Source organism: Phocoena sinus, chromosome 11 (assembly GCF_008692025.1).
Source record: "Phocoena sinus isolate mPhoSin1 chromosome 11, mPhoSin1.pri, whole genome shotgun sequence".
Lineage (NCBI taxonomy): Eukaryota > Metazoa > Chordata > Mammalia > Artiodactyla > Phocoenidae > Phocoena > Phocoena sinus.
In genome coordinates, this window is record NC_045773.1 from 34,100,889 (window position 1) to 35,129,991 (window position 1,029,103).

At 42.2% G+C, this 1,029,103-nt stretch overlaps 2 protein-coding genes across 2 annotated transcripts; one reads left to right on the forward strand and one right to left on the reverse strand.

Annotated features, from left to right (window-relative positions):
* Positions 1-62,219: 62,219 nt before the first annotated feature.
* Positions 62,220-858,071, reverse strand: CACNA2D3 (calcium voltage-gated channel auxiliary subunit alpha2delta 3). The gene is made up of 38 exons (XM_032649095.1): positions 857,802-858,071; positions 857,048-857,129; positions 700,039-700,155; positions 630,312-630,371; positions 547,204-547,366; positions 498,298-498,429; positions 492,587-492,647; positions 492,342-492,492; positions 480,864-480,938; positions 454,517-454,606; positions 446,138-446,251; positions 350,091-350,169; positions 338,590-338,723; positions 289,673-289,690; positions 268,321-268,392; positions 266,778-266,858; positions 257,710-257,784; positions 232,647-232,730; positions 228,128-228,199; positions 227,810-227,871; positions 226,380-226,447; positions 222,350-222,395; positions 222,093-222,190; positions 220,547-220,640; positions 217,502-217,597; positions 213,829-213,950; positions 211,034-211,114; positions 146,380-146,441; positions 145,031-145,075; positions 138,636-138,698; positions 135,152-135,222; positions 122,779-122,854; positions 120,108-120,160; positions 118,353-118,408; positions 110,991-111,102; positions 67,474-67,586; positions 67,171-67,253; positions 62,220-62,632 (listed from the first exon to the last, which is right to left on the reverse strand). Exons 1-38 carry the CDS (start codon positions 857,921-857,923, stop codon positions 62,540-62,542), a joined length of 3,276 nt encoding a protein of 1,091 aa, XP_032504986.1. The 5' UTR covers positions 857,924-858,071; the 3' UTR covers positions 62,220-62,539.
* LRTM1 (leucine rich repeats and transmembrane domains 1) lies at positions 178,663-196,570 on the forward strand. The gene is made up of 3 exons (XM_032647857.1): positions 178,663-178,829; positions 189,945-190,561; positions 196,137-196,570. The coding sequence occupies exons 1-3, from the start codon at positions 178,663-178,665 to the stop codon at positions 196,568-196,570; spliced, it is 1,218 nt and encodes a 405-aa protein (XP_032503748.1).
* Positions 858,072-1,029,103: the final 171,032 nt, after the last annotated feature.

Here is a 1,029,103-nt window from a genome sequence, read left to right on the forward strand (position 1 = left end):
CACACACATTCATGACTCCAGGCCATTCATGCTATTCCTTCTGCTTGCAATATCTTTCCCCCTTTTCTACCTGGCAAATCTCTACTCATTACTCAAGGTCAAGGCCAATGTTAACTCTCCAGTAAGGTTTTCTCAGACATTATCTCTAATTCTAATGACAGAAAAGTTGAGTACCTACTAAGTGCTGAGAACTGTGCTCAATGCTTTGCGTGATGATCTCATTTCATTCAGAAATCCTCACTACAATTCCATGAAGTAGATACTATCCCCATTTTAAGACTAGGAAAGCAAGTCTTACTAGAGTTAAATAACCTGCCCAAGGACACAGAGCTAGTTAGTGGTAGGGCTAACTTCAAGTCCAGGTCCGTCTGACTCTATAAGCAAGCTCTTCCCCATCTGTCGGTACAACTCTTCCAATGAACTCATGCTTTGTTTACATCATTTTCCCAGTTTAACTTTACATCTTTTTCGTCCCTACTAGATTAAAACTCAGGTTGTGTGTTATTCTGTTTTAAATCTCTAATACTTAGCTCACTGCCTGGCTCACATAAATGTGAGCCAAGATGCTTAACATAAGTGTGTACACGTGTTGAATGGAGAAATGGATAGATGGATGGATGGAAGGAGGGAGGGAGGGAAGGAATCAAGGAAGAAATATTCAGCTTCCTTAAAGGTGCATATTCTAAACAAGCTAACCTTTTCCAAGTACACCAAACATTGTGTTTCATAAAGAATAATGTTAGTGCTTTCTGAAAAATGTACCTAGATAGTCAATGCATATTTTATATTGACCCTGAGCCTTATTAATGGTAGGAAATTCAAAGGAAAGTCAAATCTATACTCTGTACACCTATGGCCACAGAAAAGAAGCCTGAAAATGTTGGACAAAGTAGAAAACATCTGGACCAGGTCAGAACCTTGAAGAATGAAGATATATGCTGAGTTCAGTCTTTCCACTTAAAAAAGAAAAAAACCTTCGGTACTTCTCACGACTTCAGTGCCTTGCTTTTTGATATGTCCTCCAAGGACCAAGTCTCACCCACAGACTTCAAATAGGTAAGCTTGCAGCTGCTACAAATTCAAGTGTTTAGACTACATCAACTTGCAGTTATTAGGGATGCATAATAAGATCTAGAGAAAATGAGAACAGACCTTAGCCTTGGGCAAAAATATACAAGGTGCCAAACAGACACATTAGGGGAGGTTCAGAAATCAGTACTGTGGCTCTGCGTTCAAACTGGCCTGGCCAGAGTGCAAGCCTTTCCTCAGAGCATATGAGCCAGGGTAGCTATCATTCAGTATTTTCAAAGTCTGTAGGATGCAACCTGAGAGGAAAAAGTGAGCTTCCAGGTAGGGACAGAAGTAGAATCAGAATTCTGGGTGACATGTTAAAATACAATCTCATGTGGTATTTGTTTTTCTTTTTCTGACTTACTTCACGCTGTATGACAGACTCTAGGTCCATCCACCTCACTACAAATAACTCAATTTCATTTCTTTTTATGGCTGAGTAATATTCCATTGTATATATATGCCACATCTTCTTTATCCGTTCATCTGTCAATGGACACTTAGGTTGCTTCCATGTCCTGGCTATCGTAAACAGAGCTGCGAGATGTAAGAGGGAGGGGATACGGGGATATATGTGTATGTATAGCTGATTCACTTTGTTATAAAGCAGAAATTAACACATCATTGTAAAGCAATTACAACTCCAATAAAGATGTTAAAAAAAAAATACAATCTCATGGTCTACAAAGCCTAAATGCTCTGAAGCTGCATTCATGGTTGGAACCTCTTTGGGGTAGCCATGTCCAACTATGAAGTAATTGCAGGTCAGGCTGTGATGGGAGAGCATCCCAGGGCCCTCTCTTGGGGTGTTCTCAATGTGGGGAGGCTGACTGGTTCCATGATTGGCAGCAGAAGGAAGGTTTGGAAGCTGGATTAAGTGGAAACTTTCTGCCATCTGTCTTTGATCCCAAAGGGATAAGTTCAGATGAGCTTCTACAAAGAACTCGATGATTTAAGTTCTGTATAGCTATCTCAGCAAAAACTGCTTTAGTTTTCTTGCTTTGGGTGGACCCCCGAAGCTGTTTTCTACCTTGATTTTGTCCAGTTTCATTTTGGAAGAAGAGGCTTTTATAAATTAGGGTAATGCCCTGTGCACGTTTCCACATCCTAAATGTGAGAAACAAAAACTGCTTCCAGTTACGGGGTGTTAATTAAGCGTAAGAGACTCTGCTACTGCTTGATATGACACTGTCTCATTTAATCCTCGCAAGCAGCCCTGAGAGAGACGTGCGTGTTCAACTGCTCTATGGTTGAGGATAACGAAGCTTGTCTGGTCATTTCACCATAGAGACGAGACTTACTCGCGGGCTTCCTTTCACACCCAACTCCACTCTTGCTCTGATCATAGTGCAACACTACCCAACTTTTCATAGTTATTCGAGTCTCCCCTAGGTTCTTGATGACTAGAACTGGGTTTCACCCTCTTGTGGGCATCACAAAGTACAGTGTACATACGAACAGCTAAATAAGTTGAGGAAACTTCTTTTAGTGAAACAGACAGATACAGAATTTGTCAGATACTGAATTTTTCATGCACTGAGTCCATCAGGAAGGAATTAAGAGATGAGGTATGTCAGCAGGAGACTGGAAGACTCCTGGGTGGCGCTGAGGTTGGAGGCACCACCTCATATCAAGATAGGGTGAACCTCGGGGCCAAACAAAGGGCATTTGTTGCTGGAGGATAAATGTTCTGTTCACTCAGGAAAGAAGACCACTTCAAAGACCATTTGTTGGCTTGGTGAGAAACTGTTGCCGAGGTGAAGAGTCCCTAGGTCCCAACTGCCCATAAACATGTCTCCCAACAGCAGGAAGGAGCTGGACAAGATGGCTGTGGCCACCAGAGCAGGGAGCAGAGCCTCAGGGAGCGGACGCATCTCCCTCAGTAGCACCGACGCGGCCAGGAAGGGTTCTATGCGCCAGCAGGCCAAGATAAACACGGCCCGGCGCTGCCGGGGGTCGGGGGCGGCCATCGGGTAGCAGCTGAACCACCACAGTCATGCAGCCTCTCGAAAGACTACGGCCACAAGCGCGCAACCAGGGCCTGTGGTTTCCTGCCGTCCTCCCTGGTACACAGCTTGGGCTCCCAGTGACTCATGGCCAATGATGTGCCAAGACTTCACGTCCCATCTCCGAGGGAGCCCAACCTGCACAGAGCCACGGCCGTTCCCACTGTTTCCTCCTCCCGAGGAGCTTAATGAGGGGATTAACAATGACCAGGATGTGAGTGGGCGACTTCACACGAGCAGCCGGCTGTAAAAGCGCCCTGCCCAGGCACGTGAGGACAAGCAGAGGGCCAGGAACCATCAGCTGTGCCGAGCTAAGTCTGCTGTTTCTCAACTCTACTGGTTGAGTGTGTGTGGGGGGCGGGGGGGTGAGGGGGAGGAAGAGAAGCTAACATTTATTAACATCAGGCCTCTAGAGATGATGGTGCGGTTGGGTGGTTAAGAGTGTGGGCGGGCGTCAGATTGCATCTGGCTTCACCGCATACTAGCTGAGTGATCCTGGGAAGTGGCTCAGTCCTCTGAACCTCAATATTCCCATCCAGAAAAAGAGGGAAAATAGTAGTACCCACCTCATCCAATGGTTCTGAAGATCAAATGGAAATTATAAATGCAAAATTTGGTAGATGTTAGCTTTTATCGTTGTTATTATTCCTGCCACTATTGCTGGTGGAGCTTAAGAACAGAAAGAATTGTTTCAGAGGGAATTAATGCCCCTTATTGAGTAGAAAGCTTTATGGAAGTTGAACATTGGGCTCCAGTTATAAGTTGGCGGTACAAGGTGCATTGTGTAGACGATGAAGCCTACAGACCCTTTGGGACCCTCAGAAGCAGTAGACTGACCACAGTTACCATCTCACTCCCCACCTGGCACCACCATTAGTCATCCAAACCCCAAGCACACACGCCAGCTATTCAGTTCTGCCAAAACCTATTGAAGACTTGTCACGTGCCAGACACTGCACTAGGCACTGAGGCAGGGGGTGGGAAGAGTTAAACAACGGATCCTGTTTTTTAGACACGAGTGAGAGACACAGACATGTGTGCACACAACTAGGGCAGGCAAATCATTGCTCTGGTGCTGAGACAAACTACACGTAGAGCACACGGGGGAGAGATTGATGCCAAGTGGGGATACCTGTGGCGTCTTCTTGGGAAGGTGTATGTTTTTAGATAAGTCTCAAAGGTTGATGTGATGGGAAGGAAGGCAGTATAGAGAAAGGGACCATCTTTTGCAAAAGCAGTAGCCTAGAGTGGAAGGAATGGATAAACTGGAAACTGGGAAGTTGGAAAATTGGGAAAAGACCACCTTTTGTAGAGTTTTGACTATCAGGCTGAAATTTATGTTGGGAAGCAATATGCACTGGGAATATAAGCTCAGGCATTGACACTCAAATGAATTTGAGTCATGGCTCTTCCTCATGTACATGATGTGACCTTGGAAAAGCACTTTGCCTCTGAACTGCTGGCCCCCCACTGTAAAGTGGGGATCACGGCAGTGCCTGATTCACAGTGTTGTGGATACTCACAGGCGGCTCAGCACAGGGACTCAGCACAGTAGGCTCTCATAAAAAATTAGCTATTTTTATCACTGTCAGCAATCAGGAAGCTGTGACAATAGCTTAGCGAGAAATGATGAGCATCTGAACTAGCTCAGTGGAAAACAAAAGGAAGGGATGCGCGTACATTTAAGAGGCAGAATAGGGAAATTAAGAGGCTACTGGCTATAAGGAGCAAGAGAGGAGGAGTCAGCGATGCCTCAAGGATTCAAGCCCAGGAGAGGAGTTTGGGATGGTGTTACCAAGGTGGGGTCATGGAAAATGATCTTGGTTGGGGTGTAGTGAATTAAAAGTGGCTGGTAAATTCTTTAGGTTGTTCTTTTTCATAGGAATTTCATATGCAAAGATCTAAATTTCAGTAGAATTTTTAAGATAAAAGACTCAGATTAGGGGATTATGTATATAGAAGTAAAAGTCAAGCCTTTGGAGTGACAGGATGGTCTTCTAAGGGTATTTATAAGCAATAAAGTTGCTGGGAAATAGACACTTTGAAATGTGTATTTACAAAAGAGGATAGAAAAAGGGAAACAGAAGAAGAACTAAAGAGTTACTGTGTTCCAGAAACATCATTTGATGGGGGTTTCAAAAAGGCTGTGGTGATCAGCTCTTCAGACAGAAATGGGGTCACTAGTTTAATGATGCCTTCCACAAGCATCTCAAAAGAGGATAGGGAAGAAGCTAGCCTGTAAGGCATTAAGGAGAAAACAAAGGGAGGAACATGGTGTATGTTTCATTTATAAAGAAGTTCAGAAGTTAAAGGAATGTGAGAGGGAGTGGGAAGGAGGTTAAAACCAATCTAGCACAAGGCAGGAGTGAGTCTGGGATGGAAACTATTTGAACAGGTTTGTAGAGTAGAGAAATACCCACTGGAGAAAAACTGAAGATGCACAAGAGGAAAGAGGTTATTGATGATCTAAGGAGAGGCAGAAAAGTGTGTCAATCCCCAACTCAGGAGGGACGTTTTTTGGAGCAAACCAGGACCACATCTTACGTAAATGCCAGAGCATGGGAGAAAGGCCATGTTTTAAGGCAAAGGGAAATTTTATTTGGGTAACTGGTTTGGAGTACTTTTATCTTCTAGTAAACTGTACGTTTTCCTTCAATATAATGAATTTTAATAAGTTAAACACACACACACCACAACAACGTGGGGTGGGATTTGTCCCCTGAATTCTCTCGAGAGGCAGAGAAGGGGAGCAGGCTAATCATAACCTCATTAAATTTCAATAATCTAACCTACAAAAAGAGAACGCCCACCCAGGGGACAGACTGGGGTTCCAATGAGATAATCTATGGACCTGATTGGTAATTAACTAGAGTTTGCTATTTTTATCATATTTGCCCCTGAAGCTGTTTTTGGAACTTTGACCTGAAGAGATAATGATGACTAGGACATGAGAAAATGGAAAGTTTGTGCTGAGCTTTATTTGTGCTGTAAGTAGATAGTGTGTGATGCAGAAGAAAACAGCACGTATCTGGAAGTGTCTCCGTGAAGTGCTCTTAGAAATGTGCCACTATAACATTGAGGGGGGGACATCATGGACTTTCCACTAAGAAAGGCCCCTTCTCCCCCAACTTTTTTCCAGTGATGTCTCCAACACGGTTTTGAATGACTCAAGCTTTGAGACTCCTACCACTTCCCTTGCTATGCATGTTTACCATTTCCCAGATTTCATCATTAGGGCATTTCCTGAAATTCAGCCCAATGTGCTCCTTTTTTCTGATTTCAAAAAGGATTCTGTTTCAAGCCTCAGCTGTCAAATGGGGAACCCAACTGTGAACGGTAGCGAATTTGACTGTGACATCAGAGTTTCCAACGGGAACCCGACTTTCCACCCTGAGATCCAATTCCCCCCTTGATTCAGGATTTAAGAATAATGCACAGTCTTCTCCAGACCTCACCAAGGAGCCACTGCTGGAGCCAACAGTAGCAGGACCCCAAACTGCCTTGGAGGTTGGCAGCCTGCAAGGACTGTCTGCCAAGAACCCGCTTGGAGCCTCATCACCTTTCCAAGACCCTGTTTTTAAGCAGATCAAAGTACTTTCCTCAGACTGGTGAAAGTCAGAGGCCCAGGTCAAGGTGAATGAGTGTGGGATTCTGAAGGAAGCTGGCAGAACATCAAAGAAGGTTGGGCAGGACCTGAATCCTTTCTTTGAAAACTCTTTTCCATTGTTTCCCAGATTTTTCAGTTTGACACATTGTTGAACTTGCCTCTCTGCTCCCACGCCTAGTCTCTACAACTGCCCATTAGTTCAATCATCTGATGCTTACGCTTCTTAGGTGTTTGCGTGTTCCAAAAGCCAATGAACATACATATGTACTGATCTATATGTGTGCATACATGTCCATGTTCACCCATACTTACTAACCATCTTACCTTAAACCCTGAACTCGTGATTAAACTTCCTTTCTTTTTATTCTGTACTTAGTTGTAGCCCCGTAACACTTAATGCATAGTTCCGTGGCTCCCACCAGACTGCACACACCCTAAGGAGAGCAGTTGTGTCCTCCTAGTCATCTCTGTGCTCTTCCTCAGGCCTAATGCGAGGCCTGCTGCACTTTAAATATTTGAAAATAGTCAGTGATCGCTACGGGTAGTCTCAGACTTCCTCCTAATTTTAACAAGTATCTATTTATGCCACAGCAATGACTTTTGGGGAACTGAATTGGCACTCTTGAAGGGCCAGAAAAAAAAAATATTCAAGGACATCACTTCTTAGATTGATACAAAAAGCAAGCAGGCGCTATGCATACAATAAATAAAATCATAAATATAGCCATCACAGGTAACATTCGTTGAACATCTACTATGTGTCACACACGTGCAATGTGTGTTCTGCCACATGTTATCTCATTTGGCTCTTCATGTTGGACCGTGCTGGGCTCAATCTTCACCTCTTCTCCATCTGCACTCTCCTTGGTGATCCCACGTGACAACTATATGCCACTAACTCCCAACTTCTCCAGACCAGATTTCTCTTCCAAACCCCAAACTCATCCATCTGCTGCCTTCACTCGGATGTCACAAATTCAGCACATCCAAGACTCACTCCTGACCCCCTTGCAAAAGCTGCTCTACCTTCTGCCTTCCGCAGCTCAGCCTTCTAGTTGCTCAGGCCAAAATCCTTAGAGTCATGTAAATACTACTCCTTCTCTTGTTTCTCACATCCAATGCACGGGAAAGTAAATTCTGCTGACTCTCTCTTCAAGATAGATCCAGAATTCTGACATTTCTAACACTTCCCCTCTGTTCTAGTCCAAGCCATGACCACCTCTTTCTTAGGCTGGAGCTCTAGCTTCCAAACATGGCTCCCTTCTTCTACCCTTGTGCCCTAAGACATGGTCCCAGCAAAGCAACCAAAGCAGTACACATTTTGTCAGGTTTCAATGACTCTCCCTTTCACTGAGGAAAGGCCAGCGTCTTCCCAACGTCTGGCACGATCTAGGGTCCATCTGTCCTCTGACCCCATGTCCGGACACTCCCCCATTGCTCTCCTGACTCGTGCCACATTGTGTTCCTTGTTCTTTCATGAATGTGCCAGCAGCTCCCGCCTCCGGGTGTTGCTTCAGCAATTCCCTCTGCCTCCAGTGTGCTTCCTGCAGCTACTCTTGGCTGACCCCTCGCCCCTCTCAAGTCTCACTTAGGTTTGCCCAAACCACCTTCTTAACGCCACCACTTGCTCACCCCCAACAATCCCAATTCCCCTCATTCTGCTCTACCTTTATTTTGTCCACAGTGCTTCTCACCTTCTAACATACTACATAAAGTTGCTTACATATGACTTGGTTACCTTTCTTTCTTTCCCTTGTATAATGCAAGCTACGTGAGGGTACAATTTTTGCCTCTCTAGTTTGGAAACGTCTGGTTCACGAGCGGGCACTCAGTGTTGAGTAAGTGGGTGAGAAAAAACAGATGCTCTTGGAATCAAGATACTCAGGCTCCCAGCCTCACAGCTCCAAAGGGCTTTAACAGCCCGAGTGGAGCACATCCTTACACCCATCATGCTCCATCTCAGACTCGAAGCCCTACACCCTCTGGTTCTCTAAATTCCCTTTCTATAGCTCGAATCTCTGCCTTGAGAAACCACTCTGTCTGCCAGAGAGTGGCAAGGCACCATTTCATTTGCTTGAAACCAAATCCAATTAAGGATGGGGAGACTTTTTTGGTCGCAAATAGCTGCTTGGTGAGTGGAAGCTAATAAAATATGACCAGCACGGGCAGCTCTCCTGGCAAGCAGTTCCTTGAAGAGAGAATTACAGCCTGGCACAGCTCCCGGCAAGTGGTTATCCTCTCTTGCTCCTGATGCTCGATGAAGAGCATGCTGGGAGCTGGGATGGGCTTCCAAATCTCCAAGGGTCATGACGGTAACAGGATGCTTACTTTGGGGGGCACAAAGGAGTGTTTTCCATTTTTGAAAAGAGGGACCATCTACTTTAGTACCTACAGTTCCATTAATTGGCTATAGTCTTGTATAGGGATCTTGACTAAGTAATACCGACTGAACTCAAAGAACCCTAAGTGCATTCAGGATGAGCATCTTCTCATAAGCTTCCCATTAGCATCAGAGACACTCAGCGGCCAAATTTCAAGATGACGAATAGCCAAACCTCAGGTGGAAAACTTCCACGGTGCCTGCTGCTGCTTCTTTCGTTTTTTTTCTCCACCTCCTCCTCCTCTTCCTCTTCTCCTTCCTCTCCCTCCTCTCCTCCCTCTTCCTCTTCTTCCTCTTAATATACCTGAGCATCGGGTGTTATCATCCCAGCATCTTTCCTGAACAACCTGGATGGATTGCAAGGGAATTTTGCCGAGTGAAAAAAAAAAGCCAACCTTAAGAGGTTACACATTTGGTTGCACAGCACTGTGAATATAATTAATGCCACTGAATTGTACACTTACCACAATAAGTGTACAATGGTTAAGGTGGCACGTTTTATGTTTTCTATACTTTACCACAATAAAAGTAAAGGTTACATATTGTATGATCCCATTTACATATTCTTAAGACGGCAAATTTGTAGGTATGGAGAAAAGATTAGTGGTTGCCAGGAGTTAGGGAAAAGGAAGAAAGGAGGGAGGTGGCTGTGGCTATGAAAGGGTAGCACTAGGGATGCTTGTGATGGAACTGTTCTGTATCTCGACTCTGGTGTGGTGGCCATACAAGTCTCACAAGTGATAAAATTTCATAGAACTAAGTAACACATGCACAAGCACGCACAAATGAGTGCACGTAAAACTGGTGAAATCTGAATCAAATCAGTGGATTGTATCAACGTCTGTTTCCTGGTTGTGGTATTGGTCTGTAGTTATGTAAAACGTTACCACTGGGGGAAACTGGATGGGAGGTATGTGGGATCTCTGAACTATTTCTTACAACTGCATGTGAATATACAATTATCTCATAATAAAAACTTACACAACAACAACAAAGGATTATTTCTCACTTGTGCCACATGTCCTACTTGGTACGGCTGGGGATTTTAGTCCACGTGGGTGGCACAGGCTGTTAGAGCCTCCACCATCTGGAACATCAGTAGTCACCTCATCAAGGGAAGGGAACATAGCAAGTTACTCCCTGGCTCGTAAAGGTTTCCACCTGGAAGCGACACATCATTTCCACTCATGTTTCACTGGCCAAACAAGTCCTTTGGCTCTCCTAGCTTCCTGGAAGTAGGGAAATTCAGTTTTGCCGTATGTGTGGAAAAAGGAGAGTCAAAATATTGGTGACAGCACTAATGATCACAGCTTAAGATTATCTAAATGGTTAAAATATTCACAAAGCATTTTACATTTACCTCATCGTCATGTGACCAAGGAAACAAGGGTCTCCCACTTCATGATCAATCTAATAGAGGAAATGCAAATAGGAATATTATACTGTTCATTGTGGATAAAATTTTGTATTGGGCCTGAGTTTCACTGATTAGAAAAAGTGAGAGCTTTCTGAAAAGGATAATTAAAATGCTAAAATATAATTTTAAATGCACCCATGTAACAAAAACTATTTCTCTTTGGCTTTTGTTTTTACTTCCAAGTGTATGTGGAAAATAACTGCCTGTTAAATTTTGATGGAAGCAGTGCTTGCAAACGACCTTTAATTTCTCAATCTGAAGGTACAAATGGCCAATTTAAAATGCAGCTCAGGTGTGAGTAAAAATTTCTGCATGTTAAGGGAGGCCATTGGGAGGCCTCCCAATGGAGGGCATTGGGAAGGGTGGGCTCAGGTGGATCAGACTGATAGATTTCAAAGGACATAAGTGTGGGAAAAACACCAGAGAGGCCAGGAACTTGCTAAGAAAAGAAATAGGACACCATCAATCAATAAGTAACCAGATTACTCCAGGAATGACCAACCAAACGTTGTGGTTCTTAAAAATTAAATCAGATATTTTGCTATTTGAAAATATATCTAAGATATAGTCTTTAACTTGTACTTTGTCAGAAGACAATTATATTGATCAGAGTTGCTTAGAAATGGGGACACGGGGTAACCTACCCTTATTGAGCATCTATTATACGCCAATCCCTGTCTATGCCAGCCACCTTTAACCTGCACGATGCTCTTGCACTCTTGTACCACTATTAGCACTCTATTTTACAAATGCATAGTTAGAAATGTGAAATCATGTGCCCAGGACTGCCTGACTGCAGAGTGGGGTTCTCTCTGGTTAACTGTGCTGTATCCTTCATTCATCATTAGTTTCCTTGGGGCAGGACAGTGAACAACAGTCCCCTGACTGGACTCCAGCTCCTTTTCCAGACTCTGTTCAACTGCTTCCTTCTGTGACCCCTAAGCTCCAGCCAGAGGACACTTCTCACACACCCCCAAGCCAAACCTTCAACATCCAACCTCTGTGCCTTTGCAAAAGCTATTCCTCCTGCCTTTTCTTCCTGACCTCTGTACCCCAAATTTACCTACTCTGCAGGTCCTAGCTCATATGCTGGAGCCTTCAAGTCTTCCTATGTCATTGCCTTAAAATCTTTCAGATATGAGGCAAGAAAGGAATGAATGAATGAACACGTGCATGCATGAATAAATGAACAAATGATACCTTCCCCTAAAAGTAATGCTCCATTCCTTCTTTCCTTCCATTGCATTTATTGTGGTTGTTATATTCTGCTAGAGGTTGGTAGCTATTTCATTTCCATTCAGAAAACACTGAGTTCTTCCTATCACAAAGCTCAGTGCCAAGTAGGGTGGGGAATACAACAATGGGTAAAACCCAGCCCAGCCCCGGCCCCTAGTTGTTCACAATCACACAAATAACAGAAACTGTTTGTGAAATGAACTCAGATACACATGAGTTCCCCTGCCAGGCTCTCAGCTCTGTGAAGGAGGAAGTACATTTTCAGAGGGGGGGGTACATGACTTCATGCCTTTTCTAAGAGAAGTCTGACTCACAGCAACATACTTGATCAAGAGCAAAGCCCAGTGCAGAATGACCCCATTCCTGGCCAAGTCAAGACCCACCAGGCTACGTGATGGATGGCCTCAATGCCCGGGACTGCAAATAGCGTGTTGCAGCTTTGGCTGGCCTGAAATGATAAGGTTAGAAAACCAAACAATATTGTCCTGAGTGTTCATAAAAATAAGCAGAAATTAGAGAAGCCTTAGCATTCTTAAGAATTATCATTTATTATTATAACCTTGCTCATTTCAAGAGTGATCCCAGAACATAAAAAAATTATGATAAAATAAGATGGCAACATAATACTACTATTTAAAATAAAATCATAGATTAATACCAGAAAACTTCAGACTATTCCATTTAACTTCATGTAGGGGAGTCTTTGAAATTAGGTTAAGTGACTCCAGGCTTTTTATTTATAGAAACAACTTGGATGTTGGTCTGAGAAGTGAGATACCCAAGTTTTCAAATAAACTCAAGTGACAGAGAATTGTAAATAATGAAGAACCATGTGGATGAAAAATAAATCTTTCAAATGCCCTGTCTAATTGATAGGAAAAGCATTTCATATTAGATAAAACCCAATAAAAAGATTCAAAGACAGGATGTAAAAATCACACACACACACACATACACAAAACCTGCACCACCATTCTGTATCCTGAGAGAAAAAAGGACGAAAAACGCACATGGGAAAGACAGTTGCATTGCTACAATAAAAAGAAGTAACATCCCCTCCTCCCCCGGCCACCACAGCAAAGAGGAACTATAGAAATGGAGCTACAGCCTGGCTGAGTGCCAAGCTAGCCAGTAGTGTTCCTTTGTTTGAATAAGCAAAAGGTGCCCCCTCTGGGCGTATACAGCATTTTGAACACATGACCTGGCATGTGAAGAGCCCTTGTGCTAGAAAAGGTGCCTGGCCTCCAAAGAATGCAATCTCACCCAGGGACTGAATTTCAGCCCCCAGCTCCCTCGTAGCAGTGCATACGTTGACAGCTGACCCTACCTGCCCAGCAGCATTCTGTGTAAAATGCCTGGGGAAAAGACACTGGGTCGTAGTCTGTTTTAGTTTCTGGGCTAAATTTTACCTCTCTGAGCTCAGTTTCCTCTGCAAAGTGAGAAGGTAGTGACCACTCAGACCTACCATACAGAGATCAAATGAGCTTACTTGTGGGGAAAGGCTGGCTTAGCTGTCAGTCATCACGCAGAAATAAAACTCTCCTTATTAAATAAGCCGTGTCCCATTTACATTTCAGGGAATAAAACGTTTTCCCTTTTTACCTGCTAATGTATTCTTATTTGACATTTAAAAGTATATTCATTTTCGTTTTTGTCTTCATTTATGTTTGTTTCTTCAAGTAAAAATGATAATAATTATTATTAGAATAGCAATAAACCAAAACATAATGATTACCATTGACTGACCACTTTCCTGTGTGCCAGGCATTGTGCCAAGCACTTCCTATATCTTTGTGGTCTCATATAATCCTCACAAGTGGGAGTGTCATTTCCTCCATTATATAGATGCAAAAACTGAGAACCAAAGGTTAAGAAAAAAACCCCAGCACAACTAGCGTTTAAATCCACATCTTTGTGATTCAGAGCTTCTGGTCCAAACAAAAAAGCTCTCGATGAGTTCACTGCACACAATTTGAAAAGAGATACAGAAGAAAATGGCAATCACCCTTACTCTGTCACCTCTCCGTTAACGTAATGCTGCTCATTCTCGAGATACTGCTCTGACATTGTAAGATGACCCCTTTTACAGAGGCAGTAGAAGAAAGAGGGAATTTTCTAAACAGTCAAGGATATAGCTGTTAAGAGCTAGATGCCACTACCAGTTTTAGGAAGAAGGGAAAAAGCCTAATATTGGCTGCATTGTAACTGTTTTCTCTTAGCCACTCCAAGTGCCATTATAATTCCTAATATCATCCCTAGAATCATTTATTCATGTTAATAATTGCAGCTATAACCATTCAGAACCTCTGCAGCTTTGGCAAAGACAGTCAAGGAAATAAACACTGAATTTAATTAACTCTCTACTGAGAGTAAGTGGAAGGTACTTAATCATGTTCATGAGCCTGTAACTACTCTCTCTTATCAGAGACTCCACTCGGGAGGCCCTGTAGCTTCTTACAACTGACAGGCAAATGGTGCCCTGAACAGCACTGCTGCTGCCTTTGAGAATTATCACCGGCTACTCGTACACACCATGCCTCCAAATGTTGGGCTGTAATTGTGGAACCCATCATGTACAGTTTGTCCTGATTTCTGAAAATCTTCCCAGTATCAGAACATGGACATCCCTCCTGTGTTTAAAATATCTGATTCCCACAGGTGGGAGCAATGCAAAGAGTTACTCATCCAAAAGCCCAAAGTTTCCTCCAGTGTTCTGGATAAGTGGTGACCAAGATAATTTTTGTGTGTGTGTGTGTGCCGTACGCAGGCCTCTCACTGCTGTGGCCTCTCCCGTTGCGGAGCACAGGCTCCGGACGCGCAGGCTCAGCGGCCATGGCTCACAAGCCCAGCCACTCCGCGCCATGTGGGATCCTCCGGACAGGGGCACAGACCCATGTCCCCTGCATCGGCAGGCGGACTCTCAACCACTGTGCCACCAGGGAAGCCCTGACCAAGAGAATTTTTGAGAGATTATGGTGTGCCAGGTAGTGAATTAGGCATTTCAGTTATCTCTTTTAATGCTCAGACCAATCCTACAAGGTAGTTAGTACCCTCATTTTGTAAATCGGAAAACAATCAGAGTGATTAAGTATTTTGTCCAGGGTTCCATTTCTCCTAAGCACACAATAATCCTAGTTGGCTTGACTCTAGCACATTTTTAACTACTAAATACTACTTCCTCTCAGGTTAGGCATCAGCCCCAAAGAGAAATGAATGGCAGAGCCCCTCCTCTATCATGCCCCACTCTCAAGCGAGCCCTCTGACTCCAGTGAGTCAAAAAAGAGCACTTTTCCAATAGCATTTTTCACAGAAATAGAATAAGCAATCCTAAATTTGTATGGAACTACAAAAGAACCTGAATAGTCAAAGCAATCTTGAGAACAAAGAGCAAAGTTGAAGGCATCTCACGTCCTGATTTAAAACTATATTACAAAGCTATAATAATCGAAACAACATGGCATTGGCATAAAAACAGACACAGATCAAAGGAACAGAATAGAAAGCCCAAATATAAACCCACACATATGGTCAATTAATTTACAACAAAGGAGACAAGAATATACAATGGGTAAAGGATAGTCTCTTCAATAAATGGTGTTAGGAAAACTGGACAGCAACATGCAAAAGAATGACATTGGATCCCTATCTTAAACCCATAAACAAAAGTCAACTCAAAATGGATTAAAGACTTGAATGTAAGGCCTAAAACCATAAGACTCCCAGAAGAAAACATAAGGGGTAAGCTCCTTGACATTGGTGTTGGCAATGATTTTTCAGATTTGACACCAAAAGCAAAAGCAACAAAAGTAAAAATAAACAACTGGGACTACATCAAACTGAAAAGCTTCTGTACACCTAAGGAAACCATCAACAAAATGAAAAGGCAACCTACTTAATGGGAGAAAATATTTGCAAATCATGTATCTGATAATGTTATGGTCAAAATACTTAGAGAACTTATAAAACTCAGTAGAAAAAAAATCTGATTAAAAAGTGGGCAGAGAACCTGAATAGACATTTCTCCAAAGACGACATAAAAATGGCCAACAGACACATGAAATGGTGCACAACATCACAATCATTAGGGAAATGCAAATCAAAACCACTGAGATATTACTTCAGACATGTTAGAATGACTATTAGCAAAAAGACAAGAAATAACAAGTGTTGGCAAGGATGTGGAGAAAAGGGAACACTTGTGCGCTGTTGGTGGAAATGCAAATTGGTGCAGCCACTAAGGATAACAGTATGAAGTTTCATCAAAAAATTAAAAATAGAACTACCATATAATCCGGCAACTCCACTTCTGGGTATTTATACAAAGGAAAAGAAATTACTAACTCAAAAATATATCTGCACCCCCATGGTCACTGCAGCATTATTTACAACAGTCAAGACAACTCAGGAAACAACCTGAGTGTCCACTAATGGATGGATGGATAAAGAAAACATTACATATATACACATACATACATATACACAATGGCATATTATTCAGCCACAAGAAAAGAAGGAAATCTTGTCATTTGTAACAACGTGGATGGAACTTGAAGGCATTATGCTCAGTGAAATAAGCCAGAGAAGGACAAATACTGTATGATATCACTTATATGTGGAATCTAAAAAAAACCCAAAAAACCCAAAAAACTAAAAATCATAGATACAGAGAACAGATTGGTGGTTCCCAGAGGCAGGAGTTGGAGGGCGGGGGAAAACGTGCGAAAGTGGTCAAAAGGTACAAACTTCCACTTATAAGATAAATAAATCTTGGGGAAACAATGTGTACAGCAAGGTATAACAATACTGCACTGTATATTTAATAAAGTTGCTAAGATAGTAGATCTTCAAAGTTCTCATCACAAGAAAAAAAGTGTAACTATGTGTGGTGATGGATGTTAACTAAATTTATTTTGGTAATAATTTTGCAATGTATACATATATCAAATCATTATGTTGCACACCTAAAACTAATACAATGTTATATGTCAATATCTCAACTTAAATAAAAAAGTCACTCTCTCCAATAGAACTGGTATTAATCTATTGGTTGAGTCCATTATCTTGATATATTACCATTCCAGATCTGAGCCATAATCCACTCCTCTGTGCCATGCTCTGAAGGCATTTCAGGAAGTAAGAGAGGAGTCACGGAGCAACTGCAATCAACCCAGCATGGTTTATTGAACAACTAAAGGACTTGGAAATTCGTGTATTTGCCTCCCCTCTTCTACAGTGATGTGTTACTTAGGAACAAGACCAGAGAGCAGGTACAACTCTATTAGGGAAAAGTGGCCCCTGGCACCATTTTTCACCCAAATTAAAGTAAGCTTCTATCGCATCCTCACTTGAGCTATTCCCAAAGGGGACAACAGTGGGTGGGGGGTTGCTCATGATTGCCTGGTCCTCCTAGAGGCAGGCAACGCTTGGCTCCTGTGGGAAATTCAAGCGTTTGTAATTCCAGCTGTGCAACGGATGTCATTCTCACTTTGTCTTCCACTGGTGCGGGATAGCTGAGGAAATGCTACACTCGTCATCCTTACTTTCAAGAGAAAAAAATGTCTCCATTACAAGGCTATCTACAGTTTCCCAATGTTTTCTCAAAGAATGCAAAAGGGGATGTGTTGAAAGACATGGCTGCCTGTGGACACTGCTGAGTAAATTTTGGCCAGTTTAGCATAGTCACGAAGCTCCAAAAATATTCTTTCTCTGGTTCAAGGGAGAAGGAGATAGTTCTACCACTCTGCTAAAGATGTGCTGGACTTGACAAAGGAGAAACCTATTCTTGTGCTTTGCTCTAAAGTATTTCCATAAGCCCAAATTTCTGGGTAGTTACAAGTAATTTGCTTCAACTTAATTTCTTTCATTCAAATTTATGGAAAAAAATGTCTCGTATAGGCAATGGAAAATAATCAAGACATCAGTTCACTGTTGAATGTTCGACAGCAAAGATCCATTAGCTTACATGTCAATGTTGAATTACAGTATTGTTGACCTTAAAGGAGTGAACGAAATTCTAGGAATGGGATGGCCAAATAAGCCCCTGTCATATTTCACTCTTTAAGTTCCTTGCTTTTATATTCTGGCCTTCATCTTCTCCAGTACTCTGCCGCTATCTCTTGAATGAATTGATTTTGCCAACTTCGAGGATCCTCGTTAGTAATCTACTCAACATGTGCATTCCCTTTGGAAGAAATACAGTAGTCTGCTGTGCATTTCCTATCTGCTCCTAATTTCCTATACTGTGAATTATGTCATTTAGTTTTTGTGTTGTTGCCAGTGGGAAAAGGCTGTCTAGATCAATTTGGTCAGACTGCCTCATACCCCTAGAAACACCAATTAGATCACCACAAAGTTGACTCATGCCCAAGACCAACCCCAATTTCCTCTACTGTTCCTCATTGTTTAAACATTTAGCCTTCAGAAGGCTCTTGGATGAGTCATTTGACCCACAATGCTTCATCCAAGATCTAATACCACGGTGGGTCGGATTTATACACATCTTGCCAAAGCAATGGAAATTGAGGAGACATTAAATCTAGGAGGAAATCTATTCTGGTTATGGAGAGTGGATCTTGACCCAGGTGGTATTTTGATTCTCACCCTCCTGAATTTCCTCAGAGCACCTTCAGATGAAGTGGGAAACCTGTGATTTACAGGCTGAAGACATTAGGTTACAGGGTAAGAGGTAATGTAATACCCACATCTACACAGCAGGGAAGAGTAAAAATACTTTCACATCAAATTACCTGGATAATTGTTTCCATTATTTAGTTTGATGTCCATGGGCAAAGCACATAATTTGAAGATTTTGAGAAGTATTTTAATGCAATCTTAGCCTTTTGGCAGAATCTAGCTGAGGGGACAAAAGATTGATCTCTAAAGCTCCCTCTGAATCTAATTTCCTAAGAAGGCACACCCATAATCAGTCACGCCATCCAGGAGAGAAACCCTGACTGCATGGGTATGTAAGATGGAATGTTCAGACACACTATGTAGATGAAAGGTATTTCCTTTTCTATGTCTCCCCTATTCTGTGTTAATCATTTGATTATGGATAAAGGTCCAGTAAAAATTGGACTTGTATTTAGAAGTTTTGGAAGGGGAAAAGGGAGAAATGTGTTTTGCTGTCCAGCAGGACTGGTGGAAGCTGGTACCTGCCACTCCAGTCTGGGAGAGCAGGCACGAATATGTTTGTGTAGAACATGAACAGCCAGCATCCCTTATACCTCTGGCTCCCAGAGATCCAGGGGTGAGAACCCTGCAATTTCTGTGCCTGGACAATCATTACAGAAGCTCCTATCACTTATTCTGGCCTCAGAAACCAAATCTAATGCAATGAACAACTATGGTTCCATTAATTCAAGGCTAAAATCTGCTTTCATCTGGACCTATTGGACAGACTTTAGCTGCACCTGCAAGAAGAAAGGAATTTGTTCCTGGACTGTTACCGGGCTGTGATAAATGAGACCAAAGGGTTGGGTTATTTCACTTAATTATCCCGAACACTTAACTCTATACACCCCCTGCTCTAGCTTTCAGAGTCTCTTGGCTACCATCAAGAATAAAGATACTCAGTGGTTAACACAGAGTTAATTCCAGAACCATCACAGATAACTATCTGCATACACCAGATGCCCCAGTGCCCATAGGATGGGATGTGTCCCCATTCAGAACCATCATTGTCATGGTTTTGCTTGTCCAGTTTACATAAGTGAGCAGCTGATTTGCAATTTGCTGGATCATAATAAGAGTAATGTAGAATAATAATGATATCAAAACCATTTAAAATCAGGAACAAGAAAATCTTGGTCACTGCCTGTGGCAGGCAGAATAATGCTCCCCCAAAGATGTCCACATCCTAATCCCCAGAACCTGTGAATATACTACTTTACATGGCAAAAAGGACTTTGGGGGTGTGATTAAGGTTTTGGACCTTGAGACAGGGAAATTATCCTGGATTCTCCAGGTAGGCGCAGTCTAATCATGAGTCTGTAAGAGTGGAGAGTCTTTTCCAGCTTCAGACAGAGAGATGAGACATGAGAAGGACTGGCATTGAGATGGAGTAAGGAGACCACTAGCCAATGAATTCAGAAGTCTCTAGAAGCTGAGAAGGCCATCAGTCTAGAGATAACCTCTAGCTGTAGGACCTCAAGAAACTGAATTCTGCCAGCAAGCCAAACAAGCAAGGAGCAGGTTCTTCCCTGGAGTCTCCAGAGTAAGGCAGACCTGCATAAACTTGACGTTAGCCCAGTGAGACCCATACTGGACTTCTGACCCACAGACCCGCAAGAGAATAAGATTTGTGTTGTTTTAAGCCACTAAGTTTGTGGTAATTTGTTACAACAGCAGTAGAAAACTAATGCACTGCCCTCATGTAGCTTGCGGTCTAAAGCGGGAAGAAGAATGTAAATTGGCAGTGACAATACAGCAAGGTATAGCTTATGGGGTGCAAATGTTTTGGCCCTGGCCCCACACTCAAATCTAAATTTGGCTTTGTTGCCCAAATGATGATACAGATACATATGGCCATTGTCTTATCAGTATATTTGTGTGTATTAAATAAACCAATTTGTTAAATTTAAACAACTTAAATGATTGTGTTACCCTTTTGAAGCAATTCTTTTTTTTTTGATATATTGCAGATGTCAGAGAGCACGGTCTGAGCCTCTCTTCATCTCTTGGCACCCACTGGGGAGGTGTGGTTCCTCCTGACACTGAAGTGAATGAGACTGAGGCATGGGAAAGGATGCAGGGTTGAACAGAGTTGCATGGAGGCGCGTTGATGGTATGTTCCACGAGAAAGTAACGACACATGCCAAGGTCAGTGGTAAAGACAGAAGTCATGGGCACAGAGGGTCTGAGTGGAGACCATAGTGTCTGGGGCAGTGATGGGGCAAAGGGGGCACAAGGCACCTGGGGAAGCAGGCAGGGCTTGTTGGTGTAGCCCTTGGGGGCTGTGCTGGGAGTTTGGACTTCACCCTACAGGTAGTGGGAAGTCGTGCCAGGTTCAAGCAGTGAGGGGAGGGGAGGAGAGGGGAGGCTTATGTAATGGGAGCTGCACACTTAACTGTGTTCCCTCCGGCATTACTTCCCAGTTGTAACATGGATGTTCCCATTAGCTGCCCCTTTCCCCTCTGTGTCTTGACCCTCTTCTAGCAAATGCACTTAAATTTTTCCCCACTTTTTGGACTTTTTATTTTAAGACTTTTCAGACAAACAGAAAAGTAGAGAATGACATAATGAACATCCACAAACCCATTTTCTATAGTTAGTAATGTTAACATTTTGCCATTTTGAGTCATCTTTTTTTTTCTGATGTTAAATTACAGACATCAAGATGTTTTATCCTAAAATAGTTCAGTATGAATCCCTGAAGAAGGCCATTATTCTACACAACCACAAGTCATCATCACTCCTAACAAGGTTAATAATTGCCTGATACCATCTAAGCCTATGTTCCCATTTCCCTCACTGTCCCCAAATATCTTTTAAAACTTTTTTGTTCAGTCTAAGATGAAAAGTCATACATTTTCTTAGATTATTATTTCTACTGAGTCTCTTCATTAGAACAGGCCCTCACCACAATCCTTACTTTATTTTCCTAAGACATTTAAACTAGTTAAAGAAATCAGGCCAACTTGTCCTGTAGAATGCCCCACTTCTAGATTTGTTTAATTGGTTCCTCATGGTGTTGATAAACTTGTTCCTCTATCCCCTCTCCCCCGTCTCCTGTAAGCTGGTTTTAGAATCCCGTTAGTGTTTTTGGCATGAATACTTGGTAAGCAATGCTAGGTACTTCCCACTGCCTTCCATTCGGGGCACATCATGCCTGGTGCCTCCACCACCACATATCAATCTCTACTTAAGGTCATGACAGTGATAGGTTTTCCTCTTATGAGATACAAGTACCTGTAGGATCATACATTACCGTCACGTGTATATCTAGTTCTCCGTCAGTGGTTTGCCTAAAGATTTTTGTATCCTTAATTTTTACTTAAACAGGGTTATTTCATAGGCATTGCAAAATGGTCATTTGCTTTTTGATACAGAGGTGGGCTAAACCACGAGGGCGATCAAATTCTTTCGCTTGGCTCAATGAATGTGGAAAACTTCTAGCGTCCCCCATTTTCCTTTCTTACAGTCCTGCGTCTCTGAGTGTCATCTGGCAGGGGCATGTTCAAGGTTGTCAGGCCTCATGTCCCTCCCTGCAGCCCATGCATACACACACACACACTCACCTAGCCGACAAGTGAGCTTGTCTTTCAACTATTGACAGAATTGCCGCCAGACAGCCAACTTCCAAGAGCAGAAGGTGTCCGAGGCGGCAGGAAGCATGGGGCCCCCACAGGGCCTCCTCCTGCATGCATGGCTCTGTCACGAGGGCAGTCAATTGCCCATCTCTTGTTTGTTTTATGGGGATCACCCAGACGAGGAGAAATGGTGGTAGGAGATTCATTCAGCCCCAAGGTTATAGCAAGGAAGGACGTCCTAATTTGGGACTCCAGAGATTTCTCATGACAACTAGGAATATTTCCATTGAAAGGCAAAGAAAATAGAACTGATAGATGGTCACTCCTCTTAATGGACTCCTCACCTAGTCAATGTCCCTGCCTTCCCCTCCATCACACAGGCTCTTGGCAGAGCTGCCCGGCACTTTTCTTGTGAATGGAGACTCTGTTAATTAAATACCACTGTGCTTCTGGGGGACATTTTCTAGGCAATTAGTGATCCCCATTCAACCCAGTGGAAATGTCCCCATATTCCTGGGAGATCTCTCTGAGATTCCAGCCTTTCCCCCCAGTCTTTTTTTGTTTTGACTTTTTTAACCTTCCTTATACATTCGGATATTATACAGTCCTCTGATAAAACTGTAATGAAAATAATTGGGTTCCTCAGTGGATTCAAGTATTTGCTCATTTCCAAAAGTGGAGACATTTTATAGTTTTGGCTGCTTTTATCCTCTCTGTGAATTTAGATGTTATACCTATTGGCTGTTATTTTCTCTAGTCCCCCAACCACTAAACAGTTACAAATACACGGATGCAGCTCAGGGGGCTTTCATGTGGCTCTTTTCTCTGGAAAACCACTGGCTTGGCATCCATTGGCTCAGCATGTTGGTCTAATATTCTGTCTGCTAAGGTAACATTGTGGTTTAGCAAAGGGAAGGAAAAAAAAAATACGGGGTAAGTGGAATGCCACACTATGGTGTAAAAGACTTGTTTTGAAACTCAGATTGGGATTGACATATATACACTTATATGTATAAAATAGATAACTAATAAGAACCTGCTGTATAAATAAAAAACTAAATTAAAAAAAGAAACAACAAAATCTACCCGCAAGTCTCATAACTACTGTAAATCTAAAGGAGCGAGAGAGTAAATGATATTTGGAGATATCTACAACTACTGTAGTATGAAATGAAAATATCTGTGATTTCCATACTCAATATTATGCAATAACCTGTAAGGGAAAAGAATCTGAAAAATAATATATATATGTATAACTGAATCGCTGTGCTGTACACCTGAAACCTACATGATATTGTAAATCAACTATACTTCAATAAAAAAATTTTTATAAAAGAAAAAAAAAGACACATCAAGGTTCAGGAGGTCTTTGATTTCAGACCCATGAACAGGGGTCAGGTGACTTACAAATCCCTAGACCTCATAAGCACAGTTTTGTGGGTCTTTGCACTTGTGCATTTTCCCGAGAAGAACGGTCACGACTTTCACCAGATCCTTGGAGGGGTTCAAGATTCAACAAACTAATGTGATTTTCAGTGCTCAAAAAGACACAGGAAATGGGAAGGAACTAAAGAAAAAAGTAAGCCCTACCACGTGACCTCCTCAGACACAGCCCAGGTTTAGCCAGCTGCCCCGGCATCACGAGTAACCCCTCCTCTCACTTTCCAAAGAGTCCTCCTTGGGATGGTCTCCCTATCGAGAACCCTGGTCCCCTCTAGGTTGGGCTAAGGTTCCCACCCCTCTGCAAATTGCTGACACCATCCTTTTCCCAGTACATCTGCTTAATGGGACTTTCAACTAAACCCAGATCATGTCTTTTTGGCTAAAATTGTCCTCAAAATAGTAATAATGTTCCAGATTATCAGATCATAAAATTCTGCAGGGTGAGTTGGGCTCAGGACCTGGGGCACAGACGGGGCTACAGGAAGGCTGTTGTATAATGTTGTCCTGCCCAGAAACCCTCTTGCGTGGGTGCAGGTCAGGCCTGTCATGGGGCAGGTGAGGGGCAGGGAGAGGACAGAGGAGAATGAGGACCTTGAACAGGTCTTCTCTTCACAAAACGTGGTACATTTAGACCATAGAAACAACCCTAGGGGCCAGAAGGGAAATGCAAGAGACTCTACAATTTCCTTTGCTGTGTAAAAGCTTTTAAGTTTAATTAGGTCCCATTCGTTTATTTTTGTTTTTATTTTCATTACTCTAGGAGGTGGATCAAAAAAGATCTTGCTGGGAATACCCTGGCAGTCCAGTGGTTAGGACTCCATGCTCTCAATACTGAGAGGGCCCAGGCTTGATCCCTGGTCAGGGAGAACTAAAATTCCACAAGCTGTGGGGTGAGGCCAAAAAAAAAAAAAAAAAAAAAGATCTTGTTGTGATTTATGTCAAAGAGTGTTCTGCCTATGTTTTCCTCTGAGAGTTTTATAGTATCCAGTCTTACATTTAGTTCTTTAATGCATTTTGAGTTTATTTTTGTGTATGGTGTTAGAGAATGTTCTAATTTCATTCTTTAAACAAAAAGACAGCCCAAAGAATGGGAGAAAATATTTGCAAATGAAGCAACCGACAAGCGATTAATCTCCAAAATATACAAACAGCTCAATATCAAAAAAAAACAACCCAATCCAAATATGGGCGGAATGGGCTTCCCTGGTGGCGCAGTGGTTGAGAGTCCGCCTGCCGATGCAGGGGACACGGGTTCGTGCCCTGGTCCAGGAGGATCCCACATGCCATGGAGTGGCTGCACCCGTGAGCCATGGCCACTGAGCCTGCGCATCCGGAGCCTGTACTCCACAACAGGAGAGGCCACAGCGGTGAGAGGCCCCGCGTACCACAAAAAAAAAAAAAAAACGGAAAAAAAAAAAAATGGGTGGAAGATCTAAATACACATTTCTCCAAAGAAGACAAACAGATGGCCAAAAAGCACATGAAAAGATGCTCAACATCACTAATTATTAGAGAAACGCAAATCAAAACTACAATGAGGGGGCTTCCCTGGTGGCGCACTGGTTGAGAGTCCGCCTGCCGATGCAGGGGACACGGGTTCATGCCCCGGTCCGGGAAGATCCCACATGCCGCGGAGCGGCTGGGCCCGTGAGCCATGGCCGCTGAGCCTGCGCGTCTGGAGCCTGTGCTCTGCAACGGGAGAGGCCACAACAGTGAGAGGCCCGCATACCGCAAAAACAAGCAAACAAACAAAAAACTACAATGAGGTATCACCTCACACTGGTCAGAAAGCCATCAACAAAAAATCTACAAACAATAAATGCTGAAGAGGGTGTGGAGAAAAGGGAACGTTCCCATACTGTTGGTGGGGGTGTAAACTGGTACAACCACTACGGAGAACAGTATGGAGGTTTCTTTAAAAACTAAAAATAGAGCTGCCATATGATCCAGCAATCCCACTCCTGGGCATATATCTGCAGAAAACCATAATTCGAAAAGATACATGCATCCCAATGTTCACTGTAGCACTATTTACAATAGCCAGGACATGGAAGCAACTGAAATGTCCATCAACAGAGGAATGAATAAAGAAGATGTGGTACACATATACAATGGAATATTACTCAGCCATAAAAAGAATGAAATAATGCCATTTGCAGTGACATGGATGGACCTAGAGTCATACTGAGTGAAGTAAAAGAGAAAGTAAAAGAGAAAGACAAATATCATATGATATTGCTTATATGTGGAATCTAAAAAAATGGTACAAATGAACTTATTTACAAAACAGAAATAGACTCACAGATATAGAAAACAAACTTATGGTTACCAAGGGGGAGGGGGGGAGGGATAAATTGGGAGATTGGGATTGACATGTACACACTGCCAAATATAAAATAGATAATCACCAAGGACCTACTGTATAGCACAAGGAACTCTACTCAGTACTCTATAATGACCTATATGGAAAAAGAATCTAAAAGAGAATGGATATGTGTATAACTGATTCACTTTGCTGTACAGCAGAAACACAACATTATAAATCAACTATACTTCAATAAAAATTAATTAAAAAAAAAGAGACTATGAAAATTTCTCAGGTACCATGACACCTTTTTACAACATTTTCTTTTCTTTTTCTTAAGATTTTTTGATGTGGACCATTTTTAAAGTCTTTATTGAATTTGTTACAATATTGCTCCTGTTTTATGTTTTGGTTTTTTGGCCCAGAGGCATGTGGGATCTTAGCTCCCTGACCAGAGATTGAACCCACACCCCCTGCATTGGAAGGCGAAGTCTTAACCACCAGACCACCAGGGAAGTCCCCAACATTTTCAATATAAAAGGAATCTGAAAAAAATGAAAACATCCCAGGTCACGCTCAACCTCTGGAAAGCCCGAGACCCGAGATATTTCACTTAGTCATTCAACAAATATTATTAAGGACTTATGATGTACCAGACACTGGGACTACATTGTGAGCAAAACAGATATGAGTCCCCCCACCCTCCCAGAACTCAGGGCTTGTATTTGTGAAGGGTATAAAGAGGTGTCACCTGATGCCAAGTTCCCAGCATACTGTAGGCACTCAATAAATGGTCATTATTATTAGTATGTGGTCCTGAAGTTAGCAGACTGGCTCTTTGCTGTGAATAAACAGGGTAATATTGTTTCTTTTATTTTTATGACCAATAAATAACTGATATTTAATTGCTGATGTTCTACCTTTTAAACGAGAATCATCACAGAATTATAAAGAATTGTTTTTGCTATTGCTACAATAATGCATTTAACAGGCTAATTTCCATCCTGTGAATATTTAGACACATAAATTAGGCATTAAGGAATTTCCTTGAATTTATATAAAAAATCAACTACAAACACACACACACGCAAAACAGCAGAAAAGGAGACAGACACCCACACAACATTTTTGTAAGGAGTATTAACAACAGAAGCTTGTTTCTCTTAAAGAATATTAGTTACTTAAAGAACTTCACAATCACTATCATCGAATAAAATAATTCAAGGATTTTCATCTGTTTTTGTTGGTAGTATCTGAAGCTGCTTAATTTACCCTTACCTTTTAAAACCAGAAGTGTCATTTTGAAAAATGGATGGACAAGGTTTTTGAGAGCATTATTCTCTGCAATTTATCTTTCTCTTTGGAAGGAGTCACTTCAATAATAAACCCGATCTGAAATGCGTTGTCTGCACTTGGTGAAAGCACTTTGGGGGGCCACAGATTTCACAACTCTCTAATCTACTGGAACTGCAAGATCTTTCCCAGGCCAGTGTGATAAATCAAATTAATGTCTCCAATTACAGCCCAGGAAAACAAGAGACAATTGCTTCGGAATGAGCTGGCCCCTTTGCAAATCACGACCTTTTTATTTATTGTGTGTATCATGCTTGCCTTTCAGGCGTTTTTATTTGAGGTGACTGTAATTAATGATATGGTTCATTAGTTGGAGAACGACTCAGGCAGCTTCACAGCACAGTAGTTCACAGCATTGTGGGACTTAACTGATTCCACATGGCCCCAAATAGTTCCCTAATAGGGCCTTAGCGGGAATAGTTTGATGTGTGCATGGCAAATGATGTATTTTGAAGCAGGAGTACACAGCGGAGGCATGGTATGCTGAATGGTGTTGTTTCTGGCTGATACATAATTAATATCACAGGCTCCTTCTATTCCTTAGGCTTTTTCCGGCCTTTGACGTCTATCAAACTTAGGTGATACCGCATTTTAGGCTGTTGACTAGAATGCCTTTGTGCTTGAGTTTCTGAGAGTAAACCTAACACCTGCACTGGTGTGAGAGGTTTCAGTTAATTGTTTTCCTTTGTATTAAATGTCCCCCAACCAGCAAGGAAAAAAAGCCTACCCAGGCCCCATGCTGTGAGAGGTCCATTTTTCTCAATGGATCCCAGCTCTGGCTACACATGAGAATCACCTGCAGAGTGCCCCCCAAACACTCACCCCGTCACAGAGATCCTACTTTAATTGGTCTAGGGTAGGGCCCAGGCATCGGTATTTTTAAAAATCTCTCCAGGGTTAAGAGCCTCTTATGTGTCTTGACCCCTGAGCCATCTTTTTAAAACATAAGTTGGATTAAGTCTTGACGGCTTCTCATGTGCCCTTGAGACCCTGAATGACCTAGTCCCTGACCCGTCTTCTACTACACCCCCATGACCCTGGCTGTGCCATTCCTGTTGTTACTTCAACTCACAGCATTCTCGTCTATATACAAACATTTGTAGTATAGCAATGAAAAAGCAAAGAAAATAAAAGTACCTAATTTTGTCAATAGTAACTTGAAATATTTTTGCATACACAGAGGATATTCAGAAACTTTTTCTGAAGGATAAAAACAAAACATTTCTATAAGGGAATCATATTCCTGCAATTTCTTTCCTTATCTTTCCAAGAAAATGTCTTGGAAATTAATAAAGAAAATGTCAGGAATACTCACCAGACAACTCTAATGGACACTAGCTGAGAAAGGAGTTGGCTGGTATTGATGTGGATGAGGCTGTGGAAGAAGCTTCCATTCCTGTCCCATTAGCCAACCAACCACCCCGCCAGGGAAGCCGCCCCAGACATTTGGACTCTTGAGTTCTTCATCTTCAGCCCATATTATATATATTAAATGTAATGCAGCCAAGTTTAATGAACAAAACTCTTCATTGACTTGATGTTTGTTCTTTACAATTCATTTTAGATACAGCAACAATATGAATTTGTGAGGAAATACTGGGTATAATTTTAAGTACCCAGATTTTCAAATGAAATTGTAAACATAAAGATTGGTGCACTTTGCCCATATCCTCATGTCCAATTTGGCAATAGATGCTGTTTCCAAGATCTTCAACATGAGTGGCAAATTTTTCGAGTCCCAAAGCCAAATTAAAAATCAGGGACCAAGAGGGGAAAGTGGCGGGGGTGGTGGTGGTGGTGGGATGAATCGGGAGATTGGGATTGACATGTATACACTAATATGCATAAAATGGATAACTAATAAGAACCTGCTGCATAAAAAATAAATAAAATTCAAAAAAAAATCAGGGAGAGGGGATGTATAAAAATATATAAATGCAGATTTTTTTGGCTTAAGTTATTGCTTATTAAAGAGGATCTAACTTGCCTATATCTTCCATGAAAGAAAACACTTAATTTATAACCATACAGCTTTGAAGAAATTTTTGCCCCCATCCCCAGGTAACTGTGTAGTCCTGAGTCTACCTGAATATTCCAGTAAGAACTCTTTTTCCTAAGAATCCATGGCTCGATTACAAAGGTAATCCATACACTTGTCGAGGATTTCAGATGTGTTCGCTGACTTGTACTGCCCTTCCTCAGAGCTGGTACCTAGACCCCAGTACAACACTGACCTTACACTAGATGTTCACTGTTTCATAGTCACACGTCTTAACAAGAAGCGAATAGTCTTTGGTCTTCTCCAGCTGGGAAGAAGTGAGCATCCCTAAATCTGGTCTTGTCTCCTAGCCAGCTGGCTCAACCATTAGCTCTCATGTAGTATTTATTTTCCAGATTTGAAATATAGACTGCCTCTGACTCTCGCCCTTAGCACAGTAAAGAAGGTTATTTTATCACATCCCCCGAGTTTTTTGTGATGTCCCCATGCCTGGACCTGAATAGTGCTATTTCAGGTTTCCTCTTGGTTTGTATCTTGATAATTCCAGGGCTGCTTCCTCAGGCATTGTTAATGGCGATTAACTGCCATGGTCCCCGGTGTCATTTTTGACCCAATGGCCCTCACTGAGTCTCATTAATTCTGGGGCCTCTCTTTTCAGTGAACAGTGTTGCCTCCATTGTCCGTTTAGGCATGGCTTTATACACTTGTGAGAAAGCTAGTTTTCTCTTTACCTTTATTTTGGAGTCTTTCTCTTTTGGTGACGGTAATCCTATGATGAATATCTTCCTTTTGCGGAAGGAAACTAGCTTCTGGGCATGTAGCATTTGTCTCTGTTTCAAGGTTTCACACCCCTTTGCAGTAATCTTTTCCAACTGAATTGGCAATGTTCTTATCGTCAATGAAAACAATAAAGATTAATCATTGGTCCCTTCATGGTTTTTGGTAGATCATTAATCAACTGAGCTTCTGCATTGTGTAGCGTCATTGGACCCAACCTACCTATTTCCATGGGACAGATCAATCACTACTGCTTAGTGAGAGCACACTCGCTCTTCCCCAATGACGTGACTTGCATGTAGCCATCTGCTCCGGGCCTGACTCTAATCTGAACAATCTCTTTCGTATGAACTTTTACTTGCTACCTGATATAGAAAGAGCATGCTTTAGGAATGAGTGAATGAGACACCTTCAGTAGTGTCTGGTACATGCTGATCTAATTTGGATCTGAATCGGGTACGTGTCATCTATGCTTAAGCTTTAAGTCTTCTTAACTTTTAGACCAATTCTATTATTTTCAATAATAAGAATAAAAGGAGCTCCTGTTAAGGGAGAGCTTGTGACCTGCCCTTCCTATACATATACCTGTTACATTCATGTTTCTGTTTTTCATAGCAGTCCAATGAAGTATGTGTACCACAACTGCGTCGCGTTTGCCTAAGGGGGAGCGAAAGTAACGAAGAGGTGAAGTGATTTTCTCAAGATCACAGAGTTACTGTTGTATTTAGCTGTTATTGAAACAACAGCAATTCACAAGGCATTACAACTGAATCTGGACCTTCCATGGATTAACCTGTATGATTAAGGCCGTCATATTGTTCTCATATATTCCTGACTTCCCCGCCCTCCTTCCCTCCTGAACCTCACAGAAATGGCTCTTAACCTTCTCCTTAATCTTGATGGCTATCACCCTTCTCAGCTAAAGATACTAAACTAGCTGACTCTGAACCATATGCTCATGAAATTTCGTCTACTGCATTGGGTAGAGAACTTATGCACAACTATTTCTCAGGGCTTTAAATTTCATAGAATGCAATGAACTTCAAGGCTCATTTAGAGCAACTTTGATCCAACTGTTCATATATAATACAGGTTTGAAATGGGCACCGGTCCCTGAGTACCGAAAAGTTGAGAAGATGCTTATGTGGCTTTCTTTAACCCTTTTCCGCTAATAAAAGTTTTCATCTGTGATCAGTTTAATACTGCAATTTTTTCTTCCTTTTTTCAAAGTAAAACTGGTAATAAAAAGCTGAAATGTCATCCGGACAACAAACTCTTTGACCAGTCTTCAAAATCACCCAATAAGTTAAGGAAACAGTTAATGTATTAAACAGAGTGTCGGAAGTGGACATAAATTAACTAAGCTTCTGTATTTTGTTTTAACTTTAAGCGATATTACGAAGGTTGAGAGCACCCAGGAAAGAAAACAGCCAGGTGAGGTCCCTTCCCCTTCATCAGCTCTCAGAGACCCTGTGTCCTGGGAGAACTTAATTAAACCCTTTTGTGTTATTCTCACAGTTGCTGCCTCCACCCTGACTCTGTTGAAAGAAGTTCTGCCCCAGTGATGGGTCAAGGCATGAGTAGGCATAAATTAAATTGTAAGTCAGCACTGAGCCTGCGTTCTTATCTCCTACTCTGAGATCTCTACTGCCTCCCATGAAAGCCCATGGCATTCCGGGTAGAGGGAAGCTATAGAGATGGGGGATACAAAGTATGTTTGGAAAACAGACCTGTAAATCTAGAAAAGGATGGCAAACAAATGGCATTGGGCTGCCACAGCCCCCTCCAGGGCACTTGGTGCTCTTCCTCCTGGAAATGCATCAGCCCTAGACCCCCTCTCAAAACTTGCCTCCAGACTGTCAGTGCCAATCAGAAGTTATGTTATCCTAGGACCGACAGAAGTTCTTCACCTGAGGTCCAAGGATTTCCTGGGTTCATGTTTAGAGAACACGATAAGAATATGCACTTGTACAAATGTGTTTTTTCTCTGGGGAGACAGTACATGGCTTTCATCAGACTCTCAGTAAGATCCCTCGTCTAAGAAAGATCAAAACCACTAGTTAGAAATGCTGGAGAGGGTATGGAGAAAAGGGAGCTCTCCTATACTGTTGGTGGAAATGTAAGTCGGTACAGCCACTATGGAAAACAGTGTGGAGGTTCCTCAGAAAACTAAAAACAGAACTACCATGTAATCTAGCAATCCCACTCCTGGGCATATACCCGGACAAAACTATAATTCAAAAAGATACATGTGTATAAAATAAATAAATAATAAAATAAAATTTTAAAAAGATACATGCACCCCTATGTTCACAGCAGCACTATTCACAATAGCCAAAACATGGAAACAACCTAAATGTCCAGTGACAGATGAATAGATAAAGAAGATGTGGTATATATATACAATGGAATACTACTCAGCCACAAAAAAAGAACAAAATAATGCCATTTTCAGCAACATGGATGTAACTAGAGATTATCATACTAAGTGAAGTAAGTCAGAAAGAGAAAGACAAATACCATATGATATCACTTATATGTGGAATCTAAAATAGGGCACAAATGAACCTATCTACAAAACAGAAGCAGACTCACAGATATAGAGAACAGACTTGTGGTTGCCATGGGGGAGGGGGAGGGGGAGGGGGCGGGGAGGGGGAGGGGAGGGGGAGGGGAGGGGAGGGGGAGGGGGAGGGGGAGAGGGAGGGGGAGAGGGAGAGGGAGAGGGAGAGGGAGAGGGAGAGGGAAAGGAGAGGGAGAGGGAGAGGGAGAGGGATGGATTGGGAGTTTGGGGTTAGTAGATGCAAACTATTACATTTAGAATGGATAAACAACAAGGTCCTACTGTATAACACAGAGAACTATATCCAGTCTCCTGGGATAAACCATACTGGAAAAGAATATAAAAAAAGAATGTATATATGTGTATAACTGAGTCACTTTGCTGTACACCAGAAATTAGCACAACATTGTAAATCAACTATACTTCAATTAAAAAAAAAAGAAAGAGGAGAGGAACCAAGATGGCACAGTAGAAGGATGTGCTCTCACTCCCTCTTGCGAGAACACCAGAATCACAACTAGCTGCTGGACAATCATTGACAGGAAGACACTGGAACTCTCCAAAAAAGATACCCCACATCCAAAGACAAAGGAGAAGACACAGTGAGATGGTAGGAGGGGTGCAATCACAGTAAAATCAAATCCCTTAATTTGATTTGATTAAGGTGGGTGACTCACAGACTGAGTGGGTGACTCACAGACTGGAGAACACTTATACCGCAGAAGTCCACCCACTGGAGTGAAGGTTCTGAGTCCCACATCAGGCTTCCCAACCTGGGGGTCCGGCAACAGGAGGAGGAATTCCTAGAGAATTGGACTTTGAAGCATAGTGGGAATTGATTGCAGGACTTCGACAGGATTGGGGTAAACAGAGACACCACTCTTGGAGGGCACACAAAAAGTAGAGTGCACATCGGGACCCAGGGGAAGGAGCAGTGACCCCAGGGGAGACTGAACCAGACCTACCTGCTAGTGTTGGACGGTCTCCTGCAGAGGCAGGGGGAAGATGTGGCTCACCGTGGGGACAAGGACACTAGCAGCAGAAGTTCTGGGAAGTAATCCTTGGCATGAGCCCTCCCAGAGTCTGTCATTAGCCCCACCAAACAGACCAGGTAGGCTCCAATGTTGGGTCACCTCAGGCCAAACAACCAAGAGGGAGGGAACCCAGCCCACCCATCAACAGTCAAGCGGATTAAAGTTTTACTGAGATCTGCCCACCAGAGCAACAGTCAGCTCTACCCACCACCAGTCCCTCCCATCAGGAAACTTACACAAGCCTCTTAGATAGCCTCATCCACCAGAGGGCAGACAGCAGAAGCAAGAAGAACTACAGTCCTGCAGCCTGTGGAACAAAAATCACATTCACAGAAAGACAGACAAGATGAAAAGGCAGACGGCCAGATGTATCAGATGAAGTAACAAGATAAAACCCCAGAAAAACAACTAAATGCAGTGGAGATAGGCAACCTTCCAGAAAAAGAATTCAGAATAATGATAGTGAAGATGATCCAAGGCCTCAGAAAAAGAATGGAGGCAAAGATTGAGAAGATGCAAGAAATGTTTAACAAAGACCCAGAAGAATTAAAGAACAAACAAACAGAGATGAACAATACAATAAGTGAAATAAAAACTACACTAGAAGGAATCAATAGCAGAATAACTGAGACAGAAGAACGGATAAGTGACCTGGAAGACAGAATGGTGGAATTCACTGCTGTGGAACAGAATAAAGAAAAAAGAATGAAAAGAAATGAAGATGGCCTAAGAGACCTCTGGGACAACATTAAATGCAACAACATTCACATTATAGGGGTCCCAGAAGGAGAAGAGAGAGAGAAAGGACCAGAGAAAATATTTGAAGAGATTATAGTCGAAAACTTCCCTAACATGGGAAAGGAAATAGCCACCCAAGTCCAGGAGGCGCAGAGAGTCCCATACAGGATAAACCCAAGGAGAAACACGCCGAGACACATAGTAATCAAATTGGCAAAAATTAAAGACAAAGAAAAATTATTGAAAGCAGCAAGGGAAAGACAACAAATAACACACAAGGAAACTCGCATAAGGTTAACAGCTGATTTCTCAGCAGAAACTCTACAAGCCAGAAGGGAGTGGCATGATAGATATACTTAAAGTGATGAAAGGGAAGAACCTACAACCAAGATTACTCTACCTGGCAAGGATTTCATTCAGATTTGATGGAGAAATCAAAAGCTTTACAGACAAGGAAAAGCTAAGAGAATTCAGCACCACCGAACCAGCTGTACAACAAATGCTAAAGGAACTCTCTAAGTGGGAAACACAAGAGGAGAAAAGGACCTACAAAAGCAAACTCAAAACAATTAAGAAAATGGTCATAGGAACATACATATCGATAATTACCTTAAACATGAATAGATTAAATGCTCCAGCCAAAAGACACAGGCTTGCTGAATGGATACAAAAACAAGACCCATATATATGCTGTCTACAAGAGACCCACTTCAGACCTAGGGACACATACAGACTGAAAGTGAGGTGATGGAAAAAGACATTCCATGCAAATGGAAATCAAAAGAAAGCTGGTGCTGGGCTTCCCTGGTGGCGCAGTGGTTGAGAGTCCACCTGCCGAGGCAGGGGACACGGGTTCGTGCCCCAATCTGGGAAGATCCCACATGCCGCGGAACGGCTGGGCCCGTGAGCCATGGCCGCTGAGCCTGCACGTCTGGAGCCTGTGCTCCACAACGGGAGAGGCCACAACAGTGAGAGGCCCGTGTACAAAAAAAAAAAAAAAAAAAAAAAAAGACAGCTGGTGTAGCTATACTCATATCAGATAAAATAGACTTTAAAATAAACAATGTTACAGGAGACAAGGAAGGACACTACATAATGATCAAGGGATCAATCCAAGAAGAAGATATAACAATTATAAATATATATGCTTCCCTGGTGGCGCAGTGGTTGAGAGTCTGCCTGCCAATGCAGGGGACACGGATTCGAGCCCTGGTCTGGGGGGATCCCACATGCCGTGGAGCGACTAGGCCCGTGAGCCACAACTGCTGAGCCTGCGCGTCTGGAGCTTGTGCTCTGCAACAAGAGAGGCTGCGACAGTGAGAGGCCCGTGCACCGCGATGAAGGGTGGCCCCCGCTCACCGCAACTAGAGAGAGCCCTCACCCAGAAACGCAAACCCAACACAGCCAAAAATAAATAAATAAATTAAAAAAATATATATATATATACATGCACCCAACATAGGAGCACCTCAATACATAAGGCAACTGCTAACAGCTATAAAAGAGGAAATCGACAGTAACACAATAATAGTGGGAGACTTTAACACCTCACTTACACCAATGGACAGATCATCCAAAATGAAAATAAATAAGAAACAGAAGCTTTAAATGACACAATAGACCAGATAGATTTAATTGATATTTATAGGACATTCCATCCAAAACCAGCAGATTACACTTTCTTCTCAAGTGCGCACAGAACATTCTCCAGGATAGATCACATCTTGGATCACAAATCAAGCCTCAATAAATTTAAGAAAATTGAAATCATATCAAGCATCTTTTCTGACCACAACCCTATGAGATTAGAAATGAATTACAGGGAAAAAAACATAAAAAACACAAACACATGGAGGCTAAACAATACGTTACTAAATAACCAAGACATCACTGAAGAAATCAAAGAGGAAATCAAAAAATACCTAGAGACAAATGACAATGAAAACACCACGATCCAAAACCTACGGGATGCAGCAAAAGCAGTTCTAAGAGGGAATTTTATAGCTATACAAGCCTACCTCAAAAAACAAGAAATATCTAAAATAAAAAATCTAACGTTACACCTAAAGGAGCTAGAGAAAGACGAACAAACAAAACCGAAAGTTAGCAGAAGGAAAGAAATCATAAAGATCAGAGCAGAAATAAATGAAATAGAAACAAAGAAAACAATAGCAAAGATTAATAAAACTAAAAGCTGCTTCTTTAAGAAGATAAACAAAATTGATAAACCATTAGCCAGACTCATCAAGATAAAGAGAGGACTCAAATCAATAAAATTAGAAATGAAAAAGGAGTAGTTACAACGGACACCACAAAAATACAAAGCATACTAAGAGACTACTACAAGCAACTCTATGCCAATAAAATGGACAACCTGGAAGAAATGGACAATTTCTTAGAAAGGTATAAGCTTCCAAGACTGAACCAGGAAGAAATAGAAAATATGAACAGACCAATTACAAGTAATGAAATTGAAACTGTGATTCAAAATCTTCCACCAAAGACCGCGCATAGCAATGAAGACCCAGCGCAGCCAAATAATAATAATAATAATAAAATTAAATTAATTAAAAAAAAAATCTTCCACCAAACAGAAGTCCAGGACCAGAAGGCTTCACAGGTGAATTCTATCAAACATTTAGAGAAGAGCTAACACCCGTCCTTCTCAAACTCTTCCAAAAAATTGCAGAGGAATGAACTCCCAAACTCATTCTATTAGGCCACCATCACCCTGACACCAAAACCAGACAAAGATACTACAAAAAAAGAAAATTACAGATTAATATCACTGATGAATACAGATGCAAAAATCCTCAACAAAATACTAGCAAACAGAATCCAACAGCACATTAAAAGGATCATACACCATAATCAAGTGGGATTTATCCCAGGGATGCAAGGATTCTTCAATATACGCAAATCTATCAATGTGATACACCACATTAACAAACTGAAGAATAAAAACCATATGATCATCTCAATCGATGCAGAAAAAGCTTTTGACAAAATTCAACACCCATTTATTATAAAAACTCTCCAGAAAGTGGGCATAGAGGGAACCTACCTCAACATAATAAAGGACATACATGACAAACCCACAGCAAACATCATTCTCAATGGTGAAAAACTGAAAGCATTTCCTCTAAGATCAGGAACAAGACAAGGATGTCCACTCTCACCACTATTATTCAACATAGTCTGCAAGTCCTAGTCATGGCAATCAGAGAAGAAAAAGAAATACAAATTGGAAAAGAAGAAGTAAAACAGTCACTGTTTGCAGATGACGTGATACTATACATAGAGAATCCTAAAAATGCCACCAGAAAACTGCTAGAGCTAATCAATGAACTAGGGAAAGTTGCAGGGTACAAAATTAATGCACAGAAATCTCTTGCATTCCTATACACTAATGATGAAAAATCTGAAAGAGAAGTTAAGGAAACACTCCCATTTACCATTGCAACAAAAAGAATAAAATACCTAGGAATAAACTTACCTAGGGAGACAAAAGACGTGTATGCAGAAAACTGTAAGACACTGATGAAAGAAATTAAAGATACCAACAGATGGAGAGATATACCATGTTCTTGGATTGGAAGAATCAACATTGTGACAATGACTATACTACCCAAAGCAATCTACAGATTCAATGCAATCCCTATCAAATTACCAATGGCATTTTTTTTATGGAACTGAACAAATAATCTTAAAATTTGTATGGAGACACAAAAGACCCTGAATAGCCAAAGCAGTCTTGAGGGAAAAAAACGGAGCTGGAGGAATCAGACTCCCTGACTTCAGACTATACTACAAAGCTACAGTAATCAAGACAATATGGTACTGGCACAAAAACAGAAACACAGATCAATGGAACAAGAAAGCCCAGAGATAAACCCAAACACCTGTGGTCAACTAATCTAGGACAAAGGAGGGAAAGATATACAATGGAGAAAAGACAGTCTCTTCAATAAGTGGTGCTGGGAAAACTGGACAGCTACATGTAAAAGAATGAAATTAGAACACTCCCTAGCACCATACACAAAAATAAACTCAAAATGGATTCGAAACCAAAATGTAAGACCGGACACTATAAAACTCTCAGAGGAAAACACAGGAAGAACAGTCTTTGACATAAATCACAGAAAGATCTTTTTTGATCCACCTCCTAGAGTACTGGAAATAAAAACAAAAATAAACAAATGGGACCTAATGAAACTTAAAAGCTTTTGCACAGCAAAGGAAACCATAAACAAGACGAAAAGACAACCCTCAGAATATGAGAAAATATTTGAAAACGAATCAACGGACAAAGGATTAATCTCCAAAATATATAAACAGCTCATGCAGCTCAATATTAAAAAAACAAACAACCCAATCCAAAAATGGGCAGAAGACCTAAACAGACATTTCTCCTTCTTTCTCCAAAGAAGGCATACAGATGGCCAAGAAGCACTTGAAAAGCTGCTCAACATCACTAATAATTAGAGAAATGCAAATCAAAACTACAATGAGGTATCACCTCACACCAGTTAGAATGGGCATCATCAGAAAATCTACAAACAACAAATGCTGGAGAGGGTGTGCAGAAACGGGAACCCTCTTGCACTGTTGGTGGGAATGTAAATTGCTACAGCCACTATGGAGAACAGTATGGAGGTTCTTTGAAAAACTAAAAATAGAATTACCATATGATCCAGCAATCCCACTACTGGGCATATACCCAGAGAAAACCATAATTCAAAAAGACACATGCACCCCAATGTTCATTGCAGCACTATTTACAATAGCCTGGTCATGGAAGCAACCTAAATGCCCATCGACAGATGAGTGGATAAAGAAGTTGTTGTACATATATACAATGGAATATCACTCAGCTATAAAAAGGAACAAAATTGAGTCATTTGTTGAGACATGGATGGATCTAGAGACTGTCATACAGAGTGAAGTAAGTCAGAAAGAGAAAAACAAATATCGTATATTAACGCATGTATGTGGAACCTAGAAAAATGGTACAGATGAACCGGTTTGCAGGGCAGAAGTTGAGACACAGATGTAGAGAACAAACGTATGGACACCAAGGGGGGAAAACCCCGGGAGGACGGGGATGGTGGTGTGCTGAATTGGACGATTGGGATTGACAAAAACTGATGACTAATAAGAACCTGCTGTATATATATAAAAATAATAATAATAATAATAATAAAGAAAGACAAAGTAAAAAAAACCCCACTATTTAGAATTGAAGAAAATTCTGGGGTGTATCAAGAGACAGCTGCAATCAAAACTGGGGAAAAACTCCAGGGGTCTTTAATTCAACAAATATTTATCAAGCATATACCATGTGACAATCTTTATGCGGGGGCTGGGGGTACAAAGACTTAGAAGCCACTTCAGTAAACATCTAGGGTGGGCTAATTTGGAGCTCTATTCATAAGCAGACAAAAAGAATGGTTTTGTTGTATGGTGATGCTATGTTGTATGTTGTTATGTTATGCTGTATGGTCTGTATCTGTTTCTGTCCCATGGAGTTAGCAATTGCCCATTCCCAGAAAGACATCACTCAAAAGTTCAAGGTGTATGTTTTGATTTATACCTGGGACATGGCAATGGTTTCTTCAAACAGAATGGTGGTACCATCCTGTTGGTGGGATAAAGAACCATCCCATGCTGAACCAAAGTCACGGTTACGGAGGCGGAAAACTCTGTACCTTCTGAACCAGTATGATCTCTCATACCTATCTGCACTGAAGCATTTGAACATGTGTTCATTCAGGCTTATGAAAGAAAATGGAGGCAAAGATATCTGAAAATAATCCAACTGTCTAAGCCACTAAGATGGATAAATAGATGGTGGTATATTTATAAAACAGAATACTTGGCTTAGAACACCGGCAATGAATTTTGATCAGGGCTGCACTGACTATATAGATCATTAATATTAACCTCTGTAAATATTCTATATTGAGCCTTCTGATCTATAAAACATGTAAGCCTCAAGTTATTTAGATCTCCTTTAACTTCGATAATATTTTACGATTTTCCATGTGGATGTCTTGCCCATTGTTTATTTCCCCTGGCTATCGGACGTTACTTAATGCCACTACAAATATAAAGTGTTAAAATTTTAAATTCTTTTTTGTAATTTTTAATATTACTTTTTAAAAGTTTTACTTTATGTTTTCAGTATTTCAATAATTTTAGATAGAAAAACAATGTTTCTCTTTCATATTATCCTTGTATCTAGTAATCTTGATAAATTCATTCTAATGGTTTGTAGGTTCTATTGGATTCTATACATGTATACATATTTTATCTGGAAATAGTAATAGCTTTTTTTTTCATTCATTACATATTTTAGTTATTTATCTTGCACCTTTACACTGACCAGGACACTGCAAAGGACAAGGACACAGGAAAGGTACAATCCATTTACATTTTGACAGATTAATTCCCAATTCCTAAAATGAATGGGAATTAATCTTGTCTGGCTAATTCCCACTCACATCAGGACTGGGTCAGATTTCTCTATTGTCCACTCTCATATCACCACTTATCCGTCCTTTGTAGCACTTAATCACTATTATAAATTTTAGATTTATATGGAGGTTTTATTGATTAATATACATTTTCAGCACCACCTTTATGCATCAATAGCATTTTTAATAAGCCACAAGGATTAAGAAGGCAGCAGCTGGACTGTGTAGCCCACACTGTATCCCCTTCTAAATCAGCGCATGACATGCTAAATGTATAATAAATATCAATGGAGTGAAAAATAAAAATGGATGTACGGCCAACCATGTGAGGAAGGTACCATTATGTATTCCCATTTTTCAGAGGACAAAACTGAGGCCCAGGGAGATTACAGAGCTGGTCAGTCACAGCTCTGCAATCTGCTGGATTGTAAAATCGGTGCTCTTGGCCACTGCCCCCTGCTGCCATGACAGCACTTCAAAGGTTATGTATTTGGTAAGAAGGCCCGCTGTTCAGGGCGGGCATTTTCATATTAGGCTCATTTGTGAGTTAGAATTGGATCTTTATGAGAGATAAGACATTTGAACTGCTGCTGGCCTAACAACCATTACACAAGCCCTTTAAACGCTTCATTTTGTTTTTAGTAGGCAATACCAGCTAGGAGATAAACCAGATTTACTACCTTTGTGTCACAGGGGGCAGGAAATGGCCAATTTGTCATCTCTTTCTTCTTTTTGACTCACGAATGATTGCATGTGGCAGGGGCAGTTTACATTCAGAAATTTCCCTTTCACACCTGTCAGGTCAGTTTTTCAGGGTCATTAATCCCTACCAACCCATGGCAGGCACAGAGCTGACTGCTCATTCAGCCTGTTCACAGGATGAAGTCAGTGGGGGACAAGGCGAGGATGGCCACAGTGTGGCCCGGTTGGCCAGTCAGAAGTTGACAGAGCAGCTGCTTGGCCAGGCTTGATCGTAAAGCTGCCTTGACTGAAATATTCTTTCACTGAGGTTTGGCTTTGGAGTCAAAAGACCAAGTGTGAGCTGTGGCCATACCTTTTACCAGCTGGGAGACCTTGGGGAAAGTTACTTAATCTCTCTGAGCCTCCATGTTGTCAACTGTAACATGGGGATGGCTGATGCCTAATCCATCAACTTCCGAGGGTTAATTTACAGAATCATAAAACATTAAAGTTCTCGGTCTAAAGGATTGTTGTTTTAGCCTGACCAGCATCAACTCCCTCTTCTCCAGGGAACAGTGCCCCATGTTTCCTTGGGAGAAACACTATTCCCTGACACTCAGGCTATGGGTTTCAGGTTGGCCTCCATCCATGGCTCCAGGAATAGAACATATGGTTCAGGCCTGGCCAATCAGAAAATCCCATCAGCCTGACCACACTCTTAAGTGATTTCTTCATAGACAGGCTTGTGACCAAGTATAATCAGAGTGAATCCTGGACTTGGACTCAAAAGGATGTAGGTGGGGAGCTGCTGTCTGCCATCTTGTGATCATATGGACCCTGTCATTGTGGCGATGACAGAGAACTTGAAAACGGATGGCACCAGGTCCCACTGACATTATTTAAATTCCTGTATTAAGCAACACCTGAAGGCTGTATGTGGACTTTTCCATTAGTTAAGCCAATAAATGCACTTTTTCAACTAAGTAGTGCTAGTTGAAAATTTTAAAGGAAACGTAGTATTGTTTGGATGGATGTAAAACATCCATTTTAGAGATGATGAAATGAGGTTCAGAGATGAGAAGCAGTGACATGTATCTAAGCACTTGGTGATGTAAAGTGTCTGCAAAATAATAGACTGTAAAATAAAAACTGCCTGTATGGCCAGGGCCCCTTTTCTTCCCTGCACCTCTGCTCACTCTGGCCCCCTCATCTTGCTTTCCTTCTCCCTTTGTTCCACCTAATTAAATCCACCCAATTGTCTAAGTTCACCTCGAATCCCATTCTCTCAGGATGTCCTCACTGACTTTGCCTCGCGATGTGTCTCATGTAGATCTGCCTTTTCCACAAATGCACAGCTTTCTCCTTGACCTGTTTTGAACTCTTGGTGTCTCAAGGAGATGGCCTGAGCTGCTCGGAGGTATGAAGGGAATTCGAGCACTATAATTCTTGGTTCCTCATGTTCACACTGGGCACCATTTCTTGCTGATGGATCTAAATGAGTCAGTCACCAATGTTACAGTGATTCTTGGCATGAAGAATTGATTGAAATTTTATTCATGAAGAGCACAAAACCTTAGTACAGTAGGAGAGGCATAGTCAGCCTGACCTCTTTCCCATTGTGGGTCATGCTATTTTCCCTTTCTGCCACCAGAGAAAGAAATGACTGGACTCTGTCTTGCCTTTTGGACCTTGAAATTCTATGGAAATTCAAAGTATCTTGCCATATTTGCACTTTAAAAAGTATTAATGGCAAAAAAAGACCCAAGTGAAGTATAAAAATAAACTATTTTCAAAGATGGAAGAGATAATGATGACCCTCTAACCTCAGAACTAAGGAGGCTTTCCTCAGCATAGAGACAAATATAGAAACCACAGAGAAATGTTGAGTTATAAAAATATATGTATATGAACTTAGTAAAAACAAAATAGAACAAAACAAAAAAAACCACAACACTATAAGCAGAAGTAAATGACAATGACAAACATATGTGAAAGGTGAAGATTATAACTTTACAAGCAGTAAGTTCTTTAACCAAAATAAGAAGTAAAGAAAAAACTTGAAAACAAAATTTACAATAAGGGGGGGCTATTGATGGCCAGCACACGTAGTCAAAACACGTTCATCTCCACATGGACACCAGTGAGCCAATCAGAAAGACAATGTGTAGTCATTTTTTTTTTTGCCTCTGAAATTTAGAAAAATATACTAAAATGATATCTTGTATGAATACAAAGGAATGAACCCACAAATATGTTCCTGGTACAAACTGTGAAGGGTGATTTAACAGTAAATGTCAAGATAAAAAATGTGTATTCCCTTTGAGCCTATAATCCTGCAGGAATTTATCCTGAGAAAATAATCAGAAAAGATTCCTGCAGGGGGAACTTTCCTTTCCTTATCTCAGCCCTTCATAATACGGAAAAATTGAAATAACTTAAAAGTCTACCAATTGCACATTGGTTACTTAAGTCATGATAAATGGTGCATCCACATGATATATACAATTATCAAGGTGATGAAAGAGATCTATTATTCATGATTTAGAAAATGTTCACAATATATTGATGAGTGAAAAAAAGAAGCCCCCAAATCTGCAGGATCTCAAGAAAAAACTTTGTATGAAGTATTTGAGAATAATGGCAACATAGGTAACAAGATGATAATAGTGTTGATATCTGGATTGCAAGATCATGGGGGTGATTTTTTTTTCTCTTCTATATTTTCCAAATTTCTGTAACAGATATGTCACTTTTAAAAATTAGAAATATTTTTTAAATTGTAAGCAGCATGCCTTTACACTTATCTTCACCAAGGCATCTGATGCCGGTATCTGACAGATAGCATCCCCAAAGGATCTACATGCCATTGGGTTTGCATCATGTGCCAGCACATGGACCACTTGGGCCTCCTCTTTTTTACCAGCACTGGTATTTTTCGGCACAAAGAGAGATTTGTTTACTATCTACACCGTCCATTCACCAACTGGGCACAGGCACCATAAACACTGTCATTTCCCAAATGGAAGAAGGTATGGCTTTGAAGAGCGGAGCCTTTAATCAGACAAAACATCTCACTTTGCCCTAGCCATTAAACTGACTTCAGAGACAAAGGCCCAAGGCCTTCCATCTGTTTAGTTTGTATAAAGACAGTCAAGTGATGCTGAGCACTGGGGATACCATGTGTTTATATTAGGAGTAACGAACTGAAAGCCGGGCATCTAATCCTTTCCCTAGCCAGGAGGTACTTCCAACATTTTAAAAGTCTTTTATAAAGAGTAATAGAACTTTATAAGCATATTGGTCCTTTCATCTCCCAGAAAGTATATGCAAGGCATAATTCAGACCTTTACATTAAATCATATTAAGCCTAATTTGGTTCTTCAGTTCAACAAAGAGCCTGGGGGGTCTTTAGGAAGTTGTAAGAGTCATAGAAGTTAAAGAACCTGCCGGTTTAAACAAACATGCATCTTTCCCATATGATAATTAATGCGTTGAATGTACTGCCTGGGGGGTCCTGCTGACATACTGAAGGGTGGGTAGTTCCAGCAACAAAGGGGTGTAAGGGGAAGAGCACACCTAGCTGATTGTCTCCCACTGGATTTCCATATTTCTAGAAGAGCTCATCTTCCTCCTTTTAAATTTCTAGGCAGTGGTCATGCTGAGGCTGCTTTTGGTGAGCCAAGGGTATAGGACAACTGATGGCCCTCAAGTTGTTAACTGGCTTGCTCCAGGGAACTGACATTTGATTCTTAAACCAGGATGCTTGCTTTCATAATTTTCAAATCTGGGATCTCAGATGATAGTGAGGATTCAATTCTTTAAAATAATTTCATGGCATAAACCTCGCCAACAGATATATCACATGTGGTTCAGTAGGCATGGGCTCTGGTCATAGCTCTGCCTGTAAATCCCAGCACTCCCATTACCTAGTCTGGGACAAGTAGCTTAGCCTCTCCAAGCCTCAATTTCCTAATCTCTGAGGGGAGGGAGATGGGAATACTCACCCAGCCTACCTCACAGAGTGGAGACAAATGAGATCATGAATGTGGAAATACTTTGTGAACTGTAAAAAGCTATGTACCACGACAATAGTGCCCAGTTCTGTTGTTTTGCCAGCTTCTTATGCAGTCAGGTAGCTTCAAGTCTCAGAGACTAGAGCGTGAGTAGCCATGAATGCATCACATGGATGCTCAGAGCTAAGGCTGGGAGCCCTCAAGAAATGTCTCTGAGTATATTGTAAACCTAAGTCCCACCCGTTGTTCGAAGTCATCATTCGCTTTCCAAAGCAGCAAACTCCTAGGACAATGTGCCTTGTTGGATGACCTAGCGTTTTGTTGCAGTAACTATTGGTCAGGTCCACAAAATCTGGCTGCTCCTCTGGGACAGGGAAATCTTTACAGAGAGATTTTGTTGGCTAATGGGATCTTCAGAAGGGGTCTTGGACAGCAGCCACCCTCCTCTGCCTCCCTTTCCCAGGCTGACTCTGCCTCTATCAGCATGAAGAGTGGAGAATTAATTGGGCTTATATCATCCACAAGTTAGCTTAGCTGTTGGAATCCTCTCTCTAGTGCACATATTCCTGAACACAAGTGAGGGCTGCCATTTGCTTTTCCAGTAAGGTCATCTTCCCTGTCTACAGCTTTGATTTGTAGCTAACCAGGACTCTCACCACAGGCTGCATGGTAGCAGAGAAAATAGCCTTTATCCAGGAGTGACAGGCCAACTTTAGGCCTTCCTTCTCCTTTCTCCATTCTGTTCTCTTGGGCTATGATCTCTACTTGGGCTGGACCCTTAAGCCTCAAACGTAGGCACCTCTCGGCCCTGAAATGTTCTTCCCCGTGCTGGCCAGGGAATGCATTTTCCTTTACGGCTTATTGTGAAGCTTTGTTTTACATGTGATGTGGCTCACAGAAAGCTTTTCTTTCATTGACAGGGCTGCCTGTGACTCTCAAATAAAAACATAGGATTTGAACAAAAGGGATGGTCAGCCATGGAACCTCTGGTGGCACCATATTCAGAAACCCAAGTGTGCCCGAAGAAGGACCGTAAAGCTCATGACATCAGGAACCTGAAAAGCTCCATGCTGACCTTGCAATTCCAGGTCCCATGTAGGAGGGGAGATTTATGACCTTCCTCCTAAGTGCCAAGTTATGCTAATTCATGCTTATCAGCTTCACCATTACCCTGCCCAGTGGGCACTCTCCATCCCACTTCTGAGGTGGGGAGGTTAAAGCCCAGAGAAGTAAAGCAATTCACCTAAGAACACACAGCCAAGAAATCAAAAACAGATGGGCAGTGGCTCACAACCTCTACCCTATACAGCTCACAGATATTGCTGGGCTGTTCACTTACTCAGTCAGTTCACAGCCACTGAGCACGCTATGCTGGTGCACTTCCACCTCCTGGGGTATGTACAGTGCTGAACAAGAGACCAGGTTCCTGCAGAGATGAACAAACAACGACACATGCAGACAAGTCCAGGTGCTGGCTGGGACTTCAAGGCCTCCACAGTGAGGTGATTTGATAGGAAAGAATGGCAGTGTGGAGCAACCCCTCCAGCCAAGGTGGTCAAAGGTGCCCCTGAGAGGGAACAGAGATCCGAGCCCAAGGGTGAGAAGTCAGCCATGCCACCGTCTGCAGAAAAAGCCCAGCAAGTGCAGAGGTTCTGAGGATGGACAGGAGCAGAAAGAAGGTATGTGGGCCAGCCATGGTAAGCAGGGCCCCAGTGGGAAGCTATATTTGGAAATGTGAGCAGGGGCCCCACCATGCTCTTGCAGTCTACAATAAGGTGCTTCCATCCTCTTCTGAGTGGGATAGGACACCATCTCAGGGTTTGGGGTGGAAGACTTATCTCTTGTTCTAAAGAGATCATGCTAATCTCGGTAGGCATTATGGCTCTAGGCAGGCAAGAGGGGAATAGGAAGACCAGTAAGAGATTTGGCAAACACCATGACCAAAGATCTTATATCTTATTTATACCTAATTTAATTAGTTTCATATTGTGAAACGCTTTTCCTTTTTCCATGGCTATGTGAGTAGGAGAGATTGATAGTTTAAACCAATCAAGGCTTGCTCCTGGAGTTTAGAGTTGCGTCAATTCCCCATGAGCTACTTGGCTGACAATGGGAAAGAAGTGGTTTCCCAAGGAGAAAATAGGATATTGTTTTAATAGAAAAAGGTGAATGAATATTGAACAAAAAGATAAACTAGGGGTATGTTACATTAGGATAGATAGAGATACTACTCTCACGGAGCTTACAGTATTAAAAAAAAGCTTTAATGCCAAAGAGCATGGACTAGCTTATTAAGCGTGTCTAGCTTGTTAATGGCTGTAGCTCCAGCACCTAGAAGGTCTTCAATAAAAATGATGGAAGGATTAGAAGACTAGGAAATTACAAAAAATATATATATATGAAAAAAGTATTCATAATTCCACAGTCCAAAGATAATCTTACTCTTAAAATGTTGGGATCATACCTTCTTTTTTTTTCTTCCTATGTAAAGATGCTTATAGTTATTTATACTTGGCAATATAATGTTTACTCATACTTTTTACCTTGCTTTTATTTTTCCACTTAGTATTATACCATATACATATCTCAAGTGATGAAAATCATTTGAAAACACAATATTTAACAACTGTGTAACATTCAATCGTAAGGATTTTGTGCAATTTATTTAAACAATATTTGACTAAGAGGTATTTAGTTTGTTTCTAAAGTTTCACTATGATAAATAATGCTGCAAAGAACACATACCTACTAAATCTGTGTGCATGTGTGTTTAATAAATGATGAGTAATAGGTATACATTTTTGTGAGCATTCACAGCCTTGCCTTCACCGTGAATTCTAAGGTTTTCGCTGTTTGATTTACTTTGCTTGTGAGGATAATGGATGGAGAAAAGAATTGGAAGAAGAGAAAAGAGCTAAATTAATTTTTTTTAAATCTAACTTCTGTAAAAATTAACCTAAAAAAAAGACAAGTGGCTACTCAAGAGGGAAGGTTGGGAGGAGCTGGCTGAAGAATGGAGACGCTGGTTTTTAGAGAAGATTTGGGTGTGAGCAGCTAAGGTGATGCATAAGACTTTAGAAGATGGATGGCCAAAGAGGATTCATAGTTTTGTTGTGTATTGCATAGTACTATTTCCCCTTTGCCATCTCTCCAAAAGGCTTCAAAAAAGCAACACACTACAACTCAGAGTTTCTGGAGTTGAGCTTATTTTTCTTTCGGAAGCCTGAATTTGACTGGGGATGAGTAAAAGATGAGAAGTCACCCTCTCTGGACCCACCTTTTTAAGTCTGATTTCAGTTTGATATTGCAAGAAGGGTGAAGAAGGGTCTCCCGCTAGCAGAAAATTAAAGTGTGTTGTGTGCCCTTTTGATAAAGACTCTTAACATTTTGGGAAAGCAAACGTCCATGTGAATTTCTTCCCAGGCATTCTGGTGTGGAGGATGGATTTTATTGACGGGTGGCAAACTCTAAACTAGGGCATCGTTTGTTTCTTGTAGGTCTCGCTCATCCTGGTTTGGGCCAATATCAAGAAGGAATGTCGAGAACATTATGGCTTCCATAGTTGATCTGAACCTGGACTGCACTGCCTTACATACTTAGGTTCAACTATTTTTACTTCCTGGGGACAGTCTGGATGGTTTTGGTAAGAAGAACCACATCAAGGCAGCTTTGCAGAGACTTTTCCAAGAATACAATATGGATATAGTTTACCTACTGTTCCCACAGTAAGGATGGAGGAGGAGGGCTATGGGGAAAGTCTCTACCTGCTCTTCCAAGAGCTCAGGAACATCTTATCCTGAGCGTGCTGGTGATGAGGAATACAGCACATGCTCTGAAACAAAGGGAGCCACAGAGGTATCTTGAAAGAGTTTGCCTTGATTTGTTTTTCTATCATTTCCATCACCTGCTCTCTGGGAAACCCCAACACACCCCAAAAGCCCAATGACACCCACATATCCCCCTGTTTTGGGAAAAGGCCAAGCAAGACAATACGCTCCATTTTGCCGCCTACGATGTCTGAGTCATTAGACCTTTTTCTAAAGTAAAACCCAATTAGCAATGTATGCCCCCTTCTAATCTGAAACAGCTTCATCTCAAGGTTTCCACTTGAGACAAAATGCTTTGGTGCTCCTGGAGCTCTTAGCCAGGACTGTTCTTCCTGAGACTGCTTCTGAGCCTTGCTTGCCACTAAGTGCTTCTTGTAAAATATGGTAAACGTAGGGCCTCAGAAATGCTTTCCTTGGGGGAGGGAAGAAAAAAGTGTTGTGCAAGATAGACAGCTGAGCACACATAATGACTGCCATATGTCAAAGGATTTCAAGCCTTTTAAAATGGACTTGGGCAGTAGTTTGCTAAGTGTTCCCATAAAACAATGGCTTTTATAGGTTTCTGGGGTCTTAGCAATGGAAAACGGATTCCTGATCTTTCTGTATCTTGTTCAGTTTTACCATTCCTTTGTTTCAAGGACTTGGGGACTATCTCCCTTTGGCACCAAGCAGAATCTGATCTGGATCATCCAGTAATGGTCCGTGAGTTACAAGGAAGCATTTTTCTCATGATATTCCCAATTTTAGTTAGCCTTTAAAATGTAGAGAAAATTGCCCTTTTAAGTAAACCTTAGAGCCCTGGGAGAAAGACTGATGAAAATTCATGAGCAAATGAACCGTTTATCTGGCTTCCCGTGTCTCTTTTCTCCTTCAGTGGGAAAATAAAGTGATTAATTTGACAATAAGGCAAAAATCCTTAGGTAGGGGGAATGTACATAAATTAATAACTTCCTTTGTATCTAATTCTTAATCCTGGAAAATTCCTCATGAAGGCTTCCCCACAATCTAAAATGTCTCAGTTGGCTTCTGTATCTTAGAAAGAAGCAAAGGTTCCTTCACTGGCCCCAAGGAAGAGGTTTAAGTTCTTCAGATCGGGGAAACCGGGCACACGGAGTGCCTCCAAGCTCTCTACACATACCTCTTTGCACATTGTAAAGTGCTGTTTTCCACCTAACAAAGACTAAGACAGTCTTTGTGTGTGTAAAGGAGAATCGACAAAGTCCTTGTTCTCCTGAAACTTATGTCCTGGACTCAGAGACAGAAATCAGAAAGTAGACAAGTCAGATCTCTATCTCCTTTATTAAGTGCTATTAAGGAGATAAACAGAAGGTCGTGTAAAAGGGTGACTCAAGGGTGAAGTGGAGTGGTCAGTGGAGGTCCCTTCCAGAAGCTCATATTGAACTGACACCTGAAAAGTGAGTTAGCCATGGGAGCAAACTCTAGATAATATTAAAGGATTCAAGGTACCTGAGCCCAGAATGGATCTTTGTGTCTGAGATTTGGAAAATCAGATGGCAATAATGGAAATTTGCATCATGAGAGGTGTCAAAATTATGAGTTTGCATATGGAAGCAAAGGCATAGCACAAAAATACCATTTAAAATTGCCCCCTCTTATAGAGCTCTCTCTGTTTAACATCAGCTCCTGTCCCAACCCAATGGGTCAACATCATTGTTGGTCTGTCTCATGTTGATTGTGTAATGTAAACACTGGACAACATAAAGCAAATACAAGGCAAACTGACTGTAAAATGAAATTTGAAACTTTGCAAAGGATGCGAAATTTCTTGGAGTCCTGGGAAGTTGAAGAGTCAAGTTAGCTATACCCAAAGCCGTGGACCAAGGAGGACTGGGCAGAGTTAAACCAAAAGAGAAAATCAACCACATTGAGGATGTAATTGGAGCATTAAATGAGAATGATTTGAATATCAAACAGTAAGAGAAATCAGAAAATTTGTAAAACCCTTGAATAATTTTGAAAGAGAGAGATAGACACTTTACGACAGTGTTACACAAGTTCAAGAAAAGTTGAATTTCTCTATTATACAATTCCGTCAGAACAACTGAAAAGAAATATTCAATTCATATTATATATTTTCTAAGAGGGTAGAGTTTTAATCTTACCCTCTATTTTGATCTATTTTGTTAAAAATGATACAAAATAAGCTTCTTTTCATGACTGCTATCTTTGTTTCAAAGCCTCAAGTAACTTTTTCTACAGTTTATTTTCAAAATTTAGTCCCTATTTTTGATGGATTTATGTTAAGTAGTATTTTTCCAGCACCAATTATCTTCAGATAATGAAGACCTCCTGTGCACACAGTTAGGAATGTGGTGTCTCTGCATATTAAGATGACAGCTCTGAGTCACTCACCAATGCCCGAGTACCTTGAGTTACTTCTTGAAGAAGGAGATGACTTCCTTAAATATTCATATTCTCCTCTGATCCTTCACCCTGTGTGAGGAGCTGTCTGGGAAAGGAAGAAAGCTGGGTCTAAGATCCACTGGCTTCAGCGAAGTGAGTTAGTCCGCCATAGTCCAACCAGAAAAGGAAAGCACTTACCCCCAAGGGAGGGATATTTCTGCTTAGCAAGAGCTTTCAGAAACTACATTTAAAATGTCCTTGTCCTAGGAATTTTCAGATGTCTGGATAATATTGTAAAGACTTCCCAGATAGAAGATATACCCCATTCAGGAATGACAAGTATGATACAAGTACTTGAAATTCCTTCCCACACTGCCTTTGAGAATGTCTGTGGACACCTCTTCAGAAACTTCCACAGGCAGAGCCAAGAGCTTAGAACGTGATGTCCAAGAGACCTGAGACCATATACAAGTTTCTCTCCTTCCTACTTGTGTGATCTTGGATGAACAGACTTACCGTCTCATTCATCTCAGCTATGAAGTTGGGCATAGCAACGCTAACCCCCTTATGAGGCACAGACGTAAGAATAAAGGTGGGCAGTGCCTGGAGTGCTTAGCATTCTGCCTGGTCGGGGCAAGTGCACAATACATGTTCTCTAGTGGTAGTAAAGCAACAATACCTGGAAAGAAGTTACACCTGATAATTCTAAACTCAGTATCACATTTTGAAAAGTGAAGGCATAAAACCCCTGTAAGGATTCTGTGCTCACAGTAGCTTCTTCTCAGCTTATACTGCAGATCATGGAGCACGTTATGTACCAAAGCAATGCATTTCAACTTTATCCCATAGGTTAGAAAAACCTTGGAAAAGTTTTAATTAATGGTAAAAAAAAAAGAACTAATTATAATAATAAGATTAGCTAACATTTACTGAATGCTTATCATATCCCAGCCACTGTTTATAGCATTTCACAGATAATAATTCATTTAATTCTCACACAACCCTATGAAGCAGGGACTATTATCATTCCCTATTTTACATATGAGAAATTGAGAAACAGAGGTTAAATGGAAGAGCCAGGATTTGAACTAAGAAAGTATGATTTCAGAGACAGTGATTGTAACCATTAGTATCCCACGGGAGTGTCATCATTTTTTTGCATTTAGAAGGGCCAAACTGGAAGGCAAGGACATAGATTTGGCTGTTGAAAGAGTCCAGAAGAGACATGATGAAAACATGATGCAGACTTTGATAGTAGATGATCAGGATTTCAAACACCTGGCTGCAAGCAGAAATGAAACATTACTTGGTGCATGAGAGGACCTGAGATGGGTGATAAGAAAGAAGATTTAAGAAGTTACTTTCTGCCTTGGTTGACCAGTTGGCTGAATAGAAAAGACTTACAAAGAAGTAGATTTGGGATAAGAGACAAGAGGATACAAAGTTCAGTTATGGACAGCACACAAGAGGTCTGAAATTCTTGGAAACATCCACAGAGAAACATGGAAGCATTCTGTAAGCCAGACAGATGCCAGAAATTTAAGAGAAAGCAACATAGTTTACCATTAAAAAAAAAATCAAGACAACCCAGAGATTGTGAGAAAATATTTGCAAATTATGTATCTGAGAAGGGATTTGTATCCAGGATATATAAAGTACTGCTACAATTCAACAACGAAAAGAAAAATACTACAATTTAAAAAATGAGCAAAGGATCTGAATACACATTTCTCCAAAGAAAATATACAAATGGCCAATAAACACATGAAAAGATGCTCAACATCATTAGCCATCAGGGAATAGCAAATCAAAGCCATCATGAGATACTATTTCACATCTACTAGAACGGCTACAATAATAATAAAAACAGATAATAATAAGTATTGGCAAGGATATGGAGAAATTGGATTACTCATACAATGCTGGTGGGAATGTAAAATAGTGCAGCCACTTTGAAAAACATTTTGGCAGTCCCTCAAAATATTAAATGTGGTATTACTATGTGATCTAGCAATTCCACTCCTAAGTATCTACCCAAGGAAAATGAAAATATATGCCCACACAAAAGTTAAATACAAATGTGCATAGCAGCACTGTTCATAATAGTCAAAATGCAGAAAAGACCCAAATGTCCATGAACAGATGAATAAATAAATGTGGCCAAAAATAAATAAACAAATAAATAAATAAATGTGGCCAAGTCACATTTGGAATATTATTCACCAATAAAATGGAAAGAAGTACTGACACAGGCTATGACATTAGTGAACCTCAGGAACTTTATGCTAAGTGAAAGAAGCCAGACACAAAAGATCACATATGATTCCATTTATATGAGATGATCAGAATAGACAAATCTATAGAGACAAAAAGTAGACTAGGGCTTCCCTGGTGGCGTAGTGGTTGAGAGTCCGCCTGCTGATGCAGGGGACACAGGTTCGTGCCGCGGTCCAGGAAGATCCCACATGCCGCGGAGCGGCTAGGCCCGTGAGCCGTGGCCGCTGAGCCTGCACGTCCGGAGCCTGTGCTCCGTGACGGAAGAGGCCACAACAGTGAGAGGCCCACATACCGGAAAAAAAAAAAAAAAAAAAAGTAGACTAGTGGGTGCCTAGGGATGGGGTCAGAAAGAGGAGAAAATGGAAGTGACTGCTAATGAGTCTGGGATTTCCTTTGGGGTGATTTGATTGTAGTGATGATTGCACAACACTGTGAATATACAAAAAAACTATTGAATTGTACACTTTAAATGGGTGAATTGTATAGTATGTGAATTATATTTCAATGAAGTAATTTACAAAAATTAATTGGGTCCAACAATAGAACTAAATACAGCATCTACATCTCTAACTGAATTATGGTGTTTAGACTTAGAAGTTTAATTGACACATCAAGGGCAAATTTTATTTCATCTTTTTTTCCCCCTTTCTCTATTATCACCTACCACCAATGTTTCATTCTCAGCAATGGGCATGCTGAGTTCCACCCTATAGTTTTTCCAAATAAATTCTTTAAAAGATTCATGAATGATATGTAGGATTACAGAAAAAGCTCCAACTTTCGTAAGTTGCTGGCAACCAGAAAGCAAATAAGTCAAATTAATTTTAAACTGGCAACTTCAAATATTTACAAAGTCCGTCTAATTCCCATCGTGTCTGAAAGTGGTGTTCTGCAGGATTTACTGAGTCATGATTGCATAATAGATCCAAGCGTTAGGTTACTGGTAACTGGAAAGGACTCAACTCGAATTAATTCTAAACCCATAATCTTATGAGTTTACAAACAAAGGTTGCACTTTAATTCTGGCGTGTTTAGACATTTTCTTCCAAAGCCCTTGTCCTTTCAAGAATAGCAGCACCTTTCACCTTTCCCACACCAGCTGATTTTCTATCATCAGATCTTAGAATAATTTCATTCTTTCTAAAACCAAAAGCAGTTCTAGTTCCAAACTGCAATTCATTAGGGGAGGTTCCATGGTGTTTGTCAGGCTTTGTGCCACTTGCTTTCACCCAAATGGGTTTCATATGCTTCCATGGAGCAATGGTCTGCATTCACTTAAGATGTCTACCACATGGTTGGGAATTTTTATTTGAGATTTGAAAAGGGAGCAATGAGAGGTTCAGACAAGGCCCTCTCTGCTTGTACTTGTGTCTGTGGGTAGCCTGGATGGGAAGCACAAGAGCTGGTTCTGGTTGTTAGTAAAATTCATTTTGATTGTATAAGATCTATACCATGACTTTGAATAATGAATGATATTAGTGTGTGCTTCCTCTGTGCCAGGAACCATCTTTACACTTGACCTACATGAAAACATTTATTCCCAATAATTATCTTGTAAGGAGGCCTTTTATTTCCCTGTGTACAGGTGAGAAGATTACATTTCAGACAGGTTAAGAAACTGACTCAAAGCTACCCAGTTTACTATCTTTCTATTCACCCATCAAGCCATCTTATATTTTTATGCACTTTGAAGTAAGTTGGTGATATCAATGCACCTCCAATGAAAAAAATAAGCAAAGTGACACAACTTGACCTGTCTTCTCTGAGGAAAATGGATCCAGGGGTAGGAGGTGGGCAGTGAAGAACGGCACAGAGACCTCTGAGTAGGCTACTTCATTTGTTCTATGAAGAGAGTCTCATGGCTTGTACTAAGGTTAGTGGTAAAGATAAAATCTTGTTGAAAGGTTTTGAGTATGTTTTGAAGGGATAGTCAGCAGGACTTCCTGAGGGATTGGAAGAGAGGAGTCAAAGGTGGTTCATAAGCATTTGGATTATGCCACTGGGCCATGGTGGTGGGGACAGTGAGGCTGTTTACGAAGATGAGAAAAGAGGGGGGATAAAAAGAGGCAGGACTGGAGGATAAAATACAGAGATCTATCTGGGGCATATCAAGATTGAGATGCCTCTAATACATCCAAGTGGGATGTAAAATTAAAATAGAACAGTCTGTAGGTTAAGCTATACAATTACCTTTCTTTGTCAAGTTTACAGCCAGTACAAAATGACTCAATCACAGAGAGCCTATCGTAAGTAGTAATGCCTGAAAACTACCAACATTAGAGATAAGGTATAATTTAGGATAGAATGGTATAAAGTTGTGGACAAAAGAAAAGAGTTAAAATTACCATTAATAGTATTAAAACAGAAGAAAGTAGCGGAGATCAATGCAGCATAAGATGGTAGCTTTGCTGTTACAAAATTGGTTCAAATAGTTGATAGCTTATTATATAGTAATATTATTTCTAAGTAGCTTAGTAGTAGTATTATTACCAGAATGAGTATGCAGTATTAACATAATAGTAAAAATAATTAAAATAGTAGTAACTAATAATTATTGAAATCACCACATCTTGTGCAATTAGAAGTATTTCTCATTTAGATACGTCTCATTTAAACCTCAGGACAATACTGTGAGTTGGGTTCTGTGATTAGCTCCATCATGTAGCTGAGAAACTTGAGACTTACAACTACCAGGAACTTAGAGCAAAATTACATAAGGATTAAGTTGTGAAGCTGTGACTCAAACTTATGTTTGACGCTGTCTGACTTCAAAGATCGCGCCTTATGTAATAGTCATGTATTCCTCTTGGTAGCGTCAGAGTAGTATGTTAAAGGCGACATACTGTAGTTACAGCAACACTAAAACTAAAAATAATACTAATGAAACCTAAAATGATATACGATACTCATATAAAACTACAAATTACAAATATTAGGACTCTCATGATACGTGTGGTCTTTTCAGAATTCTGTTTTACTACTGCACTAAACCAAAATGCATTATGGTATATCAATTCTGTGAATACTTAAAATTTAAGTGTCAGACTGGTTGTGTACTTCTGCTAAAATTACAGATATCACACACTAGTTATTGTAGTGGCAGAACTGCTTCCAAGTTGGAAGCCAGTGTGACATGGCTTAGCAATAATATCATAACAATGCTAAAATTATAGGACTATGATGTGGAGTAGTGCAGCAAAGGGATTACTTTCAATATCAGAGCTGGCATAGGACCCAAGTGATTCCTAAGTGTGTTGGGCAAATTGCAAGCTTTTAGTGATGTGAAATGAGGAAGTCACAGACCATAGTCCTGCCTTTGAGGAGCAGTGATGCTTCTTTAACTATTTTACTGAAAACTTGCAGTCGCAATGGTGGTTTTCTAGGCATAGGATATAGTACTGTATAGACCACTGGGCTCCCTATTAGCACTTTGACTGTTTCGACTAAAACTGCAGGCTGCACTAGCACGGTAGCTGTATTGTTCTCATAACTAGAAGCAAGGTGGGATTACAGACAAGGGAGGGCAGCGTTATTGTTAGAAAAAGTACAATATGTAGAGCGTAACTGTGTTACTGCGACTGAAATCATAGTAGAGTGGTCATTGGTGCACCATACTCTGGAATAATAACATTGCCAAATTTTCTGTTAAGACAGTACATGGGATAATACAGTAGCAATGCTGGTGCCAGCATTACTGACAGTGTAATTGACAAGTAACGTTGACAAGGTGGCAAAGTAAATAGGGCTTTGTCCATCACTGCCTGTGCGACTTGGTCAAGTCCTGTAATCTCTGAACCTCACACCTGTCGTCTCCAACATGCCCCTTCTCACGGCTTGTGCGCACTCTTACTGTGAGGATTATGTGACATAATTATTGTGAAGTGCTTTTCACAGTCAGCACTCAATAAATGCTCCCCTCTCTACCCCAAGTTTATTGCTATAGCTTGGAGAGTATGTAGTAGCATAATGCAATAGCACATTCAAGGACAATACAGAGTTATTGATAAATATAAGAAGAGTATGACTATAATTTAGGACTCTTCTTGATGCTGCAGTTAGTAGTGCATAACATGTCGCTGTGACAATATCTTACTGAAAAGGTGCCACTCAAATATTTCTCTCTAATCACTGGTTTACTGTTAGCCATTAAGAGCCAGGGTAATTACAATATGGTGTCATTTGGTATAAGATTTTTGTTAACAAGATTCTTGGTAGCCTAACATCATGGGATATGGCAGTATGACACACAATATTATAGTTTAGGGCCGCACAGTACAGCATAGGCTGAGGGAAGTAACTGCTTTAAGACAGCCAATGCTGGCAGCAGCAATGTGATTTTATGTTTCACTTTATTACATATAATTGTGGGAACAGAAATGATAATATACTGTGCTGAACTACATTATGTCAGCCTACACCCTCACCTTACAATTCGAGTAGCAGTAATGCTAGCACTCTATAGTGAGTTATGCTTTTCATTTATATTTGTAGTTACATACATATAAAGGCGTTAGATTATACTAGGGTACTTACAGTGTCTCAAACAGTACTAGTTTGTGTGATGTTAAAGTAAAAATCGTGTGGTCATATTTGTACTGTAGAAGCTCCCATACTGATAGTGCTGACACAATTCTAGCATGCGTGCCTGTAAGTTGCAAGGATATTCCTAATTTATCACGTAATGAGAGCCTTAAAAATTGTCAGCTGTAATCTTCTAAATCAAGGGGTTGACCAATATGGCCCACGTGTCAAATCTGGCCCACTGCCTACAGTTTTCAGGCTAAGAGTGGTGTTTACATTTTTAAATACCATTCAAATAAATTGAATAAACCTTTAAATAATATTTTGCAACATGTGAAAATATATGAAATTCAAATTTCAGTGCGCTTAAAGAAAGTTTTAATGGAACACAGGGGCTCTTGTGCTACGGTGGCAGAGTTCAATAGTTGCAACAGAGGTAGACGACACGGCCCACAATGCCTAAAATATTCACTCTGGCCCTTTATAGAAAAAGCTTGCTAACTCCTGGTTTAAACCATCCTGCATTTCCTATAATGTGCATGTGAGTATGAAGGACTGTATTTTGAATATACTACAGATATAGCCACAGTGTCATATTATTCTGCTGTTTATAACCATATTTTACAAAAATATCACTATAATCTACTATTGTATATTGCCTTCAGTGTGTCCAAATGCTGCTGAATTAGAGTACCCTAAACTAGAAAGTATTGCCATCCGGACTTCTTACCTATCCAAGGGGACTGGGGTCTGCTGCCATGTGGGACTATAGTACATTGTACTGATACATATGCATATGGTATATAGTATTGTAATGGTTAAGGGGGAAAGGTGTGGCATAAGGCCCTGCCTCTTACTGGCTCTAGCAATTTGGGTAACTTGCTTATTGAGCCTCAGTTTCCTCATCAGTGAAATGGGAATAACAGCAGGTGTAGGAAATGATGACGGAAAGTTCTCTGCGTAGTAACTTGTAAATAGAAGGTTTTGATAAATGGTATTGTGGGGGTGGTCTATTTATTCCTTCAGCAAACACTTCTTGGGTGTCACTGAAGTTGAGAAGCAATTCTCAGCATCGGGAATCCAGAAGTGAACAAGACAGTTGAGCTCCCTCCTACAGGTGTGGGGAGGGGAGACTGAGAGTGAACGGGAAAATGCCAGCGCCCCATGAGTACCTTGCTCTGAAGCAAACAGCAGGCAGTGACCGAGGATTCCCAGGTGTTCAGTGGAACACTGCTGAGGCCTGGAGGACAAGAAGGACCCCATAATCTGAGTATATGATATACCTGGATTGCTACTGAATTGAATCTGTATTTTAGTATCTTACATTATGTAAAGAATTCCTAGCATTGGTGGAGCAAACGTGCACAATTTAGATGCCACGTGGCGATCCAGGTCTGTGGCATCTATTTGTAAAGACAAAAGCTTATTGATTGCTAAAGGATTAGAGCAGGGTTTCTCAACTTTAGCTCTATTGAAATGCTTGGCTAAATAATTCTTTGTTGTGTGGTCTGTCCCAGGATTTGGAGGATGTTTAACAGCATCCCTGGCCTCTACCCACTAGATGCCAGTAGCACCTCCTCTTGTCTCAAATTGTGACAACCAAAAAATGTTTCCAGATATTGCTGAATGTTCCCGAGTGGGCAAAGTTGCCCAGGATTTGTAATCACTGGATTAGGGGAAATGATGCCTGCAAAGTCCCCAGCAGGAATTACAGCTGCTACAAGCTGGATATATAAGACAAAGTCACATGAGTAGAAATACCCCCGACAGGCTCCCCAGCATATATGTGCCAATTAGCTCCCAAATTGCAGACACTGTAAATGGCCCTCAAGGGTCTGCTAAATTATTACGACCTCTAATACTGATAGTAATAAAACTGTGCTCTTCTGCCTATGATTTTAATATTTTACTAAACTATACAGTCTCTTATAACAAGAGAAGTATTATCCCCTGTAGTGCTGCACTGCTCATAATTTGAATAATAATGCTAATTTCCTTATTTTAAAACCACTTCAGACATTAAATAGTAGTTTTTACCACTGCCATTACTATCTTATTTTAGTGTCCTATGTCATCTTAATCTAATGAATGTATAGCATATGGAGTTGCCCTGTTGTTAATTTTAGGACAGATAAAGGTATCACACCATTATTCTTGTCTATGTTGTGTTTTATTAATCTACCTTCAATAAATATTGCAATTGTTCTATATTTTTATGAATTTTCACATATATGAAAGCTTTCTACATTTTAGGAAGAATATTGCTAGATTGTTACACTATGATTAGCTCTAGGTGCCTTCTGAATCTGTTACCAATTATATTAAATGTCAAAGCTTATAATTTTAATAACTAATTGTGCCATACAACGAACGCTATGTTAAACTGTATCACTTTAGAGTTTATCTTAATTATAAGCAGCAAACCAAACATTTTAATACAATGTTCTGTGATAGGATACCTTTGGATAGGATTGGCATCAATCATTAATACTGCAAATAGAAGTCTTCAAAAATTAGCATGGCAGGATAATAGAGAATATGGTATTACTCCTTGCTCTCTGCAGTAACGCAGATACCCCCACATGGCACTATACCACAGGGGTATGTATACACAGTCACCCCCTACGTTGGTAGCACAGCTCTTACTACTACTATCTCTTGCTTACTTGCTTAAATGTTTATTGAGGGTCTGCTCTGAGCTGGACACTCTACTCTTCTCTCCTTGGAGATGAGAATATAGCAGTGAGAAAATTAAAAAGCAGCAAACAAAATCCTTGCCTTCTTGGTGTTTATATTCACCTGGGGAGAGACAAACAATAAACAAATCCAATGGTGATAACTGCTATGGTGGAATATCAAGCAGAGAAGAGAGAAGGGTGGAGGGGTGTGGAAGTTACAACTGTAAACAAGGAGGTCAGTGTGGACTGTCAAAGAAGGAAGGACTTGAAGCAGGTAAGGGAGGAAGGCATGCAGATATCTGGGGGAAAGAGTATCTCACAAAGAAGGAATAGCAAGTGAAAAGGCCCTGATGCAGGTGCTCACTTAGCATGCTTGAGGGGCAGGAAGACCTTGTGGGTTGGAGGAATAGTAATTTAAAGAAGTATAACAATGTAGTATTGTTTATTCCTATAAATGCTGGAATCATTTTAGGATAAAGTAGTATTACATCAGTTTTTCTAAAATATCAACAGGATAATGTGGCTTTTTTAAAAAGAGTTTAAGTTGATTTTTCCACATGACTTTTAGATGTTTGTCCTCTAAAGAAAGGCATTCTCGTTTCTACCTAGGCATAGAAATTATTCCACTTGGAATGGTTATTTGGTCATCATGATCCAATGGACACTGTTTTCTTTGGTTCAGAAATTTAGAAATGCTTACAGGTCTGGGTAGTTTCATATTCTGTTATATATAAGACCAAATTTCATCTCTTGTTTATGGGGAAAGCCAGAAGCCATATTCTCAAGCAATAAGGTTGAGAGTCATTTGTAGTCATTGTTCTTTTCCTCCTTCAAGTCTTCTCAGAACGAATTCCTAGGATTTATGACTATTTCTGTTCCCAAATAGTTCAACACTTTAATATTATGGAAGCTTGTGTTCTCGTCCAAATTATGATTTCTACTGAAGTTTTGTTCAACAAAAGTCAGAGCTCTGTGTAATAAATTCTTCTGATGTAGATGATATTTTGATTTACTTCTGTAAATATTTTTATAACTGAGAGTGGAGCATCTAAACAGTTGTTAAATACTTGTCTAGAATCTGCTGTAGGGTAAAGTCTCTGCCAACAACCATCCTTTCTTGCTGTCTGGAATGGGTGACTTTTTCATGTACTTTCCATTCTGTATCCTCAGCAGTAAAATGATAATAAAACCCAAACCAGGAGATTATGATTTTAATATACTTTATTTAAAAAGTACACAGTTTTAAATTGGTTTCAACGGGTTTCAAGCAGAAGGGACGCTGCCCACTTGCAGTCCCGTTTCTGATGAAGGATAATAATTATGTAGCAAACTCACATTTGCATGACTGGCAAAGTAAAAAGATAACTTTTTTGTCAACATATCTCTAAGAGTTTATATCACGCACAGCTTAATATCATGAGATGCTGATGGTTGGACTACATTTCATGTCTCCTATGTCGCACCATATTTTGGCTCACAGTTTATCCATACTTTAGCATGCCAAGAGAACATCTCCATCAGTGTCACCTTGAGAAGAGCATCAAAAGCAGAGGGAGCAGGATAAGGACCATCTTGGCCTGGAGATTCGGCGCACCCCCACACTCCCTCGCATTCTCCTACAGGGAAAGGCAGGGTTGGTTAGAGCCGAGGTGGATCCCAAGATGCCTTAAACTTCCCAAGGTATGTGGAGTCCCCATATCCCTCCCTGCTCTCCAGTGTATGAACAAAATCATTTGGAACATAGAGAATGGCAGGAAATGGACTTGTCTACATTTCATCACGTTAGTAATGAGAATCTCTGATTTCACTTGTCAATGCATAAAGTATTCAAAATGACTCTTTGTATACTATTATGCAGAACATTCAAGAGGCAAAGGGCTGTTGGTAGAGAAGTCTCTTGTGATTATTTTATAAAAGCAAAATACTGACCTTCTTAGTAAAAGATCACATCTCAGGGGGCTGATCATTTCAGGTACTTGGCTATGGAAGGTTTTGTGTGTGCCTTCCTTTTAATTTGGGGGAAGGGAGGCTCTGTCTTACAAAACTCAAATAATATTATTTATTCCTTTCTGCACCGTGATTTTCATCCACTAATTGATGGAAATTTCTCTATCTCCATTATTCTAGGTCTATTTTATTCAGTTCTTTTTTTTTCTTATTGATGGTCATTCATCTTCTCATCTGTTCTCTACTGCTACAAAGAGTGCTGAATATAGGTCCTTACCAAACAATGATACTTGCTCCTGCCCTGGCCTCAGGTAAAGATGCCCAGGAGTGACAGTGCAGAGCTAAAGGGTATTTTTGCTTTTGATGGCTATTGCTAGATATTTCATTGGTACCTGTATTTTCTGATCACCCAGTAAATTGTATCTTTCATGTCCTCGGTTTATTTTTATATGCAGTTGTTTGACTTATCAATTTAAAGAGCTCTTTATGCTTTGATTTATAAATATTTTTTCAAGTTCTATAAATTGGATACTGACTTAGTTATGCTTCTCCATCAAAAAGTTATAATTTTTATATAGTTAAATAAATCTGTTTTTCTTCTATAAGAAGAAAAACAGATTTGGTCTTGGATAAGAAGGTCTTGGTCTTGGATAAGAAGGTCTCTCCAATCCCTAGAATTTCTTTTTTATTTATTTATTTTAAAAATTTTATTGAAGTATAATTGATTTACAATGTTGTGTAAATTTCCGTTGTACAGCAAAATGATTCAGATACATATATATTATATATAATATATAGTATATATAATATATATATTATATATGTAATATAATATATATTTTCCATTTTCTTTTCCTTTATGGTTCATCTCAGGATATTGAATATAGCTCCCTGTGCTATACAGTAGGACCTTGTTATTTATCCATTCTAGACGTAATAGTTTGCATCTGTTAATCCGAAACTCCCAATCCTTCCCCCACACCCTTAGCAACCACAAGTCTGTTCTCTATATCTGTGAGTCTGTTTCCGTTTCATAGATGTGTTCATTTGTGTCATATTTTAGATTCCACTTATACTTGATAGATTCCACATATAAATGATATCATATGGTATTTGTCTTTCCGATTTACTTTGCTTAGTATGATAATCTCTGGGTTCATCCATGTTGCTGCAAATGGCATTATTTCATTCTTTTTTATGGCTGAGTAATATTCCATTATATATATACACCACATCGTCTTTATCCATTCATCTGCTGATGGACATTTAGGTTATTTCTATGTCTTGGCTATTGTAAATAGCGCTGCTATGAACATAGGGTTGCACGTATCTTTCTGAATTATAGTTTTACCTGGATATATGCCCAGGAGTGAGATTGCTGGATTATATGGCAACTCTATTTTTACTTTTATCAGGAACCTCCATACTGTTTCCCATAGTGGCTGCACCAATTTACATTCCCACCAACAGTGTAGGAGGGTTCCCTTTTCTCCACACCCCCTCCAGCATTTGTTATTCGTAGACTTTTTGATGGTGGCCATTCTGACTGGTGTGAGGTGGTACCTCATTGTAGTTTTGATTTGCATTCCTCTAATAATTAGTGATGATGAGCATCTTTTCACGTGCCTATTGGCCCATCTGTATTTCTTCTTTGGAGAAATGTCTATTTAGGTTTTCTGCCCATTTTTCAATTGGGCTGTTTGATTTTTGTTATTGAGTTGTACGAGCTGTTTGTATATTTTGAAAATTAAGCCCTTTCAGTTGCATCATTTGCAAATATCTTCTCCCAACCTGTAGGATGCCCTTTTGTTTTGTTTATGGTTTCCTTTGCTGTATAAAAGCTTATAAGTTTGATTAGGTCCCATTTTTTTTCCAAACATCTTTATTGGCGTATAATTGCTTTACCATCGTGTATTAGTTTCTGCTGTATAACAAAGTGAATCAGCTCTATGTATACATGTATCCCCATATCCCCTCCCTCTTGTGTTCCCCTCCCACCCTCCTTATCCCACCCCTCTTGGTGGTCACAAAGCACCGAGCTTATCTCCTTGTGATATGTGGCTGCTTTCCACTAGTTATTTATTTTACATTTGGTAGTGTATATATGTCCATGCCACTCTCTCACTTCTTCCCAGCTTACCCTTCCCCCTCCCCGTGTCCTCAAGTCCATTCTCTATGTCTGAGTCTTTATTCCTGTCCTGCCCCTAGGTTCTTCAGAACCTTTTTTCTTTTTTTTTAGATTCCATATATATGTGTTAGCATACAGTATTTGTTCATCTTGCTTTATTTCTATTGCCTTGGGAGACTGACCTAAGAAAACACTGGTACAATTTATGTCAGAGAATGTCTTGCCTATATTCTCTTCTAGGAGTTTTATGGCGTCATATCGTGTATTTAAGTCTTTAAGGTATTCTGAATTTATTTTTGTGTATGGTGTGAGGGTGTGTTCTAACTTCATTGATTTGCATGTGACTGTCCAGCTTTCCCAACACCATTTGCTGAAGAGACTGTCTTTTCCCCATTGTATATTCTTGCCTCCTTTCTTGAAGATTAATTGACCATAGGTGTGTGGGTTTATTTCTCGGCTCTCTATTCTGTTCCACTGATCCATATGTCTTTTTCTGTGCCAGTACCATGCTGTTTTGATTACTGTAGCTTTGTAGTATTGTCTGAAGCCTGAGAGGGTTATGCCTCCTGCTTTGTTCTTTTTTCTCAGAATGGCTTTGGTGATTCTGGGTCTTTTATGTTTCCATATAAGTTTTAGGATTATTTGTTCTAGTTCTGTGAAAAATGTCATGGGTAATTTGATAGGAATCACATGAAATCTGTAGATTGCTTTGGGTAGTACGGCCATTTTAACAACTTTAATTCTTCCAATCCAAGAGCATGAATCCAATCCCTAGAATTTCTTATGAGACCATCATTTACCATGCAAGTCCATTCTATACTCTCCCCTTTGAATTGAACCTTTGTCATACATAAGAATTACTATTCTGTTCCACTGACCTCATCTCAGTGGGTCTAGAAACTTAAAGAAATAAAATACTGATTTTTTTTTTTTTTTAGTGTTTATCATGTATCTACTTACTAAAGCAAATTATCTTATTAACTTGAGAAGATTTTTACTCTAGTGACTTTAGTGCTATGTATGCAGTTCTGGTTTTAATTGAAGTGGTATTATTGCTTTTGGACTATTGTTCATATTTCTATTTTACATAGAGCTTTTATTAGAGGTGATCACTCAATTTTATCAAAGGCCTTTTCAACTTATGTTGTTATTGAACTCTCCCTCGAATATAGAAGGAAACACTCTCAATAAATTCCAAATTCTTTTTAGTACTATACTGACTTTAAAGTATTTTCTAGGACTTGGATAGTTTAAATAACATTAAAATTATTTGCTATTTACAGGTGAGATTAACACTCAGCTGGCTCTGGTGGCATTTTATAAAATGAATATCTTCCCAGTCTCCCTAGAGTAATTGGTCTAGGCAAGTTTTCTATTTTTCAAGGTGGGGGATGGACTTAATTTTTAAATTGTAGCTTTTCTTGCCATATTTAATTTTTTTTGCCTACAACATTGAAGGACATAATTCACCTACACCGGTGATAAGTTTACCTTTCTTAGTACTAGGTTTAATATTTCTCTGATCATCGCTTTTGGTGTAAATGTAGTGCCTTTAGAGTTGTGACTTCGTGTGGTTAGGGGAGTTTAAAGGCTTATCATTCCACATTTATATATTGTGACTCTTGATCTGACATTAGTATTGCCACTTTTGCTTTACATGAATTTCTTATAAGTAAAAGGCTGTCTAAAAGTAAGCAGGAAAATATATTTTTTTTTTTTTTAGTAAGCAGGAAAATAATTTTAACTACAATTTGAAAGAAGTAAAACAAGATGGTAAGAGCCACTTTATGTGTAATAGTGGAGTGGTAAAATTATAGCACATTTGTAATAGGGAAGATAGTAAAGAGGCTTTTAAAAAATATACATGGATATAATAAGATAAGACTATTAAGCACAGACTAAATAAGAAGGCATTGAGAGGCTGAAAGTAGAGTACCATTAGCCTTCCTGCATATTCTTTGGTTTGCCTGAAAGGGACTGCTTTCTCAAGAGTAAACTTTTGAGCTATAGTTCTTTGACTACTGTGAGATTCTCATGGCGAATCTGATGGGAAAAGAGTAGGAAGGGTTCTCAGATTACCTCAGGATGGAAGCCATGACAAGATTCCGGACGCCTTCTGATCTTCTGAGCCTTTAAACGTTCACACTTAAGGGATTCGTTATGTTGACTGTTGTTAAGGCATATTTCCAAGATGCTCCTTTTCCTCACTCTGAATTTCAGAGCTCAAAACTTGGCACTAAACTCCCTTAACAACTTCTCTCTCTCTAATAGTGGAACGGATATCATCTCCTCCTCTCTAAGATTTCTCCCCTAGGTTTCCTTACTGTTGATCCCCCTTACCCGCTTCATCAGTAGTGGCTGGACCTATACACAAAAGGATATACCTGATTTCAATGGGTGCCATGGTGATGGGGGCCACAGACTCACAGAGGCAGCTACTGTCCACCACCACCATGAACAGATTGCTGCTTGGGATCTGCTGGATGACAAAGGACCTGTTGGAACAAGAGGCAGAGAGACAATGAGTGGTCACTTACCATCCCTCAACTTAATAGCCATGACCTGGGGTGGGGGAACTACTGCAATATTCTGGAAAACAAGTTTCAGAGACTGCTTTACTAGTCAGGTTGCCTCCTTCCCCAAGGCTCTTCACTTTCAAATACGAAGTTTCACTAAGAAGACAGTACATCTATGTCCATATATAGCTCATAAAACTCACCTAGGAAAGACCGGACTTTTACGTGTATGAAACAGGAGAGTCAGAGTTGGCTAAATCACCTCAGTTTCCAAGGTCTAAGAGGTTAAGCTTTTCCAAGACTCATTTTCTTCTCCCAGGGCCTAAACATCACCCCAAGTTGCATCTGATGTTCTTTGAGGTATATTTTTCCTTCTCCCTCCAACAAGGATAGACTGAAGCCATGTCATATTAATGATAAAAGATGAAGTGAACTTCCTAGACCTTACCCTGAACCACTTTGCACAATGTCTGCCCATAATAGAGGTATTTTTTGGATGAAATTAATGCTAGTTGTTTAAGGAGATCCATCCTTTTCAGAGACCAAGTTAAGCTGGTACTAAGGCCATATGGCACTTCTGACATTCTGGGTTTATCTGTACAGCTAGTCCAACATAAGTAAGCCTAATGACACCTCTTTCTCACCTTACCCAATACAATGAAATGACAAAGTAATATCACCATAAAAATACTCCTTGAACCAGAAATACCGGTGACTCTTTGGAGGAACAAACTAGAGAACAAATCCCGTATTCTTCTAGAGCTGACAGATTAGCTTAATATTTAGCCCCAGGCCCAGAATCCCTGTCACATAAATTTTTCGTGATATTTTACCAAATTCAGTTTAGTCAGATGAACTAGACTATAACATTAAAAAACGGTCAATTTCTCTGTAAGTTATCTTCATCTTTCTCTCAAAAAATTTGTTCTGTTCTCTAGAGTGTATCTAGTATAACAAGATATGACATGAATTTTTATGATCTTAGTATACAAACTGATAGAAATACCAAAATGGTGTGATGAATGCATGACTAGCTTAAAATATAGAGCAAAAACTCTTCAGATCTAAGCAATAACAGAATATAAGTTACTTTCAAACGCAGGGAAATGCAACACATTCCAAAGAGCAGAAAGCATCAATTACATGTTCTTCTTTTACATTCGGGTAAAATTAGAAATTAATAGCAAAAATATATAAGCAGTGGAAATTAAAGGTTAAAAACACATCCAATTAATCCTTGAGAATTTGAGAGCGGCCCAGGCTCAAATCTGTGCAGATTTGAGTCTGGGCTGCTTAAATATTTTTACTGGGAAAAAATTTTGCAAATAAATGAACTGTGTTTTTGAATCAAGAAACTGGAAAAATAAGAACATAAACCTGCACCTGTGCCCTATACTCATTCTCCCCTGTGGTACACTGTGCTGAGAATTGATGCCCCTCTCCGAAGCCCAGCCCTCAGGCTTCTGCAAGGATGTGACTGATGGAAGAGGAGAGAGGTGATCATTGTACAATTAGTTTCTCTTGTCTACTAGCCATTTTCTTCAGCTTACACAAAACTCTCCCTTAATTTTACCTTCACCTACCACTGTCCTCATTTATAGTACAACTTCCCCATCCTCATTTATAGTACAACTCCTAAAAAGAATTATACACAATCCCTCTCTCTCTCCTCTCTCTCTTTCTCTCACTCTACTTCCTCACTTCTCTCCTTTCACAAATCTACTCCAATACGGCTGTAGTCCTTACCACACCCTTGGATCGGTTCTTGTCAAGGACACCAATGACCTCACTGCCTTTCTTCTCAATCTCCTTTGCCTCCACTTCCTCCTTCCCTGTTCACTGTCTGTCCCTCACAACAAACTGTGGTTTCCATGGGAGGAAGGCCACATGCGTCTGCCCCTGGTTATCTTTTATCCCCAGCAGCCAGAGTTATGCCTGGGACAGAGCAGATGCTCAGTAAACATTCACTGAATCAATGACAGAATGAACTTATAAAGATAAAAGCAGAAGAATAAGATGCAGATGAAAACGTGAAGATAACTAAAAGAATCAAACTCTGGCTTAAAAGAACAAGGACATAAGTCCACTTATGGCACTCCTGATCAAGAAAAAGAAGTCACAAAGTTACATTAAAACCCAAAATATACAGAGGCATTTTAAACATTTTAAATGAGTATTATGTATATCATTACAAACAATTTGAAAACTTAGATCAAACACACTTTGGGGGATAAAGTATAAATTATCAACATTTGGCCAAGCTATAAAAAACACCAGCAAACCAACTGCATGAAAAAAACCTGAAATGCACATTGAGAATCTAACCCCGAGTGAATACTACCAAGTCACCCAAAGAACAGATATCACTGTGTTCATAGAAACTCCGTGTGAACCCACTGACCAACTGTTAGAACCAAGAAACGAACTAAGCAAGCTGCCCAGTTACATAATCAGCATGTAAAACCACAGCCTTCCCTGACACTGGCAATAACCAATGAAAAAATATTTATGAAATAAAGAACCATTGATATTGTCAATAATTACTATGAAATGCCCAAGGATAAACCTAGTAAAAGATGTTTCTTTATGAAGAAAATAATCAAAATTTACTGAACATAAAAGAAAAAAAAAACCCTAAGAAATCCACAGTGGTTGTGGAAGGAAACAGTTATATATTAAAGGTGTCATTTCTCCTTCAATTAACCTTTTAATTCAAAGTAATCTCAATAAAAATCCCAACAGGAATTTTGATGGAATTTGAGGTGATGATCCTAAGATTCATTCATAAGATTAAATATAAAGAACAGTCTGGACAATTGTATAAAATGGAATTTTATAAAAAAAAAAAAAGAGAGAGAGAGAGAGAGAGAGAAGGGAAGATGCTTGCCCCTAATCAGTATCAAAACCCATGAGATAATTTACAGAAAAGGAAACACAGATAGACAACTGATATGTAAAAGGGGTTCAATCTCACTACAAATCAGGTAAATATAAATTAAAATGAAATTAAAATAATGAAATGCATTTTTCACCAGCAGAATGGCAAAATTTTGTCTATGGTAGTATCAAATGATGGAGAGTCTGAAGAAGTGAATATTATTCTACACTGCTGGTAGGACAGTGAATTTTACAGCCCCTATGAGAAAAATTCGTTATTGTTACAGTGAAAAATCATTTAGATCCTATTTTTCCAGTTGTTTTACTTCTCAGTAAGAGGAACTATTGTTCAAGAACCCAAGAAGACATACATAAAGATGTTCTTGGTAACATTGTTCATTGAGAGGAGGAAAAAACAAAACCCACCTGAAAGTTCATCAACAGAGGAATGATTAAATAAGCAACAGTGTGTCTGTTCTGTGGTCTACTTGGCACCAGATGAAAGGGTAAAAGGTGTCAATTTACCATCATGAAAGATTACCCAAAACATAATAAGTGGGAAAATAACGTTGCAAAACTATACATAAAGTATAAATGTTTAAGGATATTTAGAAATACTCATCTAAGAGTATTTGATTCTGCTACAGAGAATAAGAAAAATAAATGGGATGGATAAGACTTATCAGATATGTTAGGAGTAGATAGTATCAGTAAGTGATCCATGACTCATGCTAACATAGAAGGAATAAATGAACAAGTGGAGCACATGTGGGTAGAACACAAAAAAGGACAAAACACATGAAGTGTCTTCCTAGTGATAAAAAGGAATGAAAGGACCAAGTGAAATTAACTATTTATAAGGCACAGATCATGTCATCTCCAGATTGACAGCTGTCACCTATATCCTCCTTAAGTCAACCCACTGGCAACTCCCATGCTCTGCCTGAGACATGCAGATAAAAGTCATGGCTGTTCAACAGATTAGAGGCAATTTGCAAACTTGACCTTCCATCTCTCCAACAAAGGGAGCACGTATTGGCTCCAGGCACCTTCTGTCTACTGAGCCCCCACCCCTACCCTCAAGTCTGGTCCTCCTACCACATCATCAGTGAGAGAGAGAGCAAGGGAGGAGGGGATGGAGGGGAGGGAACAGGATGGCAGTGGTGGACAAGAGGAGAAGACTGGGAATAATTGTCTGGGGAGACTTAAACTTAATCTGTAACATTGGAGTTCTTTACAAGGCGAATGTGTACGTGTATTCTTAAAACATTTATAAAATGGAATGTTATGCTAGGGGCAAAGAGTATTGATTTTCTCATTTCACAAAAGAGAAAACTGGGACTCAGAGAACATACAGACAATAAGACATAATTGTGCCCATATTAGAGATTGTGAAACAAGAGATTAACTGATCTCCTAGAGTAACAGGGGCAGAGCTGCAAGCCTCTGGAGCCCAGGCCTGTTACGGGGCTGCTACCATAGGCAGCCGACTTTCTGTCTTGTACTGGAGTTATTAGTGCTCAAGCTCCTCGAGGGCAGACCCAGTGATCACTTGATATGAATGGTTAATGACAACCAGTGCAAGATATTATTCGTTTTAACACATTTACCCTCCAAGGTGAAGGCTCCCCAAGTGTTCTCATGAAGTCCCACAGCAAACTCCCCCCCTTTTACCCCCAGTCCTAGGAGATGGAAATCTCTGCAGGCAGCTATTACGACAGTGGAGGAAAACACCCCCTACCAAGGATTTGCCAGCGGAAAGATTAACTGCTTTTCCATATTTTAAAGACTTACTGTCTGTTTATTAACATGTTTTTTTGGAGGGGTCTGGCCAATGTTAGCTGTACATTTATGTGCACAATGTGTATTTATGGCCCAGGGTGTAGGGTTGAACTTCATAAAACACACCTCCATCCAGCTGGGCCCAGCAGCCAGACTGACATCGCTGTGTAGAGGGACCGTGGCCTGTGGGGTTGGCCTGGGGGCCAAACAAGGTGGAAGGGAAATGCCTCAACAGAGAATCACAGCAGCCATTTCTAAGCAGGGATAGGTCAAAATGTATGAAATAAATTAGGTCCTCAAGGGAAACAGAATAGGGAAGAGGGAAGCAATTTTGATCTGTCCATTGCTGGAACTGAAATAACCCAGTCCTCCCTTTTCCATCCACAACAGACTGAGAAAGAACTAGAGGAAAAAAGATGATGCAATTTCAAGACAGTCTCCCTTGACAAGAGGGACTATCTGCTGAGGGGGCTTTGCTACCCAGATGAGGAAGGCGGCCACACTGCTCCCCTAATGCTGCCTGGACAAGTGTGTGTGGTGGGGGGAACCCATGGCTAAGATTCCCAGAGGACCCCAGGGTGAACATTTGGAGAACTTGGTTGCTTGCTTTTCATTAATTGGGTACAAAACCATGGCTCAAAAAATAATCGGGCAGGACAGAATCTTAAAACATTTTAAAGTCTTTCACTTTTTATATATTTTCAACCTTTATATATTTTCAACCTTTACAAATTGTCCATATTTTTTCTAAAGATAAAATAAAAGACAATGAGTAAATCACAGGGAATCAATTTGAATCTGGCACTGACTGTGTTCTAGGTTGTACTACTCTCCAGGTGGACTGGGTACGTGGATCTCCAAAGACCCTATTCTCTTTGGAGGTGGGGAGACGCCTGTATTCCCCCAGTGTGCCCCCAAATGCCCTACAGTGACCCAGGCCCATAAGTTGTGGAAAGCAAGCATTTGGTGATGGACTGCTTAAATTTAAACTGGAAATTAAATATTGAGGCCATGTTCTAATCCATAGTTGTGGTAGTACCCTGTGGCATGGGGGAGGTAAAAGGGCAACAAACACTCACCGACTCATGGCTCAGTTCAAACAAGGTGAAAGAATGAACAGCAGGGCCTCCCCTGCTCACCCCCAAAAGTGTCAGGTCCAGGACATTTCACAGGTGAATCATGTTAGCATGTCAAGGCACATGTAGTTCTAAAACATTTAAGCTGCTTCAGAGCACAGGGAAAGAAGGAAATACTTCAGATTTCTTTTACCAAGGACCTTGATATAAAACCTGACCAAGATTATACAAAAAGAGAGAAAGACAGAAAGAGAGAAAGAGAGAGAGAGAGAAAAGACAGAAAGAGAGAAAGAGAGAGAGAGAGAGAGAGAGAGAGAGAGAGAGAGAGAGAGAGAGAGAGAGAGAGAGAGAGGGAGGGAGGGAGGGAGGAAGGGAAGGAGGGTGGAAAGAAGAGCTACGGAATAATCTCTTTTTGTGAATATTGATGCAAAGATCTTAAATGAAATGCAGCAAACAGACTTCAGTAGGACATTGAAATACAGCATGCAGCGGTGAGGATTAACCTAGGAATGCAAATGAACAAGCTTATTGAGTTGTCTCAGCTTAATAATAAAGATAGAAACATGAAACAATTTTTTTTTTTGGCCGTGTGGAGCAGCTTGTGGGATCCTAGTTCCCTGACCAGGGATGGAACCCGGGCCCTCGGCAGGGGAAGCACAGAGTCCTAACCACTGGACCACCAGGGAATTCCCGAAACAATTTTTTTTAAGTCTCTATTTTCAACCCTACTGTATTGAATTCCTGCTTTCTCATCTCTATATGATATCTTGTATAGATTCCCTAACTTTCTGAAAACTTGAGGTTAATAAAATTAGTCCAATCTAGTTTAATACTTTAATTTCATATCTAGTTTGAAGCTCTACACTATCATTCCTTCAAGCTTCTATTTTCTAGCTTCTTCAGTCATTTGGGGTGGGGAAAATGGAGCAGCAAAGAGGCAAGCATTTCCTACTCACCAGGCCATGGTGCAATCTCTCACCACAGCTTGTAACAGCTTGGCCTTTGGTGTCCTCTGTGTGGATCCAGCACCCAAATGTGGCTTTTTTGTGAGGTTACCGTGGATTCTCCTGAGAACCGAGAGCCCCTCAACGTGGCCCCAGCGTGACCACCTACACAGCTCTTGTCATCAGCATCATGCCCACAGCCTCTTGCCCTTAGTGTGGACCTCTCCTGGAGAGCAACGCTCTTGTTGAGTTTCAGCAAGATGACAGCAATCTTCCATATTGTCTATCTGGCCCCTGGGAAACAGGCATCTTTGCCGGCCCAGCCATAGGCCACCTCAGGGCTGCTCCTTCTCCAAGCCTAGCCCTCTCCCTCTAGATCTCTTTCCCCTGCTTGGATAGGACACGTCAGCACACCTGCCACCCAGCAGACATTTGGCCAGCGCTGGACCTCCCTTCTTTCAGATACCCCCAAAATATATTAGAGTCTTGGAGAATTCCCCACCACCCATCTGGATCTCAGCAGGAAAAAGTACCCCCTGGAGGAAAACGCCTCTTTCCATGAACCCTGATCTCTTCCTTGTTAGGCCCCTCATCAGTCTTCTTGTGGTAGATTAAAGGTGGACCAGTTGTCAACCCTCAAATAAACTTGAAGGTGGGGGTCGGGAGGAGAGTTTCCAATTCTAAATCAGTGCCAGCTAAATGGCTGTTCTCTTTAGAACCTGTGGTGCTCAGGTCCTCAGTCTGGGGCTACAAGGAAAGCCTCACTTGACAACCTGTTGGCATTCTTCCAGTAAATCTATCAGTGTAAGAGACCCTATCCAGAGTTGGAAAAGAGCCAGTGCTGTGGGATCTGTCCAATAGGTGCCTACAAGACATTTGACAAAAATCCCATCCCTGAAAACAAGTGATCAAATTACAATTGGAAAACTTAGGCATTAGGGAGTTGAGCCCTAGAAACCATCATCATGGCTCCCACCAGGTATTCCTCTGATAGCATGCCAGGAACCAGACTGGTACAGGCCTTTCCTGCTCCATTTCACTAGAGTAGGAAATGTGTTGTGTTTTCACAGTTAAGAGCTGAGATTAAATGAGATGAGCATATTGTCTTTGTTATACTTATTTATTCAAAAATGTATATACAATGGACACATTATGACATTCCACTTGTGACTTGCTGATGGAAAGTGCACACAAAGAGCCCAAGTGATGCTTTGTCTGCAGGGTGCAGTGTCCCACGGTGGTATTTATTATACTGCAGACAGAATGAGTCCAAAAGACCCATAATAATGACTTTCACTCATCCTCAGCCCCACCAAGGATTTGTTGAGATTTATGGTGCCAGCCCAGAGCTTAAAAACCACTTGGGCAGGAAGTTCTTTGGCATTATCAGCCCAAGGCAGGTGGCAAGGAAAGCTATTTTGTGTTTGAAATATGGGGGAAAGAGCCCCATAGAATGAAATGCAAAAAGGACCTAATTATCTTTTCTCATCTCAGAAGAAGAAAATCTCAAAAGAGCTGACAACAAAAGATATTTTTAAAACTTGGCTGTTACTTTAGCTTTTCAGTCTTTTATTTATTCATTTGTTTTTTGGTACTAGAGTCTTCAGTAAATCCTCTTAATTATGACATGAACCATTTTCTTCTAATCCCTTAAGAAGAGTAAGGAATTTGTTAAATATTTTCACTGGAACTATTAGTGTCTTTTCTTATAAATAATGAGAATAATAGCTAACATTTATGGAGTATTTACCTAGGGCCAAGCACTTTTCTAAGCACTTCCCCCTTTAATCTTCACACCAACTCAAAGAATTATCATCTTCATTTTAAGGATGAAAATATATATGCTTTGATAAGTTAAACAACTTTTCCAAATCCTAAAACCCACTGAATATCAAAGTAAAAAAACTCTATAAAACCAAACCTATTTGACTCTAAGTCTTTATTTTAATGATTACACTTTAATCACCATCATCACAGTCATCACCATCTACCACTTACTGAGCCCTTACCATAGCAGTCATTGTGTGAAGGTCTTTTATCTAAAACTGGTTTATTTCACAACAACTCTAGGAGGCAGGTCATATTATTCCCAAGTTATAGAAAAAGCACCTGAGATTTAGAGAATGTAAGTAATTTGGTCCCATCTTGGTTTAAGATAGCACAGGTAATAGGTATCAGAGCCAAGTTCTGGATTTAAGCTGTCAGACTTTACTCCTTCCATCTTACCCCATAAAAATCAAAATATCAGATGGAAAAGTGTTTGGGGCAAATTTCACTGATAAACTGACACCAGAGAACCTGTCTCTCGATTGGAGGGTTCAAATTGACATTACTTTGGATTCACAGTTATAATCTCCCACTTTCTAGCTTTACAATGTCTTCTACAATCTCCAAGTGAATTGTTGGCTTCATTTAGCAAAACAGAACAACATCATAATGAACCATCGGGAGGTCTAAACAGACTCAAAACTAAAAAGGATTCACTGGGGAGCTGAACATCTAATTTTAACTGGAAAAGTCACATTCTACTATCAATAATTTCTTTCTAAAAGGCTGGACATACTATGGAGAACAGTATGGAGGTTCCTTAAAAAACTACAAACAGAATTACCACATGACCCAGCAATCCCACTACTGGGCATATAGCCTGAGAAAACCAAAATTCAAAAAGAGTCATGTACCAAAATGTTCATTGCAGCTCTATTTACAATAGCCCGGAGATGGAAAGAACCTAAGCGCCCATCATCGGATGAATGGATAAAGAAGATGTGGCACATATACACAATGGAATATTACTCAGCCTTAAAAAGAAATGAAATTGAGTTATTTGTAATGAGATGGATAGACCTAGAGTCTGTCATACAGAGTGAAGTAAGTCAGAAAGACAAAGACAAATACCGTATGCTAACACATATATATGGAATTTAAGGGGAAAAAATGTCATGAAGAACCTAGGGATAAGACAGGAATAGAGGCGCAGACCTACTGGAGAACGGACTTGAGGATATGGGGAGGGGGAAGGGTGAGTTTTGACAGGGCGAGAGAGAGTCATGGACATATACACACTAACAAACGTAGTAAGGTAGATAGCTAGGGGGAAGCAGCCGCAAGGCACAGGGATATTAGCTCGGGGCTTTGGGACAGCCTGGAGGGGTGGGGGGGGGGGGGGAGAGTGGGAGGGAGGGAGATGCAAGAGGGAAGACACATGGGAGCACATGTATATGTATGGCTGATTCACTTTGTTATAAATCAGAAACTAACACACCATTGTAAAGCAATTATACCCCAATAAAGATGTTAAAAAAAATAATAAAATAAAAAAATAAAAGGCTGGACATCTTGCATTATATGAAAAAGGCATTTTGTCTACCACACTTTGTTAAGAGCAAAAAACCAATTAGACTAAGTATAAGTTTTGCATAGAAAAAAAAGCCTAGAAGGAAATATAGCACCATTTAAATACTTTTAGTTATCCACAGTTTATAGATGAAGAAACTAGGTAACTTGCCTGAAGTTACTGAGCTAATAAGACATGGAGCTGGGATTTAGATCCAGACTACTTGGCTTTAGAGTGTAAGCATGTAATTTCTCTGCCTCAGTTCTGAGTGGTGAGATGGCATGTGATTTTTACTTTATTCTTATATATTTCTCTACTGTTCAGTCTTCTACAATGAGTAGAAATTACATTTAATAGGAACCAGAACCATGGAAAAATAGCTTTCTATTTTTTAGACTATAGACATACATATGTAGAAAACTAAATCTCAGTGATCGGCACTTGCTTTACAATCTCAGTTGCTTAAAACTAAAATCACGTGAAATTCCTCCAAGATCATTAATTGAAAGAAAAAGGAAGTACCTCCTTAGTGGTTTTGCTGCCCTCTTCCGTGTGACTAATTTGACTATATATCCTTGGGGTTAAGTCCCCATCAGGAGCCCTCTCTGAGTTCCTCTATAATATCATCTTTAACTCTGCCTGATCTACAGTTGAAACTCAATATATTTTCACCAAATGAAATAAAGGCTGAACCCATGCTTTGTTACTTTGATGCTTTCTGAATAATATATCTTGTAGCTTTGAATCAATCTCCTAGGGAGAGAGTCAGACAAATCATGTAGTTTGGTATATTTTGAGATCTGACTTCTTAAACCAATGTTGCTAATAATTCCCACCACTATTAAATAGTTTCTTATCACAAAACAGCATAGTTACTTGTTTTGAAGGCTGTTAAGTACTGAGGTAAAGACCCAGAGCCATAGGGAAATTTCAAGAGAGACAGATGCATTCCAGAAACATTATATCTAAGGCAATGTTGTAGGTTTGAGAGATGAGTGTTCACACAGATTTTTGTGACTATTGGTGATATACTCCAACACAGAATAAAAAAAGTGTCCCAGAAAAATGAAAACTATTCTCCCATATCCACATAGACAATATCAATGTGGAGTAGATATGAGGAATAAAATGAAGGAGGTGGAATAGCAGGGGATACTGGAAAGTTGACTGGTTCAAAAGTCAGTGGAGTTGAATCAAGCTCCCAGTGTGAAATTAATAGGCAAACCACCTTGGGAATTATCCCATTCCCTCTCTCAGCCTTAGTTTTCCTACCTCAAAAGTGATTTCTAAGATACCTCCCCAATCTAACATCATAAAGTACTTGGCTTTCACATCATCGTTTCCTCCTGGCACAAAACTCTAGGTTGATATAACAGACTTTGATTAGTTGTCACAATCATCTTCTCTTTTGTTTAGCTCCCTCCACTGTCAACCCTAAAGAGAATCATATTTTTCTTTTTTTAAAAAAATATTTTTTTATTTATTTGGTTGCACTGGGTCTTAGTTGCAGCAGGCGGGCTCCTTAATTGTGGCATGCAAACTCTTAGTTGTGGCATGCATGTGGGATCTAGTTCCCTGACCAGGGATCGAACTCAGGCCCCCTGCATTGGTAGCACAAAGTCTTAACCACTGCACCACCAGGGAAGTCCCAAAAATCATATTTTTCTTATTAAAAAAACAAAAAGAGAGGTGTTTTGTTAAAAACCAAAAATTCTGAATGTTAAATTAACCTAGGGTGACACCTATAATTCTAACTGATGCAGATAAATGCTATACATGATAAAGGGAAAAAGTTTTAATGAATAAATACTACATTCCAGGGCTAGGAGCAAAGATGAAACAGACTAACCAATGAAAACCTAAAACCAAGCCACCCAAAGAGCATGGTGATCCACTGGTAATTTAAATGCAATGTACAATCAAGTTTATTCTCCAAAGGAAGATTACAAAATCCAGGGCATCTACAAGGTACCATCCAAAATATTCAGTGTGCAAAAACTAGTATACATGTGAAGAAATAATAAAATGTGACAAAACATTCAGGAGAAAAATCAGTCACTAAAAAGAGAACAACATATGACTCAGAAGTTAGAATTAGTAAATATGTAGATGAGAAGATATAGTTATATGTTAATGAACCTAAAACCATGGATATATTGGTCAAAGGGATGAAGGAATTTCAGCAGAAATATGAAAACTGTATAAAATAACCAAATTCAAATCCTAAAACAGAAAGAACAAAGTACCTGAAATCTAAAATACAATGAATTTTAGTTGATAAAGAAGATGTGGTTCATATATTTTATATATATACATATACACCTATATAACCGAATATTAATCAGCCATAAAAAAGAATGAAATATTGCCATTTGCAACAACATGGATGGATGATGGACCTGGAGGGTATTATGCTAGTCAAATAAGTCAGACAAAGGCAAATACCCTATGTCATCACTTACATGTGGAATCTAAAAAATAAAACAAATGAATTGAATTAATTTAACAAAACAAAACCAGACTCACAGATAGAAAGAACAAACTAGTGGTTACTGTGGGGAGAGAAAGGGGGAGGGGCAACATAGGGGTAGGGGGACTAAGAAGTACAAACTACTATATATAAAATACATAAGCAACAAGGATATATTGTGCAGCACAGAGAACATAGCCAATATTTTATAACAACTTTAAATGAAGGATAATCTATAAAAATACTGAATCACTATGTTGTACACCTGAAACTAATATAATATTTTAAATTAATTATACTTGAATAAAAAATAATAAAATAAAATAAAATTCATTAAATAGACATTGAAAGCTGATTGGGCTTTTAATGGAAGAAAAGATCAGTAAACTTGAAGCCAAGTTAATAGCAACCACCAAATAAGAGAACAGAAAGAGAGAAAAAAAGATTGAAACAAAAATGAACAGAACTTCAATAAGCAATGACACAGTATCAAGCAGTCTAACAAACAAGAATTTTGAATCTCAGAGTTGAGTAAAGAGAGACTGGGCCAAAAAAATACAGAAAAAACTATCAGGTGGCTTAAAATGAGAGAGAAGAATTGGGAGTATATTATCATAAGGTATGTACACTACACATGAAACATAGTATTATTTGAAGATAAACCATGAGAAATTAAAGCTGTATGTTGTAAACCTTACTACAGTCATTAAAAAATAATCTACCTGAAAACATATAAATTATAAACCAGTAGCAGGAAAAAAATGGAATCATAAAACACTCAATAAAAAACAAGGTAGGAGAAAAAGAGGAGAAAAGAAACAAGAACAACAAACAGAACACAACCAAAAGGATGGTAGCTTTTAAGCCAAACATATCAAGAGCTAAATTAAAAGTTAATGGCCTAAACACACCAATTAAAAGATAAAGATTGACACACTGCATAAAAACGTGAGACCCAACTGTATCTCGTCAACAAGAAACCTTCTAATTATGAACACATAGATAAGCTCAAAGTAAAAATATTAAAAGATATACCATGAAAATACTTATTAAAAAAAAGCTGGAGTGACTATCTTAATATAAAGAAGGATATCGTAGAGTGATAAAGGAGTTAATTCAGCAAAATGCATAATAACATATATATCAAATGTTGTTAGGTATATACACATTTAGAATTATTATGCATGAAGCAAAAACTAATATACCCTGAAAGGAAAAATAGACAAATCCACAATTATAGTTGGAGACTGTAACAGTACTCTTTTGGTAATCAATAGAATTAGCAGAATAAGTGGACAGAAAATTGTTCAGGATATAGAAACAATTTTACCTAATTGACATGTATAGAACACTCCAATTAACAACAGCAAAATATATGTTTTTTAAAAAATGGAAACACTCACCAAATTAAATCATGTTATAAGTCATAAAGCAAATCTTTGCAAACTTAAAAGAATTGAAATTATACAAAGAATGTTCCCAAACCATAATGAAATTAAACCCAAAATAAATGACAGAAAGATTTCTGGAAGACCCCCAAATACTCTGAAACTGAGCAACACATTTCTACATAACCTAAGGTTAAAGAGGAAGCTTCATGGAAAATGAGAAAGTACTTTGAAATATTCCAAAAATGTTTAATGAAAAACAAAATACACAACACATATCAAAATTTGTGAGATGCAGTTAAAAAACTGCTTCAAGGAAAATTTCTAGTATTAAATGCTCATATTATAAAAGAAGAAAGGTCTCAAATCAATAATCTAAGTTTTAACCATAAGAAACTAGAAAAAGAAGAGAAAAATTCAAAGCAAGGAAGACAAGGGAGGTGATAAAGCTAAGAAAAGAACAGCAAACTTGAAAACAAACAAACAAAAATAATAGAGTAATTAATAAAACTAAAAACTGGTTCTTTAACATGATCAACAAAACTATTAAACCTCTATTCTGTTTTTTCTATTACCAAGTGAAAAAGAGAGAAGACACAAACTAAAAGTAAAACTACCAGTAATGAAAAAGGGAACATCACTAGAGACCCTACAGATATGAAAAGGATAATAAGGGAATACAAAAACATAACACTATGACTATAAATCTGACAATGCAGATGAACCAAATTCCTTGAAAGACACAAACTACCAAAGCTCATTCAACAAGAAACAGATTAACTTCAAAAGTCTTCTGTTGAATAAAGAAATTAAATTTGAAGTTAAAAATTTCCCACAAAGAGGGAATTCCCTGGCGTTCCAGTGGTTAGGACTCCACGGTCTCACTGCCGAGGGCCTGGATTCAATCCCCGGTCAGGGAATTAAGATCCCACAAGCCGTGCAGTGTGGCCAAAACAAAAACAAAACCAAAAAAATTCCCACAAGGAAATATCAAGGCCCAGAAGTGTTCAATCTGGGAGAGTTCTACTACATATTTAAATAAGAAATAATATAGGTTCTACATAAAATGTTCTAGAATGTAAAAGGGAGAAAACATTTCACAAATCTTTTTATAAGGCCACAATTATACTGATACCAAACCATACAACAACATTACAAGAAAAGGATATTACACATCAATAGACCATATAAAGCAAAAATTTCTCAGTATAATATTAGCAATTTGAATCCAGCAGTATATGGAAAGAATATTATATCTCGACCATGTATGATTTACTCCAGTAATGAAAGACTGGTTCAACATTCAAAAACCAATGCAACACAGTATATCAAAAGACTAAAGTAGGAACACTATATGATTATCTAAAAGGATGAAAAAAAAAAACTTTTAACAAACTTTTATAAGAATAAGAGGGAATTTTCTTCATCTAATAAAGGGCATTAAAAAAAAAAAAAGCTAACACTAGACCTAATAAAGAAGTTCTAAATCCTTTCCCTTTATGACCAGGAACATGACAAGATTGTCCACTCACACTCTCCTATTCAATATCACCCTGGAGGTCCTAGTCAGTACAATAGGCAAGAATAGAAAGATTGGAAAAGAAGAAATAAAACTGTCTCTGTGCCTATATGACATAATTTGTCTACACAGAAAGTCCTAAAGAAGCTACAGAAAAAAAAGTAAGTAGAATTAAGTCAGTTTAGTAAGGTGGGAGAATACAAGATCAATATGGAAAAATCTATATACTAGTAATAAACAGTCAGAAAGCAAAATGAAAAAGTATCATTTAAAGTAGTACCAAAGGAACAGGAAATACTTAGGTTTAACTCTAATAAAATATTTGAAAAATCTGTAAGCTGAAAACTATAAAACACTGATGAAAGAAATCAAAGACCTAAATAAATGGGGAGATATACCTTGGCTATAGACTGGAAGACTCAGTAGTGTTTTGATGTCAATTCTCCCCAAACTGATTATAGTCAACACAATTTCAAACAAAATCCCAGCAGGGTATTTTACAGAAATTGGCAAGCTTATTCCAAAATTTACTTGGAAAGGCAGATGTACTAGAATATACAAAGGCATTTTGAAAAAGTGGAAAAAAGGAAAGGTTATGGATTCTCATTACCTGGTTTCAAGACATAACAGAATGCTACAATAATCAACACAGCTTGTTACTGGAGAAAAGATAGACACATAGATCAACTGAATAGCATAGAGTGCAAACATAGACACACATACATAAGGTCATCTGATTTTCAACAAAGGCACACAGGTAATTCAGTGGAGAAAGGACAGTTTTTTCAACAAATGATAATGGAATAAGTAGATATCCATATGCAAAAAAATCCCAATATGTACCTCACACTATGTACGAAAATTAATTAAAAACGGATTACAAACCTAAATATAAAGTTGAAGAGTATAAAGTTTTTAGAAGAAAGTATAGGAGAAAATCTTTGTGATCTTGGGTTAGACAAAGATTTCTTAGACACAAAACAAAAGCACAATCCATCAAAGAAATCAGTTAATGAGATTTCAACAAAACTGATTTCTGTTCTGTCTGAAAGACACTGTTAAGAGAATGAAAAGACAAGTTACAAGCTAGAAAAAAATACTTTTAAATCATATATTTCTACAAAATACTTGTATCTAGAACATACAAAAAATTTTCAACACTCAAAACACTCAACAAAAAGAAAACAAATAACCCAATTTTAAAAAATGGACAAAACACAGCAAAAAAACCCCACAACTTGATTAAAAAATGGACAGAGAATCTGATAGACACCTTTTTAAAGAAGACATACGGATAGCCAACAGGTACACAAAAAGGGGGAAATGTAAACTGGTGCAGTCATTATAGCAAACAGTATGGAGGTTCCTCAAAAAAACTAAAAATAGAGCTACCATATGATCCAACAGTTCCAATTCTGGGTATTTATCCAAAAGAAATGGAAACACTAACTTGAAAATATATCTGTACCTCCATAATCACTGCAGCATTATTTACAATAGTCAAGGCATGGAAGCATACTAAATGCCCATTGATGAATGAATGGATAAGAAAATGTGGTATATATAAAATGGAATATTATTCAGCCATAAAAAGAAGGAAATCTTGCTATTTAAAACAACATGGATGAACCTTGAGGGCATTATGTTAAGGGAAATAAGTCAGATGGAAAAAGACAAATATTGTATGATTTCACTTATACATGGAATCTAAAACAAACAAGTAAAACTCAAACTCAGATACACAGAACAGATTGGTGGTTGCCAGAGGCAGGGGTTGGGGGTGGGTGAAATGGGTGAAGGTGGTCAGAAGTTACAAGCTCACAGTTATAAAACAAATAAGTCATAGGGATTAAATGCACGGTGACTGTGTGTGTGTGTGTGTGTGTGTGTGTGTGTGTATATATATATATATATATAGTGATAGTTAATGATACTGTATTGTATATTTGACACTATCTAAGGGCATAGATCTTAAACGTTTTCTCATCACAAGACTTACTGTAGTGATCATTTCACAATATATATAAATATCAAATCATTATGTTGTATACCTGCAACTTATATAATGTCATATGTCAATTATATCTCAATTTTTAAAAATTGGTAAAACATGTGAACAGACATTTCACTGAATAAAATACATGGAGGGCAAATAGACACAAGAAAAGAAGCCTAAAATCATTATTCAGTAGAGAAATGTTATACCACAATGACATGCCATTGTGCTGCTCTCAGAATGGCTAAAATGAAAATAAATCAATATAAATGACAATATCAAAAGCTGGCAAGGATGAGGGGCAATTGAAACTCTCATACACTGTTGGCAAAAAGACAAAATGGTACAGCCATTTAAAAATTTTAATTTGGCAATTTCTGACACAATTAAACATACGGTCCTGAAATTCAACTCCTAGGTATTCATTCAAGTGAAATGACAACTTATGTTCACATAAACAACTGTCTGTGAATGTTTACACTGGTTCTATTCACAATCATTAAAACTTCCAAACTGCCCAAACGTCCATCATCTGGAGAATGGATAAACCAACTGTGGTACATACACCAGAATACTATTCAATAATAAAAGGAATTAACTGCTGATAAGATATAACATGAATAGATCGCAACTGCATTACATTAAGTAAAAGAAGCCAGATTCAAAAGGCTACATTCTGTATGATTCCACTTATATGATATTCTGGAAATGGCCTAATTATAGGGACAGAAAACATCACTGTTTGCTAGAAGCTGTGCTTGGGGGATAGTGCTGACCACAATGGGACACCTCAGGAGAATTTTCTAGGGTGATGGAACTGTTATATCTTGATTGTGACGGCAGACATACAACTGTAAGTGTCAGTCAAAATTCATCTATGACAAAAAGAACAAATTTTATCATATGTAAATTTAAAATGTGAATAAAAATACAATAAAATATACCATAAACAACATCAAGAACGAAAGGGACTAAAGAGCAAGACCAAAAACGTATGCTGCGTCCAAGAGGTGCACTTAAAAATAAAGACACAGACAAGGTGAAAGTAAAAGAATGGTACAAGAGATAACATGCAAATAGTAACCAGAAGAAAGCTGGTTTGGTATATTAATATCAAAGACTGGGAATACCACCAGAGATTAATATGGCCATTTCTTAATATTGAAAATAAGATAATTAATCAAGAGGACATAAAAATCCTGTGTGCACCTAATAACAGAATCTCAAAATAATGAAACAAATATTTATAGAATAAAGGGAGAAATACATAAATCCACAATCAGAGGTGGAGATTTTAGCAACTCTTTCTCAGCGCTTGATAAAACAATTAGACCATAAATCGGGTAGGATATAGAAGATTTCAACAATGCTATCAACATCTTGACCTGATTGACATTTATGGAATGCTTCAAGCAACAACTGTCAAATACAAATTCTTTACAAATGCATGTGGAGTATTCACCAAGATGGCAATATACGGGGCCATAAAATAAGTCTCAGTAAATTTGAAAGAACTTAAATCATACAGAATATAATCTCAAACTGCAATAGAATTGAAGTAGGAATAAAATATATTAAGTAATCTAGAAACTTTCCAAATATTTGGAAAATTAAGCCACACACTTTAAATAACACAGAAATCAAAAAGGAAATCACAAAGCAGATTATAAAATATTTTTAAACTAGAGAACAATAAAAAGACAACATATCAAAGTCTGTTGTTATCATTGTTATCATTCATAGAGGGATTGTATATTGTTATCATTCGTAGAGGGAAATTTATAGATTTAAATATTTAGAGAAGAAAAATTACCTAAAAACAATGATCTAGGCTTTTACCTTAAGAAATTAGAAAAAAAATAGCAAAGAAAATAGAAGAATATATAAAGTTAAAACAATAATCAAAGATACAGAAAATGAACAATAAAGGAAATTTCTAAAAAATCAAAGAATAGTTCCTTGAAAAAGTTAAAAGCCAAACTTTGGAAAATTATTTGCAACGTTTTACTTAAAAAGACAATATTTCTAATATAAGTAAAAAATCTGCACTATCACTTCTAGTAAGAGATATTATAATTAAAACTACAATAAAAAGTATTTTTCAATTGGAAAAAAAAATCCCCAAAAACCTAAGAGTTTGACAATGCTCTAATTGGAAAGATTAAAGAGTAACAGGCACTCTCATAACTTTCTAGAAGAAATGCAAAATGGCACAACCTCCATGAAGGAGAAGCAACAATTAGGAAAATGATACATGTGTTTATCCTTTCATCTAGAAATCCTACTCCTATGAATACATCCCCAAATATCTTGCCAAATATGTTAAATTATGTATGTGTTAAGCTATTCATTGCAAGATCAGGTGTAATAAGAAAAGACTGGAAACAACCAAAATGTCTATCAATAGAAAGTCGTGTGGATAAACTCTCATACATCCATACAACAGTGCACTATGCAGCTGTGAAAAAGAATGAAGACAATCTCAATCCCCAATCCCTGGTACTTACAACAGTGTCTGCCACCACATGTGTGCACAGGGAACACATAATCTCATAAACAAATGCATTTAATAAATTATATTTACTTTCATCTAAAAACAGCAGGGTTGTACTTCATACTTTTTGCTTTAAAATATGTTTAATGCTAGAAGGAAAAAAAAAAAGACTGCTTCAGAGGGAAAAAGTCACATCACAGAAGAATTTATAAAAAGAAATAAAACATACACTAAAATGAGAGGAAAAATGTATGTCATGATACACTAAACAGTTAATTTGCCTCATCCTTTAAAAATCACTGTGGTAGTAATCTGGAGAACTTCATTCCTGTCTACTTTCTCCCCTTTCTAAATTGATGGTGATGACTTAACTTCATGCATCCTAGCTTTGGTTCATAGTTCAGCACACCTTCTTACAGGGAGGTAATACCGCTTTCTCCAAAATTCAATGACACAGTTCTGAAATCCCTCCTCCCAAAGTGCTAGTGATGCCTGGGTGGATTCTGTTCAGGTTTTCCTGAAGCCCTGATTCACAGCTCATTTATGATTACTCATCCCTTTTTAACTGTCACTCATTTTCCATAAACTCGACTTGAAATACTAGGTTAGCCATTTTCATCTGAGCCTGGTTGTTTTATAACCACACCTCCCAGTTACAGCCCTGAACACACAGTGGTGATACATCACCAACAACAACCTCTGAATCTTTGGGGAGGGGAGGTACACATGAAACTTTTGGCATTGCCTTGCCCTCAGTTTTCTTCTCCTTTTCTAAATTATTTATGATTTTTTCCCCCAGTTTATGCCAATAAGGAAAAAGGAGAAAGAATCAAACTTTTGGCAATGAAGTCCAGGAAAGTATCCCTCATCTGGAGAACCTAGCCAAAATATAGATTCCGAGACCCACCTCCTGTAGATTGCGAATCAGTAAGTACAGGGCGAAGTACAGGGCGAAGCACAGGAACATACATTTCCACAAGTACCACCAGATGATTCTGATGGGCCTCATCCTGTGCTTAAAAACAACTGCTAAATATTCTGACAGAGAAAACAAAGTAGAAAAATGTCATCATTTTAAAAAGTAAAAAATAAAATTCCTTTGCTCATGGTGACTTAAAAATAAATCACAAGGGATGTTCTAATAATGTAAGATGGGAGATAATTGCAATATGGCTAGCTGGATTATTTTATGGTTAATAGTCTAAGTCAAATGGTTTACTGAAGCTACCCACAAGCACAGGTGCCCCCAGAAGAACAGCCATCACCTTGAACCTGTCTAATTCACTTTTTAAATAACTTTAGACCACTGTTCAGGAAACACCTGAGACTGATGTTGTTTCTACACAGCAAGGTTAAGTGGAGAATTCAAGCTGATGTGTATTCAAGACCTTTCTCTTGAGTCAGCTTCATCACTGGAGCTAACATATTTTAACCTCTACCCTAGCCCATGCTTTAGTAGATGGTTATCTGAATTCACCATTTGACATAATATGGAGAGACTTAGATTGAAAGTATTGTTAGAATTATCCTAAGTACCCTAACTGTACAACTCTTTTCTAGCCTGCGCAGTTCCCAAACATAGAAAACAAAGTTGTATATTATTTGTTTTGCCTCCTTTCTTAAAAAACAATTCAATTTTCAGAGCTTGAGAAGCATGCATCTGAAGCCCAAGTCCTTTATAATGGAGACGTGACAAAAGAAGAGATAAATGGGGACCTTCAAGATGGCGGAGGAGAAAGATGGGGAGATCACCTTCCTCCTCACAAATACATCAAAAATACATCTAGGGCTTCCCTGGTGGCGCAGTGGTTGAGAGTCCGCCTGCCGATGCAGGGGACGCGGGTTCGTGCCCCGGTCCGCGAGGATCCCGCATGCCGCGGAGCGGCTGGACCCGTGAGCCATGGCCGCTGAGCCTGCGCATCCGGAGCCTGTGCTCCGCAACGGGAGAGGCCACAACAGTGAGAGGCCCGCGTATCGCAAAAAAAAAAAAAAAAAAAATACATCTACACGTGGAACAACTCCTACAGCACACCTACTGAATGCTGGCAGAAGACCTCAGACCTCCCAAAAGGCAAGAAACTCCGTACCTGGGTAGGGCAAAAGAAAAAAGGAAAAATAGAGACAAAAGAACAGGGATGGGACCTGCACCTCTGGGAGGGAGCTGTGAAGGAGGAAAAGTTTCCACACACTAGGAAGCCCCTTCACTGGCGGAGACAGGGGGTTGGCGGAGGGAAGCTTCGGAGCCACGAAGGACAGAAGAGAAACAGGGGTGCAGAGCAAAGCGGAGAGATTCCCGCACGGAGGATCGGTGACGACCAGCACTCACCAGCCCGAGAGGCTTGTCTGCTCACCCGCGAGGGTGGGTGGGGTCTGGGAGCTGAGGTTCTGGCTTTGGAGGTTGGATCCCAGGGAGAGGACTGGGGTTGGCGGCATGAACACAGCCTGAAGGGGACTAGTGCACCACAGTTAGCTGGGAGGGTGTCCGGGAAAAAGTCTAGAGCTGCCAAAGAGGCAAGAGACCATTGTTTCAGGGTGTGTGAGGAGAGGGGATTTAGAGCACTGCCTAAACAAGCTCCAGAGAAGGGCGCGAGCCGCGGCTATCAGCGCGGACACCAGAAACGGACACGAAACTCTAACGCTGCTTCTGCAGCCACCAAGAAGCCTGTGTGCAAGCACAGGTCACTATCCACACCTCCCTTCCCAGAGCCTGTGCAGCCCGCCAGTGTCAGGGTCCCGTGATCCAGGGACAACTTCTCAGGGAGAACACACTGTGCACCTCAGGCTGTTGCAACGTCATACTGGCTTCTGCTGCCACAGGCCTGCCCCGCACTCCATACCCCACCCTCCCCCCGGCAATAACAACTGACAGTAACAACTGACACTGCAGAAATACAAAGAATCATGAAAGATTACTACAAGCAACTATATGCCAATGAAATGGATAACCTGGAAGAAATGGACAAATTCATAGAAAAGCACTACCTTCCAAGACTGAACCAGGAAGAAACAGAAAATATAAACAGACCAATCACAAACACTGCAATTGAAACTGTGATTAAAAATCTTCCAACAGGGGCTTCCCTGGTGGTTCAGTGGTTGAGAGTCCGCCTGCCGATGCAGGGGACACGGGTTCTTGCCCCAGTCCAGGAAGATCCCGCATGCCGCAGAGCGGCTGGGCCCATGAGCCATGGCCGCTGAGCCTGCGCGTCTGGAGCCTGTGCTCCGCAAGGGGAGAGGCCACAACAGTGAGAGGCCTGCAAAAAAAAAAAAAAAAAAATCTTCCAACAAACAAACAAACAAAAGTCCAGGACCAGATGGCTTCACAGGCAAATTCTATCAAACATTTACAGAAGAATTAAAACCTATCCTTCTCAAACTCTTCCAAAATATAGCAGAGGGGGGAATACTCCCAAACTCATTCTACGAGGCCACCATCACCCTGATACCCAAACCAGACAAAGACACGACCAGAAAAATAAAATTACAGTCTAATATCACTGATGAACATAGATGCAAATATCCTCAACAAAATACTAGCAAACAGAATCCAGCAGCACATTAAAAGGATCCTACACCATGATCAAGTGGGATTTATCCCAGGAATGCAAGAATTCTTCAATATATGCAAATCAAACAATGTGATAAACCATATTAACAAATTGAAGGAGAAAAACCATATGATCATCTCAATTGATGCAGAAAAAGCTTTCGACAAAATTCAACACCCATTTATGATAAAAACCCTCCAGAAAGTAGGCATAGAGGGAACTTACCTCAACATAATGAAGGCCATATATGACAAACCCACAGCCAAGATCATTCTCAAAGGTGAAAAACTGAAACCATTTCCACTAAGATCAGGAACAAGACAAGGTTGCCCACTCTCACCACTATCATTCAACATAGTTTTGGAAGTTGTAGCCACAGCAATCAGAGAAGAAAAAGAAATAAAAGGAATCCAAAGTATAAAAGGAAAAGGAAAAGTGTTGCTGTTTGAAGATGACATGATATTATACATAGAGAATCCTAAAGATGCTACCAGAAAATGACTAGAGCTAATCAATGCATTTGGTAAAGTAGCAGGATACAAAATTAATGCACAGAAATCTCTTGCATTCCTATACAATAATGATGAAAAATCTGAAAGAGATATTAAGGAAACACTCCCATTTACCATTGCCACAAAAGAATAAAATATCTAGGAATAAACCTACCTAAGGAGACAAAAGACCTGTATGTAGAAAACTGTAAGACACTGATGAAAGAAATTAGAGATGATACAAAGAGATGGCGAGATATACCATGTTCTTGGATTTGAAGAATCAACATTGTGAAAATAACTATACTACTCAAAGCAATCTACAGATTCAATGCAGTCCCTATCAAACTACCAGTGGCATTTTTCACAAAACTAGAACAAAATCTTCCACAATTTGTATGGAAACACAAAAGACCCTGAATAGCCAAAGCAATATTGAGAAAGAAAAACAGAGGTGGGGGACTCAGGCTCCCTGACTTCAGACTATACTACAAAGCTACAGTAATCAAGACAGTATGGTATTGGCACAAAAACAGAAATACAGATCAATGGAACAAGATAGAAAGCCCAGAGATAAACCCACGCACATATGGTCACCTTATCTTTGATAAAGGAGGCAAGAATATACAATGGAGAAAAGACAGCCTCTTCAATAAGTGGTGCTGGGAAGACTAGACAGCTCCATGTAAAAGAATGAAATTAGAACACTCCCTAACACCATACGCAAAAATAAACTCGAAATGCATGAAAGACCTAAATGTAAGGTCAGACACTATAAAACTCTTAGAGGAAAACATAGGCAGAGCACTCTATGACATAAATCACAGAAAGATCCTTTTTGACCCACTTCCTAGAGAAATGGAAATAAAAACAAAAATAATCAAATGGGACCTAATGAAACTTAAAGGCTTTTGCACAGCAAAAGAAATCATAAACAAGACGAAAAGACAACCCTCAGAATGTGAGAAAGTATTTGCAAATGAAGCAACTGACAAAGGATTAATCTCCAAAATATACAAGCAGCTCATGCAGCTCAATATCAAAAAAACAAAAAACCCAATCCAAAAATGGGTGAAGACCTAAATAGACATTTTTCCAAAGAAGATATACAGATTGCCAACAAACACATGAAAGGATGCTCAACGTCACTAATCATTAGAGAAGTGCAAATCAAAACTACAATGAGTGCTGGTTTTGTACTGGGTACATTAGGCATTTTCACATTGCCCGGTGGAGGCTAGGAAGATTAAGAAAAGGACAAATTACTTAACATTGAAATCCAACTTCAACTTCTTTCAAAAAGTATAACACCAATGAAAACCAAAATGGCAAAAATCAAAAAGCAAACAAACAAAAAACTACAATGAGGTATCATCTCACACCGGTCAGAATGGCCACCATCCAAAAATCTACAAACAAGAAATGCTGGAGAGGGTGTGGAGAAAAGGGAACCCTCTTGCATTGTTGGTGAGAATGTAAATTGATACAGCCACTATGGAGAACAGTATGGAGGTTCCTTAAAAAACTAAAAATAGAACTACCATAAGACCCAGCAATCCCACTACTGGGCATCTACCCTGAAGAAACCATAATTCAGAAAGAGCCATGTACCACAATGTTCATTGCAGCTCTATTTACAATAGCCAGGACATGGAAGCAACCTAAGTGTCCATCGACAGATGAATGGATAAAGAAGATGTGGCAAGTATATACAATGGAATATTACTCAGCCATAAAAATGAAATGAAATTGAGTTATTTGTAGTGAGGTGGATGGACCTAGAGTCTGTCATACAGAGTGAAGTAAGTCAGAAGGAGAAAAACAAATACCATATGCTAAGACATATATATGGAATCTAAAAAAAAAGGTTCTGAAGAACCAGGAATAAAGACGCAGATGCAGAGAATGGACTTGAGGACATGGGGAGTGGGAAGGGTAAGCTGGGAAGAAGTGAGAGAGTAGCACGAACATATACACACTACCAAATGTAAAACAGATAGCTAGTGGGAAGCGGCTGCATAGCACAGGAAGATCAGCTTGGTGCTTTGTGACCACCTAGAGGGGTGGGATAGTGAGGGTGGGAGGGAGAAGCAAGAGGGAGGAGATATGGGGATATATGTATATGTATCACTGATTCACTTTGTTATACAGCAGAAAGTAACACAGCATTGTAAAGCAATTATACTCCAATAAAAATGTTTAAAAAAATAGATGAATAGACTTGTCAGGAAACGTTTGGAATCAATAGTGTTAGCATAATTCATCTGAGAGATTTACTATAGACTGACATAAGCATCCTGGAACAAACAGGCCTGCTCAGAGAACTGTGTGACTTTTTGCACCCTCAGCACTTTACCCTGTTTTAATTAGCGGTCAGCAATCTCAACAATTTTTCATGTTGTTTTAATTTTCCTGAATAATTATAGCCATGCTCACACATTCAAAAAGTGTTTCTGAAGCTCATTTTTCTCTGACCCCTCAACAAGCCCGTGTAATATCATTTCAGTGTTGCTTATTATTAAGTTGAAATAATTAACTGAACTTGGCATCCTGCTAGAAGTCAATACCTTTTGTTAAAACTGGACTTTTAAAAATAATGTAAGGACGTTTATAAATAACTACTAACAAAAGCACTAAATGTATAAACCTGTCTATCACTACTGTATTTTCTATTTTTCTTACATCTTAGGCTAAATTACAAACAGGCTTATCCTATCACCTGAATATGAGAAATAAAAACTTATACCACTTCGGTTTCTACTCTCAGTTGGTGTCATATCTTCATGAAGAAGGTTTTTTGGAAAACAACTTCTACCTATTATCTGTTCTTTATAAAAGGTATAGCTTACGTCCAAAAATAAGCAAGAGAAAAAGGAATCAAAAGAAAAATAAACATTTTTACCTATACTATGAAACTGATTCTTATCAAGATTTATCTTAACACGGAATGGCTCCCAACTATTTTACCTGTAGGAATAGATACTAGAATAAATCATTACATAGATACACAGAGTTTTAGGAGTAAAGATATTCATGTATGGTAGCATTGCTTATATAGCAAATATTACAAACAGCCTAAGTGGGGCTGGTTAAAAAAACTAGTAAAGTCTATATACTGTGTGGTGTATTTAAAAATTGTGTTGCAGAAATATTTAAGGGCAAGGAAATATGCTTATGACATTTCAAGTAAAAAAAAAAGCCATGTTATCAGTGTTTATAATATCATCCCATTTTTGGGGGAAAAAAAAAAAAAAAAACAACTACAGGGACTTCCCTGGCAGTCCACTTGTTAAGATGCTGTGCTTCCAGTGCAGCGGACATGGGTTGGATCCCTGGTTGGGGAATTAAGATCCCACATGCCGCACAGCATGGCCAAAAACAAACAAAAACCTACAGAAAACATGAATGGAAGTAAATATACCAAAATTTTACTTTTTTTTTTTAAATATATAAATTTATTTATTTATTTATTTTTGGCTGCATTGGGTCTTCCTTGTTGCCAGCAGGCTTTCTCTAGCTGCGGCGAGCAGGGGCTACTCTTCGTTGTCATGCATGGGCTTCTCATTGCGGTGGCTTCTCTTGTTGTGGAGCATGGGCTCTAGGCGCGCGGGCTTCAGTAGTTGTGGCTTGCGGGCTCTAGAGCTCAGGCTCAGTAGTTGTGGTGCACAGGCTTAGTTGCTCCACGGCATGTGGGATCTTCCCGGACCAGAGCTCAAACACGTGTCCCCTGCATTGGCAGGTGGATTTTTAACCACTGCACCACCAAAGAAGCCCAGTAGTTTTACTTTTCGATGATGAAACTGTAGATAATTTTCTACCATTTCCATAAAAATCACATATTACTTTTGTGATAAGAAAATTATTATGAGCTATGTTTTTAATGCAATACATAGGATAGTTAATTTTCTTACTATATAAGCTCAATCTAAAAGTCTAATATCTTAAAAGAAGAGACTAACAACATAGGACTAACAACTTAAGAGAAAGATAGAGGTAAAAATATATATATGTGTGTGTGTGTGTGTATATATATATATATATATATATATATATATATATAGCCACACCACATGGCTTGTGGGATCTTAGTTCCCCAACTAGGGATTGAACCTGGGCCCTTGGCAGTGAGAGCATGGAGTCCTAACCACTGGACTGCCAGGGAATTCCCAATAGAGGTAAGAATATAAGCAAAAGGAACTATAAATGGCCTTAAGACACATGAAATATATTCAACCTCCGTCATTAAAAGAAAAGCCACAATGATATTCCATCTTTCATGTATCAGATTGGCAAAGGGTGAAACATTCTGATAAGACACTGTGTTGGTAAGAGTCTAACTAACATATATTCTCCTAAATTGGTAGAAGTGCAAATTGGTTTAACATCTCCAGAGTGCATTTTTGCAGGATCTATCAAAATTACATACACTTTATCCCACTGATTCTTCTAGTAATTTATCATACATACAAATAAATTACATATTACCCAAGGATATTCCTTTCTACTTTGTTTCAAGTAGCCAACATTTTGGAACAACCCAAATGTCCTATTATAGTTAAATGAAAACATCCTCCAAAATGGAATCTCAGGTAACCATTAAAAAAAAAAAAAAAAAGACAAACCTATATAATGACATGAAGATAGTTTCAGATCTATCAAGTGAAAAATGGTGAAGTATCATATGTATAGTACACTGTCATTCCTGTAAGAAATGAGTGATGAAACATCTAATATACCTGTGTTTTTGTATTTGCATAAGACATCCCTGGAGGGATACATTAGTACCTGGAAACTACTGTCCCCTAGAAAGGTTGCAAGGGGTCACTGGTGGGGGAAGACTTAATTCTCACTGCACATCTGTATTTGGTATTTGAATTATTTACCAAGTATGATACTTTGTATTATTATTTATCTTATTTACATATGTATTTAGCTAGTTAATAGTTATTTTTAAATTATCAGATATGGAGAAGACGCACGGATGCAGAGAAAGATTCCTAAAAGGAGCGTGGGGCTTTGGGTCTGGCATCAGCTGCTCCTTCCCTGTGGGATGTTAGGAAAGCCCCCTCCTTACCCTGGACCACCTTCTCTTTCCCTAAGGAAAATAAAAAAGTTCTCTTTTCCCTCTTGGGAATCTGAGCTTCTAGCTGTTTTCAAAGCACACACTTGTTTTCAAATACCACACAAAATAACAGGTGTCTCAGCTACTAGAATTACACACATCCCCTCCCCTGTTGCTCACTCTTTACAAAGTTATTACCTTGGGAAACTTTGTCTCAAGCAACCATTTTCTGAGCACTATTTTACACACAAGGCCGTATGCTAAGTGCTAGGAATATAAGAGTATAAGACCTCCCAGCTATTGAGTGCCAACTAAATGTCAGGTGCTGGATGAAGTGTTTTTTATAATTGTACTTTGTGGTGTTCACATCCACTCCGTAGAGCCACCTGGTAGGCTCTATTAATACCTTCATTTTACAAATGAGCAGGTGGCAACTAAGAGGGGTAAGTTACTTGCTGGCAAAGGTCACCCAATTAGGAAGTGATGGCACTGAGAACTCGAACCCAGCTCTACACGACACCAAAGGCTGAACTACTTTTTACCATAATTCCAGCCCATGGTGCCTCATTTGGTGGGGGAGGAAGACAAACAGATGCTTGACCAGTAATGGGGTAAGTGCTCTGAGAGAACCTCCAAGTAGGTCCGATGGAGATTTGCAGGAAACTGGCATTCAGGAAGCATATGGCTCTTGTCCAAGTGGATGTTCGTAGACTTCTTCCCGTAGGTCAAGTGAATGGTGAAATTGTCAGTTTTCAAAGCAAACATTGACCATGAGATGAACTCAGTCTGACATGTGGCTACACAGGTGACTTGGTACCGTGACAGGGAGACATTCACCTGGATGCCACAGGAATTCTCTCTCAGGCTTCAGAGTCAGGCAGACCTTGACTCAATTCAGATCTGGCACTCAGTAGCTTTATAACACCAGTTAGGAGACTTAACTCCTCTGAGCCTCAGGTTCCTACTTGTTGAAATGCAGATGAAATGAAAAAATGGAATGAAAAAGGTGGAAATGAACATGAAGCTCTTGGTATAAAGTAGGCATTCAATAAACAGTAATCACATATGAATTCTCATATAGGCTCGGATCCACCAAAATAATCCAAGATTGCAGGGCAAGTACTTCAATAGAAATGGAATCATTTGCGAAATACATAATTTGTTTTCCAAAAGCCAGTATAGTAGTGTTTTGTTTGAGAAGAATCTGACATAAAGATTCTAGCCTAAGAATTTCTCCCACTTCCTTCTGACTTTGATCATCCACACCTCTAATTACTGTGGATCATGAGTGATTCCTAGTCTCATCTTGTACCTCTCTACCCATTTTTCTTCCAAATGCACAGAGGTACCAGGGGCTGCTGTGTTTGCTAAGGGTCTTGGGTGACATCTTCCTAGGCATGAAAACTGTATTGAGACGAGTGCCTTTCTCAACCTTATGTTGCCAAGGGGTCTTCTTATCAAAATCATGAGCAATCCTAAAAGGAGGGGAGTGAAGGTCACCTGAAGAAAAAGAGAAAATCCAAAGTCCCAAAGAAAAGCTGATGATTAAAAAATGAATTTCCTTCTTCAGTGTGCAAAATGTCTCTTGAAAAAGTGGTTTGTGTCTAGAAGTTTTACGTCTACATTCAACACGCTGCATTTCAAGAAGCATTTCTTCTTTGATCCCTTGAGCTCCTTTAATACATCAGATGGGTTTTTAATACCCACAGGAATATATAAACCCTTTCCAAGCTAAACAAATGGAGGGTAAGCTGGAGAATTAATAAACACACCTCTATAGTTTTGGCAACTTGCTAAGCCACTTCAGGTGCAGCACTGGGAAGCCCAAGGGAGGAACACAGACTGCTCTTTGAGGTAGGGGTGGTGGGCGTCACACAGCAAACAGCCATCAGGATGGAGACAATGCACTGCAGAAAGGCCGCCTGCAAACGTCAATAGTGTGGATACATCTCTGCACTCCTCCATTCCACACGCAAATAAACATTCTAAAAATATTCCTTGGCTCTGCTGGTCTCCTACCCTCTGGCATGGAAGAGGAAAGCCTCACCGCGTTGTGAGCCCAGCCAAAGTTACATGTGCTCCCACCCAGCTTTCCCACACATTAAGAAATGTACAAATGGGAAATTGCTGAGAGACTAATTCATGTCAGGTAGAGACCTGCCTAGTCATTACAGACATGTGCCCCTCTCATTTTGCATCATGGACTCTCAAGGAAAAACAATAATTTACAACATTTCCTGTACTAAAACCTCTCCAAATATGGCTTATCAAAGAGCAAGTAAAGATAGTAACATCTATACAACAATGGCTGTTCTATCTGGAGCCTCAAAGTTGTAATCATGGCTGCTTCTGAAAATAAGGCACTTTTTTCCTTTAAGCAACTGAGGAAGAGAATCAGTGAAATCCTGTCTCCAGTAAAGTGCTTCACTGAATTGCGACTCAGAAGAATTGGTACAAAAATCAATCAAAGGTTTTAATCCCAATTATTCTAATGTTTATGGGCCATATTTTCATCTTCTGGCGATGTTGCAACAATTCAAAATAAAGCTCCCAAGATAAGCATTTACTTCCCCGTCCTCCTTTTTAAAGTTTAAAGCCAAGATGTTTTTAGTAAACACAAACATACAGCACTGACTAGGTTGTTCATTGTAAGAGCTAATATTAAGTTATCCAGGCCTAGCTCCATACCATAATATAAAAAGAAGGTAGCTCTTTATTAAGGAATGAGTGGCAGGTCGTTAACATTATATGACACATTGTTGAAAAACTTTTATATTTGATACAATCATATTTTAAGTATTTTGTGATGGAAAGAAATTGCTTTTAGAATCCAAAATTTATTCCTATACCACCATCTGAGATGCATGGGCTTGACACTGTAAAATTCAAAGGGAGGACTTCCCTGGTGGTGCAGTGGTTAAGAATCCACCTGCCAATGCAGGGGACACGGGTTCGAGCCCTATTCCGGGAAGATCCCACATGCTATGAAGCAACTAAGCCCACGTGCCACAACTACCGAGCTTGCGCTCTAGAGCCCGCGAACCACAGCTACTGAGCTCGTGCTCCACAGCAAGAGAAGCCACCACGATGAGAAGCCCGTGCACTGCATCGAAGAGTAGACCCCACTTGCCACAACTAAAGAAAGCCCACGCGCAGCAGTGAAGACCCAGCGTAGCCATAAATAAATAAATAAATAAATAAATAAATAAACAGAAATTCAAAGGTATAGGAACTATTTTGATTTTGGTGATCTATATTCTGCTCATTACCAGCCAACATGGCTAGATCTAAGAAAGTAAACGACAGCAAGGGAAAACCTCGAGAAAAATAAGGTGCACAACCCTCAGTCTCCAAAGGGAAGAGCTTGACCCTTGGTGCTAATTTCACTGCAGAGTAGGAAGGTTGTCTTGTTTAGAACTAAACTAAGACCGTACAAAAGGGCCAATGATTATTTCATGGGAAACTGAATCACATTTATTTACACGTTTAAAACAAGATTGAGTACAGTAGTTTGGTAAGAATCTATAGAGCAGGAGATACAAAAGTATTTCAACAAATTAGTGTATGCTTGCAAATTAAGTGGTTAAAAACTGTTACATTTTAACACCTACAAATTATATTATTCATGACACTAATATATTCCCGCTGGCAAAGTCTGTATCTAATTTGTGCAATGAAGTATCTGATTGCTATTGAATATGTGTAGTCCCTAACTCAGAATTCCAAATTTTTCATGAACCAAGAGCTCAAGTAGATCCAGGAAGTGGCAAAACTCCAAGATCTATATTATCTAGGACAATCTCATTGGAGCAAAAACCTCACCAACTACTTTTTCTGATTGAAACTATTAGTTTTACCTTCCAGGCTAAGAAATCTGGAAGAGGGGACTGACTGGAGTTCTGTGGTTTTCCTACAACACTGTCAACACAGATGGGTTTGTGGACTGTGCTCTATAAAAATATCTCCAGTTTATAAAGCATTTACTCTGTGCTGGGCACTGTGATAACACGAGGGCTGGGCTTCCCTGGTGGCGCAGTGGTTGAGAGTCCGCCTGCCGATGCAGAGGACACAGGTTCGTGCCCCAGTCCGGGAAGATCCCACATGCCATGGAGTGGCTAGGCCTGTGAGCCATGGCCGCTGAGCCTGCGTGTCTGGAGCCTGTGCTCCGCAACGGGAGAGGCCACAGCACTGAGAGGCTCACATATCGCAAAAAAAAAAAAAAAAAATGAGGGCTGTAGTTTTTTTTAAATCCCACATACAGATCCTGTGAGACAGGTATTATACCCCTTTCAGAGATGAGCAGACTGAAACCTACAATATTTAAATAACTGGTTAAAATCTTTGCATGGTTAAGTGCTGTAGCCCAGACTGCAGCCGAATCCCAGAGCCCATCCTCTTAGTCTTTACTCCAGGAAGACACCATGTCCCCTTTATGCAGTGGGTCCACTGTACAGGTTGTACACTTGGTAAGATCCACTTGGTAAGAACACCTGCAGGGCATTCACTGAGAACAGTCTGAAGAATTTGCGGTAAATCACCCACCCAGCATAAGCCCTCAACAGGAAATTGGAGTCGTTTGTAGGAAAATGGAATCCCTGAACTATGGTTCTCTGAACTGTAGCCCACGAAACATGTCAACACAGCTTCGAGACCAATTACTTTCTTTCAGTTTAGTGGATAAATGAAAGGCGCGTGGGGAGAAGTGATGAGAGAAGAAAAGTGTAGCCACAGCTTTTGGGGCTTCCAGGAAGATGAGCAAAACTTGTGTGCAGATCCCAAAGTGAAACTGATGGCAACATAATTCTTATGAAAAGTGATGAGTAATACTACCAAAAAAAGAAAAGAAAAAAAAAGGACACACACATAGACACACAAAACAACAACAGAAAAATCTAATCTAATTTGACTTAGAAATTAATATCTTGCCAGCACTGACATGTCACAAGAATTTTAAAGCTCTGGCATTAAAAATGTGACACATGTTTAATTTCATTCTTGATTAATTATTTTTTAAATTGGTTATAAGTGTTTAACTCAGCAATTGATTCTCATTCCAAGGGAACCTTTGTGGATCCCTTTCTCAGCAAAGGGCAAGGCGGGCAGTAACAAGAAAAAAAGCAATGTACTGGAAAGTAGTTAAAACGTTGCATTCTTTTTAGATATCCAATTTTGTTAAGCTTGTTGACAGTCACAAATGCCCAGAAAATATGGGCTGAGTTGTTTTAGACTGCTGTTTGAATAACAGATTAATTTAATAATCAGTGGGATATTGAATGACGAAAAGTATTGGTTAACACAGCCAAACCACCAACCCTAATGACATTCTTATGTAAATTCTTATTTTCTTTTAGGCTCCTGCATTCTTAATAAACCCTGTATTTTTGAAAATCCTTTTTTAAACATTGCATACTGGCCCTCTGTTATAATATATCTGTCTATGATATAGACAGATAAATGTCCACTTTTGGAGTTGCCACTGTGAAGGTTTCTATTTAGAGCAACTGAGTCACCTCTTGATGTTTTTTCCGTATAAAGCCAACAAGGGATTCTGGAAACCGGACACAGAGATGGAGCTGGGAGCAGCCAGTCTTCAAAGATTGCTGGGGACCAAAAAGACTTTTACAATATGGCTAGAACCACCTGACATAGTTTCCTGAGTTCTAGCAAGATGTTTAGGCACCAAGGTCATCTGATGTCTTCTGAGAGATGGGAAGATTGTTAATGACAGTCCACAAGCAAACTGCCACATGAAGCACGTTCCCGTGGGAAGTGCACAATCCTTTGGGATTGTTGCTCTATGGTTTGTCGTTGCTTGTGGAGGAAAGTAATCGCTGCCTTGAAAATGGTTTGTAAAGGACACAGCTTTATATGTTCCATTGCGGGAGGCGAGATGTTTTTCTTTGAAAAAGATCTTAGTGCGTAATTTTTGAAATACTGTAATTTTCACCAAACTCAGTTTCCAACTCACTCATCGCCAAATACTGTAGAATTGTGTTATTTTTGAATGTCACTGCCCCTGACCTGAAGTTACCTACAAAGCTGGTCAAAAATTAGTAAATGCCTTAGAGAACTAGTCCTGCAAAATCTCATTCTTTCCAGGTAAAGGTTGACAAATTTCTACATGCATTGAATATAAAGCAGATAGGCAAATTTAGCTGCCTGGTTGCCAGCAAACCTGTTGGCCACTGTACTGAAAAATCTACCTGCCATCAAGAAGGGAAAGCTGACAAAAGTCAAATAACATTATTTTCCTCATTAACATATTGCATTCCAAGAATACAAAGCTCATACAAAATGTTATCTTCATTCTTTGATAAATACTCACATATATCTTCTAATAAATTTTATTTCATAAAATGGAGAAAGGAAAGCCAGAGAGAATGGGATATGCAAAAAACAAGAATAAAAGAGTTCAATCCTTCAAAAGCCTTCAATGAGACTATTCTTTATGAGTTTATTTAGATTGATATGAGCATCATATCATAATTTTATAACAAAGCCTCACAAAAATTTTTGGATTAGGAATAAAAAAAATAGTCATGAATCGACTTCTCATTTAACTACTCACCCCAGCCAACCTGTCAATTTCTAATCCCTAAAAAGAGAAGGAGGAGGAGGAAGAAGAAGAAACAGATGAGTCTGCTCTGTTAGGACCAGGGTATGCGTGCTGGGAGGGGTGCATTCAGAGGTGCAGCAAATGGCCTGTCTGAATCAGGAGTTTCTGCTTCAAAGGTCGGTCCCACGTCACCATTATTGCTGTCATTTCTCCCATCATCTGGAATCTGATCATTTTTTCTCCCTTCCTTAAAACTTCTCAGTTGTTCCATGCGGGTGTCAGGGTAGCGTGTGAAGTCCTTCAAAGCACTAGTACTCTGCAACAGGATCAAAGGGGCAATACGACTGGGGCCTTACTCATTCTTTGCCTCCTCTCTCATCTTGCCTCACCCCCATCTCTGTGTTCCAGCTTCCCTGAACTTCCAACCATTTGTGGAACAAACCACAACTTCTTTTGCCTCCACAAGGCTCTCCCCCGTGCCTGGATACTCCTACCTGCTAACTCCTCCATACTTGGTGGTCTTATATTGGATGCTACTTCTTCCAGGAAGACTCTCTTGATCACTCCAAGCCTCCCTTCTGTGCTCCTGTGTGACATTTACTCTCTAATCCTGGCATGAAGCAGGGAGTGTTGACATTGCCTAGTTACTTCCTTGTAAACTCCATGAGGAAGGAACCATGTGTGCCTCATTCATTGCTGTCTCCCCACAGTGTAGCCCAGTGTCTAGGATATAATTCACAATCAAGAAATGTTCACTGAAGTCCTAAGCTATCTTTAATTTTTTTTCCTAAAGACTTATTTTCCTTTCCAGGCAAATTCCTTAGAAACATCCTTCAAGGTAATTTATGTACCAGTCCTCATATCTTAAAAACTAAATTGTCATCTCACAAATTAGACCTTAGAAACGGGCGAAGCCAATCTGTGATGTTAGAAATCAAGAGAGTGGTTATCTTATGGTAAGTGGGGTTGCACCCAGAAGCGGGTAGGTGGGGGGCTTCTTGGAGGGCTGATGATGTTCTTTCACTTTTTAGCCTGTGTGCTGGTTACACAGAGGTGTCCTCTTTGTGAGAAAACGAATCAAGCGACAAACTTATGATTTGTACACTTTTCTATATACGTTATATGTCAATAAAAAATTTACTAAAAAAGAAAGGAAAAGCACAAGCCCCTGTTCCTCTCCTCACTCAGACCCCAGAGCCTTTACTGTTTGCCTCCATAGTTTATGATGGAGCTGCTGGGTGGCGGTCTTAAAATAAAGCTTTGAAAGCAAAATTTTCCCAAGGCTACAGTATCTTTTCACTGCTGCCTGCAAATTGTGTATGGCCTTACTCAGATTTCCAACCTCTTGTGGGTCTTCAACCCAGTGTGGAATTTCAACTCTGAAAAGACTAGTCATGGGGGGCACAAATGCCTTCGGCATCAACTTCATTATCTTATTCATCCTTGGCTTCCCCAAAGCACCTACACAGTTTCCGGGCTGTAGCAAGAACACATTAACCTCCCATTGAATGAAAGGTAGTCTTCTCTTTAGTTTGAAACCTTTAGGTCACTTATTTTCATCAAGCAGCATTCATATCTTTGGTTTCTAACTACAAGTCAACAAGGAAAAACACTGTTTGCCCTAGCAGTTGTCCATCTTGGTTCTATTTGTTTTCTCACTTAGAATGGAAATGAGAAACCTAATTTACTCTACTAAATATGATTGCCTATCATTTGCTAAGAGATATTGGCCACCTCATAGAGTTTGTAGTTATGATAATTGGGGAGATAATATCCCTCTGCTCAAAAAGGTTCATAATCAGGACTTCCCTGGTGGTCCAGTGGTTAAGACTCTGTGCTCCCAATGTAGGGGACGTGGGTTTGATCCCTGGTCAGGGAACTAGATCCTGCATGCCACAACTAAAGATCTCACACGCCGCAACTAAAGATCCCGCATACTGCAACTAAAAGATCCCACACGCTGCAACTAAGACCCAGTGCAGCTAAATAAATAAGCAAATAGTTAAGAAAAAAAGGTTCATGATCATTATAAAACCAGTAGCGTCCGCTTCACAGAGCCATGAATAGTCAACAATCCTTAAGTCATACATGAACTTGGTCATCTGAATTACCTCTTTCTCCAGGGAATTCTATAGTCGTGAAGTGATGTTAGACTTTGAAAAGGAACATTTACGTTTCAACAGAATGGCTTATGGATGTTAAAAACTTTTTATATTAAGTTGGTATGGTATTATGCTTGTGTTAAGTGTGGCCACTTATTGAGTACTTACTCTCTTCCAAGTATTATGCTAAATTCACAACATAAATTTTCCCACTTAATTCTTATAAAAAGTCTATGATAGGCTTACCATTATTATCCCCCAAATTACTCAGGAAGAAGTTGAGTTTCAGAGAACTTAGGTTTTTACTCACGGTTACACAATTAGCAATTAATGGAGTTAGGACTCACACTCTGAACCCTCTGATTCCATAGCCCCAGCACTAAACCACTACACTTCAGTGCTTTCCTCTGGTGGCTCTAAAGTCCTCAGCTGATGTAGTAAACTATGACATGGTGGACTGGGCAAATACAGAAGCTATTCTGCTCTAAACACTCAGACATGCTGGATGAAATAGTAAAACAAAACAAGTGTGTTTAAATACAAAGGAACTTACAAGGAAAGACACTAAAAGCCAACTTGTACATTTATAACTAAGTGTAAAAACCTGATAATCTGGTACTGTCTGGGGCTCTGAATGGGTAAAACAATGTTAGTGTGAGAAATCTAAATTTAAGCGTAAACTACATGCTGCTTAGGAAAAATATTTACTGTAATTATATGATAAAGGGACTCCTAATTACAAAAACATAACAATTACTTCTGTCAATAGCAATAGGATACATGATTAAAGCCCAAATGTAAATCTACTGTGAAGAGAAACTCGGTCTCTATTCTGTTCCCACAAAAATAATCAATAGCAAAGATCAGCTCACAGTAAAAAACGACAAAACACATGAGAAAATAATCAACCAGGAAAGAAAGTAGACACAAGAAACAACAGGATTGGTACCTTAAAAATTTAAACTATTAAAATAATCTTAAAAGGCCTTTATTATTGGTTATAGAAACTTAAGAATAAGACTTTATGTAAAAAATATACAGATTTTTTAAATAAGCAAATAAAACTTCTAGAAATAAAAAAGACAACCTTATTAAAATCTCAATGGATTCTTTGCACACGTGAAACTAATACAGTATTGAAAATCAACTATACTTCAATTTAAAAAGAGAATGCAGTATTTTTAAAAAATCTCAATGGACTCTTTAAGCAGCAGACTAGACATAATCAAAAGGAAATTAGTGAACTCTAATATGCTTAAGGAAATTATGTAGAATAAAGTACACAAACAGAAATACATTTAAATCTAAATACACTTCAGTGATACTTCAGAACATTAAAGAGACACACTTTAAAAGCCATCAGAGGGGAATGAAAAGCCAGACTACTTATAAAGGTACAAACCTAAAAGTCATAAGACAATGGAATAGGATCTTCAAAGTATCAATTTAGATAGTATGAAGTTAAATTATCACTGCAGAGTACATATTAAATAAGAAATTTCAAATAAAGAATGAGATAATTTATCACTCCCAGATCATTCCTGAAAATAACTTCTAATGTACTGTAGAACCAAAAACAATGGTTAAAAACAAAGGCAATGGTAAGTAAACAACTTGGTAAACATCTCATTTACTATAGGCAGCAATAACAGTAATAAAATATTTGGTAGGTTGAGAACACAGTAGAACTAAAATGTTAGAAAATACTACATGAAAGAGATGAGATGTAATCCAAGTTAGAGGTTCTAAGGTTTTGTTTGTTCTGGAGGAAGGAAGAGATCCTGACCAATTGAAATATGTTTAAAAGGTTAAGGGTAACTAGCAAAAGAGCAGAGTGTATACTTTTCTAGTATACACTAGTATACTGGTAAGGGAAAAAAGGGAATGGAGAAGACACAATGAATACAACAGAAGGCAAAAAAGAAAGAAAAGAAAAGAAAGGAAAGAGGGAGAAAGAAAGAAAGAAAAGAAAAGAAAAAGCATGGGGAAGAGAAAACACAAAATGACAATAGAAATAAATACAAACTTATTGGCAAGCAAAATACATTTTAAAAGATTAAATCTGCAATAATAGAGATAATAAAATTTCAAATCCAGCTATATTCTATTTACAACACAAAATCCTAATGCAAAATGACAAAAAAAAAAATACTTGAAAATAGAGGGAAAGGGGTAAATATGCCTAGAAAATATTACCTAAAGAAGAACTACTAATCCTATGCTATTATCAAACAAAATAGGCATTAAAGCATAAAGACTTTCATATAAAGAGTGTTATTACACAATGATAAAAGGAATGATTTATTAGGAAGCTACACCAGTCTTGAACAGAAATATCCATGGTAATATAGCTTCACAATATAGAAAGCAAAACAGAGTGAATGACATGAAGAAATGGAAAAATCCATAAGCCTGGTGAGAGCTTGACATCTAAAACAGACCAAGAAAAAAAAAGTTTGAAACACATAAACACACCTGATCCAATGGATACATATTAATCCCTGTACTCAGCTTTTAGAGAATAAAACTTGCTTTCAAAAACACGGGGACAAATACTAGAATACAAAGCAAGTCTCCACACATACTAAAACACATGTGTTATACAGATCACGATGTCATTTAATTAGATATCAGTAATTAAAAAAAGATAGCCTCAAAACCCATATATTAGGAAATCTTAAAACACTAGTTAAAAATTTACAGATCAAAAAAATGGTGAAAGTTAGAAAATTGTTACAGCTGAATAACAATGAAACTCTCTATATTAAATTTACAAAGATAAACTGGAACGTAGAGAGAAAGTTTATATATATATATATATATATAATATATATAAATGAAGCTGAAAAATGAAATTCAAAAAGTTAAGCATCAAACACAAAATCGTAGAAAATAAAAAACAGGGTAAATCCCAAAAACATAGAAGAAAGGTAATGATACAGATAAGAAGCAAAATAAATGAAACAGAAAGTCAAAGAAACAGAGAGAATGAAACAAACTAAATGATGGTTCTTTGGAAAGAAAAACAAAACAAACCTATCTGCGCCAGTATGGAGAGGGAGGGAAAGAGGAAAGGAGGAAACACAAGAGGGTGCGAAGGAGGGAGACAGGGGAAGAAGGAGAGAGTGACTTAAAAGGGGCAAAATCACAAATATGGTAACATTTTTAATGAAAAGAGAACACTATTTACAAATGTATGCAATAAACTTGAGGAGTGAGATGAAACAGGCAATTTTCTCAGAAATATAATCACCAAAATCATTTAAAAAAGAAATGGAAATTCCAAAGAGATATTATCTAACCACTAAGGACACTGAGTGACTGAAAATTTACTCACATACAAAAACAAACAAATAAGCAAAAACCCATCAGTCACTGACAGTTTTATGGGTAGTTTTACTAAATCTACAAGAAATATAATTTAATCTTACACAAAATGTTAAAGATATCAGAGAAAGAAAGAAGGCTCCTCAGGTAATTTTGTGACAATAAAATGACCTTAATAGCAAAGCCAAACAACAGGACAAGTAAGGGAAAGTATAGTCCACTCTCCTTTTTGAGCACAAATGCAAATATTCACAATATAATATGACCAAATGAATCTAGTAATATGGTTTTTGTTTTCCATTTTTTGTAATCATGACAATGAACGTCCATCCTGGGAAAGCAAGTATGTTTTCATATTAGATAACCCATCTACTATTAAAGATATTTATAATATATATGATATAGTTCATGATTTAAAATTTTTAAAATTACATGAATGTAACAACATATTTAAAAAGTATTTTAATAATGGATGTAGAAAAAATTTTCGATAAATTTTAACATCCATTCAAGTTTCAAACAGTAACAACCAGAGCAACAAGTACACTTGAAGAGGTTTTCTTTAACCTAATAAATGGTTACCAAGAACTCATAGCAATTTAGGAAATGGATAATAATTAAGGTTGCACAACACTGGAATGTGCTTGATGCCCTTGAATTGTACACTTAAAAATAGTTACAATGGTAAATTTTATATTATTTATATTTTCCTAGAATTTAAAAACCCTATATCAAACACCATACTTAACATGGAATTATTACAAGCAATTCCTTTAATTAGGAACAACACACAGTTGTCTACTCTCACAGCTTCTATTCAACAAATGTATCAGAAGTCCAGTTCAAAAAAACAATAATTAAGTGTAGAGATTAGAAAGGAAAACTTTACAAATGATATTACTCTGTACGAAAAAAAGTCCAAGAGAACCCATACACAAACTATTAGATCTAAAAGAGCAGTTAGCAGTTGGATGCAGGATATTTAACATACAGAAATCAGTGAGCTTCTCATATGTTAGCAATTACCAATCAGATAATGTAGTTTTAAACATATGCCATTTCTGATAGCAAAAACCAATAAGCTGCTTAGGTATAAATCTAACACAAAATTATAAAACTGTATTGATAGGTATGTAAATAAAGAGAGATATTCAGCTTATAAGAAGGTCCAGTATCATTAAAAATAGCACTTATCTTCAAATTAATCTATAACTTATAGCAACTTTAATCAAAACCCTAGCATAATTCATCAAAATTAATAAGCTGATTCTAAAATTAATACAAAAGAGTAAAAAGGCAATAATAGTCAAGTCGATTTAGAAGAAGAATAAGAAAAAGCGATTTGTTCTCCTGGCTATCAAGTCACATTACAAAGATATAATAATTAAAGAGATATTGTGTTGACACAGGTTTTGGCAAACCATAAAACCTGAAAACAGATCTGCAAATAGATGGGAATTCAGCCCATGACACAGGTATCATAATATATCTATTGGAAAATAAAAAGTACTCAATATAAAGTGCTGGTTAACAGGCCAACTATATGGAAAAGGACCAAATTAGACCCTACCTCATGACACTCACACAGGTAAATTCCAGAGGGATTACAGTTCTAATGTGAAAGGCAACCCTTTAAAGTGTTCAGAATAAAAATATATGAGAATATATTTATTACATTAGGGCAGGCACTATTTTCTGAAACAAGGCACAAAACGCACAAATTAAAGAAGAAAATAAGCATAAATTAGACTACATTAAAATAAAATCAAAAAAATTTTTATATGCATCTATAGACTTCTATAAAAAGTGAAGAGATAGACCAAGGAAGAAGACACATATACAGAGCAGAGAACTGCAAAGAAATCATACCTGAAACAAAAGAATGCCCAAATCAGTAAGAACAGATCCACCACCCAGTAGAGAACTGCCAACAGGAATGAAGAGGCCAGAGAACCCAAATGACCAATAAAACCAGTGAAAGAGGCCTGACCTCATTAGTAATCAGGGACTCTCATATTAAGCCTCCAAGAAATCATTTCCAATATGTCAGATTTGGGTGAATCCTGAAGGCTTGGTGCCTTCAATAAAAACACCTGAGAAATTTCCCCAAATAGCTGAAATTGCCAACTGTCAATTGGGAAAAAACACCAATCAGGACTTTTTCCACGCATCTACAAACTGAGCTAAAAATCTCTTATATTCTAGGATGTATTTTCACACATTTGAATGTTTCCCAAACTCTAAATGATCTCTCTAGCAAAGCCAAGTGATGTTTCTTCCAAGCTGATGGAAATACTTCCTCACACAAGAGGGCAGCCATGTTTCCAGCTCTCAACGTAATCCTACTCATGCCAGCCACACTGGCCTATCTGGAAAAGTTCTGTACTGAGCAGAAAGGGGCAGGGGGTGCTTACTTGGAGCAGTCTTCACAAGCAATGTTCCCTGAGGTTTCCTTGATGGTGCGCTCAGAGACGAACGCTGGATATTCAGTATCACAAGGCTCCAGGGTCTGTTTCAATTTCTGGGCTATAGGAATAAGAAAAAAAAAAAATGATAAAGCATACAAGGCACAGGCTCTGTTGTGACTGGCAGCCCACAGTAACTCAGAACGCAGTTCCGCTCCTGCTGCTCTGTGATTTTTCTAGGCACAGCATAATGCATTATTTTCTAATTAGTCAAGTGATTTCATCTGCCAAGCAACTCTATAAGCTATAATTCCTCAAGCAGTTCTGCTGGCGTGATCAACTATCATTTATGCATCACAAGAATTCTACTTTCTGGGACAACATCAGCCACTCAGTCTCTGACCTCATACTTACTTGAACTTAGCAGTGACAACAACACACACACACACACACACACGTATATACATCTGAATAAATGTATGAAATACAAGTTACACCATATTATTTAGGGTCATGATACAATTGCATGATTTTATTACAGAAACAAAATTAAAATATGGAATAGTAAAATACATAATGTCTTTGAAACACAGCCATGAACCTAATCCTACTATTATGAAGTTCCTTGTCCAGTAAGATAGTACTAAATAACCCTGGCACGTGGATGAGTACACAGTAGGTACTTGGTAAGGGCTTGGTGGTGGATTAATTAAACAAGTTATGTCCAGTGGGCAAATTCCAAAACCTAAGTCTCAATTTTTTAAAATTTGTAAATTGGGATAATATAGTTCTTTTAATAGAGGCTGATGTGAGATTTCAATGAAATAATATATGTTGAGTACTTAGTGCAGTACTTGGAACATAGTGAGTGCTAATGTCAATTAATAATAATAATAATAGCAACAACTACAACAAAAATAAAGCTAGCATTCTAATGAAGCCATTAGGGATGATGATAATGATGACAGATACTGTAGCATAGTGGTTAAGTCAGAGCAGTCTGGAGTACAAATTCCTGCTTCACTGCTTTTAGCTAATCCTCAGTATTCTCATCTGTAAAATGGAGATGCTAGTAGTACAGGTACTCTTCACAGGAGATCTATTCATGAACATTTTCCCGGTAGAACGCTTGCTTATAGGTTTCCAATACCTAAACTTTGTGTTAAGTTTTTGGCTGATGTTTATACAGAAATATAAATACATATTTGTAACAAAGTCTCCAGTTACATTCCAAATGCAACTGGTTTGGATGTCAGAACTACCAGTAGATGTTTTGTAGAATGACCATCTGGGAGGCTGCCGGCACTAAGTGAGCCATCAGAGGGTTACTGAATGCAGAACAACTGTTTGGTAACAACCAGATAATTGTTGGGTGATCAGGAAGCCATGTTTTAAGCATTTGCATCCTAACGTGATTCTTTAATATACAAGCCTTTTTACTGAGCTTTAATTATTTTGAGGAAATTGGTTGGGGGTTGAAGAACAACACCTGTAATTTTTCTTATTTAAAACGAATGGAAGTAGACTAGTCAGCATTTTATGCATAATGTGATTTTCAGGAACTGGTCACTGACATTAAGGGGAGATTCCCATGCTAACTCATAGGGTTGTTCTGAGGAATAAATAGACTAATGCATGTACAACTCTTAACAGAGTGACACACACGCATATTTTCACACACATGTGTGCCCCGTCTCCCCAGCAGCCTTCATGTTACCATCTACATGCCAGGAGTTGGGCTAATTGTGTAGTATTGACAGCTAAGAGCACAAATTCTGGGTGTTGTGAATTCTGCCACTGTTGTATGACATCAGGTGGGTTTTTAATTTCGCCACACTGTTGTGTTCCCTTCTGCAAAATGGGAACCAATTCCACATGGTCGTTTGAAGATCAAATGAATTCATCCACTAAAAGTGGCTGGTACCTTGCTAGGGCTACTTAAGTGTTTGTGCCTACTGCCAGGACCACTTCTACTGTGAAGGTTACTTCATTGAATCCTCAGACTGTCAGCCTTTTTGAGCCACTGCTGTTTGGTTAGAATGGCAAGCAGATGGCTGCCTCCCTGATCCTGACTCCACCGAGGGTACCACGCGGGTAGTCGTCATGCCCGCAAAGGGCCAGGTCCCGAACACTGTCTACCCCCTGAGCCTTCGGTGCTAACTCCTAGGAAGTGTCATTACGTGCTTGCTGAGTAAATGAATAATTCTCTTGAATGGTGTTTTTCAGGCAAATAACACAGACAAAGGAAATGGGAGACTCTCGGTCCCTAATGGCAAATTGCCTGCCTTGGGTGGAAGGCAAGGCGATTTCGGGAGAATGAGGTCCAACAGTCACAACACAGAGGTGCTGGATGGGAACATCATTCTCTTCCCATTTCTTTGTCAGTGTCCTCGATTTTTGTCAGGAAGATGTCTTTGTTTGAGGCTAGGGAGTTTCTTCCATCTTTCTTTCATTTGCTTTTTTCTCCTTTACCCTAGGGAGGCCAAACATGAAGCTCAGAGGACCTGACTACAATATGATAACATGGTTTATTTTCAGGGTTCTTATTCTTACAATTGATTTCTCTATATGGCAAACAATACTGACTTTTAATTTGGGAAGCTTCCCTTTAATATTTAAGTTATCTAACTTTCAAAAAGTCAGTCAGTTGAAATGAAATAAAGATTAAGTAAACAAAAGCACAGACTATAAGTGGATATGGCACAGCATGCAGATGGCATATAGTAACCCAGTGATGGTAATGGATAAGTTTATTAAGAAATTTATATGCCAGATGTTGTTCTGCTTTACACGTATTTATTTATTTAAGAGTACAACATGATAAAATTTAAAAAAATTCAAACTGTGAGGTAAGAACAATTGTTATCTCTGTTTTGGAGATTAGTGAATGGAGGAGAGGATGAAGTGAATTGTCCAAATTCATCCAGTGAGTATGCGGCAGAGCCAAAATTTGAACTTGAGCCGTCTGGCTCCAGCACATGTATATATATTTAACTGCTTTATGAAGTTTGGCCAATGAGAGAAAGGAAGAAAGGTCTTTGGGGCAGGCTGAGATAGGCAGCACACGTGATTTAAATAACCCTGATAATTGCACCATCTCTAATTCTAATTGTCTGGGCCCAGTTACAATGGAATGAGTCCAGCGCTCTCAATGGAGAGACTCATTTGGCTCTGATCTTTTCTAGAGATGAAATTCTTATTCCTCTGACAACTGTAGGGCACCCGTACTAATGCGGTGATGAGCCATTGAGTCTATTTGCAGTATGACTATAGATTGGCTGGAAGTTGCTTGGTACTTTTGGGAAACACACAAATTATCATATAAAACCATGGCCACATTTAATCTAAATAACATGGTTTATTATGAAGACCTTTCTTTGTCTGGAGTGCTATGGAAAACACCACATATATTTGCTAGTCATTACTGTTTATCTATGGAATTTCAAACCAATAACTAAGGCTGCCAGTCATCTGATGGGTACTGTTTTAACTCTCAGGCATTTAAAACTCATTATCTTACAAAGGTGTAGGTACACAAGCATCATGGAGCTCAGATAGACTGATTCCTTATTTTCTCAGAAGGGAAAACTGAAATTCAGAAAGCAGACAAAGCCTGCCTTGAGTCCTAAAGGAAGTGACTCATCACGATCATTACCTAAATAGCAAAACAACCACCACCACCTTTGCAGCCAATACTCACTAAGCGCTTACTACATGCCAAACACCGTGCTAGACCCTTTGATGGATGGAATCTTCACCATCACACAGTGAGCAAGGCCCTGCTGCTATCCTGTTTTACTGACGAAGAGACTAAAACTCAGAGAAATGAAGTTAACTGCTTGCCCACAGTCACACCACTATGTTATGGAGCCCAAATGCACATCCACATGGTCACGTCCCGGAGCCTGGGCTCTTGGCCATCACCCTGTCTGCCTCCCACCCCAGTTATACTGGACGTCTCAGGATGAAGCCGCCAGAACCTATCACTCACTCACAATGAAGCACCCAACGGAGCATCCACACAATTGGATTTCTTTAATTTTCCCTTAGCAACAAATGTCCCTGATGAGAATAACTGACTTGGGTTCACAGTAATTATGTGCAGACAATCAGGAATGAATAGGGTTGCCATTTGAAAAGCTTTCCTCTTCTTTTGTCTCTGTGAATGCACCCCCATTCATAACCGGGTGCCAGCAAGCTCCATTCTCTTTGTGCAGCTTCGCCAAAATGATACCTTTGTGATAATCAAGCAGAAATGGCCTTCCACAGTCCCCTTCATTAAGGAAATGAAGCCGATAAACAGTGTAATTATGGATTCCATTTTTAGTTAAACAAAGATGTATGTCTCAGCTCAGGGTCTTTATCCAGGGAGGGAAGGGTAAATTTAGAATGAAGAGACCTCTCAACGCAATATTGTTATGGCGCTTGGAATTTTCCCTGCTTACACTGGGTCTGAGATTCACATTTACCTCCAACAAAGATCCAGATGATTGCAGCTCTGTGGGCGAGTGCATTCACCATCTGAACCAGTTTCTTCATCTATAAAATAGAAAAAGTCATAGCCATGCCCAGCAGAGGGCTGCAGGTCTGAATGAGACAATCCACGTGCGGCAGCTTGCTCAACTTGGGACTCACAGAAAGCCAGGTGCGTCTCTCGCCGTCCTCCAGCGGAGGTGGCTGGCCTTGGTTTGGGGTTGAGTCCATTTCCTATTAGCTGTCTGAGAGAGGCTTAGTGACACATTCTAGCAGTCCCCACCTCTCAGGTATGTTGAAGGGATCTGAAGAGCACCTAGTTCCAGCTCTCTGGGAAGGAAAAAGCACTATATATTGGCACACAACTTGCAGATGATGTAACTATCTGACAAGGTCTTTGTGCAGTCTGTCGATGGAGTGAGAGGATTTGGAATTACCTACTAAGGGTTGTTTAAAAAGCTTCCTAAGACAGAAAACAGAGACCTGAAGCATCACATCATTCCTCTTAGCTAAGGTGGAGGGGGAAGAAGGGAGAAGGGATGTGAAATTTCAGAATGGGAACTTTCACAAGTTTCTGTAACTGTCGTGAGTGCCAAGACCGTATCCCCCTTCCTAATTCATCTCTCCTGCCCTACACCAGGGTTTCTCAAGAGTGGCACTATTGACACTTTGAGTCAGATAATTCTTTGTTGTGAGGGGCTGTCCTGTGTGTTGTAAGATGTTTAGCAGCATCTCTGACCTCTAACCACTGGATGCCAATAGCTCTCTCCCATCCCCAGTTGTGACAACCAAAAATGTCTCCAGACACTGCAGTGACCCCTGGGAGGCAAAATCACCCCCAGGTTGAAAACCACTGGTCTAAGTGGAAATCACAGGGAGGGGCACTTAAAAGAAACTCTACAACTAATTGTCCATGTCAAGGACCAGAGCAAGAGTGAGGGCAGATGCCTGTGGCAGCAGTGAAGGGAAGCAGGCCAAGGTGAGAATGGGGGAAGCAGCAATGGAGGTTGGCGCGAAGAGGGCGCACTCTCATGATCACCACCAAAGCCCCTCAGCCAGGGTGTGCAGGCATGCGGATATGAAGAGAAATGAGGGGAATGCCAGAAAGTGGACCACTGAAGACCACCAGCCTGCTGCCCCAGCACTGAGCACACTCCTCAGAGAGAGCCAGACGTCCTAGCCAAAAGAGACACCACCACCCAAAACTGGAGGCCCGCCCACCACGCTGGAGACTCCCTCTGTGCCCCATCTTGCACGTGGGCTTTGCATGCACAGTTTAATCCACTGCTCACAACCACATCACGACTATTGTTATCTCTGTTGACAAGCAAGGAAACCAAAGCCCAGAGAGACCAAGCAACTTGTCCAACCGCACAGCTAGCAAGTGGCAGAGGAAGGCTGCCTGACTCCAAGGTCACGGCACTTCATCTCTAGGTGAAACAGAGCTCAAAGCCTGACTGGCAAGGAGTGGTGATTTGTCCCCAGGCACTGGTGCTGCAGAGAGCAGCCATCTAACCAACTTGCCATCCCTTCTCTTGGCCTCTATTGATCACCTTTCTTCCTTTTCTCTCACTTAATCTCATGTACCTTGTTTTCACCCCTAATAGTAAAATTGTGGACATGCTAGCCAAAGAAAAATGACTAGAAAAGGCTAACAAGCACCCATTATGTAAGTTCCTTCTCGTCTTTCTTTTTCAAATCATGTACAATTTTAAACAAAAGCAGGTTCATGTTACAGGTAAAATTTTCTTTGGGGTGCATGAAAGTTTCCCTATTTCCTATTTTGGTTCCTGCCTAGTGACTTCCCATTGGCCTGACTGCTGATCTGAGTTAACTCTACATCCTCCTTCTCCCCAACCACCGGGGGGTTTTGGGGGGTGTATACAACTTTGCATATTGTTTTTCTTGCTATATTACTGAATTTCATAGGTATTTCCTATGCCTTTCTGTGAAGGGGCTGTCATTTTTTTGTGGTAACCGTTAAGTTTGTTTCCTATGTCTGTGAGTCTTTTTCTGTTTTGTATATAGATTCATTTGTATTATTTTTAGACTCCACATATAAGTGATATCGTATAGTATTTGTCTTTCTCTGTCTGACTTACTTTACTAAGTATAATGTTATCTAGGTCCACCCATACTTCTGCAAATGGCAATATTTCATTTTTTTACAGTCAACATCATCATCACCATTATCATGAATTAATTACAGCTACCATTTTTGAGGGCTTACTATATTCCAGTCCTATGCTCAGCATATATCATGATTTATCTTACCATTAAATGTACACATACACACAAATGATAAGAGATAAATATTTTTTATTATTTTCTCTACTTTGCCTACTGTGGGGAAACTGAGGCTTGAGGAGATCAGCTAACTTGACAAAGGCCAACCTCAGAGCCAGAATTCAAATCCATACTAATCTAACTCCACAACTCAGGCCTCTAATATTTTCTACTAATTACTGCTCAAATCATTGATAGTTTTGAGCAGGGAAAGTAATATGATCAGATTTATATTTTATGAAGGTAATGGTAAAAAGGTAATGGTTATCCATTCATTCAGCCTGAGAAAGGCAATGTGTCTATGAGCCTTAGATTTCAGCACTGCCCACTAGCTTTTGAAGAATTCTCCTGTGCAGTGTATGACCTCAAAGCCTTAGTTAAGGAAACAGGTCAAAGTGTACATTCAACATGGGCTGAATGAAGCCTGTGGAATTTTTGTTAGACTGAACAGCGCTGCCCTTAGCACAAAGGATGCCTTTTGCTGACAGAGAGGAGAAATCATCACTTCTTTGTCCTGGGTAGTCTTCCATGAGCACATCCCTGGTGAAAAGTAGTCAGTGAACCCCGGGTTCATCACTCTGAGCAAGGAAAGAGAAGCCAGTTGCTGCATACCTTTAGCTGTCATATCTGAGTGCCACCAACTGCAGAGGTTAAATTCCACCAGGAACCTAAACAGGAAATGGAAAAGTCCAGTGTTACTTGGTCACCCACACCCTGAAATGAAGTGACATTCTGCGTTATTCAGCATCACTCACCTCATTTGAAAGAATAACATCATCATCTGGAGATATCAAGGTGCTTGGTTCAGGTACCACTGAATTTTCACTAGGTTTTGTCTTACTTGTGAAAGACTATTTTATCACCAATGCCAGCCAAACCCTGAAATCAGGTTCACCTAGACTCAGGGACTCTTTTGAGAAATATCTTCTTTATAGGCAGAAATTGTTTTCTTGTTATAGTCTGAGGCCATAGTAAAAAGTCAACATTCACAGGGCTTCTCCCTGGGCTTCCCTGGTGGCGCAGTGGTTGAGAGTCCGCCTGCCGATGCAGGGGACACGGGTTCGTGCCCTGGTCTGGGAAGATCCCACATGCCGTGGAGTGGCTGGGCCACTGGGCCTGCGCGTCTGGAGCCTGTGCTCCGCAACGGGAGAGGCCACAACAGTGAGAGGCCCGCGTATCGCAAAAACAAACAAACAAAAAACCAAAGGGCTTCCCCTGCCTTGGTTCAGAAATACAAATGGAATATTCTCTACTTAGACTATGATCTACACTACAGAGGATGTTTTCAAAATTTACACTGTAACACAAATGTATTCAGTTGTGTGTGTGTGTGTAGGGCAGGGTGGTGGGGACAGAGAGAACAAGCTCCATTTTATGAAATTATATCACAGTGCAACTCCACAAAAATCGTAATTTCTCAACTGTTAGTAAAGAATGCAAAAGTAATATAAATCATCCTCTAAATAAATGGAAATAGATCAAAATTCAGTCATTTCCTTCTCAGGCTCATGGCTGCTATCCTCTAGCAGCTCACAATCAAAATCTCACTATTACCTGTATTTTCTGATTCTTATGTACATTTAGAACTTACTCCCCACTTGAAGTTGTAACTTTGTTAACATAGGTTACATTGAAGCAATAAGGAAGACAATGTCTGTTCATCAGATAGCAAGAAATCTGCCTTAAACTCATAGAACTGGAACATTAATGGGGAAAATAAGAATAAGAGAGTTTGGTGCAGCTTGAATGATCTGGTTTCCATGCTGGTCCATGGAATTCCTCCTTTCTGTGTGACACAGTGTTTCTGTAATGTGTCCAATATCTCATCTGGAAGTCAAGCCTTTCATCTTTGTGCCATTTCAAGTCTGACCTAAGTCACAGATGCATCCAGCAGGACTGTAATTTGACAGGGTAAACAATTAAATCACACCTGAGAAAGCCCCTGACCCATGAGTGCACAGGCCCCCACGCCTGCACATGCCAAGACGTCCAAAGGAGCACAGTGGACAGCCTGGCAATTTGCTCTTCTGACCACAGCCCACCCAGGCTGCGTTAAGAACAGCCAGACATCTATGTTACATTTAACAGTAACCACAATAAATAAATGTGGTTTGTGTATTGCAAGCTGTTAGTTGGCTAAATGGTGATATAAGGGCATGAGCAGTGACCATGAACAGCTTAATAAAAGATAATTTTTGGGACTCAACATTCAATATTTCGAGATGTTCAATCAGGTTATCGCAGAGTATTATGAATGTAATGGTTATTGGAAGCAGAGTCTCCCAATTCACTTTTTAACACAGAAAAGCAGTAATACTTTTTTATAAGCAATAATACTTTTTTAAACATGCAGCAAATTGTACTTACAAGACAAGTTCTGTCATTATCCATTTTATTGCAGCAAGGAAGGCATTATAAGGCTGAAGAGAAGAATTCAGTTCATTAAAAACAATGTATCACACACAAAATTTGTAGTTTAACCTAAGGCTTTACAAAAAGACAATGTTATTTTTCTAGAGAGATTGGTATCATGTCAGAAAACAGTGAAGCTCTAGCTGAAAGAAGAAAATGGTTGGATACTGTATCCCAAAACTAACATTTTAAAACTTTGAACTCCCCTGTAGTGAGATGTGATTTACAAGTAAAATAAACATGATCTAATACAGGGGTTATCTCTGGGAGGAAAAAGGAAGTTCACCAAATGATGCTTAAACCTTTACTCTCTGGGGGCTAATATTTCGCAGCCTAATGCTGAGCAGTTGGAATCATATAACTAATTTCAAATGGTAATTCACAGGGCTGCCTCTTGGAAAGGTGATTCCCTGTTCTCCATCACTGTATGTCATTCATTGAAATAAGCAAAAATTGCACATGCTTGATTTTAATGCTGCCCATGAATTATGTAGGATTTAAGCTGCGTTTTCTCACACTTACATATTCAGACTTGAAAAAAATGATAACCATATAAATATGTGATTTTATCCTTGCAGAAAATCCCCTTCACTCTATAAAAGAAGGCATTGACGGGCTAATCTTTATTTCAGAATATTTTAATTAAAAAAAGCAGTGGGATTGTTTACTCTGTGATATTTCCTATGTGGATAATTCAATTTCCTGAATTCTGGAAAATACCAAGTCTCCCCCTCAGTCGGTTCTTTGTACCTAGGTATGCTAGATATGTGAGCGGTGGGTGGATCTGAGAGACAGGTAATGACGTTGGCAAAGCCCGAGCCCCAAATTGCAGGTCCAGACAAATCTCAGAACCTTCTGTGGTTGCCTTTAGGTAGCAGGGAATTGAAATGCCCAATCCTGGTTTCTGACGTGACAGCTGCTTAATCCTACCTCCTAAGCATTTTGATGATAAGGACTAGAGCTAGGAATGGGAGGATTATCCAGTTTCAAATAAAACAAGGACAAATTTATTTACCCCTGACCATTCTTAAAACTTGCCTATTCAAGCCAGTAAGCAAATGTACAGAACACAACAATCCACTGGGGTTACTCCCAGCCCACCCAGATTTCAGACTAAATCTCTTGCTCTGATTGAGTGTGTCCTCATCATTCCCTGAATCACAGGGCTTTCAGGGTCAGATAAGGATGTGAACTTTTAACTATTTCCTAAAACCAAATGCAGCCATGCAATCCTGTGGTTCTGCCATTATACTCCTTATGGTTTGAAAAATAACCATCTTTCTTTCAAAAGGACCAAGGGAGGTCAGACCATAGGACAGTTTTGTGTCTTTGTACCTGCCAGGATGGGTAGTGACATTTCAGTGGTCCTCCATAGTGTGGGAGGAGAGAATGAATAAAGGGATTAAAGAAGGAAGAGGGGGAGGCACAGGGGCGGGGCCGGGGTGGGGGGTGGGGGGGGTGGAGGGGGGCTTGGCTGCATCAGTGGGAGGAGGATACTCAAGCATTCCCTGCCAGATGCCGGCTCAATGCAGGGTATACAAAGGGATTATGTAAATACAGGATTAAAAAATTTTAACGCACCTTAGCATTCAGAAGGGTAAAGCCATTGAGCTCTTAAGCCTAATGATAAAAACATATCTTGGGAACATTTTAAGTCTGGAAATACTCATGCTAAGGCTAGGGAAGCTGGGTTTGGAAATATGTATTGATTCTCACTAAAAAGTGGTATTTTTCAAATCATCCCATTTTTAGTTCCTAGTTGCCTCTCAGAAATGTTCCAGCTCAGAATCATTCCTTGCTCTCTTAGTGTAGGAGAACCGTGTTAAATATTTGGTTTTTAAATAATCCCCTCGCAAGATCTGACATCTGTAAATGAGAAGGTGTATATTTATATTTTAAAACCAAAACGGCTCTTAAATTTTGTGCTTCAAATCAAATTTTAGGTTGATTTTTTGGAATTTACAAAATGATAACATGTAAGGGTTATATTTATACCCATATGTCAGACTATGTTGAAGTATCTGTAACTGTTTTTTCTGTGTTTTCAAGTTATTGGTGACCAAATTTATATTGCTTGCACATTGTAAATTATATTTTTAAACTGGGGGTAAATTGTCACAGTTAATTTCTGGTGATCTGAAAGCCAGTTTCTAATGATACAAAGCTATGTTGATTGATCCTCAACTGTGACATCATGGATGGAATCAGCTCCAGGGAAAATGATGTTAAAAGCAGCAGCATGATTAGAGCAGAGAATCTCTGATCAAAATGTGAATTTGGGCATAGGCTAACAGCTCTGTTACAAACTAAGAGGAAGGTTTCTGTTGAATCAAACCAAATTCTCTTTTATTTGAGAATGAGGGAATTGACAAAACTTCTCCCCTTTTCTATCCATCAAAAGGATGGGGGGTTGCTGCATTAATCCATCAAATACTTTAGACCTGTTTATCATACACACAATCACTGGATTTGGGTTTAAACATAAGTGATCTTCTTGACTTGACACATTTAAATATTCATGGTTTTGAAACAGATAAACTTGATGACTCCAAAGAAAAAGATATGCTCACATGCAGGGACAGACAAAAACATGCAGTTGTTTTCTGAGTGACTGCACTGTACTTACATCCAGTAGACCATGGGCACCATCGCTGCTCTCCTTGTTGGCCCTGCACATGGCTTGATAGTCATAAAGGGTAATTCTGTAGAAGAGAATGGAAAGGAGCTTCACTAAATGGGAAAACACGAGAACCAAATGGTGCTGTGGACCAACCAGCAAGGTGAACAGTCACTAACACCACCAGCCAGTGCAGCAGTGACAAACACAAGTCAAGGCAGGCCTAACAAGGGTGACAAGCAAGGGACACAGCAAAGTCCAGGACTGCAGACACAGTCATGTCACACTTGGAACTTAAAGAATAAAGGGAATAAAGGTACCGTTGGGATGGAGGGCTGGGAGAAGAAACCCCCCAACTTGACCAAATAGTCATTTTGGTTTGAACAACGATGACTTGCATGGACCAGGATACTCCAAAGAAAGATGCTCTTTTAAACTGAATTCTGGGCCCCTGATGAAATCCACATGGACCATGTCTGCAAGGTCAAGGAGAGCTGGGAAGGGCCACTTTGAGTTAAGAAATGGCAGGATCCTCTGTCTCTTTTAAGCACTAGGAAATAGGCTTGGACCAAGATAAAGCCAGCACTTTGACAATTTGTTGGAAACCAGCTGGCTCATTGGTTGTTAACCCCCCTTCCATTACCACCACCATGGTAGTGAATATATGTATACTCACTACTAAGTATGCTTTCGAAAACAGTGCAGTTTATGAAACAGGAAAATGGACGTCTTTTTCTCCCTTGGTGATAAAAATACAGCTCTCCTCCCAGTTATGATCTTTACTCACTTGCAAAGATGTTTTACTTTATAATTTTTACAGATATTTTAGTTTCCTATTAACACCTTTACAGAGTAAAAAAGAATGGCAATTTCCAGCAGCAACTTAAGAGCTTTTAGATGGAGCGAACAATTTATCCCAAAGGAGACGGGCATTTCGTCCCTCCCCCAAGCTCCTCTTCCTACTATTCCTGGCCCCCCAAAGGAGAGAGACTTAAAAGTCCAGCCTGAGCTATGTTAACAGCTGCCAGATGACATGTTAATACTGTAATACATGAACTTCTCAATGACTGGAAGGAATTCTCCCTACAGGAATATCTTTCTGAAATAATACAGTGTGTAATATGAAGCATACTTAACACTGTGCTGGAAACGTACACTAGAATAGAAGTTCCATGCTGCAGGACTGGGGTTGGATCTGTTTCACACCTAGCACAGCACCCAGTATGGAGAAGGTGTTCCAATTTAAAAGGTTGAATGCATGAATGATTGCCTGATTGCATGAATCTTGAATAGTCGATGACACAGCTGAGACTGAAGAGGTCAACTGCAAAATGTGATGTGAAGGCTTTCCCCTCTAGACAATAAATTAGAGATATCACACACACGGATTAAACCAAAGAGCATCTATGGGCACCAAGTAGAAAACTGGCCACTTGACCAAACTGAGATGGAAACCAGCTCCTGACCAGCACCACACAGGCATTATAGGCAGCAAAGCCCTAGAGGGTACCAGTGTCACACAATCTCCTGGCAAGTCCCCCAAAGCCCCTTCCTCTTCAGGACATTTCTAGTCTTGCTGACTGTCCTCTGGCTTTTTTCCTCCCAGCAGATGCAGGCAGAACCAGTGTATACTGAGACAGAAATGAAGCCTATGAACCAGCCAAGTGTCTGGCTCAGGGAACTCCCTGAACAAATTTCTCACAGAAACGCTCATCATTGACACAGCCCTGACACGAATTCAGCCACAAAATCAACAGCAGGCTAGGATGGACAAGTCTAATTGGCCCCTGACTGGCCTACCACGTCACAGTCTGCATCCTCAACAGCGGATTTCGGCAGGTGCCCCGGAAGGGCTTTCTAGGATTTGGCAAGAATTATCATTAGCTTTATCCTTTTCCTACTGCCCAACTCTATCTCTGCAGCTGGAATTTGGGTCAGAGCTGGTGAGAGGCAGCATGGGTTGAGTGGAACTTGAGTGTGTTTGGGGTCTTGTAGACATGGATGCAGTGTGGCCTTGGCTTAAAAGGTCGGTTCTGCCATTTATAATAGCAGGTTGCTTCTGAGGCTTTATTTTTTCATTTATAACGTGACTTCCAGAGATGTTCTCAGATTTAACTAATCAGTCATGTGAAAGTATACTGAAATATACTATGCAATGTGCTAGCCTTGTTATGACAGAAGGCCTAATTTTGTTCTTTGCTAGATTTTTGACTCTTAAAGCTACACTATTCCCAAAGGCCCAAGTGACTGGTAGTGTGACTTAATGATTAGCAAGCTAGCTTTGAAGTCAGTGACCTGAGCTCAAATCCTAACTCACCCACTTATTACAATTCTTTTTAAGCCTCTTTGTGCCTCAGTTTCCTCATCTGTAAAACAGTGAGAATAATGGCTGCCTTATAGGGTGGTCGTGAGGATTAAATGAGATTATACACATGTACTGCCTTTAGCACAGTGCCTAGTACAGAGGAAGCATTCAGCAGAAGGCAGGGCTGCAGCTGCTGTTATAACTTACTAGTCTGGTTTTCACTGCCATTATTAATTAATGCGGGTGGTGTTAAATGCATTGGGAATTGACTCAGGCTTCACCCAGCTGGCTGGAGGATGGGTAGGCCTCCTGGTTTTCTTAGCTCGTTGGCATATATGATGCAATGTAAAATTCACACTTCTTGCTGAAGTAACAGACACCTTCAGAAGTCATGCTGGGGTTATCAGCAGGTGATGTGGCAACTTCTGTCCATGAGCTTCACAGCTGAGGACAGGGTAACAACAGCTAATGTCTACTGAAGTCTATTTAGCAACTGTGAGTAAGGTACTCTTCTAAGCATGCTCCTACAGGAGAGATTCTAATCATCCCCATTTCACACAGGGGCAAACCAAGTCTCGGCTAGCCTAAAGATGTGCCCAAGTTCACACACCTAACAAGTGGCCGAGCCAGAATTAGATGGGGGTCATGCTGAATCCACCTCACTCTGCCTTCTGCTCAGTAGCAGGTTCTAGGAAATGCTTAGAATTCAGCCCTGTGCCCCATCCCAGAGTCTTATTGGAATGTCACAGGGAATGCTACCCAAGATAGGGTCTTATAATCAATATCCAGAATCAACTTCCAACCCAAGCTGAGGTGCTGTGATGGGGTCACCAGATGAGGCTGGACTAGCTGGCCAGGCTAGTGAGAGCCCCTTGCCATGGTAACCACCATGACAAACAGATGGCTGGAAGCTCAGGATTCTCCTGGGATCATTTTTAAAGGCTCCAGTTTACTTGTTGGGTCCAAACTCAATTGCTCTAGGGCAGCTTCCAGGCCAGGGTTCCTGCCTTTCATTTCACAAATAAGCTTTCCTGATCTGATTGCCACTGAGGAGGTTACAAAACAAACCTTCTCTCTCTTCTCCATGCTTAGGCAGCTTTAACTAGATGTTGCAGAAAGAGAGACTTCCAGATTGTCGCCCTTTTTGAAGTGATTTTGTTACTGTTTTAAATAACTCCGTTTTGTGGCTACCTGTATCCTGTTCGGCTGATTATAGTTAAAGAACATGATAATTGCCTGCTTTCTTTCGGGTCTAAAATAAGCCCCGAGCGTCTCGTGCCCAGCCCAAGATTGCTGCTGCCCTGCTGCACTCAGCAGCAGGAGTTTATTCTTATTACAGATAACGTGCCTTAATCCCCATGACATCACCACCAGGCCACGGCAACCGCGGGCTGCTGGGGAGACCTTATCATTAACATCTCTGTGCTCCCCAGATGGGTCTCTTTGAAACTTTGACAGAAGGCAGATACAGTCTCTGAAGAAGAAACCCAAAGCAATGCAAACCAAGCATGGGCAACCCTATGTATCCTGTACTAGGTAGAGCCTTGGGTGTCAGGCTCGTGACATTAGGAATTGCTTAAATCCATTTTGCTGATTCTTCTCTTTTCCAACTAGACAAAAATCACGACCAAGAAAAAGATTTCTTCTAAAAATTAGAAGGTTGAATTTCAAAGGCATGAGTTCAGCTAATTTAAGCTCATTAGTAACAGTGGGGACCAGCATTTATTAAACACCTACTTTGTGCCCATGAGGCCAGGTACATTACCTGCAACGACTCTAACTCACTTTGGCTAAAAATCTGCCTCAAAACCAGTCTTGAAACAGCTTAATGTTTGCAAATATGGCCCTAAAACAGGACAGGGAGGCATCTGACATAGAGACCCGCCGAGGGACATATTTAAGCAATTTTGAATCAAAAAGTATGAGAAGCAAAAGTGACCCACTAGGGTAGCATGTAAAAATATGTATCCTTTGTTGAGCTATAAAATGTGTTCTCTGGGGCAGTTTTCAACTTGCAAGTGTCAGGGCATGGAGCAAGAACACAGGAAATTCTAAACAAAGGGATTGTCACCCATGGGAAGTTTACTCATTCATACATCTTAGACAGCCAGGAGAATGGAAAGCTCAGTCTGTTCCATCTGAACACTAATAGTAGATCCAGAAGGAGCTCTCCCGTCTCTCCTTTTTGCCTTGGTGGTCAATCTCTTCTTACAGAGATTGTACTGTTCTTTATGATCAACACAGCACATCTAACACAGCAGAGGTGGTGAGTTGAAGCTGCCTTTGAACGCTCTGATGGAAAATCGCTAAAATAAATCTAGTTAATGAGCACCCATCATTAGAAGAGAATAAGTGCCATAAGGCTGCACCAGCTGGAAGCCCAGCACCTAGGGTATTGGGGCCACTCAGGGTCCAGTGCAGAACCCTGAGAGGGGAGCCTCACTCATTCTATAGATTAAGGCAGAGAGTCTATCAGCCCCAAATGCTTTTCATCAACAGGTGCTGAGACTATAAAAAGAAACAAAGTCGCAGATACTGGCCACATCAACATCTCACCCAGGTAATAAAAGCAGTAACAATAAGAAATAATCGATTACTTTCTGCCAGTCAAGTATTATCTCTGATGTCAAGGGCATGGAGAGGAAACTAAGGCTCAGGAGGCGAAGTCACTGTGGCTCTCCCAGCCAAATTTGCTTCAATCCTGGGGCACAGGATAACATGCACAGGTGCCTAGTAGGTGCACCTAGCCAGTGGCTTGTCTGCCCATTCAACTACGCCTTCCATGAATATTAGCTTTCCGTGTTAAACTGAAGGGGAAAATGCAATTAATGATTAATCCCACGTAGAAAAGGCTAAATTTCTTTTGCTTCTTTGTTTGAGTAAGATATAGAAGGAAACAGCTAAATTCTGCTTGGGGAATGAGTGAATGCAAAACCCACTTGAGGCAGGAAACTTGGATGCTAGAGGAGCATCCTTGGGCTCTGCCAAATGCCTGGCGCCATGTGTACATTTCACAACAACTGCAGCATGGTAATGCCTGAGTTGCGCTTAGCACAGTGTGGGGCACACAACTGAGGCTCAGGATGTTAGAACCTAGGGATGTTGGTGTTGCCAGTGTCATTACTATTAGTCAAACCCAACAGGTGTTATCGAGTGCTCCTGCTGTCATTGCCTGGGGTCAGACATCATTGACAGATGCATTAGATGGTGGCTATGACCATTTGTGTTCAGGACTGCACGGGCATGTGGGGTGTGGAGAAAACTAGGAGTTAGGAATATAGCCTCATCTCTGAAAGGGTTTCAAAGTGGATGTCACAGGAAGCAGGATTCAATAGTTAGAGGACTTGGGTGGTCTGAAGCAAACTGGGGCACGATGGATGTGGCAGAGGCTATCATAGTCTCCCGACAGTCATTCTCCTCTCGCAATGAGCAGAACACCGACTTTTTGATATGCACATTTCCCAGGTTCTTTTGTAGGTAGGTGAGGCCATGTGATTAAGCAGCAGTATTATATGGAAGCAAAAGTATTGTATGGGAGTAAGTACTTAAATAAAGAAAGAAATTTTAAAAAGGAATTTTACTTGGCCTCTTGGACCTCCTAGAATCCTCCTTCCAGCCTAGTTTGCAGAACTAATGGCTGCAGCTCAGCAGCTATCTTGGATCATGAGGTAATCTTGACTTTAAAAGCCAACTTAGAAGGAGGTAAAGAATGAAAAAGATGTGGTCATGTGTCCATGATGACAACGTGAGGCCCCCAAACTAGTATTTTCAGACTTCCTTCTCATAAAAGAGAAAAAGACTCCTATGTTCTTTCACACTTTGTTATTTTGGAATTTCCCATTATTTCTAGTAGAACCAACTACTAACCAATACATTGGACTTCAAGTTTGAAAGACTTTTACTTTCTCTCAAAGCAAAACAAGCATGAATATGAACAAATATCCCTGCAGAGAATACTTTAGTCTTCTCCAGCTATGGGAAAAGATGAGTGGTGACCAGGAAAACATGGTCTAGAATCTAGAATCCAAGAGACACGAGTTCAAATTCCATCTCCCCACACACTACTGTGGGTGAATTTGAACAAGTTACTAAAACACTTGAAGCCTCCACTTCCAGTTCCTCTTTTGTCAAATGGCAATAATGATAGTAGGTATTGCATGGATTTGCCATGAGGATAGGTAATGCATGCAAACTGCTTGGAATAATGCCTTGCCTGTACAGTTGACCCTTGAACAGTGTAGGGGTTAGGGAGCTGACCCTCGTGCAGTCGAAAATCCGAGTACAATGTGCCCTCTGTAAACACAGTTTCTTCATACCCACGGTTCCATATCCACAGATTCAACCAACCACAGACCGTGTAGCACTTCAGTATTTACGATTTAAAAAATCCGTGTATAAGTGGACCCCCACAGTTCAAACCCGTGTTGTTCAAGGGTCAACTGCAATTATTCAATAATGAGACTGCAATAATTCAATAAATGAGACCTGCTGCTATTATGATGTAGATGATGGTGGCTATTGTTATTGTTGTAATTGGGGATCCTCAAGCAGCAGCTTTAGGGTTTTAAAAAGCAGTCCATTGGAATCCCCATGTTTCTGCATTCCAGAAAGTTTGGCCCAGAAACACACTTGTCCAAGCCAATCCGTCTTCTTGTTCCCTTCAATGCCACCTCTGACAAAGCATACTTCAGTGGACACAGTCAGGTCAACAGGAAGCCAAGAAGCCATTACATTCCTTACATGAGTTGTTGAGTATTAGACATCGGTGGAACAGTCGGTATTAGAGCAGCCATCCAAACATAACAGACTTCTCCTCTGACACTCTCTGGATTCCAAGGCCAGGGCATTCGCTGAAATGTAACGCAATCACCAAAGACAGGGAAAGCTCCAGTCACCCGCCATGGAGCCAGTGCAGTTCCATCATATAGAGACAGGGGTAGAAATGGTCCAAGTCTTGAATCCTACCTGACGAGACACCTTTTTAGAAAGGCAATTTAGAAGGAGCCGCCACAGGGAATTCTACACAAGTTGACTATGTTAATGAATGTGTAGGGGGTGAGGTGAGGAGGACGTTCACCAGGCCCCGCAGGGAAAATACGAATGGCCTTGGAGGGGTGGAAGCTCAGGCATGCTGCGCCACGCACATAAAACAAACAAAACAGAACAAAACGGAAGAGACACAACCAAGAGGGATAGGAATTCTCAGTAGTTCCCAAAGCAAAAACAAATTATTAGCAGGCAGTTCATTTCTCTGCAAGTCAAGGGCCAGGTGTGCCCCATGGGTCATTCCTTCCTCGAGCTTACTTAAATACACAAAGAACAAGGGAAGACCCTTTGGCAGAAACCACAAGGATATTTGGTAAAAGCATGCATTATTCCACTTAACCCTCACTGCAGGTACGAAAATCACTCTTTCAATTTCATTTTGCTACAGAGAAAACTGAAATTATGGAGTTAAAGTTGTCAAAAGTCAGGCAAGTTCGAAGTTGGGCAGCACCGAGACTGGCACCTGGTGCGTTTAACTTAGTATTTCTTGACCCTGACTGCACGTGAGAATCACATGGATGCTTTTAAAAAGCATAAAAAAAAAAAAAAAAAAAAAAAAAAAAGAAGCATAAATGCCTGGGCTCCGTCCCCAGACAAATCTAATATGAATCTCTTGGGGAACAGCTGGAGCATGGGTGTGTTTTAAGAGCTCTCCAGGGGTGCTAGCTGAGTCCAAGCCCACAGGCCCACGCCCAACACTATGACTGCTGTGCAGTAACTACCTTTTGGGGATCATTAGTGATTTAAAAAAGAAGAGAAGAAAATTAAAAAAAAAAAGATTTCAGACATTTGGAGCTCTTATCCAACAGCTAATCTTACCTCCTATTTGTAGTAGCTTTGCAATTTGCAAAGCATTTTCACTTCTCTTATTTCAGGTGATTCTCACAAAATCCCATCTCACCAAAATTCCTATTTTGGTGGCAAAGAAACTGAGGCCCAGAGAAACTGAGGAATCTGTCCACGGCCACACAGTGGCCATTCTGAGGCTCAACCTGAAGTCTTCATATTTCAAGTCCAGTATATCAAAGAGGCCCTATCAGGAATCTTGGACTCTGCTATGACCAGCTATATATATTTTTTCTCACTTTTCCCTGGATATTTGACATTGAGTTCCATCACTGGGGGCAAGAAGGGGTGGTGAAATAAATGAATTACTGTATAATAAAAAATATTTTGAAACTAGATTTTCTCTTAGTATTGTGAGAAGGGCAAAGTCACTGCCAAGGCCAGCAAGGAGAGCCATGGACTGTGGCTTTTGAGAAATATGAATACAAGGCTTTTACTGGACACGAACTTGAGTTAAAAGAGAAAAGCAGCTAAAATGAAAAGCCCTAAATGAGTCAGGGCCACTTAGGGAGTCCATTTACTTTCCATGGTAAGAATAAAAAAGCATCTCAAGTCCTCTGTTTGAAACACAAAAAGCTGACCTGGAATATGGTATCTTATGAGAAAATATCTTATGGTATCTTATGAGAAAATATGTGAAGCCTGGGGACATGGCTTTGGTTTAAGAATTTATCAACTTCAGTTAAAAGAAATCTGGGTGATCTTATCACTCGGCTGACCTCCATCCTGAAAGTTCTGTTTGCCCACATAAGTCACTGCTGGGCCAACATCCTCCTTGGCTATCCTTCACTTTGTCTCAAACAAAACTGAAGGAAATTCCATGCACTACACAATGTTACTGTACATAGAACCAGGTAAAGGGGAGAGGCTAGAAAATTCTCCCTGTGCTTAGACTGCAGGATGTTTGAATCCAGCTCCGTTACACAGAGACAAGTTCTTAACCTTTCCAAGCCCCATTATTTCCATCTATCAAATAGGTATATATATACCCAGATCCAGCTTCATGGGCACGTGGCCTGTGTAACTGGACAGAACCCTGCACTTAGAAGGGCTGCGTGCTTTGTTTAATGCTCTGCTGTTGCCATCTTGAAACTCTCAATAATTTTTGAGCAAGGGGCACCACATTTTCATTTTGCACTGGTCCTGTTTATACCTGTCTCACAAGTTGTTGCAAAGGACTGCAAGAAGTAAGATCTGCAGTTGCAACCTAGGTCTGGTATGTGGTAGGTGCCCTGGGAAGGTAGCCACTGCTACCTTCATTATTTTCACATTGCTGAGGCTATTGGTATGTTATTTGGCCCTGGGCACTATGTCATCTGTAAGTTGGATGGACAGAGTCAAGTCAGAGACTCAGCCTAAGTGACCAAGAGTGACCACTTCACCTCTTAGATGGTTTGCACATGCTGCTGAAGAACTTTCTCAAAGCTCCCTCAAGTTGGTAATTTGTTCACACAAGTCAGTTCACACAAATTCCCTTCGTCCCACATGGCACTGTAGATGCACAAGTGGATGTTCTTTCCCTCTGACGGCACCTAAGTAGAATGGCCATCGGGTCACCAGGTAAGTGGCCAAAACAATCAAGGAAAGAGTCCATGCCAAGTAGGCAAGCATCGCCTTGCTTTAGAGAGAGAGGCAGTGACTATGGTCCACTGGAGAGAGAGAGATAAAAGGGAGGTGATAAAGGGAGATGGTGTTCTTTACTTTGAGCTCTGTCTTTCTGAAGAAGATGGTTTGTAGGGCTCTTGTGTATGAAAGGCGTTTCTTTAGAAATGGGTGTAAGCAGACCAAATTAAGAAACTTTGTGCCAGGATGCACTGTCCAATATGCTGAGATGAGATGTCTGCTACATGAATGGATCCTGAGCTTTACCAGGGCTCAGCCATGTCACCAAAGCAACTTAACCTCTATGTATCCTGTGTTTGGGGGTGGGGTACAGTTTAACATGGTGCCTGACATCTGTCCCAGGGCACTGTTACTTTTGGCTGCATCCTTTCAGTGCTTCTGAAATACAGATCTGCTCTGAATAAAAGGACTGTCAACCATATTTTCTGAGTAAACATGCTGGAAAGGGCAAGGGCTTGAACGTCTGAGTTCCAGGAGGACCTCAGTACCCCAACACTGGATGGAGACCCCATCACCAGGTGTCATGGGAAGCCCATTGCGAAATGTGTGAATGTAAAATTTAAAAAAAAAGCATCACCTGGTGCCAAGTAAAAAGCTAAGTCAAAGATCCACAACAACAAAAATCATAGCAGCAGCTAGCAATTACTGAGCCCTTAATATATGCCAGGCACCGTGTCAGAACTTTATGCTTATTATTATCTCATTAACTCTGACAGCAACCTTTGCAAGTAATTATTATCATCATCTTCATTTTCCACGTAAGGAAACCAAAGCTTGGGGAGGTAACATGACTTATTCTAAGTCATGCAGCTAGTAAATGTCAGAGCCTGGATTTGAACCCAATCCATCTGACTCCCAAACCCAAACTCTCATTGCTGTCCTGGCCTCATGAGGGGGCCTTTCAAAGAAGCCTAGGAGGTTTGTCAAGTAATTCCCAAATGACAACAGTTGCTGTTAAAATTTAGTAGAGAGTCCCAGCACTCCTCTTTTCTCAAATATGCTAGCTACTCTTGTGAAAGTTCTACATTCATGTCCACTATATTTCACCCACATTAAGGAGAAGTCTAGGAATTTAAAATTCTGCTACAACCTTTTTCTTTCTCCCACCAAACTGTTTGAAAGGAATATCTAAGAGGGAAGAGGAAAAAAAAAAGTCATTTTGTTAAAAAAGTTGAAAAATATGCTTTCAAATGAGAAACATGTGTGTGCTCATTCGTCCTCTTTTGTCTCTCCCTACCCCCACCAAGTTGAAAACAAGCTAACACAATACAAATGTACATATCCACATAAAGATACAAGAAACCAGTGGTGCCCTGGATGGCAGACAGTCCAGCAGAGCAACCCGAGCCCAGCTCCAAGCCCAGTTTTCAAGCTTATGTACAATGACTCCTGGCAAAAGAAGGGAAAAAACGTACTTGAATTTTAAAGAGGGAATCGAGCAGGGGTGAACACTCAGGCAGGCTGGAGAGCAAGTGTGTCAGAGATTGCAGAAGTGCTGGAGTCATGCCATTTAAAAATATCATTTCTTGTTTCCTTGTTTCTGGCACAAACAAGCTACGGAATCTCAAAAATTGGGTCATCATTTTTGAATTCCCTGCTTTCAGCACAGCACTCAGTTGGTCTTATTGACTAGCTTAAAAGTCTGATTTCCTGAGCTAACACTTCCTGGCCATTCAGCTGCGGGGGGTGGGGGGGGTAATAAATTCGGGGGACTGTCTTTCCCACTGGCAAGCAATGTGCAATAGTTCTCACAGGTGAGCCTAGGTCCATCCTTGCATTTCCTGATATCATATATTTAACAGCATCATATATGTCCAGGAAAGCACCACTAATAGACCACCATTCTCCCTGGGAGGCCAAGGGAAGGGAGACAGGTTGACTCCTGGGGGGACAAAACTGGCCTCCTGATCTCGCAGGGTGATGATCTTTCTCATTGGCTTTGATGTTCCCAAAAGCGTGGCTGGCTTGCCCACGGGGGACACGGGGCTGTGAGGAAATCATCCTATACGAGCTTCACTTAGGGTCAACAAGAGCCCTCACAACTCAATGGAGTGGTCCCTACCACCAATTTTAGCAATTCTAGCAACAGATTTAAACTTACCTCCATCTGGGAGCAGGTTTTGTGAACTTTTACATGATTTTCTAAAATTATATCGAGCCTCTAAACATCACTTCCCATCCCTGAGTTCCAGATTTCTAGCAAGCTGCCCCAGTTTGTCGGTGTGAGACAAGACACCCTCCTCCTCCTTTTGACCAGGTGAAAATGCTTCCTACTTCTCTGCAATCACTTGTTTCAGACCAACATAATCACCTCCCAGTGCAGGCTCTGACTTCAGGACCAGACTCTAATAAATGCTACGCTAAGGGAACAGGGAATGCATTGTGAGCTGAGTTTCTGAGACTCTTAACACTCATGCAAAAGGCATCGAATTTCAGAAGATCTTCTGGAGCATGAACACAGTCATGGGGTCAAGTCTGGGCTTGCTTTATTTGACCTTGGTTTGTTTTATTTTATTTAGGCAAACTTTCTCGGGGGACGCAAGGAACCATAAAATCCCTTACCTTTTAAAGGAGCCCATTGTTAACAATTTGTTCATCACAGCTCCCTCCACCTCACCAAAAAAGTCTCCAGTCTGCAGGGAAGAAAAGAAGACCCATGAGGAAGTGTAGATAAATAATGTGCCCAAACACCAGAGAAGAAATAAAAACGGACACACTCTGTGTCCTGGAGCTGACAGGGGCAAAGAGCAGGTTTTCAGGACTACTGTTACATAACAGCGGAAAAGGTCTTAATAGTCATGAGAAGTTATGGGATTACAGAGCAAACTAATAAGCAGATGTGAATATTCCAAATACATGGCAGGGGCGAGGGGGCGGGGTAAGGGTGACACTGCATAACACGTGCTGAGTGTTGTAATTAAAACACACATGCACACGTGTGCACACACATGCACACACGCATGCACCGTTACTCTTGGATGGAGGGAGTAGGCATTAATCTGCTCTCAATCCCTTGTGATTAAAACACTACTTCATACAGACAGAAACAGGCTGTGAAAGGGCTTCCTAAGCAGTAATAAAAAGAATTGTTTATAATTCCTAAATGACCTGTTTAGGGATATATAGCAGTCTTCTTCATCGGCTCTATAAATTTCCTACAGCAGAGAATATGTCCTTTCTCTAAATTACTTTCTGAGGAACATCCTCATTTTGTCCATAGGCAGTTAATATGTTGACCAAGAATGAAGCTGTCCAGCCCTGCGAAAAGAAGGCTTGGCCAATCAGACTTCCAATGGCCAACCCCAGCTCTGGGGCTGTCTTCAGGGCACTGGAGGCCTACCAGTCCTTCCCCAGCGCCAGGCTGATGCTCCTGCAAGTCCAGTTCTTGGTGCTGGCCGAGATTTGCCAACTCTGAATGGTGGAAGGAAGGATTAACATCCTCGGGCATCCCTCCAGATTCCTGGAGCCACTATCATCAGCGTCCCAAGGGGGAGGGTGTATCCAATACAGCAGAACAGAGCTTGGAGCAACAGCCTTCCTCTGCCAACACCCTGGAAGGGGCCAGTGTAGATCAGTAGAGAACCCCCATCTGTACTGTGGGTGCTCTGAGGATTTATAGCTTATGTGGAGGTGGGTGGACGGCATTACACTCAGAGCCCAAATTATATAAATTCCATAGGCTTTGTATGATATTAACTAAATCCTGATTCCATTACAATGCAGTGACCTCAACAAGGCTCCTAGGAGTTTTCAGGCAGAAAGGCACATACAGACTTCGCCAAAAAGTCAGAAAAGAGAGGAGGAAAGAAGGAAATGACATTTTCACTGACTGAAGGTCAAGCATTGCCTTTTTCACTCCAGGGACACTTGAACATTTGGCAAACTCTGTGGGTATGTGCTGCCGCTGGGAGCAAGAAGGACATTTGCATTTCTTGTGTGTAAATATGCCAGTATCAATGGAACTGGTTGTAAGCTGAAGAAGAATTAGCCTAATTGGAGTACAGGAAACCAGACATCAAACAAGCTGAGGCAGGGCAGGCCCACAGGCTCCCTGGGCTATTCTATCCAGAAATGAAGCATGGATCAGGACCCACATGTAGTGGCCATGGCTTGGGAAAGGGTCACTATTTCAGTGGTTTACTTTGTTGGTTGGTCCAAGAATCACCACTGGAAGACATCATCATGTCCTTCCTCCCCCAGGATCAGGTTCCCACCCTCAGCCCTCCATGATTACGGCAGGATGACAGAGCTTCTCCTCACAGGGGACTGATTTGGTTTCTCACTCCTCCCAGACACATGGGTATATTACTATAGGCCTATGGCCGGTCCTGCTCCCAAGAGACTGGCCTTGTTTCATGGGATCACCTTTCCTATCCAATGTCCACCAACTGTCCAACATCCAGTGATGTCCAGCATCTGAGGAGACCGTGTATGCACAGCTTGAGTCTCAACTGTGTAACTGTCACCCACCAAAGGTGCATTTAAAATCTCACAACATGGGCTTCCCTGGTGGTGCAGTGGTTGAGAATCCGCCTGCCAGTGCAGGGGACATGGGTTCGATCCCTGGTCTGGGAAGATCCTGTATGTCGCGGAGCAGCTAAGCCCGTGTGCCACAACTACTGAGCCTGTGCTCTAGAGCCCACGAACCACAACTACTGAGCCCACGTGCCACAACTACTGAAGCCCGCGCCCCTAGAGCCCACGCTCTGCAACAAGAGAAGCCACCACAATGAGAAGCCCGCGCACCGCCACGAAGAGTAGCCCCCGCTCGCCACAACCGGAGAAAGCCCGCACGCAGCAACGAAGACCCAACGCAGCCAGAAACAATAAATAAATTAAATAAAATAATAAAATAAATACATTGATAAAAAGAAAATCCCACAGTGTTCTCATAGATAAGAGGGGAAACTGAAGCACAGTTCCACATGTTACCTGGAGCCCGTGTTCACAAATTAACAAGCCATTGAGCTTAGATACTAAGGAGTCATGCTTAAAGGCAATTAATTTATTAGGCATTAATGGGTCTTTGGCACCGTTGACTATTAAAATATTTTAAAAGATTTAAATGAGACTTCATTATAAAATGCTAGTATTCTCAAATATTAGAGTTAGAAGAAGCCTCTTTTAGTCAACCATCCTCCTTTTATAGAGTCCGCCAGGAGTCCCTGGCGGGTTAAGTGATGCACCCAAGATCCCAAAACTAGTTGAGGAAGAGAGCTTGCATCAGAAACCATCCGCCTCCACCTCTGGTGTTACTTTACTACACCTCAGTGCTAAACTTGTCTGGATTTGACTTTCTTTTAACATGCTAATTTCATTTCTAATTGCAGAAAAAGTTGTCAGCCACCAAGTTTTAAAGGAGAAACCCGTGTTTCTCTATTACAATGTTATTGATTTTAACTCTTATTTTGATTTCCAAATATCAGCGGAGCTTTCTTTGCTGAGCGCCCTAGCTTGGTTTCTTTCCATCTCTCCCTCCTGCCCCTGTACTGCACACAGCTCAATCAAATGAAAAACATTCTTCCTCTATATGTGGATTCCTGTCCCCCTGTGTTGAGAACCCAAGTTAATCCTTGAGCTCAGATAACTAATTTTTAAAAAGTAAGAACCAGAAAGAAAGCCATAAAGAATAATTATGTTGGCATACATAAATACATACATATCTTTGTATGTATATATAAATTACATAAAGATAAAATATCAAAATATTAAAAGGAGGAAACCTCCTTAAAATTGCCCAAACTCTTTCAGGCACCTCCATGTCAAGGCAAAGAGTTCCATAAATTGAACATTTTATGAGTGAGGGAGCAGACCCTGGGCTCTGCACCCCTCCCCACCTCTCCTCTCCGGAGGTAAAATCTCTTTGGGGCCTGCTGAGAAGTAGGCTGTGACATTCTTAAAGGGATGGAAATAAGGTTTTATAATCTCCTGCTATTACCTCTTAAATACAGATCATGTCTCAAAGTTTCAACACCATAATTTGTTCCCCCAGACCCAAGCACAGTCTGGGATCCTTACTTTGAGTAGGTAGAAATTTCTCACTCACTTGTGTGTAGTCTTCAGACACCAGAATAAATCCATTATTGTCTATGAGGTAACAGTTCACAGTCTAGAAAATAAAAACACCACAGTTTCAACTTTGGGTTCTCAGACTGCTTTTACACGAAATGACATACTTCCAACCTGAGAGACACCTATTTTAGGCTGTTTTGGGAGAACTGGAAATGCCTGCTGGCTCTAGGAGTTAAGGCTATGGTTAAGCTAACCCCAGCATTTACTCTTCAAAACTAATTAACAAAAATAAAACACGAAGCAAGCCTTGAACATCCCAGATTAGGATAAAAAGAATATACATTTTAAAGTTATGCATTACAGTTTATCTTCCTTTTTAAAAATTTTTATGACCTGAATAATATTTCCCAGGAACAAAGTGTCCAGAGGCCCCCGAGCCTGTATTCATGGTGGTTGAAGTACAGCCTGTTTTGAAAGCAAAACGCCAGCACAATGCCATTACTTTAATGATGTATTAATGAAAACACCGTGTCAGCTCAGAAGACCATCAGGGGACCAGGTAATATTTTTTAATTTGTTCATAGACTTAGGCAGGAGGGAAGGGGCAGAACTTCTGTTAAAGGGTCCCCTCAGGCCTCCTAAAGGTTTTCAAACTGTGTTTTTAATTGGGAGTTGGATTTGGGGGCAGGGCTGTTAGCTTTTGGTAGCTCAGATTTATAAATTGTAGCAAGGTAAGCCCAAACCTCTGCTTCCCCCATGCTACTTTAATCTCAAGTGAATGATTTGCTACAGGCTAAGTCTTAATTACAGTGCTGTGGAGTTTAAATTTAAGGTTTAATTCCGTCCTTGATGTAACTCAGTTTCTATTTATTGCAGCTTTACATACCGACTGCAACATTTAATTTGTAACATATCTTTACCCTGAGCTAAATTCCCCTAGCTCCAGACCACTGCCAGGGCTGGTGTTTTCTGGGACATTTACCTATCTGTGTAGTCGATTTTAGTGAGGCACAAAAGTATAGCAGTAAGTTAGTCAGAAAGATGCATCCTTTATTAGTAGGCAATGGTGGAGAATCGGCAGAAAACTAAAAGCCCTGCTAGCATCTTTCAGAAATGAGTCGGCTGCTTTGGTGAGCAAGCGTTTCTCTTGGTTATCCCAAGGGGCCAGATGAATGACTTGGTCACACTCTTGCTGTTCAAAGAAGCTCTTAGCTGCAAGGAGACTACTTTGTCCCTGGTGGTAGTCTTGACAAACGTTCTCCTTTTTTAGGACACAGCACTATGAAAGCACTCATAGAGTTCTGCTGTCCAATATGGCAGCCACGAGCTACATGCAGAGTTAAGCTTAATTTTAAGTTAATTGGGTCATATTAGACAAATCTATACCCTTGTTTATTTGAGGATCCTGATTGTCATTTTGCAGATATAGACCCTGATGCAAAGGGAGGTTAACCTCCTTTCAGTCATACATGTTGAGCATAGAAGTGGCCTCCATATTAAAATACTGACTCTCCAAAACCTTGCAATTGCATAGAGATCCAAAGTCATCATAACTCACCCTCTATCCCTAATTATAAAGTGAGTGCCTACTCAAACATCCCTAGCCAACTGGTATTGCTGCTATTAGACCTATATCTTTGGTCAATCTCTGTTCATCTAATGTTGTAAATATTAGACAGTATAAAGCAAATAGATTATAAAATCAACTGAAATCTTCGGAAAGAGGCAATATTTCATGAAGTCCATGAAAGTGATATTGGAGATCAGCTCCAATCACACAGGAAGCTGTTGGCACATTAGTATCTGTCAGAAGTAACACATGAAGAAAGAAAACATCACCACAGATAACATGAAAGATGCTTCCGAAGAGAATGATTTCAAAAGCAAGGGACTAAGAGAAGCTCCTGGGGAAACTGATCAAACTCCACTACATTTGACCTTCCTTGTGATCACTCTGAGAAAATCAAATATAAAGTGAAGGATTCTACATTGTGATTTTTATAATTTTATCAGAAATATTATACTCCCTACTCCCAAGCCAAATGTGTCCTTTGTTTATAGAATTAGAGTATGACTGCAATTATAATTTAAATTTGTTAAATAAAATAAATGTATTTTCACCATTTCCACTTTATTTAGAGACAAAGCTTCAACGAAATGTTTCATTATTTGCCATTAATGTTTGTTTCTTTCCCCACCCTCATTTCTTGGAAATGAGGACCTCTGTGCTCCTTATAATGGCCAGCACTGGGTGGAATTAAGGTTGGATTGGCCATTAGGAGACTCACTTCTCAGGTATCCACCTTTGCTCCTACTCTCTTCTGGTGTGGAAGGCACAGAGGGGAAAGTAAGAAACGGATATTGCCAACACCGTGATTGACAAATCACTGAGAAAATCACAGGATGCTGTGTCATTGATGTAGAACTGGGTCCCTTAATCTGAAAGGTGTCATTTAGTTTTCATTATAGACAATATTGCTATGTTAGGGATATTTAGTCTCTGTAAAGACTTCATAAACAGACCTTCCTTGATTAAATTATCGGGAAGTATGGTGGAATGGAGTAAGGCCACTGGAGTAAAGCGAGCAGGGTACTGGGTTATGAAACAGGACAGAATTAGCCAGATTCCAGTCTGATAAATTGTTTTCTCTGTCTCTTTACAATAAATAGCCAATCACCTTCTCCATACTCCCTCCTCCAGTAAAAGTAAATAGAAGAGATACTTTCTCAGCTTTCCCTCACTATGCTACTTCTGCCCCAAATTAGATACTATGCTACTTTGTATCTCTATGCTACTTTCTACTATGCTACTTTGTATCTCTCAGAAGGAGTCTGCCCAGAGCCCTGTCCCAAGGGTAGACTGACAGGCTGAAGGGCTTGGGGAAACCAGGAGCTCTAAGTTTTGACAGATATTGTAAGCAACCACTCCACAGCCACCTGTGACAAAACATGTAAAGATGAGGTTGTTTGAAAAATGCAGAGACAAAGACAGAGTGGGTGAGAGAAGTTGTCTTTTTTTAAAAAGGTATCTTTCTTCAACTACTTGATGACTCAATATTGCTCAGAGAAGTCCTATTCCAGGCCACAAGGGCAGGTCAGGTAGATATCTGAGGTTTAGAGCCCCAAACCAGATGATGGGAATTGGGCAGTCACAGATAGAAAGGAAAGCTGTGGAGAAAGTGTACTTGGGGGTGAGAAACACAGCACCATGCCTGTGTTACCTGGAAGGTTACCTGTGTTACCTGAGGCTAAGACACTAGCTTGAGAATCAGAGACTTTGACACTTGCTATCAGTGTGACCTTGAGCAAAGCCTTTTAATACTCCCAGTCTCAGTTTCCTTATCTGAATGATGGAGACAGCAACAACTATTTCAGAGGAGTGGTGAGAAGATTAAGTAGGCCAGTGAGTACAAACTGCTGAGCACAGAGCAAGGTGCATCGTGAGTACCTGAAGGACTTGTGCTTGTGTCTATTCAGCATATGATGTTTATTGGTTACCTACTGTGTGCCCTCTTTATAAGTACCCTACTGCTGCAAATTGAGTTTCTCAGAAAGGGAACTTGTTACATAGTTTATAGCAAGAGGCTGGGGAGGCAAGTCAGCTGATAAGCGTGTGCACTCATCTCCCCTACTAACCAGTTGGCTTCTGGAGGACAGGGGCTATTTCTGACTCTGCTTCCCATTGACTCCCCGGGTGTTGGAGGTACCAGGCACATAAGGAGCGCTCAGTAAACGTGTCTTGAAGGAATGAGTGAGTGTGTGAGAGGCTGCCTCTTAGGTTCTGAAGTTAACGTTCGCCTTGGGTGGAATGGAGCTCCTTAAAGTCGTCAGTCAGGCCCATGGCCAGGCCCTCCATGAAGATGTATCTACAAGCCAGGAAGACATCTGGCCATACCGACTCCACCCACTGGCCCAGGGCACTCTAGCCAAGGCCCAGGGAGGCCATTGTTGGGAGAGACAGAGGGGCTGGAGTGGATCCAAGGCAAAGCATGTCTGATAAGTCTGTGGGAGTTGGGCCAGGTCTTCAGTACAGAGGAGAAGCCAGAAGCATGTGAACTTAATGAGCCCCCACAGCTGTTTTTAATGGGGACCCGATCACTCGAGGGCAGTTCGGGGAGTGGAGGGACATGGCCTCAAAGACTTAATTAAAAGCTATGAAAGGGGAATGACACGTGGAAAGAGTCTGCTGAAAGGATGGAAAGGGGCCTGGCTTTTCCATTTAAAACGATGTCAACCGCTTGCCTGAAGCCAATATTTAGAGTCAAAATGGGAAATGGATGATAGTTTCAAAGTGCAAAATGAGCATCAGATCAAGTTTAGCAATCCAGCAAATTCCATGCTTAATTTTCAAAGTGTGTGAACTTTTAAAATGATATTTGAATGGGGGTCCATCCCAATGGCTGCTAAAGGAGATCATTAGTAGTGAGGAAGGCATGCCCAAGTGGAAACTGTCATTGCCCGAAGTGTATATGTGGTTGCCGTCTGAGGTTTTAGGTTCAGGTGAGCCACTACTCTAAGGGAAGAACACTTCTGCAGACGTTTTTGTTTGATAGCTAATGTTTACTGAGTGCTTACCATTCGCCAGGAGCTGTGCTATACAGTTTTCATATATTATCTCATTCATCTTCATCATTACTCTGTGAGGTAGGTGTTTCTACCCCCATTGTATAGTTGAGGAAACAAAGGCAAGGCTTATTACTGTCAGAGTCACAGTTTGAAGCTATTCTAACTCCACAGCCTATACCTTTAACCACTATGCTAGACCACCTGTGAAATCAGTTACTGAACAACTAATATATATTGTGTATTTTGAAGTCTAAGTGGGATCCATTTCCACTTATTTCTATATATGAGAATGCACAGAGGCGGTGTGGGTTGTAGGAACACTGCCTCTAACTTTATTCATCAAATTATTCAACCAAATATTCATCCATCCATCCAACCAATCAACTAGAAACCAATCAATCAACCAACCCAACTATCCAAAACACCATCAATCACACTAGCCAACCAACCATCCATCCAGTCACCCAACTAACCAACCGTCCTCAGTTCCTTTACCACAAATAGGGATTAGTAATTGTACAAGTAAAGGGCTTAACATAGGGCCTTGTGACACTGGTTAATCAATATTATTGTTGAGCTGAGTTGTCTTGAGCTGAACACTCCAGTAAGACAATTAATGCCTCAAAGACAGAGGAGAGGTCTGAAGCCACTTGACTATCCTATGAATGGCATCCCCAAACTTACTGAAAGGGTGTTGATCATAAAACATCATAGGGTACTCTTTCCTACAGGAAGATTATTTTCGATCTGATGTTCAGGAAAAATTGGGGTTTTGCTGAAAAGCTGATTGATTAGTTTTTACTCTTTGGATAGTAACTCATACAGCAATTATGTTTTTTTTTAAACTGGCAGCCAGATCTTCGGGGACTGAGCATTTTGTACTTTAGCTTCACCCTGGACTCCCTTTTATATTTCTCTACTTGTCTTTGCTTCACCTACTTTTTGGAAATATACTTCTAATCTATGTTCTCTGAGTTAGAATTACGTTTGGTTAGGATTTCTTTAATCCCTGTGGTAACCAGAAGGAATATGATTGTGTGATCATTTATAAGTTCCAGTTTATGTATTGACTAATGGTTTGGCTGACTCAGAGAGAGGAAGGCCGCCTAAGCCAAAGTGAAAGGCCACTTCACACCTGCTTGATCCAAAATGTGGGGCAGAAGATACATGGGATTGGATGCTGTAAAAACTTAAATCTGATGGACAGACTTAGGACAGTGGTAATCTTTTTTCTTCTATTGCTCATGTGTGGAATTCAAATTCCTCCTCCCAAGATTGAGGGAGAGGAAGAGAGATAAAGAGAAAGAAAGGAGGGAGGGAAAGGGAGTTGTAGGAGGGAAGCATTATGCTAGAATGCAACATTCTGAGTTTTCAACTCTTAGATTTTTGGCTTATAACATGAAATTAAGCAAGTCATTTTATTTCTCTGATCCTCAGTTTCTCCCTCTGCAAAATGGGTCATATATTCCTATCCATTTCATTGGGTAGTTAAGAAGATGAAAAGAGGTACCACATGGGGAGAAAACTTTTAGAGTTGTAATATGAGTTTCAAATGGCAGTAATTTGTATCATTTTTTATAAAATGCCAAAGTCCCAGTAGTGCTGTTCGTGGGACATTTATATCACATTTCTCCAGCTCTCATAAACTATCTGATTGGGAGAAGAAAGAAAAAGAAAGAAACAAAGCAAATGTCCTTGGGTTTTTGGAGATTGGTCCAGAGCAATCTGTTAGACCTGGCTCTGTGAGACATTGCCCCTGTGAGAAAACACCCTTAGTCATCCAGCCACTCCACCACCACCCGCCTCCGCCCCTGCCACCCCCAACTTGATTAGGGCAGACACAGGGCCAGGAGGCCATCATACCTCATCATCACAGCTGATAGAGCATTTGCCATCCAGAGAGGCGCACTGTGGGGTGAGGGGGAAACAAAAGGAAACGTGTCATTTGGACACACCAGCGTCTGCTATGACTGCCACTTAGTTACTCAAGGACAGCCTATCAAAGTCCTAGCCTGTTATGTAAATTTCATCCAAATTTCATCCAAAGGGAATGTACTCTCTAGGATGAGTACCAGCTCTAAACAGTAGTATAAAAGACAATTTGGGGACTTCCCGGTGGCACAGTGGTTAAGAATCTGCCTGCCAATACAGGGAACATGGGTTCAAGCCCTGGTCCAGGAAGATCCCACATGCCCCAGAGCAACTAAGCCCGTGCGCCACAACCACCAAGCCTGCATTCTAGAGCCCATGAGCCACAACTGCTGAGCCCACGTGCCACAACTACTGAAGTCCATGTGCCTAGAGCACGTGCTCCGCAACAAGAGAAGCCACTGCAATGAGAAGCCAGCCAGCTCACGGCAATTAGAGGAAGCTCGCGCAACAAAGACCCAATGCAGCCAAAAATAAATAAATTTATTTTTAAAAAAAGACAATACTGGGGTAACAGGGCCCTTTTTCATTTTAATTTATGTTGTCCATTTTAATTTATGCTTCATTCAATATTGATGTCTTTTTAAGACCTCAAATCTTTGAGTAACAAGAAATATAATTATGTATTCATTTAATTTTAAATTAACCCCCAGTGACTTTTTTTTAAAACTCCTGTCTGTGTTCTTGGTACATAGTTTCGTAAAGTATCTTCATTTAAGAAATGATATACCATTTCAACATTTAGAATTGGACAGATGGAGGCAAATTATGTGTTGCCATTTCTGCTGAATTACTGAACAAATACCACTGAGATTACTTAGTACAGAATGTATAGTGCAAGTAAAGAATGTTCCCAGATTATCCAAGGCAGAGAAGCCCTTGGCCAAAGAAGGCATGCTTAGTCTAACCTAGTTATGCAAAAGCCTTCAAAAGAGATTCACAAATAAGTAATTGGGCACCACAAGATTAAAAGAAGGTCACTATGAAAATCTGCAAAAGTCCCCAATACTTAGAAGAAATGCTTCTCTTTTAGAAGGTCACTAGTTTGATCTCACAATTACAACTGTTTTCAGGAGCAAATTCCCTGCTTTCCCAGCATGTGGTGTCTAACACGCTGTCAGCCCTTTACTTTGCAGTGAAATGAAAGGTAATCTGAGCAGCCCAGCAGTTCATCTTACAAATATTCATCGGAAATCTGGCACTTTTAGGCTCCGGGTACTCAAATGTGAACACCTGTATAATAACAGTGTCGCTAATGCTTCAACATGCTGATTATAACTTACCTGTCTGCTGGCAGTCCAGAACTTCCTTTGGAAAAATTCAAGTTTCATCTGAATGCCTACAGCTTGGACAAATTATAAATAAAACATGGCATTAGAGATCTCTTTACACAATTATTTAAGATTATCATTGAAAATTATCTGTCAAGGTAAGATGCTGATGTCAGCATATCAGATAAGAGCACTTAAAAACTAAATTTACAGGGAAGCATACAACTGAAACATTTTATCTTTCAGGTAAGGAATTTTCAAGGTTACCTGTACTCATAGAACTCTTGACAGAACAAACTGAGCACACTGCAGATGGCTCTTTGGAGAGATGTTACTTGAGTGTTTCTAAAATTCATATACTTGTGGTCACCACCCTCCCCAGCACAGCTGAAAACAGGAATGGAAATAAGAAGGATATTCAGAAGATCACGCTTTCTTCAGGGTTTCCATTTCTGTTATCATTGCATGAACTTGCATGCCTAAAATGTGTACTCTGCATATATTTTTGAGATATGAAACTTGAAAAGTACTTGTCCTGAGGCTGGTGTTTGGAAGCAAGTCACTCAGCCAAGATGTGACTTTGTTGAACTGTCCCCCAGCATCCACATCTCAGTGATCTTCTCTCCCCAGGAACTCTGGTGGAATTATATAGTTCTTTGCTTGTCTGTGGAAAGTTCCCTAAGGCAACAGTGAATGCTACTTCTAGTAAGAGAAATGTGCAGAAATGGAAGAGGTTAAGAAAGTGATTTGAAACTCTGGGAAGAAGAATTCGGTGGAACTAGGCAATGAACAAGCTCAGAATATTTCTCTCTATGAAGTCAAGACAAAGTAACTCTTGAAACCATTTTCGAAAGTACTCAAGTCAGGGAAAAAAGCTCGTCAGATGGTGAGAAAACTTTAGAGGAGATGGAAAGAAAGAATGAGACTCTGTGCTGGAAACACTGCACTCCCCAAGGGACACCATTTAGCCCTGGGCGGTTTTGCAAACTTCAGTCCATTGCACACAACTTCCCCAATTTTTGCCATATCCTTATACCACCAGTATTGTTGTTTATCTTTCCACATGTTTTTTCTTTTGCTGAAATACCTACAGTAACTTCAATCTACATAATAATACCTATCAAAAGAGATACACAATTACCAAAAAAAAAACAACAACAACAACAAAGAAAAACCAAGTTCACTCATATACTTTTATGTGGCCACCATGTTAGATGCCCCCCACCAACTCCCACCTTGGGTAAACATTCTTCTGCTGGCTTCTGGAACTTGAAGATTTATGAAGGTCTTGGGCTGTTACCCTTATAAGTTCCAAGTGCATTTCTACTTCCTAAACAAATTGTTGGAGCAAGACCTGAGAGTCAAAATTAACTGGGATATGTACACTTAGAGAGACTCATCCTCTATCTTTGCACTTAGAATGTCAGACTCTAGGGTAAGAGTAGAGCTAAGCATGGCTGTAACATGCAGAATGGAAGACTCTGAAATGCACCATTTCAGCACTCTGGGTTCATCCCGCTTTGCCCAAAGTGTCTTCCATCTTCCAGAGCACAAGCTCCCCAGGGACAGGGACATGTTGTTGCTCCCCACTGGATCCCTGCCTCCAGCAAGGTGCCAAGCACACAGATGACTCACTGGTAAATGATTGCTTTTTTAGAAAAACTGTTCAGGTGATAGTATAGTCAGTAGATGGACGGATGGATAGATAGATAGATAAACATCAGTGTGAATTATAATCATACCTGAATAAAGGTTTTTCAGTGGCAGTTCTCAACACATTAGAACCATCTGGGGGACTTCAAAAACACATTCTGATGCCTGGTACCTTCCCCCTCCACACTAAGACCATCTAAATCAGAATTTCTGGGAGTGGAGCCTAGGCATGGGTATGTTTAAAAAGCACCTCAGGTGATCTGAATGTGCAGCCGGGGCTGAGCTAGGCTACTCCACAGGCCTTACTGTAGACAGCAAGTTGGCTACGGAGGACCTACCACGATATGGGCCATTTGGTCAGACTATAGCATAAACTGCTCTTCCTAGCCCTGGAGAAAATTTCAGAGAGTACCTGAAGGAGGCTGATATTGAAGCCTGAAGGCTGTTCACTGCAGTTTCAAATGAATCTTGTCTTCCAAAATGCCTGACGATCCATATCCCTATTGGAGATGAACCAACTGAGGAAGCTGTAAACCAAAGTGCTGGCTGGGTTTTTAGTCAGATCCACCAGCAGGCAGAGGTAAGAGCCTGACCTGGACTTAAGAAGGGGCTTGAGGCAAGTATCTCTGGTTCTACCAAACACAGGGAGGGATGAGAGAAAGCTGACCTCAGAGCAGAAGGCCTTAAAACTGTTGTGACATTCAATCACTGGTATCTAAGGGGAGGAAGGAAAACGAGTTTTCTCTCTTCCTCCGTGTGTATCTCTGCAGGCCAAGGTCAACAGCCACGGCAGGCTTCGAGACACAACAGGATAAAAGCAGAGGGTTCCTTGAGAGAGTCACCCCACGGTGACCTTTCTATGGTGTTTCTATTCCCAGCAACCCAGAGCTGCCCCTGGCCCACCCATTGTCTACTGAGTTCCCCTGTCAGTCACCCATGCCCTTTCTGAGCACCCTTCCCATTCTCTGATGGAGGCCCTGTTTTCACCTCTCTAATGAAGCTAGCTGCTCCCTCCTGGGTGTTTATCCATCTCACATACTTGCAGCCTGCTATCATCTGCCCCTTTCGGTCTGTATCCCAGCTCCAGCTCCTCAGAGTGCTTTAATCTTGCTTCATGAGTCAGTCCCTCCATCCCATTAATCATGCAGGCTGCTTCTCTCTGATCTCCCTCCAGCAGGCTGCATCCTCTCCCTGGTCCTGATGCCCTAAACTAGACACTACTTCCCTCACTCCCTGTCTGGGCCATGAGGTCGATGCCAAAGGACTCCCAGACAGTCTTGATTATAATGGATCTGCTCCATTTTGCCCTGGCTGTGTTTTTTGTTGCCCACATCCCTTCCAGCAACTCTGGCCCATGGTTTCGCACTTCCGGGTTTGTAGTACGTTCACCTACAAGTTAATATACTTCTCTATGATTAAGAGATTCACAAGCCCATTGGTGGGTCAATGTCACGACCATTTGTTCAGTGGCGCTTTCTATGCCAAGCTCGAAGCTGGGTGCTAAGGGGAATGAGACCACATGCTCCCTCAGAATCTATGTGGGGAGTGGCCACGTGGTAAAAGCAACATCAGAGGCTTAAACAGAGAACTGTGGAGCACAGAGGATGGGGCAGACTTGGCCTGGGGGAATCGGTAAGAACTTTGTGTGAGATAAAGCATGGAGATCTAACTCATAGAAAAAGTAAGAACAGAGGAAAGATGAGAATCAAGTGCAGAAACAGCACAGGCAAAAGGATGGAGCCTTTCCAAAGACCATACTGTCTTCTGAGGCTTGAAAGAATGTGAGTGGGGGAGATGGTTGTGCAGGCTGAGGTCAAATGGAAAATGGTCTTGAATGTCAGGCCAACACACCTGAAGAGTATCCTGTAGGCCAAGAGTTGGCCCAAGGGCCAAATTTAGCCTCTTTTTATCAATAAAGTTTTACTGGCACACAGGCACCCTTATGTGTTTACGTACTGTCTGGTACAACAGCAGTGCTGAGTAGTTGCAACAGAGGCTGAATGGCCCACAGAGCCTAAAATACTTACTGCTTGGCCATTTACAGAAAAAGTTTGCTGACACCTGCTTTAGGGTCTGAGAAGCCATTTAAGATATTTAAGTAGAAAAGTCAAAGGACCTCAGATCTAAATTTCAGAAAGTCCACAATGAAAGCCCTGAACAGGAAGGACTAGGAAATGGCCCGGACAGTGGGAGATAGGAGAGTGAGGTGAGTCAGGCAGCCACAGCCACTGGGTGCATTTGGCTAATTATCTCTTAAGTACAAATTGATTTAAAGTAAAAAACAAACAAACAAGCAAACACCAAAAAACCAGAATAAAAAATCCCCTCCACAAACAAACAAAAACGCTTAAGGGCATTCCTATGGCTAATTCTATTCAGAAAAACAAATACAAGCTTCCACAAACAGAAATTTAGCTTCCTCTTGCTATTTTCCTTTGCTTTGTTCCAGTTTTATTTTTCCTGTTTTCAACTTTTATCAGAAAAAAGATCATCATTACTTCAACAAGTCCTCCTCTCTTCTCCCATCCCCCACACATCCCAAATGGAACCTGAGATATTTGTCATGCCCCTCTATTTTGTTCTTTCAACATTTCAAGCCATAACGGTATATTCTGATTCAAGTCAATCCCGCTAATTTAATAAGAAAAACAAGGACTGAAAATGCTTTAGCGAAACCCAAGTCCCAAAGAGAATGCAGAAAATTAAAACACCATTCCTGGGGTTTGAAATTTTTTAGACAGTCCAGAAAATCATCAACATATTTCTCCTGGAGTTCACGGTGCTCCTCACTTCCATTTGATTATAAAGGCTCCCCGGCTCCCTGCTAGGAACTTTCAACACAAGGATGGAGACAGAGCCCCTTTTCCATGACTGCATCTGGTGGTTCCTTACTCACCTCCCAGGAGCAGAACTGACCCAGAAAAAAGTATCCCTGGGGACCCTTCCCAGAACCGCAATATCGTGTGAGCCTCCTAGGACAATGACCTTAAGATACTAGGATGGTCTTTGGAAACCATCAAAAAAGCAAAATCATCGTTATGAGAATTGTCATCCCAAAGAGCCCCAGAGCCTTTCATATGAAATACTCATGCATCTGGAGCACTGACACCTCATAATTTGCTTTGAATTAGTCAGGTTACTGTTGCCGTAACATACCTCAATACTCTAAAGTATGCCTGAGTACAGGTTTTCAGCTCAGCAATACAGACCACAGAGCTTCCATGAAATATCTTCCTTCCAGTCTTCCTCTTTGCCCAACTCTCTAACTTCCTTCCTATCTACTTTTCTGCTCCCTCTCTTCGTCCCATGTTTATCAGAAACCAGATACGTGACAGGTGGTGAATGTATTGAAATGAAGACAGAAGGGATGCAACAGCCATGGATGGAGGCCTGGGGAGGGCACTCAAATCGCTGAAGAGAGGATCATACTTCAGGATATTCAGAGCTGACGGAGTCGAGCATGATCCAAGCACCAAAACACAATGGCACTTCATTTGCAGAATGTCAGTGATTAGCGCACTGGAATTGGGACCAACAGCTGACCTCACATGCTGCAGTCCTATGTTGTCCAAATTGGTGGCCAGTAGCTACATGTAGCTATTTAAATCAAAATTAAATAAAATTAATAGTTTAGTTCCTAAGTTGCACTAGCCACATATTAACTGCTCAATAGCCACATGAGGCTAGTGGCTACTATACTGGACCCAACAGATCCAGAACATTTTCATCATCACAGAGAATTTAATTGGACAGTCATCACTGATAACAGGAAGGAACACAGAGAGGAAGTGGACACTGGTGTCCCTTGAGGATGAAAGTTAACGTTTCCCACAGACCCGTCCATGCTACCCACTACCTGGAGGTGAAAGAAATGAGGATGATTTAGGTATGGAGAATCTAGAGCAGACACACTTGCCCGTGTGAGGAGACCTGGATTTGCAAGGGGAAGATGGTAATTAGTTTGAGAGAAACCCAAAGAAATCAATGCAATATGCTCAATGTGGCTACCACCCTCAAGATTTATTTATTTTGCTTTATAAAATTTGAAAATACAAATTACATTTCCAGTGCTATTATATTCAAATGCATTCAAGATGAAATCATGCATGCATCTCATATCAGGTTAATAGACATGCATTCAAGTGTAATCCGAGACTCACCAAAGAACAATGTTACATGTAAAATTAGAAATAAAATAACTTTTTCATATTGTATTCATTTAGAAATAATTTTCTGTGGGCTTGGCCTCAACTGGCAACTTACCCCTAGGAGCACAAATCCGGTTTGTAAAACAGTGCTCACCACGCCTGGCACGCAAGCTCACACAAAACACCCCTACCTCCGTTTGCCCAGTTCTCCAGCCATGCGATATATTCACACACACATAGAGAGCTCATCCAGGAGACAGAAAAACAATCCTGCCGCCATCAACAAATTATAACCAGGAAAGTGTTTATCAAGAGCTCTGGTTGTGAACACTGTTTCTAAGACAGCTGAGTGCCCATGGGTACATCATTTCACTTCTCTGTCTCTACAAAGAGAATCACACTGGCTCTAGCTTCTGAACAGGACTTTCGTGGGATGGGGATAAATGATACAAAATAAAAGGATGTGTATCAGAACACTCTAAAGGGTTGACAGTGTTGTCAACATTCATGTGATGATTTGTTTCTAGTTTTTAATCCTTTTTGCTTGTATTTCACCACCAAGTACACCTTTTGTGCCAATATATTGACACTGAACAGAAGGTTCATCCACGATAAATCCATATTGTCACTGCTACCAAGGTCCCTTAGGATGTAACGTTGGTGGGTAAACACTCTACAAAATTATAATACCTTAGAAGGGGGGAAAGGCCGTGTGAGCACTGGCAAAATGAAGCAGAAAACAGAAGGCAAAGATTCCTTTCCAGCTGAGCAAGATTGAAATGGGTTTTTTCCCCTTCAGGATTAATGAAAGGTGTGCTCCACTCCTCAAATCCCATCACTCACCCCTCTGGAATTGTGATTATCCATGCACACTCAGGACAAGGTTAGATAGGTCAGCGTATAGAATCCAAGAGGGTTTTGTCCCTGATACTGTCACCGTCAGCTCCATGTGCTCATCAGCCAGGCTACCTGGTCACAAAGCTTCTCAACTGACTGGCTACTGCTGGCAGCATGGGGACAATTATTTCATTCCAGTGCTCAGGCTCCCCTGGGCTGGCTTGGCCCACAAACAGGAGTGTTTTCTTCTAATAGATTCCAATTCCAATTCATGGGTAGGAATATGGTAGAAAACCTTCTCCTTATTAGAGAAAATAAAACTCTAATAAGTTAATAAATAAAATACATGCTAAGGATTTCCTTTGTATTTCATCACTTAGGAGTGGAACAAGTTTTCTTAAAATCCAAATTCTACAAGTACATGCTGGCCATACATTTTCTCTACTAGAAAATGAGCTCCTTTCTGGTCATATTTCTCAAGCAGGGTAGTGGCTCTTTTTACACAGCTGGGTTAATATCTCCCACCTTGTCCTCAGCCCCCCTCTGACAGAGTCCCTGAATTTTCATTCCTTTGTGCCCAACAGCAATGATGGCTTGCAGTGACAGTAACAAGGCACGGCACATTTGGATTACAACTTGCCTTAATTAACGGTCAACTGTAATAGCTGCTAGCCAAGCCACATTTGTTTAAATGTTTTCTTCTGTTTGTTTTCAAAATAGTTAATTGCAAGTAGAACTAACAATGAATCTGAATGTCACTTTTTTGGAATATTTCATGATTAACTGGGGGTTTGGGAAAAGGCCACTGTCCTGGAGCGCTGAGGAAAAGAACTCTAACCTTCCTTACATCAAATACAAGCCCATTCCAGGGGTCTGCTAATGTCCAGGATAAATGACTTACCACATGAATAACAGTTTAAAACTGTAATGTGAATTATGACATAACTCATCTGTTAAATATTTCATGTGAAGATTTTAATGATTTGCATGATGGAATGTTGGACAAAAAACACAACTGAAATCCTGGGACTAATTTGGGCGAAACTGAGAACAGAGTATCCTCATGGAGACGAGGGGGAAGAAAAGGCAGCTGCATTTATGCCCCCCTGGGTGTCAGACTGGCAAGTCCAAAGGCTTTCTTAAAAGATTATAGGGACGGGAGAATGATCAGCAACAACCTTTTGAAAAATATTTAGATCAAAGCCACTATTTGTTTATTATAATCTTGGTAAAGCCTGAACATTAATCTCCAAGGTATGGTATTATTTCAGAAATTAGGGGAAAAAAAACACATTCTCACAGGAGCAGGCACACCTCATATTTTAGCCTATGCCGAGTGAAGAAATACAATGATAAAAGGGGAGGAGGCATTTTAAATATAAACCCCTCACCGATTGCATATTTCACTTCTGAAGTATACCCTGTGGTATTGGGGTGGAGGGGGGGTAATCTTTCTTATACATGCTTTTAAGTAACAAAGAGCTACATGATATATGTCTGTGGTGAGAGAGAGGGAGGGAAACAGGACTCATTATCGCTTGATTGACAACGCGATAGCAGAAGATTTTCTTTGAAGACTCATAGCTGCAGAGGTCTGTTTTAATCTGGAACCATCCCCACTCACTGTCTGTGACTGGCTTCTGGGAATGTGTGTGTAGGAAGGCCTGATCCCTTCGCCTACACATTTCTTTTGTAGTCACTTTGTTTTTGTCCTGTCAGAGCTTCTTGGGAGCAGTCACCTTTGGTAAAGTATAATAAATGACAATTATGAATGTTTCCTCCATTTAGATTCTAATTTCTTGACAGAATCAATGTTGAAAAGAATTAGCAGGGCTGTGGAATGGAATAATAATTTTCTTTTCACCCCTGAGGTAATCTGGAAGCATTTTTCCAGACTTCATCTGAAGAAACCTATATTCCCTCAGCTTTCTGAAGCCACTGAAGCTGGCATCGAATAGTTTTTGTCAGATCATTTCATGCTCACAAAACTCTTCAAATAATATTATTTCAATAAGGTTTTCAAGCCAGTACATTTTTAGAGTCAATTCCCATCCTTTCAAACTTTCAGAATAAAACATTTAATAAGCCTCAGGCTTCATTGTATTTTAATCAGGGTTACGCAAATCAATGTCCATTAAGAAAATTATAAGTTTCCAAATTATAGCTCCCCAGTTAATAATTTCTTATTAGGTCACCACCTAATAACAGTTACCAAAGAGATTATAACAAAATCAGGGGTCACATTTCCAAACATTTCAAAACCCATAATAGAATGGTCACATATATTTGCCAAACACCTCTGAGCTGGATGTTGATGACTGTATTCAATGCAAAGCAGCACTAAAACATCCACACGAGAATGTAAACTGGTGCAACCACTACGGAGAACAGTATGGAGATTCTTTAAAAAACTAAAAATAGAGCTACCATATGATCCAGCAATTCCACTCCTGGGTATATACTTAGAAAAAAAGAAAACACTAATTCGAAAAGATACACACACCCCAATGTTCATAACTGCACTATTTAGAATAGTCAAGACATAGAAACAACCAAGTGTCCATCTACAGATGATTTGGTTTAAGAAGATGTGGCACACACACACACACACACACACACACACACACACACACACACACACACTGGACTATTACTCAGCCATAAAAAAGAATGAAATATTGCCATCTGCAGGAATAGAGATGGACCTAGAGAATATCAAACTAAGTGAAGTCAACCAGTGAAAGACAAATATTATATGATATCACTTATATGTGGAATCTAAAAAATAATACAAATGAATCTACATACAAAACAGAAACAGGGCTTCACTGGTGGCGCAGTGGTTGAGAGTCCGCCTGCCGATGCAGGGGACACGGGTTCGTGCCCCGGTCCAGGAAGATCTCACATGCCGCAGAGCGACTAGGCCCGTGAGCCATGGCCGCTGAGCCTGCGCGTCCGGATCCTGTGCTCCGCAATAGGAGAGGCCACAACAGTGAGAGGCCCGCGTACCGCAAAAAAAACAAAAAAAACAGGCTCACAGACCTAGGAAATAAACTTATGGTTACCAAAGGGGAAAGGGAGGAAGGGAAGGGATAAAATAGAAGTACGGGATTAACAGATACAAACAACTACTATACATAAAATAAATAAGCAACAAGGATTTACTGTTTAGCACAGGGAAGTATATTCAATATCTTGTAATAACCTACAATGGAAAATAATCTGAAAAAATATATATATAACTGAATCACTTTGCTATTCACCTGAAACTCACACAATATCGTAAATCAAATATACGTCAATTAAAAAAAAATTCACATGGACAGTTCACGGAGCTGGAGGAGGGTGTCCAGTTACTCTGATTCTCCAGCTTATGTTCCAGGGCACAGAGAAGGAAAGGGACTTGTCCAAGCACACCCAGCTCATCCTAGGGATTCTGAGTCCATTCAGACCCCCCAAAACTCAGATTCCTCCAGGACTGGGTGGGAACTGTGGTGAATGAGAGACCACCCTGTGCTGGTGTCAGGTGAGCATCTCAGCTCAGCTGATGCCTTGTGGGAATATCTTCTGGATCCTGCAAGTTATTCTGATGCTGCAGGAGAAGCTGAAAATCTAGAATTAATATACAGACAATTCATTGAAAAATTCACAGCACTCTGATAGGGTTGCCAGATTAAAATTTCTGATTTACTAAATCTGGCAATCCTACACTGAGAGTCACATGGCACATCCCAGGCAATAAGCTGGGGTGACCTCTGTTGCATGTTTAGCCCTGAGAGCACTGAGATAGCTTGTGTTCTGCAGTGAAATATCAGGACTGGAAACCAAGGTCGCCTCCATCAGTATGACATTCGTGATTTTACTGTTTACTACAGAAAATTCTTGCCCAGAAAGATAAGGCTATAAACCAGTAAAAATACTTTATGATTTACTTGAGAAACTTCCCTTAAATCAACTTATCTGAACAACAGACTGATCAAGAACAAGAGAGGGCTCAACTAGAGAAACTGCTCACTTATCAAACAACTCTGGATTTATCAAGACTCAAGAGGTACACCACTCTTAAAGGAACCCAATCCCGATCAGATCCCCACACTGAAGACCCACCCAGACCCCAGAACCCTATCAACGCCTGCCTGACTACCCTTTCTTGGACACTCATAAGACCCTGTCAGGGCGGTGTTCTCCCTCACTGAGATAGGGAATAAACCTGATTTTGCTTGGTCTACGGACTCTTCTGATGGTCTTTTTTGTCAATAGTCAAACCGGCTTTATTTTTATCAAAGCATTAATCTGTATTTGGCATTAAATTATATTATGTATTATTTACTGTGTTTTATTCCTACCTAGCTAGCGTTAAGCTCCTGGAGGGCAGAGGCTGTTTGTTTACACCTATATTCTCTGTACCTAGAGAAGTGCCCAGCCCAGGTAGGCACTTATGATACAGGTCAAAGGAATGACCAGGCGGTTTGATGCTGTGCTGATGGCGATGTCAACTATTCTCAGACTGTTTTCTCTCTCAGGAGACCTACCTTTGCCATCCAGGTATCTTGGGCTCTGTCCTGAGGGAAATGAAGAGCCATGAAAAGGTTCTCAGCAAGGGATGGATGTGAGATGTGAACAGACCCACGCTTTGGAAATATCTGCAGGTGGAGGTAGAGGGTTGTATAGTTTGTGTGAGGGGCTGGTTAGGATTTGGTAGCACTCATCGAATCAGGTGAGAGATGATGGACTCCCACCCAGCAGAGGGCACTTGGGATTGGATGGTGAGGTGCAATCTTGTTTCTAATCCCTCCTGGCTGAGTGAAGCCTGGAACCCTGAGTTTTTCCACTGGCACATCAATCTCATCTGTGTCTTGCCAGACACTGTCCATCTTTTCCACCTCAAGGGCCCATCATTTTAGCTTGGTAAATTTCAGCATGTTTTGATTTTGCTTGTAAATGAATTATTTCATGAAACATGTTTGTCTGCTCACCAGGCATGTCTTGGAATTACTGTTCTCTTAAGATAGTATTAGGGAAGTAGTCAATAAAGAGGGAGAACCAATAGGATGAGTAGGAATTCATGAGGACCTAGTGACCTGGTGAAGAGGGACGGTGGAGACAGCATTTTAGGCCACATGAAAACCCCAAGCTGGGAATAAGCTTGAAGTGTCTGAGAAAACTCCAAGACCATCTGCATGGCCAGTGCAAGTGAAGAAGGTACACTTCCCTAGTCTCTATCAGACAACAAGCAGGGCCTAACAGGGAGGTTCAAACAAAATCTGGTGAGCATTCTGGGGATAGCTCCTCAGAAGCAGAATTGCCCTTTTTTTTGCGGTACATGGGCCTCTCACCATTGTGGCCTCTCCCGTTGCGGAGCACAGGCTCCGGACGCGCAGGCCCAGCGGCCATGGCTCACGGGCCCAGCCACTCCGCGGCATGTGGTATCTTCCCAGACGGGGGCACGAACCCGTGTCCCCTGCATCGCAGGCGTACTCTCAACCACTGCGCCACTAGGGAAGCCCCAGAATTGCCCTCTTGATGGTGGGTCAACAAGGCCATTATCTCAGTCTCTATCCAGTGCCTCCATTTCATTTGACACGGAAAGGACGAGAACAACAGAAACAGCCCTGGGAAGACCATGTGCTTTTGAGTGTGCTCATGCGGGAAGGCAGCCTGCAAAGACAAGACCAGCACACCATTGGGCCTGGTTCCCTCTCACCACCTAGACCCCCATTCTGAAGCCAAATACCTGGGTGGTAACGTGTTCGGCTATGGCAAACCTGGACTAGGTCCTCCCACAATAGCTGCACACAATGTGTTTTTGAGCAGGGAGGCAGAAGGGAATGGGAAGTACAAGAGGGGTGAACAGCATTTTGGAGTAATCAAGCCTTTTTTTCCCCCTCCAACCTCTTGGAATCTCAAGAGCTTGGAATATTTGGGAATTAGCCATGGGGTGAAGGATGCCAGTTTTGTCCCATAATTTAACCAGGCAGATGTTGAGGATGGAAAAACCATTTTCTGTCATTAAACAATTGCTCCCAAACACATACTTGGCAATACTTGAGTCTCTCATTTGGGTTCCTGAACTGGCTTTCAGAACAGACTGCACTGGTCATGTTCCTGTGCGGGGCCAGGGTGGGCTGTGGAGACAGGGTGGGTGCTTCCTTCTCTGATTTCGCAGGAAGTCCAAATTCCTCTCAGCAGGGTAGAGACCACTGTAGACAGGCCTCAGTGGTAAGTAAGGCTGCCTGACCTCAATGCCCCTCAACTCAGGCAATTATTCTTTCTCCAAAGGTTCCTTGGCACCCAGTAGCCTTCAGTAAAGGTTGACTGACTGAACGAATGAATGAACAAGCAAACGCACTATATTCCAGGCACTAGGCACTTAATCAGTTGCCTCTTGTGCTTTCTTTGAGGGATAACACTTTGAAAGACAGTTGTTACCAACGTTCTTCCCAGAGTTTCCTGGCACACCCTGGCTCTTCTCCATTCCCTCATCTAAAGCATGCCATGCTTAGGGCCATGGCGAAGGGAGGCACAGAGGAACTCGAGTCTCCAAAGCTGAGGCCCAGAGGAATCTCAGGGCTGGAAGGACATTATGGCAACTGCCATAACGGAGGAACTGGGCCAGTTCCTCCCCTCTCCACCCTGCCTCCAGCCCCTAAACTGACTGCATGGGAAAGAAGATCTGACTGGAAAGGGAAGCCAGAGATGTGGTGGCCCGGAGGAAAGACCTGCACCAGGACGTCCTCGTAGGTGTCAGCCTTCCCTGCTCCTATCCTGGGACACTGGAACTTGGCTTCCGCTAGCCCTGCTACTGCTGCCAAAGGCTGCAGACAGATGGCGCAGCCCGAGGCTCCCTGCTGGCTTGTCAATAAGGCCCAGGGGGCTGCTGACTCACTCTAGGGCCACCTTGGGCTGGAATGAGGATGCCGTGCATGGCACTGACGTGTAGCTGAGTCTCCACATAGTTTTTCCAAGACTGATATACTGTGCATCACTCACCAATCTAAGGTGCTGCCAACCCTCTATCACAGGCCCCAGATTCATTTCATTTCCTGGCCTGGACTCCTTGTAGATTCCATGTCACCTGCAAGGACCTTGGGTTTCAAACCACTGTGGAACGTTTCCTCTTTTTTGCTAAGAGTTAAACAAGCTGGACCTGATGTAATCACAACTACCCAGAACATCTGCAGCTCTGCTGAGAGTTTGTAAAATCTGAAGATTCGATAAAATCCTCACAGCTAGATACTGTCACTGTCACCTCTGTTTTAATTCTGAGGATACGAAGGTTTCTGAGTGGTCAACCTAGAGGTCAACCACATGGTTTAGAAGCTGAGAGGGACTCTGGAGGAACTAGGATTTGAACCCAGATCTTCATGACTTCAGAGACGTTGAAAGACAAATACATAAATGAATGAGCTAAAGGGAGTCACCTAAAATTACTCAAAAAGAATATGTATTTAATGAGCCTATCCCTGTAGAAAAGACTAACACTTTGCTTACTATGAGACTGGTAAATCTACATATTTTCTCATACATTTTGCTTTATGTTTTAATTTTTCTTTCCAATTCCTGTGAACTGATCAGTTTCCTGCAGGCCAAAAAGAGTTCCTCAGAGGCTCCTGGCATCTTTCAATGCCTCCAGGCCTTCATGCTTGCTGCCCCTCTCTGAAGAAAGAAGACAGGAGAGAAGCCTCCTTGGAAACAAGGCAGTGGCCCAAAGGAAACCCGTACCCACCTCAGAGCAGAGACAACAGCCTTTGTCTCTAAGGAAGCAGAAAACAGGCAGAAGAAATGGCCCAGGACATGAAGGGCTGCAGGAGCTGGTCCCAATAATAGAGGACACACAGGGCACACACTGTGGGCCAGGCACCCAACTAACATTATCCCACTTAACTTTTCAGCAATCTCAGGGAGAAGATGTTTTTTCCATTTTAAAGATAAGCTGCAGGCGGTCAAGTGACTTAACTAGGGCCACACAACTGCTAGAACCGGATGGAATTGGGATTAGAGACCACAAGCCTGACTCAGGAGCCTGCTGCCCGGTTTCCTACATGCTTCTCCATGGGGCTGCATCACCCCCTAGGGGACTGTTTTGGAAGTTTGTAGTTTGATTGTTACAGTAACTGGAAGGCCTACAATTCACAAGACAGACCCCAACAAAGAATGGTTCCATGCCCCTCAGGGCTTCAAGTGCTCTGCCTGGTATTCATGTGCTTGGAAAGCATGATCCATAGCTGGGCCTTGAACTGAATTCTGTTCTACATCTAAATACAAAGTATGTCTTGCACATGAAAATTTCTAAAAATGTAACCTCAGTCCTGTGAAAGAGAGAGACAAATACACTCTGTTTTGCCTGAAACTTGACTATTTCAGAGAATCTCATCACCAAGGAGGCATGGTTTGTGGTTGAGAGGCCCATACAGCAGCTATTGCATTTACAGAGATTCTGTGCAAGCTTCTGGCCTCTTCGTTCTGTCTCTTCTTATAGTTCTGCCCAAACATTTACACACTAAAATATATATTATCCTCCTATAAACTACTCTCCTTTTATTTCTTGATATTATAGTGGGAGCATTCTATAGATTTTTTTTTGGCGGGGGGCAGCATGTAGGGAAACCGGTTATATTTTCTATGCATCTCATTTTGGGATAGTAAAGGGAATATTCCAAATTATTATGAAGAGGGATCCTTGGGTAAGATAGGACTGAAAACTGTCCTGGCTTCAGTTTCTCATTTGCCAGTGAGTCTGGTGAGCAGCCTCCAACCACATACGCCCCCCACCCCCACCCCCTCAAACTCCTTGCTTTTGTCTGTAGCTCCCCTCTCTCGTCTTGCCTTGAAAGCATAGATTTGGCTGGGCCAAACCTCACATGTCCCCATGGCTTCCTCTGTGCTTCCCTTCCTGTTTGTTTTGGCCTCCACCAAGGTGAAAGATATTGGTACCTGAGGCTCAGCTCAGTGGATGGATTTCCCATCTTGGAGGTGAGCAGTAAAGGAACAGCTCCTTCTGTGCTTCCTTTCTATCTAGGAAACATTTCCTAAATAAAGAAATGCTTCTCTTGGGGCTGCTCTGCTTGAGTGTGGAGCTGGGCAAGTGGGCTGTGTTGCTGGTACGTTTTCTTTTATCAAGCAGTGTTGTCTCTGAATTCCAGGCAGGCTGTGCAAGGGAATGAAGCCCTGCAAATTGCTTTTTCTTTCACAAAGCGTTTTAATTTTAATTATTGTCAGCACTTATGTCACTGCCTTGGGGGATGAAGAGGGAAGGAGGGAATACTCTGCAATTTCACAGCATATACCAGTTTTCCCTAGAATGGGGAGGAGGGTTGCACAGAGTAAAAGAGCAAGGAACAGAGCTCCCAGTAGATTAAAAGGGGCCTTTGTAGTGGCTGCATCTGTACATTAAAATAAATCTCTCCTAGCACTAAAATAACATCTACATTCATTTGGGACAGTGCCACATTCAGCATTTAAGAAATTTGACAAAACACTGCTTGAGCATGTTGAAGTTTGCCAGCTCACAACAAAACAAGAAAGCTACCTCAGCCGCATGGAAATACTTCTCCTGGTTCCCTACTTTCACTTATGACTCCCATTTTCCGGCTGCGCTTGAAAGAAAAAGACTGCCCTTTTTTCAGGTGCCAACCACTTAACATGGCCCTGAAATGGGCAGCAAATTGCCGCTGGAGGTGGTAAACTTCAAGAGGAATCTTTTTCTTTTCCCCTAAAGAAAAATACTAGAGAGGCTTCATGCGTGATAAAGCCTTTAATAGCTAGAGAAACATTATTTGAGGTGGCCCTCAGGTAGACTAGACATGAATAATGCCCCATAAAAGCAATTACTTCTACCCAGAGCACAGCCCCCAGATGAGTTTGGCGGGGGCCCTTTTTCCAAGAGAATTGCAGGCAAAAGAAATCTTCTATCTAGGATCCAGTAGGATGGATGTGTCTGTGGCAGAGACCATGGTTGCTTCTGTGGAGTGTGTCCCTTCAAAACCCACTCTGAACTTTTCTCAGACCCCGACCAAAAACATTGGGAGATTTTTCAGGCTGCTGTTTGCTGCTTTACAGCACAAGGAGGCCTGAAATAAGTAACCCATCCACTTGCTGAGAATGTTGCTAATGGACCCTGATCCCAGTGCAGTCCATTTGGTTGTAGCATAGATGGACAGATTAGCACAAGTATAGAGTTGGAATGGTGGAGTGGACCATTGAACCCAACCTACTTATTACACAAATGAGTAACTAGAAGTCCAAAGAAGCTAGCAACTTGACTGAGATGATTCAGAGATGGCCCAGACTGATTCTAACTCCAGCTGGGCTGGAATAACATACAGCTGTTGCTTCTGCCAGCTGGGCATGCATGTCCCTTTTTTGGGGGAGGGGTTGAAGAGCCCCACTCCCCTTACCCACACCCACACTATTTCCTTTAGGGACATGTCCTGCCTCCAATTTCAGTCCATATGGTTTGCATAGGGTTTGCCCCCCACTCCACAGGCACAGGAATGCACCCTCCCCTCCTCCGTCATAGTGATGGCCATCTACCCACGCTTTGCCAGTGAGAGCCAGCCCCAGAACTTTGAACTGAAACTTTCAGGAAAGAGGAGGCTTTTCTCCACCGAGTCTGCCAAGCTGATCAGATGAGTGCTGGAGGCACAGCATGAAGAGGGTCTGCTTGAGAACTGGGCTGACACAAAGACAAGTGAAACAAGAAACTAAGAACACTGGTGACTTCAGCTGAGCCCTGGATCCAACTGTATCTGAAGCCAGATATAGCTTTGGACTTTTTAGTTAAGGAACAATGACCTTCCACCCACCCCAACCAATCAAATAATTAGCTTCCTTTAATTTACTGATTTTGCTTAAAGCGACGTCGAGTTTGATTTTTGTGGCTTGCAATGGACGGCAGCCTGACAAATACAGCTGTAGTCTAGGTTGGTGTTTCCTTCTGATGGGAGATGGGCAACTTATCTTTACGTACAGAGATCCATCACATAAGCACCCCCTTGCAGGCAAATCCAATCACTGACATGGAAGGCAAATCTGTGGCATGCATGCTGCCCTTCCTGACTTCATGTCAAGAATAACTAATGAATCCTGGTACTCCTTCCTAGGGAGCCTCACCATCTACCCAATGCAGCTCCCCACGCAACCATGACCATCGTTGAGTGGTGCCAGGTCAGCATGACCATGCTGGGGCTCATAGCAGAACCTTTACAGGAAACATGGTACCTTTTCCTAGACTAGCTGAACACTCAAAGCCCTTTAACTGCTCTCAGCAACCACACTGGATAATGAAGAAGGCAAACACGTGCATCTGCATGAAGGACCTGGTTGCTACCTTTCAGGAGTATTCTCATTTCTTGTCATGGGCAATTATCAAGAACCTTACAGTTTTTACTGAGCCAGGGTATGAGCTGATACAGTGAGAGAACCACTTAGCTTGTTGGGATCTCAGGAGGTCACCTGGAATGGACCCTAGGCTCACACATACCTAAACTTTCCCAGGTTAAAAGTTTCTTATCTTACCCCAACATCAAGACAACCAAAAAACAGTGGGCTTGTTGGTGGCGGGGGGAGGGGGTGGTGGTGAATAGCGGTACAAATAGAATGCCATTGTAACTTGAGGTCATAGGAAATTCCAGGGTATTGGTGGGTGATATTCAAGTTGACATCACCACCTCCTCCTTAGGAGGCCTGTCCTGCACTGAAGAAGAAAAGCTAGGACTGCATTTCCCAGAATCTCCTCCATTTGTGGCTCTGGATTAGGGTTTGTCAACTAGAGAGTTGTCAACCAGTTTTAGAGGCAGCAAAGAGACAGACGCCATGTGGCTTTGGAGGCAGTTGCAGGCAGATGTGCTGGCAGATGTGAAGTTTGAGGCAGCTCCCATGTGAATTCTTAAGAGCCATCTGCATGGATGCTTCTTGACCCACATCTCTCCACCCTTCAGTGATCATAAAAGCTTCTTATTCCCTGTATTCAAGTCCTTTATACTTGGAATACTTAAGAGTAGCTTCTGTTCCTAGGACCAAGTCCTGGCTGATAGATTGAGGACCTCCTATTTTCATGGGGTACAGTCAGAGCGAGGACTGCCTTTACATACTGTCAGGTCTCTACCATCTCCACACTGTGAGTAGGGTCCTTCCCCAGGGCACCAGGCAATTTGGGGGGATATCTAGCAGTCAGGATGCTGTGGCTCCATGCTGCTGTACCACAGACACAATATTCTCCTGCAGGTTTTCGGGCAAAAATGCCCCAGTGACTCCTGCAAAGCCCTACCCTGCATGGGTAGCCCAGCCTGACTCTGCAACTCCTTTCCTTTCTCCCTGTCCAGCAAGCCCCAGCTACAGCATTTTGTGCTCCTTGTTTTGTGTCTTTTAGGTCTGCCTTAGTACTGCTTGAAAGATTACCCTTTTCCTGTTCCTTTAGTCTACTGCAAGAGTCAAGGGGCAGCACAGACTCAGGGTTAGAATCCAGCATTTAACCTCCCTCTGCTCGGTTGTAAAAGCTGGGATGATAAAGTCAGATAGAGCACAGCGTCTGGTGCATAGTGAGAATACAAGAATTGTTAGCTTCGGTCTGATAATAACCCCTAGAATGGAAGATCACTTTCCATATGGGGCTCCAGAAAGGATTAATGACGACCCTTCTGCCAGCAATTTACCGTCCCCTCCCCAGCAACAGGTTCTCAGATCCACAAAGTCCCCTTGGAACTCTCTCACTATCCCCCCTCCCCCTCTCACCAATTGATCCTATAACAAAACATTGAAACCCTCCTTGAATTGTCACTGCTTAGAGCAGGCAAGAGCAAAGAGCTGCCGATTCCCTGCCTAGGGCTCTCCAGATAACTCTAATCATCTTAAATGCACTGCTGTCACAGGCAGATTAATTTTTCACAATGCTTACCTATTTTTATCCACAGAGTATTACAATTACAGCTGAAGATCCCTCACCCTAGAGCTCTGTTCCTTCAGAGTAATCTCAGTTGGGGACTAAACAGTCCCAGGGATTCTTTTTAATAAACCGCATCTGCTTCCAAAGCCGCATTTCTTACCTTTTATCTGTTCCTTTGTTTCAACTGTTTTAGAAAGGATTGGATTCTTCGCATTCATTGGAGAAGAGAGCAAAGCAAGGTGTTTTTCCAATGTTGGGCAAAACCCCTGTTCCTCCTAGGTTTGGAGCCAGTTTCCCTGAAGTCACATAGCCGCTGTCATTATTTTTTGGTATTCTGGAGCAAGGCATTAGTGCATGTGAACCTGCTTTTCTTCTTTGTTAAATTACACTTTTAATTTTTCTTATCCACTGGAATGGTTATATTCATCTTCTTTCCTGCTGTTAATGGTTCCTCACATTGCTTCTATCCCTCACACTGCTTCTGTCCCTCACATTGCTTCCACTTCCTTCCCCTTCTGTACCTCTTTTCATTCAACAGTGAGTCTTAGAGTTGCTAGCATATTCCCATTCCCCAAATTGGCTGGGTTCCCATCGATTCACCCAAAAGTAAAGTCCATTGGTGGGGAAATTTTCAATCAGCATTTTGCTGCCTCACTGCTAAATAAGAACTTAGGCCACACATATTTGTGGGGAGCCTTTAACACGAAAAAGACAGACAGAAACTAGCAGGAAAAAAAATGAGTTCAAGTTAATAGCACAAACAGCAGGAAAACAACCCAACAACTTTAGACAATATATTCCGAGAGATCAAAGATGGCATTGTGTCCTTGGAACAACAAGAGGCTGCTGTAAAAAAGAACTCTTGGAAATTTAAAAGAAAAGTGTCAAAATAAACAGGTTTAAGAGCAAAAAAAAAAAGTTGGAAAACGAAAATCTCTCAGAAAAATACATAAAACAAACAGACTTGGAAAAATAACATAAGAAGACTTCCTAGAGCTGAAGAATATTCATTGCTAAATCATAAGAGCTTGCAAAATGCCCAACACCATGAGTGAGGGGGACCCACAGCATCACGGTATTTCAGGACACTAGAGACCCAGAGTACATTCTGAAAGCTTCTGGGATGGAGGTTGGGAAGCTTGTTAATATCAAAGGAATCAGAATAGCATCAGACTTCTTAACAATAACACTGGAAGTCAAAAGAAAATGGAGCAATGCCTTCACAATTCTGAGGGAAAATGATCTCCAGTGCAGAATCTTATACCCACATGATAATTATGTATAGGAGCAGGATTAGGGTGTTTTTAATGCTATAAGGGCTGAAAACATTTTCTCTTCCTTTCTAAGAAAACTACTGGAGAATGTGAGCAAAATGAGTAATTGAGTCAGAAAAAAAGGAAGACATGGCTCTAGGATAAAGAGGGTTACAGCAGAGGAAAATGGTGAAGGGAAAACTTAGGAACCCAGCTGCCCAGCAGGACTGGGGAGCAACTATCCAGACTGGAACAGAATGGCAGCAGGTGCAGGGAGCAAGGTCTCTCCAAAGAATGATGAAATAACAGAAAACTGAATATCTAGGAAATAGTCATAACAGGCATTTGAGATATCTGATGAAACACATGGGGGAAAAATAGGGATGGGTTGAAGGAAAACTAAGCAAGTAAAAAGGCACACAGATTTTTCAGTCCAGGGAAAAATATCATAAAAAAGAAAACACACAACAGCATACAATTTAACACAGTAGGGAATATACATACATGGGCCTAATAATATAATCACTATCTAATTAATCAGAAACTATGAGATAGGTATGCAGCTGTGCTGGTGGAATAGTGAGAAGGTAAGAAGAGCTGGTGTAAGGAATCCAAAGTACTGGGTATTAAAGGAAGTAAATGAGCAATCTCTGATATTAAATAAAACCCAGTAATTTCAATTTGCTAATGAGAAATAGAGCTGCTAAGAGAGGTGGAAGCTGTTGCCTCTGGGAAGTGGGACTAGGGGTTGGGAGTGGAGGGGGAGTGGTGGGTCAAGGGCCTGTTTTTTCTCTGTGTAAGCTTCTTTTTAGTACTATTTAATTTTTAAAAACTGTGTTCATACATTACTTTGCTATAAACCCAAGTTAATTAGAAATAAAAGTGAAACGTTAAGGGGAGTAAATAATCAGCAGATTCAAGCTCCTGGCACAATTCTCAGGCCTGACCTACTTTTCTCATTGTTTATTCCTCTCTGTGCCCAAATAAGAAGAGGTGTGCACACCTGGAAGGCAAAACCGCTCTGGGAGGTGGATGGGAGAACATAGGGAGAAGTCAGTCTCTGCTCCTTGGGTCAGGGTCTGAATCTCTGCGCTTTGTCTGACTCTGCTTGGCACATCTCTGTCCAAAAAGTACATCTCAGACATGCTGTGACCTTAGAACCCATGCCCCACACATCCAGGGACGACACTGGTGTGAGATGTACGGACACACCTGTTTGGGGATGCATTCGCATGTCACTGCCCTATCACAGAGCCTTTCTACAGATGCTCTAGGATGCGAAGCTAAGGTGCAAATGATTGCCAGGCTCTTGCTAATAATCACACGGTAAACCCCATTTGAAGTTCGTACATGACCAAGGACATAGTTTTTCCAGAAGGAAACTGGTGCCACCAATACCACCCGTGACTGTCTCTGAGTGGAACAACTGCCAAATAAATCAAGTAAGTTTGCTGAAATACAGCTGTCTTTGCTATGGTACCAGAATGAAGTTTATCCCATGGTGAGCAGTTTCCATTTTTACTACAGCCCAGACAGGTGGAAACGGAGCCGTGGAACAGTGTGGCGGGGAGGCCAGCGCACGTCCTTGAAGTCTCTGCCCAGAGTCCCAGGGACACTCACCCCAACCCTCGGCATGGGCCCTTGCCCCTAGAGGTCAAAGCCATTCATCTGAAGCTGAATCATTAAAATTCGGTTAGAATAGATCTTCCACCAAGATCCCATTAGTGGGAAGAAATTATTACCTTAATAAAACCTAATCTCGTAATGTCCCACAAGTGGTTAAATATTATGGGTTATCTTCTTTTGTCAAAAAAGACAATGAAAACAATATGGAGTGTTGTGTGGGGAGCAATGATACATATTAAAAAATCCAAATGTCATCAAGACTTTATTTACTGCTCCCCCGCATAATTCCAGCATTAAAAAAAGAGGAACAATGAATGAAGGGGGAGAAACGCGACAGACAAAACCAAAGTCTTAACGGTCCATCCCTGCGCCAATAAGTAGTTTGAAAATAACGTCCTTCAGGATCCATATGTTTTCTGCATGTGTAAGAACACTCTTGCACAAGGGGCTTACTTCATAACTGAGATTCTTTTTCATTTAATTCAGTCATATTAGATTATGGGGCTGATTATGATCATATCCACAAATCAGTATTTTAACAGAGTTTCCATGGAAACACTATATGCCCCTGTTTTTTAACTTTTTGGACAAGGCTTTGCCTGTTTAACAACTTGAACAAGTTTGACGAGGACAACATGTTTTGTTTAAGTTACATTAACTGAGGCCAATATTTCCTAATTGCATTACCAGGAGAAACATTCATGGCATTACTCTTACCATGAGAAAACCTCCCCTAGTCTCAGCGTTCGATTTGCTTTAATCACCGGAGAACAGGAAACATACCAGGATTGCCTTGTCTTATCAAGTTTTAAATGTGTTAACTGGTTTTAAATCTATGAAATAATCTCCCTTATTAAATGACAAAGTTAGTCTTGTTAAAAGAATCGGCATTTATGGCTATACCCGTCGATTTTTCAAAATGCAAACATACAGATACCTTTAGCTCCCTGCTAGAGAGCTGATCTCATTGTGCATAAATGCATACCCTTTTTTGCATATGGTTTCAAAAAAATTCCATCTCCCCCCAAAAATGGTGAAAAAATAATAATACCAAATACAGAATAAATGTAAAGGTGATGTCCAGGAAACAAGAACTTTTCATAAAACAACCTTTTTTTCCTTTTTAGGTATTCACACCTACACAACCAGAGGCGTTTACTTCCACCAGTCCACAATTTGGGTGTAGCCTGTAGCAAAGTGTTTGAAAATGCTGCACTATATAAAGATACAGGGGAAGAGGGCTTTAAGGACTAAAGTCAGAGTTCAGCCTGACAGCATATAAAACATATGGCCCGAAGCTCTGTGAGATGTCTGCGTGTGAAATGCTGGTGGAGCTTAATAAAGTACCAGCGAGGAATAGTTTAATTTTATAGCAGTAGGCACCGAAGCAGTAATTTGAGTGGGGCGAGCTGTATTTTAATACACCAAAGTATACTACACTACAGGGAAGTCGAATATATTTTTAAGACAAATGTTCCCTATTCAGAATTACTTGACTCGAAAACTTTCCTTTGTGAAGGAGGATAAGTAGAAAAGAGTCAAAGTCTCCCAAGAGCTACCTGACTTACTTTTTAAACTGTGGACGTATCTCAAAAGTTAGCTGATCTGTTTCCAGGCTGACACCTTTTATTCAGGGCGTGGAGTTGTACATCAAGGCTATAAACCAACGTGGCAGGTGTGTGGTTCTTTCTTGACCCTGGAAGGCCAGCTGTGCAGTGGGATGGCGGTCAGGTCACCTCCATCCTCTCCATCTTTTTCCTTTTTTAGAGCTGCTTATCTGCTCAGATCTGAGTCCCAGTATCCTCTCCTCTGCATTATGACCGAGAATCCCTCAGAGTGAAGGCAGTGGCCATGACACTTCTCCCTTCTCCCATGCCATGCTCCTCTGTCTTGAGTCTGGATGTTTAAAGCCAGCGTGACCAAGGGGCTCTGTTCATGTGGCCGTCCAAACAACCGCCTGGCAGAGGGGCAGGAGGAAGCCCACAAAATGTCAGCCTTTTCCTGCTACCAGTCTAGAGATCAAAGGGAGTTCTCCCCTAGCTGCTCAGAGATGAAGAGAGGGTGGGCCTGTGGGGGCAGCTTCTGAACAGGGGAGCAGCCATGACAAATACGGCCGAGATCTGACTGATAGTGCCGTTCTGGGGATGGACCAGATTAATGCTAGCTCCATGCACAAAGTGCCCTGCTTTCTTCACCTCTGGCCCCAGGATGCTTTCCCAGAACAGACAGGTGGCAAGCTGTCCTCTTCTCTTGGTGGCCCTTAGCCCCTAGAAGCAATGGGCAATGGAGACCTACAAAGGCAGAGGTCTTGCTGGGTAGGGGTGAGCGCATTATTCTACCAAGTCCGTTGTGTCTGAGCTAAGTCTCTTTTAGGGCCCGTCCTTTGCTGACGAAAAGAGTAAGATGCAATAAAAGAACACAGGAGTTAAAAGGCTTTGAAATCAGGCAATGCAGGCTCAAGTCCCCACTCTCCTACTGATAAACTGATCTCTGGCAAGTGACACCCTTGCTAAGATTCAGGTTTTCCTTCAGTAAGATGCAGAAAATAATAGTTCCACTCCTGGAATGGAGGAGGAACTCATGATGGTCTCCAGGTAAAGCACCACGTGCCAGAGACTTTCTGAGTCTTCTATGAGTTTTAGATGTTTCAATTCAGCCCTGAGAATTTAGGGACTTACTGTGTCAGTCAGAGCAATTGAACTTCAAGACAGAGGAGGAACTAAACAAAGAATAAGCTGCTAATGATAGCACTCTGCCACCTCTAATGTGATGGAAGAGCAGAGAAAAAACCGGGAAATTAGATTCAGTTTCCTCTTGGTCCCAGTGTGTGGTCCAACCTTTGTTACCCTTTCAGATGGACTTCTTCTGGACCAGGTACTTCATTTTCTTAAGCCAGTGGACCTGTTCTGCTGGGGAAGTTTCAGCAATGAGCTGAACTACATGAGCTCACTGCTGACCTGCCACTCCCAGCAGACACCTGGCAATCACGAGGAGCTCTACCTGGGGATCACCCACACGCCCAAACTGAGAAACACAAAATGCCTGTGCCATCCCCTGACTTAATCATATTTCTAGTGTATGCCAGGGGTTTCCTCTGCAAATGCACAGACCACAAACCTAACTTCTGTTTGAGTGTGTCCTAATAATCTGTCTGTCATTTTTGAAGTCCAGTTTAAAAAATAAAGAGCTTATTTTTATCACTGTAGAAAAATTACCATGTTCACAAGGACAAGGAGAAAATACCAAGTTTACATCAAGATGTAGAAGCTGGCGGGGTAGGTGGGCTCAGTCAGTAGCTTCCTAGGGCGTGATTCAAATTCTCCCCTCAGCAAATTGGCCCTTGGCTTTGTATTCCAGACTTATCCGTCACTTCTGAGAATGGCAAGGATCTGCTTCAGGAAGAGCAACTAGGATTATGTTAGCAGGATGCCACCAGTTGTCTGTCTCGACTACTGGGCTGGAAAGGATTCTAAGGCCATGCTGGGCTCCATGGGGTTGCTGGGTGGGACCACCTGGGCCCACAAATGTTACCTCAAGCACCTGTTTGCCACCGCTGGAATGCTAGGTATCACATCCACACTTACATGCACAGGATTACTCAGGAGGGAAAGTTCTGTTCCACCAAAGTAGCCTCAGTGCCCCAGCAGGGCCGACTCCTCCTTGACTCCCTGTGTGGGGAGGCTGACGGCTCCATTCTGCAGCCCCTCAGGCATGTGTGGAATGGATTTGCCCACAGCCACAATCTATAAGGAAAAGCTCAGGGTTTGACATATGTGTACTGAGATTTCATAATGCTTGCAGAGTTGCAATCCTCTCTACCTCTCCCAAGAAGCATATAAAGGACAGCAAGATGCATCTCTTTACTTACGGTGAGATGGTGGAGTTGACAAAGGACACTGCCTGTGAAGTGACAGCACCTCCCAACATAACGTACAGGGCTCAGTGCAGGACTCTAACCCCGACCCCCACACCACAAAGCAGCATTCTTGCAGAGGGTTGTGTGTGTGTGTGTGCCTGTGTGTGTGAGGGTGGTGGGGAGAGGGAGAGAGAGCTTTTCCAAATCAGTAACACAGTTATAGTGGAAGATGGGGGCATGGGGCTCCACAACCAGCTTCTTCACCTCTTCTCCAGGATCTGCCTGCCCGAGCTCTCCCCTCACCCTCTGTGCTGTAGTCATACTGGCCTCCCAGTAGCTCTAGGGCACTGTGCCATCTCTCTGGCCTGTCAGCCTTACACATGCCATGTCTTCACCTGGAATGACTTTACCTCATCATCACTTTTCTTTTCTGCATTGAAGTCTAGCCCATCCTTCAGATTTCAGCTGGTTAAAACATCCATAGGGATGGCTGCCCCAAGCTACCAAGTCAGATTCCCTGACTATATTCTCTTACAACATCATGTACCTCCCCTTCCTAGCACTTTTCATGGCTGTAGTTTTTCATATATTTGAAAATATGTATGTCTCCTTGTGAGACTGTAGGGGCCATTTGGACTGTGGGTCCATCTATTTTGCTGTCTTATTTTCATGCCCATAATATCCTCAAACACAGAGATTAACAGGTCAGGAACAGTCAATAGATGCCTCCTTAATAAAGAAATAATACACAATGAAATTTATAGCAGACTGTCAGAGAAGATGAGATGAGATAGGGGTCACAATGAGAGTGCCTTTAACATACCTATTTTTACATAAGGGTGTTTTCACTTTCAGGAACATTTAAAGTGTCAAAAAATAAAGAAACTCCAATCTCTACGAAGTAAACACCTACATGGCTCATTCTTAGTAATGTCCCAGTAGATTTACCCATCTTAGCTCTCCATCACACACGGCAGCAGCACGCAGCTGTATTTCCAAATGCCTTCATGGCAGGAGCAACTCAGGGCCATGGATAGAAACTTATAAACATCAGCTATAGCAGTGGAGAGCAGTACACTGAGTTTATTTTCTCCTCGGCCCTAATTAGAATCACAAATGAAATGTTGACAACACATGGAGGAGCCTGCTTGTTGAACACAAATGTTTCCACTCGTATCAACCTCGAAACTCTGATAGTCATGCTTCATCATGAAAGCTAAACAGCCCTGGGGAGATGACTACATGTTTTCTCTTAATTACACAAGGATGGGGAAAAGGGCCTCCTACCAAGGACGGACTAACTAGAGGAAAGATTGGTAGGTAAACCTCAAAAAAAATAACAGCATGTGCACATAGTAGGCGACCCAATATGGGCTTCCTGGATGAAATGAAAGGATGAGACCATTACTGTTGCACTGGAATGGGAAGCTGACTGTTATAAACCTGGATGAAAGCTGCATCAAAGTCAATGCAGGACCTTTATCTTGTTAACAGACGTCTCACATGAAGGCTGCAGTCACACAACACCAACAACCAACTTTCTTTTGCTTGTGGAACTATTTTGATGACAAGCAGAGATATGTAGAGCACAAATTCACTCAGACTGTGAATGATTCCAGGCAAACACACACACACACCTGCATGCTTTATAACCCTAAAAGATGGCGAACTCTGCCACACAGGCAAAATGCTCCTTTGCATTTAACTTCTTTGTTTTTGTTCCAAACAGATTGGTGCAAGTAGATACAGCCTAAGTGCCTAGTTGATACATGTCATACAGACACATTAATAGAGAATGTATTGTTAGGTGCAAAGGCATTTTTTGTTAAGATTTTTACATTAAAATATTATTTAATCCTCCTTGCAAATCTGCCAGTTGGGTTCCTTTGTACAGACGATGAATTTGAAGATCAGAGAAATTAAATAACTCATTCAAGGTCATGGAGCCAGTTAATGTTGGAGACAGCATTTGAATCTAGATGGTTTCACTCCAGATTCCATTCTTTTAATAGGGATAGTGTTCTAAAATGAAATAATGGGGCAGATGAAGCCTGGAATAATGAAAAGGATTCCTAAAGTTTGGAATCTATAATTGGTGAGTTACAATGTAAATCCTGCCTGAGACAACGGTGTTTTCCAGAACATTTTCAAGCTACATGTAGCAAAGAGCCAACATAGAGCAAACTTTAAAGAGAAAATGGCACAACACAGATTCATTATTTCATCACAATATACATACACTGCTATAACTTGAAAATATGAAAAACACATTGTCATCTATTTCAAAAACTGGACTTTTATCATGTTATAATAAAAGTACAAAAGCAAATAAAAAATTACCAAGAAGAGCTGCACAAAACACTCATTTTATGTGTAACATAAGTAAACAATCAAACATGAACATGAATTTGATTCCAATTTATATTCTTGGGGCAAGGACAAAAGTAGCCAATCAAAAGATCTAAGTAAAACAATGTGTCAGTGTGAGGCCTTGGCCAGGCTTCCTAAGCTGCCATATTTCTTGATCCTTTTGTTTCTTTCATTAGCTTTATATCAACCAGCATCTGCCTGTGTTTATTCCACCAGCTGTATGAGCTCACTAATTACCTTTAATCATACTTATCTGAAATGCATCTTTATCTTCACATACATCCAGTATGCAGGCAAACCAACTGCTGGGAGGCTGAGGCTGGGAAGACATTGGAATGGGCAGTCTACTTCCTCTAACCTTGACATAGTGGACGGACCAAAAAAGAAAAAGCATCTAGGTCTGCCTCTGCTACCAGCCAAAGGACTTCCGAGACTTGGTTCTCAGAGAGTTGGACAGTGTCGGTGTCCAAGCAAGTCATGTACAGTTTTCACATGGGTTAACAGGTGCAAGGTGATGAGAAGATCAGCATTGACTGACAAAATAAGTAAGAATTGCTAAACAGCACCCTCCAAACTGGTAAGTTCTTTGAAGGCCAAGAGCCAGCGTGCTATGTCTTTGCTAGTTCCCATGGCCCCTAGCTCAGACCTGGGCTCACCAGACAAGTGGATGCTAAGTAGTCTCATGCATTCTGGCCACTGTCTTCCTTAGCTTTAGGGAGCCTGGAGGCACACATTTCATATCCACTATTCCACTCATTTTATCAAACATCTCAAGGCCAGATACAAGGAATTTAAACTCTATGGATAGTCATATGAAGTAAACTGAATGACCCTAGGAAGTCCTTGAACCTGAATTTTTACCTTATCCAAAAGGCAAGAAAGAATGAGGAGGTACACATATCCTTCCTACCTTCTTACTAGAGAAACCATATGGCAGCCTTGATTTTCGGCCGAATGGCTCAAAAGGAACCGTGTTTTTATCTTAGTTAGTTAGAACTTCCAGATAATAAAATTTGTAGCTTACCATAAAAAAGAATGGATTGTATTTTTAAAAAAGATCTTAAGCTATAAAATACATAAAACTATAGGTTCCCTGAATATTTTACCTAATATGGATGCTCACAATCCATGTGTTTGCAATAAAGACACTGGAGACGTTGAGCAAGTTGCTTAACTTTTCTGCGCTTTAGTTTTGTCATTCATTCATTCAACATTAATTTAATGTGCATACTACATGGTATTGTAGAAACTATGGGAAGAAATCAAAGAAACCATCTTAAGCTTATAGACTAGTGAGTTATTGTCAACTTTAAGTGATATAATGCAAATAAAATGTGGAGGCAGAGACTGCTAATGCTCTCCAACACCTGTGACGACTCTTCTTCCAAAACACAGAGCTAGACTGCATTTCCCAGCCTCCCTTGCTGTTAAATATGATCATGTGATTTTTTTCTGGCCAGTGGAATGTAAGTGCACTGATAAGTACCATTTCCAGGCCTGGCCAATGCCGGGTCCTCATCTTCTTCCACCATCAGTCAGCTAATGGTGAGAACTCTGAGAAGAGGAAGGCACAGTGGCAAGATGGAAGGAGCCCGAGTCCCTGAATGACTGTACCGGAGCCTGGCCCCTGTCAACCTGAGCTAGACTGTGATAAGAATAATAAATAAGTTGTTGTGTGGAGCCACTGAGATCTGGAGGTTTATTTGTTACAGCAGTTACATTAAGGATTTATAATTTACCTAATATAAATCCCTAGCAATATCTGGCCCATCGTAAGCACTGAACGAATGATATGATAGCCATTTAAAATATATATTTCTAGTTCTCTTGCTATATGTTTCATAAGACCAAAAAGAAAAAGAAAAAAAGAAACAAGAAAGAAACAAGGAAGGAGGGAAGGAAGGAAGGAAGGAAGGAAGAAAGGAGAAAATAATACTGAGGTCTTTTAAAAAGCTCTGTATAAATTTTATACCTAGGTGCTGTTTGGTCATCCACAACCGCAGGGAAATATTTTTCCAAGTGCCAAATCTCTCTTCATAATTAAATGAAATTTCTGCATCGATCTGTGGTACCAAGGGCCTCTTCCAGGCTATCCTGGGCTGCAGGTGTCACTCGGCCTGGCTGCCTACCCCACATCAGATCACCACAGCACCTGCTTTGGATGGGGCCCACTGATGGGGATGGGGGGAGCACTTTGCCAAAATTTCACCAAAGCAGACATTAAAACTGGGAGAAGTGCTCCTATGAGTTATAAGGTCTGGTCACATGTGGAGATCATTTGGCAAAGAAAGACAGATGTCACTTTTGGGGCTAATCTTCCTAGAGTGAGGGGAGCTGAACTCTAAGGATGTTATTTACATATACAACACAGCTAGTAACTAGAGGATAAGCCATCTCAAATATTCCAGAAAACAAAATGAAGCTCTTCCTGCTATTTAACAAAAGTCAGCTCATTTCCTTTGTATTTTTAAAATTACAGATGTAATATGTGTTTGTTGTATGTAGCAAGTTGAATATGCAGAGGTATAAACAGAAAAAAGTTAATTTTCCTCTCTTTCTTCTTAAATTACTGCTGTCCTCTAGATAAGCACTATTATCAATTTAGTGTCTATCCTTCCCCACTTACTCCATCTTCAGACAAACCAATGCACATTTTTAGAGTTAATCCTTCCACCTTTGGGGTTTTTTTTTTTTTTTGGTTTGTTTCAACATAAATGGGACTATACAATGTGCATTCCTATTCAGGTTGATTTATTTAACCTAACAATTTATTATGAATATCCTCCCAGGTGGATATATTTAGCTCTAACTTATTCTTTTAAAATAGCTGTATAATATCACCTGGGAGAAAGAGCTATTACATATTTGCTGGATTTTAAGACATCATCCATTTTAAATGTTAATAATTGTTGATTTTTTTTTGGAGGGAGGTGAAATGTTAAATAGACCAATTTATGTGAGGAAATTTTCTGACTTAAAATGAGCAAAAGAATATAGGGAAACATTCTGACTTAAAATGGGCAAAAGCACATAGGAAATATATTTATATAAAAATATACAGAAACTAGGGAATTCTTGAAATTGCAGTGTAACGGTAGCCACCATATTCCTTTGAGGGTGTGTCTGAAGCAAGGTCTGTGTGGGGAACTGGGCTCTTGACTAGATCTTGGTACAGGAGCCCCTCACGGGAGTCGCTTGACCTCACCTGACGTGTGATGTCACTCCTGGGTGATTCTTTTGAATGCGGGGTTGTCTTGCCACTTCTCAGCTCTGGCTCACGGAGGGAGGGAGGGACAGAAGGCAGGCGCTGCAGGTATTAGCATGCAGATCACACAGCCTCCCTTTGTTCTCTGGGCTGAGGTCACATGGAATAAATCAATCAGCCCCTGCATCTAAAGTCTTTCTAGGTCCAGGAGCCTTCCACTCCAAGTCTGCACTGCCCATTTTGAATCACCATTAGAGCCAACTGAACCAAACAGCCCCTTTGGGCAGTAGGCCACTGCTCCCAGGAGCCCAGCAGTGGTGGGGGCTCTCTGCGTATTCCCAGGGTGCTCACAGATTAGCTGGGAGCCGTCAGTCAAGACTGTTTGAGGGCTGAGAAGACGTACTGCTTACAGGAGATGCCACTTCTGATTATCTGCTTTACCAGACCTGTACCATGCACTTAACATGTATCCCTTGATCATTCCTGCCTCCTGTGAGGTAGGCATTCCACAGATGAGGAAGCTGAAGCTCAGGGAAAGTGAACGGTTTGCCCAAGACCACACAACCTCAGAGTATAAGCACCACGGAAGTGCGCTTCCTCCTTCAGCCACACGGCCTGGCTTTAACTGCAGGTATCCTCGACTGCCTGCAGTTTTCCTTTAGGTGTCCTGGCCCCCTACGCCCAGCTATGCTGTCAACAGATACATCTTTTTCAGGCCTCTGAGTCCAGGACCCTAGCTGGGCCCTGCAGGACACGGCTAAATAGCTCTGCTGTAACCCAAAGAGACACTCAAATTTTTTGTCCAAGCTCCCCTAAAGTCTGTAAATACAAAGCCTTTCAAGCCCACTCAAGCATTCTGACCAGAATGACAAGGTTTTAGACATAAGAGGGGCCTAAAGATCATCCTCTCAAGCCCTCTCATTTTACAGATAAGAAGGAGACAGGGTGGTGGATATGTCCAGTGGGGCAGTGGCAGTTGGGGTGGGTGACAGCTGGCCGTGGTGGAGCAGTGACAGTAGTGGCTAGACAGCAGGATAGAGCAGGGTTTGCAAACTATGGCCTGTGGGCCGATCTAGTCGTCTACCTGTTTTGTCTGTGTAAATAAAGTTTTACTGGGGCTCAGGCACACAATTTGTTTACAGATTGTCTGTGGTTGGCCGCGTGCTATAACATCAGAGTTGAGTAGTTGCAACAGACACCGCATGGCCCTCAACATCTAAAATATTTACTACCTGGCTCTTTACAAAAAAAGCTTGCTGGCCCCTGGGAAACACAGAGGCATGCAGGTTGATATAAGTTACTGGAAGCTTTGCAGTTCTTAGAATGAGTGTTAGATTCACAGGTGTTTGTCATATTATGACCCATTGATGACTGAATGCTACATACAAGCCATTGATGGTCATGTATACACGAATAATTATTATTAAATTCTGTGCTCCTGAAAGTAGACAGATAGGGAAAAGGGAGGGAAGGAAGGGAGGAAGAAAGGAACCATTTAGCCCTTAGTAAGATTTAAATGGCTCTTTGTTGTCTACATCTGACTTTTCCCCACTGTATTATCGGACGCTCAAAGAATGTTGGAGAGAAGGACGAAGGATGACAGGCTGAGTGAAGCAGATTTTTCAGGAAGGAGGCAGGATGAGTGTCCTAGGTTCTGTGAGGCTGGACGGGGCTTGTCCAAAGGAGGAAAGGGATCCCAAAGAGCAGGCCATTAAGGATAGTCACAATCCAAATTTTCAACTTCATGCCCAAGGGTACCGCCAGAGTGGCACAAGGGGCCAGGCCTCCTGGTCTTTTGTCAGGACCCCCTCCTGCCTGTTGAGTCAAGGTGGAGTTGAATGCTAGCAGCACAGAAGCCTTGGAAAGCACTCTCCTGGGTAATTGTCACCATTTATTAAGGCACTCTGGGCCATGACATGTATTGCTTCATGTAATCCTGGGAACAATTTTATGAAGCAAAAACAACTGTTATCCCCATGTCAGAGATGAGGACAAGGGGTTTTCAGTAGGCAAGTTACTTGCCCAGAGACATGAAGCTGGTAAATGATGAAGCCGAATTCAAATCCAGACCCAGCTGATTCCAAACCCCAAACTCAACTGCTCTATTACACTGCCTGGGGCCAGGGATCCCACTTCACACTGCCTCAAGAAAAGCATGTTTTTTTCACCATAGGCATGTGGAACATTTTGGCATGTTGAAGGGCAGCTTTGACATTGAAATCCCACCTCAGCAAATGGAGGGGCATTTGCACATTCAAAGAAATGTTCCAGCCCCTGGTGGGAAAGTTTCCAATGGCTTCAATTAGAGAACAGTCACAGTTCATTGACGCCTGATGCTCATGGGGGCCGGCTTTATTGTTTTATATGTGAAAAATGAGGAAAGAGCCAGAACCTCAGCATCAGGGAAACGATGAAAGATTGAGAAGTATTTCCAAAGGCATGCAAACCGAAAGGTCAATTCAGTGAGGGGGTGAGGGCGGTGGGGAGGGGGGGAGCAAGCAAAGAAGCAGCTGAGAAGTATTTGTGGCCCCAGGGAGAAGAGGCAGTGATGCCCACGAAAGGAAACCATGGCTATGAATTTCAGGGCATCAAGACCCTGTCAACACAGCTAATCCCTGCGGATGTTGGCTGAATAAGCCTTCGGTGACCAAACAGTGCACTGTGGAAACCGTGTCAGCCTCCAGCAGGCCAATTTGTCCTCATATTACACACTCTGCTGGCTCTGTTGCTAGACCCCCAGATCGAGGATCCACAGCGAGTGTCCCCCAACTCAATGAGGGTTGACACAGTGTGGTTAGTAAGTCAACAGAATTCAGAAACCAGGACCGGATTAAGTAGATAGTTTTATTTTGGTGCCCTGGACTTCAAGCAGATTAAATAATCAAAAAGCCTGAGCCACTGGGGTCATGTTTGAATGCTACAGCTGTTCACCGAGGTTTGACAAACATTTTTTCTCTGGCTCGTCGGCTCAATGGGAAAGGCGGCGATGATCCTGGGGAGGGCGACGCTTTGAGAAAGAAGCGGGGGAACACAATCAAAAGATCCTCTTATGGAAAACAATCCCAGACAGATGGAGACAAGGAAAGGGCTGCTTAAATAAGTGTCTCCGGAAAGCGACAACTGTTCTCTACATTGAAGAAAAGCACTAGTAGGATTCAGAAAAAAAGTGAATGAAAAGCTGGACTTGGAGTTCGCCCTCGGTGTGTTGATCAGCAGATTAATAAAGGTGGGCTTCAGGTTCAACGGGTAAGCTGGTGGAGACTCAGTCATGGAAGGTGAGCCATGATTAATTCCCTCCCGCCTTAGAAAGTGGGACGCCCCTCAGGAAAGTATCTGTGGGAAGCTTATTTTCAAGTTGTCTTTCTCAAAAGACCAAACAGATGTTAAAAATTGTCTCTGATAGAAGGATTTATGTTTGTGCCATGCTGGGTCAGAGGAAGGGGGAGGGGACCAATGTACACAGTCATGAATGGGTATGCAGTTGGCCTGTCATGGGCCATTTCATAGAAAACACAGTCCTTCAGGTTGGAGTTCATTTATCATCCACTTGGAGGGGGTGGGTGGGAGTGGGAAGACTTTCTGAAACTAATTAATGCTTGAGACCCACAGCTAAATTGAGGGTGGCAACTCTCCTCTAACCGAAAGATGCTTTGGCACTGAGATTTACATTTATTTAAATTATAGAAAGGAAAGCAAGGGTTTTGCTCTTTTTTTTTTTTTTTTTTTTTTTTTTTTTTTGCGGTACACGGGCCTCTCCCATTGCGGAGCACAGGCTCCGGACGCACAGGCTCAGCGGCCATGGCTCATGGGCCCAGCCGCCCGGCGGCACGTGGGATCTTCCCGGACCGGGGCACGAACCCGCGTCCCCTGCATCGGCAGGCGGACTCCCAACCACTGCGCCACCAGGGAAGCCCGGTTTTGCTCTTTTATATGCTGGAAGAGGCAATGGGACTATGATGCTTTGCATACCTTGAGCTAGACTAAACTGAGCAAAATCTCCTTCGGAAGGCTCTCCAAACATCTTCCCTCTTGCCCTAAAGAACTGTTCGCAGCAGCAGAGAATTTAAAGGACAAAGGGGAGAAGCCTCCATGCATTTGACAGCCACATTGTACTTTTCCCCAGTTAAGGCCAAAAACAGACAAACACAAACCAAAAAACCTCTCTCAAGAGCTTTCTCTCTGAGTAGATAACCATCTTGAGTTTTAAATATTATTGCCTGGCCCTGTGAATTCCTCTACCAATTTAACAAAATGTCCTTGATGGATGTTTGCCATATTTTGAAATTCAAGTGTTAGGAAAAAAGAAGGGAGTGATAGAGCTACACTGGAGATTGACCGAGAAGCACCTAAGAAAATATCAACTCAGCATCCTCTCTGAACTTGACAAGGAGGTTCCTGTTGATTCTAGAGACCCCGTACACATTTCCACACGGCCAAAGAGCTCTGCATAAGGATGCCTTCTGCAGCATCATTTGTCATGAAAGAAACTGCAACAACTCAAATGCTCATCAGTATGGGAGTGGCTAAATATTAAATCTGGCATGGCCTCACCATGGAATACTCCACAGAAGTTAGAAGGAATTAAAGAGCTCTCTATATAACCATGTGGATGAATCAGTTTTGAGTGACTAGATTATACTGAAAATTAAACACGCCTATGATTATATTTATGTAGTTTTAAAAAAAACACTATGCAAAACATTATGTAGTATGTGTATGTATGTGTGTGTTATGTAAAAGTATTTACAGGAAGTTAAGGCACAGCAGGACCATGACAGACCCTGGAAGCAGACTGCTGGATTCAAATCATGATTCTACTACTTCTGTGTGACCTTGGGCAAGTGATTTAGCTTCTCTGTGCCTCAGTTTCATCACCCTTAATAGAGGCATAATAATAGACCCCAAATTACAAGGTTAGAAGGACTAAATTAATATATATAAAGCACATTCAACAGTGCCTGCATCAGAACATGAGCTATAAGGCTATTTCCAATTGTTGTTCTTATTATTTTTTTAACATCTTTATTGGAGTACAACTGCTTTATAATGGTGTGTTAGTTTCTGCTCTATAACAAAGTGAATCAGCTATACATATACATATATCCCCATACCTCCTCCCTCTTGTGTCTCCCTCCCACCCTCCCTATCCCACCCCTCTAGATGGTCACAAAGCACAGAGCTGATATCCCTGTGCTTTGCAGCTGCTTCCCACTAGCTATCTATTTTACATTTGGTAGTGTATATATGTCCATGCCACTCTCTCACTTCGTCCCAGCTTACCCTTCCCACTCCCCGTGTCCTCAAGTCCATTCTCTACGTCTGCATCTTTATTCCTGTACTGCCCCTAGGTTCATCAGAACCATTTTTTTAAATTCCATATATATGTGTTAGCATACGGTATTTGTTTTTCTTTTTCTGACTTACTTCACTCTGTCTGACAGTCTCTAGGTCCATCCACCTCACTACAAATAACTCAATTTCGTTTCTTTTTATGGTTCAGTAATATTCCACTGTATACATGTGCCACATCTTCTTTATCCATTCATCTGTCGATGGACACTTAGGTTGCTTCCATGACCTGGTTATCGTAAACAGAGCTGCAATGAACATTGTGGTACATGACTCTTTCTGAATGATGGTTTTCTCAGGGTATATGCCCAGCAGTGGGATTGCTGGGTCATATGGTAGTTCTATTTTTAGTTTTTTAAGGGACCTCCATACTGTTTTCCCTAGTGGCTGTATCAATTCACATTTCCACCAACAGTGCAAGAGGGTTCCCTTTTCTCCACACCCTCTCCAGCATTTATTGTTTGTAGATTTTTGGATGATGGCCATTCTGACCGGCGTGAGGTGATACCCCATTGTAGTTTTGATTTGCATTTCTCTAATGATTAGTGATGTTGAGCATCCTTTCATGTGTTTGTTGGCAATCTGTATATCTTCTTTGGAGAAACGTCTATTTAGGTCTTCTGCCCATTTTTGGATTGGGCTGTTTGTTTTTTTGATATTGAGCTGCATGAGCTGCTTGTAAATTTTGGAGATTAATCCTTTGTCAGTTGCTTCATTTGCAAAAATTTTCTCCCATTCTGAGGGTTGTCTTTTTGTCTTGTTTATAGTTTCCTTTGCTGTGCAAAAGTTTCATTAGGTCCCAGTTGTTAATTTTTGTTTTTATTTCCATTTCTCTAAAAGGTGGGTCAAAAAGGATCTTGCTGTGATTTATGTCATAGGGTGTTCTGCCTATGTTTTCCTCTAAGACTTTTATAGTGTCTGGCCTACATTTAGATCTTTCATCCATTTTGAGTTTATTCTTGTGTATGGTGTTAGGGAGTGTTCTAATTTCATTCTTTTACATGTAGCCATCCAGTTTTTCCAGCACCACTTATTTAAGAGGCTGTCTTTTTTCCATTGTATATTCTTGCCTCCTTTGTCACAGATTAAGTGACCATAGGTGCGTGGGTTTGTCTCTGGGCTTTCTGTCCTGTTCCATTTATCTATATTTCTGTTTTTGTGCCAGTACCATACTGTCTTGATTACTGTAGCTTTGTAATATAGTTTGAACTCCAGGAGCCTGATTCCTCCGTTTTTCTTTCTCAAGATTGCTTTGGCTATTCGGGGTCTTTTGTGTTTCCATACAAATAGTGAATTTTTTTGTTCTAGTTCTGTGAAAAATGCTATTGGTATGTTGATAGGGAGTGCACTGAATCTGCAGATTTCTTTGGGTAGTAGAGTCGTTTTCACAACGTTGATTCTTCCAATACCAAGAACATGGTATATCTCTCCATCTGTTTGTATCATCTTTAATTTCTTTCATCAGTGTCTTATAGTTTTCTGCATACAGGTCTTTTGTCTCCTTAGGTAGGTTTATTCCTAGGTATTTCATTCTTTTGTGGCAATGGTCAATGGGAGTGTTTCCTTAATTTCTCTGTCAGATTTTTCATCATTAGTGTATAGGAATGCAAGAGATTTCTGTGCATTAACTTTGTATCCTGCAAATTTACCAAATTCATTGATTAGCTCTAGTACTTTTCTGGTAGCATCTTTGGATTCTCTATGTAGAGTGTCATGTCATCTGCAAACACTGACAGTTTTACTTCTTCTTTTCCGATTTGTATTCATTTTATTTCTTTTTCTTCTCTGATTGCTGTGGCTAGAACTTCCAATACTATGTTGAATAATAGTGGTGAGAGTGGGCAACCTTGTCTTGTTTCTGATCTTAATGGAAATGGTTTCAGTTTTTCACCATTGAGAACGATGTTGGCTGTGGGTTTGTCATATATGGCATTTATTATGTTGAGGTAAGTTCCCTCTATGCCTACTTTCTGGACGGTTTTTTTTTTTTTAAATCATAAATGGTTGTTGAATTTCGTCGAAAGCTTTTTCTGCATCTATTGAGATGACCATACAGTTTTTATCCTTCAGTTTGTTAAGATGGTGTATCACATTGATTTGCATATACTGAAGAATCCTTACACTTCTGGGATAAACCCCACTTGATCACAGTGTATAATCCCTTTAATGTGCTGTTGGATTCTGTTTGCTAGTATTTTGTTGAGGATTTTTGCATCTATGTTCATCAGTGATATTGGCCTGTAGTTTTCTTTTTTTGTGAATCCTTGTCTGGTTTTGGTATCAGGGTGATGGTAGCCTCGTAGAATGAGTTTGGGAGTGTTCAGCCCTCTGCTATATTTTGGAAGAGTTTGAGAAGGATAGGTGTTAGCTCTTCTCTAAATGTTTGAAAGAATTCACCTGTGAAGCCATCTGGTCCTGGACGTTTGTTTGTTGGAAGATTTCTAATCACAGTTTCAATTTCAGTCCTTGTGATTGGTCTGATTTTATTTTCTACTTCTTCCTGGTTCAATCTTGGAAGGTTGTACTTTTCTAAGAATTTGTCCATTTTATTGGCATACAGTTGCTTGTAATAATCTCTCATGATCCTTTGTATTTCTGCAGTGTCAGCTGTCTCTTCTCCTTTTTCATTTCTAATTCTATTGATTTGAGTCTTCTCCCTTTTTTTCTTTATGAGCCTGGCTAATGGTTTATCAGTGTTGTTTATCTTCTCAAAGAACCAGCTTTTAGTTTTATTGATCTTTGCTATCGTTTCTTTCTTTTTCATTTATTTCTGATCCGATTTTTCTGATTTTTTTTCTTCTGCCAACTTTGGGGTTTTTTTGTTCTTCTAAGTGCTTTAGTGTAAGGTTAGGTTGTTTATTTGAGATGTTTCTTGTTTCTTGAGGTAGGTTTGTATTGCTATAAACTTCCCTCTTAGAACTGCTTTTGCTGCATCCCATAGGTTTTGGGTCACTGTGTTTTCATTGTTACTTGTTTCTAGGTATTTTCTGATTTCTTCTTTGATTTCTGCAGTGATCTCTTGGTTACTCAGTAGTGTATTGTTTAGCCTCCATGTGTTTGTATTTTTTACAGATTTTTTCCTGTAACTGACATCTAGCCTCATAGCGTTGTGGTCGGAAAAGATACTGATATGATTTCAATTTTCTTAAATTTACCAAGGCTTGATTTGTGACCCAAGATATGATGTGTCCTGGAGAATGTTCCACAAGCACTTGAGAAGAAGGTGTATTCTGTTGTTTTTGGATGGAATGTCCTATAAATATCAATTAAGTCCACCATGTTTAATGTGTCATTTAAAGCTTGTGTTTCCTTTTTATTTTCATTTTGTATCATCTGTCCAGTGGTGAAAATGGGGTGTTAAAGTCCCCTACTATTACTGTGTAACTGTCGATTTCCCATTTTATGGCTGTTAGCATTTGCCTTATGTATTGAGGTGCTCCTATGTTGGGAGCATAAATATTTACAATTGTTATATGTTCTTCTTGGATTGATCCCTTGATCATTATGTAGTGTCCTTCTTTGTCTCTTGTAATAGCCTTTATTTCAATGAAAATTGCTACACCAGCTTTCTTTTGATTTCCTTTCATGGAGTATCTTTTTCCATCCCCTCACTTTCAGTCTGTATGTGTCTCAAGGTCTGAAGTGGGTCTTTCATAGACAGCATATATATGGGTCGTGTTTTTGTATCCATTCAGCCAGTCTGTGTCTTTTGGTGGGAGCATTTAATGCATTTACATTTAAGGTAATTATCGATATGTATGTTCCTATTCCCATTTTCTTAATTGTTTTGGGTTTGTTATTGTAGGTCTTTTCCTTCTCTTGTGTTTCTTGCCTAGAGAAGATCCTTTAGCATTTTTTGTAAAGGTAGTTTGGTGGTGCTGAACTCTCTCAGCTTTTGCTTGTCTGTAAAGGTTTTAATTTCTCCGTCGAATCTGAATGAGATCCTTGCTGGGTAGAGTAATCTTGTTGTAGGTTTTTCCTTTTCATCACTTTAAATATGTCCTGCCACTCCCTTCTGGCTTGCAGAGTTTCTGCTGAAAGATCAGTTGTTAACCTTATGGAGATTTCCTTGTTTGTTATTTGTTGCTTTTCTCTTGCTGCTTTTAATATTTTTCCTTTGTATTTAATTATTGATAGTTTGATTAATATGTGCCTTAGCATGTTTCTCCTTGGATTTATCCTGTATGGGACTCTCTGTGCTTCCTGGAATCAATTGACTATTTCCTTTCCCATATTAGGGAAGTTTTCAAGTATAATCTTTTCAAATATTTTCTCAGTCCCTTTTTTTTCCCACTTCTTCTGGGACCCCTATAATTCAAATGTTGGTGTGTTTAATGTTGTCCCAAAGGTCTCTGAGACTGTCCTCAATTCTTTTCATTCTTTTTTCTTTATTCTGCTCTGCAGTAGTTATTTCCACTATTTTATCTTCCACATCACTTATCAATTCTTCAGCCTCAGTTATTCTGCTATTGACTCCTTCTAGAGAATTTTTCATTTCATTTATTGTGTTGTTCATCGTTTGTTTGCTCTTTAGTTCTTCTAGGTCCTTGTTAAATGTTTCTTGTATTTTCTCCATTCTACTTCCAAGATTTTGGATCATATTTACTATCATTACTCTGAATTCTTTTTCAGGTAGGCTGCCTATTTCCTCTTCATTTGTGTGGTCTGGTGGGTTTTTACCTTGCTCCTTCATCTGCTGTGTGTTTCTCTGTCTTCTCATTTTGCTTAACTTACTGTGTTTGGGGTCTCCTTTCCACAGGCTGCAGGTTCATAGTTCCTGTTGTTTTTGGTGTCTGCCCCCAGTGGGTAAGGTTGGTTCAGTGGGTTGTGTAGGCTTCCCGGTGGAGGGGACTGGTGCCTGTGTTCTGGTGGATGAGACTGGATCTTGTCTTTCTGGTGGGCAGCACTGCGTCTGGTGGTGTTTTTTGGGGTGTCTGTGACTTTATTACGATTTTAGGCAGCCTCTCTGCTAATGGGTGGGGTTGTGTTCCTGTCTTGCTAGTTGTTTGACATAGGGTGTACAGCACTGTAGCTTGCTGGTTGTTGAGTGGAGCTGGGTCTTAGCATTGAGATGGAAATCCCTGGGAGATTTTCACCGTTTGATATTATGTGGTGCCGGGAGGTCTCTGGTGGACCAGTGTCCTGAACTTGGCTCTCCCACCTCAGCGGCACAGGCCTGACACCTGTCTGGAGCACCAAGAGCCTGTCAGCCACTTGGCTGCCAGTGTTGGGGGTTCTCCTGCAAAGGTGGGGGTGGCTGTGGCTCACCACGGGGACAAGGACACTAGCAGCAGAAGTTCTGGGAACTACTCCTTGGCGTGAACCCTCTCAGAGTCTGCCATTAGCCCCACCCTACATGACTCTTTTGAATTATGGTTTTCTCAGGGTATATGCCCAGTAGTGGGACTGCATTGTTTTTAAAAGGCCTGGAGGGATACACTAGTAAATGGTAGGGAAGAGGGGGGTTCCTGTTGGAAAATATGATGTGGGTGCTCATCAAAGCGAGTTCAACAGTATCAGTAATGCACTGTTTCTTTGAGTTAAAGAAAAGAGAGATGAAAGAAATATGGCAACCTATGAATAACAGATAGAACTTTGTTATAGGAACATGGGTGTTTATTATATTATTTTTAATGCTTTTCTTTGTTTTTAAAATCTCTTGAATAAAAAAGGAGTAGAGCCGGTCATCATTCATGGAATTATTATACCTGCAAAGATGGACATCAATTTGTAAGAATGCTTCAGACCTGCCCTATCCAATATGGACCACTAGCACCGTATGGCTACTTAAATTTTAACTGATTAAAATGAAATGCAGGGCTTCCCTGGTGGCACAGTGGTTGAGAGTCTGCCTGCTGATGCAGGGGACATGGGTTCGTGCCCCAGTCTGGGAGGATCCCACGTGCCGCGGAGTGGCTAGGCCCGTGAGCCATGGCCGCTGAGCCTGTGCGTCCGGAGCCTGTGCTCCACAACAGAAGAGGCCACAACAGTGAGAGGCCTGCGTACCGCAAAAAAAAAAAAAAAAAAAAAAATTAAATGCAAATAAAAATTCAGTTCCTTGGTTGCAGTAGTCACATTTCAAGAGCTCAGCAGCCACATATAGATAATGGCTACCATATTAAACAGTAGATATAGATCATTGCAATCAGCATAGAAAGTGCTATTGGACAGCACTGACCTGTAGCATACATTTAAGAAATGTGAATATCTGAACTCTGTATCATTCTTCTAAACTTCTGGTCCCAGATAATCCTGCTGCATTGTACACAGGGCATGTGCCCCCCGAATTATTTTTTCACATTTCTATTTGATATCCTATTTCATCTACCTTCCAGTTACCTGTGAATTTAAAGGGAAACAAACGCTGACACCACTTACTAACTGGTTTCTACCACAGTTTCTTTCTGTTTGTTGTAGGCGAACTGCTCCTGCTCTCAAGTATGATTTTCCTGCTCCCGGTGGTGTGTGGCTGCCCAGGGAGGTGCCGCTGTCACTCACCTTCAAATTTTGTAGACTGCAGCCGGCAGGGTCTGGCTGAAGTCCCTTCCGATCTGCCTCCTCAGACTCTAACCCTGCACTTACAAGATAACCAGATACGTCAGCTTCCGGCTTCTGCATTTAAGTCAGTGTCACAGCTCACAACCTTGAACTTGTACAACAATTCTCTTTCAAATCTGACCTCCGGAGTTTTCCATGGACTTCAGCACTTGCGGGTCTTAAACCTAACCCAGAATTCCCTGCATTCCCTGGAAAGCAGACTTTTCCATTCCCTCCCACAGCTGAGGGAACTTGATTTATCATCAAACAACATAAGCCACCTTCCCACATCCCTGGGTGAGCCTTGGGAGAACCTAACTGTATTTGCGATCCAACAAAACCAGCTTCAGCAGCTCGATCGAGCCCTCCTAGAATCCATGCCCAGAGTGAGGCATTTATTTCTCAAGGACAACCTCTGGAAATGCAATTGCCACTTGCTCAGTCTTAAACTCTGGCTGGAGACGTTTATCTATAAAGGTCAGTAACGCCTAACTGTGTGTTACCAGCCTAGGATGAACCTCATCTCTTCTCTGCACTAGAAGGGATGTTGAGGAGTATTTGAGGGATCCATGTAAGCTTTTTCACACTAATGTCATTTCATGGTATGGCAAAAGAGGCAAGTGAGTCATTAGAGGGTGTTTAAATTCAGGTATTTAAAATCATCTACAGATACGATTCATGGAGATAACTTTCCACTTTTTTTTTCTCCCCATCCCAACTTTCCACTCTTTGATTAACAACACCATTAAGTTATTTTTCTGGGAAATGTAGGCCCTTAAGGAAGAGGGAATTTCAATCATCACCTAAATAACTACTCAGCTCTGAAATGACACCAAATTTTGATTTTCAAGTGTGATCCAACTGGGGGCATGTTATCTCTCCTTAGGACTTCCCCCTCTTCTTTGTCTGCTTCTGACCATTTGACAGCTGTGAATCTTCCCTGAGATTATCCATTCTGCTTTAGCAAACACCACTGTTACTGAAACTGGATACAGTAAGGTACCCTCTCCAAAGGGAACTACTATTTCTTTAACCAGATATCAAAAGCAAAGCAAGAGATCCCAGAATATAAAAGATGAGGGGATCTAGAAATCACTCAGGGGTCAGCAAACCATAGCCCAAGAGCCAAATTTGCCCCACCTCCTATTTATGTAAATAAAGTTTTGTTGGAACAAATCCACACCCATTTATTATTTACTGTCTGTGGGTGTTTTGCACTATAAGGGCAAAGTTGAATAGCTGGGACAGAGACTGTGGCAAGGCTTAAAATGTGAACTATTTCTGGCTCTTTATAGAAAAGTTTGCCAACCCCTTCTAACTCAATGCTAGCCTATTGTCAATGGGAAATGGAGGCCCAGAGATGTTCATGACTTGACCAAGGTCACAAAGTAGAAGCACAGACAAGAGTAGAATGAGTGGCTTTAGGTCTTGGCCCTGCATTCTTTCCTCTGCATCACAGTGTTTCTTTCCTCCTAACTTTTAAGTATCATTCATTCATTCATCCTATACTTGAGTGAATCTTATGTGCCAGGGACATTTCTAGGCACTGAGAAAAGGTCAGTGAACAAGAAAATCCCCACCATCATGGGCATTACATTCTGACAGTAGAAACATGTTAAAAAAGACAAATATATACCCATGTCCAGACAGCAGTTAGTGCTAGAGGTGGGGTAAGGGGAGAGAGTAATGGGATGGGGGTTCCACTTCAGATGGGAAGGACAGGGAAGGCCCCTCCAAGGAGGTGACATGGGGGAGCAGAACTGGAACAATGAGGGGAAATGAACCATGAGATAACTGGGGGAAAGGACAGCAGTGCGAAGGCCCTGACAGGAAAGTAAGCTTGGCTCCACTGAGGGACAGAAAGAGGGACAAATGAGTGGCTAGAACAGAGGAAGGGAGTGAGAGAGGATAAGGCAGCACAAGTACCCAGGACTTAGGTCATGTTGGAACGTGCAGAGTAGGCTGAGACATTTGGATTTTATTTTAGGCGAGATGGAAATCTCTTGAAGAATTTTAGTCAGGGGAACAATATGATCTGATTACATTTTAAAAGGTCACTCTGGTGACTCTAGGGAGAGTAGACCAAAAGCTACAGAAGAAGAAGCAGGGGGATGAGGGAGAAAGTGATTTCAGTCATGCAGGGAAAAGATGATGGCCCAAACCAGAATGATGAGAAATTATCAACTTTGGGAGATATTTAGAATATTAAACTGGTAGAAATTACTAATGGGTTGGCGTGGGAGATAAAGAAAAGAGAGTATATTATAGGAAATTCAATTTTGTTTTGTCCTTCAGGAGTAACCAGATAAATGGTGATGCCAGTAGCTGATAAGGGGCAGGCTGGGGAATAGGGGAAATGGGCAAGTATGTGTACGAGGTGGTAAATCAAGAACTCAATGTGGGGCGTGTCAAGTTTGAGATGCCCATTACACAGCCAAGGAGTGTTGTTGAGTTGGTGGCTATATATCTGAGCCTATAATTTGTGAAGATATCAGAGCTCCAGACATGAAGTAGGGAATCAACAGAGTCTACATGGTTGCAGCAGTTACACAGAAGGAAGTGGGAGAGAGCACATGAGTTCAAATAAATAATATTGAATTAAGAATCTCTCTCAACAATAGCCAATAGCTTATCACTAACCAGCTGATCTTCAAGTTGACCTACAACAGAGGCCATATAATGTGACAAAAATCTTTCTTATAGGAGGTTGCAAATAAAAGTGTTTACATCTAGAGGTGAAGTGGCTTCAGCTGTTGTGTTCTAGACTAAATGGTAAGCACAAGCCAAAGCATCAGAGAAAGATGGTTTTCATCAATTAGAAATATTTCTTGACAAAAAATATTTCTCAGGTCCAGGATATTAGAAGCAACATAAGGTATGATATAGCTCCCCCTACTCAGGCACAAACTCACTGGTGATCTTCAGGCAAATTGATGCCCCTCACTAGCCCTCAGTGTCACCAGGTGGAAATGGACAGTGTTAAGCCAGGGAGTTCCTAAGGCCCGTTCTGGTCCTCAGATTCCACAGTGCGGTTCAACGCTCCCTCATGGCGGAGCTGCCCCGTCTGGATGACAGTCTTTCTCTGGAGGAAGGCAAAATTTATTTGGGATAACAAGACCTGGGTGTCCCAGAATAACTAAATAAAATCCCCAAGTGAATGTAGGAGACAATCTGACTACTGATGCATTGAATAAAGGCAAAATAAGGGAATAGGTATTGGTCAAGACCTTAGTTCCCACCAAGGGGGAACAAAGTATATGGAGGATGAAGCAGGGGGGTTTGTGGCCTGGAAGTGTCACTCATTGGTTCTGTTGGCCAGAACTCAATCACGTGGCCCCAATCTGACCACAAAGGGTGGGGAAATTTCATCTTCCTGTGGACCCAACAGAGAAAAAACATGCTTTGATGAATACCTAATAATGTCTCCTCCACAAAAACATGCACATAGATTTTGTAATTAGCATTCCTCTCTCTCCATTCATAACTAAACAAATCATCTTTATGCTGACAGCTAACTGTATTAAACATTTATTCTGGGCTAGGAATTGTGCTAAATATTTGACATACTTTATCCAACTGAGTCCTCAAAGCAATCTTGTGAGGTAGATTTCATTATTACCCCAGTTTCCCACTTCTCAGGTGAGCAAGCAGAGGCACAGAATGGTCAAGTAACTTGCTTAGGGTTGCACAGCAAAGTAATGGTCAGACTCAAGATTTGAATCCCATTTCTTCCTAAGACAGGGGTTAAGAGCTGCTAGTGGACAGATGATGAATAATGTGAGTGCTTGGAAAGCTGGAGCTTCTTGCACTGTCAGCTGCTCTGAATCCAGAAGAGACTGAGACCCTCAAGCTATCATCTGCAGATTTGCTTCCTGGGGTCATGGCTGAGGAGATGGTGATGGAAGGCTGGGAAGTGAGTCCTGGCTAAGGACACAGGAGGCCACGGAGCTCTTGGTGGCCATAATCCCTGCCTTCCAGCAATATCCCAGGCTCTAGTCTGTGTATTCTCCTGGTTCTGTGTCCTGAGGCCATGCCTCCCACCCTAATGTTGAACAGCAGGAAGCCTGGAACTGGAGAAAGACAGAGCTTACCCCTGAAGTTACTGGGTGAACCGCCCCAGTCTAGGTCAGCTGGTCCCATGGCATGTGGCCTTTCTTCCCCTGATGAAAGTCTCAGTGCTCTTTGCCTGGGTTAAATATGGTTACTTCTCAAGCCCCCACACTTCTTTTCTGCTCTCTGGCCTTCTGCTTTACAACCAGCTTCCAGGCAGAGTATTGAAACTGTCTCTGAGACAGGGATCCTTAATCACGGTGCAGCCTGATGGCGCCTTGGGCTCATCCAGAACAGGCACCCCACACCTCTGGCCTCCTGCACCTCAGCTCAGGAAAGGAGAAAATTCCTGTTATCTTTTTGCTTTAGAGTTGAGGCTCTTGCCTCAGGGGATCACTGAAGAAGCCAGGACGGGCCCAAGAGACTCTGGCAATAGGTGACTCAGTTCAAGCAGTAAAAGCAAAAAAGGTATGAGTTGAATTTTGTCATGGCCGCTGACCCCAGTGTGACCTGGGCCACAATAACCCCTGAACTGCAAATTGGCCCCCTCTACTAATACGGCCATGGTAAGACTCAGCTTATAAGGCTCAGACAGAATGGATGTGAAGGCATTCCCAAAACTCTGAAGCGCTATACAAAGGAAGGTTCTAATAACATTGAAGTGACAAGCTCCCGCATGGCAACTTCTGGTACAGTTTCATAATTTACCTACGATGTGTACAAAGGATCTCCAGTCTGACTTGGCTAAGATTGGTGCCAGGCTTCATGGGGGTGAGATTCTACTGAGAGTCATGTGTTAACTCCACTGACCTCAGGATGTTTCAGAGAGGAGGAAGTAGAGAGAGGCGGTAGGTGTAACGGGGAAAACTGGGATCACAGGAGAGAGCTGGGTTTCGGTGTTGATCTATCCACTTATGACCTGAATGACCTTGGATAAGAGTTACCCATAAGAGCAGAGTTGTGAGGACTTATCTGACAGTGCTATATAAACTATCAAGTCAGATACAAATAGGATGTTTTCATGGCAAAAAATTTAGTCAGAGAACTTTATCTGCCTGAGGTCAAATAGTAAATTGGTGGTCAAATTTGGCCAGGATGGAATCTGTTAGCCCAGTGTTCTTTCTAGAAAAGATCTTCTAGGCACACAAATTCTTCCTGAACAATAGTAGTCCACACACATGAGGAAATTAATCCCCTTAGAGAGAATGGAAATTGAGTCCAATAACCCATTAGAAAGTGCAATACTTGGGACTTCTTTGGTGGTCCAGTGGTTGAGACACCACGTTCCCAATGCAGGGGGCTCAGGTTCGATCCCTGGTCAGGGACCTATGATCCCACATGCCGCACGGCAAGGCCAAAAAAAAAAAAAAAACATTGAGAAAGTTTGGTACTTTAACTACTAAGTGTTTCAAGGTCTGAGGAGACACGTTAATTGTATTTAATCCCATGAACGTAACTCATATTCCCGTCAAACCTTCAGATACACAAAGCACTCACTCACAGGGCCACTGACCTCCCGGTTTGGCATCACTGAAGAGTGTTGGTAGAGACAGAGGGTCTTTGTAATTAACACATAACATCACAACAAAAGACATTTGTTTTATTTATTTATTTTTTAGCTCTCCAGTGGGAATTTGGCACAATAGATTTCTTGTGTGGCAGGGCTCATTAGGGCATGCAGCAGTGCCCTCAGGCTGGCCTCCAGCGCCCCTTCCTGTCAGCTTTTGCATTGTTATTCCCTTGGCATTTATAAGGTAAAGGTGACTTAGCTTCTAATGAACTCTTAGTCACACATAATTGTCCATTTAGTGTGTGGCATTTTTAGCATTTAGCCAATTTAGAAACCCTAAAATCATAAAATACGATTGTTAAATTTTTTGACTCCAGGAAAAAAAAAAAAGGTGTTTTATAAATTCCATCTGCCTAAGTTTTTACAGGTTGAGGATTTGGGAGTTTGGTTGTATCAGGCTCTGTTATCATTCTTTGCTTTTGTTTCTCAAAGGGGGAATAACAGACAGCATCATCTGTGCCTCACCGGACACCTGGAAGGGAAAGGACCTCCTTAAAATCCCTCACGAGCTGTACCAGCCCTGCCCTTTTCCTTCTCCAGACCTGGAGTCCTCACAGGTGCAGCAGCTAGGTGCTGCCCACCGGGCTGTACCCAGGCCCCCTGAGAACCACAGCTCAGGGGAGCGAGACCACTGGGAGTGTGAGATCAAACCCAAGCCGAGGCCAGCCAATCTGCGCCACGCCGTGGCCACCATCATCATCACAGGGGTGGTGTGTGGGATCGTGTGTCTCATGATGTTGGCGGCTGCCATTTATGGCTGCACCTATGCAGCTATTACCGCCCAGTACCATGCGGGACGCTTGGCTCAGATCAATGAGCCTGCGAAGACAGAAGGAAAAGAGCTGTTTGACAGCTCAATGGCCTGAGAGCTTTCATCTCAAATAGGAATAATCATTATAGGCCAGAAGAAAATTTCTGAGTAGGGCTGATGGTTCACTGTTACTTCCTCATTTTCTTTTTCCAAAAGGAAAAAAAAAAAAAAAAAAGATGTGTCTGTAAAAAAAGACAGTATTCCTGGAAAGAAATTTATGTTGAGATTTTTAAAAAAATACCATAGTTGAAACAGAGATGATAACTTGTGCTCTGTGCCTGAGAAGTTATGACAATATTCTATGTGGGGAAGGCTGTCCACAGAGAAAGGGAAGATACATCTCTTTCAAGGTACTCTTCCCTGCATTAAGTTGCCTTTACAGGGCAGCAGAAATACAAACACGCATGCCAGCATTCCTGGCAGCTTTGTGGTCCACTGGAAAACTGCCCAATTTTGAGTGCCTGGGAAGAAGTTGGCAATCTTACCCAATGGGCACTGAGTGCTTCTATAGTCCAAGTTCATGATAGACCGGTGATACTTTTAGATGTTAGGTATGTTATATATTTAGCAAAAGCGTCTGTTGGTTGGGAATTTTGTAGCTTGCCACAAGAGTCAGATTATATTTAATTTTCTAAATCAGAAAACCATTTGGGGCTTTCTAGGCCACAGAAGAAGAGGGCTCCATGACTCGATAATGGGACTCAGGCCCAGGGTCTGGGGAAGTTTTCTGATGCAAGGGTAAATAACATATAAACAAACACAAAGAGGATGGGGTGGCGGAATTCGAGGCCCTATTACCCAAAGGCCATATCCACCAGGCGATTGGAACCTTCCATTTATAACTCTCACAGCAGGAATGAATTTAGGGTGGGCTGAGAGCGAGATAATGGCTTATGTGTATCTGTATCTACGTACATAGTGTGCAGAGTGCATAGGCTTGTTCAACCACACCCACACATAAACATACTCAGAGCAATCAGTTTACCCACTAATGAAATGCAGCCGCGGCAGGGTGGAAGCCAGCAGCTGTTGACCACCACCCAGATTGTCTACTCAACACTCTGGGATAGGAAGTCAGAGGAAGTCTGAAGAGAGTGGGAATTATCAAGAGGCTGGAGATACGTGGGAGCAGCCGTCCTGAACATTATTTAGGCTGGGGCTTAAAAAAAATCAGGTGTGGCTTGCTTGACTCCACAGACACGGTTCTGAAGAGCTGCATGCAAAGGAAATTTTTGTAAATTGAATCATCATTTTAATGCAGTAGGGGATCTCGCTATTTAAAGGAACCTTTCATGGAATCTTTCTGTAATGGCAATAATTGGCTCCAGATTTATGTATTTTGTAAATTTGCATTTTCTCATGCTAGGATTTCTTAAAGTAGAATCTACCTGCTCTCTCTCTCTCTCATGATGTCCCATCTCATACTTAGTCACCTGTTAGTATTAAAATCATTTTACACAGACGAGTTAAGGACTTGGCAAAAGCAAGGAATAGCAAATACAGGGCAAGCTGTCCCTCCAGAGGCCTTGACAGACATCATTAATCAATCCCAGCACTCCTCCCTGAGCCCTGATGCACCACAGATGCCTTCTTAAGACAGCACTGTAAGGCAACCAGAACTAATCAACTGGAATTGGTTCAAAGGATAAAACATATTTGTCATTCAGGGTACTGGCCCTATATTCACTCTTTCAGGCCATGTAAAAGTTGCTTGGATCCTAAATCAGCAGTCCATTCCATAAACTGGCATGTGAATGGGCGGTCCATTCAGCCTGGAATACTGTTTCCCTGTGTGATGTGGCCAAAGCCTTGCCCAACAGTATAAAGAGGCCAAGGGAAAGACGGATGAACCTACCCTAGCCTACCCTGCAGGACACAGAGGCCATCTATACCTGCTCACAGTGCTTCACAGCTAGTGTGGGCTGCCCACACCCACAAGTTAAAGATGGGCCATCTCTTTGGAGCAGCAATTTTGCTAAATGATTCTTCTGGGGGAAAAAGTATAAATTTGATGTTAATTTTTTCTGAGTATTAAAATAAACCTGGGTACATTAAAAGAGTAGTTTGAAAAATTAGCATATGGATTTTAAGATCAAAAAGAGATTCCAGAGAAAGTCAGCTGCTGCATCAGCTTCATCCCAAGCCTGGTGCTTCCTTTCTTCTCTGCTTCGTGCACCACTTCAGTGGGCGAAGCTGAGCATCCGGTCTAAGGTTGTAGAGATTATTTTCCAGGTGGAAAAAAAATCTTTCTTTCCCTTGCCCTGGACCATGAGCCCTTGGCCAAGAAAGCACTATGAGAAGGGAAATCGAGAAGATCTTTTTATACATCGTCCTCATTTCACCAAATGTTTCTGGAGTTCGTACTACGTACCAGGCATGGTGAGAGGTGTTCTCGTGAACATTCGCGTAATCTTGGCAACCATGCTGTGAGATACTTGAACAGATATTACATAAGCTGGGAACTACTGAGGCCAACCACAAATGCCTCTTCTCATTGCTGCGATTTAAGACATGCAGTGCACCGTGCTCTGCCGGAGGCCTGGTGACTGTACAGGTCAATCCCGTCCCCCTGGCCACAGTGATTACATGACAGAGCTTCCAGTGCACCGCTGAAAATCCTGAAAGTGGCTAGAATCCTCACTCCTCAACACCCACGTCCTATTAGACTTCTAAGCACAGATGATAACTCAGGCAAACGGATTCCTGCTTTATGAGAAGTCTTTAAGGAGAATGACTAAAATGATGCCTTCATGTATTCAGATTTCTATCTTTTGCCTATAGTCACCAAAAAGAGCAGTTAACGATGAAAATAATTACCCTAAAATGTCAACAATTCTCTCAGCACAGAAAAATATAAATCAAATTGTTTAGATTAACAATTCAGCGTTATCATTTGTTAATACGAGAAATGAAATGTTTTCTCTGTTAAAAACATCACAGATGAAAGACCCAATTTGCAGGGTATTCTGTGAGAACCACAAATTATCTTTCACAACCACTACAGCTCATGAGGGGTAATTTGCAAACGCCTCATAGATTATTTTCAGCTGTTTATTGCTGCTGTCATATTTATAAATTCCCCTATAAAAATGCCCTTCCTTCAAAGAGTCATAGAGCCTTACTGAAGGAATACTGTGAACAAATATCACGTTTAGTGTTGATTGTTTCTGAGAAAATCATGTAAAATATAGTTTCTTCATTATATTTAGTGGAACAGTATCACTATTTTTGCTCTGCCAGAGATCACAAATTCACAATAGCAGGACCCAACAGACATGAGGCATACAAAGACGGCGTAGGAGGAATTTCTTCCACAGAGATCGTGGAGAAAGAAGACCTAGTGTCAAATCTATACCTGGAAAGCTTTTAAAATTAAGGCAAAAATCCGTGACCCTGTGGGAACAATCTTGTGCTTCAGATGATAATATGCCCACAGACAACTGGGTATTTTATTTTTTTCTTACAAAAATGAAAGACTGAAAAGTGAACCATAGGATTGCCTCCCGAAGGTTCATGAAAATCAAATCTCATTACTCAAGTTTACCAAGTTACCCCAGAAATATCACACTCGTCTTAGATCCAAAATATCAAAGGAAGTGGCTCAATTTCTAAAATGATCTATCCATAGCACCCATTATCATAATTATACAACTGTTAGAAACCTATAACTTTCTATCACAGATCAGGAAATAACTGTTTTCACTTGGGTCAAACCCACCAGTGTATCCATTGCTAAATGCTATTAGACAGAAAACTACCAGCAAATGATATTCCAACCTCACATGGCATCACTGGGGTGTGGTTTACATGCACAACTTCAGGGAACTATCCTGCTTTCCCTTGTGATGAAAATGTTTTTTAAAATTTATTTTTTAATGCTCACAATGCAATAAAATCTCAAAGAAACCTCCCTCCGGTTGGGAGAAGCAGCTTTCTAACCCCTCACTTTCTTTTCAGATTCTTGACTGGAGTATCCACACCTACTTTTCACTCCAATGACACTGAGTATTCATGCGGATGGATAGGATGTGACCCAGTTTCAAAGACTCATCAAGAAGAGCCAGAAAAAGAAAAAGAGGATTGGGAGTTGGGAAAGTCCTTGGAGAGCATTTAGTCTAGGTCTGGCAAATTTCAGAATAGCTGTGACCAGCCTCCCTACCTGTTTCAGACATTGCTAATGTCTGGCCTCAGAATCTTTTTTAATCTGTTTTCTAGGTACCTACTCCTGATCAACTGGAGTTGACTTATGAGACTAAACCTATCTGCTACCCTCATATAGTTCCATATTCTTATTTTACAAAGAGCAATTGGAAGCATGGAAAAGGAAAGGAATTATCCCGAAGTCGCACAGATAATTAACTGCACACCTGATAAATGCAGCTTGCAGGAGCATGGAGTTAGAATGTATAATACAACCCAACCCCTGCCATTCTTCATTCATTCTGGTGAACCACAGTATGAAGACTATGGGATTATTATATTAATTATTTGGAAAAGAACAATTATAGTACCACCATCAACATTTATTGAACACCCAGTTTTGTGCCAGTTGTTTTCGGTGTAGTATTTTCATTTTCCTCTAAGTCTCAAATTAACCAAAAATGTGAGCATTTTACTGCCACATGACAGATGAAGATACATAATCATTGGGTTTGGGTCGCTTGTTCAAGGTCATATCATTAATTAGTGGAGTAGGAATTTGAATGAAGGATACATGGGTTTCTTCTTATGCGTCTATCTACTTTTTAGTATATTCAATATTATCCATAATAAATGTTTTTAAAAAAAGAATGACTCCAAAGTTTTTAGACTGAATAACCAGATAACTAGAATGACTTAAATGTGGAATCGATTGCATTTGATGGGCCTATTTGAGAGGCAGGGACACTGAGTAGTCAAGGGAGAGAGGTTGGGCTTGGGAATCACCAGCTCATGAAGAGTGTTTAAAGCTTGAGAGAGGACAGGAACCCTGAGGCCCTCCGACATGTACAATCAGGAGATGAACAAAGTCAGCAAAGGAGGCCTAGGAGGGTGGGCAGTGAGGTAGGCAAAGAATCAAGTAAAGAGGTTTGCAAGGAGAACGTGATCAGCTTGGCCAAGTGCTGCTCACAGACCAAGAAAAATGAACATCTGAAGTTCAATTTTGGATTTGGTAATGTAGGAGCTACAGGTAACCTTGATGAGAAATGATTCACTGTGGATGAAACCTGGTTGGAGTGGGTTCCAGAAAGCATGAAAGAGAGGAAGTGAGAAGAGCATAAAAAATGAGAAATAACACAAATAAAATAATTTGATAATAAAAATAATTTTGGCTTAAAAAAACTGACTATATCAGCAAAAATCTGGAAGTTGACAGATGAAGGCTAGTGAAGTAATAGCATATAAAATGCCCATGCACTATGTTTTCACTCTGAACTTCCTTTTTATGTTTTAAGACAAATGTACACTCCAGTCTGCCTGAGCCTGGTCATATATAATTTGGCCTTGAAGTAGGAATGACATTCAGACACTGATCTTGACCTCGTGCAGATCTTTTCACCCAGAATAGAATGTGGGAGCTCTTGGTGAGTGCAAACTGTGGGAGGCCATTGGAATAAAGAGTCTTTGATCAGCACTGTCCCTTTCCCACCACAGACTGGCAAAAGCATTTTCCATGAGCAAGAGTCCACTGACTGACTGTCAAAGCATTTATGCTGCAGCCTCTGGTCATGCCCCCTCTTCCCAGGGAGGGGAAATGTACGTCAGCTCATTTATCCTCTCTGGCCCTTCACTTAGCCTGAGTCATATATATTCTAATCTTCACTGAGATCAAAATCCCACTAAGGTCACTAGGAGATTTGCCTGGATAAGGGTGGCTAAATAAATCCTCAAATCTCTCATGAGCCATGTTGGGGAAAAAAGTATCCCAGAAACTGTTTTCCACCAAAGCACGTGAGGGCATTTCCAATGGTCTAACAAGCATTATGCTGATTACACTGTTCAGAGGTTTATAAACTAGAGCAAAGATTAAGTAAATCACTCTCTTGACTGACAGGGAGAGCATATATTTTAGAAAGCTCAGGATCTTTGACTGGAATTTCTCTGTAACCACATATATAAAAACATTAGGCACAATGATGGATACCTTCTGATACAGGAAGCTCTGTCTTTAATATCTACTTACACAGCCTCTGATTTAAATATTCCCTTCATTTTCATAAGATAAAAAGATGGTGAAATAAGTGAGTGAACAAATTAGCATTTTAGGTGTTTTTTTTAAAAAATGGACTGTGACATATTTTTATCTAAAGCAGGAGTTGGCAAACGTTTTCTGTAAAGAGTCAGGCAGTAAATATTTTTGGCTTTTTAGTCCATGTGCTCTCTATCCAACATTATTTACAAAAACAGCTGGTAGATATCTGACAAGGTACTTGTATCCAGCTTATAAAAAGAACTTATATCTCAACAATAAAAAGACAAATAACCTAATTATAGGCAAAAGATCTGAATAGACATTTCCCCAATGAAGATATGCAAGTAGCTGACAAGCACATGAGAAGATGCTCAGTGTAGTTAGTTATTAGGGAAATACAAATCACTTCACGCCTACTAGGAGGGCTAAAATAAAAAAGATAGACAATAGTAAGCATTGGTAAGGATGTGGAAAAATTGGAAGCCTCGTATGTTGCTGGTGAGATTGTAAAAAGGTGCTACCACTTTGGAAAACAGCTTGTCTGTTCTACAAAATATCAAACCTAGAGTTACCATATGACCCAACAATTCGATTCCAATTTCTACCCAGGTGAAATTAAGACATATCTGCACAAAAACTTGTACATGAATGTTCATATCAGCATTATTAATAATAGTTAAAAAGTGCAAACAACCCAAACGTCCATTTACTGATAAATGGATAAACAGGATGCTATACATACATACAATGGGATATCATTTGGCAGTTTAAAAAGCCAGAGTAGTGACTTCCCTCGTGGTCCACTGGTTAAGATCTCCCTTCCAATGCAGGGGGTGCGGGTTCGATCCCTGGTCAGAGATCCCACATGCTGCCCTCATGGCCAAATAAATAAATAAAATAGAAAAAAAAAAAAGCCAAAGGACTGATCCTTGCTACAACATGGATGAATCTCGAAAACATTAAGCTCGGTGAAAGAAGCGAATCACAAAAGGCCACATGTTGTATGATTCCATTTATCTGCAATGTCCAGAATAGGCAAATCCACAGAGGCAGAAAGTAGGTTAGTGGGTTTCCTGGGGCTGGAAAGGGGAGTGGGATATCAAGAATGAAGGGGTGTGCGTGCGTGTGTGTGTGTGTGTGTGTGTGTGTGTGTGTGTGTGTGTGTATAGGGGGTTTTTGGGGGGGATGTTAAATTGTTCTAAAATTACATTGTAGAGATTGTTGCACAACCTGCAAAACACTAAAACCCAACAAACTGTACACTTGAAATGGTGAATTTAATAGTGTATGAAATATATCTCAGTAAAACCCTAAAAGAAGGACACAGGTAGCATCCTAGATTTGCTCCTATGGGCTACAGCTTGTCAACCTCTGTTCTAAGGAATAAGTACATGAAAGTGTGAGCTTCAAAGTTTTACTATGAAACATTTCAAGATACTATAACGACATTGCCTAGGTAAGTTTTTCGCATAGGGGACGGGACGTGGCAAGAAGCATTGACTAATGAGAGGTGGTGGGTGTAACATACATCATTCTTACCAACGGTAACAGCAGCAGTAATAATTTAGCAGCTAACCATTACTGAGCACTCAACTATAAGCATTCACTAAGCACTTTATTTATATGAATTCATTTATTTCTCTCAAAAGGAACCAGAGGGGTCCCCCCAAAGCCAGACTGAATCTGGGTGCAAGACATACTCCATTACTGGTTAATTTTTCTCCTTTTCTGTGGTGATGAAACAAATCTCTGTCTTTAAAAACTAGGCTGTTAGAAATGCAACCAAAGCACCAATCAACCTTGTTTTACAAATATGAAAACTCAATCTCAGAGCAAGAGGGGAGAAATGGCCCTGTACTCACTCCTAAATCCTTGGCTTACATTAGGGTTAACGTCCAAATCCTACTATGACCTCAGAAAGAGGAGTCTTGCCGATACAGAACTCGAAAACCGGGTATAAGGACCTGTAACTCCAAAATTCTGTGGCTGATGGGGTGGAGAATGTGTTGGGGCTTTTGATAAGGTTTATAAAAGGACAGTGGTTCATGGGAGTGAGTGTCCTGGAGAGTTAGCACAGAGGATCCAGTTTCTCAAAACTCTGGGCTATTTTTATTTCTGGAGCAATGATCCTGCACTATGCAGAGCAGCTGTTCTACGTGGCCAACTCTAACTCAGATTCTGTTGCAGACTTGAAATACAGTATAATTGGTAGCTACATCACTAATCCATTTCTATGAAGTTTGCTGTTGTCATTCCTACCGGCCTTGACCTCCTTTTGTCCCTTCACAGCACCCACCAGTCAACTTAAAAAAGCAAATGTCAAATATATAAAAAGCCCCACCTCATAGCTGACATTTAGAGCAAAGACTTGCCTTGGGTTACTCACCTCCCCCTGGGGCATCTGCCCATCTGCCCATCAGCTGTGTGTTTAGATCCTAGTAAATACCACCCAAACCTGAGAAACTCATTTGTGTCTCACAGAACCCATCTAGACACAACATGTATGGGGGATCTCATCCAAGATTCCCGGAATCTTGTTCCCTCTGCTTGGAATGCTCTTCCCACAGATCTTTGTATAATGGCTGTATCTCATCATTCCGATCTCTACTCATGTCACCTTCTCGGGGAGGCCTTCTCTGAGCCCCCATCTTCCCCCAATCTGGAGAAGCATTGCCTCTGTCATACGCAAGTATGAACATGAGTGTTCTTCCCTGCCTTTGCTACTCCCAACCACACTTCATTTTCTACAGAGCATTAGCCACTACCAGAAATTCCCTCTCCCTCCCTCCCTCCCTCCTTCCCACCTTTCTTCCTCCCATTCGTGCCACACTTGTCTGTTGTCTGTACCTCCCACACAAGTGGAGGCTCCCCTCCACTGGCAGCAACTTAGTCGGAATGGGTCTTCACTGGGCAGCTGCCACCCCAGCCTCAGGGTGGGGATGCCAACAGTGCCCTCTCACTGTATGAATCATCATCCCCTGACTCGCTCCAAAATGCCCTTTGGGGTGCTTGTTCTCAGTTGTATCCTCAGCATTAGGTACATAGTCGATGCTATATATATATATCTATATCTATATCTATATATTGAATTATCTAATTAGAAAATGAAGAAATGAAACATCTCTTTGTAAATGAGCCTATAAGGGAAAACACTGAATTTGAAAGCGCCAAGAATTGAAGTTTGTCTGTCAGTTTAATCTAGCATTTCTCAATCTCACCTCTACTGACATTTTGGACTAGACAATCCTTTGTTGTTGGGGGGCTGTCCTGTGCCTTGTAGGATGTTTGGCAGCATCCCTGGCCTCTACCCACTGGATGCCAGTAGCTCCCCTCCTAACCAATCATGACAATCAAAAATGTTTCCAGATGTTGTCAAATGTCTCCTGGGGGTCAAAACTGCTCCTGGTTGAGAACAACTAATCTAATCAGTAAGTATTAATTTCTGCTATGATAAAACATTCCCTTTGCTCAGATCTACAAACTAGAAGTTTATCCACGTAGACTTGACACATAATTCCTAAATACTAGTTAACTCATATACACCAAATATATGAAATCCCACCAAAGGAAAGTTGATAAGCTGAATATTTGCCTATAACATTTTGGCAACATTATTTACCCAATCCTAAGGAAAGCTGTATATTAGATAGTACACTCAGTTTAAACAGCACGTACCTGACAAAAGCTAACGGTCATTGATGTTAAGCAATCTCTTTCTTAATCATCTAGTTAAAATGAGATCCTTTGTCCTAATATCAAGCATCCCCCTTCATTACACTGCCCAGAATTACGCAAATGAGACCATTTAACCCACATTTTCCAGTTTCCCCCAGTGAATGGATCTAATGTGGTGTATGTTCCCTGCAAAGGAATAGATCAGAGCCCCCCCAAATTTACTAGTAATCATTAAATTTTATACTTAAAACAGGTGAATTTTTGGTATGTAAATCATATCTCAATAAATCTGTTAAAAATATTAATTTCTATAACCAATGCCTCTAATGCCTATAATGTCTGTTGCTGATCAGATTAGCTATTCTAAGCATCAGGTTAGATGCTTGGACCTCAGAAAAGACATCTGCTGATGCAGGGACAACTACTGGGCTAACACAGTTGCCATTAGGAATGGACACTAAACAGTTTTTCTACTCCTTAAAATATCCATATTGGTCTGTATCATTTTACTATGGTGTGGATTGCAGTTTTAGCTGCTGAGTGACTCTCTTAGAGTTTGGTCAAGTACTGTGTTCCTATTGTTTGGTCAGTAAACTGTGCAAGTGTATGTACCTACAGAGAGCAAGTAAATATGAAACCCATCTTTCTCAAGTCACTTAGTCAGTATTTTGACATATTTACCACATCAGCCCTCACACTTGGCACTAGGAATAAAAAGGTAATTGGGATGGTCCTTGTCTCTGGAGAGTTTATAATTTATTCAAGAAATGAAACTAGAACATCTTAGAAGAGATTTTAGATTTTGGTATGCTAAAATTTACATTTTAAAGCAAATGCAAATAATTCAGAATTTATTACCTAGTGCTTAAAAAATTCAGAAATATGAACTTCTTACCAAAAATTGAGATTAAGTATTTTGTATTTGTCAGAGCGAGAGTCTAGAAGGAGAATACAGAAGGTCAGACAAACACCCCAAGGAGGGGAAGAAATTCCCTGCATGGTTATACCTTCCAACTTGGCTCAATTCCTCCCCTCAATGCATTTATTTTCTTCTCCAGGTCATTTCCACCCTAGCATGATGGGAACAGTGTTTATGACTCTTGTTCTATTGGGCCTGGTCTCTCCATTGAGAGTGGAGTGGAGAATTAACACCATGATCTAGGTAATTTATGGAACTCAAGTCAATAACAACTAAGTAAGGGCAAATAGGTTTCTACAAGTTCAATTCAATTTATAGAAGCCTCACTGAGGGTCCACTATGCTCCAGGGACTCCATCGGGTTATGCTGTGAAGGACAGAAGATGAAAAGTACGAAGTCTTTGACCTCTAGGAGCTTCTAGATGACTGCTCAGATTTTCAATTCACTTGTCCTGTGTAGACATAGCTTTAAAAATAGCTGCTCTTTTAAAGTTCTCTGGTGGGGAGGGACAGGGGGCTGTGGGAGGAACTGTCAATTACAGGGCCCGGTTATTATTCATTTGTATCTAGAGTGCTGGCAAAAGCACAAGGTCAGGAAATATTTATTGAATAAATGAGCAAATGAATGCATAGGTATACTGCCAACTTGAAGATAAAAATGGGCCACCTCAAATCCTAGCAATTTTATACTTCCGCATATCCAGATATTTTCTTGTTTGTTTTCTCTTTTTATCCCCAAATCAACCCAGAGTAAGGTGAGGGAGATAATAATCCCAACCCTATTTTAGATAGAACTTCAGGGACCCAAGACCACACATTTAGCAAGTTATAGAGTAAGTAACAAACCTACGTGGACCTTACAGTCCCAGGCTTGCATCTCCAATAACAACAGAAAAATGGATTAGGGTCCTGACACACACAGCAGGTTCCAGGGCTCTGGAGAGACTTGGTGGGCCAAAGAGAAAGTCATACCACTTCTTCCTTTGCAGTGGGAAAGCAATTAAGCAAATTTAGCATGCTAGTGGCAGCTGGAGAGTTGGCAAGTTCCTCAAGAGAAGGACTGTAAGCAATGTCATAGGCCAAGAAGATGTATGGGGCCCATTTATGCACAGAGGCTGACGTATAAATGGAATCCGGCCCAGTCTGACTGACTGCCCTTTCTTCAAAGATGTCATTGACAGATGACTATCTAAATGTTTTTGTTTGAAAAAAAAAAAAAACAAGAAAAAAAGAAAGAAGAGAATAACACATTCACACACACACACACACACACACACACACACACACACACACACACACACACACTCACACCTACACACACAAAACCAAAACAAGAAACTTTCTATCCCAAACAGACATATGTAGCCAATGAACATGAGAACACCAGATCAGATCTGGGAGCAGTGCAGGCTTTTCAAAGTAGTCCTTGATAATAAACTAAAATTGTACACCTTTCCTTTCAGAAAAATTTCAATTTAACACAAGGATTTCATTGAAGCCCCAAATTGCTGTCAGTTGGCTGTATCCCATCTGCTGTTGGAAATACACTGGTGGGGGAAAAGCCTGCTCACCTATTCATCTTCACCTGCCAAAACAAGGTTTCTTCCTCAATTAAAATGGGCTTTTAAATTTTAGAGTAGTAAACAATGTCTACTTAAATTTGCGGAGAATACACAGAAGAAAGTGACCAAACCTAATTACCCAGTGACATGACGGGTGAGTCAGAGTCAATGAAATTTGGGGGAAGTGCTGAAGAGGACTCTCTGCTTTTTGAGACATAAAGGTCCTTTTGAAGTCACTGCCTTCACGGTGCTGCATCCATGTCAGCCTTCAAGATCAAAACTGAGCAATTCTGTTTTATCTTATGTCTATAAGACCCGCTTTAAAAAAGAAGATTAATAATCATCAGATTTAGAAGGTAAGGACTAAATACAGTTCCTTGGATAACCTTGTTTCTTTGTCTTGCTCTGTAATTATCTTCTGAAAATGGGCACGAGTTGACACATAGTGAGTCGTAGTAAACAGGAATATGTCTCTTCCACCCACTCAGGGTGGGCCAACCATGTCTCATAACTTGCCTGTGGTCTCTGGCCAACTGTATAACTCAATAGTAGACAAGCATGCCATTTGGAAAAGTCATGGTCTTCTCCACAATGGATACACAGTGCCCAGGCTGAGTCCATGTTTTGCCCATACTCAGCCAAATAGACATTTATGAAATATAAGCCATTTGGAAACATTTGAGCACACAGTTTGTAAACTTGGACAGATGTGGCTGGGATGGGCACAGTGATCTTAGGGCCAAAACAGAGCATCCTTCATAATGACTTAATGAGAAATTCAAGGAAAAGGTTTTAGAAAGAAATTTCAAACACACAGACAGATAGTTTGGTTCAGACCATGTCGTTATCAGCTGTTGCATGTGGCCCCAACTCCAGGGAGATAACATGCCTCCAGAACTAGCTGGCTGGGTCAGCCTGGAGGCCAGTAAGGCTGACCTTTAAGCAAAAATAAATCTTGCTGAGTTAAATGATCCTGTCTCCTATTTTCCTCAAGGAACATGAGACAGTAAGAACAGCAGCCCTGAATTTTCACAGTCCTTATCTCCTGGCTGATTAGTTATAGGTCTGCATAGTTCAAGATGAGCTTACAGGTCAGATACATAAGACTGTCTTCCTTGCTATACCCAAAAACCCAGGAATGACCGGGGCACAACTGTCCCCAAATCTTTCAATCCCTGCTAATCTATGAGAATACAATTATGATGTATAGGCTATACCAGAAATAAAGTGGGGGAAAAAGGAATATTTCCCAGCCAAGGAACAACCACTTGAAACATGTCTGATCCATTTGAATTCCTTCCCACAAATATTCAGTGTGTGGAGCCACCACAGAAGCTGATGTTCAAAATCACCCTATAGTACAGCTTACTGAGAGAGGCTACTGAAAACAAAATGACTCCCTTCGGTAAATCTAGCCAATATCAGGATGATACTTGGAGTGTCTCACCCATCCGTCAACCAAAGGCTCCAACAATTATTTATCAGAAATAGACAATGTGCCAGACACGCTCTTAGGCTCCATTTTCTCAGCAGCTGTCCTCAAAAGAGGGCTTGTGGCAGTTTCTGGTCCTTTAGGCCAAATACCACCAATGAAAGCCGCCAGCCAGCCACAAAAATCTACTGACACTCTTGAGAGTGAGAGAGATGGGAAAAGCCAGAGACAGGGTTTCTTTGATAATTCAAGACTCAATCATAAAATGTTTTGGCTTTCTTCTGGTCCCAAACCCAGCACCTGTAGATACAACTAACTCTAATCACTCAGGGGGATTAGGGCGATGAAAATCTCATGCTCTCCAGAGAGGTGCACATTTCAGCTTGTATTTGCCTAAAACAAACCCACAATTTCCTTGTATGGCCCCTGTTATCCTAATGACATAGAAGTGGAAGATCTGGAGCTTACTTTAAGTGTTCACGGCACCTACTGTCAAGAAATGATCTTTTGCACGCACCAACAATTTCTTACTGGCTCAGAGTTTAAGAATAAAATCCTGGGAAATATTTCTGCTTTCACATCAAACTCCACCAGCTTTCAGAGCCCTGGATTGGAGAAGATGATGCTAAGATGAAGAGGAAGTAGTTTTTAATGTTTTTTACCTTTCAAAGCCAAGTTTCTGATACGTGGAAGTAGCTGACAAATGATGAATGGACACCATGCTTACTTTACATTCATTGATTGAAATCCATCATTTACCTGCCACCACGGGAGACTTCCGTTCATCCAGGAGTTGGATGGAGGTACTTGCTGTCACCACATTGCTTTTGTTAACTGTTCCTGTAAGAAGAAACAAAACAAAACACGATGACAAAAATGAAGACAGTCACAGAGCTTATGTTAAGAGAGTGATGGTATTGGTTTGCAGTCACCAGTTCTGTAGACTGTGCTGGGGCTTGCTTCCCAGAACTCGGAGCTGGTCAGCCCTGTTAGGCGATAGGTGCTGGGTGGGCGGTCCTCTCAGCTGAAGGAATCACTGCACCAAGTTATGACCACCCCTAATGGGGAATGTCCAGCCGCTTCACATCAAAATTATTAACTACCATGGAGGGACCACATTTTTAAAAATTTGTGGTTACTAATACCAGTGTTTACTCGTGTCAGTTTTCATATTTATATTGCCTTTCTAAATATAGACATGGAGAGCTGCTTGAGATAAAGTTTTGAAATTATTTTACAGTGAGTTGAGAACTCTAGCTCTGATCTGTTGGTTAAAACTTTACTGATCTATAAAATTCTCACTTCAAGCCAGGTTTTTCTGAACAAAACCATTCTAAACAGGGATAGAGCTGGAATGCAATCCTTACCCCAAACTCTTATTAATGTGATAACAATATGGTATTAGTATAAAGAGATTTTTAATCACCAACAATGTTTCTAATACTCATGAATTAAAAGACGCTGAGCACAAATTCCTAATGCCTGTAGTTAATAATTGTTAGTCCAGTGCCTGCCTTTTAAAAGGTTCAATGAATGTGAGCCGAGTGGAATCCAATTGAATTTAGAATCAGGGAGAAGGCAGATCTGAATGTGAATACACTTATGACCAAAGCAATTAAGAATTTTCTGGCCCGAGTCTAAGTTGTAATAAAAACCAGCTTCTTTTCCAGTGTGTACAGGTATTCAACACACAGGAGAAAAAAACGAGGGAGAGCTCCACCACAACACCTGCATGTGGTGATTTTTAACATTTTCTCCAAATCTAAAGGGGCCACGAAATCTCCTAAGATATTATGTCATCCATAACTTTACCATGAACAAGGTAAATTCCTTTTTTATTATGCAATTTCATTGAAAGTTCAGTGAAAACCCCACCTGCCAAAAACCAATTAGACAACAGCCAGCCTTAATTAATCAGAATTTTTTTCCAGACGTAATTCTTTGTAGGAAAAATGGTGAATAATAACAAAGCAAACTGACACGAGGAGCCATCACGCACGCACGCACGCACGCGCGCGCGCACACACACACACACACACACACACACACACACACACACACACACAGCACTTCTGGGAGATGCTCTCATTACCCATAGCTCCTCCTCTCTGTCCAGTATTGGGAAAAAGCCCTTCTGGATAACCTGATGGCTCCTGTCCAGATCTAGCAAGCTAAGTTCTATTTGTTTCTTTAGAAGACTACGAAAAAGAAAGTATCATGAGACTGCACGATAAAAGAAGATATTATTATTGATAGATTTGCAGCAGAATTAGAAAGTCCACTGTCTCTTAGTTGATATTTTCAGCAATGAAATGTGATACAGATAAACATATAAAGAAAGAGCCTTAGTACCTGGAAATTTATATTTGAGAACACATGTATGTGCATGGCCATGGGTAAACATAGGCCTGTCACCACAGGAGCACAGACTCCAAGAATCTTGGCCCTTAAAGGAACCTAACTGATAATCCCCTCTAAAACCCCACCTAGGGAGGGAATTTCTACAATAACACTTGGCCTTTCCTTGAATATCTTCATTAACGAGGGACCCTCTTCCTAATGAGTCCATTTAAATAATTATTAGACAACTCTTGTCAACATCTCTTCCACAAATTTTGAAAGCCTTATTTCTAAAGACGTCTTCATTCACGGAAATGAGCAAGTGCCAAAACTCCGGGAGGGGCTATGACACTAAGCGTTAGAGTCTCCATTAGGGTTGACTTGGGAATGCTTGCAAGAGATTAATACAAAAGGCCCTAATATAAAACATAAGTATATACTGAACTGTCCAGAGCAATCCAAGTTTATAGAACTATGTCTTATTCATCTCTGAAGTTCCTACAAGGCACGGTACAGAGCCTTATACAGAATGAGCACCAAAAATATCAGATGCACGAAACAAGAAAAAGCCGAGGACAACTGAAAAGATTTTCCAGTTTGTCTTGCTTCTAAAACTGGTTGAAATAAGGTAATGTTCAGTTCTTTTTTGGAGGGAGGTGATCTTTGTTTTTTTTACAATATCGTAAAACCTTAAGACTGGAAGAATCATTGGCTACGTGCCTCTCATTGGTCACCGCAGCTCCCTGTCAGGAGAGCACGAGGCCAATCAAAATCTTAGTCCTTACTCTTGCATGTTGATTTAAATCAGTTCTGATGGAGAACTGTGGGCCTCCAGAGTGATCTGACTTGTTGAAGGTTCTGGCAATGGATGTTATGGCTGTATGAATTTTCTCTAAGTAGGGCCATGATCACATTTTAGATAAAAAAAAAAATCTATTGAGAAGTCCGTATTCAAATTCCACATGGTACAAAATAACAGTCCTGCTTCCTGACATGCTTTTTACACAATCTGGTTAAGTTAAAGCTTCCTTTTATTTGGAGCAGCAACACTTATGGAACTGGTCACTGGTTCAGAGCTAGGCCAATATTCAACACTGGCTCTCAAGACTGAATTTGGCTCCCTTAGCATCCAGCCTGCTCCCTCATACTCTGCACGCAATGCCCAAGCCAGCGGGACCAAAGGGACAGAGCCAGCCTCCAACAAGGGCACCCACCTGTGCTGAATGGGATCGAATAGACAAAGCTCCCTGGAATCTGCTCAGCGGCTCTTCGGTACCAGAGAGGGAAATGGTCTGCATTAAAGATGTTCTCCTTGTCTCCAGCTTTCAGGAAGTCCCTTGAAATAGAAAAGAATAAGAAGAGCATGGCACCACTCAGCAAGGAAAAGCCAGACACGAGTGCATGCCAGCAGCTTTTGTTGGGTAAAAATAATGTTGGCTTTTAGAACCCCAACCTGCTTTTCTCAGTACAGAGAGGACCTGTGTAACATTGTGTACCCCAGATTACTCCGAAATATCTTGTAGAGTCCTGGCAGTCAGACTCCAGTGGGTGAAATGATTTTTCCTAGTAGGTCTAGTGAATTAATAGTCTTAGCATCTGAAGCAAGCCAACAAAGCCTCCAGAAATCACACCAGAAGACCAAAGGGAGTCAGAAAGCTTTGTCTTGCCTTAAAATCCAAACACACAGATACATATCCTTGAGAGGATCAACATCTTAGGTAGATCTCTCTCTTCTTATAAAAAGGGTAAAGGAGGTAAAAATGGGTCCACATGGGAATCTTTGCTTCTTTCCCCCCCTCCCTACCCTCCGGCCAAACAGGACTGTTCTTACTTCTGGATACTAGGGACTGTTGTGGTGAGACAGGTCTAGGTTTTAGGCAGAGCTGAATGATCTTGGGTGAGTTACTTGGGTTAGTTACTGAGTCTCCGAGCCCCATTTGTTCATCTACAAAGTGGGAATAATAATATTACACTTACCACGATACTATCACAATAACATAACACCATGTGTGAAGGGGCTAAGTAAACTGAAAGTGGCTCACACAAATATATGGGATTCTTAAAGCCCAAGAGTTTTTTTCATTCTCTATGCTTGAAATGGAAGCTGTGAAGTGATAATTTCTTAGACTTAGGACTGTCTTAGGACTGACTTAGGACTTAGGAGGAGAGCAGTAACCATACAGCGGAGGCTGACATCACAGGTTGCTATATGTGTGTTACTACACGTGCTCCAAAAGGCCACACTGAAATCACAGGATATATTAACATTGGGGATGGTGGCAGGTTACAGAAGCCATGAACTATAATGGATCTAATTCCAAAAGCATGTGGTGGGGACAGGAGATAGACCCTCAGTGTAGGAGCCTGATGATAGTATAGCTCTAGGATGGGAACTTTATATTACCCAGACCTATCACCAATACTTTGAACTCTTCCTTGTATGCTCTCTTTAAAAAAAAACATAGAAATTCTAAAACCTTTCTAGACCTGGCTAATAGAGTGCATCCAAATAGTTGGGTATCAACAAATATCATTTGATTGGAGTGGGTAGGCAGGTATAAAACGCTAAGACAATGGAAGTCAAGGTGCCTCTACATGAATCAATGATAGGATTTTCCTGAAGACAAGAATTGTTTCACCCAACCAGATAACCAATGAGTGTTCACTTTGAGTCACAATAATGTCACAAAGAATAGAATTCATAGTTGTAGATACTTTTAGCTTCCTAAAGCAGTTTCACATCCGAAGGTTTTCTGATCCTCACAGTAAACCAGGGAGATCATTAACCCATTTTTCAGATGTATCAAGTGAGGTGAACCAGGTACACATCCCAGCAGTCCTGAGTGTGGTCCTGCCACATTTCAAATCCATCACAATCACCTGTATATCAGACTAGCAAGGTGCTATGTTTTGTTGCTGTTAGCACTTTTCTTGTTTATTTGTCTTAATCTCAAAACATACAACAGTTTTTCACTCTGAGCATTAGAAAGTCTATTCCTGTGTCTCCCTTTGCCACTCTGGGTCCTAAAAGGAGAAGGCAATGTGTATCCCAACACTTCTAGTCCTTCCTAAGAACTTGCCTTCTGTTAAAGTAATTGTTTGGGGGTACAGGGGTAAAGAGGAGTTGAAAAGAATCAAGTCACAACTATAGTCAACTTCATAAATGACAAATTTGAGAAGTTGTGGAAGAAAGAGTCCTCCGATGGGCATTAAAAGCCAGTTCACAAAGCATCTAAAAATCTATGGATCTGCCACTTACCAGACCTGGTCTTAAAAGATCATATGGTGTGTGTCCGGACCTCATCTAAGAGACACAAGAGCACAGCTAAGCTGGGCTTAATGGGACAGGAGTGTTTCCTCATTGGGCTCCTGATGGGCCAACCCCTCTCAAATTGGTGGCCACCCTGTGCCTTGGTTATCCCCACCTCCCCCCTCTCAGAGACCCTTAAGGTCAGGATTTGTGAAGTTCCATGGTAACCTCTGGAATCACAAACACACACTCTGCAAACTCTCTAAATCTCAGGCTCCATTCATCCTTGGCCTAATAATGTCTCTTACTTCAGAGAAAAGCAATTGAGAAAACATATTAATGGGCTCAGGAAAGACTTCCCAGGCTCATACCAGCTCTGGTCAAACACCAATTTGAAGAATTAAGACCCTGTGGCTCTCTGAAGACAGACACAGGGGCCGAGCAGTGGTTTAAAAGGGCATCTGGGGCTTCCCTGGTGGCGCAGTGGTTGAGAGTCCGCCTGCCGATGCAGGGGACACGGGTTCGTGTCCCGGTCCGGGAAGATCCCACATGCCGCGGAGTGGCTGGGCCCGTGAGCCATGGTCGCTGAGCCTGCGCGTCCGGAGCCTGTGCTCCGCAACGGGAGAGGCCACAACAGTGAGGCCCGCGTACCACACACACAAAAAAGTAATAAATAAATAAAAGGGCATCTGAGGGCTTCCCTGGTGGCGCAGTGGTTAAGAGTCCACCTGCCAATGCAGGCGACATGGGCTCAAGCCCTGGTCCAGGAGGATCCCACGTGCCGTGGAGCAACTAAGCCCATGCGCCACAACTACTGAGCCTGTGCTCTAGAGCCCGCGAGCCACAGCTACTGAGCCCATGTGCCACAATTACTGAAGCCCGTGCACCTAGAGCCTGTGCTCCGCAACGAGAAGCCACTGCAATAAGCCCGCACACTGCAATGAAGAGTAGCCCCCGCTCGCCGCAACTAGAGAAAAGCCCGCATGCAGCAACAAAGACCCAATGCAGCCAAAAGTAAATAAAATAAAATTAATTAATTAATTATTTTAAAAGGCATCTGGGTACTGAACTTGGTGACACTCTGCCCACTGTCCATCTGAGTCTCTTCAGAAGAACAAGGAAACACTGTCAAACCCGAGAGGCACCAGAATGCCTGCTCCCAAGTGTGGGGCTCTACAGGCCCTCAGTCTCCGAGCTGAGGCACAGAGATTTACTAAAACATATACAAACAAATAAACACCAGACTTGAAACACTGTTTCTCGGGACAGGCAGGAACTCCTCAGCAGAGCTGCGGGACAGCTGAATGCCCTCCAGTCATTTGTCAGGAGGTGAGTGAGTCCTCCCACTGGCTGTTCCCCTACCAGCCACACCATCTCCAGAGTTGAGCGAAATGACTCACCAGGGCGGGAGAGGACTCCAGGACAGTGGACAGAAGCCAACAAACGTGAAAAACACAGAGTCGTGGAAGGGCCAACAATGGGCAGGTGAAGACATACACTGCGGCCCCCGAGGTAGAACAGAGAGGAAAAATGTCAACAGGCCTGGGGTGGCCTGAATTTTGTTTCTACTGCTGGTGGAATCAACAAATGGTATAAGCTACCCTTTCACTGTCCCACTTCAGGAGCTCCCTACTTACTGATTGGTGAGCTGCTCGGCCCCAACAAACAGGTTGATTCTTGAGAGGCCTGTGCGAGTGCCGAGGAAGGCCACCTCCACACCCTTGTCAGAATTCCTGAAACAGAGCAGAAGGAATCAGGGGGATTCTGCCAGACAGTAAGCAGATAATGGCTTCTGCATTTTAAGACTCATGGAATGTTTTATGAAATAACAGTCTTGAAGCCTGAAATTTTGGAAGAAATTATAGAAACATATGCACACATGCACACACAGGATGCAAACTCTTATTCCTTACAAAAGTTTTCGTGGTAATTCCTGCCAGAAAAAGTAAGAAGTCCATGACCCAAAAAGCAGCATGAGGAAATAAATGCATCCCGAATGCTAAATAAACACACCTTTATCTCAAGGTTCTGGGTGCAAGTTCAGAAAGAGCAGGCCAACGTTGAGGAGAGGAAGAAAAGCCTTAGAGCTAGTTCTTTCATCTGATGCTACCAAGCCTATTCTTGGTTCTGAGACCATTAGTGGGATCTGCCATTAGTGAAAAGAAGCAACTGAGTCACTGACTCAAGTCTGTAGTATCCCACAGCCTGGAAATGTTTAGGACTTGAATTCTACACCATTTTGGGGGTACCAACTGGTAACTTCTACTAAAGAATAGGCCTCATCCTCACCACCAACCCCAGAGGGATGAGTAAAGAAATGACTTCTGTAAATAGCCCTACAGGATGCCACACATAGGAACTCTAAGGACAGCCTTAGCAAAGAAGACTCATTTGAAAATTCAGCAAAGATTTTTTTTTCAACATTCAAGGCAAATTTTATATGTTTGAACATGTTCTTCAGGGTTTTCTCAGTGGATACTTCTTCAAAAATACAGCAAATGGTCTTTCTCCACAAATATATAGTTTTATTCTACAAAAAAATATGAAGAGAATACTGATTCCTGAGTTTGCTTCCTGCCCTAGATGCTAGTAGCAATTTGATTCTAAGCTTTATCCATGTCATCTTCAGTATAAGATAATTTAGTTACTTGATCTCTGATGGTTGTCAAAGTGGTCAATACTACCTTTAAGTATTTAAGGGATGAATAAAAACAAACATTATGCATTTGTTTCTGCTTGTAGCCTACACCAAATTGCAAAGTCGGGCTGCGCAATCAGTTACAGATGTGGACTACAATGCAAGCTACCATTTTGGAAATCTTTAGCATCTGTTAGGGGTGAATCAGCAATCTTTCCACAGGATTTTGAGTTTCATGAGAACCTAAAAGAAACATTTCCACTAGAGAATGCAATCACAGGAAAGGCTTTGACTCTTTCCAAACCTCCCAGGGAATAAAATCCATGCAGGTAAGCAGTCCAAGGATACCCCCAAATATAATGAGAGTGGTTATATCTTTGGAAGTCCAGACTCATGTATTAAACTACCTACCTTACATCTATGCTTAGGAGTCATTTTAACTACAAAATGTCTAGAAAAGAATTCTGGCCATGTCCAGTCCCAAACCTGCTCTTCCTTCATTGTCTCCTGTCCTAGGAAATGGCACCACTATGTACCCAGGTATTGATGTCATTAACCTGAGAATGATCCTTGACAGCGCAGCCTCCCTACCCTCACACCATGAACCCATCACCAAGTCCTGGGGGTCTTACTTCCAAAGCATACCACAAGTAAATCCCTTGTCTCTGTGCCCACTGCCACTGCCTTGGTCCAAGTGGCAAATCCCTTGAACTGCTGTAGGAGCCTTTACTATTTTTCTTACCCCCATGACATTCTATTATCCACATAGCAGTAGAAGGGTCTTTTTTAAAAATGCAAATCTGATCACCTCCTTCTTAAAATCTTAAAATGTCATTCTTAAAATTCTTCAATGATTTTCCAATATACTGAGTATAAAATCCAAAATCCTTAATCTGATTCCCAAGGTCCTGAACCACCAGGCCCTACTGTACCCTTGTCTCCTAACATCTTCCAGCCTATGCTCTACACATCAGTTCTGTTGGCCTTCTTTAAATTCCTCAACCATGTCAAATACTGTCTCACCTCAGGGCCTTTGCACATACTGTTCCAATTCCCTGGAATGCTCCCAGGGAACCCTTGAACTAGTTCCTGCTCAGAAAAGCCTTTCCCGTCTTCTATCTCCACTCTAGGTCTTGTTACTGTCTACATGTCTAATTTTCCTTCATAGTTATCACAATTCTTAATCATATAGCACATTATATATCACAGGTACCATGATGGTGAGGACTGTGTTTGATTGAGTTACCTCGATTTCACCAATACCTAGCCCAGTGCCTGGAACATAACAGACGTGCAGTCAATATTTGATGAATGAATGAATGAAAATGAGAACAGAATGAATAATAGACCTGATATAGGAAAATATACAAAACAGAAGATAAAAAAAGGAAAGGAGCTAATAAAGAATAAAAAAGGAGAGAGAACTGAATAATGTATGACATGAAGGTATAAGGAAAAAGGAATAATTGCTTCTCTTATTTTAAATTGTTAACAGCCTACTTAAAATAGTAAAATACTAGTATTAATATTAAAAATAAGCTGCTGAAGCAGTTCTCACCCTAGTCTTTGACAACAACTACCATTGCCTGCCCTCCTCCCCCTACATCCTCCACTTCAGAAATAAAACTGCGGGGTTATATCTGACACCCTAATGAAATAGAGCTCTCACTTCCCTGTCCTCCTCACAACCTAGCCTGGCCCAGATCCCAAGTTCCCTCTAGATGGTGAAGGTGAGGGAGCCAATGGCAGGGCAGGAAGCAAAATGCTCCTTCCGCCTCCCTCTCTCTCGGAAGTGTCACCCTACCTCAGCATACCAAATTTCATGTAATGTTAAAACTCAAACAAATTATATGTCAAACCCAGGAGCTTGCCATCCAAGCCAGAGCCGCTAATCTGCTCTAGCTCTTGTGGTTTGGAGCTTTGGGGAAAATTAAAGAACTTTAACACCAGCCTCCTAAAACAGTTTAGTTCTTTAAACCATAACCATATTTCGGACGGCTTGTAGGGAAATGGCCATGAAAGGGGGACACGTGCAACCACTTACTCAGATTTGTTGAGGGCAAGGCTGGTCCAATAGGCTTCAATGGGAGCACTCACCACAGCATCAAAAAGGACTTCTTGTATCAATTCTTTATCACCTATTGGGAGGGATAGACTTGAGAAGATGGCTTTGGCTAGACCCCAAATTGTAGCATGAGAAGTGCACACTGGGCTCATTTTACCGTATCTACAGGCTACTTTCTCCTATGGTGTGTTCCTGCGTTAACCTCCCACCAGCTGAAAATATGAAACAGTTGACACCTGATATGCCACAACACAAGGGCCCCCAAAGCATTTGGATGAGATGACAGTAAATTGAGAGTCTTGGGTGTCTCACGCTTCAGTTTTCTACTTTCCCTCCCCATCTATTAGTTCATGCCATAGACCAGCACGCCAGCTCTGGGATTCGGAGATCAGAAGTCAGCACTCCTCAGTTTGCTCTTTTCATCCCCATTTCTGTCCTCTATCAAAATTTGCAATTCTTCAGGACCCTGATCTTGGTTGTAAGGGAAAGGGGTGTGATAGCTTAAGAACTTCTGGGACTCTTATTTTGTCATTCCTTCCATCTAAGATGTTTTTTTTTTTCATTTTAAAGTAGGACATCTGTCCTTATCCAAACAAATTCTTGATAGAGCTCTGTGGAAGAGGCCAAGGAATCAGGAGGATATCACGAGTCTAGCAGAGGCGTCCTAGAGCCCTACAGCTTTATCACCTACAGCAGGCCAGTCATCACCTTAGCTGGTGGCCAAGAAGACAGTGCAGCTTTGTTATAAAAGCAAAAACTGGAAATAACTCACCATCAAAAAGACAATGAATAAATTGAGATAATATATAAATTTAAAATGAATAATATATAATTATATATATATATAAATCTTAATATACGAAGTAATGAAAATAATGGCACATACTATATATGGATATATATCCATATATCCAAATATTAGCTACTGGAACTAATTTATGCTTGTTCAGGGACTGTTCTTGCACTTGGTGAGCATCAGCCCTGCTGCTGCTCTCTCTCTGCCCCCCTTTCCCTGCCCCCATCACCAGCTACTGGCCATTTCTGACTCACTGAGCTCCCTCAGAGGGCACTCTGTAGGAGGAGGGGCAGCAGAATATACAGTGCAAAAAGCAACATGTCACAGTGGCACACCGGACAGAACCAGGAGGCCTAGATTATAGCCTTGGATGAGACAAATCCTATTTCCAGCCCTTGTTTCTCTTTGTAAAATAAAAAAGCAGATATTGACAGTCCCCTCCCAGTTGAAACATTTTCATGTTACTCAGGCGCTTGACTAAATGGTTTGGTAAGGGGAAAAATCCAGTGTGAAGGGTTAAACTGGGATTGGGGATTCTGCATGACTCTTGGTAACCCACATTCCTTTTCCAGATATTTGGCTGGATTTAATGTGACTGATCATCTCTGCCAAAGGAAAGCTTCCCATGAAAACTGAGGGGAAATATGGTCTTGAGTTCATGCACACACACCGCCCCCCCACCGTCCAACCACCATAGGCACACACACACGCATTTGGAAGCACACTCACATTGGAGCAGAGGTTCTTTGCCTTTGAGGTAGAGCTTAATGGCTTCTAATTGAGATAGATGACGGTGCTCTGGGTGTAGGTCAGTGTTGCAGTAGGACCTAGGAATGTGACATGGCCCAAAACAAGAACATGTACATATTTATGGCATCACTTTCCTTTGCTTTTGAACCAGGAGAACTGGGCAAGGGAATACAGACAACTTGAAATCAAAGAGGGTAATAAACACCAATGCCGAGGAAGAATCATTCCATTCTTACCATTCATCTGCCAAGGACACATCAGGGTGTTCTAAGTCATGCAGGCCTGGAGGTCAAGGAGAGGGCATCATGAGGAAGTACCATCTGTGTGGGGCACTGACCACCCCCCTCATGCTCTCCTATGCTACAAATGTTCTAGGGCAAGGCCATGGGGGGTGGGGGTTAAGGGTAGACATCAACCCCAAAGATATCTGCCTGAGAAAAGGGACTTCGCACATAGGACACAAGTTCTCTTCCCAGGCAGAACCTTCCCCCCACAACCACCTCACTCAGCCACCACTGCAACTTTCCCTGGCAGTCTCCCAGGAAAGCCTTAACTCCCTGAAGATAAACGATGCACCAGTGAGTCCGGGGAGAGAAGCTTAGCAAGATGGTAGAGACACCAACTTTGGAGGCCCATACAGTACAGCCTGAGTTGGGAAATCGGGTGGGCCACTAAACTGCTGTGTGATGTTAGCAGGTTGATTTACTCTTTCTTCATGTGCAAAACAGTAATAATAATAGTCCCTAAATGACAGGTGGTTGTGAGGGTGAAATTATAGGTTGAATGATATGAAACTGCCAATACTCAACTGTTTTTGACCAGCAAAAACTGCTAGTTGATACAGGATGCTAAGTTAAAATGAATCATCAGTCTGGAGAGGTAGCTAGGAGAACTGAGGCCTGCAGGGAATTGGGGAGTTTTTATATATAGAATACCCGAGACACCCTAACTCTGTTTTCCTTGTGTCTTTATGTGACTTCATTTTGATGGGTCATCAGCAGACAAACACTTCTGAGTGACAACCTCAGGAACTCCAATTTTTGAGAATGTCAGTTTCCCAAGTGACCAACAGTACCTTACTGCACTCAGGATTCCAGCTGACTCCTCAAATACAAATGTACAAAATAAATAGCAAAATACTAGAACTATCATCGCACACTCCTGTTTGATTTTACAGGAAGTAGGCAATGAATTATATAGAATATCATACTATATGACCCAAGTGGCCATATCCTGGCTCCAACACCTTCTGCTTGAATGATGTTGGGAAGGTCGCTTCAACTCTTTGACTTATACCAGTCAGAAGATGTGGGTAATAGTGCCTAACTCACAGACTGCATGAGAGGGTTGAATGGAATAGTGATTAGTCCCTAGGACAATCTATGCATCCATCCATCCTTTCTTCCCTTTCTTGCTCCCTCCACTCCTGCCTCCCTCCCTCCCGTTCTTCCTTCCATATATTTACTGAGCATCCACTATGTGCCAGGTACTATTCTAGGTCCTGAGAACATAGCAGTGACCAATATAAAAATCACTGCTGCTCTCATGGTATTTACTTTCTAGCGTCAGAAAAGAGATAAGTAAATAAAGTTAAAATACATAGCCTATCAGTAGTGAGGGCTATGAAGTTAAGAGAGAATGAAGCAAGGAGAGGGGGTACCAAGAGATGGGGAGGGATGAGGGTAAGAGTTTCATTGTTAACAGTGGGAGTCAGATGCTTCACTGAGACAGTGACTTTAAGCAAAGACCTGGAGGAGGTGAGGAGAGAACCACGTAGTAACTGAGGTGCTCGCAGCAGAAGAAACCACAGGTGCAGAGGCCCTGAGCTGGGATCTCACCTTCCTGGAATACTGAGTTAATGATATCAATTCTATATATATTTCTAGTTCCTGTTCTCATCAACCTTCATCTGAAAGCCCTCTCTGCCTATATTTCATAGGACCTATCAATGAGACCCTGAAGGGAAGATCTTTTTGATTGCTTCCTCTCTGAGTTCCTAGGCCACCAAGGAAATACGATTGTTCTCTAACCCTCTCACCTCTGATTTTGATCCTCCTGACAAAATCACACCTACTGTTTGATAATGCTGACAATAATGACATAAGCTCCAATTTATTGAACAAGTACTGTGTACTACATATATATAAAGTGTCAAGGAGATTCAGAAGAGAAACTATTTCAGCAGGTAGAACTACAGCCCATACCTTTAACCTCAGTAGCAACTCCTTACATTTTGAGCAAAATCAGCCTGTTCGCCACCTTTGTAATACCTGCCATTGTCAAGGTAGGTTGAAAATTCCTACATTCTATGGGAGAGCATTCTTTACGGGACAACCTTCAGAAGCGGTCACCATCCCCAAGAAACTCCTGCCTTCTTTAAGAACAGAGCAGAATGGTAATCAAGCCCTGGCCTTTATGGATGACAAGTCCCTCTACTAGTTAGCCCAGGGGAAGCAGTTTTCTCAGGCTCTGTCACTCAGCAAAGCTGGCAGGATTGGAAGCCCTCTTATTTACAGAGGACCAACAGAGAGGGGAAGATCTGAACTCATTTGTGTGGATAACCAGACACTCTTCCCCTTGCCTAGGATTCAAACTAATTTCTTGCAGGATGGTTGCAGTTGGCTCTGAAATTCTCTCTGTGTGAGCTCTTAGCCTAACAGAAGATGATAGTGACTAAAGAAATGAAGAAGTGATCCAAAAAACAATGCAAAACAACTGTGTGTGTGTGTGTGTGTGTGTGTGTGTGTGTGTGTGAGTGAGTGAGGGAGAGAGAGAAGATGGAGGGTCAGGTCCATTGACTAAGGGAATGAACACAAGAGAGGCAAATAATCCATTAACAATCTCTCTTTTTACTGTTCTGACCATGAGCTATTTCCTCATCTTGACCTCAGATGGCTTAGATGTGAATTTTCTGTCTTCACGAGCAGTGACATCCACAGAACCACACATGGCTCATGGAGCCAGAAAATTAAAGAAGTTAAAAAAAAAAAAATGATCCTTGAGAATACATCCTGTTGAGTATCTTGCCCAAGTCACAGAGTTGCCTGTTTTTTCTTGCCTGTCTCTAGGAAGAGGGAGCACATGATTGAATATCTCTGCAGTGGGCATACTCTGGGTTCTGCCCTGGTCAAGATGACCTCTTCACTCTCCTTCCTGCTTCTTAAGATCTCACAATCAGTTGGGAGACAAAACCCAAAACCCATGAAACAATGCAGGGACACTGAGGAGTAGACCAGAAGGCCATCTATGAAACCTGGCATCTCAGGGACTTCCAGTCTCCTTCTTCATTCTCCACGGCATCATCGGAGTGAGCCACAAGGTGGTCTAGCTTCTGGAAGTTCACCAAACTCATTTGTAACCAGCTCTAACCCATTAAAACCCAGCTTGTAACTGACCTTCCCACTCTTGACCACACTCCCTGAGGATACCCACAAAGAGCACTGGTCTGGTCCAACTCCTTCTCTGTCAAGATGCAAAACAGAACACCTAGGTTGGGCAAGTGACTTACTCAAGGCCACTCTGGGAGTGAAGCCTTTCAGAGGCCAGACCCACTCCTCCCTGTGAGCTGGTGATACTGGGAAAGATAACTCCTCTGAGCTACTAGGTTGTTGGGAGATGAAAAGGACAGTATGGGGGTGAGAGCAGTTTTAAAGTTTAAAGGGCTGTAACAACTGCTACCATTTACTGGGAGTCTCCAGTGCACTGGTGCTTTATGAAGACAAGAAGAGGGACGTCCCTGGCAGTCCAGTGGTTAAGACTCCACACTTCCACTGCAGGGGGTACGGGTTTCTGACTTACTAAATCATTTGAATGATCACATTTCCCTTGGACCCAGGCTGCCTTGAAACACAAGTGAAATTTGTGGCTCAACTATGTAGAAGACTTACGGCTCGCACACCTCTCTTTTCTTTTTCTTTTCCTGGGCTTGAGTTTTTACACTAATTCGTATTTTTCTTGGTACTAATTTTTATGTATGAGAAGAATACAGTTGGTGGATGGATGATTCTTACGAGTTGCCTCAACAACTTTGTGGATGAAAGCAGAACATAAATGAAATCATGGAAGGCCATCACTAGTTGGGAGTCCCACCATTCTGAATCAGTCTCGGAGAGCAAGGTAACAGCAGGTGGGTAAATGGTTGTGTCACATGTCCAGGGATTGGAATAAGGGTTGGATAGATGAGCAAATTCTTCAGCTAACCCAATAGCTGGCTTCAGGGCTTTCTTCCCACACAAAAGGATAAGATGGATGAAGGCAGCATCTTACCTTCCTCAATGGTTACATTCCCTCGGAAGAAATATTTCCCATGGCCTCTAGAGAGCGCCACACCTAAACTGTGCAGAGAAACAAAGCAGACCTTGAAATCCATGACACTGACTGGAACAGACTTGCAGGTGAACTTTATTTTCCGTTTTCACATTTCCAGTTCATGTTCTGTAAACAATGTTTTTCAAGTTTACTTTCAAAACCCCACTGATTATAGTTGGTGTTGGTGTTTCTTAGATTCAATCAGCCGCTTCAGTGTAATTTCTGATTGGAAGTGCAACAGCAATGGGTGGCTCCTGCGTGTGTTTAAAGAGGTGTGGCAACTCCTACAAGCCCTTCTAGCAAGCCCTTCTTTTGGATGCTCTTGCAAGTGCTACGTGTCCTGCTCTTCACTACCACCTTATGCACCCCTGCCCTACATTCAGCCACACACGGCTCTTTCCAGACTGTAGAGTTTGGGACGAGGGAAAATTAACCCCTTCTCAATGGCAAAAATGAACACTTCCACTGCCACTTGAACGTAGCCACATGACTGTATCGTGGGCTTCTCTGCCCAACCTTCTCCCTTGTCTGATAGATTTTTCACACTCTCACACTCTCAAAGTCTTGATTTAAGCTCCTTCCTTCACTGCCTAAAGTCAGAGAGTATGTTTTGATAACACAGTCTCTTCATTTGGTAAACCCACTTAGCAGTCATGTGTTCCATCAACTGCTCTGGCTCCAAATGGAATCCACCCATGATCCCTGGCCGTATACAACAACAACGCCACTTTTTTTTTTTTTTAAGATTACTCTAAGTTAGTAAATTCTTTCTCTCCTTAGCTCTGCATGGCACCAGTGCAGGAACACAAAGAAGCCCTACCAAAATAACTTTTTACAAAAAGTGTTATCACACTAAGTTAATAGCAGGAAACTTTAGAATGCCACATACACTTCTGAAAGCAGGCAAGGGGGCAAATGCATTTTTCAGGATTGTTACAAAGAGAAATAACAGGATTCAAAGGCAGACAAGCACAGAACAGTTCAGAGAAATTAAAACGGAAGCACAACATGTAGGGATGAATATGCTACCTCCAAGTGTGAAGGATCATGGAAATAAAAGGCAGCAAGTTAGATGGTTAAGGACCCTGGTAACCCTCTGAATTTATCTATCTACCCTTAGTTAGAACCCCAGAAGCTTATTTGCTTGATAATGAGATGCAAAGCCATGACAAATTGAATGAGTTCTCCTAGGTGAGCCTGAACCATCTTCCCCCTTCTGGAAAACAAAAGCAAAAGCAGCCTGGGAAAAGCCCCTTCCTCACTCTTTCCGGCCTTTCGGCAGGGTGTTTGGTTATCTTCAGATGATGAGCTCTGAAAGCGTCAGCAGGTTTTGTACAAACACAACTGATGGGTCTGATGGAATGTCCACGTATTATGGTCAGCTCTACCTGAAAGGAGTACCCTTGATGTCTGTATAATAGTAGTCATTTGTCATCACCAAAACCCGTTTCTAGATTGAAAACAAAAAGTCGTAGAGAAAAGAAAACATGGTTAGTCTGCTAGGTGAAGTTTTCAGAAATAAATAAAAATAAATGGACACACTATGATCAGGTTAACAGTACTACATGAATCTTGTTTGAGATAAGTAGAGACAAGAGAAAAATGATCTCAGCGAAAGATATTTACTCCAGATAGAACTTTCAAAGCTAATTTTTCACAGTGGTTTGTTTTAAATTAAGCGGCAAGAATGTTGGAGAAAAATGTACCCCTTTGTCCACTGTCTTCTTCACCTCCATGGAAAACTTCCCGGTCTTTCTATTCACCATGGCATTTCTTAACTAAAACGATAAAAGAAAATTGTAGTTAGTTCTTCCCAGGGTTACCATACTGTCTTGGACACCTTCTACCCTCCAGCTTGGGAGCACATTTGGTGGCTTGTGTATGATAGAGCTGGGCTGTTTCCCCATTGACTCTTGGGGTACTTTTGCAGTAAGTCTGCATACTACACTCAGACCTCTGAAATGGGGCTTCAGAAGAATAAACACCCAACTGCTCTTGTCCAGGGGGAGAGAGGTTGAGAACAATAAATAAATGACCATCAACTTCAATTTGGGGTGCTCGTGTAAACCTCTGGGCAACAACGACCAAAAAAGCCTCTGCAATGTTGACAAATCCTGAGAGTCAGAGAACGGACCCCCAGCAAATGCTAAAACACTCAAGAAGCAAGGGGGACGAGTTACTTTTTCAAAAAGGGTATTGGTCTGTCATGTAGAAATCATTTTTCAAAACATAATCAAGTTAAAGATATTTTCCTACACACTAGTTTTTTTGTTTTGTTTTTTTAAAAAAGCCAACCATTTGGAAGACAGGGATTAAGTTTTTCACAGCATGAATCATCTTCAAACACTCTGAGAAATCTGGGCCAATGAAAGGCCTGGCTGAGGCCGATGGGCAGTGAACAGGGCAACCCTGTATCTGATTTTTGGAGGTCCCATCTGGGAACGGTGAGCCTCCCTCCCTTCCCCCACCCCTGGCTGATCTCTGCTAATTACTTGTGGCCCTTCCGTGAGTTCAGAGAAGGACAGCAGACACAGTGATGAAAGATGTGCCGTCATGGGCACCAATAGGAGACGACGGGAAAGCCATTTAATGAAATAGGAGCAAATGCTGACATGCCACAGCCTGTCAGGAAAGGCTCTTTCCCAGCCCCACGGCTTGTTTTTATTTTCTTATTTTTATTTTTTAATTTTTTTCCCCTCTTTTTCTCCTTTGAGGAGCTTGAATAAGATCTGGCTGATAGAGAACTACAGTGCTTGCAAGCAACCTAAATTTGATGTGGGACTGTCTAGATTTGGGTTCATATTCTCATCTTCTGTGAGAGAGAGTAAAAGCATAATTTTTAGCTGGAGGCATGTATAAAATAAAACATATATTTTACTCTAGATATTTTTTAACAACACATAATGGGCATTTCTGGAAATATTTTCCCATTTTAACTTTTGTGGTTTTGGATGGGGAGAGCTGGTCCTAATTAAGTCTACTTTCTAACTCTTAAGAACGGCTCGATTTATCTTTGACATGGTTTTCATTTTTCCTCTTTCTGGTGCCTGCCTAAAGCCATTTGGGACCTTCCCCTCTCACATTCCCCAGGCAAGTCAGAGATTAGGTAAGCTTCTCCATGCCTCAGTGCCACCCCACCCCCAACTCCCAGTAGCACAGAACAATCAGCATCAGGACCTGGGAGGGTCCGAGGCCAGGGTCACTAATGCTTTCTGGAGGCAGATGCTTAGATGATTAGTCTAGTCTTTCCCTTTTCTTCAGTTATAATGGAAATAGATTACACTTATTGAACATTGAGGCAGGATAGCCCTGGAGTTCAGAAATGGACTCTGGGGCCAGAGGTTTATGATCTTGACCAAATCACTCACCCTCTCTGTGCCTCAGATTCTCTTCCTGCAAAATGGAACTGATGACAGCACAGACTGTCTCATAAAGTTGTAGTGGGAACTAAATGAGCTAACGTGCAGAAGAGTGCCTGGTATTCCCTGAGCATTAATAGATGTTACCTGTCCTGTATCATCCTCCTCCTCCTCCCTTTTCTTTAATGTCAGACCCCTTTCAATAGCTCAAAATATTAGGATTCACACTCCAGTTTGTTTGACACAGATATGACCTCATATCTTTTTTGGAAGTACACAGGGTCTGTGTTATAAATGTGGTCATTAAATTCAACAAGATCCTAGCTGCCAAGAGGCGTAGGGTGCTTCTTCCAAGAACTTCTCTGCAGCCGGGCAGACTCACGCTGCTTCTTCCTCAGTGGGCTCTGCTTGTCTGGTCTTTCGCAGATCTTGACCTAAAGTCTGCCCTCTGCTACTTACATGCAAACCTCACTGGTGGACACATGGGCATGTGGGATCTTGTGTAGCCTTCACAGAGATGCTTTGTATAGGTTCCAGAATTCTCTAATCAAGCAAGTGCAAATTCCTAGGAGAGAAATGGTGACTTGGGTTTTCCCAATCAAGCACGTTGGTAGTGAAGGAATTCATATCTCAAATGAACCTTATTTCCAAGGAGACAAGAGACCCAAACAAAAGAGACAACCAAAGGCCAACTGAAGAATAAGAGCAATGAACTTTCTGGAGGTGTGGGAACTCTGAAGGTAGACACTCAGAACTCAGTCCTGGGAATCAGATGAAGGTAAAGAACGTGGCACAGGCTGGGAATCCGATGACAAAGGAAGAAAAGAGCAAGGAAACAGAAAGCATTTGTCAAATTGTTGTTAGTAGAAGGAGATATCAGCTCATGGAAAATTAACTTGGGCACAGGTGATAATGACTAGACACCTGGGGTACAGAGGAGCCAAGTAATAAATCTCTTCAAGTAACCTGCAAAGGAGAAGTGCGAGTGTCAGCCTAGTGTTAACTAGCAGAGGGCCTGCTTCCTGGATGCAGGGACTCCCAAGTATGAATGAGCATCAGGCTTGCCTCCCATATCAATTAAAATGTAAAAGATGAAAGGATGGGGAAGCTTGTTGATGACAGGGTTCAAACCTTCTGGGAAAGAAAACAAAAGGATCCTGTGGAGTCAAAATAAAGCAGCTGATAAAGTGAAGAGGAAGGAGAAAGGAAAACAATGGAATGCACCCTTTAAAGTTTCATGATACAGTTAGCAACTGACATTCATTAATGAGAATGAGGGTTGGTGATGCTGAGAATAAGACTAATAACAGTTACCACTCAGAATGCTCACTGTGTCCACGCAACGATGTTGATGCTGACACTTCTCACTACAGTAACACACTTAGTATTCACAACAGCTCTGTGAGGTAGGTACTATTGCCATCATACTCATTTTACTGAGAAAAAAAAAAAGGACATAAACCAAAATTGAGATGTAGAGAAGATAATTGCTTGCCTGAGACCAACAGCCAGCAAATAGCAGAGGTGGGGTCTGAACCCAGGCAGGCTAATACCTGAACTGCGTTCCTCAGGACTGTGCTAGCTTGCTTCTTGGTAGAAGCAGGTTGAAAGGGTAGGACATGTACATTAGGTGCAGTACAATTAAAAGACCCAGACGTGAATCCTGATGACAATGTTTAAAGATCAAGAAGATATAAAACTCTACTAGGTCACTGAGCTGACGCAACGTCAGGTCAGCGGCACCTGGGAAAAGAGAATGGATGAGGAAGTAACTTTTTATCAAACAGCAAAGTTACTCTATCTGAATGGGGTTTAAAAAAGACTGAGTCCAGATGAAGAAGGAAATAGGTTAAATTTCTAAAACAGATATGACTCTTGCATTTTATAGGCAAGGAAAAAACTCAGAGATTTATGCTAGCTGAGACATCCAGGTTGCAGAGGATGTGAAGAGAGGAAAAGCAAGCAGCAAGAGGACTGTGATGCCAGACATATTTCTGAAAGCACAAGAACCCAGCCTGCAGGTTTCAAATGGTTCCCCTCAACATCCCTTTGGAAAGCAAGACAGAGGGAGGGATAGAAACACTGCTGACTCAATGAGGAAGCTCAAGAAAGGACTCCAGACAAATCAGGGAGATGCAGGCAGAGAAACATAGCCTGGGCACGAAGAATCCATAGAGAAAGGGAAGAGCAAGTGTCCAGATAGGAACACCTGGGAAGTTAGGATTTAATTGAGGACAGTCTGCCTGCATTCACAAAAGGTGGCATGTCTAACAAATCTGATTTTGAGGCAGGAACAAGAAGACTGATGGGGCCTAGTCGTGGGCATAAGGAAAGCCTTTGATACAGTCCCACAGGCTGAATCTGTGTGGGAAACAAGCATGTGTTACTGCAGTGTAGCCTGGAAAGGGGAAAGGCTGGGGCAGCCCTGGAAACAGGGTGGCCAACCAAGCAGGAGGAGAGCGGCTCTGCCAAGCCCTGGGCTGAAACCCTGACAGGTGAGTTTTGGCCCTGACTGTGCAGCTGCCCGGCGAGGCTCTGGCCAAGTTCCCCTGAGGGAGACAGATCCCATTAATGGCGCTGAGGAGGAGTCTGGATTAATCGGGTGCAGAAGAGACTAGAGCCTAGAAAGGGATGGTTTTAGCAGACTGCACAAAGAAGGCAGGGTGGCTGGCCCGTTTGCAAGTGGACCTACGGGTGGGAGCATTACAAAACTCCAAACGGGTACAAGGGCCCGTGGTCTCCGCGACCCTCTGGTGGCCAGGTGTCCCTCTGGTGGGACTCTCGGCTGGCTCCCAGGCAGCCTCCAGGTACAGAGGAGGGTACAATGGAGTTCCCTTCTCACCAGGCTTGAAAACAAATCACTTACCACATCATCGCGGTCCTCCCACTCCACCTCCGAAAGGTCAACACTACTGTAGTTAGGTTTCCTCCGCTTTTTCCCTTCTTCATACTGGCAGGAGGGGAAGAGAAAGAAAACAATGACAAACAAAGAAAACATTTCCGTGAGCTCACTGGCCAGGGCAACCTTCATCATCCGAAGTCCTGGTTCATGCCTGAGGACTGTGAGTGGAGGGTCCTAGTGAGAAGCCCAGCAGTGGGGGCGGTCCCGGGGTTTCTGTGGCAGGAAAACCAAGCCCAGTCACCTGTAAACATTTGCTCCCAGCTAGGAGGAGTATACAAGCCAATTCTTTTCTCCCTATGAACTTACCTAGCGGACTCCTCACCACTAAACATGCCAGATGCAGAGCCAAGCCTTTTCCCTCCTTGGACATCCTATGTGTGGAATGCAACCTTACTCCTCGACTCCAACACTTTTAAAGCCCACCCCTTCAAGACACAGGAAAGGGCATCTTACATAGTTTACAAAAAATCTAGTTATATCCCTCTGTGTTTTATACTTCTCCCATCCCTACCTCCTGCCTCATACCTACCTCATACTCCATGGAAACAAAAGTACTGATCTCCACATTTGGGCTCAACATCCTGGTAACATTTCGCAGACACACAGAATCTTCTACTTGCTATCACACTGGCCACAGCAGTGCTGAGCTAAGCACAGCTACTTTACCTGGAGTACATGTGGGTATTGGGAATCACTACCAGATTTAATGGCCATTAGGGCATTTCTCTGGAAAAGCTGATGAGTGCATTAATAACAGAGAAAGTGGTTTTAGTTTTTTTCCCCCTAAATCACTGGTGTTAGTCACCTGGCAAGCCTACATTTTATCAACTGGACAGTCCTGCGTCTGGATGTTCCTGTATCTAGGGCCTTTAATGCTGTGTTTATAATGTAGGAAAGTCTGCCCTCTGCTGCAGGCTCAGGATAAGCAACCCCTTTGCCAGTTCATAGGATACGGCTGACGGCATATTGGAAAAAATACATATGTATGTATAGGTTTTTTCTCTTTTCCTTTTATTTCTAAATTAGTCATCTTCTGACTTAATTCGTAGGATTCTAAGTGAGACGCAGCATCACTCTAGGTGTTTTAAGAACCCCAAACCACAGGTTACCATTTTGGACACTGCTCGGCTACCATAGAGACAGGTGCTGAAGGCACATGGTGTGGAAGAGAAAATCACTGCTGGTGTACTGAACCAAATAGGTCCAAACCGGCCCCCAGAGAGTGGCCAGACAGGGTAGATCTCCCATCACTGTGAGGCCAAACAGGGCCCAGTGGTTTTCCTGCCGCCTTGTCTTCCCTCAGGGCTGCATTTCAGGAACCCTGAGATGTCCTTGGAGAGCACCCACCCTCACCACCCAGGAAGGCTGCCTTGCCTCGAAGGGGCAGTGGGCTCTGACCACCTTGGTCCACTGCCCTTCCACTCCCTTCTCTCAGGTTTCCAATTAACAGACTGTCACGGTCAGTTTTATGACATCAGATCCACTCCAGATGAAGGGGAAGCGAAGTGGTTCCCTCAGAAGCCACTGTAAACGATAGCAGATTCACAGTTGGATCCTGTTATGGAAAGTTCACTGTGCATAGAAGCTGTGGTCCTCAAGAGAGTCAGGCTGGGGCTGAGCCTGTGTGACAGGAAAGAGGTCAGCAGGGTTGTCACCCTCTTCTCAAGGTGAGGAGGTGTGAGGGGGGAGGGGCACACGCTGCCGAGAAGCCCACTTGTCCCCCGAGGAGCTAGAGTTGGACATTCTTGGGCCTCTATTATCTGTGCTAATGGCCCCCAAGTCCTATATTGGTAAAAACCATTCCTGGGAGCCACTAGGCACCCCAGAAGTTCCTATGGCCCAGCTTCTGACCATTAAAGGCAGAACTTTCACAGTTTCTTGGGTAGCCTAGTGCTAGGTATATACTGTCTTTTGGAGGAAGTTCTTCCATTGGTCACTTCAAAATCCTCCTTTATTCACTTATTCAACATACATTTATTGGACACCTAGCAAGCACAAGGTCCTAAGGAGATAAGTAAAGTCAATTAAACGGTGCTTCATTCTTTCCCAAGGACTTCTTTGTGGTTTATCACTCTTAATTCTGCCTATCTACAGTCGATTTATTGCCCATGATGCCTATGGCAAGTTAAATATCAAACTAAATAGCAAGTTAAATAAGATCACAGAGCCAGTATGGAGGAGGACACCCCTACCTACCCACAGCCCCTGACCAAATTTTCATGGCTAAGCCTCAACTCATTTCAACTGCTGCTAAAGAAATTCAAAAAGACCCCCAAGGCCCTTCATCCTCAGAGAAGGTGTCCCCCTGTCTTTGTTAAAAGAGGAGAGCACAGTGGTTCTGCCACTTACTGGGCATGTGACACTGAGCAAGGCACCCAGCTGCTCCAAGCTTCCTTTTTCTCAACTGCAAAATTGAGAAATACCTCCATAGCCAAGGTAGGTTGAGACAATTAACTAGGTACTGTATGTAAAATGGCAAGCACATCCCCGGCTCAGCATGGAATAAACCCTTAATATGCATGTAGCTAATGTGAGTCCTGAAAAAGTCATAACCTTCTTGATGAAGACACAGGCTCATTGTATACAACTGGCTACTATGTCATTTCCTTGACATGAAGGAGACCATTTAATAATTCGTTGGGTCACTGTTGCGCAAGCCATAGGGAGGCAGAAGATGTTTGCTGAAGATGATGGTGCCAGACCGTCACGCTCATATGCCTCCTCTTGGTATGTAAGATACTTGTGTAGTAAACATCAGGTTGGGACTCAAGACTCTCCTGGAGAAAACGTCATGACCGTGCTAAAGAACCCAAGTCCTTTTAGATGACACGTAGCAAAAGTGGAATCCACAGACATAGATCCCTTGACTTTGGACCATTCCTAGGTATCTTCCTTCATTATTGGTAATAACCACTCAAGAAATTCAGTACACTGCACTATTGGTATTCAAGAAACTGGCAGAGATTAGAGAGTGAGGGGAAGGAAGATTTCCCAGCATACCGGTCTGTAAGTCACCATATTCCAGGTAAGTCTCTAATTTAACTACATTGAAAGAAACAGATGGGACTGGGGATACCGCCTCTGGAACTCTACTTTAGGAATGCCCCTCTACGATGTCTGCTTAACCAGTGAAATAGGTATGAAATACTTTCTATTTGGGTCTTTATTAATGAGTGAGCTCCTTTAAAATATAAACAGTAGTGTCCCAGAGTGACTACTCTGAGTAAGAAAAGAAAAACTCAGTAGGCTGTTGCATAGATAAAACAGGTCAAGGACAATGAGTAAACTCCAGCATGATGACCCTAAATCCACCTAATCTTTTCTCCCATTAAGAAAACTTACTAGATGGCTAGAGACTAGACCTCCACTCGGAAGACACCTGGGCTGTGGACCACCACCACCTAACCCCCACATTTCCCAGGGTAATCACCTTGGCTTTCCTACAGGGAATCCCCTTGGACCCCACACTCAGTAAATATAGTTCTAGCGAAGACAAGAGCATCCTGGTTCAGAAGGAAGCCAGTGACCTGAGTACGTGAGGGACACCCACAACTCTCCAGGACACAGTTATTGGTTCAGGATTGGGGATGTAACTCATACCAACCCAAATGAGACTCAGTCTGGTATGCTTTCCTGGATTTATCCAGAAAAACTAGCTCTCCATCTACTAGCATCACTAAGGCAGTAGGATGCGAACTTGAGCTCCTCGTGGCCATCTCTGCCACTACTTGGAGAGAGCCTTCCTGAGAATGAAACCAGTGCAGAGGAGGCAGAGAGAGCACATGAAGAGAGTCCTGAAAGCACGGTGTGTGTGCCTGGATCAAGCTGTGCCTGAAGTCTTTATACCTTTGGGTGTTTCACGTACCAACACATTCTCTCCACATTACCCACCTTCCCTTTTTAAAGATTTTTTTAAAGCTGGCTTGGGTTTCAAGTGTAAGTATTCATCAGAGTTCCAACTTGTATATATTTAGTATCTTTACTTTTCCTTTTTAAATGAACCATTTTTAAAGTACATTTTAAATGAAGTATTCACAAACTCTGGTACTTTAATGATTATTTAGAAACATGCGATTTGCAAAATACCTCACTGCTAATCAAGATAGTCCACTGTGTTTGAGCATGGCTTATCCTCTGTACCTGCTTTCCCCCTGGGATGACATAGGTGTGGCCACAGTGTCAGAGAGTGACAGAAAAAGACCTAAACCCTCGAATCGCTGACTCCCAGGCCAGATCGCCCCTCTCCCCTGGGATCTGGCCTGGGAAGAATCCCAGGTCCCCCAGCCCCACTCCCTCTTTCCCTTCGTGAGGATCTCGTTACTGGGGCTGAGGCATCGGATATGGCATTTGTTAGTGTATCTATAAACTGTAACTTCCTTTGAAAATATGATTAACGAATTGCAAACGGTTTCCAAAGGTTTATAAACAGATACTTTGAGAGCCACGGGTAGGTTTGTAGTTTTTGGTGCCTGTTTTATGAAAAAAATATGTGGGGGAGAATTTAATAAGGAAAGATATTCTGTGCTATGAAATACTTTGAGGTGGAGTTTCAAATAAAGGCCAGATGTGGTGAACACACAAACCAGCCTGTGGCCTAGGAGGATGGGGCAAGAAGGGCACCTATCTGAGGAGCCAGCGGAACCATCGGGGGTCTGCCGTAAGTGCCAAAACCTTTCTGGCAGTGTTTAATTGTCTGGATGTGAGTGCCCCTTTGTGTTACCTACAGACTGATTGTGGAAGCAGAATGGGATGGGCTAAGGTGATGGCCATGTTCATGTGAGTTTGAACAAAACAAAAATGCCTTTGCTTTCTCTGTGTTCCTTTGGGAAGGACTAAAGGAAGTCAGCTACACACATCCATGCAGCCTCTGTGAAACAAATATTATGTGTGCTAATAATTGATAAACAGTACGTGCTGTTCCATGCTGCCAACAGGAAGGAAGGAGTTGGGGGTGGGAGGCCCACAACTGGAGAGGAAGAGGCCTTGCCCAAAGCCAATGCCATCTGGAGAAGGGGTGTGGCCAGGGGCTGGGAGCCAGCCTTTGTCTGGGCAGATGTTTCTCTTGGGAGGCAGTCACGGTCCTCAGCTGGTGAATACCTTCACCACCTCCTCCGAGGCCCTGAGTCTCCTCGTCTCAGAGGCTGAAGTGGCCATTTCAGGAGAAGGAAGGGAGGCACATCTTCTTTCCTCCATGTACAAAAGAGGAGGACCTAATGGCCACTGGGCTCTTCATTCCTTCACTCTTTCATTCAATCACTTGTCCATACGCATATCCAAAAATACTGTTGGACACCGATTATTTATCAGGCCTTGAGCAAGGCCCAGGTGAGCCTTGGGAAAGCATGGAGAAGCTGTTTGAGAAGGATCATCTTCCGCCCTCCAACTGCAGATCACCGTTCACCAGGCCAGTAAGAAGAGCAGGGAAAAGCCAGGGCCCCAAAGGGAAACTCTGGTTCAAATCTGGTCTCTACACCTACAAGCTGTGTGCCCAGGGCTAACCTGTACTTCTCTGAGCCTGTCTTGCTCCCCTGTAGGATGGAGATAAGAGCACTCAGCTCACAGGGCTGCCACGAGGAGCAAATGGGCACAGAAACGGTTGAGTGCAGCAGACGTCCTGACAAACAGGGCTGGGGCAGCCTGCCACCCCGACAGCGCTAGTAAGTGCTGATGTTGCCCCGACGATGAAATAGGGCAATGCACGTCAGCATGCTCATCCCGAGAGACGCCGTTCATGGGGTGAAATGGTTCTTAACATTACAGCTGTTTATTAATACTCCTAGTCCTTTAAAGAGGCACTTCAGCTTGGCTCGGGGGCCCATTCTTCTCAAAGTCAAAGGGAAGGGTCTCAAACAAGGACGTGGTCCCAAGGCCAGGTAGCCAGATGGGCCTGTGACAGACTGATGGTCTCTTCCCCTAGAATTTGCAAATCAAGGTCTCTGACTGTCACAGCATGTCTTGCCCCAGAGGAGATGGCCGTAGGGAAAGGGAGTCTCAGTGGTATCAGCCTCTGCTCTACTGGCTATGGTCTAAACGGTTTAAGCGTTTACAGTTTTTTAAGATCCCCTCCCACCCCGGTTATACATGTAACAACTGCTCATTTTAGAAAATTTGAAAAATAATGAAAAGTGCAAGAAATGGAAAAAAGATTGCCCTCGCTACCACAACCCAGGGATCGCCACCCGACATTCTGCTATCTTTCCCAAAGGGCAAGTATTTTGAAGCGGTTACTGTTTTCAGTTTTCTAAGCTCGTTGTTTCTCCAGCAAGGAATTTATAAAATGTAGCAACCAATCTGTTCTGCTTTCCAAGTGACTGCTTTAAAAAAAAAGCAAATTTGTTTTTTTTCTGCTGGCTAGCTTCCCCCTCAACTCCCTATCATTCTTCTTGAAGAGGGCATTTCTTGTGCCAGGCACGGTGCTAAGTGCTGTGCGTGTATCTCCTGCAATTCTCACAACAGCAAGAGAGGAGTAATTCTTCACAGACAGGAAAGATGCAGAGCCCAGGGATGTCGGTCACACAGTGGCATGGCTAGCAGGCACTGGAGTCTGATTCCTTCCCAACTCTGCCTGCTTTCTGAGCCTCCAGTCTTCACCACCCTCTGTACTGCCTCCCTTAGCTGGTCCCTTCTCATAACTCACTAACTCAGGGCAATCGCTGATAGCACTTCAAGTAGCCAGCGTGTTAATGGTGGCAGAGCTGCCTTGGAAGCCAAATCCCACCAGCCATTCATGTCTCTGTTAACAGCCAACTCACTGGCGCTGCCTTGAAACTAACCTTGATGGCCAGGGGTGCAAGAATCAGCTTTAGGTTAAGAACAAGTACAGTATTGTGTGAGTACGGTAACCTAAGGATCATGCCACATGTCTAACATACAATATCATATTTACACGATGCCCAATAACCAATATTCAACTCAAGGTCTCAGAGAAGCCTGGTAGTACCTGATGGTATCACTGATAAAGGATTTCCAGCAAAAGTGTGACCCTCTGGTTGTGTGACCCCACCACAGCTCAGATAAGACACATGGTTGGATGTCATAGGCACTAAGGCAGGAGAGAAATTCTGATGAATCTGTATTCAGAGCTAAAATCCTTTGCGTTCATGGGAAGATGAGATGCCCAGATACACCAGAGGGAAACAGGGCCATGAGGGTGTGTATAAAGGCAGTCAGAAGGCGGGAGAGAGGCAACAAGGGCATGCCGAGACAACAAGCTTTTCCCTTTTTCTAAAAGGCACTGTGCTCTTATTAATGAATGTTTTTAAATGTCTCGAAGATGAAAAGTTCTACATGCTCTCCTAGTGTGATTACAAAATCCTTTTGATCGCTGTAAGACTATAACAGCTCTGGTGGGTTTTTTTAAAACAACAATTAACTGGCCACTTTGAAAATCCGAATGACCTTTATCTTTAACAGTGTCCTCTGAGTCACTGGAAATGAGTCACACACACTGTGAGTGGGGAGGAGGTGGCCAGCCCCACCACCATCATTTTTGCAGGTCAAATGTGGCTTACTACACAGAGGTTGGATTTAAATTCTCCTTCTCAAAAAGCCAGTCTGTCTTGTAATAGCAAGCTAGTCATAAACATGAACATCACGCTGAGTGGCTGAGGTGGGAAGAACTTACTGTGCTAGCAAAGGGACAGGGGACAGGGACTCTGATGGGACAGGAGAGAGGCACCTTCAGACCTGCTGACTCAGGTGCAAGAGTGATGCTAAGAGAAGACTGCCTCTCCACAGAGAAGAAAGAAGAGTGTACCTGAAGGCTACATACAAAATAAAAATGCATGTGGGTGCCTGGGAGACAGCTACTCTAATAGGTTAGAACACTTTTGAGACAGAATGCTCTTCAAAGCTTCCTGGGCAAGGGTTAGATGCAAGACAGCATTCAGAATGAATTTCAAAGTTTCAAAAAGTTGCATCAAATTCTTTAGCATGGAAATGTGCCATGTTCCAAAGCCAATTTGATAGAAAGATTTCAGAAACCACTTGAGTCATTAGGAGATAATATCTAGGGTAAAAAGAGGACCTTTATAATTTGAGAGTATGTCTGTGACTTTTGACAAGCCACTTTTTTTTTTTTTGCATTTACAGAACTTTATCTGGTATTATTCCTTTGAGAAGTTAATTATATATCAAAAGACTCTTGGGTATGTGGAACCTGTCAGACCATTTTGAACACGGGGTACAATTAGGCACCACAAATTGCTTCCAGTTTTGAAATGGCAAAGACAATGAATTTCCTTATTCACTCAAGTAAAATCACAAATTAGTATCAACCAGCACCGTAACGCAGTAGCGTGTCAGCCTTCAAATGATGCTGCAGCTAACTATTCACTGTAGGGTGAGTTCTCTGTGGTGCTGGCTTTTCTCCTGCCCTCAGTAACATTCCCAGTGCCTCTGCCCAGCTCAATCACTGGGAAAAGGACTCTAGTCTCATCCCTCGTTGGAGGGATGGCAGTCGGAACAGAGAGATCTCTCAACTTCAAGGTCCTTGTGCTTACTGACATCAAGGGCAGGAAGCTGGCAATGATTTTGCAAGTGAAGTAAATAGAGGGATGCAGAAAAGCAGGAAAGGAACCATTCCTTCCAAGCCAGCGGCCATAACCCTGGACTCAGGTGTATGCCTTATGCCAGTAATGGTATCATCCTGCAGCACACTGCTAAGCCTTCACCACCCATGCATGCATGAGTGTATGTGCACAATTTTGGGAGCTGCTTGGCAGGATAGCTTTATTTTGTTCTGCTTTTTTCCTGATAAAATTTTTAAAGATACTTGTGAAGGAGGAAAAGACATGTAGAGATCATCTTTGTGGCCACCTCTTCCATGAAAGTTTCTCTGATCCTCCCAGCTAGAGTCTCTTTCCCTTCTTACTCAAGGTAGCCCTTGTTCTCCACTTCCCTGAGGACACAGGGCTTTGTAGCATAAACATGCATGTGGCTATTTTTTCCACTGACCTGATCTCTGCTCTAGCCATGTCCTGACCACCAAACACAATGGTCTCATCAACCATTGGTCCCTCCAGCCCTCTGGATTGGTGACTGGGCAAAATGTTTAGTTTTGATTTTTTTTATATATGATTCTCAATTCTACTGATATACCTTCTAAAAAGTGTTTCTGAATGCATGCTGGTCTGAATAAGCCCAAGAGACTTCTGATATCATTCATAACTTATAGGAAAAACAAAGGTTCCCTGCAAGGCTGACTGAGTTCTCTTATATTTGCCTGTGACAATGGAGACATGGGCAAAGGCTGGAACACGTGAGTATAATAAAGAAAGAGGCCAGTGGGCCAGGCAAAGTAGCCAGGCTCATCAAACTACCACATTCATTGCTTCTACTAAGTGTCTCCTAGAACTGAACTGCATCTCTCCATCCCTCTTGCCATCAGCTTAGTGTTGGCCACCATGATACTGCTGTTGATGAGGGCACATGTCTTCTAAGCACCCGTGCCTGGACTCCAACCTCCAATCCATTTTCCCAAGTCCTGCCAGGGGGATTCTTCTGTAACCCTAATCGGATTACACATCACCACTCAGTCTGAAATCCCTGTTACTTCTCATAGGTTGATGTCCAATGTTCCCGAATGCCACAAATCCCCATCACCCTGCCTCTGCTTGCTGCTCTGGCCTCTCACCACTTCCTGCCTCTCACCCCATACTCCCCAGCTAGACTGTGCTGACTGCTAAAAGGGTCACTGTCATTCTTGCCATCAGGTCTCTGCACATGCCACTCCATCTGCTCCCAACACCCTTCAACCCAACTCAGAGTCAAGCGGCCACTCAGCACTCAGCCAAAACATCAGCTTCTCTGGGAAGTCTGCACTGGCCTGTCCCCAGTCAGTTCAGGTCCTTCCTGTATCCTCTTCAGCATCCCGTGGTAGCTCTATCTCCATGACTAACACACAGTACTGCAAAGTCATTGCTTCCTTGCCCATCTCCTCCACTATGTCCCAAGCATCTTTGGGAAAGAGGCTACTTCTTGTTCAGCATTGAACCTACATTGCCAGGAGAGTGCCTGGCAAAGAGTAGTTTCTTCATGAATATTTGATGAATGAGTAAACAGAGTGAATGAACAAATTAGGATGGGTCCTTACTTAATAAGTACACGTTATAACACCAATCACATGCCTGGCCTATTCTAGGCATTTCATGTACATGAACCCACTTAATCCTCATAACAATCCCAGCAGTAGGCACTATTTTTGTCCTCATTTTTCAGTGGAGGAAACTGACTAGAAGGAGGTTGAGCAACTTGTCCAAGGTCACACAGCTGATAGTAGCAGAGCTGAGGGTGACCCTAGACTTGTGGCCTCAAGAGACTGTTCTGCTCCATGGAGAAACATGTACTGGTGAACCTCCCATAGGTGGACCTGAGTTTGCTGCCCAGTGCCTGCCTAAGATGTGTCCTTCGAGGACACAGCAAGGGGATCATGGCAAAGTGACCTGTAGTCATCATCAACCAGCTGCCTGGAATTCCACCTTGAGCAGAGCTGAGTTTCAAATTATTAACTCTCAAAGGAATCTTTCCATGAAATATATGTGAATGTACTATTTATACTTATATTTGAATCTGGATGAAATAGGCATCAGTTAAGGGCATCCAACCCACAGAACTCTCAAACCTGCTGCAGTACTGGGAGTCAGACAAACGTCCTTACCTGTCCCAGTCACACCCAAACCCTCTTCCTGGAGTGTAGCTAGAAACTTAGAAACTCCAGAGGAGGCTTTTAGGGGGAGAGTGGGGGGAGAAGCAGGCATCTGGGAGAATTAGAACATTTTAACTGATTCTAATACCCAGGATACATTTCTGAAATCCTTAGTTTCTTCACTGGGGAGAGGTAACAGCACCCCGTGATGCCTGTCAGCTTCTGAATGTCCCAGACAAACCCTCCACAGGATTTTTTCTCCTCTTTCCTCTGTTTATCCTTCCCAATCCCAAGAAATTAAGCTTAGCTCACTGGGCACGTCTTTCTGCCTGGGCACATTTCTGCCAAGCAGGGTCCTTGTCTATTTAAATCTGTCTTGAGCATTCCTTAGCAGAAGGGTTCTTGGGCTTTTGATTTAACTTGGAGTCTGTATGTGTGTATGTGTGTTCCTTTCAGATGATGTTCTAGATTTGTTTCCTGCAGAGTCTGGCCACCACTCTGCATGGGGTGAATTGCGTGCATTTATCTGTGGGACTTTGGTTTTATAGTCATTGGGTCCAAAAAGAGGCCATCGTGACAATGATAAATGTCCCTTGATTTGCTCCTCCTCAGGTGGTCTCAGTCCTTCCAGGGAGAGACAGGCACACAAAGCATCGAATTTCAGACTTGAACCCAGAGATCCCTGGGGTGAGGCTGGCAGGCCAGCCTGTCATTTGGCATTTCTGGCCCTGGCCAGCTGGGGCACAAAAGCACTCCATCCTATGAAATCCCCAGCCACAAACCAAAGAAATGCCAGCTAGTGGTGGTGGTGGGGGATCACCCGGGTCCTGTCCCAAAGAGAAAGGGGCAAGTGAAGCTGAGAAAAGCTTTCAGCAAAAGCCCTGCCTGGCTTAGCCAAACTGCTTTCTGGCCTCAATATCCCAAATTCATTCCTGATTCCCTTTGCTATGAAAATATCCATGGAGAATGTGGAAATGGCACCTGGGAGGTGTTCAGAAATACATGTGGCCTGTCACCTGATTACAAAAGTTGACTGAAGAGCATAATGGTTTGGGCACCTCCTTAATGAAGGGCAACGGTCAGTTCAGGGGTGTGGTGGGGATTAAAAGATTGTGCCCCAAAGCCCATGTTCTCAACCTTTTTATTTGCATTCTTTGCGTATTATCATTTAGGATTATGTAAAAATGACAGCTGCTTATAATTATTTGGAGGTTTGAGTTGCAATAATTAAAAACATCTGCCTTTATCTTACCGCTACCAGACTTAACCCCTCGAGGTTGGGTCTATTGAACTTCAAAGAGGGAAGCAAAAAATAAAAGAAAACGCCACACATTACTAACAAATTTCTAGTGATTCATTTAAATGTATAACCAGTTATTCCAACAGCCTTCAAACCTTTAATTATCTCTTAAATATATATAATTTGGGACTGCTAATTAGATAGCAATTTAATGCTCTCATGGGGATTCAGATGCACTGTCTTTCTAAAATGTAAACTCACAGAGGAATCATCACTGGCATTCAAATGATTGAATTCTTCAGTTATTCAAATGAGGGTGGGCGTTTACACTGTTGAATCATATGAATATTCTGCTGTCAGCCCCAGCTGTAGGTTTTACAGGGTCCTCAATACACTGAGGGTAAGGCTAGATTTCTCCCAACTCTCTGGAGAGAAATAAGTCCAGCTCCTCCTCGAGGAAACCTAACCTCAGTCTCACAGCCCAGTCTGGCCTCTTCTTAGATGAAGATGGCTCTGTTTTCCTATTTTAAGGAGGAACAAACTTTCCTGGAATTCATAGTTATGAAAGCTTTAATGCTTGCTTCCCAGAACTCTTCATGCTGGTCTGCCGGCTATTGTCTGGGCAGTTAACATTTTAATTAATAACTCTCCCTACAACAGGCTGCTGCAGATGGAGGAGGTGAGGGTTTCACTTCGCCTTGAGCTCCCACTTCCTGTGTATTCCTACCCCCGTTGAGATGGTCCTTTAAATTATATAAAGATGTGCATCACATGGAGAAAAGCAATTGATCAATTAGATGACACTGGACAATGATGGAAGCCAGCTCTCGCATCTCAGTCTCACAATGTGGCTAGGCTTTGCATTCCTGAGCCCAGGCTAGTAGCTAGCAGCTGAGGCTCATTTCCCCCACAAGGGGAAGGAGGTGCAGACAAATCTATAGGAATTTTTAACAGATCATTATTCAACACATTGCCTGTAATTACATTTTGATGAGCCTTTTATTGCTAATTCATCATCCAAGATGGGGCACTCTAGATATGAAATTAATCTAGTAAAACAAAGGTCAGAGTGTGTCCAGTGAAAACAAAAGCTTTGTCCTCATCAAATCCTTTTGCCAAACAATAAAGCAGCAGAGAATCCTATCTCTAAACCATATTTCCTTAAAGTGCCTTCTCCATTATTAACAGCAATAAAACTAACACTCTCTGGTGCTTCTAAGTGCAAGCAGGCCAATGTGAGGTGAATACACATGCAGCGCCCTGAAACAGAGATGGGAAATGTGCCTGACACCATCACTTTAAAGCTAAGGTATGTACGCACACAGAACTGTATTTGAAGCTCTAGTCTAGAGCAATCAATTTTTGCAGAGACATATCAGTCCACTGGTGTCTTGGTTTGAGTCCCCTCTGAAGCAGACCCTAAGACCAGGATTCAAGGGCAAGGTTTTTCCTTGGGATGGGTTCCCAGGGAATGCCTGTAGGGACATAGCAAAGTGACTCAGAGACAGAGATGATGGGCAGGCAGCCAACACAAGTTGCATCATCGAGTATGTTAGCGCTGTGGGCACCCCAAGCTGAATCCGACTGCAGGGGTCTGGGAGCCAGTGTGGAGTAGGAGTGTGGTACAGGTGTGCAGCCCACCTGGGAGGTGGGAGTGCTCACCAATCTTTGGTGGAAGGATGCTAATTCCCTGGCACATCTCATCCGCTGCGTGCAGGAGAGGAGTGAATTCCAGAAGTCAGAGAAAGTCTTCACTAGGGTTTTGGCAGCCGCAAGTTAGGCTGGCCCCCACAGAGGTGAGGGCCGAGGGGACATGGGTAGGGCATTCACAGAACTACTCCACTAAGCGTGTTCTCCAATAGGAATTTATCAATAAAACCTCAAGGCACTTTCCCTTGTCCTTTGGAAGTCTGTCCTAAATCTACCCAGATTGCAGACACAACACCTTAAATCTCCCCGTGCCTCAGGGTCTTTGCATACTCGGTTTCCTCAGCCTGAATTAGTCTCCACTCTCTTGGCACAGCAATTTCTTCTCCCCCTCAGGGCTACAGGGCTCAGCTTAAAATGTCATCCCTAACACGGGTTCTCCTTGACCATCCAACTAAAGGTAAGGGCATGTCCCTACTTTTTTCTCTCAGGTCCTTGTTTCCTTTGGAGAGGTTATCCAAAATGTGTAATACTTTTTATTTGCTTACTTATGAGCTTAAAAAAGACATCTTCTCCATGACCAAATGAAGGAAGAATTATGTCTGTCTTATCACTTGATCCCCAGCATCTAAAAGAGTGCCTGGCACAGGAGAGGTGTTCGATAAATACATGCCAGATGAGGGAAGGAACGGTGGGAGGGAAGGTGGGCTACAGCAACACAAGTAGGAGCAAGTTACACATCTAGGTGTCTGAAGAGCCTTCTGTTGCTCCCTAATATGCTGGACTGGATCACCAATTGTGAACTGAAGCTTACAGGATGCAAACTAACTCCCGGCAGACTTCTCTAGCCACCCCTTCCACAGCTAGACACCAAGTCCTTTTATAAATTCTCCTTCTTGTCAGTATTCCCACCCTGGTACTTAATAATACACTGTGTCATTGTATAATCAATTTCCTATACATGGGTCTTCTCTCCCATTTATTTATTATTCCACTTCATCTGCTAGGTATCTCTCCAGGTCCTGGATATGCAAGGGTGAATAAAATGCTATTTGATTAGTGACTTCAGGTTGCTTGCAGTGCAGTGAGGGGACAGATGTGTCAAGGGACTTCTATAATGTAGTGTGGAGCGTAAACTCAAAGACCTGTGCAAGAAGCCTGGTGGGACGAAGGGATAGGGTGGTGTGGAGAGGAAAGTTTTGGAGGGTGGGAGTGGGAGAGAGGGAGGCAAGTAGAGAGGAGGGGTCAGAGCCACACCAGCAATGGTTCCCAGATTTGGGGATTTCACAACTGTATCAACCCGGCTGCTCTGGTTGTAAGCAACAGATAACAATTCTTTATCACTTGAGCAAAAGAGGAATTTACTAGAAGTGTATATGGAAGCTCTCTGTTCCTACCACAATGAGAGATTAATGAATTAACTAATATGAATGAATAAATAAATAAAGGACCTGATAGAGGGCCTTTTGCTCTTGTCTTTTCTTTTCCTTCCTTATTTCCTTCCTTCCTTCATTTCCTTCCTTCCTTCCTTCCTCTCTCTTTCCTTTTAATTCTTCCTCTTTCCTTTCTTCTTTTTCCTTTCTTTATTGGCATACTAAGGACTTGAGAAAAACAGACCTTCCATGTATTCTTACCTTTGTATCAGTCAGGGGCCCAGCAGGAATCACATGGCATAGTCAAGCTGGCTAATTAAGGAAGGTTTAATAAAGAGGCTATTGGAACAGTGGGGTAGGGTGTAGGAAACTATAAGAAATGGTGTGGTACCCTGAAGCCAGAAGCAGTGAGGACCTTCTCTTCCACTCTGTGTGAAGGGACAGAGGAAGGAGCAGTCACAGGAGCCCACAGAGAAAAGGAGGCTAACGTGGCTTTAGATTGGGTGCAGCCAGTCCCAGAGGACACAGGGTTGAATATACAATCCCACCCCACTCTCCTCTCTCCATTTCTTCTGAGTCTGTGTCCCCCACTAGCTAAACTCCATCCATAGCCGAGAGCAAAGGAGCCACCCTGAGTGCCATGCAGGTGGTGTGCGGGGGCAGAGAGCAGAGGCAAAAAGGAAAACTGTCCACAGAAGCCAAGGGAAGCCCTCTAGCCCAACGCTCATTTTATAAAAGAACCTTATAACACTGCTTCAAATTAAGGAAGTTTGTTCAATTGAATAGGTTTAACTTTATGAAAAATGACACTGTTCATAGTTGTCTTTTTTTTTTCTCTGAACATTGAGCCAAATTTGCTTTCTGACTGACAGTCCTTGGCCTAGGCATCAGTTAATCTCTCTGAAATAAGCACTAATGCACAGGATGCCGTGAGGACTTAAAAAAGGCAAAACACACAAAGGTGGTAGGCAAGGAGCCTGGTTCTTGACACGCTAAGTAACAACTGCATTGTCACTGTTAGTCCCCTCTCTGCTAAACCCCATCTATGTCCTACGTGTCCATGTACACACCCGGCCACAGAACTTGGGGACCAAGAGGCTGTTGAGTTCTTGAGGTTTGCAGAACAGAAAGCCAGGTACCCCTCTAATCTGCTTAATTCTGAAGCTCACGAGGTGTAAGCATTCCCTGCTCAGGGCTGCAATGCTTCCAATCAAGTGTCCAGACCCAGGCAGTTCCAACCGTTGCCCTCAACAATTTCATCAAGTGGAAAGCACGCAAGGCTCTGTTTTCTCCTTTGCCAAATGATGTATTTCAAAAAGAACAGGCTCGCTACGTGGGGGTCACGCAGTCTTGTTTATTTTTTCTCCGAGCACACACTCCTCTGAGCAGACACACTTACTAAGCATCTGTTCATTCTTTCTTTTAAACTAAATGGGATGGATTCAGACCTGGCATTAAGAGGACTCTCCTGGGCTGTGTTTTGAGAATGTGTTCAGGGACCAGGCACATTGCGGTGCCCGCGCGCCACCTACTGGCCAGTCTCGTTCAGTTCACAGCAGTCTGAACAGAGAGTGGGCTGAGATGGGATTCCAGCCTTTGGGAGCCATAGAAAGGACCATAAATGAGGCTAGGTCCCTACCCGCTACACCACGACAGGCTGGGGCCAGCATGATGCATGGTTCTGAGACCAGAGAGAAAAGTCGTGCCTGGTCCAGCCTGAGGACAGAGTTCCCGGGAAGCGTGTGGGAACCCCCACTGAGTAGGAAGAAATGTCCTCCAAAGTGGACTGTGGATGCAGTTGGTGTGCATACCACCTCCTCTGGGAAGCCCTCCAACATCTCAGGGCACCCTTTCTCAACAAAAAAAGATGCTTCCCCTGTGAGCACATAGCTCTTCTTGGCCTCTCTTGCTATCAAGAACTCTTGCTTTGCTCAATGAGTTCCTTGTGGGCAGAGACATTCTTCTACCTGCTTCTATGTCTCCATCAGCTAGCACAGTGCCTGACTTGAGGAACATCTGATGAATGTTTGCAGGCCAGCAGGAGGGCAGAGGCAGGGGCAGAAAGAAAGGAGGGCTTGACCAATCACATGAGCTTCAAGTTTTGTGTCCAACGTAGCAAGGACTCAGTAAATGTTTGATGAGTAAACATGTGACACCTGCACTTCTCATTTTTTGTAGGAAATTGGTACCCAGATATTTAGTCACCAGCACCCTTCAAACATCATCAAAATCACTCAATAAATATTTACCAACCACGCCCTCGATACAGCAGCAAAGTCACAGGAAATCACAAGGGATGGGGCAGGAGAGGCTGAACATAGAGACCTTTCCCAAGAGTGATAAGTGATCCTGAGGAAACTAAAATAGGGGATGTGATGGGGAGTGATGGAGGAGATGTGTGGCTCCTTTGGTCAGAGAGCAAGGATGCCTCTCTGTGGGGGTGACATGTGAGATGACACATGGAAGCTGAGAACAAGGCAGTCACAGATGTATCCGGGACAAGATTCCAGGTAAAGGGAAGAACAGGCACAAGGATTTGGAACAGAAAGGAGCTTGGTGTTTCTGAGGAATGGACAAAAGGGCCGGAGTATACCTGGAGCACGGTGGGTAGCCACGCAACTCTGGCAGGTCAGAGAGGTGAAGCCAGATCTGGCAGGGTGCTGGGATCATGGCCTGGAGTTTGGGTTTTACTGTAAATGCCAAGGGAAGCCAGACCATCTGAGTGATGCCTGTGAAAGCCCCTGCTGACTGCTGAGTGAATAATGCTGGGGTGGGGGTGGGGGATGGGGTGAGGGGGGTACAAAAATAGGTGTCCAGAGCAGAGCTCAAAGGGAACCGAAGTCATCCAGGAAAGACAGGACAGAGGCCCTGTCAAGAGTGACAGAGGGGAGTGGACTTGGGGTGCATTTTGGAACCAATAGGACATGAGGGTGGATGGCATGGGGAGGGATCCAGAAAAAGTCAGTGCTGGAGGCCACACCCACACCTGTTGAACTAAAAAGAACCCTTAGCATTTGCAATGAGTGGGTGTGGATGGGAAGAAGAAATGAAGGAAGATTAGTTGAGGCATTCCTGGTCCAAAACTTAAACAAAAAAGAAAACGATTAGATGTGTGGGATAGAAGCTAGTCCTTGCATGATTGAGGATCTGCATCATGATATAAAAATCACATTTAAACCTCACATTGAACTTTTTGGGAATGACACAGAATCTCCTCACAGGGCCCATTGCTTGAACTAAGTCAGTGGACTTCAACAAGGATTCTGATAGCGGTCCTTCCTTTCAAGTTCCCATTTAAACTGGTGTTTGATATGCGCTGTCTGCTTAGCATTTAACATATTTACATGTGTCCATAGGAATGTCCATTTCATTCCTTATGACAGGACTTTGGCATAAGAATATTTACATTTATTAGCATGTTCACGTGTCAATCTGTGTTATCTATGACCTTCTGCCAGGGTCCATCTATAACCCATGTGCAATAGCAAAAGGGCACAGAAAAATGAACTGCCTGGGCGTCCACGAGAACAAAGAAACAGAATCAACATTTGGAGTGGGGCGGGGACAGTCAAGGAGTAACACGGGGACTTGCTGGTGACATCAGGCAGAACTCAGGCTGTGGGTAAAGCAACAACATTAACTTCCAGAGGGAGTGGGGCAATTCAGTAATGGGAAGATGACACTGTTATCCGCAGAACTTGGGATCCTTAAAGAGTTAAGCTGAGTTTGACAGAACAACAGGAACGGTTTGGTGTCTGAGTATTCTGATGTAGATAACCTGACAGCTCAGTCTCCCCACCCCCTGGCCTGGGCAGCACAGTTTGGTTTAGGGCATCTACATGGGTTAGGTGGGAAACCATGGGGCTGAAACAGGCAGAGCCAATCTGTGCTGACCCGACAGCCTGGAAGGGAGGTGCCGAGGCCACAATGGAGGAGACTACGTAGCCCCCAACTGTTTGCACAGACTCCCAGGATGAAAGATTGGTGGTAGTGGTGGAGCTTGTTCTAATCCACTTTAAGGAAAGAGGAGGTGCTACCATCTGTTTACACTCTAGACTGAGTTTAAAACATCTGGTTCAAAACGTCTGGCTACACTCTAGACTTGTTTTGTTCCAGAGGGCAGCCTCAAGCCACATGTGGCTCTTGAGCTCCTCAAATGTCGGCATTGAGATGTGCTGTGGGTGTAAAATATACACCAGCTTTCAAAGATTAGTATGAAAAAAATGGCCAATATTTCATTAATAATTTTTATATTGATTGTATGTTGAAATAATGTGATTTGGGATATACTGGGTTAAATACAATATAGTCTTAAACTTAATTTCACCTATTTCCTTTTTAGATGTAGCTACTAGAAAATGTTAACTTACACAGGCAGCTCATGTTCGTGGCTTGCATTACATTCTTCCTGGACAGCACTAGTCTAGACAGATTCTCACTATAATCACCTGATGATGACCCTGTTATTCATCCATGTGGCTGCAAAGACCAGGCTTCTCGGTCACTCCCATCCTCCAGCCACTCTGCCTCCCATTTCCTGAAGAACCAACCAATGTAGCACAGTGAATTTAGCACATCCAAACTGATCTGGGGGCTCCTGGTTCCGGCTCTTTCTAGTCATTTTACCACCATATCGCTTGGTGTCTCACCTTCCTGTTTGTAACATGGGGATATGCACTGCCTCATGGAGAACCCCAGCTCCTCAGCCTGGCACCCCCAGTTGTCTACAGTCTAACTCCAGGCTGCCTTCTAGACCCACCTTCCACCCAGGCCTGCCATCACGCACACCCTTGCCTTGAGCCTCTGGGCCTATCTACTACTCCAGCATCCTAGGCTTGCTATTAAACTAGTTAATAATTAAAAGCCTTAACAACTTAAAACACTTTGAACAGTGTCTGCCACACAAAAAGGAATCAACGAATGTGAAAAAAATGACTACGACCAACAACAACAGTAACAAATACAAAATGCATCTTCCCTAGTTGTGTCTATGGTTACTTTTACACCCTACATATAAAATCGCATCCATTCTATTTGATTTTGAGTTCTCTGAGATGGGGAACTTCTCTGCAACCACTCTGAGCAGCTTGCTCAGCCCTAGAACATGGTGGCCATCTAACAAACATTGAGGGAAGGAATGAAGATTTCTCTCCATCGTACCCAACTTCCATCTCATCCACCACTACACGCAGTGGCCCATGTGACTGGCTAATTTTCATCCAGAATAGAAACCCTTCAGCATCCTTCCTCATCTTCTGAAGATGAGCTTGAAGATACAGTACAAATAGCTTTTGGCAAATGTCAACGTGGGTTTCGTGGAAGTGAGTCCTAGATTTTGCCTGCCCCAGGCTCCTCTGTGGAGGCTTGCCTGTGCTGTGGCTGCTGGAAGGGAGCCTTCTTTGTGTTCTCTTGGTGGTTTGACTAGGCCCACATTCCAGGCCTCCTTGGGAAAGGCAATCAACTCAGATGTCCCTTTCTTCTAAAACTGAGGGGCACATGGATTACCAAAATCTCAAAGAAAATAAGATCATGGCAAAGGTGGTCCCTTCCTAGTCTTATCGCCCTCAATGCTCTGTAGGGCAAAAGAAAAAGAGATATTAGGGGCTCCACATTTTAAGAAAAATTCATAAAGCTCTCAGAGACATGGGAAGAATAAAGTGCAAGAAGAATCAATTTAAACAGTAACTCTAAGCAACTGCTTTGAAATAGTTTTAACCTGAATGTTAAGGAGGGGCAGAGAACAAGAAAAAACTTCCAGATGTTTAATAACTACTCAAAAAGTGTTCCACAAGGTCTGACTTGAATCCTTCTTGCTGTGCTATTGTCCTATTTCCCACCCGTGATATGGCCCCCAGCCCATGGTAAGATAGCTCCATCAGTCCCCAGTCTAACACACGGGGCCCAGCACACCAGGAGCCGGATAAATGTTTGTTGAATCAACATCGGTTAGTCTACCAGAAGTCCCAAGCAGGTGGCAAGGACAGGGTGGCTGAGAAACAATTGGACAAAGACTACAGAGAGCCCACTTATCAACAGAAAAGTCTTACTTGAGCAGCTTTGCCAATTAAACCAAAGCCAGTCTGCTGAGTAAGCCTCCTACATCTGAGCTGTTTTTGGAGACACTTCATGATTCACACCCAAATCATACAAGATGAAAGAAAATACTGGATAAAATCAAACCAAATATTAAGTTTGGGGGGAAAATTTTATTAGACAAATAAGGAAAATATTGGTATTGTGCTTTAGGAAACCCACTTCTTTCCTCTGCCTGCAGGGGCAGAAACAATCTCAGTGGCAGATGGAGATGGAATAGGAGTTATTTTAAGTGAGTCTGCTCCATCCTCTGCACTGGCCACAACCTCCCACTTGCACCCACCATGCTAAGCTAGCAGCCTTGGCCAGAACCGAGGGGAACATCCATTTGTAACAAGGATTCGATTATATGGCTGGGCTTGGAGAAGGCCAATCAGGTTGGAGTGAGGATTCCCCGCCCGAGCTGGCCAAGGAAGCTGCTGGCGGCTGGCTCTCCCCAGCCGTGTGTGAGGGTCTGACCTGGTGCATTTACACCTGGTGCAGACACTGGTTTCTGGGGGAAGCACACCAATTACATTATCCTGAAGGACCCAAAGTAAGAGAAAACCGAACAGTGGCTTTGGAGGATCCCTTCATTCATTCCCCTCCTGAGTTCCTCCTCTGTGCTGAGAGGCTGGTGGTGAGGGAGAAGGAGGGATGAAGCTTTCTGCTTTTGTTGCTCACGTGAACAAGACAGAGAGAAACAAACCACTTGTATGTGCCAGAGCTGGGGTTATTCCCCCCATGTGGACTGATTCTTAACTGTCATTCTTCAGTTACTGCAGCTGCTAGTATATCCTTATTGCTACTCTGAAAACAAACAGACAACAATAGCAACAACAACAAAACCCTTCGGTTTCCTCACGTGGTAGGGCTCACACAGAACATCCCAGTGTAGCTACTGTCTGCTTGTCTTCTAGCTCAGAGTTGGCCCAGAAAATTGAGGGTGTGTGTGTGTGTGTGTGTGTGTGTGTGTGTGTGTATGAGAGAGAGAGAGAGAGAGACAGACAGACAGACAGACAGATACAGAGAGATAGAGGGAAGGGGAGAGACAGCAGGCATAAACAGGCTCAGCTGCGGTTGCACAGACTAAGTTGATACCAGGTTCAAAGTAGAACTGCATGGAGACTGCGTGATTCCAAGGACCCTGTATCTATTCACTTGTTTTTGTGTGTATACAATCCCTCACCAATGTTTATCACAATAATCGGAACCAACTGAATAATAAAAAGTGTTCTTTAAATCCAACCCCACTCCCAAGCATCCACCACCACCATGTCCTCCCAACCCTTATAGCAGCCAGGCATAGTTCAATAAAATCAATAAAACACAAACGGGGTGCCTGTATAACCGCCACTGTCCGCAAAATGTCCTGGGGCCTGCTTTGTCACACAAGGCTCTTTACTTGCATTATCCCATTTACACTGACAACCAGTAATATTACATACTTTGGTTATGGCAAGATTACAAGAGAAAATGATGCTCAGAGAGGCTGTGTGACTTGCCCAAAGTCACACAGCTGGGATATGGCAGGACCAGGAATCAAGGACAACTTGTGTACTGCTGAAGTGGAATTCCTTCCACTTCACCGCTGTCTTTTTCCCAGTAGGAAAATGCAAAACTCAAGGCAGGGTCAACACTCACTACTGATCACATTCATATGGGTTAGTTCACGTAATCCTCAATGGTGGGCATCACGCCAAACCTCTTCTAAATATGTCAGGGCCTCAGGGTCACAGACTGATAAATGGGATAGATGGCTCACTGACCTGGCCACTCCTTATGTTCTTATCATGGATCAATTGCAAAATGCTTCATCTGGTTTGGGCTTGGGTTCTCACAAGTGAGATGTGCAGCATTTGCTTGGGTCACCCCATTTATGGGAATTTGACCCTAGCTACCATTTCCAGTGAAATCATTCAGTGCAATGTGTCAACAGTGAGAAGAACAGAAATGACTTGTATTTGTGAGTATTTGCACTGTCAGGAGATGATCAGTCTTGACTGGTTGGCCTGTTTTTATAAGAGCCTTTTGGCTGCCCTCTCAGTGGCCACAGCTCTGGAAAGTACATGAGATGGATTATTTGCAAACAGACCATTTGCTGCATGACCAGGAGATATAAAAGACCAGAAAGACTTCGTGAGTTGACTGTGCAGATGGGAGCTGCTCATTTCCATTGCTATAGAGAAAGGAAAGGTACCTTGGTGACTTCTGACATCTGGTTCCATTTTGTTCCTTCTTTAAAAGCTGATACATAGAAAGTTACTCATTCACTAGTGGAAGATCCAGGTTTGATTGTTTCATTTACTCTGATCCACTCCAACTTGGAATAAATAAGCACTAGGAGCCCATACTCAGCCACACCAAATATATAACTCCTACCACCCACCAACAGGCAACCCCAACTGGAAGGCTTAGAAATGGGTAATGTGCTAAGCTTTTTAAACTTAAATATGTTTTTAGACTTAAATATCCTTAAAAAGTTAGTAGCTTTTTCAATCGGACTTTTCAATGATTCTGAGTTATGTTTGGAATTAGCTAACCAGTTAACTCAACGCTTTTTTGATAAAAAGATTGTTGAAGTCAAGTATTACCTTAACTCCCATCCTGAAGCATGCATATGGGATCCACATGATGTGGCCATGACTCCATTAATACCAGGGCAATTAGAGCAAAGTTGGATGATGATGGAGCTAAAACATGGACTTTTTCTAAACAATGATTCAAGTGAGAAGCAAACTGGTCCCCACGACGTTTCACCAATAAACATTTGCATAGCAGGCATTGCTATTTTCTAATTTTGATGAAAGGGAAAAAGACATGTGGGGTGGATGTGCGTGTGTGTGTGTGTGTGTGTGTGTGTGTGTGTGTGTGTGTGTGTAGCTATAGGAAATGAACTACACTTTCTTTGTTTTGTTTTGTTTTTTGTTTTTTTTGCAGTACGCGGGCCACTCACTGTTGTGGCCTCTCCCGTTGCACAGCACAGGCTCCGGACGCGCAGGCTCAGCGGCCATGGCTCACGGGCACAGCCGCTCCGCGGCACATGGGATCCTCCTGGACCAGGGCACGAACCCGTGTCCCCTGCATCGGCAGGCGGACTCCCAACCACTGCGTCACCAGGGAAGCCCTGAACTACACTTTCTTAACATTCAAAAGCAGAGTTTACTATATTACTCTTTATACTTTTATATCTTCCTTAAAATTAGCTAACCACAGAACGAAAAGGATGTCCTTTTTTCAACACATTACAACTAGTCCAGGGATGGCAAACATGGTGCACTCACTGCCTGTGCCCCTCCAGAGGGCACAGTGGACCAGGGCCTCCTATCTGACAAGCCTGGCTGCCCTTCAGAATGCTCCTCAACACAGTGCTCCAGGCAGCCTCTCCCCGGGGATCAGAATGGACCATGATATTCTGGCTGTCCTGGATTTGACCTAACCCCACTCACTTCAGAGAGAGTGAAAACGATGCTGAAAGAAAATGGTTTACATGTCAGCTCACCAAACAATGCTACTGGATACAGCTTAGGCAGGACAAGGAGAAAAATCTCAACTGTTTCAATTAAACACAAATACCTTCAAGGCAGCAGGCACTGTGCTTGGGTAATGTATTTTGGGGGCAAATCCCATCAGAATGAATTTCCAGGGATCTTGGATCTAATCTGTTGTATCAAATGTAACTTTCAATAAGTTGGTCTCAGACTGAAGTGTTAGAGACCATTTGTTATATAAAGGTATCTATTATGATGGGTTTCAAGCTGTCCAGAGTTTAAAATTTTTCCATATATTGGCAGATGTGAAATAAATATATAAGTACATATAGATATATATGGATTTATATATAAAACCATGATAGTAAATATATTTACCCTACATTATTTACATATTTTATGTCAAAATGCTAGTTATAAACTGTTAGAACAACCTTTTAGAGACGGTATTATGAATTGAGCGTTTCAAGTGAAAACTGCAAAGTGTAATTACTGTAGAACTGAAGAAAGCCTTTTAAAATCATAAAGGGAGAAACACAGAAATAAGTATGTTTCTTACCAGTGGTCTGAGTTCTGGATGCGTCAGGATATATCCATTATTTGTGATTGCAAAGGCATAGCCGTGAATCCCTAACTGTAAGAAGAAGCGAGAAAGAAGGCTTCATTAGCTTGCTCCCTGGTGAATTCACAAAGCAGAAAGCAGCCCGACATTTAGTAATGTGCAGCTTAAACCTGGCATTCATAGCCCTTATCAGCACAATATTTCATTAAAATGAATGCAAGGCACTGATCCTTGACATTTGGTGGAAATGAAGACCTGTCACAGGATAAGCTCAGCAAATAGCACAATTTAAAATGTCACAGACCCACGCTGGCATCCAAAGCCCTTACTTTGATTTATTTAAAACAAAAACAATTATATTTTCTAAAAGGCAAGTGGCTAATGTTTCTGGAGACCCTATGTCCAAGTGAACAGAGCTTTGTCAACCTGGGTGTCTTCTCTCTACCTGAGATAAGGCAAGAGGGGCCTCCCTCTGAGGCACACCTAGGCTCCCTACAATTCCACACCCCTACGGGCCATCGCAAGCATGCACTCTCCTAGGCAATCATTTTCCATAATTCTTCAAGGATAAAAGTGTCCCCACCAGCCTATATAGGAGCCTGCCAACCCTTTTTATATCCTTTCGTCTTTAAATTGTGAGGCTGCCAAGCTTTTCCATGCATGCTTCCATCGACACAAAGCCTGGGTAATTTTCTATGCAGAGCCTCACTTAATTTATGTTTTCTGACTAAATGGGACTATGGGAAATAGTTTGAGAGCAATGAAATGTTTTACTAGCTTTAAAAAGTATGTAATCAAATTTAACACTGCACTTATTTAAATAATAATCCCAGCTTTTTGACAATATTTCTATTACACAGTTGACTGCACCCATTGGCTACAATAAATTTACCTACAAATCATTCATGTATTAAAATGGCCTCTGGCACAGAACCCATACTGATCTCTCTCTCTCTGAAGAAAGAAAATGTAACCCACTTTTGCCAGAGCAGTGAAAGGGGAGAAGAAAAAGAAATCCTCTGTTTTTTTCCAACGAGTTATTTCATAGTTCTGAGCCCTCACTGTTACTTTTCTTGGAAATTCTCTGCTGCTCACATTCTTGAATATGATACTACTAAATGATCCAGACAACAGAGTTTACAAACCAAGAATGACCCTGTCTGCTTGTTAGCTTAACGTCAAGGTGATGTGAAATTAACTTCAGGGAATTTAACACCAGAAATTAAAAGTTTTCCTTGCATTACATAAAGTAAATATGCACATGGTAGTCAAGGGCAACAGGCATTTTCTTCTGGAATCTTAATAAGATTCTACTTGATTCTAATGATAAAAGTGTATTTCATTATGCTGTGAAAGATAAACCAGCTATCCTCTGAGATGTATCTTGTCTCTTTCATCTTGTCTCTTGGGAAAAATGTCAGACACAGTCAACACTGCGTTAATTACCTTTATTTATGTCCCACTTTAATATGGACTGCAGGGGTCAAAAAAGACTCAGAGAGTTTGACTCTTTCCATTAAAGGCAAAAGTGGTATTTGGTTGGAAATTCACAATGAGACCAAACAAATAATATTTTATAGTCAACTAATACATTCAGTGCCTTCTAATTTACATTCCTTCACTTCTTGGTTTGCTTGTAGGAAGTAATACTCAAAAGAAGGTAAAACTCCACGCATATGCCCCCCCAATGCCCTCTACTTTTCTTGTGTCAAAATGATAATAATCAATTATTTGTGAGGCTGACTATCAGTAATCAAGGCATCAGTCAAGGCCTTTAATTATTTAATGCCTATCTCCCTGCCAGAATATAAGTTCTGTGACAGCCAAGGTCATACCATGTGCTTATGGAGGGGTAGCTGGCATGGAGGGAAGAGGGGTAGAGAAAGGAGAAAGCAGAAAAGGAGGAAGGAGGGAAACAAAAGAAACTGAATTGAGTGCAGATACTACAAAGCTATCCTAAACTCTCTGCTTCCTCCCTGGGATGCAGAGACTGAGCTGACCTTCCCACACAATGTCCTCTACTCACTGTTCAACTGCCATCTCTACTTCCTTGTTGCTCACTCATGCCCGACCCTACTAGAGTCTGCCTCTGCTGTGACCCCTTGCCTACCAAGATGCCACCAGAACTCCTTTCTTTACAGTTGCCAGTGGCCTCCTAACTGCCAAACCCTATAGAAAGCTCTCTCTCTTCCTGGTTGTGTTAGCCGACTGCCCCCTCCTCCTTGACACTCTCTAGTCCCTCAGCTGCGAGGACCCACACTCCCGGGTTTCCTCCCTTTCACAGGACACTCATCCTGCACCCACCTGGAAGCACTAATTTTCCCTAAGTCTCTGTCCCCAGCGTCCCTTGTCTGCTTTAGCTCTCTCTCCCCCAACACGATTCATTAACCACCTGGATGCTGTTGATCTCCAGATCTGTGCTCCAGCCTTGGCCTGTCCCCTCAGTGGCAGATCCCAGTATCTACGTGCATGTCGGCCGTCTCTGCCTGGACATCCCACAGGCGCCCCAGGCTCACCAGTGCAGCAGGGTGGCTCTTTCCCTTAGCGCTGCTCTTCCTGCTGTTCTCTCTCAATCGGCGGCACCACCAACCACCCAGACTCCTCAGCTGCAAACGCCTTTTTCTCTTTCATCCCCAACTTCTTGACCTAAGTAATTACTAATTTTTCCTCCAGAAATCACTCAGATTCAACTCTGCTTCCCCACCCTACCATTCATGTAGATTTAATATAACAGACTGCCATAATGGTCCTACCTGCACTTCCTGCCTCAAAGCTTGGCCCCAACAAAGTCATCCTTCAGATTAATCAAAGTCAAAGGTAACTCTGACTCTGTTGCTCCCCTTTGTAAAACCCACTAAAGACCTCTTTCATGTATAAGATAAAATCCATGGGCCCAGCCATCAAGTCTCCCTGGGATCTGGCCCCTACCTCGTTACCCAGCACTGCCTTCTTTAACTCATGGCCTCTCCAGGGCACACGACAGGGACAACACCACCCCTGCAGCTGTTTTCTCCCACTTAGACTTTTACTCACACAGTGGGAGCTGCCCAGAGCACTGCTCCTTCCCATCTCCCCTGAGCTAATTCTCACCCATGCTATGAGCTCAGCCTCAGGATCTTCCCCTATAAAAGGTCTCTCCTGTTGCACCGTCCTTTCCATACCATGTCTCCATAAAACCCTGAAAATTTTTTCCATTATTACCTTAACCCTAATACATGAAAATGCTACACTTACTTTTCTGCCTGCTTCTCAACTCTAGCTGGTTGTCTTTCTTTCCTCTGCCTTGTTCTAGATAAGGCAGTGCCTCCCCCATAAGAATGGGCTCTTTGTGGGGAAGGAATCATCTCACTCATTTCTGACGTCTCCAGTCTCTAGCATAATGTCTAACACATGACAGGTGCTCCAGTTAAGGTTTGCATGTATTTAAGACATTCACTACTTTACCCAAATATTACCTAGTTCATCTTTAAAGTTTCAGCTAAAGTAAATATTGAACATGAGCTGAAAAGTAGAAGCTGATTTGCTATCGGAGGTACATAGTCAGTCCTCCTCAAGCCTGTACCTGAGAAAGTCTTCTGACATTCAAAAACTATCTAGTTAACATCCTTCCCAGGAGAACAGTCTGAGAAAATAACATCAGAATGTTTTGTTGGTTGGTTGATGGCATATGGATATAACCTAATGTAGATGTAAGAACAGAAACTGAGCAAATCTCAAAACACATTCTGTGGATGAGTCTCTCAGAAACCTTAAACTTGTGTATGGCAATGTCCAACATTTGTTTTGGGCCCCAAATCAATACACAGATGAAATCTCCAATTTTTGTTTCATCTGAAATAGAACAGTCTTCCTGTCCATTCTAATGTGCAGTCCCGTGGAGTAATAAAAGAACAGATGGGACACAAGGCCTTCCAGCACTTGGGGCTGCCAAAGGGGCCCTCATCCTGAATCATACTCTTCTGGAGGCCAGGAGCCTCAAGCTCCAACAGCCCGGGGAAGGAGGTGCTTCCCTTCCAAGTGCAGAGACTTTGGGCTAATGAAGTGAACCCAATTATAAAATGGCTCATTACATTAACAGAGGCTGTGGTGTCCGGAAATTATTGCTGGGGTGTTTGGAATTCTTAATAAAAAGTACAGGAAGTCTGATTGCTTGTGGGAAAATCTATGAAGCTAAGGGAAAAAAAAGAATTCTATCTTCTGGGAAAACCCCGAGAGCAGACTCATCTTTACAAGGTGTTAATCAAGAGAAAAAGGTATAATTTGCACTCTGCTCCCTGGAGCTCTCCTCTCCTAGATGAGAGAGCCATGTTCAACCATGGCTCACTTTGCCTGCCATGCACACCTTTTTCCCAAAGCTCTTGTGGGAACCAGAGGAAGGATAACTTAGATTAAGGTATGTCATACGTGGGTCTCTCGTTCCCAGACCTTAGGAAAAGCCTAAAACAGGAGTGCCTGTATTTCAGACACTGCTGGTTAATTTTCTGTAGCTGATCTTCCTCTATCCCCTTATTATACTTTGTTTCATTTATCTTTTATTAGCTGAGTTATACCGAGAAAGTTATTTCACGTATCCTCATCTAAAAACGGGGTCAAGTGGTACCCACTTCATGGGAGTGTAATAAGGATTCAGTGGAATAGTGGATATAAAGCACTTTTACCATACCAAACACACAGTAAAAAGTTCAATGAATGTTTTATTGTATTATTTTAGCCATTAATATTATTTTTAATATTTTAACTATTATTTAAACTATTACTATTATTGTCCTTTACTGTTCCTAATGGCTCTAGGGTAATAAAGGCTAAAAGTCTGGATTGCTAGTTGTGAGACTTGGTGAGATATTTAAACTTTCTGAGCCTCTGTTTCTTTAGCCAAGGGTAATGGCAGTGTCTACCTATTATTAAGTGAGATAATGCTATAAAGAGCTTAGTACATTGCCTAGTAGAGGAAGCTCTGAGAAACAGACTCACAGGGTAATTGTTATCAGTTGCTATATGTTCACACTTTCTTGATTTACTGGGCATATATTAAATAGTGGCCCTATATATGGGCTTCTACATCTTCTTATATGGTGCAAGAGGATTAAGAGTGTTAAGGAAGGTGGGATGCCCTTCCTTAAACAGTAAGCCAGCAATTCTGGGTACCTAAGTCTGGGGATTTCAATAAAAGTAAAGTCCACTATCTTTAGGGGCCTCAAATACCCTGAGTTTCCATCTCCAGGGAGCTGTACAGTTTCCAACATGTGCTTATGTGAGTTTAGATCAACCACATGTCCTATCATGCTCTGGAAACTTACTTTCAACTGTAAAAGCCTTGTTGTTGAATGAACCTGGTTGTCAGGGCTCCAGGGTGACAATAGGAAGAAAGACTTTTGTCATCTCAGTAAACCCAATCAGGAAAGTTCTTTTGTTAAGGAGGCCACCTTTTGTGAGCCTGGACACCTGGTTTTAGATTAGAGTTCATTTCCTCTTATCATGAAGGTGGCTTTCTAATTTGATCACCTAAGTGGAACTGGCATATGGGAAGATACATGCCTTGCTTGTTTAAAGAAGTTTCCTCTTCTAGGAGTGGAGCATGTGCTAAGGACCAGCTAGGAAGCGCTGGGAAGAACTTAACCTTTTGGGTTCTCTGAGAAGGTTGGGCCAACAGGTGAGGGTGCAGCATGGGCTTATGGAGGGTGGTGATGGCGCTGATGTCCAGGGCTAAGGGGAGCCCTAGGAGGCAGGGATACATACCCCAAGTCTGAACAATCCCCTATGGTCCTCACTCCTCAGTCCTCCATCATCTTCCCATGGCCTATTTTGCTTTCTTAGGAAAAACAGTGTAGAGCGAGATGATTTCAGGTGGCATATAGGGCCTGTGTTAAACTTTATAGCCAGAACCTCTAGTAAGAGGCAGCCCTTTTAAAAATTTCTTCCATCCTTCCAATTATATCAAACATAAACTTTCCATTAGTATATCTTTAACATTTGCCTTTAATACTAACTTAAAAGAAAAAAAGAGAACAGAATTCAAGTTCAGAACCTTGGAATCAATTATTTAATACTATTATTTTGTTTTTATAATTTTTTTTACAATTATCTTCTATAATGCAAACTGACACTGGCTTTTCTTTTTAGAAATGATGTGTTTCCTATCAAAATTTAGTTAAGTGAAGAAAGTTTCAGGCTGATTTACAAGTGAAGTATTAAGTAAATAATGGTACAGAGAGTATATGAAGTAGTATGTGAATGGCTTAGATCTGCTCTAAGAATGTGGGTCTAGGCTCAAATCACACTCACCACTTCCTACTTACGTAGCCTTGAGCTCTGTGAACATAAGCCCTGCAAACCTGGGATTCCTTATGAGTAGAATGGATACAACAGCACTGCACTTACCTGAGGAAGGTTTCACAACATGATGGGGGTAATGTTCGTTGCACAGCACAGAGTACTGGGCAAATGTTATCTGCTAATATTATACCTTGAGACATCCCATTTTGTACCACAAAATGGTGCTTTTTTAAATAGGTGTTTTCTGCACCTGTCACTTTGTGTCCAACCCTCTGAGGGGTGACCTGTTCATTTTGGCTGCAGTCATCCATTTAGCTGACTTGCTTGGATAAGGGTTTGCTGTGATGCCTGGTGATCTGTTCTCTTGCTCTTATCCTGGCCTTCTGTCAAAAAGGTGGACCTATCCTTGTCGTCAAACTTAAGAATATTGCCTAACACACATGACCTTGTATCGTAAGCCTTTCCCCGTGTCTTTCAAAATTCTTTGAAAACCCCATTTTCAAAGGTGGCTGAGAATCCCAGCATGTGGTTGCCTAGTCCATTGTTCAGTTAACCCATCGTTCTGTTGGGCATTCTGGGTTAGCATAGGATCAGTGGATGTGAAGCCACAGGTGTCAGAATCTGGGGTAGGAAAGGTGTCAATAGCTCTCTGCAAGCAGTGCCCCCTGTGGAAGAGGGCTGCAGGTACCAGGGGCTGGGGGTCAAACCTGTCCTCTTGACCAGTGTGTTACCATTGCTCCTGACTGATGACAGTGGTCAATTCTTCACACAAATCTACAAGCAGGTTCTATTGTTATCACCATTGGACAGAGAGGAACTAAGGATTTGAGAGAGTTGTCCATACCCAGCTCCTCAGTGATGGGGCTGAACTCCAAATGTATCTTCTTCCAGAGCACTAACCATTGCCTCTTCCTGCCAAGGCCCAGGAAGAAGGGCCTCTCACAACGGTGGTGAGGCAGGCTCAGCACATCAGGGAATGAGGTGGTAAGGGAGGGGGCCCTGCCAGTTAGCCAAGAATCTCAGATTCCCAGCCCAAAGGAGATTGCCTCCCTCCAGATGGGAACGGAAAGAACCCTTGTCAGTCTGTGAGTGGGCCAGAGATGGAGATGGGCGGGCTGGTCTGCTTCATGCTGGGGGAAGAGGGGACGGTATGGTCTCAACCCTTGTGCAGCCAGGGGAACCATGTCTGTCCATGAACTCCTCCTAGGACAAGGAGCAGGGGCTGCTTTCTGTCCCCCTGCACTCCCATGCATGCATACACAGAGACGGCTCTTGGGCAGTTCCATAGCACTGGGATAGGGCTTAAGGGGACCTTCCTCTTCTTACCCCTTGATTTGCTTTTCTGGGGAGCCCCCACTAGGGAACAGGTGAGAGTTTTCTGCATGGGGTTCAAGGACTCTCTGGGCCATCTCCTTAAAAGGAAAACCTGCATGTTACTCCCCTGGCTAACCTATGTATCAGAAAAATATAATGACCATATCTCAATTTACGACTTCACATGTGGCTGTTCAGGCTGAGGTTAGAAGAGATAATTAAGAAAAAGTGCCAGTCAAATGAAATTTAAAAAGATCTGTTCAGTAATTCTGCAGGTGGTACAAAGAAAAGACAATGTGTTACGATGGTGGGAAGCAAAAGGCTGAAGCTGGAACAACACTGCTCTAAAGGTGGTAGAGTGTGAACCTGACTTGGATGGAAACCAGGCTCCTGGCCTGTCCGTTGCTCTGATTTTGTTAAAGTGCTTATTTAACTACAGCAGCCAAAGAACATAAATACCAAGTAATATCATCCCTATGGGCCACAAAATGGTTACTGCCACCATGTCCCCTGCATAGCAACTTGCCACCTCCTGCACCCAGCCTAGGTGGCAGTGCAGTCTGTCACTGTGTGTGCCTGCCTGCCCCAGAGAGGGCAGATCCAGACTGTGGACCTCTGAGAAATCACATGGAGCTTGGGATGCTTGTTCTCATGGAAAGAGGTTGGGCTGCGGGTGGCACTGGGATGACCCATTAGAGTCCCTCTGTCCCCAAATGTGGAAGAACTAAATAAACCAAAGAGTAGTTCTGGGAACAGAGTGCTGGGAATATAGCCAGGTAAGGGGGAAAGCATGACCCTCTCTCTCGAGGTAGGGCTGGCCTCACACGCAGAGCTGGTTCTAGCATATCCACCCCCCGCCACAGCCTTTTCTGAGCCCTTTCCATCTAGTGTTTCTTTTCCATGTTGTTCTAAACTCCCAAGGCAGTGGCCTACCAAGGCCTGCCCTAATCTCTTTGTTCCAAAATTACCTATTCCACCCTCTCAACTATCCCCAGAATTTAAAACAAACTTACAATCCCCTTAGTGCCATAGGTTTAAGGCAGCTTTAGGAAAGGAATATTAATTTGTACCCCATCACCTTCCAGGATAAAGGGAATACGTAGTCGAGAGTCAGAGACCACTTTTCTTTGTGCCTCATTGGGTTCCTGTTAAGAAGTAACAGATTTTAGAGGGTCCTCAGATTGGGGTGAATCAAGATTGGCTTAGAAAACCATCAGAGGTGTAAGACCTGTGGAGAACTGCACAGACTTGTGTAGATTTCCACAGACTCACACAAACCTGGATAGGCACATGTAGACCTAATCAGACCTGCATGGACTATTATTATTCTAACAAAACAAAACAAAACAAAACAAAACAGAGCCCTCTAGAAAGAGAGTAGAAGGGCCTCTTTCCTTCGTGTTTTCCTTGTCACTATGGCAGGTTGTGAAATTATCTTGTGCATTTGGCCCTTGACTATTAATTATGTAATGCATTACCTTGTATTTGGGGATGGTCTTCAGAAGTTCTTTCACTGGGACATCTGTGCCGACCACACCCAGAAGAATGCCTTTCGATCTCTGTTGAAAAGAAACATTAAACAATATCAACAATAGTATGTTAATCTGGTAGAAGAAATAGAACCTCCTGATAAGCCACACACCACAGATCACTGTCTGGTGCCTCCTTTAAACTGAGAGAGATTGACGATTAACCTGGATCTCTATGAGGGAACCTCTTCTATTCCCCATCCGCTACCCAAAATATTCCTAGGCAAGAATGGTAGCTTCTCAGGCCAAACATTACCTATTATATATCCCTCAACACACGCCCATACCAAGACACCCTAAAAACCATTTTCTTCTCTCTCCTGAAAATCAAGAATCTGAAGAAGCTAAGGACTTATGATCATTAATCAGTTTCTCTTATGGAAACTTTTTATAGGAAACACTTTACATGTTAACTACTTTCTCAATTTACACTGCCATCTGGTGCCCACGAGAGAGAGAGAGACTAAATAGCCAGAGAAAGATGCAATAACCCTAACACATTTTTAGCAGCAAGCTGGAATCAAGGACTAAGGGGAAGGAATAGGCCTCCAGGGTCCCAGGTCCCAAGGTCAATGTGGTATACTAAACTTTCTAATGTCAGAAAGGGGCTTCTAGAAGAAAATACTCATCGCTGTTGTCTGTTGTTTCCCCCCAATTCAAGTGTCCCCAGAACCTCAGGCTGTGATCTTATTTGGAAATAGGGTCTTTGTAGATGTAATTAATTAAGGATCTCAAGGCAAAATCATCCTGGATGTAGGATGGGGCTTATATCCAATGATTTGTGTCGTCAGAGGAAGAAGAGAGGACAGAGAGATGAGGAGAGAAGAAGGCCATGTGAAGACAGAGGCGGAGATTGGAATTATGCTGCCACAAACCAAGGAATTCCTGGGGCCACTGGAAGAGGAAAGGAAGGAGTCTTCCCTAGAACTGACTCCTTGATTTTGGACTTTTAGCCTCTGGAATTGTGAGAATACATTTCTATTGTTGTAAGCCATCCCGTTTGGGGCACTTTGTTGCCACAGCCCTGGGAATCTAATTCAAGGCTGGTACCTGTAAATGAGAGAGAGGTTAACCCACTACGATCAAGGATTCTTTCTGGGGGTTTCCTTCCTCTGGTCATTTAAACACTTAAATTTTGGAAAAGTGCTACAAACTGTAAAATGATGCCTGCTTGAATTCCTCTCATCTATTCTTTTTTTGCTGTGCCGGCTCTTAGTTGTGGCATGCAGGATCTAGTTCCCTGATCAGGGATCAAACCTGGGGCCCCTGCATTGGGAGCACAGAGCCCTAACCACTGGACCACCAGGGAAGTCTCATCTCTCATCTATTCTTGATTTCATGATGCTACCAGCAGGATTAAAAGTGAGGAAAAATTATACACCCTCCATCCTTAAATTAAATGAGTAAAAAAGGGCACCAAAGCTTGAGTCAGAGGGGGTCTGAGATAACAACCGTCCTAGCAACAGGTAGGAAATCCAGTCACTGTACTCACAGTTTCGTTCTGCTTACTAAACACAGGCATGGCGACCGTGGTCATCAGGACGGGGCCCTGACCATTGGCAAGCTGGATGGAGACAGAAAAGCCAGTTACCTGAGAAAGATCTGGGATAAATAGTGCTGGAGGCCATACCCTTTGACTATCTCATCCTTTCCTGACCAGGGGCTGTTGGGAATGGACCAGGGTCCACTCGAGCCTTCATAGCATAGGTGGGAGTGCAACATTCCTCCACCCTGACGTGTAGGTGAAGATCCCAGCCCCTCCTCCCCAGCAGGGGAAACAACGTCAGTTACCATCAGTCACTCCAGCTGATCTGTTTACTGCATTCAGCGATTTGAGTTCAAATAAAGCCCTGTTTGGATCTCAGTGATTCATTTTATTTTATTACTACAGACTGATTTTACTGTTTTACTTTGCAGACTTTTATGTTCAATATGTGCAATATTAATGCTTCTCCTTAATCTGGAAATTGAGGATCAGAAAGCATGAGCACAAGGGGTTTTATGAGGTGCCCCTGCTGGAAACAATGGAATCTGGAAGCATTTATTCTCCCCAAGGTAGCTGAGTCATGGCCTTTTTGAACTTCTGCGTATCTCTGTATGTCAGTCCCAGATGGAAAACAAACAAAATAAAAACAAAATAAAAAAAATAATTTGATCAGCTCATCTTTAAATCACTGGTAAGAAGCTGAACATCCCTCCCGGAAGAAGAACTCTTGAAATTTGGCACATAATACACTTCTGTAACTCACTGAATTGCATACAAATGCACTGAGACCACCATCCCAACCGTCCTTCACAACAGTGTTAGGAGAAAGGCAGGAACCCCTACTCTGCCCCATTAACAAATGGGGAAACTGAGTCCTGGACCACAGTAGGCTTTGGTCCAAGATAAACCTCGTTCTAATTCTCAGCTTTGAATCTTTATTAACTGCATTATCTAAGCCTTCATGTCCTCGTATGAAATAATGCCAAGTATTCCCCAACAGTGTTGCCATGAAGATAAAATGTGAAACTGCCCAGCAAGGTACCTGGCATCTGCAGGTGCTCAAAAGATGCTAGTTTCCTTTCCCTGCCTTCAAGGTCACATGGCTAGCAAGTAGCAGAGTCTCCAGTAAGATCAAGGCATGTGGCACTGCGGACAGAGACCAAAATTGGCAAGTCTGGTGGGAGAGGTTTACTTCCTGGTTTCACAGCCCATTCAAGCTTCAAATGAAGCAATCTGTGAATAAGAATCCACTATCTTCAGTCTAGAGTGTTTTCTGATGTTTGGGCACTTCTCTGTCACTTTAATTCCATAGAAAACGGAGGTGTTGCTCCCTCGGTCTTCTTGGGAAAAGGCATTATAAAGAGAAGATCCCAAAATTTAGAGGTCCCCATGGACTGAGGTCCCCACAGACTGACTGGCCTCCTGAGAAAAGGTCATTAAACTCAGTCAATCTTCTCCCAGTCTTGTTCTTCCAATAGGTTATTTGAGCAATAGGACCTCATTACTTGTAATGTGGCACACAGAATGGCAGTACCTCTGGCACCTGAGTGCCCTAGAAATGCATAATCCCAAGTCCTCTCTAGATTCTCTGAATCTGAATCTTCATTTCAATAGTTAGTATGCATATTAAAATCCAAGAAGCACTGTTAAAAGGCAATGCTTTCCACCATCAATAACCATGATAGTTAAAGAGAAACTTATATGCTTTGGGAAAACTCCTAACAGGGATAGAGGAGGCCATGTTCTTATTAGTTTTACCTCTATATCAAGATAGACCTACATTCCTCCATGACAAGAGAAACAACGCAAGAATCTCAAGATCCCTCAAGGACTGGGAATTCATGATGTGATGGTTAATTTTATGTGGCAACTTGGTTAGGCAACGGTGCCAGTTGTTTGACCAAACACCAGTCTAGATGTTGTTGTGAATGTATTTTTTAGATGAGATTAACATTTAAATCAGTTGGTTTTAGAGATGGCCAAAATGGTGGAGTAGGAAGACCCAGAGCTCACCTCCTCCAAAGGACACACCAAAATTACAACTACTTACAGAGCAACTATCTATGAGAACAAACTGAAGATAGCAGAAAAGATTTTCCACAACGATAGACATAAAGAAGGAACCACAACAAGATGGATAGGAAGGGCGGAGACGTGGTAAAGTCAAGACCCATACCTCCAGGTCAGCAACCTACAAACAGGAGGAATATCACAATCGTAGAGGTCCTCCCCCAAGGAGCGAGTGGTCTGAGTTCCACATCAGGCTCCTCATCCCAGGGATCCTACACTGGGAAGACAAGACCCCAGAACGTCTGGTTTTGAAAACCAGCAGGGCTTATGTTTAGGGGAGCCATAGAGTGACAGGACATGGAGGCTCTGCTCCTAAAGAGTGCTTGCAAAATCTCACACTTTCCAAGTCCCAGCACAGAGGCAGTAGTTTAAAAGAAGCCTAGGTCAGACCCATTTGCTGACCTTGGAGAGCTTCCCGGAGAGGCAGGAGGCAATTGGGACTCCCCCTGCAGATAGAGATGCTGGCAGCAACCAGTTTCAGGAGCTTGTTCCACAATAACACTGGCACTGGCAAGCCCCATTTTGGAATCCTCCCTCTAGCCTAGAGCAACAGGGACCCAGCCCCACCCAACAGTGGGCTGGTACCACCCTGAGCACCTTGGGGCTGTGCAGAGAGCCACATGCAGGGATAGAGCTGGAGGGATCATGCTCCCTCATTTCAAACTATACTACAAAAGGTACAGTCATGAAAACATTACGGTACTGGCACACAAAAAAAGACACATAGATCAATGGAACAGAATAGAGAGCCCAGAAATGAACCCACACTTATATGGGTTCATTATATGAATAATTATATGGGCAATTAATCTATGACAAAGGAGGCAAGAATATACAATGGGGAAAAGACAGCCTTTTCAATAAATGGTATTAGGGAAACTGGACAGCTACATGCAAAAGAATCAAACTGGACAGTCTCACATCATATACAAAAGTAGACTAAAAATGAGTTAAAGACTTAAATGTAAGACCTGAAATCATAAAACTCCTAGAAAAAAAACAGGCAGTATGGTTTTTGACATTGGTCTTAGCAATTTTTTTGGATGTGTTTCCTCAGGCAAGAAAAACAAAAGCAAAAATAAACAAATGGGACTCATCAAACTAAAAAGCTTTTGCAGAGCAAAAAAAGCTATCAACAAAAAAGAAAAGGCAGCCTACTGAATGGGAGGAGATACTTGCAAATTATATATCCGATAAGGCGTTATTTTCCAAAATATACAAATAACACATACACTCAACATCAAATAAACAAACAACCAGACTGAAGAATGGGCACAGGACCTGAATAGACGTTTTCCCAAATTAGACAAGCAGATGGACAACAGGCACATGAAAAGATGCTCAGCATCGCTATTACAGAAATGTAAATCAAAACCACAATGATATATCACCTCATCCCTGTTAGTGAATGGTTATTATCAAAAAGATAACAAATAACAAGTGTTGGTGAGGATGTAAAGAAAAGGAAACCCTTGTGCACTGTTGGGATTGTAAGTTGGTGCAGCCATTGTGAAAAACAGTATGGAGGCTCATCAAAAAATTAAAAATAGAACTGCCAGGAATTCCCTAGCGGTCCAATGATTAGGACTCCATGCTTTCACTGCTGAGGGCTCAGGTACAGTCCCTGATCTGGGAACTAAGATCCCACAAGCCACGTAGCACAGCCAATAAATAAATAAATAAATAAAAATAGAACTGCCATATGATCCAGCAATTTCACTTCTGGGTAATTATCGGAAGAAAATAAAAATACTAATTCAAAAAGAGATATGCACACCAATGTTCACTGCAATGTTATTTACAATAGCCAAGATATGGAAGCAAACTAATTGTCCATTGAGAGATGAATGGATAAAGAAGATGTGATATATACACACAATGGAATATTAGTCAGCCATAAAAAAATCTTGCCATTTGTGACAACATGGATGGATCTAGAGAGTATTATATTAAGTGAAATAAGTCAGAGAAAGACAAATGATCTCACTTATAAGTATGATCTCACTTATATGTAGAATCTAAAAAAACAAAACAAACAAACAAAATAAAATAAAAACAGACTCACAGAAACAGAACAAACAGATGGTTGCCAGAGCGGGGGGCAGGTGGGAGCGAAACAGGTGAAGGGGCTGAAAAGATACAAACCTCCAGCTATAAAATAAATAAGCCACGGGGATATAATACACAACATAAGGAATATGGTCAGTAACATAATAATTTGTACACGGACAGATGGTTACTAGACATAGTGATGATCATTTCATAATGTTTGCAAATCACTATGTAGCACATCTGAAACTAAGATAATGTTACATGTCAACTATATTTCAATAAAAAATAAGTAGACTTTGATAAAGCAGATTATCCTACATAATCTGGGTGTGTTTTATCCAATCAGTTCAAGGCCTTAAGAGAAAACAAGGCTCCCCAAGGAAGAAGAAATTCTGCTTCCAGACTGCCTTCAGACCCAAGACTGTAAAATCCCATCCTGCTGGAACTTCCAGCCTACCAACCTGCCTTACAGTTTTTCAGATGCGTCAGCCCCCCACATTCATGTGAGGCAATTGCTTAAAATAAATCTCTCTCTCTCTCCCTCCCTCCCTCTCTCCCTCCCTCCTTCTGTGTGTGTGTATGTGTGTGGGTGTGTGTATACTTACCTTACACTTAAGAAAAAAAATACATATATATCTCATATGGTTCTCTTTCTCTGGAGAATCCTGAGTAATACACATTGTAATCATGTAATCTATTATTTGGGACAGCCTAATTTTGGTGTTAGTATAAATAAACAAACTTGATGTATCATATTAAGAACCAAATAATATTAACGATGAGATAATGCTAACAGTTATTGTTGCCAGGAACCAAACCAACTGGTATATAACAGTTTGTGAAACCATGGTTCCAACACCTTGCTAAAAATACTTAAAGTATACTATGGCCATCAATGGGGGCATGCAAGGCCATTTTCAAAGGCAGGACCAACCCACAATAAACATCTCCCTCAGAATCAGAAATCTTCCCATATTCTGACTCCTTGATTAATCCTTAATGCTACAAAGAAAACTGAGTTGAACTGATCCATAACCCTGCGCAACTTCCACTTTGCAACTCAAATCAAAATTTCAAGCAATGCCAACATGTATCATGGATAAAATCAAAACATACCATTGACAATAATGAGAAATGAAGCTTTTTTCCTGCAAACAGTAAAAATCAGTTATAAATCACTGGTACTTGTCCTGGCATAAATATAAGATCACGGGAAACTAACTTCCAAATATTAAGGCCAGAAAATAGTAACAACTTCACTCGGGGGCTAATTCCAAATATAATTACTGCGTTACTTAAAATTTTCAAAAAACCCATAATATTACATTTGTACAGAAACCACCCATTTTAAACCAGCCCCAGGTAAACAAGGGAAATGCAGTGATCTCAGTCTAGCCACTGTTATGAGCTCACATGTCCCTCTTTCAGGGACAATTCTGGCCCAGATTTGTACTGGCTTGGCCAGAACCCTAACCTGTAGCCTTTCTGATGTTATACCAGCTCATCAGTATGGCCATGAGGGCTGGCAGCACTCCGGAAATATCACTGTAATGCACAACATGAAGATGCTTTTCTGCACCCGCCAGCTCCATCTTTCCCACTTTCCACTGGGTCTGGGTCCTGTGAATCTTAAGCATTTTGTGGAGAGTGAACATCAAATTGAAAGTTAATTTGCACGGTAAGCACTTTATGATTGAAAGGCATTCTGTACTCCTGCCATAGGAAATAGCAGCTGGTGGCAAAAGGTTTTGGTTTTTTTTTTTAAGACCGTCAAGCAGGAGTTACGCAGCAAACCACAGCCAGACACCCTCTGTCCCCGCACTACACTAGGGGGTCCCTGCTTTCCTGTGGCTCCCTAACCTGTAGTAGCCACTGAGGCAAGAGCACTGCTTATGATTCATAGACATGGCTTCCAAGAAAAACGCAGACATAGAGTCAACATTCATTTTCCAAGGGTAGGAGTGGGAGAGTGGGGGTCACGATGGTCCATCTAGGCAAAATCCCATTAACTTAAGTCCAAGTGGGAATCCAAAAATGAACTGACATTCAATTATACTTGCCCAGGCTTTGAACAGGCCTCTGAAATGCTTGGTTGTGGTGTTCTGTTGTATAATAAGTGTATATTATTCCATATCCTTCATTTCCTATGCTACATAATGGAGACCATTCTGGTATCAAAGGAAATGATGAATAATAATACCAAACATCTGGTTTATAAAACACAAACTTGCTCAACAGATTGACTGCTTCCTGTCAGCTTCCCAAGTTAATCATGCATGTGGGCTCATATGAATATGCATTTGTGAGGTACATGCAGTGATGCCAGGCCTCTCCTCCTAATGCTTGATTAGTTTCCCACCAATGGCACTAGCTCGATGCAGGCGCCGCTCTAGGGTGTGGCCCCAGATAGGATAACAGAACCAGATTTGCGTTCTATCAATTTTGTTGCAGGTCTAGTCATTATTATTCATTGATTCCCTTGATAAACATTCCTTGAGCATCAGCTATGTGCCAAGTTCCATGCCATGTGCTGGGAAGATAACCAGGAATAAGACATAGGTCTTAGTGGGGACAGGAAAGCTAATGAGGCAAATGGGGAAGAGCTGGCTGGGGCGGGTACACTGTCTCTCTACACGTGAGCAGAAGGCTGTCTTCTTTATGACCAGCCTTAACTAAAATAAAAATGTCCAGCATTTACTGATATCTTTCAGGGTTTATAGGACAAATTCAGAAGCTTTCTGAAAACCAGTTTAACAACACTAGGAGCAAGTTCCCTGCCGCACAGCAATTTCATCACTTACTTTATACTTAAAAATATTTACAAATGGAACAATGCAGGGGAGACCTTTTAAAAAAATTGCCCGGCACTTTTCTTTTCCTTCTTTTACAAATATCAACCCCTTCCTTTAGGGAAATCTTCTTCACCCCTTCCATTCACAAGGTTTTCTTGACAGTTAACCTCTCCCACCCTGCACGTGTGGCTGGGTATCCAACCCAGGCTGTGCCAACCACAGCACTACACACACACACACACACACACACACACACACACTTATACATATATACATACACACAAAAATACACACAATCTCTGCCCAGGTCACAATGATTGGTTTATTAATTAGACACAGGATTCAAAATGGGCTATTTGGGGGTTTTTCCTTTTTTCCATCTGGAGCAAATAGGAAAAACTCTCTACACTCTTTTGTGTGTGGTTTTAGGAATGTAAGCCTGACAGCTATGTCCCCTCCTCACAGAGACAAAATTGAGAAAATAAAGTCAACCCAGAGAGATGAGGAGAGATGAGACAGTGTGAGTGTGTGTGTGTGTGTGTGTGTGTGTGTGTGTGTGTGTGTGTGTGTATGATGAGGGAAAAGCAGAAGGAGAAGGAGGGAGGAACGGGGAGAGGGAGGGAAGGTACCAGTCCTGAATGCCTTCATCCCTAAGATCAACCCCATCCATGCTTTCTTCTGTTGCGTTAGTTGAGGCAATAAGTTTTTTCTCTTTGCCCAAATGAACATGGATTGGATTTGTGACTTTTGGAGGACATCTACTATGTTGCCTTCTTTCACATCTCCAATCAGAGGAAGTTTGCCAGCGCCAGTGGCAGAATGCTCTGTTTATTCTACAGCTGGAGGCCCCTGGTGGTGAGTGCCAAGCCCCAGAGAAAGGAGGCAAGCAGGACTCCTGGTCCTGAGGAGGCATCTGAGCGAGTTAAGGGCAGCAGGCTTGGAAGCCCGTTTGAGGGCTGCCAGGTGGTTTTCAGCAGAGCCTCCTGCCAGATGTGCTCAGCCCTGGAGGCTGGGACTCAATGAGAAGGTTGTGCACAAATGGGGAACTCAGCATAGGAAGAGAATGGCTCTAAGCCAAGAACAAAGGCCAACTCACTAACTCTCTGCAAATATCATATTTCTTCTATACTTTGCTCCTCCTATGTTTGTATGTTTTTCTTTTCTTATTAAAGTTGATCAGCATATTGACTGCATTAATAGAGTATATCATATAAATATATTACATAATACATAAATATTTTATATATGTTTATGTAATTTGTGAGTACACAGCTGCATTTCTTCTGTCTTCCTTCCAACACCTGGTATGAACACTAAATTGCACTCCAGGAAAAGACACTACCACCATCTAGAGGCAAGCAGGGTGAATTGCAGACACAAGGTCCTGGGTGATAATCCATTTCCAGAGTATGGGCCTTACCAATAAAAATGTATTTAAACTGTAACCAATGTCACTAAGTTCCCCACTGAACTGAAACACAGATAGGCGATATCAACTATCCTTCTATCAATAACCTTTGGTGGAAAGATGCAGCTGTGTACATCTTTAAATATCAGATGAAACATTTTGAAAGGAGAACCACTGTTTCCTTAAAGCATTCAGGATCTGAGAATGTGATGAGGGCATGCGGGAAAAGGGGGGTTCCTTCACACCTACTTTCTCAAACACAGATTTAACAGAAGGGAAGCCAACACCTTGGCATTCTCTCCTTTCTACATGAGCTCAAGTTTACAAATGACCTCGGAATCCCCCAGGGGCCATTCTCTGGCCAACACATGATGAGGGGCAATGTGGGTGGGACAGATAACACCCATATTCTCCAGTTTTCACACTCCATGGTGAGGGGAGAGCTGGAGAGTAGAAAGTCATCAGAATAACACTCTGTACAAATTACTTGGTGAGACAGCACTAAGGAGAACAGTAGGGAAACACAGATCAAGAAAAGAGGGCATGCGCAGAGTATGTGGCTATGTACAGACCACCCCCACCCCCACCCCCACCCCCACCCCCTGGTCACACACACAGAAAAGACACAGAAAAGATCCCTGGAGCTTCCCACCTATTCCCAGATCAAAAACAGTGCTCTGTATCTACTCCTTTTCAATGCCTGCCTACTTCCCCTCCCCCAAATCTCCCTCTCCTTCTACCATTACAACATCCCTTATCCTCAATACTGAACAAAGTATCAGGGCAAGAATATAGTAAGAACCATACTCAGTGATCTGTTTTAACTTTTTGTACTGGGTATACGCAGAAGGACCTTTTCTCTGGAGACACATATAGACACACTTCAGAGGTAGAACACAGGTGAGACCCACTGAGACATGGAAACTAAATCCTATTGGTGCATTTTATGCCTGAAGAGGGAGCACAGTATCAACATTGTCTGCTTGGCTAATGTTAACATTATTTGACTCTAGCTGTGAATTTTACTCTCACATTACTTAGACTGCCACAGCCTTTAGTGATGATCATGAAATTTGCTGGCTGTTTCAATAGTGGCTAGTTGTAAATGAGAGGATTTACATACACAGGCACACTTAAAAATTCATTTCCTCAATAATCAAAGAAGTCATTTTGAAATGAGAAGGGAAAGCAAGAATAGCTTGCTTTGGTGATAAAACCAAAAGATTCCTAAATCACTATTGGCTCTGTGTGTGTGTGTGTGTGTGTGTGTGTGTGTGTGTATTTGATTAAGTGTTTTTTTAAAAATTTGTCTCTTTTCTGTATGATTGAAAATTTTAATAATAAGAGCATCCCATAAATTCTCACTTACAGAAAACATTTTATAAATAAAACCACCCAGGGGCTTCCCTGGTGGCGCAGTGGTTGAAAGTTTGCCTGCTACTGCAGAGGACAAGGGTTCGAGCCCTGGTCTGGGAGGATCCCACATGCCGCGGAGCAACTAGGGCCGTGAGCCACAACTACTGAGCCTGCGCGTCTGGAGCCTGTGCTCCGCAACAAGAGAGGCCGCGATAGTGAGAGGCCTGTGCACTGCAATGAAGAGTGGCCCCCGCTTGCCACAACTAGAGAAAGCCCTCGCACAGAAACGAAGACCCAACACAGCAAAAATAAATTAATTAATTAATAAATAAAACCACCCAGTAACATATGGTAGCAATGAATATTAATGCCTTAAAAATAAATATAAACAAACAAATATATAACAGTAATCCTATTTTAAAAACCCCTTTTTGCATGAAGATCAAAAAGTCCTTTAAACAAACCATGGTAACACTTTGACATGGAAATGCTATCAGAATAAAGTTTTTATATTCTGGGTTAAACATATTATATTTGATTATCAGTATTTTGGATATTCTTCATAACAAGATATTTAGAAAAAGCAGGTGCTATTATTTTTAATTGAGGAGTTGATTCTTTCAATGTAAGCAATATGAATTACCTGTCTTTTATGATACTACTCAGATGAACTGCTTTCCTTTTTAAAATCTAGACAAATTAAGAACACCAACCATTGTTTAGATTCCCATTTTGTACTGGCATTTTTCAATATTTTTGCAAGATGCCTGAACCTTGAATAATTTAAAGCATTAAGAAAGTAGCAGTGGAGGGACTTCCCTGGTGGCACAGTGGTTAAGAATCCACCTGCCAATGCAGGGGACATGGGTTCGAGCCCTGGCCCAGGAAGATCCCACATGCCATGGAGCAGCTAAGCCCGTGCGCCACAACTACTGAGCCTGCACTCTAGAGCCCGCGAGCCACAACTACTGAGCCTGAGTGCCACAACTACCGAAGCCTGCGCACCTAGAGCCCGTGCCCTGCAACAAGAGAAGCCACTGCAGTGAGAAGCCCGCGCACCTCAACGAAGAGTAGCCCTGGCTCGCCCCAACTAGAGAAAGCCTGCGTGCACCAACAAAGACCCAACACAGCCAAAAATAAATAAATAAAATAAATTTATAAAAAAAGAAAGTAGCAGTAGAGAATAAGAATAATAAAGAAGAAGTAAACCTTCCAAGTAACATTTCTCCCTTGCTTTGCATTTGACTGTCTTGGTAAAGTGTCATCACTCAGTCCTTGAGAATGCTACATAAATGACACTTTGCTTTTAGACAAAACTTTTCCTCTTTTTATTGAATCATTATTACTTGCATCTGAGATTTGGAAATCCTGAATTCTTATGAGATTCACTGTATTTTAGGTTGTCTAAATATAAAAGTAATCAGATTTCCCTCTTTGAACTTTAACTGCATCTTTTATGAACTAAATTGTTGTATTTGTTTGTTCTCTCTCTTTTTAACAACCTAAAGACAACTTTGTGAATGATAATGCTAGATAATGTTAGACCATCTGGATGAGAATCTCAAAATAACTTTCTTCTAATAAAGTTGTTATTATTGAGGAAAATTTTTATGTTGTTCCTTTTTCTCCCAGTGTTTCAAAGATCTAAGTCATTAAGCAGGGAATACATTTTATGGGTAAATATCTAGACAGAGGGAGGATGCTGTCTTTGACCAGGGACACATATATAAGCAAACCCATGGACGAGAGAATATTACAGATTAACATATCTGAAAGTTGTCTTAGGGAACTGCTTTATTAGCGTACAACATGCTTACTTCAGGAATGTCCCAAATTAAGGACAATAGGAATTATTATGGGGCACTGGATTTTGGCCAATATTCATGATCAGCTATGACACATAACTGACCCCCCATTGTGGCCAAAGATTTATATTTTCACAAACTATGGTTTAGACGCCTCCCAAATAGATGCCTGAAAACACTGCCAACAGTCAGGGCTTCGGGGCCCTGGGACAAAACCTTTCCCTTGTTTAAAGACCCCCTGAAATGCAGCTTCCTCCATAAAAACTTCCCTAACAAACTGGAAATGGGAACCAGATGTTCTCAAACTTCACTACAAAGATAATCATATTTACTCTACAACCTACGATACAATCTAGGACCAAATTTGCGCAAACTGTTAATACAGCTAAGTCACTGAACACCGTGGCTGGAAGAAAAGCTGGGGATTCTGTAGAGCCTGTGAACTCCAAGGGCAGAAGTGGGAATGGTTCCTCCTTTTATCCATAGCATTTAGCACAGAGCCTGGTACATAAGAAGCACTCAGCAAATGTTCCTTGAATGAATTTATTCTAATCCTGTCCTTTTATTTACTTTATAAATGAGGCTCAGAGAGGAAGAGGAGTCACAGAGAATTGGTACCAGAATCTGGACAAGACTCCAGGGCTACCACTGTCCATTTTATGTTGTGCATCCTCTACCTGCTCTTGGCTCCTTCTCTTAGTACCTTTCTTTGTGTATCTTGCCTGTGCCAGTGAGATCAAACTTAGACTGTAACGAGGGCCTGGGAGCCTGGTACCTATGTGCAGCTGCTGCTGATAGGGGCAAAGGGTTTATGATGTCAAAGAGGTAAAGGAAAAGGACTTAAAAAATAAACTGCTTAGTTGAACACTATGATTTCCTTGGAAAGCAGAACAGATAGGAGAAATGAGCTACAGAAGCAGAGACCTGAATTATTCCTGAACAGGTTACTCACACTACTTGAGTCATTTGTATTTATCCATCCTTCCATTCATTCATTCTTCCATCTATCCATCCACCCATCCACTCAGCCATATTCTATTTCCAAACATGTTTTGCTATTACCAAATATTGCTTTAAACATTTAACATCTATACAGCTTTAAATTTAACCCTGTAAAATGTCTATACCCATCTTACAGATGAATCAATTAAAGATAAAGGAGCAAAGTACCTTGCTCTAGGTCACAGAGGGTAGCAGGGTGTGGGTTTGAGCCTTGGCCAACCTGACACTAGAGCTCCTGTCCAAATCATTCTGCCCTCAGCCTCCTGTTTTAGGGGTACAAAGACAAATGTCATGTTTTGCCTTAAGGATCTTGGAATGAAGTAAAAGAGGCAACCAAGCAAAGCATCCCTAAAATAGGAATATCTCCAAGAGTTCTGGGGAGGATTAAATAGAATTGTAGATGCAAAGCACCTAATACAATGCCTGACACATCCAACAAGTGCAGCTGTTCTCATAAAGACCATTCTAGGCTAAGCTTCTCTGAAATCCATCCACTGCTCTATCAAATTTGAACTTCATCCATCTCTTCATTCAAATTACATACACAAAATAAAAAAATACTTCTCCTTTATGCCATGTATAGACAATATGCTTTAGAAAGCAGTTGGGGGTGGTGGTAATTGCAAATATTAAAGAAGGTTGGGAAGGATGCACATTGGGAAGGAAATTGTTGGAGAGGAAGGAGGTCAGGAAAGGAAGGACAGATGCTTCAGAAGCACCTGGCCAAATCATCTAATGTGTCCCAGGCCCGGGCAGACATGGATGGGTCCAATCCAAGGACACAGGGCTCATGATTCAGCAAGTGGTTCAATTCCATGAGTCATTTCTGGAAAAAGAAAGTCCATACCATGGCATTAGCCCATTGCCTGACATTTTTCTACCTCATGAAACTAGGCTAGGTTTTCCAAAACCCTTCCAGTTAATTTGAAGGGATAAACATCTAACTTTCTGCTTTTGGACTTCTCAGTATTATTGCTGTACACGATTGCACAACTGCTCCAGTTTGCCCCAGAGGGTCACTTCAGTTGAATCCTTTGGCATGTGATGCCTGGAAGCTTGCACAGAGACATCCCTCCAGTTCTCATGGAACTGGGCTACATCTGGGTTTGTAATCAATATATATCCATTAATTGGGGGTCTGACCTGGGAATAATGTGACTGGAAAAAAGATCAGGCAGCTGAGCTATGACCAGATCAACAAATACATGACTTTAGTACAAAAAAATGAAAAGGCAGACCAATTTTCCAATTTTAATGTGCAGAAACAATAAAAGTAGACAAATTCTGTTGATGAAAATTAGAATTGTTTGTATCAAAAAAATCATGCCAAAAAAAATGAAGAAAGGAAAGGCAATGCCTACGAGTATATAGTGCAAGTGTGTGTTTTCACTTGAGTAATTCATGAGAGTTACCCACTACATCTGCCACTCAGGAAATTCCCTCCTGTGAGGACCTATATAGTCATATTAAAATCACTGACAGTTGGGCTTCCCTGGTGGCGCAGTGGTTGAGAGTCCGCCTGCCGATGCAGGGGACACGGGTTCGTGCCCCAGTCCGGGAAGATCCCACATGCCGCGGAGCGGCTGGGCCCGTGAGCCATGGCCGCTGAGCCTGTGCGTCCAGAGCCTGTGCTCCTCAACAGGAGAGGCCACAACAGTGAGAGGCCCGTGTACCGCAAAAAAAAAAAAAAATCACTGACAGTTATTTGCCATTATTTGATATAGATTTGACTCATATTTTGACAGAGATTTAGTTTTCAAATTAGTTTGACAGATTTAGTTTTCAAATTAGTCACTGAATTATATTGATTTTGCTTAGTCCTGTGTTGAAATGTTGTTCATTGTGTATTCTCTCTCTCTCTCTCCTTTGAGCTAGTGGAAACATAATAACACAGTCAGAAAAAATTGTATTTCTGGCTCAAGTTCACACATTCTAGGTTGCTTAATTTTTTTTTTTTTTTTGCGGTACGCGGGCCTCTCCCTGTTGTGGCCTCTCCCGTTGCGGAGCACAGGCTCCGGATGCACAGGCTCAGCGGCCATGGTTCATGGGCCCAGCCGCTCCGTGGCATATGGGATCCTCACGGACCAGGGCACAAACCCGTGTCCCCTGTATCGGCTGGCAGACTCTCAACCACTGCGCCACCATGGAAGCCAGTCGCTTAATTCTTTACTTCATTAAGCTATTCCATGCAGCTATCCTTTAAACGGTACTCTTTTCCAGGGTCTTGACCAATAAACTGTAGATTCATATACTGCTTTTTCAGGAAACATATCTAGTATGTCAAGTGATGGATACAGGTGTTCTAAATCTATCAGTAAATACAGAGGGGACCTCAAAATAGCAATCCAGTTCTTTGAGTTCAATATTGCCTGAGGATCAGTAAGAATGACCTACAGAATTGCATCTAGAAGCAAGGAAATCAGAACATTGGGTGTCCTGTAATACCCTCTCCAAGACTGTCCCAGGCTTAATATGGGTTATGCTGACATTAATGCCACAATATCCCCATTCATTGGGCTTTTTGAAAGAACTCTTCTCAATCCTCCGCCTTCCCTTCTATACGGAAGGAAGAAGGGTATATAAATTTCTTTGGTGAGGGTGGGGGCTGGGGAGAGGTAAGAACAATTTAAGTTTTAAAATTCCACTGTTTTTATTTAGATTTTTTTTTGACTTTCAAAAGAAAAGGCAATTTCATTTTAGCAATGTTATGAGTAGAGTTTGTATTGTTTTAACACCTCAAGAGAGTCATATTTTATAGTTGTGCTTAATTTAAATAAATAGTAGAAGACATTCACATATCTTAACTAAATGAGAATTTTCTGAAAGAAGACTTTAAATTTCTAAGACACTAAAAAGTAAGTCTGGGACTAGAAAGCATTGATATATTAGGGATTTTTAAATCAATTCTTAGTTTTTGACTTTACAGTGTCTAGCCTTTTTTTTTAAAGAACACATTATACCAGTGTTTCAAAACCATTTCTGCTTTATTTGTATCAAATGTGTCTCTTTTAAGGTACAATGGACTAGCGTTATCAGTACTATTTTGCTGAGTTAAGCATTCATCGTGGGTGGGCCTTGGCAAGTGCTGCTCATGAACTTCTGAGTTGTCACCTTGCTCTTTTCCTTATTATAAAATAGTACGGGGGCTTCCCTTGTAGCGCAGTGGTTGAGAGTCCGCCTGCCGATGCAGGGGATGCGGGTTCGTGCCCCGGTCTGGGACGATCCCGCATGCCGCGGAGTGGCTGGACCCATGAGCCATGGCCGCTGAGCCTGCGCATCCGGAGCCTGTGCTCCGCAACAGGAGAGGCCACAACAGTGAGAGGCCCGCGTACCGCAAAAAAAAAAAAGAAAAAAAACCCAGTACATAACGCTACAAAAATTCAAATATATATTAAAATGGGTACAAACTGAACATTTTTTCCAGATACACAAGTAGACACACATTTTGAGGTTGATTAAAATTAACAAATTTTTTCTCTTAAATAAGAAATGCAAATAGCATCCTGCTTCCAAAATGGAGCTCCCTGGTCCCCCATCAGCCCATATGGGGCTTCAGCCAGAGCCCCTCTGCACTGTTCTGTCGGTCATCCCACCATCAGGAAGCCATACGCTTTGAATCTGAGGGTCTTGCATTCATTTATTTACGGTCTCAAACACACAGTTGAACAGGGCCAATGGGAAAGGGACTGGCTAAGATTCACATGGCTGTGAACCTTGCAAAGTTCACCTCCTTTCTCAGCAGCAGGGCAGCTTGTCTGGAATGCCACAGGTACACTCATATGGAACTACTGCAAAGAATAAAATGTTTGGTTCTGTGATCATCATTATGGTGGAACAATATGTTGTAACTCAGATTTCCACAGAATCCATCACACTGACCATGGGGGAAGCTAAAGTGCCTGGACTTGCTCCACTTTCTATTTCCCTTGCCTTATTCACAAAATAAATCTACTAATTTAAGATGTAGTTATCATCTTTCGGACTCTGAGGATAGTCAATCTTAACAGCCCCAGCTTGGGAATGCATATAAAAGATGTCTGTATGTGTTCCTATAAAACAGTAAATGAGGGCTTCCCTGGTGGCGCAGTGGTTGAGAGTCTGCCTGCTGATGCAGGGGACATGGGTTCGTGCCCCGGTCTGAGAGGATCCCACATGCCGCGGAGCGGCTGGGCCCGTGAGCCATGGCCGCTGAGCCTGCACGTCCAGAGCCTGTGCTCTGCAACGGGAGAGGCCGCAACAGTGAGAAGCCCGCGTACCGCAAAAAAAAAAAAAAAAAATTATATATATATATGAGAAAACCAAACAAACAGTAAATGATGAGGAAGAAAACCGAGTATCAAAACAAAATATAATAATTTAGACAGAAAGCCAGTCAAGGTAAAAGCAAATGAGTCATAAACCAGATCCAAACGTAAATAGTTATCACCTCTCCATTTTGCACTTCATTTGCATTGATTTAGCTGGTTATATAACTGTAATGAAACACTAAAATCACTAGACCTACAGTTCTCTGAAATCAGCAGCTTTGCAAACTTTCAAATTTCTGTTTTCAATGACAAGTCAACATTTCAAAGTGCAGAAGTTAAAAGAGACAAGGAATGATAAATGATGCCCCACAATTGCTGAAATCTGATTACAGTGAGATAAGAGCTGGCCAAATTCTGCTTGCATGAGTCTATACCTAAAGAAAAAGAAAAAGAAAAAGAAAAGAAAAGAAAAGTCTTTAGATAAATGACTGCTTCCATTTATTCCTTCTAAATATAATATAAACAAGGAAACAAAGAAAATGCAAATGGATTCAGGATCCCATTTACACTTAGGGGGAGAAATTAATAAAACAGTTCCATCCTGAAAGAAAACCCCCAAATCGACACTCTTTTAAGAAGCTAATTTATGCACTCCTGAGTCCTCATACAAGTTAAGCAGCACAGAATATCACAGCAGGCATAGAACAACAGATCTCAAGCCCTGCTGTGTTTGTTCAAGAAGGCAAGTTAAGCTATTCCTAACAGGAAACAAAACACACGGTCTGGCTATTAAACAGGGATCGTTTTGCCATACTGTGCAGCCCTGAATCCATCAATTGCTGTTCCAAACAGGATTAGAGATGTGGTTTTCTTTAACCATGGTTTTGAGAAAAATGCTTATGCCTGCTCAGAATTTTCATGCTGATATTAACTAATATAGTGCCAGGCAACACACGGAGTACCTTCAAAACTTTCAAGACACTGTCTTTGACAAATTCCAAAGCTGTTTGAAGACAGCACAAAATGAAGGGGAGGGGAAAACCTATGTGCGGAAAAGTTAACCATGTGAACAGCCAAATTTGGAATACCCCAAAGAGTATTTTTTCCTTTAAGTTTTCAAGGCTCCATGCTATAGTGATTAATCACACAGTGAACAACTGATGTTTAGTTCCTATAGACAGAACCTACATGGATGAATATGTAGTATGAAAACTGGACTATTTTTGAGACTACTGAACATACATTTGCAAAGGCTGTGGGTAATTCTGTTATTATTATAAAATGGAATCTCCCAGCCATTTTTGTAGAAGTCAGGTACCATGTAAGGGAAAAAAGGCAAACCTTTCTTACATATGGACCTCTCTTCATTGTTGAACTCAAGAACAATCAATTCAATGGAGAAAGTGGTTCAATTTTCACTAAAAAGAACAGTTTTGTGATGGCCTGAAGGCATCAGGTCTGTATTGCTACATGTTTTTTTTAACCAAGATTCAGGACACTGCCTATGTATTTGGTGAAAATATTTATTGGTCAAGTGTATAACCAGTTAGTACTACCCCTATTTTGTATTAAGGGTTGAAATTTATAGAATCTAGAAATTATCTCAGAGGTGCTTAAGAATCACAGGAAAAACAAAATTTTTTTTTTTTTTTTTTTTTTTGCAAACCATTTTTCTAGAAAGTAGCCAAAAGGGCTAGAAGAGAAGTTTTGGAAAACCCTCAAATTATTAGCATCACGAAAATGATAATTTATAGACAACAATCGTTAATGACTGCTACACATAAGTGGGATACCCAAATGGGACATTTTTAGTTGTAGATCAGCCAAGAGATTAAAATAAGCATGTTTACAGAGACATAACTATTTAAAATATTTATAGAGAAAACAGTTGCAGATGATACAAAGAGAGATTCCAACAAAAACATAGCACAAATGCAGACACCATATGGTGCAATGTATGCACTCATGACCTCATGTGAAAAGCTGGCCAAAGACAGAGCAGCTGGAGCTACCTCCCTTTTACCCCCAGAACAACAAACTCTTGGGTTTGGAAGGGACTCATTATAATCATGGCCATGGATGGGTGAAATCTATGGGTAATGTCAAAGGCTTTGGGAAGAAATCTCTCAAAACAATTGTTTCTGAAAGCCTTTGCTTTGTTGGGATTTCAAGTCCAGTCTCCATTTCTTTCTGACTCCATGTAGGAGGTACAGGCAGGTGATACACAGAGTTTTTAATGAACCAAGAGAAGCATCACATTCCTTCTAGGCTCTTTTGACATCTCCTGATTACTCATTAGGCTTGAGTCAGGACCACAAAACACTATGGAGGTCCCAGACCACCACATCATGTCTGACTGCACTCTTCATCTGCTCTAAAGCACTGGGGGCCAAGCTGAGCAAATGGTAATAGGAACTCTAAATTTTGTGAGTTTCAGCATATGTCAGGCTCTGTGGTAGGTGCAAGTAAGAGAAATAACTCTCATGACAAAACTACAAAGTCAGCCTCTCGTTCTTGTTGAATAACGAGAGGTTAAGTGACTTAGAGATGTTAAGTGACTTGCTCATGGTCACAAACAGATAATGGCTAGAATGGAACCCACCATCTTCTTTTGCTGGTAAAGCAGCAAGACAATACATTTGAGGGGAACTGATGATTGTAAGAACCTTAACCTTCTGTCAAAAGCCTTTGGTAACATTGGGGAGGGGAAGGGAAGGAACATGACGGGTAGGGATGCTCATACATCAACAATTGAGACTAGTGGTCCTGAGGGTGAATGCCTTCAATCAGCAACGTGTCTCTCCTCAACCCTCCTCATCTTCCAGCCCAGATACCCGAGGTTTATAGTCAAACTCCTTCTCCAAAGAGCTGAATTTCCCAGAAATTATCCAAAGAATTCTGAAATCATTTCACACACGGCTCTTAATTTTTTTGTTTAAGGTAAATACCTTTCTCTATTATAACAGAAGACCATTTGTAGCCATAGTGAGGAATGGGAGGCAGGGTTACTCTTTGTCATCTAGGGTTGCAGAACGAATCTGCTGGGCAGTCAAATATCTTTGGGACACAGGAAAAGCCCCTGGAGCATCTTCCTCACTACTGTACTTTCAATAATCATAATAATAGGCTCCACTTTTCAGGGCATGTGATGTGAGTCAAGATAAGATATGATGATAGAAGAAAAGAGTGTGATGAGCTAAGTGCTATTGAAGAATCATATGGCCCAGCAACATTTGTTCTTACCATATTCTGTGCTGGTTTGTTTTGAACTTTGTTTTAAACTCCATGGCTGATGGCACCTCAAATTCATGAGGAATCTTTTACAAGCAAACGCTTTTGTCTACGGATCAGTGGAAATTTGATGAATAAATACTAGTAAGTTGAGGCCAGTCCATTTTTAGGCACTGAGTTTAAGTCACTTTGCAAAGAAACTTCAAATGTGGGCAATTAAGCAAGCATGACCTATCAAGGATGCCGAGCCTTCCAGATAATGTGGAATTCTGAACATATATTTACCCTGGAAGCTGTTGCTCTACTCAAATACTTTAACTTTTAATGAAGTGTTCAGTCCTTTTGTGATGGCACTGAAGTGTAATCAAACATTAACACAAGCCAAGTCACACACTAGCATGTCTTGCCTTGTTTAAATATCTCAAATATATTTGAGTAATTGTGTAATGATTTCTGGGCCTCTGGTTGTCCATATGGTCTGAACAGACTGTCTTTTGTAGAACAGTTGTGATATCTCTCTTAGTGAGAAAAAACCAAATCATCTCTGATTTGGAGGGCTTAGGAGGTACTGCTTAAATTTCAGGGTGGTGCCCTACCTCAACTCTTGAAATGAAACCAACTCACATCTGGGCCCCAGAAATTACTCTATCTTCTGAAAATCTTGCTTTTGTTTGTGAAATACATAAGAACAATGCAGCAGGCATCACGTGACATGTTTTCTGCCATAACTGTCCTTAGGATGCAGTGACATGCCATGGGAATGATACAGCAAAGTCAGCACTGCAACCACATGTAATCTTTCTGGACAGAGAACATTCTAGATGGTGGCACCAGATCATCTCAGACAGATAATGAGGACCAGTGAAAGGGTCTGACCATTGGCAAGAACTCTGCTTTAATGTTCTCTGAGTGGTATGGGTGTTGAGACAAGCAAAGCAGCTGTTGAGTTTGCAATTAATGAAACCCAAGGTGAGTTTCAGGGATTTGGATTAAGAGCCCAGAATCTAAACATGGTTACTGGGCTTTAATTAATTATTCATATTACCTATCTCCCTAGGAAAGTATCCCAGGGAAGATCTGGAACGCTATGTTTGAAGGAATGTGCCAAACTTACACTTGACCTATTATTTGAGAATTCTTAGCAAAATGGTTGGGCATAGATTCATCCCCAAACCACTGGCCACCATACAGCTCTCTGGTGGGACTAAGTTGGCGAGGGGCTAGTGGACAGCTAAGTCTGTTGGCCTTTCTGTTCCTGCCCAACTTCAGGCTCCTGAAGTCCTAAGAGGAAAACCATTTCACTGGTCATGAACAGTGCCGAATGCACAAGACCATGGAGGCATGCACAATTCGTGAGTTCTGGGGATGACTGGAATGTGATGGAAAAGAGTTTACCTTTTGTGCCTGAGGGAGCTGAAAAATAAGGGGGAAAAAAGAAGAAAAAGCAATCATTATATAAGAAGTTAAGATTAACTGTAAAACTTCATTTGGCTGTCATTGGCAAATGGAAAGACCAAAACGGGGAGAAAAAGAGGAAAATAAAAACTAAAGCCAAGTCACTTCCCCATATAAAGCTATGGTGCTGGGACTTCCCTGGTGGTCCAGTGATAAAGAATCTGCCTTACAATGCAAGAGACTCGGGTTTGATCCCTGGTAAGGGAACTAAGATCCCACATGCTGAGGGGCAACTAAGCCCGCGCGCCGCAACTACTGAGCTTGCGCACCTCAACTAGAACCCGCGTGCTGCAAACTACAGAGCCCATGTGCTCTGAAATCTGTGTGCCACAATTACAGAGCCCACGTGCCCTGGAGTCTGCACACCACAACTAGAGAAGAGAAAACCCAAACACCACAACTAGAGAGAAGCCCGTGCACCACAACAAAGAGCCTGCACACAGCAACAAAAGATTCCACATGCCAAGAGAGGGGGAAGACGGCGGAAGAGTAAGACGCAGAGATCACCTTCCTCCCCACAGATACATCAGAAATACATCTATATGTGGAACAGCTCCTACAGAACACCTACTGAACAAAGGCAGAAGACCTCAGACCTCCCAAAAGGCAAGAAACTCCCCACGTACCTGGGTACGGCAAAAGAAAAAAGAATAAACAGAGACAAAAGAATAGGGACGGGACCTACACCAGTGGGAGGGAGCCGTGAAGGAGGAACGGTTTCCACACACTACAAGCCCCTTCGCGGGCGGAGACTGGGGGTGGCGGAGTGGGGGAACTTCGGTGCCGCGCAGGAGAGCACACCCACAGGGGTGCGGAGAGCAAAGCGGAGAGATCTCCGCTCAGAGGATCTGTGCCGACCAGCACTCACCAGCCCGAGAGGCTTGTCTGCTCACCCGTCGGGGCGGGCAGGGCTGGGAGCTGAGGCTCGGGCTTCGGTCGGAGCACAGGGAGAGGACTGGCGGTGTGAACACAGCCTGAAGGGGCTAGTGCATCACGGCTAGCCGGGAGGGAGTCCGGGAAAAAGTCTGCACCTGCCGAAGAGGCAAGAGACTTTTTCTTCCCTCTTTGTTTCCCGGTGCGCGAGGAGAGGGGATTAAGAGTGCTGCTTAAATGAGCTCCAGAGACGGGCGCGAGCCGCGGCTAATAGCGCGGACCCCAGAGACAGGCATGAGACGCTAAAGCTGCTGCTGCCGCCACCAAGAAGCCTGTGTGCGAGCACAGGTCACTATCCACACCCCCCTACCGGGGAGCCTGTGCAGCCCGCCACTGCCAGGGTCCCGGGATGCAGGGACAAATCCCCCGGGAGAACACACGGTGCGCCTCAGGCTGGTGCAACGTCACGCTGGCCTCTGACGCCGCAGGCTCGCCCCGCACTCCGTGCCCCACCTTCACCCCGGCCTGAGTGAGCCAGAACCCCCGAATCAGTGGCTCCTTTAACCCCGTCCTGTCCGAGTGAAGAACAGACGCCCTCCGGCGACCTACACGCAGAGGTGGGGCCAAATACAAAGCTGAGCCCCTGGGAGCTGTGAGAACAACAGAGAAGAGAAAAGGAAATCTCTTCCCAGCAGCCTCAGGAGAAGCGGATTAAATTTCCACAATCAACTTGATGTACCCTGTATCTGTGGAATACCTGAATGGACAACGAAATCATCCCAAATTGAGGAGGTGGACTTTGAGAGCAAGATTTATGATGTTTTCCCCTTTTCCTCTTTTTGTGAGTGTGTATGTGTATGCTTCTGTGTGAGATTTTGTCTGTATAACTCTGCTTTCAGGATTTGTCCTAGGAATCTATTTGTCCGTTTTTTTTTACACTTAAAAATTTTTTTTTCTTAATAATTATTTTTTTATTTTAATAACTTTCTTTTCTTTTCTTTTATTCTCTCTCTCTCTCACTCTCTCTCTTTCTCTCTTTCTTTCTACTTTTTCTCCCTTTTATTCTGAGCCGTGTGGATGAAAGGCTCTTGGTGCTGCAGCCAGGAGTCACTGCTGTGCCTCCAAGATGGGAGAGCCAACTTCAGGACACTGGTCCACAAGAGACCACCCAGCTCCACGTAATATCAAACGGCGAAAATCTCCCAGAGATCTCCATCTCAACACCAACACCCAGCTTCACTCAATGACCAGCAAACTACAGTGCTGGACACCCTATGCCAAACAACTAGCAAGACAGGAACACAACCCCACCCATTAGCAGAGAGGTTGCCTAAAATCATAGTAAGTCCACAGACATCCCAAAACACACCACCAGACGTGGATCTGCTCACCAGAAAGACAATATCCAGCTTCATTCACCAGAACACAGGCACTAGTCCCCTCCGCCAGGAAGCCTACACAACCCACTGAACCAACTTTAGCCACTGAGGACAGACACCAAAAACAATGGGAACTATGAACCTGCAGCCTGCAAAAAGGAGACCCCAAACACAGTAAGATAAGCAAAATGAGAAGACAGAAAAACACACAGCAGATGAAGGAGCAAGATAAAAACCCACCAGAACTAACAAATGAAGAGGAAATAGGCAGTCTACCTGAAAAATAATTCAGAATAATGAGAGTAAAGATGAACCAAAATCTTGGAAGTAGAATAGACAAAATGCAAGAAACATTTAACAAGGACCTAGAAGAACTAAAGATGAAACAAGCAATGATGAACAGCACAATAAATGAAATTCAAAATACTCTAGAAGGGATCAATAGCAGAATAACTGAGGCAGAAGAATGGATAAGTGACCTGGAAGATAAAATAGTGGAAATAACTACTGCAGAGCAGAATAAAGAAAAAAGAATGAAAAGAACTGACCACAGTCTCAGAGACCTCTGGGACAACATTAAACGCACCAACATTCGAATTATAGGGGTTCCAGAAGAAGAAGAGAAAAAGAAAGGTACTGAGAAAATATTTGAAGAGATTATAGTTGAAAACTTCCCTAATATGCAAAAGGAAAGAGTTAATCAAGTCCAGGAATCGCAGAGAGTCCCATACAGGATAAATCCAAGGAGAAACATGCCAAGACACATATTAATCAAGCTGTCAAAAATTAAATACAAAGAAAACATATTAAAAGCAGCAAGGGAAAAACAACAAATAACACACAAGGGAATCCCCATAAGGTTAACAGCTGATCTTTCAGCAGGAACTCTGCAAGCCAGAATGCACTGGCAGGACATATGTAAAGTGTTGAAGGAGAAAAACCTACAACCAAGATTACTCTACCCAGCAAGGATCTCATTCAGATTTGATGGAGAAATTAAAACCTTTACAGACAAGCAAAAGCTGAGAGAGTTCAGCACCACCAAACTACCTTTACAAAAAATGCTAAAGGATCTTCTCTAGGCAAGAAACACAAGAGAAGGAAAAGACCTACAATAACAAACCCAAAACAATTAAGAAAATGGGAATAGGAACATACATATCGATAATTACCTTAAATGTAAATGCATTAAATGCTCCCACCAAAAGACACAGACTGGCTGAATGGATACAAAAACACGACCCATATATATGCTGTCTATGAAAGACCCACTTCAGACCTTGAGACACATACAGACTGAAAGTGAGGGATGGAAAAAGATATTCCATACAAATGGAAACCAAAAGAAAGCTGGAGTAGCAATTCTCATATCAGACAAAACAGACTTTAAAATAAAGACTATTAGAAGAGACAAAGAAGGACACTACATAACGATCAAGGGATCGATCCAAGAAGAAGATATAACAATTGTAAATATTTATGCACCTAACATAGGAGCACCTCAGTACATAAGGCAAATACTAACAGCCATAAAAGGGGAAATCGACAGTTACACTTTCATAGTAAGGGACTTTAACACCCCACTTTCACCAATGGACAGATCATCCAAAATGAAAATAAATAAGGAAACACAAGCTTTAAATGATACATTAAACAAGGTGGACTCAATTTATATTCATAGGACATTCCATCCAAAAACAACAGAATACACATTTTTCTCAAGTGCTTCTGGAACATTCTCCAGGATAGATCATATCTTGGGTCACAAACAAAGCCTTGGTAAATTTAAGAAAATTGAAATTGTATCAAGTATCTTTTCCGACCACAACGCTATAGGACTAGATATCAATTACAAGAAAAGATCTGTAAAAAATACAAACACATGGAGGCTAAACAACAGACTACTTAATAACGAAGTGATCACTGAAGAAGTCAAAGAGGAAATCAAAAAATACCTAAAAACAAATGACAATGAACACACGATGACCCAAAACCTATGGAATGCAGCAAAAGCAGTTCTAAGAGGAAAGTTTATAGCAATACGATCCTATCTTAAGAAACAGGAAACATCTTGAATAAACAACCTAACCTTCCACGTAAAGCAATTAGAGAAAGAAGAACAAAAAAACCCCAAAGTTAGCAGAAGGAAAGAAATCATAAAGGTCAGATCAGAAATAAATGAAAAAGAAATGAAGGAGACGATAGCACAGATCAATAAAAATAAAAGCTGGTTCTTTGAGAAGATAAACAAAATTGATAAACCATTAGCCAGACTCATCAAGAAAAGAAGGGAGAAGACTCAAATCAACAGAATTAGTAATGAAAAAGGAGAAGTAACAACTGACACTGCAGAAATAAAAAAGGTCATGAGAGAATACTACAAGCAACTCTATGCCAATAAAATGGACAACCTGGAAGAAATGGACAAATTGTTAGAAACATACAACCTGCCAGGACTGAATCAGGAAGAAACAGAAAATATGAACAGACCAATCACAAGCACTGAAATTGAAACAGTGATTAAAAATCTTCCAACAAACAAAAGCCCAGGACCAGATGGCTTCACAGGCAAATTCTATCAAACATTTAGAGAAGAGCTAACACCTAACCTTCTTAAACTCTTCCAAAATATAGCAGAGGGAGGAACACTCCCAAACTCATTCTATGAGGCCACCATCACCCTGATACCAAAACCAGACAAGAACGTCACAAAGAAAGAAAACTACAGGCCAATATCACTGATGAACATAGATGCAAATATCCTCAACAAAATACCAGCAAACAGAATCCAACAGCACATTAAAAGGATGATACACCATGATCAAGTGGGGTTTATTCCAGGAAGGCAAGGATTCTTCAATATATGCAAATCAATCAATGTGATACACCATATTAACAAACTGAAGGAAAAACACCATATGGTCTTCTCAGTAGATGCAGAGAAAGCTTTCGACAAAATTCAACACCCATTTATGATAAAAACCCTCCAGAAAGTAGGCATAGAGGGAACTTTCCTCAACATAATAAAGGGCATATATGACAAACCCACAGCCAACATCGTCCTCAGTGGTGAAAAACTGAAAGCATTTCCACTAAAATCAGGAACAAGAAAAGGTTGCCCACTCTCACCACTCTTATTCAACATAGTTTTGGAAGTTTTAGTCACAGCAATCAGAGAAGAAAAGGAAATAAAAGGAATCCAAATCAGAAAAGAAGAAGTAAAGCTGTCACTGTTTGCAGATGACATGATACTATACATAGAGAATCCTAAAGATGCTACCAGAAAACTACTAGAGCTAATCAACGAATTTGGTAAAGTAGCAGAATACAAAATTAATGCACAGAAATCTCTGGCATTCCTACACACTAATGATGAAAAATCTGAAAGTGAAATCAAGAAAACACTCTTGTTTACCATTGCAACATAAAGAATAAAATATCTAGGAATAAACCTACCTAAGGAGACAAAAGACATGTATGCAGAAAATTATAAGACACTGATGAAAGAAATTAAAGATGATACAAACAAATGGAGAGATATACCATGTTCCTGGATAGGAAGAATCAACACTGTGAAAATGACTCTACTACCCAAAGCAATCTACAGATTCAATGCAATCCCTATCAAACTACCACTGGCATTTTTCACAGAACTAGAACAAAAAATTTCACAATTTGTATGGAAACACAAAAGACCCCGAATAGCCAAAGGAATCTTGAGAACGAAAAACGGAGCTGGAGGAATCAGGCTCCCTGACTTCAGACTATACTACAAAGCTACAGTAATCAAGACAGTATGGGGCTTCCCTGGTGGCGCAGTGGTTGAGAGTCCGCCTGCCGATGCAGGGGACACGGGTTCGTGCCCCGGTCCGGGAAGATCCCACATGCCGCGGAGTGGCTGGCCCGTGAGCCATGGCTGCTGAGCCTGCGCGTCCGGAGCCTGTGCTCCGCAAACAGTGAGAGGCCCGCATAGCGCAAAAAAAAAAAAAAAAAAAAAAAGACAGTATGGTACTGGCACAAAAACAGAAAGATAGATCAATGGAACAGGATAGAAAGCCCAGAGATAAACCCACGCACATATGGTCACCTTATCTTTGATAAAGGAGGCAGGAATGTACAGTGTAGAAAGGGCAGCCTCTTCAATAAGTGGTGCTGGGAAAACTGGACAGGTACATGTAAAAGTATGAGATTAGATCACTCCCTAACACCATACATAAAAATAAGCTCAAACTGGATTAAAGACCTAAATGTAAGGCCAGAAACTATCAAATTCTTAGAGGAAAACATAGAACACTCTATGACATAAATCACAGCAAGATCCTTTTTGACCCACCTCCTAGAGAAATGGAAATAAAAATAAACAAATGGGACCTAATGAAACTTCAAAGCTTTTTCACAGCAAAGGAAACCATAAACAAGACAAAAAGACAACCCTCAGAATGGGAGAAAATATTTGCAAATGAAGCAACTGACAAAGGATTAATCTCTAAAATTTACAAACAGCTCATGCAGTTCAATAACAAAAAAAAAAAAACTCAATCCAAAAATGGGCAGAAGACCTAAACAGACATTTCTCCAAAGAAGATATAGAGACTGCCAACAAACACATGAAAGAAGGCTTAACATCATTAATCATTAAGGAAATGAAAATCAAAACTACCATTAGATATCATCTCACACCAGTCAGAATGGCCATCATCAAAAAATCTAGAAACAATAAATGCTGGAGAGTGTGTGGAGAAAAGGGAACACTCTTGCACTGCTGGTGGAAATGTGAATTGGTACAGCCACTATGGAGAACAGTATAGAGGTTCCTTAAAAAACTACAAATAGAACTACCATATGACCCAGCAATCCCACTACTGGGCATATACACTGAGAAAACCATAATTCAAAAAGAGTCATGTACCAAAATGTTCATTGCAGCTCTATTTACAATAGCCAGGAGATGGAAGCAACCTAAGTGTCCATCATCGGATGAATGGATAAAGATGTGGCACATATATACAATGGAATATTACTCAGCCATAAAAAGAAACGAAATTGAGCTATTTGTAATGAGGTGGATGGACCCAGAGTCTGTCATACAGTTAAGTAAGTCACAAAGAGAAAGACAAATACCGTATGCTAACACATATATAGGGAATTTAAGAAAAAAAAAATGTCATGAAGAACCTAGGGGTAAGACAGGAATAAAGACACAGACCTACTAGAGAATGGACTTGAGGATACAGGGAGGGGGAAGGGTAAGCTGGGACAAAGTGAGAGAGTGGCATGGACATATATACAGTACCAAACCTAAAACAGATAGCTAGTGGGAAGCAGCCGCATAGCACAGGGAGATCAACTCGCTGCTTTGTGACCACCTAGAGGGGTGGGATAGGGAGGGTGGGAGTGAGGGAGATGCAAGAAGGAAGAGATATGGGAACATATGTGCATGTATAACTGATTCACTTTGTTATAAAGCAGAAACTAACACACCATTGTAAAGCAATTATACTCCAATAAAGATGTTAAAAAAAAAAAAGATCCCACATGCCACAACTAAGACACATGACAGCCAAAAATAAATAAATAAATAATAAATACATCTAAAAAAAAAAAGTTATGGTGCTGATTATTCCACCTGCTATCTGAATCTGCTGAATCTTAGAGTCAACAGATAATCTGTGAGTTTGACAGTGTGTGTTTTGGGTAGTTCTGGACCTGCAACGCTGGACTTGAGGTTCTTCTGTCCAGTGGCCCAAAGCTCACAATATGAAGGCCGAGTTCTTTCTTCCTGTATGCCAACAGTTCCCCACAGCGGAGGACTGTCTGGAGACATGTGGGGCTGCCAAAACTGGGGGCAGTGGAAGGAGCGAAAGCTATTGGCCTCTAGCAGGTGGAGGCCAGGGAAGCTGCTAAACATCTTACAATGCACAGGACAGCCCCCACTACCAAGAATTATCCTGCCCATTTGGCAGCTGTGCCGAAGGTGAGAAACTGTACTGTAGATAAAGGTAAGACCATTAGAAGAGTGTTGTTTTTAAAGTCAATTTTTCTTGCTTTGTAGCACAGTAACTGTTCCCTTTATTGGTGGTTAAGGAAGCATGAACAAGGATTTATGCATTTGAAGTAAGGCTGATAGTCTAAGAACAACAGAAAGGCAGTCAGTCAATCCATAAAATAAGATATAATAGCTTTCCCAATGGCTCAGGCAAGGAATTGAAATTATAGGTATGTGGAGAAAGACTGAATATTTATGAGATACATTTATCTATTTTTCTACATTGAGTCTATTAGGCTGTGGTTTAATGTCACGGTGTTTGTGACTGCCATTACAGCGTGCAGGGTTTCGAAAAGCATTTTCTAATCTGGAATGGAAATAACATTATCCATATATCAGATACCAAATCTAAGAATTACATCATTTTCAAGATTTACTTTTCATAGAGACTAACATTTATTGAGTGTGAACTTGTCACTAGGTACTTTGTTAAGCCCTTTATTTGCATCACCCCACTAAATCACAACAACCCAATACTGGGTACTCTTATTATCCCCATTTTACAGATGAGAAATAAAATGGCATTTAGAGGTTATGTAATTATACGATGTTCCATAGACAATAAATTAGAGAGTGGGGTTTCCTGACTTTAGAACGTGCAAATTCAATTCAACTCACACGTTAATAAAGGCCACAAACAGTTGGGAATTGTGATGACAAACTCTCTCTGTCTCTCTAGAGTTTATAACCCTGCAAGTGCCAGAAGATGCAAGATAACTAAACGAGATATCCTATGGTCTTCATTTGAATTTTCTGCCTTTTCCATTCTTTTGTCCCTGTGAACAATGCTCTCTCTTCACAGACACTAAGACTGGGGCTTTCTTGAACCCATCGTAAGGCCCTGCCCTGTGGATGGAGCCCAACAAAGGGTAGAAGGGATAAACGCAAACCAACGAAGTGTCTTGGATCTCAGAGACTTCTCCAGAATGGTACAGAGAATGTCCACAAAGGGCAGACCCCAACCTCCCAACAATACATTTCCAAGCTCTTTTATGCCGAAAGGTCTCCCAATTTAAGAAGACAGGAATGCAAGCATGTTTTTCTGATTCTTTGCTCCTACTTAAAGCTGCCACTATTAAAAAGGAAGCTCACATGTTTCTCTAGCACTTCTCAAGAGTGCAGAAATGTATCAAGAGGTGAGAAATTGAGCCTAAAATGAAGAATCACTTAAAGAAGGGTCTCTTACATATTAAACATCTTTTCACACAACGGAAAAGAAACCTTAGAGATGTGAACATTAATAGAATGATAAATACCTTAGGAAAGTATTTGTGTTGAATCACAGCTTATGTCACGTGAAATGCATTGGGGAGCCATGAGAATTACAATTGTTTGATGAATTAAAATAAATACCAAAGTTAAGTCCTGCACAAATTGTGGGACTTGACAGGCCTTTTAAAAGGAGAGCTGCTCTCTCTCCTCTCTCTCCTCTCCCTCTCTCTCTCTCTCTCTCTGTCTCTCAGTTTTAACTTGGTGGAGCAGGAAACACCTCTTTTTGACTCACCAGTTTAAGCACATGAGAAGAAATCTTGGGAAGGAAAATGAGAGACCAGGCCTTTGTGGTAATGTCTTCAGTTTAAGACTGCCCTCAAGTTCTCCACAAAACATATATTTTCCTCAAGAAATAACTCATGAGAACAAAGAGCAACTTTCCTACCAGAGCTTTGAAATAACATAAATTACAGCTTGCAATGCCCTATACAGGTTGCACCTCAGAATAAAACATAACAAATTAAGATGGGCTCACTGGCAGCCACAGACTCTACTGCTCGGGAGTAGGCTCTTCTGATGACACATGGTCACCGAATATTCACAGTGTGTAGAGTCCTGAACTGGGAGCTAGACCAGCTGGACATTAGATCCACCCTGGCCTCTGGCTAGAGTCTTGAGGCATGTGCCTTCCAGCCTTTAGCCAGAGTGCTTATCCTTAAAAAAAGATGAGGGAGGGAGGGCTGGGGAATGGGCCAGTCCTTATATGGCAAGAAAGGTTAGTCTCAAGAGCCAAGTCTAACTGATTGGTAATAGATTTCTATAGGGTGGTGTTGAGAAGGATTCTGAAGTTATATCTGAGTTTTGTTGTAAAGAATATTATAACCAATTAGCAATGTCTGCTGTGGGCTCAAAATAAGGAGTGGCAAAACATATTTCTGGACACGATGATCTCTAAAGGTCTCAGTGTACTTTTTCTTTGTAGTTCTGAGCACATCTATAATTTGTATGTAAGTTAGTTTAATGTCTCTCCCCTGCTAGGTCACAAGCTCCATGAGGGCATGAGGGTACCTGCTCTGTATGCAAGTCTCTATTAAGTTCTCTATTTGTGACTGTGATATGGTGCTCACCTGGTTAAAGAAGGTAACTTATTACTAGGGTACACCTAGGGTGGATGCCAGGGAAAGACAACTGGGGTAACTGACTGCAGTCTACACCCCCCCACCAAACACAAAGACCATGTTGATAAACCAAGATAATGGCTTTCAAGAGAAAAAGAAATATCTCTGCCAGAAGGATGGATATGAAACTCAGATTTCAATATGCTTGGTACAGACTTCTGCAGATGTGCAGATTGTCTCACTGACCCATGGATGTGCATAAAACCAGCCTGGGAACTTCCCATCATCACTCAGTCTGAGGCAAGACAACTTCTGTTCCTCAAAGACCTCTTCTTCTTCAAAGCCACCTTGTCAGGCATTGTCAACTGGGCTCCACCTCCCTGGGTCTGTTTCCTTACTTACTACATCAGGGTCTGCACAGGCAGCTTCAGATTCCTTCAGGCCAAATGCCCCCTGATTGTATGACTCTATATCCAACTATTCACATCCTCTAGTCACTTTTTAAAAGGAAGGATAAAGAAAGAAAGAAATTGTAGTACATGATGGGCTTGTACATTCCTAGGGAAAATTCCAATGGTGTAGAATACATTCATGGGACACTTCACATTCAAACCTAGAAAGACTGAGAATATGTCATCCAAGAGAGTGACAGAGATGAAGGGCACAGTAGTAACAGAAGCAGCCACTCTTGAGTGACTGCTCTCAATAGACCAGGAACTTGACTAAGTGCTTTACCACCCTGAGCAGTTTTGGTCCTCAGAGCAGACCTCTGGGTTATATATTAGTATCATCCTCAGTTTATGGATGAGGAAATAGAGACTATTTAAAAGGCCTTCATGAAGAACCTAGGGGTAAGACAGGAATAAAGACACAGACCTACTAGAGAATGGACTTGAGGATATGGGGAGGGGGAAGGGTAAGCTGTGACAAAGCGAGAGAGAGGCATGGACATATATACACTACCAAACGTAAGGTAGATAGCTAGTGGGAAGCAGCCGCATAGCACAGGGAGATCAGCTCGGTGCTTTGTGACTGCCTGGAGGGGTGGGATAGGGAGGGTGGGAGGGAGAGAGACGCAAGAGGGAAGAGATATGGGAACATATGTATAACTGATTCACTTTGTTATAAAGCAGAAACTAACACACCATTGTAAAGCAATTATACTCCAATAAAGATGTAAAATAAATAAACAAATAAATAAAAATAAATAAAATGGCTAAGAACCTCGCCAAGGTCACCCAGTCAGGAAATGCTGGAGCTGAAAGTCAAGTCAGAGTCACGTCTCTCTGCAGCCCTCACCTCTGCTTTAACTGTCAGGCTCAAGGTGCTGCTTCTCATGCAGACCAAGGGCGCTAGCACCAACCCAAGGTTTTGGGGCCTCTCAGGCTATTTCATCCACGAGTCCCCCGATGAGGAAGAGGGAATGAGAAATACTGGCACCACCCCTTACAGAAGAGTCTGGATGGAGAATCTAGCCTACCACGCTTCTCAGCATGTAGTGTATGATGTATGGTGTAGCACAAATAGTTACCATGTCTTCTCCTGTCACAGACAAACTTGTTCTTCCCTCATCTTGGAATGCTCCCTCCTACCCTCCCCCCTTGTCCAGCAAACACCTACTTCACTGGTCAGTTGTCACTGTCTTAACAAAGTCCTGTCTGACTTCTCATATCAAATGTCCTCATCACATGCCCTCATAATATCACCTATTGCCTATTCATAGCATAGTTACTGCTAGTAGCAGTAACTGCCATTCTGCCCTTTTTTGGTAACAGAAACCCACCTTTTAGCCAGGCTCAGCTAAACGACCCTATTAGAACTTGGTGTGGCTAAGTGATTCAGTTGTGGTCAATGAGATATCCATGGATGTGGTTTTTCCAGATAGCACCCTTGAAAGGACTCCTTCCATCCTGCTGGCCAGAAGGCAGATGTGATGGCTGGTGCTTTAGCAGTCATTCTGGACTATGAGGTTGTCTTGGATAGAAACCACATGCTGCGATGTTGCCGACAGCAGTAATGACAGGCAGTTTTAATAGCTATGACATACTATCCACCATTCTAAGTGCTTTACCTATATTAATTTATTGAAAACTCACAGAAACTTTATCAGGTAAGTTCTATTATTACCTCAATTTTCCATGAAACTACAAGGTCACATAGCCAGAGAGCAGCAAAGATAGTGTTTGAGAAGGGAGACCAGTAAGAAGACTACTGAATAATCTGAATGAGAGATGAAAGAGATAGTGCTGGTAGTGGAGGTGGCAGGCAGTGGTCTGACCCTAGATCTACTTGAGAGAAGAGATGATGGACTGGATGATAGATAATATGAGAGAAGGACACACATCAAGTCTGCGTCTAAGGCTTTTGGCCCAGGTAAATGCAAAAACGGAGCCTCTGTTTACTGAGAAGAAGACTATGGGAGAAGCATTTTTGAGAAAAAAAAAAAAAACAAAAAAACACAGAGTTCAGTTTTGTCTAAAATGGACAATTTGAGCATGTCCCCTAGACTTGCAGGCAGAGGTGTAGGGTAGGCAGCTTGGTCATCGTGAGCATACAGACAAGGTCACCCAGGGAGTGAGTACAGGGACTGAATCATGAGGTAATTGTGGGGCACCAGTTAGAGGCCTGTGTGCTAAGGTAGGCCAGGGAAAAGAGCTGTGAGGAGCCACAGGGGAGGCGGAAGAGATCCGAGTGTGCTTTGAGTCCCTCATGGTAAGTAAAGGTGTTTCGAAAAGCAAGGGCTTCCCTGGTGGCGCAGTGGTTGAGAGTCCGCCTGCCGATGCAGGGGACATGGGTTCATGCCCTGGTCCGGGAAGATCCCACATGCCGCGGAGCGGCTGGGCCCATGAGCCTTGGCCGCTGAGCTTGCGGTCTGGAGCCTGTGCTCCACAACGGGAGAGGTCACAACAGTGAGAGGCCCGTGTACTGCAAAAAAAAAAAAAAAGCAAGACATTTTCTGCACCGAAGGGAATGTTTTTGTTTTAACTTTCCTCGTTTGCTTCATTTCTATCTCAGAGTCCCATAGAGAGCCACAGGGGCAAGTGAGGGGACATCCATCACTCCAGCTCAACGAACTTCTGCAGTTGAGTGGACTCTTTCAAAAATAAAACTCAATTAAAGTTATATTGATCAAAACAACACATTCACTATGAAATATGTAAAGACCAAATGGGACATAAAGTATTCTCCTGCCAACTGTATAAAACAAAACAAAACAAAAAAAGCCGGGTCTACATATGTTTATTCCATTTGTAAAACTGGCCCTTTGCCTTGGGCCTTATGAATGAGTGATAAATCCCTGTTTGCTGCAAAGGTTCCCTGTGTTCGTTTTTTTTTTTTTCTTTTTTCCTATGCAAGTTTACATTTATAATCTTCCATTCTTCTTCATTAAGCAATGTGGATAAAGATTCCTACTCCTATATGTATCAGAGGACGTTCTGTTCATTGGTTCAAACTCCAAAACCTACACCAGGAGGAGAAGGCCTCTGATGAGCCAGGTAGTGGAAGTTCTGCCCACATCCATCCACTTCTGCCACCCCACACCAAGCCACCACTGCTGCTCGTCCATCTCCTCAGTTCCACTCCTCTCCCTGGTCCTTCCTCTATACTGCATCCAGAACAATCTAAAAGTATAAGCCTGGTGCTTTGCTGGCCCTGTTGTCCAAGCCTCGCCTGCCTCAAAGCCTTCATGTGGCTATTTCTTCTGACTGACTGATGCTCTCCCACCATGTCAATTCCCTGACACCCCCCACGACCCCTGCCTCACTGATTCCTACCCATCTGTCAGATGTCAGCTCTGAAGGAACCTCCTCTGACAGCAGTTCCTATCTCAACCCCAAGTATCTTTCTATGACATCATCTTGTTTATTCCTGTCTTAACATTTATTGCATTCTGTAATCTTCTTGTTTATTTTTTTTACTACTTCTCCACATAAGAACTCAAGATCCATCTAGGGGCCACATGAATGAACAATTTGTTCATTGCTGTATCACCAGGAACTAGACCTGTACTGTACCTGGCCCTTGGTAAGAATTCACGAAGGAGTATTTGTTGGAGGAAGCGAGGGAGGGAACAAGGAAAGAGAAAGGAAGGAAGGAAGGAAGGGGGGGGGGGGAGAAAGGGAGGGAGGAAGGAGGGCCTTGGAGTTTAGTAGACCAGGTTTCCAATCCCACCTCTATCTCTTATGAGCTGTAAGGACTTAGGCAACAATACATCATCTCTGAGCTCTGGACTTCTCATCTGTAATATTATAGTAATAATACCATTTCATGGAATTAATGTAAGGATTAAATGAGATAAATACATGTTAAGCCCCTGTGAAAGCCACTGGCCCATAATGACTGCTGTTTTCACCCCATGACCCTGTAACCTCTAGAGTTTTCAGGGGTGCCCCAACCTGGTGTTGTGTGAGAAGTATACTAATAAGCAAGGGCCTCATGGTCCACAGATAAACCCACAGACCTAAGATCACAAACATTCTCAATGGGCCATCACTTCTTCACAGTGGGTTATGTGGAGAAGTGATAAGGCCTGAATAACGTGCTTACTCTTTACAGTGGACATGTGTTTCTTTGCTCTCACCATCAACTCCCTTCTTTCCTAGTAGTGGCCCTAGTGGTAGGGCAGCGGTCCCCAACCTTTTTGGCACCAGGGACCGGTTATGTGGACGACAATTTTTCCATGGACGGGGGCGGTGGGGGGTATGGTTCAGGTGGTAATGTGAGCCATGGGGGGGCAGGGATGGCTCAGGTGGTAATGCGAGGGAGGGGGAGTGGCAGATGAAGCTTCACTTGCTCGCCCACCGCTCACCTCCTGCTACGCGGCCTGGTTCCTAACAGGCCGCAGACTGGTATCCGTCTGTGACACGGGGGTTGGGGACCCCTGTAGTAGGGAAAGGCTCTACTCCAAGCCCCACGATGTGGGCAGTGCCCAGACCTCAGCCAATCAATTCATCACCGGCCCCAACAACTGGCTCAGGGTGCACATGTGACCTCACCTAGTCTACTAAGGACTTTTACAGAAGTAACCAAATATCAATCCCCCATCCTCCTTTCTCTCCGCCTCCCTTTCCTCTCTCCACTAGAGTCTGAGAGGATGTGCTGCTGGGGACAGATCATCAAATGGGACCTTAGAGTGAAGCCAGCACCATGGAAAGCAGGGCAGTGAGACAGATAGAACTCAGCACCAGTGGTGTCACTGGAGCCCATGTCCATCCATGAGACTTAGCTTCTAGAGGCTTCCAGCTCGGTACGAGGCATGGGGACATCCTGAGTGAACTGAGTTTTTCTCATTATTTCCACAGATACTTGTAGCTGGCCATCTCTAGGTACAGACCATGGCTACTCAGAGCTAGATTTTACTCATATAGATCAAGAGACTTATCAAAATATTTCTGTACCATTTGCTCAGCTTCAAAAATACTCAGCAGTAACTTCCTCAAAGTATTTCCAAGGGTATGTGTGAAATTTCCTTACAAACACACAGGGCATCATATTTCTCCAAAAAACAGAAGCTATTTTGGCCTGAGAATATTAGGTAAGTCAGGAGATAAATCGGTTATCTCTCTGTGTCAATTTTCCTTCTTAGAATCTCCTCCTCCCTGGGCTTTATCATGAGTGTCAATTTACTCCCCACTTCCCCATATTCTTTCTCTAGCTCCTTAAATGTGGACGCCAGGCTGCTCCCTCTACAATCCCTAGTCCCGTGGCTTTATCCAGTCCCTTGTCATGGCGGTGGTGAAGAAGGATGAGGAGGAAAGAGTAGGAGTAGAGGTAGAGATAGATAACCCTGCAGAGTGGAAGACAAGAACAAAAACAGGTTCAATAAAAGAAGATAAATATAACTAACTTTTCTACTTTGAAGTAATTTAAGTACCCATTCCAATTTTCCCTTCATATCCTATACGTTTTTCAAACCTTGTTGGAAAGATCATGAAGAGAATGGTATGTATGTATTCCAAATTGTCTTACTTTTATTGGTTTGGGTATTATCTTGCCTAACCATATATAATTTAATAGTGATTTCTCAACATCTAGTTTGGGATACAGATGGAACTTTAACTTCTTTTTCCAACATCATATTTAAAGTCAAGAAAAATATAGACAGAAAGACCCATCTTTGTAATACACGTGTTGTTTAAAATGTTTCTTTAAAAAAAAAAAAAAAATCACACAAGCAATGCATGTTTCTTATAGAAAATTAGATCTCAAAGATAAGCAACAGAAGAAATTTAAAGCCACTGATGATGGTAACATCCATTGTTGATTTCAGTTAATGCCAATTATTCAATTATTTGAATATAAAAATATTACTTACTGAATTCCTTATTATTAGCTATCTAGGCTGTATTCACCCTGTCACTAAATGGATGACACTGTAATAAACATCTTTGTAGTGAAATTTTTACATACACTATCAACTTTTCAAGAAGTTGAATAACTGATCAAAGGGCATTGCCTATTTCAGTCCAAGTATTCTCAAGGAAAGTTGTCCTGATTTATACTCTGACCAGGATTCTCTCTTTCCAATGTCAGTTTCAACACTCCAAACCAACACTAAGTATTACCATCTTAAAAAATCTCCCAGGAATTTAAAAATACAGATTATATGGATGAGTCTTTTCCATGTTCCAAATGAGTTTAAAGCAGAGAAAATATTAAACTTCAAAATGCCTAAAGGGCAAGGGCTCGCTCTGTTTCAGGTCTCCAGAGAACACTGTCCAGGCCACTGCAGACTAGCATCCTTAGGTTATTTAGTAGAAAAGATGTAGACTGATAACTAAGGGTCAGGTTTTTCAAACTGAACTCTGAATGAAAAAATCCAGTGTCTTTTTTTGCAGCAGTAGAGCCCTGCCTAGATGAAAGGCAAGCCCGCATAAATTATTCACTTGATGGCAGACATTTTTGGGGACATGGAAAATGTGGATTATTAATGGGCAGACCAGAACAATTCTCACATTACATATAGCTGGGGGAAAGCCCCAGACATATTTGCTCGTTATAAAGTTCTGAAAATTCTCACAACAAGAAGTCATTTCTCATCAGGCATGAACTCTGCACTGTATCAGAAAAATGCATTTCCAATTAAAATTGTCATACTTCAGCCTTATTTTGGGTGGCCATATTGCTGAAAAATTATCTGGAGTTCTGGCAATGTGGGAGAGCCCAAGGTCCTGATGGTTCCCCGTGAGAACATGGAGTTGGTAGAATCAAAAAGAAATCTGGCAAAGTTCAGATAAAACCACCACCACGATGTGTATGTATTTCCGCTTGGAAACCGCATTGCTCCACATGGCAGGCCAGGGATCAGTGTGGATTAAGGAGGATCTGATAGGGAAGGAAGCTCTTTTCTGCAGGATTCATTTTGGAAATATCTGAACAGGATGCAAACCCACTCAGACCTTCTCCTGAACTCCCACCCTACCAGTGTCACTTTTCAACATTGTGACTGCTTCCAGTTGGATACTCTAAGCTGCTGGTTTTAATTAAAACTTAATTTGCAAAAATGTTTCATAATTTATGCATGTCATGTAATTCCTCTGAGATGAACTTGGAGCCAACTCAGGGCCATATAAGGAGACACTATACTGAGAAGGATGGGGGAGGAAAGGGATGTAGGAAGAGAAGTACCAACAGGCTCAACAGAGGAAGGTCCTGATACTTTGTTTCAGCCTCCCACCACTTGGATCTGCAGCCACCTGGGAGAGACATGGGCTGTGATATCTAAAAGCAGGGAGCCATTTGGCAGGTCACAGACTCAGAGAACCAGACGGGTCAGAAATGACCAGAATGGCCCTCCGAGAAAGGCCTTACCAGGGGAAATGGTGAGCCTAAGAACTTGAAACCCTCCAAAATAGATGAATGTGTTCCTACCCTCCCCACAGAAGGAGACAAGAAACGAAACAAAACAAAACAAAAAATCCTCAGAGGAAAATTAATGAAAACTCAAGAGTCTGCAATGAGACCGTTACTTCACTCAACAGATGTCTTCAAGAGAATTTGTAGGGATCTGCCAAACTGCTGAACCACAAAGGAATCTGTGTGGCAACTTAACTAGAAATATTGGGCCCCCAAGAAAGACAGCTTCCCCTCAACACACATCCTTTATTAATTGCAAAATGAATGATGTGCAGTCACCCTCCATGTCTGCAGTGGAAAGAGTACATAGACAGTGTTTGACATAAAAAAAGAAATCGATGGAGCCAGAAATAAAGGTAAATGAGAGGTCTGCATACTCACAAAGGATGGGAAATGTCAATACTATATTTTTAGTGGCCAACCTGGTAAGTTACACATTTCATTGATAGATTTATTTCCATCTTTATTTCTATCTCTATCTCAAAGGTTCATCGTGGTCTGTCCGTTTCCTGTCACCTATGAAAAGCTTAATAAGCTGTTAAGCAAAAGCAAGAGACTATACAGTTCTTTCATCCATCAAGCCTGTGTCTCACAGAAGTGGACACATTAAATAGACAGTCAAGGGTAAACGTATGAGCTGTGGGTGACAGATGATCTCTGATGACATTCTCAATTAGGGGATCCTTCAGGAAACCCCCAGCTCTGTGATTCTAGTCTATGAGAAGTTCATTTCTACGAAAAATCCATGAAAATTTCCTTCTCTTACATATTGTTTTCACCTTGGCCCATCAGTGCATATATTTTTCACCTGAACAGAGAAAGAATGGCCAAAGCCATGTGTTGAATGATACTGGTTCTCTTTTTGCATCTAAGCGCTTTTCAAGTCAAGATTGGATCCTATTTACTAATGATGAGAGCTTGCACATGCTGAGTGCTCATGCTAAACCAGGCCAGGAGCTAAGGGCTCTGAATGTGTCCTCATGAGTAATTCTCAGGACAACTGTAGGGGCCAAATACAACCATTTACATTCTAAAGACAGGAAAACTGAGTCTGACCCGAAACCCTGTTTTTTGACCCAATAGGATTAATAAGTCAAATAATCCAATTAGTCTTTCTCTAAAAACTTAGAATAACCTATTAGTGCATAATTAAGGGAATATGAAGTAAAAACAAAAACGAAACAGTCTGCTTGCCAATAGGGTAGAAGAGAGCTTTGTCCTCCCCTCAAGCCTGCTGACACACTGAGCACCATACTACTTCAGGCTTATTTTTCTCATATCTAGAAAGGAGATCTATTAATATGCTGGGACTGCTAATCTCTCAAAATACACTTGCTCCCCACCCCCCCAAATCTGGGATTTGGCTATCTTTTTTTGCCAAACCCCAGATTTTTTTTGCCAAACACGTTTGGGCTTTTTTTGCCAAACACATGTTTTTCCACATTTTGCCAAACACATGTTCCTATAATATTGAAGTTCATGTGTATTTCCTACGGTCTTTTTTGCTTGTCACCTTACAGAATGACAGTTTTACAGGTTTTTTTTTTGTCTTAGTTAAGAAAGTCAAGTGCTATCAGTGCCACTTCAGTTCAAATCTCAAAGAGGCCAATGTGCTTCTGAAGTTCACCTTTAAAAACCAGAGGGGGGACTTCCCTGGTGGCGCAGTGGTTAAGAATCTGCCTGCCAATGCAGGGGATACGGGTTCAAGCCCTGGTCCGGGAAGATCCCACATGCCGCGGAGCAACGAAGCCCGTGTGCCACAACTACTGAGCCTGTGCTCTAGAGCCCACGAGACACAACTACTGAGCCCATGTGCCACAACTACTGAAGCCCCTGTGCCTAGAGCCTGTGCCCTGCAACAAAGAGAAGCCACCGCAATGAGAAGCCTGCGCACCGCAACAAAGAGTAGCCCCTGCTCGCTGCAACTAGAGAAAGCCCGCATGCAGCAATGAAGACCCAACGTAGCCAAAATAAATAAACTAATTAATTAAATAAATTTATTTTTTTAAAAAACAAAACAACCCCTAGAGGAATCCAAATGCCAAAAGCTGAACTATAAAATTCTGCCATTCATACTGAATACATGAGTTAGGTAAGATGATCAAGAAATCAAAAGAGAAGCATAAAAAAGGGCTATCTCACAATTAAATTGACTTAGTATAGTATCATATTTAAATAAAAATTATCTCAATGTCATATCCAATAAATTGGCATTGTCTTTTAACATTTACAAGATACGTATTACCTTTTGGTAAAATTAATCTAAAGCTAACATGTTTTAAATCTTGAATATGAATAAACAAATAGAACAATTTAAGTAAATAATCTTGAAGATAAACAAACTAATATTCATGTCATCTTTTATTTCTATTTCTACTGTGGTCACAGTGGAATAACTAGTACTGTATTATTCCTCCTGACACAAACAACTAGATAACTGGATATAGTACAAAAAAGAAATAAATGTCCTTTGATATTGGTCAATAATCAGCACTGACTTTGCTTCCTGAAAGAAGGCAAAACAATAAAGTGAGACTCATGATCACTCTAATACTCTACCTGGAGGCATTTATGAGACCCCAGAGCAGGGAAGGTAATGCCAAGTAGAACCTGGAAGTTGCACTGAATTGCCAAGGAATGAATCAAAGTTTACAGATGCTGAGGTGGCTGGAATTTGCAAGGTAGAGCACTGGAGAGAGAAACCTATACAGAGAAAGAGCTCCAGAAATCTACAGAGAAGGCCTCTTAGGTCTTCGATTTAATACTAAAATGAGCTAGGGGAAGACTCCATGAGGCTGAGAAAAGCACAATTACAGGGGGTAGGAGAGGGGAACTACAATGAAGTTGTAAGCTAAAAGAATCTACTGGGCCTCAAACAAGGCTGGGTATTTACAAGTTCCAACCAGTCAGAATAGAACACCTTGTTAAACACGGGACATTCAGTAGGAATCCCAGAAAGACTGTGCCTAGCATTAGAACTAAACTAGACCTAGAGTGAAAGGTACCTCATACCTGCCAACCAAAGTTTAAGTGTTTAAAGGGCTAAGCTGATACATAAGTAAATTAACTGTCAGGACATAACTCAACACTCCTTAAAGGAAGACAAAAGAATCCAGACACTCGACAACATAATGCCCACTATCATGTGTCATTATGCTTAACGCCTAATAAAAATTTACTAATACAGAAACCAAAAAAAGAGTGACTTATAAGAGGAAAAACAATCAATCATACTCAGAAGAAGAAAATGATTTATAAAGAAAGAAAATATTCCCAGAAATCATATACTTGGAAAATATAAACTTTAAATTAGCTACTACAAATATAATCAAGAATTTAAAGGAAACTTAAACATTATGAAGGGAGAAATAAAACTAATAAAACAATGTTTGGCAATAAAACAATGCCAAAAATCATTAAAAATGGCTAAATATCTCAAATTTGATAAAATTTATAAACACACCAACACAAGAAAGCTCAATGAACCTGAAGCAAGATAAACACACACACATACACAGAAAATAACAGAGCACATTACAATAAAATTGCATTTATAACAACAAAATCATAAAAGCAACCAACAAAATAAAAGCACATAGGTAAACGGCATTAAAGATAAGATTTATCACTGACTTCTCATCAGAAACAATACAAGCCAGATGATAATGGAACAAGTGCCTCAAAGTACTGTAAGAAAAAAAGGTAAACTTAGAATTCTTTATCTAGTGAAAAATACCTCTCCAAAAGAGTGAAATAAAATGTTTTCAAGTAACAACAAAAAAATTTCAAGAGAATTCATTGCCAGCAGAGTTGCACTTTAGAAAAGATTAAAGGAAGTTCAGGTGAAGTAAAATGATTCTAGATGGAAGTTTGAATCTATACAAAAAGTAAGTAGCACCAGAAATGAAAAATATGTGGGTAAATATGAGATTTTTTTCCTCACTTTTTAATTTAAGCAAAATAAAAATAATGTATTGTGTGGGGTTTATAATATATGTGGGAGTAAACAGTATGCTAATAATAGCACATAGAATGGAAGGGGTGCATGGCAGTATACTGTTGTAAGTTGCTTCCATTATATAGGGAAGTTAGACTCTGAGAAGTTGAAGATGGAAATTGTTACACTAGAGCAACCACTCAAAAGATACAACTAAGAGGTATAGCTAATAGGCTAATAGTAGAGATAAAATGGCATTTGAAACACTAAATTCATTCAAAAGGAGACCAAAGAAAGAAAAATATAAGAATGTATATAGCATAGTATACATAAATATAGTATATTTGTTTATAACAATATGGTAGAGTTAAATAAAGAAGAAAAATAAAACAACGGAGTAGATAGATATTTACAACAATATGGTATATTTAAACCAAGAAATACAGATAATTACATTAAATGTAAATGATTAAATGCACCGATTAAAAAGTAGAGATGGTCAGGCTGGATAAAAAGGGAAAAAAATCCAACTATATTTTGTGTACAAAAAGTACACTTTCAATAAAAAGATATGAACGTTAAAGGTAAAAGAATAGAAAATACATACCACAAAACAATAATCATAAGAAAGTTGGGGTAGCTATCTTAATATCAAACAAAATAGACTTCAGAACAAGAAATATGGGAGATAAAAATATTTCACAATAACAAAAAGGTCAATTCATAGAGAAGACATTGTGTATATTCCTAACATTAAAACTTCAAAATATGTGACACAAAAATTAGCAGAGTCAAAAAATGAAACATAAATTTAGAATTTTCACTGGTGATTTCAATAATCCTTTCTCAGTAATTCATAAAGTAGTTGCTTTCTAGTTGTAAAGAAAATAAGTAAATATATAGAACACTTGACCAACACTATTTCAACCAATTTCATCCAACTGATCGTTCCTGAACAATATGCACAATAACGGCAGAATACACATTCTTTTCAAGTACATATCAAATATTCACCAAGAAAGTCCATGTGCTGGGCTATAAAACAAGTGTCAAGAAACAAAATTATTGAAATCATAGGATATATTCTCTGAACACAAGAGAATTCATAACAATAATTAAATTAGAATTAGAATTTATAACAATAATGTATCTAGTAATATCTGGAGTTATTTGAAAATAACACACTACTATAACCCAGAAGTCACTAGGAACTCTAAATCACAAGTGGCATTAGAAAATATTCTGAACTGAATTAAAATGAAAACACAACATATCAAAAGTTGTGACATGTGGCTAAAGTAGTCCTTAGAAAGAAACACACAACCTTAAAAGCTTATAGTAGAAAAGGAGAACAGTTGAATGGTCAAAGCTTAACCTAGAAAGGAGCTAGAAAAAAAGACCAAATTAAACACAATATAATGAGAGGGAAGTTTGAAAACTAAAACACAAGAGCAAAACGCAATGCAACCAAAAACAGACAGAAGAGTAAAATTGGTAAAAAGCAAAGGCTAGTTATTTGAATATATCAAAAAAATTGAAAAACATATAGCTAGATTGATAACAAATTGCCAATATCAGGAATGAAAGAGGAGCTATCATCAAGGATCCTAAATACATTAAAAGGATAAGAGAAAAAAAAAAAAGGATAAGAGAATATTATGAACATACTTATGCCAATAAATTCAACAACTTAGATTAAGTGGACAAATTCCTAAAAAGACAAATGAGCAAAATTCATATAGAAATATAAAAATCTTTAAAGCCCTACATCTATAAAGAAAATTAATTTGGAATTAAAAACTACCCCCCCACCACCAAAAAATCTCCAGGCTCAAATGATTTCATTAGTGAAGTCTAACAATATTCATAGAAAATACAGCAATCTTACACCAACTTTTTCAGAAGATAAAGAAGGAAATTCTTCTGAACTCATTATTTTAGATGGACATTATCATAACTTAACAAATTACAAGAAGAAAAACTACAGACTGATATCCCTGGTGAACATACAAACAAAGATCCTTAATAAAATGGTAGCAAGCTAAATCCAGCAATATATATAATAAATTATGACCAAAATGCGTTTATCACAACAATGCTAAGTTATTATGATATTCTTATAATTGATATCAGTCAGTAAAATTTGCCACAAGTGGAATATTTTCCAAAGTGGGCATAACAATATCTCCCATGCCATGCTCTATTTACGATGCAATGTCGACATTCTTCCTATGAAAAGTCGGAGTCTATGTCCCCTCACTTTGAAACTAGGAAAACCTTTGTGATTGCCTCAATCTAGAGAGTATGGAGGAAATGGCACCACGTGACTTCCAGGGACAGATTATAAACATGTCATGCAGTTCTGCCTTGCTCTGGAAACCCGGCCACCATGCTGTGAAGAAGCTCAAACTACCCTATGCATAGAGACCACGTGGAAAGATAATGTAGATGCTGCCAGTGTAGGTAACCTGCTGATAGCTCACCTGAGGTCCTAGTCAACAGCCAGTACTAAGAACCTGACAGGTGAATAAAGATGCCTCCAGGTGAGTCATACCCCAGCCATTGAGTCACTTGAATTTGACTCTTTACAGCTAGGACACTAGATGTCCTGGAGTAGAGGTAAACCAGCTTTGATATTTCCTTTCCAGATTCCTGCCACAGCATTTGTGAGCACATGAAAATTACTGTTTCACATCACTATGTTTGGGGGTGTTCAGTAAGCAACAATAGTAACAGATGGTAAATATCATGATCCTTGTCTTACAAAGGAGAAAACTACCTCATAAGAGTGACAAACAGATTAGGGTGGGTGGCAGTGGCAGAGCTGGGGTATCAACCCATCTTTCTCTGCAAAGTCACTGCACACACTGATCTAGACAGAAGAAGTCCCAGGTGTGATACTACCTCATTCACCAGGGTTCTAGGCTCAGGGCTGTAAGAGGCTTTGGCCCCTTCATCACCAAAATAATGATCTGGCCCCGGTAACTCTGCTTCTCTCAGGAAGACACTTGAGGTCAGGGTTTGGTATGCATGGGTTACACAGCCAAAACTACCTCACTATTAAACCTTTAGCAAAGATATATACCCAATGTCTACATTTACAAAGCTCAAGTAGCTCAATCAGCCATGAATTCTGGGCATTTATACAAGAGTTGCTTGAAACACGAGCTTAAAAACACTCTAGCCAAACAGCTGCAAAGAGCACAGGAAGTAAAGGACTAAAACCTATTAGAGTCTTGGCTCCCCCTTTCGTGCAGCACAGGAGATATCAGGGGTTGAACCAACAAGTATTTATGATAACAGGACAAAAATAATTGATTCATTTCCCTCCTAGAAAGGTGACTGAACTCAGGATGGTTGAGATGGGTTGGCATTTTCTATTTGCTGTCATCTTGTCCTCTGTTCCCCCCAGACTCTCACCAGTCCTTTTTCCCTTTATACAAAACCAGTTTAGTCTCTGTGGAGGTATACGTCCTATCACCAGACCTGAACACAATCTTCACAGATGCAGAAGAAAAGTAGTAGGATTTCCTTAGATTCATAGGTCATTAGATCTGGAAGGCAGATGAACAGAACAGCTTTTTGCCTGAACAGAATTTGTCCCTTCTTTTGGTAACAGCACTTTATTTGCCTGTGAGACAAATCCTATCCCCCATACTCAGGTCTTGTCGTAAGACTGGGGCTCACTCCACCCTCCTCCAAATCCAAGGGTAGACATGTGACTCATGCATGGTGAATCAGAACTCTCCATCCTATTGACCACTGAGACTGGTTCAGAAAGAGATCACACATGGCTGAATCCATGAGAGTCAGCACCAGGGTCTTAGCTAGAACCATAGGGAAAGTGATTTCTTTCTTCTGGGGGCAAGGGGCTCCACTAGTAGGGTATAAACCTAGAGCTGCTGATGGCAGTCATGACACCACAAGGGGAGGAGAGTCTCACCTGAGAATAAAGATATACAGAGGAAAGCAAAGCCAAGAGATGGCAAGAGGCAGATTCCTGACTGCATTTGGGCATGTAGATCCAGCCATGCCTGAAGAGATCTACACTTTGACATTTCAGTTTCTCCTTAATCACACAAGTCTGACTGAGCTGCATCTCTGTCATAGCCAAAGAAACGTGATTCACTAAGACAACATATTATCAACTATCTATACCAGTGATTCATGAACTCTGCTTTGTGGAACCCCCAAATTCTGTGAACCAGAGGCCCTGACCCCAATTTAATCAAGCTGCTCTTATTTTACATATGATTTTATTTGAATAAAATAGCTTTGCTAATTAGGAAGAAAAAAAAGATGGCTATTCAGTTCAACCACCTTATTTTAGAGGTCCAGAAAAGCAAGTTTGTGACAGGAATAGGCCTGGTCTGTACCAATCCACCCAGCACACAACCCATTATCCCCAAATGCTGCCAGTACTGCTCACATCAGTTTTGGGTCTTGCTTCTGGGATGGAAGCAGGTCTATGGCTCCCAGGAACTTCACCCCAACACATGGGAGGGTCCAACATGGACTTCAGCACTCGGTACCTGTACACCTTAAGAACAAAGCTGAACACCTGCCATGATCTGAACAAACAGTCCAGGTGTCACCCTTCCCAGAGTGTATAATGGGACCATAGACATTCAGGTTAACTAACCAGTGAGTAAAGGACAATAACATCCTGAAATCATGGTAGGCTTCATTGAAAGAGCCTCTTTAACTACAGTGAATGGTGTCTCCTAGAAAAGCACCAAACATGTACAATGTTTGGTATTTTTGTACAAACTGGTATTTTTAAAGATCACAGTATTGGAGAGCTTTGTTTAGAACCACCTTCTTTGACTTGTGGTGGGCTGGTGAGGAAGTCCCACATGTTTGCCAGGGAACAAATTTATTTCTGTACCCACTGCCTGTCAGAGTAAAGGGTAGAATTTCTTTTCAGTATTCTGAAATAGTGGTTTGGATTTTGAAAATGCTTTTGGAATCTATCTTCTTTAAAATTAAAAGCAAAATCTGGTCACTTTTGAGACAAGTCAATTAATTCTCATCTGTCTCAATGTGGCTGCCCTCTATTTTGAATTGGAAAAAAAAAGAGAGAGAGAGAGAGAGAGAGAGAGACTCCAAACAATAATGTCCTTTTAATTGAATAAACCAACAGTTTTTTCAGTCTAATGTGCATAAACTGTTTACAGAAAAGATTTTATTTAAATTACCCAGAGTGATTACTTTAAATGCACAGTTTGGTTAAAAGCTACAGTCATAATTAATTAATTTTTCTTTTTAAAAGAATTATGCAAATTTAACCCAAAAGGCTAAAAATCGAAAGTGTCTAATCACATGTGAACTGAGCTTGCATTTCTCTTCCTTGCTACCTCTCCTCCATGTTTCTGTCTTTGTACCTGCTCTGAACACAAACAATGCCTGCCCTCACGCTGCCCTGCCCATGGTCTAGGGTGGTTCTTATGCCCTCTGCTAATTCTTTATATTCCTATTGAACATTGAGTGAGACCAAGAAATGGGCGTGAACAGCTTTGGGTCATGCCGCAAATAATGCCATGTGCATGTGAACAGTAGCAAATTCTTGATAATGAAGGGAAGACAGAATCAATTGATCAGAACATGTTTCCTAAGCATCTATCCTGTGCAGACATTCTGCTGAGTGAGCAGAGCTCAGAGGAATTAACTTCATAGACTATCCATAAGAGCAAGTGAAATAAAAATACAAGGATAAAGACTAGACAGTAAAATCTTCAAGCGCCCAGAGGCAGTGGCTGGTTAACAGTGCACAGTGGAGACACCATAGAAGCCAGGATTCTGAGCACTGAGTTGGGGTTTTCAGGTCAGACAGTCTGAGATTCCACAGTCCCTTTCACCTTGTCTGCCACTGCCTAACAACAGAGACACCCCTGAGCAAGCCAAGTAAGAGAAGGTCCTTCTAGACAATAGGCTGCTGCCACAGGACCACCAGACACACAGAGCAGTGCCACCTCAACGTGGCAAAGGGAGCACAGTGGCAGACAAGAACAGGCACCAGAGGTGTGAGCACTGAGGGACATGAAAGGTGAGCTCCAAGTGCAAAGACTGAGCTGTGTTCTGCCACCATCCTCGCTGCCAGTGGTCTTGTGTACAGGAAGGGAGGTGCCTTCAATAATTATCTTCAATAATTTGCGGAAGAAAGAAGCAGATTCTGGAAGGCAGGAGGTGAAGGGGGGCAAAGAAAAAGTTGTGAATGACATAGGCATAAGGAATTTCCAGCTCCTAGCAGATTATGTCCGTAGAGCTTCATTTGACCATTGGCTGTTTTCAAAGTTTTGAAGTGAATACATTTAGGTGGTGCGTGCATGCTCTAGGTCACCACACTCCCCCCATCCCAACCACCATTTTCTTCTACCCAGAGTTCTCTACGCACTTAGTTCACCAGCCTGGCTCCTGAGAACATTTATGGTTGCGCCTCCTGGCGTGGATGATCAACAGCACATGGATGTTAAAAGTGTTGGCTTGCAGTAGCAGTGGACAACCCTGCCTCAGCTGCCACAAAACCACCCATGAGAGGGGAGTAGGCAGGCCCCTGGAGAGGACACTATATCAGTTATCCCTACAACATCGCAATGGGGTAGAGTCTATCATTATCCTTCTGTTATATATGATAAAACTGGAGGCACAAAAGGGTTAAGTAAGCAGTCCCAGATGACACATCTGCTAAGTGGCAGAGAGGATTTGAAGCAGCCCCTCACTCCACCACTGTGTCTTCAACCAGCATGGCACACCCCTGCCACCTCCACAAGTGATATATGCAGTTTATTAGGAAAGAAAAAGAAGACATTCCTCATTACAGTCATCCCTCAGTATCTGCGGGGAATTGGTTCCAACCCCTGGACCCCCAATAACAAACTCTGAGGATGCTCAAGTCCCTTATGTAAAATGGCATAGTATTTGTGTATAACCTACATACATCCTTCCCTACACTGTGAAACATCTTTAGATTGCTGATAATACTTCATACAAATGTAAATGCTATATAAAGAGGTGCTGGCACAGTAAATTCAAGTTTTGCTTTTTGAAACTTTCTGGAAAAAAATTTTTTCCAATATTTTCAATTCGAGGTTGGTTGAATCCATGGATGCAGAGTTCAAAGATGAGGGCCAAATGCATACAAAGTTTGATTCTTTCTCCAAAAACTCCATTTTGCAATTCTTTGGGAGAACAAAGCGGGGTGCATCTCAAAAAGCAGAGCAACAGGCCATGGTGCCTGACACAGTCTTTGTACCTTCACTTTCTCAGCCTAATGGAACCCTCAAGCCCCAGCTAGGGCTCACTTTAGTCCTGACTCAAACTGGCCTCACTGAAGGTGGCCATAACCCACTTTTGTTTTAGAGGAGCTTTAGAGAAAGCTCTAACAGCTCATGTAGCTAGAACTAAGTAGCAAGTTAATGAGCAATGAGTAAATGAATCAGAGGCACAGATTAAATTTTCATCCAAATAACCATAAGTTTTCTCAAGTAAGAGGGGAGAAAGCATGCTTGGCAAAACAGTTTGATTTTGGCCATAGCCACATGGATTTTCCCAGCCTATTTCCTGAATACGGCAGTGCACCCAGACCCAGGAGAACTCAGGCCTTAGGTATACTCACAAACTTTACTCAGAATCAAGCGTATGATGATAACTTTACAGTGTCAGAAATCTCCATTTGGTTACCATAAAGGAATTCCATCACACCACTCAATGCTTACGTAGAGAGCAACCCAAGGGGGTTCAGGCACAAGGCAAGTCTCTTACCCATCAAATAAGTCACTGGTTTTATTTTAAAATATTATATTCTACTGAAGAAAGGACAAATGTTGTTTTTTTTTAAAACAAGTATCTCACATGGTGCGATGGGGGTGGGGCAGCAGGATGCCCCTGACCCAGGCTGGTAACCTAGAGGCTTTCCAGTGAAGCAGATTCTGGTGTCTTCTCCCCAGACCTCGTGGAGGCTAGCTTCATTCTGGGAGTGATGCAGGAGGACTTTTACCCTCCAGTGCCTACTGTGTGCCTGGCCCATGCTGAGCACTCATGCTTCTTACCTCCAGGCCTCCCTGCACCCAGGCAAGGTCCTCACACTTTTCCCATTGAAAGACACTGGCCGGGAGTCACCAAGGCATGCCAGGCCGAAGGGCTAGAATCTCTGCAAAATGGACAGGGAAGGACCCAGGGTCTTCCTCTTCCTCGGTTTACGTCCTTGTTTGGATGAAGAACATCTTCCAGTAGCTTCCTGAGAAAGAATGCCTGATTCTGATTTTGGAGTTGAGAAGTCTCATGCTATTTTGATTCCCAACATTTTGAATTCACTTCCCACCACCCCTACTTTTAGGACTTCCTCTGTTATCCCTGGTATACTAAAACATCACAGTATATCAGCATGGGTCATTTTTCATGGCACTTCATAGGTCTTTTTAATCTAACAGTGGTTTTCAAAATGTGGTCCCCAGACCAGCACTACCAGCATCACCTGTGAGAAATATTAGATGTGCTAGAAATGTAAATTCTGAGCCCCACCTCACATCTACTGAATCAGAAATTCTGGTGATAGGTCCCAGCAATCTGTGCTTTGTTGTTGTTTTTATTGAGGAATAACTGACACATAACATTATATTAGTTCCAGGTGTACAATATAATGATTTGATATTTGTATACATTGTGAAATGATCACCACAATATAAATCTGGTTAGTATCAGTCACCATACATGGTTATAGGAAACTGAGGCTCAGAAAGGGGAAGTGATTTACATAAGGGCACGTGGCCAATGAAGAGCAGAGCAAAAACGTAACCCTCAGTCTTCAAACTCAAAATTCAGTGATTTTTTTCCCAATTTCCATTCAGTTGTCAAGAGCCTCAGAAATTCTTCGGAGTGGTTACTGACAGCACATTGTTGAGAAGGACAAAGGTCAGTTCCTCAGTAACCCCAGGTTTCCCATTCCTTCTCATTTGGGGAATTTCAAGTGCTTTTTTTTTGAGACACACCTGACTCCCCAATGGATACTAAGAGTAAGGCAGTCACTACAGAGACATCAGGAGTCTTGAGGGCAGTGACGTATCTGGGCCCCCCAGCAGATGTTCCCCCATACTTAGACACTGAGTACTTGAGTGGAGATGGGACCTTCCTGAATAAGCAGGCAAGGAATAAAACCCATAGAGTCCTTTCAAATAACAATGGCTTCTACAGCTCCATATTAGAAAATTTGAAAATCTATATCAGAAAAGCAAGTTTAAGTCATATATTTATGAACTCAATCACACAATGAACATTCATGAGTATCGGGTATGCAGGCCACATGCAAAGATAAAGAATATACAGGCTCATTGAGGTATCACCACATTGTCCCTAGTTTCAATATCCCATATGTAAAATCAATCAGTTGTGCTTTTTTTTAACCATGCATAGATCAGATGGATGTGAAATTGCAAACTGTTTATCCACTGGGTTATAATTAAGTGATAAAATCATTATAATTTTTTTACTTTTAAACCTATCAGAACAAATAATGTAGTTCTTTGCTTTTTATTTACCTACTAAATATCTATTAAGCATCAGCCCTTAGGCCAGGGAAGAGCGGTAGACATAAGAGATTTAATTATTACTCTGTGCTGGGATGCTACAAATTGGGGAGACATAGGAATAAACTAAAGATAACCATACAGTATAACTGGGCCATGAGCTCAGAGCAGGAATGAGTCCCCAGAGGAGGCAGTACTTAAAAAGAAACTAAGAATGAATAAGTGTTAGGCAAATAGATTCAACTACGACAAGAATCAAATCACGTTCCTCCAAGTGGAGACTCTTTTACCTATTTTATCAAGGGGATCAGAGTATACCACCCTGGAATACGACACTTTGGCATATGGATTATCTTGAGCTGAAGGCAATTAAGAAACAGCAGATGAGATGCAGGAAAAGCTCTGTACCCTCCCTCTTTCTGTCTAAAGGCAGGGTATAAATTTCCTTTTGTGAACGTGTCCCCCCATTCCCTCTCCCATACCAGGAATAGGAAAACAACTCTTAATCATGGTAAATGCTCTTATCACCTCAGAGACTTCATGAGATTGAGTCTGCAAAGTAAACCTTACTAAAGTAACCCTTCCATTCCATTAGTTTTCCCCTGTATATTTACCTTCCCATACTTTACCACCCCTAGAAGCCCAAACACATTTTCCTTTGTCTTGTCACTTCTCCACAAATTTATCTCTCTTTGTTAAAATGGTATATAGAAATCCCATCCCATTCTCCCATACCCAGATCTAACTGCCTCTTTGATTCTTTACTTCCTTTTCTATGAAGACCTCCATATGCACACATAATAAACATTTTTTCCTGTTAGTTCATTTTTTGTCAGTTTAATTTGCAGGGCCTATATCATTAAACTTAAGAGGGCAGAGGAATAAGTTTCCTTTCCTATATACCATTAATTTACCCATCCTACTATTTGTGTGGTACTGTGTTGGATATGGTGAATACAATGGCAAAAAAAAAAAAAAAAAAAAAGTCACGACCGTGTATAAGTTAGAGTAAGCCAGAGAGACATAATCTTAAAATTAGCCCAAGCAATATGCAACAATAAGCTGGCTAAGTGCTACCTAGCACAAGAACCGATTCTATGAGAGAGTAGTAGGTGGTCCCTTTCTATTTGGGAAGTCATGGAAGGGGTTTGTAATTTAAGACCCAAAGATTAAATAAGAGTCAGCCAGGAAACAAGTGATAGCCCCAATGGCAGATGTTGGCTGGGTGCTCACCTCCAAGGAACTGAAAGAAAGACAGGGAGAAACCCGGAGGTATAAGAGTGAAACCAGGAGACCAATTAGGAGTCCACAGGCATGGTCTAGTCAGGGTAGAGGGTGGATGGCACATTACAAATGGCGAGAAGGGAGAAGATTTGAGATATAATTTGGGAGTGGAATCAAAAGGAATTGTATCTCAAACCCAGTGACATAGGTGTTTGCCTCACTTGCCAAGAATAAGGAATCACAGGGTTCACTGGATATTCTGGGCCACTGTTCTTTGGTATCAACCAGGGCTGTCTTCAGTGGACCTATCTCCTGTCAATGACATCGCTGTATAATAAGACATGCAATGCAGGATCTGCATTTGGGCTTCCTGGCTTCTGCACATCCCTACAGCAAATGATTAATGTGTTTTACTTGCCATTTAAGTAGATAACGTGAAACAATTTACAACAAAACAAGACAAAAACAGGCCTATATAGCTAGACTAATAAGCCTTAGAGATCTAGTCCAGTGGTTCTTAACACTGTGGGGAAATGATGGAGGAATCATACATGTTTGTGGACAGGTTTTGGTAGGAGGGATCTCAGACTGCTTGAAATTCACACATGGCTGCATGTCAGATTTTGAGATGTCCTGATCTGGAACAATTTCCCCATTTCTCAGGTGGAGAAACTGAGGAGCAGACGTTATATAACATGGTACGAGATAGAAAACTGAAAGTAGTATCTCCTGACCCTTTCTCTACATTTTGTAACCTACTGAACTTCTGGTAGAAACATACATTTCAGTCAAGATACTCTAACAGTGGGACTTAGATACACCTGACCCAGACCCATCTCATATTGAGAGAAGCTGCTTGGTGCTGCTGGAGTCCTAGGGAAAGAGAGTGCTTCTGGATTCCAGCCACCCTTGTTCTGAGCTCCTGCTCCTGCTGGATTCGTTCTATTTGTGGACTACCTCACCATCCTATGTGTACAACCCCTCATTCCCTTCCCGGGAGTATACAGATGTAGAAAACTGAAAAATTCCCACAGTTTCCCTTCAGAATTTCTCTGAGGCCTGAGAAAATGTAATGGACTTTTGGTAAAACATGGGACGTTACACTGCAGCAGAGAAAATAACATAAAATTAAATAAGAGTTATCCCTACCCTTGAAAAGACCTTAAATTCCTTTGCGCTTCCGAGGTCAGGCCCCTACCCTCTTGCTAAGGCTGCTGTCCTCCCTCTTCTCTAAGGAAGCACGTCTGCTTTTTCGTTTGTCCCATTTTCTTATACAGAACAATTTTGTTCCGCACGCTTTCATCCCAGGCTCTGCCCTGGGGCCTCTCTTTCATTTCCTAATGGTCCCAGATCTTTCCTGAGGAGTTTTGCTTTGGAGGGGAACATTTGGCAGTGATTGGGCATGGAGGGAAGAGGTTAAATGTGGTCATCTTGCCTCAAAAAAGAAAAAGAACTTAAAGTTGATTTGAGAGGGTTAGAAAAAGCAGAGTTCAGAAAAGAAATGCCTGATGAGGTCACTGCTTTGCCTCCTGGCCCCATCCAAAGCAGTCTGTGAGTAAAGATTCAGACCAGAGGCAAGGTCTGAGAGAGACAAGCTCCTAGCCCCAAGGTTAATGAGACAGCCTCCTGGAAGGCCTCCAGCGTGAACCACAGATCCTGTTGCTCTGGGCAACGTAGGGTCTCCTAAATCCCGAGGTTCAAACACCCTGTTATGGCCTGCCTGCAGGACACCTTGTCTAGTTCAATTTTGTGTCTGAATTTTTGATCTACTTATTAACTCACTGCTTGGCTTGCCTGACTACCCATCAAGGTGGCCAGACTTTCCATTCAAAGTCATTAGTAATGCCTCTAAGGAGTCTGATTCAGGACCCTCAATTTCCTTCAGGAGAGAAGCTATATAGATCAGGAATAGCATATCATGATTTTTGACATAGTGACAGCAGTTGGCATTATATAAATTACAGGATGTGATTACAGCGTTTGCTGTGATAACACCATCAAAATCCTTTTGTGATGTATAACACATTCAAAATGCAAATTCCAGGATATTTAAAAGCCCATCAGATAGAATTGTTATGACTCCAGATTTAAACCCAGGAATGCTGCGGTTTCTTTTACAAGTGTGATGAGCTGAGTTTTCCTTCTGTCATTTAATACAGCACAGAGAACTCTCCATGCGAGAGATGCATGTTACGAAATTTAAAGTTTCCTATCTTGGGTTGTCAATGCTATGCGGAACCTAATTCAGGATAAGTCAGGCTCCCTGTCTTCATATCCCAAAGCAGTTCCGTGAGTTTTTCAAAATTCGGTAGAAGCAATGTAACTCAGGCTTGTGGGAATGGGAAGGACATTTCTAATCTCACATTAGGCATTTTAAAGACTTTGGCATCTGTAATGTAGCCAGTGGGGCTAGCTCCTCATGACAGCACATACATAAATGTAAGACACCCTCCCACGCCCCATGGGAGAGAACAGGCCTCACACCCAAGCAGGCAACCTAGGGTTGAATCGTATTTGTTCCACTAATTATCCCATCTCCTTGGGCACATTCCTCAATCTCCCTAAGCCTAGGCTTCCTCGTTTGGAGAATGGAGATAAGGCCCACCTGACAGGAATGCAAAAGCATTTAGTAAAGGGTCTGGGGTGCATTTTAACTGCCCTAAACCGATGGCTCTAGCATTCCGGTTATTCTTACTGTGCTGCTCAAATGAGACCTAGCTAACTGCACTGCTGGGAAGGAGGCTTCTGAAGATCACCATTAGTTTTCTCAGCTCAGCTTTTCCTCCTAAGCTTCTTGATTCATACCTGCCGGCCACAGCATGAGATTCTGGCACTGTAATTACTTCTTACTCTAGTTGTTTCTAAATGACACAGTCATAAAGACTTCTGAGACAATGAGGGGCAATGGCATGTAGACCACTTTTTTTTTCTCTCTCTCATTCCCAAGCATGGAATGGAGCTTCCAGGCAGGACAAGCTGGACACACCACTTAAGAGTGGGCATGTGGCTGCAAAGAGCAAAGGCAACTCGGGGACGCCCTTCTGCTGGGAAGGGCAATAAATGCACGACTAACTGTCTCCCCCTTTCTTTTGGAGAATGTCAGAATTTGGTAAGTCTAAAATAAAACTAAGGCAGAGTTCATTCCATAAGACTCTATGTATGCAACAATAAATAATGTTACTTGGAATTTCTAGATAATAATGATGAGCATTTATGGAATACTTGCTATGTGCCTGACATGGTACTAAGCAGTCTTATCATTTTTAATCTTCACTCTATGAGATCAGCACCGTTATTATTCCCATTTCACAAAGAAGAAACGCTGACTGTATATAATATACAATTGTTATGTGGTGTATAACTTACTGTGGAATACTTCAGCATAGATGGTGTGATATAAATGTGTATGCTCATTGCAATCTATATCTCAGAGGTACTCAATTGCCCAAATCAGGAATACATATTCCAGCTAGTATTTAAGCAAAAGGCAGCATATGCTACAGTTATTTATCTCTGACTAACACCAGAGGTTTTGTCAATTACCATAATGGGCATTAGAAATGATTTTCATTGGTAAATTGGAGGTATCCATTCTTTGTGGATTGGTTCCATAGACTGCAGAGGCCCCACCTTTCTCTTCATGAACCCACATAAAGGCTTTGTGAGCTCAGCGGCCTCTGTCTTTAGGAATAGTGCCCCAGGCCTGATTGTTAAACAGTCTTGCCTCCAATTGCTGACTCCTGCTTCTTGGTCACCTGACTCCAAATAGAATGTTAAACTGACTCCTGCAAATAATGCATTTGTTCTGATGCAAGATGCCATCAGACCACCTAAAAGGATAGAGAGCTGGGGCTTGAACTTTCAGAAGTTGGTTGGCTTTTGCGCATGCTTCCAATAAATGTTCCCATGGCTGGCAGAATTTGTCTGAGACTTGTTTTCACCATAGCCTGGTAGATTGCGAGTGAAAGGATGGATAGCCCTTGCCCCTAAATGTTGGAAGCTGCCAATCACTACCAAAAATAATCTAATAATTTTAAATTACTTAATTGGCTTGGATTGTTCGCTGAAGGGACTTAAACCGTATTTCCTAAAAATGAAAGCTGTGACACCCTAGTGCCCAGTACCGGGACCGACCCTCAGCTTAGTAGGTGTCTAGTCAGTGAACTAGGTAACCAAACATCTGGTTCCACAGGTATCCCTAGAACAAATATGGTCAGAGTAGATGATCCTATTTGCTAACAACTACAGAGAAGGAGCAATACAGCTGGATAAGAGGGTGTAGGGGAGCAAAACTTGCCATGCTAAAATGTCTCTTTGGCATGTGGATTATTTTGAGCTGAAAAACCTCAAGCCCCAAATGACTCAGAAAGAAACTCTGACTTTCGCCCTAACTGCCTAAAAGAATTTAGATAGAGGACCTGTTCCCAGAAGAAAGCTATCATTGGAGATGCTTGCAAAGATATGGACTAGGTGTGGTAAGGGAAACTCTTAAAAGATCAGTCTATTCTGTGTCCCATTGTCTCTGCATGGCCCAGCTAACATTTAACATTTGTTTGTTTTTCCATCTCCATGTCACTTGCTTTCCTCCCCTTTGAAATCCCAAACCACTACCCCCAACATCCTCTTTTGTCTTTAGCTGAAGATGATATTTAAGGTGAGGATTTCGGCCATTTTGGTAAGTTATTCAGCTTTCCTCTCCCATGTAGCCCTGTTATTAAACTTTTGTTTGATTTTCTCCTGTTAATCTGTCTCATGTCAATTTAATTCTTAGACCAGCCAGAAGAACCTAAAGAAGGAAAATGTATCCCTCCCCAACAAGGGCCAGAAAGTCCATACACTCTGAGTGCTCCTAATACAGCCCCTAGGTTGGCTTATCATGGCAAGAAAAATGGGGAACTGACAAACTTGGTCTAGATTCCATGAAGTCTGGGGAAATCAACAGACCTTCAAAAATGTATGGTTCTGCCAATATAGCAGAGGGCCGCTGTGAACCTATCTATTGTGGCCAAGATACAACCCTCAACACATTTCTGCATTCCCAGCCACCAATTTTCTTTTCCAAGTTTGTTCTTGTTTGCATTCAGTTATACTTGGTTGAAAAATCTGTTCTTAATAATATTAATAATTAAAATTAAGATTATTTTAACCTTTAAATAACTTATGTTTAACAAAGCAACATTATTTTCAAAGTAAAATGACCCACACATTTTAATAACAAAATAGTCAGTAATCTCACTTTAAAAGGAGAGCTTTTTCAACACAATACCATTTTTTACATACGTATTGTCATGCAGTGATCAATATTTCTTAACTTGAGAATTCCATGCTTTCACGTAACAGAAAACTAAATAAGAAGCAGATTGTCAAGTGCTATGATGGCGAACAGCTGCCAAAAATCTATGATTTTTTTTCCCCTCATTCCCTTAGTATTCTGTTGCAAAAGTTATATTGAAACACTAATTCATTAAGCATTTCTCAGCATCTTCAGAAAACACACTACCATTCTATCATATCAGACTTTCTGGGAATTTTCCTTTCCAGTCTGGGCCAGAGTAATTAACTTGGCCTGAATCAGGACAGTAATTTAAAGCAGACAGTATTTATATTTTGATGGAGAATTGAGTGCTAATGCTAAAGAATTTCCATGGACGTGAATATTTTTCCTGACCTCTCCCAATATCAAGTTTCCTTGGAATCCACCTAAATTATTATGATGCCCTACCAAAAAAATCACATTCCACTCTTCATCCATAAACCATATCTTTAGCAAGAAAACCACCGTTAGGAACTTTTCCATCAGACCTAAGTAATGTAGTATAAACAATATGCCTCAAGCAATCAGCCCTTTCCCCAACATATCGCTTTTAACAACATGCATAAAAAGGGAGCACTGCAGAAATCTGGTTCACTCCCTGAAGTTCCCTGTTCTTCCATCTGAAATCAGTGACTGCCACTGAGTAGTTGAAGTTGGCATTCAGAAAACCCAGTTGCTTCAGAGCTAAACTTGATCATTCAGCTAGGTATTCAAAAGGAAAGACAAATATGACAGTTGCATTTCGGGAACAATATTTTAAACTCTACCTTGGTCTACTTTGCAGTCAATCTACTTTGCAGTCAATATTCTTTATTATTTCTTCCCTAATTCTTGGCATCTCATTGTACTTTTTAAGGAGACATGTAGCGCAGGATGGGAGAAACAAACTCCAGTGAGTAGTAAAAAGAGATTGGTGATATGACTAAAAACAAACCACTTAGCTTCCCTGAGCTACTACTGAGTGTGTGGTACTGTGTGCCAGGCAGAGTGCTAGATTTTGGGGATACAAGACAGACTTTGCCCTGTTCCTTACGTTATCATTGAGACAAACCAAAAAAAAAAAACAAAAAAAGATTTTTAAAGAGGGAAAAAATATCTAAGTACTTAATTGAAATAATTATAAATGATCATACTTTCTATGAAGGAAATAAGCATCTGAAATAGAAAGTCAATAGGCATGTGAGGGGTGACATTTTAGCTGAGACAAAGCAAGTGGGAATAATTCTCCTCCCCGTAAAGGAGCAGAATGGGAGGGCAGTCTTTCCAGTTCAGAAGAAGATTGTTCAAAAGCCCAGAGGAGGGAGAAAGTTTGGGGGTGTTCAAGCAACAAAAAGGCTACGAGCATGGCTGATGTTTTGAGAGGGAGGGAGAGAGGTCGGCGATGGTGGGGCTCTGTTGATAAGACACTTGGAGGCAACAAACAGGAAAGTATATTGAAAGCCAGGAAATGCAAAACAAGTATAAGGGATTATTTTTAAGGACTCCCTGAATACTCATTATATACCCACAGCCAAATATAATTCTGACAGTGCCAAAACCTTTTTTAAAAGTCCCTTTGTATTTTAATAGTGGGTAAGGTGTGAGGACAGTCCTGCCCACTGATCTCTCCCATTGGAACACCACAAGAGGTCAACCGACGAACAAGCAAGGCATTTGAATCCTGTCCTTCTCAAAGGAAGGATCCTTCCCATGGCAACGTATGCTCCTTAACCGTGGGAGAGAAAGAGACTGTGGGATGAGTACTCAGCTTTGCTTCATCTCAGGTCACCTTTAATTTGATCACTTCAGAAGAGAAATCAATTATAAGGGTGCTTCACAGTTGTTTCCATCTACCAGCAAAGATGGTGATGTTCCAGATATTTTGATTAAATATAACAGAAATTGATTTGAAAACATGTTCCTTTTGCCTGAATAAACTATTGTCTTTGCTTTTCCTTTCTTTGTTCAGAACAAGAGAGAATTTCCCCTGAGGAGCTGGCACAGAGCCTCATGCTTGGTCTGGACATCTAATGGGAGTGCGTATCATCAGCAGAATAAGATTGAAGGAGCCCCCAGTTGCCATATCACTCACAAGCAGGTTTGAAAGGCCATGAAGGAATAATTTTTGATGGCAAGAGAAAGCAAAAGAGTGGTTGTCTGCCACTGTTCAATAGCAGCAGTTTAAGAGCCCAAGTCCGTTGAGATACCCTTATCTACAGTATCTTTGAGGCATGGCCTCATAGACAATACATTTATATTTGGCACAACAAACCTTAAGTTTTAAGAGTGAAAGAATTAAATCTTTTACAGGGGGAAAGTCCTGTGCACAGCAGGAGAAACTGGCAGCTGGTATCAAACCACAGGCTGATTCTCTGGGATTATTTTAATTGTTCTTCATGCTGGTAATAAGAGGAATGTGTTCATTTTAGTTTAAACCATGTCAGAGCATGAGAATCAGCTCTGAGAATCTAAGTTGCCTAAATATCTGGGCCATGAAGGGGGGAAAAAAGCAGTACGGATTTGGTTGTGGTGGCCAAAATACCTCCCTTAGCTCTCAGAAGGCACAAGGGAGAGGGCTTCCTACCACCCACATAGCAGGATGGTGGGTGGAGGAAGGGCAGCGTCAAAGATTTGGGAGGCAAGGAGAGGACTGGGGGACACTTGTTTGGGCAACTTGGGCTAAAAGGAAGCCATGAGCCTAGGAATAAAAGAGGAAAGAAGACATGCTCCCAAGAGTTAGTATTAGAGCCCAGCTGGGGATGCAACTTACAGAAGCCTTAGATGGAAAGACAGAAATCTAGAAATGCCAACTCCTTGAGACTCCAGTCATTTCCTCCTACCCACACCTCTTTCTTACAGAATCTGCTATTCACAGCCTTGGCTGACCTGTTTCTATCACATGCCCTTTCCCCAGCCCTGGCTGATTGGATAATGGGTAGACATCTGACCTCAGAGGAACCATGGACTAGAAAGTTATGTACTTTGCTCAGAAATGAACACAGATACACAAACACTGAGTTGTTCTCTGTTGGGTTTGAACTGGGACATATGTAAAGTAGGACTTGGAGGAGACCATGTTTCACCCACGAATGAGGATTGACAGGAGAACTGGTCTCCAGAAAATATGAAAAATACAGCAGGCATTTGAGGAAAAAAAGCACAGACAATTTGGTTTTCTAATACAACCACAGATACAACCTCCCAATCTTTCTTAACTGAACCCAACCCAGTATCTTGTTGTAAAGGCACATTACATAATCCACAGCAGAGAATCCCATTTTGCCATTCTCAGACATTGACTCAACAATTACTTGGTATACTACTTAGGCTCTGTAGGGTCAGGGAGGAGCAAAAAAGTGCTTCTGAGCTTCCCTAGGCATTCAGGAGGTGGCCAAGCAACCAGGGTTCCATGCCTCCATCCCCCAATGTCTACAAGAGTACTCTGCTTCTATATGTTTGTTTCAACAACAGTCCATGGAAACATTTGACTAGATAAAAGGCTCCAGCGTCTAAAAGCATGGTACCATAATGAATACCATACCGATGGGAAACACGATCTTGGGCATGGATTAGTTTTGGCTTCTACAAGCAAGTTGTATGCAGGACTCTGTTACTTCTCAGTCCTTCCAGTATCAGTTCCCTTTGGGACTGGTTTCTTCCCCACTCTGTGAGATTCAGACCATCTGTTAGCAGCTCCATGTCACCTCTCAGTATAGGGTTGTGACTCAAACAGCCTATCACAGACTTGACATAGATGCTGGAAGGGAAAGGGCTATAAAGATAATGAAAGTTAGTGGATGGTAGAGACCATCTTTGCCACTCAGTAGAGACAGTCTGCTGGGAATAAGCATATAAGAATCAAGGAACAAGTCAAAATAAATGGGATTGATCCCTAAATCTAGTCATGCCTCAAGAGAGAACTACACAGATATCTTGCTTGCAGGTCAACAAATTCCCTTTCTGACCTTTGCTATTTTGAGTTGGGTACTGTCACTTGTAAACAAAGACTGCTGAACAATCTATCATGCTAAATTATTATTCAGGCTTAGTGATTTTATTTTTTAAGGGCTTATCTATTTCTAGAAGCTGTCCTTCCATTATAGATAGTTGAAAATTACTATACCATAATAGCAGAAACAACAATAAATCTAAAAATCTAAAAAAAACCCCACCTGAAATCTAAAAAAGTTTTTTCATTTTCAGCCCTAAACTTTTCTACTAGTGACAGTCATCGATACAGGGTGTTAGAACATCTCAACTTTCCTAAAGAAAATAATTTTATACCTTTGATTCATAGTTTTGTAACACCAGCTCAAAGTAGAAAAAAAAATGGTTGAGCTAAAAAAAAAAAAAATCCTATTTAATACTGAAATCTAGAATCAAATGGAAGAGGAAAATATTTGGATGAATAGAAATAGCACCTGAAATCAAGAATGCACCAATTTTTAACATCACCATCTCCTGGCAAAAAAATAATTATAATAGTAATCTGTTTCAATGGAAATAAAGTACTGTAATATTTATGGTCTATGCCAGAGTTATAATGACTGCAGGGCCAGAAGTGAAGTGGCACAGCATGCTCCGCATGTTCTTAACACGGTTTCTAAAGGCTCTGGAGGCTATTAAATTTAATGAACCCATCTGCTATGAAATAGAGGTCCCAACATAATCAGTTTCCTCCATGCCATGTAATGCAGATGGCATTCTCTGTTCCACAACCCAGCAGGATGGTTTACGTTTCTCTTTAAGAGTGTCTTTTTGTTTTGACGATTTGAACTTCTTTGATATGCAGTGGTGTCTTGGGGAAAATACTGTAAATTCAGCTTCCAAGCCCCAACAACTTCCTTATGATGGCTTCAACCCCCTGAGTAATTGCTTCTAGGCAGTAAGATGTTGTAGCCCAAAGCAATCACCCAAACGACTCCTAAATGGCCTAGGTGCCATTCTGAGATGGGAAACCAAAACAAATATGCAATGTATCATATGCAAAGCATTTTCTCCGAGTTGGACTTAGTGGGGGGTGAGGAGGATGGATACGTGTCCAATTTGCAAATGCAACTAAATTGGTTTGAAAGTTCCTACAAATTTCGTACTGAATTGTATTACCAGCAGAGGGGAGGGGCAGGGGAGCTTGGTAATGAATTCTCATTATTTTAAATGGTCACAATCCCGCTGTTTCTAAAAGATTTCTTTGCTTCCCTTCTACGTGTCACTGTGGTCTGTGCAAACTCCCCTGGAGGGGTTGATCAGGGATGCTGATGCTTCCACAGTCTAATGCATGCTCTACTCTGCATACCAAGTTGGGTAGCATTTCCAAGATGATTAGGACCCAACTGGAAAACCTAAGTCATTTGCTTACAAAATAGAACAAATTCCATTGTTAATGATTTTTTGCTCTGCACCTAAGAGATAATGACTGTGCAGCACAACTTGTATTCAGATGAGAAGCCCATGAATTTCAGAATCCTGGTGTTTGCTGTTTTGTCAATTAATACATGAAATCTTATTAGATTAAACATAATTAATGCTGTTAACATTAATTCATTTATTTGGGATTCACCAGGAGAGCATATTGAATAGAACAGCCAGGCAGGAAACAGACTATTTAATCAGACTGGTAGTAATAGTCAGGGAGGATGGACCCTGAAAGGAAAATTCTGTCTGTCTTGATTCTAGATCAGGCTGGATTAAACACAACCCTGGACTCTCACGTGCAAAAATCCTAACTCAGCTTCTGTTCAAACTTTTATCTTGATCTTGTCCAGACCCAGAACTGTATGAATTAATGTATAATTAATAAAGAGAGAAAGTACTATACTCTTAGGTTATTACAAGCTATTCACTTAAGTATTAAATCAATTATATTATTATATTTGTTGCTGCTGGGTTTTCAACCACAGTAACTGATGAGTCAAGCAAATAGGATAACTAAGGAGAAAGAAGACTTTTAGGACCATATTAAGCAAACTTGTGGGATCGACTGTCCAAATTTACTAGATAATCAACTAGTACCTAATTCCATAGTATTTGGTAGAAATGCTGTAAATCAGTAGGGTCAAAAGTCCTAAAGGAATCAAAGGCACATCCAGACTACAATGTCACAAGGAGAACCAGGCTCCTGGAGAAATCACTGGTCAGCAGAAATGTTATGATGAACAGCAGCTGTAATTTTATCATAATGGTATAAATTAATTAAACATTATTTAAATCTGTAAATTATGAATATAAAAAGGAAGTTGTTACTTCTGCAACTATGTAAATAAATGCCTTGGAAAGACTCTAAAGAAGTTGCTAAGGTGGATTATAAATATGTTCAAATATCAAAAAAATTCCATAGCTGCCAACCCTACCAGGATATTATTAAAATGGGGTCACCATTCCCAGTGCCAAATGCTCCTGAGTTTGGTCTCTTTAATTATTGCAAGGTGGGACACATTAGGGCAATCCTGGGTTTGGACTGTCCTGGATGTGTCAGGATGGTCATGAACTTGCAACTGCTGATTCCCATACCTTCTTCATCTTCTGGGTGGTGCTAAAGTTGACAGCCTCATCTTAGAATTTAGACTCTGCAGAAGAGTTTAGCAAATGATTCCAATTTTGTTTCCATATAAATAACAGGGGGCTTTTGCCCTTGCCCTGGTAGATACAGGCCCAGATGACGAGTTTGAAGGGGTGCTGCTTCCTGGCCAGTGAGGCACCTGTTGGAGCAGTAGCTGCCTTCTCCTTACCTAACAGGCCTATGAAAGAGGAATATGGAATCCCCAATCCTTCCTAACCCAACAGGTTTCTCAGCACCACCAAGATGAGAAAGAACCCTCAGAACATTCTACTAGGGGATTCATTTATCAGGGCTATTTGCAAAGATACAACACAGAGGCAGTGCTGAGCTATTATTTCAGGGACAAACATTCTGGGGGTTTAGTTTTATGTGCATCAAAAGGTTCTTGAAGAGGTAGAATAAATGAGCTCTGTCATCTTGGTCTACCATTTTAATTAATAATGAGCCACTTAAAGCGTTATTTTATTTTAAAGTAAGTAAAGATGATTATGGCACAGAATGAAAATTTCATGTAAATGTTTAATATGAAGCATAAGACTTCAAAGACAATTCCTCTGCACCATTTGCCCAGAGCTGCTTTCAGACCATTTTCTTCACTATTGCTGTCAGTTCTTTAGTGGAAAAGCTGCAGTAGCAATGGGTTTTCCCTCTCTTGTAACTGCCACCCATATATAAATGTATATATGTGTATGTAAATATGTATGTATGTGGTTAGCAAATCTAGAACAATTTATTTAAATGATTAGCATTACCTAAAGCAAGATGTTACATTGATACAAAGCTTTATTCTCTTCCTCCCCATGATTTTCAGGTTATGTAACCCTAGCCAGGACACTCTAAACGTATGATGTGTCCTTCACCAAAGGCACACAAGGTCCATCTGCTTCTCATTAGTGACACTAATTTTGAAGACCCGCTCAAGATGTTTTTGGATTCTTCTACTGGATCGATACTTTTTTTTTTTTTTGCCTCCTAACTAGTCAAAAATCTCTAGGGAAGCACTTTGAGACCATGAAAGTATCCTGCTCATTATCAAAATTCCCCCCTAGATTTAGCATCCGTGGATGACCTTCACCCTAATCAATCTTTACTAAAATGGTTGCCCACTGGTGATTTTCCATCTCATGACTCCCTCCCTCCACACCCACCAGGCAGCATCCCATTGCCCACTACATATGCACTCCTTCCCATCCATTTCATCATCTATTTAGTCATCTGTTTGAGATTTGTTTACTTATTTAGAACACATTGATTTGTTTTATTCAAGTTATAGTCCATTACTCTTCTATTTAATTTTGAGGCTCAAATTGTCCCAGAGTTGACCAGTGAGAGCCCCTTCACATTGATTCTTGGGCCTTTTGATGTGACCTCATGGTTTTGAGTGCTTCGTTATTGTCTGGCACAAAATATTCCAGGCTTTTTGTTTGTTTGTTTTTAACATTAAGACTCCATTACATCCATGTACCACAGTTTATCCAATTGATCTCTTATGGTTGGGGATTTAGGTAACTTTCAATATTTTGAAATGACAAGCAATTCTACAGTGGACAAACTTGTGCGTATGTATTTTTGGATTTTTGGAGGTTTATCTTCAGGGTTAATTCCTAGAAGTAGAATTTCTGGGTCAAAGGGTAAATGTACATTTCCCCTTCCTATACCCCATTCTGTCTTTCCACAAGCATGTACAAGTGTCTCTTTCCCACAGCCTCACCCACAAAGTTAAGCTTTTCATTTCTGCCACTCTAATAGGTAAGAGAAATGGTATCTCAAGCCATACTTTAATTTGCATTTTTCTTACAATGTGTGAAGTTGTACATATTTCAAATGTTTAAAAGACATTTTAATTATTTTTGTGTGAACTGTCTGCTCATGTCTTTTGCTCATTTTTTTCTATAGGAATTTTGGAGTTTCCCCCTTAAGTTTTGAAAGTTCTTTATATATTAGGATTATTAGTTCTTTATGTGTGCTATATGTTGCATATTTTCTCCTATTTTACCATTTGCTTTTTGAGTTTGCTTCTTTTTGACTGTGCTTGATTCTTTTAGCTATAAAAGTTGGGTTTTGCTTTGTTTATATTTTAAGTAGTCAAACCTATTTTTATTTATATTGCATCTGGATTTTGGAGTCATTGTTAGAAAGTCATTCTCTGGACTCAGGTTATAGAGGAATTCACTAGATTTTGTTCTAGTGCTTATATGGTTTCATTGTTTACAGTTTAGGTCTCTGATCCCCTTGGATATTTTTCTCTGGTGTGATGTGAAGAAAATACTAATTTTATCTTTTTCTAAATAGCTATCTAGTTTTCCCAAAAGCATTTATTACAAAGCCCATCCTAGCACTACTGATTTGAGATGCCACCTTTATCACAAATTAAATTTCCATATGTAGGTGGGTCCTTTTTTTGGACCTTCTACTCTACTGATCTGTCTGTTTATCCAGGTGCTAGTCCCATAGAGACTCTGTTTTATATTTTTTACATTGATGAAACAAATAAGATGACAGACCCAGCTGGCTGTTCAGGGTTTGTACACAGAACCACTGGGTGCCTGGATCAGTCCGTCCCTCGCTGGCTGCCCTCCTCCTCTCCTCTTCCCCAGCCTTACTCAACCACACATATGAGGAAGAGATGAAACCATCACTGTCATTGCTCTGTTATTACTGTTAGTATGGTGCCGACACAAATGGGGTGGCTTAGTTATTTCACTTCCATGATTCTAAACCAAACTGGGTCAGACTCTGAACATGATAAAAGCCCAAGGTCTCCCTGGCAACCAGAGATGGCTCTTTAGCTTAACACCCATTTCCACTCAGGGTGATTTCTCCTGGGGACGGGCTACCCCTTCCTGACCAGTTTGTATTTCCATGGTCCCACTGTGTACTTTAAGGCTGTGTGTGGGGGGGTGCAGGCTGCTTTGCTGTCCCCCAAGATGGGTTCCCACATGCTGCTCCTGCCCTGTATCTGCCTGCAGCTGCCAGAAGAGCAGCAGGAATGAGCGAGCTCGTGGAGAGAAAAGCTGGCCCATGGCAGCCATTGAGATCACTCTGGAGGACGGCTGGTCTGGGTTACAGCGATTAATGTGATGTTAATCCCGACACAAATGATGGGAGGGGGCCCTCTGAGAACATTTACAATCAATAAACGAAAACTGCCACTCCCATCAGATTCATTATGACTATGAAAAATCACCCAGCAATTACACAAGAAACCTGGCCATTGAGCCATTATTTGACGATTGGCAACACTCCTCCTTTTAAGATAATTCGGCACCAGAATCTTTTTTCCTTGGAATTTGGCTTTAGAATGAGCCCATGGCCAGAGTTGCAACAACAATCAGTGCCTATATAACCACCACTGAAGCATTTTCTCACTTGTTCAAGGGAAGAAAAGGCAGCTGTGGCCTCTACGGTGGCTCCAATTCACTGTCAGAACTGAAGGTGGTCCCACCTTCCCAAGTTGAGACCCAAGATTCATCCCCAGGACTGGGCCTCTCTGATGATGGCAAGGACCGAATCTAACACACCTGTCATCATTGCCACACTGACAGAATTTGTACACTTGTGAGAAGGAGAAAAAGGTAGAGAAGACAGAAACCAAAAGTGAGTTTTCTGTGCTGACGAGACACCTTCCAGAAGAACCTGTTACATTCTCTGATATTAGGAGTTGTCACCAACCTTGCTTGCTAAGAGATCAACGCAAACCATACAAATATGGAAGACGTCAGTGAACCCCGTTACTGAGAAGGAATGCTACAACCACCATCTTCTGGAATAAACCCAGGGAAACTCTCCCATGGTAGGAGGAACCCTCAGGCTCTCCCCTGGGGCCCTGGGGACTCACAGTGCTGTCGATGTACGCTTCAGTCCACACCACGTCGTGCTCCTGGTCGATGACTTTGGGCCGGCTGAGTACATGGAGGTATTCCATGACGTTTTCCTGCACATCAGCCAAGGTGGAGATCTGGGTGAAAAATCCTGCCAAGGGAGAACAACGTTAAGTAAAGACAGGAACAACTACAACTGGGGAGCAGACCTACGCTATGCCTTCTTAGCCTCTAGCTAATTTCTTTCTTCCCTTTTCCTTTTTAAACATTATGTCTCCTCTCTACCATCACCCACTTAATGAGCAATGTGTTCATGTTAGAAAACAGAGTCAAGCAAAAAGAATAAAATGAAGATCAACCACAAACCCACCTCCCAGAAGAAGCCCCTGTTAATCCTTTGGAGAATCTCTCCCCAGATGTTTTCTATACATATATATATAGACCTTCTCTGGTAGATATGGGAGTCCTCTCTACATGCCATTTTGTAAACCCCCCCTTTTTTTTCATTTTAGTGTATTTATTTCCAATGGGAAAACTAAAAAGCACAAAATTTAAAGGCTGTCCTATTTTTATAACTACAATAGTTATAATTTTTTCTTTTTTAAAAAATTTTTATTGGTGTATAGTTGATTTACAATGTTGTGCTAGTTTCAGGTGTACAGCAAAGTCAATCAGTTATACATATACATATATCCACTCTTTTTTAGATTCTTTTCCCATATAGGTCATTACAGAGTATTGAGTAGAGTTCCCTGTGCTATTTTATATATAGTTGTGTGTATATGTCAATCCCAATCTCCCAATTTATCCCTCCCCCCTATAATTAATTTTTGAGTGCTTAATAAGGGGCACAAAATTTGCTAAACACCTGATAAGCTTTGCCTCATTTATTCCTGACAACATGATGAAGTGGGCATAACTTGACCACTTTACAGATAAGATGACTGAGGCAGACCGAGCATATGTGTTTTGGCCGTGTTCTCACCGGTAACAAGTGGCAAATACAGAAGGTGAAACCAGGCTTGAGTATCTTAATCCATGCCTTTTGCTTCTACAGAATTTTGCTCTTTGTGTGTTTAAGGCAGAAACTCCAGCTCAAACCCTCATGTAGTTACCAGACCTGCCATTTGAATATGCTGGGTAGACATGGTTTCTCAGTAACATAAAAAGTTCTAAACATGCTATCATCTTGTGGGTGGAGAGGCCATTTTGATCTCGAGTTCAGGTACTGCTATGCTCCTCTTCAGCTTGGCGTCCTGTTGGCTTTGCTGGGAGTCAGGAGATGTTAGAAGAGAAGGGCTGAACTGAGCACAGGTCTGGATCCCCAGGAGGGAGCCCTTCATTCAAACATTTATGGAAGGCTTTCTTGGTGCCTACCACTGGAGGAGCAGGAGTTAACTAGATGAGCATGACCCCTGCTTCCTGGGAGGTCTGAGTAAGCTGACAACTATAAAATAGCACAGTCAACATTATAGAGAAACACACAGCATGGACAGGCAATCACTTGGGTACCCCGAAGAAGGGTCAGTACAGCTGAACCCTGAAGGATGAGGACCAGTTAGCTAGAGGAAGGGGAGTTAAAGACTATGTCCGGCAAAGCAAGGAATGTAAGTAAAGGCCCAAGGTCAGAGTTAGACCCATTCTAGGAACTGAAAAAAACTCAGAATGGCTGGAGTAAAAAGCTCGGGGAGAGTGAGTAGAAGTAGGGTGCTATAAGATCAGAGGAATTAGCAGAGGGACTATCATATAAGACCTTGGGAAAGAGTTTAGACTTTATCCTACAGGCAACTAGTCATGGAAGCATTTTAAGCAGGGGGACACTGGATGGACACAGATTCTTGTTTCCTCCCCATGCCTCTAAATAAGGACCTTTATAACTAAGTTGATGCCACCTCCTACTTGCCAACAAATGAGAGAGGATATGTGTGCCTCTGAAACCAGATCCATCACAGCACTTGCTGTAGTGTTTATAGAACCTCTTAGTGTTTAATACAGGGCTCAGGGTAAAGAAACGCCAGCCCTTTTGTTGTCCAGAAAGGACCAGGACCCTCCCAGGGCATTTCCAAACAAAAGCCAGCTGGTTTTAATTTGTTGTACCAACCCCAAACCAGGTTGGCACCATGTGGCTTCTGGCTTCCTGGTGACAGCTCTGCACAGTGCTAATTAACACGCACTGTCACTCTTGTCCACTCCACCCTCCTGACCAGGGCCAGAGCCTCGCCCATCCCAGTAGAAACTGAGCCCAAAAGACCTGTGAGACCCTGCTCTAGCTCAGGGCTCTGGAGCAGGGCCCATGTGTACCTTGGCACTCCGTCAGAGGTCAGGCACTACAGTTAGGGATGCCCATCTGGGTCACTGCTCATGCAAGGCTTCCAGGTGGCCCCTCTTAGAGGCGTAGTGGGAAAAAGGAGTTTTAAAGAAGATTGCTGGATGACAGCAAGCATCATAGTTATAATCCCTCCACAAACCACGACTACAATCAGTGTTTGAATAAGAAAGAAGACATTTCAGCTCTTCTCTAGTAGGTAAACCTTTGGCTCTGCATGAAGGGTCTTAGAGAGACAAACATGACACAGAGGACAAACCAAGAGAGGTGTTGCCATGTTGATAAGAGGTGGAGAGGACTCCATGGTCCTGGACCGTGAGGATACCTGGGTGAGCAATTCACAGTATAGCACTATTCCTATTGTGGGTTCCTGTACCAAATGTGCAGTAAACACAGCCTCTCTTGGGAGGAGTTTTTCTTGGTTGTCTGTGTTTTCATTCTAATCCTCAAAGCCAACAGTAAAAATCCCTGATTTGGGTTTTCCAAAATAGGGCCAAGAGAAGGGAGGGAATAAATAGAAGGAGGGGGATGGGAGAGACAGATTCTCAGCATTGAGGGAGAGTGGGAAGGAAAAACAATCACACATTTGGAAGGGGATGGAGCTGAGGGATCATCCTCACTTGGCCTTGCTATCATAATCAAAGTTATGAAAAGTTATAAAAAGCTGGCTGCAGGCCCATAGCCAATAGTATACCTGACACCTCCATAAGGATGACTAACAGTGTTCTCAGACTGAACCCGTCCAAAGCCAACTCCTGATTTCCCTGGCCAGACCTATTCCTCCCGCATTGGGTCTTTCCCACCTCAGCAAATGACGCCACTGCCCAACTGGGCCAAACACTTAAGAATTATCCTTGATAGCCATCATTTCCTCACCCCACCCCATAGCTAATCCACCAGCATATTCTTCTGGCCCTATCTCTAAAATATGTCTCAAGTCCAATCCCACATTTCCACTGCTCCCACCCTACTCCAGACTCCACTGTCTCTCCCCCAGGGTATAGCAACAACCACCCCCCGCCCCACAAATCCCCCTCCTTGTTATCTAGACTCCTGACAGCAGTCAAAGGAAAGTATAAAGCAGACCATCTAAAGTATAAAGCAGACCATCATCTCCCTGCCTAAAATCCTAAAACAGCTTCTATTTAATTAGAATAAAATCCAAATTTCTTACCTGACCTCTAAGACTCTCCCTCACTAGGCCCCCGCCTACCTGGATGAACTCATCCCCTTCCATCTTCCCACCAAGTTCATCCACCTGACCCCCCCCAGGCACTTGCACCTACTGTACCCTCTGCCTGGCACACCATTTACCCAGTTTTCTACGGATGGCTCCTTTGGATCATTCAGGGGTTAGCTGTCTGAACTCATTTCCTCTTGCTTCACCTTGCTTTCACTTTCTTCTGAAGATTCATCAATGCTGAATTCTGATTTACTTGTTTACTTTGTTCTTGCCAATGGAATATTGGCTCCAGGAAATGTCACAAAAAGCTGGTGCCTGTCTTGTCCAGAGAGATATTCCCAGAACCAGCACGTGGCTCTGTGAGAGCCATTACTGAAGCAAGGACATTCACCGAAGTCTTACTGTGACTCACACTCTCGCTCTACACTTGGGTAACACAACAGCTCAACATGTGTGTGTGCTCGTTGTATAGGGAGGAAACAGAAACAACAGTGTTTAGTAATTTGTCCTGGGTCAATTTGAATACAGATTCATTTGATTCCAAAACCTTTGCTCTTAACCACTGAAGACACTGCCTCTTCCTGTAATGGGAAAGGACAGCATGGCAGCTGCTCAGAGCATGGACAGCATGGTCCTCCTCTGTAAGGACACCCCTAATGGGCTGCTTGAATCTCTGTGGCTGGGAGAGTTTGAGGCTGGGGTGGGGAAATATGTGGTTGCCCTATGAGGTTCCTGGCAAATGCACAGTAGTTAGCACCAAAGGTCTACTCAAAACCCATACCACAGTTCTAACTTATATTTCAATATATAGACCATAAATGCAGATGTATAAAAGGTAAGAAAAGCTAGAATTACAAAGATAATATTAATAATGTACACTGCAAAGCTTAATGCAAATCAGATCATCTAACCCCAACCCATTAAACTATAAAACTTATCTGAAAGAGCCTCTTTTTGTTTTTAAATGTTATTCATATAAGTTTTAGTTAACAAATGTACCTTTTGATGGATAACAGGAAGTCACTGAGGGCTGGACTCTTTGCCTGTAACCATAGATGCTTCCCTCCTTCTCCCTCTGCATCCTTTGAACTGGCCACTTTCCCCCCGGCCTTCCCTCACCTCTTTTTATTTATTTTAAATTCTAGTTCTTGAATGTTTATTCTCTTCTTTAATGTGCCTTTTTGGACTTCATATATCATGTTAGAAAATAGAATCAGCAATCTTTTGGTAATTATCAAGGAGTAATTAACGCTGAAATTAGCCACCTATTATAAATGATCTGCTCATTTTTCTCCATAACATCAATTTATTTACCTATTCCCTTACAAAGCCTCCTGTGAACTCTGAGTTACAACTACTCAGTGTGATAAACCACATGCAGCCTGGTGCTTTGTATTTCTGATATTTTCCTACCCTTACTTAGAGATTTCTTAAGAGTCCCTTGTCTAAGAGGTGCCTCTGCATGAGATGCTCCATCAGTACATCATTCAACACTCTACTTCGCAATGACACCAGACCTGAGGGACCCCGGAGTCTGCTCCTCAGTGGGAGACCATGGCTGTCTACCTCACCGGTAAGGTCTGGGTAAGGTCCTCGTTCTACTTTTGGTGTGATGGGCACTGCACCCTTGAGTCTTTTCAAAGACTCTTTTCCCTTCTGACATAAGGCAGGCTGAAAACAAGAAAGCCAGTGATCAGGTCCCAGTCTTCCCAAGGCAATAAGGTAGGCAGTGATGTTGCTGGTCAGGCACTGGGGCATAGTGGCCATACTGCCATTCTACAGTGGCAATAATTGTTTTAATGTATTTAAAATGGTTTGCTGCTTTGCCTCATTAGAGCTGGTTGCCTCAAGACCTGGTGTGCATCCCCTTACGGAACAACAGTGTTCTTGGAAGACCCTCACAATATTCTGTCCCATCTTCGTCCTCCCCATCAACATCACACACTACTGAAAATCACTTTTTTTCTATAGAAAAATGAACCATTGACAAACAACTTTCTACCTCCACATCTCTTTGGACCATTACAAAGAACGAGTAAGAGGTCTATTGGGCCCTTAGAGCTGAAGGGCACATGTCCGATGAGTTGGAAAGAGAAGACCAAAGAGAGAATGACCACTAGCACAGGGAGCCCAGGGGCCTCAGTGGGCATGTGCCACCTGGAGAAGGGGGCTTGCAAATGTGAAGCTATCAGAATCAGCCAGAACCTCTGACTTAGGAGCAAGTCTTTTTGTGTGTGAATAATATGACATTTTTCTTTCTTTTTTAACATCTTTATTAGAGTATAATTGCTTTACAATGGTGTGTTAGTCTCTGCTTCATAAAGTGAATCAGCCACACACATACATATATCCCCATATCTCCTCCCTCCCAACTCCTTCCCACCCTCCCTATCCCACCCCTCCAGGCGGTCACAAAGCACCAAGTTGATCTCCCTGCGCCACGTGGCTGCTTCCCACCAGCCATCTACCCTACACCCGGTAGTACATACAGGTCCATGTCACCCTCTCACTTTGTCCCAGCCCACCCTTCCCCCTCCCCGTGTCCTCAAGTCTATAATATTTTTAATTTCAAATTTCATGCTAGAAAAAATAATTTAAAGTGGGTGTCCCCAATCCCTGGGGACCGCGGCTACCGGTCCTTGGCCTCTTAGGAACCAGGCCAAACAGCAGGAGGTGAGCAGCGGGCAGGCTAGTGAAGCTCCATCTGCCACTCCTTATCGCTCCCCATTGCTCTCTTCACCGCCTGAACCATCCCCCCATTGCTCGTGTTACCGCCGGAACCATCCTCCCCCACCCAGTCCGTGGAAAAACTGTCTTCCATGAAACTGGTCCCTGGTGCCAAAAAGGCTGGGGACCTCTAGTTTAAAGGATCACACTGTGGAGCTAGGAATGCTGGCTTGCCGGCAGCTCTATCGCTGTGCCCCATTCCACCCTGCCTCGTCTCCTCGAAGAGCCTTAATATCTCCATTTGTAAAATGTCAGAAACTGGACCACATGCCTACACAAGCTGAAGCAGGACAATTTCTGGAACACACAGGGTGGTTATAAATCCCAGCTCCAGTCTTTATTAGCTATAGACCATTAAAGTCCTTTCTCAACATCTAGATTCCTTTTCCTAGATTCTCTCAAATAATGGGAAATAGTCCTCTATGAACCATGACTTTCTTCTCCCCAAAGAGAAGCAACCTCACATCCTGGTGAAGAGTTAGGCTCAGACTTTGGAACAACTGGGCCTGATTCCTGGCTCTGCCACCTGCTAGTTGGTAACCTGGGGCGAGCTGCTAGTCTCTTTGAGTCTCAGTTTCCTTCTCATGCACTTCATACAGTTTAATGAGGGTCAAAAGAGATAACACATAAAAGTACTTTGCACTTTACCTGGCACTTAGTAAGAAGTTTGTCATCCTTAGCTGCTATTAACAACAGTAGCACCATGTTCATCTTCACAACTATTACCCTTTCCACTCAAATTCTCAAGTTCTATGGAATCTACACAAAGAATGTATACAACTTAAGTCTCCATTAATGGATAAATGGATTAAAAAGTTACAGTGTATACACACACACGAACAAAGAAATATTATTCAGCATGAGAAACAAGGAAATCCTGCCATTTGCAAAAACATGTATGGACCTTGAGTACATCTTGCTAAATAAGATAAGCCAGACAGAGAAAGACAAATACTGTATGATATCACCGGTATGTGGAATCTAGAAAAGTGAAAATCATAGCAACAGAGTCTAAAGGGGCTTACCAGGGGCTGGGGGTTGGGGAATTGGAGAGTTATTGGTCGAAGAGTACAAAAAATGAATTATACAAAGGTATCTGAATAACTGTCATTTTTGCCTTCTTCCACCTTTTCTGAAACAGCAAAAAAATTTAATTGCCAGTTTTTCCCTACTCCAAACAACCATTCTGGCCTCATAAATTTGACATTTGGAAAGGTAGAGCGAGGTTAAGAGATTTCTAGTGGGAAAAGGCTATGGGTCTGAACTTCCAAGGAGGGCTCAGGCCGCCAGTTCTCTTTCAAACAAGGAGAGAATGACCATTAGCCTATCAACGAGGGACAGGCTGAGTAGATAAACAAGACAGACTCACGTGGCGTTTCCATTCGATCTAATGATGACAGATAAGTTGAGAACCAAACACAGAGACCCTTCTTCATTTGCACAGCTGGAAAATACTCCATTCACCATGATTTTTGAAGGAGAATCAGGCAGTGCTTATTTAAAAGCTTGGCACACTGAACATTACAGAAGGTCGTCAAGGCTTTATGGAGTATCTGGGCTAGTTGGCCCCTCTTTTCAGTTTTCCCAGTTCACTTGTTTAACCAATAGTGTGAACGCAGAATTTTAAGTTCCATAAGCCATTCTACAGTGGCAATAATTGTTTTAATGTATTTAAAATGGTTTGCTGCTTTGCCTCATTAGGGCTGGTTGCCTCAAGATAGGACCTAGTTATGCATAAAATGAGACAAACCAATGAGCTCCAGGCCTCTCTGGATTTTGCTAGTGGATTGGAGGAGGCAGAGAACTCCTGTGAGGGCATGAATATTCCCAGACATCCATTTACAGGAGGCAGTGCCAGAGGTCCACTGACTGAGAACTGTCTCCATGGCTACCATACTTCCAAACAAGAAGTTTCACACGGATAGCAGGTCCTTGACCACTGACCCAGGGACAATGAGCTGGTCCTGACAACTCCTGCTCCTCCCTAGGGTCACTCTGGTCAGTCAGCCAACAGGCTTCTCCCTGGGCTTCCCTGGGTCTGCTCTGGTCCCCGAATGCTAATGCTTCATTTCACTGAAGAACTTGGCTGAGTCAGGGCAAAAATATGTAAGGAGGGGGGCGGGCCCTCCCTGGACCTCATGTCACTTGAGATGAAAAATGTTATGCTGCCTCCATACTATAACAATCTGAGAGTATAAACAATGATTTAATTAATGACCATAGAAGAATACTTGCTCACCGACGTTACGCTGGTCTAAACCCCATAACTGACGCAACATGAAGCCGATGTTTATATGGGCACAGATGACTGGAACCTGACATTTTGATGGCAACTGCTACTTTGAAGAGTGGCAAACAATGACATTTTATTCCCAAGGCCCTTTAGAAGAGAAGCAGAGGAGGAAGGTGAAACTATTGTGAGGGACTGACTCTAGCAGGGAAGGAAACAACTGGATCTGGACAGGAAGAGAAGGAGAATCACTGAGGAATCCAGCGGCCAGGCCAGCTAAGCAGCTACTATTACCTCCTTGGATTTTCCAAGTTGCTGCACTCAGAACTTATAAATCTAAAGGGCTATATTCTATGGCCAGGCCCCAAAATACTCTGAGTTGACTAAATTGTCTTCAAAAGGATTCTTCAAAGATTCTTATAAACAATGACTAAAACTAAATTATGGTGTAATATTAGTTGATTAAGACAAGACTTCAATTTGAGTAATTTTCATCAGCTGGACACAGACAGTGGTTAAAAACAATAACCCATGACTAAATGCATACTCGCTGATGGGAAGAATTGCAGTCTGATGTGGCAGGAGTAACATGAAAACTTTTAAAAATTAAAAAATGGAAAGGAACTCTTTCTTTCAAGACCACAGAATCAAGGAAAAAATTGAGAAAGTGTAGCTCACTCAAATGTCAGTGAAGTTCCAAAAATTATCTCAATGGTCTGTTTTCTCAGAGGCAACCTAGGATCCATTCAGCCTCCATCTCCTCATGCCTACTTTCCTTCTATATTTCCTCTTCAAATGAAGCCAAATGCATTACTCTGAGACAATGAGAATTACTGATACCTTTGAGTGAGGTGAGCCAGCCAATAAACTAAAATAATTGCAGAACATGTTATTTTAGAGCTTCAAGGAAATGTTCAAACCTTTCATGCAGTTCTCCATTTTTAGATGAGGAAATTGAGACTTGCTTCAAAGATTTCTCCAAGTAGAAGCAGATAATAAAACACAATGCCAAGCATAGGGAAAGTGAGGCAGAGGTTTACTTGCTTGGCTAGGTACCTTTTCCCTGAGAACTTCCCGTGTCCATCCACCTGCAGAGCACATATATTTTTCTTTGTGGCCCTACCTCTGCCTACATGCAATTCGGCAGGGGAAGACCTGTCCCAAGCTGGGTGCCAGAATCATTTTCTGGATAAGATATAAACTCTCCTTTCTCCACAATAGGTGTTGTGTGGATAGATGGGTATGCACAGCGTGAGGTAGCCATTTTTGACATGCACATGCCCTAGCAGAGAAGGTCTATCTACAGAGAAGAAGAATGCCACGGAATGTAGAAAGAAACCAAGAAGGAAAAGAAAAACAAAAACACAGCCCCTGGTCCCTCATGAGACATAAGCTTCCCTTCCCACTCTGGGTTCTGACTCACTCTCCTCTCTCTCCAAAACACTCTTCTTTTTAATTTCAGGGAGCAACTTTGGTTGCTTGCAACTAAAATAACTTTGTCTTAAGTCACCAAAACTAAAGCTGAGACCTGCCAACCCTTCCCTGAGTCCTCTTTCCTCCACTAACATACATAATTGGAACTTTTATAAAGGACGGCATAACAGGCAATGTAGAAATAGACCACCTACATCCACCAATACCAATTTACTGTGCAACAGGACATATCTTCATGTATTAGTATTTATAGTCAATTTGCTCATTTTTCAAACCTTAAAGAAGCAGCCACTCTACACAGAGCAGGAGGTTTGGCTGAGTGCTCAAGAGGAAATCAGAGTGACAGGCTACTCTCAGGGACTGCATAGCCTCAGAGCAGAGATAAGACATAACCACAGATCAATATAACACTAGGAAATCATATGGGCCATTTCTGTGCCAGGCACTGAGCTGCCAGCTTTACCTGCACAGCCTCATTCATGCTCACAGCATCTGACTGGGGCAGGTATCATCACTATCTCTGTTCTGTAGGTGATATAACTCAGACCCAGGTAGGTATGGTAACATCCACCACTGTGATTGGTGTTTGGTAGAGGCTGGATTTGAACTCAAGGAGTTTGGGTTAAGACTCAAGGAATCTAGAATATACCACATATTTTCCTCCTTTGCTTTGCCTTCTTGGTTGTGTGTAGACTGAAAAGAAGCCCTTCATAAGACTGGAGGCCCTGTTCCTTCCCTCCCTGTGCCTTCCCTAAAGCATTGTTTCCAACACACATCAGGGCCTGTGAATGTAGAAAATTAACCTGTGAAAGTAGAAAAGCCAACAATTATTGAGCACTTATTAGGTCTCAGCACTGAACTAGGCACCTAATCTGTACCATTTCATTTTTTAACCCTATATTCAATAAAAATCAAAAAGAAAAGCTATTATCACCCTCTCCACTTTGAAGATTAGAACACTGAAGCAGGTTAAAGTTAACTAAGTTAATTAGTTATGTAGGTTAAGTTATGCTATGGGAACATATCAAACTGGAAATCTCACTGGCTTAACACAAAGGTTTATCACACAGACTATATATCCATCATGGGCTGGCAGATGGCAGAAGACAGGGTGAGCGGAAAGGCATCTGCTCCATGCGGCCGCTCAGGAACCCAGGCTATTTCATCTATTCCATCATGTAGCTTCAGAGTTCATAGGAGCAGAAAAGAATAGATACCACCAAACCAGCTCTTAAATGCTTTAACCCATAAATGACCCAGGTTGGTTTTGCTTAAAGCCTGTTTCCCAGAACCAGTGCAAGGGGGCTGGGAATGGTGAGTGAGCACATGGATATTTGGTGCATGGTAAATGGCTCTGCCATAGTAATTCTTCCAAGGTCACTCAGTTACTAAGCAACAGAGTGGAGAGGCTTAACCACTCCACTTGACTACGTCCTCAAAGTTTATAAACACATTTTGGGAGAAGTTGTTACAAGTCAGTCATAATCATTTAGAAACATCCAGACCTTATCTTAGAATTCATAGCCTTCTGATAGAACACTCCACTTTCTCGTGACTGTCTCTGTTTCTACACATCCACGGAGAAGTTATTCAGAACTGAACCCATCGGGAGACCTACCTTTATTGGCACAGGCCATCCACTTGAGATTGTCTGCAAAAGCAGCCTCTCTTCCAATGAGGTACGTGAAGATGCGAACCTGAGAGGAAGAGGAACACACGGATCAGTGGTTTTCACTTTTCACCCTCCTGCCCTGACCACAAGCATGGCTCACACACATGTGATTTACCTCCTTAATGCTCCATGCTTCCCATCTTCAGAAACATATTTAAGACATCTGAAGTAAAGTCAGCTAGAAATATACTCAAAACTGGGGCCTTTGATCTTTTAACCCATATGGCACTGGCGATGGTTGTTTTTCGGTGTGTAACTTGCGACAGAGGAGAATAACTTGAAACGGGAGACTGGCAGCATCGTGGGCCTGGGTTTGCTACAGTTTGCTACACATATATGGACAACGATCATCCAGGTCTGGACCAAATTGGCAACCATTTTCCTCATCCGCACAGAAGTACAGAGTGTGCTCTTCTTGGGAATCAAAACACCACTGAAAGAACTTCAGCATGCCCCCCACCCACCCAATGGCAAGAACAGGCTGCAGACACTCTCTTACTGTCTGTGGTGGTAATTAATTGGGATGAGAGGCACAGCCTATAGCCAGGAGACCAAAGGGAACCCTCTCTAGCCTTCCTAAACTTTGGCTCCTAAAGAGCAGAGAACACATATAAAACCTTGGATCTCTCACTTTCTATTGCCTTCTCAAATCTCTATTATAAGGCCAGAATTCTTTGAAATAAAGTACAACCCACCTCCCAGAGTTGTACTTGAGGGTTAGATGGAAGAAAAACAAGAAATTAAAAGGGTTAAAATCCTTTGGTTCACATTTTAAATGTCATGTGGGTCAATACCACACAGTCCAAACAAAATTCTTCTGGCAGGTGAAATCAGTCCTTCAGCCACCAATTTATGACTGAGTTAAATGCAGATGTGGTATTAGATGAATTACATTCAACATGTGGCCCCGAAGTCTCTCCAGCTGATGTCTCCTCCACTCAGCCAGACTGGGTCAAGCACCCCTACGGTTCCTTCAGAGTCATTATTGCAACTGTTGTTAACTAGTATCTTGTGTGGTTACACCTGTGAGGTTGATCTCCACTAGACCATCCACCTGACAAGGGAAAGGATGGCTGTGCTTTGATGGGGCACAGGGCTTGGAATATTACAACTCAGTAAACGAATGGATAAAAATGTAAATGACATAGCTGACTGAAAATTAAGATTTTGCTTTAGTTATGAGTAACCTCTTAACTGAGACGTATAACTGGAAGACTAGTTCTTAGTTGATGGTTTATTTCCAACTTAAAGAGATGTTTAAATATACATTATCATTGTATAGCCTTAGTCTGTCCTCATTTGTGTTGAGTAAGGCAGTTATTTCATCCATCAACAGCTCCTGCAAGGGGACTTCCAGGGCAGATGAGCAGACACAGAGGCCTTTGCTTTGCCTCTCTCTTTCCCCCAGCTCTTTTCCACACTATTCCCACCGGAATCACATTGGGAAGAGGGATTTTTTTTTTTTTTTTTTAAATTGGGAGATTCTGACTCTCTTGGGGAAAAAAAAAAATAGAAGATGCAACCTCATAGGCCCAAAGTGGTCACCACTGACCTTCCTACACAGAGCTGTCCCCTGTTCACTTTTCCTGCCTGGCCACTGTTAGCTTTTAGCTCAAAATGTCTGACTAATAAAAACCTGCACAAAGCAAGTTCTTAACGAAGCAGAAAGCATAAAAGATAGCTCTTAGGAAGTGAAGCTGTGAGTCTATCTTTGCAGGCAAAGAGGAAAAGACCTGACGCAAAGCAGCCTATCTGTTCTGAGCAAAGATACCTGCAGGTGCTAAACCTCCTCTGCCATCCAGGTGAAGAACCTGAGGACAAACAGTTCTCTCTTGGAGGCATAGTTAAAACCCCAGAACAGTGCTGTGAACCATTCATGAAAACTTAACACAGTTTCTGATTTTAAAAGATGGCAACCCATTTGGAAAACCAGTAGGATTGCACCAAACTTCAGACTAGACATGATTACACAGGAATAATGTGCTAACAATAACCACAATCATGAAAACCAGCACCACGACCCCCTCCACCAGCACCGCTGCCCCTACTGCCAACACTACTGTGGCTTCTCCAGTCAGCACCAACCCCTGGGTCAGGTATGTGCAAAGACATTTATAGCATTATACTCATTTTGTTGGTTTGTATTTTATTTTATTGCTTATGAAAGAAAATCAGAATCATGTTAAATATTTCCATTTATGTGCAGCCCTTGGCTCCCACTGAATTGGCCCCCTTATTTGAGTAGAAATGGTGTGGAAATGACTCGTTGCCTCTCTGCATATAAAATAAACATAATCAAACAATACTGGGTTCGTGCCCTGGATTTCTCACAATAATGCCTTTCAACTGGCAACAAAATGAAGGGACTTTACTCCAAAATAAATATTCTGGAGATCCATTTAACAACAGGATTTTATATCTGTAATTTTTTCAGACTCAGTAATTCTAGCTCTAGGCATTTATCTATAGCCAGGATAACAAATAAAATGTCTATGGGGGCCAAGCAGGTCTAACAGAGATGACACGAAGTCACAGATGTATGGAGAATTGTAGAGTGCATATATTCTTTTTTTTTTTTTTTGAGCGCATATATTCTTAAAGCCCTATAATTCGGTTTTAGACATTTTCACAAATACACAAATGTGTAAAAAACAAGGACCTTCACCTTTATTCTTTGTAATGGTTAAAACCTGTTAAATTCCAAGTTTCTCTTGATAGCTGATTGGCTAAAAAACTCATGGGACATTCATGTAGTGGAATACCATGCAGCTATGTACTCATGAGAAAGACATCCATTATAACTTGGCAAGGGGGAAAGCAAGTTGTGGGATATTGTGTATCTATATTGTGTATTCTATAAATAGAATTCTATTTTTTTCTAAAAGGGGACTTACACTTTTTACTCTGTAAACTTCTATATCCTTTGAATGTTTTTACAAATGAACAAATATTGCTTTAATAATTAAAGATCATTTTAAATGAAAAGAAAGTAATGACACTGCTACTTCCTGAACCATTCTCCATGGACATAGGAAAAGTAAATGTATCAGTGAAAATCAAATAGGAGAAGAGATGACCTGTGGAAATTAAGTTCTGGCCTTGCATCTTGTAGGGTGGACTGCCTTACTCCACTGCTCAATGAAATGAGTGCAAAACTTCTATGAGTAATAGAGTCAAACTGTTCCTCATTTCCATCTCTAACAGATTCTGTAACCTTTTGGATTTTATGTCCAATAATTGGAGATTTCTTCCCTAAGAAGCTCCATCAAACAAACTTTGACAAGTCTGTCTAGAGCCCAACTAATTTTACTATATGGCAAGCCTCCATAGCAGAGACAGATGGGGATGGTTCTGAAAGCCAGGTTCATAGCACAGATGACAGGGATGACAGGGAAGGGGCCATGGCACAGTTCAGACCAGGGCAGTCATCAGGACACACCAAAACTCCCCAGAAAGCCAGGCTTTTGTGCTCATCATCCACAGGTATGAATGCATCACTTTCATTACTGCAGCACAAAGGCAGGAGGCAGGGGGAAGTCTACATCAACCTATTAGTTCATTTTGATCTCCCATTTGAGTTTGGATGGCCTTTAAATATTCTACAAACCCAATTAAGCTTAATAAAACGTTAGGATGTGGACATTTCAAAGTTCAAAGTCACTTAATTTAACTTAGTATAAAACTTCCCAGATGACACAAAGAACTCATTCCAGTTTTTCCAAAACACAGATTATGCTTCTTACTCATTTAGATACAATTCCCTCCAGAAACTTAGAGGAGTACTATTCCTCTCAACCTTTAGTGCACATAGGGTAGTTTGAGTTTGCAAAAATAATCAATCAAATTCTCCCCTTTCTACAGCCATTAAACAGGGGAAGGAGAGTGGCTGCCAGCAGAACTATAATGGGGCAACTGTACAGCCAGGAAACAGGCTGCTGCTGCCTTCACAACTCCCTTCAGTGCTGAAGGAGAAATAACCAACGCCCATGCTTTTGAGACAGTCCAAGGGTAGAATTCATCATCTGTCACAAGTAACTTCTGAGCACCAAGTATGTGCCAGGGACCATTCTTGGTGTTGGGAATATGATGGGTAAAGAGAACAAACTCTCTGTCCTCAGGGAGCCTACGTTTTCATGAGAGTAAAACTGATGATAAATGGCAGATTCATAAAATGATTATGTATTTGTTGAATTGAAAACTTACAAAGAAAATAAAGCAGGGTTATGCAATGGAGACTGATGGGGGCTGCTATTTTAGAAAGGGAGGAAGAGAAGGCCTCCCCAATAAGGTGCTGCTTGAGCAAGGATCTGGACAAAACATGGGTGGAGCTGGGGAGCACGACATATGGCTACTGGGGAAGAATGTTCCAGGTGAAGGGAGCAGAAGGTACAAAGCCTTGAGATAGGGATACTCAAGGGATATTGACAAGACCAGTATGGATGATGTGGAGTCAGGTAGGAGAGATTGTACAGGATGAACCTGGACAGACAACAGGTGCCTAATCATGTGGGCCTTGCAGCCTCTGTTACAGCCTGGGCTTTTTGTGTAGCAAGAACAGAAGCCATAGGAGGAACTGAGTAGAAGCCTGATGTGGATTGACACATAATCCTGTGAAAGGATCATTCTGTCTGCAGCGTGGAGAACAGGCCTTAGAGAGTTGTGTTCATCCTGGCTGCCCATTCAGCTTTCCTGTGATGTTCTTACAGTTTTGAATGCCCGGGGCCCGACCAAGACAATCAAATCAAAACCTCTGATTTGGGCAGGGCCCAATTTTTATTCTCCCCATGGAGAGTCCAATTTGCATCCAAGTTTGAGGACCACAGCCATAGGGAGATAGGAATAGAAGCACAGACACTAAGTAGGAGGCCACTGAAACACTGCAGGTGAGAGATGACAGTGGCTCTGGCCAGGTGGGTGAGAGGTCTCAGACTTCACTGGGCATCGGAATAACCAGTCCCCAGCACCCATCCTCCAGAGATTCAGATTAAGTAGGCCCAGGGATCTACATTTTTTAGAAGCACCCATGGTTGGTCTGAAACAGGTGGTTGGAGTCCAACACTTTAAAAACATATCACCAAAAAGATAAGGCCTGAACAAAAAGAAGTGGCATTGGGAATTAAGAAATATTTGAAGCCATTTTCAATAAAGTGATTCTATAGATTGCAAAGGATTGAGGCTAAACTTGAAGTTTACAAATCCATTGGGTGGTTAAAAAAAGAAACAGAGGAGCTGGATCAAGAGGACATTTTTAAAGAAGCCTGTGTCAATCCAACAAGGCAGGAATATCAGACACCAGCTAGACTGGGCAAGCAGGATCAGCCAACTGCTCTTTCTTCTTTCTCCAAGAAAGCGCAGATCTGTACCCAGATGTCTGTAGCTGCTGAGCTGGGTGTTCACACCCAAAGCATTGCTTCTTGAAACTACAATAGCCCCACTATTGGGTCCCAATACAGAGGAAAGGGCTGGGGACAGGGCACTCAGGAGCCTCCAAATATACAGTCTTTACTTTTGTTTTTAAAAACAAAGGCAATCTTTTACTTTAAAATAACATTTAACTATAAATGCAGTATCTCTACCTTTAAAAACATGCAATTTATGGATTATAAGTATAAATAAAATTTGCTAAAAGAATCATCCAGTTACATATGGTTGCCCACACCCATGTGTTCCATATTTCAATTCAGCTAAGTAGCAGCCTATGCAAACAAGCATGTAGACTCACCTTCACATCTTCTCACCTACTTTTGTCCCTTTTGACTCACTGTCCAACTCAATTATTCCTTAAAATATACCCAGGATTTCTCAAAAATGGTACACAACTTCAGCTTTAGAAAGAAGTCTTCTGATGTCTTTGTGTTTTAAAGTCGATTGTTACTATGTTCTTAACCTGTATCTTCACAAAAAATATTCCTAACCAACTTCTATTGTTATTTGCTCATTTCTATGATTTCCGATGCAGGGAAGCATTTCTGAATAAAATCTTTAATCTCTAAGCAGAAAATGAGAGCTGGAACTTGATTAACCACAAAAATGCTTCATAAATCACTGCCAATATTTGTCTTCATGAAAATTCTGCAAGAGTAGAGGTGGGCTCAGAGAAGGTGGATGCCAGTGAAAACAGTTTTATTGAGCAGGCTGCTTTAATCTAGAAGCCATCACGCTCATAATAAAAGAAGAAACATCTTTATCCAGAAGGACAAAAGAGGCAAATACGGTAACAGTGTCCTGAGCAGCAATAAAATGGGATAAATTGAATTAAATTACAAAAGTAATAAAGTTTCAACAAATGAATATCATAGACCATTATGAAAAATGGACTGTCATTTTGGGGATCCTCTAAGAGTCTGTATAATCTCCTTCCTCGCAAGCACAGTGCCTGATATCTCATGTGTGGTACTGAAAATATCCTAATTCAGAAAAAATTGCCATTTGTAATCTTCTGGCCAGGGATGGAAGTCCAGTTTTATGGCCATGTATTTTTCCAAGTGAAGGAGATGGCTGTCTCTGGGTCACCCAGAGACTGTTAACTTAGGTTAGCACTGTGGAATAGAGATTACACACCACTTCAAGGAGCACTAAGAAGTCAAGCTGTAAGTATCCTCAAAGGTGGGTGATACAATTCATTAGACAATCCAGCTCCATTAACTTCATTCAGGGGGTATTTTTAATGCTCTGATATCTGGGGACTTACTGTCCTGGAGAAACTGCCCATCCCAATTGGTTAGCCAATTTTGGATACGGTAAACAATTTGCCTTCAAGTGCACCTTTGATATGTAAACCAACCAATTCAGACCCCATGCCCCCAACTATCTCCTTTTATCAGGTGTGCACACCCAGGGTCATTATCCACCTGCCCTAATCACTCCAGGGCCAGATAGGTACCAGACAGCTAGGGACAGTCCCTACATCCCTGAGCCCACTGAAATTATTCAATTCTAAGCCTGCTTATCCTGCTTTGCCTGCTTCTTCCCACAAAAACCACAATAAAGGCTTCAACCCATCAGTCCCCTCCCCACTGTCACTAATCTTGTATTGGTGTTTCCCCGTGTGGCCCTGCATAGTATGACATGCCTCTTGCTTCCAGGGGTCTGTGAGTATAATAAACTTCTTCCTTCATGACAGTCATTTCCATGTTTATGTGCCTTACTACATTTGATTAAAATGAATACTGAATACCCTTAAAACAGTTGGGAATCAGGAGACTTGGGTTCCAGGTGAGTCCAAACCATACTTACTGTCTTGGCAATCTTGACTAAGTTAGTGAAACCCTCTGAACTGTGCTTTTTCCACCTACACATGGATCATTCATTCATCCATTTACTGTGATCAACGGTAAATGAGATAATAAATGAAAAGACAGGTTGGAAGCAATGAGTTCCAGTCAGCTAGGGTTGCATTCCACTTGTGTTTCAGACAGTTTGTTGCAGTAAAACCAAACAAGGTGAGCCCAGGAAAGTCAAATATCCTATTCATGGATGCCTCCCTAACCGTACCCAGAGGTTTGACTGAAGAGGAAACTGACTTTTGTGAGTAAAGAAGAGGATTTTTCTAAGAGAAGGGTTTTGAGAAGCTAAGGATAATGAGATTGAGAGTTCCTAACGCAATCAGAATAACATCAGAGGTATAACATGAAACCTTCTATTAACCTTTGCAAAGTCATGAGATCCACCATGAATTTGACAAGGGCTATGGACTTTCTCCCCACAAAAAAGGCTGAAGGATGTACATTCACAATTTCAGATAAGATTCATGAGGTTTGAGGTATCTCCTCCACCAAAGTCCATACTGAGATTCTCTAAGAACCCTCTGGATTCTAGGTTAAAAACTGCTGTCTTATGTAATTCTTGTATTCTGCACTATAAATTTCTCAAAAACAGATTGTGTTCTTTGGACAAACAAGATGAGCACTTTCATCTTAAGTGCTTGCCAAATTGAGAGAGAAGTTCATTCACTCATTTGCGTGCTTATTCTTTGATGATTCAGTGAGTACTAGATATTGGATATCTATGGTCAGATCCAGAAAAGTCACATGGGGAATAAGTCCTCAACATGGAGGAATAAGATGTCAAGAGCCCTGAGACAGAATGGGCATCACTGTAAACCCTGGGTTTGTATGATGACATCAAGTCATGGAACCTCTGAAGGAGCACATTTAAAGGAGCAGGGATGGAATGGACAGACAAACTTGATTCTTGTCTCATTCATTTTTGAATCCATAGAATCCATCACAATGCCTGGCAAAGAGCCAGCACTCAAACACTTGTTGATTGGCAATGCCATAAAAGTCCCCTTCTACTGATAGGAAGACACTTGAAAAAAAACTCACCTCCCATGCGTGAGGTGAGGTCAGCTGGGAGGTCCCTCTCTGCCTCTCTTGCCCTCTTAGACCTGGAGAGATCAGTTATTTGTTAACAAGTATGCCCCATCTTCCAAGAAGGCTTACAGATTCAATACAATAAACAAAAAGAAACTCATGTATGTAAAGCTGTTAAATTAAGCAAGACAGATCAGAAAATCCACTTATGGAAAGAGAAAGCTAAATGTTCCACAAATTGGGATGGCAGTATTTTTGCTCATGAAACATCATGGGATCATGTGACTCACTGGGTTAGAGCCCTCTGATGTCTTCCCATTGTACTTAGGATATGCTGCAAACTCCTTATCACAGCTAGATGCCCTGGAGGATGTGGAAATATGACAAAACCGTTCTAGCTTTAGAGTCTTTGCCTCCACCTTTCCCACTTCCTGGAATACTCTTCTCCTCCCACTTTGCATGGCTAACTCCCTCTGACCCCAGTTCCCCTCCTTGGGATCACTCCATTTGTCTCCTCCATGGTGCTTGGTACATTTTGCAGTTACCTTTATGATTTGTTTGTTTATTTGATTTACATCTATTTCTCCCTCCAAACAGAAATATAGATGTTGTGAGGGCAGAATGAGGCAACTGTGCCCAACTGAGCATCCAGCATATGGTAGATTCTCAATCTATATTAGGCACCCACTTTCCCTTCATTTCTCTTCACAAATTTTAGAAGTCAAAAGAAGTCAGCATGGGATATACTAGAATTTATCAGAGTTAGAGCCCTTTTCTTCATTACTAACTCCATTTTAAATACTTTCCTATTTTTCCAGACTTGTCTGCTATCAATCAGCTGAAGTTTTTACTTTCCCTCTGCTCAGGTCCCTTGGTTTCTTTTTACACTGAAGCTCAGTGATAAAACAGGAAGAAATGTAGAAATGAAAAGGCTCTGGTTTTTGTTATTACAGTCTCAGCTTTAGGGGCCATAAAATGGTGTCTTATTTAAGGCCGTCCATGGGTGGATGACCAGGTTTATAATATGTTTCTTCCTAGGTTCTTCCCCTTGATTCTAGATGAAAACCATGCAAAGATTGAAGCCAACTGTATTTTAAATTACTGCCTGCTTCAGAGATTACCTAGCAGGGAAAAGACTACATCTTAAAATAGTGAGGTGACCCTTCCTATTCCAAGCAACTTTCAGTGGAATTCTCTCCTTTTCCCCCATAGTTTGTGACAGTTTGGACAGATGGCAACATTTCATGGGAAACAGAGATGACTGGGTGGGCAGGTTAGCAGAATACAGTGGATACAAGATAGGGTTAAGAATTAGGAATGGGGCACACCTAGTCTTAGCATCTGGGTCTTCTCTGAAGGAGCTGAAAACCGTCTAAGCCTCTTTTCCTTACTTGTAAGATACTATGGTTAACATAATAGGACCCACATGGCAGGATTGCTGTTAAATGAAACAAAGTAAAATGGTAGGGGATGGGGTGCAAAAGAGTGTGTGTGGTGGGGGATTCTTTCTAAGAGGAGACCTCCAATGCTCCTTCTTGCCTGGACCCTAAAGAGAATATCAACTGGGGAAAAGCCTAGGAGTGCAAAGACTGAAGACTTGACTTGGGCCTGCCTCTCTGGACCTTAGAGAAAAGCTCTTTTTTCCTTAATGTTCCTCCCCACAAGTTTGTCTCTCTTTGCCTTCCTCTACCTCTGGACTGGGGAGACTCCGAGGGCCCAGATCACGGTACAGGACCAAGGCCCACTTGGCTTGGGCCCAAGTGTGGTCCTTGTGTGTTCTCACTGGGATATGTAGCCAAAGCCCACAGAAGCAGCAGCATGATTTGGACAGAGTACCCCCTCCACGAACCCTCCTGGTGACTCAGAACAGCGGCAGGTTATAGGTCAAGGATGTAGGAGTTTGGAATTCTGCCCGAATCATTCTCAAACCCATTAAAATCAACAGCTGTTGTGAATTCTAAGCTAGCACTGTTGCTTTCTCCCAAGGTTCGTGTCACTTCTATTTCCCCAACCAATCCATCCTGTCACTAAAAATTAGTACAAAATAGCAGCTTCTGCTGTCATCTCACCTACTGCCTTCTGGGGCTTACTGTCAGTAAGGAAAGTCAAGGGCTTGTCAGAAAGCTGCAAGAATATTGTTGAGGACAGTGTTCATTCCATTTTACCTGTGATTCTCCAAGAGGTAGACAGGTAGGGACATGGCTTCTGGGGAGAGCTAGGGTGTGTGTGTGTGTGTGTGTGTGTGTGTGTGTGTGTGTGTGTGTGTGTGTGTATCAGAATCACCTCTGGGGTTTTGGCCATCTATACATGTTCATTATCTATACAACAACCTCTGCCCCCTCCAGGGATTCTGGTGCACCCCAAACCTAGAACTTCCATTGTGAGAGCAAGCCCCCAAGTTCTTTGAAGATCCTACTCTAGAGAGCCACTAAATTGACATAAATGAGTAGAGGTCTCAGGTGGACGGGACAGGAAAGTAAATGAAAGTTCCATAGGGACTGGGGAGCCATTGTCTTCTTTTTGAGAAACTTCAGGGGAAAATTTATTGTCTTCAATCAGTAAAAGTTGTATTTTATCCTAAGCAACTGTTATGTTTTATTCTTACAGACTGTGAGTCTTACAGCTGTCCTGGGTTCCTGCTCTGCATGGGCTGTCTCAAGCAGAGGGCTACAACCCCTCTGAGATAAGTTGTTTTTGGCTCTACTTTTATACCCCTGACTTTGGTGTCCCTTCTTCTTTCCTACTGACCTCTAATTTGTATTACCTTTTCTGTTTTCTGTTTCCTATCTACCCACCCTCCTATCTACTCTTCCATCCATCAGGTATTAATGGGGGTACCCATCATAGTACTAAACCCTCTGCTCAATGCTGGAGACACTGTGGGGAGGAAAAAACCATATGGTCTCCAGCCTCGCTGAAGTTGTAAGTTTTGAAAATACATATTATAGAAAGAGGAAGGCAAAGAGATATAAAGAAAAATAGAGAGAGAGGAGATGGGCCTGCTGTTCTGTTACTCACTACTGCCGACTTCTCAAAAATTGCTGGTTGAAGACCCTCCTCAATGTTTTACACTATCTCTAGCCTAACTTTGTGAGCAACACTGAGGACACAGGTTTGTTTTTCTCTCTGGTTAGGGGGACCATGGTAGAGCCCTAAAAAGCATCATCTTCTTTCAGAACTGCATCACTTCTGCACTTATCCCCATAAACAGCTTAGTTTCCTGAATAGGATACAGGCCACCTTGAGCCCTGTAGCCCAAATGCCAGTAGATAAGGAGGAACTTGTGGGGTTTCTTCAGTCTTTTACCTATAGTTTATTACTTTATGCATTGTACAAAGAAATGTACATTTATTATTTAAATTGATAAATGAAGCATTTTTAAAAATTTTAATTGTTTTTCCCCCTGCTTCATTGAGATATAAATGATGTATAACATTGTATAAGTTTAAGGTCTATAATATGATGATTTGATAAGTGGATATATTGCAAAATGATGGCCATAAGGTTAGTTAACACATTTATCACCTCACACAATTACTACCTTTTTTTTTCTAGTAAGAACATTTATGATTTACTCTCTGCAACTTTCAAGTATATGATACAGTATTGTTAACTATAGTCACCATGCTGTATATTAGATCCCCAGAACTTATTTATATTGTAACTGGAAGTTTGCAGCCTTTGACCAGCATCTTCCCCGTTCCCCTCACTCCTCTCTCCACAGCCCCTGGCAACACCATTCTACTCTCTGTTTATATCAGTTTTGTTATTTGTTATTGTTTTTTTAGATTCCACATATAAGTGAGATCATGTAGTACTGATATCTGCCTTTCTCTGTCCAACTTATTTCACTTATCATAATACCCTCAAGGTCCATCCATGTTGTCACAAATGGCAGGATTTCCTTTTTTTATGACCGTATTTTATACATATATCACATTTATCCATTCATCTATAGATGGACACTCATGTTGTTACTATGTCTTGGCTATTGCGAATGATGCTGCAATGAACATGGCGGTGCAGGTATCTCTACGAGATAGTGATTTCATTTCCTTCAGAAAAATTCCTTCCTACAGAAGTGGGTACATATTGCCATACTGCTGGATCACATGGTAGTGTACTTTTAATTTTTTGAGGAATCTCCATACTGTTTTCCATTGTGGCTGCGCTAATTTACATTCCTGCCAATAGTGCACAAGGGTTCCTCTTATCCACACCCTTGCCAACACTTGTTATCTCTTGCCTTTTTGATAATAACCATTCTAACAGCTGTCTTACCATAAAACTTTCTACCCCTGAAAGTCTCTCCCTCTTAATGTTATCTAAAATAAGTCCCCCTTTTATTCTGTCTCAGCTCCTATTGGTTTTCTGCATAGCACTCGGTACAATTACATTTATTTGTCTGTCACTTAGCTATGTTCTGTTCCCTGCACACACACCCACACCCACACACACACATACACGCAAAGAGAGAGAAGAGTATACGCTTCATGATGGAAATACAGTATGTTTTGTTCACCATTGTTGAACTCTTAATCCAGCACCTGACCCATAGCAGATACCCCCAAATATTTGTCAGATAAATGAAATAATGTGGTTACTGCAGGCAATTAAAAGGTATAAACACAGGGTAAATGGGTATAATCTATCATGACATATGGAGTAGGAATGTGCCAAGAGAAATAGAGGGATTAAATGAGTATTGACGCATGAAAACTGAGGATGCTGAGCACTGGCCCTTGGCCAGATACCATACATGGTAGGATTGCAATGGGAGGGCACTATCATTATTCTCATTTAGCAGATGAGCAAACTGAGACCTAGAAAGGGTAGGAAACTGTCCCAGGTCACAGAGCAGATAAGTGACAGCTACTGGACCCTTTTAAGGCATGTGGGACTCCAAAGCTCATTTTCTTAATTGCAACACTGTGATATGAGAACACAGTAATAGAGCAACGGACATGAACTGCCAGGTCACAGAAGAAGAAACACTCATGGCAACAAAACAAACAAAAAAACAAAGTGCTTAAACCCACTTTTAAGCATAAATACAAATATAAATAAAAATAAGAGTTTTGAGGTGTTATTCTGGTTTGTTTTTGCTATTAAATTGAAAATGATTTGTTAATGACAATAAAAATATTAGGAAATAGTCTTTCTACTGATGGGAATATAAATTGTAGCTTTCTGAAAATAACTTGGCCATATGTTTCAAAAATGTAAAATGCATATAACCTTTGACATGGCAATTCCATTTCTCAGAAATCACTTCTAGGAATTTCTTTTTTTACCACCAAGTTCAAATTTTTTATTTTGCTAAAATGTACAAAGAGAATTAATGTAACAGTCCACATTCTATGGCTTTTAAACACTTAGCCAATGATGATTTCCATAAGATGATGCTGGCCTGCCTATTTTAGAAAAAGTTCAGAGGCCTTATATTCTGTGAAAGCCTGATTTGCCTTCCTTTCTACCCACCAAATTAATATGTCTTTTCAGAAGTCTTGCTGGATATTTTCTTTCTTTGTCTCTCCATGTTGCCCAAGGACACCATCAGAGTGAAGCAAAGACTTAACATAAAGGATGTATGTTGCAGCACTGTTCATATTAGAGAAAAGCTACAATCTAAATGCGCCCACAGAAGGAGATTGTAATACATTTGTTCAATGGCCTTTAATGAAGCCATTACAAATAATGGTAAAGTTGATGGCTTAATGAGTTGGCAAGACATCACTAACCGAACAAAATAGGTTCCAAAATGCCATGGACAGTCTTATCCAATCTATAAACAATTAAAATTACACATATATAGAAAAAATAATGGAAAGTTATATATGAAAACTACCTAATACCATAATCTCTGGCAGTGCTTTTTTACAAATTTTCTACTGTGAACATGTTATACTTTCGTTATAAGGAAAATACTTTTCAGAAAAAGACAGTCAGAAATTTCCGTTCATTTCCATTCAGTGGATATTTACCGAGCATCTACTATGTGTCAGGCTTTGTGCAAGGCACTAGGGTTTCAATGTTGCCCCAAGACCTGACTCCATACAGATGACACTCAAGTAGGAAAATGCACAGCTTAGGGCTTATGTGTTAGAGATGATATGCTATTAAATAGGTCTCATAAGTATGTTCCACTGAAAACTGGAAGCAGCACCATTCCACAGGTCATCAGAAATGGTCCGGGCCAATAGCTACATGAAGGATCACCCAGAGCTGTTGAGAAAAGGCAAGCCCTGATTCATCTGTATATTTGCAGTCCAAAGCTTATTTCCATGGGTATTCAACCATCATTGCAAGTTATGTTTCTCCCTTTTGGAAACTGTAAGTGCTTGAAACACTACAGCAGAGCCTCCCAGAGATCATGCCCTCTGAAGGCACACCTTCTACATTTCTTGAATCTAAAAAGAAATGATACAAATGAACTTATTTACAAAATAGAAGCAGACTCACAGACTTAGAAAATGAACTTATTGTTACCAGGGGGGAAGGGTGGGGGGAAGGAATAGTTAGGGAGTTTGGGATTGACATGTACACACTGCTATATTTAAAATGGATAACCAACAAGGACCTACTGTACAGCACAGGGAACTCTGCTCAATATTGTGTAACAACCTAAATGGGAAAATGTATTGTATAACTGAATCACTTCACTGTACACCTGAAACTGTCACAACATTGTTAATCAACTCTACTCCAATACAAAATAAAAAGTTAAAAAAAAAAATCTAGTCTGCCAAGAGGTGCTGGGAAGGTCCACCGAATTCTACAACTATTGAACACTGCCCAAGAGGTAGGCCTGCCATTAAGAAACCAGACAAATGAATAAATAAGGCAATACAGCTTTGTAGCTGACCATAGGTTAATGCAGTATACTTCGATTTTCTTTAGAGGTGGAAAATAGAGGAGAAATGCTGGTAGGCTGCTTGTCCGTCTCCCTGCTAGAGCAGAGAAGGACTGGACGTAGTGGCTTAATAGTTACAACCCAAGCCTTGCATCCCCAGGCCTGAGGCCAGCCTCCTGCCTCAGCAGATAATGAGTTTGGCAATTTCTGATGGCCTTTTCTGGATGCTAATCCTCATCACAGAACTTCTATAATGCATAATATAATTTAATACACCTGGCAGACTCACCACCAGTTCATTCTTTTGTTATGTAATAGCCCAAAGTGAAGTCGAGGGTGGTTAATGCTCTGACAATCAGTTATTATCCCCAATAACAGGCGATTTTCAAAGGATTATTGCCGTCAGAAACCATTCTGTAATAACTGGCAACTGGAAGCCAGTGTAGCAAAGTAAGACAGTCTGAGAGTTGTACAGATCTGTAAAGACGTTTCAAGCATCCCCCAAATGAAATAACTGCAGTTGTGATGGGATTCACCAGCCACGATAAATCACCTCCTCAGAAATGTTAGAGAAATGTATGCCTGAGTTACTCTTTGGAATCTTTCTATTTTTCTGACTTTTCACCATTTCCCCTCATCTTTGCCCTTTTACAATATTCTGGCATCCTAACAGCCTGCTTCCGGGTAAGTTACAGGAGTCCTGGGAAGCTATCTTATGAACTGATTGCACTCTGAAGATACTTTGCACTTGTGTCAGGCCCTGGAGAAAAGATCAGTCATGGGACTGGATCTGAGGGATTTCTTCCTGATATGTACATCCTGACTTAATTGAATCTCACTTTAGGAAGATAATTTGGATTGGGTTATGACAAGAGAAGAATGACTTATTGTCCTCAGCATGCAGGAGTTTAAGTATCAGTTTATGGTAAAGTCAGACTTTATTCCGCACAAGGCTACCCCATTATCATAGGGGCCCTGCCTCATAGAAGAAGATTACCTTTCAGGGAGTGGTTTCATTAGATAGGAGTCCTTTCTTAAAAGAAATGCCTATGAATGATATATCTCCTTAGGATGGTTCCCAAAAACACACTCATGTTATCCAAACTTGAAATCCAAATTCTGAAACAGCCAAAAGGTGGTTTTGTTATGTCACTGCTATGATAAAAATCATTGAATTCTTTGTACTTTATGCAGATTGCATAAATCCCAGCTGTTTGAACTTGGGAAACGTATTCAGTGATGAAATTAAATCGACATCATCTTCCTTTATCTTGGAAGTTCAGATGGCTAGAGGCAATTGCCACTCTGGCTGTAGGGTTAGGATCGTCAGTGTTAAAATTATTATACTGCCTTTAAGTTTATCTTTGATTAAAAATTAAATTAAAGGTCCCTTTATCATTTTCCATACCCCAACAACATGCATGTGTTCTCCAAGTTAAATCAAGATGGACTAAATATTTAATACCCTGTTCTAATTAGCTACAACTGTTACCTGATTTCTCTCTGTAAATGAATGTGAAAGGGCCCGGGAGGCCTAATGTTAACCTTCATCCACTCTCGTTATAGGAGAGAAATTACAGGCTCTAATTAGATGTTTCAAATTACAAAGAAATAGAATTTTCATAACCGGCTTATTAAAATCCTAGGGCCCCTTTGGGATAGGGCAAATTGCTTCTACTATGATCTGCTTATCCTGGTACAACACCATACAGAAGACTCAAGTTGTCTGCCATACAAAGCTCATATTTCTCCCAAATTAATGAGTACTCAAATTATTCCAGCTGCCCTCTTGGCACAAGAAAAAGTTGAAAATCTATAGCTGCCAAGTGACGTGGATAACTCAGCTGCTAAATAAAATATGCTTAAGGGGACACAGCTGCTGGGGTGCCTATTTACATTAAAATTATTAAATTCATGAACAGAGGACAAATGTCCCAAGGCAGCTAAACTGCGTTCAGCACTTGGGTTAACTCTTTTATTGGTCCAGGACCCTCAAGGTGCAAGTGTGCCACCTAGTAGGGCAGAAATAGGAAGTTTTTACCAGATGACATTTTTCCCCCAGGACGGATCCCTAAGCATTACAGTGGGAGAACCAGTGAGTCCCTGCTTTTGGAAGTTCTAATCAGTTTTACTTCCTTTGATGTCTTCATACAAGCTAATCCAAACTTTTATTCTTACTAAAATTAAATAGATCATATATTTGTTAAATTTTGATGTTTCATAAATCCTCAATAAGATTCTCTCTTCTCTGCTTTGATCTCTTTATTGTTTAAAGGGTTCAATCAAGTTCAGATGACCAAGACATGTAGGTTTTAGGAAATGATGCCCCAACTACAGCAATGAACGGTATCTCAAATTCAAGTACTCAGCCATTCGGGGAAGTTCTTAAGGAGGCCCCTGAATAACAAATTTACACAGAATGTGACACCATGGGAAAACAATAAAAAACAAGAACAATGCATGAGGGGAAATGATCCAAGTAAATATTCATCACTTATTAATACGAAATTAATATGACCATCTATTACTGTCTCAAAATTCCAGTCACTAATTCCAGTCACTAATAAGGGATTTTATTCAAATGTCTCCAAAATCCCTGATCATTCATATTAGCAATGACCTAGTCCAGATCAAAATTGTTAACACAGAGTTCAAAGGCTGAACCCCTATGCAGACCCATGTCTCAACCATACACAGCATTCAAGCAACCAAACACTCCTCAAAAAATTTATCAGCTAGGACCATCTTCTCTGGTTGAATTTGTAAGTGGGTTACAAGTTATAGCCTGGGTTCTCTGGCTAATGACAAAAACATGTTCTGTTTATCGTCCTGAACATTCTGCCCTGTGCACTCTGCATTGTCCAAATCATGTAAAATTAAAGAATGATGTCATCAATTAGATCAGGCTTAGAGGAAACAGATGAAGATTCTATAAACACTTTTCACCCTTAAACACATAACCTAAACAGAATACTTCCTCTCTCTATAAGAGAAAAATGGCAACAAATGAGATTTAGAAAACAGAGTGGGGACATTTGAAAAACATTTGAAGATGATTAAGGAAACACAGACTTAAGTGAAGATAAGAAGGAAAATGTTGTTCTCAGAAAGAAAAAGAACGAGCCTTGACACTGAAAGAACCCAATATAAAGTCAGCTACAATTACACAGCAATGTTTTGATCCATGCCATTGCTATACATACTTTTACTTATACCAAAGTGTTTCCCTATAAGAAAAAAAAAAAGTGTTCCCCTATATACATGAGTGGCTCCACAGAAGACATTACCTGACTTCGAATGTTTCTGTCTCATCTAGAATCTGAGGACTCAGACATTTTTACACAGTCACAGAGTTCTGGATCCTGCTGAAAACCAAAAATTTTGGAGATGTGGGCTTTGCAGTTATTTCCCTAGGATGGCAATCACACTCCCCCTCAAAAGACAGAATTCTCTCAAATTCTTCACTGTCATTCTCACCATGACACTTCTGACTCTTCTAGGGCCACTGTGAGCTCTGGACAAGTTCTGGATGACATGAAAAATCAGCACACAAGGTGTGACCCTGAAGAAAGAGCAGAAGATGTAAATGACCGTGACTTGGAAAAGCATGTTTACATTTCATCTTGCCTTTGACACCTTACAGTGTAAACACAAAAGTGATCCTCAACAACTTTGGGTGTTACACAGAGTCTTAATAAATAGCTCTGATATACGGGGTCAGGCAAAACTGTTAAATTAGAAAGATGGAATAAAGTGTCAATTATCCACACTGATAACAGGAAGAGAGTCATGGATAGTATTAATTGTCAGATGTTCTAAGTGTCCGTTTCAAAAAGCAGTATGACTGCATAAAAGTATACCTTTCCTAATTATCTAACAGTCAGTCTAGGAATGTGGAAAAAAGTATGTATACACAGGTGTATGTATGTCTATATAGGTAGTCATTTATATGTATAACCACATAAAACCACAAGACAGATTTACATGCAATAACTAACTGACTCTTCAGATTCTTTTATTTTTTGCTGAGTGGACTCTTTTAGGATAATTGCCAACCTAGTTCTGTATGGTAGATCAAATGGGCTGATACTGTTTAAAACATAGTTCCCTATCTTTTGATGTAATGACACTGTTACTTGATCTCTTGACAGTTTCAATTTAGAAAATCAAACCAAAAGATGTGTTTAAAGAGAATTTAAATTAATTTTATTTCAGTAATGCAGCAATGCTTGTTGAAAAATGTGACAATGCACTGCTAAGAGTCAGACTCACTGTGGTAAGTTAAATATTCTGTTTCAATCTGATATATTCCCTAGAGGAAGCAAAACACTTCAAAATGACCATGTCCATTAGATACTCTTCCATATCTACATGCACTAGCTAGCGTTTGAAAATAGTCAGTAACCACTGGAAGCAGAAATAAGGCCCAATGGATGTCCATAGAGACTGGTCTAACACAGTGTTTCACAAACATGTGTTCCGTGATGGTGATGGTGCTCCTATTACGGATTCCACAGGAAATTTCAATCCCCTCAAAGGCTGTTCTCTGTCTTGTTCATTACTATATTCTCAACATCTAGAACAGAAAAGCTGAACACATAAGTGTGAAAGATGCTGGTCTATGCCTTTAATATGCTAATACTATGGAGTGTATTTTTTTCCAAGTCAAAACTGGGGCTTTTAAAGCTTTTCTAAAAAACAAAGCCTCTATGAACACTAATTTTGAAAACGTAGAGCACCTTTAAAATTAGCATTCATAGAGATTCACATTTTAGGAAGAAGTACTTCATGACTGTATTGACATAAAGGCAATACTCCTACCCAGAACGTATGAATAGAAGGAGCTGGCGTTTCTGTGCTAAGCATTTCATCAAGAAAGCTGCATCTGGATGCCCACCACTACCTGGTGACTCTGTACACAATCAAATAGCAACAGCAAATTGAGTCCAGCTTCCTGAATGAAAGAACTTTTACAACTAAATTAAAAAGAAAGTGTTAACTGGAGAAATTCTACTTCTAGCTATGATAAACTAGCTACTGTCAGATGAATCCTAACCCTGAAAACATCTATTAAGATTGGATAAATTACAAACAAACAGCTATTTGGAGGCATCAGAGAACAACTGTGGAAACCAGGACTTGAATGTACTAGATCCTAGAGTGAAGAGAATTGCATGGAAGAATGCTCTATATTCACCACCATTTGCCTCATCACGGCATTTGCCAATTCATGGAGCAGGGCATGTAAGTCAAACAGAAAACAGAAATGTAGAGTTAGGGGCAGCCTCACTAACATAAGGAGGCAAAATTGGGTTCAGGTCCACAGAGAAAGCCATAACACAAGGGAAACATATCCCAAAGAAAAGGGGACCCTAGAGAAGTAATTCCATATTCAGAAGGAAATTTCTCCTTAATTTAAGGCATTTGCTAATCTCTAAGTTGTGCACATGTTAGATAAGACTCCATGAAACTAAGCAAAGAGCAGCTGATAAGAGATTGAAACATTAAGTAGAGAATTTCACAGTTGCAAAATGCTACGAAAACAAAAATTGAAGTTAAGGGTTCACCAAGGAGGAAGGGGTACAGATAGAAAGCACAGGCTTTCAGTTGAAACCTCTGAAAGGGCTATGCCCCCAAAGTAAGGACAAATCATAAATAAGTTTTAATTGGTTCAAGATACTCTGCCTGCATTTTCTCTGCCTGCCAAAGAATTTATTCCTCTCAAGAGGAAGAGTCTCCAAAGCCCCAACAATTTTTCATATACACCATCAGGCAAGCAATCAAGAATTACTAAGCATGCCAAGAAACAGAGTCAAATAACTAAAAATGAAAAAAAATAGAATTACAGGTGATCCAGACATTATAGTTATCAGGCATGGACTCTAAAATAACAATGACTAAAATGTTAAAGAAAATAAATGAAAAGATGAATCATTAAAAAAAGAATCAAATGGAACTCCTAGAACTGAAAACAGTGACTAAAATTGAGAATTCAACATATGGTTTAATAGAAGATTAGACACTGTACAAGAGAATATTAATGAACTGGAAAATAAATCAGTAGAAAACAACCAAATTGAACTAGAGAAGAAGATCATGGAAAATTTTTTAAAAGATAAAGAATAAATACGCAATCTGGTCAAAAGGTCTGACATGCAATTGGAATGCCAAAGAAATTGAGAAGGAACGGGACAATGACAATATTTGAAAAGAAACTAAGACAAACATTTTACAAAACGGATGATACAAATCTACTCATAGATTCAAGAAGATAAATGCTTTCCAAGTGGAATGAATACAAAATAAAAATATATTTAGACATATCATAGTGAAAACTGTAAAAACTAAAGACAAATATCTTTAAGTCAGCTAAAGAAAAAGAAAAAGACACTACTCTCTAAGAATGATAATAAAACTTACAACTGCCTTTTCAATAGAAATAAAAGGCAGACACACACATCTTTAAAAGGCTGAAAGAACCTAAGTCTCAAACTGGAATTTTATGTTGAGAAAAAGTATCTTCTAAAATGACAACAAAATCAAAACACTTTCAGAAAATTTGTTATCAGCAGAATTCAAAGAAATACTCCAAGCAGAAGGAAAATTATCCCAATAAGAAGCATGAAAATGCAGGGAGGAATTATAACACAGAAAAAGAAAAACTATACGGGTAAATCTAAGTAAATATTATCTGTTTAACATTACAATAATCATGGTTTGAGGGTTAAAATAGCATGAAGGACACGAGAGGTTAAACAGAGCTAAACTGTTTCAAGGTATGTGCATTATCTAAGTGACAAGTAATAATTTAAGGTAGATTCTAATAAACTAAGGAAATATAATTTCTAGGGTAACAACTCCAATAAATAATACAATAATTTACTAATAGAAAGCTAACAGAGGAGAAAATTGGGTAATAAAACATTTTTGTCTTTTTTCAGATTAATCAACTAAAGAAAAAGAAAACAAAGAATAGATGGGGCAAATAGCAAGATGGTAGGTAAGCTCAAATATATTAATAATTACATTGAATATTGACTATTTTTAGTACATTTTGCCCTATCTTCTTACTTTCAAGCTTTGTAAGTGCACTGTAATTATAAATAACACTATTTGTCTTTAATAGATGTAATAATAAAAAGGCTGATTTAACAGGAAAAATGCCAACCTTAAATATGTATACTGATAATAACAAAGACAGAACAAAGACATAACAATATATAAAACAAAAACTGACTGAACTAAAAGGAGAAACAGAGGAATACAACATCACAGTGGGGTATTTTTAACACATCTCCCTGTAACTGACAGAATAAGCAAACAAAGCAAGAAGTAGAGACAAAGGACATCTGAATATTACGATTAGTCAGTTTGACCTAATTGACATATGTAGAACACTGTATCCATCAACTGCAGAATGCGTTTTGTTTACAAATGCTCAAGGATCATTAACAAAAATACATCATATACTTCTCTATAAAGTAAGTCTAAATGTATTTGAAAGAATGGAAATCGTACAGAAGCTATTCAATATCTCAGTGGAATGGGCCAAAAATAATAAAATATTAACTAGGAAATTTGGAATCCAAATTACTTCAAAATTAAATAGTATACTTTAAATATTCCATGGGACAAAGAAGAGTTACAATAAAAATTAGAAAATAGTTTTCATTCAATAATAATCAAAATATGATATTTAAAAGCATGCAGGATATCACTAAAGCAACTGAAGGGAAATTGATAACTCTAAATGAATATAATAAAAAAGAAGGATAGCTGAAAAATCAGTTATCTAAGGTTCCACTTTAATAAGCTATAAAAATGTCAAATATAAGCCAAAGAAAGTGGAAGGAAGGAACTATAAAATAAGAATAGAAATCAATGACACAGAAAACAGATATACCATGCCAAAAGTTGCTTCCTGAAGATCCAATAAAATTGATAAATCCTTAAAAAGATGGATTAAGGAAAAATGAGGGGAAATTACCAGTTTACCATATTAGGAATAGAAAATGCAAAGGCCTAAAGATTTATTATATATTTTTAAAATGAAGGGATTTTATAAACAACTTTAAGCCAATAAATATGAGAATTTGAGAGATATGGATACATTCCTTGAAAAGCACAACTTACCAAAGCTGATCTAAAAAGAAATTTTAAAATAGGAATAGCCTTACATATATTAAAGTCATTGAATCTATAATGAAAAATCTCCCCTCAAAGTAAACTATACTTCTTTGTGGCTTCAACATTGAATTCTTACATACAATTAAGGAAGAGATAGCAATCTTAGACAAATCCTTCCAGAGAACAGAAAAAGAAAAAATACTGCCCAACTCAATCTGAGGCCAGCTTACTGATCATGAAACTGAGAAAAGCATTACAAAAAAGGAAAAAGGCATTACAAAAAAAGAAGTATCTTTCTTGAACAAAGACTCAGAGATATTTAAATCACAACAAATCAAATTCAGTGAAACGTGAATGCTTAGCATATTATGACAAAGTTGTTTTTATGCCATGAATGTAAGGTTAGTTTAACATTTGAAAATTGCACAATGTAATTCACAGCATCAAAAAAAAAACTAAAGAAGAAAAAATATGATAATCTCAATAGATGCAAAATAAGCACTTGATAAAATTCAACACCCATTCAGCTAAATTCTTACCAAGCTACAAACAGAATAGCACTTCCTTAACCCTAAAGAGAATATGTATAAAAACCACCAGCAACATAATACTTAATGGTAAAAACACTAAAAGTGTTTATCCTGAGATCATAGATAAGCATATCTGCTAATCCTTATCCTTGCAATTGTACTGGTGGTCCTAGCCAGGCAATAAGATAAAAGAAGTAAAATGCATACAGATTAGAAAGAAGGAAATAAAACAAGTCATTATTCAAACAAAAAAAATGATTTTGCACACAGAAAATCAAAAAGGATATATAGATTATTAACAGTTAGAGTTAATAAGTGAACTTAAGTGAAGTCATTGGACACAAGGTCAATATAAAACAATTTTGCTTTCATATGTTAGCAAACAAAAATTAAAAGCTATATCATAAACTGTATCATTTATAATTGCAGCAAAGCCCTCAAATACCTGTTAATAATTCTAAAAAGATATGTGTAGGACTTCTGACACAAAAAACTGAAAACTATTAAGGAAAGAAAATAAGTGAAGGGAAGGACCCAGTTCATGGATTGGAAGACTCAATATTGTAAAGATGAGTCAATTCTCCTTTGGTTGATTTTTATACTCAACTCAAGCCCAATCAAAGTACCAGCAAGTTATTTTGTAGAAATCAACAGATTGATTCTAAAAGTTTTATGGAAATCTAAACAACCAACAAGAGAAAAGACAATTTTCAAGAACCAAAATAACACTAGCGGACTTACACTACCAAACATCAAGACTTATAAAGCTCAAGTAATTAAAATAGAGTGGAATTGGTACAAGCTTAAACAAACAGACCAAGAGCATAAAATCAGCGTATCTAGAAAAAAACCCTACTTTTAAAAAAGTGCTATTACAATACAATGAGGAAAGGCTTATTTCACAAATGTTGCTGGAACAACTTACTATCTATGTGGGGAAAAATAAACCTTAATTAAACTTCTAACAAAGTTTAATAATGAAGCTTAATAATAAAGCTTCTAGAAGATAACATGGAGAATATCATCCACCTTTGTCATAGGAAAATATGTCTTAAACTGTTCATTAAAAAGTACTATCCATAGAGGAAAAGATTGATACAGTAAACTTTATCAAAAGACAGCATCATAAGAGAGATAAAGAAGTCACACAGTGGGAGAAGATATTTGCAGTATATATATATATCCAATAAAAGACTAGCATCGAGAATGTATAAACAGCTGTTAAAAATCAATTAAAAATGACTAATTTTTAAATGGGCAAAAAATATTAGGCATTTCACAAAAGAGGATATCCAAATAGATAATAAACGTATGAAGAGCCAATCAATATTAGTCATCAGATAAATGCAAATTAAAATGACATACACACAAACACACACACACACACACACACACACACACACACCAGAATGGCTAAAATTAAAAACATTGAGAATGTCAAGTGTTGACACACAGGAAATACAACTCCCATTGAATCTCACAGACATAACCTCAAGCAAAAGAAGCCAAACATGAAAGAGTGTATACCAGATGGTTCCATTAATATAAAGTTCAATAATAGGTAAAACTAATCCATGGTGATAGAAATCAGAAAAGCAATTATGTTTGGGGGACACAGTGACTGGACAGAGGCATGACAAGGGAGGCTCTCAAGGTGCTGGTAGGTTCTACTTGATCTACGTGATCTCTCTCTCTTCCACTCAAATGGGAGTGGTCACTTGGCAAAAAAGTCACAGAACTGAACACAAATTTTCTGCACCTTATCACAAATATTTTGAAACCTTCAATAGATAAGGTCTTTAAAAAGTTAGCTGACTATGCCTATGTAAGATTGTATCACTATAGGAAGTTGGGAAAAGGTACATGGGGAACACTCAACACTATTTTTGCATTTTTGTGAATCCCAAATTATTTCAAAATAAAAGTTTTTTTGCTTTTTATTTTTAAAGTTAACAGTATTTGTGATAACACAGTGCTACCATAATGCTCATGACAGCAAGTATAAATGATCCACAGGTAAAAAGCTGGCCTAGTGAGGAAAGAAGCTATGGTTGCAATATTTTTGCTAAAAGTGTGAACATATCTGGGTACCTGGAAGAGTGGGACTGAATCACAGTAGCTCTAAGTGAAACCTACTAACCTGTCCAATTTCCACCTTCCAAGCATGGCCACTGCTCTCACCATTAGAAATCTAAAGAATCTTGGGGTGCACCAAGCCTATGAAGGAATCCTGAGTGTAGCTAAGAAGCAGAAAAAAGGTGGACTCTAAGGCGTATTCTCTAAGACATCCTGTTAAGACAGCTCACTCAGAGAGATGCCTTGTTCACAGAACATAGCACCATTCCACCTCCGTCCCATAGTCAGTACAACGTGCTCCATGAATGCAAGAGCTTCAGCTTTGAAGACTTTCCTTCTGAACTGTAATCTTGAATAAATTAATGCCACTGCTAATCTCACATGTATGAACAAAGGCTGTCTGCAAACAATAGCACTCCTGTATCTAAGCCCGGAGACATTAAAATATCACCTTGTCTTTCATCATCTTTGTCTTTATCTTCAGTTATTCCCACTGTGGGATGAAAACAGCCCAAGACAAGGGATTACTTTTGCTGCATCCATGTCCTGCAACATATCTCTTTCCAACCAAGAAATCATGGCTTTCTGCTGTCTGTCCCTTGGCCAAATTGTCATAATATACTTCAAGCAACAAATCCAGCCTCCACCCCACAAGGAAGATTCAAAAACCATCAACGCATGTGTAAAACTTGAGCAATGGCTATGTTCATTCTCCAGACAATGTTTTCATCTCCTAATTACATATCATGCAATCTGGGGAGGGACATTTAATGGAATAAATATTCACTCTAAGGTTTAACTACATGAGAATAGGATTTTTTTTTTTTTTTTGAGAATAGGATTTTTAAGATAACGCTCAGAATCCCTCTAGTTTGGCCCCAGATTAGCGAGAGAATGGCTGTCTCAACACTAATTATTTTCAATGAGGTCCTTAGTGCATATAAAACATCCCAGAGCTATTCACATCTAGCATTTACTGCCAGGCCTTCCCTGTGCCAAGCATTTCAGCTGTGTTAGTTCATCTCATATTAAGGTAGGCACTACTTTTCTCCACATCTGCCAAATGGGGAAACAAAGGCTTGAGATCTCCCAATGAGTGAGAACAGAAGAGAAAAAATTCCAACTCCAGTGTCCATTATCTTAACTACACCCTGGACTCCAGCTCCTTCACAGGCTCATAAAATGTGATTCCAGGCAGAGTAGCTCTTCCCCTTTCTATTGGCCACTTTGCTGTGAGAATAACACTATCTATTTGGATCTTGCCCAGTTTGTTTCATTCTTGTGACTCATAAAATTGGCTTTGTACAAACCACATGCTTTCTGTAGAGTCAAATAATCCCAAAGGGATTTCAGACCTTAGCTTTGGCTTTGGAAAGCAAAGTGCAGGACTCAAGGAGGAACTGGCTCTTATTCTTATCTACATCCTTTTATCATCCCTTCCAGCAGTGAACAAGGTAGCATCAGATTCTTCCTCAAGACAGTCTGCCCCTCTGCAAAACGAATTCATTAAATGGTCTGACACAATGGGGTCAGGTCTGACATTTACTGAGCATTTGCTTTTGTGACTGGCACTGTTCTAAGCCACTATAAGAGTCATCTCATTTAATTTAATCACCGCAACATTCCTATGGGATACTGTGGGAGGCAGAATAATGCTGCTGGCCCACCCCCACATCATGTCTACATTCTAATCCCTGGAATTTGTGATTATGTTGTTACAGGACACAGGGGACTTAAAGTTGCAGATAGAACTAAGATTGCTAGTCTGCTGATTTCAAAATAGAGAGACTATCCTGTATTATCCCCCGGGCCAATGTAATCACAAGGGTTCTTTAAAGCGGAAGAGGGTGTCAGAGTCACACTGCTGTGATCTGAAAAAGACTCATTTAGCTGTTGCAGGCTTTGCAGATGAAAAGGGGCCATGAGCCAAGAAATGGAGAAGTCTCTAGAAACTGGAAAAGGCAAGAAAACAAATTATCTCTTAGAGTCTCCAGAAAGGAATACAGCCCTGGTGACACTGAATTTAGCCCAGTGAGACCCATGTCAGATTTTTCACCTTGAACTGTAAATTAATAAATCTGAGATGTTTTAAGTCACTACATTTGCAGTAACGGTAATTTGTCACAACAGGAAAAAAAATAAAACACCTAATAAAGGTAGATTTTATTATGATGATGATTTCTATTTTACAGATGAAGAAACAGGCACTGAGAGTTTTAGAATCTTGCCTGTGGGCATCCAACTAGTAAGTAACAGAGTCAGGATCTGAGCCAAACTGTCAAGAGCCCTCACTCTTTTTATACTATGGCTTCCCTCCAAGGCAGCTCCTCTTACTATCAAAATTTTCCCTATTATTTCTTTCATTAAAACAGAGGTTCTATTTAACAAGTTTACAATTCCTTGTGTAGCATCTGAAAGGGAAAGGAGGAGAGAGAAATAATCTAAGTCTTTCGCCTCCTTAGTTAAATTTATTGCTAAGGATCGTTTTCCTAATTTCCTTTTCAGATTGTTAGCACATTGTTAGTGTACAGAAAAGCAACTGACTTTTGTGTATTGATTCTATATCCTGCAACTTTATTGAATTTGTTTGTTGCTTCTAAGAGTTTTCTTTTTTTTGAAGTCATTAGGGTTTTCTTCATATGAGATCATGTTATCTGCAAACAGAGATAATTATATTTCTTCCTTTTTGATTTCAGTGGCTTTTATTTATTTTCCTTGCCTAATTACTCTGGCTAGGACATCTACTGATAGAGCCATGTTGAACAGAATTGGTGACAATGTGCATCCTAACCTGTTTCCTGATCTTAGAAGAGAAGCGTTCATGTATTCACCATTGAGTATGATGTTAGCTTTGGGTTTGTCATATAAAGATGTCATTATGTTGACTTACGTTCTATACGCAATTTTTTATCATGACAGGGAGACAAATTTTGACAAATGCCTTTTCTATATTTATTGAGATGATCATGTGATTTTTATCCTTCATTCTGTAAATGTGGCATATCACATTAATTGATCTGCATGACTCATCCTTTCATTCCAGGGCTAAATTTTTACCTGATCATGGTATATAATTCTCTTACTGTGCTGTTGAATTTGGTTTGCTAGTATTTTGTTGAGGCTTTTTTTTTTTTTTTAAATTAAAGCTTCTTTATTTATTTATGTTTGGCTATGTTGGGTCTTCGTTGCTGTGCGGGGGCTTTCTCTAGTTGCGGTAAGCAGGGGCCACTCTTCATCGCGGTGCGCGGGCCTCTCACTGTCACGGCCTCTCTTGTTGCAGAGCACAAGCTCCAGACGCACAGGCTCAGTAGTTGTGGCTCACGGGCCTAGTTGCTCCACGCCATGTGGGATCTTCCCAGACCAGGGCTCGAACCCGTGTCGCCTGCATTGGCAGGCGGATTCTCAACCACTGTACCACCAGGGAAGCCCCTTGTTGAGGATTTTTTTTTTTTCTTGCGATACGCGGGTCTCTCACTGTTGTGGCCTCTCCCGTTGTGAAGCACAAGCTCTGGACGCGCAGGCTCAGCGGCCATGGCTCACGGGCCTAGCCGCTCTGTGGCATGTGGGACCTTCCTGGACCGGGGCACGAACCCGTGTCCCCTGCATCAGCAGGCGGACTCTCAACCACTGCGCTACCAGGGAAGCCCCTGTTGAAGATTTTTAATCAATGTTCATTAGGAATATTGGCCTGCTGTTTTCTTTCCTTGTGGAATCTTTGTTTGGTTTTGGAATCAGGGTAATGCTGGCCTCATAAAATTAGTTTGGAAGTGCACACTCCTCTTCATTTTTGGGGAGGAGTTTGAGAAGGACTGACATTAATTCTCCTTTTAATATTTGGTAGAATTCACTAGTGAACCTACCTGATCCTGGTCTTTCTTTGTTGGGAAGGTTTTGATTACTGATTCAATCTCGTTACTAGTTGTTGGTCTGTTTAGACTTTTTATTCATGATTCAGTCCCGAAAGTTGTATGTTTCCAGGGCTTTATTCATTTCTTCTACGTTATTCAGTTTGATGGCACGTTCATAGTAGTCTCTTATGATCCTTTTTATTTCTGAGACATCAGTTGTAAGGTTTCCTCTTTCATTTCTGCTTTTACTTAAGTCTTCTCTCTTCTTTTCCTAGTCTAGCTAAAAGTCAATTCTGTTTATCTTTTTGAAAAAACAGCTCTTAAAAACAGTTTCCAAAAAACAGCTTTATTGATTTTTTTCTCTATTCTATAGTTCTTTTATTTCTGCTCTTCTGCTAACGTTCAGCTTAGCTTCTTTACTTTTCTCTCTATTTCCTTGAGGTGTAAAGTTAAATTATTTATTTGACATCTTTCTTCTTTTTTAATATAGGCATTTAGCACTATCAACTTCCCTCTTAGTTCTGCTTTTGCTGCATCCCATAAGTTTTAGCATGTTGTATTTTCATTTTTGTTTGACTCTAGATATTTTTTTTCTAAAAATTTTATTTATTTATTTATGGCTGTGTTGGGGCTTCAGTAGTTGTGGTATGCAGGCTCAGTAGTCGTGGCTCGCAGGCCCTAGAGCGCAGGATCAGTAGTTGTGGCGCACGGGCTTAGTTGCTCTGCCGGATGTGGGATCTTCCCGGACCAGGGCTCGAACCTGTGTCCCCTGCATTGGCAGGCAGATTCTTAACCACTGAGCGACCAGGAAGCCCCTTACTCTAGTTTTTTTCTAATTTTCGTGTTGATTTTTTTATTTGAACCCACTGGTTTCTCAAAAGTGTGTTGTTTAGTGCTCACATATTTGTAAATTTTTCAGTTTTCCTTCTGCTATTTATTTCTAGTTCCATTGCAATCTGGTTGGAAAAGACACTTGGTATGATTTCAATCTTCTTAAATTTGTTAAGACTTGTCTTGAGACTTAGCATGTGGTCTCCTGGAGAATGTTCCACATGCATTTGAGAAGAATGTATGTTCTGCTAACATGGCTATACTGAATATTCTAATTACTAGTTTAAAATCACTCCTATAGAGAGATTTTCCTGGAACCTCTAGTCTAAATGATATATTCCACTTAAAGCCAGATGCTCACCAGTCCCATTTCCTTTCTCTGGGCACTGAGAAGGACTGTGTCGTCTAAGAGACCTCTGGGACAACATTAAACACACTAACACTCGCATTATAGGAATCCCAGAAGGAGAAGAGAAAGACAAAGGATCTGAGAAAATATTTCAAGAGATAATAGCTGAAAACTTCCCTAACATGGGAAAGGAAACAGTCACCCAAGTCCAGGACGCACAGAGTCCTAGGCAGGATAAACCCAAGGAGGAACATGCCAAGACACACAGTAATCAAACTGACAAAAATTGAAGACACAGAAAAAAAATTAAAAGCAACAAGGTAAAAATGACAACATACAAGGGAACTCCCATAAGGTTATCAGATAATTTCTGAGCAAAAACTCTGCAGGCCAGAAGGGAGTGGCATGACACATTTAAAGTGATGAAAGCGAAGAACCTAGGAAGAATATGCTACCCAGTAAGGTTCTCATTCAGATTTGATGGAGAAATCAAAAGCTAAGAGAATTCAGCACCACCAGACCAGCTTTCCAACAAATGCTAAGGAACTTCGCTAGGCGGGAAAGAGACCAACAACATAAAACAACCTTTCACATATATAGACTGCTATATCCAAACCTCATGGGAGGGCTTCCCCGGTGGTGCAGTGGTTGAGAGTCTGCCTGCCGATGCAGGGGACACGGGTTCGTGCCCCGGTTCGGAAAGATCCCACATGCCGCAGAGCGGCTGGGCCCGTGAGCCCAGCCCGTGGCTGCTGAGCCTGTGCGTCCGGAGCCTGTGCTCCACAACAGGAAAGGCCACAGCAGTGAGAGGTCCGTGTTCCGCCAAAAAAAAAAAAAAAAACTCATGGGAACAGCAAACCCCAAAACTACAATAGATATACACACACAAAAGAAACAGCAACCCAAACCAACACTAAACATGGTCATCAAACCACAAGAGGAGAAAACAAAAGAGAAAGAGAGGAAAAAAGACCTACAAAAACAATTAAGAAAATGGCAATAGGGACATACATATGGATAATTACCTTAAATATAAATGGATTAAATGCTCCAACCAAAAGACACAGACTGGCTGAATGGATACAAAAACAAGACCCATACATATGCTGTCTACCAGAGACCCACTTCAGACCTAGGGACACATACAGACTGAAAGTGAGGGGATGGAAGAAGGTATACATGAAAATGGAAATCAAAAGAAAGCTGCAGTAGCAGTACTCATTTCAGACAAATAGACTTTAAAATAAAGACTGTTATAAGAGACAAAGAAGGGCATACATAATGATCAAGCAATCAATCCAAGAAGATAAAACAATTATCAATACATATGCATGCAACATAGAAGCACCTCAATATATAAGGCAAATACTAACAGCCATAAAGGAAGAAATCGACACTAACACAATAATAGTGAGGGATTTTAACACTGCATTTTCATCAATGGACAGATCACCCAGACAGAAAATCAATAAGGAAATACAGGCCTTAAATGACATATTAGTCCAGATGGACTTAATTGATATTTACAAAGCATTCCATCCAAAAGCAGCAGAACACACATTCTTCTCATGTGCACATGAAACAATCTCCAGGACTGACCACATGCTGGGCCAAAAAGTGTGCCTCGATAAATTTAAGAAAATTGAAATCACATCAAGCATCTTTTCTGACCACAACTTTATGAGATTAGAAATATACTAAAAGAAAAAAAACCTATAAAAAACACAAACATATGGAGGCTAAACAATATGCTACTCAACAACCAATGGATCACTAAAGAAATCAAAGAGGAAATCAAAAACTACCTAGAGACAAATGAAAACAAAAGCACAATGATCCAAAACCTATGAGATGCAGCAAAAGTAGTTTCAAGAGGGAAGTTTATAGCAATATAATCTTACCTCAGGAAACAAGAAAAATATCAAATACATAACCTAACCTCACAGCTAAAGCAACTAGAGAAAGAAGAACAAACAAAACCTAATGATAGTAGAAGGAAAGAAATCATAAAGATCACAGCAGAAATAAATGCAATAGAGATGAAGAAAACAATAGCAAAGATCAATGAAATTAAAAACTGGTTCTTTGAAAATATAAACAAAATTGACAAACCTTTAGCCAGACTCATCAAGAAAAAAGGGAGAGGACTCAGATCAACAAAATCAGAAATGAAAAAGAAGTTACAATTGACACCACAGAGATACAAAGGATCATCAGAGATTACTACAAGCAACTGTATGCCAATAAAATGGACAACCTGGAAGAATTAGACAAGTTCTTAGAAAGGTACAATCTTCTGAGACTGAACTGGGAAGAAATAGAGAATATAAACAGACCAATCACAAGCACTGAAATTGAAACTGTGATTTGAAAACTCTCAACAGGGCTTCCCTGGTGGCACAGTGGTTGACAGTCTGCCTGCCGATGCAGGGGACATGGGTTCGCGCCCTGGTCTGGGAAGATCCCCCATGCTGCGGAGCAGATGGGCCCGTGAGCCATGGCTGCTGAGCCTGTGCTCCACAATGGGAGAGGCCACAACAGTGAGAGGCCTGCGTACCGCAAAAAAAAGAAAAAAAAAAAAAAAAAAACCTCAACAAAATAATAGCAATCCGAATCCAACAATACATTAAAAGTATCACACACCATGATCAAGTGGAATTTATCCCAAGGATGCAAGGAATTTTCAGTATTTGCAAATCAATCACTGTGATACCACATCAACAAACTGAAGAATAAAAACCAAATGATTATCTAAATAGATGCAGAAAAAGCTTCTGACAAAATTCAACACCCATTTATGATAAAAATTCTTGAGAAAGTGGGCATAGAGGGAACATACCTCAACACAATAAAGGCCATATATGACAAACCTACAGCTGACATCATACTCAATGGTGAAAATCTGAAAGCATTTCAAGACAACGATGTCCACTCTTGCGACTTTTATTCAACACAGTTTTGGATGTCCTAGCTAATTTAAATAGATGTAAACAATAGTTATTTAAAATTAGTCTCATCTTATTATAGCAGGATTAGTGGAAAACTAAAAGAAAACGTCTTTTTTTTTAAAGATATTTTATTCTTCACTTTTAAATCTTTGTGGCATTTTTAGAAAAAATTAATTTACAAGCATTTATTCTACTTTGTTTATTGTAGAAATGAACTCTTCTAAACCACATTTTCTTTGGGAATTTTAAATGTAACATCCATAAAATATAGAAATATACCTAAGTAAAGAGATACATTTGGTATTTCAAATAACAACATGTCTTTTTAACTGATGGAGTTACCAAAAAAAGAGGGAAACTTAAGACCCAAGATTTAAGTCAAAACCAAACTGGGCTGGTGGAAATTAAATGAGTAACTAAAAGCCTGTGTAAGCTTGTTAAGACCTTACTCCTCCTCCATGTGCTCAGGTGTTAGAGGAAATTCTAGGGTCTCCCGGGATGTGGGCATTTAAATTATGGCCTAACTTATAAATGTGCATTTGAAAGCATTTTTCTCTCTAAAAAAAAAAAAAAAAAGCTTTAGTTATCTGTCTTTTTAGCCCCAGCCCTCTACCTCTCACATACTTGGGACAAGGCTGGGGGTATTCAGCTTTCAAGTGTCTCTGCTCAATCAACACATACCTATTATAAACAGCCCAAAGTCCACTTTGGCAGTAATCCCAAGGTTTCCAATCAAAAGGATCCTATTCAATTCCATCCTTTCGAAGAAGGGTTTATTTGGGTTATTTTTCTGTCACTTTGTCTTTGGTAGCTCTATAGACTGTTACTAATCTAAACCTTAAAACTTATCTCACTGAATTGAAATTTCAATTTTTTACTAGAACACTAGTACGCATAGGCAAAACAGTGATGGCCTGCCATCAAATTAGATAGGATCTTTGCATATATAACATGATATCATATAATTATTTCTTACACTCAGAGATTACAGATCAGTGAATTGGAATGAATTATCCTGTTGCAAACCCAGAAAAGTTTCACTTGATTGTTTTATACGTTCTTCAATTGAATTGAGGCAAAGAAGATAAGGCTCCTGAGCTCCTTAAGTTATGTCTCCCACATCTCTGACTTTTGTCTTCAAATAAACAATTAGCTTTTCAGGCCATAACCCTTGTTCATTGTTCAACATGAACAGTACTTCAAAGCTTTAAATAATGTATATCTATAGCCTCTCTGTGGATACAGGTGGACTTGAAGTCACACACCAAAGCCTTGATTACTATAGCTGGCATCTGACTTCAACAGAAAAAAGGAAATGAAAACAGGATTTGGAAGAGCCTTTCCATCAGATGAATGGTTCCTCTGATAGACAAATACAACATGCTACTCACTGATTCTCACTTCCCTGCTAAAGTCAGAAAAGCATATTAAAATTCAGGTAGCGGTGTGCCCCTGAACTTCCCATTCACTCCAGCTACCCCACATGGTGAAATTCTGAGATGAGTGGACCATGGAAATTCAATACGTCTGCAAGAATTCTATGGAGAAATGCCTTTACTCAAAGGCTTTTTTATAATACAGCTTCCATGTAAGCGTTAGAAATATTAGCCACACCCTGATACTAGGACTGCAAAGAAAATTCTCCTATTGAAAGACTGAGTCAGGGTTCTTCTCTGGCCAAAAAACCAGTGCCAATCTTAACCAGGGTCTCCTTCCCATTCAAACCCTAGGCTGCTCTGTGAATCCTTTACATATATAGAGAGGAGGGTGTACACGTCTTTCGCACTGAGGCACTGGATTGATGGGATAATAAGCCTGAGTTAACCACTTTATCTGACCTTCGTCCAGAAATTTAAAAAGCAATGCGGGGACTTCCCTGGTGGTGCAGTGGTTAAGAATCCACCTGCCAAATCAAGGCTTGGTAAATTTAAGAAAATTGAAATTGTATCAAGTATCTTTTCCAACCACAATGCTATAAGACTAGATATCAATTACAGGAAAAAATCTGTAAGAAATACAAACACATGGAGGCTAAACAATACACTACTAAATAACCAAGAGATCACTGAAGAAATCAAAGAGGAAATCAAAAAATACCTAGAAACAAATGACAATGAAAACACAACGACCCAAAACCTATGGGATGCAGCAAAAGCAGTTCTAAGAGGGAAGTATATAGCAATACAATCCTACCTCAAGATACAAGAAACATCTCAAATAAACAACCTAACCTTACACCTAAAGCAATTAGAGAAAGAAGAACAAAAAAACCTCCAAAGTTGGCAGAAGGAAAGAAATCATAAACATCAGATCAGAAATAAATGAAAAAGAAATGAAGAAAACAATAGAAAAGATCAATAAAACTAAAAGCTGGTTCGTTGAGAAGATAAACAAAATTGATAAACCATTAGCCAGACTCATCAAGAAAAAAAGGGAGAAGACCCAAATTAATAGAATTAGAAATGAAAAAGGAGAAGTAACAACTGACAGTGCAGAAATGCAAAGGATCATGAGAGATTACTACAAGCAACTATATGCCAATAAAATGGACAACCTGGAAGAAATGTACAAATTCTTAGAAAAGCTCAACCTTCCGAGACTGAACCAGGAAGAAATAGAAAATATAAACACACCAATCACAAGCACTGAAACTGAAACTGTGATTAAAAATCTTCCAACAAACAAAAGCCCAGGAACAGATGGCTTCACAGGCAAATTCTATCAAATATTTACAAAAGAGATAAACCTATCCTTCTCAAACTCTTCCAAAATATAGCAGAGGGAGGAACACTCCCAAACCCATTCTACGAGGCCACCATCACCATGGTACCAAAACCAGACAAAAATGTCACGAAAACTACGGGCCAATATCACCAATGAATACATGCAAAAATCCTCAAAAAAACACTAGCACACAGAATCCAACAGCACATTAAAAGGATCATACACCATGATCAAGTGGGGCTTATCCCAGGAATACAAGGATTCTTCAATACATGTAAATCAATCAATGTGATACACCATATTAACAAATTGAAGGAGAAAAACCATATGATCATCTCAATAGATATAGAAAAGATTTTGACAAAATTCAATACCCATTTATGATAAAAACCCTCCAGAAAATAGGCACAGAAGGAACTTACCTCAACATAATAAAGGCCATATATGACAAACCCACAGCCAACATCGTTCTCAATGGTGAAAAACTGAAACCATTTCCACTAAGACCAGGAACAAGACAAGGTTGCCCACTCTCACCACTATTATTCAACATAGTTTTGGAAGTTGTAGCCACAGCAATCAGAGAAGAAAAAGAAATAAGAGGAATCCAAATCAAAAGAAGAAGTACTACTGTCACTGTTTGCAGATGACATGATACTATACATTGAGAATTCTAAAGATGCTACCAGGAAACTACTAGAGCTAATCAATGAATGTGGTAAAGTAGCAGGATACAAAACTAATGCACAGAAATCTCTTGCATTCCTATACACTAATGATAAAAAATCTGAAAGAGAAATGAAGGAAACACTCCCATTTACCATTGCAACAAAAAGAATAAAATACCTAGGAATAAACCTACCTAAGAAGACAAAAGACCTGTATGCAGAAAACTATAAGACACTGATGAAAGAAATTAAAGATGATACAAAGAGATGGACAGATATACCATGTTCTTAGACTGGAAGAATCAACATTGTGAAAATGACTATATTACCCAAAGCAATCTACAGATTCAATGCAACCCCTCTCAAACTACCAATGGCATTTTTCACAGAACTAGAACAAAAAATTTCACAATTTGCATGGAAACACAGAAGACCCCGAAGAGCCGAAGCAATCTTGAGAAAGAAAAATGGAGCTGGAGGAATCAGGCTCCCTGACTTCAGACTACATTACAAAGCTACAGTAATCAAGACAGTATGGTACTGGCACAAAAACAGAAATACAGATCAATGGAACAGGATAGAAAGCCCAGAGATAACCCATGCACATATAGTCACCTTATCCTTGATAAAGCAGGCAAGAATATACAATGGAGAAAATACAGCCTCTTCAATAAGTGGTGCTGGGAAAACTGGACAGCTACATGTAAAAGAATGAATTAAAACACTTCCTAACACCACACACAAAAATAAACTCAAAATGGATTAAGGACCTAACTGTAAGGCCAGACACTATAAAACTCTTAGAGGAAAACACAAGCAGAACACTATGACATAAATCACAGCAAGATCCTTTTTGACCCACCTCCTAGAGAAATGGAAATAAAAACAAAAATAAACAAATTGGACCCAATGAAACCTAAAAGCTTTTGCACACTAAAGGAAAACATAAACAAGATGAAAAGACAGCCCTCAGAATGGGAGAAAATATTTGCAAATGAAGCAACTGACAAAGGACTAATCTCCAAAACTTACAAGCAGCTCGTGCAGCTCAATATCAAAAACACAATCGACCCAATCCAAAAAAGGGCAGAAGACCAAAATAGATATTTCCCCAAAGAAGATATACTGACTGCCAACAAACACATGAAAGAATGCTCAACATCACTAATCATTAGAGAAATGCAAATCAAAACTACAATGAGGTATCACCTCACACCAGTCAGAATGGCCATCATCAAAAAATCTACAAACATAAATGCTGGAGAGGGTGTGGAGAAAAGGGAACACTCTTGCACTGTGGGTGGGAATGTAAATTGAAACAGCCACTATGGAGAACAGTATGGAGGTTCCTTAAAAAACTAAAAATAGAACTACCATATGACCCAGCTATCCCACTACTGGGCATATACCCTGAGAAAACCAAAATTCAAAAAGAGTCATGTACCAAAATGTTCATTGCAGCTCTATTTACAATAGCCCGGAGATGGAAACAACCTAAGCGCCCATCATCGGATGAATGGATAAAGAAAATGTGGCACATATACACAATGAAATATTACTCAGCCTTAAAAAGAAATGAAATTGAGCTATTTGTAATGAGATGGATAGACCTAGAGTCTGTCATACAGAGTGAAGTAAGTCAGAAAGAAAAAGACAAATACCGTATGCTAACACATATATATGGAATTTAAGGAAAAAAAATGTCATGAAGAACCTAGGGGTAAGACAGGAATAAAGACGCAGACCTACTGGAGAACGGACTTGAGGATATGGGGAGGGGGAAGGATGAGTTTTGACAGGGCGAGAGAGAGTCATGGACATATACACACTAACAAACGTAGTAAGGTAGATAGCTAGGGGGAAGCAGCCGCAAGGCACAGGGATATTAGCTCGGGGCTTTGTGACAGCCTGGAGGGGTGGGATGGGGAGAGTGGGAGGGAGGGAGACGCAAGAGGGAAGACATATGGGAACATATGTATATGTATAGCTGATTCACTTTGTTATAAAGCAGAAACTAACACACCATTGTAAAGCAATTATACCCCAATAAAGATGTTTAAAAAAAAAAAAAAGAGATGAATGGATAAAGAAGATGTGGCACATATATACAATGGAATATTACTCAGCCATAAAAAGAAATGAAAGTGAGTCATTTGTAGTGAGGTGGATGGACCTAGAGACTGTCATAGAGAGTGAAGTAAGTCAAAAAGAGAAAAACAAATACCGTGTGCTAACACACATATATATGGAATCTAAAAGAAAAAATGGTTCTGAAGGGGCAGGACAGGAATAAAGACGCAGACGTAGAGAATGGACTTGAGGACATGGGGAGGGGGAAGGGTAAGCTGGGACCAAGTGAAAGAGTGGCATGGACATATATACACTACCAAATTTAAAATAGATAGCTAGTGGGAAGCAGCCGCATAGCACAGGGAGATAAGCTCGGTGCTTTGTGTCTACCTAGAGGGGTGGGATAGGGAGGGTGAGAGGGAGACGCAAGAGGGAGGAGATAAGGGGATATATGTATATGTATAGCTGATTCACTTTGTTATAAAGCAGAAACTAAGACACTATTCTAAAACAATTATAATCCAATAAAGATGTTTAAAAAAAGTTACAAGCCAATAATAAAATAATACTGAATTTTATATGTACCTATTAAAAAAAAAAAGATTCCGCCTGCCAATGCAAGGGACATGGGTTCGAGCCCTGGTCTGGGAAGATCCCACACGCTGTGGAGCAACTAAGGCTGTGTGCCACAGCTACTGAGCCTGTGCTCTAGAGCCCGCGAACCACAACTACTGAATTCTGCGTGCCTAGAGCCCATGCTGCACAAGAGAGCCACCGCAATGAGAAGCCACACACTGTAACGAAGAGTAGTCCCCGCTCACCACAACTAGAGAAAGCCTGCGTGCAGCAACAAAGACCCAATGCAGCCAAAAATAAATAAATAAATAAATCTTTTTTTTTTTTTTTAAGTCAATGGGAATATCCAGTGAATGTAACAAACAAACTTAAATAGAACATGTGGGAAACACACATGACAAGCTTCAAATAAAATCTCTCCTATGACCTCCAAAATGCCAAGAATGTCCCCCTTAGAACTGGACTGGACCACGACCAATTAGGTCTGAATTCATTACACATGTTTTGGGAATGAGGCTTTTGCCTGGACTCACCCTAATGAATCACTGGGTCTTCATGGAAATGCTCTAATGACATCAATTTTCAGGAAGTTGCTGGCTTTTGCCTCCTTTCACTTGTTACCCCATAACATACCTTCTGTGTATTACTTAGATTAAGAACTTTGTAAGGGAGGCCTTTGTGAGAGAAATAACTCGTGCAATAGTGCAGCAGAGCATGAAATCCCTATCTGGATGGTTGGCTGCTTCATAAAATGTTACCAAGAATGGAGAAGCCAAAAACGGAGGTAGAGAACAGAGTGATGGAACTCACAGTAGCTGATGGAAAGCTTCCCAACCATATCATGACAGTTGGCCTGTGCAGGGCTGTGAATGAAATCCATTATGTTGCCCACAGAGCATGGGATTCTGGCATAGTCAGTGCAAAATGTTTCCCACTGTGAGCTTTAAAAGTTATCAAAGCCTCCTACTGCTCCTCACCCTGAGAGTAAGGGTCTAAAACTGGAGAGCGTCAGTTCCCACCGTGCCCCTGAAAATCAGTTACCAGAACACTTTCTAAGGGAACCAAACACACGGCACTTCAGGAAAATGGTCAGTCACGAGAGGTATTGTCACTCAAGGTAAGCTGGTCTCAATGGCAACCTGCCAAGGGTAATGGATGATTAGAAACTAACAAAAGTCTAAGCACCAAAGTTTGTGAATAGATAACATTTTAATAGACAGATAGATTTTAATCATACTACTAATACTGTCAGCCCACCCACTTGCATTCCAAAGGGTGTTCTGGAAGGAAAAGAGGTGACCGATATATAACTTTAGGCAAGCATTGGCACCTGTCAAATATGGCAACGTCATGCGTTACTTATTTCATGGTTGAAGATGTCAGGGGCGAAGCACCCTATGCAAACCTTCTGCTGAAATGTCAGTCCCAGAAACAGAGCAAGTGCACAGTTTTACTCAACCTCCATGTTAGCTGAAGAAAATGGGGGGAGTGATCTCTGCGTGTTAAAACACAGCTTAACTTGGATACAATGAAATAATGCAGTCCTGGGTCTTTTTTTGTTGTTTTGTTTTGTTTAAACATCATTATTGAATTTTTTTTAGTAGAAACTTAGGACATATACTTTGTTTACTTGAAAATCTTTTACAATAATTTTGTTTCTAAGTAATTCCTTAAATTAGAATTTATCAGTGAATTGAATAAAGCAATGTTATCATTACCAGCATTATTGAATACCGTCTTCTGCATACACCACTTCTAGAAATACAGAATAAGGACTGTGTCTTCTATAATCTTTGTATATGAAATAAAATAATGAAGGAAAATTAATCAATAGCATACATTTATCCTTTCCTTTGTGGCAACATTATATTTCCTGACAAACTATCTTTAATATGTATATAGCTAAAATGTGCCAAACTCCATAACAGGTACAAGAACTTTGAAATTTCAGAGAAGGGAGAGTTGATATACCATTCAGAGGACTACGGAACAAGCAGATGTGATAAGATCAGAGAATACTGGCTAGAAGAAAGTGATATTTGAGTTCAGCTTTGTAAAGTAAATGGGGGTTTCTAGAGACAAAAACTGTAGAAAGATAATACAGAGACTAATAATTGAATCCCGGCTCCCGACTCCCCTTCTTTCTTTTAGTAATAGAACCCGTTCTGCCATCACACGTGCCTGCAGGTTTTAACAGGGCACATGGCTCCCAGCCTAGAGGCTACATTTCCCAGCCTCCCTGGCAGTGAGTTATGGCCATGTGACACAGTCCTTGCCAATAGGATGGGAATTGGAATGATATGTACAATTTGGGGATCTTGCCTGTAAAATGATTCAACATACATTCTCAACAGCCCTGTCTCTTTCTCCCTTCTCAGCCCATCTTCTACCAGGCATTTAAGGAAAACATCCTAGGAGATGGTAAAGTAAAAAGAGAGGAAGAATCGTAGTCCCTGGACAATCTCATGGGGCAGGGCAGCATATCAACCATGGACTACCTACTACCTCTAGACTATTGTGTAAAAGAGATATAAATGTCTAGCTTGATTGAGCCATGGCGCTTTCGGGGTCTCTTTGTCACAGAAATGAAATATCTCCTGACTCAGAAGGGCCTTCCTGTGAGAGGAACAGAGTGTATAAGTAGATGTGTGGAGGAGGAGTCTGGAAGATAGGGGACCAGTGACCTTATCATAAGATGTAGAGAAATGTGAATAAAACGAGCAAGGTAGATGGAATTGGTACTTAAATGCTAAGCTGATTTATTTAGTCCTGGGTCTTGAAGGGAATGCTACTAGTGAAAGGAACACTGGATCCATGGAAGAACTGGACTTAAATGTGCAAATGAGGTTCTAGTTGATTTGGCTTTATAGTGTGTGAACAAGATGGTACTTAAAACGAATAAGCTAGCAATGCTGTCTTGAAAGAGGCATGAGAACTAGGTGATGAGAAAAGGGGCTGTGGTCATCATCTCATCATCACTTTATTAAGGGTGAGCTTTATTATCACTGAAGTGCTTGTTTAGGACAATGTCATTGTCAGGTTTGAGCAAGACCATAGTTGTTAGACACAAATCCTCATACCAAATAGCAAACTCATTAAGTTAGGATCAGCACATTACTTGAAGCAACTTATATACTTGTACCCAGGAAGATGTCCAATTATTTTATAATTATATTAGATAATCCAAACAGGGTTAATTTAAAGGTTTTAGTTTTAGAAACATTACTTGGGAGGCTAAGACTGTTGAATTAAATAAATCTATGATCCTGTGCTAAAACACTCATTAAAAGTATTGGCCATCAATGAGAAGAGAGACTGCATGCGTGTTCTCTGAAGCTCATAAGTTCACTGATTTTTAAACTATGGAGTCATTCACTCATTCAAAACAACAAACAAACAATAACAAAAAACTCACAATGACCAACTACAGTGCTAGTCATGTCGCCAGGGGGTGGGGAGACAATAAGCTGAAAAAGGTCAAATTTTTGTTCTCAAGGAGTGTGGAATCTGGAAAGGGCTATCTTATAACTCTATTTCAATAATATGATTCCTGAGACACTGATACAAACAATAAAATTTGGCAGCACTAAGAGCTAACTTTGCCTGGGAAAGGAAATAACATGACATCTGGAGAAGGACAAAGGAATTGAGGACTTAAAATAAGGCCAAAGAGTTGAAATAAATAAGGCAAAATGTAATTATTTTCTAATTCCAGGTAGTGGGTATTCAGTACCTTTGAAATATTTCACAATTTAAAAACAGTGACTCAGTCTTTTGTAGACTAATCCATATTTAGAAAGGAACGGGTAGGAAGACCTGTACACTGTACAGGTGACAGTGCAGGGGCTGTGCCAGGGTCCATGGTAGCCCTGTGCCTAGCAGAGCACGAAGAACACTGGAAGCTCATAGGAAATGCTTGTTGCCTTGACTTCAGTTCACTCTCCACTCTCTCAGGGATGTTTCCCTTGAAAAAGATCTTCCACTTGGCTCAAGAAAATAGAACTTTCCAGGGTGGGGTTTGGAGGGGACTGCCATTCACATCAGTAACAACCAGACTTGGGTCATTTCTTTCTCAAGATAATGTAATAAGAGATTTTAAACAATGGGAAGGGAGTCTCACAGTTGGGTCACTGCCCTACACTGGGTGAGGTTTTTTTGTGTCTTCTGGCCTAAACGCCTCTTGTTAAAGGGATTCCACCTCAGTACAGCTGTGTGATATTTCTGATTAACAACAAGTGGGTGATCAGAAGGCTGTCCTCTACCAAGTCAAAAAAAAAAAAAAAAAAACTCGCTTAAAAATTTTTTATCAAGACACATAGCCCATGGACATCACTGAGCTGGCAGCAAGCAACAGACAGAGGGGAAGGGCAAAAACCCATTTACCAGGTATCAAAAAGTAGGAAAAAATAAAGAAATGGAAACTACTTATGGACTGGGGATCCAGCATCCCCCCAATAGAAGATTTTAGCTGTCCTTTCAAGTCAGTTAAAAAGATTTAAGAAACATACTTGGACTGCAGCATTTCTAATGCAGCTGTCACACTACACTTAATGCAGAAAAGATGTATTTTTAAATGATCTGGTTACTTTGAGGGCTTTGGCTTATAAAAGCCCTTTTTATTGAGATTCTAAATTCCAGTCTGAATAACCTTTCAATTTGTTCCAGTAATTTTTTCTCCTCCTGCATTTGCATTGGCAATACAGCTGGAGTCATTTCAAAGCCCAGGCCCTGAGCACTGAGCCTTTTGTACCAAGTCTCCCCCTTCAGCAGAGACGGTGGGTGCCAGATTTGACATTGCTATGAAGCTGTTTGCACAAGAAAACCACTTGCTTTTCAAAGATCAAGATTAAAGTGAGCTTAGGAAAAGAAAGGGAGCATGTCGTATTTTTCATCACTTTTGTGATTACCTGGGGGTTGAGGCAGGGGTTTGAACCAGGAATTAAGTCGCTTCAAGATTCCTTGAGTAGTTAAAAGTGCTGCAAACAAATGTGACTTCTGATTAATATCTCTGTCTACATCCCAAAGCCTGTGTTTCCTTATCAAACCATCACTTTCCTTTGGGGTCCATCCTGAGCTCTCTGAATTGAACATTTTCCGACTTGGAGTGTGAGTGACACTCAGGACAAACCTTCAGAGATGTGAACAATGTGTAAGCTCTACTGCTTTTCATGTGGCACCTTCTTCCTAAATATTGACAGGAAAAAGAGACCCTTGCCGTGATGGGAAATTCATATAGGAGTGCTAGGTAATTCCAATCAAAACCTGGTCAGAGGATAACAAATGTTTATTAAATCCCTGCTATATGCCCAGCACTGAGCTGCACACTTTCAGGAATATTTTTGTCTAAAACAAAACACCTGAGTAACTGGTCACCATTTCAATTGTACGGACACTAGTTATTCTGAAGAAAATTTAACACCACCTAAGAATCTAGGAACTATTTTTATATTTATTTTGTTGGAGTAGGATTAAGCCTGTAAAATTCTTGAAGGTAACTTCTAGCCCCAAATGGCTGACATGAATCTTGTGTAGGTTAGTAAGAATAATGCAGACTTCATGACACCTTGTCCAATCTAAAACTTTTAAACGACTTTTACAGGGAATAAATGTTTACAACATATAATCCCATCCTTTAAGCCCATCCTTAAGCTAGGTATACTGGGGTATGGAGAGAATGGGGAGGGAAACCCAGCAAAATCCCTGCAATATTTTTGCAAACAGTTGTTAGGCTTCTTGTACAAAGTAGGGCTCATTTTATTTTCATTAAGATCAGTAGTTTTAAAAACCTTGATGATACAAGCAGTTTTTCCTATAATTTGTTTCTGATCTGCTTTTGAACATCAGATGATCTATTTTGGTCGGCTGTCCAGATTTTCATTGGTAGTGATAGGACCAGAGATGATTTTTAAAACCTAGAAGAAAATTTCAGCTGGTTTCTTTTAAGAACCAGAGGCACTTAGGCACTATGAAAAGAACCTGACTTCTTTCATCCACTATGGTTCAGTTCCATTTAAATTTAGAGCAGAGAATTCTGCAGGCTCTGCCTTCAGAATAATTACTGACAACTCATACTTTTTGAAAACTTGCCATGACTTTTGAGGGAGGCAGTGCAAAGGACTGGTGTTAGGTAGGTCCATGTTTCTCCACTGGACTAAGAGCAGGTGATGTTCCAACCCTATAAAAAGGGACAAGTGATAACTTCTATCTCAATGGGCTACTATGAGAATTATATGAGACAACTCCTAGAAAACACTTTTAATGCAGCCCAACACGTAGTATAAAGTCAATTAAATCAAACTTTAATCTTTTTATAGTGTAACTACCATTCTTTTACCAACTGCTTATCCAATGTCTCATAAATTATAAAAACTAAGGCTATAACCATGTATGTCAGAAAAAAAACCCAACAACTCAGCATCTTGACTGTTATTTATTGAAGGTAGACCACGGAGCACCATCGTCCGATAGAATTTTCTACCACGATGAAAATATTATATATCTGTGCCAGTATGGTTGCCAAGAGCTAAATGTAACTATTGAAACCTTGAAATGTGGCTAGTGTGATCCAGAAACTATATTTTGAATTTTATTTAATTTTAATTAACTTAAATGTGAATTTAATAGTCATGTGTGGCTTATGGCCACCATATTGGACAGCACACTCATCCCTGGAGTAAGAGAAAATAGGCTGAAGAACATAAATAGACAAAGAAATACCTATCAGTGGGAAAAGCCACATTTGGATGAGAATGATTACTTAGCATTTACCCAGCAAACATTTGAGGGATTGCATGGGTTTGGGCAGGTGAGGGTGAGCTGGGAGTTCAAATTCTGGTTCCACCACTTACAACTTGTATGAGCCTGGTCAGATCTGTCAGCTTCTCTGAGCCTTGGTCGCCCCGGGCTGCGATTAGGTGTTGGGGGTAGAAAGTAAAGGCTAGAAATGGGTTTTGCTACATTGGGAAACCAATCAGTGACAACCTGGTGTGTGCCTGGGTTATACACAGGTTACAAACACACACGCACCCATGCAAACACACAATGTAGGGCTTCCCTGGTGGCTCAGTGGCTGAGAGTCCGCCTGCCGATGCAGGGGACACGGGTTCGTGCCCCGGGCCGGGAAGATCCCACATGCCGCGGAGCAGCTGGGCCCGTGAGCCATGGCTGCTGAGCCTGCGAATCCGGAGCCTGTGCTCCGAAACGGGAGAGGCCACAACAGTGAGAGGCCCGCGTACCGCAAAAACAAACAAACAAACACACAATGTAACATCATGCTTAATAGAATGGTTTGCATATTTTGGGTCGTTCATTTACCAGGAGTCTAAACTGTCTAATAAGCACCCTTGCTGGGGGGTGGGACCTACAGGGATAGAGGGAAAGTTCAACAAACATTACTTAGCACATGCTAAGTACATACCCAGGATGAAGTCAATGTTGTAAACTTCACTTTACGTAGACAACAAACTGAGGTATGGAGTAGTTAAACAGCTTATCCAAAGGCACACAGCAGAGCAGGGACTCAAATCCAGTTTGATAAAGTTTCAGTTCAAAGGAACCACTGCTGAGAAGTACAACAATAAATGGAGTATGCCCATATAATAAAATGCTGCTACTCTGGTAAGGGTAATAAGACAAACACAAGACACAGGGGAGAGGAAAAGAGGACACAAGGAAATGCTGGCTTCTGGGCAATTTGGATATGGAACCAGTGGCCAAGTGAGCAAGCAGGTTGTTTTCCAAAGGAGGGAATGGCTATGGTTCATAACAAGAATGGGATACTCTCTAGCCTATTAAACCCATGTCAGGGGGCTTCCCTGGTGGCGCAGTGGTTGAGAATCTGCCTGCTAATGCAGGGGACACGGGTTCGAACCCTGGTCTGAGAGGATCCCACATGCCGTGGAGCAACTAGGCCCATGAGCCACAACTACTGAGCATGCATGTCTGGAGCCTGTGCTCCGCAACAAGAAAGGCCGCGATAGTGAGAGGCCCGCGCACCGCGATGAAGAGTGGCCCCCGCTTGCCGCACCTAGAGAAAGCCCCCGCACAGAAACGAAGACTCAACACAGCAAAAATAAATTAAAAAAACAACAAAAAAACCCCGTGTCAGCCCTATTCTCCCTCACTCCTCCAGCATTGTGCCCAGTCCTCCCTCTCCTTCTGGTCCTCTCCTGCCTGCTGCTTCTCCCAAGCATCCTATCGCTGTCTTGCTGCATCAGAGACTGGCCATCATGGGGTCAAAAGGAAAAAGTAAAACTGTAAAACTGGTAACTAGGAACCACCAGCTACCTATGACTTGAGCTACTTTTTTACACCCTTTGATTTTGTCATTTTCCAGATGCCTCTGTCTTATATTCATCTTAAGTCTTTTGGGCAAGTTCGGCATCTTTTGTTTCTAATGAAACACACTGTCCCATTCAGTAATTGTTAAATGATAACAGTAATTACACCCTAAATGCCTTCCTATGGTCTCAATAATCTTCCATTCCAGTCTTGCTGAACTGCCTGCATTTACGTGGTTTTTGGTGATTTGTATAAGTTTTCACTCTCTCTCTCCCACACATCCTCATACTTGTATAAATGGTTACATTTTGCGGAAAAAACACAGGGTGGGAGAAGAATATATAATGGCCACTGCCCATGTATCAATTTATAAAATGCATCATAAGAGATGGAAAGTGTTAGGCAAATGTTTTTATTATTTCTATGCTGTTAACATTTTTCCCAGTCACATCGCATCTCCTTCCCCAAATGTTCTAATCATGTTTTATTCTGACTATAAGAATTCTGCTTACTTGAAGATTTTCATCTCTTCAAAGACTATGGCAAGCAGGAGGCAGAGGTTCTGTTTTAATCTTTTGCTTGCCCTCCCGAATGTCAAGTATTTGTGTTCAGCATTTTAAAAATCAATAGGGACCGAAAACATATCAAAATGAATATCAGATAGTTCAGAGTAGAATATTAAACATGTCTTATGTTTTTCTAAGACAACTTTTAAAAACAGGGCTGGCAACAAAGCAAGTTGAAAGTTTATGGAAACGGACAACTCTCGCTGTATTCTATTTCCCTTTGTCTGGAAGCCAGCTCTTTTGAGAGTTCAAAGGAAAACAGAATTGTGGCTCATCTTCCAAACAAACAGCACCATCCCGGTATGTCAGTAAGTTAAACGTCCCCCCAGCTCCTGATGTCCAAACTTAGCCCCCAATTTGCTATTCACATTCCTGAGACTGCTCCTTGGTTACAAACCTCCTATTGTTGCTATTTAATTCTATATCCACAAGGCAGTTTCCTGGGAAGCACCGTGAGTAATCAATTGTCACTATGATCTGACAATAGCTTGAAAATATTATTTGGATTGTTTGCAGTTGATTGTTTTAAATGAAGGTAAGGAGAGAGCAGCAAACATGACAGTATAGAGTCAAAAAGGGCAAACATGATTTTCTGTTTGTGGAAAGTGTTGCTAAGATAACATACTGATTGTGCATAATTAAAAAAATAAGAATGAATGACAGGCCAACAATGCAGATCACCATGCCTACCAGCAAAATGAGCCTCTGGAAGAAAAAAAAAAATAAGTCTGGCTAAAGGAAAAAGGCTAAATGAATTAACTGCTCCAGCTTAAAGATATTTAGCAAATATCCTTCCTTCGTCCCTCACTCACTCCCTTCTCAGCAGTGGCTTTGGCATCCATTAAAATGGATGATTTGAATTCATGGAAGGTAGTTAGGAATGGCCTAGAAGTATCTTGCCTACAGCACTCTTGCTGCAACTCCCTCTCTCTGGAATGCATGAAAAATAAGTTAAGTGTGAGAACTGCTCCATTCCCTTCCAGGACATGGGAGAGTGGGGCACCTTGTAGCCAGGTAGAGGGAAGGAACAGGAAAGAGGAGAAGAGTCCAAGAAAGGAAAATGGACATGTATAACTGAGAGCAAGGTCTCCATACAAATGGTCGGAGGGGGATTTTTCCCCACAAACTCAGAATCTTTACTTGTCCCTTGAAACTGGTGGGATTAGGAAGAGCTGATGCTACTGCTACCACAAGTCCAGCTTGGAAGATATGGCTGTTTTTCCAAAACCTGCTTGGAGGAAATTCAACTAAGGTTATTAAGATCCTCCCTGAAGCACAAAGACTCTTTGAGTCTCATGGGGGGATTTCATAGAAGATGCCAGGGGTCAGGCTCCCCACAGGAGGTGTCTCCATCACTTGTTAAAACTGGAGCTTCTCTCTCCTGTGAGGCCCCAAGTCCAATGTGCTAAGTCCAGTCCAGGTGGAGTACATGAGAAAGGAACTGCACTGACCAATTAAGCTTATCCACTTAGGCACCATGCCCAAGAATTGGTCCCTTGACTTCTTTTATGGTTCTACATACCTGTAAATACTGAAAAGGAGGCATGAGAGAAGAGCCACATGACCTCAAAAGTGCCCCAAATCGTCATCACCCATACATCTTCCCCAGGAGAGCTTTGTTAAGGGAAAAGCAGTAGGGCCACACACCAGCTTCACAGTAGGATGGACCTGAGTCTGAAGGGGCTGGTGGGGTGACCCCAGAGCGGGGTGTGGTCCTGTTCTTACCCACATAATCCTCATGAGGAAATGACAGTGAGGAAAACCATCCCCTGGAGTCGGCACAGCTAACCCTGCAGTGGTAGGCTGGGGAGGGAGGGGCTGGCTGGCTCTGTATGCAAATGAAGGGGCTTCTCTGAAGCAGTGGGTCTCACCCTTTATTGTGGATAATTCTCACCTTGGGTGCCTGTTAAAATGCAGATACCTGGGACTGACCCCAGACACAGAGTTAGAAACTTTGAGGCTGGGGCTTGGAATCTGATTTATTTTTTTTAAACATCTTTATTGGAGCATAATTGCTTTACCATGTTGTGTTAGTTTCTGCTGTATAACAAAGTGAATCAGCTATACGTATACATATATCCCCATATTCCTTCCCTCTTGTGCCTCCCTCCCTCCCACCCTCCAGGTGGTCACAAAGCACTGAGCTGATCTCCCTGTGCTATGTGGCTGCTTCCCACTGGCTATCTTTTTTACATTTGGTAGTGCATATATGTCAATGTTACTCTCTCACTTGGTCCCAGCTTACCCTTCCCCCTCCCCGTGTCCTCAAGTCCATTCTCTATGTCTGCGTCTTTATTCCTGTCCTGCCCCTAGGTTCATCAGAACCTTTTTTTTTTTTTTAGATTCCATATGTATGTGTTAGCATATGGTACTTTTCTCTTTCTGACTTACTTCACTCTGTATGACAGACTCTAGGTCCATCCACCTCACTACAAATAACTCACTTTCATTTCTTTTTATGGCTGAGTAATATTTCATTGTATATATGTGCCACATCTTCTTTATCCATTCATCTCTTGATGGACACTTAGGTTGCTTCCATGTCCTGGCTACTGTAAATAGTGCTGCAATAAACATTGTGGTACATGACTTTTTGAATTATGGTTTTCTCTGGGAATATGCCCAGTAGTGGGATTGCTGGGTCATATGGTAGTTCTATTTTTAGTTTTTTAAGGAACCTCCATACTGCTCTCCATAGTGGCTGTATCAATTTACATTCCCATCAACAGTGCAAGAGGGTTCCCTTTTCTCCACACCCTCTCCAGCACTTACTGTTTGTAGATTTTTTGATGATGGCCATTCTGACCGTGTGAGGTGATACCTCATTGTGGTTTTGATTTGCATTTCTCAGCATCTGATTTTTTAAGAGAGCTCCAGGAGAATCCAAAGTCAGAAGGCTTCAAATCACAGGTTCAGAAACACTGCTTCTCACCAGTGCATTTCCCAAGCAGAAGAACTCTTTGGACATCTCTGAACTTGTGGGTAAGAGACAGTCCAAGAGATAATGGAAATTAAGAAAGGATGATTTTTTAACACAATCTTGTTAGCTAATTTAAGAAACCACACTCATTTTAACATCCTTTAAAACGTTGCCTGGAGAGTTTAGTCCTGGGGCAGAGAACCAGGGTCTTTCATGAAGTGGAACTACAGAGAGACTGGGTATACAAGTGATGTGGTGATGATAGGTACACTCTGGATAAATTCAACCAGAGAAACAAAACCATCTCTGAAGGAAACATCCTATGACAAGGAAAAGCAAGCAACGTGAATTATAAAATGAGCTGATGAAGGATGGCAAATGCATTTCTATGTTCTGCAGATAGCATCAAGCCTCACAGGCACTTGGAAATAGTTTCCGAATGTCAGCGCAGCAGGAAGTAGCCTCCTCCCCTGCCATGAAGAACGTCACTGCTCTCAGAATGGGGACCTTCTCACCAACCATCTCAAGATGAAACATGAAGGCTACAGGAGTCCCCAGAGTCTGCTGACTTGTGGAGGAACTGGCCCAAAGCACAGATAACACTAGTAATTATTTGTAAAGTTACAGCTGTCAACAGCTATCATTGAAGCTTCTAAGAAGATTTTTATCTGTTTATAATGATGGAGTCACTAGAAGCCAGAAGCACAGAGATTTGAAAAGGAGCAAATCTCAAAGCAGTGGAGGAGTCAAACCAGACAGAAAAATGACAAACAGGAAATGCACCTGCTCCTGGACTTGGCCACGCCTTCCTCTTCTCTCCCCAGAAGTGAGGAGAGAAAAGAGAACGAGAGGCAGAAAGAAGAGGAAGTAAGAAAGCAAAGTCCTTTTCAGGAACTTTAGCCAAAGCAGAAGCCATAAAGGAAATAATTATCTGACTCCACAAAATTTTTAAATTTTGACATGGCAAAAGCCACCATAAAAATCAGAAGGCAAACAAAAAAGCGAGAAAAATACTGTGGCTGATGACAAAGGTTAATATTGTTGTAAAAAAAGGTCTCTTACAAACTGATAAGGAGAAAGATGAATTTAATTCATCTTTGGTTTAATTCCTTGATTTAAAACAAAAGGAGGCAAAGGGCTTGATAAGTCATTCACAGAGAAGGGAACACATATGACTGTATGAAAACATATTAGTAATAAAAGAATTGCAAATTAAGAGGAGGTTCCACTTATTCTGCAATTGAATTGGCTAAGGGATTTTATTTAGTTTATTTTTAACAGCTTTATTGAGACTGATATACAAAGAACTGTATATATTTAATATGTAAAATTTGATGAGCCTGGACATATGCAAACAGCCATGATACTATCCCCATGATCAAGATAACAGACAAATCCAACAGTTAAGGTTTCTTCAAAGCTGAGGTTTCATCTCTAGGAACAGCTAGTGGGTAATAGGAAGATGTGCATAGAAAAAAGTCTGGGAAAACTACATCAGGATTTTGGCTAATTAATAAGGGAGCAAGCAGAGGAGAAGGTGGGCAGAATGGATCCTCTCAGAGGGAAGGTACCCATCCCAGCCAGCAGAACCTTGGATTCTTTCTTAAAGTAGCTCTTAGAGTCTGTGAGTTTTGGCACTTTGAGTGTAAAGCATCCCCCAGCAGCCTCATCATAGGATCTGAGCAGTAGGCCGACAGAATCCTCTCCTAACTGGTCCTGCAGTCACCAAAAGGCAACAGACAGGGCAGCCAGTCAACGAGAAGACATCTTCACCATTCCAAGGGAAGGGAGTAAAATAGCAAGAGTATACAGAGTTTTCCATAAGGTTGAATGTATTTCATTCAAAGAACTGTCTTTTATTCTGAGACAATTTCCTGTCCACATTTTAGTGCTAAAACGTCCATCCTTCTATGAGATGATAGATAATAGACAATGGTTGTTCTGTTTTGTCTTTCTTAACACTCTAACCAAGCAAAATAAAACACTGCCAATTTTTGTCTTGACATTTTACTGGTCTATGAAATCCAGATATCTAGTAGACAACGGTCCAACCTATAAGCCCTAATTTAAAAGAGTTGGCAATTTCATTTGTGGGAGCAAAACTTCAAAGGCTTTGTCCTTCAGGCCCTTGCTGGGTAAAGTCTCAGCAGAGGATGATAGATAACTGCCTTAGTGTTGAACAGGTTTGGCCAAGCAGAGACATCTGTGGAATCAGAGTAACTCTTTCCAAAAGGGCTGCTAGAGACACGCAAATCTGCCTGCAGAATGAAAGAACCTGGTAATTGGGCTGTAGTCCATCCTGTTTGTTGGTGATCTGGAACAGGTAACTGAGCTGAACTCCATCTTGCTTGTTGATGTGTTGTATTCAGAGAGCTGAGACCTGGGAGTTTCTAAGAAATTCTGGTAGTATGCACAGCTGAAATGCAAGCTCAGTTCTAACTACTATCTGGAGAGTCATCTGACCCTGACCAAGGTGGAAAGAAAGCAGGGAGCTTAGGAGCTTGCAGCGCCGCACCCGGGCCTGCCACTGGCACAGCTGTTCATGCCCCCTGCTCTGTCTGCAGGTGGTGCTGGCAGTGCAGGTGCAGCAGGACAGGAAGAGCAGACAAGTGAGGTGTCCTCTCCTGAAACACTCTCAGACGGACCTGGCTTAAAAGAAATTCTTAAAGGTGGAGAAGGAAACCAAATGTGACCACAGGATCGACAGAACTTAATGTTACTAATTTAACCAGTTATCAGCTGCTTGTGATGAACAGCACGGTGGCAGCTTGTGGGCTGGCTATATAGAGTCAAAACTAAAAGATACAGAAAGACTGATAGAGACCTCTACTGAAGTCTCACCCAAGAATCAGCTCTTGAGACTTAAAAGAAACTCCCACTCACATGACCATTTTACTAAGCACACAGTGAATAAATTTAAAACTGTCCTACACACAAAGGCAGCAACACCCCAGCCCCACTCCCACATACCCTAGAGCTGCCCCTTCTCCATGCCACAGGGGTCTGAAGGAATTCACCATTCGCTCACTCTCATGTTAATAAACTAAGGACTTTGAGCTAGAGATTAGTATAATTACTTTTCTTTCTAAGCTCTCTGCTGGGAATGTACTTTCAGCACCTTCCTTTGGTGTTCTGATAACCTCTTCCTGGCCAGGCAGGTGGAACACGGCCAGGCCTCCATCACACGCCCCTCTTTCTTCCCCTTCTCACTGAACTGAACAATCCTGCTGTGTGTGACTGGAAGCTAATTAGTGAACCCCCCAAATATGCTCTTTTGCTGATTATACCATTGCACTACTAGTGTGGCATCTGAGAGCCCTCAGGAAGTCACCCAGCAGCGCTGAAATCTGGACAGGATACCCCAGGGAGGAGGGCAGAAGAGTCAGCCCAAGGTGGGACCACACTTTTAGTTGAGAGGGAGGCCATATCTGTGGCCTGACGTTTATTCATGAGTATTTCAAAGCCTTGTAATGCTCCGTGATGTGGCTTCATTTCCTTTCCTTCAGCGGAAGCCATCACAGGGCTGCAGAGGGCTTTGCATGGTTAGAATCCAGTCTCTCTTCCTAAGAACTGGCAGAGCCCAACCCATTAGGGTAGAGGGTTACAGTACTTGTAAAGTCATCTTTAAACACATCACAAAAATAGGGAAAAGCTTAATTCACAAACTTTATACTTTCTTGTCATTTGTAGGCAACACAATACCATGAAATAGAATCAATCACAGGGAGAGAAAGAAGGACAGGTCCTCAAATGAGTTGGGCTTTGCTATATTACTCCTAAAAGGTAGCTTTCTCCAGAAGACTAGCCAAAATCCTTCCAGGGATTCTATTCTAGACACAGTGTAAATGAAAAAGCAAAACAGAAGAGTCAAATGACACAGAATTGTTCCATCATGCCCTGATAAATAATGCACCAGAAAAGGGGACTGAGAAGGAGAGGCTGAGAAGAGGAGGAAAACCACGAGACCTGAGTGTCCTGGTAGCCAAGTAAAGAAAATACCTCAAGGAGAGGGAGAGAGCAACCGTGTCAAATGCTGCTGCTAAGAGAAGCAAGAGAAAGACAGCAAATTGACTGCATGGTTTAGCAACTATCACTACAATTACTAGCATGAGTAAGAGCAGCTATAACTTCTGAGCGCCTTCTCTGTGTCAGGAGCCATGTCACGTGCTTTATGTCTATTACCTCATTCAGTCTTTACAACAATCCTTAGAGCCCATTCTACTGTCAATATAATGCAGGCTGAAAATTGAGGTCTAGAAAAGTACAGTGTATGCAGCCAAGTGGGAGAAAATAGATACAAATATAAACCTCACTGAATCCAACCTTGGTGCTCTTAACAGCTGTGCAAACTGCCTTCTTTCTTCCTCTTTCCTTCTCCCCATATCTCCTCCCTCTCTCCTTCCTGTCTTTCCTCCACATCCACAGGAAAGAAGCAAAAGGGAAGAAGGAGAAAGTGAAATAGGTAACAAATAAAAAATGAGTATGTAAAAGAGGGAGGAAAGAAGGAAATAAATTAAGGGCTCTTTACGGTTACAAATGGCTTCTATTTGGGCTTAACCTCAGCAGGCAATTTGGAAGATGTAGGATATTTATAACGAATATCTGACCAATTAATAGAAAGTAAGGAATAAGAACTCTGTGCTTGGGGACAAAGAGCCGTATCTGCCATTAATAAGGATTTATCTGCTAGCCCTTGTCTTCTGTTTTTAAAGGCCAGGGTGATTCTTATAAATAATAAGAAAATATGAAACAGCAGAATTTGCTTATACAACATGAAAGATAATAAAACTAGGAGGGAAATCCACGCATATCATTAAGTGAGAACATTTTAGTTAATGGCAATCCAAAGACAAAAAATTCACAGAGTTTTTCTCATGGGTTAAAAAAACAGCTGTTGGACAAGCTGTAGAGACAAAGGGTGCCTGTAGACAGAAGAATCGTTCTCAGTAATGAAGTTTTTCTAGTGATTGTGTGTATCTACACCAGTATGATTTCTACGGAGGAGCAGATTGCAAAGCACTGCTCCAAATACCTCCTTGAAAATTAAATTCAGCCAGGTATGGGGTATGGGAGAGACTTTAGGAAGCCAAGTTGCTTTGTGAAAATGATTCCTACAGTGACTCCTGCAAGCACACATCTTTCTGCTCAGTGTCATGTCTCCAACACATAGTAAGCATTAAATTATTATTTATTGAAGAAACTGAATCAAAGTGATTCCTTTTGGTTTAAATAATTCTTTCCAAAATTTTTGGATATAGTTACCAGCTAGTTTTAAGATGATCTCTTTCCTGTTTTCCCTTCTATCTACCAGAGTTTCCATTTCCTTAAAGGAAAAAACTTGGAAGTTGTTTTCCCAAGAAAAAGAAAAGTCCCACTTGAATATCAGAATATATTCAGTGTTTCTTCCTGGCATCTATAGAGACCATAGATCAGAGGTTCCAAAATGTTCTCAATTCACCATGAGCCTAGGCCAGAAAAAAATTCTAATATTTTCATTTATTAAGTAGTTATGTCCATAACAACTTAATAGACATTTGAAAAAATAATATTTTATATCATTCTTCAACAACTATATATTTACACCTGATGGACCAGGCACAAATTTGCAAGTCTTGAAATCAGACTGGGTATTAACACCCTCATTTCCTGTTCCACATTGATTTTCACGTGGTACTTGCTTTTTCAGCCACAGCAACTGCCAAAATCCCATCCTCACAAAGATGTCACATCACTGAAAGGAAAGTAGTGTGATCCACTGAAGCTAGTAATTCATGCAATGTCAGTGTTGAATGTTACTGTGCTTCCCTTGGAAATTTAAAATACCCTGTAGAGCTTCTGGGACTTTGCTGCCATGCCCGCGGGTGCCCTGGCATACAATTTGGGAACGGCAGCCAAATATTAAGCTTAAATTTTAGTGTGTCCAAAACCCAATACAATGTAAATTGGGAAGACATTTAAACCCAAACCCAGTAATTAAATCTTTCTTCTATCCCCTGTTGGTCTGTAGGTTCGGTCTATTACTTTAACACTTGACCATCAATCTTGAGATACTGGCAGACAACTTTACATCTCTGTGCACAGAGTCTGAAGTACTACGTCTGAACCACCTACAGTTTAATGGCAAGTGTTAGGGTACTAAGGAAGGGTTAGCCCGAAGTCAACAAACTTTCTCTGTAAATATTTTAGGCCTATTGGGCCATACAGTCTCTGTCCCAACTACTTAACTAAGCTGCTTTGTAAAAAAGCAACCATAGACAATGTGTAAATGAATGAGGATGGCTGTATTCTAATAAAATTTTTATTCACAAGAACAGGTGGCAGGCCAGATTTGGCCCATAGGTTGTATTCTGGCAAACCCTGTCTAGCTAGATAGGGAGATTGCTCTATTTCCTGATTTGAATTAATATAGCCCTGCTATGAGAAATAGAAACAATTCACAACATCTTAGTAAGAAGTGTTTCTGTAACAGACAGGTCATTCAGCAAGTACCTGCTGATCACTACTTGGGGCAGGTGCTGCACTGGGACACAGGGACACGAGGGCTCACGTTGCCCTCCAGCATCCCACAGACTACAAGCATGCCCAGGTAAGTTGATAATTATAGCATGAAAGCACAGAAGAGAGTGTGGTGATTTTCACCTGAGGGGCTGGAGGAAATAATCAGGTGACAGCAACTGAAACAACCCCACAAAACACAAAATAATCCAAAGGGGTGGCCTTGACAAACAAGAAGTCATTCTGCAATTGTTTGTATTCATAGCTAACTGCCAACAATTATTAGGTAGTTGTTACAAGTCAGCCACCATGCTAAGCATTTTATATGTATTATATTATTTTACCAGAGGAGAAAACAGAGCTTACAATTACTTTTCTAGTTAACAGCAACAGTGGGATTTGAACCCTGGTGTTCTTTCTCTAGAATTCAGCTCTTAATCACTGTATTATATAGCTTCTAGAGAAAGGAAGGAAATAAGTTGCTAGGCAACAGAAGAAAATACAGAAAATAGCTTCTAGAAATCAGAAGGAAAATAATCAAATTGACTGACTCATTCCAGGGGTTGGCAAACTATGGCCCTTAAGCCAAATCTGGCCCACTGCCTGTTTTTGCAAATAAAGTTTTCTTGGAACACTACCACACCCACACCCTTTTCTTTATATGTTATCTATGGCTGCTTTCATGCTATTGAATAAAACAGCAGAGCTCAGTAGCTGCAGCACAGACTGTAATGGGTGGAAAAGCATGAAACATTTACTATCTGGCATTTTGCAGAAAAACTTTGAGGACCTCCGATTCATTCACTCAATTCAAGGATTTTGTTTGTTTGCTTGCTTGCTTGTTTGTTCACTTTGGTTGTCTCAGTTCTTCTCATTTTTTGGAGCCAGTCCATGACCTCTCAGCCTCCCGGAGTCCATCCCTCTGCACTGCCAGCTGCTGAGCGGTCCACACGCCTTTGTGCTCCAGAACACCGTCATTTTCCACATTTGGCCCAGCTGCCCAGACTCACATGTAGGAGCTGATAAATCGTAAGGTGACATTTAATAAAAATCAGGGCTTTCCTGTCTTGCTGAATTTGAAGGTGAATATAGATATCGCTGCAGATTCCTGTGCTCCAAGCAGGTGGGGAGCATGCATCACAGCCAGCAAACAGAAGGGATTGAAGGATGAAGTGACTTTGCAGACCCTCCTCTTATCTGGCTGAGATTCACGCCATTCAGCTAATGCTAACCCTTATCAGACTGGGCTCACTGGACTGCTCTCACCATTTCTGTGATCAGCTGAGAGCTTCTGAACACAGAGGAAATTTTTTTGAACATGACCAACATTTAATAACAGTTTTTAATTTTCCATGATGTCTTCTGGGCCTCACAGGAAATGAGGAAGGTAACAGTATCTCCTGCTGTTTTATCAGATATCTACAGTATCTACTCAAACCACAAAATGCATCAAGGGAAAATAAGACGAACAAGTCTCATGAAGCAATTGCTAAGTAAATGTTAACACCGTCAGCAAGATCCACTCATGGGCAAAGAGAAGAAGGTACAACAGCTCGAAAAGCAGGTGACTTTTGAGGATGTGCCAGATCCAGGATGAAGCCTAAGATAAAGATGCTTTGCTGTATTTTGAATTATATATCCCAAAAAGGTATGTTAAAGTCCTAAACCCTGGTACCTGTAGTCCTGGCCTTTGCTGGAAACAGGGTCTATGCAGATGTAATCGAGTTAAGATGCATTCACACTGGAGTAAGGTGGCCCCTAGTCCAATGACAGGTGAATGAAAAGGGAAATTTGGGCACAGACGTACACAAGAAAGACAGCCGTGTAAAGACAGAGGTGTAGATTGGAGCTACGCTGTCACAAGCCCAAAAACACCAAGCATTGCTGGCAGTTTCCAGAAGCTAGGAGGGAGGTATGGAACAGAGTCTTCTCTAGACCATTTGGAGACAGCATGGTCTTGCTGATACCTTGATTTGGGACTTCCAGCCCCCAGAACTGAGAGAATAAATTCCTGTTGTCTAAGGCCACCTAGTTTGTGGTATTTTGTTACAGCAGCCTAGGAAACTAATAAATGTTGACGGTAGTGGTAGTCATAAAATTGGGAGAAGAGGAAGAATGTCAGCAATCACTGAGGGAGAGCTTTCCATGTCCCAAACACCATGCTAGGTGCACTGTGTGCATTATTTTAATCCTCACCACTTTTGAGATAAGTATTCGTTATTTCCACATTCCAGTTGAAGAAATTCCTCCTGGAGAGCTTGTCTACGGTCTCAGGGCTAGTGAATACCAAGGTCTGGGTTTGAATGCTGGTCACTGGACTCTGAATCCAAGCTCATAACCAGTACTTCATACTGCTGTCCACGTCCACCTGGAGGGTTCTGGTTTGTGTGTCTGTTTCTATGTTTTTTATTTTGGGACCTAGCAAGCTGGTCGACACAGAGAAGCTCTTTCCAAGAGCCCTTACCCAAGGGAACAGAGGGTTCAGAACTCCACCTTGTAGGGAGCCCCCCTCTCACACAAGTTATCGTCCAGCAACTTTAGGCAGGAGAAGATGGGTGGCATCTAGGAAACTCATGGAGAAGTCTGATGCTGAGTGTTCCATTTCAGAAATGAACTGCCAATTCTCTCTTTTTCCTTTTTATTCATGTCAGAGGGAAACTTTCCAGAAAGACTGCGAATGAAGAGGATACAATCTATATTGGTTTGTTTGTAAGAACCTTTATCTAGTTGCCTTTGCAAGGTAACCAGGATTCAGTGTTCACTTTTCATATTTTCACTGTGCCGTTTTGTCATAAATTTAATCAACTTGGAAGCTAAAATTAATAGCTCAGCTTTGAAGATATCACCAGGGTTGACCCCAAGCTGTGCAGGTCTTGGGGCAGTAAGTACACATTTAGTCTCAACTTGGTCTCCCCAAGCAGTGTACAACTCAGCTGGTCACCTTTGGCTCCTCCCTAATCCTGCTGCTTCGGAATTGCTACTGACAGCCTTGTGAGAAGAAGAAAAATCTACTTTTTCAGGTTTCCAGACATGTTTATGAAAAAGGGCATATTTAAAGGTCATTCTGAGTGTATTAACAACATTTGTTTTTTGAACTTAAAATTCTTTAATTTTATTCCTTATTGATTTCATTCTCAGAGTTCTAACAACATAAAACATAGAAGAACTCTTGGTCCACACATATAATTATGCTTCTTCATTGTCTTCTCATCTAATATTGAAATATGTTTCTTTGTCATTATTATATGATTAGGATTTTGGGATGGATGTGTGTGTGTGTGTGTGTGTGTGTGTGTGTGTGTGTGCTGTTTTGTTGTTGTTGCTGTTTTGTATAAACAAGACAAAAAGGAGTCAGCACAACACAGTAGAAACATAACACTTTGCAATCATGCCAACATGGATTCAATTCTGAGTCCCCATATATTAGTGCTGTAACCCTGGACAAGTCACTTAGTTTCTAGGACCCTATATTCTTATAAACTAGAACACAAATGGTAAATTTCACAAATAAGAACTTAATATAGCTATAAGGTTTGGCGGGGAGGGAAGCCATTAGATAATAATCAAACAAGCAAACAAAAAAGATATGTTCTCTCTCTTGACAGCAGAGCTCTCCCCCTTGGAGGCACCTATACCTGCCCTAGGCTGTTGCCCTATGCCCTCGTGGCCACCACAGCTTTTGGCACACAGGGAGGGGGTGCTCACTACACACTGAGTGAGTAATTGACCCAGAGGAAGGGCTCTCTCACCTCTTCCTCTTGTTGATTATAATTCCACTTTCAAGATTTAACAAAATGGCTATAACTCCCCGAAATGTCCAAAGCATTCAAAGGTCCTTACTGCAATTTTGAAGTAAATGTTCTTTTCTGTAGAAGATGGCATAATGAGATGCACATTGAGGACCACTCTGTTGGGTCAGTTTTTGCCAACCAAGAGGAAAACCATGAAGAGTGAATCCAGCATCTCGTGGTCCTGCCACTAAACTCACAAATGTCATTTTTCCCTTTTCAAATGTTTTAATTATAGTAGCATATAGAGGCACAGATCAGGGAAATGCTAAGGATACTAGGACAGTAGAATAAGTTTCCTCAGATAAGACCCAGATTGGGGGTAGGGGGCAAGTTGAAGAAGCCTAAGCACATTTTTAGTATCTGAAAGCTACATATAAATTCAATAAAAACTCCATTCATCAGCACAGCCTCAGAAACTTGCAAACATATAAACACACCTGAAAAATTAATAACATCTGTGTAGCCAACAGAACAAAACCTTAAGATGAAGAGAAACTTCGTTGAGCTGGGCAAGATTATCAGCTTCTCCTTTTCCACAATTGTGTGAAGGCATACCTTTGTGAAAGATATCTACACATTTGATCCAGGGATATAGCTGGTGATCTTTTTTTCCTGGTAAACAATTTTTTACCCTCTAAGTGAATTTGGAGGCTATATTACAATTCCAGCTTCCCCCAATCATGCACTACAACTCACCCTTACAAAAGTGATTTGCATGATAAAACTATCTTTTGTTCCTACATGAAAGATGAAGAACTAAAATATCTCTTCCTACCGTTATAAGCATTCATAATGTATAGGGAGAGGCCACAACAGTGAGAGGCCCGTGTACGGCAAAAAAAAAAAAAAAATTCACTCATATCTATCACACTGATTCAGGGTCAGATGGGCAATAAAAGATTTGATTCTGCATTTTTTTTTTCGGTTCGCGGGCCTCTCACTGTTGTGGCCTCTCCTGTTGCGGAGTACAGGCTCCGGACGCGCAGGCTCAGCGGCCATGGCTCACGGGCCCAGCCGCTCCGCGGCATGTGGGATCTTCCCGGACTGGGGCACGAACCCGTGTCCCCTGCATCGGCAGGGGACTCTCAACCATTGCGCCACCAGGGAAGCCCTGATTCTGCATTTTTAAGGTTTCAAAATTTAAATTAAGACTATCCCTATAAGGGGGCCAGAATTTAATTGGGTCAAACTAACAAGCAATTATTTCCCCAGGGCATTACAAAAACTATTAACTTGCAAATTTGGCAATTGCCAAAAAGGTCGTTTTATTCAATACAGGAAGCAGTTAGATTAGATTTGCCATTTTATTTAAAAATGAGAAATGGTTTCTCCTTTGAGTCCAACTTACCTTCTCAATGCTAAGCAGGTCTCCCATTTCGTTGACCTTGAACGCACCATGAAGCACACTTTCAAGGAATGGTTTACATGGACTCCTGAATCCATTTCTTAAGTCAGCAAACTGCCAGCAACAAGAGTTTTCTAAGTGCGGACTTGTAGGATGAGTAGGGGTTTGAGAGAGAGATTAGGGGTCATCCTAGGCAGAGGGTATGGCATTGAACACATATTTGGAGGTACACGTTTTGAGAAACCACAGGGGACTTGACCATGGCTTGCACTCTTTGCTGCTCCAACTCTCTTGGGATTGATGCATGAAAAGAGGCTACTCATTCCAGATTTGGAGTCCTCAGTCTCTGCCTCGACAGTCCCTGAACTTCCTATTCCCTCAGCCTCTCTCCCTGGCATCTAAGGCAGGATAAGAAGAGTGCACTTTAAGAAGATCTAGGCAGAGACAAGCCTCTCTGAATGTAACAATACCCAGGAATATGCTGCGAGCAGGCCAGTTCTGGCAGGCTTGCAGGTCTGATTATTTTGCAGTTTATATTTATATTTGAGGATTCAAAGGGCCTCAAAGCCCCTCCACTTCCATTGTGGAGTTTAAGGGAGCATTAAGGAGGCTAAGAAAAGGACCTACGGGGCTCAAGTGGAGGGGACCCCACAGACAAAGGGATTTCCCTACAGAGCTTGAGGAGGTTCTCTACAGAGAATGACTGGCAGGTAAGTCTTGAGCCTTTTTACCCATCTTCTCAACTCTTGGTGTTTTTGGCTGGCCAAATGTAAGCATCTTTCATCCTGACTTGTGCCACTCTCCACTAAGAAGAAACTTATACTTGAATTTTGAACACCTATGTTTAAGAACCAGTTTCCTCAGGATTCCAATCCAGCCCCTTACTTGAGCTGCCACTGTATGTTTTCCCCATCTGATCGTGATGTCAGTGTCTTTGCCTTCAATTCTCTGTAGACTGGGGGAAACATCATCATTTATAATTTTAAATGTGAAGAAAAAGCAAATTTTCCGAAATGCAGAAACGTCTATGCAGTTAATTAGCTTGTTCATCTACTTTTAAGTTTGTTCTTTTCCCTCCATTGGAGTTCTGGGATTTCCTCTATGTCGCTCCTCTCTTATTAAAATCTCTTTCTCTTGAATTCTTCAACTGGCAGTCTCCCTTCTTGCCTCCTTATTCTACACAAACAGCAAACTTGAAATCACACAGTCACTGAATCTTAGAGAAGGCACTTTTTAACTTCTGCCGTGGCCAGACCACTTCACTCTTAGAAACCTCTAGCCAAATTAGAAGGGCTGGTCTAAAATGGGAGAAAACCTACTGTCCTAGGCCCCTCCCTCCCCTCTGATCTAAGTCCCTATAGACCTTTTTTCAGATCCCTCAGATTCAGATTATCATATTCAGTAGAAGTCTTCAAAAATAAGGCCTATCTATAGCCACCTGCATCTACTCCTTTTTTTTAAATCATCATTTTTCTGAAAAATTCTGCGAAATTTTCACCTCTTGCTTCATTTCTTTCTCTCATCACAAATTTATCAGTGAAGATTCTAAAGGTAACTCAACTTTCACTTCTGAATACTGTGGCCCACTGCTCTTTCTCTGTCTCTGATGAACATGTATTTGTTTTGTTGTTATGACAAACTTTTCTTTATTTTTATTTTTTTGTGTATGTGAAAAAAGTGGCTGTTGCTCCCTTTCCTAGCTCTTATCTCTTTCTCACCACTCTTTAGTTGTAACTCCAAAGTTAACAGAGTCATTTTGATTAACCATGAAAATGTTGCTTTAAAAGACCCTTACTGTTAGTTGAAATAAAAATATCAAAGCATACAACTTTCCAGTCTAAGAACTGAGTTATAAAATCAAGTGATTTAAATTGATACAGATAAAACAAAACTTCCTAAGCTGCTAAAACTGTGGAGGAGTTGAACCTTGGCCTTCATTTTTTTTGAACATATATTTTTAAGACTAAAATTCCTCTCTTTTCTCCCCCCTCCTCCAAGGCTTAATCAATCAAGCTCTACCCCTATGGACACTACAACACAATTCCAATATTCTCTCTGGTTCGGAGATTTGACTTTTTTCCCACCCAAATAATGAATCAACCGGGATAAAAACTATAGTATTTCATAAAATAAAACATCATTTACAACATATTCCTGGGACAGAAGAGTATAAAAGAAAGTACTTTGGCTACAAAAGACAATTCTTTAAATACCATTACTATAATTGTTTCAACCATTAATTGAATTTTCATCTAGTCATACTACACAATCCATAATGAACACATCACTTTTGAAGTTAAGTTAAACCCTGATGCTTATTTGAAGAGAATTTATATTTGTCAATTTACATTTGTCTTGAAATGGAGGCCAATACTTTTTATTGAAGATAACCATTTGTAAGCTCAGGTGATGAGAGCTAATTTTTTTTCTTAGTTCAAATGTCAAATTAATCTTGCCATTTACAGCTCTTGGCCATGAAAAAGAGAAAACTTGGAAGATATCACATATGCTCAGGTCTGCCTTTCCTTTTTATTTTTCCCTCTTGTAGAACTACCAAACCTAGGCTTCCTTGTATAAAATAAGCCAGCTGAGTTTACCTTCTAGCAAATGGCCGTAAGGCTCATGATAACAAGTACTGTTACTATTTTCCATTCAAGAGCATCCAAAATTTCAACAGTTTTAAGTTTAGCATGTAAAGTTATACAATTTGGGGTACAAAAAAGAAAACACAAGCTTCTAAAGTAAATTGGGTAAGTTATGTTCTTGGGACCACATCTATTTATTTAACCAGGGGGCTGTGCTCAAGGTTTTATATATATATATATATATATATATATATATATATATATATATATATATATATATATATGTATGATATATGCATATATCATCTCCTTTCTGACTCTCAAATACCACACATCATTTGAGTTTAAAAAAGAAAAAAAAAAAATTCCATAAGTACCAGCTCCCTAAATGTGCTGAACCAGCACTAATGCAGTATGGACATCAGACTACCTACCTGATGCCAAAAACAATTCCTCAACCTCAGTCATTTTAGGGATCAAAGTTATATGCAACAGAGATGGCCTCAAAATTCTTAGCTCTGGCCAGTCTATCTTCCCTCCACCTACACGAGCAATTCCAGTCAAGGTTTATTTTTAGTTTCAGTTAGTCCACTCTGCCCTCTCTTTGGCAGGCAGCTGGCAGCGCTCCTCTGACCTTCTTTGGCTAACAGAATGTCAGGAGTTCTCCTTGGAGAAAGAAGGTTGGGTCTGTGCTCACTGGAATTCCCTCCAGCCCATGGGAAGGGCCATCCCAATGACCTAGATACCAAGATGATGCAGCAAGTCATTTTCCCAGATTCCATCCATCTGGCTCATTTATCTGAACTCCTCTGTTCTGCAAACAGTCCAGCATGTAGGGACCAGCACACACCCCTGTTCACCACCCTACAACATACACCCTGCTGTAGGAGGTACAGAGCAACCCAACAGTGCCTAGGTATAGAGTCAGTATCTATCAAGGTCCTGCCAAGACTCAGGCACAAGTTGGCAATGAAACCAATGCATCCATTCCAAACCCCCATTTACTTTTCCTTCAATCAGCTCTGTTATGTGTAAGGAACACAGTTCCTTTAAATAGGTTCTATGGAAGAAAGAAAAAGTGATTCTAAGTCTAGGATATAAACAAGGGAGTAGGTGTTTGAAGTGGGTAGAGGAGACTACCTTTGGGAGGGATGGTGTTAAGGAATTTAGAAGGCAGATGATCCACCTGTGTCAATGTTAATGTCAAAGAATGACAACAAGATGGTGGAGAGAGAGGCAGTGAGACCAATGCTAAAGTATTCATGAGTGATCAGGAGGTCAGGAGATGGCATCAACAGGAAGGCACATGAATGGTCTATCTAGTCTGATGAAAAATCACTGTCACTGTCCATACTTTATTATTGTCCATACCAAGTTACCTCCAAAATCTCAATTTTCTGTACTCAATTGTCAGACCACCAGCTCACCTCCCTCCACTGGGACCTCAAAATAGCTGATCCTCCATTGTCTAACACCTGCCTGTTACCCTCACTTCCTTCCTTACCCACCTGAGATTCCAAGGCTCATTCCCTTTGAATCCACTCTCAGTTCCATTAACCCTCCTTCCATCCAACTTGCACCCCGAGCCTGATTAAATCCAAATTTCTACCTCCTCTGTGTTGCTAAGCAAGCAGCTAAACACATCTGGAGAAAAACATAACTGTGTTGACCAGTTCCACTTTAAATTGATCATTAGAAATCTCAAGTGGGTCCTCCCCATTGATGGGTATCCTACTTTTCTCCTGGTCAGTTCTTTGCCCAACTTTCCAGAGACACAAGCTCCCCTATTTCTTTCATCAAAATTCCATCCCCCTAACTTTCTCACTCCTAACCGCCAACATTCCCTTCTCATCTTTTACTTACTCACTTGTGAACAAAGGAATGAATGAATGAAAGGGCCCTGTTCTCTGTGAGACCCCTTTGGGGAAATAATGCAGCAGAATAAAGGAACACTGGGGGCCATATCTATGTTCCAAGCATATTCTAAGCTTTTGCTTGCTAAAAGAGACCAATTACCCAAAGTCACCGCATGGCATTATTGCTACCAAAAAATTGTTTCAACAACCTTTGGTGATGACACAAAAGTGAAAGTTATTTATTAATGAGAAATCAACACGAACCTTTAGATTTCCAGTGTCATCCTGGCCACTTTTGGTTGCTATTCCTCACCTACCATGGAAGACACAGATGCTGGCCTGTCAAGTGTAAAGACAGACTGGGGCTTTCCTTTGCCTCTTAGGCAGGCTAGACAGGTTGAGGAGGCAAATGGAATATAAGGTGGAGAGGAGAGAGTGCAATGTCTCTCAGCGGACTGATCCTCAGAGCACACCAGTCCAAACAGGAAGGTTAAACATTGAGAAAGAAGTGTGTTAGCCAAAGAGTGAGCCAAATCCATCAGAATGATTTGCAACTGAAGCTGAGATTCCGAATGAAGAGTTTATAAACATTAAGGATTAATGTTTTACCAAACATTACCTTTGGTATTTTTCAAAGTTGTTCCAACCAATGTGTTCCATACATTTAAGTGATGTGTGAAGCCACATCATTTAAACGTGGCTCTTCAGAAAAAGTTGCATTTCGATGAGAGGTGAAAAGTTCATGGTGGGGAAAGGGAGTCATTAAATTATCTGAGCTTTTGAGACAGATTTTGAGACTTTGGAGAGAAAGAATGGACCTTGGGAATGATCTAATTTCTCAAAGTCCATTCTGTGCAACACTAGTCTCACAAGTTGCTGAGGCTATGAAAATAAATGTATTCATGATCAGCAAGTTTGGGAAGAACATCCCTTCTTGGAGTTTTCAAGCAGATTAAGGGTTCTGAGAAGTCCTGCAATAAAGAAACCTGCCTCAGTTTGTTAAATTATACACAGCATTTCCAAAACCTACCCTAAGAATATTTTCTACCTTTACCCCCAACATCTTCTAACATTCAGCTGAACACTTCCAAGAAAACTGACCTGGCCTAACCTTCCCATGTTATAGGTTAAAAAAATAGATTCAAAAGAGGTGAATTTATTCCCAAATTACACAGCTATTTAAGGCAGCAGTGAAACATCAGTGATAGCACCATCACCCTTGATTCTCTCTCTCATTAGGCAGATATCCCTAACTGATTTCAGTGTTCTCTCACTGAGCCCATAGGTAGTCTCGGAATCTTGCTCAACACCACTGAAGATGGCATCTGAAATTAAATCTATCTGTCACCTGTAAACTAGCATCCAGGTCTTTGGACTCTGGGTTTCCAAAGTAACAATGTTGTCACCATTTTCCTCATCATCACAGTTATCATCTATTGCGTAGTTACTTCATGCAGGCCACCATGCTATGGCTTTACATGCATCATCTGCTTTAACCCTCGTAATAACCCTGGGAGAGTTAACACAAACATCCTCATTCACACACAAGAGACCAAGGCGCCAATGCCTTACGCATTTGCACAAGGTCACCCAGTTTGAAAGTGGCTTAGCTGGCACCTTGGCTATGTCAAGCTGTCACCTCCAGGATACCTCCACAGTCCTGTCCGAGCCATAAATGTGATGCTGAGTTACAAAACCAACATGTTCAGGTCTGGGATACCACAGACTATTCCCAACAAACCCTTTTTATCTTTCATTTTTATTCTAAGATGAGGCCAGAGTCCACACCAGTGCACTTTAGACACTAGAAATGTGATCTATGATCAAGTTTTGGGATCTGCCCAAGATCTCAGGGGAAGAAAAAGCCCTTTGCAGGGTTAGAACTTGCATGGTAGAGTTAGAACATGGCAGTAAGGGTGGGGCACTGAACTGAGACCCTCAGGGTGTTTTCTCAGCTTGGCCTCATCCCCGGGGACACACAGCATCCCCTTTTCTCTCTGTCAACTTTCTTACCGAGAACTACCAACTGGTCAACCTGATTAAGAAACCAACCAATAAAAGTGCCACTTGTTCCAAGAGCAAAGGTGCTAATTACCTGCTATGGCTCAGCCGGTTTCAAATGGAAACCTTAAAAAAAAAAAGTTGTGTGTGTTCAACATCCTGTACCAAATGTGGTCTCCTGATACAGACTCAGCAGCCCCAGAGCCAAGTCAAAGACAGAGCAGGTGCCTCATTTGCTTCTGGGATCCTGATAAAGCAGGACGATGAGAGAACTTGCAGCTTACCTGGAGACTCCCTTTGAAGGGTAGACTCTTTTTGCTCTTGGCAGAGCCCAATCATCTCAGTCAATGCATTAATGTCCTTCTGTGACCCCATCAAGTCTCACTAACTTTCCCATTACAGCTGAGCAGATGGGCAGACCCACTCATGGTCAATTACTGACTCCTCGAGGGTTTGACTTCCTCCCCGAGTCTTGGGGTGCTGGGCCTTGGCAACCTCCCAATTTGCAAGCCACACTTGGCATTGAGTCTACATTTCCAGAACTTCTTTAGCTAGGGAGTGACCTTGCCTCCTTGCCTCCTTCTCCCTCCCTCCATGGACTGTTGCATAATTCTGCTGGGAGAGAGCCCAAAATATTCCCTGTGCCTGCCCCTTGCAGCTGTATTTCTGTGCAGAGTCTATGAACCTCACCTGGCCATCTGCTGGGGAAAACACTGGAAGGAAGGTGTTATGTAAATATGAGGAGAGCTGAGGCTGATGGAGGAGCTCTGTTCTCCTTGTCACTTTTGATAAATTGCGTGCTCCCTCACTTGCTTCTCCTCTGCCTTCCCAGTAGCAAAGTGGTTACTGAAGAGGCACCAGGCAAGTCTGTATGGAATAGAAGTAGCTGGATATACTCTCCCCTCCAAGGGCTCCCGGAAACCTCTCTGTAAACACAAATAAGCAGCCCAGGCACATCCAAAGTTTCTCCACAGCCCTGCAAAGGGCAGGAACTCAGACCAACTAGGGTGGGGAAAAAGCAAGGAAAAACAAGTTAAGTCTTTGACTTAGCTAGATGTAAATTTTCATCCAATGAAAACAGATTCCAGTTACTAGAAACAAAGGAAATGATCAATATTTGTTAACTTCCAAAATGGAGGATGGGTTCCCTTGTAAAAATGCACAAACATCAAAAACAAATTCATCACTTATTTCTAGGCACTGTTTTTAATGTGACTCATACACTTTTTTAAAAAAATACATCTGGTAAATCTCTACTAGAGACAAGTTGATTTCCTAGCCAGAATAATGCATTTCTGTCCATCACCACATAATTAATAATAATTTCCATATTTACTTGGCTTTCGTCACACATCTCTTTGCACTGGTGAAGGAAAGCAGAGAGAAGGTGATCTCCCCTTCCTCTACTTGGCAACAATTTCCAGTTAGCTGAAAGCATACCTTATTAAGATAATAGAATGTAAATCAAAGTGAATGGGCCCACACTCCATGCTGCAGGTGTGTGTCTACTTGTACTGCTTGCAAAACATCCAACAGGTCTGGAAATTAAATGTGAAAAATCAGTGAAGACCCAAAGCCCATCACAGGAAAGGAGAACAGGACCCTGGCAGTCCAGCTAATGCCTATAATCACAATGATAAAGGCTCATAAATGGCTTCATTCCACCTTGTCACTCACAGCCCTTGCTCTTGCTACGTTTGCAGTGACCTTTGCCATGCTTGAGCAAACAGCTCCTGCTGTGAGTTCTCTCTTAACAGAGTGGCCAGATGGGGCGGTTTTGCTCCATTATTTACTTCTGTAAAGGGAAAATGCCAACAGAAAGATTCATTACGGTCCAGCCCATCTCTGCAAAGCCTCTCTGATTTATTAGGGCATAAACTACTGTACGGGCTGTAATGAGACATAAATGTTCTGGAAGGCCTATGAACTCCAGGAGGAAACGCCTTGCCATCACACTTCTGTGCCCCTAATTTATTAACAGCTTGTGCCAGCACAGCCTGGAAAATCCTGCCAACTCTGCAATCTGCAGCCGTCACCTTTGGGGTGGGCAAGGGAGAATGGGGAAAACGTGTCCAACTCAGACAAGTGACAGAAAACTTATGGGCACACTGTACAAAACGGTGACACCTGCCATTTCTCCATGAACTCCTCAGCAGATATTTGGCCAAGCTTGCTGTATGAGAAAGCAAGGTTTCCCCAACTACATGATGCAAAGATCAAACTGGACATTTTGTTATTTCAGGATTTCCTTGGCCTTGCACAGGGGAAAGCGTTATATTTACTTCAGAGGAGCTCCAGTCACTGTTTCAACTTCCTCTACCATTTAAAAGATATTTTCTCCAATGCAGTGTTTGCCCCAGCTTATTACAGCACTCTTTGCAAGACAATTAGCATTTTGGCTCTCTAAACATTACCCTTTCAGTTCTAAATATCGAACAAAAAATTAACAGGCCAGCCCATTTTTACACTTCCTTTTATACAATCAATTATTTTTTTCTTAGAGCAAAATATGCATATCTTTTTAATTCAATTTTGGTTGCATTTGCCAAACTTATGAAAAGAATAAGATTAAGTAGTGAGCTGCCAAGGAAATATATAGCATCCTGACTTGATATGAGGTATTAAGCATTTTATACTGCAGGCACTAATGCGAGGAGACCATCTTTTGTCACTGAAACATTCCTTTACAAAATATGTCTTGAGCATATACCACACGCTGGAAACCTGGTAGAAACACATGGCTCCAACCCAGGACCTACCATATGATTTGCAAAATTAAATTGTGAGGGCCATTGTTCAAAAAAGTATAAAGGATTTCAAGATGGCAATAGCAGAGCATTAAAGCCAAGCACAGAACCCTTCTGAATGAGGAGCCCTGAGCAACTGCCAGTAGCAAGCCCATGAAGATGGTCCTGCTCTACTGTGTGGAGCATACGGTTTAATGAAGGAGTCAAACAGTAAGGCAATTCCACTGATGAGAATGTAAGAAATAGACAGCAATGCTCAGAAGGAAAGGAATACTGCCCCACGTGAAAGCAGGACAAAAGAATATGATCTAGGTGGGGGCACAGGGGGCAACAGTTAAAATCTGAAAAGTGTGTGTTTTTTTGAGTAATGAACAGGAGGATCTCCAGGCGTGGAGCAGCATCTGCAAATGCCCTCTGGGGGAGGGAGAGAGGCATCTTGGCACAGAGAAAGGCCAGGTTTGCAGTGAAGCCTGGGAGAGATTAAACGTCAGACCCCTGCAGGGCCTTGCTGGCCACGTGAGGATGGCAGTCTTGAAGGAACGCTAAGAGCAAGCACACAATTGAGTGGTTCCTTATCAATGGTATGGGTTTCCTTCCAGGGTCCTCATCACCTGTGTCAAGTGGCTTAAATGGCAAACTGATTTACCACCACAGCAATCTGTGAAGCTCTGGGGAAGATATTTACTTTTGTAACGTCAGAAGAAACAGAATGATTTTGTTTTTAATCTAAAAGACAAAGAATTCCCCTTGCTGCAAAGCAAATGCCAGAAGTGAGCTCAGAGTACGTTTCTACACCTGAGGAATAAGCCTGTGTAAACAGTGACTGAGATTTTGTCACTGTAATTAAACACAGCAAAAGGCCAAGGATGCCTCCTTGAACAGTGTCGGAGCCATATCCACAGTCTGACTTCATGGTTCTCCATCCCCAGTGTTGGACCAATCACCCGAGAAGCACTCCTGCTGGTAGATCCCAGCCTCCTGGACTTTGCAGGCTGTTCACACTTGATTAAATATTAATATTGTTCTGTGAAGGAAGAATAAAGACTAGGATCTTTTCCCTCTCAGTCACATGCTAATGACACAGCATGAAAAAAGCATAGGAATTCAAGGTACTCTATGTTTGATTGACCCACTTTATTTTTTAATTAGACCTAATTTATTATGAATAATAAATTCCCTCTTTTTCCTCATAATTTTCTCTAACAATCAAATCCACAATAATATATCCAAAGGTAGACTTTTCTGAGTTAGTTCTTTTCCATCTATATCCCTTTCTGATTAAAAATTCATGTATCTGTTCAAATACACATCTGCCCTCTCATCCAACCATCCACTCACCCACACACCCATCTATCCATCCATCTCTCCAACTCTTTTACCAAGCATTAATGTTACAGATAATGTAATTCACAGTCAGAGAACTTATTCCCTTTGGCCTTATCATTATTCTCTTCCTATCTCTGGCAGTTTTGTGAGATTATGAGCCTTAGTAAGGCATTGGGGTGGCGGGGAGAATCTTAATGTTCTGGGATTAATACAGCTACTTTACACACGGCTCTTTACGCAGTATATGAAGCTAAGGAAAACTGATTTTCTTAGAGGGAATAAAAAAGAAGTACATATAAAATAAGTTTGTATTTCACTTCCAAGTTCTGTGGCTGTAAATAAAGCTTCGTTGGTCAAGCTAGAAGGAGAACCCCAGAGGACTGACTCAGAGCTCAGTACTAAGAGATAGACAGCTTGCCAGAGAGGTGAATGCATTTCATTATCTTGAGCTTATTCCATGGGCATAATTAGAACTCCTTTGAGAAGTCAACTGATTATGTAACAGCCAACAAAATATATGAGGATTTCATTTTGGCATTAAGCAGAATCTATCAAACTCTGTTTTAATTTATGATTTCCTATTAGAAGAGGACCGAACAGGACAAGCTGCTTCCACAGCAATAGTTTCTGATTAGTACCACTGGATAACATAAAGGTAGAGTATATATCTCCCCCTTGGGGCATCGCTGGAGAAAAGGCAGCTTAGATTAGCCCGATATATTATTAGATATCCCCGTTGTCCTACAGAAACACAGCTGCAGGTATATTATTTCTGGCTGGGGCAATGTTAATGTGAGGTAGAAGCAGAGACATCAAATAAACAACCTGTACTAGCTGGCTCATTTTTTTCCCCTTTCTATACATAGCCTGTATGAAGCAGGGAGATCTGGTCCCAGCATCAGAGACTCCAGGTGAAGCCTCACAATTCCCAGCCCACAGCCAGCACCTCCATCTCCAACCATCTCTCCATGCTGAGCTTTCACTCCAACGAGGAACTTCAGCAACCCTGCTGGCCTCCGGGAGAAAGCGCCAGTCTCTGGACCCTCTTGCTCTGCTTTTTCCCATCTAAAGGGGATCTCATCTCCCAGTCTAGGCCCAGGAAATGGCTTTGGCACTTTTTTTCCAGAAAGCAAGGTAAGCAAAATAATGTTACATAACTCTTTAAATGGCAATCCTGAGTGTTTCTCAAGAAAGGCAAAAATGGAGTAACAAAGACATTTTCAACAAGAGGAAAATGAGAGACACAACCTCTCATTTCATTTGCACGTAACTTATAAAACGAATGTGACTTTCCCCCCCAAAGCCCAAGTTACTCCTGAATAAATTAGCTTCAGACGATGCTTTAAAAAAAAAAAAAAAAAAGGTGGGGAAGTAAGTCATCCAGCTGCTATGTGACTGCCAAGCAGCCTAAAATGATTCCATAGACTTAAAAATTTCTAATGACAGTCTATTTTGGAACATGTAGATATGGCTTTCCAAGTCCAGAAAGGCAAGGTGAGGCCTTTGGGATATGAAGAAACCACAGAGGAAAGGGATGGCGGACATGGTGCATGAGGGCCACCACTGGCCTTCTTGTGCACAGCAGACTGCCCACTGGTCATGGCCCTGCCCCTTTTCCAGCCAGATGGGCGCTTGCAACCCTTCCCAAGCTAGCACTCCAGAGAGCTGCCTACAAAGGCCTGGAACTGGCCCTCAACACAGAACCCCCTTGCCATTTGGGATTCAGTGCAGGCAGCTGGAGTTAGTGAAAGAGTTAATGTGATTTTCCACTCTCCCCACTCACTTTGAGGGACTCTAGTGAGAACTGGCCTGATCAAATCACCTTTAGGAAATGGAAAAATCTAACTCACCACAGAGAAAGGCCAGTACAGAAAGGAATGCTGGAGATGAACCAAGGACAGGCTGAACAGAGCTGTACCATTAGGGCCACAAGAAGGGGAAACACAGACCCGGGGAGAAAAAAAGGTGGCAGCGAAGCAGCACCTTCTTAACTGCGTATAGACGACCCCCCCTCACACGTCCACATCCCTATCCTTGGGGTACGGAGTTCGAGGCCTGGCGTGCACATGGGAAGGAGGGGGCTCAGCCACCATTACCTTATGCTTCTCACAGATGCATCAGCTGGTATGAGTTAGCCAGGCAGTGTTCACATTTTGGGGAGAAATCATCCATTGATTTATCACAGGGGGCATAAATCATAAGTGCATTTAGTTGTCTTCATCGCCTTTCTTGTCATCCTGCCCTTCTGAAGTGAAATTAAGAGGCAGATGTATTATCTGGGATCAATTCCAGATCCCATTTGTGTTTGTAAAAAATGGAAGCCAGGAAGGGTTTCACACAAACCTTCTGCCACAGGTTGATCAAAGTCCTGGCACCTCGAAGGTCAAGTCACCAAACAGAGAATGCAGAGAAGCTGGGTGATGGCAGGGGTAGACAATTCACCATCACCCCTTAGGCCCAGCTGGGCTGAGCACAACAGGAGGCCCTACATTGTCCCTAACACCCTCTTGGGCTCACGACCCTCAGGCCCGCAGAGCTCCCCACCATGAACTGGCAGGTTGCAAAGTCAATGAGAGAACAGAAGGTGGTTGGTTGCAGCTACAGTTTTAAAATTAAGTCAGTGAAGACAATGGCCACAGCAAGGACAGAGGGGGATTCTTCCAGAAAGGTCTGGAGGACTCCTCTCAAACACTTTTGCATTCTCACATCTCAGGTCCCATCTAGGTCTTTTCAGGGATCCTGACTCATTCACACTGTTGTCTTCCTGGAGAAGTTTGTCCCATTTCCCTCTGTTAACCACAAAGGTACCACCACATGACTTTTCTAATGGTTCTTGCAAGGAAACTGGGAAGGAGCTACAACAAGCTACAACAGCCACAAGGCTGTTTTATAAATTAGCTCAGAGAGCTCCACCTCTTTCTCCTGATGTCAGGGGGCCAATTGTCCATCCCTTAAGATTACTCTTGCTGGATTTTTTTTTTTTTTTTTTTTGGAAGGGTTAGTTCCCCTTTTTTAGTCCTTTTTTTTTTTTTTTTTTTTTAATGATAAAAGCACGTAACAGGCCATTTCCTAAGTCCAGAGGAAGAGAAAGGACCAGTATTTTTAGGAGGGTTGAGACAATTATTCTGTGGGGAAAAAAACCCACATTTCAGTTAAGTGTCTCTTTGGCTCACACAGACATCCTTCCGTTTGGAGTATAAACCGGAAAAGTCTTCTTCAAAATTCTAAAACCATCACTTCTTGTCTCTGTCCCATTGAGGCACAGAAACAAATCATGTGAAGGCAAATTAATATGATCCAAGTCTTAAAAGCCCTAACATTTCCATGAGTTCTGAGCATCATATTCATAGAACCAAGGGTGAGAGTGCCAAAAATTCAGGCTCCAACCCAAAAGGCTACAAATCCCTGCCCATAGCCAGGTTAACCCTCTCCAAAACAGAAGGCGCCTTGGAAATCTGTTCCAGGACCTAATGTAGCCCCAGGAGGCTGTGGGGCCATGCAGATAATCCTCCCTGTACGTCTCCAGTTCAGCTAGCATTCCAATGCGATTGGGCCTCCACTTGGGCCTCTTTGCTTTCTAATAAGGCACATCAGGCAGCAAGCTTCCTGCTGGACAGTTAACATGCAGTTCATACAAGTCTCCCCCATCAGTCACCACCACCAGCTGTTTTGTTTTGTAGATGGGAATCTCCAAGGAGTGAAGAGGATAGGACCAAATCTGTTATTACATATGGAACAGTGAACAACGAACCAAAGGCAGCTTTAATGTGAAGACCCTGGGAGGGACTGGAAAGGCTCCTATGGGAGGCTCTGAGCCGAGAGAAGTTTCTAAAGTGCAGGGCTGCAGTGACGGAACATATTCGCTAAGCCCTATAAATCTCCTCCTGTTGTACTTTTTATGGAAATCATTAAGGTAAGGGTAGTCGGATTGTTAACAGGTCGATGGCCAAACTTATTTGGCATTGGGAGCCTCAGGTTTTATCCCCAGATGTTTGAAGGGGTAATGTAAGGGTCAGCCTATGGAGAATACTGGATTTCCCGAAATCCACTGGAAGAAGGAGCTTCATTTATGAGGCATAAGGGTGATTTCTCTACCAATAAAGTTAGCTAAAAACGCAAAGGGCTCCTCTGGGATGAAGAACTATCAACATGAAACAAGCAAAACGTACCAGAAGGTGCAAAGCTCAGGGTCAGGTTTGGGACTGGGGATTCTTCCTGTTGGGCTTTTGGGATCAAGTTCTGCTTCTGATGGATGGGACAATGAACACAGTTACTTTCTTGTGATGTTTATCTAATACATTACAAGATGAAAAGGCTATCACCAAAAGGAAATCAGTAACTAAGATTGCTGGAGGTCAGGTCTGTCTGGGGGTAACTTTAAATCAAGTAGTCAGGGTAGATCTCATTGAAAAGGTTTGTCTGGGCAAGGACATGATGAAAGTGAGGACTGAGCCAATGTGGAAATCTGGGGGCACAGTGCCCCAGGTGGAGGGCACAGGAATTGCAGACGTCCAAAGGTCTGAGAGTAGTGGGCTGTGAGAGGAGAGTGGAGCAGAGGTCAGCATGAATGGGCACCCATCAAACCAGGCCTTGAGGTACTCTCTTGGGACTTTGGTTTAAACTTGGCACAGAGTGGGGAGCTAGTGGAGGTCTGGAGGCTCACTGGCACAATCTGCCTCCGGTTTCCAAAGTGTCTGGCTGCTGTGTGGATAACAGGCTCTGGAATGCCTACTTCCAATGAAACCAGTCTACCTGAGAATTAAGAAGAGATGTGGTTTGACTGCAATTTATGTGCATGTATGAGAGTGGCAGGGGTGGAGAAGCATGCTGGCTTCCATGCCTGGGTGCTCCTAACTCCCAGCATGCCAGGGCATCTTTCCCTCTTCTCAACCCTGCTAAGCCCCCTCCTTGGCCCATCCTACAAAGGAAATGCAGAAAACGGGGCAACAGCTCACTGGTGAGATGATGAACATGCAAGATGGGCTCAGCCTGAGCAAGGCTCCCCCAGGACGCCAGCTTCTGGCTACCTGAGGTGAGGAGCCTCTGTTGGAAGAGACTTCTGTTTACCTGGCCAACAAGTTCACAGTCCTCAGTGTCTCATGGACCAGTTGTCAGGGGTCTTCCCACCAAACCACCTAGAGGGGAGTTTTACGAAGGGGGCAAATGAGGACTTGATAGCCTCTGGCGCTACTCATCTGGTTCTCTGAGCAACCCTGTGAGGGCAGCATGGTGCTTGCCCCCTATTTCCTAGATGAGGAAACTAAGCACAAGGAGACTCAATCACTTGCCCAAAGTCACCCAGCTCAGAAACACTATATCCTGGACACCCGCCCAGGCTGTCTAGGCCTTGACTGCCACTCTAGAAAAGGGACAAATAACATAAAACAACACTACTTTTCAAATCTCCTTTTTACGTTTCACCAAGACAGCCTGCTCATCTGTACTGAAGATCATTAGCTATTGTGTATCATTAATTAATGATACTGAACAGTCAAATATATCTCAGTATATTTTCCTAAGTGCCAGAAGTTTAGGTAAAACAGATACTGCATATATATATTTATTCAGGAAACAGGTAAAACGAAAGGCCTGGAAATGTTCTTTTAAATGCAGCTGAATAGTTTAATCTTCTTATAAGTCAACCAAGACACCACATAGGAGTGATCCATATTCAAGGATAAAAGAATACTTTCTATTTTCCACATCTGAAAAATTATTGCTATACCATCTTGAATTCATCCAGTACAGCTACATTTTGGCTGTAACAGAGGGATTTTAACAATGTGAATGGTTGTCAATCATGGTGACAATGATGATATAGCATCATGCAGTCTTCCCGCTCTGTGCCCAGCACTGAGCTTAGTAGCACATCATCTTTAATTCTGAACAACACTACAAGGAATTGACACATGAAATTACCTCCATTTTACACGGATGGGGGGGAAACAGATTTGTCAGCATCCAGATACCTCCCTCTTTCCTTTAGGCAGCACTGCTTCCCTACCCCTGCCTACTCCCCAAGGGCCCTATTCAGTAGTCTAAGAGAAACAAAAATGCAGAAAATAAGAACCTGACATGTCAATAGCCTGCAAATGATGTTGAACTTATTCATCAAGCTTCCACTTATTGCTGGGTGTGCCAGTTAATAAGTTAATGTGTCTCACCACCAAATTCTCTGGGCTCTGGGAGACTGGGGCTGGAGCTCTGCAAACCACATTTCTGCTTTGGCAGCTGTTTCCAGTGAGGCTCTGCCAAAAGGGTCAGTGTTGGGGAGGCCGCAAGGATAAAGGAAGGAGAAGGGACTTGCTCCCTCCGAGTGCTCCCTCTTGGCTTCCTGGCCCCAGTACCATCACTCCAGTGAGACCTCTTCACCCCGGTAGGGGCAGTTCATTCCAACAGCAGTGAATGAATCCAGTTTGCAGTGTTCCCAACACTCACAGAATCCATTTCATTGCATCCCCCTCAGAGACCCCAGAACCCCCTCCTCAAGAGTCTGGATCCTGGCCGCACAGGACCCTCCTCTGGGTTCAGAGACCCTGGCACCTTCAAGCCGGTGTGTCCTCTTCAGAGGTCTGGGTCCTAGCCCTTTGAGTCCTCTCCTCCCAGCTTCTAAGTTTTAATAATGACCTTCTCTTCCCCTCTCCTCTTCTGCCCTCCCCCACCAGCCACAGGGGTGGCAGCTTTTTCCTGCAGTTGCTACTGCCATGATATCCTAGACTGTTTGCCCTTTCTGCTTAATGATTCTTAATATTAAATACTCTTTGCTAAAATAACTAGTGGATTTCTGTTCCCAATTGGACCCTGCCCGATCCACGGGGCACATAACCCAGGCGAATGGCATTTCTCAGTGGCCCCAGCTTCCCTGAGCAGAAGAGGGTCTATGAGCCACCTATCAAAATGCCAATTCTAGGGCTAGGTCTGCAGAGAATGGAACCTAGGAAACATTTTTAGCAAGTCCCCCCACCACGAACCCCTCAATTTTGGGGCACAGGTGTGAACAGTCTGATGTGGATGACGATCAAAGACCCCGCAGCTTCAGAGTGGTGGGCTCCTGGGCTAGTGGCTTAATCCCTCTGAGCCTGAGTTCCCTCAGCTATGACATGACAGTGGTAATAAAGAGTGTCTACCCATAGGGCAGAACTAAGAATGAAATGAGAAAAGCAAGTGAACTGTGTGACTCTGCACCCAGCACGGGGAGCAGGGAGGGACAGCCATTTCCAGGAGGATGGGGCTGTTACTTGGGAATGTGCACTGCCTTCAGAAGACAGCAGAGCCTGGGTGGAGGCCAAGGCCCCCACTCTGAGCCCACCAAGAGGAACAGCACCGGTGGCAGTGGGGCAGGTGCCCACGCGGTTGTTCTGAGACCCTGACAAGAAGTGCTTTTTCAATGGCTGGCAGCAGGCACGCATCACGAGGCTTCGTTCCTAACTTGTCTCGTCATGTTCTTCTTGTGGAGTCACAAGATGTCTAATAGCAGCAGAAGTAATTAAAACTAAACCGGGAGGCAGCGAACCATTTCGACTCTCCCTTCAGCGGTGAGGAGGGCCTGCATGAGCTCTTACCATGGTGACTGGAAATGTCTTTTCCTGTCATACCACTGACTGACCACGAGAAATGAATGTTCCTGCTATTTTTCTAAGACAGCTGTAGGATTGATCACCCTTGAGAAAATACAGCAACGACACAAACTCACCCAAAACTTTCAGACCAAAGGTGACTTCAGTTAAGGAGGCAGAGGGAGGGAGGGAGGGAGGGAGGAAGGGGACAGAGAAATGTAACCACCAGACTGAGCCCTGAAGTAAAACAGCAGTAAGAAATAGGAGCATCTGGGAACTTTCATAGGAAGTTTAAAAAGTCTACTACCTAGACCACCCTCTACTGAAATTATTTACAATGAGGAGAGCCAGTACCCAAACCACACGCCCAGCCCAGGGCCATGCCTCGTAGGTTGACTCCTGTACATCAGCCAGAGAAAGCTTCTGACGACAACCCGCTCGTGCCTCGCCTCTGCTCAAGAGCCTGCCATGGCTCCCCACTAGCCTTGTAGCACAACCCCAACTCCTTCTGTGCCCATCAAAGGCCAGAGGAGCTGGCTCTGCCTGTCCTACTAGTACCCCACCACCCATGTCACTGCCCCCGGCCCACCAGGCTCAGCCAGCGGCTCTTTACCCAGATCCTCACACACACCCAACTTCTGCTCCTCAGAGCCTTTGAAAATACTGTTCCCTTCACCATTCCACACTCAGCTCCTTTCCCCACATGCACTCTGCTTGAAGAGGGCTCCCCTGGCCACCCCATTACTCTGTCTCTGGCCGTTGCTTGTCTCCTTCAGAAGATTTATCATAGTTTCTAATTATTGGTCTTCTCACTTGTTATCTGTGATGTTATCTGCTCTGTGAGATTTCCTTGGAGCCTACACGTCAGCCCCATACGCCTTGGCTCTGGTACAGTGGCCTGGGACACAGAGGGCCTTCAATAAAAATCTGTTGAATGAATGAATTACTGCCCCCCCATTTGGCTACTCCCTGTTATATCCCCTTCCAACAGCTTCTGCCACCTTCAGCCCCCACCTTAATCTGGTTCTATGGGATGAAGAATGACAGAGCCAGAGTGCAGGTGGGTGGGGGGAGAATGTCGAGATCCCTCCTCTATGAGCAGTGGGACTTAACTCCTTTCCCAGTTGCCTGTGGTCTTGGGAAAAATCCCTCTCCTCTCAACTGGCTCAAAGGAAGTCTAAAAAAAAAGCTTTGTAAAATCATTTGAATGTCAAAGGGAATAATGTAGTTTAGAAAAAAAGAAAGAACAAAAACTTCCTTCCAAATCACTTAAGATTATTTAAAGGTTGCACTCTTAAAAAGATAAGCCCTCGGAGACGAGGGGAAGATGGCGGAAGAGTAAGACGCGGAGATCACCATCCTCCCCACAGATACACCAGAAATACATCTACACGTGGAAAAACTCCTACAGAACACCTACTGAACAAAGGCAAAAGACCTCAGACCTCCCAAAAGGCAAGAAACTCCCCCATGTACCTGGGTAGGGCAAAAGAAAGAAGAATAAACAGAGACAAAAGAATAGGTACGGGACCTGCATGAGTGGGAGGGAGCCGTGAAGGAGGAAAGGTTTCCACACGCTAGGAAGCCCCTTCGCGGGCGGAGACTGCGGGTGGCGGAGGGGGAAGCTTCGGAGCCGCAGAGGAGAGCACAGCAACAGGGGTGCGGAGGGCAAATCAAAGAGATTCCCGCACAGAGGATCGGTGCCCACCGGCACTCACCAGCCCGAGAAGCTTGTGTGCTCACCCGCTGGGGCAGGCGGGTCTGGGAGCTGGGGCTCCGGCTTCGGTCGGAGCGCAGGGAGAGGACTGGGGCTGGCAGCGAGAACACAGCCTGGAGGGGGTTAGTGCACCACTAACTGAGGGAGTCCGGGGAAAAGTCTGGACCGGCCAAAGAGGCAAGAGACTTTTTCTTCCCTCTTTGTTTCCTGGTGCGCGGGGATAGGGGATTAAGAGCGCTGCTTAAAGGAGTTCCAGAGACTGGAGTGAGCCGCAGCTAAAAGCGCGGACCCCAGAGACGGGCATGAGACACTAAGGCTGCTGCTGCCGCCACCAAGAAGCCTGTGTGCGAGCACAGGTCACTATCCACACCCCACTTCCGGGGAGACTGTGCAGCCCGCCACTGCCAGGGTCCCGGGATCCAAGGACAACTTCCCCGGGAGAACGCACGGCGCGCCTCAGGCTGGTGCAACGTCACGCTGGCCTCTGCCGCCGCAGGCTCGCCCCGCATTCCGTGCCACTCCCTCCCCGCGGCCTGAGTGAGCCAGAGTCCCCAGATCAGTGGCTCCTTTAACCCCGTCCTATCTGAGCGAAGAACAGAAGCCCTCCGGTGACCTACACGCAGAGGCGGGGCCAAATCCAAAGCTGAGCCCCTGGGAGCTGTGAGAACAAAGAAGAGAAAAGGATCTCTCTCCCAGCAGCCGCAGAAGCAGTGGAATAAAGCTCCACAATCAACTTGATGTACCCTGCACCTGTGGAATACATGAATAGAAAACGAGTCATCCCAAATTGAGGAGGTGGACTTTGAAAGCAAGATTTATGATTTTTTCCCCTTTTCCTCTTTTTGTGAGTGTGTATGTGTATGCTTCGGTGTGAGATTTTGTCTGTATAGCTTTGCTTCCACCATTTGCCCTAGCGTTCTATCCGTCCGTTTTTTTTCTTTTTTAAAAAAAATTCTGTTAATAATTATTTTTTATTTTAATAACTTTATTTTATTTTATCTTCTTTCTTTCTTTCTGTCCTTCCCTCCTCCCTCCCTCCCTCCCTCCTTTCTTCCTTCCTTCCTTCCTTCCTTTCTTTCTTCTTTCTACTAATTCTTTCTTTCTACTTTTTCTCCCTTTTATTCTGAGCCGTGTGGATGAAAGGCTCCTGGTGCTGCAGCCAGGAGTCACTGCTGTGCCCCTGAGGTGGGAGAGCCAACTTCAGGACACTGGTCCACAAAAGACCTCCCAGCTCCACATAATATCAAACGGCGAAAATCTCCCAGAGATCTCCATCTCAACACCAGCAACCAGCTTCACTCAACGACCAGCAAGCTACAGTGCTGGACATCCTATGCCAAACAACTAGGAAGACAGGAACACAACCCCACCCATTAGCAGAGAGGCTGCCTAAAATCATAATATGTCCACAGACACTCCAAAACACACCACCAGACGTGGACCTGCCCACCAGAAATACATGATCCAGCCTCATCCACCAGAACACAGGCACTACTCCCCTCCACCAGGAAGCCTACACAACCCACTGAACCAACTTTAGCCACTGGGGACAGACACCAAAAACAATGGGAACTACGAACCTGCAGCCTGAAAAAAGGAGACCCCAAACACAGTAAGATAAGCAAAATGAGAAAACAGAAAAACACACAGCAGATGAAGGAGCAAGATAAAAACCCACCAGAACTAAAAAATGAAGAGGTAATAGGCAGTCTACCTGAAAAATAATTCAGAATGATAGTAAAGATGATCCAAAATCTTGGAAATAGAATAGACAAAATGCAAGAAACATTTAACAAGGACCTAGAAGAACTAAAGATGAAACAAGCAATGATGAACAGCACAATAAATGAAATTCAAAATACTCTAGAAGGGATCAATAGCAGAATAACTGAGGCAGAAGAACGGATAAGTGACCTGGAAGACAAAATACTGGAAATAACTACTGCAGAGCAGAATAAAGAAAAAAGAAAGAAAAGAACTAAGGACAGGCTCAGAGACCTCTGGGACAACATTAAACGCACCAACATTCGAATTATAGGGGTTCAGAAGAAGAAGAGAAAAAGAAAGGGACTGAGAAAATATTTGAAGAGATTATAGTTGAAAACTTCCCTAATATGCAAAAGGAAATAGTTAATCAACTCCAGGAAGCGCAGAGAGTCTCATACAGGATAAATCCAAGGAGAAACACGCCAAGACACATATTAATCAAGCTGTCAAAAATTAAATACAAAGAAAACATATTAAAAGCAGCAAAGGAAAAACAACGAATAACACACAAGGGAATCCCCATAAGGTTAACAGCTGATCTTTCAGCAGAAACTCTGCAAGCCAACAGGGACTGGCAGGACATATTTAAAGTGATAAAGGAGAAAAACCTGCAACCAAGATTACTCTACCCAGCAAGGATCTCATTCAGATTTGATAGAGAAATTAAAACTTTACAGACAAGCAAAAGCTGAGAGAGTTCAGCACCACTAAAGCAGCTTTACAACAAATGCTAAAGGAACTTCTCTAGGCAACAAACACAAGAGAAAGAAAAGACCTACAATAACGAACCCAAAACAATTAAGAAAATGGGAATAGGAACATACATATCGATAATTACCTTAAATGTAAATGGACTAAATGCTCCCACCAAAAGAAACAAATTGGCTGAATGGATACAAAAGCAAGACCCATATATATGCTGTCTACAAGAGACCGACTTCAGACCTAGAGACACGTACAGACTGAAAGTGAGGGGATGGAAAAAGATATTCCATGCAAATGGAAACCAAAAGAATGCTGGAGTAGAAATTCTCATATCAGAAAAAATAGACTTTAAAATAAAGACTATTAGAAGAGACAAGGAAGGACGCTACATAATGATCAAGGGATCGATCCAAGAAGAAGATATAAAAATTGTAAATATTTATGCAGCCAACATAGGAGCACCTCAATACATTAGGCAAATACTAACAGCCATAAAAGGGGAAATCAACAGTAACACATTCATAGTAGGGGACTTTAACACCCCACTTTCACCAATGGACAGATCATCCAAAATGAAAATAAATAAGGAAACACAAGCTTTAAATGATACATTAAACGAAATGGACTTAATTGATATTTATAGGACATTCCATCCAAAAACAACAGAATACACATTTTCTCAAGTGCTCATGGAACATTCTCCAGGATAGATCATATCGTGGGTCACAAATCAAGCCTTGGTAAATTTAAGAAAACTGAAATTGTATCAAGTATCTTTCCCGACCACAAAGCTATGAGACTAGGTATCAATTTCAGGAAAAGATCTGTATAAAGTACAAACACGTGGAGGCTAAACAATAGAATACTTAATAACGAAGTGATCACTGAAGAAATCAAAGAAGAAATCAAAAAATACGTAGAAACAAATGACAATGGAGACACGACAACCCAAAACCTATGGGATGCAGCAAAAGCAGTTCTAAGAGGGAAGTTTATAGCAATACAATCCTAACAAGTTAACAGGAAACATCTCGAATAAACAACCTAAACTTGCATCTAAAGCAATTAGAGAAAGAAGAACAAAAAAAGCCCAAAGTTAGCAGAAGGAAAGAAATCATACAAATCAGATCAGAAATAAATGAAAAAGAAATGAAGGAAACGATAGCAAAGACCAATAAAACTAAAAGCTCGTTCTTGGAGAAGATAAACAAAATTGATAAACCATTAGCCAGACTCATCAAGAAAAGAAAGGAGAAGACTCAATAGAATTAGAAATGAAAAAGGAGAAGCAACAACTGACACTGCAGAAATACAAAAGATCAAGAGATTACTACAAGCAACTATATGCCAATAAAATGGACAACCTGGAAGAAATGTACAAATTCTTAGAAATGCACAACCTGCCAAAACTGAATCAGGAAGAAATAGAAAATATGAACAGACCAAACACAAGCACTGAAATTGAAACTGTGATTAAAAATCTTCCAACAAACAAAAGCCCAGAACCAGATGGCTTCACAGACGAATTCTATCAAACATTTAGAGAAGAGCTAACACCTATCCTTCTCAAACTCTTCCAAAATATAGCAGAGGGAGGAACACTCCCAAACTCATTCTACGAGGCCACCATCACCTTGATACCAAAACCAGACAAGGATGTCACAAAGAAAGAAAACTACAGGCCAATATCACTGTTGAACAGAGATGCAAAAGTCCTCAACAAAATACTAGCAAACAGAATCCAACAGCACATTAAAAGGATCACACACCATGATCAAGTGGGGTTTACTCCAGGAATGCAAGGATTCTTCAATATACACAAATCAATCAACGTGATACACCATATTAACAAATTGAAGTAGAAACACGATATAATCATCTCAACAGATGCAGAGAAATCTTTCGACAAAATTCAACACCCATTTATGATTAAAAACCCTGCAGAAAGTAGGCATAGAGGGAACTTTCCTCAACATAATAAAGGCCATATATGACAAACCCACAGCCAACATCATCCTCAATGGTGAAAAACTGAAAGCATTCCCACTAAGATCAGGAACAAGACAGGGTTGCTGACTCTCATGACTCTTATTCAACATAGTTTTAGCCACAGCAATCAGAGAAGAAAAGGAAATAAATAGAATCCAAATCGGAAAAGTAGAAGTAAAGCTGTCACTGTTTGTAGATGACATGATACTATACATAGAGAATCCTATGCTATCAGAAAACTACTAGAGGTAATCAATGAATTTGGGAAAGTTGCAGGATACAAAATTAATGCACAGATATCTCTGGCATTCCTATACACTAATGATAAAAAATGTGAAATCAAGAAAACACTCCCATTTACCACTGCAACAAAAAGAATAAAATATCGAGGAATAAACCTACCTAAGGAGACAAAAGACCTGTATGCAGAAAATTATAAGACACTGATGAAAGAAATTAAAGATAATACAAATAGATGGAGAGATGTACCATGTTCTTGGATTGGACGAATCAACATTGTGAAAATGACTCTACTACCCAAAGCAATCTACAGATTCAATGCAATCCCTATCAAACTACCACTGGCATTTTTCCCAGAACTAGAACAGAAAATTTCACAATTTGTATGGAAACACAAAAGACCCCGAATAGCCAAATCAACCTTGAGAACGAAAAACGGAGCTGGAAGAATCAGGCTCCCTGACTTCAGACTATACTACAAAGCCACAGTAATCAAGTCAGTATGGCACTGGCACAAAAACAGAAAGATAGATCAATGGAACAGGATAGAAAGCCCAGAGATAAACCCACGCACATATGGTCACCTTATACTTGATAAAGGAGGCAGGAATGCACAGTGGAAAAAGGACAGCCTCTTCAATAAGTGGTGCTGGGAAAACTGGACAGGTACATGTAAAAGTATGAGATTAGATCACTCCCTAACACCATACACAAAAATAAGCTCAAACTGGATTAAAGACCTAAATGTAAGGCCAGAAACTATCAAACTCTTAGAGGAAAACATAGGCAGAACACTCTATGACATAAGTCACAGCAAGATCCTTTTTGACCCACCTCCTAGAGAAATGGAAATAAAAACAAAAATAAACAAATGGGACCTAATGAAACTTCAAAGCTTTTGCACAGCAAAGGAAACCATAAACAAGACCAAAAGACAACCCTCAGAATGGGAGAAAATATTTGCAAATGAAGCATCTGACAAAGGATTAATCTCCAAAATTCATAAGCAGCTTGTGCAGCTCAATTAAAAAAAAAAAAGACCGAATCCAAAAATGGGCAAAAGACCTTAATCGACATTTCTCCAAAGAAGATATAGAGACTGCCAACAAACACATGAAAGAATGCTCAACATCATTAATCATTAGATAAATGCAAATGAAAACTACAATGAGATATCATGTCACACCAGTCAGTATGGCCATCATCAAAAAATCTAGAAATAATAAATGCTGGAGAGGGTGTGGAGAAAAGGGAACACTCTTGCACTGCTGGTGGGAATGTGAATTGGTACAGCCACTATGGAGAACAGTATGGAGGTTCCTTAAAAAACTACAAATAGAACTACCATATGACCCAGCAATCCCACTACTGGGCATATACCCTGAGAAAACCATAATTCAAAAAGAGTCATGTACCAAAATGTTCATTGCAGCTCTATTTACAATCGCCCGGAGATGGAAACAACATAAGTGTCTGTCAGCAGATGAATGGATAAAGAAGATGTGGCACATATATACAATGGAATATTACTCATCCATAAAAAGAAACGAAATTGAGCTATTTGTAATGAGGTGGATGTACCTAGAGTCTGTCATACAGAGTTAAGTAAGTCACAAAGAGAAAGACAAATACCGTATGCTAACACATATATATGGAACTTAAGAAAAAAAAAAAATGTCATGAAGAATCTAGGAGTAAAATGAGAATACAGACACAGACCTACTAGAGAATTAACTTGAGGATATCGGGAGGGGGAAGGGTAAGCTGTGACAAAGCGAGAGAGTGGCATGTACATATATACACTACCAAACGTAAAATAGATAGCTAGTGGGAAGCAGCCGCATAGCACAGGGAGATCAGCTCAGTGCTTTGTGACCACCTAGAGGGGTGGGATAGGGAGGGTGGGAGGGAGGGAGACGCAACAGGGACGAGATATGGGAACATACGTATATGTATAACTGATTCACTTTGTTATAAAGCAGAAACTAACACACCTTTGTAAAGCAATTATGCTCCAATAAAGATGTAAAAAAAAGATAAGCCCTCACTCCTCACTCAGCTCAGGAATTTTGCTCTCCAGAGTGGCATCTGTGCCCAGGAAGATGAGGAGAGAGGGATTCCTAGGCTTTCCAAAATCACCCCAGAGCTACCGAGGCAGAGCTAAGTCTTTCAGTACCTCTGAGGCCACTAGGATATGGTGGGATTGAGGCTTTAGCTTCCAAATTGTGCAAAGGGAGGAAGGCCTGGGGCAAAACTCCCAAGGGAGCCCCTTCTTAGAGATTGATGTGATACCAGTTTAAAGGACACAGATTTCCAACAGTTCCCAAAAGTGCTCCAAAGCCAGGTCCCCAAACCATTCTATGATCAAGGGCTTCCCTTTAACCCCACACTAAGAGCTGCTTGTGTCCACCCCTCCTTGTAGCCCCACCAGGCGTCTTCCAAGGCCCCTGAATCCTGGTTGTCTCTTGAGGGGCCTCACAGCTACCACCTCCACTTTTGTTTGGGAGGTAACAAAACAGACAACACTCAACTGAAATAGCATTCACCTTTGAGGTTACCCTGTGCTTTTAGAAGAGGAAAATCATTTAGGTGCACCCCGATAGCCTCATCCTAAAGCTGCACAACTGGCTTTTCTCTTACTCTCTGCGTGCAGCCCCAGTGGGTTTAGCAACTATTTATCAACAGATGATATATAATCAAATGGGTATAACTGTGTTACAATAATACTTTGTTTACAGACAGTAAAATTTTAATGTCATATAATTTTTACAAGTCATGAAATAATCTTTTCCTTTAGCTTTTTTTTTCCCCATTTAAAAATGTAAAAATTATTCCTAGCTCAAGGATTGCCCAAAGCAGGCAGTAGGCCATAGTTTGCCAACCTCTTTTTAAAATCTCTAACTTAGCATTTTCTTACCTATCCACTGTCTTACACATCAGGGGAGGTAATGATTAATAATTCTGTGACCTTTCTCTTTTTTTTTTTTTAAGTTCACTTGAAAGAGCAACTATATAAATGGCAGGTATAGCCATTTTTCTAATTTAAATGTAGAAATGTAGGCAGCTTTATTTCTTAAGCAGATCCTGGAATGAGTCCCTTTCATACTAAGGAGTTCATATTTTATTCCAAGTGTGTAAAGCTGCCATGAAGCCACTAACCAATGTATATTAGGCAAAAGTAAATGGCATCCAATAAACGAATAAAGAGCTCCTCATTTCTGTTCCCAGCAATAACATGCTGGCAAGGGACACACTGCATAGGCAATCATGTCACCTTCACAGACTCATAGTTAAATCACCAGTAACGGCTTCTTTCTTCAAACTCATTCTATGTTTTATTAAGCAGTTGCCTCGCACAAGGCCCTGATTAGGAAGCATTAAAACATGATACCCGGGGCTTCCCTGGTGGCGCAGTGGTTGGGAGTCTGCCTGCCGATGTGGGGGACATGGGTTCCTGCCCCGGTCTGGGAGGATCCCACATGCCGCGGAGCGGCTGGGCCTGTAAGCCATGGCCGCTGAGCCGGCGCGTCCAGAGCCCGTGCTCTGCGGCAGGAGAGGCCACAACAGTGAGAGGCCCATGTACCACAAAAAAACAAACAAAAAAAATCAACAGAAAAAACATGATACCCACAAGTGCTCCCCTGGCCTGCTCCCCATTCCCTTCTCCTTTCCTTTCTTGGAACCCAACTGCCAAACTGTAAGGAAGTCCAGGCTACTGTACTGAAGAGAGAGGACTCACAGGGTCACCTGGAGGATTAGACACCGCATGGAAAGAGAGCCCACAGGAAAGAGAACCAAGGCAGCTCTGCCAGGCTCACACATGAACACAGCTTCCTCAGTGACTTCACTGGACACCACAGGGAGCAGAACCAACCACCCAGTTAACCCACAGAATTGCAAGAAATAATAGATTGTTATTTTAAACCACTAAGTTTGGAGATGTTTCATAGCATTGCTACCATGAAATGATTCTCTTTCCTTTCTCCCTTCACCTTGTTTCTTCTAATAGTGATAGTTTTCTATTGCTGCATAAAAAGTGACCACAGTGCAGTGGCTTAAAATAGCACACGTTTGTTATCTTACAGTTTCTGTGGGTCATAAGTCTGGGCACAGCTTAGCTGAATCTTCTGTTCATTGTCTCACAAAACTGCAATCAAGGTGTTGACTGGGTTGTGTTTTCAACTGGAGGCTCAACGGGGAAAGAATCTGCCTCCAAGCTCATTCAGGCCGTTCACAGGATTCATTTCCTTGTGACTATAAGACGGAGGGTCCAGCTTTTTTCTGGCTGTTGGCTGGAGGCAGGCTGCCCCCAGTTCCTTGCCACATGGAATTCTCCAAACAGCTGCTAACTTCATCAAACCAGCAAGGAGAGTCTCCTGGCTTCAGGGAGTGTCCAATCCCTCTTTCAAGGGTTTTGAATTAAGTAAAGCCCACTCCTGATAATATCCTTTTAGTTAGCTGAAAATCAGCTGACTTGAGACCCTGATTACATCTGCAAGATTCTCTAACCTTTATCATATTCTATTGGTTAGAAACAAGTCACAGGTGCAAACTACACTCAAGGTGCGGAGCTTATACAGAGTGTAAACACCAGTGGACAGGAATCATGAGACTACGCTTAAGGACTCAATGCTATACTTCTCAGCAGGGACACAGTAGAGTGCATGGTGGTGGACTGATCAGAGATTCAGAATCTGTCCTCAAGAACTCACCAAACCAGTGAAGATGAAAAATAGGCCCAGAAGTGATTACAGTACTGGACATTAAGTTATACACTTCTCTTATACAGCCCTGAGGAAGTGTAAAGTGTAGGGCTCAGGTAAAGATAAGATGGCATCTGGCTGGAGAAGAAGAGGGAAAGCTTATGGCAGACCTAAGAGAAAGGAACAAATATCTAGAGGCTGGGTTAATCTAGAGCAGTGGTCCAGAACCCTACACCTATGGGTATGTAAAGAATTTAAGTGAAGTGGGCTGAGAGGAAATAATGGAGCATGATGGAGGCCATGGCCAAAAGGAGCAGGCATTTGCCATCTAAGGGAGCAGCCATTCCTCAGCTCCAGCCGTTTTTTGCCATATGAGAATGCTGGCTCCAAAGTGCCATGTGTACCCCTTTATGAAACTAAAACTTTAAAATTTTATATCCTATCTCCAGATTTTAAAATCATGATCAGTAATTGACAATTTTTTAAACAAAGTATGAGCCAAGAAACACATAACTGTGCACTGAATTTGACTGAGGGAACAGGCCCTCATAAAGGTAAACAGAGGGAAGCAGAAGTGGCAGAGCCCACCAAGTGACCAAATCCTATTCCTTGGGCTATTTCTGTGGCAGTAGTTCCCAAGTGCAGTTCGCCCACCAGTAGCATCCACATCACCTGGGAACTTGTTAGAAATGGAAGCTCAAGCTCCACGAGACCTACTGAATCAGAATCTCTGCAGGTGGAGTGAGCAATCTGTGCTGGAACAAGCCCTCCAGATGATTCTCATCCTCACTCAAGTTTGAGAATCACTGTTTTATAGGAATCAGGTTCCAGCCTTAAGATCATTTTACTCTCTCCATTTCCTGTTTCTATAATCTTGAAGATAGCCAACGACAGCATGACCCAACCCTCTACTAAGTAACATTCAAAACAATAGAGAAAAATGACAGCTTAGACATGACACAGCATCTCTTTAACACAGTGCTAAATCACATTGGGGTTTTATGTAAATTTATTACCTGCACCTTCACAGAGAAGTCATCAAGAAGAGAAGGTATATGCATAAGAATGTCATGGAACTCTCCAGAACGGCGTAGGAGGGGAGGGATCCTCCTATTAATTTCTAATCATAAAGGCCCTCTTGCTACAGAAAGTCTGCTTCTGCTTGATAATATTTTATAAGTAGATCAAACTGCTTCATGTAATGTTGAAATTTCCAGGACCCTGGTTCCAATTAATCCAAGAAAGCACCTGGCCTGAAGTCAATATTGTTCCTTTGGAAAGATATGTTGAAATTTGTGTTTTGTCTGAAGAGTCATGACTTTGCAGCCTTCATCCTATGCCTCTCCCAGCAAGTAAGGATAGGATGTTTAAATTCTAATATTCCTGGGCTACAGCTATCCATCAAGTATCACCAAGCAAGAGGGATTCATATGATTCAGCACGAGTCTCACAAGATAATACATTTGGAATTAATGTAGCTGCTTATTAAAAGCCCCTTTTACTTCCTTCTTTTATTTAAGATGGTCCTAAATAATGTGAAATATCCTTCAACATGCTGTGAGATGTCACAGCATCTGTGAACATCTTATTTGACCACAAAATGTCCATGGCCCTACCCATGTTTACTAGTGCTGTGGCCTCCCCCCCAGGCCCCTCAGTCACTCAGCCACACCTCAGGGTTGTGCATTAGGTAGTGGCCATGTGCCCAGCATTGTGCTGTGTGCTGCGGGGGTGCAAGCAGAGCCAGCATGCTCCTCACTCTGCATCACATACATTTATCAGGAATTAACTCTGGCCTCTACGTGTCCCTGGAAATCATCACCTGAAATATCGCATTTAAAATCACCTTGTCCAATAGTGAACTTCCATCTTATTCAACAGTTGGATTCTAAAGTCAGTGCTCATCGTGGGAGCTGCATTCAGCCAAACTTATTCCTGGATCTCCCTCAGGCAGGTGCCATGCCAGAGTCCCACCTACTCTCAGCAAGCCCAGCACAGCTAGTTTTCCCTGCAGCTTCAGAAATGGTGGTTTTCTCTAAGGTTGAGCAATAGGGGAGGCATCCATTTGGGGACCATGTTGTACGAAATATATATGTATCTTTAAGCACCAGAATCATGCTTGGTGAGGTGAGATGCCTGTGTTAACAGAGACACATGGGGACCAAGAATGACTGAAAGAATGTGCAATGACTGCTCACGCTGCCTCAAGGGTACATGCTTTCTGGATACAGCTGAGTGCACAGTTCTCATTTGTCTTCTGTTTCTTTTTGCCATGGGTGTGGTTAGTTCAATTCCCAGAAATTAAACATACAGAGTTGAAGAAGCAGAATGGACTTGGTCTAGATAGCCTCATGCCCCAACAGAAAGAGTCAGAGTAATGCCACTGGCACATAGGATAGGAAAGCGCCTTTGTGATACCCCCAGGATAACACCCTCTCTGACACACCTCTTTTTCTTGCTCATATTTCACCATTTAGTTGAGATAGTGATCACCAACTGCTAATCTGCCGATTGGTGTCCGCTTGAGGAACTTATTGAAAACACAGAACCCTGGGCCACACCCTCAGAGATTTTGATTCTGTTTAAGTGTACAATAGGATCCACAATTTAAAAGCTCTCTATAGGGAATTCAAACTGGCTAACAGCTTGAGGAACTCTGGGTTAAGGCACTCAAAAGACACCAAAAACCTTGATATCTGTCACTGATACCCTAACATATGTGTTTATCAGATAAATAAATGTTAGCTTGGAAACCAAAGAAAGAATTTGAATAGAGAACAAACAAGCTTTGACAAGAGCGAGGAACAGCACTGGGGGATGGAAAGGAGATTCTGGATGGTAATGAGGGCCCAAGGAAGGAACGATAGGAACATCGAAACATAAAGGAGATGGCTACAGGGCCACCATGGCTGCCTTCACCATTCTATAGATGCTGGGTCCAGCACGCAGCCCTGGCTCCATGGAAAACAAAGAGAAGCACTGTCCATTAAGGACAAAAGCATACTTCACAGCGAATCTTTTCACTGAACACACTGAACATGTCTTCATGGGTTTCTTCTCTCTGCCAAAGAAGTTTCACTTTTTTTTTTTTTTTTTTGCAGTACACGGGCCTCTCACTGTTGTGGCCTCTCCCGTTGTGGAGCACAGCCGCCAGATGCGCAGGCTCAGTGGCCGTGGCTGCTCACGGGCCCAGCCGCTCCGCGGCATATGGGATCCCCCCGGACCAGGGCACGAACCCGTGTCCCCTGCATCAGCAGGCAGACTCTCAACCACTGCGCCACCAGGGAAGCCCCAAGAAGTTTCACTTTGAAAACAAGAAAAGCCATAGTATTCAGTTTTGGTCAACCAGAAAACACAAGGCTGAGAAACCACAGGTCATCATAAGATTAAATCTACATGGGGTACTTGTCCATGGACAATCTGGAGGTTACAATGCAATACAGATTCTCCACACGTGGCACTGCATGGACGCCATCAACATCGGCTTACCTTTCGATCTGGCCAATTGTATTTTGCAAAGATAGTGTCATAGGTGTCCACTGCCCCATCAGTGATGAGCATAATGGCCTGGCTGCAGATGCTTCCTTGTCCAGTGTGGTTGAACTGTGGAAAGAAATAAGTTCAAACTGAAAAACTCATCAGAGGGCTCTGTATATCCATGAGACTTCAGAAGCATGAGATCTTGGGCTTAGGAAGCCTCTTAAAATGAGAGCTCATTCTGCATCACCAAAAAGAACCTACAGGATAAGCCTTTCCCCACTTACGGATTTCCGTATTTGCTCTGAAAAACTGGAACTAAATACGAACCACAGAAGAGAATTCCTAAAAACACACACAGGGCAGGAAGTGAGATTCTAGGACAGTTAACCTCTCTTATCTTCAAGCATGGATAACACTTCAGAATACAAGTCCAAAGGAGCTGGCACAACAACCTTTTAGAAACACATTTACTGGCAGCAGAATATGTGACAGGTAACATTTCTTTAAAAATCTAAATGAGTCTAGTTTGAATGAGTCTGATGGATGCAGACTGTGCTATGTAATAAAATCAAGGAGGTTTTGTACACATAGAGAATAAAGTCAGGAATGTGCCAATTCAGACTACACTGTAAGAACCCCATTTTAGGGTTTGTTTTAAACATATATTTGTTAACATGTAACATTATGTATTTGTTTATGTATGTTAGTATGTATAGCATGCTGAAATTCCAAGATTGTGCCCACTGGGGTACAAAACTCTAAATTTCAACTTTCAGTTTTACATAGCATTTCAAAAGTGCCCAGCCTTTGTGCGTGGTAGCTTGGGTGACCAGACTATGGTTGTCAGAGACTCCTGTCCTTCCCCTGAATCTGGTGAAGAATCCCCTTAATGAATGCTATTAATGCTACAATTCAAAGCAATGTCCTTTAAAAACCCTACAATTATATGACAATGGGGAACACACAAAACAACTTTAACCTTCAGTAGTGAAAACTCCCACCACTACAATCTGTGAAGTTTATTCATTTATTGTAAAATTATTTCCTAAGTGCCCACACAGCACTGAGGATGAAACACAAAAATCTCTTTGCTTGTGTAGTTTGTATTCTATTTGATGAGATACCAAAGTAAGTAAGTAAATTATGTTGTAAGTAAATTATGTTGTATGTTGGATAATGGTGATGTTAAGTCAAAAAAAAAAAAAAAAGCAAGAAAGGGGATAGAAAATGCAGAGGGCCAACTTTAGAAAAAATAGTCGGGGAAGACCTCAATGAGAAGGTGACATTTGAGTAATACCTGAAGGAGGTGAGCATCTGGGGTAAGGGCCTTTCAGAGAGAGCAAAGACCATGTACAAAGGCATGGAGTGACAACGTACAGGCACGTTCAATCTGTTGACCATGACACGAGGGAAGGATGGAGGCAGCCCTTGGATTTGCTGCTGGCTCCTGATGAACCAGAGCTAAAAAAGCACTCACACTGAAGAGTAATGCCCAGTCTCCATGAACTTAGAATACTAATGGAGAGTCTGAAGTTGCAGTAATTTGAAAGAAGATTGGATGAATGGATGGATGGATGGAATGAATTGCCTCATGGCTGTATTAGGACAAAGCAAAACCAACTCAAAACATGCATGGAATACCATACTACAGCAGAAAATACTCAAACACATCTCAGCACCACAAATTGGTGCCTAGGATAAGGTCTCTTTTCAGAATATCCTTTTCTCCATTTATAAGATGGCAACAACATGCTTATATGGTTGTAACAACACAGGTTATATGTTCATTATATGCTGGGCTACAAGTATTAACCTACTTAATCTTTACTACCCTCTGAGATAAGTACTATCATTATCCCCATTTGACAGGTGAGGAACAGAGACACAGAGAGATTAGCTAACTTGCCCAAGATCACACAGCTAATATCTGTCATAGCTGAGATCTGAACCCAGGCAGTCCAGCTCCAGAATTTACTCCCAGATTCGGTACATTCTACCTATGGCGTCCCAATGATGAGATGACATTCCTCAATCCAATGGCTCCACAAATGTTCATTTCCTTCTCCTGCTCTTCCTCCCTTTATCCTTTCCAGTGTTCCAGGGTGGCACGGCAGTCACCAAGGCCACTACCCTGAGAGTGAGTGAGTGCTCCTTAAATTCTGTGCCCTTGGAAAGTGCCTCACTTTAATCTTGGCCCTGACAGCCATTCCTGCAACTCAGACTGGACAGATGCCCTTAAATTAATGAGCAGACAGGGCCCATGATACAGTATCAGTAGGTAGAAATACCTGAGAACTAAGGCCATCGGACCACAAAGCTTTCCACGTAACTCCTATTCTACTGTCTTTATTGACATAACTTACTATTCTAGAAAACTCTTGCTCAGGAAGATGAAAACTGCAAATAACTTTATTGCTTATTCCAGGAACTTCCTGAAAGACCTGTCAACTCTTCAACAGAAAGCATCAAAGGACAATTTATACCCTAAAACTCTTTGAAACCCTGACCTCAAAATCTTCCCCTTGCTGCATCTACCAATCCTAAACTATAACTTAGGATTCGTACCCAGTTTCAACAAAGCCTCTTCCCTTTCCTCCACTTTGAAGACCCACCTCAACTAGACTTTCATAGTCTCAATAAATGACTTTGTCCTTTCCTCTCTGAGATGCTACTAAGATACTACCAACATAGTGCAATAAGAAAGAACAGCTTTGCAGCCTTGTCTTAACAACAGGTTGTTCTGGAGATGTTTTGGAGAGCCTGCAATACAACACAGCCTTCACGGCATTGGATAAACCCAGTGACGTGCCACTGATGTATGCATTTGGTCACAGAGGCTGCAGAAGGGAAAAAAAAATCAGGACACCCCGGGACTGTTGTTCATATAACTCATTTGAAAACATCCTGGAAAAATTCTCCCAAACAAAAGGCAAGAAAGAGAGGGAAATAAAGATATCTGAACACTGCAGACTGGAAGAAGGGGCTGCCCGGAGCTATTTACTCAAAACCATTACTTTCCTCTGTGGCTGAGTCCCTGGTTTTCTCTGCAGCAATCTGCAGTTGGAGAATTTTGAAGAATGCAATTAAATTCAAATGCTTTGATGAGTAATATCTCTTCTCTTCATATTTGTCTAGAACTTATTTTTATTGAATAGCGAGAGAGATGGAAGTGTTTTCCATAATAATAACAATGACAAGGGCCTGATGATGAACTACAATTAGCTCAGTGATTCATCAGTTAGCAGTGAAAATTTCAATGCATCCTGACATTTAGAGCATTTGGTTGTGATTAACAGCCTTTGAAATGTCACCAAATTTTATTTAATTGGCTAAGAAAAAGTTTTAAAAGGTAATCACTGCAAAGATTGTATTCATCGCCAAAAAATATAATTGCAGTTGTCACATGACAAGGTAGATGCTAACTACTGTAGCAAACCGGCTCTGTGTTCTTAGTGAATCTAATGAATGCAGCAGAGATCAATAGCTAGAAGGGTCTTAGAAGTTTATTTGAACGTGCCTTTCAAAGCCTTTAAGTCATCTGAGCAAATACTGAAACTGAAATGCAGGTAATTGCAAAACAGAACTAACTTCATTTAGTTATAGTAACCTCTGAACCATTCTAGGCTCTAACCATAATTGTCATTTCAAATTGTGTGTAAGAGAAAGAGAGAGAGAATGTGTATTTGTGTGTTCAAGAAATAGCTTTTTATTTCATACTGACTTGCAAAGGCAGGCATAATATACAGGAAGAGAATTATATCACTAAAGGTCATATTGATGAAGTGGAAAATAGCTAAAGCTTCATTTTCACGGGAGATTAACCATCTCTGTTTTTCAGAGTGTTCGGCTATTTAAAAGCCCAATGGCAAGGGATGGGATGGAAATGTTTCTCTCTCTGGGATAAATGTACACTCAAAAGAATATGGTGCCAACTGTCAACCAATCTCAAGCAGGGACATTTTGTAACATTTCTGTTCCTTCCATTTCTCGCTTTCTGGAATTTACACTCAATCCCTCAGACTTTCTGACTGGCCAGACCCCAGAGGAGTTTTACAGGTGAAGACAGAGCAAGCAGGTGTGTGGAAGGTTTCCCTGGTTCAAAAATACTTCTCTCACCAGGTTTCAAGGGAAAAAATTCACCATGTGTTGGAGATTTCTCTGGCTATTAGAGGTGTTGGGAGTACAATACACCCTCTTAAAGGATAAAAAGATATTATTATGCCTGAAGGTGTGCTTGGTAAGCTGTGACTTCTACAAGATTCTATCCTGAGGTTGTAATATGATGTAAAGAGTTCCTGGGTCAATAAGTTTGGGTGCTGGTATAGACACACTTTAAAAGGTCTGATCACTGTGGGACTTCTAAGGCCTCTAGTAGCACAAGTATATTGTGAGTCTCCAAAAGGAGGATGGCATCCTGCACCTTGACCACAACACCTACGTCGGAGCCTTGTGGCAGACCAGCATTCCACTGGGCATGCAGTGGGATCACTGACTTAGGAGTGTCTTTTTTTTTTTAATTTTATTTTGTTTATTTTTTTATACAGGTTCTTATTAGTTATCCATTTTATACATATTAGTGTATATATGTCAATCCCAATCTCCCAATTCATCACACCAACCCCTCCCTGCCGCTTTCCCCCCTTGGTGTCCATACATTTGTTTTCTACATCTCTACATCTGTGTCTCTATTTCTGCCCTGCAAACCGGTTCATCTGTACCATTTTTCGAGGTTCCACATATACGCGTTAATATACAATATTTGTTTTTGTCTTTCTGACTTACTTCACTCTGTTTGACAGTCTCTAGATCCATCCACATCTCTACAAATGACCCGATTTCATTCCTTTTTATGGCTGAGTAATATTCCATGTATATATGTACCACATCTTCTTTATTTAGGAGTGTCTTAAAACAAAATTGGTAAGTGAAATGGATGGGGAGAGAAAAGGTGCCAGGGCAAGGAAAAGAAGAAAGGGTCAGATGAAGAGAAGCAGATATTCCTGAGGATTTGGGCAGGGAGTAGTACCAAAGCATCAAGAGTGGGAGCTGCCTCTAGAAACCACAGGCAACCTGGCAAAAGTTGAGGTTGCCTAGTGTCTCTGTGGTCATGGAGATGGCACTTCCCACCCAACCCAGCACTGCTGAAAGGGAGCAGGGCACCACTTCCTCATGCTGAATCCTCAGCCCCCATCCAGTAGGGTCAGCTTCATGGCATGTGACGTGCATAGCTGTACAGGGCCCCACACTTAGTTGAACACTCTGCTGTCACTCTCCTAAAATTCTTTTTAACTTTTGAACAAGGGCCTGCATTTTCATTTTGCACTGGGCTTCACAAATTAAGTGGCCAGTGCTGGGTCTATTCCTATCCCCATTTTACAGATGAGGAAAATAAAGGTAAAACCGAGCAGAGTTTTTTTCAAGGTCACACAGCAAGTTCTGAGTCAGGCTTCTCAGCCCAGCCTGCCTGACTCTAGAAGCCACAAATTTAAATACAAGAAGCGTCTCCTAACTCTCCACTCCTTTACCACTTCTGCCAAAGAACAGGAAAAACAGAAATCTGCAGGGCGGCTCATTTCCAAGCAAGGGACTCTCCAGCTCAGAGTAGCCGCCCTCCTGCACTAGACACCAGGATTTAGAAATAAAGAGAACCAGTTTCCCAAATGTGGCAAGTCCTTTCAATATCACCCCCTAGCAAAAGCCTGCTGAGATGAAGGGCTCAGCATCTCCCAGTCCTGAGAAGGTGCCTACCCAAGGTTCAAAGTAGAATTTAAAGATGTAACTTGGTCCTTGACTCTGGTCAGTTATGTTTATTAATTATTAACACGCTGTTAATAGGCATGTGCTGTCCCAAACACCGAGTTGTACATAAATGCTAATTATCTGTAGCCAACAGCACTTTGGAGCGAGGTGAGAAGGAAGGGCCTCCAATTTGTATGAAGGAAGCTGAAATGACACCCTCCCTCCTTATTTTTCTCTCCTCTGCAGTTGTACATGATACTGGCTCAGGACTGAGACGTAAATGGCCTTCTATGTGTGAGTAGGTATCATTGGTAAAAGAGTCTAGAATTAGGGCCTACCCTTGGCTTGAGAGGCCATTGTAGCTGAGTGGGAAAAACTCAAGTTATGGAGTCAGGCATAACTGACCACCAAAACAAGTGCAGTGCTGGGTGAATGCCCACCTGGAAGCTGACAGCAGGCCGCCCACAGAGCTACCTGGAGGCAAGGCCTCTGAGCCTCCAGCTGGTCTCCCAGCTCCTGCGACAGCTCAACATAGCTGTCACTTGTTTGCTTTCAGCTCCACTCCATGTGTTTTTTTCCTGAAAACCACATTTCCCAGGCTCTCCAACAGTTTTGACAAGTTTCGTCTTAAGGAGAACAAACACTGAAGGCCACAATAGAGAAGCCAAGGTATTTCTAAGTCATTTCTCCCTTTCTCTCTGCTTTGGGGGCCTGGGCATTTTCCAGCAATAGCAGCATCTCCTCCAAGGCACTAGGACAGGCCCTTCTCCCCAGGATTCCAGCTTGTGCTGGGCAGCCCCCTCCATGGTTTTATTCCCATCTGGACAGCCACAATGAGGAGGCTCTGATGGCATCCCTCCATCCTGTTGTCCTTCCTGCCCTAGAGAGGAGCTACCTCCTGCTGGTGCTAATCCATGGATTGGTTCATTCTTCGTTTGATTTCTCAGCTTTTCCATCCCCTGTGCCACCAACTTTCTGAGTTCAACTTCTGCTGTTTGAAATACCCAGAGTGGTTTCTATTTTTCTGCTCCTTAACATTTTAACTGCTACCTCCCTCGTCCAAAGCCACCATTATATGTCACTTAGATAATGTCCTTCCGGCTACTGTCCTTGTTTATCAATACAGCAGCCAATGGATACTGTTAAAATCCAAGTTGGATTGTGTCATTCTCTGCTCAGACTCCAATGACTTTCCATCCTATGTAGAGCAAGAGCCAAAGTCCTCACTAGTGTCTATTAGGTCCACATGATCCTGCTACCTCCGTGATCTCATTTCTTAGTACACTCTTTCTTCCCCACTTTGCTCTTGTCACACTGGTCTCCTTGCTGTATTGTAAATATGTCAAATGTCCCTGCCTCAGGGCCTTTTCATTTGCTGTTCGTCTTGCTGGAAATTTCTTCCTCAAGATATCCATTATGGCGGCTCCTTCACTTCCTTCAGGTCTCTACTCCAACATCACATAATCAGAGAGCTCTTCCCTGACCTCACTGTGTAAAGAAGCAAGTCCTATCACACTGAAACAGTGGTGCTATTGTTCTCCTTAAGACTACTCACTTCATGTGTCTCTTCCCATTAGAACTGGGGTCAGAAAACCTCTGTAAAGGGCGACGTAGTAAATGTTTTAGGTTTTACAGGCCACATGGTATCTATTGAAACTAATCAACTCTGCCATTGTAGTGCAAGAACAGCCAGAGTCTATACATAATCAGGTGGGCATGGCTGTGCTCCAATAAGACATTACTTACAAAAACAAGATGCAGGCTGATTTGTCTCCTGGGCCATAGGTTGCTGACCTTTTCAGTAGGGTGTTAGGTCCATTAAAGCAAACCCTTTGTCTATTCTGTTCACTGGTATATTATTCCCAGTGTCTGACACTAAAGAGCATGCAATATATAGTAGTTAAATAAATGATACAGAACCTGCATTAATATAGTCATTTCTTTTCCTACTGCCCTCCCAGAGTAAAAAGATCACAAAGGTGCATGTTGTTCTAGGCTAACACAATTGCATTCAAGGGGAAGAACAACCAACCCAAGCTTCCCCAACCTATTTCACAGGATGTTAACAGGTGCTACTTGAAAAAAGGATTCTTTGTTCAAAGAAGTGGGAGAGACAGCAGGTGAAGCAGCATTCTTTTTTGCAGTACTTACTGAAGCCTTGAGTGTGCACTGCGTACTGTGAATCTCCAGGGGGCTGGAGGGAGGGATAGGTAGAGCTTGTAGTACTCCCTAAACACACCACACAGAGAAGCCCTTCTCCCTCTGAACAGGGCCACAGGCAGGGACTCAGTGTGACACAGTAAGAAGTGAGTCTACTCCATGAAGAAACTGAGAGTTTTTCAGGTGAAAAGAAATCTGCATTAGCTCTAGTGTTGAGACACTAACAGCCCCAGAGTCAATGAGTGTGTCAGGTGAGTCCCCTGACCAGACTGCACCAACAACTCTGCCCAGCAGGGGGCTGGTATGGCTTCACCAGGTGGGCCTGGTTCCCCAGATCATTCATATGGCCAGCCTTACCTTCCCCACATTCTATGCCTGTGAATACTGCTCAGTGACAGCCAGGGCTAACAATAATGCTGGTCCACAACTTTAAAAAAAATCCCATCTATTCTCCTGGAAAAGAGAAAGGCAAATTAAAGAGGAGCTTACATCACTGAGAATGTTGAAGGCCTCATTCAGAGCTATATCCAGCATTCCGATTCCTTTGGCAAAAAGTTTGTCTAGATGCTCCCTGAAGTGCTGAAACAGCAAAGCAAAAAAATCCATTAGCATCTGTCCTGTTATATGAAACACCAACCTTGAATGAACAAGCACATGCCAAGGCAAAATCAATGATTCTCAGACCCAAATGGTCATAATGTGGCTTCTGCCTTTCAAACTCAAAACATAAGCACTTATTCGATATAAAATTTACCTTCCACGTGTATTTTTTTAGCTTTGATTACATTTTAGGGGAAAAGAAGTTCAGATTTTGGTGAAAAGTATGCAACTTGTTGAAAATTCCTGCTTTCCTCTCCAGTTTCATCTCCCATGACTCTCCACTCTCCCACCCTCTATTTTCCCACTCTTGATGATTTTTTAAGACTCCATGCATGCCCTCCCTCCACTGGGAACACACTCTCCATCCATTTTCTGCCCTCCCCTCTCCATCGTGATGGTCTCTCTTACCTACTTTTGGGGTCTCAGTTTGAACATCACCCCCTCCTGCCCTGGGAACCTTCCCAGAACACCCACCTGAGAGCCTGGAATGCTTCCTTGCAAGCCCAGGCTGGCACACCAGGCTCAAATCCACCATGCACTTAGCACTGCAGGTACGTAATCGCCTGATTAGATTCCCTCCCCACTTAAGACTGTGATGTTCCTAAGACATGGCATGTCTGGTTGTCTATCGTCCCCTACATCTACCACGTTTCTGATACACAGAAGGTGCTCAATACCCCCTCCAAAGAGCCAAAGAGTGAGGCTAAAGACTGGATCACAGCATGAGAACTGTGACTATGGAAAGGAAATCCAGGCTACAAATAGAGAGGGCTTCGAGAAACAGGCAAATGGGAAGAACCCTCTTCAGGAGCAGCCCCAGGACCTCCTGCTATGTCCGTTCCACAGAAGCCCAGCATTAGCTGGAAAGTAAAGGGGACAAAGAAAGTGACTGTGAAACCCAAACATTTCTGCTTCCCAACAAAGAGGCAAGAGCGGGCCCAGGCGCGTGCCCAGGTACACAGGAATGTACATGATGGTCACTGGCCCAAAGCCTATGTCCACAGCAACACAGCACCTGGCATCACTTTCCAACTGACCCATTCCAAAACCGTATCTTTTCTATTGAAATGAATTATTCTCTTTCCAAAGGCATCTATACCCTTGTCTGCTGGGGAAATGGCTGGAAAAGTCACTAGGAGGGAGAGGGGCAAGAGGGCTGGGTTAGTGGTAAAGGTTTGCCAGTGACTTCCTGGCCTAGGAGTGGCTTCCTTTCTCCTACTGTGCCTGAGACCCAACAGTGCTCCAAGTGTGCCATCAGCATCCACGTGGTGACACCCACTCATAATGTGTCTGCCTGAGGACTCCGAAAGTGATCGAAGCATCATAGAGACTGATCCTAGGACATGACTCATGGTTCTAAGATGCTGCTCCGCCTGGGCTTTCTGGCCATCAGGATGGACTGCAGGTTTGCTGGCAAACTGGACTGGAAAGCTTGAGTGGGATCCTTATGGTGATCAGCTTTACTTATTTTTTTAAAAATAAATTTATTTATTTATTATTTTTGGCTGTGTTGGGTCTTCGTTGCTGCACACGGGCTTTCTCTAGTTGTGGTGAGTGGGGGCTACTCTTTGCTGCGGTGCACGGGCTTCTCATTGCAGTGGCTTCTCTTGTTGCAGAGCATGGGCTCTAGGAGCGCAGGCTTCAGTAGTTGTGGCTCGTGGGCTCTAGAGTGCAGGCTCGGTAGTTGTGGCGCACGGGCTTAGCTGCTCCGCGACATGAGGAGTCATCCCGGACCAGGACTCGAACCCGTGTCCCCTGCATTGGCAGGCGGATTCTTAACCACTGTGATCAGCTTTAATGACACCTAAGCCTAACATGAATCAAGGCTGGATGTGAAGTTGGCAAATCACCCTGGGGATTCTCATACCACCCACAAGACCTCTTCCCTGGTCCAACCCTTCCAGCAACCATGCTCTCATGCTTACCAGAGCAGCCGCAGTTCTGGAAGCCTGCTCTGTGTTAGGTCCTTAACAAACACCAGTCAACTGGGTCCTCACAACAGCCCTGTGAGTTCCATCAGCCCACTCTGCAGATGCTAAGACTGAGGTCCAGTACTGCGCCTAAATTCACATACCTCCAAGCTGCCTGGCACAGGTTCTACCCAGGTTGGCTTCAGCTGCTCTCATGCCTTCCTTCTTTCCACTACACACCTGCTGTTCTTTTTTTTTTTGGTGGGGGGTGGGAGGGATAGCTTGCATGCCAGGCACTGGCTATGAGCTTGACATACACCCGGCCAGTTTGTCTCCAGTATGGTTGCTCTTAATCCCTGCACCTGGGCTGCGGCTGAGTCTACAGGTGAGTATCAAGTGGCATGCTGAGGACCAGGGACCCAGGCAAACCACACATCCAGGAACCAAGTTTCCTGCTTCTCTGTTCTTCTTGCTCGATGCCTAAGGCCCAGCAGGATGCCGAGCTCATGGCATGTTCTCCATGAGCACTCGGTGGACAAACCTAGGAAGCTGACTGAATCTGCGGAAGCCCATGCATCCCATTGCAGGTGGGCAAGAGGGGATCAGAGCAAATCAGTCTGCCTTCTCCAAGAAACTCCACCCTTGGAAACCCGACTTGTGGGTGAGTGGTGACCACCAAGAGGACTTAGGCTTGGCGAGCACCACCTCAGGGTGGCCCCAACACACCCTACAGGACACAGAGCAGGATGACAGGCACATCAGAAAGTCTGGTCTTTAACTGGCCCCAGATTCACATCCCAGTGACTGGACGCTGCCTTGGTTCATTCTATTCATTTGATGTTATTTCTGTCAACTGCATTTAATTGTGCTCCATCACACAAGTTTACAGTTTTTTTTAATAACACACCAATTTTTCTTTTACTCCATATGTAGCTGCATGTCATGTGCAGAATGTTGCTTCAGGCAATGGTTGCTTTTATTGTTGGACATTTAGAGTAAAATGCAATAACATGTCATGGAATTCCCCTCAATTTGCTATTATAACAAGGTCAATTGTGATTTTGTTTCTTCCTGGTAGAAAGTGGGTTCATATATGAGACAGAAAAAATATTTCCTCAAGTTAGAGGTTTCCAAATGATGTCACAGATGAAAGTTTCTCTCTTTATTTCTTCCTCCCTGTCCTCTCCCTCACGACCAAACTCCCTTTCCTCCTACTCCACAACCTAAACCAACTCAACTTCATCATCCCGGTCTTCCACGCTCTGCATTTAACCCTCAGCCCGACTCTCCTCCAAAGTGGGGATAGGGGGTCTTGCCTTCCAGGGAACCATCTCCTGCAATATGACCTCCACTAAGAGCTGCTCTGTCCATCATGGTAGCCATGAGCTACGTGTAGCTATTTACATTAAATTTAATTAAAATTACCTAAAATTAAAAACTCAGTTCCTTGATCACACAAGGCACATTTCAAATGCTCAACAGCCCCATATGGTTGGTGGCCACTGCACTGGACTGTGAAGATTAAAGAATATCTCCATCATCGCATAAAGTTCTATTGGATAATACTGACCTGGAGACACAAGGGCTAGTCTGGTCCTTCCTCTTGACTAATGGTGAGTCAGAGGAAACTCTAAGGCCAGTGGCTATGTGTGATTTTGCCTGTCCAGCATCCTTTCCCCTTCTTCTGATTTTCCTTCTTCCCCGCCACCCCATAATTTATATAAATTGGATGAGGCTAACATCTCTCTCTCTCCTTCCCAGATCCAGGGGTGGGCCCTTTGATCAGCCCTGTCCAGTCTGTGAATTCCATCCCAGAGGCCACAGTTGGCTTCTACTGGAACGTGAGGAAGAAGACTCTCTCCACTGAGATTACTGAGAGGTCAGGGAGGCAGGCTGGTCCTGCCAGCAGCCACTGCACAGGAAGAGATCATCTGAATAAAGGTAACAGCCAAGGAGAACAGAGCCCACAATGGAAGGGGGTGAGATACAGTCAAGACAGCATGGCTTGAGCCCCTAGATCCAGTCATGCTTAGTTTTCTCAGGTAAGCGAGTCAATAAATTTGCCTCTTTGCCTGACCAGATTTAGCTGTATTCAGGCCACTCAATCCAAAGGACCTTGATGACCAAGCCCGTCACAATAACCCTGGCTGAGACAATACCTCCCCAAAGACCCCCCTGCATTACAATGATCCTTCTCATCTCATCTATGCCCCCCTCCTCCCTTTCTTAATCACTGTCATTGCATTACCTGGTTTGCACATTGTCTGAGTGCCCATGCCAGACAAAGACAGGCACTTCCTGCACAGCACACTCGTGGGGCACAAGGATGGAACAGCCATGGCTTTTGCTCCCCATGGCCTGGAGTGACTTGCTGAAGATGAACTCTAATTGTGTGCACTCCAAGGGTAGTGTCTGAAAGGGAATGAAGGGGCCTGGCTGACTGCCCTGCAGTCAGCCTTCTTATCAATACAGATTTCTTTTCCTATTCTCAGGTGTGGCTACTTACTGTAAGATCAAAACTGTTTATATTTAATGCAATCATATTATACTTGTATGTTAGCAACTGGTATAGAGACCCCATGGACTTCACAAGAATCAAACTGAACTGGGATTCAAGAGACTGAGTCCTAGTTCTGGCTAGTCCATTTACCGGGTATGACACCCCGAGGCAAGTAGCTTTGGCTCTCAGGCCTCAATTTTGCTCCCTATGAAATGGGGATGGGAAAGCTTCTGTGTATTGGGTAGAAAAGTGAGAGCAAGCAGTGCCTTAGAAGCAGCAAGAAAACTGAGAGCATCAGTGCCTTAGAAGCAGCAAGCAGCAAGCAAGCCAGATGTCTTGAATTCCAACTCCCACTCTGCCACTCACCCCCTCTATAAGCCTTAGTAAAGATACTGCCTTCATCTATGCCTTCTTTTCCCTCTTAATGCAAGAGCTATCAAGCTGACCTCTCACTATTATTACAGGAAAAATCATCTGAAAGAACTGCAATGACAGAAACATGTGAGACTACTTTAATTTCATATTTGTTAAAAGAAATATTTGAAAAAAAAATCCTGCAAAACTTTACACCTTAAACACCTATGTCAACTTCCTGGTTTACAACTTTACAGTCTAATCCACCTTGAAAAATGACTTATTTCACCCTTTAAGGGCCAGGTTTTATTAAATGGAGAGACACATGGTTGATTTTACTGACACCAAGGCCTCAGTGTCTTTCAGAGCAAGCTACCAAAGAACAGGAGGTTCAGAATTAGCCGAGCCAGGAAAAGAGTCCTCAACAACTGTGTGCCAGAAGGTGGCCAGTTTCCATTATTTTTCTAAATTAAAATAAACCATTTATTGGGAATGGTGACAGTTCCATTTTATTATTAAACTTCAATAAAGGAGGAGGCGGCTGGCTTTTTATCTTTGCTTTAGGCACTCATGCAGCATATGCTGCTGCTCAGGAGAAGGCCTCGCTTCCAAAGCAATTAGTGCAGCTTAAAGCCTGGGGAGATGAACCAGCACGAGCGCCACGGCTGCCTATGCCCGATGCCAGCAGGCACGGCGAGGCTGCTTATCTCTGTGAAACAGTCACAACATCCAGGCCAGTGGAGGGGTCCTGGAGAAACAACCCTCTCCCTCCACCAGCATTTGATTTAGTTGAATCAATACTGATAACTCTCTTTGTGATAATAGCAATCATGTTTTTCCCTATGTAATTATAATGGAATGTTTGAGCCCTCCCAATTAAAAGCAGGGGATTAATATATAAAGTGGCCATCGGGAGACAAAACAATTCCCCATCCACAGAGTCATTGAGAGCCAGTGGTCCTGGCTCGGGTTACTTGGGGGAAAGGCTAACAACCACCTATCAATGATGCCCATCCAGGTCACTTGAGTTCAGCAGACCCAAATTTTGTGCCCATTACATCTGGACAAGGGTTGCTGCAGCCATGGGAAAGCTTGCAGAAATTGCCTCACCCAATTCCTCCAATGGCAGCCAGCACTGGCCGGATGATAACTGTGTGCTGGGCACTGGGTATTTTTCATCCATAACCTCACTTGATCCTCCTAAACACCCCTAAAAGGTACTATTAGGTTCCTATTTTACACGTAGGCAAATGGAGGCTTAGAATGGTGAAATACTTGCCCAGGATGGCAGAGCAAGTAAGAGGAAGGTGGGTTTCAAAGTGCAGAGCCCCATATCTAAACCCATATGCAGTCGGCCCCTTCCAATACACAGGGTGCAGTTCTCGACATCCCTGACAAGATGCAGCATACAGAGCCCTAGGGATGTCATGCAGGGCTGGTTTCATGGGTACATGACATATGCAGCCACACAGCACCCCATGCTCAAAGGGCCCATGCTTGGTTTAATGCTACGCTGTCACTATCTTGAAATTCTTAATAATTTTACTGTTGAATCTATGTTTTTTGATGAGATCCAATGGAACAAGATTGTGCATGTGAGTGAAGGAGATATGGGAAGTGTGCAGGTCCCTGTTTCTTGCTGCCTGGGTCACACCTAGCATCTGTCAGTGCCCAGGGAGTGCAGAATTCTGATAGATAGCCAGAGAGCAGGTGTTCATCAAACATGCTTGGCTTTGTTAGGTTACTTTGTATTGTGGCCACCAGGTGACAAACTAAAATTAAGGAGCTAGAGGTATGAGTGCTCTGTGGAAGCTCTCCAACCTTCAGCTCTATGAGTAACAGACACGGTGCCACTCGCCTTCTCTTAAAATAGGGATACTGCTCATGTCAATATAAAATCAGACCGAACAGAGGAGCAGTGTCCCAGTGATCATGTCTGTCTCATTCTGACACCAAACTCCTCATGGAAATTTCCAAAGAAGTCTTCACACGTTGCAATGGTCCCATCACCAACAAGCTCCAAACCCAAACTGCAGCAGGTTGTTTGTCAGAGGCCCAGAGGATCTCCATTCCTGCCTTCCGACCTGACTGATACTAGGCCACGAGATGATTTCACATAAATATGGACCCTTCATCATGATGTAATTCCTCCTGACAACAAACCCTCCTTCACCCCCAACCCTGGGATAATTCTCCCATGCTCCAGTGGGTTTGAGAAATCCCCTGGCTTAATTTTACACCATCTTCTGGGCACATATGTCACGGACCTAGGGCATGAGTACTTAAGCTGAGGCTGATGTATATAAAGCACCCAATAAATACTGTGGTCATCAGTATTACCTTCTCTTCTGTCTTGGGTACACTCTTTCTTTTCTGCTAGGTCTCAAACCACCCCCTGGACCACCTATTTTCCAGAAACCCTTTTCTCTAACTCTTTAGGGACATATTGTGATCTTTCTTGCCTGGGGAAAGCTACCCTTTGTTTCTTATCTTCTCACTACGTGTGCTCCCCCTCTACATGCTGCAGAGAGAAGCACTTGCACACATCTTGTGACACCACTACCACAAAGTGAATTAGACTGTCATTAGATTCCAGTGGGGAAGGCAGACTGTGTTTCTCAAACGTGAAAACACAATAGCCCAATAAAGCTGGTTTTAAAGAGGCAGGTCCAGATGTTTGCAATTTGGGGAAGAAACTACAGACCTGATAGAACTGTGTCTGAGTCAGTCCCCGTTTCTCCTTAACGGTGTATATTACAAATTGAAGTGTCTGGAGGTAGCAGCTGTTTAATAGTAGCGCCAAATTAGAGACAAGATGGATCTCCTGGATGTGAACAATGAGTATTAATTCATAGCAGGTAGTCAGTTGAGCTACAACCTCATTTCAATGGCAGAAGCACTAACTATCCCATGTAAGATGATGATGATGAGCACAGAATTGGATATTCTCTGCAATCTGGAAATACCTGAAGTGGAACTGGTGCCTCCACAGAAGCTTTGCACAGCAGGGCAAGGTGGGGTCCAGGAGGACTCCCTGCCTTATCAGTTCATCATCCTCCTTGTGAGGCCTCTGAGGGAGCCAACTCTGAGAACCTTCCAGCGACTGAGGAAAGCCACAGTCCAAATGCTACTTGGACAGAAGCACTTGCTTTGTGTCTCGCCTGGCAAGATGCCGTTGTGTGTGTGTAAACAGGAAGGCCTCACTCTTCACATCTTTCTGACATTTCTGAAGGTCCAAGTTCATAAACTTTATAAAAACCTTGATTTGATTCAAGTTTGCTTCTTGGAGGAAGGAGGCTTTCATCAACTGTAGTATATGAGACCAGACAGAAGTCACAGCTTTAGTTCATTCCAAACACAATGACAAGCTCTGAAAACTTCAGCTATGAAGAGGTGTATATTTATAGTTGGCATCTCTATGAGAGAAAGGACTTCATTTGTCCTGCTCACATTATGGCCCCAACACCCTTATGGTGCCTAGCTAGCCCAAGGCAGACACTCGAATACTTGTTGAATCAATGGACAAACTAAAATATATAAAAAGCCTTATATGAATGCAAAAGTTAAATATGATTGGACCCAAGTTCAATTCTATGAATTTCTTATAGGGAATTAATCAAGAAAATATGCAAATATTTATACACAGATGCTTATTACAGCATTATTTATAAGAGCAAAAAATGGAAAGCAAACTATATTTTCAACAATAAGGAGGCTGAAATGCTCTGTAGCCATCTAAAATATTGTAAAGATTATTTCAGGGACTAGAAGGGTTATCACAACTTGCTATTAATTTTAAAAGACATTTAAAGAAGTTACAATCTACCTTTTTTTAAAGCACATATATCTGATATAACGGCCTTCAGGATAAACACAATGGTATTATAGTGAGTTCTTTTTGGTAAGATTACATGTGACTTTTAAAATTTTCTTCCTTTTGCCTATCAACATTCTTTATTATTTTGTATAATAAGAAATGTTAAAAATGAAAGCATCATTACACAGACAAAGCCTCAATGCTGTAGATGAGCCCCCTCTTCCTAGCATGTCCACATTTGTGGAAGAATTCCAAATTTTGGAATCAGCCTTGAAGCCACCTTTCAATTTGTAGAAATACCAGGTTGCTCCATACGACAGACAGACATGCTATCAAGTGCCCATTGCATGCTTCACTCTTGACCTGGAGCAGTAGGGACAGTGGAAGAGATGGTCCCTGCCTTCAAGGGAACCAGAAAAACCCACACAATGACACCTCAGAGGGGCAGGCCCTTGAAAGAAAGGAAGAGAGTGGATAGATGAGGCAGAGAGAGCCTGGCAGATAGGAGGAATTCTTGGAAAATAAAAGAACTAAAAACAGTTGGGTGAAATAAGCAGTCTTGGGGCCTTGTTTAGGAGGAGGCCAGGGACAGCATCTCTTCCTCTTTGGTGGAGCCACCTACCTACATTCTCCGGGCTGGGCGGATGGCAGGGCCAGTGCTGTCTCCTAGCCCAGCTCCCTAATTGATTCTGCCTGTGCTACAAATGCAACCGACTCGCTAATTAAGGCAGAGCTGATTGAAGCTTGTCCTCATCTGTGCTTATTTCTTCTTTCCACACGTTTGTTGATAGTGACACCGAACAGAGGGGGACCACCCACAAAAACCTTCAACTTCAGACAATGGAAATGTCTAAACAACAGCAGGCACTGCACTGCTTCAACTCCAGCTTGAAATCTCAGATTATGGGGCTGGTGTGTTTTAAAAGATCCCAATGGAAACTCCTTCTGGGGTGGTAGTAAAGAAGAGATATACCTCTAGTGGTCAGATAAACTTTTACACAGGTGAAGTAGAAACAAATTTAACACTGGTTCAAAAAAAAAAACACAGAACCCTAAAACTGAGTCTACCTACCTCAAAACTTTGTACAGTAATTCAGAACTCTTTTCTTCTTATTATTATGTAGATGTTCTTTTGAAGCCATCTTATAAACAGGTAAAAAAAGAGGAAATATTTCTGAGCTAATAAATGAGACCAATTCCAGGGTTGGCTTCACACAGGAACCCATGTTTAGAAGGGCCCAGGTTTAATGATCTGCGGCCACCACCCTGCAATTCTTAATTTTTGGACAAGCGGCCCCTCATTTTCATTTCGCACTAGGCCCTGCAAATTATTTAGCCAGTCCTGATGTCAGCTTGGCTTGGGGCAGACATAGGGACAGGAACTTGGCATTGTATTAGAAGACTGTCTCCATTCACAGACTTTTGTCTCTACATAAATGTCTACTCATGTTCATCAATGCCTGGTTTTATTTCCCAGTGTCCTAAAAGGCTAAAACACAGCATTTTATCCTTAACTGGGAACTGTACACGGAGTCCTTCACAGCTATTAGTTTGATAAGTCAGCTATTAAAATTAGCTGGTGTCAAATATCAGGAAAAATGAAGAGTTTTAGAAGGCATCTCCTAACCATGAAAATATTTAATATTTTAACTCCAAAAATAACTCATACATTTAAATCAGGCTCCCAAGGCTTGGAATGGAAACAGTAATGAGAGATCAGAAGGTACATGCTATATACACTACCAAACATAAGGTAGATAGCTAGTGGGAAGCAGCCGCATGGCACGGGGAGGTCAGCTCGGTGCTTCGTGACCGCCTGGAGGGGTGGGATAGGGAGGGTGGGAGGGAGGGAGACGCAGGAGGGAAGGGATATGGGAACATATGTATATATATAACTGATTCATTTTGTTCTAAAGCAGAAACTAACACACCATTGTAAAGCAATTATACTCCAATAAAGATGTTAAAAAAAAAAAAGGTAGATGCTCATGAAGCTTCCACATCCAAAAAAATCCAAGGAAAATCGCTAATTTCTGTGGGGTGACTGGAGCAAAAGTTTTGCGGTGTACTAGATCCCAATGATGTCTAATAGTAGTTTCATGGACGGACCACAACAGAAGTACCCGGAAACTTGTTAAAAAACATTCTGGGGCTCCAGGCTGACAGATTCTAATCCAGTAGATCTCCAATGGGCTTAGGAATCTACACATTGTTTAATACTGTTCTTGGGATTCTTAGGCCCAGCTGCCAAGTTTTAATCATTCACCCCCTGATGACCAGAATGGGAATTTAGAAATTATTTAAGTCAAAATGCTTTTAGCCAAATGTGACCAGTCTCATCCGACATGATATGTCCATGATGAAAACGTGAGTGAGTGGTCTTGGTCAGCTAGTCTGGATCACACAAATCCAAGTGTAAGACATTGGGTACACGATCTGGGCATCATCAAAAAATATAGACAGATAGATAAACATTTGATTATCAACAAAAATGAGTGAAGAAACCTCTGGGCAAGGAGGTCCAGTGCAGCATCCTGGGAGCAGAATGACAGGGAGGGCTCCAGACATTGGGTCAGAGCTGCACTCAGTGAATTGCCCCTTCTAAGACCTGCAGCTTCCATGCACGGCTCATTAGATGTACACATGATGAAGCCATGGCATGGGAGGCTCATACAGCTGGCAAGGAAGGAAAGCCAAAAACAAGTACAGCAGGAGGCTCCATTCGTGAGGCAGCTCCCCAGTGCCTCACAGCATACCCCATTATCTTGGGTACTCGGCAGTCTGTAGTTCCCCAAACCAAACCAGTTCTTGAGGAAAAGCCAGGCATGCAACTTTCTAACTACCCTAGTGAAATGATCATGAGATATCAGTTTCAACCAAGGCACACTGATTTGTGCTAGATGCTCCGCTCCAAGACCCAGCTAGCTGCTAAATGAGGTCAATCCAGCTCAACCCAGCAAGAGTTTGAGGCAAACACCCTAGAAAGCTACTAGACATAAAGCAAATCTTTTAAGTATTACAGATAGAAGAACATCTTCTCTCTCTAAAGATAAGAAGAGGCAGCTACACAAGCGAAAATACCTTCTGCTTTGTGCACTGAACGCGTTTAATGCAGAGGAGACTGATCTTCAATTAGCAACAGGGCACAAACAATGTGTAAAGGGAGCAAGGCTGCAGGAGCTTCCTTCTGTTAGTTTTTGGGTCTTCTACCCAAGTGTGCCATTGTACCTCACTCCCCCAGGGAGGGGACAGGCTGCAATCAGACACTGCTTGAGAATGCAGAACTGGCAAGGTTCAGGTCAGACAACAGCTCCTTCCTGAGAAATGCCTTCTGCGCCATCCCCTGGTCCTAAAGTGTTTCGCGCAACTAACTGACCGCAAACTCGAGGGTTGCGCACACTCTGTGCCAGCTGGCTTACACCACCAGGGCCTTGGCAGGGAGAGCAGAGGGTCTGGGCCTGGCATCTGGATGATCCTCCCCAGGCTCAGTGATGCAGCTGAGGCAGAGACCCTGGCAGCTTCCTACTCTCCCCAGGCTCTGCCCCTGTGGCCAGTGTGCTAATTAATCCTCGGATGGTCTGGCATCCAGGCCCAGACCTAAGGAATGAGCACAGAGTGAAGTCACGCGGCATTAAAACCTTCAGGGGGTTTCTCATAGCTCATTTTAACCATGTTTGGCAAAAGTAACAGGTTTAATCCCTCAGAAATAATTGAAGTTAGAGGGCAGACCTAAGGGAGGCTTTCCCACACTGCTGCAGTAATCTGCATATGAAAGTCCATTGTTCTGATGACTAGGTTGTTTTGGGGTTTTTTCTTATTAATTAGTTACTTTATTTGCTTTTAGGATCCTGTACAGTTAATTTATACATTTAATAGTCGTTAATTGAATCAGCTGTACAACCTATTGGGAGCATACAGGCTAATGTGTTACGCCTGAGGTCGCCTCCCAATTAACAGGGACTGGCCATAACACCTAAGAGAAATGCTGAACTATTAGACAATTTTTTAACCTACAAAAATAGCAATTTTTTTTTTTTAAAAATAGCAATTTAATAAGGCTGCTCCTAATAGTCTTTTATTCTGATCAAGTTGCCCTAGATTCATTTTATCCAACATAAAATATGAGATTGCAGGGTGTGACTTCCAGAGTTAGTGATGATTCAATGAAAGGAGAGAGAAGACGAGGCTTTGGAAAGTAAGGAGTCGCAACCGAGGTGTGAGGGAGGCATGACTGGGTTCCCATTACCCTGACATTCACAGTGTTCTAGAAGGTTACAGCAGAATAGCTAAGGTGGCTGCACCTGCCACTCAACAAGGCAGGATTTTACAATGTGCTGCAGGACCTCTTGCCATTTCTACTTTCTTTTCTATCTTCCCATCAGTGACACCTGCCATAAAAATAACTTGGGTTTTAGTGTAAGACAGGGGTTTCTTGGACATTAGATGCTGGCCAAAAACCTCGACTATAGTCACGGACAGTATTATTTTTATAAGTGCCTGAAGTGGTCTCTAGGGTAGCCCAGATGCTCTGGGTCGGTCACATTTTACTCACAGATTGTTATATTTACTGATGGCCCAGGACATGTGTGCATCCAAGTGCTGAACTGTTTCTGTGCCACACTGCCAGGTACAATTCCCATGATTGTTAACTAAATATTTGCGAAATCATGGACAGCACATTCTAGCTTAATGGTTTGAGTGTTTCCATTAAAAATGTCAAAAGGTGGATAGCTTGGTGGTATATATGCACATGAGAACTTCACGCAGAAGGGCTGGTCTCTCTAGGAGAGATGCTCTGGGAAGTGGCTTGTTCTGAGAACTGCAGTTTAGCCTTCATACACTCTATCTTTCTACATGTTAACATTTGGGGCAGAAAAACTTCTTAAGAAATCATTAATTATTATTATTACTTAAGTGAATAAACAATTACTCAAATTTGTTAAGATGCTGGCCCTGCAAAACGCCCTAATGCCATTCTCCCGTTAAACTTTCCCAGAGTCCTATGTGATAGTACAGGAAGGAAGGGGACAGTGGATGCTCACCTGTGGATGGGAAGGAAAAGGCAGCTTACAGAGGTGAGGTGACACACACACTGCTCCACAGCTGGTCACCTTGCCCAAACTCACAGCCATGTTAATTTGGTTCTTAACCATTAGGCATTTCCACCTCTAATATTACTCTTCTCTCTCCAAAATAGAGACTATTGATCTGAAATTAAATTCACCCCAATAACTCAAAATTGTCATGCTGAACAGTAACTCTGGTGGATATAGATATATTGCTGTAACTTTTATCAAAATCCTTGATGTTGCTTATGTCCTCCCAGCTATTTTATCTAAACCGATTTTGGTCTTTCCCCCCGCCCAAAATCAGACTATCAGCTCCCATTTTTCAACTGTCAGTTTGCCTACCTCTAGCTTTTTCTTTTACTCTCAAGACCTAAGACTTCATGTTAAACTATAGCAGGATGAGAAACTGAATATTCCTTTCTCCATTCATTCACCTATTTAGTAATATCTGAGCACTTTTGATGGGCAAGGTCTCCTTCTAAGAGAGGCAGCAGAGATAAAACACAGAGTGTGAGTGTCCACAGAGAGATCTTTCAGGTTGTGGGTGAGAGACAGACAAATGAACAAGTAAATAAAAAGAAAGGAACATCTGTCACCAGGGCTCACGTGAGTCAGAGCAGGGTAGCATGGAGCAGGGGTCAGGGAAGGTGACCTCTGGGCTGAGATCTAACCAAAAAGGAAAGCTTCTACTTCTTTCAGGAGAAGGAGTTGGTGCTGAGGCCCTTAGGAGGTGGGAGTGGGCATGGCGTAGAGCGGGATGACAAAGAAACGAGCTCCACGCCCAGAGTGGATGAAGGAAGAGCGTATAGTGGTCGGCAGGCACTGCACTCACTGAAAAGAAGGTTAGGTTTCATTCTACGTGGAATAGGAAACCTTGGGAGGGCTCTGATCAGGAGACTGACTTGATCCGATGTGCTCCTTCCTTCCTCCATTCAGTGCTCTTTATGCACAGCCCAGCCCTATGCTGGATGCAGTAGAAACAGTGGTGAATACAGAATCATCCAGGAGACCCTGGCTAGTGGGAAGGGCAGAGAGAAACCAGATCCAGGAGACCCTGGCTAGTGGGAAGGGCAGAGAGAAACCAGATCGCCACGTGGCATCATGGGGAAACCACAGAGGGCACTTTTATTGTATCTGAGATCAGAGGATGAAAAAGTTGATTGGGCAAAAGAGATGTGGGAGAATAGGAAGGAAAAAAGTTGTATGTTCCAAACAGGGAAAACAGAACACATGTAAGGTTTCAAGAGGGTGCACGATGACTTCTAGGCTATAGGAATTTTAATATGGCTGGAATAGGAAAGAAAGAGGGAAGGAAGGAGGGAGACAGAGAAAGATGATGGAGGGCAGGGGTGGGGGAAAATGTCATAATAGCAAAAGAGGAGAATGGATAGGCAAACAGGAGGCATATGATGGAAGCCTTAATAAGGAGACGCCCAGTAATTCAATATTCCAAGATAAGTTCTAGAGATCTGCTGTACAACGTCATGCTTTTAGTTCACCTAACTATAGACCATTGCCACTCTTTTGTGGTAATATACATAAACCCAACTTATTCTTGTTTAGAGCTCATTGTGTTATTTTGGATCTAGAAAAAGCTATTTACATTTAAGTTATTCCAAATTTTTCTCTGTATCTTTTAATGTACTGTGACATTTTTTAAAGCAATGCAATTCTTACTACCTTTTATTAATTTTGAATTGAATAAAAATGGGTTAGTGTTTGTTCCCTCTGCAATTCTGTCTCCCTTGGTGTTTGGGCAGGCAACATTCACGGATGTGCAGAGGGCTACTTTCTGCTTACAGTTCATAACATACCCCTCACTCCCATAACACTGGCAAATCTGTACAATGTATACCCATCTGTACACTGGATGCCCATAAAGCCATGGGAAGTGGGAAGTTTTAGAATCCAGGATGACTCTTTTGACAAAGTTCAGGCTGGAAGAAACAATACTGGGGAAAATCCAGCAACTCTGATGTGCATTTTTGTTAATTCACTTCATTTTTGTTAAGTTCAGTGTCTCCTGATCCCGTGGGAAAAGATCAAAACTGTGGAGGAAGATGACAGTGACATGGGTTTCTAAGATTGGTTGATTTTGCAGCAAATACAAATGAATCTTGAACAGAGCTATGAAATTCAGTGGATTTCAGAACATCTTCATTATAAAACCAGAGAAAAGCCATATCACTAATCTTCCTCCCTCCCCCAAGAGAGACCACAGGAGGTTCATTTTAAGGTCTGATGAACAGTTCAGGCGGTCTGAAGTAGATTAGGACAAGAGTTTACTCATTTGAATTCTATATTTAAACTCCAGGCTCAACGAATTTGTCATGGTTTCTCTTTCTTTAAAGAAAGAATATTTCCGTTATTTGGTACATAAAGCAGCAAAGCAAAATTCTCTCTAGACAGTAAGCAATACTTTGAAAGACAAAAACAAAAACTTAATAGAATCTCAAGATCACTTGTTCAGGGATGATGTGTCATGGGCCATGTCAAGCAAAATCACAGGAAATCTGTGAAACAGGACTATTTAGTCTGTCCAAGGCCAGTGTTTTTGCTCTAACATTTTCTTTTATTTCAAAACATCAAGATTCTCTCACTCCTCTTTCAAATTTTTAAGATGAATTTTATCAAACTGTTTTAACTAAAATTATCCAGTTTTGATTTTTCAGGAGGTCACCTAAATATTGGGAAACCAGAGTTAACTGTCATTGGACTGAAGGTACATGACATAATAATCCCAGATGTCACCTTCTAGAAGCCCTTTCATACCCTTTCATTAACTGCAAGTAGCATTACAGTGGCCGCCAGGGAAATGGTCATAAGATGAAAAAGTAAGAAAGACATGATATTTGGCTGTCATGAGAACTTGTCAGGATATATATGGATATTTTGAGTGAAGAATGAAACATCCCAAAGGATTTGGCACATTTTAGTCAGAATTATTTAACTCACAGGATGGAAGGCTGGCATCAACGTGCATGCACACTGCCCGTTGTACACAGGTTTATACAGAAGGTCATAATCCCCATTCCTATTTCACAAAGAACATGAGAAAATGGTTTCAAAGCTGCCATTCAAGGGATTTGGACTGAACTAGACAGAGTAGTGAGGAATATCAACCCTGGAATCAGATAATTTCACTCACAATCGAGTTCAGGTTATCCTGATTATATTAAAATGTAACGGGGCTTCCCTGGTGGCGCAGTGGTTGAGAGTCCGCCTGCCAATGCAGGGGACACGGGTTTGTGCTCCGGTCCGGGAAGATCCCACATGCCACGGAGCGGCTGGGCCCGTGAGCCGTGGCCGTTGAGCCTGCGCGTCTGGAGCCTGTGCTCCGCGACGGGCGAGGCCACAACAGTGAGAGGCCCACGTACCGCAAAAAAAAAAAAAAAAAAAAAAAAAAAAAAAGGAATGCATTTCATGCTTTTGTTTTCAGTGTTTTGTGGGTCTTCTACTGAAATGAAAAAAAAAAAATTTTCAACCAGAATCCTCTCCCAGGTGGCTTATCTATTCATTCATTCATTCATTCATTCATTCTTCTACTGAGCATCAACCTCATAGGTACTGACCTAGGTGCCCAGTCTTTTCCTTCTGGAAAACCAAGCAGGTCTGTCCAACACTGGCCTGCCTCCTTGCCACAGCTGTAGACACTGGGACCAGGCTGCTGGCTGGGCTGCTCCAGCCACTGGAAACTCAATTATGGATCCAGAATGTGCACCTGATCTTGCAGAATCAGAGTCCATAAGAAGACACATAGGGGAGGCACTGGAGGGAGTGGGGATGACTCCTGACACCATGTTCAAGGCCTTGGGTGCTGACTTTTCCACCCCAGGACTTTGCAGTTAGGTGAGGTGATGTAAATTATCATTTTGCTTTTTATGAATTTACTAGTCTGTGTCACATCCACGATGCGAGTTCTTAATGTATGTGGCCTAACATCTATTTGATGATACATATGGAAATTGGTTGAAATTAGCCAAAAGAGCTCATCTTTGCTTAAAATATCCCAAGATTCCAATGAAAAACAAATGCTTTGTCTTCTGAGATTTGAGGTAAGAACACTGAAATCCCTTGCCATTAGAAACTGAGCTACAAATCAGCACCTTTTTTTAAGATAACTAAAGCAACCTAACACACATTGTTCAACTGCTGGCACTAATTTGATAAAGCCCCTTTTTAAGATCAACTTGTATACTTCATAATATTTTTAATTAAACTCTTTATTTTGAGGTAAGTATAGATCCACATGCAATTGTCAGAAATAACACAGAGAAATGCCTTATACCTTTTACCTAGTATTCATCCACTGACATGATGCAAAACTACAGGATATAGTGATATATATATATATATATACACACACACACACACTATCTATATAGTATATAGTGATATAATATCACAATCAGGGTATTGACATTGATAAAGTCAAGATACATAACAATCCCATCACAACAAGGTTCCCTCATGCTGCCCTTTTATAACCACTGACCTCTCCCCACTCCCAACCCAAACCCCTGGCAACCACTAATTTGTTCTCCACTTCCATAATTTTGTCATTTCAAGAATGTTATAAGAATGGAATCATGCCGTATGTATTATTTTGGGATTGGCTTTTTCCACTCAGGATAACTCCCCAAATATTCAAAGATTTGTCCCAGTTATTGTGGGTACAAATAGTTCTTTTTTTTTTAATTGCTAAGTAGTATTTAATGGTATGGATATATCACAGCTTGTTAACTATTCACCTACTGAAGGATATCTGGGTTGTTTCCAGTTTTTAGCTTCTACAAATAAAGCCGCTAACAGGTTTTTGTGTGAACACAAGTTTTCATCTATCTGAGATACATGCCCAAGAGAGCAACTGCTGGGTTACATTGTAATTGCATGTTTAGTTTTATAAGAAACAGCCAAATGTTTCCCAAAGTGGTTGTATCATTTTATGTTCCTTTCAGCAGTGTATGGTATGAGTGATCCAGTTTTTCCACATCCTAGCCAGCATCTGGTGTTTTTTATTTTTTATTCATTTATTTTATTCTAGCCATTCCAATAGGTGTGTAGTGATACCTCATTGGGGTTTCAATTTCCCTAGCTAATGATGTTGAATATCTTTTCATGAACTCACTTGTCACCTGTATATCCTCTTCAACAAAATGTCTCTTCATGTCTTTTGCCCATTTTCTAATTATGCTTGGACTCTTGAGTTGGCATTATTTATGTATTCTTTATATACTTGTGCTCTATCTATACGTAGTTTATATATAGTTAGTATATTCATATAGATTGCTAGTTCCAAACTATCTTGGGAAAAGATATTTGCAAACCACACATTTTTTCATCCTTTCAGCAGGGTCTTTCACATAGAAAAGGGTTTTTTTCTAATTTCAATGAGATCCATTTTATCAAATTTTCCTTTTATGGACTGAGCTTTTGGTGTCAAGCCTAAGAACTCTTTGTCTAGCCCTAGATTTTCTGAAGATTTTCTCTTTTTTTTTCCAAAGGGTGTCATAGCTGTACATTTTACATTTAAGTTTTTGATCCATTTGAGTTAAATTTTGTTTAAGTTTCAGTGTTTCGGTCAAGGTTAAATTTTTGTTTATTTGTTTGTTTCCTCTTCCTTATGGATGTTCAATTGCTTTATTTGTTGAAAAGGATATCGTCCTCCATTGAATTGTCTTTGCACTCTTATAAAAAATCAGTTGAGCATATCTGTGTGGGTATATTTCCGTGTTCTTTCTTCTATTCCATTGATCTATACGTCTACTCCTCCATCAATACCACACTGTCTTAATTACTGTAACTATGTAATAGGCCTTAACATTGGGTAAATTGATTCCTCCTACTTCCTTCTTTTTCAAGATTGTTTAATATTCTAGGCCCTGTGCCTTTCTATGTAAACTTTAGAATACTCTTGTCTATGTCTATAAAAACCTTGCTGTAATTGACAGGAATTGCATTAAATCACAAGACATTTATTAAGTTCGCCATCTTATATGGGCCCAGGTTGTAGCATCCCAAAGCAATTACAATAGTAACATCAAAGATGACTGATCACAGATCACCATAACAAATATAGTAATAATGGAAAAGTGTGAAATATTGTGAGAATTACCAAAATGTGACACAGAGGCATGAAGTGAGCACATGCTGTTGAGGAAATGGTGGCAATAGACCTTCTTGGCTCAGGGTTGCTACAAACCTTCAGTTTGTGAAAAACGCAATATTACTGCAAAGTGCAATAAACTGAAGCAAAATAAAATGAGGTATGCCTGTAATTAATTTCTGCTCTTTATTATTTCCTTCCTTCTGTTTGCTTTGGGTTTATTTTGCTCTCATTTTTCTAGTTTCTTTTGGTAGGAAATTAGATTATTAATTTGAGGCTTTCCTCTTTAATATAAGAATTCAGTGCTATAAATTTCCCTCTGGATGCTGTAATAACTTTGTCCCACATATTCTGATACACTGTTTTTCATTTTCATTCACTTTTATATTTTTAAAATTTCCTCTAAGACTTCCTCTTTGACCCATGAATTATTTAGTAGTATATTGTTTAATTTTGAAATGTTTAGAGATTCTTCTGATGTCTTTATATTAATGATTTCTAATTTGATTCCATTATAATTATAAAAAATACTCTATCATTTTAACTCTTTCAAAGTTGTTGAGGTCTGTATTATGACCCAGGATCTGTTTTATCTTGGGTAATGTTCCATGGGTACTTGAAAAAAATGTATATTCTGCTGTTGTTGGGTAAAGCCTTCTATGAATGGTATCTGTATCTTATTGGTTGATGGTGCTGTTCAGTTCCTCCATATCCCTGCTGATTTTCATCTTAATAGTCTGGCAACTCATGACTGTGAAGTGTACAAGTCCCCAACTATAACTGTAAGTTCTTCTATTTTTACTCTCAACTTTTAATTTTTTGCTTCATGCGTTTTGAAGATCTGTAGTTTGGTGCAAACATATTTAGAACTGTTATTTCTTCCTGGTGGACTGACCCTTTTATCGTTATGTACTGTTCCTCTTTGTCTCTAGTATCTTTCTTTGCTCTAAAGATGACTTTACCTCATATTAATATAGTCACTTCTATTTTTTAATGTTTGCATAGTATATCTTTTCCCATCCTTTTACTTTCAACATACCTATGTCATTGTATTAGAAGCAAATTTCTTGTTGTAAGCATATGGTTGGGTCATTTTTTAAAAATCTACTTGGCCAACCTCTATCTTTCAATTGGTGTGCCTGGACCACTTATGTTTAAGATAATTAGTGATATGTTAGGGATTAAGTCTGCCACTTTATGTCTTTTTCCTGTTCATTTCCTCTGTTTCTCATTTCTATTTCTCTTTTCTTATTTCTGTGAGTTACTTTTTAAGTATTCCTCTTTTTATTGTTTTCTTAATGGTTGCTCTAAGTACTATAATATAAACATGTAATTTATCACAGTCTATTGGTAGTAGCATTTATCACTTACAGTGAAATGTAGAAATCCTACTTCTAATTAGGTCCCTCTACCTTCCACACCTTCAAATATAATTGTCTTAAGAATTTCCTCAACAAACATTGGGCACCATCAGATGATGCTATAATTTTTGTTTCAACTATCAAATATGATTTAAGAATCTCCTGACGTGTGGAGAAAAGGGAACCCTCTTACACTGCTGGTGGAAATGTAAACTGGTGCAGCCACTATGTAAAATAGTATGGAGGTTCCTCAAAAAACTAAAAATAGAGTTGCCATATGATCTGGAAGCCCCACTCCTGGACATATACCCAGACAAAACTATAATTTGAAAATATACATGCACCCCTATGTTCATAGTAGCACTATTTACAATAGCCAAGACATGGAAACAACCTAAATTGACAGATGAATGGATAAAGAAGATGTGGTATACCTCTTGCACTGTCGGTGGGAATGTAAACTGATACAGCCACTATGGAGAACAGTATGGAGGTTCCTTAAAAAAACTAAAAATAGAATTACCATATGACCCAGCAATCCCACTACTGGGCATATACCCAGAGAGAACCATAATTCAAAAAAACACATGCACCCCAATGTTTACTGCAGCACTATTTACAATAGCCAGGTCATGGAAGCAACCTAAATGCCCATCGACAGACAAGTGGATAAAGAAGATGTGGTACATATATACAATGGACTATTACTCAACCATAAAAAGGAATGAAACTGGGTCACTTGCAGAGACATGGATAGACCTAGAGACTGTCATACAGAGTGAAGTGAGTCAGAAAGAGAAAAACAAATATCGTATATTAACACATATATGTGGAATCTAGAAAAATGGTAGAGATGAACTGGTTTGCAAGGCAGAAAGAGACAGATGTAGAGAACAAACATATGGATAGCAAGTGGGGAAAGCAGGGGGTGGTGGTGGTGGGATGAATTGGGAGATTGGGAGTGACATATATACACTAATATGTATAAAATAGATACTAATAAGAATCTGCTGTATAAAAAAATAGCATAAAATAAAATTCAAAATAAAAGAAGATGTGGTATATATGTGGTACATACACACATACACACACACAGTGGAATATTACTCAGCCATTAAAAAGAATAATAGTATTTGCAGCAACATGGATGGACCTAGAGATTATCATAATAAGTGAAGTAAGTCAGAAAGAGAAAGACAAATAGCATATGATACCACTTTTACATGAAATCTAAAATACGACACAAATGAACTTATCTATGAAACAAAAACAGGCTCCCAGACGTAGAGAACACACTTGTGGTTACCAAAGGGGGAGGTATGGGAGAGGGAAGGATGGGGAATTTGGGATTAGTAGATACAAACTATGATACATAGGATGGATAAACAGCAAGGTCCTACTGTATAGCACAAGGAACTATAATTTAATATCCTGTGATAAACCACAGTGGAAAAGAGTATGAAAAAGAAAAAGAATATGAAAAAGAATACACTGATATGTATAAATGAGTTGCTTTGTAATACAGCAGAAATTAACACAACGTTGTAAATCAGCTATACTTCCAATAAAATTTTTTAAAAATCTCCTGAGAATTAAGATACTATATCATACTTACTTCTATATTTAACCATTTCTATATTCTTTCCTTTTTTAAAAAAAATTTATTTGGCTGCACCGGGTCTTAGTTGCAGCACACGGGATACTCGTTGCCACGAGCAGGCTCTTAGTTGCGGCATGCACGCGCTGTATCTAGTTCCCTGACCAGGGATGGAACCCAGGCCCCCAGCACTGAGAGGGTGGAGTCTTAACCGCTGGACCACCAGGGAAGTCCCTATATTCTTTCCTTTCTGAAGTTTCAAGCCTTTTTCTGTTATTTCCCTTCTGTTTGGAGAAATTCTCTAACCATTCTTTAAGGGTAGGTTTGCTGGCAACAAATTCTCACAGTTTTCCTTCTGAGCATGTCTTTATTTCTCCTTCATTCATGAAGAGTATTTTCACTGAATATAGAATCCTAGGTGGACAGTTCATTTCTTTCAGTACTTGAAAAATGCTACGCCACTTCCTTCTGGTCTCCGTTGTTTCATATGAGAAATCTGCTGTTATTCAAATTGGTATTTTAAATAATGTGTCATTTCTCTGTGGTGGATATCACTTTTGTTTTCCTTGTGTAATTATATTTAATTATAATGTCTTCCCATGGATTTACTTGGATTTATCCTATTTGGAATTTACTCAGCCTCTTGAACATGCATGTTTATGCTTTTCACTAATTTGGGGAGGTTTTCAGCCAATATATCTTCAAATATCTATCCAGTCCCACTCTCTCATCTCCTGAGACTTTTATGACATGAATGCTAGCCCTTTTGCTGTCCCACATGTCCCTGAGACTCTATTCATTTTGTTCCAATCTATTTTCTCTCTGTTGCTCAGGCTGGATAATTTCTATTGATCTGTCCTGAAGTTTACTAATTCTATCTGTTGTCATCTCCACTCTACAACTGAGCTGATCCAGTGAGCTTTTTATTTTGGTGACTGTATTTTTCAGTTCTATAATTTCCACTTGGCTCTTTTTTATAACTTCTATTTCTTTACCGAGATTTTATATTTTTCATTTATTTGAAAAATAAATGAAAAAGAGAATTCCTAATTGCTTTTGAAACAATTTAATTTTTTAAAAAATATTTTATTAAATTTAATTTTAAATTCAACATCTGATTCCTGTCAATATTGGCATCTATTGATTGCCTTTTTCATTTATGTTGTGACTTTTCTTGTTCTTGGGATGACAAGGAATTTTTAATTGCATTTTGGGCATTTTGGATTGTATACAGTGAGACTCTGGGTCCTATTTAATCGGTTTTCTTGGCAGTCAATCTGTCTGTTGAGGTGTGGCACAAGGGCCAAGTGGTTGTGGGTGGGGTGGAAGATCAACTTCCTGTTTAGCCCTGCTGAAACTGTGGACAGCTGGTCTATTGGTTGCTCCATTGGTGTTTGGCTACAATAGGAAAGGTACTGTCACAAAAGGATTTTATTGTTAGGCCATTCTTTTCCTGGTCCTTTGACTAAAGGAAACAGGCTTTTCTTAGAAGTTTGTTTGTTTTTGTCTATGCCTGTTGTTGGCCCAGGTGGGAAGCTTCTGGAGTGCTCTACTTGGGAACAGATTCTATTATAGAACAGATATTGATTCTATGGGAATTAATAAAAAACCCAGGGAAGGGGCTTCCCTGGTGGTGCAGTGGTTGAGAGTCTGCCTGCCAATGCAGGGGACACGGGTTCGTGCCCCGGTCCGTGAAGATCCCACAGGCCGCAGAGCGGCTGGGCCCGTGAGCCATGGCCGCTGAGCCTGCGCATCTGGAGCCTGTGCTCCGCAACAGGAGAGGCCATAACAGTGAGAGGCCCACGTACTGCAAAAAAAAAAAAAAAAAAAACCCAGGGAACTCACCTCCACGTCTTTAAGTCTAGGCAGTTCCCCTTCTTTCTACCTTGCAGGTCTTCCTATACTTGTTTGTGGGGTAACGTCCAGGACTTTTCAGTTGTAAGGGGAGGGATCTGATTAAAATATGGCTAATCCATACTGGCAAAATAAAAAGTCTGGATTGGTTTTAATAAAAACGACTTCAATCTTCAACATTCATAAGTTCAAAGGAGATTTTAAATAAATTCTTAGCTCACTTTCTCTAACAATTTTTTCATTCATTAGACTTCATATCTCCAAATATCACACTGCCCTTGTTCATCGGGGAAGCCACCTGAAGGAAGAATCTTTTCTATTTAACGTTGTGAGCTCCATCACTGGACACCTATTTAAGGCTCTGGGAGACATTCCAATGCTACAAAATTGGGAATGGGGTGAACTCTAGAGCCAGGCAATGGCCAAACAAAGAGAAAGTCCCCAGAGAAATCTGGCTGTAAGTTTGCTATTTTTTTCCTACCTTGGCCAAAAAAATTACCATGAACAAACATTCCCTGGATACACTTGTTCTTTGAGCTATAACATACTTGTTTCTCTCTCCTAAAAGCAAAGCTGATTATAGTGGTGCTTCCCCTCAGATTAAAGTTTGGATATTAACTCTGTTATAATTTGTCCTTCTCACTCTGTGTTCCAGTTCTAGTGCATTTCTCCCAATCCTCTACTGTTCACTCCCTCAGAGGTACCCAAACTTCTACCACCTGCATCTAGGATAGCACCAATGGGACTCCCTGCCCATTTGGGCCAGAGGTTCTTCCCAGCACATGCATAGTACATCACAGAGAGCTACCTTGGCTATTGTCCTCAGTCACTTCATGGGGATCTGCTCTCCAGAGGAGGAGCATTATTTTATTGTACCCACATGGCAGGTACAACAAAACAATGTGAGTAATGATAGCTATGAGTCCCAGGACGTGTGACATTGTTGCAGCCACAGCTACACTTTCAACCTAAATTGTCATTTGGCCCTGTAGGGTGGTGGCTGTGATGGTTGTACTCACAGATTTAAGGGTGGCCAAAGGAAAACAGAATTTTATAGAAATCCACTGTGCAAATTTTCCAAGAATGCTCCAACTGGAAAGGAAATTTGTATCCCATTTCCTAAGTTCCTCCATTAACATACCTTCCTTTTGCTCCAGGCAATATATATTTATGAAGCAGGCAATGCTCGGAGCATTAAGGATACAGCAGAGAGTGACATTATCCCTATCCTTGTAAAGCTTACCTTCTAATCCAGGAGTCAAGTTACCCCAATATCTACCCCAACAGTTATTTAATTAATTTTATTATTAAGTGCAAGAAGAGATATAACAAGTGGGTTCAATTTTCTTTGAAATTCCAGCAAGAGCCATATTCTTTCAATGGTGTCAATATGGGTGAAAAGCACAACACAGGATGTGCTTAGACCAAAAGAAAATCAATTGTTTCAGAACTATCGAGCATCTGAACTCAATATAAGTATTTTACTTTCATGATTTTATTTGGGCCTCTTCATAAATGTTCTACACACTGGAGTTCCAAGGCCCTAAATGAAAGGGCAGTACATTTGGTGAGTTTCTAAATACCAGGACAGAATTACTGTAATTGATCACTGTGAGGGAGATGGGTGTGCCATGACCCCTGATGCACCTGCCCAGCGGCAGGCCCTACCTCCTTGTTTGTCCTGTCAGCTTGCACCAACGTTCCATTCAGGCAAGGTTCCACGTAGTGAAGCTCCTCGTTATACTGCAAAGGGAAAAACAGCCGAGAGGAAACGCTTAATTAAGCCTTTGAAGGGTACACAATAATTTAAGGATACACACACACACAAACAAAAAAGCAGCACGATCACAGGCTCAAATCATTTACACATAAGGTGACTTTCTCAATCAGTACCCCTACAAAAAAACTGTGCTTAAGTGCAAAGACATACTTCATTCATTTCTTGTTTGAGGGGGAAACTTGTAGAGCACATATTGGCAGATGGCAGTGTTCAGGGTGTACACAGTTAACTGAGAATTCTTCAGGGGTGACTCCAAACATAGGGGCTACCGGGGCATGGCTAACAGTGCATGGCCCAGCTGAGATCTAAAGAGCATTCCACAGAATTTCCTGGTGGTCCAGTGGTTAGGACTCTGTGCTTCCACTGCATGGGGCACAGGTTCGATCCCAGGTCAGGGAACTAAGATCCCACAAGCCGCATGGTGAGGCAAAATAAATAAATAAATAAAGAGCACTCCAAACTTGGGCGGATAGGGCTCCCGCTCTGCCTTTGGTTTCATGGAGCTAAGGAACCCATGTGCAGGTCACATATGAGTGAGTACAGAATGTTGGAAAGGAGAGGCCTGGATAGTCCCCTGTAAGAGCCTTTGCAGGTGTTGGTCAGAGCACTGCACATGCCCAGTGACACCACTGTCCACACAGGCCAATGCCAGCCTTCCCATCATTTTTGATTCCAGAATACCCAGATTATGAAAGCTTGTTTTTGTCCAAAGCTCACAGCTAGGAAGAGAAATTTTGGGTGGTCTTATCTAAATTTCTCTCATCAAGCATGGTTCTCTGCACTGTAGCTAGATTGGGACATTCCCAAACACAAATCTAATCATGCCCCCTCTTGTCAATGTCATTCAGAGCCCCCCACTGCTCTGCAGAGGAACCTTCCCAGGGCTTGGCAGGGCTCTGGCCACTCAGCCCTGTTGACCTTTCTAGCATCTTCACTCATTAGCCCTCCCCATAAACTAGGCACCAGCCTGCCCTAATATCCTTTCTATCCTCTGAGATGACCCATCTTTTCCTTCAGGCCTTCCACAATTGGGCCTTCTGCCTGAAGCCCTCCTTTGGCATCTCCAGCTGACGCCTGTTCATCCTCTGGGCCACCTCACCCCTGCCTCCTCTGGGAATCTGCCTCTGTTGCAATAGAGGCTCCGCTCCTATCCATTCCAAAATTTTAATTGCCTGGTGCCTGGATCCTTCATCACAATGTGGGACCACATCAGTAGGGTCTATGTCTGGTTCCTCAGTGTATTCCCTGTGACAAGCACAGGGCTGGACCCAGAGTAGGTACTGGGGAACAATTTGTTCAATGAGAGTATCATGGCATTTCCACTTTAGGGACCAAAGGCCCAGCTCAGAGCTCCAGAGGGAAGGGACCAAAACCATCTCTCACAGGGCCAGCCTGCGAGCAAAGTCTGGCTAAGAAGTTTGGACTTTAAGCCTACAGGCAGTGGGAACCATAGGCTGTGGGCAGGGGAGTGGGTGAAATAAAGAGATCAGCTTGGGGCAACTACTCTGGACACACTGCAGGGACAGACTGCAGAGGACCAGACTGGCAGCTGCTGCAACAGTGACTAAGATGTATTAGGTTTCACCTACCAAGATGCTTAATAGCAAGTCGGGGTAGTGATAACACTAATATTTGCAACTAACTGTTAGTGAGCATTTCCTTTATCTAGACACAGGCTAGACTTCATTCACAGGATACCTCAACCTCAGGTAGTAAGTACTTCCAATCACTCCCCCTTTACAGATGGGAAAACAGAGGCCGAGTAAGGATGATCAACCGCAAAGTCACTGAGGAGTACATAGGGTGGAGTCCAGATTCAAACCCAAGCAGTTTGACCTTCCAACCACTGACCCCAGGACCTCAGAGCCCCCAGTTTCTCCTCTCTGGCGCCTAAGCCTATGTTTCCTATCAATCTGACTTTTGCTCCCTCTTTAATCTTTGTTTTTAGTCACATAAAACCATCAGAAAAATTATAGCTCAGTGGACTTAGAGCTGAGATGAGGCATGGAGAAAAAATTGATTTATGCAATTCTGAAATCAGCTGTCAACAAATGGAATGTCATCTCAGGATCCAGGAAGCAACTGCACAGTCTAACCTGAAGAAATGCTTCTCTAAAATTCTCAGTCCAGGGAATTCCCTGGCAGTCCAGTGGTTAGGACTCTGGACTTTCACTGCTGAGGGCCCGGCTTCAAACCCTGGTTGGGGAACTAAGATCCTGCAAGCCGCACAGTGCGGCCAAAATAAAATAAAATAAACAAAACTCTCAGTGCATATAAAACTGACACTGGAAGTTGCTGGGGGAAAAAAAACAAAAACAACCCAGCCATTTTTCCTCTCCTCCACCTCCCTCACTGACTGATTTGGTTCAGGGTGATAATATGCCCATTCCTAAAGCTTAATTCCTTTCATTCTTGAAGCATAATCAGTCTTAGGCAATTACAGCTATTTGGTCCCCCTCTGTTGGATACAGGCTTTCACAGCATGTCTTGCAGCTGGGGGTGGTCAAGTAATCCATTCCCAGCCAATGAAACATAAGGGGTAGTTTTCTGGGCAGTTTCAATGAAATTTTTTTCTTGCCATTAAAGGAAAACTCTTCTACATCCACTGCCTTCCTTCCCTCTTGAGATGCTATTGTGGAGCTGCAGCAGCCATTTTGCAACCATGAGGTTGCAAAGGTTGACAAGGTTAAGAATGGAGAGCAAGGCTCAAGGAAGACAGAGCAGGAAGATAGAGCCAATGTGGGTGCTTGTTGACACTGTTGAACCACTGTACCAAACTGCAGCTGCCCTCTTTGAGGCTTCCTCCATGAGATTATGAAACACCTATAGACTGAATCAAGTTTTATTCAATTGTTCTGTAACTTGCAGCCCAAAACTTTCCAACTCCATTTTCCAGGTAAATTTTAAAACTTTATCTACATTCTACCTGATACACATTCACAATGTTGATTCCTGGCGTTCTATACTCTGAGGTAAGAGTCAGGACACTTGGGTCCAAGCCCCACCTCTGTCATACACTCAGTGTGTAGCCTTGGGTAAGTCACTAAACCTCTGTGATCCCAGATCTTACGCATAAGGTGCTAATTCATCTTCAGTTTACCCTCCACAGGCCCCTGTGAGGATCCAATGAGGCAAAATACCTGAAACTGCTTTGTTATGTAAAGGCCTGTATATGTGGGGGACCGGAGAGGGGCTTACAAGTAAAGAAGACCAAGACGTTCTTGCCCTCATCAGGGAGGAACATGTGCAGTAATCAAAACCATGCTCGCCGTCACTGTGCAAGCCCTGGCCACAGTGGAGGAATCTGCTCTTCTGAACCCCCGCCAGCTTGTTAGTGGCATCATCCAAGCTTGCAGTTAACTAATTTCCCTTGACTGCATCAGGACAAAACTATGCTGAGCAATCTGGACTGTATCACCAAAGGGAATGGGGCTCAGCCGTCTGTGTGAGGGAATGGTGCACACCAAGCAGCTGTGCCAAAGAGGCCCATGGGCTGTGGATGCTCACCACGCTAGCCAGCACTCCTCCAGAGGGGGACACCAAGGGTGCCCTGCATGTAGAACTGCTCCCAGGCTCCCAGCAGTTCTCCTTTTGGAAACCTTTCCATTTCTGCATTTTAATGGATGGCCCCTAGATTTCCACATTGTGAAACAATGTGAGATGGCCAAGTCAATTTACAACTGAAGATCTGGTCACCTCCAGTCCTAAGATACAATGGCCTCCTTCAGCTCTCCTTCATCCCTACTTAAACAATCAGATATCAATGGTCTAATAGAAAAGGATGCAATGCACATCATCATTAGCCAGATGCAATGCTCTTCTGCCATTTGCTTTTGCTCCCTCCCGCTATCAAGAGTGAACCCCAGGGAGGCACTCAACCACCCCCTACTCTCCCCAAACATTTTAGTCCTTCCTGCAAGTTTCTGGGAAATGGGGGGAGTATCTTAGCAGGATAGGAGAGAGCCCAGGCTGCCTTAGAGATGGTCTAGCCAGCCCACTAAACATGTGGTGAGGAGATGGACGAAGAACTTTCACCCTTTAAAGAACTTAGAATCTACCACATAGACTCAGGGCCTCAGTCACTGTCAGTTTCCTTCTCCCTTTCTCCTGGCTGATTGGCTCTTCTCCTCTGATTCACACAAGTGTAGAGCAGTAGAGCTAAAGCAACTGCGGCAAACAGGGTGGGTTCAAATCTGGGCTCGGACACACACTAGCTGGGTGACCTTGGCCAAAGCATCTCCACTCTTTGGGTGTCAGTGTTCGTATTGGGGGGATGGGGATTGTAACTGCATCTTTCTAACGAACTCACCGTGAGGATGAAATGAGATGGTTCAGTAAAGAGTCAACAGAGAAGCCGCATGTAAGAAAGTGTCTGGGTGTACAAGCACAAGAAAGAAAGAAAATATTTATGTGAGTGTGCTGTGTGCTACACAGAAAGACTGACAGCTGGTACTTGCTAAGTAGGAAGGGGTGTTGGGGCAATGGCCATGACTTATTCTTGGGAACAGGGCTCACGTACCCCTGACCTCTGCAGAGAGCACAGACTCTGCATTCGTTGGAGAGAAGGGCTGCTTCAGTAGGCACATGTGACTCTCTAAATACCTGAGACAGAAACCACCACATTGTGTGGCTGTACACTGCCCCACCCTAGGCCACACTCTGAACCCTCCCAAAAACAGGGGTATTTGGCAGACAGGGAGCCAAGACAGAGCTGCCAGCCTACTGCCAAATACCAGCCGGGAAGGTATCTGCCATGAAACCCTTTGTTCGTTTGCTCCCTGAATATTAACTAAGCACCTGCCATGTGTCAGGGATATCAAGCACTGGCTAAATTTGCACATGATCATCACTGTGGAGTGATCATGGACCACTTTTTCTTACTTTTATTAGTAAAAGAATGTGCTCAATAATGTTTGCTTTTCCTTTTCATGATAAAAAAGTGCTTATTTGTGATGTTGCCACGGTCCATCCAAAAAAAAAAAAACCCTCAAGAGAAACCCATGCTACTCAGGCCAACCGCCAAGCTCTAGGCTCTGACAGCAAGGAATACATCACCATCTGCCTTTTCTTTCCTTTTACCCAATCTCTGGAAGTACCCCCAACATCTTGCATTTTAAAGACACACAAAAAAATAAAAGACACAGCAAAACCCTCAATGGGAATTTTAATGATGATCTAAAAGAGGAAAGCCAAGTTTCATTCAATGAATGGCCAGACCTTTTGGGAGAAGAATCTAAAAACAAAGAACAAATGGGCTGGGCTCACCCACCAAGATTCATGCAAGCTTCGGCATTGGTGTAGAACAGTGTCACATGTTGGTTCATGTAAATCTCAGCCCAGAGACTGGAGAGCAAAGGACAGCTGACTGGGCTCTGGATGATACTGGGGATTCTGAACCCTGCTTAACGTTGGAAGCTGGACATGATTAATGAAAGCAATGCAGCTTTCAGGCCTAACAAAAGAAGATCAACAGTAGCCTTTAAGGATAATGAGGAAAGACCTCATGAAGAAAGAAGAGACTTTAGGGAACATGTGGACATGTCACCCTGCAGCAGAGACTCCTTCCATGTCTTCCACTGCCTTCAGGGGATGTACCAGTTCCTCTACGTGGCTGACCAGACTTGCTTGATCTGGACCGCCCCTCTCAATCCACTACCATTCTTTTCCCCATCACCCCCACCTACCCACTCTCTCTGCCTCCCACATTCACCCCCACTCCACTATGTCCAGTCACTGAACTCCTTTTGGTCAAGCCAGCCAGGCCTGTACTTCCTGGGGGTGGGAGAAAACTTACTACAACCTGAAAATAGCACTTTCCTCCTCAATTGTTATTCTCCTTTTTCCTGCCCTACCTCAATGCATATGCCTGGCTAATGCCTACCTATCTTAAAGTGTTCACTTCGTCATCGCTTCTTCCAAGAAGCCATCACTGAGCCCCCCGTTGGCTGCATGTTCCAGCTTTGTGCTCTCTCAGCCTCCCTGCCCCAACCCAACCCTCTCTGAGACTGCTCTGTCCACATGACTGTGAGCACCTGCTTCCTGGTCGCATCCACATCCAAAGCACACACATACACACAAAACCTCAAAGTCCATGCAGGAAGACAACCTGTCTTCCTTATCTACAAAAGCAGCCTCAGTACTTAACTCTTAGCACTCAACAGTATTTGTTGAATAAATAAATAACCAGAACAAAGAAATGAAAGGCAAAAACTGAAGATCACTGATGGAAAAGATTAGAAACAAAGCCAAGAGAAGAAAAAAAATAGTTGACACAAAGACAAAAAAATAAATAAACTAATATGATAAGAATCTCTAGCCTCTTTGAAAAACAGGTAATAACCGTTTTAGAGAAGCCTAGGTTACACACACACACACACAAAAATATATATATATACAGAATTAAAATACTGGCATGCTCATACAATGCAAGAATCTGATGTAGAATTGCTGGAACTCCATTAAATATTTTTATGGTTTTATTGATGCACTTTTGATTAAATAACCTTTAGAATGAAAATGTGTAGAGTTTATGTAATGAAGCAGATGAATCCACAATATTTTCACCAACACAAGGCATCCCAGGGATCTTTTGCATTACAAAAGCTTCTTGTGTAATTTGAAACATGACTGGACATAATTAGCAGTACAGAGAAAATGAGCACCGAAAGAAAATACCATCCTCATACTTTTAATACGGAATCGATTACTTTAAAAAGCAAATCCACAGCAGGCAAAGCACTGGAGAAACGGTTCTGAAGAAAATTCTGCAAATCAAAACCAGGGCACCAGGAAGTTCTGGGTTGAACTAACAAATGATGCTCTTCTCTATTCAACTCTGCACAAACACGAGCTACGGGAGGCATTTAAATTGATTTATCAGTATCAGCCCAGTTAATACTGTGTTCATTTAATGCATGGCTCAGGCTTCTATAAAATCATTTTTCTAACTTCAGCATGGAACAGAATTAGCACCCTCATTTTTATGATAATATTGTTAATTTAATGCATGGCTTGGAGTTAGACCTCAAAGTGAATCAGAAAAATATGGCTTTTCTCTTGTCAGAGACATCTCTCTTCATGCACCAGTGGTCTGATCTTAAATTTTAACTTCAACTGCACAAAATCACTCTCATATTTCAACTATTCTTTCATAATTCAATCATTTAGTTCATTGGTCTTAGATTGATTTTGCAATATCCTGCTCAGGAAAACTAAAACAAGTTTCAACATTATCTTTTCATGTTTATTCTCTGGAAAGATCTGGATTGGACACTTTTCAGAATACTCTATAAGATGCACTTAGGAATGAAGTTAATACAAACATGCAAAAATGGCTAGAATGGGCAAGGAAAGTCTTTTCCACCATTTAAATTGTTTTCCTCCCTTCCCCATTATGGCACTGAAAATCAAATGGCAATGATGAATTAGATTTGTACAAACAAAAAACCTACAATGTACAAGAGCTTCCAACATTAAAAATAAAGATTGTATTTTTTACTTTCTCTCTAAAACACTGAAATGTCTCCTCAAACATCTACCCAGCAAGCAAGAGAAAACTGACAGTGTAATGAAGGGTGAAATGATAATGTCCTCTCCCGTAAATGGAATCCAGCCAACTAGAACAATGCATTCAAACAGATTTGCAGGGCATTCTGAATGGAGTTTCAAACATTCCAGCCCCCTGCACTTACTTACAAGAGCCTGCAGTGGGGTCTCCCTCTGGATGGGGGCAAGTGACCATTTTAGACAGATGGAGGAAACATGTACATCATATTACCAGAGCAATTTTGCCACTGTAGAAATAGGAAAAGGAGATGGAGGAAAAAACCACCACCACAATTTGGCAAGGCAAAACTGGTGAAACACACTTAGGGTTGGAAGAGACAATTCAAGGGAATGCAAATGAAGACTTGTCAATTACAAATCTACTATTTAGGGCCCTCAAAATATTGTTGTTATGGATTGAATGCTTGTGTCCTCCCCTTAATTCATATGTTGAAGCCCTTAACCCCCAGTGTGGTGGTATTTGGAGATGGGGCCTTTGGGAGGTAATTACGGTTAGATGAGGTCATGAAGGTAGGGCTCTTGTGATGGGATTGTACCCTGATAAGAGGAGATGTGAGAGAGCTTGCCCTCTTTCTCTTTCTTTCTGCATAAGCACAGGGAGAAAAGGTCAGGAGAGCAGACAGCAAGAATGTGGCTATGTGCAAGCAAGGAAGAGAATTCTCACCAGAAACCAAGTCCTGCCAGACCTTGACTTTGGACTTTCCAGCCTCTAGAACTGGGATAAAATAAATTTCTGTTGCTTTAGCCACCCAGTCTGTGGTATTTAGTTATGGCAGATGGAGCTGACTAATACAGTTTCTAAGTATGCAAACATTATAACCTGCTTAGTGGATATTCTGATAATACCTAACTCTGTGCAGACCCTCCTTCGGTGCAACAATTTCACTTCTAGAGTTTATTCAACAGAAGCACACCCAATCCTGCAAAAATATATGTATGAGTCCATTCACTGTAGCACTCTTGAGTAGAAAAGAGATTAGTAACAGCATAGTGTCCAGCAAAGGGGGACTGGTTAAAAAATTAATGTCAACTATAGAGGATGGAATGCTCTGTTCTTCAGGTACACTTGATACAATACAAGTATAGAAGCAAGTTGCTGAATATTCTGTAAAACAGGATTCTATTTTTGTGGGAAAAATATGTGTTCATATATATACAGAAAAATTTGGAAGAATATTTGCCAAATGGAAAGGGAATGGGAACATTTCTGAGTTGTTTAAAATTTTTACATATGTTGCCTATATTAAAAGCAATCAATACATTAGAGTTACTGCTAATTAGTGGTTCCTTTTATGACCTCAGGCTTTTAATATAAATTCAAACATATTTGATCCCATTAAGGGAATAGAGTTCATGATTTTACTATAGAGGCTTCAAATGAAAAAGTTCAGAGTATCTTTCTAGTTGTCGAAATAATTATGTAAATAGTCTTGAAACTGATCATTTATGTTGAAAACTAACAAACAGATGTACAGTGAGGGTTAATGGGCCCTCTAATGGGTTTCTTTATATAAGGGGCCAATTTGGGGTAAAAAAGAAATTTTTTTTCCTTAGCTGTTCTATAATAACTGGCATGTCTACTTTTAATTATCTTAATCACCCTCTCTTCATTATTGAGTTGACACTGTTTGTATATCTTAATGAATTTACAGAGATTATTTCAATCGATTGGTTTTGTTAACAGAACAACAAATCCTGACTGATAAAGGATTCACAATGTAATTAGCTAGCTCTTATTATGCAGATTTCTGATACTTCTGTATTGAGTAATTAAAGATTAAAAAGAAAGATAGTCCCAAATTAGCAGCTTCTTATCTGTAAATGCTTCAGGATGTGTGAGGATCAGCCCAGGTTTGCATATTCACAATGAGCCTGGTAACTAAAGTAACTTTTCTTGATTTGGAAACCCAAAGTTCTGTCTGAAAAATCTCCTTCAAAGAGCTATGCCTGAGGCCATACAGTTTTACAGTAAGATGGTTGAGTGGTTCAACTATATTTTCTTCACTTCTGCTCAGGAAACAGGACAAGGGGAACCTGGACAGTTTCTGGGTCCTCACTGTGCCACTTTTTCTGTGTGTGACCTAAAGGCAGTAGCTGCTACCTCCTGGTGCCTCTGTCTCCAGGCTATGCGGTACAGAGTTCGGGTGAATATCCAATGAGATCATCTACACTGGGACACTTGGCAGTGATGCTCCATGGAAAGCAGCTGCTGGTATAATTCATTCAACAAGGATTTAAATTACTATTTGCCAGGTACTGTCCTAGGCACTGGGGATAGTTCACTGAATAAACAAGACCAACCTCTGTTCCCATGGAATTTATTATTCTCTTCCTTTTCTTCTTTAGGGCTTTTTAAAATCTGAAGCTATTAAATCATGGTGCCCTGCTGTTGTGCCTTTTTGCTCCAAGTCTCATCAGAAGCTGGCAGGACACTAACCAAGCGATCCCCTCTGCAAGCCCAGTGTCACTTCAATACCCATGTCCTCTGCCCAGTGAATAAAAGTGGATGTTATAAAAAAATAAAAATAAAAAGTGGATGTTATGCCCATGCAGAAGGCTGCCCAGAAATAGGGTTCCGTGATGACACACTCTGCTCAGGGGCCCGGAAAAGCCATGCAGACACAGGAACAGCATTCTTGGAGCATGTCCATGCCACTCATTCTTCAAATAGCAGCCCTTCTTTCATACCCTAACACTGGCCTCCTGTGTACCAGCTTGGGTTATCCTGGCAGGGACCCTGGAAGTGATGTGACTGCACCTGCATCACAGCTGCAGGCTGAGGCAGACTCAAGTGGTTCATCCCAAGACGCGGCATTGTATGTGGCCAAATTAGCATTCAAAACTAAGTCCCATCCCTGAAGCCAAGCTCTGTCTTCTCACCACACTGCCTCCACTGCCTGCTGCAGCCACTCCAAGTCCCAGATAGAGGTGATGTGGAAAAGCACAGGTGACCATCACACAGAAGCACCCAGCTAAGTATTCAAGGATAACAACCAGCCTCATTGTGGCTATCATCTTTGGAAAAGAGTGGGAGGGAAATAAGGAACATGATGAGACTTATATCAGAGAACGGGGGAGAAGAGGATAGAGAACTGGAGATGGACTCCTGAATTAGTGCTCCTGCCCAGGCAGTGTGTTCATGCACGGGCTTGGTTCCCGGATCTCCCACTTCCCAGCTCTGTGACCTCCGCAAGTTACTGACACTCTCAATCCCTGCAACCTCACTTGAGAAAATGCCAAAACCACCCCCTACACGCTAGGGCTGCTGTGAGGAATGAAGATAATACCAATATGGAGAGTAGGCAAATGGCACACAGTAGGCACTTAATAAATGCCACTTTTGTTTCTGAAGCTGAGATAAAGTACCCTATGAGCCTTAAACTGCTCTCTACATTTTCGTTGTCTTACCATCATGATTACTGTTACTATCATTGTCATCAGACTAACCTAGCTTAAAATTAATTTCCACATGAGAAAATCTAGTAGTTTAAGGAAAATCTCGCTAGGTCTAATTCCCCAAGGTTCTGAAAGGGTTGGTTCTCCAGGAAAACTAAATCTGGTGCTACTCTTCCAGATAATAGTGCCTGAGTGCTAGGTGAGAAAAAAATGTGCTCAACTGCTTTCCCAGTGCCTGAAATCCCTCCAATACCACGATTCAGTGAACGCACGTGGGACTAATGAGACCTCATCCTAGGGCATCTAATGCTATGTATACAAAATCAATAAGAATGTGAACTGCTTGCTGATAAAAGATCACATGAACTCAAAGTGCAAAGAAAGTACAAAACAGCTGCAATTACGGCAATTATGTTGAAGAAGTCGTCATCCCCCAGCGTATCCAAAATAGATGAGACTGTTTGCTTTGCGATCGTCAGACGGAGCCCTTTCATGCTGCCACTGACATCCACTAAAATGACCACGTCTTTCGGAGAAGTCGCTGCCTGGATGTACCTAGATCAGAGGAAAATTAAGTAAAAATGAATCCTGAATCTCTAGGCAAGTTTCCTCTTTTAAAAAATAACTAAGAGGTTTGACCGTTTCCTACCATTTTCGGTTCCTGCAGTCAAAGGCAATGACTCCATTCTCATCTGGTTCCCATTTAATCCCTAGAAGAAAAATAGAGTTATAAGAAACCCAGAAACTTCAAATATTTATTCACAGCATTTCAAGGCTGCTCTGCTTTGCTGATTGAATGAACACGGTGAAAAATCACATGCAAACACCGACCCTGGAGCTCATCAAATGTTCCATCACCAACTCTGGGAAGGTGCTTTAGGGCTGGAACACCATAGCAAACACGGCCTTACTCAGGCACTCCAAGATCTGCTAGAGAGTGGTGACATCTTTAGTAACCCACTGTCCATCAAGAAAGGACATGACTCCAGCCCCTTCCCATGGCTAATGATAAAGTTAGCCAAGGTCATTTCTCACTGTCCTTCAAGTTGCTGGACCTGGCTGCATCATTCATGGATCTCTGGGCAGGGTCAGGCCCCGTCCCTGGACCCAGATAGGTATATGTCTAGGGCACGGGGGGTAGAAAGCATTCAATATGTTTCCATCTCAGAATATACACAAGTCTGTTCTCTTCAGTTCTGTTTTGTCTTGGACTTCTACACTGAAATGAAATAAAATGGCCCTAACTATACTGCATAATAAAATTTCAATTTCAGTCTTTGAAGCCTGGGGGTTTTTCTCCTTACGTAAAATGGGATCCAACATCCTTAGTCTCATGGCTTGCAGACTGGTCAGGATATGTCCAAGGTTCACATGCTCTATTTACAACTTAATCTTTATGAATAAACTTTCATTTAAAAAGAAAAGGGTTTGCTGCCTAAAAATAAGATAGAAAATCATTGTTTTCAACCATCAGTACTGCTCAGGGATGGAGGATTAGAAACACAGATTTTGGAGTTAAGAAAATAAAACAGAAAAATTATTTTCACAGGAGAAAATCCTGACTTTGTAGCATTGAGATTCTCCTTTCCAATTAATAAGGGTCAGTTTTCTGGACCACACCGGGCTAATAACAGGCACGTGCTTAAGATAACATCACTAAATTATTCCAGAGATAATCATGAGATGGCAGCTTGTAAACCAAAGAGTCATTTTGTTTTGTCCTCCTTGTACCTACATTTCCCACGTGCAAATGGACCTAATTTAAAAGTTCTCTGTAACAAATTGGAAAACAGAAGTATGAGAAGCCATTGCCAATTGAAGGTTATTAGGTAATGAAGATAAAATAAAAGTGACATAATATATTGTACACTAAAGGAGAAGAATGCAATTTATTTTAAAAACATCTGACATACTACATTTGTATAAAGCCAAGTACAGCTAGGATGACAGTCTTCACACATAATGAAATTATATATATAGTGAGGCTAGGTAATGTTCCAATGTGTAATTCCACAAAGAACTGGTTTGAGTCCAAATAAAGAGACTTTTTTTTAATGTATTGATGCATGGTAGACATTCAGTGGACATTCTTTGAGTTGAATTGTGGCCAGTGTTTTTAGACCACAACCATATCTGATCATCCTCCACCTCACCCCTACTCTGCCACCCTTCCTCCATCACAGCCTTATCACCACGTGCTCCACTGGGGGAGAAAACATGCAATTCTGTTTTACTGTCCTAGCATTTAGGCCAGGGCCTAGGAAGAAGGAATTAATAACACTCAATGCTCTCCTTTTGGATTGAGGTCCTTTCCCTGCAAATGGGCTTGTAACTCCACCCATGCACTGCTGAAACGTGGTGCTTTTCAAAAAGGCTCTAGGGAAAGAATCCTTCCTTGCCTCTTCTTAGCTTCTGGTGGCTCCCAGCAATGCTTGGTGTTCCTTGACTTGTAGCTCATCTTTCCAATTTCTTACTCCATTTTCACGTGGCTGTCTTCCCTCTGTGTCTGTATGTCCTCCCTTCTCATAAGGACACCAGTTACATTGGATTTAATCCTAATCCAGTATGATCTATTTCCATGAAAGTTCACATCTGAGGCTCCAGGTGGACATGAATTTGGAGGGATGCCATTCAACCCACTACATGTAAGAAGCATAGGACTTGTAAAACAAAAGTGAGGGGTGGCCACAGGGTAAAGAAGATTACCCCCGGGCACAGAGAACCATGTCTGCCAAGGTATGAGAAGAGCATGTCAAGTTCAAGGAGCTGAAGGAAGGCTGGTGTGGCTGTGCAGAGAGGATGTCTATAGCAAGGAAAGAGCCTGGGTGACAGCAGGAACCAGGAGGCCCACGCCCTTCCTGGTCAGGACAGGAGGTACACACTAAGGGGATGAAGACGGTACCTCAACACGGTTCTAGGCACAGCTGCCCTGCATATAACAATAAAGGTCACACTTTGACTCAAAGACAGGGTTGTATGGGCCCTGGAGGATCATCTCACCCACACCTAACCTTTGGGCCCAAATCTTCATTTCATAGCAGGGACTCCAAGGCTCTCAAAGTTCAACAGATTTTCCTGAGATTTCTAGTTAGGACTGGGACTTGATCTCCCAAATCCCATGCCACCATTCTCTTCCTTACACAGGCAGCATAAGGAGGTTCCATGAGAATTTACTGTATGTTAGTGTGAGTTAAGTGTATAAAAGTAAAACTGGTTTCCATGCCAGGGGAGGAACATCTGAGGACCTTTAATCTGCTTATGTTCATCTTGAACCTCTGCTGCTGGGGCAGCAAGAGGCAGCATTTACCAAACTAATCTGACCATTGAGCCCTTCCTTTCCTAAGAATCTCACAACAAAATGATTTAGGAGACAACCTTCAGGAAACCCTGTCCCAGATGGTACTGTCTCTCCTAGGACATTTCAGCATTTTAGTATGTAATTTTTTGTACACACAGATATTTTGAAAATGTTCAAGTAATCAAATCCCAGAGAAATAATAGTTGGTTCATCTTAAATCTCTGCGATCCTAGGAACTGTCACTTAACCAAGGAGTACCCTCAGGAGCCATATCATTTCTGGAAGTGTCCAATGCCTCATGGGATCCCTCCCAGGCTGGCTGGGGCATGACTCTCAAGATAAAAGGAACAGTGCAGTTCAGCAGCAGCTTTCACTGCCATTCAGCCTTCTCTCGGCGGCATTCCAGACTTCAGGACCGGCATCAGTGATGCCTGCCCTGCCTTCCTCGGCCTGCCTTCCTCAGCTTTCACAAGACAAGGTCCCTAGAACATTCAGCATATCCACAGGTGAAACTGAAAATAATGTCAAAATCTCTACTGCAGACTCAAATGCTCAAATCTGATTAAATGTAAAATATTGTACAATATTCCTATATACTATTGTTTCTCTCCCAAAGGTATTATAAACTAATATTGGAGGGAAATCAATTTCATCTAAGGCAACATATGTCTTCATAATCTTCTTGGCACATGAAAATGAAGAGTAGGGCCAACAGAGCAGAGCCTAACTCAGCATCATCTGAAAGTCAGGTGATTCAATGAATGTGTTCCCTGCTGGCGCTGGCTGGAACTGCGTTTCTGCCACTGGCAACCAAAATCTCTGACGAATGCACTTCCCCACAAGAGGGAGCTTCGCGAGGGCAGTGACCTTTTCCGCTTAGCTCACCATTTTATCCTCAGGGCCCCACACAGGGCTTGGAACAAAGCAAGAACTCAGGACACACTTACGTAAGAATGAAAGAACTTCCCTTCTGCTTACGACATTTACACTTAGCACTGATTCATACTATTGTACCACTCTAAACATGAAAAGAAGCATCCTAAAAAGAAAAAAAAAAAAATCCTAGCAAAAAACGCCCATGGATTCCTCATCTAACAATCATTTTATGTCCAAGAAACAAGAGGTGTACTCTCCGTTCAGAACCAAGCACTGAGTGAGCACTGACATGTATCAGGGCAGTGAAGCCCTTTGGAGGACTGTGACCTATGTCTTTATTCACAAAGAAAATATGCAGAAATTTTACAAAATTCTGCCACCAATATCATAAAAGAACTGTAAGCATTTCTGAGTCAACTATTCTGATTCTGACTGATAAAAAATCTTGTACATAAATTAATCTCTCCAATTAGAGAAACCCTTTATGAGGATTTTCTTTTGTTATGAACTGAATGTTTGTGTCCCACCAACATTCATAGGTTGAAGAACCCTATGTTCTGGTATTGAGAGGTAATTTTCTTTGCGAGGCAATTAGGTTTAGATGAGGTCATGAGAGTAGAACCCCCATGATGGGATTAGTGCCCTTCCAGGAAGAGTAAGAAACACCAGAGCTTCCTCTCTCTCCCATGTGAGGACACAGGAAGAAGGCAGCCGTCTGCAAGCCAGAAAGAGGGGTCTCACCAAGAACCATATCTGCCAGCACCTTGATCTTGGTCTTCCCAGCCTCTAGAACAATGAGAAATAAATGTCTGTTGTTTAAACCACCTAGTCTGTGGTGTTTTGTTACAGCAGCCCGAGATGACTAATACATCTCTATTATCAGATTTTAAATTTGAAACTTTCGATTTAGTTTGAAGACTTCCTGCTGGTGGAGACAACAGATGATCTGTGGTTTCTTCTTATTTGCTCCACCTTCATCCAAATGCCACATGGTAAGATGTCCTTGTGGCTTCCCTGATGGATCAGCCCCCCACCATGCTCTATTTTCACAACATCTGCCTTAAATTTACTCTCCGTTGAGTGTATCAAAGCAGATTGCAATTTGGTGACACTGGAACCTTAATAGACCACTGTTTATTATAATGTTATCTTTAATAGAATGCTTATTGTTTAAATTTCTGTGAGCTCCAGGAGGAACCATGCATGCCCTGCTGAACATAGCTCTCGGGAAATGTTGAATAATCTGGCAAAGTAGGCACTCGGCAGGCAAGTCTCAGGGGACAGATGCCAAGTGCAGGGCAAACAACTCCTGAAGGCAGAGGCTGGCAGTCTCTGTGCCTCAAAGTGGGAAGACATCAGGTGCCTAGGCTTACTTAATGAAAACATAAAAGACTCCACTTAATTGCTCCAAGATTATGCAGGGCGTTTTTTTTCCTTCTTTTAGGTTGAGCTTGTTAATTTCTACAGCTGTACTGTTGGCACAATTGCAGCCTCGAGTCCTGTTTTCACAACTTGTAAGCAAAATTAAAACTTCCTTTTTTAATTACAATTCAAACCAAGCCAGAATTAAATTCCTGTTGCAAAGCAGAGGCCTGGAAAGACCCTAGAAGGAACACTTGTTCCAAAGTCACGATGGACAAACTCTGACAAACATATTCATTTGAGGGTGCTCTTGGTGGCACTGACGTCAGTAGTGCTTTGGCCATTTCAACCTCTCCTTTCAGGAGCAGTCAGCTTTAGAGTAGGGAAACCTAAGCTCAAATGTTTTCATTTCTTACATTTTTCAGTCAGAATTTAACTCAGCCGATTATGGGTTGCTCCTTTCCCTGGTAATAATAACAACAATAACAGTAATAGTAGTAATAGTAATAAAAGCAATCTCTTGTCCAGAAAGATGAAATATGATACGTTTCACACTCCAATACCTCACTTTAGGTGGCAGCTCTATGAATAACTCTATTGAGGAAGATGCTGAAACCACACGTAGATCCAAATGTGGGTGTGCACACGTATGCAGATGCCACACTGCATTCCTGTCCTGTACCCTGACAACAGATTTAATAGGTTTGAACTTAATCTTTCATTTTCTTGTAAGGGAAGGGAAAAAATTGTTAACCCTTAACCCTAAAGGAAAATATCACAGGATCAGTAACTTGAATCATAATTCTCAATGCAGGGATACTCACCTGGATACTGCCTAAAAAAGCCCTTTGCACTTCCAAAGTACTGCCATATGAGACTCGGGTCACGATCAAAGTTATCTACAAAAACTTTGTTTAGGGACTCGGACCAATAAACCCCATTGACAATTGCTGGATCTGGGGAAAAAAGGCGGGGAGAGAGAAGAGGAATGTTACAAACCAAAGTGAAACAGAACCCCAGCTGGCATCCCACGTAGCTGGCAGATATCACCATGGGGCCCATCCTGCAGAAAGCTGTGAAGAAAGTTATAGCTCCCGAAATGTTTAGCTCCTGGGAATTCCAGCTTTATGTACATTAGAGTTTCCCCATCCTGCCTGAGCCCTCTAAGCCACCCAGGAGACTCTACTGATGACTCCTCACTTGAAAGGCACATCCCTTTTTGGGTTACTTTCAATCTGGCTGAGCAAATAGTTCAGAGAAAGCAAAGAGAGACTTTCTTAGCATTCTGTTCCACTTTTCAGCTCCTAAGTCAGAACTCAGCATTGAAAACAGGAAAAATGTGTTTTCTGGCACTGCAGTCACCTCAGCCAACGCAGCCCTGTTCCAATTCTCTCCACCTCTAACTTAAAAGTCTGCTTTAAAAATAAATAACTAAGTAAATTGGAATTACATAACTAAATCTCTCTACCTCTTTTGTTCAGCAGATTATGAGCTCCATAAGGGCAGGAACAATCTTGCTTTGATCTCCTGCTGCACACCTTTGACCAGCACGTGGCAGAAACTCCAAAAATGTATGGATGGATAAAGAGATGAATGGATGAATGGATGGATGGATGGACTGATGAATAAAAGGTTGTTCTCCAATTCCAGACAACTATCTACTCTTCTGCCCTGTCATCCCATGAGCAAATGTCTTTTCCTCACCCTTGGGAGCCCAAAGATAACCCCTTGTCTTTTGTCCACAGATGAGAATTAAGAGTGAAGACAAAGACAGAAAATATATACTTCTTGCATACTGATCAAAGTATGGTGGATCACTGAGGATACTCTTTAACTGTCCACCTTTTTTTAACCTTGGAAGATCCTGTTTCAAAATAATGCAACACTCAGCAAAATTTTGTTTCAAGAGTATAGATAATTGTCCAGTCCCAGTATGATGAGGGTAAGGATGACAATAGGATGAGCATGTTAATAGTTAGGAAGAGGAGGAGGAGCAGAAACCTTTGTTGAGTCCTTCCTGCAAGGCAGACACTGCGCTCATCTTCACTCCTTTCACCCCCACCACAGCCCTCCACAGCAGGTCCACTGTTGTTCTCCATGCTATACAAGTGGAAACGGAGAACCAGGAGGTCGGGTTTTAGGTGTTCCTAAAACACCCAACTAGCAAATGGCAAAGCCTCTTATCTGTGATTTCCTTATTTGTAAAATGGGGATGATAATACCCAATTATTTGGCCTGTTTGGAAGGTAAAACACATTGGCAGAAAGGGACTAATGGCCACAGGCATTCACAAAGTCATCAAGGGAGCTTAGTCCATTCCCCTGGAGTCCAGCACCCTCACCAGAATTCCCTGTGGAACTGTGAATCACAGTAACCCCACTGTGGTGTCCTCATTCCAAAGATCCCTCCATACTACACAGACAGCGGGTATGGGGACAGATTCCCTCAGTCCAGCCCATAAGTTGCACAGCAAGCCAATGAAAAAAGTAACTCTAGAAATGCTTATGTAAATTAGGTACACTGCAAGGAAACTCACTGTTGGCACTGTGCTAGCCACTCCTCTTCCTCAGCTGCCTGCCCTTTACCAGCTGGCTGCCCACAAGATGTGGAGGATGAGACAGAGCCGCGATATGATGCCTGACCCAGTGGACAGACATGGCGCCTTGTCTTACTGTCTTACCTCCAGCCTGTCTCATTCTTTCAGACCACTTACACGGATTCAACAGGCAAGCGGGATTCTAACTCTCATCTCAAGGGCAAATGCTCTAACTCTTGTAAACTATAATAAACCACATCATAGACTGGGAGAGTGAAAATGATCAAGTCAACTCTTTCCTGTAAAGTAATTTTGAGTTAAGACTATCCTCACCATCCTGGAAAATGGAGTTCTTTATTGTTCCTGTCCAAGCTTTACAATAATTACTGTGACTCACTCCTTGCTACGAAAGCCACTTAAATTAATCCACGAAGGTGCAAATACAATAAAGACAGTGAAAAATCCACGGTTCTTGCCTCTTCCATCAATAACTTCAATTATAAAAACCTTACACAATTAGAAGCGAAAATTCCATTTCACGGGCTCCCTGTCTGAATATGTTAAGGAGTTCACCAGTTTCCAGTTAGACAATTCTTTTTTCTTGAGCATGATTTCTCTGGGGGTAGTAAAAGGCTGCCCATATCTCCAGATGGCCCTACTAACCTAAGATTGTTCCTCCCTCTGCCAATTGTGAGCACCTTCAGAAACTGAAAAAGAACTGTAGTGCCTGAGGATCATTTCATCCACTTCATTTGGATACCACATCTTGCTCTGAAATTATGTCTCTTTAAGAACAGAAGGCTTTGGTTTTCCCAGGGTATGATGAATAAGGGAAGTAGAATCACTAAAAAATATGGTCTAGTTAAAATAATCTAAGGGGTTTAACGAACTGTATTAGCTTCATGTGGCTGCTGTAAGAAATTACCACAAATTGGGGTGGGGGTGGGGGCTTAAAATAACAGAAATGTATTCCAGAAGCCGAAAGTTCAAAATCAAGGTGTTAGCAAGATTGGTTCCTTCTGGAGGCTCTGAGGGAGAATCTGTTCCATGCCTCTCTCCTAGCTTCCGGTGGTCGCCAGCAACCCTTGACGTTTCTTGCCTTATAAACACATCATTCTGATTTCTGCCTCCATCTTCACTTGGCCTCTGTGGGTCTCTGTGTCAAGTCTCCCTCTCTTTTTTCTTTAAGAAAACCAGTCACTGGATTTGGGGTCCACCCTAAATTCAACATGAGCTCATCTCAAAATCTTTAGCTTAATTACATCTGTAAAGACTCGATTTCTAAATAAGGTCACTTTGAAGGATGTACTGGAGGTTAGGACTTGGACATATCCTCTAGAGGCCACTATTCAACCCATTACATGTACTCATACTCTCTTAATTATCCTATACAATATACCCATATTCTATGGTTGTTAATGTACTGTTTTTAAAATCTGAGTTTAATAGATGCAGGTCTTTTTCCTAGTGAAGGATGTTTAAAGGCCTTCTCCCTTTTCTTCTTTATGGGAACAATTCAGATTTTCATGTCTGCATTGTAATTGTATGAGCTTACAATTCTTCCTGACCTCTTTCAATGGGTCCTACCTGTAGTGCAACAAACTGGACTAAAATCATTTCCCTTAATGTTTAGTGTTGTGTCAATGCCCAGCCTCTCTGCTCAATAAAGTGAACTCCACATAACATGGTCATTTTCCCAATGGTCCTGTCCATTCTGCATCAACTTATGATTCATATTGGTCAATATCAAGTCCAGGAATAGCAATTCTTCCTCCTGTTTCCTCTACCTTCTGAGAGATTAAATTACCTCCAATGCCAGTCAAAAATTTATCAGACGTTCAGCTTTTAGTAAAACAGACTACTAGCAGAAGTTTAGAGAGTAAGAGTCCCATACCACCTTTCTGATCAATTTGCAATTTGTATCTGAAAAGCACTCACACATCCCTGCTCTGTTTTTATAATACATCATACAATCCATCAAAAAATGACATTTGTAGCTTCCTTTTTTATTTCCACCCGATAACTGCTCTCATCTGTGCTTTCCTCTGAAGCTTGCACTTTGCTACATAGGGGTCACCTGATGTTGCAGACAGCTAACGTTCTCTCTGCACACTCCCCCTTACACACATGCACACACATTTCCTTTTAGTTCTATTTCTGTGAATGAGTAACCATCGCATTTCAGTCCCGAGTTCCATCCTCCTGTGACCTATCTGAGATTATGAGCCTCAAGCAAATTAATGTATGTAGAATACTTAGCACAGCAACTGGCACATACAAAACACTCCATATATATTGGCCATTATTTGCTTTGTCTTAGCAAATAAATAAGGTTCCAAGAAGACTCCCAACTTTCCTCCCTGTTCTCTGCAGCGTGCCTCTGGGCAGCACCCCAACATTGCAGTCACCAGTCTGGAACTTGGGCTCTGGAGCTGGAATCCCAGGTTTGAGACCTCACTCTACACTTGTTAGCTAATGGCTTTGGACTTGTGACTTAACTTTCCTGTGTCCCAATGTCTCCATCTGTGGAAGGCAAATGAGAGCAGCCCTCCCTCGGAAGCTGGTGGTACAAGGCACATAGGTGCCCAGCAGCAGGAGGGCTCCACCAGGAGGGTGCATCACCAGTTGCAGCTCTATGGTGAGCCCCCAACTCCCCACCCAGGGCAGTCCAGCTGTCATAGGACCATCCAGGTAAGTCTCTACCTATGTGTCTTCCTCCCTTCCTCAAATTATCAGGGTCAGGCACTCTCGATGATTCTTCCATTTGTTCATTCGATTAGTATTTATTGAGCACCTACTATCTCAGGCATTCAGCACTGAACCAGATAGATCATGAAGCTGACATTTCAGTCTGACGAAGGGAGACAAGGGAAAAGAAATGAGAATTCCAAATAGAAATGGGTGTGATGAAGACAAGTAAAAGGGATGGTAGGCTTGAGAGTTACCCCGTGTGATTAGTTGGGGAAAGTGGAGTTACTCAAATTGGGTGGTCAAAAATGACCTCTTTGAGGAGAGCCCTGAATGCAAAGAAGGCATCAGCTCAAAACCCCCTTGGCCAGCAAAAACTTTCTAGGCAAAGAGAACAGCAAGTTCTGAAGTCTGGAGCTGGGAAGAAACCCATGTCTTAGGGAACAAAACAACAAAGCCACAAGTATTACTAGAGCCTTGTGAGCAAAGGAGAGAGTTACAGGATGGGGCTGGAGAGGTGGGCAGGCCACGGTGAGGATTTTAGCAGATCAGCAAAGTTTCCTGGCAAGTATACATTTTCTAACAGACGTAATCTGTGCTCCACCAGTGCCAAGGCCCATCATGCTTTTATTCATGGTTCAAAAATCAAATTTCTTTTCTTCTGAAATCTATAGCCAGCATAGCCTACTTCCTTTTTCCAGGACACACCCTTCAAACAATCAGGATCTTTATGGATGCCTTAGTATTTGAGTTTCCTCTCCAGACCTCAAAGTTACCTGATACTCCCTTCATCTTTTTTCTCAATATCATTTATCCTCCAGTGAATTAGCAGCACTGTATTAATTTAACCTTGCCATTTTCCAGCACAAAATATGGGTCCATTTCTAGAGGATCTGAGCATACATGAACAATTACAGGCTAATACTGAATTACAAACTACTGTTACCCAAAAGCCATTGTTCGAAGGGAAGGGACTGAATTCATGTTCAACTGGGTTTTGAAGTATGGCCCTTGTAAAGAAGGTATTTATTTCCTGCCTTGAACAAGCTGGAGGAAGGATCTTGGGCTTTTCTAAAGGTCTTTGAAGGTGTGTGTCTCCTGGATATAAAATTACACCAGCACAGGGATTACTGGGGGCACTGAGTCCACGCAGTTTTCCTCAGCCCCGCATGCTGGACGAGATTCAAGAGGAGAATGGCTGGAGAGGTTTCATGTCTCCCATTTCAGCAAGCAAATGACGTCTCTCTCGTTCATTCTAAATAGATCATAGATTAAATAATGAATACTTTTGACGCTAATTATCAAGCACTTAATATGTATTGGAAAATAGCCCTTAATGTGTGTTGAATTATAAAATAGATTTATTAGCAAAACATTTACCCTTCCTCTAAACTTACTGATGTGCTAGATATTAAATGCAGCTTGCTTTTCCCAAATCTGGAGGCATATTCTGGCAGTCCTGGGAAGAGAGGGATGAGGAATACTCATGGCCCAGTGCTGAACCACTCTGGATGGAGCTAGGAAGAAAAGTGAGTGGGGAACACAGCTACTAGTTTGGCAAAACCTAGAGGGTACCTTAGACTCTCAGCCCATTGCCTCGATGTGCTAGACTTCAGGAGCTCATTCCCCAGTGGGATTTCACGTCAATGATGGAACTTGTTTGTTCGGATTTTTTGCCTGAAGTATATCAACTTTAAATAGTCCTCCTCCCTTAACATATTTAAATTTTTGTGGAGAAACTTGCATTTCTTCCTCCTTGTCATTCTTTATCCCCTGGAATAAACCATTCCCAAGTCTTTGTCAGAGATACTAAGAAAAATATAATTATGTGATAGAAATCAAAATAATAATGATACTGATAGCAGCAGAGATTGCCATTTCTGGCACATTTATAATGTGCCACGGACTATGCAGGACAGTTACAAACTACTCTTCCTAGCCCCATTTTACAGATGAGGAAACTGATCCTCAGAGCATTGAAGTCCATTGCCCCAGTACATCACCTGCCCAAGGTAGAGATTAGCTAAATTGCATGTTGTGTCCAAGCTATTATTTGGAAGAAGACTGGAATGGAGGCCTCAAACTCTACTACTCACCAGATAGTAAGGGGTGGGGGGGAAAAGGTGGCATGGGAGGTGTAGTCAAGGTAACATGTGGCTCAGAGCAGGCTGTCTGCCCCCAGCTGTCAACAAATAAATGAAGTGGGTGGTCTGGAGGAGGGGGCTGGGATCAAGCTTTCTTGGGGACCCTGACAGCATCTTCACACTTAATGCTCCAGGCATGTGTGTGAGTTGAAGAGGACGTGGTGGATAAAGATAAGGTAGAGCCCATCTGCAAGGATCCCCTAACGCATCCCCCTTGGAGTCTCTGCTGCAGAGCCACAGTGAAGCTCTTTCATCACCATCATCATCTGGATTTGGGGGCTGCTTGCAGAGGGGACATTTACAAGGCATAAAATCGTGGATAAGACACTCTAGAGTGAAGATAAGCATATCTCATAGGGCTTTGGATTCTAAAGTGGCATCTGATAAACTGTAGTTAAGCTGGTATCACTAATTTAAAACACCTCATTTGATATGTGATCTTGTCCCATTAACTGAGTCTCCCTTGAGGTCTCTAACAAAGAGCTGAAGAATCAAAGCCTACTTCCTCCCTAAGGTTTTGCTCTGGTTAGAAAGGGAATAAAACTCACCTTGGACAGGTTCAGAGATGGGGTGAGCACAGCCACCCCTTTCCCACCAACAAGTACTAGAATAACACCATCCTTGCAAGACCCTTGCTGCGGCTCTCTGGAACCTGGCATCCTGATTGCAAATCTGTGCTGAATTCCAAGGCAAGATCATACACCCTGACCCAGAAGTTTCAATAGTTTCTGCTAACCCATCACTCAGAGACTACATCTCACTGCCCAGTGCTCTAAGATGATCTGGTCTGGCCCAGGATCCATTTTCAAATTTGCTTCTCCTCCAATTCCCAACTTACACCCACATCCCCACCCTGGGTAATCTTGTTGAGGCTTTTCTTTTCTTGTTTCATTTATAGTAGCTGTTCCTACTGCCATTGTACAACCCATTTAAAGGGTGTAAATCATGTCATATTTTCTAACATTCTCCAAAGCATTTAGCCCCTGTACCGGATGTAGTACGCATTTATTCATTCATTCAGAAAATACCTGCTGAATGACTACTGTGTGCCAGGCACTGTGTTAGGATTTGGTGACAAAGCAATGGGGAAAACCAGGCAAAGCCTTTAACTCAAAGGCATGTATAGTCCATTGGGGAAAGCAGAAAACCCAATAATTATCGAATTAAGTGTAAGATTACAGTTATGATTAGTATCACAAGGGGCAAAACACGATGTTGGGGAACATGTTCTTAAGCAAGGTCTTCCTAACACATTATTGATCAAGCTGGAATTTGAGGAATGAATAGGAATTAAAAGTGGGGCCGGAGGTGCGGCTGCAGAGTGGTCCTGGCATTGCCAACTGCAAGTTTAAATACCTGGAATTCAGAGGACAAAAAGCTTGGGTGGGAGGGATCAAGGATGAGAACTTAGCAGGACCTTGAAGACCCTGGGCTGCAGTCTGCTGGCAATCTCAGGAGCAATGGAGGCCCCTGGAGGGTTTGAAGAGAGGGCAGGTACACACTCCTGCCATTTGGAGAGCAAGCAAGCAGAGGCAGGAGAGTGGGGGTGGAGGGACTGTTTAGAGGCTCCTACTGTCCTTCCAGGGGGACAGGATGGTGCCTGCACTAGGGTGGCAGAGTGAGAGGAGCCACTGGTGTAGAGAGGACAATCTCACCAAACAAGTTTTGCACTCTGAAGGCAGGCATTTATTCCAAAGGTAGAAGCTCTCTTCTGCATCGTCCCAGCATCCAAGCAGGGCGTCCTCAACAGCAGGAAGCCTGGAGGACAGTGCTTCAGAGTACTGCATCCTAGGGGAGTTCACCCAAGGGGAGCTGGCATGCTTCTTAGATGGCACACAAATGGGAAAATCTACTGATGGAAACAGGCAAGAGTTTGTCCTCCAACAGTTGGATTGTCACAGATTTGCAAACACCAATTTTTCTGTTGCAATAGTCCTCAGAATGTACATCCCAGCCAGCTGTTCTTGCAGTGTGTCCCTAATTGATAGAAGTTATTCATAAGCAACATGAAAGAGTGGGAACCATAAGAAAAAAAAATCCTTGACCACACATTTGGGTGTTGGAAACCTTCAGCAAGACTTTTTCTGGGCACTGCTATGGGCTCACACGGTGCCAGCTGCCCTACATGCCTCATTCACCATCATACTCACAGCTCCTGGGAAGGCGCATACTATTTCTGAAGGGTGGGAGAACCGAGGTCCTGTTGGGGAAAAGCTACACAGCCTGAGATGGGCTAGGCTGTCCTTTCGCCTAAAGTGAAAGTGTCCCTCAGAAGTGGCGATGCAGGGGGTATGGGGAGAGGGTGGGGTGGGGCTCAGAGACCCTTAGTCCCAGGCCTCTGTCCTAAACACACACACATACACCCCACTCAAAGTAGAGCCAAATAAACGTACCCATTCAGTCAACAAGCATTTAAAATTACCTAGGGTATTTGAAGGCTTGTCCTGTGTTCCATGGTGGGGGGCGTGGGGGAAGCGCACAAAGAAACAATTCTGGAGAAAACTGATGTTATGACAAGTCACACACACAAAAAGATAACTCCCAGCTAGAGTATAGAACCTATAGCTGTCATTATTTGGTAAGAACCCATTCCTGATATTCACTCAGAAAGTCTCCTCTCATTCCAAACTTTTAGAAGAGAGAAAGGAATTTAAACATTCCTCCCTTCCATCTTGTGGCTCCCATCAAAATATGACTTTGTGAGCCTGCCATCTGCACTGATGCTATCAGCTTTTTATTGATATTTAATATAAACACAGCCCCAAGGCTAGCAGGTACCCTGACAGGGTCTGAAATATAATTGCTAGGGAACTGTACAAACACGTGTAGCAATTAAGGAGCTGTCAGGGATATTGCCGGTATGAAGACACAGAACTGCGGCTGGACAAAGGAAGGAGCTGAATCGGAGGCCGAGGGAGCAGAGGGCTGCAGAGGAAACAGGGTAGCATATCACCATGCAGCGGGCCCAGAAACCACAGACAGGGAGATAAGTGGATTGTGGACATTCAAAAAGGGAAACAGAGCTAAGTGTAACTTCGCTGTTTGTTTGGGTTTTTGTTTTTTTTTTTGTGGTACACAGGCCTCTCACTGCTGTGGCCGCTCCACTGCGGAGCACAGGCTCCGGACACACAGGCTTAGCAGCCATGGCTCACGGGCCCAGCCGCTTCGCAGCATGTGGGATCTTCCCGGACGAGAGCACGAACCGGTGTCCCCTGCATCAGCAGGCGGACTTTCAACCACTGCGCCACCAGGGAAGCCCCCCGCTGTTTGTTTTTAACACCCAAAGGCTGAGAGCTGACTCTCCTGCATTTGCTCTGAGATTTATATGGAGAGACGACATGCAGCCTTGAGTCTGGCTTCTGAGAGAGGCCCGGGTTGGGGCATGGAAGGGAATTAGTATTCTGCACTGCTTTTAAGAGATGTCACAGGGTACCAGCCTGAAAAATTGGCTTGTGGGTAGGAAAGATGGGGTGGATATGGATGAAAGGTGAGTTCTGAGTGAGGAAGAAGGAAATATGACCCAGCTGGAAGAAGAGGCACAGCAGAAGGAAGATTTGAGCTGAGCCTTGAGGAGGACCACAGAACTCCTCTGACCTGCGTTTCAGCGCAAGTCCTGCCCACATCTACACTGTCATCGATTTAACAGGCCACTCAGTGGTGGCAGGATGGGTATGGTCATGGTGATGGAGGTGTAGACACGTTCTCCTCTTTGTACCAGGATCTCGTCATCCTTTGAGATGCTGGAAGCCTTGGTCTTTGTAAGTGGGTGCAGTGGGGTAAGGAAAGGCAATTGTCTAGCGAATGGCCTGGGTTTGGGGATCAGAATGACCAGATCTAGTAATAGGTCTTTTATGCCTTAATTTACTTTTAAATTCCCAGAAGAGAACTACCTTTTTCCAAATTTGGAATGCTGCTGCCAGGTATCTGAGCTACAAGTAGCCACTGAAATAGAAGAATAAAATTATAATCTCTTATTTCTTGAACCATGGATGGAAAGGGGCTTATGCCCTGCCTTCACTCCCTCCTCAAAACACACACACACACACACACACACACACACACACACACACCGCACATACCATCCTAGGTAAGTGCTTTCAGGTAGAACACAAAGGAACTTTTAAAGACTTTAGCCTTTGTGTACTTCATTATGTTAGAGTAATTTTAAGCAACACATCAAACCCATGGGTACGCAGATTATTGCTCAGAACGAGGCTAAATTTATTTAGGTGAAAATAAAGAGTGAGTCAGTTTAAAGAAAAGCATCAATTAATCAAACAGGCATTGGGCAGAAATAGATGAAGACATGAGTGTGGCCCATGAATGACTGGGGCTGGGGAAATGTAGCTCCAGTGGCTCAAAGCTGCCATGCTCATCACCTCTTCCCAGTTTCCTGCCTAAGTAACTCACATCTCAACTTTAACAGCATCTACACCAGGGTGTAGGATGGCAGGTGAAATGTGAACACATGCCTTGTATAAAGAAAACTGTGGTTTTTCTTTAATAAAATATAAATGATATATCCTCTATGTCTTCCAGCCCTGAAACTGACAAACTCCTGACGGCATGCAGCCCCAAAAATAAGAAAATGTAGTTGTGGTCACATAACCAAGGGCATTTCTAGCTTGACACCACTAGAAACATGTAAACAGGAGTCAGAAGTAGGCCTGAGAAAGGGCAGAAAGATGCTCGAAGAAGCAGACAATGTTCTCTGCAAATAAGCTGCGGGGAAGATCCACCCCCTCACGGAGCTCTGTAGAGGAAACCAATTTCATGCCAAGGTGGTTTTGATGGATATGGCACCAGGGGACTGGGTTCACATGGCTAGAACATTATAGGAATTTGCTTTTGATGCTCATTTTCATGCGAAGATCCTCTGGTCGTAAGCTCTCCCCACTCCCAGCCCAACTGTACCACGGGAAGTTCAAACTGTTCCCAAAAAGCATGATATCCACTAGAAATAATACCAGCTTCCAATAATGTTGGCCAAGAATTATTAACAAGGATGTTCCAGCCATCTTTCCACCAGACCTCATTCACCCCACAAATGCTTATATCAACTATTTTTTTGGCCTATTGAACAACAGCAGTTGGGCCCAATTAATTGAGACCCAATGATTGAGTTTATGGACCTTCAGCGGCTAAGGCACACTAGATCCTGAGTGGCAAGGATGGGTATTTGATGGTCCCCTCCTCTTGGCACATAAGCTCGTGAAAAATCAAAGGTATAGGTTTAATTCTATTCCATGATTTGTAACTAGATGAGCATATAATTTATTATCCAAACTGGATCACTTTTGAGGGGGGGTATTTTTATTAATACATAGAGATAATTAGTGTAAGTAGGTATATTGTTGGCAGAACAGAATGGACGGACACTCCATTTATAACTCACCCCATTCCACAGGGAATGGAACCAAATGACTCTGTGTGTGTGTGTGTGTGTGTGTGTGTGTGTGTGTGAGAGAGAGAGAGAGAGAGAGAGAGAGAAAGAGATCTCTGATGTGATCACGATGTGTATAACCAAAAAGAATTAGAGCAAGGAATCATTTTTATAATAATACATAACACCTTCTTTTAACACTTAGCCAATCATTGTATGTAAGGCCATGGCCTTTTGAGTACTGGGGGCAGTTGGCTAGCTATGGACATTCAGCATGCTCCAGACATCAGCCAAAGTGTTTTACTGATGGCAGAAGAAATGGAAAACATTAATTAATCCACTAAATTACTCAACTGGATGCTACTTAAGACTGTTGCTACTGTAATTATGTCAGTACACCCTCTACTTCTTCAAGCTGGGAATCTTTCCAATTTAAGGAACCAAAAAGCCAAATTAAAATCCCTTTAAAAATACTGGCTCATAGAACTAAAAAGATTAAGGGTAGAGACGGCTTCAAGGGTAGGTTGGTCCAGAGATTGCCAATGGTTTCACCAAGGCTGTGGTTTCTGTCTTTCTATTCTGTATCCAACTGAGCTGGCTCCATCCTCAGACCTTTCCTCTCACACATCCCGGCCTTTCACCCTACAGCCCTTGCCCCAGCATCTCCAACGTTTCCCCTTATGGGGCCACAGAACTACTGCAGCACTTACAGTCATCAAACTTTTTCCCACAATACTCACAGGTAGAATATGAGATCTTCAGATGTCTCCTTACTTTTATTGACTTTGAGTATTGTAAACCCATCCCTGAGCTAACCAAAACAAGAGTGGAATGAGGCATGCTGATTGATTGGCTTAAACATGCTAAGTCTTGGGTCTGATTTCAAGCCCAGCAACCATGAAAGACGGGTTTCTGAAAGAAATTCAGAGTGGCACTGACGGGAAGAGGAAAGAGAGGGTGCCAAACCAGAAACATCTCCTCCAAGTTTCCAATATGGTCACAAACACCCAAAGAGTCATCTCAGAGGCCACAAAACCCATGTGACTCGGGATTTCACCAAGCACTAATTCTGCTAAATAATTTAAATCTGGCAGGATCATTTTCCAAGTGAAGCATTTCCATACCACACCGGTGTACAAGAAGTCTGTTCAGTGTTCTAAAAGTGCATGGCAGATAGAAGAAAGTTTATCAAGGAAAATTTAATGCAAAAGATAGATCTCTTGGGATGCAAAACAAAAAATTCAAAGCAGAGAGAAAGAAGTGCTTTGCGGGAAATAATGCTGCAAGTTCAGAAGATTACACATAACAATGAAAAAGAAAAAAAAATGTATTGCTACTAAAATAAAACCAACAAGGCCATACATATTTAACAGGAACTTCACCAAGCGAGAAGCCAGCTGCTACGAAAATGATGTATGACAAGGACGGGCCTTCAGAAATGGAAGCTGATCTCCAAAACTTTCAAGGACAGAGCTACTTAGAGATTTTAGCTGGAATAGTTTTAATAAGAGCATGCTTTTTAAGTCAAGGCTTGACAAACCTTTTCTTAAAAATTTTAGTAGTCCAAACTTTATTATTTTCTTATTTGTGGAAACATTTATTCAGAAAGGTCTTCTAGCAATAAAGATGCTAAAACTTTTATATAGTGATGGTGGTTTATTTAATCAGTTTGATTAAACAGTTTCAAACATATTTTAAACGACCAGAAGTAAATCAAAACTCCAGTAACATTTTGGAGTCCTAACACATTTGATGACTAATTTTATTTCAGCAGTTAACTAGAAAGAAGACAAGTCATCTATGCAGATACTATCGAATTCAGCTTTCTTATTTAATCTGCCATGATTTCACCCCTTGGTCTGTTTGATTATTTTTAAATAGCTTGGTTCTATTTTGTATGTGAATTAAAGGGCATGTAAATTTAAAGTTGCTGCTATTTCAATAGCATTTACATGATTAGAATATAACAAAGTGTGTGTGCCAGAACTGAAAGCTATGTTACTCATGGAATGTCCGAAAGCAAGGACCATCCATGATGCCAAGTCAAAGTTTACAAGGTCAAGATATAAAAGGCTAGCCTGGTCACTGTGAGGTCAGGATATGCGTTGACTCCACAGCAAGAACAAGAAAAGATGTGAAGAGAGGATAATAAAGTTTGTTTCAGAACTACTGTTCATCATCATAGGTAGAATTGTTTAAGAGAAAACATGTTGGGCTTCCCTGGTGGTGCAGTGGTTGAGAGTCCGCCTGCCGATGCAGGGGACACGGGTTCATGCCCCAGTCCGGGAAGATCCCACATGCCGCGGAGCGGCTGGGCCCGTAAGCCATGGCCACTGAGCCTGCGCGTCCGGAGCCTGTGCTCCGCAACGGGAGAGGCCACAACAGTGAGAGGCCTGCGTACCACAAAAAAAAAAAAAAGAGAGAGAGAGAAAACATGTTACTTAAAACAAATATTTAATTTAATTTAAAGTTGTTCAATATTTGTTCTCTAAAACATATTATGTATTTACCATGTATATATGGAGATCTTTTCTCTTACAATTGAATTAGGATAAGACATAGCTAATTAGCATATGGGATCACTACAAATTCATAGCAGAGGGTCAATCCAATCCTTCTGAGTAACACAGTCTATGTAAGAAGAAAAGGGAAGAGAAGAAGGACAAGAAAAAATGGGCCCTTTCATCTTAGAAGTAGTGGACTACAGTGCACTTAGAGGTACAAAAAATTAATAACTTTCCGAGTCCTTAACTTTCTCCAGCCATTGTCTTTAAAGCAAGGAGGAAAAAAAGGTTCAAATGCTTAAAATCTCTCCAAAACTATTAGCAAAAACAATATGAAAATACATAACAGATGCACAAAGGCGTCTTGGGATGAATATATTATGGACCCACAACTGCAAATTCTAAAATCTACTTAATTGTGCCAAAGCAAAACATACGAAAGACCTTTTGATAAACAAAATACAGACAGTGTTTCAAAAAAAAAAATCTTGACGTCTTGAGCCAAGGACCATTCCTCAGCTGGATATTTCAGACTCTTGACTAGACCACCAAAACAGGCTCTGCTGTCACGCTGGCCACCTTTGAGAACAGTAACATAGCTCAAGCCTTGGTCCTACATGGTGAGAGAGTGGAATAATAAATGAATTCTGCAAGAAGATTCCACTTGGGGCTTTTTATCTTAGACCAAACATAGAGCTCTTTTCTGGAGGGAGAGAGTACAAATCACCCTCTAAAAATTGGCTTATTCTTTCCCTTACAAAATAACTTCTCATAATTAACAAAAATATCCTCAATATTTGAAAAAATCAAATGATCAGGGAGAAAATTAAAACCACCCTAACCCTGTTGGTAACCACTGTTTACATCCTGATGTTAAAGCCATCTATTCCCTTCTCCATACATTTTGTTTGTATAAAATGGAATTGTGCAGTATGCACTCCTTTACAACTTAAACCCTTCCTTTTTGTTCCATTTATCAATTTCCCAAGACATATACATCACCCTCATCTGTAACAGCAATACGGCATTCCGTTGAAAATGGGGAGAAGTAAAGGAGTCTGTTTTCATGAGTGACATTTTCAGTACTCAGAGTATCTGGAGGGATTTGCTTTAAAATAAATGAATATAAGTTCCTCACAAGTGTAAGGAGAAAAGTGTTAGTGGACAGAGAAACAAAGCTTGTGTTTTCACTACAGAAATGTATACACATTAGCCAGTTCACCAGCTCGCCGTTCTTGGCATACACAAATGATCCCCCCAAATCTTTCTCTCTCATCTTTCTCCTATAAACAAACAGTATCTCTGTTTCAAATTTTCATTATGAAATACTTTCAGACTTCAAAACATTTGCAAAAATTGTTAAAAAATAAATAAATAAACAAAAAGAATCCCATATACCCTTCACCCAGCTTCCCCAAATGTTAACCTCTTACTTAACCACAGTCCAATAATCAAAACCACACCTCATACAACACTAGTACCTAATCTACAAATCTTATTCAAATTTCATCCACAGGCCCAGATCTGATCCAGAACCACACATTACAACAGTTGTCCTGTCTCTTTAGTCTCCTCTAAATCAGGACAGTTCCTCAGCCTTCCTCTGTTTTTCATGACCTGGATGCCTTCACCTCCCCCTGCAGTCCTATATGAAACTGTCTCCTGGGACTCAGAGGAACCCTGGCTGGTGTGTTGGGCTGCCATAACAAACTCCTCCAACTGGGTGGTTTAAGACAACAGAAATCTCTTCTCTCACACTTCTGGGGGCCAGAAGTCTAAAATCAAAGTGTCAGCAAGGGTGGTTTCTTTTGGAGGTTCCAAGGGAGAAATTGCCCCATGCCTCTCTTTTACCTTCTGGTGGTTGTTGGCAATCCCTGGCATTCCTTGGCTTGTCTAAGCATAACTCCAGTCTCTACCTCGATATTTACATGGCCCTCCTCTATGTTTGTCTCTGTGTGCCCTCCTCTCTTCTTAAGGATACTGGTCATTGGATTTAGGGTCCACCCCAAAATCCAGTACAATCTCATCTTCAGATCCTTAACTGATAATATCTGCAAAGACCCTATTTCCAAATGAAGTCATAGTCTGAGGTTCCAAATGGACATGAATTTTTGAGGGGAACATCATTCAACCCACTAAAAATGTTCTTCAATTCAGTTGTTTTAAAATGTATGTTTTTGGACAATGACTACATTAGGAATCCTGTTAGATAATTTTTCATCTTTTTATGAGACAACATGTGTAGGTGAAAAGGATCATTTAACTTCTTTTTCTTTTTTTTTTTTTTTTTGGCGGGGGGAGACGCACCACACAGCTTGCAGGATCTCAGTACCTTGACCAGGGACTGAACCCGGGTCACAGCAGTGAAAGCCCAGAATCCTAACCACAAGGCAACCAGGGAACTGCCAGGATCATTTAATTTCTTAAAATAGCATTGAACAAACTCAAAACACCCTTGGTATCGTACGGGAGATAACAGCAAATTATATTTAGTCTTACCTTTGGTATTTCAATTATAGATAAAACTCAGCAACAGCTTCACAGTTCACTACTGTTTGTTACTCTAGGTGAAAATGTACCCGTAAACAATCTGTTGACTAGGGAAGAAATGCAAACACTTCTGCTTATGAAGGCACCGGGAGCCTGAAGCTGCTACTAAATTGGATGTTCTTGTATGAGGTCATTATTTCCAAGAACTGCCAAGACTCCAGCTCTGCCTCACAAGCCAAGTGAAAAGGACAATTGGGACAATCACCATGTTCAATAGCCCAGCCACCACTTGATTAGAGACAGAGATGAGGTTCACTTGCAGAATTTGTGCTCTGCAGAAATTCACCAGGGGAGAAACAGCAGCTTGTCCTTTCCAAGATGACTGCAAATTGAGTCAGTGGTAATTTCACTGATACCCAGAGGGTTTCCAGGCTCACCTCTTTTTCTCCTTCTGATTTGCATTGATGGAAGTTCATCTCTTCCAGCCCAGCAGCAGAGCTGGCTCCCGGCAGGTTGTCATGCCTGGTCCTGAGATGCCCGGTCACAAACTGGTGGACTCTGAGAATGTTCACTAACACATCTCATCTCATCTCATCTCATCGGTCTCACAGTTTAATGTATTTCTTTCTTCACAATTTACTTAAACAAAAGGAGGAGACCCCTCACGCTCACACTCTGTGAGCTGCCTGCTCCAGCCTCGAGTTTACCAATTTCAAAACTTTGGAAAGAGAACTAAATATCCAAAGCATGCACACACGCTTAACCCATGTAAGCACCATCCTACATGTGTGTCCATGTGGAAGTTAACTTGGATTGAGACGTCTTTCGTCAGGGAAGGCAAAGAAAAGGAAGGCAAAGAGATGCCAGTTTTGAGATGGAAACGGTGCAAACCACACAAATACCCAAGTAGCAAAAGAAACCATTCCACGTGCACTCACATACTCACACACACACACACACACACACACACAGACAATACAACATAATATAAGCAATACTGATGGCCCTGGAAAATGCACCATAAACTGTTCACTAGGCTTTATTTGAAAAGGAATTAACACAGGAAAAGAGAAAGATGAATTTAATTTTAAAAACACATCTCCCTAAAAATAATGACACTGGCCACATATATGCTCTTTCCACTTGCCGAATAAGCACTTTTCATGCTTTGGGTCACTTAATCCTCTGTGATATAGGTCCTCTGTGCCCATTTACAAATGAGGAGCCTGAGGCACCAGAGACCTTAAGTAATATGCCCAAAGCGACACCTTTAAAAGATAGTGGGCCATGAACAAAGTCAGCAGTAGTGAGCACTCAGGATGTAGCAGGAACTCCTCTAAGACATTTACTTATAGTAAGAGATTTGATCCTCAAAACAGCTCTAGGGTGGGTGCTAGTGTAATTCGCATTTTACAGATGGGGAAACTGAGCTTAAGTTGCTGAGTAATAAGCCCAAGTTCGTACTGTTAGTAGCAGAGCCACTAGGTACGTCTTCTAGACCACATTTTATTGACACAAACCAATCCAAAAATAGAGTAAGTAAATTATTGGGGTCACATTTCCAAAGGTTCAAAATTTAAAAAGTCATAGAGGCAGAACGTGGGCCCTTCAGGTTCCACGGCACAAATAAAGGGCCAGCTTTAAGAGAGGTGGGCCTGGGATCTCGTACACACATGGGTGTGCTTTGAACAGAACCAGATTGAGGACCCTGAGAATCCTGTGCATCTTTGTATGATGGCCAAGGGGAATGAAAACAAAACAGTGCAGAATGACAGCCAATTCCTCAGAACACTGGCTAAGTGTGTTAGAATAAAACCAGTCTTCCCTAGAGGGAACAGCTATGAATGCCTAGAAACTCTTTCACTGAGGTGTGGTAGTAACAGCCCCATTTCACAGGTGAGTGAGCTTATGTGCTTCCCCAGAGTTAACACGATGCAGGGCACCTGTGAACACTCAATGCATGGCAGCTGCTCTTGTAATATTAATAACAATAACAGAAAAGGCTTCAGTATTCTACCAGAGTAAGAAAAAAGCAAATGAGAGAAAGAGACAGGGAAAGGTCCTTTCCAGAAATGCTCAGGGTCCTAATCTCCTCCGGTTCCCTCCCAGGGTCTCCCCTCCCACACATGTGGCGTTCTGTGCTGGCCCAGGGTCAGCCTATACACTGGCCATCTACCCTAAGCTGGCTCACAAAGCAGCAGCAAGGTGAGCCATGGAAACAAAAGTGACATCAGGACATCTGGCTACCTGTGGAGAACACACTCATTCATTACCAGTCTGCTGGCATGGCTGGTTTCTGAAGGAGTTTCAATCAGGGCAGCTTGGATGATCTACGGTGGGGTGAGTCCAAAGTGTCCTTGAGATTGTCCTGCTCACTCTCTGCATATCTCACACACAAATGGAAAGTGGCCTGGACTAACCAGATAATTTTCCCAAACACACCCACATGATTTTTAAAAACTGTTCACTCTAGAAAATCCAGAAAGTACAGAAAAGGGCAGAGAAGAAAATAAAGCAACTCACACGAAGTCTGAAGGCTAAGGGTCATCATCTGCAACACTGCGAACTGCCCATCTCTCCCATCGGCTCCCCAACCCCACCACATTCAGCACTGCAGTTAGCGCACGCAACATGCCAGCATCAGCTTGGCAAGTTTTTATTAGCTTTGTACTATAGGATTAGAGTAGATTTGGAAAACTGGATGTTTTTAATAATTTTTTTTCTGCTCTATGGTAATTCAGTGGAAAGCCCACATTTTTAGATGGAATACATAAAGTACAACCATAAATACTCATGTGTAAATAGCTCTTAGCAATAAAATCTCCAAGAGAATCTCTGTAAGTTGAAACTTCTAATTTTCCAACAAATAACTGTTTAGTCCCCTTTGCTTTGGCCATTCTGTCTGGTGGCCACTTCATCTGCTCTCCAGTCAAGAATAAGTTCAGATCTGACAATGACAAATTGATCAATGGAGTTTCTGGTTACACCAGACATTACTCAACATCCTGACAGGGAACCTGTCCACCTGGAAGCTTATACTGTTAGCTGGGCAGTGAGGCCTGATATGAAGGTTGACTCGGGCCAGTTTACCAGCTCAGGACACAGTCCATTTATCTGGAAACATTCTCAAGCCTACAGAAAAGTTGCAGGAATAAAAATAGCATGAAGAATACCTGTATTCCCTTCTAGATTCTCCCACTGCTAACGCTTTATCCCATTTGCTTTAACATTTGCACACTTTCCCTAGAGAGATACATACAAAACACAACACACATACACACACATGATTTTCCCTTCCAAACCACTTGAGGACAAGCAACATACGCCATGGTCCTTCTTTTCTAAGTAACTTAGTACTACGATGTTCTGAGCCTGATACGTCCGCTCATCCTTATGTAGCATCTCCTTTTCGTGGTCATGACACTGAGCTCAACAGAAAACATAGCATCAGCCCATGACACGACCTGGCTAGGAACCAGCACCATCAGAATGATGCTAATGTGGTCTATAAATACAGTAGAATATTATTCAGCCTTAAAAAGGAAGGAAATTATGAATTATGCTACAACATGGATGAACCTTGAGGACATTATGCTAAGCGAAATAGTCCATCACTAAAAGACAAATACTGTACAATTCCACCTAGATGAGGTACTTGGTGTAGTCAAAACCTTAGAAAAATTTTTTAAAAGGTGGTTGCCAGTCTTGGAGGAAGAGAGATGAGGAGTTATTGTTTCATGGGTAGAGAGTTTCAGTTTTACAAGATGAAAAGCATTTTGAAGGTGGATAGTGGTGATAGGGTTGCACAAAAATATGAATATATTTAACCACTGAGCTGTACACTTAAAAGAGTTCAGATAATATACTTCATGTTATGCTTTTATTTACCACAATTTTTAAAAATTAGAAAAAAAAAGTAAGTAAGCCCTGGATTGCATGATTCCACCAACAAGCCGTGTAAGTGCTCTGAGGACAAGGTCATCAGGATACGGGAGGCTTGCAGGAACGCGGCTGAGCCCGACAGGAGGCTAGGTGGCTTTGAAAGTATATGGGATGTAGACAGACAGGAGAAAGCATGGGGGAGCTGCCAGGAGGGGGAGGGCAATCTGCAGAGACGATGAGGAGAAAATGGGTATCTTCAAACAAGTGACAGAACAAGGTCACCCTGCACTGGGGGGAACACAACGGCATGGGTAGAAAATGAGGTCAGAAAGGCAGAATGGGCACATCAGAGAGAAAAGGCACTGACAGCATGAGGACGAACTGACAAAGGAGGCAGCTCAGGGTCTGCTAGTTCCATGCACTCTGATCACCTGTGGAAGGATTTTAAGTTTTGAACAGGAAAAGTGACAGAGACAATCAAACAAGTGGACCAAAATTCCCTTTCTTACATTTGCCAATGTTGAAAATTTCTAATATTATCTCCTTTGCCTCAAAGTCCTCTTGGACAGGGTCCCACCCCAGCAATTCAAGTTTCTCAGTGACTAGCCAACCATTCTGCCTGCATTTGAATGATGACTTCTGACATTCCCACTTTCGACTTCACAGAAATGCACTTAATTTTGCTTCTCTTGAGCTCTGTGGAACAGCAAGCGACGCTGTCCTCCTCTAAATGACATTTCCAGAGGCTGGCTCTCACTGCCATACTCAGAGACAAGCTTATTCACTCAAAGTTGATAAATGCCCACAGTAATCAAAGTTTTGCTTGCACAGGGGAAAAAAAGTCTTCTGAGGGTATAGAAGCAGCTCAAAATGAGATTGAAATGTGATAAACCACCTCCATTTTTTTTATTAAGTAGGGTTTTTCAATTTCCCACTTAAAGGGAGCTTTGACTATCCTTCTATCATACATCCCTATCAACTTCATCTAAGAGGCAGTCAGGCCAAGTATACCTGTAATTCTGAAGCACTGGAACTCCCAGTCCAAGTTTATCCCCAACGGGTATGCAGAGATGATAATCTACCACAAGCAGGTATGTAAAAATCCTCTTCTGGAAGGTACAGAATGCAAGAATCAGAATCAGACCAACTACTAGAGCATGTCACCTGTTCCCACAGCTTTTGATAATCCATCCTCGACCAGAACACAAGGCAGAGCAAACATCTTGAAAACACTGCAGCTACCAGCCTCTGTTCTATAGGCCTTTAAAGGGCTTTAATTCTGGTATACTGAATTCTGTGTTATATAAAGCAAAAGGGGATCTATCCCCTCAGGATTACACACAGGAGCAAAGTATTCTCTGGCTGGTTAAACCTACCTGGGCCCATCTAGGCAGTGCTAGAGTACGTGTCTGGGGAATGGACCACAAAAGGACACATCTATTCTTTTCGCAGGCCAGACAACACAGCACAATCTTCCAGGTGTCCATTTCCCACAAAGAATTTCACATTCAGGCAATATTGCATAGCTTGAGCATATCAAGGGGTTGTATGACACTGGGCAAGTTTTTCGATGTTGCTGACCTTCATTTTTTATTTTGTGTTTCAGAGTTTATTTTTCAGATTATATTCCATTATAGGTTATTACAAGACATTGAATATGATTCCCTGTGCTGTACAGTAAATCTCTGTTGCTTATCTATTTTATGTATAGTAGTTTGTATCTCTGAATGCTATACTCCTAATTTGTCCCTCCCTACCACCTTCTCCCCTTGGTAGGCATAAATTTGTTTTCTGCGTCTGTGAGTTTGTTTCTGTTTTGTATATAGATTCATTTGTATTATTTTCAGATTCCACATAAAAGTGATATCATATAACATTTGTCTTTCTCTGACAATGCACTAAATATAATATTTTCTAGGGCCATCCATGTTGCTACAAATGGCAATATTTCATTCCTTCTCATGGCTGAGTAATATCCCATTGTGTATATACATATACATCTTAAGCCAATTGTCTGTTGATGGGTACTTGGGTTGTTTCCATGTCTTGGCTATTGTGAATAGTGTTGCTATGAACACTGGGGGAGCATGTATCTTTTCGAATTAGAGTTTTCATTTTTTCCAGAAGTGGGATTGCTGGATCATATGATATCTCTATTTTTAGTTTTTTAAGGAACCTCCATACTAGTTTCCATAATGGCTATATCAATTTACATTCCTACCAACAGTGTATGACAGTTCCCTTTTCTCCACACCTTCTCCAGATTCTTCACCTATAAAATGGGTATAAAAACAGAGCTGATCTTCATAGGGTTGCTGTAAAGACTAAAGGGGATGTATATTTAAGACACTTTGCCTGACACATAGTAAGTAAATGCTTCTAAAATGTTAATATTATATTAATTGTGTTCAACTTTCCTATTTTACTTCGAAGACACAGGAAGCCTGGTCTGGACTCTTTTTGTGAGGAGGTGAGGAAGGGAAGGAAGGAGTTCCCATGATTTAAAAAAAAAAAAAAAAAAACACTAAATAAATAAGAATAGAAGAGAACTTTCTCAACTTAATAAAGGCCTTCTACAAAAAACCCATAGCTAACATCATATCTAATGGTGAAATACTGGATATTTTAAATACACTTAAAATCAGGAACAAGACAAGAATGTCTGCTTTCACCACTTTTATTCAACATTGTAGTAAAGGTTCTAGCCAGGGTGATAAGAGAGAAAGGGGGAGAGAGAGAGAGACACAGAGAGAGAGAGAGAAAGAGAGAGAGAGAGAGAGAGAGAGAGAATCCAGACTGTAAAGATCAAAGTAAAATTATCTCGTTGATGACGTGAGCTTGTACACAGAAAATCCTAAAAAATCCACTAAAAAGAAAAAAACTATTAGAACTAAGAAACAACTTCAGCAATACTGCAGAATATGAGATCAGTATATAAAAATCAACTGTATTTCTATATACCTGCAATAAGCAATCCAAAAATGAATTAGGAAAATAATTTCATTTACAATAGCATCAAAAATAATAAATACTTTGGAATAAATTTAACAAAGAAATGCAAAACCTATACTGTGAAAACTACAAAAATTAATTGAAAGAAATTAAAGATCCAAATAAATGGGAAAATATCTCATGCTCACGGACTAGAAGACTTAATATTGTCAAAATTGCAATACGTTCCATGGCAATCAACAGTTTTCTATAAAAATCTCAGCTGACTTCTTTGTAGAAATTGATATGCTGATTCTGAAATTCATTTTGAACTGCAAGAAACCCAGAATAGCCAAAACAATCTTGAAAAAGGACAAAGTTGGAGGACTCACATTTGCCAATTTCATAACTTACTACAAAGCAACAGTAATCAAGACTAGCATAAGGAGAGACATATAGATCAATGGAATAGAATTGAGAGTCCAGAAATAAACCTGTGTGTCTACGGTGAAATGATTTTTCACAAGGATACCATGACCATTCAATAACCGAAAAAATAGTCTTTTGAAACAAATTATGCTGAGACAACTGGAGAGTCACATGCAAAAGAATGAAGTTGGACCTTTACCACAAACCATTAAAAAAAAATGAACTAAAACTGGATCAAAGACCTCAGTGTCAGAGCTAAAACCATAAAACTCTTAGAAGAAAACATAAGGCTAAATCTTCACGAACTTAGATTAAGCAATGAATTCTCAGCTATGACAACAAAGTTGTCATAAACAAAGTTTTTAAAATGGACAAATTGGACTTCAACAAAATAAAATTCCTTTTGTGCTTCAAAGAACACCATCAAAAAAATGAAAAGACGACCCACAAAACAGAATAAAATATTTCTAAATCATATATCTGATATATAATAAATCATGTAACTTGTACCTAGAACATATGAAGAACTCTTACAACTCAATAATAAAAAATAATAGCACAATAAAACATGGACAAAGTATCTAACTAGACATTTCTCTTAAGAAGATATACAAATGGCCAATAAGCACACGAAAAGATGCTTGAAAATCTTAGTCATCAAGGAAATTTACATCAAAACCACAATGAGCAGAATACACATTCTTCTCAAGGGCTCATGGAACATTCTCCAGGATAGATATCTTTTTTTTTCTTTTGCAGTATGTGGGCCTCTCACTGTTGTGGCCTCTCCTGTTGCGGAGCACAGGCTCCAGACACACAGACTCAGTGGCCATGGCTCACAGGCCCAGCCGCTCCGCGGCATGTGGGATCTTCTCGGACCAGGGCACGAACCCATGTCCCCTGCATCGGTAGGTGGACTCTCAACCACTGTGCCACCAGGGAAGCCCTAGATATATCTTGGGTCACAAATCAAGGCTTGGTAAATTTAAGAAAATGGAAATCGTATCAAGTATCTTTTCTGACCAAAACGGTGTGAGAGTAGATATCAATTACAGGAAAAAATCTGTAAGACATACAAACACATGGAGGCTAAACAACACACTACTTAATAACCAAGAGATCACTGAAGAATCAAAGAGGAAATCAAAACATACCTAGACACAAATGACAATGAAAACACAATGACCCAAAACCTATGCTATGCAGCAAAAGCAGTTCTAAGAGGGAAGTTTATAGCTATACAAGCCTACCTTAAGAAACAAGAAACATCTCAAATAAACAACCTAACCTTACACCTAAAGCAATTAGAGAAAGAAGAACAAAAAAACCCCAGTGTTAGCAGAAGTAAAGAAACCATAGAGATCAGATCAGAAATAAATGAAAAAGAAATGAAGGAAACGATAGCAAAGACCAATAAAACTAAAAGCTCATTCTTGGAGAAGATAAACAAAATTGATAAACCATTAGCCAGACTTATGAAGAAAAAAAGGGAGAAGACTCAAATCAATAGAATTAGAAATGAAAAAGAAGAAGTAACAACTGACACTTCAGAAATACAAAAGATCATGAGAGATTACTACAAGCAACTATATGCCAATAAAATGGACAACCTGGAAGAAATGTACAAACTCTTAGATATGCACAACCTTCCGAGACTGAACCAGGAAGAAATAGAAAATATGAACCAATCACAAGCACTGAAATTGAAACTGTGGTTAAAAATCTTCCAACAAACAAAAGCCCTGGACCAGATGGCTTCACAGGTGAATCCTATCAAACATTTAGAGAAGAGCTAACACCTATCCTTCTCAAACTCTTCCAAAAAGTAGCAGAGGGAGGAACACTCCCAAACTCATTCTACGAGGCTGCAATCACTCTGATACCAAAACCAGACAAAGATGTCACAAAGAAAGAAAACTACAGGCCAATATCACTGATGAACATACATGCAAAAATCCTCAACAAAATACTAGCAAACAGAATCCAACAGCACATTAAAAGGATCATACACCATAATCAAGTGGGATTTATCCCAGGAATGCAAGGATTCTTCAATATACGCAAATCAATCAACATGACACACCATATTAACAAATTGAAGAAGAAAAACCATATGATCATCTCAATAGATGCAGAGAAAGCTTTCAACAAAATTCAACACCCATTTATGATAAAAACCCTCCAGAAAGTAGGCATAGAGGGAACTTTCCTCAACATAATAAAGGCCATATATGACAAACCCACAGCCAACATCATCCTCAATGGTGAAAAACTGAAAGCATTCCCACTAAGATCAGGAACAAGACACGTTTGCCCACTCTCACCAATATTATTCAACATAGTTTTGGAAGTTTTAGCCACAGCAGTCTGAGAAGAAAAAGAAATAAAAGGAATCCAAATCGGAAAAGAAGAAGTAAAGCTGTCACTGTTTGCAGATGACATGATACTATACATAGAGAATCCTAAAGATGCCACCAGAAAACTACTAGAGCTAATCAATGAATTTGGTAAAGTAGCAGGATACAAAATTAATGCACAGAAATCTCTTGCATTCCTATACACTAATGATGAAAAATCTGAAAGTGAAATTAAGAAAACTCTCCCATTTACCACTGCAACAAAAAGAATAAAATATCTAGGAATAAACCTACCTAAGGAGACAAAAGACCTGTATGTAGAATATTATAAGACACTGATGAAGGAAATTAAAGATGATACAAATAGTTGGAGAGATATACCATGTTCTTGAATTGGAATAATCAACATTGTGAAAATGACTCTACTACCCAAAGCAATCTACAGATTCAATGCAATCCCTATCAAATTACAACTGGCATTTTTCACAGAACTAGAACAAAAAATTTTACAATTTGTATGGAAACAGAAAAGACCCCGAATAGCCAAAGCAATCTTAAGAAAGAAAAACGGAGCTGGAGGAATCAGGCTCCCTGACTTCAGACTATACTACAAAGCTACAGTAATCAAGACAGTATGGTACTGTCACAAAAACAGAAATATAGATCAAAGGAACAGGATAGAAAGCCCAGAGATAAACCCACGCACATATAGTCACCTTGTCTTTCATAAAGGAGGCAAGAATATACAGTGGAGAAAAGACATCTCTTCAATAAATGGTGCTGGGAAAACTGGACAGCTACATGTAAAAGAATGAAATTAGAACACTTCCTAACACCATATACAAAAATAAACTCAAAATGGATTAAAGACCTAAATATAAGGCCAGACACCATCAAACTCTCAGAGGTAAACATAGGCAGAACACTCTATGACATAAATCACAGCAAGATCCTTTTTGACCCACCTCCTAGAGAAATGGAAATAAAAACAAAAATAAACAAATGGGACCTAATGAAACTTCAAAGCTTTTGCACAGCAATGGAAACCATAAACAAGACGAAAAGACAACCCTCAGAATGGGAGAAAATATTTGCAAGTGAAGCAACTGACAAAGGATTAATCTCCAAAACATACAAGCAACTCATGCAGCTCAATATCAAAAGAACAACCCAATCCAAAAATGGGCAGAAGACCTAAATAGACATTTCTCCAAAGAAGATATACAGATTCCCAGCAAACACATGCAAAAATGCTCAACATCATTAATCATTAGAGAAATGCAAATCAAAACTACAATGAGATTATCATCTCACACCGGTCAGAATGGCCATCATCAAAAAATCTACAAACAGGGGCTTTCCTGGTGGCACAGTGGTTGAGAGTCCATCTGCCCATGCAGGGGACACAGGTTCGTGCCCTGGTCCCAGAAGATCCCACATGGCATGGAGCGGCTGGGCCCATGAGCCATGGCCGCTGAGCCTGCGCATCCGGAGCCTGTGCTCCGCAACGGGAGAGACCACAGCAGTGAGAGGCCCGCGTACCACACACACACAAAAAAAGTCATGTACCAAAATGTTCACTGCAGCTCTATTTACAATAGCCAGAATATGGAAGCAACCTAAGTGTCCATCAACAGATGAATGGATAAAGAAGATGTGGCACATATATACAATGGAATATTACTCAGCCATAAAAAGGAACGAAACTGAGTTATTTGTAGTGAGGTGGATGGACCCAGAGACTGTCATACAGAGTGAAGTAAGTCAGAAAGAGAAAAACACCATATACTAACACATATATATAGAATCTAAAAAAAAACAAAAAACAAACAGAAAATGGTCAGAAGAACTTAGGGGCAAGATGGGAATAAAGATGCAGACCTACTAGAGAATGGACTTGAGGATACAGGGAGGGGGAAGGGTAAGCTGGGACAAAGTGAGAGAGTGGCATGGACATATATACATTACCAAATGTAAAATAGATAGCTAGTGGGAAGCAGCCGCATAGCATAGGGAGATCAGCTCGGTGCTTTGTGACCACCTGGAGGGGTGGGATAGGGAGGGTGGGAGGGAGGGAGATGCAAGAGGGAAGAGATATGGGGACATATGTATATGTATAACTGATTCACTTTGTTATAAAGCAGAAACTGACACACCATTGTAAAGCAATTATACTCTAATAAATATGTTTAAAAAAAAAACCACAATGAGATATCATTTCTCACACACTAGGATGGCTATAACCAAAAAAAAACCAGATAATAACAAATGTTAGCAAGAATGTGGAGAAATCAAAACCCTTATCCATTGCTGTGGGAATGGAAAATGGTGCAACCACTCTGTAAAATAACCTGGTAGTTCCTCAAATGGTTAAACACAGAGTTACCATATGATCCAGCAATTCCATTCCTAGGTATACACCCAAGAGAAATAAAAACATATGTCCACAAAAAACTTGTACATGAATATTTCAAGCAGTATTATTCATAATAGTAAAAGGTGAAAACAACCAAAATGTCCATCAACTCATGAATGCATAAATAAAATGTAGTATATTCCTACAATGGAATATTATTCAGCCATAAAAGGAATGAATACTGATATATGCTACCACATGGTTGAATCTTGAAAACACTATGCTAAGTAAAATAAGCCAGTCACAAAAGATGACATATTATATTTATATGAAATGTCTAAAAAAGGCAAATCTATAGACAGAAGGTAGACTAGTGGTTACTTAGGGCTGGGAGGAATGGGGGGCTAGGTGGATGATCCCTAAAGGGTACAGGATTTCTTTCTGCGGTGATGAAATGTCCTAAAATTGACTGTGGGGATGGCTGCACATTATCTGTGAATATACTAAAAACCACTGAATTATATACTTTAGGCAAATTGTATTGTATGTGAATTATATCTTAACATAGCTGTTTAAGAAAAAGAAGGTCTGAGTGATTTTAATCAGTAAGTAGACTGAGATGAAAACCATTTCCCCACCCTCTGCTGCTTGGACTCTCCCCACGTTCTCCCTCTACAGCGCAAATAGTTACTCTGGTTCCTTTACATCTTCATGATGCTGGTTATGAAATGAATCAGTTCTGGACTTTGTGAACTGTTGTATTTGGGCCAAATACACTGACAAGTTAGCTGTGTGAAGCCCCTGCCTCAACTACCTCCAAGACTAAACACTAAGGCCAGCCCTCCACTGCTGGGCCAGACCTTTCAAGCTCTCAGGACGGAGAAGTGCCTCTTCTTGGTATCCTAGTGTGTTACCATGTGAGAAAAGGTGGGCAGACTGCACTGCACTAAGGCGCTTGTGAAATATCAGCTGTTGCACATGTAAACAATCCCAGTCCTCTAAATATCTATGTGCAGAGTTACTGGAACCATTAAGAATTTCAACTATACTTTTAAGAACCCAGTCTCCCCATCACTTCACCATTTCAACTTCCACAGTACTGCAGTCCCACATTTTAGTGTTTTTATTTTCAACTCAGACACACCAAAACGTTACAGATTTGTTCAAACACCTTGCTTTGCTTTTTGGCTGGCATTGCCTTGGCCCCAGGTATCTCCCCACCTCCATCTGAGGCTGGGCAAGCCCCTAGTAGCCTTGACTTAAGCCATTCAGTGCCAGCACATGGTTGTACTTCTCACTAACCAAGTTAATAATCACTCCCCATTTAAAATCGGATCTTGGTCTCCATCCTTTGTCAACAGAATATTTGACTTAGATTTCTGTCAGCTGAGCTAATATAAACCACATCCTTGCAGAGACAGAGAATCTCTGAAACAATTCTTCCTAGCTTGGTCATTCATTATACAGAAATATATGCCACAGGCCTGGAAATAGAAGATAAAGCTCTTTCTGGCACAACCTGAAAGTACATTACGTGCTTCCTATGACTAAGCTATTTATTAAGAAAAGGGGGCTGCTTAAAATGGGAAAAGCGTATTATCTCTGCTGCCGAGTTGTCTGAAAAGGGGCCAAAGCTCAGAGCAGACTCCCACTGTTCAAAGGTCTGACTTCTTCATCTGGAATTTGCTCTGGTGTGGGTCTGCTGGTCTTTAGATTTTGATTCCATGAAGATTTTGATTCCATGGCCATGCCTGCCTTTCAAATGCTGTTATGTATGACCAAGAACACAGTGAGATCCTGGCAGGTGAAGGGGAGTGTGCACCTGACTGCATCTCGGCTGAAGGCGATCCAGGTCCAGTCTCATCTCTCTGAAGAATGCTCCTTCCTTGGCAAGAGTCACTGCTGTTAGCACCTGGAGACGGACCTCTAATTTATTACCCGGTCCTTGAGGAGCATCTTTCTTTAGTGATGAACTTGGCAAGTGTGGAACAACTCACCGTCACAACAGACACATCGCAGATGTGTGCCGGTGTCTCCTTTCTCACCACCTGTCCCGCCATGAAAGATAGCATGCAGAGGTCCCTGCCTGCAGACCCACGGGGAGCCACTTGTCACCCTGTCTTCTGTGCGGGCGGCATTAGGGCCCTGCAGCCAGGAAGATTCATTAATTTCCCCCCCCATCCCCCGAGTCCTTTTCTTTACTCAAGTGACAATGTACTTGTTAATTCCTAACATCAGTTAATAAATGTCATCTTCAAATATTTTATGTGACTCTGAATTTGAGAGATGAAGATGGCTTTTCCTGTATAAGTAAAAAATAACCACCAAACCACCAAACCTCCTGCTTCTTTTTTTAGTAACTCAAGTGAGACTTGGGAGGGAAAAATAAAAAGGTGAAAAAGTGTCAAAAGATATTTCCTAGCTTGACAGTTGAAATAACTGCTAGTCAAATCTTCTTCGGTGAACTCCTTAGAATGTGCTACAGAGGGAAAGAAATCCAAAACTCCAGAATGAAATGTGTCAGGGTAAGTGGAGAGTGTTTCTGGAGTCAGATGATCAATAATACCAGTCACAGAAGGAACTAGCCAGTGGCTGAGGCCCAGAGGAGCCTCTCCCTCCCCTCTTCCCCTTTCCCCCTCCCTGCCCTCCCTCCTTTGTCCACATTCACTCTCTCTCTCTCCCTCTATCACTCTTTTCCTTGCTCCATCCTACCATTCTCCCAGATAGCTTCCCCCATCCTGCCACTGGGATCCCACATCTGACAGAAGATGACTAGCTCTCACAGAGGTTAACAACTTGATCAGTCTGACAGCCAGCAGGTGGAGGAGTGGGGACTGGACCCCAGGCCTTCACTCAAAACTCCCCAGGAAACACAGCAGCCTTAGTGCTGGCTCTACACTGGGCAGTGAGAGAGTCTACCCCCCACCCCACCCACCTTGGTTTAAAACAAAGAAGTCTCCAGAGACCCAGTCACTTCCTAGAAAGATTCCACCCAGGACATTTATGGAAGCCTGTTGTGTTTTGTTAGAAGGATGCCAGGTCTTTCTAACCCCTATATGAGAACCCCAGGGACTGTGAGGGATACAAAGCTGGGATGTACACAGCCATCCTCGTGCTCTCTGCCAGGATGCCTGGGACTACGCTAGGCTCATTCCTGGGCCGAGTTGGGTCCTGGCCCACTAGCCATGAGAAAGCCCCGGAGGTCTCCTCAGCCAGCTCCGAAGGCGTGTGGACGACGCAGAGTTGTGGAGCTGAAGGAATGCAAGACCAAGGCCAGGAAGCCATGGAGTGCATGGAGAGCCAGGAGACAGGAGGCAGAAGGCCTGGGCCCACTGCGAGGTTCTCAGGATTCTGCTCAGAGAAGAGTCAGAGCCCAAGGAGCAGAAAGCAGACACATTTACCAACTCTGAGGTCACTGCCAACGCACCTCGTTAAATTGTAGCCAACAGAATGCAGCACCGCTACACCTGGGCAATACTGTGTCTGCAACCTGTATGGCAGGTGCTAAGCAACTATAATGCACATCAGCCTCAGCCCTGCAGCAGGGCCCACCTGCGATGCCAAGTCCTTAGTTGTAAGGAGATACTGGGGTGGACAAGAGGCACTGGGGAGGGGGCTTTGGAGCAGTGGCTATTCACTAAGGACACACATTGTTTCAATATTTGAGCCACCTACTCAGCCATACCAATGCTTCCTGGCTGGAGGGTGGTCCTGGCAGCAGGAACTGTCATTAAGAACTAGCCATGGTGACACTCTGATCTGGTTATAACCAGCTGACCCTCATCGTGAATGAGGAAGAGCCAGGGTGCCAGGCTTCTCCGAGGTTCCCTCTCCTGGGAGGCTCTTGTTGCTCATTAAAGCATGGCAGATAAGGCAACTGACTTGGGAGTCAGGCAGACCTGCATCTGAATTCAGACTTGGACAAGTAACTTAACCTCCCTGAGCCTCAGTCTTCTCATCCATAAAATGGGTGTGCAATGGCAATAATGGTGGTTAAGACTTTATGAGCCTTCTGATATGCTAGAGTATGTGTCTGTCTCTCTCTCATCTAGTCCCCAAAATAACTCTACAAGTTGAGCTGGGTACAGTTATTCTCCCCTGAGACACAGAGTGGCTAAGTATTTTGCCTGAAATCACACACGGCTGAGTGGTGGCGCCTTGATTCTAACTCAGACTGTCTGGCTTCAGAGCCCATCCACTGACCCACCAGATCTGATTACCTCCTGCTCATGAGGGTGCTGAGGGCATCCAGGGAGATGGTGTAGATGAAGCACTCACCACGGCACCTCCCCACGGTCAGCCCACATGGGGCGGCTGCTGTCTTGATTATGTATTGTTATCCCTTGGGAGACAGGAGCATCTCGGTGGATTTTATGTTGATACCTGCTGGATTTTTCCCTCAAAAAGAGTGAACAAAATGAAGCTTCTCTGTGAGTTCAGTGTTTCTTACTCACAAAACTGACAGTTCTGTTCTTTAGTATCCTTCTTTTCATTCAACACAGTAGCCCAAACTGTACTTAAAAAACAGTGCCTTTGGGATGAATGAATATGAATATCACTCAGCTGTTTGCTGGACACAGTTCAAGAGAGGGTAGAGCAAGAAGGACAAAAGAAGAAAAGAGCATTTGGCCTGGTGTGGGGATGGGAACAAAGTTGATCTGGCCACTTTCAGTACACCTGCTTCAAGTCTTCTTTGAAAAAAGGAGAGTAAACTGGCAAATAGGAAAAGAATAAAATCCTTATATATGGATGCATTTAAGACACTGGGATATTCTGTCTCAAAAGGGAGCTATTCCACTGATGAGTGACAGGTGGGGAAGGATCCTGAGACAGGTGCTAACGACAAACTTAAGAAAACAACGAAGAGCAGAGAGTATGACAACCTATTCTTGAAATCCAAGAGCATATTCCAGAACACTGTAAAAACTTACTAAGCAAAGAGCCTCTAGTCAGTCTTTAAAGTCTGGTTTAGGAAAAAGCAAACCACTGCTACCCAATTATGTGCGCACCCTAGGAGGGAGGGCTTGGCCAGGTCTGCCTTTTCTCAGGGCTCCCGCACCAGCTGAGGAAACCTCCCCACTATCTTCCCATTGATGGCCCATCGCAGGCACCTCTTCAATTGGGCTCCCAAGGCACTCGGTTCTGCTATTTCCCCTCTTTCACTCTGCCTTTGGCAGTGAATACATGAAAACCCAGCCCAGAAAAGTCTCTGAAGGACAAGAACGGTCCAACTTCCCTGCACCCATCACTGGGCTTTGAATAAAGCAGACCCAAGGGAGGACAAGCCCACATGGACTCAACTGCAGAGGCTCTACTTCAAAGCTTTAGTGGGAAAACCACAGATTTGGGGCCAGAAGACTTTTAACTCCAGTATGAGTTCCATCATGTAGAGTTCTATGCCTTCAGTCTCTCTAAGATGTGGATCAATCCACCTGCCAAAAGATAAAGTCACAGTGTGTTGCATTTATCTGAGTATGGAGCTAGGAAAATATCTACCAACGTAGGTATGAGACAGTGCAGGAGCAGCTGTTGAGGCAGAGACCACTCAGGGGCTGTCCTACTTCCATGGAGTAAGAGGGAGAGAAAGAGAAAAGATCAGCAATGTTCAAAAGTGACTCTCCCACTTCAGAATGGAGAGAGAATGCATGACAGTGGCCCTTTAGAGATAACAATAGAGCTGCCCACATAGTGCAGAGAATGACATCTTGGAAAATAAGGCAACCACACTGTTCTTACTAGAACTCTACCTGAAATATATGAGGCATGAATTTTTGGGTGTCACAGGATTCACAAGCAGGCATTTGGAGGAACTGGTAAGCACTGAACAGAGATACACCTGAGAGCTGGTGTCCTATATTCACAGCCCACCTGTGCTGCCAACACTCTTCAGGTAGTGAAGATGCAGGCCAGGCAAGAGGAGGGTGCCTGAGACAGGGGGCAGAGCAGAAGGGACAAGATACCTTAGTCCTGGGCCTCCGTCAGACAACCCCTCACCTCCAGAGGGTCCAATGAGGCTCAGGAACAGCTGCTTCATAAAAAGCCCTCTTGCAGGGTACCTGAGACAGTGCCGATGAGAGCACAGCAAGACTGCTCAGCTGCCTGCCTTTGGCTGGAGAATAGAAAACCTCACTTCTATCAGCGTGACTCTTGGAAACACTGAGGTATTCTTTCCCAAGTGCAGAGTGTTCTTCATATTTGAGGTAGGGCTTCCCCATGTATGTGATACCCATCAGTGGGTGACTGAAGCATCATGGAATCACTTTAGAAGGAAACCAATTCTCTTTTCCCAGGCCAACATCGTTTGTATGAAAATAACTGCTGCCACCATAGGCACACAACATGACACTAAATACCATCTCCAGCAAAGGCAGTATCTGCACATGAACGACTCACTCCATGGTCCTCCTACCTCCAACAAAACCACTGTCAGCCATACCCGCCACAAGCTGAAAGGACTAGCAAGTGGAAGGCCATTAGCAGTGTACACACAGATGTGTTTCCTTTCATCAAATAGATGTGTACCTGAAAAGTACTTGTAGTTGAGTAGCTTTTGTAAATCAAGTTCTTTTGTTCTTTTGTTTTTAATTCCTAAAAAAGCAACACATGTCCCTGGTAACACATTCGAACTGGTAACACATTCGAACTGAACAGAAGGGTAGAAAGTGGAAGGTAGGTACTTTAATTTCCTATACATCCCTCTAGAAGTGTTCAGTATATTCAACCATTTATGTATATCCTTCAAACACACACACACACTCTCTCTCTCTCTCTCTCTCTCATGCATTGTACTATGCATTTTCTTCTACATCCTTATCTTTTCCTCTACATCTTGGTCACTTATTGGCGTACCCTTGAGACCTATCACCTGAACACATGGAGCTACAATTCTGAGTCTCTGAGTCCCAGGAACACCAACTCCTTCTGAGATGTTAGTGGTTGTTCCAGGATAAAAGGACGCCCTAATCAAAGAAGTTTGGGGAAAGCTGCCTCATATAATTAAATGTCTTTCTGTCTGATAGAAACTCCAATTCCTGAATATCTCATGGACACGATGGACTGCCAAGAGTGACAGACTTTACATGGCACCTCCTTCCCTTATTTCATCCCAAAACATTCTTTCAAGGACTGCTTACTGACATCTTGTGCAACATGATCTCTCTTTGGGATACTCCCAGCCCTGCCCCAGCCTTTACCTAAATTATTTCCTACCCTTCTTTCAAGCATCAGGCAAGCTCATCTTCTTCAGGAAAACGTCCTCAGACCATGGCCGTACCTCACTCCTGGTTCACCCCTGGTCCAGGCTGAGATGCTCTGGGACACACTCTCTTTGGACCAAAGCTCCCCCCATTGCACTCCTTCTGGTTGCATTAAATGCTCAGTGGTGTGATTACTCCCCATCTGCCTCCCTGCTGGCCTAGAAATGTCAAGAGAGCACAGGCAGCATCTGCTCATTCATCACCACCCCTAATGCCTAATGTCTGCCACACCAGAGGAGCTCTGTGAACATCTATTAAATAAATACATGAGGCGCTTCCCTTCGCTGGTGGTACAGTGGTTAAGAATCCACCTGCCAATGCCAGGGACACGGGTTGGAGCCCTGGTCCAGGAAGATCCCACATGCCACAGAGCAACCAAGCCCATGAGCCACAACTACTGAGCCCACATGCCACAACTACTGAAGCCCACGTGCCTAGAGTCCGTGCTCTGCAAAAAGAGAAGCCACCGCAGTGAGAAGCCCGTGCACCACAATAAAGAGTAGCCCCGCTCACCACAACTAGAGAAAGCCCACGTGCAGCAACGAAGACCCAACGCAGCCAAAAATAAATTAAAAACATAAAAATAAAAATAAATACACGATAGTGGTGTTCCCAGAACCCAACTCTGCAAACGCCACGCCAGTCCCTACAGAGGAAGAATTCACTTCTCCTAAACCTACTACAGTGACCTTTCTGGTCAGGCAAAGAGCCTTTTTGTTGAATGTTGATGTTGAATCACTGCTTCCTTACTCACTGGTCTCATGTGCACTTTGGTATGGCAGGTTTGCAGGATTAAATGTGGAACCGCCTCATCTCTGACAGAAATATCCTCAACACGTGAGCCACTGGGACATACTGACATTCTGATACAGAATTTGCTTTCCATTTTTAAAACGACTTTCTGCTGCAACATTTATTTTGATCAGGGGAAGAGACTGTGTTTATGCAAAATAAGACGGTGGAGGAAATTTATGAAATTTATAAATTTATAAATCTATCATTTATGATAGATTTCCATATGGTGGGAAGAAAATAGCACGATTTGACAAAAAAAGGGTCTTCCATTTGCCCCACACGTGAAGTGTGCACATAAACAGGTAGGACACAGCTAACTGAACATGCGGGCACAGCCAGAGGGTGGTGGATGTAGTGGCATGTAGGACAGAGTCTAAAGAGGCAGGGTATCCAGGAGGTGCTGAAGGCAGTGTTGGGGATGCAATGCTGACTTGCCCATTTTACTAGCTGAGTCATGCTGACCAATCTCTAAGCCTCAGTTTTCTCATCTGGAAAATGGGAATAATAATTGTTTCTACTTCACTGAGTTGTGGGTAGAATTGTATTATATTAGATCATGCTTGTGCCTGCACGTCATAAAGACCACATAAATGTTACCTAGAGGAAGGAAACTGAGACACGGGGACACGGGTGGACTAATGCACAGGTGAGTGTCTCCAAGGACAATGGCTAGTGTGTTCTGGACAGAAGAGTCCATAAGCTTGGAGCTGGGAAAAGGGAAGGAAAGTGAGAAGTGAACAGGAAGATTTCCTTTACTCCCTCTCTCCCCTGCAAGAGGAGGCACAGGAAACAGCTGAGGCCCCCCGGAGACTTCTGAGAGCCCCGGGTCCCATACAAAAGGAAAGCAAAGAGTGTTATCTCAAACCCTACGGCATTTAACTGACAATGACACCAAGGTTCTTGGCAGCTGAGCAGAAGGACATGAACACAAAGAGCTGCCCCCTTCCCCCCTCACCCCCACCCCCGCCAATCCAAGCACGATGAGCAGCGGGAAGATGGGCGCAAGTATCAGGGACTGGCCGTATGCAGAAGATACTCATGGGCTTCCCAACCCCAAGCAACTCTGGCTCCACACTGTTTTCTGTTCATTGAATTTCTTGATGTACAACTCCAGTGATAAAAGGGTTTCCAAGGTGCAGGAGGAAAAAGAATGTCAATTTGTTCAGTGTCATAGATACTCCCAGGCATAGGCCATGCCATTGTGGGCTTTACACTATCATCATTCTTATAACAGTACTAAGTCACTCTTAGTAAGCTCTTACCACCCACTAGCCACAGGGCTAAGGATTTAATATGTATTGTTTTCATTTAATCCTCACAAACCCTATGAAATAGGTGTTACCATAATGAGTACTTAACAGATGAGCAAACAGCATAGCCTGAGCCGTTGTGGTGGCAAGGGTCAGCATCAAGGCAATCACCACACATCACACTCACACCCAGATCCCACGCCCCTGAACAAGCCCCTGACCAACCCAGCGCAGGCCAGGGAGGGCTGCTGAGGAGCCCAGGGCCGACTGCAGGACTCTCTGTGTGTCTCCCCTGTTTTCCCCAAATCCTGAAGGGCCTACCTGCATTTCCTCAGCAAAGTAATCTCTTTCTCATTCTTGGGCACCTGTGGCATAGCATGGCTGATTGAGTCAGTCCAGGGATAGTGGTTCTTAACGATTTTCCCCACTGGAACACATCTGACCATGAGCCCAGGCTGCAACATTCACTGCTGTCATTTCCAGAGTGCTGAAGATGGTCCCTCCCTCCCAATCAAAATACAGATTGGAAAGTAAGCACCTAAGTGTGATGTTAGCATAGGAATGACCTTCAATTCCCTCTAAGTCATCAAAAAAAAAAAAAAGAAAAAAAAAGAAAAGAAAAGAAAAACAAATCACCTACAAACTCTGACTCTCTACTATTTACTGTGACATTTCACAAATGTCAAGACACCAGGTGAAAAAAGAAAACACTGTTAGTATATCATTTCTGCTCCTGCATTGTCCTTTACTGACCTGGCCCCTCCTTTTAGCATTCCTCTAGCCTAGATTCAGCTCCTACCAATCGCAAGGCTCCATCCTGATTTCTATTATTCTGAAAAAAGAGATAATAAAAAATGCAAACATATTAAAAGACCCTGAAAGTAGTATTATCTCATTAGACATACATCTAAGACTATTGTCTTCAAAGGGAACCCCATCCCCCAAAAATCAAATGCACAGAGAAGTAGAATTGACAAACCAAAAGCAGAAAAAAGAAACCCAGCAATCTGTTTGTCATGACCTATAGTAGCATAGGACTAAAGTACTCATATAGTGACGCAGGTTCAAGAAACATCTGTGGAAGATCTTTTCTATTCCAGCCCTGGTGCTAAGTTCCAAAGGGGATGAAGAAAACACAGCCCCTGCCTCCAAGTTCAAGGGGGAGAGAGCCAAGTGAAAAGGAAAGCACCAAACCATGGGGACATAAAAGGACAGGTGACTGTTCTGGGGAGGAGGGCTGAGACCAGAGGGCAAGACCAGGCTCTAGGAAGCGGCACTGTCAGGAAAGGGGAAGCCTAGCTCTGCAAGAGGAGAGCAGGTTGGGGGGAGGGCAGAGCCCAGGGGTAGGCATTCAGGGAGTCAGAGTCCTGATCTCACAACCCGGAGGAGGTGGAAAGGGGAGGTCAGTGAAAGAGGGCAGAAGCCCAGTGTCGGTTTGTGACGATTTGCACGTCATCCTGCAAACAGTGCTGAAGAGAAGGGCAAGTGTGTGCTTGGCTTGGGCAGGGCCACATGGAACCCCCGCCCCCGCCCCCAGGAGCAGGAGCTGGAGACAGTTTGACATGAGGAGTCAGCGTGTGTCAATCAAGTGTCCCAAGGTATGGATGCTGCGCCGGGCCCGCACCCTTACCTCTGCTAATGCCCAAAATGACCCTTCACACCTTACAGATGGGGAGACTGAGACTCAGAGCATGAAACGTTTTTCCCCAGACCACCGAGCTGGCACTCACAGCAGTTCGAGGCAAGTCCAGGCCTCCCACACTCCAGAGGCTCCCCAGTGGTTCTGAAAAGAGTCTGGAAATGATTCAGGACAGGGACAATGGGGAATGTACAGGTCAGTACCAGGGTGAAAGGGGACCAGAGGGACAGGAAAGTGTTTCAGAGAGCCTTAGTGGGAACTCCCTTCTCACTTGCTTTTCAGGAAACCATCCACCAGCACCTGAAGTCATGCATTTGAGTTTCACCCCATTTAACACGCCAGACCTGACCCTAGAACAGAGTGTGGGAGGTTGGTTTAGAATTCTCTCACAGTAGGTTGTGGAGGATGGCAGTCCCTACCTGCTGCCTGCAACACACCGGGTAGTGGTAAGTGAGATACTGAAGCTAAGGTGCTCAGTACAGAGTATGCCTCTCAGTAAGTAATCAGCTCATTCACTCATTCATTAAACAAGTTCAACATCTGGGTTAAACATAAGCCTAAGCAGAGGCCACAGCGAGCCACAGGACATCCTCTTTCCACTAACACCACCTCTGATAATAGAGACCCAAACCTATGTGTACACAGATACACATCTTCACAGACCTATGTTTGTGCTATGCCCACACACACAGTCAGAAATGTGAAAGAACTACCAAAAGAACTTGAACTCAGCCACTCAAATGGTGAATTTTAAGACAGAGATAGTCACTCTAGGACATAAAAATATAATTTCCAAACTAGAAGAGAAAAATGATGAGTACTTTGGGATAACAACTGTGGGGTCACTTCAGTGGCACTATCATCTGTGTATCTGGCCAAACACTCTTTTTTTTTTTTTTTTTTAAATTGATTTGTGTATATATATATATATATATATTTTTTTTTAATTGGATTGAACTTCTTGTTTTTTTAATTTTATTTATTTATTTTTGCTGTGTTGGGTCTTCGTTTCTGTGCGAGGGCTTTCTCTAGTTGTGGCAAGCGGGGGCCACTCTTCATCGCGGTGTGCGGGCCTCTCACTATCACGGCCTCTCTTGTTGCAGAGCACAGGCTCCAGATGCGCAGGCTCAGTAGTTGTGGCTCACGGGCCCAGTTGCTCCGCGGCATGTGGGATCCTCCCAGACCAGGGCTCGAACCCGTGTCCCCTGCATTAGCAGGCAGATTCTCAACCACTGCGCCACCAGGGAAGCCCCTGGCCAAACACTCTTATCCTGTCGTGCTCTCACTGATGAAACAGGGTTGGGAACATTCATCTGGCCGTGGGGGGCCTGCAGGTGCCACAGGGCCATGTGATGGGGAGGGTCCCGAATGTCCTTCGCTAGAAGCAAAGTAGTCTGTACAGGCCTGATCCTCTGATCCTTACTCAAGATTCCAACTTATGGCCATAGCACCATCACCTTCAGTTAGTGCCGAAAATAGATGTAAAAGCAAGAGTCTAGCCTACTCCAAGTGTTTAGCTCAGAATTCGAAGGAGAAAACAAACCATTTAGAGTCCATATTTGTTTTTGACATCCTGGAGTCAGTTTCTTTCTTTCTATCCTTCTTTCTCTCCACCACCCCCCTTCTCTCTCACTCCCTCTCTCTCACACAGGTGCGCACACACACATACCCCCAAGCAAAGGGAAAAGAAAGAAACAATTTTTAAACACAGCTTTTAAAAAGGTTCATGAGCCTGCTTGCACATCAAATGGCTCCTAGAAAACAACCTCTTAATGATTTCCATGTAAATGAATCAGAAACATATGGATTAAATTTCCCTTAAAATATACACATGTAATTAAGGGGAAAAGTGCTTGGCAAAATGCATTTTGCATTTTATCAAACCCAGCACTGGAAAAATAGGTTGAGACATCTGACAAATCCAAACCCAGCAATCCTGCCCATCCCTACGGCAGCCCGGGACCCAAGTCCGCCAGGCTAGACCTTCCCCTTTCTTGGGATTTTCAGAAGAACCTACTGGATTGTAACACACAGGTTGGTTCCTCAGTCTCTACAGTGGTGGTTTTGGGTCTCCCCTTTCCTGGACCTGTGTTCATCTTCAGGGGCTGGGCCCCCATACACAGGAGAGCTTGCAGCCCATGCTGGCCTGACTGGGCACCTTCCCGGGATGTCTAGAAGATGAAGGGGTGGCCTTAGTCATGCCCTGCAATTCACACCTCACTCCACCTCTGCCAAGCAGTGAACCTCTCCCAGGCCCTCCATTACTGGTGGAGGAAAGGGAATCAAGACTGAGAGCTATTCCCAGTGTCTTTTCTTCACCTGTACGAGAACCAAGTGAGAAGTTTTTCTAAACTACTCCCTTCATTCATTTGCTCACCTGGCAACAAGTATTTATTGAGCACCTACTAGGTGCAAGGTACCATGTTGAGGCTGGCAAGTCATCAGAGAAGAACACAGAGAAGGTCCCTGCCCTGGTGGAGCTGATGTTCTTGCTGGAGCTCACTCTCTGGGGCCCAATGCCCAAGGGCTTGCACCTTCACCATCCAGTCTGGGCCACACACCATTCCTCTCCACTGGGCCTTCTCCGCACCAGGCCCTGGACTCCTCCTCCTCTCCCTTCTTCCCTCTTCCTCAGTGTCTGGGCCCAGTGTTCCTCTGCAGACCTCTTCCCAGCAAAGCTCTCAACCATATTTTACCTGTCTCCGTGGTTTCCATGAGCTTCTGATGGCCTTCACAGCCTCTCACCACCTGGCCAGCCCTTGGAGGCCCCATAGCCTAACCTTTCTGACTCCTCCCCACCCCAAGTCCCCTTGGACACCACACTCCCTCATTGTTAGCATCCCAGCCCCATGCCCGCCCCCCTGACACCTGCTCACTGTTTAGTCCTTCTGTTGGACATGCTTCCCTCCCAACCACTCCCTTCCCGTCTAACTCCTTCCTCTCTACCTCCTCTCAGGGAGGGCTTTCTTGGAGCCCCAGGACCAGGCCCGGCCCCCTGCTACATGCCCCTTAGCACCATACTCTGCCTGCCCGTCACCTGATCATGACTTGTTCAGCATCTGTCTTCCCACTCTGCTCAAGGAGCAGGGCCCACGTCTTTCCTAGTTGTGGGCGTATCTCTAGAGCTTGGCACAGTCAACATTTGATGAATGAATGAAGGAAGGAATGAACGAATAGATGAGCGAATACTTTATAGAGGCAATAATATTCTGCTTGTCCTCCCTGCTATGTCCCACTTTCTGTCCCAAGCAGATAGTCACATCAAGGATGTTTGCAGGGCTGATATATGCAGACGCTACATGAGTCAGCACCTCTTCCCAGCTCACATGGGAACCTCAACTCATTGGAGTTATGACACTGGGTATCACGGAGGGAAGATGAGGCACAGCCAGAGAAGGGTCTGGGGTCTCACTACAAGGAGCAGGGCCCAGGAAGAGTTGGAGCTTCAGAAGGAAGGCTGGTGATGGATGGGCCCAGGGCTGGGGTTCTCAGCCTGGGCAAAAGTTCCGAGATCCCAAGGTGACCCAGAAGTAACTGAGCCCCAGACACTTGAGGGAATAGGTACCCATCCTCTCAGAGCTCATGGTCAGAGAGGCAGCCAAGTAAGCTGGACTCCTCATCAGAAAATCCAGGTCCACTTGCCATGGACCTTCCTACCTATGTGACTTGGCCTCCCTGACATTTAGTTTCTTCATCTGAAAAACGGAGATGAGAATATTGCCTAACCTCCCTCAAGGGGCTGCAGAAGGAAATAAACTGAGGCCACAGTGGTAAAATGATACCACAGTTTAAACTGCTTAACTTCTAAAATTCACATTTTCCTTTATCCAGCCTAAAACTACTGGAGAATAAAGCTACTACTTTTGCCTCTTTTCTGCTTGGGTCTAAAACACTGACATGCTACAGGATTCTTTCCCTCCCCTCTCTCCCCCAGCCAAACTATAGAATCATTTGTGTTTAATGTTATCTATGGACACATTTTTAAGCCATCACCTTTTTCCTTCCACTTTTATCATGTCTTTCCTCTGTCTCGACAGCACCATGGTTACAGCACAGTTATGGGGAGGAGGAGGGCGGGGAAGCAAAATGGGATAAGGAGAAAGAGGAAAAACCCCAAAACAACACAGAATCACCGAAACTGCCCTTTTGTGTTCTTTAGCAACCACATGAGACAAAAGAAGCAGAAGTTTAGGGTCAAACTCCGGCCAATTTCCAGTTCTTGGATTTCAACCACTTTAAAACAAAAATATTTGGGAGCCAAAGTATTGTGTTTTCCCTTATGGCTCACAGACCAGCAGCCCAGGCACTGGGGTGGCGTGTGGTCCAGAGAGGACACAAGTAATGAAAATGCTGGGTTCTAATCCTGCCTCTACCAGCTGGGGAACCTTTGACCTGTTGTTACTCCCTCTGAGTTCAAGTTCTTCCTGTCTTAACCATAATTGCCTGTGAGAATTGAACAAGTCAATACAGTGATAATCACAACAGAATGCACTGGTCTTCATCGAGTACCAGACGCTCTGAAAGGCTACCTGTGCTATCTAACTGCAACCGCATGACATGGGTCTTATTTCCCCTCCAGCAGGTGACAAGAGACAAGGTCAGTGGGCTAGCCACTGCACCCCAACCCACACGAGCATTATTCTTGCTGTGCTCATGATAATCCTATAAGGTCAGTACTGTCACACTCATTTGACAGCTAAGGATGCTGAGGAATGGAAGGAAAGAAAAACTTGCCTAAGCTTGTGTACTGGGTGGCCTTCTCAATGTTTAATCCTCACCAAAACCCCCTGAGAAGGTGACTGAGATTATTATCTCCAGTTTCTGAATGAGGAAAATGAGGCACAGCTATTTCATGTAGTCACAGATGCATGGCTGGTGTCAGCCATAGTGGCAGGCGGTCCTTACCAGGCTGGCTCTGGTTGTGGCTCTGGCCCCTGGCTGCCCTCTCTCATGACCATTTTCTAAGACTTATTCTCTAACTTTCTGGGAGAGCCTGTGAGCCACCCAATGTCCTTTCAAAAATTATCTTTTCGGGCTTCCCTGGTGGCGCAGTGGTTGAGAGTCCACCTGCCGATGCAGGGGACATGGGTTCGTGCCCTGGTCCAGGAGGATCCCACATGCCGCGGAGCGGCTGGGCCCGTGATCCATGGCCACTGAACCTGCGCATCCAGAGCCTGTGCTCTGCAACAGGAGAGGCCACAACAGTGAGAGGCCCGCATACTGCAAAAAAAAAAAGTATCTTTTCCATTTAAGTCAGCCAGGGTATGTTTCTGCTGCTTGCAGGCACCATGGAAAAATGACAGCCCAGGTGGAATTCCCTACCTCATTCACTGTAGAAAACCCATTATGTAAAGAGCATGGTGCTCGGGGGCAAAGGAGGGCACCAAGCAGGTTGAATCAGCAGAGCCCCTGCCCTTGGAGAAGTAAAAGAATGCATGCAATATACTTCTAGAACAAAGTGATACCAGAACAAAGGACCAGAGTCACTTACAAAACAAAAGCGTAACGGAATTGAAGAGGTTGTACTGAGCTGTTTCTTAAGAATGAGCATTTGGATAAGCAATAAACAGGGAGGCAGGGATAACAGAAATGAACAACAAGATACAATGGAGGAAAGAGAAAGGTGTACTCAGTGAACAGAAGGGGCTCTCACCTGGGTAGACAGAGGTGAGTGGCAGGGATGAAGGGATAGGTTGAGGGCAGAGCATATTTCTTTCATACACACATATACAAACACACACATACCCAGATACACAAACACACACACATTGTGTATGTGTAGGTGTGTATGTGTACCTACATATGTGCCTGTGTAAATTTTATACCACTTCAGCCTAGAAATTAAAGAGTTCAGCTTTATCTGAATCCACTGTCAGACCATCCTCAGGTCTCACAAAAGCATCCTGACCCATGCTTTACTCCTAGAGGAAATGGATTGTTCACAGCTTCTAAGGCACGGGCAGCTAGTCTCCAAAGATGTCTCAACAGATGGTAAGACTCGCTGGTCAGGGATGCCAGAGCAGCCACTCAGCGAACATCTGCTGGTTTCAGGAAGAAGCTGCTACCTCAGGCACCATGAGGACCCTAAGACACATTTCTAGACTCCAGACATATGTCTCTTTAAATTCTCGTGGCCAATAGGTCAGTTTGCCCTCATGTCACCAACTCTGAGCCTGCAATTTCTGTCAGCGCCTTCGAGAAAGGCACCTCAAGCACAGAGGTGAGCGCTGACCTGGCTGAACAGCCTGGTTGCAAGGCCCTGCCGAGGAAGCAAAAGAAAAGCAGATTGCAGAAAAGAGGTAGATTTTATCAGCAAGTTTCATCTATGCCTAGAAGTTATGCCCAAGAGCACAGCGCACAGCAGCTCCTAAGCAAGTATCATATCAAACCACTCTGCTATGTGCCCATGGGGGTTCAAGCTGCCAGGGGAGCATGGCCCCCTGTACTGGTTTCCTTTGTTGGGGGCAAGATTTCTAACCCAGGAACATCTCAGCTAGTGACCAATCTCTGAGCATGTGTTTTAAGTACATGTCATCAATAACTAGATCTGAGCTGGAGAGCACTCTAAACATGAAATACATTTCTGCAACATGAAAAGAAAAAAGACTATTTGGGGCTGGTTTGAATTAGGTAGAATGAGACAGGAATTTTCCTGAAGTCCCCTGCTCTCTTCCTTGGGCAGCTACTCACTGCCTGGCAGAAACAAGACACAGTGCCTGGGGGCTTTAGCCCATGACCCACTGCCTGGCTGGGGGACCACTGTGTCTGAGTAGGGGTGGTAGGCAGACCTCATGAGGGGTGCTGAGGATGACGTTAAATAAAATTATCTACCTCTATGGCTCAAGAAATCTGACTATCTATTATGATTCTGCCTAGAGAGACTTGCAGTCTGTGTGATCAATGGCAGTGCTGGTCCCCTAGTGCTGCCACCATGGAAAGGTACAATTATGCCTTTAAAGCTCAAGGTGCAATTAATCTCTATAATGGGGCTAATGGTTCAAGCAACCTGGAAGCAGTTGCCATATTTTAAAAGATCATTCTGAATTGTTTTATGTCTGGAATTGCTCTGTAAAATCTGAACTTTTCATCTTCCGTTGAGAATGTATTTAATGCTGAGAGAATGGTCTTTTTGCAGACACACCGCACAAAAGGGGGTTTCCTTCTCATCTGGCAGGATCTCCCTGGAGGACTAAACTCCACTGGACAAAGCTGAGCTCAGCCCTCTAAGGCTTGGGTTCTTAGGAATTTGTTTTCTGAGGAAGAGTCCAAAGTGAAGATTAGGTCACAGGATACAGTCCAATCCAGAGCTCACTAGGGGCAACTTGGACTGACATCACTTTCTCTGAGAGAGAGAAAAGAAAAACGTGTGGCAGCTCGCAGGAGCAAGGGGTCAGGTCCCCTCCCTGGAGCTCCCACTGCCCCGGTCCTTCAGTAACTGTGGCCAGCAGGTGACACACGGTATCCTATGATCTCTTTTACCTGTCTGGTCCCTAAGTTCGCTATGAACCTCTCAAGGAAGGGGCTGCATCTGGTTCACCACAGGGGCCCCAATAACCATCAGAATAATTAATGGATGGGGTGCTGCCTCACAGAACATTAAGGACGGGTAACAGGTCAACCACGAAAGGGAGACATTAGATATCCAGACCCAAAGGACAGGCACGAGAAGAACACTACAGACATGGTGAGTTGGAAGCTCTTTAATCACTGACCAAGCTCTTTAAACAGTAACCTAGAACAATTTAGAAATGCAATTTATACTCATGTTATTTCCCGATAATAATGATAGCTAAGATGCACTAGGCAGTTTCCACGAGCAACATTGTGCTGAAGATGCGTAGGCATCACTTCATATCCTCACAATAACCCCCTGAGGGAGGCAGTATTCTTATCCCTATCTTACAAAGAAGGAAACTGAGGCTCGGGGAGGAAAAGTTACCTGTTTAGGATTACAGAGCCAGCAAAAGGATGAGCAGGATTCAAGCCCAGAGCCTGTCTCATGACCACTGCTTTCCTGCCTGTGATGCTGAAACTGGCCCCCGATATTTCTAAAACATCAATAGCTTATAATGGAGTAGATTTTTACTTTGAAGATGCCACAGCTTTCTAATTTATTTTGGGGGGGAAGACAGCTCTTTGTTTAGGATCCTCCCAGGTATGACAAAGCAGAGCAAACTCCTACTCCGTAATGGTGAGGATGAGGAAAGTAACGTCCTCAATTAAACCCTTTGTACTCATCATCTGTTTCATCCTCACAACCACCCCATGAGGTAGATGCGATTATTATCCACATCCTAGAATATAAGGAAACTAAGGTCTAAAGAGACAAGGTGGTCTCAGCCTTTCAAGGTCACAGCCAGTAAGAAATGGAACTCAGGATCTAATCAGAGGCCGTCTGCTGCCAGAGCCCAGTCCTTGGCTATTATAATCCCAATTCAAAGGGGCAGATGGGAATTTGGGGAAAAGAACTCTAGAATCCATGAAAAGACTGGATTTGAGGAACACAAGCCTGAAAACAGGGAGCCTCATTAAGACTCATGCTGCTTTGTACTCTACGACCACAGTGATTCCATGGTAACCCTAGGAACTCCAGAACCCTCAGATACCATCACAAGGAATGGGGAGGAAGAAGAGAGAAGGCTCTGTACGCTAGCGCCTGCCGGTCCAATGCGGCTGTTTTTGTAGATTAAATGTCTTCTTGGAACCAGCCAATTTACATATTATCTGCTGATTGACATATTACCTATGTATGCTTGCTTCTGTGCCAGAACAGCAGAGCTGAGTAGTTGCAACAGAGACTCTGTGGCCCACAAAGCCTAAGTAAGATATTTACTATCTGGCCCTTTAAAGAAAAAGTTTGCCAACCCCTGGACTACAAGTTAGAGGGCCTGATGCAAACAGGAGCCAGGAAAACAGCAAGCCCAGAGTGTCCAGGCAGAACAGGCACACACTTCACCTATCCAGCTGGTGCCTGACACACCCAGCTTATAACTGTTTTTCAAAAAAGCATGATATCCCAAACCAGCCAGCCCTGCCCCTCACGTCCTGCCCTCTCTACCCTCCAAAAGGAGCAGCAGCAGTGAGCCTTACCTTTGTTGTACATGTTCGTTGGCACTTGAACGTCGCTCAGGCTGATGTTCACAGGCAAATTATTAAAATGGTCATTTGGGGCTAAGATGAATTCCTTCCCCAGCTCCAAAAAATTCCCATCTTTGTCCCTTTCATTTATCAGCACGGCATTGAAGTATTCATACTGAAAGAGAAAGTCAAAAAACATGACATGTGGCTTAGGGAAGAAGGCTGTGAACTCAGACGGACCTGGGTATGGTTGCGGGCGGTCTGTTCCCTACACTTGTGGATCCTGCTCTAGTCATGTACTCTGTAAGTCTTTCACAGCATCTACGGCTGCTTTTGCACAGGTGTGATAGCATCATATAACTATTTCCCAGTGTCATTAAGTACTCTTGAAAAACATAAATTTAAGAAGCTGCTTAGTACTTCCTTATGTGAATATAGAGAAAACTGCCCCAAAACATTTTAATCCTTTAAAGTTTGAAGACAGACCCTGCCTTTATTCAGCCTACCTTTAAATAGAAGGAGACTGGAAAACAACAAAAATTAAGTCAATATATAATATATTAGATAGTCATACTTGTTGTTCTAAGTGCTTTCCATATGTTAACTTATTCAATTCTCCTAACGACTCTATAAAGTAGGTTTTATGAGTATTCTAACTTCACAAATGAGGAAATTGAGGTAGAGAGAATTTATGTATGCTGTCAAAGATTACACCACCAATAAGCAGAACCAGAATTAAAACACAGACAGTCTATTTCCAGAGCCTGTGCACTTAACTGCTGTGCAGTACTGCAAGACGGTAGATGGCAGGTGTGGTTGGAATTATCAGAGCAGGAATTTAAAACAACTGTAATTAATATACTAAGGGGGGCTTCCCTGGTGGCGCAGTGGTTGAGAGTTCGCCTGCCGATGCAGGGGACATGGGTTCGTGCCCCGGTCTGGGAAGATTCCCACATGTTGCGGAGCAGCTGGGCCCGTGAGCCATGGCCTCTGAGCCTTCGCGTCCAGAGCCTGTGCTCCGCAACGGGAGAGGCCACAACAGTGAGAGGCCCGCGTACCGCAAAAAAAAAAAAAAAAAAAAATACTAAGGGGACTAAAGGAAAAACTAGAAAACAGGTAAGAGCAGACAGATAAGTAGAGAGACAAATATTCTAAGAGCAATAATCAAAAAGAAATGCTAGAAATCAAAAACACTATAATAGAAATGAAGAATGCCAATGGGTCATCACCGGCCTGGATACAGCTGAGGAAATAATCAGTGAGCCAGAAGCTCACGTCAGTAGAAACTTCCCAAACTGAAAAGCAAAGAAAAAAATTAATGGGAAAAAAGGAATAGAATATTCAAAAACCACAGAACAATTACAAAAAGTATAACAGATATGTAGTGTAATGGGAATACCAGAGAAGAAAGACAAAAGGGAACAGAAGAAATATTTGAAGTAATATTTCCAAAATTAATGACAAACACCAAACCACAGATCCAAGAAGTCCACGGAAAATCAAGCACATGAATATTGAAAAAAAGAAAAAACTACACCTAGGCGTGTCATATCCAAACTGCAAAAATCAAAGACAAAGAGAAAATCTTAAAGTAAGCCAAAAAGAGGAAAAAACCTTACCTACAGAGGAACAAGGACAACGATTACATCAGACTTCTGTTCAGAAAACATACAAGCAAGAAGAGAGTAGCACAAAATACTTAATGTTCAAAGAAAAGACCTACCGGGCTTCCCTGGTGGCTCAGTGGTTGGGAGTCCACCTGCCAATGCAGGGGACACGGTTCGTGCCCCGGTCCGGGAAGATCCCACATGCTGCGGAGCGGCTGGGCCCGTGAGCCGTGGCTGCTGGGCATGCAAATCCGGAGCCTGTGTTCCGCGACGGGAGAGGCCACAACAGTGAGAGGCCCACGTACCGCAAAAATAAAAAGAAAAGACCTACCAACCTAGAATTCTAGAATCTAGAAAAATTATCCTTCAAAAGTGAAAAAGAAATAAAGACTTCTTCAGACAAAAATTAAAGAAATTTGTTGCAAATAGACCTGCCTTGCAAAAAATGTTAAAATTTCATTAAAGGGAGGGAAAACTACACAGGTCAGAAACCCAGAAAAGAGTGTTACAACAGGAATAAATGAAAGTAAAATATTTAATTTTCTTATTCTTAACTGACCTGACAAATAGTTTGATCAAAATAATAATAGCAACAAATTGGATTATTATAGTTATGGATAAGTGAAATGAATAGCACAGTGTTATACTACCCATGAAGTGGTACAAGATTATTTGACAGTGGACGTGAATTAGTTGTAAATGTATATTGCAAACTATAAAACAACTACTAAAAAAATTTTTAAAAGAAGTATAAATGCCAAGGAAGGAGAAAATACTACGTTATGTAATATGCTCAATTAAAACCAGAGAAGGCATAAAAAGAGTAGAAGACCAAAAAAAACACAAGGGCAATGAATAGAAAACAGTTATAAGTATGGTACATATTAATCCAACTATACCAATGCTCACTTTAAATGTGAACGGTCTAAATAGATTTAAAGAGATGGTCACAGTGGATAAAAAAGAAGAACCAACTATATGCTGTCTACAAGAAACTCACCTTAAATATAAAGAACAGGTCGATTAAAAGTAAAGGGATAGACAAACTACCACTGGCATTTTTCACAGAACTAGAACAAAAAATTTCGCAATTTGTATGGAAACACAAAAGACCCCGAATAGCCAAAGCAATCTTGAGAACGAAAAAAGGAGCTGGAGGAATAAGGCTCCCTGACTTCAGACTATATTACAAAGCAACAGTAATCAAGACAGTATGGTACTGGCACAAAAACAGAAAGATAGATCAGTGGAACAGGATAGAAAGCCCAGAGATAAACCCACGCACATATGGACACCTTATCTTTGATAAAGGAGGCAGGAATGTACAGTGGAGAAAGGACAGCCTCTTCAATAAATGGTGCTGGGAAAACTGGACAGGTACATGTAAAAGTATGAGATTAGATCACTCCCTAACACCATACACAAAAATAAGCTCAAAATGGATTAAAGACCTAAATGTAAGGCCAGAAACTATCAAACTCTTAGAAGAAAACATAGGAAGAACACTCTATGACATAAATCACAGCAAGATCCTTTCTGACCCACCTCCTAGAGTAATGGAAATAAAAACAAAAATAAACAAATGGGACCTAATGAAACTTCAAAGCTTTTGCACAGCAAAGGAAACCATAACCAAGACCAAAAGACAACCCTCAGAATGGGAGAAAACATTTGCAAATGAAGCAACTGACAAAGGATTAATCTCCAAAATTTACAAGCAGCTCATGCAGCTCAATAACAAAAATACAAACAACCCCATCCAAAAATGGGCAGAAGACCTAAATAGACATTTCTCCAAAGAAGATATACAGAATGCCAACAAACACATGAAAGAATGCTCAACATCATTAATCATTAGAGAAATGCAAATCAAAACTACAATGAGATATCATCTCACACCAGTCAGAATGGCCATCATCAAAAAATCAAGAAACAATAAATGCTGGAGAGGGTGTGGAGAAAAGGGGACACTCTTGCACTGCTGGTGGGAATGTGAATTGGTTCAGCCACTGTGGAGAACAGTATGGAGGTTCCTTAAAAAACTACAAATAGAATTACCATATGACCCAGCAATCCCACTACTTGGCATATACCCTGAGAAAACCAAAATTCAAAGAGAGTCATGTACCAAAATGTTCATTGCAGCTCTATTTACAATAGCCAGGACATGGAAACAACCTAAGCGCCCATCATCGGATGAATGGATAAAGAAGATGTGGCACATATACACAATGGAATATTACTCAGCCTTAAAAAGAAATGAAATTGAGCTATTTGTAATGAGATGGATAGACCTAGAATCTGTCATACAGAGTGAAGTAAGTCAGAAAGAAAAAGACAAATACTGTATGCTAACACATATATATGGAATTTAAGGGAAAAAAATGTCATGAAGAACCTAGGGGTAAGATAGGAATAAAGACGCAGACCTACTGGAGAACGGACTTAAGGATATGGGGAGGGGGAAGGGTGAGTTTTGACAGGGCGAGAGAGAGTCATGGACATATACACACTAACAAACGTAGTAAGGTAGATAGCTGGGGGGAAGCAGCCGCAAGGCACAGGGATATTAGCTCGGTGCTTTGTGACAGCCTGGAAGGGTGGGATGGGGAGAGTGGGAGGGAGGGAGACGCAAGAGGGAAGACATATGGGAACATATGTATATGTATAGCTGATTCACTTTGTTGTAAATCAGAAACTAACACACCATTGTAAAGCAATTATACCCCAATAAAGATGTTTAAAAAAAAAAAAAAAAAGTAAAGGGATAGAAAAAGATATACTATGCTAACATTAATCAAAAGAAAGCCAGAGTGGCCATATTAATTTCAGAAAAAGCTGACTTCAAAGCGAGGAAAATTATCAGCAAAAAAGACTGGCATTACATAATGATAAAGGGGTTAATTCTCCAAGAAGACATAACTATCTTTAATGTGTATGCACCTAATAACAGAATATTAAAGTATGTGAGGGGGAAAAAATGATAGAACTACAAGAAGAAACAGATAACATGCTACTAAAGTTGAAGACTTCAGTACCCCTCTATCAGTAGCTGATAAATCCATCAGGCAGAATACTGGTAAGGATACAGTTTGAACTGAACAGCACAGCAACTGAATCTAATTGACTATAGACTAATTCATCCAACAACAACAGAATATACATTTTTCTCAAGCTCACATGGAACAATCACCATGACAGACCACATTCTGGACCATAAAACACACCTTAACAAATTTAAAAGAATAGAAATCATACAAAATGTGCTCTCAGACCACATTGACATTAAACTAGAAATCAATAACAGAAAGACAGCTGGACAAATCCCAAAATATTTGGAGATTAAACAATATATTTCTAAATAATACATGGGTCAAAGAATAAGTCTCAAGAGAAATTTTAAACTAAATTAAAATCAAAATATAACCTGTCAAAATTTGCAAGATGCAGCAAAAGCAGTGCTTACAGGGAAATTTACAGCATTCAATGGATGTATTGGAAAAGAAAAAAAGACCTAAAGTTAATCGCCTAAGCTTCTATTTTAGGAAACTAGAAAAAGAAAAGAAAATTGAATCCAAAGTAAGCAGAAGGGGAAAAAAAAACACTTTTTAAAAAATTTTGATGAACAGAAATCAATGAAATTGAAATCAGGAAATCAATGAAACTAAAAGTTGGTTCTTTGAAAAGATTCATTACAGTGAAAAGATATAAAGCAAAATCATCAAAGGAAAAGAGACGCATGTGGCAAAGTCCAGAGGAATCCAGATGTGAGCTTCCCAAGATTTCTCTCCCAGCACAATTACATAAGATGTACAAATTCTTTCAGCAATGAATGGATGACAATACATTTGAAAGGTTGCCTACCAGAGAGGCTCAACAAAGACTCAGTGCTGGGGCTTCCCTGGTGGTGCAGTGGTTAAGAATTTGCCTGCTAGTACAGTGGACACAGCTTCGAGCCCTGGTCCGGGAAGATCCCACATGCCACAGAGCAACTAAGCCCGTGTGCCACAACTACTGAGCCTGTGCTCTAGAGCCCGCAAGCCAAAACTACTGAAGCCTGCGCGCCTACAGCTCATGCTCTGCACCCAACAAGAGAAGCCACTGCAATGAGAAGCCCATGCACTGCAACAAAGAGTAGCCCCCGCTCGCCGCAACTAGAAAAAGCCCACGCGCAGCAACGAAGACCCAATGCAGCCAAAAATAAATAAATAAAATGAATTTATTTAAAAAAAAAAAAAAGGACTCAGTGCTAAGGATTTTTACTGGGTGTTGGTCATGTAGCAACACTAGTTACCAACTTAAGCTAATTGACTTTAAGGAATTCCACACCTAGCAACTATAGAGCACACATTCTCTTCCAGATCATAACAGTGGGAATTCAGTATATGATAATGATACAAAAAATATCAACAACATCTAAGAAAAGATGATATCTAGAAGAATCTTAAAGATTTTGAAATTAAACAACACACTCCTTAATAATACATGTACCATGGAAGAAAATGACAGAAAAAGTTGTAAAATATTTTGAAATAAATGATAATAAAAAAATATTTGTAAGATGTAACTGAAACAGAAATTAGAGAAAAATTTATAGATTTTAAAGTTTATCATAGAAAAGGAGAAATTTTTAAGATGAATAGTCTAAGATACTACCTTAAGAAGATAGAAAACAAGAACAAATAAAACTGAATGTTAAAAGAAGGAATAAAGTAGTCAAGATAGGGACTTCCCTGGTGGTGCAGTGATTAAGAATCTGCTTGGCAATGCAGGGGACACAGGTTCGATCCCTGGTCCGGGAAGATCTTACATGCCATGGAGCAACTAAGCCTGTGTGCCACAGCTACTGAGCCTGCACTCTAGAGCCCCCGAGCCACAACTACTGAGCCCACGTGCTGCAACTACTGAAGCCCGCATGCCTAGAGCCCGTGCTCCTCCACAAGAGAAGCTACTGCATGAGAAGCCTGTACACCACAATGAAGAGTAGCCCCCGCTTGCCACAACTAGAGAAAGCCCACGTGCAGCAATGAAGACCAAATGCAGTCAAAAATAATAATAATAACAATAATAATAGAGATAAAAGCAGAAACCAATAAAACAAAACAAATAACAGGGGAAAAAAATCAATGATATCAAAAGTATAAAACCCTAGCTAGACTGATGAATAAAAAAGTAAGAAAGCACAAGATACTAGAGTCAGGAATGAAAGAGAAAACATTATTAAAGAGCTGACAGATAATGAAAAGATAAGAGAATAATATAAACAACTTTATACCAAAATTTGACAATTTGAGTTAAATGTCAAATTCCTTGAATAACTGAAATTACCAAAATTGACACAAAAAGAAATATAAAATATGACTGGCCCTATGTATACAAGAGAAATTGAATTCACAATTAACAGCCATGATAAAACAAACAACTCCAGGTTCAGATGACTTAAATAATGAATTCTATCAAATACATAAGGAAAAAGTACAAACGATCTTACATAAACTCTTACAAAAAATTAGAGGAAGGAATACGTCCCAACTTATTTTATGAGGGCAGCATAACACTGACACCAAACCCAAACAAGAACAATTTCTGGAAAAATTACATGCTAATATCACTCATTAATCTAGATCAAAAATCTTAACAAAATATCACATTAAATCCCCTATCATTAAAAGGACAATCCATCATTACCAAGTTGTATTTATCCCAGGAATTCAAGGTTGGTTTAACATTTGAAAAATCAATCAACACGGTTCACCATATTAACAGAATTTTTTTAAAAAAATCATATGACCGGGCTTCCCTGATGGCGCAGTGGTTGGGAGTCTGCCTGCCGATGCAGGGGACACGGGTTCATGCCCCGGTCCGGGAAGAGTGGCTGGGCCCATGAGCCATGGCCCACTAAGCCTGCGCGTCCGGAGCCTGTGCTCCGCAAGGGGAGAGGCCACGACAGTGAGAGGCCCGCATACCACAAAAAAAAAAAAAAAAAATCATATGACCAAATAAATGCAGAAAACATATTTGAAAGAATCCAACTTTTGTTCATCATAAAAACTATCAGGAAATTTAAAATAAGATAAAAAGTCCTCAACCTGATAAAGAGCAACTATATAAAACCTACAGCTAACATTATATTCATGACGAAACACTGAACATTTTTCTCCTAAGATCAGTAACGAGGCAATTATGTCTTATCACTTCAATTCAACATTGTACAGGTGGTTCTGGCAAATGCAGTAAATTGCATGAATGAATGAGTAAATGAGTGAATGAATGCCATACATATTGGAAAGGGAAAAAGCTATCTTTTTCTGCAGACAACATGACTTTCTATGTAGAAAACCCTAAAGAATGCACATAATCTACTGTAACTATTGAGTTTAGCAAGGTCACAGGCTATAAGATCAATATACCAAAATCAATTATATTTCATTGTACTAACAAAGAACAACTGGAAGAACGATAGCATTTACAATAGCATAAAAAGCTTGACATACTTAGGTATGAATTTTTAAAAACATGTGTGATACCTGTATGCTGAAAACTACAAAATATTTATGGGAGAAATTAAAGAAGCCTTAAATAAATAGAGAGATATACCTTGTGCTTAAGGATTGGAAAACTCAGTATTCACATGTTAATTCTTCCCAAATTGATCTAAAACTCCAAAGAAATCTCAATCAAAATCTTAACAGGCTGTTTGTAGGAACTGCTGAGTTAATTGTAATTTTATAGAGAAATGGAAAGGATCTAGATATTCAAAAACAATTTTTAAAAAGAAGAAAAAGGTCCAATGACTCACATTTCCTGAATTTAAGTCTTACTCTAAACTTATTTAATCAAAATGGTGTGGTATTGGCATTAAAGCAGACAAACAGGTCAACGGAACTGAAGAGAGTCCAGAAATAAAGCCGCACAGATACAGTCAACCGATTTTCAATAAAGGTGCTTAGATAATTCAATGGGGAAAGTATTTTCAACAAATTGTGGTGGAACATATGACTAACCATATGAAAACAACATCCTCAACCCCTAATTCACAACATACACATATTCATTCAAGATGGCTGAAAGACTTAAATGAAAAAGCTAAATCTATAATATTTAAAAAAACAAAACCAAAAAATGATGAATAACTTCTGCTGCCTTCAGGTAAGCAACGATTTCTTAGGTTATGGAAAACACAATTTTTAAAACTGATAATTTGGACTTTATGAAAACTGAAAACTTCTGATCATCAAATTCACTATTAATAAAACAAATAGTAAAGCCGTCATTGAGGGGAAAGTATTCATAATACATATATCTGACAAATAACTTGTACCAGAATATGTAAAGAACTCCTGTAACACAACTTAAAACACCAATTAAAATATAGGCAAAAGATTTGAACAGACACCTTACAAAGGAAAGTATACAAATGGCCAAAAAGTGTTCAACATCATTAATCAGAGAAGTGCAAAATAAAACTCCATCATTGCTCCAAAATGCAATTTTACACCCACTAGCTAATACTAAATTTTCTAAAAATACTAAATGTTGGCAAAGATGTGGAATAACCAGAAATCCCATACATTGCTCATGGAAATATAAAACCTTTCAAACCCTTCGGAAAACCATTCACAGCTTCTTGTAAAGTTAAACATGTATCTACCATATGATCCAGCAAATTCTACTCCTAGGTATTTATTTAAGAGAAATGAAAACATATAAATTAACAAAAAAGCCCAGCCTGCTTGATCAAGGCCAGTGCCATTATGGTTCACTCATAGGCTCTCCAGAGACAGCTTCAAAACTGCCATTTAATTGAATAACCTGCACAACCCAGAATGCAACTGAAGGAAGCATGAAAACATAAGCAGGATTTTGCTCAATGGTGCCCATCCTTCACCACAGAAGACTGTGTGTTCTACTCCTCCCTAAATCCATTTGTCCATTCTGTATTGATTTTGAAAAGGCTGACTCAAGTGCAAACAAGAAGAATCACTTCTCGGTCCTTGGAATTCATTGCTGTAATTATGAGGCTCAGTAACTTTGCCCATAGGAGAGAGGAAGAGATGTGTTAAGTCTAAGTCACCTCAGTATTTCTGAGTCCATGTCACCCAGGAGGTGGGAGTAAATTCGTTCTTGTTTGAGTATATCTGATCACCTACCAAGTGTGATGGGGCACAAAGGAAACTAATCCAAGGGAGGAAATGTGGCAAAGAAAACACCAGGAACAAAATGGTAGGTGTGCTGTTTCCCCAAACCTGGCTTGGCACCAACTTAGGATGAAGTAGTCCAATGAGTAAGTGTCTAAAAGTGACTCAGTGCGGCAGGGGTAGGAACATGTTTTCTGTGAAGGGTCAGACAGTCATACTTTAGGCTTTGCATGTTAAAGAGTCTGTCACAACTCCTCTACACTACTGTTGTAGTACAACAGTGGCCAGACAGTACATAAAATAATGGGCCTGGCTGTGCTCCAGTCAAACTTTATTTACCAAAGATTTACAAAATTACAAAAAGGATCTGGCCTGTGGACTGTAGTTTGTCTACCCCTGCAGGAGGGTGTTATGAGATTTTCAAGACACAGAAATAAAAAAAACCTCTGGCTGGAAGGAATCAAGCATTACTTTCATTAAGAAGTATTTGAACACAATACTAAACAAGAAAAACAAAGTTGGAGGACTTCAAGACTACCTGTAAAGCTACAGCAATAATGACAGTGCTGTATTGGTGAAAGAATAAACAGATCAGTGGAACAGAATAGAGAGCCCAGAAATAGACACTCCCATAAATATTGATACAGTCAACTTATCTTGGACAAAGGAGCAGATAGTCTCTTTAACAAATGGTGCTGGAACAACTGGACATCCACATGCAAAAAAATGAATCTAAACAAAAACCTTATACCCTTCAAATTTAACTCAAAATGGATCATAGACCTAAATATAAAATGCAAAACTATAAAACTCCTAGAAAATAACATGAGAGAAAACTTAGATGACCTTGGGTATGGTGATGCCTTTTTAGATACAACACCAAAGACATGATTCATGAAAGAAATAACTGATAAACTGGGTTTCATTAAAATTAAAAACTTCTGCTCTGTGAAAGATAATACCAAGAGAATTAGAAGAGAAGCCACAGACTGGGAGGAACCATTTGTAAAAGACACATGTGGCAAAGGACTGTGATCCAGAACATACAAAGAACTCTTAAAACTTAACAAGAAAAATAACTTGATTAAACAATGGGCTAAAAAGACCTGAACAGACATCTCACCAAAGAAGTTATACAGATGGCAAGTAAGCATAAGAAAAGATGCTCCACATTATATGTCATTAGGGAAATGCAAATTAAAACAACAATGAAATACCACCGATTAGAATGGCTGAAATCTGGAACACTGACAACGCCAAATGCTGGCAAAGACTTAGAGGAATAGGAATTCTCATTTATTGCTGGTGGGTATGCAAAACGGTACAGTCACTTTGGAAGACAGTTTGGCGGTTTTTTATAAAACTAAACATACTTTTACCATACAATCCAGCAATCATACTCCTTGGCATTTAGAGTTGAAAACTTATGTCCATACAAAAACCTGAAAACAGATGTTTATAGCAGCTTTATTCATAATTGCCAAAACTTGGAAGCAACCAAGATGTCCTTCAATAGGTGAATGTGTAAATAAACTGTGGTAGAGACAGACAATGGAATATTACTCAGTGCTAAAAAAAAAAAAATTATCTATCAAGCCATGAAAAGACATGGAGGAACCTAAATGCATATTACTAAGTGAAAGAAGCCAATCTGAGAAGGCTACTGTATGATTCCAACTATATGACACTTTGGAAAAAGCAAAACCGTAGAGACAATAAAAAGATCAGTGTTTGCCAGGGGTGGTGGGGAGAGGAATAAATTGGCAGAGCAGAGAGGTTTTATTTTTTTAGAACCATGAAAATAGTCTGTATATTACTGATAATGATATTGATTATAATGATGAATACTTGTCATTATACATCTGTCCAAACCCGCAGAATATAAAACACCAAGAGTGAACCCTAAGGTAAATTATGGACTTTGGGTGATTATGTGTCAATGTAGGTTCATCCTTGATATAGAAAAAAGTACCATTCTGGTGAGTGATGTTGATAATGTGGGAGGCTATGCATGTGTAGAAGCATATGGAAAAACTCTGTACCTTCCTCTGAATTTTGTTGTAAACCTAAAACTGCTCTAAAAAAAATAAAGTCTCCTTAAAAAAAGTTTTTGAGTAGCATCTCCCTACATATTTATAGCTCATGTGTACTACCTACCATTATACTAACATGTGCATATTATACTATAAAAATTATAATAGAAATTACAGTGAATAGAAATAAAAGCAATGTATTCTTCTTGGGCATCCCAGTGGCTCATTTTGTGTACCCCTGGGTGCAGCACTTCTCTGCAGCGTCCCAAAGCAGCATTTCCAAAGTATATGATCTGTGTAAGAGAAAGCCATTCCATGGAATACTGATAAGGAATAATTTTTCTGAATGTGTGTCATGGTGAACAAAGTTTGGGGAAGAAGCTGGGGTTTTAGAAAAGGCAAAGAGATTTTTCATTTCAGGAATTCTCAAGGCCTTTAATTCATTTAGAGAGTACTCTATGTGCACTTTGAATGTCTTGGGGGAGAGGTGTTATATACAGCCTTCCCCAAATATAGCTGATCATGCAGTTGTCCTTCTCAGCATTTACCGTAGGGGCCACATGACAAATACTCACATGATTGCTTTATCAATGCAACTCCCCCATGAGACTAGTTCTGCAACTACAAGAATTGTGTCTCTTTACTCACTGTTGTATCTCCAGCCCCTGGCATTTATTGGTTGCCTAACTGATGAAAGGACCAATGTCCAAATCCTTGTGGTTACCAGGTCTCTCACCTGAGCTGCATTTCCACAGACCTGTATTCAGAGTCAACTCTTCAAGGTCCTATGGCAGCAGGGAAAGTTCTCAGCAGGTTAGGAAGATCATGCTGTAAGCAGTGTCTCCTATGGCCTGGAGAAGGAAAGCTGTAGGAGACGAAGGTCATACTGCTTTATGGCCTCTGTCACAAATCCAGACAGAAGACTGTGTCCAGAGTATGGGGTAAAGGTGACTCCAGAAGCTCCTGGAATTTCTGGTCTGTGCTAATCACCTTAAGATGAAGAATACAAGGCAGGAGCTCTGTGATACTTCCATGACCCTGCAGCTCCCCCAAGAGCCACCTGGGCAACCCCCTGCCAAGGACTCCCTCTCCTTCAACACCACTGTCACAGAACATGTCAGTCTTCAGTTATTTCTTTCTTTCTTTCTTTCTTTGGCTGCACTGGGTCTTTGTTGCTGCGCACAGGCTTTCTCTAGTTGCGGCGAGCGGGGGCTACTCTTTGTTGTGGTGCGCAGGCTTCTCTTTGCAGTGGCTTCTCTTGTTGCAGAGCATGGGCTTCAGTAGTTGTGGCTTTGGGCTCAGTAGTTGTGGCTCACAGGCTCTAGAGCACAGGCTCAGTAGTTGTGGTGCACGGGCTTAGCTGCTCCACGGCATGTGGGATCTTCCTGGACCAGGGCTCGAACCCGTGTCCCCTGCAATGGCCGGCAGATTCTTAACCACTGTGCCACCAGGGAAGTCCCAGTCTTCAGTTTTGATAGGGATGCCATCAAGGAAAAGAATTCATTGCTCCACCCCTCTACCAACTGTAGAATCCAACTGCTCAGGTCTTCTCATTGACTCAGCTAAGACTCCTATCACCAAGTAGGGTAAAGCTTCAGATTCAACAAGAGATATCAAGAGATGACAAAAAGGCTTCAGTCTGTGTGCTCTCTCTAACTGATTGGTGTGACTGCCTATATGTGTTAAGAAGGCTTCTGAGGTAGTATCTCAACCCAAGGAATGAATGTATGCTTTCCTTTTAATGGTGGCTCAGCCTCTCCCACACCATCCACATCCTTGAAAACGCATTACTGCCTGGTTTAGCAGTTGGCAAACTGTTTCTGTAAAGAGCTAGATAGTAAATATTTTAGGTTCTGCAGGTGAGACACTTTCTTTCGCAACATTCAATTCTGCTGTTTTAGCAAAAGTAGCCAAAACATTAAAAAAATGGGTGTGACTGTGTTCTAATAAAACTTTATTTACAAAAACAGGGAGCTGGCAGAAAATGCCTTGGAGACCTTTGTTTCCTGAATCCTGTCCTAATTCTCTTTAACTCTTTACAGGTGAGAAGCACCTAATCACAATGTCTTAAGGCAGTACTTCTCAACTCAGGCTTCAGAGCTTTTCAACATCCAGATGCCCAAGCCAAACCTCAGAACAATTAAATCCGAACCCCAAGGTAGTATTTTTTCAGCCTCCCCCAGTTATTCCAATGAGCAGCCCAGGCCAGAGGCACTATTTCCAAGGGCAACTTCTGCTTCCCCTTCCTGCCAGGTAAGCTGCAGAACAGAACTGCAAGGCACCACCACAGAGGGCCTGCTTCATGGGTGGAAAGTAACTGCTCCACACATTTTGGCTTTAATGAAATCCCGCCTGTAAAGTTATCTAATTGTTTCCTGTGTGTGTGTGTGTGTGCGGTGGAACCAACCAACTGTGAACTCCCCAGGAGGTGGGCCTGTGCTTCTCTGCTCACTTATTCCCCACGGAACCCAAAGACAACTCTGACTTGGAAAATATAGCCCAAGGGTTGGACCCAGAACACAAAGACACTTACTGAGCACCCACTCAGTAAGTTACTAGATTGGTCAGGGTTCTCCAGAGAAACAGAACGGGGAGGCAGGGAAAGAGAGAGGTATTGATTATTGATTAGAGGAACTGGCTCATTTGATTTCAGGGATTGCCAAAGTCAACATCTGTAGGGTGGGCTTCCCTGGTGGCACAGTGGTTTAGAGTCCACCTGCCAATGCAGGGGACATGGGTTCATGCCCCGGTCTGGGAAGATCCCACCATGCCGCGAAGCGGCTGGGCCCGTGAGCCATGGCAGCTGAGCCTGCGCGTCCGGAGTCTGTGCTCCGCAACGGGAGAGGCCACAACAGTGTCAGGCCCGCGTACCCCCACCCCCCCAAAAAAAAAAAAATCTGTAGGGTAAGCTGTCAGACTGAAAATTCAGGTAAAAGATAACATAGCAGTCTTGAGTCCAATTCCACAAGGCAGGCCAGGCAGGCTGGTAACACAGGCAGGGTTTTCATGCTACAATCTCAAGACAGAATTGCTTCTTCCTTAGGGAATCTGTCTTTGCTCGTAAAGCCTTCAGCTGATTGGACAATGATCATTATGGAGAAGGATCTACTTTACTCAAAGTCTACTGCTTGTTTGGTCAAACACCAGTTTTGATGTAGCCATGTAAAGGTATTTTTTAGATGTGTGTCTAAAAATACCTTTACATGGCTACATCAAAACTGGTGTTTGACCAAACAACTGGGCACCATGGCGTCATCAAGCCGACACATAAAATTGACCATCACAGTGCCTGTCCCCTATCAGTGGACTGTGGCCTGCCATTGGGCTCAGGCCATCTCCTCATCCCCTGACATCTACCCAGGCAGCAGCCAGAGTGATGGTTTAGAAACATGAAATGGACTGTGTCAATTCCCCAGTGGTTTCCTGCCACCCTCAGAATAAACCCTTCCCCAGGCTTTGAAAGACTCTGTGGTCCGGCTGTGCCCCACCTTACCCAGTTGGTCTCCTCCACTGACCAGCCTCTCACTTTACTCCAGCCTCACTGCCCTCTTGCTACTATTTGAACAACAAGCTTGTTTCTACTTTGCCCCAGTCTCCATCCCTTCCAAGCAGTCTAGACCAGTACCCTGGGATTGCCTGAGACAGTCACTCCCTCAGTCTTTACAACAAACTCTGCTATTGGCCCAAGTAGGTTTCTGTCACGGGTGAGCACTGAGTCCTAACCAGTACACTCATCACATTCTGATGGTGAAGGACCTCCAGGAACCTCTCAGGAAGACTTGCCTTCAGCATCCCAGGCCCCATGTGGGCACGTGCCTCCAGCCTAAGTGGGTCCTTGTCCTTAAGAACATCCCCACCTGGCTCTATTACTGGCTTCAATCTCTACCAACCCAGTCCTTTGGACCAATTATCACCCATATTTCTCTTCCTGACCTTTTTGTGCCTCAATTTCCTCACCTATAAAGTGAAGCAACTATGAACTCTTCACTGCTGCATGTTAAGCTCCCCTCACAGTGTCCAGCACAGGTAGGAACTCAATATAGGGCAGGTTAAGGGCTCAATTCCAGCTGCAAGGCCCAGGGCTCTCCCATCTCCCAGAAGCCTTTCTCCTTCCCTGTTACCCTGCTTCCTCTGATCTCCTCTCCCCTCAGGAAATCAGTGGGTTTTGGGGCCCTTTTCATCATGGTATTCATTCCCCTGGAAACCCTTAGAGGGTTTGTTTTGGATGGTGAGCCCTCCAAGACAAGAAGGCACCCACATGTCCCTGGATTTCAGGAGGATTGGTCCATCCCAGAGACACCACGCCTTTCTCATCTCCACATCCCTGGCACCAAGCACAGTGTCTGGAGGTCTTTGTCAGGCGATGGGACAAATGAATGGATACATGACTCCTTGTCTGTACCACTTAGGGAGACATTTTCATGTTTCACCACGAGCTGGGAAGAGTCTTCCCACTCCTTGCCCAGAAGTTAGTTCCAAGCCAAGGGAGGAATCTGGGTGGGCCTCCTGATTTCCATCACGGTGCCTCCCTCTGCCTGGGTTTCACCCTGAACAGGGTTCCATTCATGAAGCAAAAAAACAGTCAGTATGGCAACAAGAAGAGGGGTTTGGGAGCCCGATGCCAAGGGTGGAAACTATGCTTGCTTCCTAATGGCACCCTCATGTCTCTGTGACTCAGTTTCTTTCTCTGTGAAAAGGGGATGGAGATACCTACCTTTCTAGGTCTTTTGGAGAACTGAATGGGGTAAATGTACAAAAGCAATGGGCATAGTGCCCAGAGCAGTCTCTTAATATGTTCTGGTTCTTTCCTCTTGTCCTTTTTTTTTCCTCCTTCCCTGCTCTGGGATGATGGCCAGCTTTTTACAACTTAGATTAAAAAATAAAATTAATAGGAATATTAGTTCCAAATGAGCCAAGCAATACCAAACTCCCTATGCATGTGTATCCTGTGGGGAAGTGACATAGATTGCTACTCATCCATATCCCTCTCCAAAGGTCTAGTGCTATCCAGTTATTACTTAGTAATCGCATTTTCCCCTCATATGTGAAAACTGATTTTTTAATGATCTGTTCCAGAATATTTCTAGGTATTAATGTTACATTAACTCATTTATAATTCCCCAAGTGTCACAGTTCCTTTAAAAAACCAGATAATGAATACCCCTCTCTCAGCCATCTGGAATCTCTGGCCTCTCAGAATACTCAAGTACGAGTATTAAAGGCCTACTTAACAAGCTACTTATGTAGGCCTCAGACTGCAGCTCACTGCAATGCTAGCTAGCCACTGGCATTTCATTTTAAGAGCTGTGGAGTGTTTAACTCCAGCATGCTGGGTTCTGGGTTCAAATCCATACAATGGGATCACAACCACCCCCATAACAGTGGAGTCATCATGAGGAATAAATAGATAAGGGAAAGAGAAAAGAAAGAAAGAAAGGAAGGAAGGAAGGAAGGGAGGGAGGGAGGGAGGAGAGGGAGGAAGAAAGAGAGAGAGAGAAAGGAAGGGAGGGAAAAAAAGAAGGAAAGAAAGAAAGGAAGGAAGGAAGGAAGAAGAAAGGAGAGAAGGAAAGAAAGGAAGGAAGGAAGAAAGAAAGAAAAAGAAAGGAAGGAAGGAAGGAAGGAAGGAAGGAAGGAAGGAAGAAAGAAAGAAAGAAAAAGAAAAGAAAGTCACTACTGAGGTGGTCACTACTGAAGTGGAGCTAACTGGCATACAGATGGCAGAGGGAAACGTTTCAAAAGACAAAGCAAGAATACCATCATCTCCCACTCACCAGTGGGGGCTTCCTCAGCACCCCCTTTGCCCACCCCCTACCTAGCACCGTGTCACCTCCATTCCCTCCACCCAGCCTCATTGGTCTCTGTTATTCCCTCCACTGCTCCTTGATCCTCAGTCCTTGTGACCTCTGCCCACGCTGCTCCCTCCCACCAGAACACTTTCTCCACCTGTCACCTACAGAATCCTCATTCCTCCTTAAATCCAGCCCAATTATCACATCCTCAGGGCAGCTACCTCTGACTTTCTGGACTGGGGACATCCCTATCAGGTGCTCTTGAAGTCTCACGGGACTCTGGTGCGGAGCACTTAATTGCAGTGGTCATCACACACTTATCTGATTATTTGATTGACACGGCCTCCACTCTACAGTGTGACATATGTTTTCAGGGATCATAGCTGTTTCTTCTTGTGCCAATTTAATCCCAGCACCTAATACAATACCTAGCACAGAACAGGTATTCAATAAAGATAAATGAAGCAATATGAAGGGGAAGATATCTCACTGCAGCAGTGCCTGGCACTAGTTCCCAAGACATGGTGGGAACTCAGAGGGGCTGAGGGCAGCCAACAGTGAGCCAAGCTGTGGCCCAGAGAGAGGGGTCTGAGGGTCCAGGCTCCTCTGTGGCTTATCTGGTTGACTGCTCAGTCTACCACTAGGATAGGGGACCTCCCAAGGCAGCTGGGAACCCCTCTGTAGTCCCCAGACACATGGACACCCCAGCCTGCCTGGGCCTTCCATCAGTCTTTTCATTAATCAAATGATTTTTGAAGGCCTTCTAAGTGCTACTTCTAACCTTGCCACCCAACATCCCCACCTGCAGCTGAAATGATTATTCGGAAATTAAATAAAGCTGTCACTACCCTGCTTAGACAGTGGCTTCTCATTGGCATACAATAAACCCCAAGGCTATACCTGATCTAGTTCTTTCTTGCCTCTCGAACTCAATCAGACACACGGGACATCTTTGGATCTTCACAAAGGCCAAGCTCATTTCCATCTCAGGGTCTTTGTATTTACTGTTCACTCTGCCTGGAATGTTATTCCTCAAGAACGTTACATGGTGGCTTTAGGTCTGAGCATAAACACCACCTTTGCCACAAGGCCTGCTCTAAACACCCCCAGATATATCCTTCTCAGTCACTGTCAAGCCCAGTATAACAGAACTTTGTGCAATAATAGTCCTCTTCTATGTCTGCACTGTCTAATGCAGTAGCCACCAGCCACTCGTGGTTACTGAGCACATGAAATGTCACTAAAGTGACTGACGTTTTAATTTGATTTCATTTTAATAAATTTAAATTTAAATAAGCACACATGGCTAGTGGCTACCATACTGGACACCAGGCCCAATACCCTGTTGTATTTTCTTTATTGTACTCAATATCTGAATTGTTTTGTTCATAAATTTATGCCAATCTTCTCCCATTAGAATTTGAGCTTCATATAAGACAGACACTTTTGCTGTCTTCATAGCTGGAACCCCAGTGCCTACAACAGTGCCTGGCTGTTAGGAGTCACACAAATGTGTTTTATATAGGCATGCTAGTACCCAAAAAGGTGCTGATACAATTATCCTCATAACACCCATCCAAGAGTAGGGGTTTTCACCCCAGCATTTGTGCCCCAAGCAATTGTGAGATGTGTCACACTTGTTACTGCTAACCGTGGAAGTGTTCACATTTGCAAAGGACTATATTTTTCTAATTCATTAGAGTAGATTTAAGGTTATCTGAATAATAAGCTCATACCTAATCATCTGTATACAGACTGATTTTCTTGAGTGGGAGGGAGAGTAGGTGACTAACAGCTGGAAGAGAAAAATTGCATATGGGAGTCTGTCACACATGAGCATCATCAGTTATTTCAACTCAAGAAAAAAACAGCAAATATTGTTGAATAATATTGGTTTGGTCTGCTCAGCATCTCTTCTCCCTTGTTTGGTAATGGAACCCCAACACTCCCACACAGGGGAAGATGTCAATCAAGGAGGGGGGGGCTGTCAATCAAGGCGGCCCTGTCAGCCACACTCCAGCATGTGACCCAGGCTGGCCAATCAGAGTCCTTTGTCAGGCAATGCTGTGAATGTTGGGAGAGATTCCTGCACTTTTGGTCAAGGATCACAAGTTACAATGTTCCTGCTTTGGGCTGCCAATGGCCATCTTGCCCCCAACACAGAGATTACTCTTCTCATAGAAACAAACAGAGCCAAGAGCTGATAAGGAAGAATGAACTTTGATCCAATGATTCTGGTCAAATCCTTGACTCTAGTCATGCTTAGAGGCAGAGTCACACCTTGGAATGCCAAGTAGTAAGTCAAAAGAAATGCCCTTTTGTTTTTTATTCTAATTTGCCTGGGTAGCTGAAGTCCTGACCAAGAGATCAGATGCTGTCATCAACATCTGCAGTAAGACTGGCTTCCCTGAACTTCAGTTTTCTTCACATGTGAAAGAGGGACAAAAACTTCCACTTTGTTAGTTATTCTTTTAGGAGTGATGAAATTTATCCTAAGATATGGAAGTGCTTGAGGGAATTCAAAGGACCGAAGGAAGCCAGGCCTCAGGAAAGGCCTGGTACCACAATCAAGCCATCAGGTTCCTGGGCCAAGTTCCCTCACTTCTTTCTGCTCCTTTCTGGTATTTGAACCAGTCTCCTCTACACAGACTGGCTTTCTTGGCCCACTGGTTCACAGAACAACGAGAAATAACCATAGCTTCTCCGTGTTTACACCTTTCTATTCAGACATTGGGCCAAAATACACTGAAATTTTTGATCCAGTTCCCAGATCCTAGGAAAGGGAATCTCATTGGTCCACCCTTTGTCAGAAGACCACTAATGATCCAAACAACAATAATGGGGCAGGTGGAAGGGTAATGGGGTCCAGTTGTACAGATACTGTTCTTGGGCTCACCCTCATGAATGAAGGGGCTGTAGAGCATTTTATATGGACTTACTGAGCTAACATACTGTATATGAAATCATCAGTAAGAAATAGTGGATGGCTACATGGCTCACACTCAAGAACTGTAAGTTGAATCTGAACATGTGGCCTCTAGGTCCAAATGAGAAAGCCAGCTTATAAGACTAATCATCCTATAATAAGCTCCTTTAGTGTCCAATAACAAGACTTCCTTGGTTCAAGTAAACAAATTCACCTATGAATTTGAATCCATAAATAAGTAGCAAAATGTGAAAGAACAGACTCAACTAGGGCACTGGGTTTTAGATCATAATGCTTTATGCATGACAATGCCCCGACCCTAAGGCAAAGCCAGATTTTGGGTGCTACATATTAGTAGTATTAAACTATATTTAAAATAATCTTGCCCAAGTTGTCTTCAAAGGAACTCTCACAGTTCCCAATAGACTAAAAAAAAAATTTTCTTCACAAAGCCCAATTTAAGTAAAAAATAAATCATCCCCTAGTTTCTACATCATAATAACTTTGCCATTCCCACTTAGAAGAGTTAAGAAGCAATTAAAAGATAGACACAGACTACTCGGACTCATTATCATGATTATTACTGCAATTTAGAATGTTCTAGCACTTAATACTGCAGTGGTCCAGTTGTTCTGGTGATTTACTTCTTCATTTCTCACAGGATGTTAATTAGGGGAAGAGACATAAAGGCCACAGCATATACCATACAAAATGACGTGATATCCATCTCTAGTTACCAAGGTAACAAATTATACTAATGTCTTTTCCATCACTACCTAGCATCTTAAACACAAAACTGCTTCTCTGATAAAAAAAAAAAAACAGTGACAACTGAACAAGTGTTGTTACCAGTATTGTGCCTACTGTGCAGTGCTAGGTTTCCCAAAGACTAACTCAGTATATGCTTGAGATGGGGATTATATGCAGGGGAGGTGAGACAGGGACAGGTTAGAGAATGGAACGGAGAAGAAATATAAGCTTTTCCACATATATCAAGAATATCTAGAATTTTGCAAAATCTAGAAAAATGGCATTTAATTTTCAGCACACAGTAAGTTCTGTATCATTTCATAAAATGCCAATGTTATTTGAAGGCACATGGAGGGTGATGTGCCCAGATACCGTACTGTTTCCTTGCTTAGGGTCTCTTACGGTCTTACTCCAACTCTCCTTCCCATCTTACTCCATGGGGACACTGCAGCTCAGCGTGATTAAGGAATTGTCTGAAGGTCCTACAGCGAGGAGGTGGCAGAATCCACACTGGAAACCTGATGTGACCAACTCCAATACCTACTGCATTTTTGGTTGTTCTGGGCTGCTTTCCAGAACTGCAGCTTCATAAGATATCATGGAAAAGCAGTCATATATTACAGCATATAATATATTTTCTTGTATTTAGTGAGTGTTCTGAGTATGTTTGAGTGGACTGACCTATTATCTGAATCATAACAGAGTACAGAAATGAGATGTCATGAGTCAAGAAAACAAAAACTAGAGATTAAATGCAATGATACTCCATAGGATTCTGCACCAACTACTCAGGAATAAGATGGAAGACTGTGAGACTGTGATCCTTTTCTCACTCAGCCTTCCCTGTTTATTTTTGCGTTATTGTTTTCACTTCATATGACAATAAGTAAGTGGGATTAAAAAAAAATTAAACATCAGGGGCTTCCCTGGTGGCTCAGTGGTTGAGAGTCCGCCTGCCGATACAGGGGACACGGGTTCGTGCCCCAGTCCGGGAAGATCCCACATGCCGCGGAGCAGCTGGGCCCGTGAGCCATGGCTGCTGGGCCTGCGTGTCCGGGGCCTGTGCTCCGCAACGGGAGAGGCCACAACAGTGAGAGGCCCGCGTACCGCAAAAAAAAAAAAAAATTAAACATCAAAATAAAAAATACAAGACGGTAAATCCATTTAGTGCCCTGACACCTTATCTGAGATAATGCTCTGGAGAAAATGGATAAACTCCCCTACGCTGACAATACAGACTGGGAACTACTCTGTGGCAAGAGGCAATGACTTCAATTTCGTCTTGTCAATGGAGGTTAACCTTCTCTGTAACCTTAACAAGGTCCATTCCCACCATGCACACTGTGAAGGCTCTGCAATACTTCACCTAATCACTGCACTGTGTTATTTGCTTTAGAGGCCTTTAAGATCAGAAAATGGAATTTTTTAGGCTCCATGTGTCAGGACATTGGGAAAGAAAAATCGTGTGGCATAGCAGAGATATCTAGACTTAAACTAGCAACAAGCTCTTAGAGCTGTCAATGATGTAAATATACACACAAAACCCTCTAAGGTTAATATTTTAAAGCCATTTCAATCCTTCTTCTATCAATTTAAAATAGTAATAGCATTCTCTGAGTGCCAAACTGTTTAACAGGATTCATCACACATTCATCCATTCATTCATTCTCTCAGTATTTGCTAGGCTCCTGTCATATGTTGGGTGGACGAAGCAGTAGTGCCCACTAAGTATCCCATGTAATCTACATTTTTTAGCATCCCTTATAACGGGTGTGGGGCGAGTCAATGGGATATGAGCAGATGTGATACGTGTCACTTTCTATCTAAAGTCTTTGACAAGGGGCTATGAATACGCTGCACTGTCTTTCCCCTTGTCATATTCCAGATGACAGGATGGAAGGTGCCTGGGTCCCTGAGTCACCCACTGAAAGATAAATGCCCAGGAAAGCACCTGGTCCCACAATGGCATTTCTATAAACAAGAAATAAACTACGTGTTAATTCCCTGAGGTTTCAGGTTTGTTTGTTATACTGACTAATGCAGTTGAGCACTGGGCTGGGCATATGAAAAGAAGAGAAATAGTATAAATTCCCACCCTAATTTACTGAAATCAAAGAAAACTGAAAATAAACATACATTATGGGTATTGGTCTTTTATAAAAATGTTTTCTTAGATTAAACCACCTCAATTCACATTCAGATCTCCCTGCTCACTAGTAATGAAGGCATGTTATTTGGTTGAAAGCCTTCCATTAGTTTAAAAGCTCCAATTGTTGAACCATCAACATCTATAAGAGTGTAATAAAGAACAAAATAACTAAGTGTTATGTAAGCAGAAGCTATAGCCATATTAACATTCATGAGTTTACCCACCACAGTTCCATTCAGTCAATTTAGAAATACAAATACAATAATAAAAATTTCAACTTACAAAGAAGCCAAATGCTTCTCCCCTTCCCCTCCCCACTTGGCCCCAAAAGACAACTAAGTCTGGAATATCAGTTTCTTTTATAACATCTCAATTCTGCTCTAATTATTATGGGAAGAAATACTATTAGAGGGTTACCAAACACAGCAAATGCAATTTGTTGGGAACTGGAATTGTAACTTACATGCTATTGATATAAATTTCTCCCAAGTGTTACCCTTAAAAGGGAAAATATATTTATCTGCCAACACAACCCAAAGAAACATAAATGTCTGACTGTTCAAAAGGAAAAACTCATTTTAGAAATCCCCATGTATATATTTTAGCATCACTTAATGAAAATTTTGTATAAACTAATAGAGGCAATGTGGTAACGTGCTGTGAGTATGTTTGTAGCCACAAAGATCCACTTACAGAAACTATAACACAGACATTGCTTAACCCCTCAAAGCGTAACCTGTCTCTCCTCAGAAAGCTACTCATTAATGCAAATTTATTCACTTCATAAGGCCTAGACAAATGGAATTCAGATAAACTCATCTAGTGATAGAGTTGCCTGCAGTCGGGGGTGGAATAAGATGAGAATGTCTATTAGCTTTTCAACCACTCCGGAGAATGAATGCTGTGTACAATTTTTTGGAAAAAGATGTAAGGCTGGGCTTGCGAGAACAAATCACTGGAAGAACCAAGCACAATTACCAATCATTTAACAGGCTCGGGCTGTTTTGAAGTCTTTGATCTCCCCCAGAGAAGCCACAGAAGCCAGGTCACCAAGAAGCCACCCCAAATTCCAGGGCCATTGTGAAATATTAGCCCCAGGTTTTCCAGAGGGTGGTAATAGAGATCACACCACTTATCCATCTGCTTGAGGTTTCCAAGAAATCCTGCAGGCATCCTAGGAACATGCTGAAAACACAACTCCACTTTGGCTGGGCATCTGAAACACCAGAAGGGAGTGAAAGTTTGGGGGAAGTTGAGGATTATCCCAAAGCTTTGAAAGGAAAAATACATGTGTGGCTTCTCATCAAATGTACTTCCTGTTTCATTACCCAAGGGCAGCCTGGCCAGAGGCCACCCTTTCATGTTTGAACCCTACATTCTCTTACTAGAAGCAATGGCAGAAGTTCCATCTCCAGGGAACCTGGATTCCAGGAGGCCATCAGGAAATGAGCATCTCCAGACCTTGCTGGTTCTCCGCAACAAAGCAACACACAGGATCAGACAGTGTCCGAGGACCTGGGGACTCCTGTGGTCATCACAGAGAGGAACGATCTCAGGCCTATAAGTCAGAAGGCTTGGATTCTCTTCTCTGGATTGTTTTCTCACCTGGACAAGTCTCCAACTTTCAGAGCCTCTGTCTCACCATCTGTCAACAAGGCATTTCCACCAGATGACCCAAGGGGTTCCCAACCAGCTTCCATAAGCTTCAGACTCTGGAGGTTGTTCCCAGGCTTTTCAGGCATTTAACACGATCCATCACACTGGATATAGAAGCACAAGTCCACATTTTCCACTAAAGGGTCCGAAATGGAGAAGAAATTAAAATATCCCTGGAAATCAGGAGGCAGCCCAAGTCGACCAGCCATAATCATTAAATTACTGAAAGTGCCATGTTTAAGCTTAAATTTTCCAGGCATATTTTATGTTCTATAACTCATTTATTTGTGACTCTGCATTTATGATTTTTTCTTACTATAAGACCCCCCATTTTAGCAACAGGAACATGGATTTACCACCACCCGTGAACTGAAAACAACACTGGTAGTGGGCCAAGGTAGCAAAATAGGAGGAGAAAGCATAATGAGGTGATCCAAGCAGTAGAAAAACATTTTTGATTCTGAGATGCAGGCTCCATGACTGCAAATCCACATGGCTCTGTATCGAGCAACAATCTCAGAAAAAGCATTTTATCTTCAAACCTCCATGAAGAGGAAGGATGAGAAAATTTTTTTAAATGCATGTTCAGACTCAGAAATTCTCAGTTCAAGTGTTTCAGGAGGAGCAGTTGTATTATAACTTTAGGATTTAGCAGGAAGTTCTAAGCCCTATTATAGACTCTACTTGTGTGAATCTGTGCAGGTATGCAAAGTTTGGGAACAAACAGTTTCCTGTGACTTTCAGATTCTCACAAATAACTGAGAGGAGAAAAAATTCTCCTGGATTTTTATAGAATTAACCCCCAAAGGATAAGACAGCCTCCTAAAGATGGTATGATGCTCAAATGAATAAATAGCTATAGAAAGCTTAACAGCTTGCCCACTGAGCATGTACTACTATAAGATCTTAAATACATCATCTAACCATTTGCTTTTAAGTGTCTGGACACATGTTTTACAACACTGCTCAAACAATTTCTTCTTTTAATGAAATTCTTTAGTAAAATAATGTCTCTCAACGACAGTTCTGTGGCTACAGGACGCATGGAGTAATAGGAAGCATTTTCTGCTACTTAGTTATGATGTCTCCAAGAATGGACGGAGAGAGATGTTGGAGCCACCGCACAGCTCAGGACTCTGTCAATTTCAAGAAACAAAATCCAAAATGGGGGAAATATGGGAGAACTGAGGCTGGCAACACAGGTAGGGAGTAGGTTCCAGAAAGTTCTATAATTAAGGTTTCCCGAACTCCACTCCTTTTTGTGCCATGATCATTTTTTGCTACACTATAGCACCTGTTATGTTCACTAATTAATCATTTGTATTATGGGGACTTCCCTGGTGGTCCGATTGGTAAGACGTGGGGCTCCCAATGCAGGGGCCCCGGGTTCGATCCCTGGTCAGGGAACTAGATCCCGCATGCGTGCCACAACTAAGAGTTCACATGCCATAACTAAGAGTCTGCATGCCACAACTAAGAAGTCCACATGCCGCAACTAAGAAGCCCGCATGCTGCAGCTAAGAGCCCAGAGTGCCGCAACTAAGACCTGGCACAGCCTAAATAAATAATAAACAAATAAACAAACAAATAAATAAATACAAAACTACAATGAATAAATATCAAATCATTATGCTGTACACGTGAAACTAATATAATGTTATACTCAATTATACCTCCATTAAAATATTTTTAAAATCTAATTTGTATTATGCTGTTTTTTAGCAGTACACGGGCCTCTCACTGTTGTGGCCTCTCCCGTTGCGGAGCACAGGCTCCGGATACGCAGGCTCAGCGGCCATGGCTCACGTGCCTAGCCGCTTCGCGGAATGTGGGATCTTCCCAGACCGGGGCACGAACCCGTGTCCCCTGCATCGGCAGGCGGACTCTCAACCACTGCACCACCAGGGAAGCCCTATGCTGTTATTTTAAAATTTTAAAATACTCCTTCTAAAAGGTAACTCTGTAACACTACTATGACTGGGGAAACATATCACAAGCCATAAAAATATAATAAAAACAAGCAGGGGTATTAAATTTTTGCTAACTATAATGGCTTGCTCACTCTTGGTTAAAAATTGAGATAATGAAGAATTAGAAAGATGTTAAACATATATTAATACTAAATTGAGACTTTCTTCCTGAGGTTGTCAGGGGGATTACTTGAAAAACAATAACTATGACTGTTGGGCCAATGTCCTTCCCTGTGAAAGTCCACCCAAAATCCTCTCGGGTCCCACCCGTTAAGTAATCACACATAAGAGGGGACACCATGAGAAAGACCACCCTGTGTCATGGAATGGAGAATACACTGAGGAGTTGTTTTTTGTTTTGTTTTGTTTTGTTTTGTTTTGCGATACGTGGGCCTCTCACCGCTGTGGCCTCTCCCGTCGTGGAGCACAGGCTCCGGCCACGCAGGCCCAGCGGCCATGGCTCACAGGTCCAGCCGCTCCGCGGCATGTGGGATCCTCCCGGACCGGGGCACGAATCCGTGTCCCCTGTATCGGCAGGTGGACTCCCAACCACTGTGCCACCACGGAAGCTCCCACTGAGGAGTTTTAACCTCAGAAAGGGTCATATCTGCAATCCAAAAATCTCAAGAGCCTATGTGGAGATCAGATTGGAAGAGAGACAGCTACAAGGCTAGCTAGAAGACAGACAGAAATCCAAGCAAGAGACAATGATGACTTAAACCAAGAGAGTGGCCATTGGGATAGAGAGAAACAGACAGGTGAGAGAGATAGTGGGGGTGTGAAGTTTGACAAAATTTGATTACTGGTTGATGTAGGGAGCATGGGAGGAAGCAAGTCAAGGGTGAACCTCAGATTTCTGGTTTATATAAATGAATGGATGGAGGAGCTGTTCTCAGAGAGAGGAAACACAAGAGAAGCAGGTTGGGGTGGAGGAAAGGACCAATGTTTGGTATTAAATATAGTATAATGGGAGACAGTCTGGCATTGTGGATAACCATGTAGGCCCAAGAGTCCGGATGCATGGCCTCAAATCCCTGCTTTGCCACTTACTAGGTATTTTTGTGACGGTCAAGCTACTAATTAATTTGTGCCTCAGTTTCCCCATCTCAAAAAATTCTTTTAGTATTCTTTAGTTGATCTTGGTGGGGCTGGAGCCTCTGCACCTCCCCCATGACCCCAAGAGGAGCCCAAGGAAACCAATGAGACCACTCCAGCATGTTGGCCAACTTTCTTGAAAGGAGATTTCTTCTTTGTTCTAAATGATTTCAGTACTAAAATCTCAAAGCAAAACAAAGCAAAAACTCCTTTATTCCTGTTTTTCTGCTTGCTGTAACCGAGACTTTCCACACCATTTGCAATTTCACAGAGGAAGGTAATTCAATTATCTTATTCTCCAAAAAGCAAAAACACTGGCAAACCTTGAGATATCCTGCCTCAGATTAAATCAGGACTCTGTTGATCATGAAAATATGTTACTTTCTTTGCAAATGACAAAGGGGACAGTTGCTCCTGAATCTAGGAGCAAGGGGGAGAGGAGCACACCCTTGGGCTTCAGGCTCCAGTGCGACACTCTCTATCCCCCAAGTCGCTCATTCATTCCCAACTTGCCACGCTATGCGAGGGACTATTTTACTTAGATTTCAGTTCTCCCGAAAGCTGGTGCTCAGAGTCAGAGTGAAAAGTTTGATGCCAACACCTTCAGTGTCAAGTAACTTTGTAAACAAAAAGACTGCTGGTTACAAAATACCTCCTAGTCTCTACCAGTATTAACACTGGATTACAGAGACATCCTGTGGGCTACCTTAATCAGTCCCTTAAAGCTTCAATCAAAGGATAGAGAAACCTAGCATCTCAAAGGGATGTAAGCAATAGACAGTCTTCATCCTGGAACTCAACTTCACTCAGAAAATGAAAATAATTCAATTCAACTTAAATTATTCTTCTAAGTGCACTGAATCCTAGTGACCTAGACCACCCTCCTGCTTCTGTCTGCCTCTAATAGTCTTCTTTTCCCCTCTTCCCTTTCATCCTTCTATTATGTCTTTTTCTGTCTCTCTCTCTCCCTCTCTGTCTCTCTCTCTCCTTCCTGCTTCCTTCAATTACAGCCAACATTTGCTAAGTACCTGTATGCCAGGTGCTCTTCTAAATGCTTTTTTTGCATCACTTGATATAATCATCCAAAGATAAAGGTGTTGTCTTGGTCCATTTGGGTTGCTGTAACAAAATACCTTTATAACGCTGGGTGGCTTATAAACCATAGAAATTTATTTCTCACAGTTCTGAAGGCTGGGAAGTACCAGGTCAAGGTGTCAGCAGATTCAATGTCTGGTGAGAACACACTTCCTAGGTGACTCTCATTCTGCTGTACTCTCACATGGTGAAAGGGGCAAGGGAGCTCTCTGCAGTCTTTTTTATAAAGGCACTAATCCCATTCATAAGAGCTCCATCCTCATGACCTAATCACCTCCCAAAGGCCCTACCTCCAAATACCATCACATTGGGAATTAGGTTCCAACAGATGAATCTAGGGTGGTCACAAATATTCAGTCCGTATCACAGATTATTGTTGTTATTATTATTATTATCTCTATTTTGCATAGGAGGACACTAGAGTTTAAGAGATAAGGCAACTTGCCCAAAGTCTCACAATAACCTGCCAAGTCTTGTTCAAGCTAAGACTTGAAGCCTAGTATAGCTGACTCCATAACTACTCTTCTCAACCACTAACCTCTCTTCTTTACCTCCTCCTTCTCCCCTTCCACAAGCCTACATGGGTTCAGGCTGCACTGATGTATTACCAAGCCTCCTCCCAGGTTTACAATTAACAGCACAGAAAGGAGCCCACACGGGTTGTCAGCCCACAGAGTTGGTGCCTCTTGCCAGTTCCAATTGGTCAGACCCCCGTTAGATGCCATTTGGTACTTTGGTTTGAACTATTTTCCTGGAGACAGATCAACTGCGGCAGTGGTCTATGGTCCTTTTGCCAGCCAGGACTCCTATTGTTATTCATTTGATATGGGGAAAATCCCACCCTGGACCTCTCATTCTAAGACAGCACAAAAAAACATATTTGCTTTTCACTTTAAAACCTAATTAAGGTTGATTTTTTTCTACTGAGAACTTTATGGTGCTTCCAGCAAATAGGCTACAAGCCACAGTATGGGAAATCCACCAGGACTCTACAAACTTTTCTTCTTAGACAATCGTGTTTCTTAACCCAAAGATAACACCACAAAATGATGAAGCAAACCTTTCAACACTGGATTGCCTACAAAACCCCAAGCAACTGTCCCAAACTTTTCAAGAGCACCCACTTATCTATTATAATTATAGTGTTGGGCAACTAATGAAACTGAACATGGTTCAGAATCACAACATTATAATGAAGTGGGTCACTTTTTACAACTATTTTATATCGATTGTACTTCTTTTTAAATTTTTTCACGTTTAAATACATTTTTTAAAGTAACTTTGTTGCCCAGGACCCCAAAAGAAATGAACACTATTATAAATAACACTTTGTAATGTTACTGAGCAGTGCCAGCCATTGAGGGGAAACAGTTGGCCCCAGATCAGCAAATTTCTCTTCCTTTCAAAATAAAAAAGGCAACAACATCAGCATAATTACTTGTTGTTGTTTTTTTTCTCTGTTAGATTCTGATTGTCTTATTTGCAACAATGGGCAGTTTAACCAGAGTAACACTGATAGAATATTAAAGGAATTAGCAGAGTAAAACTCAATTAATTTAATGCTTTATTTAAAAACGTCTTACTATTCTTTCCTTGATTCAATACCAAATTAATAATAGTAGCAGTAGTAGTAATGCACCACACTATGGTAATCAGAATTCTAAGATAGCCCCATCCAAAATTCCTGTCCCTGATTATCAATCAAACATTAATCTGGATGTATTTTGCATATGGAATTGAAGTCTCAAGTCGGATGACCTTAAAATATGACATGGGGGCCTGACCCAGACAGGCAAGCTCTTTAAAAGAAGAGTTTTTTCCAGCTATTGACAGAAGGGGAAGTCAGTCAGATTTCAAAGCACAAGAAGGAGGCAAGCCCTTGATGGCTTTGAAAAGGAGGGGCCACATGGAAGGGCCAGAGAGCAGCCTCTAAAAGCTGAGAGCAGCCCCCAGGGACAGCCAGCTAGGCAGTGGGGACCACAGTCCTACAAACCATTTGGAATTGAATTCTGCCAACAACTTGAATGAGCTGGTAAGTGGATTCTTCCCAGAGCCTCCAGATGAGAACCAGCTCAGCTAGTACCTTGAGTTCAGCCTTGTGAGACCTAGAAAACCAGCCAAGTCTACCCAGACTGCTGACCTACAGAGCTATGAGATAATAAATTGATATTATTTTAAGCTGCTAGATTTGTGACAATTTATTATGCAGCAATAGAATAGTAACGCACCTACCACGTGCATGGCTCTGTGCTAGAGGGTTCAAGATGAAGTGTACACATTTTGATGTGGTTAGTAACTAAGCAGTTTTCCTCTCAGAACATAAACTAAGAGCCATCCCTTCCTTCTACAAATCTAAAGAGCCATGTGGCATAAAGTCCTTTAGTGAAGCATTATGAGAAAGGCCAAAAGCAAATGGACAATACAAAAGGGCTCATTTAGATGACAAGAAGCATACTGAAATCCCTCTAGGATGCTACAGATTGAAGGATGACAGAATATGCTGGAAGAGTAAATGTTTATTGAACAACCAGGATTAGTCAGGCACTGGGCTTGAGTATTAAGCTTACGGATCTATTTTAAGGATTAAATGAAAATAAATAAAGCTGTATCAGTAATTAGAATCAGAACTCTTGGGTCTAATTGGCTTAAATGATAGAAAAATGTATTATGTGACATAACAGGACGTCCCAAGTTAGGGCAGGCCAAGCTGGTTCCGTCAATAACTCAGCTCTTTCCATCTCTCTGCTCTGCCAGTCTGTGTTGATTTGTTCTCCAGTTGGTAGTAAGATGGCTACAGATGCTTTGGCCTTGGCATTCAGAAATGATGCTGTCTAGAAGAAGAAGATTAAAATCAAGGGAATATTTTCCCAGACACCTCCTAGTAGATTTCCTCTCAAATATCACTGGCCAGAGTCTGGTCTCATGCCCAAGCCTGGATCACATATGCAAAGGAGGGAAAACAAGGATAAGCTTCTCCCAAGGGAAGAGATGCCTGGGAATGCATACAGGGCTTCCGGGAGGAAGGAATAGATTCCTGAGCCAAATCAGGTTTCCATTAGGATGAAACAGAGGGGTAAGAATGCTGGGTGGGCAACCGAGTATCTCATGTAGAAGCTCCAGGTCTGGCACAAAATACACACTCGAATGTTGGCTGTAATGTTCATTACTTATGCCTTATCTCAATTAATCCTCACAATGATTCTAAAGGAGAGTTGTTGTTATTATGTTATTTATTATTATTGAAAATATTAAAGATAAATAAACCAAGGTTCAAAGAGATGAAGTTACTCATTCAAGGAAACACTCCTAATATGCAGCAGAACCAGGATTCAGATCCAGGTCCAATGGACACTAATTCAGAAAAAGTGCTTGCTCTGCTGAAAAACTATAGCGCCAAGAGTCTAGTGTAAATTTTTCTAGCCTCTTTCAACGAGGTTGGGTGACTGTGACATAAATCCAAATGAGAATTAGAACTAAGTGGGACAGATCATTCCTGAGAAACCCATGACATATATCCAGCTTCATCAGGAGACGGAGAGTACTAAAACAGACTGAAGGGGAAAAAGTCACCTCTGTGGGCACAATCACTCCCAAGTGGAACCCTAGGGCTTCCTTAGACTACTTCCTTGACCCCATCTTGCCCTCGTAAAATAGGAAATACAAGGTCCATAGTACCACCGATGTTCAGTGTTTCTTCAAAGCATTATTATAGCTTAAACTATAGATTGAAGTGAAAGGATTCTGTTTTTCTTTAAAATGCTTGTGTCTTATCTTAGAAAGTGCTAGATTTTCTCTTCATTATCAGGCTCAACCAAGATAGAAGATTTCCTTTCTGTTTGGATTAAAAGGAATGCATTCTTACAACATTTTTGGTTTTGACATCTATTGAGTACATGTATTTTAAAACTCATTTCCGGAGGACAGGATCATACACATATCTCCTTGGGATGGCATGCTGTAGAAGACAGGAATGATGCAGTTGTAAGTGACAGAAAAAAAAAAAAGTCCACTTGGTTTAGGCAAAGAACAGGAATGCACTGGCTCATGAAACTGAGGAGTCCAGAAATAGGTCTCACCCGAGGCACAGCTGGATATGACAGAGACTCGAACAATGTCATCTGGATTCTGCCTCACTCTGTCTCTCAGCTCTACTTCCCTCTATGTGAGGCTTTGTCAGGCTTTCTCCACACAGCAGAAGATGGCTCTCACAGCCCTGGGCTGACACCTTTGCTGTAGAAGACAGCATGTCCTCCCTGATAGCTCCAGCAAAGTCCCAGAGCTGGGCTCTGATTAGCTCTAACAGGGTTCTATATATCACACTTTGATTGACCAAACAGATGAAAGCATGTGAACCCTGTGGGCTGAGTTGGGGACCAGTGGGTCCCCAAGGAAGATCTGGGGGATATTACTAAAAGGAATGCACACTGGGCAAGCAAACCACCCTCAAAATGAGAGCTTCCTTCCTACAGTGATAACCCACTCCTCATCAGATCACTGTGAGCCTGGATGGCAACCCAAAGTGCCATCACCAAGCACGAGGCCATATGTATCAAATGAGTAAAAGACAAGGGACAAAGAGGTTCCACACCAAATTCCCTATGCACCAACCATTAGGAGTAGTTTGAGGTTTTTTTTTTTTTTTTTATTCTAGTCTTATCAGATTGAACCTTGAAAAGCTGTCATTTTTCATAGGTTAAAAACTATTGAACATTGGCAATTTCATATGGTTCACCCTAAAATGAGGAATGGTTTCTGCCTAATTTCACCAAACCCATCCATATTAATAAAAGCTAATGTTTACCTAGAATTGTGCCTTTAACTCTAGCCCTATAAATACTTTAATGAATTATTTTCTTAAAAATCCCTATTCAGGGCTTCCCTGGTGACGCAGTGGTTGACGGTCCGCCTGCCGATGCGGGGGGCGCGGGTTCGTGCCCCAGTCTGGGAGGACTGAGCCATGGCCGCTGGGCCTGCGCGTCCGGAGCCTGTGCTCCGCAGAGGGAGGGACCACAGTAGTGAGAGGCCCACGTACTGCAAAAAAAAAAAAAAAATCCCTATGCAGAGATATATTAGAAAACAGATCAGCGGTTAACAGGGTGAGGGACTAGGGTGAGGAAACTGACTATCAAGGGGTACAAGTGAACTTTGGGGATGAAGGAAATGCTCTATACAGTCATTATGGTGGTCATTACATAACCGAATGCATTTGTCAAAATTCATCAAATCGTGCCATTAAAATCAGTGGATACTTCATCAAACTTGATCATCCAAAAAATTAAGTTAAAAAAAAAAAAAACTTATGAAGTCATGTTTTATTGACAAAGAAACTAAAGCCATCCTATATAACTATTTGGCCAAGAATCAGTGGAGGGTATGTAGTAAGATTCATAGCAAAGTTAGAGCTGAAGGGCCCTTAAAGACATGCTACTTAAATCCCTTCGTGTACTGAGATGGACATCAATCTGTGTTAGCCGGGAAGGTACTCACCACCTACTCCCTCCCACCTTTTGGTAACAACAGATGGACCTGCATGATCTCAGCCCAAGTATTATGATAAGAGATGTCCTCTTCTCTGAGATATAAGCAGTTGGGAGCCCAGTGGAGGCAAATCCAGCATAATCTACCTGAGCGTGAAGACAACATGGAGGAATAAGGAGTTGACAGGGAGTAAGAGGGTGCAGGTCCTCATGACACTCTTTGAATCCCTGGATGAGGCCATGCCTGAAATCTGAAGTAGCCATAACTATACATCGGTTATGAGAGCCAAATGGGCTCATTTTGCCTAAGCCAGTTTAATTTGTGTTTTCTGTCATTTGCAATTAAAAAGGTCCTGTTTGTACAAATGTGGAAACTGAAAAGTCTCAGAAGGATGGTGTTGTGAGTTGTAGCATGTCCCCTCAAAAGATATGTTGAAGTTCTAACCTCAGGTACGTGTGAATATGACCTGATTTGAAAATAGGGTCTTTGCAAATGTAATAAGATGAGGTCATGCTGGCTTACGGTGAGCCCTAAATCCAACATAACTTGTGTCCTTACAAGAAGAAGAGAAGACACAGAGATGTGGACCAACACAGAGGGAAAGTGGTCATGTGAAGACAGAGGCCAAAATTGGAATAATGTAGCTGCAAGCCAAGGAATACCAAGGCTTTCTGGCAACCACCAGAAGCTAGAAGAGGCAAGGAAGAACCCTTTCCTAGAGCCTTCAGAACAAGTAAAGCTTTGCCAACATCTTGATTTCAGACATCTAGCCCCGAGAACCATGAGATAACAAGTTCCTATTGTTTTAAGCAACCAGTTTGCGGTACTTTGTTATGGCAGCCCTAGGAAACTAACACAGACTCTGGTACCAGGAAGAGGAGTACAGCTGTCACAAATACCTAAAATGGTGGAAGTGGCTTTGTTACTGGGTAATGGGGTGAGGGTGGAAGAATTCAAGGCACATGATAGAAAAAGCCTAGATTGCTTTGAGGTGACAGTGGAAACATGAAAAGCAATTCTGGTGAGTGGGATCAGAAAGAAGAGAGCAGTAAAGAAAAAGCTCCTATCATCTTAGAGAATATATATATCATCATCAACGGAATGTTGCTAGAAATAGGAATGTTAAAGGGAGTCTTGGTGAGGGCTTAAGAGGAAATTATGCACACCATTGTAAAGCAATTATATTCCAATAAAAATGTTAAAAAAAAAAGAGGAAATGATGAACATATTATGGATACTGGGGGAAAGGTGATCCTTGTTATAAAACAGCAAAAAACTTGGCTGAGCTATGTTCTACCGCTGGGTGGAAAGTAGAATTTGTAAATTATGAACTTGTATATTTACCTGAGGAGACTTCAAAGCAAGGTGTGGAGGGTGTGACCTGGTTTCTCCTTGCTGCTAATAGTAAAAATCAAGAGGAAAGAGAGAAAATGAGAACAGAATTGTTAAACAAAAAGGAACTAGCACTTGCTGATTTGGGAAAATTTTAAGCTATCCAGATAACAAAATCAGAGAAAGCAGGCTCTAGAGGGAACACCAAGAGTGTGGGCTGGACAAACTGTAGCTGGAGAGATTAGCTGTGTGACTCATGCATCTAATCAACCATCTAAACAGAAGCAGGAATAAAGATGGGATTATCCAGAAGGAATCTGTGGAGAACCATCCTGTCTATTGCTGTGGATCCTCTTGACATTCACGTAAGAATGACAAGGTTTTGAAGACTGCTATATCAGTAGACATATCTGTTTTCAGATGAAAAGAGACAGATGGGATGAAATGAAGGAAAAATGACTCTGAGTCACAGCTTCAGAGGCCAAAGAAGGTGGGACCAATCAGGTGGGGTTGCTACCTGGGGCCCAGAGGGTGGAGCCTCAAGCCACAGAGTATTATTCGCAGGCCTTGAAATCTATGGAACTTGCCTTGCTGGGTTGCAAACTAGCTTGGGACTCATGACCCCTTTATTCCTTCCTATGTCTCCCATATGGAATGAGAATATCTTATCCTATGCCTGTCCCACCATAGTATTGTTGGAAACCAATAACTTGTTTTATAGGTCCACAGGTGGAGAGGAATTTTGCCCCAGGATGGAACATACCTAGAATCTCACCCATGCCTGATTTAGATGGTTTAGAAGGTGAGATTTGGGACCTTTTGAGCTAATTATATTTAGGTGAGATTTTTGACTTAGAGGTGATGCTGGAATGGGTTAAGATTTGGGGGATGTTGAGATGGAGTTGAATACATTTTGTACATGAGGAGGATATGAATTTGGCTGGTGGGGGGAGGGGCAGACTTATGTGAGTTGAATTGTGTCCCCTCAAAAGGTGTGCTGAAGTCCTAATGCCAGGCACCTGTGACTTCCATCCTCCAATACCATGAGATAATAAACTCCTGTTGTTTTAAGCCAGTTTGTTGTACTTTGTTATAGCAGTCCTCAGAAATTAATACAGGTAAAAAGACTCATCCAGCTCCCCAGAGCCAAGCAGTGGCAAAACTGTGAACCTGCTTTACAGAATGATTTAGCTAACAAAGGGAAAAAAACCCAGAAATAACATAAGTAAACAATTTAATAACTATTTCTTCCACAAACAAGTGGTTGTTCCAATTATTGCATTTATAGGTAGAATGCCTAAGAGAGAGGACTATTAGTAGAGCTTGTGGGTGTATATTTATCTAGATACAGAATGACATAAAATTGGCACTGAGGTTATTATTTTTCCTTAATATAAAGAAAAGCAAATTTGAAACATAACTTAAAATGCAAAATTAGCAAATCTTTTTCACTGAAAACATGAACACGCTATATTCATTAAATGCAGTGAATCTGACTTGCCCCATATATTCAGCTACACAGAGAGACAAATTCCTATATTTAGCCAATTCTTCAATATTAGCCAACAAGAGCAATTCTTTCCTTTTATACTGTTTATATCAAAGCCAGAGCTCTCTCTCCTGTGTTTTGCACAATCCACTCTATAAGAAATATTCACTGAGTGTGATTAATAACAGAACATGTACTGATTCTTGGATCCAATTCCGCTGCTCCACATTATTCCAACATAGCACGCGAAAGTTAAGGATTCAAAAATACAATTCAACTACGACATTAAAAAGTAGTTTTCTTTTTCTTATTTTTCACTGAAGGGTTGATTGACTGATATCGACCACTCTAAAATAAATAAATACAAGATAGCGTCTCATATGGTTCCAAAGAACCCATTATTAAATTCATTTTGAGTCAAACTGAGACATGAAGAGACACAAAATAACTAAAGATGAATCAATTTCTGCAGAGATGATGTATGGCTCCTCTGATAAATAGAAGGACCTAGCTCGCCTTGCAGTTGGAAAACTACGACACTGTACTGATGAAATAATGCGGAAGTGAAGCACCTGATACAAAGACTGAGTTCTGGGCAAGAGAAACAGCTGAGTCCAAATGGTTCACAAACATACTAGAGGTCTGGGGTGGTTTGATACATGATTCAGTGGTGACCACAGAGGTGAAGAGCACAAGGACTTGTTAGTTCATTGGCACTTCTCTAGAAGGGACGTTGGGAAGTGTGGGCCTTTCAGCAGCCCTGGTCCTACCTCTTGTTTCACCCTGCAATTTTGTGGTGGAACCAGACATCTCCTACTTTCTGCTGGGGACCTGGTGGGGACATAACTTATCTGAGAGTGAAGACAACACACAGGAAGAAGAAATTGAAACACAGGAAAAATGCACAAGTCTTGATGACATTGTTTGTACCCCTGGATGGAACAAGGTCTAGACTATGGGTCTGGAGGAGATGGTTCCTCCTCTTCCCAGTGAGAGGCTCCCAGTCCAGGCCTCAGCAACCAGTGCTCAGTGATCAGCTCAGACTGGCCATGTGACTTAGGCTAAATTTGTCAGGCCAATCCAGGGGCAACGGGTCTCAGTTCTAAGACACTTGCGTTGAGCTTCCAGGGAAGCAGATACTTCTTTTTCATTTGGCTTTGGGCCTGCTAAGTGGAGTTGGTGCTGTGGTACCTCAGCCCACTTGACAATAGACTGGCCTAGGACTATGGGACTGAATCATGAACACAGGGAAGCAGGATTCAGGTGTTCTTTAACATCATCTGAGCCCCTGTATTCATCCTTGCTGGAAGCCAGATCTCCCCTTGAACCTGTTTGTAAATGTCCTTGTTGCTATGCTACTTTGGGTTGAGTTTTCTGTCATAACTAAAATAGATATAATAAATAAACAAAGTCTTTTCTATTGTTAAATTCAACATGAGCTGGTTCTTTCCAGAACCTCTCCCAGAGGTATTACTGAAGAACTTGAATCCATTTACCAAGGACTCCAAGAACTCCAAGAATAGAATGATCCATCCTGGCATGACCGGAAATGCCATCTAAAATAGCTCAAAGGTTGGTTCACAGGAATGTGTGTCATTATAAGAAAGACATCCTCATAGCTTTCTTCCACCATTGCCAAAGCACCATTTGTAAAAGAATAGGGAAGTTGGGCTCTCTGGCCCATATTTGCCCTGGTATCTAACTATGACTTAGTAAGAACCAAGCAGTGTCTTCCCTGGGTGTCAGTAGAAGCAACAGATGGGTGCCCTCCTGTCATTGTTCAAGGCCAAGAAGAATCTAAACAAACAAAAGCTCTATACTGCTCGCCGGCCACAAAGGCCCCAGCATACCACATGAGATGGAGAGCCTTCACTTCTGTGGTCTGGCTTACGAGCCCTGTGTATTCTACGTTTGACTGACATGAAAACAAAACACTGGAAATAGCTCATTTTCTGGAAATTTCTTGTTAAAGCCATTTGAGGTTCTTAGGCTGGAACCAGTCAGGACCCCTTCTGAAATACAGCCTTTGAAGCTACTGATGTGCTCCTCAGACAAGTTGCTTTTCCAGGATTTCTCTTCTATTTTCTTTTCATACTTCCCCAATTTTAATCATCTTGGCAAAGAATACATTGTTAATACTTTCACCCAGAAAAATACAATTTCTCAGATTTCTCCCCCCTCCATAGATAATTTTTAAGAAAAACAAAACCTACAGCTGCCATTCATGTGGCAGTTTTAATCTATTTTGAATTGGAACAGATTAGCACTCAGAAAAAGTTGTATAACACTGATCAAAGGAAAATGAGCTCAGAACGTCTGGTTCACAACACTGGAAAACAAGGACAGTCTTGTTGGCTGAAAGAAGTGCCTATTGTGTAATTAAGCGAGATGTCAGCACTGGGCTTGAAAAACGTTCCTCCTGGGGCACCCTCCTCCCAGATCCCACCTTGAAGAATCTGGAATGTGGAAGAAGCCTCATCTGTGGAGCAGACAGTTCAGAGACACTCTGTTCCAGGGGAGTGGAAGATGCAGAGAACCCTCGTAGCGGGCTGGGGATGGAATGCCAGGGCAGGTGTGTCAGACCCCACACACTGCAGGTGCCCCAGCTCTGCAGGAGAGATGGAAAAGTCATCTGCAGCATGAATTCTGAGATGGCTTGGACATCACTGCCATGATGCTTCCTTAAATATCATCATTTAGGAATCCCACCATTCGGATGAAATGCAAATATGATTTGATCAAAAATAAGCAGTACTCCTTAAGGATAGGAAACAAAAGGACACCCCAAAACATGAAAAATGACAAAAGGTGAACATCCATTAATTCTGAGTGATAATCTTGGTGTTTGTTATATTACTCATTGTCCTTCCCTGAAAGTTTTCTTTTCTTTCCTTAACATTTTTATTGGAATATAATTGCTTTACAATGGTGTGTTCGTTTCTGCTTTATAACAAAGCGAATCAGTTACACATATACATATATCCCCTTATCTCTTCCCTCTTGCGTCTCCCTCCCTCCCACCTTCCCTATCCCACCCCTCTAGATGGTCACAAAGCACCGAGCTGACCTCCCTGTGCTATGCAGCTGCTTCCCACTAGTTATCTATTTTACATTTAGTAGTGTGTATATGTCCATATATACACTACCACTCTCTCACTTTGTCCCAGTTTACCCTCTCCCCTCCCCGTGTCCTCAAGTCCATTCTCTAGTAGGCCTGCATCTTTATTCCCATCTTCCCCTAGGTTCTTCATGACCTTTTTTTTTTTTTTTTAAGATTCCATACATACGTGTTAGCATACGGTATTTTTCTCTTTCTGACTTACTTTACTCTGTATGACAGACTCTAGGTCCATCCACCTCACTACAAATAACTCAATTTCGTTTCTTTTTATGACTGAGTAATATTCCATTGTATATATGTGCCACATCTTCTTTATCCATTCATCTCTTTTTTATTTTATTTTTTTTTTTTTGCGGTACGCGGGCATCTCACTGTTGCGGCCTCTCCCATTGCGGAGCACAGGCTCTGGACGCGCAGGCTCAGCGGCCATGACTCACGGGCCCAGCCACTCCGCGGCATGTGGGATCCTCCCAGACCGGGGCACGAACCCGTGTCCCCTGCATCGGCAGGCGGACCCTCAAACACTGCGCTACCAGGGAAGCCCTATCCATTCATCTCTTGATGGACACTTAGGTTGCTTCCATGTCCTGGCTGTTGTAAATAGAGCTGCAATGAACATCGTGGTACATGACTCTGTTTGAATTATGGTTTTCTCAGGTTATATGCCCAGAAGTGGGATTGCTGGGTCGTAAGGTAGTTCAATTTTTAGTTTTGTAAGGAACCTCCATACTGTTCTCCATAGTGGCTGTATCAATTTACATTCCCACCAACAGTGTATGAGGGTTCCCTTTTCTCCACACCCTCTCCAGCATTTCTTGTTTGTAGATTTTTTGATAATGGCCATTCTGACCGGTGTGAGATGATATCTCATTGTAGTTTTGATTTGCATTTCTCTAATGATTAATGATGTTGAGCATTCTTTCATGTGTTTTTTAAAGACAAAGCAATAGCACAGTATGGAAGAGGCCCGACTTGTGGGCCCAGACATCTGCCTCTCGCCTCTTCCCTCCCCCTCACCACCTGTGGGGCCTCACCTAAAGCAGCTCCCTTTTGAGGCCTCACTTTTCCATCTGTGTAGAGAGAGGTCTTTCTTCTCTATGCTCTATGGATTTGTCCCCCATGAAACTTTTTGACCAAATTGGCCAAAGTTTAGAAACTGAGAACCTGAACAGGTAAGGGCATTGATTCTGAGCGTATGTGGATGTCAAAAGAAGAGGACAGCAGATTAATCAGGAGACATGGAGGGTGTAAACTTGAAACATCTTGTAAAACTGCAGATTGGCAAAGCAAGACATAAAAATGTCCCCCTTCCGTGAACACAGGTACATGAAACCCAGCACTGAGGCGATTATACAACTAATACAGGAAGTCCAAACCTGCTCTGAAGTTTCTTTATTACTAGAGCTGCTTCTATCAACCTACTTCACCACTCATTCAGTCCACGCAGAGCAAACACACCAACTGTCACCTACACACTGGGGCAGCTTCTATGACAGGCACTGGAGATGCAACAAAAATGAAGTGGTTCCTGCCTTCAAGGAGCTCTGCGATAAGGGATGAGAACATTTGTAAACACCCATCCCTATAAAACAAGGGAGTTTCTGGGATAACCATACAAACACAGCACTATCAGGCCCCAACTCCTCTCCTCCCATTTTAGTTGTATCCCCTTTTTTTTTCTGACTACCAAAGTAAGATGTTTGTCACTAAAAGCATACACATTACAGAAATGGGACATGAAAATTGTACGTGCCCCAGTGCTCCCCACCTCCTTCCCCCTAAGAGATAATTACTGGCAATAATGATGTGGATTCTCTACTTTCTCCCCATTCATATATGAATGTGTGCGTATGCATGCATATACTGTATGTGTATATATACACACACACATATAGAGATAGCTATAGCTGTACAGATATCTATAGCTGTATATACAGATAGATGTAGATACCTTCTAAGCATGATCTTCTGTAAGCTGTTTTTCTCTATGAATTACTATAGCTCAGAGTATACAGGTCAAGAATTCTTGAGACCCCAGGCTAAGATCTGTCTGTAGACATGTTTTGTTTGGCCCAAGTAATGAGGTATGCACGATGTTTTAAATTTCAGTTTGCTGCCAACACTTTTTTTAAATGGGATGGTTCACTTCAAAATACAAATTTCCAGCTCTGACAACAGTGGGCCTACCTTGGCACATGGCAGCAGCAGCTGGAGATGAGCAGTGGTGAACTAACTTGGAGGGGCCGTGTGTTATGCTTGTCCCACTCTCTTCCCCTGCCATTGTATCCCTGACCTGAGGCTCAGAATCACTACTGCTTATCATCTGACACCTGGGTGACTGGACTCCTATCTGTTACCTGCCTGGCTCAGATGGGCTCTGCAGTTTGCAGCCTCTGGCACATTTAGTTCTAACTCATTCATGGTCAGCACAGGCTCACTTTGTTCAAGGGGGAGGGGAGGGGTGAGGAGAGGATGATTTCATGGAGGAATGAGCTTAGGTAGACTATTCCTCAAGAAAGAGAATATCTATCTCTGAAGTGTTAATAAAAGGAATTCAGTTATTTGTAATAAGGAAATCCTAAAAGCAGTACTGAGTAGTAAGCAAGGTTCTGAGTAAGGAGTCTATGGTCACGTTATTCAGAAATATATAGCTCTTAGGGTCTCAACATTCAGGACAACCATTAGCTTAAAACCAACAAAAGTGAGAACTATGTGCTCCTGGCAGCTCTGAGTGCCCCCTGGGGAAGAGAGGTTCGGCTCCATCAGGCCCTAACTCATGTTACTTGGCCTCCTTGATTTGTCTATCATCCCAGGATAGCTGCTCATGGACAAAGTCAGATAGAAAAGTACAAGAAAAGGAACAGGTTAGTTTATGAAGAGGCCCACTGCATCAGCCAGGGTTCTTTGGTCGCAAGCAAAATATATTCACTATGGCGATTTAAACCAAAAGGGAATGTTTGGAAAGCACTCAGAGACCTCACAGAATCAAAAAGACTGGAGAGCAAGACTCGAAAAAGAAGGAACGAGGACCACCGTGGAGTTCCAAGTGGCAAGAATTATTCAATATCATGGTCAGGAAAATGCCAGAGAAAGAGCATCTGGGACACTCTGCTTAATTTGAAGTCCTGGGAAAGTCTAACAGGTCAGGTTTGGGACGGGGGCTTCCCTGTGGCTGGGGGAAAAACTAGGCACCTTGGTTAATATATTCAAACAAGGACATTCATCGAGGAAGCATCCAAGTGAAGGTGGGAACCGATGATAAGGGGGAAACAGTGTGCCATACTCATCATCTCTGTGACATTCCATGTGGCCAAGCCTCCACGCTTTCCTTGCCTTGCTGGGATAAATTGGTAGTTTCAAGTTCATTGCCAATGTTAAATAACACAATGAGGACATCCAGAAGCAAAGAGAATTGGAGTACATAAAAACCAAATCGTCAGCCTACTCTCCCCCCAACAAAACAAAACAGCAGCATATTTGCAACAGAATTTTGTAAAGCAAAGATGACTTTGTAGCCATTTTGATCTGTGACCCATGACTCAGATCAAAGGAAGAAACCATGAAAGTCCTTCTCCTTCCCAATCTCTTCTATCTGCCTGTGTTAAAGACAAGACGTGGCAAGAGACAAACATGAAGACTGAACACAATCCTACTGACCCTATAAGGAAAGGACGCTGTATATGGAGAGCAGACCCCAGGACCAAGCCATCTGTGCAAGATGTGTCTGCTCCTCCTGGTAAACATTGGGTGGACATGCCAGGTGAGGGGAGGAAAGCATACCCCATGCTGTTCCTTCCCCCTCCACCTTTCTAATTCTTCCTAGCAAAGAAGCCTCAAAGAATTAAAAGCCGTAGTTGTGGATTCCCTATATGACAATCCAGTGTATGGAAACTGGAGCCTGCCAGTCATGACTTTTGCAACAAATTAACCACAACCTAAGGCACTGCCTAAAGGGAGCTGTGCCTCATTATCATGCCCACTCACCCGCCTCCCAACCACACAGACACACATACACTTAGGCGACAAAACTAAACAACCCAGAGAAAAGGCAGACGGCTGGTGGTAGAGAAAAATTCCTGGTGTAGCCTGAATTCCCCAGAGACTGGTTCTGGTGTAAAAAGATGCCACTTATCCCCCTCACTATATGTAGTCTCTTTCACCAATAAAATTAGAGGAATTTATTCAAGGTGCTTTTCTTCATCGACAGTTCCCCTTTGCTTCCTTCTCCATGGACTTTCATTCAGCACTTCTGTGTGCCAGGACAAATATTCCATCTTTAAATGTTCCAAGCAGCCCTTCTCTATAAGTAGGTATTAATAGCCATTTCTAGAGACAAGGCAGGGTTAGAGAAAAATGGATCATGTTCAAGTTCCCAAGCAGTCAGCAAATAGAGGGATGGTTTCACATCCACCAAAAGCCCAAGCTCTTTCTCTGTCCTGTCTCTGACCTTCATCTCAGCAACTCACCAAGTGGCTGACCACAAGTAAGATGGGAACTCTGTTTCTCAGAGGATCTGGCCCAGTGCTGCACATACAGTAGGCCCTTGCCCTGTCCATATATATCAAATGGATATAGACATGGTTTATTGGATTAATGAAGGAGGGATTCATAGGTGAATAAATGCTGACTTAGGGAGCAACTGAATTAAGCTATTTCAACCAAGCGGCATGATTCTTAACACTCTTCAGCTAAAGATTTGGTGCTGCTGTGTGAATCTCAGTCCATGACAGTGCATTCAACTCAAGGAACAAAAAGGCCACCCAACAACTACTTAAACAAGTAAGAGGTTTATGTCCAGAAGTGGGCAGTTAAGGGCAGGTGCAGCTGTTCAAGAACATTCTCTGAGGTATCAGCTTCTCCCATCTTGCTAGTCTACCATCCTTAGCCTATGGCTTTCATCTTCGTGGTAGCAGAATGGCTGCTGCAACTCTAGGCATAGCATCTGTGTTCCAAGTAGGAGAAGGCAAAAGGGGAAAAGTTTTCTCTTCACCCATCTTTGTTTTTAAGTGATGGGAGAAATCTTCTCTAGGAATGTCTTCCAATATCTCATTGGCCAGAACTAGGTCACATGGGCAGATGAAAGGGAGTCTGGGAGATCAAGGAGAGGAAGGCAAGGGAGAAGGAGGTTAAAATAGGCTCTGCAAGTTATCCTCTAGAGTCCACCATAATGGATTCATTACGTAAGCCATTATAATAATTTAAGCAGATTCAAGCAAAAAGAATGGTTCTTTGTGATTTTCTTTGTTCAAAACCCAGTATAAAACCGTGCATAATTAGAAACTTGGAAGTAAAAGTGTTTGTGTCCTACCATGCCAATCAAATATATCATCCTTCATAACTTATTCACCCCATGGGCCCTTGTTGGGTCAAGGATAATTTTTTCAGTGAATTATATCGGGCACATAAAAGGCACTTTAAAATGTTTACTGAGCTAAACTAGATCTCCTTTATGTAATAATGAAGAAGAAAAGCAAGTACTAAGTGCCGAGTGCCATAGACTAAAAAAAAATAGAGGACACCGTTCCTACCCTTAAGGACTTTGCAGTTCAGCAAGGGGCACCAGGAACACCAGTACATACTACAGAACAGTTACTTGCTAGACTTTGGCAATGAGATAGAGGCAGCCTGAAGACAGGAAGGAGGAGCACAGTTAGGGTGAACTTCCTGGGGAGGATGGAGATTGCTGGACCTTAAAGAAAAGCATCTCCAGCTGCTGACATCACTCCTAACACCACTGTTAGCCCCAGGAGCAGGGCTCAGAGCTGGCTGCTCTTCACACCAATCCCCCAAGGCAGGTATGAACATTTCCAGTCTAGACGCCTAAACCCAGGTCCACCTGAGCTGAGCTGAATCTCTGGAACTGGAGAGGAGAGAGGTGGGGAGCACTCCAGACAAGGAGCACAACAGGAGCACACATCTAGGGTATGGGTAAGAAAAGGGTGGGTCACAAGCCAGCCCGGCTGGGTGCTGGAAGTGAAGGGGAGTGAAAACAAGGCTGGCCTGGGAAGATCCAAGGGCCCTCTGAATGCAAGACTTGCCAGTCTGATACTGGACTTGCCAGTATCAGAGTATCAGAAAGACCATAGTTATTAAGTGTAACAGTGACATGATGTAAATGTTACATTAGAGAAGCACACCTGGAGAGCTGTGTAGCAGGGAAGAGGGAAAGGGGCAGGTAGGAAGGGAGGAAACAGTGAGAGCTGGTTCCACCCTTCCTGATGTGAGAGGAGGACTTGGTCTCCCATGGTGAGGAGAGCATATGTCCCAGGGGTAAAGGCACACTGACTTAGGGAGTTTGCCAGTCATCAGTCTTCTCTAACTGCCTCCCCTGGGGCACGTTTTATGACACAAACCTGTCCCCTAATCATGGCTTATTGAACCAGGGGTGGGTACACGATGAAAACACAGCCTCGGTTTCTCCCTCCTAGGAACGTGGGATCAGGACTCAAACCCTCTAGTCCGTCAACTGCAAGCACTGGCCTCAGAAAGGCACATCAGTTCAGGGCTGGGGCCCACATCCCTGGCAAAGCAGAGAAACCAGGTCTGCAACAAGGCTGAAAAAAAAGTTCAGGGCTGGGGCCCACATCCCTGGCAAAGCAGAGAAACCAGGTCTGCAACAAGGCTGAAAAAAAAGCAGCAGATGCCAGTGGGTGGGAGAGAGACTGCCTTGTTTGCTGAGAACTCTCCCCTTCCTGACCGCAGACCTTCAGGAGGCCTGGCTATTCTGTTGCCCTTGGGTTCCAAAAGCTAACTCTTTACACACACACACAAAAAAATAACTCCTTTATGCAGGCTAGCTTGAGGGGGTTTCCTTCACTTACAAGCACAGTAACTCCAATGGAGACAAAGACATTTCAAAATAAGACACGATATGGGCTGGACAAAGGTGAGAGATGGGCTGGACAAAGGTGACTCCAGGCTGCTGGCTGTGATGTCCAGAAGATAGGAGGTGGGCACCTCCAGTTGCCATACGATCAATATGACAGGAGGCACTGGGGAGAGTGATGAGGCTGCTTTACAGCTACTGATCCTGAGACAATGGCAAGGTTTCTCACCCATGCCAGCTGGAAATATGGACCCAGCCAGCCAAAGTGACCAACCCATACCTGGTCAAAGATTGGGTACTGATATCCCCACATATCTTGTTCAAACTTATAGGACAGGCACAAGATGTATGCTTGCTCCTTCATTCCAATATTCAGTTCTTAACAGAAGCTACCAGAAAACTACAAGAGGAGAGCATAGAAGCTCTGAATCCTTTCCCCACATCTCTTCCATCTGGCTGCTCCTAAGTTATATATCCTTTTATAATAAACCAGCAATCCACTTACATCTCCTCATTTTACCAGCTTCTAAACTCCTCAGTGAAAAGCTCAAGATAATGAGCACGGAAGGAAGCAGTTCTTAGTATGAGAAGGCCTCACCTTGCAAAAAGGATTTAGTAAATCAGATATAAACCCCGGTCGGAGATGTACCCCGGGCCCTAGACACAGGTCCAGTCCCCCGATGCTTCAGAGCAGAGACGGTGCCTCCAGTCCCCCAGCACACAGCACCCTGGGTGCCTCAGACTTGAGATGTGCCCCTCAGGCGACTCCACGACCCTGAGGAGCCCCTGACAGGACAGCCGCCCGACAGATGGATTGGAGACAAGATGGCAGAGAAAAAAGACCTTAAGCTCACCTCCTCTCATGAGAACACCAGAAAACTAAAACAAAATGTATATTTTACCAAAGTAAAAATGGCAGATTAATCTTTTTGATGTTATATAAAGCTTAGATTAAGTATATCATTTGTAAAGATGATCACCAATATACTAGTGCCTCTCTTAATGATTGTTAAATTACCGCTTTAATGGATAATTAATGCATTTAATGTCTCTTACTATTATGATTACTTTTATGCAAATTTAGAATGGTAATAGCTGACAAACACATTACTCCCTTTATCATAATTTAGCCATCTAAATGCCCTTGCTACAAAAGAGAGGTCAACTTAAATGCTTTTAGTAATAATTCAATCTTTCTTTTAAACAAAGAAATATGCATTAAATATACACTGACTTCTCAAAGACTTTTTCCATCTCCCAGGGAGTTGCTCTGAAAATCAGTGGCAAATGCTCATCCTGATTTCCTAAAGCAACATTTATTTAGGAAGATTTTCACAACTGAAAATTGTAAGTCTTCATGCCCCTTATTTGGAGACTGATAAAGACAAATCACCCATCGTAAGGAATATCATAAAACACAAATTAGTAACTAAAATCCCCTACATGTCAACTTCCAAATTATTTTTCCAACATATTTTGGAAGTGACCCACAAGAAAGTTAAGGGGAAAAAAAGATTTACTTAGAAACCAACAGATTTTCCATATTCAAATAGCATTAGTAGCAATAAAGGAGTGACTCTGCCCCTCTTCCTACTACCCTTCCCAAGGAGTTAACAAAGCCTTTCTTGTCCTCAGAGAAACTTTAGTTAGCCATTTGATCATCACCAATTTACCGTAATTCCATGTCTCTAATATTTTCCTTAATACGACCCCTACAGAACTCATATATACAGTGCGTGTACATCTATATATACGTCGCTTCCCCACACCCCACCAATGTGCTGTCAAGCATCTATAATGTCTGTCCACTTCTGGCCAGTGAGTGACAGTGTACCAACCTGCAAACACCCTTAGCCAAAGAGCATCTGTCTCCCTTGCTACCTGAGTGCAGTGTTGGCACCTCTGTTGCCATTCACTGGACCTCCTGACGAGCTGTGTTTAACCATCTTAACTGACCAGAGATATGCAGGGAATTCATGTCCATCCACGCTGTAAAAAATCAAGGAAGAAAAGAATGGAGTGAGTTTTCTAGTGGCCCCAGGAATCCTCAAGGAAATGGACCTGTAGGCAATCAGGGATCCTTGAATATAATGAAAAGACTTGTTAAACATCCTTGCGGTCAGGGAGGAGTCAGTGACCAGCAATGTCTGAAAACCCTGGCTGAAGGTCTACCATGATGTACAGGAGCACATCTTCTGATTCTCTTAGAGCTTGCATTTCCAGGAAAGCTATCCCCTGCTAAGTGGGATCTCCAAGAATCTGATTTAGCATATGGGCCAGAATGAGCCAAAGAAACAATACAGGGGAAAATACCCAAGGGGTTTTATTTCAATTAGAAAAATTCAAAACCAAACACACACATACTCAAGGAACCTCCAACAAGCACGCCCATTATGCGCTGCTTGTAGTGGCTAAAGCCAGGAAAAAATGTGTCTCAATAAAGGAATAGAAAATTAAAGTGGTGCATTCATATCTAACATGGTGGTTATGAGGAATCATTATAAAATAATATTGAAGAAAAAAGCAAATTACAGAATGTCATGTAAAATATGAAAGCATTTATGTAAAATCCTCATAAGTCAACACTCTGCATTTTGTAAGGTATATAATCATGTTTGGAAAAAATGTCAGGAAGGAGAATCACCAATTTGAAATACTGGTTGTTCTAGGTATATAGATGCATAATTTATCACAGTCTACTAACAGAGATGTTGCTAGTGACATGTAGAAAGTTTACACGTATTTAACTCCCTTTACACTCCCCACTGTGTAACTATAATTGTCTTGTTTGCTCTACATACACTGAGCACCACATTCGGTTTTAAAATTTTTGCTTCAACGATAAAACATGATTTAAGAAACTTATGAGAAGGACAGTCTATTATTTATATTCATTTCTATTTTCACCCATTCCAATGTTCTTTCCTTCCTGAAGCTCTAAGCCTTCTGCTATAATTTCCCTTCTGTTTAGAGGACAACCTTTAGCCACTCTTTAAAGGTACCAAAAAATTCTCTTAGCATTCCTTAGCCTGAGAATGTCTTTATTACCCTTTATGCCTGAGGGATATTCTTGCTACAATTTCAGTACTGAAAAGATATTCTACTACTTCCTCTGGGCTCCATGGATTCAGATAAAAAATCTGTTGTATTTCAAGTAGGTGTTCCCTTAGAAGTAATAAGTCAATTTTTTCTTTGCTTTTAGTTTTCAGAAGTTTAGTTCTGATGTATCTTCATGTAAATTTCTTCAGGTTTATCCTATTTGGAGTTTATTCGGCTTCAGCTTCTTGGATCTGCAGGTTTCCATCTTTCACCAAATTTAGGAATTTTTCAGCCATTATTTCTTTGAATACGTTTTCAGTCTCACTTTCTCCTCTCCTTCTTGGTCTCTGATGATATGAAAGTAAGTTCTTTTTTTTATTATCCCACAGACCACAACCCTGTCCTGGCTCTATTCTTTTTTTAACAATCTATTTATCTGTTTTTCAGCCTGGGTAGATTCTAGGATAATTTCTATTGATCTGTCCTCAAGTTCACTGATTCTATGCTCTGTCATCTCCACTCTACTACTGAGCCCATCCAGTGAGTTTTTCTTTTATTTTGGTGATTGTATTTTTCAGTTCCATAATTTCCATTTGATTTTTTGTAACTTTTAGTTCTTAGTTGAGATTTTCCAATTTTCATTTGTTTCAAGAAAATAAGTAATTGCTTGTTGAAGTATTTTTATGAGGGCTTCGTTAAAATCACTGTTTGATATTTTAGATAAAATCCAACCTCTGATTCACTCTTGATTCATGTTAGTTGTTTTCTCATTCAACTTGTGATTTTTCTTGGTTCTTGGTATGACGACTGATTTTCAATTGTATCACTGGACATTTGGATATTATGAGACTCCAAACCCTATTCATCCTTCTCCTTTAGCAGTCTCTCTCCCTGTTGGGCTGTAGCTGGAGGGCTGGGTGAGTGTGTATGTAGCTTCCCACTGGGCCCTGTCAACACTATCTCAGCAAAAGTGGCACACTGAGTCACATCACCTTATTGCATTCAGGTGGGGTGGCAGTTCAACTCTCCCCTCGGCCCTGCTGATATCTTCCCAATGAAATGGGGCTCCAACTCACATCACCTTTTTAGCTCTGTGTAGATGTGTAAGCTTAGCTTCCTGTTGAACTCCACTGCCACTGGAGGAGTAGATGGGAGATGTGAGATACTATTTTACTGCTGCAGAATGGACAAGGAAGCCCAGCCCCCCACTGGGTCCTACTACCTCAAGGGAGGAGAGAGCAGAGTGCTAACTAGCCCACTTCCCACATCCTCATTCCACTTTGTTGATGTCAGTGGAGGTTGAGGCTCAGCTGCCCACTGGGTATACTCTCACATGGGTTGGAGAGACTGGAGTACTGTTATCTCCACCTCACACCATCCTCATCAGTCTCACTGATGCCATATGGGACCCCACCAGCACTGGAGGGGTACCAGGGTGGGCCAAAACCAGGGGGCCAACTATCTCTGCCTTACACTATGTCCTTCAGTCTCATTGCTGCTGTGTGGGTGGGGAAGTAGAGGGTCAGCTTCCCACCGGGTGGGAGAAAGGAGAACACTGATGAGCCCCAACTTGCACTGCTTCATTTAGTCTTGTTGACACAGGGCACTGGTGGAGACTCAGCTCACTCTTGAATAGGAGCACTGCCTGTGTCCCCCTAGCAGGGGCTGGAAGCTCAGGTTCCCACTCAGCCACACAAATACCACACAGTGGGAGCAGCTGCCACTACCTGCTTCAGTCAGGCAGGGAATGGGAGACAGCTTCTTGCTCAGTCCTGCTCACACCACCAGGTGGGGGAATTGAAGCACTGCTGCTTGATTGTACAGGTGGGGAGCATGGGGTGGAAAATCAGCTCTCTACTTGGCTCTGCTGAAACCATAGGGTGGTGAGGGACTATTTTTTTCATTGGTATTTGGCTGGTATAGGGTGAATATTGCCTAAAAGGTTTTCTGCTCTTAGGCCATTCTTTTTCCTGTCCGCTGTCTAGGGGAACAGGATTTTCTGGTAGTCTCTGCTTATTGGCAGTCCAAGTGGGAGGCTTCTGGCATGCTCTGTTCATGATGTATGAGAAGTAATAAGGAAACCCAGGGGATCCACAGCCATGTGGTTCCTCATGTCTGAAGGTCCTTAGGCCATCTGTCTTCTTCTTTCTACCTTTCAAAGTCTTCCTATGTTCATTCTTTATGTGACGTCTAGAGTTTTTAGTTGTACGTGGGAGGATCTGGGTATAATGAGGTTACTCCATCTTTTCTAGAACTGGATGGATCAGTAATGCTCTAACATTTTTAAAGGAGGAATGATTCAGGTATTACTTTGTACAATTCAAATTTTAATTTTATAGAACCCTAAAGAATATTTGTTCAAAGGAAAACTAACTCCAGGAAGGAATATCTGAAGGTGACAGCTCTACCATTTCCAGAACACATTCATTCATTTGACATTAATCTATTGAGCATCTACTAAGTTGCAGGCACTGGCTAGTTGCTGGAGTTTACAACCACCAAGAAGATAAGAGACACTGTCTCCATTCTCACAGAGTTTACAATTTGAAAGAGAGGCAGACATTGAACAAGTAAATAAATACCCAGCTAGTCACAACTGTGATAACTGTCCCACTGAGCTGTATTTGCTCCTCCCCTTCCCAGCCTCCAATGTAAATTAAGCTCAACACAAAGTCATTTTATTATCCATTTCACAAGTGGATTTGTGTTCCTTTTTTGCTTTGAATCAAAACATCAGCTCTATAATGTTCTGATTAAAATGTGTTAGCCTATCTGAATTAAAACCTCTTGATTTTTTCTTAAAGAATTCCATCATTTCATTAATTCAGCCCAAGCAAAAGGAGTGGTTTAAAAAAAAAACAAACCTTTGGCATCAAGCAAGTCCCAGTAATTCTTGGTCATTATTTGCAATTGGAACTTACAAGATACAATACAGACAGCATGAATGGGGAACTTCCAAACTGTCAACCTTTACTATATCCTCATTTTATATTTTAATTAAAATAAATTAAATACAGGTAAACTTCCTTAAAATTAACACCTGGAGTGACTTAGAAAAAGAAAAATCATAAACAGCAATATGCATATGCTGAAAGCCTCACAATCCTAATATATTTGTAATATTTCAGTAAAACTTTAACAGAATCCTAACCAAGCCTTGTGAGAAGACAGACATGAAATGGGTCTACTGGCAGTGAACACGTAGAGAAAGTGATTTCAATGCTTTTGTTTTCAGGGGCAAACACACAGATAAAGAGCATGTTTTTACTTCCTCCTTTAAAATGAAGCCCAGCATTTTGAAGAACGGCATTGTATTCTAGAATCCACTTTGTTACAGAAATGCATCTGCATTTTTTTCTCTAGTTACTAGTTATTTTGATATTAGCATCTGAAAACACACAATGAATTGAGAGATCCAAAACAAACACAAACTTTGTTTATCCCCAGCAAGAAAAAGCTTCCTTATTTATTTTGTGATAATAAAAGTAATATAATTCCATCATGAAAATTAGAAGGCACAGAAGGATCAAAAATTTTTAAATAGCTATAATTCTACTATTCTAGTGATAGTCATAAATAGTCTTTTAGATGTATGTCTATGAACACCCACATTTGTAAAAATGGGACCACAACAGTACAAAAGCATTTTAGTTTCTCTTTTATTTTGTTTTGCCTGAGAATGTAGCATGACCATCTTTTCACATTAATGAACATAGACTTTCAACATAGTTTTTTTTTTTTTTTTTTTTTTTTTGTGGTACGCAGGCCTCTCACTGTTGTGGCCTCTTCCGTTGCGGAGCACAGGCTCCGGAAGCGCAGGCTCAGCGGCCATGGCTCAGGGGCCCAGCAGCTCCGCGGCATGTGGGATCTTCCCGGACCGGGGCACGAACCCGTGTCCCCTGCATCGGCAGGCAGACTCCCAACCACTGTGCCACCAAGGAAGCCCTCAACATAATTTTTATGGCTATAATTTATCTCAACCCCCTAACGATGGACATTAGGCCTGAACAACTATCAATACATTTTATAAGTACATATTTTGACAAAGCTACAAGTTTAGGTTTATTTGAAGGACATAAATTTAAATATATATATAATATTGTACTACATATAGTACAGTATTATATATATATATATATATATATTAGTTATTGTGTGAAAGAATTAGTTCTCAAGCAAATTTCCACAATAATCAAATAAATGTAGAGAAACCCTCCACTGACAGTGTCTTCATAGATTTAAGGTATTCACTCTACTCTGAAAGTGCTGGTTGCTGAAGTCATTATAGGTCTGGAGGAAACTCAACAGTCTAGCTGGTTTTGGACTTTACTGCAGGGTAGACCCTGAACATATCTGAGGGACCCAGAACACCCAAGACCCTTCAGGAAACCAAACCATGTTCAGGACTAGGCCAACTTCCCAGTATGTTGAGTTGGAAGAGGAGCTTTAATCAAAGATATAAAAAATGGTTATTTGGTAGTTTAAATGCTGGCTCTGGGACAAAGAGTTATAAATTACAAAACTCAAACAATTCACTGGGGATCTTAATAATATACGCACAAATAAAAGAGCCCAACAACTCAATCAAAGTTATATAACTGACCCAACCCCCAATATTTGTAACACTTTGATTGAAGGGGAGGGGAAATATCAGTAATTTTTCCAAAAGTGAAAAATAGCAATACTGCATCTTGGTAAATCTGCAGAGAATAATTTGTACCGAAAAGGATACCTAGCAAATAACAAATCACATATACAAGCACACTCTAAAACTTGCTTGGGGCTTGGAAATGTTTTCACATTTTCCCACAATTTACACAGGAAGTTGATGTATAGCAAGGACACAATTAGTATCAAATATGATTAATTCATACTGTGGGGAAATTCAGGAAGTGTTTTGTGTTTTGATACTTCATTGTGGCTTCTTTTTCCCCAATCTCCATCCACAGTACAGTCAAGCAGACATTTACAGAGCATTCATTCCCTGAAATTCTAAACAGAATGTCAGATTATAACCTGGGAACTTGGGTCTTTTTCTTACAGAGGCTGGGAAATCTAACCTTCTTATGATTACATTATTCTTACTTCATGGATATTATATTTTCTGCAATATAATGAAATCCACAGAAGATTATTTTAAAAATTAACTCAAGCAAGTGCTTCATTCCAAGAAAAGTCCATGGCAGAAAAACCAACCATTTCATATTTTAGGATGCTTCATCTTGCTGGGTACCAAGGCAGCCATGGGAGAAGAGAAGGAGAGCTTGGCAAAGGGCCATTCCATTCATTCTGCACTTGTCCATAAAGCACCACCATGGTATAAGTCCCCGGAAATCTACTAGTCCCTTTCAGCTCTCACTGAAATCCCAACTACGGCTGAGAAGCATAAGACCATCTTGCAGAAAGTACTACACCACCAGGGCTCCTCTGTGTTGAAGACAGGATCTAGACCAAGTTCTCATTCTAATACAGGGCTCTAACAACCCCCCAACACACACACCCACACCAGGTGGTTTGTTGTTTAAAAAATAGGAGATTTTCTTTTCTCTTTAACAAAAAAAGAAAAAGAAAAAGAAAAGAAAGAAAGGAAAAACAGCTTGCCGTTATAATACTTATAAAATAACTTTCCATGAGTCTCAAGCTTTTCTGAAAATCAGTTTTATGAATTTTTGTTGTTGTTGTTTGATTAAAGCTATCCTTACTTCCTTTTAATATTCCTTTTTTAAATTTGACGATCTCGTGCCCTATTAGCCATGCTCTGGGGGAAAAAATGTAGCTCATTAGGACTGGAAATCTATAGCAGCTGCCAGTCTTTCTGCTTTTGCTGTTATTGTCCAGCCTAGAACTTACTCTGTATACCAGAGGGACTGGCTTCATTCCCTCCACATCCAACCATCCCATCTTCCTCCAGGAGCACCCCCCCAGCTTGAGTCTTTAAGCCAGAATGGCTGACTAAAGACTTAGTCTCCTTGGACTACAAGAAGCATCTGATCCCTCCTATTGTCAGGGGCAAAACCCCAGTGGTAAAGAAATATTATTCCTTTCTCAAAGTAAACCAAGCATAGACCTGTAAAAGGCAAACCAACTTCACTGGGTGCAGGAAATCTACAGTAACTAGATAAGTTATGTTAATATACACTAACCAAATTCATCAAGGAAATGAAGTCTGAGAAGTTTCAAAAAATTCAAAAAAAACAACATACACAAAAAGTGAGATGGTTTAAATAAAAGAGCCTATCTTAACCTATTCAACATGTTGTTTGCTAAATTTACAAAGGTAGAGAGAGATCATTGAAAAGAAAAGAAGGTTCATTTGAATGGACACGAAGAAAATATTAAAAAGCAAAAGGTAAAGAAAGAAATACTTGGAAGTTCCAGGTTTTTAGCTCTCGCTTGACATTTTTAAGGACTTTAACATCCCGAAATGGGCTCACAGTTGCACTGGTGTGAATCATCAGCGACATCTAGTGGATGACAATATTACGGTGTCTGGCGGCAGCTTAAATTCAAATCATATCGCGGACCTCAGTACCTCACCCTATCTTAACATTTTTCGTTGGCAGAAAATATATATATATATATATATATATATATATATATATATATAGGTGACCTCGATTTACTTTAATTCAATAAGTCTGTCTGAGTTTAGTCTGAAGATAGGAACGTGGAAGAAACTGTTAAGTTGCTTAGTCAACCTGGCAAGGATCAGGCTTAGAAAGAACCTGAGAAAAGCTGACTGCTGTACAGGCTGAGACCTGGGTTTTATAAGGCTGTGTTGTTGCTCAGATTGATTTAATTAGAGTAGAAGAAAAAGAGGGCTGCACGGTAAACAAACACTGAGGTAGTAATTACGTGACTATGGTCGATGCTATTTCACCCCTGTCAAGCACATTATGCTTCAGACATTTTTCAAAATGACTTGACATTTTTTCTGCGTGACATGTTTCGGGTTTGATACAGTGAAAACAGCTGGTTGCCTCCTGCTGCCTGGAAGATCCAGCAGTGGAGAAGCAGCCTTGAAGGCTCTTCACTTTCCTGCAGGACCTCTTTTAAACCTTGCAAAAGGAGTTCATTGCTGTCACATGCTGGTTGGAAGGGAGGAGGGCATGGGGTGGAGGGGGCACAGGCTTTGCAGGTAGAAGGATCTGAGGTCCTGGCCCTGACTCCCCGTTCCTTACCCCACCCTGCAGGTCCTAGCTGTCTGACCTTGGGGATGTCATTAACCTGTTAATCATGCCCTGTGAAGTGGGAAAGCACCGTCCACCTCCCAGGGTTGTGATTTGTTAAGTAATCAGCCTGGTGCCTGAGATTGATAACCTGGTTATGATTACTGGACAAGAAGCACCCTACAGGCAGGGAGCACATCCCACGTGTTTATGACTACAAATAGGGTTGCCAGGATAACAAATAAAAACACAGGACTCTCAGTTACATTTAAATTTCAAATTCAACAGGGTGTCCTATATTTTACCTGGCAATCCCACATTTAACTAGGGTAATCCTGGTTTATAACTGTTGTCCAAGAGTAATTATCAATAGCCCCTCTTCCACTTTTAAAAGTATCCTGATTTGAAGAAAACTACTTTTGGATCCCTAACTCCAAGCCTACGCCAAGCACAATGCCATGTATGTTAAGAGGCCCTCTGATGCGCATCTTAAACAACCAAAGGAACAGCTATTTTCTTGGAAAGGAGACACAAGGGAAGCACATGTGTCCAAGATGTTTGCTGATTTAAAAGCTCTCTATTACAAACTTTAAAAAATCTGTTTTATGAAAAATTTTATTAGTCTATAGATATGTATTGATCATCCAAAATTGTCAGGACTCTCCAACACTCTACAAAGCCAAATGACGGAGCAGAAAGCATTTCCGGTTCATCCTGGGCTGAGTAGAACGTACACACAAGTCAACAGTCTCAGTTCCACTTCTGATAACACATTCCAAAACAAAGAAAGGAACAAGAGAACAGAAAGGAGGGAAGGGGAGAGGGAGGGAGGGAGGGAAGGGGAGAAGGAGGGAGGGAGGGAGGGAAGGGAAGAGGGAGGGAGGGAGGGAGGGAGAAAAGGAAAAAGGGAGTTAGAGAGGGGAGGTGGGAGGCAGGGAAAGATAAAGCCTTGGTGGGGAGAGAGAGAAAAGAAAAGGAAAAAAATCAAGAGTAAAGAAAGACACAAAAGTAGAGACAGTACAACCAGACATTAATAAGGAGCTACACAGCATAATACCTTTGAATCAAAAAAAGGATTTTCCGACTTAACGGAATGCAACAAATCAAAGGATAAGATTTTGCAAACAGACATCACCACCAACTGTGGTTACAAATTATTCTGTAAAATGGGGGAAAAATCAAAGAATGAATTTTTACACAAAATGAACTATTAAGAATTCAGATTTGACAGTTGAAAAAATTCAGTTGTTCCTCGGAGAAAGACAGCATCAACTCCTTATTTGCTGCACATACATTCCACTCCTCAACTGATTTCATTTCTGTACACTAATTGGGGCTGGTATTTATGGTGGGTTAATAACAGAGACAGTCAGGAAAGCTGAAACACTATCATTAATATCACTAGGGAAGAATAGCTCAGCAGAGATGTGCATCATAATTAATGTCACCTAAGAAATTATTTTCAATATTCAAAATATTTAAGAAAAGAATTGATGGTACATTTAATGTGAGAAACAAAAGCATTGCATAATTGATTCCAAAATATCCTGACCCATTAAAAAGGAATGGAAAGACAAATATTATGACAGACATGTAAAGTACAGTTGATAACAAAGACGGAAAGCTGGAAAAGATCAAAATAATCTGAGGCTATAAAAATTATTGCTCTTTTATGGCATTCTTGAAACATAAATATATTTTATATGAGTTTGGTGCCTGAACTTTGCACACATCCTGTATCTTTAGAATACAAATAAAAAATGTGTCTACCAGCTCTCTCCAACTATCAAATCTATGATACAGACATGTTTCTGGTCTCTTCTCTTGCCCACTATAAGCCAGAAGCCAACATCTGTCTGAAAAGTTATCCAGGATACACACCTAACAATCATTAAATTTAAATCATTAAATTTAATAATCATTAAATTGAATTGTCTGAGTAGGAGAAGAAACTCAACTTTCATTCAAGCCAACCAACTTCCACTGTGCTCTAAGGTGGCTGAAGTCTCCAAGGCTAGGAATATGCTGGTTTGAACTGCTTGGATGAAAGCTGGGCTCCCAAAGACCCCATGTGTCCATCTCCAATGTACATCCATGGAAGGACATCAAGATCACTCAGTAAAACAGGTCTCCCAAAGGCTTTACTCTCTGCTAGTTAATCAGGCAGAGCTGTGAGATGCTCAACAACTGGTAACTGGCCCTTCCCTGCATCCTCAGTGCCTGACACTGGCCTGGTACCTCAGAGGTGCTTGCAGCTCAGTGGTCACTCACTGAAACCACAGGGAATACTGAGCCTGCCCATGAGTGATAACGGAAGAGGTGTAAGTGCATCAACTTATCTGCACTTCAGAGGAAAAATCCAAGCCCAATCTTCATTGGCCATTTCTGGTATCCCCAGAGATGTTCAGATGGGGTAGAGCGGACGGTGGGAGAGGGGACAACAGGGATACTAGTAGAAAATTCCAGAAAAGGAGATGAGCTGCCAAGTGTGAAGGTGCTTAAACAGCCCTGAGTCTAGCGCCTTAGATCTGTTTCTCATATAATCCTCAAATTGTGCCTCAAAAGAGCTAAGTAACTTGCCTAAGAACTTACCCAGCTATTAAATGGCCACACTGGGCTTTGAAATTATATCTTACTCCTAAATCCATATTCCTTTATTAGCTAAACTGCTTTAAGGAGGAGAAGAAACAGCTATGGGTACTTCTTATCTTCTCCTGTATCCCCAGGACCAGCTCTGTGAACAGGACAAATGGGATGCAGAAGTGCAGGGGTGTGGGGCATGCAGAGATGCAGGGATGAAGGAAGGCAGAGATACAGAGATGTGGAGATTCAAGTTATTTGTGAGGTATGGAGGACACAGAGATGTGGGTGATGTAGGAAAGTGGGGATGCAGAGATGCAGAGATGGGAGGGATGAAGGGATGTAGGGATACACAGATGCAGAGATGCAGGGATGTGTAACGTATGGAGGATGAGGGGAGAGGATGGAAATGATGAGGAGCGCAGTGTAGACAAATCCAACTGCTATGAACCACAGCACACAAGAAGCTGCTGGAGATATGATGAAGGCTGCCTCCTGGCTACTTACTCCATCACTGAGAAAGCAGAGCCCACCAGAGGTCATGGCTCCATCTGCGCTCAGGAGCTGATTGACTGAAATGCAAAACAGTCATCTACAGGTAGGATGAATGCCTCATCATTTTCAGCAGTCAGTGGTAATGCTTCCTTCACAGACTGCGGGCCCATCAGGAATTCTGGTCTAATGTGCATTCAGGCACAAAAGGAGGAAGTAGTTGCTGCCTTCGGGGCAAAAACAAACAGATTCCATGGCCTCCTTTGAGGAACTTGAAAGTCCATACTGTTATAAAGAGCTGCTTTTGTAGCTTCAATGTCAGAACCATCTGCTTTTCATGGAGCCACAAGCCAGGATCTTCTCCTCCAACCAGGCTCCAGGGTCCTCACCAGCTCTCCTCACACCCTGGTCCAGGGCAGGCCTCAAAAATCACTCTAACCATGGCTAGCTACATAACTTACAAGGCCCAGTGCCAAGGAAGATGCAGGGTCCCTTTTTCAAAAATCATTAAGAATATCAAGAAGGGGGAGAGATTGGTTCAAGATGGCAGAGTAGAAGGACATGCTCTCACTCCCTCTTCCAAGAGCACCAGAATCACAACTAACTGCTGAACAATCAACAACAGAAAGACACTGGAACTCACCAAAAAAGATACCCCACATCCAAAGACAAAGGAGAAGCCACAGTGAGACGGTAGGAGGGGCGCAATCACAATAAAATCAAATCCCATAACTGCTGGGTGGGTGACTCACAAACTGGAGAACACTTATACCACAGAAGTCCACCCACTGGAGTGAAGGTTCTGAGCCCCACGTCAGGTTTCCCAACCTGTGGGCCCGGCAACGGGTGGAGGACTTCCTACAGAATCAGACTTTGAAGGCTAGTGGGATTTGATTGCAGGACTTCGACAGGACTGGGGGAAACAGAGACTCCACTCTTGAAGGGCAAATACAAAGTAGTGTGCGCATCGGGACCCAGGGGAAGGAGCAGTGACCCCATAGGAGACTGAACCAGACCTACCTGCTAGTGTTGGAGGGTCTCCTGCAGTGGCAGGGGGTGGCTGTGACTCACCATGAGGACAAGGACACTGGCAGCAGAAGTTCTGGGAAGTACTCCTTGGTGTGAGCCCTCCCAGAGCCCGCCATTAGCCCAGGTAGGCTCCACTATTGGGTCACCTCAGGACAAACAACCAACAGGGAGGGGACCCAGCCCCACCCATCAGCAAACAAGCTGATTAAAGTTTTACTGAGTTCTGCCCACCAGAGCAACACCAGCTCTACCCACCACGAGTCCCTCCCATCAGGAATCTTGCACAAGCCTCTTAGATAGCCTCATCCACCAGAGGGCAGACAGCAGAAGCAAGAAGAACTACAGTCCTGCAGCCTGTGGAACAAAAATCACATTCACAGAAAGATAGACAAGATGAAAAGGCAGAGGGCTATGTACCACATGAAGGAACAAGATAAAACCCCAGAAAAACACCTAAATGAAGTGGAGATAGGAAACCTTTCAGAAAAAGAATTCAGAATAATGATAGTGAAGATGATCCAGAACGTCAGAAAAAGAATGGAGGCAAAGATCAAGAAGATGCAAGAAATGCTTAAAAAAGACCTAAAAGAATTAAAGAACAAACACCTAGAAGAATTAAAGAACAAACAAACAGAGATGAACAATACAATAACTGAAATGAAAAATACACCAGAAGGAATCAATAGCAGAATAACTGAGGCAGAAGAACAGATAAGTGACCTAGAAGACAGAATGGTGGAATTCACTGCTGTGGAACAGAATAAAGAAAAAAGAATGAAAAGAAATGAAGACAGCCTAGGAGACCTCTGGGACAACATTAAATGCAACAACATGCGCATTTTAGGGGTCCCAGAAGGAGAAGACAGAGAGAAAGGACCCGAGAAAATATTTGAAGAGATTATAGTCGAAAACTTCCCTAACATGGGAAAGGAAAGAGCCACCCAAGTCCAGGAAGTGCAGAGAGTCCCAGGCAGGATAAACCCAAGGAGAAACAAGTGGAAACACATAGTAATCACATTGGTAAAAATTAAAGACAAAGAAAACTTATTGAAAGCAACAAGGGAAAAACGACAAATAACATACAAGGGAACTCCCGTAAGGTTAACAGCTGATTTCTCAGCAGAAACTCTACAAGCCAGAAGGGAGTGACATGAAACATTTAAAGTGATGAAAGGGAAGAACGTACAACCCAGCTTACTCTACCCAGCAAGGATCTCATTCAGATTCGAGGGAGAAATCCAAAGCTATACAGACAAGCAAGAGCTAAGAGAATTCAGCACCCCCAAACCAGCTCTACAACAAATGCTAAAGAAACTTCTCTAAGTGGGAAACACAAGAGAAGAAAAGGACCTACAAAAACAAATCCATAACAATTAAGAAAATGGTAATAGGGCAATGTTCATTGCAGCTCTATTTACAATTGCCAGGACATGGAAGCAACCTAAGTGTCCATCGACAGATGAATGGATAAAGAAGATGTGGCACATATATATAATGGAATATTACTCAGCCATAAAAGGAAACGAAATTGAGTTATTTGTAGTGAGGTGGATGGACCTAGAGTCTGAAATACGGAGTGAAGTAAGAAAGAAAAATACAAATACCATATGCTAACACATACATATGGAATCTAAAAAAAAATTTAAATGGTCACGAAGAACCTAAGGGCAAGATAGGAATAAAGCCGCAGACCTACTAGAGAATGGACTTGAGGACACGTGGAGGGGGAAGGGTAAGCTGGGACAAAGTGAGAGGATGGTAGTGTATATATGGACATTAATAAACTACTAAATGTAAAATAGATAGCTAGTGGGAAGCTGTCGCATACCACAGGGAGATCAGCTCGGTGCTCTGTGACCAGCTAGAAGGGTGGGATAGGGAGGGTGGGAGGCAGGGAGATGCAAGAGGGAAGAGATATGGGGATATATGTATATATATAACTGATTTACTTTGTTATAAAGCAGAAACTAACACACCATTGTATAGCAATTATACTCCAATAAAAATGTTTAAAAAAAAATAAAAAGAAAAGAAAATGGTAACAGGAACATACATATCGATAATTACCTTAAACATGAATGGATTAAATGCTCCAACCAAAAGACACAGGCTTCCTGAATGGATACAAAAACAAGACCCACATATATGCTGTCTACAAGAGACCCACTTCAGAACTAGGGACACATACAGACTGAAAGTGAGGGGATGGAAAAAGATATTCCATGCAAATGGAAATCAAAAAAAAGCTGGAGTAGCAATACTCATATCAGATAAAATAGACTTTAAAATAAAAAATGTTACAAGAGACAAGGAAGGACACTACATAATGATTAAGGGATCAATTCAAGAAGAAGATGTAACAATTATAAATATATATGTACCCAACATAGGAGCACCTCAATACATAAGGCAACTGCTAACAGCTCTAAAAGAGGAAATTGACAGTAACACAATAATAGTGGGGGACTTTAACACCTCACTGACACCAATAGGCAGATCATCCAAAATGAAAATTAATAAGGAAACACAAGCTTTAAATGACACAATAGACCAGACAGATTTAATTGATACTTATAGGACATTCCATCCACAAACAGCAGATTACACTTTCTTCTCAAGTGCGCACAGAATGTTCTCCAGGATAGATCACCTCTTGGGTCACAAATCAAGCCTCAGTAAATTTAAGAAAACTGAAATTATATCAAGCATCCTTTCTGACCACAACGCTATGAGATTAGAAATCAATTACAGGGGAAAAAACGTAAAAAACACAAACACACAGAGGCTAAACAATACATTACTAAATAACCAATCACTGAAGAAATCAAAGAGGAAACCAAAAAATACCTAGACACAAATGACAACAAAAACACAATGATCCAAAACCTATGGGATGCAGCAAAAGCAATTCTAAGAGGGAAGTTTATAGCAACACAAGCCTACCTCAAGAAACAAGAAAAATCTCAAATAAACAATCTAACCTTACACCTAAAGGAACTAGAGAAAGAAGAACAAACAAAACCCAAAGTTAGCAGAAGGAAAGAAATCATAAAGATCAGAGCAGAAATAAATGAAATAAAAACAAAGAAAACAATAGCACAGATCAATAAAACTAAAATCTGGTTCTTTGAAAAGATAAACAAAACTGAAAAACCGTTAGTCAGACTCATCAAGAGGGAGAGAACTCAAATCAATAAAATTAGAAATGAAAAAGGAGAAGTTACAACAGACACCACAGAAATACAAAGCATCCTAAGAGACTACTACAAGCAACTCTATGCCAATAAAATGGACAACCTGGAAGAAATGGACAAATTCTTAGAAAGGTATAACCTTCCAAGACTGAACCAGGAAGAAAGAGAAATATGAACAGACCAATCACAAGTAATGAAATTGAAACTGCAATTTAAAATCTTCCAACAAACAGAAGTCCAGGACCAGACGGCTTCACAGGTGAATTCTATCAAAACATTTAGAGAGGGCTTCCCTGATGGCGCAGTGGTTAAGAGTCCGCCTGCCAATGCAGGGGACATGGGTTCGTGCCCTGGTCTGGGAGGATCCCACATGCCGTGGAGTGGCTGGGCCCGTGGGCCATGGCCACTGGGCCTGCGTGTCCGGAGCCTGTGCTCCACAGCGGGAGAGGCCACAAGAGTGAGAGGCCGGCGTACCGCAAAAAAAAAAAAAAAAAAAATTTAGAGAAGAGCTAACACCCATCCTTCTCAAACTCTTCCAAAACATTGCAGAGGAAGGAACACTCCCAAATTCATTCTATGAGGCCACCATCACTCTGATACCAAAACCAGACAAAGATACTACAAAAAAGAAAATTACAGACCAATATCACTGATGAATATAGATGCAAAAATCCTCAACAAAATACTAGCAAAAAGGGGCTTCCCTGGTGGCGCAATGGTTGAGAGTCCGCCTGCCCATGCAGGGGACATGGGTTCGTGCCCCGGTCTGGGAGGATCCCACATGCCACGGAGCGGCTGGGCCCGTGAGCTATGGCCGCTGAGCCTGCGTGTCCGGAGCCTGTGCTCCACAACGGGACAGGCCACAACAGTGAGAGGCCCACTTACCACAAAAAAAAAATAAAAATAAAAAACAAAACAAAAAAATACTAGCAAACAGAATCCAACAACATATTAAAAGGATCATACACCATGATCAAGTGGGATTTATCCCAGGGATGCAAGGATTCTTCATTGTATGCAAATCAATCAATGTGATATACCATATTAACAAATTGAAGAAGAAAACCCATATGATCATCTCAATAGATGCAGAAAAAGCATTTGACAAAATTCAACACCCATTTATGATTAAAAACTCTCCAGAGGGCCTTCCCTGGTGGCGCAGTGGTTGAGAGTCCGCCTGCCGATGCAGGGGACATGGGTTCGTGCCCCGGTCCGGGAAGATCCCACATGCCACGGAGCGGCTGGGCCAGTAAGCCATGGCCGCTGAGCCTGCACGTCCGGAGCCTGTGCTCCGCAACGGGAGAGGCCAGAACAGTGAGAGGCCCGCGTACCGCAAAAAAAAAAAAAAAAAAAAAAAAAACTCCAGAAAGTGGGCACAGAGGGAACCTACCTCAACATAATAAAGGCCATATACAACAAACCCACAGCAAACATCATTCTCAATGGTGAAAAACTGAAACCATTTGCTCTAAGATCAGGAACAACACAAGGATGTCCACTCTCACCACTATTATTCAACATAGTCTGGAAGTCCTAGCCACGGCAACCAAAGAAGAAAAAGAAATAAAAGGAATACAAATTGGAAAAGAAGAAGTAAAACTGTCACTGTTTGCAGATGACATGATACTATACATAGAGAATCCTAAAGATGCTACCAGAAAACTACTAGAGCTAATCAATGAATTTGGTAAAGTTGCAGGATACAAAATTAATGCACAGAAATCTCTTGCATTCCTATACACTAATGATGAAAAATCTGAAAGAGAAATTACGGAAACACTCCGATTTACCATTGCCACAAAAATAATTCAATACCTAGGTATAAACCTACCTAGGGAGACAAAAGACCTGTATGCAGAAAACTATAAGACACTGATGAAAGAAATTAAAGATGATGCAAACAGATGGAGAGATATAACATGTTCTTGGATTGGAAGAATCAATATTGTGAAAATGACTATACTACCCAAAGCAATCTACAGATTCAATGCAATCCCTATCAAATTACCAATGGTATTTTTTACAAAACTAGAACAAAAAGCCTTAAAATTTGTATGGAGACACAAAAGACCCCGAACAGCCAAAGCAGTCTTGAGGGAAAAAAACAGAGCTGGAGGAATCAGACTCCCTGACTTTAGACTATACTACAAAGCTACAGTCATCAAGACAGTATGGTACTGGCACAAAAACAGAAATATAGATCAGTGGAACAGGATAGAAGGCACAGAGCTACACCCACGCACGTATAGTCAATGCTGTATTCTGGTGCACAGGTGCCAGTGTTTCTGTAAGCAGATGCAAGATATGGAGTTGATGGTTCCCAGGGTCTGTGCATTTTCAGTTTTACAAGCTTCTGCAAAGCTGACCTGAAGTGTGGCTGGACCAGTGGAGTCCCATCTCCCCAGGCCTTACCAACATTTGATATCATCATCTTCATCATCATTATTATTATTTTGCCACCTGATCGGTAAAAATTGTATTTCACTGCTTTAATTTACTTTTCCTTGATGACTAGTGAAATTGAGTATCTTTTCTTCGTCCATATAATTATACTCCTGTCAACTGACTGCTCATATCCACTGCCCATTTTTCTACTGCTTCTTTGCAGTAGATTGATATGGAGGAGTTTTTATTGTGATATTTTGGTGACTGCTATGGATGAGATCTGTCTCTAGCCTAGATACTAGTCCTTTGTCTGTTGCCTGTATTGCAAATATTTTCTTTAACACCTCAAAATTCAAAACATTCTCTTCAGAAGTCCCTAGCACCAGAAAGCAGTACACACTCAGAAAAGGTCACCAACAAGACTGCAATTTGGGTCTACAGTACAAGAACTCCAATCTGCTGTTTCCTTCTGGAAAATCCTCAGTGTCCCAGCACGCTAGATGCTGGAAATTGCCATGAAGGATGATGCCCTGGGACAAGCACCACCCCCAGGGATTACTGACAATAATCGTTACCAGGTCCAATTAACTGCTTTACAAAAGCAGGTGCGTTCTCTCTCTAACCAGTGAACCCTGACATGCCGACACTACAATTAGAAGCAAAGAATAAATTAAAAACACGTCCTTTCTGCCATGTGGGATAATGCACACAATGGCAGGCCTAATTGTATTTTTTAAAGCTATATGTAAATTATAAAGACAATGGACAAACCTGAGAGGTGATTATAAGGCCCCCAGTGTGGTGGACCACCCCCCTGCTGTGGGAAACACCAGTTAGGACATATCTCATCCCAATGCCCCTCGAACATTTCTTCTTCCATGATCACCTGAAATTTACTCCCCTAAAGATCTCACCATCCTGAAATGGGAAGTGGCCTAGGGCAATATGCTGCTCAGTGACTTGAATCTCCTCTTCTCATATGTATTCATTAAATCCTTATCGCCAACATGTCCTGGTTCCCAACCCTTGACATGATAACCATGCAGCAGGAAATGGTTGCCTCTCTCCGAAAAGCAAATCTGCCAAAAACAGCTCTCCCCCTGTGCAGTCCAGGTGAACTTTTCAAATCCAGAGTTGGTTTCTGCCACATTGGAAGAATATACATCAATAACTTAAATCCCATCTGCAGACACTCCCAAGGGACCGACCCCTAAGGCCCTCCTTGCTCAAGAGTGGGTGTCACCTACTCTGCCTTTTCCCCATCTTTTGTCTATTAAACTTAAAGAGAATAGAAAAAAGGCAGAGGAAGCAAACAAAGAGAGCACATTATGTCTGACTCACTGTATCAGGCACCTCCAATTGTTGCTGGCACCCTGGCTACTGTCCCAAGTCCCAGGGAAAATATTCTAGAATCTTTTCCTTTGCAGGTAGATCCAAGAAAGTAATGAACAAATGAACGAATGAATGAATGAATACTCAGGGCCTTTGGTATAGAAATACTGCAGATGACAGATGTTCCCACACTACCACCAAACTCACTGCAGAATCATCTTGCCAGAGGTGCTTCTTTCTTCATCTGGGAGCAGAGCCCCCACCCTGGAAAGAGTATCATATGGCTTATAAACAGTGACTTCAGAAAATATACAACAATAGCATCAAATACTGAAGGAGACAATTCTGTAGTCCAATGAGGCAAGAAAATAAAAACAACAGCTACTGACCCAACTGAATTCAACCTGTACTTTTGGTAGTCTGCTTTCCAAATTCCTTACAATTTCCAATCACCCATCCACACCAGATCAAAGAAAGACCTAGAAAATAAATATTCATAAACAAATGCTTTCTGAAAAGCGTAGTATTTAAGCACTGTTCATGGAATCAAAACCAGTTAGTTTCTGATCCAAGGGTTCACCACGCTGTACCGTGTGACTTTGGGTAACTTTTTAACTTCTCTGAATGCCAGTTTTATCACTCATGAAGTGAGGTTATCATAGTACCTACTCTCACCAGATTGGTATGAAGATTAAATATGATAGTCATAGCCCCCCAAATGCTATTTCACCTGACAGTCTAAAGTTTAAGGCGTACCTTGTGATTCTGAGTCAAGGTCTTGCACCTCCTCTCAAATAACCTGAGACTGGACGTGGACCCAGCTGAGATGTGACCGAGATTCAAGATCAGAACCCAGAGTTGGGGTTGGGGCATATGAGACCTAAAAAGTGGAATACAGCTGGCTCCAAAGCAAGCAGAATTTTGCTGATTTTTAATCTGATAGTTATGCTGTCTTTGAAAGTGAAATGAATAAAGGCCTGGACTCCAGACATCTGTCTCTGCTAAGACATTCTAAGAGCATGGTGGTGCTCCTGGAAATTTAATGAGAGGGCATGCTCCCAGAACCATGTGCCCTACAGTTCAATCATTTTAAATTCAGAAGGTCCCAGAAAAAATGGCATACAGAGCCAAAAGGAAGTGTAGAACATAATAAATGGCTGGTATTTAATAATAAAGACAGAATGCTTAAGGCAATTACAGGAGAGATTTCCTTTAAAACCATTAATGCAATTGGAAGAGGAATATAAAATATGTCCTAACACCAGTCTCTTGTTTGTGTTTCTCTTCGGACAGATAAAGACCCTTTTTAAAACAACAATGAAAGCAAAAGTGAACAATTAGCTAACCCAGTGCTCCAAAATTGGCTGATGATTATGAAGGGAAATTGTTCCAGGTCTTTTGCTCTCTCTGCCTACTTAGGGGCCTCCCACCATCTGCCACACACACCCAGGAAGGCACAGGTGTGGCCAGAGAGTCTGAGTTCAACCCCTCCATGGACACAAAACACCCAATCCTGTCTCCCACCAAAGTCCCAAAAAGGCTAGAAATGGCTCAGGCTCTGAGCATGCACAGCCCTCCTGCTGCCCAATTCTGCTAGCAGCATCGCATTTTTTTCTCTTGAGCAAATGATGCTTTTAACCTTCTTCCTAGTGGGGATCTCACCCTTGAGATGATCCTCCATTTTTTTCCATCAGTCATTCACCCCTTCTTCAGATATTTATTGAGTGCCAGCTGTGTGCCTAGCTCTGATCACAAACTGAGAAACAGATGTGGTCCCTGCCCCACAGAACTCACAGCCCTCAAAGGAGGCAGAGACTAAATAAGCAATTATGAATGTAATCAACTTCTTTGTATTTCAAGAGTATTGGTCAAAATAATGATCACAGTAATGATAATGGTTACCCTGAACTGGGATCATGTTCTGTACCAGACAGTGTGCTCAATACTTCATGTAGATCAATAAGCCCGTGGAAACCTGACAGCATTGCAGGGAGAGTATCACCATCCTAAATATACAGAAGAAACTGAGACTCCAACAGGCTAGGAAATTTGCCGTGGGTCTCACCACCAGCAAGAAAAAACAAGCCAGGATTCAAATCTGTGTCTTTCTCTCTTCAGAAGATAGCTAACATCTACCTCACCCAGAATATTAATCAGCAAATATAAGCAGACATAATGAATCCTTTTGTATCTCCTTGTAATCAAAACGGCTTTTTGACCAGACAAAAGCTGTTTGTGGCCCATTGTTCTTCTGACCTGGGTTTCAGAAAATATTACTAATAAGCTGTAATTCCTCCTCCAGCTCTCCAATCTTGCTCCTTTTAACCAGAACAACTTCTACATTTCAATCAATCTCACGTAGAATGAGAAGACAAAAGGCTTTAAAACCTAGAAAAAAAATTTTTTTTCATGGTGTTTACATGGTCTCAGCCACCTGAAAACTTTTAGGAAGAAGGATCAATTATGAATACATTCACATGCACGACATAATCACTGCTAAATAAGGCAAAAGCAAAGGTTTAAGTTGGTTCTGAATTTCTTTAACCATACAGAAACTACGGTTTGGCGTCAAGGCATTTACATTCCAGAGTTAAGTTCTTAAAATCACACACACACACACACATACACACACACACACACACACACACACACACACACACACACACACACAAAGTGTCCTTTATATTATTCAAAAGAACCCCCTTAAATCTAAAATGATAAAATAATTTATGGAGGTGGGGGCGGTCTGTGAATGATCCAATCAAGCAATCTTTCCTTGAAATTTCTCTGTTCCAGCTTTAAAGTAGGAAGTTTATATCTATTTGTGGGGAAGAAAGAATAGAGAGATTTTCTTCTCAGAGATGTTTCCCTTAGGACAATGCTATGTCTGTAGATGTTGCTGGATTTCCTCAAAGAATACCCTCACTCTATGGAAAAATAATTGCTATCCTTTCCCTGTAAAAAATCACAACCTCACAGACTTAGGCAGTTCTAGACCAGGCAGGAAAATCAAACCAGTCTCATGCCCTCATTTACCAGAGGTAACATGAAGTCTGAAAGGAAATGTGATTTAACCAAGGTCACATAGCTGATGAGCAAAACTTCAAGGCCCCTAGCTACTAATGCAATACTCCAAGAGAAAAAAATTACTTTTTTCCCCCCTCTATTAATGACTACCAGCATGAGAAAAGCTGCTTTGTTTTGAAGTCTGTTTATTTATTTTGTTGTTGTTGTATTTTGCTATGGACAAGTGAAATGTCAGATCAAGGATTTTCTGTAAGGGGCTGACTTTTATGTCTTTTAAAGGTATTCTAAGGAGATTATAATATTAGATGACAAAGATTTCACATATGACCTCAAGTCACGCCCGTTATTGCTGTCAAATACTCATTCTTAAAGGCTGATTATGTCTCCTCTGAATTCCTACTTGTGATGTAAGAGGCTACTCCTGCCACAGACATATGGTGTCTGTAGCGCTGATTATGGGAGCTAGGAAGGTGGGTGGGGACCTGCCCAAGAGAGGAAACCTGAGTTGTAAGAGCATATTTCCCTTCTAATTTTTCTCCTTTCCAATTTTAAAGATGTTTTCTCTATAAGAACATAACTGTTTAATAAAATAACTTGATACTCATTTCACATAATATTCATTAAATATAATTAGTTATCTTCATAATTAGTATACTCATATATTTGTAACATATTAAATGGCAGAAAAATCTCATTTAGATTAAGAAAATTAGCCATTTCATGAATTTATTATAAGTAACAACAAAAGCCAACTGCTTCAATAAAAGCTGCCATTAATATATGAAAATGTCTTTGAATGTTACAGCAATAATTGAATCACTTCTGGTCACGCCATAAGTATTTATTTTAAGAAAGAATTAGCTTTTTCTAGTTGAAATAAACAGATGACAACTTCATGAATTACCAATGATGCTGGTGATTACCAGTCAGCTGCGGATTTTAGTGACTGTATCACCATTATGAATTTCAATTAATTCTAACAAATATTTGTGGACATATGACTAGATGTCAGGTGCCTGCTCTCATGGAGCTCATGTTTTGCTGGAGGAGACAGAAAATAAACAAACAAATCGTATAGGGGAGCTCAAAGAACAGAAGGAGTAAAGCAGGAACATAGCAGACATGAAGGAAAGGGAAGTAGCTGCTAATCCACCTGCAATCTTGAGAAAGTTGTGTGGCGCTCTGTAAGGTATGTGGGACATCCAGACTTTGTTCTTAGTATAAGCAAATAGTATAAGTAATAAGTAACTTGTATTTTTAAAAAGTCACAGTGGTTACTATGTAGATAGTAGATCCAATTACCAAATGAGGGATGTCTCCCTTCTGTCCGTTACTAATAATACCAGTAAAGTGATGCTTAATCATTTTTACTAAATCATTATATCTTATTAAGAGATTTTTTTATTACATAGGTTCATGGGTCAGGATTTACCATCCTAGAAAACTTCTTTTTGATGTATTTGATAGACCTTTTTCTTTTTGATAGACCTATTAAATGACCCACTATAACTTTCGTCTTAAATTTATTTCTTATTAAGATTTTGTCCAGTGCAATTTAAGGTCAGTGTTAAAATTTGTGATTCCATGAGGCAACATAACTGATTGGTCTTTGGAGCCAGACAGTCTCAGGTGTGAATTTTGGCTGGTCCATCCACTGTGGTATAACCTTGGGCCCAACGTGTGGCCTCTAAATCTTAGTTTCTCCTTATGTAAAATGGGGATAATAACAGTATCTCTCTCACGTGACTGTGGGGAGAAGAATTAAATGAGATAATGCCTGGGAAGCATTTAAGCCACTGCCTATACCTAATACATTTTAAATAATGGCACCTATTACTCTTATCATTGTTCCTATATTCTATTAGTATTAATTAACCAGCAAAGAGAGCTATCCTAAAAAAGTCATGAAATTTTTTTAATTTGAAGAATTAGGATTACTATACCAAATGCACATACTTGGAGTTATTTATATTATAGAGACCTACCCCACAAACTAAACTGAAAGTAGAAAACATGAGAATTAATTCATCTGTGTACATATCAAGTGCTTTATTAACAAACAGGCTTAAATGAGATTACAAAATTTCTGTTGAGATGTCTACTTTCTACATTGCCACCAGATTCAAGCTTTACTTTAAAAATTCAATAGCAGTTGGCAAATTCCTAGACCACAAGACCCTTGATGAAATCAGCAACCTAGAGGCATTCTGGCATTCCTAAGGGCTGCCAAAGAATTTGCTGGAGAAAGACCCCAAGGTAATTTCTGGGATCTGCCAATGACCTCTGCAGTCAGCCATCTTAATGAAAGACACTAAGGTTTCTGGCAATGTACTATGGGACTCTGATATTATGGGTAACAGCACCACTAAGTGTTTATCTAATTATAACTATAGATATGCCGAGAGGGTCTCGATGTCCCAAAATGTCCCCTTTCCAAACTGGCTGATACCTGAAACATCACAATCACACTGTGTATGCGGAAACAATAAAACTGTGCTTTAAAAGTATTTGTTTAATTGAAATGTTTAATAAAGATTGAATTGGTGGTGTTTTACTATGTTTAACATATATTTAAAACAAACATGTTTTAAACAAATATTTATTTTAAATAAACATTCCCAGTTTTGAGAAAGCCCAATTGAGAAAACCCAAGATAAAAAAGAATCACAAAAGAACCAAGGACTTGATAGGAAAAGAAAGGGCTTTCTAAAGCAACATTTCAGACTTCTCTAAACACTATTACCTACAAATTAAGGTATACATGGTCATGATAGAAAAAAGAATGTTGTAACAAGAACGACTAGGACAAAGGGGAAACACATAGGGGTTTTATGAGATTATTCATTATTGATAAAATTAAAGATAAAAGACCTAGGTTTCTAAACACATAAGTAGCAAAGAAAAAAGTGAGTCACTAATGTGAAAACATTCCACAGACAAATAAATGATAACTTTGGGAGGAGCAAATAATGTCATTTTTCCCCTCTGAACTATTAAGTAAGGTGACTGTTCAAACAAAACCAAATCAACTACCATTGCTATAAAGTTGCACTTTCTGTCTTTAAATTTGTTAATAGTAATATTTTTATCTGGATTTAGAACAGGGGACGGTAGCAATATAATTAAGCTATAGAAATTATAAACTTTTGAGAAACAATGTTTGTGGTCCAAGATTCTATAACAGAAATGCATTTTTCTCTTTCTTTCAGCTAGAAGATGGCCTTGTGGTATTTTTGGAACAAAGAAGTCTATGTTGTACTCACTACTTACATTGTTAGAGTGCAGAAGATTAAACCACTGGAGTCTTCCCTAGTATGTATAGTTGATCATTCTCTTCATCTCTTTAATAACTGTCCTAAATCCAACTTAATTGGATTCAATAAATTTGGTATTTTTAGGACATCTGCTACATGAATGGAATTATACTAAGTTACAATGAGGAAATTTATAAAAATCATTCAAAGACATAACACAATGCCTAACCTACAACAAAAATTACTAGACATGTGAAGAAGCAAAAAAAATGTGGCTTCAAAAGAAAACAGCACTCAGTAGAAACAGAAATGACCTAGATGCTGGAATTAGCAGAGAAGGAATTTAAAACATCTATTGTAGATATGTCTGAGGACTTAAAAGAAATCATGAACATAATTGGTGCACAGATGGGGAATTTCAGCAGGAAATAAAATCAATTTTAAAAGATTTGATAAACAACAAGGTCCTACTGTATAGCACAGGGAACTATATTCATTATCTTGTAATAACCTATAATGGAAAATAATATGAAAAAGAATATATATATATATGAATTACTTCACTGTACACTAGAAACTAATACAACATTGTAAATCAACTATACTTCAACTAAAAAAAAGATTTATTGAAAATTCTAGAACTAAGAGTACAATACATGAAATAACATATTCCCTGGATGAGTTTAACAGTAGATTGGAGACCACAGAAAAAAAAGGGCTAGTAAACTTGGATACCAATTAATAGAAAATAGACTGGAAACAAACTAAACAAAGAGCCACGCTGATCTGTGGGATGATATTAAGCAATCAAACACAGATGTGACTTAAGTTCCAGAAGAAAATGTAACAAGAACGGGGCAGGTAAAATTTTGAAGAAATAATTGTTAAAAATTTTCCAAATATGGTGAGAATATACAAGAATCTCAGCAAGCTCCAAGCAGAACTAATATAAAGAAAATCACATCTAGTAACACCCTTAACCTATCACACTGTATAGTATACTGAAAATCAAAGATAAGGAGAAAGAAATCTTGAAAGCATGAGAGAAAAATGACTCAGTGTATCCAGAGGAACAAAGATAAAAATGATGGAGGACATTTCATCAGAAACATTAAAGATCAGAAGAGAATGGGATGATATCTTCAAAGTGGTAAAAGAAATATGAACTGTCAAGTAAAAATTCTGTATCCAGCAAAATTATCCTTCAAAAATGAGGGCAAAATACAGATATTTTTAGCTAACCAAAAGCTGAGGGAAGTTGTTGCTACCAGACCTTCAATGCCAAAAGGGAAAAAAAAAAGCTAAAAGACATTCTTCAGGCTGAAGAGATATGATAACAGAAGGAAACTCAATGAAATGAAGAGTGCCAGAAACAGTAAATGTGTAGGTAAATATCAATACATACTACCTTATTTCTTATTTAATTTTTTAGAAGACAGCTGTTTAAAGCAAAACTAAAACAAAATAACATCTTACAGTGTTTATAACGCATATAATAGTAAAATATATGATTACATGAAGGAAAGTGGTAGGTAGAAGTACAGTATTCTTGTTTCAGATGGAGTGGGACTTCGCACAGCAAATTAACTCAAGATACACTGTGCACTTAAGTTAAAGATGCCTATTGTAATCCTTAAAGTAACAACTAACGAAACATATCTTAAAAAGGGAGATTAGAACTTTCCTGGAGGATGAGGGTCACATCTCAGTTTACAGAAGTCCCACAACCTAGAACAGGGCCTAGCAGGTGCTGAGTTCTGAATAAATCTAAATTAAGCAACAAATGGACACACATGAATAAAACTAACAGGATAAGAAATGATAAGCATCATTAAAGAGGCAACAATAAAGTATCACTAGGTGAGAAAGACTATTATATGGAAAGTAGATAAAATAATTTTAATTTTGCATTTATGGAAAATACAGGTATTACGGGTTCTCTGTTGTTACACACACACACAGATGCACCGGAAATGCACACACTATTGTTTTTGTTCCCCTGGCTATAACTTATAACTTTGCGGGGAGATTTCTTCTAGCCCTGGAGGAGGTAAATCTACTCACCACTCAGTCAAGACTCATTCTTCAGGGATTTGCACCAAGGTCCCTTGAACTCCCAGACCAGGCAAGGTCTCCTGTCCTGCGCTGTAATTATGCCCTGTGCTTATGTTTCTCTTCTTCCTTCCACCCTCCCTCCCTCTCTCCCTTCTTTTTTATGGCTGCATTGGGTCTTAGTTGAGGCGTGTGGAATTCTCTCTAGTTGTGGCACGTGGGTTTTCTCTTCTTTAGTTGTGGCACGCAGGCTCCAGAGCACGTGAGCTCTGAAGTTTGCAGCACGCAGGCTCTCTAGTTGAGGTGCGTTAGCTTAGTAGTTGCGGCGCACGGGCTTAGTTGCCCCACAGCATGTCGGATCTTAGTTCCCCAATCAGGGATCGAACCTGTGTCCCCTGCATTGGGAGGTGGATCCTTTAACACTGGACCCCCAGGGAAGTCCCTGCTTATGTTTCATGTCACTCATCATGATCAAAATTTTAAAATTATTTCTGTCATCATGTCTTTAAAATCTGTCACTCACATTAGAGCATGAGCTCCATGAGAACAAAGACAGCATCTGTCTAGCTCTTGGCCATATCCAAAACCCAGTACCTGACCCACAGGACATCACTGATAACTATTTGTTGAATGAATCTTGGCACATGAGAGATGAATGAGATCTTAGAAATCATCTAGATATTACAATCTGTCTTTTTATGGATGAGCAATCAGTTCCTTGAGCAAGTAAATGGTCCAGTTGGGACCAGAACTACCAGAACCTCCGTTTTCAGACCTCTAGACAAAAGCTCTCTCTGTAAAAGTTATAACGTTCTAGCCAAATGTATTAAAATGACAGTGTGTGTGCGTGTAACAACGAAGAAATTACTTTGACTTTTAAATGCTCACACTTAAAGATTCCTCAGAAACTATTTACATATCAGTCTTGTGAATAAATGACATATGGCAAGTCCTCACTAAGAAACATCTAATGTAAGATCTTAAAATGCAGAAGACTGTGAACCCTGGCCAAGCTGATAAAAAGAAAAAGGAGGAGAAAAGAAAAAAAAAGGATCCCCTGATAAATTACATCAGAAAAGAGGGGCTTATTTTAATACAAAAAGTGTGAAATATTCCTTCTCTTTTCATTTCTTTCTCCTACAGATGTGAACCCTACCTTTCTTGTTTAGTGCACAAAAGTCAATGAGCTATCTCTATAAAAAAATCTATTTCCAGTTCTGGGGTCTGGGTCTTCCGTGTTCCACCTCCTCCCTCAGCAAGGAGTTCAACACCTCACTCAGTCCAAGAGAGCAAGGATGGATTGCGGCTTAACAGAAATAAATGAGAAACGCTGTAAGGGCAGTCATCTCCTCCACCCAGCAAGTACTTCTACTAAACCTGACCTTTGCTCTCCTTCACAACATACAGTCTTTCCCCAGGGCACAGCCTCACTAGCCAGCAAGGGGACGCTGTCAGGAAAAGGACAGCTCTACTCTGCTGTTTGCTAGATGCCCTTCCTAAGCCTTCTGAGAAAGGCTTCCTTCTCCCAGTGGCTATCTCCTCCCTGGGTTCTCCTTCAACACAGCCTCCCAATGCAACAGGCAGTGGCAACGAGGTGGAGGAAGATGCTCTAGCAAGTATCACAAGCTGTCCCACCCCGAGATTTCCCATCAGTGGTCTCTACATCACTTCCAATCCAAACCCCTCACCCCAACTCTGAAATCAGGACAGTGTGTGTGCAAGATAGGTGACAGCAGCTCGGCAGTGACCAGGAGGGGATGTTCAGGACACTGCATCCCCCCAGTTCCCTTCCACTCACACTTTGTTATCCCTCTGAATGTCATCAGGCCTTTTCCGCCTACTACTTACAAAGCAACAAAGAAAAATTATTATAGAAAACTTTGTAATCAAAAAGGTTTCCGTAGGATACACAATGCAAAACCACAATTCTTGTTTTTTCCCACTGTGCACTAGCTCTGTGCAATTGGCACTTATTTAAGACAGCTTTCAAAGAAAATATGTTTGCAGTTCAAAGATAAGCAGGTTTTTAGTAAACTGTCAAAAGGACTTTTTTCTTCTTCGCTGCCAGTAGAAAAACCCCAAAAGAAAGAATACGTAAGAGGAGAAGGCTTCTCTCTGAATTATACTACATGCACAGACCTAGTTTTCTGGAAATTCATCAATAGCTAGGATAATCAGGGCTAGGGGCTGCCCCCACCACCCCACCCTTGCCCCATCCACATAACGAGAATGAAATGCTAAAATGATCATATGTGATAATTAAGACAGTTTTTAAACTCTTTTCTTATAATTATCAATCTCATATGTGCTCTACATTAAAAACCTATGTTAATTCAAAGCATGCAGTTAAAAAAAGGGAAGATGCCATTTTAACAAGGCCTGTGTTTGCATCAATTCTAACCGAAAAGTGCCCTAATGGAAATATCAGGGAACAAAGAACAAAACCAAGAGGCCAGTCTGGAACCCACAGGACACCATACAGGGGGACAAGCCCAAGGGCTAAACCGACACCAGTGTCCACAAGAAAGTCTTCCAGCCAATGAACCCACGCAGCTCTGGTTTGTGTGCAGGACACTGCACTGTGGGTTGTTCACATATGCTACCCTTCAAAGGCTATATTTTGCCTCTTGCCCCAACATAGTTTTTGTTAAGAACTAACAACCTAGTGCCATATTTTAGGACCTACAGAAGGGACTACCAATGTCAAGGCTATAAGCTCAAAAAGAAAAGGCTAAACCTCTGGAGAAACTGTAAGAGGAAATTTAAATGATAAATAAAATCCTGACAATAAGGAGGCATGACTTTCTTTTGGTAATTTTTGATGATTCTACCAACGAAAAACAAATTCTTCACTTTTAAAGCACATGATGATGCAAAGACACGAAGACTCCAATCTAAAGTGAAAGAAGAGGCAGATCCAGCATTTCCTATTTATTTTGGAAATGGGATGGTGGAGTGGGTGCTAAGACTATGTAACTTGAAGCTGTACAGTTTAGGAAATGTCACAAAAACATTTTTTTTTTCTGTAGGAAAACAGACTCCCAGCTCCCTCTGCTCTTCCCAAGCTAATAGCACGGAAACCTCCTCAACATTACTTCATGGTAAGCAGACGGTACTCTGAAATTTTTTTGATAAAAACAATCCACTGGCAGGTGTTGTAGAGAGGTCAATGGAACCCAGGTTAACAATTGATCAGTTCTAATGGACCGTCATAGCAATAAACTCAGAGCCTGTACACAGACCTGCTACCCCAGGGAGAGCAACCGGGCTGACACCCAAGCTGTTAACAGACTTGCGCATAAGAGCATCAATGTTTCACAGCTTCAAAACCTTCATCTAAGCAGACATACATTATTTGATGCATATCCATTTTCTCCAAATCATCTCTTTTCCAGGTTTCCACAAAAGTGCACATGGTTTACTCTGACCCAGAGAACATTCTGTCATGGTCCAGAGAGTGAATGACACTCTGTAATATTGACAGATTATTTCAACATCTACTCTGTGCTCAGACCACAGCTGTAGCCTCTGATATTCGTCTTGTACTTATACAGAACAGATGACAATGGGGGAGGAAAAACTGGGCCCATCTTCTTTGTTTCCAAGAGAACAAAAACTATAAGACTCCAGAGACCCATTCTCTCAGTCTCTATTTTTTTTGAGAGGGATACTCATGCTGCATTCGTGTTTCCACCACCACATTTGACAAGGGAATCAGTGTGCTGCACCAGAATTTTATTGTAAAGGATCAATCATAGGAAGGAAGTCAGAGCACTCTTAGAAAATAACAATTGATTCAGATGGACCAAAAAAAAAAAGCGCTCTAAAGTTAGTTAAGCTAAACCACAGAACACTTTTTCTCTCCTGAAGGATAAATAATCCTGCAAGTCAATTAATCATTCCCTCCCTCACCCAGTTACTTTTTGTAGACAACTGATCTCAAAATAAAATTGACTATATGAGCCATAAACACCAGATTTTCCAAAAGAGTCCTTTGGAAATCTTTGGTGTATTTTTCCTGGTCATCACATCTGAAGGCACTTTGTGTCATTACTGATGATATTACCTTTGATTACCTGTTTAAGATGGTTTATCCATAATAAAGCTGCTATAATTCCCTTTGTAATTAATAAGCAATTTGTGGGCAGATACTTTGAGACTGTCAATGTCCTGTTCTTCATCAAACTTTCACCTGCTAGTTTTAGCATCTACTGAAGATTCTTGCCTGAATCAATTATTACCATTATTTTATAACTCCATCATTTCTTCAACATTTAGTAGTTGGCATTCTACTGTTAAGAGTGTTTCCTTCTCTTTTATTTATGTATTTATCTATTTATTTATTATCAGATTGGACTCACAGATTCTTATCAAATTTAAGTTGATTTGAGTTGAATTTCTGTCATTTACAACCAGAATATTCCTGAAAAGGCTTCTGGAACTCCCAAGGAGACATAGTTTCCCTTGGCAATGCATTCAAGAGATCCTTACAATCTTCAGACCTAAAAGGTGCTTCCTGATGCTTTCATCAAATCCCTTCTGGCCCACTCTAAGAAGTCCAAACCCTCTGAAGGGGAGGTACACTTAAGACAAATGTGACCAACAAATGGACCCTGGTGTGGCTATAGGAAGGCAAGGTGCCTCTTGCTATTTTCAGCTGACTCCTCTGCTCTTTCTCTGTAGCTCTGCTCTAAGAGCAGGGCTGGCTGCCCCACTCCTCTCCAGGTGTTACCAACAGTCCCCAGGGCTTCTCCGCCTCCCCCTGGAGCCTCTCATGCTTGGCTACATTCTTGGTTCTATTTGCTTCACACGTTGGGTGTTATGACTGAAAATGACCCCCAATGGTGGGCTTGATATTTTCTGTTTCCCCTCCGGACCCATTTTTCACCCTTTTCCACCCAAAGCCTCAGAAAGTCTGAACCAAATCAACTACACCAACAGTTGGGTTCAGCCAATGGTGAGTACCAGCAAGAGATCAGAAGGCTAGAGACAGTTATCAGTGTATCTTTTCCCCCAGATTCTACACTTATTAGCTCACCATCTCTCTATCAATTACCCTTTCCATACAGCTACTCTCCCTGGGTTCTAGAAACCACCCCCTCCCCTTGCTCCTTCAAGGCCAGGAGTGTGGCTTGCCCGGGGGTACAACACCATTGCTTGTTGGTTTCTCTTACCATACATCTGTAAATATTTTCTTTATTAAACTTTCCTCCATTACCCCATTTGAGTGTGCATTCTTTTACAAGAGGTACAACCATGGGACAGAGACACAGCCAAAGGCTATCTTTGGTATCACCATCTTTTTCTGTGCTTGAAGATTTATCTTTTCCATATAAATGAAAACACAGCAAAATAAACACTACTTCCTAATTGTGACCACATGGCACTAAAAGAGATATGTTCTAGCAAGGCACAGACAAGGAATTAAGATTCACCCGTTTTGCTAGCAGTGAGGAAAAGTCACAAACCCAAAAAAACAATACAGATGAAATTTCCTTCTGGAGGGACCCAAAGGAACCTCCAAGTATTATTCAATTCACTTCTTGCCTCTAACTATGTTTTATATATACATGACAGCATCAAAGTCCTTCTCAACCAGACACAGGTGTGCCATGATTAGATATGAGATCCACAACAAAAGTTTATTAAGCAGATGTTCAAATCCCAGGTCTGTGAATGATTTAATTTTTAAATATAATTAACAGTCAATTCAAGGTTAGATCCATACATAACAACATTGCTTTCAGTCACTTAAAATGCAGCCATGGAAGAGGGATTTGGATATATTCTGCCATCTATCTTATCAATTTACCATTAAAAGCTCTGGTGATTATTGTCAGTTGACTGATTAACTCCCCCAGAATTAGAGAGGAAACCTGGTTACATGCATGTAAGTGTGTGTTATCACCTACTGTAACTTGCATAGTGGAAAATGGTTGAGGATCACTGTCCTATTTTGTCAAAAAACAGGCGCATTTATTTCAACCCTGTACCATTCTCTCAAGAGCCTTCTCTCCAAACCTCTGAACCCTGGTGTTCCCAGTATACCTAGTGTTTCTCCTTTGGCAGCAAACACACAAAACAATTGAACTCAAACTATAATCAATTACCTGCAAGTCTGCATCAAATTCATGTTTCAGGTGTGCTTCCTCTGCAGCCTCCACCAGACGCTGGCAAGATAGAAAGCAACACAAAGGATCAGAACTGTAGCCTCGACCCCATTTCAACAACATGAAATGACCGAAGTTTCTCCATTGCCCAAAAATGACAGATCATATCATGGCATGTGAACTGTGACCTGCTGCCTTTGCTTCCACGAAACTGAAAATAACATCAGTGTCAAAATCTAGTTTTTGCTTTCATCATCCAATCATGTTCTGCATCCACTTTAGTAAAAATTCAAAGACACTGGCCCTTGAGGCCAGATATGGATTCCAAAACCTACCTAGAAAAGTGCATTCCTTAAGCATAGAAGGCCCGTAGTCAAGATTTATTGAATTGAATCGAGTCTAACTCTAAGTGGGCTTTCTTCCCCAATGATTTACAAGTAGTATTTAATTCCCGCAATTTAAGGTCAATTCCTTCTGCACCCAGCTCTGGTACATAATTATCAAATGACAGTTATTTGAATTTAATGGTACCTCAATGCCACTTTGACAATCTGCATCCCAATAAGAAAATCACTAAAATGAAATCAATATGCAACACCTGTAAGTACACAACTCTTGTTATTCTTCTTAGCTAAGTAAATTCAACCAATTCATATTATTATGAAAATAATTTCATAAAATTCCATTTAACATCAATGAGTCAACTATCAAATCATTTATTCTTTAATTTGAACTTTCCAACAATAAGTTATTTCCCACCATGAAAATGTATGCTACAGGATATTGCAGAAAACTTGTTTAGTGAAATAATATTTTACTGAAATTTTATTGAACTAAAAGCAAAACCTTAGATTCAAGTAAAGAATTCAACCATTTCTATTTTTTCCACAGTTATTCTTGTAGCCTATGCTGTCTTTAGCTTGCTTTTTCTTGACATATTATAGAACTGAGTTTAACAGACCCTGTTTCAAAAATGATGACGTTAGTATTAATTTCTAAATGATCACAAATCAACAAATGTTCCATGAATAATTATAATATTAAACTGGACACGGAAATAAAGAGAGTGAAATTTATTTGGGTAAGTTAGGCAGCAGTACGAGCACTAAAGCCCTCTCTTTCCGCCAGCGTTGCCCATAGACTGGAATCTGGGAGAGGTGGCCAATCTGGTTTCCCACATTCTCTTCAGATAGTCAGGAAGCAGCTTCGCCTTCTCTGGTCAATCAAAGAACAGACCCCAGGAGAACAGTACAGGGCCAGAGCCACAAGATCCAGTTCTAATTCTATTGAAGATGCAACTCCCTACCATTGCAAAATTTGGGCAGGCCCTTCCCCTCTCTGATTCTCAGTTTCCTCATCCCAAACACATGAAAAGGCGATCCAAGATCAGTGGTTCTCAAAGTGCAGTCCCCCACCAACAGCATCTGTTTCACCTGAGAGCCTGTTAGAAACTCACATTTTCAAGCCCCATCCCAGTCCTACAGAATCAGAAGCTCTGGGGCTGAGCCAAGCAACCTGTTTTAACAAGCTCTCTGGGTGATTCAGAAGCTGCTGAAGTTTGAGAGCCACTGACTACAAATAGCACTCACTCCAGACCCCCTTGATTTATGAGTACCACCAACCTTCCAAGGTTTCCTAAATCTCATTTATCTCTTTAAAATCTGTATGTGTGTGTGTATATATATATGTATTTCCACTATAAGACATAAAATACTTCATAGAAGAGAGGCATAAAACAAAGGACAGGAAACAGAGAAAAAGCAAAAGGAGAGACACTATCTGTGTAGACTGGACACACTGGCCCCAAACTTTCAATGGGTTGTGGTCTTCTTGGAACGATCCTAGTCAATGAAGCTTGTTACTGTCCTGTGATTACTTGACACAATTTGCATATGTATCAATGTGGACCCTGAAAAATAAATGACTGACAGTGATTTAAGAAATCTGTGTGAGAGCTTATTTTCTTAATCATTTTAACAGATTTAGAATGTATATGCATGTATCATGCATATACATTCTAAATTACATTTACATATTGAGCTTTACGGAGTGTGTGCAACCAATATTATGCATCTCTGAACACTTATGTATCACAAAAACCCATTCATTCTGACTGTAATTACTTAAACTCATAGAAGTTGTTTTCTCATGGTGTCTAAGCACTCTGAGAACCCAGAGAAGAAATGTCGATGAAATGGACAAATGACTGAAAGATAAGAACAAAATAAAATTTCTAAATTATCAAGACAGATAATATTGAAAAAAGTGAAAAACTGGAAATGCAAAAAAAAGAAAAAGAAAGCTGTATAGGACCAACAAATAAGAGAACAAGACAGAAATAATAAGCAAGTTGAAGTTATCATGAAAGAACATAGCATGAAATTCATTTCATATATAACATTTTATTTACATTTATATGTATGTATATGTATATCACACATACATGCCAATAACAAATTTATGTGTAATATAACATGAAATGTATTTCAACTACAAATATTGCAATACAAGCCACGGGGCACAAGAAGATAACACATTGGGAACAATTCTGTAATATTGTACAAACCACTGACATCATCCAGAACACTGTTCTTTGTGTGGAGCTGTGAGCCCATGAGAATTTTAATCCTGCAGGCCAGTTTTTATGTTCATTTTCTAGTTAAATTTGCTACATGCCTTTTTTTAACTTAATTTATCTCACATATTTGTTTCCATAAAGATATTTTCCCATCATGCTCACTACAGAGGTTTAGGAGATATGATTCATAAAAAGATAGCCAACTGGCAGCCACATATAATACTGCCTCATGTGAAGCACAGAAGTACTTTGGAACAGGACTCTTTGAAAGGACATACCCTTCTTGCCGTGGGGTTATCCCAATCTGCTCTCTTGATGCCAGCAGGAGACAGGCCTACATTTTATGGGAAAATTCAGGGGGAACCCCCTACATACACACCAAGAACAGGCTCAGCTGCTATGCACAATTATGACAAACAAAACATCAAGAACTAGGTACCTTTTGGAAAGAACAAAGCATAGTCGATCTTCTTGAAACACTCTTATAAAGATAAATGAATTAAAAGAAATGTTATTTAATAAGGAAATCATGTGCCATAAATTTACCTAAAACAGAGTAGTCCTGGGGACAGAGTTCCTATTGTTAATAAAATAAAAATAAATTGAATCATCATTAACAAAATCAAAACCACTCAACTTCCAGCTCTGATGCTTACCAGTAGAAAATAACAGCCCAGAATGTCTCTTTCTGAGCAAATATCCTTATCATCTAAGTCAAATTAAGTATGTTTTTAAAATAAGACTTGATCATTATTTGCAGGCGTGAAAAATCAATTTAAATGTGCTAATATTTTAGTTATTATATAAGGAACTGCCACTGAGCCTGAGGAGACCTGTTACTCTATTATACCCATTAGAGAGGCAGTGTTCTTTTAATAATAGTAAGTTAATTTTCTCTTGTATGAATTCCCCTTTTGGATCTGCAGATTGGATTACAGAACTGTGTATGTGGCTTTTAATTAAGACTGAACACTGGAAGTAAAAACGGCTTTGAAGACTAATATTCAAAACTGAGCTTTGGGGTCAGGGAAAGCAGCAGTTTTGTCCACAGATATTCCTTCCCCCTTAATGACCAAACATTTCCTCACTCAGTAAAAATGATAACAATATAGCGGAATATACATCCTGGCCTTGGAACAAAGCACCTACAAGCTAAAAAGTTGTAATTCATCAATTGATACACATTACATTGACTTTTAAGATTTCTAAATAACTCTTCCTTTTTAGTGGAATAAATACAAACAAAAGCTATCTTTATTTATAAGAAATGCTAGAAGCCATGGACCATGGATAGTATTTTATAGCTGTGGGTAATAGTGGGAATATTAAAACATTTCATTTAAAATCACATCTTAGGGCTTCCCTGGTGGCACAGTGGTTGAGAGACCGCCTGCCGATGCAGGGGACATGGGTTCGTGCCCCAGTCCAGGAAGGTCCCACATGCCGCGGAGCGGCTAGGCCCATAAGCCATGGCCGCTGAGCCTGCGCGTCTGGAGCCTGTGCTCCGCAACGGGAGAGGCCACAACAGTGAGAGGCCCGCGTACCGCAAAAAAAAAAAAAAAAAAAAAAAATCACATCTTATTTCTTGTTACAATGACCCCACGTACATCCATGCAACAATACAGAAGGCACAGTCTCCCATCTCCTCCCCTGAAACACTTAAATCTCTGTCATGTTCCAGAAGGGGGAAAATAGGACACCAAGTCAAAGTAAAAATTGGACCAGAATAAGAAAATGATTTTTTGTTCTACATGTATTTCATTTTTTGGTTCCTGATCATTTTGGCTTAACAGGAGAAAAGAGAGAAAGAAATGTGCGATGAAAAGTAGGAAGCGCAATGGAAAGTATGGTTCCACAACCAGAGTAACTTATTACTGGACTCCTACTGATTCTATCAGATGAACAAATTGTGTACAAGTGAAAAAAATTTTAATAAAAATCCCTAAAATTGGAGCAGGGGCAACTATAGCCAAAAATCCTTAAAACAGAAATATAGGGGCTTCCATGGTAGCACAGTGGTTAAGAATCCACCTGCCAATGCAAGGGACACGGGTTCGAGCCCTGGCCCAGGAAGATCCCACATGCCGCGGAACAACTAAGCCCGTGTGCCACAACTACTGAGCCTGAGCTCTAGAGCCCACAAGCCACAACTACTGAGCCCACGTGCCACAACTACTGAAGCCTGCATGCCTAAAGCCCATGCTCTGCAACAAGAGAAGCCACGACAATGAGAAGCCCACACACTGCAACGAAGAGAAGCCCCGGCTCACTGCAACTAGAGAAAGCCCACGCACAGCAACGGAGACCCAACACAGCCAAAAATAAAAAATAAAATAAAATAAATAAAAAATTAAAAAAATATATATATAAACCATATGAAAAGCAAAGAAAAAAGTTATTTTTATTTCTCATGTTAAAGCTAAAAAGCTTTTGCTTGTAAATTCTGTGATCATGGGATGCTGGAATTTAACAAAGATTTCAAAGCACTTAATATGTTCAGTGATTTTCATTTTATGTTTTGCAGGAACACATTTAATACTCATACCAGGCTTTTATTGCCATTTTTTACTCAAAAGAGTACTCTTTCTCAAATAATGCTTAAATTCAACTGAAGGGATTCTAAGGAAAATGTGTAATCATTAACATGGATTTGGGCTGCATCAATGATTAAATTACAGCTAGTTATCAAATTGTCATTAATACCAGAATGAGAGATCACGTGAGTCTTCCTTCAAATCCATAAGAGCTAGAAAAGCAACCAAATGGAGCGATCAAGTAGAAGTAATAATTACTGTCACAAACACACCCAGTGTGGCATGGTTCATCTTTTCCTTACACAAGGGTTAGTCGCTTTTGTTGTAACTACTAGAGTTTGATGGAGTAATAGTTATACCTTTTGCCAATCAGTGTGTATATTGGATGAATACTATCCTAGCACCATGTTACAGGGCAGGACCTGAACCTGACATGCTGACCATCTGAAGAGGTAAGGACAGAGGAAACCCAGGTCCTCTCTACAGTCACAGATTTCAAAACTCAACTGATCCTAGAAATAAAAATGAAAAATCTCTTTTCTCATTAAATGCCATCACTGCATCAAAAGATGTGTCCAGAAATATGGACAAAATGAGATTTGTCCCAAGACGAATTTCAAACACTCCTTTCTTGTGTGAACAGTCAGAAACCAACAATTTAAGAATCATTACACTGGGGGAAAAATGTAAGATATTTAAATTTACATTTTCATTCCATCTGGCGTTTTAATCCCTTCCCTTCTGTAATCCGGATAGAGTTTTTATCACTCCGTAACAGTGTAGATTAATCTTTGATGCTTTTGTAGCTAGAGTAAGTGAAGGACTTGTACCACCAATGAGCCACCACACATCATGAGGTGGTCTACAGAAGGATGGAGGACATGCACAGGAAAATAGCTATTTCAATATAAAGGGCTAAGTGATAAATTATGGTAAAAATAGGCCACGAAGCTTCCCAGAAAAAGGCACATTTAAGCTGAGCGCTAAAGGAAAACAGGACATTGCTAAAACAGTGTTCCAGCCCAAGAAAACATTGTAAACAAAGTTTTGGAGGCAAGAAAACTTCCAGGACTTTGTTCTAGAAACAGCTGTATCTCAGAGACCTACACAGAGACCACATCAATGGCTGGATGACCATCAGGCAATAAACCAGGGCAAAGGAATAACCTGGAGAGATAGACATCAACTAGACAAGAAGAAATCCAAGACATCTTTCCCTACACTCTGAAACGCTGAAACTGCAGTTACAGTAATATCTGAGAGCTTAATAATATTCAGTAATCCTTACTGATACAAATGTTTTCGCTTTTCAATTCCAACAGGAAAGGCACATATAAATCACCAACTATCAAGATGATCATTTCTTTAGAGAAAAACAACTTTTAAGGAGCCTTCATTATTTCTTTGATCCTGTAGAAGAAATAAGCTTTGTTGCACACGAATGAACATTTTGTATAAAATGACCTTCTGCTTGAAAGCTGCAAAGATTGCTTCTGCTTTAAAAACAGCAACAGTTCAAAGTGGATTATAAAAGCTAATCTATAAAGTTTCCAGAGAAAACAGGTAACGGAACAATAAAGCAAACACATCTTGTGTATGTGGGGAGAGTTCTCTTCCCTTCCTCTACCTCCCTCTTCCTGTCTCTTTCAGATTGCATACGACTACACCAGCCTTTTACAGACAAAATAAGCCTAGAGTTTACATCAGAAGACTTGATCACAATCAATAAAAAATTATCTTTGTTTCTACAGGCGATACCTGTTATAAATTTGAGGCTGATTAAATTAATAGCTATTATCAACATGAGTGGCCAATTTCCAAACTAAAGTCATCTCATTCTACATCTAAGGCTACATTTGCCAAAAGGTAACATTTGCAAAGCTATTGAAGATGGAAAGAGCCAAACTTTGCTCAAAAAGCTACCCAAGGGCCAAGGCAGCTGGGAAGGAGACAGGAAGAAAAGACAACCTTATTTTTCAGCCCAAGTAAATTTATCCAAATGATGCAGCATTTTAAAACATGGTCTTCTGCTTATGTAAGTCCTCTTGGGAGTGGTTTAGAGTTGAATTACCAAAATCAAGGCTATTTAACCATAAACCCTATAAAGTTCCCTCCGAACACTTCAGTTCCAAGATAACGGAACACTTTTCTTTGTGGGCAATGGTACTCCCATTAACTTCCTGAGAGGACAAGTCCGAGATGAAAAGAACTATGACATTATGTCAGTTTGAGGATGAACATTTGTTTTACACAATGGAAGTCACCTATCACAGAGGGCTCTGACAGTGGTGAATGAAATTCTGTTCCAGCCCTTAATTACATCTTTCCAGAGCTGACTCAAGAGGTTTTGACTGGAACCCACAATGGCAGAGCATTGAAGGTACTGTCCAACTAACTAAGGAAGATGTAAACATTTGCCTAAAATAAGAAAGATAAGGGGACTTCCCTGGTGGTCCAGTGGCTAAGACTCTGCGCTCCCAATGCAGGGGGCCCGGGTTCGATCCCTGGTCAGGGAACTAGATCACACATGCCTGCCGCAACTAAGAGTTTGCATGCCGCCAACTAAAGATCCCACATGTCCCAATTAAAAATCCCACACGCCGCAACTAAAGACTCCGCATGCCGCAACTAACGATCCCGCATGCTGCAACAAAGATCCCACGTGCCACAACTAAGACCCAGTGCAGCAAAATAAATACTTTTAAAAAAGAAGAAGAAACATAAAGTGCAGCCAAGTTAAGAAGGTGATAGTACTGGAGAGGATATCTACCCTACAGAGAGTTTCCAATCCTGGTTGTAGCAACAACTTTCCATCAATTCTGTCCAATTTAGTTTAACAAGTATTTGTTGAGAACCCATTCAGTAATCAGAAGAGCAACAAGAACTGAGTGGGACACTAAGGAGGAGATGACTTAGTCTTGGCTCTCAAGAAGCTTTTGGTCTTTTAAACATTATGGCCCAGTAGAATCAGAACAGTCTCAGAGCCGAGGAACAAGGGTTTGAATCCAGATCTTCCTACTGAGTAGCTACTTGACTCTGGGAAAATCTTTACTTCTCTGAGTCTTGGTTTTCTTATCCAATCTTTAGTCTGTATCTCCATGTGTGAATATGATGAGCATGTACACACAAAACATTTCCTGAAGGATTCCACACAAATATAAGATATCATGATGAAGGGGCAGGGAAGGAGACAAGGTTTTCAGGCATAACACAGCTTGACAGGAACAGGAAAAGACCACAGAGTCTGTGCCACCCACAGTTGGCTCTCATGTGGGGAGAACTTGGAACAAATCCCCAAGTTCACGGTTACATGGAGGTTACATGAGAGTAATTCTGCTGCCAACGAAAGGACTCCAAATCGTGTTCTCAAACACAAGGCTGTGCACATGCTCCTTAAGGACTGATTTTCAGAATCCACCACTCTCTTTTTTAGCTTCAGCAGCAAAATCTGTGATCAGTCAGGCTGAAAATGGAATGAGGCAAGCGCCTTTATCAAAGGTTTGACCGATGTCCTCAGAATGGCACAAATACAGAAATTAAGTTGTTTGCCAAAGCAAGCTCTTTTGATGGATGGTACCTGTGAGACATGGAACTGGACGGCAAGTGTGGCAGCTCCCAGCCCCTGGGCCCCAGCCGTAGCCAGGGAAGGAAAATTCTCTTTCTCCTTGAAAATAGAGAGATAGGGCTTTCCTGGTGGCGCAGTGGTTAAGAATCCACCTGCCATTGCAGGGGACACAGGTTTGATCCCCGGTCCGGGAAGATCCCACATGCTGCAGAGCAACTACGCCCATGCACCACAACTACTGAGTCTGCGCTCTGGAGCCCGCAAGCCACAACTACTGAGCCTGCATGCCACAACTACTGAAGCCCGCACACTTAGAGCCTGTGCTCTTCAACAAAAGAAGCCACTGCAATGAGAAGCCCGCACACCAACATGAAGAGTAGCCCCCCACCGCCATAACTAGAGAAAGCCTGCACGCAGCAACGAAGACCCAATGCAGCCAAAAATAAATAACTAAAATAAATAAATTTTAAAAAGAAGAAGAAAAGAAAATAGATACGTAACAATTTCCATGTCTAGTCAGATTATTACCTACTCAAGATGGATTTTTATGTAAATATGATGCAGGGGAAAAGCTATTTCAATTCCGTTGCTATTCTCTCCTTGTATCCATCCATCCAGATATTTACCAGGCAACTTCAGTTTGGAAGGGAGCATATCATGTTGGTCCAAGAGCAGGCTCTGGGGTCAGATAATCTGACTTTGAATCCTGGCTCCAGCTACTTCATTAGAGTATTCTGGGCAAAAGTTCTTGGTACACAGTGAATGTCCATTAATGTTAGCTCTTATTATTGTTGATGATGATGACAAGACAATGCTGATGATAATTAAGTATGTGAGAAGAATCATGCTAGAGGCTTGGGCCATGAAGATGACCAACACGTTCACTGTTCAGCTGGGAGGAGAAGCAAGTAATTAGACAGTGCAGTGTGGGCTATTACAGGAGGTCCCACAAGGTGATAACAGCAAATTATTCAGTTTCACACTTCCTATCCCAGTGCCAAACAGTTCTAAGTGCTTTAATCAATTAATCCAGTTAATGCTCACAACCATCCTATAAAGGAAAGCACATATAGTATCCCAACTTTACACACGGTGAAACCAAAAGCAGAGAGGCTTAAGGTGTTATGACAACTCAAAGCAGGGAGCAGATAACTCCGCCAGGAAATACGGCACCATTCCCTGGCAGAGTTACGTGTGGGGAAGGTTTCATAAATGATGTGACAGCAAGTCTAAGTTAAAGGATGAGTGGAAGTCAGCCAAGCGGCCAAGAGAAATGATGGGAGAAGGAACAGCAAAGGCTCCAAGAAAGACGCCTCATGTGTCTGCAAAGCTGTAGGTAGTTTGGAATGGGGAAGGTCAGTGGTGTGGGGAGAAGGGTGCAAAGAGGCAGGCAAGTAGGGTCCAAATGAGCAAGGCCAAGGAATACTATGCTCTGTGCACTGCAGTGGGGGTAAGGAGCTGAAGAGGTCTAATTGGGCATAAAAGCAAAATAATCAGTTCTGAAATTTAAGTCATCTTTCAATTAATCTGGTAGCAGTGTTGAAAAAGATAGATTAGATTACTATATCTAGATAGCAAGGAAAGAAGGGAGGAGGAAGGGAGGGAGGGAGAGGTTTAGGGCATAGCAGGAAGGGAATGCAGAGTGAAGGAAGGTTTTAAGATGAAAACATGCTCACGGTATATGAGCAATAATAAGCAAAAAGCAGTAATAAGAACTGCCATGGGAAGCTCCCTGTAGACTCAGTTCAGGGTAGCTTTGGGATACCTCCCAGGGACCAGAAAGACATTGGGCCCAGGCCTCCAATTCAAAGAGCCTTAAACTTAGACTTTCTACACTAATCTCCTAAAAAGATCACACGTACACTCACAGAGAACCATAGCACCAGAAGGAGAAGTTCTGTTAAGTTGCATCTCTTTCCTGGACCATGCAGCCTATGATGCATTATAATTTTCTTTACTGTATCCTTTACTTCTTGGGGAGAGCTCAGTTACACTGTATAAGCACTTTGTTAAAACAAACAAACAGTAATGTGTTAAATGTAAATATTTAAAATATAACACAATTTTCAACTATGTTTTGTCATTTCTTCATTTCATAACAGACTGGGAGCCTTGAAAAATGAAAATGGCCTGGGTCCCTCCTGAGTTTTGAAGAACCCAGGGATATCAGACCAAGCTGGCTTTTACTCCTCTAAGGTAAAGTTAACCGCTTATGCATATGTGTGAAGCTGATTTCAAATGAAATCAAGAATGAATGATGAAAAATAAGACTCTTCCCATGATCTTGGTCCCCAAACATTTTATGCAAGTCCCTTGCTTCAGAGTGCTCAGAAAAGGCCGTCCTCCAGCAATAGAAATAAGATCCTGAAGCCAGCACTCTCAACCCTGCCCAATACTTTCAAGAAAATGACTGCTTCAACTTAAGACACTGTGCAGCAAGGGGACCAACCCTGGGGACAAGATCCTGTGTATATATGAGCTTTTAAGTCCATGGGGAGGTGAGTAAACCAAGAGGCTGGTTCTGAATGAAGTGTGTGTGCCTTCAACTCATTTTTTGTCATTTTTCCTTCTATTTTATATATGTTCCTTTTGCATTCAAGGAATGCCATTTTCACCCTTTGGAACTAGACTTCCCATTTTAAAATTTCCAAGGATGAGAAGCCAGCTTAAAGGATAAGCTGGCTCTCCCTTTTTTAATGCCCAGGTTATGAACTGAAATTACATAGAAGGTGTGAACTTTGGGGAAGTTATTCATATACTTTATTCTCTCTGCTTCAACTCTCCTTCTGCTCTGTCAACCTTTAATTATAACTTTATTTCAAAATGACAATTAAGTAAGCAGATATATGAACACATGCTAGTGGTAAAAGATTAGAGGATTTTTTTTTAATGAAGGAAAGACAGAACTAATGAAGGACTAAATCCATTTTACATAAAAGTAAACTAAGACCAAAAACTTAAATTCTCTCAAATGTCTATGCAATTCATTTGTATACCAGGCTTGCTTTTGACATTCATCATGCTTTGCTCACACACGCTCCCTCCTCATCGGCCATGCCCTGCAGTCTGGACTCTTGTAATTTTCTGATGCTCTTACAGAACCAAACAAAATGGACAACACACTGACACTCTATGTTTGCCTTTCTCCAAATACCCAGCCCCTTCTTGCACTGTAAAATAGACACACAGAGAAGTAGTAAGTTCAACCATATAAAATGTCCACTTTGTGAATCAAAGCAGTTGAATCTCAGCAAGTCTATGCAGTTTCAGTAAATTCATAAAATACATTTGGACTTTGGTGGGTTTTAAATTCCCTTTAACATTCTAAAGGAGCTAAATTATGCTGAGCAAATTAAGAGTCCAAGGAAGACACAGAAAATGGAAATGAACACAATCAGGGCCCTTCTTTGTGCCGACACTTTACAAATGTTTGCCCATTTAAGCTCTACAATAAGTCCCTAGGGAGCATCACATCCTCATCACACAGATGAGAAACAGTCTTAGAGGGGTGAAGGGACCACCCCAAAGTGACCAGAGAATGAGTTATGGGGTTAAGAATGAAACTCATGACGCTCCCAGCTGGCTAAACTGCTATAAAGACTCGGACCATCGATGCCAACGTGGATGCCCTCTGGTGTGACATAGGCCCTTGGAACCGTGGTCACTAGCAGCTGCCTCAACTGGTCCTTAAGCAAAGACTTAAGTCTAACAAGCAAATAAACTGACGACAAGATGTCTTGATTAGATCCTGACTATCATGAGTATTAAGCTTTAAAACCAGGTATAAAGAGAGGGGCATAAGACCTAGATTGGAGGAAATGATACACCCTTGTATCTTTTGCATTATATCAGAAACCGTGCCTACCACCTATTTATCTGGTGAGAGAAAAGCAGATTGATGTTCTGGTCACGGCTTTCTTCATGTCCCCAAAACATGGATGCAAATCTATCATTGAAGAAAAATAATAATAATAATCTGGAGGCTGACGACTACCTAATATCTCTCACAGTTGAGCTATCCTCCCTTTCAGGCCTGGAGACCTTTCAAAGAACTTGTCTCCATGGTGACAAGGGGTTAACACAAGAGTCAAGACCAAACATCCAGTTTTCTCTGTGCTGGGAGAGGCAAGAGCCTTATGTGGTCTGATAGCAGCTGCTCAGAAGTATCCTTTAGTCAAGTTCCACTCGATCCCCATGGGGAACCGAGCAGGATCAGCTCAGTAGCAGCAGGACACTGAGCAAGGACAGGCTGCCACAGCCAGGAGGCATGGTCTTCACACTGCACTGCTCAGTGCCTCCTGAGCATCTCCATGGTGAAACAACAGCCAAGAACCTAGCCTTCACGGGCTTATGTTGGAAGAGACAAAGACAGCAAGCAAAGGAACAAATGCATTAGATCACATCAGAATGAGTGCCATGAAGATTACAAAGCAAGGTGACATGGTAGAAAGTGACAGGGGCACAAACATTTGTGATGGTCAGGAAAGAGATTCCTGCAAAATCAACATGTACCTGAATAAAAAGAAGGAGCCCAGAGGCTATCTGGAGGAAGAGCTTCCCAGGAAGAAGAACAGCAAGTGCAAAGGCCCTGAGGTGCTGACTTCTAAAACCAAACACAGGTCCACAAGATCATACGTGAAAACTTTGGCGCCAGGTATGCTACACTAGTTCAGGATTATTTGGATTTTAGAAAGGTAAAATGATTTTACAAAGGTAAAATGATACATGTGTAGCACATATTTGTTACAAATCATCCCCAGTGAGGGCTGAGGCAGCACCCCATAGTCAAATATTAATATTTCTGTAGTAAGATATGTGATTATTCACATTAAGTAGAACGAATAAATATTATACATATCCACCTATCAATTCAGATCAAGTTTCTACCAAATGAGGTATGAGAAAAGTGTCAATTTTCAGGGCTATCTGGATTACAAAATTGTAGTATGAGTTTGTGAACCTACTCAAACTTAAAAAAAAATTAAGTTGATAAACATTTCTCAACTTTATGTTTGTTAGCCACAAAGTTTACTCAGCCCTTTGGCTCAGCAACCACATGCGCCAACAAATCACAAAATTAAATGAGTAAGGATATGTCAAATAAATGGGAATGGGAGGAGGGATCTTATCGGAATGATGAAAATGTACAATCAATTGTACATCAATTGCCATATTACTGTGATGCACTCACAACTTGGTAAACCTACTAAAATCACTGAAGTCTACACTGAGAAGAGGTGAATTGTATTGGACGTAAATTATGCCTCAATAAAGTTGTTAGAAAAAATATCAATGGGAGAAACTCAGAAATGTGAATTAATGTACTCACAAGTCTGCAAATGTAGAAACCCTTTTATCTATAATGTGATCCATTTTCTCACAGTAAAAGTGTTCCAGTAATGTAAAATGATACAGCCACTTTGGAAAACAATCTGGCAGTTCCTCAAAAGGTTAAACACAGACTTAACATACAACCCAGAATTCCACTGCTAAGTAAACACTCAAGAAAAATGAAAAACTAAGTTGACACAAAAACTTATACACAAATGTTCATAACTGTGCTTTTCATAATGGCCCCAAAATGGAAACAACCCTAATGTCCAACAGCTGATGAATGGATAAAGAAATGTGGTATATCCATACAATGGAATATAAGTCAGCAATAAAAAGGAATGATGTACATTAATACACCACAATATGGATGGAACCTGAAAACAGTATGCTAGGTGAAAGGAGTCAATCACAAAAGATCACATTATATGATTTCATGTATATGAAATGTCCAAAAAAAGGGAAATTCATAGAAACAGAAAGCAGATTAGCAGATGGAGGGCTGGGGAGAATGGTAAGATTGAAGGACAATAGCTAAAGTTATTGGGTTTCTTTCTGGGGTAATGAGAATGTTCTAAATTTAATTGTGGTGATGGATATACAAGTGTAAATATACTAAGATTTAATACATATACTAAACGTACATAATATATATACTAAATATAATATATAAATATATATACACTAAAACTTAGAGTGAATTTACACTTTATATGGGTAAACTGTATGGTATATAAATTATATTTCAATAAAACTGTCACCAAAAAAGAGTGTCTTTGGTATATAAGGATGGAATTAAATATGTATTGTTGTCTGATGTTCCTCAAAGCACAAATGACTCCTTGACATCTGCTGGCTTAGCGAGTTCAACCTGGCTTCATAGAACGTAAACTGGTGATGGCCAATCACCATCAACAGAGGGAAAGTTCTTGTCCACCAACTATGACACTGGGCAAGTCTGTGAAGAGATTTAATTCTCCTCTAAAGAGTTACTTATTTACTTGATCCTTAACTAGGATATCTGATGTACTTTTAACACAACACATTTCAGACTAGCTAAATTACTGTCATTTGCAATAACTGTGACAAGAAACACTAAATAAATATTATTGAGATAAAAGTAAGTATATTAAAATGATCCTCTGAAGTGTGTTGTAGCGTGAACACTCAACCACAGGAGTCTAAGAATTATAACTAATGGTACCTAGCATAATTCTAGGTCAATCCAGAGCTAACATACAAACAGTGCTAATTAAGATTTTTCTTGATTCTTGAGAAAGTAAACACCAAATGGAGGAAAAGCTCATAGAGTAGCAACAACATTTTGAAAGGCTTATAATAATTTATTATTGTTTATTTATATCTCAACACATTCCAAATAGATTTTTCCCATCTTTTGTATGATACATCAAGAAGAAAAAATAAAATAAAGCCTCTATTATTAAATTAACTAAGAACATCTGATTTCAAGGAACATGAAACCAACTGCTCAACAAATGTTTATTAAGCATCTACTATATACAAAGAACATGGACAGACACTGAAAGGAGCTGCAAAACATTTATGGCAGTCTCTGCCCTCTAGGAATTTGTAGTCACATCTCACAATAATAAATAACTATCCCTGATGCCATTTGCCGGATTTCAAACAAGGGGTCCAGTTAATAGGAGGTGTAAGAGAGGAATGGAGTGATGACTCTCCAATACTGCGGCCAGGAAGAGATTGGAGATGAATTCTAAACTAACTTTAAGAGGTGCCTTAAGCCTTCCCTGGTGGCGCAGTGGTTGAGAGTCCGCCTGCCGATGCAGGGGACACGGGTTTGTGCCCCCGTCCGGGAAGATCCCACATGCCGCGGAGCGGCTGGGCCCATGAGCCATGGCCGCTGAGCCTGCGCGTCCGAAGCCTGTGCTGTGCAACGGGAGAGGCCGCAGCAGTGAGAGGCCCGCAAAACGCAAAAAAAAAAAAAAAAAAAAAAAAAAAAGAGGTGCCTAGGATTTAGGCAAGTTCCAAGGAAAGAAGGCAGATACCCTAAGTGGGAAAAGCTGTGAAAGGCCAAGGCGCAGTTTGGGGAATGGAGGGCACACCAGTCTGGGCAGTTAGACAAGGCCACTGAGCAGAGCTGGAGCCAGTGTGGGGTAGGAGCCTGGACTAATTCGTGTAAGTACTGAACTTCATCCTAAATGAGTTCAGAAAGATGCTGGAGGAAAAGTGAGCCAAGACGATCAGGGGCCAGGGGCCACAGGGGATGGCGACAGGACAAAGGGAAGGAAGTTATGAGAAAGCACAAGGCCTCAGCTTGCCCATGCCAGCTGCTTGGAGCAGTGTGTACAGCACTGAACACCATGCAGATGGTCCCCAGTACAGCCGTGGCTTTATCACTGCCACGTCTAATCACACCTAACAATAAAACTTAGTCCTATTCTATACCACCATTTTTTAAAAAGGTTTGTGTCATTAAATTATTTTATAGTTTTTTTTAAAAGAAAAATGTTCTTTTGTAAAGTCTTAGGCCTAGGGGGAAAAAAAAAAGACAACCCTTTTAGTGACCTGCCATAGTCCTTGAATATTGATACATCATATGTATACATATCTGTGATTATCTCTATTATGTTAATTAAGCTTTCACTGGGGGGCGGAAGGTGAAGTAGGCAGGGTGATTAGCATAGCAAGTGAAACAGGTTAAAAGGAGAACACACCCCCAAATATTAGCTTCAGGACACATATGATGATTATTAAACTGATTACAGCAGATATGCTGGTTATATGTTGAAAATTAAAGCTTATATGAACCAGAAGAGATCAGTGACTCACCTGGGTTTTCTCTCTCTCTCTGTCTCTGTCTCTCTCTCAGAAGAAGTTCAAGTATTATTTAGTAAGCAAAGATTAATAAGACAGAGTCCTCCTCTTAAAGATTGCACAAAATAGTAAAGGAGATAAATATGTAATCAAATAACTACTATTTGATATGATGAATAGATAGGTATCTCAGATAAAAGCATTAAAATAATAACTGTTAATAAAATAAGTCAAAACAAGAATACCAAATTGTGCCCAGGTATTCTAATAAAATCTTGCTCCTTATATAATTTCCCTCATTTATCAATATTTCGTTAAGACAAACCACTTAGTTTATGCTGTTTAATACATTATCGTTCTTAACATGCAGGTATTCAATGAAAACCATCAATAATGCTTTTCACTTTGCTGATAACTAATATTATAAGCAACAGTCAGACAATGGGTGGTGTGAATCAAAGGATAGACCACTACCATAGGTCAACGTGGGCAGGCATCTAAACCATGCAGATGGTAGGTAATGTTCCACAGGGTCAGGGACAAGGAAGGAGCAAAAGAGTGTTACAAAGACCAAAGGGGCCGGTGGGCACATAACCCAGGATACTCTGGGAAAACATGATGAAGATCCTGGCTCAATTAAGATAAGTTTATTAGGAAAGCAAGTTAGCAAGGCTTATAAAGAGACCACTAAAAAACTGGGATGAGCTCTTCCAGGTACCAGGTTAGGGGGCAGAGTGTGTGGTCAGGGCTCTTTCAAAACCCTCTAAAACTGTACTTCTCTCTTGACTTATTCCCCTGGGATGGTGTTTTGCCACCATCCCCCATGATCCCTGCACCTCCCCTGAACTAGCAGCATTTGACAGCGGCTTCTTGTAATTACGTTATGAGTGGTCAGAAATCAACTATTCAGCTTCCGTTTTTCTAAATGCTGGCTCTCAGGGAGGCCACTCAGGGCTGGGAACAACATCCCTGGAGCACCTCAAAGAAGACAGGGGCATTTGAGCACTGATGGCCAGAGAATCCCAGGACCCACAGCGGGTTGGGAGCAGAGCTGACATTCACAGGAGTTGTCTGCCTTTGCTAATTGATTGTAAAGAAACGTCTTCCTTGGTGAGGATCAAGTGAGTCCACTGAATGAAATTTAGGGCACAGAAACATTGGTTAGTCCTACAGTTTAAAAAACTCTAAGCAATATGACTGGACAGCTGTTAGAGTGGAAACGTATTAGAAAAGGTAAGTTGGTACTAAGAGAATTAGACTTGGCAGTTTATCAAATGTGAACTGGAGAGGATGGATGAATTCTAAGTCAATAACCGTTATGGTCACTCCTAACAACTTCCATCTGGCAGGTGCCTGGATTTCTGCCACAACATTTACTTGCAAAATACGTTTGCTTTGTTGTTCATGTTTTATTTGCTCTCTGCTTTGAATCTGTAGCACCCTTCTGTTTTGAGGTTGCTTTTCTCTTTATAACCATTGTAGCATCTTCTAAGAATCTTAACCACAATTGTAAGATCACCTGCAATAATGCAAATATGTATGGAGGTAAACAGCTGACTTTTTCACAGGGAGACATCTGGGAAAAGAAGGAAAAGGAAGGAAAGTTAAGAAAAGCTTAATGCAGGGGCTTCCCTGGTGGCGCAGTGGTTGAGAGTCCGCCTGCCAATGCAGGGGACACGGACGGGTTCGTGCCCCAGTCCGGGAAGATCCCACATGTCGCGGAGCGGCTGGGCCCGTGAGCCATGGCCGCTGAGCCTGCGCGTCCAGAGCCTGTGCTCTGCAACAGGAGAGGCCACAACAGTGTGAGGCCCACGTACCCCAAAAAAAAAAAAAAAAAAAAAAAAAAAAAAGCTTAGTCCAAAATGCAGGAACCATGTCTATTGGATAGTTAAGCTAGTAGTTTCCAAGGTGAAATGCATAGGCCCTTCTCAAAGATTTCTTAGCTTTTCAGCTGTATTGAGAAGCCTTACTCTACTTTATGAGCAAAGTGCCTACATCATTTCCAAAAAAAATAATCTAGTACATATGTGGAGCTTGCATATCTCCTGTGAATCCAATTTAAATCCCTAATCTTTGCATCGTAATGGGTTTAAACATTTTCTGACCTAGGGAAAAATGTATTTAACATTTGCTTTCCAAGTTTCAGAGCAAACTATTTTCTAGCCCTAGGGCTATTCTCAAAAGTAAGCCTAACTCCTCTTTTATTTCCAGAAGTCTTCTAGATAAAGGACAGAGTAGTGGCAAAAGTAATTCCCATGCCATAATAATTGAACATTACACATTATTTAAACCAACAACAGGCAGGTGTGTCTTTTCTATATGTGGTGTCTCTGGCTAAACTCATCTCATCCCTACCCAGCAAGCTCCTATTCCTCCTTCAGCACCCTAATCAAAAATCCCCTGTTCTGGGAAACCTTTGCTGAACACTCCAAAGCAGAATAAATGACTCCTTACTCTGGGAGGTCCTAGACCCCTTTCACTGCAAAATTTGACAAACCTGTACTAAGCAGAGAGGTATGCTTCATCTGCACTGTATTATGAACATCACCCACAGTGCTGACCCTTCCCTCCATCTATCCCTGGCGACCTTGGGCTTGTCCACAGTTGTATGCTTAGAGCTTAGGTGAGTACCCCTCCCACAGTGGTGCTCCATCAGCATCTGTTGAACAAGTAGGGATACTTCCCATATTTCCCTGGCCCATCCCTCTCCCATTAGGCTGAACTTGAGGATGGTAGACTGTCTTACCTACCTGGCTTTCTCCAACCTCTAGCAAAGTCATTTTCAGTAAATATGAGCTGAATGTATGAGTGAATGAATGAATGAACAAAAGAAAAGCAAACACTGCCCAGTCCCCTTCAAGCATTCAACACAGTTGTTGAATTAATGGTTCCCTCCTTAGAACTTCCTTATCTGTGTATCCCTCCTGTCACTCCACATTTTCTACCTTGTATTTTACAGGTTTATAGACACATCTTATCTCCTGGAATGGGAGCCCCCTGACGTCCAGAACTTGCTCAATTGTTCAGTGCACACAGTGAAGCTTACTGAGCCCAGAAGTCACTCAAATGTCTGTTGCCTAAATAGTCAGCAAAGATTACATGGGATTACAGGACTTCTGAGGTAGCTGTACTTCACTCAAAGAAGAAGGTCCTTTTCCTGAGCCTCGCCAAAGTTTCAATAACATAAGTTGGTGAGTTGAATTCAGGTTTCAGACACACAGGTTTTACTATTTAATACCAGACCACAAACGTCAGTGAGTACTGCCAGCCATTTCATTGTCCCATTTCTCCCCTATCAGACACAAATGACATAAAATGTCTTCAACCTTCCATAGAAAGTAAAGGGAAAATGAATGAGATGGTGCATATGAAGAAATCTAAGTTTCTCTGACAAGAAGAGTTCAATAGGTTATTATTAGTCAAATACAATGCTTAGAAAAGCTAAATATGATTATTTACTCAATGCTTAATCACTGATGTCAAAAATGCTACTTTTCATTCACCCCCTTCCTCATTCCACTCCCTCACACTTATTTTTAGTTTAGAACAAATTCAGTCTGTGAATTATGATCTATATTGTAATAAACAGCTGAAGAGAGTCACTGTAATCAAGCAAAAAATAATCAATATTGGGAAATGCAGTGGTCTTACTTCAAAAGTCTGAAATTGTTGCATAACTGGCTTTCTTCCATTTGCTATCCTTTTTATTCACAGTTTTTTTCAACTGAAGGAGTAACTTGACCTACATATGTTAAGAGGAAAAGAAATCACTTAAGTAGCAGCAAATGAGATACTATTATCACAATTCAATATAAAATTACCGTCCATCATTTAAACAATTTGATCTGTGGCAGGGACAGGAAATTTCCATAGACATTCTTAAACACTACAAACATTTTTCAAGCTATCAAGTTAAGAGGCACAGAAATAATTACACATTGCCCAAGGTCTTTCTATTCTGAAGGGAGAGGTTTTTCAGGAAGATAAAATTGTGTGTCCCTATTGTTTTGATATTTAGTCTTAATGAAAACAGAGCCATGTTTCAGACAAGGACTGAGCTACAAAGTGTCAAAAAGGTCTTCACTAATTTTTTTTTTTAGGAAGCTAATCAACATAGGGTACATGTAAAGAATGTTAATGTATCCCCTTGAGGTCTACACATGGGTCAGTTTAAAAGGCATTCTGCAGTGTCTGTCCAGCCCACAATCCCCCTGAGAACTACCGAAAACCCAGCTGAGGGGCCCAGATGCCACTTTGTACTACTCAAGCTTGTCTCAAGAGTGGACATCTGAACAAACTGGGCTCCTCAAATACTCTTTCCTGAGAATTTGGAATTGGAGGTTGAAGACATTCATCAGCCTCTATGGGACAGTAGAAGCAAGGCATGTGAGCTTGGGAAAGAAGTGGTAGCCGCCATCAACAACAGTACACAGAGACCCAGAGAAAGCCAGGTGCTGCCAGGAGAATGGAACAGGAGGTGGAGCAGCAGAGGGGAGAGACAAGGGCAGCTGCCTCAGCTCGTACTCACTGCCCAGCCCCAACCTCTCTGTCAGGCTCCATCACACACCTCTGATGCTTCACCATCAAATCCTCGTTTTCACCAGCTCAGTTTCCTGTGGGTTTTGGTGACTTGCAACCAAAAGAAGCTTGAGACAACTTTGTCAACTAACCTTGACTGCTTGGCAGGCCAGCAAGACAACTTCTCTATAAACTCTAAAAACAATGACACAGTAATGACCGTCAGGGGCTTCTGAACATTCTGATTTAGAAGGCACTGCAAAATCCTTGGAAATTCAGTTATAGTATTTTTAGGCTTGGCTTCACAAGAAACAACGTGCAAGAGCAACTGACCAGAAAAAGTTGTCAAAGATCTCAGCTACTATTTTAGTCCAGGAGGCCAATGTGGTCATACTCCCCAGGTGGATTCTATTCTTAGCTCTAGAGCAAGAAGCACTGGGCCCCATTCGATGATAGTACGATTGACAAACTGTGTTCTACACCAGGGCTCCTCACACTATAAATGGTGAAGGGCCAGCTTTTGGTTTATTGGTTTTGTTTTTATTTTGTTGTGTGTGTGTTTTCCAATTCACTGCAGTGTAATACTTTCACAAAACACAAAAGTATAGTGTGTTTGATGTCACACCAATGTCATATTGTTATAAATATTTCTCAACACTTGCTCTCAATTTCTGTTCTTATCTCACTGCAATAACAAACAATTCCTAAACCACAACAGCCTGTGGTCCACACTTTGAGGAGCTCTGGTCTACAATGCAGCTGTCTTAGTGCTCAATATACATGGCTGTTCAGTTGTCCCCACCCAGGGCTTTGTTGAAGACATTGTGACAGCCCACCTGGTACAAAATGTAGGTTCATCCTGCCTGGAAGGCTGGTAGTAGTCAAATTCCTGCTTTGTAATTACTGGCTTTGTGATTCTGGGCTAGGAATGTAACCTCTCTGAGAATTCCTCCCCAACTGCAAAATGGGGGTGTATGGTAGGCAGAATTCTAAGATTGTTCCCCAAGTGCCTCCATTCTCGGGCAATATACCCTACAAAATCCCTTTCCCTTGAGTGTGGGTAGGGCTTATTAATATGATGGGATAGCCACTCCCTCAATGAAATTACATTATATAAGATGTTTTACAAGTAGAAATGGGAGAGACTGATTCACTGTTGGTTTTGAAGAAGTAAGCTGTCACACTGTGAGAAGGCCACGTGCCTAGGACCTGTGGGTGGCCTAAAGAAGCTGAAAACAACCCCTGGCCAACAGCCAGCAAGAAACAGGAACCTCAGTCCTATCCCCTCAGGTGACTGAGTTCTATCAACAACCTAAATGAGCTTGGAATAGAGCCCCAAACCTCAGATGAGCATGTAGCCCCTGCCAACACAACACGTTGGTTTTAGCCTGGTGAGTCCTGACCAGAGAACTCAGCTCTGCAGTGCCCAGACCTCTGAGCTATAGACAATAATACTAAATGGTTGTTGCTTTGTTATGCAGCAATAGAAAACTAACACAGAGTGTCATACCTACTAATGCTGGGGCTGCTGCAAGGCTAAGAAGTCATTTATGGGAAGTGTCGAGTATGCCCAAATCGTTCAGCTCACAGTAGCTGTTATGCCCACATTGATAATTAGTTCTCATGACTCATATAGGCCTATTTATACGGTAAATAAAGTATATGCATGTACAAACACACATATTCGCACACATAAAATTCTAACAGACTTCATGAGTCTCCCTACAGAGAACAATCTGCCTATCATTTTCAAAAACTGGCTTATATCTCTTGAATGCCTCTCATTTCTCTCTCTTTTGATAACTGTCACAAGCCTGGGAGGTCAGTAAGGCAACACTACCATTTTCATTACACCAGAGAAAAAACCTGATGCTCAGACTCCACCCAAGGTTACATAGCCAGTTGGCTAATAGCAGAACCAGACCATAAGCCTATCTTTTCAAAATAATCTATAGTAGTCTCATTTTTATATGTAAAGATTTCTTTCACTGCAATAAGCTGCCTCCTACAGTTTCAAAAATGATTTTTGCAAACATCATAGATGTTACTGATTATAATACAGGTCTCTGTCCTGCCTAAAATCACAGAGTAAATTGTATTGTCTAGTTTGGGAAAAAAAAAAAAAAAAAAAAGTAGATATTCCCATAAGCAAAATCCCAGAAATTGAATTGGGCCTAAAATTCAAAATTTTTTAGATATTGCCTTTTGCAATGAGAATTAAAAACCAGACCAACTGTGTTGGGGATATGAAGATACACAGTGCACTGGCCAGACCTGCTCTGTTTGACCTGCACATTTCAGAGCTCCTAGCCAGGTATGCAATGTTTTCAATCCACTTCACAGGGTCCACATCAACTTTTGCACTTCATTTATGATCCCTTATTTTTTAAGCTGTGGAATTCTTTTCTGGTACTTAACTTTCTATAAAAGCAAATATTCAAATCATGATTGGGGTGAACTTTTTCACTGGCATGTTTCACAGCTAAGAAACATTACATTTTTTATGTTTTGTGTGCAGTTCTCTGAAAATATGGGATTCTGTTAAACACTTACTACCACAAAAAAAGTGACAGATATTAGCAATGCTTATACATCTTCCCTTTTTTCCCCCTAACTTTAGTAGACTCTCAAAGGCATCAATACCACTGAAATAAAACATTTTCAGATTTTTAGACAGCTGCACAGATGAGACCAAAATAAAATAAAACATATACTGGGTGTTGGGCAGCCCAGGCCTTGCACGGACCACATACGTCTGTCCTGTGGGAGTAGTGGAGTTAAATGGCTCCACTCTACCTTTTGGGACAACCACATACTTTATCATCACAAAACTTTACATTACACATGGTGTATAAATATATATATCCCAAGAAATATGTGTAGAAAGTTGCTCCCCAAGGGAGAGAGGAGACAATGTCTGCCAGTATCAACAGCGTGTGGAGGAAACTGGGCTCAGAGGAACCAGAAACTGCAGCTGGATTCCTAGGGAGGTGTGACATAGCCTGAGGCAGTGCCAAAGGTAATGATGACAGCTTACAGAGCTCAAAATTCAAAGACACAAGTGGCCTCTAGATGCCCCTGCAGCCTGGGTCCCACCATGGGAGCGGTAACAGAGCCTACCAGACATGAAGGGAGGTCTTCAGTTCTCTTGGACCTTCAGAGCTGAAAAGGCAGAGGACAATCCCAGTCTCTGCCACTTGTATTCAACATTCAAGTTAGGGCTAATTCCTAGAATTTGGTATTTGGGATTTTGAGTCAATCAATCAATCAATGGGCCAGATGGTAAGTATTTTTGGCTTTGCAGGCCACATGGTCTCTGCTCAACTCCTCAACTCTGTCGTTACAGTGCAAAGACAACATGTGAGGGAGCAGGCATGGCTGTGTTCCGACACAACCTTACTTATAAAAACAGGTCATAGACCAGCCAGATTGGGCCCATGGGCTGTCATTTGCAGACTCCTGACCTAGGTATCAGAAAACATGGCCAGGCCCCTCATAATGTTTGCACTGGCACAGCCTTTGGTTCTCAGGATAGTGTTCCAAAACATGCCCTTCTTCCCACTTCATCCTCCACCTGCCTCCAGATTCTTACCCTAGAGATCTGAGCAGGCCCCTCTCCTGTCAAACCTTATGTGCCCCCACTGGCTAGAGCAGCACCCCAAATCTACACCCAGGATACTCTGGTATTAGCCCAGATACCCAGGAGTGAGTTATGCACAGAAGGGTACTACTATCTTCAATACCATTTGTTTGAGAAATGCCCGCTTCAGCTTTGACAAAGTTAAGGAATCCTTTACCGCAGGACTTCTGAGGACCGTACACTAATGGCACCAGGCAGCTATCAAGGAGCAAGAATCATTTCCCAAACACATTTGACCACAGAACCCTCCATTCCCACAGAGTATCACTTGGAACTTACGTCCCCGGGGATGTATACGTTGGGAAATACTCCGTGATACATTCCTTAGCATGACACAAGTTATCTTTTATAATCTAGCCCAAAGCTATACAGAGTTCCCATTTGGCACTTGCCAGGACCCTTTCAGTGTATCCTCCACCCCACTCCCTTGAGCTGCACATCAGGGTTTTTTATTTCTACATTGCAAAACATGCCGAAACACCCCCGTGCCGGACAAATTCTATACTGCCGGGACCTGCTCAGTGTTTAAGCAGCCTCTCCCATGAAGTTTATCCCCCAGACCTTTGTGCCCAGAGAATAGTTGAAATAATAACTCAATCATCCCATACAGTTTGATTTATTCTAAACCTGGTGCTAAGCAACATAATCCTGGAGGAAGCTAGACTTCCCATTTGAATTCATGACCTTGGATGACTAATTTGAGGACAGACTCTGAATCCTTTCCTATTAGTTTCTCAAATCTGGTGCAATACATTCCGTTTAATATGAGGTTATTTCTCCCATAATGCATATATCATGAAGATACTAAATATACCCCCCTATCTCTCTCTCCACCCCATGTTATTTACTGGGGACTCTTCAGACAACATAAAGGGATGACTGGGTGCAAGGATATGGGGAATGTTTATGGGAGGACACAAAAGAGGGCAGCAGGGAAGGAAATTATCCTAAAACATATCTCACCAATACCAAGTATAAACCATTAAAATTATCTTATTTGCTTCCCAGATTTTTCCCTCTACCTTTTGACTTTTAATAACTGAATACTGGTCTTCTTACTTGCTTCTGGTTGATACCCAATTTGCCGTGGTGTTGATTCATAGGCAACTTCACACACTAAGTATCAGCATAGGAATTACTGAACACCAGGGCTGGAGGGAACAACAGGATCATTTTTCAATAAGGAAACCAAGGGCCAGCAGGGAGGTGCCTCGCCCCAGCAGCTCTCCCATGGATGCCTCACATTTCAGGAGATTGTTCGAGGGCCATGAGGCACCCCTCTTATGCTTCCACAGGCCTCTGATTTTAAGTATCCTCAGGCGTTATTGTCCTAATTTTAAAGATGATGAAACCAGGGCAAGGAGAAATTGAGTGGCCTGCCCAAGCAACTCACTTGGACACTGAATGCTAATGCCAAAACGTCTCAATCTGTCCTTCTTGCAGCTGTGGCCTCAGAGGGAGAACATTTTTGTTACTTAAATGAAACCATATATTCTTCTTCACAAAGAAATAATTTAATGAATTCTAGCTCAGACATAAATCATACTTTAAAAAAAATCCAATGCCAAAAAGACATGATCACTCCTCTCCTTGCAACCTCTTATGTTTCTACAGCATTTTACTTTTTTAAAAATAAATTTTACTTTTTAAAGAAGCTTTAGGTTTGTAGAAAAATTGAGGGGAAAGTACGGGGAACTTGCATCTACCATCTCAATGCCCACCCCCTGCCCAATTTCCCCTATTATTAACAGCTTGCATTAGTATGGTACATATGTTACAACTAATAGGCCAATACATTATTATTAACTAAAGTTCATAGCTTACATCAGGGTTCATTCTTTGTGTTGTACATTTTATGGATTTGGACAAATATGTAATGACATACATGTACCATATAGTATCATACAGAATAGTTTCACCACTCAAAAAATTCCCTGTACTCCATCTATTCATCCCTCCCTCTCTCCAAAGCCCTAGTAACCAATGATCATTTTAATGTCTCTATAGTTTAGATTTTTCCGGAATGTCATACAGCTGGAATCATGCAATATACAGCCTTTTCACATTGACTTCTTTCACTTAGCATACATAGCTTGACAGCTCATTTTTTATCACTAAATAATATTCCATTGTATGGATGTACCACAGTTTATCCATTCTCCTACTGAAGAATCTTCATTGCTTCCAAATTTGGGCAGTTATGAAGAAAGATGCTATAAATAGTTATGTGTAGGTTTTTGTGTAGACATAAGTTTTAAGTCATTTGATTAAATACCAAGGAGCATAATTTCTGGATTGTATGTAGAGAATATGCTTAGGTAAGGGAGGAGGCAACTGTGGTCATCTTTCAGGGTGAGCCCTCAATCATGGCAGCCCACAAGGAGGGGGTCCTACATACATCTCTAGGATGACAAAACAAAGGGCCTACACTTTCTGCAACTGTGTTTTTGGGAAGTTGCCAGGAAGAATTTGGTCTGCCAGAAAACCCAGGGAGAAAAGTGACACAAAAGCTAAAATAAGGAAGTGCTGGTGGAGATTTCTGAATCAAGAGTGTATATCATCCCTGAAAGTGTTTTTGACTAACACTAACACTGCCAGAATGCAATTTTAAAAAATTAATTCCACTGTTAAAGACATTTTAGATTCATATGGTCTACTCTCAATGAACAGCACCAACAAAAATTGTTCAATATTTTTGGGAGGATACTCATTGACATTTAGTACTGAATACTCCTTATATTTTAAGGCTACCATCCCATCCACACCTTATCCTTTAACACTACTCACAGACTCTGCTGTGCTGGTAGCATCTCTGAGCCAGCCCACATTATTTACTGCGGCGAGCCGCTTCTGACCAGCAGAATGACGAATCACCACACGCTAGATTCTTCTCGCATCACACTTTATTGGAGTACAGCTTGGTTTCGGGCGGATGGAAGGAAGACCCCGTACGCTCGAGCCTGTCTGCTTATATAAGGGCTTAAGGACTCGTGTAAGTCCCTGATTCGTCCGTATGGTTATCGCATTTCGCAAGCCGGACTTTGGATAGGCCACTGCTTCAAAACCTGATTAGCATATTAGGTGCATACGCCCTAGCGGCATACTTAGTGCATGCGTAATGGCTATCCGGCCGCGCCCTACATCTCCCCCTTTTTTCTTTTCGACCATTGCAGCGGACATTGACCTGTACCAGTGCTCATACCGGGGTATGTACACGGTGTACCGGTAGTTTCCGCTTGCATTCGCAGACACCCTCCTGCGTGCAATGCTCGCAATCGAACTGCAGGGTGCAAGGGCTGTCTTCACGTGGCATGGGCTCCTCATGGAGGTGCAATGGTAACGAGACCTCTCCGTGCAGAGGCAGCCCCTAGGGCCGATCCCCTATAGAGGTGCAATGGCGGCAAGGCCCCTCTGTGCAAGAGCGATCATATGTTTTTTAGGGTGGAGAGCCAGGCTGCGGGGGACTCGCCTTCACTGATGGCCACAAGCGCCTGAGTGAGCATTATCCTATCTCGCCGGGTTCGAATGCGAATACGACAGACCAACCAGAGACACAACACTATCCCAAACAAACAGCAGGCTGCGAACAGTCCCACACCCACCCATTCCTTAAAAAAGGAAAATGCTCTAGCTAGCCATGCGGTAAATTCTCCAAGAGTCACTGGATCCACTCTGGTTGCATTCAGCTGCAGGATATTCAACTTCTGCTTAAATATCATCTTCTCCGCCTCGCGGGACCAATTTCCCTTTAGGAATTCTCCAATCTGCTTGCTCTTATTCAGAGCATCCAATCTGTGCTTAGTGGCCTAGCACAAGCCGTATTCATCTCACAGCTAGTGGAATACAATACTGGGAGAATGGTACTTTGAGAATGAACGGGGATGGGGACTGGCCAGGTTCGGCTAATTCCCCAAAACGTCTTGATCTCCGCCTTGAGCAGGGGGAAGCTCATCAACAGTATCCAGTCCAGTGTCACTCCTTGAGCGCTCCACATCGTTCTTGGGATTATCTTCCACGACTCTTGTTAACCTTGTCGGGACCCAAATCGGATCTTGATCCTGAGACCAGACTTCTCTGGGTATGAATGTACACTTTGGCGGTTCCCGAACCGCAGCGCCAGGGGGGGCGCTAGCAATAAAAGCGGAAGTCTGAGTACATGTTAAAGCTTTTGATTTAGCAGAAGCACAAAATGGCGGACGAGCACCCGCAGAGGCACAAAATGGCGGACGAGCACATGGGGAACTGCCATATCGTCCTCTTTCATATTCGGCAGCTGCTTCTTCCAGATCCGCCTCCTCCTTGGGATTCAACTCATCTTGAGACAAATAAAGCGCTTTAAATTCATCTAAAAGTGGATACAATCCTGGCGTTGCATCCGATTTTTCTATTTGTTTTTCTCTCCTTTTCCTAGGATTCTTAGGCCTATCTACCGTAGTCCCTATATTTTCACTTTCTGACGCACTATCTTGATGTATGCTAAGAGCTTTACGGCCCATCTGTACAATATCTTCGCATTTCCCTTCTCTTAAGCACGAATGTATCATTCTCCATAACGGAAACGTGCCTCGAGAGAGCTCCCCCATTTTGTGACGATCAGCCAAGTCCTTCCCCAGTTTTTCCCAAGATGGAACAGTCAGGCTTCCAGACACCGCAAACCATGGGGCGGCACCATCAATATCCTGCAACAGTTTACTAATAGTTTTATGTGAAATCTTAAGTCCTCGATCGTTCAGAAGGGCTTGGATGGGCTCATGGAATCCAACGGTTGGTTCCGCGGATGAACTATTCCCCATAGTTCACTCTCATATATGAACAACTTGCTAAAGCGGGAAGATCTCTGACCTATCTAATGGCCAGGGGAGACACACTCGGTCGGGCTGATGGCACCGTAGCCACACGCAGACAAAAAGTGCGACAGCTACGAAGAGAACGAAAGCGAAAATAAAAATCTCGGGCTCTATTGCAGCAAAAACATACCTAAACTGGACTACTTAACGGCGGTTCACTCCGTGTGTCGAGTTCTGAATCGGTCCTCCATGCAGGGCGCGCAGATTCCCGGGTTTCGGCACCACTTGCGGCGAGCCGCTTCTGACCAGCAGAATGACGAATCACCACACGCTAGATTCTTCTCGCATCACACTTTATTGGAGTACAGCTTGGTTTCGGGCGGATGGAAGGAAGACCCCGTACGCTCGAGCCTGTCTGCTTATATAAGGGCTTAAGGACTCGTGTAAGTCCCTGATTCGTCCGTATGGTTATCGCATTTCGCAAGCCGGACTTTGGATAGGCCACTGCTTCAAAACCTGATTAGCATATTAGGTGCATACGCCCTAGCGGCATACTTAGTGCATGCGTAATGGCTATCCGGCCGCGCCCTACAATTTACAAAGGGTTTCACAGGGACAGGAGCGCAGTGCCTAAGGGTGGCTGCCAAGGAATAACTCACCACGCTGTGTCAAAGTTAGACCTCAGTGCCAATAAAGATTTATTAGGTTCAAAAAACTGAATCAGCAGCGTCTTTGCAGTGACCTGAGCATTCATGTTGGCACAGAGTTCTGGAAGTTCTCAGCAATGAGAAAAAGTGAGACTAAAAGACAGTTTTTCATTCTTATACAATGCAACAAAGGTAGGGAGCAGCAGCCTAAACACAGATGACCAAAAAAGAAAATGAAAATTATTTTAGGAAACACCATTAGCTCAGCTCAGCTTCCTTCTATGAGCTCTCTCTCTGGGGACAACTAACCTACATTGTGTTGATCCTAACCTTGGAACGAGCTGTCCAGATTTCATTCTGGGACCTGCCTTCCAGATCTGGACATTGGGGGACTGTCATCACAGAGCACATCAGAAGGGACCTCTGCAATTTGTAATGAAATCATACCAGGATGATCCAGCCAGCCCTTGTGGACCTCCAAATATCCTACCGACCAAGAGCTAAGCAATTCCACAGTCACTGGCCCCAGTCTTCAGAGCACTCAATGGGAGCAGAGCAGTGAAGAGTCTGGCAGTATGTATACTTATAAAATGGAGTTTCCAGTCTAACCAGAGTGAATGAGGTAAAAAAAGATACATAGGCCAACTGGGCTCTTTTCCCCTTTCCTCCACCTGCAGACTCTTTTCAGTAACAATGATTTAATATACCACCTATATGCCAATCCTCCCAAGCCTCCATGACCAGCCCAGACTGCTGCCCTGGCTTAATCCTCATAGAGCCAATGGCATCTTTTACTTCTCCACTTACATGTCTAATATATATCTCAAACTTGGGTGGCCAGAGCAGAACAGAGGATGTAAAGCAAAGACTAGGAGTTATCATTTGTTTCTCTCCTTCCCTCATCCTTCCCACACACAGCCCCCAGGGCCAATCTATGAGCAATTTCCAATGACTCCAACTTAAAATGTACCCTGACTGTACCTCTCTCCATCTCTACTGATACTACCCGATTCCCAGAACTCTTCATTGATGAATGTAGACATAAGTTTTCAACCCATTAAAAACTGATGAATGTAGGCGCCCCCTAGCTAGCCTAGTTTCCACTCTCACCCCCTGCAGACTAGTCTCCCCACAGCAGCTGGAGTAACCAGAATGTAAATCAGATCATATCTCTTACTGCTTGAAACCTTTCAATGGCCTCCATTTGTACTTCAAGTAAAATCCATCCTCCTAGCCCTGGCCTGCAAAGCTGTTTATAACCCAAGCTTTATCCACCTCCTCAACCTCATCCTTCATATTGATCCCAGTGTCTCATTGTCACATCTGCAGAGACTGTCCCTGATCCCCACTCTAAGGAGACCACCACCCAATCACCCTTATATCCTGTTATTTTCATTCTCTGAAGCATCCTTATTATTCTTCGTACACGTGCATGCACGCACACACACACCTATAAAGTTTGTTTACAACAGTATCTCCACTGTCCAGAAGTATACGCAGGTCAGAGAATGTCCTCAATAAATACTGTTGAAGAAACGGAAACTGATAAGCCATCACTCTTAAGTCCAACAGAGTCATTTACCTCTCTGCTTTTGCAAATGATTTTTGTTCGTGTTATTGTTGAGTAAAAGATAAAGTAATTGGCTTACATTTGTGGACCATGTTGTACAAAAGACATGTATCATTAAACACTGGAATCCCACTCAAGCTCAGGGAGAGGCATGTGAGAACCCAGTAGTCCGAGGACATAGGTCTTAGATCTCACACTCTAGCCACTGAGGAGAATGACAAGTGGAATTAAGTGTAGTATTTAAATACTTTTGCCCATTTTTTTTTCCTTTTGGCTGATTTTGCATGAGTTAAATTGGCTTTGTTGAGAAGCACTGATGGAAACCCTAAATGCACAATAAAGAGACTCGAAGACACTCAGGAGGGGCCCATGGATAGAAACCACTGGAACCCCATTAAACTTGCAGCTTACCACAGCACTATTTGTCATGTTTTATTATACTTGCATTTTTTTTTCTTTTTTGGTTTTAGGCCTTAAAAATATCCTTCATAGTTTATAAGCTTTAAAGTAATGGGAACACTAGTCACTGTTGACTTTTGCCTATGCCTTAAATTCAATTTAAAGAGATATCATCAGGGGAACTAAAAGGCCCTGTGCTGTACTTAAAACAAGAGTAAACTGGATCATGTCTCTTTAATTCCCTGTGTTAGTGTGTTTGTGGCCAATAATTCTAAAGGGAAAAATTCCTCTATTTCCACGATCCAATCCAAAGCAAACACTGCATAGCACATATGAGTAGGTGTTGAGGGGCTGGAAGGCTGAGATTTACTTGCAAAGATGAAAAGGATCCTGAACGTGTGTAGCTTGGCTAAAGAGACATGATAACTGCCCTTAAGTATTTGACAGAGTAAACACCAAAGGGGAAAGAAAATAATGGCCTAAGCTAGACAAAGGAGACAATTAGGGGTAACGGGAAACTTGGACCAACATGATAAAAAGCACCCTGGCAGGAAGACTTCTGGATGGAAGAATAGTTCTCCTTATTCAAGGATGGAGCACTACCTGGAGGGGCCTTTTCTGGGGCTCCCCCACCTCACCTGGAGTAAGGCTAGTTGGCTTGACTTTTCTACCAGGACAAGATGGCAAAAAGCCCAAGGCTGCAGGGAGGCAGCTTGGCCAATAGCTCCAGAATCTCATCACCCCACTCCACTGCCCTCCCTGAAGCCTGCCAGGGAGAGGGCAACATTTCCAAGGGGTCATTTCAGGTTCCGGAGCTGAGGCTGCCATCTTCAGACATCACTCTGGTCTACTGCAATGCTGGGGGGAGACAGTGTGCTAGGTTACTCACCAAAATGCCCTGCCACTTACATCACCTTTGTTAGAGCTGTGGTTGCCAATCTTAGCTGATAATCAAAAACAACTGGGAAGTGGGGGCAGGGTGGTGGTGTTATAAAACACCATTCCTGAACCGCCACACACCCACACCTGCTGAACCAGGGCCACACCACTGGTAGGGGCAGAGGCAGGAGTCAAACCTACGTCAGCCTGGCTCCAAGACTCTGCATTCAGCTGCTGGTCACAGGCCAGGAGGGGACAGCTACCTTGCCTAACAACTTCAAATTTCCACCTCTGAGTTTCTTTCGGAGCTTCACAGAACTTCTGCTGCCCTCACTGTCCTGCTGTTTCTGGCTTTGAGTGAGCAGCTATATCAGTAAGTGAACCACATGACTTAAATGAGGTGACTAGAGAACCACCAGATTTATTGGCCAGAACTTTGTTAGGATTTACTACCACAGCTGTATTCCAAACTTCTGGAACTGGCTGTTTCTAACGTTTATGGATACCTTTGAGTAAAGTACCACTGCCTTCCCTCCCACTCACATTTGAAAGTGACATGTTCAGGAGACACATGGTAATTTCTGGAATAACCCCAAATTGCTGGAGCTGTGTGCCATCCCATCCAGGGTGGCCTCTTCTGTTGCCCCAGGGACAAGGACATGCCTGATCTGGTTGAGAGGAACCTTTAAAAACCTTAGTAATCACCAATTTTTTGTTTGTGACCTTTCCGCATGTTGGCTTCTGTGTTGGTGACCCTATGAGTTACAATCGACATTCCCTGGGTTTATGTCTGTGATTGACACAGACCAATTTGTTCAGATTCAAATCACTTTAACAAGTATTGAATGACTATCTTGTAGAAGTAATAGTAATACTAGCAGTAATCATACAACCAACAACACCACATCACTGTCTTTAATTGTACTGGACCCTGGACTCTATCCTCACAACCATCCTATTAGGTAGGTGATACTATCACCTCTATCTTGCAAATGGCTCAATAGCGGCTCATGGAAATGAGATAGCTTGCAGAATGAGGGGCAAAGAGGCAGAGGCAGAACCAGAAATCAGGTGTCCCTGCTATGCTCTAACCCCTGTGCTGTATGACCTTCCACTATACCAAGTGCAAGAGCATTACGAGAATAAAGGAGAATGCACTGGGCTCATAAAGGGCCTGTCCTCAACTGGGGAAATAAAAACAGCACATATATCCATGTATCAATGCAGTACAGGTCATCAAAAGCAAAGTGCCAAGAGCCATGAGGACCAGGAGGAAGGAGACTTTGCTCCAGGCTCCAAGAGAAGTGCTGCAAAGGCGACATCAGACTTTGAAGAGGAAACATCCAGCATAAGTTAAGGTGAATAGGATGAGTAGCTGAAGACCATACTGTGAGAAGCCAAGAGGGAGCTTAGCAAAGGATGATGTAACTGGGATGTGCTTTACAAAAGTCACCTGGCAGCACGCATGGCTTTGAATACAGGGTGGTAGGCAGGGGGGCCAGAGCTCTGTTTCCAAGAACTGTCTCCACAAAAATTAATGTGCTTGGTGGTGAGAGTGAGTCTAAAAAGGAGGCTACAAACTGGTTTGTTGAAAGGGTTTCTTACCTTGTAACACAAGGTAAACCCACACAAACTGTTGGGATTAATCACTCTTTAAAGTTATTACATCCCAACTACCTTTCGTTACCTAGAATGTTCAAAATGGAGACAAAGCTGAGAACTAAAGGGTTGTACACCGCAGTGAACATAAATGTGTGACGGTCTTTTGACTTTTGGTTTGAACACCATTCTAACAAAATAGAAAATGGTAGCAAGTGGCAGTAAGAAGCCACCAATGACTCTATGACAAGAAAAAGGGAGACAGAAAATGTTTAAAAATCAAACTCAAGAACTCAAAATCCATACAGGTCTAGCAACCTCTGACCCAGAAGCAAACCACCTCTGTTTGCCTTACTAAATGACTGTGTCACAACCAATGGATGTTAAAAGTCACTGATGAGACTACAAAGGAAATATTAAATTACATTAGCATTCTCTACCTGTCTGCAGGTAGGCAGACAGGTAGAGAATACCTTCAAGACAGAGGTCCCACAAAATTCGCAACATTTTACAAGACTTGATGTTTCCAGGAACTGGAAAGCTCTCTCTTGCAGATCATCTACCTGGGATGTGAGCAAGAGGATACAACAGGCTACGCTGAAAACAGAAGTGTTGAGTCAGTCATCCTGAAACTTCTAGATGTCTCTGACTGTGCTCCAGGAAAGCATGCACAAATTGGGAAAGTGTGAGAATTATTTTGCAGCTTAGATTACAAGAACCTAAAATGCTCTACCCCTTGGGTAGATCTAAATAGACATTTCTCCAAAGACGACATACAGATGGCCAACAAACACATGAAAAGATGCTCAACATCACTAATTATTAGAGAAATGCAAATCAAAACTACAGTGAGGTGTCATCTTACACCAGTCAGAATGGGCATCATCAAAAAATCTACAAACAATAAACGCTGGAGTGGGTGTGGAGAAAAGGGAACCCTCCTACACTGTTGGTGGGAATGTAAATTGGTACAGCCACTATGAAGAACAGTATAGAGGTTCCTCAAAAAACTAAAAATAGAGCTACCATATGATCCAGCAATCCCACTCCTGAGCAAACCATAATTGACCCAGAGAAAATCACAATTCAAAAAGATACATGCACTCCAATGTTCACTGCAGCGCTATTTACAATAGCCAGGACATGGAAGCAGCCTAAATGTCCATCAACAGAGGAATGGATAAAGAAGATGTGGTACATATATACAATGGAATATTACTCAGCCATAAAAAGGAATGAAACAGTGCCACTTGCAGAGACATGGATAGACCTAGAGATTGTCATACAGAGTGAAATAAGTCAGAAAGAGAAAAACAAGTATCATATGTTAACACTTATATGTGGAATCTAGAAAAATGATACAGATGAATTTATTTGCAGGGCAGAAATAGAGACACAGATGTAGAGAACAAACTTATGGATACCAAGGGGGTAGGGGGGTGGGATGAATTGGGAGATTGTGATTGACATGTATACACTACCATGTATAAAACAGATGACTAATGAGGGACTTCCCCGGTGGCCCAGTAGTTAAGAATCTGTCTTGCAGTGCAGGAGACGCCAGTTTGATCCCTGGTCAGAGAACTAAGATCCCACATGCTGCGGGGCAACTAAGCCCGCATGCCACAACTACAGAGCTCATGCGATCTGGAACATGCATGCCACAACTAGAGAGAAACCTGCACACCACAACTAGAGAGAAGCCTGTGCGCCCCAATGAAAGATGAGAAGGCCACCTGCTGCAATGAAAGATCCCGCGCACTGCAACTAAGACCCGACGCAGCCAAAAAATAAATTTAAAAAAAGATAACTAATGAGAACCTACTGTATAGCACAGGGAACTGTACAGCACTGAGTACTATATAGTACTGTACAGTACTCAGTGCTCTAAATAGGAAGGAAATCTAAAAAAGATGGGATATATGTACACGTATAACTGTTTCACTTTGCTGTACAGCAGAAACTAACACAACATTGTAAAGCGACTATGCTACAGTAAAAATTAATAATAAAAAAAACAATAAAATGCTCTACCCCTCTGTGGTAGAGTCTCTGTACACTTATCCTAATGTCATAAATTACATTGAGTCCCCAGATACCCAGAGCTTAAGCTCAATGAGGGAAAGACCATGTCTATCATGTTCATTTCTCTATCTCAGGGCCTGGCACAGCACCTGAAGTATAACAGATACTTAATAAAGCTTGGATTAATAAAATAATGAACAGAAAAGTGATTAGCCTCAATCAGGAAAATACTACACTCATTGAAACTATATCCATTTAAACAAATAAAATAAGAACTAAAGTTAAATTGGGCAACTGGAAACCCAGTTGGAGTTTCTAGCAAGAGTGCAGTTATTTGAACACCTTTTTTTAAAGGGGGGGAGGGGGGCAGTCCACTTCCCTTTCAAAGGCCTTGCTTTTAACTCTCTCACCATAAAGTTGTGAAGATTGAACAGGCATAGGGAAGGGACCCCTGCTCACTGGGCAGAACTGTTAACTCTACCCTGATGTACAGTCAGAGCTGAAGGTACAACTGAATTCAACTACTTTGATCATAAGACATCAAAAGCTGCATCAAGAGCCAAAACACAAGACAACTGCACAGGCAATTTCCAAACCCAAGGGCTCTCTGTCCAGTACATCATGGTGGCCAGCACTCACAGACATGTCTCCGAAGGCAACCACCTGAACAGCAGGGTAAAGAACAGAGGTTCCTGATGCTCAGATGCAGCAGGTGTACTGAGGTTGGAAATGGAGGTAAGAATTCAAGGAAGCCACAATTAAACAGAGACAGACATCCATCTAACAAAGAAGAGACTCCAGGACAGGGCAGACCGTCCCCTAACAAAGCCAGGCTACAGGCTGCCATGATGGACGCATGGGTGGTGTGATTTTCCAGGAAGCTTTGTGGACAAAAGAGGCTTAAATCTAATTAAAAAGAAAAAAGCAGCTCATTGATGATTTTAAAGATACGGAAGCGAATAATGAGAAGTCAGATAGACAAAAATTAAAGGAGCATAGCGAAATAAAGATAAACACAGCAATGCTCTGGAAAGATAAGGAGCAAACAGCTTGGTGCAGAGTCAGGGGAGCCATTAGGGGTAGTGGGGAGGAGGAGTGACAGATGGGCTGGTACTGCTGACAGGCGCCAGGAAGTCTTTGCTTCAAAATTCCTAAAAGGAGCTGCCTCTTAGGAATGTCTCTTAATGAGAGATTCCTAATGAGAAAGCGCAATGTTCAGAACGAATGGTTGTGAGAGGCCAGTCCTGGACAGATTCAATCCACGGGCTCAGTGGGCTCAGGGTGTGGGCGCTTCTTGCTCTGCTTCATACCATACTCCTAAGTCCCTCTTCTTTAATCCTGCAGTGTGATTGTGGAAATGAGAGTGCCAACTGCAAAACAGCTCAGAAACTCAGCCCCCTGCTCCCTGAAATGCCTTTTTGCCCTCCCCCCCGCCCATCACCACCATCCTCATCACCACCTCAGATCCATTTTCTCTCTCCCTCCCTGGGACAGAGCCAGGAACCTCTTACTTCCTACTGCGGGATGCTAATCGAAAAAAGAGTGGCAATTAGGTGTGTTTCTAACACAAAAATATCTCTTCTTGACAGAAAAAAAGGATGAGCAAATAATTTTCATGCCATTTGCAATAGCCACAGAATGAGAAAAACTTGAGTTACGGGTAAAGAGATAGCAGCGTTTCTTCTGTGAACAAGACTCCTGATAATGTGCCTTGAATTTCCATTTAAAAGGAAATAAATATCTGGGAGTTCAGAGAATCAAGCATTTTCTAACTAAAACATAATATTGTAGGTATCAGAGGACTGGCAATAAAACTACCAGAAAATTACCCATTTTGACCTGAATATCAAAATTCCGTCAATTAAAAAATATTTTATCTTGCAGTTAAAATGTTTCAATGAATCACGATCCCAGTTCTTTTGGCCACAATGCCAGCCAGTGAAATAAAAAAGAACACCTAAACGTGTCAATACTTACTCAGGTTGAGAACAGTGAAGGCCAAATTCCAAAAAGAACAATAATCGTCTATGCTGAGCCCATTCACAGGCAGCAAAGGGGCCTGTGAATGGTTAGAGAACTGAGCTATGGTCCAGGTGCATAACCTGGCTGGCACACTGGGTGTTCTTGATCAATCAAGTCTTGTGCTGCAATCAACTTATCACTCTAATGAACCCAAGCGCAGAACAATCTAGGAATTTTCTTTCAAGAAACATTAACTTCTTTGTATTGACACATGAGAGTTGAATAAATGTAAGATGTGACTTTCTATATACAGGCCTGCTTTGAAAAGCAAATAGCCCTATATAATTACATTTATTGAATATACATTTATTAAGTGCCCACAGTGTACGAGGCCCTGAGAGAGGTTCCTGCCTTCTAGGGGCTGAAAGTCTGGGAGAGGAAGGCGGGCCCACAGTCAGTGCACAGAAGGGTCCTGAGGCAGTCTGTGTGTGCACAGTGGTCCCCAGGCAAGGATGCACAGGTTCTACCTTGGATGGGGCAGAGGGAAGCCTTGAGTCATCTTACTAGATCCATGGGGTCACCTGGCAAACAGACCCCAAAAGAGCCTTCAACGAAGAAGGAGTTGGTGATTTTAAAAACTCAGCCAAAACAAGTTATTTCTGATTCTTTATCTGTGCCCCCCAAACTTCTGATGTTTAACATAGAAATAAGCAGGTTCTGTGTTAAGGGTGTTTATTACAAGGCATCTATCAAATCTGATAGAAACATGAGCAGCAGAAAAACTGAAGTTATCATCTTAAATTATCATCTAAAGGACTTATAATTAATAAGGCAGAATAAAGATCTCTATTTCAGCTGATCTCCAAAATAAAAGGGAGTAAGTATTATAACCCTAAGAAGAGCATTTAAATCACTTCTTCATCAAGAGCCCACACCAGCAGGAAAGTACACTGATGAAGAGAGGGAGATCTGGGGTTGAGCAGACGGGGATTTAATCCTATCTTTGCTATTTGCAGGCCCAGCTACTGGCCTCCCTACCTCTCCCTCCTTATGTGAGTGATTAGGAGATGGGGGGGGGGGGCGCTCAGGGTGACCCCACATGGAAAATATACAGCAGGGCTCTCCACATGGGGTCAAGGCTCTACCAACACTCCACATAAGACAAGAAGGCACAGGACTTCAGAGACACAAAATCAAGTAGATCTAACCAAAGTTCCAAAAAAAATTATATGAAGAGACAGTAAAAAGATCGCTGGTTGCCAGGAGCATAGCAGATTTTGAGAGCAGTGAAACTATTCCGAATGATACTGAAATGGTAGATACATGACATTATACATTTGTTAAAGCCCATAGAACCAAATGTTTGTATCTCTGCAAAATTTATATGTTGAAATCTAATCCCCAATGTGATGGTGTTTAGAGGTGGGGCTTTGGGGAGTGATCATGAGGGTGGAGCCCTCATGAATGGGATCAGTGTCTTTATAAGAAGAGGACAGAGGGCTAGCTTTCTCTCTTTCCACCATGTGAGGATGCAATGAAACATCAGCTGTCTGCAGCCAGAAAGAGGGCACTCACCAGAACCTGAGCATGCTGGCACCCTGATCTTGGATATCCAGCCTCCAGAACTGGGAGAAATAAACTTCTGTTGTTTACATGCCTGCTAGTCTATAGTACCTTGTTATAGCAGCCCAAACTGACTAAGACCCTGTACAACACAAATAGTGCACTCCAATGTAAACTATGGACTTTAGTTAATAATATCATATCAACCTTCATTCATTGATTTTAACGAACGTACCACACTAATGCGAAATGTTAATAAAAGGAGACACCGGATGGAGTGGGAGGAGGGAAGAGGCATATGGGAATACTCTGTATTTTCTGCTCTATTTTTCTCAAAATGTAAAACTGTTCTTAAAAGTAAAGTTTCTTAATTTAAAAAGATGCATGAGAAGAACAACAGGTAACAATTATGTGATGGCAAACCAGTTCACAGAGATCCCAAATACAATTAACATCTAAATATTATGAACATGAAACAAAACTATGGCAAAGGCCATTTAGTATTCTAAAGGAGAAGTCGACTCCATGTTATGCTCCTTGATGCAGGCTATTCTGACAGCCCCAAAGGATCTCTTCAGACTGCTGTCCTCCCTGGTGTTAGGCTGGACCAGATGCTGGATGAGACACATGATACCTGTTACTCAGGGAGCCCTCTATGTCCTGTCATCTCTCCCCACTGCCATGCACTTCTCAAGAAGTGACACTTACAAAAGGACCACTATAAATCAGGCCTAAACTAACAACAGCCCAACTTCAAGGCAGGGTCATCAAACCTCTTGAGCAAGGATATGGCTTCCCCCCCCTCCAGGGTGGGAACATTTATTTTAACCCTCCTTAGCCCCCAGCAAGGGTCTAAGGCAGGAAGTACACTCAGTCCATAGATACAGGGCAGGATCCTATAAATCCTGGCACGGGAGGACAGATGTCATGATACGAGTGGGATCTTTCCAAACCCCTATATTTATTTAAGCTGAAAACAGCTGTAAGAGACACCTGGTTTCCTGGGAAGCTGTGATTCAAACACTAAACATGCAATTTTGCAAAAAGAAAAAAAAAAGGGTAACATGAGAGACCCAGTAACTAATCATGTCCTAGCTAAGGTAAAAAAAAAAAGCCTGGAATCCTGGAATCCTCCAGGGTCAGAGGCTGAGGCCAGTGGGGACCGTGTAGGAATTCAGGTACTTTGGGAAGTAGGTAGTCACTAGACAACGTATTAAATAATACTGAACCTCAGAGAGAGAAAAGTATTTCTTTTGTACCACCCCTTCCAGCCTCATGACTGAGACAAGGAGAAGGGAAGTCTCAGCCCAGTGTTCTGGACCTCTAAGGCCTTTCCAATCTGGACTCATCCCCCTCTCCCCACGGGCCCTTGGCTCCAAGCCCTACGGGCCATGGCAATGAGCTAGAACCGAGTAAGGCTGTTGAGGGTTCACTCTACTGCCTTATGTGTCTTCTTTTATGGCCAGCTGGTTTTCCTCCAACGTTAGCGATTTTAAAAAGGCTGCTTTTAAAGTAAACTTAAGGAATTCATTGTAGTAAAGAAAAAAATCCTCTTCAACATTTCAATAGGTGATACAAAAATTATGAAGGCAAAACAGGAATCCCTGGAGTTTGGGACACTCCAACTCCCTTATTTCACCGATGGGGAAACTGAGACACCCACCCCAATCCCAGAGGAACAGCAAATTATATGAAGGTCACAGCAGAGCTGGAACCCAAACCAGGTCCTGTGAGTCTATGTCTCCATTCAAAGAGAAGTTCCCTAGGGAACAGAGACCTTCTGATCAGATGGCATATTAGACTGAAAAGAACTGTATAGAGAAAAACCATTTATCTTTGCCAAAACACAATTTGTTCTTGTTTATGCCTCCCATTATGCCAAGGGCAATGACAGAAAGCAAAGGTTAGAGTCCTTCCCTCCCTCTCTCCTTCATTTAGTTACCAAACATTGGAGGACCCAGACCCTGTGGTGGGGACAGGTACACAAAGCTGAATAAGGACACACTGGCTCTGCGTCGGAGGAACCCAGTCTAATCAAGAGGTCCAGCTACCAGGTAATGAAGCACTCCCTGCTGCAATCACAGGGAGATGGGCTCCTGGAAACAGAGAGGTGAGAGAGAGGGGCAATGCAAGCATAACTCAGCAGTGCACCTTAATAATAACGCTTATTATTCACTAATTATAAATGAAGTGTAATACCTGCTACTTCTTCCTCTAATTATCTGTGACACAATATGCTTGGCCTATTTCAGCAAGATAAATCCCCAAAATTTCCTTTAAACTGTCTGAATGTTTTTAAATGCATATCCTTATTAGCAAAAAAGTTAGCATATGCCTGCAAACGGGTACATTTATATACAAATTACATAAATATCACTATTGTGTACATTATCTTGATGTATTATTCCTCTATTATGAATTGATATATTATAAAACATATACAAAGAAAGATATTTTAAAAGACACATTCTAATATTTTCTTCCTGCTCAGTAGAGGTATATCTTATATACCCTCATTCAGAAATTTGTGTTCTGGCTCATGGCTTCTCAAAATGAGATTCTACGACCTCTCTGGCTAGAAACTGTCTGGCAGGTGGAGGTGGGGAGGAGAGTTGGATAGTTTTAAAATTTCGGCGCCCCAGTCCTCCTCCAAGTTTACTGAATCAACCCTCTGAGTGGGGCCCACGAATCTGCATTTAAAGCTTCTCACGTGAGCCTTAAATTCACTGAAGATATACAAGTACTTCTTTGGATTTAACACATTTTCCCAAGAGGAAAAAACAGTTTAAGAACTTCTTTAATGCAATAAATCTGTTTAAAGTGCTCACTATCCAAGAAGGGTTCACTCCAAAAAGTATGGACAGCAAATTGTTTTGATGTGTGGGGGTGTCTGTGCACACACAGCTGCACAGAGGGGGCCTTCCCAGACACAGTCCTCTCTGGGCCCCGTGGCTTCCTGCTCAGAGCCCCAGACAACCAGAGAGCCAAGGCCTGGTGGCTCCCCTTCCAAGCAGCTCCAGCCCAGATTAGGCTTCAGAGGCACATCTCCATGTTTGCCGGGAGCCAGTTATCCACCTTGTCAACCTCAAACCAGTCCTGGCCAATCACGTTACACACTCTCTTTATTGATGTCAGTTTTACCTCCTGGGATCTAGGAGGTGTTTTCAAAGTTTAAGCTGGTCAGTAATTTGTTCAATGCTGTTCTTATCAATGATTTGTCATCTAATCTACTGGCTTGGAGGGAACACAAGGCCTCAGGTTGTGAAGCATCAACTTCACACAGGAAGATGCCCTACTCCTAGGTCAATGATCACATGGTTCTCCCTCTCACTTGCCTGCCTTTTCCACCTCTTCTCAGAGCCCTCTCCTGGCAGAGACCGGCATCAACCACCATCTCCTGTACATTTCAAGAGAACTGTATCTCTACTATAATACTCAGTCCCATCGCCTCATAGGACCTCTTTGTGAATAGATTTCTATCACTAACTCTAGACTGTAAGCTTCTCAGATCTAACTTACCCATCTTTAAATCTCTCTAATACTTACCATTTACACATAAGCATGATTCAGTAAATATGCAGTAGATAAGCAGCCTATGACACTCTGTTACAAACATTCTAATATATGTTTAGGTGACATAGCAAAAATATATGACTACTGTATTATTTTTGCACATTATTAAAGTGAATACTGCATAGATACATATAGGCCCAAGTCCAAGCTCTTCCACTTGCCAGCTGTGTGATTTCTGGCAAGTCACTAAATAGTTCTGTGAGCCAGTTTCTTCATCTACAAAACAAATAAATAGTACTAACTACCCCCTTAATATTGTTATGAAGATTAAATAAATTTATATATGTAATGGGATTAGAACCATGCCTGGCCATTGCAGACAGTCAATAATTGTTACTTATTATTCTATTAATTTGACAATTATCAACTATTATTATTGACTGAGGCCCTATGCTACATATTTAGACTATAAAAAAACAGAAAGATAAAAAACAAAACAAAGAAGGCCTCATTGTAGCTTGGAAGACAGAGGGAGTACAGGTAATTAAATACATTACACAAGTGCCATTTCAAGAGCTAAGTCAATGTAAAGATTTGCATTTTTCAGAAGTATCGGCAGATGGATGAATGGAGAAAGCTCTCAGTACCTATCTGCTATCAGTTGCTGGAGAGTTTCCTAACATATCCAGCCTCTCAGGGCTTTGAGCTCCTGGAGAATGGAATTTTAGTGGTAATAACACCAGGCACCCTTTCCTACACTTTATATCCCTGCCACGTTACCCCATGTGTGTATACCAAATGACAGGGTGAACGAACCTTCCTGGCACCTTCAGGTCAGAGGGAAGTTTGGGTACACTCACTTGGAATTTGTCTCTACTTTACACATCCAGGCACATCATCTCTCTGCATAGCCTCCCACTAAATCTCCATTAAGTTACCTGGCAGAGAGCAGACAGGCACTGTAGCTCCAACTCAGGCCTAGGTCAGGGAACTACCCAAGGGCTCTACTGTGGGGATGCTGGACCAGCCCCTGGTGAGGTCAGAGTGCTAGGACCTTGGAGCAGAGCGAGAACAAACACTAAAGGAGCTTGAACAAATGCAGCATTCCCATCTGGACTTCTTTACCAGTGAGGAACAGAAACCTAACTCAAAGGTGCTTACTACACAAGGTAGGATGTATTAGCTCATGTGACTAAAAGGGCCAGAGATGCTATCTTAGTGAGGGTGACCAGGGAATGTCTCTTTGAGAACTGACATTTGAACAGAGACCAGAATGAAGTGCAGGGCAAACCATGTGGCTGTCTGAGGAAACAGCAGACCAGGTAAATGGAATCTGCTCCATCCAAACCTTGTGGACTGAGAGTTAGGAAGAGGCAGATTTCATGGAAAATCAGAAAGTAGAGTACCAGGAAGTAGAGTAATGGATGTTGCATAGAAAAGAAAGGGCGTGGGAGTGCGGGGGCAGGAAGCACAGCATCTATTACCAGAAAATCATAGGAATCCAAAGCCAAGTTCAGCTGGAACAAGCTCCACTTTTCCAATCACATCACATTTTACAATTGCACAGCCTGGTGATGATTTGGGGGTCTTGGAATCATAACGCTAACACAGCTCTCCTTCTATGTAATGCAAATCTGAATGAACCAACTCCAAAGCCTAAAATGGAAAACACACACACACACACACACACACACACACACACACACACACACAGAGTCTGACAAAAATGACTTGATGAAAGAGACATTAATAAGACCACACAGTGATTCTCTCATGGCTTTGTTCTTGCATGCTTGTAATTACTTTGCAACCCCCTTATAAAGGACTGGAAGCAACACATATTTATATCTGTTTCAATTTGGGCACTGTTATTACACGATCTGGTGGTAGCCAATCTTCACACTAGAGATTGAAAATTAAAAAGGGATTTTGTTTGTGTGTGATCTGAGCCAGAGGCATCAAACAGGAGTAGGTTGGTCAAGAGTCACATTAGCTTGGTGTTCACAATGTAGCCAGGAGGTATAGGAACCTTAAGCAAGTTCTGAGGCCGAGATGACCTGTGCCGAGGACATCATGCAGGTGAAGGTCGGGGACCCCTAACTTTCATGGAGCTTCAATTAGTCACAGCCCAGAAGTAAATCCTGAAAGCAGAGAGAGGAGCTATTGATTCATTTAAAGTAGACTCGATTCCTGCTATGGAGAGCTTACAGTTCTGTAAGGTACTGAAGAAAAGGGTGCCAAGTCTGCTTTTAGGGGGCTACAGCCCAGGTGGACACCAAAAATGGAGGTGGGGTGGCAGTGTCTCAATGCAGAAACATCTAAGTCCAAAAGAGGTGCCCTATGGTAAAATTATAGAATGGACTCAGGTTTGGGGTTTTTTAAATGAGTGGTGTGTAAGACGCATTTAGTTGCAAGTGACAGATATATCAAACTGACTCAACTGAAAAAAAAAAAAGTGTGGGGGGGAACTAATTGGCTCATAAAAGTAAAATGCCCAGCCTAATGCCAGCTGTAGCCACAGCTGGATTCAGAGTATAAACCCTATCACCATACAGCTCCATGCCTGCATGTGTGAGCCTGCACACACAGCCTGTATCACTGCTGGGCTTTGTTCTCAGCAAGCACTCCCCTTATAGGGCTAAGGGAACATAGCTGTGGCACCTCTACAGTATATCCCAGTAGCTGAGCCACGCTAGTAAAAAGAGAGCATCTCTGTCCGCATCTTTCCAAAAAAAGTCCCTAGTGGGGTTTCTTCGGGCTGATACAAGTCAAGCACCCATCCTGAGATAAATGACTGTCCGAGAGAGAAATACACAGACTGCCCAGGCCTAGGCCATGTGTCACCCATCACCCTACCCCCACCATTGTCTAGAATGAGGAAAGACAGTCAGGGTGCAGCTGCCCGAGCCAGGGGGTTGGATATTTGGAAGGCAGAACACAGCAGACATCCATGCCAGAAGGGTCAGGTGTCCTTTGAGCTCAAATCTGTCCAAAATGTGTATTAACCTGATTATGCAGTTCTAACATGGAATTCTGGAGAGCCCTGGGGTCAGAAGCAGGGCCATAAATGATTCCACAGGGCTCCAGGCCAGACAGTCCTTCCCAGTAAACACAACTCCATGTTGTGTCAGTCCATCATTTCCCTGTTCTCCTTTGCACTTTGGAAAGATTCCCACCCCTGGCCCCTTAAGAGATCATTTGAAAACATATACTTTGGGGATGCATAATTATATAAGCTCTTTTTCCTCCAGTCATGCGTCCATCTGCCCAAACACATTTCTTTGGTCAGTGTGAATTTATTAAAGTTTAATAGGTCAGGATACAAGTCATGGATTTTAATTCTGAACATTTGCAATAGCAAAATACTATCGTTTGTATCACCAAATGACACTAGAATACTGTATATATTCCATGAAAAACTATGGAAGTGGCTAACTACTTTTCTCAACATGCTAGATATAGAATTATATATATAAAGTTTCCTACTGGTAAATACCCTTGTGCTTATTGTTGGTAACGCCCTTGGTCCTGTAGAGCGGAGACTTGTAGCCCAGGAACTACATTTCCCAGAATCCTCCAGGAAGGGTCCAGGTTAGATTCAGCCAATGAGAGGCCTCCTGGGAGACATGGGAGAGCAGGAGAAGCAGAGCAGTCTTATTGACTCTAAATCAATGAGCCACAGGTATTAGGGCTTCAGCTGAGGGCAGCAGGAGGCTTTGCCAGCAGCTTCCAGCATGTTCCAACAAATCATCCATCTCAGTACTTCAGGCAGCTGAAATCACAGGTGGCACATCCCCTGGGATCCCCACACTTCCTGGTTTCCTAAAAATTAGAGTTGGCTTTCTCTGATATTTGTTCCCTCAGCCTTGAATTCTCCGTTCAAGCTCTTCCTGTTTGAAATACCTGGAGGGATTTCTGTGTCTTTCTTTACACTTTCAAAAGTTTAAGATGTGTCAGCAGTGTATCTGTCTAAGATAGTGCACATGATAATAACATATCATTTCAAATCTAAGGAGAGAGCCCGGGAAGACTTTGGGTCCTGTTTAATTAGGCTGAAGATTTCACTAACTCCACTTCAAACGTTTGCATGTAATATATTAGACTTATATATCAACCCACAAAACATGTTTCTTTTCCAATGAAAAATGGATTGTTAAAAATACTACCAAGGAGTCTGCAATTTGCTTTGAACTGCACCAAAAATAAGATGTTTTAATAGATGGTCAGAGGGATGGGTAAATGGACAGATATGGGTGATGAGCATACAGATGTTCGTGGTAAAACTATTTCGATTTTGCTGTATATTTGAACTTTTTCACAATAAAATGTTGGGGAGGGGTACACTATCAGCTCAAATCTAAAGAATAACATTGGTGGAAGTAATATTTCTAAGTGTTTTTTAAAAGTCAATAGGATTTTACTTGTCTATAACCTAACTTTTCTAAAATCATTTCCCTTGCAATATTGTCACTTTTCTTTGTCCTTTGTCACAATCAAAATGAGTTAAGCACTGTTACTCATCACCCTTGGGGAAATCTTTCCTCCAAAAAATAACCCTACAGTATCATTAAATACATGCATGTAAAATTCATAATTAATTATTCAACAAATATTTACAGGTCATCACAAATTATACTCTTTAAAGCCATGAGAAAATTAGGGTTTGACGATTAAATCGCATATTACTTTCCACCCTGTAATTACCAGGAACCAGTGGTGTCATTAGTAGTTTTAATTCTACCCACTAGAGTGCATCTTACAATTCACTTGCCAAAATAAAAGTGTTGGGTATCCTACTTTAAAAGGCTGTTAATGAGGATTTATTTTAACTGAGTTTCCAATATTTTCATAGGTAAAATATTCTGATCTGATCTCCTGCACATCAGCAAAACACTCGTTGCTCATTCAAGGAATAGTTTTTGGGTATCTGCACTATAGAAGGCACTGTCCTAGGTGAACAGGTTACACAGTCCTCCTCTTGGGGCTTAAATTCTAGTGGGGAAGGAAATAAAAGCCAGATACAGTAAAAAGTAATTTCAGATACTGATGAGTTTCATAAGAAGAGGCATAAACAAGCAATGAGAGGACAATGGGTAGGGGAGGAGAGTGAGGGTGGTGTTTTGGGTGGGGTACGAGCAGGTTCTGTCTTAGGCAAGCTCGCCAAGGAAGGCCACCTTAAGAAAAGGAGAAGCTGAGCTGAACCCTGAATAACAAGGAGGAACCAGATCTGGCAAGAAAGATTCCACTCAGAGAGAACCCCGCGTGCAAGGGCACTGCAGAGAGTACTGGGCTTGGCGAGTTCAAGGAACAAGCATAAGGTCCACATGGGAACTCAGCAGGAAGGGGCTAGGAGAGGGGGGCAGGGCCAGAATCTTGCAACAGCCTTGCCAATGCATGGGTTTTGATTCATTGCAAATGAAATGAGGAATAATGGAGGGCGATAAGCTCTCTGCAATAACAAAACGAACTTCCACAGTTAACACAGTTGCCTTTATGCATAAATTCTGAAGACTGCAACATAATGCCAAGGTTAGTGGAAATAGCACAGCTACTACAAAGGGGTGCCTGAAGATCTGTGGTGATGCTGCTAATCACTGCTGCTGCTGCTGCTAGACAATAATAATGAGAAGAAACAATTACTAGGCACTTCCTGTGTCTCCAGAATTGGTACACATGTTTTATAGGCCCCCACAAGTGAGGTTAAGTCACTGCTGTCATTTTGATCCTGAGGCTCAGAGAGAGAAATGACCTTCCCTAGATCACAAAGCTGTCAAGAGGCAGTCAGGGTTTCAACCTGGATTCAGGGATCTCTTCTTCACCACTGAATCAAGTGACCCATCACATACAAGCCCTTTTGATGGCCTGCTGAGGAACTTGAGAAAGACAGCATCTGTAAGCTGGTCATCACTGAGATGGCATTGCTCTCTGGTTCATTTTATCCTAGCCCAAATAGATATAAACACACACACACACACACACACACACACACACACACACACACAAACACGGGTGGTGAGAGGAAGGGAGATGGAGAGAATATAGAAAGAAGAAAAACATAGTTGGAAGTTGTCTTCCAGGCAGGTTTATCATCTTTCCCTGTGGCAAAGGCAACACACTCACAGCCTGCCTGATACCTAAAAGAAAAAGAGAGTTTTCCCATGCAGTGGGCTATAGTTCATATTTTCCTTTCTGGCCCACAGTAAACAGGTTATGACGTTTTATTCCTGCACACCCATCACCCAAGCCTTAGAAGGAAAACATTGTTCCCAAATGTTTTCTTACTGCAGCATCTTTGTGCACTGGTGATTGCTGTAATTTAACCTCCATAAAAAAACAGAATCATCACTGGATGACAATTTATAGCACAGTTTCAGAACCCTTTACTTCTTCACTAGTGCTCCATTGTGATTACGATTTACTGGCATTGTCTGCCCTCGGGGTGCACTCCCAGAGCCCTGCCAACAGCCACCAGGTCAGACAAGGCTCTCACTTAAGGCACCCAAACCCTCTGGATGCAAGACTATACATCTTAATGACCAGGAAGGGCTTCGTGGCTTGATGTACTCATGTGGCCAGTGAAATAAACTATAAAGCATTCCAGGTGATTCAGCTGTCCACAGTTGAGTTGTGCATCTTCCTGGTAAATCACTTGGAAGACACACATACAGAAGCCCGATATTATATAATTATTTGCCTGGCTGGCTCATGGGGCAGAGGGAGGGGATGGTGGTACAGGGAATGACACTGGGGCAACACTGCGAATGACAAACAAAAACGGGAAAAGGTAAGACAATAAGACTTGGGACTTCAGAGGCATGAAATCAAGTTACCAGGAGTAGCAAAAGGGCTGCAGCAACAAATCTTCCTCCATCCAAAAGATCTAACCTAGTATTCACCACAGGGCCTTCAACTACTGTGGGACGACTCTGGTTTCAGCTAACATAGAGACAGCAGAAGTCAAGCAATGCGGGCATTAATTAGCCAGGTTGTTAAAGGTGCACCCATTTAAAAGGAATTCTTAAGCTAAACGGGGTTGTGCAGCTACAGAAATGATGGACAGGGACTTTGGAGTCAGATGGACTAGGTCTGCGTCTGCTCTGCCATGCTTTCCCTCCATGACCCTGGATCCACTGTAGTTTACTCACCTGTGAAAAGGGTAAAAATACTACCTACTTCATAAGGCTGTTGAGAAAACGAAATGCAATACTGTGTAAATCACAAGGTGGGGGCCAGATACAAAATAAGTAAGAAATGTTCATTATAAAGGTTATCATTCTACCTTTACTCTATTGCTCAAACTTCATACGTTAGCATATCACCATACTATTCACCTTCTCAGTCTACCACCCTGTGGACAGATGTATGTCTTATCTATAGCTCACTGTGTGTGTGTGTGTGTGTGTACCTACAGCTTATACCGAAGGTTGAGTTACTCATACACCTAGCGTATTATCATCATGCCAAGCCCGCTCTTGATTCATACTTCCCCCTCCAGCCCGGACCCACATGCTTATCCCCTGCCCCCATAGACACCCACTCTAGTGAATATGATAGACATCCTGAACTGTGTGTGTGTTTATGCAAAATGCATGCTGTTTTACATGCTTTTAATTATATAGATACTACTATGCTGTAAGTCTTGCTCTATTTCTTATGCATTGTTTCACTCCAGCTCAGCATGGGTTGCTTTGTTTACATCCAGTACATCTCACCTGTCCCCTTCCCTAATGACAGAGTCCTAGGGAGTCTACAACTACCCCAAAAACCATGCCCCAACCAGTCTCCTCATCTCACCTTTCCTGACTACATTTCTTTAAATCAACTCACATAGCTTAGATAAATTTGTTTTAAAGGGCAGTTATATCGGTTCTATGAAGGATTAAAATATACATATAACTATTAAAATTGTCTGGCAGCTATGTCTGTGTGATCCTTGGGCTTCCCACCCACGTCACTTCATTAGAGGCTGGCCTCAGGCTGCCCACAATGGACACCAGCCTACACCCTACTGAAAGTCTGGGGCTGATGAGCTCAGGTTACCAACAGAGTTTTCTTCCCCAAATGTTCTCTCTAATCTGCATCTTTGCCTTCCCTCAGACAAGCCAGGGCTGCAGGAAGACCAAACGAAGCCTTGGAGCATCGCCCCCTGGCCCCTGGGAAAACACTGCAATGCCAGGAAGATCTACATCACCTTTCTACCACAAGGAGGTGACACCTCAGAGGGGTGGGTCAGACTCCCCAAAGTCAGACAATCTGAACTGATCTGCTAAATGTAAGTGAAAATAAAGCTGGGCTCTTGGCTTAGTTCTCTCCAGCCACCAAAGCGTACTCAGCCAGAGGAGAGGGACAGAGGACAAAGAAGCCAAGCCTCCCACTGAGATTTGGAGGAGCCCTCTCACAGCACCGCTTCTGATTACTGAAAGGGCAGAAAACTTTTTTGAGGGGAGCAGTAGGTGAACATAAATCAAAAGCAGAGAGAAAAGTGGGGAAGACGGCAGTGCTGTTCTCACCACAAAGGGAAAGTTAGACAGCCAATGAGTGATGCAGAGACAGAAATGCAAACCCTCCTGCAGCTTCCCGCATCCTCAGCAGGACACCCCAACTCTTCAGTGAACACCTACTGGCTCCCCAAGCCTGGTGATGAGGTGCTGGGGTGATGCAGGGCGCAAGATGGACCCAGCCACTGACCCGGTGGGGGGTGGGGTGGGGGAGGGGGTCAAGGGAGGCATTCAAATAACCACACAAATAGATCTCGTTTATCCCACTGCAGCAGGCCCCAAGTGTTCCCACCAACTCACAGACCTCCCAGTGCCCCCCTGTCTTGCTCTCTCCAACCCCATCCCCCATTCCACCCTCCTTTCAACTTCTTCAACTTGCCCTGTGCTCTGCTCCCTCTCCAGGTTCACATGTGCTGCTCCTCCTCCCCAGAGCCCCTTCCCTCTGCCATCTCCTAGGTCCTGGGGTATTTTCCTCATCACTCCTCAGCTCCCTGGGTGGGCACCACCTGAGCAGCCTGGACTTCTCGCCTCCAAGCCTTCCCCACTCCTCCAACTTCTAACTCAGTATCTGTCTCCCCCAGTAGTCTTCAACTCCTTCTAGGGAGGCAGCTGGCATTTCCTAATTAGGCTGTAAATCTAGTTCCCACAGGAGCCAACCCAAGGTCCCAGGCTGTCCACTTCTTGGGATACAGCTCACAGTCCACAAAGGGCGTAGGATGGTAAAGCATCCAGGGCTGAGGACAGACAGGGCAGATGAGGTAAGTACTCATACCCACACGCAGGCCTTATAGGGATGGAGGTGGCTTAGGGGAAGAGGAGAATACAAATAAATTGCACCCCTACTCTCAAACCTTTATTTTCTCCTCCTTGAAACCATAGGGATTCTCAAAGAAATGAGCATTTTGTCCCACTCCCAACAGGCTTTAGTTGAAAGCATTGCTCACCCTGCCCAATTCCCTCATGAAGTAACCTGATAAATGAGAGAACGCAAACTTGATTTAAAGAGACTGGGACACCACATCCAGATCCTCTTAAAGTGGCAAGAAGTGAATACCTGTACCCAGGTCCCACAGGCACGCCACAAGAGAACACAGCCTCTGCATGGGGAGGGCATGGGGGTGGGGGGGCCTAGCAGCCCAGGGGCACAGGTGTCGGATGACCCTCTCCAAAGGCTCGCTGAGACCAGGGGATGTCACCCACTTCATTCAGGCTCCCCTTCAAATTGCTTTCAGAAGGGAAGCTGCTGTAGGGTGCGATGAAAGGGTTAGGAGCTGGACTTGGAACCAGATAGGCCTGGACTGAAATACCAGCTCTTCCACTTAGTAGCTGTGTAACCCTGGACAAATCAGTTAGCCTCTGGAAGTCACCTCTAAAAGTAGACTCAAATGGCTACCCCTGGAGCTCACTGCAGGATGAGATGGCACTACTCAGACTTGGTTGCACATCAGAACCTCCCAGGGAGTTTTTGAAAATTCTCCCTGCCAAGGCTACACCCCAGACCAGGTCAATTAGAATCCCTGATGGAGGGGTTGGGCATAAGTATTTTTTCAAGCCTCCAAGTGATTCCAGTGTGTAGCCAAGCTTGAGAACCAATAGGTGAATCCCTTTCTGCCTGGAATGTGGTCCCTTGACCAGCCGCAGCAACATCAACTATGAGTTCATAGGAACTGCAAACTCTTAGATGACTGAAATGGCATCTTCTTTTTTTGTTGTTGTTGTTGGACCATAGTTTATTCCAGCAAATCAGATTGAAAAGAAAAAACAGCTAACGTGGAGGTGGTGGATACGTATGCTGTTGTTAGAATCTTGTACCACTAAAGTTTTCCATGGCACAAATTATACCCCTTTTGTTGTCATAACAGATATACATAAATTTTTTAAATTTAGAAGTGTGAAATGCCATCTTCTTTATAACAACCTTCCTGGGCTATTCTGATGAACTCTGCTCTGAAAAGCACTGAGATCATTCACCTTAAGTGCTTAGCATAGCTCCTGGTCCCAGGCAGCCACTGTTTATGGGATCTCATTAAGAACCTAAGGACAGGCAGTACAGCACAGAGGTTGAAAGAAGCCTGCCTGGGTTGAAATCTCAACTACCTACAACATATAGTATAATAGTTTTCTTATAATAATAAGAAATTGGGCCTCAATTGCTTCACCTGACACATGGGTTAATAACTGGTAGTAACTCGACCCATCTCAGAGGGGTTTGTGAGTATAAAATCAGACAACACGTAAAGTGCCTACTACGTGCTTGTCAGTCAGCCCAACAGCGCTGTTGTAATTACAGCTGTAGGGATCCAGCTCTGTAGGTAATAGTACTGGGTCGATTAAATGTCAGAGCTGAAAGGAACTCACCTTAAATTGCAAGGGTACTCTTCAACAAATGATGCTGTGACAACTGACATCCACATGGAAAACATGAAGTTGGACCACCACCTCACACCAAATCCAAAAGTTAACTCAGAATGGATCAAAGACCTAAATGTAAGAGCTAAAACTATAAAACTCTTAGAAAAGAACAAAGACAGACCTCGGATTAGGCAATGGTTTCTTAGATATATGATACCAAAAATACAAGCAACAAAATAGGAAAAATAAATAAATTAGACTTTGTCAAAGTTAAAAACTTTTGCGCTACAAAGGACTATCATCATGAAAGTTAAAAAGACAACCCACAGAATAGGAAAAAAATATGTTCAAATTGTGTATCTTCTAAGGGACTAGTATCTAGAATACATAAATAACTCATAAAAAGACAAACGACACAATTTTTGAATGCGCAAAGGATTTGAATAGAAATTTCTCCAAGGAAGAAACACAAATAAGATATACAATAAGCACATGAAAGATGCTCAACATTATTAGTCATTAGGGAAATGCAAGTCAAAAACACAATGAGATACCACTTTACACTCACCAGGATGGCTATAATCAAACTGACAAATAACAAGTGTTGGCAAGGATATGGGGAAGACAGAACTCTCACACACTTCTGGTAGCAATATAAAATTATACGGCCACTTTAGAAAAAGTATGACAGTTCTTCAAAAGGTTAAACACAGAGTTACCATGTGACCCAGCAAACCCATTCCTATATATACCCAAAAGAAATGAAAACATATGTCCATGTAAAAACATGTACCCAAATGTTCACAGCAGTACTAGTCATTATAGCTAAAAAAAAGTCGAAGCAACTCAAATGACTATCAACTGACGAATGGATAAACAATAAATGGATGTGGTATATCTATATGGTGGGATAATATTTAACCATAACAAAGAATGAAGTGTTGACACTTGTTGCAATATGGGTAAACCTTGAAAACATCATGCTCAGTGAAAGAAACCAGTCACAAAAGACCACACACTGTATGATTCCATTTATATGAAACGTCCAGAATAGGTAAATCTATAGACACAGAAACGAGGAACGGAAAGGAGGAACAAAGAGGACTGATAATGGGTACAGGGTTTTCTCTTTGGGTTGATGAAAATCTTGGGGTGATGGATGTACAGATTCTGTGGATATACTAAAAAACATTGAATTCTACACTTTAAGTGAGTTAACTGTATCATATGTGAGTTATATGTCAGTAAAGCTGTTAAAAAATTGCAAAGGTAAACTGGGCGCTGTGTTTTCAGGGTTGAGCCAATGATTAGATAACTGTTTTTGAAATGCTAACAACTCAGTTATTAAGACAAGTTATACACATGACAAACATCAGAGAGGAAATGTGAGAATCTAATTTAAAATCACTGACTATGCAAATGTGAAATTTCAAAATATGCAAATGTACCACACTGTGATAAAAAGGAAGGATACATGGGGCTAATTTCTTCCTGTTAATTCTGGTAAAATAACTCCTTTATTGTCCCATTCCTGCCATGGTGAGCTCTTGATATTGTTGTTGATGAAGGCTTAATGCTCTTTTTTCTTGAACAAAGTTTGATGAATTATTTTTTTCTATCAGGTGCCTGCACAGAGAGATAAGTGCCCCATATTCAAATGTAACCATTCTGAACATTTTTCATACCCTTCTTCATGTGTGATATTGTTCCAGTCATCATTCTAATAGGAAAGTGTGTGCTGGGGGGAGGCAGGTTTAGGGAGAGAGGGAATCACTCTGATTTCTGTTTCTTGATTCTGTGAATGATACCAGATCAGGAATTATTTACATGGCTCAGGTCTTCTTTGAGCTGGGAGAAAAGGCACAATGAAACAAATAGGACTTATGGGTAAGAGACCAAAACAAAGGCTAAAATTCTAAAGTGTTAAAGGTGAAGAAAAATCTCAGAAACAGTCCCATCCGGTGGATCACAAACTTGAAAGAAAAAGAAATCCTTGTCTCCTTAAAATGCTTTCTTATCCTGTGTCCTGTGAACAGTCCTCGCCTCCAGCCAAAAAGTTTTTAATCCAAAACAGGATAGTAACATTTAAATGAGATAACAGATGTAGAGCATAGCATAGTGGCTTAGCAAAAGAGAAGCCCTCCATACTGTGACAATGACAATGACTACTGCTTACTTTCTGCAGAGTAAATTGTAAATGCTGTGAATATCCTGCCTATGAGCTTTCAGACCTCATACACCAAAACACTCTGCTATGTTCACTAAAAGAGGCTGTGGCCCTAACCTAACTAATCCAAGGATTGCCAACTCAGTGCTTTGGGGGGACAGAGTGGCAACATAAATGACAGGGAAGCAGCATGGAAATCAACCAACTGGGCAGTTCACTTGGACTGTCACTATGTGGGAATGGGGGCCTCGGGTGGCTACACCTCTCAATTTTTCAAGCTTTAAATCTGGATATTTTTACATCACTTCATATTTGCATATGTGAGTTCATTTTTTTCTCAAAGCCCACGAAGATCAAGTAAAACCTGTCTATGACGTTCCTCATCACCACTGAAGCAATTCCTGTGAGTGTGAACCACTACCCACCCCATTCTATGTTCATTTTGCCAAGAGAAGAAGGCTAAATACACTTCCCTAGAGTCAATTCACCTCTACCATGTCTGATTTCCCCACGTGGACCACAGACCATGGCCACCGAGACTGCAGTGACAGACTCCAAGCACAGCAATGGAAGAGGTTCACTGAGCCCTTTAGGGAAAGTTCTCAAGAAGATAGGTTGAATGGCTACAAAAGCCCCATAACAGAGGCCACCATGTAGCCGGCCAAACAGCTGCCTACAGGCTTTGCCCCCTGCAAGTCTGCTTGTGCTCCTGCCTGTGGCTGCTTCCATCGTCCCTCGGCACCTGTCTGCTCACCTCTTGGTAAAAGCACTGCCAGTACCTTTGCCTAGTCCAGAGACACCTGCTTGGCGGAAGGAGACGGCTGGTGTTGGCATGTTGATAAGCAACTTCGCACCGTGACCTAGATGGGGATCTACTTGCTGATGCCACCACGGACTTCTAGGGCCCCTGAAGAAGGCCCTCTCTGCAAAACCATCAAACACCTGATGAGATGGATGCTTGGGAATCACCAGGTGCACAGTGAGGGAGGCTTTCTAAGTATATTCCCAAGGATGATTTTCCTCCCCAACTGACACGTAAAAATATCAATTAAAAACCACACACACACACACACACACACACACACACACACACACACACACACGAACACACACAAATCCCCATTTGCCCTCGATTGTACAAAGCTCTATTTGTCTGTTCAAGCAGCCTGTACAGCTTGGGATAGGCAATCAAGGATATCCCAGACTCTGATTATTCGAAAGGGCTGTCAACCCTCCCCTGAATGCAGTATAAATGAAACGCCATTGAATTCCTAACTACCTTTTCATTTTCCCCTCATAACCTAATTTAGAAAACATACATAACCTCGCTATGTTGCAGGACCAGCTGCTCCTTACCTCCATATGGGAAACTGAGCAAAGACCAAAAAAAGACAACGGATGCTGGCAACACATCCCCAGTTAAACATCCTAAATACACATTCAAAATATTTCTGAAAAACCTTTCATTCATTGCCAGTAATTTATACAATTATAGCTAGTGGGTTATTATTATTATTATTATCATCATCATCATCATTATTATTGCTTTATTCTGTCATTTGGATATATTGATGGTGACACTTCAGTGATTCACCATAATTTCCGCCCACCCACAAACCTTTTAAGATTTCTTTCACCTTGCCTGGGCATAAATTAAGTGGCATTATTTTCTATGTGGTCTGTTTTGTTGGAAAAACCATGTAATAATCTGGAAGATCAGAAGATTTCTGATGCGATTCTGCTGTGTTCAGCTCTCCCTGACCCATTCACTTTGCTTCAAAATGTCATGCATGTCATCTACCTGCACACGACACCCTGTTCTTCTAGTTGCAGTGAGCAAGGCAGTCAGAGCACCACAGGGCGAGCCCAGCATCTCCACATGGGCTCCCAGATGGGGTGTAATTGTTACTTGGCTTACAGCAGGGGCCAGCACTGTAATTTCCGTGGCCATGAGCCCCTCTTCTCCAGGCTGCTTGGTCCACTGGGTCTTGACCTAAGTGACAGGAAATCTTTCAAAACCAATTTTATAAATGGAGAATAAAAATAGGCAATGAAAACAGGAAATACGAGTTTAAGTGACATTTCCCTTTGGATGCGAAAGGAAATTGTTTTTCTTTTGCTTTGTTGTAAAGAAACATAATATAAACCATGAACAAGATAAACCAAATCCAAACTTCACTTGTGAGGCAGAGGAGAAATAGATCATTTGGTGGGGAGCAGAGGGCAGGGCAGGCAGAAACACACAGGAAATGCATGAGACCTTAACCAGCCCCATGTCCTGGTGCGTAGACACTCATCCCAAGCAGGAGCATGACAGCATCATTAACAGTGTGGCCAGCTCATTCATTCACGGACACCCAAGTGCCCTGCCTGGGTACTGAAGATATAAAAGGAAGCATGACAGTCAAGGTCCCCACCCTCGTGACAGTGGAGTTCTAGGGTGGAGACTGACAATATGCAAGTCAAAACTGAGATAAACAAAGTACAACTTTCAAAACATGTCTAAAGAAATAAGCAGGATGCTGTGACAACTAATGCTGGCAGGGATGGGGCAGGGCTCTAGATGGGTGCCCTGACCCAGACAGACTACAGCTGGGACAACACCAAACCCAGATCGGGGGAAAGGGTTTGGCAACTGCTCTCAGCATCACTTCAAATTCTCCTTCATGACATCACTCCTTAATTTACGAAAAGCCTCTTGAACTTGCTCATAACATCAGTTTGTTCCATTTCTTGGGGGTGGTGAGCTGCCCATGTTTACCATCTGCCACATGAAGAGAAACATGTGCCAGGCCTGGAGGCACACACCCTAGTTCTAGCATCAAGCCTGTGCGTTACAACCAAAAGCTCCTTCAGCCAGGCACAGTGGACACCGGGGAAAGTCATGGTTTTTCTGCTAAGTCATGGCTTCACAACACTCATTTCCTCCTTGGCCTGTCCAGAAATCAAGTCTTCCTTCATCAGATCCAACCAAATAGGAAGGAGGGGAGGGAGGGAGAGGTATGTAGCCAAGATGGCAGAGTAGGAAGACCCTGAGCTCACCTCCTCCTACGGGCACACCAAAATTACAACCACTTACAGAGCAACTACCTACAATGATCTGAAGACTAGCAGAAAAGACTTTCCACAACTCAAGATACAAAGAAGGAACCACAATAAGACGGGTAGGAGAGGTAGAGACCTACCTCTACCTCTATATACTGTATATAACAGTATATAGTTCAGACTCACGCCCCCAGATAGGTTATCCACAAACAGGAGGATAATTGTAACTGCAGAGGTTCTTCCAAAGGAGTGAGGTCTGAACCCCACGTTGGGATCCCCAAGCCAGGAGTCCTGCACCAGGAAGATGACCCCTCAGAACTACTGGCTTTGAAGCCCAGTGGGACTTGTGTACAGAAGGCTCAGAGGGCTATAGGAAACAGAGACTCTGCTCTAAGGGGCACATGCAAAATCTCACATGCTCTGAGTCTCAGCACAGCAGCAGGAGTTTGAAAGAAGCCAGGGTCAGAACCACCTGGTTCAATATCTACAAATCAATCAATGTGATATACCATATTAGCAAGTTGAAGAATAAAAATCAAATGATCATCTCAATAGATGCAGAAAAAGCATCTGGCAAAACTCAACATCCATTTATGATAAAAACGAAGTGGGTATAGAGGAAACATACCTCAGCATAATAAAGGCCATATATAACAAACATACAGGCAACATGATATTCAGTGGTGAAAAGCTGCAAGTATTTCCTCTGTACTCTGAAAAATCATAAGACATTGATGGAAGAAGCTGAAAACAACATAAACATATGGGAAGATATACCAAGCAAGTGCCTGAGCACACCTCTCTATGAGATGATGAGGGACCAGCACCCAGGCCGCCTTCTCTATGCTGTGACACTGCACCCATGCTCTGTGACATTGTGTAATTTGCCTCAAACCCTGGTGTAGGGCAGGTAGGGAGCCAGAAAGGACCCACCATTCCAAACAGTGAGTAGTTACAGAAAATAAAGTAAAATGAGATGCTGCTTTCTGTTGTAAGATTGATCAAGACCCAAAGACTAATAATAGTGAAATGTTAGGGAAGAAAGTGGAGTAATAGTACCTCTCCAACCACACAGGTGGGAGCACAAGCAGGTGGGTGGTATCTGGAGGACAAGCTGGCAAGGTATACCAAAAGCCTTGATTCTACTTCTAGGAATACATCCTAATAAAAGCATCAAATAAATGGAAAAAATTTCTCTGCAAGAGAGTTTATCATATTATTGCTTATAATACTGAAACACTAAATGACATCAATGTTCGCCAAGACAAAACTCCTTGATTGAAACATCTAGAAAGCAGATTATTATGCAGTCATGAAAAGGAATAAAAAAATATATATATATTCATTAATGGGGAAAGATGTCCACAACACATAAAATTTTTTAAAAATCTGGTTACAAGAAAGAATAAGCCAATGTTTTGTAAGTTTACATATATACATGTATATGCATATACACATACACAAATAGAAACCATCTGGAAGCATAAAAATTAAGGTATTTAGGGCTTCCCTGGTGGTGCAGTGGTTGAGAGTCCGTCTGCCGATGCAGGGGACACAGGTTCATGCCCCAGTCCGGGAAGATCCCACATGCCGTGGAGCGGCTGGGCCCGTGAGCCATGGCCGCTGAGCCTGCGCGTCCGGAGCCTGTGCTCCGCAACGGGAGAGGCCACAACAGTGAGAGGCCCGCGTACCACACAAAAAAAAAAAAATTAAGATATTTTAAAACAAAAGGTATTGAAAGATGTCAAGTGCCTTTCAATACCTCCTGGGGCTGTGGTATCTAATTTTTCCTTTATATTTTTCTGCACATTCCTTTTTCTTTTACAGTGAACCTGTATAGTATAATCATTAAAAACAAAGCAAAAAGCATAAGAAAACCAACATGGGTAAGGTGAGCTACATAGAAAACCCAAAACAAAGTTTGCCATAGCTTTGCAAAAGGAGCTTTTAGGTCAAATATTTGGGATGGGACAAATAACCATGAAGTTGGGGAGGGTTTGGCATAGTTGTTCTACCCACAAAGAACTCTTTCTACAGGCCAACAGCCCCAGAATAGGCAGGAAAGCTAGGATGCAGTTCACCAAGCCAACCCAACTCCCCATACAGGCTTGATGGAAAACGAAGGGCTTGAGGAGACTGGAGATGAAACGGATACACAATGCCTGGTCGTTCTCCTTCCATCTCTTTACAGGAAGTGCATCTCCCTCAGGAGATAGGCTGGTTGCTTACTCTCAATGTGGGCAGGAAAGCAGCCTTCTGGGCCTTGCTGTGAGGCTCAGGTTGATACAATGTGAAGTATGTTAGAGGAAACCCCAACCCCATTTGGGGTGAAACCCACGAAGACCACATGGATCCATGTGGTTTTGCCCTCAACCATTAACCAAGGATGGTTTGCTGACCTCATCAAAACTGGTGAATCCAGATTGTCGCTATTTTTTGTTTCTTCTGGTTTGAGGTTTCTGCTCTAAATTTCCTTACACATATGTATGGAATTTTGCAAAGCAGTTTGCCAAAAACAAAAAAAGAATGAAGAAAGGAAGGGAGGGAAAGAGGGAGGAAGGAAGGAAGGGAAAATAGGTCACAAGATACAGCAACACAAAAAAATAATACTCTTTTCTTCTCCATTTATGACTGAAAACATACTTTTTTCTGAAACAAATTCACTCCTTTTTCAAGGAACAAGTTTTGAAATTTTGAGGTAAGATCAGAAATGAACACAAGGCAGAAAAATCTTTTTAGATAAGTACAGCTACCTCCATTGGTTGATAACTAAAGTCCATCCTAGCAATGTTCAGTATATTCAACTCCCAAGACCTCAGTTTATTTTGGACTTAGTATTAAAGGAGTCCTTATGACCTAAGAGTCATTTTATACAGGGAGAATCAGTTCCATCTTAAGAATCTTTCCTTAATTTAGAAATTTGTAAACAAAATGGTTGATTTCATTTCCAACTTAATGGGTATGATTTTGAAAGCAGCCTCACCAACAATTTTCACAATGCCTACCAATACAGATGAGCTTTTATACCACAAGTGTTCGCATAGTCCCTGTAGATATGAAACGCTTCTGCAGCACATATTTTTGGTCAGAGCATGCCTTCCTTGGGTGCATCCTGCTTTTCATGCCTCAGTGTATATATTTACATAAAAACATAGATGTGTTTTATAGTCATACATATGTAGACACGTACCAGTCAAAAAAACAGCTAGAGGAAGTCACTTTAATAGTACCCTCTGGCTTTTTGGAAGCTTGGCGTAAATCTCTCCTGCAGGGGTAAAAAAATTCATTTTTCTGGGAAGGTAAATGTTTATTAAATGCAAAAGCTGATATTCATTACCTAGGAAAAATGTCCTGCTGCATGTGGAATTTCTCGATAAAAAGCCTTCAAGTCCCAGGTTTCTCCAGATAAGCCCCTATCGGTGAACTGATGCGTGAATACACTGAAATTGAATTACTGTACAACAGCAATTACTTTCCACAGTACAGATATAATGGGAATCGGTTCCGCGATGAATAGCAGGTAGCTATAGGAAGGGGAAAAAACCTTAATATATAATCTAGTCTCTTTTAGCTTTTCCCAAGAAGCACAGATGTTTATTTTTAAGCAAAACACTCTTTTTCAAGGGCTCAATTTATCATTTTATCAATATAAATCAGAAAATAAGTGAAACAGGATTAAGTTTATTTGCAGGTATGAGCTTCAGGGTGCTTTTTAAATTTATGAACTATCTTACCCAAAGTTTGGAAACAACAGACTAGACTCTTCACTTAGTGAGTTTAGCTGCAACTTGCTTGCTATGTCTTTTCATAGTCCCCAATGAAGTTTCTTTGTTTAGCCACTTCTAATTAATTGTTTGGGGGAGAAAATAAATTTGAACAGCAAATAAAATACTTAATGTTTTGCCTAATATGCTACCAAAATAGATACCATCCTAGAATCCTTTCTGTCTCTTCGAAAAGTGTTTAAGTTTGTGGAGGCCTGCACTCGGTACAGCCCAGCAGAGAAAGCTGTGTGGATCAGTGCCTGGCCCAAACCCAGGAACACCAGGGAAGCCAGAAGGATGTTACAATTCTGGCGCAGATTAGTGTGATAACCCCGAAGTTGCTCCACACAAATAAAGGCAAAAAACCATGCTGGGGAATTCACCCCTAGAAAACCATTCTGGAGAACACTAGTATAAATTCATAAATTCTCTAAGAAATCATTCTGTTTGTCATTTTCTTGGTTTATCTACTTTTTTCAGGGTGTGCTGCTAATCTGGGTTATATGGACCATACGGAAATCAGAGGATCATTACTTCCCACTGGCTGTGTTGGAATCTGTCCTAAAAGTCTATCTCTATAATCAGAGATGCCCGCAGTTATCCAGATCTACTTCCTACAGATTCTCCTCCAACTGCACGGTTAGCTGTGCCTGCTTGGAATTCCCTGGAGCCTCAGATGATCCTTCCAACTGTGTGATGGCTTGTGCTACTTCTACTGAAGGCTCAGATTTTAAAGACAAAGGAAAGGCAGTGGCAGTCTGTCCCTGTCACCACTGCCATGGAATGCACATCCTTTGCTTTCTCCCTTCCCTCAATCAGGGAAAAGAGTTTGTCACCATCAGCAGAAAAAAGGGAAGCTGTGTCAAATTTGCCTCCTATCAATATTTCAGATGAGCTCTGACTTGTAACACAGCCGAGCACTTCCAGGTGTCACTTAGACATGGCCCAACGGGAGTGCACAGCTGGCAGAGAACATATCACTTCCTCCATGTACAGCATATGAAATATCTCCCTTGAAATGTTAATGAACTGAAAACAAATTGATTCCATTTCCTGTCCATTCATAGGGACTTAATACTTGATAAATTGCTCAGCAACATTAATCGAGGGTTTGGTAGCATGAATATGTTTGAACAAAGAAGTTGGGAGACGATGCTTTGGTTGCAATCTTTATACACAAAAGCAAAGAGCAGCACTGCTGCATCAAACCTGATGTGGTTTAATGTTAAAACAACCTACATCAAGTCTCCGAGTGGAATTGAAAAAAATTATTTAAGCCAGTGGCATTAAAAAGAGCTAGAAAATATTAGTTAAGAAATGCCACCATAATGATGGCACCATTATGTTAATGGCAATTATTGAAGCTAAGGTTATTTGTAATTTGCTAGTCTGAAAAATAAAAGTTACATATAGTCCATTATCCATCAGATGACAGAGGTTATGTAATGGGCAGGCCACTCTGGCTTTCACATTTACTTCAGACATCTGATGGGGAGAAAAACAGGATTTTCTGTGATAAGATAATTGCATAGTGGAGAGTAATTCAAATAGGGGATGAGTATGATAAAAATCACTCTGATTCAACTAATCACTGGGAAAAGTGATGGAGGGAAATGATGAAATCAAACCTGAAGAGACAAAGAAAAAGATCAACACTGTTTAACAGCCAAGAGGTGACAGGCATGTTAAAGGACTGCGTTACCCTAATACTCTTTTTTTTTCCCCCTAGCACTAACTGTACCTCCCTCTACCAGACTAAAGGTGTTACTACAGTTTTCTAAATTACTACTGCCAGTCTCATAAATATTTTATATACATCAATGGAAATTTTAATAATCAGTATTTTTTGTGAGCTAGCTTTTTCCTCTGTGTTCTTGAGTCCTCCCAGCCATCCACCGTCAATAAGCACTTGGTGCTAAGTCAGTTATTGGCAGGAAGGCACTAGGGGAGGCACTAGGGCCTCTAACCTGACTGGGATTACTGGGGACGGGGATGAGGATGGGGGCTCGGAAAGGGGAAGTTGCTAGGCATAGTGCATGACAGGGATGGAGCAAGTTCTAAGATCCAGTGTTTTCCTGGGACATTTGAGAAGGGGGTCGCTGCTCATTGTGTGGCATGGACTGGAAAGGCAGGGCCTGGTGCACAGTGGAGCATTCTAGTGCAACGTGGCAAGCGATGACTCCACCGCAAACGCACCGGCAAATTGGAATTTGAGGTCTTTGCACTTCAAAATATCACAAGTCCCATGGGCAATAGCAACCTTTCCTATTGGAGAAGTGAGGTGTAATTGCAGTATGAAAAACAGTCACACCCACTGCTCCCCTGGCCTTAATATAAGCCAACATCCAGGAGGCCTGTCAGTGGCCACCTCATCTCACTCCAAATGCCACATGGTCTGTGACTGTTGCCAATGGAGACGCACAGTCCACACAGGGACCAGGCCGATCTCAATGACGAAACTGTCTCCAGACAAAACCCTGACTTGATATACAAGCCCTCTTTCCTTTTTAAAGATTGGGAGCAGGGGAGAACCACATATTGCTGGACCAGCTACCTTAAATTTTATGGCATCAAGTGTGCTTACAAAGGGCCCTGTGCTCTATTTTAAAATACATAAAATATATAATTCTGAGAATCTTGGATAGCTTTACTCTGGGAACATTTCAATTCAAATAGAGCAAAAAAATTTTTTTCCATCTCCAAGGAACCACATCAACCATATCAGTCTTTTTTATTTTCACCTCACTAATTTAAAGCAAAAAGGTTTCAAAATTAGGTTCCCTCTTGTCATCATCCAGGGACTTCCTGAGGCTTCAAGACTCTCTCACTATTACATATTCACAAACTGGGAGGTCCTGTAACCAGCATTAAGAGCAAACATTTACTGAACCTTTACTGTTTGCCAGGCCTGTGCTAAACACTTGACACAGATACACACAGAGACACTATAATCCTACAGCCTGGGTGCCAATGGAACTCCACTGAGCCTGCCCAAGTAACCAGGGCCAAGCCTGTTTGCTCATCTCTAAACCAATGATAGTAACATGTCTCATTCCCAGGGCTGATGCAAGAATGAAATGAGGTGGCATGTGCAAAGTACTTGGCACAGGACCTGGTACCTAGTGAACTCAATAAACATAGCTAAGGATTAGTAAGTCATTCCAACGTCCTAACGTCTCCAGGGAGCTGAGTGAGGAGAAGAGGTCCAATGGGCTTATTCAGCTTTTCTCACCAGCCTCACACCTTGGGGCAGAACTGAGATTCGGAACAGTTCTCTCTATTCCAGAGCCCATGTCTCACCCACCACGTGGGCCCCTGCCTCTGAGTGACCAGGTCCAGGGTCTGCTGCTCATTAGAACTCTGCATGACATTAGCATGATTCACAAGCCCCCGTGAATTCCAGACAGCAGGCCTTCCTTGTCTGTCAATTGCAGAGACAGAACCTAAGTATATTCATGTCCCTTTCTACTCCAAAATTCTGTGATTCACGAAGAAATCCAATTTGGGACAATAATAGCATTTCCTTCTCTCAATTGACGATGTTGTTACTAGTATTTAAAACAAAACAAAACAATTGTATTCATTTTTTGAGGATTCAGGAAAATGTGCATTCACACACCACTCCTGCTGAAGGACTGTGGATTGGCATGACCTTATTTGGACAGAAATATTTTCATATGCATAAAGAGCCTTAAAAATGGGTTCAGAGCCTCAGAACTGTCTCTGTGTTTGGGAATTCATCTTAAGGAAATCAGCATACACTGAAGGATGCGATGCTGAGGGCATGGAAGTGATGAAGGAAGTGGACTCTTGGGTCCCTGTGCCTGAGGTCCATCCCCCACTCCCCAGGTAACCTCAGGGAAGTGACTTAACTTCTGCTCTGAGTCTGCTCTTTTGCAAAATGAGGATAATAATAGTAACTTCCATCACAGGGCCGTTATCAGGATAAGGCCTATATATACTTCATGTATATGAAGTCCTTAGAGAAGCACCCAACACGTAGTGGATGCTGTCTACTGATCTGCTGTTAACATACAAGAAGATTTACTTCAGCATTATTTATATCAAAGCTTACAAACAACTTAAATATCCAGATACAGAGGAATGTCAAATCAATTATGACACACGCACCCATAGACTGGAATATTATGTAGCCATTTAAGAAAATCTCCAAACACAGTGACACAAGAAAATGCTCACACTATAATGGGATAAAGAAGTGAAAACAGCTGGATACAACAAAAGCAAACAGGCAATACTATTGCTAATTTGATAAAAGAAAAACACATACAAGGACATGCACAGAAGTGTAAAGAAAAAAGACTAGAAGGAAGAAAATAAGCGTTGGTTTCCTGCTGGGTGGTGGGACTTTTAGGTGATTTTTTTCTCTGTTTGATACTTTTCAGTATATTCTAAAACTTCCAACAAAGGTGGTGTTCATTTTATAAACAGAAAATAGTAATTGTGTGGGGTTTTTCTTAAATTTTTATCTCAGGGTTCTCTGACTGTTAGATTCAAATGCCTACCATGCTGCCCTGTCTGTGAAGAATACCACTTGTTTCAAGGGAGTGATATAGAGACACACCAGAGGCCACGATGCAGCTCCCAGGAATGGCTGTCAGTGCAGTATTTCTGTGGCAGATAAGAGCACTTTTTTTCTTTTAAGGCACTTCAGAGTTTCCACCAAGAAGTTTCATATTATTTAAATTAATAATCACAGTAACAACAGAAGTTACTATTCACTGAGCACTGCTCACGTGCCAGGTTCTGTGCTAAATGGCTCAAAACCACAACTGTGTTTGATCTTCACACTCCCTGTGAGAGTTTTCCCCATTTTAAAGATGAGGAAATCGAGGCTCATGAAGGTTGTTTTACAGAAGGCTGAAGTTTAGTAAGTGACAAAGGCAGATACTAAACCCAGGTTCAAGCTCATGCTCTTACCTAAACTACAGCCCCTCCTTCCCTAAATCAAAACAGTACAAAAATGTTTTAGAAACAAGAAAATGTGTGGGCTTATAAGGTCTAAAGCAGAAATATTTTGCGGAAATTTGGTTTGGCCAATTAAGGATGAGAAAAACTAAAATAGGAAATGGACTTTTATAATAAAGTCATTCTGGAAATAATAAAACTGAAAGGTAAGTAAACTATACTTTAGAAATAAAGAACTCTTCAGATTGCAATTCTTTCCCATAATCCTGTGCCAATATGGTATTAACACAGGATATTGCAACATTCACATGTCCTAAATCAAGAATTCAGATGCCCTGTTTTGTCAGCAACAAGGAATAAAGTTGGAGGCCATCTTGGAAATCCAAAACGATGCACATGTGCGCTACAGTTCCGTTCTTCCTGCTACTATAAAGTTTCATGAGTAATGGCCTATATGGGTAAAGAATCTAAACAAGAGTTGTGGATATATGTATATGTATAACTTATTCACTCTGCTGTACACCTGAAACTAAAACAACATTATAAATCAACTATACTCCAATAAAAATTTTTAAAAAAATTTTCAGGGAGCTCTTGCCAGTCCAGATAAACATTATAATTACAGTAATATTCCAATAGAGGTATAAAGAACTTCCAACTTCATCTAGACTCATTTACCCCATAGAAATTTTCAATTCCATATTTTGGCAAACATTGCTTAAATTTTTTTACAATTGCTTAGTTCAACCACAACGTACCCTTGAATGTACTTCGGCAATTAATGAATGCATTACACAGCCAGAGGCCATCCTCTGTGGATGTGCAATTAGGGACACCTCCACTGAAGGTATACAATCATAAGACGAAAACTGGCACCTAAATCCTATGTGAAGAAAGGGTAATTGTGCCCCTAGTAACTGCTTATCCTAGTTAACCAGACTTAAGAAAGTGTGTACATCATGGCTGAGTCAACTTTGATCTCTGAGAGTTGGGTTCATCAATGCCAGTTGCCTGCAGCTGCCTTTGTGTCTTCGGGCAGTACAGAGCAGAAACCAGAGGCACTTACCCGCACTGCTTCAGACTTCTTGTGAAACATCTCTTCCATGTTCTTTGCCAGCTTTTTCACCAGTTGGAGACCATCGATTTCTTCTATGGCAACATCTTTCTCATACTCTTTGTATTTCTGGAAGGAGGGAGGACAACATTAACATGGCACATGATACCATAAAACATCATGCCTACAATGTCAGAGCACATTTACCTAAAAGGAATAAGTAAAAATAAAGTTATAATATGGCTGTCTCTGCTGGATTTGGGGAGATTGGACTGTATTTCAAAATTATTAAACCAACTAGAGAGAAATGTGAAAACTGGCTCTGGTTCTCTTGAAGCTTAGCTAGCACCCAGGAAAAAAATAAACCCTAAAGCAATTAAAGCACAGCATCTGGGCTTCCCTGGTGGCGCAGTGGTTGAGAGTCCGCCTTCCGATGCAGGGGACACGGGTTCGTGCACCCAGTCCGGGAAGATCCCACATGCCGCGGAGCGGCTGGGCCCGTGAGCCACGGCCGCTGAGCCTGCGCATCCGGAGCCTGTGCTCCGCAACAGGAGAGGCCACAACAGTGAGAGGCCCACGTACCGCAAAAAAAAAAAAAAAAAAAAAAAAAAAAAAAGCACAGCATCTTATAGACATTTTATAATGTTAAAGTCCTTGCTGTCAATTTTAGTAATTCAATTCAATTCAATTCAATTACTGAGGACTTCCTATATATCCTCAAGGAACTCACAAAAAGAAGCATGTACACTAAGTACAAACAACATTAAAACAGCAACATTTCTTATATAAAAATAACCATTATATAAGATTTCATAATTTGTTAGTCTCCATAAGTGACTAATCTGACCCACAGTACTCAAATTCTCATAGACAACTTTTCATTTAAAACCTATCACATACCCTGGTAATTTATCTGTCTAAATTGGCAGCTCTCAAAGTGGCCCAAGAACCTCTGCAGGGTCCCTGAGACCCTTTCAAGGGTCCATGAAGTCCTCCTTTTTTCCAACAGCTTGTATATATGAAGACATGTCTTCTTACTTGATTTTAACAAGTCACAACAGATTGACCACAAAAAAAGGTATGAGAATCTACCTGTCTTCTCTTAAATCAACCCTTGAAAAGATTTGCAAAAAAGAAAAAAAAGCCATTCCTCTAATTTGTTTTTTAAAATATAGTTATTTTTAATAAAATATGTTATGTACAATGTTAACATGCAATGAGTTTTTATGTTTTGAATTTGTTAATTTTTAAATTAATGAATTCTTGGTTTTAATTTCAAATGTGGCAAATATTTATACATACAACTCACATAAGATCTTGGGAGTCCTCAATATTGTGTAAGTGTATGAAGGAATCCTAAAGCCAAAACGCTTGATATAACTAAACATTTAATTTTGTTCCTATTGGAAAGAAATATTGCTTATTAATTAAAAAAACGTTCCAACTGGAGCTCAAAATACTTTTAATGTCAAAATACTTTTATTTTGAGCTCCAAATGGAGCTCAAAATACTTTTAATGTCAAGAGGAATCCTTTACATTTATGTAGCTATGAAAAAGTCTGGAGAACTAAAAATATTGGGGGCCTTATATTTACCCTCATTTGGAGGGAAAACCTGAATCGGTTACTAACACCTTACCCCAAGCTCCTACTTAGGAAAAGCAAAAGGCTCCACATGTTATCTGGGCTCTAGAGACCTTGAGAGCAATTTCTGGAATGGAAGATGTAAGAACTTTTTAATGGCAGTTGTTTTTAATATAACAACTTTTCAAATTTTTAACATATAAATTTATATTTTCTCCCCATTTCCTCTACTTCTCTTTCAAATATATAAACCGGGAGGAGGCTCAGTCTTTCATTGCCCCAAGGAAGGGAGTGTGTGAGTCTGTGTGTGTGCGCGCACGCATGTGTGTGTGACATAAAACGATTCCCTTCTTAGCTTAGATTTCCAAGTCCTTTGAGGCAATAACACTGGGTGTCCTAAAAGGACAAGATTAGAGTTTAAGGACAGAGGGAGTGACTCTAAGGAAACAAATGTAGAGAGAGGATTCTTTCAACCCCTAAGACTAAAATGAAATCCCTAGAGCCTGGAGGCATCTGGCCACAGAGAGCTCCCAGTGCCCATTGGGCACTGGCAGAGCAGGAGGTCAGAAAAGCAGGAAGAGACCCTTGGACTGGGCACTGGGGCCTCAAATCTGGATGTCAGGTGCAGGGCTTGGAGTTTCTCAGAATTAAAGTGATCCTGAAGAAATTTTTAAAAGTGCTATCCTGGAGCACCTGAGTCTGGACCAAGACAGGCATCTGCTACATGGTTTAAAAGATGTTCAGAGAGGCTCTGCATGGTCCTATAATTGACCATGAGGTGTTTCTTTTGTTTGTTTGTTTGTTTTTTGCAGTATGCGGGCCTCTCACTGTGTGGCCTCTCCCATTGCGGAGCACAAGCTCTGGACGCGCAGGCTCAGCGGCTGTGGCTCACGGGCCCAGCCATTCCGTGGCATGTGGGATCTTCCCGGACCGGGGCACGAACCCGTGTCCCCTGCATCGGCAGGCGGACTCTCAACCACTGCGGCACCAGGGAAGCCCTGGACCATGAGTTTTAAGTGACATGCTTCTTCTCCCTGCTCCCTGAAAATGTCCATAAAAATCTTATGTGTTTATGTTGAGAGTCTTTCTCTTTCTTCTTCTAGCCTTCCCCTCCTCTTTGACAAGGCTGTCCTGGTTCCTCAAAGCGAGGAGGCTGCACCCTCCCTCCAAGCTCCCAGAGCATTCTGTGCTCATATCTCCTGGCATCACAGCTTGCATGGTCCAGGAGCTGAGGTCCTCATGGTCACCCTCCAGCCCACAGCAGACAGAACTTCTCTGGATGAAGCTTGTTGCAGAACAACTGCAATGCTACAATACAAGGAAGATGCAAGTAAGGATGCAGCTGCACTGTCTGATGGTCCTGTAAGCGTGACCTCCCCACTCCTTGGGAGGTTGATGGGCTTGGCACAGGATGTGGGACTCCAGCCAGCCCAAGCCTGGCTCAGGCTAACAGTGTCCTCTGGTGTATGAATAAAACTTCAATAACAGTCACTGGAAACTTTCCCTAAGTTCAAATGCAAGCCAATGATCTCTTTGGAGCCAAAAATTCTGGGGGTTCTCTGCTGCCTGCCAGATGTGCTCCAAAAGCCAAGAGCCAAGGCCAGCTTATACGCAAGGTTGATTCACTACCAAAAATACAAAGTTCAAGAAGTAAGTAAAACAAAACAAAGCTAATGTTAGTCTAATATTTACAGTCAGTGAAATAAATCTCTGTCTTAAGTAATTCTGAAACTAAACGTGATCTAGAGGCTTAAGATAAAGAAAAAGAAAATGTATTTCACAATTAGCCTTTACCTAAATCTTTTGATCTTTATATTGGTCCCCATTATTCTGGTCATATCTATTATTTACATGTTTTTTTCTCCCAGTAGACTTCTAGAAGGGAATCAATTTATTCAACTCTGACTATCCACTGACTTCTCAATGAGACCTTCCCGCATCCTCTTTTCTTCTGAGTCTGCTCTGTGAAAAGGAGCCGCCGATTTTATGGAGGGCTGTGCGTCTCCCAGGCCTCCTTGTGCCTGGTGACCTAGCTAAGTAAGCTCAACACGAAGCTCTGTGCCAAGCCAAGGATTCTAGATCTGGGACAAACTCAGCAGTTCACTGGTTCTATTCCTCTTCCAGCCTCAGCCCTCTCCCTTTAGGACATGTGACAATGGGTCCTCTTTGCCAATGAGCCAAGCCTCATACTACTTTCTCACCACCCTGGGGAAGTTATCCCATAAGAAAAAAACACTCTGCTTTTCAAGATGTGTTAATGGCTGTTGGAATTGGGTCAGAACGACGTAATGTCTTACTCTTACCAGGAAACATTACTCTTTGCTAGAATCAAAGGATTTTGAAGAACAGAGAGAGTAACCAAGTGATAGTCATTAATCAATTGCAAACCCTTAGCGGCTTAGAATGGTGATATACACCAAAAGCATCAAAAACGTACCTACTGTAGGAAACCAAGCAATATGACCTCTAGCAACTGGATAGAGTAAGCTACAACGGTACAACAAGTTCCACACAGCCATCCCAAATCGTGCAAAAGAATGTAGGAAACTAGCATACAGAATGTTGCAATAGGTTACAGACAGTAATGGGTGATTAGTAATTTGTTTTAAATTACTAATCTGCCTACACGTACACACACACACACACACACACACACAAACATACACACAAACACACTGTGAGGACGGATGCCAAATGCTCACAGCTGGCTGTGCTACTGCAAATGATTTTTCTTCTTTCTGCTTACCTGTATTTTCTAATTTTTATAATGAACATACTTTTTTTTGAAATTAGAAAATATAAGAGGTGTAGTTATATGTAGAATAGAATATGGGCACTTAATAACAAAGTTCTGTTGGGGAAATGTGGCCCCAATTAGAATCTGTGTGGTTAAGCAGGATGTCTTCATTAGCAGAGCCTAAGGAAGTCAGCAAAATTAGTCCTCCGTGTGTCAAAGGCCCAGCACAGCGCCGGAAGCTTTTCACATATTAATTTGTTGAATCCTCACAGCTACCCCGGGGGGCATGTGTCATCCCCATGTTGCAGATAGGGAACTGAGGCACAGAGAGGTTTAGTCAGTTGTTTAAAGTCAAATGGTTAGAGAGTGAGTTTTAAACCTAGCGAGGTCTGACTTTGAATTGCTTGGTCTTTTGAACTTAGGGGGTAGGGAGTGAAGGACTGATAGTCTATTTGTGAACTTGTTTCAGAGGGCCCATTTCACTGCCATCACAATGCCTATTTCATTGATCTTGTAGCCAACAGTGGCTTGGACTCACCAAGAGAGAGTCAAATACCTAAAACCAGAGACATCGTCAGTTAACAAGGGTGGCAGCTGCTTACGAGGTTGCTCCAAGTGAGCAAAAGCCATGCAGCGGGGCACAATGGATGTCACAGGTGGGGACGCTATCCCTCCACTGGGCCTCTGAGGGCACAAGCTTGGAGCCTGACCCCAGAGGAGCAGATACAGCTCTTGACCCTTGAAAGCGGCCCAGGGGACTTAATTATATATCAATACCGTGGCTGTGTTTGGGCTACAAATCATCTGTTCTCCAAGGTACCAAGAACTACCTGGAGGCAAAATACCCCAAACTCCTCCTCCTCTGGGGTTTGCCTCCGCACACAGCTATGACAACAGTGAAGCTTTATTTTCTACAGCCTCAAGGACTGCTCTGGCAATTACTTTGTTTTGTGTAAAAACAGTAAAAAAAAAAAAAACCAGGCATCCTTCAACTGGGAAAAGGAATTCAGAAAGTATCAGCGGGTTTCTGCCAACACACAAAATGAAGTTAGTGGGGAAGACCAACATGGAAGAGACACTATGCCACCTGACAAGATTCAGACCGGTCTGGATTTGACCTCTGTCTCCAACACTCCATTTATTTGTTCCACAAATGTCTATTTCGTGTCTATGGTATGCCAGGCAGGGGACGAGGCACCAAGCACAACATGATAAGTAACGCAAAGTGGAAGAAAGCTCGTGGTCTAATGATCTGATGAGTAAACTGGCAAAGAAGATACAACATCGTGGTAAGTACCCTGATGGGGTGGTCAAGGCAGTCACTCAATCTTGCCGGAACCCTACAGGATGATTAGGCTGGGAAGAGGGGAGATGCAACAGGGGATGAGCAGAGGGAGCGGTAGGTATGGAGTTCAGGGCAAGAGGCTGCCTGGAGCTCAGGGAACTACCCCTGTTCCACTTCACTGGTGCAATGGGATGGCCAGGACGAGGGACTCTGGTGAGAGACGAGGCCAAAAAGTGACCAGGGCCAGGCCATCAAGGGTAGTGTGCCAGGATGAAGAGTTTGGACTTTATCCTGACCTTGGGTAGGAGGCTGAGGGTGTGGAGACAGACAACAACCAGAGTCACTGAAGGATTTAAGAGGAGGAAAGGACCCAGTGACCAGATTTGTGGTTTTGAAAAATCTCAGTGTGCAGAGTGGGAAGGAGGGACATAAAACTGGATGGAGACAAGGAATTGGGAGGCTGGGGTAGCTAGGACTTGGGAGACAAGCACTGGAAAAATGTTAGAAGAGTCAGAGAATGAGAGGTGGGCTCCCTGGGAGACATCAACAGGTCTGATGGTCAGACACGGCAGCTGTTTGGGCTGGTTGGCCATGCCACTTTAAGGAAAATTGCTTAAACTCCTGGGTCTCAGTGTCCTCGATCAGAATACCAGAGATAATGATGCCATCTTCCAGGGCTGCTCTGGAGGGTTACTGGGAGGACGTCTCTGAAGCTCCCAGCATAGTGCCCGCACAAAACGGGCCACTCTAAATCTTCGTGCTCCCCTGTTTTTCCCTCTTGGAATTCTGCTACAGAGGATTCTAGTCCATTCTGTATTTTCATACCAATACCTTCCTGAACCGAAGCTTTTAATGGAGCAGGCAAATTCCAACAAGGCGGTTGATGATGCTGCTGTTCTTCACTCTGCCACCCCCGTACATCCTCTGGGCCTCCCCCTGGACTGGGGCAGTAGGCTAGTGACACCTGAAGAGTAACAGGTAACACAGCCTGTGTTACACAGAGTAACACAGCCTGTGGCTTTAGCCAAGACCAGGGTCGGAGGCACAACACAGCCCTTCGCAAGAGCACCTCTCAGCATTCACGACACAGAAGGAAGGCAGCCTTAGAAACTTTTTATTCCCTCTGTCACAGGGGAACATCTGAAGCTTCCATTCTTTCTGTTAGCAGGAATCAGCATTTGGCAAGAAATCTTGTGATGAGCCAAGAACATTTATCATTTGAGAAGGGAGACAGAGAGAAATGCATTATTTCTGTAGCATCTATTTTGCCAGATCATTTCACACAAACACCAGGAAGAGAAAAGCACTACTTCACTGTCAGGACACTTAATGTTGTTCATACCTTTGGGTCATTTTTTCCTATGGGCTAACTGCATATCTAGAAGTGAGTCACCTGGAACAGTCCCCAGAGAGGGAGCTCCAGTCAGGAGGCTTCTGATCAATCACAATTAATTAGTACAGAAGCCCAACACAGAAGAGGTGCTCTGAGTGTGCTCGGCACCAGCAAAAAAATACCCTCCTGCAGAGGACGGATGCAGGAGTACCATTAGCCAAAGAGCTGGAACATCTGAACATGGTCTCTTGGCCAAATTTTCTCATCACAAACTGAAACTACATCTCTAGAGTCAGTATAATTAAATCACTCGATGAGGATTGACAGAAGGTCCAGGGGAGGAGATGATAAAGCAAAGACCTGCTTGTCCCCAAGTGAGAATCTGGAGAGCTTGCCTCAAAGCCCACGACTTGAGAGAAACTGGCCTGCTTCCCCATCCCACCCCTAAGCCTCCAGCACTTCCCTTAAAAGCCCCTGACCCCGTTTCCCAGTAAACCCTATTACTGGGAAAGCAACCCATACAGGCTAAGCCCAGAACCCTTAAAGGTGGCTTGTTAAATAAAGGTGGAAGATGCCTCATGTTCCTACCGTAAGATTCAATTTTTGGTCTTATTCTCATTCCTTCAAGTTCTGAAATAGCCACAGTACCAGAGGTAAAATCATTAAACCAACTACTGAAGTAAGGATCACACCAATACAAAAAAGGAACCTAAACTGAAATCACTGCTATTTTCATTCATTTAACAAATATTTTACAAACTGCCTACCATGTGTAGGCAGGTGGGGGGAACAATGACAAATATACATGTTCCCTTGGGATATAAGGAGGCTAATTTTTTGGTTCTTTTTATTAAAAATAAATAATAAATAAGTTGGAGCAGAGCCACACGGGGTATTTCAATTGAAACCTGAGCCCTGATATCCCACACAGCCGTTCTGTGTGTGTCTCCTCCCAGGGTCACACCTGTCTGCAGTGCAGGTATGTCACTTCTGCCAGATGTGGGAGAGTGCTGTGTGTCTTCTACTAAGTGCAGAACAGTCTATAAAGCACAGACATATATTTCTCCCTGAGTAGGGAGGGGTGAGTAGCAGGAAATTTGGGCAACCCAAACTGATTTGTAAACAATGAAAAATTGGCCAGGAACAAGAATGACAGGATGGTCAGCAGGTAGGAAGAGGGTCCCAGGGAGGAATGTAAAACAATGAATTAGCCATGAGTTGTAGTAAAGGAGATGACTGTATAGCATATATAATTCCCTGCCTCCTGGGAGATGAAATTTACAAAGTACCCTATCAGTGTAATGAGACAGTCATGAGCCATCACAAGGTGGTTGGTCAACAGAGGCAGGACATCTATGGTCAAGGCTTGATGAACAGTGGGAACAGGGGGAGGTGGGGGACGGGGGAGAGTGGGAAGGGTAGTCTCTTTAGATTGCATGTACGCTCATCATATGTCCCTCCAGCGGGGAGAAAGTGATGCAGTTCCTGTTCTGTCTCCTCTGTCTTATTTGTAGCAAAGGGGACTGACAATGATCAGATGGGTGGGAAAGCATCTGCATGGATTTTGCTGGCATGCTATTGATTTGCAGCCTGGTGGCAGCATCCTGCTTGGCTTAGAATCACTGGCCAGGATTCAAGTCTGAGGAAAATCAACAATGTGCATCCCACTTGCTAGGCCATTTGGTGTGGTGCTAAGACCAAGGACTCTCCATTCAGATGTACTAAATTCAAGTCCTAGCAATGTGACAAGTTGCTCAGTCTCCATTGGCCTCCTATCCTTCAATAGTAGAGTGGGTTATACCAGACCTTCTACTGATCCCAGGATGATCAAATGAAGTAGAGTGTGTAAAGTCCCTGGCAGCACACTGGACACAGAGTAAAGCACTCAAAAAATGTTGACGATGATGGCAGAAGTGGAAACACATGCCAACATTTGTTCTATAAGTTCTGAAAAAGGAAATTCTCTTGCCTCAACAAGAAAAAGCTCTCAGCCAAGGTCATAACCTAACAGATGAACTACCTCTGAATGTTGCTGTGGGCAATGGCATTTTTCAAATATATTCCCAAGGCACTGAGGGGGTCTTCAACAGTAACTCTGTGGGGATGGCTCCCTTCTGGGAGAAACTGGATGCTAGAAGTCTGTATGTGTATAAGGGTGGATGACAGTTTTCAGATATGTTACTAAAGATGTTGCAATAAAAACTAATCATCTGGGCTTCCCTGGTGGCGCAGTGGTTGAGAGTCCGCCTGCCGATGCAGGGGACGTGGGTTCGTGCCCCGGCCCGGGAAGATCCCACATGCCGCGGAGCGACTGGGCCTGTGAGCCATGGCCGCTGAGCGTGCGCATCCGGAGCCTATGCTCCGCAACGGGAGAGGCCACGACAGTGAGAGGCCCGCGTACCGCAAAAAAAAAAAAAAAAAAAAAAAAAAACTAATCATCTACAATTTCTGGATTCTCTCCTTATAGGCAATGTCATTTTTTTATTATGACATAAATGTACTTAGTATTCCTCTCCAATCAATTATCGCATGTGGAAGTGTCACTTCAAAACACAACACTCCAAAGCAATTATGTTTCCAAGTAAATATATTTCTAAATCCTTTAAGCTGATGTTAGAAACACTTAACCATAACAACAACAAACCTAGCTGAATTCATGGAACTCTAGGTCACAGAAGAATATTTTTCTATTCGAAAATGGAAAATGCCATTTTGTACAAAACATTCTGTTTCACAGAGATATTCCAATCAAGTGCCTCCAGGGTCAAAACAAAACCCCACCCATTATTAATGCAGTGCTCTTCCAGATCTAGTTAAGTCTAAGGAACATCCTTGAAGAATGTAGTTTTTCTCGGTCAAAGCCATCAGAACAAGAGATAATTTGCCTAAGAATTAGAGACCCTGTTTAGGAATGACAGAAGAGAGAGGAGGACAGGGCACTAAATTACAACCAAAGAATAAGCAGAGAGGAGGCAGGGAGCAGCTGGACTCTGACTTCTGCAGGGCTGCGGAAAATGTGGACCACTTGAGGAATCTGGAATATCACCTATAGGCAGTTCTTGTTCTGTGGGGTGAGAAGCATGGGAATGAACCACCATTGAAGACAGTAGTTTTCCTCAGCATGTTTTTAAGAACTTCCAGCTTGAGTGGGGTGGTGGGGGTGGGGTGGGGAGGGTTGTCAGGGGAAGGAGTGGTGTGGTCTAAATTACTTCTTAAAGTGCCTTCTGATACTCACCTCAAGAAAAGCATTATCACAAGAAGTATCGGGGTCCCCAGCCCCAGTGCCCCTGGAGCCTTTGTTCCCAGCGAGCTATGTGGAATGCCCTACTAAATCAAGAGTTCCAGAGAGACTGCTCTTCAGAGCAGTGGTGGTCTCTGACAGATTTCTACTTTCAGATTGTCAGGTCCTGAATTAAAAGATGGATATCTCTCCTCTCCCTGTTTTACAGTCTAAACTCTTTTTGTTTTTTAAGTCCAAATAAGTCTCATAAGCTTTTACTGTTTCATGTAGTCAACTGGACAAATGCACTGATAAATTTTAACTCTGTGGTGACAAAACTGAGTGTGAATGCTGCATTAGATTCCTGTTTTATACAAGGGAAATTAAGTCAGAGGCAAGCTACTAAACCTGCTGTTGATACAACCACCTTTGCCCTAGCATGGCAGTGTAACATACTGCTTCAAAATTGGGAAATTCATCTGTCTACTGAACAAAATCAAATGGTCTCAATACTTATTAAAAAAAAAAAAAAACTCCAGTTCCTGGATATTTTCTGGATTACTGCATGGGGATCTGAGGTTCTGAAATATGAATATTTATGCTGTACATACATTCTCACAACACGAAAAGCCAAAATAATTATTACAGGACCATGTGTGTTAGAGAAGACAAATCTCATTTTATGCATTTATGACTGTGTTTTACGTATGCCAACAAATTTAACTATAGCCAAACTGCAAATAACAAGCCATTACTTTACAAAGCCTGCCTGGGCTATTTGTATAGATTATTTCTTGCGGCTTACTTTTTTCAAACACATTTTTCTGACGTTCCAATTTAAAATTATTCATTCTTCCTACTCCCCAAGGATCAGCGGGAACAATAACAACAACAATAACCATTTATTATTAATAATAGCAACAAGCATTTATTACTTACTTTGGGTCACGTAGATATTGTTTCCCCCCATTTTACAGCTTAAGGAACTGAGGCACAGAGAAATAAGGTAATTTACTTAGCTAAGGTTGGACCACTAGTAAGTGGTTGTATTAATTCAGGAGACACTAGCTACTATAATAAAAAATATCCCAAAACCTCAATGGCTTAACACAATAGAGGTTTCCTTCTTGTTCATGTAACCCTCCCATGAGGGGGTTCTTTGTCGCCAGTCTTTCACATAGTGATTCAGGGACCCAGGATCCTTCCATCAGGCACTAGAGTCTTTTGCATTCAGCCAGGAGATTCAGGGGGAAGGGATGGAGAAGATACACTTGCTTCTTGAACTCCTTAGCCTGGAGGTGACATGCATCAGCTCTGTTCACATTCCACTGGTAGTAACCAGCCACCCAGCCCAACCCAAAGTAAGAGGGCCCTAGAAATAGAACAGGTGGCTGGGGAGCCATTTCCAGGCTCTAAGTCAACACTGTGGAAATGGGAACTTAAATCATTAGGGGTGTGTTAGCTGTCTGGATTTGAATCCAGGCAGCATGGCCCCAGAGTCCATGCTTGTAACCACCACACTATAAACACTTGATATAAACTGTTGCTAGATGAAATCTCAGATTAAAACTTGGCTGGTAACCATCTGCATTATGGATACTTTAGAGCTGGTGCAAACAAGTCACAATCTACCCAGCCACTTGTATGTGTAATTATGGTCAGGTGCTGATGGTAAAGGCCAAGATCTTGCAACACAGAAAGGAACATATTATAAACAATTCTTAGACCTTTTGTCCAATTTCTTTAATCCCAGCTCAAATAAAACTGCTTTTTCAATAACATCAATGACCTTCTTTAGCATAGGATATTTGTTGCCCAGGCACCACAAAGTTAATTGGCTTAACTAAAGTCTTTTTAATTCTATATCTGAGATGTCCTGGAAATCGAAGGCAATCAATGAATAAGTCTGGAAGACAGTAACAAGCTTAGAGCTAATACTATTTGCAGCTGCTCTAGTGGTTTCTGTACTTACAGAGCCAAAAGCTGGAAATGAGTGTTATGACCCTGCATCTGAATGAATCTTTAACTCCATCAACTCCAGACTAACTCCATCAACTACAAACTGAATACTGAGATGCCTATTTACGGCACAGCTAAACCCTAGCTTTTCTTTGGTGAGTGTAGAGAACCGTGGTGAGATGGTGCTTAATAGTTACCAACCCACCCTCCCTCTTGTTGAAAGGAAGAGATGAAGACTAGGTCTCCCTTCTCGAGTTTAAAGCTTCCTTTGTAAAAAGATTCTGGTATAGAATTCCCTGTTGCTGATATCAGAGACTAAGAAAAATGATCCATAGCATCAGCATCCGTCACAGAAATACTGCCTTCCTTCCACCTGTCCACAGGTGCTTGAAGAATTTGCAACAGGTGACCCCCTCCCATTTCACCCGCCATCAACAAAAGTGCAGACGTTATACAGGGCCTCCCCTATGCCGAGATGCAAAAACATAAATCTGAGCCCTCTAAAAATTTAAATGTCACCAACTTCAGAATCAAATGATTTTCTGACATCCTTCACAAAGCCCAGCACACAGGACTTTTCCCCCAATATCTTTAAAGTCAGTGTTAGAATCCAAAAGGAACTTAGGAATAATCCATTTCAGAAGCCATAATTCAAACACCTCCAGAGGCCAGATGGGTCATATCAGGCAACAGACTCGGGCCAGTCTGGGCCCTGCAGCAAACAGCAGAGCTTCTGTCTCATCCTAAATAGTGGCCACTTTTTAGCTTCTGCTGATCTCTGTAGGGTGAGAGGCACACTGTGGTTACCCAATCTTCCATTTGTTAAGAGAAGCCAGAAATCTATGTTTTTCTGTGAAATCTCCCACTGAGTCCATTTCTTTGAACACTCTGGGGCCCAGATACAAAATGTCTCTAAACATCTTCTTCCTCATTCATCTTCACATGAGGAACCTGAGACAGAATAACATGGGCTCACATCTCCCACAGGGCAGTGATGTGCTGGACAGTGTGTGGATGGCTTCTGGCATCTACCACTAATCCTTGAAGCAGGCACTGCTATGAGCACCACTGAGTCTAAGGCATCTAGTGGGCAGCAGCCAGCCCAGGCCAATAAGGGACAGATGCCCACCTGGATCACCAAGGTCCCAGCCAGTGGAGAAAGAGCCCGGGACCTTTTCACCATTTGGGGTTCCCTGGCCATGCAGGGGCTCAGAACCTGAGGCTGCCCTCCCCTAGAGACCCCCATGTATGACCAAAAGCACTTTGTTTCCTCATGCACTGGGGGTTGCTAGGCATGGAAATAAGACCCTGAAGTCGAGGATTCTATAGGCATGTTGAGAGAAGCCCACACATTACTCTTGAAATGGGGACTCTTCTACAGCACTTTGAAGAATTCTGGAGTCCTAGGATATGTTAACTAATGTTCTGCTCTCTCTCGCTCTCTCGCGCTCTCTCTCTCTCTCTCTCTCTCACACACACACACACACACACACACACACACACACACACAAAATCATTATGCTACCAATATTTTTTCTCCTAGAATGTATTTAGGAAAAAAGAAGGAAACTAATCAATACATCCACCTTATTTTTACTATACTATGGTATGCCTTTAACATGGGAATTTGTGGGTGGGGGAGCTGGGGGAGTGGCTGCTCTGGCATCTGGTGAAGCCCATGGGCCCCTTCTAAGAATATTTTCAAATGCAAAAGAGGAAACACATAGGAAGGAAACCAATTATATTGAAATTCAGTTTTCAAAATGTTTAAACCATCAATTTGTGATGCAGTAATGTAGATGTTTCTTCATCAGCGCGTTAAATAACAAGAACTAATGGTAAGGCTATACTGCCACAGCCATGGATGTCAAGGATAAGCATCAATAGCAAAGAGATATCTGCATCAGCTACGATATGACATGAGAAGATTTGTGATTTCTGTTGGTGACAAAGTCATAGGAATTGTTGTGGCTTGTTACCTACATTTGTAAGCTAAAGTAATAAATTTCAGTTAGGGGTTGGTGAAAATAAAAGGTGTTGCTTTTTTCCCACCCAAGTTCATAGCCCCCTGAATTCCCTCCATGGTGGGGACACAGGTTAAGCACCCCTATGCACTCCCCAAGAACAGCAAGAGGTCCCAGAAAAGGTCACCCTATGTGTGAACAGTGACAGGGCATCTGCCCCTGATTCACATGCAGCATCAGGATATACAATGCCTGTTTTTGACCACTGGTGTTGTCACATGCACTGTCTGATCATTAGCATATATTTACAATCCAATTTAAGGTTTATGTATATTAAACATACACACCAAATTATGGACATTTCCTGTAACAATTAATTCTAGAAGATGGCTTTGCTGTCTTTATAAGTATAGGTTACAAGTTTCCCTGGGTACTCTGTAAATAAATGATGATTTCTCAAATGAATCAGGGAAGGGTAAACAACAAACTGGAAACAATATTTATCTCACGCTAGGGTCTTCAAGAAGAGCTGAAGAGAACTATATTTTTTTCCTTATGTAACCACTGGGTTATTAGAATTCTTCACAAAGAGCATACATTCATGTATTATTTGTGTGATTAAAAATACATAAAGTGTCAAGTCAAAGAAATTTAGTAATCACTGGTATATAATAAATGCCTCATAATCTGAAAAGAGGAATGTGACTGGCTCAGAAGGCCTACACTTGAGACATGAATTAAACAACCCATTGAACAAGCCTGACCTTTGTCCACAGCTACCAGACGATTGTGTCAAAAAAATATTTCACTCAATGCATGTGCAACTGCATACCACCATAGAACTCTGCTCATGAGATAACTGCTAAGTGACATACATTACATCTATAATTAAAACCATGTAAAAACACAAAGCAAAAGACACTGGGAGGGACCACGACAAAATTCTAACCATGGCTGGGTTAGGGTGGCAGAATTTTGGATGAATTTTTCCAGGTTTCTAAATGTATTTTGCAATATTGCTTTTCAGATGGGAAAAGTAAAATCTAAGATGGAGAAAAATAGAACAGTAAGGGTGAAATTCAAGTGCAGGCAGGCTGGCTCCAGATCCCATGCTCTGACCTCCCCCAATAACTCTCCTAAAATAGTTGAAGGTAAAATGAGACTTTTTTCTTATTCTAAAAGCAAAATGTTCTCACTGTAGGAAGAACAACCAGAAGGTGGATATAAGCAAATAAAAGAAAACAAAAACCCTAGTCCCACTTCCCCAAAATACAAGGGGCTACCCTGTGATTAAGATCCTTACAGATATTTTCCATTTTTGAAATGTAAGATCATAAGTGTAGTTGTTTCTTTATAATCAAAGTGAGATAATCCTATACATGCCTATGGGGTATATTTTCAAATTATGTCCCCAGGAAGTGTAAGTACATAACAGTTCATCCTTTAGAACACCAAAATAAATGCCAAGGGAAGAAAGAGGTCTGGCAGCCTTTTATAGGATCTACACCATTCCACATTCATCAACCATAAGAGTTTCACTATGGGCATAGCTTCACTGGGTAAAAACCAGCAACAAAACACTTATAGGTTTGAATTACCAAATATTTATCTTCCAAATAAATCTTGTGTCTTCTTACCCTCACAGAAAATTGATTTGTTAATTCACTTCTATTTAATTCTATAATGTCTCCTTTTGTTAATCCTCTTTCCCTGGGGGGACTCTTTTCAAATCTTGTCACTTACTCTTTCCTGAAAAAGTTCCCTTTTCTGAATTCAAGGTGAATTGTACTTAATATACGAGCCCTGAATTTACATGCCGTTTTTTGCCTTCCTTTATGTTCCATGGTCTCTCTCAGTAATTGAAATATTTTTTTAGCTGTTCCATTTCCTTGTTATCACCATGTTTCCCTTAATTCATTCATCTTTCATTAAACACAGTGGTAGGCTACAAAAGGTTAACCAGAATAAGGAAAGGAAAAGGAAAAAATTGGAACATCAAGCAAAAACAGAAAGTGAGAATTAACTTTAAAAACACGATGTACACATTAGTTGAAGAAGCACCCAATGAAGGCACTTACTTGGGCCAACATTCTCCTTACAAATAGAATGGGGGGGCAGTTATCCCACAGCCCTGGACCAGGAGTGTGGTGCATGTCCCTTTAGCCTTGTCCTCATTATTATGATGTTTCAGTTAGGCTATAAAGCACTGACAACTTAAAAAAATATGGAACCACATATCTGAAGGTCAAGAAGCATGAACTTCCCAGTGAAGTATCCAAAAGCACACGTCACAAATGAAGACTCCGAGACTCACAGAGGCTACCAACTGGCCCAAGTTTCTTCCCACAAGTGGCAAAGTCTAGATCCAGTCCCAGATGGAGGACTTCAAAAGTCCACTGATACACTTTCCTTCTTAATCCCAAGGAATCAATCTGAAAGTTGAGTCACCTCCTTGCAGAGTGGTAATACCTCTCCATCTGTCTGTTTTATGAATCTCCATTTCATATATCAGAGTTCAGGAAGCAAAGTGCTTCTGTGTTGTTCAAAAATTATTTCACATGACCCAAGCACACGCCCTGCGTGAGTGCTAAAAAGGATCCAGGAGGGGCTTCCCTGGTGGCGCAGTGGTTGAGAGTCTGCCTGCCGATGCAGGGGACACGGGTTCGTGCCCCAGTCTGGGAGGATCCCACATGCCACAGAGCGGCTGGGCCCGTGAGCCATGGCCGCTGAGCCTGCGCTCCTCAATGGGAGAGGCCACAACAGTGAGAGGCCCGCGTACCGCAAAAAAAAAAAAAAAAAAAGGATCCAGGAAACAAAAAGTAACAACGGCTGGTCAAATGATCTTGCCATAATGGGCTCTGTTACATCCAATTTTTTCTTTTAGAAGCTCCTCCCTCCACCTATTTGCTCCCATCCTTCCCTCTCCCCAGCCAACTCCTGCTCCACAGTCAATACCCAATCAAGGGTCACCATCTGTAGGAAGTCTCTTCATTCCCCAGGGTAAGACTTTGGTCCAACTTACTTACTGATCCCTCCTCCAAATGAGAGTGAGATACCACAACACTTGACATAGTTTAATATGCGTATGAATCTCCTGAGGGGGGTTATTAAAATGCAGATTCTGACTCAGATCTGGAGTGGGGCTGGAGATTCTGCATTTCTAAAAAGTCCCCTGATGATGCAGGTGCTATTGGTCCCAGGACCACAAACTGAGGTCTAAAGGAAAGAGACTGTGGGTTTCATCTCCATATTCTCCATGCATAGAGCTGCAGGAGAGGAGGTGAGCAGGGAGGCTCACTGAGGGAATAAAGAAGAATTCCTACATGGGTATGTCAGGAAAGCTGTGTTGCTGCTGTTTGTTCAGGGGTTTTTTTGAAACATTCAGCATTAATACACAAAGTATACTGATTTGAGAAGATGGAACTTATAAACCAAGGCCCCAGTTTAACTTCAAAGTTATTTCCTACCATATTCTGTAGATTCAAAATATGACACCATCTTCAGCAACTCAGGGAGTTCAGAAGTTAAAAACAACAGGTGAGAAAACACAACACTCTGAGAGAAAATAAATGAGGTTGTCAATGTTCTTAGTAGTTTATGGTCCAACATGCCAGCTCTCTTTTCCTCACTACAGACTGGGTTATGAAATAATACTGCATCTGTCCTAAACCCTCTGCTAGGACTCTCCCTCAGAGGCTAATAATAATAACAATAATAACCACAGCAGCTGTAGCACCCCAAGCTTAACTGAGCCTTCACCCTGTCCCATGCACTAAGTGCTTCATATAAAAAGAAGTAGTTTAACCCCACAACAGGTAGCTACTATTATCACCTCCGTTTTACCAAAGTACAACCTCAGGTTATGAGGAACGACATGGTTTGCCCAAGGTCACGGAGCCAGTTCACAGCAGGGTAGGATTCGAACCCAGGCTGACTCCTAAGTATGGTGTCTGAGAGATATGCTACCAAGGTCATTTCAAGGTACAGTGAAGGAAAAAGTGACCCTAAAGACAAATTCTGAGATCTGGATCACAAACTCTAGATAGGAAGCAGGAGAGATATTCCTTTGGGTGTGCAGAAAGGTCCCCCTGACCTAGAAAGATGCTGCACTCAGCCCAGACACAAGCTCGGCTCTGCCGAAGTTGGCCTGATCGTCGGGCATCCACTGATCTCCCATTTTACTCACCTGCCCTTTATTCTGCATGAAACACATTCCTCTCCCTTTTCCCCACAATACAATCTGTCTCTCTCTCACCTGGCTTTTTAGTTAAAAACAAGAGAGATGAAGCTTGAAACCTAATTAAGGAAATGGCCCATGTACAAAGAAAACAGCCAGGGATCATTATTCAAATGGCAGCCTCTCCTTTTGTTTTTGAGGGAAAGCTAATGACTGCTATGCAGCCCAGTGGCCTCTGTATCATATCACGTACACATCCTGTTATTAGAGAGTAATGCTAGTGATTGGAAAACACGCCAAATAAAAGCATGCATGGACCCCTGTTCTCACTTAAATGCTGTTTTGATGATTTGAAATAAAGACAAATGTTATCCTGGGAAATGCAGACCTCTCTGTGGCCAAACTCATCCATCTTATGTTAGTAAGATTCCCTCTCCAGCAGACCTGGGTCCATGCAATGGGTGCCCAGGGTGAGAAATAAGAAAGCAGCAAGACGGATCAGACCTTCCTGTGAAACTGCTGTGGTGGGGAACGAGAAAAAGGAAAAGGAGGGGGAAAAAGAAAGCAAAAGAAATCCTCTGAGAAAGATCTGGTTGGATCTTCCCCCTGGATTTTGCTGAAATCCGTTCACTTCTAACCATCCCAACCACGAAGTCCAATTCACACCCATCTCACTACCTCAATGCCCCAGGTAGCTTCCCAACAAGCTAATTATAAACAACAATTTGTATCTGGCACACAGCCTGCCAGAATGTTTTCTATCCTCCTGTGTATGTAGTACATGTTTTATTCACATACTCCATTATGATCTCCTTTTTCCACATATCAAGGACATTATTAATGTCAAATACATTTGACACTATCATTGTTATTGCTGCAAAGCATTCCAGTTTATTTCCGGGCCTTTATTTATTTAACCAATCCCTTATTTGGGAATATCTTTTACTTGTATAAATAATGCTGCAATGAACATCCTCCTCTGATTGTGACTTTAGGAAAACTGCTGAGGCAGGAAATCTGATGATTGCTTTTATTAACAAGCTCTGGTATTGAAGGAGCTTTCTTCCAACCAAACTGATATTTTACACTTTATTCTCACACTGAATTTATCAAGACTGAGATGTTTACTATTCCGGGTATATTAGATATCAACCTTACAATTAAAACACTTTAATAAAATTTTTTACTGAAGTAGGTTTATTTTGAAATAGTTCTAGATTTACAGAAAAGCTGCAAAGGAAGTAGAGTTCCCATATACCCTTCACCCAACTTCCCCTAATGGAACATAATACCTAACTTTGGCACATTTATCAAAACTAAAAAAATTAACAGTGGTACAATGAACTTTAAGGGTCTATGTCTTCCTGTTCAGAAGGAGACTTCTGACCCCAGAAAGGGAGGGATCGGCTCCAGGGAGGTCAACAGCTGATATCCCTGCCAGAAGTAGGACCCAGAACTTGCGACAGCTGGACTATTGTCTTTTCGACTACACAACTCTGCCTTCCCTATTAATTCTCTTTGGACAAGATTTTTTCCTCACTAAAACTGTGCAATTTGTATCCTATAATTATAATCACTAATTATAATCACATGTCTAAGTCCAAATCACTCTCTCTTCATTTTGTAAGGTAAAAAATAACCTTAGTGTCACATAAAGCCACAGCCTTCAGCACAAAACTACTTCATCACAAGGTAAATTTGCCTTCAGAAATAAAGACCTATTTCTCACATACATGGCTCCCTGTTTGATAATAAGACTTTAATCTACAAGCACAAACAATGCTAACTATCATGATATGGTTTGTGATCCAGCTAATAATAACTGTATTTGATTGCAAAAAGCCAAAACTGAAAATTTGCACTCATCTTAGAGGGCTAATTCCTAGAAAAAGTGATGCCTCTTATTCTATCACCTTGCAACCTGTTTTTTTTTTTATAACACTTATCACAGTTTGTAATGTTTATGTATTTATTTGTTTAATGTCTTTTAACTCATAACACTGTATGCCCGTGAAGTTATAAATGACCACTGCATCCTCAGAGCCCAGGGTATAGGCTGGTGACTTCAGAGTCGTGAGGGCAGTACATCCTCCACACACTCACTCTTTTCCTAGATCATTTTAGACATCTAGAAATGCACATGATGTTAACACGAAGACGGTGAAGCTCCACAGGCAGATATGACCACTGACCATGCGGGTGGTGAAGCCCCAGAATGCCCCACGCTGTACCGCTGTGTCCCTACACTGATATTTCTGTTCATCACACCTAAAGGTTTATTACTTAACTAATGGCTACTATCCAGAAGGGAGATTTGCAAGTGAACTTAGTCTTAGAAGGGGACCTAAAGAGTTCATACTTAATTCCAAAATTGACTTCTCTATCCTTAGTTAGTTTACTCCTAAACTAATAAATGTTTATTGAAAAAAATTACAGGTAATCAAAATAGAAAATCCAGTAATAATTCCATCAACCCACTACCCACCACACCAAAAAAGAAAAAAAAAACTTGGTATTTTGATGTGTGGCCTTAATTTTTCTCTGCGCTGAACACATATTTTAACAAATTGGAATTGTAACATATATGCCATTTTATGGAAGTTTTTAATGCATTATGTGATGAAAAGCTTTCTATGTCAATAAGCACTTTTGTTGTCACCATTGTTATAGTTAATCATAGTTTGGTTTGCTGAGACCACCTAAGGAATCAACCTTTTCTGTTTAATATTATAAATGTTCAGAGAGAGAGTGACTGGTTGACGTTAACACATGTAAGCAAGCCTCCACCCAGCGCTCTTTGGTGAGCAGTGTTAACTCAGGTCAGGACGACATGGTAAAAACCTCCTGTCAAACAGTCACATCAGACCCACGGGGACTGAATGCCCTCCAGAGGCAAATATCCATTCCTAAGTGCCAGGAGGTTCTATTGATTCAGAGGTGCTTCACCTCCTAATACCTGTGCTAATATAGAGCTTAAGCTCTTCACTTGGAGCTTTATTCTACACAACAAAATAGAATGCATTTATTCCCAGCAAGAATCTGCAGAGGAGGGAAAACATCAATAAAACACAACCTCACCAACTGGATGTTCCGTGGGTTCTCTGAGTGCGTGAGGCGCCACACGACCACCATGAGCACACATCTGTGTTGTTCTCCCTCAGCAGTTTAAGGAATGAAGAATCACCTCATTACACAGCTGCCATGTCTGAGTGAGCTCCGGGGTCTAGGGTCTGCTTTTCTGCCTCAGAGCTTGGCCATCCCCTCCTCTCAGGATCCATCACAACATGGGGTGGGGAGAGGGGCGGGTTGGCCAGGTCTCCCTATGCATCCCTGCCTGGTCACACACAGTTAGGTTGCCATGTGCTTTTTGGCTACCTACATGCACAATGGAAAAGCTGAGGAGTGACAAAATGTGTGAGAATCTACACAAAAAGGGTGATGCCTTCCTGTTTCAGAAATTGTGAAACATTCCTACAAGCTCCAAGCCAGAGGGAAGGGCACTGATTTTGACGCTGTTTTATTCTACAGTGCCTTTCCCAACCTAACTGAGATTGGGGAGCTATGTGCATGCACTGTCAGACTTCCTGCCACCCCCTGGGAAGCTACCTTTCTCCTTTCAACTCCACGTATTTCAAGAGCCACAGTCTGAGCGCGCCAGACACTCAGGGTGGCCGCTGGAGATATAAGAATGAATGAGATACCCACAATCCTCATCCTTTGGGAGCTCACAGCCTCATCAAGGAGGAAAACAAGAAAGCAGTGCGCTCAGCACCACGATGAGGGAAGTACAGGATGTACAATCTCTGGGAGTGGCACCCACTGCAGACTAGAGGGTCACAAAGGGCTGTTCTAAAGAAGGGGGCCTAACCTGAGACCCAGAGGATGAGTAGCAGTTGGTTAAGAAAGATGAGGTGAGAGGGAATGAGAGAAAGATGCACAGGGAACAGCAGTGCAAAGGCTAACAGGCCAGAGATTGAAGGGCACAAGACAGAAAATCTGGGAGGACAGTTATCTCTTGAGCTCAAGGGGGAAACGGGCAGTGTGAAGTTGCAAGGCAGGCACAGCCCAAAAGGGGACTCATAAACATAAACTCATAAACAGTTATTCTATGTCACCTCCTCTCTGAGGCCCCCCCTGACTACCCCGCTTCTTCACTGTCTTTGTGCAATGTTCATGGACTTCATAGCACCCCACACTTGGTATTTACCTATTTACTGGTGCCCCCCACCACTAGATTATAACTTTCATGAACACTAGAATTTTTGTGTTTCTCCCCACTGCGCGTCAGCACCCAACCTGGGTCTCAAGAGGCCTAGGTGCTCAACAAACGTGTTAAATGTATATGCAAGTCATCTTTGTTGGTTTCATTTATGCCTAGTTGTTCTATTAGGGAAATCATCGTTAAAATTCTCTGCAGGTGGAGGCAACCTTGCATTGCATCTACTACTGAGCACTCAGGATATGAAATGGAATGTGGGAAACCTTTGCTTCTTGTAAAAATTACACTGCAGGCTGCACCAAATCCAAAAACTAAACAAATAACTCGGTCATATGCTGATCACTCCTGACCACTGTGAGTAGTCAAGGCAACTACTCGGAGCACCAGCCCGCCAGCCAGGGTCCTCAGTCCTAGATTTGAGGGCAGAGACAGTTCTATAAACAAGACGCTAAGGCTCAAAAGAGTTTCAATTATTAGCACTAACCCAGAGTTTCGTGCCTGTAGGTGTAGTGTTCTCCAATAGCTAAGACAGTAGGATGGAGAAGGAAAGTTCTAGAAAATCAAACATCCTCATGTCACATGCAGACAAGGCCTCTCTGGGAAAGGCCCACTTGCCGGGTGTGAGCTGAGCGCAGTCTCAGCATAGCCCAGGTCATCTCTGGGCAGGACACATTGTCAGAGAGAGGCGGGGACAGAGCTTGTCAAGAGTCCAGTATTTAATAAATCCACTGTCCCCAGGATACCCATAATAGTCAGCCGTCCCATTTGGTCCACCCTCGTGAACACACAGGGAAGGTCATCGCTACCTGCCCGCAGCCTTGGCTGAGAGGAGCTGCTGAAATGGCCTGTGGTGTTTCAATTCCTTGTCACAATTCACACCTCACCCTTGCCTTGGACTTTTGCATCCCATCCCTGTCTCTGGAAATTAAGTGAGTCATCAAGGTGACACAGCCAATCTCTTCATCGCTGAAGCCTCTCCAGGGAGGAGGGAACGAAGCTTTGGGGAATGAGGAAACAAGTTCATTTATGGCAGTGAATTAGATATCTTTTCAGGATCCATGTACATTAAAGAATGCTAATTTGATTCTGTCAGCTCTGTAGCTAGGCTGTCGATGCCAGCATGTTTGAAAGAGGTAAGGAAAGTGCCAATGTTTGTTAAAATGGCAGTGGCACAGCCCTGCAGGGTGGATTTGTGCTAGGGCATGGGGACCTGGAAGACAGAAGGTGCAGGAAGTTCCCCAAGGACACCCACTTTGGTCTTTGTCTTTAAGCACCGCCTCCAAGCTGAGGAGCAGAGCTCAAGCAATGCAGCATCCAGAAGAGAACCGTGCCCCAACTCTGAAAACTGGAGCTGTACAGAAACAGGTGGCAGGCCAGCTTTGGCCCACTGGCCATGGTAGATCAGCACTGGCCCACATAAATAACCACAGTACAGACCTTATTTTACTGCACAGCAAGGCAGGTCTCTGCATACCTGCCTCAAGTGCAAGATGCATTATTTGACTAAACTGTGGAGATCAGAGATATGAAGTGGGACCCAGTCCCATATCCCAGAGATATGGGTGGGACTTTGCCCAGGATGCCACTCAGTCCAGTGTGCTGGAGACAGCAGGTTCATAAATAAGCCTGTCTGTGGTAGGCGGCTTCCAGGATGGCCCCCCAGTGGTCCCATCCTGCTTCTTGGTATGTGTGCCTTTGTGTAATCCCCTTCCCATGAGTGCGGCTAGACCGAGTGACTTCTTTCTATGAATAAAATATGACAAAAGTGATGTGATGCCACGTCCAAAATTAGATCATAAAAAGTCTCTGGCTCCTTTCTTGCTTGTCGTGTGGTAAGCCACTCTGCAGAGAGGCTCACATGGCAAAGACCCAAGGGAGGCCTACAGCCAAGAGCCAGCAAGGAACTGAAGCCCTCAATGCAACAACCACAGGTGTGAACTTGGAATTGGGCCCTCCCCCAATCGAACCATCAGATGAGACTACGGCCAGGCTGATATTTGACTGAAACCTGTATGAGATCCTGAGGCAGAGGACTCAGTTAAGCTGTGCTCCAATTCCTGGCACACAGTGAGATAACCAATGTTCGTTGTTTTAAGCCACCATATTTTGGGGTAATCTGTTATATGATGACCCAGACCATACCCAGTGATGAGCAAGAACGCTAACATTCTAGGGATGCTGAGGAAGACTTCATCTCTTTTAGCTAGAAGTGACTGTACAAAAAGTTATCTGAGGATACTTGCACTTGAAGTGGCCTCAAAAATGAGGATACCACACAGACACTCAAATTCATCAGAGCTAAAAAAAATAAAAATAAATAAGTCAAGAGAAAATGAATCAAAATAGTTATAGTCAAGGGATAAACTTATGGATTTTTGCTTTCTACCTTATACTTTTCTGTTTCCTAGATGTTTTTATATAAATAGAAATAAATCTATAAATATAGAAATGTATCTCTGTATATTTTCCAGACTTTCTACAATTTATACATGCTGCTTTATACAAAATGTTTTTTAAAGAATGGGGAAGATTTTAGACTTAGATGTTGTAAGAGAAGATCTTTCCCAGTAGACTAAATACCACAAAGAGAGGAACACAGAAGGCACAGAATGTGATTTAATTTATGTGGATTATAGGTAGGTTAAAGAAAGCAGTGGGAAATAAATCAAGGAGGTGAGGATGGGATTGGAGGATAGAGGTGTGTGCGTGTGTGTGTGTGTGTGTGTGTGTGTGTGTGTGTGTGAGAGAGAGAGAGAGGGAGAGAGGGAGAGAGGAGAGAGAGAGAGAGAGAGGGAGGAATCTCTTTTTCAACTTATGAACAGTTGAGAAAGGAAGAAGGGAACAGCAGCCGAAAGTAATGAGACGGATCCAAACCCTTCTTTCCAGCCAATAAGCACAGCTGGATGAGAGAACAGAACAAACCTGAGACCTTCACAGATTCCACAACAAGTTTCCTCACCAAAAGATATCCCTGTGTTGTGCATGCACAACCACAAAAATCTGCTCTCCCTTCTCTAGTGACATGTTTACAATGAATAAGACAGGATAAGAACTGAACACATGATGAAGAGAGTCATATCCTAATGTATTAACCAGGAGGAGAGGCTGGCTCTGCTCACAGCCACAGCAGGACCCAGAACAAGGGAGTCCAAGGCCTGGCTTTAACTTCTCAAGCATAGAACTCAGGATGAACAAAGCCTGGGAACAACAGGGTCACAGGCAGCTGGAGCCACTTCTTCCTGTGCATCGTACTCACCCATGCTTACCGGTGACCATGACGAAGGCCAGTCCACCTAGACTGGAAATGCTGGTGAGTCCTCAGGAGAAGCCAGGGAGTGCCCAGAAGAAGAGTGTGTGGGAAGGAGGCCTGAGTGTCCACCACCCCACCTTCGTCAAGTCAGGGATGGCAGAGGGGAACAAAAGAGGCCCCATGTAGGTTTAGGGAACCTAAAAATAGGACCCTTGCACCTTCTGCTCCCATAGAAGCAGTGTAGGAAGCCAGCAGAGTCCCCCGGTTCTCCTATAACCAGCACTTTCTTTTAGTAGAACAAGTTTATTACTCCCACTGAGTAATTCTTAGGGGCTTCGATGTTAAGTCATCCATAATTCATGAAATAGCAGGAATCCTCCTAATCTCAGTGATCTTCTTTGACACCACACCTACACTGCCAGGTGCTGCAGGTAGACCAGACATGAAATCACTGGTAGGAAAGGTTCAAATAAACAAGATCTCTGGCATGAAGGCTGCTTTTGAAGTGGGTCTCCACCAAAATGTAAAGATTTCAAAATCACCAGCATTTGGCTGATTTTCCCAGCATGCCCAAGCTCCCTGAGAATGTCATAGGCTTCAAAACCAGCTTGGCGTAACATACTGAACACCCCTGTTGCCAAGAAAGTGGGCAAAAGGCATACGTGTGTGGTACAGGTGGGTAGTAGACCAAAGACAGCCCCAAGCCCAGGAAGGGACAGGAAGAATACAAAGCTTCCCTCACTGGCTGAGAGCAGCTTGAGCGGAGCATGGAGAGTTGACAACCTGCTTAGGACTTGCAGGTAGGATGAGAAAATGCAGAAGCAACTCAAAAGGAATAAACAACTGTGGTAGCTACTGGTAATGCTTGCCTGACATCCACTTGTCAGCCCACACACATTCATATTATCCAGCCTCCCTATGGTTGGGTGGGTTCATGTGTCCAGCCCTGGCCAATGGATATGGATAAGCATGAGTCACATCCTGACCAATGCATTTAAGAGCCACCCAATGACCTTCCAGCTCTCTTCTTCCTGCCTGGGTGACTAGAAGCTTAACAATGAAACAAGACAGGAACAGCTAGTTCCTTGACCACTGCTATGGATGAAAGATGTCCTGGATAATTGCCCAAGACCTGGAGGATTTTGCCTGACCAGAAAATAACTTATGTGTGGCTGAGCTTTGGAGTTTTATTTGTTAATCCAGACTCTCTTGAACAAAGACAACCATTAGCAAGGATGTCTCCATAGATGCCATCACAGACAGGTGACAGCAAAGTACCAGCAGCCCTCCACCTCCATGCCTGGGCCCTACATGGGTCCATGGAACTTGGACACGATGCCAAGGAGAGCCAGAGGGAGTAACACGAATTGACTGAGATTTTGTTTCAACAACTTGGCAGAACAGGGGCTCAAACTAGAACTGAAGTTCAATTAGAGGGAAAGAAAGTGTCTTTTCCTGCACACCTCAATTTGTGGTTTGAAAACTGAACCCGCTCCCCAGATGTCTGTATGACAAGCAAAGCCAAAGCCAACTGGCTCTTCTCTGGCTGTCTGCAACTTGGCCAAGGGAGTTGATCATTTCTCATTTCAGAGAATCGCAGCATTTCAGGATGAAACGGGACCTCCAAGTGCTAGGATGAAACACAGGCTTCACCTCCAGTGCCAGCTCCAGTGGATTGCTGGTGACTTCCTGGAGGGCCATGTCAAAAGGATTCTAGGACTGTGTCCAGGCTCAGTGGGGAAGAGTAAGGGTGGATGATGAGCGAGGGCTGCCAGGGGAAGGCACAATGAGAGCATGTGAGCAGGCCAAAAAAAAAAGGAAAAAGAAAACTGAGCTGACCCTAAGAGCCCAGCTATCTCATTTTACAGATGGGAAATCAAGGCCCAAAACTCTCTGGACACATGGTCCCAGAACCAAGACTTGAATCCTCATCTCTCAATTCCTATTTATTGTCATTCTGTTACCACCAGCTGTGGCTGAGAAAGGTTGCTTCTAAAAATGGGAATGAGATGAAGCCCTCCTGCCTTTTTCCAATGTCTCTTGGCAGCCCATTGTTCCTGATGTTAAACATAAAACTAAGTAACCTCTTAAAGGTGGAGAACTTTCTCCAACTGGTGACAAAAGGGAAAGTCAGAGACTGGTAACTTGAGAGGGCCTCAAGAGACTACTGCTATCTTTGAAGATGAGCGGCCTTAACGTGCTGAAAAACATCCATGACTCAGAGCTAGCCAAGAAAGAGAGACCTCATTCCTACCACTGAGGAACAGAGTCCAGTGGACAGCCTGATTGAGCACAGAAGAGTATTCTTCCCCGAGCCTCCAGATCACAGCCTAACCAAGATGGCACCTTGATTTCGGTCAGTGAAACACTGAGCATAGAACTAACGGGCACATCTGGACTGCCAACCTATGAACTGTCCAATCATCAATGGAAGTGGTTTAAGTTGCCAGGTTTTGGGTAAATTGTTATGCAGGAATAGAAAGCCAGCAGAGTTGGCAGCTGAAACGTGTCTCCTGTGGATGACTGGCAAAGCCACGTTTGAAGAATGAGGACTGTCAACATCTCGTGGAGTGGTGGCAATGGTGGAAAGAGATTTACATGATAAACTCAAGAAAAGCATCAATGTAATGGCTGGACCAGGTCAATGAATTCCTGCAACACTCACTATACAATATTTGTTTTATATTTAAATAAAACAAGGTTTGTATGGTAACAACAACAGTGAAAACAAAATCATCTCCAAAGTGGAGGCTAAACAAGGCAGAGAAAAGAAATTCTTTTTCTCATTCATATTTGCAAATTCAACACAGGAAAGTTTGCTAAAGGCTACTTTAAAAACTAAATCTGCAGTATGCTTGAGGAGAATGCTAGATACAGGTAGAGTAAGGTGCTTGCAAGCTCAGTATCACATGGTCTGAATTAAATGGTGTCCACCTATGACTTTGCCAACCCTCCAACTCAGACTAGCTGCTTCCGGTCTGGTATAACAAGACGAGGAAAGCTTTTACTTGTCTGTTCCCTGGGACCAAAATCTAATCAATACTAATATGATAATTACTAAACAAAGACAATGCAACAGATACCATGTACTGAGGTCCTTCCTCACGTGCCAGGCACTTTCCTAACTATTTGACATAGTTTTAAGTGTCTTTCAGCAATCAAACTCATGAAACCTAAAATGATTTCAGAACCAGTGCCTCCGAGGTTACCGTTCCCAAGTGCTTTGCTTCTTGTATCCTATTACATAATGGTTAGAATACAAAGAGAGGCCTGGGTTCAAGTCCTAGCTTTGACGCTCACCAGCTGAGTGACCTTAGACAAGTTCTTGTTTCCTTCTCCAAACCTCAGTTTTCTCATCTCTAAAACACTGACAATAATTGTCCCTCATTCACGAGGCCACTGTGAGGTCAAAGTAAGATCAGGCACACACCTCAATGCAGCAACCAGCAGATGGTCACAGCTCAGTAATGGCAGCCATTGGCCATGACATCAGCTGAGGTGGCATGATCCCTTGAGTGGCCGCTATATGAAGGCTGTGCCACTCAGAACAGACGAGCAATATTTCTTATCCACGGGCAGCAGCTTCTTTCCTACTAAAAATTTGTCCTATGAGCTCTTTCTTTAAACTTCTTTTCCAAATTCCCATGCCACAACTCAGAATATCAGAATACTAATAGTTCCTGACTGCCAAAGCCATCACCCTGCTCTGATTCTGAATATAAACTAATACCAACCCCAGGTTTCAGATCATTAACTTCCTTCCTTTTCCTTCTTTTTATGTTATTTCTAACTTGGAGTAAGCAAAGAGATTTATGTTTTAAATATTATAAAAATATCCCTAAAACATCCTTCTCCCAGGCTGAAACCTTCTTGTGCCCTTAGCTTAAGCCCCAAAAATCATATGAATAACTTGCAAACCCCTGAAAATCATACCTGTTTGGGATGGAAACAATAACTCAGAGGGCTGGGCTTTGGAATAATCACTTAGAATACCTTGCCCCACTGACACCAAAACATTACATGTTACCTCATCTTCCATATTTCATTTAGGATATACTTTCTCAGGTTTAAGAAAATCTTGAAAGTGAGAGATTGGGTGTTCTTTTCCCAGAACATCAGCCTTCAGTGTGAAAAGCATCAAATGATTTTAGACTCACATCCAACTTTGAGCTCCTGAAAACAGTGACTAAACTCTGTCTAGTTCAGAAAGGATTCTTTCAATTCTCTTTTAAAAAATTAAGTATTGAGTATCTGCTATATGCTAGCAATGTTTCTGAAACTTGACAAGTTCTCATCCCAGTGAGTAGGGGAGAGGGTCCACCCTGCACCTTCAATGGAGACGTATGAACACCGTAAAACCAGGTTTTGTTTTGTTTTGTTTTGTTTGGCCGGGCGGCATGTGGGATCTTAGTTCCCTGACCAGGGATCGAACCTTTGCCCCCTGCAGTGGAAGCACAGAGTCTTAACCACTGGACTGCCAGGGAAGTCCTAAAACCACGTATTTAAATTGGCCTGAGTAACCCAAAACAGGAGGTCCTGGCTTGTCATTGCCTCCATTATAACTCCAATAAGTCACTGTCATTAAAGAGTATTCACGGATGGCTATTTAAGGAGGCTGAGTACACATTCCACACCAAAAGTATCACTTTGCAAGACCCAAGCTGTGAGAGGTAAAAATACACACTTGATTATGAGTGAGTACGCAAAGACAGTGCTTCCCAACTTCCACTATGTGAGCTGCACTGTCACCATTGAAATGTCTGAACACCACCTGTGGTATTTGTTTTTTAATAAACTCACATTTTCTTCTTACTGGCTACTTTAGCCTTACCCTTAAGCCCAAACGACAATGATGTCGTGGTTGTGCTAGTTACAGTTTCCCCCCATTTCACATTAAGATAAATACAAACGACTGAAATGTAAGCCGTCTGTGGTCCACGCTCAGGGCAAGGCTGAGATGAAGTGTAAAAAAGGACCAGGCAGAGCCACTGAAAATGAAGCTGTGGACCCCCTCCATGCTGTTCTTACAAGGGCTGCTCTGCCTGCTCTTGTAAACGACTGAAATGTGCCCAAGTGTCTGCTGATTGGATCACTTGGTGCTAATGGCCACTGACATGACAGGGGAACAAGCCAGGCAGAGACCCATGGTAACAGAACTAGCAGGAGGCCTGGTCAGGCTGCAGGTCACCTGTGTCACCACCTTGTCCTTTTGCCAGTGGTAGCCCTTCCCAAATTGAAATCTAAGGTAAGAAGGGCATGCACTGACTCTGCCAACGTCACTCCCTCCAGCCTCAAATTCTGCTCCTTACGCCTGGACTAGGAGCTACTTCAGTCACCCACTCACTCATTCAGCAAATAGCATTATTACATAAAGGGGCTTTGTGTGAAAATGGAGACCTTGATGGCAAACGAACTGGCCGTAAAGCCCTGTGAGGTGCATGAGTAAGATGTTTCACTGGGCCCTCGTGTTTGGGTTCCTAAAGAGACGGCCTACTTTGAGCTGGCAATACAACAACAGAGCCTTCTGTTCTCCACAACTATAATCCAACACCTTTAGCCAGAAGGCAGAGTAACTTCAAGCAACATTAAACCCCAGAATCCACAACATGTGAATTCAGGAAACTGGCGCTCTTAGGAAAGGTTAGAGGCCTCCTTGATGTCCCATCTCCGCTCTCTCAACCTTATTTTCCATTTCAGTTATCTGGAATAACAGCCAGAAAAATAGCATTAAATACATTATTGACAGCAGCTAGCAGGCTATCCAATTCCAATTATAAGAAGTATTACTGAGATCTCATGTTCCAACATCTCTCATATTCATTTCATACATCACAGCAATGGCTAAAGAACTTTCCACTTCTACAAGGCTCAGGCCAAACCCAACCATTTTCTGGATTTGGCAACAACCAAAATTTTCCAAGAGTCACTGATTTAAGCTCCAATTCTCTAGACTTAAGAACTTTTTCCACTGCTTTTAAACATGATTATATGTAAGAAAAAAATGGCTCATATTTTTCTAATTCCTGTGTCCTTCATTCATCAAATGCTTTCTCTGAGAGCTATTTGATATCCAAGAAGGCTTTTGAGTATTTTATGTCTTTAAATTTTCCCCTCTCTTTGAACTAGGAAGCTGCCTTTTTTGCTAAGAGCAAACCAAACTTTTAGGTCAGTCTGAAATTTAAACCCCCTCAAAGTACAAGTGGGTTCTAACCGAAGAGAAAAACTATGCTTTCTTCTCTTACGTATGTATTTCTTCCATTTGTTCCTCATATGCATATCAAAATGAGAAAGATGTTATTGAGAAAGACGATGCAGCTCTTAAAAAATGTGCTCCTTAAGCAATGAAAGCTTCAAAAGACTAAAAACTAGAAGGCCATAATTTAATTTTCCCAAGTGTTCCCAAATAAATAAAGATACAAATAAGAGTCATATATCTCTCACAGCAGCTGGTATAAATCCACTAGCACATTGAGCCCATTACAAATGAAAATACTGGATAAAAACTCTGGTCAACATCACCTACGGGCTCCTCTTCCATTTCACTGTTAATAGGGAAAAAGAAAAAATCAAGAAAAAGAAAAGGATGAGACATTAAACCTTTTCTACTCCTAAACTGAAAGATTAATTCTAGGTCCAAATAAAGAGAAAAAGATGAGCATGCCCCCTTCATCTGAGCCTTCAGAACAATTAATGCATCTTAGAGTTCAAAGCCAAGTGGCTTACTCTTCCTTCTGTCCTTAACTGTTCTCCTGATTTTCAAAGAAAAAAATCACAGGCACTGTGATCATATTTCATCATTACACACGACATGTTAAATATAAGAGAACCTTTTCCCTTACTTCTTTTTTCAACACAGCGCAAAAAAATAAAGCTACCCCCAGAAGTGATAGGAGGACAGGAAATAAGACCTGTTTCCCGAAAAGCCTGAGCTGCAATCTTTGTAATCAGCTGAGGACAACACCCACCACATCTGCGTAGGCACCAGAGCCGATTACGCTAATTACGATTGAGCTGGATGAATAGCAAATCTGTCATATTGTGGCTGGGCAGCAAGTGGGGAAGAAAACACCAGCAACCAAGACATGCTGCTGGGTCCTTTCCTTCTGACTGTACAGACGTAACATAGAAGGAAGGGCAGTGATGTCACTACAGAAAGGCTAGTCTCCTCCAAAATACGCCAATGGATCCACGTTAATAGCACAGTTTAACAAACGCCATCTAAAATGGAAGAAAATTAAACAGAACACAGGGCACAGACCATGTAACCCCAGAGGGGACAATATTCCTGCTCTACCAGGTACAGACATCATACATGCCTTACACAGGTGGTCACTCAGCATCATCCTAGATCTCTGTGAGCTTCATGGGGCAGGGCTGTGTCTTCTCTGCACTGTGTTGCTGGGGACTCGCATAGAAATACTCAACAGGTGTTTGCTCAATCTATGAACTGATAAACGTGAAAACCACCCACTTCAGCCCCTGAATGAGTCATGCACCATCCTGTCACACCCTGCTTCATAGGTTGCATTTAGCATCTAAAGTCCCAGAAACCATAGGTGCTCAAGAGAACCAAGAAACCTCAGGCTCTGACATTGCACTACCTGGCTTCAAATCTTGGCATCACTTATTAACTGTGTGACCGTGGACAAATTACCTTCTCTCTCCATGTCTCACCTTCCCTCTCCTGTGAAATGATGATAAAAGCAGCACTTAGCCCACTGAGTTGCTCTCATGAATAAATGAGATAATCCATGCAAGAGACTTAGAACAGTCTGGCAAACATTAAGCACTCAATACATGCAAACTACTTCTATTTCTTTTACTACTCTGGGTCAGTAGACAGTCACCAACATACAAGCTTCCAAGAGGAAGCACAACTCTCAGTAATTAAAATTAACCAACCACATTTCCAGGTATCAACATGAACTAATGTAAAAATAGCCTATGGAATAAAAAAGCAATGTGCGTGAAGACATATGCACAGCATGTGCTGCAATCACGTCACAACAACAGTAGTAGCACATAAACATGGGGTACACACACGCGGAAGTACGAGAAAACGTCTGCCAAGTCAAATCTATCACAGTGGTCATTGGGGTGGGGGAGGTCTAAAGGAACTTGAGGTTTATCTGTAATATTCTAAGTAGAAAGCAAGTGAATTCCTGAATTATTTTCTTAATTATCGTTAAAAGTTAAAACAAACTTTTAAAATGTATACCAAAAATAAAAATGAAACAAAAAAAGAAAAATGGTTTCCTCTGGCAACACCACTATGAGGGAGCTCTCCATGTGGCTGCTGGAGGAGGGAGCTGTAATTACTTGGATAATGGCTTCTTCTTGGCTGGATCACAGGCTCCACCTGGCAAAGAATCCACCTGCCTTGTCATTATTCTTGTGTCCCCAGCACTGATCACAGAGCAAGGCACACAGTAGGTGCTCGGCATGTATCTGTAGACTGAATGAATGCGTTTAAGAAAAAGATTCCAAAATCCTTTCATCAATTTGATAAGGTCTTTCATTTTTCGGTATCTTTTTTGACAGTAAGCACTTGTAATTATTTAACTTTCAAACTCTGAGGAAGGACTTCTGAATAGTCGGGGTTTTAGCCAGTGCATTTAAATCACAGATATCTGGGAACGCTCCCTGCCAAAATAGTGCTCCTTTTATTATGCACCCCTCCCATCTCACATTGTGACCTTGGAGGCACAATAAATAGCCTTCCTTCCCACCTCCTTCCTACTGAGGCCTGAGATGGTGATATGATATGCAGACATGGTCAACCGAGTCTTGCAGGCTGAAGCAAACGTGTCAGCAAAATCTGCCCATCGTTGCTATAGATTCATGTCAGTCCAGCAATTATACAGGCTGTCACGGGTTCTGGGAACACACTAAAGTGACACACAAAAGAATTCCTTAGAGACCAGCAGCAAAAAATCGAAACTCCTGCTCCCTTACCCCAACCCCCTCTCTTGGACTAAGGTCACAGTCCTCAAGGAGACCCCTGTGGGGCTACAAAGAGCCACCCACCTTAACTGGCTTATTGGGGTGGGTCATATTCTAGCACCATGAGGCATTTGTGCAATTCCTATGGGGTAACAGCAGGACATTTCAAACATTCCAGCACGTTGCCCCTTAAAGCACATGTGTGCATTTTCGACCATGTACCCAACTTTCCCCCTTCTTAAACCCAGGGTAGTGCGGGGTAGAATCTAAGACCCAGTATCACTAAACACACAAGACCACGGAGCTTTCTGAACTCAGGGAGCCTGTGCTGGTGAGAAAGACTTTACATTTCTTTCAACTCCTGCAGAAGAACAGGTGAACAAGGAGTTTTCAAATGTTCTTTCAGCCATAAAGAAACAGAATTTGTTCAGAAGGAGTTGTGGTTGAAAACTCCTGTGTCCAGACCAGGCAGAGTAAGGGGTTCAGCCAGGAACTTTCCTCTACTCCTATCATTAGCCCCACTATGTGCCTTGAGCGTCCACTATGTGCCAAGACCTCCACAAGACTCAAGAGGATTCAGCAGCGAACACAGCAGTCCTAGAATGGGCTTAAGGCTACAGCAGGGGAAGAAGATAGTATACATAATATTAAAAATTCAGCTCATCCCCATGGTAGCAAGTGTGTGGAAGAAATCTAGGTGCCAAAAAATGAAACCAGACTTCAGCAATGGTAAGAAGATAAGCTTGAGTCTTGTTGGTTCCTAAGACTTCAGTAAAAATTAAATGAAATCATTAAAGCATCCAGCTTAATGTGGAGTCTCAAACTTGAATACCTCATTCTACCTCCCCCTCTGTATCAGAGAGCTGGAGAGAGATGCTGAAATAAACTGCTTAACTTACTTGAATGAGCTCACTGTTCAGGGGAATGGGTAAACTACTCAGCCATTTATTCTTTCTAGAAATAGAACTGAGCATCTACTATGTGCCAGGACGTAGGTGACAAAAATGCCATGGGGGATAAAAGAGATTACGCCCTCACTCTCATGATGCTTATATTCTAGTGGCAAGAAAGAACACAAAGGACATGAGTTCAGATTTCAGATAAAGCTACTATGAAGAAAAGGAGGCAGGGTTGCATGATACAGAGTTAGTCACTAAGCAAAGGACACTAGATTGCCTGGTCAGTGTGAGCTCCTTTACGGTGATGACATATGAGGTAAGACCTGAGTATGAGCCAGGCCAGGGAGAAGAGTGTTCAAGACGGAGGGAATGTGAGAGTCAAGGTCCTGACCAGAAAGAGGTTAACATGTTTAAGGAACAAAAAGGCTAGTGTGGCCAAAGCCTTGTTGAGCAAGGGGGAGAGTGAGCAGGAGACACAGTGGGAAAAGAGACACACCTTGAGGGCTTTGTAGTAAACCAAGGGAGGAATTTAAGGCACTCAATTCTAGGGGTCTGGTCCCCAGAGGAAAAAAGATATCAATATGAGAGGTTCCAAGGAGTGACATCTCAGCAGAGATACAATAAATATAGTTTCCGTTAGAAGTACAGTTTCCGTTAGGAGACAGACAAGTTTATCACATGCCAATTCCATATAAGAAACGGCTCAAGTAACTAACAGCTAACACATCGTTTACAAACATCAAACACTACTGGATTCAATTCTTGGAAGAAGTGAAGGCTGAAGACCCAGGATCCCCAAGGAGGAGAAGGAGGAAACACATTTATTCAAGACCCCTCTGCCCATATATTACTGAATCTTAGCAGAGCAGCTGGTCCATAAACACAAACGAAAATTCCTGAGCATTGCAAAAGCTGAGTGGCTAGAAAGTAGAACTTTGCTTAAGCAGCTGCAAATTTTATCTTTCTTCAGAAGACCCTATTTTCCAGCTACATCAGTGTATTGGCAGGCTTCTGTTTTACTAAATGGACTTATAATTTTGTATGTTTCCTCCACAGAAAGCCTTTATGATATATACTCATGATGCTGGCATTATCAAAGTTACTTGAAAGAACTCTTGCAGTCACCGTAAGAGACGACACAGAGGCGATGGCACAGACCTCACAAGACCTGAAAACAAGCGGCAGGGTTTCAGATCAGCTGTTCCCTCCTGGAGGAGGTCTTGCAATCCCACTGCACAGTAAAAGCACTTCTAGAGCCAGCTCTCCATACAGCAGAGATGAAATCTCACTGATGTGGCTTAATTAAGTGGAAGCATATTTCCACTTTTTTTTGTTTTCAGGTGATTTTTTCCCCTATTAAATACATATACTGGTTTAAACAAGATAACCTAAAGAATCAAGAACTCACAACTATGGATTGTGTATACATATACTGTGTTTGTTTCTCTCTCCATTATAGCTTTCAGCTCTGCCTGACCTCCTTCCAGATAAGCAGGCCACTCCAGTGGCCTGTTAGATCCATGTTACCATGCCAGACTCTATCCCATCAGCTTAGCCACATGGTAGAAAGAACATCTTTCTCATTGTTTCCTGGACAGAAAGCCAGGGAAGGCCCTGATTGGCCTAGTTGGAGTCACAAGGCCTTTTTTGAGGCAACTCCTGTGTCCAGGGAGATCCAGGGCCTTGGTAAACCAAGCCTGGGCATTCTTCCCACCTTGTGGCTGGAGCTTATAGGGCTCCAGCATCAAAAGGAAGGAGATGATTCCCAAAGAAACACAAAACTAGGAGGCAGAAAAGCATAATGATCAGATTAATACTTTAGCCACTTCAGTCCACTCTGGTGGAGATGTGAGTTAACAAGGTTACATGCTGTATCTAATCACATGCAGCTAACTACTGTGGAATCCTCCTCCCTAGCCAGCCTTGCCTGGAACTTTGCAATTCTCTGAGTTTTACTTTTGTAGGTTATTTATTATTAATCACTCCTGGCCCCTTCAGGTGTTAGGACAGTTTTCAACCAATACTTTCAAACCCTCACATGACTGAGCAGAAATAGAACCACTTACCTCTAGAGTCATCCTCAACTTTCTCAATCAGGTATTTTATATTGGTTCTGTCCCCTGCACTGAATGCTGATAGCATAAAATCTCCTCTTTCCAAACTGTAGAAGGAAAGCTCTGCTACTAGACTATCTCAAAGGCAAACCAAGTTTAATGGTGAAAGAGGATTCAAGCCATGAGCTGGGTTAGAGTCAAACCTACCTTACTTACTCTTTCTTGACCCTTGTTAACCAACATCAGAGTTGCTGCCTTCTGTCATCCACCATCTCAAACACTGTCTAACATTACCTGACATGTTTGAGTGTACATTACTGTCTGTCTTCCCAAACTTCCCACGAGAGTATAAGCTTCAGGGGTCCAGGGTTTCATACACTTGGGTAATCCCAGTCCTAAATAATGCTTACATATTGCAAGCACTCACTACACATGGCTCGGCTATAGGATTAGCTGTTTATAGAATCCCTTTTTCTATAATCAATTCCCATAGGATCCATATTGGAATGCTACAATAAACAACTCTTAAATTAAAAAGCATTGCCTGCCTAGAAGTACTAGCTTCTGATTTATCCCTAGAATCTAAGAGATTCCCACCCTCTAGTAGGATATCCAACTAACCAGGGTTTCAGAAAGCCCTTGAGGCCATGAAGGTTACTGTGCTTTGATGCTCCTGTTTCTACAAACATTTAACCTTCCTGTACCTGTTTTAAACGTATGCACTTGATTTTCTCATAAAAATATTTTATAACACTTCTCTCAAGTTCCAGATCTTGCTTTTATCCAACTACTGGTCAGCTGGTTGATGAGGACTGAATGACCAGCCACTATTGGGACTATCCTTATCTTCTAATTTCCTCAGTTGTCCTTGACTTCCTATCTGAAGTGCTCTAGTCATTTCTCCGGTTACAAGCTTTTGAAGTCAAATGTATTCAGAAGAATCTCAGCAAAACGGTCCTACTGCTTTAATTAGCCTATTGCAACCACGGAAGAACACGGGATCCACTGTCATTTGCCTAATTATTCTTATACAGTCATTGAAATGCTTTTGAGGTCTTCTTGCTTTCATGTTGGCCAACAAACCCCCTCTTTTTGTAAACAAACTTTTCATATAAGACATTTAGTCTAGATGCCATCAAACTTTCTGGAAGGAAACCATTCTCTCTGACATGACAAGACCCACTAAAAGACAACAACGGCAGGAACAGCAGCTATACAACATTGCTGACATCTAAAAGAGTAGGGGAAAAAAATAGCTGGTGGGGGAAAAAACTAAGTCCATAAACAATGCAGAGAGGCAAGGCTCCCCCAGCTCTCACGCTACATGTGGCAACCAATTACTCTCTCAAAAGAAGAATGCAGGTCTTACATGAAGTGGAACAATTAATTTCACGCTTGTCATCCTGGCCTCAATAGTAAGTTGATTTGAATCAGATATTTGCAGTACATTACAGCTTGCAGGGGACAGTTCTGGTGCCTCCTCAACTGACGGACTGCCTTGATGGCTACCAGTGTAAAACAATCCATCAGTAAGAGTAATTATGGTATTGATCAAAGCGGTTGGCTGCTTCAGATTGGAATCAGTTCCCAGGAGTTGCTGGGAACAGAAATGTCTAATGGACTATTCTATCACTAGTTACTGCAGCAACTGAAACAGCTAATATTCTGGAAAGTTCTTAATAATTACTCATTGAATCTGCATTTCTGCTTCGGTGGTCATAACTAGACCCCGCTTAGTGTAGCCCGAAATTCAGTCCAAGTGGATGAAGAAAGGGCCAAACACAGATTTATAAAGTGCCAGCATAGGCCAAAGAGAGTAGAATAAATAATGTGGAAACCTACCTTTTGCTTTTTTTTTTTTGGCCGTATGCAGCATGCAGGATCTTAGTTCCCCGACCAGGGAATCCAACCCATGCCCCTGCACTGGGAGTGCACAGTCTTAACCACTGGACCACCAGGGAAGTCCCCAACTACCTTTGATAATTTTATTCTGTCCTATTAATCAGAGAAGCTCATTATTTTTTTTTTAATAGACTTTCTGGGTGAGAAAGTGCACTGAGAAGAAAACAACTTATTAATAGATGATGCCTGACAAGAGAAGAAAATTCTGCATTTCAATGTTGATGGCATCAGTAACAAAGAGTACAATGTCATTAATTTGAAATTCTCATGTATGTGTCATTCACCATATTCTAGCTTATGTGGGGAAATTTGGACTCTGGGAAGCAGAAACTTGGGAAGACCCACAATAGCACATAAGCCTAATAAACCTACTCTCTTTTCCCTCACTCAAATGTCTACTGATTCACAATCAGGCTCTATATTTAGGGCAGCGCCTACATGGACTAGGAAGACCTCAGAAGCTGCCACATGCCTCATCAGATGGTCCCTTGATTAGAGAAAGGGTAGTTGTTCAATCCTGAGGACGCAGCAAAGCACTTCCTACCACAAACAGCAGGGAATACGAACCTCCTAGTGACACCAAACCTCAGGCTTAGGGACTTCCCTTTCTAGGACTCAGAGAATACTGAGAATACAACCTTCTTTCAGCGTACAGTCCACTGATGAGGTCTCACAAATCCTATTTTTTGTCCCTATATTTGACACTGACCTTCTTCCTCCCAGCTCTGCTTTTGCATTTTCTTTTTTTTTTTTTTTTTTCAGAAAGTAGTTCATTTCCCACCCCAGCTCTGACACTTAAAAGATGTGTAACCTTGGGTAAGTTACTTAACCTCTCTGTGCCTCCATATATCACCCAGTAAAGGAGGAGGAAATGATTAATTCTGAGGGTAGAGTGTCTGGAAAAGGCTTTACTGAAAGACATTTGAGGGGACCTGAGGGATTCCCCAAGTGCCAGAGTGCTTGGCAGTGGAGGTGGGGAAGGCATCCTCAGGCAGAGTAAACAACTTCAGCAAAGGCTTTGAGAGATGAACAGGGGGTATACAGTGTTATCTATAGCACAGGAGTGTTAGGAGAGGGATGGCCAAGTAAGGTGGAAAGCAGATAGGGAAGGCGTGGAACACAGAGCTCCAAGGACTGTGCTTTAGCTAGAGGCAGTAGGAGCTACCCTGGGCTTCTAAGCAAGGGAGTGAGCTGATGGAAACACCATTTTAGAAAAGGTATCCCAGGAATCATTGTACAAGATGAACTGAAGTAAAAAGGGAAAAGGAGCATGGAGCCCATTTAGGAGGTTGCCGCAATCATTCAGAGGAGAGATGATGACAAAACACCAAATTCTTCCCAAATAAGTCTTCTGTAATTGGGACATTATTTCAAACAGCAGGTTGATTAATACTCACATGGACATTTGCCGACGTACATACTTACTCCGAGTTTCATTGTGTTATTTGCAAGCTGCAAGAGTGGCCACAATGTTATTAGGAATTTACAAGGTCATTTTTTGTCCTTCTCTTATGTATCAAAGCTCTATAAGATGCCTGAGTGAATTCTGAGTTCAGTTTGGAAAGTTTCAAAATAACAAAAATATATTTATTTAAAGGCTTAGAAGGTTTTAATGCCAGAATGACTCTTAACTCTCCATAGCGCTATAAACACTACCATTAAATCAAACATGATTCCTTTTTTAAAGAGGAAAATCGAGTTTAGACAGTTTTTAACCTGAGAGAAAAATGTGGGCGATAGACACCAAATCACTATTCTAGAAGGGAAAAGGTACAGATGTTTGTCTTCCTTCAGCAACCAAATATTAATTTCCCTGATGATGAGATTAAAGAGGCAGACAATAGTCACTGACATTACTCTGGTGCTTTTATCTGCAACTGGCAGCACCTATGAGCTGGGCCTGGAGTAGAGGAAAATGTCCTGGTAATGCTCTACATAGTAGATGCATTGATAAAGCCTCCACATTACAGATAAGGACCACGATCATCCCAAACGCTGCACCGACTCCCTTAGAGCACGCAAGCTGCAGGTATAGGGTTCTCCCAAATCTTTGTTATGGACACCTATGAATTTCTGACAAAGAAGATTTTTCACTTTAATTCAAATAAGATAGTAACAAAAACAATAATACTAACAGCAACTAACTCTTATGTAGCACTTATTACATATACTAGGCTCTATTCTTAGCATTTAATCTTTATAACAATCTGTTCAGTAGGTACCATTATCATCTCCATTTTGACAGAGGGGAACTAAGGGTCAAAGCGTTCAAGTAATTTGCCCAAGTCTTGTCTTCCCCCTTTAACACACAGGCACACGCACACATCACCACCAAGAAGCTACCAGAAGATTGTATTTGGTGGATACATCACTACACTCCTGTAAGTATACTGTGTTGTTCCAAAAATCAACAGTAGTTTATTAGAAGCTAACTGACAATTCTCAGTGGTCCCTACGTCAGCCCCTAGAAGGGGAAATGGGTAGGTAGGAAAAAGTGAATTTTGAGATAGAGATGCCATTAACCCCAGTTTCCTATCTGGAAGTGGAAAATGACCCTAGAGAGATTGGACACATGCCTGGCAAACCCAAACCCGTCATTTAATGGGTGAGCACCCCTCCTCAGAGAAGTACTTCTCAAGTGACTCCACCAGCATTGTCTAGGAAAATGGAAAAATTCGTATTTCTGAGCCCAGCCCAGACCTAGCCCAGTGACTCACTGTGAGGAAGCATGAGAAAGTACATTTAAACAAGATCTCTGTGTGATTTTATGTAGAGTCCCTGGATTAGAGACTGAAGTTATCCCCATCTTGCTACCCATGGAATCCTCTCAAAGGCCACACACATACACGAACTCAAAAATATTTCCTCCAAATCAAAACATGGGATAACAGGAATAAAGAAACACAGCCATAACCTCTTACTCTCAAAAGAATTAACACACAAGGCTTGTTGAGCGGAGCGAAGAAACACCTTAAGAACACAGAGTTACTGTATTTCAAAACGTCATACCAACACGAAGGTTCTCTGAGCAAGAGTACCTGAGACAGCTGGTCAAACTCAGGGCAGTTTGAATCTTTCATGTTAAAGGTCCGATACCAGAGCCGCGGATAAACAAGAGGGGCACAAAATGATTCAGTGAGAGTGTTAAATCAAGTCCTGACCTTCAAAGACCAGTGGAAAACACAGGCTCATAGAAAAGGCAAAAGTTGTGTGACTCTAGAATGGCCAACCAAGTCTCAGGAAATGAGGACAGGTTGCTGAAGCCAGGAAAGGATTTAACACAAGAACCAGGATCCACTGTGTTTTCTTAGGTCCTAGTCCTCTTGTTGGCTCTGCTCTCCCGGTTACTCCCAGATTTCTCCAACTCAACAGCCCTCTCATGGAGCCCTTGGTCAATAGCAGGCTCTAGGATGGGAGATACAGGAAGTGTCACTCACACCCCTGGCATAAATGAGCTGGGGGGCCACTGACATATAGCAGGGGACAGGTGGCAAATGCCTGGTCCCATGAGAACAGAGCAGAGAACAGAGAAAGGCAGCTCTGTGTCCCAGGCTGGGCAGCCTGCACAGAAAACACCAGAAAGAGTAGAGAGACAATAAAACTCCTGGTGCAGCGTGTGCAGGACTCCCAGAGAGAAAAATGTTTAACTTTAAGGAATTGTAGCCAAGTCCTAATGACATAGTCTCTAGCCAGGTAAGTCTTTACAGAAGCCCCTAAAACACTTCTAAGACAAAGGAAAGAAAGAGTAAAAATAAAACCTAGCAGACATGAGACAGCCAAGATACCAGCCCACCACCACCCTTCACCACACAGCTGATCCCGTGCTCCCATCACATTTCTGTAATAGGCGGGGCTGACGTTATCTACTAGTAAGTCTATGTATACCCATATTATGATTAAGTTATTCTCAAATAATTTTTAGTGTGGTATCCAATACCAGAGGCTCAACCTAAATCCAGGGCTAGTTTTCCGACAATCTCATCACCAGACCATCCTGCAAAAAAGCAGAGGATTTTTCTGCAACGATCTGCTTGTCCTTTAGCAAAAGGGAATTCTTTTTAAGAAATGAAAAGATCATGCCCAAAAGGCAGCTTTGCAAAAACAGAAATCGAAATACTGGGATCCAGTCACTTTACATAGATGTATCTTGGGATCCCAATTAAGGAGAATCTCTGGAGAGATTACTGCATGAATAAAAAATTTCAAAAGCTGCTAATAGACAGTACATAAATACTGGAACCAAGCAGAGTTCAACAGGAGAGCTTGAACAGTAAAACACCAGGGCCTCGCTATAACTCAGTGGGTCCTCAAATTTCACACTACTGTTTTGCCTTATAAATGAAATTATTTTATGACAATACCATTTTGATATTTATCTAACTAGCTCCCTGGAGCCAGGTCACTTAATACTAATTCTGCTCCACATCAGTGCCATACCTATGTTGCAAAGAAACAGCATTCACTTGGATTTAAGAGAAAGATAGAGATTTCAAGGGCTGGAGCAGACGCAAGGCGAACACTGCTCAGAGAGGCAAGAACGCTACTCCATTTCTGAAATTGCCATCAGAGCTGGACCAGATGGGATCAGTGTAGAGGGGACCAAAATAGGTTAACATTTGAGATTTACACTCATTCTCACTAGTGAGTGAGAATGCCACGGTCTACAGATTCTAAATAAACAGTGGCAGATAGCAGTAATAATGCTTCCACAAAAAATCCTGGATTGGTCGCTTTATTCCATCCTAAATAATCTATGGTTTCAAATTAAGTTGATTATGCAAATATACTTGTTATCTCTTAATTCCAAAATACAAGAATACTGACTTGCACTGAAGAGGTGTACCATGATATACAGTTAACAATACTAAAATACTATGATATAAATGCCAATACCTCTTACGCAACATGACAAGGGGAAAACAAGAGGAAAGAAAACAAACAGATTTGCTATACACACACACATTCATAACAAAATAAGGAGGAAATTCTCAGGACAATTATGGTCCTCATTTCTGTAACCAGTCACAGGATCATAGTTGGTATTTATAACTACCTTCCTCCACTACCTATGCTGTATCCCTTTCACCTTCAGCAAACACCTTAGCTGGTGGTGTCTCTTTACTTGATGGGGTGACACAAACCTTAAAATTTGTATTAGTCAGCTAGGGTTGTCCTAAAAAAAATACCACAGACTGAATGGCTGAAACAACAGGAATTTATTTTCTAACAGTTTTGGAGGCTGGAAGTCCAAGATCAAGGTGCCAGCAGAGTGGGTTTCTAGTGAGGCTCTCTCTTTGGCTTACTTATGGCCACTTCTCACTGTGTCCTCACATGATGTTTTCTCTGTGCCTGTGCATCCCTGGTGTCTTTTCCTCTCCTTATAAGGATACCAGTCCTATTGGATTAGGACTGATGCCCTCATTTAATCTTAACTACCTCCTTAAAGGCCCTATCTCGAAACACAGTCACATTGAGGCTGAGGGGTTCAACCTGTGGATTGGAGGGGGGACACAATTCAGTGTGTAACAGCTTCTAATAATATTCTCAGTCTCATCCAGGGTAATATTCAGCAAGTAATAGTTAAGGAAAATAAGATTATTACATTTTCTAGGCATTTTAGAGAATCTTTTATTTATTCACCAAACATGAATGCATTTGGCCAACAGTTTGAGCACCAACTACGCACCAGGCACAGTTCTGGGCATGGCAGATATAAGCAATGATGGAACAAGACACCAGAGTCTGTCTTGGGTGCTGGTCATAGCAGGCCACTCTTCGCAGATATGAGGTCCCAATGCGGAATTTCAAATCCTTCTCATTTCAGGTAATTTTTCTTGAATTATAGATTTAGTGTTAGTTCTGTTCCTTGCTCTAGTTTTTTCAGGGGTTCCTATTAGTTATATGTTAGATCTCCTTTGCTTCTCTTTAATACTTGTCCCTTCCTCTTGAATTCTTTTTTCTATTTTTTCTGTTTTAAATGTTCCTAATTTTCACCTTCAGTTTCTTTTAAGGCATTAACAGTCATGAGTGTGTGCTCTTGTGTTCCTACTAGTTTAATCTTTACTTCTAATACATTTCTTTTTTTTTTTTTTTTTTTTTTTTTTTGCGGTACGCGGGCCTCTCACTGTTGTGGCCTCTCCCGTTGCGGAGCACAGGCTCCGGACTTGCAGGCCCAGCGGCCATGGCTCACAGGCCCAGCCACTCTGCGGCATGTGGGATCTTCCCGGACTGGGGCACGAACCCATGTCCCCTGCATCGGCAGGCGGACTCTCAACCACTGCGCCACCAGGGAAGCCCCACATTTCTTTTTTTATTTCCAATGCTTTCCTCACTTCTGTCACCTCATTTCATAGATTTTTCTATTTTGGTTACATTGTTCTCTCATATCTTTTATCTCTTTCTTAATGCATTTTGGTGAATTTTAACAATAAGAAGATACAGCTCTAATCTGTTTTGTGAGAATGTCTATTTGGTGTGTTGTGTATAGAGGTGTTATTCTGCTCCTTATTCTTTTTATCTTATTTTGTCTGTGTAAAGGATTTTACCTCCGTCCTTTTCTATGGTTTATATTTATATGAAATTAATCTTCCTAAACTTTTAGGGGAAAGTATAGCTCACAATAGCTTTTCTAACTTCACAACTCCCTCTTCTGTTGTTTTCATGTAGTGTTTAAAAATATATTGGTTGCTTTCTGAGATATTCTGGCTCTATTTCTACCCCACCATCCACTTTTATCACTAAACCTTAAGGAGAAAAAGAAAAAATTCTCTGAGCATCTGAGAAACAAAAACCAGTGACTTATAAGGGAAAAAAATATTATAATCACACTTTGAAAGTAACAATTTTTGCAAAAGAAAACAGAGTAACATATTTAAACGACTCAAAGAACTAAAATATGAGCTAAAGGATTTTATACTCAGCAAAATTATTTTCAAGTATAAGGGACCCAGGCAATACATAGGAACTCAGGGAATATGGTTCCCTTGAGGCATTTCTGAGGAATATACTAGAGAATAAGCTTCAGACAATCAAATGGCTATTGAGCAGAGATTAGGACTGGTGGTGAAGATTAAATAGATTTTTGAGAAATTAAGACTAAATTAAGGGCTTCCCTGGTGGCGCAGTGGTTGGGAATCCGCCTTAAGATTAATGTTGTTTTCATGCCTGCTAATACAACATCCAGCCCACGAACCAAGGAGTAATTTTGACTTTCAAATCTTATTATTTAAGAAATACAGGGACTTCCCTGGTGGCGCAATGGTTAAGAATCCACCTGCCAATGTAGGGGACATTGCTGGGTTCGAGCTCTAGTCTGGGAAGATCCCACATGCCGCAGAGCAACTGGGCCCATGCGCCACAACTACTGAGCTTGCGTTCTAGGGCCCGTGAGCCACAACTACTGAGCTCGCGTGCCACAACTGCTGAGGCCCGTGCACCTAGAGCCCGTGCTCCACAACGGGAGAGGCCACTGCAATGAGAAGCCCGCGCACTGCAGCGAAGAGCAGACCCGGCTCGCCGCAACTAGAGAGATGGCCCGCGTGCAGCAACGAAGACCCAACACAGCCAAAGATAAATAAATAAATAAATACATTTATTTTTTTTAAAAGACGAAATTAAGATTAAAAGTGATAGTATATAATGGCTACATGCTTCAAAATGTAGATATGATAAAAAAAACTTTAATAGAGAGAATGGGAAAAACAAATGCAAAATAAGTGTTTTAAGTATTTTGAATAATCATATTCATGGTGATAATATTAATCTGAGATGTTTTATATATAATGTGAGACCAAGCAAATGACTTATTATGAGTTATGAGATATTCTAATTCTATCATCCCTAAGTCCTTAGAACTAAGTTTCTTGATATGAAAGACAGAGATACAGATATATCAGAAGCTAAAAATTCTGTGGTCCCATATTTTAATTGAAGGTATAAATATGAAATCATAAAGTATCATATATATATATGCCTTCAGATACATGCCTGTTTCAGTCTCTTTATGAATGCAGTGAGGAAGGCTGGGCAGGCATTATGATCCATACTTAGAGCTAAGGAAAATGCCGCTCAGAAGGATCAGTGACTTGTCCACAGTCACACTGCTAAAAGGTGGCAAAGCCAAGTCAGAGCTCAAGAACTTTCTGCCAGATAATCTACAACTTCCAAGGCCCCACCTCCCCAAGGGGTGCTTTATATGTGTGGGAGATGTTTTGTTTTAGTTTTGTTTGTTTTTCCCCTTTTGATTCTAATTTATTAATCATTTTTAAGGAGAACTATCAATTGCTTCTCTGACCTGAGGCATGAGTGTACTGAAGAAAATACTATCATTTGCACAGCAATATAAAAGACATACACAAGCTCCTTGTGCAATACGAACAATCCCCAAGCCTTCCATTTTGTTCTAACCCAAACATGGCTTCCAGGCTGTGGAGACGGGTCAACACCTTGGCTTTAGGAACAAGAAACCATTGAAAAATCAAGGACTCAAAAAAAAAAAAAAAAAAAAAAAAGAGTGCTGAAAATAAGGTACAACCATGTGAACACTGAATATAATCAAGAGAACCCATTCCATTTTTGGACCAGATTCTTCTGGCATCACCTGGCATTTGTCAAGCACCTGATGGCTCCCTAGGTCTCAAGTCTTCCCAGGTAAGGAACCCATGCTCTCAGCAGCCTTGGGCTTCCAGGTGTCCACAAGGGCACAGGATGAAGGGAAAAGCACTGCTGAGCTAAAGAACAGAGGAACTAGAGGCAGAAGGCACAATCTTGGGGAAGATTTGGAAACAGAGGGCACCTGGTTTACAATCTGAAATTGGGGTTCAGACTAACTTTGACTGCAATTCACCCAGACCCCAATCTCCTCCAGTATCTCTGATGTTAGGAAAAAATATTTTCCACAGAGCAGTTCCATATGTTGACAGTTGGTGGAAGGTGCTTTATTTACTGTCAGTTATCTTCAGAACTCCTCCCCTTGCCCCAGGAACAACAACCAAACAAAAGCAATCACCTCCACCATGGATTGCAAACTTATCGTGTTCCAGGCCCTATGTTAAAGCTTTTACTTATTTTTCTCTCGCTAATCCTCACGGCAGCCCTATTTCATAGGGTTTTTTGGGGTTATTTTAGAGATGCCACACAGCTTTTGGTATTTTAGTTCCCCAACCAGGGACTGAACCCAGGCCCTCGGCAGTGAGAGCATGGACTCCTAACCACTGGACCGCCAGGGAATTCCCATTCATAGGTATTCTTATCATCATCATATTTTAGGTGGAGAAACTGAGGCTTAGGAAGTTGACGCAACTTCCCCAAGGTCACACTGGAAGCAAGTGTTGGAATTACTAACCAGCTACCACCACCAACACTGAGCATTAGAAGCTGGCTGCATGGTCTCCAGAGGCCAACCTCTTAATCACTTGCCCACACAGGAGCTTTCTAGATATTGCCACCTGCCATCCACTCCATCCACCTCCCACCTCCAAAACAGCCACTTGAGCAGCACACAGGTGGTATATCAGCCTATGGTATCTCACAAGTAATTAAAGAGTTGGGCATGCCAGCTGGGTCTCCGTAGTGCCCAGTTGGCTCAGACCTTGTCCTGCAGGCCATGTCTTCATCTCAAAGCTGTCCCAAAGCTCCTTTGTGGTTAATATGCTTTCTTAGACTATAGACTCTGGAGACCCATGGCCGAGGGTTGAAACCTGGCTCTACCACTTAGGAGCTGTGTGGCCTCAGGCCACACACACAGCCTCACTGTGCTACTTTTTCTCATCTCTCACATATATACTCATGAGAGTAATAAGACTGACCTCTCAGCATGCTGTGAGAATTATATGAAGCTCTGCTTGTGAAGAGTTTACATTTGTGCCTTACAGGCAGGAAGCCCTCTGTCATGGTCACCTAGACAACAGCCATGTGAGATTTTCTGGATAAATGTTGAGATTTCTCTTACAAACTGAATGTTTGGAAGGAAATAAAAGCAAAGATACAGAGTGACTCCAAGGAGGCTGGATCTTAGTTGCTGGGCCCATTTGCCACTGGATTCGAGTTCCATTTGAGGTCACCCAAAAGAAAGCAGAAGTGGGCAAAAAAAAAAAAAAAAAAAGACTCCAACCTTTATTTTTAGATAGATTTCTTTCCAGGAGTTGTATGATAACAACTGGCACTGGACTCTAAGTTCATTTTTTCTTTGTACTAAGATATTTCCAAATGACAGCACCTCTAACATTACAGAGGGAAAACCCAGCTTTCTCTCTCCTGTGGTTCTTCCCAGCATCTCTTTACAAAACCAGCAGATGAGAAGAACTAAAAGCCTGAAATCAATATAGAGAATCACATCATGAACCATAACACAGGTAAGTCACATCCTTCCTCTTCCTATTTCCTTTCTCATGTTCACTCACTAGAAAGAAATGCATCTGTCAGCTGCTGATCCATATTCCTTTTACTTCACCTAATTAGCATTCTGCATGGACGCCTCTCACAAGGAAAACCATCCTGCAACTTCTGTCGTTCTGATTATGCTGAAGCAGCAGAGGGTTTTCAGTAACTGCTTTTGACAAGCATGATTCTATCTGGTAATGACTGTCCTTGTGGGTATGTTGGAACAAAACAGACTTGCTTATCATCACTGATCTTTCAACCCAAGCTGCTGGGCTTTTGACGTGCACCAACCAACAGGATCTGCCAGTCCCCTTTGTGGCCCCTGTCTGGGGCCACCTAATAAGACCATCACCAGTTAATTCCTCTCTCATATCTTGATGTGTTGAATATTCCAAGTTCCCTCTTACTTAGAGAGCTCCTCTAACATCTTGGAACACTCTAGGTAGCTGTGGATAGTTAGCATAAATGCCAAAAGAATATTTCATATTTAAAAATTAGAAATTAGGTCCTTTAACTATATGTTTCTATTCCCTATTCTGTAAACTTTATTCCTGGCCCCAAATAAGATTCCACAGGTGTTGTTACAGTAATTCTTATAGCAAGTGATGTTTAGTGAGACTTTACCAAGTACACACTAGCATAGTGTAAAGTGGTCTTAGTTTTAAAGTATTATCTGATTTTATTCTTATAGAAACTCCGTTGGTAGTTATTATAGTTGTGTTATATTTTCACTATCCCTATTTTAATGATGAATAAAGTGAAGATCAGAGACTCAAATAACCTGCCACAAATGCCACCTAATTCAGACGTGAAGGCCTGATATTTACCCACTATATTTTATTACCTCCTATGCCGAAATTTTGAGCAAGGTTCAAATTTTCGGCTTTTTCAGGAAGTAATGTTATGATTCTAAACTATGGCAGCTAGTAGAATCACATTTGTCCTCCCCAAAACTCTTCCACACATGATCTTTCTTCTTCTGACCCAGCCCTTTGGCTTGGACTACTGACTTGGCAACTGGGATCAAAACAGAAACAATAATGCTTTTCAAAGGCAGTTACTGAAAGAAAACCTCAAGGTGCTTCAGCAGTCTTTGATTCTAGCACTGGCAATGAACTTTGTCACTGAGTTTACATCTCATCTCTCTAAATGAATTGTAAAATCACTGAAGACTAGAAGAGTTGGGTTTATTGCTCTGCACCCGTCCTTTGGCATAGTGGTTACCCTATAAATACCTACTGATTTATTTCCACATTTAACTAATATAGTAACTGCATTCTGGCTTACAGGGTTGAAAGCAAAGCATCTCAAAAATTCAATCCCTACATTTTCCTGTTCTTCAGGAGCCTTTGAAAGGACTTGATCCCACTCCAAGACAAGTCCCTCCTCAGAGCCAAAGTGTAAGGGGATTTTACACTTTATTTACTTAACTGACTTAATAATTATTGTCCAATACTGCCTTGTGTCCTATACTTTAGCCACAGGGCCAGACACCCACTCCTTTTTGCATAACAAATAATAACATTTTGACAAACATTAGAAAGAATGACTGATAATGTATTTATGAGCATCACATCCCTAATATGTTTATACTTTACAACAATAAACACATCTGTTGGTTTATGTTGCTAATAAATAAAATATTCAAAACTGTCTAAAGACCTCAAATGAGTTTATTAGTGCTGTGGCTTATATTTTTGGTAAACAACATTTTGAAGGCATAAGAAAATTAATACCCTTGAACCACAGGAAGAGAATTGATTTGTACCACGTCCCAGATGACCCTATCATGGGCAGTTTAGACCACAGTAGAGAGATAACTGCCATGTGTTTCAGGGTCTTCTCAGCAGCTCTTGCAAAACCTCTTTTTACATTATTTAGACTTAAATTGGAAATGATCTCTAGTGTTTTTCCTTCTTAGGAAAAGCAGGGTATTTTGCTTAATTGTATCTACTTCTCTACCAGGTACTGTTACATATAAAAACTGACACCATATAAACTAGGTGACTTGAAATTTACTGTTTTCTCCTCAACAGTAAGAAGCTCTATGATGATAGAAAGAAAATATCTTAGCAAGTGCATTAATCTTTTGAAGGTTTTTTTTTTCTATTAAAGTAAGTCCACATACTGGGACTGCCACAAGAAAGCAATGATAAAACCCAAATTAGGGGATCTCCCTGGTGGCGCAGTTGATGGGACTCCTCGATCCCAATGCAGGGGGCCTGGGTTCGACCCCTCACTGGGGAACTGGACCCCACATGCATGCTGCAACTAAAAGTTCACATGCCACAACTAAGGAGCTGGTGTGCTGCAACTAAGGAGCCTGCCTGCCACAACTAAGACCTGGTGCAACCAAATAAATAAATAATTTTTTTTTAAGTAAGACCCAAATTGGATTTTTTGCATAATCATTTGAGATGATTTGCTCTACCTCTGGATTCAGCAGCAATTTGCTTATGCCTCTTAATATGCATAGGCGAGTGACAATTCACCAATGCCAATACAGGAGATGATGTGACTAAAATAAAACCCGAAGTTCTACAGAGGTTCAACTATGCTATTTTAAAAATTACAAACGTATATATATTGGGAGGAGGGGAATCATATGGAGGAAAAATTTAATAGTGTATGAATTATGGTACAGATGACTTATGGACATAAGACAAGTCTGATGAGGGCAAAGCAATTGAAAAAAATTAGTGTAAAACAGTGTTTTTCAAGTATGCACCTCCAAGCACTGATCCTTGAGCACCAGACTCCGGAGACACTACAAGGAGGCAGGTTTCACAGGGGTTTGGAGATGAGCCATACCATACACAGTCTTAAGAGACTCACAGTGCACATCAGGGAAGTCAAGCCTCTGAAAAGTCCTGTAGTAAAGAAACTTGCTTAATTTGGCTTAACTCTGTACAGCTATCCCTCAGTACCCACAGAGGATTGGTTCCAGGACACGTACAGATATCAAAATCCACAGATGCTCAAGTCCCTGACATAAAATGGCATAGTATTTGTGTATAACCTACAGCCTATCCTCCCATATACTTCAAATCATCTTTAGATTATTTATAATACCTTACACAATATAAATGCTATGTAAATAGTTGCCAGTGTGCAGCAAATTCAAGTTTTGCTTTTCGAAACTTTCTGAAAAATTTTTGATTATTTTCAATCCATGGTTGGTTGAATATGCAGATGTGGAAGCTGCAGATACCAAGGGTTTATTTCCTAAACCCATCTGTGCGTGAAGCCATTTTTTTCCCCCACTTAACACCTATTAAAACTAGCTGAGCTCATACAGCTTTGGGGAAATCCTGCACTGGAAAGGAAAAAAAACTGGGAAATGCAGCAGAGGGGGGACTGAGCCAAAGCCCTCATGCTCTGCTGCAGCACATGCCAACTGCAGAAACCCTGGGGTTTTCAGTTGGCGTAAAAGATGTTGAGGTAGTAATTCCTGAGAGGCAGGGAAAAAAAGGAATTAAAAAGTTGAATCCATTAAATGAAGTCTTGGTAGGTCGGCTAGCATTCCTCTTCATAAAAGTCAAGTTCCAGAGACCTAGCTGCTTGGGTAAAGATTAGTCTGTATCCTGAAAATCTGTAAAAATGCTTTTGACCTACATTTCATTTGTACAACTTAGATAAATTCAAACTGCATGGATACTTAGATTAGCAGAGGATATAAGGTACTAACTTCCTCGATAAACAGCACAGGGCCATCCCTTGGTAGATGTAGGTGGATTTGGGAAGTAAGCAGTGGGGCATCACCCTCCTCTAGGAACGCTTTTCTCCACCTCCAAACCTTTGCCACAAAGGTTCCAAGGCTCTGGTGTGCTGTTTCCCCTGCATAGCAAACCTTGTAAGCCCTTTCACACCAGATGTGTTATTCCTCCTAGGGACATGAGCAGCTTTAAAGAGATATGGTAATGTTTAACACAAATTATTTAACACAATTAATTCTCCCAAGAGGAAATATAGGTGTTGACAACAGATATCTTCTCATGATTAGAGTGGGATTTATGGGTTCTGAGGAGGAAGTGCCATTCTCATCACATCACATGACTTAATCATTGTTGCCGCTGACCTTGATCACCTGGCTGAGGTGATAACTGTCAAGTTTCCCCACTGTAAAGTTACTCTTTTTTTTCCCTTGCTTTCCATACTGCATTCTTTGGAAGGAAGTCACACAGCCCACAGCTAAGCAGTGGGAGTTACGCTCCACCTCCTTTAGGGCACAGCAGCTACATACATTATTTGGAATTCTTCTGCATGGGAGATTTGTCTACTCCCCGCTACCACCCGCTGCCGTTTACATATATCGTGGATATTTACTTTATACTTTGGGTTGCAATCCAATATTACTTAATTTTGTTATTCAAATTATTCCAGGTTGGCCATTGGGAGCCAATAGCCAGTTGATTCCTGTGTCTCTCTGGCATATACTCATCATTCTGTTTTTATTGTTTGGTTTTTGGAGCACTACCTTATTACTTTCTGGCACTACAAACGCTCTAGGCTCATCTTAGAAATTTCCTGCCCCAGTCCTAAAATCTGCCATTTCTCCAAGGAGCTTTGGTTCTTTTCATTGGAAAATGGTATTAGAAACCAAGATCTGGAAAAGTATGTTTTATAAAAACCTGCTTGGGGACTTGAGGATATGGGGAGGGGGAAGGGTGAGCTGTGACAGGGCGAGAGAGAGGCATGGACATATATACACTAACAAACATAAGGTAGATAGCTAGTGGGAAGCAGCCGCATGGCACAGAGAGATCAGCTCGGTGCTTTGTGACCGCCTGGAGGGGTGGGATAGGGAGGGTGGGAGGGAGGGAGACGCAAGAGGGAAGAGATATGGGAACATATGTATATGTATAGCTGATTCACTCTGTTATAAAGCAGAAACTAACACACCATTGTAAAGCAATTATACCCCAATAAAGATGTTAAAAAAAAAAAAAAACCTGCTTGGTTCTGTTTTTACCAACAGTCAACCCATCCTTAGTCTTTTTAAATAGAATCAATTCCTGTCTAATGTGGCCATACAAGACGACTGAAAACAAACTGTATGATGATCAAACAGAGAATTTAAGTCCTCCGTGCCTAATGATTCCCAACTTCCCTTTGAGCTGAGAAGGGGTCCAGATCTCTTGCTGGCAGACGAATCCTCCTCGGATTAGGTTGTCAAGTAGTTTATTGTGTCCAGATTGCTCATTTTCCCAGTTATAAGAATTTTGTCCCCAAAATGAATGTTCCTACACTCTTTCAGAAAACGGAGCACAAAGAGCCACTGACCTGCTTTACCAGTGTGGTGTCACTGGATGTGTTTCCAAAGGTACAGAAGGCCACAGAGGCCAAGAAGGCAAGGTAGTAGTCTCTTTAAAAACACACAGTCAGGATACATCCATCTATGGTATCCTGAGACATTGTGCCTTTGCATTACCTGCTCCTATGGCCTGACAATGGCTGTCCCCACCCCTGTGTGAGGCTCACCCTTGTCTAATCAGTAACCTCTCATGTACTATCCACAGCTATGGATGATTGCTCTGAGGCTCCATCTATCATTCATCCATTCCACGCTGTGCCAGGCTAGTCCAGGCCCTAGGACCTGGGATACAAGAATGAATGCTGCAAGACTAAGGACCTGTTCTACAGAGTAGATATTCCAGGGGAGTGCAAGGGGGACAGAAAAATGTCAGATGGTGGCAAGTGCTGAGAAGAAAAGTGGAGTGAATAAGGAAGTGGACACCTAGTCTCTATGTAAATGCCTCCTAATCAGAGGGATCTTCCTGAGCAGGCCACTACCACTCTCCCCCTCCTTAGCCACTATATACGTCTTTCTAGCACTATCAGATCATTCACTACATTGAATATAACTATTTTTCTGTCTGTCTGTCTCCCCCAGTAGACTGATAACTCCTTGAGAGCAGGGATGGGTTAGTTTTTTCTCATCAGTACAGCATTTTACAGAGAGCCAGCACCCAGACAGGATCCATCAAACTCCAAGGCAACTGATTGTCATGAGATACTGCAAACAACAGGGGCATGGATTGCAACATGGCTTTGTACCCTAATTACATAATTTGAAGTCTGCCTCTTATGCTATCATAAATCAAAGTGCCCATGTGTTCTACATCTGCATTTTGAGGAATAAGCTATTCAGTATTAGGAAAAGACTTATGAAGAGCCACGCAGGGAAAAATCCAAACAACAGAGGTAAAAGGAACAGACCTTGAAAGCCATGGTGGGGAGGCAGAATATATACATTATGGGGGTGGGGGTCAGAGATTGTCTAAGATGAGATTTCTTAAAAGGAAGTTCTTTTGGTCAAAAGCAAAAAACACAAATCCTCATGCCAATCACCACTTGTGACATGTTTCCTTTTGGTCTTAAAAACCCACCTCACAGTATTGTTATGAAAATTAAGAAAGATTATGTGCATAAGAGTCTTAGTCCAGGACCCAGCTCCCAGTAATCCCACAGTCAGTGATATTGATATGAGAGCAGCAACAAACAACACTCACTCTCTTGCGCATTGAACCACCCAATTCGCTAAAAGCTTGTGCACACTAACTCATTTACTGCTCAGAGTAACCCTTTGAACCAGGTGCTATCACATCCTCCCTGTAGCTGAAAACCCAATGGCTGACCCAGGATTGGAACCGTCAAGCTGTTTGACTCTATAGCTAAGTTCTTCATGTCAGACAGACACACAGAGCACACTTGGCATATCTGGTATATACACACACATACATGTGTCTGCACACTGGAGGCCACCCCCACCACAGTACAGAGGAGGTCATTCCAGTGAAACATGCCTATGCTTGGATAACGAAGCAGTGGACCCAAAAGCTGGGGTCTGCGCCAAGTCATGCCACGTGGGTACAAGCAACCACAGGTGCGCCAAGGGCAAGGGTTCACATCCAGTGCACAGCCTTGGCACTGCTACCTGAGTCCTCATGAACTCCCCTCCCACCCTGCCTCAGGACCAGCCCTTCCATTCATCATGCAGCTGCTTCACTTTAGGCAGCTGCCTGTCTCTGTGGAATAGAATACAGCAAATATGCCTCTACAACGGTGAAACCTATAATCTTGACCTTGACAAAACCATGTACCACTAACTGTAACACCTGTGCAAACTATCCATTCATTCATTCACTCAACCAATTTTATGGAACCACCAGCACATGCCAGGTACTTTATTTGGCAGCATCTAAAAGCATTCTTACAACACGACTACATGTTAGTTACATGAATATATAAGCCTCCTGCTCACAAGGTTGGCCCAGGACAGGACAGGGCCTGTTCTCCAGCAGATGCTCACAGAGTATTTGATGAATCAACTAACATATTAACTAATATACTGCTTTCAATTTTTCAAACCTTGACAATCATCACTTCTAAGGGCTCCCTATATTTATCCTGCAAGGTAGAGACGAGTAATACTGCCCCTATCTTACAGATGGTAGATCTATCGTTCCATGTGGTTAGCTGTCAAGAGTAAGGACCAGAAGGTAGGCTTTCTACTTCCTGCTTAAGAACTGTGTCTACCCAACCAAGTTACAACACTGGATTTCAACAAACAGAAACCCAGATATTTGGAAGCTATGACAGTTGAGCCACCCATTTTCTAAAGAGCCCAAACGCCAACCACTAAACATTCCCCTCTGTCATCTCAAAGTGGTGGCACCCTAAAGACACCACGCAAAACTACTGACCACTAAGCCCTGGCTTATATGTTGGAAGAATGGATATTTTTTGTAAGCCACAGCCTGTGGCCAACACACTCAGGCAGAACCCAGAGATGGAGTCTATCCAAGTCACCATGTGTCCCCATCACCATCTATCATGTTTACAAGAGCTGGATGTCTTTTGGCAACAGATTCAATTTACACAATTAAAAAGAAGCTTGGAAATTTTAGATCATTTAATTAATCTTTATGTATTTTGTCCTATTAAGCAGCAGAGAAAATGTTTACAGCTCAATTGAACAAATTAGCATTTATAATTCTTCTTTTTGCAGAGAGATTTATTATCTATATCTATATAAAATAATGTTGAAATAAAAATGTCAAATCTAGATTCTTTGGCAAGATAGAAGGAATTTTATAAGACTGTAGCAGTGACATGTGGCCTGAATAATCTCTCATACAAATTTATTGAATTTCTTGAGCTGTAAGTATAACATGTTTAATGAAGCTCAACGTTTGCAGCGTCTCCCACAGAGTCCGGCAGAGCCTCTAGAATCTCCTGTGTCTAACTGTGGCTCAGAGACTATTTACAAGCTAAGATGAGCTCATTCATAGATGATAGGACATATTCTTTGGAATTATCTATAAAAATTATTATGCCTTTTCAGAAATTAATGACCCTCACAATTTACTAATTTAAACATGTGTTGGCTTAGGTAATTCTTATGAGATTTGAGAAGCATTTCCTTGAATATGAGAATGGTAAGCCTCAGTCAGTTTGGGCTGCTATCATAAAATCCGGCATAAACTGGGTGGCTTAAACAACAGATATTTATTTCTGACAGTTCTGGAGACTGGGGAGTCCAAGATCAAAGTGCCAACACAGTCAGTGTCTGGTAAGGGCCCTCTTTCTAGTTTGTAGGCAGCATTTTTTTGCCGTATTCTCACACAGCTGAGGTGGGTGGGGGGGTGGGGGGGTGGGGAGAGAGAAAGAGAAGGAGGGGGAGAGAGACACCACAGAGCTGGTCTCTTTATATAAGTGCACAGATCCCATCACGAGGACTCCACCCTCATGACCTCATCTAAACCTAATTACCTCCCAAAGATCTATCACATTGGGGTTTAAGGCTTTGACATATGAATTTCCAGGGAACACATAATTCAGGCCATAGCAGTCAGAAAGGAGAATTTTATAAACTCTTGGATCTTCAACTTCTGTGGTGCCAAAGAGGCCAGAAAATACTCCACTGAGAAGAATGGAGGAAAAAAAAATGAAATCTGGCATATTTTCCCTACAATAAAACTATACTACCTTTTAAATTCATGTCTGTTTTTAGAACCATAAACTACAAACACTAATAAGTTGAAAATACTTTAAACCACAAGGCAAAACAATTAAAAATTCTTATAGTCAACACTGTGAGTAGGCCTGATTTTACTTATTTATTTTTTAACTCTTTTGCTTAAATTAAACTTACCTTTGGCAAAGTTTCCAACTTGCATAATACTTTGTCATGACTGATGTTTCTTCTATCCCAGGTTATTTAGAAGCATTTGTTAAGGTGAAGTGGCAAAGAACAGATGACAAGAAGTTATATCAAAATGACATGGGAAGCAAGGCCTCTGTAATCTGTAGCCATCCAAGATTAAAATTTCCCTCTCTCTTGAAACAAGTGCTCTGAATAAGATATAAGAAAATGGATCCCAGAACAGTAAATTTGGTACATTACATGAAAAGCTTGCCAAGGCAACTGATTCTCAGGGGGAAAATAGGAATTTTTATAACTGGGTAAATGCCACGTGAGCAAAACAGAGCAAAGAAGGAAAAAAGCAGAAATGAATCTATCAAACTCCATGAAGGCTTCAAACTTCCTTAACTTATCACTAATTTTCAAATCCTGAATAGAAATCACTGGCCCTTCAGGCCTTACAAAGATCAGATAAAACAAAATCATGTTACAGAACAAAAGCCCCAAACAAGACAAAATCAAGTCTCCTCAGACTGGATGTCAGCAATGTTGCTAGTTTAAGAAATGTCTGATTCATTCCTGATGCTTCAAGGCAACAAAAAGGAAGCTCTGACACAGTGGGAGCAACACCTTGGAGGTGTCCCAGACATACAAGTCTACAGGTACACCTGGCCTCCAGAAATATCTAAGGGTCTTCCATGAAAACTAACATGAGCTCCCAGTGGAGAGAACAGAATCAGAGCACATGTACCTAAAACAGCACACTCTTGGCATGTCTGAAACCCATACACGAAAACCCAAACTCCGCTCATGAAAATATAGGCAATAATGTGGCACCTCCGTCCCTTATGTGTGAAAGTGATTCTGTCATCTCTCAATTCAGACTGTGAGGATATTATCTGGTCAATACAGTGAACATCTTAATAAAGACTGGTAAGGACCTACTGAGAGCAATAATGGGGGCAGAATAAAGTTGCAGGTAAAATAGGTCACAGGTCCTTGTTCTCAGAGTTCTGACTTCGAAATAAAATGACTTGAAATAAAAGACTAGAGTCCCTATGAACTTGCTAAAGAGATCACTGCTAGACTGTGGCCACCTCCTCAAAGACAGGGCCCATGCTCCCACCAAGGAGTATGGTCAAAGTCAACAAATATTAGTTCAATCGTTTTAACAACATTCAGTGGTATCCAGGGCTAGGTGATTTAGATACATTAAGTCTAATTCTCACTGTAAGGCAAATGTTATTCCCATTGTACAGGTGATGTAATCAAAACTCAAAGAGGTCAGATCTCTCCATAGGATCACACCCAGTTAAGGGCCAGAGCTAGGTTATGAACCCAGGTTTCTGCCACTCCAACCTGCTAAGGAAACCAAACTGAAGATCAATTAAGGCTCAAGATGTAGACTTTTGAACAGGTCTCAGTTTTCTAATCTATAAAGTTAGGAGAATAAACCAAGTCTCTTTGCACCATGGAAATTCTGACAGTCTACTATTTGTCCTTGGTGTCTGAGCTACAAAGTAGAAATTAGGTCTGGTTCACATGACATCCTCTGATCACAGAAATTTTAAATTGAAATAAAAGAGCTCCCACAAATAGTTCCTGGAACAAAGTGGGACCAAGAGCATTCAAGTCAGTTCCACTTCGTCCAAGCTTCTGGTTCAGAAAAACAACTTCTCTCAAGATTGGTGAAAGGGACTAGGGGAGTTAACCAAGAGTCCTGGGCAATAGCTGAATTGTTTGGCTTTGCTTTGCCCCCATGTAAAACTCCAGCCTGAATAATGCGTGTATGGGATTGACTCAAACCAGTGAAAGAGCCCTTTTGGAACCAGTTGTCACATCTGAGAATGGCTTGATTTTCTAAGCTAATCATTAGTCATTCTTTTTAGGCTACAAGAGTATTAGAGCTTTTGTAAATTTAGCAATATTTTGGTCAATCTTCATTTTTAAAAAACTTATTTTAAAACTTCCTCTATAAAGGGAATATTAGACAATAATCACATGCCTAATTAATGAGGCTTTACTGAAAACCTAACTGATAAGAGCAATTATGTCCCAAAACACGCTTGCAATCTATGTGAAGAAAATACTATTCCTATCAGAGCAGGCTGACTGAAAACGAAGTTGGAGGAAACATTCATAGCAGTCACCAGGAAACAATTAACTAAATGTGGACATCAAAGGGGAACACTGTAATTTTTTAATACTTTAGATAGCTCACTGTATGGAAGTTCTTGATCAAAAAGCTGCTTGAAATTCCATTAGAAAAGAGAATAAGCAAACACAGTTTCAGAGATTCAAAAGACACAGTTAATGTGATAAAATGCCAAATGCAAAAACAGGCTTGAGGATTTGTTAGAATATTTACTCTTTGAGAATATTTCAGTTAGTAAGGAAAGATATCTCATTAAGCAAATTCCTTAATTAATTGCCACCACCTTGTCAGCATGCTTCAAGATGTGCCGTATTCTACCAGGGTCTGGGGATTACCAAGGAACATAATCACCAAGCTTTCAGTGGGACTGCACACATCCATCAAAAGTCAAAACGCTGGGAGGGATACATATGGTCCCCTAACGGTGGAATTCACAGGAAATAAGCCCGAAGTGCTTATGGAGGGAGGAGGTCATCTGTTTAAAGCCAACAATTATTTATTATTTCCCTTGTTCAAGAAAAGGAGAATTGTAATGTCAGCTAGAAATGAGGAAAAGAAAAAAACAAAAAACCCAGATTCCTTTGAAAGAAGGAAAACCCAAAGGGTGCATGCTTATTATTCAAACCTATAAAGTTTAAACAGGTGTTAATAATGGTCTCCGTACCAAGATCTCCATAATTCTTCCTATTCATCCACATCCATCTCCCAAAACGTACAATGACAATCCATAGAACAATGGAGAGGGTGTCCTAGAAAACAGGAATCTCAGCCCAAATGAAATAGGCGAAATAGGTAGGAAGCTCTGAATTCTAGCAGTTGCTGATTTCCAAGGTGTAATCTTGTAAACTCTACCCTGACCGATTCCAAGCTACCTATGTAAAGTCACTGCTCATGAAACCAGGAAGAGATATTGGCTCTTGAGAGCTGGTATCAGTCAGCTCCATCACAAACTAGAATGGGTGAGAGAGACAAGGCAGCCAGGGGGGTTTCTTATATGCAGGGCATGGAGATCTATAGGTAAACACTGTTACTGACTGACTACGGAAGGCATTGTACTGGCCCCTCAAGGATGCCCACGTCCTAATCCCCAGGACTTGTGAATGCCTGACCTTACATGGAAAAAGAGACTTTACAGATGTGGTTAAAGACCTTGAGATGGAGAAATTATCCTGTATTACCTGGTAGTCACAAGGGTCCTTATAAGGGAGAGAAGAGATGACAGTCAGAGAAGGAGATAGAATGACAGAAGCAGAGGTAGGAACATGCCATGGACAGGAGCCATGAGCCAAGGACGGCCTCCAGAAGCTGGAAAGGGCACGGAACAGGTTCTCCCCTAGAGCCTCCAGCAGGAACACAGCTCTGCAAACACCTTGAGTTTAGCCCTAAAAAGTCTATTTTGGAACTCTGACCTCTAGAACCATAAAATAATATGTACTGTCTTAAGCAACTAGGTTTTTGGTCATTTATCACAGCAGCAATCAGAAACCAATATACACAGACTAAAACCCAAATCAGACCCTTAAAAATGAGGGCAGAGGTTAAAATGCTAACCTCTGGGACAAATAAAAACTGTAAGACAAAGGTTACCAAAACAGAGCCCTGCACCTCACCCTAGAGTCAAATCAGACCTACAGACTAAAATACTTGAGCCAGATTTCAACATCAGAAAATTCCATGTTTTTTTTTTTTTTTTTTAATTCAGATTTTTTTCAGGTTTGTCTGGGAAACTAGGCCATCTGACCCCACTGGCACACATCCCATGGGGCAACATCAGCTGAGGAGCTGTGCTGCTGCCCCGGGCATGTGCCAGTCCAGGCTGCCAAGCTCCCCTGCCACCACCCTCATCCACAAAGTATAGACAGTCTGGCCGCTGGACGTATGAGAGTAGACAACCCCTGCTCTAAACTGAGCTTGGTCGTAGTGTAAAGACAGGGGATGTGAGCAGACAGTCTCACAGAGTGGGAGGGAGAGTGGGCTCTCATCACCCTCACCCTTCTTCCCCTTCGATCACTACCCACCATGCTGGGGGTTTGGGAGGCCCAAAGAAGAGAGGCACTGACACCCCTCCATCCCTCCCTTTCTCCTTAGGGCCTGTACTAGTTTCCTGTGGCTGCCATAGCAAATTACCACAAACTGGTGGCTTTAAACAACAGAAATTCATTCTGTCATAGTTCAAGAGGCCAGAAGTCTGAAATCAAGATGGCTCTCAGGAAGAATCCATTCCTTGCCTCTTCCAGTTTCTGGTGGCCATTGGCATTCCTTTGTGTTCCTTGGCTCTGTCTTCACCTCCTCTTCTCCTCCGGGAGTCTGTACCTCCCTTGGCCCCTCTTTGATAAGGACATTTGTGATGGCACTTAGGGCCCACCTGAATAATCCAGGGTAATCTCTTCATCTTAAAATCCTTCCCTACTCTTGCAAAGACCCTTTTTCTCAACAAGGTGATGTTTACAAATTCCAGGGATTAGCCCTTGGTCTCTTGGGGTGGCCAATATTCAATCTACTTCCGTGTCCATCACCAACCTCCCTAGCCCAGGGCACTGTCTGGGGCGGCCGAGACAGAGTAAGGAGAAGGGACCCTGCCACTGACCAAGGCTGCGGGGACGAGGTGGTGGGAGACACTCAGAAGCCATGCTCTTTATGCTCTGAGACCCCACCAGCCCTCTTAGTCACTGCCCCGTTGAATAACCCTCTGGTTGCTTCCCCATAGCACCAGAGATAAAACCCCACCTCCCTCTCAAACTCCAGGGCCAACCTCCCCCTGTGCCCTACTCCCTTCAGCCAGTCAGCCCCCTCTGACTCCACCAGCAGGGCAGGCCCCTCCCACTCCCAGCCCAGATGGGACCTCCTTGGAAAGGCCTTTTCCATCACCTAACCCAACACCATCACTGGCTCACCTTCCCTTTTTCCTGGACTTGTCACTTCCTGGAATTACTAATCTCATTCTGGTTCATTCTCCTTCACCTCCCTCCACCAAACAGAAGCTCCAGGAAAGCAGGGAGCTTTGTTGGATTTATTCCCACAGCATCCTCAAAGCCCACTGGGCAGGTGCTCGGAAAAACCAAAGCTAAATGAACACTAGCCCCATTTCGCACCAAGGATGATTTTAAGTCCTGCTGGGCACTAGTGTCTTCCACCTGGACTTATTTTTGACAAACACAAAATAGTTAATGCATTTTTCCTGGGTTGGCTTCAAATGTGGTCTGTTAAATCACTGATGTTAAAAAAATTTTCTAACCAGACAATTACATTGTTCTGCATTTCCAGCTGGAGTGCAAGAAGCCATTATATTTTCTTTGAAATGCTTTTTCCTCACCTAATTAGTTTAAAACGTTGATACTAATCCAGAAGTTTAATTGTAGGCCCAGCACTTTGGTGCTGCAAGCCCACCCCCACACACTTGGGGGAAAACCTGGATAACAACATGTTCATGCAAACTTTAAAGGATATTTCAACAATTATACACATATTAGCTTTTGTTTTTTATTATATAAAGTATACATATTTGAAATATTTAAACATCTTCATAACATAAATTTTTCCAAATTACTGAATTGTGAAGAAATGTATTATTGCAAGATGATATTAAAAAGCCTATTAGTTTGGAATACAAAGATTCCACCTTTCAAAGCCTCTGCTTCATCAGTTGTAAAATATCTTCTGCAAAGGGTAGCTGTTGGCTTCTGAAACTGTGCCACACCCCCACCTCCTTGAAACTCAAAGTAGGAGCCTAGGAACACAGGGTACATCTCCCAAAGGGCTCCATAACCCAAAAAAGGAGAGGACCACCTAATTTGAGGGACGGCACAAGACTGTCAGGTTTTCATTTAACAAAGTAAGGAAATTAAAGAGGGAATAACCACATGTGCACACACACGCACGCACACACACACACACACACCACCATCTATTACTGTGGTCATTTCATAAAGGATATTTTAAATCAAAAAAGAAGGGATTTCCCTGGTGGTCCAGTGGCTAAGACTCCACCCTCCCAATGAAGGGGGACGGGTTCAATCCCTGGTCAGGGAACTAGATCCCTCATTCCTCAACTAAGAGTTCACATGCCACAACTAAAGATCCCACACACAGCAACAAAGATCCCGTGTGCCGCAACTAAGACCCAGCACAGCCAAATAAATAAATAAATATTTTATAAAATAAATAAATCAAAAAAGAAGCACAAGCTCAGAATAAAAAAGCACAACCCTTGAATGGAATATGTTTACATGTATGCACACCTCCCGGCATTATTCTTCTTTCTCTTTGGTTGACTGAGATCAGCAGAAATAAATTTAACATCCAAAGGCACTGGGCTGTGGAACCAAGATTGGAAATTATATGGGAAAAGTCAAATGACAGATGAAAAGTAAAAAAATGTGTTGGCCCACCTCTCACCCTGACCAGCTTTATTCACTTGGAAAAGAGGAAGTCCCCCAGGCAAGGCACGGCATACCCAACAAACAAAGATAAATCTTAGTTTCTAAAATCGAAAGGTCAAGTTCACATGAATGGAAGAAAATTTGAAGGGAGATAAGGTGGGGCAGAACCTTTTGCTGCCCCATCAACCCAAGGCCTCTGAGCTCCATGGCTGCTCTGAGGAGCTGACCTCAGCTAAGGGGGAGGATACAGCATGCTTGGGAGGGGACCTGAGGGGATAGGATGAGGTCACAGCTGTGTCTCAGCTGACGGATCCTTGGCAAGAGATCACATCTGAGGGTCCCTCCTCCAGGGCACTGTGTTTAATGCAGGACGATATGCTCCCATCAGACTTGCTGGAACAACTCCAGCCAAAGGACAGAGGATCTGGGTCCTGCACCCCAGCCCTCGTTGATGTCAGCACCTGAGTATTGCATGATGAGAACCATGGTGACCACTTCTCACACAGCCATTGATTCTGATATTTAGGTATTATGAAACACAAAAACACAAGTGCTGCCATTTTGGTCTGGTCTTGTCACCTCTGGACACTGGCATGGGACATGAATCCATCAGAGCTGCTTCTTCCTGACTATGCTGGGTCAGCCTCTCCACACCCTAGGATGATTCATGGCCACAGAACCGTGAGCTATTTAGAACAAGAATGCCAACCATACCTTTCAACTCTAATGCAGGCATCTTGCGTAGTTCACTGTAAGCCCTGAAGTGGAAGCACTGCCTCATCCATGATCACAGCCACAGCACGTAAATCCATTCACATCTCCAACCACCTTTAGTGGCAGCACAATGGGCACTGACCAGCCCTGCCCCTCAGCTCCAGATATGATCCCTTAGAGACCGGGGAAGAAGGGCTTCCCACTTGTCTCTCTCAGTTGCTGTGATGTAAAGGTTAATTTTAGATCTCCTCTGGGTGTTTAATCATCAAAAGAAAGGCCTGGAAGATATTAAAATGTAGTGGCACCTGGAAATACTTGCTAGACAAGATGTTAATACTGGATGATTGAGGCATGGTGAGTGATGGGTCTAATGAATTGATTAACTCAGCCAGAGTCTTCTGGAATATGAGAATTTCCCCATGAGACTTAATGAATGCCAGTTTCATTCCTGCCAGAGGCATCTCGAGTCTTTATGAGTCATCATGAAGGCCCCATTCCAACAAGGCTTGAACTCCAGGGTCCAAGGGATCTCAGCAAATGCATTCATCCCAGTATTTCCATTTGAAATGCCAAGACTCTGAGCATCTCCAGCGTGGCAGTGTTGCACCGGTGGTGGACCAGGTGTTTATCTGACTCTTGGGCTGAAAAAGCTCTATCAATAGCAGGTGCTGGAGAGGGATTGAAGGCCAGAGGCATCAAAGCTTTAATCTTTCTTTTGCCTCCTATCCCTATCCAAACCCCCCAACCCAAGTGGACAGCAAGATAAATAAATCTCCCAATTTGATACCATTTTTACTTCTATCCTAATGTCTCCTGCCATTATCACATGTCCCCATTATTAGAGGAAAACATGCTATTTGACTCTATCTGCTATTGACTCTGTTTGTGGTGTAAAACAAGTCTGGGGGCTCCGCATCCAATCCCTGCATTCAGCAGCCTGAAGGCAGCAGGCCACCCCTTAGAGTTAGCAGTAGAGTCACAAGGAATTCCTTAATTCAGCCTCCATCCTCTGAGTAGTACAAGGAAATGAACCATCCTTTGGGTGAGGACCACAGAAGAGAGATAGAGTGCTGTGATCTTCCTCAGGAAGACTCTGATGGAGGCATCCAGTAAAGAAGAATGAACTACGACCCAGGAAAAAGACTGAGGCGGCAACTGTTCCTGTATTATCGACATGGCTTGGGGCAGGAGGGGGACCTTTAATGGCTCAAACCCACAGTGGTGAATTGCTGCATTAACATAATAGCAATATACTAATTAATACAGCCAGACAGAACCAGAGAGGTTTTATTATTTCTATTTAAACTATTCCATGAACAACCTTTCAAAAGGGTGAAAAATAAGGTTTTCAGGAAGCAAATAACCTGAACATTTTGTTAAAGGAAGGAAATGTAATCCAGTTTCAGTGACCAGGAGCAGTTTATGGAAGCATTTGTTATCTCTGGGCCCTTGTCCCGGCCACCGAAGCAGGTGATCTGCAGGCCTCTACAAGGAACAGCTGACAGTGGATATTCTGACCTTGGATCATCAAAGTGGGAGCCCCAATTATGTGCGCAGGTTAAAGGCTGTTTGTGAGGAACCATGACAATACAAGAGCCAACATGTAAGGAGGGGTAATAAGGAGTCGTGGGGGGCCTCCAGAGCCCAGGCGCTGTATGCACTACATCACGCACCATCTCATTAATCCGAGTGGAATATCCTGTGAGGAGGGTAGTATCGTCATGCCCATTTCACAGGTGAAGAAACTGAAGCCTCGAGCCAGAGGCTACGAGCTCCTTTCCCTCCACACCTGTCTGAGTACAGAACATCTCATGACTACTGGTGAGGCTTTTTTTTCATTCCCTGAGCCTTGAAAAGTAAGGCCTCAAAGGTGTCTGGGGGATGCCTTAGCAAGACAGAGGTGGATGGAGTCACGATTTCTATAGCATCCCCTGCAGCCTTCCTAGATAAACAAATTCATTTGGTTTCGAATGTGCCTTTACTTCATTGCATACCTCAGCTTCCACTTTTTTTTTTAAACAAATCTAATACCTAAAAACCTAAAATGTAAAAAACTATAAAAGATGAAATCATTCACATCTTCTAAATATAGATTTTAGAAAACAATTTGTAACTATCTTTAAATAACACATTCTCTTTCATTAATTAGGCATTAATTCATAGATGACTATCTACTGTGGTAAGGAAGCTAATGACGGATAATTAAAACTAAAGAACTGAGTTTTTGTCAACTAAGACAGCACTTAAGAACACCTAGACAGGGGGAGGGAAGTATTTGGTTTGAAAAAATATATAAATGGGTCTGAGTTTTACATGCAAAGATAGGGAATACATGAAGTAAAGAGCAGATTATGGTGCTGTCCAAGGGTGAGGTTCCCAGGTGCTAGTAACCTGCTCTCCTGGGAGGATGCAGAACAGAGAGGAGCTGGCAGTCCAGGGGGTACAAGGGGACTCAGGAAATCCCTCCTTCTCAAAACTGCATCCCTTTTTATCTATCAGATGCGCAAAAGCCTAAAAGTTCACTAGCACACCATCCTGGCAAGACTGTGGGGAAACATAAGATTAACATTCATAGCTGGTGAGGGTGTAAACTGGTACAACCACTCTAAGGGTTAATTTAGCAACACCTACCAACACTACCAACACATACAGCCTTTATCCCTACATTTCCACTTCTAGAGATTTATCCTCAAAGAAAGGTGCCTACATGTGAAATGATGTCTGTGCAAGGTTTTTATAATGGCATGCGGGAAGAACAGCAAAAACAATGGTCTCTGAAAGGGACCTGGTTAAAACTGTAATGATCCATTCATAAAATTCCCTACTGTGCAGCTGTAAAGGGAATCAAGGAAGTGTTTGTGCTCTAATATGGGAAGACTTCTAAAATGTATTCTTAAATGGAAAAAAGCAGGGCTTGTAGCAATATATATAACATGCTGGTACAAATGAACCTATTTACAAAACAGAAGCTGAATCACAGATGTAGAAAACAAACTTATGGTTACCAAGGGGGAAAGGGTAGGGGGAGGAATAAACTGGGAGACTGTGATTAACATATACACACTATTGTATATAAAATAGATAACTAATAAGAACCTATTGTATAGCAAGGGGAACTCTATTCAATATTCTGTAATGACCTGTATGAGAATAGAACCTAAAAAAGAGTGGATATATGTATATGTATAACTGACTCGCTTTGTTGTACAGCAGAAACTAACACAACATTGTAAATCAACTATACGCCAATAAAAAATATATATATAACATTCTATCACTTATATAAAAAAGAGGGAAACAAGAATATATATTTAGAGTGACTTTTATATGCATAAACATAGATCTAGAAGGATAGATAAGCTAATACCAGTTATTACCTGTTTGGGTAGGGAGTGGGAATTGGGCAAATGGAAAATAGAGGTGAGAGAGAAATTTTTTTGTTTTTTTTTTAATCCTTTTATGATGCTTAAGACAAATATGTTGCCTATTTTAAACATTAAATAATATTCAATGATCCCTCCATTGTTATCTACCTAATTCTATTAACATATCCTTCCATTAAATCATTAGTACACATCCCCCTTTCTCAGGATGCAGCCTATCAGTCATTTACACACTATCAAGAACTAGTGGAATTGACTATCTCCCTCCTCTGCCTGACTCATAGCCTCAGCACAGGGTGGAGACAAGAGGGCAAATCTGGATAGGAGATGCTTCAGGGGGCAGGCAGGCCTGGGAGGAGGGCACATGATGGGAACAATGGACAGGAAAAGGCCCTGGAGACAGGAACCTGAAGGATTCACTAAGTCCTCCCCCAGAGGCTGATATGAATTACTGTGAATCCCACATAGACTCACTCCAGGACAGGATGAACCACATTTCACAGTCTTTTCATGTCCATTTACTCCTCCAACATCCAATCCATGTCTGACAAAGGAGGAAACTGAGTCTATGGAAGTCAAATGCCCTTACCAAGTTGACATATAATGTCATATAAAAAACACAGATCTTTTTTGTAAAGCCAATAGGAGCTTTCTTATACCATAGATATATATTTTTGCATAGTGTATAGATTTTTAAGGTATATTTGTTAATTTTCCTACAAAGAAAATACACTAGACAGTCTTATTACCTAAAACAGCAGCTGTTTAGTTAAGTTTACAGGACAATTAAAAAAAAAAGTCTACCTCTTGTTCAAAAACCTTAGAAGTCAGTTCTCAACATCCTAATTTTACATTATAGAAAATCAAGGACTGACAAGCTGGGCCACAGGTGCCACCTCTGGATCATACATTTCTATCTCCACCACCCCTACATCCCCAGGTACTCCTAATTTTCCTCACCTCTCTGCTTTTTTTCTCCATATCATCTGCTAACAAACTTTGTGTTCTTATTTATTATGTTTATCTTAATTGTCTGTCTTCCCCTCACTAGAATATAAGCCCCACCAGGACGTGGATCCTCTTCTGTTGACTGATGGATCTAAGGGCCTAAAAGTGCATGGTGCATAGTAGATGCTCAATAAACACTTCCTAAGTACATCTCAAATTCAGTAATTAAAAATCCCCATAGGGCTTCCCTGGTGGCGCAGTGGCTGAGAGTCCGCCTGCCGATGCAGGGGACACAGGTTCGTGCCCCAGTCCGGGAAGATCCCACATGCTGCGGAGTGGCTGGGCCCGTGGGCCACGGCCGCTGAGCCTGCGCATCCGGAGCCTGTGCTCCGCAACGGGAGAGGCCACAACAGTGAGAGGCCCGCGTACAAGGAAAAAAGAAAGAAAAAAAAAAATCCCCATAGAGTAAAAGAGATATACATGCAACATTCATCTATAAAGGGATTTTGATTTTTTTTAAACAAACTGCTTAGATATTCAGTGAAGTGATACAGGCAAGAGCACAGAAAACACAGCAAAATAATAAAAAGTTTAAGATCAACGATACTTAGAGAGAACTAACATACACATTAGATTAACCTCTGGAGAAGTCTATTAAGGTTATGTCCCATTAATATAATCCAAGAGACTGCTTGAGTCCCAATTTTAAAAAACCTTTGTTCTTGGAGCAGATGATGAGAGATTCTACCATTACTGACTAAGTAAGGCTCCTGTCTTTCTTCCATCAGAGTTAAAAGCCTTTCACATTATGCTTTCTTTAAATAAAGTTGTAAAGGAGCATACACTGGAACAGAACACTGAAAATGTAATTTAATGGGTGAACTCCTTTCAGCCTCACTCAGTACAGAATGGATACAGAAATAATTATTTCTGGCCTCTATTTTCATTAGCTAAAAGTTCTGTAGAAAGTTCTCTCATATCCTTTGAGTCACAACCCCAGTCAGAGCTTTAGTCTGCAGCAAGATCACTAGGTGCAAACAAAGGGACGGGAGGGCAAGGCATAATGGACAACTGACCTTACGAAAGGGCTTTTCCAAGGGCCAAAATTATGTCCTAATCTTATTTTATTACATCCTCAGGGGTCTCCAATTATTTCAGTGCATATCTTGAAATCCTCTAAAATTTGTGTGACCTCTTGGTTCAAATCTTGGGATAATTAGAAAAAAAAAACTTTTATTTTTCATTGCCACCCACACAGTGATGCTCTAAATCAAGGAAAGGAAACCTGTAAAGGACAGAACTGGATACCCCTGTCCAAAATGAAAGAAGCAGTGAGCTCACTGGAGGGACCCCAACTGCCAAGAGCAGAGACACTGGTGAGTGACAGGGGCCTGGCACCCACAAGGCCACACTGGGACTAGGACCAGACACTCCCAACCTGGAGAGAGTGGGGGCGAGGGGAGGTGGAGGTGGCACCCGGGTCCCTGGGCAGGACTGCAAGCTACCCAGGACCCAGGCAGAGACCACTCAAAGCCCAACACCCCACACACAATGGGAGCCTTCTCACGCCAGTAAGTGGGCTTGCTGGGGACCAGGCTCTCCCTGGGTGGCCCCTGGAGCAGACCAACATGTTGAAGGGCAGGTGGCAAACAAGATCAACCAACTAAAAAGATCCAGAACACATTAAATTCTCAGACTTTTTAGAAAAAAGTAGAGGAAATGCATCACCAAATCAAGTCAGTAATACTAAGTTACCCCAACTTCAAAAGGGGCTGTGAATCACTGGACTGGACTGACAGGGGACATGAGAAGCAGCATTCACACCTAGGCAGTCATTCGGCCAGCTGGGCTGTAGATCGCTTTCCTGGATAATGGATAATGTCGTGAGAACAGATGTACCCAGGGAAGCTAATCGAAAGTAATCTTGTGGAAATGCTTTCTGTCAAGCAGCTCCATCTCAAGGCTCCCATGATGAAGTTACAGACAGAAGAGATTTGTCACTTTCCCTCACGCCATCAGCACTCTCCTCACTGTCCAGTGACCATGGTCCATGGCCCACTCCCCATATGGCACACTGTGCACAGAGCATGGAATCTTACACCAATTTCCATTCATCCAGGAAGATTAGCAGTGGGTTTGTGCAAGGGAGAGAAATGCATAGCTCTAAGTCGCAAACACAATATGGAAAAGAACTTAAGAATGGATCCAAGAGAGATTTTAAACATGATCTTAAATTTGTTCATGATGCTCCTTCTTTTTAAATGATTAAAATGCGAACAGAGGACCATTCAGGATACAGTGGTGCCAGATCATGGGCAAACCCAACTCTCCCACTTGCCAGCTGAGTGACCTTGGCAAATGGCAATGTCTCTGAACTTCACTTTCCTGGTGAAGAAGATGAGGACCTTAGAACACATCTCCCAGGATTTGTGAGACAGTGTATGTATGTGAATGGCTTAATATGTTGACACCCTTACAGTGAGTTCAGCACACAATAGCTTTTGTGGCAGACATTGCCTTCAGGCTCATCTAAGCCCATTCTTCTTCCTGGGAACTCAAGAAGACTACATTTCCCAGCCTCTCTTGCACTGACGTTGGGGTCACATGACAGGATTCTGGCCAGTGAATGGAAGCAGAAGTGATGTACATCACATCTGGCCTGGCCCCTAAAACATGCTCTCCTATCCTACATCCAGTCACTGTTTGCTCATAGTTGGCTGTCAGAGTGAGTCCTGCCAAGGGCTCTTTGAGTACTGAGGGAGCAGGGGAGCCTCCAGATGAGAGAAGCCCAGGTCCCCCAATCACTCCATAGAAGAGAATTGCACCAGACTGTAAAGAATAAGAAATAAATTTGTTTTACGTTAAGGTCCTGAAATTTCAGGGTTACTTGTTTCAGCTGCCCTGACTAATTCAGCTACTACGTGGATCTTCGCTTTTCAGAATCAACCAAACCCCCATACCTAACCAGTGTAGCGCCATCCAACGTGGTTGCTGCAAAGCTCAGCATTAGTTTTATACTCTCTCTGGGTAATGGCAGAGTTTCACTATTTTGTTTTCAAGGCCAATCAATATACCTCAGGAGAATAAGAATGAGAGAGAGGAGAGCCATCACAATCTGGAAACGCCAGCAGGAATGAGACCTTCCTCACAGGTTATAAAGACTAATGCTCCTCCAAACACAGCCTCAATACAGATACAGTTTTCATCTTCCTCATGGTGACCTTACCTTTAGCTGAGCTAAAACTTTCCCCATGCTTAAATCTCCTTGACCTCACCTCCCAGCATACACAGAGCCACCCCTTCTCAAGCCCTGTAGCTCTCAGAACATGCCTCAAGGCATGTACACCTCAGTCAGCATTGTCATTGTCTTGAGTTTCTATGACTCCATTTTTACTCCCAAAATTAATACATGCTTGCAGTAAAACAATTCAAATATGGAAATGCGAAGAAGAAATTGAGATCACTCCCCTTTCCCAATGAGACACCTTAGAGGTACCTACAACTAAGTTAGATACATCATCTTTGAACCTTTTGTAATCTATATATAATTATAGATTCTATTTATTTTTATCAAGGTAATACATACACATAATCTAGGGTTGCTTGATTAAGCAACAAAGAATACAGGTTGTCTAGATACATTTGAATTTCAGATAAACAATGAATAAATTTTTAGAATAAGCCCATCCCAAATATTAAATGCACATACTTATTCTTTAAAAATATTCATTGTTGGGCTTCGCTGGTGGCACAGTGGTTGAGAGTCCGCCTGCCGATGCAGGGGACACGGGTTCGTGCCCCGGTCTGGGAAGATCCCACATGCCGCGGAGCGGCTGGGCCCGTGAGCCATGGCCGCTGAGCCTGCGCATCCGGAGCCTGTGCTCCGCAACGGGAGAGGCCACAACAATGAGAGGCCCGCGTACCGCAAAAAAAAAAAAAAAAAAATTCATTGTTTATCTGAAATTTAAACGCAATTGAACATGCTGTATTTTAGCTGGGAACCCTAACATTACAATGTTGCCTGTTTGATAAAAAAGATATACTCCACCTCAATCCTCCTTACCTCACTTTCTGTCTCCTGCCCTGTTCTCTGCCCCACCGAAGCCCCATTCCAGCCTCAGAAACAACTACTTTAGACTATTTTAGCTTTTTACTCTGGCATTTTCCTCCGTGTTGCTAAATATCAAGAAGTAGCAATATAGGCATATTATCAATTATAGACATTATCAGTTGATGCCCTGCTGTGGCAAAGACTTAGCTCCCACCGCAATCCCCTGCTTTCCCTCCCTCCCTCCATCTTCCCAATACAGTCACCATAATTTTTAAAACAATCAATGATGTAAACACTGACCATGAGCACACTGTTCACTGCTAAGCCAAGGATGCCACTATCACATTTCCTCTCTTGTGGAACACTGTTTTACCTAGTGTTAAGAGCTGCCCTATATTTTCATTTGCTGACTGTTTATACTACTATCACCTCAGATGACCTACCAGTGCCGTTTCCGTTCTTCCTGGAGACCTCACTGGAGAAAGGTTCCCTCCTTTCTCCTGCTCCAGTCAAAATGGAGCCTCCTAACCAGCTGTCATGCTGGGACTTTGCTGGAGTCCACAATGGATTTTCTGTGTCCTACACTGGGTATCCTGCATTTGGTGATGAAGAAAAAGGAGGAGCCCATGCTCCAGTTAGTTCTGAGCATCATTACTCTACCCTTGCTCTTGACTGAGAGTTTGTCAGGGTACCAAAGCTAGACCAGAAGTTATATTTCCATCTAGATTGTCTCCTAGCTGCCACCATTACTGTTGAGAACTTTGACACCAATTGGATTCCTCATTCTTTCTCTAAATGCTTTAGCAATGTCTTGTGCCTGGTATTCCAAACCTCACTCCTACATGCCAAGGTATGGGCTCCCCATCTATTGCCATCCCCCTCTAGGATAGGTGAGAGTTTCCCTTCTTAAGACTCCAGCCTGCAGTTCAGGAAAACTATCTTTTATATCTCTGACCATTTCCTCTCTTCTATTCATTTCATTGTGGGGCTGCGGTTAGTCAGATGTCAGACCACCTAGATCAATCTCTTGGCTTTCTCTCCTCTTACCTAATCCTATATCTTTGCTTTTAGTCTACTTATGGGGAATGTCTTTAATTTTTTCTTCCAAACCATCTATTGAATTTTTTATTTTGGCTATGACTTTTCATTTCCAGGTACTTTTTCCTTCTTTTTCATATTATTTTATAGCTTCCTACTCTTGTTTTTTTTCATCTTCAATATATTTATCTTTGAAGATACTGTAGGTTTCTTAAATGTTTTCTTGTCTTCCATTTCTGCATTTCCCTGGGGTTCCTTTTTTCTGATTAGTTGGCTTCTCTCTTTTATGTTAGTGACTTGCTTTAAGTCTGGTTATCCTTGGATGTCTGCTCCTATAGGACTGGGCCCACAAAGCCGACTAGAACCTCTATGTGTGTGTCACTGCCAGTTTTCCCCAGAGCCAGTTATCTTCTCCAAAGAACAATTCTTCCACCTCCTACCTATGTGCTCACTCTCTGCATGTAACAACCACCCTCCCCTAGGCCTAGCTTGACCATCTAATTTCCTATCAGAACAAAGACCCTTTGGAGAGTAAAGTTTGGGAAGAGAAGAGGGACGCTATTAACAATGACAATTAATAAATATTAATAACTACTGAGACATCAGGCATAAATTGGGACTGACCTGGGACATACGTCTTCTTACCTACATCTATTTTCCCCAACTTCCTGGTTGCCTGCCAGGAACTGAGGAATCAGAACTCTCACTGTGTACAGATTATTTTTCTCTCAACAAAAATGAATCTGTCCATTAACTGGATAATTAAAATATGTGTTCTGATTAAGGCTGCCTTTCTATTAATGATAGAAACAAGATTCATTTATTTTAGAAGATGGTATGAAGAAGGTGTCAAAACTGGGACCTAGGGTTGGATTCCTCCACTCTGTTAACTGCCTGCAGCATGAGGAAGCCTTAGGACACAGAGGGACCCCAAATTCCAGGAGGCAGAGATGAGGTGCAGGGTTCAAAGGGGGAAATTGGTTGAAATCCTTTTTGCAGGGCAGTTTCCTTCTCCACCAAGCCCAGCCAAGTGACTACTTAACTGCTACCCTCTCCTTCTCCTTCTGCATACTGGAGGTTGGGATTCAGATAAACAACAAATTTATTTTAGTAAAAGTAAGTTCCAAATATTGTTTAGGACATGATTATACTAAAAATTATCTGCTGTTTATCTGAAATTCAAATTTAACTGGATGTTCCATATTTGTATTTGTTAAACCTGACAATCCTATTAATGAACAGAAAACTGGCAGGGATAAGGCCAGTTGAATTCCCAGAGCTAGTGTCCATTAAATATGAACTTCTGAACACTGCATCTTCAGGGAATCAGAAGTTTAGAAGAGTTCCCTTTTTTTTACATCTGGCTTGTTCAACTTTTTAATTTTATCAGATTTCTTTAAGGAATAAAACCTGATTTCTCTGTTGTCAATCTCTTCCTTTACAATTTCTTCTATTGCTTTTATTCTGAGATCAAATTCACATTTGACTAGATGATGTTCTAATTCTTTTCAATAGTTTCATTTCCTACAATTTATTTTCTTAATCTAACTGGAATTTATTTTGGGGGTATAATATAACATAAGGCTCAAACTCAAATCTTTTACCAAATAGTGAATGAGTTCTAGACTGTTTATGAAATAATCTTACATGTCCCTAGAGATCTGAGGCCACCTTTACATTTACTCAATACAAACCTTAGAGTTGGTCTCTAAGCTAGATGTTTTGTTCCATCAATCTATGATTCTTGAGCCAATGCTCGCTCCTTCTGTTACTGTAGCTTCAAACATTATAGCAAGTCTCCAATGTCAAAGAAATCAAGCTTCCCCATCATTGCTCTAATTGCTCAAAACTTCCTTTTTCTCATCCTAATATGCAGCACTCTCCAAAATAAACATATAAGTACACGTGTAATATTAAATTTTCTGGTAGCCACATTAAAACATAAAAAGAAACAAGTGAAATCAACTTCAATAATATAGTTGGCTTAACCCAATATATCCAAAATATTATCATTTCAACATGTTTTCAATACTTTTAAATGATGAGATGTTTTACATTCTTTTTCTTGTACTATATTTTCAAAATCCAGTGTTTATTTCACAGTAACACAGCATCTTCAGTGATACCAACCATATTTCAAGTATTCAACAACCAGATGTGGCCCAATGGCTGTCAAACTGGACAGAGAAGTTCTAAGTAAACCATAGAATCATTTTAGCAAGTTGCCTATACCACAGAATATAATAATACTAATTTTGAATTGTAAGTAAAGAACAGGGTTTCCCTGGGCACAGTGGTTAAGAATCGGTCTGCCAACGCAGGGAACACGGGTTCAAGCCCTGGTCCAGGAAGATCCCACATGCCACGGTACAACTAAGCCCGTGCACCACAACTACCGAGCTCACACACCTAGAGCTCATGCTCCGCAACAAAAGAAGCCACCGCAATGAGAAGTCTGCGCACTGCAACAGAGTAGCCCCCGCTCACAACTAGAGAAAGCCCGCGCACAGCAACGAAGACCCAATGCAGCCAAAAGTACACAAATTAAATAAAATTTTATAAAATAGGTAAAGAACAATATTTTCACCTCAAAATCTTAAAATCTCAACTAAAAAAAACTTCCTATTTTCTTAAACCCTTGCCTAAAATGCAGGAAAATGGGAAACATCAGGAAAGCCTATGGGTCAATATAGTCTCATGGATATTCAACCCTAAGTAACTGAATGATACAAAACAAAATAACATTTGTGCCTGCAAATTGCCCTGACTCTGATAATTATAGCAGGAATCGACCCTGAAATGAGAAAATCACCAGTATCTGTTACAGATCTCTTTTACATTTTATTTTACCTTGATGCTTTCCTCCCAGCTAGATATTTGCCACTAAAGCTAGTGATGAAATTGATATCCCTGGGTAAAGTCAGCCCAGAATTCTATGTTAGGAGACCTTCAGTCTATTTTATTTGGTGGAAAATTATTCAACTTCAAAAATACTCTTCTTGGGGCTTCCCTGGTGGTGCAGTGGTTGAGAGTCCGCCTGCTGATGCAGGGGACGCAGGTTCGTGCCCCAGTCCGGGAGGATCCCACATGCTGCGGAGCTGCTGGGCCCGTGAGCCATGGCCGCGGAGCCTGTGCGTCCAGAGCCTGTGCGTCCAGAGCCTGTGCTCCGCAAGGGGAGAGGCCACAACAGTGAGAGGCCCGCGTACCGCAAAAAAAAAAAATACCCTTCTTGTGTCTTTGAAATTATTTGTCTCCTAGTCAGTTAATAGTTCGAGGGGCCGCAGAAACAGAAACTTAATACAAAGCATTTTGTACTAAATTACTAAAAACTAGAAATTATTTCTGCTCTGGAATGAACAACTGCCCAATGTGAGGCCTGGAACCAATGTGAAATGCTTACAGACATTAGCACAAGGCCTGCGGCAGTGTGTTATGGTAGGAAAAGCCCAGGGATGGGAGCTAGTAGAATTGGCTGTAGGACGGATTTCCCACCTCCCACCTGTGTGGCCCAGGGCAAACCTCCTCTCCCTGGGTCTCAGCTCCAACAGCTACAGAGCACAAGGCTGGATCTGACTGGCATTTCCCAAACTTTAGCCATTCATGCGCCAAGGTCATGATATATGCTCCATCCACATACTTCCTATTCCATGGGTCGACAAACATGTTCCCATGAAGGGCCAGATAGTAAATGTTTTCAACTTTGTAGGCCAGACAGTATCTGTCCCAACTACTCAATTCAGCCATTGTCAAAGCAGCCATAAATAATATGTAAACAAATGAGAAAGGCCACGGTCCAATAAGACTTTATTTACAAAACACAGGCAGTGGGCCAGATTTGGCCCTCAAGTCTTTAGTTTTCTGACCACTTTCCTATACTTTTACTTTAAAATTGATTCACTTTATTAATGTTAGTATAATAAATGGAGTAACAGTATCAACTGACATAAAACAGAGTATATTCAGGAAAACAAATATGTAATAATTTTCTTAACTATTACATGCGACCTCTATCACCGTGTATACTGCGCTTTGAGAAATGCTGCTGTCAATGACCGTTAACAGCCTCTGAGTAACCAAGTTTCTGTGATGTTCTCCTTTAAGATTCTTTCATCTAAAGAAAAGCGAGAACAAGAAAGAGTCCTTCTCTTAGAGACACACAGTGAAATACTGAGAGATAAGGTGATATGATAAGGTGATATGATTATTTTGAAGAACTGCTTCAAAATAATCCAGGGGGCAGTGGAGCAGAATAGTGGAGGTACAGACAAAACCAGATTTGGCCAAGAGTTGTTAACTGTAGAATCTGGATGATCTTAATACTCTGTGTTTTGAATATGTTTAAAGATGTCCATTTTTTAAAGTTTTTTTTTTTATAAAAGAGTGTATCAAAATAGGGAATATAATGCTTAGCCTAAGAAGGAGGGGGTCAAGGACAGGGTGAGGAAGGAAAATAAGGAGAAGATAAGAAATAAGGGTTTAATAGGGAAGAAGAGAGGGGGAAAAGTAGGATACCAGGAATAAACGAAATGGAATAAATTTCATGAAGCCAATAGCTTTCTATCCCACAGCAAATGTAAGGATCCAGGCACAAAGAAGCTCATGGCAGTAGCCATCACTCAGCACAGGAAAATCAGCTGAAGAAAAAAAGCTTTGGTGAACGACCTGTGCTAACCACACCTATGCACTCAGGGTCCAGATGCAGGGAGGCCTCACCAAGCCTGGGGCTGCAGATGATGCTACCGGGGAATCCCACAGAGCCCGTCACAAGCCGGGGCCTGAAACCCTGAATTCCACTGGGCTCCCAAGCTGAGAGTCTTCCTTTTACACAATTCCACATGAGGCTCAGTGCCAAAGCAGGAGAACAAAATGATTCACTGTGCTAGAAATGGGCCGGTTTGATTTCATTGTCCAAATGTACTAGAACTACAGCATAAAAAGTGGGCAAATCATATAAATTAGCAAATAGAGCCCCACAGAGCATCTGGCCCATCAGTACTCTATGGAGGGAGCCTGGCCAGCAATTTCCAGCTGGTTTACAGAAATACCCTGGGCCATGGGAAGCCAAAGGCTCTGGCCTCAACACCAGGCTGCTAGCCCTAGGTGGTTCACGTGAAGAGTTCAAGACACATTAAAATGCTCTTGGAGAGGCTGAGCCGGCACACAGAAGTCAGGCCTTTCCGGCAATGGTGGGTTCACTGCATCAGACCTCTTGTGTCAGACCGGCAGAGCCACAAGGAGCCTATTATGATGGAGGCTCTTTTAGACATTACAAAGACAAAGATACAAAGAAATACAAAGACAGTAGTTCGCCCTCTTCTTTGTTCTGCACAGGTAAAGAACAGAACCAGCCTTTTAGCTCTTTTAGGTTAAAAATGAAAAGTCTGATAAGAAAGAGGCATCAGTTTAGCTTCTGACATCTCTCTTTCCTTGGAACTTCACACGTGCTGTTCTGACTTTCATCGTGAGTATGTCCAAAGATACACACAGCATCACTTCACTAATCAAAGCCCAAGCCCAAGATTTCTCTCCTCAGAGAAAACGTGGTTCCCAAGTGCATCTCTAACACCCAAAGGCTAGAAATCTTTAACTTCAGGTTGGAGATAATAAGGAAATGGGGAAGGAGGAATTGCAGACAGGGCTTACCAAAGAATATGGCTAGAAATGGAAGAATGAATATGGAAAGGATGGCTCAGTGACCCACTCCTGTTCAGCCCCGTTCCCTCCAGGGCCTTTACCCACCCACAGGTCAACTCCTCCCTGCAGCCTTAGGATCAAAGATGCTCACACACAGAAGCGGTTCTGAAACTGCAAGATCGCAAACAAGTGTAAGATGTTATCATTATGATCTGCCACGAAAAAACAAAACACACATCTCAAGAAAGGAATTTTACCTGTGGGCTCACCTCCTTGCTTCCCTCAAGAGATCAGTGTAAGACCAGAGGGAGGAAAAAAATGGTAACAAAAAACAAAAAACCAACCAACCAACAAACAAAAACACCTCTGATAAGTTTTGACCAAGAGAAAATGCTGAAGGTGGATCCACACTGGAGTTAGGCATCACATACTGTCCTGAAAACTGAGAAGGGATGAGGACATACTGCAGATGGCAGCTCCTTCCCGTAGATGCTCAAATAACCATGGCCAGGACTAGCAGACGTGGGGTCAAAGAGAAGACATTTCCTGCCATCCCTAAGTTCAGCTTCTCCTGGACTTTGCTCAGGCCCATGCCACACATGTGCAATAACATTTTGAACAGATCCGCTTTTCTGCCTAAAGAGCTCGTGGATAAAGATGAGGAAACCTGGGCTAGAATTGCCTTTCAAACTTGGCCCTTTGTATAATAAATTTTAAAATTGTTTAGTAACAAGTCCTACAATGGCTTTTATGTAAACATGAGTGGGGAAAAGTGAAACACAGTTTACATTGGCTCTCATAAATAATTCAAAAGGTCTAATTTACCATAATCACGTCTGGCATTTTATCTTCATTCGATAATGTATCGGGCACACGCGTTACTTTATATGGAAGTAATCACAGGGCAGTAAGCCTGCCTCTGTGTTTGGAATCAGGTCAATTCCAATGCCCCTTGAGTCCATGTGCGAAAATTGCCGTCTCTGAAGACATTCACCTAGGCAAAGGCTGGAAATGTCATTATTTTCTGTGGGAAATTAAGTGGGAAATTACTGAAAATGTAATTTAAATGAGGAATTTTTTTTTCCTGAGACATAAATATTCATAACTTGCAAACCGACAAAGCCCTGCAGATACCATAGGAACCACTTTATAAGAAGAGCTGATTCTTCCAGACTTCGTTTGTCAGTGACAAGATAATTTTCCTAGCAACAAATTAACATCTCAAAGAGAAAGGGAGGGCTGTGATGTGTGGGCAGGAGGCAAGCTGAGGTCTAGCAAAGGCATTCCAGACTCAAGTTTCCTTTGAACAACTTTCCCTTGAAGATGCATCCACTAGGTTTCCCTCCTGAGAACTCACTGCCCTCCCACCCCTCAAAGAGGCTTGATTTTGTAGAGCAGTGATTCTTCATCGATGAGACCAAAGACTCCTTTTTAAGCAATCATTTTGCAAAGTCTCCTTTATTACCCTGAAATGAAACTCAGATAATATCAACATATAACATTAAAAAAATCAGTAGGCCTGACGTATAATATAAAAAAGAATCAAAGGCAGGTGGTTTATAATACAGTAATATGTATTTCAGTAGGTAAACACTTAGGCACAACTACACTAAAAACATAAACAGTCAGATGCTCATACCTTGATGTAGAATCACCGAAAATTCAGCAGCTACAAATACAAATACACACAGGTATGTCTTTTTTTTTTTTTTTTTTTTTTAATATTTGTATTTTATTTTTGGCTGCCTTGGGTCTTCATTGCTGCGTGCAGGCTTTCTCTAGTTGCGGCGACCAGGAGCTACTCTTCATTGCAGTGCGTGGGCTTCTCATTGTGGTGGCTTCTCTTGTTGCGGAGCACAGGCTCTAGGCATGTGGGCTTCAGTAGCTGTGGCACGCAGGCTCAGTAGTTGTGGCTTGTGGGCTCTAGAGCACAGGCTCAGTAGTTGTGGCGCACGGGCTTAGTTGCTCCGCGGCAGCATGTGGGATCTTCCCAGACCAGGGATCGATCACATGTCCCCTGCATTGGCAGGCGGATTCTTAACCACTGCGCCTCCAGGGAAGTCCCCACACAGGTTATGTCTTAATGGCTATTAACAATGCCCTTGGTGATGTGACTCCTCTAAAATACTGAATAACTCTTGATGATTTACAGTGGTCATGCTCCAGGAAAATCCAGTGTTTATTAAAACCATGAAATTTTTAAAACCGTGTGTTTAGGTTAGATTCTAGGCTCAAATCATTACGGTCAGGTTTTTTACCTGCAGGAAAGCCTAGCAAAATATCTGCTGCTGACCTACACAGTAAAGCAGGTCCGACTCCCCTGAGCCCTGCACACTGAGTACCAGCAGCTTCCTCCAATCACTGTGATGTTGGGACAACTCAAACCAGTGCCACGAAAGTCCAAGGGAAGGTGCCTCCCACCCACACACCCCGCCAAGACCTGGGCTCCTCCCCTGCTCACTGGCCACCGGCTCCACAGCAAATTATACCCGCTTTCTCACACCTCACTTTCCACATCGACCAAAGTGGGGACAACATCAGTATTGACCTCACAGGGCTATGAGGAGTTAAAGGCTTAATACTTGCAAAAGCTTCCCCCAGCATATGATGAGCCTTCAGTGAATACTAGATATTATGATTATCTCTGCCATTGCTTCTTCATGTCAGTCCCTCTCAAAGCTAAATCTTAAAACACAGAAGCCAGGTCAAAAGGGAAGCAGAGGCAGGGGACAGAGTGGGCAGCCTGGCAGAGACACAGCAGCAGAAATAAGTCAGACTGACGAGGCAGGTAAAGGAACTTGGACTGATTCTCACTGATCAGTGTTTCAGTCCAGATCTCACATGCCAGAATCACCTGGCATAACAGCCAGACAGCATATTCCTGAGCCTAACTTAGACCCACTGAACTAGGTCTCTTGGGCATGGGACCCCAGAATGTGCATATTAGGTGCCTTCCCCAAGTGATTCTAACGCCCTGTGGGATTCAAGAAGAGCTGACTGTAAGCGACCAGGTACCACTCAGGACTCTTTAGCAGGGAAGTGACCGGGTCAGATGTGCTTTGCTGGCTGAGCAACATTTCCATGTGGGAAATGGATCTGAAGAGGCACAGCCAGAGACTGGGAGGCCAGGCAGGAGGCAGGCCTCTCAAAGGAGATCATGGGGTAATCAAGTGGAGAGGAAGGACAGCCAGGAGGAATATTGCAGGAAAACTGTTAGAAAGATGGGGAAGTAGAAGAGGCAGGAGGGAGAATTGGTGTGGGTTTCTGCGTTTGGCAACTGGGGGATGCTCCCACGTCACATCCTCGCTTCTCAATTGTGAATTTAATGCTAGCTCCCAAATACTGTGAGCTGACTATGGGGCAGACCCTGAGCTCTCAACATCCCAGTGAGGTACTCTTCTCCTGTCTTACATAAAAGGAATAAGGCACAGGAAAACAATGACTTGCCCATGGCCACATGGTCTGTAAGTGGGGGAACACAAACTTGAACCCAGGTCTCTCAGGCCATGGAGCTGGTGCTCCCAACAACACACCCTAAAATCAGCCCTGATGAACATTCTTTCTGCAACAAAATCTTCCAGGTTGGGGGGTCCCTCTCGAGAGCACACAGCCCAGTGGTTATGAGTAGGAGCTCTAAAGACAGGCTGTGCAGGTTAGATGGTCACCCGCTGGTTCCAAGATGGCAGGCAAGTGACTCAGTTTCCCCATCTGGAGAATGGGACTGATCATAGTACCTGTCTAATAGATCAAATGAGACAACATTTGAAAAATTCTTACCTAGAAACTAGGGTTCAGATGTTTATTATCATTATGCCATCTGATGCTACCATCGGGGACAGAGGGAAAGCCGTAGTTAATCCCAGAAAAACTGGACCTTGGAAAAGGCATTGCCTACAACAGGCAATCTGCAAGAAGGTGTGCAAGAGCCCTCCTCGCTGTTTTGTCAGATGTGTGATTGTGGACAGTGCAACACTCATTCAGAGCAGCCTCACTGGTCCCACAGCCACAGTTCTAGCCACGAGGCCAAAGGCAAGGATCACAAAGTCCTACCACCTGGGCTGCAACCAGCCTCCCCAACTTACCTCATGACAGGGAGTGTCACTTCACCCCTCCAAGCCTCATGCCCTCACCTGAAAAATGGATTCCATAATAACAGCCCCTTCCTCAGAGGGTTGTTGTGAGGATTAAACGTGAATCATTTAGCACAGTGCCTGCCAAGGTCACACGCAGAATAAATGTTAACTAGAATCACAAATAGCCTCCTCAGCACAGTAACAGGAGAAAGGACATTTGAAGGACAATCTACCCAGTCCAGCAGGGCTACAACCAATACTATATCACTACCCGTAATTCTTAGATCCCTCCTCCCCATTGTGGTTCTCCTACAATGATGGACTCTCTGAGTCTGAGTTTCTCTGAGGCTCCATAATACCTGCACAATTAAAAGTCGCTTTCCCTTGCACCAGCTGCAGAGCCGTCAGTGTGCATCCATTGTCACACCTTTACTCCCACTGAGTTACCTGGAGGGCAGCATCAATGGTCCCCAGAGAACAATCTATAGCCAACACAGTGTGTGCACACATGTGCGCGCACACACACACGCACACACAGCCCTTGAGTGTGGGGACAAGCGTGTGGGGAGCTGAGGCGGCCTCATGTCTCTCGTGTGACTTTACTGGGGAAGAAACACACTCGGAGAAGAATCATTTGCTCCAGACCCCACAGTGGTGGCAGCACTGGGACCTGACGTTCGGACAATCAAAAGCATGTGCTCTCTGTGGGCTGCTGCACCCTCCTTTAGGTCTCTGGTTTTTAAATGCCCCAGGAGTCTGCTAGGGCATTGCTGTGGTTTCAACGTTTTTACCAAAGATTAATGGACCTATCACACCTGCGCTGCCTCAGTAAGGAGTTGTCTCCACAGGTTGCATGAGGGACTCAAGTGTCAATGCCCTGTTTGCTGAAGGAAAAATAAGCACTGTTTGTAAGAGCAAGCATTTCCCCTTTAGCATAAACTCACCACGGTGATATATTTTTGTCAAAACACATCATTTGTGTTAAAAAGAAAATTCTTCCCCTCCACCCCCAAGCAATCTTTAAAAGAACTTTCGGGAAGTGGGAGGATGAAGGGTCACCCACTCTTGAGTCACTTGGCACTGCTGACTGACAGGGAATATAAAAAAAACACTGCATCCCTGGTTCTGTCATTATAGATGGCACAAGACATTCTAAAGAAAACTCGCAGGGAGAGCATGAATGCACTAGAAGGCAGCTGGCAGATCCCAAACATCCAAACCCCCTCCACACAAACCCCTCAATGTCAATACATCCTAGGGCACTCCACTTCCAAGTTCAGGACAGAACAGAGGATTAGATATTACTGTATAATAGCATCAGCAACAGCAGCAACTAACATTCATGGAGCCCTTCCTCGCCTGCCGCCTCTGTGCTCTTCATACATTCTCAATCTTCAGCCCTATGGAGGTAGGTATCATTATCCATCATTATCCTCAAGTATCAGAAAACGGAAGCCCAGAGAAGTTACACAACTTACCCCAACTACACAGCCCTGACACCCAAACCCAGCTCTGCCTGACACCAAAGCTGAGCTCTTCCAAGGCAAACTGTCCACAGAGGGGGTGAACACGCCACCTACCCACCCACCCCAGAAGCAGAGAGCGTGTCACCAAGTTCCAAGTGCCCGGTCAGCTTAGTGTGGAAACACAAAAAACTGCCTGTCCCCTTCCGAGGAGCTCCCTGGATACCAGATTACGAAGTCCATTTATTTAACAGTTTAGACTGCTCAGCGTGGTTATGAAGCCAAAAGCACTAAACTGAGTAGCAGTATGATGATGATGCTGTTGATGATTATTTTTAAAGGCGTTAGAACATTAAATACAGCCAGAAGGCAGAAAAATGCCCATTTTAAAATCATTAATCTGATGTGATCTCCTATTACAAAAAGACATTCAAGATTACATGTGTGTCCCCAGATACTGCCCCTGCTCCTTGAGGCTGCCTGAGTTGTGCTTCTCTTTCAGCGAATGTAAAAGCCTGCTGTATCTAAGCCTCAGGATTATCCTCCACTTCCCCAGAGCAGATGTGTTTCGGCTCCGTATGAGTTCTTCACAACTGTCTTTGAGTAAGTTCACCTGGATTAATTAAAATAAATCCAACTCAACAAAGGGAAGGTTTTCTTCAGCTTCCACCAACATTGATCAAGCAGCAACCACACCAGACACCATGCCAGGCTTTGATATTTACCCCCTTAAGGTCCGAGTGACAGTCCTTGTGTTTCTTCTTTTGTTTCTTCTTTGTGTTTTAGACAGAGATTCCCATTTTATGGATGAGAAAACTGAGGTGCAAGGAGGTTAAGTGTTTTCTCCAAGATCATATGACGACTGAGTGGCAGAGTCAGGATTCAAACCCAGCTCTACAGGTCCCAAACCTGTGTTCTGTCCACAACACCTTAACAGCTCTACAACTGCAACAGGATGGTTGGAAAATGTTTCTAGAATATTGTACTTAAAATCCTATATAATCTTACAAGGTGAATCAGAAGAAAGAGGATCTGCTTTCCCTGGAAGAAAAATGGCTTATTGCCAATGTCATCATTGTGAAAGAGAAGATGAGAAAGCACGCCAGGGGATTGTTTTGAGGTTCACATTCAAAGGTTTCTCTAGACAGAAACTCTGATAGTGACATGCTTAGAGATTTAAGCTGGAGCTAAAAATCAAAGGTTACAGGGATGTGAGGTTTTAAATCTCTAGATTTCAGGAAGGGGGGAAGTGGTGTAGGCACTGATCGCAGAGCAGGGAGAGGTGTCACTCACCTAGAACATAATCTTTTTTCTTTTTTTTTTTGCGGTACCTGGACTCTCACTGTTGTGGCCTCTCCTGTTGCGGAGCACAGGCTCTGGACGTGCAGGCTCAGCGGCCATGGCTCACAGACCTAGCCGCTCCGCGGCATGTGGGATCTTCCCGGACCGGGGCACAAACCCGTGTCCCCTGCATCGGCAGGCGGACTCTCAACCACTGCGCCACCCGGGAAGCCCCTAGAACATAATCTTTTAACCAACAGTAATAGGTCCTAAACCCTGTATTCTCCCACTATCTCTTTGCCTTCTATTCAGGGAAGAGATTTTAAGAAACATTTGCCCTTTCTGGGTACCACCCCTTCCCTGCTGCTAACACTCTGTCATAACCCCACATTCCAACGAGGAATAATGTGGAAAGCATTTATGAGGATGGGCTGTTACATGTGAAGACTAAAAAGGAGAAAATTATGTGTATTCATTTACTTTAATGACATAAGAATTAAAAGTTCCTTTTTAAATCATCTAAGGTGAAGGTGCAAAGGGCCTAGAATCAGCTGATAGGGCAGAAAGGCCTGCCTGTGGGGTTCAGCTACTGGCACCAAGCCTCTGGCTAACCCTGCCTCTCCCTCCATGCCCAAGGCGGTGAGAAAGGCCTTCCAGCAGATCTCTTCAAACTCTCACAGCTCCAGAAAACTTCCTCCTGAAGCTGGGCAAGAATAAACCCACATCCCTATAACTCGCCAATCCTACGCCCAGAGGCACAGCCTGCCAGCCGCTCCATCTCACTGGGACATTAATCTAGCACCACCCAGCAGGGCTATGACCCCTTCTCATTGCCTCCTGGACTCTCAACCACAAAGGACAGGTTGGGGGCTGGGGGAGTAAGGGATAAGACTGCTTGGAGAGATACAAGGCCACTTACTGCCTTTGTCTTTGACTTTGGTTCTGTCCCTCACTGGCCTTATGCTAAAACTATCTACCATGGAGGACAGTTATGCAACCTTTATTAATGAACAGAACACTTATTAAAGTCCCTTCTACACTCTATGGACTCAGAACTCCTCAAGTCTCTACAAGGTCCTTGTACTCTAGTTGTTATTCTCTTTCCACACTGGATTATGCCCAGGACCAGCTACATAATTTATGGAACTGAGTCCAAAATGAAAATGTGGGGCCCTTCGTTGAAAAATTATAAAGAATTTCAAGAGGGTGGCCACAGGTCATGAAACCAAATGCAGAGTCTTCTAAGCGCAGAGCCCTGTGTGACTGAACAGGACGCACACTCATGACACTGGCCCTGATTATGCCAAATCACAAAGGTCCATGAGCACAGTTAACTCTAGTGAGTTTGTTTTGAAATAGTCATATGAAAAATTTTTTAAAAGACACCAGCCCTTTCAGACCAGAGAAACCACACACATGATCAGTGGGCCGGTTCCATGGAAAGCCTCTTCTTAATCCTTCTAGCTATGACTACACAAACAAATATGACTCTCCACTGCATGTCTTCAGGGAGCCCAGTCCACACACAAAGGCTTCTCAGTCAACAACCTGGCTAAGCGGGAGTGGAAAAATCAGGAGTTAAGATCACAAAACCCAAGAATTCCTTCAACAAAGCTGAGCCATCATTTCCAAAGTAAATGTAAAGGGGTTATGTTAGCTATTGCTTCCAATAAAATATGCAGAGTCATGCTGGAGGCTCAGACACCTCAGCTTCACTTCTGGCTGAGGCTGGAGTATTGGGGGAGGGGTGGAGAAAATTCTATCAACTTGTTAAAGTCAGTCAAAGGCCAAATCCATTAACCTGAGTTGTTGTGGGACAAACACCACAAATGATATTGGAGTGGCCTGCCAAGTTCTAAATGAGTGACGCTCCCTATGCTACATAATTCGCAGCTGATATCACCACTAATGTCACTCCACTGATAAACAGAAAAATGAGCCATTCTGGAAATGTGGGATCTGTGGGTCTATTAGAGAACCTACGACCTGGAAAAGGCATGGAAATTCCTCATGCATAAAGGAACTGAGAGCAAAACTATAACCTTGGGCCAACTGTCTGGCAGAAAACACAGCAAGAATGGCCTTCCACTTGTTTCAGGAGCAGGACCCTCGAGATCTGATCCCAACTCCAAGGGGTCTGTACCAAGGGAATGTGGACTCAGCCATCTGGCCTCCAACAGAGGGGTAGTAACATAGCCTAACCTATAACAGCCAGACAAGCTCGGCTTGGGTGCAGTCCTAAGGGCACAGTGAACACAAACTCTTTGTAAGGAATGCCATTCCTTACCACATCCAACACCAGTGAATCATCAACAGAGGAATTACCAGGTCCCAGAGCTGGGCAGGCTGCCTGTCACTGTCCTTGGTGCTGAATCATCACTGCTCTCCTCAGCAGCGTCATCTGTTCAGGGTAATTCCTGCACAGCTTCTCCTGCTACTCACAGTTTCTCTTGGTTCATCTTTTATACTTGATAAAAGCAAGTGTAGCAATGGAAAAGATGGAACAAGCACAACCATGACCCATGTTTAGCAATCTACATCATGAGTTCCATGTACATATATTCCACAGCTGTAAATGTTCTGAGCAGCTGGCTGGAAAAACACAACCCCCTGTTATTCCCCTGATGCTATATCTGTGGACCTGAGAATTATCGGGGGGTTCTGCTTTCTTTATGAGGAATGCCCAGCACCATGCCCCTCTATATGGTGAACAGCAGGTCATGCTTAAACACCTAAGTCGATCATGACCCCATTTGGGAAACTCTTCCTGACTGCCTAGTGCCCATTCCAGACAACCAGTGATGCCTTCCTCCACACCCCCACAGTGCCTTACACATGCCGTTATCCTCCAACGTTGCAGTTCTGGGTTTGTGTGTCCACTTCCCTTATTTAGATATGAGTTCCTAGAAGAAAGGACCTGTGTTTTAATAAAATCAGGAACACGAATGTGGTATACAGTTATTTCAATTGTTAAGGCTTTGAAATCTCTGTCATTTCCTTCTACCCAGTTCCTATAAGATTAAAATGAGAAAGAGGCATGGTGGTATTTAATATTCAACTGGGTACATGGAGTTTTATTTGCTAACATCGAAGACAACCCAGGAGGCCAACTGATCAGATACAGATGGAGTCATCCGGAGAAGGCCAAGATGTCAAGTGACTCTCCCAACGTCACTTCACTCATCAGCAATGGCACTGAGATAGGACTACTCTGCCTGACAAGACTCTGAAAGTCACGACATCCTGCAGTGGTCTCCAGGACAGCAGCAGAGGGGGATAAATTGCTGAGAGATTCTGGAATGCCCAACAGTGGACTCTGGGACGGTCACAACGTCTCTTCTAGATGAAAAGACCCTCTTCTAGGGTCTTCTTCAGTCCCTAGGAAACAGCAGGCCAGCCTTTCTTTTCATCCTCATCAGGCCAGTTCAGGATCATGGCCACCCCTGGAGATGAGTGAGGCTTCCCATCAGGAAAGGTAGGTGAGAACAGGGCTCTCTTGGCTTCAGAGATGAGGAGCCCAGCTGTTGAATGAGCATTTGGGTTGGATTTGAGATTTTAAAGTCTCATTCCCTTTTTTTCTTAACATCTTTATTGGAGTATAATTGCTTTACAATGGTGTGTTAGTTTCTGCTTTATAACAAAGTGAGTCAGCTAAACATATACATATATCCCCATATCCCCTCCCTCTTGCGTCTCCCTCCCTCCCACCCTCCCTATCCCACCCCTCTAGGTGGTCACAAAGCACAGAGCTGATCTCCGTGTGCTATGCAGCTGCTTCCCACCAGCTATCGATTTTACATTTGGTAGTGTATATATGTCCATGCCACTCTCTCACTTTGTCCCAGCTTACCCTTCCCCCTCCCTGTGTCCTCAAGTCCATTCTCTACGTCTACGTCTTTATTCCTGTCCTGCCCCTAGGTTCTTCAGAACCATTTTTTTTTTTTTAGATTCCATATATATGTGTTAGCATACGGTATTTATTTTTCTCTTTCTGACTTACTTCACTCTGTATGACAGACTCTAGGTCCATCCATCTCACTACAAATAACTCAATTTTGTTTCTTTTAATGGCTGGATCATTCATTCCCTTTTAATTCACCTACTTTATTTTAGTATTAACTCAGTTATATTTTTTTCAGGAGTAAGGAAGAAGAGATATCACAAATCCAGATACAACAGAGAGTACATTAAAAATGCAGTTCTATTATCTTAAAACTAGAGATGTAATTAGAGCAGTCATGTAATATGAAGAGAAATTACCAGAAAAAAATATTTTACAGGCCTGGGTGAAAAGAGAAAAAGGTCTATATCATTTAATCTCTAATACATGGAGAAAGAAGGAGAAAAATACGCCTTCAGATCTTTCAAATACTTCCCCATTGACCCCTAAATTATCATTTTTCACTCGGCTTTTCTGTTCCACATGCATAATTTACCACAGTTCACAGTAGCCTCATTTCTTCCTTTATCCAAGAAGCATATATTCTGGGAGGATGTAGAATTCATCCCCAGATTCATTCAAATGATCTGCGTCTTTGGAGGTGTTTGAAATTTTCATTTGGAAAGAGCATTTCTCCTGCTGTATTTACTATTAACTCTAAAAGTTCATCCAAACAAAACAAGATAAAACACTGTATCAATTCATCATATTCATCCAACAAGCTCCCAGTGAGTGCCTGCAGTGTGTCTGGTACACTGTTCATCCTCATTATCAGCGCTGGAGATACACAGTGGTAATAAGGTCTCTGCTCGCAGAGCTTACAGTGGGGTTAGGGGTAGGGAAGGAAGTGACTGATGACAGCACATTGCTTAGGGATATGATAGAGGAGAAGAGCTATGGGAGGACAGAGGAGCAGGTGCTCAAGCTGTCCCAGAAGTCCAAGAAGGCCTCTAGGGGAGGCTGAGTAGGAGTTGTTGAATCAAAACATGCATTACAGCCAGAGATAACAGCACAGAATGGGCAGCAGAGTGATCTGGGGACCAGGGACCTAACACAGGATGGGCAAACTATGACCCACAGGCCAAATCCAGCTTGCCATCTGTTCCAATAAATAAAGTTTTATTGGAACACAACTGTGTCCATTCGTTTATGTATCGCCGCTGCTTTCACGCAACAATGGCAGAGTACAATAGTTGCAACAGAGACCTCATGGCCTGCAAAGCCCAAAATATCTACTATCTAGCCTTTTAAAGAAAAAGTTTACTGATTCCTGGTATAAAGGATTTGGCCTTGAATCTGTAGACTGTTCATGAATAAATATAATTTAACCTTTATATGTTGTGTGACTGACCTCTAAGTATCTAAAACCCCATTTCTAGAAATGTGCTTCAGGCAGATTAAAATTCGAGGTGCTAAATAAGGTTTGGAAATGCCAATAAGGTTGGTAAAATTAAACAGGCTTCGTTCTCAGGACTTCTCAGAGCCTTTAATATGCAAATGTACAATTGCCAAGGGGGGAAAAACTGAGAAAGCAGAGTTTCCCAAAGTTATTTGTTCAAAAGACTCTTTTTGCGAGGAATCTCTCTTTTGCAAGAAAGTCATTTAATGCTAAGGTATTTCTTTCTGTATCCTAAAAAGGTTAGGACAAAGCAGAGCTTGGAAACCTCTGGACTCCGAGCCATTTAGAACTATAATCTGAAAAGTACAAGAATCCCAACTTTGTGGTACTGAAATAGGTTTTTCCATGATTTCACCTTCCAAACCAATGGGTTCATCACTGTTCTGTCATCAGAAGAATTCCAACATTTATGAATAGAATCTATGGGAAGTGCAGACAAACCCCTCCTGCTTCCAAAGGCACGAAGGCCTCTGCTCAGGCCCTTTGGGTAATAACACAATGCCACTGAGTTCTCTCCATTTAGGGCTTCTCTGCCTCAATCCCCGGTAACTTAGAAGTCATTCTCCTCACCAGAACCAGTCATGGTTGGGATTCTTGCCTCAGACTGTTGCTAACAAGAGACAAACCCTGCAGCCTTCTGCTATTAGCTCTGGAAAACTCCAGAACCCCAGCTCCATAGAAAACCTTCATTTTGCCCACATTCACTACTCTGGATCAAAGGAAAAATAGAAATGTGAGCCAAGAAGAGATGAGAACATGCAGCACGGCCAGGAAAGGAGCCCATCTCCCGAAGTGAGTTCAAGTTGATCAGGTGTAATAATAACCCGTGTAAATCATAAAGGGCTTCCACATGTGATGGCTCATCAGCCAAGAGGGCAAAGGAAAGATGAGGCGGGGGAGGGGGGGAAGGGGGATGGGGATGCTGCACCAGGGGGGCTCAAGTGTCCTGTGCTCCTATTGCCGGTGCTGGGCAGAGCCTAGGATGGAAGCCAGATTTAGGGACTCCAGGCTGGTGTTCTTGGGCAAGTGACACATGCTCTTAACCTCATTTCTATGCCTCTAAAATCAGAGAAGGGAGGTCATAAGGTCTTAGCACAAACAACAATCACAGAAGTGGATGGTATGCACTCAAATAGTTCACGAATGCCAATCATATCCTGGGGACGCGGCAAAGAGCAAGGCAGCGACAAGGATTTGACATGTCAAGGATTTGTCAAGTGTGCAGCAAATGTTCAGACAGAAACTTTTAAGGCCCTGGCTTTTCCCTACCAGCCTAAATCTCTGATCGTTTTATTTCCCCAGCTTCAATAAGAACACTTGTTCCCTGCACTCAAAGAGACTGACAACTACATGTTCTTCTTCTCATGACAACTATACCGCCTTTGAACTTGACCTCTGACAGCTGAGTCTCATCTAAAAAGACCATCACAAATGCACAGGGACAGATGCCCTGGAAAATGCAGGTGGCAGTTGAGGCAATTCCACATTCCCTAAATTGAAAGGAAGTGAGTTCAACATGAGAGAAGTGCTCCCATCAGTCACTGCTCAAGTCTCTGTTGGAGAGTTATTTATTTTGTGGCTCCTCTTAAGCAAATATGAATCTAGAAACTGAGAAAACAGTACACTGAGGTATAAAAAAGAAAAATCTACAGGCTTCACGAAAGAAAAGCTTTAGAGAGGCAAAGGGCACCTTGGCAAATAGCGCCCTGAGGTACATGGACCAGGATGCAGACCCCACCCTGCCCTCAACCAGCCCTGTGACTCTCAACAGTTTGCCTCTCCCTCCCAGGCTCCAGGGTCCTCTCAGCCAAACCAGGGGGTGGGTCCACCATAAACCCCACAACCACCCACCGCTCTCAAACACACAATGTGCTGTGGAACAGAAATGGGTGCAAACTACCATGAAATTATGGGGTACCCCATCATCTCCTTCAGTATATTTATTCTTTGAATAGCAAAAAAAAAAAAAGTTTCATTTTTTATCCCTGATTCTCCCAAACCCAAATTCACTTTCTTGCTCACTGGTAACTATAGTGGGTTTTATTTCAATTTTGTTGGGGTCAAGTAAATTACATTTCACAGTGTGAAAAATGTTCTTTGAGGAGACAAGGTCAACTTCAGGGGGGGGAAAATACAGTCAAGCTTTGTCTCTGATTATTTCCCAGGAGAACGTGTAGATTATATCTTTCAAATGGAGATGAATTGTAATTTAAAGAAATGTTGTCATAATATGCTGTGAAATAAACTCAGAAATGGGCTTTCCATCCAATGCCTGAGATGAGTTCTTCTGTTTGTTAACCGAATCTGGTGTCTCAGCTTCTAGTCACTGCTCTGATTGTTATTTTCAAATTGTCATTTGAGCTATATGGTGCTTCCAGGATTTATTTTCTGTCCTGTGTCACGATAAACAGATTCTGCCATCCCAAAAGAAACCCACAGTGAGGAAGTGATCGCCAAGGGCCCACTTTCCCAATGATCATCCACTGTGTGACTAAAGCACTCAGCTGTAGCACAGTAAAACCCAACCACAATTAACTGTCAAAGTTATCTAATCGTAGCCACTCTGAATCAAATAAGGTAGTAACATTCATTTCAGAATTCAGTCTCTGGATTTTCAAAGGCAGCATCAAATTTCTCCAAAGTTACCACCAACATCCTCCTCCTCTCTGTCCAATAAGAAGGGATGCGCTTGTTTATGCCAATGACAAGCAGACTTCTAGGATCTGATTTTATTACACCATCTCACTGCAGAAAGCTGTTTGTCACCTCTCCTATACACTTTTAATAAAGGGTGACAATATCAGAAAACTCATTATCATGTGAGACAAAAAGCTAAAACTGGATTTTCCAAATAAAAATAGCAATCCAGCAAAATCTCATATAAAGTTAATAGACTTTTCCACTCTGCTGATGAGTTCTCCTCAGTGAGTGCTGGGAAAGGTAGCACTGCTAAGCGGCTTACCCAAAACACCCTAATTTGTCGTCAGTCCTGGCATAGAAAACACAAGTATTTGCATTAAACTTACTTTATAACTATAGCTTTGGGGCAAAATAAAGCTTAACTTCGATAAATATTATTGCCTGTAAACACATTTCCAGAAGGGTGTATTTATCGACCTTTCAAGCCCACCAGATCATTTAAGGTATCAAAACCAGCTTCCAAATTTAAATATTTGCTTCAAACCACTAAAAATACCATTTTAAAAATAGCCCACATATTAGCGTAGTATGTGCCAGACTCTGCACCCAGGACATCCACAGTTGCATTTCCCCCCACAATCATGCCAAGAGGGGCCCCTATCACAAGAACACTGGGACAGAAGAGGGAATCCACTCCAAAACTTGTGTCCACAGACAACCCCTTTCCTCTTCAATAAAACACATGTGGGACTTGGCCCAGCTCACAAGAACTGTCTAAACAGTAAATGAGACCATTCATAGCAAAACACTTGAAAAGCATTTTGAAGTATAGGTGATAGGTTCAAATCCTAACCCTGCCACGACAGCTGTTGACCCTGGAGCAAGTGACATGACTCTCTGATATCATTAAATAAAGCATTCTTTATCTAATAGAGGTCTAGATTAGGACAGATTTTAATAGGAGCATACATTTTAAACCCAATAATTTATTTAGAATTAACTGAAAGTAATTAGCAGTGTCTCCTTCTGTTGGTATGCCTAACTGTAACTATTGTTTAAATGCAGGGTTATTACTAACTTTTTAAAAAGTCTAATTGTAAATAGCCAGTGTTCTTAATGGGAAGTTAATCATCAAATGGTATAATTCATCCTTGGGGAAGTCTGTTTACTTTTACAATCCCTCATGGTAGCGGTTACTGCTAAATATGAACATCTTGATTAATAGCAGCAACGTAATTGGTGTCCAATATTTATTCATCACCAAGTCTCAATTTCTTTTTAAAGTACCTCCTTATATATATAATAAATAAGACCATCATGTTTTACCTGACAGCTTGATTAACAACCCTACAATCAAACCCTTTTACACAGTAAGTGAAAAGTTAATATTGTAAGCGTCAGCTGTTCTGTTGTTTCCACTCAAGTTAGAACCATCCACTGGTCACAGAGAAGAGAGCGGATTCCAGCTATACATCCTCTAGGATCCTAGGAAGCCTTTATTATTCATCACTACAGGGTCAACCAGATCGTCTGCTAGCTCACAGAATCTACCCAGAGTTAATATCTAGAGGGTACTCTTCTTCCACAAACTTCTACTGAGCACCTGCTGGATGTTAGGGTGGAAGATGCAGCCCTTGCCCTCAAGGACCTCCCAGGCTGGGAGGTTGGACACACAGTACAGGCTTAGTGCACGTAATACACCCAGCTCTGGGTCACTGACTAAGCACATCCCAGAACATCAGCAGGGGAGCAGCCAGGCCTACTGAGGCAAGAAGGCAGACATGGTTCTTCTGTGAGGAAGCACACACAGAGGAAGTAACACATAAACTAGGCCTCCAAGGACAAGACAGTAACTACACAGAGAGCTGCTAACAAAGGAAGAAGCAGCTTGTGTTCAGAAGGCCTGGCTCCTAATCCCAGTTCTGTGGCCCAGGCCTCCTTGGACTGCGGTAAGAGTCGGGTGAGACTCCAGCCCAGCAGTGAGTTCAAGTATTTCAGTGGCTGTGAGGCTTTGACGTTTATAGCGCTGGGCTGACACCAGTCATGAGCCTCAGTTTCCCTGTCTATGAAATGCAGATGGTAACTGCACTATTCACTCATAGGACAGATCTTTGCCTCAAGCTCACTCAGGGTCATGGCCAATAAGCAAGATCACCTGGTGTCCCACCGGGCACAAAGCCAGTGTGCAGCAAATGGGCCGTGTGTGGTCCCACCTGGTAAACTCAGAGTCTCATGAACTCCATCCACCTCCCCACATGGTTGGGTGAGTGTCTCAGAAATGCAGTTACTATGTCAAACTAAGGCTGTTCTTCATGTTACACTCATTTCTGGAAGATTTTCCTTTTCCTTTCCCAGTTATGGCTTAACAAAAAAAAGCAAAAAGAACATTAGTAAAAACATAGAACTGGGAAAAATACCTTTCAGAAACTAAAGCTAGGAACATCCAAGGCACAGACAGAGATAGCCCCGGGCATAAAGGAGCCCAGCCTGCACACCCAGCTGAAGAATTTTGGAGGATCTCAGCAAAATTCCACCGAGGTGAGGTGCCTCCACCAACAGGCAGGAAGTGTGGAGATGCAGACAGCTCAGCCAAGCACCCTGAAGAGTCAAGAGCAACTTGAGTCAGAGTTGAAGAACACAGGGCAGGTACCCCAAGACCAGCAGCAGGATGCCCCTAAAAGGGGCTACCCCAGGGAGCAAGGCCACCTGAAGGCCTGGCTTTCAGATCTTTCTACACATCAGTAATCCGCACACAACTACTGAGATGCTGGCAGAAGATGCAAGTGGTCACATTCCCACTTTGGACCAAACAGTGGAATCCTCAGTAAATCCGTGGCTATTTCTCATTCCCTTTTTTATTCTTTTGAAATCAAAAAAGTGCTGAACCTCTGAGGAGGGTCAAGTGACTTCTTGATGAGCTATATACAGCCTCTAAGGGAAAAGTTTCAAGCCACTACAGGTACCATCAGCCACCAACTCAAAGCAATCTGGTGCTAAAGTTAAAGAGACATGTTTGCTATTCCAATGAAGCTTCAAGACCAGCACCTAAAGTACCTTCCAAACAGAGGAATCTGTAGATTCTGGAAACCAACCACTCACCAGGTGGCCTCAACCCTTTCAGTCCCACACTCTGCCCTTCCAGAGCCCAGCACCAAAAGCTCTGGATCCAAAAGCGTAGAAATCCACTCAAACATCCCATTTCACTCTCACTTATTTTAAAACTGCTTTCTTCAAAAGACAACACTTTTTTTTGACAAATTATTTCTGTTAGTGGTATTGGTCGGCTCCTGACCAACTTTTCCGGTAAAAGTTAGTCAGACTGATTGGATTTAAGTAAAAGCAGAAAGCCAATTTCGTAATTTCCAGGCAAATAACCAACAAAGACAGCCCTTCAGAAATAGCAAAGTGTGGGGCTTCCCTAGTGGCGCAGTGGTTGAGAGTCGGCCTGCCGATGCAGGGGACACAGGTTCATGCCCTGGTCCGGGAAGATCCCACATGCCGCGGAGCGGCTGGGCCCGTGAGCCATGGCTGCTGAGCCTGCGTGTCCAGAGCCTGTGCTCCGCAACGGGAGAGGCCACAACAGTGAGAGGCCCACTTGTGGCCCGCGTACCAAAAAAAAAAAAAAAAAAAAGAAAAAAGAAATAGCAAAGCATGGTTCGTGACAATGCCACTCAACCTTACCTTTTTGTTCCTGTGTCTGCTTACTAAAAGCAGATAGAAAATCTGAAAGCTTCTGCCAGTGTATGGACTCAGGGAGACTGAACTCCTGGCAGACAAAAGCCAGCTTCTCTTCCTGCATACCTTGGGAGACCAGGGCTACCAAAATCACCAGGTAATCAATACCTGATTGTCTCAACTGCTTTAGAGACGATGCTAAGAAGGAGGCAGGGGTAAGTACCCAGGAGGGCTGACGCTGTCTCTGAAGATGATTCTAGAAGACAAAGTTAAATGTGGAAAAAAGAGAGCCTCCCATCGTAGGGCCAACGTCATTTTCTGAGTATTATCCTCTGAGCTTCCAGTAAATACTAGCATCACAGAGAGTTCATAACCAATCTGACCACAAGGTAACCTCCAGATCAGAGTCTGGACCACAGTCCACATGGCAGCTCACTACTTTATGGAATCCTTTTTACCTTGTCTTCACCAGAGTGCTTCCATCTCTATAGAAACTGGAGTGGGAATCAGGAGCCAGCCCTGAAAATGCTCGTCAGAAACTATCTCCTAATTCTATTTCCATGGAAACAGATGACAGATCAGTGGAAATAAGGTAATATTTTTAAATAAGGTAATCCTTTTTCAAAAAAATTCTCCTTACCTAATTTTCCACCAATTTCACAGAGCTGATATTTGAGTGTACATTGCTCATGAGCTACAAAAGCAGCAACGTTCTCTTCAGATTACAGATAAATTTCGGGGACAAAGAAGCAAGAATCCAACCACACAGGAAACCAGTGAAATTAAGATGACATCGTCTCAGCAGCAATCACAAGAGCCTGAAGTAGAAAATTCCACACCCAGCATACAAGCTTTGTCTCAGGACCTTCATCAACTTCTATAATAGGATTACCACCATGTGCTAATGGTTTTCACTAAGTAAAGATGTTTCCTGAAAACTAAACACTCATGGAAGCTTTAAAACAAGAAGGATTAAGTGTAGGGACAGGATTATTTTCTGAAACCAAGAATTCTCCAAAACTAACTATTGCATTAAAAAGCACAAGGAGGGGCTTCCCTGGTGGCGCAGTGATTGAGGGTCTGCCTGCAGATGCAGGGGACACGGGTTCGTGCCCCGGTCCGGGAGGATCCCACATGCCGCGGAGCGGCTAGGCCCGTGAGCCATGGCCGCTGAGCCTGCGCGTCTGGAGCCTGTGCTCAGCAGCGGGAAAGGCCGCAGCAGTGAGAGGCCCACGCACCAAAAAAAAAAAAAAAAAAGCACAAGGAACCTCCACTGTCCAACAAGATTGAAAAAACACCTCCTAGGTGACCAGGGCAGCAACCTGGTCGTGAAATGTGACTGACTGTTCCACGTACCATTTCTGTTACAAGGAGTAAAACTGAGGAAACTGAAGACATCCTGCCAAATCCTTCTTGTGAAATAACTGTGGGTCCAGTACCCAAAATAGCCAGCCACAGATAAAGAACCTGAATTTGCAGGACGAAAAATATAATGAATCGCAGAATTTCAGGTTGGAAATAGGGCTTATGGGAACTGGCATATTCAGATAGATGGTATTTCTTCTTAAGTAGATGGGAAGGGATTCACACTGTGGAGCAGAGAGAACAGATTCATCCACCTCCTGGTTATCATGGTAACAGCTCCTGAGTTTGGGGACTGGCTCTCCTGCAGGCATATGCAAGACATTTTACATGCATGGGATACAACCCCGTCCCAGGGAGGTACTATCATCCCCAAGTTGCAGAGAAGGGGTCTGAGGCTCTGGATTACCCACCCTGGGAGTCTGGGCTGCTCTGCATACCCAGGCCCTGCTGACTCCTACTCCCTAAGCCCTCACTAGGCTGCCCGAAATGGTCCCTGAAAACACCTCCAACCAAAGGAGAAAGCACAATCTCTATGGAGCAGGTTAATAAGCAAAGTCCATGTAAATGTCTGGAAGTACATTTGGTGTCCACAGAAAGCACTGGGTAAATGTCTTCTGGATAAAGGTAAAAATACATTGAAAAGAAAAAATTTTTTTTAAAATCAAGAGTGCAAATGACATACAACACAAGCAAAGCATAAGTTTTCATATTTAAAAAATATATAAAAGCCAAGGCTTCTAAACAAATAAACAACAATGAACAAGAGAAGGCTTTAAATTGCCTTGTGATAAATGCAAAGTAGTTTTGGAAGTGGATATAAATGTCAAAAGAAAATGTTCTTGTATTTGATAACAGTGAGATGACAATGACATTGCAAAGCTACACAAGCTAATGATACCACAATATACAGACAGGAACCATGTGGGAAACAGATTTTAAGGCTGAATCAAAGAGAACAGCTCAGGTGTATGTGCCATTATGTTTCCAACATAAGCTGCAGTATGAGCGTAACTAAATTAAAACATTATAAAATGCAAAAATTGGCCACCATCATTATCCCTTCCAAAGAAATCAGAAAATAAGATAATAGCAAGGAATTGCTGTGACACAAAGAAGAAAAACTTCAAGGATGTGGACAGAAATACGCTCTGAAAGCAGCGTTAGTCGGTGCATTCATGGATGTGGTCCAGAGGAACTATTTCTTCCTTAAACACATAAAAAGAAAATTTCAAACTGAGCAAACCATTTGGAAAAACAGAATATTGGAACAAAGGAAGCAGAAAAGCTCATAATCTGGTCGGATGTACGCAGTTAGGATGATCGAACCCTGCACCCAGTGTAACACAACAAAGCATGGAAGCATACATTCTCTAATGCTTAATACCAACACTTAGAGAACTGGGCTCCTTTTCACTTCAAAAGCCTTTCAAAAGCAATGAAAAAATTAGCTACAAAGAATGTAACACAGAATGTGGCATTTGAAAACGGCAAGAAAAACTCAAGTCGCTGAACTTATTTGGACTCCCAAAGAAGAGTTCAATGTTCTACGAAGTCAAGGCATAGAGGCAAATCCAGCACTGAGGATAGGGGTGGGTTTGCCTGACTCCAAAGGCCAGGCCAGACAGAGCAGGAACTCTGCAAAAAGGGCCTAAACAACAAGTGGGGCAGAAAAAAAGAGGGGAAACGGCACCTCTCAAACCAACCCCCCATCACCACCAAACTTCCATCTCCTTCAAGAAAAACCTGAGGCTCTCCCTCAAAACACTCTCAAGTCCATCAATTCAGTTCTGTTCTAGCTACCAAACCAGGAAATCACCTTAGCCACAATCAAAGATGGAGATTCCAACCCACTTTAAAACTCATGTCAGCAAGTATGGTTGTCAAGAGAATCATGTACTATTAAAGCACTCAAAACTCCCTCCCTCCCCGCTCCCAGCAACGGTATAATCTCATTTTGCCTATATTCAAGCCAGACTGAAGAAGGTATGAGAAGCATGGGTGACTTTTAGCACAAACACGGTTGAAAGCTGGAATTCCATTAAATGGGCAGCACTTTGCAGATCCCAGGGCAGGGGTCAGCAAATTACAACCCAAGGGGCAAATCCGACCACTGCCTGTCTGTAAAGAGAGTCTGCTGGAACATAGCCATGGCCACTTTTTTTACATATTGCTTATGGCTGCTTTCACACGATGATAGAGTCAAAAAGCCTGAACTATTTACTACCTGGCCCTTTAAAAAGTTTGCCCTGTCCTATAGAGCAAAGCTAACTCCAGTGAGCAAACATCAAACTCAGCTGGGGTGCTTGTTACAGAATCAAATTCCAAGACCAGCCTAAGATAGTCAGTCTCACGGGATCTGCAGAGGCTGAAATCTGCATTTTAACAAGCTCAAAGAGGGTCACAAACCATACTCAGAAACTCTATAGGCTTAAGAGATGTCTTTAAACATTTAAATTTTAAAAGCCAATTACCATAACATTAAAGGATGACTTTCCTTTCTGAAGTAAGGAAAGACTCCAAGCCTAAGCCTGTTCAGCTCTATCCAAATTAAAATTTTCTAGGGCTGGAAAGTGCAAAGGCCAAAAAACACCTGTTCAATCTTTTAGGCTTACTTGTGCTTTGCAAAGATTAATCCTTACCACTGAAGTTTACTCAGCCATGCTCTCTAATTATTACCAAGGCACTGTTCTCAGGCAGGGGAGACGGTTTCCGTTTCCATAACAACTTGGTTAAACCTTCTGTGCAAAAAAAAAAAAAAAACAAAAGCACTCGCAGAAAGAGGTGAGCGGCCAGCCTCGTTCTGTGTGCATCAGCCAGAAAAAATAGCCCTGTGGTACTCGTAACCCTCCACAGCACATTAGCAACCCTTCTGAAAAAACTTTTAATCCCAAGGTTGCATTGTTATTAAATTTTCTTGTGAAGGGCTATTTTGATACTAATTATTGCCTGAATCATGGATAAGACCAATAACATAAGGTAATAATGTGCATTTTAGGATAGAAAATGATGCAACTTTTCCCCAAAGGACAAAGAGGGGAGAACCCAAAGATGTTCACAGGATGTTAAGTGCAAAGAGTTCCCAGGTCAAATAAATTAGAGAAATCCTGGTTACACAAATTAAGCAGCTTTATCTACTGAGACTTCCAAGATCCTTTATTTTTCTAATGTGCTTCTTGCCTCTCACAGGAGTCAGGGGTGGGCTTCATTTCCAGTCCTAAACTTCTTTAGTCAGAGTTTCTTTCTTTTTTCTTTTTTTTCCCACAGAGCCATAACTGCCACTCCTGACTCCCCCTACCTGTGCCCTACAGTAATCTGGTCCCAGTTTGCTCAGGACTTTCAGTGGTAAAACTGGGACAAACCATGACAAATGGTCACCCCACAGTGCCCTCAGCACACTGACTTTCCTTAGAGCACCTGACACTTGTTTTAGAGTTGGCTGAGTGCTGTCTTCCTGGCTAGAGGGCAGAGAACAGACTCGATTTCTCTTTGTAAACCCAGCACCTAGCAAAATGCTCCATAGGTGTGTCTTGAATAAATGAACCAATAAAATAGAAAATGTTAAGTCCTTTTAAACAAGGCCCACTCCTCCTATTCATTCAATACTACTATGAAATTGTCGTTTTTATAGGTCAAAAACGGTCATATATGGGGAATTTCATGTTTCAACCTAATTTACATACTTTTATTCTAGAAGTGAGGTTTTCATATGCAAAATATAGAGAGTTGGCAGCCACCTTCTCCACCTGGTCAGCATTAGATACCCAAAACCTTGCCCAAAGTATGTTTACATCACTTTAACCGACATTTAAAGGGTCATTCAGACAGTGAGACCAACCTTCTGAGACAGGAGGGAAGAGGGCAGGGCACAACCTTTAAAAGAATGACACAGCCCCTGAGGGTACCACATAAACTGGTTAGAACCAACTTGGCCCAAGATGTCAGGAGAGCCACTTCCAGTAGACCTCAAGCCTCATTATACGCTCACGGTAATACATTAACTCAATGACACACCCACGGGCGCCAGGCCAGTTCCACGGACGACCATAAAAGGCCAAAAAGTGGGCATGACCCAATTCCGGTAAATCCCTGCCCCGTGCCCAAAACAGTTGGAAAAATCCTCCCACTCATTAGCCTATGAAATTACCCAGCCCATAAAAACTAACCACCTCCACACCTTGGGGCCTCTTTCACCTTCGGACATGGTCCGCAGTCTTCTGTGGAGCATCTCTCTCTCAAGGCTGCTCTCGCCCTCTGAGACGGTCAACACCCCGTCTAAGAAACGTGCTTCTCTCAAGGCCGCTCTCCCCTTCTGAGGTGGTCTACACTCTACGGTGCATGTTTCTCTCAGGGTCACTCTCGCCCTCTGAGGCAGTCCACACTCTGTAACGTGTTTCTCTCAGGGCCGCTTCAGCCTTCGGAGACGTCCACACTCTGCGGAGCATGGCTCTCTCGGGGCCTCTCGCCCTCTGAGACAGTCCACACTCTATGTAACGTGTCTCTCTCCGGACCGCTTCAGCCTTCGGTGACGTCCACACTCTGGAGCATGGCTCTCTCGGGGCCTCTCGCCCTCTGAGACAGTCCACACTCTATGTAACGTGTCTCTCTCCGGGCCGCTTCAGCCTTCGGTGACGTCCACACTCTGGAGCATGTCTCTCTCGGGGCCTCTCACCCTCTGAGGCAGTCCACACGCTATGTAACGCGTTTCTCTCAGGGCCGCTTCAGCCTTCGGAGACGTCCACACTCTGCGGAGCATGTCTCTCTCGGGGCCTCTCGCCCTCTGAGACAGTCCACACTCTATGTAACGCGTCTCTCTCCGGGCCGCTTCAGCCTTCGGAGACGTCCACACTCTGCGGAGCATGTCTCTCTCGGGGCCTCTCGCCCTCTGAGACAGTCCACACTCTATGTAACGTGTCTCTCTCGGGGCCTCTCGCCCTCTGAGACAGTCCACACTCTATGTAACGTGTCTCTCTCCGGGCCGCTTCAGCCTTCGGAGACGCCCACACTCTGTGGAGCATGGCTCTCGGGGCCACTCTAGCCTTCGGAGACGTCCACACTCTGTGGAGCATGTCTCTCTTGGGGCCACTCTCGCCCTCTGAGACAGTCCACACTCTGTAACGTGTTTCTCTCAGGGCCGTTTCAGCCTTCAGAGACGTCCACACTCTGTGGAGCATGGCTCTCTCGGGGCCTCTCGCCCTCTGAGACAGTCCACACTCTATGTAACGTGTCTCTCTCCGGGCCGCTTCAGCCTTCGGTGACGTCCACACTCTGGAGCGTGTCTCTCTCGGGGCCGCTCTAGCCTTTGGAGACGTCCACACTCTGGAGCGTGTCTCTCTCGGGGCCGCTCTAGCCTTCGGAGACAGTCCACACTCTACGGAACTCTCAGGGCCGCTCTAGCCTTCGGAGACAGTCCACACTCTATGGAACGTGTTTCTCTGAGGGCTGCTCTAGCCTTCGGAGACAGTCCACACCGTGTGGAGCGTGTCTCTCGCAGGACCACTCTCGCCCTCTGAGACGGTCCACATTCCGTGGATTATGTTTCTCTCAGGGCTGCATCGACTCAATATGAATAAAGTCTTTTCTGCCAGATCAAATGAACACCTTTCAACGTGGGCTTACACTGCCAGCCCAGGGAGAGTAAACAGCATTGCTGTGTTTATAAGGGAAGAATGGAGGCAGCAGATGCCTGGAAAGAGACACGGGGAAGGCAGAATTTCAGGATCACTCTGCTGTGCAAAGGCACATGGGCAATGGGAATGTTTGATGGACCCATGGTGTTTTCTCGAAAATGAGGCCACTCATGAAAGCAAGAGAGAGCTTTCTCGTTGACCACTGAGAGTATACAGGAGAGGAGGGAGGATAGAGTGTGATCTTCTTTGGACTCTGGCTGAGGGAGGAAGGATACTAAAGACAGACAGAAATGAATGCTAGAGAAGAAAGCAGGCAAGAAAAGCAGAAGAGAGGGAGATGGACAGAAAAAGAGGAGGAGCAGACAGACAGATGCAGAGGGAGAGATAGAACCAAGGGTTTCAGCCGAGAATACTTCAAAATTCAATGGAAAGACACCCCATGGGAGTAACATGCCATTTCTTCAACAGCCAACTGTCCTTGGCCGTGCCAGCTAAGCACTCTGAACTGGAGAGAAATGGCTCTCCTCAAACTGGCTGGTGGCTTGCATGGGTTAAGCTTTCAAGCTACTTGAGTCCCACCTTCCCTAATCATTTGTGCTTCAGATGTCAAGAGACATCTGAATTTCTTTAATCAACCTTTATGTTAGATGATCATTTCTCAATAGTTTAGGACACAAAACATTTCATCTCTGGAATGTGGAGATTTGTAAACAATCTGTGCTTTCTCTCCTATAGCAATGTGTATATGTGTCAGAATGGCTTCTGAGGGCTTGGAAGGCATCTTGGTATGAATGTCCCACCGCCAGGGGTCAGCCCTACCCCCAAGAAATTGCAACCAAATAGAGTTCAGGGCCTGCCAGACTGTACCCTAGAGCCTCAGAGCCTTCGGTTTAAGAATCACCAGAGCTCTTCCTTGGGCACCTCTCACAGTAACTCATAAAGATCATTTCCGCACAGCAAACAAACTGACATCTCAGGAGAAACATGGAAGTGTTTGTTACAGTACAGTTACAGAATTCAGAAAAGCCCTCATCAAGTAACTTCATCACATCACTTTCCTAAGAAATGGTTATAATCTCTAAAAAGTTTTAAAAAAAAAGTCTCATGAAACAGTTCCACGAACATGCCTAAAATAGAGAAGCCTCAAAGTTCCAGACTGTAAGGTCCTTTGGGAACTTTTGGTCCACACACTGCCCCCTCCCCACAACCACACTGTCAGATCACCTGTGGAAGAGTCTTTCCAGCAACACACAAGATCTCCTATTATTCAGTCTTCGGTCTTTTTTTATAAAAATTACTCCACCTGTAATTTTCATTTAAAATATCTGACAAAGCCTATAGAATGACTGAAGTCTATTGACGTGGCAAAAATAATAAAATTTACTCATCTTTCCAGCTGAGTTCAAGTTTGACAAAAATTTGCTTTCTTAAATAGAAGCTTTAAAACGTAGACTTGCTAGATTTCAAATAGAAAGCTTTTACTGAACAAGTTGATTCCAATAAAGAAAGGTTTACTCACTGATCTGCCTTTGGATAATACTGCTGAACTGAAAGGAGGGAGGGAGGAATGTTTCTTGACTCTACACAGATAAAATTATCAATACGGAAAAGGTCCACAACAGCAATATTTTGAAATTCCAAACTGTGCCTCAGACTGTCCTAAAATCTGGCCATTAAGACTTATCCGAATAAGTAATGTTTATCACATACATTGTTTAATTTTTAATTGTACTTTGAATTTTACTCAATCTATTTTGTACTAGGAATCGGCAAACTTCTGCTTCTAATGGGTCTGATGAAGAAAACTCTACCTAAAGGATGAATTGTCCTCATCCCCTTCTCACTGGGTCTGCTGGCAAAGCCTGTTGCTAAGCTGGCTTATTCCCAGGCCACCTTCTCCCCGGACTCTTTATCTGAAAAGTTCATTTTCATCATTCACTTCTTGGCTGAAATGTCACCTTCTCAGACAGAGGTCTTCCTTCATTGTCTTATATAAGAAATATTTCCATGCTCAACATTGCTAATTATCAGAGAAATGCAAATCGAAACCACAAAGAGGTACCACCTCACACTGGTCAGAATGGCCGTCATCGAAGAGTCTACAAGCAATAAATGCTGGAGAGGATGTGGACAAAAGGGAACACTCCTACACTGTTGGGGGGAATGTAAATTGGTGCAGCCACCATGGAGAACAGTATGGATGTTCCTTAAAAAACTAAAAATAGAGTTGCCATATGATCCATTAATCCCACTCCTGGGCATATATCTGGAGAAAACTCTAATTCAAAAAGATGCATGCACCCCAATGTTCACAGCAGCACTATTTACAACAGCCAAGATATGGAAACACCTAAATGTCCATGAACAGATGAATGGATAAAGAAGATTATATATATATATATACACATACATACATACATATACACACAATGGAATACTACTCAGCCATAAAAAAAGAATGAAATAATGCCATTTGCAGCAACACAGATGGACCTAGAAGATTATCATACTAAGTGAAGCAAGTCAGACAAAGAAAGACAAATATATGATATCACTTATATGTGGAATCTTAAAAAGTGATACAAATAAACATATTTACAAAACAGAAATAAACTCACAGACATAGAAAACAAACTTAAGGTTACCAAAGGGGAAAGTGGGGGAGGAATAAATTAGGACTTTGGGATTAATAGAGACACACTGCCCACTCAACAAAATGTAACTCGGTTCCCTATCCCTTTCCAGGGACCATGAGACATTATTCTCAGTCTTGCAAATGGACCTGGTTCAGTAACAACTGGAGTGTAGGAAAAAGTTCTATACGCTAAAAATTAATACCCTTTCCTTGAGCAGGGTATGTGTGCCCTTGCCACACAGAGGGCACTGCTATTTTCTTTACAGGTTCAGGTTCAGACACCGATTATTTTTCAGCCTGGACACATTGGCCGAATTTTGAAGAACTGTGTTTTTGTTTGTTTTGTTCTGCAGCTTTTCAGTTTTATGTTTTTGAGACCCCCTCGGGGTGTCTCTTTCCACAACACACTGACAGCTCACAGCCAGTTTCCTATAATAAGCAACACCCCCTCTGCTGGTTTTTAAGTCCTTTCCTGATCATATTCCTGGTCATCCTTAAACGTCCATTTCAATCTCACGGTCTTGGGCACGCCGAAATGCAAATCCAAACTGGCCGGGAATTTCAGGCCATTGAACAGAAGAACCTCCTAGCAGGACAGTGAGTGCTCAGAATGGAAGCCTTGGGCTGCAGTACTTACATCAGATTACCTGGCACTGAGTAAAGTGTAATAGGTAAGGTCCCAGAGGGTTCTCTCCTGAGCCTTTGGACTTCTCGCAGCTCTGGGCCAGGCCACCTGAAGGGGCCTTCCTTCCGCCTTTCATTTGCATCGATTTGTGCTTTCATTTGCATAAGCAAACTCCAGAGAGTCAACAATAACGCTCTAAAGTGAGGCCTGGGCCAGGTGCTCCCGGGCCACCCTCAGTAACAGGGACAGGAGTGCTGAGAAGGTTGCAGATCTTGGCAAATACCCCCGGAATCTCAACTGGATTGTAAACGGAATTAAGCCAGGTTTCCTAAAACAGCTTAGGAAGCACCCACAGCAACGTGGGAGGTGAGCATCCTTGTATTCCAAACCTGGGCTCTCCATTTAAAATTGCAAACAACTCCCACCCCAAAATCATCCTGACTTATTAGGTTGTTCACTCATCTTTACATTTTAAAAGGTAAGCACCTCAATCAGGGAGAAAATTCAAAGGAAATTTTTGCATAAATTAACAAAACAAAACTTACTCACCACTAGGCAAACAAGAAATAAGGCTAGCACAAGTGAATGAAAGTTACAAACTCATTCATTCCACAAGCATTTATGGAGAACCTCCAGTGTCCCAGATTCGTGCAGGAGGCTCCCACTGACCTCATTTTCACCACTCGCTTTAATTCTTCCACTTCTCAAGGTCTATTTTTTTCAATCATAAGGAGTCAAATACAGCAGTCCTGCATTTGCGCTATTGTAGGGCTCACTAACCAGCAAAATATAGGAAAGGAGAGAAAGGAAGAGAAACATAGATAAAAAATAAAGAAGAAAGGAGTGAAGGAAAGGGCTTAGGGCAAAAATGAGGAGAGAGAGAGGACTGAAGAAGAGGGTCCTAGGAAGAAAGGAAGACAAAAAAAGACTGCCATTTAGGGAGGGAAAAAAGTGAAAGCAATGAAGAATGTATAAACCCAGCACTCATCCATTAATTAGGCAAGATTTGAGCAAATCGCTCAGAATCTAAAAGGAGCCCTTTAAGGTCCTCTGCTCCAACCCTGCTCCCCAAGACTGCCTCTCCCCAGGATGTGAAGCCTTCCCCAACAGTCACAACCAAATGGGCTTCTCTGCCTGAGCCTCTCTAGTGAAGGAAGCTCAGCCTCCCACCAGGCAGCCCTGTCCATCTTAACTACACCGGGCATCCATTCCCCAGCATCAGATGAAGGTGGTGTACAAGATGAGCTCAAGGCCCCATCCCCTGCCTCCCACACTCTCGAGTTCTAAAAGTTGGTCCTCACTTAATCAAAACCCCACAGATTTGAATGCGGCCCTCCTTAACCTCACCAAGACTACTGGAGCCAACCGTCTTGAACTCACTCTCTCCCATGCTTAAGCTGTCATTGCACATCTCCACAGACACTGGTGTGTATAAGAACAAATCGTACAGGGGTGTAAGGAACCCACTGGAGGATGCTATGTCTTAATGAGAGAAAAGCTGGGGGTGAATAATCAGAGCTGGAGGGTATCAGGTCCACTCTGATGGCTGGTGCACAGCAGTGCCTTTGCAGGGCTAAGGAAATCATACATTTTTCCATTTGACAAACCTTTACTAAAAACATTCTACTGTGTGCGAATTATGTGCCCTGTTTGAAGACATCTAAACACCCAATGGAGAGCTTATGACCTAGAGGGGAAACAGCTGTCCCCGATAACTCAAAGAGACAATGGAATAACTCAATAAGAAAACAAGGTAGAGGGAGTTAAGTGCAAAACAGGAATCGGCACACACTGTGTCAGTAGAAATTCTCATTCTATGTATAGGGAATGAGAGAAACTTCCCCCAAGACCCAAAGACTGTACCACAATTCCTTTCCTCAAAACAATCTCACTAGACTTCTTTTTTTTTTTTACTTTAAGAAAACTGCAATCCAGGTAATATTAGAACTCCTAAAATCTTCCCCAGTGTTAACTTTCATCAGGATATCTTTGATAGGAGAAATGACCTAAAATCTATCATCAGTCAAATGTAAATAAAGATGTCAGAATTTTTCAGACCATCAAGTCATCTCTCTGTGCTAAAGAGACGCACGGAATATTGTCACAGAAAGTCTCATAAAAACTCATTAAAAATGTTCCAAAAGCATCATAAAATTATCTGATAAAGGCAACAAACTTTTCAAAATTCATCTTCTATAAACTGAGCACCACAGAGTGAGAAGCAACACAAACATCTTTTTAACTAAGATGCTTACAATTGAAGGTACAGGAGAAGAAAGGAAAGCCTTCCCCCAAATTACCAGATTTAAATAATTTAATTAGATGAACATCCAGAGATAAAATAAAAATAAAAGGGGGGGGCTTCCCTGGTGGCGCAGTGGTTGAGAGTCCGCCTGCCGATGCAGGGGACACGGGTTCGTGCCCCGGTCTGGGAGGATCCCACATGCCGCGGAGCGGCTGGGCCCGTGAGCCATGGCCGCTGAGCCTGCGCATCCGGAGCCTGTCCTCCGCAACGGGAGAGGCCACAACAGTGAGAGGCCCGCGTAACGCATAAAAAAAAAAAAAAAATAAATAAAAAAAAAAATAAAAGGGGGGTGGGGAACAAACTCCCATATTTCTTTTTTTTTTTTTTTTTTTTTTGAGGTACGCGGGCCTCTCACTGCTGTGGCCTCTCCCGTTGTGGAGCACAGGCTCCGGACACGCAGGCTCAGCGGCCACGGCTCACGGGCCCAGCCGCTCTGTGGCATGTGGGATCTTCCCAGCCCGGGGAATGAACCCGTGTCCCCTGCATCGGCAGGCAGACTCCCAACCACTGCGCCGCCAGGGAAGCCCCCCATATTTCTAAATTAATGGCACTGTATTCTTCTGCCACAAATTCAATTAACATGGGGCTCTTGGACAGTAGGGTAATTTTCTTCTCTATTCACAGGATTTCAAGGTGAGCAGCTAATAACTTGCAGTAAGTTGCTTGCTTAAGATTAATGGTATTGGGCTTCCCTGGTGGCGCAGTGGTTGAGAGTCCGCCTGCCGATGCAGGGGACACGGGTTCATGCCCCGGTCCGGGAAGATCCCACATGCCGCAGAGCGGCTGGGCCCGTGAGCCGTGGCCGCTGAGCCTGCGCTCCGCAACGGGAGAGGTCACAGCAGTGAGAGGGCTGCGTACCGCAAAAAAAAAAAAAAAAAAAAAAAAAAAAGATTAATGGTATTCAGCAAGGAGTATTATAATTTAGGGCTGTCAACCTCCGGAGAATAAATGGGCAAAGGGCCATGATGGACTCAGGCTGCCAATGGTCCTCAGGACCACAAAGCACCAGCTGGAAAAGAAAAGTCCACCAGGGTCAAATCTCCAGCCTTAGACTTTCTCTCTGAAATGTGGAGACCGTCTGAAAGGAAATGCAGCCAGCTCCACAGGGATCCACGCTGCAAATTTTAAGGGTTTAAACAAAGCCCCTGCCCACCTGGATGGTTCTTGGCAAACAGGGAGACAAGAATTTTAGGAGATGGGCTGCAGTCACTGCGTGCCTGGGATCCTCTCTTAGGGTGCTCAAGGCAACCTCTCTTTGTGGTTCCTTTTTCTGGGTAGCAGACTTCAAGTTACACCACTGGAGGTCGAATGTATTTTTGGTGATCACATGGCCACCTCTCCACCATCCCAGGAGGGTGAGCCGAGAAGCTTCTGCATCAGAGTAAATGAAGCCATCTCAGAATCACAGGGCAGAGGGACCCAGTGAGCTGTTCCTCGTCTAACTACCCCACTGGATCCTCACTCTTCCACCCACAGGAGGTCAGACGGGATCAAAGTTCAGGATGAGCTGGTCCAGTGATTCTCAAGCAGGGGCAGTACCATCACCAACTCCCAAGGACATTTAGGGGAAGGACTTGGCATTTACTGTGGACACACACCAGAAACTGTCCCACACGATAAGGAACTATCCCCCCCCCCCCCGCAAACGCCATTAAAGTTTCTTTTTAAAAAGACTGATTTCCTTCATTCATCCTGTTGGACAGAAAAGAAAGATAAGATTCAGAGAAGTGGTGCATCCTGCACTTGGTCACCCAGCTAGTTAAGAGGCAGAGCCAGGACTAAAACCTGGGCTTTCTGGCTTCTTCTCTCTATTCCACCATAAGGAAAGGTGGAAGCAGCAGGATCAGAGGTGATGGGTATTGTTCATTGAGGCTTCACCATGGTCCCGGGCCTGGGTTAAGTGCTTTGCACACTCTCATTGAATCTGCACAAGGACCCTGATTGGAATCTAGGTCTCAGAGAGGGTAACTAACTTGTTGGAGGCCACACAGCCTGGAAGTGGCAGGCTATGGTTCTCACCGAGAGGCCTGTCCTGCTCAGAGCTGGGCACTACCGTGTACACCACACAAAGGAATGACAGGCAGAGACTGAGGATATATATACCAAACCACTCCTCCCCTCGTCACAAAGTGCCCGCCCCCTAAGGCCTTCGGGAGATGCATCAAGGACTAGAAGGTTACCAAACCTTCCCTTCCAGAACTTTCAAATGACTGGAAAATTGATCCCAGAGGAAAAAGTTCCTTCCAACACTTAGGAGCTGTCTGCAGAAAGGCCAGATACATGGATTTGAAAGGAAACTTTGGAGTCAAAAAAGCAGAATGACAGAAGTAATCCCAATCGATTCCCCAGGAGGGGAAGGTAGGCAGAAAGCCCAGTGTCAGGTGAGCTCCAACTGCTTGCTCGGTGCGTGAATCCCTTGCCATGACAGGGAACTGATTGTTCTAAACTTCGGTAGTGGAGGGAGTATTCCTAAGGTTGGGACTTGCAGGTTGAATGCGTGTGGAATCAGCATGCCTACCTAATAGACACGGGAACTCCCGGAAGGACAAAGGAAGAGGGAGGGCAGGTCCCACAGGAAAGGCAGGGGACACCTGGGTCTCAGCTCATTCTCCTAATACACAGAAAAGGTGGCACGAAGCCATCTTTCTCACCTGAGAGCCTTTGTTCATCCTGGTGCCTTTTCCAGGAGCATCTTAGTCCTGTCTCCCCAGCATCTCCTCCTCCCCCAGGCTAACTCCAACTTAATGCTGAGGCTCAACCAAGGGGTCATCTCCTCCCGGACCTCCTGATTGGGTTAGGCACCCCACTGGGTGCTGCCCTAGCCCTCTGGGCTGACCTCTCTCCAAGAATCAACCACATGGTACTTGAAACTGGGTATTCACTAGTCTTTTCCTCAACTAGATCATGCAGCCTGTGTAGGAAGGGGCTGAGCATCTCCTGCAGCACCTGACATCGTGCTTGTCATGCTGGATATAGAGATGCACTGACACCTTCTCATCCTGCAAGTCTCAGCCCACCCATCACTCTGGGGACCACACTACCACAGCTCTCTCCTATCCAGGTCTCATTTCAGTGGCAGTATTACACTTGCTTCTCCAGGGGATCTTCCTAAAAAGCAACCTAGATGTCATTACCCACTCAAAAACCTCCAGTGACTCTCAGGTAGAGCGTGTTTCTTGTTTATAACTGTTCTAACCCTTCCTCTGGGAGGACTGTCACTCCTACCCCACTAACATCAGACTTGGCCGTATGATTATTTTGGCCAGTGAAATGTGAGAAGTGACATGCTCACTTCAAAGCAGTAGCTTCAACAGCTATCGTGCTCTCTTCCACCATTGCTCTGCCACCAGGACAGCACTCTCCCAGAGCAAGGGGACGCCCTCAGCTTGGATCCTGGGATACAGAGGATGTGGAGCAGAGCCACAGTCGACCCATGAAGGTCAAGTAACCATGTGGGTCTTGGTTACATGTCTGAAAGGTGGACTGCAGCCATTCCTTAAGGCTTTCCTGAGATTTTTTTCCTCACAGTACTTACCACAATCAGTTGTTGTAGGTCACTGAGATGTGGTTGTTACTGCAGCATAACCCAGCAAAAGCTGACTATTACAAGCTCCCATTGCACTCAGTATCAAATCCAAACTCATCACCACAGCCTGGAGCCTACACCATCTGACCCTTTACTGCTTCTCCAGCCTCACTCTCAAGCACTCTCCTCCTCACTCGTTCCGCTCCAGCCAAACCAGCACCAGACCATTTCTCAACATGCCAACAAAATTTCTGCCTCCAGACCTGGCACTTGCTCTCCCCTCTTCCTGGAATGTACCTAATCAGGGAGGCCTTCTTTAGCAGCCTTGTCTAAAACAGCACCTTCCATTGTTCCTTATCCCTTTACCCTCTTAAGTTTTCTTTATGTCACTTATCGCTACATGACATTATATTATATACTAATTTTAACTAATTCTCATCAGTTTCTACCACCAGCAGGTAAGCTCTGTGGTCAGAGAGTACATGCATCGTATTTATCTCTGAATCCCCACAGCTTATAACAGAACCTGGCGCACTGCAGGCACTTAATAGATACTTGTTGAATAATTCAATGCCTGACTGCCTTACGCACTAGGTTATAAGGTCCATGGGGGCAGCAGCTGGGCCCCTCTGAGACAGGCTGCATTTTCCAAAGATGGCCACAACGTTTCCCATCCTACATGTTCTTTTAAAAATCTTACCACTCCCTCATCTTGAATGTGGGTGGATCTTTAACTGATTCAACCAATGCGACAGAAATGATGCCAAGTGATGGCAAGACTTTTCAGACTAGGTCCCAAAGCGCCATTCACTTCTTCCTTGCTCTATTGGAACTCAACTCTCACATTAGGAGGATGTCCAAACCATCCTGCCACAGAGACCATACAGAGAGGCCACATGGATGGCCCCCGCCCATAGCCCAGCTGAGGTCCCAGTATATACACATGAGTGAAGCTGCCTCCAGACAATTTCAACTCCCAGCTGCTAGGTCATCCCAGGTTCCAAGTCTTCTTAGATGACGTCCCAGCAGAATCAAGTCACCCTGTTGTGTTCATATCCCAGACCCCAGAATCCATGAATAGGACAAAATGGTTGTTCTTCACCATGAAGCACTCGGGTGTTTTGTTACTGAGCAACAGTGACTGAAACATCTCTATGACCACCCAGCACATGACCCAAATCCAGCACAGAGCAGGCACTCAGTAAATATCCTGAGTGAAAAACTGGCTCTGGCCCAGTGTCCTTGTCTTTAATTTGAGGCTAAAATCCATCTTTTGCCTTGTCTCCAATAAGTCCTGGGGAAGGGCACTGTCTGTGACGTGAGTCCCTCCAGGATTCCTGGGGGTCCATACACCTCAGAAATGGCCATGACCGTGAAGGTGAACCCAGATTATGAGCTGATGAACATCTGCCCATGGCTGGAAAGCTATAAAAACACAAGTGGCTACTCCCCAAGGAGCAATCGTCACTGTCTTAAAGTCAGGGAATGATGAGACCCAGAAATCCTCACCAGCTGGCTTTGGTTCAGCCTTTATTGTATTTCCTAAAGGAGCCTCTCTCGTCAAGGTACACAATGGAAACAGAATGGCAGCCTAAGAATGATGATTTTCATATCATGATATCCTACAGGCTGGGAGGCTGCTGCCTCAGTCATTTCTCATAATGAAAACAGAAGGAAAGACACAAAAGCTTGAACTGTTTTTTAAGGTCCTGGGGCTGAAACTTTGTCATCAGTAGCTCTTTTATTCCCTCTTAAGCTTCAATTTGACCAGTACACATGACATTCAGTTACTAATTCCTGTGCTAAAGCAGAGGTTGATGAACTGTGAAGCAAAAGAGACCCAAGCTTCAGGGCCCCTCCCAGGGGACCTAGCATTGTGTTCACACGCATATGCTTTTATCAAATTAACAAAAGTGAACTATTTTAACCTCAATTGGTTAAGACCACTGTCTCCTTCACTCCAGCATGCCCACTGTCACACTTCTCTCCCCATCGGGGGACAATGGTGTGGCCGGGGGCTTGTAGGGAATGTAGTGAAGAGGAATTTGGTGGCCGGGGGTGGGGGGGGTCCATTCAGTTGGGGTATAGAGGGCTCTGTGTATGTCTTATTTCTCTGTATAGTCAATGCTAGTTCCGTAGTTAGTAGTATTGGGGATTCACACAAAGTTTTGTATGCCTCTGAAGGGAATAATCCCGACACCGAATGATAACTGTGTTTCATATCCTTACTGTTCCCTCTACCTTAATAGCAGATGTCTACCCTCCAGCGCTTGCAGGTAGGTGGCACTCTCCCACCTGTACCCAGGGTCCCTTTCCAGTCACCTCCGCCACGGCTGCCCCACCTGCCACTGACCTCCATCTACACTGGCCTTACCTGCTGGACCTCACCTTTGCTCACATGCTTCCTTCGTCTAAAATGGTCTCATCCAATCACATTTCTTGAGGCCGTTTAATTTCTTACACCTTAGACATGAAATACTGATCTGAATGAAAACCAGCATAAATCTCATTAAAATGCATGGAAAATGAGGACACCAATGACAAACTGGTTAATGAGTGTCTTCAATTCAAAGGACATTTAAGATAAGTCACTGCACAGAAAATTTGAAATGCCCTAAAGTCTCACAGCTCATGAGTGAAAGAAGTTTCATAGGAGTTTTCCCAAATTTGACATGCCTAAAAATATATATGACAATACCAGTAACAAGTAGTGAAGCTGGAAGTTTTCTAAACCATCAGTAATAAAAGTCAAATTTCCATCATCCATTCCAGAGCTGTGGTTCTCACCCAGTGCTTTTACAAAAGACTAATGCCTGGGTCCCAGTGATTCTGATTTAATTGGTATAGGGAGCATCCTGGGCTGCAGGATTCTTAATAGTTCCCAGATTATTCTACTGGGCATCCCGGGCGCAGAACCACTGCCAAAAAAGAATGTATCTTTCGATTTTCTCCACAGAAAACGATATTACAAAATCATCATCATATGAAGACTGGATCAATAAATATTCAACCAAAAAGTGTAGGGAAAAAAGGAGATTTTGGAGCATGTCAGGCTATCAATTAAAATAATAATAATAATAGTAACGATAACTTTATGTTATTTTCTGGATTTTGCAATGTTTGTGTTATGTTTGTTACATAAATGACACGACTTTTAAATTAAATAACGTGTTGTGATTTCTTTTCTATTCATAATTTTGTGCTCTGTTTCATAAAGTGTACTCCCCAAATTGTATAAGCTTGAGTTCTCCCCTGGAAAAAAGAGCAAATTTTGTGTGTGTTGTTTTTCAAAATAGGTAGATTCCATTAGCCAAGGAAGGCAAAGAACTTGGTGGGTAACAAATCCAAGAAGATTAAATATAGAATCAACATTCATCAGCACCAGGCCCATAAGAATTTGATAATTCTGTCATATTCGCCTCCATATTCAGCACAAGCCGGGTATGTGGGAGGTACTAGTGAGAAATTTGTTAACTTTTTTTTTTTTTTACTGATTCCCTCCTTGACTACTAGATATATTACAGCTATGCAGAATATAATTTTTTATGAGTTTGAAGTTTAAACGTTTTTTATTTAAACTGCATCCCCTATTACAGTCATTAAAAGGGACTCTTATTAAGAGTGTGTATTGGGCTTCCCTGGTGGCGCAGTGGTTGGGGGTCCACCTGCCGGTGCCGGGGGCATGGGTTCGTGACCCGGTCCGGGGGGGGGGGGTCCCGCATGCCGCGGAGCGGCTGGGCCCATGGGCCGTGGCCGCTGGGCCTGCGCGTCCAGAGCCTGTGCTCCACGGCGGGAGAGGCCGCAGCGGTGGGGGGCCGCAGCGGTGGGGGGCCCGCATACCGCAAAAAAAAAACAAAAAAAAAGAGTGTGTATTAACACCAGGAATGATGAAGGACATAAAATTGTACATCCCAAATCACTGAAATCAAGTTAAAAAATCTGCACTGAGCAAGAAAAACGTCTGGAAGAAAAAAATGACAACATGTTAATAGTAGTAATACTTGCATATAAAATTATGGATTATTTTTTCTCTTCTTTCTCTAGGTCCCCATTTTCCAAAATTTCATGAATGATCATGTACTAGTTTAATGATGACTGAATCAACCAGGACCCCAAAAGGAAATAAATGACAAAGGCAAATTGTTATAATTTGCAGAGTGTTTCCTTAAGAGGTATGATTTAAAACGGAGAGACTGACAGAGCTTTTACCCTCTGAAACACTGCAGTTGCTATGCAGGGTGACCAGATACATGACTCTTACAGGCTTCTTCCCAGAAGTGACCCACATCACCTTCACTCATATTCCATCAGCCAAAAGCAAGTTATATGACCACACCTCAACAGGATGGGAAGTGTGATTTAACATGCACCCCAAGGGAGGACAAAGGAAATATCTGTGAACATCACTAGCGACCATCACGCGGGAAAGATCCAGACAGCCAATTTCGTTTGCGTTTCTGCAGATGAGTGAGTCTGACCCAAAGCTCCAAGCAGCACAAGTTCCAGAAGTGCTTGCTGGGTGAACAAATGAAAATCATTGCCCCAAGAGGAATTGCCCTGTCTCTACTACCTCAACACAAAAGCAGCACAGTGGGTGATACCATGTGGGACCTTGATCAAATCCTCGAAAGGAAAGATGGAACAAAACACCACCAACCCTTGAAAACTGAGCATGGCCATCCGATTCTGAGAAGCCAGTTCTGCATCAACACTCTTGTTATGCAAGATTTGATGTAAGATGAATGGGTAAAAAAGTTGTGGTATATATACATATAATGGAGTACTACTCAGCTGTAAAAAAGAACAAAATTTTGCCATTTGCAGCAACATGGATGGACTTGGAGGGCATATGCTAAGTGAAATAAGTCAGACAGAGAAAAACAAAAAAACATGATATCACTTATATATGGAATCTAAAAAATAAAACAAACTGGTGAATATAATAATAAAGAAACAGACTCACAGATATAGAGAATGAACTGGTTACCAGTGGGGAGAGGGATGGAGGCAGGAGCAAGACAGGGGTGGAGGAGTGGGAGGTACAAACTACTGGTACAAACTACTGGGTGTAAGATAGGCTCAAGGATGTATTGCACAACACGGGGAATCGAGCCCAATATTCCGTGATAACTATAAATGGAAAGTAACCTTTTAAAATTGTATAAAAATATTTTTAAAAAGATTTGATGTAAAAAGGAAAAGTCAATTTACCCTGGAGAGAAGATGCACCACATGATTCTGCTTGGGAGGGGTCAGATGCAGGAGGCCAACCACACACTGCTCTAGAAGCTAGCGATGGGCTCCTTTTTTCCTGGAACTCCAGTATATTGTTCAAAAACAGAATCGATACTGAAAACATTTTCAAGTTGGTCTGGAGCAAAATTTCCACAGAGGGCATCTGAAATAAAATAGCTCACAAAAGGAGCTAAATTAAGAGGTAGGGGGATTTTTTTAGCTGCACCCAGGGTGACCTCATAGCTGCCACTGGAAGATAAACCCCCTAGACAGCCAAATAAAAGCCCACAGAAATAGCGAGCCAGGGGGCTCCTGATACCATCCCACCCCCTGCCAAAGAATCACAAAGCTCTAAGTAGCCAGACTGCAGGAAGCAGAGATTACAGACAGCACAGCAGAGGGGACAGTCTTGGTGCAGCACCATGGAGCTGGTGTGCCCCCCACCCTGGCTGGCAATTTCCGTCTGAAATAACACAGCTCCTTTTAAAATTATATGTTGCTTCTCCCCACCTCAAAGAACTTCTGAATGTAATGATTACAAGGAAGTTGCTAACCGAAAAGAGCCTTTGCACGGAGAATTTCTCCTCTTTCTTCTTACTGTTCCCACTCCAGTCATCATCTTTGTTCAACACATCCATCACCCCTCACTTGAAGAGGAAATCATTCCAACAAAGGGGCTGGGGGCCTCTGCTGACTCGCAAAGCACTCAGAGACTTTGGTGAGTGTGTTCATTACCTATTGCTATATAACAAGTCACCGCCAAAACCTAGTTGCTTAAAACATTAATGGTCATTTCTTATTTCTCATGGTTTCTGTGGGACAGGAATTGGGGAAAGGCTCAGCTGAGCGTTTCCTATAAGGTGTCTCGCAACTGATTGCAGTCGGATCTCAGCTGGGGATGCTGTCACCTGAAGATGAGACCAGGTTTGAGGATCCTTTTTTTTTGGTACGCGGACCTCTCATTGCTGTGGCCTCTCCCGTTGCGGAGCACAGGCTCCGGACGCGCAGGCTCAGCGGCCATGGCTCACGGGCCCAGCCACTCCGCGGCATGTGGAATCCTCCCGGACCGGGGCACGAACCCGCATCCCCCGCATCGGCAGGCGGACTCTCAACCACTGCGCCACCAGGGAAGCCACCCGAGGATCCATTTTTAAAGTGGCTCACTCTCCTAGCTAGCAAGTCAGTGCTGCCTGCTGGCCAAGGGCCTTAGCTCCTGTCCATGTGGGCCCCTCATGGCATGGTGGCCAGCTCCTCCAGAGCAAGGGATCCTAGACAGACACCAGGGCAGAGACCAAGCCTGGGAAGTCACAAATCATCAGTTCTGCCAGGAAGGAGCAGCCCTGATTCAGTGAAGGAGAGGACCGTACGAGAACATGAAGACCATGAGCCATCTTGGAGTCTGGCTCCCAGGGAGTCAAAGAGACTGACCATTAGGCGCGTGTAGCAGATGCAATTGATGCCTTACCCACATTCACCCAACTTCCAACTGGGCAGGAAGTTCTGAGGATTGACCACCTCCCAGGAGCAGCCCTCAATCTATGGCTGATGTGCATCAGTGTATAAATGCATCAGCTCCCTCACCCTTTGAGTGGGAACCCCCAGTGAATTACACTCCAGTTGCACAGTGGCGACTGGCTTAACAAAACACACTTTCTCACCTCCCCACTCCCCAGCTGGTGTTTCCTGGGTTCATCTTATAAATAAACAATATTCACTCAGATCACTAACTCAGGTTCTGCCTCTGGGACCCAACCCAAGGCATGGAGGGCAATGAAAAGTTTCCTGTATTCATGGAGCTTTCTTTGAGTTTGGGAGGCACAACAGATGCATATAAATCAGGCTTCATAGCCTCAAAAAACAAGGTATAAGCTAATACCAGCAATTATGTTCCTAAAGAAAATACTATGTTTGGCAAAACTTCAGTTGGCAAGATCACATGAAAAATAGAGGATTAGTGGGTTAACAATAAAAGTGACACTCCATGTATTTTTAAACTACAGTAAATAAAAGTTCTGGAAGGTATCGATTTCCAAAACAAACAAAATGTGTTCAGGTTGAAGATCTGCTCCAGGAAGCAGCCCTGCTCCTGAATGACCTTCCTCACTTGCCCTACAGTCATGGTTCTGGTGCTGGGACCTGCTAACACAGGTTTTTCTGCAGACTGGATGCCCTGCATGAAATAGCATTCATCCACATCATGAGGGAGTTTTCCTCTCTACAGCTTGCTTTTCAATCTCTTGATCATGTTAAGAAAAAAAAAAAAAAGAAACCCAATTCTGTGTTCAAGGTTATCTTTAACAAAATACCCACAGGAATTCCCTGGTGGTCCAGGGGTTAGGACTCCACGCTTTCACCGCTGAGGGCCCGGGTTCAATTCCTGGTTGAGGAACTAATAAGATCCCAACAAGCCGCACGGCACAGCGAAAAGAAAAAAAACAGCGTGATCCTCTTTATCTCCCTATGTCCGTTGCCCCTAGACTGAGGCCATGATCTGGTTCTGGCCGATGGAGTTAAGCAAAAGTGATATGTGTCCCTTCCAAGACGAGGCAGACAGAGCCAGGGTGCATCCTCACCCTCTCTTCCATTTCCACAGCAACCTACAGGCATGTGATGTGATGGTGGAGCCACGATGGAAGTGGCCTGCAGCCCTGAGTGGCGATTTGGGACAGACACTGCCCCAGAATGTCATCCTCCCTCAGCAGGCTCTGTGCGAGTCCCTTTGTGGAAGGAACCCAGGAGATTCCAAGGTGTATTGACTAGTGCAACATAGCCTAGCACAGCCCTGACAAATAAAACCACCTCGCCAGAGTCTTTTTCTAAGGCTTCAAGCAAAGAGCCTTCAGAAGGCAAAACTATCCAGCTAGAATTTAATACAACTGTTTTGTTTTCTTAGCAGTTACTTCCACTGTGGCAGGTGATAATGGTTTGTGATTTATTTATAGTACCAATACAAGATTTCCATTTAAATAATTTTATTGAAGCTTTTTAAAAAAATAAGTCCGTTTATAGAAAAACAGTAAAGCCACGAAAGTACAACCAACTGACTGAAATGTAGGAAACGTGGCACCAACCTCACAGAGGGAAGGAAACCACAGTGGCGTGTGTTTTTGTTGACAGCACTTTACCGTCCATTTGCAACAAGATCATGGATTTTTAAAGTGTGGCTGTACAACATAACACCACGGTACCTCAAAATCGTGTTGGACAATGCCTCATTTGGCCAGACATAACAAAAGAGGCTGGGTAAACAAGACCAGAGGGAGGATCAAAGCAGAGGTGCTTGGAGGTTGATGGCTGACTTTGGGACAGCTTCCTAGACGAGAAAAATTAGACAGGCATATTGGTTGCAGTTGGGAAAACAATAATAATTTGGGAGAACAAATAGTAAGAGGCGTTCGAGGCACAGAATATACTATTTGCAATGTGCTAGCAAAATAGCACAATGTTTAAGAATACAGGTTCCTAAGCCCAAGAGCTCTGGATTCCAATCTGACTCCATTGCTTGATCTTGGGCAAGTTACTTTACCTCCCTGGTTTTGGTGCTTATTTGTAAAATGTGGGTAATAAGAGTACCTCCCTAATCAGGTTATTGAGAATATTAAATGAGTTATTAACCATAAGTGCTTAGATCAGTGCCTTGTACCCAACAAATGCTACAGGAGTATTAGCTATGTCTTTTTTTAAAAAATGGTACATAGTAGATCCTTAGTAAAATTGTTTGAATTTGAATGAAAGAAAATAATGATTTGTGTGGGGAATAGCACTCAAAATAGCTAGCTGGATTAAAAGGGCCACTTTGTTCATCTATTCTAGAGATTAAATATATATATATATATATATATATATATATATATATATATACCCTTCCAATCATATCCTAATACAAATCCCCATAGTTTGCCGCTAAAAAGCTGTGACTAGGTCTAGAATTCAGTATTTGATTGTCTTCTACCACATTACTTAGCCTCTAGTTCATCGTTGGCTGAATGCCCGTGCTGCCCCAAATGGAAGTTCTGAAAGGGTGTTAGATCACATTTCACTTTATCATGAGGACTTGGACCAGCCAAATCCCAACAGAAAAAGTTAAGTATCATTCTACAGAACTTTTTCAGGCTGCAAGTAGCAACCCAGTAGTAAGAGGTAATATCATTAATTTAGTGGGTTAGAACTACCATATTTTAAATAAATAGAATAAAAAGGGTCAGTGCAATGCACACATAAGAAAAAACAATTGACACACACACACACACACACACACACACGCACAGATACACCACTTTGCCATGTAAATATATTTCTTACTGTGGGTTATGTTAAAAAGTTCAAAAGATGGGCTTCCCTGGTGGCGCAGTGGTTGAGAGTCCGCCTGCTGATGCAGGGGACACGGGTTCGTGCCCCGGACCGGGAAGATCCCACATGCCGCGGAGCGGCTGGGCCCATGAGCCATGGCCGCTGAGCCTGCGCGTCCGGAGCCTGTGCTCCGCAATGGGAGAGGCCACAACAGTGAGAGGCCCGCGTACCGCAGGAAAAAGAAAAAAAAAAAGTTCAAAAGATGGACTATAGCCCCTTTAAGTTTTCTCTTCATTAGTCATTATATCTACCCCTTTATTTAGCATCTATCCAACCAGCAACCCCCAACCATATTGAGACTGTGTCTTCACTGTTCACAAACAATAACATGAGCACAGTGCCTGACAAACAGCACATATTCAATAATGTTGATTGGATAAATGAGATTTAAGTTGTTATTCCACAAGCCCCACAAACCTAGAGTCCACTGATGTCTCAGTAAGTATATTTATTTTGACTCCAAAATATGTATGTGTGCATTTCTCCTCTCCTATCTCCTTTCACTGTCTTGAACTAAGGGATTCAGGTAGGCTGCTGGCATTGACTGGTTGCTCTATCAAGTGTGGTCAGTGGCCAGTGCTTACATATATGATCCCAAACTTCCCCAAAAGAACACTGTCATCTTTTTACAAATGGAGACACTGAGGCCCAGAGTAGTGTCTTAACCTGCCCAAGGTCGCAGAGCTACCATGTGTCCCTATAACCTGATACCCCTTGCCCTGCACAGTCTATGGTTACTCAGTACAGAGGAACTTGCCTACCTTCTCCTCCAAATGGAGACTGGGGTCACAGTGGACCTGTGGCCCATTTACACAATACAATGAGCTCATTAGGAAGTGGAGTGTGATGAAGCTCTCCCACAACCCTCAATTTCTGGCTACATCACTAGTATCACCTATACGGGTCCAATTTAGATAAAGCTCCTTCCCAGAGGACCTCTTTGCTTCTCTAGCAAGTGTGTAAAACAGGAGGGGCTGTCTCAGCAATCTGATCACAATAAATAAGCATGGAGTCCCACAACCCCACATTTTTTTCTCACACTGAGATAAAAATTCTTCTAGTATTAAAAATATCAATCACAGGTTGCACTTAAAAATATCTATAAATGTCTCCTTAAAATATTTTACCCATGTGTTTTTGTTCTATAAACACTATTAAAAATTAAGAAAGAAAGATGGGACAATTACATTCTGAGGTTTTATTTTGCCTTTGCCTCTGCCCTTTCTGGGACCTTGAGTGATTCCCTTCTTTCTCAGTTTGTCCATCTCCCATCCCACAGTTCCTTGGGCCACAGTGTGGACAAATGAACAACTTCTGAGAACAGGTATTTATTCTTTAGAAGATATTTGAGGCACCTACTATGTGCTAGACTATGTGAGACTTAGGTTCACATGCATTTAATCAGAGAAGGTTTTGAAAAGAAGCCAAACTCTCTCATGGATTTTTTTTTTTTTAATTAAATGACCAATTGGATGGATGGGTGGATGGAAGGATAAGCACCATTTTAAAGTCTTACCAAATTAGAGGATCTGTCAATAGAAATGCAGCTTTTAAAGAAACAGGCACCAGCTCAATGGCCAAAACATCCCAGGTGTGGCATTTAGTATAAACTCTGCTTCAGAACAATGTCCACTCTCCTGAGATGAGAATGTTTCATTTGATATTATTTGCTTCAAGTATGGAATATTAACCACAGCCATCCTTCCATTTACCCATTCAACCATGCATTCATCACCTATTCAACAATCCATCCATTCATCCACCCAACCACCCATCCATTCACCCATTTCTCCATCCATCAACCTACCTACCCAATCATCCATCTACCCAAACATCTATCTAGTCCTTCACCCAATCAACCATCCATCCCTCTAACCAACCCTCCCTTCCTTCCTCTCTCCCTCCATTCATCCAACCACTGATCCAATCCATTCACTCATCCCTACATCCATCCATTCACCCATCCATCCATCCACTCATCCAAACGATTCACTCATCCATCCAGTCACCCATCCCTCTATCTCTTCCTCTCTCCATCTATTTATCCATCTATCCATCATGTATTAAGTAATAATTCTGCAGCTACTTCAAGAGCTATCTCCTCTCAGAATACTCCCCAATCCTGGCTGAATTATAATTATCACTTTGTTTATTCCTCTATAATGGTTTTATTTTAATAGATGACTCATGCCTCTCCCTGGGAAATAGCTCTACCATATAAGAGAACTAATTTATAGTAACTATAATAATAGAAATAATAATGATGTTACCATTTATTGAGAATTTACTATGTCCAGATTATTTGATGAACCTTCATAATGGCTCCCAGAGACACCAGAATCATCCCCAGCTTATACACCATGGGCACATTGTGTTACAGAAGCAAGGCCAGAATGGGATGCCCAGGCCTGTCCAGACCCTGCCCGTGTTCTCATGAGAGGGAAGGGGCCTGGGGAGGGACGCCTGGCTTTCATTCTTTCCCATTCTCCTCCTGCCCCTGGTATAAGACCATCCCACCTGTCTTTCATTTTCATTATATTTTTCCTTTAAAATCCTCAGAGCAGGGCTTCCCTGGTGGCGCAGTGGTTAAGAATCCGCCTGCCAATGCAGGGGACATGAGTTCGAGCCCTGGTCCGGGAAGATCCCACATGCTGCGGAGCAACTAAGCCCGTGAGCCACAACTACTGATCCTGCACTCTACAGCCCGCGAGCCACAACTACTGAAGCCCATATGCCACAACTACTGAAGCCCACGTGCCACAACTACTGAAGCCCACGTGCCTAGAGCCCGTGCTCCGCAACAAGAGAAGCCACCGCAATGAGAAGCCCTGAGAAGCCTGCGCACCGCAGCAAAGAGTAGCCCCCGCTCGCCACAACTACAGAGAGCCTGCGCGCAGCAACAAAGACCAAACACAGCCAAAAATAAATTAAAAAAAAAAAAGTCCTAAAGAATAAAAAAGAAAAAATCCTCAGAGCACTTCCCAAAGCTTATACCTTTAAGACCTAAAATAAAAACTAAAAGGGGGAAACTAGAAAATGACAAATTCAGTTCCCAGTAGGCAAGCTGCATCTTAACTCACTGGAATTTTAGGGACTTCTGTGTTTTTGTTTTTCTCCACAGGAACAAACAAAAATCTTATGTTTTCCACATAGGAAAGCAGGACTTCAAAACTGAACTTTCCCAGGGAAGGTCAAATCTGCTTCCGTTCTTTATGTGTTTGTATGTATCTCCACATAAGACAGACAGACAGACAGACAGAAGTTTCTTCAGGAGAGCCCCTCTGTTACTAAAATAATATGAAGTGCATTACCCATTCAAGAGCCAGACGCCAAATCTATCTTCCCGTTACCTGGACTTGTGATAAACCCCAGACCATGAGCAGGTACCCTAGGATATCCTGTGGGCACCTGAAACTAGGCATATCTGGAACCATATTTGTCACCCTCACCTTACAAACTGGTCCTCTTCTTATGTCCCTTGCTTGGCTCTGGAAACCATCTGACCACTGGAGGCCCTGTCCTGGGCCCCAAGCATCAGCAGGCCCCCTCTGGCTTTCCTCCAGCCATGTCCCTCCCAAAGGGGAAAAGGGTCTACAGGCACAAGGGGACATGCCCCCCACCCCACGAATAACAGTCTTCCCCATCTACACTTTGCTCCAGCACCTAGAATCCTGAAATTCCCTGCCCAAATGCCTGCCCCAAGTCTGCTTCCAGGACCTGTGTGGGTCCCTTCCCCAGTGGTCCCCCCTGAGGGCAGACAACGCTGCCAGCGTGTGCAGGCCGAGGCCCAGGGTAGCCTAGAGGTGGCTGGGTGCAGAAAGAGGGTGTGGAGGTGGCACAGACGTGCAGGCTGGACTGTCCACATGTGTGTGCAAGACCCTGCAGAGTCCCAGTTAGAGCCGGGGTGGGTGGGGAGAGAAAGGAGTCGGGCCACAGGCTGGGGGCCTCAACTTTGCTCCTTCGCTGAACCCGCAAATGTTAGGGACAGGCCTCGATTCTGCCTCTGAAACATCTCCCATGTGTCCATCCTCCCGGTTCTCACTGCCCTGGTATAAAACCTTCATCACTAGACTTCCTAGCTCCACCCAGGATCCCCATCCCTTCCTGTGACCTATGCCGGTTGGTGTTTGAGTTGTCCTAAAACACAAAACTGCTCAGATCCTGCCCTCATCCTCCACTCCCCTCATGGTTAAAGCCTCCTACTTAGCATGGAAACAAGTCCCCCCGTCCCTGGGCTCCTACCCACCTCACCAGCTCCACCTTCTCTTTCTGAGCACCCATACGCAGGGCTCAGACCACAGCAGACTCCTTGCCCTTCCCCCTGAACATGGTGGTGCCCAGGCTGCCCCTCAGCCTGGGAAACAACCTCTACTTAACAAGCCTGTTCCAGCTGCCAGGTCCTGGTTGATTTTCAACGGTCCCCTCCTTTTCTGAGGTCCTCTGCAGCCCAGGAGATTGAACCAAGTGGCTGCTCTCTCTCTGGGGCTGCAGTCTGTACTAGAAGAGATTTCTGACTGTTCTGAAGTCTTGTTCTGTGTCTACCTGTCCCGCTGCACTGTGAGTCCCTAGCTTGGTCTCTGCATCCCAGCCCTGTGTGTAGCACACAGAGGGGCAGGGAGAATGGAGGAGACATCTGAGACTGAGAGCCCCTGGTCACTCCAAGGAGCATATGTGAAGCATCACAGAAATCAGTCGTATAAGAACAGTCTAAGCATAACTCTTCCTGTGAAACCTCTGGAAAAGCTCACCTTGGCCCTCAGTCAAGCAGACAGTCAAGCGGACAGTCAAACAGGGATCATCAAGCAAACATCAATACAGTGCTCACCATGTGCCAGGAGGTACCCGTCTTAACACAGTAATCCTCACCAAAATCTTACAATAATCTTCACTTCACAGATAAGGAAACAGAGGCACAGAGAGGTTATGTAACTTGCCCAAGATCACACAGAGTATGGAAGAGTCAGGATCTGACCCAGTTTGGCTCCAAAGTCTGTTGCCTTTTCTTCTATATAACACCACCGACAGTAACAGAGAAGGATGAAGAAGGAAGGGTCTGTTTTGGTCTCTCTTTTACCAGAACCTAGCAGGAAATTCTCCAAGCAAGGGCTTCCCTGTTGCCTTTCATCTGCTAATGCTCTCTACACCAAATACCGGTTTTTAAAGAATCAGTGGAGCTAATGGTTCCTCTGTGCCACACACTATGGTGATTGCCTTAAATGCACGCGTTCCTTGCTCCTCACAACAGCCTCATGACGCTGAAGCTACCATTTCCCCATTTTACAGATGGAAACACTGTGCCCCTGAAGAGTGAAGCCACATGCCCAAGCGACAGAGCCAGTAAACAATGCAGAGGGGATTCACAGCTGCGCCCTCATCCCAAGCTCTTACCCTGACATTTATTTTTCATCTTTTTGGGTAGCTATGCACTGGTTCTCCTGGAAAAGTGTGGGTTCTGAATGCATAAAGAACTAGCTAGAAATCAAAGTATATTATTAGCATTATGCACTAAAGAGGAGAGATTTTCATTCCTCGCTGAACTTGCAACGCAGGCAAGAAAAAGGCCATGAGTGACGCCGAGCTTCGTCCATGGCCATGGCTGGGCCGTGGCTGGGACGGTGAATCCCCAAAGCAAGGAGGAGCCCATGGCCAGTGGCCCTGTCCATGGCAACAACGGAGCCCAGCTGCAGCCTCGCGTCTGACTCTTGCTGCCACCCTGTGACGAACTGCTGCAATCACAGGCAGGGAACATGGACCCCATCAGCTGGGTTGAAGACAGAGGGGGCCTTCAACACTGATTCCCCGAGAGAATCCACTCGGCTTGCCCCCTGAGAGATTCAGAGGCTCAGGCTGCTCAAAAAGACTGGTGGGTGGAACGTGTTCCCAGCCCCCAGAGAAGAAGATTCCAGCCATGGGTGAACAAGCCATGTGGCCAGCGCAGTGTGGGGACCCAGGAAGACGAGAGGGTGTCAGGCCCCAAGGAAGCCCTCGCCTCCTCTGCTGGGGCACCCTGGGGCGATCCTCACGCTCCAGGTTAAGCTGATTACATTACCCTCTTGCCTCCACCTCTCCAGAGTTACTTACTGACTTTAGAACCTCAAGCAAGTTACTTAGCTGCTTGTGCCTCGGTTTTCCCATCTATACGACTGGCAAAACAGGAGCACAGCTCTCTCAGAGGGAAGTGGTGAGGATTAAATTAAACAGTGTAAGTTCAGGGTAGAGCACACTGCCCTGCCCAGAGAAAATGATCAATAAATGCTACCTCTGATGGAAAATGCTGCCCCCTCTGAAATGCAGGGTGCTGGAGAGGGGATGGGGGACCAAGCTGCAGCCCCTGCTGGTGGTGGAGGAGAGCCTTGGGCCAGAATTCCTCTGCAGAGAAAATGGGGCTCCAGCTTCATGTTGGCTCCAAAGGGGCTCCCACCAAGCTGACAACGGGGCCCTCAATTTGTCCTCAGCTGGAGAAATGAGAACAGTCTCCCTGCCAGGCTATAAACTGTCTCAGCCAGATTTCCTTCCAGAGGAGAGATTTACATAACAGAGCAGCAGAACATCAGTGGGAAGAGAGACAAGTCAAAAGCTGATCCAGGCAGCAAAGGGCATCAGTCACCTGGAAGGGACTGCGGGGGTGGGGGGTGGGGGGGGCCAGGAATCCAAAGAGAAAGGGCCCAGTTTGGCTTTACACAGTCAGTCTCCGGCTCTCCTGCTGCTTAATCCAATGCAGTGGCGTGAAAACGAGCCACACGCTCTGAACAGTGGGTGTTGCCAGGTCCAGCTTGCAGGAAAGGCAAGGGCTCTGAGCATGTTCTGGGGAGCCTGGGGCCACCTCTGAGCCTCTCCCCAGGGCAGTGGGGCCACTCATGTCCCTAAGAGACAGCAAGGCTGCAGATCTGCACAACCACCACTGAGGTCTCGGCCCCCAGGGCGTCTTACAAAGCACCACTGTGAGTCGTTTCATCCTTGTAGCAACCACCTTCCAGGCAGGTACAACCAGCATCTTATTCCCTGAGATCAAGGTAACAAGGCCGATAGATTCAGTGACTTGTCTAAAGATAGGCCCCACCCTCCAGGATCGTTTAGCATTCCCTGCGGCCCTGCTGGATACATGGAGGGCGCTGTGGTGCAGGGAGCTCACCATGAAAAGGAACAATTTGAAGGGGCCCCATCATCACCTGGCCACACCCAGCCACTCTTCCTCTCCCCACAGCCTCACCCCCTCCCCTTCACAGAGAAGTCTAGTCTCTCTTCCCACCGACATTCTCTTGCTTTATTATGTCAATCTCTTTCCTGGAGAGTCCCATGACACACAGGGGCATTCAGTGGCAGGACGAGGGTCTGCTGTTTAGGACCACCCACACTCAGAAAGCACCTGGAATTGTTCCTCTTCCTTCTTATACATTTTAGTGATATTAAACGGCTAGGGGGACACTTCCCCAAAAGAAAACACACAATTCTTAACAGTGTCTAGAGACCCAGTTTTCCAAGCTAGCAGTAAACAGCGTCTAGTTTGCCACCCAGGCTGCAGAAGTCCACGTACACGGATCCGGGACGCTGTCATTTTCAAAATGCAACCCCCTGGCCTCCTGGGAATTGTATGCAGCACAAGTCGTATCTGCAAATATCTCCATTTCCTCTGGGGTTGAGGTACCGCCACAAAATTGGCAACACACCCCATTTTATAATTAGTCATTGGTAATTCCTATTATCACTGTTACCCTTAATTTACTTGACAGCAAAAACAACTGCACTTGGGGAGACTAAGGAGGCAGCTTGTGTTCCCCCAGCCAACACTCAGATCCTGGTCTGTCTTTTTAAAGCCAGTCTTCTAGAGTAGGAGCCAATCCAAAATCTCAAACTCTTTTTTTTTTTTTTTTTTTTTTGAGGTACGCGGGCCTCTCACTGTTGTCGCCTCTCCGTTGCGGAGCACAGGCTCCGGACACGCAGGCTCAGCGGCCATGGCTCACGGGCCCAGCCGCTCTGCGGCATGTGGGATCTTCCCGGACCGGGGCACAACCCCATGAACCCTGCATCGGCAGGTGGACTCTCAACCACTGCACCACCAGGGAAGCCCCTCAAACTCTTTTCAAGTGACATCTGACACCCTAAGACCTCCCTCTAAACTACACAGACAGTAGCTAAAACACACACACACAACTAATCTCTAGAATATTTTAAAGCTCTATTGGTATGGACAGTAGTAGTTTTAAAAATGAATCAAATTCCTATAGTCCTAAGGGATGAAAGCTGGAATTAATAGTAAAAATAATAACAATAACATTTGTATTATTGAGCCCTTACTATGTGTTCAATTCTGTACTAAGCACTTGACCTATACCATTTGATTTAATACTTCTAATAACCCCAATAAGTGGATATTATTTTTCCCTTGGCCAATTGAAACTCAGGGAAGTTGGATAATTTTCTCCAGTCCGCATATCCAGTAAGCAGCAGAGCCTGGATTGGAACCCAGGTACACCTAACCCCAGAATCTTGTTTTGAGTTCCATGTCAATTGTCTCGCACACGTAAGAAAAAGTCAAGGCCATTTAGTCCAACCAATGTTGTTTGGTCTCCCAGGTAAGCCTGAGCCATGGAACAGAGCTGGATGCTATGGGAAAAACAAGGAGGGCAAATGAGCACACCTCACGCGTGCACACACGCACTCAAACGCACACAGACTGCAGCAGCAACGGCAGCACGAAAGAAGAGTGCTTACAAAGCCCCGCATCCTCTGGCACTGGGACTCCCCCTGTAAGACCGTCGCTGAGGGGCATGATCAGGAATGCAACAGACAGACAGGGATGTTCAGCAAAGCACTGTTTACACTGGGGGAAAACCTGGGCTTCAACCTTCGTGTCCCACAGTGGGAGAAAGGTGACAGAAGTTACGCCACACCCACGTTGTGAAATGTTTTGTAGCCAGAAAACAAATCGTTTTGAAGAATACTAAATGAAAAGGGGACACGTTCATGAGACAAAGTTGGGGGAAAAACAAAATAACTTCATATCGACTGTTTGATTCCAATTTCAAGCAGTACAAAGGAAATGCCACAAAATTTTGATGTGGTTATTCCTGCATCATAAGACTAGGAGTAATTTTTTTCTTATCGTATCATTCAACACTTTCCAGTTTTTCAAAGAAGAGGATGAATTGTATTTTCATAGGAAAAAGGATTATCCCTACCCTGCCAGGATCCACTCTGAGATGTCTTGCCATTATAAAATAGTTTGTACAATACGATCCCATTTATGTAAGATAAATATACATATGTGTATATATCCATACACATATTCAAAGGAAGAAATACACCAAAATATTAACAATAATCAGGCCAGGATAATGGGATAGCAGTTTGTCTTCATTTGCTTTTTTATTTCTCTATATTTCCAAAATTTTCTAAAGTGTTATAGACAACATTTTGTAACTTAAAAAGCTATACTTTCCTCACAGGTATTATTTCTTCCCAGGTGGTCATACAAACATCTATATTTCAACACTGCAGTGCAAGGACATTCTTGTCTCTAGCACCATTTGAAGCCCATGTGTTCACACAGAAAACCTGTACCTGTAATAATGAACCGGCATTTCTGTTGAGGGGAAGTTATTCACACATCAACTTGCACTGTTCTAGGGACTGCTTCAATCCTGGGAAGAAAAGCAATTAGGGAAAAAGAATCTGCTCAGAGCCTAGTAGGGATACTGGCATGACCGATGTGCACATAACCTTGCTCCCTACTTCCTGTAATGGGAACAAATTCTAAAGCACAGAAATCTAGTCATGACTCTGCCTCTCCTGGCACCTGGAGGCCCAGCGTTAGCTAGTTACTCCTTCATTACTCAGGGCTGCTGTACTTGTGCACACTCTGGGAGAGGGACCTATTGTACCTGGCACCATTTCACATGTATTACTTGACTAATGCGGGTCGTGCTAGGAAGGAAGTGTGGTGCAGTGGTTACAGACAGAGACACGGGAGTCAAAATGCCTGAGCTGGAATCCTGGCTCTATCACTTCCTAGCCAAGTGACTCTGTGAAAGTCATTAATGGTCTCTGTGCTTCGGTTTTGTCATTGGTTTAATATGGATAATAATAGAGTAACTTGCTCTCAGGGTTGTCGTGAGGATTAAATGAGTTAACGTGTATTAGGTGTTTTGAATCTGTCCCTCTCTTGGTAAACGTTCAACACGTATCTGTATGTCGTCATCATCATCATCATCACAAGGCTTTGTCCAAGGGAGCCACAAGGAAAACAAAGATGATAAAGACAGAGGGTTTCAAATAGCTTGTGGAGAGGAGGGGAAGATCCTAATGACGGTATGACAGGAATCAGAAACCAAGGTCAATGATGACCACACGGACGTATAAAAGGGAAAAAAGGTAGAGACTGGAAAACGTTTCCCAAAGGCAGTAGCAACTGAGGGCCCAGGACTGAGCCCCTGGCAGAGCAGGAGTTCAACAGCTGTTGGCTAAATTAAAGAAGGAGGCCGTGAAGACTGAAAACTCAACAGGAAGCTCTAGGGACAAGGGCAGGAGTTTAGGGCAGTGGGAGCAAGAAGCAAAGGTTGAGAAGAAAGTGGGGAATGACCTTTGGGACCAAGAATCCATGCAAGGAGCTGAAGCATAAGCCCAGGCAAGGTGGTGAGGCTGGACCAGGATCCAGGGTCCCTTATTCTATCTCTCTGTCACATTAATTCCTGCCACCCTTCAGGTTTCTGCTGAAGCTCATCCCCTCAGCAAAGCCTCCTCTGACACGGACCAGAGCAAGTCCTCCGGTCACATGCCGTCAGTGTGCTTTCAGAGCACTGCAGGAACACTTGCACACATTAGTCTAATTCTTTGAGTAATGCCCGATTCCCGCACTAGATGGTAATCTCCATGAGGGGGCAGACTGTGTCTTATTTCCCTTGTCCTCAAGCCCAACACAATACCTGGGACAGAGTAGCAAGAGGTAAAAACATTTGTTGAATAAATGAATGAACGAATGAATGAATAAACAAAAGACACCATCAAATTAAGATTTTCTCCTGCTTCTGCTATAGGGACCAGCCATGGTCCAAGGCAGTGATATTCTCTCTGGAGATGTTCTGTACCACCTCCCTACACATGAAATGGAGAAATGGTGAAGGAATGTGTTATTGACGTATTTTGACGTCCTGGACTACAAGCTGCTACACAAGAAGCAAAGTATTCATGGCCATCATCTCTCAAACTTATACTGCACTACTCAAGGGCTGAATTCAAGGACTTCTTAAAAAGAACATCAAGTACTCCTCTTCACACTTCAGCCCCTCTGTCTCTCCTTCTCTTAACCTAGCAATCTTGCCGACAAAACGGATCTGAAAAAGAAGATAAACAGTGAAACTTCGTAGCCCATTGCAATGGGAATCTTAGGGGCTTGGGGGTGAGCTGGGAGGTTTAAAATCACCACTGCAACATACAAGAGAAAGATGACACCTACACATGGAGCTCAAAGGGAAAAGCTTTCCCTTACCAAGACCCAGAAAAAGCACCTCAAATGTGGCCTTGATGGGTATGAACTATTTCAACATCCTAGTGGGACTCTGCAGGATTTCAGAACATAAGAGCTTTTAAGGAGTTTTTCCCAAAAGAGAGCAGGGTTACCAGTCTGTCATTTTGCCCCAGAATGAAAACTTACCAGACAATTGGTTTCTAAACAACCAGGAGGCTACATCTAATATGACCTATCTTCTTGGATGCCATCCTGGAAAGTGTGTGTGCGCACACACACACCCACACACACACACACACTTCACCTTCAGATCGCAGGGGACGAACGGTATTGCTCCCAGGAATTTAGCTAGCACTAAAGAGAGGAGCCATCAAGCCCCCAGTAGCTGACGGTCATGGCTGAGGACAAAGCAGACCTGGTGGGAATCTCTGTTCTGTCCTTTATGATCTGGCCAGCCTCTCTGAGGCTCAGTTTTTTCAGCCTGTAAAGTTCATTCCCCACACTCATTCATTTGCTCCACAAATATTTACTGATAAAGACTATTGTGGGAACCAAAAATAGAGACACGAACAAGCCAAAGGTCTTGCTCTGGGGAGCTGATGGCCTCTGGATCCGGCAATGCCAGTGACCTCAGAGAGTGGGTGCATGACTCCAAGATGGTAAGAATTAAAATAATGGTAGCTGCCATTCATTGGATTCCTTTGACTGCCAGACCCTGAGCTAAATTTTAGATTCATGATCTAATGTAATCTTCACAACAGTCCAGTGGGACAGAGATCACTTAAAGAAGAGGAAAATGTAAAATAAGAAGCTAAGCAGTTCTCAAGGCCATATACTAGTCCTTTGAGCTTGTACAGCCCAGGATGTACAAGTCCCTTTCCTGAGCTGGTCAGGTTACATCTCAGCCTTCTCTCCCACAAGAGACTTCAGCTCTTCTTTCCTGGCTCCAGCCAGAAATGATCACAGCACACTTGTTGAATGAACGCTGGCTTATTTTTTTTAATTTGGCAGTTTAAAGTAATTAACATCATTTAGGCAGGCATGTTATTAAGTCAACATTCAAGGGAGGGTGGACCAGGGAAAATGAATATTCCAGGTTATATAAATATCAATTTACTCACTGACTAAAATATCACAGAACTTCATCATATGTCAAATATTTTAGTCCCTTTTATTTTTGCCTTTTACATTCAAAGATGACTCCATTCCCTGACACAAGTCTAAGAACAAGTCTACGGTACAAAGATTCCCAGGAAATAACGTTAGCAAAAATGTAGAGAAGTTAGCAAGATGGGATGTCCTTTCTGCCTCCCCCCAACATGGATGCGACTCTGTCTTCTCCTGGCCATTTGGCTAAGTCTGCCTTGACTTCTGAAGAGTTGCACTGGTGTGAGTCACCGCCCCTAAGAGAATCTAAGCACCTGGAGGTACGGGCAGCAGCATCTCCCTACCTCCATCTACTCCAGCAGGAGCCTGGTTCAGACAGAGGCAGGGCAACAGATGTCGGTAGGATGGATGGACACTGGCAAAATGGTAAGAGTACCACCCATCTCATGGTGGAGCTGATGGGAAATAACGTAGAATCTGCCATCCTTTGGAACTATGCTAAGTCTCAGCACCGAGAGTCCTTGGAGCTCTATGGAGTGCAGGCTCAGGGAGAAGCAGTGAGCTGACCCAAGTCTGAGACCTCAGCAGTGTCAGAGCCAGAGCTTGGGCCTCAGAACTTGGACCTCAGACTCCCAGCCAGAGCCTTGACCTCTCTAGCCTTGTGACCCTCTAGTAAAGCCACATCGTACCCAAACAACCAGAAGAAGTAGGAAACAAAGTCAGCAAACCCAGATCGAGACGGTAGGAAGATAAATTCTCGGAAGGAGGTAGGATTACCAAATTAATCTTCAAAAAATAGATAAATACGAATATAACAGGCACTTCTGCATTTGTGTGTGGGGGGTCTTCCACCTGGCTCTTACAGCACTAGCTTTGTGATCTTGGGCCCAGTTTCCTCAAATGCAATACGAGGATAGAAAATTACTCAGAGCTAGTTGTGAGGATTAAATTAAAGGACCTCTTCATGCACTTGCTCATTCACCAAACGCTCAAGCAGCATCTCCTTGGGCCAGGTGCTAGGCATGCCAAGAAGAACAAGGCATCATTCCTGGCCTCTGAACAATGTCCCCTGGTCAGAGAGGAGATGAGAAAACAAATAACTGACCATCAGGTACAATGACAAATACCAGTGCAATGGATGCTCTAAGAGGAGGAGGCCAATATAACACAGATGCAAAAACACTTTGTAAATTCTCTAAGTGCTAAGCAAGATATCAGGTGTTTTGAAGACCATTGCTCACCTGTGCTTCCCAAACTTCCGTCTCCCACTCTCCTCCTTTTCCCTCACATTTCCTCCCTGTTGCCCCCCATTATGCCACCCCCATATTGCCTCTAACTGGGTTTCCCACACAGCAGCCCATTGGTAACACTTGGGACCTATTAAGGTGGCTGCTGGCAATAGGAAGAGGCAAATGCAAACATAGATAGGAATACAGGTGTTACGGTCAGACAGCCCTGAGTCCAAGAACCAATGTCACCACTTGTATTAGCTTTGTGACCTTGGGCAAGTCACTTCCCCTCCCTGAACCTAACTGTCCCCACGGGGAAAATGGGGCTATGAGAGCATCTAACCCATGGCGTTATTGAGAAGGTGAAATGAAATTTATACAGAGAGCTTAGCACTGCATCTGGCTGAAAGACACTAACTATCACCATCTATCATTTTTATTGGAGAAAACACAACTTTAATCTCAAAGGTCAACACTACACCTTCCAGAATAAAATTAATCCAGCCAATAATTTACCCTGGTAACATGTAGAGCACTGTTGTTTTTTTTTTCTTAACACATTTATTATGTTGTGAAATCAATTTATTGTTCACAGCCAGACCTAGAGAGGTCAAGGCTCTGGCTGGGAGTCTGAGGTCCAAGTTCTAGCTCTGGCTCTGACACTGCTGAGCTCTCAGACCTGGGTCAGCTCACTGCTTCTCCCTGAGCCTGCACTCCATAGAGCTGCAAGGACTCTCGATGCTGAACAATGAATAGAATAGAACAGGTTAGGTTAGGTTAGGGTAAACTAGGTTAGGGTAGAATAGAACAGAATAGAACAGAATAGAATAGAACAGAATACAGTAGGACGAGTCCTGTCGAATCAAATAGACCAGATTGCATTGGAGGGAATAAAGCTAAGTGGTTTCATAAACCGGGTTTCCCACGTAAAGTTGTATGGAATGCATTCATTGAACCATGTATTCCTCACTGTGGACCATGGTCGAAAAAGTTTGAAATCCACTGACTTAGAAAAAATGCAGTTTTATGCCCAACAGGCCCCTGGGGGAGCAATCCTTGTAGTAGGAGATTAGGAGCAGCCTTTATGGGAAGCAGATGGCATCCTTCATATTGATGTTCACCAAACAATTTTCTGTTAAAGGGCTGGTAACCACAGGTCTCAGTAACCTATTTGGTAAGAAGAAAAAACATTGGCAACAGGTCAACAAATTTCTCTCCATCTTACAAACTGGAGAACGGCCATTTCAACTCTGCTCAGTGATTTACAAATAAACTGCTTCAACAAGCAGACATGCTCCTGGGTACCTTCTGACTTAAAAGATAAAATGCCTGACTTGCTCCAAAGCCGCCATTTCTATTGCAGAGAAAATCTCCAGTCACGCCACGCACGCAGAGGAAGGCTGCACCAGTGCCAGCTTTAGGCTGGGTTCAGAGGCTGAGCAGCCACCACTCTTGGCCCATGATGGAACAGACTTCACGCACACAGTTATGGAAGCAAACCATGGTGGGAAGATGTGCACATTTCTTCCCAGGAGGAAAGAGAGAGAACGACTGGATCTCTTTAGGGGAAGCCAGCAGCCTTCCCAGAGGTGGCATATAATAGCATTTCTCAAAGCGTGGTCCCTGGAGCACATTAGAATTACCTAAGACATCTGTTAGAATGCAGATTTCTGGGCCCTGGGTCAAGCTTACTGAGTCCAGATCTCCTGGGCTGGGTCCCTGGAATCATGCATCTTAGCCAGTTCCCCAGGTGATATTTCTGCATGCTGAAGTCTGACATCCTCTAGAGTCAGGGCTCAGTAGCCAGACAAGGGCAACAGGGTCAGCAGTGTAGACAGCCAGAATGGCCTCGGCCGAGGCACAGAGGCGTGACACAGCCTGATGTGTTTGGGACTGAGCAGTGTGCTGTCACTGAAGCATTCAGAGTGAGGATGGGAAAGGTGGCCACAGCGGCAAAGGGATTTTCGTACCCAACACAGCTCTGCACGCCTCACTGAGAATTCAACGAGTGTCTGTTGAAGCAGGAAGGAAGGGAGTGAGGGAAGGGAGGAAGGAAGAAAACATTTTCAAGATTTAGTCAAAAGCCAATGTGTTCTTGTAAGTCTGTTAGGACAGCTAAAGATTTTCCCAAACCATGATATTCTCCCCCAAAAAGAAGCTTTTGGTCCTTTGAAACTCTATTGTGGAAAAGGAGAAAGTTGAGGCCTCGTGTTTTCAGATGGGATTATTAGTAATGAATAAACACTTGACTAATTGTTCTGTCTCCTACTCACTTCACTAATGTAGATCATGTTACTAGGGGGATGTTCCCCAACAACGCATTGGGACAAAATATTTTGGCTGTTAAAAAAGAGAGACGTTGGGGGAACGTTTTCTCTACGGGAAATTCAGGCTTAAATGCGATTTAATAAGAGGAAATGTTGCAAAGGCCTTTTTGCCTGGAGAGTAGAGAAGGTTTCCTGTGGAGTGCAGCAGGGGAGCTTTCAAAGGCATGGGGCAGGGAGGAGGGGGACATGGGGCTAGAGGCTACCTCCCTCTGTCCTGGGAGAAGCCTGCTCGGGGACGTGGAGCCTTCCTTCCCTCTGTGGCCTCAGTGCCCTGATCAACGCACAAGCCGGGGGCTGGGAGGGGAAACGCCAATGCTCCATGCACGGCCCATTCCTGCGACCCCTGGGGCGTGCCATCAGACCCCAAGCACCCACCCCCAAGCTGGAAGGGCTGGTTCCCAAAATCTGCCCCAAATAAGAGATTTTCTCATTTCCTTCTAGGTGAGTCATCAGGCTCAGCAGGAAGGTAGAAGGTGGGCACCAGATTCCAGTGACTGTAGGACCACACAGCAAATTCCAGATATGATGAGACATGGAGTGCTCCACAGAGCAAAAATCACACAGGAAGCTTCACGGCCTCCATAGAATAACGTGCCAGGGAGGAGCCAGACTCGAGACTCTCCAAAAACCTCAAAATGCCACACTCTGTCGGGTCTGATACTGGGAGGAGGGGAGGGGCTGGAGGTAAACATCTTTTGGCAAAACTGCCCCCCATTAAATCCATATAATTTAGTTCCCGCTTCCCAGCCAGCTGCTCCCCCTTATCTCAGAGGGGCTGTGCTTGGTGCAGGCTTTCAGCATATCCGTGGGCCAGGCAGGGGGAAGAGAAAGGACAATTGCACTTGCAGGATACAAATGCAAATCACCCAAACTTGCTTTAAGCCCTCTCACAAGTTTTCCTCCTGTGTGGAGGCGCTGGAAACAGCTGATGCAGGGTGCAGCTGGGATGCTGCCCAGGAATGGGTATCGCTGCTCCGTGTACGCTGCAGCAGACGAAGATGCAGCTCCCAAACCCCTGCAATGCACAGACTCAGAAACCCGGTCCCAGGGATGTACAAAATAAATAAACAAACAAGTGTACAATCAAAGGAAGCTGCACAGAGAAGGTGGCAATCATGCCCAGCAAACACCGTGCAGCATCTTGATGCCAGCAGGGCTTCCGAGAAGACCAGGTAATGACCCCATGTGAAGATGAAAGGGATAGAAATTAAAATTCACGTGTCTCCCTCATGTCACTGGGAATGTGGTGTTCGAGTGCTTCATGGAATTAGCTGCAGCAGCTTCCTAATTGCCTTTGCCGAGTTGCCGCCCCCAGATTGATGGTGGCGGCCGCAGAGGCCCCATCAGTCTCGCTTGGTGCTCCTCGCACACCCGCCCGGCACTGCGGTGCTCCCGCCACAGCTGCTCAGCTTGGCGCTGCGGAGGCGCTGGGACCCCTCTGCCAGGCTCGGAGACTTCGGAGTGGGGAGACTCGGCCATGTTTTCAGGGTGTTGATGAGATGGGCTGGGATGTTCCCCAAGGGCGAGGAGAGGGGTCATGGGCTGGGAGAAGCGAGGACCAGCTGACTCGGATGTCTGGCAGTCCCTGCTGGCACCAAGCAGGCTATGGGCAAAGGACCCACCCGCAGGGCTTCAGAGCTGGACTGCTGAAGCTGGGAGGCGGCCCCGACTCTCTGCAGCATCTACACCTGATAATAGGGGCTCATAAACCCCAGCACTGGAGGGTAGAGGGGAAAGGATTGTGAAGGACCTAGTTTGGCCTGTGCACAAGAGCGTTCTTCCCATCACCAGTGTGTGAACGCCAGGAAAAGGCTCCTTTCTTTATCCATACATTCATGCATTCCACAAACAGCCCTTGAAGCCCACCCAAAGGTAGCTCTGTGCTAGTGCCAAAGGAGGACCCTCTCCCATCAGAAAGAACAAGCTTGCCCTCAGGGAATTTCAGCTCTGGCTCACCTGCCTCCTTCTCCACACCCACCACCCCCAATGAAAGAGATAAGCGTCCTCAGGATATCACACTTCCCCAGAATGGCCTGGGCACGGACAGATCTGCCAGACTCATACCATACAAAATAAAACTGACCCTGTGGATCCAAGGGCTATAGCCTTCAAGCTAGCTGTCAATCATGCGGAAAAACAAACTGTGGCTGCCCTGAGGGAAAAAAAAGAAAAGGAAGCACCAACAAATATCCAGGAAAGACAGACAAAGAGTGGGGATAACAAAAAACGAGGAGCTAAAATTTACTGGGCACTTGCCAGACATCCAGTTCTGTGCTAAGACTGTTACCACATATTGACAAAGCTAATCCTCACCATGACCCCATTTTACAGATAAGGAACCTGAGGCCCAGAAGTGAAGTTAACTAGAGCCAAGCTGGACCTCAAAGTCAGATCTGTCTTGTACCAGGGTCCCAGAGCCCAAGCTGGCTCTTTCACACAATCATCCATTACCATGATGGGAAATACACAAAGGGAAATTTAGCCAAATTCAATGAGATTCTCAGAAAGGCTTCTTAAGAGTCAGACCTAATGAGGGGAGGACTAGCTGACCCTCAAAGGAAATCAAAAAACAAGCAGCATCATTTTATTATAATTAAAGGGAAAACTATAGAAACCTAGAGGGCATACAGGGCCCTCCCCCGCTCATTCCAGCTCTTGGTCCTTTTTCATTCTGTATTATGAAAGCAAATGACAATGCACCAAAAGCGAAGAATTCCATTGGGGAAAGGATTAAGGGCGGAGAAGTTTCCACCAACCAACCTGATAAGCCAACAGCAGGCTAAGATCAAACCATGGGGAACATGCTGGTCCTGGGAATACCCAAATGTCCCTCCTCAGACCCCACCCCAGCCCAGGCAGCTGAACAGGATTCACAAGACCCAGGTTCCAAGCCTGCCTTTGTCACTTGGAGCTGGGTAGCCTTGGGCCAAGATACATTCTTTGTCTTTATTTTGGCATCTCTAAAACAGAGATGATGACAGAACCAAACTCAGGATTGTTTGTGAGAAATGAAATGAAACAATGCAAATAAAGCACATGGCCCAATATGCAAATAAAGTACCTGCATCATTATTACGATTACTTCCTAAGAAGACCTTGTGGGGCTCAGTGGTGGGCAGCTCTAGTGGAGGGCTGTAAATAAGACCTCCGGGTGGCCTGATATTCTCTCCCCCCGTGCACAAACTACTGTCTTCAGCAGCCAACCTGCCCTGATACGTGGGAGAGCTCCTGGGGAATAATAATAACAACCACAAAGGCAGCAGCGGCCCCACCTTTCCTAAACACTTCTTCTGAGCCACGTATTACCAAGCATTCTGGGTGCATCTTCTCATTTGCGTCTCTTAACTCCACTCTAAAAGTTAGTACCATTGTGCCCGTTTGACAGATAAGAACACTGAGGTTCAGCAACTGACTTGTCAGGGTCATGACACTAGTCAGCAGTAGCACTGGATTCTACCCTGGAGAGGCCTGTCTCATATCCAGACTCTTAGCTCTCCACAGTTCTTCCTTCCCAAGACCAACTGCCTCCCTTTAAAGTAAAATTTCAAAAACCAATAATCCTCTAATTTCTTTCTCAGTTTATATATTTTTCATATCACTCATAGGGAATTTGTGGTTTGTTTCATGAAAAAAAAACTGAAAATCTTGCTGTTTAAGTAGGAAATCTAGCTATAGTTCCAAAATTCTGAAACTCCTGTTCTGGGAAATGTGTATTGTTGGCTTTTTTCAAAGGACTAGTGAGCTGTCGGATTTCCCTGGTGGCACAGTGGTTACGAATCCACCTGCCAATGCAGGGGACACAGGTTCGAGCCCTGGTCTGGGAAGATCCCACGTGCCATGGAACAACTAAGCCCGTGCACCACAACTACTGAGCCTGCGCTCTAGAGCCCATGAGCCACAACTACTGAGCCCACGTGCCGCAACTACTGAAGCCCACAGGCCTAGAGCCCGCGCTCTGCAAAAAGAGAAGCCACCGCAATGAGAAGCCCGCGCACAGCAACGAAGACCCATTGCAGCCAAAAATAAATTTTAAAATAATAAGATTAGTGAGCTCTGAGCTCTTTCCTGGGAGGATTACATCTTACTTCAGGGTGACCAGATGACTCCTGATGTTCTGAAATACTGGAACTTGGCTACAGACCCTAGGATTTTAAAGTAGTTACTAGTTTTTAACAAAGGGAAACAGCCCGTGTATATCAACACACACACACACACACACACACACACACAAACACACACACACACAAACACACACACACCTTTTACTGGTTGCCTGACAGTGATTCCCTCAAGGTGTGCCCTCAAAAGCATAGCTTTCTGACAGGGGCCCAGGCCAAACCGAGAAGAAAGAACATTCAAACTTGAGCTTTACCATCCCAGAAGCCAAACGATCACCATTTATGTCAGTGGGGCAAAAAGCTATGCTCACTGAGCTGTTTGTACATGATGCAGCATATTTTGTTAATAGAAATTTCACTGATAATGGAAACTGGTAGGAGGCTAGGAGGAAAGCCATATGTTATGACTTGTGGCCAAAGACTACTTACCTCCAGTGGATTTACTGCTTCCCCCACCTACTGTTCTTTTTATACTATTTTTCCGCCTCTGCCTCAACAAGGCACAATGGAAAAGGCATTTAGGATGGCACAGGTACAGAGAGCCAAACGCCTGCCTGGGATTTCTCTCACCTTGCTTTGCAAATTACAGTACAGCATGATAGCAAGAACAAAAGTGAATCCCACAACTGCCCCACCTGTACTGTACAGGGACAGGATGGGAAGAATTAGGGAAAGAAAGCCAAAAAAAAAAAAAAAAAACCTTCATGGGGACATAATAAATGCTTCTGTTTGCCATTGTGCCCCTGTCACATTAAATGTGTGTGACATATACTGCCTTAATCTTATGAACTCATTGTGGGATCAAAGCGACTAAAATTCCAAGAGTTTCTCTTGCTCTTCATTAATAATGAAGCAGACACTATAAACAAGAGAGTAGCCAGAGAACTAAGGCTTTCCGTGTGCCACGTATTGTTCTGAACTACTTCATCTGTGTTCTCTCATTGAGCCCTCTCCAAAGCCCTATGACACAGGAGCTTTTATTATTAGTTCTATTCTGTACTAATAGAATGAGTAAACCACGGCCCAGGTAGGTAAAATTAGTGACTTGCAGAGTGGAATTCAACTTCAAAGCCCATGCTCTTTTTTTTTTTTTTTTTTTTTTTTTGCGTTACGCAGGCCTCTCACTGTTGTGGCCTCTCCTGTAGCGGACACGCAGGCTCGGCGGCCATGGCCCACGGGCCCAGCCGCTCTGCGGCACGTGGGATCCTCCCGGACCGGGGCACGAACCCGCGTCCCCTGCATCGGCAGGCAGACTCTCAACCACTGTGCCACCAGGGAAGCCCCCCATGCTCTTTTTAAAAATCTCTTTTCAGCTGTGCATGCCTCACTGTAATAGAAATCTAGATCCTTCTAAAACAGACAGGCTCTTTCCTGGGAGCCAAGAGTTATGGAGGAGGAAATGCAGGGTCAAGTTTATAGCATGGGAGAGGGTCTAGACTTGGGGGTATTCCAAGGGCCAGTCATACCTTTCATTCCATTTTAATGCAAAACACTAAAGTCTCAAGAAAAGGCATCAAACCATCAAGTGTAAAAGGCACACCCTCACGAGCCAAACTTAGGGACCTGAGCAAACAGATGAAGAGCAGGTTTGACTTCCGGAGGAAAATGTGAGGGGAAACCCTCCCTGCTTTTTGCAGATCATCCGAGTCCTCTTGTCTAAGACGAGATTGAATCCTGCTCGGGAGTTTCGCAAGGTTGTTCTCTTCCTTGGCAGCCCTGCCTTCCAGGCTGAGCAGTGGTATAAGGTACCCGACACCCACACCTCTCCACTGCCAGCCAGGGCTCCTCCAGACAACCTGCCCACTCTCCCTTAGGAACCATTCCTGTCCCATCATGGCTCCAAGCCCCCTGGGAGCGGGGGGAAGTCCTTCCCCGCCTCATGGGGGCCCAACACCCACAAAGCCTTCGCTGCCAAGAAAACACCTCTTGAAACCCCACCTGAGGACAGCACACCTGGGGGAAAGAAACCAGGGAGGGCACTAGCACCCCACCCACCCGGCCCTTCTCATCCTGCTGAGGTCCTGACTGAAGCTGGTGCTCAGGTGGGAGCAGCTCACACAGGTGACTCAGGCTGCAGAGAAAAGTCAAAGGCTTGGGGGTTAAAACACTCCAGTCTGGGCTTCCCTGGTGGCGCAGTGGTTGAGAATCTGCCTGCTGATGCAGGGGACACGGGTTCGAGCCCTGGTCTGGGAGGATCCCACATGCCGCAGAGCGGCTGGGCCCATGAGCCACAACTACTGAGCCTGCGCGTCTGGAGCCTGTGCTCCGCAACAAGAAAGGCCGCGATAGTGAGAGGCCCGTGCACTGCGATGAAGAGTGGCCCCCGCTTGCCACAACTAGAGAAAGCCCTCGCACAGAAACGAAGACCCAACACAGCAAAAATTAATTAATTAATTAATAAACTGAAGGTGCCTTGTAGGCACAGACTATTTAAAAAAAAAAAAAAAAAAAAAAAAAAACACTCCAGTCTGAGTCCAGCCCTACCACGTGGCAAGCGCACCACCTCCCTGAGCTGCAAGCCCCGCCTGTAAGGAGGTAGATAACCTGGGCCATCTCCCAGTGCAACTAAGGACCACAGCAGATGCCTTGCGTTATCTACTTTAATATGAAGAATGTTTGGCTCATTAAACACTCCCCCCAAAAGCCCACTGCCTCCCTGTCCAGTCCCAATGAACAGTCTGTTCACCTGAGCTGGTTATGATCTTGGTGGATTTTGAGAAGCCACCAGTGCAGACCCTGTAGTTCCGTAAGAGTCCCAGGTACAAATGGTTCTTGGGTGACTTTCTGAACTATTTGGCCCAAGTAGAACAACCAAAGCTTTTGCACATTGACTTTCATAACTGACGTCTCAGTGACTTTCACTGCTGACTATATGGTTTATGCATAAACAATGGTTAAAAGTTATGCAACTACAATAGCGTCATCTCCCCCAGAGTCAGTACCAATGTTTACACAAAGAGGGGCACTCATTCAACATCTTTAAGGAGATCACAGAGGACCGCAGATGCTCAAAGGCCAAAACACAACAACAGGCTGTACCAAGGAAGCTCTGAAGAGGAGATGGGCGGGGCCAGAAGGAAGGGCCACGGAACCTAGGATGCCCTTCAGTGCCTCCCATGACTTGTTGGCCGATGGCAGTCCCCATGCGCTGCCGCACCTCCCTGCCACCTGACTGGGGGAAAGGACACCCTGCCAGTGAGGTGCCTCATCCCCTGTCTGGTCTCCAGCACCACTCCCCCAGGAAGCTGTTAGGAGAAGTCTACAGTCCTCCAAACCTAGCGGGAAGAATTCTCATGGAGGAAATACCTGGAGAGCACCAGGTGTCCGTGGCTGGCTTCTGAATGCACTCCCACAATGGGGGAGTCACTGGGCCCGCTGTCTCTCCTGAGGCTTCAGGCCTCACTCCGAGCATTGGGGACCCTCGGCCCTTCCTCAGCTGACACACCACCTGCACAGCATGGTGAGCCAAGGAGGGGGTAACAGGAAGACCCTGAGGAGGCTCTTCAACCCCGATTCCTCATGTGGGCATCGCCCTGACTCTTACGGGAAGGGAGCTGACCTCTAGGAGAAGAGTGACGGTCTAGGCAGAGGCTAGGTCCCCTGCAGCCCCCTCCTGCTCCGAAGTACCTGATTCCCCAGGCTCCTCCCTGTCAGGTGCCAGGTGGGACCACCTTCCTACCTGCCAGCACTCGGGCCCACTCCCCTGTTCACGCACTCAGTCATTCATGTCTACGGAGCCAGCCCCACAGATGCTCAATGAAGGTTATCTTAAGAGCTTGTCTTTGTCTCACACCACCAATAATAACCTCCACAGTTCGATGGCAGGAAGCTTCTACATGCCAGGTACTATGCTAAGTGCTTTGCGTATTTTATTTCATTTAACCTTCACCACAGCCTGTAAGGTAGAAGGCACTGGTCTCCTCTCACACTGGAGGGTGCAGGTTCAGAAGCGTCACACCACAGATCTGAGACTCAATGCCAATTCCATCTGACTCCAAACCCTGTCCTCTCAGCTGTCTTTCCAGGCTTTGATTGTTTCCGAAGTAATTCCCCAGACGTTATCTCATTTAATCCTCCCAAACACCCGTGAGGTAGGGAAACACAGGTATTATTCACATTGTTTTCAAACTAGAACTGAGATGGAACAAAGTCACACAAAGATGAGGGACCAGGCAAGCAGACTCCAGAAGCCCAGGTCGGTCACCTGGGGGAGGCTGCTGAACTTCTGTAATCCTCAACTTCTAAATCTGAAAAATGGGGTGAATGGTCGTTCCTGACTCATCAGGTAGTAGAGAGAATTCAGTGGGTTGACATATGTAAAGTACTTATCATGGTACCTGGAACGCGGGTACACCAGAGTGAATGCTACATGTTTTTACTATTAGATTAGACCATTTGCCCAAGGCCGCTCAGGAAATGCCTACAGAAAAGATAAGAAGACAAACACCAGGGCTCCTAGGCTCCTAGGCCAGTGACCTTTTTCTTTGCTTTAACAACACTGCATCTCCCAAGATGTGTCTCTGAAAATGTTCCAAGCCCTGCAGCTATTATGATGATGAAGAAAGATGGGCAAAGGATGCCTCCCCAACTGACTGTGGCCAGAACATTGAAATAAAATGAGAGAGAGCAATTATACTCCAATAAAGATGTTAAAAAAATAAAAATAAAATAAAAAATAAAATGAGAGGATGAGCTACCCAGCAGGGAAAAGAGAAAGCTGAAATGAGCACGGCCCATCCTTCAAGGGACTTCACCCAGGCCCAATGGGCCACGTGCTCCCCGTGACGCTCTGCTATCATCATCTTGAAATTCTTCATAATTTTTTAACAAAGGGTCCCCGTTTTGCTTTCGCACTGGGCCCCACAAATTATGTAGCTGCTCCTGGTCTCAGCAGACCCTCCACTGCAGCTGCCTATAAAATCTCAGAAGCTGGACAAACCGAGCTTGGTGGACTGGGTCATTCGGTTCTGTCCCAGCACCCTGGTTCACTGCCTTAAGCCACTCTCGCTAGCAGCACAAGAGGACAAGAACAATCTTCCCCATTAGCAGGCAGCACCTGATGCATTCTGTGATGAGCAGCACTCATTTCTACTGGCATACGCACACATGCACAAGCTTAATAAGCATAATGGTAATGACATGTGCAAGCCCAAAATACCGACTGGCAGTTGCTTCACCTCAAATGGATAACCAGAGGTCTGGTCTGTGAACCCACAGCCCTTTGCAGCTCTGCCCAACTTGTCTGTCCAGACCGTTTACATGGATAACAGCTCTTTTAACCTTGGGAGAGTACTGTTTTCCAATATCGGGTGCCAAGATAAATACTTGGCAGTGCATAAACCGACGAAAGAGCCATCTATTTCTTGTCGAGAGATAATGCTCTCCTTCCCCATATGGCCTTGAAATGCCCATTAATAGTTTGACTATTGAGTTATTTATTTCCATAATCTTGATTTGGGGTAACCGGGAAGCTCTGCAACATATAACTGTAATACACCTTATAGATGTAATGCCTTATTTAAACAGCCTTGGAATGAGCACACAATGAGTGCTGTTCAAAGCAAATGGAAATTAAAATGTTTACCATTTATTGAAGACATCCTGGACCCTTTTCAAAGTTGTGCCTGTAAAATAACTTTCTTCTGAAAAGCAGACATGCTGGCTATGCAAAGAGAAATCTCCTGAAACACAGCAGCTGTACAGATGCCTCATCTGCTGAGGGTGAGCTGTGGTCCAGGCTAGACTGTGTCAGAGAGGGGTCTCTGAGGCTGACTTTGCACTTCAGGAACGATCACCTCAGTTGGCTGGTCAGTAAATACTCAGGGAAATCAAGCATCTTCCTCTTCCTCTGCATCATTTTCTTCCCATGAAGGAGAAGCTCACTTTTGTTTAATGGACCAAAGAGGGATGATGAAGATTCTATCGATGTTGCCAGGAGCCTGACATGAGGAACTTTTCCTCTTGTTCCATGATACACAAAAGCATCACTGCAGCCACTGAAGATGAAGCATAGGCCATTATGTCTCTTGTATAAAAATTACATTAAAAGAGGAGTCAGGGTCGGGGGAGGGAGAATCTCATATACTAATTCATAGGCTGGCATTTATAACACCTATTTCCTTTTTTCTCAGTCTCAGCCACAGCAAACCTCTAAGTCCAATCTGAGTGTCCCAGGGAACACGCAATCTGCGAAAAGTCTCTGTCTAGAAGACACTGTGGGTCTCAACAAGCGCTGTGACTGCAAAAGACGGGGGGACCCCCAATATAAATGCCACTCACTTCTTACAGAGGATGTGTATTTGGATAAAGAAAAAGCTTATTTGTTGGTAATCTGTAATGATAGATCTGGATTAATGACAGACCAGAAACAAAGGATCCTTGTGAGAATGTACACCTCTTCCGATAAGCCCAATACACCAAGTCATTTATTGCTCCACGTACGTGGGAGCACTAAACACCTAGGCGAGGATTGATCAAAGACTGAAAAGACTAAAACCCCAAACCTGACTTCCACAAATATGTGATCCACACTGCAAGACAATGGGACACCCTGCAGGGCCACAGGTACTTGGGGTAATGGTTTCACATTTCTTTCACTTTTGTTCATCATGATACACGGCTATGTCTTCATCACAACTAGAAACGTTATTAGTGCTTGCCCTTGCCTGACAAACTTTATAATTATTAGGTGGTTTGGTACTCATGTGTTTGCCTAAATGCACACTGGTATTAGAATAAATAAGATAAAATAAAATAAAACCCGCCTGAGATCACCTGAGTAATTGATCAAAATTAATAACCACACTGGAATTAAAAGTCTGAAATTTGCCTCCAACAAGAAAACCATGCCTAGGTTTTCATTTCCCTTAATTTTGACTAGCATTTGTAAATCGGAGCAACTCAGGCCGCAGCAGTTCCTAATGAGAGAAAAAGCAAAGCAGAAATATTTCTGTCAGAAAAGAAACTTTGAGAAAAAGAAGGAAAGAAAAAAATGAACAAAAGAGGCTCAGACAAACACTTAGCAAAGTCATACAAAAAGAACTTGATCTGGTCCTCAAGTGACCAAGCGTGAGTGTACAAATACAATGAGATATATGTGTGGGTAAGATGCGCGAAATGAATTCTAACTGGTTTATCCCGCTCTGCGGATGTCCTGGTGACTGGGCTAATGAGACCAATAAACTGCCCTGAAAGACTGAAAACTGTCATTTCCGAGATTTCAAGACTTTGAAAAATAATCTGCCAGGGAAAAGTACAGTAATTGAAGTGGTGCTGCGAATTAAAACACTGGCAGCACACGTTGAATGCGCTAATCTCGCGGGATGACAAATAACCGTCTTTATTCAACAAAAATGTTCAGCCTAGTAGCGCCTCCCCAATAAAAGCAATCCATAGAGTGCCAGGCTTCCTACAGGCAGCACAGCACTGCTACCCAATTCCTGATAAATGAATACTCCTATTTAATTATTTAAAAGACCATCAATTTCCACATTGATCAAAAGTCATAATTATCAAAATGGCTTAAAAGAACCAACCTTTTACTTTGCTGACTCTGTCCTGTGGAAAGAGACATCACATTCACGTATTAAAGCCGCTCTCTCAATATATAGGTGATAACGCAAAAACCTGGTTATGCACTCCAAGGAGAGCATGTTTGATAAGTGCTGCATGAGGCATCCAAAGTAAATGTCAATTCTTTTCTAGCATTAATGGCAGAGACACACAGTACCTGTATTTCCGCTGTGTATTTATCATCACGATTCTGTTAAATATAATTGGAACTCTTCATTCCCATGAACATGCGTTCCCTGAATGCAGAACTGAACAGAATGACAAACCCAGCTCCTACCAAATTCTCCCTAAGAAGGATGAAATGAGAATCATGCCAGTTTAATACCTTTTATTGTGAATGTTAGGGGTGTGGAGCCCATGAGTTTAACAGCCTAGGTTACTGGACCTACTAGAATGCTTCTCACTGAATCCCAAAATAGAGAGGTAATGAAACTATGCCTCCCCAAAAGAAGCCACACAAAGCGCATTCTTTGGGGAAAATGAAGCAAGATAGAGGCAGCTGAATACTGGCATGAATATGTCAAATAGGAAAGTTAATTAAAAGTGGAAGTCAATGGAAACCCCTGCAGTATCTACCAGCTAAGAAGGCAGGACACAGCCACACTCCAGTGCTTTGCTTTCAGGGGCCTGCTGTCCTAGAACAACTAAAGCCTCTCAGGATTGACTCCAACTCCAATACACAAGTCCTACGTTTTTCCATTCTGTACTGGAAACACAAAACTTTGCCAACATGTGGACTACAGCATTTTATACGATCAAAAATATCCTCTTTATAAGGAACAAACAGATTGCTATTCCTGTGCTCAGCAAAGAAAAAAATAGAAAAAATAGGAAAAGTCTGGCAGTGGGTACCAAATATATTATCATAAGCTAAAGTAATGAAAGCCACGGTATTAAACAAAGAAACAACTGATGAAATCTCCTTTCTAAAGCCATGGCAGTGAGGTACATTGTTAAATAGCTATATTTACATTGAGGAAATCAGTGATAATACTGCTACTTCAAATTATATTACCTAATAAAAACCTGTTACCAAAATGGCAGTTTTCCCAGTCTCCAAACACTTTAAAATTGGTGGCCAATTACTATTTAACTTACATTCACAATTACTATTTTGTAGTTTTTGCCTTAGTGCAAAAATTACTAAACTCCCATTCTAAAAATGAACATCCCGCATCAATTCACAACATAAAGTGTCAATTAGAAAAACTACATAGAGTACATAAACTTGTACAGTGGTATACAATATACCTTACTTAACTGAAAATCAAGTTTAAATGTCCATGCCTTAAAAGTATGATTACAGACTCTTAAGCAACACCTTTGGGTCCCCTTACTACAGTGTTAATGCATTTATCAACCAAGTTTTCTAACTCATCTCGAGAGTACCTTAATTGTCAAGGATGCACTGATGTGATGGAAGGGTGCATAGTTTTGACTCAGGAGTAATTCCTCATGCAAATGGACAGAAACTTGAAAATAAGCAAGAGAAAGGCAACTGTCTCCTTGCTTTTCCAAATGATGTTATGCCTCCCCCGACTCTGAGCACCTCACATCCTTTCTCATTCATACTCTGAGTTCTCAAAATCAATTTTCTTTGCTGATTATAAAAATACAATCATATATGGGGGCAATGGGCCAAGACAGCCAAAAGGTACCTCCCCAAGTTGTCTAACACGCCCTGCCCCATCATTCATGGAAGTCCCTGCCTAGCAAGCCAAAGTGGTGGGTATCGCAGGACTCCATGGCCAGTGACTGCAATCCAAATGCAAGAGCAAATAAATGCCCACCACAGAACCTAACGCCCACCAACACCTCACCTTCCCCATGCATCAGATTACAAAATGCCAGGCAACAGCAAGAAATGACAACAAAGCCACAAACAGCTGGAAATAATTACCCAATTGTCAAGCTGCAAACATGACAAAAGCAAAGCGAAGCTTGTGAATACAGTATCAGAAAGGATGCTGATAAGGTAAGAGAAGCATTTTGGCTTTTTCCAATTTGCTATTATAGAGTAGCCAATAATATGGTTGATGAGATTTTGTGCAGTGTGTGTGTGTGTGTGTGTGTGTTGTGTGTTAACTTCAGAGAGAAGGAAAAAATGCATTTCACGTGCTCCTACAAAATGTGAGATACGAGATATGTAAGCACAGCCCCCCCACAAAAAAAAGTTCACAGGCTCTGTCTGAAGGGTTACTTTCAGAGTTGTTACAACTAAACTACAACGTGCAGATGAAAAATATTTCTTTAAAGTTATACAAAATGTTCTCTTCTTTAAAAGCATAAGCAAAATACACAGGCAATGCAATAGGCCAGAACTCTTCACATAAAACATGTGACACGCAGGCAAAATGCCAAAGCTGAGTACAGACTGGTCCAGATTAAAAGAACACTAGCAAAAAAGGAAACTCCTATAAACTGAGAGGCAGGTCACAGGTATGTAAATTATCACTGACCATAAAGGCACATCATAACCTCAAGTTTTTATCAACTGCCTATAATTCAATGAACTCTGTCCCCAAATAACATAGTTGTGATAACAGTCTTTCCATGGTTTCAGAGAATATGGCTACTGGCAATTTTTAAGCCAGGCTAACCTCTGTCATTCCATTGTGGGCTCATGCTTCATTACGATATTTGGATTTCATGTGACAAACTGTTTCATATAATGTCCCCAAAAACTCTACTTTCTAAAGCAGAATGCCATAAATAAAATACGTACTTGGTTACCAGGCAGCATGCATGACACATATGTTACATTGGCCCAAAAAGCACATTTTAAAATACTTAAAAGTTAACAATTTAAGCTTTTTGTATCAGAGAATTATCCCCTAAAGGCCAATTTTATTTTCTACCTTTGAGAGAATTATTGGATTAATCCTGTTAATTTGTTAACTTGAAATTCTTTTAACCCCTCTAATCTCTCCTCCCCGGCCCATTTTTCCCCCTTTTTTCTTGGAGGGGAGGGCGAAAGACCATATATCTCACAATGTAATTTTAAGCATAATGCTGCCTGTTTGAATTAAAATTGATGCAGGTTCTGATAAAAGCCTAATAATCAATTCTGCATTCTCATTACTCTCCAGAATATATGGATGCAGACCAATTTCTTAAGTTTGTAGACTACTCTCATAGGTTATTACCCAGCAGTGCAGCTGAGTGGAAAGATAACCACATTCATTCTCCTTATCTGTAATGATGTAATGCATCCCAGCCCTGAGTCTAGATGATTGGGGAATAATGGGATCGTACAACTGCGGGGATGACAAACAATAGTGCAGCATCTTTCTCTGATATACTGAACCCCAGCCTCCAACGCAGGCAAGGTGAAAGACATCATAACAGGCACTGATTCTGCCCCTTGGATGAAGTTAGCGTTTTTTGGCCAGAGGAGCATCTGCTCTCACACTGAAACAGCAATACCGACACTGAGAGGAGAGCCATGCAAAAACACTCAGTTTCCGAGCCCCAGCCAGGACAGTGCCAGTGAGTATCCTCCTTTTCTTTGTGTTTAGAATCAAGTGTCATCTAAAAATAACCGGTTGGTAGGGAGAAGTCACTGCACAGTACATTGCCAAGAAACGGAGGATCAGAGACACCTCTGATAACTGATGCTGCTCGGGGTTCACGTTTGTTTGGAAAACTAAATCTGCCTCCATTTTCTGTGCTGGAAAAATCATCGCTTCCTGCCACCACAGAAACCTTACCTTCTGCAGAAGCTGGGAGCCGGAGTACTTAGCTGCAATAGATTTTATCTCTCCCCCAAAAGCAGAGGCCCAGAGCTTCACCCTACAGGGAGAAAGGGCACAGGAACAAATGTAACACCGTGTCACAGTCAACACGCACGCATACGCACATACGGGGCTGTGGCTGAAGGAGCCAGGCGGTATAACATTGGAGAAAAAAAAAAAAAAAGACAGAAAAAGCGCCTTGGTAGAAACTGCCAGCACCAAACTGCAGAGCGCAGCGCGGGAGGGGGCCCGAGAGGGTCACATAGTTCAAAATGCGCAAAGTGTCCCAGCCTCTCCGGAAAGACCACTGAATTTTATTTGAATAATTGCCTGAAAACTTGACCACCCAAACTGAGCATCACCTGGCAAAGATTAGTCGAAAGAAATCCACCCATCCCCCCCTCCCCAAAAAGAAGTGAGATGGCAAGATAGCAAAGAAGGGGTAAATAAACGGCCCATGGAAGTTGCATGCGGTAAACAGGCTTCAAAGTTGGTGCTGTCGCCGGCGGTGAGCCTCTCCAGGTCTCCCTCGCAGCCCGGGGAGGGGGCGAGGGGATCCCACCCCAGTGTCGCCGCCCCACGCGGGTCCCCGGGGGCCGGCAGGTGCTAGAGGCGAGGCCGACGCCCGCGGCAGGTCCTGCCGGCCGCACCTGCAGGAGCCCAAACTTGGGCACAGCGAGTCGCGGGCGGCAGGGTACCCTCCCCGGGCGGCACAGGACCTGGCACTTACACTGAGAGCGGGATCTGCTGCTCCGAGCGCACCACGTTCCCCAGCGTGGCATAGAGAAGCGCGGCGGTCAGGAGTGCCGAGGCCCCCCGGGACGCGCGCCGCTGCGAGCCCGGCCCGGCCATGCTAGGCTCCTTCCGACGCGCCGGCGGCGGCGACGAGAGCGGCAGCGGGGAGCTGCGCCGAGCGGGCGGTGGGCGAGCGCGCTGGGCTGCCTGCTCCACGCCGCCCCGCCTGCCTCTCGCGCGCCGGGCGCACTTGGGGAGCAGAAAAAGGAGCGGGGCGGGGAGGGCGGAGAGGAGGAGGGAGGGAAGAGAGGTGGAGAGGGAGGCAGGCGGGGGAGGAAGCAGGGAGACACGCCTCTCGCAGCGGCGGCCGCCCGGCCCCGCCTCGGCGGCTCTAGGAGTCCGGCCGGCCGCGGCGGGAGGGCGGGGGGCGCCGCGCGGGCGGGGACTTGCAAACTCCAGTGTCCTTGGACGCGGCTGAGAGCGCCCTGCCCCGCCCGGCCCACTGCAGCCGCCGAGTTCTTTACAACTCCGCAGTCCGCCGCCGCGGACGCCACTCTCGGGCTGGAGCCGGGCCGGACCCCGCAACCCCCAGCCCAGAGCTGGTTGGGGGGCGGGGCGCAGGCGGGAGGCTAGGGCCCGGCCGGGTAACAGGCGGCGGCGGGTCGGGTCCTGAGGAGCACAGAGGTGGCGCGACCCCCGTCCCCGCCGCGCAGTTTCCCGGAGGGCAAGGGGTGCAGGGAAGAGGCCAAAGTCTGAGGAAGGGGCCGGGGCTCGCGGCGGCGGACTGGGTCAGGCAAGGCTGAGTGCGGTGGGGATGAGAGCGGGGCTCGGCTGTCTGGCGCGGGCGCTGCTGCGTGGCCGCCCGCGGCTGCTCCTCCGGCCGCAGCGCCGATCAGGGAAGGCGCGGAGGGCGGCGCTGCCGGCGCGCCGCTGGCACACGAGCGCGGGGCTCCCAGTTTCGGGCCGCAGCGGGGCCTCCCTGGCGCGCCTGAACCCGGGCCGGGCTTCCGAGCAGCTCGCGCTCTGACCCGCTGGGGCTCGGGGTCCGCGCGACTGCGGCGAGTTGGGGGGTCGGGAGGGGAAGCACTGCTTCTCCAAGTCTATCCTGACTGGCGGACTCCCTGGATTTCGGAAGTAAGAGAGTCCTCTGAGGCTCGGGGGCTCACCCGCTCCCCACTCGGACCCCCACCCGCTGGGCAGGAGGCGCGGTCGAGCGGCTAGCCTAGGCGGGGGCGAGGAGGAAGGAAGTCGGAGAAGCCCTGTGCGTCCGGGGAACCAGGCTTCCCTGCAGCCTCTCTCGCCGCCGTCCTCAGCCCGGGACCCGGCTTCGGAGCCCCGGCCTCTGCGAGAGGGAGGTCTGGGTGTGACTGGGAACTTTGTGGGGCCCTCGCGCCGACCGGCAGTAAAGACCGACCCGGGCAAGGCTGAGTCATCCTTGACCCACCGAGCGCAACTCGACTAACCCCCGGAAGCCGTGCGCTCCTGATGCCGCGGGGTCTCCCGGGGCGTCCGCCGCCTGGGTTCGCCTGGTTTGTATAACTCCCCTACAAGGGCTTTGGGACCTTCCCCGTCACCAGCCTTCTGCCTCAACGCCCTCAGCTTTCAGGGGAGAGAGCAAGGGTGGGCTCCAGTTTCCTTCTGGTTTTTCCGGGCAAGAATCTAGGCCGGCTCTCCTGCCCAGCATCCCTGCAAAAAGTTACCCCAGCACATGTGGGGCTGGATCTCAGAGTTGACTGAACTGGGAGAAGGACCGCCCAGGTGCCCTTGGTGTTTTTGCTGGGTGCGGGGAGAGCCCGGGCTTCAGTGGGCGGGTCGTGTTCCCACCTCGGGGCGCAGCTCTGGGGACAGGCCCCGCCCGGGAAGCGCCAGGTGCTTCCCGCCCACGGGCAGCATCTACAATCTCCATGGATGACTAACCGGTTATAATGAATTCTCCGCTTCTGTGCACACCTTCCGTCTATGGAAGTGTGCTAGCACTTCCAAACGGAGACAAGCGCGGCCTGACCCCAGGGCAAAGGGTCCGGATGGCTTTGCTGCTCAAATTGGGGGCTGGGAGGAAAATAATTCTCCCGTCAGACCCCAGGAGCCTTCTTTCTAAACGAATGAGTAAGTGTGAGTGAGTTAAAGCATACTAGTCCTTATTTATAAGCCTACAATCCACTACCAATGTAATATCTATATGATAATGGCCTTCATGCATTCCCTCATTCATCCAGTGAATAACTGTCGAGCATCTCAGTGACAGGACCGTAGGGTGTGCCGGAGACCCACTGGTGAACAAATCAGACACCTGCCCTCAAGGAGTTTATACACTATTAAGGGAGACAGGCTTTACTCCAAAAGCCATAATGATAAGTGCATAATTATAAACTTTGACAAAAGGTCAGCTATAGTATGCATGAAGAAAAAGTACCTGTAATGTCCATATTATTGTTATGACTATTAACTGATGAGAAAATTGAGGCACAGCAAAATCATACAGCTTAGTCATATATAAACAACCACTTGACTGCTGGACTATATTGAGAGCCACTTGGGCATCAAGGTCATGACGACATTTTATGACGAAGTCATTGTTCTCTGCCAGCCTCATGTAGGTGAACATCACAGGCATTTGGGGGCAACTGGAGAGGAACCGGGAGAGGAGCCCTGGTGCAGGGAATCACAACCCCAGAGAATCACAGCACCCTGAGCATTTGTAACTTATACATGGACCGTCTTAAACAGAGCATTATGCACAACACATTTAAGATCCCACTAAACACTTCCTACTGTCTCAAAAATAAAAAATATTTAAACTATCTGATATTAATAAAATCAGAGCTCAAAGTGTCACAGATTTGAAGTCCTATCAGTTACTAACTTATCATCCTTTCCAGAATCACAAAAATCAGTGCTGAAAGGGATCTCTCAGCCTTCTAGTGCCATACTCTTATTTAACAGAAGGGGCTCAGAAAGGTTTAGCCAGTTGTCCGAAGACACCCAACCACTTAAAGAAGGGTCTCCAAACCAAAGCAGGGGGTTCGTACAGCCACATCAGGACAAGGGACCAAGAAAGCCTTCGATTTGCCAAGTGCAGCCCCAGGCATCTGGTCCTACTTGCCATTTTCACCCAAAAGCCTATATTTCAACACCCAACTCTCAATGAAGCATTGAATCCAGCCAATGAACATTTCATTGACAGACCTACAGACTCTGTCCCATCAGCTGAGGATACTGCACTTGTTCTGCCACAACAAAGAGATGCTGGAGGGGTTTGAGCAGAAGTGAAACATGATGAAACAGAGGTGAGTGTTTTAGAAATGCTCACCTGGTCCTGGTCTAAGGAATGGGTTCTAGAGGAGACCCCAAAGCAGCCATTCTCAGAGCAGGAGAGGGCATTGCCCCTGGCGGCATAATGAATCACTGGGACTTCTCTATTTGTCACAATGACCTGGAATCCTACTGGCATGTCATGGATGGGAGCAGAACAGTCCCACACAAAGAAGAATCATCCTGTGTCCCACTGGACTTTCAAAGGACCCACTGGACATTCAGATAGGAGAAAAATCTGCTTATAATCACCTGAATCTAGAACTTAAACCCATTTTATATATAAGTACAAAGGAGTTTTTCCATGGTTTTAATAAACACTGAATTTTCCAGGAATGCAACTGCAGTGTAATAAAGAGAAAGTTGTCTTCTGTTTTGTTCAGAACCTTACCAAAAAGGTTTTGTTTGCTTGTTTGTTTGGTGTTTTACCATTTTGGAAAATCACTTCTCCAACTACAGCTGTGCTCATGGATCCTGAGTCACCAATAGAGCACCTCTGTATCAGTCTGCATTTGGGGGTGTGGCATTCCTATTTAGTCTGCTTACAGGCACAAGTACACAAGCACTTCACATAGTGAAATGCTTCTTATTTTATTATAAATTACTTTTATTTATCTTTGATATTACCAGATGAAGCATCATATTGATTTTTTGGTTTTAATTCTGACTTTAAGTAGGTTATATTGTCTCAGAATTTCATATCAGAATGGTAATGGGGGGTGTATGAAGATCTATTGCTCTATATTAGAAACACCATTGAAAGGCTGTGATGTTGCTAGTGGAGATACAAAATGGTTCACCCTGAAGGAGCAAATTGACAAATGCTTTAACTTTTGACCCAGCAATCCCTCTTCTGGAAATTTATCTTACAGTTGCTAAATGATATACATGTGCAGTTATTCATTACCGCATTATCTCTAAGAGCAGAAGACTGGAAGCAACCCAACTTACTATCAGTACATAATTGGTTAAAGAAACTGGTTCATCCACACAATGGAATATTATGCAGCTATTTAAAAAATGAGGATGTTTTCTATATATGGATGTGAAAAGATCTCTAGAGGGACTTCCCTGGTGGCACAGTGTAAGAATCCACCTGCCAATGCAGAGGACACGGGTTCGATCCCTGGTCGAGGAAGATCCCACATGCCGCGGAGCAACCAACCCCGTGTGCCACAACAACTGAGCCACTGCTCTAAAGCCCACGCGCCTAAAGCCCGTGCTCCACAAGAGAAGCCACTGCAGTGAGAAGCCCATGCACCGTAACGAAGAGTAGCCCCCGCTTACCACAACTAGAGAAAACCCACGCACAGCAAGGAAGACCCAACGCAGCCAAAAATGAAATTAATTAATTAAAATAAAATAAAAAATATCTCTAAAGTATATTTTTTAAAAAACTTTTAAAGCATGGTACATAGCAGGATATATGGCATGTTGCCTTTTTTTAAAATGAATTAATTAATTAATTTTTGGCTGCATTGGGTCTTCATTGCTGCACGCGGGCTTTCTCTAGTTGCAGTGAGCGGGGTCTACTCTGCGTTGCGGTGCACCGGCTTCTCATTGCAGTGGCTTCTCTTGTTGTGGAGCACAGGCTCTAGGCGCACAGGCTTCAGTAGTTGTGGTGCATGGGCTTAGTTGCTCCACAGCATGTGGGATCTTCCCGGACCAGGGATAGAACCTGTGTCCCCTGCATTGGCAGGCGGATTCTTAACCACTGCGCCACCAGGGAAGCCCCACGTTGCCTTTCTGTAAGAAAGGGGGAAAATAAGATTACATATTTTTATTTGCTTAAGAAAACAATGGAAGATACACAGGAAACTACTAATAGTTACTCCCTGTTGGGAGATTAGGAGAAACAGAGTAGATGGGGACGGGATTCAGAGTGACACTTCACAATATCTATCATTTTCAATCATTTTGATTTTTGAGCCTTGTTAACCTATTACTTATTCAAAACAATAAGAAGACAAATGTTCATAGCTCTTGGAACAGTTCAGACACTGGGACCAGAGCTGGAGTGAAAGGAGTGGTCATTGGCATGCAATGTGCGAAACACTTAGAGACCTTGATCCCCTACAGAGGTGGTTCTCAAGCCCTCAGAGGTTCTGATTCAGTAGGTTCAAGTTGTGTCAGGAGATGGCGGGGCATCTGTGTTTCTAATAAGCCCCTCAGAGGATTCTGATGCTGGTGGCCATGAACCACTGTTGGCAAGCATGCGGTTTCTTTTACATGAAATGTAGTGTAAAGCCGAGTGGCATTATGGACTTTGGGTTCAAACAAACCTACATTCAAGTCATGGCTCACCCTCACATCAGCCGTGAGAATTGGGCAAGTTACCCAACCTTTCTGAGCCACACTTTTTCAACCACAAAAGATGGATAACAACAGCACCAGACAGCAGATATCACACAGACGTAAAGAGGGTGCAATGGGACGATGCAGCTAATAATTCAACAAATGTTCATTACTGCTTCCATTCTGCAAATACAGCAAGATTTCTACACCTGGGCTATTGCCCTGGCTCTCTTTGCCTTGGAGTGCCAAAGCTTCCTGCTTCACCATCACCAGGCACACACATACACACACACGCACAGAACCCACCTCTGCATCCCCACCACACTGCCCAGCCCACACTGCTCTGCACCATCCTCCATAAAGACATCCCTTCCCCTCGCCCCTCTCAAATACATTCCTTTTTCTTCCTATGGTAGCTAGAGCCATCTTTTCAAAGACAAAAATCAGACCATAGTCATTCCCCTCCTCAAAATCCTCCAGTGGGTTTCTGTTTCCAATTAAAATACAGGCTCCTAACCAAGGCACCCAAGGCCCTTGACTCCCGCCCCCCACCCCGCCGCAGCCTCACTTCCATCTCTCTCTCCCCTTTGCTCTCTGTGCTCCAGCCAGTCTCCTGAGCTCCTTCCCACATTTAGCCCTTTGCATATGCTGTGCCCGCTGCCTGGATGACTGCTTCTCACTGTATTCAGGTCCCTGCTCAAATGTTTCCTTCGTGGGGAGAACTTCCCTGACCCACCCTCAAACCCAAGTAAAGGAGAAACACACACCCGTCCACACACATACCCCCATACTCACACACTCATACACCTCCATGCTCTTACCTTGCTTCAGTTTTCTTCCTAGCAGTTATCACTACTGATAGAGTGATTTACTTGTTTATACCATGTCTTCCCCATTGGATGGGATGTGCCCATCTTCATCACTGAGACTATAATGACTTCAGCAAGGCCTTTGATATTAGCGGGGGCTCGATAAACATCAACTAAATGGCTAGAACAGCTGTCAGCTTGAAATTCCTTTCTCCCAAGTTCCTGCCTGTTTCCGTCTTCCTCAGGCTCTAGCATCCATCTCACACAAGACAGAGCCTTTTAAAAAGCACTAGATTTGGCAAGAAGGAGAGAGTCAGGGAAACTGTTCTTCTGGGGAGAAATGCTCAGTCACATCTCTGTGGGAGGATGCTGGTTGAAAGAAGAAAAGAAAGAGAGACAAGGAAGACTTCTAAAAAGTTTAAAAACACGATGAGAATGGCTCACTGAATGCTGGGGGTTTTTTTTGGCTACATTGGGTCTTTATTGCTGCATGTGGACTTTCTCTAGTTGCGGTGAGCAGGGGTTACTCTTCGTTCCGGTGCGTGGGCTTCTCATTGCGGTGGCTTCTCTTGTTGCAGAGCACGGACTCTAGGCACTTGGGCTCTAGAGCGCAGGCTCAGTGGTTGTGGCACACGGCCTTAGTTGCTCCGCAGCATGTGGGATCTACCAGGACCAGGGCTCGAACCCACATCCCCTGCATTGGCAGGCGGATTCTTAACCACTGCGCCACCAGGGAAGCCCTGAATGCTGTTTTTTAAGGTATCAGAGGAAAGAAATTTACTTGTCATCTTCAGAATTCTATTTATTGTACAATGGTGACATTATTTCCAGGCCCGCAGTGGTGTTCAGGGTGCAGACTTGTGCCAAGGAGACCACTGTGAACCAGAAGTGTTCCACTCTTAGAAGATATATTCTGGTCTTTGGAGATGTCTGAAATGCAGCCCTTGGAAAAGATAGCCCTGAAGACAGTGTCAGGTTCACTGTGCCCAACCGCCTTGCATGGAGCAGGCATTAACGCAGCTTCAGCTGAATTGCACCAAACTAGATGACCCTTTCAAACATTTCTGAATCTTCCACTGGACTGAAAAGAGCTCTTGAATTCCCAACACAGGAAAAGGCAATGGGTGGGCATGTGGGTACTTTGTGCTAGATGTGTCCCCTCTATCTAAGAGCTGTCTTCTGGGATAGGCCTGTGCCACTCACCAAGGAGAAGGTTGTCCTTGGTGAGTGGCACAGGCCTATCCCAGAAGAAGGAACCGGAAGAACAAGCTGACCATGGAGCAGCTCATCCAAGCCTAGAGATGTGCTGGTGCACACATGTTAGAGGAGGCTGGCCCCCTACTACTCAGGGGTGGGGACTGAGTGTGCCAGGCTGTGTGCTCCCCTAGCCCTCCCCTGTCCACCCCCAAACCCACGCTGGGAACCCCCACAACTTTTTTTCATGGAAAGCAGGGTAAATGTGTATTTAAATGATTCAGTGATTTTTTTTCACTTTTTTTTTTAACATCTTTATTGGAGTATAATTGTTTTATAATGGTGTGTTAGTTTCTGCTGTATAACAAAGTGAATCAGCTATACATATACATACATCCCCATATCTCCTCCCTCTTGCGTCTCCTTCCCTCCCACCCTCCCTATCCCACCCCTCTAGGTGGTCACAAAGCACCGAGCTGATCTCCCTATGCTATGCGGCTGCTTCCCACCAGATTCAGTGATTTTTTAATTGAAATATAGTTGATTTACAATGTTGTGTTACCCCACAACTTTTTTTTTTACCCCACAACTTTTTATCGAATATGTGATTCTCTGTGTGTCTATGTGAGTATACATTATATATATTGTAAATATATATATAATTATACACTCGTATTGAGACGTTCTGCACGTATATACATATATATTACACATTATAACCATATATATATATACACATATGTATATTATACACGTATCCACACACGTGTATGTATATGTGTGCAGAATATCGCGATATGACTGTGTGTGGGCAGGTGTGCGAGTCTGTGTATGTGAGTGTGTGAGTGCCTGCACACGTATGTGATTGTATATGTGAGTATATAGACGTGATGTTTTGTGCATGTCTGTGACTGTGCGTATGTGTGCCTGTGAGTAATCGTAACATCGCAGTTATCTGCTCTGCAAAAAGCAATCAGTCCTAGGGCAAGGCAGTCCTGGCACTCAGTTGAGGAGATTCCTTTAAACCAGTTCTACCTGGGTCCTTGGAGAACAGTGGCCTCACACACACGGTGACACAGCTTCTCAGCAACCGCTCTCCAGGCCAGAGAAGAATGCTCGTGTGAAACGAGAAGCCCTTAAATGAACAGCTGCAACATATGCCGAGCCTACTATTCTGGTTTTGTTTTACATTCAAAACATCAAGCCAAGTGGAGACAGAGAAGAAAGTGTTCACACATAGCACACCTTCTAATTATCTGAATCTAAAGTTGCCTGTTTTCATAGAGGGCAGACTGCCTTTTGGAGATTGGAGATGTAAGAAAATGTCTTTCCAGAATTGAATTCATTTCTTTGGGAAAATCTTAAAAACAAGATTTCTAAGTGTCCACCAAAGAGAACTGGTTAAATTAATCACAGTTTATCACATAATGGAATTTCATAAAGCCATTAAAAAAGGATAAGGTGACTTCTGTGTACTGACATGCCCACATGCCAAGTGAAAGTGTTAACTGGAAGAAAACAACAGGTTGTTGAACAATATGTGCAGTATAAACCCATTTCTGTTTTTTTTAAATGTAGGTATAGGTATAGGGGTAAGTATAGGTATGGCTGTATCATACTATATATCTTCTGAGTGTGTAAGCATGGAACAAACCAGAGAGTCACATGCTAAACTATCAATGCTCGGTACCTCTAGAAGAAATTGTTGGGAAGTTGAAGTGAAACATTTCACTTTTTACTTTCAGCATTTTGGCATTGTTTGAATCCTTACAAAAAGCATGGAAAGTAAAAGTATGAGTATGGAGAGTACAGACAGTTAAGTGGAGTATGTCTGGAGGTATTAGCAAGGCAGCATCCGAACAACACAGATGTCCCAAAAATATGATGTATGTGTCAAAATCATGATACAGCAGGAAAGGAAGGTCCATCAGGGATAATGAATGAGCTGGTGGAGGGGTGGGGGCAGGTGGGGGAGGGAGGTCACTCCTCAGAGCTGGAATGGATTTCAAATCAGGAGGAACTGATACATGTTTTCTGAGTTGAGAAAATGACCACGTCAGCAGGACCAGATGGCAATGTAGCCTGGATAGTGGCCCCTGACCTCTTATAGTGCATGCATTTGTGGCTTTCCCTTCATTGAGTTGTTTTCACTGATGACAACTGTTTTCTGAAATGTTGAATTGCAGTTGTGCAAATACCTATCACACATTAAAACATTTGCTTTCATGACCGTGTCTGGGGGACAAAAGGTATGTAAACTCCAGGAATATCAATAATCAAAAAGTAGATTTTCGGCTATATTACTTTTATAATAAATATAAATATAATATTCAAAATTTTGCATGAAATAATCAGGTTTCAAATATAAATGGCAAACCCTCTATTTGAAGCCAGTTTTTGGAAGATCCACCCTCAACATCTCATTGCAGGTCAGCTTCTCCAGTGCCAGTCAGTAACCCCTCACACTATTCAATAAGGCTACATTTTGGAAAATAAACAACTTTTAAATAAGATACATAAAAATCATTTAGGTTAGTACATGACCTATTTAAATACATACATTCCAAAGGCAGATGTAAGTGTGGATGAGATTAGCCTCTGTTTTAAGTGCTCATTGTCAATAGTTCTCTGTCTCTCTCTGTCCCTGTCTCTCTCTCTCTCTCTCAGCATGGACTAGAGCTGGCAGTAAGCACTAAGCATAACTTCCTGTTGGGAAAAGTGGACTCTAGATCCTCAGCTTATTTATTTATTTATAATTTGTTTATTTTATTTATTTATTTTTGGATGCATTGTGTCTTCGTTGCTGCACGCGGGCTTTCTCTAGTTTCAGCGAGCAGGGGCTACTCTTTCCCCCTGTAAAGGTAGCAGGGGCTACATTTTCCCCCTATAATAGAAATATGGCAAGAGGTCTACTTTTACCACTTCTATTTAATATCGTACTGTAATTTTTTTTTTTTTTTTTGCGGTACGCGGGCCTCTCACTGTTGCGGCCTCCCCCGTTGCGGAGCACAGGTTCCGGACGCGCAGGCTCAGCGGCCACGGCTCACGGGCCCAGCCACTCCGCGGCATGTGGGATCCTCCCAGACCAGGGCACGAACCCCTGTCCCCTGCATCGGCAGGCAGACTCTCAACCACTGCGCCACCAGGGAAGCCCCCGTACTGTAATTTTTAACAGTGCAATAAGGAAAGAAAAATATTGGAAAGGAAGAAGTAAAATTTTCATGATTTTCATATGACATGGTTGTATATGTAAAAGACCCCACAGAATCTACTTTTAAAAACATACTAAAAAATAAAAACTACTAAAACTAGTAAGTAAACGTAGCAAGGTCACAAAGTCAATATATAAAAATCAACTGCATTTATATATATTAGTAACAAACAATTAAAATGAAATATAAAAAATAATACAGGCACATAGGAACAAGTCTAAGAAAAGATATGTAAAACTTTTATATCAAAAACAACAAAACATTCTTGTGAGAAATTAAAGAAGGCTTAATAGAGTTAAACCATTAATATTATTAAGATGTCCATTTTCCCAAAACTGATCTCTTAATTCAACACAGACACAAGAAAAATCCCAGAAAACATTTTTATAAAAGTTGAAACACTGATTCTAAAAATGCAAATAAAAAGCACCTAGAATAGACAAAATGATCTTGAAAAAGAAAAACAAAGTTGGAAGACTTACACAAACCAACTTTGAAACTTATAAAAGTTTCACTATTGCAAATGCAATACTGAAAATGCAAATCAAAATATAAAGGTACAGTATTAAGACAATATTGTATCGATGTAGGTATAGACATAAAGATAAATAGAATGAATAGTGAGCCCAGACACAGACCCATACTTATAAGGTCAATTGATTTTCAACAAAGGTTCCAAGTTAATTCAATGGGGGAAAGAATAGTGTTTTGTATAATTGGAATCCATATGGAAAAACATGAACCTCAGCCCTTGCATCCACTGTACACAAAAATTAACTCAAATGGATTATAGATATGAGCCTAAGAGCTAAAACTATAAAACTTCTAGAAGAAAATATAAGAGAAAAACATTTATTACCCTGGTATAGTCAAAGATTACTGTATGCTCACAATAAACACTAAACCAAAAAAGAAGAAAATGATAGCTTGGACTTTATCAAAATTAAAAACACATGCTCTTTGAAAGAAACCTTAAAAAAATGCAAAGACAATATTGAAGAGAAGACATATCTAGAATATATAAGGAATTTCTACAACTCAATATTAAGAAGATACACAATTTATAAATGGACAAAAGATTTGAACAAACTTCACAAATGAAGATTTGTGGACAGCAAAAATAAAAAACAAAAAAACACCTGAAATGATGCTCATCATCATTATCAAAAGGGTAATGCAAATTTAAATCCACAATGAGATACCACTACACACCCACTAGAATCGTTAAAATTTAAAGGCAAGATAATACTAAGTGTTGAGGCTGTGGAACAACTGGAACTCACATATATTACTGATAGGAGGGAATATAAAAGAATACAATCATTTTGGGAAACTTGGCCTTTTTTTATACACATAGACCTTCTCTGTTACCCAGAAATTCCTAGGTATTTGCTCAAGAAAAATGAAAACACATGGCTACAAATTATACACAAATGCTCCTAGCCCCAAACTGAAAGCAGCCCAAGTGTCCATTAACAGGTCAGTGAGTAAACAAATAGATTATTCATATAATGGAATGCTACTCAGCACTACAAATGAATTACTAATACATGCAACAAACGACATGAATGAACCTCAAAAGCATTATGCTTGTATAGTATACAAAAAAATGTATACTATAATAATTCCAAAGTAAAATATGGAAAAAACAAACAAAAACTAATCTACCATGACAAATCAGAAAATGCTTGCCCAGAAGACCTAAAGAGACATTTCTCCAAAGAAGATATACAGATTATCAACAAACACATGAAACGATGCTCAACATCACTAATCATTAGAGAAATGCAAATCAAAACTACAATGAGGTATCACCTCACACCAGTCAGAATGGCCATCATCAAAAAATCTACAAACAATAAATGCTGGAGAGGGTGTGGAGAAAAGGGGACCCTCTTGCACTGGTGGTGGGAATGTAAATTGATACAGCCACTATGGAGAACAGTATGGAGGTTCCTTAAAAAACTAAAAACAGAACTACCATACGACCCAGCAATCCCACTACTGGACATATACCCTGAGAAAACCATAACTCAAAAAGAGTCATGTACCACAGTGTTCATTGCAGCACTATTTACAATAGCCAGGACATGGAAGCAACCTAAATGTCCATCGACAGATGAATGGATAAAGAAGGTGTGGCACATATATACAATGGAATATTACTTAGCCATAACAAGAAACAAAATTGAGTTATTTGTAGTGAGATGGATGGACCTAGAGTCTGTCATACAGAGTGAAGTAAGTCAGAAAGAGAAAAACAAATACCATATGCTAACACATATATATGTAATCTTAAAAAAAAATGGTTCTGAAGAACCTAGGGGCAGGACAGGAATAAAAACGCAGACGTAGAGAATGGACTTGAGGACACAGGGAGGGGGAAGGGTAAGCTGGGACAAAGTGAGAGAGTGGCATGGACATGTATACACTACCAAATGTAAAATCGATAGCTGGTGGGAAGCAGCTGCATAGCGCAGGAAGATCAGCTCGGTGCTTTGTGACCACGTAGAGGGGTGGGATAGGGAGGGTGGGAGGGAGACACAAGAGGGAGGAGATATGGGGATATATGTATATGTAACGCTGATTCACTTTGTTATAAAGCAGAAACTAACACACCATTGTAAAGCAAATATACTCCAATAAAGATGTTAAATAAAGAAAAGGAAATGCTTGCCCAGCTGGGAGGCACTGGGTAACTGTCTAGAAAGGGCACAAAGAGACTTTCTGGGGTGAAGCAAATGATCCACATTTTGTTTTGGGTGGTGTTTGCACAGGTTAATGCTATTGCCAAAACTCATAAAACTGAACACTTAAGATCTGTGCATTTTATTGTTTGTAATTTATGCCTCAATTAAAAAAAAAACTTATGGTTATTAGATTTCTCTGTGCAGTATTGTTGCCCAGCAATTATACTGTTGTTATCAAGAGATGCTGATGGACTACCGTGCATTGTAATAACTGCCTTTTTGTATTACAACTATTTGTAACTTTATGAAATCTCCATAAATATGATCAATTGCAATAATAAAGTTATGAAACACTTAAAAATGACAACTGGCAGAGGGAAGTATTTGCAACTCATCTCTTGGATAAAGGGCTAACCACCCTTATATACAAGAATTCTTAAAAACTTATTTTTAAAATACTGTAAGTTGCCAAAGTAAAGATGGCTTTATTCTAGGAGTGAAGTGCTTTCATCACAAGTAGATTCCACACTTGGGTGTAGCCACTTTTCCTGTTTCTGGTTTTACTTCCATGTCTAATGGTAGTTTGGAAAAGGGGAGGGAAGGAGTGAGAAAGAGATCAGCAAGAGAGGAGGAAGGATGGGAGGGAAGGATGGAAGATAGATACATACCTATGCTTGGAAAATGTACTAGATAGACATATGTCAAAACATTAATAACAGGCAGTGAAACTATTGGAGATTTTTTCTTCTTGTGGATTATCTGTGTTTTTTACAATGACCATATATTACTTTCTGTTCATTTATAGGAAATGTTATCTTGCAAATGAGAACTATTTCTGGTGAACCTATTATACTTACAAGTACTTTAAATAATTTTCATGGAGCTCAATTTATGAGCTGAAATTTTTTTCCTTCAACAGGCAGTGCTTTTATTATTCATTTATCCCCACCTACCCATAGAATATAGATGAATTAAGAGAGCTTCATGAACTTTTACTTATAAATGCTGCATAATTTTATATTCCAACAGCAGAGAATATTTTTTAAAGTTCATTTAAATCTACCTAACTTATATTTGGAGTTTTCTTCTACAGTTTCCATCAGAGATGGTGCCCATATTGGTTTCTTAAAATAGATGTAGGAAAGGAATCTGCTGACAAGTTATTTGTCCTTTAAAAAAGCCTTTGTATTATATTTCAAACATGCATAAAAAATAGGGAATTATTTAGTGACCCTTGTATAACCATAACCTAGATTGAACAAATATCTTTGTCATATTTGCTTCATCTTTTTAAAAATAAATTAGACATTGCATTGTGACATTTCATCCCTAAATACTTCAGCAAGCATTTCTAAGAAATAAAGACATTCTACATAACCACAAAACCATTTTCACATCTAACAAAATTAACTATAACTTCTTATATCATCTAATATTTATTTATTTTTTCAACTTATTTATTTATTTGTTGTTAGCTGCGCTGGGTCCTCACTGCTGCGTGCGGGCTTTCTCTAGCTGCGGCGAGCGGGGGCTACACTTCACTGCAGTGCGCAGGCCTCTCATTGCAGTGGTTTCTCCTGCTGCGGAGCATAGGCTTTAGGCTCACGGCTTTCAGTAGTTGTGGCATGCGGGCTCAGTAGTTGTGGTTCATGGGCTCTAGAGTACAGGCCCAGTAGTTGTGGTGCACAGGCTTAGTTGCTCCGCGGCATGTGGGTTCCACCCAGACCAGGGCTCGAATCCGTGTCCCCTGCATTGGCAGGTGGATTCTTAACTTCTGCGCCACCAGGGAAGTCCCAAATATTTAGACCATATTCAAATTTCACTTATTGATCCCCAAAATGTATTTTTGCAGATATTTGTTTGAACTAGGATCCACATAAGGTCCAACCAACCATTTCTTTTCTTAAATCTAGTCTTCTTTAAATCCAGAACAGTTTCCATCATCACCACCACTTTTTTCTTTGTTAAAATAATGTCATTTCTTAAAGAAACTTGGTCAGCTATTCCATAAAAGTGTTTTCTGGCAATTTAAAGAAAGATTTGAGAAAACCACCAAAGAACTGGTTGGAAAAATTGTCATCTCTAAACACAACATCAGATTCATATTTTAACGTCTAAATTTTGCAGATCTTGATCTTGGACATCAAGAACATAATGCGCTCTTTGTGGAGGGAAGTGGGAGAGGGAATATTAGGAAAAAATGCCTTAAAACTACCATACAAATCGATTGATCTAGATCTTTTTTTTTTTTTTATTAAGCTCTGATTTTAGGAAGAAAGCTGCCTTGCCATTGGAACCTCTAAAGCCAGAAGAGACATTACAATTTCCCTTCTGGCCTGGAGGAACACAGCTTAATGTAGCTTGCAGGAAGCCTCAATTCAGCTAGCTTTAACACCCCCCAGAAGGAGATAAAATGTAAAAGAACAGCACTTTCCCTATTAGGAGGCCCATGTTATCACAGACAACAGGGGTAAGAGAGAAGACATTTCAAGCTAATGATGTTTACAGCTAACCAGATTTGGTTGAAGCAGTCCATTGGACACCAGTCTACAAGTCTCATTTCTTATAAGGTTCATTTATCTTAGAATGCTCGACCACCAAAAGTACCCTGCCTTCACATTTCTCTGAATATTAAGCTAGACGATGAATTCTTCTCCCAGCTGTTTAACTATCTTTAACCCCCCCAGGCTGATACAGTATTGTGTATGTTAATTCAACTGCATTACAAATTCTCTAATATTGAAAAGAACAACAAAAGAGACAAATATTAAGCATAATGAAAGAAATGTTGTTGCTAGGGAGATTTTTACATGATTCAACCAAGAAAGTTCTCCATGCATAGAAGGAAGAATTCTTAATTCATCCAAAATATAGTAATTGAACATCTGCTGACTGGGTTATGCAGCCATCTCTGTACTGTCCTGGAAGAGTGTACTGCTTTCCTTGCCATGGCTGGGTCACAAGCAGACCTGAGGTCAGAGGTGAAGTCAACTTCATCCAAACCTAAATCTGAGAGCGGTGAACAGAGCTTCCCACGAGGAAAATCAGAGGGCAGCTATCAGCAGAAGATGGAATGGATCCCGGGAAGGCAAAACCAACAAATCCATAGACCCAGGACTAAATGAAAACAGGGCTCAACAAACATAGAGAAGGGGTCCTCACTGGTGTGTGTTCCCTCTTTCCATTCGAATGTCCAGGCCCCTGATACTTCTGAACTAACCAGCCTTGGCCCTTCTCCCAATGGCATCCCATTCTCTTAGGACTCTGGGTCCACCAGGCTTGTTGGCCTATTGGGCAAGCTTCCTAATCTCCTCTCCCAGGCAGACAAACCTCATCTCCAGCTAAATGCATTTTATAAAGTCCTTAATGGAATGGCCTTAAGGGAAAGAGTGTTTTGGTCCCAATCCCTGGAAACACATCATAGCCCAGCTAGCTGTCTAGGCTTCTGAGTCCAGCCTTAGTGGGAGAAATCATTCATTTCTTGATTAGGTTCTTCTAGATGTTGGGAGGTAACAAAAGAAACAGTCATTCAATTTTTCAGTGAAAGATTAAATGAAGGCAGAGGGCTTTTTTTTTTTGTGGGTTTTTTTTTTGTGTGTGTAAAGACTTTGCTTTTAAGAACAGTTTTAGTTTTACTACAAAATTGAGAGGAAGGTACAGAGATTTCCCCTGTAACCCCTGTACCCACACATGCATAGTCTCCTCCATTATCAACATCACTCGCTAGAATGATGCTTTTTTTTTTTTTTTTTTTTTACCAAGAATGATGTTTACATTGAAACATCATAATCACCCAAAGTCCATAGTTTACCTTAGGGTTCACTCTTGGTGTGTATATTCTATGCGTTTTAACAAAAGCATAGTGATGTATAGCCATCATTATACTGTCATACAGAGTATCTTCACTGCTCTAAAAATTCTCTGTGTTCTACCTATTCATCTCTCCTACCTCCCCTACCCCGATTCCCCAATGGCAGGAAGTTTTCAAATCACTACACAGACTTACCTTTCTAGTAAAAAGAGATCCCACTCAGAGCTTTCCTAGCCCAATGAGGTTTGCTCAGTCCTGCCTTGTAGGTTTTTTCTTTTTTCTCTTCCCCTCCTGCAAGCAGCTCAACAGCAGAGGGAAAACTCTAAACATGCCTAAGACAACACCAAGGTTCCTCTGGCTCTTTCCCAGAGTCACTCATCAGAGCCTTCCAGTGAGGGCCACATGTGTGCTGAAAGGTGAATGGCAAATATTAAAGGGTAAAAAATAAAAGCAAAATGAGTAATGTTTGCAAGTGAATTTATGTTTCCACAACATATTTGTGGAAACATGCTTTTCCACTTTGGAGATTCTGCCAATACATCACCATGACACTAATGTTGCAAGAAGCAGATCCGTCAGGTGGTGGCGACCATTACTTTTTAATAGACCGCTCCATTTTCAGTAATCACACTAACGAAATCAGGACAGAGGTCATTCTGCTTGCAGGAGATGCAAACTCAAGAACGCTTGACAAATGTTCCCCTACACACACAGAGGCCTTTCTCACGGGTAGTCTAGATGCCGGACAGGAGGTGAAAGTCAAGGGAACATCCTATATAGGTGGATTCTTCCAGAGCCTGGCTAGCATCTGTGTGCTGCCTAAACACCCAGTGCTGGGTTTTTCATAAAACTGTTCTCATTTTGTCCAGAAAGTTTCTGCACGAGGCCTGGGTATATGGCCTTTCCTTTCAGATTATATAAGATGCTAAGACAGATGATCTGGATCATGTAGGCCAGAGTATGATTTTAAAACTGCTTACCAAAGGACACTAAGAGAGAGAGCCTTTTTGTTTGTTTGTTTGTTTCTGATATATTTGTGACTATACCAGCACACAATTCATTCATTCACTCATTTAATGAGTACCTCCTCAGTGGTGGGAACTGTGCTTAGTGTTATGGAATATGGATATTCAGAAGTCATGGTCCCTGCTCTCAAAGTAGAGGGAAAGGCACAATTGACCATGCTAAATATCAGAACTAATTAAGTGGGAAAACAGATATACAAGAAAGGATCTATGGGAGCGTAAAGAAAAAAGTGACTTATGCGGCTTCATATGAATCAGAAAATCTTCAGGGAGGGGATATTTTGGATCTTGACTTTGAAGGTTAGCTACAAGTTATTGTTATTTTTGTTTTATTTTATTGCCTTATTTCATAAGTAATATATTTTTATTGTAGAAAATACACATAAGCAGAATCCCCATAATTCTGCCACTCAAATATAACTATCATTGGTATCCCCATTTTCCCCCCTAGGAATATGTGTTTTTCACAAAAATGTGATCATACATCATGATTTGATTTGTAACTTGCTTAACCTGCCATGTGTACATGTGTGTGCACGTGTGTATGTGTTGTAATATTACAGCAGAGTTTCTCTTATCTGACATAATCAGAAGTACTAGATAGTTGGTCAGTTTAAAAAAATCAATTAATGAGAGGAATCATCAAATATAAATAAAGACCAGTGCCTGAAATGTCTTATTTTTACTTAAAACAGTCATGTGCCTTCATTCACCACTCCCTGATGCAGGGCCAAGGGTGTGACCCTGCGAGGGCAGCGCCGTGTCAGCATTCTTATGTAAGTTGTCCTCCTAATGCGTTACATACAATTTCTAATTCCAAACTCTTTACCATGGAGGAATAATTTAGGGATACTTGCAGAGCAAGCTCAATGAAAAATCCTTCTAGACATTTACAGTTCGTTTCCGGGTTTCTAGTTGCTTCATCCACCTAATTCCATAGCATTTGTTAGCGACTACTGTTTATCTAACTTTATTTATTTATTTTCTTTTGGTCAAGCCATGTGGCATCCTAGTTCCCCGACCAGGGATCGAACCTGCACCCCCCTGCAGTGGGAGTGCAGAATCTTAACCACTGGACTGCCAGGGAAGGACCTAGTAACTACTATTTATCATTCCAAAGCATTCAATGTTATATTCATAGAAAGGTGGACCCTTTTCATGTTCACTCTCTTACATCTCTAGTTGACATAATGCTTTTAAACATATATAAGTATGTAATTATAGTAGCCAACACAACTAGCCATCAGCAGGTTTGAGAGCAAGTGACTCAACCAGCAGAAGAGGACAGGAGTACTTTCAAGTTCAGGCTGTCGTAGGTTTTATTCAGAAATTCTTACAAATTGGAATCTTTTAAGCAACAAGCCCAGCAACTTGGTTAAAAGCAATTTCTAGTCTGTCTGACAACCCTGTTTCTATGTGCCTGTACTAGTTTTCTATTGTTATAACAATAGAAATAGATTGTTATAGATTGCTATAACAATCACCACTAATTTATCAGCGTAAAACAACACCCTCATTTATCCCACAGTTCTGTAGGTCAGAAGTCCAGGTGGGCTAAACTGGGTTCTCTGCTTAGGATCTCACAAGGCCAAAATCCAAGTGTTGGCCAGCTGGGCTATGATCTGGAAGCTCTAGGGAAGAATCCACTTCCACACTCATTCCGGTTGTTGACCAGATGGAGTTCCTGGCCACTGTAGGTCTGAAGTCCCCATTTCCTTGCTGGCTCTCAGCTGGGGACTTTGCTCGGCAACTACAGGCTGTCCATATTTCGTGACATGTGGCCTCCTCCAGCTTCAGGCCAGGAATGGTGCGTCCAACTCCCCTTGGGCTGCAAATCTATGACTTCTCCTTCTGCTACAGAAGAGAAAACTCTCTGCTTTTCAAAAAGCTCATGTAATTAGATCAGGCCCACCCTAATAGCCTACCAAAGTCAATGGTGCCAAGTAACAAAGCACAGTCATGGGAGTGAAGTCTCACCATATCAGTGGGTTCCAGGGATTAGAGCAGTAGAATCTTGGGAGCCATTTTTAGAATTCTTCTTGCCACTGTCATTAAAGTGGGGACAGAAGGAAAGAACATTCCAGGTTACATGAAGACCATAAGCAGAGACACAGGAATTACAGGCACCAAGTAATTGGGGAACAGCAACACTGAAACCCACTTCAGTCCCACCTGTGGGATCCTCTACTTCTAACACCGCAGGTAAAACTGGACAAGAGAAAGTGAGGGAACATGAAAAATTAAATTATGCTGTCTAAAGAATGTTTCCTTGGGTTGCTTCTTTCCCCAGAGAGCAAAGACTTCCATGTATCTATTGACAAAGAATGATATAATGATATCAAAATGCACCCACTTTCCACCCATTCAAGAAGGAAAAGATTTGAATGAGAATTCCCGGTGCTAACTGGTAAAACTGATATATGGTCAAAAATTGCAGTGTAAATGAGTACAACTCGTTAAGAACACAAATTTGGACTATACTATAAAGGATAAAACTATTCATACCCTTTGACCTCACTTTAGGGACTTCATACCAAGGAAATAATCCAAAAGAATTTTTTAAATTATGCAATAAAAATACACTTTGTAGCAATATCTATAAACTATAGTATATTTTATCTAAATGTTCAGAATTGAAAAATGATTAGGTGAATTGTGGTCTCACAATATTCAAAGGAATATTATGCAGATATTAGCATTTTAATTGTGAAGAGTAAAATAAAATGTGTATAAAATGTATACGAAACCTCAAGTTTAAAAGTAAAATACAAAGCCTTATCTATCCTACTATTATAACTCTGTGAAAAATACTTCTGGGCATAACCAGGATTTGGGGGGTAACTTGGAAAATGAAAAAAAATTTGAATAGGTTTGCTTTTTCTTTCATTTTGATTTATATGAACAGTTTTAAGATTGTTTGTGCAATAAATAATGATAGCTTTTAAAAAAAAGTCATATATGAACTCCTGACGACTCTGACTACCGTGAATGTCACTGCACTCTCACTGGTTTTAAAAGGACCAGAGACAGTTAATCAAACAAACAAAATATAGATTACAAGTCAGGGCCATTGCAAAATGAGCCCTCACCTCTGAGCTCAATGCCTTGAAGCAGCCCAACAACACGGAAATACAAGTACATTTCCCTTCTATCCCATTTTCACTTTATTTCAAGGAAAAAAAAAGCGCATGTGGTATTGAAAATTGCGTCCTCTGCCACGAGAAGCAGTGAGGAATGTGAGGAGGTAAAGAGAATCAGTACAGTTTACAATTCTTGGAGAGAGAGAAAAAAACTTGTTTCTTTGCAAAACTGTGTTACAAAAGACCCATCATCTAGAGAGTTATGAATTAAGAGATGGTTTGTTTTTCATTTATCCATTAGGAATTCTGGTTAAAAACACCTCTTAAATGAATTTGCATTCCTAACCGGAACTGGGCAGGCCTTCTATTCAACTGCTGGCCAGGGATTTAAAAAGCAAACAAACCCCAAATCATGCCTTTTAGCCAAAAGTTAAAACAAGCTAACCTGCGGCACCTATTGTATAGACTTCATTATTTGCAAATACACAGTCTCACCTACCTCCTTCCTCCTAAGATGAAATTGGTTTTCGTTCTGTTTTGCTGGGGATTGGATCTTTTTCATAATGGGACGTGCACTGCGGAGCCTTGAATCTTGAATGCGGTGGTCCACTGGAGGGGAGGACCTGCCATAGTGAAGAGAAGAAGGCAATGCCCATTAACGTCAGAGATCGATCAGGGAGCATGGACCTCCCTCACCTCTGCTGGCTTCTAATTCCCTCTGGTTCTACTTCCATCACAGAAGCAAACATTGTGAGGAAGTAGTTTTATTATTTAAAATTCCTCTGCTAATCTGCAGCACTCAGATAAAATGTATGTCTCTTCCAGCTCCAAGGGATCTATTGCAAATCCTTTAAATTGTCATATTATCCTCTCATTTGCTTCTATTTTAGCAAAGCAAATGATTAAAAATTAAACTTTCATTTAGAAGCATAATTATTTTAAAGGATGTCAAGGCTTCATGTTAAACAAATTTACTTCGGCAAATAGAATGAGGATTTAGAATTTGATTGAAGAGTTAATGAAATAACCGTAATTTGGTTAGGGGAATAAAACTACATCACCTTATTTATTTAAAGATTTCTCTCCTTCTACGCCTGTCTTGTATATAGCTGTTTGTTATTCCTTTAGTAAACGTCTTAGCTTCACAGAATGAATCAGAAATATTTTTTGTTTTCAATCAGGAAGAGAATTTTCTATATACATGAAAATGAAAATGAATTAATGTGACTTCCCTCAGAGAGAGTGGGAATTTTTAAGTTGTGAAAGTGGCAATAATACTAATCTGAATCTCTAATCCTTAAAAATTCCTCATGTAACATAAAATTTTGTTCTGAGTAACTGAGATTAACTAGTTTAGTGTTATTATTTATGAAGAAGGCCAATGCCCAGTGCCTAGAAAGCTCTAGGGTGAATGAGTGAATGGGCAGAAGAACTAACTGTGATGGGCAGCATATTGTTTCCTCATATCGTTTCCAGAGATCTCTGCTTTCTGGAATTCATACTCTTATGTAATCTCCTCCCCTTGGATATGGGCTGGACCTAGTGACTTACTTTTAAGGCATAGAATGCGGTAAAAGTGACGGCATGTCACTGCCAAGACCAGCTAGCTTGCAAAAGACTACAGCTTCTATTTTGCTCATACTTCTCTCTCCCTCTTGTGCAGTAAGAATGTTGCCTGCCATATCAGTAAACAAAGGATGTTGCAGCCGTCAAACCAGCAGACCCCCTGCCCCGTGGCCACCCCCAACAGTGCACACTGAGGGGATTCAGGATGGATAAAAGCAGGATACTGGCCCTACACAGTTAAGTTGCACATCAAAGGAATTCAATGAACCCAGACTCTGACATCTTACCAGACATAGAAAGGCGCTGAATTCATTAACTTGAGATGTCTGGTTTTCTTTAATTAACAGTAAACTTCTGATGTTCTGACTACCTGTTTTTTGTTGCAAAACTCCTATATATCCTGGCTCCTCCCTTACCTCTTCAGGGCAGTTCCTCAGAGCTATCTGAGAGTCTGTCTACCGGGCTTAAGTTCTCAATTTTGTCCGCCAAATGAAACGACTTTTAGATTGTGCATTTTTTTCAGTCGATACTCCAATAAAACAAGCTGTTTTGAGCTGCCCTATGGAGAGGCCCACACAGCAAGAAACTAAGGATGTCCTCCAGCTGATGGTCAGGGAGGAACTGAGACTCCATCCAGTAGCCCACAAGAAGCTGAATCTTCCTAACCACCATGCGAGAGAGTTTGGGAGGAGGGTCCTTCTGAAGTCAAGCCTTAAGATGACCACAGCCCCAGCCAGTACTTTGATTGCAGCCTGTGAGAGACCTAAGCTGTGCCCAGATTCTTGACCTACCGAAACAATGAGATGAGACGATAAGTGTTGTTTTTTTAAGTCACTAATTTTGGAGTAATTTATTACACAGCAATAGATAACTGATGCACTATTCATCATGCACGGCAGAGCATCTCTCCCATGGACACGTTCATATTGAAATGCGGGGCGCGACCTAGCAGGTGACTCACCGTTGTTTCAGATGATACGGTCTCCATGTAAAATATATATGCTAATCCAGTCAACTGTCTAGGCAGTTGGTACCATGGTGATAAATCCAGGAGCTGGGGCAGAGGGAGGCCATGGTGGAGATCACATTCGATACACAATGGAAATGCCACCTCTTTGTCTCTTCTACCTTAAGATTGTATCCCCCTGGCAGTTCAAGAGGCCTAATAGATTTTATTGGGGGCAGGGGATAAGGGGGCAGTGGTAGGCAGCCTGGTTCTAAATGTATAGGTGTGAACCAAGAGTACAAATGGAAGTCCATATACTAAATGTTTACGTGTTTGAAAGTTATAACCACACTACACCCACAGCAAGGTGCATGTTCTCACCAAGAGCTCCCCTACTCCCCATCCACACAGCCCTCTTCCCAGGAGGCCAAGCGAGTTTGCTCTGTATTCCAGAGGCAACCCTTTACCCTGTGCGCCTGAGTGGGAACACTGAAAGACTGGGGCAATGGAAGCCAGGCTGGACTCTTGAACTGCTAGACTGGCCCAACTAGGGATGGGGAACAACCCAGTCCAGCTCCCCAGGGAGCTGGGGTTGGCGGGGCAGCCAATTACAGTTCTTATGCTGAAAGACCGAGCAACCAACAAAGGGCTGAATCCCTACCAGCTCCTGGAGAGATTTATACAAAATCTTCAGCAGTCCTTAGCTAGAGTAAAGCAGGTTCAATGAGCTCAGTGCATCCCAACAGTCACCATGCAATCATCATCCACAATTAAAAGGCCAAAACTAAGGAAAGCCTGAGAGGATTTCACCACACAGCAACCAGTTGCTTAATTATGCAGAGTACAGAACAGCAGTGTACAGTCTGCTATGTCCTTCTGCACCTGTCAGGTGGGTGTTCTGAAGGACCCATGCTTCCAGCTTCCAAAGTACCATGCACAAAAGTCTACTTTTATTCAAGAGAAATTGAGTTTTAGAAAAACAATAGTAATAGCTAATGTCCACTGAGCACTTACTGCATCGTGCTGGCCACTGGGCTGCCCGCTTCCTATGGATGACTTCAAGGCCTGGGGACAACTCTTTTGGGTAGAGATAAGTATTGTTAGAGGAAGAAGCAGAGGTCCTGAAGGGTTACTTCCTTGCCCAGCAAGCAGCAGCGCAGGGAAGTCAGCATCTTTCAAGAATTGTGTGCTCTTAGCCTTCACACAGACCCCTTTGGCCAACTGCACTTCAGAAGAATGCACTGTCCTTCAGCGTCTTGTCCTTGAATGAAAGAATCTAAACCCAAAGAGAAGTGACTTGTCCTAGGCTGCACATCTCCCTACCTGTCACCCTTTATTCTCTCCACCTACCCCTGCCTCAGCCAGGGGACAGAGCAGAGCCCTTGACAGTGAGACCACCCAAGCCCCCTGCACAGCCAACCAGCTGAGAGATCCTAGGAAGGTTAGTTATCCCATTTTTGTCTAGCTTTCCATATCCACCATACGGGCATGGTGGGATTATGGGTTCATTCACCTAAAATGCAAATGTAATTGGTCTTTGTGCAAATGCACATTCCCATTTTACAGAATTACTTATTTTACTTTTGAGCACCAAAAATATATAAGATACAGGTTTGGACAAAGTTTCCCCATAAAGCCCAATGTTTAGCATAGGCTGCTAGTCAGTAATTTATAATGTACAGAAGAGGAATCTATGACAGAGGGGTTAAATCACTTTCCTAAAAAAGTTAATGGTAGGGCTATATTTATATCTAGCATCTGGCAGACATTACTAAAGATTTAATGAATGAAAAAAATAAGTTTAGATTATAAACAAAGATCTATCTAATTAGATTGTATACAATATTGTCAAATATGTATACTTTTTTACTTTTAATATTTATATAATATTTGATTAATATCACTTTCCCAATAAACTCTAAGTTGCAGCAAGGCAAGGCCTATCTGTTTTGTGCACTAGGACTTAGAATAGTGCCAGGCACATAAAAAAACTCAGTAACTGTACATTGAAATATTTATCCAATGCCCCTAAATATCAGGCACAGTGCCAGGCACTCAATTGTTATTCCAATGAGTCTCTCTTTTTCCCAGGAGGAGAGAGTTTAATGAAAAGAGCATTAAGGATCATGATTCTGTTCCTGCTTCTGCACTAGCTCTGTGGCCTTGAACAAGTCACTTAATGTCTCTGAGCCTTACATAGGAAAATTCTTATCTTGAATAGATCCTTCATAAAGCAATATTTCTAGAACCCCCCAGGTTTAATGTGTTTCTATCATCTCTACTGAGTAGAGATAACATTGCTTCACATGTGGGAAACATACCAAGGGCAGCCTGTGAGGTGATTTTAGTGGAAGGTGGGCATGTTATTAAGTTGATTGTCTTTCAATTCTTCATATTACTTCAGGAGAAAGGCTCATTTGACGTCTCCCCAATAACTTGCTAGAATCTGATTTTAAGGAAGAGAGAGGGAGCCTTAGGCTCAACAGCTGTAGCAAGGAACTGGATCAAACCAGAATTTAATAATATGGCTTTACCTTCAATATACTCATTTATGTCAAACAATACCATTTTGTCATTTATGATAAGGATGTTAAGTTTCCCTTCATTTAAAAAAGTGTGTAGCTTTAAATAAAATTATTAAGCCTTGAGTCTGTCACCCAGGGCTGGCTTTCTCCCCACTTCCCTCAGTCTCCAGTCTCAATATTTCCTAATCACCTCTGCTTGAGTCAAAGGAACCTTTTCCCCTCCGACGACGGTGCGGCCATGACCCTGGACCTGGCCCTGAGGCCTACACTGCTCACACGCCTTCCTTGACCCAACCCCTGTGGCCAGGGGTGGGATGTAGTGATGGATTTAGATCAACTGAGTCTCCCCACCCTCTCGTCAGGACGCGGTCACCCCCATAAAAACCTGCTGGGAGTAAGGGAAGCGAATTCCCAGAGAGAAAAATCCGAGGAATGGTCTGCGGGGAAGCCTGGAGCTACTCCTGACCTCCCTGAGCCATTTCGCTCTGAGCCCAGGGTATGACGCACCCACCCTGGAGGACTGTGGGCAGGGCACAGGCAAGTTACACTCCCATGGCCAGGAAACAGTGATAACTCAGCAATTCGGAGCTGGTCAGAGCCTGTCGCCCATTAAGTGCTAAGGAAGAACGCGTTCCATCCATCAGAGAACGCAGGAATAGTCCAACGCTGGCGGAAGTCGCCTTACTGCCTGCCTCTGCACTTTATGGTATGTTGACAGCACTGCTTCCTTCTGTTTTTTATTTTTGTTTGTATGGTGTTTTTGCGGTAAGCGTGCCTCTCACTGTTGTGGCCTCTCCCGTTACAGAGCACAGGCTCCGGACGCGCAGGCTCAGCAGCCGTGGCTCACGGGCCCAGCCGCTCCGCGGCATGTGTGATCTTCCCGGACCGGGGCATGAACCCACGTCCCCTGTATCGGCAGGCGGACTCTCAACCACTGCGCCACCAGGGAAGCCCTCTCCTTCCTTCTAATAAAACCAGGGATAGTGCTTCAAATCTTCTGGAACTGCGGGGGAACTTCACACACACACACCCGCTGCGGGAGCCCCAGACTCGGGGGCGAGGGGCGGGGCCGGGGGCGCTCCCAGGAAGACTCGCTGCTGCCATCAGGGGGCGCCCTGTGCAACTCGTCTCTGGGGTCCTACGGCCGGCCTACACGGTAGCAGCTGCTCCGCGGGTTGGGACAGTAGGGAGGGGTCCTACAAGCCAGGTCTCCGGCCGAATGCGAAAGAGGCGGAGAGAGTCGGAACGTGCCCTGCAGGGAGGAAACGGGACGCGCCTCCTGGGGTCCCAGATGGCTTGGGGAAGAAAAGCTATTAGCAAGGAAATAAAGAAAACAGCAGGTCAACTAGCGCCGCTCGAGCAGCCCCGAGGGATCACCCGAGGGGGCATCTAAAGGCTGTGCCGGGCCACCCCTCGGCGCACACCCGGCAGTCCCGGAGCCCCCGCGCGCCCCGATGGACTGGGAGCCGCCGTGTGGACGCGCTTCCTCTCTAAGCCCCCTGGCATTAGCGGGCAAAGCCGCTGGGGATCCGGCTTTTTTTTTGGTAAGAGCTAGTCAGCCTGGCTTACTGCTTTTCTCCCCCTTTCTTTTCATTGTTTTTCTCGTTGTAGTCTTCTTTACCTCCCTGCCCCAACGGTCTCTTAAGTACCTTTAGTTGAAGGAAAATTAACCCCTAGAAGTCTCTTTGCATTGTACCCAGGACAGTATTGGAACGTCCTAATGGCACTGGAAACCCCCTCAGGGCCCTGCTTCTAATAAGCCAAACCTCTGAAGTGGAAAAAAAGTCTTCCGACCCTGTTAATAGTCTTTAAAACTGAGACTCAACTAGAGGGCCCGGCTTGGACCGTCTGGCTCATAACTGTGCCCGCAGGCCTCGGACCTGTGGCCCTCAAAACCCGGCACAAAGGGAAGGAAGAGGCAAACCAGCTTCCTCCTGTTGAGCATTTACTAGGCCCAGGTCTGGCTGGGCATCCTAAAGCCTAGGGGTTGTTATTAAACCCATTTTACAGAGAGGAAGGTGAGGCTTGGGCATGATTGACTTGCCCAAGGTGCCCTCCTTTGTAAGCTGTGGATTTAGGTCAGGAATCCTGGTCTGTGGTTCTTCAAATGCTCTCGAAGCTCTTCTCATGCCCCATACGATTCTCACTGGTTATCAGTGATTTTAGCAACCACTCAAGATAATAAAATCAGCTATAAACAGAGTGACTGTCATTTTCGGTTGTGGCTGTGTTAACCCTTTGTAGACCACTTGCAGGCAGTTACAGCTTCTGGAAGTACACGTCAAAGAAGACTGTATTTCATTTAGTTGACTAGGCAGTAGAGGGTATGGCACTTGTCAGTTTTCCTGCAGGCTAGTAAATCTAGGTGCAATCTGGCACTCACGTGTGTGCACTTTACATAAAAATGCATCTGGGCTTCCCTGGCGGCGCAGTGGTTGAGAGTCTGCCTGCCGATGCAGGGGACACGGGTTCGTGCCCCGGTCCGGGAAGATCCCACATGCCGCGGAGCGGCTGGGCCCGTGAGCTATGGCCGCTGAGCCTGCGCGTCCGGAGCTTGTGCTCTGCAATGGGAGAGGCCACAACAGTGAGAGGCCCCTGTACCGCAAAAAAAAAAAAAAAAAAAAAAAAAATGCATCTGCCCACACTTATATCAGAATCACAGAAGGTTTAGCATCAAGAAAGCATATTTCCTTGCTTATATTTTCTGGTGCAGACTTTTCTCTTTTTCAGTGTCCTTGGGCTTAAAGCCTTCATAAAGCATTGTAATCTTAAGTCACAATGACAATATGTATTTCCTTTTCACATGTGAGAAATGAGAAAAGCCATAATCATAGATTAATACTATAGAGTTTAAAATAGTGTCTGTCCAAGTTTGAGATTTAGAGCGACATCTTTACCAATTCCGTTTTCTCCTTGAAGAAAAATTTCCATTCTCTTAAGACCTGCTTATTATGTCAGAAGAAAATGCACCTATTTCTTTAGCTGCATTTCTCTCTTTTTTTTTTTTTTTTTGCCTTAATGATGTGGGCAAAAACTAAATGTACTAATAAATACCTAGATGTCATAGAAGCAGGACAAAAAAGAACCAACAACCTAAGGTCTAAAAATTAAATTAAGAGCTATACCTTCTAGGCTGTGAGAAATAAAGCTCTCACCTCCCCCTCTTTATGGAGTATCCATCATGCACCAAGCCCAGGGCTAAGCACCGAAAACAAAATAGACTCAGTCCTAGCCTTCAAAGACTCACAGAATAGTGGGGCAGACAGACCTGAGGCCAATAGTTACTAATTAAACCATCCAGGGGAATATGGGAACATATAGCAGGAGAATCAAATCTAATCTGGGGTCAGGAAAGTTTCCCCAAGAAGAAAGAATCTCCGCTGAGTTGAAACGGAGAGAGCCAGGCAAAGAGCACTCCAAGTCATGGAGAGCGTGTGTGAGGAGCAGAAGACAGGAGGGCCCGGTGGGATGGAAAAACAGAGGATTCCAGAATGACTGAAGGGGAAGGATAAGGAAGAGAGTGGTGCCAGGTGACATTGGAGAGGTCCTAGCCTATTATTGGACATGACCTGTGCCAGGGATTCTTCCCCTGTGCTGTAGACCACAGAGGGTAAGAGTCATGAGAACAGGGACCAAGTCTGCTTTTGCTTGCCATACTTGCTAGCCCGGGGCTAGCACATAGTAGGTTCTCATAAAACAGCATCTATTTCTACATTATTGTCACAAATCCTCATGCTTAGTCATCCCCCTTTCTAATTTCCTTCCCTCCTTTCAAATGAAATGTTGCTCCTGTTTCTCCCATTTTCCTCTTCCTGACTTGAAGGTCATGGATTCTACCTTCCATATTCTTCCCTCTTCTTTCTTCTCATTCTGTTGTATAATGCATCTAACAATTCCTTGCAGTGCCAAACAGAAGGGGGAAATCATCCAGCTAGATTACAAAGGGGAAAAAATCCAGGACACTCTTGCCTCTTAAACGAACATCCATTCACTCCAAGGGTGGCTCAAATCTGGGCAGGGCTAGTGTATATTTATACAACCAACTGGCAAAAAAAGGAGGACTTCCTAGTTTGGGCTTTAAGTGACAGGTAATTTATACCCGAAGGGAATGCTGTAATTCATCATTAAGCTCCTCTTCCTTGATTTCCATGCCAAGGCTTGAGGTGGCACATAGAGAATGTTGTGTGCCCTGAGTGCCAAATTGGTCCCTCTGGGACTGGAAAAGCACTTCGGAAACCATGTTCAAGGCTGCTGTACACACAGTTTTGAGCTGTCAAAACTCATCTCTCTACTGTAGCAGAAATCGCCAGTAACCTTGGCTTCTCAAAAAAATTGGCACGACATACTCTCCAGACACTCATGCATACGTTGCCTTTTGTTTTGTTTTCTTTTCAAGTACTTTGGATTCCAGGAGACCTTCCTGGAAACCTACTTAATAAACAACTCATCCTCAAGTTTTATTTGAATTTGTTTATTTGAGTTCCTCAGCCTTCTGGGACAGTCACCCTTGGCTTTAATACCCAACAAAGACAACTTACATTGTCATCCCACTGTTGTTTACACGTCCAAAAGCTTCCCCAATAGCTCAAGGACACACGTTCCTGTCCCTGCTTGCTCTTGGGTTCCTGCTTAGAGCTCACACCTCCAGCCCCTTCTGCTCAAGCGTGAGCAAAGCCACCTCCCTTTCATTTCCCAAGTGCCACCAATCAAGGCTCTGTGTGTAACTGACCTGTATAAAATCTGGAGTCAACAGAAGGTAATTACAGCACAGGGCAGGGGCTGAACACTGGGCATGGATAGTTCCCCAAAATCCACCCACCGTCCTCTGGCCAAGACTGTCTTTTACTTGTTGTAGTCTCTTTGGACCTTGGGTCACTGGCTCCTTTTCTCTCATCTCCCAAGACCTTTTCGCCCTCTCTTTTTCTCCAGATGAATTCCACTATTACCCTATTATTCAAAAAGCAGCTAGGGACATTTCATCTTTTCAAATAGCAATTATTTCCTCCCCATTGTACGTTTACTGGAAGCCCTTCAGGAAGAGGAGTCTGCCTTTAAAAGTCAAAACCTACAACTTCTGTTTCAAAATTCAACAGCTCCATTAGACCTGAATCTTCCTGCCCTTACACATCTCATACCCCTTGAGAATGATATTTCTAATATAGAGAAATGGCCCTAAAACTATGTTATGAGAACTTTCTAGGTACCAGCTACTTAACAAGTCTTATTCAATTTCATCTTTATAATGGCCCTGTATGATTGGTTCATTCTCTCCATTTTACAGATGATAATCATAATGGAGCTAAGATTTATTGAGTGTCCGTTATGCTTCCAGTTCTATGCTAGGCACTTTGTACGGATCACCTTGCTGAATCCTCACAGCTCTATGAAGTTGGGCTCATTACTATCCCCATTTCATGGATGAGGAAACTGAGGCTTAGAGAGGAGAAATGATGGCTGTCAGCAGCACTCAAACAAGCATGCAGCCCCGGTCCCCATGACTCCAAAGCCTGTGATCTTTTTTTACTACACCATAGGGCTTCAGTCTGATTGAGCTTCAGGAGTTAGAGAAAATCCCTTCGACGACCATGAGCAATGATCTTGAACTAGCTCTGAGCTAGCCCAGGGTGTGCCTCAGAGCAGGTCTTCAGTAATTAGTTGTCAAATGAAGGAGGGAGACTGGTTCTGGATTCAGTGTGCAGAGACTCCCAGCAGCACAGCTCCTGGTTAAGGGGGCTGGCTCTTTTCTTGCTTATCATTTGGCTTCCCCTGAGGTGGTACAGTGGTGGGAGTGCCCATCAGTTAAGATGCATTAAATTTTCATGGGGAGAAAGAGGGAAAAATAGTAATTGTGGCAAGAATAAACTAGGCTTTTTCCCAACAAAACTCATGCTGTAATCATCCCTGATTTCCTTGGATCTTTTTTTTTTTTTTTTTTTTTTTTTTTGCGGTACGCGGGCCTCTCACTGTTGTGGCCTCTCCCGTTGCGGAGCACAGGCTCCGGACATGCAGGCTCAGCGGCCATGGCTCACGGGCCCAGCCACTCCACGGCAGGTGGGATCTTCCCAGACTGGGGCACGAACCCGTGTCCCCTGCATCGGCAGGCAGACTCTCAACCACTGCGCCACCAGGGAAGCCCTTCCTTGGATCTTTTGAAGGCAGGTTGGATGGTAGTATGATGAAAGCCTGAGCTGCCACTGAGAGACATGGGAATGACCAATTCTCTCCAGTCTGCTAACAGGACCTACCCTTTCACACTCCCTCTGTCTCCACTCTGTGCCAGGAACCCAGCATCCTAAGTGGTCAGAGGAGCACTGGCCTGGGACTAAGGGGAGAAGGAGGTAATTCTCCTGGGATCTGAGACTGGAAAAATGAGATTGCCGACCTCTCTAACCCTAGAAGCCAGGTTCCTAGAGAGAACTTGCTGTTTTGGTCAGACCCATGTCCAGGAGAAAAGTGTCCTTGTCAGGGAGCTTTATGCAAAGGGACAGGAGAGACCAACATGACCCCTTGCCCCACACTGTTGCCAAGGCTACACCTCCCTGCCCTTCAGATGGGCAAAAGAGAAGGAAAAATGATGACACTCAGTATTGGAGATGGGGCAGAGGGCTGGGCTCTTTTGGGGGTAAATACCAGAAGTCAGACTGGCAATGTGTGTCACAGAGCTTTAAAAGCATGCATTTCATTGGACCCAGCAATTCCACTTCTAGGAATTTACCCGAAGGAAATGATTTCAAATGTGCAATATTTTAACTATAAGGATGTTCATTCACTCCGTGTTTTTGTAATAGCGTAAAACTCAAATCAACCTAAATATCCAACAACAGAAAATTAGTTCAATTAATTTTCGTTCATCTCTGCAAGAGAATACTCAGCAGCCATTAAAACAATAATGTACAGCTCTATTTGTTGACAAGGAAAGATAAGACACAATGTTAAGGTGGGTTAAATCAGTATGGTTCTGTGTGTGTGTGTGTGTGTGTGTGTGTGTGTGTGTGTTAGCGGCAATTATTTCTTAGTGGTAGGATTATGAGTTTGCTTCTTCTTTATATGTTTATGTATCCCATATAAATTTTGTAAGCACAGAAAATTTATAATCAGGAAAATAATCAATAATGATTTTATTTCTTTATAAAGAGCTATTTATCAAGAAACCTAAGGACAGGGCTTCCCTGGTGGCGCAGTGGTTGAGAGTCCGCCTGCCGATGCAGGGGACACGGGTTCGTGCCCCCGGTCCGGGAAGATCCCACGTGCCGCGGAGCGGCTAGGCCCGTGAGCCATGGCCGCTGAGCCTGCGCGTCCGGAGCCTGTGCTCCGCAATGGGAGAGGCCACAACAGTGAGAGGTCCGCGTACCGCAAAAAAAAAAAAAGAAACCTAAGGACAAAGACCAGTCTAGGAAGTTCCCATACAACCTAAAGGATAGAAATCAGTTGGCTGCTGAACATGCAGTTTGAACGGAGTCCACACCTCTGCTCTTAAACAGTAAAGCATTCCCTCTTCCACCAGACCATACAGCCAGCATGAATTATGGGCAGGGGTCTGTGATTTTCCACCTTTCTGCCTTGAGGCCTGACTCAAGGGTTCAGCTACCCTATTTCTCAGTGCTACACCCTCCACAAAGCCATTCATCCTTTAAGGATGTACTGAGCGCTCATCCTGTGCCAGGAGCTGAGCTGAGCATCTAGGATTCAGAAGACAGGAAGATATAGTCCCGTGATTAGAAGAGAAGCCTTTCCTCACTATGAGCATTCCCCCCTGGCTCCCCCTACCATATGATCTGCATCTCTTGGGGCATCTTCCCTTCCCACCTTGTTTTACCCTTGTCTTCTGCTTCAAATCCTCTTTCAATCAGGCCATCTGTCCCTTGAGGGCTGCTTCTGAATCTCCTGCAGCACGTAGGAGATTGAATGGCACATAGCAGAAGCTCAATAAATGCTTATGGAATGAAAGACCAGATATAATTACTACCAGAAAAGCATATTTCCTTTATTTAGATTTATGTGAATCTGATGTCTGATACCCTGGGTCACTTAGAACTCTTCTCAGATGTAAGTGACAAAAAAATGCAGTCCAAATCATCTTAAGCAAAAAGGGGGATTTATTGTCTCCTATAACTATGAAGTTTCTAAGCATAGCTTCTGCTGGGTCCAACGCTCAAAGACTTGGTCTCCCTCTACTTCTCAGCCCTGTCTTTTCCTTGTTGGCTCCATTCTCAGATAAACTCTTCCCTTGTGAAACCAAGATGGCTCCTAGCAGCTCCAGGCTCTCACAGATTCAAGTCTAAGAGGAAAAAAGAAAGAGTGCATCTCTTTTGAAACACAGGCAAAAATCTCCAGATTGGGTGATGGAACTTGACTGGTTGGCTTGGGTCATGTTTCCTTCCTAGACCAATCCCTGAGCTGGGGGATATCATGTCCTGATTGCCAGGCCTGGGTCACGTGTCTATGTCTGCAGCAGCTCATGCACCATAGTGAGGGGTGGGGGTGGCTGTCTCCCCCAAACACTGCACTGTTACCAGAAGAAGGGAGGGGGAATTGGGGGAACAACAACAAAAACATGTAATCCTCCCCTCCCAGCAGAAAGCACATCTTGCCTGTTTCTTGAGCCCAAATCAAGCCATTCCCTTTTCAGCATTAACATCTTTGTTTTTTCTCCCTGCCTGAGCAGCAGAACTATATCCAAGTCTATGCGGGGAAGATAGAACTGTCTCAAACTAAGCCTCCTTGCTTCAGCCAGGTGCTGCCCTTGGATCTGAGTTTGCATCTCCCAGGGTGGTCATTCTCCACCAACCCCAGCAGCACATGGAATCACCCAGGATGAGGAGGGCTTTGCAGATGCCTGGGTGTGCCCCCCACCCCAATTCTGGTTCAGGTGGATTGGGTGGGGCTCTTGATGTCAATCAATCACCATCTCCCCTGTGAACTGTAGAGCAACCAAGGAGAGACAGCCTGGGGTTTGCATTCAGACAGTTCGGAGAACAGGACCCTGCCCTGCCACCTATGACCCAAGTCATAAGTGGACAAGTTAACCCATCTCTCTGAGCCTCACTTTCCTTATCTGTAAAATGGAAACTGTTAAAAATTTTTTCAACCAAGTACATTTTAAAGATCTAATTGCCTTTATTGAGTGATTCATGAATTGGACAGCATCCCATCTAGCAAGTAAAAAGACACTCAGAGGAGTTGTACAAAATGAAAAGTTTTTATAGGTAGAAGGAGGAAAAGAGTGGATTGTTTTGGGCTTAGGGAACCTACCCTATGGGGGACAGAAGGGGGCTATGTGGCAGATTACCTCATTAGTGCTGACCAGAAAATTCCAGACTGAGGGTTAAGACTACATTCCTGGGGGAGCATGTAACTTCAGTTAGGTTAGGTGTTAAGTCTTGGCTTGCTGTCGTGGTGCTTAGCACAAGTGACTCCATTTTGGGCCTGACTTTTTTTTTTAACAGAACGATAACCCCTAGTTTACAGGGATGCTATGAGGATTAAATAAGATAAGGCAGACAAAGTTCTGGCACTAATAATACGTGCTTAAAAATTCTTAGATGTAGGTTCCAAACAAGATTACCAAGGGGCATCTATCACTCAGCCATGCAGAAGCAAACCTTGCTTTGTTCCCAACTAACTTGTTTTTCAAATGCCAGCCACTCATTCTTTGCCTCACCAAGGAAGATCAGTTTGTCAGGATGCTTAATTTAAGAAATCCCTCTTCATAGTATCAGAACGTGAAAGGGTATTTTTTTTTTGAAAAGTGAGTGTGTGCCATGCTCAGATAGCATGAAGTACAAAAGAGACATGCATATGCAAATTAACCTTATAAAAGAGATACTCCAAAGATACTTTCTGAATAATGAATGTGAATAATGACAAGAATGCTGGTTTACCCAAACACCAAAATCTGTCTTGGAAATTTCAAACATTTATTGTATATGTTGTTGACATTTTATGAAAGGAAAGGTCACAGGTGAAATGTAAAGAGATTTTTTTACTATTTGAGACTGTGTTACAGGAACAGCTTCCCTCTAGCATAGGAGTATCTAGAAGGGTTTAAATGTCACTAACAGTCTCAAAATTATTGCAGTGGATTTGCAGCAAGAGGGGTGTAAAGGGACTTTTTTCATTAAAAATGTTCTTTGATTTTCAGTTACAGCTTTGGTGGTGTTATTGGCAAGAGAGCCATGGCGGGGGAAGGTGTCTCAGATGGTGGTGGTGACAAAGTTGGGAAGGCTTTTGTGGCAGGTTATACATGAAAGGAGTTTCTGCTCAAAGAGGAAGTGCCCACCAGACAGCTGAGGGCAATGTAGTCATTTTGTTAATTTCTACACAGACAGGAGATTGAGATGAATACTTCAGAGCACTCTCCCCTGCAAGGAAACCAGCTTAAAAATGCTCTTGGACACCACCTCAGCGTTACAGACTGCACCTGTTTGCTTCTCCCACAAACACTGACGGATGCTTGGCGTGGGCCCCAGGATCAGCATGGCATGAGGCAGGGCCCTCAAGGAGCTCAAGGCCTAGAGGGGTCCAAGGCCCTCAACTACATAAGCCTACAGACCCCCAATTAGAGGGAGTGTAAAGGACGGAAGACCCTTACATAGGATCCTTTATGTAAAAGCATCTGACCCAGTGCTGGGCATAATGGAAGGGTTGGATCAATACTGGTCAGGGAGGGCTGAATCTGAAGTAAATATCATGCTACTTTATCTTCCTCAATCAAATTAAATCTCACTCCAATTTCCTGCTCATCAGGATGAGTCCTCCTCCCAGCACCCCTCTCCTCCCACCAGTGCTGTCTGAAGGTTCAGGTCATGTCAGGTCTGGAACATTCTGGTCTTTGGTCACCGTGGTCACTGCTGCCGCTCGGGGCCAGGCCAGCATATGGTCAGTGGAGGCAGAGACTCTTCTGCTCCTCTGTCCAATCCAGGGATCCAGTCACAGTGCATGGGGCTGGGGGAGTCCAGTCTTCCAGGACCGCCATGCAGCCGTGTCCCTCTGCAGCTCTGTCATCTCACATGTCCCCCAGGGAGTCAGGCACAAGCTTCCCACTGACACATTAGGGAGGATAGTGAGGACACAGTTCCTGAAAAGCTGGAGGGTGGGTGAGCTTCCCAGCTGCCTTGGCGTGGTGTTTCTGCGCTGAGGTCGACCCTGAAGTTAGAAGCCAGGCCAAAGGCACTGATCAAAGAGCCCCACAGAGGGAAAGCCCAGGAGGCTCTGGGACTTGATTCGGGACGACCCACCATTAACTCCAGGCTCTCTGAGCTGGCAAGTGTAGTGGATGCTGCTGTGTTCCCGCCACTTTATCCTTCCTCTGTTAATGGTGCCTCAGTTTCCTTCTGGTGAACTCACCTCACTCCCACTTGGAGCCCATGTGTTTTGAATAGAGTTCAATCAGTCTCTGATCAAATTCCCACGGCAGGAATCGTTGGTTCAGGAGTGGGCTTGGGACCTGATCAAGTCAGAGAGATGTGGTGTGACTTTAGTGGTGACTGAGAGACAAGTGGGCTCTGCTTTCCCACTGGGCTGGAACCCACCAGGGTGCAGACCCCAAGCCATGGGCAGTCAGCTTGTCTCAGAGGAAGCCAATAGGGAGAACAGAACTGAGAGATGGTAACATTTTTTGAATCCCTGTATCCAACGGAGCCTGAAACTGATATGCCCCTGGGTTTTTCGATTACCTCAGGCAGGCTGTGGTGGGTTTCCTATAACTTGCAATGGAAAGCTTTTCACCTGTTCAATCTTCCCTCCCACTTTTAGTCTGTGTCTCCTAACTTTCTCACCAAACCTCTCATCCCTGCCAAACCAAAAGCTGCCAGAGCTCCCTTTGTCTTCCTAAATCCTGCACCCTTGCCTGCAGGTAACTAGAGTCAGGACAAGCCAGCAGCACGTCTGGAACGTGCCTGCTGACCACCTTCCAGGAACACTGGTGACACTGGAATTTAGCCATCCTGCAGAAGAGGCTCAGACTCAGCACTGAGCCCTGAGGTTCCTGCTGGAACTAGCTGCAGGGGTTCTTTTCCTTAGAGGCCACCCTCAGTGCTGGCTATAAGGATGGCAGGCGTGGGACTGGAAAAGCAGGCTGTATGCGGGGTCTCAGGCCATAGGCTCTTCACTAATGGGAGATAGGGGTGCACATTTACAGAGCAACAATCACGTGCCAGGCACGGGGCTGAGCCCTCATCCCCTCACATCACCTTGTGATGTCAGTGCCATTATCACCCCGTTTTACAGAAGAGGTAAAATGATACTTAGAGAGGAGGGAGATTTGTGAAACTTTCTCATCCTTTTCCCAATCCATTAAAATTCTGCTTATGTAGCATTATTTTTTTCACTTTAAAAAATAGGTACTATAAACATACAATCTTAAAAAATGGAACCAGTACAAAAGATCTTAGTGTGAAATGTCCCTCTCCCATCCCTGGCTCCAGCCCCAGTACTTATCGAGTCGTTGCAAGGTGCCAGGCCTTCTGCTAAGCTTTTTAAATTCTCCATTTAATCCTCAAAACAACTCTAAGTGGCAAATGTATTATTCTTATCTCCATTTAAGATGATGAAATGGAGGCTTAGATGGTAAGGACAGACTAGGACTCCAAACCTAAATGTTGGCCTCCAAAGCCCATCCCCTCGACCATGTCTGCACACTGAGGCCCCTCCCACTTGAGCGAGGACTTCTCCACTGCACATTCTGTTTGCCAATGGTACCCCCAAGCCTCAAAGTCACTTGGCTTCTGTGGGTTTATTTCAGATATAAAAGCTAATTTCTTCCCAATGGAGCAGAAAAATATCTCTCGCCACTCCCAGCTCCTTACTACAAGCCATGTCTGTGTCCTTCCTCAGCCCACATCAGCCAGTTAGCGGACACACAGCAGCATTCAGAGGCTTCCCTGTCCACTGTCCCGGGGAAGATATTGGTCTGCAATGATAACTGGGGTCTTATTTTAAAGCTGCCTCCCACTTTGCTATCTCTACCCACTCTGGCAACCCAGATATGGATATGGGAGATAGGAATAGGCCAGCTGATTAATATTCTCCAGGATATTGCAACTAATTCCATCCTATCCCTCTGGGTAGAGGGGCCAGCAGGTGGAATGCCTCTGGAACAGCAGGCGTCCCTCCAGTTCACGGTTGGCAGGGCAGAGACAGGGTCTCAGCGGTGTCTTCTTGGTAAGGGTGAGAGGAAGTGTGGAATTGTTTTCCCACGAAGCCCAGTTTGTCCGCGTGCCATCTGCCCCCAGCAGCAAGTGGCCCAAGCACTGAGGACTTCTCTAGTTTTTGCTTAGACAGTGCCTCAGGAGAGCGAGGAGAGAAAGAGAGAAAAGGATCATCTTGACTGCTCCATATTAATTAAATTGTAAAGAGTCAAACAGGAATGCAGTAATGATAATAGGCCTGTGGGTGAATCAAGTGTATCTGCCTCTTAGGGACAGGCTGGGAAACCTTTGCTGGGAGGAAATTATATTAATAAATGGGTGACAAATACAGAACAGCTTCCAGCCTGCAGGCCACACTGACTTGCTGGTGGAACTGAGTATGGCTTACACGTTGGCCAATAATGCATCTTGGGGAAGCCGGTCTTCTCCCGGTGCCTAAAGGAAGTAGGGTGCTGTCAAATATTTAACAACCAGCCCTTGGAGGGGGGAAGCCTTGATTTGTAACATCTGCTGAATTCCGAGGTATAAATACTCCCGCCATGCGTAATTTCAAGCTACCAACATGAAGTCACTGAACATAGAGTTGGGAAGAGCTGTGCACACCAGTACACAGCTAAAATAGATGCAAATAACCTTAAGAGCATGACCATGGGTAAAATGTATAACTAGGAAGTGATGCGTTTTGAGTATTTATTATCTTTGTTTTTAATATAACTTATTTAATTGCAAGTACATATAATTTAAAGTTTTATAATGGCTGTGCTTAATAAGTGACTCATAGGGCTTCCCTGGTGGCGCAGTGGTTGAGAGTCTGCCTGCGGATGCAGGGGACACTGGTTCGTGCCCCGGTCTGGGAAGATCCCACATGCCGCGGAGAGGCTGGGCCCATGAGCCATGGCCGCTGAGCCTGCGCGTCCGGAGCCTGTGCTCCGCAACGGGAGAGGCCACAACAGTGAGAAGCCCGCGTACCGCAAAAAAAAAAATAAATAAAAAAATAATAAGTGACTCATAGAATTCCCCAAAATGTAACAAATCAGCTCTGGCAAGGCAGTATGAGCCAGCCTAGCACCTGACCAACAGGTGAGGAAAGGCAGTTGTATTTGAGTTGTAGAGATTTCAAGGAAGAGTCAGACGCAGATTATCCTACCGATGGGGGTTTAGCGTAAAGAAATCCTCAGTGAATGGTTTGTGTGACAGCGCTGGATCAGTGCACAGTCCAAGATAAAGACTGCTTCAACCCGCAAAGATGGGAAGAATTAGCTCTGACTTTCCAAGAGTATCTCTGCTAGAATAGAAATTATATGATTATGTCAAAGATCTCATTCATTTGAAAATTTTCACCTGTGCCACCGTTTCATAGAAAAACTGAGGCCCAGAGGGTCTAGAGACTTCCCCAAATCACACAGTAAGTGGTAGAGCCAAATAGGAATCCAGATTCTTTAAGTCTTATTATTTTCTATCTCACCAGCTGTATGGTCAGGCCACTCAAGATGGGTGTTCTCTTGCTCTCTTTAAATCCCCTGCTTCACCTACACCCTACTCGTAGGACTGACCTTCCTACATACTTGCCCCTGCCTCAGCTGGTGATTGTTTTAACCTTTAAGTCAAAACACCTGCACCATGATAGCTTATCAAATGGGCCCGTGGGGCCGTGCTCCTCTGCTGGTTTCCCTGACAACCAATGAGCCAGCCTGACATCAATTTTGCCTTTAACTGGTAACCTCCCCCTTTCTCCCAGAGTGAAGACTGCTGCCATGTCCTGCCTGCCGTCCACCGCTCACAGTGAGGTGTTGCTCCAGGACAATTGCTTCATACAAGTAAGCTCCCCTATCCCTTAAACCATTGATGTCTCTGTCACCGACTCTGGGCTGTTTCTTCGGTCTTGAAGCTAGGCAACTACAGGGCTTGTAGGCCTGCCTGGTGCAGCCAAACAGTTGGCGGAGCAACCAGGAGACAGAGGAGACTCCCAAGAGAGCACCGAGATGTTGGGAAATAAGGATGGGGAAGTTATGGGGGCCATCCACCAGCATGTGTGGCCCAAAAGTTGCGAGGGTGATCCCTAAGGTGGCGGGGAAATGCTGGGGTGGCTGTCCACTAGGATCGACAGCCCTGTGGTGGCTGTCCCTGATGAATGGGGACCGCCAAAAGAGTACGGGGACCTCATAGACACCCCTAAGGCTGTTGTGGAGATATTGGCCACAATTATAATGGGAAAAAAGAAGTTAGACAATAAGGCAGCTGTGGGCTGGCCATTGCTTTTTTTTTTTCTTTTTAAAACAGAAAATAAAAATGCAACAATTTTATTAATATCTTGTCTATTTTTCCCTTTTTCTTAAATTTGAGAGTATTCTTAAAGAGATCTTTTCTTCAGAATTTTTCAAACATTTTTTCAAATTGAAATATAGTTGATTTGTAAACGTTTCAGGTATACAGCAAAGTGATTCAGTTATATATATATACGTATATATATATATACACACACATATGTATGTATTCTTTTTCATATTTTCCATTATAGGTTATTATAAGATATTGAATATAGTTCCCTGTGCTATATAGTAGGACCTTGTTGTTTATCAATTTCATATATGGTAGTTTTTATCTGCTAATCCCAAACTCCTAATTTATCCCTCCCCCACCCCCTTTCCCCTTCGGTAACCACGAGTTTGTTTTTTGTGTGTGAGCCTGTTTTTCTTTTGTAAATAAGTTCATTTGTATCATATATTAGATTCCACATACAAGTGATATCATATGATATTTGTCTTTCTCTGTTTGACTTACTTCACTTAGTGTGATCATTTCAAGGTCCATCCATGTGCTGCAAATGGCATTATTTCATTACTTTTTACGGCTGAGTTGTGTATTATACCACATCTTCTTTATCCATTTATCTATCAATGGACGTTTAGGTTGCTTCCATGTCTTGACTATTGTAAATAATGCTGCTATGAACATTGGGTGCATGTATGTTTTCGAATTAGAGTTTTCTCTGGATATATGCCCAGGAGTGGGATTGCTGGATCATATGGTAACTCTATTTTTAGTTTTTTTAAGGAGCCTCCATACTGTTTTCCATAGTGGCTGCACCAATTTACATTCCCACCAATAGTGTGGGAGGGTTCCCTTTCCTCCACACTCTCTCTAGCATTTATTCTTTGTAGACTTTTTGATAATGGCCATTCTGACCAGTGTGAGGTGGTACCTCATTGTGGTTTTGATTTGCATTTCTCTAATAATTAGCAATTTTGGTGATTTTTCTAACCTTTGAGTCAAAACACCTGCACCATGATAGCTTATCAAATGGGCCCGTGGGGCCGTGCTCCTCTGCTGGTTTCCCTGACAACCAATGAGCCAGCCTGGCATCAATTTTGCCTTTAACTGGTAAGCTCCCCCTTTCTCCCAGAGTGAAGACTGCCGCCATGTCCTGCCCGCCGTCCACCGCTCACAGTGAGGTGTTACTCCAGGACAATTGCTTCACACAAGTAAGCTCCCCTATCCCTTAAACCATTGATGTCTCTGTCACCGACATCACATCTTTTCATGTGCCTGTTGGCCATCTGTACATCTTCTTTGGAGAAATATCAACTTAGGTCTTCTGCCCATTTCTTGATTGGGTTGTTTGATTTTTTGATATTGAATCACTGCTTTTTATATTAAGAAAGGCCACAGAGGCTGAGCTGACAGCTGTGGTGAAAGTTAAGTTGAATGTTGATTCACGTTCCTCTGAAAGGGAGGCATGTGCATATGAGTGAATGATACATATTATTGTCTATTACTATTATTTGTTTAAAATGAATTGCTATTTAGAAACTGAAAAAAATTCCTGAAAATGGCCAAGATGAGAATCTTTTGACATTCTTAAACTGGCTTTTGCATATGCCGTTAGAGGAAGTTAGCTTTCTGGATGGAATTGGTATTTCTCTTCCTGTGCTTTTGAGATATGATATAAATGATCTATCTGGGATCTCAGGATCTTTAATACCTGAGAGTGAAGAAAAAAAAAAGAGAGCTTTTAAACTCTAGCAGGAAAACTGTGAGGTCTGTGTGTCTATATAGATATAGGTATGTCTATGTGTACCTTATAAATATGAGGTGTCTCTGCCTCCAAATGGCATTGCCAAGATTCGTTTGTGGATGAGCTCTGTTTAATTGGCACAAAAGAAATTACCTGCTTATGTGGATTCTCAGAAATATAAAAGAAACTGGCCAGAATGAAGTTCAGGTTCACATGATCTAGAAAATATTTAGTACTGAATCGATATCTGATATTGAAGCTAGCTTAAGCTTGCTGGTTTGATTAATGTAGACATGTCTTTAGAGTCATCAGTGTTAAGTATAATACTGCTGTTGTACATAGGTTTACTAGAGATCAAATAAGGCCTCATTTTATCTGTTGCAAATTTGTAAGCAAGGAAAATAACTTGATAGTATGGAACTTTAAGTAAATATAAGTAAGGTAAGAACTTTTAGGTAAACTCTATAGGAATAATTACATTTGGGGAATGTCTGTCTAAAATAGTCTCCAGATTTTGGTAACTTGAAACTAAACTATGTTAAATGAGGAGAATTAACTGACTATTTGGGTCATTTCAAATAGGGTAAAATATTGGAACATTAATTGCTGGGCAGATCTAAGCTTATCTACGTTTGCCTTCTTAGGGGAGGAAGACTAAAGCATAAGCTTTCCAATCAGGAGATGCTGGTATGACAAACAGTGCACAATTACTTGCTTCTTGGTTTTTGCCAGAGATTAAGGTTTTTTAAGGGTTGAGATTATAATCAGTCATAATTCTAGTTATTGTAACCAAGTTTCTTTATTGATTACATCGTAATCAGGTGTTTAACATGTCAGTTTAAGTCCTTTGTCATTTATAGACAGTTATTGTTGTACTCTGATGCTTTGGCAAAAGTTCCTCACCTTCAAGAAGATTCATAGGAAGAACTTTTGACAAATACAGGTCTCTGATAAATTTCAGATCATACTGCTGAACTGGGTAAGAAATTAAAGAGTCCTAATGGAAAATCTGATGACTTCATAAAAAGTTAACAAAAAGATTGGTTACTGAGTAAACTGGTGAATATGGTTATAATTTGTATGGATTTTGTCTGGGATATTACTGGGTTTTATTTGTGTTTTCCAGATATAGGGAAGCCCTTCCCCTTAAGTTAGTTATGACCTACAGCAATTTGGTAAACTTTACCTGTGGGTAAAATTGAAATATCTTTCTTTTCTCGCTGCCTGGTCCCTCCAGAAATTGGAGACGCTTGGGTTCCAAGCATCCTTGTGAGATGAATGGGAAACTCTGTCTCCTGGCATGTGCAGAAATCTTGATATTTTGGGGACCCCTGGAAGAGAGAAGTCTACTGAGGCAGCGCTTGATGGCAGGCCTTTGGCATGGTTTTCCTGGCCTTGGGAGGCTTTTCGGATATTCAGTCTGAGATTCCTTCTGAGGAGTTCCACCACAACCAGTTTGGAGAAGCCTATGTGGCCAATTGACCAGACTTATTTTACAGACAAGTTAGTCTTGATTTGACTGTGTTTGGTAGAGATGAGGATAACTTTAGAGAGAAAAAGATTATGTTTCAGTGGATATTAAATTCTAGTCCTGTTAATTGAGGTCTAGGCTTATGAAATTTATTGTGTAGGCCACACTTTTGCCCTGATATTCAGGAGGAAAAGGAAATTCTCTAGTCACAGAGTATAACTACTCATGATCTGTAACACTACTTGCTTTAAGTCTATTGCTAACAGCGCATGTATTGATACAACGTTTTTGTAAAAATTCAGTATAATTGATAAAATGTATAGCCTCTAAAATATTTCCCTGTTGACATACTTCTGAGCTTATCTGATCAGTTTTCCCCCAATGTAGATAACTAGGCCAATATAAAGAAGGCCTAGCATGGAGGGACACAAAGCAGGACCCTGGCTTTGAGGGACAAATACTTTGGCCTATTGAAAGATTTGCAATCAAAAGGGGAAATGATGGAAAAATCTTCACATGTGGAGGTATGGGGAAGTAATTCTGGCTTATAAATTGTTTAATTTAAACCATGTGACAGAGTTGCCTGTTTTGTGGCCCATTGAACATGCATTTTACATCTGCTTTGGCCACTGAGGAGGGGAATACATTTGAAAGTCGAAATGGAGTAGCTGTAGTTCAGACATCCAAGGTAAAAGTAGGTGGCCATTGTAGATGTGATTTTAGACACATTCCTGTATTACTGAAAACTTGAGTTAATGGAACTGTATTGCAGACCTGACAGAAAACCACAGGCAGGGGTGGTGTTATCTCAGAATGTGGCTACTGCTTGTATTTTCCTTAATGGTTATGATCTTCCCTGTGTTGTGCTTGTTATAGATGTCTTACATTTCACCTCTAGCCTGAGTGAAGGAAATCTATTTGAGGAGTGGGAAGCAACAATGGCCTCACTGTGAAATGAGTCTAATTGCTGGGCCTACAGTGAGATGCCGTTGTCATCCTCCTCTAGGCTTCCATGAAAGATAGACCCAACTAATGCAACCATGTGGGAATGATTGACAATGGGGGAAAAAGACTCTCACCATCTTCCTGTCCCACATGCCAGTACATCAGAAGGACCCCTGTTGGTAAACATTGCTGTACAGCTGACTGCCCATGAGCACCCCTGGGCTATGCTGTGTGGAATGGAATAGGCTGACTTTTGGACACATGAGTCCAACTAGTGGGATTAACTGAGTTTTGTTTAGAAAGACCTAATGGGTCCACCACTAACAGCACTCAGTGTAACATGGGGTGGCAGACCTGTACTGTGACTTCTGACTCCTGGCTAGGCCACCGGAATGTTTCTTTTAGAGCTGGGCCTTCCCCCCTCCTCATGGAGGGGCTCTGGGTTTGTGAAAACTAGGGATGGCCTTACCTTCCTTATAACTGGACAGGACGCTGCTGCCATTGACTCCCCCTCCATTGACCTGGTAAGTGCTTGGCTCCAATATATGCCCACATCCCAGCAAATGACTGTTCTGAGCATACCAGGTGTCTTACTCTTGATGCTCTCTGGCTGCTGCTGTCTATACTGTAGTTGTGGTGTCTGGTTGCTATGCCCCTCTACGTACCTAACCCCAGGGGTACGGCAGAAGAGGGGCAAACAAAGATTCTAAGGGTCGTGCAGGGTGTGTAGGGGTGAAGTGTACTGTCAGGCCACTCAGGATGGCTGTTCTCTTGCTCTCTGTACATCCCCTGTTCCACCAGTGCCTGCTTCACCTACACCCTATTCAGGTGACTGACCTTCCTGCATACTTGCCTCTGCCCCAGCTGGTGATTGTTCTAGCTTTAGATCAGAACATCTCCACTGAGATAGCTTATCAAAGGGCCCATGAGGGGTGTGCCCCTCTGCTGGTTTCCCTGGCAACCAATGAGCCAACCTGACGTCACTTCCCCCTATAACTGCTAACTAACCTCCCCCTCTGCCCAGGAGTAAAGACTGCCACCATGTCCTGCCCACCATCTGCCGCACATGGTGGGGTGTCGCTGCAGGACTTTGCTTCAGACAACTAAGATCTCCCTATCCATTAAACCATTGATGGCTCTGACTCTGGGCTCTTTCTTTCATCTTGAAGCTGGGCGAGTACAGGGCTTGCAGGCCTGCAGGGTGCAGCCCAATACCAGCTAAGAGTATAGAGAGAAAGTACAGGAGGCTAGATAAAGATAACAAAAGTTTGCATTTATTGAGAACTTCCTGAGTGCCAAGCCCTTGGTTGGACCTTTCTCATGTATTATCTCATTTAAGCTATACAACAAGTGTGATTATCATTCTCATTTTACTGACGGGAAAACCGAGGTTCAGAGAGACTGGGTAGCACTCCCAACGTTGCACGGCTGGTCCAGCCTAACCTAGCCTGGGTCCAAGCCTCTGCAGTATTAACAGCTCAAGAAATGGAAAAGCAAGAGCTGGATGACGTGTAAGTGCTAGTTCAAGGAAGGCACGGAGCCCTGGAGGCTGTGTTCAGAATAGGTTAATGACAGGCAGATCAAGGGATGGCTGGGGAGCAGGAAGATGTGCTGCCAACCCAGACGGGTCAGAATCGCCTCACTCTCTGGCAGAAAAAAAGCTGAGGAGCCAGTTAAAGCTCGGCCACATCTTGCATGCTTTTTTCTTGATTATTTTACTTTCCTACCTTCTTTCCTATGTTGGCTTCTCTCCTGCCCTTCTCCCAACACTGCTGGACTCTCCTCAGTTCTGAACTGGGATGGTGGCCTCTTGCACAGAGCACCTTCTAGGGAGGTTGGCTCTTTTCCCCTTCCATCTCTCACTTCTTTGCTCAACCCGGGCTCCTTTGTCTTCCGGTTGGAACTTAAGTCCTAATTTGAGCATCCATCTCGTCGCCCCTCCGTATAGCCCAATTCAACACATTTGATGGCAGCGCCCAGGCCCTTCTTTCTTTTGCTACAATGACCCTGTCTTTCTCTCCCTATCATTGGGAATGCAGGATTCCAACAGCCCTTCTTATCTCATCTTCAAATCCTTACCATTTAGGAATCTTTGTCCATTAGTATGATGGCCAAAACAGAAGCGTGTCTAGTCTTGCATAAAATAGTTACTCCAACTTTACTAAGTTTTTAAGAGAGAAGATATCCCCAGAGATATGTCTTAGCACAAAAATCACTCTTCTTTACTTAAGAACTTGGCCAGGTCCTTGTGTCTGAGATAGAGCAGTCCAGTCCCTACCCAGTGAGGCGGCGTGGTGTACTGACGATTTAGCAAACCTGGTTCTGCCGCCTCCCGGCTGTATAACCTTACAAAAGAAACAGCTTCTCTGTGCTGTAATTCTCTCATTTACACCATGGGATGATCACATCTGCTCTGCAGGGCTATAAGAGGACTCGAGGTGATGGCCAGCACTGAGCAGGTTCTTAAGAAGAGCTGCTCTGGGTACATTCTTATTCCCTAGTGAACCAGTGGTTTATATTGAGGGCACTATGTACTTTATGTTTTTAGAGCATCTTCACTTCTACCGTGTGACTTAGGCCCATATACCCATCAGGGTTTGGTTGTAGAGCGTAGAGTATACTCTAGTAAATATAAGCAGAAAGAATTTATTTTATTTTATTTTATTTTTATTTTTATTTTTTTTGTGGTACGCGGGCCTCTCACTGCTGTGGCCTCTCCCGTTGCAGAGCACAGACTCCGGATGCGCAGGCTCAGCGGTCATGGCTCACGGGCCCAGCCGCTCCGCGGCATGTGGGATCTTCCCGGACCGGGGCACGAACCCGTGTCCCTTGCATCGGCAGGAAGGCTCTCAACCACTGCGCCACCAGGGAAGCCCAGAAGTAATTTATTTTAAAGTATTATGTGGCTTATAGAATCATTAGAGACTTGAAGAAAATGACCCTAGCTTAAGTTTTCTAGACTGGCAGAATTGGAGCTTCCAAAAGACTCCTGCCTCTTCTATGACAAGGAAGAGCTGTCCGATCCAGGAACTTCTCTTAAAACTGTTGGCCCCATACCCATGCAATTACTACCATGGTCAGAGAGCCACCAAAGTCAGGAAATCTCCACTATTGCTGCCAACTCCACAACCTCACTACCTGCTACAATCTGCAGCACCAAATGGGTGCCCTATACACTGCTTCCCCCCCAGCACCTCCAGCCACAGCCCCATCACTGTTAGTGTCAGCAGAAGCTGTAGAAACATGGCCTCTGTCTCATCTCCGTCTCCTGACTCCCTCCTGAGCACATATGTTTGGCTGAAGTTGGAGCACATCTGGAAACCTAGCTGCAAAGGAGTCTGGGAAATTCCATCTTCCCCGTTTCAGCCTTTGCAGGACAGGAAGGCACTTTGGAAGGAGGTCAGAATTGATGCCAAGCACCAATCTTCCATTTTCACAACAGCCTGACAAATGATCTCCTGGTGGAAATCTTGTGGCATGGCTCCCTGTTCACTTGCTCTTTCCCTGGTGACTGTACTGCCTGGTCTGGGATCTTAAGGAATCTCGGAGTACTGCCTGCTTCTGAAAGCTGGCCGTCACTGAGAGCACAGATTTCCTGACAGTCTCTCAGGTGGAAACTGCTTTATGTCCCAAAGGTGGGGTAGGTGTCCTCTTTGCTCCTCATTGCCACATCCAGACCACTTCTCCTTTCTCTCTCAAAAATCCCAACTCCTGTGGTGCCCAGACCACCCTCTCCCTCCAGTTTTAGACACTTTTTTTTTTAGAATTGTTTGACTAAAACAATTAGTTTAGACCATTATGACTCTTCATTAAAGATTTTAGCACCTTGTTCACTGTCTTCCTCTCTACCTCTACTCTTTTCACCATTCTTTTCGACTTCAGCACCTACACACATGATCATGTAGCACCACCCTAGCACTGTTCTTTGATCTTTCCTTCCAATGATCTTTTCCTCCACCCCACCTCAGACACCATCTGTCAACACACCCTAGACCTTGTCATTTCCAATATCTGGACTGCCCTCAACATCTCAGCCGCTGAACATCCTAATATCCTACTTGCTAAACATCACTTCCTTTGTTCCCACCTCACTTACTCAGTGATACCCACATTCTCTGAACCCACCAGAAGCTGAAGTCCATTTACCTTTTTGCTGTTTTATTATTCATCATATGCTTTCTGTATTTACTTCTCTGCTTAGGGACCAAAGCCCATCACTACATTAATTTCTTCACTCTATCCTCAGATTCCTACCTCTCTATCACTTTTATCAAATCACTTTAGCAAAACCCCAATTCTAGCTAAACCCAACCCCCCCAACTCTGCACATGAGCAGCTGAATTTGGCTGTAGGGAAATACTGCATGTTAACAGGTCTCACTACAACTACATAACTCTGTATCTTCACACTGCCTGGCAGTTTCACTAGGAAATCTGCTTCCCAGCCCTTGACAACATTTTCAGAACTTCTCCTTTTCCTTGAAATCGTCCCATTTTCTACCCTTTCTCCTTCGCAGCTTATGATTGTTTAGAAGGACACTTGGAAGAGCGGGACCCTGTCATCCTTATATCTAGTCCACCAACCTTGTTAGCTGGACCATGTGCACTGCCCTCCTCCTTCCAGGGATGGCCTGTCCCCCTCATTCCACTTCCTCACCTCCTGTTATTTTCTAACTCACTTCAGTCAGGGTGAATTGCATTGAATCTACTCTTGTCAAAGTCACTGGTGACCTGCATCTTGATAAATCCCATGATCTATTCCCTATGCTCACCTTACAATTCCAAGCATGGAATATTCCCTCTCAGCACCCCTATCCCAAACAGTAACTTGCCTGCCCTGGGGGATGCCACCCTTCTTGCCTAACCTAGGAATACCATTTCTTCCTAAAGACGTTCCAGAACTGGATACTCCTGCCTATAGGGTCACACACAGAAGCAGCTAGTAGGCTCCAGTCTCTTCAGGAGTCCCCTGTGGTGGAGATGGAGACAGTGGGAAAAAAAGTTCACATTCTCTGGGAGCCTTCCCACCAGGTGCAAGCTGCCAAACCAACGTCCCTCTTCAGGCACAGACATAAAGCTCTCTATAGACAAATGGATTTTTAGAAAGTGGAAACGTCAGTGGTTCTCAGGACTAGAAGAGGCTCTGGGGACCATCCAATTTATTCCTCTCATCTTTCAGAGAAGGAACACGAGACCCTGAGATGTAAGGGATTTACCCAAGGTCATACAGACAAGGTGATACTGCTTCAGTGGGAAGGATGCCTTCAGCAAATCAGCAGACTTACTAGGAGCCCACTTTGTGTAGTGGCTGTCTTTGGTCGGGCTTCCTAGAAGCAGAGCCTGAGAAGGGGATGGTGTAAAAGGAATTTGTTAAGGGAGTGATCTCCAAAGAACCTGTATGGGAAGGAAGGAAGAAGGATAGGGAAGGAGAAGAAATTAAGCAAGACTGTAGTTTCAGGTGACGTCTAATCATACCTTGATCCTGCGGAGAGCTCCAAGTCCAACCACAAACTGCATTACAGAACTTGAACCACCTCAAAACGAGGTTGCTGGGCTTTTATACTTCTACACCAGCTAGTTATTAGCTATGTGTTGGTCCAACGTGGGGGCCGTTATTTTCAGGTACTTCCAGGAAAATTTGCTCTTGCCTCTGAAGGGCAATGCTCCCAAAAAGGCATCAGGCGTGCACTATTAACAAAAGCACCTCCAGCAATTGGGTGCAGTGAATGGTAAAAAGGGTCCCAGGAGATCTAGGTGGGGCACCAAGGTGTCTGCTACAGTCCTTAAGAGAAGATTCTCTGGATCCCAGCATAACAAATGGGATTCAGTGTGAGCTGTGTGACCTTGAGCAAGTCACTGAACCTCTCTAAGCTTCAGGTGCCAAGTCTGAAAATTAGGGAAAAAATCTTCCCTCTTAGGGTTGTTTTGAGCATTCAGTGAGCTAATGCATGTGCTAAAGTACTTAGTCCAGTGACTGCATTTAGTATTATTGTAATTATTGGTACTTATTATTGATTATAGCAATATAATTATTATATGTTAAATACATAATAATTATAGTAACATAATTATTATAAGTACTTACAATGATGATAAAAATTGACTTCCCTGGTGGTGCAGTGGTTAAGAACCTGCCTGCCAATGCAGGAGACACGGGTTCAAGCCCGGGTCTGGGAAGATCCCACATGCCGCGGAGCAGCTAAGCCCATGCGCCACAACTACAGAGCCTGCGCTCTAGAGCCTGTGAGCCACAACTACTGAAGCCCGCACGCCTAGAGCCCATGTGCCTAGAGCCCGTGCTCCGCAACAAGAGAAGCCACCGCAATGAGAAGCCCGCACACAGCAACAAAGAGTAGCCCCCGCTCTCCACAACTAGAGAAAGCCCGTGCGCAGCAACGAACACCCAATACAGCCAAAAAAAAAAATTGACTACCCAAAAAGTGGAGCTGTTTGAGGTCACCATCCATCACTTACCATCCAAGGGCCATGGGAATGCATTGTCCGCATCTCAACAGCAAAATCAGGATCATACAAGGAGTGGCATTATTTTTGTCCACAATATGGATGTAAATGTGTGCCTTTGGTGCTCCCAGCTCACCACTGAGATAATTAACCAGAAACAATTACAGTGCACTTGGCAAATTGCAGCTTTGCCCTCTTTGCGAGGGACATGTTTTATTTATACTTCCTCCCGTGTGGCTTGCTGATTGATCACATTCCAAGTCCAATATTTAAAGGTAAAATGCTGACATGGACTTCACCTGAGTTTCCCTCAGGGCTCTCACACACTGGGGCCTGGGCAGGAAATTTCCTTGTTTTTTCGGACACAGCCATCTCTCTGACAATTGGCATACCTGGGCAGATCCCAATGTCCCCACCCCAGGCACAATTGCAGAGTCCTCCTTTATTGGATGTCGCCAGTGAATCGGTGCAATGTCCTGAGCTAGACACCTCACCTCCCCTGCTTATTCTTCTCCGATTTCAGACTGGTGGTAAGCCAACTCACTTTTAGAACACTGAATTCACAGAAGGCTTTCAAAGCTGGACATTAAAAGGAGAGATCCCAGTAACGCTATTTCTGAGGATCTGTCTGGAGGACATAACCTGGAATGTGGATTTATGCTGAGATGGTCATCTGAGAATTACTTACAAAGCGAGAGATGGGGGGAAAATGAAATGTCTTAAGGTTAGATATGATATGTTCAGACATGAGAGAGTAGGCAGACATTAAAATAATATAAACAAAGAGTGTTTAAATATATAGGAAAATACTAAGCAATGGTTTTCCTGTACAAAATGGATTTCTTCTATATATTCCCTCCATGGCCATTTGGGTTAGTATTTTTATTGATAGACGTTTGATATTAATTCTTTGAAACCTAGTGAGTTATTAGCATTCTAGTAAACAGTATTCTTCATGAATATTAAAGGTTTGAAACAAACTCTTTAATTTCTTAACACAACACCTATATTTTTTCATTAGATGAAACAGAAAAATACTACCCACAAGAAACTCCATATCGTGATTGTATTATTTCTCATCATAATCTATATCCGTGGTTATCTCTTTCCTCATAGGAAAAAGGAGATTCCTCAGGTGACAAAGTAACCAAGGGAAAAGGGGATATGAGACTATCTTTTGTCCCAAGCAATCCCATGAGATCTGCCACAATAATGTGTTAAGTTTTCATTTAATCACCTGGTATTGCAGACAGTTGGTATATCCTCTCTAACCCCCAGCCTCCACATCCTGAACTCCTCCTATTGTACTATCTCCATTACTATGTAAGAAAACACTTGAAATAAAAATGAATAAGCACTTACTTGGTATTTTGAACATTAAATTTCATCTTGATATACTGGCATCTAACCTCTGTTTAAAATTAGCTCCACTTGCTCATTTTTTATTTAGAAATTATATATTGAGCACCTTACACATTTCAGGCACTATGTTAGGGCCAGGAAATAAAATGGTGCATTCATCTCTGCCCTGAGGGAGCCTAATGTTAGTGGGAAAAAATAAATACTAGCCTAAAAAGAAGAAAAAACCACACTATTCGCTAAAGACTACACACTAACAAGTGCTAGAAAGGAGAAGAATAAAGCATTTGACCTAGTCAGGGTGAGTGCTGAGCTGACCCTTGAAGAATGAGTAGGAGTTAACTAAGTAAAAAGAGGAGAGAAGTGAAGAGCAGCCCAGGAAGAGGAAATAGCATGTGCAAAGGCCCCGAGGTAGAGACGATGACCACCTCATTAGAAACTGGAATCAGGAAAGAGGTGGGGGCTTCCCTGGCGGTGCAGTGGTTGAGAGTCCGCCTGCCAATGCAGGGGACACGGGTTCGTGCCCCGGTCCGGGAAGATCCCACATGCCGCGGAGCGGCTGGGCCCGTGAGCCATGGCCGCTGAGCCTGTGCGTCCGGAGCCTGTGCTCCGCAATGGGAGAGGCCACAGCAGTGAGAGGCCACAGCAGTGAGAGGCCTGTGTACCGCAAAAAAAAAAAAAAAAAAGAGGTGGGAGAACATGGTGCAAAGTAAGATTAGAACATGACTAGGGTAGGGAGACATTATAAGGGGCCTTTTTGCTGAACAACATCTTATGCCTATCCAGCATCTATCCTACCTTTCCCAGTAGAATTCCAATTTCTTTAGGTATTCAACCTCCTCCATACAGCTTAAATGATGCGTCCTCAGCTCCAAGGATGGGTTCCAGCAGATCTAGGTCAATCGTTCCCTATCCCAGGTTTAAGCCCTGCATGAGACAACTGCTAATGGTGCCAGGTAACCTAAACTGGACCAACTGGACCCCCAAATGATGGGAGGGATTTCATTCCTTTTTTTTTTTTTTTTTTTTTTTTGCGGTACACGGGCCTCTCACTGCTGTGGCCTCTCCCGTTGTGGAGCACAGGCTCTGGACACGCAGGCTCCGCGGCCATGGCTCACGGGCCCAGCCACTCCGCGGCATGTGGGATCTTCCAGGACCGGGGCACGAACCCGTGTCCCCTGCATCGGCAGGCAGACTCTCAACCACTGCGCTGCCAGGGAAGCCCTCATTCCTTTTTTTTAAAAAATTAATTAATTTTTATTTTTGGCTGTGTTGGATCTTTGTTGCTGCACGTGGGCTTTCTCTAGTTGCAGAGAGCGGGGCCTACTCTTTGTCGCGGTGTGTGGGCTTCTCATTGCGGTGGCTTCTCTTGTTGCAGAGTGCGGGCTCTAGGCGTGCAGGCTTCAGTAGTTGTGGCTCACAGGCTCCGTAGTTGTAGCGCACAGGCTTAGTTGCTCCACGGCATGTGGGATCTTCCCAGACCAGGGATTGAACCCGTGTCCCTTGCATTGGCAGGCGGATTCTTAACCACTGCACCACCTGGGAAGCCCAGGATTTCATTCCTTGATGGGGAAGAGGCCTTTCTCTCTCCCTCTAGGCATAAAGCAGGAAGCCTGTTGACCTAATTGCTGTTGTCAGCCGTGGGATAAAGCCAATTGGGTGGACAGCGAAGAGGAGAGATGGGAAGAACCTTGGTCCTTGACCACGCTGTGTCGCTAAATCAAGCAACTCTGAAGGCTGAATTACTTCTAGACTTCTTATAATGCAAGATAATAAATATTCTTGTTGTTCAAGCCAATTTCAGCCAGATTTTCTAACGCTTGCTCCCAAAGGCATCATGCTGGATACATCCTTGTGTGTAAGGATTGTTGCCTTTATCCCAAGAAGGACAGTGCTCTGAAATTTGGGTGCAGAGTGCATAATTCTGAGAAAAAGTTTTTGGAACAGAACCTGATACATTCCTCACTACCACCACCACCCAAAATATTCTAATGTTAAATGAAAAACATAGAAAATAGAACTCCTCACACATGATCCCAATAGAGTTAAACGCCTGTGAGCACAACAAACACACACATACAAACACACGCACTAAAGGAAAGACTGGTAAGAAAAATACTATATTAAATGCTTGCTCCTAGGTAGGGAGATTACTGCTAGGTTTTTAATTCTGTTCGGCTGGGCTCTGTATGTTCTTCAGTACTTCCTGATTTTTCTGCAATGAATATTCTTTACTTTATAATTAGACATCAAAGGCAGTAGAACAATGTTTTCCGCCTAAATTTACATCACCTGTCACAAAAGAGGCTAATTTCATTTATTAAAATATAATGGCCAAAATAAAACTAAAAAGTAGCATATCTAACATAGTCTATTGGAAAAGGGAAACATTTCTAGTCTTTATGTACTGTATCCAGACAGTTAAGGATTTATCATTGGTCTTAGAATAGAATATCTTGAGAGCATGAATATGTCCGATTTTCATTTTAAATCCTCAATTTATAAAATAGTTATGCTGGCTCATTTCAAAGCCCCATTATATAAAAGAGAAACTTGCAAAGTTTGAGACCCTCAGGAGATATCATTTAGCATCTTTGGAAAACATAATATTTAATTATCATAGCATGAGGTACTCTTAATGGCACATTTCAACATTGTGATTGAAACTGATTTCTGAGAGGAAAATTAAATATTTCCACTCACATGCCTTATTTAAATACAAGCTACATGCATAATTATCCTTGATCCCCACTTCCACTTAAAAATAAAGTACAAAACTGAAAATACTAAATACTCATGGAGGTTTTTTTCCCTCCATAACTATAGTTACCAAAAAATTCATAATTACCGAGCACCCCTGAATGATCCATATACCTCAAAGGATTTTGGAGCCCTGTTTGTTGACCAGTATCTACTACAGGATTCAAATTCCAAAGCTTACCCTCCTACTACCAGAGTCATTTGAGATAAGCTCTATTCTAGGAGGGAAGGTCGTATCATGTTTATTAATTCTTTAAATATAAAATTTGCATTTTTGTTGAACCTTTCCTCAACTATGTACTTCTTCCTTTTTTTTCAAAAGTAATAAATAGACCTTGTTATTTTCGCACTAACTATTTACTTTCTAAGATGGCAGGGGCATTTTTGGATAACAAAGCCAGACAGCCTAACAGATAGATCAGAGGCAATACCTCCTCCTGCAGGTCCTGCCTCTGTAATGAGTCAGAGATGATAAAGTAAGAGGTAGTGGGCACTGGGGTTGGCTACAAACATTCTAGTTCTCCCCTCTGTGAGCACGTGGTAGGACTACACTACTTCTTTGAAGTTAGGATGGCCATGTAACTTTCTGTGGCCAATGGTTTAGAGATACAAGTAATTGTGTCACTTCTAGGTTAGAATTTACAGAACCAAGCATGAGTCATTACACCCCATCCCCTAGCCAGGGAGATGGTGGAAGCACATTTCAAGGTCAAACCTCCATCAGCCTGAATCCTTAAGGAACCAACAATGAGCAGAGGCCCACTTCCAACCAGCACTGGAGAAATGCATTTTGTTAAGTTAAGCCACTGCCCTTTGGGGGTTATTTGTTAGCACAGCATAACCAAGCCTATACTGATTGTACAGAAGGAAAAAATAGGAGAAGAGAGCTTGAATTCCTTCAAAGACCTTTTATGCTCCTGTTGAAACACTCATTCCCCATTTGGTAAATGATAAGTAAGCTGAATGAAGTCCTTACATCCTAATAATGTTCATTGTGTTATAATCAAAACCTTTTCATTCTAAGCTTGAGTTAAATAGTTTAACTCTACACCTATATTTACTGGGTTACTGGAGTGAACTTATAGGTACCTATGAACTTTCTAAAGGGGAGTTTTAAATTTGGGGTTTTCAGGTTGATGATAAAAAATATTAATACTAGCATATTCTGTATTACCTGGATGGCCAACCTATACAAGGCAGTGCCAAAGCCCAAATTTGCATTTGTGGTTACATTTATCTTGGTACCCAATAGTACTCCTTTGTCAAGGGCTAGGCAGTAAAGAACCAAGTTGGACATACCACTGAAGGGCTGCATTTGTGCCAAAAAAGCTCCCAAAAAGCCAAGGTGGTCAGCATCTTGTTCTGAGCAGTGATTTAGTTCCAGAAAAACTATAACATCTTTCACATTAATGTTGTTAGTTTGAGTTTTATTCGCTTGATTGATTGGTTTTTAACCTGTAAATTTGTTTTTTCTTTTATCGTTTATAAGAACTACAAACATAAATTTATATCTATTTTTCTGCAATATACATTTAAGTAATATTGTAATACAAATAGTAAAACCCCACACTTTGGTGGCGGTAAGAGTGTGGTTCTCGGATCATTTTTCCTTTAAAAGGCCCCATAAAGAAAAACAATAGAAATTTAAAAGTTAAATTTAAAAATAATTTTTCAATATTTAAAAGAAAAAGGCCACAAACATTGTTCATTTCAGAACAGGCTCAAAGCAGCTCTCTTCCTTTAAGTAGGAGTTATTTGAATTTACTCACCCAAGTTTACCCAAATGAGTTATCTGAAGACAAAAGAGCTAGCTCTAGGACACCATGAACCTCTACTTTATACTTTTGATGGAAGAAGCCAAAGAGAAAGAAGAGAGTTAAGATCTTTGAAAACCAGGAAAGAGTCAGAAATGATGAAATAAAGGCATTTGTGGCTCTTTTCAAAGGCAAGACCTGTTGCAAAAAAATATATCTTTCTTTGCCCTGACCTCAGTGGGATGAGAAGGTTGCTTTCACCATCAGTTCTTTGTTATCATGTTAAGAGCGATAAGGGATGAATATGACATTTAACAATTGGGGCATTTCTGCGCTGTAAACATTGATCACAACAGGGTGGATGCACAGTATTCCAACCAAATACAATGCAGCTTTAGTCCCTTTCTTAAAACTTGGCTTTTGTTTGAATTATTTATTTTTGCTAAGTGACTTAACTAATAGATACTAGCTTTTGTTTCCTGAGACATGTCACCTAGCTACATCTAAAACTGCCCATGCCTGAAGGTGTGCCTGGAGCACCAACAGAGCTGTTGGCAAGAACTGAAGAGTGGCAAGAAAAGAAGGGCCAATGCAGACCACTCTGTAAATTCTAACCACAGCAGATGGACAGCACAAACATGTACCTCCAATGGGATCATGCCCATGACTGTACTTAGAAACTGGAACCACACTATCTTGACATAAAATGAAAGCAGTAAAGGAGAAAAAATGGTGATGATGAACGTAACGAAGATGACGATGGCCTAGATTCTTTCATGGGTTCAGAATCATTTAGTGTCACATGCCATGCACCAGTCACTCTAGGGGAGGAAAAACTCAAGTTAGACATGTCCTCTGCCCTCAACAAGCTTCCAGGCCAGGAGAGGAGGTAAGGCAAGAAAATACATACATTTTAGAAGACCGTAGAAAAGACAGGGATTGATCTCGTTCAAAGCAAATGTTCTTAGCCTTTTGGTTTTCTGTCCTAATTAGAAAGTAGGCCTCTTGACAGAGCTTAGTCTCTTGGTCACTGTGATGGTAATTTTATGTTTCAACTTGACCGACTATGGAGTGTCTGGATTAAACACTATACCTGAGTGTGTCTGTGAGGGTGTTTCTGGATGAGATTAGCACTTGACTCAGTAAGTAGATCACCCTCCCCGGTGTTGGGTGGGCATCATGTAACATGTTGAGGACCTAAATAGAAAAAAAGGCAGAGGAAAGAGGAATTCCCCCCCCACCCCGCCCTTTTTTTCTGCCTCACTACTTGAACTGGGGCACCTCATATAATCTTCTCCTGCCCTTGAGCTGGAACTTATGCCATCAGCTCCCCTGGTTCTCAAGCCTTTAGTCTCACACTGAATTATGCCACCAGCTTTCTTGGGGCTTCACCTTGCAGAAGGCAGATGATGGGACTTCTCTCCCTCCATAATTGCCTGAGCTAATTCATTATAATAAATCTCTTTTTATAATATTATGTATAATAGAACATATATTTTGTATATAAATATATATCCTATGGGTTCTGCTTCTCTGGAGGACCCTGCCTAATGTGACCACCCTTGGCTGCTGTATGACTAGTTTATTCAATCTTTCTTTCACGTGACTGTTAATGATTTGTCGTTGGGCTAACTCCATGCTGGCAATGGGCACCCAGTTCTAGAGGAACCCTGGAGCTTCAACCTTCATGGAAATTACAGCAGGGTTCTTTGAGGAGAGCTGTGTCTTGCCCTGACCACACCCTCTTATATGCTCATGAAGCAAAAGTCTCACACAGTCCCCAAATTACTCAATCTTTCTTTGATGTCAGTTTCCTGTTAAATTGTACCTAGTACCTCGTTCTAGGTCTCTTCAGTGTCACTGTGTTGGGAATTTCCCCATTGCAGGACAAATTAACCTTACACATTCATCAAAATTTGAAGGTTTACCTGGAAGGAATTGAGGCCATGCACACCAGTTGAGAAATACTGTCCTAGAAGCATAGAGAGGCAAATTCTGTCCATATTGACTACTGCTCAGGACTCTGGATCTGAAGAACAGTTTTACAAGACACTTCTCACCCCCTTAAATCTCTTCAAGTCTGTATTTTAAAGGGAAAATGTAATTCATCTGATCCTGATTTGTTTGCACTTAACTCATCACAATGTTGTTTTGAAGAAGCCGATGTGCAAAAAGGCTTTTCATCAGCTTTTTGAAGAGCTTTTCTCTTCAAGGGGCAAAACGAATCAGACAGTGTTTACCAAAGGTACACAAACCAAAGTCTTGGGAAAAAACCCAAGTTTATTTCTAAATTCTGAACTCACCAGAGGTCAAGGAGATTTGAGACCTGCTCTCTCACTTAGAAAACCAGAGTGCGGCCCAGAGTCAACGGCCTGGCCTTCCAGGCGGAAGCTGGTAAGGCCTCACTGAATGCTCCAGAGCTGCAATATGTATTTGCTGCAGCCAATAAACACTCCTAATGATGCTCTCAACAAAAGCCCATATTCTGAGTCTTGTTTTCTCTTTTCTTTTCGTGTTGTTTCTCTCAGTGAAAGGATCAAAGCAATGAGGCTACTTTTCCTTCACTCAGACAGGAGTTCTTTGAAGTAAATGTGTTTCTCTTTTGCTTTTTTTTTTTTTCCTTACTCCTTAAGGAAGAATCTTTATAATCGGAGGCTGACTTTGTAAATTCCCCTAACACCAGTCCCTTAGCAGGTGCATGGGTGTCTCAGGAAACAGAGCCTTTCTTGGATTACCCCTTCTTGAGCTCCATTTGATGAAAGCCACTGGGGGGATTTTAACGTGCCCAGGATGTTTGAGAACATCTAAAGACAACATCATCCATTCATCAAAAACATATAAAGACAAAGACACAAAAGTTCAGCTGAACAGAAAAATAAATCAGAGAATTTTGAAAAAGCATTTGTAGTTACAGCTTAAGGCTGTCTGGTAAAAAAAAAAAAAAAGTATCAAAATAACTCCATTAATGATCATCTCAGAAGCAAAATGAAGCTGAAAGCTTGTTACTATGGTTCTTGCTTCCACAGGGAATTCAGAATATCTTATAAAAAATAATGGGACGGTGAATAAAAAAGGCTGCAGAAGTCAAGCTGAGCATGATTTCTTCAGGGGCCTTTCAGTGGCATATAGTGTATAAAACCAGCTATTCTCCAAGAATGGGTATTTTTCTAATGGACGATAAATAACTATTAATAGCAGCTAATGGAAATTAAGCACTTACTAGGTGCTGGTCATTGTACTAAGTGCTTTCATGCATTATATCTTTTAATGTTCATACTAACTCTAACAAGTAGGTGCTGTTATTAGTCCCACTTTGCAGAAGAGAAACTGAGGCTCAGAATACCCAACGTTAACATGGATTGAAAGTGGCAGAACCAGAATTCAACCCCAAATCTATTTGATGCCAAAGCCTAAGCTCTTAACTGTGGTGTATGTGGTTTATCAGGAATGTGGTACTTCTGCTCATCCTGGAGCCTGGAAGTACTCTTGCTACTCAGGCTAAAGTCACATCTGTTCTAGTTAAGTGAACTGAAGCATTAATCTAAGGGTTTTGGACAAAATTCCTTCTTCACTATTAATAACTCAAAGAAAGAGAAATTGTTTTACAGAAGTTTCCAGACATTCCCTCAATACTCTCCTTTGTACAGTGGTAGTATAGACCTACTACCCTGGACACTTTCCTTATCAAAAAATGTAATAAGGTTGTTAAAACCCATCAAACTATACACCTGAATTACCAGCATTTTACCATGTGTAAATTATACCTCAGGGAGGTTGTTTCAGAAATAAAGATTCCCGAATACTCAATGGAAGTTACTCCCAATATGTTTTCAACGTCACCATTTCCTAGATTTCATGTTGAATTGTCATTAAGTTGAACTATGTGGAACTGCAGTTTATGCAGGTCAGCTCCATATGGATCAACTTCAGTTTTTAAAATATTTTTTTATTTTAAAAATTTTTATTGGAGTATAGTTGATTTATGATGTTGTGTTAGTTTCAGGTGTACAGGAAAGTGAATCAGTTATATATCCACTCTTTTTTAAATTCTTTTCCCATATAGGCCATTACAGAGTATTGAGTATAGTTCCCTGTTATACAGTAGGTCCTTATTATCTATTTTTGGATCAACTTTTAACAAATTTTAAATAATGTTAGCATGTAATCTGCAGCTATCCTCACCTATTGTTTTAGTAATACATTTTAATTTAGATAAAGATTTTCTTTATCAGCAAATGCACTAGGTGAATGGATTTCTTCCATTGTCTTCTTTTTTTTTCTTTTTTATGGCTTTTTTTTTTCCTGGACACTCTTCTCAACTACATTTCCCAGTCTCCCTTCACAGTTAAGGCATAGCCTTGAAACTGAGTTCTGCCCAACAGAATGTGAGAAGTGATATATAGAAAAACCTCCTACAGGCAATGCTTCACTCTTTTCCAATCTATTATCTGGAAGTGAAGAATTCTAGGTCTTTGGCTGAGGCATAAGACAGAAGAAACCTGGGTCTCTCAATCAGAGTGTGATAAACCACCTGCCAATCCAGCCCCTTTAGAGGAGCAAGAACTAACTTCTGATGTGTTCAGCCACTGAAACATGGGGACTTACCATTACAACTAGTGTTACTTTTACCAGTGGTCTTTCTTTCAGTAATATCTATTGTGGATTCTCTGTGTCCCTTAGGGACAAGTTCAGTGGACCAAAATTAAATGGCTCTTCAGAGAAATGCTACAGAACTTTGAGAAATGGGGATATTGGTTTCAGGGAAGAAAATAAACTTCCCCTTTACAGAGAACATCTGTTATCTACTGCCCATCACTCATTCACCCTCTTCCTGGGAAACCATCCTCCTTCCTGCCCAGCCATGTGATTTAGGTGATGCTGAAACTCCAGATTGGCTTAGGCCAACAAGTACTCCTGACCCTCTGCAGACAGCACTTAGCCAGTGAAACACAAGGGCATGAGGAGGAATCTCTGAGTCTTTCCAGCAAAGAAGAGATTTCTGTTCTTCTGCAAAAGCTGGTCCAAGAGACCCTCTCTCTCAGCCTTGAAAGTACATTGCAATGATGTTAAAGTCTGGAGCTCTGTAGCTATCTTTTTTTTTTTTTTTTTCTTTTGCGGTACGCGGGCCTCTCACTGTTGTGGCCTCTCCCGTTGCGGAGCACAGGCTCCGGACACGCAGGCCCAGTGGCCATGGCTCACGGGCCCAGCCACTCCGTGGCATGTGGGATCTTCCCGGACCGGGGCACGAATCCGTGTCCCCTGCATTGGCAGGCGGACTCTCAACCACTGTGCCACCAGGGAAGCCCTGTAGCTATCTTTTTTTTAAGATTATGTTTTTCAGGACTTCCTTGGTGGTGCAGTGGTTAAGAATCCACCTGCCAATGCAGGGGACACAGGTTCGAGCCCTGGGCTGGGAAGGTCCCACGTGCCGCGGAGCAACTAAACCCATATGCCACAACTACTGAGCCTGCACACCACAACTACTGAAGCCTGCGCACCTAGAGCCCATGCTCCGCAGCAAGAGAAGCCACTGCAATGAGAAGCCTGTGCACTGCAACAAAGAGTAGCCCCCTTTCATCACAACGAGAGAAAGCCCATGTACAGCAACAAAGACCCAACGCAACCAAAAATAAGTAAGTAAAATAAATAAATTTATTTAAAAAAGATTATATTTTTCAGAACAATTTTCAATTCACAGCAAAACTGAGAGGAAGAAACAGACTTCTCATATTGCCACACACATGCACAGTTGCCCTCGCCATCAACATCCCACACCAGAGTAGTACATTTATTACAATCAGTGAACCCACATTGATACATCATCACACAAAGTCCACAGTTGACGTGAGGGTTCATTCTTGGTGGTGTACATTCTATGGGTTTGGAAAAATGTACAATGACATATATCTACTGTTACAGTGTCATACAGAGTAGTTTTACTGCATCCTGGGCAGCATTTGGTGTTGTCAGTGTTCCAGATTTTGGCAATTCTAATAGGTGTGTAGTGGTATATCATTGTTTTGTTTTTTAATACATTTATTTATTTATTTATTGGTTGCGTTGGGTCTTCGTTGCTGCGCGCGGAGAGCGGGGTCTCCTCTTCGTTGCAGTGCACGGGCTTCTCATTCCAGTGGCTTCTCTTGTTGCGGAACACGGGCTCTAGGCGCGCGGGCTTCAGTAGCTGTGGCTCACAGTTTCTAGCGCAGGCTCAGTAGTTGTGGCATACAGGTTAGTTGCTCCGTGGCATGTGGAATCTTCCTGGACCAGGGCTCAAACCTGTATCCCCTGCATTGACAGGTGGATTCTTAACCACTGCGCCACCAGGGAAGTCCTATCACTGTTATTTTAATTTGTATTTCCCTGTTGACATATGATGTGGAGCATCTTTTGTTCTGCTTATTGGCCATCTATGTGTCTTTTATGGTGAGGTGTTCTCTAGCCATCCTGCTGCTGCCCAAGAGAAAGCTGGCCTGCCAGGACTGCTGAGTGAAGCCTGCAGATGCTGCTCCATGAGAAAAACTGGAGGAATTGGGAAAAATGGGCCTGGGAGGACTGCATCTTACTATCTGGATCAATACTGACCTCACATCTGGTCTTCTCAGTTTAGTAGAGCTATTACTCTCTCCTAGTAACCAATTTGAGTTTTCAGTCATAAATTTTGCAATTTTGCTATTCATTCTCAATTTGGCTGAGTAAGGAACTATCACAGATCACATGAATTTGAAATGGACCAAGGAAAACTCAATACTGAAAATACTTACTGAAATATATATATTATTTTCTGCCTTATAAAGACCATTTTCTCTTCTCTCACAATTACTAAAGCTTCCAAACCAAACCTAACTATAATGGTACAATCACTCCTGCAATGATAATTGAGCCTCAGCATTCAGAAAGAATTCAAGCTAGGCTACTGCTGATTGTCAAAGAAAGCCATCAAATAATTTACAGGTTTTGCCTTTATTTGTACATCCTATATTGTAATACATACGCATTATGTAACTTAAAGTTATGATCATTTGCTCTAATACATCCCATTTTCAAATGTTATATAGAAAACGACTCAGTGATGTAACTTTAAGACCTTTTACCAACTGCCCTAGTGTTTTGGCTGAATCGTAGTTCACTCTGCCCATGACTCCAGCCTCTATGGCCATTCATTCATTCACTTGTGCTGAAACTGAGTGGATAAAGATGGATGACATAGAATATGTAGAAAATTGACCCTCCTCCTCTTTACTGCCTGTGTAAATCAATACTCTTGGTCACAAGTGACCAAAAAAACCAACCCAAGATAACCTAATCAAAAGAGGGATCAAATTTATTGGTTTAGGCAACTGAAATAACCTAGGGCAGATCAAGTGTGATTGAACCCAGGGTCTTAGGCAGTGCCAGTAGGTCAACCCAATCTCACTCTCCTTGTCTCTTGACTGCTGTCTTCTAAGGCTACACTGTCCTCATGCGGAAGCCCTCAGCAGCTTGCATTCTAATCATAGGTTCAGATCCAGTCGAAAGGCTCTGCTTGGCTCAAATGCCCATTTTAAAACCAATCACTATGGCTAGGGGGATGCAATGCTCCGATTGACCAGGCCTGTATTACTTACATATTCTCTGGAGCATATGGACAGAAAATGATGCTATGTCCCTCAGAAAAGGAAATGGATACTGGATGGCTGTATTAGTCAAAGTGATTAACAATAGCTGCTATGACAAGCAATCCCAAATATCTTAACATTAAGGTATCTAAAGTTGCATTTGGCTTAACATTAAGTTGTATTTTCCACTCATACAAAGTCTAATGCAGAGATGTCCTCATTGGGCAGCTCCCTTGGCAGCTCTCCACCAAGCACTGACTCAGGAATCCAGTCTTCTTCCATCTTCGGAATGCCGCTATCCACATCACGTCGTCTCCAAGCTTGTTGTGGAAGGGGAAAGGGGGGCTGGGCAAGGCCTAACTGCTCTCAGCTGCCTTGGCCTCAGAATGACACATCAATCAGCCCTTGCATTCATTGGTGAGACCTTAGTCACATGACCCCACACAGATGCAAGGGGGCTGGGAAATACAATTCAGCTGTGTGCCTAAGAAGAGAAAAGAGATTTGGTGGTCACCTGGCCAATCTGTGATACAGAGGCAAACCCAACCCATATCTAACACACAGCCAGAATGGCCCACTGGCTGTGCTCTGGTCCAACAAACATTAAGTCAGGGCCAGCAGGGTCCTGACAGGTAATCTGGTTCTACCGTCTACTCGGACAGATGGGGGCAGTGAGATAGAAAGAGCGTTTCCCAGATCACTCAAAACTGATGTAGTGAACCACAGGTTTTTGAGACCAAAAAAGAATGAGAAGGAATTCCTCCCTCCCCAGATGCCAGAAACATCTTCCTGTCCTGCCCCCACCATAGCTACCAACTTACCGAAGTTTGCTCTTATCAAGCATGGGATAGTAGAAATGTGGTTGGTTTTACAGCCAGATAGACCTGAGTTCAAACCCTAGTTTCATTTGTTTCTAGTTTGGACAAGCAGTTAAGCTCTCTGAGCAGCAGGTTACTCACCTGTTCAGCCTAAACTAATACTCAACAAGCATTATCTGAGGGTTTCAAGTGTATAGTGTGTTTTCCCAAAGTTTTGTGGGTAGGGCACTAAAACTAAATATACATCCAGGGAAACTGTACAAACTCTAAGAGCGAGAGAAACTATCCCTTTTTAGAGGTGAATTTACTTTCATGTTGTAAACATTTTACTCCCAGAATGTGCTTTGCTGATTTAATCATCACAGTTCTCCAACTTGGCTAGCTAAGATAAAAGTGCAGAAATGGAGATAGACTAGCTCAGCTCCAGGACTCGAATGTGGATAACATCACTTCCTGGGAGGAAGTGCCTCCATTTTCAGAGGTGACTGAATTCTAGGTGCTATGCAAGCCCCTGCCTGGTAGAATGCCACCTATCTGGAGACCCAAACTTTGCCTTTTGAACAGTAAGAGCCTAACTCACACTCCTTGGGTCATAAACATCATGCCCGAAGCTTAAAGCAAACTAACTTCAAGCTTCTATGTACTTTCAAAGGAAACTAAGCTGTTGGCAAAAAATGTTCGATGAGTCCCAGTAGGGCCAGACCTGGAGACTAGCTTGGTTTCAGTACCCCAAATAGCCACTCCGGTGTTCCTCACTGCAGAGCTTCCCCACCCCAGGCAGCCCCCCGACCTCAGGATTTTTGTTCCCTTCCTTAACTTGTCAAAATTTATTTGTCGTATGTCTCATTCCCCCAGATCTTCGCCAAAACGACTCATCAGCCAACCAGCTTGATCGTGTAATTCATGGTTAATCATGATAGCATTTCCCAAATAACAGGTATTCCTTTAAGCAGAGGCCTCTTTGAGACAAACTACCTGCCTCAACACAAAAAGTACCTCTAAATATTCTAGTGGAGTAAGTTCAGTTGAGAAGACGTTTGTCTGTCCTAGAAATTCTGATCAGTTTTGGTTAAAAGTTGACCATACTATAAAACTCGACCAAAGGTCTTGAGGTAGTTACGATTCCGTAAGAAACATGGCTGTGGACACTGTCTAAATTCTCACCACATTGCATTAAGCTTCTGGGTAAGGAGCATTATAATTGTAATACTTTCATTATTTTGTGCATTTGCTCTCCAGGTTACGGAAAGGGTCATTGTAAAGATTTTTAAATTTCCATTTGAAAATCTTCTGGAGGAAGTCTCCATTTTATCAATCCACACTTTTAGAAACATCGTGGTTTTGTCTTCCTAATCCAAGTCTTTGTTTTTTTAGGAACTTCTTTTTTCTCTTCTGTTTCCTTTAGCTGACCTTCAGAGACTGACCCCTAAAGTGTGCCTGAATTGCAGAAAGTCAAAACGGAGAAGAAACATGAATTCATTTCACCTTGGTTACTCTAATACTTTAACTCCTGCTTTTAAAAAGTATATAGCGGTATTACCATGACTGAGATTTCTGTTCAAGATCCTATCTGATAGACTATAATTCAGGACTTACTGAAAAAATATTTAGGGAACACTTCCTGCAGGAGCTTAACACCCTGCCACGGGCCCAAAACCTTAGTGATTTGCACCCCAAAATAGACTGATGCACATACCTCACTGTTGCCTAATTTATGTTCCAGTCACACCTGGATCTTACTTGCATTTCACAGACACTTGAATATTCAGGACGTTTCTTAGAAACAGACCTCCTTAAATTTCTGTTAGGCTGGCCAGAGGGAAGGCACTGACATGGCTGGAGCTGAGGCAGCCAATTCTGAGAACTGACCTCTAAGTAGCAAGGACCTTGTGTTAGTCCAGGATAGGAGGGTTAGAATCATGGCTTGTTCAAACTTCTGCACCCCTGTGCCTGGGGTCAGCCCATACAGTGGAGAAAACCCTGGCTGTGAGGAGTCAGGAGACCTCGGACTCTGCCAAGGACCAGATGAGGGGTGATTTCGTACAAACGACGCTGAGCTTCAGATTCCCTGCTTGCAAAATGAGGTGGGTGTGGGGAGAGCTTGGCCTGGGTCAGACTCAACTTTTTGTTGTTGGAAGGTGGGGCGGGCCAGGTTCACCCCTCCAAGAAACAGATGAGAGGTGTGGATCTTCTCCCTAGAAAATACACAGAGATACAAAATGATACCTAGAATTGATGGCCCAGGAGTATCAGCTGAAAACTCCCAAGCAGGATACCTTCAAAAGGTCTCTCTCCTAGGAAAATGACAACAAAATAAATAGTTGGTTCTTCTTTCCAAAAACCTGATGGTCATGCCTGAGTCTTCTCTCCCTCTTACCTCTGCCCCCTCCCTATATCTCATCCACCATGATTTCCTATCAGTGCTAACAATGCAAGATGGATCCAAAAGGTCCACTTCTCTCCACCTCCTCTAACTCCATCCTGGTCTGAGCTGCCACAGCACCTCTCACTCTGACCTCCTACAATCCATTCCCTACCAACTGCCGGGGAGGGCTCCTTCACACACGTGACTCCTCTGTTTCCCTGCTTCCCGTGGCCCAGCGTGATGAGGCTCCAACATGATCTCCCAGTGGATGGTCCATCGTTCTCCACCACCTCCGCTCTGTTCCCTGAGCTTCACATGGCTTAAAGTTCTCAGTTCAAAGGTCCGCACCTCAGAGAAGCCCATTTGCGGACACTGGCTTTCCCATTCTCCTATCCTGGTGTCTTCACATCATTTATCATTGACTAGAATGATTCTGTATGTGTATGGTTTCCTTGTTCACAGCTGGTCCCTCTTCCCTCTGTCCCCATCCCTGCCACCAAAATGTGAATCCTACCAGAGGAGGGCCTTTGCTTGTCCTATTACCTCTGTACCTGGGCCATTGCAGCTGCTTACTATATATTTGTTGAGCTCATTAAATAAAATAATATTTAAATCCTTCCTTTGATATTGCATAATAAAACTAGCAGGCTGGTTCCTGTTTTTAAAATATTTTAATTAATTCTCATGAAGACATCAGTGGTATACTATTAATTTAGCCCCTAGAATTTATTTCTCCAGATTAAAGTACTCTTATTCCTCTGAGCCTTCTCACCAGTCTTACTCTCATCCTCTTAATCACTTTCCAGGACCTTCCCTGGAAGCTCTCCAATTTCTCCTTGTCCTCCTGAGAAGTTGAATAACCTTGTTCTTAGCGGGACCCATTGTGAACCTTCAGAGGAGTTAGGGCAATAATTCTGCATGAGTTTGGGATTTCTAAGCAGGGGTGGCTTCAGATCCAGGCACTTTCTAGGTGACCTTGAGTGAGGCCCTCTCTCAGCCTGGGTTTCCTCCTCTGTAAAATAAGGATGACAAAAATATCTTACAGGGCTGTCTGTGATGAAGCTTCCAGGCACTTGATCCTACAAAGCATTGAGCACAGGGCCTGGTGCACGCTAAAACCTCAGTAAATAACGGCTATTATTATTAATCATTAAGCTAAAACTATAACCTCTTGAAATAAACAGGACAGCCGTGAAAGGGAACTGAGCTGTATACAGAAATCACACCATATGATTTTGGATTTTGTAGGGGAAAAGAGGATGAGGGAAAAGATTATTTATTAAAACTCTAAATAAAGCAAAGGGGAAATGAAAGAATATCTTCAGCCTGTTACTGGTGTGGCACACATGAAATAGACATCACTAGTTGTAGCACGCACAGTGAAAGCCGTCTGAACATGAAACAGAAGCAAGTGTGGGGGCAAAAGCTGAGGCTGTTTGAAAGGAAATAACACCTCCTTTCATTTGGTAGGAGATGAGCTAAAACAGGGATGTCAGCCAGGGTTTCACACACCTGCCTCTTCTAATGCACAGAGTTCCTCCTTCCTCCGAGGAGCAGCAGGGGCTTGGCTGCATTTCCTTCAGTGGCCCCAGGAGCTCCACAAAGACAGCTGGGAGCCATCCTTGTTAATAGAAGGCCTCAGAGGCCCCATTTGGAGTCCTTGGGGGATACACATACACCAAACTCGGAAAGACTCTTTCGAGGAGGCTTATATTCAGAGCACACACTTCCACGACAGCACAGCCCAAGGGGCCCACCCCGAAGGTCCTCCAGAAATGATGCCCTTCAAACAAAGATGGGATGGCCTCCAAAGACCTAGAGCTCAAGTTCTATCAGGCCATCCACGCAGTAGAATACTAAGCAGCCAGAAAAAATGATGAATTGGATCCTGCGTTCTGGCCCAGGAAGGCATCCAAATGCATGTCTAGTGACAAAAGCAATTCTCTGTAAGACACGGGTCAGGGAGAACCTTACCTCTCCCCCTTCCCCTTCCTAGAGCATGGGCTCTAGGCACACGGGCTACAGTTATCAGAAAATCTTGACCCTAGTAAAACTTTCTTATAACTTCTTATAACTGGCTTTCTTATAACTTCTACCAATTGACACAACATTTGCCCAGCTTTTGTGTTTGGAGACTCAGAAACCATCTTCTGCATACCAAGAAGAAATACCTTCTCCGATTTGAAAAGGAAGCTATACCCAGTGGCAGATACACTTGGCTGCCCACCCAACAGCCATTCCTCACATCTTTTTCTTCTGAGCTAAAAGAATGCCTATTTTGTTTGGCTATGAGATGGGCGGAAATATGCTCGAAGAAAGACATCTCTTCCCTAGCCCCAGGCCTAGTTAGTCTTTGAAACTAAAAGAGCCAAAGGGACAGCAACGTGACACAATCTGGCCAATGAGATATAGGGGAAGCCTGCTAAGGAACTTCTGGAAAAATTTTTGCTTCCTGATGGAAGGGTGAGATGTTTGAGAAGAGCTCCCTGTGGCTCTGCCTCTCCCCACTTCTCCTTGCCTTGAATGCGGTGGGTGAAGCCTGACGCTTGGAGTCACGGTGATCATCTTGGTACCGTAAGGCGACAAACCTAAGAAGCCAACATGCCAGAGACGCAAAACATAAATCTAAGGAGCCTGGCCCTCAGGTGGTTATCGTCAAGCCACAACTTCCAGATGTCTCGTTCTGTGAGATGATCACATTTTTATCACCTGACCGCTGCTAGCTGAGCTTTACCTAAGTTGCAGAGGAACATGTTTCAACCGATAATGGCTCACCAGAGCCTCAGGTCTCTAGGCTCCCTCCGCGGTGATTCTTACGACATTTCGAGTCCCTACCTCAGCCCTACCACCCTAACTTGTCTCCTCAATATGACCCTTGTTTGTCAAGTGTGGGGAAGAAAACTCAACACGAGCCCCCGGTGACAGCTGCCCAGGACAGAGCTGTTCCCTCTCCATCCTAACATGCCCAATTTCACTTTCTTGGCAGCCATCACACACCTTGAGGTTGCCGTTTGCTACAACGCATGACTCTTTCCCGGATGCTTAGGCTGAGTCCCTCACCTGCTGTCCTCCTGCAAGTTTTCATTTGTACTCAAGAGTTGGACTTTGCATTGGTCTCTGTGACGGTCCAGGTTGCTTTCCAGACTGTCAACATTGCTTTGGCTCATTATTTTCTCACCCAGTTTATTAGCTCTCCTCAAAGAGCCATGGCAGCCTGGAAATCTGATCAGCATGCCATTAATGTGCTCACCCACAAAGCTCTAAAAAAAATCCACTGAATAAGACAGCAACCAGAGACTAAATGCAACACAATACTAGCAGTTGGTCTGATAATAACAGACATACCAGTGTCTCCAAAAATACACCAACTTGATACCCATTTGGATTGAACTTTTTCTGGTATATTAATATAGCAGAAGGAGGAGAAGGCTTGATTCATCCCATAGGAGCTAAAAGTGCTGAGGAAGGAATGGTGATGGGAGGTCAATGGATTCCATGGTCATTATTATGACAGTTATCAGTCTCTCCATTCTGGATGTCCTACAAGGGCAGCTTGTTAGGTCATGTGCAGCAAAACACAAGTTGAAAAAAGTCCCAGAGATTTAAGAGCTTTGCTCTAAAAAGACTGCATTTTATAGAACACAGGTGTTTGTTCCATAACAAGAGAACACAGTCGTGATTTACAAAGCAAAGCAAAGATATATGGCCTGCCATCCTAATAGTATATTTTTTTATTCTAGACATAATAAGCAGACTTGAAGTAAAGCAAACTCCTAGATGAAAGCAGGTATCTGTAATACCAAGAATGTGGGGGACAAGAGAAGGAAAGAAAACAAAAAAGAAAAAAACCAGGGGAAAGAAAAATATATTCTGGAGAAATAACCAGAATAAGTGCTTTTGCATTTCCTAAACTCTGACTTTTGCTTTTAGGAATTTTCTGGAACTTTTAAAAAAATATTTTCCATCTGGGTTTGGTTGAATCTGCAGATGCAGAATCCATGGATATGGAGGGCCAACAGTATATAATAATGACTGTATGAATATAAATCCTCTTATCTGCATATCTGCTTAAACTCTGTACTGCCTTAAAGTGTGATCCGAGGGGTAGGATTTCTAGTTCAAACTCACATGAAGACTGCCCTCGAAAACAAAAAGTTATCCAAAATGCAGATTCTTGTTACTAACTGTTAAAATTATTCCCACAAAGATTGTACCTGTGCAAACTTCTGCCAGCACCACTGCCAACTCCAGAATATTCATCATTGATATAAATCTTTGACCATTTGGTGGGAGAAAAATGGCATCTTGTTGTTGCCTTCCTTTGCGTTTCTTTCATTATTAATAGAGTTTTTTCTTAATCCGTATTTTAAATAATTTTTCTCTGACTTTCACAGAGAATTTGTAAACTCGGTGAGTTGAGCATTCATAAAAGGGATACGCACCACGTATTTCTAACTTAATTACTACACCATTAAAATGAGCTCTGCACAACATATCAGGAAGTGGGCTTTTGTCTGAGAGACAGAGATGTATGTGGTTTCTTTTCCAAATCAGACAGCAGAGAGCTTTGCCTGCAGAGCTCTGTCCTAGAAGCACACACAACCTCCACATCCGCACCCATCCTGGGTACAGACCTTGCCAAGTGTCTCTTGCTCAACTCATCACAGCTCCCATCCTAATTGTTTAAAGCACAGTCATTTTTAAGATAAAGGAACAAGAAACTGTTCTCCAGTTGTTTCTATGGCTAATTTAAGTTGTAGTAACCCAATAATACTTTTCACTTGAATAGCTTTTAAGATTCATTTTGAAAACAGCAGTAGCTACCTTGAGACATATTGATTGTGAGTTTTCAGCATTGCACCAGTAGGGGGTACAAAGTAAAATTCTAAAATAGCTACTTATCAAGTTTAAATGAATTTAATTAGACTTTAAAATGAAAAAAAGTGCTGAACTATAAACCATTGTAGACATGATTAATTATATTTGCATTATGCAAAAAGCACAGGAGTGAGACCACCCCATGGCTTGTTCCTCCCAGATTCGGAGGTATATGTATCGTTTCCAGCAAGACAGCTCCCGGTGGAGGCACATCTAGAGTGTGTCTGCAATCAAAGCAGTGAGAGTCTGATCAGAAAGGGCCCCTGTGCCTCTGCAGACTCATGACCAGCCGTTACTGATGAGCCACCTCCCCTCCTGGGGCTGGGCCCTGAATCCCTTCCTGCAGCATTCCCCTGTCAGATCCTGGCCTTTCTGGATGCCAGGTCCCGCCTTTCGTCATTCCATCCCAGCCCCTCTAGACATGTCATTGTTTTTGTCTGTGCTGCCCAACTCTCATTATAGTAGGTGCTCACTAAGTAAGTGCTAGATGAGTGGATGAATGAACACAGATAAAGTGAGCTCCCCTCTGGGGGACAGAATGACACACAAGTCAAGATGTCCATGACACAGTAAGTGGGAAAAAGCAGATTTTCAAACGGTGTGTAGAGAGGATAATCCTATTCTTAATTTTCTAAAAAGTGTGTAAATGAAAAGAAAAAAATTCTGGAAAGATGCCCTTACGTCAGCATTTAAAGGTGAGAAGCTGAAGGTAGATGCAGACGAGACACTGGTTTCCTCTCCTAAGAGGCCTCTTTTCTTTAATTGAGGAATAAATGTTTTACTTAGAAACTCCCTGGCAGCCTGGTCCTCTGGGTGCCCACAGCTGAAGGTAAACTGGGAAAGTAAAGACCTAGGTCCTTCAGCCTCCATCACAGGAGGTGGGTATGGAAGAAGGGAGTTGGGAATAATCAGCAATGTTTGCCCCATATATTCCCAGTCATTTATTCAACAAATATTTATTGAGTACCTGCTATGTGACAGGCATTGTTCTGGGTGATGGGCTACAGCAGTGATTAACACAGATAAAGTCCTGGATCTCACAGAGCTTACATTCTAGTGGAGAGAGCCAGGCAATAAATATAATATTGATAAAATAATAAATTATATAGTATGTTAGATAAAGCAGAAACGTAAAGAGTGCCAGGTGGGGCAGGATTGTAATTCTAAACAGAGTGGCCAGAGAAAGCCTCCAGGACAAGTGATTCGACAGACAAGCGGGAGCTCTTTAGGAGGCCACATGGGGAAGGTCTTCTCCAGGTGAGGGAACAGCCCAGGCAAAGGCCCTGTGGCAGGTGTGTTCCTGGCACACTTTGGGCACAGTGCAGGTACAGTCAGAAAAGAGACTGAAGGCCAGGTTACCAGGGACCTTGCAGGGCGACATGGGTCATGAGGATGTATGTGGGTCTTAAGCTAAGGAGGGTCAGAGAAAAGAAGTGACAGAATTTAATTTGCATTTTTAGATGGTTTTATTGAGATATAATTCACCCATTTAAAGTATGTAATTCAATGATTTTTAGTATATTAACAGGATTGTGCAACCATCGCCATTATCAAATTTCTGAACAATTTCATGCACCTTTCTCCCCAAAACACAGACCCATTAGCAGTCACTCCCTAGTCCCCCTTCCTCCAACCATAGGCAATCACTAATCTGTCTCTATTGATTTGCTTATTCTGGACATTTCATACAATTGGAATCATACAATATGTGGCCCTTTGTGACTAGCCTCTCTCATTTAGCATAGTGTTTCCAAGGTTCATACATGTTGTAGCGAATATGAGTACTTGCCTTTATTTTTTTAAGAGAATTTTTTAAAATTTATTAATTTATTTTTGGCTGCACTGGGTCTTCATTGCTGTGCACGGGCTTCTCTAGTTGCAGCAAGCAGTAGGGGCTACTCTTCGTTGCAGTGCGCGGGCTTCTCATTGCGGTGGTTTCTCTTGTTGCAGAGCACAGGCTCTAGGCGCGTGGGCTTCAGTAGTCGTGGCTCGTGGGCTCTAGAGCGCAGGCTCAGTAGTTGTGGCGTATGGGCCTAGTTGCTCCACGGCATGTGGGATCTTCCTGGACCAGGGCTTGAACCCGTGTCCTCTGCGTTGGCAGGTGGATTCTTAACCACCACGCCACCAGGGAAGTCTCTTCATTCCTTTTTGTTGTCAAATAATATTCCATTCTATGGATATACCACATTTTGTTTATCTGTTCACTAGTTGATGTATATTTGGGTTGCCCAAAAAGTAGAAACCTTTTGGGCTATTATGAATAATGCTACTATCAACATTTGTAAGATTTTATGTAGACATAAGTTTTCAATTCATTCTGAAGAACTGCCAAACTCTTTCCCAAGGCGGCTGCACCATTTGCCATTCCCATCAGCAGTATATGAGGGTTCCAGATTCTTCATATCCTCGCCAATGTTGTTATTTCCTGTTTTTTTGATTATAGCCATCCTAGCAGGTGTAAAGTGGCATCTTATTGTGGTTTTGATTTTCATTTCTCTAATTACTAATGCTGCTAAGCATCTTTTCTTTTTTTTGTTTTTTTAAAATTTGTTAAAATTTACTTATTTTTGGCTGCATTGGATCTTCGCTGCTGTGCGTGGGCTTTCTCTAGTTGCGCCAAGCAGGGGCTACTCTTCATTGCGGTGCCCGGGCTTCTCATAGCGGTGGCTTCTCTTGTTGCAGAGCCCGGGCTCTAGGCGCATGGGCTTCAGTAGTTGTGGCTCGCGGGCTCTGGACCGCAGGCTCAGTAGTTGTGGCGCACAGGCTTAGCTGTTCTGCGGCACGTGGGATCTTCCCAGACCAGGGCTAGAACCCATGTCCCCTGCATTGGCAGGTGGATTCTTAACAACTGCGCCACAAGGGAAGTCCCTGCTAAGCATCTTTTCAAGTGCTTATTTGCCATTTGTATATCTTTGAAGAAATGTTTACTCAAATCGTTGCCCATTTTAAAAATGGTGTTATTTGTCTTTTTATGACTTATGTTATAAAAGGCTTATTCTGACCATTGTTGAAATAGTGTGTACAAAGAACACAAATTACTTTTGAAAATGTAAGAAAATTAAAAAAAAATTTTTTTAGACAATTTTTATTTTTCAATTTTTTATTTTTAAAATATTTATTTTCCTTATATTTTTTGGCTGCGTCAGGTCTTAGTTTTGGCACACGGGGTCTTTGTTGAGGCATGCGGGATCTTTTCGTTATTGTGCGCGGTCTGCTTGGGTTTCTCTCTAGTTGTGGCGTGTGGGCTCCAGGGCACATCATGGGCTCTGTAGTTTGTGGCATGCAGCCTCTCTAGTTGAGGCATGCGAGCTCAATTGTTGTGGCGCGCGGGCTTAGTTGCCCCGCAGCATGTGGGATCTTAGTTCCCCAACCAGGGATCGAACCCGCATACCCAGAATTGGAAGGTGGATTTTTTACCACTGGACCATAAGGGAAGTCCCTTCACATTTTTTTTTTTAATTTTCTAGTTTTGAAATCAAAAGAGCTGAGTACATGTTCTGGCCATCCTTAACCAGGGCTGCAGTCCAGAAAACCAGATCCTCTCTGACCCGCAATGTCTTAATCTATAAAATAGACCTCCTGGGCCCTAATTAAGACATAGCGCTGATGAAAGTCTCAATATTAGGAAACTAGGATGCCTGGGCTTTGCATGTCATAGCACAAGATACAAGGATAAGTTTTCACGCTTACACAAAGTAGAGAGATTGCTGCATTACCCTACAGTCTTAAAAACCTTGGACATATTTGATGGTACCCTGGGAACTGGATTTTGCCCCACTGAGTGTCTGAGACAGAAGGTCTTCTCCAATCACAGGAGAGGTAGGGAATGGGTGGTTTGTATTTGGATCATTCTTTTTAATAAATATTGTTGTGGAATATAGATGGAGAGTCTGGACTCACTGATCCTGAGAGAGGACCATGAAATGTGAGGAAAAGAACAAACACCTCAGAGGGCCAGGGTGTAAAAAATGACCATACACATATTCATAGGGAGGAAAGTTAAAAGGAGGCATGCTGTAATAGTCAGGGAAAGCTGCTGTAACAGAGAGATGCAACAACACAGCGACCAGAAAAACAAAGAGTTGTATTTCTTTCTCATACAACAGTGTCAAGCTGGGTGGTGCAAGAGTTGGGCACCTCTCCTTGCAGTATGTGCCCCCCACCTCCTGCCACTGTCATCACAAGCACTGGTTGACACTGGGTGGCTGCACAGGCAGGTTCCAGCCATCAGGAAGGAGAAAGAGTACTGAGGACTCGCCCCCATCGTCACCACAGGCATGTGGACGGTCCACTTCAGCTCCACTCACATTCCACGATGACAACCACAGCACCTGTTCACATCGAACTGCCAGGGAGGCCGGGAAAGGCCGTCCAGCTCAGCAGCCAAGGCCTGGCTATATAATTCCACCCCTGTGGAAAAAGAAAGAATGACTCTGGTGGACAGCCCACAGTACGTGCCACAAACACCAAAATTCTCTCGTCACTATGACTATGAAGTGGGCTTAGGCGTATTTTTATCTTCTTCTTTACATAGGTATCTGGATTTTTCTGAAATTTTCATATTGCCCTCAGGACAAACTAACAGTCATGGGTATAATCTTGGGTTCTGGAGCCAAACTGGATGCAAATCAGCCTTACTAACTGGATGACATTTGGCCAGTGACCTTTCCTCCGTGACCCTCTGCTTTCCTCAACAGTATCAAGGGAACAACAGTAGAACCTACTCCCCGAGTAGCTGTAAGCATTGAAGGAGTGAAGACCTACAGCGCGCTTTGCCTTGAGCCTGGAACACGGTAACTGCGCGTGAACAGTACTGAGCATAGCTACCAAACCACAATTACGACTGTGATTACTAGCATCAGACCACCTAATACACAGGCCCGAGTATGTTTGGAGCACCACTCCCCATGAGCTTCCGCCCTCTTTTTCTTCTCTCTCTCCTTCCTCCTCCTCAGCCCCTTCACATGTCCATTAAACACTTGAGGCTCCTCTCTGTCAGCTCTCCCACCGCCGTTATGATCGCTCTCTAACTCTGCTTCCTCCTCCACCTCCCTGCACATGGCCAAGGGTTAGGGGGCGCTCATGGGTCCTGCTTGGAGATAGAAGAGGCTGACTTCCAGGTCCCTGAATTATTTAGATCTGACTGTGAAGGTGCAACAGTGGTCCCGTTAGCATCCCTGGGACGTCCTGTAGAGGCGCTAACCCACTAACCCTTGAGCTGGTCCCCTTCCTGTCCCCAGGTTAGCAAGACTAACCCGTCTTTCCCACCTTCCTCCTTCCTTTCCTTTTCTCTCTGCTCCCAAACACGCGCAAGCTTGGATGAGCTCAAGTTGAGGAGCCTTTTAAACAGCTCATTAAAACTATTAAAAGCTGAAAATTGACCTTGGGAAATGACTGTGCAATAGCTTTATTAGATTTCTTGGGGTAAAAAAAAAAAAGTTAGAAAGCCTGGCTGTCTTCCTACTGATTTCTCGGGGCTCTCCGTACAAGCTTCTAAATTTGGATATTGAGAATTATTGAGCTTCTACTGGGAAAAAAAGAAGAATTTGAAGTCCTGCCAGAGCCCAGAGTAATTCTCCAGCTCTTTGTCCCAGAGCCCTTGGAGAGGGAAGAGGCCATGTCTTTAGATTTGGGGGAAGGAGGGCGGGTGGTTGTTGTTGTTTTTGAGTTTCTGTGGGGCAGGAGGTGTGTGGAGGGGTTGAGGATCTTCTACTAAACTGATTCCCCTCTTCACAACCCTGAAATGAATCTTTGCGGGCGCTCATGATTGATAGGAAGCGGGAGGCGGACAAAACACCAAAAATCCACCTAGTAAAGAAAAGCAAGTGTTTCAAAACCTATTTCAAACACAAAGGCGCAGATGCAGCTCTTTCTTCCGTTTTCTAAATGGTACGTGCGGTGGGGCTGGGGGCTTAAGCACTAGTGGAAAGGAAATGGGAGTGAACTGCGAACACACGCGTGTTTGAAGGATCCAGGGCTGGCCTGGTCCAGTGTGGCAATGACGGCCTGAACCAGGTGTCAGAAGGCTGGGTTCCAGGGCACACCTTGCCCCTAATCAGAGCAAGGAAAGGCACAGTGCTCATCACCCACAACTCCCAAGCATAATGAGAAGAATGAATGCTGGCCCTCCAAGATCCTCTGACTTCTAGCAGTCCTGAGGCTTACTGGATCAGATTCTTTTTTTTTTTTTTAACATCTTTATTGGAGTATAATTGCTTTACAATGGTGTGTTAGTTTTTGCTTTATGACAAAGTGAATCAGCTATACATATACATATAACCCCATATCTCTTCCCTCTTGCGTCTCCCTCCCACCCTCCCTATCCCATCCCTCTAGGTGGTCACAAAGCACCGAGCTGATCTCCCTGTGCTACGCGGCTGCTTCTCACTAGCTAGCTATTTTACGTTTGGTAGTGTATATATGTCCACGCCACTCTGTCCAAGCTTACCCTTCCCCCTCCCTGTGTCCTCATGTCCATTCTCTAGTAGGTCTCAGTCTTTATTCCTGTCCTGCCCCTAGGTTCTTCAGAACCTTTTTTTTTAGATTTCATATATATGTGTTAGCATACAGTATTTGTTTTTCTCTTTGACTTACGTCACTCTGTATGATAGACTCTAGGTCCATCCACCTCACCATAAATAACTCAATTTCATTTCTTTTTATGGCTGAGTAATAGTTCATTGTATATATGTGCCACATCTTCTTCATCCATTCATCTGTCTATGGACACTTAGGTTGCTTCCATGTCCTGGCTATTGTAAATAGAGCTGCAATGAACATTGTGGTACATGACTCTTTGAATTATGGTTTTCTCTGGGTATATGCCTAGTAGTGGGATTACTGGGTCATATGGTAATTCTATTTGTAGTTTTTTAAGGAACCTCCATACTGTTCTCCATAATGGCTATATCCATTTACATTCCCACCAACGGTGCAAGAGGGTTCCCTTTTCTCCACACCCTCTCCAGCATTTATTGTTTGTAGATTTTTTGATGATGGCCGTTCTGACTGGTGTGACGTGATATCTCATTGTAGTTTTGATTTGCATTTCTCTAATGATTAATGATGTTGAGCATTCTTTCATGTGTTTGTTGGCAGTCTGTATATCTTCTTTGGAGAAATGTCTGTTTAGGTCTTCTGCCCATTTTTGGATTGGGTGGTTTGTTTTTTTGATGTTGAGCTACACGAGCTGCTTTTAAATTTTGGTGATTAAACCTTTGTCAGTTGCTTCCTTTGCAAATTTTCTCCCATTCTGAGGGTTGTCTTTTCGTCTTGTTTATGGTTTCCTTTGCTGTGCAAAAGCTTTTAAGTTTCATTAGGTCCCATTTGTGTATTTTTGTTTTTATTTCCATTTCTCTAGGAGATGGATCAAAAAGGATCTTGCTGTGATTTATGTCATAGAGTGTTCTGCCTATGTTTACCTCTGAGAGTTTGATAGTGTCTGGCCTTACATTTAGGTCTTTAACCCATTTTGAGTTTATTTTTGTGTATGGTGTTAGGGAGTGTTCTAATTTCGTTCTTTTACATGTAGCTGTCCAGTTTCTGGATCAGATTCTGTCAGTGTTTCCTGAACATATACTCTGCGCCAGGCACTGCCCTAAGCATGTCATCTGGCCCTGCTATATGCATTTCACTTTATCTTTACAGCATCTCCTTGACAAAAGGATCATCAGCCCCATTTTTCAGAGGGGGAGACTGAGACTTAAGGGGGGAAAGTGACTTGCCCCAAACCACGCAGCCAGGAAGTGACAGTGCCAGAACTCAAACTCACCTCTTCTGAGGCTAGTCCAGTGTTTTTGAACTGTGCTGGGTAAATATGCGTGTGTGCCGGTTTGTGACCGAAGGGCTATGTTCTACTTTGGTAGAAATAGGACTGAATTGATGCCCTGCCATTAGGCCGTAGTGCTGCTAGGATTGCATCGATCTTCCTGTTTGTACTGCTTGTAACTATGGCCCCATCTTAAGTATTCCTAATTGAAAAACAAAGCCTCAGGAAACCGAAACTTAATCAGCCGCTCTCGCTTCTGTAACTATGCTTGCTGAACCCCCTTTTGCAACCATCCAACCAATCAGACGGTGACTAGTGTCTTTGTTTAAAAGTTAACCAATCGGGCTTCCCTGGTGGCGCAGTGGTTGAGAGTCCGCCTGCCGATGCAGGGGACGCAGGTTCGTGCCCCGGTCCGGGAAGATCCCACATGCCGCAGAGCGGCTGGGCCTGTGGGCCATGGCCGCTGAGCCTGCACGTCCGGAGCCTGTGCTCTGCAAAGGGAGAGGCCACAACAGTGAGAGGCCCGCGTACCACCAAAAAAAAAAAAAAAAAAAAAAAAGTTAACCAGTCAGTGACTAATGTCTTTGTTTAAAAGTTAGCCAATCAGTACCCCCCACCCCTGAAGGTCGCGAGCTTGTTTGTACCTGTCTATAAAAGAGCTGTACTAAACTCCATCGGGACCTCTTAGCGTCACCGGCAACGAGTGCGCGGAGGTCCAGGTTCGAACCTGCAATAAATGACCCTTGCCGTTTGGCTTTGACTCTTGTCTCTGGTGGTCTTGTGGAGGGGTCTCGTGACCGTGGGCATTTCATGACTTTCTTTTTTAGTCACCTAATTGTATGCCTCCCTCTCTTCCTCTCTCAGCTCTTTGAGGGCCCTGCACATCGATCCCCACTGTATTCCCCAATCCCAGCCTGGTGCTGAGGAGTGAAGAGGACAGAAGATGGAGAAATTGGGGTCCCAGCCCTCAGGGTGCTAAGGGAAGCAAGTGAGGACCTTTCTTCCTAAAGTTCAAACTCTGACCAAAATTCATTTTGTAGAGGATCCTGGATAACATTCCCTGAAGGAACTGCAGTCTTGGTCCTCGCTTCTTCCACAGCCTTGGAGAGTCCCTGAGATGACCTGTCACTCGGGGTCCTCCCCTGGAGAGTGGCTAGAATGTGAGCGACCATCCTTGCTCATTGGGGTCTTGTTGAAAGGCTAAAACCAGATAGTCTATTCTCACAGTGAATTGTGCAAAGCAATATTTCAGTAATCAAAAGGTATTTGACAGAAGGATGCTCACTTAGAAGTCTGGATTTGGTAGGTTCCTGTTTCTGGACTCTACCTTCCTTGTACGGTTGGGAGGATTGAGTACAGTAAAATATGTGCTGAATGGTAGTTGGCAATAGTATTATTTCTATGCAAATTGCTTCTTTCCTCTACAGACTTAGAATTCTCCCTGAGCTCATTTTCTTTTGAAACCTAATTTAAAGAAATGAAAAGTACAATGAGATACCACTTCTCATCTATCAGATTGGCAAAAATCCAAAAGTTTGACAGAATAGTCTGGTGGTGAGGCTCTGGGGGAAATGGCAACCCTCACCCATTGCCAGTGGGAATGTAAATAACTACAACCCTAGCAAAATTACACATGCCCTTGATCTTTGACCCAACAAAGTCACTTCTAGCTATCTATCCTGGAGATACGTTGTCAAAAATACACAAAAAGACATAACAGACGTATCAACCAATTGCACTGTATGGGGCTCATTTGGGTCCAGATTTGAACAACAAATTGTAATAACAGGAAAAGGAAATGTGAACACTGGTTGGGTATTTGATAAATTCTAAGGAATTACTACTAGTACTTTTAGGTGTGTTCATGGTATTATGGTTATGTTTTCCTTAAAGGGTTCTTATCTGTTAGAAATATTTATGAATAGAATACAGTGTCTGGAGTGTGCTTTAAAGTAATTCTGGAGGAGGGAATATGTGGTTGACAGGTACTTGGGAGCTTATTATAGTTTTCTAGATGTTTGAAAGTTTCCACAATAAAATTATAACATTACAGATAAAGCTGAAATCCCCCCTGATCCCACCTAGGGGTCGTAACCCTAATCCTAGGATTCTCCTCATGTAACCACTGTTTCCAGTTTGCTCTGAACCCTTCCATACATTTTTCTGGGCATTTAGAACTATATATATACTCACAAGGGTGGAGGAATAGTATTTTTTTCCATGTACACCAGTGACTTAATGCTTTCTCCTAGTTGTATGTCTTGGAGAGTTTCCACATAGCACACAGAGATTTATTCTGTTCTTCCATTGCTGCACAGCATAGCACGGTAAGGGTTTACTATAGATTATTTGCCCATTCCCACAATGATGGGCATTTATGTTGTTTCCAGTTCTTTTATGATCACAATCATTGCTGCGGTGAGCATCCTTGGATGTATCTCCTCATGTAAGAGAGTGTTTCCATAGGGTAGATAGTGAGAAATGGAATCGTTAAGTCCTAGGTTATTTTCAGCTCTGTGTTAATAGATACAGACCCTGCCTTCCCTGTACCATGTTTTCTATCACTGAAGTCTCAGAAACTTGTTTCCGCTTAGTCAAATGGGGCACTCACTAATAGGAGATGCTATTTTTTTTATTATTACCTGTTTGCCAGTTATTTTATAATTCTGTCCTCAGCTCACCTCCTACCTCCTTCATCTCGTAGAACTGTTGCTCTAGGCTCACTTCTCTGCTCCCTGCTTTGTCATCCAATCAGCCGGGCTCTCCTCACCCCCACGCCTCTTCCCCCTTCCTCTGGAAGACCCTTTGCCATGAACCTGCACACTCGGCCCCTCATACTTTGTTGCCCACATCCCCCCTGCTCTCCTCCAGCCACATGGGTCTGTCCCTCTTCAAATGTTCTCTGATCCCTTCAAGGCTTATACACACCATTTCCCCTGTCCTGCCCCATTAGTGACCCGGCTTAACAGTCATTTTCTCGAGACAGCCATCTCCTGCTCTGGAAGTGCTAGATACCTTTCAGTACAGCACTTGGAGCAATTTTTAATAATACATGTATTTTTAAATTAATCTGATCAATGTCTGTCTTTCCTATTAGATCTCAAGCACTGCGAGGGCAGAAATTGAGTGCTTTTTTTTTTGTTTTTTTTTTTTGCGCTACGCGGGCCTCTCACTGCTGTGGCCTCTCCTGTTGTGGAGCACAGGCTCCGGACGCGCAGGCTTAGCAGCCGTGGCTCACGGGCCCAGCCGCTCGCGGCATATGGGATCCTCCCGGACCAGGGCATGAACCCGTGTCCCCTGCGTCGGCAGGCGGACTCTCAACCACTGTGCCACCAGGGAAGCCCCTGAGTGCCTTTTTGCTCACCACCGTACACCCAGCAAATACCCCAGTGCCAAGAATGTAATAGGGCCTCAATATTATAGTCATCAAGTGAATTAATAAGTGAAGGAACTATAGGAGGCCTGGTCACACATGGACAACTCCCCTCACTGGCAGTTTTTTACTTGACCCCTACTTCTAGCAAATGACAATTCACCCACAAGGTCCAATGGTAGAAGAGATTCAAGCATCTAATTGGGCCCCTGGCCAGGATTCCCTTCAAGACCCTTTTGCAGATCTGAAGTTCCATGTTTTAACAACGTAGCAGCTCCTTTGTGAAACACTCCTCTGGCTGGAAGAAATGCCTTGTAGTTTCCTCTCAATTCCTATAGTACCTCTTGGAGCACAATTAGTGTTGAATCTGGCATACAACTTTCACGGACAGACTTCCTTTGCTATTGGACCCAGTGGTGAGGGTCGGAATCTTAGTCGTCTCTACCTCCCCTGGGCTTGATAGCTGCACATCTCTTAGTAAATATTCAATAGAACATCACTGACTGAGAAATGAAGGAGTGATTATGGGACCCTAAGTACCAGTTCTCTTCTAACTGTGGGGTTGTGCTGAGTGCTGGTCCAAAAGCTAGAACATACCCCAAATGCTTTCAAGAAAAAAAAAAAAAAATCCCGGCCCTGCTGCTTTCTCTCTGTGGCTCATTCCACATCTTCATGGTTGGAACGCCATCCAGAAAGCCTCTTTGTTCCCACAGTGCAACGTGAGTCCGTCTCCTTGCTGCCATACCTGCCCTTGCCATTAGGACAGAGTCCCTGAAGGTGTCTGCGAGCTCTGGGCATCTTCTTCCCATGCAGTTCCTCCTTCAATTTGGCTTCCAGAATGTTGAATGCCAAGTTTTTCTGGGCAAGCCCAGCAACTTTTGTGGGTAGCACATCTGTTTTCCTCCTCTTAGTCACTACTTTTCCAATGAAAATTGCTAGTTCATACATTTTGTTGTATGAAATTTTTTGGTAAGTTGCTTCAAATTCAATTAAGGAGGGAAAAGAGCCAGATACGTATCCTGAATAAATTTTACTTAGAAAGTCTCCACTTTCTGGTTCTACCACATGAATTTGGAAAGAGTCTGAAGACTTAAATGACTTCAGGAAACGTGCACCTTCAGAAAACTGCACCCTTCTTTGAAGAAACAGTGGACTCCAGATCTGGGGCACAGAAATATGAAAGGAATTTGGAACATCTTGTTGTGACAGAAAGTAAAGAAGAGCCCAAAGAGTGATGGGGGACATGTCAAAATACAGCCCAGCTGGAAGGGCTGATAATAAGCCAATTAATTGATTAATTAGTTGGGGGAGAAGTTGTCCTCCTGACAGAAGAAAGACAACAAACAAATATAAAAGGCATGATGGAATTAGAAAATCACCATTTGGCAACCACCATATTAAGAACTTTTAGGAAAGAATCATCACTGATGAAAATGTTAGTGGGCAGAAGTTTGGGGAGTAGCAGAATATTTCCACCGTCTCCAAAAGCATCAAGTAATGAGTGGAATCAATACCATGTGCTTTTCTGATATGATGCACTGAGAAAAATGCAACATTCCTTCTGTGGTATTTCTGCTGAAGGATCAGAGTCTGAATCTAATCATGGGGAAACATCAGACAGATCCAAAGTAAGAGCCATTCCATAACATCACTGGCCTGGGACTTCCCTGGTGGCGCAGTGATTAAGGATCCGCCTGCCAATGCAGAGGACACAGGTTCGATCTCTGGTCCGGGAAGATCCCACATGCCATAGAGCAACTAAGGCCGTGCACCACAACTACTGAGCCTGCCTTCTAGAGCCCATGAGCCACAACTACTGAGTCCACATGCCGCAGCTATTAAAGCCTGGCGCCTAGAGCCCGTGCTCCGCAGCAAGAGAAGTCACCACAATGAGAAGTCTGTGCACCGCAACGAAGAGTAACCCCCGCTCGCCGCAACTAGAGAAAGCCCACGCACAGCAACGAAGACCCAATGCAGCCCTAAGTAAATAAATAAATTTATTTAAAAAAAAAAATCATTGGCCTGAGAATTGTACATCTAAAAAGGGTGAATTTTACTGTACGAAGATTATACCTCGATACACCTGAGTTTTAAAATATAACTGATCTGCACTCTTTAAAACTATCAATGCTAAGGAAGAAAGACTAGGAACTCTTCCAGATTATAGGAGACTGTATAGACAAGACAGGAGAATGCAACATGTGATACAGAATGTCCTTTTGTCATCAAGAACACTATGCGGATGACGGGCAAAATCTGAATAAGATTTGTCCATAGACAGTAATCGTGTGCAAATGTTAATTTCCTGATGTTGTTAAATATACTACGGTGATATAAGAGAATTATCTTGTTTTTCGGAAATAGACTCCAGTATTTAGCAGCAAAAGGGCATTATATCATGTCTACAACTTAATATCAAACAATAGATAGATTAGATGGATGGGTGGATGGAGGGATGGATGGTGTTAAAAGATCATAAAATGGAGACCAGGCTTGAGGATCCCCCAAGTAGATGAAACCAGTCAAGTAAAACTTATTCTAGCTTATTTCATGAACATAAAGAGAAACGTCATGTATTTCCTGTAAATGCCTCTGATAATCATAAACAAAACTTGTCATCCTCCTAAAGTGATATAAGATAATCACCTTTAACCAATCCCCTGCCATCTGGAAAACCTCATTGCAACAACCAGTCATTGTAAAGTTAAGCAATCCTCATTTTCACTTTGTAAACCATCCTCTCTAATGAGCCTCTGAGATTCTTAACAATCTTCGGGTTTGACATCTCCTTGTTTGTGAACATTTTATTTCTCATTCAATAAAATATCCGTATCTAGTAAAGTTCTTTGAATTTCCTTTTAACAAAAGGTGGGTGGATGGATGGCTAGCTAGATAGGTAGATGGAGGCAGGATGCATATAAAATGTATCCTTGAATACATTTCCAGGCTATATACAAAACTGAGGTCTCCAGCAGGCAAACTTTTTGTATAGATAACTGACGTGGGCCTTCATGAACCAACTCGGAAGGGATTCTGAACTGCAGGGGCGCCAATTCCCACCAGGCAGCAGACACAATGAGCCGCCAACGCTCCACTTCCTGCTCCCTCAGCTGTGACCACGGACAGGTCACCCTGGGCTCTGGGACGTTCTGAATCTCCACTCAGGGGCCCAGCTCCTGCCAGCCTCCCCTCACAGTTCCCGTACCTCCTGTTTCCCCCACCCCCTCCTCTGCAGTCAGTCCTAGTAGAGAACACTCTGAGCCCCCAGCTATGCCAAACTGGGCACCGAGGCGATGCCACCAAATCCCTTTTCACTCGTGACCTACATTGCCACTGGTTCCATGGACTGTGCATTCTGCAAGTCGAAGGGGGCAATGTTGCTATGACAACAGCTCCTGGAGCTAGAGGGATGCAGAACACCTACTTTAAGAAAGTTCCCTTACCCATATGGCAAATGGACTTCATCAGTTGTTTCTAAATCAAATATCCAAACCAGGTGGGCTGAAAAGAGAACGTTCTTAGAGGGCTCATTGAGATCACAGCCCCAGCGCTACCCTTTAAGATATCAGAGTGAAGAGTGAGCAACACAGCTTCTTTTAGTTTTGTGTTTTAAAGACAAATATGATTACAGATTAGCAGCGTGCTCTCTGGCTGCTGCGATCTTGTCAGAATGAGAAGGAAACAGACATCCACAAGCAAGGGCTGATTCTCTCTTTTCTAAAAATCAACCTTGGCTGGTTCCTATCACTTTCTCCTTGTGACTGTCTCGGTTTCTAGCTCTTTCCACTCCTCCATCCAGCAAATGCTGTGTGTGTGTGAAAGAAAGAGGATGAGGTTCCTAGGTCTGATTTCCAGCTTTGCTATGTATCAGCTGTGTGACCTCAGGCACGTTCTTTCTTTTCTGAGGCTCAGTTTCTTCACCTGAGACGCTCGTTTATTCCTTCCTCCAAATGTTCACAAAAGCTTCTTGAACGCTGACTATGTGCCTGAGGAATGATACCTCCCCACCCCCGCCCCAGGGGCTTGTGTGGCTTTAGACCACTCTTAAGCGTTAAAATCAACGTCAAGGGCTTCCCTGGTGGCGCAGTGGTTGAGAGTCCGCCTGCCGATGCAGGGGACACGGGTTCGTGCCCCGGTCCGGGAGGATCCCACATGCCGCGGAGCGGCTGGGCCTGTGGGCCATGGCCGCTGAGCCTGCGCGTCCGGGGCCTGTGCTCCGCGGCGGGAGAGGCCACAACAGTGAGAGGCCCGCGTACCGCAAAAAAAAAAAAAAAAAAAAAAAAAAATCAACGTCAAAATCGTGATCCCTGGTTATCTTTGCTTCTCTTCCCCCCACCCCAATGCTGGGGCCCCCATCACAGCCCAATTTGATGGGGTTACATTACTATGTGTCTCGGTCACCCACTGAGACGGAGAGGGCTCCTCAAGGGCAAGGATCGGCTTCCACCCCAGCCCTGTCTACCCAGGGCCTGGCACCCAATCATTGTAAGCCAGATCGTGTACAATGAAAGATGTTAGAGCCTGTGTCAGTACGTGGTTTTTCTTTTTCTCGTGTACCTCGTCGAATCACTGAATTCAACTCACAATCACCTTTCAGGGCTGGCTCCAGGAGCACTCTCTGGGGAGGTGCTTATGAGGGGCACCTGGCTGGGGGCTCAAGCAACGCGAGATGAGCCGCCCTCTTGTTTTATTTAAGTGGATTGCACCAGCATGGCCGCCCGGGGAGCTTGAAGCTGCGTTAGCACGGTAAGTGCTCTGGTTTTGCTTGTTTTTTTTTTTGTATTCGGGGTGACTTGGGCAGAGTGTGCCTGAAGATTACGAAGGCGCTTGACCGTCACCCACCCCCTTTGGAGCCCCCGGTCCTCAGCGCTTTCCAGCCGAGCCTCTCTTTTCTGAGTCTGTGCGCCCTAGAAAGTGACCTGTGACAACCCTCACTACCGCCCTCCAGAAGAACAGCTTTCTTTCATTTCCTTTCTCAGCTGAAAACCTGGTCTCACAGGAGCCCCTACAGAGAAGAAAAACATCAACATAAAACAGGGCATCAAAGCTCTGGGGACGTGAACCCACACCGTGTCACCCTCTCTCCGTTTCAGAGTCTCCCTCCCCGAGGGGCTGGGAGAGAAATGTGGAACATCACTCTGGTAATCCCTTCTGGACACAATTATGTTCTAGTTACTGCCTACTAGGACCTACTTGGTATGTCTCATCTTACTCTGATGGCATTCAAAACTTGATTAGATTCTATTGATTCTGTCATTAAAAATAAAGGCAGACTTCGTTCCTGCTGCAAGCTTTTGCTTGCTTACTATAAAAAATCCCACCTGTGCCTCATAGGCTTCTGCCTGCCTTTCTTTCCTCTGCTCCACTTCTAGTCCTTGCCCTGCTCAAAGCCCACATCTCCCCTCAATCTTGTGCATGGGCTTTAGTTTTTATTACTGTTATTTGCTGGTCTCTGTTAAGGCTGTTTGCTCTCCCAGCTACCAAAGGGGAAAGGAGAAATATTTCTCCAATTCCAGGGTAGTGTTGTTATTGGCCAAACTGTTTTTCAGTGAATTCTTCTATATTTACTGCCCCAAGTGTTATTTATTCCTATTATAAGCAATTTCCCTTCTAATAAAGGAAAAGCTGACTGTGACCTACGAGGAGAGTCAGGCCCCTTGAGGCATCTCTATACCCACTCTCTATTATGTGCCAAATGCTCACACCTTTTAAAACCCAGCTAAATGTCCCTACCATGTGAAGTCTTTCCTGGCTCCTCCAGGCAGTTGAAAGCAGATGAGAAGGAAGAAAGAAAGCCAGACTGAAGACCCAAAATGGGTCCATGAATGATAATCATACAAAGATACACAGTTGAAAAGAGCTCACACTGGCCAGGTGCCAGGAGACCTCGATTAACTCATTTTTTTCCCCAAATTTCAGTTACTTGTCATGATTTTTTTGCCATATCTGAGTATCGCTGTTTACTTATAATTTTCTTTGCTATCTACTTGCTTATTCTGCTTTCTTTACTGACGTTTATTTTTAAAGAAATCTTATAAGGATCTCTTGCCGTAACCAAGAGATAACTACAACAGATAGTCTTTTAAATGAATACAATGAAAATGAAACAATGGCACTGCCAAGGCTCTGACCCTGATCTAACCCTGAAGTCTCTCTCCTTGTCAACAGGGGAAGTTAGAGGGTATCCCAGCATCAGACTGGGAATGGCTCCTTAAAAAACATGAGGAGGACTGAACAAGGATTGAAAAGGGAATGTCTTTCTCATCATGTGATCTGTGCCCATAGAAACCCACCTAAAAATCATCTCCTGCACCATCTTGAATCCCTCCATATACCAGTGAGGCTTATCCCACAATTTAAGGATGAGGTTAACGGACTGCCCTGGTGGTCCAGTGGTTAAGACTCCGCAGGGCACAGGTTCAATCCCAGATCAGGGAACTAAGATCCTACATGCTGCGCAATGTGGCCAAAAAAAAGGATAAGGTTAAATACTCATAGAAAGGTTGATTCCACACTACTCCCAAATTGCTCCCACATTCCATGAGTTTCCTAACCCTTGCCTGAGGCTCCTGACCCATAACCCCCAGAAAATTTAAGCTCAGCTGTCCTAGAACATCAGGCTCCTCTTGGAGCGGCCAGGAGCTAGGTCAGAATTCTGGTCACAGATACACAAGGTAAAATAATTTTTAAAAAAAATTTTTAAAAATCCAATTCATCAGCAAAACTATCCCTTCTTCCTACCCTTCTACTCTTACTGTTTATCCTTTTATCCTTTCTCTTTTTCTGGAGTGTTCCTGAGTAACAGGTCTTTTACTAGAGGTTAAAAAACACTCATGGAGAATCTGCGCAGATGTTACTCTTTAGGAAAACTGACATTCATGCGATGGGATGTTTTAGGGGGTGGGCCTTAGTTAGCAATAATAACGTTGGCTCATTATGAGAGACAAAAATGGGAAAAGCAATAAGGTATTGATTCTGAAAGCCTTGGGACCTTCATTCAATAGAATTCTATGCAGTCATTAAAAATTATGTTTAGGGCTTCCCTGGTGGCGCAGTGGTTGGGAGTCTGCCTGCCGATGCAGGGGACACGGGTTCGTGCCCCGGTCTGGGAAGATCCCACATGCCGCGGAGCGGCTGGGCCCGTGAGCCATGGCCGCTGAGCCTGCGCGTCCGGAGCCTGTCCTCCGCAACGGGAGAGGCCACAACAGTGAGAGGCCCGCGTAACGCATAAAAAAAAAAAAAAAAAAAAAAAAAAATTATGTTTAGGGGGGCTTCCCTGGTGGCGCAGTGGTTGAGAGTCCACCTGCCGATGCAGGGGACACGGGTTCGTGCCCCAGTGTGGGAAGATCCCACATGCCGTGGAGCGGCTGGGCCCGTGAGCCATGGCCGCTGAGCCTGCGCGTCCGGAGCCTGTGCTCCGCAACGGGAGAGGCCACAACAGTGAGAGGCCCCCATACCGCAAAAAAAAAAAAAAATGTTTATGAGTGTGTAATTGACATGGGGAGATATTTACACCATAGAATCAATTCAGGCAGTCTCTCTAGTACAACTGTATAGATTAAATATGGTCTAGGACTTAAGCTCAGTATTCCTCAGCTTTCTTGTCTGCCATGAAAACTTGCATTAGTTCCTTGAGTTATAGAAATTAAGGATTCCATGCCCAAGTAGATTGGAAAAACTCTAGATTAACCATAGTGAAATGAGCTTTGCTACTAAATTTCTCAAATTTTTGAATATACCAATGAGCATCATGAATTTCCAAGGGGAGGTGCTAATATGAGCCATTTTCTAAAACTTATTTAATCATGAAACTGGTGTCCTGAGAGCCACACTTTGGAAAGATGGATAGATGGATAATTGAATGTATGCATTAATGAATCAATATAGAAGTCTAGAAGATACACACAAAATGTTAACAGTGATTCTATCTGGCTGTTGGAAGTACAGGTAGCTTTTATCTTGTGATTTTTCCAGCAAGAAACATTCCTGTTTTGTACTATTTAAATAGCAAAGTTGTTTTGTAATTGTTTAATTTTTAAAAGATGGCTGGAGAAGGGATGGAGATAGGGGAGAGAGTTCTCATTCTCAAAGCCAGCTGTGTGACTGCCTGGAACACACGCCAGTGTTAATTACTGCTCTTCTAAAGCAGTGAGGCAGGTTCCCTGGATGACTTTACCACAGTTCCCACTGGCCATCATGGGAAACACTCTGTTTTCAAATAGAGCCTAGTCATCACCATCACCGTTATCATCATCAAAGTCATTTGGTCACCGATATGCTTTTCTTAAGATAAAAGAAGATTTTATTGAGATAAAATTCCCCTGACAAAATTAGTCATTTTAAAGTGGCATTTAGTTCCTTCACAAGGTTGTGCCACCATCCCCTCTATCCAGTTCCAACTGATAGGCATCTGATGAGGATGTCTACAGGAATTGAGGTGGGCTGTCAAAGGAATAGACACATAACAATGTTAATAAAGCAGAAAATCAGGGCCATACAAAGGAGAAAGGGATAAATATACCAACCATGAGGTTAATATGATGCCTGTGATTGATTATCAAGAGTATCTCTGGGGACTTCCCTTGTGGCACAGTGGTTAGGAATCTGCCTGCCAATGCAGGGGACATGGGTTCGATCCCTGGTCTGGGAAGATCCCACATGCCACGGAGCAACTAAGCCCATGCGCCACAACTACTGAGCCTGCACTCTAGAGCCCATGGGCCACAACTACTGAGCCCACGTGCTGCAACTACTGAAGCCTGTGTGCCTAGAGCCCATGCTCCACAGCAAGAGAAGCCACCACAATAAGAAGCCCACGTACCACAATGAAGAGTAGTTCCCGCTCGCCACAACTACAGAAAGCCCGCAGGCAGCAACGAAGCCCCGACGCAGCCAAAAAAAAGAGTATCTCTGAACTTCCTGGCAGCCAGGGCAAAATGGGAAACACAATGATAAATGGCTATTATCAGAAAAGAGAAAGTTTAGTATAACTCAAATGAACTAAAGTATTTTTCTGGAACTTAATTCTAGAAGAAACTTTTCATGTGGATTTCATACATAGAACATTAATATGTATAATAGGCAATGCCCTTGACTGATTTTATAGCAAATGCACGAAGAAGGATTTTCCTATAGTTGTTTTTCAGTAAATATTTACTAGGTTAATTAATAAGTAAATAAATAATTGAATGAAAGATAAATCAGCTCATCTGCATTCTTATCCCACATATCCTTCATAAATTTTGTCAGTACGATAGAACTAAATGCCAAAGATTGAAATCATTGCTAAATTAATAAATTATTTTTTAAAATAAAACCCTAAACTGTATGGAAGTTATTAACTATTTTAATCAAATGAAAATATTAGGGAACTCTGGATTATCTTCTCATAGCACTTACAATGGAAAACCGTAAGGCTTTGGGCACTATCTAATTGCTTTATAATTTTACAGAGATTTTAGGATAAAGTGGTCTCCAGTCTCCATTCCAGATATGCATAAGTTGTTTAAAGATCAAAATTTAGTTAAAGATTTGCAAGAGTTCCTAGAATCGATCTACTCCTCAGATCATGGAAGTATGAGAGTTAGAACAGTCACACGAGCATAGCATTTTTCTTCACCTGCCTAATTCTGTCATTGGGGTAGACTCAGTCCATCCAAACTCCATTTCTTCAATCAATCCCATCTTAGATTTCAAGAGAGGAAATCTTGCCACTCAGCAGTAGTTTCATGAGTTTTCTAGGCTCTAGCCCCAAGGCTAGGGCTTAAGACATGTACCCCAATGTTTATAGCAGCATTATTTGCAATTGCCAAGATATGGAAGCAAGCTAAATGTCCATCAATGGATGAATGGATAAAGAAGATGTGTACATATATACACAATCGAACACTACTCAGCCATAAAAAAGAATGAAATTTTGGCATTTGCAACAACATGGATGGACTTGGAGGGCATTATGCTAAGTGAAATAAGTCAGACAGAGAAAGACATATGTATGATATCACTCATATGTGGAACCTAAAAAATACAACAAGATAGTAATGTAACAAAAAAGAAGCAGACTCATAGATATAAAGAACAAACTAGTGGTTACCAGTGGGGAGAGGGAAGGGGGAAGGGGCAACCTGGGGATAAGAGATTAAGAGGTACAAATTATTAGGTATAAAATAAGCTACAAGGATATATTGTACAACATGGGGAATATAGCCAATATTTTATAATAACTCTAAACAGTATAACCTTTAAAATTGTGAATCACTAATACTGTACTCCTGTAACATATGATACTGTACATCAACTACACTTCAATAAAAAAGTGCCATCAAAAAAATAAATAAAGACTATGGTTTAAGAACAAATATTTCTCCTTCTCTACCTCCCAGATGGGGAAAACGTACCAAAGGTCCTAGTGAGTCATTTGCGGGAGGATCACGGTGGCGGCCGTGAAAGGAAATGACCTGGAAGGTATGTCCCCAGATTGACAACGGATTTCCCAGGTTTTGTCATTCAGACTAATTTTTATCTTAAAAGTTTTTTTCTTTCTAGTATTCTCTAATTGTTCTATAATAAGCTTGTATGATTGATTCATGAAAAGTTGTTTGGTTTTGTTTTGATAAGAAAGAAGCAGTAGATAAGACAACAGGTTTAAAGTGACAGGAGCCACAGTGCGGAAGGCCACTCGGCTCTCCCCTCGGCATCTGTGCCACTTGGGGAGAATCCTCCTCTCTTGCCCGTGCACCAGGGGTAAACATCCCCACCTCACAGACGTGTGAGGAGGATTAGATGAGATAATACAGAGCTCAGCAGTTCAGACTGAGCATGTGTTTATTAGTACGCTGCGAATATAATATTAAAAATGGTGGCTATTAACATTATTGATATTTTTATTTTGCATAATGGCAAAGCATTTACACAATAGTAAAAAAAAGAAGAAAAAGTTGTCTCTAATTCCATCACCCCAACAAATCAAGCTATTGTCATTTGCCTCCGGCCTCTTCTAGTCCTGACCCACATGATTCGTACATAATTATAATCATATTGTAAGTGCAATTTTGTATTCTGATTTCTTTCACCTAACATTATATGATAAGCACTTTCTGCCATTAAATGGTGATTTTAAAAGCCATACGGGGCTTCCTTGGTGGCGCAGCGGTTGAGAGTCCGCCTGCCGATGCAGGGGACGCAGGGTTGTGCCCCAGTCCGGGAAGATCCCACATGCCGCGGAGCAGCTGGGCCCGTGAGCCATGGCCGCTGAGCCTGCGCGTCCGGAGCCTGTGCTCCGCAACGGGAGAGGCCACAGCAGTGAGAGGCCCGCGTACCGCAAAAAAAAAAAAATCCATACGTATTCAGGGACAGTAAGATGCAGTGACTGTCTATAGCACAAGTGGTCTCCTTCATATTTTCTAAATTAAAATCCCTCAGAATGACCAGTGCTGGCCCTTGAAGTAACCAAATTCAGTGTAATAAAACAAATGTCACAAGGAGGCAAGCAAATCAGGGCACTTTGGGTGAGGAGAGAGCATTAACCTTTTATAAGCTTGAAAGCTGATGGGTTTCAGTTGGCTACAATGTACAAATGTACCTCCAGATAGATCTGAGATGTACTGCCTTTCTGAATGTGAGTGCAGGATATGACCTCCAGAACCAAGCCCAGAGTATCTGAAGCCTGAAGATCAAGGAGGGCCAAAGCTGGCATGCAAGCTGCTGCTCTTCCTCCCCCATGGGCTGAAGTCCGGGCAAGCAGAGGTGGGGAAGGACAGGGCCAGCCAGAGCGAGGAGGTGAGAGAGCATAGAACTAGCTTAGGAACAAAGATAGAGCACCTTTAGGCAGGAAGATCAGGTGTGGATCAGGAAATAGTGGGGAAACATGTTGTCAAAATCGCTGGCCTGGAAAATGGAAAGCCTTGAATTCTGCTAAGGAGCTTTTGAATGTAATTGGGTGGGAATCGGCAAGCCCCTGAGAATTGTTGAATAAGGAATTGGGCCAGCCAAGGTGCTGAGTGGGAGAGAGAAGAGAATAAAGTAGTGCGGGTAGACAAAAAAGAAAACAACCCTGACAAGGGTGCAGAAGAGGAAGGAATCACAAGAGAGATGGCGGCTGATGGGTCCTAAGTGCCATGTTCTGGGCTCTGTTCTGGGTACTTTGTGTGTACTCACCAATTCAATCCTTATAGCAATCCTCTGATTTGGGTACTATTATTATCATTCCTGTTCTCCAGATGAAAATTATTAGATGATTTGGACAAGTTGCCAAGGTCACAAGTAACCCTAGCACAGAAATCCAAGCAGGTTTGTTCTGGAGAGAGGCTACCAGGCAAGTGGGGAAAGCACTCCAGGTAGAAGCGACAACACATGCAAAGCCACAGAGATGAAGAACAATGTGCTCCTTTGGAGTAAGGCAAACGTTCCAAGGTGCAGAGAGTGGACAGACCAGAGAAGAAGTTCTTGGAATTTCTGTGACTGGCAGTGTGGAGGGGGGCCAGTGACAGAGGCTGAGAAGCTCTGTGCCCCTTCTTGTCCCCCCGCCATGTTGTCCCCAGCAACCTGCACAAGAACTTGGGTTCACACACTGTACTGTTTACAAATTAGTTAGGATTATTTTGGTTGAGCCTGCCTCCATTCTGGCTGGTCTCAGTACTCATCCATCTAACAAACACGTACCGTGTGTCTCTCAGTGAAGGGTGCTGGCTTTACAGTGATTAGCAAAATTGGCACAGTGCCTACACAAACCCGCACCTGGGGTGAACTTCCTTCCGCCCAGCACGTAACTAGTTAGGACAAAGGATCTCCGCAAGTAACACCTCAAACCTCTTTGTTCTTTCTTGTGAAAACCTCATTCTACAGAGCTGTGAGCTCAAAAAAGCTGCTTCCTGCTGGAGAGATCAGGTTTTACTCCCTTGTCACTGATAAAATTAACAGCTGGCATAAGTGATTTCATCTTGATTATAGCTGCATAGGAGCCAGATGATCCAAGCTGATGTTTTCCTTGTTAGAGTCAGAATTCTTTAACCCAAAGCATATCCAGGAGGCCAGCCTCTCCTTCCTCCAGGTTCCCAAGGGAAAGGCTGCTAAAGATGGTTCCCAGCGTGAGCTCTGAAGATGGAGATGCTGGAAGCCAGGTTCCTCTAAGTCTTGTGGGTGCTTATTCTGGGAGAACTTGGAGGTTCTCTCAAGGGTGAACTCTAACGGGGCAAAGATATGGAGATCAATGGGTTTTCCCTGAAGCTGGACCATCTATGGGGCACAACTTGAACTTGCTTTGTTCAGTCTCCTCACTGCCCCATGTTGTGAATATCCACTTGTCCATTCTCAAAGCCATTGGATCAGCTACAACCTGGCTCAAGGCTCTACAGGTGGCCTCAGTAGGACTGGAGTAAACTTGCAGTGAGTGGGGGATGTACTGAGAATTGCTGAGCGTCTGTATAAGCAGCAAATGGCTCAGATGCAACTTGACACACTGACGAGCAATTATCAGGGAAATAGAGGGGCATTTAGGAAGGTATCAGCGGCAGCAGCAAGTTTTGTCTAACACAGGTTTGCAAAAGGACCTACATCTCTACTCAAGAAAGACTGCTTCTTATGCAATTAAAATAAATCCTCCATCTGTCTAAAAACCACTTACATAAAGCGCCCCCTTCTCCCTCGCCTCCGCCAGTTCTTCATCTGTGGGCCAGGTCAGGCTTTTGGCCAGCTACACCAGGCCAACAGCTAACGTGTGCATAGCCATGCACAGCCCAGAGCTAATTGCTAGAGAGAGAAGCCCCTTAGCGGATAGCTTGCTCTGAACACGCATAGGAGCAATCCCTATGTGGGGAGCATGCTTCCCCAATGTCTGTTAGCACAGTTCCATCTGCACCCCTGCTGCGAGCAGTAAAGTCTGAAAATATTACATATGTATGTCTGTACACATGCTCACCCAGAGCATGTCCCTGAGCAGAATGGATGAGAGGTGGCTTCCCTGGAAAGGGCTCAAATCTTTCATCCCTCTACCTACACACAGACACACGCTCATTTGTTCCTTTAAAGGATGAGGATACTGAGAGTGTTTTTTCCCAGGATGGACTTACAGACTCCAGGATAATTCTGGTGGCCTGTTTGCCACCTACATCCCAGAGGCTCCGGAAGTGGCAACGCCAACCATGCCAGCAGGGATGAGAGGGCACGTGTGTCTCAGAGGGCAGCAGAGCTCCCCACCCGCAACCTTCTAGGCTGACCTCAGGCTCACACAGTCCCACTCCCCCTCTGTGCTCTCATCTGCGGCAAGTCGTAGGACGAGGACGTAAGTGAGACGGTGAAGCCACCAATGGCCTGGGCTTGGGCACCAGGCAGAGATGAACTCAATTTGAGCTCTGCACTTGCTAGCCTTGTGACCTCCACACAGCTCATGTAATTTCTCCAAACCTCATTTTCCTCATCTGTACAATGGAGACAGCAATGCCTACCTACCAGGTTTGTTGCAGGGATTGAATGAGATACTGCACATGCAAAACCTCCATTCGGTATGTAACCACACTGCACAAATGCTAACTCATGGCATTTGTTGTGCTTGGTTTTCTTACCTGCTTAATTACACTTAATAAATAGTCAGTTCTTTGAAGGCAGGGTTAATGACTTATTGACTGCTGTATTCCAATGGATAAACATAGTTCCGGGCATACAGTAGCCCTGTATTTAACATTCATTAAATATTTGTTGAATTTGTTGAATTCATAATTAATTATAGACCCACGCCTGTAGTACCTGTGGTGGTTAATTTTATGTGTCAAGATGGCTGGGCACTGGTGCCCAGATATATGGTCAAACATTATTCTGGATGTTTCTGTGAGGGTGTTTTTTGGATGAGATTAACATAAACTAGGGATATTCTCACTCTTGGTCTGCCATTGCCAAGAGAGCAGGTGCAGGCTAGCATGCTGGAGGATGGGAGATATGGGGCTCAGAGTCGAGACACCATTACCCCAGCCTAGGCTATCCTAGGTTAGTGGTCAGCTAACCCCCATATATGTAAACAAGCTCATTAAGATCAGCAAAGTTGCCTAGGTGATCGCCCTGAATCATGAGCAATAAATGCTTTGTAGGCCGTGGAGATTTTGGGGGGTTTTGTTCCACTGAATTCTTTTCACGGTATTTAACTAATACACAGAACTCATGAGTCACCTGCCCAAGCCTGTCTACCTTCACAGTCTGTACTCTGCCCGGTACACCACATAGTGATGGATGTCACCTGAAGGCAGGTCTCTTGGGTGGGACAAAACTTTTAAAAAGTGGAGAAGGGGTTCCTTTGCAGTTCAGCCATGTGAGGATGGTATGCCCACCAGGCACCGGGCTGCCCACTAGGCAAGCTAAGCACAGGTGCCAGGCAGAGCCCAGAAAATCACGGCAGCAACACAAAGATGAGGAACTTTTTTTTTTAAGAACTTGATATTTCAAAAAATAAGCATTGAAGTAGTCATCATAATTTTTTCAGAATTCCTCATGCTATTTTATGGTTTAGGTTTTTTTAATGAGAATTACATTTGGGAGGTGGGTTTGTCTCCAGGATCTGTTACAGGTTTAGAGCCTCTGAAGTGTCCGTGGCCCCCTCCTCTACAGGGATGTGGGAGACCTAGGACTGCATTTAGCTGCAGCAGCGCTGCAGGGCATACAGGAAGGAGCATATGATGCATCTTGGGGGGCGGGGCGTGGGGGACACCCAAGTAACGGAGCTGGGCTTCTGCAATCTGTTTCCAACTGCCTGTGCCTGTGAATCATCTACATCCACACTCCCTCACAACCCGCATGTTACATAAATAATATACAAAATGAGCAAAATCCAGCCACTGGCACGGATGAGCTTGACCTTGGGTAGTCATGGAGGGGTTAGGAGAAAGGGTTGCTTTAGAGAGTTGCGTGTCGTCTCCCACAGGAGGACGAGCTTTGCTTGGCTTCTCTACGTCACTAATACCTTTTAAAAAGTCAGTCACCTTCAAGGCCCAAGCCCTTAGGAAACTGCCTTCAGTGCCAGTTTCTCACCCAGTAAAATCTCTGAAAAGGAAAATAAAAGTAGGCTTGCATTCCAAGAAGAAAAAGGAGCTCAGAGGGAATTCCCTGGTGGCCCAGTGGTTAGGACTTCACACTTCCACTGGTGACCTGGGTTCAATCCCTGGTTGGGAAATGGCTGGCACAACCAAAAAAAAAAAAAAGAGCTCAGAGCAATCCCGGAGGATTTGGAATACTTGTGAAATCCAACTTAGCGGGAGGGTAGGTGTAGGTGGGGAATAGTCAGTAACTAAATGAGCAAAAATGTGAGTGCTGGACTCTTTCATAAAATCTAGATAGAAGATTTTAGATAGACTCTTTTAGGTAGAATCTAGATAGAAGATAGAAATCGTTGTTTCCTCTCTGAATATTCAAAGGTGATGCAAAATCACTGCCAGGTGGGGCTGAACAGTGGCCTCCAGAAACTTTCCCTGGATTCTAACTTGTTTCCAGGGGAGTTCAGCTGAGAAAGTGAGCAGGAGACGTCAGCAATGCCCAGGTTAGTTAGCAGGGGGCAAAGGAGGATAAAGAGGAGGAGGAGAAATTTTTACTGAGCACTTGCTTTGTGCCAAGAATTATCTCATTCCATCTTCCTCACAGCCCTACGAAATCCATTATTATTATTCCCATTATATAGATGAGAAAATTCAGAGAGCTTAGGTCACTTAGCCAAGACCACTGAACCAGTATGTGTCCCAGCAGGGTTTAGATCCCAGGCTTTTTGACTTAAATCCCATTGGCTAAGTCATGGGCCTATCCTGACTCTTAACAAACAGCTCAATTACCTTAACACTATTTAAATGTTTCCCGTTTACAGAAATGCATCTACAGCTGTAAAGCACTTTATTCTGTATCCACACAGGAACTGGTTGATTCTCAAAACACAACATTTATTTTTGAAGTAAACTTATTTAACAGAGTCTTCCTTAGCATGCCTTAAATGAATACCATATGAACTTATTTTGGTAGTGGAGGCCTCCTGCATTTTGGAAATGCTGTTAACTTATGTTGTCCTTCATTCATCATTCACTCATTCAAGAAACATTTACTGAGCACCTACTAAGTACCAGATACCCTCCTGATTCCTAGGACTTAGCTGATGAGGTTACTGCCCTGAAGGAGCCCACAGTCTGTACCTGGGATTGTTCAAAATGAGGCATCCAGAACTCATGGACTCTTAGTGGGATTTTAGGTGTCAAAAACAGATTCACAGTGCAAGAAGAGAATAAGTGGATTCTCTAGATTTGGAATCTTAATAACTGAATGTAGCTGCCACTAAGTGACCAAATACTATCAGACCTCTAACCAAGTCATTCATATTAAAAAAAAAAAAAAAAAAAAGCATTGTGCTCACAAATCACTTCTTCCTCAATTGATTCCACCAGTGTAACACACTCCTAAAATAAAACAAAAAGAGTTAAACATTTCAGCTTTCCAAAACTGGACCAAAGCCAGTACCCTGGGCTTCTGCTTTAGAATAACCAAGACCCTTTCTGTAAACCTATAAATAAATTTCAGCAGATGCCTGAACTCAAAGAGTACAAGTAGAGAGCCAACCCTCTGGTCCTCAGAAACATGTGCTGCCTCCTTTCCTGACCCCTCGCCAGCTTTAGAAATCTGTGTTTTGGGAAGCTATTAGTGCAGAAAACAGTATTTCCAAAATGATGAGTTACCCCAGAAAACCCTACAAAAATAGGTAGCTCCAAAAAGGAGTGAGTGAGCTCTGTGTCCTATTTCCAAGAGGTCTCTTCTACCCTGAGGTTCCAAGGGAAGTTAGGAGTGAAAGCCTCTAGACAGGCCTCTTTCAAGATCCTATGATGAGCTCCGCTGAGCTGTGCCGTCTCCATCGCTGACCCGTCAGAGTGCCAGGTCGCAGGCTGTAAAAGCCAACCTCATCCCACCTCAGGATTAGAATGGATGTCAAGTCATCAGTTTCCAACTCTGGTTTCGTACCATCACGGGGGCAGCCACATATCTAAAGGATGGCACATAATTTTCAAAACAAGTGTACTTTAATTCATTTCATTTGAAAAGGTAAGGAGCTGGCAACCCTTTTAGGAGGAGTAGGAGTATAAAGAGACCCAATAATGAGAGTAGTAAATAACAATAATAATTAGAATAAACTAGAATATACGCTTCTTAAGAACAGGGACTTTTTTCCATCCTGTTCCCTGCTGAATCCGCAGTGCCTGATCTTCATACACATCTACTGAATGAACGGGTGGATGATACTCATAGGAGTGTTTACCATGTCCCAGATTCTGTGCTAAATACTTCATCCTCATGATCTCAGTTAAGCCTCTTGACCTATTCACCAGGAATCTGTACCACCCCCAGTCTGTCGTGAGGAAACTGAGATTCAGAACATGCACTTCACCTCTTCAGGGTCATCCTAGCTCTAGGGCAGATCCAGTTTTGTGGAGCCCGAAACTTATAAAACTTGAGGATTCTTGCTTTAAGGAAAAGAATGCATAACTCCAAATATAAATTTATGTATGTAAGTAAATATTTATTTAGAATGAGGAAAGAAAATGCAACAAATTACAAATGTAAAAGCATTACAAGTATCATAAAATCTGGAAAAATAACTAATTTTTATCATCTGTCAGACATACCTCTATTATATTTTTTTCTTATATTTTTTGGCTGCATTTTTTTTCTATAAAGAGAACAGAAAAATAATTTATTTCCCTTATTGTGGTTGATCAAAATTTTTAGTTAAGGAAATACCTTTCAGCTTCACCACTCAATAGAGATGATAGCAGATAAATCCTTAGGGCTGTTGTCAAAGGTGGGGACAAACTCTATCAAGTTTCTTTCATATCTGAGCCCTAAGACTTCAGGGCATTTCACGTTTTCTTGTCAATGATTAATCTTGAATCAACATCACTCTAGACAACACTCATTAACCTGTTTGCTGTCAATAGACATCTTCATTACAGTGACTTACGAATTTCATGTTATCTTTGTTCTGAGTCAAATTAGCACGTAATTTAAATCTTTTCCCAGTGTGCTCATATAATTCACCCCCCTTTGTTAATTGGATTATCAAAGCTACAAGTGTTTCTTCATTATTTCTCGTCAATATTTCTTTCTTGCTAAATGAATGATTTTTTTCTTTCTGTTGAGTGCATTGGATATAATCTGAAAATTTTTGTTATAATTTGCTTCTCAGTGTCTACTGATTTTATTGCTTATCTGTGTCAGTTCTATTTCACGTTTTTTTGTTTGTTTGTTTGTTTTTTGTGGTACGCAGGCCTCTCACTGTTGTGGCCTCTCCCGTTGCGGAGCACAGGCTCCGGACACGCAGGCCCAGCGGCCATGGCTCACGGGCCTAGCCGCTCCGCGGCACGTGGGATCCTCCTGGACCGGGGCACGAGCCCGCGTTCCCTGCATTGGCAGGCGGACTCCCAACCACTGCGCCACCAGGGAAGTCCTATTTCATGTTTTTATCTTTAAATGAATTTTCTTTCAGTTCTCTAGTGAATTTAAAGATAGCCACAAAAAAAGTACTATTCACTTGTATTCAAATCAGGAGTCTGTAATTTCTCACTTATATTATTGACACATTCCAAAATGACTCAACAAATTGTAGTTGAAATGGCGTATTCTCCACTCATCTTCCCCTTACTCAGATCCCCAAGATGCCCAAGATGCCCAGTGACTCTGCACAAGGTAAACAGAGACCAAGAGGAAATCAGAGTGGAAAGAGACAGTAGTCTTAACTGATTGACTATGTTGGTCACGTGGCTAGCGTCCCTCTAGGAAGGAAGCGAATCTGAAATTTAATTGTCACCAGCTTCATGGTAAACCGGCCTCTGCACAGGTAGTACATGATAGAGCGCAAATCCAAAGTTGTTCTGGTTCCGGGCCCTGAGCACCTGACCTCTGCTCTACATGCTAACTAAGAAGTTCACAAAATCAAGTATGCAAGTCCAATTCAGCATTACTTCTCTAGCAGTGGTCTTCCACGAAGTGCCAAAGGATTATCCAAGATTCTTTCTGTAAGGTCACATACACAGTAAAATGTCCAGAGAATCCTTGAGTTCCAAAGGGTTAAGCTAAAAACCAGGTAAAGAGCCGTCAGACAAATTCAAGTTTATCAAACACCAAAAGGTAAATAAAAACAGAAAGGGAATAGGAACCATCTCTGCGTTCCCTTGTGCTCTCCTTTGGAGAAGTGCAGTTAGTTGGGAGGGTTTACTGATCAACAGGGCCACAGCCAGACCTCCCTTCTCCCTCTAAGTACCAGCAGGGCCCTGGCACCAAATTCATCCCTTGAGAGCTGCGATCCCCAACCCTCTGGGAACATCAAAACTCCTACTCAGTGCTGGTGTTGGGAATACATCTGTTCCCCTCCCACAAGGGCACTGTGGGATCCCCACTTCTTTCAAGGGTTTGTGCATATATGTGTGTGTCTTTCCATTTTATATGCGCCCAGGGAACCATAAACAAATACAAGTAAGCAAAAAAAGGAAAAAAAATGGTTTACAGCTGAAACACCCTTTCTGCTTACAAATTATTAGAGATGTAAACGTATTCTCCATCTCAGGGTCACCAAAACATCCATTCCATGTGAAAAATCCTCATTATAGTATATTTGATAACTCAAAAATTTTAAAACGTATTCTTGAAATAAGAACTCCACCCACTCATGCCACCAGCAAATTCACTGTTAATAACGCATATACAAGTATGGGTCTACTCTCAATAAATTTACAGCGAAACAAGGGAGTGAAGACATGGACACAAATACTGATAACACCATGTAGAAAATGAGGAATGACCGAAGAGTGGACCTGACACAGAGCTATGGGGGTTCAGAAGAAACGCTTCCAAAGAGGGAATACCAGAGGCGTTTAAAGCAGTATCAATCACCTAAGTCAGAATTGTATTTAAAAAACAACAACAGCAACAACTAATATGGTTCAGAGAACTTGAAAATATCTTTAAAAATAGAAACGAAAGGGAAAGATGACAAAGCACCCTCCTTTTTTTCCCCTTCTGTGGGTGATTTTTTTTTTAAATACATTTATTTATTTATTTATTTTGGCTGTGTTGGGTCTTTGGTGCTGTGCGCAGGCTTTCTCTAGTTGCAGTGAGCCGGGGCTACTCTTTGTTGCGGTGCGCGGGCTTCTCATTGTCGTGGCTTCTCTTGTTGTGGAGCATGGGCTCTAGGCGCGCAGGCTTCAGTAGTTGTGGCACGTGGGCTCAGTAGTTGTGGCTTGCGGGCTCTAGAGCTCAGGTTCAGTAGTTGTAGCACATGGGCTTAGCTGCTCCACAGCACGTGGGATCTTCCCAGGCCGGGGCTCGAACCCGTGTCCCTTGCATTGGCAGGCAGATTCTTAACCACTGCGCCACCAGGGAAGCCCTCTGTGGGTGATTTTTACACAAAAGTCGATAATGTATTTATTCCGTGTAATTGTGCTTCACTAATCAGAGATCCTGTTCTATCATCCTCTTGATTATCTTGTTTTCCTGCCTCATTTGTTTCTGCTTCCAAACTCTGGCAATATTATCCTACAACATTATCACAAAGTAAATTTTAACTGAATTTGCAGTTTGAAATCACTGATTTTTCTGAGTTTAAACAAACAGAAGCAACTGCCAGATATGTCCTACGAAACTCTTGTGAGAGAGAGTATTAGATTGTTTCATGGCATTTCACTCTAGAAGGAAAGACGCTAAAGAGTGAGGAATGTAAAATGTTTAAATGTGTGGAAAATGATCAATGAGCAGAGGGGGATGGAGAAGAGAATTCTCCTATAGCAGAGGGTATTTGAGATGACCCTCTTCGATGTTGTTGTTTTTCTACTGAAGTATAGACTTACAATGTTGTGTTAGTTTCTGGTGTACAGCAAAGTGATTCAGTTATCTGTATATCTATATCTGTCTGTGTATATTCTTTTCTATTATGGTTTACTGTAAGATATTGAATATAGTTCCCTGTGCTTTACAGTAGGATCTTGTTGTCCATCTATTTTATATATAGTAGTCTGTATCTGCTAATCCCAAACTCCTAATTGATCTCTTCTCCACCCCTTTTCCCTTTATGTAACCATAAATTTTTCTTTTTTTTAACTTTTTATTTTATATTGGAATATAGTTGATTAACAATATTGTGTTAGTTTCAGGTGTACAGCAAAGTGATTCAGTTATACATATACATGTCTCTATTCTTTTTCAAATTCTTTTCCCATTTAGTTGTTACATAATATTAAGCAGAGTTCCCTGTGCTGTACAGTAGGTCCTTGTTGGTTATCCATTTTATTTATTTATTTTTATATTTTTAAACATCCTTATTGGATTATAATAGCTTCACAATGGTGTGTTAGTTTGTGCTTTACAACAAAGTGAATCAGCTATACATATACATATATCCCCATATCTCCTCCCTCTTGGGTCTTCCTACCCCTACTCCCTATCCCACCCCTCTAGGTGGACACCAAGCACCGAGCTGATCTCCCTGTGCTATGCGGCTGCTTCCCACTAGCTATCTATTTTACATTTGGTAGTATATGGTTAACCATTTTAAATATAGCAGTGTGGACAACATGTCAATCCCCAGCTCCCTAACTATCCCTTCCCCCAACCCTTCCCCCCTGGTAACCATAAATTCATTCTCTAAGTCTGTGAGTCTGTTTCTGTTTTGTAAATAAGTTCATTTATATCATTTTTTAGATTACACATATGTGACATCACACGGTATTTGTCTTTCTCTGTCTGACATTTCACTTATTATGATAATCTAAGTTCCATTCATGTTGCTGAAAATGGTATTATTTCATTCTTTTTTATGTCTGAGTAATATTCCATTTTATATATATATATATATATATATATATATATATATATGCCACGTCTTCTTTATCCATTCATCTGTTGATGGACATTTAGGTGTTTCCATGTCTTGGCTCTTGAAAATAGTGCTGCTATGAATATAGGGGTGCATGTATCTTTTCGAATTAGAGTTTTGTCCAGATATATGCCCAGGAGTGAGATTGCAGGATCATATGGCAACTCTATTTTTAGTTTTTTAAGGAACTACCATACTGTTTTCCATAGTGGCTACACCAATGTACATTCCTACCAACAGTGTAGGAGGGTTCCCTTTTCTCCACACCCCTCCAGCATTTATTATTTGTAGATTTTTTTGATGATGGCTGATGTGAGGTGGTACCTCATTGTAGTTTTGATTTGCATTTCTCTAATAATTACCGATGTTGAGCATCTTTTCACGTACCTATTGGCCATCTGTATGTCTTCTTTGGAGAAATGTCTATTGAGGTCTTCTGCCCATTTTTTGATTGGATTGTTGGTTTTTTGTTATTGAGTTGTATGCACCGTTTGTGTATTTTGGAAATTAAGCCCTTGTCCGTTGCATCGTTTGCAGATATTTTCTCCCAGTCTGTAGGATTTTTCATTTTGTTTATGGTTTCCTCTGCTGTGCAAAGGCTTGTAAGTTTGATTAGGTCCCATTTGTTTATTTTTGCTTTTATTTCTATTGCCTTGGATGACTGACCTAAGAAAATATTGCTACAATTTATGTCAGAGAATGCTTTGCCTATGTTCTCTTCTAGGAGTTTTATGGTGTCATGTGAGGTGACCCTCTCTGACTATGAGTGCACAGAGAACTTTTCCGTGAGACAATTTGTAAAACTGTTCACGTGTCCTGCAACCATGCTTGGCAGTAACTTGTTCTTAAGTTCATTGAATGGGGAGGCTATAAGAACATTAGGGAGCAAAAGATACTATTCTGAAGAGCCAAATAAAAGTTCAACTCTTATGGAGAGAGGGCTCCGTACCTTGGCAGGGATGGGTTTGGCATCAGGGTCTACAGTGGCAGAAGCACCAACACGGATGTGAGAAACTGGAGTCAGTGCAAAGGGAAAGAACAATTAGGTGAAACGTCCAGTGTATAAGGAAGAAGGAAGACAGTGAGAAAGAAGGAGCAGCCCTGAAGGGGCAGGTGAAACACTTTAATGACAACAGGAAGAGAATTCCAGAGTGGGTGTTGGGTTCCAGAAAGGACAGTGGATGGGGACTCAAGACCAAAGACTGTTATCATGGCCACGTACCACATAATCCTTGGTTACTCTTCTTTTTTTTTTTAATTTTTTAATTGAAGTGTAGCTGATTTACAATGCTGTGTTAATTTCTGCTGCACAGCAAAGTGACTCAGTTATACACGTATATACATTGTTTTCTTATATTCTTTTCCATTATGGTTTATCACAGGATATTCAATATAGTTCCCTGCGCTATACATTAGGACGTTAATGTTTATCCATTCTAAATGTAATGGTTACTCTTCTTGATGAAGGAAGAGAATTCAAAACAGCCTGAGAATTTAAAACAGCCTGAGCTTCACTGTGCCAGTCATTAAGAGCCCAAATTCACCGGGTCTTGTCCCACACAAAGTCCTATCTAGTTACTTCTAAGAGAACCTGAGGTATCTTGCTTGAGTCACAGTCATCCCTTTGGTGTTCTGCTTGAGCCCCTAGTTGATGTCAGCTCCCTACAAAGCCAAGTGAGGGCTGGATTCATCCCTACCATTGCTGCTGGCCACCCTCCATGGGAACACTCATGTCTGAAGACAGTCCCAGAGTGGGTGCCCTCTGGGTGCCAAGGCCGAGCCAGGTTCACTGAAGTTTTCACTATCAAAGCAGCTCTCTGAGGCACTCCTCTGTCCCGCTCTACGCTGTCCTGAGTCTCCTAGGCCCTGAAGTGCCTCAGCTGTGCTGCCACAAGCCACCATCCCGATGAAAACTGCTGTTCGGCTTGTGCCTGCAGCCCTCTCCAAAGAGCTCAGATGAGGTCTGGGGTCCCTGTGGGAGAACTCATGCATGAAACATACATCCTCTTCTCCTGTCTGCCACATTTACATCTCTTCCCCGGTACACAACTTCCTCTCTGAGCAAGTCTCTCTTGTCCATATAAATTCATTCTTGCAGAGAGACACAGGCTGGCCACTTGACCCCCTAACTCAGCAGACACATCCTAAACCTGTGAAGCCAGGCACTTTGATAAAATGTGGAAGACAGGGATGCAAGGGGAGAGTGGTTCCCAAGGTCCCTTTCTGCAGCACAGAGAGTGAACATGAACTCCGGACTGTTACCAAGAGCTTTTTACTCTATGTGTCCCCAGGTAGGGGCTAGGGATGGTGGAGGTGAGGGGTGGTATTAGAGCCAGGATGAATTGAACCAATTAAACTGCTTAAGCATTCCACGAGGATAAAGGAGCCACAGCATACTTTGCTAGTGCCAGAGTAATTTTTTTCAATTCTAAATTTATTAATAAATGTGTGAGTCAAACTATTTTCCCAGCATGCACCACAACCCACCCACTTATCACACAAATGCACATTATATGAACTTCCTGGAGAGTAAACAAAAGCTCCAGATCAGTGAATTCCAGCTATGAAATTATTATGGGTATTTTGCTTGTAAACTCATGGAACCTGCCAGGCCCAGATGGGTAATTGATAATTGATGTTTATGAACAATATTCCCCACAGCTGGGGGAATCTGGCTGGCACATGGTTGGTCGCCCACTCCCAGAAAACCGCACTTCCACGCTCCCTCCGCACCCATCTCGGCAGTAAGAGGCCCATGAATGGTTTTTCTGAGTCTTCAGACTGGCGATCAGCCCATCTGCTGGAAGCCGATGTGGACTTTGGGGCCTGAGCAGCTCACCAGGCATCCCCATTCCACTCCATAGCACCCAGATTCTGTGGATGCTTCAAAATCTGAATTCACAGGAACACCCTGCGCTGTATTCTTTGGAGTTCTCAGAGATCTGGGATGGAGAGTCAGCTCTGCTGCCAAGACCTCAGAAATAGCACAGGATGAAATCTGCCAGCATATGGCTTTAAAAAGTCCACTCACCTTTCTCGAGAGAAATTAGCTCATAGCAAATGAAAATCACTAATGTTCCTATTCATCTGGCATATTATTCCCCTGGGATACAAAATGGCTCTTTTCCGGGTTGCAACTAATGATGTCTTGACCTCTGCCCCTCAAACTTGTGAGCGACCCATCGTGTCCAGTCATCAGCACCGAAGGACTCGGAGGGAGGGCATGGGCTGGAGCTGCAGAAGCTGCAGCCCTGGTTTCAGCTCCACCACTGACTGCGCGTTTCACACAAGTCTCTTCTTTCTCTGGGCCTCAGTTTCTTCAGGTCCAGCCAGAGAATAAACAAAAGCCCCTGGCCCTCCCCTCCTCAAGGATATTAAGATCCCACTCGGTCTAAGAGATCTGAACAATTTGATGTTCCGACTACCTGCCCTTTTTTGTAAAACTCCTATATATCCTAGCTCCCCACCTCGCCTCCTTGGAGCAGTTCTCTCAGGGTTACTTGAGATGCTGCCTCCCGGAGTTGAAGCCCTAAAAATCCCCTCCGAATACAACATAACTCTCAAAAAAAAAAAAAGAGAAATCTGAACAGTTTGAATTTTTAAAAGTCAAGAGAAGGAATCAGATGTGGGGCTGATTGCTGGCTCACCGACCTGCTAGCTCTGCGGCCTTGGGTAACACCTATTCACCAATTTCCCCCACCCCTCCCTAACCTCCCATTAACTGGAGTAGATTTGAGGGCAAAGGAAGAAGGGAGGGTATTCTAAGACTGGGTTCGAGGTAGAAGGGTAGGAGCACGGAAGGTCAGAGAGGTCCTGTTATTTTTCGGCTACCCTAATATTTGAAAATAGGAAGCACCAAACAGAAAAACTAGAAGGTGATTATTTGCCTTGTAAAGGAATTCTTAGTACCAAGGACAATATCAAGCACAGATGCACTTAAAGTCTTCAGTTTCTTGGCAGATTGGGGAAACATCTGTTGATGGTCTTCATCACCATGAACTAGTTATGGTCCTAGGTGCTTTCGCATTAATTATCTTCTCTAATCCTTTTAATGCCCCAATACACAGAGACCCGTCCAGGTCACGTAACCTGCCTAAAATTCCGTAAGTAATAAATGTTGGTAGGATTTCAACCGAGGTTGTTTGACTTCAAGGCTCATGTTCTTCCCACAATTCCATAGTTTCTCAGACACAGGGAGGCTCCATTTGAATTAATAGTTAGGTGTCTAGTTTGTGAAATATTTCCCTAAGATTAGGCATAATGTAAGTAAAAGGAAAAATAGGATTCTACTGAAACAAATATGTCATTTACATTTCAGTCATCAGAAACATAAGCACTGCAGGTGAGATTCACCTATGCTGCTTTATTGTTGATGTTCATACTCAGATTTTTCCCCTCAGGTAATTGGCAGGAGGCTCTGTGCCAGGAGAAAAGAAAGGAGGTTACTTCTTCACTGACTGCCTATTTTAACAGCTGGCTCTCAGCACTTAGACTTTAATTCCGAATGCAACACGAAAATTTTTAATTTGAGAAAATAAAAAATAGTTTCTTTCTGTTAAGTGTTGGAACTTATGCCAAAGGGGAAGCCTTAAAGGAAAAGATAGATTTGAGTGTATAAAGTTTAAAAATTTTTACATGACAAAAACACTGTAAATCAACTTAAAAGGAAGTGACGGGCTTCTCTGGTGGTGCAGTGGTTGGGAGTCCACCTGCCGATGCAGGGGACACGGGTTCGTGCCCTGGTCCGGGAAGATCCCACATGCCGCGGAGCGGCTGGGCCTGTGGGCCATGGCCGCTGAGCCTGTGCGTCCGGAGCCTGTGCTCCGCAACGGGAGAGGCCACGACAGTGAGAGACCCGCGTACCGCAAAAAAAAAAAAAAAAAAAAAGGAAGTGACAACTTGAAAAAGTATTAGAACATATAGTAATTATCAAGTAACTATTAAATATATGAGCCCTTTTAAGTTATTTTTAATGAGCACCCCTTTAGAAAAATAAGCAAAGGATCTCAAAAGGCAATTGGTGAGTAATCAAAGTACAAATTAGTATATTTCTTACTTATTAGGTTAGTTGATAAGACAACAGGGCCAGAGGGAACTGGTAAGAATATAGGGAAATTGCCCCCTTGGTTCACTGCTAATTAATGTGGATTGGCACATTTCAGGGTGGCAATATGTATTAAAACAGTTTACATTTCTACTATTTTGGATTTTTTTTTAACAAACATACATTGCTTTGCAATAACAAAAAATAGTAATAATATTTTAAAATGTGCTCCCCTGGCACAATTATTTCTGCAACATAAATTCTAACGAAACAATTATGGGTGTGTAAAAGTATTTAGCTAGAAGAGATACATGACAGCGTTGATTATAAGGGCAAAAATCGGTGTGGCAGAAACCACTAGTTGCTACCCAATAGCCATTCTTCCCCCTTTTCTTAGCAATAGAACTATTTTAAGTCTCCTTCAAAGCCTCCCTTGCAGCTGAGTATGGCCAACTGCAAGAAAGCAGAAGTGTTGTACAGGATTTCCAGGGAGGCTGTTTAAAGGCAGTTAATTTGGCTGGGGAGGAGCCTTTTGAACTCTTCATTTCTCCTCTGTAGCACCTAGAACTTTGGGGATTTTGGGGGGGGTTAATTTTATTGAAGTACATTTGCTTTACAATGTTGTATTAATTTCTTCTGTACAACAGTGACTCAGTTTTATATATATACATATATATATGTATATATATATTCTTTTTCATATTCTTTTCCATTATGGTTTAGTCTTGTCCCAGGATATTGAATATAGTTCCCTGTGTTATGCAGTAGGACCTTGTTGTTTATCCATCCTATATATAATAGTTTGCCTCTGCTAATCGCAAACTCCCATACCTTCCCTCCCCTACCACCCCCTCTCTCTTGACAACTGCAAGTCTCTTCTCTATATCTGTGAATCTGTTTTTGTTTTGTAGGTATGTTGATTTGTGTCATATTTTAGATCCCACTATACATGATATCATATGGTATTTGTCTTTCTGACTTACTTAGCTTAGTATGATAATCCTGCAAATGGCATTATTTCATTATTTTTGACGCCTGAGTTTTATATATATATAATTTTATGGCACATCTTCTTTAACCATTCATCTCTTGATGGACATTTAGGTTGTTTCCATGTCTTGGCTATTGAAAATAGTGCTGCTATGAACATAGGGGTGCGTGTATCTTCTGGAATTATAGTTTTGTCTGAGTATATGCCCAGGAATGGGATTGCTGGATCATATGGCAACTCTATTTTTAGTTTTTTAAGGAACCTGCATACTGTTTTCCATAGTGGCTGCACCAATTTACATATTTACATTCCCACCAACAGTGTAGGAGGCTTCCCTTTTCTCTAGACCCTCTCCAGCATTTGTTATTTGTAGACTTTTTAATGATAGCCATTCTGACTGGTGTGAGGTGGTACCTCATTGTAGTTTTGATTTGCATTTCTCTAATAATTAGTGATGTTGAACATCTTTTCATGTGCTTATTGGCCATCTGTATGTCTTCTTTGGAGAAATGTCTATTTAGGTCTTCTGCCCACTTTTTGATTGGGTTGTTTGTTTTCTTGTTGTTGAGTTGTATGAGCTGTTTGTATATTTTGGAAATTAAGCCCTTGTTGTGCACTATGTAGAATGTTGATGTGATGTCCAGAGCTCCTACAGCCATTTTGGGCCAACAAGTGACCCTAAGAATGGAAGATATCCAGAAAAATGATGGAGCAAAAAGATAGAAGAAGCCTGAGTCCTTGATGACTGCTATACCAGCCTTGGACTGCCCACCTCTGGGTTATTTCACATTAAGGAGAAATAAACATCCATCTTATTTAAGCCACAGTTCTTTGGAGTTTTCTGTAAAAAAGCTGAACCTAATTTTACCTAATACATAGAATTAGTAACCTAAAAATCCAACTGTTGAAGTCTAGTTAAATAAAATATATGGAATCCACATGATGAAAGCTAAGCGGCCACTTAAAATAATACTATATGAATAGATGTTCACAATATATTGGTATTTGACAAAGCAGAGTTTTTAAAAGCATGTACAGTATAATCTCATTTTTGTAAAAGGTAAAAATTGATGTTCATGTGTGGAAAAGTCTGGTGAGTTATATGCCTAAATGTAACAATAGTTATTTATGAGCAGTTGGACTGTGGTGAAACACTAGTCTGTGTTTCTATACAAAGTATCTAATGAATTTCATAAAAGGGGCAGGTATTAGGCATCAGCCCTGGATGAGACCCTAAGTACCACATAAAAATCTATTTACTTCCAGGCAACCAGAAACCATGTACAGGGGACATGGAGGGAGCTGAGGTTGACTGTTAGGAAGTGTGCTCAGTCTTGCAGATCATTAGGGAACCACTAAATAAATTAAATTCAACCCCACAAAAAGAGTTCCTTGAAAGACGAAGAGTTAAATACAAAGGCCCATTATTTTTCCGTGGCCATATGTGTCTCAAGCAAAGAAAGGGGCCTACAGAGCTGCTTCCACACGTTCAAAGGACACGTTTCCAGGTCTATAGCTGTGTTTTATTAGGGAGCTACAGTCAATATCCATAAGAATTTGGCATAAACTTATTCTAGAAAATGTTAACATGCACTGAAAGCAGATTTCATGTATATGGGGAGCAAGGATTGGTCATCCACTTTATGGAAGACAGAAATCGAACAGTCTGGCAGATGTGTTTAAATGCTTTCTGTAGGTCTTTTCCAACCTGGTAGGTTTCTTCCACTGCTTCCACCATGGAACTCAATTTCTCCATACATGACACAACAGACAAGGACACTCAGCTGAAGGGAATTGTCCTGGAGCCCTGTAACAGGCACGTCACCTCAGCAACGCCATAATTAAAGGCCTCCTCAGAGGCTGCCAGCGCAAGCCTCCTATTTTCAAGGGTTCCGTGTTTTTGCTCTAAAACACCTCCTCTTTGCCTTAAATGGCAGCCGAGGAACTGGGAGCAAGAACACTTGGACAGCTCCTCTGTCCTGTGGTCAAATAATTTTCCAGTCACATGAAAATCAACCAGAAAAGACCCGTGGGGTTTCAAACAGCTTTATGTTCCCATCTGCCGTCCAAAAAAGGCTCATTTCACTTAACACAGACACATTCTTCAAACACCTGGTTCTTCGTTGGCATTTTGTTGAAGAAAAATTCTTCCAAAACAAAAACAAAATCTCAGTTATCATTTAACTGTCCCTCAGTGTGTGTGGTGAGAAATATTCTTCATGTGTTTAAGTTTCTGGTGTGGCACTTCAGAGCCAACAAGAGGAATAACTTCTTACCACACTGTTACCGCCACATCTATTGAGTGCTTACGCATGGTGCTAAGTACAGGCGCGATGACTTACATCCTACCTACCTAGTGAGTTAGGCAGTATCACCTTCACTTTTAAGAAGAGAAAATGGAGATTCAGAGACTTTAAGTCATTCTCCCTGTTCACACTGGAAGGAGGCAGGTCTGGGATTCACACCTACATCGGCTTGACTCTTCTCATCATGTCAAACTTTTTTTTAAATTATAGTAAAATAGGGGCTTCCCTGGTGGCGCAGTGGTTAAGAATCCACCTGCCAACGCAGGGGACACAGTTTCGAGCCCTGGTCTGGGAAGATTCCACGTGCCGCGCAGCAAGTAAGCCCGTGCAGCACAACTACTGAGCCCGCGCTCTAGAGCCCGCGAGCCACAACTATTGAAGCCCGCACGCCTAGAGTCCGTGCTCCGCAACAAGAGAAGCCACTGCAATGAGAAGCCCCTGCCCCACAATGAAGAGTAGCCCCAGCTCGCCACAGCTAGAGAAAAGCCCGCGCGCAGCAACAAAGACCCAACACAGCCAAAAATAAATAAATTTAATAAATTTTTTAAAAATTAGAGTAAAATATACATAACATGAAGTTTACCATTTTAACCACTTTTAAGTGTACATTTCGTGTCATTAAGTATATTCGCAGGGACTTCCCCGGCGGCCCTGTGGTTAAGACTCTGCCTTCCAAGGCAGGGGCCAGGGGTTTGATCCCTGGTCGGGGAACTAAGACTCCACGTGTTGCTGGTGCAGCCAAAATTTTTTTTAAAAAGAGGGGGAAGTACAGTCACAATGTTGTATAACCACCACAACTATTTCCAAATTTTTTTCATTACTCAAAACAGAAACTCCGTAACCCAGTAACTCCACATTCCCCCTTCCCCAGGCCCTGGTAAGTTTTGTGTTTCTGTACATTTGTCTATCTGGGTACTTCATATAACTGGAATCATACAATATTTGTCCTTTTGCAACTGGCTTCTTTCACTTAGCATAATGTCTTCAAGGTTCATCCATGTAGTAGCATATGTCAGAACTTCATTCCTTTTTATGGCTGAGTGAGATCTGTGATAGAGACAGAGATAGAGACATCTCACATTTTGTTTATACATTCAACTGGTAATGTGCACGTGGGTTGTTTTCACCTTTTGGCCACTGTGCATAATGCCACAATGAACATTAGTATACCAATATCTGAGTTCTTGTTTTCAATTATTTGAGTATATACGTAGGACTGGAATTGCTGGGTTTATGGTAATTTCATGTTTAATTTTTTTAGAAATCCTGACTTCCTCCAGTTATAGATTATGGTACCAATTTTATATAGATATATTGATAAATATTGATATATCACTCACACACAATCTTTTGTTGATTCAGGGTGGAAAGAAGATGCCCTTTGAATCAGATAGACCTGGGTTTAAACCACGACTGCACAACTTAACTAGATCTTGGGCGAGTCACTTCACCTCTCTGACCTTCAGTTTCCTCATCCGTAAAATGGGAATCATAAAACGTGTCTTGAGGAAGTGAAGATTTGATTTCAAATGAGCAAAATGACTAGCATGTGCCTGGACAGAACGGGCAGTGGATAAATTGTTACTGTTTTCCTTAGTTTTATGAATCAGAAGAATCAGCCAGTATTTTTTACGTGTAAAATGTAGTGCCTCTTTAGGTCCAATTTACAGGTGATGAGCAAAAGCAAAGCCAAATCAGATCAAGTCTGGGGACTTTAGATGCCTCGAGGAGATCCCTGGTCCACCGGTTCCTGTCCAGGGAGGCCATGAGTGGGATGGACACACTTGGCTGGCCATTATTAGCTCTCTCTTGTGCCTTTCTTACAGCCAAGGGATTGTGAGTCAATCAATTTAGTTATTCAATAAAGCTCCTTGACCACATGTGGCTCAAAGCACTAAACAACTAAATCCAATTTACCTGGAATACAAGACATGTTACATCTCCCCAGGTGAGATGAAAGCCCTTTAAATACAGAGATTATTTTTTAATGTATCTGTGAGTCCAAATTCGTTGGAGTCAGTGGAACCACTGATGTCTTGAGCAACATAAATGGAATCCATGTGGTCAAGGATTCTCCTCTCTCTCAGCCCCAACCAAAAACCAGGGCTGCTTCCAGCTCTGAGTCTGTTGCCCTTGAAGGGATGAACAGCCTGTGTCCAGGGGCAGTGATAACTTGTACCCAGAGGTACAGAAATGTGACTTGGTGAGGGTGATTAATTCTTGTGATCAATTTTGTTTTGAGTTCATATGCATTTAATGACTTTTTATTCCATTTAATAATAATAAGGCTGTTAATGCCATCACTGTTCCTCAATGTCAGTTTTGCGGCTTTGATCTTGCTTTGTCAGCTTCCTCTGACTTTCCTGAAAGATTGCTATGGGTGGGTCTCCACTTTCTGTTGGTAAAACATGAATGCATATTGAGAGGTGAAAAATATACTTAGTATATAAAATTAACTGCAATTCAAGAGTGTCCAATTCACTCATTCCAGCCACAGAGAGAAACCATCTTTGAAGAGTCCAGGTCTCACCTGAAATCTAGAGGGCTGTTTATTTATATTTGAAACTATAGCCCTAATCAGACACTGATTGGTGAATTGCTTCAGTAACTTCCTCTGTATACAGAAACCCTGTCTTGGCTACTCCGCCATCAGTGAGGCCAAGAGAGGAATGAAACTATCCCCAGAAGCTGGATGCCCAAGTTTGGGATAACAAGGTTCCGCACTTCATGTTTTGTCTTTTCTTCCCTTCTCTAAGTCTGAAGAGGCAGGCTGACATTTAGAGCGCGTGAATACAACTTCAACCTCCATCTGTAAGCAGAAAATAGTTCATTAAATAAATGTCTGTCAGTAGTATTGCTTGAGCATATAGTCTGGTGTTTTATTGGGCCCTGAAGTTTTGTAACATGATAATGAGCTGGCTCACGAGAACCCTCGTTATGCTAATCCAGGTTCCTTCAGGAGTGACCAGGATAAAAGCTGAGGCTGACAGAACCTACTGGTAGATGAACAGGAGTCCCTGCCCTCACACGTCTGCAGTGCATGTTGATGTGTCCGAAATCCTTTTTTTTCCCTAAGCTTCTGAGCTGTTCCTTCATTAGGCATGTAAAGCTTGCCCTGTCTTCATTTGGCTGGAAACACCACGCAGATAGTTTTTATTTTAAGAAGGGCAATGAGCACCCAGCAATGTGACTGAAATATTACCGCTGGGCTGATTAGGGAAGTTACAAAGCTGCCTGTGTGTACTTCGGACAATTGTAACACAGTGATTGCTCTTGTGCTGATGTCTTGAGAAGCTGGCAAGCATGGAGAGGATTACCAGAGCATTTACAACACCTCAGTCGTAGTTTCCCTACTCAAACTGGTAGGGCAAAGCCAAGTAAATACTGTTATTTGGGGGAAGGTTTTGAACTCTGAAGATTTGCAAAGAGAATTGCATTTTTCAGTTCCTTGACTCAAGGGTTTCATTCTTTAAGTATGCACAAACCGAACTACTATTTGAGATCTTTTCATTCATTCACTCAAAAATTTTATTTTACTTCAAAAATTGCACACCCTTAAGATGCACCAGGAACCATGTTGGATGCTAAGAACAAGATAATAAGAATGTCACATCCTCTATCCCCAGAGCACTTACAATTCTGCAGATGAGAAAGATAAGTTACCAGCTACAGTAGAGTCACAAGTGCTGTGACAGAGGGGTGCACGCAGAGGATATAAGGAAGCACATAAGGCACACTAACCCAGGGTGGGGTCTGAGAGACAGGGGTCAGGGTTGGGGAGGTCAGGAAAAGCTTCCAGAAAAGGGTGAAAACTGACCTAATTCCTGCAGGAAGAGCAGGCTTCGCTCTGGGGTCTGCAGGGCTGAAAGAACAGAACTAGAGGGACAAGGATGGAGGCAAGAGCGTGAGGTCTGGGAGCCACGAGTGAGAGGGGCCCTGTGGCTGGACGTGAAGGAGGACACCTGGACATCGTCCAAAGACCACGCCTGCATCATGAAGGCTCCAGAGATTCAGTGATAAGATCTGCATTTGGGAGAGAGGATACTGGGAGATTCTTTTAGCTGGGAGAATAGCTAAAACCAATAGATGAATCTCTGGGCAGCCAAACCTGACACCACCAAGTCTCTGAAATAATGTTTCCCCTTAACGTTAGGAGAGCCCACTTAGGAGTCTTACTTCAGCCTAGCATCCATGGCAGTTCAACTTTCTAGTTCACAGACTGTGAGGGAGAAGAGGAAGGGGGCAGGGTCAAGCCTAAGCAGTAGCAGCAACACAAGGTGCCATTTATGGAACGGCAGACTTGTGTACTGAGCGCTACCTCTCCACAATCACTTGGGGGTAGGTATTATTATTCCTTCCATTAGACAGTTGAAGAAACTAAATTTCTGAGAGGTGAAGTGATTTGTCCAAGGTCACGTGGCTGGTAAGTGATGTCCATGGGGCTGGCACCAAGGCCTTTGGAAAACAACACCTACATCCTCACCGAATACACTACTTGACGGAAGGGAAGAGACAGATGGAAGCCAGAAAACAATGGAAAGCAGACAGCAGTATTTAGAAAGCAGACACCAGACACTGGGTAAAGATGGAAGACTGAACACACCTACTTTTGCTCTCTCCTGAGACCCTACTAAATTTACTATTAAAAAATTACTACCAGGATCTGGAGAAGGAGAAAGGAGGCAGGTAACTTAGTAGCCTAGAGAATGCTGATTCCTAAGTCAACAGAGAGGAAAGCAGAGAACCAAGTCCATTTACACAGAGAATCCTCACCTGCGAGGCCTGTCTAGCAGGTCCAATGTCCAAATAATGTTTCCAGAAAGAAAAAGCAGAGACGAAAAGGAGGGAGACTAAAAGAAATCATTCAAGAACATTTCCTAGAACTGAAAGGGCTCACAAGTGCCCAGCCTAATGAATGAAAGTCAATCCACAACATGTAAAACATCTTACAAGTTTCCAGAAATAAAAACAGGTCCCATAAAAAGGGTCCGGCACCAGAATAGTCTTTCACTTCTTAACAACAACACTGGAAGCTGGAAAACAGGAATGCTTTCTGAACAGAAATGAGTTCCAACCGGGAATTCTATACTCAGCAAAACAAGCAGTCAGGAGAGTGACGTGAAAACGTTTTCATTTTTTGACATTGGGGTCTCAAGAAATTTCTTTTCCGCACACCTTTTTCCAGGAAGCTATTGCAGGATATGCTCCATAAAAACAAGGGAATAAGTCAAGAATGAGGCAGGCATGGGAACGAGAAAAAAGGCAGGGCAAAGAGAAGCCTGAGGCTTAAGGAGGAGAATCCAGACCCGTTAAACAACTGTATACCTTGGTATACAGAAGGTAACCAATTCATAGTGGCATGTCAGAAAGTGCCAAAGAGCCTTCTTCAAGAAGATGAAACTGACAGATTACTCAATATGTTTAGATGTATTAACAGGCAGTCTGACAGTGCCACCCAAAGTAAATACGATCAGTTTTCTGGGGCTACCCGTGAACCGTTCTGGAAACATATTTTTATTATATTTTATAAAAGCATCTATGTGTAACAGATTAGAAATTTTTTTTTAAAGAAAGCTAGTCCTGGGGCTTCCCTGGTGGCACAGTGGTTGAGAGTCCACCTGCTGATGCAGGGGACACGGGTTCGTGCCCCGGTCCGGGAAGATCCCACGTGCCGCGGAGCGGCTGGGCCCGTGAGCCATGGCCGCTGAGCCTGCACATCCAGAGCCTGTGCTCTGCAACGGGAGAGGCCACAACAGTGAGAGGCCCATGTACCACACACACACACAAAAAAGCTAGTCCTTCATCACAGATAGCTTGAGGAGCACTACTGGGTTGAAGCAGAAATAAATACACAGAAAACAAGCAAAAAAAAAATTTTTTTAAGACAGTTATTGAGAGAAAACAAAATTGTGCAGGAAAAGAAAAGTGATTGTTTTCTACATGGTAAGCTCTGAATAATGTATCGGGTCATAATATGTAAACACTGAACATTGATTTAACTAAAATTATGATAAATCAACTTGGGAGTGTGGAAAGTGACCATGTGTGATAGGGTTGGAAAGAAGCAAGAGTTAAATCCTCATCTTCCATAGTGGGAAGTCAGTAGATAAAGCTAAAAAGAGAAAAATAAACAAGGAGCAACACGACCATGTTATTCATAGATAAGGAAGGAAAATTTTTTCAGTCAGTTAAAAAATGTAAATGTGGTTTCCTCTGGGGAAGGGAAAAGGGGTGCAAGGCAGACTGGGGACTACTCTTTTTCTTAATCAGACTTGAAGAACTTGTCTCTTTGAACTACATGCCTATATAACTCTAAAAACCAAAACTCTGTAGTACAAGGGCAAACAATTCTGCATATACTTCAATAGTCAATAAGATCCCCTAGAGGACTTCCCTGGTGGCGCAGTGGTTAAGAATCTGCCTGCCAATGCAGGCAGGGGTCATGGGTTCGAGCCCTGATCTGGGAAGGTCCCACATGCCGCGGAGCAACTAAGCCTGCATGCCGTAACTACTGAAACCGGCGTGCCTAGAGCCTGCACTCCACAACAAGAGAAGCCACAACAATGAGAAGCCCGTGCACTGAAAGGAAGAGTAGCCCCCGCTCGCCGCAACTAGAGACAACCTGCACACAGCAACAAAGACCCAATGTAGCCAAAAATAGAATAAATTAATTTATTAAAAAAAAATAAGATTACCTAAGCCTAAAGATTATTATCATTAAGTGTTTAAAAAATTATTGAATATACATGATGTATATATTAAATATATATTACATATAACATAGTTGTATATATATGACTGTTACATTACACATAATACATATGTATTAATATACATATTATATCTATATATATATTCTGATATTCTGTGAGACATGACTTCTTAGAGATAAATTCCTGGGGATGTTTAATTAACCCTCTATAGTAACATGAAAGCACAAGTTACACTGTATATTCCCTTAAATGTCCATCTATTTGGTACAGATTTTTAAAATATTATGAATGTGTCCTAAACTTCTCAAGTTTTACAGGTGACATTCTAGCATAATCCATATTATCATAATTAGGCATTGTTAAGCATCCAACTGCATTATAATACAAAGACTGAGACAGCCTTTGCCCCAGGGAGTCCATTCTAAAAAGATGGCCGGGGATAAGACTCCGGTGCTTCCAGGGCAGGGGGCACAGGTTCCATCCCTGGTCGGGGAACTGAGATCCCACATGTCTCACAGCATGGCCAAAAAAAAAAAAAAAAAAAAGATGACCTGGGTAATTTAAAGGGAAAAGAAAGAACACAGCAACTAAGAAAGTCAACACCATTTTTATCCTTGTTTCTTTGGCAGAGATAAGGTGCTTTAAGATGCTGAAATGTCTTTGTTCAAAGAATCATAAAATTAGAGAATTTAAGAGCATGAAAGAACTTCAGAGACCATCTAATCTGTGAATATGGAAAGCAGGAGGAATCCCATGAAAGGGTATGTAAACGTTTCATGCATTTTCCTGGGGAGAGGGTACTTGGTGTTCATCAGATTATCAGAGAAACTTGTGAACACCCTGTTATCTGGCAGATTTATGTGTTTTAGAGCTAATAGGACTCAGACTTTTAGTGTATGTTTTTATTTACAAGAGAAGGGAGGTCTGGGTAAGAGACGGGCTCTGTCCAGTGGGCAACTAGAAAGTCATTGGCAGAGGTGGGAAAAGGACCTGGTTTCCTGACTCCTAGTCCTGGGTCTCTTTGCCCCATCTCATTGCCCCTAGCGTGCCGCATCTGCCTGTTTACAAAGTAACCCATGTTTGGCTAACTAAGTCTGTCGCACATAAGGAGTTAATGTTTTATACCTGTCAGTGATTTTTCATAAAACATATTTCTACTGAGTTGTCCAAGCCAAAAAGCTGGGCAGTCTCTCTGACTCCTTCCTCTCCCCTCAACACCCTCTGCCCAACATCTAATCAGTCATTAAATCTTACCTGTCTTCTGCCCTAAGTAGCTCTGAAATCTCCTCCATCCCTACATTCAGGCTACCACCCCCTCTGCCTCTCACCAGGACAGCCTCTTAACATGAGTCCCTGGAGAGGTTGTCAAGCAAAATATATAAGGAATCCAATGGGATGGTAAAGAGATTAATCCAATCAAGTGGTGACAAGAGTTGAAGGAAATTAAGGGAAATATCAGCGACAGCTGAAAGACTCCCCAGTGAAATAGAATGCACTGAGCTGCAATGAATCCCAGTGCAAGGAATGGCCAGGAGGCATCTGCCAACAATGGAAGACGGAAACTGATGCTAACCAAGGGCCTGGCATGTTTTCCAGTGGCATGGGTGGAATTATCCAGGAGGATGTAGTATCAGGTCCCAGGTCCCAGTCTCAAATATGATTGGTAAGGAACAATACTGCGGTCCTCATTTTTTTTTTTACCTAGTACCCTTGGCCTGCCTGAGGTGGCAAAACTGCTCTTCTTACTTGCATAAGTGACTTTACAAACTGAGATCGTTTACAGATAAGTACCTTAGCCTAAGTTTAATACTAGTCATTAGAGAACTAAGTCTTGTAATCTTTAGGACAACCTGTGTACATTTGTTATTTAAAAATGGAGCAGTTGGGACTTCCCTGGCAGTCCAGTCTTCCCTGGTTAAGACTCCGTGCTTCCACTGCAGGGGGCTCAGGTTCAATCCCTGATTGGGGAACTAAGATCCCACATGCCACGGGGCATGGCCAAAAAAAAAAGGAACAGTTAATAATGCATGTTGCTGAATCTATGTGATTTATTTCAGATTTGGGATTTTTAAAAAGTTTTTAAAGGTGTAAGTCCTCCCAGTCAGGCATGTGGAATGCTTTAAAGAAGTCAGATATACTAAATAAATCTATAAATGTCGTATAATGTTGTAACCGAAAGTGGGGTCCGGCTGCTTGCTGCTCAAAAGCCAAGAAAGAGGCCAGGTGGGTGGAAAGGAGAGTTTGCTTCATTTCAGATGCCAGCAACCAGTAGGGGTGCGGCGGGCCGCAGGGCAGACGCCTGTCCAAAGGCTGACTCCCTCCACTGACAATCAGTGGGCAAGAGCGTCTACAGGCTGAGGGGGAAGGGGCTACACGCAGAAACAGCACAGTCAGCTCTGACCGTCATCTTGAAGTTGGTCATCGGTGGTCTGATCGGCGTCATCTTGATTGTTTTAGGTACAGTTAGTCTTTAGTTCCAGGGTCGGTTTGTTCCCATTTCTTTGAGGCCAGTTCTCAGAATTGCGGCAGCTTATGTCATGGCTACACTCTGGTCACCATGTAGTTGACTTCTTCCGCCTGGTCGGGGTTTCAGTATCTACGAGACAGCTCACAGGATATGGATCAGAATATTATCTATAGCCCTTGAGGAGGAACTAAAGGTCCTGAATTATGCTTAATGACTAAACTGTTATTATTTAGTCTTGTTGGACTGTTTTCCTTTGTTTTTGCATTTTCTCCCTTCTCTGATTAAACTTATTCTTTGGCTAAAGTTTTTCCACAGACAAAAGGCAGGCAGAGGACATGGGGGGCAACGCGACCATAGGGTCCTGCTCCGTTTCAGTGGTGTCTTAGACCCATTACAATTAATTGACTAATTACATAATTAGGAATAAATATTTAGGGGAATTTAATACACATTAATGAAAGTGATTGCTCTTATTCGCAACTCTAATTTAAATACCTGCAATTGTAAATACTGTAGTTCTCCCTGTTGATAATGAGACTCAAGCTTTCCCCTTTTTCGAGCTATAAAGTCTTCCCACTCCTCTACCTGCCTTCGAGGCTCTACCAAAACGCAGGTGATGGTGGCTCACTCCCTTGTATAGCAAGCTCAGAGAAAATAACCTTTGCTTATTCTCATTTGGCTGGTCTTCATTTATCTCCACAATAAATGCTCGCTTGGACATTAAAAATCCAAACTGATCCAAGTATTGGTCTCTCAGATTCATCCTGCATTCTGCAGCCAGAGTCACCTTTCATGTTTCCCCTCCCCCTCCTCAGTATCCACTCCAAAGTCTTGCGTGTAGGTAATGCAGCCTCTGCCAGCCCGCCCTGGCCAACCTCCCCACCATCTCTACCCTCTCTGAGGCTTCTCTAGCCTCTGGCCCCTGCCAATTTCAATTCCTTGTACCTAGGACCCCTTTCCCATCTGCACTGCCTGCCTAATTCCTCCTGCCCTTCTGGTCTTAGTGTAAACATCGCTTCCATTCCTGCCTCTGCTCTTACCAGGACTTACCGTGCTGTTGTTATTTCTCATCCCTCTGCCTTGTCCCCTTGACCATAAGCTCCACAGGGGCAGAAACCCCATGTGCCTTGCTCACTGTACCCCTACCTACTAGCTCAGTGCCTGGTACATGATAGACATTCTATAAATGAATTCATCAGTGGGAAGTCAGAGTTCCTACAGATAGCCTATGGCCAGGAACATGAAATAATTGTTTTAATGGGCTATACTAATGAGAGGAATTTTACAAGTACAAAAATCCATACTACTTCCAAAGAGGGAAACTTGTATTTAGCTATTTCAATTCAATAAATATTTTCTGAGTGCCCCCAAATGCCAGTCCCCAAAATCAGGTGCCAAGGATAGAAAGAAATAAGACATGAACTCAGCTGTCAACAACCCTACTGTATATTGGAGATCTACAGATGATTAAGATGTGCTCCCTGCCAGCAAAGGACTCACGCTATAATGGCAATAACAGACAGGAAAACAGGTGGTCACAACATATAGAGTACAATAGATCAAATCATTGGATCTGTACAAGGTTTGGAAGCAGCACACAAGTTGTGCCATGCAAATCACACTCGTCTACCTTCCCCTCTACACAGTGTATTTCCTTGAAAGTTTGTGTGCCAATCAAGTGTTTGTAAATCAAATAATGTGAAATGCCTCCAAGGTACCTCTCTGTTTAAAGAAAGCTTTTGGTGAGTTTTTAAAAAATCAATTTCTAATTTAATTCTTTTGTAAATTTGACCCTTAAATAGAATAATCTTTTTCCACCAAGCAGATCACAATTATATTACAGTCTAAGGAGCCAGAATGACCATTAATTGGGGATGGGGGGTGGGGGGTGGGGGGGGGGGGGGGGGTTGGTGGGGGGAGTGGACAATAAACTTTAAGAGGAGGAATTTTCCCTTGGGAGCATTCTTATCTGCATTTAAAAGTACCACTTAGAAGGGGCCGTTGAATGGATGTGAGGAGGGAGGGGCAGAACAGGGTCTGACAGGCTCTTAGTGCCAGCTCCACCCCGCCTCATTGAGTCACCTTCAGCAAAGCGTGTACCACTCCTGACAGTGACCCCTCCCTCGCTCCCTCTCTCCCTCTCTCCAGAGCCTGCGGTGAACACCTGGAAGCCTGCGAAAGAACACTGTCAGCCACCATGCGCTCCCAAAGCACACGGGACCTCCCACATTACACCTCCCAGGGAAAACTGAAATCCAAAAAGCTGCCTACCAAGGCTGGGATAACTCTTCCTAGGGTCTTAAAGTCCAGAAAGCAGAAGGTCTTAGTCTCCTGGCTTCAAGCATTTTAGGTCTGGCTGGAGCATCTCACAGGAGAAAGCATGACTGGCCACATGCAAGCGAGAAGGCGCTGCCCTACTTCAGAAGGAAAGACTGGGCAAAGGGAAGAGAATGGCTCCAGTATCCTGGTCTGATGCAGTGCCTAAGAGAGCACGTGCTTCATTCCACTAGCATACAGAGCACAAGACATGAAGCAGAGCAAATCCTTTCTCTAGTATGCAATAAACCTAGGGGCCCATGGGGAATCTAGTTCTGTGTGTGTACCGTGCCTGGTTCTGTTCAGGCTGTTATCACAGAACTCTAGAGACTGGGTGGCTTATACAACAAACATTTATTCCTCACAGTTCTGGAGGCTGAGAAGTCTAAGATCAAAGCACTAGTGGATTCACTGTCTGATGAGAACCTGCGTCCTGGTTCATACATCTTCTCACTGTAACCTCCCATGGTGGAAGAGGTAAGAGAGCTCTCTGGGTTCTCTTTTAAAAGGGCACTAATCCCATTCATGAGGGCTCCACCCTAATACCTAGTGACCTAATTGTCTCGCAAAGGCCTCAACTCCTAATACCATCACCTTGGGGATTAGGTTTCTACATACGAATTTGGGACGGACCCATGCATTCCATCTCTATCACTGGTGCTACTTTTAGTAAGGTGGTCAGGAAGACCTCTCTGAATTATAAGCACAGCACAGTGCCCGGAGATTGAACTTTCTTGCAAAATACTTTTCTGCAAAAGATACCACCAGGTATTCCACTCTTTGCTTTGTAGAAATGATTCCGGTTTTGTAGAAACGCATGGGCATGTTCTCAAAGGCTGGAAGTTTTGGAAGGACACATACCCAGCTGTTCTAAGCCATCACCTGTGGTGAGGGATGATTAAGTGGGGGTTGAGGGATTTACTCTGTATTTTTTAAACTTCTTCATTGTGTACATTTTTAATGATGGTAATGTTCTGACTCTTTCAAGTCTGGGTTCCAAGAAGGGTCCTCCTGCCTGGTATTGCTTGCACCAACAGAATGAGACTGAGTTTGGTTCAGACACAAAGTCAAGTTTTAGTCTTTGATAAAAGAATGGACAGATGTTGGCTCCCACTGTAGAACACACCACTCTGCCCAACAGGCCCTGGGTAGGCCTGCGCATTACCGGGTCTGGTCGCGGGTGAAGGGGTAGCGTTTCTCACAGGTTGGGTGCAGGTGCATTGCTCGCGGCTCCAGATCTCAGCGCCAGGGGCAGCATCTCTGCTGACGACAGCGCCATCTTGAATGGAGGTACCCTGCACAGCACTTCTGCGTACGGTGAGCCAACTTGGGGTGTCGGGAGCGTGGGTTCTGTGCTGGGCACTCTAATCCGATGTGTTAGGTGCAAGGCCTCTGTACACAGCCCCCTGTAGGCAAGTGAAACTAGACTAAACCCAAAAGGTTAGACATTATGACCTAGATTCCATCTGACTTTTCCTGGGGACCCCAGTGAGCTTTGCTGGTGACAATAGCAGGAAAGTCCAATGGCCTGGGGCCCATCTCTGTTCTGAGAAAAAATTGATTTTTGTTATGTTAAATGAGGGAGCAGGAGCAAGTGAAGAAACTGGCCTGTGGAGTGTGGGTTCAAACTGGACACTGCCCTAATTTGGGGCAATTACTTTCTTTGTGGCCTTAATTTCCTTCTACATAATAGGATACAAATTAAGGCTACTTAATTTGTATGTGCGTGTGAAGATTAAATGGGCTAATCCGTGTAAAAGATTTAAAACAATGCCTGCACGTAGTAAGTGCTCGTAAATATTAGTGATTTTTATTAGCGGTAGGGGATATAGGAATTCACTGTTTGGAGAAGGATGGTCCCTGGAAGGGGTCAGATATCCTGGGCCTTCCTGGAGGAAAAGAACCAAGAACATCTCTGAGGTTCAAAGTCACAGGCACCTGTTAAGGCCTAGAATGGCTGTAGCCAAAACTGAGTGCTAGGGAGGGGCAGTGAGGTTCATGCCAGCTTGACCCTCGGCGTCTACAGAACCAAGTCCTGGGGGCTGGCTCTTTGGCCATGAGCAGAGAGGCATCAAATGAGGCCATTCTGCTCTGCCCTGGCTGTCCTGGAGATGGAGATGTCACTGCCCTGAACAGGACCATCTCACTGGAGAGCTGTAACCGGGCTCCCTACTGCCCCTTTGGCCTGCAGTGCCCACAGCTGAGGGGACCACTGACAAGGGGGAAAGGAGGCTTTCTCCTTCCCCCAAACCCCGAGAAAACTGGCAAGACCCTAGACAGCAACATGCTGCTGGACTTCCGCCATGCCCCCTGCACTGGATGGGGGCTGCCTGGTGTGGGGGAAGAGAAAGTTTCCCTCCATCCTTTTAGAGTCCCTGGCTGGGCCTGAAAAGTCAACTGACAAAGGCAGGTTAACAGGAGAAAAGCATACATATTTATCTAATGTAAGTTTTACACAGGAGCCTTCACAGTGGAATGAAAACCCCCCAAAACAACTGGACCTGTGTATTTTTTTTTTTTTTCTTGCGGTACGCGGGCCTCTCACTGTTGTGGCCTCTCCCGTTGTGGAGCACAGGCTCCGGACGCGCAGGCTCAGCGGCCATGGCTCACGGGCCCAGCCGCTCCGTGGCATGTGGGATCTTCTCGGACCGGGGCACGAACCCGTGTCCCCTGCATCGGAAGGCGGACTCTCAACCACTGCGCCACCAGGGAAGCCCCAGACCTGTGTATTTTTATGCTAGGTTTGATGGCAAGTGGACAGTCATGCAGGAGTAGGATAACTTAAGGAGTATAAGTGCAGTAAACTGGGGGAAACTTAGCAAGCCTTGTTTGTTCAGGTTCTTTTTGGCATCCCTTTGTCTTCAGAGATAAGGATGCTCCTTTCCTCCAGGTATAGGGAGGGGACCTCTCACAGGAAGGTTTTATGATCTATTTCAGGGAAGAAGGGCAAGGGGGGGAGAAGGTCCGAGTGACCTTCCTGCTTGAAATATTCAATATGCCAATGTGTCAGATTTGGGGTAGCATGTGCTGAACCATATCACCGAGACGGCTGGACTTTCTGCAGCGACACCAAAGGCAATGAATACTGAACCCTTTGGACTGAGTCAGCCCTGGGCTTCTTGACTTAGAAGAAGGGTACCTTGCAGAGCGGAGTACCAGACTTCCTCCCCATACGGGACTGTGGGGATAGGACCCTCCAGTGTTTTCATTTGTGACATAACCTTGGGTCACTATTTGGGCCTCAAGTTGTAAAGCAGAAGGTCCCAATTTCACAAGTTGAGGCACTACTGTCCTACCTGAGGATTTTCAGAAACAGAAAAATCTCACTGCTTGAGATTAGTGAATTCTATTTTTCCCATTTCATAAGTCAATTAGACATCATGTCTATTGATTACTTCTTTTCTACCCAGACAATATGATAGGTGATTGCCTTCTTACTATTATATGTTCATAACAACATATACAAAAAAATGGCTTGTGAAGAGACACTTTAAAGATGTAGCTGACTTATAAAGAAGAGGAGAAAAAAAGCATTCGCCCCCCACCCCCATCTCCTTGGACTCAGAGGCAGGTGCCAGATGTGCTGTGGAGCTGCAATCCCAGCATCACGGCAACAGCAACAGCAGCACATTTTCTCTCTGCCCCGTAAAGTACCAATAACAAGTCTTTAATCAGAAGGCCCCATCATCCAAGAGGAGGCTCATGCCTTGACGGGCACCTGTGATTACGGAACCTCTCTGCTCACAATGAATGCCTTTCTGTGAAGGGAATTGGCTCTTTTTAGAGGGGCTTGCCCGGCAGCAGCAGCAAGGAGCACCTGTCTGCCTGCTGGCTCTCTCTCCCCAGCGCTCATGGTATGGGGGAGGGCATTCAAGAGGAGGACTTGTCTACGTGACCCACTGCCTCCTCCAGCCAAGTCACTCTCTGCCTCAAAGTGCCAGTGACGGTGCTGGCAAAGCGATCTAACAGTGAGTGTCACCTTCTTTCCTCTCACTGAGTTCAGAGTCTAGTCGAGCCACGGGCAATTAAAATAATGTTCTTGAGGAGCCTGTGTGCCCACCAAAATTTGTGCTCTTCCTTCCATATTATAACACTGTCAGTGGACAGAAGCTGCCCCTGGCAACGACATGACGCCATGTTCATGCCAATGGAATCGGGGTGGAAGGGACAAGGGACGCCCTCGCATCGAAGCAGTAAAGTGCATGTGTGCCTTCCAGCCCCTGTCTCTCCTGCCCCAGGTGCATGCTGAAGACTCAGAGGCCCCAGAAGATGGCAAAGCAACAATAAGGAAAGAGCTTGGAGCCTTGAATAACCCTGGAGAGAACCACCTGACAGCCAGGGGCACCTGCATTGGATGGTTAGATGAGGGAGAAATAAAATTCTGTTGCATCAAGCCACTGAAATGTTGGGGTTTGTCTCTGCAGCTGGCATTTTCCTCACACAATGCTGTGTTGGAGAAAGCAAAGGATGCCCCTGGAGCACCCAGCAGACGCACCTCCAGGACCACTCCCCGCAGGAATTAATTTCTGGGCTGTGACCTGAAATAGAAGTAGGAGTAAGTCAGCCGAAAGGATGGAAGTGTGGACAACTGTAGAGAAGCAGTGGTGACAAGCGGAAAGGAGGAGAAATGGGGAGGGTTGAGGCTCTAGAGATAACTGAGAGTCTGGTTGACCGTACTCAAACCTGCAGCTTTATCCTGAGGGGCATGGAAAGAATGCGCAAGATTTCATCAGGGAAGTGACATGATGAGATTTATGTTTTAGAAAGATCACGGGGACTGTAGTGTGAAGAATGAATTGGAGTATTTTTGGAAGAACACATGTTCATTATTTCCTCTTCCTGCCAAAAATGTACAAGGACAATGCCGCTAGAAAAATGTGAGTGGCCACTGCTGGAGCCTGGAGGGGTTCCCAAACCTCACTGAGGTCTCAGGAGTTTTTGAGAGGCAGGTGCTGGGCTGCTGGGGGACAGTATCAGTGATCTTTGTTTACAACGTGTCAGGGTGCCAGATGAACACGCAGAGCCCCGGAGGAGGCCTGCATGTGGGAGGGAGCCCGAGATGAAGACAGACCCTCACCGATGGCTACGGCTCCCCAGCACACGGAGGGGAGCTTGCTCTGCCCAGTGACTCCTGGACCCAGGCACCCTTGAAGGCAACAGCATAAAGAGCTGAACTGCTTCTTTTTTTTTTTTTTTTTTTTCCGGCCATGCAGTATGAGGGATCTTAGTTCCCTGACCAGGGATTGAACCCGTGTCCCCTGCAGTGGAAGCGTGGAGTCTCAACCACTGGACCGCCAGGGAAGTCCCAGAGCTGAACTGCTTCTGCTGCTGGGAAAGGACTGTCCACACCCCAGAGAAGCCCGAAACCCAACACCACCACCACTCCACCTCCAATCCTTTGTAACACGTCACACATACTCACGCACCCTTCCTTCCTCCTGGTGTCTCTGCTGGGCCTGAGGGGTTCCCCTCTTAAATCTCCCAAACACAAAAAAGGGAGACTGAAGCTCCTTCCCAAACCTTGAAGTTCTCTGCAAACGCTTTGACTGTTCACCCTTTCACTGAAGCACAGGAAAGAACACACACTTTAAACTCCAGCAGGGTCCAGCTGAGAAGAAATGTTTATGGAGGATGCTCACCCTGTTCCTCTAGACACTCTTAATCTGTGCCTTCGTTAAACCAGCAATGCATAGAGTACCTGGAATACGTCCCTTTGATCCCCGGGAGAGAGTTTTTGAGGAATTCTGCTGGGGGATGACATCACAGGCCAATACTGAAGGCTGTAACAAGACATAGCCCTGAGGAATTTGTTTCTTCCAGGTGGGGAATTCCACAAAGGTCCTCATTTCAGAGCCTTATGAGAGACATTTCTCTCTCGTCTAAATTCCAGGAATTATCGCACTGCTTCTGACCAACTAACTGACTTGTGACTCATGTCGCTGATCACTTTCCCCCTTTTGAGTTGACTGCTAGAAAGCCAGGGCCAAAATTGGGGTCCACGCCTGGCAAGGGCTCAGAGCCTCACGGAGCATATTTTGTACTCCCAGTTTCTTATTCTTCCCACCTTTATCTTCCTTTTGCCTTAATTTCTTCGCTATACTAATCTTTGTTTCATCTTGCTGTATTGCATGCATTTTTGCAACCCACCTTAAATTCTTTTTAGAACAAGGTGGGAGTGAAATAAATAAATAATAGAACTATTAGCGATCTTTTGCCATCGTTATTGTAAAGCAGCTACTAATGGCCGAAATATAACACTCTCAAGTAGAACACGGCTCCTGGTAATAAGGAGAGGAAGTGGGGAGGAGAATAATGGTAAGTGGCATAGGTTAGCAAAGAAACAAAGGAGCTTAGGAGTAGTTCTAATTCTGATCAGTGCAGAATTTTAGCAAACAAAATAGAAAAGGATGCTTATCTATGGGGATCTAGTAAAAGATAATGATTGTTAACAACCTGTCTAGTTGGGTGTCTACCATTGGTAATCTTTCGGGCCATTCATTGAACAGTCTTCAACAGTTTTTTATTCTGAGCCAAATTCTTGTCTCTCTGTATGTGTTCCACCTGCCAGTTATTCTAAATAACAACTTTGTTGTATTTTACGTTCTTTGGGGATCTCTTCAAGGAAGCGAAATACATGCTATATATATTCACGTGTATGTATATGTTCACATATATATGTTTATATAGAGGGCCTGTAGAGTCATGCATTAATACAAAAACAGGTTTTTTAATGGCAAGCACAATAATCCTTGCAAAAGAGGAACTTTGCTCTTCACCCTGACTACACCCTAGATTCAAGGTAGTCTGGTTGTACACATTATCCATAATTCCAATCTTCTTTTTCTTTTCTTTTTAATTTTTATTTATTTATTTTTTCCAGTCTTCTTTTTCTTAACCAAATAAAGCATCATACACAAAGTCATCCTCTAGCATATCAACCTAGCCATCACCTGTTCCAAACCATCCATCAGTCACTCCTCTGAATACTTGTTCTGCCCTAACCTTTCTTCTAGAGAAGGCATGGAACATGTGTTAGTTTCCGACTGTTGCTATAGCACATTACCTATACTTAGTGGCTTAGAACAGCGCAAGTTTATTATCTTATAGTTCTAGAGGTGAGAAGTCTGAAATGGGTCTCATTAGGATAAATCAAGGTGTCAGCAGGGCTGCATTCCTTCTGGAGGCTCTAGGGGAGAATCCATTTCCTTGCCTTTTACAGCTTCTAGAGCCTACCCAGTCTTGGCATATGGTCCCCTTCCTCCATCTTCAGAGCTAGCAACATCAGCCCAAGTCTTCCTGTGCTGCTGTCTCTCGGTTCTGACCTCCTCCTCCACCTTCCTCTTCCACTTTAGAGGACGCTAGTGATTATTTTGGGCCCAGCCAAGTAATCCTGGATAATCTCTTTATCTTAAAGTCAGCTGATTAGATTTTGTCTTCAACCGTAACTCCTCCTTGGCCTGTAACACAACGTATTCATAGACTGCAGGGATTAGGACGTGAACATTTTTAGGGCACCATCATTCTGCCAACCACAGTACAGGAGTTCTCTAAGAAGAAGTGCAAATATGAGCTCCCTTAAGGAATATAATAAGTTCATATTTCTGAAGATACCAACATATATAGATTGCTAATAGTTACTTCTAATTTTTGTGACACAGTCATTTCAATAATCTGGAAGCATTTCCCACATTTATTTCATCACCCTCACACTAAAGAAAATTTCATTCAGGGACATTTATTTGTTTTTCGAGTTCACTAGTCAAAGGAAAGACTAGAGGTCTTCTGGATTTTCTAATGGCCTGAAGTCAGCCAACAGGCAAGCTTTCTTTTCATCAATGCTCAGACACCCTCTGCTTCCAAGCTCGTGGAAGGATGAGCTTACTTCCTTAAAGATGAACATGGCCAAGTGACTTCCTTGAAGACCTTCCATGAGCCTGGAAGTGGCACACACCTCCTCTGCTATATTTTATTGGTGGTTGCATTTAGTGGTCATTGCTCCACTCTTCAGTCCTCTGTTTCCCTGACACAGTGATCATGAAAGAGCACGTCAGCAGCATGGATGTGGCTTAAGATTGACACATCCTGGAATGTTTCTTTGATATCTCCTTAACTGCCTAAAGACAAATCCTCCAAAACAAACTCAATTGTCATAAATCCCCTGCCAGGGAAGACTGATCTTATCACAGGAGAGAAGACTAGAAGTCGACACTACGCCCAGAAAAACTTTGTCACAAACTGTCATACCTCCCATCTATTCTTCTAAGGGCCCATTCAACTTTCCTAAAAATAATTTACTCTCCCTTAATAGTCCTACATTCCTCCTCCCCTTTCTTTATTAAGATGGCATTTTATCCTGAATTCTAAGCCACCTCAGAGTTCCTCAATTTTCCTGGGTATCTCCCATGTGTACGTGAGGTGTACATATTTATAAACTTCTGTTTGTTTTTCTCTTAGTCTTTTATTACGGGGCCTAAGCCAAGAACTCACAAGAGTGGAGGGAAAATTATTTCTTCTCCCTTACAATAACATAATATTGCCTACCTTGATTGGTACATGGCCTATCTATGAAATAGAAGTATCCTCCTTAAATACCACCACCGAAAGAAGGGAACGTCATTTAAGGACATCACCGGCATAACACCCAAGCTGGAATTTATGTGATGCACTTCCTAAGCCATCAGATTCTGCTCTTCATATATTTATGAAATTCCACTACAATGTGGTAAGAAACAAATATTAATCTTTATATTCTTGCATTGATAGAAATCAGCTTTGGTGCTCCCATTATATAAGAAACTATTCTTTGCTTATTAATAGAATACTGATGATGAACTTAATCATAATTAATAACCATAATTGATGATGCACCAAACGTTCAGGGGAAAGACCTCTTGGTTAGAAAAATTCTGGCAGATGTCAAGCAACCAGGGGGTTTCAAAGCATTGACAATAGTCTGCGCTTGGGATCTGGAAACCAATTCCATATTAAAGCAGAGTTCAAAGTTTTTGTGTTTTTTGCTGCAACCCTAACAGCCATTAGAAGCACCTCACACAGGTGCTCTGAGCGCAGTGGCGTGTGCACTGTAGGGATCTAACAAATATCTGCGGCATGATCGAATGATCCTCACGGCACCTGGGGCTCAGGACAAGACTGCCTTTACAAAAGTGTCACCAAACAGTGAAAACTGTGCCCTCGTTGCCTGCCTCCAGCACTGGCCATGAGGGTATCAAAGTACGAATACCGACCCAATCAGTTATTCCATCGCAACCCAAACTTCTGCTCAAGTCAACATGCCTCCTCCTGTTGGCTTAGGCTCAAATGATAGGACCAACCATATGGAATATTAGTTTCATGTGGAAATGAGGCATTAGCAATTATTGACTAGTGTGAACAGTGAGCCATTAATTATTTACCAGACACAACTTTAAGAGACAGTTCGGATCAAAAGTCCTGTTGTAAGGAATTTACTTTAATAAAAACTTCCCTAAGTTTCAAAATAAAAGAGAATGAATTAGTCATTACATTACGTTTATTGCCTGAGGAATTGAGCTGTCATGAAAACTCCAGATTGGTGTACCGGCTTTAAGCCTCAGGCTGCCAGGTCACCTTAGAGGGTAATGAACAAGAGAGAAAGAGCTGGCAGCTCTTGCAGAAGAACACAGACAGCATACTGAGTGCATCCATGCACACTTCTGGGCCACACCTGCAGCTTGTCCCAAGTTCACGAGTGGGCAGGGCAGGAACATTCACACACACAGGCCAATGTGAGGCCTAGCCAGGGGCTAAGACTAAGGTGACTAAGCCCAGGATGGGGTCCAACAGGGACAGGGACAGGGCCTTGGTGGTTGGTAAGGCAGCAAGCCTTACCAAAATGGAAGATTCCATTAAAAAATGGAACCATTTTTTGAACATCTTCTCTCCATTTCATGTGTTGATTTCATACTGTTTTTCTCTCATGCCTTTTCCCCATAGCCTAACGTCTTAGAGACTGTGCTTGGGAGGTCAGACTCTCACCCCTGCTTCTCCCCAGCTCAGTTTCTGTAGGTATCAAAGGAGACTGAGAAAGGCACAGCAAAGGGGAGACAGAGGGGGTCCTATATCTCTCGGTGTTCAGTCTAGGGGATTGCCAGTTGTTGCAAATCCTGTCTAATGTCAACAGAGTATGGGGAAAAGGAGAAAACACACTCCACAGCTCCCAAGTGCCATTTACATTGACTGTGCTGTTAGAGACCATAGGTCTTTTTATGCCTCTGATTGGTATATGGCATGAGGGTCAGATTTATTTCCCCTTCCATACTAAATGAACCTAAGTCATAAAACTACTCAGCAGTAGTGAATAGGCAGGGAAGATCTCCAAAAAATTGCCAGGCCACACATCTCTCCATCTGCCACAATGTGGGGATATGGTGATGAATTTTCGTGGGGCAGAAAACAGCATCTATACTATATGCTGGTAGGATAGCAAAGAAGGAAGGTCAGTGAGAAATCTGTTTCAAGGCAGGAGAAGTTTGGGGCACATTCACACTTAGCTGATAAGAATCTGCCTAAGTGTCAGCTGTTTCACAGTCAACTTTTCTTCACATAATACTACTTATACATGGTAGTTATAGAGTTAGTTGTGCAAACTTTACCAGTGTTGTGTTGAAACAGTGGTTTGAAAAGTAAAAATCTCTGCCAAAGGGCTTCCCTGGTGGCACAGTGGTTGGGAGTCCACCTGCCGATGCAGAGGACGTGGGTTTGTGCCCCGGTCCGGGAAGATCCCACATGCCGCGGAGTGGCTGGGCCCGTGAGCCATGGCCGCTGAGCCTGCGCGTCTGGAGCCTGTGCTCCGCAACGGTAGAGGCCACGACAGTGAGAAGCCCGCGTATTGCAAAAAAAAGATCTGTAATCTAAACTTAAAAGCTTATGAAAGGCAAGGCTTTTTAAATTTTTTAATTTTAAAAAATCAAGGACTAGTTTAAAAGTCAAAAACATTCATGCTTATGAATAAACTCTGTTGTGGACAAAAACTACCATTGAGGACCTTAAAAATCACATTTAACAACTTGGAGCAGAATATCTCTTGGGTAAGGTAGGATGTCATTCAATAGGCATGTATGAAACGCCTACTGTGTACAAGACAGACACCGTGCTGGGTGCCAGAGACTGAGAAGCTCACAGGCTTCTCTTGGTGGTGTCTTGGTGGTGCTCACAGAAGAATCCTGAAAGAGCAACCTGTACAGGTATTAGCCAGGCAACAAAAGAGATTGAGTTGCTCAGCATTCTCCATAAAATAAAGCCATGCTACCATATCAGGATATGGTTTTGAAATAGGGGAACATAACACATATGGGGATCAATGCTTGGCTTTCGGGTTTTAAAAGTCTCTCCTTAAATTAGTTAAAAGATTTGCAAGAGAGTGTGGTAGAAGACAGATTTGCTGTCCAACAACTCCCCCTCCCCTGCCCCAGGATAGATCATAATTGCCTCTGCTTGGTAGGACTGAGCAAGTGGGAAAGAAGGGAAGCCAAAAAAAGAAAAGAAAAGAAAATCATAATGCTAATGCATCCCTGATAAGGTACCCTGCCCCTATTCCCTCTGGGCCAAATTCCCGGTGAGGAGGAGGACCGATCTGGACATTTGAAAAAGGGAGAGCTGTGCCCCTGTCCCCAGCAAGCCTGGTCGGTAGCAAGACCCAGAGTTCCCCGGACACTAAGTGGTGAGTCAAAGAGGTCCCAGGTAGCCTCACCAAGAGCCTTTGGGAATAACAACATGATCCCAGGCGGCCGTGAAGAGCACAGAGTGGAATTGCCCCCGCAGTGTCGGCACCGTGCGGAGTATCCTCGTGCCCATCAGATTCCAGCCGACAACAGCCCTAGGAGGGAGGCTGTCTCAGAATCAGTGCTTTGCAGATGAAGAAACGAAGGCTCTGAATTAAATCACAATCTCAAGGACACACGGCTCGACAGGGTTGGAGCCAGGATTGAATGCATCCTCCTAACCCGCACACTATGTTGCTCCTTATTAAAATATGTATAATATCTACCACCTTTCTTGAGAGATAGATGAGGTGGAGACCTGTCTTCATGCCTTGTAGCATGCAAAGAATGGCAGCAAGCCAAAGACAAGAACCCAAGCCGAGAAAAAGATCATTCAGGCCCTGACTCAGCATTGTTCTGGATGACAGTTAAGGTAATGGAAGCCACAAAACACAGCCAAGAAAGTTCTTTTTTTTTTCCCTTTGCTGAATAGGATCTGGCTGTTTTGGGGGTCATTTAAAGGCCCTGGCTCGTTCCTTTACCAGTGCATTCCTTCCACACTGCTCGTGTGCTCTTCTCAGCACCACATCCCTCAGTCTGCCTGGCTCTACAGGGAGACCCCTGCAAGAGGGAAGTGAGGGATTATCTTAAAAATGAAGATAAACTTCCAAGAGTATTGCTAACAGAAAAAGAAACTACCAGCCAGTACACACAGCAGGATCCAGTTTTGACCATAATATGCACGTGAATACGTTTTCACAGAGAATGAGCTCTTTCTGGGCAGCAGAATGAGGGGTAATTCTATTAGCTTCAGGTCTGGAGAGCTAAGTGGTTGAGGGGCAAGTTCCTGAGCCTGGCGGCCTGGGTTTGAATCCCTGCTCTGCCACTTACTGCCTGTGGAACGTCAGGTAAAATGAGTGAAGCTCTCAGAGTCTCAGATTCTTCATCTGTGAAATAAGGGTACTAGCAGAACCTCTCCTCACAGGGCTGTTGTGAGGATCAGATCAAATCATCCCTCAGCTGTGCTCGGCCTATTGTTTGGCACACGATAAACACTCAGTTCTCACATGTGGAAAACACTTCCACCTTCTGCCAGAGGTCAAAATCCAGCTCCTGGTTTCATACCTACTTAAGAGACCATCTGATCCGACCTCCTTCTACAGACACGGAATCCCAGAGGTGGCAATGGCAAAGCACCGTGGGGGACCCAGGGCTCCAGCCACCGTCCCAGCCTCTCTCCCTCGCTTCAGGGACTTCTCCCCAGAGCATTCTTTGCATGAGGGTCTCCCCGTTACCACTTGTCGGTCCCCTCAGGTTCTGGGCTCTCAGACACGGAAACTCTGATTGTAAACAGCTGTGTCAAAGGACTCCAAACAAACCCTGTCAGAGACTCATAGTCTGAAAGGAATTCTGTTCCACCTAATTTAAGGCACTGACAACTCAGACTATAAAGAATTGCGGGAACTATTGCACTGTTACGAGAACCACGTCACAAATGTCTGTTCTAATGAGAAATGTTACATTAGATAAAGAGAGGGTAGATGGAATCTAGATCCAGAGAGACAGAGACTTATCTTAATGTGAAAGTTTGTTTTTTACTGAGTCACATAGGTATTTGACCAGGAGAAGCAACTCCATGAGACAAATTTCGAGGACCTCCTATGGAATTTCCTTTGAACCTGTGCACAAGCAGGGGGTTTGAGGAAAAACAAGACAAGACTGAAGATGACTAGAAGTTCTTCAGAACTGTAAGTCTGAGTGCTGTGGAAGTAGACAGACCTCAGTTTAAATGCTTTCTCCTCCACTTGCTGTGCTGTCTTGGACACGTTACCTAACATCTCTGAGTCTTGGTTTCCTTGCCTGAAAGATGAGAACAATCCCTAACTCACATGGTAACTGTAAGAACAGAAGAGACACAGCACACAGGGACCCAAGAATTCATTGAAATCAAACAGGGGATGATCCCTTCCTTACTTAGAAAACTATATCCTAAAATCAGCAGTTTCTGTTTAAGGCTTACAAATTTAGTTTCATGATGATTTGCCTCAGAAGAAGAGGTATATGCACAAAATTTGGAAACTGAAATTATCCAGATGAGTTTAAATCCTATCTCTGCCATTTACTACCTCGTAACCCCGAATAAGTTGCCTCCGTTTCCTCGAGTCTAAACTGGGACTGATCATAATAACTAACTCAAAGCGTTAAGGATAAAGCTTGTAGAGTGCTGGGCACAGCCTCTAATATTCTAAAAATGTTGGCTATTTACTTTTGGTTTTATTTCTGCTTTTCTAAGAATTATTCATATAATTGCCTTGCACCTTTCTTCAATTTATGCTTGAAGTCAGAGGCACAGATTTTGCATTTTACAGCAGGGCATGTTTCCACTGCAACAATTTAATCCATATAAAACTTCGGCAAAAAAATATGGAAATGTTTACTCAGATAAGCCCAAGAAACCGACATGGAAATAATACAACCAAATAGTTGTTTTCATTTTAAAAGCACCCTAACCCAGTCTAACACAGCTCAAAGGGTCCATCTGCAGACTAAAATGGAGAGATCACAAATACGTCCAGCAGGAAATTACTGCTTAGACTGCTCAGCAAGAGTCTATAAAGCCCCTGGCAGCCCAATTAAATATGAATGAGGAGGGAATTAATGTTTATTAAGCATCTACTATGTGTCAAGGGCTACACTTACACGCTCCCTCTTATGAGTTACACCACTGCAGCCCCCGCACACCTCGATAATGGATGCCAGGCACAGTGGGGTTCTTTATTCTACTGTGTTCTTTTAAAATATTTCACTGAACACAACAGATAGCAACTCGTCCAGTCCTCTCAATAACCCTTCAAGGTAGGATTTACCATCACTTATTTAAAAGGGAGCTGAGGCACAGAGAAGCTAAGTAGACCTGCCGTAGGTCACATGACTAATAAGTAATAGAAGCAGGATTTAAACCTCAGCACTAAATTATGCTGTCTTGTCAGTAGTGGGGCTGATCCTGGTGTGAAGCTGCACCACCAAAGTGAATTAGCAGTGGGTCAGGCTATGCTGTGAGAATATTGTATTTAGACTGCTACAGTGATTATCATATGTTTTGGGGGGGTTGGGGGGGGAGTGGGAATCTATTAATATTACTATTTTTGTTGTTATCAGATTAGGTAATACATTCATGTAGTTCAAAATTCAGAAGGTACAAAAGATATCGAGTAAGTGCCCTCTATCCCTGCCCATGTAGTCAGTATCTTGCCCTGGAGGGCAAGTTTCTTGGGTATTTCTCCAGAAATTTCTTATGCACATAAAAGCAGATAAATAAACACACACACACACTCACTCACTCAAGGTAACATATTATTCATGCTTTTCTGCACCTTGCTGTTTTCCTGGGACCCTATATCTGCAGACCATTCCATCTATACAGAGAGAGTTTCCTTATTCCTTGTGAAAGCTGCCAAGTGTTCCATTGTGTGATTTGTCCTCTGTCAGACATTTAGGTTGTTTCCAGTTTTTTGCTGTTACCAACAATGCAGCAATGAATAACTCTTGTCTACAGATCGTTTTTCATATTTGAAAGTACATCTGATAACATCCTAGAAGTGGAATTGCTGGGTTAAACAGTACCTCCATTTGATAGATATTCCCTTCTCCTCTTCCACAGGGATTACCTAAATTTCAAAATCTGTGATTCCTGCCACTCTTATTTATGAGTGTCTGGATCTGTTTGATTTTAAATGCTTCTGAGTGAATGGATAAAGAAGATGTGGCACATATATGCAATGGAATATTAGCCATAAAAAGAAACAAAATTGAGTTATTAATGGTGAGGTGGATGGACCTAGAGTCTGTCATACAGAGTGAAGTAAGTCAGAAAGAGAAAAACAAATACCGTATGCTAACACATATATATGGAATCTAAAAAAAAAAAAAAAAAGGTTCTGAAGAACCTAGGGGCAGGACAGGAATAAAGACGCAGACGTAGAGAATGGACTTGAGGACACAGGGAGCGGGAAGGGTAAGCTGGGATGAAGTGAGAGAGTGGCACAGACATTTATACACTACCAAACGTAAAATAGATAGCTAGTGGGAAGCAGCCACATAGCACAGGGAGATCAGCTTGGTGCTTTGTGACCACCTAGAGGGGTGGGATAGGGAGGGTGGGAGGGAGACGCAAGAGGGAGAGGATATGGGGATATATGTATATGTATAGCAGATTCACTTTGTTACAAAGCAGAAGCTAACCCACCACTGTAAAGCAATTATACTCCAATAAAGATGTTAAAAAATAAAAAATAAAATAAAATGCTTCTGAGATTTCAACTGCTTATCTGCATGATATGAGATGCTGCCGAGGGCAACTTTCAACCACAACTCACACTTTAGAACCTTAATTTTCATCGAAAGGGTATTTACCACTGATTGGCTTTTAAATAAAGGTTCAAAAGTAGAATGTACAATTTTTTATATCAATAAAATACCGATTTTATTTGCTTTATATTTTGGGGTGCTGCCCAGGCACCACCTGTGGTTACAGAGAAAACATCGCAAATGGCACCCCCTGAGTTGTGCACAGCTGTATATGGCGGCTCTGGTTTTGCCTCTTTCATTTAGGAGAAGTGGGGAGGGAAGGTGTTCTATTTTGGGTAAACACATTTGAGACCCCCCCCATGCTAAGTTTGACACAGATAGTTTATAAATGCTGCTTGATGATAATGATTGCACCCGAATGTCAATCTTCCTTCTGAGAGCTTGCGAACTCCCAGGACATTTTAATAGCAATCTCCGATGACCTAGCTGAAATGAAACTTTAAACCTTGCATCAAAAGGAAGGCCAGATGTCAGTGGCAACTTGTCTTGGTCAAAGGACAGAACACAGAGTAATCACTGACCCACCAGCTTCCTGATTCCTGGTTGTTAAATTACTATCCATAGGAAGTTAGATGGTGGTACACAGGGAGACCTGTCTGGGAGATGGAAGGGGTCAGCCTCATGGAGCCAAGTGTCATTAGATTTAGATACATTTGCAAGTGTTTATCACTCTTCCTAGGAGATACGTCGAATTAGCTGGGCTTTGCTTTCCACCGAGCATCCTGATATCCTAAATTAGATCTAATATCAAACTGAAAATCACGGGTCTGGCCTGCAGAGGCTGTTGGAGGTTGGGGACTAGGGAGAATCTTTATACTAGCAGTGGGACAGCTTGTCAGCTGGGGTGTTGGGAATGAAATGCTGCAGAGGCTGCCATGTTCACTCCCGCCTTATCTGTGGCATCTTATCTTCCGCCTTCACAGAAGAGTGACCACAAAGGAGGCAGTGGGAGGAGGAAGGATGTGAAAGTGCTGTGGATAGAGAAGGATCATGTCTAATCCCCAGCAGCCATAGGAGCTCAGCTTGGGTGATAAAGGGATCTAGCAGTAATCCAACCTCTCAACAAAGAGATTTAACATCCTGGGGGGGTGAGATCCACTCAGCCTTTGCAGGGTCATCAGCTGATTTAATCCAGCCAGGTTTTTACCGATAGAGTGACTGTAAGCTCCTCTCTGCTTGGGTTTCCAGGACTGATAGCATTTTAAGAGAGTGAATGAATGAGGTAACTTACTTTCTGGCCTGACTATATGTGATTTTTATATCTTAAAGATACAGTTTATTGAATAAACTAATTAGGCCCAATTTGCTGCTAACCATTTCTCTAAATCCTAGAAGCCTATCACTTATGTCATTTCCCTTCATTACTGTGTAGCGTGGTGACATCTAGTGGGAGAAAGAAGGGGAGTGGCCAAGCAGGAGCCTGAAAAAAAATTGTATTTTTAGTGACTCTATTTCTGTGAAGGTTAGAGAACTTGGGGTGGGCAGGGCCCAACTTAAAGTCTCTTGCGTGTTTCCTCCATTGCTGATAACAAGTGTAGCCTTATATCCTTTTAAAACATTTGTGATCTCATAAGGCAGAGAGGTGAGAAGTTAATAAACACTGTGCTGTCCAAAACACTTCTCCTACAGAAATGACTCTTGTTTTAGGCCTGAGAGAAGCCTGAAGAAAGCCATTTAAAGACTGGAAATAACTATGTCACTTAAAGCAAGCAGCCCCACGGCTGTGCTTTTGGACAGACTAGGAGACAGCCTAGTTAGTCTGATGTTAGGGAAGCTGAAAAGACTTCTCTGCCTCCCAAATGCTTCCTTCCTCACCTGTATCAATACCTGGGTTTCCATCACTTTGTAGCTCATTCCTTTGGTGCTGGAAGACCTTCTGCAGCCCTTAATAACACATACTAAGAGCTAATAACTCTGCCATAGGTCGTAGTTTAAGCCTTGCTAACATTCTGAAGAAGGAAGGTAAATTAAAGATGCGACTAACTGACCATTTACTAAAGGAGTGAAGCCATGGGTAATCACCAGTTAGATCCATTACACCTGTAACCTTCCTTTACTGATCCAGCTGGCTTTCATTGTTGCTACAAAAAAAAGTTGCATGTCCTCCCAGCAGCACGGAGCCTAAACAATCAGATGCTTGCCCAAGTTGTTTTCCAAGAATTTGGAGTCAGCTGTGTCTAGTTGGAGCTCAAGCTGGTTAAGACTGGGTAAGACTGCTGACCCTCCAGCTGGGCATGTGCAAGTGTCCACTTGGTGACCTTTTGACACCAGAGGGCTAAAAACTCCACCCTTAGAACGTGTGACTCCACCATTTTCTGAACACGCATCCCAGGAAGAAGCCTATAGCTTAGTTACGCCTGTGCCTGCGTAGAACGATGATTGCCTCACCTTTTTCTTATCTCCAATCACCTTTCCCCACACCCCCCATGCCTCAGACCGCCCGGCCTCTTTATCCATAAGTGCCCAAGCCCTCTTGTCTTCAGGGACGTGGACCCCAGGCTTGTCCTCCCATCTCGTCACTTGGCTGCAAACCTCGGCGTCTCAGCATTTTGGCTGGCTGCATGTTGGGCAAAGGGACCTTGTTCGGTAACAGGTATGAGAAGGAGAATTTATATATTGGATCAAACTAGATGACCTTGAGAGTTCCTTGTATGGTTACAGCAACTAGCTGGGATCAGATCTTGATGAAAGTGGAGCAGACGCAGCTGTGGGGAGAAAGATAGCGCCTAGGAAGGGAGAGATAGGATGGAGAGGAAAGGAAGGAGGAGCTTGCGATGGTTTTGTCACCTCCAAACCATTTTTACTCACGATACTTCTAGCACCTGATAAAGAGGAAAACCACAGGCCCCAAATGGGGTCACTTGTGCTAAAGCGCACGATTCCAAACTTAGGTTTAATACCTGAGCTGGGCTTCAGTAGTTGTGGCATGCAGGCTTCAGTAGTTGTGGCACGCGGGCCCTAGAGCGCAGGCTCAGTAGTTGTGGCACACGGGCTTAGTTGCTCCGTGGCATGTGGGATCTTCCCGGACCAGGGCTCGAACCCGTGTCCCCTGCATTGGCAGGTGGATTCTTAACCACTGCGCCACCAGGGAAGCCCACTTCTGGGTACATCTTGACATTTTGTTTCTTCTAGCCTGGGATATGATCTTCAGGCTAAAACTTCAGAACATCAGCTATCTCTATAGATGTATTGATAGACATCACAATGTGACCATCAGAAATTTATAGTGACAACAGGATGACTCAAAGAGAAAAAGAGAGTTATATTTATTTCTGCTTGAACAACTCATCAAATTGATAGTAAATCCAATGAAAAGACAGTGTCTCCAAATGGTGTTCTGTGGAGTTTGGTATTTGCAACGTGTTCCTGAGAATAATGCACTTGATGCAGTAGCTGTAGATGACACCTACATGGTTAACTCTCTAACATTCACCCTTTTTCATCCCTAGGATTCTGGTAAGGATTGAAGGTGACGACATTTGTGATACACTTAACACAGTGCCCAACACATTAGGTAAATGCTCAGGAAATGCAGGCTACTGTTATTTTTTATGGAATGTGGGGACAGCATTTTAAAAAGTGTAACATGAGAGGCAGGAAGGAGGAAACAAGAAAATTATGTTTCTGTTAATCAGTCCACTCCCACTTACCATTTTCCAAAAAAGCATCCAAAACATTTGGTGTTAATTACCCAAGTATTTTGGGTTTTGCTTTCAGTTTAGTTCAAGATTTATATTTTTATCTTCCTTGATAAAATGAATACATAATACAAATATTCTCATTTTCAAAAAAATCAAACTAAATTGAAGCATGTAAGATAAAATGTGAAAGTTCCCCTAACTGCCGCCTACTCCTGTTCCACGTCCTCCCAAAAGATGTCAACCTGTATTTGTGTCCCTCCAGTCATTCAACCAATGATGAAATGGTTTTCACATCCATGGCCTCATCGTGGACATTTCAATGTAAGGCTTAGTTGTCTTAGTCATCGCATGACAACAAGTCCTCCCACAATAAAGTTTCCTCTACAGCTTTGGTAATCATCTCAATACGTTTAAAAGGATTTGACAAACCCACCCACCTCCATCCTCACAAATACACATATCTCTGGATTAATTTAGGGGTTCAGGAGACTCAGATATACCAAGAGATTTTGGAGACCCAATTCCATCAAAGAGCCTGGATACAGGAGACTTGAAAGCTCACTGCCATAGCCAACCAGGTGAGTCATGTAATCAGCTGGAACCAGTTAATTTCTTGAGGCCTGCTGTCTGTCTGTCTGTCTGTTCTGCTCTGAGGAATCTAGTAAAAGGTAGACCACAATTTTTAAAAAGTGTCCTAAAGGGATTCCTCAAGGCTGGGAGGCCTCACTTTCTTTGTCAATGCACGTTACCACACAGGCCATTGAAATGTAGAGTGAGGCTTTCAAAATTAAATGATTCCATAGCCAGTATGCCAAGTAGACCATTAAAATACAGCACATTACACTTGCTGCCATTGGCCAGGTGGTCTTCTAGGCAGTCATTATATTTTGTGGGTTATCTGTCCTGTAGCTTTTGATATTCCGGAAGGATTGACGACATCCATTTCCTTTCAAATAGGGCAGTTTCCAATTTAGCTCCATTCAGCAACCTACAAATCAGTCTGCAAGGCACCGTGAGGAAAACAGACCTTGGCTATGTTTCGGGTGATTCTGCCGAGAAGCATGAAGTACAGAAACCTCTGAAAGCTTTGATGAGAACAACATCAAAAGTGAGCTTCCCTTTGAGCAAGATACATGAAAGTGAAAACTTAGCTGACAGCATCACATCACAGGATTCTTTTTAAATAATGAGAAGAAATGAGACCAGGGCAATATTTATTTCCTCATTGCATGAAATTAGATCTCCACTAAGAAAAGATGCATGCATAAAAATAATCTGTAAATTCTTGCAAACTTTAAAAATCACAAAACGTAAACAGTCACAAAATATTCCCATTTCTATAGTTTTTTTTTGTTTTTTTTTTTTTGCGGTACGCAGGCCTCTCACTGTTGTGGCCTCTCCCGTCGCGGAGCACAGGCTCCGGACGCGCAGGCTCAGCGGCCATGGTTCACAGGCCCAGCCGCTCCGCGGCATGTGGGATCTTCCCGGACCGGGGCACGAACCCATGTCCCCTGCATCGGCAGGCGGACTCTCAACCACTGCGCCACCAGGGAAGCCCCTATAGTTTTTTTAAAGAGTTGGTTATCTTCAAAAAAAATCATACAAGTAATGTATTCATTTGCTGGGGCCACCATAACAAAGTATCACAAACTGGGTGGCTTAAACAATAGAAAATTATTGTCTCACAGTTCTGGAAGCTAAAAGTCCAAAATTGAGGTGTCAGCAGGGTTGGTTCCTTCTGAGGGCTGTGAGAGAAGGATCTGTCCCATGCCTCCCTCCTGGACTTGTAGATGGCTGTCTTCTTCCTATGTCTCTTCATGCCATCTTCCTTCTATGTGTATCTCTGTGCCCAAATTTCTCTTTTTGTAAAGATACTAGTCATATTTGATTAAGGTAGCCTAATGACTCACTTTAACTTGATTACCTCTGTAAAGACCCTATCTCCAAATAAAGTCACATTCTGAGATACTAGGGTTAGGACTTAAACATGTGGATTTGAGGGGGCTACACAATTAAACCCATAACAAGTAATTTAAAATTCTAAAACTATCTTTGTGATATAATGCATATAGCGTTTAGTGATATAATGCATTTCATCTTTAGTAATGATGGAATATGATAAGACATTCCAAATTTTCCTTTGAAATCTATTTATAAACATAATTAGATTCAGCAAAATCACAGTTTTAAGCTGGATGATAGTGCCTCACATATAGTAGATGTACAATAAATGTCCTGATTTGAATTTGATTCTATCAGAACCTTAATAATGAATCTGCCAAACAGTGATTGGAGCCCACGGAATCAAGCAGGTTCCAAGTGACTACAAAACACTTCATATCTCCAGCTGTTCAGATACAAAATAAATTATCTGAATGCATTGGCCTGTGAACCTTTATTCTGTAGAGCTTTACGGTTAAATATGGCTATAAATCACCAAACTTCTTTCTGCCAAGATAAATGAATGAGGCCAGATGAGAGAGAAATTTTGTTCTTTTAATTGCCATTGAAAATGCATGGTGCCACTTAAACCATGAAACTTAAGCTGAGTCTACCAAAAGAAACAAAAACTTGCGATAAAATTGCAGTGCATCTGCAATTGATCACAAAGGAGTTTCTGATCATCAAAAAGGAAAGGGGCGGGGGAAGGGGAGAAGAAGGGGAGAATACTAATCAACTGAGCCATGAAAGTTTTTGTAGTGGCCAAAAGCCTCCCAAACTTGATAAAAGACATGACTAGAAGCATCTAAGAAGCTCAGAGAACTCCAAGTAGGACACTACTTGGAGTAACTAAAGAGAACCACACCAAGAAACATAATCCAGTTTTTGAAAGGCAAAGGCAAAGAATTTGGAAAGCATCAAAAGAGAAGTGACTTATCAGGCACAAGGAATCCTCAGAAAGATTATCAGCAGATTTCTCATAAGAAAATTTGGAGGCCAGAAGGCAGTGGACTCATATATTCAAAGTGCTAGAAGGAAAAACTGTTAGCCAAGACAGGATTCTTCAGATAAAGGATTATCTGGCAAAACTGCTCTTCAAGAGCGAGGGATAAACTAAGACATTTCCAGATAAACGAAAGCTGAGTGTGTTCACTCCACTGTATGTATATACCACATTTTGTGTATCCATTCATTAGTGGATGGACATCTGAGTTGTTTTACCTTTTTGGTTATTATGAATAATGCCTCTATACACATTTGTGCACAAGTTTTTGTACGGACATAGGTTTTCAGTTCTCTTGGGTATGTATCTAGGAGTGAAATTGCTGGGTCATATGGTTAATCTGTGTTTAACTGTTTGGGAAACTGAAAGTGTTTTACAGAGTGGCTACACCATTCTACCTTCTCATCAGCAATGATAAATGTTCCAATTTCTCCACATCCTCATCAACACTTGTTATTGTCGATCTTTCTTTTTTTTTTTTATTATAGCCATCCTAGTGTGTGATATCACTCACCTAGTATGTGAGATATTTCATGTGGTTTTGGTTTGCATTTCCCTGATTATTAAATGATGTTGAGCATCTTTTCATGTGCTTATTGGCCATTTTTATATCTTCTTTGAAGAAATGCCTAGTCAGATCATTTGCCCATTTTAAAATTAGGTTATTTGTCTTTTTATTGTTGAGTTCTTTATATATTCTGGATGCTCTTATCAGATATATGAGTTATAAAAAATTTCCCCATTCTCTGTCTTTTCATTTTCTTGATAGTGTCCTTTGATACACAAAACATTTTAATTTTAATGAAGTCCAATTTACCTGTTTTTTCTTTGGTTGCCTGTTCTTGAGATGTCATATCTAAAGACATCATTGCCAAAAACAAAATCACAAAGATTTACACCTATGTTTTCTTCTAAGAGTTTATAGTTTTAGCTCTTAGATATTTAGACCTTTGATTCATTTTGAGTTAATTTTTGTCTATGGTGTAAGTTATATGTCCAACACATTCTTTCACATGTGAATATATAGCACCATTATTGGAAAGACTATTCTTGCTCTGCATTGAATTGTTTTGGCACTTTTGTCAAAATCAATTGACCATAAATACATGGGTTTATTTTTGGACTCTGAATTCTGTTCCATTGATCTCTATGTTTATCTTTATGCCAGTCCTGCATTATCTTGATTACTGTTGCTTTGTAATAAATTTTGAAATCAGGAAGTGTGAGTCCTCCAACTTTGTTCTTTTTCTAGAATAAAAGCTATTTTGGGTCCCTTGAATTTCCGTATGAATTTTGGGATTAAATCGTCAATTTCTATAAAAAACCATTTGGGATTTTTATAGAGGTTTTGTTGAATGTATAGATCAATTTGGGAAGTATTGTCATCCTAATATTTAGTCCTACTAGCCATGAACGAGACACCTTTACACTTATTTAGGTTTCCTTTCATTTCTTCCAGCAATGTTTTAGAGGTGTCAGTGTACAAGTCTTGCCCTTCTTTTGTTAAGTCTATTTCTATTTTATTATTTTTGATGCTATGATAAATGAAATTGTTTTCATAACTTCATTTTTGGGTCATTCATTTCTAGTGTATAGAAATACAGTTGATTTTTGTATATTAACCTTGAATCTTGAAATCTAGCTGAACTCACTTATTATCTCTAAGTGTGTGTGTGTATGTGTGTACATGCATGTGCATGAGTGTGTATTCCTTAGGATTTTCTACATACAAGAACAGGTCATTTGCAAATTAAGATAGTTTTATTTCTTATTTTTCAATCAGAATGCCTTTTACTTATTTTTCTTGCCTAATTGCCCTGGCTAGATCTTCTAATATAATGTTAATAGAAATGGTGAGAGTGAACATCTTTGTCTTGTTGCTGATCTTACGAGGAAAGCATTTATTCTTTCACCCATTAAATGTGATCTTGGCTGTGCTGTTTTGTTTTGTAGAGCCCTTTATCAGGCTGAGGGAGTTCACATCTATTCCTCGTTTATTGACTTTTTATCATGAAAGGTTTAGATTTTGCCAAATGCATATTCTGCAACTATTAAGATGACATATGGTTTCTGCCTTTATTCCATTAATACGGTGTATTACATTAATTTTAGGTGTTAAACCAAACTTGCATTCCTGGGATAAATTTCAATTTGTCATAGTGTATAATCCTTTAATATGTGGCTGGTTCAGTTTGTTAATATATTTGCTGAGGATTTTTAAATCTCTATTCCTCAGGGATATTGGTCTGTACTTTTCTTTTGATGCCTTTATCTGATTTTGGTATCAGGATAGTACTGATCTCATAGTATGAGCTGGGAAGTGTTTCTCCCTCTTCTGTTTTACAGAAGAGTCATGAAGAATTGTTATTAATTCTTTAAATGTTTGGTAGAATTCACCAGAAAAGCAGCCTGATTCTGGGCTTTTATTTGTAGGAATATTTTTTATTACTAATTCAAGAAGATTGTTCAGTTCTTCTTGCCAGTATTGAAACTGGGATATTAAAGTATCCTACTATTATTGTCGAATTGTCTATTTCTTCCTTCCATTTTGCCAGTTTTTGCTTAATATATTTTGGGACTCTGTCAGGTGCATATATGCTTATAATCGTTATATATTCTTGCTATAGTGACACTGTTATCATTATAAAATGTCCTTTTTCTCTAGTGACAAATTTTGTCTTAAAGTCTGTTGTGTCTAATAGTATAGCCACTCCAGCTATCTTTTGGTTACTGTTTGCATGGTTTATTTCTTTCATCCTTATACTTTCAACTTATTTGTATATTTAACTCTAAATATGTCTTTTATAGATAGCATATATCATGAGTTTTAAAAAAACCCATTCTGCTAATCTTTGCCTTTGAACTGGAGTGTTTAATCCATTTATACTTAATGTGATTTACACTTCTATTATTTGTTTTCTATGTCTTATGCCTGTTTTTTTTCCTATTCCTCTATTAATAACTTCTCTTGTGTTAAATAGATACTTTCTGGTATACCATTCTAATTCCATTGTTGCTTCTTTTACCATAATATTTTGAGTTATTTTCTAATTGGTTGGCATGGGGATTATGATCAACATCTTAACTTTTAACAATCTAGTTTGAATTCATACCATCTTAATTTCAGTAGTGTATGAAAACTTTGCTCTCATATAGATCCATTCCCTCTCTTCCTTTGGGCTGCTATTATCATATAAATTATATCTTTATTCATTATTTGCCCATCAATACAGATTTTATAATTACTGCTTAATGCAGTTGTCTTTTAAATAAGTGGCGGGGGGGGGGGGAAGAGTTGCTAAAACTGTGCACCTCAGATTGGGACTTAAACCCACGTGTCGAGACTCAAACCCAGCCTTAACCCTGCTTGGGACTTGAACCCCCATGGCCGGGACTCGAACCCAGCCAAAACTCAGATTGGGACTCGAACCCAGGCAGCCAGAACTCAAACCCAGCCACGATCCACTGTCTTCCAACTGAGATCACACACCTGGTTTCAGGACTTAATGAAGCTCGGGTTCTTGATGTCTCATCACAGAAAGAATTCAGTGAGAGACAAAGTGATAGGTAAGAAGTGGATTTATTTAGAGAGAAGCACACTCCATAGACAGTGTGGGCCATCTCCGAAGGTGAGAAAGGCACCAGGGTATGGGATTGTCAGTTTTTATAGGGGTGGGTAATTTCATAGGCTAATGAGTGGGAGGAGTATTCCAGCTATTTTAGGAAGGGGCAGGGATTTCCAGGAACTGGGCCACTGCCCACTTTTTGATCCTTATGGTTGGCCTTGGAACTGTCATGGCACCTGTGGGTTTGTCATTTAGCTTGCTTATGTATTACAGTGAGTGTATACTGAAGCTCAAGGTCTAGTGGAAGTTGACTTGTCCACCATCTTGGACCCATTTGATTCTAATTAGTTTATGTCAAGTCCTTGGGCTATGTCATTCTTTCAAAGGTTGTGCCCTGCCCCCTTCCCTCCTGTTTCATTACCAACAAAAATACATTTATACTGTCTTTTATATTTACCTATGTGGTTACCTTTATTAAATTGTGGAGAGGTGATCATCTTTGATTATCCAGGTGGGCCCTAAATCTAATGACAAGTGTCCTTATATAATACACACAGAGAAGACAAAGAGGAGAAGGCAATGTGAAGACAGAGGCAGACATTGAAGTGGTATGGCTACAAGCCCAAGAACACTGGGCAGCCACTGTAGGGGAGCAAAATTTGCTACCCAAAAATGTCTCTCTGGCATGTAGATTATCATGACACCAAGCTGTCAGGGAGGAAGAAATTTTCCTCTACACTTCTAGGTTCCTCTGGCTGGTCTAAGAATTAAATTGACATGAGACAAATAACAGGAGAAAATCAAATGCTTGATAACATATATACTTGGGAGAGAACCAAGAAAACTGACTAACTCCCCAAATGGCTGAAACCCTCACCTTAAATACTATACTCAGCTAAAGACAAAAGAGGGTAGGTACTGGGGGTCACTGTCTGGGATTTCAAAAGGGAGGAAGGCAATTGACATGGAGAAGGAAAAGCAAATGTTTGGTAAACAAATGTTTGCTCAAAGACAATGGGAATTTTAACTTTGCTGGTTCTTCCCTGTTTTCAAACCTAGTTCACACCATAGTTATCTATGGTGATAGCTCCCTTCCTGGGACAGGCTCTCTATCAACATTCTTTAGGCAGCTGTGGGGAAGGTCAAAGTTTCTTACTGAGTCTTTTAGACCTTGGTTTTTTTCAGTGCAAAGCAATCTGTATGCCAAAGAGACATTTTGGGGTGGCAAGTTTTGCTTCCTTACACTGTCAGAAACTGGAAGAGGCAAGGAATTGTTCTCCCTAGGATCTCTGAAGTGAAGGTCTTCCAGATTCTGGCTTTCTAGCCTTCAGAATGTGAGAGAATAAATTTCCATTGTTTTAAGCTACCCAGTTTGTGGTCATTTGTTACAGCAGCCCTAGGAACTAATATACCAGAGCTCTTTATTTCTCTATATGGATTTGAGTTACTCTCTATGGTTTTCCTGCTTCAGTCTAAATGGCAATGTTCATTATTTCTTGTCAGGCAGATTTTATAGCAATGAATTCAGTTTTGTTTATCTAAAAATATTATCTTAATTTCTCCTTCATTTTGGAATTATAGTTTTGCTGTACATAAAAGTCTTGGTTCACAATCCTTTTCTTTCAGCACGTTGAATATATCACCCCATTACCTTCTGCGCCCATGGTTTCTAATTAGAAACCAAGTGTTAATCTTATCGAGGATTCCTCACGCATAAGTCACTTCTCTCTTGCTAGTTTTAAGATTCTCTGTTTCACTTTGGATTTTGACACCCAGATTGATTATTATATATCCATGTGTGGATCTCTTTGATTTTATCTTACTTGAAGTTATTTTAGTTCTTGGATATATAGATTAATAATTTTCATCAAATTTAGGGAGTTTTTGGCCATTCTTTTTCCTTGAACAGCTGTATTTTTTTTAAGTTTTTGAAAAAAAATATATTTTACTTTATTTATTTATTTTTATACAGCAGGTTCTTATTAGTTATCTATTTTATACATATTAGTGTATACATGTCAATCCCAATCTCCCAGTTCATCCACCCCCACCCCCATCCCCTCTTTCCCCCCTTGGTGTCCATATGTTTGTTCTCTACATCTGTGTCTCTATTTCTGCCTTGCAAACCCGTTCATCTGTACCATTTTTCTAGATTCCACATATATGTGTTAATATACGCTATTTGTTTTTCACTTTCTGACTTACTTCACTCCGTATGACAGTCTCTAGGTCCATTCATGTTTCTACAAATGACCCAATTTCGTTCCTTTTTATGGCTGAGTAATATTCCATTGTATATATGTACCACATCTTCTTTATCCATTCCTCTGTTGATGGGCATTTCGGTTGCTTCCATGTCCTGGCTAGGTGCTGCAATGAACATGGGGGTGCATGTGTCTTTTTGAATTATGGTTTTCTCTGGGTATATGTCCAGTAGCGGGATTGCTGGGTCTATGGTAGTTCTATTTTTAGTTTTTTAAGGAACCTCCATACTGTTCTCCATAGTGGCTGTATCAATTTACATTCCCACCAACAGTGCAAGAGGGTTCCCTTTTCTCCACACCCTCTCCAGCATTTGCTGTTTGTACATTTTCTGATGATGCCCTATTTTTAAAAATTTTATTTTATTCATGTATAGTTGATCTACAATGTTGTGTTAAAGGGCCATTTTTTTTTCAAATGTTCTTTCTGCTTCTCTCTCGTCTCTCCTTCTGGAACTCTCATTATGCATAAGTTAATATGATTGATGGTGTTCCACAAGTCTCTGAAACTCTGTTCACTGTTCTTCATTCTCTTTTCTTTATGTTCCTCAGATTGGATAATCTTAATTAATCTATCATTGAGTCTTTCTTCTGCCTGCTCAACTCTGCTGTTGAGTCACACATTCTAGTGAATTTTTATTTCAGTGACCATAATTTTCACCTTTAGATTTGTTTTCTTCTTGTTTAAAAATAATTTCTGGGCTTCCCTGGTGGCGCAGTGGTTGAGAGTCTGCCTGCCGATGCAGGGGACATGGGTTCGTGCCCCGGTCCGGGAGGATCCCACATGCCACGGAGCGGCTGGGCCCGTGAGCCATGGCCGCTGAGTCTGTGCATCCGGAGCCTGTGCTCCGCAACGGGAGAGGCCACAACAGTGAGAGGCCCGTGTACAGAAAAAAAAAAAAAAAAAAAAAAAAAGTCTATCCCTTTATTAATATTTCTGTTTGTTGAGACATTATACTTAAGTCCTTTTGACATTGCTACTTTTAGCTTTTTGAACATATTTTAAGTAGCTTATTAAAGTCTTTGTCTAGTAAGTGTAACATTTGGGTTTTGTCAGGATCAGTTTCTTTCTTTTGTTTTTTTTTTTTTCCCCTATGGGTCATACTTTCTTATTTCTTTGTATGTCTTATAATTTTTTGTTGAAAATTAGATATTTTAAAGAATATAATGTTGAAATTCCACAAATAAGATTCTTCTTCCTCCTCCAGTTTGTTATTGTTGCTGTTTATTGTTTGTTGAATGACTTTTCTAAACTAATTCTGTAAAGGCCACTGTAGCCCCTGAAGTCTCTGGCCCAGTTAGCTTAGTGGTCAGCTCAGAGATTTCTTTAAATGTCTGGAATCAATACGCTTCTGACTCTTGATGCTGAAGCACCCTGTGTGTCTTGGGGCACACCTTCAATGTTCATTCAGGCAGTTAGCTATTCTCTCTTACCCTTCACTCACTGCTTGTGCAGATTCTCAAGGTTGAAAGCTTAGGGCCTTCTAAGGTCTTTCTTGAGCATGCAAACAGCCTTAGGCATGTGCAGAACACTTACCCCTACAGGTGGCCTTCTAGATTCCCAGAAACTTGTCAAAGCTTTTCCAAGTACCTATGGGCTCATTGCCAAGTTTTTCCTTTTAAGTTTTTTGGTTACCCTATTGTTGGCCCCAACTGTTATTCCCTGTCTTAGGCAGTCAAAAAGTTAATCAATTGCTGGGTTTCCCCGGTGGCGCAGTGGTTGAGAGTCCGCCTGCAGATGCAGGGGACATGGGTTCGTGCCCCGATCTGGGAAGATCCCCTATGCCGCGGAGCGGCTGGGCCCGTGAGCCATGGCTGCTGAGGCTGTGCGTCTGGAGCCTGTGCTCCGCAACGGGAGAGGCCACAACAGTGAAAGGCTCATGTACCGCAAAAAAAAAAAAAAAAAAAAAAAAAAGTTAATCAATTGCTTTTAATTGTTTGCAACAAATGCCCCTGGGAAAAATCTTTTCCACACTTTGTGAGTTCTGCTAGCCTTGCAAATGTGTCTTCTAGGGAACCTCCAGTCAGGTCAAATAATGACAGTTTTCTGGGAATGAGGCTTTAAAGGTACTCCAACACCATTCTGCTAGGCTGTCGGCTCTCAAGGCTACTGTGGAAATGGAGACGTGGGACTGGGAATAGGGCAAGTTAACATGCCGGAAAGATTGCTATTCTTACTGATATTCAGCCATTTTTGAATAAAGGCTATCCAGATGGCTGTAAGCTTTTGATTAATTTCCACAGTTTTGAAAAAGTTGATTCTGACATTTTTTGCCAGTATTCTTATTGCTTTTCTGGAGGAAAGAATTTTTGGAGATCCTTACTCCACCATTTTTGCTGATGTTTTCCTAATGTATTATTTTTATGATTTTTTTTAACCTAAAAAAAAATTTCATTTTTTAAGGTACTCTGGTAATAAGGTGATGGTGAAGGTACTTCACTTACATGATTTGGTACTTTCCTGGTTGTCAGAAAATATATCACATTATTATTCATCACATCACTAGAACAGTAGATTTTTCTCTCATGGATACAAATTTTGTTGGTTTTCTCTTCTTTATTCAAAAGTTTTATTTTTATTAAAATGTTATGTTCCTCTACAGATTAAAAGAGATTTATCAAGACATATCAACCAACTGCAGTATATTTCAATCTTGATTTGAAAAATAAAAGCTGTAAAAATATTTTGTGACAATTAGGAGGGGATTTTTGAACATTCGACATTTAATGATACTAAGGAATTATTGTTAATTTTTATTGATGAGAAAGTAGCATTAAGATTATATATTTTTAGAGAGTTTTTGTCTTTTAAAGATGCATACTGAAATATTTATAGATGAAACTGTATGTATCTAGGGTTTGCTTCAAAATAGTCTGTGGAAATGGGGGAAAGTGGGAGGGAGTATGGATGATACAAGACTAGCTATGAGTTGTTAACTGTCTAAACTCCACAAAGGGTACAAAAGCGTTCATTATACTATTCTACTTGTCAGTGTTTGAAATTTTCCATAATAAAAGGGTTGGTGTTTTTTTAAAATTAGTTTTAAATTTTTAATTATTTATTTTATTGAAGTATAGTTGATTTACAAAGTTGTGTTAATTTCTACTGTACAGCAAAGTGATTCAGTTATACATATATATATATATATATATATATATATACACATTCTTTTTCATGTTCTTTTCCATTGTGGTTTATCATAGGATATTGAATATAGTTCCCTGTGCTATACAGTAGGACCTTGTTGTTTATCCATTCTATATATAATAGCTTGCATCTACCAATCCCAAACTCCCAATGCATCCCTCCCCCACCCTCCCCTAGGCAACCACAGGTTTGTTCTCTCTCTCTCTCTCTCTCTCTCTCTTTTGTTCTTTTTTTGGACATGCTGTGTGGCATGCAGGACCTTAGTTCCTGGACCAGGGATCAAAAGGGTTAGTGTTCTTATTTTTGTTTTTGTTTTTAATGTATGCTTTTTCAAGCCTGGGCCTGTCAGAAATTTCAGCAATTTCTAGTGGGTATGTTGTAAGCAAAGGTTTCAAACAGGTGACTCTTGGGCTGTATTCGGCCCATAGACGTGTTTTGTTTGGCTAGTATCATGGGGGTTTTTGTTTGTTTTGTCTGTGTGTTTGTTTGTTTGATTTGGGTTTTTGTTTGTTTGTTTTTTCTCTCCATGCCACTTGACTTGCAAGATCTCAGTTCCCTGACCAGGGACTGAACCCAAGCCAGGAATCCTAACCACTAGGCCAACAGGAAACTCCCCCAGTATCATGTTTTTTAAAAAGTATGAATTAGTTACTAATATTTTAACATTTTAAAACAGGGACATTTTGGATAATCATCCAGATTTCAAGCTTCTCTTGAAATCATCAGAAGCTCTGGCTGCAATGGCTCCCCATCCCACATGGTGATGAGTGGCTAGAGCTGAAAATTTTCTGTCCCCTTTAGAGAAGAAAGGTACTCTCTGTCTGCCGCAGTTCCCACCCAAGTGTGCCACTCCTGCCGTATTGTGCTTCAAGGGCTTGTTGGTAATAGGAGATGACAGTGAACAATAATCCAAAAGTTTATTTGAGTTTAGTCAGTGTATAGTGCAGCTATCCATTTGGTTCTGAAGAACAAAAATGACTTAAGATATAATATGTTGCCAGTATACAAAGCATTCAAAAGAGGCAGGGAAATATCCTATGCAACTTGATTCCAGTTACAACATTTCTAATGTGAGTCTACCAGCTGGGTTTTAACAGGTAGACAACAAATCTGAGTCGATGACAAAACAATTGTCTTTCTTAAGATAAACTATGGAAACAGCATGCTTACAAAAACATCAGCCAATTCAAGTTCATTCCATCATAAGTCTTACTAGGTTTTAAGGTATGTGATCATTTGGAGATTCAGCTGAAGTGAAAGGATTTCTGGATGACAGATGCAATCTCATCCTACATCATTCATTTCATTTCTAGCTCCTTACTGCTCCTGTCAAAATACTCTACCTCACAGGATATACTTCAACCATCACTTCTCAGGAATCCTTTTCTGATTCCCTCCAGGTACTGCGTGCTCTCCCTCCTCCTCACCCCATGGGCACTCAGCGTGTGATTCTCTTAGGGCATTTGACTTTCCTCGATCTTATATTAGTCATTTGTGCTTTCATCAACCCCCCTCCTTCTTGTGGAGAATGAAAGGGACTCTATAATGGCAGGGACTCTGCAGCCAGACTGCCTGGGTTATGATCCCAGTTCTACCATTTGTTAAGTGTGAACAAGTTACTAAATCTCTCTAAGCCTCAATTTCCTCATATATAAAATGGAGACAAGAACATACCAACTTCCTAGGGTCGTTGTGAGTGTTCATTGGAATAATACATGTGTATCAGGATGCTAAAATGGAAGTCTTGACTGAGGCACCTGGATAAAATAGATCTGATATTTTAAAACAGGAACTAGAGCAACCTGTATCTTTTCTTAAAGTAGCCATCTGGAAACCAGTTTCTTAACTCTTAAGCTGTTCATGTGGGGATACAAAAGTAGAGATTGAGGAGAAGTTTTAAAAGAAGACTTCTGTGGAGATAGCTATTCTGTGAATGTCACCTACTCTACGGAGAATGCCCTTAGAGAGGACATTCATCCTACTTTCATCTCAAGTCATGAGGAAACCACCTGGACAGATGAATATGCATCCCAAAATTTTGGAAGGACTGTAATGTGCTTAGTATATTACTTAAGACTATGCAATTCTGTTATAGAAGACAAGAAAAATGAATAGGATGGAGGTTAAAAAGATAGTATATTAGTAACATCGAAGACATGTTAAAGATAATAAGTGGATTATATGATTCTTAAAAAATGGAACAAGAGTTTTATGGATAGAAAAGGATGGAAAGACCAAGTCATAAGGTAATGGATCATGCCACCTCCAGACTGACAGGTATGTTACACCTAAATTGTTCATCCGCCTGTGATATCCATTACGGTCCCATCACGAACCCAGTGTGCTCTTCCCAAGACACTCATAAAATCCACTGCTGCTCAACAAGCTAACTGGAAAGCTACGGCTAATGGCCAGGCCCCTGTGTCTCTGACAGAGGAAGCATATTGGCCCTAAGCACTGTCTTCTCAAAAACATGCACAACCTGAAAGTCGAGAATTATGTTTTATTTGGTGGACTTCCTGAGGACTTCAAGCCTGGGAAGCAGCCTCTCAGATATCTCTAAAAGACTGTTCCCAAGGGGTAAGGGAGGAACCAGGATATATAAGAGTTTTGCAAAAAGAACAGGTAGTCAGAACATCAAAAAATTACTGTTAATTAAAGAAAATTCGATGTCTCAAGTTAATGAATTTAACGCTTTTCTTTGTATGGGAAGATGCAAGAGTCTGGGCCTATTGACATCATTCTTTGCTATGCACCTTAGCTATCTAGGGCCAGTATCCTATTCTTTCCCATCCTGAGTCTCCCCAGGGCTCACTGTCCTGGGTGGCTATAGTGGCTTGATGGCTGCAACATTCTTTCTTTACTGATATGGCTGGCAACATTTTTCATTCACATGGGACAGGAAAAAATATCTTAATTTTCAATCAAAATCAGGAGTTTTACTTTTAGTTAGCACTGGACATTCCTATTACTAAATTGACACCAAGCGTATGACCTGTGAGAAACCAGAGAAGTCATAGGGTTTGCCTAAGTTTTCACTTGGGAACACAGAAGAACTAGTCCCACTGAACAAAAAGAAAGGAGTGATGGAGGAAAAAAAATAAAATTATCGATCACAACCCATAAGTTTTGCTTGTTCAATACAATGTTTATGTATGGAAACTGCTTAGAACAGTACCAGGCACAAAATACTAAATAAACATTAGCTATTATTACTATCTGTGCCATTGCTACCATGATATCTTGTACACAGTAACAGCCTGATAAACTTTTATCAAGTTAAACTGAATTCAATTCAAGTATTCAAGGGGCTGTTGCACAGTTTATCGGATCTTTAAGGTCCAGAGCAAAAAGTAAAGTGCCTAGAACATTTCTGAAGCTCTCTCCTGAAACCCACAGGTCATTAAAAAGAAAAGGGAATACCCTAAAGCATCCAGGTCTGTCTGTTTTTTTTTTTCTGGGCTGATATAAAACCAGGCAAACTCTTAAATAGGTGTCATAACACCCAGAGGATCAAAGGAAGCCATTTCCTCTACTAGTCTTGGATTTCAAAAATAATTTCTTTATCCCTAAAGCTGAGATCCTGCTTATTTGGGAGTGAGAGCTAAAGGAAACAAATTGCCCGTAGAGAATAGTCCAGAGCATACTTGTGGGCCCTATATGCACAGATGCCCCCCCTCGGCCCTCAAGTTTCCCTGACCCTTGTAGAGCCTAGGCATAAACCAGGCTTTCTCACTCTGTTATAGGAGGCAGCTCAAATTTACACTTCACTATATCCATATTGAAAAGAAATAACTTATTTTCAGCATTGATTCCCTGCTTGCTATTTCCAGAGACTGCCTTCCAGCAGGGAGGCAAAAGTCATTGAGTTGGACTCTAATTTCATTCCCTGAAAATAAGGCTCAGTTGCTTAAGGCTAAATTCTATTTTAAAGGAAGGCACATTAGATGAAACACTCATATGGGAATTTTTTGGAATTTTCTTTAATTGGAGTATAATTGCTTTACAATGTTGTGTTAGTTTCTGCTGTACAGCAAAGTGAATCAGCTATACGTATATGGATTTTTTTTTTTTGTTTGTTTTTTTTTTTGCGGTACGCGGGCCTCTCACTGTTGTGGCCTCTCCCGTTGCGAAGCACAGGCTCCGGACGCGCAGGCTCAGCGGCCATGGCTCACGGGCCCAGCCGCTCCGCTGCATGTGGGACCTTCCCAAACCAGGGCACGAACCCGCGTCCCCTGCATCAGCAGGGGGACTCTCAACCACTGCGCCACCAGGGAAGCCCTGGATTTGTTTTTGTTTGTATATTTTTACAACTTTTTTTTGCCATCATATCAAATACTATAAATTTTCTTGCTTCATGGGCCTTTTTTTTTTCCAGCATGGGCAAAATACTGGTAAGATGATTCTACCATCTATCAACAACCAGTTAACTGCCCAAAAGAAGGTCTAAAGATCTATAAAGGTCCACATCACTATTTAACTCTTTTTAAAAGGAGTTTATTTAGCAGTATGATAGAACTCTCTGAAAAAGCACACGTTTAAAATGGTTTTTATTCAGTAACCTTGCCAATAAACCATTCACAAAATTAACACATAAGTCTTGATTTTGATAAGCAGTCAGAATTATTTTGAGCTAATAGCAAGGAATCTGAAACTGTTTGCTTGATTCTTACTGGACTCTACTCATCCTAAGAGAAAACCAAAAGCACTGACTGACTCACTTGAGTGGGGTTCCCATGTGTATGCTGTGTGTACTAGAGCAATCAGGCAAAGCGAAGACAACCTATTAAACAAAATGAACTTTAAAATGTACTCTGAAAGTTAACACTACCTGAGTAAACTCCTTGGTTATTAATTTTCTATCACTTCTACTAGAAAAAAAATAGTTTTAGAATTACCCAAGCAATTAAAATGAGACTAGAGACAAACCCTCAGTTTCTAACAAATGTATACTTAGGGTGGGGGAGGGATGGACTGGGAGTTTGGGGTTAGTAGATGCAAACTATTACATATAGAATGGATGGACAAGGTCCTACTGTATAGCAGAGGGAACTATATTCAGTGTCCTGGGATAAACGATATGGAAAAAAATATAAAAAAGAATGTACATATAGGTGAAACTGAGTCACTTTGCTGTATAGCAGAAATTAACACAACATTGTAAATCAACTATACTTCAATTAAAAAATATTGATGTTTATTTCTAATTAGAAAAGGAATACACGTTTATTGTAGAAAATTTGAGAACTGTAGAAAAACACAAAGAAAAAATTACAGCTCCCATAATTTTTAGTGTATTTCAGATACACATTTTTTTTTGCATTGATATCATACTTTACATACTGTTTCATAATATGCTCCTTTCACTCAATATATCATAAATAATTTCCCACTATGTTAATGTACACTATGCTATGTATTCCAAAATTTAGCTAATCTCCCACTATTGCAGTTATATGGCTTTCATTTTTTCTTTCCATTTCAAATAACACTGGGGTAAATATTCTTGTAAATCTGTTTCAACATCTCTCATTGTTTCTTTAGAATGAATTCTAGAAATAGAAATGTTGGATTATGGATATGAACATTTTCAAGGCTTATGACAGAAAATATACTTTAGTGGGATTTTTAAAAAAACTTTTACATTTCTAAAAACAGTGACTCAATTGAAATGGCTAGAGTCATATTCTGGGTGGCTTCCTCATGCAGGAAGGGTCCCAAAGCTGAGCTCCCCAGTACCCGGTTAGCTTATAAAATGCTGGTGTGAACTGTTTACGCTGCCAGCACCATTGCAAGCAGTAAGCCTGAGCCTGTCTCGTGTGCCAGCACACCTGCTCCCCTCCCTTGCCAGCTTGCTGACTATGGCAGGGAACTAGAGAGACCAAACAGGTCAGCAACCCAAGGTGACTCTAGCCATTTCCACTTGCTTCTCCACTTTTCTGCACATATGGTCTCCAACACACTTGTGAAATGTCTCTGTCTGAATGTGAAAGACTGGGGGCCACTAACGAGTAGCTAAATACATTCAAAATGAAATGAGAATAACATCAAGCAACACTTTGGCAGTTGCCAGATTCCATTTTCAGAGTCTCTGCTTCATACTTCTCATCAAAACCAAGTTAGAGTTTCACAGCAAAAGAGATAGATTACTGATAATTGTGAAAGATGATTTTTTTGAAGTTAAGAACCATATTTGACCTCGGGTGATATTAACCAAGCTGCTTGTGTTATACAATTAGTTAAGAAAAAATCAAGTGGGGCTTCCCTGGTGGTGCAGTGGTTAGGAATCCGCCTGCCAATGCAGGGGACATGGGTTCGAGCCCTGATCCAGGAAGACCCCACATGCTGCGGAGCAACTAAGCCCGTGTCCTGCAAGTACTGCCTGCGCTCTAGAGCCTGCGCAACACAACTACTGAGCCCATGTGCCACAACTAGTGAAGCCCGCACACCTAGAGCCCACGAGACACAACTACTGAAGCCTGAATGCCTAGAACCCGTGCTCCGCAACAAGAGAAGCCACAGCAATGAGAAGCCTGTGCACTGCAACAAAGAGTAGCCCCTGCTCAGCTGCGTGCAGCAACAAAGACCCGACTCAGCTAAAAATAAATAAATAAATTTATGAAAAAAATAAGGTGATGTTGAGGCATCAGCAACAGCCCGCCTCACCACCTAGTTGAGGCAACAGCAACCTCCCTAACAGAATCCTTCGGAGCCTCGCTAACAACCTCTCCAAGGAACAGTCATCACTGGGCTATAGAGAACTTTTCCCTAGGAGGCCATAAAATGAATCTATTTTCATTGAGCCTTTAATTAAAAGACCGAGACTATCAAACCAAAGTAAGGTTTTATTCATCTATTTGGTTGTGGAAGGATTGAAAGCGGAATGTTTATTGGCAAAATAAATATATTTTTAAATCACTCACACATTTTAATTTACTGTTTACGATAATCCTTCCTGTTCTAAGTAATAATGTTTTGACTATATTCGAAAAGATAGCAGTTGTTCTGGAAATTTTATTTATACACAATAGCAGAATTTTTAAAGTCAAAGGCAAAATAGTGCTTAATCTAAGACCTAATCTAAATGGCCATGTCGATTTGGTTAGATAAATGCATCAACTTCCACTTCATTATGAAGGATGAAGTAATCTGTACTACCACTTCTTCTGAGCACAAACTTTAAAAACCTGGATAAAAAATGAGGGAAAAAACATTTTAAAAACGTTAAAGAGTGAAGAATTGCTTAGCCAAGATCCCAGAGAAGATGGAACTTCAGAGAGGTGAGTCTGTCACTGAGGCCACTATTGCCCAACAGGAATTGCCAAGCAGTGCTATTAACAGCTTCTCTAAGCTACGGGATGGAAGTTTAGAATTCCGGCTTCCAGGGGACGACAGGAGACTTGTTCTTCATGGAATATTCATTTGTATCTTTTGACTTTTATATTATATAGAGGTATCACATTAAAACAAAACAAAACAGAAAGATCTAAGGACTATCAAATGCCCTGCTCCAAACCATTTAGAGAATAAAAATAATAAATCATATGTTTCTTAAAGTCAACAGGCATATATCTATATTCTAATTTTTCAAATATAAAAATCAATGTTATCTCGAGACTTATGAAGACAGCGCTAGAATGTACACTTCTGTTACATTTTATTCCACTTTTAGGAATCTAGACATAAGGCTTGGAAAGCAATATACTTTTTTGTACTATAGAATATAATTCTAAAAATAATAAAAATTTGTTTTTAATAATCAGTTAATGCCCCTACGATAGAAGGCAACCAACACCTAAGTCTCTGATGGTTTTACTTTACAAATCTGTACAAGTATTTCCTTCCATTTACCAGTTACAGTTTCCATTACAGTTACCACCTTACTAAAATCAGATCATGAGTTTAAAAGGTTAGAAATTATAATTGGAACAGTTATTTCTCTTCCTGTAACAGAATCACAGGTAGAATCTAGATATTCCTTATTCATTTAAAGATAGACTGTTTAGGGACTTCCCTGGCGGTCCAGTGGTCAAGACTCCGTGCTTCCACTGAAGGGGTGCAGGTTCCATCCCTGGTCGTGGAACTAAGCTCCCCGCATGCTGCACAAGATAGACTGTTTAAATTGAACCTCACAGGCTCACTAATGAAACTAATAATATCATTAACTTTGTGATATACTTTAGAGACTACAGATGAAATCCCAAACTCTTTAATCCACCAGATTCTCCCAGGAAGATAGCATTGTGAATTTCTAGTAACATTTTTCCATTTTGATGCAGACAATGAGTTCAAGTGGTTTAAGGAAGTGACTTGTAGAGCAGTAAAACCACCAGTTCAACTGACGGAATGAACTGCTTATTGGTGCAAAAAAGTAAGCCCCTGATTTGCACAGCATGTCCAGGCTGAGACTACATACCTTAAAAGGAATACAAAAAAAAAAAAAAGTTACTGTGAAAGACATCAGTAAAGAATATAAGGTAGAAAAATGAGACAGCTAAGATATCTGAGCCCAGATGAAATAAAGAATATAGGAGCAATAACTGTAAGAACAAACACATAAAAGATTAATGAAGAACATAAATGCCATCTGTTTTCCGTGTTCCTTATAGGCAGTATCGAAGGCATCTTATTGTTTTGATGTAACCCAGCATTCCTTCTCTATACTCTGGTAAACACCTCTCTCCACCCATGTAGTTTAGGTGGGATTCACTCCAGTCCCAGCTCCAGAGGTAGCTGTCATTCACAGTAGCCCATCCCTCTGGGGTTAGATGGGAACTGAGATGGCTAGGTAATCAACTTAGAGATGCTTAGGGGAATTTTATGCTTAGGGTATCTAGAAAAGAAAAACTGTGGGAAGCTATTTTGTAACTTTGAGAAAACTGAGATACATTTAAATTGTCTCCAGAAACCACCTCCCATTCTATATTATGAGTACCACACTGGATTATATCCTATTTCAATACCTCTGCTTATGTGTGGAGAGGCAGTACAGCACAGGAGTTTTTTGTTTGTTTTTTGGGGTCACGCAGCACAGCTTGTGGGATCTTAGTTCCCCGACCAGGGATTGAACCCGGGCCTTTGGCAGTGAGAGTGCAGAGTCCTAACCACTGGACTGCCAGGGAATTCCCTAGCACAGGAGTCAAAAGCACAAACTATAGAGCCAAACTCTTGGCCTTAATCTCAGCTCTGCTTCTTACTAGCTGTGTGACCCTGGGCAAGTCATTTGAGCTCTTTGTGACTCGTTTCCTCATCTGTAAAATGGAAATAATAGTGGAGCCTACTTAATAAGGTTGAGGTTTAAATGAATTAATACATCAAAAGTACTTAGAATATTGCCTGGAACAGGGTAAGTAGTATATAAATGTTAGCTATTGTTGTAAGGACTAATAAGTAAAACATGCTTAGAACAGTGCCTGACACATAGTAAACCTTGCATAATATTATCCATTATTAAGAGCATTCATTCAGCCATTCACCCAATATTTACTGAGTACCTTTCCTGTGCCAGGCCATTAATGTCTTCACTCTAGACCAGTGGTGTCCAAAAGGAATATAATGCAAAACATAAATGTGCGCCAAGTACGTAATTTAAAATTTTCTAGCAGTCACGTTAAAAGAGTAAAAAGAAACAGGCAAAATTACTTCAATAAAATATTTTAATCCAATATCCAAAATATCATTTCAACATGTAATCAGTATTAAAAATTGAGATATTGGACACCACGTCATTCTAAATCTCTTCATCTAGTGTGCATTTTGCACATATAGCACATCTCATTTCAGACTAAAGCCATATCTCAATGCTCAACAGCCACATGTGGCCGGTAACTAACATGCAGTTCTTGACATGAAAGATTAGGGAAAGGAGGGAAATGTTCTTTGTCCTCCGGCCCATCCTGCTACTAATTATCTATATCATCTATCTATCTGAAATATATATAGTATAATATACATATAGTTATATACAATATATGTATTTTTTCGGTTTGCAAAGTCCTTTCACATTTGCTATTCGTTGTTTCATTTAATAGGAACATGCCTCACCTTGAAGGATGGATTAGGTTTTAAGAGATGGGGAAAATTCCCATCGAGGAAACAAATGAGCAGAAGCAACAAGGAAGGAAAACCAGGGGTCTATTAGGAAATCAGTCACAGAGATAAACCTAAGAAAATATATCAAGGAAGCCCTCAATGCCAGACCATGGAGGCTGGGGTGTGAACTGTCAGGTGGTAGGGAGAAACTGAAGATGTGAGCAGGAAAGAGGCAAACTTGGATTAAACAAGTGGCTAAACATAGCATGAAATGGAGTGGGAGAGGCTAGAGGTAGTTCATTAGGGAATCACTGCATTAAAATCTCAGGATAGATAGAGGGATGAAGAGGAAGAGAGAGCCTAGCAGTGTCTGGTACTCAGGAGATCCCAATATTAGTTCTCTTCCTCCTTTGGTGATTGGGAGATTTTTAGGGAACTTTCAGATAGCTCTCTCTTTCTCTCTCAGTCTGTCTCTCTCCCTTCCTCTCTAACAACAAACATCTGAGTACCTACTACCTGCCAAGGACTATAACAGACCTTGAAGATATAAGAGGGAACAAAGCAGGTAAGATTCCTGACGTCTTACATCTTATTTTCTGGAAAGAAGCAAACCGATTATGACATAAAGTATTTTCACATCGTGATAAGTACTATGAAGAAAATAATCATGGAGATGATTGGCCAGGAGAAGGAATTCAGAAGTGGTGACAGTTAAGCTGAGATCTAAAAGATGAAAGGAGCTGGATGTGCAAGAAGTCAGGGGAAGAGTGTCCCAGGTAGAAGGAAAAGCATGTGCAGAGTCCTGCAGGCATGAAAGAACTTGGATGCTTGAGACTAAACATCAATGTTGCTAGCACAAAATTTGGGTGGGGATTGTGGCAGGAGGTGTAGCGAAGGGGGCAATCAAATGGACAGGTCATGACAGGCCTGTAGACCAGGAAAAGGAACTGGATCTTAAGAGCAATGGGAAATCACTAAATTTCAGTATCTAAAAGGATGCAAGCAATGACTTCCATTTTACGATCACTCTTGCTACGGTGTGAAAAACTGCTTAAGGCTGGTAAAGGTGGAAGCTGTGATTTCAGGTAGAAAACAACTAGAGAAGAGCAGGTGAGAGATGATGGTGGCATGGCTTGTGTTAAAGAAGGTACTTGGGAAAATTAATGACACCACTCCAATATTTGTGCAGGAAAAAACCCTCTGCGCTGCAAAAATTTCAAATGAAGGATGTTGTTTTGTCCTATTATGCACTTTTTTGGGGAAAACTGCTACTGAAAAAGTCAACATGAAAATAAATATTTGTGTATTCTAGGTATTGGAACATACAATCTTAACACACATTGTCAAATGTAAAATATTATTTCCGAAATGGAATTTTCAATTTCATTTTAGTTAAGGTGATTAGAAACTTTCTGAGGAGACAACACATGACTTGAGAATTGGGGGAAAAAAAATTAGGACTCCATGCAGAAAGAACATCCAAGTACAAAAGCAAAGGGGCAGGAATGAGACTACCATGGTCAAGGACCAGAAAGTAGCCCAGTGGCTGGAGCCGAGTAAGTACCCATCAGCACAAGGTACGTGGGCCATATTTAATCAATCAGCACAAGGTACGTGGGCCATATTTAATCAATGACCACGAGACAGCTTCTCATTCATCTGTCACCTCCACAGTGCTGGCAATATCACAAAGTAGCCAGTAATAAAAAGCAAG

Excerpts from the sequence above, each read along its gene's own strand:
- LRTM1 (XM_032647857.1), top strand. The coding sequence starts at position 178,663 with ATGTATCCCTTGATCATTCCTGCCTCCTGTGAGGTAGGCATTCCACAG. Across the intron at positions 178,830-189,944 it reads CGGCCTGGCTTTAACTGCAG|TTTCTTTCTGTTTGTTGTAG; the intron begins GTATCCTCGACT and ends TTTCTACCACAG. Across the intron at positions 190,562-196,136 it reads GGAGACGTTTATCTATAAAG|GGGGAATAACAGACAGCATC; the intron begins GTCAGTAACGCC and ends TGTTTCTCAAAG.
- CACNA2D3 (XM_032649095.1), bottom strand. The coding sequence starts at position 857,923 with ATGGCCGGGCCGGGCTCGCAGCGGCGCGCGTCCCGGGGGGCCTCGGCA. Across the intron at positions 857,130-857,801 it reads CAGCAGATCCCGCTCTCAGT|GGTGAAGCTCTGGGCCTCTG; the intron begins GTAAGTGCCAGG and ends TTCTCCCTGTAG. Across the intron at positions 232,731-257,709 it reads ATCCAGAACTCAGACCACTG|TATGAAGAAGGGAAAAAGCG; the intron begins GTAAGAAACATA and ends CCCTCCTGCCAG.